Source organism: Pseudopodoces humilis, chromosome 1 (assembly GCF_049639895.1).
Source record: "Pseudopodoces humilis isolate 2021_Gansu_Grassland_sample_001 chromosome 1, ASM4963989v1, whole genome shotgun sequence".
Lineage (NCBI taxonomy): Eukaryota > Metazoa > Chordata > Aves > Passeriformes > Paridae > Pseudopodoces > Pseudopodoces humilis.
In genome coordinates, this window is record NC_142200.1 from 142,788,919 (window position 1) to 143,942,351 (window position 1,153,433).

The 1,153,433-nt window shown below is 39.0% G+C and overlaps 7 protein-coding genes across 13 annotated transcripts; 4 read left to right on the plus strand and 3 right to left on the minus strand.

The window, feature by feature from the left end:
* Nucleotides 1–11,662: 11,662 nt before the first annotated feature.
* Nucleotides 11,663–644,144, plus strand: PTPRN2 (protein tyrosine phosphatase receptor type N2). Of its 3 annotated transcripts, XM_088055089.1 has the most exons (23): nucleotides 11,663–11,870; nucleotides 77,934–77,984; nucleotides 171,840–171,953; nucleotides 232,366–232,483; nucleotides 237,258–237,420; nucleotides 250,112–250,586; nucleotides 256,912–257,166; nucleotides 258,482–258,522; nucleotides 260,034–260,407; nucleotides 279,221–279,307; nucleotides 294,850–294,929; nucleotides 407,770–407,834; nucleotides 538,355–538,567; nucleotides 558,923–559,117; nucleotides 582,404–582,551; nucleotides 589,931–590,004; nucleotides 598,144–598,221; nucleotides 609,876–609,995; nucleotides 611,147–611,313; nucleotides 616,948–617,001; nucleotides 619,012–619,076; nucleotides 634,775–634,848; nucleotides 639,469–644,144. In XM_088055089.1, the coding sequence occupies exons 1-23, from the start codon at nucleotides 11,747–11,749 to the stop codon at nucleotides 639,538–639,540; spliced, it is 3,207 nt and encodes a 1,068-aa protein (XP_087911215.1). In that variant the 5' UTR covers nucleotides 11,663–11,746; the 3' UTR covers nucleotides 639,541–644,144. The 3 variants fall into 3 exon arrangements, with proteins under 3 accessions (XP_087911215.1, XP_087911228.1, XP_087911220.1); XM_088055094.1 differs by lacking the exons at nucleotides 11,663–11,870; nucleotides 77,934–77,984; nucleotides 171,840–171,953 and adding an exon at nucleotides 195,759–195,900; XM_088055102.1 differs by lacking the exons at nucleotides 611,147–611,313; nucleotides 616,948–617,001; nucleotides 619,012–619,076; nucleotides 634,775–634,848; nucleotides 639,469–644,144 and adding an exon at nucleotides 610,478–610,718.
* An 89,576-nt stretch (nucleotides 644,145–733,720) lies between these two features.
* On the minus strand, nucleotides 733,721–792,299 carry DNAJB6 (DnaJ heat shock protein family (Hsp40) member B6). Of its 2 annotated transcripts, XM_014257403.2 has the most exons (10): nucleotides 792,181–792,299; nucleotides 783,209–783,317; nucleotides 782,392–782,501; nucleotides 779,637–779,696; nucleotides 779,146–779,256; nucleotides 767,366–767,500; nucleotides 766,398–766,542; nucleotides 764,885–764,955; nucleotides 743,205–743,411; nucleotides 733,721–735,335 (listed from the first exon to the last, which is right to left on the minus strand). In XM_014257403.2, the coding sequence occupies exons 2-10, from the start codon at nucleotides 783,271–783,273 to the stop codon at nucleotides 735,253–735,255; spliced, it is 987 nt and encodes a 328-aa protein (XP_014112878.1). In that variant the 5' UTR covers nucleotides 783,274–783,317; nucleotides 792,181–792,299; the 3' UTR covers nucleotides 733,721–735,252. The 2 variants fall into 2 exon arrangements, with proteins under 2 accessions (XP_014112878.1, XP_087919277.1); XM_088063151.1 differs by lacking the exon at nucleotides 733,721–735,335 and having other exon boundaries at nucleotides 740,929–743,411.
* An 8,862-nt stretch (nucleotides 792,300–801,161) lies between these two features.
* Nucleotides 801,162–870,824, minus strand: UBE3C (ubiquitin protein ligase E3C). Its single transcript, XM_005528527.3, has 23 exons — nucleotides 870,516–870,824; nucleotides 860,127–860,180; nucleotides 857,359–857,433; nucleotides 856,565–856,711; nucleotides 855,791–855,906; nucleotides 854,217–854,374; nucleotides 852,048–852,201; nucleotides 851,037–851,257; nucleotides 850,601–850,755; nucleotides 848,575–848,762; nucleotides 841,459–841,545; nucleotides 840,691–840,848; nucleotides 839,904–840,136; nucleotides 836,020–836,124; nucleotides 835,116–835,203; nucleotides 831,650–831,747; nucleotides 828,283–828,415; nucleotides 827,276–827,523; nucleotides 815,310–815,522; nucleotides 808,194–808,382; nucleotides 808,030–808,096; nucleotides 807,038–807,168; nucleotides 801,162–803,945 (listed from the first exon to the last, which is right to left on the minus strand). The coding sequence occupies exons 1-23, from the start codon at nucleotides 870,579–870,581 to the stop codon at nucleotides 803,775–803,777; spliced, it is 3,255 nt and encodes a 1,084-aa protein (XP_005528584.1). The 5' UTR covers nucleotides 870,582–870,824; the 3' UTR covers nucleotides 801,162–803,774.
* Nucleotides 870,825–910,168: 39,344 nt separating this feature from the next.
* On the plus strand, nucleotides 910,169–912,101 carry LOC148185250 (uncharacterized). Its single transcript, XM_088062927.1, has 2 exons — nucleotides 910,169–910,786; nucleotides 911,580–912,101. The coding sequence occupies exons 1-2, from the start codon at nucleotides 910,255–910,257 to the stop codon at nucleotides 911,750–911,752; spliced, it is 705 nt and encodes a 234-aa protein (XP_087919053.1). The 5' UTR covers nucleotides 910,169–910,254; the 3' UTR covers nucleotides 911,753–912,101.
* Nucleotides 912,102–912,450: 349 nt separating this feature from the next.
* Nucleotides 912,451–916,196, plus strand: MNX1 (motor neuron and pancreas homeobox 1). Its single transcript, XM_005528528.2, has 3 exons — nucleotides 912,451–913,117; nucleotides 915,142–915,302; nucleotides 915,394–916,196. Exons 1-3 carry the CDS (start codon nucleotides 912,514–912,516, stop codon nucleotides 915,730–915,732), a joined length of 1,104 nt encoding a protein of 367 aa, XP_005528585.2. The 5' UTR covers nucleotides 912,451–912,513; the 3' UTR covers nucleotides 915,733–916,196.
* A 10,266-nt stretch (nucleotides 916,197–926,462) lies between these two features.
* NOM1 (nucleolar protein with MIF4G domain 1) lies at nucleotides 926,463–940,925 on the minus strand. Its single transcript, XM_088056373.1, has 11 exons — nucleotides 939,930–940,925; nucleotides 939,036–939,160; nucleotides 937,942–938,137; nucleotides 935,797–936,120; nucleotides 935,186–935,296; nucleotides 934,235–934,402; nucleotides 933,514–933,635; nucleotides 929,662–929,794; nucleotides 929,169–929,300; nucleotides 928,351–928,460; nucleotides 926,463–927,490 (listed from the first exon to the last, which is right to left on the minus strand). Exons 1-11 carry the CDS (start codon nucleotides 940,908–940,910, stop codon nucleotides 927,313–927,315), a joined length of 2,580 nt encoding a protein of 859 aa, XP_087912499.1. The 5' UTR covers nucleotides 940,911–940,925; the 3' UTR covers nucleotides 926,463–927,312.
* A 20,533-nt stretch (nucleotides 940,926–961,458) lies between these two features.
* LMBR1 (limb development membrane protein 1) lies at nucleotides 961,459–1,029,253 on the plus strand. Of its 4 annotated transcripts, XM_088052174.1 has the most exons (18): nucleotides 961,629–961,740; nucleotides 962,068–962,278; nucleotides 976,038–976,110; nucleotides 978,349–978,388; nucleotides 980,211–980,350; nucleotides 985,292–985,395; nucleotides 1,002,927–1,003,053; nucleotides 1,003,263–1,003,331; nucleotides 1,005,702–1,005,766; nucleotides 1,006,833–1,006,905; nucleotides 1,012,369–1,012,449; nucleotides 1,013,266–1,013,342; nucleotides 1,013,572–1,013,649; nucleotides 1,014,124–1,014,197; nucleotides 1,014,429–1,014,519; nucleotides 1,015,961–1,016,027; nucleotides 1,020,275–1,020,436; nucleotides 1,022,405–1,029,253. In XM_088052174.1, the coding sequence occupies exons 2-18, from the start codon at nucleotides 962,252–962,254 to the stop codon at nucleotides 1,022,485–1,022,487; spliced, it is 1,431 nt and encodes a 476-aa protein (XP_087908300.1). In that variant the 5' UTR covers nucleotides 961,629–961,740; nucleotides 962,068–962,251; the 3' UTR covers nucleotides 1,022,488–1,029,253. The 4 variants fall into 4 exon arrangements, with proteins under 4 accessions (XP_005528586.1, XP_087908300.1, XP_087908309.1 ...); XM_005528529.3 differs by lacking the exon at nucleotides 962,068–962,278 and having other exon boundaries at nucleotides 961,459–961,740; XM_088052183.1 differs by lacking the exons at nucleotides 962,068–962,278; nucleotides 980,211–980,350 and having other exon boundaries at nucleotides 961,677–961,740.
* The last annotated feature ends 124,180 nt before the right edge of the window (nucleotides 1,029,254–1,153,433 follow it).

Genomic DNA, 1,153,433 nt, shown 5'->3' on the forward strand with positions numbered 1-1,153,433 from the left:
CAGTCTTTTTCTCTTGTGTCATTCTTTTTAACCAGAGGACCACTTTTTCTTAGCAAAACAACTTGGTTCTCAAACACATGACTTGACAATTGTTTATTTCATGGTGCTTACATTACTTAAGATGTCACTTTACTAGTTTCTCCCTATGTAAAATTCTGGTATTTCGTTTCATATTCTGTCACTTTGTCCCAGTTTCAAATATATGTTCAAACTTCATTAGTGTATGCTTATTTTTTGTGCTGTCATCAATGAAAATATCAAATAAGATGCTGTTCCAAAACATCATTAATAACTACTTTTCATCCTAATCTAGTTCCCTCTTCCATTCAGTTGGTTCCTTACCCATTTTACTACACCTACAATAAATCCTTGTCTTGGGTCAATACATTTTTATTATGCTGCAGTAGCAGATGCTCTGCTATTAAGCCTTACATTTTAAGCAGGTATAGTTTAGTAGTTCTTGCTGGAGAGGTAGGTGAATCCTGTGTGACCCCATGCCAGCATCAAAGGACACAGAGGATAGAGCCAGCCCAGCTTCCTTTAATTCCTTTCTTTGCAATGTGCAATGGCGTGTGCTTCCTGCCTTTTGGGGTAATTATTAAACTTAAATTATTATTAAATTAGATAAACTTTGTGTTAGCTCAGCTTCCATCTAAATAAAGAATATTGATTTGGCTTTTTTTTTTTGTTTTGTTGGTTTGTTTTTTTGTTGTTTCCTACTATTGACATCCTTACCCACTGCCTAAAATGGTACCTGGGCAACAAGCTTCTTAGTGAGAAATTCAGGTCTATGCACAGACCTTTCTGAAATCTTGCCATGATTATTAAAAATAGGTGTTTGCAACTTTATTTTCTCAGAACACCCTCTAAAGGAAAAATACAGCATCTGTAAAAGCCTACAAATCCAATTAGGCCACTCTAAGACAGTACTTAGAAAAAGAACCAAAGCAAAACAAAAAACAAAACCCGAAGTAACTCTACTTCCTGCTCTGGTTCTGCCTATTTAAGGCCAGTGTGACTGTCCTGCACTGAGGGAAAAAGCTCCTTTGACTGGATAGGCTCTTTTTACTGATCACACTGCCAAAAACTCCTTTCTTACACCATCTTCTGTGGATCCTCCAATACATAGGATAAAGGACTTTTACTCTCAGTATTTTCTCAGTTCTGCACAAAGAGAAATTCTAAGGCTTGTTCTGTATTTAAAAGTGGTCCTTTATTAAAGGGGATTGTCCTTCCTGACAAAAATTGTTACCTTTCTCTTCTATCCCCAGTTTACCTTTCAGGGGCTGCTCTCTTGGTCTGCAGGACAGTGGTTTTCATGGGTCTGTCCCCCCACAATGTGTAAAACACTTTTTTGCCAGTGCCTGAGCTGGTCACTGGACACAGCAAATGAGTTTGCCTTGTGTACAGGAGCTGCTGGGAAATGTGCAATGACCTCAACAATCTATATTCAAACTCAAGGACAGTAGCAAAAACGTCTGAGATGGATGTCTGCACTCTATGTCCCAAGAATCTGATTTTTAAATGAAAGAAGTTAAAGGTGGGTTTACCATCTTCCGGATCAGGTTTTTTTTCCTTTTGTGTTTCCTATTGTCAGAATTTTAAAAGTTAATGTTATGCTAGGGCTCAAAAAGGATATAAAACCAGTCTATCTGCAATGAAATTGAGAACTGTTTGATGCAAGAAAGAGATCAAGGGATCTGATTACAGCCTCCTGGTTCCCTGATTTGATCTACACTGGAATTGACAGCAAACTTTGGCTCCTAAGCCATCCGTCACAGGTTAGCCAACCTCTGGGGGATTCTTATCTTCCCTTTGAGATCACAGAGCCTTAAACTGCCTGAGTAGCACGTAGAGATCAGGGAACCTAGCCTGCAGTTTTTAATTTATCAGTGGATCATGATGCATTGATTGAATGCTTAAAAGCAGGCCTGTTTCAGTGTGATCTAATATTAGAAAGCACTCTGTGCTATCTGATGAGACACTCTCCTGGGCAATTAGCACATCTGAACAGGTGTGATGCTTTTGACTCTGGAAATAAATTGACTTAGTGGAAAAAAATACATGGAAGCATTTTTTTTGGTTGGATGGGGGGTTTTTGTATGTTTGTTTTTTAACTATAGCAAGAAGGAAGCAAGTAATTTTTTTTTCTTAAATCTATTTGTCAAGACCATCTTCATCCTCTTGGCTCTCAAGCTTGCTGTTGCAGTTCCAGTTTAGGACAGCTCTTCTATCTCTAAATTTATTCATCTGCTAATGAAAGAAAATGCCTGTTAAAAGTTTATTTTTGTCTTGGTATTTTTTCTAATTGTGTTTAATGTAATTTGTGCCAATAGAATTTTGTTCCTTTACAATTTTTCACCATGATTTTCCTTTTTTCATTCGCAATCTAGGAGATTAAATGATAGAATATTAAGTGTCCATCACACACCTCAGAGCAACAACCTTGTTCATTTGTTTGTGTACCTCTTATGCACAGTAGAAGCTGTGAAGAAAAGTTCATGGGGGATGCCCAGCCTAGGAGGAAGATTCCCTTGAGAAGCAAAATAGGTGTTTTTGTTTGGCTTTTGATGCTTCTTTGGAACACTGAACTACAACAGGGAGTGATAGGAAGACTTTTAAAGGAGTGATTCAGAACAGAAAAAGAGCACTGTCTTTCCTATTATTCAACTTCTAACACTTTCTCCAAAATCCATGATTGTTCTCAACATAATCTTGTACTTGCAGAGACACATAATGTAATTTTAGTGTAGTCCAAACAATGTTCCTCTCTCTAGCTGTCATTACCATGAACTTTCCCTATCTTTTTTTTTTTCTCCTGATCACAGCATACCCTCAAAAAGTGACCTTCCTTTAAAAGAAACACATCATAGGCAATGGTGCAAGCAGTCTTGTACTCTGAGATATCAGAATGCTTTCAGCAAGACTTTCTAATTTTTTTACCTGGAAATTATGTGCTTATTTATTTTTTATTCATTTTTAGCTATTCAAAATAACCCATGTCAATAAGCATTGTTAGAAAACTGCAGTGAAAGTGATCTGAGCTCAGTTGTTCCTGCTCCATTCTGAGTTGCAATCAAACATATTGGCCAATTCTACATTTCCTTTACAGTGTACCAGGAGGAAAACATCCTCAAGGATACTCTAAGCTTATGGACACACAGCAGCTAAACCAGATGTTCTAACCTCTGGGCAACCACCAGGTTTGCTTCTGTGTTTTACAGTGTGCAGGACAATGTTTCCTGGGTAGAACAGAGAGGATGAGCTTACCCCCAAGGCAGATTGTCTCCAGTAACAAGCAGCCAAAGAGAGAGAGAGATGCTGGAGAAAATAATGGACAGGAGCACAGGTGACTTCTTGACAGTTTGCTGTCCCACACTTCCTCTCACCAGCACAGCAAGGGGCTAAAACATGCAAGAATCTGCACTTTGTGCTTTGTGAAACCAGATCCTCCCTTGTATGTTTTCAGGATAAGAGGAATGGCCTCAAGCTGTGCCAGGTAAGGTTTAGATACTAGGATCAATTTCTTCACTGAAAGGGTGGTCAAGAGTTAGAATAGGCTGCCCAGGGAAGGGATGAAATCACCATCCCTGAAAGCGTTCAATAGATCTGCGGATGTGTCACTTAGGGATATGGTTTTGTGGTGAACACAGCGTTGCTGGGTTAATGGTTGGAGTCAATGATCTTGGAGGTCTTTTCCAATCTTAAAGATTCTATGATTCTTTGAAACACATAAAGACATGGTTTAAGAGTGTTATTAGAGCTGAAAAGTCAGGCACTCTAAAGTCAAGTGATAGTAAAATGAAGATGTGCACAGCTTTAATCTCTCCTATGACTGTGTGTCAAATGACACATCTTCAATCACATTAAGAGAAGTCACTCATTCTACACAAAGTGTTCCCTGTACCTTCTCTGTGGATCATGCAAACCCCTTGCTGTTGATGACACAGCAAATGGTCAGTGCTTTTATCCCCTCATGGTTCAGCACACAGCTCCACACTGAGCCTGCTGCCTGCTGTTCGTACCCAGCTCCTTCTGCAGTGGCGTTACTATGGCACTACTCACTGCAGTCCCAGAATTTCACAGTGATTCATGTCTCTTTCCAGTTCCCTGTAGGTTTGCTTATCACCATCTTAAAAATGCACAGTGACACTAAGGTAAAAAATGTAATGGATTTTTTCCCATGTTTGTCAGATTATAATACTTGTTGCCTCAAGGCATCCATCTCCAGCTGCGGGTGCTCAGCACTGGAACCAGGCTGCGGGTTCTGAGTTGGGTACAGCAGGTGGGGGACACATAACCAGAGCCTCCCCAGCAGCTTCAATCAACTACAGGCCAATTCTTTCATAATGACAAAGTGCAGTAATCTCATTCATTCTTTAATTGAGCACAAGAGGAGTGGGTATCCCAGGGGATTAGTTACTCGTTGTAAAATCCATTCACCAAGTATCAAGTCTTACAGATTAGCAAAGCTGGATGAAAACAGAATTTTTAAACTGCTTTTGAACTCCCTCCCATTAAAAGAACCTAATTAGTTTAAAAAATTGTCTCCCTACTGACATTTCAAATCAATTTTGATCAATGGTAACCAAATCTAATTATTCATTGCTTACCTAAGGGTTTCAAGATGGTTTTGAAGAACAAGAACCTATTATCAAAAAACATTACAATTGTCTAATCCTTTCACTTGGCTATCCCATCGTGGTGTGCTCAGACAGCAAGTTTTTCAGCTGTGCTGAGGCCTCTAAATGCCATGAAAATCAGCAGAAATTCATGTGGTTTCATTTTGAAATCTGTCTTCAGACAAGATTCAATCTGTTCTGACAAAACAGACAAGTCACCACTCAGCCTGTGTTGAACTGAGGTGACAGTGGGTATTAGCAGGAAATACAGTCTTTCTCAGTCAAAAGGGACCAGCTCTAGAGCACCTCACCCGGGCTTGTTCTCACAGAGGCCATCCCTCTCCCAGGGAAGCCCAAATTTCCTTTTATAGCTTGACACCAGATATAAAGATGTCAGAATGGCCTCAGAGTTGGATTCATGAGTTACTGTAGCCCTCCCTTGAGACACAGGGGTCTATTCTTCACAGGTTCTGGACATCCACACATTCCACCTTTGCCTTCTCTTCCAACAACTTCGGACCAAATGCAGCTTCAGCAACCTGTTTCCTGTAGGTATCACTATAAGTGGTATTTGAACAAGTCAGCTAGAATTTCAGATGAGTTTTAAATGAATTTGGGTTCCATCCAGACCTGCAAATGCCTACATTAACAGAAGCTGCTCTCTGCAGCATCCCAAGCAAACCAGCAGGAGAGATTATGTAAATTTTCCTCACACATGCACACCGAAGTGGCTGGTCTGGTACCAAGGCTTCTTACAGTCTTGGAAGTCAGCCCTGAGCACTCATATACAAAGATGTTTAGGTCTTCAGTTAATGTGAGTCACATCTCCCGCTATTCTCACTGGTAATTTTCTCTAGCTGCATTTCATCTCTTAGGCTTTGAACATTCCACTTTAGGCTCCTTTCCAGAAACACATAAAAAACATTATCATTCAGTTATAGCACAGGGAATAAAAGACTGGCTCACATCTTAGCAGTCATAACTAAAATCAACCTACTTTTTTTTTTTTCTTTTCTTTCCCCTTTTTAAACTTCATCAGTTGTGCACTTGTACAGTTCTCTAGGATTTTTCCTTCTGGCTCTCTATTGAGTTCCTGTTCCTCAGTGATACTGAAATATCTAGAGTAAAACTTTTAGTGTGCACCAGAGCAAAGACATTTTCTAATACAATTTTGGAAACAAGAAAAAAAAATCTTTAAAACAGCTGAGAACAGCCAGACAACATGGTTCTTAGATATAACAGAATTGCCATGATATTCATAAAGTCAATCATACCACTATCTTCCATCAAGCAATCTGATATCTTCTAGACCCTGCAAATACTTATTTTCATGCTAAACTGTATCCAGTATGAATTAATTAAAAAATTCTAAGGCTCTGCTAGTTTTATAGACATTAAATGAAAAGTACTGAAAATGGGTGATTTCTGTATCAAATGCTAAAATCCTTTCAAGTACTTTTAGTTACACTATGAATTATTCAACAGTTGAAAAAGGAAGACCACAATCACTGCTGATGTGACCTTGGACTGTACATTTTCACACTAGTTAAAGACTTTTCCCTTTAGGAATTTTCTATTCCTTTGTCCCAAAACTTTGTCCCTGAATTCAGAATACAACCGCCAAATGGAGGTGAGTATTTGTACTGCTGTGGAGAGAGTGGTATGACTTTAGGTCTCAGTAATCCAGGCTTCTGTAGAGCTTCTCATGCTTTAAACTTATTGTCTGAGGCACAGGATGGCTTTTTGTTTATAACTATTGTTTATATTTAATATAATATATAATATATATAACATAATATAATATATAATAGTTATTGTTTATAACAATTGCAGAGTAAAGTCCCTCCTTCTTAATTACTTTAAAATACTGTTTAAATTTATATTTTAAAAAATGTGTACATGGAATCAATTATACATTTTCTTTTACTGAAAAGATCAAATACACAAAACTATATAACCACACCTGTACTTTTTCAACATACATGAGTAAAAGAAGCTACTGGTCAAGTGCATAGTACAAAATTTCTATTAAATTTTCTTGATAGTTTTAATACCAAGGGTGATTACAGCTTTTGCAATACAGTTGCAATACTCCCCTGACATAATTTGAATATAAATCTTCTGACTTTAAACTTTCCATCAACAATAGTGAATAAATGTAACTAAAATATGCCAGGATATGAATGTGTGAACAGTTCTGCAGTTGCTGTTTGAGTGTCTGTGCAAGATCACTCTGAAGTGTTCAGTACATGTCACTGCCAGAGCAGAGTTTATGACTGCTCACACCAACAACCTGCAAAGTGGCAATTGGTGCTGCTCCTCTTGTAACCATGGCACCCCAAGATATGGCTCTAGAGATGGTTTCTGTGCCCTCATTTTTCACAGTCTTGTGAAAGTCCTCAAATCACACTCAAGGTGCAGGAGGCTCACTGCTGCTCAAGCAGCTCTTTCTGCCCTCAGAAAGGTGTGGTGAAGGTTACACGTGCATCAGAGCCTTCAAAATCTCCCCCAGTGTCTGTAGATATATCTACAGGTTTTGAATATTTTACCTACATCCTCTCAAGCCATAAAATGGGAATAATAAAACAGTATAAATTCTGTCTTTTCTGGGCACGGATATAGCACAAAGCCTCTCCATCTCTTTCTCTTCTCTTTTCTTTCACCCTTAACCCCCCAATACATCTTAAAGCTCTGCCAAGATATCTAGGTTACTGGATCTGAGATAAACTGCCTGGTAGGTATTGTTCCCTGTGGACTTTAGGCCCATTAGCAGAACAAATGATCTTCAATTAACGTGCTCAGAAGTCTTGATTTGGGCAGGGGGGAGTGGAGGGGACAGGGAGATGAGAGGAAGAAAGAAAACAAAGAAGCTAATTTTAATGCTTCTTTTTTCTCTAAGGGCTTGTTTGTCTGTGCAGGTAGAGTGTATTTAGCATAGCTGGAACTGACCTTTTGTTCAGGCTCTTCTTTATACTTGGATAAACTGACAAATGTCTCTGTGATCCTTAGATGAAATATGCACTTCTATCCAGTAAAAATATAAAATTTCTACAATTACATAGGTGTACCTATGCTTATAAACAGACCTGCAGGGGCTTTCAGACATGACCTCAGTAACTAAGTACAGAGTAAAACTCAGATGTTACCTTTGTGTTCTAAGTTCTAATACTTAGTCTCTAACTGTCCTGTATCATTTAAATTCTGTTTACAACATTTTATTCATATCACAATTATTTACAAATTGGTAAGTATGAAGAGTATTTTCCTTTTGTGTATCTTTATGCCTAACTTATTCTCTGGCAAAATTCTACTTTAACTGAATCCTGTGTTTATTTTTTACACCCAGTCAATGTCTGGTTTGTGCAATTTTGGCACTTTTTGTTCTTACATCTCTAAAAAAATTTACCATTAACTCAATTACCAGCTGATTAAGTCCCTACTCCTAATATTTCATTCTAAACAGTAATAAATAAACAAAATAAATGCTATAATGATCTTCTTGCCTCTCCCATGCTAAACTACTGCCTACAAGGTCTTTTCTAGCAGGGCCATTTGCTTTTAGTATAATCTTGAATGGGCCAGTGAAATTGAGGGAGGCTGACCTAAATATCCAGTGGTTAGTTAATGTATTTGAATCAACTAGAGCAAAAATTTGAACCTTTAAAAGACCAGGCCACACAGGTGTCCTGGCTACTGGGCTAGTTATCCATCCTGAGATCATTTCTGTCCCCTTCTGTATCTTTTTTTCTAGCCTTTACTAGTGTTTTTTTGATTAAAACATGTATATTTCTCATGAAAAACCTTAGTCAGACAACACAGCATTTTCAAACAGAAAAATGTTCCCTTGAAAAACTCCTGTTCAGCTGTGGTTGCCATGGATAAGGATGTAAATCTTTCACATGCATAAAATCATATAGATTATCCAGCTCTCCTTTTACTTTGCCTAGCATGTTTTTCACATCTAAATGGGCATCATAAAAAGACTTAACTCCAGCAATTAAGGACATGCTAAACCTCAATGTGTTATTCACTGGGCTGAATTCTTCAGTTCTGTGATTTCCAATGTCATTATTTCATGAAGTGTCACACTCACCTCCAGACACATTAGCAAGGGAGAGCTGATATTGTACCCTCTCAGCCACCATTCAATATCTTTAGAATCCCTTGCCAAAAAGATTTAAATATGCCCTTACAGAAATAATTTGCTGATACTGTTTTTTTCAAAACTATCAAGTCCTACAGTTCTGTTTGAGCCCCACAACGTCCCTGACTTCAGGAATGGAATAATTTCTATAGTGTTTCTAGGAATTTTCACAAATGACTTGCACACTTCAGGATTTCTTTTTCCACAGTTCAGAAACTTATTGAAAACATGGTAAGAAAAACCACAATCAAAACAACCCCACAAGGTTGGTAGACCTGAACATGGATGCTTAATTTATTATATGAAGTATTGAAAACCTTGGCACTTAGAATTGTCTTGATAAAAAGACTGTGAACCAGCAAGGAAGCTGCATGTGACATGCTACTTACACTGTGATACTGTTTTTCATCTAATTTGCACACAGACTCAAGCCTTGCAGTTTTTACACTTCATTAACAAAATTCATTATACCTAATACACATTACTTCAATCTGCCTGCTCCTGGGGCTTTAAGATAGATCTGTGTATCTTTGTTAGGTGAAGCCTAATACAAAACTGTAAAATACATCCAGGCAGGGAATGCCTTGCACTTCCCAGTCCTGAGAATTGCTACTTGAGTTATCTCCAAATGCCTAATTCACCTACTGATTGACTCTTTACTCTTTCCTTGACACCTGATTCCTGTCTTTACTGTATTTGTATATTCAAGGATTTCTTCCTGTCCTCGATGAATGCCCTTTCTTGTCCTGATTTTTCACATTGCTTCAAGTGCTTTTGAACAAATGTCCTTGTTTTGCTAATCCTCTGCACAGAGTGGCTATGAGAATTTTAATTTCCTTTTAAAATCTGCATAGTATTTGATCATAAATTCACAGGAACTATGCAAATCATTCCTTGCAGAGCTGCACTAACTACCAGTAATATCACTGCTATTTTGTATTTTGACGTACAACTTGTTCTCTCGCTGTGCCTGCCATTTGCTGCTTTCTTACCTTCAGTTGTTTTGCAGTTCTGTGCTAATTCTGATGACCTTTTTCCTTGTTCCCACTACTAGCTTTTAAAGCCAGATGGTTTGCATAACCCATGAGAATATACTAATTTATGTTTCAGCACTTTCATTTCTCATCTTGTCCTTTCCACAGAACGCTTTTCCCTCCTTTTTTGTTTCTCCCCTTTTAGTGCTCAAATTTCTCTCAATGTCGTCAAAATTGATTTTTCTGAGGTAAAGGGACCTTTTGGCTTAGTGAAACCACTCTCCTGCAAGACATAAACACTCGTGTAACAGACCTCAAGAGCAGAAATCGTCAAAAAGACCATCCAGTATCAATACATTTTTTTAAAATTTTCTGTTTTCTGAATGAAGTTTTGCTCTTTTTTGCATCTGAGTCACCAACCTTAACCACAAAGGAGGTGATTTTGCATCAGTTCTAGAAGCAATTATATTTTTTTTTTCCCAGCACAGAGGTTCATGCTTTCCCTCAGAGCAAAACTGAGAGGATAAGTGTATTTTGCAGCTGTCTGTAAGTGCCCCTTGTTCTCCCCATGAGCTCCAACCCAGCCCCCCTGCTCCAAGTCTTGGAAGTGTGCAAGGAGGAAGACCTCTGCTCTTCCAGGGTTAGTCTGATATGTGGATTTCTGTTATTTGCTTTTCTGTTCCATGGCATAGCCACTTCATGTACTACAATTTTTACTCTTTTTAAAAATCTCGAGTGTGTCTCAGTCTGGTTAAAGCCAGCGATGAAGCATGTAGAGCTGTTTACCTGAAGTATGAAGAAGGTTGTGGGAACCTGAAACTTCAGGGAGGAATAAAGTAGATGTTTAGGTGACAGAGGGGGCTGCGACCAGCATCACTTTTTGTGGCATGGAGCTGGCTGCCCTGGCCAAAAGCACATTCCCCCTGTATGGAGACATGGCACCTGTGCTGTGTCACCTTGGTGGCTTTGACTGCTGCATTAAAGGCTGAGTGTTGCTACAGTGAATTTGTGAGAAAAGGAGAGCCTGTGAACCAGGAGGGACTCCATGAGCTTGAAACTCCTGATCCCTCCTGGCAGCCTGGACTGATGCTCCCACTTGCATGGAGTGATTTGGGAACAGGACGGGGAGGATGAACATGTCACATATGTGGATGTCTCCCAGGCAAACTCACAGAGGTGTCTACCTGAAGGCTCATTAAATCCTTTGGAATAGCCAGTAATTTTTGTGGAGGAAGCACTGGTACACAAACAGCTGCTGAGGAGACCACAGGGTGGATCCACTCAGCTGACACATGTTTCAGGACAAAACTTTGATAGGATGAAGTGGTTTCACAGTATCCCAGAATTTCTAGAGTTGGAAGGGACATCTGGAGATTACCTTGTCCAACCTCCCCGCCAACAGCAGGGTCACCCGGAGCAGGTAATGCAGGAACATGTCCTGGGGGGTTTGGGATGTCTCCAGAGAGGGAGACTCCATGACCTCCGTGGGCAGCCTATTCCACTGCTCCGACACCCTCAACATAAAGAAGTTCTCCATCTTGTTAAGGTAAAACTTCTTGCGTTTCAGTTTATGGCCATTGCCCCTGTACGGCTCCATTGTTTCCCCGTACAGGTGTGTGAAACAAGCACATTAACTCCCCTCCCATGCCCAGCCATCTTTACGGGGGCTGCCGGCGGAGGCGGCGAGGATCCCGGCCTCCGCCAGGGCCGGTGCGGGTCACGGGGCCGGGGCAGCCCCAGCCTTGCCGCCCTTGCCCGTGGGAGCCGCTTCACTTCCCCGGGTCCCGGCGGGGCGGAGCGGGCGGCGGAGAGCGCTCCCCCCTCACGGCTGCCGGGCGGGCCGGGGCGGGGCCGGGGGCGGGCGGCGCCGGTCGCTGTCCTGGGTGTTGAATCTGCTGCGGCTGCCGGAGCCGGGGAGCGGCCGCGGGAGGCACAGGGCGGGCGGGCGGCATGGAGTGAGGACTGGCGACGGCGGGCAGGGGAGCGGGGCGTGCGATGGGCCAGGCATGATGGGCGCGCTCGGCTCCGTCCTCCCGCTGCTGCTGCTGCTGCTGCCGCCGCCGGCGGTGCTCGCCGCCGCCCCGCGCATCCAGCCGCCCTCCGCGGGGGCCGCCGCCGAGGCGCGGATCGGTGAGTGGGGCGAGGGGCGGGGGGCGCGGGGCTGGCGGGGATCGCTCCCCGCGCTGCTGCCGGAGCTTCCCCGCAGGCAGCTCGGCAGGGCCCCGGCGGCCGCGCCCGCACGGCGGACGCTGAGGAGCCCGGCCGCCCGTCCCTCTCCACCGGCTCCGGATAAGCGGCCCCGTCCGCCGGTGCCTCACCGCCGGCTCTGGATACGGAGCTCCGTCCGCAGGTCCCTCACCGCCGGCTCCGGATAAGCGGCCCCGTCCTTCGGTGCCTCAGCACCGCCTCCCGCTGCCTGTCCCCGTCCCCCGGTCTTTCACAACCCTCTCCCGGTCCCTCTCACCTCTTGCCCCCGCTCCGCCCGCAGCCCTGCCCCAGGCGTGTCCCGTCTCTGAGGACACCTCTGCGGGGCCGCTCTCCCCCGCTGTCCCCGCATGCTGAAAACTTCCGCCAGGGCTCACGAGGCCCCTGGAACCGAGGTGCGCCAGTGGCGAGTCCACGAAAATGCTTCCAGCCTCCACAACCCTTCTCCCGGTTTGTTGTATTCAGCCCATTGAACTGCCCTTATTCTTGATGGAGACAGGAAATCTCCGGGCCACAATTCCCCAGGTCCAGCCTGTGGTGGAGTCCCCCCTCCAACTCATGCTGCTGGAGGTGGAAGTCAGCACTGCCTCCGGGTTAAGGCTCTTTCAGAGCTGTCAGAAAAATCCCCAGTGCTGCCCAGTGCAGACCATTGAACAGCTGCTTTCTCTTGAGATACTCTCCACCGACCCCTTCTCCATTTAGAAGGTACTATCTGCACTAAGAATCCCCACCTGTGAAGTGACCCGCAATGGCATGAAGGGATCCTGAAAACAAACTCTATGTGTTTCAAATCGATGCAATTCTCTTGTGACACTCTCCCTGGCAGTCCTTTCCTTGCACTGAGACACTCAGCACTGTATGCTCACCTGAATTGTGTATTATTACTCATATCTGTTAATAGAGTCAATCTCATTTCACTTACAGTATCTTCCCAAAGCTCACTTTAAGTCAAGAAGGTCATGAACAGGAGAATTTTGTATTTTTTCCCATTTTAGTATCTACCTAGGGCGGTTATGGAGATCAGAGTGAAAGCTACACAAACTATCCCTAAGAAATCTTTTTCTAAGACAAAAAAATTAAATTCCTTTAAGAAACAAAGGAAGCCTTCCAGAGGGATATTGCTGCTGTTTTACTCATGTACATTCTGTTTATTAAGAAGGAATTAAAATCAGCTGACCGTGTTTTTAATGAATGTCAAGTAGCAATAAAAATGAGCTATTGTGCTTGCTATAGTGAAGGTAGTGATGCAAGGTTTTAAGGAGAAATGGTTTGGACTGGATTTATCCATCCCTCCTCTCTCCTGGTTGCTATAGATATAGTCTGTTTCTCCTAATCTGCTGAATAGAAAGCTTGCATAAAAATATTGCAAGTAATAGCTGTAATTTTTACCTTTAATAATGCAATAGCCTGCACTGTGCTTTCGAAGTAGTCAGATTTTGATTCTCTCTCCCTAAACACAACCTGCAAATCAGTTTGGGTCACAGAGTATTTTTTCAGTTTGTTGTAGCTGAAACACAAAAGCAATGTGTGTGTTTGTTACTTCCCTCCAGCTTCCCTGTGCTCCTGCCTCGGCAAGGATCTCTGCCTGCCAGTTAAGGCTGTCCTTGAGTGGAAAGGACTGGGGGAAGAGCAGCCTTGATTTTACACAGTGAATCCACTGGTCTGGAGGTATAATTTGGAGGCATTTCAAAGGCAGCAAAACAAGCTGAGCCTCCCTACTTCTTGCTGGGATAGGGACCTCACTGTTATCTCATGGATCTCTGTGAAAGATGGGAAGAGATTGATTGTGTTTGACAAGATGCAGAAAAATGTTTGCATTACTTGAAGTGAAACAGTTTTAGCTGTCTCTTCATTAGAATACCTTTATTTCTTTTATTGACCAGTGTTTCAGATCTCATTAATCTTGAGTTCAAAGTATTTATTATTGTAGATTCTGTTCAATTTTGGAGTACAATTTTTAGACACAATCAGGAGACATAACTGTAATTGTACAAGATATCAGAGTTTTGGGGTTATTTGTGGTTATATGTGAAAGATACTAATTTGGTTTCTTCTTGTGGACAGTCTCATCTTCTTTAATTGAAAATTGAAGACAGATGCATTATGAGAGCTCTAGAATGTGTGCTGAAAACTGCCTTAAAAGCAAAGTAATTATAGAAACATATTTTTATTATTTTTGTTTTCCCCCATTATTTCAGGAACTCTTCCTAAAAGTTGTTTCAGAAGCAGAAGTTCATGACCTTTACCATTTCAAGGGATGGATTAATCCAATTTAATACCTACCCACTTTTTGATGGTCAACTTTTGTCTGCACTTTTGTCCAGTATAGTGAGCATCTTTAAGTGTTGACCTTTCTTTTGCAACATAACGTCTTTTACAAACTTGTTAAAGAAATGAGAAGATTTGAAGTTGGAGTTAACAAAGATACAAGATTTTAACTTCTGCTTCTGCCTCTATAATTGATGAAGTTTTGTTGATTGTTCCTGTGGGGAGGTGTTTTGTTAAGGTGCACTTACCAACAGAAGCGCATACTCTTCCATTTCTTGACATTTACCTTTCATCATTCATCATTCTGTGATGATTTATAGTAGCATTTTAAATGGAACAAATAAATATAAGTGCATTTTTTCCCCCTCTCTTTTTCTTGCCTAGGTCTAGGTCAGGAGAGAGATTTTTATCTTTTTCACAAAAAAAATATAAAAATTGACTGGGTGCATAGTAGTATTCATTAGTCCTTAATGAAACAATGGGGTTGGGAGTTCAATATTCTAAAGAAATATTTATTCATTTATAAGACACATTTAGAAGTTAAGATTATGGAACTTCTTTTTAAGTGTTTTACAAAGTAATCATCTGTGGAAAAATACATTCTGATCATGTTTGCTCAGTTCTAAAGGTTTGGGTTATTCCATTCTTATCTTGATGGTCGTAACACTAAGAAGCTTCAATTATAACTGCAGCTCCAATTACTAAAATATTTTCATTGCACAGTTTTTAAAGTAGACTAACTGATTCAGAAAGTTGCAGTGGTACTTTATTTTCATTTTAGGTAGGCAGGGTGAGATAGAGAACTCGATAACAAAGTAAGCTGTGAACATTCTTAATCAAGTTCTTTCATTAGTACTTAAAACACCAGTATTTTATAGCAGAAGTTGTACTCGTATGTTTCAGAAAAGAGTAAATGTGCTTGCTGCAGCGCCATCACATTGACCTCTAATGTGTAAAATGATGCTTATAACCTTCAGTGAATATAATTTTGCAATATAATTTGATCTTTTGTGCTGTGTGCAATCCCATTTTTCAGTATGCATTTTCCTCTTAAATGAGTACATTGATATGCTGTGGAGATTTCCAGAAACATTTGTTCCACACTCAACATAAATTTGTTCCATACACTGTGTAAAAGCTCCTTCAGAGTTGTATTGAAGTAATCACAGGCAGAATATTTGTCTGTCAAATGAGTGTGAATTTAGTTTTTAACTTGCTAACAAAAAGACAAGTCAATTTCAGCTTATAAATATGAAATTTACTGCTAAACCTTTAGCTGTGAGTTCCTGACACATACAGTGTTTTACATTTCTCTAGGATTTAAATGTAATTGAGGATAGAAATTTTATTCAAAGACTTAAAAAATGTTGCATGTTAAGTTTAGTACTTTCACAAAGTACTGTGTGCATATTTAACCACTGAAAAAATATTTGAGAGGTGGGTTAGGAGTTCCAAGCAGCTAAAGTTGATCAGAATTAAGAAACTGCAAGAGCAGGGACTTCAGTTGCTATTGGTGAAAGGCATCTCTCCAGTGTTGATTCTTAAATTGCAAGAGAGTTAAATAAAGAGTAGGACAGGTGAAAAAATTATTTATTTAGATATTTTGCATTTCATTCAGTGTTTTGAACAATTGCCAAAGGAGGCAGTGACAGAGAACATTTCTCCATGGATGTTTCATGGGGAATAGTGAAGAAGTGTGTCTTGGTTTAGTTCTTACTGGATGGATGTTACCTTAAAACTCCCATAGCTGTTGTTCTCAGCCATCATTGTTAACTGCTTTGAAGATCCATGAGGACAGAAGTTTTGCTTCTTGCAGCAATCGAGCTGAAGCTCACTGAAGTCAATGTCAACCTTCCCATTGACTTTAGTAGCATTTGGATCAAAGTTCTGGTTTGAGGCTTGTAGCAGACTGGCTGAGAAAGTAGGAGAATTAGAGTGTTACCATCTGTTCAGTACAAAAAAAATTGCCTGACTTACCAGCTCCATTAATTTGGAACTTCTCATAGGCACTCCGGTTTTTTAATAACATCTTTATTTGATGTAATTATTGATGGTGGAGTGTAATTTATGATATAAAATTAGAAAATAAAAATAACAGCAAAATAATTTAATTAAGACAAGGCTGTGTGCTCAGAATGTGAAGGATTCAGAGTAGGAAACTGGATTTTTCCCTTCATCAAAAATATTTTTGCATATCCTAGAAATATTTCTTAAGTTATCAGTTACGTTAAAAAGCAGCTTTAAGGTAGATTGATATCAAGGCATGTCTATCTGTCAGTTCCACTGAATTACAGGTAAGAACATGCATTAATATTATTAATCCATCATTCCATGACTGTTCTACAATAGCTTTTTTTTACTATAACTTGTTTGTGTTCAAAGTTGCACATGGACAGGAAGTGAATTATTTCTCTATCAGTCAAAGGAAGCAGTTGCAGGGTGCTCTTAAGGTTGTTCATAAGATGGGATGTCTTGGGAGTTTTTTTGTGTTCTTGTTTGTCCTGCTGACTGAGAGAAAACAGAGAAGTTTTTGTCAGGATAAGCTTATCTCTGCTTTCTACCTGGGTGTGCCCCAACACTTCTAAACTGCACCACACCATCATAATGCCATGACGCCAGTCAGCCTGCTGAGAGGGAATTGCATTCCTCCTGGTGGTTAGATCCCGGAACATTTGGGCAGGTCCTCTAAGACAGCCCAGGGCAGGTCATGTTGACACACTGCTGATGACAGGCAGTGGCCTGTGTACTCTGTGACTGTCAACAGTGTGGGTTATAGACAGCACTGTGGTGAGACTGCCATGGAGAGGAAAGTGCAGCTGCAGTCCCTGGGGTTGCTGAGCTCATTGAGAAGCAGCAGCTGAGGTCCCCTGTGTCAGACAGATTTCCACTGCCTGGAAAGAGAGCATAAGAACATGAGCTCAGATGTAGGTGGTTGCCATCATTCATATGTATCCAAATCCATAAGAGGACTTGTGCAAGTCAAAAGGCAGCGTGTATTCCAGCTTTTGGTCTCATCCCACTAACAATGTAGCCTAACATTTAGCTAAAATGTCTGCAGTTATTCATACAAAATCAGTGTATCTACTCTCTTGCTATAACTTGTGCTGCTGCTTACAAGCAGATTTGGGAAGAAATTCAGTAACTGGAGGAAAGATTGATTTGGTTTTGGTCATAACTTTGGTAGAGGATGAAAAGTCTCCAAGAGGCAAAGTTCACTGCTAGCTTCCATCACAGGAGTGCTGAGCTGGATGGGTATTTGATTTGGCTCAGCATGGTCATTATTAATTAATCTAGGAAGGCAGTGAGTAATGTTGTTGTTGGTCAAACAGTTTTATATTTGCAAATGAGGAGTGAGCAGGTGAAGATGCAGATGAAGAAAGGAAGCAAGCAGAAGAGAAGTCAAGGAATAGAGAGGGTCATGTTGGGATGTGGATATTTAAAGGACAGAATGAGAAATTAAATCTTTAGAACAGGATATTGGAAATGGAGATCAGTGAATTATATATGATCTGAAAAGATATAAATTTAAGATTAAATGGAATTACTTTTTCTGTTGGAGGAAACAGTCAATTGCAGCAGCAAACCTGAGATGTTCAGTGGATCAGTTTGAGGCATGAGAAAACGAAGGTGACTAGAAGGATAAGGGATTTGCAAAATAAAACTATTAACTCATGCTTTCAGGCCAAAGCTGTGGTAAAAAAATGGAGTCAAGAAATGCATATACACTATGAGAAACTGCTCTGGGAATAGAAAGGATTTATTTCTCTTAATGTAAGATTTGGGAATCATCTAACTAAATGTAATTAATTGAGCTAATCACTCTAGGCTCCTTTTAACCTGTTTCTAGTTTATAAATTTCAATTAATTTTACCCAACTGTACATATCTAACACAGGTCAGAGAATGTCTCCCTGACTGCAGCTATTGCTTGACACTTACTATTATCTTAATACATTTCCCAGGCTAGGGCAAGTATCTGTAGATATCTACCTGGTAGGTACTTCAGCTCTTCAAAAACCAGATGTTCAGGTTAATCTTGGGGAGAGTTAAACATATTTGGAGAGTGATTCACCTGTCTTTCCTCACTAGGTGAGACTAATGAAGTAGCTTAAACTAAAGATAGGTTGCTTGAGATCACCAGCTACATTTCTTCAAAACCTTTCTGAGATCTATATGTCTTGCCAGTGAGCTGTTTAGGGAGGTTCTGTGAGTAGTCAAACAGGTTTGTCACATAAAGGACTGAAGTAAGGTGGCTGATGGATATTTGTAATACTTGAAAGAAATTTTCTCTGAGAAAATTAGCCTCTGGTAATTGCAAACAAGTGAAGGTGACCTCTAAATATGACAGAGGAGAAATGGGCATAACAGAATGAGCAGGCAAAGAGAAAAGAGCAGGCAGATGTGCAGGGGATCTGCAGGCAAGACAGAGGCAGGGGAGTTCGGTATTGGAGAGCTGAAGGAAGGGGAGCATGAAGACATGAGTTATGGACAGTGAAGTGAAAGCATGAAGGGAATGGATGTTAATGTGTGCATACATTAATGAGCTTTCTTATGTGAGTTTTAAGGCCTTTATTTGTGACGTGGTGGAAGGGTTCATTCATCTATTCACCAACCACTGTATTCTCTATTCTATATATCAACCATTCCACAGTGCCAGTACACTACTGCATTCTCAGTAAGAGTTTGCCATTCAGAACAGCTGTACTCATCCAACAGTTAGAGTTTTACTTTTGAAAAGACTAGAGGAACTTAACTTTAGTTTAATAGATTTATAATATTTATACATATATTATAAATAAATAATATATATATAAATAATATATATAAATATTCATCTTACTGTGTTTTTTTTTTCCCTATAGTTTGTCTCAGCAAATGGTACTTAAATACCAAACATAGTTTGTTGATACACAGTGTCTCTAGATGGAGAGTTAGTGCTTACAATGCCTACCTATTTTTCTCCAAGTAACACATTGATTAAACAAACTGTTTTTACATGTAAAATGAGTAACTAGAAGTTTTATGGGAAGTACAGCTGGTTGTAGTGGGTGTCAGGTCTCTCTTCTTTCAGTCATAGCTTAGCAGCATGCAATGATGGTTACATAAGCTTGAAGTCACAGCCAGCAAGCACAAGATAATGTGCAGAGATAGATTTGCCTCCCAAAATGTCACTTCCAGATGTCCTCATAGAAGACAATGCAGCAGGGACCAAACACACACTGTGTATTGCAATGAATTAAAAAGTCCAACAAAACTCAGGAAATATCCAGATACATGGAACCCTCCCTTTTTTACTCCCTCTTTCCTAGTTAATCTTTGATCTGCCGAGTTTGAGCCTCAACATATTCTCCAAAGTACCTTATGAAAATCAGTCGTGGATGGGGTGAATGAGGTGTTTTGAATTTCTGGTGCACAGAAATCTTCTGCTCACATCTGCAGGAGATAATTACCTGTCTGTTGCTCCCCTAAAAGGGGTAAAGATATTATAACCTCTTCTCTTCTTACGGTTCTGCTGTGCACCAAGAGCAGTTGTCTTTTCTCTAGAACTTTTTCAGCTGATTGATAAAATTCAGTTAAACTCAGAGCAGTTGGTTCAGGCAACAGCTTTACCTGGAAGGTCATACCTCTTCTTCAGGCCTGAGGAAGAGTTTGTGTGTTAAGAAATTGTCTGTTTTCTTCAACTACTACCAGCCTGCAGCTTTGCAGTACAGAATGGCAGTAACAAAATGTTATGCTATTCCTGACATTGACTGTTGATCTTGCTTTTGTAAAAGGTATTGGTTTGGATAAAATAAAAAAAAAAAAATGGACCTAAACCACAGCCTTTCTCACAAGCAATGAAACCAGTGCTGTTATTAGTGCTGGTGTCCATGACATGGCAACAGGGAGATGGATTTTGGGGGTAGGATTAGTTTATGCCGCTGTTTCTCTTAAGGTCTCAAAGACGTGAAATTTGTGTCTGTGTAAAACATAGTCTCCTATTAATCTGGCCTCTCTTAAAGAGTAGATTTATAAGTCAGACATTACATTGTATTTGCACTTTAGCACTGAATTAAAAAAAAATAGCATCAAAGATTATAGGCCTTTATTAATGTGGATAAATCACCACTGAATAATGTGCATGTTTATTCTCTTTTTTTTGGAGAATGTATGTATTGTTTATTTTTCTTGGAAAAAATGGTTTGTTATAATTTTAATTGGTAGTGTGGAATACTTTATATATAAAATATTTATGCTTCAGCTTTATTTGATATCTGATGTGATAGATATTAACCATCAAATACTTTCAATGAGCTATTACTCATGAAATCTTCCTTCCTGTTCTAGATTTCATCAAAGCTCAGTAGTCTCAGTATGTAGTCAGTCAATGCCTTACTCAGACTAGCAAAATCTTCCACCAAGCCTCTTCTGACACCTGGCCACGCCTCCCAGCCCAGGTTCTCAGCTAAACACTGGCTCTTACTTCCATGGCATCAATCTGTGGATTAGGCAACTCCTTCCATTTGTAGGAGATGGCTGTGCTCACTGGTGACTATCCCAATTCTTTAATGCCCTAAAGGAAATTTGGGAATTAGTCATCTGTCATGACTGTTTGGACATAGCTGAATATTAATGAAAAAAAGATACCAAGCTAAATATCAGCAAGCATTTAGGTAGGTCACCTTGGAGGTAGTGACACAGTCGACAGACCTAACTCCAATTCCCAAATATTTTCCAGAGCAGAGTATTCATTAAATTTTGATTTTTACTTGGTCTATATTTAAGAAGTATCTGTTTGGCTGTGTTTATTTTATTTTGCTCCTTTTTTTTCCCTCTTGAAAACTGGAGTCTGGTTCTGCAAATTTGTCTTACCTCAATTTTAAAGTTGTTAAAATATTTTCGTTAGTACTACCTACCTGGAAATTTATTTTAGTTAACTAGGTCAGCTGGTAAATACAGTTTATTGACATATGTTAGATGCAGGGGATAAATTCCAAGGACAAAAAGCAGCTATAAAAAAGTGACAAGAATGGAAACTGAAATTTTGAAGGAAAACCCAAAGTTAACTGATGCTGTCTGGTGAATTTCCATTGTAAGAGCTGCAGAAAAATAAAACAATCGTGTTCTTTGGAAACAATCATTCACACTTTCAGACAATATAAAATTTATTATGCTATAATCAAGTGGCATTTGAAGAGCAGAATGGGAAGGTTGTTTTAGTACTGTATGTGCTGGGTTTTCTGCTGCCCAACAAAAAGATCTAGGGATTAGGGCGGGTTATTTTCTCTCCATTTGCTTTTGTTTCTCTGAGTAACACCTGCTCTAACGAGTTTGTAATCTGAAAGTAAATAACTGAGCAGGGAGGAGGAAATGGACACAACACACAGGCTTGAGAATAAACAGCTGTCAAATGGCTGCTGTTTCAGAAAGTGGAACACACTGCTTTGATGGAGGATCTGATTCAGCTTGAATGAAGGAACTGATCACACCCAGTTGTCAAACTTTCCTAATTGAAGAATTACTTGGGAGAATTCTAGAACAATATGTTATCCTCTTCAGATTATGGAACTATTTTCACAGTTTAGCAGGTAGGGAACAGCATTGAAAGGATCAGCTACCCACTGATGGTGTGGCTATGCAGGTTGTAAAAGGAGTGGGATTGTGCTGCTCTCTCTTAACTTGCAGTTTAGGGAGCTCATGCCAGAGAGACTAAATTAAATAGCAGTGCATTAAAGGGGATGAGCTTCACCTAAATCTTCATGAAACTGCCAGAATCTGAATTTATGTCACATATGTTTGACCACCTAACACTCTTGTCGTTCAGTGTCTTTCTTTTTGTCCATCTGGAATTAGAATAATATCAACTTGCTTTCAGATTAAAGTTCATCTCTGCATGAGGAGACTTGGCTATCAAGAGAGGTGTATAAAATACAACCTTTAACGAGTAGCTTCACCAGTTTTCCAGAATTTGTTTCTATGTTTGGTATAAATTACAGGGGTTGTAGGTTCAGTTCCTTTTGATGTCACTGGTTCCTGGATTTAAGGTCATTTAAGACACCAAATATTTAAACAGGGTTTGCCTGATTTTATAGAATATGTTTAGCTCTATTTAAGAAAAAGCATTACCAAATAAATATTTGAATATTTTCTTTTGAGTCAGTTTTCCATTGGCTCTGTTGCAGTCTGGAAGATATACTTGGCTCAGAAGTCCAATGTTTTCCTTAAAAGGAAAGTAATTATCCTCAAGTAAAGTAATTATCAGAATGCTTAATTACATTTCCTAGAGACAGATTATTTTTGGTCAAGTCTCATCCCCCAAAACGCATACTGACTTTACATGAAGAACCTACCTTTCTGCTGTGGTTTCTCCTGGGAGAAGTCTCATTCATACCTGGGGTTTCTACCGCCTTCCAGCCCTTCATCTCCTCTCAGCTGTGCTAACAGAACTCTGTTTGACCAGCTTCATCATTGCCATGGAACTTTTGGAAAGCCCTTCCCAGTTGAACAGATGTCAACTAAACACCAGTTTGAGCAAAAACAAGAAACAAAAACCAAAAAAAGAATCCCCTCAACCATTTATAGACTGCCAATACAACTCTTCCTGAGCACACATTATTAGGCTGGGAGTCAGAGTACTCTAATATTATCTGTTGGAGTCAGTATGCAACGGCTCTTTTTCCTAGTCTTTGTAAGTAAAAGTTGAACTGGCAGCTCTGTTGAAAATAGATTAATTTCAGTAGTTTCGTACTGCTTCTTCATTCCACAGTATTTTATATTATATTTATTCATAATTTAGTTTTAGTCATGTTTCATTTGTGAATAATGTGTGTCAGGTATTATGATGATATTTTTTTCACTTCATAAATCAAAGGAGAGCTGTTTCTGTAATAGTTTATTACCTGAAAATTGTCATTAAGTCTGTCTGTTTAATTTTGGTACTGATTGCCAATGCAAAGAGTTAAGCATGTACCCAACTATAAGTAAATGCTGTTGTCACTTAGTAAATGTGAGGGTTCACCCTTCATGCTTTCAGCATGGAAAAATATAAGTCACAGCAGTTTTGATTATTCTTTGAAATTTTGTAGAATCTAGACCTTTATTTCACTCATTTAGTTGGTAATTGAGCACTCTGATGATAATTTTACAGACTATAAAAACTTGTAATTCAAACTTCATAGTGCTGTCACTTGCGTACAAGGTTACTCAAAGAATTCATTGCATTTCCAAGTAAGATAGTTAGAGCAGGGTTTCTAAAATGAGAGTTGATAGAAATTCCTAAAATTGCCTTGAATCTGCTGTTTGGAGTGCCTCGTGCAATAAAAATACTTTGTGTTATTCACTTAGTTTTTAAAATTTGATATGGCACAAATCTAGATGAGCTAGGTTTGGTTTTCATTCTTCTTCAGGGAGTAGGTGTCTGCTGACATCCAGGAAGGACTGTAAAACCTACATTTGGGAAGATGCAAATGAACTGAATATTTCTCTGAAACCAGATTGGTGCCAAAAATCCACTAACTGATGGCTTACAACTGCATGAAAAGTGACAAAGGTTATTCCTCCTTTTCCAGAGATGATCCTCAGTATGCATATTGCCAATGCTTCCCCAGAAGAATGACTTGAGCTCTGGACCTTACCTTACAGACCAGTGAGATAATTGCATAGGTTCAGAAAAAACAAATATAAATTCCCGTCGGAATCCCCAGGTGCCTCATAAATGAATTTTGTATTCAGTCTGCAATTTCTCAGTTCATATATTATCTGTGTGTAGTTATTCTCCATATGTGACAAATTGGAAATAGCTTTTTATTCTTGGTTTCATCTCAGGAGGTGAAAACTTATTTCTGCAAATATGTCTTTTTGCAAATGGAAGCTTTTTTTTCTTTTTTTTTTAATGAAGATGATAAGTTGCTCTAGGATAAATTAGGGAATTTTCCTTAGAGACCATTGAGAATTCTCTCCTCACAAGAGAGACTACTGGGTGGCTAAGGGGAAAGAAAGTAGGACAGACCACAGCAAGTGAGAAGTCATTATGGAAATAGATAAAAACTTCAGTTCACCTTTTCTGTTCCATCCTTACGCATGCTGAATATGAACTGGATTCCTCTGAAGAGCTTGACTGTGCTTTTTAACTTGACCTAGAACTCTCTTAAGACAGTGTTTAAATTTAAAGGACTTGTTAGGAAGATGTTACTGTAGCAACAGAAAAGTAGTATTTTTCAGATTTGACAAAAAGCTTTAGTGTCCTTCTTGACTGTATCTTCCAGATTTCACAGTATGAACTTTTTTCAAAGTCACATATGGTATTTGTTGGATGAATGAGCAAAATATAGTCAAGTGGTGCAAAGACAAAAAATATGACTTCAGATTGTGATTTTAATAAAATAATCTTACCTACAGTAATATGTTGCCATTCCATTATATGAGGCTTTAAGATATTAATAAAGTGATGATTCCTGTTTTTTCATGGATCTGCTGCTGGACACTGTTGGTGGATCAGCTCTCCAGGCTGATATGAGGCCTGGCAGATCTGAGGATATTCCACAGTGATGGATGGCTGGCAGCTGGGAAGGTCACAGCAATGTGAGTGTTATGATCTATTGCCCCATTCTTACCTTCTTTCCCTCAGCAAATGCTACTGGTTTCTGTTAGAGAATGATTTTGGTTTAATTTGATTTGAGTCTGTGTATGGCTTGCCCCTTTTAACCAGAGCAAACTGAGTAAGCACAATTAGCTTGGTTAATGAATAATGCCTGTGTTCCCCTACAGACTGATGGGGCAGGAGGCTGCAGTGCTGAGGGTGTTCTGGAGAATGATAAAACAGTTCTCCTGTGGACAAAAACTCTAGGTGCAGGTATTCAGAAACTTTCCTTAGAAGAAAAAGAAATAGATATATTCACAGTAATCATGAATCAAAAATTATGCTAGTATTTGCTCATCAGGCCCTGAATAAGAAATATTTAATGAGCAACAAAATTCCATGGTTTTTTGCTACTGAGCTGCTAATGCAGTGCTAAGTGTGGGCAGAAAATACTGTAGTTAAATGAGTTTTTTATGACTGTGTTCTGGCCAGAAGTCTCTGTATTAAAGCGCTCCCACTGGGTTCCTGTAGCCATGGAAAGTATGTAGCTGGCTGGTGAGAGAAAAAGCTGTGTATTTGCATATTGCATATTTCAGTCCAGATAAGAAAGTGTGATTGTTACAAATCAAGGAAGAACACACAGAGTATTATGGGCTGCTGGGCTGGGTTGTTCTACCCAGCTAAGCCAGGCCTCCCCTGCGTCCTTCTGCCTCTGCTTTCAGACTGTGGCAGCTCTGTACTCACCTGCGTGTGAGAGCTGGTGGAAACATGGACTTTGGAGTAAGCAAGTGCAAGTGGGATTTCAGTGTGGCCTTCAGCTGATTTCTGTGCTCTGGGTGGTGGGAAGGAACAGAACAATGATTTGTTTTAGTTCTTGGGTGTGAAATAATAAAAGTGCATCTTTGTGCATGACATCTGCATGAGAGGGAAGATCAAATTGCAAGCATGCTGAATTTTAAGAGAAAATAGCTCAATAGGGCACTCAGAATATAGGTAATTGAATAAAGTAGAAAGAGGTACAGTAAGTGTGCTGATTTATCATGGTCTTATATCAAATTGGTGGATATTATAACCACAGCTGAGCCATTTTTTTTCATTTCCATGGCTTACTTTCACAAATGAACAAAGTCTTAAAAAATAAGTGTGGAGACAAACAAACCAAGGATGATAATATTAACAAGAAAGGCAGTTCAGATTCAAGAAGATCTGCTACTATGTTGTAACCTGGAAGTCACAGAGTTTAAAGAAGCATAACCTTTGAAGGCTTCTTTAAAGGAGGAAGGTGAAAGATTTTAAAAAAAGTTAGACTGCTTTGCTCCTTTTAATACCACTTTTAGTTATTTGGATATGCAGTTTAAAACAGAACAGCTCCTTGAGTCTTCCAGCCATCAGAACAGGTTTGTCCTAAAACAAGCCTGTAGGAATGTGTTTATCACTTTCTTTAAAATTAAAATTATGAAGAAAACATTTAACTCTTCCTCAAAAATTACTAAAGTGACAGAAAATGGCAGTTTCTCTAATCCCTGGCTGTTGTATATAGATTATTTGAGCAATGATTTTGAGCTTTTGCTTGAAGACAAAGGGATCTCAAATGGCTCCCTAGTGCAGTATGGCTGTGTAGAGCTGCTGTATTTAACTTCTTGAGCCACTGGTTTTGTGTGATCATTAGATTGTAACTCTTAAGTGTAGTACAGATACTAAAGTTATGTTTTACAGGATCCAACAGAACAAGGAAATATATCATATTTTGGGATGTTCTTGCCTGTATAGTTTTTATGCTTTTTTGCTTTCATTCCTTAAGTGCAGCTGAGAGTATTCCTTGAAGAGGTTCTAATTTTATCTGCTCAACATGTGGAATTTTTTCTTTATGGGAGCTTCTCATATTGTAACATTTGTTTTTGCTCTATCTCAGGGCAAAGATAAAATAGTACATTAAAATGTAATAATGGAATAAACCACTTAAAATATTATTTTTGCAGAAGACAAAATACTGAAATATTTAAAAATTTGGGGGTTTTATGTTAACACTGAGCTTTTTCAGCCTGAACTGCCAGATTTGTCAGCCCAAGTGCAGAGTGAAGGATTTGTCAGTCCTCATCCTAGAAGTTCTGTCTTCAGATCTTGTGTGTCCATGATGGGCAGGATGACCCAACCCTGTCACTGGGCCAGGCTTCCCTATTACCTGATCCAGGAGGCCAAGCTCTGGAAGGGCCATTTGAAATACCCAAAAGTCACAAAATTAGAATAGAATCACAGAATGGTTTGGGTTGAAAGAGACCTTTTAAAGGTCACCTGCTCCAATCCCCCTGCAATCAGCAGGGACATCTTTAACCATATCAGGTTGCTCAGAGTCCTGTCCAACTTCTTTCTTTTATCTAAAGTCCCCCCATTCATTCTGGCTCAGATGTATTGTAGTGTCAAATTTACCCCAAATTAAATATTTTGATTCTATTATTTGTTTAATTAGAAGTATCTTGTAGAACCTCCATTTTCTGAAAACTACATTTTTCTTTGAAAGATCTGTTGACAGTCTTCATCAACTTTAATTTATATAAGGATCAAAATGTTCAGAGAAGTCAATTGTTTTTGTTAAACACCCAAACAACCCAAAATAAGGCAATATTTTCATTTTTCTTAAACAAGAGCATAATGTGAGTGAAATATTCATGAAAATGGTGGACTTTTTTTTTTTTTTTTTTTTTTTACTTCTCCTTCTTGAGTTGTCTGCCACCTGGTCTTTTTTTTTTTAATACCAGGAAAAGAAATCCTGTTTCTCAACTTTTTTTTCAAAGAATATGTTGATTTTACTAAAAAAAAATGTGTGATTTTATGTACCTTCAAAAGCTTTAGCTTTTACAAAATATCACAAAATGTGTAGATATCTGTCCTCTAGTGAGAATTACAGCAAAATGGGTTTTGCACAATTTTTCAATTAATTTCTAATCCTAGACAGACTGGAATCTACACCTATTGATAAACCTCATGGGAAATAGCAACATGTACCAAATTCCTTTTCACCTCTAGCAATTTAGTACTCTCTCAGAAATAAGACTGTGTTAGACTTGATATTTAAAGGTCTGTTGTTTTTTTTTTCTTAAATTGATTTTTATGAGATTAATTTCAACTTTTGATTTCAACTTTTATTTTTTTTTTTGAGATAACTTGCTGGATTGTTAGTTGTGTGGTGTGGGATTCATCTTACTTGAGATTTCTGCAGCTGAGTCAGTCATTTGTCCCATTTATCGTCACTGAAGGGGAAGAGGTACTCATGGGACATATTTGATCTGACCTATTTTACGTGTGTGCGTCAGGAGGAGGAGATGAGTGGTACTCCAGGAACATTTGGCAAACTGACTAAATTTCCTTCAACTGCAGCAAAGTGTGAGCAAAGGCTGTATTAGAGCCTCCTGTGTAGGAGAGTGGGAGCTCCCATCCAAGCTTTCTGAGATATCTCCATGAACTTTTTTAAACTTCAGATCTGCATCTTAGCTTCAAATGGGGCAGTTTCAAATTCCTCTGTCTCTGGAGTACTTTGTAGTGCTAAGATTTATAATCTTAAGTGGTGCCTTTGTTACACGTAAAAACGTATCACGTAGACGGTAAATACATTCTCCTGAAAGGTTTTTTAAACTAAGAGAACTACAGTAATAGGAACTCTGTAGAAGGATAGCATTGTCTTCCTTCTCTTGAAGCACATTTTGGCTCTACAGTAATGGAATATCTTAGGATTTGGGATTAAATGATATTTTTGATAAGTCCATTATTTTGACATTTTTAAAAGTAATCTTCTTGTTTGTAAAAAGGTCTTAGTTTGAAATAAGCAATGAAACTATAATAAGCAGTAAGAAATCACTACAAACTGAAAAGATGCAGTTAAATTCCTTTTTGTTTGTAAGCTCAAAAAATTTTTGGCCATGGTATATAATCATGCAAATGTACCAGCATAGACACACTTTGCTGTAAATACATTCCTTCCTTCTTCTGCTACAGTATAACAAGTTTCATAATTTTTGATGATTATTTATTTTATCATACTTTGCTTATATTCAGCATAGATTTTTTTTTTTCCCCAGTGCTAACTTATTTTGGATTACAATAAAAAGTTTAGAGATACATTTTAGGGATTTTTCTTTAATCTGTGCTTCTTAGAAAACAAACCTGTCTTTAATCTGATATAGACTGCTTTGTATATAGAATTACTGCATTTTTTAAAAATACCTATAGTGAACTATATAGTGGTTATTTATTTATTGTTGCCACCTAACATGTTGGAAATTTTAAACCTCTTGGAAAAGGTGAACTTCCAGCTTGAATGGGTTGATAAATTAGGTAGGATGTATAATTAATGCAAGTATTTTGAGGTTGCATAAAGTAATAGTAGTGTAAAGATGGTTAACAGTATTCTGGTTACATTAAGTTAATTTGACAGTGAATTCTTTTCTGTAGTAGGAAGAAAAATATTTAACTCATTGAAGAAAGAGCAATATTGAAGTCACTTTGGGCTGAAAACCCACGGATATGGGTAAGGAAGGATTGAGAACTGGTCGCACACAGGGACATCTGTGCTGGCCCATGACAATCCTGAGGGACTGGGTTTCAAGATGAGCATTAATAAATAGAGAACAAGCTGTAACTTGGTTCAGAAAGGGAACTCCAAATGTATGAACAGGAAGGCAACAGCAAACAAGAGTAAAATGAATTGGAGGACTCAAGTTGTTTGACTGGAGAGGTGGGGGTGATGGGAGAAGAGAGAAATATTAGGAAGCAGATTATGAAGGGCTTTGAATGTCAAGTGGCCATACAACAGGATTTGATTCCCGTTTCCTGCTATGTGACATTAGGCAAATCATGACATTTCTCTGTTTTTTATGAGTTGAAGATGTGGATAATACTTGCATACCAAGTAGCAAACTGTGGTGACAGTTCTGATCTTGGTGCAATGTAAATGAGATATTTAATTTACTAATTTTAAAAATTCCTAAATGAACACAGTGATATAAAACCATTAGATTCACACTTTCCTTGAACTTACTTTTTGTAGTACTTATTAACATATTTTTCTGTAATCAAGATTTCTGCAGAGCTTGATTTCTGTATACAAAGCTTTTTATTTATGGAAAGCAAGTTTCTACAAGGTGATTTTCTTTCTAATCTCGAGCCATATTGAATAGCTAATGAGGAAGTGTCCTTATCTTTGTACTTCATGATCCTAAGCTTTTTCTTAAAATACATAGGTAGGAGATTATACTGTATCACCAACTGTTATATTTAGTTTCCCCATTCATTACGTAAGAGAAACATGTGCAATACCATTGCCAGCTGCAGAAGCAGCCCTTGGATGTTCTGATTTTATTTTCCAAATAAGAACTTACCACTCATAGTGGTACATTTTGAAAAAGCGAAAAATTTCTGCAGAGAAACTATGGTTTTCTGGAGGGAATACTTAGTTTTACACAGGTATTCCTTTTCTTGAAGGTTAAAAAATTGAATTTAATCTGTTTGAAGTTCAAGAATTGTTGTTATATCCATGATGATCTCACACCATATTATCTCTAAGAATTCCTGTCCTTCATGTCCAGCTGGCTATAGTACCACGTCTCATGCTGGTAGATGATGATCAAAGCTGAATTTTACATCCTTTCACTGCCTCTCATCTGGATTTCAGTAGGATAATACACTGTGGTTTAAAGTTACCATTATTTAATAAAGGATTGCTAATCCAGAAAAAGGCACTGGGTGAATTCAGCAACACAGGCAGAGGTGAGTTGGATTCTGTTTTGAACACTGGTTTCCTGCAGCTCAAGCTCAAAGCCTAGACCCCTGTTTGTAAGGATACCACTGGAACTGAGCAGGCAAAACTGAGAGAAATTCACACAGAAAGAGAGCAATAGAGAGAAACCTTCAAAAAGTTACATATTAGTCATGTCAATTGCATATGTCAGTGCACTGGATATGACAGCAATCCAAAAACACATAATGACAAAAAGTTCTTTATAAAAATACCATGGAGCTCACGTTTGAAGATGGCAATAATTATATTGACATTTGAGAAAACTTACCTTTTCTAAAGTTAACATTTTATGCAAAACGATTGAGAGATCTGGAGAAAACCTATATCTGAATGAGTCAGTTTGTGGGTTGTTGAGATATCTCCATGATATCAAGTCAGTTGATGGCTTAGGTAAATTAAAATGAAAGTACTTTTTCTTTCTTTAGGTATTTGGATATTTCTCTCATCTGTAGTAAGTAAACAATTTGCTGCTAATATTACTTGTGTTTTTATTGAAATTATACTTATTATTGATTATGACTGGGGAAACAAACTGCTTCCCACTGTAGGTTAAGACCAAGTTCATGACCACCCAAGGAATCTGAATATACTTAAGTTGTTGGGATCTGATGAGATTCATCCCAGAGTCCTGAGGGATTTGGGTGATGTAGTTGCCAAGCCACTCTCTGTGATATTTGAAAAGTCATGGCAGTCAGGTGAAGTCCCAGGTGACTGGAAAAAGGGAAACGTTGTACCCATCTTAAAAAAGAGTAGAAAGGAGGACCCTGGGAATTCCCAACCTGTCAGCTTTATCTCTTCGCCTGGGAAGTTCATGGAACAGATCCTCCTAGCAGATGTGCTAATGCACATGGGAGACAGGGAGGTGATTTGACATAACCAGCATGGCTTTGGCAAGGGCAAGTCCTGCCTGATCAATCTAGTGGCCTTCGATGGTGGGGTGACTCCATGAGTGGGCAAGGGAAGGGCTGCAGATGTCGTTTATTTGGACTTCCATCAAGCCTTTCACACAGTCCCTCACAATACCCTTTCCTCTAAAGTGGAGAGAGAAGGATTTCTCTCTCCAATGATGTGTGGACTGTCCACAGTGAATTGGATGGTTGCATCCAGAGGGCAGTGGTAAGTGGTTGAGATCCTGATGGGGATCAGTAACAAGTGGTGCCTTCAGGAGCCTGTACTGGGGCCAGCATTATTTGATGTCTTCATCAATGACACAGTGAGACTGAAAGCACCCTCAGCATGTTTACAGATGGCACCAAGCTGAGTGTTGTGTTTGATGGGATCCATCCAGAGGGACATGGAAAAGCTTGAGAAGTGGCCCTTGGGAATGTCATGAGATCAAGTGCAAGATGCTGCACCTGGATCAAGATAACTCCTATTATCAGCACAGGTTGTGGGATGAGCAGATTGAGAGCAGCCCTGCCCAGAAGGACTTGGGGGTGCTGGTGGGTGAGAGGCTGGACATGACCCAGCCATGGCACTCACAGCCCAGAAATCCAAACACATCCTGGGTTGCATCCAGAGCCCCAAGGGCAGCAGGGGAGGGAGGGGATTCTGTCTTTCTTCTCCACTCTGGTGAGACCCCACCTGAAGTGCTGCATCCAGCTTTGGGGTCCCCAAAATAAGAAGGACATGGAACTGTTGGAGGGAGCCCAGAGAACCAGAAAGATCATCAGAGGGCTAGAACAGCTCTCCTATGAGGAAAGGCTGAGAAAGTTGGGAGTGTTCAACTTTAGGGTGACTTTATAGCAGCCTTCCAGTACCTGAAGCAGGGCCTATAAGGAAGCTGAGAGGGGCTTTTTACAAGGTCGTGTAGTGACAGCAGAAGGGGGAATGGCCTTAAGATAAAGAAGAGTAGGTTGGGATTAGATATTAGGAAAAATTATTTACTATCAGGATGCTGAGACAAAGATCAGGTTGTCCAGAGAAGTTGTTCCATCCCTGGAAGTGTTCAAGTCCAAGCTGGATTGGGCTTTGAGCAACCTGATTTAGGGAAAGGCGTCCCTGCCCACAGCAGGATGATCTTTAAGGTTCTGGAAAAGAAAACTGGAAGGAAACTGGATGATCTTTAAGGTTCCTTCCCACCCAAACCATTCAATTATTCTGTGATTCTATGACCCAAAACATATTTATAATATCCAATGTAATGAAATCTTTTTGTACTTATGCAAAACATTGGTTTTGAAACATGGAGATTTGGACTGAGGAGAGTTTGGGGAGTTTACTTGACAGCTTTGTAGTTCTAGTAAAGGAAAAAAAAAAATATTAAATTTTTTTATATAAACATCATTTTCATAAACATCAAGACAAAAGTCTTAATAAGTGGTGAAAAATTTAACCTGAAACTGAATAAATTATTGCTAAAAGATGAGGGTTTTTTAATCACTGTGATGATAAGCCATTAAAACTATTCAAATGTAGCATACAACACAATATTTTTATTCAAACAGAAATTGTGGACTAATTGCAGTGACCACCTGATGACATTCTCTGATGTTTTCAATGTAGAATGTGCTCACTATAGTCTTTTCTGACCTTGAAATCTGTCAATCACTCTCATATGACACAGTGCATTACTGTGAAATTATTCTGTACAGATTTTTTTCTTCCTCACTGTTTCTCTACTGTTCACACAGTGTGAATGGTGGTACCTATTAATTCTAGAGTAAAATGATTTTATGGTGGTTTTATTATTAAAAAAAGAAATTTTTGATTATGCTAAATAATAAGGTCTAAGAAAATTTTGCCAATCTTACCTGCATACAAAGACAAAAATGTTTATCAAGTTAAAATCTCATTTGATTGCAAAATGTTGTTTTATTGAAAGTATTTTGTAATGGGTTGAACGTAGAAGTTGGTGTGGATGGTAATTTTGTATTTATACTTTTGTCATTTATAGCTTGTAGTCCTATAAGAAAACATAGCTGAATGTTTCTTCTTATTTTTGTACCAAGTGCAGAAGGAAAGGATGGAGGTCCTTATATATAATAATGAAAGCTAAGTGGATTTTTTTTTTACTTTTTGTACTATTTTAAAATTGATATTGGAAACTTGCATGTGAAACACTGAAGTACTCAAGGAACAAAATCAAATCCCTGAGTAGTAAACCAGAGAAATTATTTCATAAATAATCTGCTGTAAGACATTTTCTTAGTTCTTGCTTTTCATCTCAGCAAATCTTGGAGAAGAGTTCATTTTTCCAAGGACAGCTTTGCCCTTGAGAACAGTGGTTTTCCAGCGCCACTAGAACTTTATTAGGTTACTAAGTCTTTTATTGTTGTTCTGTCTTAGTAATGTAGTGGCATTTCTGGTGGATTTTCAACCAGAAAAAATAGTCTAAGTTATTTACTATCAAGATAGTATTCAAATGAGGGCATATAGTTGTTTTATATTGCAAATCAGAATGAATGAGCAGCACCTTGTAGCCTCCTATCACTTGTCACTAGTAGTGCTCAGTCTAAGCTGATACATTTTGGGATAGTACAATCCTCAACATGTGGCAATTTTCTGTATATGTGTGTGTATGTACATGTATATATTATTAATATCAAATCAAGCCCGGAGTTCTCATGCTTTCATGTTCTGGTTCAGCAGTGCTCACTGCTACTAACTGTCCTCAGATACTCATTTCATTAGAGATACCTCCACACCAAATTCTTCTTGAGAGAGTCCTGGTTGCAGTTCACCACCAGCATTACAAAGCATCAGAGCTACCTCTGGAATCTTCTGCACTTGTCTGTTAAGATCCCCCTGCAGTGTTTGAGGTCAGATAATCCAAATCAGCCCAGCTGATTTTATGGTAACGGGGAAGGAGGTTGCACAGAGAAAAATCTGAGTAATCTGAATTTAAAATATAGCAATAATAGCCTTTGACCCCAAAGCACTGTATGAATTTTTATTCTTTTGATGGAAAAGGGATCGTTATTGGTTTTGGTCTGGTATTTTGCTGCAGTGCAGCTTTCTATGCCTTCTTCAGCTTCTTCTGCAGTGTTTCTCACTGAAGAAAGAGAGAATGAGTCCTGTGACTTCAGGTCAGCACAGGATCATGCCCCAGTGGACACTGTATCTCTGGCTCATGTAGAGCTTTAGTCTTCTTACTCACTGCCAAACTCAACATCAAAGAAAAGGGAGGCAGCAGGTGTTCCCCTCTATTGCATGGGGAGAAATATATCAGAGCTTCTGTCTACTCATATTCTGCAACTGCTGAAGAGATTTTTAGGGACCAAGAAGAGGCTGACAGTCATCTTTCAGAAATGAACAGAAAATTTTTCAGACCACACTTTGTCCTCTGATTTTTTTTTATGATTAGACAATAAAATTTTCTTATTTTAAAAAATTACTCCTAGTGACTCACCTCTGCAGCTGGCTTTAAGTTTCATACAAATTATATGAAAAATAACTGGTAGGCAATATGGTAATAGCAAAAAAAACCAAGTGGCCATGACCACAGAAGAATGAAAGGATCACCTGCCCTTAGCTTGTTTGAAGCAGAATCTTATATGTAACAACAAAAGTATATGTAGAAAAAAATGAAGTGTGTTATTAAAAACATTTTCCTTGAAAACATAGGTGTTGTAGAGATAAACAGAATTTGAGTCATTAGGAGGTGTGGTCTGATTGACACTCAGATCATGTTGTGTTTTGTAAAAATAGATTACACACTTTTCAATAGCACTAAACTCAAACTTTTCTTGTTGAGAGCAGGAGCAATTGTGGCTTGGATAATAAAACTGGATAAAACAATTTCACTGTATTTTGCTTCCATTTTATGGTGTAGAAATTTGTGTAACTTAAAATGTCAATAAGGAGATAAATTGCTGGCTTTCACTGTGAAAAAATAATAGTATGATTTTCATATGCCAAATGACACAGCAGGTATCTGGTAAAAAGTAAGACAGGAACAGCTATTTTTGAAGCAGCAGAGGTTTCTTTCATTCCATATTCTTGCACATATTTTTTCTAGCTGTTGAAATTTTTTATGCTATAGCTGTTGACGTAATGAAGCTACTGAAATATTTCTGTCCTTTCAAAATTATTAAGAGATAAGTGTCATAGTTAGGAGGTGCTTCCAAATAGTGTGCTGTGCTAGCACATTGTCCTAAGAAAGGCATGTCCTTATAGACCCAGTCTTAATGTATGGGCAGCTTCAGCTGGGGTGAGCTCATGGTGCAAAATGTCACAGCTGCCAAATGACAGGAAACAAAAGAGAGCCAGAAAATGTTTGGACAGCACAGGCAGCAGAGAAAGAGTATATTCAGTAATCACTAAGGAAGGCTGTTGCTGATAGCCGCTTGTGCGTGACTGGAGCTGTGGAGAATGCTGTTGTGTGGCTGGTGACATAGAGGACAGCTCTTGGTGATGGCCCCGTGTCACCCAAATACTGACCTACCTCTGCTACTCTTGGTCAGACAAGAGTAGTTGCTGGTTGTTTTATGGGAATGATTTTTAATTTTACCTAGTAAGACTGATTATTTAGTTTATTTTAGAGTATTTATTTTATTAATTTTTTCTAGCAACATTAGAAATACCAATATTTAGGAATGATTGCATGCCTTTTAGAGGGTCTTATGTTTTAGAAACTATCTCATGTCTCAGAGTACTTGGTGCTACGCAGGCTTACAAAGCCAGATTTGCTGGCAGAGTGTGTTGATTCTGGATCTGAGAGTTACTTGAAAGTGAGGGAATTGCCTTGAGGTAGGAGTGAGATGATTCAGGAGTTGGGAGATTTCCTTTCAGAATCATGGGGTAGTTTTACTGACATTTTTGCTGTGACGCAGCACACTCTCACAGCTCACCAAATGAAGGCTAAAAACATCGTGGAGGGCAGTTTGGTGTAGCAAAAGAGAGAAAAGGAGAATTTTTTTTAAAAATGAATTATGGAAAACCTGAATTTTAAAGTACATATGGGTAGTTCTATGTATATAATTGTGGATATTTGAAAACTTTCCATGTCTATTGGTTTAATTAACACTAGTGAATTAAATCTTGTGAATTCTTACAAAATAAGCTCACCTACTTCCAGAATAGAATGACATTTGTGGTGCAACTACCTGTGATGAAAGCCCATGTTCTTGACAGAGGTGCCACTTATTTCTAGAGGAGACATTTCTGCTTCTGGTAGTCAAAATTTGAGTGACTTAACATCATTGAAAGTTCTATCATTTTATTTAGAATGTGAGATCACTGGAGATACAAAGTAAGATGTGAGGGTGGGACATTTTTAGAGTAGAATCCATAAATTTGAGATACAAAATTGCTTTAGGTGAAAAGTGAAAGACAGCCTGGCCAGAATAACATAAATTTTTGGGGACTGAATTGTGACAAACTTATGTCATCCTGAAATCAAATTGTTTGATTTTTAAAGATGCTTTGTTAGATGTACTTTTAGAAAAAAATGCAAACATTATACAAGTAAGAACAAAAAGAAATTAAGAGAGCTGGACTATCAAGTGGCTTTAGGCATAATTTCCGGAATAGTAAAGATAGTAAAGATAGTGCTTTCTGTTTCTCTCACCAGACTCTTCAGCTGGTCTGTTTCATTCTGAGGTCTAAAGATACTCAAAGCTGAGCTGGCCCTCTTGAATCTGTTCCTATGGTCTGCATGAACTAGGTGTTAACCAGTGGAACTGCTGGTGGTTTGGGTTGTCAGTGGAAACTGGGGTGCAGGTCTTTTGTCTCAACGAGGCTGCAAGGACATTTTTTTTTCAAAATCCTCACATTTTCTTGACAGACCTCATTACTAAGGTGCAACATAGCAGTAAACACCAACAACATTGTGATTTCTCCATCAGGACTGTTTGCAGCGTTCTGAAATTACTGAACTAGAGCTGGTCTCATGGAGCTGCAATTGGCTTGAAGTAATATCTTTAGTGGATCAATCTTCAGTGAAACAATTCACTAGATCTAGCATTTAAAAACAAGGTGGAGATTGTTGGTTTGTTTTTTAAATTTTTTTTACTTTTAAATTGAGGAATAAATCCATATTTTTCATACAGGCAGTAATTCTGCCATGCAGCACTGTGATGAGATTCTAGGAGTATAGCATGGGTGTACCACTAAGGTGAGACAGGAGAAGCTCATTTTTTTCCAGGAAACGGAACTACAAGCAGCTATCATTACTAGAAGCAGGTATTTCCATTCCTTCACAGTAGTAGCAGTACCTATTTTAATTGCTGATAGTTAACAACTCCATGGGAAATGGAAAAAGAGCTATAGCTAGTAATCATAGCCTCTTCCCACTCTTCAGTCCTGGAGGATCCTGTCCTCTGCTAACAATTATGAACCCTGGCACTCCTGGATCACGCTGCATATTCGGTTAAACCTAAGTAGCTGTCAAGGAGGGGAGCTATCATACTCAAGACAGGCTACCAAAGGAGGGCTGCATTTCCAAAAAGTTTGAGAATTGCTGCTTTACACAGTCCTAGAGGCACAGATTGGAACGAGCTGTCAAATACAATTTTTCACAGACGGTTGTTGAGTTTATATAATGAGGAGGAACTTACCTGCAGAACACGATGAAGAAAGAGAAGATTAGAAGAGACATTGAGCTCCACTGGTTGATGTCTAGGACAGTAAGAAAAAAGTAGAATGAGATTTTTATACATAGGTGAAAACGCTGTATCTAGTTATTTTACAGGCTGGAATAGTAAATGTCTCAGTCTTTGGTTTGTTGGGTTTATTTATTTATTTATTTATTTATTTATTAATTTATTTTCCAAAAGCTTTTTATGATAAAGGGAGTAACTCAATAAAGAGTTATTTTAGGTGGCCTTACAGAACAAATTCCGCCTTCTGCAGATGCACGCAATTCTTTGATGAGCTGGTAGTGTGGACATACCAATTTGAGTGTGCTGTCCAAGACTAAATAAGTGTATTTCGTTTATAATAGATATAATATAAAGCAAGAATTGAATTGTCTGAAAGTAGTATATACATTTTCCCCCAATAAATAGAGCTCTTTTAGCTTCCAAGCAAGATTTTACTACTCTTAAAAATCCACACTCATGCTGCACTTAGCTGCAATGTTAATAGTGATTTACCATCCCTGACTTGAACAGATGTCAATTTTCCAAGTGTAAGCAGCTCAGAAGGAGGCACGTATGAAGGAGACAAATAGATGTACAGAGCCTGGCTGGAGCAGTTATATCAGGTTGACTGATTCATGAATGTATACTGAGAGTTTAATATGTGGCAGTCTGAATCAGTGATTTGTAAGAGATGACAGATGTAGCCAGAAACACCTTACTGGCTGTGGACTGAACATGGTGTTTCTGACCATGTGAAAGTGTTGTTATAAATGTCAAAAACAGGCTATGTTTTATTTCTGCTGCATATCTTTGTTCAGGCAGTGTGTACTTGTCAATTGTTTTGATTTGTATAAAATTGTAAGTGGCTGTGTACCATGTGCTTTCCTCTGCCTTCCTCATCCTACAGAAAACACATTCTTAATTCAAATATTTCCTTTCATCTTGAAGTGAGGGACACTGATAAAATGTAGAAAGCCAAAACTGGCAGTTTGGACTATCCATCCTCTTTTGCTTAAGGAAGGAAATCTTTAAATGGATTTTGATGCAGCTTTATGTGTTAATTTTTTCTTTTAAGAATAGAAAAAAAGTGCAAAATACAGCTTGTTGAGGTGTGAGACCTAATACAAAAGCAATGTGAGACAGACTTCTTTGCACAGAATTTAGATTCCCACTTGAAAGGCTAAAATACCCAGAAAATCTCCTGTGATTTAGTTTTAACTAGTTGGCAGATGTTGAATGATCTCAGGAACTGTCTTTGTTGCTATTCCATAGTAAATATGTAGCAGACTGACTGTTTATAATCTCTGTAATGCGGGATTTGTCAGTCTTCTTTTATTACCTGTAAAATGGATTAGGAGAACAGTAAGATTGGACTGGTTCTCTAAGGAATGTAAGAGAGTTAAATGTCCATCCTTATTGGGGATTTTAATGAGAAATATGTCTTTAGTTATTATATTAAAAATAGCAAGACTACTGGCTCTACTTCAGCCTTCTCTATTTCTCCTCATCCAACTAGATCTTAGTACTTTCACAATTCCCACCCTTTCTAAAATTAATGGGAAATTACATTTATCTTTGGACAGAAAGTGCTGAGCATCTTACTAGAGCCAGTTTATGATTTAATGTCTGTTCTCATTGATGCAGTAGTAATGAAGATGCAGATCTGGCTGGGCAGATAGAAAAGGTTTATTTTTCCACAGATGTAAGTTTTTCCATCTCTTATCTTTACATGTTTTTTTTCATTTCAGGCTTTATTAGCAGTGAGTTGAAAAATCAACATTGACATACGTGACGTGTCTGTGATTCCAAGCTGGAAACCATTTCTAGGTTCTTTGCTGGGGAAACACAGCACTGTTCAGCTGAAAAACCCCTTCAAATATGTCCACTCAAATATGAAGCAGCAGTTGCATGAGAAAAGTGTGCATTTTAATGAATTGGTTTTCAAACATCACATAGCAACTGGGAAGAAACACACAATTTAAAATGAAAAAGAAAAGCTAAACTATGAAGAGCCATTTGGCTTGCCTGATCCCTTAAAATGTATATACTGTGTTGGACCTAAAATGTAAACAAGTGAAAAAGATGAATTCAGTAAAAACAACCCAATAGACCAGTCTGGATATATCACATAGTTAATTATAAAAGATAGTCAAGATTCAGGGTTTAATTTAATCAGTGTGAATAAATCATCCTGTGGTTCTCCTTTGGAATCCAAAACAGTTTTTCTTACCGACTACTGCTAATATGAAAAGATGCTGTTCATAAGTTAATTTATATTAACTCATGGAGTTAATATATGGCTTAGTAAGAGCATAGAGGATAATAAAATAATTTATTAGAGTTAATATAATCTAATTTTGCTCTGGAAGTAGAGAGTTCAAAGAGAAACACTGGAGTAAAACCAATGTTAAGACTACCATGCAAGTGAGGACACCTTGATGAACTGTTTTTCTGAAGAGATATTCACAGATCCATTTCTTCCAAGGTAGCAGCTAAATCCTACTGCTGGCCCATTGCTGCAGCAGTGTCTGGGAGCACAGGCAATGGCAGACAGCCATGGGAGGTAGAACGTAAAACTCATTTATTTACTGAGGTATTAAGTAAACTTCGGTAATCATTGTTAATACTTTGGATGAAATCCAAGGCAGAAGACCAGAGTCCTGTTGGCTCAGGAGCATAAGGAAGCTTTCTGGAAAACTGGAGCATTAATGAAAAGCTTATCTTACATACCAGGACTTGAGCAAAAGGCCAGAGCATCTGATAGAAGTACAGCAGCCTTCTTCTGAGAGGTTCTTTTTTTCTGAGAGGGTCTGACTTTTGGAATAAGACAGCAGACGATTGCCCCACATCTGTATCTTTAAAATCAGGTGGAAGATTTTAAGTATGTTTGAATGTATGTATGTATGGCTGTATAAAAATAAATTAAAAATGTACCTAAAAGAGAAATGTACCATAGACATATCCCCAGCTTGGTCAGCATTTTTCTTATAGTTCAAGGTAAACAGGATTTGAGGATAAGGCAGGTAAATGTTGTATCCATTATCAAGTGCAAGTGGCTGGAGGTTTTGTCAGTAATTTTCCACTTCAAAAAACAAACAACAGCAAAACTCATATGAAAATCTTGGGAATCCCATACCTTTTCCAGGCAGCCTGGAATGCTTAGAGCCTTGGAGTAAAAGATAAGATTCATAGCTTTATATGCCAGAAAGTTGCACAAGTCATGGAGATGATTTGTGCAAAATGATTATGTGTGAATGCTGGATGGAAGACAGCTCATAAACACAACTTTGTTGCTGCTTCTATTGATGAATATTTCTCTGAAGTGCTTCTGTACCACACAGAGATCATATACTGGTGATCCAACTTATACATGGTTCAACATGGATAAAATGAGCCTCATCTCCCCAGCAAAACTGGACTGGTTTAAAATTTCATTTGGTTTTAACCAGCTGGTGTAGAAATCTCTGGGATATATTTCTATCCCATTTAAATTAGTTGCAATGCACTTCAGTGAACAAAGCTTTACAAAATCCCTTTACCTTACAGAGGTTCAAAATCAATAAATGCTACATGGTAAATTCCAAGATCTTCACAAAATAATTGTGCATGAGGATTATTCTGGCACAAGCACAGAAATACCTGAACTACTTTCCCAGAGGAATTTTCATCATATCCCTTTATTATTTTTAAGAAGATTTTTGCTTGCTTTCTTCATGCTTTCATTCTGTTGTTTTGATTATATTACATCTATTTTTCTGTTCAGGATTTTGGCACTACTATCAGGTACAGGTTACTTGAAGGGATGAAGGAATCTATACCAGCTTCTAAATCCAGCCACTTCCATGTCATACCCATTCAGATATGCAGCTTCCACATTCAGATGGGCTGCATTTGTTCATGAAAAGAACAGGAAAAGAAATTAATATGGTTCTCTTATGTTGCTTTATTTCCATTAAAAGTTTAATTTACAGTGAAGGAAAAAAGAAGTTTTTACTTGCAGTTGTTAATGTGGATACTGACTGTGATTTAATCTCTGCATTCTGAGATTTTCAAAGGTTAACTGGCAACTTTCTGTGTGTCATACAGTTGGACTAGATGATTTTTGTTGGTCCCTACTAATTGAAATATTCTATTCTATTCTATATGACTGCTGAATGTTAAAATCAACGTTAAGTAAAGCAAATTTTGAAAGGATCAATGAGGAAATCATGAGAGAGGGCAAGCCCAGATCACCAATAGTAAGAAGAGAAGTGTGAGAATAGAGGGAAAATAGAAAGATTGATAGTAATATACTAAAAATACTAAGCGTATGACAATATTGGAAAACATACAGGAAAATCTACATGTATTCAAAAAGAGAAATGTTGATATATGTTGTTACATCTCATCAAAATTGATAAGGAATATTTTTGCCTATGTGTTGCCTCGTGAAAAAGGTTTTTCCTATTTTAGTAGTAATGTATTACTGACACATTTCCTTCAGATACGTGAGATGCCATCTATTCTTAGCTGGAAGGCTCAGTAATTTATTTTCTTTGGCCATACTGCTTTGTAGGCAGGCTATCTCCTGAGCAAAACAGACTATTCCTAACCCACTGAAAATTAGCAAAGTTTTTGATATTAAAACCAAAAGTTGTGGAAGTGAAGTAGGTGCCAATAAATTGCCTTTCTCTGACTGCAGTGAGAACAGAAGAGCAATATGGCAGAAAGTGTTAATGATAATTATCTGCTAATGATGAAATCCTGTGCAAAACTTGCAAGCCAGTGGGGTTATAGAACCACCAATACACATGAAAGGTCTTTTCTGTATCTCATGAAATGCAAAACTAGAAGTGAACTGAGAAACTAATTCTTGACTGTGTGGCAAAACACAATGGTCAGAGTCTTCACTAATAAACCAAATGTCTGACCCATTGTCTGACCCACAGTGACACACTATAGACAATTAAAACAGGATTAATTAACTTCTGTATTTCACGGAAACAGCCATTCTCATTTCTGAAAGTAGCCCAGATTGATCACTGCATTGTGGAGCAAATCCAATATAAAATCAAACTCTGAATAATTTATGACAGTGCTTGTAAGCTTATATTAAAAAACTTCTCAAATGCATAAGTCCTCCAAAGGCCAGAAAAGAGTAATGAGTTTATATTTGTCTTCTTTCTGCAGTGTAGACAGGTTCTTCAGTTTATAGTGAGAGATTATTCATGACTTGAAATGATAGAAATTACTTTTTAAAATAAAGAACTGCCAAACCCCTTTTTTGCAACATTCTTCTAAGTTTTTTCCTGATTTTATTATAACCTTTGACTAAGACTAATGGCATTCCAGATGTCTTCTTATTGTTATTGGCATATGTGGCTTGAAAAGGACTGTTTCAATGAAAACTTCACCAATGTGTCCAAAAAACCCCAATATAGGCAGAAGGCCCTATTCCTCCCAATACATCTAGGATATTTAGATCTCATTCTAGAATGATGAGTCTAGCATTAGAATAAGTTTCTATTTTTCTTACTGCCCAAAGACAAAAAGCACAATGAAAATAGGACATAATACTAATTATACTGGTAAGATTGGCAGTACTGCTCTGGTTCAGAATATATTTCACCACTTGTGTTGCCAGAAACATGCATTTACCATTATACTAATAAAATAAAATGCTGTGAAGTTGCCAGCCTGAGCCATGACTCTCTTCATGATTGTCACCATATGATTTGCAGGTGAGGTCCATGGCTACTTATTTAAGACTTATTAAAAGGATTAATATTTTGCAAATAGATTTTTATAGTTTTCTTCACCCTTGGGAAAGTTACTTATTATTTTGTTTTCCACTCTCTGTCTGATTCCCCCCATCCCCCACCTACCCCAATGTCAGTACAATTCTCTCATATTAAAACATTTGAGAGGCTGATTCATCATTGTGGTGAGGCCACTAATTCCTATGATGAACGTCTCTCTGTGCTTTGCTGTGAATTATTGACAGAATTAAGTAAATTTAGGAGTGCTGCCTACTAATGCCCAGCTGCATTCTGAACACCAAAAGCAATAGAAGAACATTAACAGTAACCCAACAATAACAGCGTTGCACTCCCCCAGGGCTGCTTCTGCACATGAGACCCTCAACATTTTACTGCTGGTCTGTCAAAATTTCTCCCAGTTCCTTCTTCCCTTCCTGTACTCAGAAAACAATATATATATCTATCCTGCTTGGAGCTCAGAAAGTTGAGGAAACCTGTTGGGTTTTATTAAGGGTTATCCTCCTTTGCCTTCCTTCAGTCTGTATTTAATTTGCACAACATAGAAGGCTGAAATATCAGAATAAGGTAGAAAATGGAAAGAAGGTACTCCATCTTCTGTTAGGTTTACTCATCAAGAAAACCTCAATTTGTCACCAGGTTTATTCATTGCTCTGAAAAGTAGATGAAAGCTTCAAATAAAATCCCCTTTGAATGTAATAATATTTTTGGTATTAAAGATTTAGTTTCTGTGATCCTAAGACTAACTTCTTCTAAACTGGATCCCAACTGACTTCTGAAACTCAAAACCTTAAATTTCTCATGTCATTTGCCACCCTATTGATGAGTTTTGGGAGCTTGCTGTACTGTGCACATATATTTAATATCTCTTTTATGGTAATACAGCTTATGAGCCAAAATGTAATATAAGCTTCTTAAATCCATTATTCAAAACTTACATTTCTGTCACTGCAGTAGATTTGTGGTGAGTAATTTCAGCATTTTGGAAAGTAGCCATCAGCTGAATGACTCAGAGTAAAGGGTTTTACATAAATGCAGATCATGACGGTATAAATTCTTTCATAAAAAGATTGAATCATTGACAGTAAATGCTCTTAATAAAGATATATTCCAAGGGCCCAATTACCACAGTCTTTTTTAATGCAACCTTTGTGTTGAGAAACAAAGAACTCGTTTAAAAAAAACTAAAATCACATGTACTTTCTAATTTAGTCTCATGTTTTGCATAAGTCTCCTGCATGCTCCATAGTAAATTTATGAAGGAGAATAATGTGTTCCTGGACATGAAAGAGCAGGAGAGGCTTTAGAGAACCATTCAGGCTTTCAGGTGGAGTAAACAATGAGATGTTTGTACCTGATTGACAACCACATCCTGGGCTGCGTCACCAGCACTGTGGGCAGCAGCTGAGGGAGGGGATTCTGCCCCTCTGCTCTGCTCTGCTCTGCTCTGCTCTGCTCTGCTCTGCTGAGACCCCACCTGGAATATTTCCTCCAGCTCTGGGGCCCCCATTGTAAGAGGGACCTGTGGGTGTGAGTCCAGAGGCCACAAAGATGCTCAGAGGGCTGGAGCACCTCTGCTGTGAAGCCAGGCTGAGGGGGTTGGGGCTGTTCAGCCTGGAGAAGGCTCTGGGGTGATTTTATAGCACCTTCCAGTGCCTAAAGGGGCTACTAGAGAGCTGGAGAAGGACTTTTTCAAGAGTATGGGATGATACGACAAGGGGGAATGACCTTAAGATGATGGAGGTCAGGTTTAGTTTAGATACTAGGAAGAAATTCCTTACTGTGAGGGTGGTGAGGCACTGGCAAGTTTCCCAGAGAAGCTGTGGGTGTCCCATCTTTGGAAGTTTTCAAAGTCAGATTGGATGGGGCTTTGAGCAACCTGGTCTAGTGCAAGGTGTCCCTCCCAATGGCAGGGGGATTGGAAATAGATGATCTTTAAAGTCCCTTCCAACCCAATCTGTTCTGTGATTCTATGATTCTGTGATCTGTTTCATTTTTTTTTAATTAAAAAATTAGGTAAGAACAATAGGAGAGCGTGACAATGAAATAACTTTTGCAACGAAGTTGGTGAATATACAGTCTTTTGCATGGATATTAAAGGGAATAGAAGTTGTTGAAATAGAATAATAATGGTAAAAATATGAAAAAATAGTAAAAACCAGGAGACAGAAAATATCTGTAACAATATTAAATAACTGAATAGTTCCTAGCAAGGCCAGGTCTTATAATACATTTTCACATTTGAATTATAAGAGTGTAGATGTATACAAAGTACCTCTTAAATAGTTCTAAACATATTTCCTAGTTTATGTTTGTCTTCAACTATTTCTCTCCAGGGAGTCATTACCAGTAAGCAAGGAAGTAGTAGTAAAGATAGTATAGGAAGACTAGAAAGGTATGTTTTTGATTTAAGAATAGAAGCTGTAACTTTGAAGAGGAAAGCCACTTTACAAAAGGCATGTGAAAGAAGGAAAGCACTAGAAAGTGCTAAAAAGAAAATTGCTAGACTCGGGGGAGATGCCTGTTAATAAAGGAAAAAGATTATAATCTCCATATTTCCTGAAGGACTGCTAAAAGAGAAAAACCAAACCTTCTATCATCAGTGTACAATATCTAAATAAAGAATTTAAATTAAGAAAAATGAAAGAAGCAAGAGCTTTTTGAATGTATTTATCTCTCACACAGTAGAAGCCAAGTGCTATTTCAGCAGAAGTAAAAGCCTGAATGAAAAATGGCCCAGCAAGAATGTGCCAGGGAACAGCAGAGGCAGTCTGCTCCCAGAAGGAAAGGGAGCCGGCAGCTGAGGGTGGGAACGTGGCTGGCACAGGCAGGAGCCTCACGGACAGGAGACTGTCCCACCACCTGAGCAAGGCAAGCAGGGCAGATTGATGACCCCACCAGGTTTAGCTGAGAGTCTGGGCCACAGCAAGCCCGTGGTGATGAGGAAGGCATGAGATCAGGCTGAGATAATAAATCTGAAGTTCTGGGTCAGGGTCTGGATCAATGGAGGGCATGCCAAGGCACTTGATATGTGGCAACAGAACTGCAGTGCAGTTCAGACCAGGGGACACAGTCTCAGCTAGACAGCAGCTCCCAAGAGATGGAGTGGGGCATCCCCAGTTCCAGCTTTTTTTCCCGTAACAGCTGAAAGCAGTGAACTGGCCTCGAGCTGCTTCTAGGAGGGGAGACAACTCAGAACCCTGAGGACATCACAGGTGGTTTGCATAAGGAATAACTCACATATAAAATATGTGATTTGGATATCTAGAAGAAGATTGAGTGAAGAATAATAAAAGAATATAATAAGGCAACAGATTAATTGGTGAGACAGATAACAGACCTGAGACAAGCAACACCTTTCCCCCAAGAAAGTTGCAGAAGGAAGAGGGGAAAGGAAGAATGTGGGATAACACAGCATGTTATTTAAGGATTGATGGTTTCATAATGAGAGAATTGAAACCAGAGAAATAAGAAGGGGCTGAGAATGAGACTAGCACAGGAAAAGTGGAAAGTGATATCTGGATTAGTCATGAAAAAACAGCAAAAATGTTGATGTTCAGATCCAAAGAATCTGGTCACTGTTAGGACCACCTGTGCCAGACATGAATATAAATTGTTTGGCTAACCAATTTAGGTTTAGGCAACAGAGTTTTCCAAACAAGGAACAGGAAGTCAAGCATCTGATAGAAATGGGATTCTTAAGAATGGAAATACACATCAGTAATTGGGGGCTGAGAAGAGCAGCACTCTAAACTCTCATCTGAATTTGTCACCTGTCTCAAAGTTTTGGTTAAACTTCCATGTTGAGACTGGAAGCCTTCACCTTTTAACTTCAACACTTACACTGTGATGGTGAATGAAAGAGACATCTCTCAAAATATATTTCTTAAAAGGTTTCTTAAGGCTGTTTTATGGAACTCACACTGCCAACCCTTGGCAGAGAGAGCTCGCCACACAGAAGAGACAACTAAGTAATTTTTGGGTGATTACTCCTTTCTCAGAGAGTGTCATTATGTCTTCAGGCTAAGAAAGGACAGAGAAAGCTACTTCCCCAGGGAAGAATATAATTGCTTTATGAAAAAATAAAAGGTCTTCCGTGAAATGCACCCATCGAGAAGTCCACTTTTCCTTACAGTTCCAGGCAAAAAGAATCCAACTGTCACCCAAAGTGCATCATCCTCTAGGAGCATGAGGTTATGTCTTTGTTGATAAATTAATCCTGGACACACTTTGGGCCTGATCACAGGTATAAGATCATCCAGACTCCTGAACTGCCAGCATGGTTATGTCCATGGTGCAGTTTGGAGTGTTAAATAAGCACATTTGCAGATAATGCCCACTCAGTCTGGGAATACATTATGGGCCAAGGATCCAGGGAGGTAGCATGCAGCTGTTTTATTTTGGAGGAAGAAGAGATAGAGTGAGAGAAGTCAGCCAAATGCATGTGAGCCATGCTGTGTAATAAATACCAGGGTCAGAGAATTGTTGCTGGACCATTTAATTTATTTTTAGGAGCAGCCTGAAAGGACAGGTAGCAGCATCCCAGATTTATCATGACATTTGAAGTTATATATAGAGGAATCATAAGACTTGATAGCAAGATTACACAGGCATCAGCTTTGGTTATGGTCAGGTAAGCAGCTCCTTGATTTAAAACCCATCCTTTAAACTTTGCTTCATGTTAGTGATTACCTGCTGTCTGTGTTGACTCAGGGCTGCCGAATGGGAAAGCTTATGGGAGCAAGATAAGAAGTTTCAAAAAGTTAAAAGCCCAGTTCCCAGGGACTTCTAATAAGACGTGAGAATCCCTTAGGTCTCTTTGAAAATCCTATCTGAAAATAAAAATTTGGATGAAGTGATGAAGTATAGGATTTATTGGTTCTGACAAAAAAAAAAAAGGATAGAAGCAACAAGTTTTCAGACAAGCTGCAGACTGGAATAACAGAAGAGAAGTGATATGAATTTTCTAAGAAGTCTTGTCAGTTTTCTTCTCCTTATTAAGAGGAACAGAACATCTGCAAATGGGGCAGACATGATCTTGAAAATAAATCCTAAATCAATCAATTCAGTGAAGAACAATCTGTACACATGATTTTGGTTTTGGCAAATCATCAAACAGCTATTTAACTGGAAAGCTAAATGGGGTCAGCAATTCAAGCCTGGCTGGAAGATAATAAAATCATAAAAGCATCATAATATGCATTACTTAAATGTGAATAGTCAAGGCACATTTGAATTAAGTGTGGCTGGTTTCAGCTTCAGATTATGACACCCATGTTTAGATGTATCTCCGTAGATGCCTATAATGAATTAGTTAACCAAGCTCCCATTATAGTCAATATGATCTGTCAAGACCAGAGGCATTTTCAGCTGATCAGATGTGGGAAGTTCACTTGGAGTAAGCTGGATAGCTATGGACTTTTGTGACTGCTTGTCTGCTGGTCACCCATCACAGCTGCTCCATACTTTGTGAGAATATGCCTTTTTTTTTTGGTCAAATTCATCACGAGAAACTTCTGGAACATTTGCACTTTAAGCAAAGGGCTTAGAATGATCTCCAGCATACCGTGGTCACCCTATTGACTCTTTCTTCTAATTAAAATATAAATCCCTTCATTACATGATCTGTAGCCAGCTTATTATCTATATCCATGTGCTTTATAGAAATAGAACTTGGAACCAGAATATCCCATGGAACACCTATATCTATTTTTGGCTTATATTTTCTTTGGTTTAACCTTGGTCCTATTTTTAACTGTGGAACACCAGTGAACCTGATAAGAGCAGTTCTAGGCCACACTCAGGATCCACACAGCCCCTACATTCTCTTTTGCTTTTAACATTTACCTGTAGCATTGGTGGCCTATAGCATTTACCTAAATGAGTACAAAAGAGTAGGCCAGTCAGATACTCACAATTCTCGAGTTTGCTTTTCCAGCCTTCAGAAATTTTCATCTTAGAAAGTGCTAGATCAAAAATTATATCACATTCTTGCTTACTCATTTCTAGAATTTTGTGAGTCCTCTTTAAAAGACTGTTCTTGTGTGTTGACAGGATGGTGAATTCAGTTCTTCGTGTTTATGTTTTCCATGCTACTTAGGAATTTTTAATCCTTCTATTTTACACACTCCCTCCTCCAGCTGGACAACAAGCTGAATTCTTTCACTGTTTTTACTGGATTTACTTATTTGACCATAACATACTTTTTTGGAACCTAGCAGCCTAAGTCTAAGATTTTGTTGTCTAATAATAATTCTAAAAGGAGAGGTGAATTTCTGTTCACCTAACCTCTATGTTGGCAAATACCATTTATATCCATATATATATAAATATAAACCATATATATATATAAATTTTGTAATTCTAATCTTAGTTTGCACTGATGTAAAATACACTTCATAAGAAATTTGTTAATAAAAGCAATTTTTCACAATATAGGTAATTCTACCTTTTGGACTTTGGTAATATTGAGAAATATTTTTTAATGCTGCTTTTTCTGAGGGGAAAAAATTAAAGGTAACAAAGGTTTTCTAAATCAATAGGAAACAGATGTGATTCCCATGAAAACTCCCACACTGAAGCTTCTTTATTACCTTGTTTATAATGTTTAAGTAAATCAGCTCTAAAATAAATAGTGCTGTGGGGCAGAGGACGTTGATTAACTGCTTGAGTTTGGAGGGCAGTTTTACCCAAATCCAATTTCATAGGCATCAAGGCAAGTGGAAAATTTAAACTCCTTTCAACACTAGGAAAATTTTTTAAGACCATTTATACAAATTGAGCATGTTAGTCAATGGTTTTTGTTTTGTTTTTTAATTACTGCATTATAGTAATAACAAAAGATCCGTTTTTCATGATAGGTACTAATGGTAACTAAAGAGTGATAAATGGGACATACTAAGAAAAATTAAATTATAAATTAATGAGATAATGCTCTGTCCTGAACCAATGTGGTTCTAAATCTCCAAATTTGCTGACAACTGCAAAAAGTAGGAAACAGTAGGTGTGTGCTATTGAGTAGAATTATCTATTAGAGTAGCTGTAGGTTGGAAAAGCCTGAGACAGACAAAATGGTTCAGGTGAAAAAGGCTTATATAATCTGTGAGGCTTTTGAATGGGAGTAGAAATATAGCTCTGGCAAAAGTTTAAACATAAAAGAACTAGGGTTCTAAGTGTAAAGAAATGCTGTCATCTTGCAGGGAAATTTTTCCTTTCAAGATGATAAATTTTTTGTTTTGTCATGCTTATGATTAGATTTATTCATATGAATAATAAATTTTCATTAATATAAAAAAAACTCGATTACAATTTTATTTTTCTACTTTAAAATGTACAAAAATCTAGAAAAGTTTTAGACAAAAAATTCTTTTTTTTTTTGATTGCTTTTCCAGGATATTTTACTTCTCTTTTCATGACAGTATGCTAGGTTTAATTAATGTGGGGTTTTTTTGTTTTTCTTTTCCCCAAGTAGCTCATTTTTGTGTATAGCCTGGAGCAGAGCTGCCAGCTTTGAAAACAGAGGTTTTAACTAAGATGATATATACCACTTGCTTCTGAAGTGAGGTGATCTGGGATTTCTCAGCTCTCATTTGGAGTTCTGGATGATACCAGACACTCTCAGTCCTCCTTACCTGTTCCATCCCAAAGGATTCAGTTTCCTGGTTTGCACTGTTCCCTTTCATCATCACAGGGCCTGAGTGACTACTTTGATTTGCATTCTGCATAAAGTATGTCAGGATAGAATTTGGCCAATTATATTTTTTCCGCCGAGCTACAATTGTAACTCTGCATGAGAACTTAAGAATAAACTGCGCTAATTACAAAGTATTATAAGTTTTGTACTTAGAAACTTTTTTCAAAGTGGAGATTCATCACAGTGACAAGTAAGAGCAGCTGAGATGCAGTAGTGTGGAATAAGTGATTACTTCTTGCAGAAAGAGTAGTGATTTACTGGTGAGAAAATTTCCTTCTCTGTTCCTCTGACAATCACCAATAAATTACTGTGTATTTTCCCTAACTTTAAATATTTACAAGCATCCCAGGAAAAAAATGTATTCTTCATTCTCTGAACATACTTTCTGTGTCTTGTATCATCACTTACTAAAGGTATTATGACACAGTGCTATTTAGTATCTTTCAGAATCACAGTTTTAAGCCATCTCTGTCTTCTGTTTGGGTATATCTCAAACCAGGTGACACGTTTCTCTTTCCTTTAGATCTGTCCCGTGGATGTGCGATATTTAGTTGTTGAATTTAATGGAAATACAGGGATGAGTTAAATCACTGACCTCCTGCAAGAAGCAGCTATCATTCATCCTGCAGTTTGGGACTGTCACATTTAGTTACTGAACAGCTTTTAAAGCAAACTGCTCCAGACTCTTACTGAGGTGAATCAGAGGGGACAAAAAGTAATTTCTTGTCTGCACCCTGGAATTTTTGAGGTTTATAAATGCGCTAGTACTGCCACTCACTTGTTTACTTAGGTTTCTAGAATTGTAAGAGTGTTTTATTTTGACAGAAATTGTGGGACAATTTTAAAATTTGATTTAGCATTTTAGTAAAAACTGAGGCCTAAGCTGTAATTAATTCTGTCATTCCATTTCATTCAATGCTTGTCCCTCTAATCTTGAATTCTTTTTGTGTTGCTGCAGTTGCTCAATGTCCAGTTACTTTTTCCATTCCTCATACAACTTTTATTTTTTACATTTTAGAATGCCATTCAGATACATTCTTTACATTATAACCTATTTTTTCATGAAGTAATTTTTAATAATAAATTTCAAACAGAAATGGGATAGACATGCCCTGATATGTTAGGAATTTAGAAATTTCACTCTAATAAATATGGAAGTGAAATGAGGTAACATCTTAAAATATTTAAATAGGATGGCAAATAAAACAGACTCAATATTGCAAAAATTGGAAATATTATGAAATGCTTCCTAAATCAGGATCAATTTTGTAATTTAATCTAAATCACGTTTTACAGATTTCTTCCATAATTTTGAACAGTGGAAGCTTATTGTTGGAAACTGAAATTGTGTTATGTTATGTCATATTTCATTGCTGGCAATTAAATCTGATGGGTTGGCAGCACTAGTTATTGTCCTAGAGTCGTGGAATGGTTTGTATTGGAGGGGACATTAAGGATCGAGTAGTTCCAACCTCCCTGCCATGGGAAGGAACATCTTTAACTTGTCCAGCTTGCTCAAAGCCTCATCCAGCCTGACCTCGAACACTTCCAGGGGTGGGGCAGCCACAGCTCCTTTGGGCAACCTGATCCTGTGTCTCATCATCCTTACAGTACAGAATTTCTTTGTAATACCTGATCTAAACCTGCCCTTTCAGTTTGAAACCATTCCCCCTTTTCCTGCCACTACATGTCCTTGTAAGAAGTCTCTCTCCATCTTCTTGTTTGTCCCAGAGCCTCCTTGGATAGCTTTGTTTTTTGCCTGTGTAGTGTAACTTAAAAGATTTTTATCTCTCAAAAAGTTTTCAATTGTGAAACTTTCGACAAGTTACTGCCTGAGCTTCAGAGCTTGCAGAGAGTGTTAGGCAAACTTTTAAAAGGGACTGGAAGCCAGATTTGTCCTCAGTTATTTGAAACAGCAAAATTCACACAACTTTACAGAGTATATGTATGTTTGCTTTAACATGAAAGCCTATATTCTTTATATGCAGTAGCAAACTTGAGAAAACTACAGAGAGTAATGAAAATGCAAAGCAGCAGGAAGGCACAGGGCTTTCAGTAGAGATGGTAATTTTCCAGGAATGCAGCTGGGCTTCAGTTTTAGTTTGGCCACAACCTGCAGTCAAGTACTTGGAATAGTACATCTGAGTACTAAGGTTTTATAGGAAATGGATAACAGAAAAAAACAGTACTCTTCAGTTCTGGCAACACATAAGCATTAACAGTGTAGTTTCATGCACATTTTAGGGTAGCACAAAATTCCCCTGATGCCAAAAACCTGCCTGATGGATTTGCCTTCTGAGCTGGAAATCACTTCTGCTCCTTTGCTGTCCTCGTGCTGCCCTGTCCTCTGCAGGCTGGGAGAACTAAACCCAGCTAAAACTAGCCAGAGGTGAAAGAGGCAGGAATGAACAGTCAGGGCTGTGATCATGCCACTCTATGCCAGTATTAAATGCTCATGAAGTTATCTTCCAGTGTTTTTTTAGTTCTCCCTAGCTCTGCAGATAATTATGTCCTCTTTCTTCCTCAGACAGAGCTCATATAAGCTCCTCAAGGCTACTCATCATCAAGGAGATACTATGTTCTTGTGTTATAGAAAGATTTGATCCAGGACAGGTATTTTTTCTTAGAAAATGAAAGTAGCTGGAACTGGTAAAGGGGCACAAATGACTCAATTAACTTGTCAGGTGTCAGGAGTTCAGGAGATCATCAGATCTAGTCACAATTTTCATTGTCTCTGAACATTTTCTGCCAACAATGTGTTTTTAAAATCTTTAATTACATATTGTTATTGTCTCAAACTGTTAGGATTGTTTTATTTTGCCCTCTATCCTTTATCTCTTGTTACTGCTTTATCCTGGTTAGGTTGTTCCAGTTTTTCCCACCTAGGTTATTTTCAGTTATTTGGACAATGCTCTCAGGCACACAGTGTAATTTGTGGGGCCATCCTGTGCAGGGCCAGGAACTGAACTTCTGTGATCTTTGTGGGTCCCTTCCAACTCAGAGTGCTTGAAGGCAGAATGAAAGGAACAATCCAACACACATTACATCTGCATTACTGCCCACAGCTCTTTAAGAACACAGTCCTTGACTGCTGAGCAGAGATGCAGGCAAAGTGGCCTGAGAAAGAAAACAATTGTTAAAGTGGCCTCCAAGCAAGAAACACGGAGTTAATGAACTTGGGTATCTCCTAAAAACATTTTTGTGCTGCAAGTGGGGCCATATACTCCTGATGAATCATGCTGCATCTGTAGTATATCCACATCCCAATGTGTCACATCAATAGGGGATTCAAAGGGAATGACAAGTAAAAGCAAGGAGTAACAGTGTGATGGAATGTAAGCAACATTAGTGTCTTTTTTTTTCCATCATGCTACTTAAGCGGTCTGTGCTTTGATGTATAATACAAAAGGGCAGTAGTGGAGGGAAATGTGAAGGATGGGTGGGTGTTAGTGATGTGCAAAATACCAAGCTTGCCTTTAAATGGCTTGGCAAGGACCTAGCTGTGAAAAGAAGGCACTGCTGACAACTTGGAATCCCCCTAAGTGTGATGTCCCTTCTCCTTGAGAAGTCTTAGAATTGAAATAGTGACAGGCTTTTAGTTATGTACATCTGCCTTCTCATTACTGAAATTTAGGAAAATTTATATTAATTGATATAAAGAAAAGCTGAAGAAATGCTTTCAGCTGGAAAATTATGTTTCTATTTATAAATAATGAGGGTCTTTTATCGATATTTAAAATAAAATAGATTAGCAAATAAGGAATATTTATTGTGATTTTGTTTTAGTCTCGTTGCAACATTTACTTGATTAAAGTCTATGCTGATGTTCTCTTGCATTAGCTGGCACATGGCTTTCATTTTGCTTCTGTTAAGTTCCTGTAGCTTATACCTTCAGGTAGAAACTCTCTTTAAGAAATGCATAAAATCATGCACTATTTGGTATTTTTAAAATAGAAGTACAGAATTGCTCTTGTCCCCCAATTTGTGGAATAATTAACCTGATGTAGTTAGAAATCTAATTAAACTTTTAGACAGGTCTTTTGTTCAGAAAGTGTTCTTTGCACTTTTATCTCCAATATGGAAGAATACAATGAACCACCCTAGTCTAACTGCACACCAGCTTTGCTATAACAATCCTTGAAGATGGAAAGGCTAAAATTTGTTAAAGCAGAATGAGGGGAAAGAAGGGATTCTTAAAAATTAATTTCCAGCTCAAGGTCAGCTTGAGGCAGTGCCAGGCTCTCAATCTTCTACTCCTCTTACCAAAGGCTATAGTGCTACAGGTTAAGTGGTAAGGGCCTCTTCAGCTGCTGATGCACAGGATCTGCAGCAGTTGCAGATCATTTGATTTCTTTTCCTTAAAAAAAAAAAATAGTAACGAAAACACATCCCCCAAATATGAAAATATTGCTGCTTAGGGATTTTTTCTGCATGTGCCTACATAAACAAGATAACCTGAATTATTAGAAGTGTGAATTTAAAGAGGATTTGTTGTGCCACATTTGTTAAACACCCACACTCTGTGTGGGCACTCAGAAGTAAAGTGATGTTCTTTGAGTTCAGCTTAACTTGTGACTTAGCCTTTTCTTCACAGTAAGGTTGAGGCTGGCAGGGAGCTCTGGAGGTCCTCCTGTCCAACCCAGAGGCTCAGGCAGGGTCTCCTCCAGCCCAGGATTATGTCCAGTTGGCTTTTGAGTATCTCTGACAGAGGAGATGCCCCAATCTCTATGGGCCACCTCATGCTGCAACTTTCCTGATGTTCAGAGGGAACCTCCTGTGTTTCAGTTTGTCCCCTTTCCCTCTGGTCCCATCGATGGGAACCACTGAGCAGAGCCTGGCTGCATCTTTGCACTCTCCCTTTAGATGTTTATGCATAAGATCTCCCCCAAGCCCTATCCAGGCTATCAGTCTCAGCTGTCTCAGTTTTTCTCACAGGAGAGATTTTCCAGTTCCTTAATCGTCCTTGTGACCATTCCTTGGGCTCTCTCCCATATGTCCATGTGCAGGAGTCTGGCCGTGGTCTCACCAGTGCTGAGTAGAGAGGAAGAATCACCCCTGGAATCACTGACAACGCTCCTCAAATGTAGCTCAGGACAACATTAGCCTCCTTTGTGATATGGACCAGGTCTCTTCTGGCAGCCTTGGGCACTTAAGGATGGAAAAACACCTATTTTTAAATTGCTTCCTTTGACACATACACTGGGATACTTTTTAAATTATGTGCTTTAAGACCATTTACTCACAGATCTCTCTCTCAGCATCTCTTCAGTAAGACTTTAAGATTACATGGTCACATCTACCACTCTTCTAGAAATTTGGCTTAATGAGTACCTGGAAATTAAATTTACAGAAATGCTGATGTATAGTTAATATATATATATTCTCTGAGACATGCTAGGAAGGGACTCACTGTTAGTTACTGTGTCCTTCTCTGTATTGGAATTTCTACACTACTGGAAATTATGATATGTTTTTCACAATACTTTCTTCATCTTTTCTGAATTTTGGGATTAGCCATCTGGTCTTTGGTCCAGTGCTGACTTCTGCCAGGCTGTGAGAACAGTAGGAGAACTGAAGCTACTGCAGTTACCTGCACTGCTGATAGTTCTGTGCAATTTACCTCTCTGGCTGTCCCAGGCTGGGGCTCAGTAGTACAGTAGCCATGGACACAGAAAGCCTTTCAGGTGATGTGTTGACCTTCCTTCTTATGGATAAAAACTGTTATAATCAAATGCAGATATTACTGCCCAGCTTGGGATTTGGGAACAGTACACCTACATGCTAACAAAGTGCACAAGTTGGGGTAATTTATCAGAATTCCAGTACACAGTCTAGCATCAAAGAACCCATAAGGATATTCCTAACAAATTATGATGGTCTTAAATGACACATGGTGAACATGTCCCTACATCCTTTTTTCTAGAGGAAAAGATGTGTGCAGCCAGATACATCGCAGCCTGGCAATTTTAAGAACTTACTAGGGTGACAGGTGAAGTTTTACTTAGGGTGTAAATATTTTAAATAGCCTTGGATTCATTAAGCATTTCTTTCTCTGGCAGAGCAGAGAACTTATGTCTTTATTTATTTATATAGTAATTTTTCCTCTTGACATGAAAAAGTAGTTGAATCTATGGTACCTAACTTCTTGCATATTAGAAAACTATATGGCTTAATTAAATCAAGATGAGCTTTAAACATGTTGTTTACAAAGAAGTTTACACTGCAATTTTTTCTTTCAAAAGTCTCACATCAGGATGACTGGAAAATGTATAGTGTAAATTCAGTTTAAGACAGAAGCCAATGGTAGAACTCCTCCTGACTTGTGCTCATACTGTGTGTATTATTTATCATCCTCGGTGTTCTGTTTCTGCTATTCTTAGCATGTGGCTTTGTTTCATTCAAGCAGTATATTGACTGTGAGGACTAGTTAGGAGAAAACTGTATAAGGCAGTGAAAATCTCTTAATTTTTGTTTTAGTTCATGAGGAAAATTATAAGGTGCAAGAAATACCAATACAAATTTGCTTGCATTTTGATTATGTATTAATGAAGAAAAGAATTACTACAAATAAGAGTTCAGGCAAAAATCTTCCGTTTTTCTGTTGTGTATTTATCTCAGTTTGCACAGATGATGTGTGCCATCAAATGCATCCAGTGTGAAGGAAAGTCTGGAGGTCATACAGCTGCAAGATGGAGACAAGATCGTCAATGAAGTTTTTTACCTGATAATAAAATGAGTTTTGAGTATTTTTTCATTCACCAAGAAGTAAAAGCAAAGTAACTTTCTAAGCATTTCTTAAAAATTATAAAAATCTGATGAAATATGTAGGCTTCTTGCAGATTGTCAGTTGGATTCTTGGTTGCAAATTCCTGGGTGCTTATCCTTTCTCCCAAAGCACTGAATAATACTCCTGCTTTAATTTAGCACTCCTCCAGACTACTCTTTTTGGATTGGCTAATTTTGTATAAATCTCTCTGCTTTGGCCTCTGGTCACTTGTGCACAGTTATTACAGGAAAGGTAAACCTGAAGGGTTTGAATCCTGCTCGTTCCGTAAGGCAGGGTTCTCTCATGGTCTGTTTTGTGTCTTCTATTATGGCTGTCACCTATGGCTGTGCTTTCTGTTCCATTTCTTGTTTGGCGAGTGTCAGGAGCTTGGGCTTGTTACCCTGGTGGGGATCCATGCTGCTGATTAATAGCACAAGTGGCTGAAAATAGGTGGAGTTCCAGCAGGAGACATTTGCTGATAATAAAATGTTATGCCTTTTATCCAGGGTTCTCAAATGTGATTCTAATCAGGTGACAGATTGACCACTACTGCTCACAAAATGAAGGAACTGATGTGTAATTTTTTTAAGTCATCCTCTGCAGAATGGAAACTTCTTTTGAGTGAAACAGAAGGCACAAGCATGTTAATCAGTTTAAATGTTATCTAGAGTTATTTTTTTGTCATGGGTGAGAGGCTTCTGCTGAGGGAGGCTGTTGAGAGTGTTCTGAAGAGCATGTGACAAATAACTTTTATCCCTTCTCAAAGTGGGAGTCTTGCTTCCTTGTTTGACTGAATATAATAAGTTTTGCTTGAAGTTGAAATTTTGAAATCTATATAGCAAACATAGGTGCAATGAAGATGGCAGTCATTATTTTATTGTTTATCTGGAAATAAACATTCAGATACTTTTTTTTTAATCCATGTGTAAGTTGTAATTATTCTTGCAATGAAATTAATTATGGTTGTTATTAATTGTCACATGGAAAGCAACTTCAGGCAGCTCTCATACCCCTTGATATTTTTCATCAGTACTGCTGCAGTTGGTTGCTCTGTGTCCTTTGGTAGGATAAATTGTCTTTCCACAAAGTGATAGACCTGTAGTGCACAATTATAAACACTAGGAGTTATGCTTTATAAACATGAGAAATTATACTATACTGGCAGTATTAATTAATCCTCAGGTGTATTAAAAAGATTCTACTCGCCTAAAACTTGTGAAGCAATGCAGAAAAAAAGTGAGCACTTTTATGGGAGAGTTGATGACACAGGTTATGTGGAGAGTATAAAAGGTGTGTTCTTGATCTCTTATATCACATGCTAATACATTTGCAGAAGTTTCATCTCTAGAGCTTAAACTAAAAGTTTTGTTATTTCAAGAAGATTCATCTGGTTGGAAAAACCATGGCAAGTTCTTTCAAATACTTAAATTAGAAGTATGTTGTGTTTGCCCACTGGAAAGGGAAAGTCAGAAATTTTGAAATCATCCAAAGAAAAGTAAAACTTCGTGATTTTTTTTTAACATACTCAGCTTGAAATATTGCTTGTGCATTAAGTAAGAAAATAACATTAGCATGAAAAATGCTGCTGGTTGAATATAACCTATACATGTTTGCATTACTTTCCTATTTGAGCACAAAATACCCTATCCCACCTAAATCTCCTTGACATTTAGTTCCCAGAAGTCTGCCTTTGAATTAACTGAAAGTAAAAGTTGCTGTTCAAAGTTAGAAAGTTAAATACACTGAAACCTGATTTCCAGCCTAGCCAAAATTCTAGTATTTGGCTCTTTTATGCCTTAGAACTTACTTGTGAGTGAAGAATAAGAAAATAATATATTCACTTTACTGATGAAGTAATTGGACTGTAGTGAAGATTGCCATACTTTCTGGTCTGTAAAATAGTTCATCTTCTGCTCATGGCTTAAAAAGACTGTCTGACTATTTTATGGTGGAAAGGGAATGTACTGAGAAAGTAAAAGAAAAACAAGGAAGCATTTTGATCTAATAGGGTTTTATCAGATGGGAACCAGAAGGCCAAATGCAGTAAAATAGAAGAAAAAAGTAGTCAGTACTCTTGTTTTTAAAAAAACCTAAAACAACAACAAACAGACAAAAAAACACAAAGAAAAAAACAACCCAAAACTTTTCTAAGTGTCAGGCTAGACACTTTTCTGTTCTGCTGGAGTATTTTATGCCATCTGTCTAGACTGTAAGATCTTTAAGGCAGAATGAGATACACAAGTGGCACATAGACCACTGCTAGGACTGTTAATTGCTTAGTTTTCACAACATCTGGCACACATTATATAACACATTTTCTTCTGCCGGTTAAAAGCAGATAATATTTATTTACCTGCCTGTCACCAGGGCTTTGAAGAGTCTCATGGAAACCAAAGGAATAAATGAGCCCTGGAGGGGAATTGATACTTTTCAGACTCCACAGTCCAGAAACAGCCTCTAACTCTAGGTTTTTAAACAGTGTCTTGCCTCTCACTGGAAAAGTTTTCTAATGCTCTCTCCCTGAACATCTGTTGATGGCCACTTTCATAGCCAGAATCCAGGTCCAGGCAGAACTCCCCTGTTGTAAATGGCCAGCCTGATGTTCTTAAAATTTGCACGCTACTGTGGGACCCGTTAAGTTCCACGCTGGTGGTTTTATTGTGCCATCAGTGCCACCTCAGTTGACTGAATGGCAACAGTCATAAAAGGGGAAGAAAAACATTTTATCTTCTGTTGCCTGTGTTTCCTTCTGCTGAGCTGAGGAGATATAAAAGAGCCCTTGGAGTATCAGAATTGAAAAGGTCTCAGCTGGAAATGGTTGACAGCACTGCCTCCAACAGAACAGGAGAGCAGGAAATAAAATGGGACCGAAAAGTCCACTGTGCAGGAATAGCATATACAGAGTTAAGCTTGAACTGGGTCACATAACAGGATTTTTTTTTTCCCTTTCTCATTATTTTTTCTGGCTTTGAACGATTTCTTTAAAAATGAGACCTCTTCAGTTAGTCATCATAAATTAGTCATCCTCCAGTGTTTGAGGTATTGGCCCCAAGTGAACTAACCTGCTGTAGTAAAGTACAATTCAGCTCCTGTGTAGCCTTTGTGAACAGGGCAAATGAGCTTGGATGTGGTCTCTGTTTCTTTGTGCTTGGGTTCCTTCTGCTGTGACTGGTTATGGAGGGCTCCTGCATGGCTGTTCTCTATTAGGACCTCGATGCAGAAAGGAGCCTGCTGGTGCTGTGCTTACATCTCTCTGACTGCAGGAAACATCCAGATCCTATCTAGCCATATTTATCTGCATGAAGCTGCAGAAGCTAAAAGTCATCCCACGGTGTTTTAGCATATGTTGAAAAATGAAATACTGTCAAACTCCTACAGTACTTGAAATAGACTTGAAATAGCCTTACAGTTTTGCTCCTTTACACTTTTTCTGTAGGGATCATTCAGGGATTCAGATGCAGTGGGGCACAGAAATAGAGAATGAATCTCTCACTTGTCGAAATGAAAATTAACCTTCTGAACTCAGATGGCTTTAGATAACTAGCATCCCCAGTTTCATGCCAGCTTTCTGTGTTGCACAGAAAGTGCAGAATGAATAATTCAATAAGTGATATCCAAGTTTATAATTTTAAAAGAGAAATATCTGTAAATTTTCTATTAATGAGATCTTTGTCATTTTTTAAGCCTGACTGCTACCAGCATAGATGATGGTCTAAAACTATGTTGTTGTTCATACCTGTTCAGTGTGGCCAGCAAGGAAATTTCATGTTCTGATCAGCAGTATAAATCTGCAAAACAACATTCTTGGTGCCAGTTGCAACAAGCAGAAGTTTGACATTAATTTTAAGGTGACTGAATTCCATTGCTCTATGTATGGTTAAAACAACTTTATAGATGGGAGAAATATTGAACATCAGTGCCTTGTCATACACAATTATGAAGCCATCCATCCTGATTTGAGCATGGTGGGTGCGATCCTGCTTCAATTTCACAGTTTAATTACTTTTCTTTCTGTGTGTGTTTATGTGTTTGTGTGTGTGCTTGATGACAGCCTTCTCCACAGATTGGTTTATTACCCCATGATTTTACAATGACTGAGTGGTGATTCAAGAAAGACTGAAATGTTAATTTCCTTTGTTCTCCTGTTCTTTAAGAGGCCATCATAGGTAGGGTAAACATCATTAAAATAATTTTGGTTCTAATATTGACTGCACAAGTATAGAATGATATTTTACCTTCTCATTGAGTTGAAAGGAGAAAAACCCCCTAGCTAAGGTTTATAAATCATCACCTTTCTTCCACAGATGATCATTTTTATGTGGCAGATGATTTTTTCTGGAATCAAGAATCTTACTGCTTCCTGATGTGTTATTTTTTATTTTTCTAAACTGCCTTTAAATACTGTTTAGGTATAGATATCACACATAACAAAAATGTATAATCCCAAATGCCTAAGCTAGAGGTAAACTTGAGAAATGTTCTGGATTTTTTCATGTGTGCAATGGTTATTTGAAATGTCTTGTCTGTATCCAGGATGATTTTTAGGCTGCAGCTGTCCTGCTGAATATTCATTATGAAATGCTTGTATTTAAAAATAAACCCATTAGTTTTGTTTTTATCACACAAACTTGTCTTTCAGTATGTTCCAGTGACCTGGCATGGTGACTGCATCTCTGAGCCTTAGGTCTCCATGGAAAATCTTCATATTTTAGATTTATTTTTTTGTAAAAATATCCAACAATATGCAGATAATGTCAAGTATTTTTAGGAATGGATCCTAAAAGCATAATGCAAAGTTATTTAGCTGTTTTCTACCTTCTCCTTTAAAAGCCTGTGTGGGGCTACTCTCTTTTGTCCTAGGCCCCCATCTCTACCAGCATACTTCCAGGATAAACTGTGTACTTTCCAGCCTGGAGTTATTTCTGATTCACAGAGTTGCTCATTTAATAACAGAAGGCAATCTTTGTGACTAGGACAAAATATAGGGAAGGGGAAGCGTGTTTTTCTTTTTTCAAGTAGAAAGAAAGGTTAATTCACTTTTATATTCCTAATTTAGTTGAGGAACAGCATCTCTTCTATAATGCAGCAGAAGCATTTTCCCAGACTGCTTTAATTCCTGTTCCTGTCCTGAACATTTAGGATCCAAACTTCTTATTTCAAAAATCAGCGAAGGCCTGTCAGTGCCTATACCAGGAACAAGTCACCCTTGGTGACTGCTCCACTCTGTATTGTTCAAAAATAACCACCTGCAACAGTGGGAAACGAGGCACAGAGGGGCAGGCAAGCCAAGGTTACAATGCTGACAGAACTAGTACCAGGCAGAGACACTCAGCAAACCTTGAAACCTCACAAATTAGTTCAATAAAGTGTACAGGGCCTCCTTTTTTTAGTTCTTTCTTCCTCTTGAGTCCTAATATAGTCTGAATCTGTATTTTTCAAAGATGTTCAAATGATTGAATCTTGAAAAAATTACCAGTTTTGAAGAGGTAGACTTTTGGTTTTCTGACATTTTAAGGAACACAGTAGAGAGGTCTCATCTTAGGTAACTATAGTACTTAGACAGTTGATATTTATTTTTAAGATCACTAAGAGAAACCTGCAAAATCTGTTGAAAAAAATAATAATTTTATGGCATGGCTCACTTAAATTATTTTAGAAAAGAAGTCTGGGTTCAGTTGCCTGACAAAGAGCACCTTGAGTTGTTTCAGATGCTATGGGTAATCTGCCTGATGTCCCTGACACTCCAGGAAGGACTAAATCTATCTCTCAGTGCTGTGTGGGTACCTTAGTCTGTGGTATCTCAGATGGCAGTAGAAGACAATATTTTGGCAACAAATTTCAACCCCATTTTATTACAATACTAACAATTACAGTAATAATGAATATGTTTTTAATACTTGTATCATATAGACATGTTTAATATATTTGTATCCATGCAGGTATAATATATATATATATACTTGTAGTTTGCAAAGACAAACACTGATAGTGAGTTTTGCAGAGTGCTTGGCACTGACTGAAGGTGGGAGAACTGAGGTGCAGCAGTTAGTGAGATTAGCAATCCTCTTTGATCTGTAATTGCAGCTGTGTGGTTCGTGCTTTTGTGTGCCTTGCCTCCTGCTGGGGCAGGCACTGCACACTCAGGAGCTTTGCAAGTGAAAACATAATGTACTTTATTATTCTCACAGAAAGGGAAAGGAGAAACCAAGCAAAAAATAACAAGAAACAAAAGCACAGTACTTTTAGCTTCCCTTCATCATAAAGGAAAAAAAGAACACAGGAGGAAAATAGCTTCCATATTTTTAGGTATTTGTGAGTCACCCTAAATCTCTTAGGGTATTTTAGTAGAAATTATATTAAAAAAGCTTCTATGAAGTAATGAACTCGTAAGTTTTTCTGTGTGACATATTTCAGTAGCTTTTTTAATGTTTCTTTTTAACTTCTTCAGGGTAAAGAATCAGTTATCCATCTGGGAATGCAAATGTTGTGAAGTGAGTTATGTGGATTGTAAGAGGAAAAAAGACTGGGTAATCTTTTCTAAGGTTGGCTGTAGCATTCTGTAGTTCTACCTTAGACTATCAGTAGTAGCAATAAAGGTGTTCACACATCTGGGAAAGTAGGAGCTGGTGTCCATGTATCCATGTATCCATGGCCTAAGGTTACTGTCTTGCCCATAAGGACATTATTGGTAACTGTAGGGTCTGGGCTTAGGCAGGTGTGGTGGAGGTAGAGAATGGGTTAGAAAAAGTCATAGTGTTGTCAAAAAATGACAAGGGAATTGCATCCTTAGAGAAGGTTTTACCTACAGTGCAGCTAAAGGCTTGGAAGATCTGGAATGATTAAAGGCTCCAGTACCCTGCTGTCATTTGAAAACTTGTGGACACTTTCATATCCATTATGGAATTAAAGCATTACAACTGAAAGCAGCACTAACTGAGCAGTAGTTAGCTTTTATATGTGTTCTACCTTTAACCCAGAATTATATAAATTGTGTGTTATTACATCATCAGATGTCAATGGGCACAGCTGCTGAGTGTAAGGAAAGTGAGGATTTTCTGAGAGGTAGGAAGGATGCAGGAATGTCCTCATACTGTCAGCCATGAGCAGCTCTCTCCCTCTTCCTCACAGTTGCTCCCTGTCCTCATATGTTGTTTAAACTGGGGAGTTGAATAGGTGGTTTACTCTGATGTAAGACTCCAGAAGATTTGGGCCACTTGAGGAATGTTTTTTCATTGAACCTACATGTTAACTTAATGTTTTAGTTATGTAAAATTGCTAAAAATTATTATGGCAATTACTCAAGAAATGGCACAAAAGGTTTTTTTGATTTTGTTGTTCCGCCATCACATGAATAGCTAAAGGCAATTTGAATTGATAGCCAAAACGTCTTAGCTGTAAAAATCCCAAGTGTCTCCTGAACCAAATTTTAGCCAAGAGTCTGCCAGTGAATGTTTTTCAATAGCAGAATAACAATATGCTCATAATCCATGAGCACCATTTTCCCCCCATTTACCCCCTCTGTAAAAATGTTCCAGGAAGCTATAGAAAAGGAAGAGAACTGTAGATACAGAGATTCTTGTTCTGGTCCAACTGCCTGCAGGAAACTGAAGCCACCCTCTCAAAACAGGACAGTGCTTGATGTGAATCTGATAGTTAAGTTTTATTTTGAACAAAGCTAAATGAAGTAGCTGAGTATTGCTTCCTTGTACAGAGTAGTGTGTAATAACAGATCACATTTTGCTTTTTTGACATACCATTAATGAAACAATTTCAGATCTTTCATGCATTCTTAGCAAAGTCCCATGTTGAAAGAATACTTCAAATGAGGTTGCGCAGTAAAAAAAATAATTAATTTACTCATCTGGGCAATATTTTAATATTCTTGTGCCTTTACTTCTGCTTCATGATATATAGGTTGTAGAATAAAGAATAAAGGTCACAAAGCTTTGGATTTTTAGGTTGATTTATTTGTTGCTTTTTTTGGTGTGTGTTTTTTTACGGCGTTATAATTAAGATTTTTTGTAAATACTGCATTGATGTAGAAAGCATTGCATACACATCGTTCCTTGCTTTCTGCAGGGTATTGGATTCAGAAACAACACAAAATTAGATTTGTAATATATTCATCAAATAGAAAGTCTCCAAGTATAGTTTTAAAAATTATGTTTTAATGTTTTGGCTGAAGTTCAAATCCTGAAGGAAAAAAATATTTTTTTTGAATAATACTGGTTCATTAGAATAATTTAAGAATTTTTAAGAGGGCTCCCATATGAGGTGCCAGACTGATTCTAAACCTTGCTGAATATCACGTCTCACAGAATTATGCAAATGCTGGTCAACTGCAGACTGAAAACTCATGTGTGGAACTTCATGAAATATTAACATCAAGCATTTTTTGGAAGAAAAAAATAAAATCCAGTCTTTAATTAATGAATATTTGGAATCAACTTGCAAAACTATCAATGGGATTATTGTAAAACAACTTCTGTTCTCAGGATGCCTCCAAGAAATGAGAGTCCCCTTCTTCTAAATTCTCAGAAATCCCAAGACAGCATCCTGTAAAGTAAGATTCTAGCAGGGAAATGCAGGGCTGTTCTTATCTCTGCCACTGGCTTATCTCTTTACCTTGGAATTTTTATCACTTTTAACACATCATGCATTACAGACATTTCTGTGGAGGTTATTCTCCTACTCTTTCTTTCTCAGGCCCTCTTATTTCCTCCCATTTCCTCTTGTACATTTTTCTTCAGGTGTTGCAGTGAAATGTTCACTATTACCTCTGTTCTCCCTCCAGTATTTTCTTCTGAATTTGTACCTTTTACTGTTTCCAATTTTCTAAGTTTCCTCAACCTCTTTGATTCTCTATATTTCCATACTGGAAAAACAAAACAAAACAAAACAAAAAATCCCCTCTGAAGTAAATGTTGGTAATTCCTTTATGAATTAATAGGTCTCATTCTTTTTTTCATTGTGTATGCTCAAGGCTTATCTCCAGTGAGAGGCTGGATTCAGCAGACAGAACCAGCTCTGGAGTTCAGAGCAGTTTGGTGGAGCAGTGGAGGAAGCCGGGAGGAAGTTCTTGATTAGTGAATAGTGATGTGAAAATCCTCATTCCTTTCTCTTTTCCATTATGTGCCTCCTACCTGGGAGCTCTCAGTAGCAAAGAATATCCAGGAGAAAATAGGGAATGAGCACAGAAGAGTTCTGTAATAGGGAAATAAAGTTTACAAAGGAAAACCAGCAAAGACAAAAAGTTACACAGAAAAAAATAGGCATTTGGACCCTAATTCCTTGCTCAGATATTTCAACTCCATCAAAATCAACAGGCGTTGGAGGCTAAGTTAATGAGAGCTGGTGTCTCTATGGCTACAGTGTAGCAAAGGCTTTTGTCTACTCTTAATGGGGAAAAGCACCTGTATAAACTCCTGACAGCATCCAGCCTTCAGGTTTTTTTTCCTTCTTAAATTAATTTTCTTAAGTGCAGTTTCTCACTGGTGTTTAAAGCAGTGTAGCAGATGAACTAGAATCTGAGAGGTTTAATCTTCTAATGATCTTTTAATTCTTTTCCAGACTGAGAAAAATAGTCTTATGTGTACTTTTTAGGAAGGAAACAGAAGATGAATTCTGGTGCTACTCAGCATGCACAGTATTTGTCATATTTCAGAATCATCTCTAATTTTCTTGGCTTCCTCCCCGAATTGCTTTAATCATTAGGCTTTTTCTTAACTACATCTCCGATGTGTGTCATTATTGTGGCTGCCTCTCAACAACTAGCCTAGGGAAAAAAACATCTCACTGGTCTCACAGAGTAGGCAGAGCTGCTTCACAGACACAACAGCAGGATGTATTCTAGGACAGCTGGCTCTACTGCCAGCCTCAGAAACATCAGGGTGAGTCAGGAGTAATTAGAGCTCAATTACTGGTCAAAATCAGAACCATTCACTCTCGTTCTTTCAAACAGATGTAATTTTACAAAAGTAAGTAGAAGCAGATCATTTTACTCTGTGATAAATTTAAACATCTGTCTTAAATGAGTTTTGAATCAATACAGAATAGATTTAATTCTTTATCAGCGTAGCAAAGCATTGTCCTAATTCTGTCCCTTGTCATCGTGATGCCCATATAGGTGCAAACACTACAGCCCATAAGGACTTGAACAAAGCCACAAGGTGCTGCACATGGATTGTTTGTCAAGAGATAATTTGTATTGATAGGGGCAGCTGAGTTCTTGATAGCTTTTAAAAAATATTGAGTAGATAAACACTTTTGCGATTCTTTGATTTATTTTTTTTTCTGTGGAAAAGGAAAAGTTTTGGGTATCTTAGTAAGAACTGATAAGTTTGATGTGCTACCAATATCCTTGTGTGACCTGTTTCTCATAACTCTGTCCCATCCTGGAGGATGCTGTGGCTTTACTCGCAATTCAAATTCCCAGGGCAAATTGTAGAGATAAATCTTGATGTCACAGTCCATTGAATTTTACCTAATGTTATTATTTTTCCCTCAAGAACTCCAAGAGACTATGACTTTCTTCATTGACTTTCATTATGTTTCTCCAGTACATGAATAATTAATGTGGATTACTCTGGACTGTTTAAACTCTTTATTAAAGAAATTACCAAGTGTATATAATAGTGTCTCTTCCATTAGATGAACACAGGTCATTTCAACACTCTAAATTAACATTATAATGTGAATCAGAAGTGCATGATAAAGACAGGAAGCTGTTTTTCCAAACAGAAATTTTTACTGTTTTCTACATCCATCAGACCTCCATATGGATACGGAGAAATAGACAGATTTAGCTCAGTGTTTGGGTCCTGCCTTCCTTTTTGGAGCTCTTCTGTAAGTGTAGCTCCCACACCCATGGGTGCTGTTGTCCAGATTAGAATTACTTCTTTGCAATAAATGAACTGAACTAGCCCTTTGCACTTCAGATTTCTCAGAGTTATATGTTTCTTTTTTCCTTCCAAATTGTTTTTGCCAAGTCCACGTGGCAATTTATTCAGCTAAAATTAACTGTGAAGTAGAGATGAAGCAGAACGGAGAGGGATTTTTTAAAAAGTCTGAGGAGGGAAAACAGAGGGGACCCTACATTACAGGCACTTGGTCATACTGCAGTTCTTGGTAGAGGCATCATTGGCTGAAAGATGCTGTCCTGTTTTCTAAGTAAAACAGAACAGAAGAGCCGATAATAGCAATAAAACCTCTGCAAAAAATGGTTTCTTCCTTTGAAGTCTGCTTAAGATATTGCTGTGAGAGGAGTATTACACCTAAATATTGGGTAATTGCTTAGTTTTAGAGGCAATGTAAGTGGATAAGTATTGCTGTAAATTCCAGTTATGTTTTTAAGCACCAATGTCTGCCAAATAATGAAAAGAACATTTTGGTACTTGTTAGAGGGAAATGATAAACATGTCTCTTTTCCTTCCTTTGATTATGGAAATAATGGGAGTTTTCTCAAAATAGGAGGCAAAACTTCAAAGAACCATTTAAAAAAACCCTCTCTGTCACTGAATCCAGCTCTTGAAGACTGAGTGGTTTCAGAGATTAGGACATAAGTTTCTTAACCATGTAAGTGATTTGGATATTTTACCTAGAAGAGTTATCTTCCAAAACACATAACTCCCAGACAGAGTTCCTGTTTCCTCTAGCTAATGGTTCATTATTTCTGTGACCCAGCTTGTCTTAACCCTCACTGTGGAAGACACCTAGAATTATGTTATAATTAGGATTTAGAATTCACTCCTGTACTGCAATTTTGTAAAACAAGTATGCTGGAATAGACTGGCAGTTAGTGATGGGCGAAATGAGGTTGACAGATATAATGATGGCAGCAGTTCTTTCCAGAATAAATATCACAGAGGCCTCTGCAGTGCAATGCTTTGCTGGCTCGTGCGCAGTGATATTGAGGAAGGCACTGCTGGTAATGGCATACTTCAATGCTTCAATATTATATCTTTTGGCTGTGGATAATACCAGAAGGTTTTGCTGACAACAGATTTTGTGGGCAAGGATATTGAACAGGCCATGGCAGGTAAAAAAATCAGGCTGCTTGCTGATGTATTTAAACAGTGAAGTAGACTCAAAGGTGTTCAGCCTTCAAAATCTCTGCCAGGCACAAGAGAAAGTTTGCTTAGTTGCAGTTAGGATTTTAGTGGGCGTTGGGTGATGTCAGTTTGTGCCCAGTAAGGAATTTGATTTTAGCAACTGGTGACCAGATGGTATTGAATGGCAGTTACTGAAGGCCTGCTCTGACCTTCATGACATTTTGTCTACAGTTTGTGAACAATTGTCTACTCCAGTGAACAATTTGTAATTTTGAAGGAACAAATCCTACATTTTATATTGTAAAGATGCTGTTTTTTTCCCAATGTGGGACACCAAAATGACAAAAATATTTTGTTTGGGGCTGTGTCACTTGAGTAAATCACATTTGACCCCTTCTGCCACAATTAAAGGTAAAAGATTTCAGTCGTGATCCTAAGAGGCAATATTTGCAATGTTTTAAAATTATCTTCTATTTATTCTCCGATAATGGATTAATCTCCTATTTTTTAAATATAAATACAGAGCATGTTAGTGTTCAGTATAACTAAATATTAGTGGAGCTACTTGTTTGGCAGATTATATCTGTGCTCCCCATTTTTCTTTGAGAGAATGATGGTCTTGCTAAAGAAGAAGAGTTAGACAATGTAGCAGTGAGAGAATTGTAATTTTTCAGAGGAGATAGTGCAAGTTCTTTTAATGTTTACCGTGAAAAAATGACAAAATGGCACATCAAACAGCATATGAGTCCCATTCTGAGCCCTGGGCAAATGCAAATGCTGTTCTAAAGCTTTCTTCGTGATGGACTTTCAGTGTCTCTTCTCTTCATGACCTGTTATTACTGCTCACATCTTCAATTATTCTTAGTAGTGACCTTTTCTCAGTGCTCCCCAGAAGAAAAGCCCTACATCATTGCAATCATGGCATTAGTAATCAGATAAGCTAATAGTATTCTCACCACAAAGCAATTCTTTAGTGGTGAACATGCTCAGACTACTTACATGCAAAGGAAAAGATCTACTCTTTTCCTAAATGCAGAAAGGAAAAAGTACAGATTTACATAGTGAAAAATAATAATGTACACCACAGCATTCCTGTGCTATGCTATTTCATGCACCAATCCATACATGTTGAATGGCGAGTGATATAAAGAAGGTAACTGAAGTACTGCTATGTAATGTCATTGAGGCTTCAGGGGCAAATCTTGGCGGTAAGGTCAGTACTGAAATTTCCCCTAAATGAATGAAAACTCTATTCTGTGATGAATTATTCTGGCTGGAGTCATATTTCAATATACAAATCAGTGTGTATGAAAAATGATTGAAAGAAAGGGTAAATCTGAGATGAGGAAGTGTTAGCACCATATGGTAATACTTATGGGAAACCTTTCCTTACATTAGAAACTTTTCATGTAAAAGATTGTACAGTTCTGCAGTTAACCACTGCAGGGATTTCTTTTTTCACCTTTATGACTGTTAATTTGGATTAGAGTAAAGCCTGGATTCTTCACCAGGGATGAGTGCTCCTTTGTGTGAAGCTTTGTACATGCACATAATTAAAAAATAAAGGAAAAAAACTCTTCTCTCGAGAGTTTGCTGTATTTCAAAAACAGCAGGCACATATTACATTCAAAAAACATAAAAGGTGGAGTAAAGAAAGAAGATCAAAGCTCAGTACATTTTATGCTGTCATATGTTCTTCTCACTTCTCCTCTTGGGAGAACGACCCCCTATCATGTTATGTGCCACTTTAATATTATTCTTGACCACACTGATTTACTGTTCTTTCATCACTATTATCCAAGCAGTTGTTGATAAACCACCACAGGTTCTGAACGCTTGATAAAATACCTTTTTCAGTGTAGAACATTCTGGATATCCTGAGAAGCTGGGGAAGACAAACCAGAATGTAACTGAAGATATTCTTGCTCTGAAGAGCTCTGCATTGAGGCAGCACGAGAGAGCAAACTCCATCCTGCTTTTACCTCCTGTCTCTCTCTGTGCCGGTCACACCCCAGCAGGGAGGAAATGAGGAATGGCTGAATGTGTGGAAGGGAAGGGAAGTGGACATGGGTGGAGTGGAGTGCGAGACATTGCCAGCAATCAATAGTGATGAGTGAGAGCCGCTCACCTGCAGGAGAGAGAGCAGAGGACGCGGTGTGGGAAGGGCAGTGCCTGGGATTGAGCGGCGTGTGCGTGTCTGGGAGGGGCTGGAAGGGACATTCTGGTGGGGGAACAATGCTTTCCTGGAGAGTAGGAGTTAAAAAAAAACTTCTGAGGAACAGAATGGAGCAGTTTGGAAAAGAAAAAAAGAGGAAGGGAGAAAAGGGATGAGAATGGAAAATTTGAAAGGGAATATCCAGGGTTTTTATGAAAGGGAATGCCAAAATGAAACTAAAGTCAGGAAGGCAGTTGATCAATTGATTTTTCACAGCCAATTGACAAGTTTTGAGTAATACATATATATACTTACATTGCATGTGCACATACCTATGTAACCCCAAGGTTTGGGAAAATGAGATGAACTTTGCTTAAAGCCTGTGATCAGCTTAAAGTACATTTTCCCCAGACGTTCTTGCAATTTTAGGTAATTCTAAACTTGTTAAGCACACCTGTATGGCAGGCAGATGAGGATGTGTTGAATAGATCACAGCTTTAGCAGACTGAGCAAATTTATCTCTCACCTCTATTAGTGAGCAGAATATTTCTCTCTCAAACAGGTGACTTCTCCCATCAGTTTTCTGCAAGAAACCTTGTTTGATTTTTCCTGAGTGTCTTCAGATTATCATTCATTATTGTTGGGCATCATCTTGGTTTTTTCAGTTAAAGCTATCCCAGTTGTGTGAGTTGGGTGCTTCTAAAATGTAGTTATTGGACCATATTTATTAATCCTACCATAGAAGAATAAACATGTGTCTCACTATTAAGAGTCCTCTACAGCTGGGGCTAAAGACCCAAGGAGGAATTGACCTGGCCAGGTGTTCCCTCGTTTCTTACCCTCACCAGCAGTCATGAGCTCACCCTTCGAGGTCTCCTGAGCTTATCCTGCAGCCAAATGTGAAATAAACAGGTAAATGTGGGGTGCACTTTCATTCTGGACTATTAAAATGTTAAAGACTGTTGGCATATTTTGATGAAGGGAACATATGCTGGCTAAAATGTTGTGACAGGGAGGGGTTGTTAAGGTCTGCAGATGAGATGAGATATTAAGTTCTTCCATGAATGTTGTAGTAAGAGAGTGAAAAGAAAAGGTAAGGAACCCTCAATAATACAAAAGATTTAAAAGGTTTGTATTTTCCCAGTTTCTGAAGAAATGTAGCTGTTCTTGCCTGTTGTCTGGTTTTTTGTTTTGATGATAATAAGACAATTTTTGATAAACAGGGTCTATGACCTACTTTTTAATTTAGAGAAATGCTTACAGGATTTATGGCATTTTTGGAGAGATGTTTAGGATCATCATGAGTTGGTTAACAGGGGCAAAAGACAGAGAAATAAACATAATATAATCTATTTGAAACATCAGCCAATCTCAAATTTGTAAAATATATTTTCCTGATAAGTGAATTTTTACAGTTTTTTCTAGATGAAGTTCAAGTGATATAATCTGCTGCCTTGACTGTCAGTCTGACTTCAGAGGCTCCTCTTATAGGTTGAAACATACAATATGTTCCTGTGCAATTTAAACTTTCCTGATTTTACTTTAGGAAAGCAGAACTGTTGTATGATGAAGAGAAGGAAATAGTTTTATTAGTGTAGTATGACAAGAATAAGTGGAAAAAAAGAAATTTAAACTTTTAGGACCTGTACTTGCAGCAGTATTTTGTGATTACCTTTTGGTGCCTTTCTGAGAAACAGCACTGGAAATACAGAGGGGGAGGAAAGGGAGGCAGAAGAATTTGCAAGGCCCTATGGAATCTCTTTTTGTGGCTATTTAATAGTGCACCATGTACATATACTGTAACATACATTATATACAATATATTGCACTGTTTTGTCACTACTGACATATGGAGACCATGCAAGTATTAGTAAAGAGCTCAATTTGAGTGCAAGTTAGGCAAGAAAACTTTAAATTCTGCATTTGGCGAGGCAAGGTATGCTGGATAATTATATGGAGACTTTGTTATTTCAGGGCTGCTGTGTGAAGTGAGATTGGGGCTTTAGGTTTGGTGTTTGAAAGTATTGTATCAACAGTTTATGTGTACTGGGAGATTACTTGTGGTAGGGAGATTTTTTTGACAGAAAATGCAATATAATTTTGTTCCCATAAGGCGTGAACTGAATATATAAATTAAATATATTTTGGAGATGATACCACTTCACTCTTCAGAGTTGACTTATTACCACCATTACTAATGGTAGGTAGATGATATTTAGAATGAAATATGATGCTTCTTAATGTTCCAGAAAATAGCAGGAGATAAATTAGTAACTAAATTAGCATATTGACTGGTTGGGTAAAATATGCATAACAATCAACTCTAGCAATAAATAACTTGAAACAAAATATTTTTCAAGGCATTTTGGAGGTCCTTGTCTATTTCAGAGTAATCCCACATGGATATAGTTTACTATGCATTGACTTTATTAATTTGCTCTCCAAGACATGGGTTTACAAGTCTAATTGCATCAGATTCCTTGCTGCATCGAATAAACAACAGTTATTAGAATAGAAACTAATCTTGATAATGCCAGTTTTCTTTTGGGCTTTTTATGGAAAATATATTAGTTAATAAAGCAAAATCAGAGTTCTGTATAGAGTTAGCTTGACTGTTGATTTCTTTGTACCTAAGCAAGCTCATTTTGTTCATTTGGTATCTGTATTTTTCTGCTTCTGAGAATATCAGTATATTATAGGATGGCCTGCCTCTGGCAGGTGGCTACAGACAGCAGGTGGTTGTAATTCCAGCTCCCAGGTGCTTCAAAATCACTAGAGTCTAGGTGAACCAGTCACTGTTTTAACGTGCCACTCCACTAGAAATATTCCTGGCTGAAACTTCTCATCTGACATATTTTGGATCCACAGCACTGCAGGATAGGAGGTAACTATGAAACTACCTGTCTTCCCTCCATCAAAGGACAAATTCAGCAGCATTTTGCCTGAAACAGATATTTCAGGTTTCTGGTTTAATTCTTTTGTAATATCTCAGCAAAAAAAAGGAACTCTGATTTTTCCTAGCCATAAGGCCTGTTTTTAGAAGGGATAACTTCAGATTTCTGGAAACAGGAACACTGAAGCATACCTTTCCATATCTTGTTTATATTGGTGCTTGAAGTCTTTATTATTTTTCTGCAAGAATGCCTTTCTAAATTGATCATTGTTATTCTTTTAATTAGACTCTTGTGCTGTGAGCTCTGTGTGGATGTGTTTTGGTCACTGCCTGTCATCATTCTTGTCTGATGTTTAAGAGTCAATGTACAGTTTAGGCATCCTCTTGCTTGGCTGGGTCAGTAGCAGGGCTGCAGTCAGATATCCTCAGTGAGTTTCCAGAGACTGTTTCAGGTCAGATGGTTCTTGCAGCAGACTTGTCTGGAGCAAAATCATCCACGTATCAAGAATATGTTACAAACCACAGTTTGTGCACTGTGTAGGCACATGCCATTCTGCCATACTCTCTGTGAAAAGCTTTCCTGGTCTGAAACTTCCCTTTCAAAAGGTACCAGATACATATCCACGGATTACTGGGGCATGGGTAAAAGGATGGGAGAGCTGGAATAGTACTGTAATGGTCTGCCTGGGGAGGTGCTGGAGTCACCATCCCTGGATGTGTTTACAAAAAGACTGGATGTGGCACTTGGTGCCATGATCTAGGTGAGGTGTGAGGGCTGGGTTGGACTCAGTGATCTTGGTGGTCTCTTCCTACCCAGTCATTGAATTCTTTTGAGTTCTCTTTTATTTGTGTGCATATTGTAAATCTGCTTAAGGCATGTGGATATTGTAAATCTGCATAAGGTTATGTGTATGTGATCTTTGCAGGCACTTGTGGGATGGATGTGAAGGACTCTGTTGGTTCTCCAACATGTCTTGAATTCACGTAATTGGGCCTGCCTAGCTCAGACCTAGCGTGTGCTACTAAATCCTCCTGCTGAGAGACCCAGCATATTAGTTCAGGCTTAATGATGTGCTAATGTAGTTATCTGCTGAAAGGCTTTGCAGAAATTCCTAAGTCACTTTATCTCACCAAAATGTTTCTTTTAGCAGGATTAGGAGCCAGGTAATTCATGGTCAGATGATCTTGAGCCCTTCATTTCTTTCTATAAGGACATTTTGCATAATCCACTGGATTCCCTGGTGAATGGAGGTGCTTTACTCTGTGCTTTCATGGAGACAGGCATGGCTGGGGAGAGAGGATTTGCTCATTTGTTTGGATCTGGTGTAGCTCCTGGCTGGTTTCTTGATGCAAAGTGTAAAAAAGTTCAATATTGTTTAATATCTCTAACTCAGTGTGTCCATTTATAAGGAAGATATTTCCCAGGAAAATTAAAAGGCTTAATTGTGAAAATGTGTTCTTAAGGGCAATGTTTGTGTCCAACATACAGCTTTATTCCTCAGGTTTTGTCCAGTCCTAGCTCTTTAACTTTGTCAGAAAATAAAGAAACTACTGTCTGGGTTAACAAAGTGAGTGAGCCCTTTACAGTAGCAGGATATTTCACAGTGCTTTTGAACCTGATCCTTGTTGCTGTGCCCCAGTGTGGAGTGACCAGAGCTGAAGCACATCTTGCCAACTTCCCTGCTGCCCTCAGAAATATCAGCAGGGACTCATTTTGGTTGAGGATAAAGGCAATAGTCACTGTTGTCTCAATACCTGCTTGGGTGACACCAAGGGAGCAGAACAGTTTGGTGATGAGGGAATGGAATACTTTATCCATGAAGGTGTGTACAAGTGAAAGAGCTGGGATTGCCAGCCTGTATGAGGTTTTTAGGGTGAAGAGTGGAGCTTGTTCAGCAGAGGCTCAACAAGCAGCAACTTTGGGAACAAAATTCCTATTTTAAATGGAAAAAATCCAAGAATATTTTTCATGGACCAATACTGATTTGACAGCTGTCTTTGAGGTATCAGGGTGTTGGTAGGGATGCTTGATTTGGAAGCCTTTCTTCAAGGAGTTAGCACTCCTGAAGTCTTAGGCATGGTCTGTGGTTGCAGTTACTAAATCCAAGCTTAATCTGAGCAATTTATAGGCTGATTTATAGGTGTGTCTCATCGCAGTGGCAATACTGTCAGGATGCTCTTGGTTTCTTGGTGTATATCCTTGTAGTGTATTGAAGCATTCCTGTGCTGTGGTGTAATAAAGTACTCAAAATTAAGAGAACATGAAGTCCCTCAAATTACTGAATGGGAGAGCATGGAAAAACGGAACCTTCAGTATGAGGGGAGGAAAAACATCAAAGGTTATTCTGGACATAGCCACTTAGTAGGATGTGCTGTCTAATCAGAGCTGTTCTGGACTTTCTCTACTGCCCAGTTTGGACTCTCAAGGCCAACCAAATGTCAGACTTTTGCAGAGCATTTAATATGTCTTCAATATGCACTAATTATCCACAGTTTGAAACCTGTATTAATTTTTACCTTTCTTTTGTGTTTTCAGGCTGCCTGTTTGAGGATGACCTTTGCAAATCTTTTGAAGTCTGTGTAAATGGTAAGTCTTCCATGTTTTGTTTGCTGATTGGTCTGTCCTCCACTCTGTAATTCCTATATGTTTGATTCAATAAACCAAATACATACGTGAGTAAGAAGGAGGGGAAAAGTACCAGGGTATGAGTGTTCTGGTCAGCAGTTAGAAAAAATATAATAGATTTAAAAATAAATAAATATTCTCTTAACCCTGAGAAAAAACATTTGCTTTTATGTGAAATAGATTTTAATTTAATTAAGCACACTGAAATATGCTAACATTTAATTTGTCCTAATATGGGTGAAAATAACTGTTTTGTTACCTTCAGTTTATTCCTCTTTTTAGAGGATGATGTTGAGTAATTATCAGTCTCCTCTTCTTCAAAAGATTGTTGTTTTTTATAATAATAAAGAAGATCTCAAAGGAACACTGCAGTTGTTGATTATACTGCTTCTTTTTTTTTTGTGATTTTACTTGAATTATGCAGAAACAGCTTTCTTCTGCTGTCCAGCCTAATTTATTTTCAGCAAGTCAGAAAAGCCAACACAATATATGAATGAAGCTAATGGAATAGTAGGAAAGATGTTTTCTAATAATAATTGAAAATTGTAAATGTGCTATATGAAATAATTAAATTCCCAATGAAAGACAGAGGATGTTTTGAGAGAGATCCTTGAAACAACAGCTCTTAGAAAATATGTATGTGCGTGATGAAAGGAGGGAGGGAGTAGTTTTAATAGTGTTTTTTGACATGGAAATATACAGCAATATGTAGATCTATAATAAGGGGGGTGTAATTTTTTAAATTAAGTATTTTATATGAAATTTTTTGTTTGTGACTTCATATTGTAAAGGAGAAGTTTTGTTTTCCATCAAACACGGAAACAATAATATGTGTCTATTAATAAATGAAGATATTAATAAAGTTTATCTAATGAACATTTAAGATGAAATGAGATTAAATTTCCAGTACTGTTTAACATCAGACAAATACAAATTTGTAAGAATTCTGTATTGACAATTCCCATGATTGACACCAGGAAGGGCAGTGACAGATTTTTACAGGGTGAATTTTGCTGACTATCATTATTTTCCAGTGCCTAGGCTGGAGTCTTCCTCAGTGCAAGCAGGTTTAATCAGGTTGAACCATAGGCAACTGTCGTATTGTGGCCTAATGGGGAATTTAGGCAACAGATGGTAGTAATTTCTGTACTTTAAGGGATCTCTCTATTGAAGACTTTGCTGTTCCTATAACTTCCTAACTTCTTGCTCTACCTGTTTTCTTAAATTAAGATGCAGTTTGTAAAATCTCCATGTAACACTCATTAGCATGCAAAATTAAATTATGGAAGCTGTATCTTTGAATTTGAGTAGACCTTTTCTGTAGATGTACTTATATTTTGGCATAACTAGCTTAAAGAATCATCAATAATGAGTAAGACAGTTGATCAATAATATTTCCTAATGTCTGATCTTGTTTTACAAAAGTACTTGCAGGGATTCTGATAATGTGTTTAAGGTAAATGCAAAATTTTTCATTCATTTTTGTCCCACTGGGCAAATGTTGTCTAGAGTGTGTTTTAAATGCTGTCCTTGATGCAAGTGAAGATAAAGCATTCTTGAGAAAATAAACAGGATCATTGGAAGATCATATACTGAAGTACTAAGAAACTATCAGAATTTACTTTTTTATATGTAGCAGAAGGGAAGGGAGCCTCTTGCTTCTGAGCAGTCCTTCACATTTTTCCTGCCCAAACTGCTTCTGATTCACCTGTATCTCTGAAATTTTTCAGAAACTCTGATATATTAAAATGTGAGCACTTTCCTGGGTTGAGAGCTCAGGAACTGAAGTTAGTGGAGGTCACTGTGCTCAGAAGCAGAAATTACTTTGTGTATTTCAAGGCTGTGAAAAGGTTTGCCTCCTTTCTTGTCACACAAGTGGGCATTTCTGAAGTACAATGTGAAAGTGGGTAAGAAACAGCAGCTGCTTTTTGATAGCATCTTTGATGCATTTGTGATCTGCATATCTGCTTCTGACTCCTGCAGGAAGGCTGATAATTTTGATCTTTTTCTCTGCCTCCAGCAGCAACTAAACTGACCACATTTTCAGAAATAAAACTAGGTTTGCCTACTGAAAACATAAGTCACATTATTTGCTGCCTCATGTCTGTCATCAGCTGTAGATTTCAAGTGCATTTCATGCATCAGACTTGTAAAAGCATAACCAAAACACCAATAACTGAGCTATTTCATAGCTTAAAAAAACCCCAACCCTACTCTTCTTCCCTTCTCATTTCTTCTGAAGAGAGGTTTTGACTGAAATATTTAGATAAATTTTCCTTTCCATGAAGAAAAAATTGGTGTTAAAAGAATGGGTTTTGTATTGTTAAAAGCAATGTAATAATGTTGTAAGATCTGAGATAAGCACTGCTTGCATCTGTTTAGGTCACATGCCATTTTTGCAGGGCTAAGAATCTGCTGCAATAATGATTGTTGACTTTTCTGCCACTTTCCCTCATCGTATAAAGGTCTCTTTTGGCTTGAGTGATGGGTTCTTGCTTATGTTTGTTTGATAGCTCCAGCAGCATTCATGCAATATTAATTTATTTCCACAAACCTTTTATCAGCTGTCTGAGCTGCACTGACTCATCAAGTGGTTAAAAAAGAACGTATTGTTTTATGTTAATTTTAATGGCATAAGCCAGGCAAAAAGACTGAGTTAATTTTCCTGGACTCTTCTTCTGCAAAGCCTTTTTTTGAACTTTGAGAACTTTGAGAGGTAAAGTGACTTAGATGTCATTTATTTATCTTCTGGTACATCATGGCTTCTTTCTTAGGCTTGGAGGAACTGGCATTTTCACCCATCTAAAATGGCTCGAAGCTTGAAAGCCTGCAGCTAAAGACTTGATGGGAAAGGTGAATATGCCTGTGAGCTGCAGACTCTGATAGAAAGTAGCCTGACATCATATAAGCTTGGAAATGCTTGCCCCCCCACCAGTAAATGCTGAGAAGATGTTACAGATATAACAGGAAGCAAATAACATCTTAATTAAAGAAGATATATAGAAGGAAAATAATAATATGATGAATAGTATTTGCAGTGATGGTGTGTGTAGTGACACAGCTGGGTGGGTAAAGAGGGGCTTTTACATCCTCACATACATTTTGCTGTCTGGGTTAAAAGTTAAAGCAAAAGAGTTTGCCCATGTGTGTAATTTTGCCTCAACAGTTCTGCCTAGAATGTGTTTGTATGAAAAGGAAAGAAAAAAGCATCGGGAAGGAATTCTTAGAGGGTCTCTGAGACAGAAATCCTTTGCTTACCCTTGAACAGTCCTTGTATTTATATACTAAATTTAGTACAGCTGGATAAGTAGGAACATGTCATGTTTTATTTTGCATTTTAAGTGATAGATAAAGCAGTTCATGTAAAACATCAGCTTGTATATCTTCCTTGTTGGAAGGTTTAAACAATCTGGCTCCTGAAAACAGCAAAACAAAGGCAAGTTCTTATTCTTTCTCATGAAATCATGCTATTGAATTCTATCAGTGCCGCTGGGAAAGACACCATTGGGTACAGATAAAAGTGTTTGTTTCAAAATAACCATCCCTTGCTGGCCTCTTTCCTCTCTTCATTAAACTGTTTGAACTGCTCATTTAGAAGGGTGGCATTCTTTCCTTTAGCTTTACTCTGCAGGTATTTTGCTTCAGAAAGCAGCTTTGTGCTGTGTTTTATGCGGGTGTGGATACCATGGTATCTTTGCTCCTATCAACAGATCCTTTACAAATCAGGGCAATTTTATTTATGAAAGAGGCTCTGGCTGCAAGCCTTCTTCCTGCATGAAATCATAATGGGGTTCATGCAGACAAGATCAGATAGTAGAAAACAACTCTGTGAGGCCAACCAAGAAAAGTTAATTAAATGCAGTTGTGGGCGCAGAGTGCATCATTAAGTCAAGCCTGGCTGACAAACACCAACCTTCTCCTCAGAAGACACGGTCGGATGTCTGCAGCAGTGTTTGAAGAAGCTGTGCTTCTGAAAAGCTGGGCAAACAGCACTGCACAGCTGAATCAATACTGCTTTATGTATGCAAGCTGCACTTGTTAGGAGGGACTTAGGTTAGCACGGTGTGTCAGAGGCACCCAGGCATTGCAGTACAAAGTCATGAACCTTTCCAAGGCCGGGTCTCTGCAGCTAGTTCAGAATATTAACGCGTTTCCTTCCTCAGCTACAGAGCTCCTCAAACATTTGGAATGTAAGTGATTGCGTGTGCTGGTGATGAGCCATAAACGGTAAACATGTGCTACAGATGATAAGGGAGAGAAGTCAGGATCCCTGAAATGGTTTCTTGAACTTAATGTGTTATGCTTTGAGGTTTTCCAGACCATTGCCTGGTAGGGTGGGATTGCAGAGGGAGATGCACCTCGGCATTGTTTAGCTAACAGATGTCTGCAGCAACATCTGTGTTTGCAAGGCACTGCTCTCCAAAAGCTATTGAATTTTTGTCAAATGACACTATAAATCTGGGCCTAAGCTTTCTGAGCTCTTTCAGTGAGCATCAGTGCTTGTTATAACTAAATTCAGACTTCTGAGGAGAAATGCTAAGTGCCTCTGTATGCACTTGCTGTACTGTTTGTAGAGCATTTCTATACTTTTCAAGGATGTGGGGATTCTTCACAAATAACTGAAGTTCAAATACCACTTGATGTAATTTCTTACCTGAATTCTGAAGCAAATGAGAGTGGGTAGATGTTTGCATTAAAGACCTGACCAATTATTTAAATATTAGGATTTACTTCCAGTGGTTCTTCCTTACCAGTTCACAGAAATAATGGGACATTCTTGTCTGACACTTAATTTTTTAAAATGTGCTTTGAATAAGTAATGTCAGAAGTCACAATCTTATGTGGTGCTCAAAAAGGAGTAAAGCTTAAAATCTGTCATTGTATAGTGGTATTCTGAAGATCCACATCTTTAGAAGTATTTACATGCTTCATTGAACTGAAATCAAGGGTGAGTTAGCACCTAAACATTCCTGAGAGTCTGGGGATATGAGGATGGTGTCTCAGCTATTAGGAATATTTTATAATTTTTAAGGAAATGCACACACCTATTGAAACATGTCTGTGAAAAAACCCACCAGGATTGAAATTGGCTCAATTTTTTTGTTCCCCACAGTTGTTTTTTATTAGGTTATGTGACAGTTGTGTAATGGGAGCAACTACATGAAATGGAGTTGGTCTGAGAGGAAGACTCCAATTTGCCATTAGCCTGTGTTCTGTGTGTTAGCTCTCACTTCCCCTGAGCTATTTGAGCTATTGGAGGTAAAAAATTAACATTTTAAGTCTTGAGGTTAAAATGTCAGTGCAGTGACGACTTCATCTCCTTTATTTTGAAACAGTGTGGTGGGATTTTTTTCCTCATTGAAAATAGCCCCATCTATCCTCCAAACTGTGTCTTTTTGTCTTGTGTTTGTCTCAGTGTGGTGTTAAAATAGATACCTGTGTGATGGTGGGATGATAGAAATGCTCAGCACAACTGGTATTAGAACTGGGGTAGTGATCAGAGGTGAAATTTCCTCTTAGGAAAAGATGTTTGGCATGATAGTGCAAGTGTGGTTATCTACTGCCCCAGCTGTCAATAAAAACTTTTTTTGTGGGGAATTTCAAGGTGCAGCTCCTGCAGGGCTGAAAAGCATCACTCAGACTTCTCTGGCAGTGTGCTGTTCAGCACCTGGCATGAGAGGCAGCCATAAATCTCCCACCAGCCATAGGTAATCCTTTATATTCCCATGTCCTGTGCTAGTAAATAAGTTTTGCAGCTGCTGAGTGCTGCACAGTGCTATTTCATGTGGACAGACCTGCTTTGCTCAGAGCTCAGGCAAGAACTCTGCTGTGCTGTCACAAGGAAGCTTTAGTTCTTAGTGTTGTAACTTGTGGTAATGTATTTTCTTGGCTTCCACAGAACCAGGGCAAGCACTGGAAGAAAATGCTTTAACCAGTGTGGTTTTGAGTGATTTTGGGGGCACTTTTGTGTTTGATTAAAGAATTTTGATTACAAGAGTCCACCTCTCTACCAGCAGGTTGGGGGGATGTGGGGTTTGTGTGGTGGAAGATTTGATAACACTGGAGAATAACTATAGTTATCCAGTATCCCTCTATTCAAAATTGTGCATTTGTGGTGATATAGTGGTTGAATCTCTAAAATATAATGTAATGATCTTAAGTAGGATTAAAATTCTGAAATTTTTGGAGTTGCCTTTTCTTTTTTTTCAAGTCCGTATTTCTCCCTGAAATATTTGAGGTGATGTGAACTCTTCAGCATTGAGATGTGCTAATTAAAAAATCCAACCAAATCTTACTTTTCTGCTATTTTTTGGACATGTACTAGGCATTATATATACAATTTAAGGTAACTCTGAGCCTGCATGCTTTACTAGCATGCTAAATGTTCCATGAAAATATGTTTGTGTATTAGAGGTACTGTTTTATTATGTATCTTTATCATGCATCAGTGTGTGATGGACCTTTTTGTTAACTCCTTTTGGGTAAGCTACATAGCAGCACATTCATTGGACATGTTCAGAGATGTTTAGTGTATTACACTAAAACAAAAATTAACATTTGAGAGGCCATGGAAAAGTACAGCCTCTTTGATAAAGGCATTAGGGAGTCTCAGTAAGGTTTGAGCCTGATGAATGATGAAACACGAGAGCCTGAAAAGGACAGTGTGGTCTGGAGAGAAGAAGAGCACACCAAGGGATAATGTTCTGGCAATGAGGTGGAAAGCAAATGAATCCTGCTTTGGAGTGACACTGCAGCAATGTGCCTCTGCTCTAAATCCATCATAGTTTGTCCTCTTCTTGTGTCAAGGGACATTCACGAGCGTGGTTCACTTCATGATGATTAAGGTGTTTGGGTTACAACTTTTGAAAAAATAGAATAATAGGCAGTTTTTGCTTTAACTGTTCACCTTAACCAAGAAAAAAACCAAACCAAAACACCACCAACAAAGAAAAAGCATACATTTTTTTATGAACAAAAGGTTGTAATAAAAGTTGTAAAAAGAGAAGAGAGAGTTGGCAGTGATGGCTACACAACCATATTGCGATTATTGGGCAGCCCCAGCTTTGAGTGAGATAGGAACTTTTCTCCTGGTGTTAAAGGATACCTTCTACTTAGCATTTCAATTGGTTAAAAATGTGTAATTCCAAAAATGAATCACTTAACTGCTTGCTTATTTTGGGTTTCACTATTCCCTGTCAGAAGGGAAACTGGTGTTTGCCTTTGTCCCCCTAAATATCAGTGACTATTGTCTCAGTGTAGCAGTGGTTAGTTGGATCAATCAGATTAATTACTGTGGTACTTCGGTAATTAACTGAGGCATTGATGGGAATGTCTAAAAGAAGACAAACTAGAAAACTTTGAAGCCATCCCCTACTTGGGAAAATTGTGTTTCTTAAAATATTCATGTTGCTTGTGTCTTTCTTTTTGAAAACTCCAGTAATCCTGTCTAACAGTACATCAGCTTAAGACATGAGGTCATGAATCAAATATATTTTCAAAATGTACCAATTTTGCAAGGACATTAATGAATGACTTGACTATTCACTCTGCATTTTCTTGAGTGTGTAGGAGGCAAAGCTGTAGATTTCTTAAGTATATTCTGAATAACATTCTTTTGCATGAATTTTCAGTTACAAGTTTTTCTGTGCAGAAGATGCCATATATTTTTTTTCCTACTTTTTTTCTTCAAATATTCTTTTAAAATCCTTTCCCCTGTTTGCTACACAAACTGTGCATCACCTGACTGCTGTTGCATTACAATAATCATTTAGTGAACATCATTTTGTTTTTGACTTCATAGCATTTGACAAGCACTAACAGTCTTTTGACTCTCAATCTGCCTTTAGACAGTAAATATAATAGGAAAAAAATATTTATGGTTTTCAAGGGGAGGATGTTGGGGTCCTGGCTAAGTAGCTTCTCAGAGACAAGACAATAGGAGAAATAGAAGAAAATCTTATGACATGGTTCACCTGAAAGTGTATCTGCTCCAGCAGAGCAAAAGTGATAAGTCTGCATGGAATAGGGATTTGTTTTGTCTCAAGACAGCTTGTGTGTGAAAAATAAATGCAGTAATTATTGACATCCATTTTGTCAAGTGAGAAACCAAGGAGGAAGGTATTACTTTATAATTTTCTAAAGGCGATGTAAGTTTATATGCACATGAAAAACATAAATATATAATATACAAAAATAGCTTTTAATTACCCTGATTGTTTTGACTAGATGCATTAAAGAAGTTCAACATTTGCTTTTTCAAAAATAAATATTTTTATATAAAGAATGTAGATTTTTTGTTCCCCAGGCTGTATACCTACTACTCAGAGTCCTTGATTTGATTAATTCTTCCAAAGTGAACAAGTAAATACATCCTCTCTTTGTTCTAGTGCTTAGAACAAATGCTTTGTAATAAAGAAATATGAGAGGCTTTTATTGTTATATGTCCTCATTTAATAAACAAGAACAACCTGAAAGTGAACTAATTATGGTGCTGTTGATTAACAGGTAAAGACCTGTTAATGAAAAGTCATCCTGCATTATATAACATTCCAAGTCTTTAATTTAAGCAGTTTTCTTTCATTCCCTCCAACCCTATGGCAACAGCAACAAAAGTTGCTTTAGAGGTAGACAGAACAATAAATATATTTTATGGTCCAAAACTATTTATTGTAATTTGAATTTACTGAAATAGCTTTGGCTGCTGCTTTGCATAAGTTTAGAATATTCGGTAGCTTTTGCTGCTGGTCAGGGTGTTCCTCCAGTGCCGTGTGATTTAAGGCTGGTAACAGCAGTGGATATTGAGGCCAAAAAAGGGAATACAGCACTTAATGTTTGGACTTGTAACTCTTCAAGGTGCAATGGAAAATGCTTTTGATGTAGTGCAGTAAACATTTGTGTTAGTAATGAATTTGCAATATTATCATAAGGTTTAAAATGTGTAATTTATTCTATTTAATGTTAACTCTCTTATGATTATATTTAGACTTTCAGCTCCATTATCTTACTGGGTTTTCCAGAGATAAGGTTGTATCATCTTAGTTTTTTTCCTGGAAGTAGCAGGACAGGTATGACTGCGAACAGCTGCACACTGTGTGATTTTTCAAAGGCAAAAATATCTATTTTTGGTTCTCTCTATCTGTTATTGAGCTGAAATTGATATTTTCTCTATTATAAATTCTATAGTAGATGGGAAAGAGGTGTATTACCCAACCAGAAACTATAATGTACTGATGGGGGAAAATAAATTGAGGGGAGTTGAAATCTACTGAAATAGATTTCCTTCTGATTTTTGTCCTGTATTCCTTTCTCTTTACTCCACATTATGGTGGAGCAGCACATGCTGCTGCATCTCTATTTCTTTGAGGTTAAGATAGGAAAGGTATTGGGGGACAATTTTATGAATGGATTTTTGGATGGCAAGACTGCTAATAGTTTCATAGTTTATTGAGCACTTAAAGAAAGCAATCTGCAATACCCAGTCACAGTGAAAGCAGTTTAAATGGCTTCTGTATTTCCAAAATTAAATCAATTTGTTTTCTTTGGAGGAGGAGTGGTTTTCAAGATGGTAGTGTTTTGTTTTTAAATTTTAATTAATTTTCCAGCTTTAAGTAGTAAACTTGACTGCTCCTTGTTTACTGTGATTTAAAACAACCCCAAACCTTTCCAAGTTATAATAGTCTCCTGTTAATCTTCTGATTTAATCTCTCTTTCTAGGATGTTGTTTCACTTCACAAGTTAGAGATATGTAGATTTACTAGATTTCTACAATAATTAAGACTTCCTACTTGGCTGACAGCTTGCCTTCATATTAGTGGAATTTTGGTGATGGCTTATGCTGAGTAATTTAATGGAACAAACTGTTCTCTCACTGACAGTACCTGTTAGAAAAGATTCCTCTCAATTTTTACCTGTAATTTCGATTGATGTGTTTGGTGAATGATTGCTTTTGAAATATTTGACTTTTAAACTACTTCACTTATTTTTTCCTTAGTTAAGAATTTCTGGGAATAATAGTTGGACAAAAATGGATCAATATACAGTTAAGAAATACCAGTCCTATTCTATGCCTCAAATTCTTTTTTTTTTATTGATTTCAATTTTGTTATGGTAAATCTAACTTTAGATGTCAAACTTCCACAGTGTTTTTGTTACAAATGTTTGAAGTCTTCTAATACTAAGATTTCTCCATTGTATTTCTGCTCCCCCAATTAGAGCTCTCCCACCCAAACACTTGAGGCAGGAATTATTATAACTGAAGAAATGGAGAGCTCTGAAAGAAGTTTGGGCAAAAAAGGATCCCTCTTTCAGCAGTGTTTTGCTCAGTGGCAAAGGGTTGATGGATGTACTTAATGTTGCAGTACAAATTATAAATCCATGTACACTAAAAAAGTAATCAGGCAGATAGTGTCCATTTCGTGTCTCTGGATCCACTGCATTCCCAATTAGAAGTCAGGCCTTCTCTCTGGGCTTTATTTCAAATATCTGAAGAGATTTATACTAACCCCAAAATTTTGGTTGTTCCCCTCCCAGGAATAAGGTCATTTGATTAAAATTTTCTTGTTCTGTGAAACATTACCCTTCACATATGATGCCAAAAAAGATTTACTTGTCTCAATGTGTTTTGTTGGTATGGTAATTGAAAATAAGTTACAACTGGCATAGAGGTTAATGGCATATTTTAGAAGGCAAGAAAGCTGGCGCTTCAAAAATGCTATTTTATCTCAAAAATCTGTGGAAAGAATCAAACTAACAGAGAGAATTCTTTTTCAGTCCCCAGGCATCTCTTTGCCCACACATTAACTGATTCTTGACTTCTGAAGAGGCCATCCTGTGTTGGCTTGGGCTGGGCTAGAGTTCAGTTTCATCACAGTAGCTGGTGTGGGGCTAGTTTGGATTTGTGCTGGAATCAGTGTTGGTAATTCAGGGATGTTCTCAGTGCTGGTGAGCAGGGCTTGCAAGGTGTCAAGGACTCTCCTGCTCCTCCTACGATCCCACGTGGAGGAGTCTGGGGGGAAAAAGAGCCTGGGAGACCTCTGGAGCCTGGGACCCAGCTGGTGGGGCTGGCCCCAGCTGGCCACAGGCATGTCCCACACCCCAAAGGGTCATAACCTGGGAGCTGCTGCTCAGGGGCTAGCTGGACATCAGCTGGTTGGTGGTGAGAGAGTGTTTCCATTTGTATCATTTATCTTTCTTGTGTTTAATTCTCTTGATTTTGTTATTTTTCTTTTCATTACAATTTATTATTATTATTATTATTTCAATTATTTAGATGTTCTTCTCTAAACCCAGGAGTTTTCTTGCTTTTACCCTACTGGTTCTCTTCCCCCCACATCTTTCTGGGGGGGGCAGTGAAAGGCAGCTGTTTGGTGCTTAAATTCTGTCTGTGTTTGAACATGACATGGTTTCACAGGGCTGCAATGGCTTGGGAAGTTAATGTTGTGGTTCCTTCCTGCTTTGTTTAGACAAGATTCCCACAAATGATGCAGATCAGCTGGCTCAAATAATAACTTATGAATCCTCCCTTATGGGGAGTATGACTTCATTGGTTCATCATAAACCAAAGGAAATGACAGTTCAAAATTCTAGGGTTAAAGGGTTTTCATCATGCATTTCATTCATGTACAGTAGTACAGGAATAAATATCTCCCTTTTCTAAACTTGAAAATCTCCACAGTAGATGTAAAAGGGAAATGGGCATTTGTTAATTAAGCTGCAGTAATTGCAAATTTCAGTGCCACTGCAAGCTGCTTTCTTAGGAGCCATGACAATGACATTAAGCATTTGCTAAACAAAATCCGCTCCTGTATGTCATGCAGTTCACATTCTGTTTGCTATTTAAAAGTCATTGGCACAGGTTGAAGATGTTTTATTAAAAACAGTGAATAAACAGAATTTTCTTCATCTTAAATTGGCTATTTTCAGAAGTTTAATTTTTAGATGAGAAGCAAGTGGAGGCATAAATAGTTTTATTCTCGCATTTTCTTGCCTAATTTTTTTCTAATCTGAACCTGCCTCTTCAAGCAAAGAAATACTTTCTCATCACACCAAAATAAAATCTGATCCCTTTCCACAAAGAAATCTTGTAAGGAGCCATTTATAGAGATCTCCTGCAAGACATTGGGGACCATGGTTTTTTGTCTCTGCCTCACAGAGGTGGAAGTGTCAGTTCTTGCTCCTAGAACAGTGATCTAGAATAATCTCTGCTCTGTCCCCATGGCATCTGGTCATCTTGCAGGGCATGGGGAGGCAATATGCAGCCAGGAAAAGGGCAGGAAAGTCCTTAATCAAACTGAGGATCCCCAAATTTATGCAACAGTGTATCAATACACACACTACAAAGAAAGCTTTTGGATTTAAAAAGTGTATGTAATATATGTAATACCAAATTCCCTGAGGTTGAAGGTTGTACTTAAGTAATCAGGTATGAACTACCTCTTGTTTTCGAAGTTCTGCAGAACTTAGTTTCATCTCAATTTGTGTCCCCTAGACTGTTCTTTATGTTGTTTGAACTATGCAGGAATTGCTCTGCAGTCTGTGAGCCCCAAGCTGCCTCTTGTGCTGGAAAAAATTGCATGTTACAGCTATATAATCAATGACAGAGTCCAAAATCACCCCATTAAAGGAAAAAAAAAAGTGCAAACAATGTGAGAAACTCATATATCTGTGTAGATAGACGATTATGATGATATGTGAGGTTTTCTTGGTGGAAAATAAAAATTAATGCAGGTAATTTATTTTAAAAAGCATTATCCTTTGCTAGACAAGGAGATTTTGTAAGCAGTCTAACATATTTGCAGAGGAGCAGAGCCATATGTCACTGCAGAAGGTTTGTCCTTTGGCTTCAGTAAAATGAGAATGTGAAAGATTTTATTACTTTGGGTGTTAATACAGGTCATAATCAAGATGAAACCGAATTATCTACAGTATCGGTGTGTGAGATAGTGCAGTTCAAGTGGCAGTAATTTTATGGGGGAACAGACTGATTTATTTCTACTTGTTTACTGCCTGTGCCCGTGAGCCGTGCTGTCTGGCAGGGCTGGGGCCGTGCTGTGCACAGGTCTGAGCTTTGTGTGCCCAGAGCTGACTCTCCCCCCATCTCACACTGATGCACTTGAAGTAACTCTGAAAATATTGATTAGTGGCTGTTTTCATGGAAGGTGAAAAAGAATCTGAGTGAGACTTAAACAACTCATAATTTCATCTTTTGCTGTTGACAATATCTGAATCAACTTTAGATTCAACTGAGGAATGCAGCTCATTCTGTCAAGGCTGAGAAGGGGATGAGATGTTCTGACTTCAGTTGTCCCTGTAGCAGATTTGGCACTGGGGACAGGGGCAGCAGAAGCTGTGGTTTGCTCTTTCACCTGGGTCACAGTGAGCTCTGTCCCCCAGAGCTCAGCTCAGCGTTGTTCTGCATCTGACCATGCTGTCCTTGCCTTATCAGAGCAGTGTGACCTGGCACCTTTTCTCCTTGCCAGAGCCTGGGATCCTTCTGTGAGCAGCACTTGCTACTTAAGGGAAGAGAAGACAATTTATTTTGCAAACCATGTGTGGGGATGCTGAAAAGATCCTGAATAGGGGAAAGGAGGTTATTTAGGATTGTGGAGGGCGCCTGGAGGCATGCACAGGACGGAAGGAGAGATGAGAGAATCCCGAAGGTCGTAAAAGTCTGGGGAAACCTTGGTTTCCTCCAAACCTCCTTCCCATGTACATCATCATCCTTCCTTCCCAGGGTGTCACCAGCAGTGAAATTTAGTTTTGCCTCCATAGCTGAGGAACTTTGAAGCACTGAAAGGATCCTCAGAGTTGGTGAGGAAAAAGCATGGAAAGGTGACACAGGGCACCTATGGAGAAAACCTGATGGTGGAGTGGGGGTGAAACCAGTGTAAGCAACTTTTATTTTTTCTTCATCAAGACTGGCATAAAGAAGCTGTTTCTGTTGGGTTCTCAGATAAATTTACCTGCTGACTTCTGCAGCAGCCAGGTGGGTCAAAAGCACAGAAACTGTTTAGCCTACCAGATCTCTACAGGTAAACACTGGACACTGTTTCCATTGACGCTCCCTTCTACATTGCTTCCATCCCCAAATCTGTGGAATTAATTGCTAACCCAAACTAATATTAATTTCAGATATTTGTTCTTTAAGTTCAAAGGAGCCCTCCACACATCTTGCTATATTAGGTCTTGACTTCTGAATCAAGTGTCAGGGTATATGACTAGCTTAGGCATTTCTAAAATCTTATATGGACCTGAAAGATAAATAATGTTTGTACAACTATGCCTCACCAGCAGTTTTCAAGAAAAAAAACTGTAAAAAATTGGAACCTAATAACCCAACTCCAATTTTATGTTTGAATCAATCCATAATTTATTATCATTTTAAAATATACCAAGTATTTTATTTTATCTTTTTACAAGGATGTTTACTTTTATAATAGGGAACTTGCATTTTATGGAGGAAAAGTGCAAGGCACTGGGGAAAAATAATTTATGGAGTTGGTTCCTAATTTTATTCCATGAGCCACTGATTGTTCATTTGGTTTAAGAGTGCTCGTGTAAGGAAAGAGTCAAAAGTCTTGGGAGAAGTGAGTGAGCTTATGAGCCAGAAGACTGGAAAATAATCCAAAATAGATGCATAAGGAGAAGAAAGTTTCTTTTCCTGAATCTTTTTGTATCCTTTTGAAGTCTTGTTCTGAGATAATGAGTATGAAAAAATACCAAATTAAGTTTTTTTCTAAAGCGAGAGCTTATACAAGAACATGTCAGAAAAGGATGTAACATCCAGCATTCGTATGGATATCCCTCTTGTCCTGCAGGTGTTGTGGAAGGTCAGTTTGGTTTTTTAGCTCATTTGTTTTCCTAGTCAGTCAGCAAAGGAAAAATTATACGATGAGCTGAGGTGGTTGTATTTAAATGACTTTCACCAGGTTTTGGGGGTCTGTTTGTCACCAGTGCTGGGTAAAGGCAGTGGCAGGCACAGCAGGTTCATTTTCTGTCTGCCTCTGTCAATCGTCACTCTTGTTCAGACAGGTTTAGTCTGCTCTCCTTGCCTCGCCCTAACCAGCATGGTTCAACTGGATGAATTGGGCAATCTCTCAATGCCATTAGCCCCATGCCCTTGTTAGGTTGCTAGGTTAGGCTGAAGGGTGCAAGTAGGGTACAGCTGGCAGCAGGAGAGGCTCAAGCCTCACAATATCAGGACAGAAATTACTGCAAAGAGAAGCATAAATGGAGAAACATAACCTGTGAGTCTGCAGAAAAAGCCCCATTACTTAAGCAGCAATGTATTCTGTCAGGGGTTGGTGCCAATGTGGAGTGGTGGATGGGTGCCACACTGGCAGCTCCATTGATATTGTGGGAAATTCTGGATGAATGGATCCACAGACAGATGCCAAGTTCTACTCCAGAACTACCTAATGGCCTTCTTGGCATGTCCATCATTATTTCAGTGGCAGACAATGTAGAACTCGTAAGAAAGAAAGTTGCAAAGGTGAATTCACTACCCTAACAAATTTTAGTCTCCTAAGAATGTCTTGATTTCTACATAAATATAGTCTCCTGCTTTAAGGTGAGCTTGAATAACAATAATATGGCTTCAAAAGTATCTTTTAGTACTGAATTTCTAATACTTGATGTGTGTTCTCTTTTTGTTCCTCTGACATAATTGTATTAGTAGATGTAGCGGCATTATGTGTGACAACAAGGAAGTCCAAAGAAATTTTAATGCTTAAGATTAGCCTGAGAGAGCTAGAAATGCTGGCTAATCTGTCATATATTCAACCATGTACCTTTCCCATTAAAATTAGTTGGTAGAGAATGAAAGTGAATTGGTGAAATTGGTGTGCAATAGCAAGGGAGTAATGACATAATGGAATGTGGAAATCTGATGGATTCAGGTGTGGTTTTCATAATAGGCAGTAGAGGTAGCAAAGAATTTCATAGCTGCAGAATATTCAGAGAATTTCATAGACCTGGCAGATAACAAAGAAAAGAAAGAACAAAATCACCAGTACTTAGGCAATTCAGAATGGCAAAGTTTCACAGTATTTGTGTGGACACTTGCAACTCTGAAAATCTTTGCTGTTTAGAATGAGTCAGCATCAGCTATAAGGCTGAATAAGCAGCAGTGACTGATACTTTATTGTTTGTTCAAAAGTATTTGGGATCTTTTTGTAAGGTGTAAGGCCACTGGTACATCAGAAAAAAATTATGTTTTCTAATGTCTTAGACATAACTTGTTGAAATGTGATTTTTATTTTTGTGTGTGTCATGCTACCGCTATTGAAATAATGTTTATATGTACTTGTAAGTAAAATAAAAATGGACAAATGTGATGTGCAAGAAGTCAAAGAAAGTTGATATTGAGATGTTTTCTGACTACACAAAAGAGAAGTTACTGTTATGTTTGTGTTATCCATGCGTGGATTACTACATTACTACAGGTTTTGAAAATTCATATTTAAAAGTTGTTGTTACCTGGGCAAGATATTGTGGTCTTGGGCATGGCCTCAGCAGATATGATTCTTTCAAATCCATCTTATTTGTGTTGTTGTGGCCAGGATGCCCCTTCTAACCTTTGTTTGAGACTTCTGGCTGCTCTCTCCAGCCTCCAGATGGTGCTTCCTCATCCTCCCTGCCATCTTTATGAGCAAAAGCAGGCAGCCTGACTGTTCTTACGAGTCTCTGCCTTTTATTTTCCCCCTTCTCTGGTCAGAAACATTGCTAATGTGACAGCAGCACTTGTTTTTTCCTGTTCCCTGACTGTTGTGGCTGGATTGTCTATCTCAGTGTCTGTGACCGATGCTGGCAGGCAGGATGTGGGGTCACCTTTTTACCTTGTACCCTGCAAGGGTCGTGTCCTGTGTGGGCTGTGCAGTCCAGAGGGCATTAGGATGAAGAGGGTTGCCTGTTGGGCTTGACACACCTTATTAAAACCTGTCTGGCTATTGGTGTGTGCTTCTTTCTTTCATCCTAGGAATACTCCAAGCTTTCAGACTTTGGATTTCATTGAAAAAAAGGTGGAATAAGATTGATTATTAAGCTGGCTTGTGTTTTCTGCTTGACCAGAGGCAGGATAATGTGTCCATATGTAGCTTGCATGTGATATTTGTGCCAGCCAAAGGTCTGGTGCTGTGGAGTCCTGTGTGCTGACCTCAGAAACCCCTGAGCACAGAGCTAAGGTGATGCTGGGATTTAAACCCAGCTTTTAAGAGTGTGTCCTGCCTTTCACACAGTTCCATACCCCATGATGATCCAGATGATCAGAAAATCCATGATTAAAAGCACAAATCCCATTTTTGCTCTGGGGAATGTCCTTTTCCTCTCCTGACCCAGCAAAGACCCAGATTCGCAGCCCATCTCTGGCTATGTTAGTATGATTGCCAGGTGGGCCAGGATTTGTGTTGGGGGTCATGGAGGCATGGAACTGGCCAGTGAAGCTCCTCTGGATTGTGCCTGTTGCTGTGCTGGTGGTGGGAGGCATCTCCCAGCTGCAGGTGATCCCTGCCAGGCTGGTGATGTGGCTTTGGGAAATCCTCCTGTGGCTGGAAATGGGCCCACAGCATGAGGCTGTTGTAGCCATGTTCAGAAGAGAGCAGAGGGGGTATTTTTCATGTATATTCTTTTTCCAGCACCAAACTGAAAACCATCAAAAAGACTTTTGCTGAAGGTACTTTGGGAACATAATTTGGACCATAACTTTACCTTGTTGATAGCCAGTCAATATTTTTGTACCTTTTGGGGGAGAGTTCAGGCTCTTCTTTCCCTCTCAAGTGCATACAGAGGTTTCTTCTGCTGTAATAATAATGCAGAATAAAGGACCTGTTTTCAGAGCGTCCAGGGAGATGCAGTGCTCACATCCAAGAGTATGGCTTTAACAAACTAATTGATTTCTAAAGGAGAAAATACATCAGTGTTCAGTGTCCAGAAAATGTACATCTAAAATGATTTATTTGCTAATAATCGTGTATATAGTATAATGGTTGTCTTGTATGAGATGAGAGTATTGTCTGGGGAGCAGTAGCAGCAGCAGACCTGCCCTGTTTGCTTTGCAGTTCTCTGACCTGCTTATTAGAGAACATTCTTATTAAACAGATGAATTTATATGAGAAGTGTTTAGGGGGTCTGTTGTTGCTAAGGGTCTGTCAGCACTTTTCAAGGTGTTATGGATATGCACAAACTATTTTAAGTAGCTGCTCATCCTTGGTCACTAATAGGCAGAATAAAGCCTTATATGATCAAAATTGTATGTTTTATTTGCTATTTTTTATGAGAAATAGTTGCAAATAAAACTGCTGAAATTCATCAATAATTTTACAGGTTTTAATATTTTTCTGGGTAGTAGTAGAGGGGAAATGAAATATTTCAGCAGAACATTGATAAAAAATGATGAATGATTACGGAAAAAAAGTGATGTTTTGCATTATAATTATTTAGTGGGGCTTTATTTCCTAGTTTTTCATTATAAAAGGACTACTTTTACTGAAAAGGAATTTGTGTAGCAGTACTATTGTCTTGAAAAAAAACTCCAATAATTTATTTTAAGAGAAAATTCTTCACATGAAATTTAAAATAGCAAAGAGTATGTTCTCCCCCAGAATGAACTGTTCTCTCCTACTGTTCCCTTTCGTTAGTCCCTCCTTGAGTACTGACCTTTTAGTTTCTGCATTAATGCAGCTCTGTCTCTTGGCTCCTCATCAGCCTCTCCCTCTGGTACCCTGCTGAGGCAGACATCCCTCAGAAGCAAGTGCAAGACTGGAGAACACAGGAGCCACAGCTCAGGATCCAAATACGCTCTGTGAATGTCATTGGAGGGTGTCATGGGTGGGGCTGACTCAATGGCAGAATTCATAGTCTGGGCCATTTTGGTAAATCCTGAAATTGCACAAGGAGGGGGAATTTTGAAGCTCCATTTTAAAACCACAACAAACCAGTCACCTCTCCCCACAGCCCATCTTGGTTCAGCTATTTAAGAAAGACTTGATGACTGCTGTTGGTTGGGGGGAGGAGGGAAGGGGTAGGGTTTGGTCATTTTTCATTAATTTGTTTGGCTTTTGGTTTTGATTTTCATAGAAAAGCAACCTATTAAAAGGCTGCAGAGCTGAGTTCTTAAAACTGAGATTGTTACAGCGTAAGAGCAGCATAACTGGCCTTTAAGTGTTCAAAGGTAGCTGGAGCAAATGGTACCTGGTAAATCTTTTCATTGTGTGTGTTTGGCAGTTACATGTGCAGCAAGTGGAGCCTCTCAGAAAGGCTTGTCCACCTTAGGAAGGCTTCATCTTAATACTGATGTGTTACTTATTGGTAATTCAGCACCGATAGGTGTAAATTACTTTGATGTAACATTTTGCTGACCCTGCTTATATCATAGATGAGCAGATGGTATGGAAAACATTTTGTACCTGTGCCAGAGAAAGGCAACGAGACTGAAAAGTAAACCTTGGGCTGAGAGGCTTGGGAGTGATGCGCTCACTGTGAGCATCTCTGGATGAGCTGACTGGAGAGCAGCCCAGGCATCGTGGCTGTGCAGCACCTTTCCTCAGGAGCAGCAAATCCTGCAGAAGGCACCAGCTTACAGGCAAGGAACTTGCCAAAAGAGTTGGAAAACTGACAGTGAGCTCTGACTGATTTGTAATGGTGTGAGGAGGCTGTCAATTAACACCCCATCAGTCACAGGTGCCAAAGGAGGAGTGGATTCAAAAGGGTAGTGGGTCATTTTGGGCTTGTCCTTTTTTACCATGACTTTTCTTTTGCCTTTATTTAGCTGTGTTTGTGAAATCCAGGGGTTTCAGTGGGGAAGCTTTGTTCTTCTAGATGCCCTGATGTGGTAACTGTGTTTTCAGGTTTTGAGGTGAGGATTCAAGTTGGTGTTTTTTTGCTGGCAGTGATTCTAGAGATCAAAATGCAGCTCTCTAACTAGCAGTCAGGTGGTAGGAGAGCACAGAATACAGAAATGAGTAGTTTAATTCATACTGGCACAAGCGTGTAATGGGACAGGTTTCTGCAGTGCCAGTATGTGTTTATCAAAAACTTGTTCAGGTGTGTATCAGCACAAAGTTATACCAAGTATGTGTCATATAAATCAGCAGAAATGGAGAGTGTGTCATAACCATTAGAGACCTCACTCAAACCACATGAGAGAATATTTACTGCTAAGGCTATTGGAATTGCAACCCCTGCTGATACGTGTTCATTTATGGCTGAATCTTGCACTCAATCTTGGATGCTATAGTGGAAATCCACAAGGAAATACTGCTTTTGAATTCACAAAAGTTTTATTCAGCAAGAAATCAGTTCACACCCTCTACAGCTACATTGAGATGAATGGGGAAAAAATTATGAGTGAGGAAATAGTTTTAGAGGGATAAAACACTGTTTCATAACACATAGATACAAAGAACTGGCTTAAGGAGTGTAACCTATATGAGTTTTATTTTTTTTTCAGTGTTTGACATAGCACATAGAATCTTTAGGTGCAATGTTGTGTTTCTGAGAGATACTTTGAAGAGCTACAGCAGTCATATTACCATCTATATAGTAAATGCTTTAATTTGCAATGCTTGCTCTGTTAGTAAGACACTTGAACTACATGTAAATGCCTCCCAGGGGTTGTTTCCACGTTCCAAATTCTCTTTCATGGGATTACTGTATTGCATATGAGGAAGAAAACTGTAGAGCAGAAGTGAGGAGGTTGTACTTTTAGCATGTATAATGTATCTTTATGAAGTTTGGTAAATACCTTAAATGAGAAAAATATCTTGGATCAATTTATCTGAAACTATTAATCTCAATTTAAAATGAGAAAATTAATTGTGCCAAACATGTAGATACTTTTGTGACAAATTCAGATGTTTATTTGTTTTGTTTTGTGTTTTTTTCTCAACAGAAAAGTTAAAGATTTTGATATAAGCATGTAAATGATTAATTCGCAGTCCATTTTACTCTGTAAACAGCACAAAAAATGAGCTGAGGAAAGAATGCACAGCACAGTCTGAGGGGGAAAGTCTTCTGTGAAAGAAATTTCACAAAATTAAGCACTTTGCCAGAATTCTGTGAATACTGTGTTACATCCACGAATTTCAGACTTTCCTTTAGATTTTCTCTATATCCTTGCAAAGTAAGCACACCAAATTATATCAGCAACACACAAAAACTTTTCTTTTAATTTGTTTTGTAGCAAAATTAAGGTGACCATACAGATCTTGAAACTGGATCCTGTGCAGATTCATGGTGTCATTTTGCTGTACTTGACATAAGCAGCTCTCCTCAGAGGTGAATTTTAGGCTGCAATTCACCACTGGGGTGAATTCCTGGAGTGATTCCTGTCTCATCTTCCTCCCCAGCCTTGAGCACCTGGTGGTCTCCTTGGGTCAGACCCTTCTCTGGTTTTAGGGCCCTTTGGGATTCGGTATGCTTGCCTGGGGGGTAAGGCCCATGCCTGCACAGTTATGTGGGGGAGGCATCCACAGAAGGCTGTTTGGGGAGCAGGGAACACTGCCTGCAATTTTTCCTTACCTGTGAGGCCAAGCAGCTTCCTTATTATCTCAGCTCCAGAGCCAGAATTAGTTTTCCATGCTTTGTGGTCATTTCAGTTTGGCTCTCACTGCAGAGGTCTGAGCCATGGCCTCTGCTCCTACTATTCTGCAACCTCATTTGAAATAATGGAGTTTAATGAACTTGTCTGTGTTGTGGTTGATGCGCTGCTATGGCAAGTGTGGTGTTTGGAATGATCAATTTTTCCACATTAGAAACTAAAAATATAAATGAATAGAAGGTCAAAATAAAATTAATTCTGTTGTTTTTGTTGCTTGGGATTTTTTTTTTTTTCCAGAGGAGGTAATTAAGAGAGACTTGAGCAATAAATCAAGTCTTTACTATCTTTTATTAAATGTGTTTGAGTCAGCAACCTAAAACACAGTCGGGAATGTGGAAAAGCTCACCATTGTCTGAAATAATAAAATATTTTAACTGGACTGCGTTCTTCACAGAGTAAATATGTCCTTTTAATGATATCATTAGGGAATAAATAGTTGTACAGTTAAAAAAATCTAGTGATTCCCCAAAAGAGGAGCTTTTTTCTAAAAAAAAAAAAAATAAACTGGATAACTACATAAAAAAAACCTCGAACTTCTATGCAAGAGTTGAGCTTTTTTTGTTTACAAACGAGGTACTGTATTAAACTTTCTCTGCTTTGATAATATATGGAGGTTTAATATTTGCTAGAAATAGATTTTGTTCTTGTTGCTTAAATTTGAATTAAGTAGGCAAAATGGGAGATAACTGAAATTCTTTTGAAATGCTTCACCTCACAGATCAGCCTGGTCCTAGCAGAAGACAGAACCAATGTGTGTCCATGCAATGAGTGTTGGACTCATGGCATTTCTATGAAGGCTTTACATGGCTTCCAACTTCTAAAAGTTCAACATGCTTTTAAAGAGATTATCCACGGTTGTAATTAGATTACATAACCATTTTGGTGTGCTTGACTCACTGTAAGGTGTGTGGTGTAGGAGGATGCACTTAGCTGGCTACTTTTATCTTGCAGTGAGTAAGGCTTGTAAAGGTATAAGTCTAGTGCATAATTGGAACTCCTGTGGATCAGAGTTTGGGCAATGAAATGGGCCTGAGACTTTGGCCAAGCTTCAATTTCAGTAGTATTGGAATAGGTAAATATATAGTTTTAAACTGGATTTTATTTGAATTTTGAATTTTGAAGAAAGTTTTGGGAAAGATTTTCAGAGAGGATTCAGGCTAATTAGGGCTGGATTCAGCTGATTTTGGGTATGAAAAATATAAATCAGTCTCTGTCCAGGCATTTGCTGATCTCACTGCTACCCAGAACTCTAGCTGGGATTGTTAAATGTCATATGTAGGGGAAGTTGTTTCTGTCCTCTAAAGGTTGGACAGGACTCATCAGATCACTTTCCTATAAAGCAGTAGTCTTCATGTTACAGGTTGTTAAGCCCCAGTACTGTGATATAATGAAAAACCCCAAATCCAGGTGTCCTAGTGTGGGAAGTGCCAACTGTGCAATGCCTGTTACTCCTGATACGTTTTGTAGGCTCTGGATTGCTTCATTATAGTGCCAAAAATGAAATCTTTACAAATATTACAAACTGGTTATCATTAATCTTCTTTGGAATTACTTGAGGTTTTCTGAAATAAAACCTGTAATAATTTAATAAATGAAAAAATCTTGCTGATAATGCAAGGGACAGCCATGCCAAAGCACAAACCTTCTGAAATGAAGGGTCAGCTTTTTCTCTCCTTTATTTTACATTTTTAATTTTCAGGGAGGGATGCCTTCTGGCAACAGAAAGAAGTGCAGGTGTACAGAATCGTAATTAAATTTAGCAAGGTTTGCATATTGAATGACCAGGTGTTGCAAGCAAAAAAACCCAACCCAAACACCTAAAAATTCCCCAACAAATACACGTATAAACACCAAATTTATATAGAAATGAATAAATTTTTATTTTTTATAGAAGCTCAAATTAAAAAAACCCAACTTCTTAACTTCCTAATTTTTTTTCATTTTCAATAAATTAAGCTCCCATATTGCAGCTGTTCTTCTTCTCAAACAGACAAAAACTCAGGTTCATGCATAACTCAAGAAGGCAGGGATGACACTGAGCCAGAACTTAGTTCTGCTTTATTGATAATAGAGCTGACAGTTAAGAACAAATCTACAGAATGTAACTGCACATCCTTTAACCAAGCAGCAAGCTGAACATCTGCAATGAAATTGGCATCTAAATTTAAGTTAAGTAGTAGTCTAAGTTCTCAGAAAGCAAATTAGGAAGCTAACTAGATTTGTAATTGCAACAGAGATTGTAGTGAACACAGAGATGGACTTGGGGATTTGTGGTTTGTTGTTTGGTTTTTAAAACAATTCAATAGTAAGCAATTGTAAACATGTGAATTTGTATGTGTTTATATAAATGAATAATCAACATAGTCACATCTTGCACGCTTGTATGTTTTTACTGTTCGTACAGCTCCAGTAGCAGGGGAATCCAGTCATGCAGTAAATACAACACAGGTGGAAGGAAAAGGAGCTTCCTTGCCTCCTTCCAATGGACATAGGAAACAAAAGGAGACAGGCAGGGATTCTGAGGATGTGGAAAGTATAAGAAAAACTAAGCAGTAATAATCTAATATACTTTGAGAATACAGTTGTTTAAGCCAGAATGTGGGTCTATGATGCTTTTGTTGATTTTTCTTAAATTCTACTTCTTCAATACTTCCGAATATGTTAATTAAATGAACTTAAAATAGCAATTATTTCAACCTGTTCATGAAGGTAAATGTATTTTTCTAGTTATGCAGAATGTAGTTATCTTTTCATGTTTTGTGCTTTCTCTTGCCTTCCAGGATCTTTTGTGAAGTAAAGAAAACTCACCTGTAATGTCACTATTATTAATATTAAGGGAATAAAAGTTCCCAAAGAGCTTTAGGGACATGAATCCAGTATAACTATTGGGAGAAAAAAATCTAACCATGATATAAGTTCATTTAACAGATAGATATCTGTTTTTTAAATTACACCACAAAAATATTTTGAAGTAGGAGCTAGGAAAAAAGTAGGAATATGGCTTGATTGGTTTGGCCTTGTCCTGAGCTAGAGTTGACCAATGTCAGAGTAGTAAGGAACTGGATTTTAATGTAGGATTCAGCTTTATTCTGTTTAGAAAATGATTAGGAAAAAATATGTAATGATTTTCCTAAAACCAAATAATTGTGAATGACTGAGGTAATGGTCAGAATGGGTTTTTGATGATGGCTGTTTTTGTGCTTCCAAGCACCCAAATGGAAAAAGGTGCTTCTCAATGGGGAAAGAAAGGGCCACTGCAAAGCAGGTGAGGACAGTCTCCCAGGCAGGTCCTCGGTAATGGACACAGGGGCAAAGAGCTTGATACAGGTTTTACTCTGGCATTATGGTAAAAAAAAGGCTAGACATAATTCATGAGAAGAGAGAGTAACTTGGAGACTTGGGGTTTGGCTTTAACTTTAATCAAGTCTAATGATAAGACCACTATGAGAATGCTGCATAAAACTGCCATGCTAGCATTTTAAATTGCTGTCAAAAATTGAAATGGAGACAGACAAGCGTAGCTGAAATGATTTTAAGCTAGAGAAAACAATAAAATACATAAAATTCAGTTCATTCATTTTTTAAAAGAATATTGTGGGATTGCATGACTGTTGTGTGATAGTATTTTAATGCTCAGCAGTTACCACACATTAATATCTCTTCAAAGAAAGAAGAGTCTAAATATGAATTGGTGGGTAAAGACAGATTAGGTAAAGAGATTATTTATCATTTGTCTTCAAATAACCCTCATTGGCTTGTCTTTTTTTTTATTTTTAAATGTGTTTGAGTTGAATGTGTATGTTCTGCAATTTTGGGCAGTTGATAAGAAGAGAGGAATGAAGCTGGAGTCTGAGAGGCATGAGCAGTTTGGTTTAAATGTCCAAGTCATCTCTTCTGGCCTGAACTCTGGCTGTTCAATTTTCACAAAGCAAAGGAGCAGTTTGGGTCACTTGCTATATCACTGCATAGGAGCACACAGACTGCAATTCAGGAATAAAGGTTTCTGTAACTGCACTAAAGGACATTTGAAATATAATTTTGGCACAAGACAAATGATGCTCTGCACTGTTTCTGGCCTGTTTCTGAACTGCATACTACTGTGGGTGACATGGCTTGTTATGGAGTTTGAGCTACCACTGTAATTTTCAACATGGCCCTAATCAGATCTGACCACCTCCAATCTAACCCAATTCCTAGAGCAGAGCTCTTGTGTTCATCATAAACTTGCCATTGACAGCAGGGCTGCACTTCACAATAACAAGCATGGGGGAGGATTTTAATGAAAATACCCATAGCAGAGGAGATTTGGGAAAGACTAGGAGATTTCAGTCCTGGGTCACTTTCTAAAGTATTCCTCTGCTCACTGCTTTCTTTGGAGTGAACACTTATCCTGGCCAAGTCTGGTATCTCACTTTTGGATGCATTCTAGTCAGGTTTTCTAATTAATCTTTTCTGCATAAATTTTGTCTCAGAATAATTTATAGGTTTATTTCAGCTTTCTTACTGTGCTAAAAAGTCTGGGTTATGTATGATAGCCACTCCTAGCCTAGTCCATATGCTTTGTCAAAAAGAAATTTTCACTGATGAGAATTTTATTCCAGAACATCAATGGTATAGGTAAGTTACAATCTGACATTCCAGTTTCAAAAACAGCTTTAACAGTTAAAAAAGTAGGTATGTGTGTTTAATTTTCTTTGCAAAACTAGTGATGGGTTTTTGAAATTTTTCATTCGATCTAATGGGTGAACTGTGCTCTCTTTTTTCCTTTGGGTACAACATAGAGATTTAAGTTCATGGTTGAACTGCAAATTTGTGATGAGTACTAGGACTTTCTGAAGATGAGAGCTACTTCAATTTTCTATTTAAATTAGTGAGAGCTGAGTAGGGAGTGAGATATTAGAAGAGAACCTCTATGTAAGAGTTGATGCAGTGCTTACTGAAGGTGAAATCTACCCAAAATAACCCAGTGTATTTCAGGGACTGGTTTTTCTGCATTGCCCCAAAGAGAAGGATCGTGGTCAGTGTGTTTGTGTCAGCATACAGAGGAGAAAGGATGAAGTCAGAGAAACATACATGTGGAGGGGGATTAATCAGCCTTAACCTTAGATATTTGCAGTTTGGATGTCAGCCTCTGAGCTGGTTGCCCAGGTGTTGCCATATAGTTGAGAGTAAAACAAGCAGCTTTTAGGTGATGGCTGATCTAACATGCTTTTAGATCTTTTCAGTAAGAGAAGATAAATTGTTCCTTTGACTGCAGTTCTGCAAACAGTGGCCAGGATGACTGGGTCTGTTGTTGAGACCTGTTTTTAACCTTGTGAATCCCATCCATGCTGTCTTGGATAATGGCCAGTTCCTGGTACTGGCAGGCAAAACAAAAGATCTGGCAGCTAGGAGGTACCTAATGCAGTCAGCACTCCCCAGGACAACTCCGGTCTCCTTCCTTTGATTGTCTGAAAGGGAAATGGAAAACCTACCCCCTGGGAAGGAAACTTGCTCGAATTAGGTGAAGTTTTTGGGCAAGTGAACAGCAAAACACATTGTAACCTCGGCCATGGAGTCTGACACAAGTGAACAGGGAGGAAGGACCTTTGCTGGCTCTGGGAGCTGTTACCTTGTACCCTTCCCCTCTCAAACCATGGTTGATTAGACATGCCAGCAGTTTAAAAAGTGTCAGCAGGAACACCCACAAGTATAGCCTGAGATCTTGTTAACTCCTGGGGGCAGCACGATAATTACTAAGCTGCAGGCTGCATGGAGCAGACAGACTTTGCCTTTCGCTAAAGCAATTGTATAGAAAAGAGAAGATTTTCGGAGCTAGAAAAAGAAGACAAGGGAACAAGATTGTACCCTTGTGGTAATGCCGTGATTGAGGCCCATTCCCAAGATTATGTCAAATTTTTACTGAATAGCTACTCAATGTACAATACATTAACAATCCTGGGGGAAGAAGCTGGAAATTATAATTGCATTCTCTCCAGCTGAATATCCTATTAGGGTGCAGAGTCATACTTTTCCTTTTGCTCCCTTTCTGGCTCTGTGCAGCTTTTCTATTCACTGACATGGCTTCAGCAAAAATGACAGTTGTCCCAATCCCTCTTAAAACCTAATGGCCTGGGACCATCCTGTGATATGGCAGATCAAGGAGTGAACCACCTTCAGAATGAAGAACAGAGATTTCTTATTTCCTGAGTACTAGTGCTAGTCAGTACTCTCTCTCTATATGTATGAAAGTATATTTATAAAAAAACTAAAAAGAAAAAGAATTGCCTAAGTGTAACTTCCTCACAGTTCCTACTAGCCAAGAGCTGCTTTTAAGAAAGACACTGAGAATGCCCTCCCTCTTGCATTTGGAGGACCCAGACGCAGTTGGTACTCTCAGCATACTCAGTGAACTGGGCTCCTGGCCTGTTCAGAGGCAGTTCCTGTTTGCCACCAAGAATGAAGGTAGTGGGGATCATATTTTTTCAAAGCAGAAAAACACAGGGCTTTGCTGATCTTTTCTGGCCGTGGGATGGATTTTCAGTTACACTTTGGCTCCCTGTGACCTCATTCTGGGGGTTTGCACTGACACACAGCACTTGTAGTCTTCAGGTAAATGAGGTGATACTTGTGCTGCATTTGTGTAAAAATGTATGTTGTGGTTTTAATTGTCTGATTGTGCCCACTGGGGGATGCTGGGGTTCCTGCCCTGACAAGATACAGAAAAGGAATTTAATGCCTTTTTCTGAGCACGCCCATGGAATGTGACTGGCTTGGGCATTGCTGGTACACTGCAAGTCACTGTGGTACTTTTGATGTTAAGCATTCTGCAGTCCTTCAAAAGGTTTGCTTTTATATCACAGATTTGGACTGGAGGGCATGATTTCAGATGTATAATGAGAATATTGTAAATAAAGTGATTTGTCTGATTCATAATACTGCTTTTTGTACTGAATGCAGGTTGGAATAATTAAAAAAGTAAATAATCTGTGTAAGAATGAATGGCTTGGACTGTGGTTCTGGGCTTTTATACTGAGGTGATAAATACCTTTTGTAGTGCATTTTATGTTTTAACATAAATAATTAATAATTAATTAATAAATTTAACATAATAGATTTTTTCCTGCTATTTTTTGTCCTACCTCACATACAGTGCAGTGGGTGATATTCTTTACAGAACTATGTAAAGCTGGAAAAGAAATATATTGCTCTTTTTAGTGACAAAACACAATGAGTTTGATGTTTGACTCATTCCCAGGTGATTTTTAAGGTGAGTAAGTCTGGGTACATTTGAGGATGATGCAAGGATCTGTGTTCGGTACATGCTGAAATTCCTGAGTAGAGCAGTACATTAATTTAGGATTGCAGAGCAGACTGATTTGGGTTTTGGTAAATGTTTAAATCTGATTCAAAAGTATTTTCTTAGTTTAAGGGCAGCAATTAAAACACCTAGTAGCATGTTTGTTTATGAATCATTGGACTTTATGCTAAACACATGGACATCAGTATTGTGGGAATTGCACCTACTTATAAGTGGGTTTGTTGAAAATTTGTTGTGCAAATACTGAAGTATTTTGTGGAAAGCTGTTTGATATTTCTGACTAGCCTGAGTCATTTTATATTTTGAAGGTGGTTGGATTTAACATTAAATACTGCACCATTATCTGTAGAACTTGCTGTCGTAACTCTCCACTGATGTTTACCACAACACTATAGTACCAAAATTTGTTTGTTTTCAATCTTTTCCTTCCTTCAACTACATTCTCACACCCTTTTTCAATGCCTATAAAGTATTATTTATTTATAACAAGTACTGTTGCTGTGGTTCAAAGGATACTACTTAATAAAGCATTTGCCTTTGTCCTGCCACCACTAATTAATAGAATGTCGGACTCTGTTAAGTTCTTGGTTTATTGATTTAAGTGGATGAGGTTTTGCATTTTAAAGTGTGACTTTAGTTTTAGGGGTTTTTTTTGCAAATTAGCAGTGGTCATTCTCCAGCAGTCAGAAAACACCTAAGAAACTGTGTTACATGAAGGTCCAAATCTTTCTAGCCACTTCCCTAGAAGTCCTGCAAATTTTCTGGGTGAAGTCCAAGCAGAAGAAAAGTGAGCTCTGCCACTTGTCTTCTAGAGAATCTGCTTCTCTTCCACATAAACACAAGAATTCTCTTGCCTCTGAAACAGAAAAATAAAGCAGAAACAGCCCTTACAATGAGAAAAACCCGAGCTCTTGCTGGAACTGTTCCATTAAAACTTGGCTAACACTGTACCAGGATCTGCTCAGGAACCTCTGCCACCTCATGTTTTTAAATCATTACCTCCAGTCAATATTTAGGCATTGTATTTCTTTCATTTGCTGTAGTTGATAATTGTTTGGCTTGTAAACCACCTGAGGATGTGGCTTCTTTGAAGCCACTGGACACAAAACCACAGTCTTCCAGCTGGGACTTGATTTGAGAGGACAGGTGAAGTCTCAAAAGCTGGGATCATGCCTGGATAAGATAGGACCAGCTCTTGTATCTCAGGGCTTGCAGGTGCTCATATCCCTTTGCCCCTTCAGAGGCTGGGTGTAAGAAGTCTGCTGTGATATTCACCTGGTAATGGGAGAGCAGTGGACATCGACCACCTGCAGTTTGGTGGTGGTGTCATCTCAGCCAGCGCTGGAACTGGGAGCTGGTTGTGTGGCACCCTGCAGCTGGGAGTGACAAGCCAGTGTGTGTTACTGGCTGTAATACATTTGCCTCCTTTTGCTGATATCTTACACAAGAAATGAGGGAAATCTGTTAGTTTACTAAATTATAGTAAGGAATTGAATATGTGCTCAATAGCAGGTGACATACAAGGCTCTGTTTCTGCATGCCATGGGAATGTCTTCCACATCTTAAACTGTATTTATGTATTAATTCAGTTTCTTGCTCTTTGAATTTTACATGAGCTTAATGTACTTACATATTAATTGAAAATGTATTGCCAAGTTATATTAAGTTACACTGGGGGCAGTTAAATTACAAATAGAGTTTCTCTTGTTAAAGGTGATCAGAACCTATTTTCTGACAGTCCCCCTGTATTTTTAACTAAATAATTATATTAAAAAGAACCTGTTCTCTATAGAAGGGTGCTCCATTGAAACAACCTACTGGCTTGGTTTTCAGACAGCAGAAAAGAAAGAACCTAGAAGTGGCTGCTACTGTTGATTGATATGCTTGTATAATTTATATGCTACATAAGAATATAATACTTCTGATGGAAAAACTATTTTTAGAACGTGGTTCAGTATGATGTTTTTACATTTTTGATATCTTTTATCCAGGTAGCTGAAAGAAAAGAAAATTCATAAAAAAAGAACAAAAAACTTCTAGGCCAACTGATAAATTCTCTCAAATATGAGGCAGTTCTAGAAAACATTTAATTTGACATAATTTGAATTTTTCATGTCACAGTCAGACTTTGCTTAATCTGGTTGTCATCAGAACAGTAATGGACCACCTCAATTTGGAATTTTGTAATTATGTGTTTCTATTTTTGACTTAGCTGATATATCATTAAATGGACAGATGAGTTCTTACCTTACTTATGAGCTTACTTAAGCAAGCACATATATGTTTTGTGATATTATCAACTTGTCAAATGTGCAAAGACTGCCTGCTATGATCATGGTTATTAACAAAGACCATAACATGATATATTATGGATAAACACACTCAGTTTCCAAAGGGAAACTATTTTAATTGACGTTCAACATGCAGTACTTCAAGTGCATGATGCATTTGCCAATAGCCAGCTTTTACATATTGACATACATTTTTATTTAACTTTTCCTGGAAATGTCAGGAGGAGAGTTCAGGGAAAACAGAAGAAAGATGTTAATTAATATTGCTCACGGTGGGATGCAAGCATTGTTTCAGTTTCAAATTAGAGCAGTGTTCACTCAGGCATACATTGCTAATATGTTATAATTAAAGACTTGTAGAGCAAGGAAATGTTAATGGGCAGCATCTCTAATAAGGATGCTGTACTTCACTCCTGACTTGCACTACAGCAGAGGGAATCAATACGGCCTCACAGCTCATCTATCATTTGCCTTTGCTTCAGGTTGCTCTAGTGTGTGTACTAATATATCTGTGTGTGGGATTAAAACTCAGCAAAGACCAGAAATTAGAACAGGTTTAGAGATGATGTGTAGATGTGTGATCATTAAATAATCAAAAAGAATTTTTAAAATTCTAGATGTGGGCTTGCATTTGTTATTTTTGTGTGATAAAAAATTTAGCAAATTTGTAAAGATTTTGTCATCTTTTATGCCCAGGACTAAATATTTTCTCTGCAGAAACCTTTCTCTCTTAAAGAATCCTGGGAGTTGTAATCTTATAGAGAGGCAGCTGGAAGGTACACTGGCTGTAGAAATTAAAGATATGAGGAGGACTAGTTTTTCCACTTTTGCCATTCCCCTTGGTCTACGTAAAAACTAAACTGCTAATTCACAGGTATGTGAAAATTGTGATCATTAACATTTACATTCATTTACAGAATAAAAATTCACTGTAGAAAAAACAGGTAAGGGACATTTCATGGAAGCTATAGATACATATTTATAAGCATGATAATTGTAACAGCAGGAGGCATCCACTTTGCTTCATTTGTTATGATGAAGGTTATTTAAATCTTTGATCGCTTGAGTTTTGCTCAGATTTTTAAAGCTACAGCTATCCAGCTGGAAACATTTCTTATGATAAGGAAGTGTGCTCATGCTCTGTTGGTAATATGGAGGATGGCATTGCTGCTCCAAAGGTGGGAAAGTAAGTCTTGTACTTGATTTGAGTTATCAAGTGAGCATCTGAAATTGCTGCTTCCAGATGGCTACTAGCTACTCCTCCAACTACTTGTGAAAAGAGATTGTCAGACCTTGTTTTGGTGATGATTCATCCCTGACTGATAGTTTTACATAATTATATGATTCTCTGCCTCACATGAACCTGATATTTTTGTGTTGTGGAAGAAAAGAAAAAAGTATTTGACAAAAAATATATAGAATTATTATAAACTTGTGTTTTATTTTCCATCCAAGGATTTCTAAATATTTTGAAAATTTAAATACAGAAAGACTCGTAACAATGTCTCTTTTAAGAAAAGACAAGTAGTATTTTACTAAACTTTATTCTTTGTAAAGGTGTGATAATGAAGTCTCATGTTGGTAGTCCATCAAAATTCCTGAATTTCTCACCATGAAATTTCTCATTTCAAAGGAAGATTCAAGATGACTGTTCTGTATCTTGTACAGCTGATTATGTCTACCTAGGTACAGGCATAAGTTCTCAAATTTCTCCCTGCTGAATCATGTCCTTTTTATTATGCCATTTTTCCAATTTGAAAAGATTATTTTGATCCTAATCTTGTTTTCTAGGAGCTTGAAAGAAGCTGCAGGCCCTGTGTTGTGTACAGAGAAACATCACACTTGATAAGCATTCACTAGGTTCTAAATCTAAATGATTACATGAAATTACTCAAAAAGTACTACCAGACCCAGGGCAAACCCACCTCACAATCTTTCTTGATACTGCCTTTTCTGCCATCCTCTTTTGACATTTATCCATTGCTAGGTCTAGACATGTTTTTCAAAATATTTTTACCAATTTTAGAGGGTTCATTGAGACTTGCTAATGAGAGTGTCATGTGAGATGGTACCAAAAGCCTTGCTAAGGTGAAAATAAGACATCTACTGACTTGGTCCTTTTACACAAGGGCTCTTATCTGTCATGGAAAAAAATCAACTTGATTCAGAAATCTGTTATTTAAAAATTCATGTTGACAATACTTAAGTAACTTGTCCTATCTTCTGGGTGCTTTTTATTTGCTCCAGTGTTTTTCTGAGACTTCAGCTTAAACCAAGTAGTTAATATTTCCCAAAACTTTCAATTTTCTCTCATTCTGAAGCGAAGTATTTTGATTTGATTTTTCCAGCCTCCTTGAGTTAAATTTCTTTCTCATAAGTCCTCTTAAGTGCTCTAAATTTCCTTCTGTGCGCTTTCAGAAAATTAATTTCATCAGGCCTGTGGTTTGAAAATGTAGAATATGGTTATATGCTCACTTACTTCATTTTAGCTTTTGTTTTCATCTTTTTCTTAGTGCATAGTGATTAATTGCCTGATCACAGTTCTCTAATAAAAGATGAAGGTGAAGCAGTTTGAGTGTTTTCTCATGGCCATCTATTTGTAATTTTCCTGAGTAATGTGCAATTCTTATTTTCAATGCACATTTTTTTATAAAAAAGGTCCCAGAGAAATCCATGCATTGCCTAATCATTTAAAAACAATCCATATATTTTTCCTGTGGTATAACTATGATGGTTATTATTTATGAACCAACTGCAGAATTTTATTTTTTATCTTTTTCCATTTTTTCTACCCAGAAAAAGTCTACATGGGTAATTTGCATCATGTAATGGTTTGGGTTGGAAGAGACCTTTAAAACTTATCTTGTCCAACCTCCCTGCAATGAGCAGGGACATCCTCAACCAGATCAGATTGCTCAGAGCCCCATCCAACCTGACCTTGAATTTTTCCAGGGATCGGGCATCCACCACCACTCTGGGAAACGTGCCAGTGTTTCACCACCCTCACTGTAAAAAATTCTCTCTTAAACCTAGTCTAAATCTACCCTCTTTTAGTTTAGAACCATTACCCCTTGTCACTTTTCACTACTGTTATACATGATGGACTGTCTTCTGAGGGAAGTCTAGGTGATTTAGCAACCACAGAAAGAGAAACTGGGAAGGATTGGGCCATCTGTTTCATGAGTGTTTTCATACTATTTCTGTGTCTTTATAGCATGTCCTTTTTATCTGTTCCTTTATGTCATACGCTACACTTTCTGACTTTTGTGCCATTGTATTGCTATTTTTATATTCCTACTTACTAACTTGGCTTCTAGAGTGGTTTATTTTGAAGACCTTGTGATTTATCTACCTGCCACATCTCTAGGCACAATTATAGGCACATGGAAATTAGACTTTCCAGAATCCAGTCTTCACTGGATTTCTCTTAGGAAGAAATTAGGACCTTTGCCATTTTGCCATCTTTTGCACCCATAGCTCCTTTGACAGGTCTTGAAAAGCCCTTATTTTCTGCCAGAACAAGCTGCTAAGTGTATTTCTCTATTGCTGTCACATGCTTTTATATAAATAACCAGCCCAAAGTGTCCTGCTGCATTCTGCTTCCAGCGAGCATTTGGTAGTTCTCTTTTACTTCCTACTTAGTGTTCTTGACTTTTTTCCCTTTTTTTTGGTGTAGTTGATTATAAAGCATTAGAAACCTATAAAATTCTGTTTGGTAGTGTATGTATGCATACAAATATATGCCTAGAGAATTGTGTATGCCTACAAATTGCAAACAAACTGCAAGGAGAATGGTGATTTAGCTTTGTTTTGCGTTCAGAATTGGCAAAGGTGCTTTGCAATCTAGTGGTGTTACTTGAAGGCTATTTCATTGTATATGCATTCATTCATTGTGTATTTTTATTGTATCTAGTCAAGTTTTATCATCTGCAATGAACCTAAAGAGTTAAACACTAAGGCAATGTCTTTCAATGATTTTTTTTTTTTTTGTGGTAGAAAAGGTTGTATGCTGATGCTTTGCCTTCCTCTGAGCATTTTAGTTTTCCATACAATTTCTGAACAGCTGAGTCAGGTATGAACTTATTTGACAGTAAAAACTGAGATTCTCAACTTGAAATGTTACAGGACTTGAGTTTGAGAGTAGCAAAATATTTTGGCATGTCTGATAAAAATTGTAAGTATCAAACAGCTTCCTAATCTGGGTGAACTCATATAACACATAGTGTTCTTTTATTTCAACTAGTAACTAATCTAGATATTGTACAGATTTCATCTTTATCTCCAGAATCACCCTGTACTACTTAATTTCTGCCCCAACCAGGTATAGTAGCACCACTCTGTTTCTGCCATTTTGACAGCTGTTACTGGCTTTTTTGTGTGTGGCAAGAATGAAAGAACTTCAATTGTTGACTAGTGCAGATGACAGCTGAAAAAAGTTCAAAGCCATTTGTATCTAAAAGTCATTAATATAGGGAAATTGGATAATTATAGCTCCCTTGCAGCTATGATGGAACTTGTGGCTTCATATCAAACGCAGCTTGGTGCATTTTTCTCCAATGCATCCTTCAGGGGAAAAAAAGAGCTTCAGAGAAGTTCAGGGGTTTATTGAAAGCTGTAAAGGGCCTTCTCCAATCTGAATTCTTTCTGTGATGCTGTCACCACCTTTCTCAACAGATAAACCCATTTATCTGTACCTGACTTTTGGCTTTTGGTCAAAGCAGAATGACTCCCTCTCTCTTCAGTACCGCAGTCACGTAGTCTTGCTAATGAGAAATTTCACCTACTTTCTCTGTTTCTCCTGAGACCACCTCCAAATGTTGACGATGCTGAAGCTGCTGAACATTATTGCATTTCTTGTATTTTCTTCCCTAGGTGAAGGGAAACACCTTTCTGTTTTCTTGCCCCTCTTCCAGTGACAAATAGAAGAAAAAAATTGGAAAAAAACCCCAAATCAGATAGATAGAGATGGCATGGACAGAGTGTTTGTTCTAATTTCCATTGCTACTGCTTACCTATGGCATTTCTATTCATACAATCCCTGTGCATTAGCAGTTGGATTTATCTGTGTATCCTCTGCATCAGCTGCCAACTGCCGTTTATATAAATACATGCATTTTTGCTTCATCAAAGCCTCTTTTTGCTCCCTCATTTTATTTTCTTGCTGTTTTGAAGTTGAACACATTTCTGAGGTACCAGATGGCCAGGTATTAAATGCATAAAATGCATTATTTCCTCCTTCCCTCCTCTGCAGCAGTCTGTTTCTGTTTAGCTATGCAAATAGAAGTGGTTGAGATTAAAAGCAAGAGTTGCAGCTGATATAGACCCCAATAAAATCAGGTGGCATTGAATATGTCTGAAAAGTAAGCAACTTTTAGTTTTCTTAAGCTGCTTAGAATAGTGGTAAATAAAACTGTTGGCTGAAGAGAGAATATTTATTCATTGTGTGTTTCATGCTGACTGCAGGGAGAGGGCAGTTTGGAGGTAGAGCTCTTCTTTAGCTGGTAATAACATCTGTTACAAACAAGCTGGAGTGGTTCAGAGCTGATGTGACAGAAATTATTCTCAGCTGTTAATGAATTGAGGTGAATTTTAGCATGGGAGTGAAGAATGTGTAGGGAGTTCAAATAGCTAACCATGCTGTTGTGGACTTGCTAAAGCTACAGTATGAAATTGGTATTTCCCTTATGGGGATTTAACCTTGTGAAATGCAGATAAAACTAAAAACTCCTCACTGCTCATCTCACCTAATATCCAGAGTTAAGTCTTGTGTAAGTGGGGCTTCTCTGAGTGGCAGGAAGGTACAAGTTAACTAATGGATTTCTGGTATTTTACAATTTACTTCTCAAATAAAGACTAGTAGAGAGTTTTTGCAGACACATTTTAATTAAGCTTGTCTCAGCAGGCGAAGTAACATAATGGTCCAGCTTTGCCAGGTAGTCCCTGTCCTCAGAATTTTGCTTCACTGGTTTAAAGCTGAACATTTCATTTTAGCTCTTAAGATTTTGCAAGTAAGGCAATGTACTGTAGAAAGAAAAATGAGTTTAATAACTTTGAGACTTTTAAGATTTCTTGATCTTTCATATGAAAATATGAGGTATGATTTCTTATGACTTTATATAACCAGATATCCACAGCTAAATTCCACAGCTTTATAGATACTGTTGGTTTCTGAAGTATTTTAGTAAATCTCAGGGAAAAGCTCCTGGAAGGTTTTGCTTAATACACTGGTTGTAGTATACAGGACTACTGAAATTACTTGTGACCTTGCCTGTCGTTCATTAGTGAGTGCAGCAGCATTAATCAGAATGTACTCATTGGAGGATTTTCATCTGTGGCATATTGCTCCCATAACTCTTCCTGTGCTTTTCCTAGTGTCAGCAAGATCTGACATTTTTAGAGCAGGTGTGTAATATCTGAAAATATTTGTAATTCACTTTACAAGGCGTATGTACGACATAGGAGATGCTATGATATTCAGGTTTTAGCATGTACAACATTTTATGGTTTGTAGGGGTCTGACCTCAATTTATTTGCAAAATAAGCTTTTGAATACTTGCACTGAAGCTTTGTAATACAAAGTATTTAAGTCTCCCATACTAAGTTGGGTTGGTGATCTGTCATAAAAATAGCAAACAATACATTTTAGTTCATGAGATTAACTCTGTGGAAATGCTGAAGCACAACACCACCTTCAATTTGATGCATAAATCCTACTGATTTCAGCAAAGTCAAAAAATCACCTGCTGTCTCTCTCACCCTATCATGCCTGCCTGTGACACCTCAAGCATAATTGTCTTTTTGAATCCTGGTTCTGATGATGATGTTACCCAGCTTATGCCTTATTGCTTCTTATCCTACGTGTTTGTTCCAGCACCTCATCTCTGTACAGCAAAGTACGTGACAGAATTCCATTCTTATTTTCTGACAAAAGTAGGTCAAGAGTAGTTCCATCCCTGTTGTCATCCAAGGTTTGCACTGAAGGAAGGAAATCTCAGCATCTCTCTAATACCTTGTTAATCTCACTTTCACCTCTTGCTCTCTTTTTCTTTGCAAAGAACAAAGCTTTACATTTGTAATGTAGGGCTGTGTTTAGCAGGAATATTAAAACATGTTTGTTTGGGAGTTTATTCAGGAAAATAGGTGCATTTGTTACCCGGCAATGAATCCTTTTAAGGATTGCCATGTGATGAGAACAGCAGGAAATGTGAATGGAAAGCCATCTGGTCCATGCCACAACCCCTGAGGATACGTCTGTGCAGGCTGGAGTGGATGTTGTGGAAACAGTATGTTTGCCACAGTCGTGCTGGGTTGTTCTTCCATTTATCCTACCTGTGCCGTGACCTTAGCCTGGGGCTCTGGTGTGGGACAGAGCTGTGTGTGTTACAGCTTGGTGCTCACACTGCTGATAGCTCCTGTGCTGAAATGTGAGCAAACAGGATTACTGCACTCAAACCAGTGTGAAAAGGGGTATTGGATTCAAATATTGTCCTGCACTCTCCTATATACCCTCAGTCCTTCTACCACAAGAGGGAGACAGAAAGTGTGTGATTGAATCTAAGGAAGAAAGTATTTGGTATGAGGAGATCCTAATTAGCAAGGAACTTTACCATTCTGGAGAGAACAAAACTCACAGAATGAGTAAATATCAATAATGTGGGAACATTTGGTATGACAGAATGTTTTCTTGCAAAGGAAAGAGAGAGACTGTGTAAATGTGATTATAGATTTTGAAGGAATACAAAATGTTTCTCAGCTAGATTCTGGCTGTGTTTATGTTTGCACATAATGTGGTGCAATTGGAGCAGACCTACCAAGCAAAACACTTGATTTGCAAACCTGACATCCAGGCTTGCACAGATCTCAGGAGGTGCTTTCCCTTGGAGGACCTCTGGTCCAGTGCCAGGACTTGAAAACCACTAGTGCTTAATTCCAAGAAAAAGATAAATGTGTGCACTCCTCTATGGAAACCAAAGTGTGTTCAGTGAGGGTGAAGAAGAGATTTGCTGCAAAAACATATGTCTGGTGAAATAAAACAGTGCTGTAAATGCACCTTCCTTCTTCCATTTTGCTAAGTCTTTGTGCCAAAGATTGTGTTTGAAATGTGAAATTTCTTATGGAAACCCCAGCCAATCATTGGTTTTGTCTGAAATACATTTAGTATGAAATCAAAGAAGTTTCCTGGACAGAAAAGCAGAGATGGTGACAGTGTTCTCCAAACCCTGAAATATATAAACTATTATATGACCATTTTGTAGAAAAGGAGGGCAGAAGAGGTGAAGACAAGTTTGTTTGTTTGGTTATTTTTTTTAACCATGGTGATATATTGTCAGCATTTTTTAATCACTGCTGACAATATCCTCTAAAACTGAGCAAATGCAGAGGTGCTTTGAAAACCAAGTTATTATTGACAGTTACTGCTGCACTCCTCAGTTCCTGAGGTGCTTTGTTGTTGTTGTTACTGCTGTATTTTTCAGCAGTATTCCTCCTTCTCAGGGTTATTGATTGTTTCACACAATCAGAGCTGAGCTGCTTCCCACAACACTTTCTTCAGCTTCTGTTTCTGCCTGTTTTCTTTGTGCAAGTTTGTACATAAATCTGATTTCACTTTTAACCTTTATCTTCTGTTGTGAACAGCCCGTGTAGCCTCTGCAGTAGCAGGGACCTGAGATTCTGGCAGATCACCTAGAGCTTTTCTAGCTATTTTTTCCCAACCCATTTAAGGGTACTTTTTCTCATTAGGAATAAAAGCAAAGCTAAACAAACAAACAAAACCTTTCAGTGCAAGAAAATTGTGAATAGTTGAGAAAAAATGAGATCAAATGAGAATATTTATTACTTCTTACCTCATACATTGCTGCACAGACTAATGTAAAGTTGTTTTGCCACCCAGTTTAGAGATAAAAATGGAAGTTTATTGTGAAGACAAAAATGGTTTGCTCTCCCTCCTTCAATACTATGTCTGCAAAAAAGATTAGCTCTGCATAGTTGATGCAAGCAAAGGAGGAGTAACAACACTGCTCAACTGGGTAGCAGTAAAAGCCAGAAATTGTTTAAGTAAAATAATTTGAGATTGCCTCACCTTATTTTCCAGGTGCTTTGCAGTGAAATTTATTCAACAGTCTTAGAGCAGCAATTTTTGAGAAGTCACAGAAAGGCTCCAGAAAAAAATAACTTTAATTTCTGGGAAAAAGCTAAATTACATGTACTTTATCTGTCTGCTTATAAGTCTCTACCTGATTAAAAAAAAAAAAAAAAAAAAAAAAATGTAGGATAGTAACAAACAGATAAGATGATTTTGTCAAAAAAAAAAACCCAAAAGGATTTCATGACTTAATTTTATCCATTGACTGGGCTAAGCATACACAGTAAACATAATTAAATAATGAGTTTGAGGTTTTTGAGATTTGGATTCTCAAAAAGATACCGATATTGTCTGTGTGGAAGTCCTTAACCTGGTGCATGCGTCATTGACCTGGTACAGCAAAACCGCTCCGGGAGGGGACCTGCTACTTTTGGAGATCCCACAGGCAGCAGGATCCCCTGGTTTTGCTGGCAGAGTCCTTCCACTCTGTGACTTGAGCAAATGTCCTCTCGGGGGCAGTCACTGACCAGCAACTTCAGCTTGGTTGGAGATGCTTACCTGGTGCTTTTCAACATTTTATAATGATTTGCACGATACATCTCAGAATGTGCATATGGAATCTGCTGGTAAGATACGGGTGGGCCTGTCAGCGTGTGAAAGGAGACACTTGAAATCAAAAACGACGCAGAAAATATTTGGAGAAATAGCCCAAAGGAAGGGGCAAGACTAACTAAGAAGGAATAAACACTCTGGGATGTAAAATGTATTGCCAGCTGTGCTGGAGTTGGTCCTGTCATATTTTTGCACTAATATTAAGCATCCCAAAGGTATATTTAACAGGGAATGTTATGATGAATGTATGGGAAATAATAACTTCCATTTCAGTCAGCACTTTTGGGAGGCTTATTCTGGAGCAATGCTGTTTAGGTGCTGGAAGGGACCTGCTTGAGCAATGCAGAAATGATGTGAAGAAATACCAGTGAAAGAATCAGTGATATGAAATAGAAAAAAAAGCCTGATAAGGAAGAAACGTGGTGAGAACAAAATCTTGTAGTTCAAGCTACATCACGGGGTATCAAAGAGGAGGCACCATGGTAAATGTCCAAAGCTCGAGACAGTGAGTATGTAAGTAGATTCCTGGTGAGACATCATCTATAGGAATGGATTAGGAATTTTTGCATCTGCCTGGAGGTGGGTGATGGGCTGTCTGCTCTCACGAGGTCTGAATGTACATCCTATTTTTTCTGAGCTGCCAGCTGGTCTGGGTGGAGACCTTGGAGAATCGAGAGCCAGAGGAGCTGTGTGGAAGAGACAAAAAATGGAAGCAAAATATGTTCGGCTTCCCAGGACTTTAATCTTTGAGTAGAGAAAGACACAGGTGCGACCGAATGATAGGCAGTGCCTGCAGTGTGCCAGAACAGGAGTGTGTGCTGTGCTCTGCCATCTGTCACATTAGTAACGAGCCTCACTGCAGCATCCGGCAGGCCTTGCTCTTGCAAAGGGTTTGCCTGCCTACACACTCCTCTTGTATCTCAGCCTCCAGCTTAAATTGTCCTTAAACTTCATGAGAAAGTTTTCTGTCGCTTGGGTCTTTCACATTGCAATTCATTTGAGGTGTCACATGGCTTGTGGGGGAAGTATAGAAATCTTCCAGATAAAGTGGTTCTTGTAGGGTTCCTGTTGTTCTGATTGCTTCCTTGTGTATTCTAAACTGATGGCTTGAGTACAGTAAATCTAATTTTCTGGTCACTGACATTGGTATTCTGTATTGCTACCACAGGACCTGTCCAGTTGGATGCTCCAGCTTTGAATATGGGATTAATTTCACATAATTTTAGCAACTTAGAGGCTTAGGTATTTAGTCTAAACAACTCTAGTTTTCTCCTTCAGGCAATGGATGGCAATAGGTGTCTTTGGATGAGGATTTGGCGCTTAATTTTGAAGGAAAGGACTTTTCATCTGGAAAGAGAGAGTAAGAGGTTTGGTTACAAAAGAATGGGAAAGTGACACTTGTGTTTGATGTTGAAAGTGCCTATTCTTTATTAATTAGCCATTAGGGTGATTAATTTTCTCATGTAAAAGTTTGTTAGTTTTGGAATATATATTGCTTCAGGACATGAAAAGCAGCTGAGTAGTTTTTATAATATAATTTTGCTATGGCTTAGTCATACATGTATTTTATAGATATCTTGACTTATCAGGACATAATTAAGTCACTATTATTACTGTGATATGAATTCAAATGGAACAGCATTAATAGTTGTACTTAGTTGTGGGATCATATATACAACCTGTGACTGAGCTAGAACTGTGCAAATAAGCTGGATAGAGGTTAAAAAGATTAAAAAAATTAGCTTTTTAGGTTCTCTTTCACCCAGGTTTCCTTATAACACCTGTAATTTAATCTTCTCTCGTACATGAGGGTCTGAAGGAACTTGCCTGACTTCGGTAGGTAGAAGTTACAGAAGATGAAGTCCATCCATGGAGTTTGCATACAAATATTTTGCATATGGTTTAAAGAGGAAAGTAAACTGTGCTATTTTATAGCATACTTAGCATAGTCTGAGCTAAGCAGCAATGTCAATGAAGTTTATTGGGGATTAGTTTTATCCAGCTTTGTAACTGAAATCTGGCTTTTAGCTGCTTCCTTAAATCGTGATATAGTCATACATGTATAAAATTGGACTGTTTATGGGAAGAAGCATTTATTGAATTAGCTTTTTATGTGGCAAATCTGGGAATCATTCTTGGATGATCTTATGCATATTAGTAAATTTTACCTGCCAGTTTTGCTTGTTGAATGCTAATATGCATTTTTTGCCTTTGGAAGCAAAGCTTTTTGAGAAGTCATAGATGGGAATGTGCAAAATATTTCCCATAAGCTACTTTTCGTATGCATTTCTCCTAATGAATATATATTAGCTTCATATTTACTTCCTGGCTTTTATTAATGATTTCAGTGAAGAATGCATATGAAGGAAACGATAAAGCTTGAACTCTTGCAGCTACAAGTCTTGCAGTGGTCCATAATTATTGGAAATGATTTGGGATGATTTCCTATTCCCTTTTGGAGGCTGCCATCTTGTGTTCTGAAGTCAAAATTTCCATTACCATGATTAGTCTTTCAACCACTGTAGTTATGAAAATGGGTATTAAATTGTGAACAGTGAGGGTAAATGCAACAGTATTTACTGTAATGAGTAAATAGAAGATAAACCCATATATAGTAATTGGCTTGCTTAAAACAATGTGATCCCAATAATCTTTGAAGGATCTTTATTCTGAAACCCATTGCTGGTCATTGAAAAGACAACTGATGTGAAGAACGTTGCAGCAGACTGTTGGATTTAATACTGAAAGATGATTTTTTTGTAGATTTATGTGAGATCACTACAAATATTTTTCTTGTAAAGTTCTTATTTAGAGATAATTGAAGTGTGAGATATAGAGAATTTTATATTAAATACTGTGGTTTTGGAATACCTCTTCCAGCTTGCTCCATGAAATTGTCTTCAAAAATTTTAAAGTGAAAAGTGAAAATTCAAATGCAGATTCATTAAGATGGGTCTATTTTACTGTTTTAGACATACTTCTAGCTTTAGTCTTAGCTTGTCTTCTGGGATATTTTCTTGTGTGAGAAGTTGAATGAGGAAATGCAAAGGCTATCTCATGTTTATTGTTAGATTGCTAAATTAGGATATTTCAGAGCTTTATGGGTCAGGAGGGACCCATAATGAGGCCTCAAATGTAAGAATCCAGCAGATTTGTATCTACTACCTTTTGGTGGTAAAGGTGCTGAGCATTATCTTTAATTTATAGGCTGAATAGTTCTGAATAGTGCAAACATCACAGAAAATGCTTAGAAAAGTTTTCAGCATCTCATACAGATGGAATGCTAGAGCAAGAATTTTGAAAGTTGATGGGAACAGGAAGGTGTTGGGTATTTTTCAGTTATCAGAATTGATTTGCCTTGTGCTTCTTTACAACATTTCTGGTCTCTTGACAGAGTGAGTTAAGCAGAACCTTGCTGAAATATCTACCATCTATCTTTCTGAAATGAAACTCAAAGTGATATTTGGAAATTCACTTCAAAGTGGTATTTTTCCCCACCTGTCATGATGTAAGGACTAAATTAGTCTTGATTCATGTATGGGGGGAAAAGGAAAGTGTATGTGACACACTCAGTGGAGAGGTGTTACAATTGTTCTTGATTCATCCATGCTCACGATACAGTTATTATTTTAACAGAGCTGCACCAGTGTATGATGTACTGTTGCGATGTTTTTTCTTTCATGTTTATTTTTAGCACAAATTCATGTGGGGTTGAACATGAAAACTTATTTAATGTTATGGGCTGTCTTCATAGTCACTAAATAAATTAAATCCCCTTGAAACAATCAATGGCAGGTAACAGAAAAGCAAGACATTTTGATTGTGAAACCATTATGAAGCATGTAAGACTGCTCAAATGCAAATCTAAACCCTCACTGAATTATGAATAAAACATGGTTAAAAAGCAGTTAGCAAAGATGTTGTTTCCAGAGACAGTGTATAAACTTCTGCTATTAGGACAATCTGTGCAATTTCAAAGGTTTGCTGAAGGAAAGAAGGAAAAATCAATTTGCAGTGCCCATTTGTGTACTTATCTGATCTAGCAAATAAAAAAAAAAATTTGAAAATGTTAAGTGAAATTCACTGTCTTTTATTGAAAAAAAAAATAAAAAAAGAAGAGGGAGAAATGAATATCCCACATGGTTCATGTTCTAGAAATGGCTGTACCCTAAAAGGTTTGCATATCACTGTGCAGCTGCAGATCCCAGAGGGCCAGCTGGAATCCAGGATACATTTGTTTAACCAAACATGGCAAGTTTCAAGCCTAGTTAGATAACAGAACTAGGGCTTGCAATGATGAAAAAATCAGTAGCTTTGCCAGTAGTGCAGCCTAAAATGAAGACACAGTTCTAGACAGAATTGCAGAACAGATCAAAATCGGGTACTTTCCTACCACAGTGTCTGATATTACCGTAAGTGTTAAAAGTGTATATCTGTCATCTTCAGAAGTATCAACAAACCCAAGAAGTCCCCAGGCTTGCTGTTAAGCTGGCAGTCCCAGAAAATGGAAGGAAATTGCAATAATGTATCACTCTTAAAAGACATTGCTAGAGGAGAACCTGCCATGAGGTGTCATCTTCAGATGTCAGGGGAGGGGATGGATGACACTGGAATTAATTTCAGACCACTGCTGGGTTGCATCACATTGGTTAAGTTGGTGCCCTATTAAAGCAGACAGCAGAGTGCAGTACTTTCTGAGGAAGAAGCAAGAGGAAACAAGTAGAGTCTGGAAAAATAAAAGCTGCTGTAGAGGCTTTCATTAATTCCACTTGCTTAAATCCAGAAATGGATTTTCTGCTGGGGAAAAAGAATTTTAGAACCAGCTGAACATATCTAACAAGTCAGTTTTAAAACAACTGGAAATGTGTTATACTCCAAATGCTGCAGGAAGGATTGGACTGGAGCTATGGTTAACATTTTTCTCCAGTTCAGTAGTAGAAACAGCACTTTCATTCCTTTGATTTAGCTAAAATGCAAGAATTGTTCATTTGACTGAAATTGCTGAATCCATGTCCAAAACCTAGGAAAAAACTATTTTTTGTTCTTATCAGTATTCTGAGGATATAGTAATTTCTTTCAGCAAGCAGCAGTTTTCTTCTCAGCCAAAGCAGAGGTCTTGTCTGCAATATCCGTTACTTCCTTGTCTTTTTCTTTCAGAAGGAAAGAGACAGCAATTTAAATGTGAAAAGTCTTCAATTTTGTAGGTAGAGAACAAGGGGAAAAGATAGAAATTAAATGAAATTCAGGCTATTACTTGATGCAGCAAGAAAGAATTGAGTCTCAGCTGTTGTGTTTGTTACAACACGCTTTATCCATCCTAAAAAAAAAAAAATACCTTTATAATTTCAGTGAGGATCAAAAACACTGAGATGAAATCTTGTAATATTCCTTTCTAAGGGGGAAAAACTGTCTAAAATCTCCCATGGGATCTGTGATGAAAATTTTCTCTCCTTGGCTTGCTGCACTGGAAAGATAAAAGTATGATCCAATAATCCCTGCTTAAACAAACAAAGTTGTGGTTCCTTTTTCTGAACTTTAGAAGTTTCCCACAGTTTTTTTCCCCCAAACTTAGAGCATCATGTTGCTGTGGATTGAGGCACACTGCAGCATCCTGGAGGTTCCCTATCCCAGTGCTGTAAGTAAAGAGCCACATCTGCTCATCCCCAGGCTGCTGCTAATTGTGTGAGCGCAGGGAGAACATACAAACTATGGGAGCAATGATGTCCCATGCAAGCCAGCTCTTCTTTTAGGGCCCCCTTCATTCAGGCTCTTATCAAGCGACTGTCTCCAAGTTGCTCTACATCTCTTAAATACCTGTTAGTGGTAGAAAACTGCTTGAAAAGGAAAAATAAATACCTCCTGAGATGGGTTTCTGCCTGAGGGCAAGAAGCACTCAGCTATGGTTTGTTCTCCATAGCATCCTGCTTTTCCTTTGTGTTGTGTACATACAATGCACCCCTTGAACAGGAGGCCTGAAGATTTCCTGACAGAGTTTTCCATCTGTGGGACTGTGTGCTCAGAGGTGCAGCACAGGGCAATTTTGCTGCAAGACTTGACACCAATCCACTGATAATGTTTGAAAAGTCGACTGATTCCTCTTTCCTAACAAGATATAAACTGCAACTAGGTTTTTGTAGCTGTGAAGTGATTATAAAATGGAAATGAGTAGTACTAAAACCAGTCATAATTTTTCCAGTGTTTCAGGCTTTGCACACTGTCGTGTTGAGCGTCTGCGGGTGAGACCCTGCATGGAATGGGTGCTTGTTCTGCAGTGCAGAGCTGAGGATTCAGCTGCTTATAAGTTTTTAGCAGCATCTTGGGAATTAACAAAAGCAGGGAATTATCAGGTGTTCTTTCTGCCATCCCGTGGCAATCCTGATACACTGCAAAGGGCCTGTCCTGGCTTGCTTAAACATGGATTGTAGAGTGATTCTGTAATGAACCCGGTTCCTTCTTTGGAATGGAGTTGTTTTTCCTGGTGTATATGTTTATGTATATGTATATATAAATGACACAAATACTCAAACTTGTGGTATCAACCATATAGATTTTTTTTTCCCCCCTTGTATATGCAATTTAGCACACACTGCAGCTAGCTGTAATTGTTTCTTGTTCATGAGAACATGATTACTGTGCTTCGGGTGGGAAAAATGTGAATTTCTTCTGACTACAGCTCTTTGGATAATTCTATGTCGTTGATGCATTTCTGAAACAAAAAGGAGTTAATATATTAACTATTAATGTTAAATTTAAAAAGAAAACCTCATACAATTGAGTTCAAGTTAATATGCTTAAAATATTTTCTCTTTAGCTTTTACTTTAAAAAGAATCCTTTTAATGGAATCTCTGGAAAGAAATTTTTTTTTTGGTTTTATATTCCTGGATAAGCCAGTATTCTTTTTCTTGCAGTGTATTAATTTTTCTACTCTGGAATGGTTAATTTCTTTAACCATTTCTTTATCTGTCTTAATGAAAGATAAAAATTCGAATTTTTAATGGCAATATACCTTAAGATAGACCTCAGAAGTTAAATTTATTAACACCTCTGTGGAATAAGCTGAAAACATACATAATGTAAACATGAGACATACATGATTTTGTTCCCCAATTACTGTTTTCTTAAATACCTTTCTAGGAGTTGAAATTGTATGAGTGGTAGAGCCTGGAGCAGAGAGAAAGTGTTTGTGTCAGGCACTATTATTATAAATTGAAAGAGATGAATGGACTATCTGAATGCAAAAAAACCCTAATCTCTGCCCTTAAAAACTAATTTTAACTTATTTAAAAGCTAAAAATTATACCTCTGTTTATGGGTAATGTTTTATTCTGTGGCTATGTGCATACTGTGGTGCTGTCCTAGAAATGTTCAGCTCTAGGAAGAGGAGAGATTTAAATATTTAAGCATTAAAACAGATTTGTGATATAAACTTGGAGAGGTCATTCCATGGTTTTTTTGCAGAGACTCCATGACATGGATGGCATGTGGATGCCACTCCAGGAGTTCTGTAGGCTGGTCTTCACATGACACAAACAGGTCTTCATTGGGGTGCCCTTGACATGGCTGATTCAGTTCAATCCAGGTGAGGTGTCCTGAAAGCCTTGGGTTTTCCAAGTCTTCTATGCCACATCATTTCTGATTGGAAAATTTATCTCAAAAGGTTTGTTCCAGCCCATAAGAATTGCTAAGCTTTCCACTCTTGTTGGCCACCTTACTCTCATATGGAAGCACAATGAAACTGTAGGCACAGAGCAGTTTTGAATCAAGGCAAATTCTGGATATATAATAAAAGCAGTAAAATACAAGGAAAGCAAAACAAAATTGTGGCTGAATTAATTCCTTCATTCTGCATTCCTTATATTAAATGTTTGTATTTTGACTTATGTACATCTTAACAGGACATCTGACCTTTTGTTTTCTGTCATTCACTACAAAATTAAGTAACTTTGGGGTATTTAGGGCCCAGACATCCATATAGTTTAAACTGTATATTAATCCTGTTTGTTTGCTAAGCCACAAATAAATTTCCATTTTGTTGATACAAATGCTATTTCTATTTTCAGCAAGACCATTCTGGAAGATTAAATTGTTTCTCTGGTTTATGAATCCTATCTCTAGCCATGACCTGCTCATAGTTTAAATATGTATAGCTGTGCATTAGGCTTTATGTAACAGTGTGCATTGTACAGCAGAGGGAGTGTTTTGTCAGGAATAGAGAAGGTAATTTGTCACTGTGTCACTGAGTACTTGGCATGTCACCAGCTCTAGCAAGCTATAAGATATCTTTCTATCAGGAACAATCAGGCACTAGCATGTTAAACAGGATATAAGTGCAGAGGTTGGATGGGATAAGGTTTGAGTTACTAAGCCTTTGCATTTTGTCAACTGATACAGAATAGATGTCAACATTGCTGAAAATGTGGTGGAGAATGGATACGCACGTTAAAAATTAAATGTTCTGTTGTTATCAATATTTATCTTTCTGTAGGCTGGGATTTTAAAATGTTCTTTGTGATTTAATTATTTTTGAACAACTTTTCTCTTCTTTTTGTTCTTTAAATCAGTGATTCCTAATGTCAGAGGGTTTATGATCTTTCTTTCATGCCTCTGTGTTAATTTGCAATAGTCCAATCCCTACTGGTTTAATGGCATTTTCCACTCTTCTCCTGAAGTTGAAATGCTGGGCATTGTGCCATGAGAGATGTGGGCAATGTGATGCATGGTCTTCCATTCATGGGTAAAACAAACAAACAAAAAAAGATAAAAAAAAGATTTAAAATGAACAGGTAGAATAGAAGGAGGGGGTGGGATCAAATTAATCCAGATATTCTGTGACTTATTTTGTTATATATTGCCAAGATTTCGAATTTCTACCTACTGTATTTTATAAAAAGCAGGTATTAAGTAAAAATCCCAAATGAATTCTTTGCTTATGCTATTAGAGGTGTTCATTTACAGTCCAATAACCACAAAGGTAAATTGACTTTAAATTGATGGTGCCTTTCTGCCTTGTCCCTGTGCTGCCCTCATCAAAACTGATTGTTTTATTCTATTGGAATGCTAGAGACCAAGCTAGATTTTCAGATCTGTTTATTTTTTTCCCTCTTTTTTTTTTTTTTTCTTTTTTTTTTTAATTTTCATTAGAAGATCTTGTACTTTCAAATCTTGATACTGGCATCACATTTCTATTATTTCAAGTTTCCTGTTAGAGTTTCTTTTGAACACTAGATTTGCTGCTACCTGGCATCACAACAAATGCAAGAACTGAACAAAAAAGCTTCTTTGAGAGAAGGCTTTTGGCAATTCAGTCTTATCACAGAAGTGTGTGTCAGCAATGCAAAGCTCAAATCCTGGAGGAGTTTAAGTCTTCATTCTTGTTCCTGAGCCTGCTTCATAGAAATGTGTGAAAACAACATGTGTGCAGTTCTGTGGTGATGTGACAGACCTCACCTTGCTTTTTGATTTCAAAGATTTTTTTTTTTTTCTTAGAAGATAGCTGAATTCAGGTACAAAGAAAACTTCTCCACTGAATAAATACAAAACTTCCAACTTATGCACAAAAACTGTGCTGACTCTTCTATGTGTATTTTATGAAAAAGCCTAGAATTTCCTTTTATCCAGTGTGTCAGATGGTCCCTTCTTCCCTGTTTGGTGCAGATCACTCTGTTCTCTGTTAAATCCACCTGGTGCACAAAGTTCCATCTGCAACTGCATCCAGACTTGGGACCTGTGTTCCCAGGGCAGCTGGCTCTGGTCCCAGCTCTTGTTTTTCAATTTGGGCTCTGTGAGGTCTCATGCTGACACAGATTTGCTCTCAGCTTTGGCATCTGAAGCAGCAAAGGCAAACTCTCCTAAGCCTTGAAATTTGTGGTGAGACGTCCTGGGGTTCCTCGGTTACCTGTGCTCGATGCTTCACACAGCACAGGAGCTCTGCTTGCATTGGTAAAGTTTTGAGGCCAGCCTTGCCGGCAGAAAAAGAAACCTTTTGTTTTGCACTAGCTTTTACTCAAAGCTGGTCTTCCAAGGAAAACAGAAGTTTGGAGCTTCTCTCTAGCCTTGCTATTGTTTGCTTTTTAAGGCCTACTGAGTGTGACATGTGCCTAATGAGATGATTGTACCCACTCCTGACTCACGTCTTGGGATATTTGTTCCCAACTTTTCTCTGTGCTACAGTTGTTGGTCTAGGGCTGGAATTTCTTACATAAGTGAAGATCTTGGTGCACAAACATGTTAATCCTTCATTTTGATGTCCTTGATAGATGAATTGGGACAGTGCAGTGCATCAAGCTGCTATCTCAGAAGGATACATCCATTTCTCATGATTTTGTTTATAATTTTGAATACAGTGTGGAGTGTAGATCCCTGAGCTACTGCTGCAAAATCGAGCTCCAGAACCCAGAAGCAGCAGAGTGGTATCAGTATGGTGCTGTACTGGGAATAATTAGCTTTGCTTGAGAGGCAGGCCTAATTAGCCCATGCACAATGTTGCTCTAACGAGGTTATATTCTCTCTGAGACCTCAGCTAAATATCCCTGCATGGTGCTGTAGAAATGTACTGGTTTGGCTGAGCTTGGTTCTGACATGATGTTGCATTGTACTGAGTAAGTGTTTGAAGGGGCAAATAAGGGTCCAGAAATAATTTTTCCTTTTTTTTTTTTTTTTTTCCCTGTTTTGTTTTGTTTGCTTGGAGTTTAGTTTTGTTTGTTTGTGTATGCAGGAATATTTATTTATATCTGTGGGATACTGTTCTGTCATCCCAGCTCACTAAGAGCATCCTGGTGAAATAAATCAGTGGAACCATTGCTTATAAGTCACTCAGGAAAGAGCTGTGTCATTCAAGATCTTAGAGTTTTAGACATATAAAAATGCTACTTCCCATAGAACCATATATAAAAATGACTGTCTTATAATCATGCAAGCTATCTGGTCTCTGTTAATAGGCCACAGTGGCAGCAACAGACTTCTTTTTAATTCTGTCAAAATGTTAGGCAGATGTGGTTTAGCCAATTAGAAAACTTCCACTAATTTTTCTTGTGCCAAGTTGAACAGCATTGTTGATGACTTAGTCTGAGTGCAGCCTGTCTTTCATCGTTGTTCCCAGCTTTTAGTCCTGTAGAGTCCTCCTGTTCTCCATAGCTCTTCTGCCAGAGACTTGTAGAAAAATACCTGCTCTGGTGCCTATTGATTATTGGATTAATTTGTGCTTCTGTTTCAAAAGGCTGATTGTTGAGGATGATTTAGCTTCAACTTGGATTTTGTATTTTTTTCTGCTGTTACTAGAACGTTTTTCTAAAATATTTAAAACTAGTCCCATGTAGAATGAAGTGCCCTGAGAGATGGGATGACCCAAGTAATCCCCAGGTATTTGCTTTGTGAATTAATTTCTAAAGCTTTATTCAGACAAAGGGAAACATTTGGTGTTGGAATGCTGCTCTGCCCCAAGGCCAGACTCTCCCTGAACAGGGAACAGCACAGGCAGGGCACCAGCTTAGGTGCTGGGCATTGTCCAGGCTTTGAGTTCTCAGCTTCCCAGCAAGCTGTCCCACAATTCCCACTTGGATAATTGACTCTGAGAGTAATGCCAGCAAAATTATTTCAGAAGGGTAGGGAGGAAGGCGATAGTTTTCCATACCTTTGCCAGGCTCTGAATCTAATTCATGGACAATATCATAACCCTTGTCATTTCCACTGAAGTGCTGATTTTGCTGGGCCAGTTGAGTCCTTGTCTCTCACCAGTGCAGAAATTACATTGCTTCTGGTCCCAGCCCTAAGAGAACCGAGGGACTTTTTTGACATCTGTAAAAAATATCACCTACTGCACATGCACTGAGCAGAAACTGGTCTTGTGTTGAACTTGTGTATTATGTGAGAAAAGATTGTGACAGTGCCTTAATATGGCAGTGTCTGAGATGCAGGGCTGATTTTTTTTATATATACCTTCAAGTTCTGCATCCAAATTCTTCATGAAGATGTTGAGGAGCACTGACTCTATAAAATGGAGCCCTGCCAAACTCCCCTAGTGACTGAGAAGAATTTTATAAACCAAATTTTTTAGTAGTAAAATGGAGTCTCACTGCATATTCTGTGGCTGAGATACAAGTACTGAAGATGTTTACTTGCCAAAGCTTTTAAAAGAAAATAGTATAGTAGTGCTACAATATCTAGTCTGAAAAATGAATGGTAGGATTTCTTTGGTGGTTTATGAAAATGTTTACCTATTGGTAAGAAAAATTGATTCAATGTTCTCATTGTAATTCTTGCTTTACTGTTGACAGAATTTTATAAAATACCAGTATAAATGATAGTCTTTAATGAAATACCTTATCACATAGTGAGCATACTTGCAATCTTTGGGTTTCTCCTGTTACGTTTATTGCATACTTTGTTGTTGCTCTTCCAATACATATTTGTATAAATTCTTACTGGTTTCACTGGGATCACTGAAAGGAAGAAAGAGACTCTGAAGCACAAAAGTATTGCTCCTGTTCAATATTTCTCGCAATTCTTATTCAAGTGGGGTTTTTTTCCCCCTACATGCAAAGTTGCTTTATAAGTCTTTTATCTCAAATACTTAAACCCTTCTGAGATTTTCTTTCATTCTTTTCTTGCTCTATTTGATTATGTTTCATGTCTGTTTTCAAGGATAATTTTCATCTAAAAAACAGCCATGATGTCTTAGTATGAAACTTGATTTATTTATTTAATTGTTGATAACATCATTTGTGAATTCAGTCACAGACTGAGTACACCTAGCTAGAATATTAATTTCCTACAAACATGAGAGCAAATAGTGAGATGTACTGTACATCTTGATCATGAGGTTAAGTGAATTCAGGCACTGTGGAATGGAATATAGCTGTGCAATTCTAATTTTGTTTCTTCCTGTTGATTACCATATTTAGATCTGGAAATAATGTTTTTACAGGAAAAAAAAAGCTAAAGGGAGAGGAAAGAGTGAAACAGCACAGTAATTTTCTTATGTGAGAGCTAAGCATGTTAAATATTTCAATATTCACTTTTAAAGCAAATTAGATCAAACAAATCACTGTACTTTTGATCTGTTTCAAAGACTTCAGACATTTTTGTCATAGCGTTTTGGCTGTTTCAAATGTTGTTGATGCCTTGACTTTTAACAGAAACAAAACAAACTTACAATTATTTCTATTTCTAAGCAGAATACAGGACTGAAGACTATGGCTTTACTGACACCTTTGCTATGGAACAAACACATTTGCTTTTTAAATAAAAGCAACCTAATTGATCCATGGTATCACTGCAACAGCATTGCAAGGTTAATACAGACCTGCATTCACTGTGTGCCCCAGCACGTTCATTGTCCAAGTCTGAAAAACTCTGTATTGAATTGGAAGGCTTTTAAAGTTTAACATTTAATGTTGTTGGGGTGATGCAGGCTACTGTTCTCAGGGCTGGTAAATGGATTAGATTGCAGCACACAACATACAGTGAGTCTGTCCCCTCTGTATCTTCCAGCACCTCAGCAGAAATGTTATGTTGCAAATAGTTTTGGTAACCCACCAGGTGATGAAAGGTTTGGTGCTGGGTTTCCTTGAGAAACTCAGTGAGGATAGTAACTGGGAGTGCATCACTAGATTGAGAGAATAAATTAATGCAGCAGAAAGCCATGCAAAGAATTGTTTACTTAAACAAGGATCTGCTGAGCTGTAGAAATATGAGGTAAGCAAGTTACAGATAAAAATATAAAACCAAATTATTGTAAATGATGATGGGTGGCATGATTGTGCTTATCTGTAATTCTGTCACCAAGAAGCAGGGACAGGCTCCTCGTAAAAATACTTATGGATCCCTCTGATTGCACGAAAGTTCTCAATCCACTGCAGACACTGGGAATTTGTGGTCATTCTCCAAAACTTTCAGGCTGTTTCTCTACAGGTCAAATCCAGCAAAGCCCCATGGGTTATTGTCAGCAAGACACAGTATTCCATACCCAGAGAGGGAATGAGTGTGTTACTGCCATGTGCTCCTTGTGCCCAGCCCTAGAGCAGCTTCCTCCCAAAGGGATGCTTGTGCTAATATCCAGCTCTCCAAAAGATCATAATTCTCAGTGAAAAGCTAAAATTCAATTCAGAGAAACACAGTTCCTAGACTATTTTAAGGTGGAAGTAGTTAACAGAATTGATGGGGAAAATTTGAATTGTAGTGAAGATGATGAAGATTTGCAGCAGCTGACTGAGTTATGTAGCTGGTGCCAGTAGTCTTGGGATACTAAATGGAATCCTTTGCATATTGGGCAGCTGGGGCAGGACTGCAGTGGTTATGAGTTGAACGTGGATGTGCATTGTGGATACATGGATCAAGCTAAGACTGAATTAGATGTAGCTCTGAGGTTAGCCCTAGAATGAAAGCTCTGCTTAAAAGATCACATACAAATTTGGGAGTTGGAAATATTATAACTTGATCTCCCTTTCTGTAGCCTTTGTCTTTTCCCATTTCACTTGTGCCTTTTGCTTTTAGAGCAGACTCAAAGAAAATGTGTCAAATTCATGGAATGTTGGTATCCCAGCCAGCTGAAGGGGGAAGCAGTTTACCAGAACTTGTATCTTGCTAAATATTGTCATTGTGTTCCGTTCTGGACATGGTAACAAAACTTCAGAAAGCTAAGAAAAAACCAATTAACCACATCTTTTGACTTTTACCCTTTGGTTTTTGAGCTGAGTTAATGATTAATCTTATTTTTACACAGGAAATGTTTGTAAATAGGTAGTAAACCCAAAAGAGTAATCATATGGAGAAAGCATGTTCTTCATGTCAGTCAGTGCCAGTTTCAATATTTTTAGTAATGAAATTCCAAATGATAATCCAGGTCAGTCTTTCAGATCCTCAGTAACTTTGGTATTTAGTCTTAAGCCTCAGTTAAAGAAATGGAAGAAAACTAGCACAGATTCTTGCAGGAACATTTCAGTGTTGTATATTGATTTGATCTACAGGAATAATTTCATAAATAATGTATATATTATATAGATATAAAAATATATAATTTAATAAAATATATAGCCAGAAGGGTGATCTAACGGTGGGATGAAGGAAAGTCTCATAAGTCAACTCAAGTTTGTGACCTGCCACATTATTTAATATCTTAAACAATTTAAAAAGATCCACAGTCTGGTGTTCTCCATTTTTCAGCCAAGGAATTAATTGAACTGACAAGGTATGAGGAAAGCATTATAAATCATTTTCTAATGAACTTACATGTCTGAAATTTAGACCAAAAGCTGTAGGCACTTTTAATACAAGTTAGGTTTGACATTATCTTGGCAGTGAATTCACTAGTATTCTGCTGCAGCCAGTTCTTTTAAAGTCAATATTTTTCCTATAGCTTCTATATGTGTAGATCACAAGGGTATCTTTGCCATGCCAAACTTTGCTCCTTGTGCAACACATAAAAAATGAAAGGCAGGAGAGAAAATCTTTAGCAGATTGGCTGGTAAAATTTCAACAAGAATCCTTCTTTATACAAATGATATTTAATATATTCACAACAAATATGCAAACTTGGGAGTTTTATTTCATGCTTCTTTTTCTCCCTCTGGAGATTCTTTTACCTGTAAAGCTTAGACATGTTTGGAAATAAAGCATCCCAGGCAGACATGATCAGTGGTTTGTTGGTTTGGGTTTTTTTCTCTTCTTTGAATAGCAGGTGTCACAAATTTCTGGCCATACTTGAGTCAGTTGTTGTCAGTTTGACTAACACTGCGTAGTTGTGTAGAAATGTTTGCAGCTACTGAATGAAACAAGCTTATTTTCTTACCATGAAGATTTTGAAGAAAATTTAGAGAAAACTGTATCACTAGTGAGCTGTTGGCTTTGTGTGGAATTAATTACTGCTTTTTGAATATAAAATATGGTGCTTTTGTGCCAAAGTCCTTCTAATGCCAACAGTCAAAAAATTCCATTTATGATTCAAATACTGTGTTGTTCTACTGCTGATGCCTTCATATCTGCCTGAAGATATGTCCCTGCTTGAATTTAAGTTGTGGAACGGCAAATTTAAATTTTGCAAGAAAGAAAGTAGATTTTGTGCTTCTGTCTTTAAATTATAGTCTTTTTATGACATTATGTGAAATAAATAAAGTTAGCTGAGTGTAGTATTTTATTTGGGATAGAGGAGAATGGGAGTAAAATACTGGAAATCTATTAAATATTCAGCAACAGTATTTAGGAATGTGCTAAATTCTTAGTGAATACTTAATGGTGGAATTCCATGGCTGTACAGCTGTATTTGTTTTCAAAAAAATAGAATTTTTCCTGAATATTTAATTATGTTTATAGAGGAATGAGTTACAGCATCCTGATTTTCATCCTGAATCTTAATACAGTTTTAGAGTTTTAGAAGCATAGCCTGCCCAGTTCTTCTCACATTTCCTCTGTCTTCCCTCTGTGGAAGTGCTCTGCCAGTAACAGGCTGCATGGGGTTGCCTTCCCCATTTTGTCTTCCCTGAGTGCCTGAAGAAACATAAGATGAGCCATCCCAGCTGCTCCATGAAACCATTAATAGCTTAGAAGCCCCCAGTCTGGATACACTCTGCAAAAAGCAATTTAAAGAATAGTCAGAAGGCATCAGGAGAATTAATTCAGGTAACCATTCATATCTATGACTGCAGAAAATACAGGGTTATTTTCAGGTATGTGTTGGGGAATAAAATCTCAGTACTATGGCATCAGTTTACTAAGTAAAAGTCAAAAGCAGGATGTAACTTCATGGGCAAGAAAAGTCAAGGTCAAAGTACAAAACTTACTCTCAGAGCTTTTCTCTTACCACTTTAATTTTCTTTCCTAGCTTAGTAAAGTTTTCAGATCACTGAAACCTATATTTTCCTTCCTTTTTGAGATTCCTGAGTTGGCCTGTTTCCAGCTAGTCATGCTGTGTGTGCTAGCATGTGCTGCTTCTTGTTGGAAATATTTAATTTCTTTCGTGCATATTAATCTTATATTATCTGTGTATACCATTTCTTAATCTTTAATTTTTTGTTCTGTTACTCTTACTATTCATTCTTCTTGCTCTCTCTGCTTATTGGGGAAAAAGAGCAATTACAAAATCCTGTGCACTTTTTTGTTTTCTAGTTATGAAATTATTTAATTATTGGAAATGAACAAATGCCCGACACTGTCTGGTGGAAAGTGAAGCGGTTCATTCACTGACGATATAATAAGTCCTTCCTGAGTGAGATGAAGAATATACAGGAGAAAAAGAGTTCCAGTAGTGTTTTGATTTGTTTCTGTTGAGTTTCAATACTGACGCTTTTTCCTAGCTACCATGCCTTTCATTAAGAGGGCTTTGAATTTAGGAGAATTATTATTCATTAGAGAGATCACCCAATTACCAGAGCTTCATTCTGATAATTAAGGTCAAACTCATTTAAAAAACAAATCAAAATAGAGAAAAGAAAAAAATACAACTGAATGCTGTATTGATGAAAGTACAGAATTTAGAATTACCAAAATTATTCTATGTCAAACCCATATATAATGTCATGAAAGTCAGTCATGTCACACAGTATATTTTGGGATGAGCAGAACTATTTTTTTATTAAACTCACCATAAGTCAGTTTATCAAAGAGCTTTCTGTGTGCTGTGCTGCTGTGACTGCTGAGTGCCAGGACCAAAACCCAGTCCCATTTCAGGACTGAGTATTGTGAGAGTCACTGGGATCCCACAGTCACATCGAATGTGGACACTGCTCTTTTGTGAGGGACTTTGGTTTGAGGGCTGGTGCTGTGGCTTCAGTTGTCAAGGTCTAAAGTTCTCAGGAGAGGAAATTGCAATGAACAATGTAAAGTCAAACAGATGCCCTGGGTGCTTTGCTGTAATGAATATCGAGAAGAAATGTAGTTAAACAGTTCCCAAATCTACTTTATGCTCTGGTGACCTGCTTTCTTTCCTTGGAGATGTTTACTTACCAGGCATACGCCATGGTCTGAAGCCATTTCCCTGCCAACATGAATAAAGCCGCAAAGTCTATTTAAATAGGTAACAACAATGTTATTTCTTTGTTTCAAAACCACACAGAATTTCAGAAATTGAATTTTTATATTGCTGGCTTCCAAACCAGTATAGTAGATCTGTAATCTTAAATGTAATTTTTTTTTTCTTTCAAGTATTTGTATATCGTTGATGAAACCAGGGCATTTGCCCTTTTGAAAGATGATCAGGTGTGTGAATATAGTTACTCAACACAAATGTTAGCAGATGTGTTTATTTATATTGGTTGGCATGCAAGAAGATATCTTTCAGAGAGACAATTTTTCTGTTAATATTAGAGTTCTAGTTTTCACATGAAGACATTTAACATATTCCCATAGGTCATATTTGTCCTCCATGTCTATTCATATAAATATAAATCGCTTCTTACCCTTTAGGATGATGTCACAAGTGATATTTATTATCTAACATTCTGAATTGACTTATTTTGGGCATAAGTGGGAGAGAGAGTTGCAGTTCTCTGTCCTGTGGCTTCATACTTGGAAGAGACTGAGAATCAGTGGACCAAGTCCCCAAAAGTACTCATGCATGGTACCAGACCTCTGTTTATGCAAGTCCACATTTAAGCAGCTGTTTGAATTTAATCATCTGAGGGTATCTCTCTGTGCTCAATAAATAGTTCCTATTCTGTATTTCATAGCTATCTTTTTATTTTCATCAGCCTGTGTAAGCTTCACAGCCTATCCAAACCCTGTGCTAAGTCCATAATTATTATTTAACTGTCACATGGTGCAATATCAATCACTACACTACTATTTACATTTTTCAACATGATTAATTAGTTTACTCAACAGGGAAAAGTGATCTGTCACCAACTGGGGGAAATGGCGACTGGGGAGTATAAGGCTGAAACTGTCAACACTGAGCATATACAAACAATTTTTTTTTGATCTTTGAGGGTTATGGGTACATTACATGAGAGGGGATTTCCACAAAAGCATCACTTAGAATGTGGTTAGAATTAATGAAATCATATAATAGGATGGAAGAGACCTGGAACATCATCTTCCAAGCCCCATCCACCCTGGCCTTGAAGACTGCCAGGGCTGGGGCATCCACAACTCCTCTGGGTAACCTGTTCTAGTGCCTCACCACCCTCACAATAAAGAATTTTTTTCTAACATCTAATCTAAACCTGCCCTCTGCCAGTTTGAAGCCATTTTCCTTTCACTACATGCCCTTGCAAAATGTCCCTCTCCAGCTTTCCTCTAAGCCCATTTTACATATTGGAAAGCGTTAAAAGGTTTCCCCAGAACTTTCTGGTCTCCAGACACAAAAATCCCAGCCCCTGGGCTGGGACAGAACTACTGTCTCCGGAGGAGAGGTGCTCAAACCCTCTGATCACCTCTGTGGCCTCTGGCCTTGCTCCAACAGTTCCATGGTTTTATGTTGGACGCCCTAGAGCTGGACCCGGCACTGGGGGCGGGTCTCATGAAACCAGAGCAGAGAGGCAGAATCCCTTTCCTCTCCTGCTGTTGATGAAGCCCAGCACACGTTTGGCTTCCTGGGCTGTGAGTGCACATTGCCAGGTCACGTTGAGCTTCTCATCCACCCACAGCCTTCTTCTCAGGGCTGCTCTCATATTAATTCTTATTTATTAGTTTTTGAGGGCTAACGGGTCTAGCCATAAACGTTGCTGCAGTCTGGCTGAACTTAACCATTAAACTCTGTCTCATTTATTACATCTTGTCCTATACCCAGTAAAAATAGTTTTATAATTATAACCACCTCTTGGTAACACAGGACCAGCATAGCTCCTTCTCTTAGTAACATGGCCTGCAGAACTGCAAAGAGGAATGCAAGAGTAAACAGCTAGTGTCAATGGAACACCCAGAACTGCTTTAGAGGATGTTTGCCCAGAACCTGGTAGTACTAAAGCAAAAATTAAAACGAACAAAGTTTGCTTAACTGGAATATTAGCTGGTTGGAATGGTAACTAGGGAGTTACCTAGAGACTTTTGGGAGCTTCAAAACAAACAAGAGGGGTAGCTTGAAAGAAGTGTAAAAGTGTGTGAAAGTGTAAAAGAAGCACAAAAACCTGCTACAGCAGGGAGACAGAAGTGGGAAGAGAGCAGCATCAAAATGGTGTTTGCAATGCTGCCTGCTGCCCCACCACTGTCCCAGCCTGTGCTGTCCTGGATTGTGCTTCCTCCCTGCTGGAGGCTGCCAGGCACTGCTGGGACATACCTTGGGCATTCCCACCTGGCTCTGGGAGGTTCTGCTCACTGCCTGCAAATTATGCAGCTGAAGAAAGGACAGATTTGTGCTAAGCTGGAGCCCCCACATCTCCTGAAGGAGGTGCCTGTAAATAGGAATCTGTACCCCAAAAGAGGGATGTCCTTGTACACTGCCTGTGAGTAGGCTGTGTGTGTGCAGGGAACTATGAATGAGCTGTGGGCATTACAAATTTTGGAGGTCTAGTAGTAGAAGACTGTTTAGAAAATTGTGAACATTTGCTATCATTTGTTATCATTTGTTAAGTACCTGGTATTGTGGTTTGTCTGTTCTTTTGTTGGTATCGATCCTGAATATATAGCTCGCTGATTGCCAGTTAATTATGTCCCATTAATAAATCAATAAAACACTTCAACTCTGATTTTGTTTAAACCATGTGACTTAGCCTATTTTTTCGTGTGACAGCACTGTATGTAAAATGGAGGTAAGGAAAGACAATATATATAGAAAATATATAAGGAATGCCTGCTTTATTTAGCACATCAGTTTAGATGATGTGTTTTTTAGCATGATGGCTCAGGCTAGTATGTTTTGTCAGCAGTATGGGCTTTGTTCCTCAACTGATCCTGTTGTTATGGGATGTGTGGCTATTTTCATAAACCCAATATAAAATAACTGTAGTCTTTATTTTTGTTTATAAGTTTTGATCTTTAATCAACAGTATAATCTTTTATAGCATCTCAGCATTTGTTATCTTGGGCTTCAACCAAACTTCCATGGAAAGTTCAAATGCCTCTTTGAATTGGAAAGCAGATCTGGGAACATACTATTCTGCTCAGTCTTTGCTTAGGGCTATAATCCTTTCTGCCATGTGAGTCTAAGCCATAGCTCTGGCAACCACTGTCTACACTTTGTCTGAAAGTGGTCAATTAAAAAAAAAAAGAAAAAAAGATCCTATAGGTATTTATGGTAACTGGTGATAGACTTTGTACTTTTATCACATGAGTTATTGTACTCCACACCCATGGTATCTATCTCTGTATCTAGTTTGCATATCATACATTAATAAAATTTAAAAGTATATTAGTTACAGGCCAAAGAATGAGGAAGGCATCCAAAAAGCATTCACTCTCTGAGCATATATGCTATTTGCAGATAACCAGGCTTACAATTACAGAATTAATGGCTATTTTGAACTTTTGCTGCTGTTAGTGGCATTGTGCTTTGTGTTTCAGCTACGTTAACACTAATTCAAGCTGTGAACTTTGTTTCTGCAGGGAGGTGGTATTCAGAGATCCCTCTGAGAAAGCATTGTATAGAGAACTGCTTTATTAAATTTGTCAGTCCTGGCTCTAAATGAGTGCCTTGAAAATGAATTCCACTCTACAGTAAGAAAATGCTTTTAGAGATATAGTTCATAAGGACTGTTCCTGTAGGTGTGCAAAGCTAAAGGCATTGACGTGTATGTGGTGCTATCTCTAGCTAATGACTTGTAAAGGATGAGACTATGGAAATTCCAAATTCATTGCTAGTGATAAATGATACCCATTAAATAATTTCAATACAATGTTTCAGTTTTGTAAAACCTTTCTCAGAAAATACCAGAATAACATTTGGTTGATAAAAGACTCATGTTGCTCATCTGTAGGCTGTGATTTCATACTAAACTAATAAACTAGAAGGGCAAAATTTAAAAGAAGAAGTAGAGTTCAATGCTTGTTAGAAGTACACGTGGAGAAAAAAAATAGATATTCAGGACTTGGGATGGTCTTTGAGACAGTTTTATAGAAGAAAATGTTTAGAATTGAAATATTACTCAGAGGTAAGCTGGAATTGAACCTACATAGATGCTGTCATTTTGCTTAATGTTTGCATTTTTGCTCATGGTAGCTATCTGTGGGTGATTTTGAAAACTGAGAACAATACATGCAGGTGAAATTCTTGTCAGCAGTGTGCCTTTGTTACAGCAGACCTTCAGACTTGATATAATAGCAGTGTGCCCAGTAAATTATCTTCACTCCTGACAATGTAACATTGGCATGTACTCTGTAAAAGTCTGCTGTGTTAAATTTCATGACCTCAATAATCTATTTCTTGTGCATCAGCAGATTAATCTGTTATCAGGAGTACTTAGAAGTTCTTTCTGGTTTTGGGTATTTCTTGACCACTGTGACTGTGGTGACTACTCTTTTCTGATACCCCACACCATAAATTCAGCACAACCTTTTATCCTAATAGGCAAAATGATTGAGCTTCAGAGTTTATGGAAGCAGAACTGCCCTCCAGTGACACTGGGAATAGATTCAGGCTCGAGGCAGGCTGGGGGATAGCTGTACTAAAAGGGATTTCTTCAGCTTGGTAGAAAGCTGGAAGTTTGAAGTCAGGCCTGCCCAGTAATTTCTGAAACATTTCACAAAGTTATAGCTTGTGAACACTTCCATGTGGACTTGGAAGACAATTCCTGGAGACTGCACAGAGGTCTGTGTGTTGATAGATGTTGTATTCATCTTGGCAGGAGCCATTCAAACTTAGTTATTTGTATAAACTATGAGCATTTTCTATAAAGTGAATAAATGGTTGTTAGATCTCAATGCAGATGGCATCAGTACCTGGCTTTGGGCTTATGAAATGCATATATGAATTTCCACAGATAACATTTCTCAGAGTTTAACAAACTATTAGAAAGAGCATTAGGGAAGATTTGTATGCTGTGTACATATTTCCAAGACCTGAATTCTGCCCTTGGGGAATTGACACTGCTGCTGCTCAAAGGAGAAGCTATCAAGGGAAAAAAGTACTGAAAATCCAAACATGAGTGAATAAGAGATATTTTATTTCCCCTTCCCCCTTCTCTATTTGCAGAAGATTGGAAAATAACTGATATTGCAACTGTAGTGGCATAAGCCACTAAGAAGTAAAAAGGATCTGAGAAAAAGCAAATAATATTAGTGCTTTTCTTTGTATTATATCTTCATCCTAACCTGCTCAAATTACAGTTGTATCATGGCTCTGACAATGGCAGGGTTAGGGTTTTTTCCTAGATTAATGTTATTTTTCTTTCACTTGTCGTTATAGCCTACAAAGTGCATATCTTTGCAAATTTTCTATAAGATGCTTTCAGAATAACTGAAAATATATTTTTGTAGTGCATTTAATTGCAGCTATTTTTGATTTCCTTACCCTATAACTTGAGTACATTCTAGATCCCATATATGACTATTATATTTAGAGATTTTTTCTCAGTGTCTTCCTAGAAGATAGAAAAAGAACATGCAAGAGAAGAATAATTTACTCTGCATTTCATTAGGTGAGAACTTTGAATTTTCATGAGACTATTTCTCCCCATTTCAAACATAATATCCAAAGGCCTCAGTCCTGCACCTTTGTCATTTGGACAATACAGATAATTTCTCATTCTAAATCTTTGTGTGCTAAGGACTCATACATTTGTGTAATGAAATGCATAGGTTGTTTTGGTGGTAATTACTTGGTGGTTTGCAGTATGCAGTCAAAGTCAGTGTCTTCCTGAGGTTCAGCTCTTGCTGTGCGAGGTGTACAATAAATGGATTTTGTGGCAGGACCTTGGCATTTCCTGCCCTATGTAGCAATATTCCTTATTGTCAGCCCTTAGTTACGGTTTGCTGCTCGCCAATTTGGAATTAGTCAGGGCCTCATTGAAAGCCTTGGTTCAGCCCCTGCAAGAGGGAATCTCTGTGATGCTTTGTTGGTTTTAAACGGCCTTTGCAGAGTTGCAGGATTTTATCAGCACAATCTGATTCAAAGATTTAGGGTGTAAGAAGAAAAGTTGGATGTCTGACATGGAAAGGAAATACCCAAGAGAAGGAAGTGTGTTTGGGGTAATTTTAAGTACACTTCTTACTGATTTAGTTACTGAATAGAAAACTTTTTTTTTTCCCTGGAAGCCTTGTTAGCTCCCACATTAAATAACCCTCCAATACTGTGCTCCTGCTGCACCCGGTAGATTGAAACCCAGTGTGAATAAATAAATGGCAAGTCAGACAGTATCTGCTTTAATCCAGAGCACTAGAAATAGAGACATGACTTTTAATGCAGGCAGAGGCACAGCCCTGGCTGTAAAGGCTTTATCAGCTCCTGTTGCTTTTTCTTTCTCCTCTTACCCCTCTTTCACATGAATAAAGTCATGATGGAAATTGCACCACAGCTACATCTTCACTTGGGCGATTTGTCCTCTTTTGGCTGCTACTGAATAATTCTGGGATGCAGACAGAAAGATCATCCCGAATGGATGATGCTAACCTATGTGTAACACCTCAAACTCAGAAAAATGTATGTTGTAAAATATTACTAAAGAATTCACTAATCATTAAAGTTATTAGAAGTTAATGATAAATACTTAGTTACTGTACTTGTTGCAGTAACATACTCAGAATCTTTAAAATATTCAGAAGAACCTCAAATCTATGTTTAAAAATAAACAACATGAAGGTCTGACATCAGTCATCAAAATCTCCTTTGGATGGTAGATGTCTGCAGTGTCCAGCTTAGCAGACACCCACCAAGAAGCTGATTTTTAAAAGCTTTTGATTTTTTACATATAGCCAGTAGTTGCTGATGCTGAACTGGTATTTCCAAAACTGATGTCATTTGAGTGTTAGCTTGCATTATGGTAAAGGTACGTAGTATTTCTAGCAATGCTATTATGCAAAAGATAACATGTGTTTGTATAGACAATATCATATCACATTAATAAGTGCCTAAGGTATCACATGTGAACTTTACTGTGGCAGATGTGTTGGAAAGGTTAATCTTGCTTACAAGGCTTGCAGAGAAATATTTTTATTATGAATATATCATAGAATTATAGGGAGAGCATACAGGATCCAGTGAGTGTATGGAGCATAGCAGTATCTTTGCTAAAGTATAAAAGATTTCTGGAATAGAAATAACCAGACAGTATTTCTGAATGCCAAACGACTATATAAGAAACATCCAGAAGGCCAGGCATTAGAAAATCCCTTTTATCTGAGAAAGCAACCTTCACTTCTTATAAGTCTTAGCTCACTGATGTTACTGCTAGTGGAAGCAGAGACAGAGCCAGACCACTGTTGAAAAACAGCTTTAAAAGGCTCTAACTGGAAGAAAATAAAATGCTTATTCTCCAGAGGGCTGGGGGAGGGTTTTTTTCTTTTCCTTGTTGCCCCTTGCATTTTTGTTTTGTAGATATGGAAATTTGGAATAGATGGTAGCTGAGGGGAGTGCATCTGTTGCTATGCAAGGCATCATATCCTTTGCTTAACTGTAGTTGTGATTTGACCTTGAGTCATGGCTGATTTTCCAAGATCTTTCCAAGGGCAATGGCATCAAAATTCTCCACAGTGCTGCTGTTCCACTTTTGCTATACCTGTGTCAGCAGTACTGTGCACATAATGAATTTAGGGTCAAATTGGAAGCTTCTTATTAAACTAGTGGCATTGGCTTATTATACTGGTGGCATTGCATTGTGAGTGGTTAGCTAGTGAATAAAGTTTTTATGAGCTTCTGCATTAACATTTTTCTTTCTTGGTATGAGGCCCCAATCCTCACCCTGACTGTCTGTTTTCAGGTCCTGGTCCTTTTCTGCATTTTGGGATCTAAATCTGAGTAGCACACAGAGAAGTGCATAAGGTATATTCCATATCTCATGAAAATAGATTTTTAAGTTAATTAGCAGATGGCTTTTCAATTCCTCTGGAGTGCCTGGTTTAGCAACTTTGCATTCATGTGAGTGATCCCATTGACTTCAGCGGGAGCCTGTATGAAAGGCTGTATGCTCTGGAGCCTTTTGCCAGCAGCTGGCAGGACTTAGAAGGATATTTCCTTTTCTGCAGATATGAGAATAAAAAGATATCTTTATCCAAGAGGCAATGTGCTAGAAACCTGCCTAAGCTCAGTGTCAGCCTATTGTTCTGCTGTTAAGAATGGGGCTGCTGACATTAGAGAAGCACAAAAAAGCAGCATTACACTTGTGAGCTCTACCAGCAGTAGACATGTGAATTAGGGCAGGATGTTGACTCTGATATCTTTTTTTTCCCTCCTTAGAAGCCCCACTTTGGAAGTGCTGTCTATATTCTATTAAGCAGTTAAAGAACATGTTAATAGCATTGATTAGTTTTTGATTCTCAGAAGAGTAAGGAGGGGGTCAGCAGAATGGCTGCCTTTTGTACTTCCAGAGGGCTGACTTGGTCCTGTTTGTGAGAGGAGCTGAAAGTGTTTCCTGGAAGATTGTCCTGAAATCCGAAGGCGTCCAGGAAGGAAATCCTAAAGCTGCAGAAGTGTGCCATCCCAGTGTGCCATAAGATGATCTTTGCTGGTGTAAGGAAGACCAGCCTGGCTGAACAGAAAGTTTTTACTGGAACTCAGGAAAGAAAAAAAAGGAGAGTTTATGACTTTTGGGAGAAGGGGAAAGCAGCTCATGAGTTTGTGAAATGTTGCTTTCCGGGCCTGCGGGATCATGTCCAGGGAGGCTACAGTTACTGGTGACTGCCATGGGACTCCAACAAAATGAGCTTCTGCTCAGGAAACCATTTATTCAGCACAGAAACAAACGCAGCTTAGAGACAGAGAGCCCAGAACAGAGGCAGGGTGGTGGGTTTTATGGGACCGAACCAGGGTGAAGTTTAAGGGTGGGGTCTAATAGGAATATAGCAAGGGAGAAACCCCAGGGGCTCAAATCCAATCCAAAAACCCTGGAACCACGAGGTGGGGCAACTCACAGGGCCCATCCCCTGAGACAGAGAGATGGAATTCACTCTTCCCGGGCTTTAAAGCCACGCCTCTCACTTTAACAATGCTTATTCGAAATGAAATCTTTGCCTCCCTGGGCGGGGGCACCTCACAGTGAAAGACAGGTGCTGCTTGACCAACCTGATTTCCTTCCATCACAGTGTGACCCATTTAGTGTGGATGAGGGAAAGGCTGTGGGTGTGTCTACCAAACCTTAGTAAAGCCTTTGACAGTTTCCCACAGCATTCTGCAGAAACTGGCTGCTCTGTACTGGGTGTACTCTTTGCTAATAAAAAGCTGGCTGGATGGCTGGGGCGAGAGAGTGGTGGGGAATGGAGCTCCATCCAGCTGGTGAGCTGTCACAAGTGTGTGCCCCAGGTCAGTACTGCTTACTTATCAGTATCAGTGATCTGGACAAGGGGATTGAGTATGCCCTCAGTCAGTTTGCAAATGATGCCCTGTCGAGTGGAGGTGTTAACCTCTGGAGGGAGGAAGGTACTGTAGAGGGATCTGGACAGGCTGGAATGATGGACTGAGGACAATTGTATGAAGTTCAACAAACTGAAGTTCTGGGCCCTGCACTTGAATCACAACAACCCCGGGCAGTGCTGCAGGCTGGGGCAGAGTGGCTGGAAAGTGGCCCTGCAGGAAGGGACCTGGGAGTGCTGGTCAGCAGCAGCTGAACATGAGCCAGGTGTGCCCAGGTGGCCAAGAAAGCCAAAAGCATCCTGGCCTGTGTCAGAAATGGTGTGGCCAGCAGGACCAGGGCAGAGATTTTTGCCCTGTAGGCAGCAGTGCTCATGCTTTGGGCTTGGCAGTGCTGGGTTACTGGATGGACTTAATGATCTTAGGGGTTTTTTTCCAACCTAAACAATTCTATCATCCCACCTTAATTTTTCATCCTTAGAGATTGTCAAGCTCTGTCCGGCACACATAGAAGTGCTACAGTGTGCGGGAAACTGGAAATAAAAGGGAACTACTTCTTTAGTCACAATCCTTGTATCCCAACGCCTGCCAGAGTGGCCGTCTCGTTCTTCCTGCACTCTGGTGGAGACGTGTCTGCCCAAACTTACAGAATCGCACCTCTCTTTCAACATCACAGGCACAATGCTGTCTGTGTCAGAGCCAGAGGCAAGCTTAAATAGCTGTAGATATATAAAGGAACAAAGTGAAAGAGTCTTTTGAAGCCCAGAAACTACTTTGAATAATTTAGAGATCTTCCTTATCATCCTGCTGTTTACTTTGGCAGTTTAGATGTACAGAGTCATTGCCTTAGTTTGTCAGAAAGAAGTCAGAGGTTGGGGGACTGGAACAGCTCAAGTTTGACTTTGTCTGTAGTTCATTATGCACAGAGTTCTTCTCCCCTCATTAGAAATAACCAAGGTTTTCTGTAGATTTTCGATATTTATGAATTATGAGGGGTACTTTACATAAAGGGTTTTTTTTCTGTTTTTATTTAAATACTTTTTGGTTCTCAGCAAGTAAGTTTATGACAACAGATTTGCATTTTGCAGTTTCATGGAAATGTCTTATTTCTTGCAAAATACCCTTACTTCCAGGTTGTATTTTTTACTTAAAGTTGATAGTCTGTCTTTTAGTGAACAAAGTGAGAAAGCTTTTGGAGAAAAGATGCACAGAGGTTTGAAATATTCATGGAAGTCTAAAAATGACTACTGACTTTTGTTTACTATAGATTGTATTGGCTTTCACAGAGATGAGGATTGGCTTTTAAAGAAAAACCCAAATCCCTCCGAACGCTTCATTTTGGAAAGGAGGGGGAGAACCGGCACTCTCTGATGATTTGTTTTCATGAGATGTCTGCATTAGCTCTCAAATTACAGAGCTGATTTGATGGAAAATTGCAAGAGGCTGCTCATTTGTGACTGACCCTGCCATCTAACAAGAAGATAGACCTTAGGCATAATTGGGTTGATGCTGATTTGATCGCACACAAAAAAAAGCTTAAAATAAGTCTTAGATCTGCAGAAGCAAGGCAATGTTCCATCCTTAAATTGCCCCTTTTGTTGGTTTTCACAGGATTTTGCTACACTGGATGACTGCTTATTGGAAATCATATGCCTCCTTCAGTGGATTGAGGATAAAAGGATTTTTATTGATGCTTTGTGCTTCTATATTTTGGAGAAAGGAGCATTTTCCCAACATACACAAAGAAATGCCACACATCTTACACTACATAACTTGAGTGGAAGCAATAAATCTAGTGAGATTAGTTTCCTGAAAACTTCTCACCCACATGTTTCATGTATCCTTGCATAATGAACAGGTGAAATATTAGATTTGGCTAATGAAGGTAACCTGAGTCTTGAATACTTCATGGGGAATTGATATTATGAACTTGTTTCAATTTCTCTGAAGACCCAAGAAATGAGACCAGGAACAGTGCGTTTGTCTGGGGAGGAAGCACAGTGCTTATTTCATGGTGTATCTACACACACCATGGAAGGCAGATCCAGATATTCCGTGCTACTGCACGTACGTGGTGGCAGCCTGCATAATCTGGGGTGTCTGGGAGACTTGTGGTGGCAGGGCTGGTTTTATAGAGCAGTGAATGAGGACTGGGAAATCTGTGAGATGTGTTAATTCAGCACCTCTCCAAGGCAGTCTCCACCACTCTGTGGAGCACGGCCAGCCAATTAAGCTGCCTCCACTCAGCCACCCCGTCTTGCTCGGATGCCCATGTGGATGCAGAGGACTGCAATTTGCAACTGCCTATACAGGTGAAAATTTTATCCAAACATCCTGCTGCTTAAGGACATAGATTTTTTTGCATCCAGAGTGGTTGAGAAGCTCACTGCTTGTGCTTATAATGGGCTCACAGAAACATTTTGCATAAGGCTGAGTGTATTTTTCTCAGAGATTTGATTAGACATGTCTACAAACCAAACTTTCATCTCAGCACAAACTGGTATTTTAAACAGGTATTATTCTGAGGACTTAAGAGATTGCAGTGGAAAAGATTTTCCAGGCTCATTCTCACAACATCCTGAATGATGTTGCAAATAAGTTTCAACTCTGTTTTAGCATAGTTGCAGCAAGCGTTGCTGTGTTTGTGACAGACTCCTCCCTTTGATAAGGGAGTAAATTTGCATGGCTGAGTTAAGCCCTCTGAAAATAAGGGCTTACAATGAATAAAACACCAATGTACTGTACCCCTTTAATTACCGTAGTTCTAAGACAGCATAGTTATAACATGTAATTAAATTTCATTGTACAAATGGAACATGGGTTGTGGTAGGCACATCTTTCATCTTTTGATGTATAATGACATTCAAAATATTCTCTAGTACTCAGTTGATAAACAACTTGAAGAGTGAGGGTCTACAGAGTAGCTTGTTTGATTTTAAATTTGTAAGATTGGCACGTGGTCTCTTTTGACGATACTGCATTCTGATGTGATCCATTTATCTAATGTCATTAACAGTACATGCTGAATGTACAATTAAGCTTGAAACTGTCAATGTCAGTGGCTGTTAAAAAAGGGTTGATAAAAATGAGAAGAGGAACCGCTGTTTTGTAATAAGCATCTGTGTTGCTTTTAAGTCAAGAAAAAAAAAAATCAATGAATTTCAATATATTGCTGTCTTCATTGCCAATGTAATTCAATAAATATGTTAATTCACTTTTCTGAACACTGAAGAGAGTGAGAGCTTTTTGTGTCATTTATTTTTGTCAGTTCTGTTTTTCTTTTTTTTTTTTGTTTTAGTTAGACTTCCAGCTTAAGTCTAGTAATAAAAATGCTATTACATTGAAGTAGAAAGGAAATATTCTATATCTCAGACTTTTAACAAACTGCAGGATTTTTTCGTTATTTGTTTGTTATCTTTGAACTTGAAAACCAGCAAAAAATGGATGTTTTCTTTTATCTTTAACAATTATCCTCCTGATAGAATAAAATGGGAGCACTTTGAGGTTCAACAAATACAATTGTCAGTCCACATGCTAATTTCAGTGCAGAAATTTCTTCCTAACGACATTGCTGGTCTTCATCATGAAACATGATAGATTGACTTCATATACTTTAATCCTATTTAGGAATTTGCATATTCTGTAGTTTCATGAATCAAAACTGAAGTGTTTCTTTAAGAACTCTTTGACACAATACCATTACCTGGTAGTAAATTATATAAACTGATAAAAGAAATACCTGTATTTATATCTCTCTACAAACATGCTCTTGTTTTTTAATAGTTACATCTGTTCTCTAAAGAAATTATTAACATATTGCTAAGTGCAGCCATATAGGAGAGGCTCAAAAATCATATTCACTATTGTAGTATTCTTTGCTGTTGTGGCTTCCTGAAAAACTAACAGATGTGCAAGTATTGGGAAGGAGATGTTGTGAGTGTGCAGAGCTGTGAGCTCCTCTTGACATCAGCTCAGCTGCTGTATTTTGGAAAAGACAGAGGTTTTTGCTGGTTGAGTAAGAGCCTGTGTTTGAAGCACAAAATCTCCTCAGGGCATCTATGTATTAGGCTTCTCTTTTAGCATGTGAAATCTGCTGAAAGACACCATTGGTAGCATATCAGACCTCTTCTGATTCTTCTCTCTTATTGCTTTCCTGTTTAATCCTCTAAATACTAGTCAAGAAATGTATTATCTGAATAAAGATTTATATACTATTATATATATTTTCTGTTGTCCAGTTAATGGCTGAGGTTGTGTGGACCACGTGTCAATAAAATATCTGGAAGTAGTTATTCCAAACCAGGCCTTGTAAGTGGACAGGAGATCTCCAAAGCTGCAAATCCTGCAATCACCAGTTAATATTCCAGGTGATAAGACGACAACAGATTTGCCAGCTGGACTGCTTTCATGCCAATGAAGGTTTTCAAAGGAGACAATACTATGGTTCTATTGATTTGCCTTTTATTTTTTACAAGATTGACATTAACTGAGATGATTAAACACTGGCAAAATCAAATATTACTCCAAGTAAAGAAAAACCCATTTCAGGATGTTGATGCTGTATACTCTCCATTCCACATTCTGGAATGGTGGTTCTGGCAGCAGGTATTGTGAACACTGCAGCACAGGTGGAGCAGAGTTAGTAGTGCTTATGCTTGAGGTGGGCAAACACATGCTGGGGAATGGGATCTGAGCTAAAGGGGAAGACAGCAATATAAATCTACCCAAGATGAATCATACCAATGGCCTGAAAAGCTTTGATTTGCTTTGATTTGAATTGTCCTCTTATTTTTGGAGGAGAACTAATTTTCTAGAATGGAAATGGAGGAAATGGCATTGACTGGATGTTGCAAACCATTGGTTGGTCTATATAAGAAACTTTCCTTTAAATTTCAGAGTACAAAGTCTATTGAAGGATTTGTAAAGTGAATACAATGTCTTAATAGAATGTCAATGGGAAGTATTAATGAGAGAAGTACTTGGACTTAGCTTTGTAAAAGGATTTCTGAATAATTGATTTTATAAAAGATCTCTCTTTATATTCTTACTATTGACTTTAGAGCAAATACTAAGACAGTACTGTCTGGAAACAGTGCTTCTTTCTTGATAAAAAAAGAAGAAGAAGAATATTACAATGAAAAGAATGAGCACCTGTGAGAAGTAGGATGATAAAATCATATGAAAAGTACAGAATGAAAGTTGATACAGCAAGGGACTAAAAATTTGACTATTATTAGAACATTCCCAGTTGGAAATGGTGGAGGAGAGGGGCTTGCATGTAATTTTCATTTACTTACAGTGTTACTATGAAAGACCGTGAACAATTTTAGAATGTATCTATCTGGGACACGGAGGAAGAGAGAAACAAGTAGCAATGTGCATAACATTAACAAAATATCACCTACACATATGGATAATACACATATGGATAATACACATATGGACATTTTCTTTTAAATATATTGAAGAAAGTTTAGTTGAAGCTGGAGGATGGGAAAACAAAGGCTGATGATAAGGTTAGAGAGTGAATTCTCTAATAAATGAGGAAACTAGAGGAGGGCATCCTTGTTAGCCTTGCACCTTACACCTTGAGAGATGATACCAGATAGGCAGATGATGCAGGATGATGTAGCTGATATCTGTCAGTACATGGTTGATAAAAGACCAGGGAGATAAAAGGTCTGTTTAAGGCCAGCATTAGCATGAGAACTAATGACTCATGAGTAGGTTCAGAGCCAGACTTAGAGTATTCTTCCAAGATTTTGGCTCTGGAGCCACCTTCCAGACAGGAACTTTGAACAAAACAGTGAGAATGCAAAGCTTGGTATGTTTATATCAGAGGAAATGTGTTATATGCAACACAGAGGAAATTCCTTTCATTTTTCTTATCCTATGCTTGGATTTAAACTTAGTTGCTATGCTGCCTATTACACAAAATTGCACCTGTTAATTGTGTCAGGTACTTGTGAGAATGCTTATATGTTTCAAGGAAAACATTCTGGAGAGGATCAATATCCCCTGCTGCTTATGCTGTCTTCCTAAAAACACATGGCCATAGGGGCTAGAGAAATGACTGTGACCCGCTGTGTGGCCCTGCATCTGAGCAGCACAGTGATCCACCTCCAGTCAAAGCCAACCAGAGGTGCACTGACTCCTACAGGTGTGCCTTGAAATGCTGCAGCCCATGAACTATCCAGTCAGCTTTGGTGTAAAGCAGTAGACCAAATACTAGTCTATTGTGGAAGAAAACAAGAAAAATTATGTTTTTAAGAGAGTTTGGTAAGCTGCTACTGAATACTGTTGTCTTAGAAATCATGGCTTTCTGAAAGGTTTTCACTGTTCATGCTTGATTCCACTTTAGTGAGCAAATGAAAATAATACTGAATAGCAAGATCTCATAAGAGGTTGCTGATTAGATAAATATCAAATTTGGGGTTTTTTTGAGATTTGGTAAAATACTAAAAAATTTAATTTGTTTGCGTTTAGACATGTAATTGGAGATTTTTTCTTATATTGAATACAGACTCTTGAATGTATTAGGTTTATTTTTAAAAATAAGTAAAACAGGTTTTAATTTCTTTTTCTGTTTTACCCTTTACTTCAGGATTTGTCATCTTTGTATTCATTTTCAAATAAGCACCTTTGTCCTTCTCCCTCATACCCACCATGTTTGACAGATGCTGTTTATAACCATTCATGAGCTGACTTAAAGATGTCCTTCAGATTCCTTCTTGAAATTCTCCTCCATGGAGCATACAAAGTATGTTCTTGGAACTGAACTGCGTTTAATATTACTTGCCATTCTGCCTGGTATTGCCAAGCTCTTACCTCATGTATCTGTGGCTGAATGTCATAAATACTCCTTGGGGGAGAGTATTTTAGATTGTTATTTTATTTTATATGGATATGAAATATGTAAATTACATATTTATGTTATAAATGTATGTTGTATGTCTATCTATATATATAGAGAGAGACATGTAACATACAGTTATATGTCAATATAGAGATGGTGTTTTTTTGTTGTTGTATATTTGTATTTTAAACAGGTTCCCTGAACAATTATTGAGGATGCTAGGCACTACAATGATACCAGTAATTAAAACTACTGATGTAAAAGGCATGCTTTAAGATTTGTGGATCTTACAGTACATGTTCCTCTCCTTTGTGATTCTTGGTGGTATTTGATACATACCTGGTACCTTCACAAACAATACTTTATGCAAATTTTTGACTTTGCATATAGTATTGTCCTCCTGTAACTTCTGCTTTGTTGTGAATTATTTCATTTCTGGCTTCAGCCATCATATTGTGACATTTTTTCATTCCCTGAAATGTGGTGCCCAAAATTTAGTGTCTCATGTTAAACAAAGCTATCAAGATCATTATTTTTAGCTGTTGTTGTCTTCTATAAGAGATTACAATTTTTTGCCATTATTTGAAAGTAATATGATTATTTGAAGGAATATCTTCATGTTCCGTATTTCATGTTCACTTATAGTATCAAATGCTCAGACCAATGTATCCTGTTAAGAATAAACATTTGATACTTAGTGCATCCAACTGATTCAGCTGTAGCAGACATTTCTCCCTGAAGTGATTTAAAAATTAACTGCTAGAAATTGACTATGGTAGAAATCACAGAAAACCAGTTCAAGTTTTCTAAGAATAAGACTAGAAAATATATTTCAAAACCCTTGAATAACTATATTTAAGAATATTCTGCTTAATGCTAGGAAATTAACAGTCATTCATTTGAAATAGAAATGCCTTCAACCTTTTAGGGAAAGCTAGAGCAAATTACAGCCAAATTTTCATTTCACAAGTCATCTTCATCCAGGATAAGCCAGGGCCCCAAGGTCAATTCTTCAATTTGGTATCCTATTTCCATAATGTTATTCTGCAGTGTACTTTCATTATTACTGGAGCACTGCTCGCTTTCCTATTAGTTTTATAAATGGCTATGTTAATGCCTTTTTGCAGACAAAACCATCTTTTGTTAATATCCCAGTGGATTTCCTAAGGATTAAAATATAGTTTTAAGCAGCCATTGGTCCTATTTATATTTTTTCATTGATGATTAGCCCTTGTCACCTACCCAAAAGTGGCATTGTTCGAACAGAGATCGAAGCAGTTTTTAAGAGGATATGAGTGATTGGCTTGACTGACAGAAAAGAAATAATTAGAAGCTGAAAATTCTAGGAATCTTTGTAAAATTTAGTAATATCTAAGGCAATGCAATAGTAAAGAAAGAAGAAGAAAAGAGGTGTGGGGGAAAATCTGTTCTGGCCAGGGAGTAGTCTTTTGTTAACACAAGGAGTTCTGCAGATAAAACTGTTTTCTTTGTCTTTTGTGTGCTATTAGTGGTGAGAAGATACCAATGCAGCTCAGCTGGGGTGCAGCACTTATCTCTAAAATCTTGCCAGTTTTGTTTTAGCTAATTAAATATTTACTTCTGCAGTTGTAATAAATATATTATGTAATATCCAGGCCAAAAATGGATGGAATATGTCTGATGCAGTGTTCTATAGTCTACATCCTTGATAGGAGGATTTGTGTTACTGTGCCTGAGTTCTCCTCATACCTTAGAGAGAGTGGAAAATAGCATTTCTTGGAAGTCATATTGATGAAATTTGTTTTTTTCTGTTGTGTCTTTTCTTAGGGGAATAAATGATTTATGTACATAAAATATAATCTTACTCAAGAAACAGGATAATGAAAGAAGCTATTGACCTTGATTTTCCATAGTCTACCTATCTTGTGAACACTGTACAAGCATTTCAGTAGATATATGACAAAATGCTGTTCATAGTAGCAGAATATTCTGTTCTGCTGTGGACATTAGAATAGGATATTTCAGTTGGAGGGGACATACAAGGATTATCCAGTCCAACTCTCTGACCACTTCAGGGCTGATCAGAAGTAAAACCCATGTTGTTAAGGGCGTTGTCCAAATGCCCCTTAGCACTGACAGGCCTGGATCATCAACCATCTCTCTAGGGAGCCTGTTTCAGTGCTTGGCCACTGTCTCAGCAAAGAAATACTTCCTAATGTCTATTCTAACCCTCCCTGGCACAGTTTTGAACCATTCCCATGCATCCCATCACTGGATCCCAAGAAAACAAACTCAGCATGTCCCTTTCCAATTCCCCTCCTCAGGAAGCCGTAGGGATCAACAAGGTCACCCTTTTTGGTGACCCAAAGCCCTTCCCTGCTCCTCATAAGAGACACCTTCCAGCCCTTTCACCTTTCGGCTCCATTTCCCTCCTTTGGATGCATTCAAGGACCTTCACATCCTTCTCAAGTTGTGGGGCCCAGAACTGCACACAGCAGTCCAGGTATAATTATCTGTTTTGAGCAGCTGGTTGTGCTGTGTTAGGTCCAGGTTAATACATTTATGAAGTGGATTTTTGTAACAGAAGGTGTGTCTTTGCAGAGCTTGAGCTTTCTGAGAACAGCTATCCAAACAGATGTGTTTAATTTCTGAAATTGGACTGATGTTTCATACCTGACCAGCTGTATCTGTAACAAAACCAGTGGCCTCCTCAAGATGGAGCAGTCCTTTGGCAGTGTTCAGCAGAGCTCCGACTTGTCTTTAATCAGACTTTTTTAAAAAGAGGAACCATTCTGAATGAATTTTTCCATGCATCCTGATATATTTGTAGGTCTTGGAGACATACAGTCTAGTACTTGGTCACGGCGCTCAAGCCTGTCTGACATATTGTCTCAGAGGAAGTTATTTTAGTTGAAATTTTCAAACTCAAATGCATAAATATGAGTATACATGACAATAGGAATCTTCTGAGTTTGGTTTGCTGTTGTGTCTGTGTCAACTTGGGGTAGACACTTCAAAAAAGAAAGGAGCATTTTCACTTTAATACATAATAATAATTCATCTATTCACAGTATTTTATACTCAGATTTGGAGAAAAATTCAGAGGTCTTTGAAGTGACAGACACTTGAACCAGCTTTCCACACCATGCAGATGGAACCAATTTAGATCCTGAACATATATGTCTCAGAAAGGATTTTTAACAAATGTGAAGGAGCAAAGTATTGTGGTCAAATTGCTTCTAGACCTCCTCTGCATGCTTTATGGGCTTACCCCATCCTGTTCCTGTTTAGGTGATGATGTGAGCACCTGCTTTGGACATCTGCTCCAGATTCACCTGACCTCACTTCAGGCACTCTGCTGAGTGTGAGCTAAGAATTGACAGGCTCTCCACAGCCAATGTAGAGAGGCACTTTTGCAGAGTGTAATTCATCCTTCCTAAAATTGGAAATTGCTTCCAAGTGTATTCCTCTCTCTTTTTCTTTTGGAGAGTCTCCTCTTGGAGACTTTCCCTGTGCTGTTCTTAATTTCTTCTGAAAATCTCCATAGGTCTTGTAGCTTCCAGGGTATATGTGTTGCCTATTAGTTAAGATACTTTATATTAAAAACCGTCAAAGAAACGAAAGCAATTTCGTATGGTTCCCAAATTAATGACAGTCTGCTTGCACATTGGTTGCTTTCTGTTGGCATCTGGGTCCTAGAACAGACTGCCATTCTTAATCATATTTTAATTTTCAAATAAATTGCTTTCATTATCCTTTCATTTACAATACCATGTGTGCATTACTGCTCATTAATGTTTGTCATCTACTTTGCTGAGACTGGGTTTTTAAATAGCCATGGTTGCAATGCAGTAATTAAAGATGATCCATGTTGGTTTTGTACAAATTATTCTGAAACCTTCTTACACACAAAAAAAAATAAAAAGAAAAGAAAAAAAAAAGAAACACAAACCCAGAGTGCTGTTAGAATCAATTCCTTAAAAGTAGGGGGGCAGCTTAACATAAGCTGTTGCCTGTGGGTAAAAACAGAGCCATTCTAATGCGTCTGCTTGAATGATGTCTAATGATGGATCTGTGTGAAAACTTTATCTCTCTGCTTACTGTTGGGTTTGAGTATAATTTTTTACACTCGAGATGAAGTTTTTTCCCAAATTATTTTGCACAATTTTTATTCCAATCTCTGTTTAGTACTATTAGTTTCTATATAGCCAATTCCTTCCCCCTTTTTCTTACTTCAGATACCAAAACCATGAACGAACAAAAAGAACACAACAGGGATTTTAAAATTACAGTTTTGGAACAGAATCTCTACCAGATAGAAGTGAAAACAATAGCAGTAGCCTCTGCCCTGGTTTTGGTCTACCCATTTTCTATGGGTATAATATGGAAACACTTCCCATATCTGTGTTTGCAGTTAGTATTTACTTGCCTGTGACACAACCTGTGTGACTGATTTTATGCACACACAAAATTGTGAATCTCCATGTCTGATATTTTTTATTCCTTTGCTCCTTAAGTGTCTGTGCTCAGCTTTTAAGACCTGGCCCTTAGGGAGCCTGATGTGAACATTCAGATGGGATGTCACTACTGATATGGCACAGGAGTAAGGGAACAATTATACATTATTGAAAGAAATTTAAATGGATTGTTGAGATATGATACTCTTTATGAACTGCCACAGAATTAGTTGTTATTCTAGTAGCAATATTTTAAAAAGCAACTTCAGGATGTATCCATCCTTATATGACAGTGCTTGGCCCCAAGATGGGACCCCTTCTTGGTGGGACTTGAAACTTGAGTCTTGCAATCACCTGCAGAGCTTTTGTATGGCACTGTGTTCATGGCTGGAGGCCTCTCCACTCTCAGGCTGCGTTTGATCCTGAGCTGAAGAGATGAAACATATCCCACTTCTTTCAGTCTGCACCATCATTTGCTTCCAATAAAACTTGTCAGCCTTCCATGACCAGGATCCTCACGGTCACTCCCTACCTCAATGCAAAAAGCAAAAGTCTGAAGAACCAAAATTAACAATGTGTTTTTTTTTTTTTCTATGGTTTATATATCATCATGGAAGTGTTGTGAAGAAAAAGTAAGTATTTGGAAACATATTTTTGTGTTTTCACACCAAAAACGACCCCATAAATAAACCCGAATTATTTAAATAGTAATAATTTCAAATATATTCAGTTAATGATAAAGCTATATATTCAACTTTATGATTTTACTTATTTGACTGATAGAAGAAAACTGAATACCTCTCTACTTGAATCTTCTGTTACTTTATGATTTTAGTCAAGCAAGTCAAAATAGGCGTAACACCTCCTCTTAATGTTCACTACCTGAAAAGCTAAACTGGATGCAAACTGGGAGAAGCACCTCAGCTTTTATTCATATCAAGGCATGTATCTCTTTAATTTATTGACTTAGATTTTAATTTAGCCAAATCACCTACAGCATGTGCCTCTTTGGTGTCTTTGGAGTAAATCTGTCACAAATACACCCCTAAATTACTTTTCCAATCCCGTATGCAAGGTTTGGCAAAATGTGTCAGGCTTAAAAAGACTTCATAAAAATCAGGCCATTTACTATGAAAAGAAACACTGCCTTTGTTTTTTATTATAAGGAATACTTCCTCTTATTTGAAAATTTTCTGTTCTCATTAATAGTAAAAAATGGAAGATAATGAAGTAAAGAAGTCGATAAGTCTGTACCAGATTATCGAAGGACATTGTCTAGATAAAACTGCAGATTTACTAGTACAGTGAGCTTTGGGAAAATATTTCAGAAGTTATTTGTCACTGAAAGGACAACAATTGCGCCTCTGTGAAATGAATTCATCTATCCCAGTCTGAATGTAAGAGCCCAGAGTCCTATCCCACTGTACCATAACCACACAAGACACTTCAACCCAAGCACAGCCAGTACTTTGAAATCCCATTTGCAGCGGAAGCTTCAGTGCTAAAAAAAGTGTGTTTCTACCTCAGAACATCTTCATCCCACAGGCTCTGTGTTACACCAAAGTTTTAACATTTCATGAAGCATGTGGTATGATCCTAGAAGCATTTTACAAATGCTTGTAATTTTTTGCATTTTTTTCCTAAAACTGTGGAAAACCAAGAGAGCCATGCTAGTCTGAGGCTTCAGTAAAGACAATTGCTTAAGCAAGTAGTTATGTTTAAGCATAAAAATGTTCCCAGTAGCCCCTGGGAGGCTTGCAAAAAATGGAAATTTAGGCATTCTATCTTTAATAGAAACTGGATGCATTGGAGCTTGTACAGAAAGAGACAGGGTAACTTGACATCCTTCAGAAGTACTTGCAGCCTTAAATGCTTATGAATATTTGTCTTAGGTCCATACTGAAACTTTTTGTGAAAAGCAGAGAATTCCATGAGTGTACAATTTGTTCCAGGATATTCCTTTCAGTTTCTGGACATTTATAAGTATGAGGGCTCATAGCCCACTGGATATGTAGCCTTGAGGATGGTTCATTAATTACGATAGAAAAAAGGTAAACGTGTTATATTTTATTTTATAATTTTGGACGTGCTTCATTAAGTGATTTATTCTGCTGCAGTGAAGTGTCTAAGCACATTTTTTTACTTATTTACCACTTTTTCCTGTGGTGGATAATGATATAATTCTCTATATGCTGATTGTAAGATGCAAATACAATGACAGTTACAATTCATTGTGAGTCTGGATGGCCCCAGATTTAAATTTTAGTAGCCAGATTCTCAGGAAAACTTAGTATACTAAAAATTAATGATATTCATAATCAGAAGAGATGCAATAAGGGCTTTTTATTCCTACTCAAATATATGAAGAGTATCAATATTCAGCCTGAAAATCAAAATCTGTGCAGAGATGAAGAGAGAAGAGCAGTGATACTATAAAAGAAATGTTGTTGGTTGTGCATGGATTTTCTTATTCTGGTCATGGTTATCAAGGTTTGAGGAACATCCCTGTTCCTATGAGAAGTCCCTCAAAGCATTGAAGCTGCTGCAATAGCTTTAGAATAAGCAGCCAACACTTGCTTTTCAGTAATGTAATAGGGGATCTACACAACCCTTGTCTTTCTGTATAAGAGGTATCAGTGATGTCAGTGCATTGCTGAGGACCTGACAACAATGTTAAAAAAGTAATCTTATTTATGTAAGTATATTTTTCTGTTTGTTTTGTGATATTAAAATAAGCAGAGCAGAAAATTATAGATGATTTTTTTTTTTTTGCGAGTAACAGTCACTGTCCAGATAAGATGAGGGCTAAAAGACTTCTCTTCTTCATACCACATAATATGCCATTTTCATTTTGTGCTGCTTATAACCCTGAGTGTCACAGCTTTCTATTCTAGTCTGAATAGTCAATGAAACATTATGAAGCCGATAAGAAAAGCTGGTCCCCGTTCCTTGGCAACGGCTGTTAAGCAGAGCTGAGTGCTGTTGATTGAGGAGATTAGCTGCCAGAGATAAACCTCCTCTTTTTGCTGCCCTGCTGCTTATCTTTCCACCCATAACAAGTTGCACCAAATATGACAGCAGTCAGTGGTTTAGGCAGAATATGAACTTTGCGGCAAATGAAATTTGTGCAAAACACTTCAGGTGCTGACGTTAATATCTTGAATTTATTAAAATTTTCCAGGTTGTTTTACAGGCTGTAGTTCCTTGACTCGGGGATGAACATTTTTATTTGAGGGTGATGCTCCAGATGTGAGAGAAATGGGATGTCCTGTTGCTGCACTGAATGTTGATAAACACTGAAGATAGTAGCAAATATTCATAACAGTTGTCTCTGGCTGCTGTTCACAGTGACTCTGAAAGAACACACGAGCTAAAAAGTAAAATTACTGCAACTACCAGGCATGCGGAAGTTGGATTAAAAAATAAAAATTGAGTATTTTGGTTGATGTCTTTAGGAGAAAATGCCATTGTATATTAAACAAAAAACATCCGGCTGCATCTAAGTCTTCTCTCTTTACATGGCTTGGAAGTATTTCTGGTTTCAGTATATCCACATTGCTTTTCATGACAGAAACATTGTTGCTGACTGGAAAATTAGAGCTGAAATATGACTAGGGAGAGAAGCTGGTGACTTTCCTTCCTCCAGATTTGCATTACTGTTTCCCATTTTAAAAATATCAGCTTATCCCTTTGCTTTCATAAGTGAGTCTGCAGTTCTGTTTGTGTTTGACCTTGGGGAGGTCTCTGGTGATGTCCACACCACCACCCAGGATCTGCTGGCCCTTTGCAAACTTCTCAGTTGGCCAGGAGAGGAGCATAGGCTGGGCTTGTTGTTGGGTAAGTGGGGAATGACAAAGCACTGGCAAAAGAGTGAAACTCCGAATTGACATGCTAAAGAAAAGTCATCTGTGTGCAGAGATCTGGGTGAATAGTTATCCATCTAATAAATAAAAATATCCTAAGTTCAGCAGTATTATTTAAATGTGTGTGATTATATTCAATAATGCAGCAGAGGCTTCAGAATAGTAGATTTTGGGGAGACGCATTTTCCTTCACGTAGGATTGCAACCCCTTTCTGTTAGATCTATCAAAACATACTAAAAAACAGTGATGGCTTCTGCTGGAAGAGCATTCTGCTGGGATGGAGGAAGCAACAACAGAGTTAATATTTTCTGTGTGGTTTTGTTACTCCAGTCAAGAATTTGGCACCTCATAAGAAATACAGTATCAGGAAGATATTTAGAAAGATACAGTTTGATGCTCATTAGCAAAATATCATTTCAGTGGGTTATTTTGGTGATTCTAAAGTCCTGGTTTTCTTTGATGAACGTTTCTTTTGTCCTTTTGTAGCATGAATATTTTGTTCAAAATTATTTCTATTTATTCTATCTTCTTTTAAGTATATGTGCTGAGTGTACAACTTCTGTACTTAACCACTCCAATTGCAAGATATTCTAAGGGTGTGAGCATTTTAAATTCAGTCCCCAAAGTCCAGTTAAATAATGAGTTTTAATTGTATACAGTATTTTATAAAGCCCATTAAAACTTATAAGTATGCATAAATGCTAAGTATTTTATATGAGTTGTATGTGTTCTGTGAGTAAAATAGGAAGCAATTTGGGATTGCACATATCACCTGTATTGAGGGTCTCTGTATCCACTGCAAAAGCAAAAGAAGTCCTGCTTTTCACACCCCTTCTTATCATAATTTCAGATAATGGTGGTCTTAAAAGTTGTTTTGAATAGTAGCACACAAAACTGAGGAGAATAAACGCTTCTGAAACTGTTCCCAGCCCTGTTCCTGATCCCTGTTCCCGTATTGTTCCATCTGTCTGCAGGCTTACTTAAGACAAAAGATATCTGCTGTGCTGAAGACTTCTGTGCTGGAAAAGGCGTTTCACCATAGGGCTTTTTCCAGCCCATAAATAATCTCCTTTGCTTCTCTCAGTGCCCTTTCCAAAATTTATCATTCATCTTCAGATTTGGACTCCGTAGCTCTGCATTCCCACACTGATTTACCAGTGCTGCATGCTGAATGATGTCACCTCCTTGTTCCCAATTATTGCCATTATGTTCATATATCCCCAAACCTTCTTTGTGCTTTTGCCCTCACATTGTCTCAGGCTGAGCACTGGGGTTTGAATCAGACAAGGAGGACTGTAACATGTGCTGCCTTTCACCTTTTGCCATTAGCAAAGCTGCGGGCAGTGCTCTGGATCTGTCACACAGTTGGGGGAAAGCTGTGTCAGGACCTCTAATTAGTTGTAACAGAAATAACTTTTCTGAATGCAGCTTCTGATAGGTGATCCGAGGTATGTAGCATCATATTTAGCTATTTCAAAGCACAGTTTGCTTGAAAACTGTCAGATTTTTCATGCTCTTCAAACTGTTCAGTTGAAACTGTTGGCATCCTGATGTCAAAGTTTGAGTGAGGTGCTTGGCTGTTCCAGTGCCCAAGCCTAAGCTGCCAGAGGCAACTTGATGTGCTGTGGTTTCTGTAGGCGTAGTTCAGACTTGAGAAAGGCGTAGAGATTTCTAAGATAGCTCCAAACAGTTTTAATAAGGCAGGTGCAGCACTCTGATGTTATCCCTGTATATAAGGATTTCCCTTCCCCTACCCTCCCTACAGGATTGCATTTAACTTTTCTGCTGATGTTTTCAGGTTCACATAACATAATTTTCCATATTTTTTTTAATATTTCATAGCTAGGAAACAAGATGGAGATCTTTAACACTGTAATTCCATGCACGTCTGAAGTCAGTTCCATTTAGGAATAAATTCAGTAACTCAGCTCTTACAAAAGCTGTCTGCTGTCTCAATAAATATTGTCCTGCAAAGATCTAGAAAGCTTCTAGTTTGGCAAAGGACAGAAATAAATCCAGTTTGCTCTATTAGACACTGCAGCTGGTGAATATGAATGGAACGGTCATTAGTCATGTTTTCACTAGAACAGAGTCTCCTGCAAACACATAGTAACTAACTCTTAAAACATAAGCTCCTGGCACTTAGGATAAGTTAAAACTTTCAGTACTTTGTTTTTAATACAGAATTAAAATTAATGCAGAAATGCATTTTGCTGAACATGTTTCCTTGCAGAGTTATTTTTGCCTTGGGAATACAGATGCAAGAGCAGCTACAGTCTGATCACACAGTGAAGACATTGCCAGCACCAAAGTGGTTCTTGGCACCAAGCGAAAATGTAATGGGGATCCTTGAAGTGACTGAAGTACATCTCAGTGATACTTGGAAAATTAGTGTACATAAATAAGCATTAGTATATTTGCATCTCATTGATTCCATAAATAAATTCTTAGTCCCTCCAGTAACCTCTGTTCATAAATGCATATTGTGAAAAAAAAAAATAAATTTTTTTGTTCACATTTCACCATTCCTTGTTGCTCCAGCTTAATTTTAAACAGTGCAAGCAATAGGAGCTCCATTACTCTTCCAGGAGGGAGCTGAACAGCTCCAGAATAGTTTCTCCCGGCTTGAAACTTGTTCTGATTCAGAATGTTCATTTTTGTCTTTTCACTCCATTTCTCCCAATAATGTCATAAATAATTAATCAACCAGGTTGCATAAACGTTTAGTGTTTCTTATAAAGAATCAGGTAGTTCAATGCTTAAGGCTCTATGTGACTGCCTCCTTTCTTTCATTTTTCTCTGAACTTCTCTAGTTTATTCATATCTTTCCTATAATGACATGGTCAGAATTTGATGCAGTATTCTGTCTTTTTTTCTAAGGAGAAAAAAGGCTTTTTTCTAAGTAGGCAAGGGCACATGGCTTAGATTTCTCAGTACTGAGATAACAATGTATGGTAAACTTACATGTTAATCTTGCAGTCCAGTGGCTAAACATGTTAAGGGACAAGATCGTTTTATTGTAAGCCTGCTAATACTTGATTTATACATTAATTTAAAGTATTTATCCTCTTGGAGGAGGATTTATATGTTCAAATCTTTCCTCTCTTTTCTGTTTATTGCCAGTATGGACCAGAAAGGGAGTTGCTGCTCAGAGTATTTTGATTGCAAGCTCTTTTTTCTTAGAAGCATCACAGCTAATACTGTAGGCATAGTTTTGCTTAGGAAAGCCATCTCAATGTATTACAATTAGAAGTTCTTGGGCTTTTATCCTCAAAGGTTTTCTAGATTTACCTCTGATTTAGAGGCAGATGGTTCCTGTGGCTTACCGACTGTAGTGGCTATCTGGATGTGGAAGGTGATTCAGTCACTGTTTTCTGATCCTTTATTATCCTCATCACAGAGCCAAAACCATAACTTTCATGCCACATAGTTACCTAAGCAAAGGGAAGTTCAAGTTTGGTTCTCTAAGAAGTACCAAGTTATTGAAGCATTATTCAACTTGAATGTTCTAGCAGCAAAATGTTATGACTTGCTTTCATTTCATGTCTACTTTTTCCTTTCCTTAAAGTCCCTCCTGCCCTCTCCTCCCAAGGCATGGCCATTATTTCGATGTTTGCAAGGGCTAAGTATGACCTGTTAAGGCTGAACTTCATTTCTGCACTCTGAATCACGTAAAGTGATTTGAAATCTGGACCTCTCATTCTCTTAGCTGAATAACTTAGGAGCTTTTTGAAAGCAGTACTTTTTTGAAGCAGTACTTCCTTCATGGCAAGCCTGTTCTCCTCTTGCTTTGTGAGCCTGGAACTCAGTTTTTCACAGGCCTTTCCTTCCCTCCTTTTGCTGTACTGAGGATTTTTCAGTTACTTTCTCTACAGTTTACATATTTCTGTTGTAACTTTAAAAAAAAAAAATCTAAGTGTGCATAGTGCTTCAGGACTGTACAATCCACCACATAAATTAGCAGGTTAGCACAGAAATAGTTACTGAAATTATATTTTTCTTCTGTTGAAGATTATATCTTCTTTTTTTCTTTTTTTAAAGAAGCACAGAGTCCTCCAGTACTTGCAGTCAGAATTACTCCTTGAGACAAGGGGACCATAATGCCCAGAGGAACTATTCATGATTTGGAGCTTTGCAAATCCCAGCCCTATCACAATATTTGCACAACAGCTAACTAATGCTGCTGTTAATGTTAGCTTTTATCTTTTAATATGAGCACTTTCATAATCACTAACATCCTACCCAAGTCTCTCAATCAGCAAAAATATTCAGGGGTTTTAGGTGTGAGGAGTTTTTCAAAATAGACCAGCTATCCACCTTTTGTTTCCTTCAATATCTGAGTCCAGAGAGGTGAGAAGAGGCATGAAATCTTGTTAGAGATCTTTTATAGGACTGTTAGATGACCTGGATTGCAGCAGAATTTTTTTTAAAGTCACCTTTGCCTTCCAGGCAGCAGTTTATTCAGTAGCTGAGGAAGAGTGGATTTACTGGACTCTTAGTTATCCACTGCATGGTGCTTTTTTTGTTGGATAAAAAAAAAAATCATGTTTAGAGTGTCCTACTTCATCGTTTTTTGCATTTTATTGTGTTTCTATTATATTTAAAAAATAGATCTACAAAAATATGTGGTGTTTTACTTGAAGTTGAGGATTTACTTTTATTGCATAATGTTTTGTGCCTCACACAGTAGCAAATTATTGCTAAGTAGCAAACACCACATACTCTTGTTAAACAGTCTCAATGTGATTTCCTTTATAATGCTTTACTTATAGAAACAAATATTGTAGCCTTTAATTTTAAAATCGTATCTCTTAATTTTAAATAGCTGCCTTAAAGTCTTGCACCTGCCTGTCAGCCATTAGGATAGGGAAGGACAGTGTGGGTTGAGGGTGGCTGGAGCTGCTGGGATGAAGCCAACTGGATCTGGAAGCAGTGAATTCAGGAGAGCAGCATGTGCTCCAGGACTGATCCCTGTCCACTAGATGCCACTATTACTGCTCCGAAACGGGAATAACCAAGGACCACTGAGGAAAACAACCAAGGACTACAGAGATGAGCAAAATGAAGTGACAAAGAGGTTTTAAAAGTTGAGCAGGGGAAGGTTGCCCTCGGAAGGGCGCTCTCTGCGGAGCTGCAGGGCTGCAGTGCAGCTCCCCCCAATTGCAAACAGCTTTTCTGCTCAGCCCCTGCAGGATTTGCTGATGGAAGCACTGGACTCACGTTTTCAAAACATTGTATGAGAAATGACACTGTAGAAGCCACTGCTGCTCTATCTGTATTATCCCTACCTTACTTGCAAAGTGAATATAAAAGTAGAGATATAAATTAGGAAAAAAAATCTTTTTTTAATAGATGGAATATTAAAAATATGTTGTTTGCTGAAGGCCTTACTTGTAAATGTTGAATGTGGATTTGTAGAATATATCTTTTGAAATAAGGCTCCTGGCATACAACTTAACATCCTCTTCAAGGAGCAGTAACATTTAATTTTTTTTCTTTTTAAGTTTTGAAAACAAGCTTCATACTATGGAAAACAGCTGGGAGAGAAGAGGAAAATACTGTAACAATCTCCTTCATACTTCCAAAACATTTACCATCTGTGACCTTGAAGTTCAGTGTCTTGAGACTTTTGAGATGCAAATATTATGCTTCCTGTTGGAAAAGGATTTAATTTCTCCAGTAGGAAATTCAGGCTCTAACTGTGGGTTACAACAATGACCTTTTTATTAGTCCTGGACCTTACAGCACCTTAAACAACTAGCCAGGGGAAGTAGTGTGAAGTGATGCCCAGAGAGAAGAAAGGATTTTTTTTCTTACAGAAGGTTAAGTTGCTGGAGAATGATGCCCATTGAAAACATTATAGTAGTTCTCTTGTTAACTGCAAGAGCACAAATGATGTGAGCCAAGGTGGCAGAAGTTGCCATTTGACACACCACTGGGTCTCTGGACTTTTTTACATAACACAGGAACAAATCACAATGACTGCAGTATGGGACAAAACTTGAGTTTTATACAAAGCTTTACTTTAATTTGCTAACAAATTAAAGTAAATTAGTAATTAGTGCAAGGAAGCTGAAGTGTTGGTTGGCCCATGTATGTGAGTACTGACAGGGGAGAGCTGCTCCTTTCTGGCTGCTGCAGGATTTTGAAGAGCAGAAGAACCAGGTGCTTCAGAGCATCTCCTCGAAGGCTCCTTTGCAAAGGTCACTTGTCAGTGCTGTGTGAAAGTTTCACTGCATGCAGATCTAAATAATTAATTACTGCACAGCACAATCTTTTAATTTACATATATCAAGCTTTCAGCTGCCTGCAGACCAACTCCAGTATCTCTACCAGTCTTCATGACTTTGCTCAGTAGCAAAAGACACCCAACAGGAACTCATTCTTTTTTTTTGCTGGTATTATTCAACACTGTGCCATGTCTTGGTTTCCATCACCAGAGCAGCCATACTTAGTGGTTCCAGGATGGGATATGTTTCTCTTGCCAAGGACAGCTGTTTTTTTTATATACACAGATATTTTTTTTTAATATTTTTTTTTATTTTTTTGGAGAAAGACTGCCCAAAAAGAACTTCATTAATCAGCTGCCCACAAACAGTGTTGCCTTCAAGGTGAAGGCTGTCACTCAGCGTAACTTTCCAAAGATTTTTTAGTACCTCTTAAGCACTTGATGCCTGTCTTCTTTACAAAGTGAACAAACTGGTGCAATCAACTCTTCAAAACTGTTTCAAACTATAGGTTTTTGTGGTCTCCTTTTACATAATTCAGTACCTGGATGTCAATCATTAATGTAATGTGGTACTTCCTTAGTAGGTAATGGAGGTCATAAATATGCACTAATTCATGACAAATGGGCAATAATAATGAATAATTATGGATGTTTTCCATTTTCTTTTAAACCTCTGCCAACAATCAGCCTTCCAGAACTTGTGTTTTGACTTGCTCATGGTTTAATCTATTAGTTGTAATTTTTTCACTAGAAGTTGATAAATATTCAGTGTAAATACATATACTATGCTCCAGGGTGTTGTCTTTAATAAAAGACATCTGACACTCTTTGAGATCTTATTGGACACCTGAGTTTCTGTCTTTTAATCTTAGCATCTAACTCTTTAGTTTATAAATATTTGTCAAAATTCAAGACTTTAAATAAAAGCTTGTAAAAATTTGTGTGTTTCTTCTCAGATATTAAACCTATCAGCAAAAGACCCAAATGGATAAAGAAACATTTCACTGCTACCTTGGTGTATGATTCTTCTCGTTTAGTCTCTTTACAACAAATCTAGCACGTCTCTAAAAGCCAACATGAGCATGCTATTAATGTGGTTTTTTCCGGGTCTAATTTTTTTAAGATATTATTATGGAAATTTCTACTTTTTACCTACAGCAAATGATAACACCTTAATAGCAAACATATATCCCTGTTGATCAGTCTCAACCTTCTCTCATTGTGGGCTTGTGTCAAGTGCAGATGTCCTTTGCGTGTTACATTCCCTCTCCTAACACAATTTTAATTGAAGTTCAGTATGAGCACTCTCAGCAGCCATAGGCATAGAGCATGGTGTTATTAAAGCATCACTCACTCTTGGAACTTCCTCTGCCCCAGTACATCTACTGTCCAATCTGGGAGCTTTTCCACTTTTTGTTTTTGCTGTATGCCCAGCTTTGGGCATGTCTCTCACTCTTTGAGGCCAGCTGGGTGCACATCAGAATCCAGAAAGATGCACCATGTACTGACTTGCTATAAATACCACAGTGACTGGGATAGTTCATGGCAGACTAAGCTGGACATTTTAAATATTAGCTGTAATTTAATTTAATTTAATTTTTAAGTAAAAATGAGCTTTGTGCTGGACCTGAGCCATTTCTGACCCCACATCTGCCATTTAGGTTTCTTGAAAGTAAAAGAGGGGTACCTTTGACATTTTTTCTTGGTAAAACGTCTCTCCCTTGCCTTTTCTCCCCCTGCAATCTCTGTAATTGAAAACAAGTTTATTAAAAAGCACCCCGAAAATGGAATGCCAAACTTTAATTTAATTTTTTAGGTCTTATATCTTGCCACAGAAACCTTATTAATTGTAAAAAAAATAATTAAAAAGCCAAAACACACCCAAAAACAAACAAACCAGCCCCAACCAACAAGAAGAAAGTGCCAAGCAAACAGTAAAATCTGGGAAAATTCCTACTTTTTAGAAAAAGCAGCTGAACTATGAAATGTATTATTTGCACGACTCCAGTCCAACTGTAATCCCCAGCACAAAGATCCTCTGTATTTTAGAGCTGGTATTTGCCAACCACTCCTTGGGGCATTCTGCTCTCTCCACTCTCCTCGTGCTGCATTTAGCAGAGCCGAGCGCTATTTGTGGTTGCAGCCCCTCCAAAGCTTATTATGCCCATATTTCAAGTACAAAAGCCAAAGTAACTTGCAGTTTCTCCCTATGCAGTCCCAGTGTTTTTGGATAGATTGTATAATACAGCTCAGGCTCATGTGCTAATTGTCAATTTTAGAATTTAAATGGGTTTTGTTCTATTCAAAGGAAATAGGCTGAAGGTTTCTGAAAACTGAGTTTAGGAAAATGGTTTGGTCTCTTTTAGAGTTTGTGAGTGAATTAGCTTTTGCATCCACAGAGATATCCTTAAGTGATATTTAACACAAAAATCTTTCATTTTTACTGATTGTGTATGCTTTAGTGTAGGCTAAAATAAGGTTAGAATTATTTTTAAGGTACATTATCTCTAAAAAGTGCGTGGAGTATTAGTTGTTTATGTAAACATAGATTTTGTCCTAATTCTCTGTAGCCAGCAATGGTGGTATTCCAAAATAGAACTGGCTGTTTCAGGTTATGTTTCATTTTGAATAATCTTGTTCCTAAACACTGAAATGTTCTTCTATTCCTTTCTGAATCAAAACCTTATTCCTGTTATCCATCCATTTACAAGTTGAGTGATATTTATATACTTTGCTTATTTTCAACTGCAGCAGGTTTTAAAACAGAGATGAATATTTTAATCTGCTCTTAGGCTCTTTTCACATTACATGTCAGAAAACCAAACCATATCTGTCTATGTGGTTTCTAAATTAAACCTAGTTTCCAATAGCAAAATTAGATTCAGATGTAGGGTTTTAATTTGAATTAACTTAATTTGGCAGTTGTAAGTGACAGGAGGATTGGAAAGGCGAAGAAAGAAAAAGTTGGCTAATTTCAATGAGGTATTTGTGTTTAATAGTGAGGGCTAATAATGCCCTTTTTCTGCATCCTGGTTTGGTTTATTTTCTTTTATGCCATTATTTGTGTTTAGTGAACAGCTGGGCCAGTAGTTCCCGTTTGTAGTCTTTTAGCTCTGTGAAGTAGCACAGAAAGTAATGGACATTTGCAAATTAATGCTTGCCCTTATTTTCTGCTCATCTGATGTAGTTCTCCTTTTGGAGCATAGATGTAGTATCAGAGCAGAAGTAATTACTGTGTTAAAACTAGGATTGCAGCAGAATATTTTGCTAATTAAACTTGTTGCATTTAAATTGCTTCCTTTGGATCACTATATAGAAGAGAACTATTTTGAACAATAAATGAAACCACTTTCTTTCTCCGAGACCCAGAATTGCAGATGGTCAGATTGTATGTGAAGCACCTAGACTCTGAATTAGGCTTTTGTATGAAAGGGAGAAAGGTAATTTGAATGTTTGAACTCCCTATTCCTCCCACACATACACAGGAAGCTTGCCTCGAAATGAACAATTCTCTAAATAAAGACTAATAAGAAGCTAAATTAATTAGAAGGTGTGATTTGAAAAGACATTGATGAGAAGAGTCTGTCATTTCAGACAAATGGAATGGAGTTAAATAAATTAGGCCACATTAATATCTCATTGTTCTGTGAGGAGCTTTCTTTTATTGCATTCATTAGAGAGTACTTCTTGAAATGAGCCTTTGCTAGCCATTATGGATTCAGTTCTCATTTACCAATGCCTAACACACAGCTCCTGCATTAAAAATGTTTCAGCAAATCCACATAGTTTCTGCAAATTAATATTTATATTTCTGGATGCTGCACTTTTAATCCACAACATAGTAGGCATTGGACATTAAGGTTTTCTCTCACTGAATTTTCAGTAAAGAAGTCTTACATCTAAAGATTTGGGAAGCAGAAGTCTGAAAATACTTTATAAAATAAATTGTATGCCTATCTCATACAATAGGATATTCCTCCAACTAATATTCTTTCCAGTATTTATTTATTTTGATAGAAAATATTCTGTCTCATGACTTCAGTGGTCCTTTGATAACTTTTTAAAGTGTCTTTTGAAAGGTTCCTTCAGTATATAATTAGGATACATTGGAAATGCGCATCTCATCACGCCATTCTTCCTCTCAGAAAACGAAATGTGTATTTTTCCTTTTCTCTTTTTCTCTTTCCTGCAGATGGAATATTTGGGAGATGTCAGAGAGTGCCAGTAATAGACATCTATAAATATGACATTTCAGCCCCTGTTCTGCAGCACCTGAGGATCATCCTGGAGCAGCTCTCACACAGAGGTACAGTCAAAACTCTAGGGTGGGGTTTGATGCACTGGGCATTACAATTATTTGCGCTCCCTCTGAGGTGATGTCTCCAGAAGTTTTTGAACACATTTGTGATTCAGCCTTGCTGGTGCAGACTTTAGAAAAGTAAAAAGCCTTTGGATTCACTGAATCTGCCAGGAGGACCTGGGCATGCAATTCCAAGGGAGGTGTTCTCTCCCTGTGTAACACATGTCTGTGACTGACACTGTACTAGAAAATGTTAGCGTCTATGAATCCTGGTGTCACATAAATAAATCAGCAGGAAAGAAAAAGAGTTTGCCTTTTGCACCACAGCATATTTTAGGGTGCATGGGCAGAAAACACAAAACTTCCAGTTAGCTGGAAACAGTTCTGAACTTTCTAATGAATTCAGATAAATAAAACTGCTCTGATTTCATGACCAGCTGTAGCTGGTCTGTTTCTTTTAATTTTTGTTCACCTTTCCAATGTTAATCTCTCTGCTCTTTGCAAAGCCAGAAAGGATTTTCTAGCTTTTGAATGGCATAACTTGAACTAACAAATCAAAACTTGAATAAAGTGAAAGCCAGTAAGGTGAACAAACCTTTCAGATACTAATACATGAAATAAATATCTCTTGTAGACAATCACTGGACCGAGATGTTTTTGTAATCCAAATTGTTCCAAGAATATTGTTGGAATGTTTAACTCTGCACTTGCATCATCTGTGTGGATGTTTGTACCTAAATATTTTCCAGTCACAATCTCAATGACAAAGTAGTAATATTGTGTTAGCATGATGCTAATTCAATTGTGAGAAAAAAATGGTTTCGCGGAAGTTTGGGACTCTGCTTAGAGACTGGACTTGTAGTTTGGACAACACTCATTTAGAGCATTTAAAAATTTTCCAGGGGTTTATTTGCTGTCCAGCAGCCCATCCAAATGAGACAAACTCAGCAACACTTGATTGTAGTAGCTCCTGCCTGATTAACAGTTACATGTGAATAGTACTTGTGGCTCCTTCACTTGTCATTTTCTGAAGGCTAAGTAATGCAAGCAAAGTTATGAAAATACTCTGTTCTCCAGGCAACATTGTATGGGTGAAAAAACTTGTGTCTGGGCTCTGTTTGAATATAGTGAAAAAGGAGGAGAGGACACAATCTTCTCATTAAGTCACCTAAATTAATACCTGAAGTGATCACGCACACATGGACAGGCAGCAGTTATTTACATTGCCTGAATGTGTGTCAGGTGTCCTATGTAAAGCTTCTCCTCTGAGGATGTCAGAGATAAAGACCTGCAGAGACTGATGTCCTTGTGAAGACAACATTCAGAAAGGGATGGGATACCCCAGGCCATCTCAGGGGATGCTCACCTGCCTCCATCTCCCTGCTTACCATAACATTTTGGTTAGGAATGGAATGGAATTGATGTGGCCTCCCCTTCTAAGTGCTCCTCTGATCAATAAAACAACCCTTCCTAGGACCCTTGTTATCCACAAGCCACCTCCCTTGATTTCACTTTTCTTGTTGCCGGAAATCATGGTATGCTTTTAAGGAAACTTGAACACTGAAATTTGGCTTTGTCTCATACCTTTTTATAGCAAGAAAATGGCAAGGAAAACACAGATTGAAACCGTGGTGGAAATAAAGGACTTCTATCTGCTTTACTTGTATCATTGAGAGGTGCATACACAAGTATCTGTATTCAAACTGATACAAAACTTCTGCAAGGTGTTTTTGTCATCTCGGTATTCCAGTGAAGGGAATCTTAAATATATCTATGAAACATAAGAGAATGCTGGAACGCTCTTGCTCAAATCATTGATGTGATAAAAATCACTTTTTCTTTTTACTCTTAGTATCTTGCAAATTTTGTTTAGTGGGGACAGAAATATGGAAGAAGTAGAATCAGGGCTATCAAATTGATGGATTACTGACATAAGGTTGCTCAGACAACACTCTGCTGCTTACTGGTGCCATCAGTTGTAAAACATCCAGCCTCAGGTCATGTTTTCTGGCTGTGATGGTCACTCACACAGTTAATGCTGCTCTCCTGCACATGGTGTGCAAAATGGGATAACCATTTCTGCAGTAGAGGTAGACAAAACATTGTCAAGACTGCACAAATATTTCAGGCAACCACCAATAAGGGCTTAATTTTTTCAGAGGTCTTATTTCCTTTATTTGTGTGATACCCCATTAGTGTCATCTCCAGAAGACTTTTGTCTAGCTCAGCTTGGTCGTGCCCACCTTCCCTGGAAAACATAGGGGACAGCATGTATTCTCTACTTTCTGTAATCAGCAGGACAATGTTCCCTTAAAATTACATTATTACATTAAAATGTACATTAGGTCTCATGATTAGTAAAAATTTTAGAAATGCCTGTGTTGAACACTTTCTATTTTTATTAGATGTATATACAGTTAAGGATGAGATATTCTGAGGGTAATTAACTTGAGTGGTTTTCTAGGTTCTTATTTATTTGATTTTCTAATGTGACTTGGTTTTTCTATTTAGTTTCCTTCCTGATTTATTCTTGCAGAATTACTAAGATCTTCCTTTCCCTCCCCAACCTTGACAATAGTCTGTTGACATCTATTTCCATATGATTTTAAAAGAAAATAAAAATCAATAGAAAACCTTGTAAAATGTACATTCTTTTTCATTCCTCTTTGCTGATTGCTTGTAAGTAAGTGGTGCCTATGTTTGAATCATGGCCCAAATGGAAGAGTGTGTGGTGAGATGTGTAAAGCAAAGGACAATGTGATATGAATAGCAAATAGAATTTGTGACTCTGCCAACTCGAAATGTTTACTACAATGGGGAAGAATAAGACAGAGGCTTAGATGAGTGACACACCTGATGATAATCTGTTTAATAAAGGACTTTGACTAAAATTGAATTGAGATTTCATAATGATACAGTTTTTATGTCTTCTTTACACATTGAGTCTATCTTTGTCTATACTATCTACTGAATAGATTGATGATAGAAATGAATGCTTTGGAATATTAGATAGTTCCCTACAAAGAAATGATCTGTTAGCATTCAAATACCCTTGCTGATGTCATTTTCACTCACACTGTCCTTGAGTCAGTCAAATCCTCATGAAGATTTTCTGAAGGTTCAGTGTTTATAAATGGGACTCTCTATAGGGGAAAAACCCTTCTCACTGTTGCTGAAACATGACAAATCACTTTCTGAAGCTGATGGTATTTTGTATTATGATTCATAATAATTTATGAGGAATTGAAGCATTTTTCATTGTATGATAAACAGGACAGTCCAAAGGATGCCATGTAGATGGGCCTGAATCATTTGAAGAGGGAAGTGAAGGAAGTAGCAGCATAGAGGGGTGAATGAGTAGTGCCTGAAGGAAAGGGAGATACTTAACCCTGTGGTTGGTCTTCTGCATCCTCTTGTCCAACTTGGAAGAAGATACTTTTTGGAGTATACAAGAATGATAAAATGTGTGCATTTCCTGGTTTGAGCTAAAATGCAGAAAATACTTCTTCCTATTTTTTTTTTATTTTAGTGCACTACATTTATTAATTTTTTTGTTGTTGTTGTTGTTTTCTTCTTGTCCCTACAGTAGTCACATTTATATTTTAAAGGCAAAGTATTCGCTAGAATAAGATTTTACCAAGGTTGTGGAAACAGTTCCACATTGATTATTGACCTGTAAATCAGAGCCATGAAAGATGAGATAGGAGAGCCTAGCATGAAGCATAAATAGTACTTAAAATACCACCATAAGCAATAATAAATGAGAACAGTAGTATTTTTCAACTTGCATGCTCCTAGAGGCATTTATGTGTTTTTCATGGGATTAGAGATCGTACCAGTGTTTAGAAATAGTGCCATGGTAATGTGGTACTAACTCAGTGAATGTACAGCTGCCACAGCAATGAGCGTTCCCTGATGGGGGAGCTCAGAGGTGGAGGCTGAAGGACACACTTCCTTAAAAACATCAGGACAAGAGGATTTGCTCAGGGTCACAACAAATGCCCATCTGACTTGGGATTGTGACATGACAGAGGGCACTGCATGTTTGGGGAAAAGAATGTATTAAGAGTCCAATCCCAGAGAGGTATTTTGCAGCATTCAGACCTTCTCAGCGCTATGTCCTTGGTGTCATGTGGTTCTCCTGAGCTGGAAGTTGTGTTTTTGTGTTTGCTCCATCTTCTGTGGACACTGCTTCTAGCACAGCTTGACAGGTTGCTGTGTATTAGAAACAACTACACAGTTATGTTAGACTTATAATCAGTATTTCAGCTTCTGTTTTCTGTTTCACTCGAAATGTAACTGAATCACCTCTGTTTTCACTTTTCTTCAAGAAATGTTCAGAGTGACTGAAAAACAGATCAGTTATATATATTTTTTTTATTATTTTTATGTGAGCTTGAGTCATTCCTAAATAATTCCTCAGCATGCTTGCTGCTACTTAATTTTTGCAATAACACCTTGTTCAAAACTAGTTTCAAAGAAAGAAATTTATTTTACTCTGTTATGAAGAAAGTCCTGCTTAAGATATTCAGATATCAACAGTAATATTAAGAGAACCAAAAAGAGTAGGATGTGCTTTTAAATTCATGTAACTTAAGTCAGCAAGAAATTCTGGAGAGATTCATGGGCTGTGGAAATAGTCAACATATTTACAGACTACTTAAATAAAATAGTACTTTTTCCCTCTTATTTGCTTTCTTTGCAACCCAGGAAGCACTTGACAGGAGGAAAAAATTGTCATCTGTCTTAAATTAATTCTAACCAGTTAAGTGTAAAGTGATTAATATAATTTTGCTAGAAATAATTTTATACTATTACAGCAAACTGGTTTAAAAAACTGAAATGATTTACAATCAGTTAACTTGAAAATTGAAATGAATGTGACTTGTCACATATAGCTTGTGAATTACAAAAGGGTTGCTAAATATTTCTTTCAGTCAGGACTATTTTTCAAGAAAAAGTATAATTTTTTTACTCCAAGAAAGGTAAGAGTTGAAAGTAAGCCTTTATAAGCTCAGTTTTGAAATAAACTTAAAAGGAATAATGCAGTTCTTGCACATATTTGTGAGGTGATTATCACATCATTATGGAGGAATACAGAAAGCTGAAACCCTGAGAGATAGGAGAAAGCAGGTTTTTCTTTAAACTGAAAAATTGATATAAATGAAGGCAAACTCTTCTTTGGCAGAGAGCAGTGTGCTTACATCTAATTTCCTGGGCATCAGCCTCCTCCAGACATCTGTCTACGGAGCAAATTCTTCACCTAGATGGCTGCTGAAGCCAGGAATTGAAGCATAAGTCCCATGATGAGCAGCACCAGAGGAACTCAGCTGGGACTGGACATATTTACCTTCTCCGGTATCGCTGTCACGCTGCCTTAACTTTTTGCCTCAATGGAAAAAAATGTGCTGAAAAGGTTGCAAAAAATTCCTACCTTCCTTTCCTTTGCTGAAGCACCACTGACATTTTTTGGTCTTCAAAGACATAAATGGAAGTTCAGAAAAGAATGAGTTTCAGACAAAGCAAAATGATTTATTTATAGAGCAGCAGATGCTGTTTGGAACACCCATGTGTTACACACAGCACCAAAAAATACAGATTCTACTTTTTTTTTCTGTTTGGTTCTTTGTATGGCTGCTCTGTGTACCAGACACAATCTGACATGGCACTGACTCGTCTGATACCATATATTTGTGAAAAATATTTTTTCAGGGAATTGCTATTTATGACGGATGCCTTGGAATTACAAAAGTTATTATGGGAGTGAAACAAATTCCATTTATCTTGGGAAAGATATGAAAAAGTACAGAGGAAAGCTTTTTGCTATGTATATAGTGTTTTATCTGCATCCACAACACCATTGTGTGCATCTTTTTGATTTTGCATCATTTGAAGTTTTGTAACTTTGCAGCTCTTCTTCCAAAGGAAATTAGAAATCAGTGATAATATACTGCAAATACCTAAGGCTACTGATCAATTCCTGCCTTGCTTACTTTGTTTAGAGGATTTCTGTGGCGCCTTATGGATTTTAACCTTTGCATTCATGGTTTGTCTTTTCCATGTCAGTGCTGGCTCTTCTGCAATTTGTTCTCTTTCTGATCTTTGGAAACTGAGGACTGTCTTTGTTTCTTCCTTCTGTGGAAGAAGCTGCAGATGCCCCTTCTTTTTCCTTTTGGATTTCCCTGAGCTCAACAGGCATCCTCTGCTTAGTTCTCAGCATTGGATTGAGCAGCAGCTCGACTGCTGAAAGTCTTTGTATTAGGGATGTTCATGAATGTGCTCCCCTGTTAATGATGACACTGGCAGCTCTGAACTTCATTCTTACCCTCTTAGGTAATTTCAAAGAATTAACCCTTTCCACAGGACCACTGGGCTGGGCAAACACCAGGCTTGAAGTGAAATAGGTGCATAATATTTGTTTTTAAAACACACTTGGAAATGCATCAATCAAATTGCAGTTCATTATCAGTTGTTCCCACACTTGGAATGTCAGAAAGTCTCAATTCAAGCATGAGATTACTTCTTTAGCTGCTATATTCTCTAATAACACCACTTTTGGAAACTGTGAATAACAATATAGCATATCCAGACTAATTATGCCATTTTGTACCATTAATCTGTAATTATAGCCTATTTCCATATTCAACATAAGCCTGTTTTTTTATCATTGCACTACCAGTGCTTTCTTGACTTGTTTATTACCAGGGAATATTTTCCTTTTCTATTTCTATATTCATTGCATATCCTTATCTACAGTTCTGATCTCTCTCTACATGGCCTCATGTTCTTTTAAGATATCAGCTCTTAGTGACGCCCAGTGTTTGACATATTGTTTTAGTTTTTTCATAGGTACTCTAAATTCTGAAACTTTTAGGCTTTTTTCTCAAAATCATTATTTAATTTATTAATAAAAAACCTCAGTGGGTAGATTTTGTCCCTCACACAATCATGACAAGATTGAAGCTTTACTTTGTTTTAGTAACAAGTGTGAATTCCCACAAAAGTTCTTTTTCCCTTCTCTGTAGAAAAAGTAAATATATATATATAGATAAAATTTGTTGATGGCTTTTTGTTTTCCACTTAAGGTGTTTTCTTTCTTTACCTCATGGCCGTGGCAGAGTGCTTCTGACAAATGTAGCAGTTTCCTGAAAAGGCTGAGTAAGGTTAAATTTCTTTTTAAATTCTACTTTTGCTTTTCTTCATGCTGATTCTTAGCATATACTCACTACATTTTAAGCTTCCCTTTGTGTTTTGTTTTGCCTATACATGGATAGACAAAGCAGTTCATGATAATAAAATCATAGTATCCCTCCGGTATTCCATTGCTCAGTTTTTCTTTTACATCTTCTCCCAGCCTTTAAATGGCTAAAAAGGAGTTTGCCCCCATTTTTAGTCTCTATTCCTGTTGTTTTCTGGTTTCTAATTAAACATTGCATAGACCTGCATTACATTTACAGCTAAATAATTTCCAGTCTTTTAGGAAGGCATTGAATGTTCTTCCTGCTTGACTGATCATAGATCATGCATATAGCTTTTAAACTACATTTTGTTCTTTACCCCACTTTGAGGTTTGTGAGGTTTTCCTCACATGCTGTGTCCTCACATTTCTTAACAGGGTAAGATAATTGATTTTCTTTTCCTTACTTTATCTGTGAGCTACTCAACAATGCAAAACCTCTGACTGGGAGAGAAAGTGTAAGACTCCTGAGTCTGTGATGTTTCAGAAACTTAACTTTTTTGTTCCTTTTGTTTTTATGTGTCTCTTTTGAAGAGCTAAAATTCCTGCCTGAGCATCCTCTAGTTCTTTGATACATTCCTAGAAAGCTGTGTTGAGTCTTTAGATGTCCCTTCATCCCTTCCTCACTAGGGAGAGTAATAAAATGAAAAGACTTCAGCATTCCAGCTCAGCTTTTTCTAATTGCTGATGAGTCTCAAGTATTTCCAGGTAAATTCTAACTGAACTGTGTTCTATTCTGATAATGATACTGACGTTCATTATAGTGTTAAACACTGAGTTTTTCATTGCTTTCATAGTTATTAAGTTTTAGCAAACATCCAGCTCATAGTCACATTCAAGATGTTGGGAGGATTTAACACCAGCCAACACTGCAAAATAGTGTGAAACCTAATTCAAAATTCTATGTGGTCAAAAGGTCAGTTGTTTTGTTCACTCACATACCTTTTCTCTTTATAACTCTCCAAATTCCAGGCTTCTCATTTGATCTAAAGGGATCAAATTGAACTGCAAATTAAGTGTAAAAGGCAAGTTCTAAAGGTTTGGGCAATCTCTCTTTAAATGATAATATTTAGAGTCTTCAAATGCATTTGATACTCACCACCCAAAAATTTCTAACCTGATAGACTGACTATGTTTATCCTCACTTCAGAAAAAGCTCTCTATATATCCTAACTGTAATGAGTATCATATTGCACTGAAAGTATTTGGTAAGGTCAGTTCTATGTGACTTGGCCAGGCTGCTCTTTTCTAGAAAAAGAAATAGAGATTAAAAAATTCATTAAGATAAAAATCATTCACCTTAACCCTCCATAAAATATTTAGGGGTAGTAAATACTTTTAAAGAAGTTAGAATTAATTTCAAACAATTTCTAATAAGAAGAAGGGTTAAACTCTCCACCTAATTAAATCATAATAAATAAGTCAATCAGCCCTACATAGGAAGGAAAGTACATTATTTTATGTTTTGTGTTATGATGGCTCTGACATCATCAAAATCTTAACTGAAAACTGCAAGACTGGGCATTAGTATTTTTGCATATATGGGGAGAGACAATGATACAATATTCCTCCCTTTTCTTCCATCAAAGTGAACTTTGCTCTGACATTGCCTGCAGACTTGAGCAGAGGACAGGAAATGCTCAGAAATCAAGACACTAAATTTAAGTTTAAAATTAAAATGTTCATCAACACAGAAAACTTCTTAATACCCATCTTATTAACCTGTGCGGTAATTCCACCGGTAAATGAATGAAAATGGAATGTGGTCCTCAGTGGTAGTTACTTAAACTGAGAGAATTTTCTTTTAGCTAAGAATAACCTTAGAAAACGCAGATACCAAATTCAATTCAGAAATGAGAAAAATATTCTTGAACCCATCTTGTTGTAACTCTACTTTTTCTCCCTTGTGGGCAGTGCAAAACCTGTCTGCTTTTAAATTTTAATTAAAACTTAGATTAATTATGATCATCTAATATTTCCTTTGCTCTGCAGTGTCTGATCACTGTGTATAAGTATCCAAAGTTTAATCTGCTTCTGGTCCTCTCAGATTTGACAGTCTAATTAAGTGCTCAACTTTAGCACTTAGTATATAAGCAATCCCACTTCATATTTTGATAAGATTTTAGATTAAATTGGTCACTTACCTGTTCTGCTGAAATATTTCTGAATAATTTTTATTGTTTTATCTTTACTACTGCGTTCATCTCCTTTAGGAAACAACAGATTTCCTTCCTCCATTATGCTAAAAAAATTTATTTGAAGGCTCAGCCTACCATTGACAGTAAAGCACTACTGGCATTGTTCTGGGATGTCTTAAAGACATTCCTTCAGTGTGAAAATTAATATATAAAAATATGTCAACATAAAAACATTGTTTCTAAGGCTGGTGGTCCATTGTTTGTAAAATCCACTCTATTTTTCTCCCCAGGTTATGGTGACTAAATGAAATGTGCAGATATCTCTTTTTTATTTCTTGCACATGACATTGCCTTTCTCTCTGTTGGCCTGGTCTTTACTTTTCTTCTGTAATCCTTCACCTCATCCCAGATTCCTTGTGACTAATTGTCTTCCTTTGAACTTTGGCAAGACATGACATTCATGTCTTATTTTGAGGCCAGCAGCTCGGTGTCACAGAAAGCTGTAGCACAAAGCCTGCTGTTTCCAGTTAAGGAAGCAGATCTTCTTCCTTATGCCAGCATGCTCAACGTGTAGACAGGTGATCCACATTCTAGTTATTCCAGCAGATGTTAAATGGATGGAGATGTTATTTCAATTGCTCTTAGCAACTCTCTTGAAAGCAGACTTATATTTGCTCTATGGGGGCCAGCTTGACTCAATATAAATAGCTAAGGGGTTGTAAATTTACTGTTAAATCTTCCACCTCTCCCCATCCCACTCCTCCCGTCACATCCCTGGCACAACTCACCCCATTCTTAATGACAGTGACTTCCAAGATGATTCTTGAAGCACTTTGCCTCCTTTTTCTGCTTGACTCTGCAGCTGCTGAACCCACACTGTGAATTCCCCTGGGGTGGATGGCCCCAGCTTACACACACAGGCTCTGCAGCCTCTCTCTCCTGGGGCTCTTTATAAACAGTAGAGAAACAGACTCTTTTAGGGTGTCTAAAAGGGTGTGAATTCAGAAATTGTAGGATGAAATGAATCATATCTTTGATTTCACTGAAAATATTTCTTTAGCTGTCCCCTGACTGGGGAGTCCCTGGCTGATTACCTCTGTCTTTCATTTAGTCACATAAATTTGCTCCTTTGTCTCTCGCTGAGTGCAGTATTTAAGTTCAGCCATATTCCAGGCCCTGTGGAGAGGTGTTTAGAGGAATTCCCTTGTACTATCAGGATAAGTAGCTTCTGGGTACAGCTTCAGTAATCCCATTCAGACTGAGCAGAACCTGACAAACAATTTCAAATTCCCCATTCCAGGGTCACTGAAAAAAAAAAAAAAAATCAACTTTGCTGCAGGTTGCTCTGGCCCTTGCTCTTGCAACTTTTTAGTTATTTTTCTGGAATCCTCTGAGCGCTCATCAGTTACCCATGTAGCAGCATAAACTAATCAGCACTCAGATTCTGACCTTTGTTGAATAGCAGGGGCTCAGGCAGTTTCTAATCCTGCTGTGTTATTTTGGCAAGAACTTTGTTCAACTTATGCTAGAATAGATCCTGGCTTTTTCTAAAACTTCAGTTGGACAGATCATGGTACAGGTCCTTGCCTGACAACTGATGGTATGAACTCATCTTCACCTGAAGAAATTCTGCTTTTAGCCTTGAGAACATTCTTGTGGTCTTATAATTTCACTTATTTTTGTACTTCACAGCTTTTTTTATGAACTAGAGACAAGATATACCTGCTTGCATGTCTTTCATATTTTAGTGACTATGTTGTGTAATATTGTTTTTCATGGGGAGAAAAAGCTATTTTATCTTTATAATTTTCACAAAAATGCTGTAGAAGATCTGTTGAAATAGTCAAACTGCAGTATTTTGCCTCTTAAAAAGGAAGTAGGTCTGGAATGCCTTTATTTAGTACTGTTTCATTAATTGAAAAATACAGCACCTGTTTCTATGTTAATCATTCTTTGCTAAAGCTACGGAAAGCATCAATTTTTATAACAAAACCTGCCATTTCAGACACTTTCATCTCCCTGCTGTTTCACTGAGCAAGGTGCAGCTGAGGGTGGGTGATGCTAAGAAGGAAATTACATTGATTTTCTACTTTTGTCATACAGGAGTATTTTAAGATGTTCCTCTTTATTTTAATTTTTCTTTTTCAAGAGTTCAAGAAAAATAGGAGAAAAATACTCTGATGTTCAAGCCAAGGAGGCTAGAATCAAAACATGCCTTAAAAAAAAAAATCCTTATTTTCTGGAGGATTTGTGCTAGGGCATTGGAAGGGTTGGGTGAACTGCCTGTTCTCAACTGCATTTTGCAGTGGTGTGACCACCTAGGGCTTGAGAGATCCAAGGACCAGAATTAAAAGTCTCTTGGTTTCCTTCCTGCATGGCTGAGCAATAGGCCAACAAGCTCTTCTTTTAATATGTAACTTCCTGAAGAAGTGTAACAATGTTTTTTTCTGGAAAGCAACATATTATTAAGAAAAGATGACTTTTTGCTATTATGCTTCCAATGTCTAGTGGCATAGACACTGTTTGCATCAAGAACAAGGTAGAAGTGCAATGGCTTCTCTTTATTTATTTTGCACAGGTATTAATTTATCAATTTTTGCAGTTTTTTTAAAAAAATAATTTCTCTTTCAAAATTTTCTCCAGCATAAATAATTTCCCAAATGTATCTACAGTCTGGTTAGCTGACTCTGTGTCCTGTGAAAATGTACTTATGTAAATTGGTAAGATGCTTTTAGAGGTAATTCCAGCTATGAAAATCAGATATGATATTAGAAACCCAATGAATCCTTTCATTCAAGTCAGAGATTTTATAACCTTTTATAGGAGTTTCCAGAACATCCATCACTCTGCACAGATGCTGCAACTTCAGTGGTGCAATGAAGAGCGAGCAGCAGGTGGAGCATGCGGATTGATTTTGTCACTGCAGGACTTTGAATCCCACAAAGCAGAATTTAAACAAAATGCAGGAGCCCTGAGAGTAGTGTCACCAGTTCTGAGACGGAGAAAAAAAATATCCTGAGGCTATCATCCCTCTTATGAATTGTAGTGTGGACTTAGCATTTCCTTCCTGGTGGTGCTTGCTGTGTTACTGTATACTCTGAATAATGAATTTTATACTTTACATGTGCTCTTTCAATTTGTGGAGGATTCATCAGGTGTCCTTGTCTATTTTTGAGAGGAAAATTACTCATCTGGGGTTGAATCACAGATATATAGAGAATAATCAACAATCAGTCTCCTTACCTGCTTTGCTACAGTGCTGATTAATGGATTTAAGTTCAGTATTTCTAGATTTAGTTCTCATATTAAGCATGGTCTGTTGTTTCACAAGTGATATTTACATTCTTTACAACTCGTGAAATGCCTTCTGCAGCTCCTATAAATATGAGATTTAAGGAACTTTAGATCAAATTACAGTACATCCTTCATTTCCAGGCAGCAGAATTGCTCAGCTTTGTTTTATTGAGTTAGTTAGGCAATAAAAACTCAATCATTGCAGAGTGCATGTACGTTTGTAGGCTGCTGTGTGTTGGGAGGATGCTTGGTTTTATCAGTGGGTTTGCTGTAGCTGGGCCACGCACAGTGAGAGAGCTACATCAGCTCATCCATCAGGATTGGACTCATAACTCCAGTTAAGGTTATGTGGCTCTTTGTGCTAGGAATTAGCTTGCAAGTCATAGCTTTAAGACTGTGAAAATTACATTCTCAAACTCAGTAATTTTTATTAACCTCTGTATCTATTTGCATTGCTTACAAGTTAAAGATGAGCAGTCTTTGAACCTTTGGCCATTTCCTTCAGTTGTCCAGCATTGCATTTAGTGTTTCTAATACTGAGCATTGTGAACTTGACCTGCAGTTCTTCAAAGGGAATCTTTGAGTTCCTCGAGTGACTCATTTCTGTTTGGCTTCCCTATGGGGTTCAGAACAGAATCCAACTTGTTTTTGTCTTGGCAAAGCCAGGGAAATGTCAGATGATACCTGGAAGATGCAAAAAGCACAGTCCTATCATGTAGCTGGCTTTTTTTGGTTGCAGATGAGTCTGAAAAAAGCTTTCACTGACATTACCCCATGGCAACAAAACACTGTTAGGGTTTTGTAAGCATATAAACAAATATTTACATTTGTCCTGCCCTTCCTTGTTAAGCCATTAGGCTGCTAACATATTTCTGCAGACTGAAATAAAAAGTCCAGAAGCAACCTGTCTGGTTTAGCCAGTTAACAAGTCTGGATGAGTGTAAAAACCCATTGCTCCGGGCTGGTAAATGATGAAGTGCAGTGTTAGCTCACTCAGGTGGTTCATCCAGCTGAACGTCCTCTTCTGACAGTGATTGGTAGCAGATACTTCCAGGTAGAGTGAAGAAGAGTAAGACACAGAGCAAGTATAGAATAAGCTTTTCCCTTGCATCACTTCTGAAACTCAGATTTTTTAGGGATTTCACAATTCTTGTATTTTACTAAGGAAAAACTACTTGCAATACATAGAAGCAACTAAAATTTGCTGTTAAGGCAAAGAAGCCATGATGTGATGAAATAGGAGGAAAGATAAGCAATAATTACATCTTGTCAGCACAGGTTTCCCTTAAAATTGCTTTAAAGAGCAGTGATAGTCAGTCTCTGAAATTTAGTCTCTAAATATTAGTGATTTTTTTTCAAATACTTACTTTCCTCAAGCAAAAAATCATATTATTTGTATTGATTCTTGAGCCCTCTCAAGAAAATTGCAGCACATTTTTGGGATGGCTGTTCTGCTTTTCATTAAAATAACTTCTAAAATTGTTAATAGTTTCCTCTTTTGGCCAGGGCTTCCAAAGTTTGTTGTGAACAACCTCTTGGCATCCCTCAAAGGAGCCTAAATTATTCTAAAGTAGAGTCACAGCTGGAAAAAGTTCTGCATTTCCAAGGACAAACTGCACTGGTGCCAGAGCCCAGGGAGAGCTACTCCTCCGCCTTCTACACCAGAGGACACTTTCTCCTTAATTGTAATCACTGCAGTATGACGTACATGAAACGTGGACCTAGTATTTTTATCCTAATGTTTTTATCCTAAATTTTTATGCCTATCAGGAGTAAAGATTTATTTTCTTAATAAATTAAACTGACTGGTTTCTGGAAGGTTTGTAAGTGGTGATGTGCATAGTAGGAACATGTTTCATAGGAGACTTGCTTTAGGTTTTCACAGTAATAGACCACTGGGCCACTGTCCCAGCATCACTTTTTGGGATATCACATAGCTATATCCACTGTATCTTCTGGATCCTATCAGCACTGATTCTCATTATGAATTTTTCATACATCATATGTTTGTGCTTTCAACGGAAAAGGAAAACACCAGCACCTTCTGGATTGGGCAGGGAAAGAGATGAACTGATTTCACTGAAATGATGATGATGTGGAAAAGTACAGAAAGTTAAGAGCAAAACCAAATCTGCTGTGGACCCATTCCAAATCCTTTTTTGGCAGCCCAAGATTAACTGTGATCCAGCTGTGGAAAGGACCCAATTATTTGCCCCTTAATCTTTTTCTAACTAAGTTCCTGGAAGCTGCATTCCATCTGCCTTGAAATCTGTGTCTTGGCTTATTTTTCACTAAGAAACTCTGCAGCCTCTAAAGATGGACAGCTTTGGGATTCAGAGTGATTGTGCCATATGATACATCATTTGAGTGTTAGAAAAGCTGTTTATGAACAGTATACTTAGTAGATAATCTAATAGGTCCATTTACCCTTTAATTTTTTACATTGCTGTTAATTAGTATCAAATTCTGGCTGCATTGAAATACTGCTGTTGGCCCCATTTTCCATTGATGTCTCTGGGATTGAGCTTAATTTTTAATGTTCTATAGTGAATTTTCATTACTCTAGGAAAAAAAAATGTATTTTTTACTATACCAAAAAAATGGGATTTTTTTTCTATATTTTTTTCTTTCTTTATGAAATCAGTGACAAGGCTGATGCTTAAGACAAATTTTTTTGGAAGCATTACACTAGCAGAAAAGCAGTGTTTTGAACCTGCCAGAAGAAGTGTGCCAGCATACTCCAGATGCTGTCCCAAAATGGTTTAGCAGGATCTGGGCTAATTGTATCTCCCTTACTTAAATTCTCTGTGTGGTCATTGCTAAGGGGGATTATTTTGACAAGATGTCTCTTTAAGATACTTTCTTAGTGGCCCACTAACTCTCTCTAAAATTGTAGTAAGCATGTATTGGTAACAGGTGCTCTTCTCAAAGTCTTTTCATCAGTTTTTTTGTCCAATGAATTTTTGAAGAGCCCACATATGATCAAGACTTGCTGGGCGTGTGCTCTGCCTCCCTTCTGCTGGGAGAAGTGATAGAGAAGGTGGCATCAATTCATTTGATGCTGTCCACAGCAGAGCAGGCACATGTGGATGGGAGACACAGTGCTGAGGTAGACTGTTAAGGGTCTCTCTCCCTTATTCTCAGAGATGTCAAAAACATTCCAGGATCTCATAAAAACATGTTGCCAGGCAAATAATGCAGAACTGAATTAGTTTGACTATTTTGCTTCTGTGTTCCTGTTGAAGAAGCAGGTTCATCTAAATGAGGCAGCATAAACATGAAGCAGTGTTTGGGCTTAATGTTACAATTTATGAAAAAAACCTTAACTGTCAAAGACTTAAAAGGTTCAGCATCTGCTGTATCATATACTGCCAGCCTCTGCGGGGGAATCAGGGCAGCACATTCCAGAAAAGCAGCAGTAAGATAAAAGCACGAGTGAAGTTAGAATCTTTCCTTTGTATTTAGAAAGTTTGCACTGAAGACTAACATATCATTGAATGTATTTGTCCCCATTCTTCCCCAATTTTAAGGCTTTCACCCACTTAAAATATTTGTTGTTTGTTTATTATGTTTTTTGGGGTTTTTTTTATTTTTAATTACAATAAAATCTGAGCACCTTTTAATTTTCAGTATTTGGGTTCTCTATCTCTGGTAGATAAAGAATTAATGTTATCCTCATTTCACAGATGGGACATGGAGACTAAAGGGTCAGGTTCACAGAGATATGTAAATATTTATATTTCCATTGATTTCAGTAGCAAGTCTCCTACCTACATAAGATGCTTAAATATGTTTTTGGTCACGGACCTTGGTGATTAGCTGACATTTTACAGGAAATCAGTAATGACACAGGGATCTGAACCCTTTAGTGTTCTTTGAGTTCATATTTTTTTTCTGTGTGCTTGCTGAGATTATGAGAAGTCTAAGCCTTCCATTCTCACCAAGCTGATTTTAGCATAATGGGACAGAGGTAGAGAAAGCTGCTTTGATAGCTGTTTGCCTTGGGCATTATAAAACAGAATTGACTTTAAAAAGGCATTTACAAGTGACCTAGTGCTTTCTGGGAGATGGGCACTGCTGCTGGATCAAAAGCTAGAGGAGATACAGCTTCGGGACAGAACTAAAATCTCTCTGTACTGCTAAAAGAATCAGTATCAGAAGAATTGTAGGGGGGAGGGTGGCTGAGGGGAAAGCAGTGTAGGTAAAAGTGATCATTTCTGAATATTTATAACCTCTTTTGTGCTGTCACACAATTGAAAACAAAGGAGGTGGAGCCTGTGTTTGTAATTAAACTCTAATTCTCCAGGTCAGAGGGTAAGTTGACCTGTCTGCACTATCTGCTTTTCAGGCCAACATATGGTGTGATTGATATTGGCTCTAGAGGGGTCCTCATACAGCTGGAATGCTGGGGATGTGAATGTGATATCAGTTCTCTAGGGAGAGCTGTAAATTTAACATTGGGGGATAAAGTGAATACAGTATCAATAAAAAAGATATTGCTGCTATTTTTGTCACCTGTGCACTGACACTCACAGCACTGGCAATAACATGGGGGTCAAAGCACCTTCCAAAATGTGATGAAGAACTTACTCTGTTCTTCAGTTTCACCACTGGGGAACACAGATCTGATTTGAAAATAAATAAGTAAGGTCTCTTTCTTCCCCTTTGATATAAGAGCTGTTGATGCGGCAACAAAGGTTACTTGAATTAATTCTGGAGGGGAATGTAAATACCAAAGTGTAGGATAACGGGATAATTATATTGATTGTTAGAGTAAGGGTATTTTCTTCTCCTGCATGAAAAAAAATAGTCTTTTCTATGTTAAATATAAAAAGAAAGAGTAAAGGAAAGACTGTTTAAAAAACAATGTAGGAAAAACAGTAGAAAAAATTATTGAAAACGCTGCCTGCCATCAAATGTAAGCACTCCGAGTTCAAGAAGGTAGTACAGGTTTCAGGCTTACTGATTTAAATTGAGGTTGGATTGGTCCTAAGAACAGCTTTTTTGTAGTCCTTTTCATCTTGAAGGATAAGGTTATAATTACTTATTTAGCATCTATATCTTTATAGGTCTTTGATTCCTGTGGCAAACACAATTGTGAAAAGCATAGCAGACTTTTTTTGGTTTCAATTAGGCAGATTTTTGATTTTTTTAATCAAAAGTGGTGAGTGAAAAATTAAACTAATACATTACAAATAATAGACTTTTAATTCTTTTAACCAAACTCTGCAGAATGTTAGAAGCTCCTCTGGCAGACTTTGTGTTTGCTACAGAATAGGGTCAGTACAGGCAGAGTGTGGAGAACCTACAAACTTCAGAGACAACAGCCAGACCCTAAAGAGCATCAATGCAGCACATGGAAACTCTGGAACAAGGTGGGTTGGCATATGGACAGTAATTTTGCTATTTCAGGAGCCCTGTAGGAGTGAGGACATGCGTATGTCCTTGCATGCCCAATTCATTCTGTCAAGATTTGAACATACAGCTTTAGGCAAGAATATTAGATACCTTAAATCTGCTACATACAAAGGCATTTTTCTCAGTTCAATCACTTCTGTACTTTCCAAGTGATTGGTGATAGGAAATCAGTAGGTTATACCTGGAGTTTCTGACTGATTTTTCCTTCCATCAAAAGTCCAGAAAACTGAGAACTTATCTGGGGATTTTAATGGTGGAAATTCAATACTGAAGCCTCATTACCATTCTGTTATGGATTCCCTTCATCCGATATCTTGATATTACCACTTAGAGCAGTAAAATGGTTTCAATTTATTAAACTAAGTGTTTAGTTGGAGAAAATCAAAAGTGCATGCTAATGTCACTGTATTGACAACCCTTCATCCTTGCTGTGGAGCTGCCTGTATTTGTTACCATTCCATGTGACGTTCTTGAAACGTTGGAGGCTGAAGCCGTAGTGAAGACATTTCTGTCAGATCACTGCTGCTTAATTAGCCAATGTTGCTTTCTACAGTCCTGCTCAATAGTTGTACTCTTAAAATTCCAGGCTTTTCCAGGGACCCATGTACATTGTGACTTGTGTAGCATGGTCTCCGGCCTGAGTATTTCTGAAAATTCAGTGTACAGAAATTCAGAATGATTTTAAAAGTACTCTTTTCAGTTAGAAAACTTGCAGTATAGAGAGTTTTGATTTGCCTGATTTTGAAACATGTTTGCACATGTTTTCTTGAATTAAAATATATATGTTGCTAACTAATTGGCTGAGGCTTGATTGACAGACCAAAATATTTTTAATTGCAAATCCTAAATCTAATTTAAATCTCATTTCATCTGTTCTAAAGAAGCTTGACTGATTAAAGCCATTTAATTTCACTGCCATGCAATGGATATGATTTTAGTGCCACCTTTTTTTTTTATCTGGCTTTTCAATGTGAGCAGTGCAAATGATGCCTGTAGACCTGAAGGGAGACAGGGTTATACAGTCTGACTACAAAACTTCAGTATTACCCACAAATAGAAAAGATAAAAGTTAAAGAATAAAACAGATTGGTCCTTGTCTCCTTTAAAAATACACCTTGAAACTAACTCAAAAGAAGTTATCATCATAAAGTGTGAGTGTCAACAGCTATCAGAAGAACAAATATGTAAGGGTGATGCTAGGTATGAATGCAACTCTTTTATTTCTGGGTTAACATGCTTAGATTTACTGCTGGTAATCTGTATTTCCATATTGTCATATAATTTGGACAGTGTGAAGGAAGTTTAGATCTCTTTGAGTGAGGTACACTTTAGAGAAAGGCATAATATGATAACTGTAGTAGCTGAGATACTTGATAAAAAACAGCCCTAAGTTTCTGACAAGTCAGCTTTTCTTCTAAAATAAATAAAGAAGGGCAACAGGCACGGGAGTTGAAGTGATGTGCCCCTAGGTGGGGACATACTGTCAAGGCATTGAAGGAACTACACTTTGCTATTTCCCCTGCACTGATTGTTTTGTGGGTGAGGTTTTAGCCTCTAATATTGATAGTCTGGCAGAAGTCATCTGAACCTTCCTGGGGAAGAAGGAATGTCTCTGTTTAAGTGTTAGGGGGAAAAAAAAGCAACTTTCTGTATGTGGAATTCTGTACATGGAATAAAAATGCAAATTGCAAATTCATCAGATAAATGCACTGGTTCACCTAAATCTGTATACTTTGCTTGTCCAGGGAGGTGGGAAAACTCACATTTCTTGTTGTTTTATCTAAGCCTGTATCTCATTTCTGACAGTGCCAGGACAAGATATATGAAGAGACTTTGGAGAGTCTATAGATCCTGTAATTAATCCTGTGGTAACTGAGGAAGTGCTGCAAGGCGGGTGTCTCCTATTGTACAAAGGAAGTCTTTGTTCCTGTTTGATAGAACCTTGAATACCTTTGTATTTACTCAAACAAATACCCTACCTTAGTCCCCTACCAGATTCATCGAGTCAGGTAGAAATGAGTTCCTCTCAATTATTTATTTACCTGATATGACTTTGCTGTTTGGTTTAACCCAGCATTTCAAGGATGACCACTGCCTGCCCATTGCATTTGTTTAGCTCAGTCATTCATTAAGTTTTGAATTTTGACAAAAAGCCACTGAAATACCTTCAGTGTATACATTTGGTGGCTGGCTCAAGGAGAGTTCCTAAGTGAACACCCCTACAGGGGGTTTCCTTGATGTGTTTGGCTGGGTGATACAGATATTTTGAAACAAGCCACGAGATGCAGAGGACCACCTGAAAGACAGAGAACATTTTAGAAGAATGAGAACGGTAAATAAAGGTGAGAAATACAGATTCTGGTGTAGGACCTGTGGTGACTTAAGGAGAATAGGACAGAATTGCAGGAGAAAGCAGCAGAGATCCTCCTGTCTTGGAGGGAGTTGGTATTTCTGTGGAGGTGGGATATGAACCTTAAGGAATAAAGGCTTCAGCTTTTTTCTGTTTCATTAGACAGTCTCATTGTCTGGTGTAGAATCTGTTTCTTGTTTGGTTTTGGATAAGCAGGCCAGCACTGCTCAGAGTATTAGTGGGGGCATTCAGATGTTTCACTATTTTAGGACTAGTAACAGCCTTCTTGTGCTCCTGTGTTCATAGTTGTGAACAGTGAAGCTTTCCATTTATTTTCCCCTAAAAGAAGTAATTACATATGTTCCCAACAAAGTATAGCTATAGGTTATTTTGTCCAATACATACAAATTTCCATTTTTCAGCAGTTAACTTTGTTTTCTCAGATTCCCACACTTTATCAAGAAGCTGATTTTTCACAATGTTGTCAGATTTCCCTTAATTTCAGGGTATATACTAAACTGTGACGATGGCCGTGCCACCTGTCGCAGCTCCTTTATAGACCATTATTAAATAATCCAAAGATTCTAAAGGACCTTCTATGTAAGCAAGAGAACTGAAATGGAATCAAAATGTATATAATTGTAAATGCAGGATGAAAATGGAATTCTGCTGTTTTTAAGTTGAATATCAACATTTTCCATAACACAAGTGTTTATTGGTAGCAAGTGAAAAAATTTATTGATGGAAATGTTTAAAATAAATAGCAAGGAGGAAATGCTTGCATGGGACTAAATGTGGTTAGAATACTTTTGGCCAATCATTTATTGAATTTACTCTCTGAAAATCAGCATTGTCACTACTTACAGTCCTAGGAAAAAGAGAGGCAACCAGTGGCAGTCACAACTGAGAGGGCCACCCCTCCCTTGCCAGAGCTGCCCAGTTCACCATTTACTGCCTCTGCTAAAATTATCCTGCATGTGGAGACTCCTGGAAATGGAATATTGGTAGGAGTTTCCCAACCTGTATCACTGCAGCAGCAGGAGAGGTGAGTTTAACCCCTATTCGTATAGCATCTTTCTCACTAAATGAAGATATTCTTTGAGAAGCAGAATGCATTTGACACTGTATTTACCATTCATGTCTACTATGAACAGAATTATTTTATAGACAGACACATTGTTCTCTCACATATTAATTTTTTTAAATGCATTTCACTTCTGCTGACAAGCTATTAAAATTCAACATTTAAATGTCACACTATGGCATGTAATTTGCTGTCATGAAAACAACTATGGATTTATTTTCTAGTGAGATTCTCGTTAGGTATTGAGCAATATGTCAAAACCAAAAAGTGTCATGATTTCATAAAGGGGGGAAAGGAGAAATCCCCAAATGGTATGGAATATTAAAAATCATCTGTACTGATAGGAAGAGATTCAATGGCTCTGGTTATTATTTTTTTCAGTTTGGAAAAGGAAATATAATTTTTCTGGTAGGTTGGAGTTTTGATATAATTCTGAGTAAGTCAGACCAATCAAATGCAAGAGATAATTATTGAAGCTGAGTTTAGTCAGCTCTTGAATGGAGACCACCAGTGATAAACTGAAGATGATATACAAAGCAGTCGTCCTGCTGCTGTTCCTTTTTCTTCTTTCTGAGTCTATTTAACATTAAACTGATAATCCAGCATGGCTCTAAAGAGGAGTGTGCTGTTTCAGACACAGATGCCACTGCAGAGTACAATGCCTTGATCCTCTCTGGATTTTAAAGATGATAGGCACCTTTCTCAAGAAACAGCACATAAGTATCAGTGACTGACACAAACTTAATTTGGACAATTTTCTTTACTGAATTCTTCCCACACCCGTATAAAATCCATTATATTTATTTAATTGTAGCCCTTATCAGCTGTTCAGGTTTGTTTTAGGCTATCAGACAGGCACTGTATTCCAGCCCTCAGAGGGCAACATATTAATCTCAGCTGAAAAAAAAAGGGATTTATAATTTTCCACTGCTTTCATACTAAAAGTTGTTAGTAACAGTAATAAAAATTATTTTATGCTTAATACTGTTTGATTTAGTAGTATTTTGAAGGTCCAGCTAACAGCTTATTTTTCATTCCCACATTATCCATAGAAATTGCTTTACTCCTTTCATTTTTGCTAAAATATATCTAAAGTGAAACCAAATCGCATATTTGTTATTTCAAAATATTTTCACTGAAAACTATTTCATGTACAATAGCATATTCAATAACAAAGAATGTGATTGCTTTCTTTGGTAAATGTTATATTATCCTCTAGACTTCTGTAAACTTCCCCCCTAAGTGATTTTTCTTTTTTGTCCCCGTCTTCTGTTTTTCATTTTTACTGAATCTCTAACAGTATGCATAGCTTCAATGTGACTACAGAACAGATTTTCATGTGAAAAGTACTGTGAAAGATTTTTAGTAACATTTTTTTTTTTTACTGTCAGGTTACCCTGTCTTTCAAACAGCCCTTTTAGAAATTCTGTTAAAATGTGTGTGTCTGGTGTCAAGAGCATCAGATCTAGGCAGGGATGGGCAAGCATTTAAAATGACCTGTCATTGCCAAAGGGAACTGGTAAAGAACATTATGCTGCTCTGAAAGAAACCTATCCATGCTAAAGTCTTTAAAAGTTCCTGTATGGAAAAAATGGGTGGAAAAACCATGTCTATAAAATTTTTAAATGCAACTGTGCATTTTATTTTAAACACAGAACAATTTTTAGAAAAAAGTATAGAGATAAAATTAATACTATTGCCATGGTTGTTGCAGAACACTCCCAACATGGACTTTGCTTTTAAAGTCTTTTAATATTCTGTTACAGAAACCAAATATCAAACAGAGAACAAAACCAGTCTTGTCTAAGAATCGATGCCTGCATTATACAAGCTGCTGGTTTTAGTTGGGGCCCAGGGATTTGGCATCAAGGGCACTAACCTGGCTACTGCAGATAGAGAGGCAATCATGGAGATCTACAAAGGAGTTATAATTGTTAGTGCAGTTAATGAACAAATCTTCTTCCCAAGGCCTCATTGGTTGCTTTTGTAACAAAATCCTGTTGCAGTTCTAGGAAAGGTTTTGCTCTTTGAGAAGCAACAAGTCCAAGTCTGGTGACAAGAATGAGGACAGAGATATGTAAAGAGATTGCCATACTCAGCTTTTAACTAGGAAAGGGAAATATGATAAAATGAGAGGTGCAAAGAACCTGATCCCTTTCAATACTAAACCTCAGTTTAGTTTTAATTAGGCTCACCTGCAGAAGATTTGGAAGAGCCAGGTGAGAAGCAGCAGGTAGCTGTATGAAATCTCACTGTGATTGCAATAGGGCTGCAAGGTTGATGGGATGAGCTCAGAACACTCTAAATGAAGTCTCTACTCACTTCCATCTCATTCCTGATATTCCTCCCCTTTACTGCCACAGAGAGGAGTACCCCACTATTTTTATTAGCAGGTCACCAGGTTCATCTTTCAACATGCTCAGCCACTTCTTGTGAGTGAATCCAGGTAGAAATTGTAATGTTAAAATAATTAGCTAAAATGTCCAAGATGTTTTTGTTTTTGTTAGAGAAGTAGAGTGTACTTTTATGTCTTTGCATCCCAGTTAGCCACTGACAATATGTGGGATTGGATGGGACTCAGTATAACTGTGTCAGCATATTGTTATTCCTGGGTTAATTAGCCCTGCTAACATCTGCAGGGCTTTGTTTTGTATCCATTATAGTTTTGAGAGTGCAAACTTAAGTATCACGTAATGGTAGTGCATTTATTGAGTAGATATGCTATTTATGGTAAATTTTAGATTCTCTTGGTGTTATAAATGCTAAGTCCTTACCTTAAATTTCTATCTGATTTTTCAGGGCATCAGATTTCTGCTTGCCATGTTTTTTTTATTTACTGAAGCTTTGCTTACTTCTAGTGATTTCATTGTGTCGATCATTAGAAGTAGTGGGTTGAGTATTACTGCTTAAACAGATTTCTATAAAAGGCCTACATGTATTGACTTCCTGTTCTAAAGTACCTTACAGTGTGCAAGCCTTATCCAGTTTGCTGGTTTTCTTCTCTTTTCACAGAGGAAATATTTTGGGTTTATTGCTAATATACCGCAGGAATCTAACCACTTGTTATAAAATTTAGTCTGTGTACAAAGAACCCAGACCAGTGTCTTCAAATGCACCATATGTATATTTTGTCTGGTACTTCTCTGAGAATTTATTTTTGTTTGTTTAGTGTGATATTGAGTTTACACACAAGAGATTTATCTGCCTTTTATTTAGTAGATGTTTTGTAGGCTTTAAAATTTGTCATCCAGTTCCCTGTGGACTGTCCAATTTACAAAAAAACTCCCTACCTAAGTCTGCAGCTGGTTTTGGTAGAGAAGGCAGTGGATGAACAATCCCAGGACTGAATGATGAACAGTTGAATTCACTGTTTTCCAAGTTAGCGAATCGGTGCTTTGGCTGAAGTACACAATCCTCTTCTTCCATCTCTAGTGAGTAGATAATTCAAGGTTTAAATGCCCTCTAAAACAACTTTTTTTGCCATTCCAGCTATAAAGAATTGGGCTATCATTGGGTGCTTCCCCAGGGATGCCTTTTAAATGGGAAATGAGGGGGAAATTAATCTTGTATCACCCTTTGCACAAGCAGGAATTTTGCCTAGTAGACTTAGGAGAAATTAAACTGAGAGGAAAACATAAAAATGAGTTTTTGTTTGTTGTTGTTTTTTTAAGAGTGATTAAAAATAAGTTTTCCAGTGATAAGTGTTCTTCTGCCTATGTCTCCAAGGATTATAATGTTATTGCTATCTAATTGATCCAAGCCTTTCCACTGCCCATGGTGGTTCAGAAGAGCTCGCCAGGGAGAGGCTGTGATTAGAGTCACAGCCCTTTTACTTTTCACAGAGCATTCTGTATCCCAAAACACAACCTTTTCCCTCCCATTTACGTGGCATAGACTGATAGTTAGTGCTGTCTAAATGCTGCAAATGAGCTCCTTGCTACTCTAACATTCTCTAGGAGTCATAGATTATATTCCCAGGCCTAAAGCTGTTTACTGCATCCATCATCGGTACCACTAAATGGTAGTTCATCTAATCTGCCTTAAGGGACACAAGTGAATTTTGTCAAAGTAGTCTCAGATAAATGATTGTACAATATACATTATTTCTCCACAGTTATTCCTAAATACATTTTAAGGAAAATATATATATATAGTGGGAAAAATGATTGGCCTCACAAAAAGAGTAAAAAATAAACCTTTTCGTGAGTGCGGTGACGCACTTCACTTGTAGGAGAAGTAGCATAATGTTTATTGATATAAACCAGTGATTTAACAAAGCTAAAGTGGTAACTTTTAAATAGTAAATGTATTTAAATATGCAATGTAGCATTTAAATAGGAAGTGCTACAGTGGTTTAACAAGATTCAACGGCAAAGCACACTTGATCATTTACTGCATAGAGGACAGGGTCAGACAAATCTTCCAGGAAGACCCTACCATTGAGTAATGAGGCTTGTAAAGGACCCCCTTGTGTTCCAAACTCCTTTCTGAGGTGAGTTCATGTGTGGCTGGTTCAAGACTTAGACCCAGGCTTGTTTAATAATTTATTCTAAAGGATTATATGTGCACATTAATCCTGTATATCACTTAGCTAAGACTCCAAAGTCTCATCTCTCTTATTTCCAATTCACTTACTGAGTACCTGGTGTGATAAGCGTTCTCTCAGTTTTGATGTGTAGCCTTGAGAGGTGTCCCTACTCAAGGGCAAATCCTGGCATGAAGGCCACTGCTGTGCAGAGCTCAGTGGGCCCTGGGCTGTCCCTGATTGTGGAATAAGATGATTGATTTATAGTCATATTCTCATTCTGGATGTATTTCAGCTGGCGTGTGCTCAACTGGCCCTCAGCTGTCAAGTAAGATGTTTGGCCTTCAGCTATTTTGGTTTTTCCTGTCTTCCCAGAGTCCAGCTCAAGCCAGATGCAGCCAGCATGACCACCACTGGTGGCTATTGATTAAGCAGGAAAGAAAGGGGAGGGGAAGGACCACAACATTACATTAGCTGTAAAACATCACACACATTCAATCAGGCACTGCCAGCATAGAAATCATGTTCGTATGCTTGAATAACAGTGTTTTTAACTGCATGAACACATATAAAATTTTACTATTTTACAGTCTTACTTCAGAACTAGACATTTATTTCCTTACCTGGAAAGTTATGAGTGGTTAAGGTGACTGGGACTGAGCAAGACCTTGTTTCTGAAAGGCACAGGATAACTCCAGTCTGAGCAGAGAACATCAACTCCTAGCAGAAACTGCTTGTCATGTTGCAGGAGGGAGCCTCTGTGTCTTAAACTGAATTATAGAAATCTATGTCAAGGAAAAACGCTCTCTTCTCTCTTGGACATGGCAGTAGAGTAAATATATCTAAACAAGTTCTTTGAAACATTCCACAGACTTTTCTGCAAGATGAGGCATTGTTAGATGAAAGAACTGCTCAATGCCAGTTTTTTTTTTTCCCAAAGAATTACTAGCAAGATCAAATCTAAAACCAAATTGCTTTCAGTACAAGATAGCATGATGAATCATTTTTTGGCTTATTTTCTATTTTCAGACCTCGTTCTTTCATTTTTAGTGCCATTCCAAAGAGCCAAGTATGCATATAAAAGGAATGGCGGGATTTTGGCTTTCTCTTGAAATGCCAATTAGGGTACTGAAATTATTTTTAAGAAAGAAAAAGGAGTAATCTTAGAACCCTAAACCTAGAAAACACTATTCCAAAAGGAGTTGACATTCTGTGAAATGGGGATAGGGTTAAAGCTAAGAATATAAATTATTATCCAAGAAAAAATAAGTGTATGTGGTTCTGTTTCCTGCTGTCTTGTTAAAATGATACAAATTTTTGACAGCTATGGGAAGGATGGGAAGAAATTCAGAGAAATGTGATAGAGGTTTAAGCTTTACGTTGGTCATGGTTTAAATCGCCTTTGAAAGTATTTTCACTCCAATGGATTGTGTAACTGTCATATTTAAGGTTGTGCAACTGTCATATTTAAGTAACCTGTGCATTTACAGTGAGATGCACTGGAAAAGAAGTTATAATTGCATTATTTTGTCTGTTTTCTTAAATTTTGAGTAATGTGGAAAAAATGTGCCACTTTTTAATCCTAACTTGGAATAAATGAAATCAGGAATGTTATTGTAGCAGTATTGAGCCAGAGCAAATTGCAGGACAATGGATTTAGAGTAGAACTAATCAAATATTGGAAATTTTCATCTGTAAGAAATCCTCACATCTCAAAGACATTGTCTTGGGGGATATGGATTGATGCTTGGGGGGAATCTTTGATAATTCTGAAATAAATTGCATGTAACTCATTATTTTAGAACTCCCAGAGGCTTGAGAAGTACCATCTACTTGGAAGTCCTGGGAGTTTCAGCTCCTGTGAACTGAAGAATTGCCAGGATTTCTTGTCTTTCAGCTGACAGGTTGTAGCTCCCAGGACTTCTTGTACAGCTTTTCTTTCTAGGTGAAAGGGTAGGAAAGCAGGTTCCTGTGAGGTATTTTCCAGAATGTTTTCTAAACAGAACCTCCGTCTCTGTAAACTTCTAAGGTAATACAACATTCAAATCATGCTTCCTTTAGAGTAGTCACTGTTACCTGTTCAAACCCAACAGCAGTACAATAAATCTCTGTGCTTTGCTTTTCCAACATTTTTTCTCAGTACGTGGAATTGTCTTATTAGGCATCTTACAGACATAAAGCTGAAATATCCTCCAACACAGCTGAGGAATCATCCCAGGTACATATACCTCCCTGATAGAAAATCACTGCTTCAAATGAGATGGAAAGAAGAGATTGTTGATTGTTGGAGTGGAGAGGGAAAACATTTGGGTGAGGGAGCATTAAACTCTAAATTGCATTAATATTGGTTAAACTATTTTGTCTGGCAATTGACCAAAACAGATAACATCCTGTATGGCTTGGGGATGTCATTAGAAAGAATGATCATGCTCTAGTAATGGCCAGTGATCATCTGGTGATTGCCCTTGTGATTTTCTGGTAAATTTGATGCAGTGCAGTTAAATTTTCAGTGACCTGAGTGTGGGCCATGTCCCTGGGGCTATTTGCATAATCTGAGTTACTCTTACTTGGCAGTATCTGACAGCAGTAATGTTGGTGCTGTGAACCACTGTGGTTCCTCTCAGCTGTCGATTAGCAGGAGGAATATCTTCCTGTGACAATTTTCAGATATCTCCCTGCAATTTAGCACTTTATCCTCATCTCTGGCAGTGTTCAAGGTCAGGTTGGATGGGGCTTTGAGCAACCTGGTCTAGTAGAAGGTGCCCTGCTTACAGCAGCAGATTGGAACTAGATGATGTTTAAGGTCCCTTCCAGACTAAACCATTCTGTGATCTTATGGTGATATTTTTCACCAGTAAAAAGATTTCACAATCCCCATTGAAGCAACAGTGATTCCAGAGTGTCGTTTCAGAATCTAAGATACTTAAAATGAAAAGAATTGAAAAATCAGCTGTTGTTTTGCAGTGGTTCTTACCAGTCTGATCAATTTTCCTATTGAGATGGAGAAGATTAGATAATCATAACTTTGCAAAAAAATGTTTACTAGATGATGAAGGAAGCAGTAGCCCCTTTTCTCTTAGTGGTTTAGCTGCTGATGTAAATAGCTTTCATTTTAGCATGAAGATGGGACCCCCTTGTGTCAAACATGGTACAAATACATGAGAGATTGTTTCTCCCTCACTGACTGAATCTATAAAAACTTGTTGTAGGCATCATGATAGTGATGTTCCAAAAACCCAGATACTCAGTGGTGCTGTCAGACACACTGAGCAGGTCACCAACACTTGTTCAGTGAACAGCAGTGTCTCTCCTATTAGTCCTTATTTGAGATCTCAGTCAGATGTTTCATAAAAAACCCCAAGATTGATGGCAATCCTGGATTTTAGTTCTGAAAGGTTATGTTCCCAGCTAATGATAGGATGTTCTTTTGATTCCTCAAAGGATAATTGTCATGAAATTCAAGTTGTCAAAACATGTTATTGGGATTGTTGGGAAGAGTATAAAGCTTTAAATAATCATTATGTGATGTCGGCAATGATACATACATAGACACCTGTTTTAGAGCAGAAGGGAGAGGTGATGAAGGCTAAAAGTGAGAGGACACTTGAGTGAAGGTGTTTGCTGTTTTCTCCTTTCTAAGGATTCTGGGAATCATCTTAGCACAGCCTGCCCTCGGATCTTGTAACTCCTCTCAGCTGTTGCTGTGTGCTAATGGTGACTTCAGTGCAGTGGAGAGCCAGGCTGGATTGCTGAGAGAGTCTGAGTTACGAGGAGATGACTGGGTTTGGGTCAATATTAATGAAAACACAGGAGGAAAAAAATTCTTATCTTCAAATGGGACATGGAGAGAAACACTGTTTTTAAATTGTTCAGTAGAAAAAATTAGTATTATAGTGGGTTGAATCATTGTGAGTTTATATTTTCTGTGAATAATGTAGATTGCTTTGTACTGTGAGTGTGCAGCAGAGGTTGGATAGTTTACCTTTTTGCAATCACCCTGGAATCAGTGGATTCCTCAAGTGTTGCAACATACTTGAGTCCAGTCAGACGTTGGTAATTATTACAGCTTCTCTTGTGATTATCAGCAGTTTTCTTCTGTTGTCATTCAAAATTTCATTTCTGAATTAACTTCTTTGTAGCCATTTTACCAATCAATACTTCAGGGTCTGAAAGAAGGGAAGAGAAGCTGAACAAAGTGGCATCACCCAGAAGGATTTTTGTATACAGAGGGCATGAACGTCGGGTCGTGCTCCAGGATCCATGTGATAGAATTTTCCTTAGTGTTCCTCAGCTCTGATCTTACTACGAACTGGAGAGCTGGAGGTGAGAAGTTAGTGACAAGCATGCTGAGCTGCCACATGCTGCCCAGCATCTCGTTGAAGGAAAAGAAACTCAAAAAGGCTTTGACCCCAAACTACAAGATGCATTTCAGACCTAACACATTTTTCTGTTCTGTATTGTTGGGATCATTTCCTACTGAGATAGATACAGCCAGAGAAAAGAATGAATATTTTCAAGTAGTTTACACTGCCCTTATTGTTTCTCCTCTGCACTGGGGTGACTGCTTAGAGGAAATTGTTGATAAGTTGAGAAACTTTCACTTGTCTCTCACTGGGACACAAAAGCTTCAGTTCCCCTGATCTCTGGTTGAAGGCAGTCAGAAAAATAATGCAAAAATACAGGACTCTTGAAAGGCACAGAGGGCGAGAACTTCAGGAAAGTAACCGAAATGAACAATACTATGCAGTAGATTTCATAGTGACAAATCCTTATCGTATATGCAGTTTACTGTGTACATTCTTGACAATTACATAAAGGCCATACGAGTCACTCTGCAGGATAAGCACTTCTTATCAAGAGAAAATCGGAGCTACTTAGCACAGAAATGTCATTGAAAATCAGGGAAATGGAGAAGTAAACCAGGATCTAACACCATGGTTTGGAGCCAGATGTCTCTTCTGACCAGAATCATGCCATGAGCAGAGACTTGGGGTCTGAGAACAGCACCCACTGCCTTGCACATCTGTGGGAAAGAACCTGCAAGATGGGATGAGGAGAAGGCAATAAAATTTCCTTTGACATGAGAACTGGGGTGGGCATTTTGGGCTGAAGGCGTTGGAAAGAAAAAAAGGAACAGAAGGTTATTTCTTGAGAAATGCTCATTTAACTGGAATTTAAATGAGAGCCTCATACAGAACTGCCATCCCAACCACCAAATTAAAAGCAATCCGTATGTTAAAGAAGTCAAGAATATAAACAGGGAGGAGGGAGAGATAAGATATTTCAAACATTTTAACAATTACCCTGAAACTAGATTAGAGTGGAATCCAAAGAGAGATCTTTTATCCTCTGTGGAACAGTATGAGTAATTCTTGTTTTCATTAAAAGTTTTCATTTTTTTAATGATGTTACATTTGCATTTTTTCCCCCTAAAAGATAAGAGTTGATTAACAGTGCAGTGAGTTTTCCTTCTATGTTTCCAAAGTTTTCTTGAGAAGTTTTGTGGACTTGTCTCCTCTTCAGCCACATTTGCCTGGTTCAAAGACCAGATGCCGTGGTCAGATTGAACAACAGAGAGAGGGATAAAGTGCTGAAGGTAATTCTGTGTCCTTATGTTTGTGCCAGCTGATTATATACATCTTTCCTTCTATGTGGCATAGCTCAGAAAAGCCTCTGAGCTGTCCCTATTCATGTTCAGGAGACAACCTTTCCCAAAGAGTCATAACCCAGAAGAGAATTGGTCAAAATCTCTTGGGTAGTTTTGCATCAGATTAAATGAACTGCCAAATCTATGTTTTTATTATGTTTTTAACCCAACATTAATTTACTGGGGTAGGAAATAAGAAGGAACCAAGCAGTTTTAATTTCCTCCTTGCTTTCTTTCCACCTTTTTAACCCAATAGAAACTATTTGGATCTTGAAAAAAGACTGGATAACCTTGCTTGCAGCATTAGAAACTATATCAGCAAGTTGGTGTAACATTATGTACTTTACTCTCCCTTTAGAATTTAGGTTCAAGTGAAAAAAAAAGTTGGAAAAAGACATATGGCTTATGGGGACAGGTTTACTCTCTAGAGAAAAGTAAAGTTATTAAATGAGCAGTGTCTGCCAATTGCAGAAAAGTTGGCAGGGATGCCTTGGCACTGTAGTTTTTATCTATTATTTAAAAGGCCTCATGCAGGGCCTCTGAATACGGCCTTAAAATTCGAGGCTTGGTGTGAACATACAGGGTCAATGCACAAATTATGTGCTGTGTTACAAGCAGGAAGAAATTACAAAATGGAACAGGAATGACATTAAGAAAAATCCTCTTAGGAAAAATCAATAGATATAATAATGACAAGATCTCACCTTAATTAGAAACCCCTTTTCTAAAGATTAAAACTATGTATGTATAGGAAAGAATTCCTTCTCTGAGGTCCTAGCCTGAAGTCAAAGCAGAGAAGATTCTGGAATGTTTTCTGGTAGTTACTATACAATGTTGGTCAATTAGCAGACAAAAATAACCAAACAGGCAATGGATTTATTTTTTATTTTGTTAGGAACAGTTGTTAAAAGTCCATAATTATGAATTTTGGCGCAGTTTTAAGTATCATAGGTTGGTAAATATATTAATCGCATTTTGAAAATAGAACCTAGCTGTTAGTACAAAGGAATCTCAACGTACACAACAACAAGTACTTGAGTTAGGAATCTTGCTTATTGTTAATAAGAGCTCGTATTTCCCAAGATTCAAAAAATTTTCAGACTGATACACTTAGTTAATAATAAAATTTTTGCATCTCTGGATAAGCCAACAGAAGAAAACCAAATATTCTTTCCAAAATTTAAATGATTTAATAGAAATATACCCTCTACAAAATGCATTATATAAGATGTTTGATATGCTTAATATAATGATTCACTGAAACTACCATGGAAATTTCCTGGCAAGCAGTTCCCAAGCCAGCAATAGGCACAAGTAAAACCATGCAGGGGCAACTTTGCATAAGAGGTTGCAACTGGTGGCGCATGCAGAATCTCTCAGGGGTTGGGATCTGCAGGGCTGTGCTGCACGTTGAGTGCTGCTGATCCAAAGCCAGGCCTGGAGTCTCTTACAGCTGGAATTACCCTGGTGACAGCAGGCCCAGGAGCAGAGCTGATTAAGGGCTGCAATCTGAATAGGGCCCTTACGCTCTAAAAATGTTGAACTTTGTCTTTTTCTTCAATTTGTTGCAAACACTCAGCCCTGTACTTTCCCCCTCATGTTCATTTGACTTTTTTATTTCACTAAGAGGAGCTATTTCCTGATGGTTTTGCACCTTGTGAGATATTTATTTTATTGTATTTTTATGCTAAAAGTTTTCTAGGAAAGAAAAATGATTATTAGCATTGAGTACCCGTGTAAAAATAATGTGATCATATGGTTTCTAATTTGCTTTTAAAACACAGGAAAGGATTGCCTTTGTACAGGGGAAGCTTCAGCTCTTTTGCGAATCCAGAGCCTTCACTTTCAGTGAAATATATCAACACTGGAAGAAACCAAGTCCTATTTAAAGCTGAAAGCCTACTAGATGGGACTAAACCCCTGCATTTTTAAAGGGAGAAGGAGGAGGGAGAAAACCATTCATGAGAAGTATAAAATGTAATTTTGTTTTAAAGCTCACTAAAAGCTATATAGGTCATGAAGACAATCAGTCTTTTATTCTTTGAAATAATTCACATTACAGCCCAATGTATTACCACCCTTATCACAGAAAAGCCTTTAGATATGTGTTGGCAGATAATTACAAATTGATTTCTGGACCCTCATTTTGACAATGGTTTTGAAAACCTTTTTTTTTTTTTCCTTTTTTTTTTTCTTTTTTCTTTCTTTTTAAAAGCCTTTTATGATTTCTCCTGCATCATAGTGGAGAAGTACTGTCATGATGAGATGGGCAAGTGTACTAACCATTTATAAAAAAGAGCCACAGCGTACAAGACCCAAAATATTCTGGAAATGAACTGTGAAATGCTGCAGGTAACTGCAGCATACTTAATTTATGTCTATCTTCATCTTTCATCCTACTCAAACTTGATTTAATTTAAAAAATACATGGTAATTTAACAAATGATTAACCTAAAATTTTAAACAGGTTTTGCAAGTTGCTCCTTTCACTGCATACCAAATCCAGTTTCCTTGTTTTTTCAGCACTTATGACTGTCAAAAAGTCTTCAGAAACTAAAATGCTTAACTCTTTACTTCTGTATTTACCCTTAAGGGTCAATCTGTTTCTAAAGATGCCACAGAGTGATTACCAATGTCACAGGCTGAAAGTTTAGTTTACAGTCTAAGACCTGTTCTAGGGGTAGCAGCCAAGTTTAGCGTGATAATCCCTGCCTTGAGGAGGCTACTGTTTAAAACTCAGCATGTTACAGCTGAAAAACACATTTAGGTAAAGTTGATGAGTAGGAAGGGAGAAGATGAGTAACAAAAATAACTGGATATCTTGGTATAGATGTGCTCTGTGCACAATCTGCAGTCAGTCGGTGACAGCTAGCGCAGTAATCACTACTCACCACCTGCTTAGCTGTGCTATTTTTAAAGTATCACTGAATGACAGCAGTAGTGGGGTTTTTTTAATTGTTTATTATTCCAGAGATTTAAATAGCGTTATCTTAGCATTTGGGATACATCTAAAGGATTTACAGCACTAAGAATATCCTAGGCATGCAGGTATGTGAAGCAGACTGTACGACATGCAGTAAACACTGACATAGAGTAACTGGAGGCTAAATTGAAATTTTTTAGTTTTGTCGACTTTATTGATTTGGTTTTGAGTTGTTTTCCTTTCTAACTCAGACTTATGTATTATTAAAATGTTTGCAGAACATCAAGCATGATACATTTTTTCTTTGGTTTATTTTTCTTTTGGGGGAAAAATAATCTTTCAGATATGTGGGAATGGTGGCCATTAACTTTAGCTAATAACCCACTTGCATGCCTTTGAAGTAAATTTTTTTTTTCTTCAACTCCCAGAAGGATGTAATTTGTAAACAGTATTAAGAAAAGCATATGAAGTGCCACTGTTTTCAGTAATCTGTAACTCTCAAGGGAGGATACATTTTGATCACACTTCTTGTTGAGCTTGAACCTGAGTCAGAATACTACAAAATTTAATTTTCTTTTCCTGTTAACTTTTTCCTATGTATTTATAAGTCATTTACTCTATTAACCATTTAACCCTCATTTTACCTTTCAACATTCTTGTTCTTATTTGGGTGAAGAAAACTTTTCACTTTAAAACAAAATAGGAACACAAAATTCTTTAAAATGACCACTGGAATACATAAAGTTATATGAAATAAAAATAATAACTACATTTTTGAATAATTAAGTAACTCAGGAATGTGGATGTGAGCAGGTTAAGAGGTGCTTTTTGTTTCTTAGGGGCAGTTCTTTAGCTGAAATTAATTACTAGAGTTCATTTTATTTTAAAGGGCATTTAACAATTTGCACAGCTTGGAGTCTGTCTCCTGATTTCCTCCATTTTTTAAAGAATATATCTCACTCTGTCTGTGATGTGTATATTTGTGTTTGTATGAATGATATTTGGCATAAGCTGTCCTTATTTTTTTCTAGACAAGACACCTTAGGATTCTTTGGGAGTATCACTAATTTTTCTCCATGAAGATGCTGCTGTCCTGTTGACGTAAGCTGCTGCTGTAGACATGCTTGCAAAAGGAATGAGTTTTTGCCTCCATTTGAAGTATTTATAATCAGGGTGAAAATAGGAGAATAATTTAGGAATGAGGGACAAGCAATAGGAATATATTCATTCCTTATCCTTCAAATGAAATCAGGAAAGAGATGTGACAGGGCATTTTCTGTGTAATTAAAGAATATAGTTTGAAGTGAAAAGGATTGCTGTTTTCTGAATTCAGCTGTTTGTGTTCTGCTGTGGCCATGTATCAATAGGAGGGGTTGCCTGTGCTGCCTAAACCTGCTCAAGCCTCCCCATCCCTTGGACAGAGGGGAGAGAGCAGCACAGCTCATATTCTTTGGGACCAGTTCCTACGCTCTGGCAATGCAAATGCAAAGACTCATTTCTTCCCCTGTAAAGCCAGTGCTCAGACAATATTGCAGAACAAACCTTTCCTTACACAAAGGTTATTTTCTCTCTGGAGCATTCTCTTTTTTACTGAAAGGCATTGTAGACTAGAAATTCTCTGAGAGTTCATGACACCCTGAGAGCCTTCTTTTCAGAGACAAGCTGTATAATAATAATGTGGTGACAGAAAAATCGAGGAGAGGTGGCTTTCTCTGATAGAGAATTTGCCTTTAATTCTACCCTGAAGAGATTGCAATGGAGCACCAACCTTTGTTCTTACTGTAGTGCTTCACTGCTACACCAACCATTTGTTAAATGGGAAGTAATTGAGGTTGAAAAAGGATTGAGTGAATAAAGCTTTTGGCAGGGAAGGGGAGGAGGCAAAGTATGGGTTAAAGGTTATTCCTTGCAGAAATTTCATAAAATGAGAGGTAATGCAGCTTTTGAGCTAAAATTGTTTGTGCCTCTGGAGGGGGAAGAGAGGAGGCTGGGGGGAGGGAGACTCAACCTGCAGAGGTTGGGTACAATGGGAATAATAAGTCAGCATCAAATATTCAGCTTTGTGGCATCTTACTGATTATATTATAAATTTCACCCATAGATGTGCTGCTTTGACCACCTCTCCAGGTTAGCAGAGAGCAAAGGAGGAGGAATATAGGAGGAGTCAGGAGGGTAACATGAATACCCCTTAGAAGCTTTTCTTTCCAAGAATTATTTTAGTGTTGCTATAAATTGCATTTGTTCAGAGGAATGAATGGGCTTCATGTTTCAGTGCTTTCCTGAATCTTGCAGTTCTAGTAATCTGAAAAATAGTAACTATTTTTACTTTTTTTTCTTTTATGAACTCTTATCTGTTTTTAGACTTCCTCTGTCACAGTGACACAGCATTTTTCCCTCTTTCTCCCCTCCTCAAAATAAAAAGTCTGTTATGAAAGTTAATCTTATTCTATTTTGGGCCTAGGGACCCCAGAGACAGGCAGAAAGAATTTATATCCTTGACAGAACCCATGTTGAAAAAAAAATGTCAGTATTATGGAGCATTTCTATCTACTGTGCCTACCATACTGTATTGCAGCTATTTAAATTTTTTTGTTGATTCTTGCCTTTGTAGTCCAAATGAGTATAAATATGTAAATTTTATTTTTTTTTTTTTATTTTTACAGAATTATTTTGTGTTCTTATGCACAAGGACTTGTGGAAAACACAAGATTTTTTTCTGAAAACATCCTGATTTTAAGGACAGTTTTTGATTCACAAATGGTATTTCATACACAGCCTTCCTATTTCTACATAATTAAGCTTGTCATTCACTATGCCTTGGAAAGATTTGCTTTCCATATTTTTAAAGTATTTTTTAGGTTTTTTACTCTTTATTTGGATAGAATGATGCTTTCCCCTCCCAAAATAATGATGAGACCTAAGTACGATTGTTTTAGTGAAATTCCTTGGGGTTAGATGCTGGCTCAATTTTCTTCCACAATTTTGTCAATAAATAGGAGATATACATATTCTAGCTGCCAGTAAAGAAACTTCCAGATGACTAATAGACTATTGGAATGGTGAATAGTAATTGAGAATTCTACCATAGAATTTAGAATTGTTGCCAACTTGGGCCATTCAAAAAGCAAAAATATAAGGAGAATGGAGGCTGGCAGTTGCAATGAGGATATCTGTTCTGTTGAGATAGGTGTCAAACCAGGCCAGCAGCTCACTGGGGCTTTCTTTGAGAGCTAAGACAGAGAAGGCTCATGTGGATCATGGATACACAGATTAAAGCAGTGATTTAGGGAGAGGGAAGCGATTTCGTCTATATATGTCATGTTAGGCAACTACTGGAATATCTTTTTCAATTTTGTGTCCACATTTGTTTAAATTATGTTGACAAATTGAAGAACTTAAAAAAAATGGGAAAAAAATAATTTGAGAGAATGCTTGTAGTGAGGAATTTAGAGCTCCATCTGTTCTGCTCTTCTCAAGGAAAGAAACCATTTGTTTACACTTCAGAAGGGCCTTAAAGTGTTCAAAGTATTGGTTACCTCTATAATCTAGTAGAGAAAGACAAGACTTGGCTGAAGTAGGCTGGAAGCTGAATCCAGATGAATTCAAATGGGAAAGCAGAAACAAATAAACAGAAAACAAAAGTAGTCTTAATCACAGAATAATACTTCATGAAAAACGAGAGCCAAGATGTTTGGTTTGTTTTGGTTTTTTTTAATGAGGCAGTATCATTATTGCCAAACTTGGGAAATAAACAGTGCAAAGAATTATTCTACATTGACAGAATATCACCACAAGTAAATTTTGAGACCATATAGGCTCTAATTTTGAACTTGCAGTAATAAATCATAATACCAGACTAGCAGCATTGATAAATACAATACTTTATTGTTTGTACAAGCAGTGTGGCTATAACCAGTATGAACAGCTTACTCCATACAACTGGAGCTTTTCTGGTCTCTTAAGCACGATATGGCCTTTGAATGAGACCCCTTGGGAGAGTCTGGAAGGGGTTTTTTTGTCCTGGAAAGGTGCCCATGTCCTTACAATGTGCTCCAGCATGTGTCCCATGCTGCAGCTTCATCCGGCCGAACTGGGCAGCAATGGTCACTGCAGCACCTGCAGGATTGCACTGCTGTAACTTCAGCTGCCACTTTAATAGACACATTAACTTATTGTGTGGTGTTTGGGAGTCCCTACATCACCTCACAGTCCAAGGTCTGAACGTGGACCTTTGCACAAGTCCCGACAGCCAGTTACGTGCCCACTTGAAAGTGCTCTGTGCAGTGACTCGAGCAGCGAAAGCCTCTCTCAGCTTCCTGCTGCTTCTGGGAGGCTGGACTCAGAGAAATGAATATTATAACTCACAGCTCAGATAACTTTTAAAATTTGGGTTAACAGAGAAATACAAAACGTGTTAATTCTATAAATAATGTGTTACAATTAGAAACCATCATTAATTAAAGACATTCACTTACAGAATGCAGTATTTTCTCTGTGGCAGGTCCAGGCATTCTCTTTACTTACGTTTTTATTACTTGCAATTACAATTTATTACTTTCCATAAAAATGATATTTTTCAGGCATACTAAGTTAGATGAATGATTCAGTAATTTAAAACTGAGTATTTGTTGTCTTTGAGCAGTGTGAAATAAATTGCATATTGTTGAATTTAAAATACCAGTCGTGTGGATAAATCAGTCCCTGGGGGAGCCATGAGCAGCACTGTCACAAAGAGAGAAGGGGAGAGTTTGCAGGGTACAGATATTTACTTCTCTCTTATTTATGGCCTGATAGTCAAAGAGGCTGAGCATTTGAAGATTCAGCTGAGGTGAATCGAGTTGAAGGTGCTTCCCAAAAATCTAATCTTCATATATATGTTCACAGTTGACTGGAGGGAAAGAAGAGCTAAAGCAGAGAAATATAGGCAGGAAAAAGACTTGGGCATGAGAGGAATCCGAGTTGTATGAAGTTAGATGTGGGCTGCTCTTTCATGTCTTGAGAGATCAGAGAGATTCCCTTTTTATCTGAGTGGAAAATTTCATGCAGGTTTTTGAGAGAAATGGTCTGCTGTCCTGGACCAAAGTCAGTGCTTGGGGCATGACTGGACACCCTGTTTGTGTGACTTTTACTCCTTATGCAGGGGGTCTGGATAGTCCAGCATCCTTGGGGGTGGCAGGTGCTATATAAATGTAGGACATTGTGTTATGAGCAGCACTGTCACTTCAATTACTCATTTGCAAAGAGTGCCCTGCATTCTGAACCAATTTGCTGATGATTCTGGGAGGTGGGTAAATGGAGTGCATGTAGCACATGGAGTAGTTTTGTTGTGTTCAGTGGAAACTGGATCAGTTCCTGTGTAATTCCTGCAAATTAATTTTTTCGTCCTTTCTTTTTTTCCTCAAACTCTTGTACTAACCCAAAACATTTCAAGATAGTTTCAGATAGCTTGTTGTTTTGCTTCATGTGAAATCCAACAATCATGTATCACATAGGCCAACATGAAGATGTTTTAGCATAATTGAACACAAGCTATTAATTTCTGGTGAACTAAACACTTGGACAAGCACATATATATATGGTCAATCTCTGTGTAATTTCTCAGTTCAGAATCACATATTAAGGATTTTTATATTGATTTTTAAGGAAAAGGAGAAAGCTGGGGCTTTTGGGAAGAGCTAGGAATGTAGCAAAACTAATAAGTGATGGCCCTGAATATGAAAACCAGCCTTGTGTCTCTACCTTTGTCTAGAAGAGGAAGAAAGAAGATTTTTATCGTGTGTGGATACTGTCATCTCCTTTGTTGAAAAGAGAATAAATATCCTGGGTAAATTATTTAAAAAAAAAATTACTTCAGTTTTATCTAAAAAATGTACATTATTCCCTTTTCAAATTAGTCATTTCTGTTACGCATGGCATCTCCTGCCATTCAACACCTTAATTGAAACTGAAATAATTGATGCCACCTTTACAGATTTATTTCCTGTAGAAATAGTTTACACAGAGTCACAGATTCAGAAGATAAGAAAAGCATTCTGGTCATGGGCTTCTCTCCTTGAGTTGCTGTGAAGATAAAAGTGATTTCCTGTTGAACAGGCAGCCTGGGACTGCAGTTGCACGTGCACGGAGCTTCTGATTTACAGGGGTGCTTAGCACCCTGAACTCCAGCTTAATTCAGTGGGAGCTTTAGCACCAATAAATTAAAGTCAACTATGTGTTTGCACATATTTTATATACTGTGTGTCAGGTTCTGATTACTTTCATTGTCAGCTTAACTCAAACTTACATTTTTTCCTCCCTCCCCCATTTACGAAGTAGTTTGTGGTGTTTCTCGTGCTTGTAGAAATGATTAGAAAACCCCCACAGCATCAATTCCCTTTCCCCCCAAAGCTCCTGCTGTTCTTATTCTATAGACATTTTAGCCTTTGCTTTAATGCAGACTATATCATAGGGCACAGAACATTGCTGGCAGTGGTTCAGCAGTGTTTATCAAGGATGCATCTGGCTTAGCCAAGTGGCACAGGTTTACTGTGTTGTGACCAAGCTCAGAAATTGCTTAGAGAGTAATGCCTGTTTGCCACAGTGCAGATCTTGGAGGCACAGAAAATTCTTGAGACATCAGTGTTCATGATAATTAGGTTAAACAGTGTCTGTGAGGCAATCAAGTGGTCATATGCATGAGTGAGCTGATATACAGAAGATATTATGTTATTAACCACAGGAATATCAATGCCCAAATAAGAAAAATACTGGGACAGTTAACAAGCAGGAGCTACACACCAGAGGTATCATTATTACCCAGTACTGTATCATATTTTGTGTGAGTCATACACAATACTTGTGAATCTTAAAAATAATATTACAAAAACCTCCTGAGACTGCAAATCAAGCATTCAGAAGGTAGACAAATGTAATTCTGGCATTTTCTACACTGCCTTAATTCAGCATATTTCTGTTTGCATGTTACAGTGTATTGTCTGATTGCAGGATCACATACAATTTTTTCTCCACATAATCCCTGCATCGTTTAGTGCAGGAGGAGACCTATTCTTTGGTTCACCTGGGATCTGAAATAGCTCCATTTGCAAGCTGATAGTTTAAACTCCTAGCAACCCAGACATGCCTACATAACCAGCAAGCTTATCTAAGGTCTTCTGTCTCAGGGAGTAAATTAACCCCTTCAATCCCAATAACTAGCTGTGAAAAAAGAAGAGAAATTAAATCGGAATTATTTTTTTTTAAAAATCACTGCAGTCTTTTATTGTTTTTCTGTAATTTGAAGTGTCATTGATCTCTTAAATATTTAATGGCAGACGGCTGTGAGCAAGAAGGAGTAAGATGTCATAAATATATTGCTGCCTGTTTGTTTATTCCTTTGCAAATGGTAATTTAAATTTTTTCTTATGAAAAGAAATAATTCCATATTAACTTGTACTGCTGCATGGAATACAGGAGCACAACTGCCTTTCTAGGAATGTGTTAAATCAAAGTGAGGTGTATTCCTGAATTGAGATTTTTAATAGGAAATTTAAGTGGCTTTGAAACCCTACTTACTGTGAACGCTGGAGGGAAGGAATGTGTTACTGTATCTACTTCTGAGCTGTATTTTGAGAGTCTGCATGAGTCGTCAAAGGTGCCTGTGTGAGATGTGACCTTTTCAGATCGTATTTATTATGTCTTCCCAAATACACACCGTACAGTGCCTGTCAACATTACATTTAGTGAAACTGGTTCTATGAAGGGAAGAGTTCTTTTTTGATACTTAAATACTCCCCATCTGAAGCTGGTCCTGAGAAAGGTAAAAGCACTGTGAAGAAAATTGTAAGGAGAGAAAGAATTATGTTTAAACCTCTTTCCCCTCTTTCAAAATCCTTCCTCCTGTTATCTCTCTCTTCTCCTTGTGATCTATTCTTTATATTTTACTTTGTTCTTCTGAGCGCTTTTCAAACCAATGAAATACAAGTATCTGATCTCCAGTAAAACACAGTGCATTTATATTATCTTGTATATAGACTGTGTTGGGCACTCTTCTCCTTCCCAAAAGTGTCAGCTACAGCACCTGGCTGCTTCCATCTCTGTTGGTCATGGAAGAAGGTTACAAAACATATTCAGCCTTTCCAACACTTCTGGTGTCTCCTTCTAACTTGCAAAACTCGAATTATAAACCCTAATCTCTCACTGGGGCTGATGTCTGCAGCAGAGATCAGAGCCACAGACAAGAAATAATGATCTATATTTTAAACCTATTGAAAACACATAAAATATTCTGTTGTCTAACCCAAGCCACCTGATGAATATGCCACCATCTTTCTGTATCATGGATGGAGACCCTTGTGACCCACACTGGTTTGGTGAAGCTTGTCTCAAAGCTGAAGTGGCACTCTCCACTCTCTCTGCAATTTAAAAAATAACCATTAAGTGTAAATACAGGATATGGCATTCTGGGAAGTGAGTAGTTAGTATTGAATTGGTTTTGATTCTGAACAGGAACATTTTGGAAACCAGCTTTTAACAAATGTTGGTCAGTAGTGTGAAAACCTAGTTCATTTAGCTGAATGCCTGAAAGGGTCATATCAGACAGTCTGATTTGTATCATTGCACTTTCTCAAATCTTGCACTTAGGCCAGGTTATCAAAATCTTCAACAACTGTGCAGTTGGTCTTCATAGTAATATGCCCTTCCTAAATCCCCACTGGGAAAAGAGTTGTCCTTGGTGGTCTGGATCTCCTCTTGTCTCAAGCAACCTCATCTATCTTCCTGCTCTGCACTGCTGCAGACAGGCTGGAACAGCTCTGAGCACAACTGGACTCTGACCAAGGCCTTTGGGCAATCCCATAATGTTTCCAATAAATCAAAATAAACTGGCCAGCTGCTCTTTCATGTCCCCTCAGTGTGCTGTATGTCTTGTCTGAAATGGGAGAAAGTCTTTTATGGATTGAGTATTTTGGCAGGGAAAGGAAAAAAGCCTTCAAAGCCCCCAGGTAGCAAGCCTGGGTGATGGAAAAGCAGCTGGCAGGGATAAAGCTTGTGGATGGCTGGGGGAGCTACAGGAGTGATTGAAGAACACAAGGTCTTGTTCCTGTGATTGCAAAGCACATCCTCTTCAGTATGGGACCAACAGGAGGACCAGAGCTGACTTTTATTTTAAGGAATCTGTTTTTGCTCCCCACAAACAGAGCTGGTGAATGGGGGGGACCAATTTTCTGCCTGTCATGTACCACTTGCTTGACTTTGGTCTTTTTATTTATTTTCTGTTATTCCATGTAAGGGTGGTAATGACCACCTGAAATGTCCTTCATAGCCCACATGGGTGTACTTCAAGTGGGATATTGGTGTAGATAAGTGAACAGCAGCATCTGTACCTTAAATGCTCTTCAGGCCCCACTGGTCTTTGCTTTGCATGGGCTTCACACTCTTGTGGCTCTATAGGAAGGAAACTAGATTACTCTTATTTTCTCATGTGTGAATCAGCAGATAGTCCTATTCTTTGTCTCTCATCGAGCAACTGAAAAAAAAGAGCATAATGTTGAAGGTAAACATTCCCAAACTTCCTTTTTGTGTGTGTGTGTGTTCTGAATTTCTACAAAAATTTCTGCAGGTCTAACAGCTATATATAATGTATAAATCATTATAAACAAGGCATGAAAGGAACTTCACTGTTTATACTATAACTTGCCTGCCCTTTAGCAGTGATGAAAACTGAAAATACCAGTGCATCTTGAATTCAAAGGAGAAAAAAATAGATGAGAGATCATAAAGGGGTAACGCAGTTCAGCTAGACTCAGCGTTTGGAATATTAAGCAGATTTGACCCATGCTGAGAAGAGTCTGAAGAGCAAATTCTTCTCAGCACCATCTCTTATGTCAGGACCCTGATTAACAAAGACATTTAAATAATGTCACTGCACTTCATACAATTTGAGCCTATTTTCTCTTTTGTATAGCTTGTGAATGTAATCTTTTTTTTACTTGCCATATTTGACCTCTGTGTCCTAATAGTGGCAGGCAATGATACATTGAATTATTATGCTGAATATAAATGTAAGCTTCAAAACTAACAAAGCTTTTGTTCCTTCCCTGATGAAAGCACAATTTTGTAGTTGCTTTAAATATTATAGCTCTAAGTCTGCCATTGCTACTTCTACTGAGGATTTCTCAGTGAATTCATTAGAGGTGTCTGTTTTCATAGCCTGGCTTGTACAAATAAGAGGAAGGGATTTGCAAGTTCAGGGTGTATCTTGCTGTGCTTAAGCTGCAGCAGTGTTACATGTGCTGAATCTGGTTTTATGTTCTAGTGAGGAATAATGAAAGCTGAACTCAGAATTCCATCATTAGGGGTTTTAGGTCTCTAAGGCTAAAACAAACTCCAAGTTTTGATATTTGTTAATTCGTCTCTGCGAATTAGTATTTTCTAGGGGGCACACTACATTTTGAACAAACAATTCTAGAAACATGAAGGAAAGGAAAAGCCACATAGGTTTTCTAGGCATGTGAAAATAATTTCAAGGGTCAGTGGCTTCGCAGTTGGAATTAACAACATGGTGACAGAAGTAGGAAGAGGAGAAGGCAAGCACAGTTCCATTTTTGTGTGTGTAATCAGAGAACAGTGATGTTCAGAGAATGCTGCTGATGAAATAATGTTTTTAGAAATAAGGGCTTTTTCTCTTCATTACACAGGTTTCTTGGTTTCATTTTTTTTCAACTCTCCTAATAAAATCTCTTTCTAGATGAAGAAAGGATAGAGGAGAAACGAATGGAAAAAACCTGTCTATTTCAAATTGTATCTAGATATTTAGGACACAGCAAACTTCCAGTGATGATGATTTCAGCTTCCAAGTGGTTTTCTACTTTTCTGTTTTGGAATAATCAAAGTGAAACTGATGTTAATTTGATTAAAATGTCTGAAAGTGGAAGTGATTTTAGGGAGAATAATCTTCCCTTACTGAGTATCTAACTCAGAGTTTGCCCAAAGCTTCTGTGCTGTGTTTTGAGGTAGCCTGAACTGTAGGGAATGGCTGCCAACTGCCCAGATGGAAACTCTAAATCAGGCAGCAGGCAAATGTGGGATTGCCTCTGTAAAAAATATCATTTTTCAGTTGTTTTGCAGATTACGAACCTGTCACACTTCATGACTGTCATACAACCCTAAACATTTTTTAGGGATATACAGGGAGCACTGTGAAGAATATGAGATGAGTAAACACATTCTTATGTAATAGAAAATAGTATCATTTAGATTGTACTGTATCAGATTTAGATTTCATTGCAATCCACAGCATGAACAGGTAGTGTTTCTTCCCTCATGCTTTATTCTAACCCCTTATGTCATTACTTAATATTAACTATTTCCCCAAATTATTCCAAATCAAGGCTGTCAGTTACAGTTGTATGGAGTCAACGCCACAGACTGGGAAGGAACTTAGAGAGAATAATTTCCTTCTTCCAACAGGTTCTCACTTCACTGTCACATAGCCAAAGAGAGCTGATGAAAGGGCAGCTTTCCAACATCTTGACACCTGGCTTTCAGTAATTTTCAAACAGGGAGCTGGAATATTTATTTTTATCAGTTGAGGTATCTTCAGGGTTGGTGGATGAAATGAAAGACTCTTTGCATTACACATTTGAAAACTTTGTACAATGTGTGATGCTTTTGCCAGTATTTAGTGTCTGCCATGTAATCTATCTCTCCTGTTAAGATCCAAAATATCTTGTTGCATTAAGACAACTATTTAACAAAACAGAGGAATTAGAGAAAAAGCAGTTGTGTGTGCCTAACCATTTCTTATAAGCCTTACAAATCACTGTGTGCAGACATCAAACACAAATCAAAACTGTAAAAGCAATGGGTTTATCTTTTATTTAGAATGAAACAATGCATTTATGTAATAATGATATTTTCCAAAGTCTCATGTAGCCCAAGAAACCTTCTCATACCTACAACAACATAACCATCCCCAGGGATGTTACTGAATAAGGTAAAATTGCTGACAGGTTATTTATCCTTTTTTGAGGGGGGATGGAGGGGGAATATTCTTTGTTTAACTTGGAAATATGAGGTAGCAAAGTATCTCATAATATTTTTGTCCTTCATTTTCCTAAATGGTTACTGGGGAAGTCATTTTTACTCATTATCACCATCTAGGCTATGGGGTTTTTGTATCCTGTTGAACTACTCCTGTTTCAAAGACAATTTTGCATTCTGAAGCAATTAGCAGCCTGACAGCCGCCAACAGATGGAGACTACTTTTTTTTAACTCTGATGACTTCTACCAATAAGCAGAAAGTCCTGGTTTGAATCAATCTTTTTTTTTTTTTCCTTTTCAATTTGTTTTTTATCAATTAATATTGCCCCAAGATCTCATCTATCATTGCAGTGTCATTTCTGTGACAGGCTCTGCCAATAACTTTGTTTAATTAACACATTCAGCACCATTTGGGAGTGAAAAAATGTAGGTTTTGCTAGAAAGAAAAGAGGTGCTGGTAGTGAGGGAGGTGCCCTGAAGATAGCTGTGGGTCAAGTCAGGAGAATCACATATCCAGTTTCTCCCCAGAAGGAAAGATTCCTATGAAGGGAGGGAGACTCTGTGTGGCTGGAGGGTATAAGGTGCTGTGGGGATTGTAACTCCAAAGGTGAGAGACTTTTCTCTGCTGGATCTCCATGGGTTCTCTTTGTCTGGTCTCTTTCTTTCCCTAGTGCTGACAGCATTTCTCCTCAGGGAAATTCCCCTAAGTCTGAGAAATCCACCGTGGGCAAAAAGATGATATAGTTGCAGCTCTGCCACAGGAACATGTCATTAGCCTAAGCCAGCTGACATGCTCTTGAAGAGTACTACTTGCAGTATAATTTAGAGCCCTGACTAGACTACCCCATACCCTTTTAAACCATTGCTGTTACAAAACCAGATGGAAAACGAGGACGCTGCAGTGCTTTCCATGGAAAAGCATTTGGGTTGTGCCATGTCAGGCATGACAGCAAATCTGGACTGTGTTGCTAACAGAGCAGCTCCACTCTTTGGAGATGGGCATCCCACTGACACTGAGCAGACTGTTCCACAATTCACTGGCAGCATGCAAGAAGTTAGAGGACACAGAACATTTTTGTGCTGTATTGCTCAGTTTTTGCATTTTGTTTCTCTTGGAAGTTGGATATATTATTTTAAAAAAAAAAAAATCAATTATCTTTTAGAACATGAAGGATACGTACTCGGGAAACACAAATATGCAGCAAATAACATTGCCTGATGTAATGCCAGGATAGTTTCTACATTTTTTTAGAATTTTTTAGATATTTTAAGTCTATATTTTGATTTTCAGTTTATATATACTTATTTTGAAAGGTGTATAATGAGATACTAAAGCCACATCAAAATGAGCTGATTGCTTTTGGGTAGTGTATGGGTGACCACTGCAAACTATTCCAATGCAGCATAGAAAGATGGTAATGGGCTTTAAGTAGTGTATTTCACAGAGCTTACAATGAAAGTCTTAAAAATCCATAGACAAGCTTTCCTGTTTTTATTGAGCTTTTGCATTTAGAGTAACTTCTCCTTTCCTTCCTCAGTGCCTCTGGTGCATTGCATGTGTGTTGATTCTGCGTGTGTTTCTGAACAGGTTTTTAGAATTTGGACTCAGATCCAAACACATGAATCCTTCAAGGGCAAAGGCAGCATCACTTGTCACTGATTCTGCCAAGCATTTAAGAAGAAGTGACATTTACCAGGGCTTGTTTTGAAGATTTATAAATGCAATATAGATTTGGCAAGAATATCTGCTTCAATAAATGTTGTGCTGGAGCGTGTAAGCATGGGCTTTACCACCAGCAGATTCGCAAGCGCTGTGTCATCCAGGTAAAAATAAATATTCAATAAACAATTTATTAGGGATGTGAGCTCATTTCTGCTTCATTCCACTTGGAAAGGCTTGAAATCTGTTGCCTACATAGTGTTATTAAGGACACAATGAAATGAAGACAAATTAATTGTGGGATTGTCAAAACTATGTCAGGGAAACTTTCCCTGGCCAACAAAAATGATGCTAAGTATAGTAGGAGAGAAGGGATAGATCCAGGCTCTATACATGAGAGTGAGTGATTTGTATAATAACTAGGGATAACTGAATCCTAAACACCTGACTAGAGGCTGTTCTTTCCTGCACCTGACTTCTGTTTTATGGAAAATGCTTTGCATTCTTCAAGGCTGTTTTATGGAACTTGCACTAAAAACAGTAACAGCTTGTACTGTAAACAGGATTTACAGCCATTACAGTCATGATTTGGACTACCAGATCTGTTGATATGGCATTAATGTGGATGATAACATGAGTAATAAAAAAATGACTTTCTGATTCCTTTTACTGTTATGAGTGTAAGGCCATAATGTGGGGAGAGTGGGAAAGGGTCTAGCCGAGCTTTTTCCATACAAAACTTACACAAGTATTCAGGAATGTTTCCTTGGATATTCATTCAACCACTTCTGGCAAAGCCCCACACCAATCCAAGGCTACACCAAAACTGGGGCAGGACCTGTTCTGGTCAACACTTCCAGCTAGACTTCTGTACTGATAAAGTTTTTTTGGAGCATGTTTATCCACACAGCATAACCTGCTCAGTCTCTAGGAGAGCCATGGGAAATAAATGGTCCTGCTTCTGTGCCAGGTACTGCTGGGAGAATCCCAGATGACATCTGAGTGTGCAGGAGAGGCACTCAGGAACAGGGACACCTGGGGAGTGCATCAAGCCTTGCAGTGGTGGTGTCTGCCCAGTTGTAATCTGGTGTGGTTGCACCACTTATTTAGCTTCAGTTGTAATGGAGATCACAAAAAAAAACCCCAAAAACCCAAAACATTACATCCACAAAGTATATAAACATCACAGTTAGCTAAAAAGATATTTTTTAGTAAGTCCAGAATAGATGTGAAAACGACTTAATTGTCTTTGCTCTGACATCAATCTGAATAAGAACATCTTTGCTGTAATCTTGGAAATCCTGACCAATTCCAGTGTACTTTCAAGCAAATGTGTTGATCAAAAATTATCTTTCTGAGCAACATTGGATATATTTGGCTTATAAAAATGTCATAGATTTAATGGCATAGCTTGATAGTGCATAGAGCAAAATGAACCAAACCTGACCCACTGATAAATAAAATGTAAAGTACAAAAGCTCAGTCTTACCTGGCTGTCAAGACAGACATGTTCAGTTTATATGTTTGAACCTTTGGCATTTGGCTGGGAAATAATTGAGAGAAGGAAATATTTTCTTTAATGTCATATAATGCATGTAAAGAAAAATCTATAAATACAGTTTATTTTTATATATAGTCATAGAAATGAATGGTGAGTAGGAATAGCAAATTAGCAATAAATCACTGAATTTGCAATGCTGCAAAGAGTGTTTCTCTTTTGTCATAGTAAATAAAACAAGTTAATCCTAGTTTCCTCCTTTCAACAAATAGTCCTGAAGTGTAAAATAAATTAATTTTTTCTCTAGATGAAGTATTTTTTTCTGTTTGAAACTGCTACCTGTGTGAAATTCAGTCATTGCTCTTTCCTTTCAAAGATTTGTGCCTTTTGGGGCCAACATAGCAAACAATTTGTAGGTAGATTGCTTTACTGAGCTACAGATTTGGACAACTGAACCACAAGCACTTTGGAGTCAGAAGAGGGTAGTTCTTTGTTGTTTTATTCTGATAGTTGGAACTGATACATGGAGGAGTGTATAGAACTCTTGGACACCTCAGCTTTTGGTTACATTTACAGAGAGAGTTGTTTATAATTTCTCTGCTGAGAAACCTGGTCAGTGACACAGATCTTAATTTAAATAACAAAATACTTGTAAAAATTGTGTGGTATTCTGGCTTTTTAACTTTGTCTTTTGTTGTGAATTAGCTTAAACTGCTCTCGGAGCAATCAGATTGATTGCTGAAGGTTTCATCTATCAAGACTGATAAAACATGGGGGGAGCACTGCTGTTAATTAAAGCTACGTTACATTTTCCAGTATTATTTATATGTCTATGGAGTAGTTTATAGATGAATAGAATAATCAATGTTCCTTTTTTATTGCATTTTATGCCTCCCTTAAAAAGAATTAATATGCGGGTTTTGTTTTCTTAACATAGGAGAAAAATGCATGTGACATTTAACCAGGATACCCTGAGGATGTGGAAAATAAGGCACATGACTGTTCTACCACATCAAAAGTATGGTAATAGGTAGCAGTCGATTATCTAGAAATATATCATTATTTCTTAAAGCTGGGAGCCACTGATCAGAAGACTTAACATCTGTAACAATACTAACAGTGAGACATAAGAGCTGCACCACCAGTGATTTTGTAATGCTCTAACATCATTGCTGCTTCACTTCAGTGTTGCTTTAAAGCAGGTTTGCTGCTTTTCACAGCATTCAGAGCTGCTGATGAACAAATTTCTAGGATACATGGTGTTTTTGAAAGTATATTAAATTCCTTGATATTAGTTACTAGTCCTTAAATAGTAAAAATACACTGAAGTTAGGAAGAAATCCAAGTACCTGCCTCTTAGCTCGTGCCACACTGTAGTAGCTGCTGGTGAATTCTGGTTTTGCCACTGTTCCTTGTTTATGCTAGCCCAGTTCTACAATTTTCAAATGCCTCGTGAAATGCGGTGCAACTTTAACCCCTGAAATTGTGTTTTATCTGTAATACAGATAGAGAAATGAGCCATGGGGCTGGTGTTGCATTACAAGTGGAAGGGCAGATCCAAGAGAAGCATGAGTGCTTCTGGTCCCCCTTCCTGGGGCTCCCTCTCTGTGGCTCAGCCTGCAGGTCCAGGCTACACTTCAAACCCTGGTTTGTTCCCAGAGAGAGTTCTCTGTGTTCACAGTGAGCACAATGGGAGTAGCAGGTCTGTGCAATTAGTGTTAGACCTTAGTGGCATGAAATTAATGGAGCTTTTATTTTAGAATAGTTGGATTTTAGCTGAGCATAGAAATCACAAAGATTAAATTTCTCCCAGGACAGACAGGAATTTTATGTCCCCTCTGTATGTTTTATTTTCGTGTTATGTCATTGTTCCTTTTTTGGAAGCATTTTGTTAAGGCCAGTTTCCAGTAAATTACATTTAAACCTAGCTGCTCTTTACAGTTAAGAGCAAAAAACTGATTAAGTTTTTTTGAATGATGTGTTATGAGTAGATGTCAACAGAAACTGTTCTCATAAAGACTCAGATTTTAGGGGTTTTAAGTTCATATCTAATGAACTTGTTCCAGCTCTTCTAGTGCAAATATTTTAATTAATTGACAGTCTTTTTCAAAAATTAATTTAGAGATTAAAAAAACCCTTTTTTAGTAGCATTGTGGTATACTGTGGTAAAACTGAGTCACAGCTTTACCATATTTTAAGTGTTCAGAGAGCTCAACCCCGGAAAGCAGTAAAGAAACAATAGTGTGTGCAGCTGACAAAGAATCAGTGTGAATCCATGAATCAGCACTATATGAATTGTCTAAAAATGTTATTAAAGCTTACTGGGGTATTAACTGCATGAAACAAGGGAGGGAAAATGAACACCATGTTGGAAATCATGTCAGTCAGAGATTCCCTCATGAAAGCGGTACAGTAATTTTTTAATCGGAATTGAGTCGTAAATCAGAGCCCTGAGATGTAAAGACTAAAAAGGTTTTAATTAAAAACTTATCTGTCATTCAGTGCACAGTAATTGCACCCTCCATTGCAGTTGGTTGGAGGGTCAATACCCAAAAATTGTATGTGCACAAGAAAATAAAAAAGACGATAATTCAAATACTTCTGCAGCTGAAAATGACTTTCAGGGTTGCACAAATTCCGTGTGTGTATTTTCTCTGCACGGGGTGAATTAAAAATGAAACCTGAGCTCTAATCAGATTTTGGGGGAACAGCATGACCTGCAGATTGTTCATCTTTGCTGCAGGCAAACTGACTTGGCTAATGCAGTTCCCTGGAAAACTCTGAGCTTTCAGCCACCAAGATCCTCACAAGGTTCCTAAGGGAACCCTCTCTTCTGCAACTGCTGGGCTTTTATTAATAATAATAGCAACAATAACAATTATTGTTATTGTTATTGCTGTAGAAAGAGACTCTGCAAATGCATGCAATATATGGCCTCTCTCAGGAGGAATTTACAGTCTCAGAGAAATGGCTTAAAAGTGGAAAATGAAAGATATGGTTCTGCAGAAACTGTGTGTAGAGTTTCTTCCAATCCTTTAGAATAAAAAAATTACCTTTTATCTACTTTGACTTGTATTTGTAGTAATGCAGCACAGAGTGAGATGAGCAGTAGACCTAAGGCCCTTCCTAGGGCAAGTGTGTCAGGAATATCGAATTTCCTCATGGGATAGACTGGGAGTGTCCTGGAAGAGCCTTTGCTGTGGCTCATTTGAACCCTCCCTCCACGCTGCTGGTGCATTGCCGTACTTTGGTGAGAGGGAATTTTGTTCAGAACCAAAAGTGGAGGTGCCCTTGCAGCTGCAGCCCTCTCTGTGGAGCCCAGGGTGGCACCCCTGGGTACTGGCTCTGCACGTGCAGCTGAGAGCTCTGCTCTGACAGCCGAAAATTCATCTTTCACAAACATCACTGAGAGTCCAACAGTTACATAAAATGGGGGTGAAAACCACTATGTGGAGCTGAAAGAACAGTCCTGCTCATAAGCTTTTATAAATACACGAAGAACTGTAGGTCTGAGATGAATTTGCAAAAATGTATCCGCTTAATTTTCTGTACTGATTTAATTGCCATTAAATTGCCACATTTTCAACCAGTTCTACCTTGTTACAGGTGATGTTTTAATTCCCAGACTGAAGACACGTCAGAAGTCCTTTCTCAGGAACTATATTTTTTGTGAAATAAGGCTGTCTTCCTAGTGATAGCATGAAATGAATTGGATAAAATAAAATGACAAGGAAAACTTGCTGATTTTTAAAATGCATTGATAACTACTATCTGGACAAAATCTCCATTCTTAGAATTTTACAGTCTAGCATTACAACCAATTTCTGCATACTTACAGAGATCCTGTATTTTAGAGAAACTTTGAGTTTGAATGAAAGTGAAGAGTGGTGTAAGGTATCTTGGAAGGGAATAATAAGATAGAAAAGAGAAAAGAACAGAAGAATTAAAGTAAATTTGACAGGAAAAAAAGATCATCACTTCTTATTCTAAAAGAAGATGTCAGAGGATTAATGTATTAAAGAGCTGTTTTGCAATGTGGAACTAACATCAGAGCTTTTTGGGTTAAATTTGGAATACTTACATGCATCTTTGGTGTGATTGGAAGCTACTGCATTTGGGTTCAAAGCTCGGTGAAACAAGCAAAGTAGCTCATCTTTATTTTAGAGTCACTATTTAGAGTGCATGTGAATGTTTCCTCATGCTCATGAAAACTCCTTGGGCTGACAGCACAGAGGAAATGTCTGTGCACAGTCCAGGGACAGAAGGAAATGGAGAACTAGGAGGTGCACCTTTACTCACCATGGGTTAGAGTTGATTGTTTTTTTAATAAATATGTCACAGCCTAGACAGGGCAGAAAGATATTCAAGTTAGAGATGGGATTGGCCATGAGTTAAATTAAAGTTGAACATCAATATGAAGTTGTAATGATGCAAGACAACTTCCCTTGCTAAAAAAGCATTTCTGTGAATAGAGTGATAGGCTTTTGGGTTGAGGGTGAACAGTTTGTGGGAAGGTTTATATGACATGGTGAATAGCATGGGATTCATCTCAAGGATTTGGGAATCATGTATCCATTCTGCTGTAGTCTTTGGAAAGTAACCTGCTCTGTGTGGAAGTCTGCAGATATATTTTGCATTATCATATTATTCTTTTATTACTATCAGATCCGGTGGCAGAAAAGTCTTATGTAGCACTTAGAAACTTTCTCTTGTAGAAACCCAATTATTTGTAGCTCTCTGCAAGAGCTGAAAGAAAGGTAAGGAAACATTACATACTGAGTCCTGTGAGAGTATTTTATAATCTCCTTGGCAAATGAAGCACTCATTTGGCTTTTTCAAATAATAGAAAAATTTCAAAAACTGAAGAGAAAAGCCTTCCCTCTACCTTCTGGGATAGTTACTTAGAGTAAATTAAAATCAGGACTGTAAGCAGATCATGGTTGTAATTTAATTCTATGGAGATTATCACTTTTATGTATAATAAAACAATATATGAAAAATTGAAGCCTTAATCCTTAGGCAGCCCTTTCATCTGTTCAATAAAATAGAAGCTCTTTGCCTGTGAGTGAATTGCTGCTGCATGCAGCAAATGAAATTCTTCCATATTAGAAAGGTCTCACTAGAAACTCTAAAAGAAGGCAACAAAGTCATCAATGCAAACCTGGTACCTGGCAGTGAAAAAGGGAATGAAAGAAAAAAGCTCCAGAGGGCTTTCAGGAGAGGATGACCACCAGCTGAAATGGACTGGACAAGAGTGGTGGTGACTACTTATAACCCCCAGTCATTTCTTCAAATAAATTCTGAATCAGATTTTCATGTCATCTAGAAGGCAAACACAAAGTTAGACCAGAGCAAAAAAATCCAATTAAAGTTTTTCTGGAAGTGTAATACAGTGTGTTTTGGCAGACTAGCTTCAAATTTTATAGAAGAGGTCTAAGTCAAAATTTTCACTAAAAATGAATATTCCAGTACAAAGGAATGGGGAAATTAAAAGGTTGTGGTTTAAGAGCTGGGTTTAACTTCTCTGTCTCTATTTTTGCCATTAACTTGTCATTTCAAGTTGTATTGCAAAATTGCTTTTGGATTAAGTTTCATTTTAAGAGAAAACACCAGGATTTTATCTTTTGGCTGCAGTCTTAGGTAGGGAATACAGAAACAGCAATTGAAAGACTGAATTTTGTTGTACACAGCAACCTCATCATTAAAGCTGCAATTTTGACTTAGCCAGAGCTGAAATACATGAACATTATTGGATACGTCCTTGAGCTCTGAAAAGGGAGGTCTGGAATGAGAACAAGTGCGGCTCCTCTGGAGAATGTGGGAAGGCAGCCTGCAGAAAGGCGTGTCTATACGTTACGTTGACCTGTCTGTTGTGAAAATAGGGAAGAAAGCAAATCATTCCCAATTCTGCAGACGTTCTGACAGCTAAAGTAGGCATTAACAATTTGAAACACATGGCATGGGGGGTGAAAGTCTCTGAGCTCTACAGCTGAGACTTTCCTGGCTGAAATGAAGTAGCAGTTGAAGGTAGCTCAGAGAAAAAAAAAATATTTTTAATCTACCATATCGGGACAAAATACCTAACATTACCAAAAACTGGAGAAAAAAATACTGACACCACTCAAAAATAGTACCACTCCTGGCTTTAATTCTGAATAATTCTGTGGGTTTTGGGACTTTATAAAGGTGATTTTCCTGACAAAGAAGGATCAAGTTTTAGTATATATGTTTCTGCAAATTTAGAATAATCTCCTGTCATTTTTAATGAATTTGGTATGTAAAAATAATTTTGTTGATAATATATTGATGCAGAACTAGTAATTTTAGACTTTGATTGGCACAAGAGCTGGAAGAGTCAGACAAAGGTTCTGCTGGACTTGCCTGCAGAGCGCTCTTCAGCCTCAGCCATGCTGGTCAGGAAGAGGGTCAGGAACAAAAGCAGGAAGATTTACACAGTCAAATCTCTGGGCAGTGAGAACTGTTGTTTCTTACACTGAGCTCTTCTGATTCACACCAGAATTCCTCCAACTGTTTTTCTTGCTTAGACCTTCAGAGGGAGGGAAATGAATTTTTATGAGTAAGTCTGAACTAGAATAAGTTTAGACAGAGAAGTAGCAGATAAATGTTTTCAAAAGCTGTTGTTATAATTTACATGAATTAAAGATGTGGTCAGGTATATTTGGAGAGACATCAAGTTTCTCTAAGATGGAAAACAGAATCAAAACCACACAAAAGAATGCAATTGCTAAGAAAAAATGATCAGCTGGAAGGAAATACATATTTGAATTTTGAGTATTTTTCAGTAATTCTCTGTAATTGCTATAGCAGCAAAGGCAATAAGTAAGTTGTGACATTTTATGTTGAATTTGAAAATCATTTTTATTTAAATTTTGTAGACAGAAGCTAACATCTTCACCACTGTGAATGTGAAACTGCCTTCTTCACTATTTAAACTGCTTGCTTTTGATTTGATTTCAACTAATAATTCTTAGAAGAGTACTCTCTGTCGACATAGCCATTGCTAAGTGTTGAATATAATGGAGACAAACAATTTTATTAATTTTGTGGTTGTGGGTAATAATAATAATAATAATAAACTGTGATGTGGAAATGAAAGATGTGGGGAGACACTTTATGATATGAAAGACTGTGTCATATCCAGATGACCTCCATTAGATTTGACCTTCCAGTTGGGTTTGATAAAGGTATTCATTTCTTGTCTTCACGGTCTTTATACTGGCATTCCCTTTTCACATACATTTAGGTTATGGAGTTCCAATTAAATTTAAGAAAAAAAATTAAACATTGTACTTCTAAACACTAAATAATTAAACAACATACTTCTGTACGGAAAATGTACCAATGGCTGTTTTTTTGGGGTCTCAGTACTACCCACTAATAACCTTCAACTTGGGAGCAGTTTTGTGTCTGCTGCTGCTGTTGTCACGGTGTTTGCGTCATTTCAGTGTCCGCCAGGCTCCTTCTCTTCCCTTGACATTGTCCCTTTGTGGGAATTTGGGCTGGGAGAGCAGGGCCTGGGCCTTGCAGCCGCGGGGGGCACGGTTAATCAGGGCCTGGGCGCTGCTCCCCATCAGTGACATGGAAGTAATGCGTGCACAAGAGCTGTGATCCTGCTCAGCCACTGGAGATAAATCGTAATAATTGGGTGGCGAGGCTGGGGCTGGTGCAAGGTGTGACGGCACGGACAAAGGGAACAGGAAATCGCGATACGGCGTCATATGCGTCTTCTCAACCTTCATTTTGATTGCAGCTGTCAGCGTGCCATTATGGCTCTTGAATGTGCTGTTTTATTCAGCTCAGTGTGTGGGAGATATTTTTTTGAAACTGAAACAATGCTGGAAAATGACTGGCATGAGGTTAACTTTAGGCAAGCTGCAGCTCCTGAGATCGTTGCATAAGAGACAGCAATATTAAATTACTGACAAGGGGGATTTTTGAATTAGTTAAAATTTGTGGTTTTCATCCTTGTCTTGTTCTAACACTGAAGTGAGTTAGGAGTGCTAGAGATACAGCTGAGAAGGTATATTCCCTTAAATCTAGTTCTTTCTAGCTTCGTAACAAGTAGTCTGTTTTTCTTTCATCTGTTTACTCTTTTTTAGTGCCACAGTTACATTTTTTGCAGCATTAAGGATGATAGTGCATCTTTACTGGTTTGAAATGTATTAGGAAAAGATGTTAAAATACTGAGGCAGGAGAAAAAAAACACACTGAAGGTAGCAGACAATCTCAACCAGTGAGAACAGGCATCACAGTGGTTCCATATGCTCTTTTACAGAAAACATTGGGGTTTGTAGGCACGAAAGTCTGTATTACTCAGGACTCAAAGAGATCAATTTCTCATCTGTATGCAGGTACCATGGATAAACTCTTCTTGCTTTAATTTGAAAAGAGCTCTTCAGAATTATCCAATGTATTTTTCTTCAAAGTTTATGTTACTTATTGTGTATTCTTTAGCCTTTAATAGGGTTGGTATTGGCCTAGAGGTAAAGAATGCAACTGTGTTAATTTTGGACTCATAGTTCGTAAGTTAGTAGTTTTAAGGTTATGCTAATGATTTTACTATATATGTATTTTAGCTGAACTTTTTACATTCCACATTCACCTAAAATTGAAAGTTATCTTAGTTTTTTTCTCCTTCATGAGATTATAAAACAGAAATTTGTAGTGCTAAACAACAGAGAAGCTGAACATATATACATACATAGATATAAACAAATAGGTATGGAATATATCTCAACTCTCTTTTAAAAATCATTTTAATTACACTACATCAAAGTAATCATAGGTGCATGGTGACTCACTTTTGTGTGTTCACATAAAAACATGCTCTGAGCAGCCTTAGATTTAGATTTTTGAAACTATTTGAATTCATCTTCTTACATGGCATCTTTGAAAAGGTGATATTTGCATTTGAAAAGGATGAATCAGAAATAAAACCAGATTACATAGAGACAGATATTATTTCCCCTCCCAAGTGTCTGGAGTCATTTACTGTAGCCATTAACATCTAATATGGCTTCAGGTGAAGTGTTTCTTCAATAAACTTGAGTAACATTTTTGTTTAAGGAAGGAGAAGGAAGGATCAGAAGTGGAATATTAGAAAGTTTTTTTGTTTGTTTGTTTGTTAAAGCCTTCATGCATACTTATATTGGTTCCGTTTTTTTATTATTATTACTTTAACTATTGAAAAAAAAAATGGGATGCAGTTCACCTAAATCTTGCCCAAATGGAGCCTTTCTTTTTTCCGCCCCTCTAAATCTTGTCTAAATCAAGACCACAGCATAGCTTTTGTGCTTCCTAGCCCTGCCTAAATGGATACTGAACTTACTTGTCTCCTCTCTAGGATGAAAATTTGATAAATATTAATGTAATTTTTACTTCTGAATGCTCAGAATTCTCTCTGGCAGAACAGAGAAATGTCCTATTTAGGCTTGTTTTTTTAATTCTAGGATTTAGTGAACAGAGAAATAAATCCCCTTCAATACAGTGGAAAAATCTGAAGAGCCATGGATAAAGCACCCATCCAGGTAGTGAAGGGGCAGAGTTCCTCTGAGGCTGAGGGTGCTTTATCTTTACCCTAAGGGTCTGCCTACACCAAAAAATCTCATGTTGATTCCAGATGGTGAAGTTTATAATTTTACATAAAATAGGGACTGAACCAGAAATCCTCTTGCCAAGTTCTAGCAACTTCCCTTTCTGGTTCTAGAAACCAGGTCCGACTGCCTGCATCTGGTGCTAGAGAGGATTTTTCTTTAGGTGTTTTTTACAGGAAGGTACTATCAGGATAACCATATCTGGAACTTGTACCAATATTCATTGAGAGATCTGTGGTGTTTGGCTGCACAGGGCATAGCAGCAGAGATTCTCTTCAGTTGTGTGATATTCAGTTATTAGATATATAGAGATAATTGCATAGGCAAATTCTATGGTCTGAAGTGTTATTGTAACGTAAAAATCTACAAATCAGGTAACAGTTACATTTGGGATTATGTCATTATGTCAAGTATAATTACCATGAGATTGGAAGTGCATGTGCTTAAGGAGTAATCACTGTAATTTGCCTACATAGTTGTGCTCCCCCCTTGTTGAAAAGTTCTTTGTCACAACATTTAAATTTAACTTAAATTGACCTCCACGTGTGTTTTAGTTGCAGTTCTAGCTCCTCAGTGTTCTAAACCTTAATGTTTGATGGGGAAAACAGAGAGAGGGCAGTGTGCTGGGAATGGGGAGGAAATGAAGCAACCTCTCCACAGACTCCAGCTAGTGGGATAATTTCCATAGCTGTCCAAAATAACCCTTTTTTATCTATTAAAACTGGTTTTCAACTAGCTAAGATTCTGCTAAGACCAAAGGATTTCAAAATGTCCTTGTGTGATTTACTGCGTGCCTTCCATTGCAAGGAGGTTTCATTAGCAAAATTTCATTAACAGAATTTCATACAGAAGAATCTCTAGTTCACTCAGGTTCCAACTGAGTGAGCCTTCTTTTTTTTTTTTTTTCTCTTAATGTTGTTTATTTAGGATACATTTTTGCCAAACTTCCAAGTTACTAAATAGTGAATCTTTTTAATTCTGTTTTTGTTTGTTTGTTTCATTATTTATCAGGTTTTACCTGGCGAGATGATTACACACAGCATGTTATTGGTCAGGAACTCTCAACCATTCACAAAATCTACAGCAGACACCCTGATGTATTTGCATCTGAAAGATCTGACACAGGAAGGTGAGTCTTCTGTAATGTTTTTGCTTGGGTTTTGGAAAGGTTTGCAAATGGTCAGAAAGAGGTTGGCCCAGAAGCAGAATTTTAAAAAAAAAATCACAAAAGCTACTATCTATATGATAAAGGTGTCCACCAGTGTCCAGTGGACAGAATGAATTGAAACCCTGGACCTTGTTCTTCTGTTTATCATCAAGTTAAGGAAATACACTTTCTATTGTTAATTAAGGTGTCAGAATTCAAAACATCAAGCCTTTCATTCAGCTTATGCACTGTCAGTGTCAGTTCAGCCAAGCCTATGACCTGCTTAAAAAGACAAACTTACAATAGCTCAACTACGGGAGATATTTTATTCTGGTCTAAGCATTGAATGACATTCTGAGGGACTAATTATATTTTCAAAGTCAAAATCTTCTGAAACATGCCTATAGTTGATTTGAAGTACATAGATTCCTAGTGGTAGCTGCAAAATTTGTTCAGGAAGGAGAGGTTCCAGCAAGTTCCCATGACAGAAAACAATGTTGGGACATGGCTTGAAAGGTATTGAGGGCTGACTTTGCAGAAATTGGTTGCAAGAGACACATCAGTAATTCTGTGGAATTATATGGTTGTAGAACCTGCAATTATATCACCTTCATATACAGTTACACATATGAAGAGACTCTTTTACCTGGTATGTACTGTCCTACAGGCTTTTAAGTGCAACCTAACCACACAAACCCCAGAAGGAAATTTTAGGAACAATTAAAAATGACAAATTTTGCTTTCTCTTACATGATTTTAAGAAATGCATTCTCAAAAGTAGTTAAATTAAAAGAAAGGGCTTTTTGTTAAAACAACTTTCATCATAGTGGGATAAATTTGAGCTTTGAGCCTTGATGGGCAAAATATTGAATGTTAGTATTCAGATCTTCATGTACTGCAGTATGTGGTTTGCATATACTGCAGAATAATTTATTTTCTAAATTGTTTTGTTCTGGAAATAAAATGCTGTGTAATTGATACTTCCCAGTGTCTTCAATTGTGTTTGCCTCATTTTTTTTTATTTAATTCAGACACTTTGACTGTATTTCACGTGATTGCTGATTCAAAAGCATTTTTAAAACCACAGCACCATTTCAGAAGTGCAGTAAGGTAGAAACTTAACTTCTAAAGAAGATAGTGATCTAAAGATTCCCATAAAGGTGATAACAACATGTGGTTGAATCCATAAACATGTTTTCACTGCTTAGATACACAAAATGTCAGTATTGAATGGATTACTCTCAGTAGATGGTATCAGAAATGATCTTCAATATCTTCTGGGGATATTATTTTTAAAGGGAATACCTAAAATTTTTATTCATGAGAGTAAGACAAAAGAGGCAAAATTTCCACCAGATCAAGGTCATATTGTGCAGTATTCCAGATTCATAGTTATATAAAAATGAAAAATATAAGAAGACATAAGAAATTATTTAAGATTTAGATTGAAAACAAAAGCTCAGTTTTAGGAATTCTTGTTTTTAACAAGTTTGAGATGTTTTACGTTTGTAACTATAACTATGTGTTAGAAAAAAACTGCAACATTTTATATATTGAGACTTCAGGAACATCAGAATTTCAAATGTGTTCACGTAAAGCAGTTCCTATTGTGGATAGATTTTCTGCAGTCACCAAGCTGTGCTTCTGAAAGCATTATCTTATGTGCCAACAGTTTAAAGCATTAATTGATTTTTTTGGTTGTCCATTTGCAATGTGTTTTGTAGGTCAGAGAACAGTAGGAAATCTGGTGTCTTGTAGATTCTGATCAAGTGTGTTATATGTTCAGTGTGCTCAGTGTGCTTGCTAAAATCTTATCAGATAATAATTAAATAATTTAAAAAGCAACTTAGAGTAGGTATCTAATTATCAAAGAAACATTATATCAGGAAGACCTTTTATTAAGGGTAACGTGTGTAATAAGACAATATGAAGTCATACTAATGAGTCATTAATCCCCACAGAGCTGGTGAGAGCAGGAAAATAGACTCAGACACTTGAAAGGTAAATTGACTTAGGCTAAATTAGTGCATAAGAAATCTGATGAAACAGAAGACATGGATTTCATCTCAAAAAAAAAAATGCTGAAACTGGGAGTTTGATTTCAAGATGAAAGTTCTTTCTTTTTTGGCTAACTGGAGTGTGCTTGGTATTTCCTGGGTCCTTATTAGATTTCAAAAAACCCTCTCTTGAAAGAGGACTCAAGATAAAGGAAAAAAGTCCATTCTGCACAAAGGAAATAAATGTCAGTTGTGTTCATTGGTGCAATTAGGCAACACCACAAACGTTTCCAGCAAACTTCAATGTATGAAATGGGATATAGTATTATTTCTATAATAAAACCATAATTAATTCAGTAATAAGATACTCTCAGCATTTAAAAGGGAGATATTTATTCTAAAATTTGTGGTATCTATTAATTGGGAACATTCCAGAAATAGCAGAGGTGCAGTGGTTTAGATAAATCCACAAAAAAAGCTTCTGAAATGCTAGATTTTGTAGGAAATACATAATTATTTCTGTAGATAAATAATTATATGTGGCATTGTCTTTATACTCTTAAGTTCATTGTATGCAAAGTCATTTCTCAGAGCAAATTAAAACTTCCAAATAAGTGCACAAAAAGAACTCATTTGACAGTCATTTCTCCTACTCACCAAGTTCTTTTATATATTTGTCTTTCATCCATTTATCAGTATGACTTTGTCATATTTAAAAGAAATATTTTAATTTAGTTGCAATAATTGGTCATTTTCATTCCTGAGTTAACGAGGTGATATAGTGGTGAGCTACAAAAACTTTTTAAAATCTTTCAGATGTATTCATAGTATCTTATTAAAGCTGTCATCAAATGAAACCTAAATCTTTGTAGCCTTTTTCATTTTAATTGTTTAAATGTTTATAGCATAAAATATTACATTTAATGTGGAATGTAAATATGACTGCAATTATTGTCTCCATATGAAAAATGAGAAATTTTGGATCCCAGATTTTACTTCCACCACCAGTGAAACTGACTATATATTGAAAATAATGGTTTGAAAAGCCAACCTAAATACTGTCCTTTGTACATCCAGTTCCTGTTAGCTCCAGTGGAAATCCTTGGGGCAGAATTCACTCTGTTTATTTTTTATTTTCTCTTCCTTTAAAAATTAGTGAAGAAAGCAGAAGATAGTTGTTGGAATTAATCAATGAATGAAAGATGAGTGTTGGCAACTGGGATCCTTCCTATGAAGAAAGCCTGTTTGGATTAGTTAATCTCTATTGGAGCAGAAAGCACAGCACCCAGGTTTCCCTAAAACTGCAGAATAGTTTTGGTCTGGCTTTAAGCTGAAAAGAAGGTGGATAATGTTACCTGCATGTCCATGTTCCATCAGAAGGCAGATTTTAAAGCTCTGGAATAAGAGAAAAGCACAAACAGCATGGGTAGGAAGCAAGGCTGATGGTAAATGATACCAGGTTTGCTATAGTTCTCTCTGCAGTAACCCTTCTTTTTCCTACAGTTTGTGTCCTGGTAGGAACCTGCTGTTAGACACTGGGGAGAAATGGAGGATTTTTCTGGTGTTTCAAAGTGAGCAAACCTGTGAGCACTGTTGGTTGCAATGCCACCACAGTAAATTAGTTTATTAATTACATCTATTAGTACTGAATTAGTAGGGACACAAATTTGGTACAACTGTGAGTGTGGAAGGAAGTCTCTTAATTTTTGATTAAAGTAATATAATTAAACCCCAGCTTTGGAAAATGATATAATGGTGCTCTCTCAGGCTGTGCCTCTACATTCATGCCAAGATGTGGGCTGGTAGAATAAAATTTTATTTACAGTGGCACAGAGGTGTTGAAAGTCAAATTCATTTACTGAGCTGTAAAGCTCTTCCACCTGGAATTCTTCAGTGGAGAAGTGTGTGGGCATGTGAGTAGGAAATGGTGACACCAAAAGGTGATTTCCCTCAAACAGCTTCGCTCACAGGGAAGGAAGAGGGCTGGGAACTTTCTGCTTTCTTGCACAAGGAATGAAATAGTTACCGATGCTGACATTTAAATTATCATCACCATTTACGTGCTGTTGAGATGGATGAGGACAGCTGGTAATAATTCAGATTCATTGCACACAGCACTCTGAATCCCATATAAACACCTCCACACTGCCATCGTTTAATCACATTTCTAGCTTTTCTTTGCAAATGTCACCAAAATCTATCTAAACCACTCAGGAAACACCACTATTCTGTGAATCCTAGGCACATGAGAAGATCAGAAGAGATACTTGTTCCATTTCATTATTCCCTTTTCAAGCCTTTCACTGGAGTTTACTTGCTCCACTATTTCTGCATATCCAGTAGTCTTTCTTCTGTTCTTTACATTGGTGCAGGGCCAAATGGATATTGAATATCATCATCATCCAGCAAGTTTTTTAAATCTTAGAACAATCTCATATTTCTTTGGGGTGCAATCTAATCATGTGCATTTTCTTTTTACAAGCATTTTCTTTTCTTTTGAATATGGCTTTGCCTTGATGTGGCATTTTACTTGATTTACTTTAGAATCGTTAACTTTGATTCATGAAATAAATTGTTAATATTGCAAGATTTTTTGACTGTTTCTGCTGAAACATTGACTTTTCTATAGTTTTATGGTTGCTAAGCTTTTGAGTGACTTTTTGTTATGTATTGAACGACAGCAGCGTGCAGTACCTTTTTAGTTGGCCACTTTGTCCATTGGACAGGCTGGTAACCTTTTCCTTCCTTTTGCTGTGCAGGACTTTGGGACAGAATGAAGACAATGAAAGAAATTATGATGTAGAAAATGATGTGAACTTGGCCAAGTCTCTTCAGCAATACCTTAAATATCTCAGAATTCTCTCCCAGTCTTCATCTAAAAATTTGTATCCAAGGAAGACAAGTGACAAAGCTTCTGTCAAGGTAGTATTTTTAATGTGGTTATTACATTTTGTGATTTTGGCTTCCTTTTTCTCTGAGTTCTCATCTTTGAAATTTCCCCTCTGTCTGAAGACCAGACATTGTTTTTTACTGCCTCCTCCAATTGATTATCATAAATGCACTAAGTTTCTTAAAATTAATCACCATCAGCTTTGTAAATGCTTCAGCTCATTAAATCTGGAGCATTTTACCCTAATTAGGGATGGATTGCATGTGATAAAGAAGGAAGAGTGGGATAAAACTGGTAACATCTTGACTGGCTGATCTGAAACTCTGCATTTGAACTACTCCTCTCCAAAAACCTGGCTGAACTACCATGTGAATTCTTCCTGGTGTTTATGCTGCTTTGGGTACAATTCACATAATCTTTTAGCAGATTTAATAATGGGTCTGATAAATTGTGCCTCAATATTTCCTACTTCTTATTGATCATAAGGAAAGCCAACTGTGACCAGTTAAGGTTCATACGTATACATTATAAATGTACAGATAGCTGGGAAGATAAATCACAACTATTAAATCTTGAGTGTCGACTATGTCAAAAGCCACAAACATGTCTATTTGAGAATTAAAGCATTTTTCCCCTTCCTTCCTAGAGAAAATCTGTCTCACTCCAAGATGCAACTTGATAAATTTATTCAAATTATTGGATGAAGAGCTTCCATACAACAGGCCCTTATGGCCCTGTATCTTTTGCTCAGAAGATGTGCACTCTTTGATTATAAAGAACTAGGCTGCCATTACAGCAATTCTTTACAAGAAATTGTCTGTGTTACTTCAGTGCATACAGTATAAATGCAAAATTTGCTAAAAAATATACTGAAGTTTTAAGAAAAGTATCTGGTGAAGGGACTCCAGTATCAAAGCCAAACTGCTTTGGTTTAGTTCAGGGATTCACTCAGAGACACCAAGCCGCTGTGGTATCTGCAACAACAACTCCTGGTGACAGCACCTGTTGGAGCAACCATTTAGTCAAGGTTGTTATTGTTGTCAGAAGCACAACTTCACAACTTCCCAGTTTCTGACTGACTTACATACAGCACATATGATTTATGGCACATGTCATCAGGTGCTCATCTGAGGCAAGAGGAGCTTTCAGGCAGAGGTAAGGCAGCTCTGAGGAGGAATCAGGGACCACTTTGATGGTGCTTTTCCTCCACTCTCTGCTGCAGTGAGGATGCTCTGTTTTGAATCACCAGCTTTCAACAAAAACTTGCTCAAGAAGTAATTCAGTGGGGCTGGTGTTGTCATGCAAGTTCATAAATAATCCATATGGCTGAGACCTTCTGTGGGGAAGCCTGCTGTGATAACACCACCCACCAACCTTATCGAGTGTTGCCATGGAGATGGGTAGTCTGAAGCCTGGGGGAGTGGGATAAAGAGGAGAAAATCTGGAAATGAAGCACATATAGGAGCAAACTGTACACTTTTATTTACTAAGGAGCATCTTGAAACAACAGACATTGAGTCAGATGTGTTACCTATAGTTTAAAATCAAAAAAGCAGAAAAGGAAAATTATTTTAAAACTAGTGATCAGCCATGAATTTTAAATGATCCTGAAGATGTTTCCCTATCCTCGGCAAATAAAATGTAACTGCTCTTGAAAAAGCGAGAGGGACATGGTATTTTTGTCTTGATTCATTGTTTTATTAGTGAAATAGCATTTAAACAAGAGAGAAGCCAGCACTTTTGCTGCTCCAAGAAGCAGAATAAAACTCATAAAATTTAACAATTTGAAAAGAGAAGGTGGAAACTAACTGAATGAGCTACCTCTGGTATGGTTGTGCTTCTTGAAATTGGAGATAGCTACCTTACTTTAATTGCAAGCTTCAACAAAATATTGGTACCTTATTTTTGTATTTAATATATAAATAAATTGCAAACCCACATTAAATAATTGTAGGAAGAGCTTTTAAACTTTCTTGTCCTTTTCTGATTAAAATAAGCACAAGCCAGAGGTACTTTACCCAACTTAGAACTGCAGCTTTTGGGCTTTGTCCTTCTTTAAAATAATTTTCTTTCAAGTATATATTTACCTCTGTCACTTCATTCCTGCTGTTGGGGAGTAGGAGATGTAACACTGCTGTGGTTGCTTTGATGTTTTATGTGCTGTGAAGTGTAGCTGAATCTTGCAGAAATTTAGTGCTTCTTGACAGACTTCCTGTGTGGATTCAGGTTTCAAGTCTGACATCAGTGGTCTCTGGCCAAATGTAAAACAAAGGAAGATAAAAGATAAAGAGGTTTTAAAATACTTATACTCTGAACGTGTTATTTGGTATCTTAACATTAATATATTTTACGAACTTTAAGTTTTCAGTTGCCCTACTCTCTTCCAGTTGTCTTATCAGAAAAAAAAACTACAGAGCTTAAAAATTACGGGATAGATACCACACATACAGTTATGCAGAAATTTGTAAAATAAAACATCACAAAACTTAAAGCAGGTAACTCCTTTTCCCTTGTTCAAACAACTGTCAACTTGAGTCTTGATACAACAGTGACAGAAATAACACCAGCAAACTAAAATCATGTGATTGACCAAAATTTCTATGGTGTCTACCCCTTACTGCAAGCACTTCTTTGGGTAATTTTTGAAGCACTAGAAGTTCATCACTAACTTAGAATTATTTCTCAGTATTTAGGCAGTATCTACTGTAGGCTGTAATCTAGACAGCTGATAATGATTCTGCCAGGGAATAAATAGCAGCAAATCAGAAGTTTGGTGGGTCTGTTTCCCAAGGGTTACAGTTGTAAAGAGCATTTCATTATAGTTAGCTGAAAAGAGTTGTTCAGGAAATGGGCACTTGGTGGCATTTGTTACTTAAGCATTAGCTAGTGGGATTTTGTGTTTGGTTTCCTTGGTCTTCCCCGCACACACACTTGGGCTTTATGGAAGTTTTACGATTCACAAAATGCTGAATTATCAGTCTTCGTGATTCCTTTCTAACAAACCTGGATGCAGTATAGAAAATAACAAATAGCCACAAATAGCTACAGAGGTAAGAAATGCAGAGGCTTCAAATCAAGTGTGAATAGCCCTGCCCTTCTCCCCTCCAGCTGGAGCAAACCCCTCTAATATCAAAACACCCAAACCCCTGAAAAACCCACTGAACTGTTTACATTCCTACAGAAACTGAGGCTCAGGGTTTTGTTGGATGTGGAAGACAGCATGTAGCTGGTCTTACCAAAACTTACTAAAGCTCAGCTCAGAGGCTGTAAAGGAGAACTTGCTGGCTTTGCTGCTGGTCTGTGTGCCTGTATTGAATAGTTACGGGAGATTTCAATTGTGCTGCTTTCATCTGACCGAGAAAATTTTTTAATCATGACGGAAAGAGAACTTACTTGAAACCTGACATGAATGTACTTCCTGCTGGACAGGCTGTAGGAATAAGGAAGTTGCCATCACACTTGTGCTGTGGCTGTATTTCTTGTTGCAGGAATCTCTGTTCTATGGTTTTCGTTTTGTGGCTTGAAGATTCATGGAATTGATTCTTCTTCTTCCTGACTTGCCCTGTGAGGGCTTTGGATGGAGTTGGCCCTACCTGCTGCTGAGGTCTTTGCCAATGTGCCATTCAGGCCCTCGTGGGTAGGATGGGGAGAAAGAAAATTATGTCAGATACATTAGGGAATTTCATGAATTTTCTGTTGTTACTGTTTTTTGTGTTTTAGGTACATTTTTTTTCGTGGTAGACTTCTTGTGTAGATATTGTGATTACAGAAATCTCCACATCTTAGGTATTCTTATAAATTTTGAAGCAAATATTTCTGGGGAAAAACCCCACAGAATCTTTACATCAAAGAAGGGGCTAATAAAGTTAAAGGCCTTTTCAAAATCATGAAGGGGAAAGGAAGCAGGTAAAGTGACTGGTTAGTGCTAGAGAGTTGTAGCTCAGCAGTGCAGTGATTCAGGAAGGGAAGAACCTGCAAGTAAAAATTGTACAAAATAAAAATTCATATATTTGCTGGCCTAAAAAAATCAATTGTTTGAATCTTTGTAATTGATCACCAAAAGAACTAGATGTATGATAATTATTTTGAAGCAAATATTAAAACAATAAAGGATTATTATTTATTTTAGAAAATCTGAGTACATTAATGCTCAAAGATATACCCTGAGCTTATCTGCAAATAATAATTACTGTGATTAACTATAAGAAATTACTTAATCATTGCAAATTTTAGCCTAGAACTTTAATTCAAAAAAACAACAGCACACTTATTTATCTAACACTGATTTAAACACAGGACTGAATGAAGTTTATCAAAATTTTGACAACATGTCAAAAAACTTGTGCTGTGTATACATTTAAACCCTATTTATATAAAGATAAAATTTAATATTTCATATATAAGGGACTATGTATAAGAAAATGTAATCCAGCTGTACATGAACACTTTCATAAAAATATTTCTGAAATAATTTATAAAGGAATGTTTCCTTGAAGCTACAGAACTGCCTCTCCATTGGCATTCTTATGAAATGATATCTGAACACTTCCCAAGCATTTGTGTATTCATTTACCTAAAGCCCTTACAAGGTGGGGAAGAACTAACCCCCCTACTTCACAGACAGTTTAGACAGATTTTCTGAGGTCATGCAATAATTTTTTGGTAAAGTGTAGACTAAAAGCTAAGCTTCAGATCCCAGAAAAGTATTTTGTCTTTCAGATCATTCTCCTCTTCATTGCTCTTTATAGAAAAATAAAAACATTAAATCCTCCTAAGAAAAGCCAGCCAACACACGTACACGAAACACCCCAAACTAACCAATGAAAAACCCCACAAAATCCAAAACCAAACCAAAACAACTCCAAAACCCAGCAAACAAATCCCCATAACCACTGGAGCAGAAATCATTTGACCGTATAAAGATGTCTGTATTGCTTCAATGATCAATGGAGGGAAAAAGAGAGTTTTCAAGTTGTGATCCATCTGTTTTAATATAAGTATATAAAATGAGACACTGTAATTCCCATCCTTTCTGCAGGAATCTGATGTAGATTGCAATTTTTTCTGGAAGGACTGGTACTCAAACACATAAAGGTCTAATAGAATCATGGCTACAAAACCTAGTAAAATTGCAATCATGTTGTGTGTGGCATAAATACACAGCCTGGTGATCTAATGTGTTGCCCTGAAAATTAAACCTTCTGATAATGTTTTCAAAGTTTTGGTTGCTTTCCCATGAGAGTCCGGTAAACATGAGTTGTTTATCACATTCCTTCTGAGAAACGTTTTTTGATGGATGTTTTGCATGACCAGTGTGCTTGGGAAGGTGGTAACTTAATTATCCAATCCCTGGTCATTGTCAAGAATCTATAAATACTGGAGTCAGAAAATAAAGTTAGAGGTTTTTGTTCTAACACTGAAGGTAGTAGTGTGAATCATTTCATGTCCTTTAGCGACATAATGTGACTTGTGATTTATCTTTTGAACTAGTAATTCACCTATGGAGCATTCTAGTGCTAGTATCATGCTCAAGTCTTAGATCCAAACCGTACTTTTACCTACAACCCATCAGTTTATGCAGGGTATAATGACAGAGTTTCAACATCTAACATAGAAATCATCATTTCCCTTATCATACAGGTATCTTGTAAGGATTAATTATTTTTTCAATTATTAGAAGATACAAGTGCCATTGAAATGTTATTATAAATGATCTCTGTCAAGTCTGGAGTCTTATTTAAAAGGGCAGTTAATTAATTTCTAGTAATTCCCAGATGAAACATAGACTGATATTTTTAAAATCTCAAATACTGACTGGATAATAAGATTTAGTTCTTTTTCAGCCCTTTTCCTTCAAAATGAGCTTTTTTTTTTTCAAATACCATGTGTTTGGAGTTTGTTTCTGTAATTTTTCCTGCAAATTTGCTGCTTGTCTTGCAAATATTTACTCCTGGTACTTCAGTACATTGCAATCAGTAAATAGAAGATGATGGAGCTGATACAAATTTTAAAGTGCAGTCCATTTTTATTTTTCCATTATACTTACCAAATGAGAGGGTAGAGCTCACAGAAATTTAAACTTACTTTATCTATTTCTGTGTGAGTATGTTGGTGTAGACATTTCAGGACAGTGGAACAGCAATTTCTTTATTCTTAATAGGAGAAAAGACCTCAGCTGACCTCAAGCTGCTGTCCAGCAAATGGAAGGTTGCTTTCAATAGGGTTTTAAAGCAATGTTGTGATCATCAATCCTGCAGATCTCCATTCATTTGCATTTCTTAGGATAAAAGTATTTTCTAGATTCATGTGTTGGAGTTATAAATATATTGAATTGGTGTTAATGTGCTCAACTTTTGGCAGATGAAGATCATCATGTTTCTATGAAAATCATCTTTAGATAATGAGATAGCTCAATATACTGGCATATGCCTACAGAAAATGTGTTTAAACATCATTCACTGAAACCTTGAGTAACAGACTTATTGGCATATGAGCAAAATGTTCTCAGGCAAGGGAAGCTGGTACACCCTGGTAGATCTATCAGCACTGATCACCAGGCTGCACAATTTCTATTACCACTGTGGGCTGACTGTCACTCTTTGGTTCCTGCTGGTGGTGTCAAGGAGCCCCTGGATGCAGTGGCCTGGCAGAGGTAAAGATGCCCCAAGTCTTGTGTCCCTATGTCCAGGCAGTGGCCAAGTGGAGCAGGTACTGCCAGGAGGCACCACAGGACACAAGGTACAGAACAGAACTTGCCACCGAGGAGAATTGTTTGAAATTGAGTTTGTTGAGAAGACAGGACAGGCACAAGACATGGTCAGACAGGTGTATTGGTCAGCCTGCTTACATGCTACCATTCCAGACTATTCCTTTTTTCTAAACATCCCATGGTGTGCCTCGGACAATGACAAGCTGGCACCCATAAAGAGTCCTGCAGCTCTTAAGGAGTCCCACAGCCCTGCAGACATTAACCCCTTTCAGTCTGCAGCATGATCCAGAGAGCTTTCTCCATCAACTGTCTGGTGGGTGGCACTCCTGGACATGATGGCTGATGGCTCACTGTGATGGCCCTGGATGGAGCCAGGGCAGGGGCCCCTTGCCATGGATCAGGTTACTGGGGGTCCCCCACCCTTCACTTTTCTCCATGTGTTTTTTTCCTTGTGGAGACAAGCCAGGTTATCATGTATCCCAATGTGTAAAACTGATATTCTTTGTTTATGATGAGACAGTCATGAATGCTGAGGAAAGATCACCCAGAACTCCTTCTACACCAAACAAAATGTTTTGACCCATAGGATGGAGATGTATCAGAAGGAAAGAGAAAATGCAGTAGTTATGAAAACTAAAGACAGTAAGTTACATCAACTGACAATAAGTCTTATCCATGTAGGAGAATCTGTTGTAGATAATTGAAGGGTAGGTAAGTGGATATGATCATTCCAAAGGAGATTAAGAATGGCTGGGAAAATCTAAGTCTTAAACGTGATTTTATTAAATAGCAACTTATACATGAAGAAGCCAGTGTATTGTCCTTTTTTTTCTTTCTTTTTTTTTCTTTTTTTTTCTTTCTTTCTTTTTTGAAGCTTGTTTTGCTTAAGAGTGGAAGCCAAATCTCTGAAATCAACTGAAATTACAGCAGTAGAGATTATTGAATGCTGTAGAGTAAGAGCCTGGACAGTCCTGCTTCACTGTGATTTCACTAAAAGGATTAGGAAATAAAGTCATGAGTAGTTTCAATCAAAGCAGGCTCTGAAAGCTCTTTTTGCTTGACCAAGTTTTTGACACACCAAACTGCAGCATGTTAATAACAATCTCTGCCACCTTATCTGATGTAGTTCTTAAATGGTTTCAAAGCTACTGTATTTTTCAGAAAGAAAATAGAAGATAGTTACAGAAAATTATTAATGAAATAGTAGGCCAGGTGAGATGACTGTAATGTTGCCTGTTGCCTTAAACCTGTGAATCTTAAACCTGTGAAAGGCCATGGCCTGATGCTGTCCCGTCACTGCAGGAAGGACTGAATTTGGTGCAGAGTATGTAAGGTCATATCTACAGCACACAGAGCTTGTTGAGGGAATTCCTCCCTTTCCACTTGCACCTGGCTGGAAGCCTGCTGAGATATCCTGACAGGACAGCACTGTGTAGGCACAGCAGCTCCCCAGCTGACAGAATTAAGGCTTTGTTGTCCTAGGACTTGCTACTTTAGCTGTGATGCTCTGAGAACAGAGCTGTGCTGGTTGCTCAGCCCCATCCCAGGGACTTTAATGCTGTCATCCACTCTGTGCCACCTGTTTGGCCCTCAGGTTTCATTGCTGGGTGAATTTTTATCAATTTAAAGGTAAATCAAATGGTACAAATTCAGTCTACCTTTTGATTCAGCAATCAGGCAATGCCACTTGTGCTGGTGTTTATTTTGGGGGTTCACATGAGTACATGTGTCTCCCATGTAGTGAGTTTGCATGAGGCAGGTCTGTGTGAGTCACAGAGTATCTAGACTGTGTCTGGCACAAAAAGCTAAACTTCTTTCACTTCACACAGTGAGTTAAGGTATGAGGTAACTTCATTTCTGGTAGTCTTTGGAAATGTTATTTTATCCCACCATGCATAAGAGGGGCCTTCCAATGTTGTGGTTTTATCTTCTAATTTCAGAGACCATGATGTCAATATCTCAAATAGGCACAATAAATTAAGAGTTGTAGGTGGAATCATGCTTCAACCAAATTTAGGTTGTAGCAAATGGGTTAATATCTGCAAATGCATCAAACAGAAAAACATATGAAATTGAGGGCAGAAGATTTCTTCTTTATGCATTTCTAAGGGATTTTTGTTAGCTCTATATGCCTTCAAGATTTAGCAAATGTATGTGCAAGAAAGGAAGTATTTTGTCATATATTTGATTCCATTCTTTCTGCACTTGGGCAAAACATTCAAGTCAATTTACCCTTCTGTGGATAAACTGAACAGTATTGTATTTTATATATCTAATCCAGCACTCCTCTTCTAATTTGCTTTTATTTTTAATAAAACATGCAGTCCATAGACTTTTGCATAGTGTGTCTGCAGTATAACTTAATGTGCCCTTCCGTGAATTTTCATGCAGAAAATACCTAAACCATACAAGACATTGCTCTAACAATTCCATCTTCAGAAAATTTAGTGTGTGTGGTTTTTTTGAATGTGTGAATTATTGAGATAGCTTATCTGAAAGGTGGTGAAGGAGAGGGAAACCCTGTGCAGATGGAGAAATAAGATTTTTTTTAAAAATTGAGGGCTTTGGCAATTAATTTGGCAACTTTTCAAAGGCTTTGTATCAATGACATGAGATAATTGAACAATATTTTACCTATTAAAAAAGGAAATGTTCCTGATAGTAACAAGGGCTTGTATTTCAACCCTACTCAGTATAAACTATCTATATGGTAACTAGTGCATTCTTTATTTTTGCACATTTCACTCAATGTTTGTTTGGGGTGGGTTTTTTTGTTCTATTACTGGCACTTCATATGAGTCCTGTGTAATCAATCCAGAAATGTATTTTCTTTCAAAAATTTCTAGCTCCGTGTTTCCCTCTGCTTCTCCATAATGTTAGAAGATTCTCCAAAGGCACCAATAAGGGAATTTACATTATTTTCACTAACCGTGGACTATGCCATTTAACTTTGACATTAATCAAACTAGCCATGTACGTGTTCAGGAGTGGGTTTTGCAAAACCCACTTCAAATAAGATAACCACAGTGCTCTGCAATTGTTATTAATAACTTGGGATGTAAATGGTCTCTGGATTCTAAATTACATATTACTGATATTTTTGTCCTACAAGGACAAAATTCTGTAAAATTAGATTTTTTTCTCCCCATACCACTTAAGCAAACCCATAGTTTAGGATTGTATTTATCTGTGCTTCAATTTTACTTGGATTTCATCTTGCAAATGTCAGGTGGCACATATACTTCTAGTGTTTTGTTTGAGATGGGAGCAGCAAGGAAGAGGATTTTTTTCTCCTGGAAGTGGAGGATTGCCATACAGCTGTGAGTCCCCTTTAATTAAAGCCAGAGTAAACTACATCAGAAGGGCTGCTATTTCAGTGAAGACAGCTGAGCTGTCAGTGCTCTGCTTTAATTAGAACTTTTAATATTTCATCCCTTACTGCCCGAAGTGTGACCTGTCAAACTGCTGAGAGGCTGCCCCTTCCTGACAGAGGTGCAGCTCTGAGCCCAGGCCTGGCACACACATATCCAGTTTGTGTATGATCACTCGGTGGGTTGGTGGTCTTTTCTTTGTTGATGTGCTCGTTGTCTGCAAGAAAAGAAAATCACTGATCTATTAATGCTAAAGGGTACTTGGACTTGTTAAATAAACTTGTCAAAAGCCAGCCCACATCTCCTAACCCTGATATTTCACATGTTTTGAGAGTGTCCAGCAGTTTCTTTCCCTCTGACACTTACTAGTGAAGCTTAAGAGGCAAAAGAGAGAGGTGGCCATGGGACATAGATCCAAATTAGGGTGCAGTTACCAAGTTGGATTGAGAGATTTCTTATCTTTCAATGGCTGAATGGGGAATGTTCTTTTCCCCCTGTTGCGTTTCTCCCTTTCCTAGCTCCCTGTTCTTCCTTCCCTTGATCCCAGGAGGGGTTCTGGAAGGCTGCAAGGCAGAGAGAACAGGAGTGGGGAAGGCAGATGGCAGCTTATGTGAATTGTCAGTGAACTGCTCGTGGTGTCCTGGGCTGCTTTGTGTCACCCTCTGCAGTTCCTCCTCACTCTGGAGTGAGTATCATTAGAGAGTTAATTACCCCATGCAAAGACCCATTTAAATAGGGAGGTAAATGCATCTGACTGTAAGTTTTTCACATTTAGGCTTTGCTATTAAGCATGTGAACAGCGTTCAACTTGCATTTTGACAACTGGCTCCCCCTTGGAGCTGATCAGAGCAATGCCTACCCTGCAGCTGGAGCACTGAACCAGAGCTGCACTGCTGCTGTTTGATACAGTTCCCAGGGGACACTGAAATATTTCATACACAAAGCTGCTTGATCTCTAGCTCTGTGCTTTTTGACACTGCTTCAGTGCAGCCCAATTTCTTGGATTTCACAAAGCGCATTTCTATGTTAAAGACCAACTGCAGAAATCCAAAGCCTTGCATTGGTAGGTCACAAGCCAAAGTGGCCAAAGTGCCTTTTGTCTCTGTAATAATATTGCCTATACCATAATTCTCTTTAAATCATGATATGGACTGTGGAATGAACCTATTAAATAATTTCTTAAGGGGAAGAAAACCCTCTTGAAAAGAAGGTTTGAATATGTATCGTAAAATATATTAATATGTACTGTAAAATACACTGGCTATCATCAATAGAAATAAAATTGTTTAGATGGAGAGCAAAATTATTGTCCAGAAACTGACAATACGAAATCTAAAAGTAAATCTTCATCTCTGGAGGAGTATATCAATCTTACTTATTTTGTTTTTACAAAGTACATTAGCAAATACATAAATAATGGTTTCTCTGTCTGTATCCTTCTAATTGCTCTCCTCCGGAGTGTGCAGCCTCTTCACTTGCTCTGTAGCTTTTGCAGCTCCATCTATCCTAAATCATTGTGTCATCAGTGCACAGGGACACCAGTGATTCACTATAATTTATAGCAGTGAGAGCTGAAATAGTCTCTGTCCTAAGGCTGCCACATTGTGATGTAGTTTGTGTGACAGTTTAACCAAGAAAGCGCAGCTGAGAGGCAGGACCCATCCCACAACACACATACAGTATGGGATGTAACTTCAGCAAGGTGTCCTGAGGGAATTATAAACAAAGAATATAATTGGAATGTTTCTGGATATAAGTAAACCTCTCAGTTCAAAGTAGTATTTAGCAAGAACTGAGGGAAAATGATTTTTGAAATTATTTAGGAGGATGGAACTGGTTTACTAAAAAAATGAAAAGGCCTGCCTTCAGGTTGTGATCAAAGCAAAAATGTCTCTAGGATTAAATCATAGTAAAAAGAATGTCCATCTGGTGTGTCCATGGAAATAGAAACTGCAAATAGAATACTGTACTGCAAGCCCACCTTTCCACTTTATATTCCCAGAATTTTTTTAGTAAAAATGTGGTTTGAGCTTGATTGACATGTTTTTAACATTGTTGTTTAATTTGCTGTGGTGTTTTTCCTGAAAATAGTAGTTTAATTAAAAAACAATTTAAACTTTATTTATACTTTTTTTTTTCACAGTGTCAGATGATATATTTATTAGAGTTTGAATTTAGTGGAAAAAATATTTCATTTAAAATAGAACAAAGTATTTAATGTATGCAAAAAATTGCTTTACTTGGTGTTCCTTTAAAAATTACATTTTTAAATTGACATGCTAATTTTTGGTAAGTAATCTGAAAAACAGTTATTCTTACAGGTTAAGTAAAAACCAAAGGCAAAGTGGATTTACTAAATTTCCTTTGTCTAACTGAATACAAATGGTGCACACATAGTTGACAGTGACTTGTGTTATTCTCTCTCTAATCTCTTTCTTTTTAATAATTTGATAAACTGTATCTTTGCTTATGTAGTAGTGCCTCTTTGAAGCACACTTAGCAGTTGGAGGTTTGCAGTTTACATTTGCATGACTGGTTCCAATTATTTTTTTCCTGGTAAACACTAAGGGTTATGCCTCAGATCCTGGCACAACAATAATTACCAAGCAATTCTGACCCCTTTTATCCATATCCTCTCTCTAGAGCTACATCTACAATGACCCTATGAGCTACTACATGAGGCAGAACCTCAAAGAGCTATCACCTCCTTTGGCCCATGCATCCAAATCGCTCCAGGAATTCCCTGAGGATCCCCGTGGGAGGACGCTCAGCCAGCTGCAGCCAGCCCAGCTCTCGCCGGAGTCGGGAATGGGGCTCAGCCAGAAGAGCCTGATGGCCTCACTGCACTCCTACATCACCCAGAACCTGTCTGCACAGAGCAGCGAGAAAAGCCCTCACAGCAGGACTAAAGGGTCCCGGGTTTATGCTGAGAGATTGTACTCTACACAAGTCAGTCCTTTTGATGGAACTTTAGCCAAAGGAAAAGCGGAAGATTTCAAAACGAGGAAGCTGTTCCAGCCGAGGCCTGTGCCTGGAGTGCTGAGGCCAACCCCTGAGATGTTGAGTCATAAATCTCCTTCCCAGGATGATCCAAAGGACCCTCTGAGCATTGTGGATGGTAAAGCTGATACTTACTTTTTTTTGCTTACCTGAAGTTTCCCTTTTGTTCACTGAGCATTTTTGAGAAAAAGAAAATAAAATTAGACATTTAATATATCTCCTAGTATTGGCATATTTATATCTGCCATAACACAGTAATAATGTTCACCATTCCAGCTACTCTTTCCCTGCAAACATCTACCCACCTTCTTCAGCCCACCTTCCATATGTGTGCAGAAATATATGGCATTTAGTAAGACATAGCATTTATGTAATTGATTATATTTTCAAAGCATTTTACAAACAACGCATAATTATGGGTATATCTTCACTACCAAATCTGTTTTTATGCAGTCATCCCACACACTATATATAGATAATGCAGAAATGCCTGGTTTTGTTCTACGTCTCCTCATTTAACTAGAAATTCAAGGACCATGGGTAAAATTCAAAGTTAAGGACAGAAGTTAACTGTTAGATGAATTCTGCTGCAGAACACAGAGAATGGAAGAGTCTGTCAGTTCCATGGACAGGGGGACAAGAAAGTGGGGTTGCATCTAGTTTTGTCTGGACATTCTATAACAGAGAACCCATTTCCTGGATTTTCATCTTTTTTTTTTTTTTTTTTTTTTGATAATGCTGTTTGACAATGATCGGATTGCAGTTTATTCTGAATGTGGTAGTTCAACAAACATTTGAATGAAAATGGAGGGTAACATCCCCATGCTGTGATACACTTAAAGCGCTGCTTTGTAAGATGAGTCTTGGCGATCACGTAGACTTTATAACTCTGATTCATTTTGTTGTTTCTTTAAACTAATCCCTCAATGTTATTCCAGTGGTTTAGATGCCTGGAAAATGAAAGAGTTGATCCCCAGCCATTGTCAAGCACTTGTATCTGTTACACTGCAGTCACCACTATCCCAATGGATTTTGGTGATGTGTAAGAGGCTCCTTTTTATCATCCATAAAGTGTAGTGTTGCTTGATTTGTTTTGTTGTTTTTTTGTAAATATCCTCCAAAGCAAGAACACACACAAACACACAGTAATGTCAGAGCTTCAGTGGAGGAAGGATAATGCTTGCAGTCTAAAGGATGCTCAGGAGTGAAAGCATTCTTGGTATGGTGCCCAGAGATAATAGGTTTCAAGGAATGAACTATAATGTAAAATCAAATCCAGGTGGCACTGTAAGACTCTTGCACAGGTTAGACAATTTTGTTGCTAGACTCAAAACAAACTAGGCACATGCTGGTTTCATTATCCTCCAGCTGTTCCACTTCACCTTTCCTGGTAGGAGCCAACTGGGAAAAAAATGCTTAACACTTACAGGGAATAACATGTTTCACAATTCATTGGGTTGTACTACTTTGACTTCTCATACATAATATGCCCTGCAGGAACTTGTGCTATTGCATTTGCTTTTAAATGTTGCATAGACAAGGCATTATGAATTGTTTGAGTAGGAAATAATGTTGTTTCCTTTGTATTTTTGAGCCACTTAATAATCTCACAAGAAAGTGGTGAGGACAAACCCCAACACATTCATTGCTTAAAATCTTGTCCATTGGAATGAAAGTGGTTTAGATTCAGATTTCCCAGGCTGACCACACAACCTCTTTCTGCTTTTAACCTTTCTCCAATCTCTCTTGTGCTTATGGATTATTGAAGGTTTGTGGGTTGTTTTTCTCGCACTCTGTGGACGACAGAACTGTAAAAAAACTGGAAGGCATGGGGTGCTCAAGTCTCTGATCCATCTGATAGAGGATTAGACAAAGGCACTGGACTGGGAGAACAATCCAGAAGGTACTCAGCAGATTAGTACTGAGAATTGCTGCAAAACAGTGGCAGGTAAATTTGCTGAAAAGGCACCCTGAGGGACTAATACAAAAGAAGGAAATGTGGAGTTATTTTTCTATCAGATTTGGAAGTTGTTACCTCTAGGAGTAGCATGATGTGCGTGGGTACTGCCTTTGTAGTCACTGTGCAACACTGGAATTGTTAATCTCTCCTCTGCACCATCCGTATTTAGAATTTGGCTCAGTTTGATGTGGCTTGTTCTAGTCTACTGATTTTTTGTGTGTTAAATATTACAGAATACGTCTCTCTGTTCCTTTGAAAAGGTCACAGAATTAGTAATTCAGATGTCTTAAAAAAAATAGCAAACTTCCATGTTTATGGAAAAAGGAAATATTTTTTGATATACGTCCTCTTTCTGACAAAGCTGGGACCACCATTCCACGTGGTGCTCAGCTGCTGAATCAGCTAACATGTGGTCAGTAGGGTGATGGAGTTGAAGAAGACAGACCACTCTGTGGAATTTCTAACAAAGTTCCTGCTCCCATACCATGTGGTTTTCAGGCAAGCTGGCTTTGGATCTTGTGCCAGCAGAGTATGAGGCATCATTTATATTCTGTAAAATAAAAAACTGCCTTCCCTGGATAAGGTGCTATTGTTGCCCCCTAGAGAATTCTACTGGTGGACCTTATATTAAAAATTACGTCTTCTAGGACATATATGTCTTTTCTGCCATTATGGTTCCAGGGTAACTATAAAAGGCAGTTTGCATTCATCAGTTGGAAAGCTGGAGCTAAGGGAGAAATCTGGTTTGCAGTACAAGCCCTGTGAAACATGACTGAGCATTGCTGAGTCTACTTAGTAGGGAGTCCATGGGAGATTATAAAAGCTGTGCACAGGTAAATGTATGTTCAAGTACATGTGCTGCTTAAGTGCTGTGCCATTGCAGTATCCATCTGCTTTTTGGTTTATCTCCAAGAATATTTTCTGACTTTAATAAATTCATCATATTACCCAAAGGTGTTTGTAAACAGATGCAGTGATATTTGTCTGTTTATCAGTGTTACCCAGTAATTTGCAAATTATTACAAACATGGACAAGTGCCATAACAAGATGTGTAAATATCCATATTTACCATGGACAAGGATTAATATCATATCAGTAGCCATGTGAGGTTAGCAACACTCTTTATGTAGACCTGCCTTTTACCAGGCTGTTACAGACACCTTGGTGACTGTCCCTCCTGGGGTACAAAAAACATGATGTTCCTCATACTTACCAGCTTTGGTTATTGCCTTTGGTTATTGCCTTTGGTCCTTGACGTTTTAAGTCACTTTGTAATTGTTCAGTAAAAGTAGATATAATGCCAAAGTTTTACTCACATCAGTGCAGTATTTAGGAGTCTGATTAACTGTGCCCAGGTGGCAATGACCAGGCCAGGAATGCCAGTATTAGAGGAGCAGGAGGCTCCTCTATATAATGTTGAGGTTCTAGTGAACCAGAAGAACCTGCAGTGAGCCTGTCAGTATTATCCGGAATAGGGTCTGTGGCCATTCCTTTTTCGTGTTTTTCCTTGCCCTGTTCCCCCATTCCCATTTGTTTGAGATTAAGACTCCTGTTTTGTTGACAGTGGATATTAAAGATTAGTCTGAAGATGGACTGGAGAGGTAAGACTGGGCTAAGAATATAGGTAAAGAGAAAAAGTTAGTTTGGAAAAAATGGAATGGAAATGACAAGACTACATTGCCTACATGTTGTTGAGGAACTCAGTAGTTGGTCTTGACAGCTGGCTGAGAATCAAATGAAATAAACAAAAATCTAGTTGTGTTGCATTAATATAACTCTTTTAATTATATATGTCCTGAAATATAATTCTCTTTTAAGATTTATCTTCAAATGATGTTTTATTTGTAAAGTTTTAGTTTTGATTTGGATCTGACATATATTCTGTCTTTCCATTGCTGACTTTATTAGCTCTGCTTCAATAATTTAGGCTTTCCTGTCAAGATATTGTCCAATAGTTCTATAAAAGATAAGATCAGAAATGATACCTAAGCAGACACAAGGCTCCTGTGGCAATGCAACAGTAATATTTTCTTCCTCTAGCTTAGTTTTCTGCGTTTCTGCTATATGGCACAACCTCTCACCTCTCTGTCAGGTAGCTCTTGTGCTTCTTGAAAATGTGTCTTGAAGTCAGGTTGATCAAGTGCATCAAAAAGTTTTGTCGCAGTTTGGATTAATTTGTTCTTGCAAATTACCTTCCTAAGCAAAAACATTTGGTCACCATGCTTTTACTATATTATTAAATTCATAACAGGGAATGGATACAATAAAGTGAAAGGAAACTTTTCAAAGTATTCTCTGAAATGTTGCTAAGCTTCTGTCAAACTTCAGTATTAATTTTGCTGCCTCCACATATCTTGGCCCGGGGAGTTTGGCACAGATTGAGTTTACATCTTTGATTCACATTTCTGAGCACTTGCTTTCCTGTACAAAGCACTCTGCTATTCCAGTATGGTACCAAACTCTTTGTTGGCTGTCAGTTTGATGTAACATCACAGATATAACCTGTCTATTTTTATTGATAATCACAATTAAGTGTACTTAAAACTGTGTTTTTTTAAAAGAAATTTCAAAAGTTCACATTTTGCAAGATTAGCTTGGTTTTTTTTATTACTAAATTTTATAATTGAATTAGTAGAATTTTGTAGTAACATCATGGTGGATTATTGGAAAGATGTTTCCTTTTTACCTGGAAAATAAAAGAACCACCTTCCCCATATGTTGACATGCTCTCAGATTCACAGTAAACCTATTATTTAAGCTGTTTAAGTTCTTTTGCTTTTTATGGACTAATTAGTTAAGGGAAAATGGCATTATTTTGGTTTGTGAATTTTGCTCAAGTCAGGAGAAATTAGTCTTTGCCTTGAGATGGAATTAGGAGGCTGATGATGAGATGCTGATGGTGAGCTCTTCAGTTAAAACTGAGGGATCCAAGAAAGGACAGACATGTCCAAGGTCTTGGCCTCTTATTCCCAATGAAAAATAATCTTTGATGCTTGTTTCCCTGCAAAATCACAGATGTTCCAGTGCCTCTTCCCTGAAGCAGAATCTGTTAACTACTTTTATTTATTTCCTACTCTATATGTACTTCTTCCTCCTTTGTTGTGAGGAAAAAGAAAAATCCTTATTTTTAGCCCTTCTTATGGCATTGTTTTCCCCTTTTTTCCTACTTTTAAATTCACTTTTATGTGAGCCTGAAAACTGACAGCATGGTCCAAAAGCCTTGCTCACAGATGATGAACATGTCCAACTACTGGGCTTAATCTGGGCAGTGTTAGTATTGAAAAAAGAGGTTGGATGGTGTCTTCAAACTGCTCAAATGTAAATTCATACATTCAGTAGAGATTTAAAAGCAGTCCTTATCCTCTTCCTACACAATACTATGTGAAAGAGTTTTCTTTCTTGCATGCATATGTATAATTATGTTAAATATCTTATAAAAATGAATAAGCAGAACAGAGGCATGATTGGAAATGGTTTTGGTGTGCTACAGTAAACACCACATTTAGTGTCTTACACTCCAGGAGACATAATGCTGAGTTTTACAGAGTTCTACAGACTGACAAAGAAGTAGAGATGCAATATATGCAGTCAGAAAAGTGCCTTCCCTGGGGAGCTGTTATGCTTCATCTTCTGACTCACCTTTAATATCCATTGTCCTTGAATTTCCTTATCTTCGAAACTTTTATCACATCAAAGGTGTTTTGCTATTTTGTTTTGTTGTTTATTTCTCAATGTGACTGGTAAAACATTCATAGCTGGCAAACCAAAACAAGTTCTATATCTGTAAGTTTATATCTATATTTAAAGATATATATATCTATATTGTGTATATCTATCTGTATCATATATATCTGTAAATATATATTTAAAAATTATATATGTTCCAAAAGAAATTAATACAATTTAGAAATTTTGTCCTTTACATATCCATATATATAATGGACATAGAATTATATCCCCTTCTAATCAATGAGGAGCTTTTTGATTGAAAGACAAAATATCTAACTCTCATTTTTCCCCAGGACTCTCTATAGCTGCTTGTGAAAGCAAATCACCAAAGAAAACTGATCTCTAGGAAACAGTAATGTTGTTCATACTGTTCTTCAGCTAAAAAAAAGTTAGGCTACTTTAAAAGTTAGGCTACTTGTCTTCAGTATTTTGAGTCAATTTAGACTAGGAAAGGATGTGCTTCTTGTAAAAAAAAAGTGATAATTTCATGACCTCTCTCTAGAAGAACTTGCTGTGTTATATAATAGCATATATACCCCTGTCCTGGCACAGATTCACCTCATCATAAACTTTAACATCCATTAAGAATACTGTGCTTTCTGTAAGGAATGCAGCATGAATGAGTGTGCCTCCCTTTAAAAAGCAGATACACTTCATGAAAAGAAAGCTATCTTTTAGGAAAAATTAAAGATATAAGCACATGTGTTTCATGTATGCAGCTAAATCATGTGTTTATGTTGTTTTGTGATCCAGAGGCACTTATTAAAAATGTATTGAAGGACCTAGAGAAACACCAAGTGAATGTGGAGAATCTCAGCTCAACAGAACTGGATGAAATCGCTGATACTATCGCCACTGCAATTCAAAATGTTGACATTCAGGAAGAAACAGAAAGAAATGCTGGAAAAACTAAAGAAGACAAAACAGAAGCACAAATGAAGAAAGGAGATGCTCATGGAAGGGCAGAGCTTCAGACTGGATTAATGGAAAACAGTGTTAATATACCAGGTATTAATTTTAAAAGTTAAGTACAGCAAAAGACAGCTACCCTAATTTTCCTCTATTGCTTCACCTTAATGCTAGAATTCTAAAAATTAATTTCAAAGAAGATGGGAGGGAAAGCTTCTGTATTTCCCAAAAGGATGTGGAATTTTTAGATTGTTGTTTTCTTTTTACAGCATGTTCTTAATTTACCAAAAGAAAATCTGTTTATGAACACTTGATGTTCAAGCTTCACAAACAAGATAAACCCAATTATATTGAAATAAGAATTGCTTTATGCTGTGTGGTCTAATTTTTTATTCTTGAAAATGAGATGTTTAAGCAAAATGATAAGGGAAATTACTTTATTACAAGATGTATTTCAAAATATGCAGAGAAAAAATATTTTTACAGATGATTTTTTAACATGCCTCAGTTACTTGCAGAAGAAAATCTGTGACAAGTACAGGTACAAACCTGCTCCTTCCCTTTTCATCTAAGGTTATTTGTTTCTGTCTGCACACATACTTTCCTGGTGATGCAGATTCAGGAGCCACAGTAAACGTCATTAATGAGTGAATACCACAGTGGAAAATAAGTTACTGTTCATCCATTTTCTATTTTAGGAATGTTATATTACCTAGTACACCAGAAATGTATACTGTAAGTCATAAAAATGTTTTTAACTGTCTGTTTTCATGGTGATATACTGAAATCCTTACTAGTTAGGGATATTCTGGTAATTCTGATTACCAGATTTTGTTGTCGATTAAAAGGGTCAAACCTGAGGATTTATCTTGAATCATGCTGAGAAAGATGAGTGACATTCAGTTCATAAAGCAAAAAAACCAGTGTTACTTGACTGAGGGTAAGGATGTGACTGAATTTTATCACTGTAGCTAAACTGTAACATTATTTTGGTGAATCATATCTATTGAAATATGTCATTTTCTTGAACTAAAATATGTATGAAGAAAATCTGTTTCCTTTCCCATTACTGTAAATGCCCTTGCAGCAAACTAGAGCCATTTTATTCTGTTTTTTTTCTCAGATATTGGTAAACTGATATGATGATTTGACACTTGGTTAGCAAAATAACACTATTACATTGGCTCTTGAAGTACTCTGTCTATTGATCTTGCATTAATTTGCTATCAAAGTGGGGTTAGAATAACAATAACAAATTATACACTGCTCCTTACTCTGCCCTTTCAGCTTTGATGTCTCAATGTTTAAATTACATAAAAAGGCCACTGCTAAAAAGCAGCCTATGAGAAGTCTGTGTTTTGTATATGATATTTGCCCTTCATAACTATATATTTGTGCTTTCCATCTCCTACAGACAATGGAGTGCATGAAGCCAGCGTGAGAACTCAAAAAGAGGTAGAGTACCAGTGTTTTAACAAAGCAAGTGTTCCATCTCAGAATATCAGGTTTCTGTGCAGTGAAAGACAAACTCACACTTCTGAAATATAAGACTTGTTCTGTTTTTTGTGGCTGTGATTCAATGTCACATATAGACACGTTGTTGTTGATGCATTTAAATATTAAATGAGCATTTATTGAAACCTTAACCAAAATGAGTTTTGATGTTCAAAAAGTAAAATCAAGTCCTTTTTTTACCCTTTCTCTAATTTTTAAATAGACAGAATTGATAATTGATTCACAAAGTTCAGACAAATTCAAGCTTTTCCTCAAATCAGTAAATTTTGAGCTTTTGAGAATTCTTTTCCCTTTGTCCTTTGGCTCATAGTTCTGGGGAACATCAGAGGTATTTCAAAAGCTCTAGGCATTACATTTTGTACCTTAGCTAGTAGCATCAAAATTAGCATTTTAATCCAGACTACTTTTGCAATTTTCCTCCTGAGCTTTGAATCATATGCTGTGGTCTGCTGTCCAATATTTAGCCATTTTTGAGGTATATTCATCTTTATCTCAGTTTCATGGAGCAGAAAAATGTCAAAGGAATATTTTAAAAATTGTGTCAAACTTCTCCTACTAGGTACTCTATCAAAAGCTAATACTACAAGACTCAGAAAGGGGCAAATCCTCTTGTGTTCACAATAAAATCTCTTCAGCCCTTCTACCAAGCAAGGAAAGCACACAAGGACAGTGTAGCAGGAGCTTTGAACACCCACAGGAAAATCTTTAAGGAATGAGGTACTGCAGTCACAACAGACTTACAGAGGATCCCATGTATAAATTTCCTTGTGACAGTTTGAATAGGGAATATTTGAATAGAATTTATTGTGACACGGAGCACAAAGTGCCCATTAGCCATCATTTCCTCCCAAATGCTTGGCTGCAATAAAGTTATGTAATGAAACTAGCTAATGAACTTTTTCAAGCACCTGTTTTGACTTTGGCTCATTTGCTTATTGTTGATTTATTAGACAGATTTTGGTTTTCTGTGATCTTATGTTTAGCTTGTTGGATCACTCACATACAATTGTCACCAATGCTAGAGATGAAGAAGGGAAACAGAATTGGTCATACAGTATCTGTTCCTTTTCCGCTGTTATAACTTGTGAGACCCAAGAGGGACCAAAGTTTCCAGGCCCAACACAGGCATATTGATGGACATTTTATTTTTTTCTCCTTTTCATTAACTTACCTGATAACAAGGTTTAGTTTTCATCAATATTAGACACACAGACACACAGAAACAACTGGAAAAATATAGTGGCATAATTTAGTGCTCTATTATTATTACTGAATAAACAGCATGTTCTTAACATAGTCTAGCAGTTTATAGAAGTTAAGAAAATGATCATGCAACACTTGTATGAGCAGACTCTACCATATCAATAAGAGCTTGAAAAATTATATCCAGATTTGGTGAGTACAACCTTCCTGTGCTTAGTTTTAAAAATAATATTGTTCTTTTAATACAGGAGAACACTGCAAAACTAATTAGATTCTTGAATGAGAATGCATTAGCTGAAAATATGCATAAAGACCTTTTTCCTGAAGAACCTACAAAGACAGAAACTAAGAAATCTGAAGAAACTGATCCACTGGCCTCAGAAGAAACAAATGCTGGTGTGGAAAATGTAAAAAGTGAGACTTTCTCAAGGGAGCTGACAACTGCCAAGAACAGTGAATCTGACTCCAAAGACCCTAACCAGACCAGCTACTGGATTAAGAATGCTTTAATGCAGGAAGGAAATTCCTATGAAAAACCTCAGAAAAGCACAGGACAAGGCTTACAACTTGAAGTAAAGTCTTCTGAGGAGAAAGAATATGGCTATATTGTGACAGTGAAAGAGTAAGTACAACAGCCGATTTGAATGTCATTTTTAACTGGGGAGAAGATAAAGTCATTGCACCTAATGAAATATGAATGTACAAGAGGAAAATGCCACAGGCCTGATTTTTAATAAATCTGAAACTGTTTGGAACCTGTTCAGTGCTTTGATGAAAATACAAGCAAACAGTTCCGTTTTCTTACAGTTGCCTTTCCTCCCTTACGGAAGACATTAAATTTGTAGGTCTTTTGCTTACACCTCTCTCTATCTTCTCATGTTCTAGTGACCTTCCAATATGTCAGTAAGTGTGCTTATGGTTAGGATGTGAGCTTTAAATATTTGACTTGAAAGTAGTCTAAATATCAATGCCTGAGTCATTCTTTCAAAAAAACGACATACAATAATAAAGTGCAGTATTTTCTCTGTGATTTCATTTTGATCTGAAAATAACACTTATAGGAATCCAAACATCACATATGCAGCTAGTTTAGAAAGAAAGATCTGATGATTTCAGGTCATGCCACTAATGAATTTGACATTTAATACTATACTTTCAAAAAGGTAACTTTAGCCCCCTAATGATACACAGTTCATTACAGCATTTGGGATTTTAGAACCATGTAGGCACTTCTACATCTTTTTCCCCTTTGTAGAACAATGTTATATTTGATTAGCAATCCTGACTCCTGTGAGAAATTGGGAAATTCTAGGATGAGCTTACAAATCACTGCCCAGCATCATAGAGAAACTGAGGCAGAAATTTCTTTAGCATGTGTTGATTCTTTTGTCTGTCTTAAACTTATTACTGGGATTGAAGGCAATAGAATTATGGAGGATTCTTATTTTCGCTATAGTGTATTGCATTGAAATGCATATGACTGCACATTAGAAAGAGACCAGAAAATGGTGGAATACCCTTTAACTGCACTTCTTTGTTCCTGCCTAGGAATGCTATGTGAAGCAGTAGAAGACAGTTTTTCCCCAGCTCAGAACTACTTCCCTACATCCCCCAGCTCTTTTAACTCATATCAGTGTGGAAGACTCCTCTATTCCAAAGAGTATCTTAATGACACAATCTTCTTTGACTATCCAGACTTATTTGGCTCATAAATGGTAAAGTTTAGAACTGTCTGTGAAATGGGAGACATTCTGAATTTCAGTGTTCACAACCTGGACATTCTTCACAGTATCATCTTAATTGGTTTTCTTCCTAGCTAGTCTCCCAATGATGGTTTTTCCCTGAATTATGTCTGTAAGTATTCAATGAAGAAGGTAATTTGTCCAAAGATTACTGGTTCTAGAGGAATCCATATATGCAAATATAATCTACCTTCTTTACAATTTTTAATTTTAATTGGCTGGATGGCCAGAGGTAGAGAGTGGTGGGGAATGGAGTTACATCCATGGTTGTAACTCTGGCCAGTCATAAGTGTGTGCCCCAGGACTTGGTACTGAAGCCAGTTCTGTTTAATATCTTTGCTGATGATCTGGATGAAGGAATCAAGTGTGTCCTCAGTCAGTTTTCAGGTAGAATCCAAGTTAGGAAGGAGTGTTCATCTTCTGGAGGGCAGGAAGACTGTAGAGAGAAAAGCCTCACCTTGCACCAGGGGATGTTCAAGTTGTATATTAGGAAAAACTTCACAGAGAGTGTTCTCAGGCTTTGAAACAGGCTGCCCTGGGAAGTCACAATCCCTGAAGATATTTAAAAGGCACGTACATGTGTCACTTAGGGACACAATTTAGTGATGGACTTGGCAGTGGGTTAACAGTGGGACTCAATGATCTTAGGAGTCTTTTCCAATCTAAATGATTCTATGATCCTGTGATTCTGCTCAGTGCAGACTCATAGCTCATAGCTGACATTTATGGGGAGACCTATTCCCTATCAGCTTCTGAGGTTATGGTCCAAGGAGGTATTAGCACTGCTGCAGTGAACTCCATGAAATGCTAAGAAGATGCCAGCATTTAATCATGCCACAAACCAAAGATAAACATTTCCATCAAATACCTGAAGTAAAGATTTTTGATACTTTAAAGACTTGTCAAAATGGCAGTCTAATTGTCAATGGCAAGAACAGTAGGTTACTCCTGCTGTGTTTGTCAAGTGACCTTTCAGATGGTTGCAGTGCTGCAATACATACCAATCCATATTATCCATCAGTGCTAAGCTTTGGAATGAATTGACACTTTCTGTGTAGAAAATTGTCTAGCAAATCCTCTACTGTGCTGCTTCAGTATTTTATTATTCTGGGAAACCAATCAAATTGGTGATTTACTTTGTTTACTCTCTTGTCTTTCAAAAAATTGCTATTCTACCACTGGAATATTTGTGTAAGATTTTTTATTTCTCAGTGTAATTGCTTTGAAGTGTTTTATTAATTTTAACTCTAAAATTCTAAAGTAATCTTATTTTTTAAAAATGATCTATGGGATGTTATTTTCATTTGCATTCTACTTTTGCCATAGTTATAAAGAACCTCTGTTATAGTTGGGATACATCAGTGTGAGCTCTCTAATCAGAGAATTCTTGCTTTTGGACTCTTTCTATTTTCTGAAATTCTAGTTTTTCACATTTGGGAAACTTTTTTTTTGTTTAAAAGCATGCCAGTTCTCCCATTTGTTTGGCAGTATTTGCTGTAAAATGAGGGCCTAGATCCTACAATCAAAATATTTACACAGTGTTTAGTCTCCTGTGTCTCATGAGGAAACCCAAAGCCTGACTTTCCAGAACATGTAGTTCTTACCACCTCCAGTAAATCTAAATGTGAGCTGCTGCATGCTCAGCAGTTTAAATAGCCAAGCTGGCATACAATTTCTCAAATATGGATTGAGTAGTTGGACTTAAACACACTAAGAAAAATCCTAGTTTGAAAGTTCCTCTTTTTCCACTGCTTACCGCAGTCTTTCAAGCTTCAAAATCAAGTCAAGCTAGTCTGAAGCCATGCTTGGACACCGAATGCAGAGCAACCTGTCCTGTTTTGTGATTTATCAGAAGGCTTGTACTTGAAGTTATTCATACAAAGTCTACATCACAGACAGCTCATGGCAGCTCACTTAGCTTGTGAGCCAACTTCTGGCATTGTTGTATTATGCATTTCCAGGATAGCTCATGTTTTGTCATATGTTAGCTCTCAGTTCCAGACTGTCTATGTAAAATTGTATAGGCTGTAAATCTGTTCACAACATGTTAATCAGGTTGGATCCTGCATGCATGGCTCTGCATTTCATTGGAGGTAGCTGCTATTCTGTTCAGGTGCTGGGAAAAAAATGGGTCTTGTGTTCATAGTGTAAAATTGCTGTGGAATATGATTAGTCTGACCCATTTAATGTTTTGAAGGGTTGGGTTAATTGCAAATGCTTGATAGTATTTCTCCACCTTTACAAATGTGATAAATGATACTGCTTTGCATGTAATGATTACTTTCCTCAGGATGGCATTTGGGTTAGGACCCTGAAGCTGGGTTGTGCAGAAGTCTTGGTTTATTCCTCAAGTTTTTCCTAGGCAGGTCATTAAAGAATTGTATTTTTATGATCTTAATTATTTTTTCCCCTACCAGGTGGAAACACTCTAATTGCATTTAAAAATTAAATTTGAAATAAATAGGAAAAATTAATCACAATATCTACAGCAATGAAACAGGCTTGATCGGTTTTATCATTCTCAGTTACTAGAAGATCTTGATGTTTCTTAGAAGCCAAACATTTATATTCCATGAGGCTTTGCAGCTCTTTTTAGAAAATAATAACAGTGTGTTCTTGTCTTTTAATACATATATTAAAAAAGAAACACTGATTTGACCTTCTCTGTATATCTCACTGTCCTTTTTGAAGTCATTATTCTACTTAAAAGTGTGCTTTATCAAGGGAAAGAGATTTGTGCATATTCCTTAGTTTCTACAACCAGCTTTAAAAACTAAGAGAAATTATAAGCGCACATCCAGAAAAACTGTTGCTACTGAAGCCAGTTAATATGACTAAAGTATGGCATTGCTGACATTAGAAAAGAAGTTAAATGTAAAATTTTTATTTCTGTTTTTTATTTCCCTTGTATAACTCTTCCCTTGTAAAAATAAGTTCCATAAATGTCCATCATTGATTTTAAAGCCAAAGGTTTTGTTTCTGACAACATAGGTTGACCCCCTGTCCAAATAATACACATGGAAGATCCTTTCCTGTGAAATTATCCAGTAGGCACAATTTGGTCTTTGTGTCTCAGCACCAGAACTCATAGAGAAACATAATTCTAGAATTTTCTGTTGCCAACTCTTTGTGCATAATTTTTTATGGTCCCTCGATAGACATGTTTTTCTAGACATAAAATCTTCTTTCCATCTATAATTCTTCAGTTTTCTTGTGATTCTTAGAAAGTGACAGAGATCATATCCCTGAACTCTGGGATCATGGGAATGTTACTGCTTCACTGACTCAATTTGGATAGTATATATTCCCACAGGAAAATGATACTTCATGCTTCCTATTCATCCACAAAAAAGTAACAGAAAAGCAGTAGTTAATGTGGCTTTGACACAGAGCAGTAAATACTGCCTATTTTTTTTTTAAATGTGCATGTTCAGCTTTGTATATTTTTATTATCTGTTATATGTGCAGAGATAATATGATAATCTGTTCTGTTTCAGAGGCCCTTAGGTTTTGTGTTTTCAAAATCTGTTGAAAGTTATTGTGGCAGAATGTGATTCTCACCTGCTGATGTAGATCACTTCACAAGAGAAAAGTCCTTCCCAGTGTCCACCCCTCCCCTCTCAAAGATCTTTGCTTTCCCAGATGTTTTCCTCTCATTTTTACCTCTAGGGGAACACAGAGGGAAAATTTTCTAATTGATGCTGGTGACCAGCCAATCTGCTGCACTGATGACAGTAGTAGCAAGGATTCACTCTGATCCTGATGCAATGGGCAGTTTTGGGAGTGTGCCTGGAGTCCCCAGTAGCACCACAAGGACTCCCTCAGATCTGTATTACTCCACTTTGCTGAACAGGCATGGCCTAGTTTCCCAGACCAGACATCCCCAGATGCTCTCATTCCTCTTTCTGTTCCTCTGTGCTGCCTTAGCATCCTGAGTTTGGGTCTTACATGGCAGGTCTTTGGAAGAGCAGCTGGTTCAGGTGCTCCACAAACTCTCAGTGAGCAGGTTCAGGTCACTCTGCTGACTCCAGGCTATAGAACTGCACATTAAATATGCCCAAACTAAGGATGGGGCTGGGGGCTGTGCTTTGGTTTATAAACAGTGGGAGTCATTAAAACCCTGAGATGTTGTAGTGTCTCACAATAACATACAGCCAGTTCTTCTAGGATATCACAATGCTTTTTGGGTAATTACCATTCAGGTCATTATGAAACAGTAATGAATTTTAAACTTTTGAAATGAGTGAGAACAAGAAAGCCAAAGATCAGGATTCCTGGGAATGCAGCATACTGAATCATAGCACAGTCTATTATCTGACAGTACTTTTTCATCAGTGCTGTTCTGCCCAGTCCAGGGAAGCTCAGATGTAAAAATGCCATCATTTAATTTTCATGCCTTATTTTTTTTTAATTTCTTAGATCACATTATGTGTACAAAATGTAAATACTTAACTATTGAAAATGAGAATGAGGTAATTTCCCCAAGTAGAAAATCACTGAATAAATTTGAACAGAGCTTCTCTGGGCAGCCTGTGCCAGGGTCTCAGTAAAGAATCTCCTCCTAACATCTAACCTAAACCTATTCTCTTTCAGTTTGGGGCCATTCCCCCTTGTCCTGTCACTACAGTTCCTGATGAAGAGCCCCCTTTGATTTCCCTGTAGGCCCCCTTCAGGTCCCTACACAGCCTTCCATTCTCCAGGCTGAACAACCCCAACCTCCTCAGCCTGTCTTCATAAGGGAGGTGCTTTGTCCCTTTATGAACTTGTATTTGTGTTTCTTCAACTCCTTTTTTTTCAACACTGTATTGTTGGATATTCTTTGTCATTTTGCATTATAAATTGGTCTGGGTTTTATGCTGTCTTGAAGGAAGATATGAAGAAAGGGAAAGAACAAGAAGTCACAAGTGCATTAAAATGTGTATCATCATTTGTCCTCAATCTCATTTACTAATTACTTGTATGAAGAAATAATTTGATATGAAAGAACAGGTTTGCATTTTCAAGGGTTTTTTGTATTAGAGATTCAGGGTGCATGACAGCTGAACCCTGTAGCTGTTTCCAGCATTCAGCTTAAAATGCATTAGGGAGTACTTTGGTGGGGTCCATTTCAGCCTCAGAAGGGAGGGCAACACAATCATGGCACAGATTATTGCCATTATTTCTGTGCTTCTGCAGGCAACAAAGAATCTGTATGAATTTGTTACTATTAACACAGCTGGAGGTACTGAATGTTTGAAGTAATGCAAGCACAGGCTGGCACAGTGTCACACTTTGATTATAACTCCAGAGACTTGATCCTTCTCAACTTCTCTCTCACTCTCCTGTTTCCAGGATGCTGTTATCTCCTCTGACCTTCATAGCCCAACCACTGCCATTGATTTTTAGCAAGTGTCATTTGTGTTACAAATTGGTCTGGACTTGAATCTGTCTGTATTAAGAGGTTTAGATTCACACTTACTGATGGTGGAAAAAGAGGGAAAAAATTACAGAAAGTGGGAATTTGCTGAGCTGTCAAAACAGAAGTAAGCTTAAAAAGGTTTTATGGCTAATAAAGCCTTTGAGGAAACAAGCATGAAAAAACGAAAGTGTAGCCCAATGCAATAAAATTGCAGTGTACTTAAAATGATTACAATAGCAGTGTTGTGAAGTCAGGCAGCTCTCAAACAATCCAGTGAATAGCCCTGTGCTTCAAAGTTGTTTGGTTGGTCTGATGAATTCTGGATAAATGTGAACTATTTAAAAAATTAATCATTATTTGACTTAATGTAAGACACAGACCGTGTTCAAACTAAAATAAATCCACGAAATGCGTCCCTTCCCAAAGTCTTTACTGGATGCTTAAAGATGTATGAAGTTACACTGAAGCATGGACAAAAAACTCAGACAAGGCAGGCTGTCCTAACACCATGGGCTTAAAGCATCAGTGCCCAGGACTTTCATTATAGATTATCAGATGAGTTACTCTCAGGGGCACTTCCAGACAAGAGAAATAAATACAATTTCAGTCTCTAAATGTTTTCTTTAGGCTTGGCAGGCTCAGAAAGAGCAACACTATAAATTTGGTGTTGGGTAAAAATGTTCCGTGTGTAGTCCTTGCCGTGGCACTTACCTCCTCTATGACCTGCAGTGAACCCCTCCATTTCTTCTCCATTTTATGGATAATATGCATTGTTCTTATGATGACTGAGACTTCCCTTGTGTCTGGAAAAAGGGGAGTAGGAGTTGGAGAAGGCTGGATTCGATAGCTTTATGCTGGTGGTTGCTAACCTGATGAGAATATCAGTCTGTGTTGCCCTGTCTTTTCTGATAGGCTGTGTGCTACCTGAGGTGGCAGGAGCACTCGCTCCATCCTTGGGGCAGGAATCTTCTTCCCTTCTCCATTTATTCCCTCCTCAGGCAAATGTGACATCTCTCCTTTGGGCTGTGAGGCGTGTGGCTTGGATGTTGACAGTAGCAGCTACATGAGCCAGGCTTGGTAAATGACCTTTAACGTCAGAGAACAGTGCAGTTGCTGTGCTAAAAAGTGCCATGAAGCCAATTCCCAGTAGGCAGGAGTCAGTGGGAAGAGGGGAGTGAAAATCTCTAGTGGAACCTAGGTAAAGCTTTATCTGTATTATATATTTGTTTCAGTACCATCAGCAGATCTCCCATGCCTCAGTTACTACTGAAATTTGCACACAAGTAGTTTCACATCAATCTATTTCATACATCAGTAGCTGAGTTTCTCATCATGTTGCTTGTTAAAATATTTAGTAATCTTAGCAGAAAAAAAAAAAAAGAAAGAAGGAGAAAAAAATATATAAAATAAGGAAATCCAAAAGAATTAAACTATGTCCTTAAAATAAAAGTTTCCCTACTGTGTGATCACAGACTCTGAGGCCGCATTGATAATACTCTACTATTTTTAAGCTACACAATTTAAGTCCTGGCTATTTATATCTGAGGGCCACTGAGTCTGGGTCTCCCAGAGGCAGTGCTAGGGACCCTCTGTTCTCCTTTGTAGCAGCATCACACATGGAAGACGCTCAGGTCTGCAGCACCTTCTGCTGAGATACATCTGACTCTCCCGGGAGAAAAGCTGCTGTCACAGCAAAACCACAAGTTGTACCTACCCTTCAAACCAACAGGAGATAAATGGGATGCTCTTCATACTGACTTTAAGGAGAGTGAGTCACAGAGCAAGGGGCAGGGTGTCGCTGCGGATTAAGAGCTGGTTATGAGATAGAAGAGAACGATTTGTCATGAACTGCTGCTCCTCAGCATGTACAGAGATTAGTGGTACCCCATCGGCAAATTGTCTCTGTTAGGAAGAACTGTGGAGGATTTAGAAAAATTCCAGATGGATTTAAATACATTGAGGGATTAAGGAGTACAATGGTAGATGAAATTCAGCTGGAATAAGTGTGACAGAATAATAGACATTAACAAAAATAATACTTTGGAGGGGAAAAGAAAAAGCAAAGGTATTCTTTAAACTCCTCATAGTCTGTGCTCTGAGGCTGTGGAAAATTTGAAAAAAAAGATTTCTGTATCTATGTACATGAATCCTGCTCTTCATAAGGTAGAAAATATCTTCAGACTTGAAAATTTAAAAGAAAGCATGCAAATCCTGAAGGCAGTGGCCCATTTCCCAACATTTCTAACGCAAACTAGTCTAATATGTATCACTGAGGTCAAGAGTTCAGGAGGAGATTCCTTTCAAAAGAGAGATTTTTCTAATTGTTAAGCAGATGCATAATCACATTAACTGATTGTAGAATTATAACAAATTTTATTTATTTTCAGAAAGAATACGCTTGCTGCAGGGTACAAGGCAAGAGGAATTCACTTCTGATATCTGTTCTTGGCCTAGGCTGCAGTGCACATGTGACATATGGAAAGTGCTTGGCTGATATTATTTTTAAACACAAGGTTCATGTGTTTCATGAGGATCATGTAAGGAAAACGTGGCACCATTCCTAACTTCTGGAGTCAAAGAATTATTCAGTTAGACTGGTTTTTTCATGTATAATATTCTCATTTATTTTGTCTGGTGTTCCTAGTACTGCTGGGATAGAATATTTCACAGACACCTTTTCACTGTTTAAGTTTTCCCTCAGGGAACTGAGGAAATACTACTTTTTGAATACTGTTACCAAATAACTTTTTTAATGTCTTTTCATCTTTCTTTCCTGATTATTGGTGGTGTAAACACAACAGTGCCCAAGTAAAAAAAAACCCAAAAACCCACAAAAAAAACCAAACCCTTGATTTTTTTTTTTTTTTAATTCTTTTTTTTTTTTTTTGTCAAAGCACTGTTTTTCCCAGGATAGATGGATCCTTAGGTGGTCCTTACAGAGGCAGATCCCAGCTGACCACTTCTTTTGCCCTCCCTCAGAATTTTTCCAGAATTATCTTGGACTTTATTTCTTGGCATTTACTTTTGGGCTATCCTGTATTTAGTGCTAGTTTTAGAAAATCAGGCAGTAGCATGTCCTAGGTGGTCTGAAATAACCTCCAGTCTTGTGCTGGTGGCTGCTGCTGAGAACTGACTCAGGGTCTGGGGTTAGCATGCACTGCTGAGAGTGTGCTTCCTTCAGCATGGTGCTTCTTTCTCACTCCTTCTTCATCCCAGCAGCAGGAACTGGAAATTACTTTCCTGCTCTTTATCCTTTTCTCTTGACTGCTTTTAGCAGGCAAGGCTCTCAAGGCTGGTGTGCACCAGCCCCTTGCCCATGGAGAGGAAGTGCCCAAGTCCTGGCATTCCTGCTCTTCTGCTTCTCCTTGCCAAGCAGGGCACTGAGGGGAGATAGAGCATGGGAAAGAAATCAAGCCTGATGCTGGCCCATGAAGGTGGGTGGTTAAAAATGCTAAAGTCACCTGTTCCAACAGCCTCTCTCTAGTGGATTTAATATTTTGTATTCATTAGAGCAAGTAATAAGAAAATAGACAGTTCCTAGCACATCTGTAAATCATTTTACAGAAGCTCTGAAATATCTCCATACGCCTCAGAGTCTCGTCACTCAGCCTCAGCCCATGACAGACATTCCTGCTCTTTTTCAGGCATGGAAGAAGGATGGCAGCTTGGCTGAAGCTGGCCAGGCTGCTCCTCCCTGCTTCCCACCAGCAGGGATTTTGCCTGCACCAGTCAATGTCCATACTGCTGCCAAATAGTGTTAGCAGCCAGAGAAAACTAGTCCTCAACGTTATTCATCCTAAAGACAGACTCCTTATTTGACTCTCTAATGCAGTCCATATGGTATCCCAGACTCGTATTTCTGAACTTTGATTTTCCTTTTTTTAGGTTTAGCTTTTTATCTTCAGTGCTAAGGAGACTGTGCTGCATATTAAGAAAGTGATACTGTTATAGACTGCTGCTCTGTCAGTGACAGGAAGCTGATTTAAATGTCAATCAAAACAAAGATATTACTGAGAAATGGCCAGGTGGAATTTCCTTAAATAATTATTTTAAACTCTGTAATTCTTCTTTCTTAAAATTCAGTATTTAAAAGGTCTAGAGGGAAAAAAATTACTTTCAGTTTTCAGACCAATACTAAAAAAAATCTTCAGTATAAAAGTTCCTATTTGTGTCCACTTAGAGAATGACTGTTAAAAAATCTTATATAAACACTCAAAATAAATATAGTGGTAGGAAGGATCAACAAAATTATGTTTTTCAGATCAAAACTCAGATTAGCTCCTACAGTAAAGTACTACCACAAGAAGCCATGGATCTTTGGTGAGCCCATCCAGGCATGTCTTCTGGTAGACATTTTTTTTTTGCTAGCATGCGAATCTGTGGGATAAAGAACCAAATGAGAAAAAAATCTTACAATTCTAACCCAACACTTCAGCCTGCAGGGCATAATCTATGTGTAGCTTCCATTGTTTAATAAAAGCTGATTACTGAAATTAAATTCTTCAATAGATTTCATCCGTTCAGCTTCTGTTTCCAAGAGCTTTGTATATGTGTCTTGTTACCCATGTGTTTAATATCTTTTCCCTTTAAGGCACATTTCTAGGTGTAAAGCTGAAATGTGGTTATTTCAGAATTTAGAGTGAAAGTCAGACTGCCTCATTTAGGTACCCAACTGCTGGATGCTGCACATATTCCCCAAGGATGTCATCCACTTCATTTCACATCACTGAGCTTCTTGAGAGACAGGTGAAGACACCCACACAGGGAGGTTAGACATCTTCTTTCCTCCGCTGATTAGAAGGGACCTTTGAAGACCCCAGAAGACAGCCCAGACTGCAAAATATCTCCCTGTTTCACTGAGACATGCCAAACAAGTAGGATGTTTGGGGATCCAGTGTGTCTAGTACTGCTGTGCTGACAGGCACTGTGTCTGGGATCTTCTGTCTGTCTTCTGCTTATTACTGTGGGGCTTAGAAAGTGAAGCAGGAGATGGAAGAGACCTTAGTGAAGTTGGTCTGAGCAGTTTTAACTCCCACATGCTGGAAGAGTGTTCTGTGTACCAGAAATGAGAGATAACACAGTCCATCATCCTCTTGTTGGCCCAGTGGTTCATCTTTAGGCCTAAAAGCAAAAAAGAAAGATAAATAATGCACAGAAGAGAACCTGACTCTTAACTTGAAGCACTCAGGAGTAAGGAAGACTGCTGATCCAAACTTAGTTTTTTGAGCATGTGTGCATTGAAAGTGACTTTAAAATCAACATAAGTCTGAATGAAATGTCTCCTCCCCAAAAGTCCTAGATGCTAGTTTTGAGCTCTGCTTCATACCCTGATTTGGATTTGTATTAAATGCTATTCAAGCTGAGCTCAAGTGTAGCCAAACTTTTAAAAATTCTCCAGGGGAGATGAATGGCATGTCCCTGCCACTGTGCTCGAGTTTGGACAGCAAAAGAGGCTGGTTGTGAATGACATTTACCTGCCCAGAAAATACACTTACTGATACTGCTGGGAGGACACCGTAGTTTAGCATTCAGGCAACTTTCAGTCTGAAGAGAAATGCCTTGCAATTTTATTGTAGTGCTCATCACTCTTGAAAATGGGCAAACTGGCCATCATTGTCTGTGCTCTCATCTAAGCGAATTTTAGGTGGATTGAACCCTACCTTACTTGAAATTTTACTGGGAATTAGACTGACATTTAGGTTTAAAGAGTGCAATTCCCAATGTCAGGCCCATTTCTGTACTGTATATTATTCTTCATTTTTGCAGAAAATGATTCAATTGAATTAATCTGACAGGGCTGACTGGATGTCCATTATAGTGCTGCATTACAATTGCTAAACAGAGTACTGGAAGGGCACTAGGTACAGTCTGATAAAGACAATACATAATTTAAATGATGGAACTAAGGGTGCATTTCAGAGTTCAGTGAGTGGTTTTCCAAAGGCACCTGGCAATTGGGAGGAGGGAAAGCAAGTGAGAGCAACTGCTTGTGAGACTGACATAACCTCAGCATAACACTGAATTACGTGTTGTTCTCCTTGGGCTGAGAGCAGGCTTGGCAAACACCAGCAATAAAGCCATCTGCATAACTGCATCAGTTTCTTTGCTACCAAAATGGTTCAATTTATGCAATTGTTTTGACAGGCATGTTGGGAAATACAGAACATATAGTTTTCATCATTGTTTACTTCTGTTTTTCCTCTTGTTCCCTTTGACATTGCCCACTGGTTCATATTAGAGTTTGAGCTCCATTTAGCTCAGCATGCAGAGCTGGCCATGCTGCCAGTGTTGCTCCCCACAGAACTCCTCCTGTGCCTTCATTTACATGTTTCCTTTTTGTTCTTTAACCAGAGAGGAAACTTTGAGCCTTGAATGCATAAATCATTAGGTCCAGGTCAAAAATAGGCCATTATTCAAAATGTTTGTTCTCACTCATCAAATCTGTAGTTAATCTTGGGAATTTCTTGAAAACGTGGAATCCATTTGTAACATTGCTCAGATTGGAGCATGAAGCTGAACTGGTCTTGAGATCAGCATCCAATATTCAGCGCTACTCTTCACTTTTAAAGTGGTCTAACTGGCCATTCATGAAGCAAGTCTGGTTCATAAGACTCTGGTCTCCTACTCTATTTGCCCACAGCAGGCCTTTAACAAGACTTCCAACTCACCTGTGAGACAGAAGTTAACTTCACTGGGATGACGGTGCTCCAAATATGCTCTAAAATCATCAGGATGTGCTCTAAAACTAGTAGGAGCACCTGTGGTAAGAAATACTGGAACAAAATTTTTGATAGGGGAATGAGAGAAGCTTTTAAAGTTAATTTTCAGGTTGCATAGTATTTGCTACTATGTCTCCTCCATATTTGGTAGGGAGTGGTATATAGAGCAAATAGTGCTGGTCTTTATTCTTAGATCCAGAATGGATGCAAGTTGGATAATAACATTATTGTCTTTTATATAACAATACCAGGCACCTGACAAGGAAAGTTGGTGAAATTGCCTTCATTTTATGGACAGTGGGATTGCAGGTTGGGAAGTTGTCTTGACCAGGGTAACTTGATAGACATCTCCCAGATGAAGACATAATATGTTCCTCATTAATTATTTGTTTAGCTACAGGTATTCTCTAATTTATGCATAAAACCACTGGAGACGGTGGGATTTTATAGACAGATGAAAAAAATTATTGCTAGCATTACTATACATTTTGTAGCAGGAACTAAGGAGAAACTCACTTAATGGGATTGTTCTAAGTTCTGCCAACTTCCTTGGAGCAGATTTTAAAAATTACTTCTCATCATTGCATTTTTCTTGTAAATTGAAAACTTAAATCTTAATAGTCAATAGCAGAGGAAGATTATCATTCAGTGTTCTATTATTTAAATTACCTCTGTAAGTGGATTGTTCCATAAAATATTTGTTTTCAGCATCCTCACTGGGAGGGACCTAGACACTGGAAGACACAAAATCTTATTTTCACCAGACAATCTAATTTTCTTCTATTCCATGTCCAGTACATGGTGTGGAAACACTTTGACAATTACATAAAGTTGGGCTTCCAAATCCACTCCTGAGCATTTAAATGGATTGCACTAATTTTCAGAAGTGGTCAGCAGCTCACATTAAAGTTAAGAGATTTTTTTTCCTGTGCTTTCATTTCAGATTCATCTGTAAATAAAATGGCTTTATAGCTTAGATCCTGCCTTTTTTAAACTTGGTTGTTTGTTTGTTGGTTTTGGGTTTTTGTTTTTGGTTGGGTTTTTTTTGTGTGTATGTGTGTGTGTTAGACAAAACTTCCGATGTACTTATAGGGAGCTGATTGGCTCAGGATTATTTTAGGTCAACCAAGTAGATTTATTTTTGACATGATTAAAGAGGATACAAGTTTTCATGGCTATGTCATGGTGTTAAATCAGAGTCTTGAACTGAGATGGGGAGTCATTTCATCTGAAGAGGTAATGCAGAACTACCATATAATATTGGCTATTTTTAGCAGAGATATAAACCATATTCTCCAGGAGGTATAACAGTGCAACAGCCATGCCCTGAAAACTGAGATCAAACAAAAGTAGTAGTGAAATATTTTTCAGATGACACTCTGAAAGACTTTAAAGATATATCTATCAATCTATCTATCTTTATAAAGCCCAAAGGAAATATTTATATTTCATTCCCCACTTATTTATTCATTGTCATTAGCGTGTCAAAGTATAATCTACCAATAAGATAGAGATTGGCACCTGAGTGAGACAGTTCTGCTACTGGTTCAGTAGGGTCTGAATCTGTCAACTTTAAAAATAATAATTAGGGTAGCACTCACAGATAGAGATGGTATTAGAAGATAAAGTAATGGAAGGAAGTACATTATACATGAATTTTATATACTTTCTGACTCTCTTTTCATCTTCCAAGAGAACTTGAGATGGAAACCTAAAAAGGGCCTCGAAAGAATAATTTTAAACAGTGATATGTATCACATTTTCTTTTAGCTGCTATTATTATAGCTACCTTGAAAGAAGGTGCAAAAGAGAAATCTATGGCAAATGGAATGAGAGTAAAGGTAGGAAACCCAATCTCATCTGGCAACATCTATATTATTTGCAAAAAGGTGCTCTGCCATCCAGCAGTTGACTCTTCCTAAGGCCAAAACGTAGACCAAAAGTGATCAGAAGCCTTCAAGGCAATCAAAAAAAGTAGTGATAAAATCAAATAGAATCATAGAATCTTCCCTAAGAGGGAAGGGACCCGTGAGGATCACTGAAGTCCAATTCCTGCCCCTGCACAGGAACCCCAGAAATCACACCATGTACCAAAGAATATTGTCCAAACACTTCTTGAGCTCTGCCCAGAGTGCTGTGACCTGGGGAGCTTGTTCTGGTGGCCATCAAGCAGGGTATTAAAGGCACTGCAGAAACCATTAGTTTTCTTGGACATAGAAAGGGTTAGCCAGCCTCAAGAGAACTTGGAACACATAAATAGCATCCATGAGAGGTCCTTTTTCTGCTTTTTTTTTTTTCCAGCTCCTGCTTTGTATCTCTGAGGCCTATGCAAATTGTGATTTCTCTTTTAAGGGTTCACTGTTACTGGAGTACTGAAATGCCTTGTCACAGACTCCTGGAAGAAAATGCATGTGAGTTGGACCTGTCTTGGCCCTGGAATGTAAGGGGCCACAGCCCAGGGACTCACTCTGTGCTGTACAGCTTGGAGTGCCAGCAAGGCCCAGCATCAAAGGAGTTCCCAGCTCCCCCACTGGGAACTGCACTGACCATCAGTTCAGACAAAGTGGTGTGAACCCTACCATAATTATTCTCAAAGTCTTTGGCCTTGATAAAATAGTTCAATTGTCGGGCTTGTCTAAATAGTCTTCTTTCTACTGTTACATCTTCAGTCTGGAGTGTCTCACTATTTGTTCCTTATCTGAACACTTCTTTTAAGTCTTTCTTTCTTGGTTTGTCTAACACTTCTCATTGAATTAATTCCGTAGTTGTTGAACTCACACAATCAATAGATGAAATATATTTCTAAGAAAACCCCCACTGCCTAATACAAAAACTGAATCAAGCAGGCTGAAAACTAAGCATAGGACATGAAAGATCACAAACGTTGTATCTTCTACAAGTATTGAGTCTGGGGGTGTGTGGGAGGGCCACAGGCAGGAGAACAGGTGATATTTGAAAGATTGTCTTCTTCCTTCTTGTAAAAGCCTGAAATCAGCTGAGTGATGTGGGTGAACAGTGCTGCTGCAAGGTAGGTCAGTTTGCTAAGCACTGTGCTGGTGGAAGTGGTGTGATTCCATGGAAACAAAGTTAAAGGCAATCACCATACAAACCATGCAACACTCAGCAAAATGAAACACTGAACAAAAGCATCAATTGAGTGTGGAAAATCATGGTCTGGTGTTTTTAGAGAAAGGTTTTGAATATTCTACTGTCCTACAAGACAGCTGTCATAGAATTGTAATAAACAGTACTAGATTGTATCAATGTTGGGAAGCTGGAAAAATTGCATTGGAAAATATTGTGATTGTAATCATTCTTAATGGGAATCCTTAAGTATGACTGTGGGATCAGTAATAGAATTGGTACCATAGAAAACTCATCCTGCAGCTTTCCTTTGCTATTATGAATGATAATTTCTTAGCCTATCAAATTGCATCTGAGTTTGTGAACCTTCGTGTTTGAGTTTGATATTGCATGAGAGTTACAAAGACTTCCCTTGGATGCTCAGGCTTGCAAAACAATGCAACCTTCCTGCACCATTTTCTCACCCATTTCCCCACCAGCATTATTACTGGCTTGTAGCATTCAAATGCTCTTATTACACCTCCCATTTAGTGCTGCTGCATTGGCTTGTTGCAGCATATCTTGTTTTTGAGGCTGGGGAATGCTTTTCAGGGGAATAGGGAGGGGTAAGCCAGGGGTGGGAGGCCCCCTTGGTTAAAAGGCAGCACCAATGTACACAGCAGCCTTTGCCTTCATCAGACTTGCTATTACAGTAAAAGCCCACTTGCTGACACCAATCATTTCCGTAAAATTTAAGCCAACCTCTTTGGGAGAAAAGATTTAATTAACACATAAACCCCAGAGTAACTATGACAATCTGCTTTCACAGTGATGGGAATAATCACGTTTCTATCCACTGTCAGTCCTTGAAATATAACAGATTTATGAATAATCTATAGTACATTTTTTTCCTTACACAATCAATCAGATTCTTTTGTTACTTTCACAGGAAAGCATTTCTGTCTTAGATATCTAGAAAAACTCTATATTTATCTGGTGCCTTGAGGGGCTACTTCTGGGTGTGTGACAGGAGGTCTCTTGAGCATTTTGGGCTAGTAGCATGAAGGGAGGCTGAACAATTCCATCCTAACCAAGATCCATGTGAGATATCCCATTATTTAAATAGAGGTGCCCTTAGGGCAGTGCATGCAGAAACCAGTGAAAAAAAAAACCCAAAAACAAACCCAAAAACAACAACAGCAACAAAAAACAACCAAAACAGAAACTCCCAGTCTTAACTGAAGATAATAAATAAAACAGTGGCAATGAATCACCATCATGTAAAATTAGTTTTAAAAAATTCAGCTCTGAGGTAGAAATAGTGTCCTTTGAAAAAAGCTTTGAAAAAAATTGTTTTCCCTTAGTCCAGTTGAAAAGATTGTGTCTAATACTACAAGCCTTTTTTGACACCTTCTTCAACTTATTATAAATCCTTGAAGGAAAAAATACAGGATGTTTTTTCCTGTGGGTTAATCTCAGCAAAGTTATTTCTGCATTACCATGGCATAAGTTTGATAAGCTTGTAAGGTATAATTTTATGGTCTTTGGGGCTTTAACAATGTTGAGATTAAATCTATGATCACAATTTTGACAGAGGATGTCGTCTCTGTTATTTTCACTATTATATAATTTCCGCATCTTTTTAATACTTTTTAATACGTTTCCTTCTTCTTTCTTAATATTCTTTTATTTGGTTCCACAGTACTGAACAACTAAGCAAGTTATGAGCAGTATATTAGGGATGGAATGTTCTTAATACATCTTTAGAGCTGTATCAACTCTAATAACCCCAAAATTTTGCAAATATAAATTTTGCATCTAGGTAAGTGCTTTTTAAAATGATAGCAGTCATCTTATGTTAGGCTTGATTGCAACCTGTTTTCCAAATTAAAAAATGTAAATGTGGCATTGACAAAGGTTAAAAAGATTTAAAGGGGGCTCTGTCAGCAGCGTATGCACACACCAAGCTAAATCCTATGTATCTAATCAGTGTCCTCTGGACTGTGTGTCTTGCTCTATTGTTTACTTTCAAATCCATAATAATTTTGTATCCTTTCACTGGGTAAAGATTCATTTTAAAATCTAATGAATTTAAAAATATGCTTTTCACTTGTCCATTTGATACTGAGCCTCAAATTTGACTTTCATTGTTTGTTTCCCTCCTTGTCTCGTCAATCCTTTTCTTTCTTTCTGTCCTTTTACTTTATTACATTTTTTATTGAGGACTGAGATGAACTGGTTGCTGCATCATGGGCCCATTACACTTCCTAACAATTCCATTTGCACCTTATTGTTTGTCTTATTGCTGGAAAATTCAGGTGATTCATCATGCCTGAAGAAGCACCTGATCCCAATTCCCTTGATATCACGATTACTATGTGACAGGAATACAGTTAGTGGTGGCTTTCAGACTCAAAGAGGCCAAGGTGATAACTCTTTTGGGACCTTTAGCCTCTCAAGTATTGATGAGTTCCATTTTTTTAATGCTCTGTTTTCTTGCTCCCTTTCAACAGCCCCCTGAGTGTGGAAAAGGGCTTGGAGTTAATAAAGGAAGTGGCAGATCTCCTGAAGCTGCAGATGAGTGTCTTCGATGATGTCAAGTATGTACATGGGATTTTATCCTTTTTTATTTTATTGGATACCTTGTTATTTTTGAATAGTTTGTCTTACAAGGAAGTATCTGCTCTTTACTGTCAAAATTAAGGAGAGTGGGCATGAGGGGAAAAAGAATATTGATGATCTTTGTAACATTCCCTACAGATGGGAACAAATTATTCTGAGAAAATTATAAAGGATGAATTTTTTTCTGCATTCATAGGGAAAAAGAATGTGTTCCAAATGCTCTACAAATATTGCCAACTTTATTTAACAATTTTTAGGTAAGGAGAACCTTCTGAAGGGTCATTATACCCAGCATTACCAGGGGGAAAAAAGACATCAGAGATGGAAAAAACTTGGGTGTCTGTCTTTGAGTCTGGTACATGGCACACTAGGTCATGCGTTTTGGTCGGCTATTTATTTAACAAGTCACAGGGAGTTCAGCTCTGCTGAACACTGGTTTTCCTCCTATGATTCATACTGATGAATGCTCTGCATGTTAATCTCATGAACTAGGAGGTTATGATCTGCCATGTCCAATAAAGTGTTTTAGACTGAAGATTTTCTGAAGGCATTTTGGAAGAAACATGTTCTTCACAAAACTTCATCCTCTCTGTATAAAACAGTTGTAGTTTGATGCAAAGGTAATTGAAAAGAAAGGTCTGTGGGAGGGTTTTGAGAAAAGAAGTCACATCTTGGGCACACAGGAAATAGCTGATGTCTGGGTAGCACCCAGCTCCTGCCTGTGTTTCAGAAGGTTTGGGACTGCTTGCCTTGGCCCATGAGTTGGGTTACTGAAGTGCAGCATCTTTCTTAGCTTCACCTGTGCTGCCATCAGCTACTGTTTGATCCTCATTTACAAAATGGAATTCATTGTTTAATACTCTGTTTTTATCATAGTCTGATCATGTTTCATCTGGAACGTGATCCTGATCATGTCCTTTCATGTGGAAGTTCTTATTCTTGATTGTAAAATAAAATAAAAAAAATTGTACCCCTTCTATTACTGTATTTGTATGGAAAAATGGACTCCTGGTGAGAAAATCTTTTCAGAAACCTGGAAAATACCAGTCATATTGGCTTTAATTATTGAGAAGGAAAATATTCCCATATTTTGTTTTGATTAATGTCTTTTGATTGTATTTCATAAAATATTTTTTATGAATGCTGAGTTTTTAAATTGAATATATATATATATATATTCTACTATCTTGTAAAGAGAATTTGAACCCTTGACTTTGAGCACTAGCAGAGAAAGTCTATTGCACATTTAAAGGAGAAATCTCATGGAACTATTTCTCTGCTGGAATCAGTGGGTTCAGCTTCGTTAACTTCATTCATTTACAGTACAAGAGCACTTTTGCCTACCTTTCTTATTGTTAGTATAAAGCCTTTTGGTTATATTTTATCATTTGATAAATCACAACACATTGCAGTTGATTTGTTCTATAATGAAAAATATTCTTCCAGTGGTTTAGCCAGTTGTGATGGACCTTTCTTTTAAACTGCAGAATTAGCTGCTTATTTTGCATCTATTAATATACAGTCACATGACTGTATGAAAAAAATTGTATGGTCAGTACCTTAAAATGTAGTATGAATTACAGGAAGACCAAACAGGACTGAGCATTCTTTCTATCTATACAATGTTTTTATCAGTCTTTGACTGTTTAAAAATCTATAAATCTGTGAAGGGTTATCCTAAATATCAAACCAGTGAAGAATTCATCCATAATAAATCTTTTTTCAAGAGAATGAGATGGCTCAGGTTAAACCCATAAAGTACTTAAGGGAAGGTGGAGCTGACCAGTAGCTAAAGCAGTAGTAGAAGTTTTAGACAAAGGCCTTGCCAAAAAGTGTTTTGGATTTGTTTTCTTGACATTGCACCACTGTCAGTGGAAAACAGCAAGAATTTGAATACTCTGGTTAGCTCCTCAGTGGTCTCATGGAGAGGGGTTTCAGGAAAAACCTGATGTCATGTCATAGTCACCACGGACATATCAGGAAATATTTCTCAGGAAATATTTCTCAGGAAATATGCTTCTTACATGGGCTAAGGCATCATGGGTGATTTATTTTATTTCACTGGCAGCTAAAAGTATCCTTTTTTTAAAGATTCAATTTTTTGTAAAAATGGGGAAATTATGTAGAAAAAAATATCAGTCAGCCTGGAGAAAGAGGAGTTATAAAAAGGGTGAGCATTTGTCATACTAGCCTACTTTAACTCTGACCTGAGTATTTGCTTGGTCTGGAATTCTCAATACTCTTTTCCCTCCAAGAATTCCCCATGGTTAGAAAGTAGCAGTGTAGACTTGGATTTTTTAGATTATTGCAAAGATTTCAGAGTAATGACATGTTAATGAGAATCTTGGGGTTAATTTAAGAGTACAGACAAAGTCATCACGTAAAATAGCAATAGTGGAAGAACTGAGTAGAGAGGGTGTGGTGAGTTCTTTTAAAGTTCTTTAAATTCTCAGTTACCAGTTTATTGTCCTTTTCTCTGAAAAAAAATAAACAAAGGAAAATGAAAGGAACTGCTTCACTAATAAATTACTGCCTTTAGTTAGTTTTGTCTGCAAATATTTTTCATTCTTCCCTATATTTTTAGTTTTTTGATGTGCTTTGGAGTTACTTAAGTGGACAATTGCTTTTGCCATGGATTCTTACCAACACCCTGTGTTAGCTCTTGATTGTTGGTGCTTGATGCTTGGTAGTAATCAGCTTATTTTATCTTCTGTCTTTCACAGTCCTGCCAACTTTAATTGATAGGCTTCAGTTCACAGGATATCCCCAGGCTTGGCTTCCACAGCATCCAGTCCATTTCTACAGCCGATTTGTTGTCAAATTTGCATTGACATAAACTTTGCTCACTCTGTGAAGCAGATGAGTGGGAATAGATTGAGGGAATTCAGAATTAGAAATATTTCAATGTTAAAAAAAGATCCAGCATGTTAGTTGTCACTTTTGGATACAGCCTGGATCTTTATGGAAGTAATAGTTATGCTTAATATGTTTTGTTAATGGTTATGTAGCTGTCAAATAAATTCCATTATTTCTTATTACATCATTAGAGACCATTAAAAGGATATTAGCATGCTGATGTAATTATGCAAGCAGACGTAAAATTACTATAGTTATGATTTTATAATCTAATTATGGGTGTCCAATGCCCCTGGTGATTGATTGTTGGACTGGTATCAGGGATTGAAGTCAGATGTGTACTAATGTTTAGTTTGTATCTATTTTCTTTAAAAAAAATATGACTTTGCAATCTCCAGCATTGGCCTTCTTCATGTAATTGAGTTATTCACAACATGAGACTTTATAAAAGAAACATTCAAATGTAATAAAATAAAAATACCAAAATCTCTAAGCTCAACTTTGAAAGACATGGAATGGACACATAATTAATAGTCAAAGTCATTGATTAGAGCATAAACTGGTTTCTGATGAGAATACAAATTTTTGAATTTGTATTTAATGTTCTCACATTTGGGGTATGCCAACATAGTAAAGGGAAAGTTTCAGCTCTGACCTTAGGTAAGCACCTTTGTATGGAAAGAAAACAGATTATTCTGATTTCATAGTTTTTCAGGCCTTATATCATTCTCAGCCTCCAGTTAAGAGTGAGATTTTCAGCTGAATATTACATTCTCTCTAGAGTGATATGATTTTCCCAATTGCCATTGAGGATCTTTTGCTCTAAGTGTCTCTTTTTTCCCCATTTTGTTCTGCTTTAGCTTCCTCCACTCATTTATCTTAATGGCAGTTTCCTCATTTTTGCCATCTAATATACCAAAGCTTGCTACTCAAAGAACTGAACTTTCAGGAGATGTGCTAACTTGACCAGCATTTCCATTTTCATGTATAATTTTTCAGCAGAAAACCTCTAGCAGAGCACTCTATATTCATTCCATGAAATTACATTAATCTCAATCTGCTGTTGTTGTTTTGAAGTGTAACAATTCAGTATATGACCATATAATCTATATATATAATGTTGAGAATGAACAGGACACTTAGGCTAAATTTGAAATGCTAATATAAATAGATTTTTTTAAGTTGAAAAGGCTGATTCTGATTATCTAATATAATGTCCTGGATTGCAAAGACATTTCATTTAACCATTATTCCCCTACCATGAATTTATGAATCTATATTGTGCATCCAGAGCTAAGTTAAAAGACCAAATCCCTCAACTTTCAGAGTCTAAATCTCCAAAATCCAGGATTCAGGCTGGTTGTTCAGCTTTCACCCTCACAGTGCTCCCTACCACACTGGAACTACAGGTGAATTCAGTGTTTACTTAAATAGTTTATCATATGAAAAATGAAAAATTCAGGTTAACTGAAGGTATACAAGGAAATCATATGAAGACTTCAGCTGAAATACCTTTCAAATTTTCTAGCAGACACAGATATGTGATTTGACATTTGGAAAAGAAAATATATAAATTCAAAGTAATAACTAGTTTCAAAATTTAACTAAGCTTGGCTTATAAGGAAAATGCTTTTATTTAGGCGATAAAGATAAACAAAACATTGACTTTGGGCTGAACTCCATCCATTTTTTTATTTTGTTTTGTTCCGGTGACCAATCTTTTGAATAACACTAATTATGATAGACTTCTGAAATATTGAATCACATCTATGTATTTTTCTACAGCCAACTGTTTTATTTCATGAGCAGAAAAGAAATCCTCAGTTAATGAGTAGCTCTTCAATTTTCCATTTTATTTTCATTGTTCAATGTGTGACTTCAGGTTTTATTTATATTGCACTTTATTCAAATTCTGCTTTGAGGTCAGAAACCCCATTTCCTTCTGTTTTAGTTTGTGAGTTTTTTTCCTATAGTGCTCTTCACTACACTATCAAAATGCTTGGCAAACATGAATTGATATATTTAACTCATATGAGGTATGGGATTTTATTAGGACCATCCAGAGCTGGAGTAATGCATGAAAAGATTAGTGTCAAAGCATTTACCGCTATGAGGTGTCCAGTGTCTCAGTGCATACTTACTCAGCCTTTTCTGAAATGAACTTTCCTGACTGAGACAGAGATCCCATTGGCTTCAGTCTGCTGAGCATTCAATTTCCTGAGCATTCAGTAGTCCCAGAAGTCAGCTCTCCATTCAGACACTGGTATTTGGCCTTTAAATAAATTAATTCCTGAAATTATTTTTCCTCAAATGAACTGTGATAGATTCCATCAGAATTTAAAGTAACAGTAGGGCCTTTAAATCTTTGTTATTCTATACTTCATTTGCAACTGACTTGCTGAAGTCTGATAAAATTGAAATTAAGGCCCCAAAACATTGAAAATATTGGTCTTCTCTACTATTTGACCAGCATTCATCTTTGGATTTTAAGGATCCTACTGAAAAAAAACTTTTAAAAGACAGGCTGCATTTCTGTATTTGAAGTAAGATTGATTTTTCCTGTTATACAGTAGCTTGGCCATACCGTTAATCATGTTTTTTTAATAGTTTTGTGTAAACAGTGATTTTAACAAAAGCTTGAATTTGGAAGGCTTATCATGAGCACAGTTACAGGCATGTTCTTTTTGTACTTCAAATCTCTTGTTTGCAAGTACTGGAGTTAGAGACATTTTGCACTTCCTTTTCAAAGAGCAGGCCTTACACAACCAAACCAAACCCTGCCTGTCATTATCCCTGCTCTTAGGAAGAGCTGGAACTGTTGGGCTGGAAGAAATACAATTTGAAAAGCCAGCCAACCATCCCAATGAAAAGAACTTGAACTGAGAAGGATATCTGAAAATCAAACCGAGTGGTGAAAGTTTGGAGAAGCTTAAAACACTTTGAAATCGGAAGTGTTGGGCAGGCAGAGTGGTGAGCGGATCTCCCAGCCTCACCTATTACAAACGCGCATTGGCTGTAGTGTCCTAATCATGCGCTGTAGGTTTTGTTCATTGTTTGCCGTGTTATTTTTATAACACCTGAAAAAGTCAATTGACTACTTAATCATACTCAGTCATCCAGAACCTAAGCACTGGAACAGTACTTGGCATTTTCACTTCTTTGTGCTGATGGGTTATGACATGTGGAGTATGTATGCTCTAAATGTAAACAACTCGAGAAATTATCGAGAGGCAGGATGGATAGTGTGAGGGAGGATTATTTAACCACTGAGCAGTGGTATGACAGGTAGCACAGGGTCTTGTTAGGTTTGTATTTGAAAAGTTCCCTCCATTGTGCAGATTCTCCATGATTCCATTGATTCCTTGATTTGGTGTGATTAATCTTTTCTTGTGTTGTATGTTGAACATGTGTAGATTAATTTTCTTGCAAAGTTTTTTTCCCAGATTGGCAGATTCTGGATTCTGCTGTCTATGTAATTTAAATTTACTGAAAGGAATGTTCTATAACTCATCCTGCTCTCTTTAAGATGCTGTAATATTAACTAGAAGTAGATTTTGGTTTTTTAATTTCCACCCTATTTGTTGTCTAGAAATTAAGCAAGATTTGTATTTCAATTTGAACTGTACCATGCTTAGTCTCAATAAAAAGATAGACCTTTCAAGAAAGTTGAGCAGTATTTGTCATCTGCTCTCTGACTTTGAACAGCAAACAAACAACTGTGGTTATTTGACATAATCATGTTTAAAGTGTTATAAAAACATAACTCAGAAATAATGGAACTACTTTGATTCAAGCTTGACTTTTCCCACAGATTTAATGAGTCTGGGAAACAAATTATGTGAAAAATGTATTGCTGTAACTCACTGAATGCAGGCATTTATAAGAATTTACATTGTGTTTTCTGGTACATATTGTCTCATTTGACAACTAATTTATAATATAAAGATTCATCACTTTTTAGAAGAATGATGATAAGGAAAAAAAAATGGTAAAAATTTAAACTATGCATTTCCTTACTTAAAAATGAGTGATTCCACAACCTTAGCATTACATTAGTCTTTTGGCTTTTCCCCCTGAGGTACAATACATTTTGTGTTCTTTTCTTCAATGAATGTGCATATAACCAAGATAATTTTGCCTTTTCCAGTCTAACTTTCCTGCTAGAAAAAATATAAAAATCATTAAAATAACAGGAAGGATTTTGGCCTACAGCATTTTATGAATTCTAGGTTACAAAAGAGAAAGACCATAAAATCTAAGGAGATTTTTGCAAATAATATATATGGCGCTTGGCTTTCCATTACAACATTTCATCTTATTAAAACAGAGGATTTGCACCTTCATAATCAAAAGCAAAATGAATCCACTATTATTGATACATTTCCATGAACTTCTGGGTCCTTTCTCAAGAGAAGGTTTTTACAGATATGTGAACTTCTGAAGTCTGTCTTTTTTTAACTTCATATTTCTCTACTACTTATCTTTCTGTGTGACTGAGAATGCCATCATATTCCTTTTTTAATAAAACCAAAGTTCATAACATTATAGGGTAGGTAGGATATACTCCTTTCTTTCAAGGAAGTCATTGAGTGTGTGCCATTGTATTTAATTTGTTTAACACTTTACATATTATTTGCAGGTAATAATTTCCATTCTACAGATGGGTAGATTGAAACCTAAGGCAGTTTGCTTCATTTTCCCTAAAATGATGCAGGACTTGATGACAGATATGAGAACAGAAAGAGAGAACTGTGATTCTCACTCTTGAACTAAAACTTCATCCACAAATAGAATTACTAATATTAGAAATGAAAAAAAAAATAAAGTTTTCATCTAGGGATTTGTTTAAAAGAATAACCTCTTAGAAGAAATATAAAAATTATTTTATGTGTATGTCTGTCTTGATCCTTCTGCCCTTGGCTACCTGATTCTCCTAGAAGTACAAACATACATTTTCTTCTCTCATTTTGTGACTTGGATGGTTGGATTTCATGAGTATTACATGCCTGCTGACCCAACCAAAAAAGATAAACAATTTTTTAGCATTTTTGTTACTGCCTAGCTAGTAAATATTGCATAAACAGGCCAATAAGTTGAATTATAACTTGCCTGTGGAAGGGTTTGTATTCCGTAAGAGCCATAAAGACAGAGCAAATATACATCTGTAGGTACAACTGAAAAAGACCAATAAATTCCACTTGCAGTGCCTCCTTTGCCAGGGAAATATCTTGACCTCAGAGCTGGCAGGGGAGCCTCAAGAACAAATCTTCTTATTGGTGTTCTCAGAGCTAAAGGAGAAGCCAACAGGTCCTTCTGAGGACAAGCAGAAGAGCTGTGCTTGCAGCACTCAGAATTTGGTAACCTTTTGAACTAAGACTGCAGCAAAGTTTGGGGTTCTTTTGTCTTTGGTTGTGCTGCCTAATACTGATGCAAGAAACATGTGTCCTACATGGATCCTATCAAAGCTCTGAGCTTTCCGAACCTGGACCTCTATAACAACCCTAACATGTGAGTCATGATCCTCATTAAGGATTAAAAGTCACTTGTGCAAGTGGAGCAAAAGGTGACTGTCATCCCAGCAGACAAATTTTATACCAGTTCCATTAACAACACAGGTGTGTAGTGGGTGAGGAGGGCTGAAGCCAGTAAAATCCATTGAAGGCTTACTGGGTGAAAATTAAAAATGTCTGCCCTTTGTAGATATAAAAGTATAAAGAAGGAGAATGGAAATATTAATAGAATGCTTTTTTTTTTTTTTTAATGACATAAATTTTATCCTTTAGCTTAATCCTTGGGGAGTGGAAGAAAAATCACTGTACATTTAAGAAGCTTTTTGAGACCATTTTGCCCCCCCTCACAGGGTCCAAACCTTTTTTTTTTACCATAAGAAATTATAGCGCTTGTATGGTTTGTTCTTTTAAATACTGTAATTAAGAACCTTATTTGCATGGCAGGCAAAGCTGGCAACTTTCATGTACTCAGTGTGGTGAAAATGTCAAGTTTCATGGCTTGTGACAGATTAATAGAAAAATTATTTTAAAACTCTGCAAATTATTCATAGATATTGAGTAATCATCAAAAGTTGCATTTTGTGAAGAATAAAAATAGGGCAAACTGAGTGTAGCATCAATCTCTAAATTAAGCGTTGTCTCTTTTTAAAATCATTTAAATTGTAGGCTTAGCAAAATAATCTTCACCTCAGATGAAGTAAGTTGTAAAATCTTTAAAATACTCTTTCATCATCTTTTGCAATGTAAATTAGGATCAGTGTACTTAGCACAATTTTGATGCATATAGATTAAATGATTAATACAAAATTAATGATTAATGTAAAACAATTAAAGCTCCATCTTTTAGTATCGGTATCAGAGACCCACAAGCCATGGACTGCTGTTATTGGAAAGTATCCCTTTCTGGACCAGTCATCCCTTTTCTGTGACTTCAGTCTGGAAATTATTCTAATGACGGTAGTGTGTCAGGCATTTCATTATTTGAACACCTTGCAACCTCTTCTGTGCCCCTGAAATGCTGCTCTGTGCAGTCACTCCTCAGCACTTATTGTGACAGGGGGAGAGAAGAGGGCACCACAAGGTCTTACCTGGTTTATGAAGAATGTAACTAGCAGAAGTAAGTCTGGGCTGCAGCTATCAAATCCAGACCAAATTTTGTTTCTATGTAGCTACATTTGCAAGATATGATTGCTCTGAAACTGTCAGTCTTTCTAATCTTTGTGGTCTACCTGTTATCCCTTCCAGCTGCCTGGTGAAAACCCCTCTAATGAAATTCAAGCAGTGATAGGAACTCAGCCACTACCTGGTGGGCACTGCAATTAGTGTCTCCCTTAGCAAGGATTTTGCTTTTCCATCTTCAGCACCTGGTCACTGTCCATGTAACCAGGTGTCACCAGGTGTAATGCCAGTACAAAAAGTCCTTAACTTTCTCTCTCCATGCTGTGTTTAGTGTAGGAACACTTCAGAGAATGCTGTAAATTGTTCATGCTTAGTGTATATGAAGGATATAAATATTAATATTTACTTATTTAATTATAATATATTACTTGCTGTATTGCAGGGTTTTCTGGAACACTGCATCATTCTGCACTTTAAGGAGCATGTTGAGAGTTTCCTGAGAAGGGCTCAAAAAACTCATTTTGCTAAAAAAGAAAAAGATTTTTTTTTTAATTGATCACTGGCTGTGCATACATACCTGTCAATAGGAATGTGAGAATACATACAGTTTCACATTGATATTTCTGCAGTCCAGGTGCAAAGTGAAGCAAATCATTGAACAGTAAAGATATTAAAGAGTGAGAGATGCGTGCCTTTTTAGTATTAAGTCTGAGTGATGATCAATAATTCCCTACTCAACAGTTCAGTGATGTTATTTTGTAGTGGGTCAGCACAGCACATCCTTTTCAAGCTTTCCTGATTCTTTGAATCTCAATCAGGTACCTGCTTGTGTAATGTAAATACAGTAAGATGCAATGATTCACAAAATAAATTCTGGTCAGCAGTTTTGGTCAAAAATGTTGGTCAAACTTGAATCAAGTAGTAAACTGATTTACAGGTACTCTGAGTATCAGAAGGAGAACAAACTAGCCAGTGTACACTTCTTAATCCATTAATGTATTATGTGTCAGTGTCCAGCTACAATTTTTTGCCTTTGCTTTTCTCTGTAAATCATGATGTAGAAACATACTGTAGTATAAAAATGCCTCTGCTAATTATGTGCTTTTCCCCATTGATTTGATTTGACATAAGTATGTTTATATACCTCTAAATATAATATATAAAACAGTTTTTAACTGCAAGAGCAGAGCATCTTGTTTTTTCCAAAATTGAGAATGTGAAAAGGAGGCTTCAGTGCAGTATAAACAATGGACATAAGCTTCAAATTCCTAAACACAGAAAGCATAGAAATGTGTACACATTGCAAGTCATTAGTTCAAGGCCACCAAACGTTTCCTGAGACAATTACCTTCACTGCTATAAAATTTGCTTTGCACAGTCCTCTGGAGCGTTGCTAATTGCTTTTCTTAACCTCCGGAGATTAAAGGATTTTGAAATGAACATATAGACAAGTAGTGACTTTAATTTCAAATCTAAGCTTTATTAAGGCAAGCCCTGTTTTATAAAATAGGGTCATTAAGAGAATGTTTCATGTTGGAAATAGCCAATTCTAATCTCTTCATCTTCCCCCAGTCTTGAGAAATTGCACTTTGCCTGGATCTTAAAAATGAGATGCCACCTCAGATCGTTTCCATCTGGCATCAGCTCTATGTCTCATCTTCAGGAGCACACAGACCCATGTTGTTGGCACTTGCTTCTCAAATCCTTTTCCACTAGGGGGTATGATAGACTGTGACTGCATCTCTCAGAGTACATGCGGTGTGATACTGTAATGCTTAAGTACACGCACACGAGGGAGAGGAGCAGGCATGAAAAGCTTGGTACATAATTTATGGAGATTTAAATCCTGTCATTCATAAATATAATTATAACCTACGGCTTGAAAGTGATATGGACCTTGCCATATTGATCACGCTCCAGCTCTGTTTATCCAGATCATTCATTTGTTGACAGGGAAAATATAAGAATGCTGTTAAGAATGTTTAGTCGTAAAACAATTAACAAAAGGGAATACTTGTATTTTACACAAAGAATATTCTTTTTTTCTGTGTGTATTGTGCACCCTCCCACCTTCAGATGGGAAATATAAACCCAAGGGGAGGGGATATTATTAAATCAGCAATCAACCTTCAAGTCATTTTGGTATAAACACTGTAATTATTTCATCTCTAGTAAACAGAATAAAAGACAACAGCACATAAGGGTGACAATTTGCAATATGCTTCGAATGTCTTTGTAAAATAACCCCTTATTATGACTGAAGGCAACATTGTTGTAAGTAAAAAAAAAATAAAAAGGCAAAAGTTGTGACAGCCAACGGGGGGGAAATTAATTGGTAAAGTTTGAATAATAAATTTAGCAGGTCATTGCAACAGACAATTTTGTGTGGGAGTAAGTCACTATTTATTAGCCTTGAAGTTAGAACTGCTTACCTTTATTCAAAAAAAATTGTAAAGAAGTATAAGAAAAAAGTGGTAAGTGCAATTACATTGTATAGTCCAGAGTCCTTCTAAAATTCACAATCTTCACTGACTTAAGTGAGTGTAAGTTCATTTGTGTCAGAAAAAATTTACTGCATTTTTACATGGGGGTAACTGTAGTAGCATGCAGCTCAGGGTAGGGATAGACAAAAAATACCATCTAACATTTTTAACCTCAGTTGCAGCAGATGTCAGATGTGGGTGAGGTTTCAGCCTGGACAGTGTGGTTTCTGTGTGACTGTTTTCTCCTGCCCAGCTGGTGAGTGCTGCCTGGGGTAAGGTACCAGGCAGCAGTGCTGCCTCTGCTCCTCCAGCACCTCTCTCATCTGTGGGAATGGTTTGCTTGCAGTTCAGCAGCTTATAAATAAATGTGTGCACTTCGGTGAGCCTCTGTATTTAGAGCAGTTTGAAGACATTGCAGTAAGTGTTATGCAGATTTCAGAGTCTGACACAGGAAAGTCTCATCTACTCAACTTAAAGTTCCTATCAGGGGTGCATTTTATACATCTTGGAACCTTTTTTCAGGCTGGTCAACCTCTTGTTAAAAAGTCTTTTAAAAATATTTTGCAGTAAAATAATTAATGGTTTTGTTTAAATGTTCTCATCCAAGACATAATGAACAGTGAGGAATTCCCTAAAGGGCATCTTTTGTTATTGAAATGTTTATTTATTGAGTGCTTTTGCCAGAAGTCCCCCATGAGAAAAATCTCATTTTATGAGCTCCTGAAGCAGTCAGTTCCCAAAACATCAAGTAGAAATGCAATTTTGACCAAGTAATCTCAAGGTCTTTTGTTTGCTTTTAAATAAACAGAATGCCAATTTGCAAAAAGTTGTGACAAAAGCCGTTTTATTTTCTGTATTTTGCAAGTATTCCTAGTGAAGCCATGCTGATGTGATGCTCAGGTGATTTCTTGCATACAAGAATTCAATTGCTACAGTAGAGGAATACAATGGCCCACAGAGCAACATATGAGTGGGTGTTTTAAATGATTCTGAGATTTATTTGTTCCTGCAAGAGGATGGTCTTAACTCAGTATCATCCCACTTGCACAAGGAATTTTTTTCTTTGTCTTGTTTTTTGTTCTTGTTTTCCCTGAGCAGTGAGGAGAAATGACAGTACTTGTGGCAACACTGATGTGGGCATGAGTTGGATCTTCTCGTGTTCCTGGGTTCTCCAGGTGGAGTCAGTAGAGAGTAGTGGGATGGTTGCTGACAGGCTTCACTCCTTGGAAATCCCTGTCTCTCACTGCCTGGGCTGGGTCACTGAAATGATCCAGTTTTAATCTATATGATTTTACTGATGCCAGGAAGTGCAGGGCTGCAGGGAGTGGGGCAAGACAGGAGAAGTGGGAGGAAGTGGGGAGCAGCTGAGAGATAAAAGTAAAATATTCAGATAAGGGAAGGAGGGCAGGGAACTTTCTGTCTTTGTGGATAGAGCTGAAGTGCAATTACATTGTCGCTGAAATTTTGTGTTGGTTCTACGTTCTCAGCTATAATGGCCTATGCGTAAAGATTTGGGGGGAATATCTGAAATTAGTTTTTCTTTCCCTGCTATCTTGGTCATGCAAGAGCTGTGGACTGGGGTGGTGGTGCTATTATTTAAAGCAGACTGCTAATGGCACTGTAAATATCTGAGCAGCTGAAGAGGAATCAGCATTTCTCTTATGTTTGCAACACAGAAAGAAGGACAGTGCAAGATTAGTTAGTGCTTGGTATCCTGAAACAGGTGCATTTTATGGTTGATTATCTCAGGGTTAGTGGCAGAATAGTCTGGATTTTTGTAAAACAGTTATCTCAAATAAAAAGTACTTTGCAATCATTGATTATTTTAATCTATAACATTAATATGATATTGAAAAATGTTTTATAATTGCCTGGCATTATTTAAAGTGTTTCTTGACCATCAGTGACCAGGCTTTTAGAGTGTCCTTTAACAGTAAAATCTGTATTCTTTTTCTCCCCTCCTCCGAAGAGTACTTTGAGAAAAATGATTGATTAGTGGCAGTCCCTGTTAACTCCAGAATAAAATGTGTGCAGTGCATGCTTTGCTAGTAAAAGATGAAAGGATATTCCTTATCCTTATTCTTACTCTGATTCCCTTTGTGACCTCAAAGCAAAGTCTTATAGTTAAGAAAAGGTTTTTTCTGCCTGAAATGGAAAAAGTTTAAAGGTATTTCTGTCTAGGATATATGTGATGCAATTAAGCACACTTCATTAAGTGCTCTCCATTCTATGATTGTAAGAGGTGAACATTTTACTAAAAGAATAACTAAATACTTCGTTTCAAGCCCTGCAAGAAAATATTTTTCAAGTTACTTCTTTTATCCAACAGTTCTTCTGATTTTATTCTCTCCTAAGCCACAGCAATAGGATGTCAAAAGCTGTTACATGTACAGTTCCAGCCCATGCACTTCACCTTTTGAGCAGGGTTGCTCATCATAGTATAAATGTAATTCTTTTCACTGATATTATGAGTTAAAACAACCCTAGGAACTTGCATAATACATATTATGTAAGTAAACTTCTATAAAATAGTGCCAATTTTTGTTTTTCTTGAGACTCTTCACTCTTATTTTCTGTAAATTCTTGCATTATAATTTATATAGTCTCCTGTTCCCCAGAAATTTTTCTTCAAAAATACATTCACTGTATTTTTATGTGTATTTTTCTTACATGATTTTAAATAAGTATTTAAGCATAGTTTGAAGGACATCACACCTGAAATTTCTTCTTTTCTTTCATCAGATATACATGTAAGGTGTTTATTGGGATGGATGACAATTAATGCAACATTACTAATACAGATTTATTTTTCCTTAAAATTGTCCAATGATATTTTTTGGTGACACTCTGAGTACAATGCCACTCTACATCTGGCTAATCAGTACTTTCCTCTGTAAATGTCTTATAGATTTTAGTTCCATAAAGGACCATCAGGCTACATGCAGAAAGGTCTCCACGGAGTCAAATAATTTCCCCTCAGAAATTGTTCCAAGAGGTGATCACCTCTGTTGTTAAATTATAAATACTTTGTGGTATTTTTCTGCTCAAAACCACCTATTGGATCAGATATGTCCAGGATCTCTTCTCCACACATATTCTTGCAGAATATGATTAAGATAAATATTTTGAGTTTCTCTATTGTCCCTCTGATTTGCAGTTGTGACAAGAGGAACTGAAGTTGTGTTGATATTAGGAATATAAAATGTGAAAATACATGTAATCTTTGGATGCTGAATTCCAGTGATGATCTATGCTGTACTTGAGTGAATAGCAATTTCAGTGTCTCCATTTTGCCATCTTCATAACAAGAATATTATTTACAGGAGCGTTCTGAAGTTTAGTTAATGTCATTCAAATTCTTTCAGACGGGCACAAAATACACACAGGAAACCACAAGAGGTATAAAAATGTATGCAAATGTAGCTAATGAAGCAAAAGGAAGAGGGCTAAATGGTGTCTTAATAGGTTCTCTTTAAAAGCCTATTTTGATAAGGAATATTATGCCATGTCTCTTGATTATGAATCTTACATTTTTTTAATAATCTCTTTCAGTGTGCTGGGACCAGCTGTGACCTTCCGAGTGCACTCAAACCTCCAAAATATTTCAACTGCAGATGTTGCCAAAGAAGCAGGTAAGTCCCTGTCCTCCTTTCCCAAACTGTGACCACCCATGTTCGTTTAGCAGTCAGTACCACTGTAGACAGCACAGACACATCCTGTTTCCCCAGAGGAAGACATTTAAAGGGAGAGACAGTTGAGAGGTGAGTGGCACATGGTAAACTGAAGTTTAACATCTTTGAGTCCATTAAAACTGTTTGAGATTTCCTTGTTTGTCAAGAAAATTAAATAGAGGCTTATAGTCAAATTCCAGCATGGTGAAAAACTCTTAAGTGTTGTCAAAAACTCAAAAAACCACATTAGTCATTTGTAAAAGAGGATGTAATACTTTCACTTTTCTGATAGTTTTTTTCAGGGAACAAAAATGTTATTACACCTTAGCCTTAATTTCTGGAGCAAAAAAATAGTAGAAATATGCCTTTGTCGGTGTGCTATTTAAACAGTTTCAATGACAAGTTGATCTTGGAAATAAAGGTTGTATTTCTAGAATTAAGCTGCTTTTGAATAAGTACCACTGTTCTAATGACTCCTTTTTAGCTTGGCTATTACCTATGTTATGGAGTTGACTGCAAGAAATAATTTCTGCAAGGTATCTGAATTGATAACTGATTTGCCTCCAAATTCAATTTGATAGGCTTTAAAAATCAGAAATGAACATGTTGCAATATTACTTGAAAACAGAAACAAGAAAAGTTCATGTAAATAAGGATTGGGGTCCCCAGTGTTCATTAAATTCTCCTTTTGCTTTCACCATGGATGAATTTAGTGACAGAAAGAACTGGGGTGGCTCCTATGCCAGAACTTTCCTTTGCAGAACCCTTTGCATTGGAGAAGGGTCTTGTTAACTGGTGATTAAAGAGTAGCAAGGGTTTATCATGTCAAAAAGCCCTAGATGTGTACTGTCAGAACTCAAAAATTACGATAAATACTGAATTTTGTGACTCATGAATGGGTATGATTCTTTTCCTGGGAAAAATTAATATGGCTTTTATAACAGTGACTTCCCCTGTCTTGTAAACATGTTGAATCTCTCTGAAAGGATCAACAAATATGATGATGTTGGTAGAGCCTGCCTGAATTGCCAGAGGCTTTTGACAAGGTCTTCCCAGAAATTTTGAAGGAAACAAATAGTTTCTCAGAATGTGGAATATGGAGCAGAAAAATGGTGAATAGATAATTGGTTAGGAGGCAAGAAACAGAGATTAGGAATAAAGTATTAGTTTTCTAAAAGGCTAAGATAGTGAAAATAAAAGGTGGAAGGATCTCTGCTGGGACTGTAATATTCAACATAGCTATAAGTGAATTAGAAAAGTGTGAGCAGGAAGGTAAGAAATCCTGCTAATACTGAATTATTCACAGTATTGAAGGTGAAAGTTGATCTTAGAAATGTATAAAGCTCAGTGAATTGACTCAAAATGGCAGATGAATTTCACTGTAAATTACTGTAAAAAATTTCATATGGAGAAAAAATAGCTTTGAATACAAGGTCTACGTAGTAATGTAGTTAGTGTAGTAATAAGTAATTTGATGAAAATGACAGTTCTGTCTCCATTACCTGTTGAACGAGGAAAGTGGTTTTATGAATTATTTGGAAAGGAATAGAAAATAGAATAATATCATTTGTTCTTTCATAAATATGTCCTTTGTCTGTATTTAAATACCACATATAGTACTGCTTTTCATATCTCAGAGATCTGAAATTCTGGCTGAAATGGAAAGATTCAGGGAAAGGCAGAAGGCATTACTGTAAGTATGGAACATCTTGCATATAACAAGTGGTGCAGTAAGAAAGGAAACTTTATTTTGGAAAAAAAAGATAAAAATGTATGTTATAAGAAATGTCTGTCAGGTCTAGAGTTGCACAGTGAATGTGGACAGGACTGTATAATTAGTTTTGCAGTGCAAGAGGAGATGAAACTGACAAAAGGAAGGTTTAAAAAAATCTGAATGCAGTTTATATTTTTTACAGTTGTGCATAATGAGGCTTACATGTGTTCAAAAATTTACATGTAAGGAAATTAATGGAATTGGCATCCACTGAAATTTAGCAAGACTGTGGAAACATTGTCAAGTCCAGGAAATTCCTGATGTGTCTTGGCCTGTTCCTAACAAGCTACTCTGAAAAGTAAAAATGCTTGTTTATTTCAGCAAAACTCAAGATATAACATTCTGGTTTTTTGGTTTTTTTTACTGCTGGAATCAAAGTAGTTGTTTTCAACTTTAACTTGAATGCTGCTGACAAAATAGAGAGGTTCTGGGGACAAAATAATGCTGCCCCAGAGAAAGGGCAACCAAGTGGAGAAGGATCTGGAACATAAACCCTGTGAGGAGCGGCTAGGAGAGCTGGAGGTGTTACCCCTGGAAAAAAAGGAGGCTTAGGGGAGGTTTTATCACTCCCTGCAATGACCTGAAAGGAGGGTGCAGTAAGGTGAAGGTCAGTCTCTTCTCTAAGACAAATGACAGAAAAAGGGAAAATAGCCTCAAGCTGTGCCAGAGGAGGTTTGGGTTTGATATTAGGAAAAATGTGGTAAAAAGGGGTGGTTAAGCCCTGGAGCAGAGTGTCCAGGGAAGTATTGGAGTCACCATCCCTGGAAGTATTCAAAACCAAACAGACATGGCACTTTGGGATATAGTTCAGTGGGCATGGTGGTATTTGGTTAAGGTTGGACTTCATGGTCTTGGAGGTCTTTTCCAACCATAATGTTCCATGATTCTATGAATTTCTGCAGATTCACCAATCTAAATTCATATTTTATACAGTAATTTTATCTGCTCTTTAGTACATTAATATCCCAGGCATTTTCTAAATTGTTTGCTTAGTGAATTAAAAGTTTCAGGTTTTGATGGCTGCAGAAAGAGGTTTATAGGAGTTTTACATAAACTTCTCTTGGTATTTCAGTGTGGCCATAGTATTGTCATGAATAACCTTGTGTTTGTCCTTAAAAAAAAAAAAAAAAAAGAAGAAGAAAGAAAGAAAAAGAGCTCACAATTCTATCCATCCATCAAATATTTTAAATTTTAAAAGTATCTTATTTTTCCTTTCTAACTCATGAAGTTTCAGTGCTTGTCCATGTACTTACTAATCAGTTCATTTATTTTAAGCAAACTTCTTACATCCAGATCTCTAAGCCAAAAATAAATTCTCTTAAAAAATCAACAGCAATGTATACTTACATAAGAAGTTTTTTCAGGCTCTAGTTGTAATTATAAATTTTTTAAGTCAACCGTGTCTTGAAGAAAAGTATTCCAAGTATTTAATTAACCAAGGGAAGCCAAAGGAGAATAAATCAGTGCATACTTCCAAGGTAGGCACAGGTAAATGCATAATTCCATGCTGTACTGCTATTAAGTAACTTGACATTCCTCCAGGAGCTGAGAAAGCAGACCTTGTTTACAGAAAATGGATAGACCAAATGGACAGAAGAATTTCACAATCTGTCACATCCTTAGAAATGAAAAGCATTTGGAAATTGAGCTAATCAGATGCCATAATAACTATAGGAATGCAAATGATTCAGATTTGCAAAAAGGAATCTATTTGTGCAGGTGTTATGTATGTGCAAGTCTCACTGATAGCCACAGGAACAGTTTCTGTGAAGCAGTTCAGTCTTATTATTCATGTAGCATATATTTTTATAACCAAAATGGATACACTTCATAATTTCCTTGCACTATTTAAGGTTTAAATATAGGGAACTATATATAAAGTTTTCCATCCTCCTCTGTGGAGTTTGAAAAATGTTCAGGTTAGAGAAGGCATGGGACCATTTAACAACTATTCAAGGAGGTGAATGACTTAAAATATCCAGTAAAAACCAGAGATAAAGAAGTATGATAATAAAAACGGTTTCCTCTGTTGTCTTGGAGTTTGAGGTTCATTCTTCTTGGTGCACACATGACCTGAAGCAAAATATTTTGAAGCAAAAAAAGCTCTCTAAAATCCTTTAGAGACATTCTTGCTGATGAAACTGTTTTTCTCCAGCAATTTGCAGTTCCAATTCTGAGTAAATGTTTTGATTACTTTTGGTTGGGTTTTTTTTTCAGTTTCTAAGGCTACATAATTATATGGGGAAGCTGACAACAGAGTAATTTAAAATTGTGAATAGCTTGCTTTCTCACATTAACAATACCTTTATTTGTTCTAGAGCTGGACACCCAAGATTTTGTCAGCTTCACACACTTTGACATTCAAATGATAGATTACGTCTTTCCTCAAGTAGCTGTCCTCTGGCTTATTTCTGCTTAATAAGTCAGGTTCAGTGGTGCAGTGTAATTTCATCTCAATGTTTTGAAGAAATAAACTTTCTCAAGACGTAGGTGACCTGCTCTAGGAGTAATTACAGTTGGCACAACATCATTTAGACAAACAAATGTGTATTTCTTTTTTCTTCAATTAAAAATCAAGAGAAACCTAGCAGAGAGCAATTATCAGTAAGATAACTCTATATAAAATTTTAATATATTTGGTATAGAAATGAGGAAAGAAATTGCTTTATATGTAGTCCAGAATCCTTTTAGGCAAGGACAGTGATAGAAAAGTGGAAACTTCTGAAGTTTCCAAACAAATTTTGGCATCAGGTGCTTGTAATGGTCATACTGAAAATATGAAGAGATGTAGGAGGGAGGTTTTGGGCACAGGCACTCAGCACTGCTGAGATGCCTTTTAGTGTTACAGTCATGCTTACATTTCTTCTTGTATTGAAGTGCAACATTTTAGGTGTTTAGGTGAAGACTGAAAAGCAAAGGGCTGTGTGCATGGTGTAGGCATGGTAGTGACAGGGATAAACAGCACAACAAAAGGCAATGCACAACCAGATATGGGGGAATTAACAGGTCTTGTGTGCCTCAGATATCTTGTGATACACACCAGTAAGGAAAGTCAGAAATTTTGATTTATTTAATGTATATATAGGAACATAAAGAAAAGTTTTCAGTTTGGTTTTTTTTTCCTTAATTTCTGTAACTTTTAATTAAACCATTGGTTTGGATGGTTTTGGAGTTAGCTTTTTGTTGTTGTTGTGGCTTTTTTTTACTTTCCTGTTGCCCTCTTGGTGAAATTCACAATTTCACTCTGCACGTGGTCTGAAAGGGACTTTTATTATGACTTAGAGAGTAAGTTGTTGAGTCATACAAACTTCTTGTCTAAAAATCATTTCTCTGCGAGCAATTTAATTCTGAAAATAAAACATCACAAAATTAATTCTGCTGAAACACAAAAATGCAAAAATAATATATTGTTATTCAAATTTTACTCTCTTATGCAATATAACAAGCTAATTTAAATAAAAACAGTGCCTCAAAGTTATTGGAATAGACAAAAAAAAGATATAGAATTTCTCAGCAGTTTTAAATGACTGAAAATGATTAAATCTGTGGTCTTACAGATTTTGAGATTTAGCATTTACAAACTTCGGTCATATCACAGTTGAGCTGAAATATCCATAACGAAAAAAAAATGCAATAGAACTTTTTGACACTGAACATGAATATTTTTGTTGAAGTTGGCAGCTCTGAACAGACAAAAAACCATCCTTAGCTTGTAGCACTTTTGAATGAAACATATACTTCAAACCCCTTAGGGTTAACTTATGCTGCGTAGTGTTTTCAGCTGCTGGTGTCTTATTGGTTTGGAGTGGTCCAGGATATCATAGCTCTTAATTAGGATAACTAAATGGCCAAGTTCTTCACGAGCCTGGATCCAGCTGATGAATAAAGTATTTATGCCTTATTCTGCCTCCAATGTACTGCTTCTCTTGGCATCATGAAATTTGACAATTTTTTTTTGTGCTGGTTTGCTAATAACATCCACCTTGTTTTTCATGGTGACTGTCAGGGCAGGAGATAGGAATTCTGTGTCATCAAAAGGAGGAAACTTCAATTTCAAAAAACAAAATCATTATAGCCAGCCATGGTTTTCTTGCTGACTTTTGGTGTGAGCTTTGGAAGTCTTGAGAGAAGTCTCAGCAAGATGAAGGCTGCTGCTTCAGGCACCAGCATGTCCATGCTGGCAGAGTGTCTTGGTTCCTTTTTCTACCCCACAACTGTGAGCAGTGATGGTTGTTTTGAAAATATTCATTGGTCAGTGACTGTCAGATCATAATTCAGCTGTGATGAAGTAAACAGAAGTTTAAAGTCTTCAGATGATTTCCTTCCCTTTATCTAGATTTTTGTAGACCATGCATTAGATATCTTGCACTCTGACATGGTAACAAAGAGTGTGTCTGTGAATAATTTGAAGTTTATCTTTGAAGAGAACTGACAGCTTCTGTGTCAGAAAATTTGAACAATGTAGCCAGGAGGCTGTGAGGTAGATCTGATTTCACTTGCCATGTCCCTGGTTTAAGTAGGATTACAATTCTTCAGTCTATAATGTGAAACATAAAGATTTGACTCTTAAGTCTTTTGGTGCAAATCCTGGTTTCTTCTACTGAAGCCTCCTTGGTTCATATTGTCCTTTTCACCTCCTGAGCCCTCTGTAGTGGATCGATTTCCTTTCACCTGCTGTATCATCAAAACTATTTGAATTATTTTCCTCAAATCCTTCTGTTGCTGAATAGAGGATGTCATTATGGTTTTAAAGATTATTCAGAAACTGAACTGCCTCCTGCAGTACCAAATGCCTGATACAATGATTAATGAGTTTTCAAGATGGCATTTCTTTCCCACCTCGTTCTTCTGTTGAGAAATAGAACAAGTGAGAAGTGCTACCATTCAGAAAATGTGTCTCAATCCTGAAGAACAAGTACCTGTGGTTATAACTCTTCTCCATGGACTTCTAATTATGGTATTCTTTGCTGTGATTAGTAAGGATGGAATTCATGAAAACATACACTCCTCTCCTCTAAGAATAATGGTGAAGTATCTAATTTTAGGGAGAAATATTTCTTGTCTTTGAAACCACTTTCTCTTTTAATAGAAAACTGCAGAACTTCCTTCTGTTCAATTTATAAAGTGATGTCATCTGTTCTGGCATAAACCCATAAATCCAGTTGCTTAAATATTGGGAATTGTTAAACTGCTTAATAATTTCGTAGACCTGGGGAAGAAAACAAAAAGTGTTCAGTAACATAATGTAGTTAATAGTCTTTATTTTAAAGCAATTATACTTTATGTCATTGCATTCTCATGCCTCTTATTTCCACCCATTCATAGAAAACAGTCAATTAAATGAAAATAAAGAGAACCCCACTATTGGTGTAGAATAGATATTAGAATATTGTGGAATACAATATTTAGTACCTGAACGACACAGTTATACCAAAGGTTCAATGGAAACAGCAGAATTGAAGCTTAGATTGAAACTCGTGTTTTTCTGTTAGGAGGGTTTTTTTCTGACATCTGTAAGCAGGCCTATGGAGACTGGTAAAAATAAGTCTTCTATTTAAGTAATTTATGTTGTGGTTTAGAGGTTAATAGAGATTTTAAAGCTGAATATTTTAAAGAGCCCTCTGGTAATATATCTAAATGTGTTTTAGTAGTGAGGGTAGAATTCATCTAAATTGGTTGCAGCTGTCTAAATGTTAGGCATTTATTCAAAAATAGTTGCCTAGGTTGCCTCTACATTCAAAGAGAAAAGATATATTATATGAAGTGACATTTATCATAGGTGGCTAAAAGTTTGAGAAAAAAATCATCACTAATATCTACAGAATCACTGAGACATTGTTGATGATAGAGCTGCCATCATAGATCTTGCATGTAAATCTGGGGAGATTGGTGGAAGTCAGGATGGTAGAATTTTGAACACTTTAGGAAAACTTCTTCCTGTAATTGCTTCTTGGTAACATACTCAAAAATATTTGTTTTTCTATTGATAGGTTTCTTAAAATCTTCTGGTGCAAATACTGATTTCTTTTACATAAGTCTCCTTTTTTTACATTGTCCTTTGCTAACATATTTAAAGCTCTTTAAAAAATTCAAAATTCATTTAAGATCAAGTGAAAATACAAAAATTTAAATTTTGATAATTACCATGTGTGACACCATTAAATAACCAAATTCCTGCAGTTGGCTTCTTCACATCTACAGAGCTGATAACCAGGATCATACTGCCTGGGGTGAAAAGTGATTTTATTTTAAGCCAAAGAAATCTCCCAATACATTTTTGACTATGGAAGTGGAAAGTCTTTTTCCATTTAACTTTGCTAAAGATTTCCATGCACAGATGTTTGAAACTGTGTATTTTATGTGTAGGATGGTTTTTAGTTGGTGGAAATCAACAAATAGCTGCTCTAAAATCCATGGCACTGAAAACGTGTTACTGAAACAAAACACTTTTATTTTTTGTATAGCAGCAGTATGGGGGGTCCTGATGTGGACATAGCATCAAAAAGTTCCCACACAAAAATATTTGAGCACTAATTTTATTTCTGGCTTAAAGCAAGCAGAAATTCCCAAACCCAAGACAATTGCTTAATGCTGTATTTCACCATATTATTTATCCAAATTTCTTCTATTTCACAATTTTTATGAGAAGCAGCACATTTTCCAGCAAAATTGAAATGTATATGCTATATGACATACCCAGCAATAATAATTACAATTCCAGACACCTCTAAATGTTATGTTTAATAAAGTTTTATGTATTTTTGTGCAGTACACTTAAGAAGCTATTGCTGTTTCCAGCAGATCCTAAACATATTAAAACAAATTTTTTAGGAATGCAACAGTTAGAAGAAATCTGCTAATGCAAGCATATAGCAGGCCTCTTTTATATAAAGAAGAGTTTGGCTATATAATGTTTTTTGATGATTATGTAACTTTCTAGGTAAGCATAAAGAAGGGAATTGAAGAAACCCTGATTTAGGCCAGATAGCATTGTAACCTCATCTTTATCTTGGAAAGAACAATCAGTACCTTTTTCCCCACCTATTAGACAGATTGATTAAAACTTCTCAATATGTGGAAGAAGATTAACCTAATGATTTTAAACTGTGCATGCAAATAAACACTATGCACCATGTGGAACAGGGATAATGTGGAACAAATAGTGTTCTATTTTAGTTGATACAAACAGGAAAATAGTCTTTATCTGATGTAACTAAATATCCTATTTTTAATATATGAAATTGGATGATTAGCAGTCTTGTGATTTCAGCTGATAGCTTCCATATCAACCAAAGAATAAAAATTGTGAGTGAGAGCAGTGCTACTTCAGGAGTCTATGAAAAATAGTTGTTATTTAAAGCACAAGAGAAAAATCAGAAAATCAATATACTCATCTTAGAATCAGCCTGTTGTCCCTTTTACCTGGAGAAAAGTAATAACATGAAAAGGCCCTTCTCCAGAAGTGTGGTGTTTTGGTAACAGTGTGTAAGGACAGCTGCCCTGAACCTGGGAGCAATTTGTTCTCTTGGGAGAACACGATTTACAGGTTGACATCTTGGGAAGGAGGCACAAATGTGACCCTGGATGAAAGGGCAGGTGGGGGGTTTCTGGCTGAAAAAGGCTTAGTTAGAAGGTCCAGGGGATTCACGTATCATCTGTCTTGAAAACAGGCACTTGCATGACCTTCTACTGCTGATAGCTCGTGGAGGGATGTATCTGAGAGGGAAAGTAATGAGCTCTTGATAGTGGGACTAGGAATTATTTGAGAGATTTGGGAGAGTGTTTGAAGATAAGAGAAGTTTTTTGGCAGTGCTCACAAGGGCACACTTGTCAGCAGTGTTCAGATCTGTGTGTTAACATTGCCTTCATTTTAAGCAGTCTTTTATGGACGTAAGGCTACTTCAGCAGCTGCTGCTCCTGCCCGGTGCACTGTGGTTAGGGAATGTTGGAACTACAAGGCAAGAGACTTGACTTGCATGAATTGTTTGTTCTCTGGGCCATCTATGGCCAAAGAAGGTTGGGTTTTTTTCTCCCCCTGAGTTTTTCTGAGCTCCACATATCCATTCTGACATGCAAGATAAGATCGAGTTGGACTTACCACGTTTGGTCTTGCTCTTAGTTGGGGATGATGTTTTCCATTGTCTGACGAAAGTCGTTTGCAGGATTTAGAGATTATTGACCATTGTAATAATCTGCAAATACTTAAATCTTTCTAGCATTGCCTAGTTCTCAGGAAAACATTAAATCCCTTTGTTATGTGTAAAAGATATTTTACATAAATTTGAATCTTCCGGATTAAGAGAAACTGTATGACTTTACGTTGGCTGAAGTCAAAAGACATCTCTAGATTTAATCTAGCCATAATTTTTTTCAAATAGTAACTGTAAATTCTCTGCAGCTCAGTTTTCTTAATTGTAAATCTGAAATATGAAGAGTAAAAGGCTTTTTATGAAAAAAATTAAGCTATAATGTATAAGTTAATTCAGAGGATAGACAGTACCATCACCATAGGATAATTATGATCATTTGTCCCTGCATTGCTTCTGCTGCTTTTAAATATATTTTTTCCTGATTGTATCAGTGCAACAAAATCAGGATGACAGCAGTCATGAAATGTTTTTTGTTGCAAGATCCATCTAGTGGGTTATTTAGACTGTCCCCCAGAATTGTGATGGGATTGGCTGGCAGGAGATCATATAGGAAATATTGATAGTCTGTTGGAAAAAAAAAAAAAAAAAAAAAAAAAAAGACAGATTAAAAAGACAAAAAAAAGGACAGATGAGAAAAAAATGTATATGCCAAAATCCAGAGGGTGCCTCTTGGCAAAGTTTTATAGACATTTTAGATCAGTAACAAGAAAAGGTAGGTAGCTACACCCCATTACTCCTTCCTAAACAGCCAGGTAATTACTTTTGGCATTTTGACAAGTGTTTGCTGGAGTGAAGGTCAAAGCTGTCAGCAGAGAAGATCTATGCTAATCTGCTCAGCTGGAGAAGTCTCAGGTAGCTAATGTTTTGTAATTAGAAGTTGTGGAAACCAGTTTTCACTGTAGATTTGCACTGAGCATAAGTGAACTGATATTACAGGGTAATTTCATTTATCATAGTTCACAAAAATTAACTAAATGGGTGCTTAGGAGTAAACATCCAATATGAAATTGGAGAACTATGGGAAATCTGTGGTACAGAGTAAATGTATATTTGTATGCATATATGTGAATGTGTGGTATTATTTATATTTATATTTATATTTATATTTATATTTATATTTATATTTATATTTATATTTATATTTATATTTATATTTATATTTATATTTATATTTATATTTATATTTATATTATATTTATATTTATATTATATTTATATTTATATTTATATTTATATTCATCAGACATTTTTATTATGTATGTGTGTATTTCACTATACATGTACACAGATAAATAATGATAATACTTTTAATTTACATTGAAAAATATTAATAAAGAAAGCGGGGAGGAGAGGAAAGGAAAGGAATGCATTTATTGTATTTAATAAATGTGCTGGAAATAAAAAATTGCTGGAAGTTTCAAATACAAAAATTCAATGCATGCAAAATATTCCTCTTTTTCTTGTGGGCATGCATTTTCACTTCATCCAGCACTACTCTGTGAATGGATTTGTTTAATCGAGAGGGCTTTTAAACTGCTAAAGTACGTTAGCAAGATACGAGAAAATAAGGAAGAAAAAAAACCCCAAACAAATAATTGTATTATGCAAGTAGGAAATCAATGAAGATTTTTATAATATGTACAATTTGTTTTATAATGCTGGTTATATTTTCCTTGTATCTTCCTCCTAAAGACATATTCATGTCTTTATCTGACAAAACTAAAAATTATTTTTCTCACATATCATGGTGTTCTTTGTGGTACTGAAAGTGTCTATATATTTGTGTATATATATATATGCATGTAGGACAGAAGCAGGGAATGTTTCAGAGGAGTTCAAGGTGTTCAGCTGTGCTCCTAAACTCCAGACAGCCCCTCAGGTCTGCAGTGATTTCACATACAATTAAGTGCTCGTTCCCACTGATCTTTTTTCGTGAACTAAAACACCCAATATAGGTATTTGCCGACCATGAAATTCCTACTGCACATGGAGAAAGAATGCAGATCATCAAAAAGTAATGGTTTGGGACTGATTGGTTTGTACTGCAGAAATGGAGGCCAGGATTTGATGGCCAAATCTTAGACCTAAACCTAATGAGAGAAGGTTGCAATATTTCAGTGGTTGCAGTTGGAGCTGGAGTAGAACTTCATTGGTAGCAGTCAAAACATACTGGGCTTTTGCTGAGTAGTTTTGAACCTTGATCAGCTCTCCCACACATTGAACTGTTACCAATCAAGAGCCATGGGGCTGCAGCACTGAGGAAAATACTCCTCTGACAATTTCTGACTTTACATATAATCCAGAACAAAAGGAGATAAAGCTTTAAATCTAGGTCTAAAGAACAGTAGGTTGATCTGAAACATAGACTTTAATCGAGAAAAAGATTTCTTTATTCTTCTGGATTCATTACTGAGCTTTTATAGTGGATGGTTCAGCTTTTTTCAACTCTTTTATCATTGCAGGAAACCCACAACACAACTGATTTTGGGAACAGATCAGAAAATGCTTCTTTCTTTTCCCATCCCCATCCCTCCTTCTCTGAATGGATTTTGTGTATTATATTATTCTTTCTGACATTTCTTTCCTTGGCATTTTTCCTCTTCATGGGAATCACTATGTATTCATTCTCTTCATTCATTTAACGACTTGAGGCTATATCCTGCACCCATGTGCAGCAATATAGCTGTGAAACTCACATTAACATTAATGGGAAATGTGCAGCTACAATCAACCACACTGGGTGTAGTTACCACCCTTGGCTGTAAAATGGATTGGTACATTCAAACAGGAATGATTACCACTTGAGAACTGGGATGTCAGAGAGGTTATTAAATTATTTTATATTAAATTAAGATTATTTTAACATAATTTTTTAATGTGTTTCAAATTGAGAAATCCACCTGCTACAGAACCTGTTATTTTATGTTGCAACTTAATATTTTCAAAGTTAGATCACATTTTAGTCAAGTCAGCTGTTTTCACTTGGCAGCTGCCAATACTCTGCTTCCTTTAACGTTCAGTAAAATATGTTAACAACTATTATTTGTTGGTAAGGTAGCATCTTTTTAACTTTATGTTGAAGAATCAGATTCCCCTCTCAGGTTTTCTGATGTAAACATGGATGGATCCAAATACGTGCAATGGTTTTCTCAGTCCTCCTGTAATTCTTCTTTTTTGTTAGGCCCCTTTTCCTCTCGTTCTGTCTAAGGCTCTTTTTCCTACTGGCAGCAAAGCTGTCATAGAATAACTAAATATCTGAAATCAGCAGTGGGGACAAAAAAGAGCTGGAAGGTGAAAGGGAGATGCGGTAAGGCTAGAGAAGCAGGTATGGGTAGATGTTTGCCTAAGTGACAGTATGGACAAGGAAGCTGATTCTCTTCTCTGGTTATTAAAGTGGTGATAAGGCAGTGTTTGGATATTTATTACATATTTTTCTACTTATTGCTTCTGCTTCTCTGATACTCTTTGCCGGTATGAATAAGTGCATCTATCTCTCACTTTATATTGGTTTCTTGCTGTGTTAGGTGTAGGTAAGGAGCATCAGAGAGTTTAAGAGCTCTAATTTGGTTAAACTGTTAAACTGATATCATTATATACTGATATCTGTTATGCAGCAAACAACCATAAATGTTACAGTTGGCAGATATTTATGTGTAGAGGCGTATGTACCAAATTGAATTATAACTTGCCCTTAAGAGTTTTAAACAAACTTTGTGGAATATTGCCATACAGTTAAATAAATCTTTGCTTTAGACAGAAGGCAGTAAGCATCTAAGAATCCTCATTCCAAAAGATGTTTACATCTCAGATTTCTTTACTGAGAAAAAGCAGAAATGGAAGCTATCACGGCAGAATGGTCAGTAACGCAGCAGGCAATCCGCAGCTTGTTTTTGCTATCACATGGACACCTTCAAGTTCTGGTATGCCTAGGAACTGGCTTCAGTGTGGCTTTTAGTGTGCATCCAATAATGCCTTTTAGGTTATCACTGGTGCCACTGATGAGCATCCTTTGTGGTCCTGGTCCCTATTCTGGTTAAATACTTGCAATACATGTTCATGAAGCCACTGTTACTGATTTAATGAACAGTGGTATCATAAGTGGTAAAACTGAGTTTGGGGTAGATCCCTTCAGGAATCTGAAATCTTTTGCTGGTCAATTCCTACCCTCACCCAGGCACTTATGTGGTATAGACTTTGTTGATGCTTACACATGCTAAAGTTAGATAGTACATTTATACCCTTTGTATTTGAAGATACTATGCATTCTTTTGACACCTTTATCACATTAAAGAGAGAATTCCTAGAAGTCAATTTACATATTTTTTGAAAAAGATGAAACCAGTTGTATTTGATTTCCATACTTTTCCTTCTGAGCACTGCTGGAGATATGATGCCTGGCTAAAGGAACAGATACAGCCATTCATATAGAAACCAACTCCAGGGCAAAATCACTTTTTATGGATTTTAAATGTACTGTGTCTTTCTCTGTGCTGAGACACACAATTCTTTTTGAATTCTTTTTTTCATGTCTGAAACTTCAGTTATAGGACTAATTTCCATTCTTCACCATTCTGTTCAGGAACTGTTGTACCAGATAGAAATACACTTGAGTGCATCTTCTATTTGTGGAGATCTCAAAGAGTTCTTGAACATGTTCCAAAATGTGCAGACAAGTTCTGTCCTTGTGCCAAGGGAGGCGGAAGTCACAGGTCTCCAGCAGTGTGCCAGGGAGCCCAAGCAGTGACTATTTCAGAATCACTTTTTAGATGCTGGTATTTATCACAATAAATCAAAATTATTATTATTTATGGTGAAATAGTTATTTTTAATTCTGAAAGATTCCAGAGTAATGAAATATTGACATACAGAACCTCTAACACTAAATGTGGTAAGACACAGAGGAAGGTTGTGTCCTCTTAAAATATCTTCCATCTTTTATTTCCAAGAGTCTTTAAACATTCAAAATGCTATATATCTGTGGAGCTGACCATTATCTTTTCTCCAGAAGATTTCTGGAAAGATTATAGAACAAAAATTCCCTTCAGTGTTTCAGATTTCTGATGAATTCTGAGTGATGATTACCAAATTTAGAAATAACACTTATTTTGATTGTTAGCTAAATTCTTCTGACAGGATTTTTGTATCTAGAAATTAGAGAGTTCCTTTAAATTTATATGTCATAAACCTGTCAAATTTTTATAAGTAGGCTTGGCTAGTTCATCTTTTATCCTAACCCGGCGTATTTCTTTTGAAAACATTACAAGTGAAAACATGACATTCTAATTTCCTTTTTCATTATTATTATTTTAGTTTATGAACATTCTTTGCTTTCCAAAATCTGCTCCATTTTTAATTTTTTTAGGGCATAATTTCCCATATTTTAATAGAAGATATTTCTTTTTATCTGTAATTAAATCCGTAACTTGTTATTCTCAGAAGGCTATTATGGATTGTGACTTGACTGTTACAAAAATGACTTAAAGAGGCTCCTAATATCAATTTGGTGTAAGGATTTAATTTATTATTCATTAATTTTGTATTCATTGTTATAGCAGTAATCATTATGAACTCATTGGGTAGGTATGAGAATGTCAGGCACACTATATTTCCATAGAAATTCAGTTAATTAGTCATCTTTAGCAAAACATAAAATACCATTCATGCATTATTGCTGTCACTTGTTTCTCTTTATAATTATATGCCTGTTATTTTACATAAATATCTTCATATGTGTAAACGGTACTGGAATTTAAAAGTTTCAATACATGCATAAACTCCTTTGTCTGTCCTTATGGCAACATAATTTTGGTGGTTGAAATCAAGATAACTTCACTCAACTTATGACAGTATACAGTCTAATTTCACATTTTATTTTAAAGAAAACACTTTCAAATATTGCTGGTTTACATTGGCAGAATGTGTTGACTTTTTCATTCATACACTTCTGCTTTTTAAAAAAAGCTTTCAGTTGAGCAGTGCAGAATTCCAATTTTTATGTCAAACTAATTCATTTGTAGATTCATTAGAACACATGTAGTTTCCTTTTTTAAAATGGAAATTAATATTTTCTCTTCATTGACATTGGATATTTTGAAGTCTTCAGAATAGAATTGTAATTTTTTTTTTTCCATAAATACTTCAAGTATTCTTAACTGTCCCATATTTCTGAGATTCCATCCTTTGGCTGGTGAATGATTCTGCTCATGTTAAAAATGAGTTGTCTGAATGCCTTGGAAAACACAAGTGTGTTTAGCATCGTGCCAACTAATTATAGTGGCTACCTTGCAGCTCAGTGTTGAGTTGGACTTGTCCTTCTGAGCACGGACCCAATCAGTCATGGTCAGTATTGTGTCAGCTAACTCAATTCTTTGTAATCAAATTTAAATGTAAGAGTGGATTTCGTCTCCTCTAACTCAGGTGTCTTTTGTTTTAGCTGCTTTAAGTACGAGCCAGTCAACCTTGGCTCCCACTACAATCAGTGCAGTGTAATAAGTGCTTCCAGAGGGTAATACATTTCATCCCATGAGAGGTGTCTGTCTCATCTGGAACTCCTCTATCTCATCTATCTCATACATGTCTATCACACTTATGATTGGTGTCTAAGACAGGTCAAGTATGTATCATCCCCCTGAGAATCCTGTTATTCTCCATTAACTACAACAGGAGTCTTGCTTAGATTTCAGACTAAACAACATCTCCTGGTGAAAGCAAATCCCTCAGATCTCTTTCAAGCACCCTTTGAGCACATTTCAGAATTAATATGGCTGTGGAAATCTTTTACTAAGGGAAGGGCAGCATTTTTTGGAGCAAGGTATTTCCACCTTCTCTTATGCAAAGAGGACAGGTTGTACCTCACTAAACCCAGTGTGGTCTGGTAGCAGTTTGGGCACTGAGCAATACTTGGGCTGCCAGAAGCTGTTTCAGAAAAGTGGTGTTTTCTCATGGCCCTCAGTCACCTCTGGCCACCCCATACTGATACTGATAATTATACTTACTGATATACTTATACTTACTGATATACTGATATACTTATACTTACTGATATACTTACTGATATACTTATACTTACTGATACTGATACTGATACTTAGGTGCCTGGGTCACCTCAAAAGGCATGTGCTGCTGTGTTTAGTCCACAGAATAAATAAGTGGGGGAAAAGGGCAAAGGGTAATATTTTGTTGCTGGTAGCTTTTAAAAGTCATTTTCAACTGTTTATTCTACTTCAGTGCACATCTAGCTTCTGCAAAGAGCAAACTCCATTCACTTTAAAAAAATTAAGTAGTGCATTTAATAACCCTCTTACAGAAATGACTACAGAAATAGCAGTTTCAGTTCTGCAGCAGTTGTTGCCTTTGACTTCTCTCCAAGCAGGCTGCCATTTTTTGGCAAGTGAAGTTTGTGATGGAAGTAATGTCACCAGTTTGCATATCAATGCATGGGAACAACAGGTCTTTTTGAAAAAATGTTTTCTGGTAGGTTGCAACTGATAATTAAATTGATTTCTTTTAAAGGCTACCTTGGTTTTGATATAAACTGTCACTTACCTTTCTCCCCCAGCCTGTTTTCCCTCCACCTCTGCAGAAGTGCTCTGCATTATTGTGGCCTGGAGCATCTCTGAGTGTTCTTCTAGGAGCATCTGATTCTACAAAATTATTTAATATAGATAAATAATTCTGTTTGCTGCACAAACTGCATACATACAAGCAAATCTCTGTCTAAATTGCTGACAAGAACAGCAAAGTACAACAGTGAAACTTGAAATCCAAAATGCATATATTCTAAAATTCTCCTCCCAACTTGCTCCTGATTCTTGGCGAAGGCTATTATGATTTTAAAAGACAAAAAATCCTTATTTTGTTATTTCTTGACAATATTAATAGCAATAGAGGCAAGGAGATCCCTTCAGGGATTAACTAGACTGTAACTCTGCTCATCATCACATCATAGCATTCCCATCATGTTTGTTTGTTTTATGAGAAACTTTGGTTTGTCTATCCCCTTTCCTGGATATTGAAGAAAATTTGGGCACAAAGCAGGCTGCCAAGGAAAACTATTCTTACATCATTACAAACGTGTTGGAGGAGTGTGTCTAGCTCAGCCTCTGTTAGGGAGACATTTGGAGGTTAGCACACCTTCTGTGAGACCTTCTGGTTTGTGCTTTGTTAAAAAAAAATCCCAAACACAACAACATTAAATTTGGAGAGGGAGGGAAAGTGATGTTCTTTCTACTTGAAGAGAACAAAGATTTCTGGTGAATGTGATTCTATCAGCTGTTAAACTTAGACCATTAGCCTCATCGAGTATGTAGCATCTTTTTATTTGTACCACTTCCTAAAATATCTACTGTGTTATTAAACAATCTTTTTCATTATTTTAAGAATAATTTCAATTTTAGTTGTGTTGTGAATGAAAATTTCAAGGAATGCTATTTTGGACATATCTTAATTAGCAGCTTTAAATGTCATTGCCTTTAAAAATAAGAAAAAAGCCATATGCCACTAAATCACACATGTGATATTTGTCACTTTTACTCAATCTGATTTTCAGTTTTTCAGTATTTTATTGTGATTTTTCTCAGCTTTAATAGAGACAATATTACATGCATTGTTGGTTGAACTGTGACTGAATCATCTCCCTATTACAGGCAAATGGAGTCTGAAAGTCACCAGCTGAAAAATTTATACATTCTCTGAAAACTACACAGTCTGACTCTTATGGCACTGAGAGTTAAAACTTATACAACTTACACAGCTTTATTAACATGTGAAAGATTTTTTTTTTCCAATGAAGCTGGTTTTGTTGTTTGTTTTTTTTTAAATTCTCTTTCACATTCACTAAGGTAAATCATGATTGTAGATAAACTGAAATGACATTTTTATCCATGTGATATGCAATTGCATAATGCTGTGAAAGAGAAAACACCTCTAGAAAATTGGCTGTTTATACTTATTTTTCACAGCATATATGGGTAATAGAAGAATTTTTCTCTTAAACAAAAGGAAAAAGTCTTTTAGTTAAGGACATTAACTGATACATTCCACCATTTTTCTGCCCTTTATTAACTACGTAGGGAGCTTATGCAACCAACTGATATGTCAGCATGTCTCTGCAGAGTGCAGAGACACTTGGGTTTAGATGTCTTAATTTGAGAACTGAATTCACCCCTACCTTCCCCTGAATTTGATGCCCTGGCACTTCAGTGTTTCTTAGTTATAAGTACCTAAAAACCTGGCTGTGTTTACAAAGTGTAGATCATCCTTACCTTTTCTGCACAAACTGAGAGAGACACAATTCAGATTGCAAGTTAGTCATAACCAAGGCTTAAGGAATGAAAATAATTATCTAAATAAGAACTGTTTTATGGCTGTCAATAATTAAAACATTGATAATAGATGATGCTAAATAGTGATAAAGTTTCATAAGGAGATATTCTTAAATTTTAGGAAGGTAAAAGAAGCAAAAAGTTTTCTTTGGATGATTTTTTTTTCCTGTTGTTTTCCTGTAATGGTTTGTACTTTATTAAACATCTGTACCACGTTTCTAGCAAACATAAAATAGATGGATCGGTAGTTGATTTGAATCTAGTAAAATAAAAGTTTTCTTCTTGCCATAGTATTTGAAAACTTTACATCACTTATTATGATTAATGTTATAATGTTGTCCCTTCGACAGCAGTTTGAGCTAAACAACAAATTCCTGTTTTCAACTTAGTACATTCACAATTCAGATTTCTATTAATATAGACTGAAGCTTGTGATGTAGATTGAAACCTATTAAAAACATTTTTTTAGATTTGGGTTAAAAAAAAACCTGAATTTAATTCTGTCAATATTAAATCTGTCAAAGAAACATTCTAAATTGCTGATTTTAGATACTGGAAAATGCAGAAATCTGTTTAAACTTTCTAATATATATTAAATGAAGTAACAGAAACAGTATATGGTATCAATAGCAACCACAGGCACTTATCACTGTTTGAGACCTGTGCTTTTTGGAGTTTCAATATCAATATGTCATTTCATTGTCCAGATATTTCTATTATTTCACTATTTCAACATCCTACATTTATTTTGAAATGCCTCTCAATTACATTTTTGTATTTCAGACTCTCAAGTGATTTATGTAGATCACCTCTCCGTGCTACGATGCACATAAGATGGAGTAATAAGCACATGCAATTGGATAGATTATCTTTGGTAGAGACACACCATTGCTGTGCAGAAAATATCTCCTTGCTATGTTTTGTTCTTCCCTTCCCTCTTTTGGTTTGTGTGAAATCAGAAGGAGATTTATATGGATCAAATTAACATTTTATTTACATGTGAGACATTAAAGTCAGGGATAAGGTGGCTGTTTTTTCCTGCCATGCTCAGTGGAAATCTGATCTCCATTGAAAACGCTGGACTTCAACTCGAATTGTTTGCTGAATATATCTAGTCATATACACAGACTTTTGCTGTACAACTACTTGACACTTTCCTGGTGTGTGTATTCCCTCTGGCCTCTACTACAAACCACCGTGCAAATCTGTATAATCAGTTCTTCCTGATTCATTTCTATGGATGAAGTCTCAGTCAGTTATCAGAAATTCACTTGGTCTGGATGAACGTATGAATTCACTGTTATCCTGTGACAGCCAGTTTGAACCTATACCTTTAACCACATGCAAGTCCTGGGAGGAGCTTCTCAGCCTTTCCTCCAGAAGCTGTTATGTTTTGCATGGAATAATTGAACATTCACTGACCTGGGGTGCAGGAGAGCAAAGGGAGCACTGCACTGTGGTAGTTTGACCAGACATCTCCAAGTCCTTCCTTTTTGTTGTATATTTAATGTAAATTAGTGAACTATTCATTGGAAAAAAATAATTGCAACTGGATTCTTCTCTTTGCTGGTTAAGGAGAAAAGCTACAACATCCACTGTGAGCCCAGTCCTTATTGATTGAACCCAAGAATTTTTCCACTTTTGGGGGATCATCTACCTGACAACAGTGTAGTTTCTTCTACTTTTTCATAATCTGTGCTAGCATGAATGCATCTTTAGAGGTCTTGGCTCCATGCTTCAGAGGGGGTCCACTTACTTGTTTGTTTTTCAGTTTCAAGGAAGGTCAACAAGTAATGAATAAATGTCAAGAAAGATCATTTATGAGAAGTGGATACTCTGCATAATAAACATTAGCACATGTTTAACAAAAAATTTCCTCTAGTAGAAGTCATTCCCATATTAATTTAATCCTGCTGTCTAAGATAATACAATCTCTTTGAAACAGTCTTGATTCTTAGTGCATAGGGACCTTTTCTGGATCAGAGGCCAAATTTCCATTACCTGATGAGCTAATCTGACGTGACAGCCTCATATGCAGATGGGGAATCTCTTGTCAATAGTTTGCTTCAGAGACAAAGAGAAACAAATGTCTATATTCATTCTCTCACTTCATGCATGAGTAACATTACCTTTCTATCTTCCTTTCACTCTATTCAGGTAGTCATTGAGAATTTAAATATAAGCTTTTGTGTTCCTGAGTTAGCTTATGAATGCAAAGCTGTTTACAGAAGACTGGCATCCTTGACTGTTTGTTTAAGTACAGTATGTATTTTGACATGTAAATTTACATGAGGCATATTTAATCAGTCAAAATGATATGCTAATTGGATTCCTGTATGAACTGCATAAAAACAGCATTTGAAAAAAAAAAATTATGAAGGGAACTTATTACCAGCTGAGACACTTCCTAATCAGTATTATGCATCATCAAAATGCACAAGGATAAAAGTGATAGATCTCCAGGACTTTTGTAACCAATTAAAAAAAAAAAAACATGAGCAAAAGAAAAAACTGTCTTTTTCTGAGCAGCCTGAAAGTTAGAAAACAGCAACTGAAATCCATAAATTAGAATGCCAAAAATCTCTCAAATGCCTCTGCAGGTTTTGGATGTTGTTCACTGACATAATTTGTGTTCTGATAAGGTTAGAGGTTGATCTTGTCTCCAAAAGAGCACTGACATTTAGACTTCAGCTCTGTCTGCCCTAGGGATTTGCTCAAGCATTGTGAATATAGTTTTTAAAAAATATATATTTTTATAAGCAGCCCTGACTTTTTTCAAGTGCCAGTGGTTCGCTTTCAAGCAAAAGCAAGCCATGCCAATGTAAACCACTACTACATCTCCACATGTATGAGCCTGTAATGCTTTCCCATTCCTCTTCTCTTCATGTACCTGAATTTCCCTGGTAATTAAAGTTTTAAAACCAATAACATTTATAATTTTTTTTTTTAATGTACCCCAGATCTGTTCTTTGGTGATCACATTGGATTCATTCTAATTTCTCTCTTGTTATGAAATTATGCCTACATAATTTCTGGCATAACACAACATAAGAATAAGTTTAGCAGGCTTAGATTCCCAAGCTGATTCAGCTACTCATTTCTGGCTTTTACTGAAAATAATCTTAGTTTCTAATATTTTACTTAGATTTGACTGCATGAGAAACAGACAATTACAGACACAGGTAAGGCCACAGGATCTCCAGATTAAGGGATTTACCTTGGGAGGAAAAGGAAGCCTTTTACCTGAATTTAGTCCAAGACTGGGGAAGCAGTGAAAATTATGCAAAACTTCTAAATAATGAGCTGGAAGCCACCACCTCTGGCCAGTGGGGGAAAATGGATAAATAGGCTGTCTCATTTTTCTTACCTCAGTACAGTTTATCTACCTGGATAGAGTTGAAAATTAGGTTTACTGAGAATCCTGGGAACAGAGCTCTTACTGAGAATAAGGAGAAGGAAGAAAACATAATGATTCTTCTCCAAGAACTGGGTTCCTCAAGAGTCCACAGATATCCCACCCTGAGGATAGAAAACTGATAGAAACTACAGTTTCCCAGCCTTGACGTTGACTCTGGAGAGCAGACTACTTGGCATTTACAGGAGGAAAAGAGAAAGAGAAAAGATCTTTTCTGTCCTTGCTGTGAGCAGTACTGGCTCCAGAGGTGCCCAGCCAGACACTGGCCTGGGGGCTGGGGCTGTTTAAGTGGAATAGGAAAGAACTCAGAAATTTGATTATTGTGTTTACAGCTTTTGTACGTCTCAGTGATGATGGAGCATAACAATATGTAGAGACTCTTGGAGAAAGGAATGTTTTTATTTACTGTGTGGCATCCTAAGTACCAAATATTTGAATATACTTATAATTCCTCCCACATTCAGTCTCACATTCATATTGTGAGTAATTTATTTATGCATATATTGGATCAGACTTTAATATATAAACAGCTCAGGTGAATACATATGTAGCCTTTGTATTAATGACCCTAATTATAGTTAGAGGAGTGTTAGGAAGAACTTTTTCTTGTATCTTACTAACATAGAAGGAGGAAGAGGGTTGGTACATTTGTGCTTTTATGGTTTGGAGAACTCAAATGTTTTCTGGTAGTAACACTAATATGCTGTGAGGAATACATATAATTTTAATTTTTTTGTTGTTGCCTTAATTTACTCTTTACCAATATATGTGTCAGGAAAGTAAAAGACTATTTGAAATATAAAATAAAGAAGTAAACGACTATTTGAAATATAAAATAAAGAAGTAATTGGCTTAAATCATTAAGATGAAGTATTTTTAAAGTTACCTAGTTAAGCTGGTAGACACTATTATTTTGTTCACAATAGGTCCCTTTGCATTTTGGCTGAGGACAGAGAAGCTGAGAAGACAGTAAATGTCTGGTGGTTGTCACAGTCTTCCACATACTAAACTCAAAAAGTTTGTCACAAACACCTTTAATTTAACCAGTGTCATTTGTGTGGCCTTAGAAAAGTCCCTATATCTTCTTTTGAGTGGGAAAAATAACAGAAAGCCTAACACAGAAAGTCTTCCGAGCCTTAATAAGGTTTGTGAAGAGCTGTGCAGTCCACAGAGGAGAGGAGTTCTGAAGCAGAAACTGTAACATGGGGTGCTGAAAAACCCATCTCTGGTTTCCCAGATACTTAATATCCACCAGTAACTGGCTTTTATTTCCTATTCCTCACCATCTAGGAGCAAGGTTAGTAAATAGTTACATTTCTTTTCTCACAGCAGTCGATGTGTCAGCCTTCTTAGGTGGCAGGAAGGTAAGCGTTTCCTCTGTATGCCACAAAGTGCAGAGAAGGTTTGCTACACAATTTAGTATTTTGCAGCGAACAGTCTAGATTTCCTTGAACACTGGTATAGCCAGAACATGTGTTCACTTTTTTTCCCTTGAAAAGTGAGGATGCTCAAGTTATGGAAAATTGCACATTGTGTATACGTGTATAATGTATGGAAAATATATTTTACCGTTTGGATCTCACTGAGATTTCCACAGCGTGGTAATAGCACAAAATTGCTCAGGCTTCTTTGTATTCAACACCCCTGCTTCAGCTTCTGCATATTTGTTGCCTGACTGCAATCTTATTAAAATCTCTATGTGTCATGCTATAGTTTTCTGAACTGTAAATAGTATTTTAAATGTTTCTATTGGTGGATTGTGTCTAGATAATTAGCATTGATCATTGGCATGATCAGAGGGCTGGAGCACCTCTCCTAAGGAGATGGATTGAGAGAGCTGGGGTCGTTCAGCCTGGAGAAGAGAAGGTTTTGGGGACACGTCATTGCAGCCCTTCAGTACCTTAAGGGAGCTAATGAAAATGAGGGAGAGGAACTTTCCATACAAACAGATAGTGATAGAACAAGGGTTTTAAACTGAGAGAGGGCAGATTTGGATTAAACATCGGGGAACAATTCTTTATTGTGTGGTTGATGAGATACTGGCACAGGTTGCTCAGAGGAGTTGTGGATGCCCCTTTTCTGGAAGTGTTCCAGGCCAAGCTGGACAGGACCCTGAGCAGCCTGATCTGGTGAAAAGAATTCTATGATTCTAAGACTCTAGGATACCAAATGTGCAAAAGACAGTTCAACCCTTGTTGAGGTTTTTTTTTTTTTTGGAGTTCTAGTTTCAAGTTTTTGCATTAAAGGAAGCTCATAATCAAATCAGATTAGCACATTATGAAAAGCCATTCTACATATGAAAATTAATATAGAAAACAGAATAAAAATAAAAATTCAAAATACATAACCAAGCAATAAAATAAGAAAGACAGTAGGGGGTATATGATAGAATTACAATGGATACAGTGACATGCTGAATGAGATTATAAATGCTCTGTCCTGCCTGGAGTAATTGCCAAATCTGTGGGTTTTGACCCCATTAATGACTGTTTGATGGAAGTAGGCAGTCAGGGAATCCATGAGCAATTCAACTTGGTCCTGAGTACTGGTGAAAGATTTGATTAATAATGTTTCTCTCAATGAACTGCTCAGTAAGAGAAACTGTGTTTTACTCAGATTCAGCATGCCAGCAAATGAAAAAAAAAAAATAAAAAAAATCTGCTGTTCCTGTGCCTAATTTCAGAAACAGAAAACCCATTAAGTGGAAATAATATATATGTATTAATGTAGCTAAAAATATACATAAGGAGCTGTGAAAAATATTAGATGAGTTCCAGTTCTATGGAGATTATTCAAAGACATCATATTAGGAACTCCAGCAAAATTCTTATGAGTAAATTATAAATAGTAAAAATACTTTAAGAAGACTGAAATCCAGACAACAGAATGGTAAAACAGGATGAAAATGGAAGTTACTTGAAGATATGTCAAGAAATCTGAGGTGTGATGAAGAGAAAAATTATAAAGGATGGTAATAACAAATGAAGTATTAAAATGTGGTAAAGTAGGCAAAAAAAGATCAAACAAGCAACTTGCAGATTATTAGAAACCAATATTAAATAATTTTCAAACTCACTGGGGACAGGAAGCCTTTCACAGATTCCATAGGATCAAAGGTTTTGAAAAGTAGCTCTAACAAAAGGACCCCATAAATGCAAAAACAACAAAAAAAAGTTAATTTGATAAGTCTATGCTCACTATATAAGTTTTTATCAAGGCTTTTAGGAACTAATCTTGCTTTATGGGAAACTTCTCAGACAATGTCTGAAATTGAATCTATGGAACAAATAGACAAAATTGAGAATAATAAGTCACCATTGTCACATTATAATTGCTCAAAATAATTCAAACTCTCCAAAATGAAATATCTGAGTCAGTAGGTGACATGGGGAGGCCTCATCATTACAGACTGGAACACAGTAAATATAACAATAGTTTGTAGAAAAGGTCACGGGGGAGATTGACAGAAATGACAAATCACTGAACCAAATATCTGTATTTTCATAAATTACAAATTATTCCAAATGCTAAATCAGTGGACACATGGGTGTGTGTGGCACATTAGGAATGGATCAACTTTTAAAAAGAAAAGTCCTTTCTCATAGCTTCAGGGTTTTGAATTCGGTTACAATTATGTGTTTAGAGGTAGATACTATTGATAATGGGTCCCATGGAATTCCAAAGGCTTTCAGCAGTATCTCTCAACAAAGAGGCTAAGTTGCTCTGGGGTAATAGGGAGGTCTTCACATGGATAAATAGTCAGTAAAAAGAGGCAGATGAGGGTAAGAATAAATGTTCCATTTTCACAATGCAGAGGTGTTGCTGGCTGAATTCCACAGAGGTTTGTGCTCTTCAACAGATTCATAAGTGATCTGTGAAAAGGAAAGAATAATTTGTGGAGATGTTGAGATATTCAAGGTATTCAAGACAAGGGCTGACTATTTAACATTGAAGGATGTATGAGTGACTGGGCAATAAATTAGCCAATGAAATTCAATTTTGATAAATGTTATAGGACACTCAGGGGTGAAAAAACCCTCTGCTCTAACTGTGCATATACAGAGATGGACAGTGAGCTAACTATAAGTACTTGGGAATGATATTTCTGCTTTTAATGTATAGTTCTATAAAAACACCAGTTCAGTACTCAATAGCAGCAACAAAAGGAAATTCGTTGTTAGGGAAGGAAAGCGAGAAAAAAAAAGAGAACAGATCATACAAAATCATGCTGTGCCTGAGTTCCTAAATGCATGAAGCTCTATTCCACTCCCCTCCAAAAAGTATATTATTATGGGCAAAGATATAGAGAGGCGTGACAAGGAAGATCAAAGGTGTGGAACATCTGGTGTGCAGGGAAAGATTTAATAGAATAGGAGCCTGCTAAAAGTGATATGACTGATGGAAAGATATGCTAGAGGCCTGTGAAATTGTGACTGCCATGGAGTCATTGTGTAGGGTTTGAATATTTCTTCTGTGTTCAGAACAGAAACCAAGGACCATCAATTTTGTTTTGTTTTATATAGTAAGCAGTCCTAACATTGTATATACAGTGTCCTCATTGATAACTGTGTGAAACCAAGCTGTCAACAAGCAGAAAGAAGGGGCTTTGCAAACAGTGCATTATTAAGCAATCAAAAACCTTGCCAAAGATTTTTTTTAACACTAAAGTTTATGTTGACTAAAAATCCCTGATGCACAAGCTAGTGTAAGAAAAAGACATTAATTGCTAAAAGGCAAAACATCACCTCTGACTTAGAAATTTCCTGACTTTTTTTGCAGCACTGTTCTTGAAATTCTTTCTACTAGGCCCCATTTCTGCATAGACCTTCCTCAGTATTTAGGGTTAGTCACTGTTGGGGATGGGGCTTTAAGCAAATTATTTATGACATCAGGTGTTTTATCAGGTGGCAGACTTACTGTATTCATCCTGCTTCTGGCTTTCTAGTGCTGTATTATTGCATTTGGGTCTCTGTGTTTAAGGGATGTTTGCATTTGCAGCTTGATATCGTATAACAACTTACAATTCACAAAAACAATTGAGACTAATTAGTACATTCTTAAGTGCTCCTAACAGAATAATGCTGTCTTGGATGCTTGGTCCAGATTTATTTCTACTTGAATTTATCTGAAATCAATGAAGTAACGATGGTAATAAAGTCTCCTTTAGGATACTTTTTCCTCTATTGATTTCAAAGACTAAGATGTTACAGAAATGTGAATGTCAAAGCTACTTCAAACAAAGTAGCCACGAGGCAGTTACATATTTCGGAATCATTGGACCAGCACAATTTGCAGAGAAAGTAGGTGCAGAAAACACACAGGAGGATAAATAGCAGTGAGAAATGGAGAGGAAGGGACTTTGGAGCCTTTCAGTTTTTGCTGGCAGATGGGCCAGAACATTTGTCTTTGGAGACTTAATACGAAAATAGGCATTAAAATTATGCTGCTTTTCCTACTTAAGACAAATCATATGCTACCTTTTTTTTTTTCTTTTTCTTTTTTTTCCCCCAGCAAAAGTATCATATGTCAAAGTAAAAGTAGAATAAATTAGTATTTGGATGTATGGGTTTTACATGTGTGTTTCCTGGGTGTGAAAAATTCATTAACTCTTCTTTAAAAGTATGATGAGGCTTCTTGAGTGCACCAGGCCCAGCCTCCATAAATCAGAATTTCTTTTGGGCTCCATGAAGTATTTGGTTTAATCTGACTATCAATCAAAGTACTTACAGAGGAGAGATGACAACTGAAAGCAACTGGATACTAGTCAAAGGTAGTAATAAAAAGCCCCAGGTTGTAGCTGGGGTTCTGTGATTTCACAGCCATGAATATTAATTGCTGCAATTTTATTTAAAAATAATAATTATTATATTTGTAATAGATTTATGACTTTCTGAAATACAGATTATGTTATGCTATAGATTTTGTTAAGAATAGCACTTGCTATAGGTTGTTTTAAAAGTGTCAAAATACATTTGAAGCCTGTGAATGAGAGAGTATGAGTGGAAAAGCATTTTTTTCTAGTATCTTTCCTATTTTAATTCCTAATTTTAAAAATATAGAAAAGACCACTGGAGGCCTTCTTGTGGTGGAAGCAAATAGTTTGTCCTGAAATAATTGGTTGAATACTCACTTCTGGACTATGCTCTCTGGTCTTAGTAGTGAACAAAGAGATCACATTTCTCAAAAAATCACAAAATAAAACAACAGCAACAACCATTCTGTGACACTGACATGAGGGTGATACAGGCAGTGGAATGGTTACCTTAGAGCTACTGTAGATAAGCTACAGAGACTTCAAGGTGGGGTGAAGTTACAATGCATTTTAAGTTCCTGAAAGAAGTCACAAACGCACAGGAAACTGCCATAAAATCTGGAGTGCCAGAGCTCGTATCTTGGGACTTCCCATCATGAAAACTGACTGCCTTTCTAGACTCTAGAGGTGTGTTATTTGTGTTTGCACGAGTCAGTGTACTAGCCATAGTAATTAATAATATTTAGTATTCAGGCTTGGAGTATCCATGGATATAAAAGGGTTTAATTAAGTGCAATAAATATTAATTTTGGGGAGAGATGATAACAGTGAGAATTCTTGTGTAGCAAATACTTAAAATCTTTGTTTACTTTCTGTTTTTAAAGGTAGAACATTTGAGGTTTATTGATTTTCACCTGGCTGATATTATTTTTTCTTATCTTGGGTGAAAAAGAAACAACTCCTATACTTGAGGCACACACCTGTAGAAAACATTGCTCTGGGACAGGCAGCAGGAACAAGGCATCATCCCTCCACAGTCACGTCCATGTGAGTAACATCAGCTCCTCCATCCTCACTAATGCAGAGAATCAAGTCCAGGCTCCCTTATTCTGAGAAGAAGACAACCAGGGCTCTCAGGTTTCATTATTGAAGCTTACCACAAGCAAGATTTTCTTGTCTGAAAATGTCCTTCATATTTTATTTCTCTGTTGGCTGATTCTGTGTGTTGTCTCCAGTCCAGACAGGTATTAGTGAGCTTTTGGGAAGGTGTTGATGACCCCATAATTAAGGCCAAACAGTTCATAGGGCTAAATTAGAAGCACAATCACCTTATACAGATCTCAGGCTGAGGGAAGATTCCCCAGAGGACAATTCAGAGCATCTAAGTTAAGATACAGCTCTGACTCACCCTCTGTAGGAGGCTCTCTCTCTCCATTCTCTTGCAGAAGTCTTTGGAAATTTAACCTTCTCATAAACACACCACAAGTTAGATTAATGAGTTAATCTAATTAATCAATAACAAGTTGTTCAGCAGTGAAATTCAGGTTGTTGAGACATGAGACAGCAGTTGCTTTCTTCTTTTGAACCTGTTTTTTGCTGACACACACTCAAAACTTTTAGCAGCTGTTGAGTAATTTTATACAGGAAAATTTGGAGTCTTTATGTTGTTTCCAACAGATGTATTCACATGTCTCCAACCATTCATACAGGGCTGGCACAAGTTAGAGCAGTGAACCTCTGTTTCTGGCTCAAACATGGGGGTTACAGGAGAACCTCAAGCAGGGCGACACAGAATTTTGTACTGGCCCTCCTTGGACTTCACCTTTTCTGTGGTATTTCATTCCTAAGCTTTTGTTAAAGCAATTAATGAATAGACTTGCAAAACTTTTTTTAATTTCCTTTTTAACATAAATCTGCTCTGACCACATTAATGCAGTATTTTCTGAGTGCTAAAACTGGAGGGCTGCACATTCCCAGTGGTATTGTGTTGTGGCTGGGAACCTGACGTTCATTCCTTTCATTTAGCTTTAAATTAGAGGCAATGTGAGCCAGTTTATGTAAAAATGTTTTAATTAACAGGACCCAGATGCAGCATCAGAAGTTCTAGAGGAATTTAAAAAAATATACCTAGGATTTAGTCCTCTAAATAGTAGGTGGGTTAGAGCTTTCTGAATTCCTCTGGTGTAATGCAGGCTGGGCCTGTAGATGCTGCCTTGCTGCCTTTTTTAATAAAATAAGTTATGCTGGGCTATGATAAAAGGATGCCAGTGTTTCAATTTAAAACCATGGCAACAAGAAGGGGTGATTTGCATGTTTGCATGACAAAGTGATGGTGTTATCTCAGGAGATAATACACATAATATACATAGTGGAACTGCTGTACCTAGATCTATAGAGTGTGATGGAGGAGGGGAGGGGAAATCACCTCTGTTGCTTCAGGAAACATGAGCAAGAAATTAAGTTATTTTTTCTTCTTGGAAGATCAAGAAACCTACAGATGTGTGTGAATTATCCTTTTGATTCAGTATATTCAAATATTGGACTCAAGGACAGCTTTCAGGAACACCCAGTGAAAAACTCCTCAAACTCTTCCTTTTGTAAATCCCCATTCATGAATAAGGTAGCAGTAGAAAATATGTCCTACCATTGAGCTAACTTTCTGCTAAAATAGCTGTCAGAGAAAACATTTTGGAGAGGAACAGAGAGAAAATCAAGTAGTAGAATATGAAACTGAAACGTTTAGATTCAGTTTTAAGAGCAGGTTTGAAGCTGTGGCTATGCTGCCTTTTCCTCCGCTGTGTAACAGGAGTTGTACTAAGTGACTGCTTTGATTAATTTGTGCTAAAGCCTGGCACAGATTTGGCACAACTGAGGCAGTGTAACCTTCAGCAGATTAAATCAGCCTTCCCAAACAGGAACCAGAAACTCTCATGGCAGCAGTGGATCGCTCTGCCATGAATTCTAAAACTGGATAGCAAGAGCAGGGTATGATTCTTTTTTTTTTCTCATTAATGGTGGAACAAACAGAAAAAGGTCCCTTGAAAGTTAAAGCTTAGCTACTGCAGAGTGTCCTCATGTATTATGAGTGAGAAACAAAGGAAACTGAGAAACTTCAAAGCTTTCTGTGGCATTCAGAGCTTTCCATCTTCAAAGCACCTCTCCCTTTTGTAGTTCTGCTCTGGGTTTAATTAATACATTTTAAATATTGTTACTGTAAACAGCGTCATCTTTGTTTTCTACACAGTCCTTTTTCAGAGTAATTTAAATTATTTTATGAAGCTATCTGTCATCTTTATTTAGTGCCTCTTAACCTCTTTTCTTTTACAAATGAGTAGTCACCTCCAGTTGAGATTAAAACAACACTGGAAAGGGGTGTATGTGCATGTGGAGCAGTCCAGAAAAAAAAAAAATGCTTTGCTTGCCTTTTATCTATGTTCTCTAAAGTAAAAATAGACATAACCTTCTCAGTTCATGTACTAGCAATATTTTAATATTTTAAGATGGAAAAGAGAGATTTGGAAGTTATAATGCATCTCCTTTTTTCCTTTAGAAAGCTAATTTTAGAAAACCATGAGGAAAAAAGTGTGAAAATTACACATCTGCATACTTGTAGTCATACTATTTTGTTCATGCTGTTACTAATTTTTTTTCACAAGTATTCCGGGGATTTGAACATGGGGAGAAACAGAAGAAAGGCAGACTAGAAGTATAACATTTTGCATCTTATTAAGTTTTTTTTTTCCTGTGGAGACTTGAGAAATTTTATCTATTGAAATCATATATTTCTTCTGCATTATTGAGGGAAAAAGGAAGAATGTAATATAGGGGAAATGTAATTTTGCCAATGAATCAAAATATTGCCTTGTAGTTAACATTACTTGACTGTAAGAGTCTACATGGAGTGTTTGTTTTATAGAAATATCACAATACTCAGCATTTTAGTATTTTTTTCTGTGTGCTTAATCCCAAAAAAATGAAAAGAATAGGGAAAACAAGTAGTGAGGTAACTTGAGGGAAAACATAATAATGCTTTTCAACTCTGGTAAGTGATATGAATGTGGTTGTATGAGCTGCCAGTCTTATTTCAGCCCCCATCACACAATTGTTACTGTACCACACTTGAGGCAGAGAAGAGGCATTTTTAATGCCTGTGTATGATTTCAATCTCTCATCCTCCCAAAACATAATCCTTCCTGCCCTCTAGAATGTAAAAGAACTGGAGTCAGAGGGCACTGAAGCTAATGAAAGCATTCCTTTTGACATCTCTGGCCCTCAGTTCAGGCTTGAAGCACGCAATGATTACTGCTACCCTTAATTCCTTTTTAAGTCCTCTTTTCAAACCATGACTCATCTCTTCCCTCTCCTATCTGAATATCCACCATTATGGTCACTGCACACGTAAATGGCAGAGTCTCCAGTGCCTGGAAAGGAGGAGAATCAAATTTTAAATGCAGTCTCATTGGAGAAACAGGCTCCCATGGGCATAATTTATATAATATGAATATTTTTAGTTGAGGAAAAAAAAAACCAACTTTTGCATCTTGACTTTCTGTGTCTGTATGTGCTTGTAGAAAGTGATTTTTAGCTTGATGCCAACATTATTGCAAAGAAGGGAAGAAACACATACCCAAAAGATAACGTGTGAATACAGAGAAATCAATCATTGTTCACTAGACTTCTGTCAGGCAAGCTCTTATTAGTCCTACCTGCTCTTGAAAGGTTTCAGTGGAGTTATAAATGTATACTACAAACTCAACACGTTTCTATTCCTTCCTTCCTTCCTTCCTTCCTTCCTTCCTTCCTTCCTTCCTTCCTTCCTTCCTGCCTTCCTTCCTTCCTTCCTTCCTGCCTTCCTTCCTTCCTTCCTTCCTTCCTTCCTTCCTTCCTTCCTTCCTTCCTTCCTTCCTTCCTTCCTTCCTTCCTTCCTTCCTTCCTTCCTTCCTTCCTTCCTTCCTTCCTTCCTTCCTTCCTTCCTTCCTTCCTTCCTTCCTTCCTTCCCTCCTTCCCTCCTTCCCTCCTTCCCTCCTTCCCTCCTTCCCTCCTTCCCTCCTTCCCTCCTTCCTTCCTTCCTTCCTTCCCGCCTTCCTTCCCGCCTTCCTTCCTCCCTCCCTGCCTTCCTCTTTACTGTAAACCTTTTCACTTAATTTAAAGTTTTAACTAGTTTTCTGGTTCCCCAACTCCCTTTTTTGCTGATATTTTATGATCCTTCCCTTTTCATAATCCATTTTTCATTATCTTTCTTTATACTTCCCTACCTCTTTACAGTCCCAATCCTCACTCTTTCCTCTATTTGGATCTTGTTTTTGCTGTCTGACTGTCATTCAAAGTGTTGCGGTAACATAACAAGAAGATCTTCTGAGACTCCATGAAAAATCCTGTGAAAGCAACTGTCCTTGTGATGTTTTCAACAGGAAATTGTGCAGAAAAGACCAGCAGGAGCTGGGCCCCAAATTATGATGCTGCTGAACTGTCCCTTGTAGTTCTTTCTCCAAGGTCTAAAGACAGAATGAGTGTTCTTCCACTCCTGACTTGTCCATCTCCTTAGTTTTTATTTAGAGCACTACTTTCAGGACTTCGGCTTGCTATCAGAAAAATTCTCCCAATAAATTTTTGCTAAGATCCAATGTGTGGTTATTTGTGTGTAGCACACAGGAGATTTGTTTGGTGGTATCCTTTTAGACAAAATGGGATTTAACCCACATTTAAATAATAAAATACAGCTCATTAGATATTTTAAATGCCATTTTGAAATTTTGCTCAATATCAGTTAAAGAATTAACCAAATCTTCAAGGAATTTTTAAATTAAACAATGGAAAATAGAAAAGAAACCACTATAGCAACATTTTTTGCTTGTAATCCTTCTGTACATTTGTGCACTTCTGTGTCAGAACCACCTCAAGTAAATATAGCATAGTAACTTTAAATATAAATATATATAATATTTATATAATATATGTATAAAACTTCAAATGTGCCCAGAGCAATATCATGTTCTTGAAGTATCATCTTCATTATAAAATAAAATTACCAGTATTAATTATAATTGGAAACTTATTTTTTTAAATTAAATTAGGTTTGTCCTTATGCCATTGTAATTGGGGTTTTTTTGTATTCAGAAAATTATAGTAATTCCTATTGTTATCATGTTTACAAATAAATTATTGTTAGTGAAAAAATCACCTACCATTATATACATTTTTGGTGGAATTACTGTGTTGGGGTTTTTAACATACTAAATATATATGTGCAATACAGTTGGTGGTGATGCTTTTGATAGGTGTAGTTGGATTATTTTTCCTTAAAAAAAGGGCTTACTTGTCAAGTGAAGCATAAGCTAATTTTTAAAATCAACTAAATATCTAATGTTTTGCTAGAAAAATACAGCAGAAAACATTTAATTTGTTTATTTGAAAATGGCTCATTGCTGTTAGAAGGTTTCAGCTCTCAGAGGTTCCTGTGTAAGAATCCCCTGCTTGTGTGTGTTTGACTGGAAGTCGGTGTTTCTGCACTGTTAAGTCAAATAAGTCTTTCTGTGTGAATATATTTACTTGTCAGCTTGTTATCAGAGCCTGTGCATGTTTTGGTTTGGTCTGCAAGTGCTTATTCACACAATAATCCTTTTGATAATAATACTGCTAATTAGGGATGTTCCTGTGCAAAGGGCTGGTAGGTCAGGATCAGAATGAACAGATGAATATAAGGATAAAGGCCATCTTCTGAAACTAGAATTTGTCAGTCATTTCCACATGGCCCTGTTATAGTACACAAGTTTGGAAAGAATTGCAAAACATGAAACTCTGAACAGCAAGTTCTATTTAAAATATTTCTCGGTGGCATATGTGGGTCTCAGATTTCTCTCATGGTTATTTCTGCATGTGGAAAATGTTGCACAAATTGTTGTAATTTCATTTTCAAGTACAAGATCTGGCCCCCCAAATTATGATTTGTGGTGATATGAGTCTACTCTTTTTTTTGTCCCAGTTTATACATATTAGGAGAGTATGGAAGTAAAAATAAAAATAAAAATAAAACACTGGGACTTTATTCCAAGCTGTTAATGAAAATGTTATGATCTTGTGATGTGTCCATTCTTTTCTATATCTGTCACTGGAATACATCTTCCTTGCATTCTTCTTTTGCCTTTGTCTTCCTTGCTCTGTAAAAATTAATGTTTCAGTATTGGAGAATTTCCCAATTAGTTGTCTCAAGTCAATCATTTGACATTTACAGTTATTAGAATCAGTGGAATCTGCGTGATAGATTTCTCTAGTGTAACACACAGGGAACCAAGCAAGTAAGATGCTATTTTTCTTTGTCACAACATGGTACTTTTTCCAGGTATATTTTCAAGCTGAAAAAAAAAATGGATCATCACTAAAAGCCATTTTTGTAGTAGCTCCAAGGAGAAATAAGCCATATCATCTGTATCTCTTTGGTTCAGAGGTAATTTGATGTACCTGTATTGAACGCAGTGATACCGATTCTATAATTTTATCTAAATAGGCACTAACTTCAGATGAAACTATGAAAGCTAAATAATGCATACGCATCAGAAAGCACACTGTGCCCTTTCTATCTTCCCCAGCTCTCTAGTCTCTATCTAAATCAATATCTGTGTACTGCTGTGATGGCTCACAGCACGACCTGCATTTGGCATACTGAAACTTACATGCTTTAAAGCAACATAGGATCTTTTGGAAAGGCACTTTTTCCCTCAAAATGCTAGTGCCAATGAAACCCCATACAAATGGTCAATAACAACCAATTGCCTCTGTTACAGAAGTCACTGAAATGGAAAAGTAACCTATACAACAGAAAATAAACTGAAAGGAAATTTTTATTCTGGATCCGTAGGGGGTTTCTGTTTCACTAATCCAGAAAGCTTAACTTTGGTAATATATGCTTCTCTATTTATTTACATTTCTTTCTGGTCTTTACCTTTGTTACTATATAAAGGTTTTTTCACAACATACTTCATCCCTTCTAGAAATAAGTGGATTTGATCTCTGGAATTATTTTAGTCCCAGGCTTTGGTTTGCTTTTTTTTCCCTCCCTCTCCTTTTTAGAAATATATTGAGGAAATATCCATATCTAAAGAAACAGTTTGGTTTTGAGCCAATCATTAAAAGTATAGCTACAGATCCATTTCTTTACCTAACTGCATTCCTGGAAATATGAGGAAATTTGAATTATTGTATGCAGTACTAAAAATGAAAACAGGGAAATAAAATGTAATGACTAGCGACTTGTCTTACAAAATACTGCAATAATAATATTAGCTTTGTCTGAAATTCAAGGATTGGTGAGGATTTCCTAACTGATATGTTGTTATGCTTATTTCAGCCAGGGCTGAAAATGTATGGGGGACAGAATGAGCCTGAAAATATTCCTTCTTGCAAAATACAATAGTTATATTACTGGGGAAAAATGTTCCTGGGTAGAAGCTTTGTAACAGGTGAAATAGGTCTGCTTCCTGCTTTTTAAGGTGTGGTTGAACAAGTAGATATTAAATCTCAGAGTATTCCTTAAAGAACCACACAACTATTTCGAGTGGTGAGATGCTGGCACAGGTTGCCCAGAGAAGTTATGGATGCTTCATCTCTGGAAGTGTTCAAAGCCAGGCTGGATGAGGCTTTGGGCAGCCTGGAGTAGCTGGAGGTTTCCCTGCCCATGGCACTAAATGGAACCAGATGGTCTTTAAGGCCCTTCCAACTCAACAATCCTTTGAGTCTCTGATCCTATGATATTTCTCTACTTTTGGAGGACGTGTTTTATATATAACCTCATGTTCCAGCTACAAACTTGTGAATTAGAACAACTTGTGTCCTGTGATCCAGATTTCAAAAAATCTGCCCTGCCTATTCAGAAAGTATCCTCTTCTATGTCGTGAGGAGGGCGAGTTTCATCTTTCAACCTTGGCCACAGCCAACATGCATCTCCAGTGCCCTGGGAACATACAATTTTCTTCTGCTCTTATTTCTCTGAAGAAGTCTGTGATCCCCACTTCTACCCAGGCTGGGATATAGTGGAACACATGGGAGGTGATAACACCTTTGTCAGTATGCATTTCTTCCCAAAATCTGGGAAGCCCTAGGAAACTTCAAACTTCAGCCAATTTGTGCTTACACTAGGGTAGTGGAACTGCAGGTTGGACTTTATTATAGTCTTGAAAAGAAAATTGAGGTCTGTGAGTACATAGGCAGAAATGTTGCCTTAAACTTTCTTCTTGTAATTTGTGCTCACAAAGTGAAGGTACTTGTCTGTCATATACAAAGGTCAATCAATACATGAAATGTACTGTACATCTCCTTGTTTTTTCTTCCAAAACCTCATGACCATTGCTGGAAAATACTTTTGCAACTTTTGAGCAACCACTCTAGCAATCACGACTGTGCACTCTGCTGTTATTTGAGAAGATAGTTTTAAAAGAATTAGGAAAAGGAAAGAAAGTGGTCAAAGGGAATATTTTGCCCTTTTGACTTTCTTTTTAGTTTCTATGTCTGTTTTCAGCTTGCTGTTTAAACATTGTGCATCTCCGTTCTTTTCATTCTTTTCATTGGTAGCTTTGGGAAGACTAAAATGAAGAAGTATTGTTTATTTGTATAATTAACATTATAGATTGATAATTACAGAAATCTGCACTAAAATTTCCCTGTTTATATGTCATGCATTTTTCTGAGTCTAAAAGGTGTTACATGATGTTATCTAAGTTATCTGCAGGTCCAATAGCTACAATTATATTTAACCAATGTATTTTAACTGGCTCTATTATAAAATAGATTAAAGTATCTCTATACTCTGAAATTAGCTCAAAGCTTTTCAATGCAAATTTAAATCTTCAATACCAACACCTGGACAAATATATTCCAAACCTGATTACTGAATTTACCTGTGCTCCTGATTGTAAAGCCTGTTTTTTTTGTCTTTCTCATCTCAACTCAATGAATTCATTTGTTCACAGTGAGCCCACACAACCAAATCACCAGGCTTGTCACATGTGCTGGGAGATCTCTGTAGTGACCCTCAGGTTGGGTTTGGTTTGTCCTCTCCTGCTCAGAGTTGGTTTGCTCCTTAATCTCCACATTCACAGGGATGTCTGAGCTGGCTGCCCCTCTCCCCTCAATCACACCAAAACTGCAAGTCAGCACTGCATCACTTTGTATAGAGTTTTGTCTACCTAGGATGGGAAATAATGACACTCTGAAAAGTTTCTGCCTTTCAGACACTTGATGTCTCGGTCATGTATTCAGGTATTGTGCACACTGGCTTGCTTTAGACATGGCAGCCTTATCATTTGGAGGAATGAAAGGCAGAATGTTAACCCAAGCCTAGGAACACAGACTGAAGGATGTCTTGCATCCCTTCTTTTCATTTGCTTTCAACCCAGAAGGGATTTTTTTTTCTGTTTTATGAGAGAAATAAAGGTAATCTCCATTGTGGGTAAATGTGGTAAATTCTAATTGCGGAAACCTTACAAGGATAAACTAGGGCTTTATTTTCCTCTATTACCTTACATTGGTATAGAAGATTATCTTGTAAATCCAAGAAATACTTTACTGTTTTTTATTGTAAATGATACTATTTAGACATCATGGACTTTGATTTTACACTCTCTTGAGTTACAGTGATCCCCAGAGGAAGAACCTTTTCACATTAGTATTATGAAAACTTTCTAAAGAAATAAATAGTAAACACAGAATAACATGAGTCAGATTAAAAATCCAAATACTTCCTGATTAAAATGTTTCTCAAGATATGCAGTCTTCACCTTTTCTTTCCAAATTAACATCCAGTAGTTGTTTGGAGTTATCTAATCAGATCAATTACTCTAACACATACTGGACATAACATTGTAATTCAGAAAATTCACATTTTTCAAGCCAATCAGAATTCAGGAGAAGCAGCTGTGTCACAGCAATGGGGTTCACCTTGGGCCAGCAGTGTGTCTAGGTGTTTTATTTACCAGTTAATCATGATTATATTGTGCTAAACCTTAGCACAATAACCTTAGCATGCTACAACCCCTAAGGCTACCACAGGACTTGGACTTCGAGTCAAGCACAGTTATGTCAGCTGTGTGTAGAAGTCTGTAGAAGTTGAAACTGTCCCAGTTGGTAGAAGGACAGGTAGGACACTCCTGACTCATGCTGCTGTGGCTCCAGCTCTGTCACACTTGCATATCAAATGCTTCTTAAAAAATGGCAGTGAGTATTTTTTCCACATAATTTTAATCCAACTGTAAGTGATTTTATTGGCTGTGGCTTGCAGGATGCCATGCTCAGATTTTCATTCATCTCTCTTTAGACAGTGTTTATTTTTAGTGCTGCAGTCACCATGGTGCCTGGGAGGGAAAAAACATCTCTATATGACACCAACTTGGAGAAGTTCCCTGTTCACATAGTAAAGATTGTCATCTGTGATATCACATCTTAAAAGTAGCAATATTGAGAAGAAAATAATAAAAAAATCAGATTTCCAGGATACTCAGAATGTGTACCTGTTGTGTATATACCTACTTCATTAGGATGGGATTTGTTGATTCAAACCTGGAGCAACATGAAGTATGAGTTCCAGCAATAGAAAATGTTACTGTTATTTGATTTATCCATGTCAGAGATGTTATTGTAGCCACACCTTTCTCAGACTTCTTTAGGAGGATGAACATCTCTTCCTAATTTAGGTCACTAATGTGAATTATTTTCTGCTTTTGAATCCTTTCTATAAGAAGCCTCTCTAACTCATAGCAAGAACTAGGGGCAGTATATCCCCAGACAGGTGGATAAGCCAAGTGTGTTCAGGGGTAAGAAATAGTATGACAAAACCTTGTCCGGTTACCATTTTAGTGACTTTCATGTTTCATTCTCACCCTTTCCCTCCTCTATTTTCTTTATAATATCAAAGAGTCTCCAAGGAAGAGAATATTTTTTTGAGCACACGTATTTTGAATGTGGTAGCAACGTGTGTTTATTTCTACATTACAGCTTTAAAAGGGAGGATTAAAAATGTTTAAAACAGAATTTTCGTATTTGCAAAAATAAAAAAAACCCAAAAATACTAAAAAAAAGTTATGCCTGAAAAATATATTCCAGTTTTAATCTCTGAGATCTTGTGTCCTAAATTTTTTCCTTGAGTTTATTAACCTGAGCATGTAAAGTATTCCCAACTGGTCAATTAAGGCTTGGGAATTGTCCTATGTCTCACTTATAACTCTGAAACTGTAACTTGAAATATTTGCTCTGTGCTCCTAACCCTCGCAGTTGCCTACTGTGGCCAGGTAGATTTATTCAAAAATGATGAGTTTCCTTATACTGTGATACTGAACTGCTGTTCATGCAGTAATTTAAAGTAATGTTTCTTTCTCAGGAATCAGAAGATTTGTTGCTCATCTATCTACATCTTCAGGGATACAAGGCAGATCCTAATTTTGTCATTCATTGCAAAGCTATCTTTTTTTCCCTAATAGCCTCCATGCTTCCAATGATTTCTAGCAATCTGATAGCTTGTTTGCAGAGATAATCAGTCAGATTTTTCAGCACTTTATAATCTTCAGTAACAATTGTGTTTTGTTATCCTTTGATCATTATCTCAATTACTTTATTTTTTCTTTTTTCACTTTAATCCCAAGATCCAAGGTCTTTGAATTTATACATTGCAACAATTGAAATCAAAATGATTTCTGGCCACATATGAATAGCTGCTGAATTCTTGCAAAACAAATTTTACAAATCTGTGTCATTTAACATTATGGCCAGTGGAAGTGAACAGACCTGTGGTAAATTCCTGGTTAGAAGAAACTTCTGAAGAGAATTCAGATGTTCAGCAATCAGATGCGTATATGCCAGTGGTATTGGATGTCTTTAGCATCCTGTGAATCAACCACGAACATGAGAAGCTCAGGTAAATAAATACACAAAGGAATGGAGAGAAGCATGTCATTTAGATGCAGTTCGTTTCTGACATGACCCATCTGTCTTCTGGAGCTCATGAAAACTCGTCCCTTCTAATAACCATTTTATCATGTCTGACAGAGTTTCTCTTGCTGTCTTAATGCTGGGCTGATGTGGGCTAAGCACACCCTGGCTGCAGATGCGATTCAAATTTCTATTTTGTCTGTTGCTGGAAAACAGATGATTGATTGCCAGAGCAGTTCAGAAACACATGGGCCATTCATTCCTGGCTAGTTTTCTTCGTGCACTTTCTACAATTGTCACTGTTTCCCTCAGTTCTTATTACAGAGCAAATCACTCCCTTGCCCCTCATCCTGCTGTGCATTCAAGGTTCCCAGCTGTCCTCATTTTCTCTATTCTTTTAGGAAAATCTCTTCAAGAATCTGCTCTTCAATGCCTTTTTCCTAATTTTCTGTGGTTTTAGGATCTCTTGTGCAAACCCACATGGGATATGTCATTTGCATTATTCAACCCTATTATCTTACTTTAAGCCATGCCACTTTCAATTGAAGTTGTCTAGTGTATTACTCTAGTTGTGGTTATTCGTTGCAACGTTTACTTTGATCCTCTTCTTCAAATGCAACATTTGAAAACCCTCTCTGTCTGATGCTTTTCTTCTCCATCTAAGTGTCATGTACACATGATTGCTGACCACAAAATACATTAGTTTAGCAAATATTTGTGCTCTCCAAATGTTTGTTGTGCTGCATGCTTTGTCTTCTAAGAGACAAAGATACAGGCATAGAGGTAATTTTATGACAAACTGATGGCAGGAGGTTTTGTCTCTCTAACTCTGTGTGACTGACAGAAATTATCTAAGTAATGAGAAAGATCATAATTATTTTTATTTTTCTCATAAGGATTCAGTGAAGAACTGATTAAATTTCTAGAGCATTGTGGGAATCTGGATCCCAAAATTACTGTGGTTTTTATCGTACCTGAAGACCACTGAACATACTTATTCAGATGTCATTAGGACCTTGTTTTATTTCTCATCACTGTTTGATTTAATTTGTCACAGGAAAAAATTAGCCAACTATGCTCAAAGTACCTTGTAGTTCCAACTGGATGAGATGATGGTAGTAGCAGTGTTTGTGGTTTAGTGTTATTAATGGCAAGATTTTCTGTCTAAATATTCATCAGGTGCAGATCAGAAATGTAATCTCATAATTTTATCTAATGATAAAACTTCATAATCTAATTTACAGGAGAAAATGGAAGAAAATTTGTTGTGTTTATTTTTCAATACTGGGAAATCCTTGAGGATAAAATCAAATTTCAGTTTCCAGGTACTGCTGTATCATCAAAAATTTTATGGAGGGATTTAATTGAACTACTTTTTCTAAGTATTCCACATTGAGGGCTCCCATAACTGGGATGAATTCTACCCTTGGAGAAATAAGGTTTAATTCATGGGGAAGTCTAGATGAAAAAATTCATTTGCCTGCCCTTTCCTATACTGAATTATTGTTTTTAAACTTGGACCAGATAAACATGATGTCCTCTTCATAAGTCTCTATTCAGACTAGAGTATTTCCAAATCCTGTCAGCAACAGAGGGTCTTACATATTGGACTATCCTGCTATTTATAAAGTATATAATAAAATTTTCCATAAATATACTCTATACATTTTTCTTTAGGACTTTTGATTCAAGCATTTTCCATCCTCATCCCAAATTTTCCATTGGATTTATTTCCTTAGAAAACTTCCTATTCCTCAGCATCCTTACCAGTCTCTTTTACCAGGAGGATTTTTATTTGAGCTGATTAGATTATACTTCTCTTTGTTTTGTAACAAATGCATATTTTCTTTAAAAAAAACCCCAAACTGTTTTGTTTGTAAGCAATAATTTGTTTGCTTTCCTTGTTACCTATATCTAATTTCCCTGATTCCTTATCTCCCCCAAAATTCAGGAGGGTATACTAAGGCCTGCTTTTTCTTGTGCTGTAAAAATTTATGGGCTATTTTAATACAGATTAGTGCAAGTGCAATACCACAGCACTGTAGGTGGTAAAACCCAGTTATCATTTGTATGATTAGTTTCACCTTGTAGCCGTGTCTCTGAAAAATGCAATTAACAGTTTCATATTCAGCATAGCTGGCTTTTATTCCTGCTGCATGGTGTGCAACATTTGCATCATAAAAAAAACCCTAATTGGTAAACACAGCCTTGCCAGATTCTCTGCAATTCACCCAATTCTCGTCCTGTTAATTGGCTCAGCTTCAACACCCGTTGGATGGGTTTTCAAAGGCAGCCGCAGATTAGAGAGCTTGCAAGCACTTGTGTTTCACAGGACTGACTCCGAGGAGACTGAGGGAGGAAAAAAAAAATATTTTAAATGAATGCTGAATGCAGGCAAGCTCCCTGGTCCAGGGGTTGCCATGGAAACTGTTTTGTCTGCTAATCTGATAGCAGAGTGTATGTTTATTGGTACACATCTCTAATGACCTTCAGAGCCTAAACTCAGCTGGAAAGTAGTATTCTACCACTGTGGTCAGAGACAGCAGCTAAGTGATTACATCCTAAACTCTATTATTGTAGCTTATTGTGTTGTCAGGTGGGTTGGGTTTTTTTCCCCCTTCTTTATTGTTGTTCCCTGCTATGCATTGCCCCAAAAATGACAATTTGCAGTGCCTAGATGCATAGCTTTAGTAGCAGATACCTTGTGTCAGATACAGGATGTAAAGTTTTTAGTGTGAGGTCTTTAAGCCAGAAATTCTTGTATTGCTGAGCTGAGGGAATTTGTCACTTTTCTGTCTCTAATAATGGGTTACTTCAAAATAGCAGTGATTCTAAATAAAAAGTTTAAAAAAAAGAGATGAATTTAATAGAATGTGTTATCCTGGGAGAATAGGGGGAAATGGGATATTCATCTTCCTGATAAACAGATTTAAACTCAATCTTTTAAACCTAAGAAATATTTTTCCTCGTACTATTAGAAAAGATGATTCTCAAAATTCAAGTTATGCCTTTAAGTCAGAGACATTAATTATAGCGGCTTTGCTGACAGTTTTTAATTTTGCAATAATAGTACACAAACTTATCATTGGAGCAATTTCTAGAAGCATACAAAAACAAATTGTATCCTAATTAACCAAGCAATCTTTCTTTAAATCTGGGGGTGTTGTCTCTGCCTTAATTACCAGCACTGCATGCATGGGTGCCGTACGATAGCCAATTAATGCAGGAGCTGTCATACAGAGAAGGATTGTGGGTTTGTTTTCAAATCCTGAGACCAAATGACACCTCAGCCTTGCTCACATTGTTCATCTCAACCTCCACCAGGTATAATTTTGACCTTTAGGACTTAAGCATTAACCAAGTAAAAATCCTCTGCTTTGAGGTAAATGTGTCAAGGTTGTGCATCTCCTGCCTCCTGGACGTGGGGGGATGCATAGCGTGGAGCTTGTGGGAAAGCTGGAGATACACGAGATGGGCTGGCTGCTGCCCTGGGCTTCTGCCAGCCCTTGAGGTTTTTGCCCAGACAAGAAGAGATAATAAATCTATTGCCATGCTTGTCCTCCTTCCCTCTGAGTGGTCTTCAGGCCCACCTTCCCAAGGGGCAGATGGAGGCTCCAAAGGGAGAGAGATCCATCTGAGGATTTAAGACAGGAATAAAAAGGCAAATTAAGGGACATAGTAGATGAAAACAGGCAAGAAATATTAAAAATTCAGAAGTGAGTAAACTACTTACAGCCACCTACATTCAATGAGTGTGAATGGTGAAGACCACCAAAAAGAATGAAGGAAAGAACTAGAAGCAAAGGAAAAAATATAAAAAAGGCTCAAAGATAACTGTTATTAAATGAGAGAACTATCTGAATTATTTTGCCTACCAAGAAGTTTGATTTCCTTACTTTAAAATCTTTGATTCCAAAGTTTTGATCTTGGTCATTAATGAAGAAATAAGATAATTAGCATACTGGGGCTATATCTCTGCTATTGTGATCTCCTCTGTGCTTTTGTTATTACTGTCAGAGCTTAGGACAGTGAAAGCACAGACCTGCAAACCTTCCTGATGGTGAGGTCTTGACATCTGCAGATCTCACCAAGCAACACCAGCCTAAACCTATGGTCCTGCAGTCACTGGTCTCCTGCTGCACCTCTCCCATGGGGCTACAACACCACCTTCTTGGGAAAAAGGTATAAAACCAGTCTCTGTGCTAGGATATCAGCTGTTTCTTTAACTGAGCTGCAGTTGCTTATGTCAGTTCTTCAAACTGAGTTAATGCAGAGAATTTCTTTTAAAATGTTTTCAGAAAGGAGGTTTCTATCCCTCCTGGTTATTCCCCTCCTAGTCTTCTTTGCCAAAATTTGGTTGTTGAGTGTGGCATCAAATTTCCTTGTCCTCAGATTGCTTCATTTCTAGGCTTGACCCTCTCCCCATTCCAAGCTTTGATCTTTAAAAATTAAATAACTTGGAGATTAATATCAAGCCTTCTTTTATTTTCATCTATATTAGCTGTTATTTTCTTTTGAAAATATCAGTCCCTGCATTTTATGAATTTGATTTAAGCCGTTGGCTGCAGCTGCTCCAGTCGAGCAGAGCCGTGAGCTAACTTAGCCGTGGAGGCAATTCTGAGCTGTTTGTCTTCAGGAAGGAACCTGCTATATGCTATTGGAACAAAACTGGTACTTTCATGCAGGAGTTTGATTCTTCTCTTGATGAGATGGAAAAATACATAAAGTAAATGCTAGACTGGTATGGGGTTTTTTTTATTTCTTTGAAGTTTTGCTGAATTTCTTTACAAGAGCTGACTTATGTTCACAAAACCGAAAATCTTCAAATCACCATCATGTGCTTCTCTTTCACTGGTTAAGGCATTTATCTTCATATATGTTTAAAAAAATAATGACAGTGCTTTCTGTTTTGCTTTATGAAGAGCATCCAAGTCCCTGGGCTTATCCAGAAATTGATTTTCTTTTTTTTTTCCTTTTTTTTTTTAAGTGGGAGAAAGATGGTTGCAATTTTATTCTTTAATTTCTGTCATTATTCCGTGAATGCAGTCCTCCAGTCTGCTTCTGAAAGGTGCTTGAGAACCCTGATTTTTTTCCCCTAAATTACCAAGTTATTAATGATCAGCTTTGTATCTCAGTAAGGAGTGCAGTTAGGGCTACGTACTTAGTAAGCTGTTCAAAGCTAATTTCTACATCTCCTTTAGAGCCCCAATCCCAATGCTAGTGAAGTCAATTGAAAATTTTCAGTGCAGAAGGACAAAGTTCTAAATTGTCCCATTTCTTTTAGTTAGGGTTTGCTCTGAAAAAGCTCCCTTTTTAAAAAAACAATCCATTGGCTGTTTTCTGCTTGAAAAGCATGGTTACAGAAAATGTATTTGCACTTTAAAAGCGATAAGGGAGCAGAAATGGAAAGCTAAGTTTTGTCCCCTGAATAAGAAAAGGATATATGTGAGTACTAGTGCTTTTTACAGTTTGCAAAAGGGTATACTATGTTTCAGTAAAAAAATCTTTCCTATATATCTGATTCTAAAATATTTGTGTACCATGTCTCTATTGCTCTAAATATTTCTGCTGCTATTAATTGAACAGACCACAGTTGAACCATTTTTCAAATATAAGGATACATGCATCAAGATGCACTCAAAGTTCTGGTCTTGTGTTTTTATAGAAAATTAATAATTTTGATCAGAATGAAAAAGTAATTAACTCTTTCATTTAATATAAAATATTTTATTAAGGCCACTTTTACAAAGCATTCCAAGCATTTTCAGTTTTCAGGCTGCTGAGAAAAAAAGTTCCATTTTTCAAAATTCAGCGTCCTTTTTTTCCTTTTTTAATATCCAATGTAAAAAATACATTTTTTCTGTGGAAGAATTTGTGTCAAATTGTCATGTATTCTTATTCTTGAGCATGTACTTGTTGACACAATTGATTTCACTCTTCCAGTAGTTCAGGTTTCTTATAGAATTCCCTAGTATCTGGGAGAGGAAAGAAAAAGTCTGTTTCTAGTCCACCTGAATAGTCTGTTCTGGCAATTGGCTCTCATTTGAACAGTTTTTTTGTTTATGTTAGCTATCACTGAAATTGAGTAATCTGTTTGTTATTCACTTTGGCTGGTGATAATTATTTCTAGAAATTTCATTAGTTAAACCTTTTAAAATAAGCTTTCAATCCAGTTTATCTATAGAGAGAGAAAAAAAATAATCTGTAAAAGAGGATTAGGTCTTTTTCTATATTTTATACAGTGTGGGGTTTTGGTTTTTTTTTTCCAGAGAAGATCCAAAATAACTTTTTTTTTTTTCCCCAGATTTTGTCTTACCCACCGTGAGTGGATAGACATTGTAACATTCAGGAATACTGGAGTAGTTTGTTCATTCCTTGTTACTTTGATACTACTGTGGTAGTGAATCACTTCTGAGTCATTACCATCATCAGTTATGAAGAGCTTTCCTGGTTTTGTCCAGCTAATGCCTGGCGGTTCTGCCTTTCCGTGCAAGGCTGAGTTAACCAATCATTACAGCACCCTCGGAGTAACCACCACCACAGGTACCAACCTTATATTTGGTTCAGGGAAAAGTGAGATGACCTCTTGTCATTTCAGAGAGATGAAGTTAAACTGAAGAGAATCTGTCTTCAGAATGTGGCTGAGCTTCAGCTATGTTCTTACATATTTGTCTGAAATATTTGGGTGAAAAAGATTCACCCAATTTTTTAAAAATACCTTTTATTTTGCCAAAAAACAATGCCTTGTGAATTATTAAGTAAATAATTCCCCCATTTTTGGATACTATTTAATGATATGCAGGGCTAACTTTCTCCAAAATTTCATTCTTAATTGTGTGCTTGACTTTCCAACAGTTAAACTGTCTTTTCAGGACACTAGTCCTGAATTGACTGCAGTAGAGAATTTCAAAAAGAACTAGTTTCCAAATCATTCCACCCACATCTTCCTTGTTTTATAGAATCTGTTAGGATAAAAAGAAAAGCTTTGTGTTTCCCTGACCTTTATTTAAAGAAGGCAAAGCATTTGACATATATACTGAAATGAAAATGCAGATGAAATCTGAAATTCTTTTCTCTCTGCATTCCATCTGGACATAACATCACGTGTGGTTTCAATGTAAAATTGCCTTGAGAAGCAAATTCAGACTCAAACCTTTGCCTATATAAGCACCCACATAAAAGAATATGCTCAGCATGAGAAAATGGCCCTACCATTTTAAAACTCTATTTGAATTTCCTTTTGTTAAAGATGTCATTCTCTGTAACAGAAAATGGATAAATTATTTGTGCCTCTTTCCTCTGCAATGTGCGTAATTATGTCCCTTAATTCTGTAATCTCTGTTTTTATTAAAGTATGAACAAGTGATCACATAAGTCCAGCATCTCCATCCCTTACACAGGGAACATCCATTGCTTTGTGACTTCAAAATTTCTACAACAGATTAACCTATCCCCTATCAGTGAAAGGGCTGTTTCATGAAAATACTTCTTACATGTTCTTGTTCATTCAAAACTTACTCTACCAAACAGCTCAATGTGGCGATGTCACTGTTTGCACATTTATCTTCAAAGCTGATCCTCCTCTCAAACAAGAAGCCTATTTTGAATTTAAAGTATAAAATATTCCCATTAAAATTCATAGAATTTGGCTTATCTATATTGTTCTGAGCATTTGGCATTTTAAATAATATAGTAACCTCCACAAAAGGCAAGATAGATGAAGAGTAATGCCAAAATGTCAAGATTATGCTGCTTCTTCCACTCTGTCATCACACTGCACAAACACTATAGACAAGTTACTGCTGAGCTAAAGGGCCACACAACATGAAAAAACACAGAAATACAAATATGTGTAATAATTCAGAATCTATGATGTGTGTATCCTGTTGACAGATATATTGGAATATCCATAAAAGAGAACACCATTAATTTCTTACTAATTTTTCTTTTAAAAAAAATTACCTTTTTTTCATGCTGTTTCAGATGTACATCTCAGAGTGCCCTCCTGGTTCTCTATCCCTAGCTCTGTGTATTGAGATCAAATTACAAGTTTATCCCTTTCTCAGGAAATCTTCTGACCCTACAGCTCCTACTCATCACCAGGGGTTTCCACAGTGGATCTGACTTGAAAACCCTCCACTTGGAGACACTGGTGGCAACCAAATAATGACTCAAAACCTGTTTATAATTTGTTTAGAATCAAAGCATGTCAGAGGACAGAGATATGTTTTAAATTTATGTTACATCTAACTTTCCCCAGCCTGGACCCAAGACTGAGCAGTGCCTTTGGACACATTTTGCAGAGTCCTGGTTCCCTTATCCCTTTGCCAATCCAGACTGCCTTTGACAGGGATTCTCCTCTCGTCTCTAAGCTCCCCTAATTCAAACACTTCACTATCCAAGCTCAAAAATGCAGGATTGTATCCCTACTGGATATCTCACAATTTGGTAATTCAGTACACCATGCTGGGGTCTCTTCTCACCATTGCACTGTCACCGTTTGCTTTTTCAATCACTTCCAGTATAGGCTTGGCTGCAAAACTCAATCACAGTAATTTCTGTCACTGGTCTGGACAAGTACAGTTTTCATAGAACTGTTGCATCTAGCACTCATTACAGTGATAGATGTCAGCTCTGCTGTCACAGATGTATTCCTCAATGACGTCTTATGGTGCTCCAGCCTTGTACTTTAAAAAGCTTTATTCAGTTTGTAAATATTTATTTAGTGATCAAAGTCTGAAAGTAGCTTTCCTTCCTGATTTTGAGGTTATTTTTTCTCTGTCTAAAGACGGTTTCACAGTTAAATGCCACTTCTAATCTGCTTTTCTGTGTCTAGAGTATATTTTATTAACCCTTTTTTTTTATTTTCCTCAGTGATAGATTAGTAAATTCCAAAGTAGCTTAGAAACATTGCTTAGTGACCTTTTTGTTCTTTGCATTTTTTGAGGAGAAATCAACAAAAGACAACAATAGTAACCTTTCCATATTCATTACCATAAGCTGCATTGACCTTAAGAAGCAGTCTTATGATTCCACACTTGTATACAGGGTACGGCTGCTGTGCAGATTTAAAGACCTTGACAATTTTTCTCCTTTTAGGGCCGTGAGGGGCAAAGAAATTAGGTATACTTTAGCACCTGGGCATTTGCACAAAATGGAATGATGGCGAATCTCTCAAATATTGTATTGTAAAAACAATTTTGTGTAAATATTTCTTTGAAAAATCAACTTCTAGGTGATATTAGGCATACAAGCTTCATTTTTGTGTTTAATTAAAAATAGGATTACTTCTTACTTTATTTTTTGAAAGACAAAAGATTAATTTTGAATATATATATATATATATTTCCCTTCCACTGAGAGAAGGATAGGCCAGATGAGGAGTATTGGTATATAAAAAATAAGTCTAAGCTCAGTATTGATGAATTTACATTATTGGATTAAACTTGATTTCTGGGGTTTCTTGATATTTTACTAGTCTTACTGCTAAACTCCACATTATTTCCTGGGAGATTTTCTAAAAGAAAAAAAACGAGAACAGGAAGGAAAAAATGTGTAACTTGTGGACTTACCTGGTAAAATAAAAATAACATCTAACTCATAAAGAATAAAGTGATGATGAAACTATTGTATTCTATATGGCCTATGGTTTTAATACTGTATTAGCTGGAATAACTTAAAATTAAAACAAAATTTTCAAAAAAAGTCAAACCTTCATTCTGGCAAAGCTGTGAACTCACTTCTCAGTCCTCTCTGTCTTGATAACCTGAAAAATTACATTGTGCCTGTTTTTCTGCTTATATACACACCATCCCTTCCTAGATTATTAATGAATCTATTAAATAGCCAGTGACCTAGAAAGTAACCACGAGATGCCCTGTCATTAGCCTTTCACCATGATAAAAGCACATCATTTAATCATATCTTTTGGGTTTTTTCTCCTCTGGTCATTTTTTCTCGGGGGCAACATTTTCCTTTTTCCTTTCTAGCTTCTTACCTATACTCATCTATTGTAACAGACCTTGAGAAATAATTTTGGCAATCAAAATAAGGTTTGTCAAAAGATTTTTCTTTCTTCATTATTTTTTCAACATATCACAAGGTTTCTAAGATTGTAAGTCTAAGACATGTTTTCTTCTTGAAGATCTTGTTTTTTTTCTGTTATGCCCGTATTGCTGCTTCCTTCACAGTAAACATTAAAGGGAGCTGGGCTATTCAATCTGTTATTAAATATAAATATTGTTTTTAAGGAAATCTATTGTAATTGTAATCTAATTGAGTTTCTCCAACAATTGCAGTGGCAGAATTGTTGGTAGGGACATTACAATATATGTGAGAGGAGTGGAAACTGTGGTTTGGGGGCATTTAAGATGGCTTTTCTAGAAAACACATAGAGATATAGTGCTGAGAAAAGATACAGTGTTTCTTCAGAAAACCAGCTCTGATTAGCCCCTTTATTATCATCATCTTCCAAGTGTATTGTTTTTCTGATTTGAGCTTCCATTTACATTCACTGGTCAGTAATCCCCCGGAGTGATTCTGTATCTCTGCGCTGATTTTAAATACAGCTGCACTGTGCTGCACACAGAGAAGCACAGAGAGTGTATTTTATACACTTCAGATGACTTTTAGATGCTTTTTCAGAAGCTTGATATTTGTTCCAGAATTCCTGGCACCTCTCTTTTGATAGAATTTATTCTTAATTGGTGGAAAGGAGCAAGGGTCTCCTGTTTCACTGAGGCAAAGGATCATTTGCCTTCTCAGATGGACCTTTCTCTTCCTTAACTGCTTCATTAACCTGTGATAGTCTTCAGCAAATTGTTCTCATTCTCCCCATTCCAGTGTCCTCTGAGGATCTCTTATTTGGTTTTCATTGTAAGATAGTTTTGGACTCAGATTTTCCTCTTTTCGAGTGTTGGCTGTGGCTCTTGATTTCCATTAGGGCTTTACAATTTTGTTCCAGTTTAATTAACTTCCATCTAACTTAACTGGCATCTTGAATCTTCCTGTTACAAAAATATTCTTTTCTTCCTGATTTCCTCAATGTACTTGGTTCCTTCCTGGAGATTTTATTTAATTTCTGTTTCTCCAGTTCTGACTAGCCTTTGGGCTATCATTTCTCCTAAACTTCTCCTTTGAAAGTTTACTAACATGGCATTGTTTTGCTAAAAGTACCCTACAGACTGTGTCTGGAATGGGATTGACTGTGGTAGGACCATAGGAGCAGCAAAACACTGTCCTTAGCAGTGATACATCTTTAATTACTCAGTCTTAATGAAAACAACTCTTTGCTTTTTATGTTGGTTTATTTTCATGTGAGAGGAACGAAAATCTGTCAGAGAAGTAATTACAGTTTTACAAGATTATTTTCCATTAAGAAGCAAAAGTGCAGCGCAATAGTGTTAAGCCTTGGCTTCTGTTTGATAGAGGAAATCCTGTATCCTGCACTAATTCCACTAAAATGTGATCTTTTCTGTGTACTGGAGACACAGAAGCAGTCCTTTGTCACCCCAGAGCATGTGTGTCATCCCTTGAGGTGCCATTCGTCCAAGTGAACTCTCATTAGTAATTAGTTGTCCCTTTGTAGTCAAAGCAATGGAAGTATCCCCAAAGAAGAATTCATAGTGTGTTTTAGAATTCCTGTATTCTACATGAGACATTTATTTTAAACCCCACTTCTGGAGCTGCCTGCCTGCCCTCCAGCAACTGCAGGGAGAGCCAAAATAACAGGCACGTAGGTGGCAAAGTTCAGTGTAATCAGTGCCACCGTTACTGCCAGCTCAGGATTCAGCAAAAGCTGCAGCTCCGTGTGCCACCAGCGGCCCGTGGGCAGCTCCTGCTGTGTCCATGGCTTCGGTGGCAGAAGGGAAGAGGGGCAGGACTTTCCTTTAGATGTTTTATGCTATGTATCTAAAAAGGTCATGATGGTATATCTGTTTCTTAAATGTTTTTTTGCTAGATATCTATAAAGGTCATGTTTTACCACAGCCTGAGGTGTCTGTCCTAACCGGGGAACTGTGTAAGCCTGTTTCTATTCCCAATCTGTCATAAAAGACATCCTGCAGGATAAGTTGTGTACTTAGTTACAGTAATGTAAACTCTTGTTCTGAAGGCAAGTGCATCCAGTTGTTTCCAAGGTGTTGACAGATATTCTGCATTCATGAACTACTGCTAGTGCCTTTTACTGGTTAGGGTTCTGTCAGTCTTGTTACTATGAGATAATTTTGTGGCATTTTTTTGTCTGTTTGGTTGGGGTTTTTTTGAATTGAACAGCTTTTAAATGCTGACCCATCAACTATGCCAGGGGCTTTTTCAAGTTTCTATATCTAAAAAGAAAAGGAAAAAAAAAAATGAACTGGGGACTGGGCCTATTTTTTCTGCCATTCGTAGGATATTTCATGGATCCATGTTAATGACTCTTTTGAAAAGGCATCTGTAAGGCCTCAAGTCTGCTCTGGTTCTGGGGAAGTTGCCTCATGATACATTTACAGGAGATGTGAGAAAGCTGCTATTTTGTAGTTATTGTCATGGCAGAGGGTATTCTGCTACATTGAATTTCCAACCTCCCTTGCTTTTGGTCTGTATGCATGGTTGGAATGGGAATTTAACTGTAGCTTCCCAGTTATACAACCTACCTTCAACCTGAGAGAAAAAAAAATCAATATAATTACATTCTAGTAATAATTCTATCATTTTTTCTGGCATTGAGAATATACTTATAAAGCCCAGTGAACTGTCACTGTAAAGGTCCAGTGCTGTAGTTCCACTACCTAAATTTTATCAAATGCAGGAAGGAGCAGCAGCAAGCTCTGAGGGAGTAACTGCAAACAAGAGATCTTTCCCCTGATTTGATAGTATGGATTGGATAATTTTCCAAATCACTAATTCCTCAGTACAGCGTATGGCACAGGTGGCTGCTGATAACTCAGGTTTGCAAAGAGTCACAAAGCTGACTCATTTGTGGCATTGCTGCTGCTGCTGCACATGTTGGTATAAAATACACAGTGATGCTCCTAAGGAGGAGAAAGGACGAGAAATGATAACAATAAATCAATAATCTTTATTTGACTTCTTTTATCTTTGTTCAGCTCAGTAGCACAAGAAAATGAAAGCAATGTTTTTTGTGAGAAATTTGGATAGCAGAGAGCACTCAGCCACCGTGAAAGTAATTTCGTATCTGGAGATGAGCTGTGAAAGCAGCTTTCTGTTTATTTGAGGGATAGAGCAGAGAGGCCCAATGTGACCAGGAGCGGTTGGGAAAGAGGAAAAGGAGAAGCTGTGCATTTCTAAGTGTCTTAAATCTCTTTCAGATTAGGAGGGCAATCTCATGAGGAAACATTAAATAGGCACACTTCTTCAACCTGCTAAATGATGGTAGCACTGCCATCATTAGCTATGAATTTGTTTTGGTAGCATGCAGAGATCAGATTGTGTAATTACTGCACTGGCTCTTGCAATATGTTATTGGCTCAAACCTTGGCAGACACACAGGAGCTGAGCAGACTGACCAGGTTCAGCCCCAAAAAGTCTGATTTTTCAGGATATGCAAGCCATCTGACACACAAAACCCAAGGGTTTTAAAACTTTTTACAAATAACAGGTGCAAAAGGAAAATAAATGTTTTTTAATTTCTCCACTGCCACAGCAGCCTCCTTTAATTTGTAACTGTAGATACAATACCTGGGTATTAACACTCCCAGAATGAGTATATTTCTTAATGGAAATGGGAGTTCACAGTCCAGCCATATTATTATAATCAACTGGATGGTCATCATTAAATGCATGACAGCAGTTTATAGGCTGGATAGGGAAATATTTGCATGTGGATAAAGAATGTCTGTTGTACTTTTTGACCACTGCCTAAAATCTTCCTGTCACAATATGGTCACGTGTTACTCTAAAGGGAGGTGGACAAGGCCGAAGCAAAAATTCCTTCCAGCTGAGACTATTTAAGCTGCCATCTGTTTCTGAGCTGCCAGCTAGCCCCTAGTTACCAAAAAAGCTGCCATCCCTTTAACCCCAGTCAGCAGCACATTCCTGGACTTTGGCTGATGGAGGCAAAGTAGGAAGAAATGCACAGATTTTAACTTCTGTGCTTCTTTTCATCGAGGGCACCCTTATGAAAGTAAAATGGCAGCAGTAGCGCTTCGGAGTTTTTCTTGTGTGTATTGTGGATTCTGTGCAAGTATTAAATGAGCTGTGTTAGGATGTCAAACACATGGGAAGTGTACATTGAAAGCAGGCTTGTCCTGTACTGGCAAGATGATTTCTTATAGCTGCAGTATTAGCAAATTTTTCAAACATCTCTTTTGTTTAGCAGCTTTGCTCTTATGTTGCTTCGCTTCTCAGTTAATTTGTTGACTCTGAGAGCACTGCAGCTTGGACTTGATCTCACCAGACATGTAACTAAGCGTCATCGTAGATGGTCTGCAAATGGAAAGGGGACCTAATACATTGAAGTGACTGTTCCCAGCAGTTCTGTAGGTGGCACTCTTTGCTCTGCATGTGGCTGAACCCAGGCATTTGCACAGTGCAAGTGGTTTTCTATACAGATATCAGGACGGGTATCTTTGTTTACACTCAATTTCAGTAGGCAGGCTGTATGCAAATGATACTTTCAGACTCAACTGTTTAATCTCTACATGCTGTCCTAGATTACTACACTGTAGTGCTGTGTTCTCCTGAACTCTTAATGGCTTGTAGTGATGGTGATATTCATTACTGCATTATTTCTTCTGTGATAATGGGTACACTCACGGTTTTATGAACATAAAAGTTGGTGAGTTTATTGTTACTGCTGTAATGATTACTAATGGTAGCTCTGGCTGAGTTCTGCTGTTTGGGCTCACACCCGGTGCTGCCTGTAACTGAAATCATCCTGTTCAGCCTAGGTATGGTTGGTGGGAATTGAGAATGGCTGACTCCACTCAGTGCTAGGAAGAGTGACAGCTCTGAGAAGTTAAATCCTGAACTTTTTCCCCAGGCTTGAGCAGTTTCCTGGACTGAACAAGGAGTGCTCTGCTCACAGCTGAATTTGGTCAGACCATATGTGGCAGAATAACAGCTGCATTGTGCTTGGTGGTTCCAAGAAAGTATAATCTTTAAAGAAGCCTTATCTTTTCATCAACATCCTGCTCAGGGTAAAGAGAGCTAAAGATGGCATCTCCTTTATTAAAAATAATAATAAACAGGTGAGCTGGAAATGAGAGAGTTTCTTCCCCTGTTAACAGCTCAGTCCTCCTTGTAACACAAACTCCCTTGTTTGTTCCTTGAAGTTCTTAAGGAGTGAATTCTGGCATTTCAGCCCACTTACCACATCTGAGATACAAAACCTTAACTATCTAGCCTTGGCTGAAGGGAATAACTGAAAGGAGAAACTATGGGTGCGTGCCTTCTTGAACTAGTAACAGTTTTATCAACTCACTGACATCAAGGGATGTGAGACAGTGACACCACCTCAAAGGCTTCCAGCTTGTTAGCCTTTCACACACCTATTAGGATGTTCCTAGTCTGGCTCATTGGGTAAATTCAGTAATTGTCTTTACAAGACCTATAGAAATCTGAAAGGTGGCTGTCAGCAGCGCATTAGAAGCTGCAGTTAGTAAAAAGGGCAGTGGAAAGCTGAACAAAGCAAAACCTTTACCTGAAGCTACAAACCTTTTAAAACTCCTCCCCATTTTGGGAAGCTTTTAAAATATTTACAGAAATAATTATGTATAAATACTGTTTAACAGCACTTTTGGAATATTTACTTCAACACAGATGCAATAGAAGTCAACTAACATGACGTATATTTCTAAAGAGACAGATGGGAAAACACATAAGCCCATGTGATGGGCTGGCCCAAATTATACCTTAATGACATTGCATTGTGGAATGAAATAGTCTTATCAAGGGCCTCTCATTCCTGAGGTGAATTAGGTCAATAAAAATGAAGAGGGAAAAAAAAGTCCTTTTTTTTGTTTTAACTAAGCATCCAAATGATTAGCAGAGATACAAGTTCAGAATGGAGATCTAGAAGACACTTGTACAGCTGTAATGGGTACAAAATTTATTTTTTTTTAAATTTTAGAAGGTAGGAATTTCCTCTTTATCTTGATCTGAGTAGGCTTTTCCTTCTCATGCTGTCTGAAAAGATATTTAGGTCCACTTTTCTAATGAAAATTTGACCTCCAAGAGCCTGAAAAGGAGCTACTAAATGCATGCTCCTGAAGAACAAGCACTGAGACCTCTGACTGTCCTACTCATAAAAACTCTGACTGTCATAAATATGTGGCCCCTTCTTGCATGGTCTTGCTTTTAACAGAACATGAGATAGCTGGTGGTACCTGCAGTGCTGAGAAAATGCTACAAGTTTAATGCTCACTGCCTCCACTGAGTGTAGAGAAAATTAACTTCTCCTAAAGGCCCAGTGAGTCTAGCTGTCTTTTAATCACAGGATTAAAGAACAACAGGATCATAATGAGATCAAATAAGAGCTAAAGCCAAAATTTTGGCTTGATATTGCTGGGTGATGGTCTCACTGCCACTTCCTTCTGAAACCCTTCAGGAAGTGTTTTTAAGTGAAATGTTGATGGCCTTGTCATCATCTGTCCTTGGCCTCCTTCAGGCTGGGCTTTGGAGGGGAAGTGGTCACAATGGTTTTTTTTCAGAGGCAGTTTTATTTCTCAGAGTGGCTCTCCTTTTCTCTCCAAGTGTTTGGGACCACAGCTGTATGCCAGTCAAGACCTACCCGCATGGGATTTTGGCTTCACTGCAACACAGCTAAACTGGTTAATATTAAAACTCAGCACAAAAATTAAGTCATTCCTCTTGATGTTGACTTCATGCCATGACCAGATCTAAAACTCCCTCAAGTCTGTAAGATGATTCTGGCTATCACATCATATTTTGGTCTTCTCAGGAAGATGCAATTACAAAAAGTAATTTTGGATGAGTTGAGAGGCAGAAGTTTTCTGGACTGTTGTATCCTGGTTAAACAAGGAAAATATGCAGCAGATGAAATTTGTTATCAGGAGGAGTTTGATAAACACTTCTGCACCAAAAGAAAGACCCATTACAATTTGGCTGTCTACAGTCATATCCTTACAGTATTTAAATCAGTTTGTTCATCTGGAGAAGGACAAATGTTGGGACTTGTCTGCTAAAAAATCTGAGCCTATCAGGCATGAAAAATAAGATACAATTTGATGAGGAACCAGATTTGTGAAGCTGATAGGTTTTGTTTACCAACGACCATATGATATACAAAGAATTTTTTTAACTTAGTTCAGCATGCTGTGTAATATAACATGACATTTCTGAATTTGACAGCAGAAGATTCAGCACTTGAACTTCTCACAGCATGACTCAACACCTCCTGACAGCTCAGCAAATAACAACAAAAAATCCTATCTTTAATCAATTCCTTTACCCAGTAATCTCAGTTGCGATCACAAAGAATTACCCATTAGTCTCAACTGGGATCACACAAAATCACTTCAAGTCTTTCATGACTTCATAATCAGCTTTTTCCAACAGAAAAAAAAAATATATATATATATGCAGCTAATGAAAAGGTAAACTCCCTGTGCACACATTGACATAAATGTCAAATTTTAATGATTGCCCTCTTTGAACTTCGGACAACTCATACATACTGTGGGATCCTGCATAGGAAACAGTAAATGTCATCAAGACAGTGCATGGGATGTAATATATTATAATAAAAGGCCAAATGACTTGAAAGTCAGGTTTTCTTGCATTTTTTATGAAAGAAAAATCGATCCATTTATGTGAAAGATGTCACTAAGTCATAGTATAATTTTTGTAGCAAAATTGAAGTCAGTGACCGAGACTTGTGTTCCTAGAGACAACTAGACACTTTTGGAAATGCTTCTCCTAATTAAAAGATACCGACTGATTCATCCAAAAATGTTTTCATCTATCATCCTGTAGAAATTGGTACATAGCCATGAAAACTGATTTTTTTTCCCCCTTCTTTTCTCTGAGATTTTGCAGACTTCATCTGCAGTATGGAAACAGACTATATTTTTGGCTGAGCAGAGACCCTTCTGTTGAAAATAGTTTTGATATCTAGGAAAGGATAGTGATGCATCTCTGCATTTGACATTTTTCTTAAAATGAATTCAAAAACATTCTTTATTTCACTGCCTCTTATTTTTATATATATATAAAGGTATGTGTGCATTTGGCAAAGAAAGAGACTTAAAGACAGAGAGATTCCTTTGAATTTAATTTTTTTCCTACCTTTAATGATTATCATTAGTGCTTCTTTCAGAACACTTCCTTGTAAGAAAATACATGGTAATACTCAGTGCAAACCAAGAAGCTAATCTAACACATCATTTATTTTACATTACCCAAATGACTGAAAAGTAAAAATGGGAATGTAACATAAATAATCTGAATTCTTCATTAGATCAATCCCTGGACATGACTAAATGCATTAATTTGTGTTTCCATTGTAGTGCTATCAGTTATATCCTCAAATTGTATTTTTTTTTCTTGAAGTCAGCATTTTCAAGAAGTCAGGGTTAATCTAATTTATGTAAAAATGAGTAAGTAGGAAGATTTTTGAAGATCTCCCCCTCTTTGTTTCACATACTGTGAATGCACAAGCATCAGTGGGTACAAGAGAAAAAGGAAGGATCAAATGCAATATTAATAGTTTCTGAATTCCTTGTCATGAAATTCACAGCCGAATGCAGCAAATTGGCCATGAACGTTGGAAAATTGTGTGCAGGATGCTCGTTTCTGGAGTTTGCCCTCTGTTTTAGAATGTAATATATATGAAATTGCTGTGGAAAAAGAAGAAGAAAGAATGTGACACAGAACAGCAGGGAGCCTGTTTAAAAACACAGTTCAAGCCTCCCACAGTGGTACAGTTTAGCTGTGCAGGGAGAGGAAGCAGTTCCTCATGAATCCAAGCAACAAAAAGGGCATGACAGAACCACAGGCTTGATTTCAGTGCCAAGGGCTCAGCAGAAGCAGATCTCTTGGCTTGGCACCCCTTTCCTTGACAGCAGCAAATCGAGTTATCCTGGCTTCCCTGCGGGGGAGACAAGCTCCAGAAGTGTACGGGCTGGTCTTGCAGCAGCAGATGAGCTCTTGGAGCAAATTAGGATGTCGAGTCATACCAGTGATTTGCATCGTGTCTCCAGCACTGCTGGGGCCAGTGCCCAAAGGCAGGATGCTGGAAGAGGGTAGGTGGGGATGGAGCTCTTGAGGACCAAGTAGGCACGAAAGCAAGACTGGGAAGCCAATGTCTCCTCAAGGACATCCCGATGTGTTTGGATTTTCTTTGGTCTCTTGCCTTGTTCCTTAAACATAATTATTCTTCATCTGCCACTCTTTGATTGTTATTTGCTGCTGTTGGTAGCATATGTGGAAGCAGCAGCATATGTGGGACTGGACGGGCAGCTCACCAGAGATGCTGAGCAGCACACACAATTCTCACAGGCATGTACTGATACCCTGTATCAGAGGCTCTGCTCATGTAGAAGCCAAACTTCACATAAATAAAGGTAAACGGTTTTGACAGGAGCAGGAAAACAGATGCTGGTTTCAGAACCAGCCCCGATGACTCATTTCTTTATAATTTAGAACTGCTGAAAACTATGCTACAGAACAAACTCCTGTGGAAAGTAATGTTTGCAAAATTAAAATAATTCTTCACATTTCTTTTTCATTAAAATTTTCAGGTAATAATTGCCTGCCCGTATTTTCTGGAAGTAAAATGGCTATCCTTGAGTTCAACAAAGTGCTGTGGATTATCTGTGGGTTCATTCTGTTCATGTTCCTGTTCAGGGTCAGTTCAGTTCAGATGGTCTATACAGATGGTACCGTTTACTTTTTAAGAAACAGCCAACACAAAAGAAGAATGTTAAACAAATCCTTGAATTAAAAATCCTTGCACACATATTGTGTTATGAGACTCCTCTGTTTGTATTGAGTTTGATAGTCTCACAGTTTTTTCCTTAAAAGCTTTTTAAAAAAACTTGTTTCAAAAGAAACCTTCCCACACAGAAAATAAAGGAAATACACTTAATCAAACTCAGAAATACAGGCAGAGAATTAAAAAAAATCCTAGAGTGGAGGGTAGCAGGTATTTGGGAAAAAAAAGGTAGCACTCCAGAATAGTTTAGAAGTTTGAGGGAGGAAGTAGGTGTGAAGAATGCAATTAAATCAAGTTAGTTCAGCACAAATTCAGGGGCCAAGGTCTCCAGCATTAGCAAAAAATACCCAGGGTCATTCATGTCTATACAATGAGCTGAAGATTTTATTTCTTGTATGAAAAATGGCACTTCCATCAATGGTATTATACTTAATTAGTATTTTTCTGAGGCATTGACTTCAGGGAGTGTTAGCTGTTATTTTTGGCAACATTTGATGATTTTTTTTAAGTTATACCACTCAAGTCCCACTTCAGCACCTCCTTATCTGAATAAATCTATTTTCACTTTCTACTTAGAGGGAAGTAAACTGCTCACTTTGGTGTTAATTTTTGCAGTTCTAGAAGTTACTTCACATTTAAGATAAATTGAAAATTAAATAATTTTGCAGTTATATTAAAGTTCCATAGTAGGAATTGCTATATTTTTTCCTAATATTTTACCACTTTAACTAAAAGGCTTGGCCTAATACATCTCAGGGAAGTATAGCCCTATTTGTAAACATTTTGGTTGAATATTAACAATGAAAAGTACACAAAAGTTACTGCAAAACACTCAATAAAAAAATTCTCCCTTCAATTCCACTTTGCAATAACGAGCATTTAGAAATATTTCAATACATCCACACCATAAATCACATTATGAATTGCTGCTAAACACTCCAATGTAAACTTCACATGAAAAAGGAGAACTGCTGTTATTTCACACTGAGTATCAGCATTAGTATTAAAAGTAGTGAAGAACTGAACTTCCTTATTGTCATGGAGGCTTAATTCATGCATGAAATAGCACTGCTTGCTCATGTTGTAGGACTATATGCATATTGAGATCCTTGTGATGCTGTCTACCCCTCCACTTCAATACAAATACTGCTTTTGTATTCCGGCAGTCCAAGGCTGCAGCATGATGGGGCTGAGAGCTGCAGGTATATGAGATGATGATAGTCCTTGAATTCAGGAGCTTCTGTATCTTAACTAGAAAAGAAAAACAAGAAGTTGGCAGACAAACAAACAACAACAAAATTGTCCCCACTCTACTCCTGGAAAGCAGAGTCATACAGAGGCTTGGTCTAGACTTCAAAGTAGGTAGTGCAGGTTGCTCCTATCCCCAGTTTTTTAGATCAGAGTTGTAGCCTGAATGTATGATAGCTGTTTTCTGAAACAATTTTAGGAGTTTCCTACCCTAGACATGAAGTTATCCTTGTGAACTGGTGAATATCATGGCTTTATCAAATGAAGTCAAATGTCTTCAGTGCAGTGTTTTCTCTTCATGTGGATCCAAAACAATGTGAGAGTTTGTGTTAAGGAGCTTGAGAACTTGCACATCAGGACTTTCCATTTATCACTCCAGACATTTATCAAATGTTAGCACTATTCTAGGAAGCATCTCTTAAGGAAATTGCTTTGGCGAAACAAAAACCATTTGCTTTCCTGAGGTGGGGTGATGGTTTGCTGTATCTGCAAGTTCCTCTGTGTCATTTCACAAGGTGCTGCCTGAAGGAGTGGGTCACAATATGTCTTTCTTAAGACTGATGTGCATAAGCTGGAATGTTATATTTAATTATTGCAAATACCACCTCCTACCTCATTTACTGGAATGGAAGCTTCCCAAATGTTCTTTATCCTGCTGTTGGTAAAATCAAAGTCAGAAGTAGGTGTGAGGTTCTTCTGCCTTCTCACCTATGAGGAAAGCATAATTTCCCCTCCTTACTCCCCCAAGAGTAAGTAGTTCCTGTGGAACCAGCTCACCTTGCAGTGGTGCACAGAGATCAGGGTTCTGCAGTGATGTGCCACATTTATGTGCCAAATAAACACCTGTGCACCACTCCAGTGGCTCACTGGAGTTGTGCGGAAATGCTCTCTCCTTTTCAAGATAAGTTCAGCTCAGGGATGTGAGTCTTTCCTGCATCACACCCTACTCTTGGTCACCCAAAGCATCTTGGGGTAGAATGCAATGTTTTTTGCTTCACTGTATTTGTGTTGGATCCATACAAAATTATTCATTTGTGTTCAAACTGCTCTTGCTCTGCATTTACTGTCATATGTAATTGTATAATTTTCTCAGACTTCCCCCTACTTCTTTTAATTTTCTCATTTTCTTAATATTTACTTGTTGTGATCTTGTGTTTCTTAAGATGTTTGCCAAATCATCATCATCATCACCATCATCATTATCATAATTAGCATCATTCCTTTTCTACTGTATCAGGTGCATCAGGAAGAATCCTGAGAGTATTGTGCAGAGAAACCTTGAGGTTTTCTATATTCCTACAAGATACCAGAATGTAACCATAATACTCACTGGGGACTGTGGTCATAAACAGGTAATAGAAAATGAAAAAGGATTTAATAAAGGAAAGTCTTTTTGGTCTATTGAAAGAAAAAAAAAAAACAACCCAGATATTAGAAATTTGTATCTGAATATGTTATTCTCTTTCCAGGAGTTTGAAATTGGTTTGTTCTACCTTCAGATAATTTTTCTTGGATGAAAGAATATCAAGAATCAAAGAAATCTATTTGTCTGGATCTGACTCTGTCAGTTGAAAAATAGCTAGTGTGAATCCTTGAAGGAACTGTACCTCTTGATCATGGATCATTCATTGCTTGAAAGGTGATCAGCCAAATTAGCAAAAACAGCCCACGTACTTCTGATTTCCTGATACTCAAATGGCAATGAGACTCAAGGCTCTTTTAAGTCTTTATGTATCAAAATATTTTTAACTATGTAGTTCCTTCAGGAAAGATCCTATTGAATATCTAAAAATATTTGTTTCCAAAATGCCTCACTAGGGCTCTAAGGTAGGAGGTTCCTAGTTGCTGTTCAGTTCCCTCACTGGGTTCTGCTGTGCTCAGAGTTCTCATGTGGGTGTTTGTACACTGGCAACACCAAGAGGGTAGCTGGCCACTGAGCAGGCTGCCCAGGGAGTGCTCACAGTACCAAGCCTGACAAGAGTTCAAGAAGCATTTGGACAGTGCTTTCAGGCACATTTTGTGGTTTTTGGGGTGTCGTGTCCAGCACGACACGTCCAGCAGGAGCTGGACTCGATGATCTTTGTGGTTCCAACTCAGGATAGTCTGTGATTCTAAGATCTCCTTTTAAAGTGGAAATTCTGTTTTCTTTGTGATATCAATAAGGTACCAGGTGAGATACTTGGGTGAAGGATTTCAGTTGTGTGTTACACTGATCACCTTAGTATGCAGCCTTGGCATTGAAAAGCTGTTCTAATTGAGGCATGAACACCAAAGGGCTTAATTGACTTAATTAAGGTGCACCTAATCTGCAGGTGACCAGATATAGATCTGACAAACACTATTTTTCCCCCTCAATATTGAATTGCTGTATGTAATGTCTTCCTGATAATCTATGAGTATCATGGCTATGTTTACTCTCCTTTTTAAACTTGTATCTATTGGTTTGGTGAGATCCAAAATAAGAATCCATAAACTACTTTATAGAGGCAAATAATGTGGAGCTGAATCTTAACACAGTGGAAACTATGAGAACTGAAATGACTTCAATGAGTCCATGAAAATTTATGTCATCTGGAGTTTGGAAAGGGGAAATTTCACCCCTGCTTTGTCTTAAGATCCATGTCATAACTTCTTTTCTGCTCTGACCAGGAAAGCTTATAATGAAGATATGAAAGATCAGGAATGTTTAATTTATTCAGAATGTGGATTTAGGGTTGGTAATATTTATGAATAAATTCTTAAATGTTTTTTAGTCTTCTGGCTAATCTTCTCTAGGCCAAACAATAGAATTCATCAAGAGATGATACTTTTAATCTCTTGTTTGCTTTTCTTTTCTTCTTATGCTCTAAGTAAAAGTTACTTTTATTTCCCTTAGTGATTGAAATCATTTTCTTTGCTGTACTAAATTGGTTTTGTATTTCATAATTTGCATGCAAATCTAGTGAAAATACTTTGACAAATTATAAACCTCATGAATGAAACTGCTTTAAGCTTTAAAAAGCAGGCATGTTGTTGTGAAATTTTGAAGTTGCATATTTTCTTTCTCGCAGGCAATCAAATTTAAAATGTACCTTAAAGCCTATCTCCTCTCCCAGTGTAACACCTGAACATAATGCTGAAATGGGCTGGCTCAGCTCATTATAGGAAACTTGCATTTTAACTTGATTCCATTATTTGCTGATATATGATCTTACATGTGGCCTGTAATATATTTTGGCGAGTGAGTGTCAGCTATAGCAGGTATCAGAAAATAGGAGACTGCAAGAGAGGGTGAACAGTAAAGTAAGGCATTTGGCAGTAATCTTTTCCACCACTTAATATGCAGGTTTTATAAGCAAAGTCATGACCCTGTCACAATATTCATTTCTTTCATGCCTTTCATATAATAGGGAATGTGGTAACAAAATAGGACTTCCCTGCACTGTGATTTCCTTATCATAACTCCAAGTTTTAGTGAATTGCCAAAGTATCTCCAGTTCCTTTCTTCCTCCAGCAGAATCCTTTTGTATTAATGGGAAAGAACAAGTCTCCTTGTGTTTTCAGTCTGTACAAGTACAGCATCAGTGCATGTACAAAAGTCAGCCAGGTCACACCTCAGGGTCACCTGTCCACATGTCCTGTCCCAGGCTGGGCAGACACAGTGGTGGAGTTGCCCAGCTCAGATGAGCAGTGAGGTAAAGGCCAAGCTCCATGGCACACCTCAGCCTGCCCTTCTCCCAGGGACCAAAGGTTTAACATCTTCTGTGTCATGAGCTGAGCAGGGAATGTCCACTGGTGGCCTCAGACATTCCTACTCAGCCTGAGTGCATTTCGTGAATTAAAGGGCTGAGACAATGGATCCTGTCCAGATGAAGAATGAAAGGGTCCTGTCCAGAACAAGTGGTTGTTCTCTCCCTGCAGGAACATCTCATTTTTGTAGTCAGGCCTGTTTCTGAGGACAAGCTTGGATGCAGCCTTTTCAGACAGTGGCACCACATCCATCTGCATGTTCATTTAAGCCATGTCAATCTGAAGTTCATTCCCAAATCCAAGGCATCAATCTTTATCACATTTGTTACCTCTTCTACACCTCTTTGAGATACGGATTTCGATTCAGTGTGCCATTCGTCTGTGGCCTAGGTTAGAAATGGGAGAGGGGAAGGTGACTGGATTCTTCTCTTACAAAAAATCTATAATAGATATTCTACAACACAACTCTATATCTACGTGAAAAGAACAGAATCAAGTCCATGCAGAAACTATGTGCTACCAGGCCTAAGGTTGCTCTTGTGAAACTGAACTTGGAGTGCAGGAACTCTGACATAATTCTAAAAATTAATACCTTTTGTTTCCATATGACCCTGCTTCTTCAGCAGTTAGCTTGTGTTTCTTTCCACCCTCTTCATGTAGGATGTGGCCCCAGGGCTTTCCTAACCATCACATCATTCAAAACCTGCACTGAATATAAAATTATTGGTTGCTTCATTGTTCTCACAGCTATCATACCTGAATGCTTCATACACAGTAATGAAATTACCTGCATAATACTCTGGCCATTCACGGGTTTGTTATCCCTATAGGTGGCAGAGGAAAATAGTTGACAATGTATCAGGTAATTTCTAAATATCATTTCTTTCATAGTCTCTATAATTTTAATCAATCTTTATGTGTATGTGAATACAGTTTTAATCTACATCAGTTGCAGCTATAAGAGTTCAATAGCTCAGCTCAGTTGCCTTGTATAGAGACCAGAAAACGAGGAACATCAAATTAATGGTCATCTCTGGGAAATGTGAAGTAATTTGTCCAACATCACATAGGAGCTCTGTGGCAGATCCAGAAATGGAATTCACTTCTTCGGTGGCAGCTGCCTTAACCATTAAATCTTATTTTCTCGTTCTGTAGTCCCTTGCTGGTTCATTATATACCTTCCAGTTCCTGAAACAAATGAGGCAGAGAGAAATGAAAGCTTCATTCACTAGATAAACCTGATTCATTCCCCAAATACCATTTCTCAGAATACCATGCACAGTGCACACAAAAAGCACTGCAGCTATGGCCGTGCAAAAGTAGTCTGTAATCACATAATAGAAGATGGTTTCATGACAGATATATTCAAGAGGTCCAAACCTCCTTATGTGTTCCATAAGGAGTTTTAATCTGGAATTTCCCACCTCTTGAATACTTGAATTTTAAAGGTGTCTCCAGTAATTATTTCCAAGGTTTTGAAAAGAAATAGTAAAACAGAATTTCTACTGTGATGAATAATACCGACCTTGAGCTTAGATGATCAGAATTTATATCTTCATCTTTATAGTAGAGATAACTAGTGCCTGAGGTCTTAGAGTAAACATTATTCATAGATGGCTACTTAACTTTTATGAGAATCAATCACTAGAGTAAAAACAAAGTTCACCTTATTTTCACTAAAAACCCCATAAAGTACGAAATCTCTACCATCAAATACATGTCTAGGGAGGACCTTGATGTATATTTACAGAGCACAGCCATCAATTCTTGTATGTCTAGACTCTCTCTCTTTTTGTATATGTTTGTCCCTTTGTCTTGCACATGTTCTGACCCTTATTCACTGCTTTTTTGCCATCACACACTTCAGAACAGAATATTTTTCTGTGGCTGTGTGTTTTTATTTGTTAGCAAATTAAAAGAGCTGCTAAAGAGAGAGGGGGTACAAAGACATTACAAGTATTACAAGTACAAACCCATGTTTGGACACTAGGAAGAGCCCTGAATGGAGCTGAAGAGCTTTGAGGTTATTCAGGACCTTCAGGAGGTTAGAATGTAGAGGAATATAAATGGAATTGGGCAACCAGGTGGGGATTCCCACTATTATTCTTGCCAAAGGGAGCCAAGGTCTCTATTTCCTGACCAGATAATCAGAGCTATTCCTCGGACACATGTCCCAGGCTGTGTCAGGGTATTTTGTTCAACTCAAGGCAGGTTCCAGGTGCAATCTGGACTGGTACACTGCAAGCCTGTACTCTCCATGGCACAGGGTTTCCTTCTGGGCTTTGGCTCCTGGCTTTCAGGGCCATGTGACACGTACATTGACAAGTTTTGACAGTGGGACAGAGTATACTGATGAGTCAAATTTCCCTATGCATTTGCTGTTTTTCAGTAAGTCATGGCTGGGTGATGAAGCATACCCTGTTGGGCCCAGATTTGTTTGCCATTTTCTTTAGTTCTCTGTGAGCAGTTCTAATGCTGCTGTGCAAAGCCTAAATGTCAATGAGGAGTCAGGCTTGGGCAGGGATAAATCTATTACTTTCCTAAAGAATTTTTGCTTAGCTTTCTCACTTCATTTGTTAGGACATTTTTCAGTTTCTGTCTTCTTGGTCAGGAGCCAAAATTTCCTCTCCTGTAATATCCTGGAAGGATAACCCCTGTGGCTTTGGCAGGTGCCGATAACTTCTGAAGGGAAGTAGCTTTTGCAAAGGCATATTGTGACAGGGAGCATTGCTCTTTAATTCATTCCTATCCCATTTGCCTATCATAATTCAACTATGCAGGACCAGCTCATTTGAAAGAGCCTCTCATTTGTTAGCTATTAGTGCATGTCAGATCACAAAAGAAGCTATGGCTTGTTTGTGTATTGTACATTTTCCCTCAAATTTACCCGGGTTTCTCCATTTGACTACTGCAGCTGTAGCTCACCCACAAAGAGGATTTATTTTACATTTTCTAATAACTCTTAATAACTTTGCTGGCTTTTTTAGACAGTTTCTCCTGATTTATGCTCAGGGATTAAAGCCACATTTATCTTGATTTCTGCTGTGCTTTTGACATCCATTTCTTTGTTTGTAGTCCAGTTAGATAATTTTTAGAAAATTAGCAAAAATTAATTGTAAACTTTAAAAATATCATAGCTTCAAACCTCTTTTAGGGATTTATTCTGGTCCAATAAGATTTTTCCTTCTTTCTTTTTTTTTTTTTCCTTTTTTTTTTTCTTTTTTAAAATTTCACCTTATACTATAAAATTCTTGGTAAACCATGAGAAATTGAATGGTTTGCATAAAAATTAATTCTGTCCCCCAGAGACATATTTTACATGGATATGAGAATAAGCTGCTGGCACAGCCCCCAGCATTTGTGTCCACTCAGGTCCTATTTTGAAGATGCTGTGAAAAGAGGAAGATGATGTTCTGCTTGATTTTTCAGGAATAAAATTAATCTTATCTAGGAGTAGAGTTTATCCATTTGAGGTCCACAGATTGCAAAATAGAAAAGAAAAAAGAGCAATTTTTCTAATGTGTAAACAAATAAAAGTTAGAATAACTGTATATTCAAAGTTTATTTTTTATTTGTATTTAAATGAAAAATATTGCTATGATTCTGCAAAGGGTGATGCAAGCTATTTTGTTTAGAAATTATTTAAATTATTTCTAAAGATGTTTAATTGTATTTTAATATCAAGAGACTATAAAGTACAAGACTAGGGACAGCAGCTGGCCAGACAGGTCACGAGGGCATGTTATCATTAGATCTCCATGAGCCCACACAGTTGATAACACCCAGCCTATTCCCTCAAGATCAGAATCTGGCCCTGAAAGGTCAGTCACAGAAATCACATTCATCAGCTTTAAAATAATGAGTCTTCCCCTGTTTTAAATATTCTGCCTTTGGCTGGCTGGTATCCATGGCAAAACCTTTCCAGCTTTACAGTAATGGTCACCTCAAGCCTGATTCATTCACAGACTTAGTGCTAGTTCACCATGTTATTATTTATAAAGCCTGTAACCCTTCCCATTGGATTATTGCAGGTTCTAGTCCTTGGTTCTCTGGTGGCTTAGTTATTTTAGTCTGTCAGCATGTTCAGAACTGTGGGGAGCACGCTGTTGTGCAAGAGGTTTATTGCTCAAGGCCAAATGCAAATGTTCTGGTTTGCATACAGTCCCAGAGGTTTTAATTGCTGGAGCAAGGCCTCACACTAAATAAACAAGTATTGAGGAAGCTCACATCTGGAACAGCTAGTTGTGTTTCTCTTTGTGGGGAAAAAAAGAAACAAACAAGTCCAACAAAAGCCCCCAAACTAAAGTTAAAAACAGTATTTTATTTTCAAACCTTGGAAGAATTCCTTTGATTGGTTGGAGCTGGTTATTGCTGTTTATTAAGTCCCAAAAGTAGTCACAGCTTATTTCTGTTGTATGTCACATCTTGAAAGATTAAAAAACTGGGAAACATTTCTCATGGACTAAGTTTTCAAATTAATCCACTATTCATAGCGAGGGTGAGAGTAAGGTATGATTAATAAATTTAGTAGTATGCTGGGCTGTCCAGAGCTCTATTCAAATCCAGGCTTGATGTCACCACCACCTCTTTTCTTGAGCTTTCAGTGTCAAGAGACTAAGGATGGAAATGCTTCCTGCAGGTAGAGATACTGAGCTGTTAGCTCAAGGTTATGTGGTTCCATCTGGGGCATGGGAGGAAGGGAGACTCCTGAGAGCTTCTGAATATAGGTCCACATTTTAACCATCAGAGCTCTTTGATTGGATATCATGATTATCTGATGCATTTTGTGCTGCAATCAAAATGAAAGATTAATTACTTATTTAGAGACTAGTTTTCTACAATTTAGTTTCCTACAATGACAAACTGAATGAAATCAAAGGAGAGACATACAAAAATCCTTAATTCAAGTCTTGGGTTTGAGCAACTCTTTATTCAAGCCATGATGATTTATGAAAATTAATCAGAAACCTAATGATAATTATTATTTTTATTTGAGATGAAAAACCAGAAGTAAATTTTGAGTGTTGCTTAGATGTCATGTTGTTTATAGCCCTGGAAATTTCTTACCTATTATAGGCAAGCCCAGAAGTGCACAGAGAAGTAAGATCTTCATTCTCAGCATTCTATTAGGCTGTTAATTAGCCATAATGTTTATGACTTTCTAAAGCAAGTTGCTGGAACAGACTTTGAGTAACATTCATGTTCTTTTGCATCCTGGCAATTTATAAACTGCAGCTTACTGTAAGGTATATCAAAGTACAGGGCTTAACAGAAGAATGTAAAGAATATGACTTGTTAGAGAAAAATTCTGATTATAATTAAGTATAATGTGCCGAATGAATATTTCTGCTTGCCACTTACTGGGAGAGTACAAGTTTCTGCTTAAATCTAGTCAGGGACAGCTTCAGCTTCTTGCTGGAATTTATGTCATTATTTTCTTTTTTTTCCCTCTTCTAACTCTGTATTATTGGGTGTGTAAATTTTTATTTATTTTGCAACCTCTTCTCTCCCTAAAATATCCCTTTTTCTAGTTAAAAAAATGTATGTAGGGAGGAGGGAGAGTATGTGACATTTTTTATGACAAGCAAAGCAATGCTTAGTCCTAATGTGGTATATTTTAAATTTGAAAAGTAAATTTATTTTTAAAAATATTGTAGTGGAATACACTTCTTATTTGGACAGATTACTCAAAAATACTAACTTTTAATCATTGTTAAAAAAAGTAGTTTCTTTTTTTGCAACGTAAGGCCTGGAAAAAACCTTATAGCTCAAATTTTATTTAATGAATAAAGTAAGAGCTCCTGGAACAGCTACATAGCTATTTTTGGTGATGTTTAGTGAAAGGGTGACAGCATTGACCTTTAGAGTGTTTGTCGAGTATGAGCAAAGTGCTCAAACCATTCACTCTGGTGATGTAAAGCTGCCAAGAATATAACCTATGAGAATCAGTGCAAGTACAGTAATAATTCTTTATAGATCTAAGGTTTTGTTCTAGCATTTTTAATACTGTGTGTGTGTTTATCCTTTCTGTTCCTATCACATGTCCACTGATGGTAGAGTTCACGTGTGAGCTGCATTGTAGTATGCCAAAATAAAAGCTGAACTGCATGACAGTACACTAATCTACATCATGGAATTGGGCTCATGTAATTTAAATTACGGCCAGAGGTAATAAAAATTCCTATTTCTGGTTTATAAGGGAACAACATGAACTCTAACAGCTGTAGAACAGTTCACAAGAGACAATTTACCCACAGATGTGCTGAGGCTGGTTTATAATGGATGATGAGCTGTCACGGGCTGGACTTCTCATTTTTAGATTGTCCTATTTATTTTACCAGTAAAGTTAATAGTAGAATAGGACTGCCACTATTCCAAAAATTACTAATAAATGTAGTAGGCAACAATCTGAAAGTACATGGGTAAAAAGTATACATCTTGAGAAAAAAATTAACCTATCAACATTGTGATTGAATGCAATTACATATTTTCACACTCTGCATTAAGTACTGTTAGCACTGAAAGGAATTTTAGTGAAAGGGAAATTCTACAATATGATAAGCTTAAGAGATATTTTATTTATATTTGACTAAAAACTTTATTTGTGATCCTCCTGAAGGCAGTGATTTAAACTTCAGTTTTAAGTGATTAAACAGCTGTGATTAAACAGTAATCAAAATGTTAGACTTCAGAGAGAAGGGGTTAACCATAAATACATTTGTTTCAAGAAAACATGCACCCAAGGTAGATGTCCGAATGACAAAAAAAATATTTTCAAGAGAAAATAAAGAGGCAAATATTTTAATTTCTGCAAGGAAATAGGTGACTCAGCCTCAGCATTCTTCACTATAGATTTAACAAAGTGCATAGTGCATCAGAAAGAAATTAAGAATTTAGCAGGACATAAATGGGAATACATGATACAAAATAATTAAATATATATTTGGGGCATGGAAGATCAAATTTTCAAAATTGAGCTTTATGTTTGAGTAACTGAGGTGAAAATTTTATTTTTTTTCCTCTGATTGACTAAGCTTTAGCATGTAGCATTAATCTCATCCAAACTACTGTGCTTCAGGAGGTGTGTCCTGAAACTCCCAAGGGATGTTGTCCCTGTGGGGACTCACAGCAGTAGAACATTTATCCAAGGTGGAAGTGCATCCTTTGGGCAGGAGGGCCCAAAAGCCAGACTGACCAAGATCTTTGGTCACCAAGTGGGAAAGATGGAAATCAGAATTTTGTAGGAGCAGTAGGGCCTTTGCCAACATACTTGGCTTCTGGCCAGGGAGATATCATCTTCACTGGTGTCATTCCTTGTGGCTTATCAGTTTACAGAGGATCATGGCAAAACATGGCTTGATCTAACCACAACTTGTAACTGTGAGGAATGAGACCATGACTGCAGTTGGGCAGGGACAAGTGTCTGCACTGATACACATCAAAAGGAGCTGCCCAATTGTTCTGCTGCATCTTCAGAAAATATCCACACACAACATGAGGGAGTCATTACCAAAAATTCAGCAATATTTATGCAAGGTTGTCAGCCAGTGAACATTGGCCTTTGAAATATCCTTCAAGAAAAGGTGTTGTCCCTTGTGAAGGAGAACTAACAAGTAGAAAAAGAATAAAGCCATGGAGGTAGTAGTGACAGATCAGGGGGGGTGAATGAATCTTAAACACTGTACATATTTCTTTTCCACCAAGGGATTCTTATGGCATAACAGTATTTTTCATCTCTAATCACTGGTGCTGCGTGTCAGTATCTCTTATTCCTTTCCTGATTTGAGTGACACAGTGTGATATGTCTAATGACAACTAGAACAAATTTCAGTAATGAGGTCACCTTGGGCCTGTATTACTGTCTGACTGCTGTTTTCCATAGAAATTATTTGTGAAAGCAGACCACATGCTCCGCATAACTTCCTCTGTTTTACTCAGAGTGACGAAAAGGAGATATGCTAAAACTTGCAAGGTGTAGATGGTTTGCATTGATCTCTTCCTGATTTTGAGCTGTAAATTGATATGTAACGAGAAAGCTGCCACTTTTGTCCCTAGAAAAAAAAAATAAAAAAATTATGGGTTTGGTTGAATTGTTTAACTTTTCTTTATAAATGTAAAAACATGGAGATTCTAACTGACAATAGGCTAACACATGCCAGCAAGGAAATAATAAATGTTCAAAAGATGAGGCCAAATGAAAATATTTGCCTCCACCTCAAGCTGAATTAAGATTTTGGAACACAGTGCAGGAAGTTCAAAGTAAATACTCTAATTATAGTGAATCCCACTGTTTATTACAATAAATACAAAGTTTACTAAAAAAAAAAAAAAAAGGATTTCTGCTTTTGGTGTGTCACAGAAAATTGGTTTTTTGTGAATTTTTTTTCAGTGTTCCCAAGAGAAGAAAGAACTAGTATTAGATCTGAAGTCACTGTGATGTTCTCAGGACATCATTTGATTGTCCACCATGCAGAAATAAATCAGGGACACTGATCAGGACAGCAGGACAGCAATATCATCTAATTTAAATCAGGACAGCAACATTATCTAATTTGAATTGGATTCATTCCAGAGACTGTGAGGGATTTGAATTGCAGTTATGTAAGAGATGAGAATACATCCACAGGGTATTCATTAGTTTTCATTCTTTAAATATCAATTGAATAACTTTAGTCATTCTAAGAACAAGATTTCTGTGGCACATCTTACAAAGATGAAGTCCTGTGCAGAAGACCAGGCTTGTGTAAAACCAGCCATTCATCTTAAAAATCTGCACCATTTCTCATGAATTTGCTGATCATTGTTTTATTAGTTAATGGATTTCATTACGTATTTGTGTCCATTTCAGATTCACAATACACTTACAGAGCTACATAAAGATGATCACCAGGCTAAGAATCAAATTATAACTAAATCAATACATTGATCAGAGAGAACATTTCTAAATTAGCTCAATTAAGGTGTTTTTATTTTTTTTCCTAGTACATGGTCTTATAAAAATCCATGCAAAGATTACACAACTGCTTGGTGACTTCCGCTGAGACACATTAAATATTCCCTAGATTGAAAGCTCTTTCCTTACGAGGAGTCCTGAGAGTTTTGCTGGCTCCTTGCAATACTTGTGCTCATTGAGGATAATTGGTCCTGATTCTGGTCTCTGATTTATAGTTAGCCAGAAAGTTAAATTTATTGAAATCAATGGAGCTCTAACAGTATGAGATGTTCTGATCTCATATTAAATGCTATGAAGGTAAAATAAAATCCAATGTTTTCTCATCTGTAATTCCATTAATTCAGAAAATCAGTGTCTTTTGAAATTTATTACTGTTTTTATTAGTAATAAGATATTGAAGAGAAAATAGCTGCTTTTTTACGTGCCATATTGTCACTGGGCTCTTTCATTTTCTGTTTCCTGATTCTTGTATTTTAATGTCAATTACTGCTTTGGTTTGGAAAGAACTATCAGATCTGCTAACACAGAGCCTTGACTAGTGTAATCAGACTGTGTCCTGCTGACAAGTGTTGCAATCTTAGATTTCACTTGAACTATTACATATGCTTTTCCCGTGGAATGACTCCTCAGTATTTGCTGGAAATCTTCTGGCTCAGTTATTGTATTTCATTTATGGAATTTAGATTTACAATCGATTTAGATTGTACCCCAGAGTTGAATTAAAAACTGAACAGCAAAATTAAAATGTATTGAACCTCTTCTCTTGGATGATGGCCTGTAACTTCCAGGAAGTTGATATGTGTAGGTAGCTAAGGCATTCTGCTGATGACAACAACATCTTCCCCATAGACTTGGGTTGGGTAATTTTCCTTTATATTCCTTTGTCCTTTTTTTAATCCATAGGCTGTGCAGAAGTTTTGCTAATTCTAAATCATTTTCTCTTTGCATCTACTCTCAGACCTAACTCCATAACTCCAATGTTTATCAAGTGTATCTGTTAGGTTTATTTCTGTAGCTTGTGATTTGACCATTTCACTCTTATCTTTAAGTATCTCTACTGATTTCCTTTGTTCCATTCCATAATTATAATTCTTGATCTTGTCTTTCCTGTTTATCTGATTGTATTTTTTTCTCTGTGTCATGTTATATCCCTTACAACTTTCTTGACAATGGTTCTTACTTTTATTTTTACTTTCATAATCTTCCAAGAATTTTAGTCTTCCTATTGTAAAGATAAGTGTCTGAAATCAAGCTTCCAAATCCATATTTATATCCACATCTTAGAAGAAATCCTCCTGTATTGAGGAACTATGTACTTATAATGGCCAAGGAAATCAATACTACACAAGACAGGTGAACAATTTTCTCTTGCTTCTTGTGAACTAGAAGTAAAATATTTCATTGTGGTAAAATTTACTTGCTTGAGAATTAATTTTGCAGCATAATGCTAGATTAAGAATAGTTGACAATATGTGTTGTAACTAGTGACTTGACAGCAGCATTCTCAGAATCCCAAACATTAGATGACTTCTAATCTCCATAATGATGGTGTAATTATTCTTTCCAGGGTCTAGTTGGTGTGAGAGAGAATTGGTGCCAACCAAGATATTTCAGCTAAAGCTCTGGTGATATCTCAAAACCTGCCCTACAAATATTAAATAGTTACATCTTATGGTCACAGGGTAGTGCAATGACCAAAAAGAAGGCCCATGGCCAAGTGTGAAGGAGATAAGTAGTGCCTCAAGGCTAAAGTTGAACCATTGGCCATGTTTTATTTAGTATTGTTGGAGTAGCCATAGTTACAAGAATGGAAGGATTAGGATTCTTGGAATTTGCAAGAGTATTATTGTTTAAAAAGAGGTTTGATGGACAAGAGCTAGTAAATAGTCAGTTTGAGTCAAAAATGGGACATAGATGTTTAAATGCTAGGTGATAGTGGGTGGGGATTTGGTACAGCGATTCACTTAATGTAAAAACGTGATGAAGTATACACAGCAGAACAAAATAAAACAGGCAAGGAAGATTTTATTATTAAGTGTAGAAAATTGGGATAGAAAACTTTACTTTGTGAAGAAAAAGGTGGAAGTTATCTCTGTTTTCCTTGTGCAGTGAGGGAGATCAGAACAGTGGCAAATATTGTCTGTTTTAACATTATAATCATGATGAAAGTGAAAGAGTCGGGCCCCCAGGAGGTCCACATTAGTGCTGAATAGCCATGTTAAAAATCAGAAAGCTCAAGAACATTGCTGATTCACTAAATCCCCAAAGTTGTCTTCCCTTAGTAAAGTTAGTGTTGCACAGCTGAAGTACTGAGGAGTGATTCTTGTATTTTCCTCTAATCAGCAAATACATACAACCAAGAAACATACGTGGGATAATTATCTCTGGTTTTTCTTAGGCTGTAAAAAAACCCCACTCTTTATCATATATATATTAAGAAAGAAAGCGGGAAAACAAAGATCCCTATATTGGAACACGGTTCTAATTTTGAAAAGCTAATGAAGATTCAGCTTCATTAGGCTATTCCTAGAAAGAAAATTATACAATACATTTGTTGAAAAATTTTCTCATAGATACCAAAGACATGAATGATTAAAAACAAATCTGAACTAGAGGGAACAAACAAGACAATCAAATTTTATCCCTTAGTAAGAAATAATGTTACGGACATTTTGAATGGCCATGAAGTTTAAGAAATTATTTGAATATCAAGAGGAATTACAAACACTAACCTATAATACTGTACTGTATTCTTAATAATCTTAAAACATATTTGTTGCTCTTAGGCTCAACAGAGGCAGGGGGTTTACTTGCTGCTGTGTTCACAGGGGCTTATGTTCTTAAATGATTGAATAATCTTTACTTGAAATTCAGGAATGGTTTGAACTCCTTTTATTTTTCAGTGTGGTTCAAAATATTTCTTGAGTGTCTGACTGTTCCTGAATGCAGGGAATAACTGAGGCTACAATATCTGAACCAACAGCACCCACGGTGTATTTTGTTGGTTGTTTTACAATTCACTAATCAACAGTGAAAGTCTAAGCTCCTTAGCACAATGATCAGGAGCAGGGTCTGCATGACATGTCCACATCTCATATCCTTCAAACCTAGAAAGAAATGGTCAGGGAGATCTAATTATAAATGTGTCATTCTGTATTTACTTTAAAAGAAAAGCTCACTGAAGGACTCTTAATGTAGATGACAAGTGAACAAACTGAAATGTACCCCAAGCTGATTGCTACCAGAGAGATTACAGGATTAAAGGAGCTGTGTTGCTTTTCTCATTGTCTCGTAGAGAAATATTCTTTAAAAAAATCCACCATCTATTTCTTTAGCCTTTCACAATGTATTTCTAATCATAGAAAAGTATTTAATATTTAAGGGAAGCATTATAGTTTAGGTTAATGAACACAGATAATGCAAATCTTCCCCCTTCCCTTATTTTGCTATTGTTACATTGTTAACATTATTCTTTTCAAGGGAAAACTTTTTCAAGCAAAACTAGACACAAATGCAGGGTACAGATTCTCAAATATAGTGCATCTCCTCTGAATAGTTTTGTCTGGTGGAAGAAAGTAATTTTTTGTCCAGTTGCTCTGCAATGCAGCTCTCTTAATTTTCTCAGTACAGGTCCTGGCTTTCTCCCACTGGGAGCGGTCTGATTTTTTTTTTTTTCCATCCTTGTAAAATGTCAAAAATATTATTCCTCATTTTCCCCTCTGATTTAACCCTTACACAAATATTGTATTTCATCAGAGACACCATCTTCTTTTCAGCTCCAGGCACTGGCTGGGGTTCTCTCTGGAGCCAGGATACACAATTTCTGAGCAGGCTGAAAGATGCCCTGTGGAGGAGGGTGTGCCAATTGCCCCCTGCTCCAGGGCTCCGCTGCTGTTTGTGCATCACACCCCTTCTGGGGATTTAAACAGCCCGTGAAGGCCTGAGTTCCTTTGCCATGGTTTCCATCTTTCCACACTGCCCCTCAGCTGCACACCTTCCCCGTGGGAATAGCAAGCCCTCCCTATTTGCATTTTCATGTCCTTGAATACCGGTCAGCAATGTCGGGTATCGCACACTGATTCCAGCTTTCATTTTTTCGAGTGTGGATATTATTTGTTATAGTTCAGGTGCCAGAATGAGTGATTGTCATCTGCAGACAGATGTGCTTTTGAAGTAGCAAAAAAAAAAGATTGACATGACTTTTGACATGATTTTTGTCAAGACTTTAGCATGCCATTTGCTGGCATACCTAGTCTAATGAATACCTTTTACTCCTCCGAGATGTGCAATCTAATGTTATGCTATCTTTTTTCCTCTTTGATATCTAAATGTCAATCATCAGCAGGAAAATTATGTTAGTGAATAGGTAGCATGCAATTTATCCCATAGAAATTAAATATCTATCTGGGTTAGTGAAAAGAGCCTTTTCCATGCCCAAATGTAATTTCTGCATATAATTTTGTGCTTGCCAAAATCTCATTTGCACATATGGAACATTGTTTTTATAAGTCATCTTGGAGTGAGTGTTTAATACATGTGGTGTTATCTTAAAAATAATTTTGTACATGTGCCACTAACAAAGGGGAAGTTACTGCCAGCAATAGAATTAAGGCTTTTTGTTTCTCCAGGGAGTGCTGTGACCATTGAGTTAAACTAGTAGCTTTTGTAGCCTGAGGCAAGAAAAGCCTTGCTGTTTTACCATAGGCTTTCTTACAACGATGAAACACCTTTTTATTTAATCCATGTGTCTTAATGCAGATGTGAAATGTACTGTCTCTCAGCTGATGCTAAAAATTCTGATACCTTACAGTCACTTAATGATGAAATACTGTGAAAATGATGGAAATACCATGAAGGTATTCATAAGGAACTCCTTGTTTGCTATAAAAGAAAAGCTCATTATTCCTTACTATATATGCTCAAAAATGTCAAGAAACATTTTTTGTGTATTCTACTGTATTTTGTCTTTTATGCAAAAGAGATAGTAAAGCTTTTCAAATTAAATTTCTACTCAGTTTAGAGACTGTGAGTGCTCACCAGCTCTATCTAGATTGTGATAGAAAGATGACTTTTTAAATTCATGGACAGAGACATGTTTGGGCTGACCCATCCTCTCTCTATTTTCTTTTTTTCATTTCATTTCTTTCCTTTTTTTTTTTTTTTTTAGATTTTTATTTCTAAGGATAAGGAACATGAATTTTGGCACAATAAAGGCAGTAAAAAAAATCTCTCCTCTGAAGGATGGGAAGGTTTGGCTTCATATGTGTAGAGCTTAATGTTTCAAAGGCAAAGTAAAGGAGGTGACAGAGCTGTCTCTGTTTACATTGTACCAACTGAGAGACTGGGCCACAGCTCGATCAGTGGGTGTCTGAAACTTGGCAAAATCATGCATTAAATGCTTTGCTTTCTCCAAATGTTATCACCATTTGCTACCTAGGATAAAACAGGAGTCTGCTGAGGGATTTAGTATTTCCAGGCACATGGTGAGGTCTCATCCCTTCATCATCTTGCCTACTCGACATCTTTTTCACCTCTTCTGACCAGGGAATCAATCACGTTATGATTGGGCTATTTGACACCGTTATTGCAATATAAGCAGTGTCTAAAACTACCATAAAATTGTGTATTAATGCAGAAATCACAAGAGACAAACTACCTACGTGATCCTGTAGGTGCAGCTGCTTTGGCTCCAGCAGATCAATAATACTGGAAGAAATTCAGCTTCAGCTTCTGACATATCATTTAGGGAGTCAAACAGCAACACTTTCTACATGGGATTTGCCCAATTTTTTCCTAAGTCATCACAGTTCACAAGTTACTCTATGATGTATAAAACTGTGAGGGAAATATTAACTAAAGTAAATAAATGTATAATGAAAACTAACAATGCGTTTCAATGAGTATGAATACCTCTACAGAGATGCCCACACAAATGCAAATAAATGTACTATAGCTTTAAACAATTTGCTACAATCAGTACAAGAAAATTCACTTCAAAATCCTTCTTTTAGCAAGAAAACCAGTAATGAGTGTAGCCTTCAGGTAATTTATATTGGAGCATGTGTATGTGAAAGTTTTCTTTTTGTTGTATATATTTCTGAAGATGTTGAACTTCATGTGCCATGAGAGAGGAAAAAAACCCCACTATGTATAAAACTGTCTTGCACTTACCTACTTACATAGTTATTAGACGTTTGATCAAAAAATAAATTCCTTCTTCAGTGAAATATCAATATTTTAACACTGAATAAAACCACTGCAGCTGAAAAACCAAGAAGAAACTTTGAAGTAAACATATTTCTAGACATCCCCATAACTGTGGGTGGAATGGAGTAAAACTTCCATTTCAGCAGTGTCAGAACAGTTCAGCATGGCAATCACAGAGCATTAGAATATAATATTGAATTATAGGAAACAATATTGCATTATTTAGAAATTAATTTCTAAAACAAGTGCAAATAGAAATAGAACAAGACTGTACCATCACAACAAAATCAAGTAAGAAAGCTCAAGTTTTATTCCAGTTTTATTTGAAGCATTAAAATTTTTCTGTCAAATGCTATAAAAATCAACATGTTCATGTAAAACTTTCAATTTCAATGAAAAAGTGTTTCCTGATGGAGGATGGTTCTTGGGAAAAGTGTTGCCAGCTCTATCCGATAAATGCTTCACGATAGACACTCTTCTCTGAAAAGGACCATTAATTTTGAAGGTGACAATTTCTGCAGTAAAGAAATAAGTTAGACAAGGATTGACATTACTTCAAGAGGGAACCCAGAAAACTTGTTCTGTTTAAGAGAGAAAGAGACCATGCATTTGTTTGCTTCAATAAGTTGGCTGCAGCTTCGTTTCGGGCTGGAGAGAAGAGAAAATTGGATGGAGTGAATGCATGTGAGAGACAGTGCAGGGGTGTGTGTCTGTGTCTGTGCGTGTCTCCCAGCGGCCGTAACATTGTTGGGCAAGAGGGGGGTGGTGTGATTTTCCACTACCCTGCTATTGTCTTAATACTGTAGCAAAACAGGAAGAGAAGGTTCTGAATGACTCCTGATTCATGACAGAGCTGCCTGGCAAAGCCGGACAACCCAGTGACTGCCAACTCTGGCCCTCTCTGAATGAAACTCATTTCTTGCATATAAATTTCCCATTTTCTATTGATGTGATTTCCATAACTTTTCAACGAGTCTGTAAAAGAAAAGACCCTGGATATCGGTGTTTCCCTAGTTTACAAAAGCCAAAAGCCCCACTCTTCCTTCATTCATAAAACCCCATACCCCTGTAGGTGGATAGAACTTCTCATTCATGCACACATGGAAGAGGGGAAAGTACTTTGAAGAGGAAAAGCTAATATGCATAAAAGTGGTCTCCAGAGTATATTTTCCAAGTGCTCAAATTCACGCACAACTTTGGTTAATGGAATTTCTGCACCTATACCCCTGGAGGGCTTTCGAAATGTATTCTGTTTATGAGCAGCTAATTAAATGTGCTTTCTGGTATGCAGGTAATTAGTTGTTTTTAACAATTATTCAGGTGCTGTAAGTAAAAGGTAACGATGAATTTTAATTTTAAAACGTTGATTATTTTCCCACACTGAAATACATTTGCTGAATGCTAAAAGGCAAGTGATGTCATCTTTCCGATCTGGCAATCAAATAACCATAAAAAGAGAAAAGGAAACCATTTTGAATTTTTGGAAGTGTCAGTCTTAAGGGTCTTATCCATAATCCAGTGGTTTAAGCAGACTTGGGTTTAGATTAGGACTTGAGTTGTTAAAAAAGATGCATATATATGCATATGTGTGCACACACACACAGACACACACACACTCAGCTTGAACTTAATCAAGAAAAATGTTCTTTGGTTTATGAGGTCAGATTAGATGCTCATAGTGGTCCCATCTGGTTTTACAATCTATGAGGTTAATTTCTTGATACAACTGAAAAATAATGTATAACTGTGCAAAATTAAATTTGATATATGAAGACTGATAGCTGCTAAATAGAAAAGGTAAATGAAATTTCATTAATAGTGACAGGAAGTCAGAGTTATTTGTTCATTTAAATTTTATTTTCCTTACCATCAGAAAGAGTGTATTCTCAGGCTGATGGTTTGAGACTAGTTTTTTTATCTTCCATTCAGTTAATTTTCACAATATTTTAGCTCTTCTTACTTCAGCAAAGCAACTCTTCACAGTTTTCAGTCTTTGCAAGGTCAGCATGTGCTACAATAATAGTGACGAATTTTGACAAATGTAGAATAAAAATTGTTTTTCTTAATTTGTGTTATCTTGTATATCTCTAAAAAAAGAATAACATTTACAGTGTTATGTTTTAAGTTAGATTTATGTAAATTAAACATTTGTGTTTCTGTTGGGGCTCCTGCACCATGTTGTTCTGCAGGAGACAAGGTTTTTAAATGGTGGGTGCTTTGCTTCACCCTCACAGTGCAAAATAATCAACATTTCTTGGTGATTCCATTCTATTCCTTCAATTACTAATAAATACTGTGTATTTAAAATAATATCATATAAGCTGATGTGTGGTTGAATACTTTTCTAATTCTCAAAGAGCAGTGTCGTATGTTCATGTTCCATTTCAGACCCAGGAAATCAAAACAGCCAAGCCTAGAGGTGGCCAACACAATAGGCTCATATATATGACTAATACCTTGTCTAGGATGAAATGACAATCTTTGAAAGCTGTAAAAGATTGAATAATATGTTTCATACAATCCAAAATTACATTTTTGAGAGTGATAACACCTAAAGTTTTGCACAGGCCAGGGAAAAGGAGGGCCTGCCTTAAGTGGAGAGTAGAGCCACTCACATTCATAGAACCATTGAATCATAGAATCATCTGTTTTGAAAGAGACCTTCAGGATCATCCAGTCCAGCCATCAGAGTTCCTTAGTATTAGTGCTCATGAAAATATAAACAGGATTTTGTGTTTCAGAATGAAATGTACTTTTGTGCAATAGCATCATACTGGTGACATATATTAAAGTTTTGGATTGCCATATGGGTGCCATGAAGCAGAGCTTCTTGCTATAATATCTCACAGATGCTGAAATCTGAAGGTAAATCACACCCAACAATTTGAAGATACCTATTATTTCTAGGTGTGTTCACTTTATTGGTAATGTTGCACTTAAAAGTGAGAAACAGATTTTTTCACTTATACAAATCCATATTTTATTGCAGAAGGCAGTGAGGTTGGTCAGGCATGTTTTAATTTTGGTGAATTCCTCTTGACTGATCCATGTCCTCCTTCTTTACATGCCTAAAGACATGTTTCAAGAGTACTAATAAAGTTACAGGGTAGTACTTTTCACACTGTTAAAGTAAATATTTGAAGTAATTTTAAATTCTAGATTGTGTAAACATTTTTACCTTCTTCGTTACTTCTTACCTGTGGGAAGTAATGTCATAAACTATAGAACATATCATAACAAAGTTTGTAATTCTGAACCTTTCTTTCCTATTATATCCATCTTTCCCAACCTCATTCTCTTAGATCACAAATATATTTTTTAATAGATCTGATTGCATACAAAAAAACCCCAAAAACAACAACAACAACAAAAAACAGTACTTCCTCAGTTCAGGTTTCCATATTCTCTTCTTGTTTTGCATTGTTGTTATAATGGTTTTGTGAAAGGCTTTACAGTCTCCTGATGATTGAATATGCTACAGAGACCCTGGCTAACAGAAGTTCCTATTCACTCTTTGGTTAGATAACGCCAAGATTTATGGGGATGGGAGCATCCATGGGAAGGTTTTGCAAGTTATTGTAGAAATTACATATCATGTTTAATCTGTCACATGAGCCTTGATACCTCACCCATTTTTAAATCGATCCTAAGCACCTGTAAGTAGATCTGTAAACCTATTCCTTTGAAGTACATTGCCATGAAAAAGAGCTATATTACTGTGACTTTGGGAGTGCCTTTACTCCCACTGCAGTGCAAAGGATATCCACATGAATACTTAAGTGGGAGGTTGAAATTGGAATTGTATGGTTCACAGCATTTCACTTTAGAGGGACTAAAAAGCATCCTTCTCTCTGTACAGTTTTTTTTTTTTTTTAATTTTCTTCTGCTGAGAATCACTTGGCCTTTAGTTAACTGAAAGCTTTTTAGGCTGCTGGAATTAAAATATCAAATTAGGTTCAAATAGCTGCCTTTTTATCCTGGCAGCCGCAGCTGGTTTCCTCTCACCTGGAACCTCTTTTAACTTGACACTATCTCCCAAACCTCCTACAGTAACTTTTTTCACATTTATCTGTTTCTGTGTTCTCTGGGGGATGTCAACCCTGGGATGTGAGGTAGGGGGATGAAGCATAAAATTGTATAATCCATTGGAGAGTGCAGAAAGTGCTGTTCCTCAGCACCACTAGTGCAAGTCACTGAACAGCAGTACATGGCAGCCAGGTGTTGGTGATGGAGGTGTCCCATGGGCCACCAACGGCCAGCAGAGCACAGCCACCACTGCTGCTTCTGGTCCCTGTAAGAGATTCCCACACCATCACTGATCTGCTCTTCCAGGTTCCAGCCACTCACCAAAGCTGCTTTATCACTCCCCTCTGCAGCTGTACAGGGGACAGATAATATAACAAAGGATTCATGGATTGAGATAAGGGCTGGGAGAGGCCATTCACCATGTACCATCACAGGCAAAACAGACTCAGCTTGAGGATATTAATTTAATTTATTTCTAAAAAAGTCATAGCACAATAATGAGAAGTAAAATACACCTTAAAAACACCTTCTCCCCACCCCTCCCTCCTCCCTGGGTTCTCCATTCCCCCCACCAGCCCTCAGGAGATGGAGAATGGGGGTTACACTTAGTTCATCACAAGTTGTTTCTGCTGCTGCTGCAGTGTGGGGTTTCTCCCACAGGTGACAGTTTTCCAGGAACTGCTCCAACATGGGTCATTCTTCCATGGGGTGCAGTTCTTCAGGCACAGTCTGTTCTGGCATGGGTCCACCACAGGGTCACAAGTCCTACCATTAAACCAGCATGGGCTCCTCTTTCCATTGGTCTGCAGGTCCCTGCCAAGTCCCTGCTCCAGCACAGTCCTCCCACAGGGTCACAGCCTCCTCTCCATGGTCTCCTCCATGGGCTGCAGGTGCATCTCTGCACCCCTAGGGACCTCTATTGACTGCAGGGGCACAGCTACCTCGCCATGGTCCGCACCACTGGCTTCAGAGGAACCTCAGCTCTGGTACCTGGAGCACCTCCTGCCCTTCCTTCTCCAGTGACCTTGGCATCTGCAGAATTGTTCTGCTCACGTGTTTTCATTCTGATCTTCTCTGGCTGCAATTATTCCTGCACAATAATTAATTTTTTCCCTTTCAAGTATGTTAGCACAGAGGTATTAGCACAATTTCTGATTGGTCCAGCCTTTTCCAGTGGTGTGTCTATCCTGGAGCTGGCTGGGATTGACTGCTGGACGTGGAGGAAGCTTCCTGAAGGTTCTCAAGATGCCACCCCTGAAGCCCCCTCTACCAAATCCTGGCCATGCAAACCCAATACACTCCTTCTCCAGGAAATGCTGATAATGATTTTATTATCTCAATTTTTCACAAGCACCTTTCTGTTTTAAAGCAGATAAATGTATCCTCTTCTTTTGAATTTACAGTGGGAGCCAAAAACCCCACAACCCAGTACCTTCCCCTTTAAAGCAGGTTGAGAGAGTTTTCTCTGAATGTTACTGGTTTTGATTTTGTGCTCCAATTCTTCTTACATATTAGATTTCTTACCAAAGTCCCAGCTGTTTTCTCTTATCCTTTCTTATGGTTTTACAATAAAGAAGCCAATGATGAGGCACGATTCTATCAGACATGTGGCAATCAGCACACAAGGACTGAAGTGCTGGTTCTCCTGTGTGCTTTACTGGCAAATCCAGTTCTTTCACTTTAATCAGTATTTTTATTGGCTTTTTCTTCTGCACTGAAGCTTATTGGACTCTGCAGTTCTAATAAATGCAGGTTGTTACAAGGGCATGCAGAAGTGCAGGTTTTTCATGTGTCCCATGGGAAGGCATACAGAAGGGATTTCTCCGTTGATTGCAGAGATAAGGAAGTGGTGCATGACTATTCAGAGTGGATGTTATGATTTGTCTGGTTAACTCTGATTCCAGATGAGATTGCCATGATGACTGGAAGTGCAACTCCCAGAAGGTCAACCTTCACTTGAGCTGTTTCGGTAATGGACTAACAATATATTTTTGTGTCAAGACTTGGCTTGGTTGAGCTCTGCACTGATTGAATACTTGATGAGAACCAGCAAATGTAATGATTCCTCTTAGGAGTTTGTGTTTGATAGCACCCCAATCTCTAATTTACTGTGTGCATGTCCTAGAATGCAAATCATTCTCACAAGGTTGTATAATCAGTGTTTATCCTGACCTGTTATTTTTTAATGACTCTGATTTTATAATTTTCTATTTTTTTATAGAAATAACTCTTTTCCTTAGCTAACTCATTACTTGGGTCTCCTAGAACTAACCCATTAGCCAGTATTTTGTTCTTCAAATTATTTTCTGCCATCATACATCTTTTCTGTGAGGTAATATTCCTACAATTCTGATCCTTAGGGATGTGAGAGAAGGAAGGATTCTAATGATGAAAATACTTTTCTTGGGCCCACTCTTGTACCTGCAAAAACCACAACTATATGATCTATTGAATTAAAGCTGTTGCCTTCTTTTACAAAACTTGTCTCATAATTTGTGTCAACATAAATCACTTAACAGTGGGCAGGTTGCAGAGAGATGAATATAGATGGTGTTTACAATTCTTCTCATATAGTAATAAAAAATAATGATGCATATATTTGATTGTACTCTGCTCCATTCTTCTAAGTCACTTTTTTCTTTCACAGTATGGAGCACATTTTTCTGCCCTAATCTACACATCAAAAGTTAGACATGTAAGTCGGAGTTAGTCACTTTATATACCCTTGTAGTCTGTAAAGAGAGGTAGATACCTCTGTTTGTTTTCTTTTGTGATAGGTATCCAGGATATTTCAGAGCTTTTCCTTCTACATCTACATAAGTCTTTATACAGATGATAAAGTGTGAGCTTTAACATCCATCTTTTGAACTGTGGTCTATTGTGAATCCATGATTCAGATTTTAAAGTTAGAAATTTTTTTTTGGTCTTTGCATAACTTGGTACAAGAGGACGTTGGATCTGAGTGCAGTAGAAATCAATGGTGGTGGCAGTATCTTTTCTCTAAGAAAGGAAGGAAATAGAGAAAACAACTGAATTTAAAATGTCAGCCATAATTATTAGTTAGGGCCAGTTTTCACATGTGGTCTTTTTATGCCCCACTCTTTAGCAGGAGACTTGAAATCAGCACATAAATGTGCTTGCTTTGATCACTGCGAGGTTTCCCCTTCTGCCCCTCCACACTTCCTCTGCTCAGGGCCAGGTTGGTGCCAAGCATAACTCATGCAAAAGCTTGAGTCAAATGTGATCCATGAAAAGCCCTGATATCTGATGTGCCAAAGATTTCTTGGCATTTCCATTTTCTTCTGAGTTTGGTGAGCACAACACATTGGTACTCATAAGTGTGCATGCATGCTAGTGCTAGTAAGGGAAATATGAAACCGTATTGTTTGAGGTATAAAGCCTTGTTTTTGGGGAAGCCTTTAGAGAGTTATAGCATTTATCTTCTAATACAAGAACATTCTTTGAAGCAAATTAAAGACTATGAACAGATTAAATACTGTTCCAAGCAATTTGTTGCATTTTGAGTTGAAGTACCAGAAGGAAAAGCATGGAAGCATTTAGGAAGGTTTGGATGATCCCTGAAAGATATGTTTCATCCACACAACTAAAAAATGTGGACAAATTAGCAGAGTAGTTGGATTTTTAAAACAATGAACAGATACCAACAGAAACTGTTGGAGTCTGGGATACAGAGTGTGTGTCCTTGTTTCTGATACTTAGTTCTAAGATCCAGAAAAACACTGAATTTCATATAACATGAAATTCATGAGCATGTTTTCATGGTGATACATGAAAACAACTGTTAAAGTCAGATAGAAAAGCTAAAAGTGTAAGTGTGTAGATTAGAGTGTTTCCTTAAGTCATTGGGTGAAAAAGTTAATTTAGAGAACAGAAGACAAGATGGAGGATTTAGGGTGTTGTCTTTTGTCCTTCTTCTTTCTTCTTCGTGTTCTTCTTCTAGAGGTTTTTGGGTAATAGTAAGTGATTGGTTAGAAAATTCCGCAGTGCAGCACACAGGTGATGGGTTATTAGGTCATTAAGAAAAAAAATATATGTATCTATTGTCAATTTGGTAAAAATAAGTATAAAGATAAAAGAGCGGTGTTGTTTGGGGCCATTTTGTGCTATCAAACACAAAGTGAGCCACAAGGCCTTGTTGTACCATCAGAAGAAAGAAATGTACCAGATTGCAAAAAGTTAAGCTTGTGCAGCCAGTCTGGAGAGACCTGCCAAGTTTTGTGATGACCTTCTAATAAACACAAGAAACAAGATTCTAACAAGCTTGGGAGTTTTCTTCAAACCTAGAGAACTAAGATAAGCAGAGCTCACCACAAGGGAAGATCCCAAAAGAATTCAGTCCAAAGGAGGCTGAGAAATCCAGGAAGAGAAAGAAAAATAGAGAAGAAATGCAACAGAATCAGGGAAAGAGAAAAAGGCTTTTTTAAAGAAAAGTTACAGAAACAATAAGAAATAATAATTTTGTCATGTGGTGAATCACCTTGTTCTTACAAATTGCTGAGCGACCCACCATTCTAAGTGTATATTTTCTATGACTATGAATCAAACATGAAGTTAAACCAAAGAATCTTACAAGTTCCAGCATTTTTTTTTTTTTTAAGGAATAGTTATTATGGCAAATGCAGAAGGAAAGAAAGGAATTGCCAGGATAATTTAGCATAAGATTGGAGCAGGAAAACTTTACCATTTACAGCCATCTCCAATTCCATGTTTCTCTCTCAGCAGTGTCATATAGGATGCTTGCATTTTATAAAGGTAAGTATATGTCCTAGAAATACACTTTTAGTGCCTCTTCTCTTCTGTGATTTTAGAGCTAGAGTTAATATTTACAGTACTAACTGTGTTTTTTAACTTTAAAGTGATATCTTTTCTGTTCTGTGCTCATCATTGATGTCACTGTGACTTCAAAATCATTTATGTCCAGCGTATCCTCTTATAGTACAATGAAATTCCATTGGTAGAAAGTGAATTAGCTAAAAGACATTTCTGATTTGTCTTCAATTTCTACAATGTTTTTTCTCCATTTTCTGGCCAGCTTTCTGTGTGAATTTGAAAAAATGCAGCATTATAAGCCAAGAACTAGCAATGGTGCTAATGCAAGATTCGTGTACCTGAAAATATGTGACCTATGGATATTTTTGAAATAGCTCTAGTGATTTTCTGAGATAAGTAATTTACATGACCATGATACATATTCATAGAACTTCTTTCACTACTTGGCCTTCATATAACCCTAAGACTTGAAAGAGGGTTGTCCTGTCAAGCGGTACCTACTGAAAGAAAATTATATTTTTGAGAGACTGAACACAATAGAAAATTAGTTTTTTTAATTCCTTTTGTTCATTCTCATTAGCTTATTTCATTTGCCCCCTTGTCTGTGGGCTGATGACTTTGGATACATCACTAAGTAATATCCCATGATTGCTGCATCCTGAACAGAAGCCTAAGATATTATTTCATAGCCAGCTCAGGTTCAAGGAGCAGGCTGGCTGCATTATGGTGTTATGAACTGGTTTGCCCATCTTTTCTGCAGGACTAATTAGCCCATGCAAAGCGCCAGGTTAAGTGGTTTGGCTACAGAATGTAGCATGTTAAAAGATACCTGATGTATCTCTGCTGCCAAATTTGCTGTGAGACATCATCTGGGCTACCAGGTACCACCAAAGTGCTGCTGGGGCCCTTGGGAGTGGCTATTGGGAGCCAGGCTGGCAGAGGGAGCTGAGATACACTTGGTTTTTTGTCTCTGGAACACTTCTGGTTCACCAAAGGCCTCAGCTGTCCAGGGCTGTATACTGGGAATGATACATCCCTGCTCAAACAGATACGTGCTTTGAAGTGCCTGTTGATCTTTAGTCCTGTTTTATGTTTTTCTATATACACATAGGCATTTTTCCCTTAGGAATTATGCTACTAAAGTCTAGGCATTGGTATACAACAGTGTTAAAAGTCTGTGTTTCCATATGTGTATATTTTTGGTGAGTAAAAATCATGTTTATCAAATGTCCTGTGGTTAGTAAGATACGGAGTGTTTGAAATACCAGTGTAGCGAAACGACCATATCAGGGCAAAAACCATTGTCAGTTTCCTATGGCAGATGTGTAATTTCTGTTGTCATTAGTGTCCTTCTATCTGCCATAAGAGGAAAATAGAATATATTTCTATTGAGAAATATATTCCTGGCAATGTAATAGTGCATATTCTGCACCAAATTACACCTCAGCACTTCAGGTGTTCTTCCATTCAGGAAAAATAAAACATTCAAATTGCTGAAGACAATTTCATTCTGATCTTTACTCTCTGAAGGATGAAAAAACCACCTCTGAAACTCCACATTATGAACACTCTACATTTTCCTATTCTTCTGTTTGCCACTTGCATAAAAACAAAACAAAACAAATAAACATACAAAAAGCAATACGAGTGTTTCCAATAGTAAGAAAATAATAACAAGAAACATAGAACAAGTAAAAAAGTGAATATTGTCTTTTGCTTTTCTAAATGTAGAGTGCTTGACACACATATATAGCAGCAATTTTTTCATGGAAATGCTTTCTGTTGACAGTGTAAATATGATGCCATGTGATGCCTGATTTGAATGATGTAACTCAAACCATTCTGCTCTCACTACTTCTAGTAGGAGACTGTTCCACAGTCTGATAGATCTCACCTTTAGGAATTAGTTTTTTGCTTGAACTTAATGCTTCTTATCTGAATTCCACTCCAAGACTGTATAGATATCTCTATCTAGATATTTTTGGATAATTTCTCTTCATACTTGTATTTTTCAGATCACTAGCAAAGGTTCTCCTTTCCCAAACCAACCTCACGGTCCTTCATTTGCAGCTTGAAATTGTGCCTTTTGCTTCTTCCCCTTCTGGCTCATCCAGCTAGGAACAGATCCATCAGTCAGGAGCACTGTTGGAGGGAAGTTCTGAAGGGGATTGGTGTTTATAAAGTCAAAGCAGGAGATCAACATGGAACAATTCCTGCTTGATCCATAGGGAGGGGTCCATATATTTTCCTTCTTCAGTTCTTTACATATTGGAGATTGGAATTCCAAACTGTTTATTTTACAGATTTTAATTCTTTAACTAAAAAAAAAAAAAATTGCTTAGCTTGTCTTAAAGGTCATTTATCTGTCTTTTTTGAGCAGCTCCTTATACAAGAGTTCTTCAAGTATTTATTCCTGTCTGATGAAAAGGCTTCAGGAACTGCTAGAGCAGCAAGGGTCACATGCTGATAACTGTAATGATACATTTATTTATTTCAAATGCTTTAATGACATCTTGGCAAGCTTCATGTAATGAAAGACCAAAGGACTAACACTTCAGCAGTTCCTTGATGTCCTCAGAATACAAAAAAAAAGGAATAAATAAATAAGCAGATGGAGTTATTCAAAATGAGAAAAAGTCATCTCAGATTCTGACCCTGCATGTTCTAGTAATAAGATCCATCAAAAGAGAAAGAGTTGCCAAATCTAAAGCCTTTAAGATTAAGGATTTAAAGAGTTGAGATGAAAAACCCTAGAGCTTTGGTTCCTGAAAAACAGGTGACTTTTCAGTTGGACTGAATACTTGTTTGAAGACTTTGAAATGCTGTGAGATGATGCAATGCTGTATGACCACAAGAGCTCTGAGACCCCAGACATTGTTTGCTTTGCTTTCTTCGGGTTATTTGCCTGAAGTAATTTAGATGATGCTGAGCTTAAAAATCTTTAAATCCTCGCAAGGGATAACTTTAAATTAGGGAGAATAACATCCATGATACCCCAGCTATTGTGAGCTACAGAAATTTATTTAGAGCTCTTTAGAAAGGCAAGAAGTAAAATCACTAAAGCAGTGAAACAGTGAACAATTCTGTATGGATTCAGCCTCACCAGGAAAAAATAGACTTTCTGTAATATAGACACCACCAGTTGTGATAGCCTTGTGTTTCATTGATTTGATCCTCTTCTGCCTCACATCTAATTAATTTATAGCTGTGCAGCTTGTATGATTTAAAGGCAAATATCTTGCAGAAACTGTAAATGACGCCACATGGTGCCAAGGTGTGGACTACTGCAATGAATGAGCCCAAACATTGAACACTGAACCAAAGAGGGTGTGCAGTCAGAGTTAAGGAATATGTTCACAAGCAGGGTGATGAGGCAGCAGGAGGCTATCCCAGACCTGTACCCTTGTACAACGTAAGTTACATAGGGAACCTGATGCCTAAACCTCATGGTCCTTCCAGGCACAGGATTCTCTGAATCCAGTCCAAACTCAATTTTAATTGAAAAGTAAAAGTGAAAATCCATAAAGAATGTGATAAATCATGTTTCTGCACTCAACATATATAGTTGTATTAAACTTATTTTAATTATTGACCTATTAAAAAGGGAGTTCAAGACTGAGGGGAATGAGGAAAATATGTACTTGGCCCTAGAATTCAGGAGGTCAGGCTTTGGCTTTTCAGGACACTGGTAAAAATCTTGTGAAAGGGAACTCAAAAATAAAAATCAGCTCAGGAAAGCTTGCAGGTATCTAAGACAGAAAGCTCAAGAATAATGTTTCCTGGAACTGTGGAAAATGAGATGTACCAGGAAACTGGCTTGGGAAGTAAGGACTGAGTTCCAGTGCAAAAAAGGGTGTATACAGGAAGGACATGCTAACAAGAAGAGTTTCTACAACTGCATTAGAAGTAACAGAAATTTAAAAAAAAAGAAAGCAAGGACCCGCTTTGAATGGGGCAGGTGGTACAAACAGGCAAATGCAGAACAGGCAGAACTGCTCAGTATCATCTTTGTGACCTGGAGCATATATGAGGTCTCCCAAGCCAATATATGCAGAGTTTTTAAGGGGAGAAACTACAATCTGCAATAATAGAAGACAGTTGAGTCAAAGAGCTCTTACCAAATCTTGACACAGAAAAGTCCATGGGTCAAGACAGATGCATACAATGATGCTCAGAAATGTAGTTGATGTTATTCTATATTCTGTATTCTTTGAAAAATGTGAAAACTGTGGTTTAAGGCTGCAGAAAAACCAGTGTTGCACACATCTTCAGAAAAAGCAAGAAGGAAGGCTCCAGGAATCAGAGACTGGTCAGCTTCACTTTGAACCCTGAGAAAATTATGGCGTATGCTTTCTTGGAAGCTATTACTGGGTACATGAAGGACAGGATGATGACTGGGACTAGATAGCATGAGTTAATCATGGGCTAACCATGTCTGACCAACCTCATTGCTTTCTGCAAGGAAGTGACAAGCTCTGTGGATAACCAGAAAAGAGTGGCTGTTATCTACTTTGACCTAAGCAAGACTTTTGATGTGATCTCCTGTAGCTTCCGTGAATTTAAGTTCAGACATTTCTGTCTGAATGAGTGTATTAGTACAAAGGTGAAAAACTGCCTGAATTGTTGGTATCAAAGGAAACTAATTAATTGTTTGTAATCTGCCTGGAGGCCTGTTATGAGTGGAATAACATTTGTGGTAATATTTGCTAGAAAAGCAGAAAATGTGACAGCCAGGAGACAGCACTGGAATTCCTGGCTGAGATGTACCACTGTGTCAGTGCCCTGCCTGGCTGTCTAGATGCTTGCCCATATTTGGGATAATAGATCTGCTTCCTTTTGGAAAGAAATAGAAAATTAAGGTGGGAGTCTTACTGCAATATTGAGTTCTTTTCTGCATGCAGAGAAAGAAGTTAAGGTGTCTTAAATACGCACATGTACCTAGAGATCCTTGGCACAGTGGCTCTGATGGGAGACTTTCGAGCCTGGTTTCCTCAGGGACCAAATTAGGGTGAGGGTGATGAGACAGACACATCAGGGATAGGAGCAAAGTATGATGTGATGTGGGTACTGCTGGTAGAGCTCCAAGACAGAGCCATCCTGGAGGAGGCTCTGAGGCATAGGGAAGTCCTCAGACCATGGCAGAATTTCCGAATATATCATGGTTCCTAGAGGAATTTAAGAGGAAAAGACACTAAACTGATACAGCATCATCCTGTTTTTCCTTACAGCAATATACTAAGGCTTGTTTCAGGATGAAACTTTAAGTATGTATCCATTTCTCTCAGAAATCTAAACATTTTCTCCCCTGACACTCTATCATAATGACCTGTGGTGTTTTCCTGGTTCTGGCCAGGACACCCACACCCACCCACACCCACCCCCACCCCCACACACACTCTCCCAACTTTTTTTATTAGCATTGTTGCTGTTAGTGTTTTGTTTTTTCTTATGTCATTGCTGTTTCCAGTAAATTGTCCTTACTCAACCCATGATCTTTACCTTTTGTGCCTCCAATTCTCCTCTCCATCCCACTGCAAGGGGCAGAGTGAAGGGAAGGGGGAAGCAAACAACTGGCAGCACATTTCCAATGGAGGCACTAAACCAGGGACTTCCAAAACAGTGACAGGTGTACAGGCTTTTAATACATCATTATCATCTTTCCTTGCTCAACAGAGCATAATTTGAAGTTTGTTATAATAGGTGCTGTTTCAGATGATGAGTCGTCCACAGCATTAATCCAGAAATTGCCACTACTCACAGGAAAGATGTTTCTGAATACCCTGTTCCTACTCTCCTAGTCATACAGGAGTCATACCTGTAAGTCACATTCTCAGTCCTTAGCATATCTTCCTCAACAGTAAAAAAAAAAACAAAGACAAAAACACTCCTACACAATTAGGATTTCAGTGAAGTCCATGGCAAAATTTCTGCTCTACACAATGGTGTGAGGACTTTCCCTTCAGCTGTAGAAATAAAGAATCCTGAGGATGTCAGTGTTTCAAAGGGTTTGCACTACTGGGGGTGATGCTCACAGTTAGCTGTGGTACCTTGGGCCTGTGCCTCTCATTGGCTTCCCCATGCTGTTGTGGTGACATGGCAGAGCTGCCAAACTCCCTGGGTTAAAACCTCCATTTTTACACTGTCTCTGAAATAACTGTAAATAAATAAATAATATTTCATAGTTAATAAAGTCTTAGTTCCTCAAAAAAGTATTAATGACAACCTGTAAAGAAAATAAGTAGAAATAAGGAAAGAAACAGAAAAGAGACAGGTGAAGAATGATATGAAGCTATTTCCCTTGCTACACAAGTCTCCTGCCTTGTGCTATGGCAGGGCAAGTTGAAAACCTGTAATTGTGCTCGCTGACAGGCTGTCTCGAGAAACAAGCGTTTGATTGTGATCATCCTTGACAAAGATATAGGGCACAGGCACCCATGGACGCCTAATTTATGGATTTTTATCTTGTTTTATGAACTGTCTGTAGGGTTAAATTGCTGAATAGGAAATGCAAAGTGAGCTGGAGACAAGGTATTTGAAAAGCAGAACTCAGGGAAGACTAATAATAACGGCAGACTGAGGAGATCAGAGAGCTAAAAGACTACTTCAGCTAAATAAACAAGGAAGCCTCTGACCTCTCTGAAATCCAATAAGCTGGTTATCAGTCTAAGAAATAATGTTGCTTTATCAGCTCATTTTTAAATGGGCCAAAGTATCAAGTACAATGAATTGTTAGATGTATTTATAATAAAGAATCTTTCACTTAATCTGTTGTTTTATAGTGCACTGATTGCTGCTGTTTTCCCAAAGGTAGTTTTTCTTTTTCCCACAGAAAATTTCTTTGCCTTTCTTTGGAGAAAAGCTGAGGGCAAAAAGAGATAAAATATTTAGCCCATCTGATTTCTTTAGCTCGATACTTTTATTTTACTTTCACTTATTTATTTTTATCCTGCACTCTTGGTAATGTTTGAATACAGGTTCCATTTTGGAGTGGACATGTTAAACTATGAGTATTTTTAGAAATATGATATTTTTTCCCAGCTGAGAGGACATTGAGTGTAGCACTCCAGGCCTGGATGATCTGGCTGGATGCTATCTTGGGATCCTCTGCGAGAGGTTCTCAAGAGGGCGATGAATAAATGAGGGACAGGCACAATACAGTGACCCAAAAAAAGTAAAAATCTTTAATACCAAAACAAAAAACACATAAACCAAATAACAGTATGTGGTGCACCAAAAATGCCAGGGTCCAGCATAGAAAGTAATTTATATCAGGCAGGCTGAGGGCAGAGTTTGAGAAGAAGGAACCAAAAAGAACCAGGGATTAGGAATATGTAAAATATGCACCAAATGCTAACCAATAACAACATAGAAACTATAGAAGTTTCTAGCAACATTTACATACAAGTATTCAGGGGGCAGTGTGGGTAATATTTTGCTCTCCACAACTACAGGGATTTTTCCCAGGGTCTTAAGTGAGAGTTTTCATCAGTTCCCCCCAACAATTGAGGGGTTCAACTTCCTTTATTGCATTTTGTTTTGACAGTAGGCTCCTTGGTGACTTACACAAATCACTTTTATCTCACCCTTTCGCAACTTCCCTGTCTTATATGGAAGACAAAGACTTTTACTGATGCAGGTATTCCTGTATAAAGGGGATGTGTCTATATTATGCAATCTCTTTTCAATCACAAAGCAGAAGCAGCTTGATATGACTTTTATGTCTAGCTGAAATTGATGCACAGCAGTGATATTTTGAGGGCATCGAACCAACTGCCCATGAAAGCGTGACCCTATAAAATCAACGTGCTTGATTCAAGTGGTTCTCCCTCGACAGCACCTATATGGAGCATGGCAGTGAAACTGGGAGGTGGTTACCAGCTCACTCCAAGTTTGAGCCCTGGGTGAACTTCTGAGTTATGACCTAAGAGTTATGCACAGAAAACTGTTCTTCAAATTAAGTCTGGCAAAGCCATAAGATCAAGATATTCGAAGCAACTTGCAAACGCATAAAAGAATTTTGTATGAATGTGTATTTTTATATTTTATATTCTGACTATTTTATACTATGACTATAACCAAAAAAATGTTCAGACACCTTTAGTCTGATGTTACTTTAGTATCATCAGCCAAGTAACCAACACTCTGCCTAGTTCATGAATGCTCAAGCAAAAATGCAAGCTCAGTAGGGAAAATATGCTTTTTTCAGAGTTGAATTCTTAATAAAGTGAGATTAATTGGGCTGTATTGAGATGCAGGGATGCACAGGGATGGCTTCAGCTACAGGACTGAGGCAGACATGCTCTGATAGCTTTAGCTGCAAAATGGGAAATGTTATGTATGGCTCCTACTTGTTCATTTTGCCAAGGGCTATCATCGCCATGGCAGCTCAGCAGACTGGGGCATGTGTCCAGCTGTCCCTTGTCACTGCCAGGCCCAAGGAGGGCAGAGCATGCCAAGATGCAGCGTTCCACCTCGGCAGCCCAGACACAAGCACAGATTCTGCTCTAGAGTAGCAATTTCTGTGAGAAGAGTACCAGCTGCAACTTCTATTAGCAACATCTTATGTTCCCTCAAGTATCTGCTCTAGACTGTGCCAGGGAACTTGACTGTGGGTCAGATGCTGATTACATGAGCAGTGGGAAGAATTGCGTTCATTAGAAACAGGTATTTTAAAACAAATTTGAAGCAAAATCTAATAATTGGAAGTAAAAGACAGTTACCAACTTATTTTGTTTTCACTTCTTTACTTTCACTTTAGAACCACTTTTGCTGGTTCTCAAAAAAAAATTGTTTATCATGTGTGCAATGCTCCCTCTCCTACTGGGAGCATTTTCACATGTGGTATTATCTAGCACCCAGGTTTAAAGTGGAGTTGGCATTTTGAACATGACAAGTATCTCTTGATTCTGCTACAAGTGAAAAAATGATCATGGTCCTTTTTAAAATCAATATTAATTAATAATTAAGCTAAACAGTGTATAAAATTAAAAGCTTCAATTGTGAAAAAGACATAATGCCAAAGTGAAATCCAAAAGTCACTTTAATTGCTTTGTGACTTGTTGAAGGCTGAAAACACATTGTATAATATTAACTGGTCAGAAAAATAGGCTATTTAATTATTTAACTTAATTGTTGTTAAAATGCCTACCTCATAAAAGACACTTTGAAGTAGCTTCTTCACAGTCTACTGACAATTGTAAATACAAGTAATTGTAGATTTTGTAGTCTCTCTGGTCCAAAAGCCCAGTGTGTCATTTATTTGTCTCTGAATTACTACCATGCCTGCTGACAACAAGCCTAATAATAGAATAACTTTTATGTCCTTCTCAAATACTACATTTTAGTTAGAGCAGGATTTAAATTCATTGGGGTCTGTTCAGACTTTCATTGGATCTGCAAAGTATTCGAGGTAAAGGAAGCCTTTCAAAATATGAAATCAATACATGCATTCTGTGGCATCAGATGGTGGGGCCTCCTTTGATGCCGCTCTGCTCTTCTCTCCCAAGTACTTCATGTTCCACACCAAAGGCAACGCTTCACTTTGAACAAGTGGAGTTCAAAATGTGCATAGAAAACTTATTTAGATACTCTGAGTGCTTTCCCCTTCAGATGTATTAGGCTTTATAAAATTGCTGTTTTCCTTTAGCACTACTGCTGTTGAAATAATTTTAAAGTGTGGTACAGTACACAGTAAAATTGCACAAGTAATAGTGTGGCAGTTTAAAAGAATGAGGTAGATGCCGTACTGTGATCTATATAATAATGGAATTATATGTTGCAATTATCTAATAGATGGTATATTCTAATTCCTTTTAATGAATTGTCAGAAGTGCCTGTAATTTGATTTAGATAGGCTTATGTCCTAAAGTATTCTATGTTGGAGTCTGAGATGTAGAATTACATTCTACAATCCTAATATAATTCCCACCGAGAAATACAGTGCTATATTTAAAAGTTAATTTTATATTAATTATTATTTAAGTATTAATATATTTGGATTTAATTTAAAGATTGTAATTGATTCAAGAGTATAATGCATTATTAATGTCTATTATTTAATGTAATTTATAATACCAAACATCTTGTTGATATTTTTAAATAAGAAAATAGATGGGTAGATCATTATACACTGTGAAATTAGGGAAATGAAAGAGATGCATCTTCTCCCTGTTATCTCTGTTTCTCTTTCTTCCTTTATTGCATTTTGTTTCACGATATTGAAGATCTAATGAATATTCAAATATATGCAAGTCCTATTGCAGCACCATACATCATGCACACAAAACACATACACCTTACATATAATTCCATCCTACATTTATCTGTATAAACAGGACCTCGGTGTTTTTATCCATTAAAGATGAGTTTTTATAGGATTTGTGTTTCTAACTTGACCCAAGGAATTATCTAGATACAAAATTAAAGAACATGTAATTAAGTTAGCCACCAAAAAGAGATGGAGCAATCTGTAAATTATCTTGCCTTTATCTCCTCACCCATCCTACACCTGGAAAACAACCCTCCTGTCTCTTTCTTATCCCCACTTGTAAGGCAGCAGGACATTCAGCTTCTCGTTCAACCTTTGGTGTGGCTAATTGCTTGAAATTGCTCGTTTTTTATATCTGGCACAATGTTACCTGAAGGAGCATCAAGCCTTCCTGTGATGTGACAATGTAATATAGAGAACTGCTCTTTTGCTGGGGCCCCCATTTATATGAATTCCCACAACAACCAAGTCCTTTCAGCATAACCCTGGAGGTACTTGTTCCTCCTGATAATTTGTCAACTTTGTCTGTTCAGCAGATTTTATGGGGTAGGAATTTTTTTGTACCTCTTATCAATCAAAACTGATTCTTGTAATACACATAATTCTGCTTTTTTCTTTTTTTTTTTTTTTTACCCCCAGTAGAAATACAAAAAAACTTTAACATTCAATTGGTTTCAAAACAGGCTGTGAGTACTGAATGAAAAAATTCATATATTAAAGTATTTTGTGACATAATTCCAGTAGAGAAAAGCACTTTAATCATTTAGAAAACAAAAATAAGATGCTGTAGTTTGTACTTAGTAAAAACCATTCTCGGTATTTTAAAATTAATGAAATATTTTACAACTGTCATTTTAAGTCTTCTATTCTCTCACTTGGAATTTTACTAGATCAATTTTATCACTCTATGTTAGTATTACTACCATGTTATATTCTAGACTGTATAAAATTAGTAAAAAACATATGAATGGAGAAAAAATACTGGTTTGTGGGTTTTTTTAGGAGAAAATCCAAAATTACTTTTGTGTTTGAAATTACACTTTCAGAATCATAGGAAAGCACTACTCTAAAATGTTACTTTTTTTGTTTTAGTCTGGGTGACTCAGCCTGTGGTTAGGAGAGTTTTCCCTTTCTTTCCATGTTGAGTTTCTACCCATTAATTTGATATCCCTCTTCCTCGAAAGATCACCTACCTACTTCTGTATCAAGGAAGTCAGTTCCTGGAGTCTTTGCATCAACCCCCAACTGCTTTTGGGGTATCATGGCTGCATATCAAATGGATGGAGACATTGTGTGTGTACATGAATTATGTCTTTCTCAGAGAGGATGAGACTCTGTGGAAGTGCCTCTCTCTATAATTTCCTTTGTAGTAATTTGCCTCAAGTCCTTTTGGTATGAGTCTTTTCAAAATTCTGGCCACATCTTTTTTATAATCTTGCCCAAGCAGTGGGCAGTATCAATTGAATTACCATTTAGACTTCTCTTCCTCAAGCTGAACAAACCCATGTGTCTCAGCCTCTCCTTGCAGTCATGTTCCATTCCCTTATTAGCCCTTCTCTGGACCATCTCTGGTTTGCTGATGTGTTTATTTTGTTGGACACACAGAACTGGCTATAACAAACCTGAACCTGTTACATGAATCAGTCACCAGGTAAAAAGGCAGTAGCTGCAAAGCTCTGCATCTGGCTAAATGAAGCAAAATGCTGGTAAAGTTCTGCAAAGATGAAGAACAAGACAGAAATGCCCTTCATTCCCAGTGTTCAGCAGAGCAATAGAAGCGCACCAAGGAAATTCAAATTATGAAACATTCTTGATGAAATATTAATAAAACCATACTATGGTCTTAATTGCTATAATTTAACACCCTGTATGGTATAAATATTTTAGAAACATGGTAAAATGGAACATTAAGAAGGGGTCAAGGGATAATAATATACATTAATCTTGATGGGTGGAGATGTATACCTCATACTTAATTTATGTTTATACTACAGCTCTGTATTCCTTTTTGAAGAGTAGAGTGTGGAATAAGCTATATATATATGCATCTTATATTAAGACATGAATGTTATGTGTATATGTGTAGATTATTGAAGGTATTTATAAAGTACAGGGCTCTGGTGTGTATTATAGATATACAGGTATATAGATATCTATATCAATAGATATATAAAATAATTTTAAAATACCTTCACAACTGCATGTTCTCCTTTAGAAATGAGTCATGGATACAGCAGTCTACAAAAGGAAGACGATCAGGAAATATGCAAACAACTTTCTCACAAAATTATTTCCTGAGGTAGTAATTATCTATACTGTTCTTGCAATAGCCTTTCTTTTTCAGTAGCAAATACTTATTTTAAGGCTAGTTTCCATGTATTTCCATGAAGAGGAAACCCTGGAAACAAACCTGTGCTAGGTCTACAGTGTCAGGGAGGCAAAAGCATTGCTTTATTCAGTCTTAGGAGTACTCCACAGCCTGTCTTGGGTAGGACAGTGTCTGCCTGACAAACACAGCAGTCAGACAGAAGTCAGAAAAGGTTTCACTGAGCTTTTAACTCTCCTATAGATTTTCACCCCATAAGAATGCTATTGTGCTAATTTTTTTCCTAAAATAGCATGCAGAAATTGCTTGAAATTGCTGGCACTCTAATAGTGACCTGTGCCCATGTATGCATAAAGCAGATAGGCATTTCATTTACATTTCTCGAAAATTGTATGCAGTAATGATTCCTATGTGTTAAATTGCATAATCCATACAAGTCTGACAGTCTTATAAAGGCTGTGGGCCAATGTCTCCTTTTGAATGTATCAGTGCCAATGAAAGAGGTTATCATACCCTTGGGAGAGGTTACTGCTGTCGTGTGTCTGCTGGTGGAGCTGCTCCTGTGGTCACTCTAAACCACGTCAGTCAAAATTTACCAAGTAGACTCAATTAGTTTAAATAGCAGATTTTTTTGCTAATGATGCACATTTTGAAAATAGAAAGGATAAGGGGCTACTCATAAGAGGGTGTAGCTGGCATTTTGATGGACAGTGACCAGTTTGATCATCAGGGAAGACTCCTGATTCACAGCATTAGTCCACAGCCTCTCACTGTCAATTCACCCATCTTTAGTTTGAATATTTCTGCGGTTGCTTATGATTTCTTTTTACAAACACAGCATGACAAAATGCTCTTCTTTTTGGATGTAGGATTCTCACACAAAGCACACAAAGATCTGGGACACAGAACAGCATTTTTCCCAACAAGAGGTTTATAATCAGATTTATAACCTGCTCAGATGGAGCTGGCACCATGGGGTGTGGCACAGCCCAGGTAGCCTTTTCTGCGCTTTGAAGGGATGTCCAAAAAATGTTCCCATAGCATTGCTAGGGGAGGGATGATGCCAGCAGAAACTCATTCCAATGAACACTGGGTTAAACCTACTGCAAAGGAGAGACCTCTCCATCACCATTTACAGAATGGGAAAGCTTTGCCTTTGCTTCCAGCACTTCTGGTAGAGCTGATCAGGGTGTCCTTTTCTGCCATTTCTCCTTATTTTAAACCCTGTCAATAAGTCTCTTCTCCCCGTCACAGTGAAACAGTGAAAGTGCTGCAGCTTTTAAAGGATTTATAAGGCTTAGCTGAACACATCACTTCCCATGCCAAAAAATAAGAGAAAGAGTGTTGTGTGAATGGAGGCAGCTTTGGCATTCTGCTGTTCTCTTGTCTGATATCCATTCCTTGTTTTCTCTACCCCTCTGCCACCAATCACTGTCTTTACTCGTTTGGTAGATAGAAGCTCTTTTGCACAGGAGCCACCTTTTAGCAGCATGTTTGCACAGTGCCTTTGGCCCAGTGATTCTGACCATGAAAAGCATTGTTGGTGAGGTTGTAATAATCATCATATTTTGAGTACTGCAAAAAAGCCATCCTTCACACACTCAGATCTTTCCTGTTAAATCCTTCTCCTCATTCCCATCAAATGTGCATACCTGCAGACACAGGCACATTCAAATCCTGTAAATGCATTTAGAACGGAGTTATCTCTGTAGGCAAACATTTATCTTCCTCATTTTGCACTTCACCCATCCGAGGATAAAAATAATGTGTTTTCATTAAATGGTTAAAGTTTATATTCTTCAAAAAATATTTGGCCTGTATTTCTGAATATAAGGGTTCTTCCATTCTTTCTGGTTTTCAAGAATTCCTTTTAAAGGTAATGCAGTAGCCTCCAGAATTTTCATGTAAGCAGAATTATGAAAAACTGTTCTGAGAAACAATGGGCAAGTTAACATCATCCCTATTCACTCTCATCTGAAAGCTTTATTGTGACTCTTGTTACTAGTGGCATCCTTGGTAATAAATATTTTCATTTTATTCTGAGGCACAGCAAATAGATTTTGTTAGTGAATGACCTTGTGCATTAGCTGTGCTATTCATGATTTAGTGAGCCAGTCAGTTGAAATATTGCTAATGTTTTTGTGACTCAGTCTTGTTACATTTGTGCCATGAGGATGACATTAAGTGTAGTCGTAGATGAATAACAAATAATGTGTCTCAAAGTTGTGTTTTGGATCATTAAAGAAATGAACCTACAGGGTGCTGTTTTATTAACTGAGGAAATGACTGGGAAAAAAATGACAGTTCTTGAATGTGTATTTATTAAAAATAACATTTGGCATGCTGAGAATTAGTGGTAGTGTCTGTTAAATTTTTCATAAACCAGTGCAAATACACCACAGTGTCCATCCAAAGATTTTGACAGATTTTAAATAAGTGTAAGAATAATTCATACATTTCTTACTGTTTCAGGCTGACTCAAAACAGTGCAAATGGGAGAATGCTAAAAAAAGTAGAGCATAACAAAGATGAGGATTAATAATTAGATGCTAATATGGTATTTTAAAATATTATGTATTATTATAATATGAAAGAGGGTCAGTGTACTTTCCAGGGATACCCTAGGGAGGAGTGGATTGCTTCTTTAAAAGTGCAACAACTATTCTTGGATTTGTTTTCCTGAGTCTGTCTGTTTCTTTTGTGTTAAAAAACAATGAAAAGTCTAGAAAAAGTATCTTGTAGACTTCTGGAGAGATGGTTTAGTCATTTCCTTTTCCCCAGTAACACATCATGTATTCTAAAGAAAACACAGAAGGTCAGTTAAGTTCCAGATAACAGGGTTTCCTGATTTTCTACAAAGCTACAACCATAATTATCAACCTCTGGATTACTTCAGTGGTTCTTTCTGCTTATTTAAAAATAGTTAATCACAAAGAGGAGATGCAATGGATATCCTGAGAGATCAAAATGAGTTATATGAAAGAAGAGACTATTCAAAGAGAAGGGAAAAGCAGATACAAAACTAGAATATTAGATACTCTTGAAAAGCTGAGTTATTGCTATTCTCTGCTTGTTGTTGTTGGTTTTTTTTAGTAGTATTTTCAGCCCAAGAAAATTAAAGCAATCTGTTGAATTCTTGACTATAAATAAAATAAGGCAGAAAACCTGTTCTTTTATACTGCTATTCCAAAACCTTGTCTGTTTAAAAGGAAAAAAGATGTAGCCTTAAGCTTGTCTTATGGACTGTTGCTTTTCACGGTGCAGTGAAGGTGAGGACGCCAAAAGTGCTTTTCATAGGAAGGGCTAAGAAAGGTCCAGGTGGTCTCTCTTACCCACCTGGGACCATGAATCTTGCTTTCTGGTTTTTAAATGTTGAGGTTGGTTTAAATGATGGTGAACTTTGACATTAAGCTAAGGGGGGCTTTAAAAAGGACAATTAATAGTTGATCTACACGTTAGCAACCACCAGAACTAACTCTGCAGAGAAGAACTGCACTGGCAGTCACAGCACTTTGGTCTACCTGAAACTGCTCTGCTCCAGTTTCAGCTCAACATCCTGCAATTTGTTTCATCTGAATTTTCTGTTCAGAGCTGAAGCTTGTCAAGGAATATTTAAGTGAACAAATTTTGATGTGAAAAGTGGAATGACACTTCTTTTTTTTCACTTTCTGCTAACACTGGCTGAATTGGTACAACTTTTGCTATAAATAATGGATAAGTGTTTTAAGTATGCAAGCGAGTTGTTACACATACATGCACTGCACTCTGTCAAGTAACGTGCATCATTGAATTGTCACTGTTAAAATGGTCAGTAGTGTTAAAAATTGTCACTGTTAAGCATTCATTGAAATATATTTTGTGTTTCTAAAGCATATACAATGTATAACAACATATATATACATCTATATACATATATACATACATGTACACACATATGCATATATACAACATATAACAAAATATACATATCCAGAGCATGGTTATTTTTGTCATTCCTCAAAACTCTTTTGATGGACACCAATCTGCTTATATTGTTTAAGAGAATATTTTTGATTATGGGTTCTTGAAGCTCTGCCAAAAAGAAGTATTTAGGATAGATAAAGATTTTTCATTCCTACAGCTCTAATTCATATAAACTGGGTTTGTTCATACTTGAGAAACAGAATCATCCTCATACCACACCACGAAAATCTCTCTCTGCAGCCATGGCATTGTCTATTGAAATGTTTCACTGCTTAAGTATTCTGGAGCTTGTGTACATGTGTTTCTTACAAGGGAATGCCTGTGGAAAAAAAATAGGATTGGTTGATGCAGAAGGCCTTTCCAGGCATATATTTATAAATATATCATAAATAAACTATACCTATCTCAGGATGGGATAAGTAAACCTCTGGTGATATCTATTTACTTCTCTTGGCAATGCAGGAAATTTGACAGATTTCTTAGTTGAGACAGCAAAATTTGCAGAGATGGATCCGATCATGAAGCAAAAAAGCTCCAGAGACATAAAAAAATGTCATTTCATACATCCCAAATGCCTTTACTACAATTTAAATATCAGATTTTAGAATAGCAGTGTGCCTCATATTAAAGGAAGGTTAAAGGAAGAAATACAATTGAACAGTTATTTATTGAAGAAGTAGAAATAAGTCAATACAAGCAGTCATGCAGAAAGAATGTATTTAAAATACATCCCTAATCTATGCAAAGACACAGGTATCTGAGGTCCTGCTGTATAAAATCATTGCTGCTCTATCATTGAATATTACCTGGGCATGGGGTGTAAGAGGTAGGTGGTTTAGAATGGGAAAAGTGACATTGCTTCAGTGGATAAGTTTAAAAAATATACAGCTCTTCAGTTATTCAAGTATTGCCCAATTTCCCACTTAGGGAAACATGCAGAGTTGCTATTTCCCTCTCCTTCTGTGTGTATTTTTTGTACAGAATTAAAGACAAACAGAGGTGGAAAATTCCTTGGTTGTGAGCATGGAGATTTAGCTGCCTCATCCCAAAATCTGTGAGAACGCAAAGGTGCACAGGGAGTGGTGAGCATGGTCTGAATTTCCATCTGTAGGTTTTATTGGCTAGAGCAGGTTGTAAAGGATGTGTGCTCTCAAAATTGCTGGAGATGCAAACAATATTTTAAATTACTCCAGGCAGCAAGGTACTATATCTGAACAGATTGAAAGCTGAAATGTTGATATCAGAAATTAAATTAATGCACATGAGATTGAAACAATATCTAATTAAAATCACTTGAAAAATGACTTGAAAATTGAATATGACATAGTATTTAGCAGGCTGTTCCTAGCACAGCGATGCAGCTTTGACTTTTCTGCAACCATTTCCATTCCAGGCCTGGCTGCCAGTTAAATAGAAATTACACATGAAGCAGCTATCTCATGCCATCACTCTGTAAAGATTGGAGGACAAAATACCTTGTGTTTTGTTTTATTGAGTGAGCCTGCAGCTTGTGTACTTGTTCCTCACTAATTGTAAAATTTAAAAATTTAATAATTTAAAATTTAGTACAAGTACTCTTCTTCTCACTTTATCTAGCCACTTGAGTTGGTCATTCTTGTCCTGAGCTGATGCATTTTGAATATTCCATGTTATGCTTTTTGATGTGCTGTACATATGCATGGCACAGTGTGTGGCCCTGCCAAAGACAAAGGCACACTCTCTGAACCCTGCTATGAAGAACTTTCCAAATATTCAAGGGTTCCTTGTAGGGCAGGAGAAAGAAAAGTCTAAGTTGATGTAAATAAATGTAACATTTGCTTCTCTTAGAGATTCTTGTTAAAAAGCTAAAAGCTATAATAAGCACCATCTCTCTGGAATTTCTGTCCTCCTTTTTTCTTTCCTTTTTTCAGAGAGGAAAATAAATTAAATTCTTCTAGATGTGGCTCTTTTAAAGGAGCCTTGCAACAAGTGGATGGGAAGAAGACAGTGGTTGTAGGACTCATCTGACAGCCAAATCAGTATTCATTCAATTCAGAATCAGCAAATCTGAATTAGTTGCCCTCAATTTATTGACTGGAAGTCCAGTCAATATAGTTAGCAAGTCTAGAGCATGAATTTTCTCATTTTAAAATGGGCAGGTAATAGAGGGAATCATATGCCCCTAAGTACTTTTTTTCCTACATTCAATTAAATACAACACATGCAAAGTCAGACACCAAAAATCAAGTTTTCCTGGTGAGCGATGCCATCTTCCCAAAAACATTTTTCATATTTAAGGGTAGTTCTTCTTTGGGGTAGGTAAATCCTGCAACAGCCTGGGGAGGCTTCCTGCTGAAACCCTTTCCCTGGTTCCCTTTCCCTCCCTGGTGCCAGCGTGTGCTCCCATGAGCCAGCTGGAGGGTGCAGCTGTGCTTGGCAGCCTGCTTGATAGAAAACCTTTTTCCAGAAGTGCGGTAATGAGGCTGGGACTCAGCTCAGAGCCCTCCATAACTTGCTCCTTCTAATAACTGGTGGACTCTGAGGTTAAACCTGCCAAACCCACACACTCCAATTCCTGACTGTGCCACTGACAGATAACTTTGCTAAAGGAAATAAACGTTTGCCCTCAGAAAACACATCAGACCTCCCTCAGGTTAGTGAAGACTGAGCGGTGACAATCCCTACCCTTAAACACTCAGTAACACCCTCATCATGCTCTCTAATAGAGCAAAGCCATTAAGTTGTCCCCATTGTAATTTAGATCACAGAAGAGACTTCCACAGATTCTTTCAGGTTAAAATAACTGGTATACAGAGAGTAGGCAAAATTATTCTACTGTAGCTACGTGCTTAATTATATGGAATACTGCATAAATTGTCAAGTGCAAAGAATTATTCTGATAAATTAAAATACTAATTAAATAGGCTATTGCAGAATTTTCAGAACATTATAGGGCTCCGCTTCTTCAGGTAATTTGCATATCCTTCATCTAGTGAATTTAATTTAAAGGCCTCCCTTTCTGTGTGTTTGGAAGCCGTTTTTGTTTCAATGGAAGATTAAAAAATGGATTTATATGTTGCTAACTGGTTTGAGGGGGATTTTGTTGGGGTATTTTTTCTTTTTCATTTTCTTTTTTTTTTTATTTTATTTAGAATAGCTGTTTTCTTATTATGCCTCTTTGGCGATGAGTTTGCCAGTTCTCCATTAGTATTATAGGACTTTAAACTGCAACCATAAAAAAATAACTTTGATGAAATGTGCAATATACCGTGTTACCCAGAATTATAATTTCCACTTTCATAAAATTTTCAGCTGAATCATCAGCTGCTGTATACTGGTATTTGAATAAAAGCTAGCCGTTAGTACCCTAAAATATTTTCAAAAATTTGGGCCAACTTTCAGAGAATTAGTAGCTTGTTCTTAATATTTGAATACGTTTCCCACTTCTTCCATCTAATTATATTGACTGTGTATTCTTGTTTTAAATTCTCCATTATAGCTCTGCATAGAAAAGGTTAAATGGTTGTAGTCACCATTCCACAGCTTGAAGCAGCTGCTTGATATGTAGTCGCTGCTTCAGCTACAGCAACATTTTTGACAGAATTTCTTGACCTTCCTGGGCAGCTTGTGGAGTTCAAGGTTAGCAAAAATTCTCTCCTGCACAGGCCTGGAGTGAGCACGCCAGAGACTGTTGGCTGTGTCTCTCCACAATCTGACAGAGCCTGGGCTTGACCATTTTCCGGTTATGATTTAATCAATAACACCTCGTGCCTTCATGCCTCCTAATTTTGGCAAGGTTTGTGTTAGCATGGCTGTCAGACCTGTCCTTTGTGTTTCAGCCAATATCAAGGGGGGAAGCAGGGGTATTAAATAAACCTTTTTTGTTGTTGTTTTTTAATATCAAAGCTTCAATAATTAATGTCTGCAGGAAACTTATGAAAAGGAGGTCAAATCTGTAATAGTAATTATAAAATTCAGCTATTCAGCAGACCCAATATTTTCTATTAACTGTTCATGTGGTAAGAAATTACACAGTGGGATTTGAGCTTTGTTGTTTACTTATAGCCATTTATTTTGCAGCCACTCTGCTGTGCGGTTTTCTTTATCCTAATCTGCCAAAGAATCATTTGTTGGACTGTTCAGTTTCTTTGAAGGAGGCTGTGGAACTTTCTCATTTTATAAATCTACATCTTTGCACTTGGTAGAAATCTGCCTTTAATATGTTTGCTGGGTGTGAGGTGGTCAGTGTGGTAGTATGGCATATCTTTGCAAAGATTTACTGGTTTTTTTGGAAATTCATACTGCACAAAATACACAACACTGCAAAACATGGTCTCAAATTGCATTTTTTAGTCAACTCTCCTTCACATGGTCCCTTTGGCTCTGGGTGGGATAAATACGTTTGTGAATGTGTAAAACATGGTACAGTTGTTAAGTATATGAGTATTTCATGCAGGGTTTAGGTTTCCATTCAGCAAAACATGCATTTATGCTTTCTTACCTTGGGACTCCATGTTCCTCTCTGCTTCATCAGTGGCATATTAAAAAGATGCAAAAATAAAAGTGTCTGGATCTAAAACGTGTACAGAGCTTTCATCTTTGTTTAAATTGAGGGCAATATTCACCCTTTGCGAAAGGCAGTCAGAAAAGATTTTTCTGTGTTAGAATTGCTAGAGGTGTAATTTCTTGAGTCTTTGCATGTAAAAACTCTTATAAAAATCTTTCTATAAGTGTTGAGGTGGAGGGTAATGATCCAACTTACCTCTAGAATAAATGTGAGTCATCTGTGTTGCATTTTGGACAAACTCAATAAAGTATCAGTTCACAATAATCTTGCTTCAAGAAATGTTTGCTGCAATCTGAGCTGTTTTGAATGTTTCAAATGGCAACAATTAAAGACAATTTATCACAAATGAAGAAAAATATGTTAATTCCTTTAAGTATTTTCATGTACATTTACAGTGTGCAGTATGTCCTAGCACTTCTTGGCCTTTCTGATTAGAAGATTTGCTTTAGGCAATCAAAATTGAGAAGCTGCATCTATCAAATTTTGTCCATAATCAAAGAAAAGAGGTAGGTGCCTGCAGATACGTGTAAGATCTGTGGGATGACTCACCACAGTAAATGTGCATCCCTTTCCAAAGACAGTAGAGAGAACCCAGATGACTCACTTGGATTGCAGGCAGCTAAAGGAAGGAGAGGTTAATAAGGCCGCAAGGCTTCATTGCTCCTCATAAATAAATCAGGCGCCTGGGTTTTGGCCGCGAGTCCAACTGACAAAGTTTGAATCTAAAAGCTTAAAATCTTCCCATCCAGAATGGGATGGCATTACCCAAACACCCAGCTAGGAATAATCTCATCCTTGTGCTGTTCCCAGAACTTTGTTTCAGCACTGTTTTGTTGGGGCTTCTAACAGTCACAGGGCCAAAATCATATCACACCACAGGTTTAAGAGAATGGGCAATTGTACAACAGTGCTCACGCTCATGCCCTGAGATGCTTGGGTTGCAAGTATAATTGTAGTCTTAGTGATTATTACCTTTATTTAACTGTTTTATGCTGGGTTGCTTTATTTTAGTTTTTAATGCTTTTACTGATATAGATGCTGATAAAGAAAAAAAACTAAATTTAAAAAAAAAAAAAGTGCATTGCATCCTGGTGGTGTGAAATAAACTCTTTATTTTACCTGTGAGATATGAGTCTGTATTTGTTGTGAAAAGTTCTACACTATGACAGTGCTGTTCTCATGGTCTTCAATGCTCTGCTCTTCAATGCAAGGAAGTGGGAAGTATCCTCAGAAAAGAACTTTCCAAACAAATTGTGTATCTGTGCTAAATGTTTGTAATATTGTGTCAAATAGAATTAGCTTGGTGTTCTTTTTCTCATAATAATGAGCAATTAATAGCATAAATATGCATTCAAAAAACTGACTAGCAGAGTTGCTCTCAGGGAATGGTATTCCATAGATGGAATAGGTAGGAACTGTCATGAATATATTGATGAAGGAAAGAAGGTTGGTGGGATATGCTGTAAAATCATACATATTCCAGCTTTCCTTTAACTCTCTCAATCTTAATTTTTCCTTATAGCCATAAACAAAGAGAAGCTTGAAAAAACAACTGGACTCAAAATTCTGCAGACTGGTGTGGGGGAGGTAAGTGGCTCTCAAGCATTTTACATTCTCAAAAATATTTTAGTTATTGGGATATTTTTAAGAAATTCTGGAGCTCATGAACATTTGTGAGCTACCAGTGCTAAGGGCCTTTTTATGATACAGTTGCATCTGTCAAAATACAATCTGCTGCACAAATAGCACTGTATCCCACAGAGAAAAAAAAGTATCATCCTTATGAGAAAAGTGCAGCCAGCTTTAAGAAATGCAGTTTTTGCTTTGTTGTATCACAGAAAAAATACCCCCAAAGATGAGCACAGCAACTGAAGTCATCATATTATTCCCCTTAGTTTTGATGGAGTGCTATCTCATCTAGATCAGTGAAAGTTTAAATTTGGGATAAAGAATCTTTAGATATTAGTGAAAATCTGACATCTGAATGTCTCACTTATTTTGGATGCAACTTGAAACATAAATAAAACATGTGTCTGTTATTATAGTGATATCACTAAGCAAAAACTCCACTAAGCAGTTCATCATTTATTAATAAACATGATGTTATCTGCTAAGAACCTTGTATGAACTACAGTTGATTGCTAATTCTCCTGCTAATTTTGTGTACACAGTTATCTCTTTTTTTCCTTTTCATTTAAGTAATTTTGCTAGTGGTAAATGCTCACAGGGCAAGGCAAATGCCTTTTTCTCATGATTGCATTATTCTAAGTATTAAAAATAATGAATTACTAGCTTCTAATATACTGAAGGAATAGGTTGTTTTCTTTCTTTACTGATTTTTGGGGTTTATATTTCTGATTTTTATCAGTTCATGCCTAAGAACTTAACTTGACAAGATTTGTGAGGTTCACTGTGCAACTTCAGTCATGTTATTGAAAGACTTGGTCCTGAAGAGGAAATAACACCAAGACCCGATGTGATGCTGAGGGCCAAAGCTCAAAGAATTAGAACTTGGAAACAAAGATAGGTGAAATCATCAGAAGATGAAAGCTAGCATTTCTCCTTAATTGATTTATCTAGGAATGTTTCTTATGGGTGTATAACCTTAGAAACTGGGAAGTCCATCCTGGGGCATGATGTGCACCTCAGGCTGTGTCCTGACTTCAAGCCAGGCTGAAGTTTGTTCTTGTGCTGTCTGCAGCCCCCGGTTTCTGTTAAATAACAGGAGAGCCAGGATTGGGGTGCAAGCTCTGGAAGCCAGACTCGGTATCATTTTACCCAAGGGGACTCACCCATGCTAATGAAATACCTCCATGTATTTTGTTCAATTCCAGTCATTGAATGGATTCCAGTCTGCTGTGAAATCAGCTGGAGAATGAAAGTCCACTTCAGATGCTTTCTGTTAAATCAGTGTTTGTATTATATGAGGTCAATGGAGAAAAAATTCCCTTTTGGATTGTTGGAATGCAGGAAGTTTTCACCTGCTAAATGTATCATTAATCCCCATTGTAGCAATAGGGTTACTGTAACCATGGTAGTCTAAGGATGTGCTGCAGCTATAACCTTAAGGACTTCCTGAATTCTAAGACCAGCTAACAGAGTGGGAAAAAATGAAGGGTTCTTAGGCCAGAGACCTCACCAGCCTGGTTCTTGTGTTTGGTTTAGAAAAAGTCAGTGTAGAACTCACCTTCCATATATTTAAGCTGTCATAACCTCTTTTAAAAATACCACTGATTGGATTAATGAAGACTTTGAAGGAATTTAGTGCTTTACACTCTACAAAATATTTGTTATTAAAAGTCAAAAAGTGAAAACCGGTTAACCCAAGCGAAGCAGACATTTTGGCCTAAATATATCCCAGGTTATAAGGGTGCTGATCACCCTTCAAAAAGAGGGTGATCAGCAGAGAAAGATCCAAGTGATTTGGACCAAGTAAGGGGATGGAAGAACACTTATTCAGTTGCTTATGTATTTTGTTGGATGTGAATTCTCCTAGCTGTGCATATTCTGCATATTCCCCTTTCTAAGTCTTATCAGACATGAGAGTGTACATAATGAATACGTTTCTGTAGTCTCACATAAACAAAAAAAAAGAGGAGTGCTATAGCCAAGCTGTTTCTCTGTTGATACAGTATCAGACTGAGGTGATTTTGGGTTAAATTGAACTATGTTAATCCAGTTTTGCAGTTTGTGTTTTATTCACCCTGATGAATAATTATTATTGAAATAATAGAAAGTATGTATTTAAAGATAATGAAGGAGCTTCTTGTTGAATTCCTTTTACTTCACACTGGAATTAGGAATGGAATTATATATAATGGTGACAGTAAATCAAAGTCAAGATGTTCTAATCAAAAGTACTTAGAAAAACTTTAATAGAGAATGAGAAATGGCCTTTTTGTTTGGACAGCAGGTGAGATGCATGACAAAGTTAATGGATATATAATCTTCACATGCAGGCCTGTAAAATAAAAAGGATTGATTTTACAAGGCAATTTTCATATCTGAAATACCTCAAGAGAAATATAGCCCAGAAGGTAGTGGCAAATGGAGCTGCTGTCCAAAGGAACGCAGGGACTCTCCTAAGCTCAGCAGTAATTCATGTGTGGCTCTGGACAATGGAATTTGTTTTAGATGTCAATCTATGATAATAGGATTTGTGTCACAGTAAGGAATGTGTGGACACTAGTGACTTACTAGTCACTTCCTTGGCTGTGCTAGAAGGAAACCGTGTCTTCCTCTGTGGAGATGGGGAACGCTTCTCAGAGCTCCTCAATCTCTCTCTTTCCCCTATCTCAAGAAAAACATTTCAAAAGCAACAACAGATTATAAAATTCACACCAAGCTTACTGAGCCATTTGGTCAAGTCCATGGAGTGCTGATTAATTGTTTTCACATCACTGCATAAACACGTGCTGTACAGTCATTAACAACATGGGTCTGGACTCTACCACAGCTGCAATGCAGTTCATCATCTTTATGTCATGTGAAAGATTTCCACAGCTTCTGATTCTTTTGGCTAGGCCTGAGTTAGCTGCATTGTGTCAGTTTAGGGTAGGCTCTGCTTTAGCAGGATTAAAAATTAGTTCCTAAACTGCAACTTCAGAAGCTGCTCATGTTTCAGGATGTTGGCTTAAAAGTTCTGTACATTTCACGGGAAGGTGTGGGTGATAAAGCGAAAAGCCTTGTCTGGACTGTGGGCAAGCAGAGCTTCTTTCAGGCCATTATAGAACAGACTTTACTGGTATTTCCACAGTACATACACCTCAACATCAAACATTTGCAGCAGAATATTCAACAGTACGGAGATCCAGAGAGTTAGATTAGAGTTTGATATGATGTGTATCACTCTTAAAATGAGAATTGTTTTGACACTTGTTTGCAGGAAGGCTGTTATACCAGAAAACCAGAATAACTCTGCTGTAGAGAAAACCAGTGCTGAGGTTGTAATCTTGAGGATCTGTGCATTGCTGTATGACTGCCTATCTCTGGAATTACATTTTCCAAGATGTTTCTTTTTTATTTGAAGTTTTCCAGCACCCAACACAGGAGCTGCAAAAAACTAAAACTAAAAAACCTGTAGAACTCCTCTACAGTATCCATGAGAGATTTGTTGGTCTCATTGTCATGCATGTTTGTGCCACACAAATCTATCACGAGCTCTTCATACCTTCTTGTTTATTCAGAAACAAAGAAGCTTTGAGATATTTTATTTTGATCTCCTACACATGAAATAAATCTCTGAAGTCCTGAGGTCATCTTCAGCTGTTCAAGGACTTCCTATAGCTGAGTGTCCATGAGGGTATGAATGCATGTGTTGCAATGTTTAGATGTCTATTTGCCTAAGACCATGAAAGACACTGGTAAAAAGACTGAAGAGCTAAATAGCATTTAAGCAGGACCCATAACTGTGTTCTCCTCTGCCCCAACTTGATGTGAACCACTACTTGAGTAGAACTTGTTGCTTTGCATGGCTGAGCACTCCTGCGAGATCTTGGGGACAATATTTTGTCTCACATAGAGGGAAAGGCTCCTTAGCAGCTGCACAGCTCCACCTGACCTTTCTCAAGTTCAGGAATCAGCAGCAGCAGAAGCCTCAGTCCCACACCAACATTATTCCAACTGTACCCAGGAGTTCCTCTCCAGCCCCAGGGAGCTCAGCAGACACCACGAGCCACAGCCCTGCACAGGGGTCACCATGTCAGGTATCCTTCAGCATCTTTTAGGAACTTAACTACTTCTATCTCTTCACATAAGCAATGGTGAATTATTACAGGGGCACAGTATTTTTAAGTTCAATTCCATGCTCAGGTTGGCTGACCTGAATTACTGTGACATGGATAAATGTTTATTCAGCTTTTGGCTGAAATTTGTTTTTCAGCCACGTTTTCAGAATAACAAGTCAGGCTCTCCAGTGGCTCAAGAAAGTGTAATCAGGTTTTGGGGTATAAGAGTCTGTGATTTGAATAATCAATGAATAAGGCCTGAAAGAAACCAAGGAAATGGCACTGTTGATGTCTTGAACTGAGAAAACAGCACCCACTTCAGAATAAGTTATATTAAATTACTTTTTTCAATTTCTCAGTAGGAATGCACAAGAAGAAACTAATCATTGGAATCATAACTTCATCTGTAGGATTTGAATCATGGCTCTCATATGGCAGACATAAAAATTAGAACAGTTTTCTAAAGCAAATGGAAATAACCCAAAATATATGCAAAATGAGTGCTTCACCATACCTCTAGATGTTCTAAAATAGAGCAGTGATATTTTGACATGTTTCAGGATAGTCTCATTTATAGATATTTTGATAGGTGTAGAATTATGTTGATGTTGCAGAAAGTGATGCTACTACAATGAAGAAATCTGCGTTTAAAAATTCTAGTGAAGCTAGAGGACGTGATAAGACAGACTTTCCAGTCATGTGCAAACTTCTGAGGCAGCAGTCAGGTTTCTAGCTTCTTATCTTCCTTAATATTGCCAGATTTAGTCACGTCTATATATCCAGATTTTACCTAGAATGATATTGCATTGGAAATCCATTAAAAATTGTAGTGCAGAACTTGACAATTCCTTTTCAATTGTTGAAGAATAAGGTATAAACCTTCTTTCTGATTTTGACTACTAGGTAAAATGCTAAGTGCTACCTTTTGGCTTGTAAAGACCAAATTAGCCTGGGATCTCCTCCAGCTCTCTCTGGATTCATTTTGGCAAGCCAAACGCTCCTGACCTGGAGCAGGTACTACCCAGGGGTACCCAGGATTGGAAGGGATGCTTTACCCAGGATCATTTAGATGAGGTGGGTCTGAGACTGACCATGGTTTAGGAACAGCGGCTGTGCATGTACAAATACTCAAGTTTTAGCCCAAGACACAGCTACATTTTTCAACTCCCACTGAGCCCCACCCTTCTTTTACCAGAACTAATTGGGCTGAAGCCAGGCACAGGCACATGTGAGGGCAAACACCTCTGCATTCCTGGGTAAGCTTTTTTAGACCAGGGGACACCAGGGAGGGCTTTTGCCCTGTGCCTGCCTTCAGCATTTTTACTTGCAAACCCAATGGCTTAGAAACCAACAAGTTTATTTTTCCCTGTTATGTGAGACTGGAATTCCCACAGACAGCTCTTGCTGTTGGCTTTTGCTGATAGCTGTGGCTGTGTTGATGAGCAGCCAAACAGAGATTTCCAGGAGGGGCAGTGTTTGGAGCCACACACATTGTTGTGGGCAAGGCATGGATCAGGTTCTCTGCCTTAAGGCATGCAGCTCTAAGTCTATATATAGAAATAAGAGCAATAACGTTAAATAAAAAACTTTTAGGTGTACAATCCTTGAAATATTCTTAGTGAAGGCATAATGAGAAAGACTTGCCTTATTCCACACACACAAATTACAGATTCTAAAGCTGTGTAACCTTTAAAAATTACTAGATTGTATTTTACATAGAATTCTAGTAGTAATATACTAATGTGAAATTTTACTAACGGTGAATAATATCTCACTATTACGGTTTGTAAGTCCCCATGAATAGTAAAGTTATGCTGATCAGAACTTAGTCACACAGTTGCATTTAGAAGTAACACTTTAAGAAATTTGAGAAATAAAGCAAAACAGAACATTAAATTTCTCTCTACTGGCTCATTTATTTAAGACCTTGTATGCTTTTGAAAAATGCATTCTAGCTAATATTTAGAGATAATCTTAATGCTATTATTAACTATTCATTACAGTACATAGCCCACTAGAGGGCTGCTTTTCAAACAAATTGCATCCAGAGTGTTAATAAACGTGTTAAATGTTTAAAAACAAAATATATGCAGCAGAAATATGTGTATCATTTTACCACATTATTTTGTCAACTCTCCTCTGCTACTGCATGTAATATACAGAGCATACTAAGGCAATGTAAGTCATGGCCCCAAATCTACAAACATTTAGAATATGCTTAGCTTTAAGTATATAGTTAGACATTCCTTTTAAGCTACTGCTAAGTTTAGAGTTAAAGAGATGCCTGGATGCTCCTGAGACTGTCTTCTGTCACATATCACACCGTCTCTGGTTGTGGAGGGGCAAAGTTCCAATGTTTATCCCCTGTATTTGATTTGAATATTGCATAGCAGAGGTATTTTGACATCTGAATGACAGGTCACAGCTTCAGTTTGGAAATCATGTGTCAGTAGTAATTTCTTTTCTTGTGCTCTGATTGTGACAACGCCCTCCATCTTCTTTACAAATTTTTAAAGAAAACGACATGGAAATGAGGAGATTATAATGTAAAGAAAAATACAACAAACTTGATTTTCAAAGACAACTATCAGTCTATATTGATTTATGTTTTCCTCCTGAAACAGTATATAAAGCACAAGGATTCAAGTGTCACATTGGTTCATGAATTCCTTTACAGTAGCACTGTGTGATTTAAAGGAGCAGAAGTGCCAAGTGATGTGGCAGTTGCCATGGCAACTACAGCAATTCAATTTTTATTCAGTATCATGTAAAATGAAACAAGATACGGTTTGCTTGTGGCTTCAGGAACTTGTGCATCCTACCAGTGTTGTTCCTTTTTGTCTTTTTTAACACTGTGCTGGTTAAAAAGTAGCATGTGCTTGTTTTAAGGATTTATCTTGTGTTTAGGCCATGTCATGCCATTGTTTTTAAAGCAGAGTTTCCCTTACAAACCATCATAAATCCTCAGAGAAAAGATATTTAGATACTAGCACTGGCTACATAGAGCAAACTGCAGGGTAATTCTCTTTAAGAATCAATATTATTATTCACCTTAACTGTGATTTGGCAGCCAGCATTTAATATATTAATAAAGAATCTTTAAATAGGAGAACATGGTTGTTTGTACTAGATATCTTACTGATTCATGAAATTCAGCAACCTCCTTCTACCAGCAGCCAGGTTATTATGACTCAAAGGAAAACAAAATCTTGGGTGATGTAATGGGTCAGCTGGGGAAGCTGCAGATTAAATTCTCCTAAACTGTCAGAAGTTTGAGGGATAGAGAGGGTCAGAAATTGTAAAGAAGGGAGATTCTTCCATCTCCACAAATAAGAGCTTGATGCTGGCAGGAACACGTGGATTTCAAGGAATCTCAAACACATATTTAACTATTGAAGGAGAGGAAGAAGTGGCAGATCCCAGTCACTCAGCCCTCTCTCTAGCAGACCCTGGGCAAGAAATGTTCCCATATAAGTCCCTATCAGGACCTCTGCTCCGGGTCTGTAAGCATAGGAGAATAAGGGTCTGGTTCTAGGATCCAAATTATGAGACATCCAAACTTCCTGTAGGAATCCTTGACATCAGGGGCCCTATAGCTGCATCAGAGCTGGTAAAATGAACAGGAACAGGACCCAGAGCCTGTCATGGTCCCACATTTGTCTGTCACTCACATTGTGTCCTGTGCCAGTTAGGATTCTTCAGGCTGTTTGCTTCTCCATCTAAGCAAGATCCTGGCCAGGGACTGTTCGCAGCAGGCAGTTTCTGTATGGTCACCTTCGGAGCACGGGTGTAAAGGCATGTTAAAGTTAAAGAATAATAGAATTAAAACGTCAGCTGTGGGTTAAAAGAATTGTGTCATTTATTAAAGGTTTTTTTAGTACTAAGCTTTAAGTACTTAAGTAAAACTTAAGATCTTCACTTTCTGGGGAGGCCTGATAGCACATTCTTATTCATCCTTGTCAGAACTGTTTTGCACTTGTACATCACTAAGTTTCCACCCTCAAAGGCAACATGGCTCTAGTGTCCATCACTTCAAACTCCTTCAGAATGCAAAGCTTTATCTGTTATACGTATTAGAGCAAATTTTTGTCAGAAAACTTTTAACAATTTTCTAAATTTAAATGTGATGATTCCTATTAAGTTAGTTTGTTAGCGCTCCGTTTTGTTTCTTTTTTGTATTCATCAGCAAATTCATCCTACTGAGATAAGTTTTAAGATGTAGTTATGAAAAATGTTGGATTTGCTTTGACTAAGCACAGTTTTAGTTCTCATGCACTTTGACTAGTACAAAGAGAAATGTTGGGGGTTCTTGTTATAAGAATGTAAGCATACTTCATGGAATTACTAACTCAAAGTTTCTGTAGAAACAACAATGAAGTGGCTTCTGAACTTCAGAATGTCCCCAGCAGGTCTGTGTGCTCACTTTGGAACATGTAGGTATCCTTGATTTGCATTGCTGGGCATTAGGCACAAACATGGAGGACATAACTGATACATAAGGAGATACATCAGATATATCCTGTATGTAAGATAGATAAGGAGAGAAGTGGTAGATACAGTGCAGCTCCAGCAGAACACCCATTTCAGTGAAGAATTGTTTGTGTCTCTGCACTGCACACCAAGACATGGGGAGTCCGTGAGCGCAGCACATGCCTGGAAACAGCTCCAGGGTCAGTGTGACTGCTTTTAGTGCTGTGGAGAGATCTGTCAGGGAGGGATTTTTCAATGTGATCTGAGCATATCGAGAGTGTGAGTATCAGCACCTGTGACAAGGCAAAGGGACATGATTCTGTGCCACGGAAAAGTGACCTAGTCCATTAATGCCCGGGGACCACAGCGGCTGACAGCAGCTCACTGTGCACTCTGCTCTCACAAAGGGATGTCATTTTGCAAACTATTTGTCTGTCTGCTTCTTTACCTTTAGGAGGTAGAGTAATGACTTCATTTTACAAATGTCAATGCTGGTTTTATGATATGGATTTCACTTGATTGTTAAACTGTTAATTTACAGATCTTTACTAAGTGAATGCAAACAAATTCTGGTCCTCAAAGCTCTGCTAATGCACAATGTTTGAATTTTAATTTCCAGTCCATCTTAGATTATGGTGATGAAAAACAATATTTAATCCCTCGTTAACACATGAATAAGCGGAAACTGTCATTTCCCACCAAACAATAACGGGATTATCTCAAGAACTGTCAGTTTATGTGAAAACATTATGTTGCCCAAATTTTCATAAAAATTAGCAGTGGGTAATATTCAAGATCAGAGCAATGGAAAGAGGGAAATCTGTATTCATGGTAATAAATATTCATATTTGTCTGCTCAGGAGATGAAAATCTAATCAAGGGGCTATTGATGCGCTGGCTTTTTTTTTTTCTTTTTTTTTTTTTTTTTTTAACCAAGATGTTTCATCTAAATTGGGTTTGATATGGAAATTAGTCTTACTCCAAGTCCTCCAGGCCATGAGCATGCTGGGATAACACTGGAGGTGTCCGGTACATCAGATGTTGCTGCTGGCATCTGCCTCTACAGACAACAAACACAATAAAATAAAAAAAAAAATTGACAACATCTCAAGGGTCAAGTTCCCAGTGGCTTAGGGTATTATGGGGGTTTTTTCCCCCTTAAACATTTTAATTTTATCCCAGTTAAATCCTCAGTACTGCAGGGTTAAAATTGTCGGCATTTTTTGCTTTTGTTGACAATTACCATAAATCAGAAGACACTCTGCATGAAACTTAATGAAATATTTATGATAGAAAAATGGGAAGAAGATAAGTGCAGTTTGGCGCTTTAGGATTTTGTGTGTGTATCTCTGTATCTGTGCGTGCACATGCACAGCCTGAAGAGCTAACTTGTATTTTGTGTGCTGAATGGAAGAGTCAGGCAGTCTCTGACTGGACAACATATTAAAAAAAATATGTCATGTGAAAAAAATGTATTATAATTTATCCACAAGTGAGACTAGTATGTTTTCTATATCAGTCAATTTGTACAACTAATATACTTGGATGTTAAAATACTCAGTTTAAAATATTTCTTCATACTTCTTTTTGTCTTTACTACTCTGAAAATCTGGTTTGTCCTAAAAGAAGTGTTTGCCTGCTACCTATTATTATTACTGTTACTATTATTACTATTTTATTATCATTATTAGTAGTAGCATTAGTATTCATATTAATATTATTGTTGTTGTAAGTAGTTACACATAGTATCTTGTTCTTCATTATTCTTCTCAGGGTTTTTATGACTTTTTTTAAAAGATTAGACACATCATTAAGATCCTAATCCTACAAATGACCCTATATATATATACATATATACACCTACACACAAATATATATGTGTGTGTATAAAGGACATCCTTTTGTAGAAATGTCTTGTGTTTTCTGGCATTTACCTGACTGACCTGTGGGTGCTACTGGACACTGGACAGTTCCATTCGGCTCCTGATGGTTGTGGACGCATCAGCAATGTGTGACTCAGTCCTCTTTAAATTCAAAATGCCTTCACTGATTTTATTGAATTCCTGGAGAAATTTCCATACAAAAAGCATATTTTTTTAGATTTGGAACTGGGCAAAAAATATATCAGCAACATTCAGCTATATTGCCTGTAGCAGGAGAGAGCAGAAAGATAGGCAGAGCCTGCTCTAAAAAAAAGTATAATTCATACTGACCAAGAAAAAAGAATAGTTAGAGTATTGACTAGCTAGAATAGACAAATATTGCTTGTCCTGGGGATTACACCCATTCTTTATGAAATATATACTAAATAGGGATATGGAGATATGGCTTGTTTCAGAATTCCACTAATTTGTGCAATAAATTGTTGTGAGGCAAGTGTAAGCAGCCTGCAGAGTGTGGTGTGCATGTATTGGCAGGCCTGATATCTTTAACTGTACAATCTGCGCTGGCATCTTTGTCCAAAATGTTTTTCAGAGACTTTATCTTCCTAACCAACTCCTTTGCCAAGCTTAAAAAAGAGAAAGGAAATGCATGTAGCATATATAGCAGATGGGTGTTCAGCTGTACAGGTGTCTGGTGTGCAGGTGCCAGATAACGTAAGGTACTTTAGATATTTTCTGGGAAATTCCATTACTTGTTCCAAAACGAAGGAGTCGTCCATTTTTCTAGTGCTACGGGCTCCAGCAAGATGCACACTGGGACACTGGGAGTATAAATGACTCCTCTTAACTCTTTCCCATTTGATCAGAGTGGTTCTTAGAGAACCTCTTTTCTCTTTGCCTTTTCCTAAGACACTAAATTGACTCTGAAGTTCATCAGTTTCTGCAGCAGAACAGCAGCAGCCTGCACTGAGGTTAGGCAGCACCATTTGAACCAAGTTCTTCTTATTTACTTCACCATCTTACATGTTTTACTATTAATTTTTGCATAATTCACAATTGTTTCTTCATGGAGAAAATTGCTAATCCTTCATATATAATAAGCAACCTTGGCTAAAATAGGTGGTTACATAGGAAAAAATGACCAAATCAGTTTTAGTAGCTTCTACTGAAATGCTGATTTGAGTTTGTCTTAAGTAGTGAGATTATGATTAAACAATCATCAATCATAGAATCACAGAATCATAGAATAGTTTGCATTGGAAGGAACCTTCAAGATCATCCAGTTCCAGCCCTCCTGCCATGGACAGGGACGCCTTCCACTAGACCAGGTGGCTGAAAGCCCCATCCAGCCTCATCTTAAATATTTAGGCCACATATATATTAAGCCATAGTACATCTCAAAGCAGTATCTGGAGATAAGCAATGTTGTGCTACCTGTAAGCAATATATCCAACATCATGTGAGTACTCTGCAGCCAGTTTGAACTTTTTAAGGTGGCTGTGTATTAAGTAATAACTTCAGGTTCTTACCACAGGTAAGAGAGAGACTTCAGGTGCTTCATGGACCTCAGCTGTGGTCCTGAGTCCCATTTCCAGTCTCCTTCATGCAGGGAGCTGCTACTGCACACTAGTGAAGTATCACAGGCAGCTGCAGGATGTGCACTCTGATTTTCCCCACAGAAGTACCACATGCACACTTGGCAGCGCTCAGCAGGAGACAGTTCTGTGTGCTGCAGAGCTTGTTGATATTGTGGAGCATTACTGCTTTCCCATTTGGATGAATATTTTTCATGACAGAAACACAGCAGAGACCCAGATTTGAGGGGAGGTGTAGGCCCTCATGCAGAAGGAGGGACACCCTGACTTTCTGCATGGCTCTCCTCTGTGGGCTGAACCTCATTAGCTACACTGAGCATTAGCTTTCTGGAATTGTTTCTCTTTTTCTAGCTATTTTAATATTTCAGATAGCTTATGAGATCCTGGGACAGGTATTTGTTCAACATAGCTCCTGGTTTATATCAAGATTCTTGCTCTGAGTCAGATGGGTGAAGGCTTGAACTTTGGTTTCTGTTAGGAGTGCTCTGATACTAAACTATAAATAGTTGTAAAGCTTTCTGTCAACTGAACAATAACAAAAAATCATGCTTTTGACATAAAAACAGATTCCCTATTCAAAGTTTCCATAAAACTTATGTGGACCTATTAAAAAAATAATTCTGTAGCAAATTGGTATTTCTTTGCATAAATCATTTAATTGAAAAAAGGCTGAGTAGTTTTGATTAACAGGAGCATTAAAGTAATGCTTTCTAGACAGGATTGGGATCTCACTGGGTACCTGCCCACACATAAAGTGACAGGAAAGCTGTGTCTTTGAGTGATTAAGATAATCACTGAAAAAGACAAGATTATGAAAGAAAGGGAATAAAAATTATCACCTTTCTCATTTTAAAATTAAGTATACAAGCTATAAAGATATTAAATGAAATTACCCAGATTTAAAAACAAGCCCATGAGAAATTTTTAGGACCCAAAGTCCTACCGAGTATTGGAACCAGAAACTCACCTTTCCTGCCCATTAGTGTGCAATTCCAGAAGCATCAGGATGGAAGCTTATCTTCAGACTTGACTTAACAAAATGTTTTAATAATCCTAGCTATGAAATGCTAGGAGCTGATCTTGGATTGTACAATAAGAGGCAAAGTGGTTGTGGTACTGTATGCTATGTAAATTATATGCAAAGTATATTGGCATGCAAATTTGAATGCTAAAAGGAAAGTCATTCCTTTCTAAACCAGAGAAGAGAATTTTACACCCAGATAAGCCAGAATCTGCAGATAATTTTTTTATCATACTGATGGTGTTTCATTACATCTTTAAACATATAATAAATATATAAAATAAAAATAATTGTATCTCCTTTCTAAACGTGTTCAATTTCTCTGCTTTGCTGATACCAAGTAGGCAAAAATGCCAAAAGTCTCTCAGATAAATTAGATCATATCAGGATGCCATAATACTAAAATAAAACATTATTAATATGTGAAATTTTAAATTGCCATTTTAATACTTTACTATTTTGGTTTCAACAGTCAAAGCTTGGAGTAGATCCAGTTGTTGTTTGTGACCCTGTTGGTCACTAACATCCACAGCAGCTAATACCATGTTGTTATTGCTGGTTTTTATCCATTAGACAATGAAATGTTCCTCTGTCTATTGACATGTTGAACTTTGGAAACACTAATGGGCAGATCCAGAATATTTCAGGAGTGTTCACAGGGCATGACAAGACACACCTGGTTGTCCCTCTGGCTCACCAATAACGCAACAGTGCTATTAACCACATTTTGTTAGGTGTGACAAGACAAAACAGAGCAATAGTGGCTGTGTCTGCTGTCTTTTCTCTGTTTTATCTTTTTCATTTTGAGCTCGAGTTTTGTGCCAGACTAATAGCCGGTGGCAATGGGCTGGGGAAATGAAACTTTTGCTAAGATTAGGGAATGTGGAGAAAACAATGTGTGAAATCCTGATTTGACAAGGATGAACAGACTGGTGAGGGCACTGAGACATTTTGTGAAGTGAATCCATATTTGTACCCAATGTGCCTTGGAAAAAACGGTAACAAAAGAGGTGCCAAAAAATCCCACCCAAGAGACAATAGAATGACATCCTCATTATACCAGTCAGGGAGTAAAGGAAGTGTGGAGTTTATTCTGCCCTTTCTAATTACTGGTAGCTTATATTAATTGATGGTAGTGGAGGAAGGCGTGTGTTGTTGTGCTCTGGGGTGATTATCCTTGTGAGACAGTAAGTTCAACAGTTGTCATGCAATTTGGAGTTGCAGACTGGCAATTTTTGTAATTGAATCTCAGGAAATAAACAAAATATGGCAACTTGATGCATTTTGAGCAATTTCTGCTGAAATTTTCTGCTTCATTCTGGGGACTCCCAGATTCTCAGCCAAATTCTGTCTCTGATTAAGAATGCAAATAACCCAAAGAAACAGAAGAAGGAAGCCATCTTTAATATAGCTATATGTCACAACAATATATTGTATTGGTGCCTGCCTTTAATTTAAAACAGTCTAAAAAATCTGACATCAGACCACAAGTCAGGAGAGCAGAATGAAAAATTGTGTCAACTGTGGCTTTTCTGGCTCAGGAGAACAGGAACCACAGAATTCCTCTGTAGTAAAATGGCTTATTTGCAGGGTTTGAATCCAGTACTCCTGCCCAGCCCATGCAAGATGTACAGCTTTCAGAGCAAGGTCTCTTCCTTGCTTTTTGCCAGATCTCTAATATGCTTATTATTAATTAAGTTGATGTAGCAGGTACAGGGAACCAGGGGGCTGAATTCCCTCATGCTAAATACCTGACAGATTAGCAGATGCTCAGGGGTTTGCTGGATCATTTCCTGAGAAGGTAAATGGTACATGCAAATTATTCCTTGGGTGCAATCCTGCTCATCTACAGAAACTTTACTCCAGCTCTTGTTTCATGGGACAGTGGAGGAGTGGGAAATGGCAGATCTGTGGTTTCCAGGATCTCAGTCCTTAAGACTGGCTCTGGCTTTTCCCAGGGCTTTGAAAGACTGGCTCACAGTTTCCTGCACCCTTACCCTCCAGTGAGATATGAGCCCACTGATTAGAAAACATTAGAAAGACATTATCCACCCCAAACTTAGTTGTACAGACACTTAACTGAATCATCTGTGATAGGAGTGTAGTCAGCTGAGCTCTATAATCAGCAGAGTCCAGCTATGATTGGAATTGCCTTTTATTTCCCATCACTGATTAGAGGGAAAGCCAAAAGCTGAGGCTGCATAGTTAAATGGAATTCAGTTTAAAAGCTAGGACTGAATAGGTCTCTGTTACACCTAAGGTGTCAAGATGATTCTTTCATATAAATAACTAGGTAAACTAGGATATCACAGTCTTCAGTGTTGGCTGAAGATGCAAATGGTGTAAATAATGCTCACCAAACTCCATGCCAGTCTGATAAGCCTGTCCTGGGTATTCCTGATTATCTTCAACCATTTGTGTCCATCTTTGACAGAGCACTGAGGCTGTGCCCACAGAGTGTGTGAGCACACTGAGCTTGAGTAGTCAGATCTCAAAGTCCAGCAGGTCTCCCAACCATTGTGCATTTCTAAGAGTCCATACGAGAGCTCTGTAGTTCTGTCCTACACTTCATGTAGCCCATGCATTGATGGCCCAGTGGGGGATTTACCTTCCAGGGCAACCCTCTGACAACTGCTGGCCTAAGCAGTGAATAATAGTCTGTAGTCTGCATTACTTTCATAGCTGATCAAGAGTCTTTTCCAGTAGCCTGAAACCCTCTTTTTACAGGTGAGTTCCCTAATACCAGCTTTTGAACACAAAGAGAATAAAGAGTTCATTCTTTTTTGGCTGATGTTGAGAAGTGGTATGGGGTCGGCCATGCTGACAGGGCACTTTGCAAGGGAAGAGGAAGGCGTTTGCAGTATCTAAAGGATATTTCCTTCTTTTCTTTTCCTTTTTACTTTGTGTTAAAGATGTATGACTTCCCAGTCAGCACAGCTTGCAGTGTGCCTTTGTTTTCCAAATTAGAAAAACCAAACAAGCTGTTTCTCAATATAGTTGTCGGGCAGTTTGTTGCATCAAGCTGTGAGCAATGTATGCCATGGAAAGAGCCCTGGCTGATGCCAACACAGGAGATGTGTGATGGGGATACAAAAATAGTGATGCCACTCGAAGTGGTGAAAACAGCTGTGGTTCTCTTCTGGTAATGTAGAAACCCCTTGTGGGTCCACGAATCTCAAACCTAACTCAGAAGAAAAAGATAATAATGCTATCATTTCTTGGTTTTGTTCTTTCTTTCCAGTGCTTCCTCACCCCTTCCTAGGGGTTGGTAAGGAGATCTTACCGTGAAGAAAATGTCTGTATGAGAGCAGCTGACTCTTTTTAGTGCTCACTGCAAACCTGAGGTTTCTTGTGTTTAAGCAGCTGTAGCTCCCTCAGGTTGTCTGGATTATCCAGCAGAGGGAGACAACTCTCCCACACCGTAAAATTCAGAAGTTTAGAAGAATTAAATACCTTTGAATTTATCTTTATTGCTTTTAAATCATTTACTTGAGAGTGTATTATTTTCCAGGGCAAGGAAAGCATTACAGGTCATTGTTAGGAGTCATCAAATCTGTTTGCCAAGATAGTTTGCAGTTTATGGATACTACATTGAATGCTAAGCAGTTGGATAGAAAAAATTAAAACTATTCCTTTCTGCCAGTAGTTTCCATGTAGTTCTTGGTATTGGAGATGTCTTCTCTGTTTTGATTTTAGACTTGTTTTCATTTCTATTCTATTCAGAATAGGTCAGTATAATATTTCCTCAAAAGCTGTTTACTGAATTGACTTAGCATTCATTTTTATTTAATATTAACTTGGTGAATGAAAATAAAGAAAAAAAATGCTCAAATGGAATCGAATTTCAGGTTTCTATCAAACACATAAATGTGATAGTGTGAAATAGAGAGTAAAGAGTATTAAAAAATTGTAGAAGGGAAGAACTGTTCATATATGCCAGTAGGTATCTGTTCCTCATTGATTTTCAGAGTCAGCTTCCAGTCATCTGTCTCTTTACATCTTATGAAATATAATGCAATATATAAAAATAAATCAGCTGGATTGCAGCATGCGGCATTATGATGTCAAAGGTAAATGAACCCATTGAAAAAGCAACAAATGCACTTCATTGATTGCATTTTTTTCAGATTTTATCAACCAGCACGCAGATTTCGTCTGTCTAAACACAATATAGCCACCATTTATCTCCTATAAAACCAGTCAAAACAGAAACTCCTTTGTAATCAGTTTGACTCAGTGATGGTTTGGGTGGTGGTGGTGCTGGCAGAGGGAATCACTTTTCTCCAGCAATTCTCAGCCAGCCAATGCACACATCTTATCAGGGGTTACCTAGCAACTGTATGCTGCCGTTAGTTGAAGTATAGTGATTAGTTAATAGCCCATGACTTCACAGGTTACTTTCTTTACAATTACATAGAAGTATTTAGCATTTGATTTCTTCTGAAAACCCCTTCTCATACAGAAATTAATAGCAGGTCAGATTATGACTGGTGTTATCTCTCCAGTATAGAGTTAGCAATAAGTGTTTCCTTTCCACCACCTTCCCCATCATATTTTATGTCTTTCAGATGATTGTTACAACTGAAGTACATTACCAAGGGAAAATTATGAAGTGTCAAAAAGACATCTGTGCAATTTTCTGAGACTTTTTATAATTTAAATTTTACCTGCGAATTGCATGATGAACTGACTGTTTGCATCTCCCATGTCATACTAGGACTGGGCAAGAGAAAAGATCTTTCAGGTGCTGCAGTATCATGGGGCACATTCATGACCCACTATTTCAGATATTACAACATGGTGTAAATAGGACTTGACTGCCACACACTTAGCTCAAGTCTTCAGCAGTGCTTGAGTGTTTGGATACAACCCTTCACATGGTGTTTTTCTTTGGGGTACTTTTTAACCCTTTTTTAAAATCTCATAACTTTCTATTAAAGCCATGACATTCTATCTTTTTTTTTTTTTTTTTTCAAGATCAGTTATCTCTGAACATGTTTTTCATTTAATATCTAAAAATCCTCTAAATCCTCCCTCTTTTCTATATGATGCATTTATGAAATTTGGAACTGTGCACTCTCTAGATTAGCAGGAAAAGCACATGTTTGTACTGGCCAGGTGAGCCAGCCATCATTCAGTTCTGTATGAAGTCCGTAGCTCCAAAGAGGGACAGAGATGAACTGTCAGCTGTGCCTTATTCATCCTGTGGCCCAAATGACCATGACTGTCACGCCCATCCATGCTGACTGGAAGGTTGTTTCTGTTTTTATGGTCAAGTTTCCTCATATTGCTGTCATATTTCAAAGCCTGTTTGCTTCTACAAGCATCTGGAGAAGCAAAAACAAAGTCTTGAAAACATTGTTTGAGGGGACCCCAGATCCATCTTGTCTCATCTCCTGCTCAAAACAGGGTGGTTGCCAACACTGTATCAGATTTCCTTTCTGTACTGGAACTTAGAGCTCCAGCATTAGAGAATGAGGACAAATTTTTGAAGGCAGAAGAAAGAGGCAGGAATTACCACTTTAGTTGTAAGAAAATATCATCCTTTGGATGCTACTAACTTGTTTGTGCAATCCAGTCTCATGCCTTTTCCAAGGGTTTGTTTTCTATCCTCTTAGTCTTTTGCTGACTGATGGTGATATTGGTATGTCCCTAGGAGAACCATCCTGGTTCTGGCATTCCTTCCATCTGGCACATGATAAATAATGATGAGTTCTCTTTGTCTTCAATCACCTGCTCAAAGCCACGCATCAAATGTAATGCATGTAATAAATGTGTCTGCCACAGATGTTTTTGGGGTGGCAATCACCCATAATCACATAGAACCTGCTTTCCCTGTCCTGCCAGGCCTGTGCAGGGTAAGGAATGGCATGGCTTTCTCTATACCTTGTGGACTGGCTGGTTGAACTACCTTGAGAGACAAACTTAAAGTTCCCCACAGTTATTTTCCTTCTCTATATCACCAGAGGCTTTGCAGTCTTGTTTGGTCATAGAGAAACTTTTAGAATTGACTTGATTGTGTTCTGGACACAATCCGTGACAGAGCTTATTCCCCTCTTCCTGCTTCCAGCTCTGAAGGAGCTCAGGACCATGTGCCTACAACAGTTGTGATTGAAAGTGCTGAGAAAAAAAATGGAGGAAATGCTTTGATTAGGTCTGAAACAAACACATTGGAATCATTAGAATGGAAGATAAAGCACTGATAGTAGAAAGTCCACTCCACACATCTGTTCCTGCATACAAGGAAGAGACAAAGAAAATTAAGGAGCTTTCCTATAGTCCTTGGGTTCACTTCCTTGGTCTAATTCCATGTCATAAACACCACTTGGCAGCTATCCCAAAAGGAAGAACACAGCCTTGCTTGCCAATGCCCTGCTAAGAAGAGCTGTCCCCTTTGAAAGCAGTGGTTTAGCTTCCCATGGCATTGCCAGGGATCCCCCTGGGATTTTGTTGATGTGGACTCTTTGCATACAACCTTAGTCTGAGTTTCAAATACCTACCACATAGCCTTTGTTAGTCTTAAAATCACAGACCAGGTTTCATATAACTTGCTTCAGGTTCAGAGCTTTTTTAAAGCTTCAACAAATTGCAGTTGGTATCTCACAGACCTGTGCAAATTATTTTTAGAAGCACAGGAAAGAGCTTTGTTCTGTTTGTCTCTTTTAATGGGACATAAATCTGCTATTAATGATTTTAAGGTCTATGAGAATTCACAAAGAGATAAATGTACAAAATAAATTTATTTCTACTGTGAATTGAAGACAAAAATATAAGTTTATTATAAATTTTATACTCCCATTCTAAATCCTATTCCATGAACTACATATATCTGCATCACATGATCCAATTTCCTATTGACATGTTAGTGTAAGCTAAAGCCCAATCCTTTTACAGCTTAATAAAATTTGAAGTGTTTTATGGGGGTTCAAGGGTTGAATTTTATTAATTGTAACAGAGCAATCATCTAGTATCCAGTAATTTTAAGTTTTGATCTCATTAGTAGGGTCAGATTTTGTTACTGTTGGGAAGGACCCTTTTAAAGACAGCTGCTGTGTTTTTTTGAATAGAGATCATAGAGATTGGGTTAGAATATCACAATGACTTATGAGACTTTGGAGATATTTTATCATATAGTACTAAATATAAAATGCAGGTACAACAGATGGCTTTTGCCATACAATCCATTTATGCTTCATTCTCTAATGTGTGGTTATCACTGCATGTATACAGGATGTTTTGTCTTGCAGAAGTTTTCCTAAAGGATTGCAGCAGGATTTGTGCTGTCATTTGTTAAGCAGCAGCCCCAGACCACAAAGAGGTGCTACACCATGGCAGCTGCCATTCTCTACAAAAATAGCATTTTTCATGTGTCTGGCTCTTTCTCTCAGTCAGCTCCACAGCAACTTTAAATCATTCATCTCTTTCTTTGTGTTTTCAGGGGCAAATATAGCTGGAGATTGATTGAAGGACCATTTCAGCCTGTTTGGGTCTCTTAAAGTAGCACCATGTTCATTTGTAAAGTGGTTGATCAGTCTAGTGAAAGAAGCTGTTGCTACATCCCTGCCTCATTAGCTTTTTAACTGACTGTGTTGAATGTGAGCCCTGCTTGAAAGTACAGGGAGGTGTTTTGCTTCTGGTTTCATCAAAAGCAGCTTTCAAGCAGCAGCATGAAGATATAGGAAATTATTTGTTAAATTAATCTAATAAGACCAAAATTGGGACCAAAGACTCCTGTCTCTCATGTTCAGACATCCTTGGTTATTCTTTTCACATAAGTGGTGTTCAAATCCTAGCAGGCAGATTTGGAGTTACTAATGACATTTCGAATGGAGCCTCCCTGTCATCCTCAGGAGAGTGCACACAGCCCTGGGCTGTGTGCTGGAGGAGCACTCTTGTTAGTTGACAACGTCACATGCACGCTTCTTCTGGCACTGGTCACATTGTTTTTCAATTTGATGTGAGCATATTATTTAACACTGACTGCACTAAGGGTTTTTAAGCTCCCAGAAGAGTGTTTTATTGCATGTTTGATCCTCTTTTATTGCCACATTTCACACTCAACAAAAGCCTTGAACTGAGAGCCTCTGCATCCATTGGCATTGGGTAACAGCAGGTTTCATTCCCTTCTTTTACATCCCCACTTTACAGCACCTAAGTGAATAATTTTAAGAATAGAGCCTATATATTCAAAACCTGAACCATTCTAGATACAAATGTCATCTAAATAACAAGTGGTTTATCTGAAGTCTGTGTTGTGTGCTCTGACACAAATGCTTGTCTGGCAGGTGTGAGCAGCACCTGCCCCTGACACCTATGCTTCACATGCACTCATGAACTCTTTGTGGTCATCTTTTGAAAATTGTATTCACTGTGAAAGGACTTGTCACAAGTTAAATTATCTGTGAGATCACTAACTCTGCCTCTATCCTAGTGTTAAATTCATAACAATTTCTGTCATCCCTCAGTATCAACAAGGACATTTAATGAAACTCTTACAGCAGTAAAACTACATCATCTTGGCACAGGCGATGATGAGTCAGAAGACAGCCCTGGACCATACCATTAACCTATCAACTAGAGAATTCCTACTGGGCACATCCTTGCTTGTAGAGATCTTTACTTTTTCTTTCTTCTTATTTTTTAATCCAAAAGAGTAAACTTTGGCCTGAACTGGTTTTTCTGTTAACATAAAAGATGGCTGAGTTGGCATTCAGGTCTGGGGTTTATTTCTTACAGGGTCTTTGCAGATCTTACATTAAGGCATTTTTAACTACATTTATCTAAATGAATAATCTTGTTTTGCAGGTCAAAGTGTAAAGATTTTTCCTCCTGTGGCATTTATTTTCCCCTATATTTTCATTCTGTTGTTGTGTAACTAAATCCATCATTTAAATGTGCCCAATGTGAAAAAGAGGTCTAGATGCAAATACTACCACTATTTTAACAAAGGCTTTGTTTGACTAGGGGGAAAATGAATGAATATCCAAAGGTTCAAAATATACAAGGGGTAATCAGGAAAGTTCTATGAGTAAGTGGCCATTGTGACAAATTTACCTTCATAATTTATGAAGATGTGACAGTGGATTCTATTAGGCATATGGTTTCAGCCTTGCTCTGCAGTATGTATTTAAATGCTACATCTTCACCATCAAAGTGCAAGAAACCACTGCAAAATTGGCACATAGTGCAGCATGAGACAGTGTGTCCCTGTTTTCAGCTCCTTGAATGCATCACAGTGGAAGCTACTGGCTCTCAGTGTAGGATGTAGGATGTTACTTTGCAGAAACTAAGGGTGAATTCTGGTCTGGGGAGCAGGCAGGAGACAGACTTCTCTGTTTCTGCCTGGAAGGGATGCTGAGGAGCTGTAAACTGTGCACAAGAGCTTTATGGTGCAGGTCTGTGAGGAAAAACAAAACAAAACAAGACAAAACCCAAAAAGCCCCACCCAACTTCATATGGACTTTAAATGGCCATTGCAAAACAGAGCTAAACAAAACTGCCTGCAGTCCTATCAGTGACCCTTGATGAACTTCTAATGCTGGGGCACTCAGTGTACACTGACTCCAGCTCAGCCTCTGTTTTCACCCAACCTGCTAATGGAAAGAGCATGTCTGATTACTGATTATCAGGGAGATACCTGCCCTGCTTCCTGCAGTTTGGTAGTTAATGTCTAAAAACATGCTATTTTAATAATAAAATTTAAAAAAAAATAGTATCCACTGGGAATAAACATTATCCCTTAAATTCTAAAAATAATTATAATATGCATGTTAAAATTCAGAAGAGTGTGTCTCATGAATAGGAATCTAATTTCATGATTTAAATGCTGATGGTACGGCTAGAAAGCAACTGAAGTACATAATACACGAACCTAAGATTCTCATATTTTTCTGTAATATCAATTCAGCATTAGCAACGCTAAGCCACCTGCTCTTTCCTTAATAGTGCATGAGTTATTAAGACCAATGTTTTAAATTATGTTTATGCTCTAATAGAAAGGATCTGGTTTCTTAATTTAAGAGGTGATTTAGTTTACCTGCTTTACTTGGCATATTAATTATTAAGTCACTGTCTGAGTGTCATGTAAGATTAAATAATGCTGAATTGCTTTGTAAAAAAAAAACAATCAGGAAAGATGGGTTTACGGAACAGCTTGGGTGAAAGAAATTAGCATAAACTAAAGCAGATCATGGCTGGGGGGTAAGAGCAGTCTTGTGGACATGATTGAATATTTCTAGTTAGAAGACTCATAAATTCTTCTGCTGCACTGTGCTGAAAACTTTATTTCACTTCTTATCAAGGCTCTTACTAGAGTTTCAAAAGTACTTTTTAATTTTGAATTATTTGGATTCAGGATTCAGTGTTTAGCATGTGTTACTGTCATTTGATTTTCAAACTAGTGCGTACTCAAAGCTACAGTTTGAATCAGATGAGATCCAAAATGCCAGGAAATTTTGGAAATGAGGTTTTATTTTTGGAACTTTACAGCATAATTTTTTTATAAAGTAAACTGTGGGTTTAGGGTAAAAATTCCAGTAATCTATTTTTCTAACTCATGCATTACCTAATCATATTAATCAAAATGTATTTTCATTTTTAACATTTAAGAATGAGTTCACTTAAATTGATCTTATTTTTTTTTTGTTACATCAAGATGAAGTGCTAACATTTCTGATTATAAAATATACAGTTAGAAATTTTGAGACTTTAATAACTTTTATGAAAAGGAAAATTAATCAATCTGACTATTTCTGAATGTTGTCAGTGGCTTTGATGCCTAGAAACGGCTTGTACTGAGAAATTTTCTTTTAGTACTATAAGTAGAATTTTCCTAATGTTGGATATTTGTCAAGGGAAATTCATCAAGATTAGGGAGTTAATTTTTGTTGACTTTATGGATTGCCAGAACAAAGCAGAACTCAGTCAAATTTCTTGAATATCTTTGTGTCACATTGAAGGATATGGATAAGGAGACAGACAGCAGAACTCCAGGAGCCATTGATTTGTTGGTTCAGCTTTTCCTTGCCCTGCTTTCTCATCTCAAGGAAATGCAAAATTATGCTTGGGGCTTAAATATTGAATCCAAGCTCCCCTTGATAAAGCATAGCAACCAAATTTCCATCAGTAAAAAGTTCAGATCTTCCTGGACATTTTATTAGGCGAGATAAAGGCAAATGAATTAGAACTTGATTTAAATCTCTTAGCATCTTAAGCTTGGAAAGAGTGGGGATGGCTCTGACTAGTCAAGAGATTCCAAAACATGAGGACAATTTAAATGGGATGCTTCCACAGTGTGAGTTTCAGGAATACCCTTCCTCTCCTGTCCTCTCTCCTGTCCTCTCCTGTCCAGTCCTATCCTGTCCCTTCCTGTCCTGTCCTGTCCTGTCCTGTCCTGTCCCTTCCTGTCCCTTCCTGTCCTGTCCTGTCCTGTCCTGTCCTGTCCTGTCCTCTCCTCTCCTCTCCTCTCCTCTCCTCTCCTCTCCTCTCCTCTCCTCGATAGAGGCTCTCACATCAGGGATGTCAGACCACGTTTCAGATCAGGTGCTATACAAAGAAGAGCCCAAGATCCTGAAACCTCCAATTAAATCCCACCATGTTACAGAGTGGAGACTGGGAGAGAATCATCACATGGCCAGTGTCGAGTGCAAGTGTCCTAACTCGCTTCTCCACCTGTTCTTACTCTTCTCTGAGCACCCACCTGTGGCTGCTGAGTGTTCAATATGTGCATTTTTGGTCTAACTTGGTTAGATCACTCCTATGTTCTTAAAGACTCAGAAATCCGCATCTCAGGTATTCTTTAGCTATTAAGAAAATAATAGTTTCTCTTGTTGATAGGATCCTATTATTGTAGACCAGTGTTTATATTATTGGTGCAAAAATAGAAAAGACAAGGCTTATCTTGCAGAATGCAAAAGAGAAAACTGATGATTTAGACTATGTCTTTTTGTCTCCAAATATCTCCTCTGTATTATAGGAGAAAGAGCAACAATACATCTTACTTACACAACACAAACTGTGATTTCAAAGAACAGCAGAAGTCCAGCTCTATGCAAAATCAGACAAAGGCATATGTTTGCCCTCAGTAGTGAGGTTTAGTGAAGTCATCACTCTGCCAAACCAAAATATGATCCTGTCCAGACCTCCCAGCAGCCTTGTGCTACTAACTTCACTGGGATGACAGGGCATTCAGTGTCTCACACAGGGGGTAACAGAACTTCAGCAACAGCAAAATAGAAAATCAGTGATCTAGAAATACCAAAACTACTGTAAGACTCTCTAGCTTGCAGTAAAACCAGTCCCAAACTCACTGAAGGAAAAAAAATGCACTGAAAACAAAATCACACTTCTTTTGAAAAAAATTCTGATGCTCTGGGGCAGCTGACAGCCCTGGGGCCTTGACACCTAGAAGTGATGATTCTATTCCCTCTGATGCCTTCCTGCAGACACATGAGAATGAGGCTGCATCAAGCAGTGTCTGGATCAGTCTGGATTTAGGGACTCAAGAGATTATGAGATGTGAGTGACGTTAGATCTGAAGTGGCTGTTGTTGCCCAGCCACACCTCAGTCCTCCAACACACAGACACTGTATGTGCAAACACAGTTTTCACCTGTGATATTTATTCTACCTGTCTCAAAGCCCCGTCACTGCCACTGAGTGACTTCTTCAGCCATTAAAGAAGGAGTGATGGAACCCCTCTGAGGTGAAGCCAAGTATCACAACCACTGCTACAGCTGGGAGCTGGAACGTAGAAATGAACTGTGAGCGTCCATAACCCATGTGGAAAGACAGCAATAGACTTGAGAATTGGTTTGATATCTTCTCAGTCTCATTTCTGAATCATTTTTGGTTTTTTCTGTCTTGTTCTTTTTCTTTCCTTTCCTCCTTTTCCCAATTGAGAACATTATCTGGAGGTGATGAGAGGAGTTGTGCTGAGACCTGAGCTACCCCACAAGCAGGTCAGTCCTGGAGTACCACAGACATTGTGTGAACCCAGCCTCTGCCAAACTTCTCACAGAAAGGGCTCACATTTGTAACATTTTACAAGGATTTACCCATTTTTTAGTTTAAAAAGCTCTACCTTACTAGCCATGCAATTTTTAAACCTCTCTGTACTACTCATCTTTCTGCTCTTGTCTTAGCATCCATCTACCTGGTGGCCCTGAAGAGATTAACTTTTATAAAAGTTCATTAAGGTAGGGAATTAACATGTATCCTTCAATTACAAATGGTGGGGTCAAGTCAGGGATGGGCTATTGGCCCTGGGGATGCACTTGGTATCCCAGATCTCAGTCCTAAGCCAGCGTCCTCTTCTCTGGACCATCCTCACAGCCCTTCCCTGAAGGTTTTTGAATTCTGGGACTCTGTTGTCATAAAGAAAGGAATCCTTTCATCCATCCCTCCATCCGTCGTGCATTGCTATCACGTCTAGCAGCAGATGCACACGTTTGAACCACATGACAGGGAAAAAAAAGGAACAAAGACCAATGTTTACGTACCATGGTTTATAATCTTTGTAGTTGGCAACTAAATCAAAGGCATGCTTATGTTTTGATGTACAGCAGTCTTAAATCATTTGTAATTTTCTATCACCTCATTTTATCAACAAATTAACATCTTGATATATAAGATCATCAGTAAATTAGCAATCAGCACCAGAACACAAATTTATTTTTAATGTGTGTACAAAACAAAGGACAATTGATAATATGTGGTGTAGCACTTTACATTTTAAAGAGAAAATTAAAATATTTATATATGTCAAGATATTTTTTAATTTATTCTGGCACCTGGAATTGGTGAATTTCTCTAGGCTTTGTGTCATTTTGATGTATGTGCTGCCCAAACTCTTCTCCTTGCCAAGAGTCCTCAATTTTCATGAACAAGAGGGGAGGATAGGGAGCTGTATCAAGGAAAAGGGAACACATCTGCATCTTTATCAAGGAAAATGTTTCCAATGTAATATTGAAAAAATACTAATTTCAGAGATAATTTTTCTATGTGTATGGTGAGGGTATTTCCTGTAAACAAAGTAAAGTAATAGTTTAAGCATGGATTTAACGCTAACATCTAAAATTGCAGATCAAATCCTCCTCCCCCCAACAATCATTAATTCATTAATCCTTGAAACCATCACTGCATTGTTTTCTGGTAATTATACACACCTCATATGCCGGCTTTTTAAGACATTAATTGCATGATTAGTTTTATGATTTCTTCTGATTACCAATTAAGTTACCTTTTTCTCTCTTTTTTGTATTTCATACATACCATTAGACTTTATAGTGCTTCTTTTTTAATTTCTCACCTAGCAGGGGTTCTCACACATTCGAAGACAGCATTATCCACTCAATAAACAGAGAGAGAGTTTAATTTTCTGTGTAAAGTATTGCTATGGACTTAGAAGGATGATGTTTCAGATATTATGCTATCAAGAGTGACATTTAATTTTACAGGGAAAAAAATCTTGTTTTTCCCTGTCATAACAATGTTCACAGAGCATGATTTTAAAGATGTGCAGAGACCAAATCAAGTGATTCTGTCTGTTGGTTTAGCTGAAGTTGTCACATCTTCCTTTTTTTGCCCAACATGTATTGCCAGCTGGTCTTCGATTATATTAGTCTAATTTCTTCTATAGAGTTCTCTGGGTCTGTGTATATATTTTTAAAAGTAGCCTCCCATGCATCATAAATCAGATACACAGGCACGAGGCTCTCTAAGACTCAGGGAAAAAAAAATTGATCAGTGGGACTACAAGTTTGAACAGAGCTGAATTTCCAAATCCCAGTTTAACTGCATCCCAATTATTTTGTAGCCTGCATCCTTGAGATGCTGAGAAGTCTCAACTTTTTGACTCAATACACATTTGACTTTCAGCAAACAGGACTCTTATCAGCTGCAGTGGCACTATGCTAATGCCTATACACATTAGGTGAAGATCCTGGAGGTGCTTTAGGGGATTTATAGATGAGAATATTGCATAAACCACAGAAATACAAAACCAGATGCTAAAAATGGGTTTTACTTTCCATATTGCACATACATGGACAAATGTTCATCTTGGTATGTGTTTTTTTCTGTGTATGTACCTGTGTGCTTGGTTTATCAAATATTTGTGTGGGATTCATATGCACGCTCTTCATCATCTTTGTAGTGTAAAAGCAATTTCATTTAATAATTAACACCAGAGAAGATGCCTAAAAGGAATTTAATTGAGAAAGGCCCTTATGTAAAGGAAACAGGGAACTGACTCATAGACCTTCTTGAAGAGAATAATACAGTCTAGAGCATATTGTGTGAGTGGTTTTAAGGCAATCTGGTATTGGTTTAAATGAGTACGCACTTCCAAATTCCTGACAGCTATGGCAGGTGAGAGAATAGAAAGACGTTGGGAGTTGCAGGGAAACTAATTGGACCAACACAGAAAATAAACTCCCAGCTTTTCTGTTGAGCCTTAAAATGCTCCCTTGACAAAGCTGTACTGTGGTTCTCTAGTAGGGGGAAAAATTGTCCAGAGTGCACCATATGCTGTTCTACAAGCACCCTGTGGGCAGCAAGTCAGCACTGAGAAATGTGCAAAACTGAAGGTGTTCCTGTAATAGTGAGTAAGGGCACCTCAAGCTCTATAAAAAATGGAATTTTTTAATTAATTATAGGAAAAAATCAGATTTTCTGATTAGCCTTTATTTTTCTGTCATGTTCTTGTTTTTAAGAGATCTATTAAACCTATTTCATTTGGTCCCACTTTGCCTTGTATAATACAGAAGGCAGCAGCCAACTCTGCCAGGGCAGAGAACAGAGGATTCTGGGGCACTGATTGTTGCCTTACAAGGTCAGGAACAGAGTTGTGTCCAGAGGTTGCAATCACCTTAGTTACAACAGACAATACCTTCAATACTTCACTAACTAGCTGCAGGTATCTTTCATGTCTTTAGAAATATTTTTAGGTATAAATCTGTCTATTATGCTCATGTTTTCTATTTAATAACTTATATAAATTGTTTGAAATATTTTCCATAACCCAAAAAGATGAATGTGTATTTTTTCCACGTGTCTTCTTTCCAGGCTGTGTCAAACTCAATAATCAAATCATAAATTTTTCCTTCTAATTTCTGGGTTTTTTTGAATTGCACACTTCTGCTTTTAGCCATTCATAAAGAGCGATACACACAGGAGGCAGTGAGATAGGACCAAATGTTGTACCTAACTTGAAAAACAAGAATTAGAATCATAGGGATTTCTGGTTCTTTGTCTTTGATAAAAGATACTTGGCTGCTGTTTTTGAAGCAAGAAAAATTTTGAGATTTGGAGTAAAGGCAGAGGGGGAAAAAAGCCATCATTTAAGTTTGTTCTTGTATAAAGTTTTTATTGGTGACAAGGCAAAAAGAATTCTCATGAAAACAAAAATCACACTTAACATTTTTCCCAAAAGACGTTTAGAAATTCTTTTTTTTTTTTTTAATTCTATTCTGTTTCCTCTGTCCACAAGTGTCCAAACCGTCATTTGTCTGTCTGAAGGCTGAGCCCATGACTTATACATGCTTTCTCTATAGGAAGACAGTGCCTACAGGCTAACCTTCCTTCTCTTCTGGCAGAAGAGTTCTTCTCTGAGAAGAACTCTTGCCTCCATTCCTAGATTAAGGAGTTTAGAAGTCAATAGATCTACTTTATTTATAGCATGTCAATGTTCAAATCAAGTATTATAGGATCAAATGCTGATCCCTCTTAAAAATTTACAGCACTGCATGGAGATATGTTCCTGGGTATCATGGACCCTCTCCAAATAAAACTTGTAAAAATACCAAAACCCAATTAAAAAACCAATCAATACAATAAATATAATATATTTATATATTTAATATTGTATATTTATATAGTCCTATACTATTTTATTGTTATGTTTATTGCAGGTACAACTCCTTGTGAGGGGAAGAGGAGGGGCAGGCCCTGGTCTCTTCTCTGTGGTGACAGTGACAGGACCTGAGGGAACAGCTTGAAGTTGTGTGAGGGGAGGTTTATGTTGGACATTAGGAAAATGTCCTATCCTCAGAGGTTGGCTGGGACTGAACAGGCTGCCCAGGGTAGTGGTCAGAGCACCAGCCAGAGCTCAAAGAGCATTTGGACAATGCTCTCAGGCACTTGGTGTGACTCTTAGGGTATCCTGTGCTGGGCCAGGGGTTGGATTCAATGATCCTTGTGGATCCCTTCCAACTCAGAATATTTTATGATTCTGTTATGATAGTGCTGTGCTGAAAGTGTTTAGTGCTGAGAAAATTACTTATTGCCCTCAGAGAATGAGTTTCAAAAGTTTTGTTGGTATATCTGAGAAGGTGCTTTCAGAGCAAAATAGCACACCCTTGAAACTAGAAAGTACAGCCAAGCAGCATGAAAATACTGTCAGCACACTTTCTGGTAACCTCCAGACTTCACCTTTTAATAGAAGTATGAATAAATGAACCAGTAACAATTCCAATTTGGGCAGATTAGTGTAGTCCAACAAAACTTTAACAAAATAGTAATTTGAATTATCTCTTTTCATTCTCTTGCACTTCCTTCATCCATGGGTTTTCACTGAATACATGAAGTGCTGAAAGTGTCACGAGAGGCTTTTCTCTTCCTGAGGTCATTTGCAGTTGCGTAAAGCCAGGAAGTTTGGATAAACAAGTATGTCAGTCCTTTTTGAAATGAACTGCAGCTCCAGAATTTCATTTTGCCCATCACTAATGTTCATTCAAATCCATGTTTAAATTGGGAACAAAACTATCTCCAGTTTACAGAAATGTAGCCATCCATAGCAGCCCAAATGGATTAGGATTGCTGCATCAGAGAAGTCCATTAGTGTAGTGTGAAGTACAGATACAGTATAAGCCATTTCAAAAAGTACTGCTGCCTCTGATCAACCTAAAAAAATCCTCTTATTTCTGAAAACACAACGTAAAAATGCACAGCAGGCTACAGGCCAGATATGTCAAGTATGTATTATTTAGAAGTCAAGTTTAACCCATATGAATCATCATTCATTCACTCTTAAATTTCTATTATTCTCTTATTCTTGATATAATCCAAGTTTAAATCGATGCTGAAGGCCACAATGGGTGTTTCATCCATTTCTCTTCCTTCCAAGGAACTTGATGTACTTTTGCTGGCTGGCCCTGCATATCACATACTGAGCTCCTGTCCATTATTGCATACAAGCACAACATGCAGGGGACCAAGTCCAGGCATTAGAAACAGGACACAGAGAACAGGCAGTCCTGGAGTGTATTATACAGCTGTTACAAGGGGAATGTCAGAACCAGATTGCCAGTATGACATTTCTCATTTCTTCATTCCTGAGAAGGGGTAAAAGAGACACCTTCCTTGCTCTTGTAGCATTTTTCCTTCTCTCTTTGCTGCAAGGAATGGACCACCGAGGAAGTCATCCCAGCCCAGGCTGCATGGATTTGCTGAAAAGGGCTGGTTTTCCTCAAAGGATTTCCTCCATTTTTCTCACTCATCAGAAGATGAAATCCTAACCAGTGCTGAGGAGCAGGGGGGTGCATGGACCTAAAGGCAGATAGATGTACAGCAACACCTGATTTCTCTCTGTGTTAACATCCAAATCTAAACCCCCTGATTGTTCAAGTGTCAGTAAAGAGAGTTTATTGATGGTATCAGTGGGAGTAGAAGGGCATGCATGGCATAAAGCACTGTATTCTACATCCTCTGTGGAAGCTGTGAACAGGAGAAATACAGTTCTCATCAGGTACTCTGGAGAGGAAAGCAGAGGGATTCTGATTTGGAAAACACAGGGGCAGCTTTCAAAGGGGCAGGACTGAAATGCCACACTAAGCTGCTCTAGCTAGACACCTCATTTGAGATCCTTTGGCCCCTACCTCCTTTTCCAGTAAAATAATCCTGAAAACTTGTTTCTGAAGACAGGATATCTATTTATAGGGAAAGCTGTTGCTTTTATACATTTTGCAGAAGCAATCTTTGATACCAAAATTTGTTTGATATGGAAATACTGTATACTTGCTATTTTTTAGCCCACCTACATGCACACCAAGTTTCTGAATTACCAGTAAAAATCTTTGTTTGAGCTTTTGTGCACAAACAAGCTCAGCTTTTTAGTATGCACCTCCTTAAGCAATTTCTTTGAAACCAGCATACTTGGGTTTCAGTTTTTTGCCTATAAATAGCCTTCCTTTGTAGAATGTAGTTTATTGCAGGCTCTTTTAAATACATTTCTAAGGGGAAATATGTGGGGAAATTTTAATAAGTTGTCCTTATTAAAAATGAATTATATACATCAAAATTATAGTTGTTTGCAATAACACAACATTCTTCTTTATCTTGCGCTATCAGCACAATCAGTGGAAAACATAAAAGGAGATATCACATACACATTTAAAATTACAATATCAGGGGAGGGGCTCTTTTAAGTCAGAACTTTTTTCCTAAGAACAAGGCTAATTTTCTTAAGGACTTGCATTTCCTACAGGCTCCTGGCTCCAGCACATAACTCTGAATCAGCTTTGGAGCAGCAGGCTCCAGGAGGAGGAAGTCCCGACTTGCACGTTGGGACATACCAAATGCTGAAATTAAAAGATGTAGTAGAAATTAAAAACAAAACAAAAATGAAAAAAAAAAGAAAACCTGTTAAATAATAATTATATAATAATATAATAATCTTTACATCACTTTTGAGACTCAAAATACATTTTCCTACTGTCATTAGCTTTTTGAGATTTCTTTTAAAGTGCTATCAGATAAAACTGGCTCCTGGGACTGTTCTGAGGTTGTGAGGACAGTTCATGTTTTGCTGCAGTCAATCAGGAATACATGTTCCAAGACACTTCAGTAGATCCATTCAACTTGTTTGACTTTCTCACAAAAATTATTTAAAGTTATAGACTCATGCTTGGATAATATCTGAAAATGAAAGTGATGTGACAGTTGGGTTGTACCTTCATAATCAACTGATTCTGTAGTGATCTGGTAATATTGTAGCAAAGATCAAATTTTTGGACTATTAGTCATTCGATTCACATTTTTTTTCATGATACCAATGATAGTCAATAACTGACAGATTCTGAAGCAATACTAAAGTTTAAAGTTCATCTCTCTGAATGCGTGTTTGACTTGTACATGGAGGTACAACTCAGAAGTAGGCTTTAATGCAATGTTACCTTCTTGGAGCTTTAGTGATTTTTTTTCTTTAATGCTTTTCTCATTTCTAGATTGTCATTAAAATATTTCAGCTTCCTAGCAGTACTGGATGAGTAAGCCTATGATCTAGTGTTGATAGACACATCAAAGTTAATCACAGACTTAATTTAAAAGAGATAACCCAGAAAGCATAACCAGTAAATAACAAAGCAAGTTATGCACCCATTTTGAATCAAAATCCTAAATCTATTTTCATATTTATACTAAAGACCAGGCTGATATGAGTGCCTCACAAAGTTAATGAAGTTTTCTTTTTAATTTTGGGACTGACAGAAGTACAGGTTGGTGTTTACACATGCTCTAGTGTTCCTTTAAGCTGGCTGTCCCCACCAGTCCTGAGAGCTTAATTACGACAACTGCCCTTGCTAAATGAATTCACTTGAATCTGCAACAGTGCAGCACATGAGCTCAAAACTGAGCAATTCTATTGAGTATTTGCTCTTTTTTTTTTTTTAAATCTGTTTTTTAAATTTTTCTGCTTTTGGAAGCAGAACAGAGGATACATTTGTATGCTGTGTGTTTCCTCTGGAAGATAAAAGGCACTTTTGATGGAGGTACAGACTGTCTTTATTCATGGCAACTTTCAGGATATGGTGAAAAGATGCCACATACAAGCATATTGAAATTTCTTTCTTAGTTTTTTTTTTTTTTAATAGCTTATACCTTGGACAACATTACCAACCATTAAAGTTTCTTGGCACTTCTTATTAGAAATTTCAGCTGCAAACTTTAGTAATTTGAAAACACCTAATGTACTCTCTGCCTGTGGCTGAATTTTCTTAGGAAAATTACAACAAATTACAACAAAAACAACTCGGTCATTTCTGAAATTGAAAACTGAACCTAAGCCAGTATCAAAAAGTTATGGTGCTTTTTTTCTTTTAACTGTCCCAGTGATTCATCCCTTTCACGTTTTTTTGATGCTGATGGGTAGGGGAAGCCATGTTACAAGGACTTATCTTTATCCCTTTTTTTATGGAAATCCTGGAAACCCTTTCCAAAACAGTTATAAATCTGTGTGTATCTATGGTTTGCACGTGCCCTGAAGAAGTTTTTGGCATTTTAGCATCTGAATTCACCAGACAATACTTCCCATCATTGGTCAAGGTAGACAAAAATTATGTTGAGAGCTTGTGGATCGTGATCCAGAGAGTTTGTTATAAACTGCATGATGAGGGTGAGAAATAGAAGAGGTCTTTTCTAAATGAATCAAGGAAGTTTCTGTAACAGACCTGGTTAATAGAGGGCACCTTAATCTCCCTGCTGCATCAGCAATTCCACAGGCCACAGCAGTCAAGGAGACTTTGGAAAGGTGTCAGGGATGACATCTTGTAACAAGAAATGTACCAAATCTACCAGGGGTAATGCACACTTTGGTCTGCAGGAGAATTGGCCAGGAAAGATACAACCGAGACAGCCATGGAGAGAAACTTTCACACTGGGACTGGGTAGGCAAAGAACCAAGGGTCTGGGAAAAAAACAGGCTCAGATTTGAAAAACATTACATAGAGTTCCTTCCTTCACAGTGTGTTCTGAAGTCACTGGTTTTTGTATGAGAGACTCCCTGCATCAGCAGAGAGATGTGGAACCAGTGACAACAGAGTGACTCTCTTTCAGGGAAATGCTGGACTCACCATCTCTGGAGGTATTTAAAAGACTTGCAGAAGTGGAACTCAGGGACACATTTTAGTATTGGATTTGGCAGTGCTGGACTCAATGATCTGAGAAGTATTTTCCAACCTAAAGGACTCCATGATTGTTTGATTCTGTACTTTATTCCAGTAGCCTAAATGACATAGGTCTGGATCATGGATATTAAGTCAAGTGACAAGCTATATTTGAGTTGGTATGAAGGCAAAAATTTAAACTACAAAGGGGAGAATACTTTTTTCTCAGAATCAAAATCTTGTGAATATAATTATTTCTTCTAAAAATAATACTTTCTTTGAAAAAAAATGCAAAGTTAAGCCTTCAGAATTTAATGCCTGACTTACATTTTTTTTACATCCTTAATTTGTCTCATTTTTCCATATATATTAAGCTAGCATGTTTAATTACAGAATCATGCTTCATTCATATGCAGGAAGAGTCAGGTTTGGCAGTGAACTAGGACTTACAGTAAAGCAAATGATTAAGGGTCCCCCACCTCCTGTGTTAAGTAAGCCAAGTATAGAGTGAATGAGACAGGATAGTCTCTTGGTTAAAACATCAAAATTCATTTTGTTTTTACTGGAGAGACTTTTATGACAGTAGACAATTTTCTTACACCAGTTTTGCCAATTCTTTCTCATTTTCTAGATGTACAAGACCTTCCATGCAGGGCTTGACCCATGGGTTTGGTGAGCACTCACACAACAAATGTATGAACTGAAGAGTGTATGTGAATATATGAATTACTTAAAAAATATAGAGACAGCTCAAACTGTTCCCAAAATTAATGAGTACCTTTTGACATAAATATCTCTGTGCTTCAAATCCACTTTGTACAGAGGGAATAATACCCACATGTCCTAGCAGGATATGAAATTCATTAAAATTATGTAGTGTTTGTATACTGGGAAAATGAGTACCAAAGAATGAAATTAAATTATTGAAAATTATTAATCTATCCTTAGAGCTGACATCTGTCATCACAGAGGGTATTCTGTAACATGGGGTAAATAAGGCCAAATGCAAATATAGGTGCAAAAAATACTGTTCCCTGAGCAAAGAGGAGTCCTTATAAAGCACAGTTTCAAAATACGTAAAGGGTAAAATGGAGTTAAAGAGATAACCATAATCCTGGCTTTTCTTTACATTGAGTGCTTTATTTTCCAAACTTAGCCCAGTAATTAAAATAAAAGCTTCTCAGGATTCTTTGGTCCAAGTGAGAGCAGCAGGTAAATCTAAAATAAAACTTTATTCCTTGGGCATACAAATTGATTCACCCTGCACCCCAGATCCAGGATGCAGAGCCCAGATTCCCCTCCCCATTACAGGACTTGACCCATGTGCTTGGCCCCCATGGGTGTGCATTGACCTGAACACGTCTGTTTTGGGAAATCCATCACAGAAAATATTTCTGTGATGGGCACAGATGGGACTGTGTCCCTAGGGTCTGACTAGGGACTAACTACTGAGCTGAGTGGGATGCTCACTACTCTCTGGCCCAAGGAATATTTACTTGGGCCATACAAAGTGGAAGAGTTCCATCAGAATGGACCAAGAGGAGCTTCCATGGGACACACCAGCTCTGGTGGCTTCAGCTGTCTGGCAGGAGGGATCCCTGGGATGGGGGGGAGATGTTTGATCAAGGCCCACATCATATGGTCAGATGCTTTAAATGCCGAGCTACTGGATGAAAAGGGGCATCTTGCCCTTAGACAAGACCAGACCTCCCTTGCTTACCTGAAGAATGGCTTTTGCTACCTGAGCCCTCAATGTAGCTAAGTGCCTCTGTGCCTGAATGAGGCAGGCTGAAGTCATATCCATCTTCTACTGGCCAGGCTGGGCAGATCCAGTGATGTAGTAACTGTGAACCCTTCAGTCTGACCTTTTTCTTACCCCAAAATGCCTAATTCAGAGCTGGGAAAAGCCCTTGGCAGGATGGTATCTAGGAGGCTGTTGCTGCAGTGAAATTACCAAATGCCCATGGGCTACTTTAACCTAAGGGGAAAAGAAGGATATTTATGGATGGCAAGATCTAGTCTACACATTCTTAGGCAGCATCTGCAGGGAAATATGCAGAATCTCAGAGGAAAGTTTTTCATTAATGTAAAATACAAGGTTGCTTCTGAGAAACCTTTTCTGAAGTGTGTTTAAACTATGCACTTCAAAGCATGCTGGTGCTTCTGTGAGCCCTGGCTTCACAAGAAACTTTGCCACAGATACAAAGAAGGAGAAAAATCTCCAAAGTAATGTATGGAAATAAGAAGAAAGGCTATTTGCTCCTTTTGCATGAATGCACCTGATTTTGACACAAGAAGGGAAACCGTATACAGAAGAAGCTCAAAGCTCCCAGTTGCATCCCTTCTACAGTAATAATAAAATATGGGGTTTAGCCAAAACTCAACTTTCTCCATTATTTCAGTCTGCAGTTTTCTTGCTCATTATGTGCCCAGCTTGTATCCCAGAGCAGCATTTGTGCCTGTGCATTGAAATGCCATAGTTACACCCCTCTCAAACTGAGTACTAACAGTAGGTGGAGATACAATCCAATTGTTCTGTAGTGTTTCCAAACAATCTGAAGCCAGTCTGACTTGCTATTAATTTTAATTAAGTCTTGTAATAAAAACCAACAGAACAGTGAAAACCGTGAGCAAAAATAAATGTATAGGTCATGCCTTTAGTTCCCTTTATGCAGTAATCTGATAGCTTGTTTTGGCATCACAGGCAGAATACACAGACCTAAGTTTAGTCTCTGCTGTTTGTTTTTCGCTTAAACCCCATGCCTTCTGCTTCTCCTTTCCCTCAGTTAAAGAAAATTATAATAAAAGGGAGATAGTTCTCAGACCAATTCAAGCATCAGAATACAAGCTGATTTAAAAAAAAAAATAAAAATCTATCCGGTTGTTCAAGATTCCTAGTTGGTGCATCTTATTTTTTCAAGGAAAGGCAAGATTAAATTCTGACATTATGCTAATTAAACTTTTACCACAGCTGAATTTGAAAGGCTGTCTCTCATCTATGCTTCCAGAAAGGTGAAACAAAATGGTGACTGTGTTTCTTTGCAGGTTTAAACTTTGGAAAATCAAGGTCACAACCAGGTTTTTGTCCATGCAGCTATACTAACTTTGCTCCCCTGGGCAGTAGGCAGTGAATATTGACAGTTCTAGCAAGAACTCTTAATCATGTTCTTCAAGTGCTCCTAGACATGCAAATCAGTAGGAAGAGCAGCATGCCACCCTTGGGAATGGTACCCCTGAAGAGTTTATGTCTGTCCATTTTGATGATACCTGCTGCCCAGATTTTCAGATCTTTTCAGGTTTAATATTTAAAGATTCATCTTTAATTTATATCCTTCTCACTCACAATCAGTCCAATCCATCTGGATGTCAGGGAACAATAGTTTTGGAGTTTTTTTAAATCAGAATTGTGTCACAGTTGTGCTATGGCACTGTGTCTCCTTCAGAAGCCTCCAGAAATACAGCACCAGGAAAACCAGCCAGCTCTGGGCTGCAGGATGGCAGAAAGACTGATGTTCATTAAGGTGCAGGAAAGTGCTTTTCTGGGCATAATTCTGTTTTTTTAAGATACCTGCCATATTGCTTTGTGCTTTTATGCTGCTTGTTGTACACAGCATTTATCCTGTCCTTTCTTCATTCTTATGAAATATATGATGATACACACATCTTGGTTTACCCCTAGATCTTAGTTTCAGAAGGAAACTCTAACTAGAAGTAAAGATGTAAGGGGAAAAAAGGGATGAAGTCTGTTGGCATAGAGCAGACTGGGGAAAATCTTATGGAGATACCTGTAGGTTCTGAAACTTATCTGTTCCTCTCGGTAGCCTCTCCCAATTCACGATTTCTTATTCCCATGGCAAATTGGTCAGACATGTTACCAAAGATTACACTAAGATGACAAAATGATAGTTAATGGAAAGCTATTAAATAAAAGGTTCTGACTTTCATATCATTAGTTTGATGAAGTCAATTTTCAGGGGAAAGCACCAGAACACCAGGAATCACAATGAACTTTAGAGAAGGTGCAATTACCTCTCATGTGAAAGTCAAGTCACATATGTTTCACTGCTGTTTTTTAAATCTCATGCAAGTTAATTGCTACTGCTGGAAAATATCTGTCTTTCAGCACTGCATATCATAGTCATCCAACTTATAGGACTTCTTTCATTAATAGTTGCATTAAAATATACCCCACTCATGTTCTAAAGGAGCACTCAAAAAACTTAGCAATTACTGAATTTTTCATTACATGATTTTGTTATTTCTTCACTGTCTTAAGTTCTTTGCTTATGCTCGTGAAAACTAGGAGAAAAAAATTAACTTTGAATGAAAGAGGACATGAATATTGTGTGTAGATATTTCTGTATCTGCCTTTCATTTAAAGAAACTGAATTTTAAAGGACCAAAAAGAAATTTCTAGAGACAGCCACATCTCACCAACAACAGGCTTCTAGAAATTTAGGGTATGATTCACCATAATCCAAAATCCTAATAATGAAGTGCATTTCTTCTACAAAAGTGTTTTCTGTATTGCATCATTTGGTACCACTTTTTGATAGCAGAACCCCACACTGCAAACTACCAGAGCTCTTTAGTGCCCCTGCAAACCAGAAATTTGGAACCTGGTTCCAAATGAATTCACTTGGTCCTGGTTGTCTGATGGGATTACCAATTTTCTAACATTGAGCATATATATATATATATATATATACACTACTGAATATACAAAATTAGTATATATGTATTTTCTAGAATTCAGTATCTGTCTATATTTATATATAGTCTATAGCAAATAATGGTAATTCATAGTGCTTCTCTCACATTAATGAAAACTTTGTTCACCTTAGGTTTTGTCTCCATAGGAAAGTACCCTTATAGTCACACCATGATTTTATATTTTTTATATGTTTGAAACAGAATGAGCCACTCAAGAATCCTTGAGTTCAGTTTTTACATGGTCTCAAGTTGGTTTTCACTTGCATTCAGGCAAATTCAGCTAAACCAGAAAACATTTAGAAGAGCATTTTGTGTTCAACACAAAGATGTCATTAACTTGATTCCCTCAGCCTACATCTGTGCAATGAGCCACAGAGGATCAACTTTACTCTCTAGGGGATACCTGACAAAGCAGAGGCTGTGATTTTTGCCTTGGGTCTGGTCCAGCATAGAGAGCATTGAGCACCAAAACTCTGTCACTTTGGTGAGGATTTTTTTCCGTCCTACATTTGTTTTGCTGATAATCATCTCAGTGTGTGCTGACACTGTTTTCCTACCTGTGCCTTGTGCTCTGGATGTGTTTATAAATTGAAGGATTTCAGACATGATAAACTGCATTTTAACAGTAATTAGAGTGTATGATGATGTTGAGTCTTAAGGGAAACAACTCTGTTGTAAAGATTTCAGTCTACCAGTTAATGGAAATATGAATTTGTGTTGTTTGAAGCTCCTGGCCGTTTTAGGTGGGTTGCTGTGTGGCTCCACTCAGCCATTCTCCTTCACAGAGCAGGCAGACATTTATTTTCCTTTTGTTTTTTTTTTAAAAAAATTTTGTTTGTTTCTTACTTTGTTGGTTTGTAAAAGGGCTAGTGAGTTATATAGCTTTCCCTGGGAAGCAAAAAGGCTTGCAAAGATTTATTCCTCCCTGACATTTCAAATCTATGTGGTTGTGGTTAAACATTTAGTTACATGGCAACTTTTCTAATGAACCACCTTGCTTAAAAATGAACTCTAAAATGCCAGTCTGCTTTAGCAGCTATTTTATGAGCAAATTCCCTGGTGAAGTATGTGTAACTTGCTGACTTCAGTGGAAGCAACCTACATCTGAGGGCAAAATTTGTCTCATGGATTGACTGATTGTCAGCTGTTTGGTGCTACATGCCAGCTATTCAGAGGCACTCAGCTCCCAGCAATTCTTAAAACGACCTCAGGCTGAATTTTCACAGGCTTTTTGTGAATCTCACATACAATGTGTAAATAAAAATGGGCCTGAGTCCTTATGTTCAATGGGAAGTAATTTATTCTCAGGAGCAGTCCTAATGTGTATCCAGATCCTGTTGAGATGATTAAGTACTTATTAACATGAGTAAGAGTTACAGATTACAGCATTCTGTTGGTTATTTAAAAAATCATGAGACATGATTCATATTGAAGTCAATGGGCAGAAGTTGGAGGAGCAGGAAGCACTCATTAGAGACATGGGCTACACTGGGGTCCCTGGGAGCCTGTGTTTGTCAAGCTCAAGGTGTGATTTTTAAATTGCATCTTTGGTTTTGTGGGTGCCACTTTAGACTTGCAACTACTCCTGCCCATCATTTTGAACTGAAAAGGTATCTCACTTTCACTCAGCTTTTTCTCGTGGGTGGTTAATCTCACACACAGAAGTAGAGTGCAATTTAAGAGTAAATCTAAGAAAGAATGTTGTTTTCTAAGTCTCATAAAAACTGATTTTGTTTCTCCGTACTCCTCGTAAGCAAGATATTAATATTTTCTTTCCTCATGTTTACAGTTTGGGAAATCATCCCAGGGTACTTGGAACTGGTTTTCAGCTGCATTTCAGGGTCACAGTTTCTGCCACATTTCATAAGGGGTCTGAGGAGTAAGAGAGCCCATGACAGGGGAGCAAGGTTGTGTTCACCCCCACCAAGCACTGGCGATGCTCTGCAGGGCTGAGCCTCGATCCTGAGCTGCCTTCTTCAGATTTACACTAAGGACAGTACTCAGGCTCTGAGGTATGAGCTGCTTTCTGGAGTGTTTCTGCATAGATTGAACATGTTTTTGAACAGTTTTTAGAATAGAACCTTTTAAATTGCAGGCATCCATCTATCAGTCCCATCACCCAAACAGAACAACAGGGCATTTTTTGACATTCTGGGCTTGTAAATTAATTGACTTGCTTGATGGTGATTTTTTTTATTTTGGGGTTGATAGAAAACCAGCACACATTGAACTTTAGTTTCATTTTGAGTCTAATCATCGATCATTTATCAAATGAGGTGTCACTTTGTGTTGGTTGATGGAGTCACACAGATTTGTGGGCCAGACAGTTTTACTCTGGAAGGAGCTCAGACCAGAGAGGGTTTTTTCCATAGTAGAAATCATTCACACATTTTTATAAACAATATCATTGGTAATCTAAGAAAAAGACATTCTTATCTTGAACTAGCAGTAATATAATCAAAGTTGTTGAACATGACATCTGGGAGCCTGAAAGGTTTGGAATTATCTGAAGAATGTGGTTGCTTATGCACACAGAATATAATGACAAAAGTGGATTATATCCCATGACTTCAGGCTAAGTACCTCAAACTGAGAAGTCATGTGACATTTGTATATCTTTTCATCATGTCATATATATATATATATCTATATAAATATATTCATTGTAAAGAAATTCAGAGATCCACAGATCTCATGTCATACAATGACTGACAATAAATGTCATATCAGTCCCTTGTGAATATGGCTCAGTCTATACTGGAAATAAAAGCCAAAGATTTTGTAAATCAAAGGAGTATCATGTGATTGTCAGAAAACTTAAATAAACCGATTCTACACATACAGTCCAGGAGAAAGGTGTATAGATCTGGGCAACAGCTGAGAATATTATTTCAGAGTTTAATCACAACAAAAGAGGCCATCATGAAACCTTAGGGACCTAACTTCAAAACAAAATTATTAATAGCCAAGAGGGTAAAAAGCTCTAGTCAAATTCGGAATCCAGTTCTGAATAGGATCCCCACTTCAAGAATGAATAATAGATGGAGTCCAACTGCTATGTGGTTGAGCACAAATTAGTGATTCATTGATTGTAATCAAAAGCAGCTGCTTGTAATCAAAGCATAGGTTTTGATAGGTCATTATCAAATGATATGCTAATTTTCTATGTATATAAAGAGCAAAGATGGAGCTTTTCAAGAAAGGTCTTGATGATGCAAAATATATATTTTGTGAGAAGTTTACCTTGGTGTTGTCTTTGTTACCTGTCCTTTTTCTCAGTCTGTATTTTCTGTCTCCATAATTAGTTTGAGTTTTGCAGCAGCTTATTGGAAATGTCACCAACCGCTGGTTAGATGCAGCACAGCACAATAATGCATTTATAGGAGGAAAGCAGGTTTTAGCCCTTCCTTTTATCATTATTAACACACAATGAATACTCCTTACTGTGGACATAAGTTTGTGAGTCCAAATTTTGCTAAGTGTTTAGGCAAACACTTAACTTAGGCAAATTCACTTATTTTCATTTAAATGACTTCAGTAAATGGCAACAGTTAGCCAGCAATGATTAGTGAATGAGAATTGCAGCTATCTAGAAACTGAAAATCAGATAACTGTTTAAATTCTTAAGTTTATACACACATTTGGAAATACCTTGCCCTCAGATCTCATAGTCCTGAAGTTAACTGGGACAAAGCTCTATGAAAAATTAGTTTTCCACATATTTAATCACAAAACGTCTTTGAAGTCTCCTTGACTTCCCATCCTTTTGGAAAGAGACATCATTTTGCCAGTTCATGGCTAGGAAGGATTGCTAGTGTCAGGGAGGTGTCTGGCTGTCTCCCTTCTTCCTCTGCAGCACCCTTCTTAGCCAGGAGGTCGATCTCTGGATTTGAGCTCCAGCTGTGGAACCGAAACAGAGCAGGTTGGAAGGGCAAAAAAGACAGTTGCAATTCCCTAGTCTGAATTCAAAACACAATAGCCAATCCAATGGAAATTAGGCCAAGCTCAGTGTTCCTCTAAAGGAGACTGTAACTGTCCTTTTTTACCATAGGTTTCATTTGCCATTGATCTTGGTGTTTGCAATCTGTAGTTATTGTTCATTCCCTAGCTGCTTTTAGGTGCTCAAGAGGAGTTTTCCATATCAATACAACAAGATTTTTCCATTTCAATACAGGCAGAAAGTAACATTTTTTAGCCTCAAACCTTGATGCTACAAACCATTCCTTATGTCATTTCAGACAATCTTTCTGTGGTTGCTATTTAAATTGATTTGGAATCTGGAACTCCTACTACCTCTGTCACAAAACTGTCAATCTCAGCTAGTGACCACTGGATAAATATTAGATTAATATGAAGATACTGGCAAACAGATAGCTCTGGCCTCTCAGACAGGTTTATAAAGTGTGCTACTTGTAGAAGCACTGACAACCTAGCACATTAGGTTGGGCTTTTGAACCACATTTTTGTAACTGATGTGTTTTTGACGTTGGGAATTCGTTTATTGAAGTGTTTCATGACATCAAGACATGGCTGCAGCAGAAGTAAGAAGGGAATCCCAGCACTCTTGCGTGGTGGGTAACTACATTGTACATGTCTGACCTCTGAGACCAGATTTGCAGAATTAGGAATTGAAACTTCTTTAAGAGGGAGGTTCTGACCTTCTAATTGTGGGATTTTGCATCCAGGGTGTTGAAAGACCTGTGATCAGTGACTCAGACATTGGTACTGCCATGTGAGGATGACAGCAGCATCCCACATCACAGGGGATCCACTGCCCCTTTCCAGCCCCTCTGGGGAGGAATATCAGCATGTCTTACTTTGGGTAAACAGCTCTCTGGTTCTGTAACTAATCCCAATAATATAATGAGCATTTCCAGCTTATCCTCGGTTTTTCCCCTGAAACAGTCCCACTCTTGGAACCATTTTCACTCATCAATATATGCTTATAAAGCAAACACAGTCCAGATTATGCCATGGTTTCTGAATGGAAAATCACAGCAAAACAGAGGATTCTTTTCTCTCTAATCATGGGTTTTGTGAGTAAGAAAACGTGGATGGTGATGTGTGATGGGTTTTGTTAATTTTCCCTTTAAAAAATGGGAAATAGTTTTCTTCAGTGAGGTAATTTAAGGTGTCTCATAACTAAATTGTGAATGTATTAAAATAATCCTCTCACTTATGTAATTTCTGAATTTGGTTTAAAATATTTATAAATGTAGATGGACAGAAAACATTAATGGCACAAAAATAAATACTAATTGCCTTTTTCTTTTTGCTGAGCATATTCTCAGTTTTCATGAGGAATATGGCATGATCTGAAGGACAATTATTTGTTTACATTGTTTCTAAGACCTTAGAAATATCCGTATACAATTGAAACTTTATTTTTGGAATGTTTGCTGTATATTTCAGTTTTGGGCAGTATGAGTGGGGACAGTTTTGATTTAATTTAATACCTATTTTCAAAAATGAACCAGTAAACACATGAAAATATTTTTTCATTGCAGTTTCTCAAGGTAGAAAAATGTTCAATGTGGTTGCTCTCTATTCTTAAACTCATCTTCCCAACGTTTCTCACTTTTTACTCTCTCACAGCAAGTTAGGGGCCTGATTGTCTAACTGGGAAAATTAGATGGTCTAGTTCCTTCCATCCTGTCCTTCAGAGGTTAATACATAGAAAACAAAGCCACCATTTAGTCAAAATTTCTTAAGTTTGTTTTTAAATAAAAAAGTTAATTTTGCTAATCCAGCGTCCAGGGGACAGGCCAAGTGTGGCAGAGGGATGGAGAGAGAGGATGAAGCCTTTGCTGCTGAGATGTGAGCAACAAATCTGGTCAGAGTGGAAATAGTGTCCTCCAACCTTCACCTCAGCAGGAAGTTTTCATTCTGAGTTTTCCCCTTCTGAGCCTGGATGGTCAGTGCTGTGCCATGGTTAACGTGGGCAGAAGAACCAAAGTTCTTTGATTGTCCCTGACAGTGGTTGACTTACCTGGCTTTGCCTGTAGGACAAAAATGTACTCACAATAAAGGATAAATAAGATACATGAATTAAATTTTAAAATAACATTACCTTTCTTTCTTACAAAGGTTTTCTTTGGGAAAAAAAAAAAAAAAAAGAAAGAAAGAAGATAAATGATACCATCTCTCATATTTTTCCATCCTCAGCCTCAAGCCATAATAATTGCTGGTGTGAAGGTAAACAGCAAGCCAAACCAAGCCAGGCATTTGGCTCCATGTTCTGCTGACTGATGTACTGTTATTTGAAGTGCTGCATACCTCATTATCTGCAGTTAATAAAGTAGTATTGTGGGCAGATCTGCAGTGCTCTCAGATCTATGGAGCAGGTTAAAAAGTGGGCTAGCACTTAAAGGTTGTGAAGCAGAGAAAATGATCTGCAAAATTACAGTGAATAACAATGCATGTCTTCCATCATTGTGTTGCCCCCTGTTTTCTGCTTTTAACCACAGCCAAAACAGCCCATTCTCCTTTTTTTTTTTTTCTCTATACATATTCACCTTGACATATTTCTTCATCTAGTTGTCGGATTGTATTCAAATATTCACACTGGGACCAGAAGGCTAAAATATAACTTTTGTTTTCTAGGTGAAAATGTCTTTGTAATAAACAGGGAAGGTAAGATTTGCACCTAACTTCAAAGAAGGAATAAAACATTTTTTCTCAAACTGGAATTTGATAAAAAGTATGCTACAGGACATGGCCTTTCTTTAGCTGTTAGAGAAATCAAAACTTTAATGATTTTCACACAAGAGTTCAAGTAAAGGGATTTCATTAAAAGGTTGCAATACGAATTTCAGAGCTTTCCGTATCTTAAAAAGAAATGGTTTAAAAGAGTAGAACAAACAAATAAGTCCAAGATAACCTTAGTTCATAAGATCCCATGTCTATTGTGGCCAATAGTAATTATCAGAAGACCAATAACATGGTCGAGTGTGCTGGAAGATGTATTTCCCTCTTCACTTATAAACTTTCCTCTCTGTCTGTTACGTGCTCTTAGACCTTCTGCACCCACAAAGGTGCGGAGTGAGACTGGGACAGTCCTACAGCAGATGTCAGAAGTACTGAGATGCTCACAAGCTCTGTCCCCAGGCAGCACAGTGACCTTCAGGCTTTGACATCCTCTCTACCAGGCTCATCAGTGCTCATTAGCAGATATAGGGAGTTTTGTCTCCATTTTTACTCCAGCCCCTTTGAGGGGGACATTTTCCCATCCCACACATCCTGCACACTAACTGAGTAGTAAGCTCCAGCAAGTCCAGACATTTTTGGACTTCGGATCACCAAAATCTGTCTAAGAGAAACAAGTTTATAGATGTTACAAGCCACCCAAGAAATGGTTTGTGGCTCACCAAAAATGTTTTAGGCATCCAGGTCATAAAGTTTGAAGCCACCAGCTGGATACAGAAGCTTTAAATGGACAAAAGGGATACTAGAAGAAAAGAGGAGGATTTGTGAAACAAATACATAAAAATGCTCTCAGTGATTTCTTTATTTACAGAACATGAGCTAGCTCTCTTGCTTCTTGTTTGTCCTACAGGCCTCCTTTATGGAGAAAAAAATGGGTAAGGCATAGGCAATCAATTAAACAGAACTAAATTAAAGTTGTTGACAAAAAATCATAATGTGCATTTGATTATTCAGCTTCGATGAAACAAATATTTCAGACAGCATTCAAGCTTCCATTGTTTTTATGGCCAGTATGTTTGCTGTCATGAACTCAATCACAGCACAATAGGAGGTGAGACTAAATGGTTTGACACATAACAAGTAATCATGATAAAAGAATTGACACTCTATGCAGTGCAGAGGCTGTTACATTTTTAAATGCAAAGTTAATTTCGAGATTGATTGAAGTCTTCTGCCTTTCTTCTAGGAAAGGAATTAGCACATTATTGTGGGCCTTCTGCAGCTCTTTGTCTGGTGTGTGGCATCTGCAGTGAGTTCAGCAGTGTTTAAAAATGCATTTTGATTTGAGCCTTAGAATAACCTTTGTGAGTACTTTTCCCCCTTGAAACTTCACAATGAATTTGATATGGGAGACAGAGGAGGAAAAGGAGGAGGAGTTGGCATTAGAGCTTCACAGGATACTGAAGGATTCTGTTTACCCCGAGCCCAGGTAAATTGCTGGAGATTTAGCACACGGCTCATGCCATTTGTCTGAGCATGACCTTGAGAGGACACCTTCTTTCTGGTTTGAGGGGGGTAATTTTGTTTCATGCACTTGTCAATCTTGCAGCTATTTCTCAAAAGCAAGCAAGCGTGCTGAAGGAAATGTGTGACAGCGCTGAGAGGTGGCCCTCCAAAGTGTAAGGGTTGATTATTAATTAAGCTGAGACTGCATCCAAAGCTGCAATGCTACGGTACAAAGTTATTTCTGTTGTATTTTGGGGGGGATGTGTGTGCTGGCACAGTTCAAATCTTGCACACAGGATTATTTGCAAACAAAAGCAATCATCTATATGTGACATTGCACACTGTGTTTGCAAGTCCTCCTGCTGAAGGCAGTGATGAATCCATGCTTGCTGGAGGGCTCTGCTGGAATAGATCTGTGGATTTTTTTGGCTCTTGGGTAATTCCTATGGTCTTAACTAAATCAGACTTTAGGGCACTTCTAATTGCTTCCCTAGCTCTGATTTACAGCTGCAAATGGAAATGGTCTGCTCTAATTCCTCTGTTGAATATCAACAGGTTGTGAAGTGTTTGTGTATGAGAGGGAGGTGGCATTCTCTGGGTGGTTGGTGCTGACAGGAGATTAGCTGGAGGCTGCAGGGGCACAGCAACAAGGGAAGTCCCCATCATTGTCCTTGGTATGCAAATGCTCTTGTTCATTACCTTAACTCTAGCATTGCAATTAAAAATAAGAAGAAGGAGACTGGCAATAAATAGTGCAATGTCTAAATTTGTGAGTTACAATACACCCTAAATCTGCTAGCCCTTATTAATGAAAACTCAGATTAGCCAAAATCTGCTAACGTTTATTCATGCTGGGAGAACAACTTCTCTGCATTTCAACAGTATTTCCCAAATTGGATATATTTCCTTGTGCTTCCATTGGACTGTAACAGAGCTACATGCAGAATGAAGATCTTACCTCTTCAGTGGTGTGACCAACAGAAGTTTTCTTTATGATCTGTTCAGTTTAATTTTACCACAAGTCCTGAGGAAGCTGAGAATTGAGCACTGGGAAGGCTCATTAGGAATTAGGCAGATTAGGAAAGCACCAGATCTTATTGCAAGGAGTGCTTCTGCTGGTAACTAAGATTTTTGTTGGAGTGATGCACAATCAGGTGTTCTTCATGTGACTTCCAGTTTGCCAGGAAGGACATGGATGTTGATATTGACTGTGCAACAAGTGGACAACAGCCTGGAGTGTTGGGAGGTGACCTGAAGTCCCAGCCAGGCATTTCTGTATGTTTTACCCAAATAAAATTATAATAAAAAATAAAATAAATGCAGTAATAAAACAGTCAGAATTTTCCTTTCCAAGCTTAGTAGAAAAAGGTAGAATTAATACTTAGGATTATGTGCCATGTGTGGTACACTTCACAGGACTAGTCAAACATTTTCCTTTTAAATTGTTTTAAGGAATGTTTTTTAAAGTTTTCTAATGGAAGATAATTTTAAATAATTATTTGAATTCAAGCTATTTTTTTAGAAAAATAAGCTTTAGAATTTCGAGATGCACACCTGGGTATGTTTTCATAACTCCATGAATATTTTTTCTGAAATTTTAAAATAAGTCTAATCTAGAACTTAAAGATTGCCAAAACAGCAATGAATCATTGTAACTTATTTAAATGAAGTGTTTACTGTGATTTGAATAATTTATTAAAATTTGCCGTAGGGCAAAATGTGGATTATTGTGTTTGAGTTAATGAATACAATTTGGTTTTTGAAACCCCTTAATTTTTCACCAGGCAAAAAGGACCGTTTCCAGCTCAGTACTGCTGGTTTGTGTGTCATGTAGTGAAGAATCAAGTACTGGAAAGAGTTAAAGCAATTTAGGGCTCTATCTTCTGTTTCATTAACGGCATCTTCACTGCAAATCAAGCCTGAACACCATGTGAGTCACCTTACTCCTAAATTTTCTTTAGAAATTCAGTAATGCTGAAGTGAAACCTGTAACTTTTTAAGAACTTTAATGGGAGTAGTATTTCAACACAACTAACCAGGCCAGTGAAGCATTATTGTAATCACTATGTTATGCATAGTTCAGCAGTAATAATCTCAGTTACATACAGATAACTCTTTTGTACTCATAAAGACAGCTTTAAGTCTCCAAAAACCAGCAATCTGTATTTACTAGTTTGAAGCTGTTTTAATTTTATCTTTTGCTTTTAAATTACTTTTATACAATTACCTCTCCCCATAAAAACTCTTTTCTGTGTTCATTGAACATTGAACAGCAGCAACATGTTTTCATTTGAAAAGTCTTAGCATTTCAGATTAAAATAGATTCATTAATTACTCTTTTTTCCCCCAAATTAATTTAATTTACCTGCCTCTAGGTAGGTCTCTGTTTTTATTTTATCATTTGGATTTAATTCTAGGGAATAAATAAAACCAAAATATTCAAGACATTTAATAGGGAAAAATGGATGGCAACACTGTCTACCGTTGCAATTACCTAAAATGCCCAGATTGGAAGGGACCTCAAAAGATCATCTGGTCTATCCTTCTATGGGAAAGGGAACACAGATGAGATTATCTGGGCCCCTGTCCAACCAATATTGAGAACCTCTGGCGATGGAGACTCCTCCATGTCCCTGGGGAGGCTGTTCCAGTTAATGATTGTTCTTATTGTAAACAATTTCTTTCTTATATTGACATGAAACTTTTCCCCCTGAAACTTTACCCATTGCCATTTGTCTTCCTCATGTGGCCCCTTGTGAAGAGAAAGACTCCATCCTCTTTATTTCTGCCCCATAAGTGCTGGAATACTGTGACAAGGTACCTCCCTGAGCCTTCCCTTCTGCAAGGACTAAAGAACTATCTCCTTAAATCTTTCCATGTAGGGCAGGCTCTCCAGCCTTTTGATCACCTTTGTGGCCCTCCTTTGGGCTGCCTCCAGTCTATCTGTGTCTTTCTTGAGTTGTGGTGACCAGAGCTGGGCTGTGCTCCAGGCTGAGCAGAGTGGGTGATCACAGCTCCTGTCTCTGTTGGTATTGCCCTGTGGATGCAGCTCAGGATCTGCTCTGCCTTTGTTACTATAGAGGTGCCATGCTGACTCCTGGTTGGAGTGTGACCCACCAGGATCTCTAGCCCCTTCAGCAAGGCTGCTCCTCAGCCCCAGAACCTGGCGTGTGCTGAGCTCATCCGTTATGTCACCCCAATGTCGCCCTGAGACTGAAGGCCTTCTGATAATGTTTTCATAGTTTTAGTTACTTTCCCATGAAAGTTCTACAAACATGGGTTGTTTATCACATGTCTTTTAAGAAACATCTTTTGATAGACATTTCACATGACCAGTGTGCTTGGGAAGATGCTAACTTGATTGTCCAGTCCCTGGTCATTGTCGAGAATCTATAAATACTGCAGTCAGAGAATAAAGTGGCCTTTTCCTGTTCTAATACTGAGAGACATTCATGTGATTCATTTTGTGTCCTTTAGTGACACCCCAAGTGCAAGACTTAGCACTTGCCTTTGTTAAACTTCACGTTGTTCTCCCTAGCCCACTCTCCCAGCCCTGTCCACCCACTGTAGGGTGGGTCACACTTCTTCTGCCATGTTCATCTCCCCACCTGGGCTTGCATCACCAGCAAAATTTGTGCTCTCAATCCCATCAGACAGTTTACTTAGGAAGATGTTGAACAGCATGGGGCCCAGCATCAGTCCCAGGAGACCCCTTTTGGGCCCAGCTGATACTTTCCAAGAATGCAATTAACTGGGTACAGAAGAATTGGGTTACAGAAGAGTTACCACAACTGAGCACACCAAAAGCATGCTCAGTTACTCCACACCAGTCATTTCATGTATACTGACTTCATGGCTAATGCAGGTTACCTTCTCTCACTTTTTCCCCATGGCTTAGTGCAAAAACTACATAGTAAAGATAAGATATTCAGCAGTTGCTCATTGAGAGAGCACCAGCTGAGGACTTTGTGCAAAAGGGGTCTGTGATCGTGTAATTAGCAACAGGAGCAAAATACATATTTATGAGCTAGATGGATTTTGGTGTTTCCTAATTTTTGAGTACTTGTCTCTGTAATCTTTATATTTGAAACATTTCTTCTGTGTGTGTAACATGTCAGTCAGTGTGGGCAGCAGAAGACATGAGTGGCTCCCAAATCTGCTGCCTGTAAGAGCCTACCTGGCTGTTGGGCACCAAGTAACAACCAAAACTGACTTCTTGTCTCTCCAACAGAAGAGTCAGCCCATGAGGACTATCCTTCCTGAGAGAAGGCAGAGGGAAGAGTTTTATGGATTTTTTTACCCCATGATCCAGCTCACAGAAATTGTCTCTTCCCACTCTCACGCAAGTTATCTTACAGATGTCAGAAATCAGAATTGAAAGGGATTACCTAAAGCATCTTAAAAGGAAATTTGGGGTGGCTGTCACCAGATTTATTTTAATTACTAAACTAAATGGCTTTAAATATCCAATAAATATCACCTCAGATCTTAATCACTCCAGCTCCCTTTTTTTAGGCTTACACATTCTCTGCACAGTGGTTATTTCGGTTGTAGTAAAGGCAAAGTACTAGAAACAGAAAAAGCATGCAAATAAAATTCCTGCACGTCCTTCAGAAACTGTCTGTGCAGCCTGTAATTTCTAGGGCAAAGGTTTGATGTCTGATGCTTCAAGTGAAGTTTGAAACCAAAACAAACCCTGGCTCCTGTGGAGAAGAAAATGTGTAGAGGAAGTTTGTCCTTTTTAATCAGAGCACCTAAGAAAAAGTGTTAGATCTAAAATATAAAGGTTTTGTCAGAACAGGCTTCAACAAAAATTCAAGACAGAGAATTTTTTCCGCATTCTTTTAATAGGATTTACATTGAAAAATAAGATTTTCAAGGTCTCTCTCAATGCTACCATCCTGGACAGAGCAGTAAGGAGATTAACTGTTTAACTGAAGATAAGAGAAATGCAGAATCACAATACAAACCCACATAACTATTTTTAAAGTATTCTTATAAAAATATTCTGTTAATAAATAATTTTATTACATTTTCACTTAGAAACAGGGCCTGCCCTATTTTTTTTGTAGTTGTTATGGCACTTTCAGAATCTCCATTCTCTGTAAAACTATAGAAAAGAGATTAATGAAAAATTGGCAATAACTGCTAGAGGTGGACCTCCAAACAAAGCACCCCAAATCAAATTCCTATTACATCATTGGTTTATTGTGTTGAAATAAACATCACAATTGCTTCTTCAGAGGATTAAATGTTTTTCAGCAAGAATAATTTCAAGGTAAAATCTTATAAAATATATTAGAACTTTCCCATGTACCTGTGCTTGTATACATGAGTGTAAATACATATATAAAGCCTTCTGGGAAGATACTATCTCATTAACACTCTTAAATCCTAGAGAGATGAATACATGCCAGTCCTGCAAATTTATCTAAAGGAGAAAATCTATATTATTGTGACAACCTCCACCAAAAGAAGGATTAAGGTCAGAGGCAATAGCCATTTACACTGAACTTTTCCATCAGATTTACTAAGTGTCAGGCATGGATGTGCCTAAGACAATATTATTCTTTTTTAAAAGTTTGGATCACATATGACATTGTATAGAAACATGGTGGGGGAGGAAAAATAATTATTACCTGTGTATGAATGTTTGAATGTATGAGCTTCCTTGAACTCATGGCTGCTGAGAGCTAGTAATTTTGTCAGCAGCTTCATTATTTTGTGCCTAAAGGTAGGCAATTATATTTTTGTATTTGAGTTTCAAATATCCTCTGAAAATCAAGTGATTTATTTAAGTGCTTTGCTGTGAACTTAGCCCAATTCTGCTACTCAGGCTGGAATATACTGGCTAGTATTCTTCAAAAGTTTGTCTCAGAATTAATAGGCATATGCAAACAGGCATATTTTGATCTGTTCAGTTTTTGTGTTCCTGCTTCTTTTGATAGGTACTCAAACATCACATACAACCTTTTTGTCCATCTCCTCCACAGGACTATATTTATAAATGGTTTCACCTTTAATATGGCCCTGCTTTCCTATTTTAGAGAACAGAAATGACTTATCAGCCTGGAAGCAGATCCCTATTTTGTCTGCCTCCCATAATCCATCAGGAGAGGGTTAAGAAAAGGACCAGTTATCTCATAGCAGTCAAATTCTTTGTACATCATTGAGTTTTACATTGAACATCTCTGTGTGCTGTCAGCTGCAGAGAAAGAAGATTACACTGTGTGTCTGCTACATGAATACCCTGTAAATACTGCTTTGGTGCAAAAGGCAGATTTCTAATCAGCTATGAAATAAACAGAAACTTCTGGTCATTTTAGCATTCAAATAGCCAAATTTGGTTGCTTTAATGCACAACAGCAATTTACTTCATGTATTAACAGAAAGCTAATAGCACAACAGCCAAAATATCCAAAGGAGTAAAACAAACCCCACAAATGAAAAAGGTTATGAAAATCTTTAAAAGCAGTCCTTCAAACTGGGCTGCTCACCAGAATTTACAGTACAAACAGTTCTTTTTTGAATCTATAAATGGCTTTGAATCACTGACCCCCAAGTTGGGGATGCTAACAGTAACCATTCTTGAATGCATGTTGTCACCCAAAGCATGTCTGTATACAGCAATACATGAGGCTCTAGTAAATTCCACAGGAGAAAAAATCTGAATCAGAGTGGTGGAGGTTTCTTGTAGGATGCTCTTGTATCTTTTGAGAAATGACAGGCATCTTTATGAAGTGATGCAACACTCACGGAGTCACGGCAAATGTGCAGATTGCTCATTCTGCTGCTGGTGGGGATTGTAATAGTATAGCCTGCATGGGGCTTTGTTTTCACAGCCAGACACAGAAACAAATTCAAACTTCATAATTAGGGCATAACCCATATCCCAGGCTCTTAAAAACCTCTATTTAACTCTGCTGTTTATTATGTTTCCCCAAGGACTCAATACTGATCAATAGCTGAAATTTGAATGCTGGCCATAGGGGGCTTTTACAAATAATGGCCCGTGTAAAGTCCATAGTGCAGCAAACAACCTTAGTACCACAGATCTTTACTTAAGAGATTCTTGCATTTAGAATGTGCCCCTTTCTTGTGGCACTTGTATTATGATTTAAAAATTGGTGTAGACCCTTAGTAAGAGGCTGGACTATTTTAAATATCAAAGAGAAAATATCAACTTCTATACAGAGTGATCAGGTTTGGTAAGTGAAATGATATAGCAGAGAGACAGCCATCATGACGGGTTTGTGCCATCTCAGTTTAATTCAAAGAAAATTCTGCATGTCAGTAGTTATTCTTTGGCAGTTTTTTTTGTTATTTCTTCTGTTTTCATTTTAGTGTAGGGAGAGTCTTCAAATTTCTAAGGTATGTTGGTTGCTCTCCATTTCTTATGCAACACTTGAAGCATCTCAAAGGTCTGCTTACAAACGGGAATGTTGTCCTGCCTAATAAGTGCAGTTCTCTATTTTGGGGCACAGGATTTCATTCACTTCCCAGCTCTGTTACTGGCCTGCTTGTGACACATGACAAGGATGCAGCTGCTTGTGGCTGCATCCTTGCTGAAAACAATAGGTCTAGGTCACTGTCTTTAAATTAAGTGGGTGGAAAATGCAGCTTAGTTTTTGTGGTTTAAATTCTGATCCACATTCTTTAAAGAATGAAAATTGCAAAGGCTAGTGACTCTGAAGAAAAATTATATTTTTCTTAGGTATGCAGTATCTCCTGCTGTTGCCAATTAGAATTCTACATGTACTTTCAAAATTGTACTTCAAATCTTGGGCATGGCATTTTATTCCAGCTTAGCCTATAAGGAAAAAAAATGTCTTTGAACTCTTAACCAAGACATTTTAAGAGGGAAAGAAGGAAAAAAAAAATCTTTCATTCTTGATATCTGGCATCCTTTATTTTTTGCCTGAGCTTTGAATTACTGTTGTTGGGTTGGTTTTTTTTTTATTTCTCTTTTAATGAAAGTGTTGTGGGGGAAAAAAAGGGAGTCCTTTCTAGTACATGACATAAAAGAAATAATAAGTGAAGCAGAATATAGCTGGAAGAAAGGAAACTCTTTTAGTCTTACATTTCTCTGGCTTCAGCTTTCCGTCAGGGCAAGTCTCTAGCTTAGCTTGGGCAATGGCAGTCACATTAGAATTTGCTTTTCCTAAATCCATTTGTGAAAACACTTGTTTCTTCAACTGGTATAGAATTAAATAACACATTTTTCTTATATATCTATTATTTTTTTTTTTCCTTCTAGAGCTATTTGTTAGAGACTGAGGTCTTAGATTTGCCAGTCAAGCCTTCTCTCAGACAAAGATGTACACTGACTGGATCCAATAAAGATCCAATAAAGGTCTACACATGACTGGGTTTCATGTAAAAATAATTTACAATTTACACACATTTACAATTATTTTTTCTTTTCAGGTTAATAAAAACACATAGCTTTTAAATAATATGTAGCCTCTGATCATGGGACTGGCTGCAATGTATGCTGGCTCCAGGCTTGGAGTCAACTGCAGGTCTGGAGCCTTGTTTTGTATTTTCAAAACAGTAAGCATCCCATTTTCCACAGTAGCATATAGGAACACTGGCTCCTTGGCTTTGGTCTGTTCAACCACAGATAAGCAAGTCATTCCAGCTTAAACTAATAACAACTTGAATTGTTGCCAAAAGATGTGTTAAAAGTACAATAGGAAGTCTAAAAATCAAAATACATCGTTCATTCCCTCTGGAATGGATTCCTGATGCTCAAAGGCTTCATTTCAATCCCAAAGCAAATATGAGAAACTTTGAATAGCTGTGTACCATCTTTTGAAGTTATTTTTATTTTAAAAAAGGAAGAAAACTTTTCTTACTATGCTGTATCCTCAAATCTTATTAATCAATAAAGCCTTAAAGTGGCAAGTCAGTCACATCCTCCCGCTAGGGTAAATGATGGTTTAAACCCTTTCTAAAAATTGCTTCCTTTTTTCCTCTCTTCTCCATCATAACATTTGTTTTGTTACAGGCTGAAAATGTGCTTTTCTGACTGCACTTTGTCACCCACAGATTCCACTGCACAGTGGGTGGAGAGCTGGGGATTTGTGTTCTGTTTTCATGCAGAGCTGTGCATTAAAAAATGTGCTGCTGCTCCTGTATTGTGAGCAGAACATCTTACCCAAACAGATAAATGGAAGTCTTTCCAATCTAAATAAAACTAAATACACCAACTTGATTACCTCCTATTCAGAAAATAAGAATACAAAGAAAAAAAATACAAAAAGCATAAATATCTGGTGATACCTATGCATGTATATTTGGTTATGGTTCCATTTATTATAAACTAAAGTCTTGTGCTTTAATGAGGAGACAAGAGGCATCAATTGTGCCCCTTGTTATTAGTTCAACTTTTCATTATGAATAATTCTGACCTGTATAATGAAATCAGATTATGTGTGAAAAATGAAGCAGTGCTGTACTGAAATGCAGTGTGAAGGTCAAATGTGGATTTGTAGCTGTGGGAGGCAACTTTAGCTGTAAGAGACAACTCTTTTTCAAATAGACTGAGCAAAACATTTCTGATTCTGAAATACAATTCAAGAGGGAGATGAAAGGAACAAGGAGAGAGAGGTATGGCTTGAACACCCAAAAAGAGAAGGAGCTGAAAAATGCCATCTCCTAAGACAACCTATGACACAAAACTTGATTCCAGTCGCTAACTCTTTTTCTGTTTTGTTTTGTGTACACAGGGAATTACAATACTCATCAAGGGTCTGGGTCAGGCCCCTAGTGTTGTGAATGAAAACACATCCACTGCCTGTAGTGGTAGCTCATCATTCAGAGCTTGCAGAGGTTCATGCTTATTTATAAGCAGATTGTTCCTGGATTCATTTGTATTATTTAGAGGTGAAAAATGTCACACTGAAGCTTAGGAAATGAAATTATATGACAATATTTGCTCTGCATTTAAATGTTGAAATTCTGTGTGGTGCACTTTAAGTGAAACACAGACATTCTGAGAATGATTATGGCATTAATCAAATGCCCTCCATATGACTGGTGTGGATTTAATACATTTAAAACAAAGTTTTAAAAGTTTTCTTTTTCTTTCTTGTCCAAAATGTGTATCTTGCAAAAGGGCAAGAAACATTGAAAAAAACCCTGATTTTAATATTGTTGAATGCAATTGAAAAGTTAATAAAGAACAAAATGTATCTCTAAATAACTATTTAAGGACGAAAATGTTTAAAATATGCAAGTGTTATCAAGAATTATCTAGCTTGCTGTAGCAAATAGTCACTCTCTGGGAAACTGTTAAAAAAACCCCTCACATTCTAAATGCACGCTTGAAAAAAACTGCAGGTCTGTTCAAATTTAGAGAAAAAAACTACATAGTTCAGTAATTACTCCAAAAAAATGGAATGAGCAAGGCTTGAACTGAAAGCTCTGCTTCTGGGACATGTATCCTGTATACCATGAGGAACAAGGTCTCAGATACAAATCTAGGTCCTATTGTCCTTTGTTTGTAAACCCAGGAAAGATCAATTCCCATTTTGATCTTTGAAAGAACAAAATAACTCATATCCCTCTGCTGGCCAAGGCTTTCCTTCAATTCACCTGCTCTGTCTCCACTTTGGGAAGGTTTGTAGGGCCGCCTTCCTTCCTCCAAGTGCAACTTATTACAGGCTTAGATTGGGATACCCCAGTATCAGTGGGAGAATAAATCCCACAAAAGGTTGAAGTTTCATCTCTTTTCCATCAAAGTTGGAAAGATATGACTCTTAGAAGGGGGTGTAAATTCTGGTAAGTTATCAGTGACTGAAGTGTTTTATTTTTCCTGGTGCTGATGTCTCAATTTATTTCATATTTTCAACACGCTTACTTAACTCCTTTCCTTGCACTCTAACTAACTCACCTTTTCTTCATTCATTAGTGGTTTCTTACATTTTGCAGATGCAGGTATGAGACAACAAGATGATTTCCTATTTAGTGGTGTGTGTTGTTAAACCAGTGCTGACTTTCAGTGAGGAATTAGTCTTTGTCTGTCTAGCTGGAATATTAGTTTAAGTTGTGAGGGACTTTGACATCTTTTAGATGACATGAAATGTATAAAAGTGAGTTTTATTATGCAGATAAGCAGAATAGATCCTAAAAATGCTTTCACACAATCCCACACAACTTCATGTGTTAATATGAGGAACTTGTAAATTGTCAGCACTAACAAAATAATTTGCTGAGCTGCCTCTTTAGGACAGTTATGCATTACTGAGATAATAATTTGTCATCTCTAAATAAAATTCTATGTAAAGAAATATCTATGTCACTAGATATCGCTGCAGCAGTGACATGTCTTTATTGAAATTCTTAGTTTAAAAAGGTGTTCCTCTTTTTAATCTGAAATAAGATCAAAATAAAGAAAATGCAATAGGGAAATGATTGCTACTTTTGATTGTGTTTCTGTCCCCAAAGTAAATCAAAACACAGTTTACTAGGGAAAGATAATATAATGGATTTGGGGGTATTGGGAGCTTTGCCAATTTTTTAATTAAAGTATAAGGAGCCACACTTAAAGCTTTAGGAAACAGTGGGAGAAGAGGATCGTGGCTGCTCCATTCCACACAGCTTACATCTCTTCATGGAGGAATGCTGGCTTTCAGCAAAAGCTTTGCTTATGCAAAATCTTGCTTTTCCCTGATCTGAGCTTGTCAGTTTGGTCTGAAATGGATGACTCTTTATCAGGATATCTGATTAGTTGTATATCATAATGTCTGAGGCAGCTGTAGACTTCAGTTAGCTGTCACTTATCCAAGTTTACCCAAAACTGAATAGCCACTCCTCTAGCAACTAATCCTTTATTATATTAACTCAAAATGAAACACTGCTGAAGAAAGGATCTGAAATTTGTCTCACTCTGGCAAAGGTGTAATTATCTGGTTTATTTGATTGTAGGCTATCTGTGTTGTGTTGTATGCTTTACTAAAAAGATGAATGACAAGTTGGAGGTCTTCATCTTGGCTCTGATCTCTCCAAAAACGCTGTTTTCTTTTCCACTAGCAGAAACCAAGACACCAGATCTCAGGTGTCAGGGACTGCAGGTGAAGCAGGGGTCAGGAACTGCAAACAGAGGTCTACTGTGAGGGTAGAGGAGGAGAGATGCTTGGGAAGAGGAGGAGACCTGCCTGCTGCAAGGACACTGAGTCTATAGACTGCTGACTTCCATAATTCAGCAACCAGAAAATGCTTCTCCAATTGTTTTATCAGGCATCAGTTGGTGGTTAAATGATCTATCCGGAGCTGTCAGGGCTGGGTTGACCCAGTAAGGTCCTGAAAGTCACCCATTCCAAAAATCTCAGTCTCACCATTGCTATTTTCACTACATGATAAGTAGTTACTGCACTGGGGGTTAGTATTTTGTGCTGTCATAGAAATCAGTCTTGAAGAACTGGGACCTTTTGCTGTCTCTGCTCATCTTGGTGAACAGGTGGTCCCTTTCCTCACAAGGCTCTGACTGCCCAGGCATCCATCACAGTCACCTTCAAGGGTTAATTTTAAGCCACCTAGCTCAGAGATGCAACCATCTGCCTTTTGCAGCAAGAAGTGATGAGCTACCACTGGGCAGCTTCCTTCACATATTCCCATGTGGATTTGATTCTGGTTCCATGTCCCAGATCAGCTGGAGGGAGGCTCCAGCCCAAAAAGGCTCAGGGATGGCACAGAAGCCCAGGACTCTGTTGTAACAGCAGCAGATACAGCAAGTGAGAGGTTGATGATGTGCTTGAGAACAAGGTGGTCCCTACTGGAGCTGACTCTGAACTTAACATCTCACGAGGCTTTCTCCAGTGTAATAGAATGCATTTCTGTTAGTACTCAGATTACTGCTTTTACAAGAACTGAGAACCCCATGAAAATGGGTCCCTTTGCCCAGAAAGCAGCCCAGTTGTCTCCATTTTATTGATTCATACTTAACAGTGCAAGGCTTAGAGTCACCAAGTCTTGGCAGTGCTGGTGGAGGCTGACCTGTATTGTCCCTGCCATAGCATTGGCGGCCCTAAAAGGTAAAGTTTGTATGGCCCACCTAATCCAGCCTTTTGGGATTATGTAACTTCAGGTCCACAGCTTTGTGAAAGCTTCTGGGACTGAAAACTGCTAATCCTGTGTGACATACTGGAGTATAATCGTTCTTTGTGAAGTTCTAATCCAGAACTTCTTGTACAGTGACCATAATGGAGCAGGGTTGGGGAGGAAAAGGGTTGTAGGGTGAAGGCTCTGTTTTACTGAATACAGAGTCCTTATCTCACAGAATTCATCTATTTCCATAAGTCAGCAACCAGAAAATGCTTCTCCAATTTTTTCATCAGGCATCAGTTGGTGGTTAAATGATTATAGGCATGTTATGAAAATTGATCTGTGCTCAACTTGCTTTATAGTTGGAACTAAATCAGTATTGATTTTATATTTTTGTATTAAATTATATATCACGGCTTTAAAGTGCCAAATGCATGAATAAATAGAAACCAATTTTCAAGCAGTTTGTTGCATGTGTTCTTCCAGAAGGTGGCAGCCGGAGAGCTCATACCACTACAGGGTACATTCAGAATGCTACAGTGTGAGCTCTTTGTGTAGGGGAAAGAAGATTATGACAGAGCAGAAAGGGGACACTACACCTCTGCTCACCACCACTCACATGTTTGAATTGGGAGTTGCATCAGAATAATCTTGTTCTGAACTCTACTAATGGTATGAATGTTCTATTCACAAGAAAATAAATCAGGCTATTTAAGATATCTATCTATTTTCTATGTGTATATATATACATATAAATATATATATATAAATGAAAAAAGAAAAAAGTCTGCAGAGGGAAAAGATGGGAAACCAAGACAAAGCAGAGTGGAGTAGCTCTAAGTGTCTGAAATCCAAAGAGGACGCTGATGTGGCAATTAGGTTTGGGTTGAAAAACTCCAGTTTAAGGCTATAGAACTTGTGCCACAGAGCAGAAATATGCTCAGTAATCAAAAAGTATCAGAACAAACTGGGAAATACACAGGGGAAGAGAGGGAGACTGTGATGGTGATAGAAACAAATTCCTGCACGATTTTTAAAGTGAGGGGGGTTTTTTGACTGATTTTTGAAACTATAGGAGAGTTTGTGTGAAGTGATGACTTGGCATCTGTGAGAAGGTGGGTGGCAGCTCCCAAAAGCTGACAATCTGGAAATTGCTGAGGTCAGAAAAAAATTTTGCAGCTGTTGAGACTGCAGGCAACTTGGTGTTAATATACTGGGGTAGTCTGGCTTTTCCTTCTCCTGATCATTATTTTGAGTCAGCCATGAAACATTTGCAGCTTGACAAGGATGGCTACTCTTTCCTGGAGCAACACCTGATCACATTTTCTCAGGAATGCCATTCAAAAAATTGGAAAATTAAATTTTTCATTTTGGGAGTGGGCGAGGGGAGAGATTTTACAACAGAGGGTTTTAATTATAAATAAAACCAAAAAGGTTGTTATTTCCAAAAGAATGAACTATATATTAAGGAATTTAGGTTACATTTTCTCTCTTCTAGGTTGAAGTTTTCTTCAACATTTTAAACTACAAACAATTGAGAATATACCTGTTTCACAATTATGAACGATCCAGCAGAACAGTCTGTGCTTTGCATCAAAAAGAGAAAAATACATTTCAATGGCCATTCCCTGGTCCTGGTTGCTGGAAATATGAAATACCAAGTTCTGACAGAAATTTCTAGTTAACTAAAGATGTCGTACGTTTATGTGCGCTGAAAATCAGAAAATAGTCTTGCTTGAGATGAGCAGCTTTGATGTTACTGGACTATTAAAGTCAGTTTTAAGAACAGACTTTACAGACAAAACTTTTTTAGCAGACCTGCCAAATCAGCAGCACTAGGTTCAAATTCTGGATGCATTTGTGCTCCCTCTTTATTAAGAACAATTATAATTAACGGTTTCTGTGGGAGACTCTTCATTTTAGCTTTAAACCTTCACAGGAATTTCCAGAAGAGCGCAACTGATCTCAGTTCTATGAAATTTAATTGGCTTTAACACGGTTCCTGCTAATAAAATAGAAAAGTAATGTATCAGTAGGTGTCCTCCCTTGTTGCTTTCTCCTATTACAGCGATCCCACATTGGACTGTGAGAGCAATTTGATTCGCAAGTAAATCAGGAACACTTTCTTAAAGGGAGGTTTGTGAGGCGCAGCACTGCTGCAGAAAGTAGCTTTGATTAGTGAGTAGTTGACATCCTTCCCTGAAAAACCTCGTGTTAGAGAGAGCATTTTACAGTATTTCGGGTGGAGAAATTAAAAGGCTATTGATCTCTTGTTCGTTAACGATCTTATTACACTTTTGCTACACTGGCTGCCTAATACCCTGTCAAAATTCACCCTTGGCTGCCTGTCATACAGCTGCACACTTTCCAGCATCAGCCCCGTAGGATAATATGACATTTTTTTTACTTTGTCTTAAACTGTTGTGCAATCTTGTCCTGTGATATTTACACTTATCTAGAAGCAGTTGCATATCAGCACTAAGTGAGAGATTCCCTAGACACACTTGAGTTGTACAAATGTTAAGGCCCTACACTTACAGTAAATATTCCAACACTCATACAGTATTAATAATACAAATTCATAATATTTATAATATATCTCAGGGGAGAGGAAGGGAGGTTCGCTGGAGTGTATTACACATAATTTCAAAAAGATTTGGAAACAGCTGCTTTTTCCCCTTGCTCGTGGCAGCTGATGGATGCTGCTGCTCTTGGAGACAGTGCTGTCTGACATCAGGTAATAGATGTGCTGCTGGAGAGCTACAGCATCCCTCGGGACTCAGAGAGCCTTGTGGCACAGCCATTCAGTGTGATCCAACACAAGCACAAGTCATTAACACTGCAGGAATAGCAGCTGTAGGAAAGGCAGTACACCCAGTGCCAAAGCTGATGATGATTTTGCCACTGAAAGTTCACTGGGAGAAAGCAATGAGTGAGTCACACCTGTTGGAAAATACTGTGTCATTCTTATTTCCCCAAGATAAATTGCACATTGATCAATGACAAATCAGAAATATCAGTCACCTTTGAGAGCAAAATCTTGGTGATCATATGCAGTATTTTTATTCTGAGTTCTATTAGGTGAGCCCAAACCTCAGCTCTGCTGCCTTTATATTTTAAAAATAGTAAAGATAGGGTATCCAGGGAAAAGCCCCATCAAGCAGCTAGGATTAAGGTTGATGGGAAAGATCCTAAATGGAGTTAGGGATTCAATCTTTTGAAAATCCTATCTTAAGAGTACATGAGGTTTCAGCTTCCAAAGGACAAGAAGTTCATAAACATTCAGAGCATCTGCTAGGTGACCCAGGAGAAGACAGTGGTCTGTGTAAGCACAAGTACATTGCAAATTCATGTATTTTGCCATTTTAAAATACCTGCCCTTTTCAGTATGTAAGAAGGGGGTTTGTTCAGGATAGCAATATTCATTCTGGTATTCTCAAACTTTTGACTAAAAAAATCTCATTCAAAACTGAGTTTTATTTAAAAATATATTTTAAAATAAAAGTATTCTGCTAACTACAATCAAGTTGGCTGCATGCTAGTTCTTAGCCTTGATGCAGGCTAAAACTGAAGGATGACTTATTAAGCCCACCTGCAGGCAGTTTTAGATATTTTGACTTTTTTTCTGTTGAGTACCTCATTTTCCTCCTAATCTCTCTATAACACACTAATACGTGCTTTCTAAACAAACGGGGCCTAGGTTAAGATTTTATTTGATAATGGTTAGGATGCAGCAGCTGAGGGGCTTTGTTTTGGTAGGTTTTAATCAAAGATACACCTTTGTGATATTTAATTACTCGGAATAATTGTAAACAATAGGGCACCTATAAGTAGCTGTAGGTCCTGGGATAGCAATGAAATGGTAACTTTATTAATATATCACTGTATATAAGCATCAGAGGTACAGAACTAAACCAGTGCCTTCATAATGCCTTGTGACTGTACTCACATGAGTTGCCCCCATGAGGTGCATCAGGGATGCAATAGCTCACCCTTCTGTATTAAAATTACATTTGCATTTTGGTAGAGATTTAATTTATATAAAATATATTTCTATATAACTTGATGATGTGTAACTATTATTCAGCTAACTTTGCTGAAGCAGAATATATCAATTTAGGTGTTGCTGTTGAGGAGGTGTAGGTTTCTTTGGGAGTCACAATATACAGCAATTTTTCAAAAATATCAGTGAATGTACAGCTGCCATCTGAACTGATGGAAGCTGACCAGAGGGGTTATGTTTGTTTGAGTTTGGCGCAACGATCCTGCAAATTTCTGTTTGCCCATCCTCCTAAATGAGTATAAACATGTGTCAATGCTTATAAACTGTATGAATGTTTTAAAAGGGGATAAAGCACATAAACATGGTCTTCTTACATTCTCTGAAGGGGTGAGGGCTGATTCACTTACCCAATTCATTTTTTAGAGAGTCTTTGGACAGGGGGCAGGAAAGGGGGAAAAATAGTTTCCATTGGTGAAGAGGAAGATGCTGCTTTTGCTGTTTATACTCTGTTGCAGAGTGGGTAGAGTTCCATTTCTGCTGTGTTTGAAGGACAGGTTTCAGAGAAAAGGAATGAGCATTCTTTTTATCCAGACCATTATGACACAGTGGTCCATGAGTGTGGCGGTTCCCCTGGAAGTTCATTGCCCAAATCCCATAAGAGGGAGTGCAGCAGTTCCTACTCCTGCAAGCAGAAACTTCTTCTTGACTGTGCTGGTGGAGGATGGGAAATAAAGGTGATGAGAACATTAAAAATAAAAATCCAAACTGAACTGTAGAAAGTGATGTTTGTAGCACCTATTATACGTGTATGTATGTGTGCCATTACAGGTCACCAAATTATTCAAACAGAGAGTTGAAAAGGAAGAACCTGTACCTGGATTTTATCATAGTGATAGTCCTGAAAATGCCTTTGTATCTCTTCAGATTTATCACCGGAAAAGTCCCTTTACTCTCATTTTGTGCTAGTCTTGGAGCTCAGCCCTTAATGCAGCCCTATAAAAACACAAACCTGTAATACATGCCTGATTTCAGCTGTAAAAAGGCTTTTGTTCCTACAGTGGCCTCCCTTTGCTGAAAGTCTGCTCGGTGTGAGCTTTCTCAGTGTGTAATTACTTGAGGATCTATAGGTAAGACTTTCCAGTACTTAAATAACTGCTATATGAAAACTCCATGGTGAGGCCTTTCATAAATCAGAGGAGGCTTTGGTGCAATTGATTTGAAGATGCAGTTCACTCTGGGGGCTGTGAATGGTGGAGTCTAATGAAGAATATTGAAAAAGTTACAGAAATGTCTCTTGCTTTGCATGCTTTTTGTTTTGAGGCTGATGCCTGAATGGTAGAAACAGTCAAGTTATTAAACCCCACACCTTTCATTTTTATTTACAATACATATATCTTCATTTCAAAACACACATTTGTCCACATTTTTAATTTGGTCACTGCAAAAATTATGATTTCTGACTAACCATTACAGGTATCTCTTTAACTCACATTTTTTCTCATGCACTTATTACAAAAACAATATGCAAAAATTCAGTGTAGATCTGTGCTGTACTAAGGGTGTTCATAAAAGAACATACTGCTCCGAGATCCTTTGGCTGCTGTTAATTGTTTTCCTTTCCTCTTCCCTCTCTTGCAAGGAGTTCTTGGGGCTTGCCTGAGTTTTGCATTGCACTGCCAGGGTAACATTTAAGCCCTGTAATGGATGCATTGCAGCAGAATGGCAAACAGCAAACAATTTTCTATATGGCATTTTATCATGAAATTCTCGGAAGGCCTCTGTTTTTTCTGTGTTTAGAGAGAGAAAGCACAGTGTTATTCAAGACTGGGCCAGTTTTTCCACAATATATCAGTGAAGCCCTCTCTGTGAAGGACAGGGCTCAGCAAGCCTTCAAGCAGCAAAGCTTTCCTTTAGTGAATGTGGTTCTTTTTGATGTCTGTCAGACTTTTTGGAATTATACATCTGGATTTAAGTAAAATATATAGTAATGTTAACTTGTATTTGTTCCTTTAGTCAAAAAAAATCATGTTTCTTTCAATCTTTCCTTTGTTGCTTTTGTGAGGGGTAGTTTTTCGAGATAGAAGAAAAGACTAAGGCAGTCTTATTCTGATTTGGCTGAAGAAATCTTTAGATAGCAGTGTTAAGATTATGGCACAAAGGCAAATGCCATTGCACTCATACTGCTTTTATACAGCAATCACGTTGTACCAGAAATAATAATCTCTTGGTAAGCTAATTTCAAAATGATGATAATGACATTGATCTCCTTTCTAAAGTGCTTTGAGATTTACTGATGAATGTCTCGATGCAAGAAATAGATATAAATTATCATCAAAAGCATTCATGTACAGAAATTCCAAGGAAAATTATCAGAAAATTTAGGTTCCAAAGTTTAACACTGCTATGGATATTCTGTCTTCTGCCATTACCATCACTAAAGAGTGAAAATGAAGATGAAAATATGCAAGGCAGACAAAGTAACCCTATGTGTGAGCCCCCCCTGCTGCCTCTGGCTGCCATTACCTGGCAAGCCCCTTCCCATGATCACTTCAGAGCTCATTCAGGAGCTTCGAGGAGAAGCAAAGGGGACACAATGGCTGAAATGAGGATCAAATTCATTCAAGAGAGAGGTCAAAGTAGGAAAGGGTACTTTATTTATTCCTTCAATTAAAACTCTAATATATATTTCCAAGAAAGGAAACATTTGAAAAACTTTATTAAAGCTAATAATATTGCATTTTTTCAAAGGTGTAACTATTATTTTCAGAATTTCATCAAATGTAAAATAGTATTAAAATTACACAGGACCCTTTGAATTTTTGGAATTTTGACAGAAAATTTTAATTTCTCTGTCTTTAAAAACAACCTCTTCTCTACTAAGACTTTTAAATGCCATATTTGTGGTAGACATTATTTGGAAATGCAAGTGTAGGGATTTATACTGCTGCAACCTTGCAGCTTCTTTGTTCATTTTCACCTGCTCAGCAGGAGAGGAGAGTGGAGTGAGTGCTACAGCAGGAAGCGTAGCACATTATTCCTTTTGTGCAAAAGTATTGATATTGAGGCAAGGCAGCAAAGGATCAAGTCCCCTGAAAAGAGACTGCACCAAAAGTTGTGCTCCTTCAAGCAGGAGATGGGTTGCCCACTGAAATTGTCCTTCAGACTAAATTTAAAATTTGGAGTCTATGGCTAGAAATAAGACCATGACACATGCTGCAGTTCTTGGATGTGCTGTTTTATAACTCATGCCAGTGTGAGCCATGGTGCAAGTGTAAATGCTCTAGTAATTTACATTTACAAATGTAAATGTTCCAGTAATTCTGCAGAGTTAATATTTGGGTTTTCTTTTTTTCTTTTTTTTTTTTTTGCTTTTCCTGGTTTAGTTCCCGATATGTGCTGGGGAAAAAAAAAATCATTTCTCATAAAGGAGAGTGGGAGGAATCCCACATATAAATACATCTGTGTATCTGTCTGCTCTGGTACCTAACATCTGTCCTCTGATTTGGCATGAACAAGCTCCTGTAGAAGAGCTGGAAATGAACAAACATACTTGGATGGGCAGAGAATAGTGGAAAACCAGTGGAAGGAGAAAAATACAAGCTAGGTTGCCCACTACTGCAACTAATGAGCTGAAGTGTTAACAGTGTAGATAATGATGGGTGATTTGGGGAGGAAGATGAAACTGGGAAGAAGTCACAGGAAATGAAGCAAAGAGTAGTGCTTAATGCCAGCAGTGTGAAGGTGCTTTCTGGGAAACCTGTTCTGAACTGCTGTGTCATTCCTGAAAGCTGGAGACTTTACATGGATTTTAGAGAGTTTGGGATTCACTGAGAGAGCTGTGGGAGAGCAAGGTAAAGCTTTCTCAGGGATTATCTTTGAAATAATAATAATTTTTTTAAAAAAAGTTGTGTAAGGTTATGCTCTCAGGGGGACCATATAGAGATTGAAGGCAAAACATATGCTGTTAAACTGTGAAAGTGATTACATTGTACCCACCTAAAATAACCCTGGAAATGCTGTTTTGGAGTAGACTTCACATTTGCTCTTAAAGAGTTGTGTAAGTTTGCTCTAAGTTGTTAAATAGTCGCTATATACTGTAGCCTGAAAACTACTGAACTTCACCAGTGTATGAAGGTGTGGGATGCTTACATAGCCTCTAAGATGAAAAGGACATTATTTGTTTTCTCTGAAAGTCATTGGTAAAATTGTCAAGAGATTTGTGGGCTTTGGCTTAGACTAAGCTGTTGTTTATAAATAGTCAAAAGAAGAAAATTATGGCCATTGCTTGGCAAAACTTAGCATTCCTGTTTCTGGGAACCCCTTCATGGCTTCACTAACATGGCTATTGAGAATGAAGCCAAGATTCCATAATCTCCTTCAGATGTACGTGCTGAAAACCTTGAAATTCTTATGCTGTGAAACATGTGGTAATATCACTATATTATCAAGCTGTTTTATGCAAAACTTTCAGTAATTTGGGAATCCATCACAACTGCTTAAGAAAACTCTTTGAAAGCTGCAGTTGACCTTGAATTTATAACTGTCATATTTTTGACATTCTCTTTCTTATTAAAGGTGTATATTCAGTTTGCACTGTCTTCATCACAAATACAAGATGAGATTGATGAGACCCATCCATTAATTCCAACTTTTTTTCATGAAATGTCTTTCACATCTCCTGTCCCATTTCTAGCCTGTGCTTTTCATATTAAGTAATAATCTGAACATGCATAAAAGCAGTCAGCTTGCAGAGATACAAGGGGAACTTGGTCTTTCCAGATAATAGAGTTTAACCTTTTGATTTCTAAATGTGATTCCTTTCAGGGATGTAAAGTGGTGATATTTCTATTTGACACTCAGAAAGTCATTGGAACTTGAACTTCTGAACTGGAAAGAACACAAACAAGGGACACAATCTAAAGACCATAAAAAAAAAATAATACTGCAGTCAAAAAGGCAGGATATCATCCTTATATTAGCCAAATCCTGAAATAAAAACCATAATTTATTGACACTTTTAACTTAATCACACTGCAGAATGTGAAGGACATTTCTGGGATATGTTTAGCAAAGGATTATGGTTGCAGTTGCTCTGGTTTATTCAATCTGCCATGTTTCCTTTCTGACCTGTCAATAAACACTTTATTGCAAAAGCTGATGGAAAGTGACCACTGTGCTGTTAGTGAACTGAACGTTCTAATAGTGGCACAATCCAATAGACTGCTGGGCAAATAAAATGCTGGGTTTAGGGATGTGTTCTTTGCCTTTCTCTTGGGTGAAATAAGGAAATCTTGGCTGAACTGAGCACAAAGAATGTGAGTGTAGGGAAATTGCTTTTATGTCAGCTCAGTTCACCTATTGTTATTTTTCTGCAAAGAGTTAAACAAGGCACTTAGAGGAGGGAAAGGGGAAATAGAAGAAGGGAAATCAAGTACAGCCTGGAAGATGTTCCTGGGTGCTTTTAATTAGGGAAGGCCTCTAACCTGGCTCTATCCAGCCTGCCAAAACATAACCTTTCTGCCTTAGTCTACAGCCACATAAAATCATGTAAATGTGTCTGGTGTGGCATGAGAGTGGGGGAACTGCCAGAACTGGCCAGTCCTTAGTGAAAGGGACCCCAAGAGTCTGTTGCAGCTTTGTGTCTCACAGATAGAAAATTGTATGAAAGGGCAGGCAAGGCCGAACACGCACAGACACCTGTATTGATTTACCCCCTTGGTGAGTAAATACTGGTCTCATAAATGTGGTAGGGTTTTTTTTCATTTGTCAAAGAAGTTTTTAAAATGTGCAGGGCTGGTAGCTGCTGCTCCTGACACCCAGACTAGCCATGGGTTGTGAAAACCCAGGTGATTAAGTGAGGACACTTAAGTTGCTATGGACACTTATATTTAATTTTAGGGAATCCCGCTCAAGAATTTGTAATTTTTTTAGAGAAAAAGGATATTGTCCTCCCTCTGCCTCAACTTCCACCTAAACAAAACAAAAAAGTTTTATTTTTATAAAATAAAGAAAAAATATAGAAAATATATAAATAAAGTATTATCTAAAGAGAGAATGTATATAAAAATAGAAAATTCTATCCATTAAGGATATAATACCATAGCACTAATCCTTCCATTGGACACTGGTGCAGAACCCAGAGTCTGTGCCTGTTCAGAACCACAGGATGAAAGTTGAAAAATATTGTGAGTTTTTGTATTTATAGTTTGCACCTAAGAGATTTATTTTTCTTTTTCTCCCCCCAATTTGGACTCTTTATCTCAGGGCTTTTGGTTTTGGTGAGCCAGCCAAGCTCTGCCTGAGCTGAATGCTGGGTGTTGCATGTGTGCATAAGCACGCAGCAAAAGCTTAGTTATTGTCTATATTATCTCTGTGCACTGGGCTGTGATTTTTCATTTCAGAGCTCTGTCACAAATTGGCATGCTTGAACTGGTGACACAAAGGAAAGGATTTGGACATATATTGGCATGGGTTTCATTAGCCACTGCACTGCCCTGGTCTGAGCTGGTTTTACGGATAAATCCTGTATTCTTGCCCCAGAAGTAAGCAACAAAATAATTCTTTAGGGGTGTATTTTGTGTAATCCCCATATGCGAACAGTCACATCTTATTTCATTTTACAACAGCCGTTTTGTTCTGCTAAATGCTTTCTTTTCCAGAGAGGTGTGAAGGGCAAAACCAGCTTTTCTTTGGTTTTTAACCTATGCTACATGTCTGTGTCAAGTTACAGAAACACCAAATACATTTGCAAGCCACAAACCATGCACTGGTTTATCTGCAACCTCACTAGCTGTTGTTTTGGTGCCTTTCAGTTTCCATAATTTCAGTAAAAGAGAAGGGCTCCTCATATCTTGTAGGATTTTTGGGGATGTGCCAAGTGAAAGGTCAATGTCATGAAAGGAGGTTTGTCAACACAGGGCAGGTCAGGCTAGCTGAGCCTCCTGACTGATGAAGAACAGAAAAGGCATCATGGCATTATTGTTCTGCCTGCCCGAATCGGAAGTGTTTTGGATGTTCATCACATTTCATCCCTCAGCTATTTTTATTCTCTGGCCATTACAATTCTTTTTTAGCACAAGGGCTGTATTTACTGTGTTTATGCAGATATTAACACACATCCAGAGACAGCACAAACTGGGAGCTCTGAGGCTGTGTTTCTGCGGACGTCGCTCTTGGCATCAAAGGCAGCATGAGCTGTTCCCGCTTTTCTCCTCTTCAGCTCCATCTGTTTATTCCATTTAGCTCCAACTGTTCACTCCAGGGGTGGCTCCTCAGTTGTGCCATTGCTGCTTTTTGCAGGGCGATAGATGAACTGGTTGACCTCAGCTATATTAAAACTATACCAGTCCTTTCTTGTAGTTCTTTAACAGGATTAGTTGTAAATTCAGTTTCTCGGTGCAGTTCACCACAAGGTCACAGAGACAAACATCTGCAGAACTGATGGACGAAGGCAGAAAGAGCCACATTGGCCTGTTTTACCTCCCAGTAATGTGTCCTGAAACTGTGGTGTAAAGCACAGTGAAGTGTTGTTATGATCCTTGTGCCCCAGACCTTTGCTTCCCTTATTAGGATGATTAGGAATAACTATGGGACAAAAATGCAAAATGGTGCATTCTTAACACCTCAGAACTGCAGAGAAGGTGAATGAGCATTTAAGGATGGAGCTTGCCTTATTGTTAGCTTTGGTTTTAAAACTATCTTTCTACCCTCCTGTGCAATATATTCTAATTCCTCTTTATTTATATCCAGTACTTTGTGAGATTGCCTTTATCATCTGATTGTTATCCCTTTCCCAGCCATGCAGGACCAAATTTTGGCTTTCTTTGCTGGCTCACCTTTTAACTTCTCTTGTTCCTGTGTTGTTTGCCTTTTTCACACTGAATGCTGATGAGGTACTATTTGGTCTGTCTTCAGCAGTCATTTTCTGGGTAATTTCTTTAAGCAGCAAACACTAATTCGTCCCACTCTCTAAAGTGCCATATGGGATCAGATTACCAGATTAAACATGAATCCATTTTTGGATGGCATTTCTGTCCCATGCTAATTCTATTAAATTTATTGACTATCTGGCCAAAAGTACTGCTGTCTCAAGACTTTCATGAAGCTATTTTTGGGCCAGAAGAAGAAGGGCAAAGGGCCATTTTGAAATGTTGTTTCTAACATCTTTATCTAAAAGTTTGCACTTATGCAAACCTTGCTAAGTGGATTCCATTTGTTCATGTTAACAGAAACTGCTACAAACACAAAAATATGTTTTCAGCAGTTATCCTCCTATGAAGTATTTTCAACCCTAGCTGACACACACTTTCTAAAGATCATGTGGGGGCCTCAGCAAGAGGACGTGGCCCTAGAGATGATCATCATCGTTGAGATAGTAAAGTTGCACACATTTTAGGAGCAGATGATATTTTAAAGGCTGTATTTGATAGCCTTAAGATAACTAAATATTTGTTGAAAGAGCTGGTATGAGGGACGTGTTTAAAGGAATAACAATCTTGTACATGACTATTTCTGATGCATTACTATATAGTGGGTGGAGTGGGCTGGATAGTCAGGGAGGAGCAGTCTGGTAGTAATGGGGTACTTTGTGTTGTTCTGTCTTGAAAATTTTATGTTTATTTGCTGAGGCTGGGTAATGCACGGCTCAACAGCGCAGGTTTTGCTCCAGAAAGGAAAAAACACGCTATGTTTAGTCTGTGGTTGAAAGGTGGCCGCCTGATTTCCATACCCTACTGATAGGCTCTCCTCTCCCCTGCCCAGTAGGTGTTAAAGTGCAGTGTGTGGGAATTCCTTCACACTGGAGCCTTCTTGGGGACAGGGGACTACTCCATCAGCCAAAAATGGCATAAACAAGATTTAAAATCATTAGCATGGCTTCTGCCATTATGCTCTCAGCAGATATTGTAAACTTGCAGGATTTGATTCATCATTTGCATTGGTGTAAAATTGGCCGTGACTGCCAAAAAACAATTGACTGTTCCTTCCCAGCTGTTTTCTAATTACATTAGAATACTGTGGTGTCTAATGCAGCTGCTCAGCCTTGGTGTGGACCTGCCTTCTCCCACAGGGACCTTTCCAGAGCAGAAACACTTGCTTTGAGATGATATCTGTAGCAGAGGTGGCTGGTACACAGGTAGCAGTGACACTTCAGTCGTGGCCAATTCGTTTCTTTCCCAGGAAGTTATCCCACAGGACACATGACTGCTGAGAAGTCAGAGTTTAGAAGAATAACACTAAAAACATCAAGTCATCTCACATCATGCTGGCACACAGCCCAGAAGCTTGTAAAAATGCAACTTCATCGGACAAAAAGGAGTTACCAGAAAAGGAATAGAACAAAGAAAATACCTTCCAGCTCTAACTTGTGATGTTCCTGTGCTTCATAAGCTATGTGCAGCTTTTGTTACCCTGTCTCCAGCTGGATGTGATGGAACTGGAAGAGCTGCAGAGAAGGTGCCAGCCTGAATGGGGGAATTGAGCAGTATCTGTACAGGTGAATGCACCAAATCTCTTCATCCTGTGGAAAAAAGGAGTCTCATGATGTGCATAATGGTGTGAACAGCAAAGATGTAAAGGGATGTACAAAATTATAAATGATATAGAGAATGCAGGAAGGAGTTGATCATCCCCTGCTACCACAGAATAAGAAGCAGGGGCACCATGAAATTGCTAGGGAGCAGGAAAACGCTTTTAATTCCTAATGCAAAATAAATTGAGGATTTCATTGATACAGGACACTTTGGATACCACATGTTTAAAGAGATTTAAGAAAAGATTGGACAAATTCAAGACAGAAAGATGCAGCAAAATTTAATAAATACAGTTTTGGTTACAGCTTCCAGCTCAGGAAAACACAAAACCTTAACTGACAGAAACTGGAAGTTTATGTTAGGGGAATATCATCTGGCATCTTTGGGCTAAATAAGGACAGATTAGTAAAAAAATCCTTTTTTTCAGCTATCTACAATTGTCTGGATATTTTACATGCTTAATTCCATGAGAATGGACCAGTGAGGCTCAAGCCTGTAAAATGTTATTGCTATTATTTTTCCATATTTTCCATCTTTCTGAAGGGAAGAAGTTCCCATCCCACTCTGCTTTCAGTGTGTGCTCTGCTGCTAAACCTCAAGAAACCAAAACTTGTTCTCCCACTCCCCATCTTTCTGGCTTCCCAGACAGCTGTTTTGGACTCTTTCTTTTTTTAATTTATTTTTATTTTTTTGTCCATCACACTCCCTTGTTTTCCTTATGTTAAGTTGGGGATTCTTGGAAGGGGACTTGGAGGCAGAATATTCTCAGGCTAGAGCTAAAAAGCAGTTAAACTGGCTCAAGGAACAACCACAAAGGGGTAAAACTCTAAAATTGGTTACCAGTGAGGGACCATTTACTTGTTCAGTAGCCCAAGTGCCTTTGGCCTAAGGCAAAGGAGAAATGAGAAATTTCCTTACAGTGTGGTCTGGATTTTTTTTTTGTGGTTTTCACAGGCAAAGACAGACTAAAAGCATCTTAACAAAGAGATGGTTTGGGGTTTTTTTGTCTGTGGGGAGTGTTTTGTTACACCCAGAGCCTCTATTTATGTAGCAAAGAAGTTATAATCTTTTTATGCTTGAAAAGTTAATGAGGCAAATTAAGTGTAAACCAACAAGATGAGATTGTCTGAGTCAGAAGGTGGTCTAAAACAAGACAGAAGCAGACTGCCTTCATTGCACTTATGAGTTACTTGATGTCCAGCTAGGATGATATTGCCTCTTTTTCTGCTAAAGAAGATTTTAAAGGAAACCAGTAAAGAACATTAATACATAGTATTTTACACATCAAGTATAAAATGTTTATGAAACTGCCTGTTGCCATCCACTGCTGTTGTTTTGGCTTAGCTGGGAAAGAGCAAATACAAAAGTAATACAAAAATAATTCCTTGGTAGCAATTAAGCTAGTTCTAAACATATGTATTGTATCTCTTGCTATGTACTGAATCAAATGAATATACAAAATACTCCCAAACAGGGAGCCTAAAGATTGCTCATGTGCATTTTTTCTTTTTCCAGTTTGCAAATAATGTATATAAGAAAAATCATATTTCTTCTTATTTGAGGAATATGAGTTCAAGCTTTACATTTTAAAAAATATTACAGAGCATGACTTAAAGAATTCCAGATATGCTTAATGATGTGATGGAAAGAGTAACCTGAGTTAGCTTTTCTGAAGGCTTTCATTATCCTCTGGGTTATATTGACAAAGATGACTCATACAACTTACTAAAAATAATTTGAAATGGAAGGTGTGTGTTTGGTTTTCTTTCTCTCCTACAGGGATTATTGTAGAGGATGACACTGGCTGTCGTGTGAGACACCTAAATAGGAGGGGCAGGTAGAATGGCCTGACTTAGCTCATCATTTCAACTGATTTCAAGTGATTAAACAGTTTAGAATTAAGAATGATTTTTCTTTTTCCCCCCTTTATATGTATAAATACCCTGGAGCCCCTGCTCAGCATTGTGTTTCAGTGCCTTGTGAATGGTGTAAGGAGAGAGGGTTCCTGCTCTTTGTCATTCCTGTGGCTCACTGGCTAAACATGGCCATCTGCTAAATGTTGGGGCTGCAGGCTGACAGACTCACCAGGCCATATAAGTAGAAGTCTTATTCAAACCTTATTTTTGGGACCACACAAATAAGGACAGCTGCAGCTACTGACACCTCGAAACGTGACTCTGTGAATACTAAATATTGCCACAAAAATGGCAGGAAGGCTGCTGGCATCCTTTTAAAGAGCTGCTGTTTGGTGCAGAAGGGTTAAAAAGGAAATATGCTGTGCACAGAGGCTTTGGATAATACAAAACAGTTTGCATCTGAGCTTCTTTGTGCCACATTTCCAACTCTGCAAAAGTTTTGTACATCCATTTAGAGCTGTTATCACTGATAATGATGATGACCTCATTTCTCTATAGCGATGGAAGGTCCTTTGATGTTTTTCCTTCTCACTGATGAGAAGCAAAGTGAGGTTCTGACTCTGGAATGTCACCTGGTGAGGAAGAACTGGATAATGGACAGTTACACCCTAGAACATCCCTAAAGGACACACTGCACATATGAATTCCATCTAAATTTTCTATCCCAGATATTTTACCTACTTGAAATAAGACCTGAACCTGACTGGTAAATTCATATTACAATTTCTGTTTATTTTTCTGTGCAAGATAACTGTGAATTGTGGGTAGGGTTATCCTTCTTTCCAGACAAAGTATTCAGTGGAAACATCAGGTGTGCATCTAACATTTCACCTAACATTTTTCTAAAATTATTTAAACTATCAAACAAGAGAAAACCATAATTCAGATATGTTGGTGGTGTGATGTTAGAAATACATTGTAGATTTGTTTCACTTGTAACTTCATCAGGATAAGAGAAAAGTTGCAAGCAGTCTTTGGAATTTAATTGTTATTATGGTGCATCATTATTATTAGGGTTTCAAAGATACATCTTGTGAGATGAGGAAGTAGCTGATCTCAGTCCCAGGAAACTGCACATGGTCCCACACAGAAACTGGAACTTATAAATGACACTGAGCAGGAGATATGTGAGAAGGATCTATCTGGATGACTCTGACATTCTTAAGCATCTTTACTTTCTACTGTGCCTTGCAGATGAGGTAGACAGCATTATCCTTTAGAGAAAATTGCTGTAATAAGGAAAGTGTCTGGGAGTAGAAGGAGGATCTTGTGCAGATACTTTGGAAGGGATTTGTGAGAAAACACTGAGTGCATAGAGGCTGCTTTCAGCAGCAGAGCAGGGAGGATGGGAGAAGCCACAAAGCAGTCAAAGGTCCATGATAGCATCAAGCACTGATGAAATTTTTCTTGCTGTATTGTGATTCAGAATCATCTTTAAGTAGTAGGATTCTGGTAGGTAGGAGGATGGTATAATCTGGAAGATTATTTGCTGAAAAACTGTGTTGATTAATTCTCCCTATTATCCTGCATACTCTTCATAATTTGATAGACAGCAGAAGACATAGTAACAGCATGACCCCTAGGGTATACTGAACAATGGTTGAGACAATATGAAACCACCTTGCAAAAAAACAAAAATGTCTTCGTGATTTTAAAATCCTAGAGTCAAAATGTAGGTGTTAAAACAGAATAGCACATATTTTACAAAATTTATAATCTGATGAGTTTTAAGTGAAAAATGAGTTTTCTCACCTAATATATGTCCATGTGCATTTAAGTAACAGCTACAATTCCCGTTGATGCCCAGACCTGTTATAGAGATACAGTTAATTTCTCTTTGTTGTGTTTGGGTGGTATCACCGTGTTTGTCAGTAGCATTGAATATGTTCGTCTTTCAGGGCTGTATCAATAGATATTAGATTCCTGTTTACTGCTAGGAATATAGAAATGTGCAGCTCCCTAGATCACACATCATTATTTAAAGAGATCCCTGTTTTGGGGTGCCTCTGGTTTCACCCCCCCAAATGGCACGCCATCAAGGGCTCTTGTTTTTAGAAGGTGCCTACCCCAAAGACATGAAAATCAGTACCTTTTGTAGTATCTTTTAATTTTCTTTTATCATTTTGGGCACACAGGAGGAATTATTCCAAAGAACAATTTTGAAGACTAGGATGAAAGCCTAGCCTTTGGATATTAAAAAAAAATTAAAAGCCAAGAATGAGCTTGCTTTTGTTTGCTGTAGCAAATGTTAAGTTTGCCAGTGGAACTGTATGAATACAGAACACTTCTCTTTATGCTCATGACTGCTAAAAGTATATATGGCTCTGCAGAGCAATGTTGGGTATCAATATTGTATGCCTTTTCACTTTTTGTTAGTGAATGGATAATTTAGGTCTAACTTGAAAGAGCACTTGGCTCCAATGATTCTAATAATTGAAATGTATGAGAATTCTCTTTAAATACAAATCTAATCAGGATATCACTGGTAGCCCAAGTGAAATTCAGAGTGCTCTAATACTTTGATCTATGAAGGTCTTTTCTAGCAGGAAGGGGAATTAGTCCTGGTGGCTAAACAAACCAAGTTTGCTTTCTTTTATTTTGCTTTGCCTCTGACGTTTGTTTCTGTTTGAAGATCACTCCAATTTTATTCATTTTTGTTTCCTCCCTTTGTGTTCACTTCAAATGCCCCCTCTCCTGACTCTCCTGTGTGATTACTCAGATCCCTTCTTTACCACAGCAGTGACCTGATACTGCAGTCTCACTCCCGTCTTGCAATGAAAAAACCTCAGCAGTAACATTATTTTAGAATAATAGAAGGCAGTTGCTGTATTGTAACTTCAAAACTGAGTAGTTCTAACTATGCAAGAAGTGCAGACTCAGCATCTCTGGGTCTAGCCTCTATGGTATATTATTATCTGAGCAGTTCCTTTTTTGGGGAAAGTACCAGGATGCCAGTCCACAGCTGACTAAAACAGATGACCTCCTAATTCAGCACATCCGGAAGGAAATCAACTGAGATTTCTTGACAGTCTGTTCTTTGGTTTTCAGTGCCTCCATGTGATTAATGTGTCCCTGCATCATTTTTTTAGAAGTCTTTTCTCATCATTTTGTTTCCTTTGTCACAGGGTCCATCACACCACACTTCACTAAAATACCCTACATTTGTTAATGACATCTCTAACTTGATGCTTCTATCACTTTTGTAACAAAAAGCCTTTCCACTTCTGCTAGTAATTCCCATTTATGGGAAGAGAAGGATAATTCAATGGCTGTGGTACTTTCCATTATTCAGAATGACATAAAATTACTTCTTTTCAGTGCAGCTTGCTCTCTTTGACCCAAATTTACAAGGCCTCAATTTTGCCCAAGTCCCTGTGTTTGCTACTTATTCTTGACTGACAACTTCTTATCAACCTAGACCTTCTGAAGGATATTCAATAAAAAAAGGACAAACTACAAATAAGAATGCATATTTCCTTGCCTTCTGTGTCAGAGTGGGTATATATGGAGAGTCCACTACTATGTTAGATAGAAACAGTTTAGTTCAGAATGAGGTAATAGGGGTGTAAGTGGAAATCAGGCTATTTGATTCTCATCTCAGAGTTGTAAATTATTATTATTGTTATTATTATTACTGTGCCACCTTTCTTCTCTTCTGCCTGTTGTACTGATAGGTTTGGAGAGTTTCTCAATGAACCAAACCAGGGAATTTAGCCTTATATGGAAATGTTAGTTTTATTTACAGGGCTTGAGATCTTCCGTGTAGCTATACAACATCTGTTTGGTGGTACCTGATTAAATTCTTGCCATACAGAACCATTCTAAGTGAGAAGATAAGAGAATTATAACTCTTTCATACACAGTTTGAATTTTGCACCTTGCGTTTTAGCTTCTTTTTTCTTTTTCCATTTTCTTTTTCTTTTTTTTTTTTACTTTACATCAAGGTTTCTCAGTTCCTCAGCCATCTAAGACAGATGAGTATCAAGGAGGAGCTGTACTAGGAGAGACAAGTGATTTGGACTAAGAATTTTTTCCTTCTTTTCCTTTTTTGCTATTTGTTCCTCATAACTTTGCTGTATTATTGTCATTCCAACAGACTTCTAGTTCAGTTTACCTGAGCTGTTGTCGACAGGTTGGGGTTTTTTTTTGTGTAAGGTTTATGGCATAGTTTGGCTACTGCCATTTTAATGTCTGTGTCAATAGGGTCTTAATCACACTGAAATCTCTGGATCTCTTAGATTTACCAAGAGTTCTCCAAGGAAATCAGAATTGCAAAGGCTGGAGAAAGCCCTGGAGGCTTTCCAACTTAATTAGGAGTGAACTCCTTCCCTGTAAATGAAGTGGTTCTTTAAAATGACTTAGAGTCTCCATTGGCATCTTCTGACAGTGCTATGATGAAGTACAAAATATTATTAGACTGATGTTCCCCTCCTGTGACACTCTCTTTCTCTCATATATCTTATGGAAATAGCCATATTTTGTGAGTACCCATAGCATTATTTTCCTTCTACTGAGAGTAAAAAAAAAAAAAAAAAAAAGGAAAAAAGAAGTTATATAATTTTTTTAATAGTGCAAAATAACAGATCTTTGTAGCATTACAGTCTGGACTTTTGTATTTTTTAATACAACATTGCCAGTGTGAAACAATCATTGATGAAACAGCTTTTTAATGAATGGATGAGATTAAATGATTTATAATAGACTTAATCTCACAAAGGCCACTGTCCTGCTATATTATACATTTAAATGATGACGCTGTAAAAAGCAAATCATGCATCCTAATATTTACTGTTTTATGAAACACCTTTTTCTGCAAGGAAGATGTGATTTTATGCAATGGTCAGGTATTCCTAGACAGCATAAAATCATGAAAAAACTATTTCCTTCAGGTTTATTGAGCAACACCAAATTTGAAGTAATGGCAGATAAGCTTGAAACAAGCACGAGACAGGCAGGTCATATTCTTCAAAATTCACTCTAAACACTTTTCTTTATGGAAGATTTCTCTATACATCTTTCTCCCATGTAATTTAATAAGCAAAATATTGCCTAACCTTCTGTTTATATAGCACATACAATAGTACTGAAACACAGCTTTTCTTCTTAATTCCAAAGAGCAAGGGTTCCATTCAAATGAGCTACATATGGCTCACCAGAGTAAACATGGACTAACTGTATGAAGGTGGCTGAAGCAGCCTGGATTTACACTGGTGTGGGGGCTCTTGCTTCTAATAAGTGACTTCCTGTTTGGAGAATAATTAAAGAGTGAAACGTTTTGTATGTTAATCAAATCATCACAGTAAAGATTGGTAAATATTTTAAACTGAAGTTCTACTGAGGGAGAAAAAAAAGAACAAGGAAAATTTCTGAAGAAATTTATAACACAGATGCAGGATGTATGAAAAAGCAGATGCAAGGCCCACCCCATTGTTTTTCCTATATATCCCATATATTTTCCTATAGTTATTCCAGGTATTTGACTGTCATGATTGAAAAAAATCACTGCTGAAGATTTTTTCCATGCTTTTCTTCGTCTATTTCAGCAATAGGAGAGAAGCTCATGAAAAGGAAATATGTGCAAGTTGCTGCTATCAGATGGTGTCACCTGAAGGTGCAGATCATTTTGCAGGGTAGATTTTTATCCTGTTTTGTAATTAATTACAATAAAACCCTTTCTGGGTATTCTAGGTTCTCTTTTGCAGTGCTATTATAGATATTTTTATTTGCTGCATAATTTAGTGATGCCCAGCTGCAAAAATCAAGGAGACCTCCATCCAAAATTTGGCCCTAGTGTGTAAGTATAAATGTTCTGCAGATGAGCTAGTGATCCGCTAATGAGTCTTTTCTAATTATTGATCCTTTACTTGACTCAAAGCTCTTTGGAAACTAACATTAAGCAGAGGTTTAAGGGCAAAATATAAAGGAATCTTATGGTCTGCTTCTGAAATAACACCAAATTGTACATGAAGCTCATCTGTTCTTTCACTGCAGTTGTGCAGAAAAAGAGAAAGTACTTGCTTATTTCAGGACAGGGGTATTTTAATAAAAAAAAAAAAAGAAGAATGAAACAGGGTGAGTTTAGCCATAACTGCTTTGATTGCTGCTGGCTCATTAGCATTGGCCACGCTCCTTCAGATTAGCAGTAATTAAACTGTGAAATCAGACCGATTGCCTTAAGCTGAGACACCATACCAGGCTGTCAAGAGAAATCACAGGGGATAAATCAAGGGCCCTGTGCATCTCAGATCACCCTTGGCATGGGTGAGAGTGTGAGAAGTGGAATAATGAGGACATTCAGTTTTTTGTATCTGGTGAACTCTCGGCAGACAAGCTTTGGAAGCGTTGTCATGACAATGACAACAGCAAGGATAAACTCTTACTCCCACTAGCTGTGGTTAATGAAGATGATAATGAAAAATTATGCCAACATTACTGCAATTTTTTTATTCCGACTGGCACTTGTAACCTTACGCCTAATGACACAACACAATAGTGACAGTAATTGTGCATTGATAAATGGGGTAAAGATGCCGAAAAAATGTCTGACTCAAAGATATACAAGTTTAGTTAGCTGAGTAATTTCTTTCAATAAGCATTTGCTTTGTTCTTTGAACTCTCACTAGGTGGTTTTGGACTGTGCATGCCAAAAAACATCTCTAATCACTTTTTATTGTTTACTAAAGAATAGGCCCAGCAATTAAGGCAAAGAGCGCCTGTGTTTTATTTCTTCTAAGCAGAACAAATGCGATCAAGATAAATAACAGTAATAAAACAACAATACTTTTTACAAATTCTGAATGGGTTTACAAATTCATTGTTTGTTTAACTGCTGGTTTCTGGGACATCCAGTTTGTCCCACTTCAAATGTAAAGCTTTGGTGGCTAAATCTCCAATTACATTATGTAATGGTTATCTCACCCCCACATTGCCCCTGCCTAAATGCCACCATTTATTCAGATTGCATTAGCACTTACGTAAGTGTCTCTTTCAACCGCAGCTCCTAAATCCTGGCACATGGGGGAGGATAGATAGATTAGATAGACAGATAGGTAGATAGACAGACAGACAGACAGACTGACAGTGTGTTTTAAGAATTTAGTTAAATCATTGTAAAAAATTTCTTCTGACCTATGCCAGCTATCTGAATTCTTTTTCTTTCTTACATCAAACCCACGACCAACCATGGTGAACCAGTCCAGGATGCTAAATGAACAAAAATCTGCTGACTTCATATTCTTTATAGTCTCTTGGTTCACTCCCTGATCCAGATGAGGGCCAGTGATACGGCAAGAGAGGCAGCAAGAGCGTGTAGGCAAAAATGGCAGTGGCAGCCAGCCTAACCAAAACCTTCCCATCCTACCTTGAAGCATTAGGGCTGTTCATGGCATTGTGGGAGGATCTGCACTACAAACTCTTATTGCCTTCCAGTTAAGCACTATGAGACCATAATCCTGAAAAGGCTTATGGAAGCTGTTCAAAAAGCGCCTCACAGTGAGAATAGAGGCAGCCACCAGAGCTTTTGCAAGCACATCTCAAAGGGATTCCCAAAGGCCACACAGTGCCTCAGGAATCCCTCCTGCTCCCCAGGCCACCCTCTTCCCACTGCTGAAAGGTTGATATTCTTTCAACAAGCAAGCATGATACGGACAATATAGAATAGCCAACTCTTTTAATTTATGTAGTGGATTCCAACTTTGCTGCAATCCAGCATCCACACTCCCACTTTAGAAGCCACACCACTTGGCTTTAAAGAATAGCCCAATTGAATGTGTGAGTATACTGCAGCACAATAACCTCTCTGGGATTAGACAAATAAATGCAAATGAATCATTTAATGCAAACAAATCACTTAAAGGAGTAAGTGTTGTTTTATTTACTCCAAAACTACCTAAAAGAATAGCTCTTTTCATAGCTTTATTAAAGTGTTTGGGGTTTTTTCCTATGTAAAGTTCTACTGTTGCTCACCAGTGGCCTCATTCCATCAAAGCTTTAGAAATCTAGATTGTCGGATGTGGGATTTTTTTGTTCAATCACTGTTTGTTTTGTTTGGTTTGGTTTTAAGAAAAAAGATTAATCACAGAGCATTTGGAGGTGCATCAGATATATGAGGGTTTCTCCTTGACTAAGTGGTATTTGTCTTTTCAGTTCTTGAAAGGCAGTATTAAGACAGCACAGTAGTGTTTGTGATTCATGGTTGCAATTCTCTTTTTATTGCTGAACACCAGCAGTGAATAGGAGCTGCAGAAGAACACGTTTCCAATTACTCTATCTCAGAGTTCTCCACTGCTTCTTAGCAGAGATGTCACTATCTCTGCAAGTGAGATATAATACAAAAGTTTATACAAAAATAAATGTGTGTATATATACACACATACACCACAGAAAGATTTCTTTGCTCTTTCAGCTATGTTCTGTCTTAAAGTTGATTCATTATCTGCTGCTCTGTTGCTGGTCTTCTCACTAAAAGAATAAAGATGATTTAACCATTAGAGAAAGGTATTACATGAAGCAATGTCCAAAGAATATTGAATGATTTTTGGGAAGAGATCGCCTAACTCCTGAATTTGAAGTGGTGGTCTTCTTGCACAGCATGACAGCAATGGTTTAGCAAGGCAAGATCATATTTCCTTCAGCATGCAGTAGGTTCAAGTAGGAAATTTAGAAACTGAGTAATGCTTCCTGGAGAGAAACTTTTTCCCGGACTGTGATCTTTGGTCCTTTGTGAGTTTGGGCCCTAATACTGTAGTGGGATGAACCAAAGTTTATTATCTGTGCAGATGCAGAGCTTGATGCATCTCAAATGGAATCTCTGTTCCCTCAACATTTACTTGACTATTTATTCATAAGACGGAGTGCTGATGGGGGGAGAACAAAAGTCTCAATTACATTATCCTTGGGTATCTTTAACCTTTATCAGCACCAGTTTTAAGAGAGAATTTTTTTAAAAGTTAGACAGGAAAAACATCAAAATACTCTGCCTAAACATTAACACAGGGCACAGCTCCCAAACTGACAGAGAAATCAGTGCTAGGTAGAAGTCAGGAATAAAGGATCAAAAGCAGACACAGTCTCTGAAGGAGGATAACAGTACAGAGCACCATGCACTGAGTGAGTTTGATTTAAAGCATTTTAAAAGAAAACTCCATTTACTTTAGAGACTGACAAAAGTTTATACATTCATGAATGAGCTCTTTATGTATTTAAGAGGGATGACAGCAGACAAAGGGAATATTTGATGAATGTTAAGGCAAGATTCTGAAAGTCAGAGATCATTGAGAGAGGACACAAGGTTTTGGCTTTTTCTTACAAATAGCTGCATCTGTTTGGCACTTTGTGTTTCCATTCTGTATGCTAGAATCGTGAGAGACTAGGAAAGGTATTTGGGAGCTGAGTGCGGAATTTAAAAATATAAAAGGTTTAGGAAAGCTATGCCTCACATCCTTTCATAACTTGCTTTTCATCTTGCCCTATAATGGAGTACCCTGGCTAAAATTAGCAGCTAGCAGAGACAGGACAGTTGTAGAGATATGAGGCTGTGACTTGAATTCATTGAGAACAAGTGGGAGAGAAAACTGAGGTAGTTTTTATAAATTTTTTGGGGTTCTATATTTTGTTATTAAGGCTTTTGATGATTATATTTATTTCAACTCTGACTGATGTCAAGGTCATCAGAAAAAGACCGAGCACCTGTACTTCAAAGACATCCCTTTGCAGACTGATATCTTAGCAGTTTGAAGGGGCTGAGATATGGGCCCAGGTTTCTGTTTGTCCTTCTGTCTAGGGGCAGTAGCTTTGGCAGAAAGATGGGAAAAATAACTGAGAGAAGTAACATCTAAACCACCTCAGCCAAATGTGCTGAAGTGCATCTGCTACAACATATCTTTTCTGTTAAATCGGCAGATCTTGAGGTTTTAAAGTTCTTAATTATTTAGGATGGAGCTTAACTTGTGGAAGACTAGGAGACCATACCACAAATACTGCAGGTAGATTTTAATATTATGAACTGTAAGTTACTCAGATCCTCTCTTGCCAGGCAAAGTATTCTTATTTTTAAACATTCATTATGACCTCAGGTATACAGAAGACAGTTGCTGGTAAATTATGTTAATGAAGCATCATGGCACAGCATGGGAGTAGCTTACCAGACTTCAGGTAACAGGTACAGAGATTTCTAGGTCTGTAGAGTAGCCTGAGAACCAAAGCTAAAAAGGAGCAACCAGATGATATAAATCAGTGATTACATCACACTGCACCAGTTCCTAACTACTAACAGTTAAATAGATAGTATTTCTGTCTGAACTGCTGTCAGCAGACCTTGTGCCAGGTTAAGTAACATTTGTCCTGCCCAAGTTTTACTGCCATTGTTTCCACACAGACCTTTTCTTCTGACCCACTTTCTGTTCTCACCATGGAATCATTGAGTCACTGCGCAGGTACATTCTTGTCTCTCTTGAAATGCAAGTTCAATGCAAGTCACTCCACAGAGTAAAGCATCCCCATAACATAAAGATTTCACTTCATAAAAGTGAAACATAAAAGATGTTTCACTATCTTTTTCAGTAAACTGAGTTGGTGTTTTTTATACCCAGTAAAGTGACAGTCTTTCTTTGTTTTTTCCTGTCTTGGGGTGGCAAAAAGTATCAAAATACAGGATACCTCTAAAATGAGGAAGATATAATTATCACAGCCTTCTGCTTTCTGTGGTGTGGACCTGTGCCTATTAACACAGCAGATATTCCCATGTCCTTTTGTGAGCCCATCAGCAGAGGGCTGGCAGAAGTCACAGAACAAGAAAGTCACTGAGGTTATAAACAGCTTAACACAAGCTACATGTGGAGGAGAAGCCACATCAGCTCCTAGCAGTCATCAAACTGAAAATCATGAATACAAAGAATGACAGAATAAACTGAGTTAGAAGGGACTCACAAGAACCATCAAGTGCAACTCCTGGCCCTGCACAGAACCATCCCCAAGAGTCACACCATGTGCCCAAGAGCAGTGTCCAGAGGTTCCTTGAGCTCTGTCAGCCTTGGTGTTGTGACCACTGCGCTGGGGAGCCTGTTCCAACCACTCTCTGGTTCTAGAGCTTTTTTCTAATATCCAACCTGAACCTCTCCTGACACAACTTCAGGCTTGGGTCCTGTCACTGGCCACCACAGAGATCAGTGTTTGTCCCTCCTCTTCCCCTCACAAGGAAGTTAGAACTGCAGTGAGGTCTCCTTCAGTCTCCTTCAGGCCATTCTTCATAAGGCTTCCCTTCCAGGCCCACACCAACTTTGACCTTAGCTGGGGGTGTGAAATAACCCTGTGCTTGCTCATGGTGTGTCAGAGGGAGGGATGGCAGCAGAAGAGGAGTGTCCTGTGCACACTGTGCCAGGGCTAGAAATAATGCTCTGGGCCTCAGTGTCTTTATGGGCCAGAGATCACAGGGATGAGGGCTCACCCCCATGGCTGCTGTGCCTCCCCATCCATACACAGGCCCTGCTGCTTTGGCAGACCAAGGCCTGTGCTCCCGCTGCTGCAGGTGGGCGGCTCAGGCTGCCCTGACGGTGCCGAGAGGCCGCTGCCACCATGGAGGCCCCAAGCCCAGAGCCAGCGGGCAGGAGGAGCTCATGGCTGGCACCCGACCGCCCAAAGAGACGGCAAGCTGTGGCCAGGCTGGCAGCAGTGGAGGATGTCAGCACCGTGCCCGAGGCTTGTGCCACTGTGTAAAAGCCTCCCTCAGATTTGCACACTTGGCAATGGCTGTGCGGAGTGTGGCCGTGGCACAAGGGCACGAGCTCGGCATTGTCCCGTGTTGGGCTCCTGCCCGCTGCCTGTGCTGACTTTGGACACTGGAGAGCAAACACGCTAATTTTTAATGAGACTTAGGCCTTGCTTCGGTTTCTAAATTTTTAATCACAAAGTAAAAAGGCAGTGTGGTAGCTCTAAGAGGCACCTGTTTCACTAGGAAGTTTTGGACAAGAATTGTGTTCTTGTTCCCCTGTAATTCCTGCTTAGCCTCAATTACTTTCATCCATATTACTCACTCCTTATTATGTCTAGCATTTAGGAGCCTAACTTGATGTTTTATTATTATATAGTAATTCTTGCTATTTAAGGTGTATTTGGTGTTCAGATTTCTTTGTTAATTTAACTTCCCAACACTCTCCATCATGTAACTTGCATGACCCTTATCAACTTTTATATCAAAACTTCTGTATTGGTGGATATAACCCTTTGGAAGCAAACAAGAAATCATGACAAAAATCACAGTTTATTGTTTTCATATTCATTGACAGCAGTGATAATGCCTTTATAAAAATCATTTATTGTTTTCCTTATCTCAAATTTCTTCCTTCTTCTTCTTGCAGATACAGTTGCATGGAAGTATTATAATGGCATATTGTTATTTCATATTCTGGAAAAAATCTTAGATTTTTAATTGTTCTAAACACTGAAGGATTGAAGTTGTGAATAAATTAAAGTCAGTAACAGCTTTGCTGTTAACTTCATACATCAGGATTTTGTTTAGCTTTTCCAAATGCATTTGATTCGAATTTTTTGTATTATTTACTTCTACATATTTAGGAATACCACCAAACAAAAAAAAATAAATAAATAAAGGAAACTTAGTTCATAACTTAACCTCAAGAAAGAAATGTACCAGTATAAAAAATTTGTGCTGTACTCTCTGTTTTTTCTCCCCTACTGGAACTGCCCCTTCCTTCATGTAGAATTCGGCTACTTTACTGGTAGTTTCCAGCCAGTCCACTGTACTACAGCACAGAGAACTCTGCCCACTGGTAAGCAACAATTCATTTAAAAAGTTGTCTATATCTGCCCCATGGGACTCTTTGTCCCATGGCTAGAATTTGACCCAATAGCTAGAATTAAGTAACTGCATGGAAGGTTAAGTCCCTTGGGACTGTTTTGCTCAGTTTTAGCTTTTTTTGGCTGCTGTGATGTCTTTCTGGAGTTCTGCCCCAAAGCTAAAGTCTCAGTTTCTTTTGGCAAGGAGTTCACTACTTTCTAAAGTGGGCAGCATATTGCATTAAATAGTTGCTTTCTAACACTAATAATAATTACCTATCAGATGTCAGTAAAAAAAAAAAAAGTAATTGCAGAATTGGTCTGTTGATCATGTTGGCAGAAAATAATCAAAACTACACATTGCCTTGAAGCTTTCTACCTCTGAATTAATCACTGCTGGCTCCCTTTACAGTCAGTGGAGAGAAATGGGCATTTTTCAGATGTGATTCTTCTGGCCTGTTTTAGATATCTAGTTTAGGACAAGATGAACTACAGCCTAGAAGTGTCTGTTTCTCATTGCTGATTATAAAAGGAGTCTAGACATCTCCCGGAGAAGTAGGCAGCCAGATTGCAGATGTTTTTATTTGTCATTGTGTGTCTTCATGTGGCATGGGTGACTATAAAGGCTTCTAAGCTCTATTTTGTTAGAATTATTCCAGTACAGTAAATTTAAGCCTCACTACTGAAAATGAGAGATCTTTTTATAGGTTATTATTTTGTAGATAGCAATTAACCACTCAGAAGAGCTTCTAGCTTTGACGCGCACATGCTCAGCCACTTCATGCTTTAATGTTAAATTATATTTGACATTTAATTTAAGCTCATATTGCCTTCATTCAAAAATAAACCCTACTGCATTAATAGTGAGATGGTGGAGGGATAATTTTTCTCCCCAAATTCACACTCAGTGAAATCTAAACTGATTTTTCACGCTTAGTTTTTCAAGTATATTATGTGCATTCTTCTGAATAGGTCTGTGCAATTGCTTCTCAGATGTGAGGGAAAGAAATCAATGCATCTTTTTTAGTAAGCAATTACAACATAAAAGTGTATTTTTAATAGGTGCTTTGAAGGCTGCACATACTGTGAGGTTTGTTGCCCCCTTGAACCAATTGTAATCAGAAGCGACATATATATTTGCTGGGCAAAGCAGCACTGATTTTGTGGTTGTACCAGTGCGTAATGTGATCTCTTTAGTTCTTATAAATTAAACAGGATGAACACTTAGCTGACTGACACAAATGTAAGGCCAGGGCACAGGAGGAGCTACTGCCTGGTGTCCTGCCAGTGATGTTTATCCTCCCTGAGTGTCAACAGAGAGCTGTCCCACCAGGTCTCTGCTACAAAGACCTGAAAGGATACCCATGGGAAATGGCTTCTTCCTCAGGGTAGTGTGAGCCATAACTTAGGGCTTTCCTTTGCAATCTCTGTGTCAGTCCTTGGGTGCATTCCTCTTGCTCTTACAAGAGACAGATCACACTGAACACTGATCTACGTTTTACTTTATAGCTACTGCACATCACAAAACATGCTGGCGTTCCTGGCAAAGATGCAGAATCTCTCTCCTCTGGGCTACTGCAACACCTCTGAGTGAAGTTTGAAGTTGGTATCCTGAGTACTGGTGTCTGTGAAAGACCCCATGGGCTGCTTAGGAGCACAGTTTATTGAGCCAAATTGGAACTAGGGCTGCTACTTTCTCTTCATCATTTAGCTCTTCAGCCCATCTTGGCTGCTTCAGGCTTTCTGTGCACACCATGACCAAAACCTGCTGGGAAATCTTTGGTAATGGTGAAACTCTTCCAGTGAGGTATGCAGTCATGGGATGTGGATGGTGATTATTCGAGGGAGCCGGTCATCTCTGGGAATGGCTTTATACAAATCACAAAGTCACAAAGGACCAACAAGGATCATCCTGTCCAACTCCTGTCCCTACACAGGACAACCCCAGAGTCATACTGTGTGCCAGAGAGCATTGTCCAAATGCTCCTTGAGCTCTGTCAGCCTTGGTGCTGTGACCACTTCCCTGGGGAGCCTGTTCCAGTGCCCAACCAACCTCTGGGTGAAAAACTTTTTCCTAGTATCTGACCTAAATCTCCCCTGACACAATTTCAGGTCATTCCTCAGGTTCTGTTACTGTTAATCACAGAGAAGAGATCAGTGCCCCCCCACCTCTGCTTCTCCTCATGAGGAAGCTGAAGACTGCAGTGAGGTGTCCCCTCAGTCCCCTCTTCTTCAGGCTGAACAAGCTACATCTTAGCTACTCCTCACATGGCTTCCCCTATAGACCCTTCAGCATCTTCATGGCTCTCCTTTGGGTGATCTCAAACACCTTTATATCCATCTAATGATGAGGTGCCCAAACTGCCCCCAGGACTGGGGGTGAGGCTGCCCCAGTCCAGAGAAGATCAGGACAATCTCTTTCCTTGCCCGGCCAGTGATGCTGAGCCTGATGCACCTCATTGCTTTCAATGATCAGGAGTCACTACTACACAAAAACAAAACAAAACAAACAAACAAAATTAGACCCTCCCAGCATCAAATAAACCAGTGCAACTACAGCTCCTCAGCACATTTTTCTTTGCTGTTAAATTGAGTGATTTATCCACCTTGCAAAATACATTAGCATTAAGGGACATAGTCTTTCTCAGATGTAATTCATTATTAATCTTAATGGGATTATGCTTCAAAGACCACTAAATGCACATCTTGAAAGTACTTAGATTACTCCCTATTATTACTTTTGACAATAAAATAAATAAAGCTTAGTTAAATTCTACATGCTAGACCCAAATTACTTTCTTCACTGTGCCAACCAAAGTGAAACAGACCACTAAAAAAAAAACCAAACTAAACACCAGGAAACAAAAACACTAAAACCCAAACCCTCCACTTGGAACCTAAATGTTCTAATAGATTGTGATTGACAATTAGAAAACTAGGTTGAAGACATTTGAAATTGCATTTTTTAATTTTAAATGTGTGTGGCATGAAAAGTATGACTACAGGGAGAGAAGAATAAATATTTAACATCAAACAAATTTCTTTATTAATATAATTACATGGTGTAAAATGCATTTCCTAATATTGCTTTAAATAAATTTTAAAAATTCATATTGCAAAGCTAGCACTATCAACAACAGAATCTAGATAATAGGTAAATAGCTCTTTGGGTGGCACTTCCTTTAAAAACAGCAGTGAAAGCCAAAATTTCTATTTGTCTCTGTTTTCTAATGCAAATTCTTCATAGGCTTTGCACAGAATAAACATGTTCAAGCTGTGCCCTGGCTGTATGGAGTTGTGCGGCAGGGAGACGTTTGCTGATGTTCGTGCTAATTGCATTGGAGCTGGACTCTTCCTGGGGGTCCACCAGGTCACTGCACAGAGTCGCACAGAGGGAGAGAAGAGAATATCTTGGACAAATGGTGTAGAACATTGCAGCAGATAGACTTGCCAGATGCTCAGGTTATCCCCAGGCAGCTCCAGGCTATGGTACGTGTCAGCCGCCCACGCTGCGATGTCTCCGCACCTGCCTCAGGCAGCTCCTGCCCATGTGTCAGGGCCTGGTGGCACCCTCCTTTCCTCGGCACTTAGGATCTGAGATGAGGAGCAAGCACATTCAGGGCATGAAAGAAACACATCTGCTTTCTGAAACAACAGTGTTAGGGCTCAGGGTTTGTGCTACTCCAGCTCAAAAGCTGACTGCTCCTGTCCTTCTTTGTGAAAAGCTGCAACAGGCTCCACTGCTCTGTCAGTGCACAGTCTGGCCCTGTAATTTTCAGATTGTTCAGAAACTGAGTGATCTTCTTTAGCCTTTTAGCAAGTTTCCATGTGTTATTTAATTCTGCACCCCCTGTTAGAGAGGCTTCAAGTGACATCTCCTGACAGTAAGGATATATACCCTGCATTTAAGCTATATCAGGAGGCTTCACTGTGGGGGCATCTGTCATCTAAACTCATGGCCCAGCTCAGTTCTTTCGGTTCTTTGCTAACAGAGGCCTTAAAAGTTCAGCTTTCCCTCTCTGCCTGGGACTTTGCTGTGTGGTGCCTCTAATAAAGGACATGTATTCTGTTGGCAGGGATGGGGGTGCTGTTCCAATTTGTCCCCTTTTCTCCCCCCTTCACTTAGTTTGGTGGACTCCCTAGATCCCCTGTTGCCTTCCCTCTGACAGAGTGCTCAGTGTTACTCACACTTCCCACCACCACCGTCTTCTCTCTGGCTAGGAGGCAGTCATCTGGAAAGGCACTACCTTAAACTTTGTGGGGAGACACTCATGCAGGGATAGTGCTGTTCTGGAAGATGTCTACTGGTGCCATCGATCAGTTCTTTGGCATTCAGGCCAGGTACCTGAAGCAGTTTTTTTATGAAGCAGATGGAAGGACTCCCACCTTCAGTCCTCCCAATTTCTTCCCCCACACACACCCCAACCCCACTCCAGCAAAAAATGCAATTGATTATATTGATGATGATTTCCCCCTGGCTACCTGTGCACATAAAAACGTCTTTCTTGGACCATGGAAGTCTGTGTCCAAATGCAGGCAACAGCAGGATGGAGTAGGGCCAGTGACACTTTGCTGATGCATTTTCCCATCTTCTGGTGATTTGTGGTCCAGGGACTTCCTGCATCAGAGATGGTATCTTTGTGCTTAATAGCCTTTAATACATTTTTTTTCTCCCTTCAACTCACCTCCAACTTTTGCCTTGAAATTGTGGAGGAGAGTAGATGTGCCATTCCCAAAATTCTCCATATTACATTCAATTAACAGAAAAATGCCACTGAGCAGAGTGTAGATTCTCCCAGTCTCAACAAGTGTTTTATTATAAGTTTACAGTAGTCAGGATTCTCAAACTTGGTGGAAATCAAGCTGTTGTCTGATTCAGTTTGTGTTGACTGGGGCAACAGGTGGTCCTGCCTGTTGGTTAAACTCAGCTGAATCAGAGTGAAAGACAAATTTTGACAAACAAGATCCAGAAATGGAGAAGTCCTGAAAGACAAGGGCAAGGCAGGAGTGTGACATAAGGTAAGTAGCTCAGATACCAGCTCAGATAGGAAGGGGCCTGGGACCAAACGCTGGCATTGCAGAAAAACATGTTAGGGTCTGAAGCTGACAGTCAAAGCTTTTTCAGGTTTTAAAGTAAGACACAATTCTTAGAGTGATTGTCACATAGATACTGGTTTTGTGTTTGTCTTTAGATTGTGCTTGGGTGACTCGTACCTTACCTAATTTGGTAGAGTGGCCACCTGGAAAGATGGGTCAGCCCCAGCTGACCAGGCTATACAACTACCCCGCTGGGCTGTTGCTCACTGTCCCTACACACAGTCTTTAGACTAAGTCAAGTCCCCATTGATCATGAGTGCAGTTTTGACTTTAGGGCTGTGTCTTTTTCAGGCCTGGTCAGTGGGATTTACAGCTACAAGCCCACATTTGTAACTGTGGCAATCAGGCTGGGCAGTAAGGCTTGTATTTAAGTGTTAAAATAGGCGTAAGTCTCCAAGTGTTCATTACCCCATGTCTAAAGTTAGATGAGTTGTGTGGTCCCACCAGCTCCTTAAATCAGAAATCAGGCACATTTGAGTGAGTTTTGGTGCTGAGATCAGGCTGCTGAGACTGGACAGTTTGAGTATGGCATGAGGCTTCTCTCCATTTGCACAGGTTTTATCTGAACCAAGCCACTTAAGATGTTTTAGTAAAGGTAATAAACCATGCAAGTGCATCTAGGAGCTCCTGTGCCAAAGCTGAATGGAAGTATTTAAATTTTTCATAGATTCCTGTTAGAAGACAGTTGCATTGGCTGAAGTCAATGTAAAATAGAATATGTCCAAGTGTGTCTGGTATAAAGGACATTTGAGGGTTTTTTTAAAAAGACTTGTGTTTCTACTTTGCAAAATATATGAAAATGTATTTTTGTTTTGTATTTATTTTTTATTTTGAAATGGTTAAGCTCATTATATGAAAAAAGAATTTTGGTCTGATCTACCAGCTTTTGCTTTATACTATAAATTATTTCTGGGAGGAAAGCACATCACAATACAAACATCAAAACTGGGCTATTTGTCAGAGCATCTAAGATTTTTCATTTTAGAATGTAGAGAGAGTATAACTGAGGTGTCAAAAGCACAGAGGGAAAAATCGTTGTTAAAGAGCTTCAGTGAAAGTTTTGCATTATTTAGGCAAATGGAAATGTGCACAATGACTGCATAGAACTGAACAGCTCTTGGACAGTGGGTTGTTAACAAGTTTGAAAAAAACTGCATCATTAGGAAGACAAGAAGTAGGAAAGCAGGATCTAGCTTTCTTATTTCTGGATATTCATGGCTTGTATAAATGTCAGAGGCCAAATAACTGACTTCTATTGGTAATAGCCTGAACTGTATTACAATGCATATGTATTGTATGTAATGCAGTTGTTACTGCAATATATCAGCAAGCTGCCACACCGGGTCAGACCTGGTTATATGGATTATAATGGGGTAATATGCAGGCTCAGGAGTTCTCTTTGGATAGGACCCTTTCTGTCCTTTACTTGTAAAACACAGATATATGTAGTCAGCTGCTATAATGAGGAACCATAAAATTCAGCAGGAAACACAGCATCTTCTGTGCTGATACAATCACTGCTCAACAAATAGAAATTGAAAAAGAGACTTTTCTCCAGGTAAAATTTTCTTTTGTAATACCTGCCTCATCTAGAGCATGTACTGGTGAGTCAACAGTGCAAGAATTTTATGCAGCTTATCTAAAATCATGCCATATTGTGCTCTGTGCTGTAGCTTTCTGCTATTTCAAAGATCAGGGCAATTAAGATTGCTCACCTGTGATTAAGGATTGTTCCTCTCCACTGTTAAAGACAGCCTACTCCAGTATGCTGAGGTTTGTACTGATTCTTTCCACTTTAATATTTTCAGTACACACATGTTTCTGATGGAGAAGTTCACATATACTTCTTATTACTTCAAAACCTTTGGTTCCTGTGCACTTATTGGTATTTTAGCACTGCATAACTTCTTTGATTTGGTACTTCTGAGATCTTCCACGTCTAATGCCAGGTAGCCCTACCTGCTGGAACTCATGGTCTTTCTTAGAAATGCTTGAAACACAGGGTCTCTCTTTGCCCCTTAGTGTTTCATACTTTTGGAGTACAGGAGCTGAACACTTTCATTTTAAAGATGCCTCGTTCAAAATGAGGAAGCTTTCAGGTGGAATCCATGTAGAAAGCTACATGATCAGAAACACAGTTCCTGCAGTCTCCAGGGAAGTGAAAGTCCCCCACAGATGCGTAGGAAGTGTGGGACTCTCAGTGCATTGGACCTGTGGGCACTGTCCCTTGATGTATCCTTTGGGCTTAGAGTTCAATTTTGCATCTTATGCAGAAGAGAAGATGGAGGGAAAAGACTACATAGAGACTATTAAAGAGTGGGAATTCCTCCATTATTCAGTTTATTCTTAAAAAATAAGAATATAATAATAATAATTGATATCTATAGAACTGAGGTTAGATCCAGTGGACCCAGCGGACAGAAGATTATACCTGAAAGAATTTGAGAAACAAGTCATTTTATGATAAAGAAATATTTTCTCTCTGATGCTAAACCACACTCAGTGCCTCTACCAGGCTTAAGGAAAATTTTACTGCTCCTGATCTAGAGCAATCTAGACTTCTCCTTTCTAATTATATATGTTCTAAGTACACTGTATCTATACAGTTTAAAATTAAGACAGATTTTAAATCTAAAAATAAAGATGAGGTTTTTGAATAGTCTCAGAAAAGAACAAGTTATTTTCAGAACTCATTCAACTTTTATGATCACTTCCATGTAATAAATTAAAGTTCTCCTAAAAATACTGATGTACCATTACCTAATTAAACTATTACACGCAGTACAACCTCAGAAGCCTGGATGCTTCTAGATTCAATCTCTAGTAAATGTACCTTCCCACTGATAGAGCAAGGAGTTTAGAAAATACCTGATTTCAAAAAGTGCTGCAACTGAAATTATATTGTATCTTATGCTAATGCAGATCAGTCAGTATGGATGGAAATAGAAAAGGTCAACTCAAAAAGAGGAAATTTGTTGTCTTGCCACAGGCCTTTATTTGCATTCCAGTTGAACCTATTTTGAAGATTTTTTTCTGTGAATCTAATGAACTCTTGTAAAGACCTGTGTAGAGGTGTCGATGTCAGAAATGTCCAGAGGGCTCAGTGGAATGAGAACATCTTTCCTGGGGATGGATTCAACCTTTCTCAAGGACTAGGCACAGGAAACCTGATATCTGATTACATGCCACAAATCCCCAAGTTTAACTAGTGCTTGGAATCAGGTCCCTCTGTGATCTCATGGGCTGTTCTCAGAAAGGATGGGTATGGGGCAAAAATACCCCAAAAATTCTCCCCCAAAAAAAAGAGCTGCACCTTGTAAGGTTTACATCTCTGATTTCTGTTAAATTTTGCCTTATATTGCCACAGACTCTTTAAAGGAGGTGTGAAGGCATCACAGAAAGTCCTCAGTGGTACCACCAGGTTGGCAAGATCACTTGCAGGTGACACAGCATAGTCCTGTGCTCAGTGGGGCCATCACCCCAGGTGAGCTTCCACAACCAGGGTCACGATGTATCCCCCCTGACCTCTTCTGCTCTGACCAGGAGAGATCAGGTCTGGCTCTTGGCAACTGCACACCTCAAAGAGAGGGAGTACCTCCTAATCATAACCTGCAAGGGTGGTGCTACTGCAGTTCTTTTAAGTTTAACATATATTTGTGTTTATAGTAGTCAATGGCATGCAAAGATTAATGCTTAAAGCAGCATATGCTGGCTGATTGTTAGGAGTAGTGCTATTAAAAAGTGATAGTGCTCCAGCTATAAATGGATGCAATTTAATGGATAGTATTAGTAGCGGAGCTGTTCAGCTGAAGCCATGGCTAAAGGGACTCTGGTTTAATAACTTTCTAATTACATCTGTATAAGCTGGGTCACTTAGCAGCAAACTGACAGGTTTACATTTCCTTATATACTAGGTATTGCTCTGTGTATTAGCCCTACACTAGAATTGCAAATAGAAAATAATTGGGTTGCTTTTTTAGCCTCCCCAAATGGTTTAAATTAATGGCAGTGCAGATCAACACAATGCCTTCATGTGTGTGATTTTAACCTTCATTGATTTTTGCAGTTCCAGGCAGCATGACATTGGCTAGAGAGCCATGCTGATGTGATGGCTGCCGAGCCAAGCGCTGGAAGGTGGTTTATGCAGTATTAGATTGGTTCCTGGTATTCAAGAGCACATATTACGGAAAACCTAAGGCTCCATTCTCCAAATTATAAGTGTTTGGTGTTATTTTTCAGGGCAGGGAAATTTAGTGTCATTCTGTTTGTGAACAGCCGGCAGCCGCTTTGCACAAAGGTTTGAAATCCTTGAAGGAAATCTGATGCCTGGCCGAGATGCATCAGGAAAGTTTTCAGATAGGATGAGTGGGAAGGCTGCAGTAGCTATAAACAAACAAGCTCGTGGAGATTGTTCCTACCATCTTCCACATACAGTGCACTTTAAATTGTATTAATTGCAGTCGTGCCTGTTACCATGACAGCTAGGTGCTGCAATTACCTTACACCTTGGGGATTTTCATGCTTAGTACAGCATTTGGAGTCTACTTCCTGCTCTTTTGTTTTTCTTTTCCTACTTTTTTTGTACTTTAGAGAAGTATTGTAGAAAGCAGAGCAGAGATATGCCTTGAAAGAAAAATGCATCTTCATACTCCCAAGGCATTATGAGCCCTGTTTAGCCATGTCCTGAAGAACCAGTAAAACATAATGATCTCTGTGGGGATCAAATGCAGTGACTGAGGCTGAGTTTTCCCTTATAACTGCCCAGGATGGCCAGGGCTCATGAGAAGAGCTCCTCGGAGAGAGGGACATGCTGCACTGTAAAATAACTTTGACAAAAAGCTTTACAGAGTGAAAGCCACAACATCCCCTCATCCAGAGGGGGATTAGCCTGAGGTCTAGCTGTGAGCTTCTGCATAATCTAGGCATTTCAGCTTCAGGGTAAGGCCACAGCAAAAATACATACATTGAAAGAATGTACTTTTCCATTGGGATGCTTTTGAATTGGAAAGCTGGTTGCAGTAACCAGGTGTGGTGGGTACTGGTGTATCAGAGCAGCTCAGGGACCACAGTGCTGCAAACCCAGAGACAGAAGGTTAGGAGAGGGAAGGAGGCTCACTCACAGTGCTTGAGAAAATACATCTGTTAATCCCTTCCTTAAGGTGTTAAGCAGGCTCAGCTGTCATGCAAGCCTTGTGCTGGTGATCCACTACAGCATATTTCCACAAGTAGCCGATTTGAAGCTCACTTACTGTACAATGTCACTTTGAAGAGCATTGTAAACAAAGAGATATAGGCTAGGCAACACCCTCTGGGAAAACATGAACCCTTTAGACTGAAGCTGGGGATTCAGACATTTACACCCAACCAGCAATAGTTCATGGATCAGGTTTCCAAGCTGACGTAGCAGCAGTACCGTTTTATTTGAGTCTGTCAGCATTTTCACATCATAAACCTCAGTGTTGCAGTATATCTCAGCTGTTTCTAATCCCTGAGAACTGAGACTTGGCATATAAATTGCTAACCCATATATTAATTTGAGTAGAAGAGGATAAAGCCATGTCTAAGTTATACAATAAATTATATTGATTTTTATTTCAGTTACACACATGCTGTCTGCCAAAGTCGTGTAAAATATGTTTTTCACTACAAGGAATTGCATGTTCATTATGTTTTTACATGAATTGATGTATTTTATACTGTTTTTAAATGCTTTTGAAATAGCCATTTTGTTTACATCAAATAAGCTTTAGCTAATATTCTATTTCGTACATCATTACTCACTAATATTAGAATGGCAGCTCTGAACCAAATGTAGATCCTTTGGCTTTGGTCTTGTTCTTAATTTACATAAAGGCTTGCTAAAACTTTATTTTGAATCTGAAAGCCATGTATTACAGTATTTGCTGACAAAAATGCACATGTCACAGAGAGCCAAAAGATTATTATTGTTCAAATGTCACAAGATTCAAATATTGGAGAGATTTCTAACAGAAATAATAAAAAATACATTTTTTTAATCTTGGGTATTTACAGAACATCGGTTATGTTTTTGACCTTAATCCAGTTGCTGGTACATGTTTATTTACCTGTGTGCTGGGAGGGGACTTGATTGATTATTTCTTTAAAAAGGTGGAGGAAAAATCCCTGGCAGACAGAAAAGAACCTCCAGCAAACAGGAATTATGTACTTAGGATATGCAAAACATAAGTGTTCTCCTTTCTGTATGTAATACTGCACTCACATGATGGCTTCACAAAATCAAATTTACTTCACCTGCCTTCTAATGAATTTTTCTGCATTCTAAAGAGATAGTGCTGTTGTAGCCAGAGTGAGTAACATTTGGTATATTAGCATATACTCGTCCAGAAGCCACTGCATTTTCTCATGACTAGGGAGTTTTTACAGAGATGTTAATTCCAACTTCACAATTCTGAGACAAGTCAGATTCTCTGCTGGTGTAAATCAACTGAGGGATTTCTCTTTTCCCCCTCAATCTATACTGCTCAGACAGACTACCAAGAAATAGTGGTTTTCAGCCAAAAAAAAATGCATGTACAAGTCTTTGGGATGAGCTGTCAAGTAATGGGTGATGCTGAGCTCCAGGTACTGTTACTTAGCAACTTCTGAGAATGGATTAACCTTCTGTGGGCATCCCTTACACTGCTTTTTGTGCTCATTCATACAGCCAGGTGTAAGTCCCCTGCAGATCAATCAGAGATTTCCCTGAAAGAAATCCAAATATTGCATTGCACAGCCTGAGCAGTGAGCTGGGTGCAGCTGAGACAAACCAAGCGCAGCTGATCTGCCCATGAACAATAATGCAGATGTACCTCAAACACCTTTTTCATTTATAGATCATTTTACAGAGCATAATCCAGGGCTTCACTACTATAATCACTCTTGGTTAAATGTGTTTTAATATATGTGGTAATGTATTTGTTATAGCACATAAACCAGAATAGCCTGACATGTGTGCAGTTACTTTTTGTCTCAGATTTCCAGGTTGTGTTTTGGCCAATCTCAGCAACTGTTGAAAAGTCCTCAGCAATAAGTCAACTTTCCTTTTCTTCTGCTACACAAAAGAGAATACTTTGGAAAGTCGTATGTAGCAAACTATGTTAGATAATAGAGTTCAGTGTGGAGACTCCTTTTGAAATGAGACTCACCTGTAGGTGAGTGTTGCTTATCATTTTGTTTTCTGCTCTTCTGATGTAAATACAAAATCCCCATGAATATTAATGGTACTTTCCTGAGAATTGTCTAAACAGGAAAGAACAGACACTATAAAAACCAATTCATTTGACATGACTGGAAAAATTCCTTATGCGGTAGTAATTTGTCAGAACTATTCTTTATCCCTCAGAACAAAATTACTGCTTTCACAATAGCTATGCCTTTTATTATCTTTTGTGTAAATAGTTATATTCACCATGTTAACTTTCATTTAACATTATTTGGGGTTACAGAAATGGTGACTGGAAGAGACACAAGCAGTCCAAACCAGGCCAAACTCCAGTTCAAACTGCAGCTACTGTCAATGCATTCTCAGGTCTATGCTGGTTTGGTCCTCCTAAGTCTTGAAAACACCAAGGGTGGAAATTCCACAGCCTCTTTTGGGCTATCCTAATCTCCCAGGCCATAACTGGTGACCACTGTCCTGATATGTCATCTAGCACTGCTGAAAAGAGTTTGGTTTTGCCACCTCTTTCATTAACCCTTAGGGTAGCTGAAGGGTGCTATAGGTTTCCCTTTTACCAAGTGTTCCATTAATTTAGGAGTACAAGTATTTTCCTAATGTGCTTTTTGTTCATGTTGTTTCTGGCCTGACTGTTCAATTGCTGTGTATGATCTGCTCAAGCCACTAAGGGGAATTTTCTCTTGGTGCAGCTTGTTCCCAGTTTCCTGTACTACATCTTTTCTGGTGCCTGTGGGGAACATAAGGCTAAAAGCATCTGTGCAATCAAAAGGTTTCTCCACCCTCTGATAACGAATTTCAGTAGGTAGATATAAAGATTTCAGTGATAGCAATAGAAAAGGCCAGGGCCAGGTTGTAAATGCAAGTTAAGAAGGACACCACAGTAATATTTTGCTGATCTGGTTTGGCACAGAAACAGTCAAGAAAGATTAGGCTCAAAGGCTTCCTGCCTTATTTTTCCCCCTGCCTTTCATTAACCTGGATGGCCAGCAGGTGATAGCAATTTATGCAAATCCTTTTCTCTATACAACATTTTACCTTTTGACAATAGGCAACCAAGCAGATGACACAGCTACAGACAAGAGGGTTTTGAAGACCCAATTTAAAATCTGAGATACCATATATTTTTCAAAAGCTTTTCTAAGGATAAGATAAGAGTATAATCCCTTAGTTTGGTGCAAATATTTTTAGACTTTGTGTTTCTAAAATCCAATTTGAATTAGCCTTGAAATTTAAAGCTGTTTATGTCTACTGAACCAAAAGCAGTGTGTGATGAATATAATAGAAAGTATTGTACAGTCGCTCAATTTCTCCTCCCCTTCTGACACTGGTCTATAGTATTTGCCAAGAAATTCATCCAAAGGCAAATTGTCATAACTTCAGGAAAAAAAAAATTAAAAACCTAGTCCCTTTGCAACAAAGGACTTACAAAGCTTCCTTTTCTTTAGGCTTCTCTAGTCTTGCAATTTATTAGGAACTCTTGTCATCAAATATGCTTAGGATAAACTTGACATTTTGGGTAAAGTTATTTCTAATATCATGTTATATAAAATGCATCTTGATGCTCAGAACAGCTTGGATAAGTCTGGTGCACCTTTGAGAATCAGCACTTTGGGAATCTGCATGCTGATGTGACATGTGAGAGGAGGGCCCAGCACATAATGAGATACTGACTTGCTCTGACTTCAAATCACACATTATTTGAGAATCAAGAGGAAAAGGTTGGGAAAACTTATGGATTCCTTCACTCCCAATCAACCTGCCTATACTTTTGCCTGAAATAGGCTTCTCTGTCAAAGTTTGCCTATTTTCAGGATCTATCAATTGTTCACAAAAATCCTGATACTTTAGGTGCTGGAATAAATGATATTTTTGTGACTTAGAGTATTTCTTTAGATACAGTGCAGAATTGATTTCTCACCAATATGGTCAGAATAATGGCAACACAATTCATAGGCACCGTTTCTGAAAGTAACTTTCTTCTATGTGTTATTAAAAAATCTCTCAGCAATGACAACTAGTTTATTAACCAAGCTTATATGTGAGAAATTCACCATGCAGGGTACTCATTCAGTGTGTAGGGTTTGCAGATACAGTAGATGAATCATAAAACTGACCAGGAACTGCCTAAGGAAGCCAAAGAGGATTAAGTCATATATTTAAGGAAACACCAAACATCAGGAGGTCAAATGGGAATTAAAACCTTGGTGCTTATTCTTCTTGTAGGTTTTTACCCACCAGACAGATTTCAATAAAAAGAAAACAATGGTAGCTGGAGACATTGTCCATGGACCATGCCTTCTGTTCTGACCTGTAGAACACCCAGGACACAGGACAACTAGATACAATTTCCATGCTTTGAGAAATATGTCTGACCTCCTGGAAGCTGTTGTAACTCACCAGCATGTTCTCAGATGCTTTCCTTCAAGCTGTCCTGATGAAGTTGTTGCATTGTACATGGAGAAATTAAATGATTGTTGGGCTAGAAGGGGCTAACATCATAAAATCATGTATTCATGGACTGATTTGGAAGGCACCTTTAAAGATTACATAATTCCAATGCCCCTGCCATGGGCAGGCACAGAGGGAGCACCTTCCACTAGACCAGGTTGCTCAAAGCCCCATCCAACCTGGCCTTGAACATTTCCAGCCATGGGGCATCCACGGCTTCTCTGGGCAACCATTGCAGTGTCTCACCAACCTCATCATAAAGAATTTATTTTTTATGTCGTATCTAAATCTACCCTCTTTTAATTTAAAAAATCTTTTAAAAATTAATTTTTTTAAAAAAGTTAAAAATTTTTAAAAAATTTAAAATTTAAGAAATTTTTAAAATTTAAAGGCCCTTTTCCTATTATTAGAACCTTTTTTCATCTTTTTAAAATGTCCCCTTCAAGTACTGAAAGACCACAGTAAAATCTTCCCAGAGCTTTCTATTCTCCAGACTAAAAACCCAACTCTCTCAGGCTTTCCTCACAGGAGAGGAACTCCACGTCCCTGATCCATATGTGTTCATTGCTAAACAAGTATACGTATGGCTAAAACAAGATAAGGTGGGAAACTGAGGCAGTGCCTTTGACAGCCTTTATAGTGGCATCTCCATGAGTATTGTTTTTTCTTTCAAAATCCATTCTAGCATGGATGAAAATGTAGACCCTATCCTGTGTGTCACCAAATCCCTTTTAAAAGTTCCAAAGATCCTCCTGGCAGAGTAAAATGAACACACCTGCCATCTGCTTCCTACACCTGTAGGTGATGCTTATGTTCAAGGACCAGTACCTGTTACAGCTACTTTGGATTAAAAGGCAGAGATGACCTAAAAACTGGTGGCTTAATAAAAGGGACACTTAAAGCAAATGGATAATCAACAAAGCTTTATTTACAGGGTATCAGGCCATTATATTAATGTTTTAAATATATGGCTTTCTGTCTCATTCATCTTGGCCCAAGTGGGAAAAAATCCATAACAAGTGAATAACAACTCCCTAATGAAAATAATATGAATAAGAAAAAATCTTCTTAGCTTTAAAAGTAAATGTCACGATCTATGTAAAAGTTAGTCTTTTGATACTGTTTGTGAGACCAACATCTTATTGAATTACCTTTGTGCTACTTTTCCACTCTCTAAACCTCACTCTTCAAAGCTTTGTGGCTGCACATTGCCGTGTGAATAGGCTTATGGATGCTATGAACTCTTAACAAAAAATCCATTATAATGATACTTTGCTGTTTCAGGGATATTCACTGTATAACAATCCTAATGGTTCTGGTGAAGTAATAGGTATGGAAATGCTGGGTAGAAGATAGCTTCTCCCTACTTGAGTTGCTATATGAAAGGTTCTGGCTCCGGTTATTGATGATCTAACCACCTGCAGCACTTAAACTTGCTTTTTGCTTTTGTCCCCAGCAGTAGTCCCATTGCATTCAGTGGGACTGCATCCATGATTAATCTGATCAAGGTCTAATTAGTGAAAGAAGTGCAGCCGCTGGTGCTGCAGACAGAAGGCTGTGCCCTGAGCCTGTCTTCCAGACACATTTTTAACCCCTGTACCTTTATCCATGCACCCACACAGGCACGAGCTGCATGCAGAATGTTATTCTGAACAAGCATTTAAATCCAGATGTAAAATAGTTTCATGGTTTGCACCCTCTGGAGAACCAGACAAAAACGGCCAATTTTGATTCTAGAATATTTCAGCAGCCTAATCAGGACCATTTGGTAAATGCAGAGATCCCTTTCAAGGGGAAAATAACAAGTGAATATTTATTTGTTCTGCTTTTGAAACAACAAGACCTTCTTCAGGCAGCAGTTAAGGGCTCAATTTGTCATGAAGTGATCAAAGAGCAAAGCTGCTCTGGCCCTGTGTGGAGCCTCTGGAGAAAGAATAAGGTATGTGTCCTCAAAACACTTTAGCCCACAGCCAGGGCAGACTCATTATTTTCCATAGCCCAGGTAGCCTACAGAAACTTGTTTCCCTATTTAACCAGCCAGGAAAGGTGTCTCAGGTTGGATAATCTCAGTTTTTCAGGTCTTTTGCTTCTAAGCTCCGTTGCAAATGCACACTGATGGTAATGGTTATCTGCAATATTTAGTGCTGCCTGTTTTGCAGAATAAAAAGCAGTGATTGAGCTTTGGGTTCTTTTTTTTTGTTATTAAAACAGTCACAGTCTGATGTGCCACAGATACTGTTGTCCCATTTCCTAATGTGTCAGACTGTAAAAGGCATTTAAATTCTTGGGGAATTATTAAATTAATGTTATAAAGGGTTTTTTTTATCCTGCAAAAACTGTTTCTGTTAAAAAAAAAAAAATCCCACCTACATTTTGATTCTCCAGCTCCAAATTATCATACAGATATTAAATAGTTGAAGTAGGTAAGCTCTGGGAGTGAACTGGAGAACTGGCTAATGGAACAACTGGGAAGTAGGAGAGTTGGCTGATGAAGTCTCATAGTACAAGTGTACATTACAAGGGTAACTGCACCAAGATGACTCCATAAATCATTCTGTTCATGAAAATGCTGGTGAGCCCTCAAAGCATTGTGAGCTTTTGTGGGCACTGAAAAGTCACATGCAAAGTGAATATTCATGATTCAGTGTTGACAGTGACTTTCTTTCCAACCTTTGAAAAATTTTACTCATTCAGTCAGGATAAGGAACATAATACTGTGTTAATTAAATGCCCAACTAAATGACACAAATTGTGAGTATGTAATAATTAGAAGGAAAAGTTCATATAATTGTTCAGATAAAAATTTTCAGACTCTGAATATTTGGAAAATATTTATGAATTATAAATGAACAGCTCAAAAATTAATTATTGACTTGTGAATTATTTACTAACCAGAACAGATGTTAAAGTTCTGCATTATTTATTATAATGCATTTATTTCAGTGCTGAGTATAACCTATGAAAATAATAGTGATATTAAAACGGTATTATTTAAACAGGTTGAGCAGTTGTAATTATTATCCCTATTTAACAGCAGAGTCAACTAAACAACACAGGGAGGGAGATTTTCAAAGTACCCAAGAGGTGAGGGTTCCACAAGTTCCACAAGGGTTCCACTAATAAAAATTAATGAGAGTTGCACTTCTGAATCCCTTGGGTGCTTATGAAAAATCTTTCATTTGGAGGTTAAATTGCATTCCCAGGAGAAGTCAAGAGCTTGAAATAGAGCCTGAGAATTCTGATCCCAACTTAAATTTTCTACTCATTGTATCTGATGTCTCCTCTGTTTTGGGGCTGGGTTTTTTTGTCATGGTACTGGAATGTAAGAGTCATTAGATACCAGGCTTTCCTAGCTAGACCAAGCAGCTCACCCCTCTGACCTGCCTGCAGGTAACAAATCCATTGTTCAGATATTCTTATATTTGGGGTTTGCCAAGCAATTATTATCTCTTCTCTTTTTTTATTTCTCTCCAAGACTGCATTGAAAGAGAAGGTTCTTTTTGTCATTTTTTAATGAAACTAACTATCCCTTAGCAGCCATCTCATTAAACTTTAAATTTTTCATCTTATGGGTGGAGTTGACTTTGCATATCCACGACATACTTTAAGATCAGAGGAAGTTTATGAAATTGCAGTGTTGGCACTGCAGTGATACAGTGATACTTTCAGCCATCCTGAAGAACTCTTAGAATCCTCAGACACAAAACAAACAACCCCACCAAAAAAAAAAATTTTTTTTTGTCCCATAGTGTTTTGGTTTTGGTATATTTCATGAATACACCTTTGTTTACTCCACAAATGCTTTGTGGCATTTGTTACAGGAATCTAACAGAACATCTGTCTATCAGCTGTGATATTTAAATTGATTGCATTGTGTCCCTCTTGCTTATTGTTTATCCAGGGTAAAAATGCTTGGAAAATACCCGGACATCTTTCTCAATTTTATTTTATTTTAATTTTTCTGTGCCTGGTCTTATTTTCAAATTTTTGTTAGTAGTATTCTACCAAAGTCTTGCAGTAAGCTTGGAGATCTGACCCTGCATTCAGTGAGTTCATGTTACTTCTATTTGCTAGAAATCCACACAGTCCAGAGCCAGCTCTCTTTTGGTAGTCCCAGAGGGGAGTTACACTTTCTTCAAAAAGGATGTGCCATTTTCAAATACTCACCTATAACTTTTCTGCTTGGGTCACAAAGAAAAATGTAGAAAATTACTATGGTAGCACAAGGAAACCTGTATGTGTGGGGTTTTTTTCCTTCTGGTTTGTATTCAGCTGTGCAGGGAAACAGATGTTACAATCTTCACAATTTATACGGTAACTTTTGGCTAAAAACTTGAATGCATCTTATAAATTTTAATGAATTGAACTCTTCAACAGCCTTGTGAGGGATTGAAGTTCTGCCATGTCCATTTTACAAATAAGAAAACTGAGCAACTGATAAATGTAATAACTTGAGAAAGATTATACCAAGTGTCATGGACAGACATGGGAAGAAAACTAGAAACTCAATGCCCACTTATCGCTGTACCTTCCCAAGGTCCAAAAACATATGGAAATCTGTAGAACAAAACACTTTGCTGTCATTGCTAGCTCTGTAGGGCTTTTTATGCTGCTCTGATGAGATCTGGCTTGAATCTGAAGATGGAAATCAGCCTGTCCTCTTCCCATTCATCCCTTCATCTCCATCTGACCCACTGTGTGCCAACAAAATACTCTAGCTTGAAAAGGAGAGGATAATGTATGAAATTAAATATTTTAATTTGGGGATGAGCACCTTGGAGGATTCAGAAAAGGCTGAAAAGCCCTGTAGTTAAGGAAGGTATTGATTTTCCCCCTCATCTGGAGTAGGTGCACTGGTACCAACCCCACCTGTGGATTTGTTGGTCCAGCTGTTGTGATGGTTTTATGCCAGTATGATTTGCCTTGTGTGGCCAGGCCACAAGAGGATGAACAGGGCTCTCCACGAAGGTGCCTTGTCCTGACCCCAGGCAGGCATCTTGATTTCTCCCACTAGTGTCCCAATCAGCCCATAAAATTCACAGCTCCCCCTCATCTGCCTAAATTCCCCCAGCTATCAGCTTTAGCCTGTACCTACCAATAAAAGCCTATTATATCATCCTCAAGGCTTTAAAATAAACCTGTTGTTTGTATGCTGACAATATTATTAGACACATGTAAGGAAATAAATAAAATGTTTGCATCTTTTATTTTTCCAGAGGTCTCTGTACTCTTCTTTAACTTCAGTTGTTAAAAAAACCAGAAACCTGTATTTTTCTTAAAATCAAATGGAAGCCTATTCTTATTGAAATGAGGTGCATAAATCATTCTGCCAGGACAAGTTGTTCAGGTCTGATCATCACAATAAAATAATAATAATCTGTTATATAGAAATTAGTGTGAGCACACATTTTCTACTGCAAGGGGCAAAAGTGATCTAAAGCAAGAAAAAATTCTCTGCTGGGATCCTTTTTAATAAAGTGAAGCAGCAAGCCGCTGGAGAGGTGTTAAAAACATAGCACATCTTAGTCACAAGGTTTAAAGCTGTATTCCAGCAGAAGAGATATTAAGGAATGGCTTGGTGTTCCTCTAAGTAAAATCTGTCGCACTACACATATTTCATAACTATTTAGAAAGTTATAGTGACAAATAGATTGATATTAATATTTTAAATTAATGTATAACTAAAAGTCCTTGATTTTTCTCAATGATAAATAATCCAGTAGTACAGTAGGTGATGAATGTCCCTACTCTGAGAAGCTTGAGAGCTGACACTCTGAGGAAAATGCATAATGCAGCTGCTGGCCCTGAAATCTGGAGCTGAATTCAGTGCAGGATTTAGGAGCCTACATCCAAAACTGTAGTCCAGCTGCCCTCACTTGTCTCTCCTTCAGTTATACACACCTCTGTGTGATCATAAAGATCTTGCAGCATTTGTGTTTGATTTCTTCAGTGGTTACATGCAGTCAGTGCCTGGTGAGGGCAGCCCAGTGCCTTTGGGAAAGCTTGTCTGCAGCAGTCCAGAGCACAGCATCCAGTCTGAATCTGTGCATTTATAAGACAATATCAACTTTTTAAACTGCATCTGCAATTATTTATGTTATCCACATCAGGTCTCTGCAAGTGAGCCTGGCTGGCCAGTTTGCCCCGTGATGGCCAGGCAGTGTTTCTGCTCTGAGCTGGTGATGGGCTCCAGCTCTCATCTCTGAGCGTGAGATCTAAGATGTGCTAAGGCACAAGCTCTCCCCACCCCACCCTTACACAGTTTTCCCATGCATGAGTCTCAGCATGTGACAAAAAAGTCACTGCTGGGTCTGAGCATGGGCTGAGAGCAGCTTTTAGAGGCACAGAGGATGGTTCTGAGATGATCCTTTGCTTCTCTGCTCTAAATGCCTTGATGTGCTGGGAGCAGGATGGGGATGGAGCTGCAGACTCTGCTGCTCAGCACCGTGTCGATCTCGGGTGTGCGAGTTCCTGGAAGTCATGACTCCCTTCCCTCCGAGCAGCATCACATCTTCTCCCAGAAACCTTCTCTCTCTCCTGAGAAAGGGCACAGCTCCAGTGCCTAAGGAGCCTTCCCCCAAGGAAACTCCATGAGGGAGTGGGAAGGAAGGAATGCAGCATTGCTCTGCAGCCCTGCAACTAGCAGTGACCTGCTGATGCAGCCACAGAGCTGATGGCAGTCCAGGTGTCCTCAGCATGAACCTGAGGTGCAGTAGCTCAGCCTGTATCCACCCTTCAGGGAGTACACCCTTGAAAATTATGATTTGTAATTGTAGCTCTAAACCATACACTGTAACTGTGAGATAGTACAGTTGTCTGACTTCATCTCGTTAAAAAGCCCTTTGGATTTATTCCCTTTCTCAGCTACTGGGAAGCAATTTATAACATTCTTGTTTTCTAGCTCTTGATTACAATGAGATCCAGCTCTCTGGCCAAACCTAGTGTTTATTTTGTTTAACATCCATTTTGATAAATGTGTTAACAAATCGCAATAAAACTGTATTTTGTTAATACATTCTTCAGAAATTCTCTTCTCCTCCTTAGCACATCATTAGTTAGACACAAAACCAGGACTAAAGCCTAACTTTTGGATCTCTTAATTCGATGCTGTAATAGGGTATAAGGCAAAAAAGTCTTCATAGTCTTGGATCCATAGTCTTCTCCTTAAATTCTGCTCTCACAACAGAAAGCAAAAGGGCTCTGTAGGAAACTCACAGAAGGATAGCAGCTTAAAAATAAATAATGACCTTGATGATCTGTTTGTTAGGTTTTCTGCTCATTTTCCTTCAGGCAGATTAATTGCCTTTTAAAATCTAAAGTGGTATGGAGAGGTTGTTTCAAAGATGTTAAGTGGTGAGACAGAATGGGAACTGCCAAGAGAAATTAGAAACTGGTCTGATATTCTATCAGAACTTGTCTGATAGGGCAAAGAGTCAGAGATTGTTCCGAAGCATCTCCCCTCTACTGCTCCATCAGCTGAACTAACCTGGGATTCTGAGTAAAAGCTTTGGCAGAACCAAAGTCCTACCAAGGGAACTGGGTAATATGCTGAATTTTAGCCCAGCTCTGCATTTATTGCAAGTAACCAATTGTGGTTACTAAGTGCAGTGGTGAAATCTTTTGTTAAAGAACCCAATTGTAACAAGGAGTCCTATTGAAAGAAGTGCCAGATGAAATGGTTGGGATAAGAAGTCGTTTGCAAAGCTGATTCTACCTCTTGTTTCCATGTGGATGAATGCTCAAACTCCTGAAGAGTACGCAGGATTCATAGGATTCATGGATAAGACTCCTGTGAGTCTTATGAGCTCCTATGAGCTTGAGAATGACTTCTCATCTCAACCATTTTATCTGGCACTTCTTTCAATAGGACTCTTTGTTACAATTGGATTCTTTAACAAGAAATTTCCCCACTGCACTTAGTAACCACAATTGGTTACTTGCAATAAATGCAGAGCTGGGCTAAAATTCAGCATATTAACCAGTTTCCTTGGTAGGACTTTGGTTCTGCCAAATCTTTAACTCAGAAGCCTCAGAGTTTTGGTCTTCTTCCTGAGACATTTCCCATTTTGAGGGACTGCTCAAAGTGAAAAGGGGGATCTCTACAAAGAAGCTTGATGTTCTTGTTTTAATGCACTCATGACATATTCCTATCTTGAAGGAATGGCTTTTCTATAAAGGCTGGGAGGAATCAATACACAACCACTCTTCTGCCTCTGATACAAGGGAATCCTCAAGGACCTGCTTACCTGCAGTTGGTTGAAAATTGCAGTGTCACAAAACAACTGGAGTGGGCCAAGATCCAACACTCATTCATGGGTGAAATAAACTGATGCAGAAAGATACCATTTTTCTTTGTCATACATATGATAGTCATGTTTCCAAACCCTGCAATTTCAAAATTGTGTAATTGTCATATAATGGTAATCATGGTTGTTACACTGTGTTATGTCTAGGGGGAAAAAAGGGTAGGAAATTTGTTCTGTGTGAAACTACCAGATTGAGGTATACAGCAGACACGTGAGCTTGTGTCTACATTAATTTACCCACTTGACTGCATCTTAAATTTCATATCTGTTCAATCATCCTCTTAATTAAGCCCTAAGTAATTTAAAGCTTTGAGGTGGACTATGGTTTTATTTCTAGCTGTGGTGCATGGAAGTGTGATTCATACGTGTGAATAAAAATAGATGAGGACAGACTTTCCCCAGTGTAAACTGTTACAGCTCCAGAGATTTGTCTCTCAAAGAGGAGACAGAAGTGGCATAGAGATTTTTGTCATGGTTTTAGGGCAAGGTTTGTTACTCATACATGGCAGAGGTACAGGACCATGCAAAAGGGGCTTCAGGGCTGAAGCTTTGAGTTAATCCCATTTCATATTTGTTCCTATCTAAAGGAAGATGAATGATGAGGTAAACACAGAGAAATTCTCACAATGGAGAAATTAAATACATCCTGCTGAAGAAACAAGGTGAGGAGGGCTACTGAAGAAACTAGCACCTCCCTTTAGCAAATTTCACACTTCATGTAAAAATAGCCTATGCTCAGGTGTGTGGTCAGTGGGGAGCTCTCTGCCAGGACAGCTTCAACACGCTAATCACCTACCTTTGATATCCAGACACGAAGTCCAGCTCTCATAGGCACCCCACAATGTTATGGCTCTGAGTCTATAAACCAAAAAATGTGTTTTGCTGATCCAGACAATGTTGAGCTGCGTTTTGAAACAAACAGATCTATTGCTATGTGAAACTCCTTCTGTGGCACTGAATAGAAGCATAATTACCAAGATTTGAAATCAGCTCCCAGCTGAAAACTTGCCACAATATGCTTGTGTTTCATAACTAAACCTTTCCCTTCAGTCCATGCTGGCAGTGGCAAATTTCTGCTTCTTGCTAATGCCTAATGAGCAAAGCCTGTTATCAGTGTGGCTGGGCTATAATTTGGGGTAAAACTCAGAATATAACCCTTCATGAGACTGGTGCTGGTGAAAAATTATATCCAAGTAAACAAATGATATCTAAATATTTCCAAAACCTTTCATTCTAGAAATAGTAATAAATTAAATCAAGGATACCTCAGTTACAGCTGTACTATGCACTGCCCTTCCTGGTTGTAGGATGAAAATACTACATTTATCTATTTGAGTGGCAGGAAATTTATAATTAAAGTCTTTAAGTTAATTTAAAGAGTGGGGTCACTTCCAGAATATGTTCCTCTGATGGTGTCTTCTACATACATTGTCCTGATAAAATACTGCTCCTCACCTTCACATCATCTCAGTTAATTCCTTGGGTTCATTCTCTGTTTCCATGTCATACAGTTGAAGCGGGAACACAAAACCAAGTTCTGACAGCAGAAAAGCTAAAACTATATTTCAACAATCAGACTATATAAATTAACAAGTGGGTAGTGGCAAGTTCCCCCTGAATGTGAGGAAGAACTTTACTGTGAGGGTGATTGAGCACTGAAAGAGGTTGCCCACAGAGATTGTAGAGTCTCCTTCTGTGGAGATATTTAAAAGCTGTCTGAACATAATCCTAAATAATATACTCTAGCACAACCTGCCTGAGCAGGAGTTTGGACTAAATGACCTCTATTGGTCCCTTCCAACCCACCCCATGTTGTGCTTCTGTGTCAAAAAAAAAAAAAAAAAAAAACAACAAATACACCAATAAAATAATGTATTTGAAAGTTCTCTTTAATATGGAAAATGTTTGTAGCATTTTTGGCAAATCTAAGTGCTCAGTGGAAGCTAAATACTGAAAGAAAGAAAAATAAAAATTTTGGTGCTTTTTTAACGTGGTTTGTTTTCCTTACATCTGTCCTCTAATTTTTTTTCTCTCTCTTTTAGTAAGGGAGAAAAAAATACAGAAAAAAAAAAAAAGGGAGGAAATAAGGCTAAGCAAAAATAAGAGCACTTTTACCACTAAAAATTCAGAAGTAAATTCCTAAGATTTCCTGCATTAAGAAAATGAAAGAAACTAAACATTTTTTCTAAGAGCCTGAAGAACAAAAAAAATAGTTCAATTTTGTTGTTTTTCCTCATTTTCAGGTTGGCTCTACTACAAAGAAAATGAGAAAACTGTCATTATTATCATTAATCTGGTTCCATTCAGCCATGCTGTTTATCTACAGCAGACCCAGTAATGCAAAGGGAAGGCACAATGCCTTTATATTATTATCTCCTCTAAATATGCAAGAGTTTATGAATAAACAATTTATCAGCTTTCTTTGTGACCAGCTCTGAATTTTCTTTAGATTTACATTATTATTACTTGTGAAGCACCTTCCACTTTGACTACAGCCTATTTTCTTCTCCTTCCATATGATCAAAGTGTCTAATGCAGAAGGACCTTCTTCTGCTCTGCCAGAATATGTCAGAGTTTGCCAGCTGTGCCATGGAAGGAGGATGGAGCAGCATCATACATGAGGTTAATGTTATGCTACAGATTGATACAAAGAAATGAAAACTAAGTTATAAAGCCCAATATCATGTCCTGGATTACATTAAATTAGGACATTTTTCAATTTAAAATTTTCTTACTTTAAGATACAACATTAAAATTCTCTCTGTGTGTTGAGAAAATCTGCACTCTGTCTCATTTCAGACAATTTTCTTTCCATTCATCTTGTCTACTACCATGTAAATATGTTTTCAAAGTTATTCTTCCTTTCCAAGTAGCTTTTGCTGGCATTGCTTACATTCTGTGTGTTTTGTCACTCTTCATTTTTGTTCTTTCCTTCCTCAATCAGGTGTTTGAACAAGAGACGACAGTGTTCAAGTTTTCTCTGGGGATGTAAGGTAGAAGATAAAATCAAAAGTTGGGTCATGTCATGATATACATTTATTGAGACAAAAACATCTCTATCCTAAAAGAGTGTATGTTTGTAGATGTATTTTTAAACTAATGACTCATTGGATGTGTTGCAATTTTTAATGGGGCATGAGTAATGCCTGGGAGTCTGTATTTAAATGTGAGGGAAATCTTGACATTTTTAAAGGGAATTCTCTGGTGTTGTTTCTATGGTAACTTTTCTAAGGGGATGATATTTTTTCATTTGATTTTTAATTGTGATCAACAGTAGAGTAACTAAAATATTGAACATAAAAGAAAAGAAATTGTATTTCTTACAAGCCCTTTCAGACCAGCAAGAGACCAAGGCTGCGGTTGCACCTCACTTAAACCCTCAGCTGGGGGCCTAAAGAACTTTCTGTGGTTCATGGACTTAGCTCAGGGCTTTGGAGGTAAGAGGTCATGTTGAAAGACACAAGCATGTTTTGGGGAACATAGATAGTGGGGTTACAGCCAACAAATCCCCATTACTGCCAGTGAAGCTTAGTGAAGACAGGATAATCAGTCCCAAAGCTTTACAAACTAGAGAAACAAAACTATTTAAACTATTTAAGTGAATTAGAGATAATGACATAGGAACATGAAGGCCTTACAGGGTATCTTCACACATCCTTTCCTCAAAAGCATCTTCTCAATTTCCTTGAAGAGCTGAACAGCAGAATTTTTTTATTAACTTTATTAATTAATAATTAAGCTACAACTATTAAAACTTCCTGTACATGTATATTTTAAAACAGTGCAATACTTTCAGGCACAGTTTCCTTTTACCTGGGAAGTCAGACCCTAGTGGGTTTTTTTTCCTACAAGCAGGGCTAGGTGGAAGGAAAAGGTGCAAGCTTTAATCTTGGCATGTATTTCCTGGCCTCCGAGGTGCCTCTGGGAGAGTTACACTTCCATGCATCAAACAATTGATCCAGGCACCAAGCCTGTGGCTCTTCCCAGGGTATATTTAAAATCTATCCTGAGATCTCCATGGTGCCTTTGGGAGTTCTGAGGCCAGGACCAGAGGGAGGCTGGAAGGACTTCCAGATGAAAATTTTCCATAAGAACTATTCCCCATTAATTTCCTTGATTTTACAAGGAAATGTAACACATAAAACTTAGAAGCAGCTGTATTGGAGACTGTCTAATTCACTGTGGAAAACTAAATTCTATACATAGTTTTGGATGGTAAACCCCTAGATTTTCCTGAGCTCCATGTCTGAAAGGGCTGCATCATAAGTATTACTGACAATTTAAACTTTGTTATTGAATTAACAGAAATCTTTAAGATTTATTGAAAAACTTTTTGTACAAAGTTATCATACACAGAGTGATTAAAAGACAGACGAGGTAAGAAGGTCTTTCTTTCAAAGGGCTGAGCAAATCACAAAAATAAAGTGATAAACAGAACATCTTGTCAGAAACTCTGGCTTTTCCTCTGCAATTAGCTTTTCATGAGAGGCCTGTCAGTGCACGTCTTCTCAAGCTTTGACATGACCCGTCCACTCTTTGCCCTTCAGAGACTGACAAAGTTATGGGAATACAGTGATGTAGCTCTTGGTGTCACTTGTAAGATCACAGCTGAGGATGAAAGCTTCCGTTCATATAAATCACACCATTGTTCTTCTTCCTCCACTTAAAACAAAGGAGACTTCGTGATAATCACTTCAAGCACCAAGTGTCTGAGTCCAGGTAAAAGCTCAGGGACCATACCTACATCTACTGGGGATTGACCTACCTGTGTCAGTAAAGCAGTGGTACTAAAGTCTTACTGGTTTAACTGGAATTTTGAATTTGAACTCAGTTTTGAAATCAATTGAAAAACTCTGCTGGGAGTGTGTGTGTGTGCCTCATTAAGCGGAAAACATAGGATAGGTGCCTTTTCAACAAACTTTCTGATTTCACATGTAATCTGAAGCTACATATTTAAAGCACGTATTTTTAAAATGACTATGTGACACATTCATGCTATCACACATGATTTCTTATCTAGGTTTCATAGCTTGGGGCTGCATAAACTGATGCAGTCACCTTCCTTTTCTCTGTAGCCAGAAAAGGTGAAATTTTTCAATGTTCTCAAATGCTTGTATGACTCAGAAAAGAAAGGGACTTTCTGAAAGTTATGCAGTCTCCATCCTCCTTCCTATAAGTGTCAGGATCTTCCTTCTCTTTTTGGTAAGTGTTAATATTTTCAGGATTCTCGTTATATTACAAATGCCACAGACATAGTGCCCACTTGCTTTATTGGCTAAGGGCCTGCTTCCAACGAAGAAGGGACATTTTGTCATTTCTTCAGTGGGAGGAGAAAAAGAGGAAAACCCTGGTAAATTGCTTTCTAAAATAGAGAAGTGGGGTGTGAGTGGAGGTGGTGTCTTTAATAGATAGAGTGAAAGTACATTTAGGATTTTACTGGGTGTCTGCCATCTTTGCCAAACTATCCATTGAAGCCCAGCTCCCGGGGCAGTATTCTGGTGATATTTCTAATGCTGCTCAGAGTTCCACCATTTCTATGTGTCACAACATAAAATCAAGGCTTTTGTCAGGGACCCTAAACCAATGGTAACAGCAACTAGAAATCTAAAATGGAGTTCTACCAGTACATGAACTTCAGCTGGCCAGACAGTGCTCTGCAATTCTGACTTTTCTCAAAACTTTGTATACCAGTTTAAATGGTGTCTCCATCCATTTTCATGGAAGGCATTGCTGAATATTCCACAGAGATGGCTGTTGTCTGCAGTCAGAAATGGAAGGTTGGTGCCAAAAGAAACTCAGTGGGTCTCTATGAAGCACATAAAAACTTTGTAAACCATCTGCTTCAGAACTTTAAAGTATTTATAAAAGCATTCTATTAATTCAAATTTATAATGCAAACAATTTAAAGCTAATAAAAATGTTCTAACATCAGATTGAGGTAGGGTTGGAAGTGAATTTCAATCAATATAATGAAGGACAATTTTCTAACGTAATCTATGCTTGTCCTGAGGCTACCAGCATTAGGAGATAAGATAGAAAGAGCAATATCTGTGTCAAAGGCAGGAAAAAACACATCTTGATTTCAGATCTCCTTCAGATTTGCAGCACTAGCTACTATTCTGAAGACACTTTTTCATAGTTAAACTGTACTAGTTTGTTTTCATCTCAGGGAAGAAGAAACAAATACCCTTTCCATTATGATATTAAAATAGCATACTTAACAAACTAATAACTTTAACAAACTAATCTGCTGATGTTACAGTAGAGAAAACTGATACCTCACAGTTCTCTGATTTCTGGGCACATAGAGTACTGATGCATAAAAGGACTCCAGCATTTCAATGATAGCCACATTTTGTTATAACAAGATCACAGTGTAAAATCATGCATTTCTTATCATGTTTTGCCATTAAACATGTTTTAAGTTGGCATTTTTATAAAAGCTTCTTAACCAGGCTATCATAATAATAGTATTTAGTCTCATGTTAAAACTTAGATTAATATTTTTATATATATTTTGTGAATATCAACCTAATCACAATGGAATTAAGGCTTCAATAGTGCAATTCTATTTTTTTTTTTGGTGAAATACCGATTTACATAAAGCCTCACTCTGAAAACATTCACTACTGTGTTCCAGGTGCTATTCTGATTGGTTCTATTGATTTATATTTGATTTCTTAGAATGAAGGAGGCAGGATTGGGCCCTACAAAGACACTTGAAATGTTCTGTATAAAGGACAAGTTTCAAAACACCTGATGTAACTCCTAAGGTATTTTGAAACTTCATCTTCAATATTTAGTTTTTCCTTTAGCTGATGCTGCTGCTCAAGTATTTGAAGGCTGGAATTATTACTGAATTAGGTAGAATGACACTTTTTATTTTTTGACATAGCTACTAACAAGACTCCTCTGCCTTGTCCTGTGCTTTATCTCAAGAAAGAGGTGCATCTGCAAATCTAGAACATGTCAGCTTAAATTAAACTGAATATTAAAAATGCAATTTATCCACTGGTCTTATAATATTTTGTCTGTGGATCAGTAAGCATCACAGGCAAGTAGATCAGAGAGATCTAACAGCTTTGGGGTTTTTTAAGTTACCTGGGAAAATGTAATAAAGTAAAATCTTCATTTGTTTAAAAATGTCTATAAATGCATCCAGTTTTATCTCACTGGTTACCTTTACAAGCAGTACATTATCAAAATGCCACTTTTACAGGGCTACATCAGCCTCCTGGAAGACTGAACTCACTTTTTCAGACTGTTGGGCCTCACTTCACTAATGGGAACCCCCAAACATTTCTGCATCTCTTTCCTATTTAAAAATAAACATTCAAGAGGGCCAGTGTGAACAGAGAACTAATCAATAGGAAAATTTGCATCCAAGTTTGTTTTGATGAAGCATAGAACTATTTTATTTATTGAAACTGTATTAATGTAATTAAAATAAATGGAAAATGCACTCTTTACTTAATTAATATTTTAAGCTGTCTCTGAAGAATAGTATGCAGCTTGAATTTAGTTATCATTTTTAAATTGCAAGACAGATTAATTAGATTCAAATCTTAGCCAGAATGAAATAATTTTCTTAATAAAGCTAAGAGCTCTAGAATTTATTTGGAAGTAGAATGTGTCTGTTGTTGATCTGCACAGATGAGCATGAGAAGATAAGACATAAAACTCAATTGAGTCTAGTCATTAAAATTCTGTTAACTCTACTTTTAAATTATAGTCCTAGGTGTTGGTCTTATCTATAAGAAAGTTGTGATGTTTTCAAGACACGGGAGTTCTTCCTCTTTCTTAATACAAAGTGATTTAAATGCATGTGGTATAGGAAGTTAATATTTGGAAAAGATGTTTTGTTCATCAGAGTAAAGAAAATTCAACTTTGATTTCAAGATCCACATGAACAGAAAATCTATGGAAAATCCTCTACAACATATTTGGCTCTGTATTTAATGAGCAAGGCTCCAAAGGATAACTTAAAACAACAAATGGGATTAAATGGTGTTTTAGCTTTATCATACATGCTTTAAAAGAATGAAAATCTATTTCACGCTGTACATTGTGCATGCATTTGCAGAAAGTGGCTAAACTTAGAAGTGCAGACAGATCTGTAGTCAGAAATCAAGGCAAAATGGTCAGTGTGGCTTTCAGTGCCCAGTTATGAAGAACAGATTTTTAGGGAGTCTTGACAAACACTGGTAGTTCTCAGACAAGAGTTTTGTTCTGTGCAAAATGGAAATACATTTCAGCATCATTCTCACTGAAATTGCAAGATTTAGAATATTTTAAGTTTAGGCATAGTTCAAATACAGCTCTTGAATTTGGATGAATGTTAATGTGAATCTTCAAAATACCGGTATTTTTAGATGCGCTAAACCCAAAGAAACTGTCTCAAAGTCATTTATACTTTCAATGTCAACTTTTTTTCCTGAGAAAAAGACATGAAACTTTCTAGCAATTTTATAATGAAATGCTGCTGATGACAGGGTTTGTTTTCCCGTTTTAATGAATTAAATCATATTTATCAGTAAGTCAATTCACAGATATGAGAACAGTTCTATAGATACTTAAAAACATTTTAAATTTAAAATTAGTGAAAATTTAAAATTATTTATTCTCTCAACACCTTCTACATTTTTATTAATAACATGTTAAACAATCTATATTTAAGTAATTTCTCCCTGTGACATAACCCTCGCAAGTATCTGTCATTGCTTCAAAAAGTCATATTTAGAATGGGATAAAAGTAATGAAAATTATATAAACATGAAAAGTTTTTTTAAAATATTTCACCACAGATTTCTCAAAATCTCACTGTTACAAAAAAATATGTGCTTTAACTAATACTTTGCTCTCTCATGACACTTGGCCAGACAAATTCATGTTCAACCCATTCAGCACCTGACAGTTCTGAAAAGATACAATATTTTCCCAGGAAATGTTAATGAATATATTTTTAAATACTAAATACAAACTACAAATCTCATGGAAGTATTTATTAGTTTCAGACAGTTCATTAGAAGGATCAATATGCAAACACATGTGTCCTTTTAATGAAATCACTTGGCGGGTTCATTTATCTCTCAACTTAAGCAATGCAGGTTAGTGAGCAAATTATGTATTCTCTGGCTCTTCCATGAGCAGGAGAATATCAGGTGGAGAGGGTCCTCTCAGGCTGACAGACTGACAAAGCAATGCTTTCAGACCAAGCACTACAAACGTGGCTGAGGAAATGTTTGGAGAAGCCAAATTTGTGTTAAACTGTGGGAACGTGAAGGATTTTGCATGAGCAGAAGCCAGGTGAGGGGCACCTCTCCTGTCTGCAAACCTTCTTTTCAGAAACCGTGGTGATGTAAAGAGCATCTTCCTCGCCCTGGAATGGGAAGTCTGAGTGTGGGTGAGATGTTAGTGGGGGTGAGCCCATGGCAAAAGCACTCTGCACTTTCTGGGCCCGGCAGAACAACACTGTACAGGGGATGGTGATGACATTTCGGTGATGTCCTGCAAGTTTAAGTGAAGTGTCGCCCTGGGGCGCGGCGGGGATGCTCTGGGAATTCAGGCCTCCCTCGGCTCCCTGCACAGGTGCATGTTCCTTACCCAGGTGCCGGCTGCCGAGGGGCTCTGGAAGGATGAATACCGTCGAGAGGAAAAGGAGGAAAGGGAAAAGGAAGAAAGGGAATTGCTACACGGCGCTGCTGCGGCGTCCCCGGGACAGCCGCGGGGAACCAGGGCCGCTCCAGCCGGGAAGGCAAAGCCCGTCGGGGCTCGGCAGGCGGCAGTGGCCGAGCCCCAGACGGCTGCCGGGACAGCAGGAGTGTGGGAAAAGGGCGGCCTGGCCTGTTCTGGCCTGTCCATCACATCCGTCCCGTCCCGTCCCTCCTCCGCACCGTCCCAGCGCCGTTCCCTCCGGGGCTGGGGGTCCCTGCCGAGGGCAGCTGGGGCAGCTGCCCGGCTCAGGACAGCTCTGCCCGGGAGCAGCCCCCGCCGCTCGGGCCGGGGCAGGCCGGGGCACAGCAGCCGCGGCGGCGTGGGGGCGGGACGGCTGGGGAGGAGAAGGGGAAGGGGAAAGGGAAGGGGAAAGGGAAAGAACTGCCCGCCTCCACGGACAGCGGAGAGCCGGCTCTGCCCTGCCTGCCATCCCCAGACGCAGTGACAGCGGGAAACAATGGGGACAGGGAAGCGGGAGGGCTGTTCATCGGCGGGGGAAGGGAGATCGAAGGGACCGGCCACCCGCGCCCGGCACCCCCCTGCCGCTCCCCGCCCGCTCCTGTCCCGCAGCTGGGGCACTTCGTGGGCCGGTGCTGGGGGGGATGAGGAGGGGGGCCCAGCGTGTTTGTCGGCGGCACGCGGGAATTTGAGGGAGATGGGGAAGACTGCGGGGTCGGTTTCGTTGTCAGGGTCGGTGCTGCCCGGGCACCTGCGCGGGAGCGTGGCTTTGACCGGGAGCTGCGGGTGCGCAGCGCCGGGCACGGCCCTGAGCGGTGCCTGCCGCGATTTATGGAACCGGACTTCGTTACTGTCCCAGGGCTGATCGGAGCACACTCCTCATTCCTAATTTCGTGTGTCATTTGGAGAACGAGGACGAGAGAGGAGAAAGTTTGGATCTCCTTTGCTTGGCAATGTGTGGATATTTTTTTAAGGAGGAAAGTCTTTTAGGAAGAAGCGTTGTGGACTCCTTTGCCGTATTGTGAATGCAAATGACTTGTAGCTTTTCCTTGCTGTCCTTGTTTGATTGTATTTTTGGCTTTCTCTCATTGTTCTACCCCCCACTTCCATCCTGCAAGAGAGACACCAAGGAAAAAAAAAAAAAAAGAAAAAGAAAAATATGGAGGAGGGTGCGCGTAAAAAATCAACCAAAAGAAAAAAAAAAAACAACAACCAACCAACCAAACAAACAAACAAAAAAATAAAAATGCACACATCCACAACAGAAACCCCAAACAGCTTCTCCAAATGAGTGACACAGCCCGTGTCCATTCATCGCCGCACTCCGGCGAAGGGTTTCTGCACAGCCCAGACCTCCTTAGCCAATTGCTGCCAGCAACATGTGGAGGGGAGGCATCGCTATAGCAACCGGTGGATGGGCCATGTGCGGCAGCCGGCAGGGGCTGCGAGCAACCCGATATAAGGAGGGCAGCGCCGGGGCGCGCCGGCATCCTCCGCCCGCGCCCCGCGGGGACCACCGGGCCGCCCGGGGCCGCCGCCTGCCCCCGCCGCACCGCGCCGGGAGGCGGCTGCGGGCTGCGAGGGGCGACTGTGCTGGCCGCCGCCTTTGTCTGCGCTGAGGAGGGGCGGGGGGGGAGTGGGGGAAGTTTTGGCATCGGAGGAAGATTGCTGGAGCCCGCCGAGGTGCGCCGAGCCCTCGCAGAGAGGGGCCCGTCCCGGCACGCCGGCAGCAGGTACATGCGGCGGAGGACGGGGTGGGGGGAGCGCCCGCGTCTCTCGAGGCGGCCCGGCCGGGACTCGGGAGAGCCTTGTGCGCGGCGTGGGGTGCGGGGGCGGCCGGCATGGGGCAGCCGCTGCCGCCGTCCGCCGCCGGTCGGGGCCGGGCCGGGTCTCCGCGGGGCAGCGCGGGCGGACGGAGGGGTCGCGTCGCCTGCGCGCCCCCGGCCGCGGGCAGCCCCGGGGATGCCCCGGCGCGGGGCCGTCCAACAGGCGCGGGGCGGAGGGGGCAGCGGGCCCGGCGGGGCGAGGATGTGTTCCCAGTGCGGGCCCGGGGACGGGACCCCGCGGTGGGTGCGGGCGTGCGACCGCCGAGCCCCGTCCCCGGGCGGGGACGGCCTCGGGGCCCGGCCCGGCTCCCTGTGAGACGGGGCGGGTGCTCTGCCGACGGATCCGCCGGCGTTTGCCAGCGTTACCGAGAGCCGGCTCGCTTGCTGGCACTCGGCTGTAAGGGCGCCTTATCTAATCCCTGAATTATGTGCCTTCAGCATCAGCATTAGATCAGCGCTGGCGTTGCGGCTCGTGTTTCTCTTGCTAGCTGAAGATACTTGATTAAGCTAGGCTATCGCTGACCGTCCGCTTGGTTCGGGCTCTGACACTTTGACTTAGACCTCCCGAGTCCCTCTCTTTCACGGTTTTACTCTGACTAACAAAGCCTGGGCTGCAGAGGAAACCTGCTTCCTGGTGCAACCACTCTGATGCTTTGCCCTAACTGCCCCCGAGCCCTTAGAGACGGGGATCGAAGTTTCTTCACCATGGTTTCTTCACCGTCTCCGCGCCCTCCTCTTCTTGCTGCCACCTCAGAAGTGCACTGTGCGGCTTCGGACAGGATGGGCCACGCTCCTCCAGCTCCAACTCACCTACCTCTTCCACAGGCATGGATGTGGCTGTCCGGTTTCCTGAGTTGTGTGTCATCCCTATACTGTCTCACCGATGCTGTAGGCTTTTGTGCCTTACTCTTTATCTAACTGCTGACTTAAAAACATGCCCAGATCCTCATGAAAATCTTGAAGCTCATTGAATTCCCTCTTTCACAACCTTATTACTTCCATGCCACAAACTTCTTCGGGATTGCTTGGCCATTCTGGCATTTCAGCATCACCTTGTAGTGGGATTCAGATTAATAGCTCTAATTTCTTGTAACTCTAACCAGAAACTTCACTTCTGTTTGCCTTTAGGATGCCAGAAGAAAATATCTACCATTGATCAAGGGATCTTTGAACTCAGTGAATTCTTGATTGTATTCAGTCATTGTTCATGGTATTAATCCTACTAAAAGGTATAGAGATGCTCCAGAGTGCTTTGTGGTGTTGAAGGTTGTGGAAAGATCATTGTACCCCCACAGATGAATAGATCTGTGGCTTTTGCAGTGACCTTTCTCAGTGATTTGAATAAGCTGCAGTTCCCAGAAATCCATCTGCCTTTTGTGTTTGTCGATTTGTCTAATCTTTCCGACCCCTTAAAGAAGCAAAAAGTACCTTCCCATCCGATTTCATCCTCCCGAGTAAAAGCATTAAATTGACCTCATTTCAGGTGATGAACTGACATTTGCTGAAAGTGATCCTGGCATCAGGTGAGCTTTCCGGGGAGAGAAGGAGGGGGTGTGAACAGGGAGGCAGAAGGTAGAGGCCCCAGAAATCTCTCAGTAAATCTAAAGATAGTACCTTAAAACACCAACAAGTAGCCTGGACCAAACAGCTTGGGAGTGCAGTGCTGAACACAAGGAGTGTTACATGCACAAAAGGTGAACATCCCCAGGCCCTGCTGCCCTAGCCTACCCTGACTGGGAGCACAGCATGGGAGGAGACACATCAACCAAAACTGAAGGAGACGCTGCTTTCCCTTCTGTTTTGTTTTCTTACTTTATGAAAAGTTAAGAAATCTTCTCTGTAGCTTTCCTGGGGACAGATTATGGTAGCCAGGCTCCTCCTGACGTAAAGTGTTTCTCTGGTTTTCTAGTAACCTATCAAAACTTAACCAGCAGAGTGTATCAACCTATGTCTCGGATAACCTCTGGGAGAGGAAAATTACTAGAAGTGAATTTAAGTTTAGATTTATATAAATGAGCAGACAATCACGGATGTGTGTATATGTATATATATATATATGAACACACACATATTATATATATACACACCCACACACATCCCTTTCTTCATGCTTTCTATATAAGGAAATAATACACATATATTTTCTTATAATGTCAGTGGCTGCAACTGTTAACACAGGATATTCCTTAGAAAACAAACAAACAACGAACCAAAACTTATTTTAGTGAACTTTATTTTTAAGACTAATGATTTTCTTGTAGAATTCTTTTTTTCTGCCTAGGTACTTTTTTCCCTCCTTGAATGGCATATTTGCAAGTACAATTTCATCTGCACTGAGGAACAATAGCTTTCAGTTGCACAAAGGATTTCTCCCACCCTGAATCCAAACCACAATGCCTCTTGCTCTGATAATAGCTTCTGAAAAGATTTTGTAATGCACAGAATTAATACATGATTATTTCCGCCTCACTTCTCTCATTTATTAGATTCTATAGTGAATTCTAAATTAAAAATAGCACCTCTTGAGTTTCTTAACGTTCTAATATTTTGAAACAAATCATACTCTGAAGTTCCTCTTTTTGCCCATATTTACTAAGAAATCTTAATTTTTTATTATTGTTCAGAAACAGAACTGTGTAATATAAATGTAAAAATTGAAGCATGCAGAAATTGAAAAAAGTAAAATGTTGAGTTGTTTAAAAATTAATTGTAGTGATTTTTCCATTGCTAACTGGAAGAATGGTCAGGTGCAGTAACCGGCAAATTGGGGTTTAAATCTTTTTAAATTTATGAAGCAAAACAAAACCTCAACTTCAGCTACAGTTTTGCAAGGACCAGAATCATGCCCTGTGTCCTAAAGTAAATAATGAAGTGTAATTCTGCTGAGGCATCTGGATGGTGAGCTTCTACATCACTGCATGGGGAGCTCCTCTGCTCTTACAAAGACTTTCTCCCACACTTCCAGCATAGGTGTGAGAACTTATTTACATGAAAGCGTACATTAAATATTTACTGACATTTGCCTGGAATTCGTTTGAAATGTCGACTGTTCTGCTGCATCATGGGATGACACCGCGGAACGGGATGCTGCTCTTTGATTAGAACAGTGATTTGTGACTCCAGTGTTATGGCTGCTCTAGTTAATGACTCACTTTTGGGTGTATATAAAATGTGTTCTGTCGAGGGACCAGGAAAGCCTACATGAGATCAGACCCTAAGCATTTTCTTTCCTCTTAAAAAACACACAGACTCTCACAGAAAGAGTGTACTTCAAGTAAACACTGTGTGTGTTAGGTGTACTGTTGTTCTTTGCCTTCTAGCATTTAAGCTAGGTCAGACTGTTTCAAAGCAAGACTGGATGAACACCTCCAAAGCCTCTTCATTCAGATTCACTTTCTAAGCCATTCATTTAGGAATTAGTTGTTTTTCCTTCATTGGGATTTAATTGATATTCCACACTTTTCAAAGGAGAAAATCATTCAGAGGAATGTCAATATATTCTGTTATGTGAAGTTTAAAAAATGCATAGTTACATGGAGCTGAGTTTAATATTTAATTGCGTGTAATTTATGTGTCTATTTATTTGTTAAGCCTTGGGTGGGGAGGTAATTTGTTTTTCTTGTTATGCAACAGCTATTGTTCCCCTTCCACCCCAGGCACACGCACCATGGCACATGCACCATGGCAGCCCCAACCAGCACAGGGAGAGGTGTTCTGCTTTAAAAGACATCCGACTGTAAATGTCAAATTCATAAATATTTAAACACTTTTCTTTCAATTTCAAGTCAAGGCTGACAGGACGCCTCTAATTAACCCTGGGCTCCGTTTCAGGCTGGGGCCTTATTGCAGGGAAGAATCAGGGGGTTAGGCGAGGTGGGGAAATCTGTGCTCCTGGCTAGAGGCAGCGGGGGCGGCTGGGGGAGAGAGGTGGGAGGAGGGAGGGAGCTGGTAACTAACACGTCGGATTAATTTTTACCCGTTTCATAATGCGATGTTTGGTCAGGCATCGAGCGGGATGAAAGGGCAGCGGGTTCTTCCAACCGCCGTGGGTACAGTGGGGGCTCTGTCCTGATGGGATGTACCTGGGGGGACCGGGCCGGGCTACCCTTTGCGGTTGCGGGTGTTCCCAGCCCGGGGCCCGGGGATGCCGCTGATGCGGAGTTGGAGCCGGAGCCGGGCGATGGGACTTTGCCGTCGGCCGCACCCGGCGGCTCCTGCGGGACGGCGCAAGGGGCATCAGCAGCTCGTTCCGCGGTGTTTCCCGGGGCGGCGTGGGGGCTGGCCGAGGTGGTCCGAAGCACCAGCCCCCCCGCAGGCAGGGAGGGGAGAGCGGAGTCTTCCTACGGCCGCGACTCTGGAGCTGGTCCCCGTGGGGCGGGAGGAAGGAAAGGAGTGGGACAAGGGCCGGCGGAGAGCCCCTCTCCCTTCCCCTTCGACTGCTCGGACGCGGCAGGCGCCGGCGGGCAGCGAGGAGCGGCCGTGCCCCCTGGCCCTTCGCCCCTGCCCTCCCGCCGCGGGGCCTCCATCTCCTCCCGGGGCACGGGGGCCGGAGCAGGCGTGGGCACCGCTCCCCCTGGACGTGCAGGGGCTTTGCAAGCCCTCGCCTGCCCGAAGTCTGTCACAAGGGACGCGGCTCCGCTGACTCCCCCAGGGCAGACGCTTGCCGAGGTGTAAGCAATGCCGAGCACCCCACGGAAGGTTTCTAACTCTTCCCCGTGTTTCAGGCTCCCGAGTACAGCTGCACGCTGAGAATACGTAGCGGGGGGCTCTTCGAACAATTCTTTTGTCGAGGGCAGCCAGCTCCGGGGACGGCAGCCCCGGCTTTGCGAGGAAAACTGCCTGGCGAACTTGGAAGCAACATCTAAAATCGCTCTAACTCCAGTGGGAGAAAGAGCCTGCCGCCTTTTCCCTTCTGCATGTTTACTCGGAGCTTTTGACAGCACTTTGCTCTTATCATTGTCATCGTTTCTCTCGCATAGCCCTTTCGCCGTGTGCTTGGTGCGGCTCAGTCACACGGCATCCGGAGAAAGAAAATCGTTTAAAACCGTGGTAGAGATAGCAGAGAAGAAAGGCTCAGGAGCAGTGTCCGAAACTGCCCGCCAGCCTCCTTCCTCCCGTCGCTGCCCCTGAGCCCAGCCGGGGGCCGGGGCGGCCCGAGCCGCCCGATGAGCGGGGCCGGCCCGCGGGGGAGTCTGGGGGAGGGGGCTCGTCCCTGCCTGGCTGATGCGGGGACAAACACCGCGGCGAGGAGGATTAAGGTCCCGGGGCGCAGCGCTCGGGGAGGGGGCGCCGGCACTTCGGCGGGAGCCGCCTATTGAGATGCAGATTGCGACCCTTGGCCCCGGGGGGACGGGGCCTTTCAGGGAGATGCTAATGGCAGAGCGCAGCAGCCCTTTACCCCCCCGGGGCCGCGGCGGCTGCCGTCGGTGCTGCCCCTCCCGGTGTCCCCCGCCCGGTGCGGGCCGAGGGCGCGCTCCCCCCGGGGCAGGTGCCCGGCTGGGGCCGCGGGGGCGGTGGCGAGTAGGCGGCCCCGGAGCCCCCCGCGGCCGGGGCGGGGTGGGGTGGGGGTGCAGCCCCCTCCTCCTGGTGGCTGTTGGGATTTGGAGGAGGGGCCGGCTGCCGTGCAGGGGAGGGGAGGCGGCGGGCGCGGCGGGCGCTGCGCGGACGCGGGCGGCACATGGCCGGTGGCCGCGGCGAGCCCTGTGCCCGCCCCCCGCCGCCCCGCCGGGGCGCACGGACCGGCGATCCTCCTCCGCACGGCGCATCCAGGCAAGAAAATCCGGGAGTTTGACTGAACCTGCATTTCCATTAACTCAGCCTCAGCCCCGGCTAATCCTCAGCACTGAAGGCAAGGAGGCTAATTAATGACAAGCTTTTACAGTCAAGACCAGCGATAATTGCTTTGGTGGCCTTTATGATTACAAGATAAAAATGGACCGGGCCTGACATAAGAGCCACTGTGTACACTGCAAGACAGGAGGAAATTAAGAGCTGGCTAGCTGAATACGGAGCAGAAAATTACTAATAGAGGAGAGATAATGAATAGGCCGGCTAGGCATTCATGGGGAAAAATCCATTTTGTTACCACGCGAAATTAGGTGGTGGAAAGGAGTTTGCTAATTGTTCTCGTCTTGTAGCAACCAGGACTGAGGCAGGGGCGTGCTTTTCAATTCATTTCCTTGGTAATTGTGAAAGGGGGAATGCAGGCCAAATGAGTCTTGCTGCAATTTGCGCGCCTGGTCTTTTCATTTTCATGTTGCGTTTTTAATTGTTGCTAATATAGCTTATAATGAAGCTAATGATGGGAAATTATTGTACAACTTTTTAGCTCATGGAGACGAGTGAAATGCACTAGAAGGATTCTCTCCTATTGCTGCAAAAATAATAGTAATCTGAAGGAGTTTGGAACTATCGGGTTTTTTTTTTTAAGCCGCTTCCCTCTACAACAGACAAAAGGAAGGATCGCCACCTACTTTTTTTCTCTTTTTTCTCCTGTGTTTTATTTTTCACTAAGAAAAAAACAATACCGGATTTTCCCTCGCTGCGCCCCTCGCAGCGCCTGGCTCTCGCTGCGGTGCGCGGGGGGTGCGGAGCCGCGGGGCGCTCCGCGGTGCTTGCGCGCATCCAGCGCCTCCGCCTCTCGGTAGTTACGGGCGAGCCGCCGGAGGGGAGGGCACGGAGCGGGGCACGGCGGCGGTCCCGTCCGTCCCCCTCTGTTCGCCTCCCTCCCCGGCCGAAAGTTAGGGCTGCCGGGTGTTCCCCCCCGACGGGATCCCCCCTCCGCGCTGCTCCGTGACCGCGCAACTCAGGCGCTGCCTCTCTCTCCTCCCCTGCAGAAAAGCAACGTCCCGCCGCTCGCGCAGCGCGGGGAAGAGGCAGAGTCCGCGAAATTCCTCCTCCTCACCCTCCTCTCCCTCGCCTGCATCGCCGGGGTCCTGGCGGCGTCGGGGGTCGCCTACTGCCTCCGCCACCGCGCCCACCACCGCCTGAAGGAGAAGCTCTCTGCCCTGGGGGCTGACGCCGGCTCCGATGCGCCCGCTGCTTACCAGGTAAGGACCGAGCTCTCCTCCTCCGGCCCTGCCCCGCTGCCCGGCAGACCCCCGGGGAGACCCTGCTCGTCTTGGGAGTCGCGGGGGTGGGTTTGTTTCCGACGCTTTCCCCCCGCCCCCGTTCCATTCATAGTCCCGAGGATTCGGTGTAGCAGCTTTTTACTACTGGCTATTAATCTTGGCTATTCTGGTAGCTGCAGTAAATTCGTGCTTAATTAGAAACATTAAAAAAAAAAAAAACGAAAAAAAAAAAAGCAGCACTCGCCATTGAAATTCTCAGAAAAATAACATTAATATCCATAATCTGTCACCCCTGCCACTATTAATAACGAAAAATCTTTAACATTTATGAGGAATGGATTGCACGGTTATCTGAAGATGTCTCTCTTTTTGAGTAATCGACTTCTTCAGGGTCTGATATGAAAAGAGCCTTTGACCCGATCTGTTGCCATCTTGTGCCATTATTCAGATAAAATGAAATCTAATGCTGATAGATGGGAGGTAAACCAGGACTGGTTCTAGGAGAACAATGATAGCAGATGTGTATCCAGTAATGCTGGAGGACTGCACTCAGCTTCTCAGAAATAAATCAGAAACCTCAAGCTTTCTCTTTCAGTTTCAAAAGTGTTGGGTGGAGAGACACTGCATCTTCCTGAAGTTTGTTTTAGATCATATGGCACTTATTTCTTGGTGTGCTGTTGGTGTGGTAGTGCATGTGTTATGGTCATATATCAGACAGCTGTGGTCTGCTATCCAAAAATATTTGGAGTGTGACCAGGAAAAAGAATCTGAGAATGTGTAAACATTGTTTCTGTAGTATCTCTGTCTGTTGTGCACCCATAGGGCCTCACTAATGGCACTTTTCTGTCAAGTTTTATTTTACTTTCTTGTCCTGCTTAGGATCAGACATTCTGGCCTTTCTGTATCCTGGAGCTGAGATAGATTCAAATTGGCAGCTGAGAATCATATGGGAATAAACTCATATTTCCTCACAAAGTTTGGGTTTGTCTGTACCTCTTAGATGTTAAAGATTTAATGTATTAAGTATATCTCCACAGGCTGGGTCTAGAGAGAATTAAGTACAGAATGATAAATATTAATGTTTCTGTAACAATTAGTGTCTTCAGGAATGGTTTTGGTTTTTACTTTAAAAAAATGTTTACTTTTAAAAAAAAAATCATTAAATTACATCTTTGTATTTAATGACTTCCAAAACAAGACAGAGTGAGAGCAAGAACATTTCCTGTAAACAAAAAAAAAGGAGTGTTCTCTGGGATAAAGTGTGAACAAAACAGCAGTTTATCAGTTTTGTTGGCCAGTGAGACTGTGGCCATAAATATTTTTGTTTGATTTTAATAGGTGACTTGCTGTTGGCTTATTTAAAGCACAGAAGCAATAGGTAGGCTTTTTTTCTTCCATTAATTGTGAATACAGGAATTCTTAATTTTTTTGAAAAGCCCTCCAGGTTCCAAAACTACACTTGAAACTGAATTTGTGATAATTAACAGGACAATCTTCCTACTGACAGCTCTAATTAATAGTATCTGTAATTAAAATCGTGCCCTTCCAGCAGGAAAATTGTTTGAATTTCTTGGAGTGACCTTTTTTGCCATTTCTCCTGGGAGTGTAGTGGTTGATATTGATTTTATAATGAGCTCGGTTTGTTTAATAAGAATCTGTAATCCAGACACTGAATGAAATGTGTGCTTCCTTTTTTCTTCACAGATTTATATATATTTTTAAATATTCATATTTAGATCCGAGAATGACATTTTCTGTTTTAAAAACAACAACAACAATGCTTTGAGGTTGCTGCTCAGTTTTTCAATTGCAAGACTGTATTAATATTCTTTGTTACTGACCTCTGGGCCTAGTCCTAACCACCTGACTTCTTAAACAGTTCCATTGGGTTTTCAGGAGAACTGTAGTCATGAGTGGGAGGAAAAACGTTTTTCCTTAAAAACAAAGGTTTCTAAGAGCTTGGCTCTCCTCCCATGGAAGTAAATGGGAATTCTGCCATTTGTTTCAATGGCAGCAGTAGGAAGCCCTAGTATAGGCAGACAAAATGCTCAGGCAGTTCTGATGCTGCTAAGTAGCATTTTATCAAAATGAATCACTGAGGCTGGGTCTGTATATAATAAACTATTCACATGGATTTGGAGAGAAATAGGATTGAGCCTATTCACTTTGTCAGAATCGCCTTATGTTGAGCTGTGTTAAATGTAATGGATATCTGGTGTGATGTGTGCTTTGGATAACATCAATTAGGTCCCAGAAAGGCATCCACTATCTTTTTCCTCATCTTCTCTTGTAGGGAAATAATGCAACCTATATTAGTATGGGGGAAGGAGAGAAGCAGACAGCTTTCAAAGCTGTACCTACTTGGTTCTCCTCTGTTATATGTTTCCCAAGTAGCCACTCAGTTAACTCAATGTTTTTTAAAAATATGGAATATTTCAGGGGCTGCTGCCACTAGGTTTAAAGCACGGTACTCGTGTTGCTGCTTACAGCTGACATGACAATTCAAATTTATTTTTTTTTATTTGAATGGGGAGAAATTGGTCGGTATAAAAGGGCCTTGTGGCCCAATATGATTCAGAGAAAACACAGAAATATCACTTTGATTCACATGCTTCTCCAAATGTCAGTGGTTTATATCTTCACATAAACAAGACTGACCTAAATTTTCAGCATTTAGCAGAAGCATTTTTCATCCTAACCCAGTTCAGCCAGGAGAGTTCATTCAGGGTTTTACTCCTTCCTTACTCATCCTGTGAACTTTGAAGAGTTTTTTCCCATGGCTATTTTTTGGGGGGGCTTGGGGGTTTTTTTCCTTCCCTTTCTGTTTTTGCAGTGAAATTCCACCTTGAGAAGGGGAAAACAGACAAACCATATTATCAGGGAAACAGCAGGTTGGCTGCTAAGTCTCCCCCAGTGCTGGAGGCGTTGCACTTGTCATGCAACATCACCCTCCCTCAGGCATGAGCACTCCTTACACTTAGCTACTAACATAAGTATTTCTTGTGTAACTGCGTGAAGAAGGGACCTGTCTTGGGCAGGACAGCCAGTACTGTATAAAAGTTGAAGCAGGCAAATTAAATCACTGCAGTGCTCCTGATAAGCTGCCAAACCTTGTTATTCAGGTGCTGGGTAAAGCAAGCAGCTGGCCCTACAAGTGTTGAAGCAGGGAAACCCTATTGAAAGACTAAGTAACAGGAGGAAGGATAGATACACAATTGCAACTTCAGTTATCTTTGAATCACTAAACGACAAAATTACAGGCTGGTTTAATTAGACAGTAGCTGAGGAGGTATTCAAAATTAATGGAAATAGTGTGGCTTGTAAAATGTTACATTTTGTACATAAAGGCGGACAGTTTTTGTGTCTCTCACAAGCACATCTCCTGTCCTTTCAAACCACACGTGTAATGATTAGATAAGTCAGTGTTAGTATTCAGGGATGACTAAAAAGAGGCTCTTGGTGCCTCCGCGGAGCCCCCGCGCATGCGTGCACCTGCACCCCTGTTTTTAATTGTTGCTGCCATTGCTTTGATCTTCTTGAAAAGCAAGTTTAGCATTCTGCAAGCCCACTCTCTGGTCCAGGAGATTAGGGCAGAAGCGTTTTAGGAATTTTCAGCAGACACTCTTTGATTTATTTCACAGCACTGAGCAGATTTTCTTCATGCACTTTGAAGACTTTAGAACATAACCCAGGGAAAAACGGGCATTCAGGCATCAGGAGCAGGCAGCAAACAGGGCCACTAAGTGCACATCTTACTTGTCACCGCTCCCATTAGCGAGCAATTTATTAATGTAATGAGTGTGTGGTAGTGACTGCTACGATTTAGGGATGCTCTGTTTGATTTGGGGTGATGTATTTGTGAGTCCAGCTGAACCCTGGCTTTTGACCCATGTGGGGAATGCTGGGGTGTGCATGTTAAATCAGCAGCATATTTTATACTTTGCACTGCAGAACTTTCCTATGAGCATGGTCTTCTGCATCACTGACACTGCTCAGCGAAACCTTGCCCATAATGGAATTAAAAGGCAAAAGTTAAAATGCTCTGAAGCTGGCTTCAGCTCGCCTTTTAATATTTTATGTCAATAACATTCTTTTTAATTTTCCTTCATCTCAGCCAAAAGAACTCCCTTTAAAAAGTGAGGAGGAAAAGACCAAACAGTTTACAATGAAGCTCTTTCTTAAACTGCCTGAAGTATTCAAGGTTACATGCAGATGTATTACATCATCAGCTGTTTTAAAAACTTGTCCAATTAACTTGATTTGGCAGGCATATAATTGTAAATTATATGTTAAATTCTACATTATTACATGTATTGTATTATGTATAAATTATATATTTCTTTGTCAAATACAGTCTTATTAATTACATGATCCTGCTGGATTCAAAGCCCCTAAGAACTTCTCCGTGCTCTTACAGATTTGATCCCGCTGGTATTTTTTATTTGAGATGTTAAGAACACACTATTTGCAACAATTACAATAAATATTTTGCTGCAAATATTTTAAAAGGCTCCAACTGAAAGAATCTGCTGGAGACAAACCCTCTACTTAACCATCATGCATGGTTTGTGTGTTTAAATACAGATAACTCATTATGTCTAATATGGCTTAATATTTTCCACTCTAGACTGAAATTCAAAAGCCAGCTTGTTATTATAATATTAGACCTTAATGGTATGGTAATAGTGTATATCAACTCCTTAGAAACTGTAATTTTGTGGACAAAGTAAAACAGGAACAGGGGGGCGCGGAGGAAAATTTTGCTGTTCTTATTCATCAAGTTCTCAGTAATATTCCAATTAACATCACACTTAGTACTAAGGAAAGCTGGTAAATTGGGGGTAATCCATATCATAAAGTATTACCTTCTGTCTTTATAAAACTTAATTTTCAAGGACCCTCATACACTTAAACACAAAGATATCACTGAGGATGAGGTTATTCAGTGCATGAGTATTTAGTAAACAAAATCAGAAGGAATACATTTTGTAAGGATTTTGGATAGATGAAAATTTTGCCTTAAGGCAGAACACTGTGAAGGGCTCGCTTGTATTCTCTTCTGGGAAAACAAAGGGCATAATGCATTTTTAATCTTTTCTTTTCCTGTGTCCTTATTTAAAGAGGCAAAAAGAAATTATCTCTTGACTATGTAAAGCTACAGGACAAACTGTAATTGTTTGTGATAAGGCATACAAGGCATAGTATATGAATTAGAAGAGTTGTTCTTGTCCATTTACATCTGCTTTTTGTGTATTATGTGAACAATTTCATCTCTCTTTGATTAGCATTTTGTCTCAGAATAAATTCTCAGGAACCTGCAGATACTTTGTACGTACAGTAGTTACATAAACCACTGTACTTGAAGGTGAGACAGTTTTCACAGTGTACAAAATATGTGTGACTACACAGAATTCACATTAGTCACACATAGCAGTTCTGGGAGAGGAGAAGCAGGGAGGAGTGTTTCAAGGTAATTAGAAGAAGAGTTTGCCTTATGTTCAAACACTTCATTGAAGTCAGACAGTGGATGGCCAAAGCAGAATGAAGCAAAACAGGATGTGTACAAATCTGGATTTAACTTTTAGTCAATTTTTTATCTGATTTGTGTTCAGAGCTAGCCACAATTCCTGTGGTGCAGTGGACCCTGTTTTTCCTTAACCTTGCTTCCTGTGGTAGCCGTAAAATTTAGTTAAATGGTAGCAGTGTTTAAAATAGCATTACAAAATACTGTATGAATTTATAAATCAGCAGAAATTTATCAAACTTGCTTGGACAATAAATCAGGATACAAATAAATAGGGGTGTATTTGCTAACACAGCATTTAAAATCAACTTCAAAATACTGCTCAATGAGAAATGCCCATTTAAGGGCTGGAGCTTGATGGCAGAGATTTCAGAGGGCTCTTCTGGAAGTCTTTATTTGAGCTTGTGGTGTGTGTCTCAATGAGCAGGGCTCTCCTGTCATCTCCTGTCCCTGCTCTTCCCCTCTGCTCCAGCACACACAGCCCAGCTGAGGGGCAGCCCTGGGGGAGCCACAGGCCATAGGAAAGGGACTTACTGGGCTTGGTACTGATGGCTCTCCCCCAGCCTTTTCCCATCTACATTAATAACTTCTGTGAATTGCTCAGTGCTGGAGAAATGGACTAGCCCTTACTAAAGAACGTTTCACCTTCACAGCCCAGACCCTGGGCTGCTGCAGCAGTGGCAATGCTGCAGCACCTAGGAGTAAAATACTCCTTACATTAGAGTGGGCAGGTGAGAGAAAACCTTTCTGCAGGCGTGGAAGGAAAACGAACATATAGCAAGTCCTGGAGTGCTTGGATGAGAAGATGCCATGCAGGTCTATATTTTCATTAAAAGACTATTTTTTTTCAAGTAGTTGTCCATTTTTCTGGGTAGGACTAGTTCAAAGTGGCAGAGTGATTGTGCTGGTTTTGCTGACCCTGTCCTCTTAGTCAACTTTGTTTATTTTTCAAAAGTATGATGTTTGAGCTTGGTGTTTAGTGAAACAAGGACAAACATGCCCCAAGCATCCCACAGTATAATTTCTGTGTATCTAGGATGTAAGAAAATGCTAAGTAAAAATAGTAGGAGGTGAAATTAATTTAGTGACTCATTTTTAATTACTGGGAAATCCAGAGTCCTTACCCAAACAGGCATTTCTTAGAAAATGTGCTGGAGGTGCTCTGGACTCACAGGCTGCATCTTGCCTGGTAAATTAAACTGGTAAATATTTCGAATGGTCCTGGCACTATTTCAGGTCGGGCCACCCAACTTTCTCCAGTTTCTTAGCAGAATAAGCACAAACAAAGAAAAATAAATAAATTTATTCAACAGGCAGTTTATATTAATAATTTGGCTGTAGCCACCTGGTTTTAGAGGGTGAGAAATCTTGTTGCTTTATCTGCCCTAACTCCCTGTCCTGGACCACCAAGGTCCAGGCTCCTGCTCCCGAGGGCCTGGCTCCTGAGCATTCTGCTCCTGCTTCAGAGCTCCTTTCACCCATCCCTGTAGTGCCACAGGCTGTTTGCCAGCTGAGCGTGGGCTGGTTCTGGATAAGTACAATGGATTGTCTCCCCCTGGTAAATTGATTATGTCCCAGTGCCTGTACATTATAAAGAAGCCAAAGATAACCACAGCCTTGCCTAATGGGCTGGAGAGTATTTGATTTGCAGTCCCAGGCTGTACATCATCTCAAGTGTCCCAGTCTCTTTCTGGAATAACTATACTGTCTTCATTGGCTTTTTTTTTTCCACCCCTGTGTAATGTAGAGGATAATCAGACCTGTCTTTCCTACACACTTCCACCCTTTTTTCAGTTTTAGGATTTTCCTTTTTCTTTTGCAGTAGCTCTGTTATCATGTTTCAGATTTGACACATTTTTCTATTGTATATTCTCTGAATGCTCAGCAGCTAACACTGCAATCTGGCTTGCTGATCCTTTCATATTCCTCTAGAGTGCTGCACTAGAAGAAAAAAATATTAAGTTTTTAACTGGAAAGTTTTGGGATCTTTTTTGCAGGATAAATCTTATACCAGGGCCTCTGAAGGGGAGTAGAAATAATTTTGTGTACATAAAGAACTGTGGTAGATGATGTTTGTCAGTTCTTGTAGGACCATGTTGCCTGTGAGCAGGAACAGGTTGCAGTTTATTCTCTGAAGCCTGTAAGGTATATAAAAGCGTTCTTCCTACTGCTTTCTTCTTGGTACATCTGTTCCTCCTGCACACCAGTCTCACAGGGTGGGCAGTGGAAGAGGAATGGGGAATGTGTCACTTCCTTTCTCCTCTGCACGTGCAGGGAGGCTGTGCTGTGCTCGGCCAGGTGGGCAGAGCAGGTCTGTGTCCTGCCCAAAACAGCAACATCTTACCTCCAAGGGTCCTTGTCCCTCCTGCACTGTGTGCTTGTGCTTCACCTCTGGGAAGGGTTTGAGGCTGACCACAGCCACCTGAGGTTTTACCCTGGCGAGCCCATATGGGCTTGGCTGCTTTCTGGGACACATGAACAAAAGTGAGTCTCAAATCCTCGACTTTCCTCTCCCTGTAGTCCTGTAAAGACTCTTGTAGGGAAGTTGCCAAGTAGGATATTCAGAGCAGACTGATAGTTTTGCTTGTTCTATTGTGATATAAGCTATAAGACAAGTTTGGGTTGAGCAGGCTGGAGCTTTCCTGGGGCCATTGCTGCTCCAGTCTTCTTAAGGGCACAAGTGAGAGGTGTCATCCCAAACAGCCTCATGAGTGTGTGTGACATGTGAGGGCAAGGAGATGCATGCGAGGCCTGTGTGCTGAGCTGCAACAACTCAGACATTGAGGGTGTGATTTGTGTTGGCTGGACAAGAGGCCCAGTTTCATTTCTCTCAACAGAATAAAAGCTTTTGCTCCAGGGATGGGGGCCTTCTATCCAAGATATTTTCTTTCTTTTTAATTTCATGCACAACAGAGATCTAAATTCTTTCTAGCAGTTTAAAGAACTGTAAAAGATAATCTGAGTGATTTAATGCACACCAGCAAGGCATGATAAAGGACTGAGTTCACCTGACTTCTTTGTTCTGTGTTTTTTTCTGTTATGTGTTCTAGGGTCTAATAGCATCAGTGTCTGTCCCTGGACCTGAATTCAATTGGGGCATTACTGCAGCTCTTCCCATTCCAGTTCAGGCTCTGTTTTCATCACTTGTATTCTCAGCAAACAACCAAACCAAGACTGAAGAAGGGAGACTATAAAAGGATGTTCCTAAAACTTAAATCCTTCAAAGAAACAAAATTAATTTGGAGGGTTAGAGAGAATAGCTATTGAATAGGAGAAAATCAAATTTAGTGTAAGTGGCTTATCCAGATGAGAAAATCCATGAGGTTTTCTCTAGCTTTGTTGACCCGTTTCTGTACTTTTTGCTAAAGACAAATGAGTGGTGTTTTATTGATGGTTGTTTGGGATGACTGCATCCTGAACAAGCACAGACTTTGACCAGGGCAATAGGTTTTTTTAAATTTTTAATCTTTCATATTGATAAAACCCTGTTGAATTTCAGTGCAGTTTCTATTTTTGTTTTCCTCTCTAGCTGACATAGTTGCAGGCTTCTTGATGATTCCAGGTTTTTCCTTTTACATAGGACGGCTGTTGTTTTGCAGAACCACGTTCTGGCAGCCTCTCAAGAGATCTCAAAAACGGCTGATCTTGCTCTCCAAAGTGAGAACAGCTCAACATTATCCTGATAAAACTCACTTTTGGTACTGGGATTACATGCTTAGCTTGGCTGATTAAAATCACTCTTTTTCCCCTCGTCAAGTGCTGCCTTGACCTGGGGGGCCATGTGCACTCCATGCAGGTTGGAAGCCCTGTCCTTGGTCATACTGACAGCAGCAGAAGTGCCTGGTTTGATGTGGGCTGCACTAGAGCCCCAAGGACCAACACCACTCATTTATTTTCCGCTACTGCTGGTCTCAACATCCCCCTGGTCTTCAGAAGTGTATTGGGGAGAGCATTCACATGTTGGAAACATACTGATCTTTCCCGCTAACTACTAAGAAAAGAACAAGGGAAAGATGCAAAGGTAAAATTCACTATGTTGGTGCCTTTCTGACAGTGTGGGGAAAAGAAACTTGGATTACCTTTTTTCAGCTTCTCAACTGGAGTTCATTCTGGGAGAGAAAAATGCCTTGAGTGGAGTGAAATGGTGTGATTTGCTGGAAGAGGTTTTGCTGCAGTGGCTCACAGCACAAGGTGCCAGTGGCTGGCTATTTACATCAGATAGCAGGAGAAATGTGATGGAGCTGAATGTATTTTTGGGAGCAAAACAATGTACACATAGAAATTTATCTTATATAGGGAAATTATGTCATACATCTCCCTCTGTACTGTATAATAACATGGGAATTTGAGCATGTAAATTCTGTTTATTATCACCCTCAAGAACAAAATAAAGAGCTGTAGTTCCTAATTAACCTCACTGGAAAGCACTTGGGTGTGAACCTAAAACATACATAAAGGTTGCCTAGCAAGCTGTTCCAAATTTCAGCTTCTTTTTGGAGGTCTGGGTCAACCCAATTGCTCTGCAGGCATTGTTAACTAAGAATTTTGTTTGCTTCTTTGAGGGCTTTAGAAGTTAATTAAGTATAAATCAATGCTCAAGGCTTCTGTGAGTGCTGGTCACTCCATTGCTAAAGGGACAACACAGAAATGGAGGGAGCAAGGAAAATGTGGCAAGAATGATTAAGAGCATGGAAAATTCATATGAAGAGAGATTGAAAAGAGAGACATTTCTTCTAAAACAGTAACAAGTAGTAGTATAGAAAAGAAGAAAAAGAGGTACATAAAATGAGAAACTGAAGAAAGAGTAAAACTTTGGCCAAGCACCAGGACAAAGATTTTCAGTTATATTAAATATGTAAAATAAAAGACTAATAGAAGAGAATACAACTGCAACAAGCAACGCTTCCTGCAAAATGTTGTTGATGCACAAGTTGTTAACCGGAATCTCAAAAACTAAAGGAGCTACATGAGGAAAAAATATTCTGTGATAAAACAGCTAATAATGTTTCAGCAGATACCTGCAGCTTCATGCCCCAGGTCTTAATCTAAATATGAAGTGGGACCATTTAAGAAATAGGCCTACTTTGAACTTGTCCTGTGCTGTTCTCATGGTGCATCTTGCAGACAGACTGGTGCTTGGTAGAGAGGTCCAAGGCAGAGTAGTGACCCCCTGTGCTTGTATGGGTTGGGAAAAGAAAATGCAGGAAGCTGCGTAATGGCCAGGGAAGTCCTGTGTTTTGAATGCAGACACACACATTTACCCCTTGCTGCTGCTGCAGGGTATTTAGTGGAACTGGTGCCATGGGACAGGTCAGGGAGAGCAGAGAGGGCTGCAGCTCTCTTCTGGCCAGGCACTCTCAGGGCACAACCCTGATCCAGCTGAGAGCACAGCTGTACAGAGAGACATGAGAGAGCTCAAGAGAAATTGTGCATTTTTGCTGTTGTTGCTGTCTTCTTCAAATATGATATCTCTCTGTATCTCTGACCACCAGTACCAAGTATTAAATCCCCGTTAGTTTTTCCAGTATCTCCAATGACACCAATACAGTGAAAGTGTAGAAATATTTACCATTTTTTAATCCTTGAAGGCTTTTGTGGTGTGATAGAAAGAACATCTGTACTCAGAGACACGAGGAAACTCATACATATTATTTTTTTCCATCATTTAGTCGGGTTTCTCTGTATTACCAAAGATTTGGCTCTTAATAACCTATTGTGACTTAGCAGCTTTGTTCTTTATAGATCCTTTTTTAACACTTTTGCACTAAATTTGCATTTGTTCTTCCTAGCAGAGCTGAAGAGGAGTTTATTTTTTTTTTTTTTCAGTGGAGAATGGGTAAAAAGCAGTGAGTTTAGTTTTCAGATCAGGAGGGGGTAATGACTGGCAATTTTGACTGTCATGATTGATGATGTTATAAAAAAAAGTTTGTCACTGATGGCCATCTTTAGTAAATACTTCCTTTATCCTTGCATCACCTCTGGTGTATAGCTGCCTTTTGTGGAGAAAAAAAGAAAGTATTTGAGGTTTTTAGGACTTCTCCCATTTCTCTGACTGCTTTTAGAAACTCTGTTACCATTAGTGCAGTTACACAGACTTAGGGAGAAGCAATACTAATCTTTACAGTGGGATAAAATAACATTTTTAGACATAAACTAGTGGCTATTTTGTTTCTCTCCAGGCTGGAAGTGCACGCTGAGTCCTGCTGGCTGCTGGGAATTCTTATTTCTTGCAGAAATGATCTCCAGTTTTCAGTCCTGCAGGGCAATAAAATAGTGGACTACACAGCCTTAATGTATAGCTTTCCTGAGAAACTACAGCTGTCTTGGGACTGCATTTTTTTCCTACTTTGGGCCCCAGGCAACTATAAATGCTGGGAGTGAAAAAGGAAACATTTGTGGCAGTTATCTTTAAGAGCACTGGCTGGAAGCTGGTCAGGCTTTGGGTTGGTTAGACAAAGTCAAAATACACCATGTGGTTCTGCAGGGCCTTTCAGGTTAATTCAATTGTTGCTATGGTTTATTTGTAACCCATACTGTGCTGTGTGGCTCTCGCTGTGCCAGTGGTGAATCTTCTGTGCCAGTTCATATTAAGGAGCAGCTGTGCCCTCATCAGCATGTATTAGACTTAGTTAAGAGGAGCGAAACATGGCAAAGGTGAAGTTTGTTTTACATGTTATTTTTTTATCTCCCTGGTTACTCCTTTAAGAAATCTTTCCTCTTCCAGCTTCACACTTGCCATATACTCATATACTTGTAAAACATTACATGCAGGCACAGCAGAAATGTGGAAATGCACTTTAGAAACCGGCATTGGTTGAAACCATTTTTTATTTTTTTTTTTTTTATTTTTGCATGGCAGGTAGGTCAATCTGATATACCATCACTACCAGAATTGCACTTGTCTGAACTGCAAGGCCAGTAAAACTCTGACATTGTCAGGAACAACCTGAGAAAAAAAAATTGGGTGTTTTTACACCAGTGGATCTCAGGTGACTTCAGGTACACAGTTTGCAGATGTATCCTATTTGAAACAGACACTGATTTCCTTGGAGTCATCCAGGTAGTGCCTTTAAATTCTTAGGGAAGCCAGCATGTTATCATCATGCAGGGAAGATACTCTTTCAAATCAGTCTAAAGAATTGTGACCTTTCTTTGTGTACCTCTTGTTTGTGAAGACCAGGGTGCTGCAGTCCTGTTTAGTCCAGAATCTGTTTCACAAAACTTTTAGAAATAAAGGCTCTAAACTGCCGTACTAATGCAGTTCCAGTCAATGGACTTTTGTATTTTTGTATGGGAAAACATTCCCCAGCTGAATAACCTAAACATGGTCTTCAAATATCACTGACCCTCTGGAAAGCAAACTGTTATTCCCAGCAATAATCCATGCTTTCCTGGCATGGATTGGAGGGCAATATTATCATTATTTCAGAGAAATATCATTAGACCTATGCTGTCATGTCTTCCTTGGCAATGTGAGCCATGTAGGAGATACCTGCTTCCTTCAGGAGCTTCTGGACTATTCAGGTTGCTTCATCATTGATGAGAGGTTGCTGAAATAATTAAATTAAAAATACTTCCTCAAGCTTTATTGCATAGACAGCACCTTTGGTTCTGTGCAAGCAAGAAATTTTCCTGTCTGCTGGACACCTGGAGATGTGTACAAGACCATGATGGCTTTTAATTTGATTTGGTAGGAGAAGACTGTGCAAATGTTTGAATTTAAAGAGAGGGAATAAAACAAAGAAATTAAAGAAATTTAAGGAAAAAAGGAAAGTAATTTTCCATTTAAAGTTAGCCATGTTTCCTTTGTCTTTCCGTTTCTGCATGGCCTTGGCGTTCTTTGTATACATAATTACATAATTCTGAGTCATCACTAGGAAACATACACAATGCAAAAATAATTGAAATTTTAAATTTCACAGGCCTCAATCAAAATTGAGTTCTTGTTAGAAGAACGATTCTCAAGCCTGTGTTTGGCTGTGATGCTTTCAAAAAGAAACAGCATCCCTGGGTTTTAGATCATTTAAAAATCAAGCAAAGCAACCCCACACCCCTTCTCAAGGTTCAGAGTTATATTCAGATATTCAGAGTGTGGTACAGGGGGCAGATAGTGAACTGAACTGGACACATGAAGGCTGCATTGACAATCAAAGAAATATATTTTACTTTCTTCTTTTTCTTTCTTTTTTTATTTCTGTTCCTCCCAAGATCTATCACATACAAGTCTAGATAAAAACGAATTGTCCAGAGTATGGATGTGTAATGACACGTTTGATGCTGTGTCTTTCAAAATATTACTCTCAAACATTTTTCCAATATATCCCTTTATCCCTTTTCTGAAGGGACACAGATATCAGATATAGTTGCCTTTTCTGACAAGAATAGAAAATATAAATGTAAATATTCCACGTATGTAAACAGCTCTTTTATTCCTGGACAAAAAGTATGCTAAAATTAAGCTAAAGCTTGAAAGTATATTTCAATAACTCAAAAATAAATGGTAATAAAGCTGTAATTATCCCCAAAGCTACAAATACAGTAAATAAGTTAAAGTTAAATTTGTAGCACCTGCAAGCTTATCAAGTATGCAAAAGCAAAACAAAGGCAGCTAAATGACTTTAGCTTCACCCTGTAGTAACACTAAGCAAATTTAGTTAGAGAATAATGATGTTTATAGTTGTAGATTCATTTGTTTTAAAAAAAGAGCTTATCTTATTTTTTCCTTTTTTAAATCTCATTGTCTTATGACTGCATCCATCCCAGAACAGTGAAATCCAGGCTGTACGTGCAGACCTCTGCTCATCCTGTGAAAGATACCTCCTGAAAAGGAGAATGAGACTACTGTAAAATTAAATGTATTAAAGCTGAGGAAAAAAAAAAAAAAAAGCATTTTAAAGGTCTTATTCCTCCAAACCTAGCATATAGATTATATATATTCTTAATCTTCATTATAAATTTTGTTAAAAGGTGTAGTCTTGAATCATTTAGAATTAAGTGTCAGCATTTTAATTTAAAATTTCTGCTAAATATGTTCATTTCACATATAAAATTAACACAGTGTCTTTGTGATCATGCCTGCTTAGGCAGATTTGTTTCTTGATTGATAGAATATTAGGCAGGTCAGGTTGGAAGGGCTTGGTGTACACTCAGCTATCACTTTTAATAAACAGTAATTTCTTTGTTTAGTGTCTCTGCATTTTCTTAATAGTTATCCATGAAAAGCTTTATTCTCTCTTATATTTTGCTAAATCTAGAATAATTGTGCCACACTTGTTTCTGGACTAACTCAAATGATTTCCATTTTAATTTGCTTAACAAAAAATTTTTTAAAGCATGGAAATGTTAGTCCTATTTCCTGGACTTAATTTTTGGTTTTGTGTAAATTTTGTCATCAGTTACAAAATAGATTATTTTCATTTATATATAATAATGAAATTATATTTCTTTTTCTAAATAAACTGAAAAGTTGACATTTCCCTCACATCCCAGATCTCCTGTTGGTCAGATCTGAGGTGACAGTGGCTGGGGAAGAAGAGCAGTGTTTTAGACATGAAGCTATTTTCATTTGCTGTGGACTGAACATTTATCATACATCTGGTACCAGCTAGAAGAGGATGATTCATGTGCTGTGGTCACTGGCTGGACTTGGAATACCTGAAGGTATTGCTTAGAGAATGTGCATTATGTATTTGAACATCCTCTCTGGAGGCAGCTTTGAGGTAGAATGGCTTGTCTTTTAATTTTTACAAAGCTGAGGTGAATGTTGGCCATGTCTTAACTGGGATGCTCCAGTCAGCTCTCCTGCCTGTACTGTGTCACCCTGAGGTTCTCAAATTCCATTTTTGCAAATAAAGCAAGGGAAAAGATTCAGTATTGCCTATTATCCTCAATTATATCTGGTTTCAGTTCTTCACTTATCTACACCCATAATCTTTACCAGGGCATATACACATATTCCTTTCTAAAACCAAACGTTTCAGTAAACTGTGTGGCTTCGATGGATTTTCCAGTTTCCTTAAGTGGATTTTCCAGTAGATGACAGATAAAAATTTCTCTGAGTTCTCTTTTGCTGTCTTGCCCTTCTGTGACACAAAGCCATGTGGCAGAGGATGCAGCTCCTGTCACTGGCTGGTGATGTGGCCTAACACTCCTGCTGGTAAGCAAGTCACATCTCCAGACCAGCCTGGACAGGAATCTGTGGGCTCCATTTCTGAGCAGACTTGATGCCTCCTTGTTTGAGAGGAGAGTTTCTTACCTCTTCAGGTTCAGAGACCCACCTAACAAAACATGGTGGCCATACCAGCTCCCAGTTTTGTCCAGGAGGTGCAACAAAGTCTCTTAATGCCCTTCTTTAAATGTGGATAAGCTACATTTATGCTGCAGAGTGGTTCATTCACAAGTGGAATGTATGAATTCAAAAATCTGTTTGTTGTACCCGAGGAAATAGTTGCACTTCATGCTTCTCCCTGTCCCTGTGTGGACAGCCAAGTATTAGGGACATTTTAGAACCTCATTGTGAAGAGGACTGGGGGGGTTCCAAGAATACTGTTTATGGTTTGTTTAAGGTTATCAGTTGTGTTTCAAATAAAAACCTCACTGCAGATGATCATGGTGCAGTGCTTTGAACTCATTTAACTCAACATTATTTACAGAATATTTGTCTTGGTTATGGCAGTTTTTGTCATACGGCGATATTACTTCTCCATTATATACTGCATGTGACCACCATATAAGTTTGATAATAAATGTTGGGAAATAAAAACCAGAGTAAGTGCCTCAGTATGATAGCAATTCCCATGTGATGGGAAATAATGTCATAAACTTCAAATTACCTTTTAAATAAATGTTTATGTCCAACCCATCCATTAGATCATAGCCTGAAGGTCAGGAGGATCGTTTCTTCATCTTTCACTGTATGCATTATGGTTGCTTTTTTAGGTGTAAATGATGTTTTTAAATGAAGAATGGCACTTGAACTATACACAAACAATGGCTAGACATTACTGAGTCGCAGCGTGGCAGAAATAGCCTCAGCCACTCTGCTAAATATAGAAATGCAGCAGTAAATTGAATTCATTCTTAGAAAATATTTTTAATGGCTGAGACAATACAGAAATACAGTTCATATCATTCTCACAGTTTGAAGCTTTGACATTTTAGTCAAGTTTGAATTCTAGTTGTGGTTTGGTAAATGGCTGATTTGCAAAATGCTTGTGAGAGTGAAGATTTTGGAGAGGAAGGCAGAGCATACCTGAGCATGCAGGTAACAGATATTTATGACAGTCTGAACCATCTAGGGCTTAGTGCATTTGGGAAGAGATGCCAGCTCAGTAGGTGCCATGGGATGGTGTGAAACACCCCACTCTGAGACTCCCCTATTCCCAATGCCTTTCATAGGAATGGAACATTAATGACTCATCTCAAGGCCAAATTCCTCATAAAGACATTTCCCTGCTTCGAGCTGGACGTCCCTTATCTGTATGTCCTGGAGGAACCCATATGGCTCCCCAAAATGCCCCATGCTTCAAAGCTTTTATATGTGGTGGCCTTGAATATGTTATCCCTTCAGTGCCAGGCTAGAAACCCAAGTGGGAGCTGCAGTGGTTGGGCTACAGAGAGGTGGCTCTGGAGAAGCAGAAGCTGTAGCTGTCCTGAGGTGGCTGATGTGTGTGGGAGGGGATGGAACAGGTTCCTCAGCTGGGGCTGGGCTGGCTGGAAGAGGGGGAAGGAAGAGCTGTTGAGGGCTGTCAGACTGATCTGGAAATAAATTAAAACCAAAAGCTTCTGTTTACAGGCAGGGGAAGACCCATTGTCATGGAGATTTAAAACCCCAATCAAGAAATTTAGTGGTGTTTTTGCTTTAGCTATGATTTGACCTTCCTGTTTACATTAAACATTTTTTACGGCAGAGTGCAGTGACATGGTTGCTTTGTTTGAGGTATTTGACAGCTACAGCAGTTCTGGGAATAATTGTTTTGGTTCTATATATGTCAGGAAAGAAATATTTTAATATTTGAAATCAGGTACATTTTTTAAAAAAATATTTTAATTCATTATGATTCTCAACTTCACCTTCTTCCACAAGGACCATGAACATGTTAAACTTATTGTTAAAGCAACATTTCTTAGTAATGTATTAAATACTTTATATCCAAAAAGATCTTTTTGGTTAGAGGTTAATCTGTTCCAGAACCAGTTGTCTATAATATTGTTTCCTTTGTCATTATAATTCATGCAAAAATGGTACATTAATTTCTTAGAGATCACTTGATCTCAATTCTTTTTTGTTAGCAGAGGTCTATAATCCTTTCCACAGCAACCACTTGTAAAAGCAGAGGATTATGACTTGAGGCAGGATATGAACAGCAGGAACAGATCAACTTAAAAACAAAGATCCTGTTTGAGTACAAATGCTATTGTTAGCACAGAGTTGGGGTGAGTCAAGTGGCAGGATGTCTATTAGAATGTAATAAATCCATATCAATGCCACATGGCATGCTAGCCAGAAGCCACATCCTTCTAGCAGTTATGTGATAGACCTCTTATTTTTATACCTTTACTTATTATACTTTTGCTTAGTCCAATAAACCATTCCCAGAGGGAATGTCTGATATCTAAACATCTGAGCAGCTTTTCAGTTTTCTGTGGATTTATTTTTCTGTCTAAAAAGTTTCCGCTCTGTTTTACTTTTCCCAAAATCTGCTAAAAGCAGGGATTTGAAATGACACTACTGCAAGGTTATTCTGAGGCTAGTAATAGTCACTGTGGACTATTGCTATCTTTTCTTATGAAGTGTGTGATCCTCCAGAGAAGAAAAAAAGCTTTTTTTTTTTGTTCCTATATTTAAAAATAAGAGATTCAATGACATCTTTTCCTTTATTAAAAAGTCTTGTGTTTAATACTGATAGTTTAACTGACCTATCTAACACTGATATCTGTGACTCAATTCAATGTATTTTTGAAGTTTAATTTATTTTTCTAATATTTTTCATGTTAAAGTTAGTAGGAAGTTACAAAGGTACCAAGTGACAGAATACATACTACTCGTGTGGAAAACTCCTACCTTTGATAGAAATTAGAAAAACTCTTTCATGGCCTAGACAAAATTAATAAAGATACAAAAATGCAGTGATGGAGTAGCAGTTTCACACGAGACAGTCTTCTATGCAGTTATTCCAACTACTGACACCATGTAGTAATCTCTGCTTCCCAAGCTTCTGTTAACTGAATTTTTGTAACAGAACTGAAATACAGCATTTATAAATGATATTAATTTGATCTCAGTATATCTAAATTCATGTGTGCATACATACACACACACATGCTGTATTAAACACCATCAAATAGTAAGAGTCCACGTAAGGATCTCTAATGACAAGACAGAAGTTTTGGGAGAAAAGAGTATTTGAAGGGCCTGTAATCACTGTCACGGGGTGACAACAGGAGACTCAATATGGTGGTTTCAGGGAGTTTGTTTGAATGCTTGCTGATGCATGGATTAGGATCCCCCTTCGGTGTCCTAAAGTTAGCAAGGTTAAAAAAACCCCAGACATAATCTTAAGTTATATTTCGAACTCCTGTCTGAAAAGATTTTATTGCAGTTCATGAATAATGGTTTTCAGATCATCCTACTGATGGCCACTTGGGCTGCAACTAAATTGTCAATGAATAAGAATACAGAAGCTATGGCATTCCAATGGTATGAATTTTTCAGCCTGTATTATTTTGTTAGCCTGAGGCAAGAGATTGTGCTCTTAGTACTCGCCTGTGCAGAATGAGTAATCTGAGACAAATGTGTACCCACACTGCGTGTGCAATGTGGCCACATCCTACAGACCTACAGGCCAGTGTTGCTGTGTGGCACAGGCAGCCAAGGACCTCTCATGGACAATAGTCATATGTTAAAAAAATCATCATTTTATTACAATGTCTGTGATCTCACCACCACAGCTGATTCTAACAGCATTACAACATGACAGTGTAACTGTGGGTGTGCTCATCCTGTTAGAAACAGAATTTTATACTATCAGAAGTTGGTTTTACCAGCAGGATTTTCTGTTACCTAACCAGAATTCTGTATATTTGCATGAATTCTATGCATGAGAGCAACTGAAAATACGTATTCCCAGTGCTATCTATTTTGGTGTTTCAACATGACTTGCATTAGTGTGTGTGATAGCTTGAATTTTCTTTCTTCGCCAAAGCTGCTTAAACAATACAATGACAGATTTCTGCTTTTATTCTTCGTTAATGTCATTCTTCATCCTCTCTGCCCCACATCAGGGAGGAAGTGTTGCGAGTTTGCTATTTTAATGAAGAGAAATGAGGCATCTATCAACTAGGATTTACACTGGAGAGCACATCAATTCAGTTGCCTTGAGCTTGCTGAGTTTGCATATCCAGGGCCAAGCAGTGCTCTCAATTACTCCTGTGCAATGCCATTAATTTCAGGAGGTTGTGTGGTTCAAAAGTGGCTTTGCAGAATGTGGGGCGGTATTAGGGAGAGAAAAAATAATACATCTGTTAGAGGAGTCAAGCTCCAAAATAAGATTTTTGGTTATCTGTATGGAGACGTGCGCGCAGTCATAATTGCACCTTTGAAAGGTTAGGGTAGTCATCGTGTAGTAATTTCATTGAGCATCCCTTTGTAGCTGTGCTTAACAGAACAGACAGCCGCCCAAAAATTACTGCAGTGAGGGGGAAAACACTTCCAGCCCTGGAAACATATTGTAAATCACATGTCTTTAGTAGACTCTATCCTGTAATTACTCTTAACCGTAGGTTGTTTCCTCCTCTCTCTGTTGCTCTAGGAGCTATGCCGGCAGCGCATGGCAGTGAAAACCTCTGATCGCCCCGAGCCCCTGCACTCGTCTCGAATCAACAGCGTTTCCTCTCAGTTCAGCGATGGGCCCATCCCCAGCCCCTCAGCCCGGAGCAGCACCTCGTCCTGGTGTGAGGAGCCGGTCCAGTCCAACATGGACATCTCCACCGGTCACATGATCCTGGTAAGGCACCTTCGTCTTCGTGGCACCAGAAACTGCGACAGAATTTTAGGCACCTGCTCAGCTTTTGGAAAGAGGTAGCTCTAAAAGACAGGGAAGAATACTTCTCACAGGTGGAAAATATTCGTGAGCTTCATTAGTAATCTTAACTTTGTATAATTAAAACTAAAGACATTTTTATTTCCATTTATTTTTCATTATATCTTTGTTTTTCTTCTCTTGGGAACATTATTTTATCTTGGACATATGAATTGTTTGCATGCTTGCTTTTAAGAAAAAAATCCTTGTGGTGTCTTCTTGTCCTATTAATTTATGTTTAATTTATTAAATTAATTAATTACTTAATATTTAATAATAATTTAATAGGCTAAATAAATTAATTATTTATTAATTTATGTTCTTGGACAGCTGAAGAAATCTGCCAAATTTCTGATCAGCTCACTACTTTTTTTCATGTGTCTCCAACATGTGGAGAGCTGAGAAGGCAACAGAAGATTAGTGATATAGAGCAATTTGTTTCTGTCACCCTTAAAAAAAAAAAGAGATCTGAATTTTCAGCCTTGCCTGGATGTTTTTTTTTGTCCTTGGTTGAATTTCTTCCAAGCTGTATTTCTCATGTTTGAAATGATCCAAATATATTCTATTGATGGAGTCTATGCTGGAAATCTTGGCTTACTTCCAAGCACAGCTTGAGGCCAGTATCAGAAGATGGACACATGAAGAGTTTCATGTGTAAAAAGTCAGAGTCCAGTGGTTGGGACTGGTGGAGTTTGTTTCTGTCCTGTTGGAGAGCTGTAGAGTAATCCTCTAATTTTTGTGCTTTATTTTCATCTTTTTTTAAATATTTACTTTCTCCCAGGAGTGCATTGACATTAGCTGAGTAGAAGTTAGGTGGTGGTGAAGAACTTGACCAAAAGTTGGGTTATTTTGCTTTATATATTTGACTTCTGCTTTTACCTGAAGTAAGCATCCTTTCAAATTGATAGTTTGCCATGCTTTTGGGAACTTCTCTCCATCATGTCATACTTTTGGGTTATAATTTTTAAACTTCTTTATTTTTCTGGGCTTATATTTGAAAGTACTGCCTTCTGAGGTATTTTTCAAGTTCTTACAAGCCAGCCTTACATAACGGAGAAAGAAATGAAGGCAAGCAAAACCCAAAAAACTAATTTGACCTCAGCCAGGTTACTGACCTACTTCAGCCTTGATCAGGTCAGCTGTAAAACTGAGCAAAAGCAGAGCAGGATTTTAAACCAGGTACTTCCTCAGAGTATCTCATCCCGTGTAAATACATCTCTGCCATCCCCCTCCCAAAAGTAATTAATTAATTAATTAATATGTTAATATCTGGTAGACAAGTGCAGTTTGGAAGAGTTGTTCCCATGACAGAAAACCATTTATTACAGTTTTGACTGTTCCACTTTTGCCTAAATATAATTAAAATTAACTCAATTTCCTTTAGTAGTTAAGTAAAATACTTGGGGGCTGGGGAGGAGGATGGGGAACCCCAAACATTTCCAGTTGCCCAACCTCAAAATACAAATTCTGAGGCAAGGTTCAAAAAGTTCTGAGGCAATATATTTGTATGGACATGAAAGCAAAATTTCCTGTGTAGATGGAAATATGCATTTAACATTTGCAATCAGTTTCAACTACTTCAAATTGAGCAAAATTGTTTTCAGTAATATTATTGGGAAATGTGAAAAATTAATCTCAAAATCATGCTTTAAGGAGAGAAAGTTGCATATGGGAACCACTTATTCTGGCTCTGCAAATTTCTTCAAAATTGCAAGAAAGTGTTGTCTTCATATGGCAATAAATAAACTTTAAAAAATAGTCAGATTGTTCAAGATCACTGTTACAGTGTTCAGTGTCCATAATCCAGTCAATCCTGTTTAACCCTGGATGAACTCATACATGTGTTAACTAACAGCAGATGTTATATCTTAGATGGTGAGGGTTCAAAGAAGGGTAAAGAAATGCTGTAGTGTTTTGAGAGTCACAAGCCACACAGAGCCACAGAGAGAGAGTAAAAGCAGTTAATTTGTTAAGTCTAGCCTGAACAAACAAAAATCAGTGATTCAGGGCAGTCTGCCTATGTGCTGTGGCATACAGGACAGGGAAAAATTGTTCTTAATGGACTCAGATGATATAGTTAGGAAGAAAATATGTATTAGCATCGAAAGGATGCATTTAGCTTTGCTATCAGGGCAAGTCTAATAGGAGGGTCAGGCAGGCAGGGGGATGTTTACTTAAGGAAGCAGTTAAACCATAAATACAAGATTTGCCGAAGGCGAAGCTGGGTTAGGTTTACATGGAAGGATCAGCATCTCTCAGCTACAGCACAGAAGCAGATGATTGGGCTTGATCATATTTTGTGTCACTGTAGGGTCACAATGAAACCAGAGAGCTGACCCAGTTTATGTTGTGCTCAACACTAAATGCACATCTCTGCAATGCCTTATTTACCTGAATTTCTCTCTTTCTGGGCATGCTGTGGCTTGTTGGACCTCAGCAACAGAAGCAGCTCACCAGAGGTGAACCCTTTCTCCCTTTGCCTCGCAGATATAAGTGGAGGAGAGTGAGGAAACACTTTGCAACTTTTATACCATTCAATGCAAGACATTTTTCAGTTCTTCTCATTTCCCTCTCCCACAATCCTCTTACCTTTTAAATTTTGTAGATATTTTCTGTGAAAAATATCTCAGTGCCCAAAAAAGCAATGAGAAATATTAGCAAGGGGCCTAGTAAGAATGGCAAATACCCTCTGTTTTGTGGGGTAAATGCACTTACAGGTCTGTAAATGTGTTTTTGAGCTCTACAATGTTCTGTGAAGGGGTAGTTAGCTGAGCTAAGGCTCCTCAGTCCTTATTGCTCATAGGTGCCAGGATCTCCCTAGAGATAATAAAACAATGGATTACTGTGTAAAGTGGCAGCAGGAAATAATTTTTTTGATCCATAAACAGAATAAAACTTTAATGAAAATAGCTTAGAAGTGTGTGACTGCTGAATGACTCCATGTAATCTTATTCAGAGGTAGCGCTGGTCAGGAATATTTCTGTAAAGCTGTTTAATTTGCTGGAAAATGCTATCAGTCATAGCTGCCATCATATCTAAGTCACCTCAGCTTAGGGTTTGTTGGAACTTGAGTTGGCCACAGGTACTGTTTTCTTGGAGGACTTTCCACTTGTTAGCCCATGGTTTATAGTGCTCAAGGTGTGCAGAAACCAGGAATCTTCCAAACCCTTGGGGTGTGGGGCAGCCTCCTCAGACTGAAACCAGCCTTCAAAGGGGAAAATCCTGCATTTCTGCCACTTCCCTGTGCAGCAAAGGCGATGCCTGCACTGCTGACAGCACTGGGAGGTGGTTTGAGCTGTTGGCAGGAGGAAGCAGGGAGGGCTCAGGAGGCCCAGAAGGACAGCGATAACAACATTCAGAGCTCTTTTTTTTTTTCCTTTTCACTGTCTTTTTCATCACATTTCTAACAGGAGGGTGGCGCATATGGCACATTTTGATTCTGTCTTTCTGAAAAATCCAAGCACTTTGGAAAGTGTAATTAGAGGAGCATGTTTAATGCAGTCATGTTTGTGGCCTGACTGACTGGTTTCAGCATAAGCAACAACTCAGGATGTGTGCCCTCATTTTGGTCACCACTGGTTTAGCAAGAAAACATCATTCAGAAGGGAAAGAATACAACAAGGGAAATAATAGAACTTAAATTTCCACCCCCTTTATTCTCACGTGGATGTCTATATTTCAGCTGACAAGAGTAGTTCTAAGAAAGGAAAACAATTCAGTTTTCAGTCCAGCAAGAAAACCAGAGACGGTTTAAAAGTGATCAGGAGAAATTTAGTCTCCCTAACTTGGGCTCCTATATTTTAGGCACTTAATGAAGTGTTGGTGTTGACTTAAGTCCATAAATTCCCCCTCTAGTTGATGAAGTGAGTAGGTGGCTATGAAGGTCTCCAGAGAATTGGGGCAGAGAGCAGATTTGTCTTGAGCTGCCTCCTTTGTGCCTGCACAATCCGGTTGATGTTTGCAGCTTACATGAAGGAGTCTCTTTTGTTTGTGCTGTAGCACAGGTTCAGCACCGAGGTGGATTGGATCCTACACCTGCTTCACATATTACCGTGCTTTTTGGTTAGAATAATTATAATCTTTTATGGGGTTTTAAATGAAGAACAGTACTGCAAGAAGGGAATGTATGCTTTTGATGACAGCATTATCAGGTTGTTATCTGAATACCGTATAAAAGAGGGAATTTGCAGAAGCAGAAGTGATTTTCTGTGTTTCGCAGGATTTTCTGTGTTTTGCAGGTTTTTTCCTTGTAAAGACAGATGTGCAAAGTTTGGAGCATTATACATCAATTAGAATTTCAGAAAGTGTGAATTTACAAAAGGTCTTTTTCAGTATCTTTTGGAAGCTGAAATCTGAGAAATCTTCTCCCAGAGGGTATGAAAATGCTTCATGTATTGGAAATAATAACAATGTGTGATTGTTTGTGATGATGTTCTTTTCAGAAAGAGAATAAAGTTTCATACTTGGGCTGAATGAGTTGGTGGGAGCAGATGAGCTACAGCCTGAAATCTATGGCCTTTTATCTAGGAGATGTAAGTCTACTTAATCCCCTTGTCTTTGGCAATATGGCTGTAAAACCAGCACATTCACCCCAGAGAAGTGAAGGATGGCCTCATAGGAGAACTTTCTGCCACAGTCCTGGGACAGGTTGTGTCCCAGAAGGTGACACAGCCTTAGCTGGGGGCCTGGGGTGGGGGCCTGGTGCTGCTGAAACAGGCAAACCCCAGGTGCTGAATTTTGCATCCACTTCAGTTTTGGTGCTGAATCACTGGCAGGATTGCTGTAGGACTGGGAAGGGTGACAAGGAGGGAATAGTTTCCAAGACTGAACCTGGGGGTTTTTGATAATATTGTTATCCTGTACTCTATGAATAGCAACTTTTTGAAGGTTTCTTAGCAATTTCCCCCTCACTTGCATTTTTTGAAATTAATTCTTTTTGAAATGAGCTCTATGGGGTAGCAGCTATAGATTTTTTTTTAACTGAATATGGAAGAGTGTAGAACTGAGTGACTGAAGGCACATAGCAACAATAAAAGGTATTTGCTAGCTCCTACTACATCTTTCTGAAATTCCTTCACATTATCCCTAAATCTGCAATAAAATTGGGAGCAAAAGGCATCTAAACACACTTCTCTAAATGAAGAGAGAAGCTCCAGCATGTAAGGACAAATAGCACTGAGCTAGAAGCAGGTGTACTTTCCACCTTGACCTTAATCTATATACACTCTAAACATCTCCTGAGCGAAGCAGCATGCAGAGCATGAGTGCAGTACACTACCTGGGGACACAGATGCTGCAGAGGTGATAAATGCTGGCAGGGACAAAGGTGAGGAGTGCAGGTATGGAAAGCAAGCTCTTTGTCCCAGTCATTTGTTTGAGTGTTAAATGGGTTCTAATTTTTTTTTTCTTTTCCCACCATCTCCTTCTACCAGCATTAATACTTCCTCACGCATCTCAAGAATATAAATACCTTGTTTAAAAAAAGCTTGCAACTGAGAAAATGAAGAAAAAAAATCCTCCCTCATATGGGAAGGGAAAAAGTCAGTTGCAAAGTTTAGCTAAAAGCATAAACTCCTTACACATGTGCTAAGTGGATCTAAATCCCATCTTATCTTTCAGCTGTGCCAGTATAAATAGTTTTAGCAGTCTCACAAAATTAAGTCCCAAGAAAGCTTTGGCCCTAAAGGCCATTTCATCATGAGCAGTTGGACAGGAGGAGTCACAAGGGAAAGGGCTGTTGTATATTGCATTACTCAGTGACAGGATAGCCAATATCCCAAAAAGACATAAACACTGTGGATGGGAAAATCTTTACCCATCTCTCCCTGAGTTGTCATGCTTTTAGGGACAAGCAGAGCTGGATGCCTCCTCAAAGATCCTCTGCTGATGAAATAGTGTTTATCCCTTCATTTTACTTTTTTTTTTTTTCCCTTCCCAAATGTTTAAGTTGTTTTCAAACATTTGCCTGTGTTTGTTTAAAGCTGGGACTTGAGATACAGGAGCAAAGAAAAGCGTGAAGAAAAGTGAAAAAAAAATCTCATGGCATATGGAAACAGCTCTACTAATAGAGCCATAAATCTAATAAGTGGAAGAATGTACTACATAGATTACATCAATAAGACTCAGAAAAATATTCATGAACATATTACTCTTTGATTCTTCCATTTTTATTTGTTTCATAATAAGTTGCCCCCCATTTTCTGTATTAATTTTGGTGAATGGGCCTTAGGAAATAATGACAATTGCAGTCAGTATTAAATCAAGAGAAACATTCCTCTTGAACATGGTATGAAATTGATTTAAAAATCTTTTTTTTTTTCTTAAATTCTTCCATGCCAGTTGTTATCCTTTAATGTATTCATGATTGGAAATAACTCACCCAATTTCTGTGACTACACCTTGCTCTGTCATTTGACTGTAAAGTGTTTATTCCAGCTTTGTTTAAGCTGCTTTGGTTGAACACTTTTATCCAAGTTACATCATTCCCTAAGGCTTTTAGTAGAAAGACGAAGAAAACATTTCTCTTAATATTCTGAAGTACTAATTTTAAAAGTGTTACATTGGGAAAAATATGTGACACAAAACGAGGTTATGCAACTTTGTGAACCAAGTGAAAAGAAAGGATCATTTTCTTTGCTGAAACAAATCTCAGTGGCTATCTGGACTTTTTTCTGTTCCACCCAGCTTTCTTGTATTTCTAGAGGACATCCTGGAATGTCCAGGCAAGACAAGTATCAGCTGTAGCAAGTAGCAGTAGATGGGGATGTAATGAAAAATGTCTGAGTTCTGATACTTCAGACAAGAAATGTTACTGAGTACTCAGCTGCTTCTGAGTCTCATGAACCATGGAGTCTCCTGGAGATGAACATTTATCTGGAAGGTCTTGTCTTTTGGCTCCAAATGCACCCTCAGTGATGAGGTGCTCTTGCTGTATTTTTCCTATTGTGCATGCTCACATCATGCATTAAATCCTTGATAACTCATTGTAGCAGATACAGCAGTCAATCATATTTTGGATCTAACAGGTGGAAAAGCCTGTTTAGAAGAATACTAGAAAGAGGGTGATTCAGGATGACTTCTCAGGCAGGAGACCCAAGATGATAACATATGTTACAAAGTATTTCTGAGCTGGTGGAGGAGTTCAGATATGAGAAGGTGGTGAGTTTAGACTCACTATGGGTCAAAAAAATTAGTCACATGGGTTGATAGACAGGGTGCACTGCTAAAATCAAATGATGTGTGCTAAATGGGACTACAGCTTCAGACCTTCTCAAAATGTGTAAGAGTTCAGGGTGAAACAGGGACTTGCTTCATGATACTTCCAAAGAGACATAAGTAAAACATAGAAGAACATAATAAAACATAGTAAGACATAATCAACATAGTAAAACATAATAAAATACAGTAACACATAAAAAACATAGAGTGTGCTGTGTTTTTGCACTGCTGAGCCAGCTGCAGTTTAGGATGCCCGGGACAACTCCCATCAGTATTTTGGAGAGCTCTTTGTGTGGGCCATGCCAGCAAAAATTATTGAACATGGCCTGGTTATTTGTAATGAAGACAGTTCAGTCCCTCCACTGATTCAACAAAGTCTGGTTATGTTCATCTTCAGGGCAAGATTAAAAAAAACTTACACTTTGCTTTCTGTAAACTTCTTCTGGGATTAGACCATATTTTGTCAGTGTTTTCTGAGTAAGGTAACAGAATTTGGGTGGTATTTGGAAAATTTGATGTGTAGGACACAGACAGAATGCTCCTGTGATGATCAAATTTTGCATATGCACCCACGACGCAGCTGTGGAAAGATTTTTTAAATAAGGAGATAAACATTAAAATAATCTGAAGTTTGCTTGGAAGTGGATGACATAGTATTTGCTCTTCAATAAAAGAGGACTGTTTTACTTTTTGGTCAAAACCATGTAAAGTATTCCACCCTTAAATATTACATCCCTACCCCAGTATGTCTTTATAAACGACATAATTTTACTTTGAGTTTTTCTCCTTTATGTAACTGTCCTTTTGTTTCAGACCAGAGTAATATCTTTTTTTCTAGTTGGCAGCTCTCCCTCAATGCTGTCATGTCTCCCTTATCCTCTTCTCCTAAACTCATGAGCTAATGCTGCTTTAGGTTGCCAAGCTGGTCAAGAAAACCCTATTCATAGCAAGGGAGAATTATGAGTTGCCTCTTGTTGCTGGCTGTATGTTGGACCTTTGCATTGAACTAAGAATAGAAGAGAGGGGTGATAAACTGCTCACAAGCATCACCTCCTCCAAACACAACCTGCCACTGCTCTAGGAATTATTCTCTGGCCTTTTTCTTTCTGGAATGATTATGAGGGCTGGTGTCCAGGTCCTAAATGTTTTTGTCTTCTGTCTGGTCAGTAGTAAATCCATCAAGGTTTGTTGAAGAGGGTTGGTTTCTGGATTTGACCCATCTTTAAAAAAATATTTCTCTGTGTATCACAACTGTGTTATTTTTAAGATTTATGTGAAGGTTTGCCACCTTCTGACTGGGCTTTTTGTACCAACTAAAATATTCTTGTGAACATCCAAAAACCCTACTGCACATAGAAACTAAGCTCTAGTAGCTGTCAGGCTGCAGTGAATTGAAGCACGTCTCTGAACATCTTTTATTAAATATGTGCACATGCAGCACATTTCTTTAAAGAAAATAGTAGATGACAATGTCTCCTTTTTGGATGCATTATATTTGTACTTCAGCACTGAAGAGAGTCTGGTAATTATAAAGCTGTTTAAGCGATTTTATTTTAAAATTATAAAGGTACGGAACTTGAGAAAACAAATGCAGTCAGTTATTTACTACTGACTACTTCTTTCATTCTTTCTGTGTTTAATTTAAGTGGACTTTAGCTTATAAATAAAATAAAATACAAAAATATAAATACAAATAAAAAAACTGAAAGACTAGCAATGCACACCATGATTTGTGTTCTTGCTGTCATGCAAATTCACAGAAAGAAGGAAACATATTAAAGAAATTTGATAAGACCAGGTGGTCTGAGTGAATAATTTCCCTTTCATTAACATATTCCTCTTATTAACTCTGTAATTAATTGTACATAGCTAAGGAAAGCTATGGAAATTGCATTTTGAGATGTATCAAAGCTGACTTTATGCTTCAGACTTCCATGCAATTTACTATTAATGAAGCAAGAGATGGAGGCCCCAAATCTATAATTATTACTTACTATTTGAATGACAAGCAAAGAATTTTATCAGCACAGTTTCAAATGAAAGGGGATTAGCAGCTAATGTTGAAATTGTTAATCTTTCTTATTAAAATAATTTTGACGAGAGTGTTTAGCCTGAAAGAGGTTTCTGGAACATCATTTACCATTAAAACAGCTATTTTCTGAGGCTCAGTATGAATTTGTCTAAGTTTGACAGCAGGGTGCAAATATTTTTTAAATGAATGAATATTTTATGGGAGCTAAGGCTGTTCATGTGTGAGCTGATGCCGAGCTGCTTGCTGTGTGCATATTCCTAGAATGTGTAGCAGGACGGTAGTTCAATATCCATCTCACCAAAGTGGAGATGTCTACTGAGATAACAAGGGGAAAAAAGCTACAGCAGGAAAATCTGAGAGCTGAAATTGCACCCACGGCTGCGTCTGCAGACGAGTGATTAGCAGGTGGGAGCCCAGTCAGAATCAGGCCCTAGGTCTTGGTGATATATTTATGACACAGTGTTACTTCATGTTTATTTAGGCCTTCTTATACCTTTAAATACTGGTATATTTTCAGGGTTTGTGTATTTTTTTTAGTATCATGTGCTTTGAGATGACTGTTCAGTGGTGGGTGCTTTATGCCCACATGCATGCTTGTGTACAAATACCATGAACAGCAGTGGTATCCTCTGCAGGTATAGATAAATATTTGGGAGCAGAGATACAATATATACAACTTTTCTGTGTTAACAAAAAAACATTTAGTGTTTTAAATTTTAAAACTTTTCCTTGCAATATTTGCAGTTCTTGTCTCTTTCAGCAGTGCACAAATGAAGCTGACAAGGCTGTTTGTGCTCCTTGGGATGAGGAAATTGTGAATATATAGTGACAGAAATGGTGAAAAGCACAGCAGTGATAATTTATAAAATTTAATTTGCAGTGATCTTAGCCACATCAGTACTGGAGATGTATGTTAAAGAACCCTTTTTATCTGCTTGTGTCACATTACAGAAAAAAGCTAATGGAAAAGATGCCACATGTCTTTGCCAGTGATATATTTTGCCAGTAGAACAAATAAAGATCATTTAAATGCTTTAAGACATTATTTGCATGATTAGATGGACTGTGTATAGAAGTACCATCAACACAACAAACCCTCATGTACCTGCTCTACCATGAGATTACTCCAAGCTTCACCTCTGTGTGGGGCATGTGGAACTTCACTGGGCTCACCCCAAAAACTGCAGGTTACAGAACTAACCTTTTATCTGTGGTCCTACAGTGTTCCTTGGAACAGTCTTGCAGAGGGAGTACTGCAGCAGGAAGTGTCCTTAAGTGTACATTCACTTCATTCATCAGATAATACCAAAGGAGTTTTTTAGCTCAAACACAGCAATTGGTAAATAGCATGCAGTAATGATATCCAGAGAAGCATTTTCATCTTTAAATCATGTTTTGTATATATTATAATTATGTGTTAGGTCAAAGGCATCGAGGGTGCTTCTTAACCTGTAAGAATCAAAACAAACTCTGTAGACCATGGCACTAAGAGACAGTCACCATGACAGTGTGGTAGGCTGGGGTGGGCTTAAAAGATGGACTTCTTCAAGGATGTAGCTAATGCAGAATCCAAACCCAAAGCTTTTCTAAATGCAGGACTATTTCTGCTGCAGCTATTTATCTACTGCTTTATCTGCTGCAGGGGAAGGCACCTGGAAGGGTTGGGTTTATTAACCACAGCAACCTAAGATGCCCAGGGCAGTGCTGGCTCACAGCAGAGGGGTGTCCTGCTGCTTCTCAAGGGTGTGTGTGTGTGTGTCACACCTGCCCGAGAAAAGTGCTTTCTTCATTCTTCATTGCCTCCTTTCACCTTTTGGTGTCTTTGTTTGCATTGGACCAGTTTGATTGAAAACATCATGATAGTGTCTCTTTGCTGTAGTAAATGTACTAATGGTGCCTAATACACTATTTCTTCTGGAAGTCCATTAATGGCTTCTGTGTCATTTGAAGTTTTGTTGCAGTCAAGAAAACTCTCTGGTATCTGAGGGTATCCACCAGCCTTTGGCTTACCATATGTGTGTCCTCATAACTGAATTTTGAGAAACTTTGTCCTTCAGGTAGGATTCTGGGGCCTGATAAAAGAAATTTTGATTTCAGTCAGCAGGATCCTTTCAATTCACTTCAGTAACCAAAATAGTAATAAGCCAGTGCTTATATACTACTTTCCATCAGTAGATTCAAAGCTCTGTTTAAAGGGCAGTGCCATTATCCTGTCTTTTTAGTCCAGGAAATTCAGGCACAGACAGGGGAGCATCTTGACCAAGACAAGCCTTAAGGTTGGAAACAGAGCCAGGAGTAGACCCCCATTCCCTGGTGTCCCAGTGCTGTGCTCTCACAGCTCACCATATTGGCTTTATCAGAAAAAGGATTGTATCAAAGGATATTATTTTTGCCCTTTTTTGTCACTCTTTACTCTTTTTTATGACATGAAAGTATAAAGGAGTTCTGGACTTGGGTTTGTCAGATGTCATTATATGAGTTTAGTTTTCACCTCATTATCTAAAACCAAAGCATTCCATATTTGGAGAGCTGACTGAAAGATATTAAATACATATTGAAAAAGCTTGTGAAAACCAAACTGAGGATGTGCAGTCTATAGTAAATAACTCTATGTTGGAAATGGATGCCTTCCACACATTTTTTGAGTCTCTTCTGAATTGATAACAGTTTTCTTCAAGTGTATATGCCCAATCTGCTAAATCCTTAGCAATCATGCACATGCACCAAATTTTAGGTTCTTTTTCTCTCTGTTTAACAGTCAGCTGTACTTTTACTGTCTACTCAAAACTACTAATGTCACTCCCTCGATGTATTCTCCGTGTTCAGCAGTTGAAGGGAAGGGTTCCAAGGAAAAGAAACAGCATGCAAGGATATGTTGAGAGTTACCAGCTATAACCAAAAATTGTTTCTTCCCATAGCATTTAGCTGTGTTCTGGTTTTTGTTTTTCTGACTTTCTTCCTTTGCAGTATAGTGTCTTCTTTCATCATTTCACTTCTTTGTTGACCTCTACAGTCTGTTCTTGGCTTCTTCTTCTGTCCTCTTTCACATTGTTTTTTCCTTGTTCTTATTCTGCCCTCTGTCACTTCAAATATTTTCATCTGTGGATTAGACCAGTGTTCCTCAAACTTCTTTAAAGTGTTATCCTTTACTGGCTTCCATGGAAACCCAAGAATCCCAGGAGTAGGCAGGATGTCTTCAGCTTATGCACTTCTAAAGCTTTTCTACCATCACTTCACAATCCCTTTTGAATGCTTTCATGAGAAAAATATTTGAGAATCACTGAGCTAGGCCAGCATCAGTTGAAAATCCCATGGTGCGTGGATAGAAGGTTACCTGAAAAATGGGACACTTCCTCCAGATTTGGGAGCTGGGTAGATGCCAGCTGCATCTTTCTCACAGCCAGCATTGCTTATTCTCCTACTGCATGTTGCTTCAGCATGGCTGTGAGTGTGACATGGAAGGGGTAGGGCAGAAGTGTCTTCTCCCACAGTGGTCTCTTACATCCTGAAAGGGCTTCTGTGAAAAAAGTTTCTTCATTTCTTACTGTCATGAAATCATAAAGTCATTTAGGTTAGTCATTTATTGGAGGAAGAGACCTCCAATAGCAAGTCCAACCATTAAAAAAATCAGTATTTCATTCAGCTTGCTTTCTGAGCTTTTATAGTCAAACTGTTTGTTTTTACTGTTGCACTGAGTTTGCTCTGCATCCATGAGATTGCTAGCTCAATAATTGTGTTGCTTCTCTGTGTGCAAACATGGAACTTCCTAGGTAGTGGACATGGTTCCAGAGTGGTCCTGAGTGCAAGGATGTGATCATTGAAGATGTTGGTGGAGTTTGAAGTGTCCATTTGCTGTTACAGGAGATTTCTAAGGAAAAGGCTGATTATCCAGTCTGTTCTTTCCCTGATTTTTCTCACAGTAACCTAATGGTCACTTGTGTTTATATGCATAGCCTGCTTCTGGGCTGTGGGTACAGCATGAATTGAAAGACTTCTTGGATTTCATATTGCATGTTCTCAATTTTCTACAACCTCTGTGTGTGTTTAGGTAGAAACTCTTATCAGTTCAGTATCTTACCTTGTCCCACCACCCAAAAAGAAACCCAAACCCACACTGAAAAGCAGAGGGGTTTTCCTTTATGAGTTATTATTTATTCCTGGAGAAGCACTTTTGGCTTTTATTCACAAGTTTAAGAGTAGCAGTAAGTACTTATCCTTTTACTTTAGCAGGGGTGTTATGTCTGTAAAAGTAATTTTTTCCTTTCTGCCTTCAAGAAGGCCAGTGTCTAACGTAGTGATATGTTTCCAGACTATCTATAAATCACATCATCTTCTGTATCACTTGGATATACTTGGTCATGGTTGCCTGGGTTTTACTGGTGTCATTATCTCTGTAGAATTTGACCATGCTTGAAGAGAGGATTATTTTTAAACGTGACATTTTCAGAATTCCTTATTTATCTCTTGGTAATTTTTTTATATGTAGTAAAGGAAGATGACTATACAAGTGCTCTGAAAAGAAACACAGACTGTAATTCATTAAAATTTAAATTTGAAAATGCAGTACCCAACAGGGAACCCAAATTTAGATGCCTAATTGAGTTAGCAGGGCTACGAGAAGAAGCCAGGGAATTTGGTTTTATGTTTCCAGCCAGGTAATTAATGTGCAGTAATATATTTTTAAAGTTTTCATTTCAGACACACAACAGACGTATAAATGAATCACAAATATGTCTTGGATTGTGGTATGGTGTTAAAACATTAGTAAAAAAATGAAGTGAGAAGGGATCATCTGAAAAATTGATTTAATGTGTAAGAAGAAAATAGCAGTTTTCTCTGAGAATAGTGTTGGGTGTCAATATTTATCACAAAGAGTCAAAGGACTTGATTTGTATATTTTTGTTCAGTTTTTCGGCTAGTTTTTACATGCTTGTGCTTTTACATTTTAACAAAGCTACCAGAAATGCTTCCCAGAATGTCTCAGTTGATGAATTCAGCTGACACTCTCCTTGGCGCCAGTTCCTGTACTGCAGAGCTGTCTTTAATAGGGAGGTTTGGGCTGAGTTTTTTCTTGTTTTGGATTTATTTTCAGTTTTAAGAAGTGTCACAACATATCCCATCCTGTGAAACAGCAGTCTATGGCTAAGAGGTTTAGACCTTAATTTTTTGAAGTAATATTGTTCCTTTTTTGTGGAGACTATTTATTATTTAAGACTTGTGTAGTGAAATCTACTATAAGAAGTACAGAAATTTTAGAAACTGCTTCTGGATAATTCATCTTTTACATATATATTATTTACCTTGGCATGTCTTTGTGTAAACAGCATTCAGTATGTGCATGAATTATCTACTCACCAGACACTTAAACCATGTATTTATAAAAATCCCCAACCCAAATCTGTACTAATTCCATCACGGTCAGAACATTTGTAATATACTTGTAATTACAAAAATGTTATCAGATATGGATCCATTAAGGTGTCCTGACTTTTAGCCATGTCTGTAAACATGATCATGGGGTAAAAAACAGCTGTCAAGAATATTCCTGCAAAAATTAGTGGTTTAGGAGCATATTCTGTGACCCTGGGCAATTCATTTCAATGTTTCTGCCCTTTCATTTCCCATCTGTGAAGCAGCAGTGATACTTGCCTCCCCTGCAGAAGTAATGTGAGCACTTTGAGACAGTTGGACAAGAAGGAGCTATACAAATACAGGGATTGTAAGGGAGAAAATTATATTCCTTTTATGGCAATCATCTCTTTTTTGTCGAGGTTTATTTAAAGCAAAGTAATTGCAGGGGTGAAACTTCATAGGCATAATTTAGATTTCAAGAAAGGGGGTAAGGAGGAGGAGATGAGGGTGGTTGTATTTTAAGACCTAGAAGACACCATTAAGTAGCTGATATTCCCTAAGAAGGGATTCCTTGTAGAGTGAATTTCTTTATCTTCTGCTATATTTAGAGAGCCAGGTAGAGTAAATATTTCATAATTAAGCATTCCATTTATTTAATGTTTAACTTCTTAGCTGCATTTCTTTTTAAAAGTATACCTGCCTCCACCAGTCCAGCTGAAGCAATGCTTAGCAGAACATGCATTTTCCAAGATTTCCTCCAGAGGTGACAACCTGTGTCAGTCCAGACCAGGCTGTATCCATCCATTTCACTGGGATTTCATTGAACACCTTTGGCAGCTGGGAGCTGTAAGAAAAGGGATTAGCAAGTGTTTGCGTGACACACATTGATCCCAGCACCTGCTGATTGGATTGAAGTAATCCTTTTACAAGTTACAAAACTCTATTATCAGAGCATTGAGGGAGAGGTGGTGATGTACGCTGCATCAAGGGTACATTAATTTAGGCAAACAGAACATAGGTTGCCATCTAATATGCTTGTGAATTACAGCCATTCTCACCAGAGCTGCACACTGGTAGATAATTCCTTACACTGCTTGTGCAAAGGTACTTCTCTAGCAAACCAGGGGCAATAATTTAACATTACTTGAGATGGCATGCTGAAAGCACAACTGCTCTCTGTGTGCATGCTTAGGTGTCCACAATGAGTTTTACATCTAAAAATATGAAACTGAAACTATGGAATGCCATTTTTATTGTTGGCTGGCATCACCATGGAAGTTAAATTATTTCTGAATAATATAACCTATTTGAAGTAATCTAGGGATATTATTCTCAACCACACTGAATAGTTGCTTTGTCAGTGAATTACCTCCCTCTGGCTTTTTTTTTTTAGGTTTTCCTTCATCACCTTCCACATTATGTATGATATTAGTAGTGTTTCATGCCAAATTACAAGTAGAGCTCCATAGTATTTTTCAGTACATAACTGAAAAACTTCAAAACTATTTTTTTCACTGGTATAATCATGTCCTGAGAAATACAAGAACTATAAGATCAAAACGCTTCATGTAGTAAAAATATGGCTGAAAATGGAGGAGGAAAAGTAGTTTCTCAGTGTCTTTTTGCAAAGAGAAAATACAAGTTCCCAAGTTCTTATTTCCCATATTTTTTCATTTGTGGTTACTGTAAGCAGCAGATCTGGGATGGCACAGAACAAGTTAGAAAAGAGAAAGGAGCCTTCAGGCTGAAATGACTGACTAATCAGGTGATGAAATCCTGGTTCCAGTAAGGCAGTGGATACAGAACACTCCCTGAGATTGAAAACATGTGAGACTTTATAGCCAGATATTTCTTCCAGATACAAATTCTGTGAGATACTGACAATGAGCTGCCACAACAGAATTTTTCCTTTTGTATGTCTATATGTGCCAAATATAGCTAGCCCAATAAAGTCATACTTCTTTGCAGTTAATATCAAAAACTTGATATTTTAGACTAAAGCTGGTGTGGATTGATGCTTCAGAGATGGAGCTGATCTTGGTACCAGTTACAGGCTCTGCATTATTGGAGGTTGGTTGGATTAGAGCACCAGAAACAACTGTGGGACTTATTGGAAAAAAACTATTTTCTTAACATGCTGGTTGATGGAAAGACTGAAATTGGTTGAAATAGTGCATCCTCTATTTATTTAAGGTCTACTTTGCTAGGAAAAAAAGTAGGAAAGCATGGGCATAGCTTGGCTTTGCTGCCATGTTTCAGCCTCACTGAAAGTTTCTCTGTGATGAGCTCCCAGCGTTTTATCTGTGCAAGGACACCAGGGCAGTTCAGGGAGAAAGACTGATCTTCTGCAAGCAAGACCCCAAAGTAACTTCAGTGTTACTATGAAACTGTGCTGGAAAGTGAGAAATGCTTAAAAAGTGTGGAAAAAACATTGTGGTGCTCTGCAGGATCTGCATATGGTTCAGAGTTGTAGTAGTGACACTGATCTCAGGGTGCTTTATTTGATCAGCTCTGGATAAATTTGGGTGCACCAAAATAAAAGAAGAAAGTAATAATTTTGTAAAAGATGAGTGGGAAGCAGGAAAAGAGAAGAGAAATGAACCTTTCTGTTGCTATTCCCCAAGTCCAGACTCCAGCCCTAGAAGATAATGGAGTACATATTAAAAAAGGAGTTGCTGATTATCTAGAGGGAGATTTTTTTAAGGGCATAAAAGGAAAATAAATGTAAGGGTGTCATTTAAGAGAATGGGGAAGGCTGGAGTCTTTCCTTTGTGTGTTTGCTAATCTCCTTCACCCTTTCCATTGCATAGCTGAACAATGAGTAAGAATATGCATAATTTTATAAAGAGCAAATCTTGCCTGGACAAACCTGATTGCTTTTTATTTAAGTAAAACTACATAGCCCAGTAGATGAAGTGAAAACAACGGATGTAATACATACAGATTTTAATAAAGTCGTGACACTGTCTCATGAATAGTTAATTGAAAAATTAATGCCAATTTTTTAGAGGACAATTATGTGGATTGAATGATTGATATACAAAAAGTAATGATCGAAAGCTGTGTCTAGGAGTGTCTGGCAGAGTACAGGAATTGCTCTTAGATCCAGTTATTTTTAACTTTTTAAATAATGATGTGGAAATGAGTGAAAGTGACTTTCATCACAGTCTAAAGTTCTGCACAGACTTGATGATAGAGAAGTAATTCAAAAGTTTGAAAATGTTAAACCTGAAAATTCATGCAACAAATAAATTGTCTTTGAAGAAAAGAGTCACAAGAAGACATATCTATAATTTGCATAGATCCATTAATTCATGATGTGTGAAGACACTGGAATATATAAAAGTAGAAATTATGAAGAACAGCAGTATTCTGGGCAAGCAGACTAAAGCTGAAATAAATGGTGGTGGTGAAAATGAGTAGCAAATTAAGTTTGAAATAGAAAAGCAATATTGTTGACATCCTTATGAAAAAAGCATATCATACGAGAACTAGTGTTCCTTATTGAAAGTATTTTTTTATTTCCAGGTATACAATGTATAGTTCAGAACAGTTTGAGTCCCAAAAAGTGGTAATGAACTGTGCTTTAGGCTTCTGCTTTAGATACAGAGCAGCCAAATATTAGAAAGATTCTAGTGAAGTACAAGAAATTACATTATTTGAAGGTCTGGAAGCAAGTAATCAGATAGGCTGTTTCTGTCTCTGAATTCTATAGCACTGTGAGTAATATGAGTGGGAACAGAGAAATTTACTGTGAAGCCACTAATGATAAGGTATTAAGCCAGAAAATTGAAGGACAAAACCATATGTGGTGTTGAAAGCAAATTGGATTTATGCAGAAAAGTATTCTTGTTACATGTAGTCAATGCAATATGTACTAAAGAACACAAAGAAGTTCAAACAGACTAGCAAGAATTCTGAGGCGTCCTGGGCCAGGACAATGCAACCCGTAAGTTAACAAGGAACAAAGGCATAAAACCTCATTATTTAAATTAACTGACGAGAATACAAAACTTTTTTTTTTTTTTTAAGTATAGTCTTTTACTGCACAATTTGCTATATAATAGCTAAGACAAATTCTGTCCTCTATACATTCCTTCTGTGGAACCCTGGGAAGCATGACAGCACTGCCTGGTCCTCTGCATCTCTGGAAAAAGCAGGAGTTTGAAAGCAGTGGCTCCCACACTGTTGGGTGACGTGTGGGTTTGAGCAGTCACCATTCACAAGGATTAAGATAATTTCTCATCCCCATCTACAGCTAGCATTTGAAATTCAATTAGACCTGTCAAGGTCTGTCAATTTGAGAGCTGCACATATTTTCACTGAAAGATGCGTCCTCGGTCATGAAAGGGTTCGTATTCGAACACTGTATTGGAAGTGTGGTTTCAAAAATAATTGTGGCAACTGAACATCAGCTAATAAAATAGGCATTTTTAAAACAAGTATCGTGACTGATGCCAACCATACTGTCTCTGAAGAAAGTATTGTGTCTTTTCACCCAAGTAACAAGTGATAGGAGGAGGAAATGGCCTCAAGTTGTGCCGGGGGAGGTTTAGATTGGATATTAGGGAAAATTTATTCACCAAAAGGGCTGTCAAGCACTGGAACAGGCTGCCCAGGGCAGTGGTAGGGTCACCACCATCTCTGGAGGCATTTAAAAGACATAGATGTGGTATTGAGGAACATGGCTTTGTGGTAAGCTTGGCAGTGCTGGGTTACCAGTTGGACTTGATAATCTGAGAGGCTTTTCCAGCCTAAATGATTCTATGATTCTATAACTTAAAGACTGACCAGTCAATTAGAATTTAGACTTATTTAGTCACAGAGGATGCATTGGACACCCCTCTTGATAAAAAAGTAAAGAAAAAAAAATAAAGAAAACCAAAGAGTTTTACACCCTATTACAGCATCAACTGAGCACACAGGAAGCTCTAACAAAGCCATGTTCTACCAAAGCCAAGCCAGGCCACTGTGCTCTGTGTTTGCACCTGTGTTCAGACACATGGAATCTGTCCTAATATGTGCCACTGGCAGCGTCTCTTTAGCCCATCCATTGTCCCTGGGACAGCTTTTATCCTCTGGCTGAAAGCTCCCCTTTTGCCTTAAAACTGGCATGTCTCACACAGTAATAATAGATTTTGTACTGCATCCACTCTGTCCACATAACATCAGCACATCCTCCTTATCCCACAGCATGTTTGGTAGCAAGAGTATCTCTTTTGTCTGAACAAGAGAAAGTATGGACTGGGCTACCAACTGTCCTCACAGGTTAGGTAGGCCCTGTGGATGGAAAATTAAGGTTAATGGAATTTAAGGTTCATCAGAAGACCTGTGCAAGCAGATGAAGTTTGTTTAAATAATAGCATATACTTGGGATTACAGGACTTGCCTTGTTGTGCACATATTGGTGAGGCTAGACCTCTGCTTTTTTTCAGCAGGCTTGAGGAGCATTGCAATAACAGTGGTGACAACCTCTATTTATTTTACCTGCTGCTCTGGGACAAGGACAATCATGTGCGTGTTTGACATGTTGGTAATTAATTTCTTTTGTACCAGGCAAACACTGCAGAATGTCTCATCAAAACATCCTAATTAAGGAGTGGATTTGAGTAGACATACAATCTCTAAAATATCAGAAGTTCCACTCAATTTAATGTACATCCAGCAGCTCCCAGGAGAGTGTTTCAAAATCGCTAAGCTTCTGTTTAGCAAAGTGGGGATGAGCATAGAGGCTCTGAAGGACTGTAAATGAAAGATTACTTAACTCTGAGGGAATTGTCTGGCTCTTGAATGTTTTAAAGCAAGCTTCCTTCTCAGTAGCTTTTAAAAATGTGTGTAAATCAGATGTTAATATTGGGCAGAGCCTTCCATGGGTCCATTCAAATAGTTGAACACCTCTTCAAGGTCTGTCAGAAAGTGCCTTGTGATTTTGATCGATGTGATGGAGGAATTGAAACCACACAAAAAATGGTTAAAGTAGAGATTTCAGTGTGTTTTCATTTGAAAATTCATGTATCTTTACTCAAGATTACCTGAAAAATTAAGCTAAAACTAAAACTTTCAAAAAGCATTGAATTATTTAAAAGTACATGTGCAGTAAAAGCGGTCAATTTACCTTAGCTGTAAACTTTATCTTAACTGTGTCAGATTTTATGATTTAAAGAGGAAATTAAATTTCTTTTTAAAATACAATCTTTGAAAACATCAAAGAGACAAGTTAGATTCAACAGCAAGTTCCTAACTACCTTCAGTCCTGCCTTATGAATCAAATGTTCATGGCCCTTTTCCTACAGCTTTGGGGACCTACCAGTATTTTGGAGAGATTCAGTGTTGGCAGATCTGTATATCTGCATAAAATGTCCCTGAAGGATGTGGGACATTGGTGGGCATGTCAAAATGAATCATTTATTATCAATTATAAAACTGTGGTTTAAAATGGGAAGATGCTACAGACTGGTCCTTGACTGTCTGATCTCTGCTGCATGCTCAACAGCTGCTCTGAAGCCAGCAGTCTTGGCTCTGTCTTATTGTAAGATTTTGCTATTTTTTCACTTTGCCTCATAAAAATTCTTATATACCAGCAAGTCTCTGCTCTGGAGGGATTATCTTTTTTTTTTTTCCCCTATGATTTCAGTATACATATCCAGGCACAGATTTGCTAGGAGAAAAGAACAGGATCTTTAGCCTCCCTCCTTTTCCCGGTAGCAACAGCCTTTTGACAAGGACAAACAAATTATTGGGGGATGGTTTCCTCCTGTTAACTTGCAAGCTGATGCTGGGAACTTGTTACCTGACCCACACCCCGACACATGGTGGGTCCACACCGCTCTCCCAGCTCCAGGGCTGTCAGGTCACAGCTCCGTCCACTGCAGTGCTTTTTCCTTCATTATAGAAAAGAAGCAATCACACAGTGGGTGTTTTGATTGTATCTAGGCCACCACTATTTTTTACCTCCTTTAGAAACCTTTCTTCTAATGCAATATCTTTCTGTGTCCTTAAAGACATCCGTTCTGGAAGCATCACTTCTTGAACTGGTTTTTCAGTACCAGGTTTGATTTACAAACCTTGTGTAAAGACACAGGTGCCCAACAAACCCTGTGCCAAACAAAGCTGTGTGTCAGGGGCTCTTTTGTCATCAAAAAATTGTTCAAGCTGCAAGAGGGAGCTGTATCCTGCCCTGCCCTGCCGGCCAGGTGGGAAGCACAGTGGCACAACAGCTTTGCAGAGCTCCTGTTTGGCAAAGGACAAGCTGCAAGCTTTTTACACCTTCTGTTAAACCTGTTGAGAAGGCATGAGAGCCTTTCTTCTTTAAAGCACATTTGGGAGGAACAATTCGACATCACAGAGATTGTCTATGGAAAAGGTTTTCTAAGCAAACCAAAGTGCTTTTTTACACTTTACAGTGAATCCTTTCTGGGAGCTTTTTCTAGACAAGGTTGCTACAGATTGGGCTGTATTCGTGAAGGTTCCAGCAATAACCACTGTGACTGATTTGGGCCAGAAGCTCTGCTATTGACCCCAGCCCTGAGCCTGTCTCCTGAACAGTCTGTCCTTTTTAAATCTGTTTAGGAATGTTAATTTCAACCTACCTAGTAAAGGCAGTATGGAATTTAATTTACAAATATGAACAGGGTGTAATGTGAGATGGTTCTCTTGCTTGTTGTAAGAGAAGATGGCAGGCTCTGCAAGGTAACGAGCCTGTGTAAGCAGGCTTACAGTAGGTGATCACTTTCTTAATTTTCATGTTAAAGGCAGGGGAAGATTTCTGAGTTTCCCTGCCCTACCTCCTTTCTGCTCTCCTCCCCTCACATACTTGGATTATTTTCTGATCCATGGGGTAAAGGAAAAGGGTTTTAGTTCACTTTTCTCAAATTTTTGGAACTGAGTTCCTATCCACTGCTGGACAGGAGGTCTAGCCTTGGGAGATCTGCAAAAGCTTAAGACCAGCACCGGTACACTTTGATGGCACATCATTCCTGCCACAGGTGATTTTCTTTGGTGATGCTTTTCCCAATACTGCTAACTGAATACAATGTACAGTCTTTAACAACATGTATTAATATTAATTAACAGCACCTCCTCAGTTCAGGGCCCTCTCTGTGCCAGTTCATCTGCAAGATGGGTTTCTGATGACCCAGTGCTTGAGCCACAACAGTTCAGCCTGGCAATCTTTTAATTATTTTCAACCTTTCTATCACTGTTGTGATGTGCATATGTGCTTGAACATTGTTGTAAAATCCTGTTTTGACAGAAGTTGTTGTTTGTAGTAATTTGTGTCAATGGGATTTTGTTTCTTTTCCATTGCCTGATGAAAGAGACATTTGGGCTTACGTTTTCTAGGTACTGAAGAATAAATAATTTCCTCCTAAAGCTCAGTGACTGGATGTTTCATGGATTTCCTCCCTGTTAGCACTGTTACATTTTGTCATTCTCATTTTTTATAGCACAAATAAGCTTGAAATTAACTGTCTTAAGTAAATAAATGAACCTTTAAACTGAGCCTCTTTTTTCCCCAAAGCTCAGGATTCCCATGCTTTGAGAAACATCCTTTTAGCTTAGCTTTCAGCCTAGCTAAGTCAATGCTTAATGCAGTATTCTTTTCATTCCAGTCCTACATGGAAGATCACCTGAAGAACAAGAATCGTCTGGAGAAGGAGTGGGAAGCTCTGTGTGCTTACCAGGCTGAGCCCAACGACAGCACCGTAGCGCAGCAGGAGGAAAATGTGCCGAAGAACCGCTCGCGGGCTGTAGTACCATGTATGTACACTTCCCTTTGGCTCATGGCATTTTAAGTTCTTGATACATTCCCCAATATCCTTTGCACAGTGCTGTGAAAGCTGCAGAAGGCAGGTAAATGATGTGGAGTGGTTTCTATGTGTACTGGAAAGTTGTGGCTACAGCTGTGGGCTGGGTGCATGTCCTGTTGTCTTATCAGACCCTGTTTATCTCCTTGTAAGTCCTGGATCTGTTACAAGAATGCACAACTGTGCCACATAACACTGCTGCTGCAGCTGTGCTGTCTCACAGAATTCCATACCAGAGTGATTTTCAGTGCTGGAGTATACTGTCTGTGCTAGAGTGGCATCTGTAGCTATTCAAGAGGAGTCTCTTCTTCTTCTGACCAAGACGAGTTGGTCTCTTGTCCATCCAGCAGTAATACCAGAAGGTATTACTCTATATTACTCTGCTATAGGCAGAGCTAGATGATCTGTTTATCAGATACTCAGCTGTGCTGAAGAAGCCCCTTTAGGCTTCAGTGAATAAGTTTGCAAACTGGCTTTTCTCTACAAGGCTTCTCTAAACAGACAGAAATAAAAATAGTGATTAAAAAAAACGAACCAATGTTTATATTCCTACAATCTGCTCTTTCCTGTAAGCAGCCACCTTTTGAGCTTGAAATAAAAGTAACATATTTCTCCTATGCAAACATATATATATATATATCTCATAGATTACATCGGTAGTGTATGGACACATATTTCATTAAGCAACCAATGAAACAAAAATGAAACTGAGAATATATGCACAGTCCACAGCAACCAAAATTCTCTCAATCAGTGTGCCCACAATCCAGCTGGATATCTTGGCAAACATATATAGCTGGTTTAATTTTTAAAGTGCCCTGAAAACATTAATTTTCCCTAAGAGAGTCTTGAGTAAGTAGTATTCCTCTTTTAGAAATGGAGAAATGACAGGTAACACGTTAAGTAAATGTCATAGCCAGATTTAGAAGGAAGATTCTTTGGAAGGACATGATAATTTAACTGAGCCCATCAGTCCCTGCATATTTTCTTCAGCAGGGTTTGTCTCTTTTGTTTATGTAGTGGCTCATTCTGCAATACTTTTCTACTCAGGAGAGGATTACAGCAACTTGGCAGTATTAATTCTCCTGAGTAAATATGGTGCTGGTCAAAAGCCTTTTGGGGAAACAGCAGCAGTTTGCTGACTTCCATGTGTTTTGGGATAAGGCTTGTTGAGAAGTTCTAAAGAAGTCTAAAGTAATGCAAACCTGTGCCCTTTTACATCATGAAAAAAATCAGCACTTAACTGGCATGATAGGCAGTGAAAATTTTCCATGAAAATATGTATTGATCCAAGTTAATCTTCCTGCTTAAAGTGTTCTATCAATATGGACTTAGAGTCAGACCATCTTAAGATATTTCAAGTTCGTGCTCATAAATTAAGCTAGACTAGTTTTGGTTGCTGCCACAGAGACAGCATGGGAGCTACAGATGCTGCCAGAAATTGGTGCTGGCTATTTGACTGATGCCGAAACTGTGTCTTTGTGATATAATGAGCCATAACCTTCAGACTAGACTTGTATACCTCTGAATCCAGAAGTATCATGGCTGTGACAGTGCTAAAGGACAGAGATTTTTAGCTTGAGTGTCATAGAAACATTTGGGTTGGGAAAGACCTCTAAGATCATCATGTTCAGTCATCAAGTCAGCACTAAACCACATCTCTGAATACCACATGTACATGTCTTTTAAATACACTCAGGGATGGTGACAGGTGGTCTGTCTCTTTTCATCAAACTGTACAGTGTGGATGTATCAGCCAGCACTGACCAGCCTTTGTTTCTCTGCCATTCCATGGAATGTTGTTATGCCTGGTTTTCCTATATCTGGATCTAGACTGAATCAGCACTGCCTGAGGGTGATTTGGTGAAGTGGAGGTATCTGGACATGGATAGGGTGACTGCAGTTTATCTGAAGTTTTATCTAAAAGTATTTTAGTACATTTAAAAGGGTAAAATAACACATTTGCTTTGTTTCTTCGATGTGGAAACTTCTATTACAAATATTAGTGCACTGGGAATTTTCCTTTTTGACTGAATTGCACAAAATTACCTGTCTTCACTTACTGAAGTTGCTGTGCACTGGTAAACAGCTGTCATATTATATATGTTTAAACTAGTTACTGCTTTGTTGCTGCATAGAAAATATGGCATAGAGTTTAAACAATATTAAATTTTGATAAGGTGGTGGTTATTTTAGACTCTTAAGATTAGCCTGAGATGAGAAGGCCCAGCTCACCCACATTTTTTTAAACTTTCTTGGACATTAAAACTATAGCAAAAAGCCACAGATTTCTTCATAATGTATGAAAAAGCAAACCTGATATGCTTTTGATATTCTAGAGTTGTTATGCTACATTCAGTGTATTCTCACAGAGTAATGGCTTGTTAGTGTTTCCTTACCCCTTTCATATTCATAATCACCTTGACAAGGTAGAACAAGATTGCCAATTCATGTAGATTTCCTCTTAGAAAGGCTTCAAAGAAGCTTTAATATCATGTTGTATTTGCTTTCTGTTTTTTTTCTGAACCTGTCTTGAAGTAACACAATATTATTTTTACTGATTATATAACTGATTTAATGATTATCACAATTTTATCATCGCTTACTCTTGTACCTAACTTTCCTATTTTCTGTTCTATACAGCTGTTAAAGTACTTGATAGCAGAACACCTTGACACTGCACTTAAGTAATTACTAGTTTAAAAAATGCTAACAATTCAAGATACCTGGACCTTCTAGATTAACAAAACTATGACCTTTTATCCAGTCAAGAAGCAGATTGCTATAATTTAGGGCACATGGTGTTTATTTTTAGTGCTGTGATTTAATGATGCCTATTTTGTTTATGAATACATGAGCAGCTCAAGAAAAGGTTTCCAAATTTTTTTTCTCTTTTTGCATCTCTGAAAAATAAACCCATCTCAACAGAGTCAACACTGTATGTTTTTATTTATGTACACCATGAAGATACACAGGTATTTTAAACATTTGGCAAACAACTTTATGCAGTGAACATCTATCAAGAACTGTCCGCCATAGCCATGTCCATGGGTTGTGGTATATATTTAAGCAACCTGCTTACCTCTGTGCTTTTCCTTTCCTCTAAAGGAGAGCAAAGCATTTAGGGGCAGAACACGCACCCAGGTCTGAGGCTTGTTTGCCTTTAGAGCACAGCCTGGGGTTGTGCACCAAAGATGGGAGCACCTGAGCAGAGGGTTGTGTGCATTTTCCATGCTACAAATGCATGTGCAAATAGTGCTCTGAAATGAACAAACTTGAGCAGTTCAGGGCAAAGGAAAGTTCCATTTTCTGCAGATCATCTATAGGTAAAATAATAATAATCATCAGATTATGATTCTTCATAGTTTTCAGGCTGCACCACTTCCATTCCTCAGTAGTTCTTCACTTTCTTAATTCAGTGGAGGCCTGTGTAGGGTTTTGTATAAAAAAAAAAACAGTCTAAATCTAGAAGGAAGAAAATGATGATCCAGGCAGAATGTGCCAGGTTGATTGCTGTCAGATTTTCCTTATTCTGTGATGCCTGGATTCAGACAACCCAAATTTACCCGTATTCCTTGTTTTCAACCTTATGTTTGTTGATTCTGTTCCTTCAAAAGTATCTGATTAAAAGGAAACAAAAGACAGAGGGAAAATGTAAGTCTTACTGTTACAAGCTTTCAGTCTCCATCTAACAACAAAAATAATCTTCATTAAGCTGCAGGGCCACTGTGAGAGAAGTAAAAGATTGAGATGACATAGTACTGTAGTACTGGTCACTGTTTAATACTTCAGATAGTAATGGCATTTTATGCTCCCCTAAGTCCTTTAAGCACAGGAATCCAACTCGAGGTACCCAGGCAGAACTAGTAGGTGTAACACCAGCTCTGTGAGAGACTTGTGGCCCTCCTGCCTGCTAGCCCAAGTGTCTTCAGGATTCTCAAATATCAGTAGAAACCTACACTGAGGTATTGAAAACAAGTTTTCTGGGCATGAGTCTGTGAGATTTTGTGTCAGGATGCCTGAGTTTGAGTCTCCATGTAGCAGCCTTGACATGAGCCAGGTGTCAAAGCCCCCGATGGAGCCAGCGAGGAGCCAGTCACTGCAGCGACATCAGGAGAGCTGTGCAATGGCCCCAGCTGCTATTTGGTTTATAGTGAAATGAATAGCTTTAGGATGCCACTGTGCATCCTGCATGAGCTTCAGATGCTGGTCTAATAGGGTAAAAGACTTGGGGTCTTGTGTGCTGCCCGTTTTCCTTGTTCAATGTCTCATCTACCCTACAGTTTCTCAAACAGTCCATGTTCACATTTGGCCACCCAAATCAAGCTCCATTAACCACTTCACAAGGTATCTATGTGTAGACACCAAAACACATTTTTTTCAGTCTATAAATTGGGATTTATATACTGCAGACTCATGTGTGTTTGCTTATATCATGTCCTTGATGCTCTACCTTCTATATTTTATAATTAATATTTTACATGTATATAAAATGCAGCATTGGCTGTGTTTCTCCAGAGCTACAGGTTAATATTAAGCTTGGAAGCCTCTCTCTGCCACATGTATCCGTCTATACATTTTGCTTTTCTTTCAGCTGTGGCTTGACTGGAGCAATAGCAAATGCAAAGCAGCTCAGCATTCAGCAGCAGCTATTGTGGATACTTAAAATTATGACAAGTTTTAGCTTGGCCAGATTGCAGTAGCTAGTAACAGCATTTGTCTTTTCTCTCACTTCCTTATTACCACCCCTCTCCTCTCCTATTTCTTCATTCATCTTTCTTTCTTGTTTTTCAGATTGATTTTATGTATCTTCATTTTCCAACATTTCTTCCTTACTTGTATTTCCTGCTTCTCTTGCTTCTCACATAATCACTATGCAGTTTGCAAAAAAAACAAAACAAAAAAGGTGCTGTACATTCGGCATTTTCTCCATAGCTGCTCATTGTTAACACAACTATCTGGTGTCCATGGTATTCTGTTGGTTTTTTTTCTTCTTCCCTGCCTGTTTCAGAAGAGCTATTATGCTAGTTCCTAGAAGCTTTGAGGTGATAACAGGCATAGACAAGCACAATCTGTTCATTGTCAATATGAATGTTTGATGCTGCAACTGAAGCACACATGGGTGCAAACTCTTGATATATGCAGAAAAAACATGCACAACCTTCTTTGTACACGTCTTTTTTCTAATAGCAAATACAAAGTCTCAACACCTTTTCAATACCAAAGCCTTAACATGTCTCACCTCTGATAAACCCTCCAAGACAGTAAGATAATGGCATGGCACACTAAATCAGAGACTCTGGATAAAACACTGTTTTTTAAAAAAAGATCCTGAAGTTACTGATCTCACACCTGACTCTTATTGGAGAGTCACCCTGACATCTGTTGGCTAAATACTGATGAATCACTGTCTGCTCTCTCTCCTTCATCCATTTAAAAACATTTCCCACATTTCCTTTGGTGATTAGTTCAAACACTTTTGCTATTCAATGAACAGGGCTTATCCTGAGTGCTTGCTTAGCTTAAGGTATGTGAGAGACCACATTTACTGAATGTAATCTGTGTATCTCCTTCAAAGCCAGAAGGTTTCAGAGCTGCAATTCTTCAAGCACTCTATGACAATGCTCCTTGCAAAGCCTCCTGTAAAACACATTGGGTAGCCCAAAATCTCAGGTGTCAAAAGTTCCTATTTATGTTTTGGATTTTCTTGTGCAGTGGTGCCAGAGTGGGGTGGAAATGAATAATGTTCGTGAACATGTTCCCGTTCCTTGTCTTCTTCATCCTCAAACCTTAGCAGGGAAAGTAACTTTATGTGAATAGTAAAGAATGTCTCTTCAGTTATTTGGCATGACTTGTTCATCACTAATCTTATTCCAGGAGAAGATTGCTGACACTGTTGGGTGAGATTGCGTGGCTGTAAACAGCACTGTTACAAACATCCCTTTGTCTTGCTCATCTATTGAACTGCCATGGCATTACTGTTGAATAAAACTAAGCAGAGCCCAAACTCTCTGTCTCTGCCTTCCTGTAAGGTCCTTATAATGTTTGGTAATTCATTTATTATTCCTCAATATTAAAATAATGATTGGTTCTTAACAGCCAACTGGGAATCCTGGTTGAGTGGTGTCACAGGCCACTAGACAATGTATTCTTATTTTTTCTATTTGAAAAATCAGTGGGAAGATCTTCAATCCTCTAAAAACATCAGTTATCTGTGTTCAGTTGTAGAGAGTTACAGAAAGGGCAGCTCCACAACCTCTTTCTACCATATACTCACAGGGTAGGTTTCCTGAGAAGTAAAAATTTGCTGGTTATAAATCAGGTACAAGTTGTTTGAGATTCATATGTAGACTTAGACACCTCTCAAATTATCTGAGTTTGGTCTGGGCTTTCTTTCTTTAGTCAGTGGAAAGAAATGGCATTTCTTGCACACAATTTGGCCTGTTTGCAACAGCTAAATCAGGATGAAATTATTCATCACATAGAAACATTTCTTTTCTCATAACAGAAAGTGAGTCTGGATGATTGGAAGAGATGCAGACATCTGCATTGTCTCTGCCTGAGTATAGACAAATAAAATCCATACATTATAGATGTTCTCATGTAGAAATATTATTTTTTAAAAAAGGACTAGAGTTTGGCATGTGCCAGCTTTAAGTACAGCTGAGCAAGCACTGGTAAAATTTCAAGTTTAAAAGTGATAAAATAATCTTGATGATGGGCAAGCAACATGAGAAAGTCTCCTATGTCCAGAACTGCTGTTTTCTTTACTGGTATCTGAAGTAGCTGTAGTAACAGCAGTGTAAGATGTCTGTGTGTGCTCCAGTTGTACTTTGTTGGCATTTTCTCTCTCCCATGATCATCTCCAAGTCATAGTGTCTCCCCATAACTTACTGTCTAGCTCTCAGCTGTACTTCCATCCTGCTGTTCATATTTCAGAGAAGCCACATGGACAAAGTCCCATCACCTTCCCTTTTCCATGACCTTGCAAGCACAGGAATGTTTTCTATAATACTGGAGGTCTTTGGTGATTTGTCTAGTTTAAATCTTAAACTCCCTGAAGAGAAGAGATTCTCTTTTTTCCTGTGAGCGGTTGTAGCACATCACAGTGCATCTCATGAAGACAGGCTTTGTGATACTGAGCCTCTGGAATATCCCATTGCTGTGATGCTGTGGCTGTATCAACCCCATGGCTAGGATGGGCATCAGAAGGAAATATCCTTTCTGATTTACCTCTCTTGAAAAGCACATTAATCTGACTTTGAATTGTCTAACATAAAGTGGGTAGAATACTGGTATAGAAACTTTCTTCTCTTGTTTTCTCCTTTGCAGATGACCATTCCAGGATATGTCTGAAAGGTGAAAGTAGCCATGACAATTCAGACTACATCAATGCCAGTCCAATTGTAAGTATGGTAACCTATGAGAAGTATTCCAAGTAGCTGATCCTTGCCATTCCTTGATGTCTAAATAGACTCACTCCAGGCACTCACTGCTAATCTCAGGTTGTGAGCATCTCACAATGCTGGTTGTCCTTTCAAATTGAAGAGAAATGTATATGCATGCAATACCCTTGAAGTTTATTTACTAAGAAAAAGTCACTAGATAACCCTTGTTCTATCTTGTAATACTGTCGGTTTTTCTGTATTTGATACTAGATATTATTAACTTACAGATTATAAAATTCAGTGCTTTACTTTAGTGGAGCTTTTCATTCTCCCAAAAGGTAAAAATAGCTTGTTCTTTTTTGCATTGTCCTAGTATCTACAGTAGGAGGAATGGTTTGTGTAGGCATGGAGAGCTGAGCTCCACTGACTTCTGAGCTTCTTCTGCATTAGGAAGTGACATTTTCTCTTACCTTTCTTCTTCTGTTGACCTAGTGATGCACAGCATGGTGGTTCTGTAGTTCTCCTGGTTCTCTGCACTTGCTGTTTTGAAAGCAGGAACAGGATCCCCTAGCCCCTGTGCATTTATTCCAGCTGCAGAGTAGGTCAGTCCAATTTTTGTGTCCAGATACTCCAGTGTGGCCCAGCTGCCATTTCCCATGACTATGTGAGCTGAACATGAATCCTTTTCTTGTCCATGAGAGGTGATAGGGAGAAAAGATCTCTATTTGCTGCCACTGAACAGGTACAAGAATGCCAGTGGCATTGCCCTGTCATAGCATCTCAATGGAAGTGCCAGGATGTCCATGTGAAGGGGCAAAAAGGCACTGTGTCCATCACCTCTGTGGGACTGCTGGGATTGCAGTCGCTCTTTCTCACAGTTTTTATTCACATTAATTAGGCACCAAAAAATTATTATAGTGCAACTGTGAGAAAGAATTTAGGATGGAGAATAAGGTCTTACTGCAGTGGGCTGTATTTGCCATTACTGGCTCATTTTCCTGGGGAGTATCACTCCCCCAGTTAAATGACTTTGTGTGGGCTAGGCAGCTGACAATTTGCAACAGCATGAAATTACAGGCTTCTTCCTTCCAGTGTTGTTGACAATACCTTTTTTCCTTAAAAAATCCCAATTATAGCTACATAGAAACAGTTCTCTGATCTTTGTTTCAGCAGAGTTCAAAGCTTTATTTCCTTCAACACATGAAAGTGCTTTATTCGAAGAGTTAAAAAACACACAGAAGCCAAAAAACTCCTTTGGGATATTTTTGTCTTTGGCTTAGGGTAGAGGGGAAACCAAAGCACCTGCATATTGAGGAATTGCCAGTTTCCATTTCAGAGGATGAGGGTAGATATGCACAGATTAGAGTTTTTAGATTGCTTTTAGGTATGTCTCTGACTAGACCAAGCTCTATCTGGCACCAGGATCAGGGGATCACAGTAAGTCATGTTCCAAGGAATATGCATCCTGCCTGTAAAATCATGCATAGAGGTCCAGCTCCAGGGCTTCAGTGCTCTGTTTGTGTCTCCAGGACCCAGCTGGTGAGTTATGTTTGGTCAAGCCTTCATCTGATAGTAGAAACTGAGAGGTTTTGTGGGAAGGACAGGAGTGGGAGGTGATAACTGGAAGTGTGATATTGTATTCTTGTTAAGAGCTTGGTTGTAATTCACATGGCAACAACATGGCATGGAAGTGGAATTACAGCCTCTGTAGACAGTGCTAAGTTGGGTTCAGTGTTGACAGCAGTACAAATGCTGGGTTTTTCCTGAAAAACTGGGCTTCTGCAACCTGCCCAAAAGTCTGTGTAGACACAGCCTAACTAGGTTTAGTACACAAATTTGGCTGGAGAAGGGGGTAAAATCTTGCATGTGTGTGTATGTCTGTTGCAATTGTAGTTTTGGATTATAGTTTAACTATTTCTTTAATTGCACTGAAGAGTAAAGTATTAGATTAAGTAGTCTTGGAGGTGAAGAAACATCACTAAAATGTTCCATTGACAAAACTGGGAAGAGGTTTGCTTTATCAGGGTGCCCAAAGCTCATGCAAGCACAGGGTCCCTGCTCCCACAGCTTTAACTCCTGTGTTTTTACAGAGTTGTAGTCTTGCTTTTCCATACAGCTCTTAGTAAGGGTCCTTCTGCAGGGTTAGAACATATTTCTTTTTTGTAGTTTTCCCAGATTCAAGAGTTCTGCTCAATACAACAAATCACTCTGATGAACCACAAATCCTTATGGCTGTCTTTGTATCTCTTACAGAAATACTTCTATGCCCAGAAATAAGTGGGTTCACAAGGGTTTCATTAGATCAGGACAAGTGCCCAATAACTTGCATAGCCAAGAAAAACTGCCAAGAAAAAATTTTAAGTTCCTCTTTTCATGGTAGGATAGAGACCCTGCTGTGAGGAGAGAAGTGCCACAGCTACATTTGTGTAGATCTGCTATTCCAAGGAAAGAGGTGCTCCAGTTAGTTGCAAGAGTTTGCTCCACTGAGCCAGTAGCTATTTTGCTATTTTGAAAGCAATAGATCAAAATGTGTTTCCTGAAGGTGATCCAGTGGGAGCTGATAGGAGGAAATCCCTGCTTTGCAAGCCCATGGTCTGGAAAGATTCCCGGCAAACTACTGAATTTTGAGCCAAATTAAATATTCTCAGATTAGTGTAAACATATTTGTTAATCTGGTGTAGTTTTCATATAATGAGGTCAAATACAGAAGTGGCAGAGATATTCAGTCTCTGTTCTCCCCACTTCAAATGCCTACTGCAATGTTGAATTGGGCACTTGATTCTGCAATATTTACTGTGTTTATACAGCTAGTGAAGCCCAAGTTGGACATATGTGCTATTTCTGCTGCTGTTTACTTGAGATCTTTTCTGGTAGCAGGCACACATGTAGTCAGTGTCCGTGTAAGCACACAGTGGATGTGGAGTATCAGTACAACTGCTTTCACTCACTCTTGCAAAAATCCTACCATTTCTTTCCTTCAGACTGTTTCAACTCAAGTAACTTCAGTAATTATCCTGTCAATACAGTGATGCTCCTGGTGCATTTGTTCCTTGCAGTGCCTGGGTGAGGAGTGAGCACTGTTGTGAGAAGGCCATTGAAAGCGCAGGATCAGGATGGGATGAGCTGACTGGAAGAGGCTTTTTCCTCCCCATGTGTGGGAGCTGTCTGGTGCAGGAAGAGTGTAAAATAAAATAATTAAGTTTCAGAGAGGGAGGCTGCCAGTCCTGTACATGTTGCTGGGTATCTCCAGCTTCTGGGTCAGTGGTCCAGTCTCCAGCTGGGGCTCACTCAACCTTCACTGAAGTCTAAATGAGTGCAGCAGCACACCGTAACAAAATCCCTGTGCTAGACAATGAGCTGGCCACCTGCCCACATGTTTCTTCCTTTTAAAAAATGCTGCTCCCCCTCAATACCTCAATACCTCACAGTAGGATGTGAAAACTGGGGTTATATTGGTGGCCTCACTGCAGCTGGGAATGGGTGAAGAGAATCAGGAAAGATTTAGTCCAAATTCTTCCCCATATGTCTTTTATTTCACTGTAGCATGAGGCCAGGCAAAATGAGTCCTTAGGATAAATTTGCAGGGTAAAAGTGAGGTAGAAATCTGTTTCCCTCCTCTCTGAAATAACATAAAGTACTATGATAATAACTCCGGTATTGGCAGCTGAATGAAAGGCTTGCAATTACAGCACAAGGAGACCCTGACTGTGCAGAATAAAACTGTGATAATTACTTCTGTCATATTTGTACTTAGTCCTCATTAAATTTCAGGAAAATCATCCAGTAGTAAATAATGTGCAATCTTTGCTTTTAAATCAGAGGTCATGAAAGTAAATGGGAAATTCTGGTTTTCCTCATAGGATGTCTGAGAGAGAAAAAATCCCATCAACTACATTTAAAAACTCAGTTTGCTTATTATTGAAGACACCAGACTGAGGAATGTCATTAGCATGACAGTTTGTTCAAATACAGCATACAAATTTCATCAGCAAGAATAGACTGAAATTCATAATGGCATAGGCAACCAGATTTGCTTCTTTCTTTCCATTAGGGGCTTAAGAGGAAGGATTTAAAAAATTGTTTTAAATTCTAATTCAAACACGAAGATGAGGACTAGTCTACCTTTTTAATTTTAATGCTGGGATGAATGATTACAAAGTTCATCTGCATTTGCTGGATACGCTTTCTTCTGCAAAAACAAACACACTTCCTTTTTTAGAGACTGTCTATACTTTATGTAATAAATATATGCATGGAAGTAGGTTTTCTTGGTGTTGTAAACACATTAAGTCTGGAAACCACACAGAAGCTTGAATCTATAAGAATTTTTAACGTGTTAATCAGATTTCAACTTCCTTCCTGTCATATTTGGTCTACACTGGATTTCATTCTTATCTCATGATTCAGGAATATTTCAGATAGACTCAGATGATTTAGATGAAGGTAAACATGCTGTGACTGAGACCATATCTCACCCAGCATCTTTCTCTGTAGAAAGTAAAGATCTGACAAGCTGAAAGGGAAGAAAAAGGGAAGGAATTAATCAGTACTATCGTTTATTTGAAATTTCAAAATGGTCATTGATGCCTATTGATACTTTTACTTCAGTTTGCAATTTACAAGACTGCTTAACAAGAATCTACATGTATCATTCTCAAGGATTTACTCCCACAATGTATTGATTTTTCATCAGCATTATCAGTGAAATCATGCAGCAGCACAATCTCTATCAAAAACTCAACAAAATTCAGCATTCTTCAGGGAATCCTCACCAGGTCTTAGAATAAGGCAGCTGGATAATAGAACTCTTGAAGGAAGAACCAGTTTTTATTCTTTAGTAATGCAAAGGTGTAATCCTGGTCTGGTATTAACAAGATTCAACCAATTATGATAATATTGTTCACATATTTTCCTACTTTAAGGGACTGTAAGTCAGCTTGTACTACAAAGCCCTGTAGGAAAACACAATTTGTGCCACTAAAGTTTTCTCTAGTTTTTCTTTTCTGAGAAGAAATCTCAGTGTTCCTCCTTTTTCTTTTAATTTGCTTTTGATTCTGGTAGTGATGGAAATCAGTACAATCAATTGCTTGGCCAGTTATAGTAATCCTTGACCCCTAATACAAAATCATGGAAAAATAGATTGAAACATTATCACCAGACGTGCTTTTGCTGTACTGCAGCAGAAAATGAGAATTCCACCATAGCAGAACAGTTGTAATAATTGTAGGTTTTTCTTTCCAACAATGGTTTGATCCCATTCTGATGTAAGCCTTGTGAACTTGGTGCTTTGATGGAGAAATAGAGGGAAAAAGCATGTTCTTTTTGAACAATTACTATTAGGGTGATTTCTGAAGGTTGTTCTGATGTAAAATGTTAGCAAACAATTTTTGTTTTAATACTTGATTGTATGGAGTCTGGAGTTCTCCATTCTTCTCTGGAGAATACATTTTCTATTTTATTTTCCTGAAGTGAGAAATCTGAGGCATCCTTGAAAGAAGGTAATGACTACTGACATTAAAAAAAAACCCTTTTACTCGATCCTTGATTAGTTAGTTTAAAACCCATTACTGACTTTATTTCTTTATTCAAACTTCTGTTAACTTTGATAGATTAAGATGCCCTTGGTGTTCTTGGTGACCTTGAGAGAATAAAAAAGAACAAAGCAAAAACATTCAAGAACTGTCCCTTGCTGTCACCTACTCACATTAAATTGAATGTGACCAGACGGGATTTTTCACACTTTTCTTGAAAGACGTGGTCTTTTAAACAGTGCATTTAATACAAAAGTGATGAAACCAGGAATTTAATTTAATTAGTTTAAACTTTGCTCTTATTTTTGTTCAGTTAAAGATCATTTAATAGTGTGATAGCATTTTCTGCCAGTTTCTATTTGCTCCAAGCAAGAAGAGTTTCTGCTCATAATTGTTTTTTGTGCAACACAATGTGCTTGGAATGTAATAATTGTAATTGTCTTTTGAATTATTGTTAAATTGCTGATATACTTTCCTATTCTGTGCTTATTGCAATGTTTGCCACGTTCCAGCAAGCACCTTTGTGACAGAGGTTGATTAATGCTGAAATGTCAAGATTGGCCTATTCCTGATTTATCAGCTGAATGTTGAGATGTATTTCCTCCATGACAGCACTATTTGCATCATTCTTGATTTCTTCTGCCTTTGTTTCTGCCATGTCTACATTAAAAAAAAAAATCGTTTAGGAAGAATACAGAGTAAATTATATTTTTTATAAAGTTTGATGTATTTTCTATTGGTTACATTTCCAAGCCAAGCTCTAGCCTGAAGGAGTGATTGGAGAAGTGATGTCATTTTAGAGTGGATGCAGCACACAACAATTTCCACTGGGAGTAGCACATCCTCCTTGCTGTAGGTCAATTTTTCTAAGATTTTTAGTTCTGGCATAGGGAACCATTTCACCACAAGTTTAAATCCTGTAGATCTTTGGGACTCAAAACAAAACAACAACAAATCATTTCAACTGTAATGGAGAATAAAAAACCCTGGCTTTTAAGTTTGACTTTGCTTGATCACATTTGCTGTTGTTTTCAGTTGTGTTTATTTCAGTGTCTTACAAAACAAAGCAAAGCAAAACACAACAAAAAAAGTTGCCCATTTTAAAATGTTTCCTTAGGGCTTTTTTGTTAATACTGATTTCAGAAGAAAGCTGTTTTTCTTGGGTCTCAAAATACCACAGTAGTAAATGTCCTGCTATCAGAACTGCTTTTGTCAAAAGGCAAAGAAAGCAAAGTTGAAATTTGTTGTGAGCAATTGCTTGTTGGGAAGATTTATTTGCTGATGAGAAGCATCCCAGTGAAACTTGGAATAAAATGATGGTATTATAGACATTGTGGTCAAGGTTTTTTATAACTATGGGTGGTGAATCAGAAGTAAGCTTTAATCTAAATGGATTCAGTGACTTTTACCTGTGTTGTGTGGTCATGGAGAATTTTAATATGAAGTCCAGCTTAATTATACATCAGAAAATTAGAAACATAAAAGTGTTCTCTTCCTTTTTGCAACATTCATCATATTGTTGTTCCGTTAGAATAACTTACATCTGTTCTTTTATGGTTCTTCCCTCTTTTATGTTGCACATAATTATGAGGTGCCTTCTTTTACGCTGACATGTACCATCACTGAAAATTTTGATAGGCTATGAATAAATTCAGGAGATGCCTGTTAATGCAAATGTGACTCACATTCATTCTTATTCAGATCTTTACTTATAGAACAGAACTGTGTATTGAGACAAATTCTGCCTTCAGCTACATGGGTATAAGTTAACTCTCCCCGACTTCAGTGTCACCGAGTCACAGCCGCACATCTCAGAGCTGAAATGGGTCTCTTTTCTTTATGTTCAAAGTTTTGTCCTGCCCAGTTCAGGGTTAGAATGAGTTTGTTTGTTTTCTAATCCTATCAGCAGATCTTCTTTTTCAGCAGAATGGATCCTAAGATTTAGAACCAAGAAAACCACCCATCAGTTAGAAAACATTCATTGTAACTTGCTAATCCTATTTACTCCTGATGGCTTTGTTTCTTAGATTCTTTATTTTTTCTGCTCAGTGAATTTTCTGCTCCTTGAATTAAATGTAATCATTAAGGTCTTTAAGCAGAACTTCCTCCATTGAGGCCAAATCCATGCATTTAGATAAATCAGCTAACCAGAAAAAGCCAGAAACTGAATTTGTTCCCCATTTTTGCTGTTTTTTAGTTACATGTGCCCTTGACTGGCATGGTAGAAATGGAGAACATATTTAGATGTGTGGAGCATTCTTAACATTCAGTGTAGAAAAATGTTTCAAAAGGCTCCTAGGTTGCTATGAAACCACAAGTACTGATCTCAAATGCCTTTGTCAGCCACCATAAATGATCCATAAATGATTTTACTCTGCATATTGAGGACATGGGACACTGCTCTTCACGTGTGCTGATACTCATCTGGTGTCATCATATTTTGGGGGAAAGCTTCTCCTCTGAGCTTACAAATAGAAATAAAACACTTTGCTTGCCAATAGAGGATGGAGGGACATGACAGTCCTTTAGGAAGTCCCTTGTTCTGCCCTCATATACCTTCTGTCTCTAACACTGCAAGTGATTTCCTTTAAATGAATCTAGTCTGTGTTCTTCTTCCTTATTTCAGATGGACCATGACCCCCGAAATCCTGCATATATTGCTACCCAGGGCCCTCTCCCTGCTACTGTTGCTGACTTCTGGCAGGTAAGTTAAACATCTCTTTGAAAACTGGATTTATCTCACAAGTTTTCCTGTGCTTGTGTAAAAGTATGTTGTGCTTGAGTGACTCTAAGTGGAATAACCTTAATTCAAACATACTTTTAAAATCTAGTACATGGATATTCAAGCCATTTATGTATAAGACAAGCCCTGCTAAGGAATAGTTTATCTGAAAATTATGCTGAAAACCTTAGGGCAAAGTATTCATGTTTTAGTGCCTGGTCTCTGTAATTAAATTACTGCCAAGTTCAGAGGGCTTGAAGAGTGTATCCAGAATTCATTGTCATTCTCCAGATCAGAAAGGACCTAACATTGAGTGACATTCATTTTCCATTGAAATCTATTCCACACATGTCCCAGTTCTCCAATATGCTTAAATCCTTATGCATTTCCCCTACCACAGGCAGTTAGGACCCAGATGCATAAATTTAAGTAGGGGCAGAATATTTTGCAGGATTTGGGTCTAAATGGAGTAGTTATTGATGCCCAATTAGGAGCTTATTTTGCATGCAGGTGTTTCAGTGCTGGTGCAGATTTGGACCAACACACATTGCCAGGGAGATGTGTGTGGTGGTGTGATAGATACGAGTGTTAGATATTCCTTTGGAAGTGCAGAACTGTGTCTGAAAGTTTACAGAAGCTGCCTGGGGAGGAGGCCAACTGGGGCTTATTATCAACATGAACATATGCTTTTATTTTTTGTTTTGCATTATGAATTTAGAAGTTTTTGTTCTGAAGAGAATGTCTGTGTGACAGTTTCAGAAATGTCACTGTATTTTAGGAGCTTGCATCAGTTGAAATCATCTCTTCATCTGCATCACTTGACCTACCATTAGAAAGTATTAACTGATCCCTAATGAACACTCTTCATGTCACAATTTTTCTGATGAGAAATCAGGACATTTTCAAAACAGTTGTTGAATTTTGGGTGCATGGATATTGAAGTGCTCAGTCCAAGATATTTTGGGGCTGTTTTCTAGAAGGGCAGAGTAAGTGTTTTCTGCTTGAAGTCAGGTGAGCTTTTGGTCTGGCTTAAATTTTCAAGTAACTTGTGATTTTTGTCTTCACTGTTTGGTAATTAGCTAGAATTGAGAAGACTGATCTTTTTTGCTTGGCACATGGATTCCTTCTAACAGGCATGATACTTGAAAATGCATTTGTTAAGTTACACATGCAAAATCAAAGAGTATGCTAGCTATACTTGAAAGACATTTTATGATTTCTGTGGTCCAGGTTTTTAATTGTTTATTTTTTCATATTTGTACATCTACTTTGTGTATACTTTGATCTGTATATGTTCCTTTTCATGTTGAAAAATCTACGTTCTCGTTTTTAAATAAGGCATTTAAAAAGCTCACTTTGAGTAAGCATTGCAGAAATGAGAATCTATATGTATGATAGTATACATAGTATGAAGGGTATCTTTTGTTTCTTTGTTCTGGCACCATCTTCATTCTACTTCATACTTAAAAGATCTCTTTCTTTCCTCATGCTATTTTGTGTGGAAGAGTCTTCACTTTCCTTCTTCTCTTTTTGCTATTTCTCTTCCAGTAATCAGTGGAAGTTCACTCCAGCTCCCCACCAGATTTGCTGTAAATGTCTCCTCAGAAACTGTTTGGGAGATGTGGTTTGGCTTTGGTTTGAGTGTGGCTGTGTGCATTTCTGATGTGATGCTCTGTTACTATTTCTTCTGTTAGGTTCCATAGAAAAGGTGTTTTCTGACATTTATTTTGATGATGTCTGTCGCTTCAACATAACAATCTACCTATGCCGCTGTCCTGTTTTGATCCATTACCCATTTTTCTTAAACTTCCTGCAGATCACATTTCAATGTGCCAGTTCTTGTCCCAAACCTGTTATACAGCCCAGGGTATCAACCAGATGTAATAAACAGGCCAAGAGAGACGAGCTCTTTGCAGAGCACTGCATCCACAACCACTGAAATGAAGGAAACCCAGTGTACAAGTCAAAAGCCATGGCTTGAACATGTTGCAGTTCATGCCCAGTTGCAGGAGAAAAGTTTATTTCTATTTTTCACGTAATAGTACCTATTTTGATGTAAAGCGTGGGAAACCTGAACTTGCTATAGAAAATAGTCTTAACTCCTTTCAGGGCACAGTCAGTTAGTATTTACTTGGATACAGTTTTCTGTAGTTTTTGGTGCTACCATGATGCTGCCACCAGGGATTGTTTAAAGATTCAGTTATTCATTCTTGATACATCTTCTCTGTGGTTCTTCTCCCTCTTCCTCCTCCACTCAATGCCAGCAGTTGCAGAGTTGCGTTGCTGTTTTCCCCACTTTGTGCTCAGTGAAGCAGTTTTCTGACTGATAGTGAGAAGATAGCAGCTATCTGACTGATAGTCAGTCTCTCTGACTGACTCCAGAGAGATCTGGGACTGTTCTGCTGTTCCTTGTCTAAATGCACAACGTCATGCTTTAGCAAGTCCAAGAGAAGCTCTTGGAGCTTGGCATCACCTTCCATGGCAATATTTACTGGATGTATTGCTTCTTATTTTTGCAGAGATTTAGCTGCTGAGATTCCCAAGAGCCAGGGTGCACAGTGGGCATCAGCCACATTGTTGTATCTTGGCTGAGAGGTTGCCCCAGCAAGAACCTGTTGGAATTGTTTCCACTCCTGTGGGTATTTCAAGTTGACTTCTAGAAAACTCTTGTCTACAGAGCATTTGTTTTACTTGAAAGTGTAAAGCAACTTTCTTGGCATTTATAACACAGCTGATACTCACAACAAAATCCAAACTGCTTCTGATCTCTGCTGACTGTCTACATGTCATGCTCTCATTTCAGATATAGTTTCTAAACTAGCTTTTTCTTAAACTTTCATTTTATTCTCCCACCAGTGACTACCTCTACAGTAGCAAGCAGTCTGGCCTGCTATGAATGGATTTGTGGAATGTCACAGTATTTCGTAGGTTTTACCAAACAGATAATTTAGTTTTGGGCAATCTTCTTTTCTAGTTTTACTGGCAGACCCCTCTAAAACCTGTTACATTGATCCAGTGCCCAGAATTTTACTGCAAGTGCTATTAGACACTTAGCAATCAAATTCACATTTACTGTATTTGAGTTGCCCAGATCCAAACAAAGATCAGAGTTAGCTCAGTGTCTTTGCTTTCTCAAACTAGGCAGAGCTTTTTCACACAACACTGATGGTGCTTGGTCCAGGCTCGTGTAGTTTAGCATTCTTAGTACGGGTGAGCAGATCCAAGCCTGGTACCACTATGGGATTGAAGAGGCACAAGTTCCACTGATCTCACTAGTAACCACTTCTGTGTCTTTTTGGTAGGGTGGAGAAGAGCAGGTATCATTCTTCAGTGCCATTTAACTTCAGCCACTAGAGTTGGCCATTAGTCTCAGAATTTTCTGTAAAACTTTCTATTATTTTGGGTTCCCAAGATGACCGGAACTTGATGTAAGTTTTTTCTTTCAAAGGCACAGTGTTTGAGCTGGAGATGGTCCAAATGCCTGGATATTGGTCATTTGCAAATGGTGTTTGTATATGTTATAAGAAAAATAATGATAAAAAAGGCAATAGTCTTACACTGACTTTTCAAATGGCAAAAAACCTCCATGGTTATCTGTGTCCCTCTAGTTTACTTCTCCAGCTCCTTCAATTCTTGGCATAGCTTCTCTAAGTCAGCAAGTGCCAAATTCATTCCAACTTTCCTGGCTTACCTATTTCTTTGAAAACTTTCTAGCCTGAAGGAGCTGTGTTGTCAGTCATCTCATTGATCTGTTTTGCCACAGGGCTTCCTAATCTGTCTGGATGCTCTGTGTTTGCGGCTCAAGCAGAGATTTCATCTCTACCCGCTTGTCATCTCTTGGACCACTCTGGAAATCTTCCAGCCACTACTTTAATTAATTTTGAAAAGCCTCCAGCTGATTTGTCTTCTTTTAATTTTATCTGGTCTTGTTTTCATCTCTTTTTACCAATTACTGTTTCTGAGAAATACATCCTTCATTGATTCTATTTTTGTTCAGTGGGAATTCCACCTCACGATTCCCTTTCTCGAAAACTGGTTGACTGTCCTCACATGGTATTAATCCATTTTTACCTGAGTGGTTAAACAATTTGTCAGGTTTGTGGGTTGTTTTCTCTCAGTTGGAAAGAAAATTCATCCTCAGGACAGGGTTTTGCTTTGATGGAGTCCCATTTTATTTACAAAGAAAGAACAGAGTTTTATTTCCTTGAACAAAGACAGAATCAAATAACAGTCAATAACTTACTTTTTCCAAACCTCATTCACCCAGTGTTTTACCCCCAACCTCTCTTTCAGCTTTTCTTCTACCAGGATCACAATGCTAGTTTGTCAAGCTGTGCTGGTTATTTCTTTATTCCTTTTGCACATTTATGCTGCTTATCGGGATTAATCATCTTGCCTTGATTAATGCTCTCTCTCTGCATTAAGCATATCAGTTTCTAGAGAAACTCACGGGTCCATATGCTTTATGTTTCTCTTGTTTTTGATGATAACTTCTGTAATTTCAGTTATCAGACTTCATAAAAGAGTTTGCTTGTTTCTTACATTTATCTTGAATGAAAGGTGATGATTTTGTCCAGCAGCTTCAGTGAGATTTCACTCAGCTCTTTCACATAGCGCTATTAAAATTCAACATCTCTTTGAACATAATTCAAAAGAAAGAGGATGTAGAACATTTCTGATCTATAACAAGTTTTCGCAGCAGGAGTTCCATGTTCTGAATAATTCTGGAGGCATAAAATTTTATTATTTTCAGTATGTGCTGGGTTGTAATTCCACAAAATATTTGACATGAAGTACATGTCTTAACTTGCAGTATTCTAAGTAGCAAGGGATGATAATATGCAAGAAACTATTTCTAAGAGTTGGGATACTTAGAACCAACTGTCCTTTCACTGAAAAATCGTTCTTATTTATGCTGGTTTTATAAATTGCATATCTGCTAAGGTTCGTCATCTCCAAATAGAGATTTCTGTAGGAGGCCATAAATTTTCCCTCTAGAAAATACCCCATATCATGTCTCCCTTTCATGAATCTAGCCATGTTTACCCTTCTTTCCCCTCCTTCTTTTTGGAGGGAAATTTTATTTTCATGGTTCTTTTTTTATTTTACCACATTAAGTGAAATAAGGGGAGGGAACAAGCACTTCCTGCCATGCTTTAGTTGCCTTAGAAAATGAAGTAATATGTGATATATATACTTTTGTAAGCATTTGTTGTGCTTCTGTAATATCCTCCCTCCATGAAGAACATAATTAATCATTATCTGAACATTATAGAAATTCTGAAGAAGGAGTAGAGAAATATGATTTTCCTCATTTTGCAAATGCTGAGTGAGGTACAGTGCACCTGTAACAGTAAGTCATGAGAGTAAGTTAAATACAGTCCACACTCTTAGTGGGCACATTCATAGTTTAGACCAGAAAACTCCATGGGTTTTGCCTAAACAGATCCATAGCTCAGGCTAAATAGATCCCCCAATGCCTTAGTCTGGCAGGAGGGCAGAGCAGACGCCACTCATGAGCAGCACCAAGTCAGACAGGTGTCAGACTCCAAGTGCTGCCCCTCTGTGGTTGGGATGCTCCTCTAGGAAGCGAGGAAAAGCTTCATCATCCCACACATTCTGAATCACACCTGTGCTGTTCCTTACCCCATCTTTCCTCCACTACTTGTCAGTACATGAAATAGTCTTGAAACTGGAAATTCTCTTCAACCTCCTTGTTAATGCTGCCCGTCTCTTGCTGACAAACAGAGACCACACTGGAGTGGAGGTTTGCACTGTGGTGGCTGCAGTGATTGGGGAAACTTCACCTCTGTTCCCCTGATTATTTTTTACTTTTATTGCAAGACTTGAATGTTAAGTGCAGAAAGGGTCCCAAGAGTAAAGTTCATAGCCCTAATATGAGCCAGGGAGTTCAACTGCCATTTGATTTTCATTGCCCCAGTCCTGCATTTCTTAATCTAAATCTATTTTTACTTTTCTCTACCCCTGTTCAGGAGTAAGTTATCAGCATCAGTCAAAAAAATTGACTGTTGGTTTCCTCCCAGATCACAATGGCATATTAAGAACTGATTCCTGAATCACAGTCTTGAGGACATGATAAATCTTTGCATGTCTAATCAGCAACACTTGCTTCTCTCTTCCAGTTTTGGAATTCAACAAAAGAAATACAAAGTACTGTCAGTTGACTGTTTCCTCTGTAAAAAGGATTAGTCAACAGTAGTCTCCAAGGGCAAATCCCAGTAGCAGGGGACCATGTCCCCATAGCTGAATGAGTCTTCCAGCAAAATCAGTGTTCCAAGCCCATGGGCTGAGTAGGAACAACTCTACCAAGCCCTTGTTTTCTGCTCTAAATGCTGGTTTCTGTGCTCCCACTTCAGCACATTTTGTGAATGCTGGAATTAATTTACAAACTAAATTATTCTTCTGTATTTTGTTCTGTGCAGACACAGTGCTTTCAAGCAGTTGTGATTCCCAAGTTTTATTTTCTTTGCCTGGAATGGGACTTCCTGCATGTCTAATCAGTTCCCACCTTCAGAAAGAAGAGCAGATGAAAACCAACAGAAAGCAATTCAATGTGTAAAATATGCATATTTTAATTTAATAAAGGAAAAACAGCAAGGGACACATAGGCACAGAACAGTAGCCCCTAGAGCTCTAGTAACTTGTCAAGCCACGAGAAATAAATATAGCATTAAAAATTCCAGAGGCATTCAGTGAAGGAGTCTGCTTTTACCATGCTCCCTTCTAATTATGGCTCAGATTGGAGAAGGTACTTAGAAATTTGTATCCCTTCATTGTTTAGTTTCCAAATTTTCAGTATTTTCAGTACTAAAGGAAAAGTTCTGATGATTTTGGTGGACTTTTACTCCTTAATGTAGTTTTGTCAGCAGTGCAATTCTAGACAGAACTCATATTTAAATTATTTAATAATAAGGCTTGAGTTAGGAGTCTACTGAGAAGAATAAGAGCAGTTTATGTCTCTATGAGAAAGCAGAGAAATTATTGCAACGCATGCAGTCATCTTGAATTCGCCTTTCCCGAAGTGTTGCTGCAACAGCAGGGGACATAATACAACGTATATTTATTTATATGTGGTCCTCTCTGAAGACATTTTTCCAGCTGCAGTCAGATACTTTTTAAATGAAATACAGATTGTTGACCATTAATCTTTCAACCTACAGATTTGCTGAACTGCCAGGCACAGTTATGATTTTGCAAATGGCAATTCTGACCTTGCCAGATTTGACCCATTTCATATTAAAATTATGTCATTTACAAACAAAATATTTGGAAAAAAAAAAAGTTTGTATGATTTTTTGGCTGGCATGCATTGTGAAGTTCTATTTGGTAACAAAAGTCTAAATTCAACCCAATTTTTCCTTCAGTTAAAAGATCCCCTTTTTTTAACAGCTTGAAAGGCATCACAGTTGAGTTAATTATTTTCACAATATGTAATGGTATGACTGTTATCTGATGCTGCAAGGGTTAGCACCTTGATTTGTTGTTTTTTTAGGAGTCATGTTTACTTATATTGAGTTTTGTTTATCCTTAGAAATTTTTGGGTTTTCTTTGCTGATTCATCTGCTTTTCCAAGTCTTTGCATTTACCAGTTATACCAGTTGTATAAAAGACTGTAAAGGAAAATTCTGTAGTTTGCTGGAGGTCTCTCTCAGAGAGCAGCTGGTGTGATTAGCATGTTATATTTAGTGAACTGGCTGCATTTAACTGATTATCCCATCTATTTTCTACTTTTAAATCATTGCTTTTTAGAAACTTCTCCACTAGTCTCCATTAAATAAACAGTGTCTGGACAGAGCTCGTATCTTGTCATTTCCCCATCACGAAAATGACAGAAATGGCTGAAAAAGGAGTTTGTGGAGAATCATTTATTATAAAAAGAAACTTCAAAGTGATGAAGTGCCTGAAAAAGAAAAGGGGGTTCATGTTAACCATTTTATTTACAAGCTAGTAAACAAGAACATTTTAAAGTAGAAGCTATCAAAAACTGATGTTTTATCAGATTTATGGCAGTGTTGTAACACTGGTTCTGCTATTTGTGACTTTGTTTTTCTCACTACATGGAAAACCAATTCTGTGCTCCTTTTCAAGTAATTCTTACTAAATACAATTTATCCCAATGTGGGAGACCTTTATATGAGGCTGGCAATGCTGGATAACCACAGCAGAGGTCTCTACACTTGATGGGTTTCATAAACAGGGAATTTTGAGGATCTGAGATGCTCTGCTCATCTTTGGGTTGCAGGATTCAGCCTTTAATTTGCAGCAAATGGAACAGGATGGTGTTGTTCTTGTCCAAGAAGTGTTCTGAGAACAATGCATACAGCAGAATCTCATTAAAGATCATTAACATGTTACTCTCTAGGCCTACAGGCTGAAGGTGGACATGTCACACAAAATCATGCAGTGTCCTCCCTTTTCAGCAAAGAATACACTGCAGGATCTGCAGTCAGCTCCTGTACAGAACTCGGGTTTTATCGCTCCCATTCACAGGAATCCATTCAACATTTCTATACTGAAAGTATTGCCATGAATTGCAATTATAATTACAATTACATGAGCCTGCCTCTGCTAGGTGATTTAAAGAAATTTAGTTTTATATATTGCAAATATATACATGTGTATATTATATGATGTATTTATATAAATATATTTAGTTCTTGTAGACACTTGGAGTCTAAGGCTTAATTTTACTGGGTTCTACATAAAAAGGAAAGCCTCTGCCTTGAGGACCTGATTATTCCCTTTATTCTTCTATCACATTGTACAAACATACAAAGTTCAGATATATGTGAATTACTGCATATTTGCAATTGAACTTCTTTCTTCATTCTCCGAGGCCAGCTGAAAGATCTATTTGGTAACCACAGGTGCTTCTCCAGAGTCTGTACTGGGATTGTGCAGACCAGGTCTGGGCTTACCTGTTCTTTCTTTACCAAGACACATTCTTGGGGCCACTATCTAGTTTGTGGGTATGTCTGGACACAGCACAGCCAAGTGTGAAGTGCTGGGGGATGCAGCTTCTGAAAACCCCATCAGTTTCTTAAAGATGGGGAGATGAACAGATGACGTGCAAAACTCTGTGAGCTGCCTTTGACTCATCCTGCTTCTAAGTTATTTGGAAATATAGGGTAGTAGATACCCAGCCTGATGTTCTAATATTTAAATTAGCAAGGAAACAATGTTGTAGTCCTCCAGTCACAGGCTGTGAGCCTTAGTGGAAATCCCATCTCAATGGTAAGCACAGGAGATGCAGAGACAGTTGCTTGTAACAGGAATGAAGGCACTAGATTGTATTGCCTTCTTGATTTAGTAGATTTGACTTCTACTTTTCACACAATGACCTAAAAGAAATATTATACCCCAGAGTAACTTTGAAATTGTTTGTTTAAATTAACTTTCATTTGGATTTATGCTTAATGAAATCTTCAGAGATGCAGACAGCCCCTCTCTAATGAAATGCTCTGTCTTTGAACCAATGAACAGGGTTGCCAAACTGTAAGGATTCCTCTCTAAATGAGTGGGCTTTTATAATGTTACACTTGGGTGGCACAAGCAGAGTGCTCGATGATTAGTTTATGGTCTAGATCATTGTATTTTTATTACACTCATAAAAACTGTGTTTCTCCTCATTTTCGTAATGGCTTCAATGAGATTCTATACCTTCTAGAGGCACATTAAATTGTTATGTGATGAAAGTACTGATTCAGTGGGGCTAGTTTTAAAGTAAGATGCATGTTTTGAATTCTTATCTTAGTCTGATTGCTGGCTGAAAAAGGTGAAACTACTTTAGAATGAATGAAATCTGTATCATCTTCCTTACATATAAAGAAGGTTTCCAGCTGTGGCCTGAAACACAGTATAGAAGAGATACAAATTATAAATATATATCTGTCTGTAAAACATCTATAATTTTAAAGTATGTTTAAATGGTTTTGTGGCATTATGAAGTTTTATGAGGAAATTACAGACATTTTTATTTTAAAAAACATTTGGAAGGGGTTAAAAGAAAAAAAAGATTATTCTTAAATTCCACTGTAATTTTTTTAACCCACTTCTTTTCAAAATGTAAATAACTCTATTTTGTTTAAACCCTAGATTCATTTCTCTAAATAATTCTAAGCTGGTTTTAAAAGTAGTTTTAATTATGTTGCAAAATGAAAAAAGGGAAGAAAAACGTTATTTGTTTCTCTATATGCAAGCTATTCTTAAAAGAGAAGACAACATCATTATCCATGAATGGGAAACCTTTTTATTTGATATGTAATTAAAAAAAATAATCCTTGAATTGAATGTATCATCTCATCTTTGCACAGTTTAGACAAAGGCCTTTTTTGTTGACAAAATTTACATGTCAATACAGTTGCTTATAAATATTTCTGTGAAATAAACATAACCCTTCACAAAAAGAGCAGTTTACTCTTCATTTAGTAATTTTATATGCTAGCAAAAAGACAATGAAAGTTGTATGCAAATATAACATCAATGTACAGCATAATAATAACAGTTTTTAGTGATTATGCTGCTTGGTATTAATTCATAGGAGCCTTTTTGTTCAGTCATGGGCTGTGTTTAGAACAGAGATATGCCAGACCAGAGCATCTCTGCTTGTTTGCTGTTGTGAGAGACAGCCACAAATCCTTTAGCTGAGGATGTGCTTGATTCTTGTATCTTACTCTGTGGCTGGTCTAAATTATTAAGTGATCATGCTGACAGCAAAGACACTCTGTTTTCCTCTGTTTCTGCTGTACCTCCGTGAGTGCACTGTCTGCAGCTCAAGTTGGACTTTCATTCTACCTCCAGGGAAAAAAAAAGGGGGGGAGAGAAAAGGGGAAAACAACAGAAAATAGGAAGGAGGAGGGAAGAGAAAAAAAATAGTGAAAAATAAAGTAGAAAAAAGGGAAAGAGAAAGGAAAGAGAAAGAAAATGGAGAAAAAAGGAAAAAGGAAGAAAGAAAACAAAGGAAAGCTGGAGGGAAAGGAAGAAGGAAGTAATGCACACTTGTAACAAATCTTTTATAAATGTGCATTTGGAGAGATGATTTCCCCATCCAAACTGTTCCTGGAAAAACAGATTTGCTTTGAATTTTCTCTGCCATTTCTTCATTACTGTTGTTCAGGTGCAACTTTTATGATTGTTTCAGCAATGCAGCACTTTAATGGCTTTCACTACTTGGCAAACTGAAAAAAGATATGGGGTTGAGAAAACAAGCAGGTTTCAGTACATGTGACTTTAGTAGGTGTGTGCTGCTTCAGAGTTAAATTTCAATTCTTAAATAGATGGGTGTTCTGCAAGCACCATTCAGTGTTCCTTTAGTGGATCTAAAAGTTTGACAGAAAAGCAGTTGAACATGATACCAGGAACAAGGAGAGATTTTGTGGATGACCTGAATTGAAATCACAGGAAATTCTTTAATATTTCATGGACGCCTGCAAAATATGGTGCCAGTTTATTCAGGGATTTGAAAGCAGCTGCAGAGTAAAAGTGTCTAATGAAAATGAAATAAATTTCCTGTGAATGGAATAAATTTTGATTGTGTGTCTGAGTGCAGTAATTATACATGTCACGCAGTAATTAGGCAGTCACAATGTGGCCACGGTGTCTTTCTTTGTCTGCAGATGGTCTGGGAGAACGGCTGTGTCGTTATTGTCATGCTGACACCCCTCGTGGAAAACGGAGTCAAACAGTGCTACCACTATTGGCCAGACGAAGGGTCAAACCTCTACCACATCTACGAGGTACCTGCACAAAATATCTGGTTGCAAACGTGACAGTAAGTGCAGGGGCTGATTCCTTACGGGGCACAATGATGCTGGAGACGATCTAACCTGGAGGTCGAGCTGCGGACTCTGAAATATGCTTGGTGTGCCTTCGGCTAGTTTCGCGTTTGCAAAAAAAATTGGAGCTCAGCTTTAACAGCAAGGTGCTTTCCACCAAATAAAATATAGTAAATAATGAGTGAAATATTGCAATATTAAAAAGGACAATAATTTTTGCATCTTGAATGGTTTTGCAAGTGGTTGGTCTATGAAAGCATGTATTTATATTTTATTGGAAAATAGCATTTTTAGAACAAGTGAGTTTTGCCTTAGGATAGCCATATGTAAATCTTTGTAGAAAAACCTCTATATTGCTGTAGTAATTAATCCTATCTATTTTTATCTCTTGCCTCAGTCACAACAACAAATATATATTTTTATTTTCTGCTTTGCATTTCTAGCCCAAAATATCATATCACGAGTTGTGTTGCAATGCAGCATTGACAACAACTGTCAGATTTTTCCAGTGGTCCAGCTGTGTAGAGGAAGAAAATAATACCACAATGCCAAATACGAAGAAATGTGGAGAAATCATGAAGAAATCCTGTTATTTAAACCAAAATGGGAATAAAGTCATTTTCTGAAAAGATGAGCTCTGCAAATAAGCTGCATTTTTTAAAGCTATTTTTTCTTCATAGCAAAAGAAACTGAATTATCACTTCTCATGTGAATTCAACTCAGATTTTTAAGACCTCTGAGAGTATCCTGGGCAATGCATTTGTGGACATTTCTGAAAAGAAAGGAACTGCCAGTCTAACACATTTTCAATACAAAATATCTTTTGTATTCACATAATGTTATAAAGATTAAATTCAGTGAATTTGCCTTTTGCATTAAAATTGTCAAGATTTTTCTTATGTTTTCAATGCAGTACCAATGGCAGCTAACCCCTTTGACAGCTACATTGATTGCTACATCAATTTTTTCCCCCCCCATTACTGGCCAATTTGCTAATAAAAATAAAATTTTCATGCAACTCCTTCATGCCAGAAATCTTACACCTGCAATCCTGAAGATGTGACTCGCAGCCAGAATTGCTGATCTCCGTTTGTTCTTTCCTGTGGGTGTAGGTAAATCTTGTCTCTGAGCACATCTGGTGCGAGGATTTCCTCGTGAGGAGCTTCTACCTGAAGAACCTGCAGACAAACGAGACCCGCACAGTGACACAGTTCCACTTCCTCAGCTGGAACGATCGGAGGGTTCCTGCTTCCACCAGATCACTTCTGGATTTCCGCAGGTAAAGCACAAAGTATGGCACTTCTTTCGAGACTGTATGGGTCTGAGGAACCTAGTGCTTTTTATGTCCTTTAAAGATTTTTGGGTTGAAAGGAGGCTCCTCAGCCTGTGATGCCACAATGCTAAACTAAGAGAAATATCTTCAGTAGGTTGATGTTTAGGGTTGCCTCACACAGAGATGTTGCCCGGGTTTAAGACATATTTATTTCCCATTTAGAGATCAATACTTTCCCTCCATTTGTATAATCTCAGTGCTTCTGTATTTCTTTGTTTTTCAAGTATTTATCCACTCTGCAACTTCCAGGCTTTTTGTGTGGCTCCCCCAAGATCCTTATATCAGGACTCTCACAAGTAAATTAGGAAGTGTGAGCATGCTTGAAAAAAAGAATCACAATGGAGTCATATGACGATAGCATCATTCCCATGGGATCATTTGCTCATAAGGATCCAACAGCGAGGTCTGCAGACCTTTGGCTGCAGAAGGTGGAAGCTTGAGAAAGCAGATGAAAATGTTGACAAAGCGTACCCTTTGGAACTTCAAAAAAAGTCAGTATGGCTTTAAAATACAAACATAGAAAGGCAAAAGCTGTGAAAGTCCTTACCATCTTCTCTAATGTTTGCTGTGCCTATCTAAATTTTAATTTGAAAATTAAAGCCATGCATGATAAATAGTGGAGCGAAATAATCTTCATTTGATTGCAAACCGTGCCCAGTGCATCACGTGTAGGTGTTAGCGTGTACCAGCTAATCCACAGCGATGCGCTTATGACTAATGAAAAGAATCTCCAGGAGGTTTGGGGAGCTGGTGCTCAATCCGCCAGCGGCCTGTGGGATCGCGTGCTGTTCTCTCTGCTCTACAATATTATCTACAACCCCCCAAAGTGATTATGAGGGGCTCAGTGCTCAAAAGGTCCAAACTTGTTTCTTTCAAGGAGTGCTGGGAGCTCTGACTGATGCCAGTCAAAGTTGTGCATCTGCACCTGAGGAGACGAGCTGGCGCACAGCCAACAGGAGCTGGGTGCGCAGTTGTCTGTTGGCAAAATTTTACCCTTAAAAATGTAGGACTAAATGCCACCCTGCATCCACTCAGTACTCTTGTACGTATTGCAAGGCTTTTCAAAGCAGAGAGACATCTCACACGGTGCAGGTCAGGTAATGGAGTGCAGCTGCTCTGAGTCACCTGGAGCTATGGCTAGGTGAGGATGTAAGGATATACTACAGAGTCACAACACAAAAGCAGTAGTGGAGCAAGGAAGCACAGCCATAGGATGGAGCTGAAATTGTAATTGAATTTTCAAGGTTTTCTTTCCTGGGTTCAACTTTAATATGATTTTTTATAGGTTGATTTCCCTTTGCTTGTGGTACCGAGGAAGTTGCCTGTAGTGCATTTCTGTAGTGAGAATTGTGACTCGGTTCCATTAAGCTGTGTGAGGCTGCAGCACAGAGCCAGTGCAGCGTCCGGCTTTGCTCTTTTCAAAGTTAGTGGGAAATCTGCTAGCAATTCTAACTAGAGCATAAATGAGCCTATACAGCCAGGACTTCTGAAGTTCAGAGCACCTCGCCTCTGACTTGTTTCAGTAAGGATTGAAGTCCCTGCGTGAGCTGCAGGATTAGATCTACAGTAAGTCACAGTTCACATCGCCAGGAAAGCGCTTCTTAGAGTGACATTGTGTAAGGGTTAAATAGCCGTGTTGAAGAAGTGTTGTGCAATACTTTGAAAAAGAAAAATGATAACTAGATGAGAAAAGTAGCAGAGCTGCCATTCTTTGTATTTTAAGCCAGTATGGGAATGAACCTGTTAAGATTTAATTGAATTCTGAGTGTTCATTTCACATGTATTCACAGTCCAGTGTAGGGTACTGTAATCATTTGCTACGTGTGGATTTTGTACAATGAACTCATAGTGCTGAATGCATAGTAAAATTCCTCCTGAAAAGGAATTTTGGCATGCACAATAGCTGGTCTATGAATCTCAGTTTTCTTGGTCATCTGATCTTCAGGTTTTGGGTTTTTTTTGTTCTTTTTTAATGACAAAAAAACTAATGCACTATTGCTAAAATAATGTATTTGGAATTCATTTATACAATACATGTTTTGCACCTGAAGCTTTCTATTTAAAGTACAAGCTGTGCTGGATTACGACAGCTGAGTCATAAAGCCCCCAGAAAAATGTCTGACAGTGCTACCATACTCTAAGTAGGGTAGTGCTAGGAAGGGGCTGCTCTCATTTCTTTTAATCTTATCTATGTTTTTATGTGCATTCAGTGTGTTTGTATATATATATATGGATATGTGTGTATATTTATATATTCACATACATATATGAAATTAAGCATATACATAACCAACCCTCTATTTTTTATAATTCATCACCAAGAAAAATTGGATTCCCAAAATTACCTTGCCCAGAGTCTGCGGAAATATGGACCTAAACATTTTTATTGAAGTAAATTTTGCAAGTCTCTTTGAAAGCTTACATTTCTCTTACTCTGTATCAGACAGTGATTTAGATGATTTTGCATCTAGCACATACATTAAACCTTGCTGAATAATCTATCATACTTTCATAATGTAGGAATAAATTGCCAAAAAGAGATTATTCTATATACTTTACAAATCTGTACAAAAGACAGTCCCTGAGAGGTGAGGCTACTACGGAAACCACTGGTCAGTTTTAAATGCTTCTGGAGTCCTAATTTCATTTTGAACAATAGACCAATCATTATTGCTCTGGACTAGCTTGTTAGTCATGCACTGATATGTGTCATTAAATATTTCTTGAGCCCAGAGGGAGCACATTTACACTTTAAAGAGGGACTGCTAAGCTAAAAGATAATTAGCATCACATGTGAGGGCTTTGCTTAAAATATATATCTATTATGCTATCACTTCTCGCTGTGTGCAATGGCATTTACTAACACTGCTCACTTTAAAAATGGACAAATTCTTATTTTGCCAGCTAATTAGCGGTTGCCAGTGTCATTTTTGTGATGTTGCAGCTAGTAATATGAGCCCAGTTGCATAGTCACAAAAGTGATCATTGGAAACTGTGACTCTGCTGCAGGGACAATGTGGGAAACCCCTTTTCTGAGCCTCTAACGACCTCTGACCTTTGCTTGCTGATGGTTTGCATGATGATTTCTTTTTCACTCAATGAGCCAAGGGTTGGTTTGTATTACTAATCATTCTTTCTAAGTTAATTCTTCCTGTATATGTATATATATATATAATATATATTTTCTTCAACATTCAAGAACTTTGCTTACTGATGAATTTTCAGCTCACTCTCATTAGCCAGAACTAAGAATGAAATGAGATGTTGCTGCACTTCTAAATATTTTCATGAGCTATATATAGACAAAGCTATGAACCAGCTGGATTGAAACCCTTTGTTTTAATGTGTTTTCTGAAATGTGTGATAATGAAAATGTTTGAATAAAACTGACAAACATAAGGTGTCTTTCCCTAACATGTGTCTCTGGCTTTCTGATTTACTGAGAGGTCTGATAGATTTAGATGGAGTTTGTCATTGGAATTATATTAGGACTTTGGTAGATGGCTAGTCACAACATGCAAATATCATATTAGTGGTGCCACCCAAGGAACAAAGGAACCACACAAGCAGAAAGAGAAACGGTAAATACCCCTCTGTAGTGATTAGCTTTTACTTAATACTTGAAATGGAAAAAACAACTCTTTACTAATGCACATGGTGGGGGTGGGGGGAGAGTGACCAGCTGCAAGTTGGGGAATGCAGGCTGACTGTATCAGATGTTGGTACAGACATTCCAAATATAACTGTACAATTAAAAAAAAAAAAAAAAAAAACACCAAAAAAAACCCTGCCAAACCAGGCTTTATATCATATAGAAGGAGCTGATCCTCAAGATATGACCATCAGGAATTGAATGGTTCATTCATGTGAAAACTCTGCTGTAGCCCAAATCATTGAAGTTTTGTTGGATACTGCCTGCAAATAGATATATTTATGGACATATAAATGGTCCATTTAACTTCTGAAGTCACATGCTACTCAATGAATTATCACTCATCTAATAAGAACATTGTTCTACTGCATTAATTACTTACATCCAGGGAATATAAATAGAGACAGAATGTTTCTGCAAGTATGATTTACATAAGCAAGCAAGAGAGTAAGAATTGTGAAAAGTCCTTGAATTCAAATGTTTAAAGGAAAACCCTACAAGAACTTAATATTATTCTCAAGTTTGGTTAGAATCTTCAGTAACGAAAAGAAGAATGTAAAAACTTGGTTTCATGGGATATCACCAGTACCTCCATAGCCCATTTGGGTTGAGTTCCAGGTATCCCAACACCCTGTCAGAAGTTTAGGCATCTTCAGGCTATACTATAAGCAGTGTTTAAAGATATGTGCATGTTTTCACAGCACAGATGTTAGTGAATAGATGAACAGCCAAGAACTAAATGATTCAGTAGGTTAGTTATGCTTTAAAATTCATAATAACATCACACCACTGTTGTCAAATTTCAGCAGCTCCCTTTAGTTTAGTTAATCAGGATCCTGTGTAGCATTTACACTGAGCTAGGGGACTATTAGAGCACCCCTTGGAAGCTGCCCTATGAAATTATTTCATAGGAGACCTAGCTCCAGTAAACTCAAACATCTCATCAAACAATTTGAATGAAAGGTTCTGATTTCTTGAAGCAATGCTTTCCCATTTTAGCCTTTATTCATCTTGCCTTGTTAACATATGTGTGCATATTTTATAGGTTTTTGGCCTGTAACGTACTTGACATGCAAAATATATCCTAGAGCAAAAGAGAGGGCTTGGGATTTTGGTTTTTGTAAGGCAATTTAAATAGATTTAAACCAATTTTGTAGGCTCTATTCTTAGACTGAGTATCTTGGTTTGCTTCAGCACTAGTTAATTCCTTCATTGAGTTTACATATCAGCTGACCTGTTCTGTGGCTGTACTTTTATTGATTGCTTTCACATATATTCACTTTTATTGATTGATTTCACATATATTCTCTTGCCACTGAGAATGTTGAACCAGGAAGCTGTCAAAGACAACAATGTGTAAACATTAAGTATATAACACTTTTGCAATAGAACCAAAGCTTACTGATGGGTTTAGTTATTTTTACTACAATAAGATTATATTTTAGGATTTTTAAGAAGTGTTTGAGGAGATTTGGCATTTGCCTTTCTGGGAAGAAGTGGTGTTACAGATCAGCACACGTTGTATAAAGTGTAGTGGAATCGCCTTTTTTAATTTTGTATTCAGTTTGATGTCCCTTGATATTTCTTTGAGCAGGCTTATGAACTCAAAGTTGGCCTCAAAATCAAGGGATCTCAAGATAATCTTAGTTTTGGAGCTAAGACATGAACGATTTGAGAAAATTGCTCATTTGCTTTGCCCAGACAACAGTAATAATGGAATGTTTTCTGGGATTTCTTAGGCATCAAACCAGAATCAAACTTCAAACAAGATTATCTGTCTAACAGCGTGTTATATTAGGAAACTATCAACCTGAGTATTTCTTTAAAGACATCAATATATGCATTTTCTTATTGCTTATTTTTAATAGTTGGCTAAAGAAACATTATATAATATGCTTAATTAATTTTTTGTGTCTGTTTTATTTCAGAAAAGTAAACAAGTGCTACAGGGGTCGGTCTTGTCCAGTAGTTGTTCATTGCAGGCAAGTACAATTTCTAAAATAGCTTTAGAGAGATCTGTATGTGTAAGAATTTAACATAGATATAAACGAAGTGGGCAAATTAAAGCTTTACATGAATCAGTACAGTAAGGTAGGCTAAAAGTTTTAAGTATAATTCAACCAAGTATTAATGTTATTTAATACTCAGGATCTGTTTTCATCATAAAATTATCCTTCCATATGATTTTTTTAGATGTTGAGCCATGACTTAATAACATATGGCCTTGCTTTCTAGTATAAGTAGCACTTCAATTTCATACATCTCCTTCAAAATTAGAGGTGTTCTTTGCATGCCCTCCTAATTTAGTCTGCTTTATTTTATTAACACTTAATTATGTTTTATTTCTTCTTTGCTTGTTTTTAGTGATCAGGGTAAGAGGGCAATGTCAGGGAGTGGAAACCTGCCCACAGACGGAGCAATTTTTTAAGCACAGAGTATGTTTAGGCCTGACAATGTGATAGATGCACACGAAAGCTGTCAGGCAGTTCAATGGAAAAGCTGGCCATAATAACATTAATGTTGAGTTTTGCCATTGGAGTTTCTGACTTATTTGCCAAAAATATCCTTGTAGATAATGAAGGCAGAAAAACAGCCCTGCTAAGATGCAGGATGTTTGCCATGTGGCACTTCACTTTGGATGGGAGTGAGGAGGGAGGGGACGTGTTCCTCACGTGTGGCTCAGCCAAGTGAGGATGTAAGGAGCTGAATGCTCCAGAGGGGACTTGTGGGCATTGCCTTCAGGAAACATGAGAAAAGAACTATTTGATGCACAATGAACATCCTTCAAGTTTCTCGCTCTTTCCTTACTGTGATGGATGGAAATATCTACCATGAGCTCAGCAGTTTTTGTTTTTATTGGGCCTGATTGCTGTCTTGTCTCTCATTATTCAGCTTAACTAATAAGATTGTGTCTTTTTTCCCTTCATAGACAGAGAAAAAAAAAAATTATTACCACTAGCTCCTTTTCTCTAAACAGTGATCTAGTAACTGAAAGAAAAAAATCTCTGTCTACAGAAATTAAGTTTCATAGTCCGCCTGTAAAAAGAATGCAATAACGTGCTTCATGCTGTTCTATTATTTTTTTCTTTCGTTAATTCTTGTACACAAATTGAGCTATCAATAAAAATAATGGCCTAATTAATAAAACTACATACCAGCCTAATGGGTCACACATGCACCTTTGTAAAAATTTTGGGGAGGGAAAGAAAAAAAGCTTTTATTTAAAGTCTTAATTATGTTTGCTAACAGCAGCTCTAAAAGAGCATCACGCTGGCAATTACACGTTGCTCTCTGAAAGGGACACAAGCTGCATTCAGATTAGGGAGCTTTCCCCCTCCCAAGGCTTGAGTCTCACATCTCTGAGGAAGGGCTATTGATACACAAAATTTAAGGCTATTTCTTAGGAATTACAAGATAATATTTCTTTCTGGTCATTGCTACTAGGGAGGAACTAAAGGGAAAGGTACAGAGAAAAAATAAACCACTCATATATAGTGAAGACTGCAGTCCCTCAGTAATCAAATATTTGTTCTTGAGCAGATTTATGCGTTCCCTCTGACCACTGCTTTCAAATGCAATGTGCAGCATTTTTTACTGTTCTGGATAATGTTCTTGTCAAACTTACTGGGAGTTCTTCATCTCATATATAAGTGAGTGTAAGGTTACTATATGTACACTTCTTGAATAGAAATGGTATTCAGGTTTAGGGTTTTCCACTATTGTTTAAAATGTTTTTCTTGCATAAATACAACTTGGCTTAAAAAAACAAAACAAAGCCCTGTTCTCCATGCAGGGTAGTAGTTAATCTTCCACAACCAGCTTGTGTTTATTCAGTGTAAGCTTTCTCTACCCTCTCAGTACCCTCCTTTAACCCCTCATTCTCTCCTCTCCCACCATGTGTAACACTATGACATTAAGGGCAGGTATCTTCATGTTGAGTCTAGATGCACATTGATAGGCTTTATTTTTTCTTTTCCCTTTTCTGTTGGCAGTGATGGTGCGGGAAGAAGTGGAACCTACATTCTAATTGACATGGTTCTCAATAAAATGGCCAAAGGTGAGAATTGAAAGGCTTGTTACTTCCTCAGTACTGAAAGATGTGCTTGTGTTGCCATGACAACAGTGGGGGAGCAATATTCACAGAAAATCTGAGAATAAATTAGAGGCAAATTGTACTCTTTCCTGAATGTTCTGTAGTTTTATTTTCATACCTAACGCAAATGCTTTGTGAATGAGAGGTGTGTTTGTGCTGTTGAGAAGTATTTGAATTTTTAAATTTATCATTTAAAATAGTTATTGCAGTTTTTTTCAAGAGATGCCTTGGGGCTGTACAACCCTCATTTAGGTCCTGGGCTGTGTCATGGCTGTTGCCCAGTCCCCTGTCACCTACCCCACCACAACAGTCAGATGTGATTGTTTTCCTTTTTGGAGCTGCCCATTGCCACCAATGTGTGTAGAAGTGGTGGTGCCAGACAGGGCCTCATGTCTAGCACAGATTTGTTTCATACAAGAAAAAAGGCTGTAGTGGACAGGACAGAGGACTGAAAATAAATCTCCATTGCCAATTCTAGCACTATCTGTTCGATATTGAACAATGTATTTAACTTTTCTGTTTCTTAAAAGTCTCATCTGTGGTATGTAATTTTATGAAGTGGGAAATAACCCATCAACTGAACATAAACTTGTTTGTTAAAATGAGCATTCTATAGATACTCTAGAGATTGGGACCATTCGTTGTTTTTTTTCTTGATTCGTAAAATTGTTCATGGTGGGAAGTACTTGAGATGCTCTGAAATAATCTTTGTTAGAACTGAAAAAAATTTTAATACTGGTTTTTAATAAGGAGGGTGAGAGTGAGCATGTAAATCTGACCAAATAAACAAAAAGAAATTTGCCTTCATTGATTCTTTACCTGAGTTCTTAAGCCACATCTGGCATTATGCACACGTGTATTTAATGAAAAAGGATTAGGTGTAAAAATGTACTCATTTATAAAGAGAAACAATATTTAGTTCTTTGAATTCTAATCACTTTACATATTTTGTTTAATATCTTCTAACACTGACATATTTTTATATGTAGTTTAAAAATACTCTCCATGCTTTGCAGTCATCTGCTGCTGCATCCTGAATATTCCAGTCCTCTGGGACATGGTGGCATCCGGTCCCGTTAGAAAGAAGATTTTAGCTTTTTTTTTTTTTCCCTCCAGATTCTGTTAACATGTCTCATCAAACATGGACTGAATTTTCTGCCCGCAAGCATCATGTGGAACTTGCCACTGATGCTAAAAGAAGTTGTATGTTTGCCTTCTCCTTTGCGCTGTACTGAAAATAAATTTTTAAGTGGGATGAGATTAGTTTTTTATGCTCGTTGGAAAATAGGTTTTTGCTCTGTGAAGGAATATGGAGATATTTCCAATGCTTGTTACTTGCCACATGACAACCTAGACTTTAAAAATAGAAGCAATGGTACATAGTAAAATTAATGTAGACCTTTGTTAAGTGTTTGTTCACTCATTTCGGCCATCAGCAGTGAGAAGCCATAATGAAAACTGGATTTAAAGTATGTGCAATTTATTGGCATATAGAAGTAAATGAGGAGTATTTTCTAGCTCGGGGCTTTCAGCCACTTAAGGGAGGGTTGACTTTGTTGTAAAAGCACTGAAGAATGCCATTTATTGACTCCATTGTACCATGTAATGTCAAATTCCATTTTAAGTGTGGGCTTAGCGCTTCACAATGCCAGACAAGTCATGTGAAACTGGCCAGAGAAAGGCGTCACAGGGCTTTTTGGAGATCGGTCACCCCCATTTTGTTCTTGACCTGCTCCCCTCTGCCCGTGGGGGTGTGCGACGCGAAATCCCCTGACCTGGTGCTTTGGCTGGAGTTTAAATGAAAGATCAAAGGGCAGAGCGGGCATCTCAGCCCTGCTGAGGTGGGCCTTTCCCAGGCTGTCACACTGTGCGGCCGCCAAAGGTTTTGTTCGGGCGGGAGCCGCGGCCCAGCCTGTGCGGCCGGGGCCCTCTTTGTCTGGCCTGAGAAGCTGGAGGCCCAGGTTGAGGATCCAATGTTCATCAAATGATCAAAGGCCTGAAGCCCTGGACATGAAATCTTTCTTTCCATTTCCTTTTCTTAGAGAATGAATTGCACGAGTGGCAAAGAATGCCCTTTCCAAAGCTTTTATGCGCAGTGCGAGGGCTAACTTCAGAGTCCTTCAGCACTGAACATAAAAATGTAAGTGCACTTTCAATCTGGGCCCAGCTGCAGGGCCAGCATCGAGGAACCCTTCTTTCAAAAAGGCTTTTAAGGATTAAGGTCTTCAGTCTTTCAAAAAAAAAAAAAAAAAAAAGCAAAAAAAAAAACCAGCCAAAAAAAAAAAAAAACACCACGGACTTTTAAGAATAAACTTAGAATAATTTGAGTTTCTTGTTCCATGGTCTGGTTTATTAGAAAGTAGACAATAATGCATTTTTAAATCAAAGTAAATAGAGGAGTACTTAGTTTCAGCAGTGGGAAAGTAGAAAGCAATCAATAAATGCCTTGGCTCTTTAGTGGGTTCTTTAATAGGTTGGGCAAAGGAGCTCCTTTTTCATGTAATGATTTACTTCCCTGCATTCTCTTAGACAGTTAACTGTAAATGCCTTTGTCATTTACAATTCCTTCTACTGCTCATTGAATTAGTGCTAACACTTAGTCTATTAAACACGTTATAAATTCATATCTTCTACCTTGCTGTTTCCAGCCCTCATATTATTTTCAATGCTGAAAACCACCAACAAGGGACCTGTTCCTAAAACCTCAAGCAGGGGAAAAGAAATGAAGTTGGGGAGGATTTTGTGTTTGACATCTGCCACATCAGTTTGATGGCCCCAACCCCTTTGAGGAAGTGAATTTTAAAGAATGAAAATTTAAAGAAGCAAAGCGTCTCAGCTCAGGGCACTTGGAGGACAGTAAAAGTTGTTACCGAGGGCAGAAATTCTCCTGTGATGTATATGAGGGGTGAATTGAGCTGGTGGAAGGATGTGCAGGATCTGACAGGGGCACTGGGACAGATTTGCTGTCGGGACAGGTTCTTAATGAATTTCACTGTCCTCGGTGCCGTAAATTCAATGACTGCATCTGTGCACTTATTCCTAAGATCCACATTAAATAATCTGAGATACTGGAATGTCAGAGAGCAGCAGAGTCTATCCAGTGCTATCATTCCTGTGTCACATCAACAGGAGCTTTCAATGCAAAGCATATCCTTTTGTTTCATTGTTCCAATAAGTAATGTAGTTATTTATTGTGTAGTTATTACTATTTTTTTTTCTTCCTAGCTTCCTATGCTGTTGCCTAGAAAGTTTGGACCAGCTGAGGTCCCATTCCAACCTGGTGTTCTGTGATTCTGTGATATGCAGAGACCCTGATCCTGTACCCATCAAGGCAATAGGAAAAATGAAACAGTGTTGAATCTGCCCTTACAGTAACATATTTAAATACTATTTAACATGTTTCAACTATGACACCTATTTAACTATGATGACTATTTGTACATGGGTGCTAGAGTTTTAAGACAGTTACCAAATCACCTCTCATTTCTGTGACAGCCATCTTTGGACAAGCTTTAGTTTTGATTTAGAAGCTGAAAAGTGATTTAGTTCAGTCCATGTGCATTTTCATGATTTAAATAAATGCAGAAAATGATAATGGATTGTTTTTGTAGATAACAATGCTTGCTGGATTTTTTGATAGGGACTGTTTCTCTGAGGCTGATTTCTGCTAAGAATTTCAGCATTCTTGATGTATTTACAAGTTTTATCCTTTGTTACTAGGGAAGATAAGATGATTTAGATTTAGTCTACTTGATATTTCTTCCTCACTTCAAACTCACACTAATGCTGAGCTGATCAGGTTGGGGTTTTTTTGTGATCTAGAGAAAAGTTGAGAATTTTCTCATTTCATCTCTTTCCCGCAGGCTTATTGTAGTGACTAAAAGTGTGATATATTGCAAGACATTTTTATTGAGTGTTTCTGGCACCGAAAAAAAAAAAGAAAAAAAGAAAAAAAAAAGAAAAAAAAAAGATGAGATTATGAGTCTTCCCACTTTAATTTTTCTGAACTGAGAGGCTTGGATAGTGTAGATAATAGTTTGATTTTTAGATATTCATCCAGCCAGCAGCTGCTTAGGGTTTGCTGACCATCCATTTTCTTGTGTTTGAACTAGCTGAAACGAGATGAGTCAAAGGGAAGGCGAATATGAATTTTAAAATCCTTTTAAAGTATTGATTTCCAAATTCTAAAACCCAGCAAAAAAGATTCGATTTAGCAAAGCTGAACCAACGGTTTATTCTCTTGCATTCAAAAGCTTGGATTATAATTGATGAGCACACACACTCTGGCTGGGGCTGGCTATGGAGGTTATCTCCCCAAGTCCTTTCCTTGCCCCTGCTACCCTATTGTCTGAGGGTCTTGTGAGTCAGCTCCTGAGCAGATGCAGTTTATACCGTGACATTTTAAGGCAAAACAAAAGATTCCTTAATTCGCCTTCTGACTCATCGTGATCAAATGATTTGGGCTAATCTGAACCCTTGCTGAGGTTTTGCTTATCTGCTGTTTGGATTTAACAATCATAATGAAGTTGTGGGGTTAGCTCCTCTCTGAAAGGATTTTATGAAAGGAAATGCTTGCCCATACTCGTGTTAAAATGGATTCAATCTGCTTATTTTTGAGTCCTTATGCAAAGTCTGAGAAAATTCTATTGTTCTGTTGTGCCGATACAAGTCTAGAGCTGACTATTTCTGACATGCTTTTGGTGAATGAGGGAATATTTCCTCAGCCCAGGATCAAGCTTCTCCCATGAAAACAAAATTTAACATACTACATTTCATATAAGGATTGAGAGAATGTATAGTGTAAATGGGAGATTTATTTTTTCTGGCTTTTTTAAGGTAGTTAATGGTTAGAGGGTCAAAAAGTGGGATTAGAAATAGGTGGTATTCTGGAAAAAAATTCGCAGCAAAAAAATTCAGGACTTAAAAATATAATTGGTTTTGGATTCTAAGTTTGAATTGATTACATGGCTGATCTTTGAGATTTGGGTGAGACAGATTATTATCTCTAGGAACACAGGAAAAAAATAGAGCCAAAAAATTGGGGTTTGCATTGTTTACTGTTGTGCTGTCCACAAGACCACCTCAGTTCTCAGCAGCAGTAGTGCCAACCATGTAAATCTGAAATGCTGCTATTTCAATTTCCAAAGGAAGGTGCTCTTGTCCATGTAAATGTATCGTATGTTATAAGGCCGGTTTTTCGAATGAGCTGCATTTATGTATTGTAACTTTTATGTAATGAGTTACCCTGGAAACACAATTAGGCAAATAGTGCTCGTTCTTGCAGCCTTTCCCTGCAGATAATTAATCACAATGAGAGCTGGGCCCCCAGCTACATGCACAAGTGTATGGGGAATGTGTAGGATAGTTTTTCACAGTCCAGCCTGAGATGCTCAACAAACTCTTACTATTTTGAAAAAGCTGTTTAAAACAGTGTTTATTTCCTTCAAAAAACACATTTGGATATATGATGCTTTAAAGCTTTTTGCATGTTATTGCCTTCATGGAGTCATCAATTAATACTTCATAAAAGATAAAAAATGTAGCACGTTCTACAAGCTTCTGTTCTGAAATGAATTAGTGACCATGGGGAAGGTGTTCTTGGTTGATGCTTCCCACTGTATGTTGTATGTTCTGCATTTTTAGGTGGCTTCCTTTTACAGAATATAAAGATTTCAAGCAAAAATTAAACATGTTATTGATACAATTTCTTTAGCCTTTTTTTTTTTTTTTTTTTTAAATTTAGTGCTCAGGGATTACCCTAAAACAGCCATATTTCTTGAGTTGTTTGCTGTTCTGAGGATTTTATTGGAAACTATTTGGGAGTAGGAAAGTAGGGTAGAAAGCAATCCTAATTATCCAGGGTTAGGGGCAAATGAATTGTGAAGAAAGACTGATCAGACATGGCTGTTCCTTGGGAGAGGAAACACGAAGGGAGGTCCCCATAGAGCACTGGAAGACCCTGAAAGAAATGTATTGATGTCAGTAAGCAGCTTGAGATAGTGACTAATTTGAAAACAAGAGGTCATTGACTGAAACTACGGAGGAGACAAGCAGATAAAGATTTTGTGTGGCTTTTTTTTCCCACAAATGGGTAGGTTAGGATATGGAAAAGTGAAAAAGCTAGGTCACAGAAGTACTGTGCTACTGCTTTGAAGGCAGCTGGGCATGTGTTTGGAAAAAGAAATTTATATACAGAGGGTAAAACCATTTCTTTTCCAGTAGCTAATCTCATGCAGCAGAGAAATGTTCAATTGACCAGTGGTGGTCTTCTGGCTGTAAAGGGTACAATTTGGTACCTGAAGTGTAGTTATTCCACAGTTTCTATAGCTGGACCAGTTTAGTCACTTCTAAGGGTAAACTCTGTTTAAAAGAGTTTAAAGAATGAATCCATAACAGTTGCATCTTTTATTCAGGTCACTCCATGTACTGTCTTGTGAGAGCTTTGCCACCTACGTGCAACGTAAAATGAAAGTAATGTAAAATGTAGTTCTTACAATTTAATAGATTTATGTAGGCGAGCTACTTCTGTGTCTCCTGGAAAGAAAATGCATATTTTCCAAAGGGGACTGCAAGATTTTTTTTTAAGGCCAAGTGAGACATGTTTTCATAAATGTCTTTTTTGCAATAAGCATCTTAACTTTGTTCGTGTTTGAGTCATCACATGGAGATCAACTGCATTTCAGGTAATGTACCAAGAGTTTCTGGAAGAGATACTAAAAGAATCAAGTTGTGTAAAACTCCATGGGAGCTGATCCTGGGGAACATCTATTAGCAGGAAGTAACAGCATGTCCACAATACTTGCTCTGTATGTGCTGTGCGTGTCTAAATTCAACATGTAGGTTGAATTTAGATGTGTGCACTGGTATTTTCTACAGTGACAATAGGTGATTGTGAGATATTTTACCCCATATGGGATAAAGCTCATTAACAACCATTTCTTTAGCAATTTTTCTGTAGTAATTTAGGCATATTCATTTTACTTTTAACTTGTGGGCAGGGTGGAGGAAATCTAATTGTAAAAGAGAAACAATTCCTATCATGTATAGAGTACAATGTGACAATTCTCACACAATGGAAGTGAGGAAGGATTGGTCCTCAAATTAGCATCCATTTGCATTCAGTTACAGTGAGTGGTTTCTGCATGTTTTTTTCTTCAATGACAAAGGATATTAACTTAAAAACTGACATGTCAGCAGTGAATTTCTATCCCTGCAAGGCTGTTAAAATCAATGTAAAACTTTAGAAGCATTATTTTCCTGTATCATTTTTAAAAATATTAGATTGTGCCTAGGTCTTCCATCTTCAGTGTCAGCTTCCTTTGCATTGTGTACTGACAAAGCCATATCACATTTGTACATTTATTACATGCAGTCTTCAAGTATTAATACAAAATGTGTAAACAGTAACACATTATGTAATGCATATATGTAATGTACACTCTTTGTGTGCATGACTGTCACAATAATTTTAATTACTTCACTTTTATTACTTTAAGCACTCCCTTCTCCATTTACAGGCTTGCTTTGCCCATTGGGTACTTCTGCTGAAGTTGTTTTTGTTTGGTTTTCTTTTTAATAAAAGTAATGAAATTTTAATTTGGGTTGCTGTTAGGTGCATAGAAGCACGTACTTTGTCTGAAATTACAGACAATTCACTGACTCAGGCATAGGCTGGATCCATCCCTGACTACACACACATGCACACAGATTTTGTTCAGCTCAAAGAGTGAATAAGCTTATCATGAAAATGCCAACCTGAATACATTAATCTTTTTTGTTATCTTTAAAAGATACCCCTCACTAGGATTTTGCTGACACTTTTCTCTTTCCATGAAAAGCATCAAATGATCCTCCTGGCCAAGAGCAGAGCTACAGCAGCAGACATCTGGATAACTACAAATGAAAATTGCTTTTAATTTTGTAGTTTCTAGCTGATGGTCAGGCCCCTTTTTTATATCTAATACTTGCAAGTGTTTTTTATTTAGTGGTCACTTAGTCAATGCAAGTTGAAGGAAGAAAATGGGTTTTTTTGCAGCAGAGTGCTATACATGCAGCAGTTATTCATAGGACACATTTTTCACTTCCATGGCCTTCACTACACTGTACTGCTAGTTTATCTTTTCATTGTGTTCCGTGTTGTCTCTCTTCTGTCATTTCCCTCAAAATCACCAAATGTGGAGGTAAGGGAAATAGGGGAGCACAGATCTCAAACACCATAAGCTTTAGCAGATTCCAGCACTTGTGAGCCCAGAAATGAAGAGTAGAAACTCAGCTCTTTTCAGCCCAGGTTCATTCCAGCTAACTTCAGGCACATAAAACATCTAGTGTTAAGCACCTCACCTAACCTAGTTGTCTGGGTCTCCTCAGTCATCAAGGAGAACGATAAGCACCTCTGGAGGATAATTCTCAGGCAAATGAATTGCCCATCAGAGCTTCCCCTCTCTCTCTTAGCTGTTGAGAGAGGAGATGACTAACTTCAATTCGAACTTCAAGGATGGCTGGAGTAGATGAGATGAGGTTGGGCCTTTGAGACTAAGCTAGTTAGTAAATATTACCGGTTTGCTATTAAAACTAATGGTCAGTGAAGAAGTGGTGTTACACTCCCCCTAGTTATGACCCTTTTCTCTTTAATCAGATTGAGTTTGCCCCTCATATGGTGTGATTAAATGTTTTGCTGCAACATTAAGTACTCAATGGGGCAAACAGTTGCTGGGGCAGCTACATGAGCCTTCCTTTAGAAGCTGTCAGTGGGAAGCTGGAGGCATGTAGGACTTTAAGAGATTTGCAAATCTACAGCATATCTGTGCTATGTCCAGCTACATTAGACATTGGAAACAGAGTGGCTGTGACAGTGTAATAGTCCATGAGTGCTGATTTACCCTCTTAACTCACCAGAGAGGCCACTTCTGTCTCTATACACTGTGGCAGACAGAAGTGTAGATGGGTATGTTTGTGTATTAGGCTCCTGACAGACCTGGATCTATTTACTGTCTGTCCCTTTGTCTCCACAGTTCACTATCCCCTTCCTGTGGCAAAGCTGAATGCAGAAAAGGCCCAGAAAATCCAGTACCAAAGAAAGCCTCTTTGTCAGGCTTCAGGTGGGGAGGGAAGAAAGGCAGCACAAAGCCACTGTGCGCGAGTTTGCTTTGACCATGACGCATCACTTTTAGACATGAGTCATGCAGCCGTCACCCAAACATGACAAACACTTGCATTCTTCCTAAACACAGGCACACTGTGATGAGACAGCTTAGTGTCCTCACTGGCACTGTATTGTTTCCCCTTATTTTCCTTCTCAAGTGTATTTTTGCTGTTTCACATTATTACAAGCGTATCTTCCACAGCACTCCCGGCTGCCTGGGAATACTGAGCCGTGCAGGATCCAAGGCTGAAGGCTGCAAACACTAATTGGTTCTTTTTCACCTTCTAGCAACAACAGCATAAAGAACTGTAGTAGGCACTGTTCCTTCAAGATTTTAACAAGCCAGTTTTTAATCATAGCTAACAAGTCCCTTTGCCCTTCAAGGCCTAATTCAACATCTATACAGTATAATAAATACAAAAAGATGCATTAGGCAGGTAATATCTGACTAGAATGAAGCTGAATACTTTCTGCTACAAAAAGAAAGACATTTGGCAGGTCATTTCTGTATTGCCCTTAGTACTCAATTTTTTTCTGTTGGGATAAATGCTTATTCCCACACTGATCATCGTAATTTCCTTAAGGAGAAATGGTAGAGGTGCTAAGAGCCTCCCCTTTATAACTTCTCAGCATGACTCCTACCTCATATATTCAGTATTGTGATCACTTTATGATCAAGGAGAACAGAAAGAGGGCTGAGAAAGGTGCAAAGGGTATTGGAAAAAAAAAAAAATAAGAAGCTCTATCTAGGTCTTCACCTCTCTAGTGTCCAAGTACCTTATAATCATTAATGGATTTGCTTTCATAACAACTCATTAGGTAGGAAAAAAAATGGTTCATTTTATAAATGATGGTGTGAAACATAGGGTGAATTTAATGATTTAGCCCAAGTGGTGCAGGAAGTCAAAGTCTCAGTCTGTAGGAGAACTGAAATCTATCTAAACATAGCCCCTAATGACCAAGCCATCCTTTAGGAGTCATAGTAACAAATTTATAGCCATTCTGCAGAGTTATAATCATATTTTTTGAGAATATATGCCAGTAGATCTGGAAGTTTTTCCCAACTAGAAAAATCCTTTTTAATTTAATATTTATGAGCAAAATGTATTTGTGAAACATTCACAAAGAAAACTCTTCAGCTTGGATTATTTAAAAAGAAACCCCCCACAAATAACTGCTTTGATGAAGTATTTAAGCATCATTTTATTTTTATAAATACACAGAAAATTCAGAGCATCTAGAATCTAAAATATTCCTTTTAAGACAGAGCTTTAATATAAAATTCTATCAGTCTCACAGAATCTACACTGCACTTTTCATTAGTACTGAATAAAATAGAGCATTTGACTTTGCTTTCAGTGTATGTTCAAGTCTATTACATAAAAATCTCAAAGATTACCTTAATTAAGCTAAAACTTCTCATGCATTTATGTAACAAATGCTGATTGTTCTTATAACTGGAAAAAAATAAAGCCAGCACATTTTCTGATGCACAAACTCTGTAGTTTGCTGAACCTGAAAAAAACTTTTTAATTATATGCCTTCATTTTTTCTTCCCAGCTGATACATTTAAAGATTTTACTCCTCTTGACAAACATTGTCATATTTCTGTGCCATCATAGTGACAGCAGTACTGTTACAATGTGGAAGGGACCATCCTCCACAGAGTATTTCTCATGTGTCTTGTGCTTAGCAAAATAGGACCCCTGCCATGTCTAGGGGAATGAGAAAAGAGGGAAGCTTTCATTATTATAGTCATAAAAGTAACATTAGGTAATTAATGGTGATTTTAAATATTGTGAGCTGCTGGTCACCTCATGGAGCCTATTGCAGCAGAATTAGGCTGGGTTGTTATTTATTGCAGGAGAAAAGGGGAATTTACCCATGTTTTTATGACATGCTGGATACTCCACTTACACAACTGTCTAAGGGCAAACACTTTAACCCCTTGAGATCTGCTAATCAGGAGCACCAGCTGTTAAGTGCCAGCGTGCATCCAGCATTCATGCCTGCGGGGAGAGAGGGGGTTGCAGAGGATGTGACCCTAAACTTCAGAAACTGCTTCTCTCCTTGGGGGCAAAATATCATTCAGCTTGCATCTTCTCTTGTTTTCCTTTAGTTTATCCAGTTAATGTTCCTGATGTGAGTTGTTGTGCACTCACTGTGAATGCTTCAAGCCTTTAGGAAGATGATAGTTAATTACTGAAGTTAAAATCTGGCTTGCACTGGTGTGGACGTGCTTTCAGACATATTTACTCAGCCAGCTCACTGAGCTGCTAGGGGCAGGGGAAGGCTGGCAGTGTCTGGCTCACGGTGAATTACTGCAAGTGTATGTTCTGTTAAAAAAAATAGCACATTGCACAGCCATTTTTCACAATACTGATGGTACAGTATTAGCTCAGTCTCACACTAAGTTACATTTGTATGTTCATTTAAAACAAGCAATGAAATGCATTGTGAAAAAGCCTGTCACAAATACAAGCCATATTTATTCCCTGCAGAGTAAAATACAGTCAAAAGGTGAAAAGACAGTTCTTTATTGTTTAAATTCTTCTTCTTTTATCCCTCTCTTTAGCTTCTGAAACCAGTAGCAGACAGATTGGTGGGAAGAAAAGATAGAAATAAAAGATAGAAAATGCTGCCTTTTTGAAATATTTTGTTTTCTTTTCCAGATCTCACTCCAGCCTAGTATTTTTAACCCTTCCTGTAGAATACTTGTTGTATGACAATAAACTGACATCTGCATCTATTACCGGACTTAATAGTTTAGAAGCCTAAGCAAAACACTTCCAATAATTGGATATCCTTGGAATCAGTGGATCAAGCTCTTCCAGCTTTTGCTGTAAACCACTGCATCAAATTTAGTTTGTGTGTGGGCTTCCCAGATAAGCAGTGTTTCAAATGCCTTAGCGGTGTGTGGATATTTTGCGGCCATCTCAGTAAGAGCATGGCTTGACCCTAATGTACTTAGATGCAATATCCCTCTCTCCCAAAGTCATGTAGCATATGCTGTATGTTTTGTCACCTGAAATGGCTCAAAAGCATAAATAAATTGTTATTGAGTACTATAGAATGTAATGCCATATTGTCATACTCCCAGATTAAAGGGAAAGCTTCAGCATGGCAAAGAAAGTGTTGAATTTGTGTCAGATTTCAGCAAAATCTCCAAAGAAAGTTGAAAGTTCACGCTGCACTTAAACACTGAGCTCTTCTCACCTGTGAAGGCAGGTTGGGTTCAGACCTCCCTTTGTGCCTTGAAAATCTCCTTCTTTGTCTGTATCTGTCACCAGAAAACTTTTTACAGACTACTGCACATGCCAGTGGTAGTGAGCTGAATTTACATAATCCAGCAGCAGGTTAGCTTGAATAGAAAAAAGCCCTCATCACAAAATGAGATTTAATAGAGGACTAGCAATATATATTTAAACACATTTGTTTTAGTCACAAAAAGGGAATAGATGCAGAACATGTAGATGCAGAGGAGGAAGAGAGGCTTACTCATGTAGAGAGAGAATAACTCATGCTGGCTTTTTCCTATGCCATTGATTTCATCTCCTGTCCTGTGAATTTTCTTGTTCTGAGATGTTTTTCTTCTGAAACAGTGTCCTGTCTTTGCAACACTAAGTTTCATTGATCAGTCTCTCCAGGCACTTACATATTTCCCATCACCATAGTATCCAAGGCATTCAGAGGTGATAAAAATGGTGTAGCAAACCAATCCGTGTGTCTGCTTTGGATTGTCTCTAACCCAATGGCATCTCAATGAGACCCTTGATTTGCTCTGCTTTTTCTTAAAATTACCTATGGCTGAGGATATTACAAATGCTTTTGAGTGACCTGCTGATCACAACCCATGGACTGGGGACACTAGTCAGTAAAATCTGGTGTTTTAGGGATTTTACTGACAAAACATTTCTGAACAAGCTTCCCATTAAGCACAACAGCCCACTAGGACTGTTCTTACATTCCAGAGCATGAATATGCTTTTGTGTTTTGCTAACTCAGTATTTTTTAATCAAGTGTTGTTCATACTATTAGTTATGTCATTCCCTTAATGATGTTAAAAAAGCAGACATCGGTTCACTAGTAAATGCCTGCAATCTGCATCACAGAAATGGAGGAATTAACTCTTTCAAAGGTAAACTCAGAAGCCTGTTTGGCCATTGAAGAGTGTATCTATGTCTTGTCATAAGCCTTTTATCTTTTTGTCCTGAGGGCAGAGTATTTTCAAACAAAGATCTTTCCTCAGTGGTGGGGGGCCATACATGTTTACAGTCATGAGTACATGAGCCTGCCAGCTGCAGTGGGAGGATCTCTGGGTTCATCCTTGCAGGGTACACATGGGAAGCTCAGAACTGTGGTTAACCTTGTCCATGGATGACAGTGTCTTAAATATTTTTCGTATCTTAATTTTCTGAAAGAATTCCTCTTAATTTTGAACCAAGATGCTACTGGAATGTTTTATTTCCTGGTAATCAAACAAGGCTACAAGTGAGGCTGCAGTACTCTGCAGTACTGTGCTTCCATCCACAGCTGTGGTGGAACAGGAAAATCCCACCTAATTGCACATGTATGTGTGAGAGTAAACACTGAAGAGAGCTACTGTGTTACACCAGTGTTAGGGTTTGTGATGAGGGTTCCTTTAGTGAAGCTTTCCAGATGAATTGCCACTGCAAAACCTGCAACAGATTTAAGGTATAATTACTGTCACTGTTATCAGACTTTACAGCGTATGTAAGTATTGCTTTGCTCTGTTGTAAGAAGATTTGGGGGGTTTTAATTTTAAAATGAAACATTCTATTTTTTTTCAAAGCTCATCCCTGTAAATCCTGGGGAGGGGTGGGGAGCAAAGGGCATGCAATGTCCCAACCCATGGTAATTAGCAAAACTGTATGTCAGATACCATTTCTAAGTTGTTGCTATTATATTTACTGAATGAATTCATTCCATTTATGATACAGTTGAAGAATATATTCCAAATCAGTTATTCTTGTAGAGTTGATGTTATTTTTAAATATAATTTCATATATTTTATCAAGGAAACCAAATTAAATCATTCACTATTCACTGCTTTTCTGAATTTTTTAAAAGATTGTGCTGGGCTATAAAGTTGAATTGGGTAAATGATGTTTGTGTGATGTTTGCATTGATATGAACCCAACTACAGGTAGATAAGCCCTTAAATTATAAGAGTTGTAGGAAGAGTGGTAAGAGTTGGGTCCAATTCTCCAAATCCTCTTCTGGGAGCTCAACAAGTATGTGTTCTAGACATGTACAAGTTACACTGCAGCAGCAGTGCTCTAGGTGCATGGCCCACAGGTTGGCCACTGAGACCCCCATGAATATTTGGGGATATTTATGTGCCTCCAGAAGGAAGTCCCAGATTGGCAGAGGGTGACCCAGGAAATTTATAGGACCAGGCAAGCAGTTGACAAATCTTGATAGCACACCACTGAGTATCCCTTAAAATGGAGCAGATTCCAGAATTGTGGCAAATCCCTGCCCTTGATAAACCATCCAGTGACAAAAGTGAATGTACAAAGGAGGAGAGACTTGAGGTCAACAGGTTTCTAAGTTCCTGTAGTTGTGGGCCCACATCAGCCCTAGGAGAATGAACAGCCAGCCAGGGCACTAAGGCATAGTGGAGCAGAGATGGGGAAGTTACACTTGCATTACGATGACCCTCTGCTGATCTGCCTGGTACTTTGGTACCGTGAGATGTTCCCACAAGATGCAGAAGGGAGCAGGTACAAGAAAGCCAAATTCTGCAGGACCAGAATCCCACTTCCTTCTCAATCCCTTCATAAAACATCAGATTAGGCAGTTAAGGAAAATTAAGAAGGTAGTTTGAAATAGCAGTCACTGAAGGAAATTGAGGAGGAAATCAGCATCTTCCTGTCCCCTTCAGTTCTCTAGTCTTTGTGGATTATAAGAAAGGGAAGAGGCGTGCCCTGGTGCTGCTGACAGCTACAGGGCAGCCATGTCCAGACACCTGGAGAAGAACCTAAAGAAAGTGCCATAGACTGGCCAGGTGAAACTGTGACCACACAGCAAGGTGGTCTGACAGGTTCTGAACCAGGAAGCCACAGACAGGCTTTCTGGATGTCAGCTGCAGTTGACAAAAGGTCACCTAAGTCTTGTTTTTACAGCATTAATCTCTGTGTGGTTCGGGCCCTTAATTCAGTGCATACTCTTAGGAGTGACAGAGGGATGCTCAGTGGCATTGCCGTGACATACACTCAGGTTCCACAGAATATATTCTGCTCTAGGTGCAGAGACATTTTTAAGAATTTGTTTTTCTCTGGCTTCTCTTGAATTAATGTTAGTAAAAGGTGCCCCAACCTCTTATTTTTCTATATGAAGACAAAAATTGCAGCTGCCTGCCTAGTCTGCTGAGAGATGGATGTAATAATTTTCAATTGGACTGTTAGCCCAAAGGGAACCTGATAGCAAGAGATTGACAGATGCAGCATGGATTATCTTGTGCTCTGAACTCAGCCCAATTTGTGGTTTGTTGCAGGTGCTAAAGAGATTGATATTGCTGCTACCCTGGAGCACTTGAGGGACCAGAGACCAGGCATGGTCCAGACAAAGGTACTGTCAATAAATCCACTGGGATTTTAAATACATTAAAGGTCTTTCACAGTAGTTGTTTTCATGACAGAAGAGAGAGGGTATGACCTAATTTAACGCAGGTCGCTTGCTGATTACTCTGTTTGGCTCCCTACCAACTGAGGTTTATTTATGCTGAAGATTTATCTAGGTTACTTTCTTTGGTGTTTACTGTTCTTTCTTGTAACATCTCCAACATCTATCTTGATTACCATATATGAAGGGCAGTCAAGACAACAATCTATAGCCTGCTAAAGAAAATGTGCATTTGAAAAAATGTTCTTGCTTTCATCCTCAACTATGGATTATTTTCTTAGAGTATCTGTGCTAAACTGTGCATGTAATATTTTTTTTAAAGCTTCTACTCATTAAAGAGAATGTAACTGCTGCATTTGATACTTTTTCCTGGAAAAAAGAACCCAAAAGTTTTGAATTAAAGGAAATAAAGTTTTGCAGGGAATCAAGTAATTTTTAGTATCTTTGAATGGAAGAGCTTGCATCATGCCTGCAGCCTTTATGGATGTAAAATGGTAACTATATTCTTATACTTTGGTGAGATGAATGCCATACTCTCAAATTCCTGTCAGTTGTAATAGTTTTGACATTTTTCCACAATGTAAAACTTCTAAACATAGTAGCTGATGGTGTAATTCTAGTCCCTTAAATTAGAAATTAAACTTTCTGTTATTAACAATTCCAGTGATGTATAGAATGATATTCTGGGATATGTGCTGCAGGTTAAGAGCTGCAAATATGACAATAAAGAAACTCTTTCATGGTATGGAGGTGAAATAAATCTGTTTATGGCCTTATAAAATAACAAAAGATAGTTATAATTTCAAACTGAGTAACAAGAGCAATGTGACAGCACTGTCTCTTGGCCAGGCTGGAACTGATAGGAAATTCTGCAGTGTTTAGGGAGTTGAAATTGCTGAGGGGAAAAGGTGAAATAAATATGTGTTGCAGGAATCATAGGTTCATAATTTTTTCCTGAATCTCTTCTCAATCATGCTATTTCCCATTAATACTAGGGGAAAATACTGCTGAAGAACAGCTTGGGGAATGTTAATTATTATTTACCAATTAAGTAAGAGCATGAAAAATAAAGATGAACCAGTCAAAATTAATCTTTATCTGCAAGGAAGACATAAAACTGCACAAGTCTTTCTTCTGCTTTGATTATTCAGACTGGAAAAAAAAAGGCAAATAGCACACAGTATCCAATGTCATTTGTATTTACTCTGAGGTAAGATGCGAATTTTGGACTACTCCGTAAACGCATTCAAAAAGCAGCTCTGTGGCAACATAGAGCTCAGATTCCAGTTTCCTTTTCAGGGCAGAGAAATTATGGCTTGTTGCCTTCAACAGAAGGATAAAACATCACTCCAGAACCAAAGAATGAGGTTATGTGAACAACTTCTCCTACTTAGCTCAGCAATAGTTACCTGAGTTCCGTGAAAATCTCCCTCAAGACATGTTTTTTCCCTCTAAACATTTGTCTGGAAGAGCTCCAGAAAACAAATGCATCCTGTGTTTTCATTCAGGATGAAAAATTTTCCCAGGATGTTGCTTATCTCTCCTCTTGCTCCTTCTTCCGTCATTGTCATTTTCTCAAAACCACCCAATTCACTTATTCAAGCTAATGTCTTGCAAATTATAAATATCTGGTTATATGCTAGCAATGCACGATCCCCAGAGATTTTTTCTGATGGATTTAAACAAACCCCTGTGCTTTCCCAACTGAATACAAATGAGGAATATTAGACTCTTGAAGTAATTTAAAACGATGGATTAAAAGTCAGGTTAGAAATGCCAATTACAGAATATCCCTAGGCAAAATAAACACCAACTTCCTTCAGCAATGTTATTGTGTTTCCAGCAGGCAGCGCTCCACCTTTCCAAGAGGCATGGGAAAGATTTGTTTGCAGCATTTTGTCTTCTGGAAGAGATCTTTAATTCAAAAGCACTGTATATAATAAATTGTAATGAAATTATCATAACGACATTCTGCATTTCTGAGAAGCCTAATAGCGGTTTGTGGGTTTGTTGGATTTTTTTTGCAGGGGAATCGTAAAATAGAATTGATATGTCACATGTGAGAAGAAAAAGTAATGAAGGAGGAAGTATATTCTCTGTGATGGGAAAAATATATATTTCCTTTTTTTTCCTGTCTCCTATATCCTCTCACAATCTATAATGGTAGATAGATTCCTTACTGTGTTATATATCCTAGATAAACTCACTTTGTTTTCCAGGGAATTTTTATCTGTAGACTTAATGAAACATAGCAATGGTTATTTTTTTTATTAAGTATATTCTTGTCACCTCTGCATTATAGGTAACCTGACATCAGAGAATGTCTGACCAGCTCTGTTTTCTAGGCAAAGCTAGATGTTAAAATTCATCTCTAGGCAGCCTTGCATCTGCAAATAGAATATGTGAATGGCAGTGTAGCAGTACAAAACAACAAACCAAGCTCCTTTTAAAAATTACTGACATTAATTTGCTCTAACTTTTCAGTTGTCCTCATGGAGAAGTGTGGAAGGTGTGGGAGGGCTTTTCCTGGGGGGGTGCTGATGCACATCGGTGCATCTGATCTCCTTGCCTTTCATCTGGGTGTGTTATGCAGAAAGATGGAGGGGGAAGAGCTCAGCTGCACCATCCCTGACAGGCCATGTCCCCACACATCTTGTGTCTGCTCTCCCATCCCCTTTACTGCAGTCAGTTTTGAGCTCTGGCTGTGCAGATTATGCTCTGTAAATTGTTTTGCCTCAGTTATTAAGGTCACACCTCCTGTTGCTCAGTCCCAGGGAGAAGCAGATACTCTTCCTCAGGCTTTTTGAGCTGGTACAAGCACCCAGTTTGGTTCTGTCCCAGCACGTCCCATATGTGCCCTCTCTGACCCAGCTGCTCTCCAGCTTCTCTCACACACTCATTGTGCTCCAGTTAAAATACAACTGATGCTCCTGGATGGCCCCCAGCATTCCCAGTGTTTCCTTTAATTGCAGAGACCTTAGACAGTGCAGGGAGCCTTAGGCAGTCATGCACACCATGTTCAGTGCCTACTAGGGATGAGTCCTACTCTTTAGGGTGAATTGATGTCTGATTAAAAGCTGTTGGCTGCAGTCCAGCAAGTGTACATGGATGCCACTTTGACAGCACCAAGCAGACAGCAAAATTCTTGAATGGCAGTGTCGCTGAGAAATTATTCTGAGTTTTGTTCTGCTTTTTCTGCCCTGGCACAGTGCCCATCATTGCTTCTCTGAAGCATCTCCACATGGGAGCTGACTGCAGTCGGGTAAGGCAAGGCAGAGAAGACTGGCACTGGATTGCAGGAATTAAAAGTCAGCTGCCTTTCTGAACTACGAGTTGTACATCTGTAGTTTGTTCTTTCATCCTTCCTGTTCATTTCTGCAGTTAAATGAAACACCGTGGAAAATTAATGTTACTGGTTTTGGGGGTGTTTGTGTTCTGTAAACATCCCACAGCGCCCCTGGCAGCACCAGCTGAGGGGCTGGAGGTACAGACCACCAATTTCCTAATGGGAGACACAGACAGTATCCCAGCAGTGATCTTGGGATGCTTTGCAGGGTGCATCTCAAACCTGCATCCTCGGAGTCAATTCCTCAGCAGCTCTTGACCCCAGCTGCCTTAAACCTCTGGAGTACTTCCAGAAAATCCAGGAGTTTTTCCACAGTTCTTACCCGGTCTTTGATTTGCCTGCATTTTGAGAAAACTTTCTACTGAAAAGTCTCAAACTCCAAATCACCCTGTCAGTTATTTCAGTAAGCTAAATTACAGAGAAAAAAATTTCTTGCTTGGAAAATATAGCACCTGTTAACCTTGAGGTTAACTTTAAAACTGCTTTGTCCTTCTGTAGGACTGCACAGTTCAGGAGTGTGCTAGGGTTGCTCTTAGAGTTCATGGCTGTGTCCTTCACATCTCTGCCAACCCAGCACAGAAGCTTGTAAATCATTTTGGTGCTGAGGTTACAGTAAATTAATAGCAGAGAAAAGCCTTCTCAAATATTTCTTATATAGGAGTGGTCTTAACAAAACTGAGTAATTTGTGAGTGTGGGAAGGACATTAAAGAGAGAGGCTTAAAAAGATCAGTGACAGGTAAGCCAAAAAGCAGATATTGTTCTGTATAATAGATATCAGGGGAGGAGATACTTATTTTAGATCCTTTCAACTAGAAACAGTCCTGAGAAAAGCCAAAGTCTCTGCTTTACAGCATCTCACTTACTTCATATTTCAATAATGTTCCCATTTCTGTGTCAGAGGGAAATGGCTGGTGATCAGTGACTCCCAAGCCCTTCTGACCATGCAATGGCAATATATCATCGTGTCCCGATAGCTTGGGTTCTGCTACTAACATTTTTCTCCATTAAAATGACTCTGGCTTCAAGATGCTGTCAAACATGTTATATGACATCAATAATCCCAGAACATTTTGTTCCTTTCCATTGCAGTGTACAGTTAATCCTGCATATTCATATTTTTAACAATGTATTGAGGACGTTCAGCAGCAGAATAGAGCACTAGGCTTTCTGGAAAGTGTTTTGTTTTATTATTCAGGGTGTGTGTTTGTTCTCTCTGCAGGAGCAGTTTGAGTTTGCTTTGACAGCGGTGGCAGAGGAAGTGAATGCAATACTCAAGGCCCTTCCCCAGTGAGCAGCTCAGACTCCCGAAGGTTCCCGCAGAATCCATCCCTCGTTCTCCTCATCCTCAGTCCCTGTGAATGTTCTTGGAAACCGTGACCTGACCTTAACTGTGTATCTTCTGTTGTAACCACATAGTGATAGGGTCCTTACAAACTCCTTTAGCTGGTAAAAATTCAACAGTTAAAATATGTATTCTGTTTTTTGGGGTTTTAAACAAAATTTTTAAAGTACATCAAAGCCTCGGATTAAGTGACAGAACAACACATCTAATTCCTCCCACATCCTTGAAGCCCTGAATGTCACTCTTTGAAAGCACACATCCATGTTCTTAATAGCAAATATACAATATTGTGGGTAATTAGTGCAGTCAATATCGTCTCAGAAAACAGTGTTCTGTTATATTTTGTAACTTCCTAAAGGCTGAATAAGAGTGAGGGCCTGAAGAGGATGGTGATTGATCCTGTACTGTGCCAAGCTCGAGCATGAAACAGTGCTGGGGGGTGTGAGCAAACACAGGTCCAGGCTCTGGCAAGGAGAGCTTGCACCTTCTCATGCCAGGCTTTGGCAAGCAAATGTTTTCTTAACTGTTGTTTACTTTTCAGCTTTGTGCCATGAGAGGAAGAAAATCTGAACTATGAGTAAAAGAGGCTTGCATGGTTGTTGCAACTGGGGAGAAAACATGTTGGTCACATTAATGGGAATTGAAGGGATAATGAGCACAACTCTGACCATATATCTGGCACTGACAGCACAGAAAAGGAGAGCATGCGCTCTCCTCAGGTGATGGGAAAGGTCCTGTCAGCAGTCAGGTAATTGTCCAGAGCTGTTATGAAAAGAGATTGTTGGTTTTATGGGATTACTGAGGAAGAAAATGGGATTCTCCCCTTTATATCTTTGCATTTCCCTCTGTAAAGCTCCACTGTGCCATCCTTTTTAGCCAGGAAAGTATATTTCTGTAAAAGCCTGTCTGAAGAAGAAATCTTCAATCTGCATTTTATGACTCTCATTGAGTTTGTCTGATCCAGGCATTTGTTGCAGCTCTCTGCAGAGGCTCTGCTCATTTCTTGTTCTGCAGGACACCTATTTGAACTGAGCATGAAGGGGTAAAGCAGCACAAAGATTGAATTTCAGAGATTCATGTGTTCTCAAAAGCCTAATGCCTACTGTTGCAAAGTGATACTAAAATATGTCTGTAAATGGTTTGGATATGCAATCTTGCTTCTGTGATTTCACAGGTTTAGTTGTGGTACTCTTCTAAAGGAATTTACATTATTAATAGAAAGTACTCTGAAATGTTTGAGTGAAGGGCCTGAGAGTATAAATATTGAAGGTACCTAAGTGATCTAGGCTATTAATTTCATTTTCAAAAGTGAATATTTGGATGCTTTTTCATATGCTATCCTACATCTCTGTGACTTAAGAATCGGGGATGCTTTTTTCCCAAAATCTAATGAGTGTTGTGTGCTTGAAACCATATTAGGCTAATTGTTTGACTTCAACAATGGAAAATATGTCATTGAATTTAATTTGGGAGCGGGAGCTTTTATAAACTTCTTATCAGTGAAATGTTAAAAACAACAGTATCACACAGTTTTGCTGGCACAGAGGTGATGAGCATCAATCAAAATCAACCATGTTGCAATTCTGTGTTGTAGGTGTGGATATTGGTGATTTCTTCTTTTTAGCAACTAAAGAGTTACTAAAAAAAAGGAAAAAAAAAAAAGAAAAAGCAGAATGCTTGTTACTTTTTGCCATACATTTTTGTATGCTTTACTTGATATATGCTGTTGCAAAATTTGTGCATCCCATTACTATAGCAGTGCAGAGCAGTTACTGCAGATGCCATCATCCTCTTAAGTACACATACTGTACATTAAGCCACATGTTTATTTTATGGCCTAAGCATTTTAGAGCTTTCCTAGCAATAACTAAAAAAACTAATGGAGTATAAATGAGAAAATTGCCTTTTTCATTTGATAATTTAGGTTTAACAGGATTCTTTTATTACTTTAGCTAACACAAAATTGCAGATCAGGGCAGATGAGATCAGTTTGAGCTGTATCAGCAAGTGTTTGAAGTAGATTTACTGTGAGCCACGTACTGCAGCTTTTTGAAAATACAGGTAGTTGTATGCAAACAAACTGTCCAAAGAATCAAAACTGGGGCATCTTACGCCAAGCTCTCTGATTACTGGTTGGAATGATTTCCCAGTGTGAGATGCTGTGCCATCACCCACTCCAATGGGCTAATGGGGTTTTACCACAGATTTCTGCCCTGGGATTCATTAGTGTTTGCCTCCTGACTGTCCCTCTGCATACCACAAACATGACTGACGAGCCTTTCGTTGCACTTCAGGAATATTTTTTAATTGTTCTTTTGCAAATATTAGCATTTCATAATAGCAATTTCAGGGTGATCCCTATTAATTCACAAACAGCTGAGTGTGGGACTTCATGCTTCAGAGTTTATTTAGCATAGATTAGAGGGCATTAATCTTCCCCAAGGCTAATGGGGCAGGAATGTGTTGTTTTATTCATCCTTGTACAGCAGTTTACACAACAGAAAAATGCAGTCTTACTCAGAGGTTTAGAGTATCTCCCACTGACCATCATTGACAATCTTGTTATTTCAGCCATGTTTCGTACAGTTCTTCCACAAAGAGGTGCAAGGCTTATTCTGTTGACTGTAAACAACCACACAGAATATTTCATCTGTGCATAGCACACTGTTCACACCTCTCAATAAATACCATGCTTCTGGGGGTGATAATCTGCTGCAGGGTCAATTAGTGAAATGCAGGGTTCAGTTGCTAAAGGGGTCTGACTATCCATTTCCCAGGAAGATGCCAAAGCCATGGATGAAGCCACAGAGATGGATTTGCCATACAGGGCAGGTATTTCTTTTCACTGCAGTTAATTTAATCTTTGTGGTCTGGTGAAGGATGTTATTCAGGCCAACCCCCAGTCACTTGCACTGGACATGGGATGCACCCCATGTCACTGTCAGGTTGAGTTGAGCTTCTGCCAGAAGCAGGGATCACCTGAGAGTTCAAAGTCAATGAGACCCATCCTTCTCTGTTCAATTTTCTGCTGATCTTTAGTAAACTCGTTGTGATTGAAGCTGGGGCTGGCACATGACTCCTGGCCACAAACAGCATGTGTTTAATATTGGACATGCTCACATTCTTGACAAAGACAAACGGTGTGTATGGGTTTTGTTTGTGTGGTTGAATCTTTAAATGATGTTTTAGGGGGCGACCTGCAGGAAGGCAGTTTAACCCCACTGCTCCTCACTGGTCAGAGGCAGAAATCCCTGTTTTCCCACAGGCAGCACACAGCTGCTGTCCCTGAGCAGGGACCTGATCAGACCCCTGCTGATGCAGTCAGTGTGTCCAGACAGGAGGGACAGAAAGGTGGTTGTCACCAGAGTTGATATGTCGCAAGAATAAAAGCACAGTTGCTCTCTCCAGCCTTTGCCCTTCCCATGACATGGGCTGGGACTTAGAGGAATGGAGAGGCAGGACAGCACCATTCCCCATACTAAGTCTGAATTCCCCAGATCCCAGATGCTCAAGGTTCAGCCTAAGGCACAGGGCTGAACAACAGTGTGGGGTTTACTGTTGGCTTCAGGTGTTCAGATGTGAGCTGTAACCATTGCTGTTGGCCACAGCTGTGGGACCTGCTGCAGCCCAGGTAACACCCATCCCAGTGGAAGTCCTTGGCCAGGAATGAATTTCAGCAGAAAATCACAAATCTAAGTCCCAATCCAGTAGCAAAACAAGCCAGATTATTTTTATATAAGCTACTAAATGTTTAACACATTTCAAAATATTTTTAGAATCTACACCCATGACTAAACCTTGTCCCTGTCTCCAGCATGCATGCAGAATCAATCCCCATCCATTCCCAGGGGAATGACAGCTATAGTACCTGTAAGGAGTTCATGCTTTATTAGTCAAGTGGAACATTAATAAAACCTGGCCCACTTCATAGTTTCCAGAATAGTCATTAATTAAAAAAACTGTTTATTGGAACAGAAAACAAGTATTTGATTAGCTTTGTTACAGAACAATAGCTCTCCTCATTTTTATTCTGCATATTTTATTCTTTCTTTAGAAAATTCTCTTAAGAAGCATTTGCGATAATTCGCTTTTTAAAACTGTACAGTTTCTATGGTTTTGCTTTTTAAATGAGAGTACACTTTGTAGATTTGATTATTATATTTTTCTGTTAATATTACATTGGGCATTACAAAAGCATTCCCCACCACAGTGAAAAGAAAGTGATCCTGTTGGTTTATTGTAAAAGAAAGAAAAAAAATAATTAAAACAAAATTGCAGAGCTGTGGCATATTCAATCCAATTAGAGCATGACTCTTTACTGCTCTTCATTTACCACATGAGAAAAAAAATAAAGTTACACCAGCAAGATTTCATTTGAAGCTGTTCATGCATGCTGTTTGTACTGTATTTGATGGCATAATATTGTTTTGTTTACAACCTTTTCTTTCTTGTCATTCTATTATATTCTTTATATGTATATAGTTAAAAAAAAAAAAAAGATTATACAAAGTATTTTGTTCTACCTCTGTAAAAATCATATTTGTGAATAAAGTCACGTTGTCTGTGGAGTATGGTATTGTGAATACAGCATTAACAGCTGGTGCTTTGCTTTTATTTTGGGGGGATGGGTCTTGCTGGGGGGGTGGGGTCTGACAATCCGAGGTGGGAACAGGGGGCTCACAGGGAGCAGCACAAGTGCCCTGCTGATGGCTTGGATATGCACATTTCATCTGCTCTGAAAAGAGATTTCAGCCAGCTCTGGCTCAGGTATGTGGCCTGTAATACTGCACCTTACAGGATTTTGATCGAGGTGGGTTCCTGTGTTCAGGCCGAAAGTGAAGCAGGCAAAAGAATCACTAAGTTACAGGGACCCTCCTTGTACTGCCAGGAAATGGAAAAAAATCACCTAGAGCCCGTGTCATAGAGTGTACAAGTTAACAGATTAAATGCTACCTGCTTTCAGGAAAATTAAAGGCAGGAAAATGTTTTTGGGAAGGAAAGGCTGGTGGATTAGACAATCACAAAATGGCCAAGGATTTAAAATAGTAGAAGTTCATAGGAGTATTTGAACAGGTAATGCAAACTTCTCACTTATATTAAATAAGAGGAATAAAGTATAAGGTTACCACACAAACACAGAATTCAATAAAGGGTCTTTTTCCTGGGGCATAGGAAGTCATTTTCCCATAAGCACTGTCCATTTTATAAGGGTTTATATCTTCCCATGAAATACCTCCTGTTAGCTGTCAGAGCAGTCTGGGTTTAGGTAGTCCTGGCATAGCAGTTTTCATGGCCCTGTGCAATGTGTTAAAATTTCACTAGTGTTTTGAAGAAGACTTAAAATATGTGTGCCACTTACCTGGAAATCACTAGAAAAATGTAAACAGAAATGTTAAGTGACCCTGGTCCAGCTCGCTTCCTTCCCATCAGAAGAATCAAATTTTACATTCTTTAACCTTGTTTATGTAGTTGCATGTTTTAGTATGTCTGCCTTTCTCAGTGTGAGAAGGTAACTTTCATCTTGGAAGCAAAATATATGCACCATTACAGCTATTTTCCTGTTGGTGTAATTTAGGAGGTCTTTCATCTCCAAGACAGCTTTCTGAAAACTGGTAACATCATATGGAGAACAAAAGAAGAAATGTGTTTAACTGTATAACTACTGGAGCATTGTGAATCTTCTAGGTGAAACCAAAGCCATCAGTTGTGCATCATTCATTCATTCATTCATTCATTCATTCATTCATTCATTCATTCATTCATTCATTCATTCACGCAGGCAGTGCTGCTCTGGCCTCACACTGCACAGGTGCACAAAGCTGTAAAACAAGTGCTGATGGGACTGGTATTCCTGTTTTGGATGCAGAGCAAAGAACTGCACACCCACAGGGAGGGGTAGCAAGTAGGCTGGGTTTAGTCTTGGCCTACACATAGGAACTTTAAAGCACAGTGTGCTTGAAACAACTGAGTCCTTGGGGAAGTTTTTCTTAGGTCAAAAATTAATTTCTCCCCTTGAGAGTGCACCATTTAAACCCCCACGTGCAGGTAAATCAGCAATACAGATAAAAGATTCAATGTGGAATTCAGACTTAGTAAGGTTTGGGCTATTTGGCTGATGTCCTGCCCTGCCCCAGATTTTCCTTCAGTGGCTTTGGTCACACTACTCAAAGATAGAGGTATGTTGCTACCATCATTAGCAGTATATAGCACAGGTGGGATTCAGCTTAACCAGCTTCTCAGCAGCTTTTCATGGACTTCTACAAACCACCGCTTATGATGGGTTCATCATAAGCTTCCTTTGTGGTCAATAAAGGAAAACAGAGCATTTTTAGAGTGGGAATTACCTGGTTTGGCTTCCACTTCACCATGAGGTGATTCATCTTATTCACCCCATACCCTTAAAAAGGGAACATCAAAATTTTACTATGTGCTAAGTACAAAAGAATTTCCTTTCTATATTGTAAGCCTGTTCCCTCAAAACTGGGTTCATTGGATCACTTGTGAAAAAAAAGGAAGTGATTTCTGATTTTATAAACCTTGAATTTATAGGCATCCTTTTCCTATTCCTCCTTAGTTTCTCCTGTTGCACGAGGATGACTCATGTCCCCTCTTACAGAAGCTGTCCTGTGCCTTTGATCACCTTTGCTCCCCTTCTCCTTAACTTGTCCAATTCTGTTTGTACTACATTCCAAGGTACACAGGGCCCAGGCTGTGGTCCAATGTCACAGTGATGTTTTCAGGTATTTTAAATATTTTTCTCTTCTTTGGAATGTCTAACATTTTGTTGCCCTTCTCCACTGCTGACCACTGAGGTTCTGCTCACAGACATTTACTTGCAGCAATACCAAATGCTTTTCTTCAGGTCATCTTTATTGTTAAGGTGTATTTCATATGAATTACTTTATCACCAGTGGTGTCATCTGCCATCCTTACAGTCCTGCAGTATCACAAGGTCTCTCCATGACACTTCACAGCTACTTTTGCTTTTATAAGGGTAGGTAATAATGTGTCATTCACACTCTGCCACCTCAGTATCACCTCCGCCTTTTTCCTGTTGTTTAAAGTAGGGAATCACCAGCACTACAAAAATTGTTCCTTTCTTCTTAACTTTTAATCTTTCATTAACCAGCAAAAAACTTCCCCCTAATGCAATGGCCACTCAGTTTCTGTAAGAACCTTTCAAGAGACAGCTTTTGCCAAATGTTCTCAGGAAAGGCAAATGCAAAATAATCACGTACATCATCAAACTCAGTGATTCCTTCAAAGTCTCTTAGGAGCATTTGCAACACAACTTTCCCCTGAAAAACTCTTGTTGCTTCTCCCTCTTTACACCATCAGTTATGCAGGATCTAGACACAGGGGTGTGGATGTAGTTTATAGAGTAGGACACAATAAAATAGCTTTGGTATCCTTTCGGAGTCAGTGGAGAGCTATGGCACGGGTTAAAAATGGAGCTGTGGAGCTCAGCTAGTGTGACCCCCACTCAGCACTTGGAGCACATAGCTCAGAGTCATTCCCAGTCACATTTTGAGTATCTCCAGAGATGCAGACTCCTCTGGGTCTTCTTTGTCAAAAATACCTTTTGAAGATCTTGTTGAAATTTCCCTTGATGCTGATTAGAGGCCGTGTGCAGACAAATCCCTCTCTAGGTTCCACCACCAAGGTTGTCATTGTGGAGCACACTCAGGAAAGTAGCACACATGGAAGGATTTATAGATAAATTCATAATCCATGAGCTGAATCCCACCCTCTGGGCAGGATTTGGTGCTTGCTGGTGAGTGGTTGATGTCACTGCAGATGCTGTGGGTCCACTGCCCAGCCTGCAGCACTCCGGCCAAACAGTGGAGTCTGAGGTTTGTGGTTTGTTTGCCAGCCCTGTGCTGGTGGCTTAAATCTCCTAAGTGCCTCAAATTATGTTGGATGCCTACATTCAGGAATCGGAATCCCACATCTCTTGTCCAGTAGTTGGACTCTTATCTTCTACCAAAATTGAAGGTATGGGAGGGAATTTGAGAGGACAGCAGCTTCCCAGATAACTCACCACTCCAAAAGAGGCAGCAGCTTCTGAAAAACCCTCATTTTGTTGTCAGAGCTGGATTCAAGGCAGGGCTGTGACTTCAGCAGCATTACCTGAGTGTGTGCCAAGCCCAGGCATGAGGTGCTGCAATGACCACAGCAGGGCACAGCTGGAGAGCAGCCCTTGTGCTGGGTAGCACTAAAAGGCTTTGTGTACCTCACAGCCAGTGACAGCGTTGTGTGGGATCAGAGGCACTGTTGCTTTCCAGTACAAGAGGGCAAAAAAGGGAAAACTGGCCAAAAGCATGAGTTCACATAAAATAAAACCTAGTGTACAGCAGTGTTCCAGTAACATTTGTTTCTATATGCGGCATCCATTTCCTTCACGCAGGAAGTCTGCTCCGTTTTCCAGCAAGTTTCAGTTGTCCAAGTTAGAAATGTTGGTTCCTGAAGGTGGATATTACAACAGAGAGCCTCAGCAAGAGCAGTTCTTGAGGTGTTCCTGATGCTACACCTGAGCTGTGGAGCAGAGGCCAAAGTAGATCCACAGCTTTGTGATCTGAGAAAAGCACTGCTGAGGCTGAAAGGAAGCCAGAGCTCTGGTAAGTGGCTGAAGGGGAAAAACAAGCTTCCACTGTTTCCAGAAAAACCTTTTGATTATTTAGACATTTCTTTCCATAAACAGAAATACACTTTGCTTTATGAAAAGGGAGATTCATTTAACATCTGGAGTGTCTAGCTGTGCATGGTTGAAGGAGCTTGGTAAGTGATCTGAGTCAGTGAGGTGTTCTTTGTGAAAGAGAAGGTCTTTACCATTGACTTTATCATCTGTTCTACTCTTCATTCTAAGAAGACACAGTATTTTCATTATATTTCATTTAAATATGCTAATATAGAAGCTGAAGTAACAAGCTAGGATCTGTTAGGATTCATCTGAAATAATTACCTTTCTACCCATGCCATATATTTCCATTGAAAAGACCCTCAAGACAGGCAACCAAGCCAAACTGTGTTCCTAAGTAGTTAGGCAGGATTTGACTTTCCTTACAGTTACAGCACTAAATGCTGAGATTTTTGAAGAAACATTTTGATTGTGTTTTTTATGTTAAATTACCTTATTTATTTTTTTCTCTGCAGTTCAGAGAATAAAGACACTATAGCAACAGGATGAGCTGAGATGACTTGTGAAATAGAACGTTTCTTGATGCACTATGGGCTCATAGACATCCATGTATTTTGTTCTGGAAGATTTTGTTATGGCTTTGTTTGCTGAACCAGACCCTTGTTGGAGTCTCAATTGTGCCAAATTCCTGCCCTGCTCAACTTCCACCTCCTTTGTCCTCCATGGCCAAGAGGCCAAATGGAGATGGATGTATTTGTAGGCTGGTCCCCCTCTGATATGAGGATGTGAGGCACAAGAATAGAATCTTGCAGGAAAGATGTGGGTGCTTGCTCTGCAGGAGAGAGCTTACAGCAGAGGTTCCTGTATCATCACATTCACCAAGGAATGGAATGGATGGACATCTTTGTAGTGATCTGCCAGAGCAGTCATCTTGTTGATGAGCAAGTCCCAGTCTCCAATAATTTTGCTCTTCTCAGTAAAAGAAAAGAGAACATGTTTTTTTTGTCAGTGTTGTAGGTATTTATCCTGGAAGATCTTCACAGATCTTCTTTTTCTGCATCTAACTTGCTTTTCTGTAAGTTACCAGCACAACATCTAACATGCACAGAACCACAAAGATGTCCACAAAAGTCTTTTTTTTTTTTTTCTTTTTTTTCGGAATGCTGGCTTGAAAAAGCTTTTTCAGTTTTCTCTGGTGAATTCCTGTAAAAGCAAGACTTATGTAAATGGTGGACACAAGCAGCCCTGCCATACATAACCAATGCTGATCCCCCCTCCTCAAGCAGACTCCTGTAGCTATATCTTACCAGTCTGAGTCACTGAGACCATCCCATTTTAAATGTTTCTTCAGAATAGATGGCTGAAGCTACATGAGTTACACTATTTCTAATGTATGTCAATTAATTAACAATTTAATGCTGGCTGAAAATGCCATTATAGCTTTTACATTTGGCTTCCGTGAAAGCTCATTTAATATTATTAAGTATTTTAAGTCAGGGAAAAGTAATTTAATTACTTGTCTGAATTCCCCTTTAATGCACAGTGAGATATAGAGGGTTGGGCAAGAAGGAAAGGAAACATAAGGATAAACTTGATAAACTTCTGCCCATATCCAGGGTCAGGGAATGCATTGGCAGGTTAGACCTTCCAGGATACAAGAGGTGAGAGCGTTGTGTACCACTAACAGATATTTTTCTAAACCCTCTAATAAATATTTACTTAAACACACACTTTCCTCTCCCCATACCATCTGCTCCCCTACTCTTCAGTAAGTAATGTAGGTATAGAAGGTAGGATTTGCTTCCTCTAATCCAAACAGCTAAAAATTAAGTAGTAGTCCCAGATAATCCTTTCAGCTTTCTTCCAAAACAGCTGAGAGAAAGAAACAGTGGTAAATTACTTAGCCCAGAATTATCTGTGGGCTAAGAGCAGAAAAATACTATTCCCAGAGGAAAACACAGGCTGAGCATTAGGCAGGCAGGACATTACAGAAATAGCCTCCCTTGCAGAAGGAAAGCATCAAAAAATGTGGAAGGACTCCCACCTGGCCATGGGCTTTAGGTCTCCCCTGAAAGTTGCCCCTCCCCAGCATGTTCAGGGCTCTGATCATGGACTCTGCATCTCTTATGGGAATGTTTCACTGCCAACAGGCAGCTGCTGAACCCAGCTCCCACAAATCCTCACTGGTGTGCCAGGACTGCAGCACGGAGCTGAGAGTGGGGATTGCCCCTGCATAGGCCAGATTTGTGTGAGGATTATGAATAACTGGCACTTCAAAGTTAGGGGAAAAAAAGACATTTGTTTTTTCATTTTAGCCAGAGACTATAAAACCAATACCAGATGGTGTTTCAGCACTTATGTCTTCCCCTTGTACTGTGACACAGGTTTGCTCTTCAGCCATCTTCACATTTAATTCACCAGGTACCCACAAAGAGACTGAAGGTGGTAAGCAGCAGCTCTGGGATCTTGAACCAGAGCAGAGAAGCTGCCTAGGCATGGTGTGAAGTGGCTCAGGAATAGATGGGGATGGAAGGCAAACTATCTTCAGCAAAGTTTGAAGACATCTGGGGGATTTTGCCATCTAGGTTAGCACCTTGTCCATTCCAGAGATGCAGAATCATCTCCTGGCCCATAGTCCAGACTTCTTTTCACCATGTTTCAGCCAAAATTTCACTCTTATTCAACCTTTTGGTGAAGGATAGGGGAGTGTACTCCATTCAATTTGTGCCCAAGTTGAGTCAATGAAGGAGCTTTTGTGCAGTAACAGAATAGGCAGCTCCTGGTCTGAGAAGGGACAAAGTGTGAGGTATTCCACTGCATTCCATGGTGTCTCCTGACCTCAAAGGCTCTGAGACCAGACAGCAGCCCTTGAGCAGAACAGGGTTGGAGCTAAACAGTGGTCTGCCCTCTTACAGCACCAAACACAGGAAGAAGAAGAGACTACCACCAAGGAAGATGAGCAGGGATTTCTTTCTCTGCCTCACCTCAGCATGAGATATGCTGATAATGGCATCATTTTGTGAATGACAAGTTCTTCTTCCCTGAGAGAGAGGGGCATAAATTCATTAGCCAAGAAAAGGGCTCAGAGGTGAATCATGAAAGGCCTGGTAATCTGATAAGGAGAAATATTGCCTTATTAAAATACAACTGGCAAGCTTTATTGTTGTTATTTTAAAATCCTGTCTGCCCCACTGAAAGGCCAGCAGGTAAGGGATATAGTACAGATTATTTTTGTTGGCTCTGGGAAAAAGTAACCTATGGACAGAGGGGACAGAACAGGTTTTCACTTTTCACCTGGCTGGTCTGGAGACTTTATTGCTCCTATTCCTTAAGTTCCTTCATGTCTGCCAGGTTACAATAATCTAGTTTACTTTTCTTTCATATTTGACTTAACATCAGAAGCTCTGCTCTCTCTGAACATCTTCTGGCACGTGAAGGGCAACTAAATGAGTTTGTTGTGCCTTGCTAACTTTCTCTCTGATATTTTTTTCTAAGCTTGGTTTATTTTTGAAAATGCATTCTGTTGACCAGTTGCAACCAATAGGACTGTGCCTATGACTTTTGACTGCAATTTTGTGTTGGTTTCTCTGCTAACACAGTATTTTGTCCCCCTGGACCATACCTTGCAGCAGATGTTTATCTGTGCAACTATCTCTGGAGCTGTTTTAGAGAGATATATATCTCTCACAGATCTAGATGTAAATAAACAGCAGGAAAAAAAAAAAAAAAAGAGAATAAATAACAGCACAGCTATGTGGACAGCCAACAGATGGATAAATGTCCCTCCAGACATTTGTGCTGGATAAAATAGCATCACAGCACTCCTACCAGGCACATGTTCAATTACTCATGGTTGGACGTCTATAATTTTTGGTGTAGGAGACGTCCAACCCTCTGCTATCACATTGGCTCTACAGGGATATGGGAGTTATTCTGGATCTGCTGGCATCCCCACACCTGGCTGGCAGCAGTACCTCCCCTCCCAGTCCCCTCCAGTGATTCCACCAACACAAGGTGGTTCTAACTGGTACGAAACTGAAAATTTGATAGAAGGGTAAAAGCTGGAAAAGCCATGGGTTGAGATAAAGACATTTTAACTGGTAAAGCAAAAGCCACACATGTGCAAAGCAAATCAAAGAATTTACCACTTCCCTTGGGCAGGCAGGTGTTCAGCCATTCCCAGGGAAGCAGGGCTCCACCACACATAGCAGTGACTTGGGAAGAAAAACATAATCACTCCAAATGTTCTCCACTCCCTCCTTCTTCCCCCCCACTTTATTCACTGAGCATGATGCCATATGGTGTGGGATAGCCTTTGGCCCAGCTGGGGTCAGCTGTCCTGCCTGTATTTCCTTCCAATATCTTGTGCACCCCCAGCCACCTTTGCTGGCAGGGTGGTATGAGAAGCAGAAAAGGCCCTGGCTCTGTGTTTGGCCCCGCTCAGCAATGACAAAAACATCTCTACATTATCAAAACTGGTTTTAGCACTAATCCAAAACACAGCCTCATAGTAGGAACTGTGAAGAAAATTATCCCAGACAAAACCAGCACAGTGATACACCTTACACCATTCTCTCTTTAATTCATTGCCTGGCAGATGCATTTACTGGGCATTTATATTCATTTCCTTCTTTTTCTAAACATTTAAGAGAAGGTTTGGGTTTCACTACAGTACTCACTGCTTTTGGAGAAGGCAGGATGAAGAGCTTTGTTATTCTACATCCAATCCTGACACTGCCTAGTCCCACAGAAGGGGTGTTTAGGGTTCTATCCCTACACAGCCATTCCACATAAGAGAGTGGATTTGGGACTCTGGACCCTTCTGTCCCACCAGAAGGCCTAGACTCCACATGCTTCAGTCCTGTCCATGTTTACTGGAACTGGCTGGGCTTGCATATGCTACTTTCTTTGCAGCCAGCACTTGGAAAATCACCCCTGCTGGCTCCAGGAAGCAAAGTCCTCTGCCTGCAGCACAGGGAAGGGGGCACATTTTAAAAGGCTGACAGGACTCTGCCCAGACAGTGGGTTGCCTTGTCTCTGAGGGCAATCCACTCTCCTTCACTGTTCTGTGGGAGGTGTTCACACCAGCTTCTTCATGGCTCTAAATTAGCAGCCTGAAATTTTCTCATCAATAGTTAAATGCTGGACCCTGTGGCAAAGCAAACCTGCTCTCATGGTGGCAGAGGGAGCCGAGATTTCACCTGTAGTATTTAACCCAGACATCAAATTTTGTGGGAACACTGCTCCTCTCTCAGAGGGAGGTGAGCCTGGGCATGTCCTTGCCAAACCCCTGACCAGGTCACATTGGCTTGGCCAGCCTCAATCCATCCCCAGGGAGCTCAGGAGAGAGGCAAGCTACACTGCTGGTTATTAGAGTGGGAGAATGAATAATTTTCACAGGTTCAGTTAGAAGCTTTCAGACAAATTGCTGAGACATATCAAGTGTATGTGATGGAAAACTAAAAGGTGAAACTCTGAAAACATGAAATTATTCTTGCTCTTAGCTCCCCTGGGCCTTATCCAGAAAATGCTTGACTTGGCTTTTCCATATAGCTCTATTCAGGACCAACGTTCACAGAGTGCTGTGTAGAGCTGGGTCTTTATTTTATCCATCTGCATTTCTCCTCTAATTTATTGACTACTCCAGTTCTGATGATTAGGTCAGGCAGTGTCACATGCTTCAAGTACCGAGGCCAATTAACACTCTTTCTGGGTGACCAGGATTGCTGATCGATTAAGCTGCTCCGTCCCACTGAGATTCCTTGCTGTTGCAAAGGCAGGCACACGGTCACATAGAATACATTGAAATAGAATTAATGGAAAGGCAGGCCTGAATGACAGCCAAGATTTTTTTTCTTTTAATTTCTGGAAGGAATCCAAGGAGGGGTTTATTGGACTTCTCTTCCCAGCAGTTGCAAAGAAATAACAACTGTTATTAAAAGAAAGCTTCCTGGGGAGGGGGGAAGAATTCAGCTCAGAAAAATGGATAGAACCAGCTAAAATAATCTCTGAACAAAATAACTCTCTTCCTTCCAGAAAATGGTGAAAGTGGGAAATCATAGCAATAATAAAACTGAGGCTTCTTCTAAAAGATACACATATTTAGCATACTCCCATCTACCCAGGAAAGGTGTATTTTTAAACAATATTCAAAAGCTGTATAGCTCACATTCCTCAATTTTTTTACACGCTCAAATGAAAATGAAATTAACTGGATACAGCAAGGTACATGACCTTGAAGTGCTGTGCTAACAGTATTTTTTTTTTTTTTTGGAAAAAATATACCAGCATGCATGATGTTAAGAGGGGTAAGAGTCTGCTGGATATCCTTGCACTAGGTAATGAGGGTGGGAAAGAAATGGAGAGGGGATTTTGCTGCTGGAGGTGACTCTGCCCACATGGTACTGTCTCTTTCTGGCAGTGGATCAGACCAGCCTGATCTACCACCAGAGACACCCCTTGGACATTGATTCAATTTTTCTTGCTCCCAGACAGAATAGCTAAAAAAGCAATCCACATCATTCCATAAAAAGCAAACTCTCATCATTTTTTCTCACTGAATACATCAGAAGAGCACTGGGCATTTGCAGGACTAACACTTCAATGCAAATGAAACTTGAATGAATAGCAACACTAACTACCAGCCTGCATCAGAATCACTGACTTGTCGGACAATCTGAATTGGAAAGAGCCTTTAAAAGTCCATGCCCACTGCAATAAGCAGGGATAACTTCATCTAGATCAGGTTGCTCTGAAAGCCTGTACAACCTGACCTTTAATGTTTCCAGGCATGGGGCATCTACCACATCTCTGAGCAACCTGTGACAGTGTTTCTCCACACTTACCATAAAAAAATTCTTCCTTATATTGAGTCTAAATCTACCCTTATTTTTTAAAATCATTACCTCTTGTCCTGTCACTGCAGACCCTGATAAACCTCTGTCCTCATCTTATACATCTCTTTAGGTACTGAAAGGAGCTCTAAAGTCTTCCTGAAGCTTTCTTTTCTCCAGGCTGAACAGCCCCAGCTCTCTCAGCCTGTCTTTGTGGAAGAGGTGCTCCAGCCCTCTGACAATTTTTGTGGTCTCCTCTGGACTCGCTCCACAGGCCCGTGTCTTTCCAAGGCTGGGGAACCCCGAACTGGATACAGCACTCTAGGTAGGGTCTCACGAGAGCAGAGTACAGGGACAGAATAATATTCTTTCACCTGCTGGCCACACTGCTTTTGATGCAGCTCTAGATACAGTTGCCCAGCGGGGCTGCAAGTGTGCACTGCTGTGTCATGTCCAGCTTTTCTTCCACCATCACCCTGAGGTCCTTCTGGGCAAAGCTGATCTCAATCCCTTCATCCCCCAAGCCAGATTGATGCTGGAGGTTGCCATGACCCAGGTGCAGCACTTTACACTTGCCTTAGTTCAACACTGCAAAGTTCCCATGGGCCACTTCTCCAGCTTGTAATAAGTAACAGGTAACAAGTGGTGCCATCTGTAAACGTGCTGAGGGTGCATGCAGTCTCACTGTCTGTGTCATGGGTGAAGACTTCAGATAACAGTACAGGCCCCACTTGTTACTGATCTCTGTTTGGACATTGAGCTGTTGACCACCACTCTGTGGATATAAACATCCAGGCAATTCCTCATCCACCCAAAAGTCCACCCATTAAGTGCATATCTCTCCATGTTAGAGAAAAGGATGTTTTGGGGAACCATGCCAAAAGCTTTATGGAAGTCCAAATAAATGACATCTGCAGCCCTTCCTTTGCTCACTGATGGAGTCACCCCACCATCGAAGGCCACTAGATTGATCAGGCAGGACTTGCCCTTGCCAAAGCCATGCTGGTTATGTCAAATCACCTCCCTGTCTCCCATGTGCATTAGCACATCTGCTAGGAGGATCTGTTCCATGAACTTCCCAGGCAAAGAGATAAAGCTGACAGGTTGGGAATTCCCAGGGTCCTCCTTTCTACTCTTTTTTAAGATGGGTACAACGTTTCCCTTTTTCCAGTCACCTGGGACTTCACCTGACTGCCATGACTTTTCAAATATCACAGAGAGTGGCTTGGCAACTACATCACCCAAATCCCTCAGGACTCTGGGATGCATCTCATCAGATTCCATAGACACATGTACATTCAGGTTGCACAGGAGGTCACAAGCCTGATCTCCTAGCACAGTGGGAGGGACTTTGCTCCCCCAGTCCCTGTCTTATGGTCCACTTGGGAGGTCTGGGAAGTGAGGTTGCCAGTGAAGACTAAGGCAAAATAAAAGAAAAAGTCCCTGTGTGTTGTGAGTTGTCCACACAGAGCAGGGCCAGAGCCACTGTAGAGACATGAATTGAATCACTGAATGACAGCAGCTTTTATCAGCTTCTTCAGGTAGCTGGAGCTGGAGCCTCAGGCTTCTCAGAGAAGTACAGCATAGGCACTCTGGCACATTTTGCATTAAATGATACTCAACTTCACATTTTTTTCTTTTGTAAACTGCCAAGAGATACTTCTCTGACACTAATGCAAGCTGAGCTGGCCCTGCAGTTTGAAGCCTCTGAAAAAACAATCGGTGAGAGTGCAGTCAGAAACTGGGGCTTAGGAAAGGCAGAGCAAAGCTGGGGTGAAAGGCAGGCAGAGGATCCAATCTCCAGAGCAGGGCTCTGAGAGGATCAAGGTGGGAGAACACAACACAAAGGCATTTGGATTTTCCTTTCAGTTGAAAACTGGTATTTACCCAGTTATTTACCATGATGTCCCAGCTCAGGTTAGCACCCTGTGGACCAGGCACAAAGCCACCACAAGGTCTGCTCCAAAGATTAAAGCCTAACTGCACAAGAAACATGAAAGTTAACGATGGAAGGAGGCAAAATATTGCTTTAGTTGAAGGTAATACAGAAAACCTGAAGAGGTTCCTGGGCTGATAGACTGGCTTTGTGTGTCAGAACATCTTTCTGTGGGACAAGGTCTTGTTTCTAGTCTTGACCCCTCATCCTGGAATTTTCATGCATCACAAATCCTGTCTCAACCTGGCTCAAGATCTGACAGGCTCTGCATATGCAGAGTATGCTGTTAGCATCACCAAAGATTTGGATACAGTAGAACCAAACAGGACATTGTGAAAATGGGATTGCACTCTCTCCAAACCATCTCTTGGGTATGTGCATGATTTCCCCTGTGATCTGTACCTTCTGGTTCCTTGGGCTGCAAGGTCTCTAATGCCAGTCAATTCATCAGCTTTCTGCAAAAAGAGAGTAATTTTGGAAAGCTGAAACATGGTCTTAATTAACATGCTATTGTGGTTAATCTGTTTTACCAATCCCTTAATGCAGAGAATCAATAGTTACAGACATCAAAGTTGATGAGTTTCCTCACAGGAAAAGAAAAATCTATAAAACATAGATGGTTACACTTCTCAAAGCTGCAAATTAAAAACAATGAGTTTCACTAAACCTTACCAAGGTGAAAGTTGCTGATATTCTAAAATAAGCCTGCAGCTGGCTCCTGGGCCAAAATTATTGCACAGCCCTTTGAGCAGCAGGAAGATTGGGACAACTGCCTTCATAACCTTCCTAGCTTGAATGGCACCTCAGTACATGACTTGGTGGATTTGCAAAAATAATATTTTTCTTAGTACAGACCAACCAAACGGCTGTGGTATTGATCTAAATACAACAAATCTTCCAGACTTGTTGAGAAAATTTAGCAGGCACAGTATTAAATGGTTTTACAGGACTACAGTGATTGATGAAGGCCAAATGTGAATAACAAGATATTTAACTGCCAAAAATTTCTATGCCATGGAGTACAATATTGTTTAGTTTCAAAGTATGCAAGAAAGTTGTATCTTTGCAACAATTTGGCATCTTTAATATTCTACAGATTGAAAAAAGCACAGAGACCTGGCTAAATTCCACCTGCCCTGGAGGAGTGGAAACCCAGACACTGGGGGTAAGAGCTTTATCCATCTTTGCAGTTGGTTGTTATGTCTAGCTAAGACAAATAGCTCTCAAATTCATCATCTGTATAGGGTTTGCTCCTCTGCCTCTGGCAGAAAAGGCCACATTACTTAGTGAAATGTTTTTAAATGTTTTCTCATAGCAGATTTTATGTGAAAAAAAAACTTCTCCCAGTCTTCACGAAATATGCAAGAATTGAAGTTTACTATCTGTGTCTAATCACATATAATTTTACAATTAAAATTTATTTAAAATTTTACTCCTTAACTCTTCCACAAAAAGCTAAAATAATGCCCATACTCCTCAGACAACATGAATATTGGAGCATTTACTGTAGGAAAGAGTTGTATTCTGGATCTGGGAAGGCAAACAGTCATTGAAAAGTAACTTGTAGTTTCAGTGCAAAAGTTTTGCTGCATTCCTTGTAGCCTCCCTGTGCTAAAAGGCATTTCCATTAGGTACTTACAGCTCTAGAAGAGAAGAGTTAATCTGGTAGATTTGTTTACAGGTATTCAATGAGACACAAGGAGTTTTATGGTGCCTTTCCTTGGACATTTGGCAGTGGTATGAATCCCTTTTGGTGTGAAATCACAAGATCAGAGCACATTTACCATAAATATCTGGGTTGCAGCAAGCAGAGATTTTTCTTCTGTTAGATGCTTGTTACATAGAAATACTGAAATTTTCTAGCCTTTAAAGATTTTATATTTTCCTTGGAGAATTAATTTTACAGAGCTGCCTAAAAGCTAACCAAGAACTGAGTACTGAGCACTGGGTAAGTGCTCCCTGCTTGGAAAAGCCTTTGCAATATCAAATACCTTGTTTAAGCCTCTTTTTTTCAGCTGTTGCTGTTTGAGCATGGCTTTCAGTGAGGAAGCTGAGCAAACAGGTACCTCCTATGCAAAGAAACAGCAGTTTTGGGGGTCTCAGAACTTCTGGGCAAATAGCAGAGTTCATGGTTGGAATTCTTGCTGCTGTCCCTGGGGCATTCAAGTAACAAAGCTTTCTGTGCCTGACTGCCTGGGGTGGCACTCAGGGTAATTGAGGGGCAGCACCACAAATCCAGGTATCAAAGCAGACCTTTCATTGCACATCTCCTGTCATGGCAGCTTCCGTGTCAGAAACATTCTCTCCCAATTTTCTAGCAAATCCTGATTGCTCTCAGCCTGAGTTGGTGAATTTTCATCTTTTGAGTAGGACCTTCCCAGTGTGGTCAGTTGTGCTGGACTTGTGTAAACACTCTGGTTTTGGTGAATCTTCAGCATGGCGTGCCTTGATCCACAGTGTTACTTCCTATGCTCCCACCAAGACTGATGTCATCATGACAACATCTGAAAGGGAGTCCCAATGGTCTAGCTAGAGGGACTGTGTTGTCACTTGGGAAATTACAGATGTTCAAAATGAAAAAAAAAAGAAAAAATTAGTTAAGCACCATTCCTCCTGGCAAGCAACCAGATTCCCAAAGGATTTTTGTAAAGCATCTCTCATAATACCCATATCTTTATCTGATTAAAACCTCTTCTTTAAAAATAAGTCTCAAATCCTTTCAATTTTCTAAAAATATTCACACTTTTAGCAGAGATGCTGCTAATTGGTGACAACTTTGTATTCTGAGTCTTACTCATTTCTCATCAAATGTAAGAGTCAGGCTTCACTGATTCTTTAAGCTGGTGTTAAAAGCTTTACACACTGGATGCACCTTCCCTGTTTTATGAAAAACAGAGCTTGTTTGGTTTTGTTTTTTTCCTTAATGTGCTTGAAATTTTGAAGGTCATCTCCTCCTAAGGCTTCTGACCTGCCTTATTATTATAGTTTCCATGTTTCTGTTCTCTTTCTCTGGCATCCTCTCTTTAACAACTGAGAGAAGACACTGTGTATTTTTAAGGTCTGCTGAAACAAAGTCACGTCCATGAATAATTGAGCCCAAATCCAGTGTGAAAATCTATGTGGGCAGGATGCAGATCCATTAATTCCATTAGGAGTCCATGTGTAGGACAGTCCTGTGAACAAACCCAGGGAAATCAATGATTCCTGGTGAGTTAAATTCACTGACAGGAAGAGGACTTGCATATGGAATGGAAGTGACAGCCCATACAGGATGAGATCCTGGCACTGTCCATGTCAGGGATAGGAGTTTTGAGTCAGTAGTTTAGATTCCACACATGGCGTGCTGTTTTCCTCTCTCCAAGTTTTACAGGCATGCAATTATTTGCACAAGTAGGACAGGACTGGCAAATTCAATAAGGCAAGTTTTTGATAAAGGTCTTTGGCTAATTTAGTGCCAGACTTGGAAAAAAAATATATAGCCTTAGGTTGTTGAGATTAATGAAGTCCATTTTGGAGGTGTCCTGAGCTGGATGCATCAGCAAATAAGCCAAGAAAACATCAGCAGACAAATCAAGCAAAATGCTTGACTTAGGGACTCCAGCAACTGAAGAGCTCACTGAGGAGCCAGAAGTAAATAAAGCCACAGTAAAATAGGGACACAATGAGCTTCTAATTACTCTGGGCTGAGCAGATACAGAGCACCCTACATGGAAAGAGAGAGAAAATGGGAAATCCCTCTAGAAGGTGCCCAGCTGACATTGCCTCTGTACAGTAGAGCAAGCCATCTCTTATTATCACTTCCATCTCTCATGCTGGGTTTTGTAGTGTGATAAAGAATTAGGTTTAGCAAATTAGGTAAGGAAAAGGGAATTTGGAAATGACATCCCTAGTGATTGATGATACTAATAAGTATTGTGTCAAGGAGATCCCCTTCCCCCATCACACAGGGCACATCCACGCACAGCCTTGCACACTGCCTGGACATAAACCTCACTGCATTCCACATATATCGAGCTATTTAGAGAGGGAGAATAAAAAATGTACACAACAATATTTATGCATGCAAAATCTGTGCAATGTTGCTAAGTATACCCACACTATTCATCCAAGTAGAAGAGCACAAAGAGGGACACAATTTATATGCACAGAAATATGTATATTTTAAAAATCCCTGTGCGTACATATCTCCCTTTACAAAAAGATAATGGAACCAAACCATGACAGATGATTGTTAATCTTGCGCTGCAGGAAACTCCAGCTCAGTTCCCTGGTTTTGCTTCATTTGAGGCAAAATTCAAACCATTCCCCTGAGGGGAAGGTGTTCTGCAGATGAAATTTTTTTGCTTGAGCATGTTCATTCAAACAGGGGGAGCTGGCAGTAGGGTTATAGAAGAATGTGGGAGAGGAGTCGTATTTCTCTGTATCAAATGACTCACATCAGTTCAAGCTGGAGGGGGCTGCCAGGGTGGCAAGACTGGCAGAGGTAAAAATATAGGACCATATTTGTCCCTAGGTTGTCCACTGGGTGAACCACAGCTCATTTAACCATCTTCCCAGGTTTTCAAAGGTATTGGATAGTGAAGTGGGAAAATGATGCATCTGGAGATCTTTAAGTCCTGTTTCAGCTTATGCGGGAACACTTAGCATATTCTCAGCTATGCGCAGCACCTGTATCCAGGAACTCTGAATAAACACAACAGTGTGTGGAAGCTCAATAATCTTTTTGTGACTGCAATAGCACCCAGCTGACAGATTTGGGTGCTGAAGGATACCTAAATACCATTTGAAGAGCTGGACCTCTGTTGCTATGGTGACGAGAACTGTATAAAAAGCTACACAGAATGGAATAAAATATTGTATTTAAATAGATCCACAGAGATCTACAAGTTTATTTCTTTTTTAGGTTTCATACTCATGCACACCGCTGTGTGCCTGCCATAGCTGCAATTTCCTTCTTCAGTTTGACACATGGGATTAGGTGACATGGAGTGCACTCTGTGCTCCCTGTGCAGCTGCCAGCCCAGACGGTCAAAGACTTGGAGTACAGCAAAAACTGGAAGTGCTACTTTTTCCCACTCGACAGGAATGTGTTAATCACATAGGAAGTATGAGGTGACTGATGCTAGAGGGTATTTGAAATATGTAGATGTGTGTGTGTGGACAGCAGACTTCTTTGTTGCAGACTAAATTGGGAGCTATCACCACATCTGCAAGCCTAAGACTTCAGTATTGCTTGCTCCAAAACACAGTAACAGTAAAATTAATGCGGACTTCTCTCCCCAAGGTATTTCCTTCCCTCTCCCCAACATTTTAATCCAGAGCACAACCACTGTCAAGAGATAGAAGGGGCCCCATGCACACACTCGCTATTTGGTCTCTGTGAGAATAATTTTGGAGCATAAAAAGACTGTTCTGCTGTCAGCTGAGAGGCAGCTTTTCACCACTCCAGCAAGCAGAGTTTCCTTCCAGCAGGCTCCTTCTGAAGTTATCCCTAACTCTTCACACCGTGATGAGAAACTCACAGTCAGCCCATTCAATGTAATGGCAAACACGCAGCTCTTCAGCTTACAATAGCATATGGATAAAATTCTTTCAATTTTCTGGTGCATTGGTTTTTAGAGCAAAACTTTTCCTCTCAGTTCTTTGTGTTCTAGTCTCCTGCTCTGACTTAGTCTCACTTGAGAAGTCTGGAACTGCATTTCAGCTACAAAATATGTTAAAAATCCTTTAAATCATAGAATCACAGAAATGCTGATTGCAATGGACATCTGGAGATCTCTAGTCTCCATCATTCTACTCATCACCCACAAGGGACCAGGCCTGTGGTTTTTGTTGCTGAGATGTGCAAAGTTCAAAACACGGAGGTTGAAAAACATTTCTGGTGAGCTCTTCTGCTGCTGAAATCTTTTGGTCAGGCTGAAATCCCAAATCTCATTTTGTGGTTTTATGTCTTTAGCCCTTCATAAGAAGGCACTATAAAGTGCCTGGCACTACCAAGAAGGGTTTGGGTCTTCTGTCATTGTAGCTGCCCATCCAAGTCCTTTCAGTTACAAGTTTGTCCCTTAGCCTTGTCTAAGGGAGGACAGACTCAAATCCCTTGGCCTCTTCTTGTGAGCCATGAGCTCCCAGCCTCGTGCCATTTTGGTAGTCCTCCATTATACTTCCTGCAGTTTCTTCCTATCCTTCTTCAGCTGGAGCCCAAACCAGACACAAAAGCATAGATGGGATTTCATGAGAGCCCAGAACTCTGTTCACTGCCAGCTATCAGCCAGACATCAAAACACTGATTTCTCCCCATTTCTTCAAAAAAACAAGGGGCATCTAAAAATCTGCAGTCATCACAGTCTTGAACACCAGTGTTCCTGAGGCAATTCATGTTGTATTTTCAGTTGTGCCCAGAAGTTTCTCAGTTTTAACAGATCTGAGCAGTTCAATATTCATCTTAGACATGACTCCTGTTGGTACCCACAAATGAGGCATCTGTCTTGCATGCAGGGGAGCCTTAGCCTTTGATCAAGGAGCAAAAGACCAGATGATTCACAGAAAGACAGCAAATAACCAGCTAAGTCTACTGTGACAACTCACTGCCAGTCTCCAGTCAGTTACCCTACAGATCTTCTCTTTTCCAGGATACTGGCTGCCTGTGACATTTTTTCTTCATCCAACATTCAAATTAGAATGATCAGAGGCTGACCTGCAGAGTCTAGTTCATCATGATTTTTTTCTTACTGATTGCATAAATAATCACAGGCAGGAAAGTGCTTTTTACATCAATACACAATTGCATAAGCTTTTGTAAGAACATAAGGAGGAGTATGTTGAGTGGTAAAGCCATGCTTGAATTGGCTTATATATCTTGTAAGTCTAAAGGCCTGTCATCTGCAAAGTGACAAAGCTGTCTGTTTAACCTAGACTCATCTCCATTTTCTAACCTATTAATGCATTTGGAGTGCATGGGTAAACAACAGCATTTAACACTGATGTTCTTTGGGATACTCTTTTCTCTGGGTTCTGAGAGATTATGTATATTTTGCACTTTTTTTTTTCTTTTGAGGGATTAATGGTGGAATCATGGGCAAATTCAAGGGATTAGGATGGGATTCTTTCTTAAACAAAAGAAATGGGCAAAAGCAAAGGAATAGGCAACCTGCTATGCAAATCAAAACTATGAGGTTAACTACAAAATAGATATGGAATTGCCTGGAGGAATATGATGAAAGAAGCACAGATCCATGAAAACATGACAAGGATAAGGTTATCGGCTTCCTGCATTCAACAAAATATGGAGACTGTGCTGTGAGGTCAAACTGATGGAAAAATCTGCCTTTTGTGTGACCCACCTCATCTTTGGTCTTCAAGGAAAGATGGACAAATGCAGCAGAGAGGCTGCTTCATCTCAGTTAGTGAAATTTCTGAATAAATTCTCTCCATTTCATCCGAGTGACGTGTCTTTCCAACAGATGATTGAAGGTCATAGGAAGGAAGATTGGAGACTCTGTTTGGTTATGCAGTTGGGGTAGCAAATAGAGAAAATGAGTCACAAGCTCTAATATTAAACATAGATGTCTTTCCATTTCCCAGAAAGTGGTCTTTATATGCAGGCTCTGCAGTCATGCAGCCAGCTGGCACAGGAGCCCGAGACACCTTCTGAGCATTCTTTCATGTCACTGTGGCAGAATTTTCCTCTGTTCCCTTCTCTTCTGGCACAGCTATGGAGCCTGCTTGTGGCTGGCCAGTCTCTTCAAGCTTCAGATCTATGTTCAGCATCACAGCTGGGCCCTGCTGCTACCAGAGCTAATTAGAGTCCTGCAGGTCACTGCCTTCATGAAGATGTTTTTGTTCTGCACCAAGTACTCCATTCCCTGGCTACTGGCACTTATTCTGCTTTCAACACTGAGCCCTAAAGCTCTAAGACACCAGTGAAGACAGAATCTCAGTACAATAATTAGGCTGAAACACAGAAGAAAAACAATCCATTTTCTCCTGTCACAGCTAGCATCACTTCTTAGGTCCTCTCTCCCACTCCCCTCTCAGATTGCATTCTCTAATTAAAGCATTTGGGTCTAGTTTGTTGCATGCATACTAGATAGGGAGCTGTGCTGGAAGGCTTGTGGGGTAGACCTTACAGAGGAATGACACTTGTTCACCTCTAAGGGGGAATTTTCTACAGGCAGAGAAGGGAAGCTCACAGTTCACTGCTCTGGCCCCTGTCCCTGCACATCCCCCTGCTGCTGGCAGTGCTGGCCCACCATGTTCCTCATATTGGCTCAGCTAGGACACTAAACATCCATTTCTGCTTTTCTTCCTGTATGTTAATGTTTCTTTCTCTGTAGTGATACAGACTGGTTGCTACAAGGTCCAAAGTTCAGAGTAAATGCAAGGGAAGCAGTTAGACCACAGGATCTGTATGGGAGGACATATCATTTTTGCAGACTGTGAACTGAAGGCTGAGCTGCCTCACAAAAACTTATGCTAAGTACATGGGCTGTGACTGACTGGGGGAAAACAAATGAAAACTGACTCTGGTCTTAACCTTTTCTTGAGAATATTTAGCCTTAAAAACATGCATGTACTAAGCAAAGATCAGCCCAAGAGAGAGATGCTGATGATTTGTGGCATTCTCTTCAGGGTACTACACTTATATCTTACACCATATCTTATGTCAGGAAAATCATAGCCTCATCACAGAATCAAAGTATGTTCTGGGTTGGAAAGGACCTTAAATAGCATCTAATTCCAAATCCCTGCTGTGGGCTGGGACACCTTTCACTAGACCTAGTCACCCAGAGCAGGTCTGAAACACTTCCAGGGATCGAAAATGAACACTGACTTTTGCATGCTGGGCACAGGCAACATCAGTAAAAGACTAGCAAGGAAAGAGTAGCTCTTTATTTTTTGTGTAAACTGTGGAGCCTTCAGATATGCAGTGAATGTCTAAAGAGGAAATGCTGTGGCAATGGTAAAACAAGAGACACTTTCTTACGCAGACACTTTCTTAGGCATCAGATCAGTCTGATGACAGCTATCTGGTTAGGTATGCAACAAATCTCATTCTCAAAGAGGCAAAAGTGAAACACTGTTTTACTGATCAACTTCAGTGATAGTTGCCAAGGGTTATGTCCATGTGACATCCAGAATTGTGCCCTTTGTGCTTAATTTCCAGCAAGGTAAGAACCTTTCTGAATAATGAAAATATGTGAATATGGATTGCATACTGTGCTGAAGCCTCTGGAGCTTGATTTACTGGGGTGCTGGGGTATGTGCTAACTTCCAAACCAGCCCTCTTCCAGACCTCCTTGGTACCTAAATTATATAGATACCGTCACTCTCCTCCTGTACAGAAATCCCTGTGGCACCTGAATTTCAACTACTGCTGCTCCCTATCTCAGGCTCACAAATCAAACATTTCCCTGCTTGCTGTGCTCATGGGACCTGAGCTATTCCATGCTGCAATAAAAGCATACATATTCATTAAGGCACAGGGAACAAGAAGCTATAAAGGGTTGATTCTGCAGCCTTGAGGGCTGGATCCGTACCTGCACTGGAGGAGAGGCAGGGCTGGATGCCTTAATCTGTACATACTAAATTGCAAATGCAAAGGAAAGGGCTTCTATTACATTGAGAATAATTTATGGGATTGACCAAGACTGCCACATCCTATCTCAGTCAGTACCCCACTGGCAGAAAGTTCCATAAAGAGGGGAGATCTGGATGTGAGTTTCTGTCCCAAAACACACAAAGCAGGGATTTTGTCCCAGGGACACTCAAAAGAACTGGGGTTTGCATGTGTAGCAGGAAGGAGTGTTTGACTGTGTTTTGTGAGAAGATGCAGGGATATGTAAGGAAAGGATAGGTTCAGCATCTGCTACTCTGGGAAAGAGTGAAAATTTTTCAGTGAAACAGATGTCATCAAATTGCAGGTGAAATTCTATCTGTGTGAGCCTAGTGCCATGGCACCTGGCAAAACTGACCAGTGGAAACTTTTGTATTCAGGGAATTAAACATTTCCAATTTTAACAAATTTAATTAAAGGGAGGAAGTGACAGTTAAAAAAAATATATTTAAACTTAGAGCATAAAATGGCTGTTAGCATCCTGATCTGTCCTTGTAAATCCGGCCCCAAGGCTTTTACTCACTTTTTTTATTTTAAGTTAGTATTTTTAACAACTTGTTCTTTCTCTACAGAATTTTCTAAAAATAGTAAGGATAATAATATGGGTGGAAAAACCACAAAATCCAAAAACCCTACAGGGCAGAGCCAACAGCACACAAATGATCATCCTCTCCCCTGACTGCATGGCAGGCAGTTATCAATGTCAGTCTAATTCCCAGTCTCCACTCTTGTGATATCAGCAAAACAAAAGGGGCCAAGCAAATCCCTGGTGTCACTCCAAGGAAGTTGCTGGAGTTACCTCAAGCCTGGGTTTGCCCAGCACATTTAGCAGAGTGATGTATGCTAATGTGCAGGCATCTCCCCGGGTGCATCTGCACCTGGCTTCGGGTCCACACCAACTATCTGTCCGTCACTGCGTTTCTCTACTTGTGTTTTGGATTCCTATGAAATATATTCTTGCCTCTTTTGTTTAACCTTTGTCTTCCAGTTTTTGTCTGCTTTGTGAGTTCTGCCTAATTAGGAACCTTTCAAATTCCCTGGTGGCCTCGAGTTTTCTCATGCAGAATTTGGAATTAGTGTATTATTTTCTGGCTGGTTTTCAGGGCCAGGTTCATGCTTTTAAAGTGCTAAAATAACAATTAACAATACTTTACACTTCCATACAATTTTTTTTTCCCCTCTGGGGATCTGAAAGCACTTTATAAGCTGCAATTAATTAAGATTCAATATTATGAGGGGAGGAATGTATAGGGACATTTATTTTCTACTGTAAGAATGCAGCCATTTCTGGGATAGCTAGTAAATAACTAGTTTAAGAGAGCTACTACCACATATTCAATAGCAGACAGCAGTTTTAGACTGTAAAGTAAAAAAACAATGCAATACCCAGCTGAATGTGCAAAAGAGATTTATAGAATCAGAATGAAACTACAGAAATTAATTTTGACTACAGTGCCAAAGCCAGTTCCCCTCTCACCCATTACCAGAAATGCTGCTTCATGTCCTGCACAGAAGCAACCAGCCCTGATAACTGACTCAAACTGGGCCTTAAGGTTCCCACACATGGTGCTGGGATTCAGATTTGGTCCTAAATCCAGAGGAAATAGTGCCACCTACTGAACCAGCACCCCACCAAGGACCACTGCTCAGGGTGAATTCCTGTAGTGAATAATACTCACACCCAATGTGTAAAATCCAGCATGTTTTCTAAGTGATGTATATACAATACATATAGAGATAGACAGGTGGACAGCTGAACAGTCAATATGCCAGAAAAGATAGGAACTTGGGCTTGTGTGATTATATCATTTCTTTATTACAGCAAGAAGAGGAGACCTGAGCATGGACTCAAGTACCAGCTTTGAGGCTGGTGTATTTTGAGGCCCCACAGCAACTAGCAGTCATGTCTTGCCTTTGCTTCCACAGCCTTCAGCATGTTAATGAAGGAAAGAGTGTTTATTATTTTCAACACTCTTCCTCCCTACAAGGATACTATTAATGATGTAAGGAAGTAAACAACTCACTGAGCCACAAAGCTCTAACAGTTATTAATTTCCAAGGAACTATCCTCACACCAATCTAGGAACTAGAGCATTGAAGAATGGTGCAAATAAATATGAACACAGACACATGCTGGTTTACAAATATCAGACACTGGTCCAGTTTGTCAAAACTGCTCCTTTTCAACAGTGTCATATTTGGATGATGACAGCTAAATCCACACAGGTTTAGTTTTGCCCACACACTTTGCTGCAGTGGCTGGTGCAGGCAGCATGGTTGAGGCTACTGATCCTAAAGCAACCCAAGCATAAAACAAGAGGCACCTGCATCCTCTCTCAGCTTCCATATGAGCCAGGACTCCTGATACCATCAGGGTGGAGCAGACATTTCCCTATTGTTGTGGCTGCACCATGTTGGGGCAGATCTGGTGGAGTTCAGTGTGACTGCATAAAAACTAGGAGAAAGCCATAGCAAAACTTGTGCATGCCTGATGACTGATCATACATGGTTCCCTCCTGCTTGATGTCTCTTCCACAGGCTGTACCCTGGTTTGGCTTGGAAAGAAGAGTTGGTGGTTGCTATCAACCAGGTTACAGCAAATCAGGGCTGGAGATCTGGGAAATGGGAGAACATTTCTTCCTGCATCAGAGGAAAGCTAAGAGCTAGATAATCCTCATCTTAAATTAGTGCTCTAACTGCTGCCACATAATTCAGAACACAACAAATGGCACCATCTAGTACTAAAATCCTGCCTTTATGGAAAGGGCAGATGAAGCAGATTTCAAAGGCATGAAGACAACTAACATTTCCAGTGAGTCCTCTCTTCTTTCCTCACACATCACAAATAAGGGAGACAGCAGCAACCTCTGTAATTCTTTATCATTGCTTACGCCTTTGCATTGACTGCCAGAAAGATTTAGGTAGCTGCATCCATCTCTTTTTTCTTCTGCCCAGGCCCTTAAAATTTTAACCATACATGGAAGCTAGACCAGCTGGATTCAGGCCACTTTCATAGATTCATAGAATCATAGAATAATTTGGATTAGAAGGGACCTTTAAAGTTCATCTAGTCCAACCCCCTTGGAATGAGAAAGGATATCTCCCACTAAATCAGTTTGCTCAGAGCTCCATCAACATCCCTGTTTCCAGGGATGGGGCCTCTACCACCTTTCCAGGCAGTAGTGTTCATTACCCCTTTGTGGTACCTCATCAGGGCTTTTTTGTGCAGTGTCAGGAGGTCTTGACCTCAGAGAACTCTGCAAAATCCAGGCAAAATCTGCAATTCAGGATCAGCTCTCAGCAGAGCTTAAGAGTACAAAGTCAGCTCAAGGCTGATCCTTACTACAGGTAAAATTCAATTCTGCAAAACCGAAAAAAAATATTAAGAGGAAGACTGTTAAAAAGGCTGGGAGACACTAGTTTGGGGGAAGATTGCTTTTTTAAGTTGTCCCTGAGCTATTTACCTGCAAACTTTGTGAGTGGGAACAGGAGATGCTGGATCATGTGAGTGGGGGAAGGCATAAGCCTGGGAAGGAGAACTAGACTTGCTTCTTTCATTGTTGCTGAGGAGGAAGAAACAGATTAGTAGTCATTGTCTCAAACAGTATCTGCCAGCATCTGCACGATAGAGACTGGCCAGACACAATAGGGACTGGGGACCAGGGACTGGGGACCAGGGACTGGGGAGAGCTTTGCCACGTGCCTTGTCCAAGCAAGGCAGTCTGCCAGCCACAGGGAACCACCAACTCTGCCTGTTAGCAAATGCAGCACTGGAGGAATGAAGACAGAGATGCAAGTTTCTATCTTGTAGGACATTTTCCCCCAAAGCTCTCTGTTAGTGCTGGGACTTACCTTGCTGGAGCCTTTTAGTGGTATAGGATCCTCATCAGAAAGCTCTGCTCCACACCATGGCAGCTGCTTCTCAACCACTGCTGTCTAAGGGTGCTTATCAACCTCTTGGGAAAGGAATTCAATTTTTCTGAAAGGGAATAGTTTCATTTTCTTATACATGAATCCATATTTGATTGCAAACTGTTTGTAACATGGTACTGAGCACAGAGACCCTAATCCTCACCAAAGCCCTTGGATGTGCCTTCACTACAGGAACAAACAAAAACAGTGATTGCATTATTTTTCCATTCATCAAACCTGGGTGCCATTTAAGGATGCTGCTTCTTGCTGTCCCTCTGCAGAGCACTATCCTCAAAAATGAAAATAATTTCAAATAATCATTTTAGTCTCAGGCTGCTCAAAGCCAATCACTTGTAAGGGCAGGCTGTCAACTTTCCTGTACCAATTAATGTATTGATAAAGCTTCTGGAGTAGTGACATTAACAGCATTATCTTACAAAGATACCTGCAGGTAATATCAACGCAATTACTATTGAATCCGAAGTGGGGGAACTGGTGAGCCTGCCTTAACAGAATTACCAAGATACATTGAATTATTTCTACTGATATGGAAACTTATATAAGAACAAAGCACCCAGTGAGAAGTATTTGTCTTTGTTGAGCACAGATGAAGCACAGACGTTCCCCAGGCCATTCTGGCACATGCTGGTGATATATTCAGAGCTCTGGATGTTTCAAGTAAATACATCTTTAGCCACAGTCTCTCCACTGTCCCTACTGCTTTTGGTTAAAGGAAAAGACCCTTAAAGTAAAGGGTTATCCAGCTACAGAAAGGTGATTTATATCTGTAGCACCACAGCCAGGGGAGGAGGCTTAACCCCAAGGTGGGATGTCAGAAGAAGGTGCTCTTACCAAGGTGTGGATCAGCACGAGGCATTAATCCACTTTCATTCCTGTAGCAAAGCCCAGTGGCCATACCAGTGTTTAACAACCTTTGGGCTTACTCCAGCCAGTGCAGAGATGTTAGCTTCAGGGCTAGGAGAGTGGGGAATGTGATCAGACAGGAACAGTCACAGGGCATCTCGAAGAAAACGAAAGGAAATTATGTCTGATGAGAGAAAGATGGGTTGTGTCCATCTTAGCCCTATGTACCAAATGCCTCTACTCGCAAAATTTGAGCATGGCCTTATAAAATCCTAATGTGCCCTAGCCATGATCTGTCACTTTTTCACTTAACCCACGTATATATGCATGCACATTTACAAATATGTAATCTTTATATATAATAAGTGACCCATTGAAGAAACAAAGGAGCAAACACCACACGGGGTAAGCAATCCTGTTCAGAGACATTGCTTTCCCTGTTTCACTTGCTTTGGTAGATTGCTATATTGTGCAGAGATATCTCCTCAGTGCTTCCTCTTAATTATCCTTAATTCTATTAAACAGACAAACATCAACTGCAAATAATGCATGCTTAATTATGCAGTGTTGGTGGTTGATACTGTATTATCACCAGCTTTTCTTTTAATATTTTGGCAACACACAAATGAAACTGCTACAATATGCTTAAACAGCCTCTATCAGAGTGATGGTTGTGAATCCACTGCATGCACGGTAACCTCACCTCTGCCCACAGAAGGCCAGCAGGGATGGTGAAAGGGAGCAGTTCCCATCCCAAATGAGCTTCCAGATGCCCTTGCTCGATAGGGATCTGATGGCAGGAGGCTAGCAAATGGTTGCCAGGCGACCCCAGAGAGAGGCAGGAAGCACCACCATGCAACACAAAACAATCATTTTCAAAATAAAGCAAAAATTCTCTGGGTTTTGTCATCATTATTATTTGTAATCGCTTCTGAGGATGGAGAAGGCTTGTCAGACCAGATGGGACCAGAATATATAATGAAGGACACAGTACATTGCACAGGAACCAGAGGTAGCTGAGAGCAATAGGGCCCCGGGACTGTCGCTATTGCATTAGGGACAAACAAAACCACAGGGACACCAGTAAAAATGCATCTATTTTCACAAGGACATTGCAAAGATGCCATATGACAGACAGCATTTTCAATCACTAAATAATCATCTGGTACAGACACTCTTTACCTGTCATGGTAGACTTGGTCTGGGCCTTCAAGGGTATAGGATCTTCTTTGGCTCTGTGTGTCATATTTGCCACAGAATCTACAATTAAAACTAAAATAATTTGTTTTTAATGTTGAATATTTCCAGAAGCAGATCTAGGTGTAAAAAACTTGGTGAAATGGGATTTCTTTTGCTAGATGCTTTACTTTACTTTCTAGTCTTTTTCACCTATGTACTGCACAAGCAGAAGTGGTACATTTCCTGCTGTTACCAACAGCTTAAATAGATCCATGAGCCATCTCCTCATTTCAGAGAGCACAAAACACCTGAGGCATGGCCCTGTGCCAGCATCCAGGTAATGGGAAGAGCTGAAGCAACTCCTAAGCTGGATGGCAGTGGGCCCAAAGGAGGGTTTGGAAGTATTTCGATAGAACAGTCCTTTTACAGTGAATTGGTCAAACTGTTTCAAGTAAATTCATCCTCATGCTAATTTATTGGAGCCCTGCTCAAAGACACCGCATTTACTCAGAATGAGACAATAAAGAGGATTTGGCCCTTGACCCATTAAGCATACACCATTCCAAACATAATAAGCCAGGTGCAGCTCATCTTCCAGACCCTTCCTAAATACTTGAAATGGGTTGGGTGAAATAGGTCTCAAGCCAGTGCTGGCCCTGCTTGAAATGGGAGTTTGGACTGGGTAGTGTCCCAAGGCCCTTTTGGTGTGAACAGTGGTGCAGTGATGAGGAGGAAACCTGGGCACTCTGAAGCCCCTTCAGAGCTCTTGAAGCATCCTAAACTCATATTGCCAGAAGTGCAGGGAGTAGAGATTCCTTTCTTTGCTGACCGAATAAGTCAAGCGCTTGAAACACCTTCAGGGTGCGGAAGCAGCTCCTGCATTCACATGGCTGAGTCACACAGGCCAGAGACAGCCTTCTGCCAACGTGGGATTGGCACAAAAGCTGAATAATGAAGAGATGTTTACACTGCTGCTGCTGCTACTGCTGCTGCCTTTACTCAGGGACTCGTTTCATTCTTGCAGGCTCTCAGGCAGTCACCATTCATGCACAGGTGCAACCATAAAGGGGCCAAATGTGGAAGGCAGGGTGTGACTAAGCCCAAAAATCAGCGACACAAATGCATTATTCATGCAGAAAGCTTACAATGCTCCACAATTCCTTTCTTCAGAGCAGATCACTCCACTATCAACGTCAGCTACACGATTCTTCATTTCTGACACCTGCCTTTGTTCCTTTTCTACCTCGGAAGCGAGGTGACCTGGGTGTTTGCCTGAAATGGTTGCTCAGGACAAATTTTCCAGCAATGCTGGGTAACAGCCTGGGATATTTAGGGGGTAGAAGTGACACAAGTGGCGACAGGGTCCTGCCCTCTTATGCTGACTGCCCCTCTGACCACAGGAGTCTGTGTGATGTCAGGAGCTTTGCTAGAGAATTGTATTAGAGGAAAATAATGGTATAAAAAAGGGAGAGGAAGAGGAGACCAGAGCAAGCAAAAAGGGAAGGTGAGAATGGGAAGTGAGAGAAACTTCCAATCAACATTAAAAAAAGATGGAAACTTGACGATGTTGTTGAAAATAATAGGGGTTTTAACAGTTAAAAGGTTTTAAAAGGTCATTATGCATTTAGCAGCAAAAGAGCAATATGAATTTCTAAGCAGCAACATCTGGAAGATCAAAAGAAATCATACTTCAATCAACATGAAAATCTCTGCTCATTACACACAATCATATTTAGTTATTAATAGACACAGGCTAGACACTGACATTTTACACATTTCATCCTATGATGCACCAGGGACACTTCTGGCATTTAGTTTATCATTTTCATCAGTGTCATGGAAAGAGTGACCAATATGACCCAAAAAAATCTCACACTGTCAGTCATCATAAGTGAATTTATCAACACATACGAAATCGGAATCCACATGAGAGTTTTAACTGTTTGCATACTAAAGCACTTCATTCTTCACGCTTCAAAAAAAAAATCAGTTTTGCATAATAAATAATGATAAGGGCCAGCAGACAATTATATAGGTGGAAACAGTATGCAAAATACTTGGAATTCAAATTTGATGTGTGAATATATCCAGAAGTTGCTTAAGTAATCAGCTCAGCAGCTGTATTAGCCATTGTTAGAGCTTAATACAAAAGCTCTTCAGCTCATATTAAAAGCAGCCCAACTTAAACTGCAGTTGGCACATGTCCTATTAGTATTTTTGTTTTTCAGACAGCTTCCAACGGATTCAGATGTGCAATTAGGTCAATATTAAAATTAAATGGTCTTTTGTTTTAAGTCAGAATACAAAGAGGTCTTTGGGAGGAAGGAGTCAGTCCAAAAATAATGTTGTCTCCAACATGAGCACAAAAACAAAGTGCTGTAAGCCAGCAGCCCCAGCCTAAATCTGTACCTTGTGGTGTGAGAGGGAAGGCTCTTAGCTGAGAATCGTTTGCTAAACTGGCATTTTCGATTTCATGACTGATTTTTGTGTGTAATAATTGCATTAAAAAAATAATGAGAGTGGGTTTCTTTCTAGTTTTAGCAATCACTATGGCAAACATGCTGAGATGCTTCAGACAGAAATGTGATTTTACTTCTAATGACAATTATTTTTGGACTGAATTGCAATTTAGTTCGTTAATTAGATCTGTCACTGCATTTTCTAACTCGGTTATTGCATCCTTTGATGATTTTACTTGAATTATACTTCTATTTCTGCCACTTTGCATTCTATGCTTTAATAATTCTTCAGACAAGTATGCTAGGCAGTTGATTACATTTTGTGGCAGCAGAAATGTAAGCCCTCTCCTGTGTTACATTGATGCAAAAATCACGCTGGTGACTGAACCAACACACTAAGCCAATACTGCTCTGAAGGAGTGAACTATTCAGAGGAATTCAGCAAGGGACAGATTGTGGACATGCTTTTTTAGTCATTAAATGGATATAAACAGTTACAAGCAACTGTAAATGAAAACAAGATATTTAAAAAAGAATGCCCTGAATGTTCTAAAACTCATTTTTCAGCAAAATGAGATCTTATCTACTAAATTATTTCAGGGCAAGCTGGAGTAGGTTTATTATATATTAATGAACTGACAGATTTTTAAAGATCTTGCCATTTCAACAACTTTCATGAATTGATTGTTTTTATATGAGGTCTGGCTTTTTACTCACCCAGAACTGTGGGTGTAGTTAGAAATTACTTTTGGAATAAAGACAATATGATCAAAATAGTCACATCCAAAAAAACTCCAGCACTCCCAAGCTACAGATTCCTCCCAGCTTCCCTGTGTATCCAGACATCTGCCAGTCAGGTGCTGTGTGACGTGGATTATAAGACAAAATCCTGCTGCTGAAAATACCCACCACTAAACATAGCTGGTAGGGCAGTGAGTAGCCCACTGGACTACGCTGGCTGTAATTCCACTGTCTGCCCTGCACAGGAGACAGCTTCGAGCTGCCCTGCAGCCCAGGCAGATCTGGGAATGATCACAGTTTGCCTCTTCTCTTTGCTTGCTCAAAGGAGAAACATTTGATCTGCTTCTTTTCCTGGAATTAAACTGCTTCTGTTGTCTCTCTTTCAAGAGAGGGATCACAGAGCCAGATTTCCAGAAATTACCTAGTTCTGCCTGGCATGTCCTTATGTAGTTCTGTCCCACTCCTAAAAGAATGCATTTGATAGAAGGTTTTTATTAAACACATTCAGTGATATTTTAATGCCAGTTTAAGAGCATTTTAATGCTTATTGATCAGCTGGATTTTTTTAAAGTTGCTGTGCAGGCCCTAGGAAGACATCCTGTGAATCCAATATTTGGTTGTTTGGTTTTAGGGGTGCTATGAATTTTCTAACAGTGACCTACCAGACTTCCAAGACACAGGGACCAACTAATTACTACCCAAAAGTCTTCTTCTCACATTTCATTTAATTTGTCCAAGTGGGGTCAATTTTCAATCCATGAAGCAACAGCACGAGGAAAAAAATATTTGTAATTCTAATAGTTGATTTGTAATTATTTCTTAACCTCCATGGATTTCTTTTCTGTAAGTGGATGCTTTCTTGAAATGTTGGGCTGCAGAACAGAAATAGATATTACTTTAAAAGGCTCTCTAAACCTGGAAAATGGTGCAATGCTCATGTACCAGGCTGGTGGTCAGAAAGGCCTGTTGGGGTATGAAGGAAACACTGAATCAACACAGCCCCATGAAGAGCTGTCTGTCATTCCATCACCCAGCCCTAAAACTGAGCACTAATTTTCTTTCTTTAAATACTCTCCCATATGGTTTTGATCATAAAAGTGCACCTTCAAATAACTAGACTTAATAATAACAGATTTGAATCTGAAATATTAAAATTTCCAAGGATTTTACTAAAAATAACCAGCAATTCCTTATGAAGGTGCTTTCCAGTCAGAAACACATCCCAAACTGGTGGGAATGAGCTCATAGGCTTGGAAGTGGAGTTGCAAGAGAGGATGTCTAGGAATTTCTGCCTTATCATCTCCATGGGTTTTTGTCATGTTGTCATGGTTTAATTTTGGCAATTTACCTCCTCTACTATAAATACAGTTAAAAAACCTGTTCACTCATGGCTTTTCTGATCCAGTGTTTTGTTTTTTTTTTTAACTTGGTAAACAAAATATTGATACTTGAATGTCTGCAGTGCTTTATGAAGAGGCAAGACAGAGAAAGATAAAGCACATGGCCATGAGAGAGAGGTGGGATATTTGGCCAATTCCTGCAAAATTAGACACTTGGAACAAAACAAAGCTGTTTAAAATATAAAGCTGTAGGAGCACCATATGAACAGGGCAGGAGGAGGGTGGGTTTGAAGGGCAACAGCAGAAAAAAGAATCCCTTATCTTTTAACGACCACTACTTATAACTATTTAAAACGTTGCAAAATCATGTGCACAACTTTAGGGGGAGGGAGTAGCAAGAAAGAATCTTAGTATCACAGTACAGCCATACATGTCCTAGGATGCAGTAGGGTGCTGGCTCTTGTCCTCACAAGTGCTTTCCTCCTGCATTCTCTGCACCAGACACAGGTCACAGCAAAGAACAGATTTAGTGAGGACTGGACATGCTCTTTCTCTGGGAGAAGAAAAAGCCCTGAGAAATCCTGGGGCATTACACACTGGGTCAGTAATTGAATGGAAGAGGGGAGAAGAGGGAAAAAGAGTAAGAGGGCTGTCAGGAAAGGAGAAAAGCAAAGGAGCAAAAGCAGTTTTCTCTCGGCATGAAAAGTGCCCTGTGACATCTGGTCAGGATGCTTGTGGAGCGGTAGGATTCATGCAGGTAAAAAACACCTACCCTGATGCAGGCCCAAAGCAAGGCAAGGTGGGCTAGCTGTGGGAGGACTGTCAGAAGGGATGTAGTCACTATGAAACAGAGATGCCTCTGCACAAAACTTGTACCAGTGCAATTCATTCCAAAACACAGTCATGCTGCTTCCAAAGTGGTTTAATTAAGGCAGAATCAAAATGTCAGCCTAAAATAAAGGAAAAAATAAAAAAGAAAAGAACTTTTGTATGAAGACACAAAGAATCTGATGCCAAAAAACCCACAAAAATTACAGGGGAGGGGAAAAAAATCCCAACATTTCCATCTTGCCAAAGACCTTTCTCACTGGAGGGAATTTCAGTTGAATAGTTGCCACTGCAGGCAGCTGGAGTTGCAAACTGAGCAGGGGAGCAGCAGGGTTCTCATTCTCTCGCCTTGCTGACCAAGGGCTCTGACAATCCAGCTCATTATTTTCAAAAGCTCAGCTCAAAGCAGCAGTCCCAGCGCTTGCTGGGCCCACATTAGTCCATTTACAGCATTTGTACCATCCAGTGACCAGGATTCTGGCAAGAACCAAGATAAAAAAACATTGGAAAGGAGTTTTGGTGAATGGCAGCACTAAAAAGCACTTCTGGTTTTCCAATGCAAGAGGAAACAATGCTGCAGCCAGATGCAGTTTTGGGTGAGCAGTGTAAAGGATAGGAAGAGTTTCATTCTGAGTGGAGGAGCCTTGGATGCCCTTTTTCTGAATGTTTGCTGGGGGTTTATGAACCTCCACATGCACTTTGGAAGGGGAACTGCAGAAACTGTGATTGCTGCTTTTGCTCCAGACTGGCTTGGGCATCTGGGTAGTTCCTCAGCTGCAAAGCAGCACCTGCCTTGTCCTCATGCAAACCACAGGCAAAGGTCCAGGCAGCAGCTCCAGAGATTGTTTTGGAAATGGTACCCCAATGCCAGCCTGGACAAAGTCATTTCACACGGAGAGACTGAGCACCTACAACAAAGGTGGTTATTGTTGTTGGATGTTGTTTCAGCTTTTCTAATCTAAAACCAACAGTTAATAAAATTCAGCAAAATCTTCTCTGAGAAATTTCACCATTGTGAAAATTTTTATGCCTGAGTTATAAACCCAAGTAATTAACAGCACTTCAATGGAAATGATAGTAAAACACACACTACAGTAGTGCTATGGGGAATGCTTTCCCTTTGTCTTGTTACAGCTCTTTTTTCCCAAGTTGGGAATAAATATGTAAGTTAAACAAAATAAAAATGTCCACCTAATTGTGCAGATGCATAGTTAATTAATCACTTATTCAACCCACTTAGCTTCAACGGGAAAGAAATGCAATCTGACAATCAAGGCAATATTTTTCCATTCATTCTAGTGTTTGAAAACATCTACTTTATTTTAATAGCACCTGAATTCAATGGATTGATGCTAATGTTATTGCTTAATTTGGCTTTAGAAAGGTTGTATAACAGTAAATAGATAAAGAACCATGCCATGGGTAAAAATAAGAGTGTTGTTACGTTTCTGGCAAATATTAACAAATGTTATTAAAAACAAATAAATATATTTGTGTATTGGTTGATTAAAGAGGTACATAGCTGGGAAAATTTGCTTCAGGAAGAAAGTTGATAAAAAAATCATGTGTTTACTGTTCCAAAGAACACACTGCTAGAAAACACTGAAGTGTGTGGTTCGTTATATTTGAAATCTGAGATTCCTGTGTTAATGGCTCCCCGGTATTCATTACCATAATGCAGCATTAAACAAGCTATGCTACACTGCCTCCACAACACGCTGCTGTCCATCAGCGGGGAGCAGGGCACTGGGGACCTGATCTGCAGCTCTGTGCAGCCAAAGGCTGATCTGCTTGTTTTCCCTGGCTTTCCTTTCACCTACAGCATGAGGCGGCACCTGCGCCCCAATGGAGCGCTGACGTTCGGCATCGCTGAGCAGGTTGTGCCGCTCCTGCTGCACCTCTTGCTCAATACACTCTGCCCATAGATAAAGGCAAAGGCAGCTCAACCTGACTCAGAAGGCAGGCAAAACTGAGATACAGCGTCAGGGTGAAGGATCAGGGCCAGGTTGATGGATCCATGCCTACCATAGAAGGCTTGGAACTGAATTTACCTATCCTGATATTGCCAGGATGGCAGCAAGAACACCTTCTCCAAGAGCTGTGTAACTACTGCCCTCAGCATCTTATACACCACTGCCAGCACACATGTGTATTACATCATGATGGCTTCCAAAAGAGAAAACAATGAGGGATTTGGGGGACTATTAAAAGGGTGAGTAACAAAATCCCACACTGTATTCATGGGAGATTTTTGGGAAAGACTCAAGGAAAACTTTCATGCAAAGCTCAGTGCAAGTATCGATATACTGAAATATAACTGTGTGCTTAAGTCTTGGCCTGGGTCCAAAGCTGTAAAGAAATAATATCCAAAATAATGCTCACTGCACACCTCTCCATGAGCTATATGCAACCACTACATCTGAGGGAAAACCCCTGTGGCACAATGCCCTTGTTTATAATTACACGCTCATGCTTTCATATAGGTGCATATATAAACACACATACATATCTAAATATATATGTGTGTATATATACACATATATAATCTATATCTATATATACACACACTATATATATGTGCCAGCATCTACCATCTAAAGATCAGAAGATGCTTTCAACATAACTTTCATGACTCAGATCTCTCTACTCTAAGCTTTACAGAGAATGGATTTTTTTATCTCACTAGTGGCTCTGAAAAAATGACTGTCTCATTTCAAACTACTTTGTTACTTATCTGCAAACAGGAAAATATTTTAAAATCATTATATCAGGTAAAACAAAAATGCATCATGTACCAAAATATTTTATTTTTCATCTGATGTTAAGAATTCAGAACTTTTTTGGAATAAATTTTCATGTAATTTCTGGCTAAAATGTACTTTCCAATTAAAAAAACCCAAATATACCACCCTGACAATATTACAAAGAAGCATACTTCCTATGAAATTAGAAAGCAAAATTCACAGTGAGATAACATTTTTACAAGTAAATATTTAGTATCTTGGTTCACCTGAAGTTTTGCATGAAATAGTTAGTCCAGTTGTGTATTTGGGCCCAGTATATGGTTCCTAGTTTTGAAGTTGTAGACAGACTGGAAGGAGTTTAAGGTATCCCCTTAGCCCCCCAGCCTTTTCTGTGCAATTACATACTATGTGCTGTTGGGGTAAGAGACATCAGGGAAGGGAATACACATGTTCTTGATTCTTGAGCTGCATTAGTACTGGAAAATGAAATATTTACTTTGGCAATGCATACATTAAGAGTAAAAAGGGAGAGTCATTACTTGTCCACAGTGTTGCAAACTCTTTTGCTGAACCTGCTTCTGGTATGCACCATAGAAAACAAACCCCTGCACTTTGTCTACATCCAGCTTTGCCTTTGTCCAGAAGGAAACAGTGCAGGAAACCCAGCAGGTGAGTGCATCCTCCTGCCTCTGTCCAAGGCCCTGGCAAAGAAGCTGCTACCTGCACACTGCCACACTGAAGAGATGTGGCCCAGCTTGCCCTGGGATGCTGCCCCTGCATCCAGCTCTTCTCTCACCTTCAGGGTGCCAGGGAAAAGGGAAGGGACAAAAAGGAAGAAGCCCAAAACCAAGACCCACTGCTGTGACTACAACAACATACAAAAAGCTGTTTATGCCCTGCTTCTCACATGCTGATGGCACATTTGTCAGGTGCCCTTCTCCTAGGACAAAACATGGGACCATGGTTAGTCCTGGCACTGCTGGGGTCTCCAGCTGCCTACAGCCGATGGAGTCTGACAGTCCCATGCTCTGACAGTCCAGGGAGTTCAGAAGGAAACCAATCTTGAGGAGCTGGAGAGAGGTGAAGGAAATCAAAAATGCACAAAAATTGTTATTACTGAAGTGCATAGCAATAGAATTTAATGACTATTCAGCTGAAAAGATAAATATCAGCATGTGGAAGAAACCCTGAGCAGGAAATAACAAAAAAAAAAAAAAAAAAGAAAGGCCAGGTTACACTATCATTTGTTTAATCATGAATATAATGGATGATGGTGCAGGAAAAGGTCTTGCCAGAAATGCAGTTTAGTTGGATCCTTAGTGAGGCATAAGCTTTGCTCTCAGAAAGTCTTCCTTGAAAAATAAATTCATATTGGCTTGAATTCAGGCACTGTCACACAGAGTGACAACTGGCTGAGTGGCTGTAAACAAAAGGTAAAGATAAATGACACTACATCAGGTCGGATGTCTGCATGGAAGTGACGGCCAACAAGATACCATCGAGGAGAGGCTGGAGCTGTCAGAGAGCTACCCTGGCTTTATTTAACATCTTTGCTAATTATCTGGAAAAGGAAGGAGACATGCACCACACTTACTTCATTTGATTTTCAAGAAAAGAGGCAAGACTCTCACCTGCTCCAGGGACACCCCTAATACCAAAGCACTGCTATACCAGTGTCGGCAGGGAGATGGATTGCTCCGAGGCTGCGCAGGCAATTGTTTGGGAAAACGCCCGATGGTGGAGGTGGTGGCAGCAGTACAAAAGAATATGTAGCAATTATCTGCCTGGCGAGGGGGCTGTACAGGAGCAATCCAGCTCTTGACGTAAGCAAAATGCAGTAAAGCAGATAAATAAATCTCTGTGTGTCGAGGGGGGTGTTTTCAATAAACCTGCAGGGATTTTTGCTCCAAATTATTTTAAGTATCTGTGATATTTCCATGGGGAATTTCTTATCTCCTCCTTCCATTGTGAGGGCATGCATTCACCTTGCAGGCATATGAGTGAAGAGAAAGAGGTGAGACAGCATTCATTACTTGGATGTTGAGGTTTTACATCACAAGGAGGGGAAGAGTAGCAAGAGGAGTGTTTGAGTGGGCAGCCAAAGGAGGAGCAGAGGGAGAGAAAGAGAACAGTGAGGATTAGGCAGAGATCTCACAAAGTATATTAAAGCCAGAAGGAAAAGGACTCTTTTCTTTCTGCCCTTTAGATGAAGCCAGGCCTGGCTCTGTTGTGTCCTGCACTCCTTACTGCCAAAAAAAGAGCAACACTGTTTAAATAAGAGAGGAGAAAACTTCAAGACAAGGAAAATAGAGTAAATGATAGATGAAAAGAAGACACAAATAACCCTTCATGCTGGAGGAAGGGATAATCCCTCCATAGGACAACAGGACCAGGGGATAGAGATTGCTTTGGTCTCCTCTGGCTAGCGGAAACAGGAGGGAAAAAGCAAGCAAGCTCTGATGGATTTCTCCTACACTGCGTCTGAATTTTCTCATTCAGAAGATGGTTCTTAGCAGGCTGCTCAAGAGGCAGATCACCTTACCACTCCCCTGATTTCTTGATCATTTCTGCTGTACTGCATAGGTGGTGCTATTGTCAGATGCTGAAAAGAAGAGACAGAGCAAGGCAAGGAAAACAAAAACAAATTATTAGTAATCTCTTCAAAAATTCAGCAAGTGACTCTAGAAAATAGGTCTGCACTTAAGTCCCAGTTTTAGCAAACTAAGTGTACTATTGCCTTTTCTCAATTTTATCTTATTTTCCTAAAGGTTATTTTTCCTGACCTATAAACCAGGGGATAATATCCCTCTACAGAGGAGAATTCTGCAATTTCATCATAATGTGCAGAGAGAAGTCTGTCATTGCTCAAGGTCAATCTACTTGCAAAACCTTGAATGCTGAAGCTGAGAGGCAGGATATGTTCCCAATAGCCTGAGTCACATCCTCAGGTTGCAAAGGCATAGCAACAGCTGAAGTGAGCTGATGCTGTTTCATGGAAGTCAGTCTGGTTATTCCCACACCTGCCCTGAAAGCTGGAAATGATGGGCTTTCAAGCAATGTCACTCTGTATGTTTGGACCAGATATGTGCATTAGTAAGTGCTGGTGGAACACAAATAATTAATAAATATGACCACAAGTATGTCTAGTAACTGCTTCAACAAAGAATCTCAAGAATCGGTATCTAACAGCCTTTTAAACAAATCTTTCTACATTGCCATTATAAAGTGAAAGTGGCCCTTGACTCTTGGAAAGGTTTTTTTCCCTCAGGTCTGAGTGGTATAAATGCAATATGATTTCATGATATGACTTTAGACATGTGATACTGTCTGGAGCAGGCTGCTCTCTATCACTGAGATGCCAACATTTGGCTAGCAGAAGTGGAAACACAGCAGGTAACAATCCAGCAGAGGCAGGCTGATGGAACTATTTTATTCTGTTCTGTGCTGTGACCCATGTTACAACAGAAAAATATATTGGATTTCTGGTGTCTCCTTGTGACCCAAAAGAAGGGAAAGTTCTCAAGACACAGTCACGACCCCAGGTCAAGAATTACTGACATGATGGTCTAATAAAACTTTTCTCTTTCCCTATGGCAATCAGGTCATGCTGGGAAACTTCCACCTCTCTTGTCATAAGAGATTCAACAGTCAGAATTCAACCCTATTCCTATTCAAGGGCAGAGATGCCACTGGCATCAATAGGAGCAGCACTGGTATGGAATAGTTGAAATGTCAAGTGTGTATTTGCAGAAACTGATTCTGCAGAAGACTATGCAGATATAATTATGCTGCTCTTTTCCCCATTGCTCTCCTTTTATATTATCTAAGGCAAAGTGCCCACAGAGGACACAGATGCACTCTATTAGATGTAGAGTGAGTATTGTTAAAAATATCCTCTCTAAAACCAGCTAGATATTTACTTCTTTGTAACCTCATCAACTGTGACACGATGTAATTACAGATTGTTCAAGAGTCTTGTCTGCCCACTCAGTGCCAGACTGAAAAACAACTAAAGAAAACATAAAAAGTGAAACAGACAACTGAGCATGTGCCCTCCACCATGTTCCCGGGAGGCTCAGTAACCAAGTATATGCTACACATCTCAGGGGGGAGAGTGCCAGTGTACAACATTCTTCTCCTCCACAAGGCACTTTTACAGCACTAAAGTTGCTAACACAATAAAACAGCAACATGTGAGAAAGTGAAGTTTAGACAGAATCAACGTGGATGAGTCACTTTTATTTTTTTATTTCTGCTTCACTAGCTTTCAAAAAAGTCTATATTTTTTTTCTGGGTAATGATTTCCTCTCTCATGCTGTGTTGTGCACCCAGGGCTGTGTCAGAACTCTGCCTAAAGGCCCCAAGGTCTGTCCCTGTAGCACAAACCTCAGTCCTTGTCCTATAATCAGCCCTGCATGGGCAGAACATCAGTACATTCAGAGCTCTGCTGAGTTTTGGGAGCACTGCATGGATGAGACAATCTTTCCATGCAGATCAAGGATTGAGAGTGGGGCTTAAGAGAGAAAATAATAAGCAAGAGGATAAAACCCACTGTGAAATACTGGGTAATTTTTTAAAATGTAATTTAGCAGGTGTTTAGTGATTACCCTGAAAATAAGGCACAAACACTTTCATGACTCATATTTGTGCTTCAGTTGAATTCTCTCTTCCATGCTATAGCTGTAATTTAAAACATTTGCTTCATCCTGAGAGGAAAAATGAAGATGTTTGAAATAAAGTGCTGCTGCAGAGCATACACACCAAGGGCACACACAATAACTATACCACCAGCAAAGGTTGAATTCTGATCATGGCTCCTCCTTGGGGAAGAGCTGTATTCACCTTCTTATTTTGAACTCCTCTCTCCTTTTACACCAAATGCTTTGACCTGGTCAACTATAAACAGCTAATATTACAGTATAAATAGCTAATATTACAGATCAACATTTTGATGTTATGAGGACTGCATTACATTTTTGTCCTAATCTAGTGATGTTCTACAATGGCAGGTCTCTCTTAATGTTTTCATAATATGAAAGCTAAGTGCTGATTATATAAATTAATAACTGGAGAGATAGGGTGACAAACAACTTACTGACAGCAAATTGGCAGTGAAATTGTAACTGTTCCTTCCTGTTTAACATGACTTGCTAAATTAAGTGGTTGGAGTTTTCTGCGATTTTACCATGACTCTGCAGAGCACCACCCAGGATGCTACAGGTTATCCCTGCTTTAGCCAGTGCTCCTTAACATCCATGTGCTTCTTTGTAAAGCACTTTTTACATAGTCAGATGCTATAAAGACCAACAGCTTTGCTGATAGGAGCTGACCCCACCACTGGAGGCTGGCTGGTTTATGCCCTAGGACATGGCACTGCTTATCAGTACTGCAGAAATTAGTTGAAATCAAGAGAAAATGCCTCTTCCAAGAAATTCCTTTTGAACCTCTTCTCTTTCTTTCTTTCTTAGATAATTTCTTCATCTTTCCTCATCTCTTATTAGAAGACAGTGTTGATTTCTCACCATCCAGCATATAGAATGAAGAAATCTCTGGCAGAAAGATGTGGGGAAAGCAAGAGTTGGGGAGGGATTTTTAGAGGCAGAACATCAGGTAAGTTATACAATGACTCTATCAGTTTATATAGGTATTCCCTGGTGGAAAAGATACCTAATAAAGGGCTTTCAATCTTGTTGACAAAAGCTTGAACAAGATTGAATGGCTGGAAATTAGACAAATTCAACCTTGAAACAAGATGTAACTTTCCAGCAGACAGGGTAATTAAACACTAAAAGATTGTCAATAAAGGTGAGGGTCTCACTACTGGCTGGAGGTTGCAAGGCAATACCACACACCTTCCTAAAATCCTCAGAGCAAGTCTGGGCATCCCCTCTCCCTCTCAGGCTCAAGTGGCCAGATGGAGATGACTGGGCATTTGGAGATTGGATTTTTTTTATTTATTTGACTGTTTGAGGGTTGGGGTTTGTTTTCAAACTTACAGACTTGCCATAACTGACAAAAAGGCACCAAAGATCTGGCTACTAACCAGACAGAGACAAATGTTCCTAGATACTATGTATGTATTTCTGGCTTAAATGCACAGAAACATATTGATTAAAGGTTGGAAAGAATTTCCCAGGTCAAATTGAAAAAAAAAAAAAATAGTTAAAAGATGGGAGAAACCACTACTTTTGCTAATTGTGATCTATTCGGCATGTCCCATTTAATAAACTCTCCATCATCACTACAGCTTGTTCTTTCTGTGTTATGCCTGTGGCATGCAACTGCTACCCCTGAAGACTTAAATCCTTTAATCTAACTAAACCATCATTTAAACCATGAAAATATTTTCGTATCAACTGAAATCGAATCGACAATATTATACAGGAGATCAAACTGGAGGATCTTATGGCTCTTTCCTATCTTAGAAGAAATTACTCTTAAGAAATCAAGGATCAGTGTTGTTCTCCCTTATCATAGGAGTTTCGATACCAATGCCAACAAAATTCCTATGTATGCACAGGGATATTCAAACCTGCCACCTGTGTCAGTAGCTATGAGTTCCAGACCTGCTTGAAAAGTTCAAACAATGCACAATGCAGCAGCCCACTGCATTTCACAGGGATTGCTGAAGGTAAATTGGAGCTTTTGCTTGCAAATAAGCTGAGTCATGTTTTAACTATTACGCTCCAATTATCTATGCAGCTTTTATTCACACAACCTGTTACCATATCAACATCTCTGCAACACAGGCACTTATTCCCTATGAAACATCCATAATTCTGGTACCATAGTCCTTTCTCCAGAAGGAACCTATCCATCATGGTACCTTTTCTTCCCAGGCTATACATAACAGAAGTTATTTGTAATATAGTAGAATTATGGCATGAGGTATCCACATCCAAAGTGCTGTTACTCCTCTTATCTCACTGTTTTATGTCAGTTTTGGATAAATGGCAACCTTTTGACTGATTCTATTTGATCACAGAGCATGGACAAAACAGTGGGATGCATCACTATGGTAATCATGGCAAATACACAGTGATTTCTGGACATGTATTAGACATCTCACTGCCGGCTGGCTGCAGCTTCACAACTCAGCTGCCAGCTGTCTTGGAAAGCTGAAGCAGCTACCAAGCTGCTGTTAAAGCACATTCTGTGGCTACAGTTGCCGTGATCCTACCAACAGCTGCTGCTCAAAGAGTGGGGAGGCCAGTAACCAGTTGCTTTGGAGTAACTGTTGCTGGCTCTTTCAGAAAAAAAGGCTCTTTCCAGGTTTGTGAACAAGTTTTGTGTGAAAGAGGATTGTGTGGCAGACAGCAGAGTAGCAGGGCTGAGACGTTTCACAGAATCGTTCAGGTTAGAAAAGACCTTTAAGATCATTGAGTCCAGCCCTTAACCCAGCGCTGCCAAGTCCACCCTTAACCAGTCCTTAAGGGCCACATCTATATGTATTTAAAATACCTCTAGGGGTATTTATTCCACCACTTCCCTGGGCAGCCTGTCCCAGTGCTTTACAGCCCCTGGGGAGAAAACATTTTTCTTAATATCCAGTCAAATCCTCCCCTGGTGCAAGTTGAGACTGAGCCCTCTTGTCCTGTTGCTTATTCCTTGGGAGCAGAGACTGACCCCCACCTGGTTACACCCTTCTTTCAGGCAGTTGTAGAGAGTGATAAGGTCTTCCCTGAGCTTCCTATTATCCAGGCTAAACAACTTCAGTTCCCTCAGCCACTACTTATAATATTTGTACTTCTGACCCTTCACCAGCTTTGTTGCCCTTCTTGGGACACTCTCCAACACCTCAATGTCTTTCTTGTAATGAGGGGCCCAAAACAGAATCCAGGATTAGAAGTGCAGCCTCACCAGTGCCCAGTACAGGGGGAGAATCACTGCCCTGGTCCTGCTGGCCACACCGTTTCTGACACAGGCCAGGATGCCTTTGGCTTTCTTGGCCACCTGGGCACACCCGGCTCATGTTCAGCTGCTGTTGACCAGCACCCCCAGGTCCCTTCCTGCAGGGACACTTTCCAGCCACTCTGCCCCAGCCTGCAGCACTCCTTGCAGTTATGACCCAAATGCAGGACCCAGCACTTGGCCTTGTTGAACCTGAGACCACTGGCCTTGGTCCATCAGTCCAGCCTGTCCAGATCCCTCTGCAGACCCTTCCTGCCCTCCAGCAGATCAACACTCCCACCCAGCTTGGTGTCACCTGCAAATTGACCGAGGGCACACTTAATCCCCTCACCTAGATCACTGATAAAGATATTAAGCAGAATTGACCCCACTACTGAGCCCTGGGGAACATGTTTGTGACTGGTCACCAGCTGGTCCCCACCACTCTCTGGGCCTGGCCATCCAGCCAGTTTTTATCCAGTAAACAGAGCACATATTCAAGCCACGAGCAGCCAGTTTCTGGAGAAGGATGCTATGGGAAATGGTGTCAAAGGCTTTACAAGAGTCCAGGTAAACATCTACAGTCTTTCCCTCACCCACTTAGGTCACCTTGCCATAGGAGGAGTTTGATCAAGCAAGGCCTGTATTTCATAAACCCTTACTGGCTGGGCCTGATCCCCTGGCTGCTCTGTACAGAGATCTTTTGAAGCAGATATAAAGTGAGTTTCCTAAAGAGCCTGTATCACCACAACACACTGACAGAATATTCATTTTGGCCTTGTGATCCCAGCACACCTACATCTGGAACATGGACTTGTCTCAATCTAAGGAAGATAGAACTAAATAGATCAAGCAAATTATGTGCCAAATAATGTTTATCTCCAATGCCTGGGCTCACTAGATCTGCTGTAAATTCCTCCTCTCTAAATATCTAACATATGATGAAATAAATGCTGTCACTGTGGAGACAAAGTTTTGGATCCATAGTAGATTGCATCATATTGGTTGTTCTTTCTCACAGGACAATTACTCTGCAAATAGAACCAAATCTGAAAGACTGTCTGGCTCTAATAAGCATAAAGTTTTATTGCACCAGCAGCCTCTGAGTCACTCATCTGTTTCTTCCCAATCTATATCTCCCAATATCCACTATTCAAACAATAAAATGTGAGAACATATTTGCATATTATGACAATTTCTAAATGAGTAGGCCTCATCAATTTGACTAATGCTCTGGCTGAGCTTATATACTTTGTACTGAAGAAGTTTTTCACCGAGTGCTGTGTCATAAAGATGCACAAGTCATATCCCACAGCATGTTGACAGTTTGCATGTTATAAAATACATTAGAAAGTTTTGTACTAGGATTTTTCCTCTGGTCCAAAACACAGCATTCAAGAACTAAACATGCATTTTAAGGGATCCCTGAAAATTTGAAGAGATCAAAAAACATCAGCAGGAAAAAAATCATTCTGTGCTGTTAACCTGCACAATTCTGAACAATCATTGCAAAATTCCTCATATTTTTGGTGCACATCCATGGGACATCTACAGCAAAGTGTCTGTTATGGCTCTGAATTCACAGAGCAGTTGTCAATACTTTGCTGGGGACATTTTTTCAAGCAGTATTAGCATATACAATGTTCATTCTCTCAAACCAGCCCCTCTGCTTCCTAGTCACATGAAAGAGTGCCTCATCCTCCATGAAAGGGCTACCAATAGAGAGGTTCATCCAGTTATTACCCTTCCCACACTTTGGTCCTATTTCCTCAGATGTTCCACCTGTCAACTTAGTGTTGTATTAAGAGATAAAACTCCCTTAAGTGGTGATAAACAAGGTACACTCACAGGTACATGGCAAAAAAACAAGGGGTGAAGAAAATCCTTGTTTGTCAAGACAAATGAAAAAAAAGAGCAGTTGCCCACAATTTTGCTCCCTTTCAAGGTCTGGCAGTGAGCCCACAGGTCTCCTAGGAGCAGGATTTTCACTGAAATCCTGGCCTTTAGCGAACCTGATGGGGAACATTAGAGAGAGCAAAGAGGGTATGTTTTGAAAAACTCCCAGCAATCCCACAGAGGTGAGCCCAAATGGGATGAATTCATGTCTGGGAAGCCAGAAGGAGGCCCGGGGATAGATTAAAAAGAACTCACCATATCCTTGTTCATACTAATAACAAGAGCTGCCTGTCTTAGGGTTTGCCAACAGACTGTTCCCAGTGCCCTTGACCTGAAGCTCACTTTACTTTTGACATTTCCTGAGCAGCTGGCATTAAACAGAGGGTTTCTTTATCTGGGCTGCAATACTCTATCCTTTGTTGATTCTCATCAACTTCATCACACTATACAATGTTTGTGGATTAATGTAAACTCTATAAAGATTACTGATAGCATAAACTGGTTGAAATTACTTCAGAAAAAAGGATCTTTGTGAAGAATATGTTTGTGCTAAAGCACTGTTTTAAAACTATTATTGTTAAAAATGCAAAGCTTTTTTGTTTGTACAGTCCTAATAGAAAAGGAGCATTAGAAAGTTTGCATTTTTTTAAGTAAATTGAAAGAAGCCCTTTGTTTCTAAAAGAAAGAAACTTCCACTAACACAATAACATTAAAAACTTTGGGGGAAATGTAAATTTGTTATTTTCCATGGAAATAGATTTGATTTTTTTTTTCAATCAGATGCTGCAAAAAGGAAGAAAAAAAATACAGTTTACTATTTTTCCTTTGTTTCTCTTCACTACTCCTGCTTTCTGAAGATTCCCTCCCGCTTCACCCTGGCCACACACCAACCTCTCGCTCACCATGCACCAAAATGTTCCACTTCCTCATTCAGCTCTTTCCTTAAGAGCTGCTTCTTTTGTGAAAGCTTCCTGCATCATTTTTCTCCCTGGTGGTGACTCCAGACCTTCTCACACTTGAACTATTGTCCAGTGTTTATTGTATCCATTTTAGTCAGGTTGTTAGGTCCATACCCCAAAGGCCTCCAGCCCCTCCTTCGCCCCTCAGTGCACAAACACAGCAAAGGGAATTATAAAATCTTAATCAGGAGAACTCAGCAAGGTTCCTCCTGAGGAGCAGCCTATAAAATGTCCTGGGGAAGATGCAAGGCTTGCTGGAGTTGAGGTCTTCTGCCCTGAAGGTTCAAGCACTATTTTGGCGAAGTTTGGACCAATGCATGAAGGCAAATGCTCTGCTGCAGACATCATTACAAGAGCTTTCCACAACGTGACAGCAGACTTACAGAAAGAGCTTGGCTGCTGCTGGTTGAATTTCTCGTGATTCCTCAGTAGAAAGCATGGGAGAGATGCTAAAGCACTGGAAATAAAGATTTGTTTAAATTGTTTATGTGCTTAAGAAGTCGTTTGCTGCCTCTCTGCTGACTATTAAAGCTATCCCAAATCTCATGGTACATGAAGCATGTATTTGTATAGGTGTGGGAATAATCATCTTCCAATGCCTTGGACATAAATTATTGTATAAAAAATGAAGATCAATAAATGAAAAGAGTAAGCTACAATTATTTGGTTCACAAAAACATGACCTATGTTTCCTGCAAGTGCAAACTGCTAACGTATCTTTTGTTTTAATGTATGTCACAGGGAACCACTGCCATGCCACAAGAAAAAAAAAAAAATATATACAAATTTTAATACTGCATTTTCAGCTAAACATATCTCAGACATTTCTCAGCTTTAAGCACTGTGGGTTCTCTAATTCTATAGCCTGGATTTTTTTTTTTTAATGGAATTTGACAACAGCTCTTTCAAAAAAGGGTGGGATAGACACTAAAATTTTGCCTTAATCATTTTCTTCAATAGAAAACATTTTAATAATAGAAAATAATAAAACATAAGGATCATTGCAGCTGAAGCTCTTAGGGACTGTCTGATTGCCAGAGCTAACCATAAGTGTTTTCATCTCCTGTATGTAGTGTTTCACAGACTTTCTTATTTTTCAAGTGCTCATTGGTTTTTACACAACAGAACATTTTGTTTAACAATCCAAGAAACAAGACATCATTCTACTCTGAATCACAGGAGGGTCGGATATCTTTCATCTTCATCTCAGAGCTCTTACTCAAGTATTTCCTTCTCCTAGAAGAAGAACCATGAATCAGTTGGGATCTGAGGTGAAAAAGGTATAAAATTCCACAATATAAAATGTGTAGAAATTAATCTAATTGCTCATTAATTTGCTGGCCGAGTAAATTGTTTAGTGTGGAATTCTCTGAAAAACTTTTGGGCTTTGAGGAGGAGCAGGGCTATCTCATCTCTCACATCAGTGATGAATCTTCAAGGAGAGGTCAAGGGGACCTCTCTGCTGAGGTCAATATTTGGACAGCTAAGGATGCCCACTCTCAGCTGAGTCTGGCCAAAATTACACCATCTGATTCAAAACATGGATCAGGTTGATTATTTTTGCTACAATTAAGAATTTTTCAAGTTACATTTGTCCATGGAGGCTTGACACAGAAAGGATTGAAACAACTTGTCACTAGTTTGAAGAAACACCCCAACCAAGACTAAAATGCATGAGCACAAGAGAGGTGTCTTCTCTGGCGCCAGTGTTCATCAGGGATAGGAAATTATTATCATTTATTTAGCATAACATCCACTGTACTTCTTATTCGAAGAAGATAAGGGGAATTAAATTAATTGTAGCAACCTGTGTATTCAGGTATGAAGCACCAGAGGCTTTGTTCAAGCAGGGTGGGGTGGAGGGCTCCAGCTGGGGAGCGCTCTGTGGGTAACAAGATCCAGTTTTGCAGAGAAGTGAAGCAGACATGTTACAGCTGTGGCACTCACAGGGAACACCTCTACAGCCAAAGCCTTCCGGCACCATTTTTGAGGCCTGAGCCACGTCAACCACGCTGATGGAAGGTCTTGGGTCACATCTGGGCAAAGATATCTTTTAGGAGGCAAGAAAAGCCAGCCTGGCTGCTGCGTTCCTCACACACCGAGGGGACAATTTCCTCTCCAACTGTTAGAAAATACCACTTCTGGTGTTTGTATCCTATTTTGTCTCCGAACCAAAGAGGGGGAAAAAAATAATACCCCAGCAGGTCACAGAGTTCAGTGAAAAATCCTACAAGCTTTTCCTGAACAAATAATAGATACTGACCTCTGGCCCTGCCTTTGCATGAGAATTACCATCGGCTTCGGGAGCCTCTGTTGCGGTGGGGGACGCGCAAACGGCAGATTCTGATTTAAAACTGATTTTTTTTCCCCCCTCCCCGATTTTTTTTTTTAACTTTTTTTTTTAAGAACCTAGAAGAAAAGGGGGGTGGGGGAGTTGGGGGGGGTTGGCCTGGCAGTTCATCTGCATTACAGATCAGGCCCTCTTTGAGCAAAGCAAGCATCCATAATTCATTACATGTTTCCTGCAGGGCCTGGAGACGGCAGAGCCTCCCTAGCAACAGAGCCATGGCAACAGCGCGCGCCGCGCGACCAATCCGCGCGCGCCTTACAGCCACAGCCGGGCCAATCAGGAGGCGGGACACAAAGGAGGGCGGCGGCGGCGGCGGGGCGGGTTCTGAGGGAGTTGCGTGGTTCGGGACGCGTGTCGGTACGATCCTCAGCTGTGAGTGTTCTGTAAAACTGAGAGAAACTTGAGGGCTTTCAGCAGTAGCAAGCGGATTATTTATCTGCTTGTTTGTTTTTAGGAATTTTTTTACAATGTATTCTAAAGCACCTTCACCTTGAGGATTTTTCAGAGGGAAAACGCCGTGTATGCACCTAGCACAAAACCTCTGTAAATCTCTCCTTTTTTTTTTTTTTTTTTTTTTTTTTTTTTTTTTAAACTAACAAGTGCAAATCGCTGTGTAATTTGGGAAAACAGATTTTTTTTTTATTTGGTCTTCGTGACGCAGAAATGCTCCTTGAGAGCGTGCTGTACTACTCCACAAATGACACATCACTTTCAGAGAATCATCTTAAAAATCATATTATTCTTCCCTCCATTGCACCCTCCAGCAATAGTCATTGTGTTGTGGCTTTGCCCTTCCAAGCCCGTGGCTTGTCTTATCACACGACACAGTCATTGCTCTCGGGTGACGTACGGGAGAACAAAACAAAAATGCAAGTGACAGAATAGTGGCAGAAAGAACCCAAAAATTTGCTGTAGTAGAAGCTGTACCTGGAAACAAAAAAGTGCTGAAAGCGTTGAGCCTCACCACATGCAATTGCATTGTGGAGTTTTGTTAACTTGTTGTAGTGCTGCTACACACGCAAAATGTGTAATTTTCCTTCTTTGAGGGCAAGGAAAGGGATTGAGCTTGGTTTAGATTAAATAAGAGCAGTGAAGGCAGAAAAGCTCGTTGATTACTAAAGGCACACAATGGTAGCTTACTGCTACCATCGTGTTCTGTAAAGGTGTATCATTTTTCTCAGAATGGCATAAGGAAATAGTTGCTTTTGAAATATTTGTATTTAACATACATTTTAAAAGAAATACTTGATGTCCATGTGGGTACAAAGGTCTGTAAATCCTAGTATAAAACTGTATCTTTTATCTTGAGGGAAAATGAAAAGCAATCATTTATCCAAACCTGAACATTGCACTTGAAGCTGAGATACTGTGGGTTATCTAAGTAAGCGCTTCACCCCTCAACCTGAAAGGTGATCCCAAATTCCACTCTAATGCATATATTGCTCAGATGGTGAGAGCAGAGATCAGAAGATTTGCTATGGATGCTTCAAAGTACGTTTTGGGACCCAGTGCCCCGTATTGAACTTCAAGAGATGATGCATAAATTGAATAAAGCCTTGAAGGCTGCCAGGGGAAGATTGAAAAATACATTCCAATCTCCCCTCATATATTTTATAAAATGTTGCAAACTACCTATCTTTTCAAGGCCATGCCTTCTGAGATTCCGCAGATTAAAAAATACTGTATCACTAACTTTTTTGATCTGATAAATGGCTGAGAACTCTTCTTTATCTTTCCTTTCTTTCAACAAATTACTATGACTAATTACTATGTTTTCTGTTCAGAAGTGGCAGCTTCCCCCTTGTTTGAAGAGAAGCTGTGTTAGGATTTTCACAACAGTATTTTGCAGCAGGCAAACTTGAGATCAAAATATTTATTTTACCTTAAAAAACCGCAACAACAAATAGTCTGAAAACATAATTAACAGCCATAATTTTTTTCTCTTGTCAAGAATGATCAATTTAGCAATTTCATATTTTGCTTGCAATTAGACACAAATGAAGATTTGAACATCAGGCCTGTGACTGTTAATTAAAATCATTTAATGAACCCTGTGGTCTGCATAGTTAAAAATCAGAAATTGTCTTCCAAGATGGTGAAGTTGTCCCATACCTTTATCCTTAACTTTGACAGATTCCACGTAGGACTGGAGGCATGCTCATTGTGAAAGGCACAGTGCTCTAATGAGCTGTTACAATCACACAACTTAAGCTAATGAATTTTTTATCCTCTTATGTGGATAAAAGTTTCTGTTAGAAGTCAAAAGATCCCCTCTTTTTAAGTGGATTTGTATTTGCATTTCAGGAGGGACGGGAGGAAAGGATACTGCAGTGAGTGAAATTTCTTGTATTCTTAACAAACAGTGCTGTGTGGCTCCATTTGAGGTGTGGAATGCTCCAAGGCAAAGACATGAATCCACAGGCACAGGTGGAAATAGGAACTCATGCTTGAATGAGTCAAGTGAGTCTGTGCAGGAGAGAGGACCCTGTCCCCCTCACATCCTTGAATGACTCTGTGTGTGAGGAGGAAGGCTCAGTGCTGGCAGAGGACCCCCAGCTGTGTCACTGCAACACAGTGTGTGGAATAATCTGTCACTTCATGTGCAAAGACTAAAATCTGAATTTGTAAGGGGATTTTCTGATGCACTGATGAACAACATCAGTCCTGAGCTTCACAATGGTGAGGTGCTGTAGAGTAACAATATTGCACACTTAGACAGAGATCTGGAAGCATTTTGTAACCATTTACTGCTCACACCTTGCAGCATCAGAGAGATATATTTTACCTAGGCCATAAAAACTGTGTTGTTCCATGTTTAAGTGCTACTGATCCTATAGAAACTCTGTGTAATCTGAGGAGCTGGAAGAGAAAGTCCTAATTTATTTCAGTGCAGACTTTGATGTGCAGACTGCAGTACTAAGGCCAGGGATGCCTTAAGAGAGGCAGGCAGGAAGGAAGGAAGGCAGGCAGGCAGGAAGGAAGGCAGGAAGGAAGGAAGGAAGGAAGGAAGGCAGGCAGGCAGGAAGGAAGGCAGGAAGGAAGCCTTGACTACAATTTCTTCTCCTGTAAATGGTCTTGGAGTTTCAAAAGGAGTTTTGAATCTTGCCAATGAGTTCACATGGAGGTTCTGGGCATATGTTAACTCATGTTGCTGAATTAGTTTCTCTGCCTAGCAAATGGAGAATTACTTTCTCTACTCTTGTCTGAGGAGTACATAGAGTCTGCACATCTCTTTTCACCAGTTCGCTGCTTGTGTCATTTAAAATAGTGAGGGCTGAAATTGTAGGATACATTAACAAGGTAAAAATATTTACCAGTTACATCTTAGGTCCAAATTCTTGTTCCAAAATAAGCAGCTAAACAATGCTTATTTCTCTGGGGTCTGCTTTGGAAGCAGAAAATCTTTCTCATTGAGTTCAGTGCGAATTACAAGCTCCTATCTGAATGAAATTTGATCCAGAGACTTGAAAGAGCAGAAGACATCTATGAAAAGGTAGCTCTTGACTCTGAATTCCACATTAGCTCCTTAAAGACCTGCCTAGAAACTAATGTAAGGACAGAAGCCCAGTCATGGCTTGACCCGAAGTCCATTCAGCCAGAATACCTGAGTTATTTCAAAAGATTGAGATCAGGCTCCAAAGGAGCCACATGCAACAATTCAAACCCCAAACAATAAGCAGGATAGGTAATTTTATTTATTGTTTCCTGTCTGGTGGCACAGAATCTGAATTTTCCAGTGTATTTCACATGATCCTTGGTTTCTTAAAGTACTTCATGGAAGCTCAGTGTTTTCTCCAAATTTCAGACTGATGTGTAGGGAGAGGTTGGTGGATTTGCTGTGGATTTGCAACTGCACTGAGAGTGTCACCAAAACCTCCAAGTGGCTCAAAACCTGTACTTCAGCACTTCACTTTTATTTGGATTTTAAAGCTTTGCTCAGCTAATTCTACTGTGTCCCAGCAGCCTGGAAAATCCCCAGAAAAAAAAACCCTAACGACTGCCCTTTTGCTATTGTCTCTTTCCAAAAAGGGGCCCAGGTAGTGACTTGTGAGTTCCTTCTACACAAAGCAGAGAGAGGAAAAAAGAACTAATCTCCCCTGCCCCCCGTGTGGGAGAGAAAGCCAGGGCTCAGCAGCGTGTGTGCATCCCAGCGAGAGCAGGGCTGGGGCACAGGATGACCTCCGGCTGCCTACCCGCCACAAAGGGACCATGGCATTGACACAGCCTGACTGCTCTCCTTCGGAGGGGACAGATTGAGAGGAAGTGACCCTTGGTGCCCCCCTTCTGCAGGGGACCTTGTGAAATAAGTGTTGCTCTTCTCTTCCTTCCTTCCTAAGGCAGCTCAAAGAACTTAACGATGAGAAATCGCTTGCTTTTACTTCATCATTCAAAGAGCAAGCAGTGAAGAAACTTTTTCCTTGAAAGGGATGAGGAGGAAGTGTAGAGGAGCTAGCCTTAACTATTTATTCTGTCTTGGGAAATCCAAAACTGGTCCACAGGGTTCACGGATGACAGGGCAGCAGGCAGCAGCAGCAGGAGCTCTGGGTGAGGCTATGGGAGTCTCTCAGGGGTTGTTTCCAGAGGGGACTCATAAAATGTTCCCTGTGGCCCCATTCCCAAGAACCAGGAACATCAGGATGTTCAGAGCTGTTTAACAGAACTCCCCAATGGCATCTGGTTAATTACAAGTGAAACCCAGATGCAGGAGGACAAGAAGGATTCTGGGGACTGTGAAAAGGAAAAGGCTGATTTGGGGGAAAGGAAGCAGAAGTGGTTAGGCCCATGTCACAGCTGTGTGATCAATCTCTGCCCATCCATGCTGAAGTTCACAGTGCCCGACTTTGAACCCAAGGCCAGGCCTGGGTAGGTTTGAGCATCAAGGTCCTGAGGTCCCATGAGAGGCAGCTGGGGGTGTTCAGCCTGAAGGAAAGTGGGGCCTTATAGCTCTCTACAATAGGAGAGGTTGTGTCCAGATGGGGGTTGGTCTCTCCTCCCTAGTAAAAATTGGTAGGACAAGAGTAAATGGCCTCAAGTTGTGCCAGGAGAGGTTTAGATTGAATATTAAGAAAAAGTTTCTTCAATGAAAAGGTTATCAAGCATTGGCACAGGCTGCCCAGGGATGTGGTGGAGTCATCATACCTGTAGATATTTATAAGACATGTAGATGTGGCACTTAAGGACATGGTTTAGTGGTGGACTCGGGAGTGCTGAGCCAATGGTCAGACTTGATGGTGTAAAGGTCTTTTCCAATCTAAACTATTTGGGATTGTATGATAAGCATTTCATGCACAGCCCTGGTTCACATCTCCTGGTTGTTGAGGGGCACTAGGTAAAGTACGTGGATTCGGTCTCTCCCCTCCCTCTTCAAAGGAGTTTTAAATGTCTCTCAGATGCACTTGGGCTTAGTTGGGGAGGGAGGGAATGACCTTTGGATTCTCCCTCCAGAGGGAACCTGAGAAAATGACCTTTTGGCCCTTAGCTCTGCAGGGGCTCGGGAGAGGTCGGGAGGAATGACTCTTGGTCCAATCTTGCTCACCACAGGGGCTAGGGGAAGGCAAAAGAGAAAGAACTCCAGGAATATGTGATCACGGGAATTTCTGTCGTCTTCTGAAAAAGAGGCATGTTTACTTCACAGTCCCTGTAAGAAAAATAATCTGCCACTGAGAAACAAGCAAGTCCATTTAAAGCAAGAAAAAGCCTCAACTCGGTGACCTAGAAATCAATGTCGAAAGTAAAAGCTGATAAATAAATAAATAAGTAAATAAAATAATCAGGAATGTCGTGCAAAAATCAAGGGGTGCCCTCTGAAGAGGTGTAATCAAGGCTCTGAGCCTTCAGTTATAATGGTTTTGATTAAAGAAAGCTGTGCAGAAGTAATCTATTTTATTTTTAAATGGCCTGATTTTCCCTCACTACTCTCTTGGAGGCTGAACCTAGAACAATTTGGAGGAGGACATGAAGTGTTCAGTGAAAAAGGCAGAGAAAAAGTATGCATTTAATAAAAAAGAAAACCGACATCTGCTTAAGTTACTTTTGGGGTTTGATGGCACACATTAAAATTCACTGAAAATAGCAGTGCTCTGATAAAATAAAAACATTAAATCCTGGCTGATCAAGCTACATAGTTCTGCACTTTTTCCACAAAACCTGCAATATAATTACAAGCGCAGTTGTCACCCGGAGCTGGCAATGGGGCTCATCAGGTGCTGTGTACCTGGGGGCTTATTTATTCTTTTTACTCTTCCAAGTATAGAAAAAACTTAAAAACTTCCTTCCCACAAACTTTATATCTATTCAAAAATTTGAACTCTTTACTTGTTCCCATTATAGCTGAAAACTTCTTCAAGTGTGAAAATCTTCTGTTCTTATATAGGGTCAAACATATTTTCTTTGCTTGATAAATAAAGACAAATAGTAGAAAAGAACCTCAAAAGAATCCCAGCATGGGTGGGAGGGGAGGGAAGTTTACTTTTTCTTCCTTGAGAGCGTCAGATGTTTATTCAAGCCTATCTGAGCCTTTTGAGCAGAGCCTGGGCTGAGCTGGAAATCTCCTGAGAGCAGCGCTCCTTAGAGAATGGAAGGGAGAGCTACCTTCAGAAGGGCTGGCCACAGTGTCTGGCCAAAGTGCACAAAGGTGCACTGAAACACAGGGTGCAGAAACAAAATTTTGAAATACTGTCAATGCTCAGCTCTTTCCCACTTTTTTTCTTTGATTGTTAAAATGAGCTGCATAAACTATTAAAAACTGGAAAAGCAAAGGGAATCCAAAACTTCTACAAAGTGTGCAGCTTTGGTTTAGTAAGTTACATGTTTTAGTGGAAACCCAGGCCACATCTTCATTTTACTGTGGTCAGTTTATTGGGAAGATAAAGGAACTGATTGCAGTTGGTTTTCTTTTGACACCTCTTAATGCTTCAGGCTTACAGTGGTGTTATTTTCACATTGGAAGTTTGACATACAAACTAATGTACACAGAAAGAACATCATTGTGTAACTTGGCCTATGAAAGATTCAACAGCACATTTACAGCACAGTTTAAAGCTGAAAATCTTAACACTCCTTCATGGGAGGATGGCTGTGAACATGAGCACAGGCAAGATGCTGATGTCCTCTTTGCAAAGGTAGGCAAGAGCATTAGACAGTGCCTGCAGCCACAGCATCCTCTGCCAGGACTAGAGGCTGGAAGTACTTCTCTCCTAATAAAATACAAGAGTCCAAACAGACCTGCAAAATACAATTTTTTGTAGAGGTTTGGAAATTATCTTTGGCCACAATGTCGTCCAACTGTGTTTTAGGACAATAATGTTATTGTGTCGTCCAATCCCCAGTCATAATTAACATTTGATTTCTAAAAGTGTGGCAGTCTCATATGTTCTTTGCAGGAGTAGCATGTGTTCTCTATTTATAGGAAATCAAAGTTGTATGATGTTTACATTTCAGCAGCATGTTTCAGAGAATGAATTTAGCCATTCAAAGCAGAGCTACTTTTAAATAATATTAAGATAACAAGGAAGTAATGGAACAGAGGACCAAATGAAGTTACATTTCTCACCTGTTAAAATTACTTTTATAATATGCTGTCTGCTGCCTTAGCTTCTGAGGTCTGCAGGTAAAATAAGCAGTGGTCTAAACCAAAAGTACTTAGCCCATTTGTGAGGAATAATGTCGTGGCTCTCATGGCCTTGCCTGTATCTGGACCATCCCTTTCCCAAAGTGAGACTCACCCTCTGCAGCCATCTGGGAGCATCCAGCACAGCAGCCATGTGGAGCTTTTTCTGCTGGGAGACCATTTAACATCTTTTTAAAAAACTTTTTACCGGGGTCTTATGCATTGGTGTGCTGCCCAGTCTGAGGGAAAGTTATGGGAAAGCACACCAGAAGTGATTTATAAGGCCTGTGATACCCTAAGTTTGCCTCGGTTATCTCTGCATAATGCTGAACCAGGCTGTATAGACACATCTTTGTGTTACTCATCAGGAGAAAATTTACTCCATAATGATGAGGAAAAGCTGAACAAAATTTGATTTATCCAGAAATAATCTCCTTTTTTGTCCTCTTGAAGTCACAGCTTTTTATGTGGTAGCAAGAGATCTCTTGTAAGGTGTAGCCAGAAAGAAAAAAACCCAGACAGCTCTAAGAAACACAGTCACTTGGAATAAACTAGAATTCACCACATAAATTTCCACATCAGTGTAGTGTACAAATGCACTGGACAAATCCCCATGTTTATTAAGGAGGGAGAAATTGCTTGCAGTTTCACCTACAAAGCTTGGACTGGGCTTCAGCAAGTGGTTTTTGTCTTGGTTTGTGTCCCAGGCTTGTTTAGTTCAAGTGAACACTTTACAGGTTATGCAGACATCCCTGGAACTCACATTCCATGTAGATGAAATGTAAATCCACTGAGTTTTTGCCACTGATGATGAAAAATGTGTTTAGTACATTATTATTGAGAAAAAACAATGTGTGATGGAAATCTATGTCTTTGACACCATTAAAATTCTTTCTGTTAATATTGATGAGCAGTGGTTTTAAGTCTGTGTTCATTTGTGTGAACAGGAAGAAAAATAATAAAAAGATAACTGGAATCACAGAAATGCAGAGATACTAATATAACCACCATTGTCATACAGGGATTGGCTGCCATACCCCTGGCATGTGTTTTTTGCCAAAATACCACGGGACAGTGCATGTTTGCTGTGTGGGTATATTGTAACACATCCTAACACAAAACAGGGAGGAGGCATTCAGTGACACATTCTGATTAATTGGTTAACAGGAGTCTCCTCATACTCATTACAGCTATTCAGCCATATCACTTTTGAAATCTGAAGGCACAATTTTATCTGAGAGTCCATATGGCTTATCAGGAAACTGCGCATATAGAAAACTAACACTATCCTGAACCAAGATAATATTTATCTAATAGACCATAACAACTCAGAGAGAGTCAATATGGTCTCTCATTTGAGCATGCACTTTGATATGCATTCTACCTATCCAAACACAAGTAATTTACATTGCAAGCTATCTGTCTGGTAAATCCATGTTTAGGTAATTCTTATAACGGTGGGCCTTTTTCACAAGAGAGATTATGAAGATGATTTGAATGCATTGTAGTCCATGGACTAATTTCGAAATTGCCAAGTATTTACCTGATAGGTTGTAATGGCTTCTGATGGAGCTGTTGGCTTTTATCAGCTAAACCCATATTTTGGTATGCAAGCAAATTTGAAAAAGCAAAGTATTTGCAAAATAATCAACCAGGCTGCTCTGTTTGACTTGCAGCACTCTGCCTGCTTTGAGCTTCCTTGATGGAAGGAGGAGCTATCTGCTACCAGGGTACAGACCTGGCAGAAATGAGCCACTACTGTAAATTCTCTCATGTCCCTTCAACTCTGAGCAGCCTGAGAGTGTGGAGAGCAGATTGCTGCAGGCTAATGGCTCAGAAGAAAGTGAAGAGGTAACCCTGCTCACTTAATCCCATACAGCTCTGCAGAGAATATCTTCTGGTGAAGCCATACTTGCCCTGAGACTCCCGAGCAGATCTCTGGCTGTATGTTTAGAAAGCCTTTAACAGATTAGTTAAATAGACTTAATCATCCTCACACTCCCTGTGTTTTCTGTTCTATTTTCCTTCCATTGGTAAATCAAAGGAAAAGAAAGAGAAAAATGGAGAGAAGGCAGAGAGTATTGGAATATGGAAAAAGAAAACTAGCACCTAGATATTGTTTAGGTTTTATTTCAGTTTGGATACTGTTCAAAGTGAAGGATCAGAAAATTTTCAAAGACCATGGGCTTTTGTGAAAAATACAAAGAGATTTTTTTCTTTTAAGGCAGCATTTTTGGCAAACCCCAGCCAAGAAAATTAAGTCTTCCTGAGAAAGGATTTTCCAAAATCACAGTGGCCCCTCAGCATAAGCTCTGAGAGGCCACATTAAGAGGGATGAAGGTCTCTCCACTGAATGTAGAGGGACCCCACGTGGCTGGTGTAGACTATGTGCCTGCTTTCTAAATGACTCCAGTTAGGGGAGTTGCAACCTACTCAAATTCTGCTTTTTCACCAGATTGTCTCATTGAACAAAAAAGGAAAAGCACTCAGGCAGCACCAGCCTTTCCCACAATTTTCCGTAAGTTACCACAGAGGATCTCCCTATATTCCAGTGTGCACAATCATTTTGATTAAATTGATTTCAGTCATGTTTATACCGTCTCCAAATAATTTGGTGTCATTTCCAGAAGAGGCAGGTGCTGACACCGGGTGGAGTAGAGAGGGAGTTGGAATCACAGAGAATAACTGATGCTGTGTGCTACAGTTTTGGTAGATCTTCATGCAACTGCGCTGGGAGTTGCAGCTATTGTCATTATGAGACATTTATAAAGTCTAAACTAAAATTCTGATAAATAATGTAAACTGAAATGCAAATTTTTATCAGATTTCATTTTTCTGGAGGAATATCAATAAAATAGCAGTTGACCTGGTGGCAGTAAGATAGTATCATGAAAGGTAGTATTTAATTTCCTTGAAAATTAATTTAGATTTGATTATTGAGGGTCTGTCATCAGCTGTTAAGCTGCTGTAACAGGCTTCAAGACCTACTAGATTGACTACATAATCCAAACCCTTCCTATTAGCTAAATAAATTAATATAATCCATATTCCTCTGTAGCTATTAAAGAAACATGTTGCTGTGTGGCAGAAATGAAGGTGTCACAAAGAAATGAAGATTCTGAGCATAGAGCTTGCACGAGTCACTGAGCAGGTTTGTCTTAGTTTTTAAGGAGAGGATTTAAAGGAAATATACTGAAAAGAAATGTGCTGATTTCTGCCCTGCCAAGTCTTTCCCATCTTGCAAAGTGAATGAAGGGAGATGAGCCTTTCTCACTATTCCTCACTTCTGATGATGTAGTACAAGGCTATCTAGGAACCTCCAGGCTGGTTCCTGTGTACTCTGCACGGTAAGTAAGCACACTACATTTAATTTCCATTGAAACAGCAACACAGATTCAACAGTGCATCTTCCTGAGGCTTCCTGCATGCTTTTGTATTTCATCTGTCACCTCCAGTTTCAGTTCTTGCTCTTCCTCACTTCCTACTGCCATCAAACCCCAGTGATGGTTGTGCCTGGTGTTCTCAATATTTCTGTCTCAAGCCCAGCTCTGACCTTCTGCTCTGGCCTTCAGCCATATGTGTAGCTTTTTTCTCACCAAACTAAACTGATGCATACTTCTAACCATAAAATGATTCTAAGCACAGACATCACATCATCCCTCTCTTAAGGAAAAGGGATTTGAGCCGAAGTTTTATTAAGTTCAGGAAAACAGCATTTGCCATCGGTGAGGATTGCCTGTGTTTGAAGCATATATTTAAGTGCTTTGCAGAATCAGGGTTCCAGTCAGTCACTTATGTGCCTCAGTTTCTCCTCAGTTTCCCCAGGGGAGTTGCCATTTACTCTCATTACTGATGTGTGGTGAGCTCCCACTGACTGTGTGCTTATGGTGTGCTTGGGAAAATGCCATTCTCTTTTGCAAAGGTCTGAATTGCCTCTCTTTAATTTTAACTGGTTTCGTTCATAACCTCCAATGTTCTTTCCCTGTAGATTGCGTCCATGTGTGATTTCTTTATGGGTAAAATTAAAATGCATCAGGAAAGTTCCTGAATAACAAAATGCAGCACTCCAGCCACCTGGAGTTTTACTCTATTTGTATGCCCACTCCTGCCTCAGTGACTCTTTCAGAGGTTCCCACTCACAGCTGCAGCTAAGTGGGCATATCTAAAGGTGATAGATTGTTAATATATGTTTGAGTACATGTATAAGTGTATATATAGATTTACATTCCTCCTTTGTTTCTTCCTCCTGTTCGCTGATGTTAAAATCACACACTTTCAGTTTAAACCCCACCATACATTGTTATTTTGTAAAATAATAAAAATATTGCTCACCTTCATCCCTTCCCTTTCACAGAATTTCACAAACATCATCTCCCTCACTCCTGGTTGACAAGGGATTCTCATAATGCTACTGATCCTCTTCTTTGACCATATCCTTGTCATCCCAGGAGAAGCATTTCCTGCACCACAGAGTTCCCATGTAGGTTTAAGCTGACAGTTGACTAGGAAAGCTTCAGATCCAAATCAGACTTCCTGACACAACCGATATGTTCCTCACAAGACTCTGTGGAGTGTCATGGCTTGTACTGCATTATATTTACCTGAAAAATTCAGAATCTGGTCAATACTGTAAAGCTCTCAAAGTTGAAGGCACTCACACTGGCGATGGGGGGGAAACCATGATTCTGGGCTAACATTTTTACATCTGTTTGCTTCAACCACCCTTGTGCTGCTTTTGTGTTCACTTTCTTTGAATATTCATGTGATTGAATTCTGTGTCCATTAACATTCACAGAAAGTGAACCTCAGAGCTGCACATATATTTGCAGAAGCAGCGGTTTACATTTGCACACTTAGGTATTCATAGCTAAAAGCACTCACTCGAGGAACAAAATCACTACCATTTAACCAGCCAGTCCCATGCAAAACTGTTTATTACCCACAAAGAACTGGTTTTTGATCCTGCTATAGAATTTTTTTTGCTTGCTTTTAGAAAAAATTGTGTATGTAAATCACTACTTTCCATACATTTGTTCAAGTAGAAGAAAAGCTTAGACAGATTATGTATTAGGAAGTATTTGTTTAGAATTTGGATACTCCTGCCACAAAAGCATGACCTCTAGTAGATCTTGGTGGTATAGAAACTATGACACACAGCTGAGCAGATACAGGCTTTTCAGCAGAGATGTTACACATCCACCTGACACAGTTAATTAAAATGTCACTTCTATAGGAGTAAAGGGAGATGAATGTGAGCCAAACAGCTGAGCAGAGAATTTTGTTTTGCCTTTGAGCAATTCACTGTAATTTTGTTTAAACACAGGGTGTGGGGGGGGGGTGGGGGTGGGGGGGTGTTCCATTGTATCGATCAATAAAAAGCTACAAAATTTACTCTAAAAAAACACTGGCATATTCAAACTGTTTTCTTCACAACTTACACTTATTGGTCCCAAACTTTCCAGCCTGTTCTGCTCAGTGGCCTGACGCACTCTCATCCCTGCCAAGACCCCATGTGATTTCAGTGGGAGTTATAACAATCTTACCAGGAGGGTGTTAGCATCGAAGGCTTCACTAAGTGGCAACATGGGGTTAAGCCATGCTCCATCAGGGTACGTGAAGTAGCATGTGGTTTGTTGAAAACATATCCTAAATGCAAACACTGAGTTGGCACAAATGTCAGGAGCATCTGATAGTGTGTGTTGATGGCACAAAGCTGGGAGGTGTTCCCAACAGAGAAGAACTGATATGTGGTACAAGGAGGGGTTGCATGGTGCTTCAGACTGAAATAATGGAAACAGTAAAATTCATTCAAGGTGCAAAATATGAACTGATACATTTGGAACTAATACCCAGAAAACAGCTCCCATAAGATGGGAGCTCATCATTGGAAATGACTGAAAGGTCAGGAGCTGATTGTGTGGCAGCCATGAGCCACCAGCCCTAGTTGTGAGAAGGCTGCCTTCAGCTGTACCAGGAGTGAAATTCCTAGGAGAGCTAAGGATGTATCAAGGTAAAAGTCATGATCTTCTGGGCTGGTCTAATGACTCACTCCTGCCCTAAAAACAGACATGAGTCTTGTGTCGTTTTCCTACACTCAGACACTGTTCCCACTATCTCCTGTGCACTCTCTATTCTTCTTGGTCCCTTCTCATGGTCTTCTGCTGCCTGTCAGTCCAGTCTCCTGCAATTTTTGGTAACCAAAGAACAAAAAATGGGGTTTTTCTGAGTGAATGAGCTGCATCTATTTGCAGAGGCATTCAGAGAGCCACATACTTACCACTTGGTTAATGACAAGAGTGTGTAACAGAGAGCAGCGATAGGGGAAAGGGAAAGGAGTAGGCACTGATTCTACTGGGAAGTGGCTCTTAGGTCAGTTTATCCCATTTTTAGAAAACTGCTACCGTAGTGGCTTTGAGTAAGGTTTTGTCTGAGAGGAGCTCATCTGAAGCATTGCACACATGTGATGGTCACACCAGGATGGATCTTTTGGTGTCTTTGCACAGCAGCCAGAGAAAGGAGGTTCAGGCTGCCTCTCCAGAGATGCTCCTGGGTCAGTCAGGTGTTGGGACTTGCTTGCCAGTTGGAAAATGTATTGTGCCAGTTGGCAGACTCTGTGAGAGGCTTCCTCACAGATCTCATCAATGAGAAACAGAATCCAGAGTCTGCCATGCCAGCACATAACTGCTGCAAACACCATTATAGGGTCCTTTTTGTAAACCTATTGGGGTTTTTTCTCCCCTCAGCTGAAAACCTGGCCCAGAACCTGCCTTCTCTACACAGTAGAAATGTAGTGACTTTCAGCTAAGTGTATTTAAGACCAGGGTATGTAAGGGATCAAGTAAACTCAATAGCAAAACAAGAGAAGGAAATTAGCAGGATATATGTCCAAGCTCTTAATTAGTGCATTGAAAGCAAATGGTCACAAGGATACAACTACAAAAGACAAATCTGCTCAGGGATAGCAATAAATCTCCAGCTCCTAGACACCCCAAGAGCCTTTTCAGCTACCAGACCTGAGAATGAAGAGCTCCTGGAGACACCCTCCCTTCAAAATTTCTCCCCTATTTCCATGTATCCTTGTATTTCAGGTGTTGAACAAGCTTCAGGAGTGGGTGACCTGTTTTTTATCCAATGATTCTTTCCTGGGAATTCCTTTAGCATCAGCAACTTACCCCTCTTTGTCACAGAGGCTTTGCCATGTGCTGCACAAATGATGTTTGTCTCAGGATCCGGATCTGGGGTAGTGAGAGGGATCCTTTCATCCTTTCCCATGCCCTCACTTTGCAGGAGCTGTGCCATGCACTGCTCTCTCCCCCTGCAGATATTCCTTCACTGCTGTGCCCAAGACTGCAGGTCCCAGCGTCCTGTAAGTGGTGTCTGAAAGGATCCAGCACAGTGATGAGGAGTGCCAGGGAGCACATCCAACCAGTGCAGGAGCATGAGGAGGCTGGGAAAAACATGAAGGATGAGGTGTTTTCTGCCTTTCAGAAAGAGAACTGGGAAATAAGCCTGGGAAATAGAGCAGGAGGTGTGAGAACTGGATGATTTATGCGTATGTACACACAAGAAAATGAGAAGTAAAGTTTCAAACTGGCAATTCATTTGGGTTTTTTATTGATTATAAATTGAATCTCCAAGCTGTAATTAATAACCTGAGCCTGAACCATACCTGCAATAGAGAGTTGCTAACACATCTCTATAAAATGTCTAGCAAGGCAGTAGCTAAACATAAATTTTGTGAAGCTTATGATTCCCAGCATGTTACCAACTTCCTATAAAAGCAGTCTGTTGTTATAAAACATGGCAGCAGGCATGGCTATGAAATGCTGCTTGAAAACATCTCTTCTAGCAACTGTTTTCAGTGTTGCTACACTTCTTGTGTAGCCTTTGTAAGGTTTCTCTGGCCCATTTTCATCTCTTTCGTCTTTGTTCTTGAATAAAATAAATGCAACAGTCATATGTGAAAGTATGTTCAAAGACTGTTAATGTTATTTTAATGTCTGTGTTTATGTCATAATTTATGTTTTTTCCTTTGGACAGAGTATTCATATCCACAGCTGAAAATTCAGCTTTGGCCTTGGGGCTGCGTGATTTGGGCTGAAGTGGCGTTGCAAATTTTGACTTTGTGGATGGGGGTTTTATGTATATACATATATATACAAAATTCTTTTGCCTTGACAGGCCTAAAAAGGGGGCAAAAGCACCCAAATGCTTTTATCTCTTCTCTTACACATGACTCCAGCAATAATATAATAATTTTCATTTTACAGTGCACTAATGCCATTTTAATCATTTTTTGAGCAACTAATGTAATACAAAGGAAAGGGTGAAATGGAATATTTGTGGCTGCAGAGACAGTTATCATTATTCAAGGGTAGAAGCATGTGAAAGGGTAAAGGGGGTTTAAAGAGATACTCTTTTGTTGTACTTAACACTGATAAATGACATACAAGTCAGGATAACAGGGCAGAGCTCCTGTCAGGGAGACAGTGATAAATGTGGAGGCTGGGACAGAAAGGTCCACTAAACAGAAATCTGTATATGACACGTTGTACATTTGATAGACTTGTCTGCATGGTCTAAGCCACAAAGTGTTCCTCTTGGCTCAAAGTATGGCCCTCGAGCACATCTTATACAACCACTGAGCTCATGTTTGTTTTCCCATTTCCTTGTGGCAGCAAAGATCAATTCCCCTTAATCAGTGCAACACACAGGACTAAAACCAGTGAGGAAAAAATGTTCTTATACAAATATAATTGATATCTCTTTCAGGCAAACCATTGTATAATATGAAACAAAAAGCAAACAGACCTTTTTATTATTATGGCTATCTCCTTTTAAAAAATGCCCATCATCCTCCTGCTAATCAAAAGATTTATTTAAGAGACAACAAAATCTCCTATTATTTCTTTGTGAGTGAAACAGGTCTGTGATTTGTGCATTAAGCTTCCTACGTCCTATGCAACATGACCTGTACTTTTTGAATGTCCTCAGCACCAAAAATTAGGTCAGAGGCATCAGAAAAGACATTTAAGTCCTCCAGAGGCAACTTTAACAGTTCACAAAGAAAACAAAAGCCAGGAACTTACTCATGTAACATTCACTGTGCCCTCCCAACAGATGACCAAGGCTTGTGCTTTCAATAGGAGGAGCATGCATAAAGGAATCCATGTGACACCAGGTAAGAACACAAGGAAGATTGAATGAAGGAAATTCTGCAGGACTGGTGGAGGATTAGAGACTGATGGTCAGTCACTCTTGGGTTCCTTTAGGGACACAGACATTTTGGCTGCCGTGTTCTGCCAGCCTCACTGAGCTCTGTGAGTCTGGTGGTGCAGTGGAGAATTGCCAAGTTCTAGGTGGGAACACTTTCTCTGTTACAGTAGGTTGTGGATGTGTCATAGCTTAGGTGAAGCTGCCATTCATGTCTGTGGGTACCAATATCACAGGAGCACAGAATGGTTTGAGTTGGAGGGGATGCTAAAAGACCACCAAGTTCCAAAGTCCTTGCCATGGGCTGGGCCACCTTCCACTCAGACCAGGGTGCTCAGAGGCACGTACAACTCAGCTTCAAATAGTTCCAGAGGTGGGGAATCCACAACTTTCCTGAGAAACCTGTGCCAGTGCCTCATCACCATCACAGTAAAGAATTTCTTCCTAATACCTCTTTTTAACCTGCTTTCTTAGTTTGAACCTCTTCCCCCTTGTCCTATCACTTCATGTCCATGTCAGCAGTCTCTACAGCTGTCCTGTAGCCCTTTTAGAAAATGGAAGGTGCCCTGAGGACTCCCTGGAGCCTTCTTTTCTCCAGACTGAACAACCCCAGCTATCTCAGCCTGTGTCTATGAGAGAGGTGCTGCAGCCCTCTGATCATCTTCATCACCCTCCTCTGGGCTTGCTCCAGAATGTTCATGTGCTGACGCACTTTAACAAAGATGAGTCACAAGGGCAGCATTGAAACCTGAATTTCAAAGTTATCCAGGTTCATATCTGCAAGTGTGACTGCTTTTGTCCCTTGCCATCTCCAGCACAGTCCCAGGCAGTGATGTGGAGAGGCACATCTGTGCTCCAGGCCATCCTCACCTCTTGCTTACTGAATTTGGGGCCGGGAAAACAGATGGAAAAGAGCTCCCCTCTCCATCACTGTGCAGAGGAGACAGGGACAGCAATACAGGTATCTATGTTCACTTTTCTGCTGAGAACTCCCTTCTTCCAAACTCTTCTGGGACTGTAGAGGGATCAGCAACATTGCTGTCAAAAATGTTTTATAGGGAAAAGATACTTGAGGCCTTCCACTTAAGAGGCTTCACTTTCCAAGCACTCACTAAGTTCAGGAACAGGTTGTCCAAACTGTTCTGCAGAGGAGAGGGGGTAGAGACCAACCCTGCAACCATACAACTGAGTTGAAATTCCAGGGAAGGGCTCCCATGAGGTTGGCCAATCTCAAGACCCTCTTATCAGTTATCAGTGGGAGGTGTGAGCACCACAGATTTTAACACAGCGAGGCCAGGCAGATGGGTGCCCACACAGAAGCTGTGGATATGGGGGTAATCTTAAGAAAAAACGAGACCCTTTAATAAATCCTGCCATATTTCAGACCCCTGCTTTACAGGAGCAATGTTAAAATTGAATATAATACAGGCTGCCCCTTCAAAGCATCCCTTTTCATAACACACTGCTCTGACACCACAGCTGACACAGTCCAAACAGATTGACTTGGGAAGAGGGAAAAGGGAGGAAAATAATGTGTTGTTCCCCACATGCTGTTTTCTGTCTTAATTTGCTACCTTTAGCAATGTGGGTGAGAATTGGCATCCTGATACAGAAATCTCCTGTTAGTCCCTGGAATCAAAGAGTGCATTAAATAACAGACCTCACATCCATGATTTTAAAACTATATTATAAGAGTTTCTCCATTTAAACTGTATTACTACTGAGTCTAAATATTGATTTCAGACTAGAAAATTTTGCATGTTAGTATAAAAAGAGAGAAATATGCTGCATTTTCCCATTTTTGACTATTACATTCTTTTTTTTGTTATTAAAATAGTAAAAAAAGGAAGAATTTGTCAACTGTTAGCTGTTGTATATCTTGTTTTTTTCCATTTTAATCCTGTAAATTTTTGACAGGAACTGAAATAAGCTCTACAGGGATTTTTTGCAGAAGAAAAGTCTATTCAATAGTAATGTAAAATGCAAATTAAATATTTGTTCGGTGTTTAGTTATTCCTCAGAGACTAAAAGAAATTCTTCATCATGACCTCTATACTGACCTTCACATCAAATTAGAAAGTTATAGTGTTTATGTGGAACCATATACACTGTCCCTATTGTAAAGAAGAAATTAATATTTTACGGCAATTGCAATTTGTTTCAAGGATCATTTTCTGAGATCTCTGCTTGCTGAAGACTACAATTTACCTTTTTACAATTTCATTTAATGATCTGACATTTGAGACACTTCCTAATTAATTCTGTCGCTGTCTAAGCCAGCTGTGATAAATATAACCTGTGCATACAGGATTACATTGTCGGTTCTAGAAAATACATCCAGTGAGAAAAGGTGAAGCTTCCACGATAGGACATTTGTGACATCCATACTGGAAATGATGAAACTCTGGAGTAGCCCCTGCACTGAGGAGCTGGTGTGAAAAGCTGCACAAAGTAAGGATGAGGGCAGAGACTGCTTTGTCCTTAACATTTTTCATGGTTTAAGTTGGTTTTTAGCACACAGAACCAGCTGATTCAGAGTTTGGCATTTGTAGGATGCTTCTTTATCGATAGTTCCAGAATGGAGCTCATTGGTTCAGCTGTGGTCAGTGTGAGGCAATCAGGCAGGAACGTGGGGGTGTGTAATCCCCTTGGAAAACCAGAGGGAATGTTCTGAGCGTGGCCAGAGCGTGGGCTGCAGCTCATGGCTGGGTCAGTTGAGAGATGCTGTGGTTAAAGAAGTCAGCCTACAAAAATGGTCTTTGCGAGCCAGCAATGGGGTCATTTTTAAAATGGCTTTGCAAGCAGCAGTTGTGACAACTGATGACACAATTTAGAGTGACCACTGGGACACCAGGCTGAGCACATTCTTTGTTCTGTGTACAGTCAGTCATGGACCTTGCTTATCAATCAGAAAAAAATAGCATTTTTAAATCTGAAAAACACTCCTGGATACTGCCCAAAAATCGTGCACTGCACGTGCAAACTTCTTCCTTATATCTTTGCTTCCAAGTAAACATTTCAAGATTTTTTTTCCTCTTTTTGATCAGTGAATTAAAGCAGTGACATGGAAGAGAAGTTTTTCATGTCGAAAAAGTTGGGGTTTTTCCATTAAAGAGCAAAAATATCTAGAATAAGATTATAACAGATCTTGAGCTGTTCGTTATTTGTAATATAACAGATCCTGCTGTGGAGGAAATAGTAATTGCAGCAACTGGAATAAGTCTAATACTTCCAAATTTCTGTTTCTATGGTGACTTTAATAAATATTCTTTTCAGATAAATTTAGGTACTCAGGAACATAAATGCTTCCTGCCTTCTGTTTCAGACAAAAATAGAATCATGTTTGCACAGAGATATGTTTTAGACACTTTTGGCATATTTTCCCCAGATTGCCACTTTCTTGGTGACTATTACTTTTTCTGGAAAAGTAGCAGATAGCCATAAATACTACTTCACTTAGATTAGAGAAACTGTGATTGCAATAGCAGGAGTAGACCTGGTGCAGAAAAGTGAAATTCTGCAGCTTCCAGGGACCCAGTATGAGATAATTTCACTTTTGCTGTGGCTTTCACTCACAAAACCTGCAGCAGGAGGAGGAGCAGCCTGGCCGTCAGAGATTATTTGGTTGCCTACATGTGTCTGGTGGCTGCAGACTCAAGCTATGGCTGATCTCCACTCAGTCTTGGATTCTTTTTTTTGTGTCAGCACAGGTTTTTGCAAGCAGGGCTTTGCCAGAGCAGGAATTCCAACATTGTTTCCCCATTGTTAAAGTTGTGAGCTTTAACGCTGGTCCAAAGTGACAGAAACATTTTTCCTTTCTTTCTTTGTTTTACTCCTGTGTCTACAGAACTAATAACTATATACCATGTTAGTTCTTTGCTTTTAAACCACAAGTAATCTGCAACCGGAAAAATAACAACCTTGTTTGGCGTCTTCCATCCGAGAGGGAGCAGGAGGGACGAGGCTGGAAGTGCTGGAGCAGGCTGCAGCTGGGTTTGGTTTTGTAGGGGAGGTTTCCCTCCAGTGGCTTCTCCAAGAAGTGCAGCGTTGAAGAAGCAGCTGGGGTTTTATGCTGAAATAAGGCTGAGTGAAATAAGGTGTTCTCACATCTCCCAAAGCTAACCCCATGCTCTGTTACCCTAGAAAAAAAACCCAGTGAATGAGGCAAACTGTTATCAACATTCACGGGTCCAAAGGGAGCTCAAAGTATCCAATTAAGAGGAAATTTAGGCCTGTCCTTCTGTTGAATGAAAGTTATTTCCCCCCTTAAGTTATCCTAATGATGTACCTTGGTTTTCTCTGATAACAAACTCCTGAATGCAGTTCATACCCCAAGGAGGTTATAATCAAAAATCTACAGGAAATAAAAGAAATCATGAACAACTACATTTATTCTGTATAATAAAATATTTATATAATGTACTATGTCAAAAGTGGGGGTTTTTTTCTTAAGCCTTATGGCAAATTATAATTAAAATAAGAGCTCTGAAGGCAGGTAGTGATGTCATTTTGTGGCTGTTTGCAAGATGTCTCTCCCAAGCCTCAGGGCCTATGGAAGAAAGTATCCGTGTTCCTGTTGGAAAAGCGAAGCAGGAATGAAGGCACCCTGGCAGGGAGAAGTGCCTTGGCAAGCAGTGAAGGCTGAGGCAGGTCAGGAGCTAGCCAGGCTGTGCCCAGAGAGCCAAGGCAAGAGGCTGATGTTCAGTGTCTGAGAAAAAGGTGTCATTGTGGAAAAAGAAAGGTGAGAAGCAGCCCAGGCTGGAGAATGACCTTTTGTAGCCTGTGGGTAGGAGCAGGGTAGGATTGAATTTCTCAAGGGTAACAGAAAGAAACCTGCAAGGATCTAAGTGTGAAAATGGGGTGCCTGGAGGAGAGGTTTGGGAAGGGTTGGCTGCTAGAGAAGTCAGAAATGAAGAAGCATTGAGATTTCAGTAATCACAGCTCAGCCAAATCCCAGCTCGTAAAATGGCTGGGCTGGGAGCCTGAGTGACAAGGCAGAACAGCCTTAGCACCTGCCATGATTAGGAAGGGATGTGGAAAGGAAACATTGTGAGGAAAGATTAAAAACTGAACAAAAAACAACTGACCAATCACAAAGATGTGCCAGGGTCTTTAGTCTGGACAGCAAATGTAAGATTCAGATCCTGCTTAGGACACAGAATCCAAGGGATCTGCCAGGGTGGCTGTGTGTAGGTTACAATCACTGTCAGTGTGAGTTCTGGAGCCCAGAGGGGCAATCATGTGGCCAAAGGCAGGTCAGAACTTCAGGATGATCTCCAGTATTCCTGTGGGTCAGTGGATTGCCCTGACCAGAGCTCCACTGTCTGCTGTAGGTGCTTAGGCAGTAGCTCCAAGGACACAGCTATCTATGGTGCTTTCCACCCAAGGAACCCAGTAATCCAGATGTTGTCAGCATTGAGAGGATACTGGCATCAAAACCAGTGATGCCCCAGAGAGGACTATAAAGAGAGGTTATGAAGGAGCAAATGGATGTAAAACAGGAGAATCAATAAGGGAAAATGTTTAGTTCTAAAATTTTATGTAGCTTGAGTGAGAAGCTTTTGAGTCCGAGGTAGACTTCTTTGAAAGGCAGCTTTCATTTGTTTGTTTGCTTTGTTTATCTATTTATTAGATTTAAAACAGACACCTTAAGCTAGAGACACTGTTTTCACAGCATGACCCATCACTGGCCATGTGAGAGAAGTTTTGACCACAGTTTAGTGAAGCACACTGCATGCAACTTAAAAACTGGTCCCTCTGAAAGCCAGGAAATAATTCATACATTTGAATGCATCTAAAAACTTAACTTGTTTTTAATTATAACCACAAAAATTACTCATTTAATTACTACCAGATATTGTAAGTCTCTTCCCTACACTCAGTAACTTTTATAGCACTTGATATTTTAGCTTTTAACATTAATATATAAATTTTATGATTTTTATTTTTGGATGTGCTTTTACTTTGCTTTAGAGCTGCTTAATTCTCTGCCATATCTGGAATGACATTTGCCATGGATGTCAGCCAGTAAGTTTGTGAAAGTTTTTCTGGTTCCCTGGAAACCTTCCCTAACATCCCACCCTGCTCAGAGTTTAGACAATGACACATCTCAGTGTTACATACTTCCCATGCCTCAGTTCTGAAGGGATTTTTCCCCTTTGCATATGAAGAAGAGCTGACATAGCTTAGATCGGCTTTTGAGACATTCTTGGAATAGTCAAGATGCTCTGTGTTTAAGAGAAATATTTATTTTACAGTTCACAGCCAAGGGCAGCCAGCCTGGCTCAGAACCCGTTGACTCCATTGGGAATTGGCTCCAGCTGAAAGAAGCTGCTCCCTGCCTGCCAACAGATACACGGCCAGCCAAAAGGGTAAACCTGAGAACTGGAAGAACTGTGCTACCAGTTAATAAAAAAATGAGTTTTTACAGATTACACAAAGAGAACAGTACTTGGCCTGCAATTTTAGGAGGATTTACCTTTTCCCAAGACTTAGACAGTTTAGAGAGACACTGAAATGCAGATCTGGGCCCCAGTCTTGTGCTCCCTGGGGACAGAAGAAGAGACACATAGCAGCAGCACTGAGTACCAGACTCCATCCTGAGAGACCCAAGCAAGGGATAAGCAGCCCCTGTGGCAACATTTCCAGAGGCTGAGCACTCAGAATGAAAGGAATTAAAATCAGAATATGAGTTGGTGTACTTCAGGATAAAACCAACCCACAATATAATAGCTGATCTATAATCATATTTTTCAGGCTTTCTCCATATAGCCAAGTCCTCCTGCATTTCCTCTGTCAGAGAGATTTCCAGCAGATTTCCCAATTCCCAGAAGATTTCCCAATTTCTAAGCTTTTTCCTCTGTCTCCTGTTTGCAGAGCATGTGTTTCTTCCAAAATAAGCAGGAATTATTCCTGCTGGTGCTATCCCTTTTACACATGAGATAACCTGGGTAGAACAATAACAACCAGATGTGATATATGATGTATCATAATCTATAACAGCAACATCTCTCTCCAGCCCAGGAGGGTTATTTCATTCATCAGGTTTAATGAGTGTTCAAGCAGTTTATGACACGTACTGCTTCACACAATCTAAATGCAGCTATGTCATTATATCAGATAAATCTTCCTAAGCAAGAATCTGTGCTATCACACACACACACACAAAGTAATGGTATCTGTGCTACTCCAAGGACACATGTTTTGCCAAATTAATTCAATTGGTATTCAGGTTAATGGTTTTGAGTACAATTATTCTACACTAAAAGTGAATTTAGGGCTTTCTAATATTAGTTCTGCTGCTGTGCTGGGTCAGTAGGAAGGTTCCAAGGCCGTGGAAACAGTAAGTAGCTCCCATGGGGACCCTGGCAGACAGACTTTGGGGGTGTCCTGCTAACAGCGTGATTTTATTCCGAGTTTGTGAAATCTGTAAACTCTATTTAGTAATAAAACCTACACAGATTAGATAACATGAGACTTGAATTAATAATATTGTGGTTTCCAGGCAGGGGTCAAGGTCAAAGAGCATTTTTGTAGTGGAATCAGCAGCCATCCTTTCTGTGGGTCTATTTCTTGTCCCCAGCCATACGTGATGCTGAAAGAGCCACGTATACATCACAAGCAGACTGATGAGAGCTTCTGGAAACACTCCAAAAGTAGGCTATAATGAGCAAATGACAGTTGGGAACTGGCAAATTTCTGGTTTCCTTCTAAGATTTTAAAATATGAATGGGTTTTCCAGAGAGTGAGTAAAATATTTCCCTGCCATCAAAATTATTTATCTGAAATAATTCAAGGATGACAGTACTGGTTTGCAAAATCCCAGTTAGAAGGATTTTTAAAACAGGAAAATTAGGAGCAGTAGGGATTAGAATCACTTTACTAACAATATGGAACAATACACATATGTTTATTTTGGAAGGTTATCCCTAGTGCCAGTCATAATAAAATGCCTGGAGCTAAACATGTAAACTTGTAAAGATAAGGAATCCATTTTAATCACACATTAAGCAATGAGCAGTGGATTCTTTGATACAGTTTGCCTTGATACAGCCCTATCTAGACCAATAGCATCCTTGAGAATTATTTGATAACATAATATTCATATACTGAGGCAATTGTTTTTAGAAGTCTTGAGGTTAAAAAGAAGCAATGTAAATTCCAATTGGATTGATGGCTTTAGAATAAATTCCTATTTTAACTTGGATGAGTTACTTAGATTTATAAGCAAAACTTGAGCTCTCCAATACCTTAAAAGAGCACTGTTGCAAGTCAAACACCTTAAGAAATGGCATCGAGATAAGGTAAACTGACCTCACAAAGTGGTACAGGGGAAGGGGCTAAAAACACCACTTCCATATGAAGCTCTCCTATGGAGAGGACTCCACTGATGCCAGATGTTAAGGTCAAGCTTTCCCACATTTATGAAATCCTGGAATTGCTGTTTGAGATATGCCCAGCTACTCTTTTCCCTACAGCTGCAGAGCCTTGTGGGCAGCAAATAATGCTGCTGGAGCCTTCAGGCTGCTGAGGGAGGTGAACTTGCAGCTACTCCACCCCAGCAGGAGATTTCATCCCCAGAGCATAAACTGAGACCACCTTCAGGTGTGTGGCCTTTTCAGGGCAGCTCTGAAGGTGAGAATGGGCACAGAGCACCTCAGTGGTGACCCCCAGCAGGAGCACAGGTTGCTGCACACACCTGGTGCTGTGTGTCTCTCAATGCAGAATGTGTAGGGGTGTGTTGAAGGAAATCTCCGGGGAGAACCTGGTGAGGCCCCAGGCTTAGGACACTGTCAGATTTAGCCAAGGAGGGTTGGTGGCTGAAGGCTAGGCAGGTAGACTTTGAGCTTTGGCTTTGGAATTGCTTTTTTATCTCTTTCGTGCCCTGCCCGTAGGAAAGAGATAACAGTTTTTTCTCCAGCTGTTGATAAAGTGGCAAAGAAAATTTAAAAAAAAAAAAAAAGCAAAGAAAGAAAGAGAAAAGGAGACAGTTATATAAGGCTAGACAGACAGAGACACATTACCTCGACAGCACCAGAATCTGAGGCTGAAAAAGAGAGAGAAAATTGTGTTTGTCCTGGAATTAATAACTTTCAGAAGAGCAAGTTGAAAGCCCAGAAGTAGACTACAAATTAATACCCTATCTGTTCTCTTTTTAGGGGGAAAACTGCTTAAAGATACAAAGCAGATGGTGGGAGCAGGACTGAACCACAGAGGGATGGTGAAGGACCAGTCACTGAACACACAGGTCTGAGGATGGGCAGGTGAAGATGCTCAGTTATGCAGCCCTGGCACAGTTCACAATCAAATCACAGCAGAAGCCATACAACAATAAAGACAAGGGATGCACCAGCTTCTCTGTGTCCCTGGAAGCTGCCACCAGCCCAACCTGAGAAGCTGTAGAAATGAAGAAGAGAGGGCTGGGGCTGGGCTGAGCCTAGAGGAGATGGTCCTAGGAAGCACCTTGTAAAGGAGAGGACCAGAGTAAGGAGGGGACTTGTGCCAGAGCAGAGCAGGACTCCACAGCAGCAATGTAACCAACGTAACCAATGCTCTCCCCTCCGCTTGGGCTGAAGGACACACATGAGCAGAGGCACAATCTCCAGCTTGAGGGCTTAGTGAAAAAGTGTTGAGCTTTAATAAGGAATACTCTCTTCACACTGAGGTGATAATTTGCCCAGTTTCTGCTACTTTTAAATGCAGTGAGGCTGTCCTGTGGGGCAGGGAGGGGCACAGGGGGTGAGCGTGGGGCTCCTGCACGGAGCAAACAAGCTCGGACCATGTTCTCCAGGCAGATCCATGCTAAAGGGGTCTGCTTGGGCCATGCCTGGTATTTTTGGAAGCCTGAGCAGATTCAAATAGCTGAACACTGATGTGTCTGGCATCAGGAGCCCAGGTCAGAGAGGATTAGGAGGAAAGATTCGTGGCTGCCTCCAGCTCTCCTGCAGCAGGCAGCATCCAGGACCCTTCGTCACCAACTGTGTCCTGTCCTTCTCACGGCCAGGCCAGCTCACTCTCGTGTTCAGCAGCGTGGGACGTGGCTCCTCAGAGATTTACCCAAAGGTGTAAATGTTTCATGCTGCTTTTGGTCACTGCACAAAGCAAAGCACTTTTAAAATGGTTAAAGTTGATGGACCTAGAAGGAGCACACAGGCACTGGTCCTGCTGGAGAGACATCACTTTAGGGATAATATTGTGTATATTTTTTCTTCCAGTCTTTGCCACAGCTGGAAATTATAAAAAAAATTCCAAACCCAAAACTCCACCACTTTCTATTTAAGTTGCTGTAAAAATCCAGTCCCTGGGTGCTTTGATAGGAGATAGCCTAATCCTCTTCTTGCTTGAGTAGTCTCTCCAATTTCTGCTGTAGAGCTGACAAGTCCCTTTGGGGTTTATGGTGAGGGATTTTTTTAGTCCTTTTTTTTTTCCTTCTTTTGCTCTACTGATTTTACCTCAAGGGAAATCACTGTGGTTTTGAGGGCTTTTTACAAGCAATAGCTTCTTATTTATTTAGCTAAGATATCTAATTCCATTAAAGATAGCTGCTTTGAGGGTCTTTTTAAACATTCCTCCTTTTGCTCTGGATTCTTGAGATTTTACACATCTTTTTACCACACTAGTTGGCTTGGATAGTTAGAGTTCCATTACATTTGTCTAACAAGCAGGAAAATGTATTTAAACCCTTCAGAAAGAACAGTCCCAGGGTCTGTTCCACTCCAGTGGGACTCACTTCCAGTGTGCTGGGGCAGAGCTGAGGGAGAGACAGAAGACAGCTGGGTACTTTGCCTCTGCACTAACCCATGCCCCCAAAATGCGTGTGCCTACAAAAGGACAGGTCACAAATACAGAAGATAAGTAACTGAAGGAGTTTAATAACTTTATAGGTAATGGATGTGCTGAAGTTTTCCTGTAAATCAAGATGATATTTTCCCATAGTGCTGCTCCATGTCACATCCCAGAGTGGTGGACATCCCGGCACAGGAGCAGCTGGACAAAGGGTTACAGGCTGAATTATGCCAAAGGGCAGGAATGTGCTGCTCCTCCAAATACCATTTCAGCTGTTCAGTTTTGTTTTCTCTTGACAAACAAGAGATAAATTAATTACATTATATTGCAGTTAGCTGTGGATGGAAGTGGAATAGAGCCCCTTATCTCTGGGAAAGCCCTCGGATGTGACTGGTTGTACAAATACTTGCACTGCAAATACAATTACTCAGAATGAGAGGGGATGCAAGGAAAGCTGCAGGCACAGGGTGGAGCAGGGCACTTAGCAGACCTCACCCATCTCCATCTTTGGTATTTCTAGATTTCAGGGACAGGGAGAAATGTGCTGTCTCAGTGCTGGCTCTAAGGAGAAATACCCTGTAGGGTTTAATTTCATCTTTATAAGCTGAAACAAGGCTGTTTATTCTGTATTATTCCATATTGTTTCCCTGTCTGTTTGCCTTGTGAAGCAGTTTTTTTTGGTTTCCTGAAAACTTAATTAGCTAAATGCACTGAAAGAAGTGCAAGAGATAAACAGGAGGAAGAGAGGCTGACTGGTAACCACTCTAAGACTGGCTCAAGAGATCAGGAGCAGAGTCAGGAACTGCATGAAAATCCTCTGAGTCCTGGTCTCTTAACCCTGAACCCCACCTTGTCAAGGACAGAGTTCTGTTTGTAATGTGGCTGCACATCACACATCAAGCCTCTTTCTGCCTCACTCGAGCAAATTTGAAACTTTTGTTTTCATGTCTATAAGGGCAAATTCCTCCAGAAAAAAAAAATATATGCTTTTTCCAGAATAATATGTTCAGCAACCCCAAATGCTCAGGAATTGCAGAAAACCAGAAAGACTCTAAAGAAATAGATACTGGTTTTTTTTTTACTAAGCTGATAAATCAGGCCAATATGTTGGGAAATTCAGCTGTATCAAAAACAAGGTTGAGGTAGTAGCTTACAAAGCAGAAAGCACTTGGCTGATGCCAAAAAACTGTTTCAGTATTGGTTTCTGTTTGACAAGAGTCAGGAACACAGAAACCTCTTCCCAGGGGGAAGGCAGACCTCTGCTTTATTTATGAAGTCAGGAACCTGAGTGGAGTACGTTAAGCTTTGTGGAGCAAAGCTTCTTATAGGCTGATAAATGGTGTCAGGATTTGGGGGTTTACTGTGGGTATTGGAGTTCACTCATCACAGCAAAGTGCTCCACGTTTGGAGCGATACAAATCAGTCGGTGAAGGCTGCTTTAGGGTAAAGTGCCTTGATGGGATTTCTTCCCCACTGCACTTGGAAGGGCTGCATCAAGATTTAATTCACTGAATATCAGCATATATTAGTGCAAATAACACAGCAGCTGCCAGGACTAAATTAAGCAATGGTTAGCTCCATTTGGAAAAGCATTGTGCACTCCACAAGGTTTAATTTAAATAGGAAGACCTTTTGGGGATCTTTCATAGAGGACACATCCTGATAATGTCACCAGATTATGACTGGATTCTGAGGTTGCAACATGGTACTTCTGTTACTTGGCTTCTCTGTTTTCTGATCAAAATAAAATATCCTTAAGAGTGAGATTCAATGTAATGATGCACATAACAATACTTTATGTTACATACAAGAAGCCTTAAATAATTCCAGAATCTGTGTTGGTATAATTAATGTTGAACACACCTTTAAGTTCATGTGTCATTATTCCAGTAAAGGTATTTATCACCAGAAATGCAGTGCTAAAACACACAGTGCTGAGTCCTGCACCAGGTGAGCACATAAATACACACATAAATACACCCCCTCCAAAAAGGGGCAGCAAAGTGGGAAAGGCTGCACCTGCAGGAAATGCATCCATGTGACAGAAGTCCCAGACAGAAGGGAAGGGTCTGATATAAAAAACATGGTATTTATTTTAAATTAATCTTCAAAGTGCAAGAATACAGCTGTGTCCTGGGGCTCTAATTTCAGATAAGGAAACAAAACTGTGCACTCCCTTTGACAGCTCTCTATCTCTTATCCAGCTCTTGCAAGTGGAAGAAATAAAATACACCAAAATCCCCTTAACAACAGTGTAATTATATTTATCAAAGTCTGTGTAATTACAGCTACCCTGGAAGCTGTATTTATGCCATTTCCCCCCACTAAAACCCATTCCTTGTAGCTAACTCAGGACAAACCCCGTGTTTAGTCCTGGCCAGAGATGCTCCTACCTGTGCAAAGACCCTGCAGCCAGACAGATACTGTTTGTGTCTGACAGTTGTGTAGAAGAAGCTGCTGTTTGAGAAACTGAGCAAAACTGAAGTGCCTTCTGTATGGGATGATGCTTAAAAGAGATAAGTATTCCAATTGTGGATGAGTGTTCCTCTGTGAAATACACTCTGGGCTTGCCATGAGATCATAACTTCAATGCAGGAATCATTAAGTGAAATAATCTGGTACCATGTAATGTAGTGGATCAGATTTTCATAATATTCTCCTCTTGACCATAAAACAGAGGAGTTCCACTGAGCAATCCCAAATCAGGCTTAGATCACGCCAGTGTTTAGCACTACCTGAACATAAACTCAGAACCCTGAAAAATAAAGGCTCTGCTCAAAGATATTCAGAAAACTGCTGATTCTATTGCTTTAGGATTGATAGACAATTCCAGTTTGCTTCAGCTTCCTAGATACTTGGACAGTATCCACCTTCTTGGCCTAATGAAAGTAGGTAAAAACATCCCAAAGATGCTTAGGGTCCATCTACATGTGGATGTGTATGCTTGAATATTTATTTCTGTGAAGAAAGAAACAGCTTTAAGGTATTCACTTCAGCTTGAGCAGAAATTGGTCCCAAAGCAGAGCAAGCAGGTAGGCAGGAAGGAATAGTAAACCAATCCAAAATACAACTTTACCTGACAGAAAATTGACTTTTTAAAATTAATGGTCAAACTCTTCCTGTCTGATGTACCTGCTTCCTCTGGGAACATTCATCTTTGTCAAAATACCTTAATGAAAATATCTTGATTAACTGTTTTTCTGAGTAGCTCAGTTCTGTATAGGGGAATATTTTGGTCCCTGTGTCTTTGCTCCTTTGTGCAGTGGTAATGAGTTCAGTGTTCAGCCTCTCCTGTGCAAACATGCAGATGAAACTCTTTGGATGTGGAGCTTTTTTATGAGTAATTTTGCAAAAAAATGTGGCCCCTTATGCAGTGAATTGTAGAACAGAAGTTGTTGACTGATTTGTTGATTCCTATAAGGTGAAAATTCCCACCCTACAGGGAGGGTTTCTGTAAGAAGCTGCTGGAAGCTTCCTCTGTGTCCAGCAGAGCCAATGCCAGATGGCTCCAGGAGGGACGTGCCACTGGCAAAGGCTGGGCCAGTTAGGAATGATAATAATGCCTCTGGGATGACATATTTTCTTAGAAGGGGAAAAAAAGTTATTGGGCAGATGTAACTGTGGGCAGAGAAGAGTGGAGTGGGAATATGTAAGGACAACAACTCTGCAGACACCAAGTTGGTGGAGAAGGAGGGGCAGGAGGTGCTCCAGGCACCACAGCTGGGGTTCCTTTGCAGCCCATGGTGACACCAGGGTGAGGCAGCTGTGCCCCTGCAGCCCATGGAATTCACGGGGTGCAGAGGTCGAGGAGGAGACTCATGCCTGAAAAGAAGGCTGTGAACCCATGGAAGGCCTGTGCTGGAGCAGGCTCCTGGCAGGGACCTGACAACCTGTGCAGAGGGGAGCCCACGCTGGAGTGGCTTCCTGGTAGGACTCGTGACCTTGTGGGGGACCCACACTGGTGCAGGCTGTGCCTGAAGGACTGACCCCATGGAAGAGGGACCCAAGAGCTGGAGCATTTCATGGAAAACCATCTCCCTTGGGACAGACCTCACACAAGAGCAAGGGAAGGACCTCTCTCCCTAAGCAGCAGCAGAAGCAATGTGGATGAAGTGACTGTAACCCACATTGTCCATCTCCTGAGAGCTGGCAGGGGGAAGAGAGAGCCCAGGGAGAAGGAGCAGGAGGAGGGACTTTAAGGGAGGGAGTGGGGCAGGTGTTTTTAAGATTTGTTTTTACTTCTCATTATCCTGCTCTGATTCTGATTGGTAAATTCAATTAACATCCTCAAGTCAAGCCTGTTTTGCCTGGCTGTTAATCTCTGTGTGATCTCTCCCTGTCCTTATCTCAACTCATGAGCCCTTCCTTATATTTTCTACTGTCCAGTTGTGGAAGAAATTGACAGAATGGCTTTGGTGGGTGCCTGGCATCCAGCCCAGGTCAACCCATGACTCCACGGCTATTTTTAATTTTAAGAAAAATCCAAAGTGATGCAGGGGATTTCTTAGTTCATTTGCCCTATCAAAGGTAAAAAATGTGTTCCCAAATAGGTGAGACCCTTGTTTATTTGTCCTACAAGAACAAGACATTTTCAGCATTAACAAGGAGAGGGCCCCCTTCTGTTCTGGCTGGGGGAAAGCTGGCCCAGGACAGCCAAGGCCAGCCAGCTGGCAGCAAAGATTGCTGAAAAGGGCAAGAATGAAAGAAAAAACAGAAACAGCCTCACAGATCTCCCCAGACATTTCTGGGTAATGTCTTGCACAACTCTTAGGGGAAGCGGTTCTCCTTCCCTGCAGTCACATTCATCCATTTTTTTGTTATCAGTATTATAGGATTTTAATAATAAATCTTCAGTGCTGGCCATCATCTTTACCATGAGAGAAAGGAAGCAACAGCAGGTGCTCAGGTCAGCTTTCCCCTTTCTCCTCCTCCTTCCACCATCTCCAGCATCCACAACACGTCCTTCCCTGCCAGCCTGCTTATCTTCACACCTACACACCTACACATAGGTTTGGTGCTTCCTGCATAGGCACCCAACGCTTAAAACAACAACAGATGTTTTCCTTATCATATTTTTTGAAAATTTTCATGAAAGCCGAGGTTAAATATATATATATATATATATATATACATATATATATATATATATATATAATTGCTCTGCAGCACTAGACAAACAGCCTTCACGCTCCAAAGGTAAAAGCCTTATTTCAGGAAAGCAAGCAGGCTGATGGCAAAACACAGACCACTATCAATTGCTGCTCCCATAAATCACATTTATTTTCCAAATAATAGGAAGATTCATTGTTTTCTGCCAAGCAGTGTCACCTGGTAATAGGAGCCAGTCAAAGCAACAGTAATTTTCACGCCATAAAAACAGTATCAAAACTGTTCACTGAGTAGGATGAATGCTATTGATTGGGGGGGGGGAAAAACTATAAAATCAGGAGCCAAAAGCTTAGAAATCAAGTAATAATGTATTGGGTGTGTAATGAAAGGTCTGTTAACATTTCCATTATTCAGCTTCCCTCCCTGTATGCCTCCTCTGAAGCATTTATGACCCCACTAGGAAACCTTCTCCTCAGACTAGGGCTGTAAGGGGTTAATGGTGTGAGACCAACACTTTAGAAGGGGAGTTCAAAGCTCTGTACAAAAATGAAGGGAAAAGTCCTGCCCTGGCCTCTGTTTGTTGTCACAGCAAAAGCCCCAGAGCATTTCACTGAATTGACCTTTTGCAAAAAGATGCAGAGCTGAAGGGAGGGGGTCTGCAGAAGAGCTGTGGTCAGAAGAAGGCACAGGGCTGTGGGAGAGAAGACACCTATGTTTGCCCCAAACCTGTCCCCTGAATAGGGGGCTGGAAACTACAGACCCCCTCCACTGAGTCCACTAGTAGCCAAAACAAATAGCACAACAAGAAAAGCTGAACATACACGTCCTTATTCTTGACATTTACCTGAACTTCTACAAAAATAAATACTTTTCCACTATGGCCAGATACTTCCTGACTGCCCAGCTGAGAGGCTGCTTGTGCAGCCTTGGCAAATCCATAGGCATTTCAGGTGGAAGCAAAACACCTGGCTGAAGGTCTCACCAGACCAGTGGTGGAGAGGGACCGAGACCTATTGGTTTCCACCACTTCCATCATCCACATCCCACAGACATGATTTCACACTCAGACTTCTGCAACGTCCTGAAGGAATGTCCTTTGTTCTTGTGAATGACCACCAAGAACACAGCCAGCAGGGACAGAAATACAAAGCCTACTTTGAACACCTCTGCCTGTGTGCAGGTGTCTGTCACTCTCTGGATTAAACTCCGAAGAACAGGGCCTGTTCTGTAACCTCCTGGTTTTCCACATCATACCTTTGTAGTCTCACTTCTCAGCAGCAACAGGTGATGGCATCATCACCCCCTTCTTGTCAATGCCAGCAGAAGGTAGTTCTAAAATAAAGGCCATCTCAGAACCTTTCCCCTCTGCCAAGAGAGACAGTCTCATCCTGATGACTGGAGTTTCCGAGCCCTTTCTAGCAAGAGACCGATGACTTTTATGGGTGGAAAATAGATTCTGAGGCAGCTCATTGTTAGCAACTTAAAAAAACACATTAAAAAAACAAAACCTATCTGCTAACTAACCCAGGAAAAACTTACTAATTCCTGCAACCAGCGGTTATTTCATAATTGGACTGGTGGAAACACCTATAGCTCTCTACCTTTCTCAGCTGACACATCACAATAAAACATGATATGAGGTGACTCATTACCATCGTGTTCTATCACATCCATCTCATAATGCAACCTCAGACTTGCATTACATGAGCTGAATAATATTTTCCTAAGAAATCATGATAGAAAAATCTGTGGTTCTAAGGGAAGTAATTTTTTTGATTAAAGAAAATGCCACCACCAAACCTGAGTCCTGCTGAGAAAATAGGGACTCAGGTGCACCCAAACACCTCCTCCCTGTACACCCCAACAGGGCTGTCTGCTGGAGCAGAGGCACAACATGCAGGGGTCACCCAGCACCTGAGTCTGTCTGCACTCAGGGAAAAAACACATTGGGCAAAATCACATTTACAGTGAAACTGGACCTGACCCAGAACTGCAGAGCCAGACACGTTCTGGGCTTTGACAGGTCCTGGCATAACGTTTTGGGGGCTCAGATGAGTGAGCTGGTTTTGCCTCTGCACTTTAACTATCAGTTTGCTGTCCTGCACCCTCCCATCTCTCTGGATGTTCCCATCGCTGACGTTTCCTCATAACTATTTCCTCAGACATTTAAGATTTCCCAGATGACGTGGATGACCCAAAAACCCAGTAAGTGAACACTTGCATGCAGCTGTCCCTGCACAAAAGATGCTGACAGGAACAGGGAAACTCACAGCCCAGATTGCTACAGATGGGAAATACCTTCTGCATATTGGACAAGAAGGGGCTGGCAGTGGAAAAGCTGTTGAAGTGCCATGGGAGGTGCTGCAGAGATCGGGGACACGTGGGGTGACACCACCCAGGCCTCCCGGCACTGCCTGCAGGGATGTGTCACACCAGGAGCACGGTGCCTTCCCGAGGTTACTGGGCCCACCTCCCTGGCTGATCCTTCAGCCAGTGCCAGCTTTCTGTGGGAGCAGGGCCTGGCAGCGGCCACAGACCCCCAGGCCAGGCAGAGGCACAGACAGCGAACGCTTGGAGGAGCAACGAGTGGCGGCAGGAGCCAAGCCTGAGTCAGGAGGAGCACATCCCAAATGCTGCCAAGGAATGTCCCATGACATGATTGCAGCTGAGGGGAAGGGAAGGTGCGTGGGACCACGCTCTGGAGATACCATCACTGCCATGAGCTCATGCGTTCGCACCCCAAAGCCTCTGAGAGCCTGGTGAGACTGAGGACAGCAGAGCCAGGCCCCAGGGCTGCCCTCCCTGCACTCCAGGCTGTGCATGGCCCACTTCTCTTTCTGTCAGTGGAGTATTAGCAAGCTGATAACCTGCTACTCATGCTTGTCCAGATGGTCAGCACAATTCATGGAGCTGAGCCACTATTTATCCATCTTTCCCCATTCTGAGAGGGTGATCCAAGGTAGGAAAAGCTTTCTGCAAGGAATGGCTCAATGTGCTGGACCTCTTGAGCCATAGAAGAGTTAACCAAAGGCTGGCATGAGTGAGATGTGTCAAATCATGAGCGCCATGGAAAAGGTGAGTGAGGACATGGTGGGCAGCGTCTCTTCCCATGCTGGGATGGAGGAGGGGAGGAAGCAAAGGAAGATGTAGGAGAGAGTTTTAAAATATAGCACCTATCTCATTACCCAGTGGAGTCACATGAGGAATGCCTTGTCATAGGACAATGAGTATTGAGAAGCTTTCTAGGTTAACAAGTCAATGGGGAAAAAAATACTGGGTAACAAAAAGGCCATTTCTGGATCCAGGAGCCTCTGACCCCTAAAGTGCCACAGCTGGGAAAACATTTTGGTGAGGTACAACACGTTTAGCCTGTTCGTGTGCTTTCCCCTAGGCAGCCACCATTAGTCACTATCAAAGACAGGACAGTGGGCCAGGCAGCTGACAAATCCTTTTCATGGGTACAAAGCATGACTCACAGCCCAGGGAAGGCTCCAGCACGGTACCTGCTCCCCTCGCATCCCGCAGCGCTGAAACCCGTGTTGTCACAGCTCCACCAGTATGGCAGGTTCTAGCTTGTGCCTGCTGCCAGGATCAAGTCAACCACCTGTGGTGAATGTCCCTTCCAGGTACCGTGGGAAATGGTTTTTTTTAGTGCTCCAAAACCTCTCCTCAGTGCTCCTTCCCTTCCTTGGCTCTGAGTGTGCAGTCTGTTACAGAGGCTGCAAAGAGCCTCCTGGTCTGATGTAGCAATAGCAATAGCACTGCTCATCTAAACATATTAAACAGTCCAAAAATGCCACACATCTGAACTCAAAAAAAAGGTAGAAACACATATTTTATAGGTTTAACCCCATTACATGTAAGGGGTGTATGTGCATAAAAGCTTTGGCGTGATCCACGATTTTGCCATCTCAGCTTTCATCTCAAAAGCCTAAAAGTAAGCTTTGTTTTTTAAGTTAAAGGAAATTTTCCCAGCTGCAATCTCTTAAAAATGAAATAATGTAAAAATAACACCTGCCATATTAGACTTCATTAAATTTCAACCACCAGCAGCCTAAAGAACAGGCAAATTGCTCAGCATTGACCAAAGGATGAGCACTTCCCAAGCAAGGGATGGAAAAAATGACAACTGCTATTTCAGTAGAAAGGTGCACGTGTGTGCCAATGGAAACAGACATTGAAGAGATGCAATTAGACATCCAGCCAGCACAGTGAGGTCCCATTCCCTCCTTGAAGACATCCTAGAATATCCATGATCTCTTCCAGGCAGATATTGAGGCGTTTTTCTGAAATCAAAGCATTCAGACTCATTATCAGTGCAAGTGTTTTAATCTCCCTCTCATACTCACATCTTACTTTTTGGGCTGGTTTTTCAGTGACAGCATGGGGCCTTCAGGAAGAGGCAGGATCCTGCCTATCTCAAGTCTGGGATACTTGAAACTGTAGTTCAAGATATGCCAAATGACATGGTCAGTCTCTTGTCATGATGAGAGCAGTGAGGTAACCTATCCCACGCTTGGAAATGTCATCATCTCATGTCAGCTGAGCCACTTTGTGTTTCTCCTGCTGTCAGGAGTTAACAGCTGGTGGCTAAGAGGGCACCAAGGTACATAACAGATCTGATGCTTCCTAACACCCCACCTAATCCTTTTTGGCTAGAAGAGCTTGTGAAGAGACAAAGTGTGCTGACACAGGGCAGGTGAATCGACCACAGTTCCAAATATGAATATTTACTGAGATCTGTATATGGCTGTAAGTGCCCTCTTTTAATTCTCATCAGTGGGGAGGAAAATTGTCTTGACTAGAGTTTTTAGTGCAACAGGTAGCAATGAGAAAAGTTCTGCAAAGAGTGATAAAAAGTCTCTTAAGACCAACTTCCCACTTGGAAAGAAGATAATTAAATATAGCTAATCATGGGCTAATATGCCACCCCCACCCTCCCATCAATGTGTGGGTTACAGGGCATCTAGGTGCTCCCTGGGCAAGGAAACGTGAGAGAACCCTAAAATGTGAGCTCAGCTTGGACATAAAAGAGCAGAACTGCACAAGATAAGCAGGATCTGAAATGCAAGAAGCACTAACCTGTGCATCCAGGGAATCCTGTGCAACTAGCACACAAAACAAAAGGGAAAAAATGGGAATTAATAGAATTCTTTACATGTAGAATAAAACAATGACATTTGATGTAGTAACAAGCTAATCCCACCACTTGACAGGCACCAGTTTGGTGGTACATGATGGGGAACATTCCTGAAGAGTAAGTGGGTACGAGTCACACATTTCAGATGTGGCTGGGAAAACAAGCAGCTTAGTGCTTACCTGACCATTACTGTGCATTTTCTAGATATTTGACCCATCATCTTTTCAGTGTGTTATTTCAAGAAATACATACAAAGGCTCATGAGATAGTTTGACATTTGGGGAAAAGCAAAGTCTCTGTAAAGGCAGCCAAGCTGATAGAAGGAAACAGAGCTTTGTTAGGAGCAGGATGTACAGGTCTGCAAGCTGCTCATGAAGGTGGCACCAGCATGGAGCAGAGATTGGGAAAAACTTGAAAAATACTTTTATGTCGTTCTGACATCTACACACTATGAGATAATTTATTTCAAATCAAAGTCTTACAAAATCTTGGTTCAAAGACTAGACAGTGCACATCTCTGAAAGGTGTGGAAAAACAACTGAATTTAAACTATTTTCATAGTGGCAGCTTCCAAGGAGCAGGAACATTTATCTGTCAGCATTGTGTTTGTTTGCAATTGTGTCCTCCCTAAAAACTGGGGTTTTTTCAGTTTATCTTTTAAAGGGATACCTTTCAGTATCTCTAACTATCTCTAACTATCCTGACACTCCACTGCTATCTGCCCTAGTAAATTTATTTTCTTACAGGATACATTTCAGGTCTTGGAGCCCAGGTATCTTCTCCATAAAGAATAATTTTGCAATACATTTTATACATCACACCAGGCCCCATATTTAAACTAGCTCTGTTTCTGTTCTCAGCTCTTCCATGGGAGTATTGTGGGATGGGCAGGAATCATTTCCCAACTTTCACAATACATTTATTCACAGCCACCCTTGGGCCAGCATCATCTGTTATCAGTTGTGGTGCCTCACACCCACCTGCATTTTTTCCTACCCTGACACATATTTAAGTACCTACATCATCAGGCAGCCTTCACCTGTGGCAGATGGATGCACTGGGATACAGAACCATGTGCCTGCTCCTGTAGACACAGCACCAGCTCCAGGCTGTCCTGGAAGCAGCACAGCCCCATGAACACAGTGCTACAGCCACACTATACTTGAGCAGTTCCCCTTCAGCTAAAACCCAGAAATAATTAGGCTGAGAAAGAAGGAATTAGGCTCAGTGGCCATGGGCCCACATCTCTTTAATTTCCAGGCAAGCTTGGACAGATTCTAGGTAGTTGGAGAGGTGACGCCCGTGGTTCCCTCCTCTGGGGACTCTGTTTCCCAGGAGTTTCTCCCAGTGGAAGGTGCTGGGTGTAGGAGGCCACCTGCAAGCACAGCAGCACCCTTCCAGTGGGATAAGGATGCCTTTGTTGAGACAGGCTTTTCTTCACTAATTTAGGGCCTGCCTGCAGGTCTCCTAATTAATGCTCTACTCACCTCCATCCAGCCTAACACAGGGATTGAGTCAAGGAGATATTTATATACCAAATCCCTGTCTGCTCTAACTCTTCAAGGCACATTCCTGATCTGGAGCCACTCTGTCCCATTATGTGGGGCTGCTCACAGCACAGGGACAGCCCTGTGCTGGTGTCACCTCTCCCTTCCTCCACCTCTGCTGCTTTTCCAAAGCCTGCACCGTGTCCCCAGCAAGTAATGAGCAGTGTAAGAGCTTTGAACTAACATATGGACGGGGGGCATTTCTCCTAGAGTATGGAGAGCAGCCTAACCAGGATGCAGTTCAATGTTGTGCATTATCCAGGATGAATATTCCTTGTGTGGCAAATGTGCAAGCTCTGCTTGAAGTATACTCTCATCACAGTGATGTTTCCAGCCAGAAAGAACCTTCATTTTCCAGTATCAGCCATTTGACACAGGGACTGTATTGACTTGCTCATGGATTTAACAAAAGGAATTACCTGGAATGCTTGTGAGCGCTGTGTGAATGAGGACTCTCCCCGCTGTGCTTACAGCCTGAACTTTAATGGAAATGAACCACAAAAAACAAATGCCAGTCTATAGTACAGTGCAAGAGGACAAAGTATAAAGGAAGATTTTCTTTATTTTTAAATATTAGTAACACTCCACAAAAAAAAGTGGTACTTAAGTGACAGAAAACTGGTACTCGGTCCTTACTTGATCTTAACCGTAATTTACAGACCCTAAGAGAGTTCACAAATGGTTATTGCATGTTATGTGGTGTCTGCAGAGGGTTACATTGGGGAATTGAAGCTAAACCATTCAGATACCAGAGACACCAGAATTTGTTATATCAAACCATGCTAGAATGCAGACTTGGCTTTTTCTGTTTAGCTCCTCTCTTACACAATTATGTGCATTCCTACATCTTTGAAACGTTAGGATGAGTGAGCTTCTCCAGGAACTGTGGACTTTCAATATTGCCAGGTTTAAGGCTGTTACATCAACAACATATTGGCAAGAGGAAGACAAAAGAAACAAAACAAAACCATAAGCTGCTAACTCCTACCTGGAGGTTAAAGAAAGGAGACAACACACTGACAAGAAACATGCAGGTAAATGCTTAAGGCAACAGAGGGGCTCTGTACACACTAAAAGATTAAGAGAAGCAATGTGTCATGCACATGAGACAAGTATGGGAAGCAAGGAAGTCATCTTGCCAGGAAATGTGTATTTATTTTAGATCTAAGACATCTTTTCATGCTAAAAAAAAAATTAGTCCTGCAATAAAACCGATGTAAAATGCTTTCATACATAAAGGTGTAAGTTTTTTGCAGAAACAAGTTGATAAAATCTAAAATGGATGCTGAAAAAATGTTTTTTATCTAAAACCTACTCAGAAGAAACAAAGAGCTGTTTTAAAGTAGCACTTGGATGATTTGTCTCTAGGTTCTGAAAATAAACTTTTAAAATAAGGAATGATTTCACTAAATGATTCATCAGGAGAGTCAACTAAGCCTAGAGAAATCAGTAGGAGTGCTTACAGGAGACCATCATTACACTACATTTCTTAAAATCAGAGAATATAACTTCATGATACAACTTAATATGAGGGAACATTATAATAGCAGGGGCAGAACTGCCCAGCCTGGGGGAAAAAAAACCAAAAAACCCAACCATAAAAGTCACTTATTAATCTTGCATAAATTACCCTAAAAGAGCTCATGTCTCAGTCCCACTCCCAATGGCATGAGTGAACAGGACTCTGCTTTCAACAGGCCTGATGTTGATGCCAGTGACCAAACAAGCAGGCATTTGCCTTTTATATCCTACAGGACACATAACAAATACTAGAGTAGCATTGTCTTAGTCCTAGGGAAGGAAGAGGTAAGAAATTCTGTAACGCTTTCCAATCTTCAAACAACACACTTCTAACCACGACCAGCCTTGTCTGAATTCCCTAACCTGAACGGGCAAGAAAGCCACTCTGTGAAACTAAAAGGAATAACATAGTGCAATTTTAGTACAGTTTTAAACATGAGTCACTTCCTTGGTAGCAGTGTGAACAATCAAAAAATATACACAAAAGAGGTGTGCTTGAAGGTAACATGAAGTTGTCATTATTATAAAGGTATTGGCATAGCAGAGAAGTCCATTTTAGTAACTCGCTTTGGTTGACTTCTTCTTCTTCAGCTCCTCTCTCTGCTTCTGCTTCCTCCTCTTGCTGCCTTCTTTGTATCCTGAGGAAACATGGCTTGTAAAACACTTTTCACAGCATTTATGGACTTTTCTCTCTAGCAAAAGCACATGTTCTCTGAATGGTTTAAAGAATATTAAAGAAAAGGTCTGGCTTCCTAATGTGTTGTTTGTTTTAATTGCCATTTTCACTATATCCCCAATTCTACTATATCCCTTACATAGGATAGAAAGAAAGAACTACCAAACTTTGAAGTTTGAAAAGATCTGGAGAACTTTCAAAATCCTTCAAAGCCATTCAGGAAAAGCTTCAAAATTAGAGCACATGCAAAACAAGAATAATTTTCAAAAAGGAAGCAATAAATAAGACTTATGCAGCAGGAGCAATTTAAGTACTGGCATTTCCTGCTCACGGTAGTCAGAGTTACCACAATATTTGCATTTCCATTTTAAGACTAGGGAATGCCAAGAATCCTGAGTAAATAAGAAGGTGCTCAGTGTTTACCAATATATATTTTATAAGCTGGTCATCAGCCTGCTCATGCTTAACTATGCACCACAGGTTATATTCAACTGCAGCCCCAACGGTGCATGAAAGCATTGAGTTCAAGCAACAATTATTTGCTACAAGTTCAGTAGGCACAAGCTTCCAGCCATGTGATCATCATTCCAATGGTTTATTACCCCCACAGAGATGTGTGAAAAGCAGTTCTTGCTCGGCATCACACCTTTTCCTCCAAACCTGCAGTAAAATCCAACTTGCTGGCAGCCTGCATGGGCAGTGAACTGTGTGAAACACCACATCTACCCAGGTGCACCCATAAATCTAAACTGAAAGCCAGTAAACATTTCCCTCAGACAATCATCCTGTGATGTTTTGAGACAGCTGGAGGGATCTTTCAGCTCAGTGGTGCTCTGTCACTGGAAATCAGCACAGTCCAGTGACCAGGCCCAGCACAGAGCGGAGCAGCCCCTGAATCCAGCTGAGAGGCAGGGCTGGCAGACAGAGGAATGGCCCTGGAAAGGCACAGCTCTGCCTGGATGGAAATCTCTTCTTTCCCTGTGCTCTGTCAGTGGGCAGGCAGAGATGACCCCAAAGAAGCAGTTTCACCGGTGCACCTGGTTCTCCATCAGTTTATCAATAGCAAAATTAAGATGGGAAAAGGAAGTGGTGGGAGGCCAGGGGAGTACAAAGCCACACTGTGGCTGCAGTTTGCTCCTCACCAGAGCTCCTCCCAAGCACAACTAGACATGTGCCCACAGCAGAGCTGAAGTTCTCCAGTCTAAGACTCGAGGAGAACCACGAGGTAAGTCTTTCAGCTTAAACCATTTGAGACATTATCAAAAGCTTAGAGGAAATACACTCACTTGTAGCAACAGGAAACTGTTCTAGGTTATCACTCTAGCTCCTGTGCTGTACCCACAGCATGACTTCATCTTTTGCAATCATCTGAGTCAAGAGGCAGGATATTTATTTAGAAATTCTGCCATGAGCGATCAGTCTGCACGAAGTTAGAGTGGAAACCAGTTTTCTTGTTTAAGGAAGAGAAAAACTGGCAGTGTTTAGCAGAATTGCAGATGATGCTGGGTTTTCCCTGCACTCTGTCACCGCCTGAGCTACACTCCTGTCCCTGGAGTCACTGTGTGAACATCTCCTCACTAAGAACTCCATCCAGGAAGTTTCCTTCCACGTCAGCCCTGTACATCACCAAAAATAGGATCCTTTTGAATTCAATTCACTGAGTAAGGCACCCATCCCTGAAGGGCTCAAGCATCTCCCTGCTTTCCCACGGAGGTCAATGGAGGTGGAAGAGACATGCTGACTCCTGAGAATCAGTCATCTGGGGGTTGTTATTCAAAGAACTCCTCCCTTTACTGGAGGGAAAACCATCATCATATCAGCTGATCAGAACCAGCTCATGTAAGAACTCATAAACAATAACACAGATATTTGGGAAAGAATCATTAAACCCTAGCAGGTATTAGTTTCATAATTTTTTAAATTTTTCATTCTTAAAACAGTGTCAGTGTGTCTAAAAGGTTTCCACATCCAGGCATGATAGCATCTGATGCTGCTATTTTATATCTAATACTTTTTTTTTTTTTTGCAATAGTCCATTTTCTTCAAATTTTTGAGATTTTGAAAGCAATTCTAGCAACTATTTCTTAAAAATACTGAGTCAATGTAAATTTTGACTAGAAGTGAATACCACATAATCTATTGTGTTATAAATGAAACAACTCAAATGTTAAAATATTGTGGTATGAAGATATTTAGGCATTTGACAACATGGTCTCCTACCAGCCTCTGGAATGATAAGGCTGAAAAGTGGAAATCTTTCAAGCGTTATCACTGACACACAGAAAGAGATTGCCCAAAGTAGGAGATAACACACAAACACAGAGTATTCCTCAAGAGAAAACTGCCAGGTCTTTTCTGTTTTGAGCCTGCTGTGATAAATAATTTCACTGTCTGCCATTTCCTTTTCTACCCCCACCTAAGAAGAAAGGATAGGTCAAACTTTGCCAGTCTGTTGCTCCAGCAGTGCTATGCTGGGTGATAACAGCCAAAAACGTGATCCAAACAAGTGAAGCAGCTCCTGACATAAATAAGAATTGCACACTGAAGATGTAACCCTTCAGTGCATATTTCACTCAAATACTTCAACCAGCGCTAATTAAAAGCATATTTAGCTGCCTTGGTTACAAGACTAGCCTCAAAGTCATGAGACAACAAAATCTGAATTAGAAAGCAGCAGCCCCATGACTGATCACTGCAGTGAGCCCATGTCCTGGCGAGTCGCCAGCATCCCAAAGTGTCCACAGAAACTTCCCATGGCAAGTGCCAGGCTGAACTGGCTTCAGCCAAACAGTGCTGGCCTTGGAGAAAGCTGTTCAAATTTCCACCCTTAGCAGCAATCTTTAGCCACCCAAATTCTAGAAATGCCTCACAGGGCAGAGGGAGAACAGGTTGCCAAGAGCTTCCCCAAGCTGTGACGTTTGGAAAACAGATCCACTCAAATGCAGATAGAAATCTCCCTAAGTTGGTATTTCTTGCTTTTGTCAGCTGCCAGGAGCAGAGATGGGTGAAGCAAGAATCCACACCATTTGGAATTACACCTGCTTTACTACTAGGATAATTCTTGTCTAAAACAAGCCGCATCAGCTAACCCACTCTTTCCATTTCATCCCCTTCTTTTCTACTTCTAGGGAGAACAGAAGCTATTCCAGCTTTCATAAAGCTGTTGAAGGCTGGAAACAACTTCCAGAAACACTTAGGTGCAGCTCCTTCAACCATCACTCAGCAAGGACCCAAACAAACTGGGAAGCTTCTCTGCTGCATCCCAGATTGACTTTCCTTCTGGCTTTCTACTTCCCTGCCATCTGCACTTGGCAAAGTCACGAGTTTGTTCAGTCACTGACCGTGAAACTCATCACATTCTTGGGTGGCAGCTGCAAGGGGGGTGTACACATCAGGCGGCCGATCCAAAGGCACAAGTGTCCCTTGGGAAGACACTCCTACCCAACACATTTCTGGTATCCTGCTTTTTCCTGCCCTGCTTGACGCCTGCCCGCTCTACCAGGATGCAGAGAGAGGCCACGGGTCTGCTCCAGCTTTCTTCTGCTGGCACAGGGAAGCGTAGGAATCAGCAGGAGGAAACAAGGTGTCCAGGCACAGCTGACAATTTAACACACAGCATTGCTGCTGCTTGACCCACATCAGTGAGCAATAAAGGCCACAGCCAGATTTTTATATGAGATCTGCTAAGGTGAAGACTTTGAAGGAGCCTCCCTCCGCTTTCAGAGTGAAACATTGAGGTTGGGGGTAGGAGGGATTCACATTTCTGCTCAAGTCTCAGAGAAAATGTTCTCCAAGATCTACCAACTTTTTGCTAAAATTGCAGCCTTCCTTCAAAGCATGGAAGCAGCCATGGCCCCAACATTCACAAAGCTTTAAAAGGGCAGTGAGGCACTTTCAAGCTGGGTTCTGCAGTGCTCTTTCTAATTTTCTGCTCTTAGAAATGTCTCTCTAGTCAAAACAATAAACTGGTGTTTCAAAGGCAGCTGGCTTATTTCCAAGTTGCAGCCACCCTCTGTTATTTTAGACTGACCACACTCACATATGCCATTGTAAAAATTCACCCCAGATCACAGCTTCAGTATAATTTCATGGATTAATCAATTTGCAATTACAACTTTACACTTTCACATCCCCTCCCCCAGCCACTGCTCAGCACAGAGCACAACCTGACCTACTTCCCTCTCCTCATCCACAGCTCCTGCCTGTGCCATGGAGCATCATGGAGAGGGAGCCTTTAGTCAAGACTGGGGTGACAAAACATCCCACCCTGTCTAGGTATGCTGTTCTACTGTTCAATTATCCACACTGTTAAATCTAAGGGGTGAGTTCTCCAGTTTCACTGGCCAGCCCAGTGATGTAATCCCAACTTTGATGTTTTAGGGGACTGAAAAGCTTTAGCAACTTGCAGGGGCCCTCCTTCATGCTTGCTCACCATGCCGTTTTCTTTACCAGTTCTGCCTAGCATACCAAGAACATACCAAGCCAGACAGCACCTGCTTGCTTCCTGCTAATTAGAGTAACACCAGCACTGAATAGATTTCCAAGATTTTACTCCCAAATGGCAAGCAAAAGCTTGCAAGGCTATGCAGCCATGAAAGCCCTTCCACACAGAGCCCAGCTGTCTTTGATGGGTAACAGGATGATTTCGTACCAGCAGCCAAAACACCATGTGTGAAGGCAGCTCTGGGCTAAGCCTGGGGGCAACCAGCCAGTCTCCAAATCCACCAGCCAGCCTTCCCAGCCCCTGCCCCACACAGGTAACATCCCACTTGCACAGTTACAGCCAGGGGACGTGGAGCAAAGGGAGGGGGAACTCCATCATTCATCACCTCCAGCATTCCTCACGTATTAGATTTCCACAAAAACCAGTGGCTTTGCTTTCCTTTCTCTTTCCGTTACATGCCCAAAAAGGAAGTTTATGGTGGAATTATAAAGTAATTAGTTTGGATAACAAAGCACATCACTGTTACTAGTTAGTAAAGTGTAATTCAGGAAACTGCATGTTGGTAAAAAGAACAGAGACTGAATTAAAGATGAAATGAAGTACAAACAGCTCAACTTTCCAGCAGAGGAATCCATGCCAGGAAAGGATCAAGATTAGTTAAGCTAGTTCTTTTAGAATGGTTTCCTCTTCACAGATGCCAGCAGATGAAAATGCAGCAAAAAATTAATCATTTTTGTTGTAAGTTATAGGTTAATGAAAGCTATTTCTTTGAAAAGGAAGAGCAAACCTTGCAATATTATCTTCCAAATAATGAAATTTGTATATTTTTTCACTATTTTAACAATTAAACATTTCAATCATTCTTGCTGGATAAAGGTCAAAACTCTCAAATCCAAAGCAGTAGTTTTTAAGGAGCAGTTACCACTACCTCTGGCATTAACAGCTGCCATGCCCAGGTCTCTGCTGGCATTAACAGCACTTTGACACAGCTCGGATCCCACCAGTCAGCCGTGTATCACACTATCAGGGAGCACATCACTGGCAGTATCTGAGTTCTTATTTCAAAAATTCCTTGTTTGGAGCTAGAGAACTGTTTGAGATATGCAGCAACTTCAGAGCACAAAAGGTGAAGTTTTATTCTAAAAGGCCATTATGAAACCAGGAACAGTTTCCAGAGCAATTTCCACTAAAACACAAAGTGTCAATTGTAGATGGAGAATTAAATAAAACTCTCATTTTTTTGTTAAATACCCACTGTGATAACTGGCAATCCTGACTAAGAAGAGGATTAATCTCTCCTCTGGATATTGCCAATCTAAAGGAGTTGGCCAGCCTTTCCTCTTGGACACCAGAAAGATGCCACTTCCAAAGGGACTCCCACCACATAGTCAAGATGAAACCTATCTCCTTCTCCTTCATTTAAATTTCCTATGGACTTACAAATCAAAATTCAAACATTTGCAGAGCTGGGAAAAGGACACCACCTCACTGCAGGTGAATCATTAATGACTGAGGGTTTGCTTGAGATGCTTCAGCTGGGACATCTAAAACTGCTGTATGGTCCCGCTGTCAAGGGGGACCCTTTCTCACCCACGCTGGTGATGGCAAAAACATCAGATTCAAGGTGGAACTGCACCTGGTTTGAGGCCACTGAACTTAACTATTTCCCAGAGAATTAAGAGGCCTTTGGAGCAAGGCAGAAATGATGCTGTTCTCTCCCAATGCCGGCCCGTGTATGCACGGCAGCGATCGATGAGAAGCCGAGTGAGTAAAGTGGTCTCAGTAATTACAGAGGTGTGCTGGTGAAGCTGCTTGCTGGGCAAGGCAGTCAGCAGAGGTGAACACCCATGAAGGGGAATGGCATTACTGGCCAGGGCTCGTGCACAAACTCCCCAGGAAGAGATTAAGACACTCACATAGGTTTTTATGACTGACTCGACCAGTCCTTCAGCAGCCCTGTCCATCAGAGGAACAGCAGGCAAAATATTTAAAGCAACAGTAAAATCTTAGTCTAACTGCAATCAAATTTTCACCCTGAGTCTTTTTTGGCAACTCACAATCTACTGCTAGAAGAGGGCATTTTGTGATTGCACTAATACTTCTGGAAATTAATTTTAATTGCAAACTTGTGCGTCTTGGAGCATAAATAAATTCACAGCAAAAAGTCCTAAGCAGTCTTAAAAATTGCTCCAAAAATTGCACGGTGTATGTCAAACTCAGCTGCTCCTTGGAATCCATTGCAAAATACTGCAATTGCAGAAACCCTTGTGTGTCCAAAGGCAGAGACAATGTTTTGTTTTGCCAGCCACAGGCACAGGAGACCACACCTGTAACCCTTGCATGGGAGGCTTCATGACATCAGCCCAAAGGTTACATTCAGGCCTCTGTAACTTATTTTTTTTTTTTCCTTTTTTTTTCTAAAATGGAAGATTCAGCTTGGCAATCTTTAAACACACAAAGCTTCCAGCAATTTATCAGGAAGACAATAATCTAATTTTTTCAATCTGTAATCCATCATAATACCTTTAGGTCTTCCATACAAAAGACAGGGTTAGGTTTAAAGGCTCATAAATACAGTGGAATTTGGTGCAGCACTGGGAGTGCATGAGCACCTGTTTTGGGATACAGTGAATACTGTTCATGTGCTGTGTTTACCCTGAGAAGCCTCATAAACTCACACCTCCCAGCACTTCACCTGATTTCACACTACTGACAAGGGCCCTTGGTTTGGGCATACAAGTAGGAAAGCATCCTTCACGTATCAGAAAAACCTGTCCTTGCAGTCCTGGATGATCTCTGACCACAGGTTCCAATTGAATCAAGTAGTTATGAGGACTTCGTTGTCCAAGATAGCCTCTGGACTACATTGCCAAAAAATTACAGACTGGGAATATATCAAAGGACTGATTATTTCCAAAAATAACCCGAACAATTGCCACGTTGCTACGTTAGCCTGAACGTTCTCAGCCTCCTCTATTAGGATTTAGTTGCCTAAAATTGCAGCTTCCAGAAATAGTATCAACTTGCTGAACTTCTCCTTGGACAATGAAGCCAAGCACAATTTAAGTAAATGAATGTGCAAAGTCTTGTGATGAGTTAACCTCTAAAATGCCTTCACTTTTAACAACAAAGAGCAGAGGCACTTCAGCAGCACAACAGTATTTGCCATGGATCCTTAAATATCCCAGGGCGCTAGTGAATCTAGGCTAAATAGAAGATCAGAGCTAAAGCAGGATGAAGGCAAACAAGCTGCTATTTATTATCTACCAGGGAACTAACATTAAGTCAACACACAGCACCAACTGCTTGCTTGGCTTTTTGGGTTTGGCTTTTGACTATGTGATGGGTCCTTCTCTGCATGTTTCTCACCAACACGCTTGTGCACACCTGATAAATAAAAAGGGGCCTCGAAGCTGCTCGTAACCCGGCTTTTATCTTGTTCTTCCACCTCATCACTATTGTAATGGCTGGCAAAGCGGGGGCAGCTGGCAGACTTGTGAGACTTCAGCAGGCGAAGGGTGGTTGGCTGGGAGGGCAGCGCGTGTTGTCCTCTCCGTCTGCACTCCTCGGCAAACGCTTCTTCATCTGCCTCCCCTGCAAAAAGCAAAAAACGCAAGAAAAGTAAGCTTAACCCAGAATGCATAAATTTAGCCTGAAAAAAAAGCCTCAGAAATGGGCTGGATGTTAGGGGTCACAATACTAATGTCTTGGCTGTGGTTGGTCACAGACAATCCTGTGTATATGCAGGTTGAGGAGTGTCTGGAGCAGAAAGCTCCATCAGTGGCCAGTCACTACACTGACACCACCCAAAAAAGTCCACCAGATATCATGAGTTGGGGGCCATTGTTCCCTTTTTTCCAAAAGGCAGGATGAGGGAGCTGAGCACATGGCCCTGGGCAGGATTTCTGTCCTGTGCAGAGCATGTCATCACATCCCACCTCACCTGGACTGTCCCGCTCAAGGAAAACGTAAAGGGAAAGGAGAGATAAGCCCAAGCCGGCTACAGGGGTGGTGGGACAAGAATTAAGCCAACATGGGTTCAGAGGGGCTGGATGTTGGCCATCACAGCTGGAAGGATGGTAGAAATGTGTGATGGAACACATGAAGACAAGAAATCATGTTGAAGCTGTGAGAGGTAAACACATGCCAGAGGCAAGGCAAGCACACACAGCACAGGCCAATGAACACAATGGAAATAAAACCCAGTGTTTGCAAAAACCGGTATGAAAGATGAGGTACTCCCATCATACTCATGCTGTTTTGCAGAGAACACTTCCCTTTGCTGCAGAAACTGTAATAGTACCACTGCTGCAAAGCAGAGAAATCACTACCATAACACACACAAAACTCAGCAAAATCACACATTGAAAAACAAACAGATCCCAAAAAGTCAAGAAAAAAATGTTCAACAAGGAAAATAAGGGGGGTAGGGGGGAAAGACTGGGAACAAAGGTGTGTACCACATTTGTCTCTTAAAGGCTTCTTAAAGTTTCATTAGTTCAATTACTTAAGTACATCTAATAGAGCTGATGAAATATGGCATCATTTTATTTTCATCAAAAGTGGTGTGTCATATTCTGGAAGTTTTTCCTGGGATGTGCCCAGCATCAGCTGCTCAGGGAGGGGTGTGTGCTCTCAGCTCTGGCGTGTGCTCTTAGTTCATGGCTGGAAAATGCTTTGAAGATGAAAAAGGCACCACGTACGCAACACGGGACAGAGCAGGAATACCCACTTTGTGTGTGCGCCACACCGCCGCTTCCAAACGCAACGGGCTGCATTGTCTTTACCTTGTACATGAGGAGATGCTTCTGAGGGCATGAGGAAAAGGAGGCAAGGTATGTTTAAAAAGTCATTTCACGGTGCAGTGAGGCAGCAGAGGCCCTGCAGCACAGGAGGACTCCAGGATGTGCCTCGTGTTGTCTGCCCGAGCATCCGACAGGCTGTGCTTGGGTGTTAGCAGAGGATGCTCCTTCCCGAGTGGTTAAATTCCCATCCCCACCTCAACACTCCTGCTTTTGTAACCTGGAGTCCCCCACCCTTCCAAAGGCACAAGCAAATGCCACAAAAACACAAGAGACAAGGATTTTTGCATTTAGTCTCTGCATCATGCCAGTGTAAAACCCTGGGTATATGGCTCTCCTGCAGTAGGACAGGGCTTCCAAGACAGCACCAGGACTTCAGCTACAAGAGGCAGAGGGCAAGGAAAAGCTCAGGGAATGACAGATGAAGAACTGTCATCATTACCCTTAAGAGGCTACAGGATTTTATACACAATACAAACAGCACTGAAGCAGGTTTCAGGCTGATGATACCAGGTCTGTGAAGGTAAGCCTATAAAATGCCAAGGCACATGGAACCTATTTACAACAGCTGCACATATGAAAACTAGTCAAGAGAGTTCACTTCCTAACAAATTACAGTACACCAGAAATAGGAGATCCCTCCTCTCCCATGGAAACACAAAGTGCATGGATTTCTTTTTCATGTGCAAAGTCTTGCTTAATGTATTTTTAAAATTTACATTTGCAAATAGACACAGGAATGGGAAATATGCTGAGGCCAGTCTTGAGGCCACTCAGGGTGTGTTTGTGCATCACAGAGACACCCCAAGCAGGCACACTCGTGTAACTTCTCAGTACTGGGCTCAGGGAACCAGCACACCTTTGGAATCCCAGAACACTTCAGCTGGAAGGAACCTTTAAAGCTGAGCTTTGGTCCAACCCTTCTGTAATAAGCAGGGACATCTTCCACTAGATCAGGATGTCTCAGGGCCCCATCCAACCTGACCTTGAATGTTTCCAGGGATGAGACACCTACCAACTCCCTGGACAACCTGTGCCAGAGTTTCACCACCCTCATTGTAAATATTTCATCTTTGTATCTAAGTCAACCCTCCTTCAGTTTAAAACCACTACACCTTGTCTGTCACTACAGGCGCTACTAAAAGGTCTGTCTCCATCTTTCTTATTAGCTCTCTTCAATTACGTGGAAGGATTAGATCCATCTTGATCATGTAAGAATCCTTCAGTCTTCCATATCCCCAAAGCAAAGGCAAATTTTAGTTCAACAAGTAGACCCCAAAATTTTCCCAAACTTTTCCCCCTTTATGAGTTGTGGGAAAGCAGGATGGCACCAGAAATTAGTTAAATGATCTACTATCATGTCAGCTGTGATTTAAACACTGAATCAACCCCAGTGCTATGCATGGCATGAGCTGTCAGATCTTCCTCTGATCCTCCACCTTTAGCACACCTGGCACAGCAAAACTAGTGTGATTTGTGTCAATTATTCTCTCCTGTTCTACATATTTGAAACATTTGAGCCAGACGATCCCACTCCAAATACAAAACTTGAATAGAATTTACTCTGGGACAAGTTAGCCACAAAGGACATCACCACCAAAAAGTGCTTAAATTCTGCTAGAGCTCTGTCAGCAGTGAAGTTTGCCCTAGAAATGGCTTTCAGGAAGACAGCTGGTATTGGGAGTGGGGGCTGGGTGTGGAATACCTGAGTTTTCTGAATATCCACCCAAGGAGCACCTTCCAGGAGTGCTCAGGCTTTAAACAGCCCTCAGTTCCCCCAACACCTCCTTCTTGCCGTCCCCTGGGCCCCACGCCAGCACACCCATGCGAGAGCCTGGGCAGCCACGCCATGACCCCAAGCAGGGACTGACCCCAGCTAAAAATAATTCCTTTTGCCAGCTTATTTTTAACCCAGCTCGGGGCCTGCAGCCAGCTCATCGTGCAGCCACCCCAGCTGGGGCAGGGAAGGGGGAAATTATTGAGGGCAGCTGGAATCGGCATCCAGGTTATGGTGTTATGCAAAAGAAGTTATTCTACTAATGCAAATAATAATTAAAAACCTAGCAGTTCTTTCACTTGCAAAACCAGTTTGGAGAAGTTATATTTCTAAAGGTTAGTTCTGAAAATTACAGATTTGGTATTACCCGTAACATTTAAAAACAATAATTAAGATTTGGTTTTCTGGTGCACCAGGTTCTCCAAAATCATCAGCAGCTCCCAGGGAAGAAAAAACCAAACATGAGCTGTAGCATCCTGAAAAGCTGTGTCAGTGCTAAAAGCTGCCTTCTGCTCCAAGCAAGAAGGGCTGGAAAACAATTTATAGCAAAGGGTGCTGCCTGGCAGTGCGAAACAGGGCTCCTTGGAGCTGGAGTAAACCAGTAGAGGGCAATATTGGCTGTGGCGAGGTGTCCTGGCGGAACAGCCGCTGCCAGCCCGGACTTGGGCGGCCACACAGCGATTCTGCACGGCTGTCCAAACTTGGACTAGGTGGGGGCTAAGGGGAGCCACCAGCTACACCAAAGGGTCTGTGCGTCATCCTGGAAAATGACGATAACACACTGGATTAAAAACAGCGGCAGAGACATGCCAGGTGAGCTGGGACAGGTAAGTCTTGGAGCACTTCACACCAAAAGCAGTGCTGCACGGGCTACCATTATTATTTAGATTATTGTTATTAAATTATATATATATAATATTATATATTATTAAATTAAATTATTATTAAATATTTTATTATTTAGTGTTACGTTTAAGTAATTTCCATGTATGTCCAGGAACTGAACTGAAATCCTAGCAGGAATTGGCAGTAATTAATGGTAAGACAGCAATGACAACTATGCAGAACAAACCAGGGTAAACATCCTGAGGAGATGGAGCTGTTCATTTGCATTTACCAGCTCACTTCCCGCACGGCAGCCCTACTGCTGCCTGCTGTGTTCTTACACACCTCACCAAAGAAATACACCTAGAATCGGGGCTTTCCCCTGTACTACAAAGTAAAAAGCAGGTGCACCAGTTTGCTCAGTCCAAAGGAACACATCCCTGAGGCCACAAACACCAGAGAGCCCCTGGTCCCGTGAGCAGCATCAGGAGATGCACCTGGTGAGGCACATCAGGCTGTATCTAATGACACAACAGCTCCGAGCTAAGCTCCTGCCACCCAGTCATTCAAAGATGGCTTGCAGGAAACTTCCTCCATTCAAATCTTCCTTGAAGGATGGCCTGCAAAGTGTCTTTCTAGTACTCCAAGACTCTAAGGGCCAGTGTAAATTCAGAGCAAGGCATCATATTGCTGCTTCAGCTGGAAATCTGAGGTTCACCTAGCTGTTCCTGATGCACACTGACATCACAGACAGTGCAGAAAGCAGAGTGGGATGGGGAGAACTTTTCTTGAATTTCTCAACCCCTCCTATTACAAGGGTTTGGAATTTACCTTGTGCTTACAGAGGACACTGGAGTTTCTGATGACTCAACTATACCCGCTGCTGCTGCAGACAGCTGAACTGAAGGAGCAATCAAAAGTGAAAGAAAAAAATCCCCATTTAAACACATTTATCTGAAGTCAATTACACTATGGTCGTTGTAACCTGTTGATAAGATTTTTCTACCAATAAACTTTTCCATTGTTACAGCAGCTCCCATATTAATATTTACCTTGACAGAAGCTACCAGGGTTCTTCCTGGACTGAAGTCCAACAGTTGCTGGGAAACTTTATGTTTTACAGGAACCAGTTCAATCTGAGAGCTCATCTAACAGATCTGTCTACAGGCCTGAATTACCCTGGGCTGAAAAAATCCTGGAGTTTAACTGGATCTTTTGTTTCTTCTCATGAAGGCTTCATATCTAATGTATGACAGCACAGAGAAGACAGCAGGAGACCAAATGACTCTACTAAAAAACACAAATGGTCTAATTTGGGGGGCCACACCTTGAAAGTTGTTTTCAGAAAGTTGCCAAATCATCACTTTCTTTTAATTCCTGTTGGAAATGACGGATGCTCATTATAAAACACCCAGCCCAGGGTATTTTCCAAAACCACGTGTGCACACACACCCCTCACCTCTTCTGAAACTGTAGACAACATGCTCAGCCAAGAAAATACTCCCTCACCATGACTAGAGGCTATGTTGAGCAAGCTCTTCTGATTAATTGTTCTTAAACTTGTTTCTAAATGCCAGGATACACTAACACTGTGACACTTAGCAGGAGTTATAAAATCCTCTTTCAGCCTGTGCTCACTTGGGTTTATCAGACTTGACAGAAACCAAAATTTGCATCAAGCCCTCTTTGGAAAACGTCTCTGAGTTTGACAGTGACAGCCCTTAAAATTCTTTCTCTTGCTGTTTGATGTGATGCTTACAAGAAAAAGCAGCCATTTTAAAATCCTTACATAGTTTTGAAAGCTGAAAGAGCCTGAAATCACTCCAAAACTATCTGGGGAATGCCGGAGCAGCTGCCCCATCTGCACCATCGCTTTTGTAAACTGTAAAGGGAGTTTATTTTAACAGTGAGGTTAATCAGCCAAAGCACAGGACAAACAATGAGGTTTTGAGTCAGCTCCCATAGATCAGTGACTTTCACCAATTATTGGCAATCATTTTCCTTCCAGAGCAAATGCACTCAGGGTTACAGAGAACACAAGGTGGTTCAAGGTGTCTGTCTGAGACTCTTGTCCTGCAAAATTCAAGGAAATATTTATCCAAAGTGGTCCCTAGAGTGCTCAGCTGGGTAGAAAATGAAGGTGCCAGCAGCTCCCAATCCATGCCCTGCACTGCTCCTGGTGTCCCATCCCCTCCTCTCCCTATCTCACACCCTGCACTGGCTCTAACAGCTCAGCTCTCTCAGCACCGATGGCACTGCACTCGAATAATGGGTCATGTCTCCCTGCTTCAACCCAAAAACACATAATAAGTTTATAATTAGGGGATCTGGGCTGGCCTTTCCCAGGCCAGGACCAGCTATCTCGCCTGCCATGAAAGCCAGGCATTTCCTGCAAGGGGGGAAGAAAAATCCAGAAGTGGCAGAAGACGGCAGGGGAGGTGGCAAAGTCCTGGGAAGTGATGGAAAAAACAAGGGTGTGGGATTTGTGAAAAGGGGCAGACTGATGGAGTGCTATTTCTGTCGCAGGAGAGGCCTGGCTGCAGCAGTCCAGTGTCCAGGAAAGGGCAGGGCTCAATGCTTTCTGCTCAGTGCACAGAGCAACCCTCTGCCCTTCTGGCTTTAAAAGTTGGCAATGGACTTGCTCCTTTTATTTTTGCCCTCGTTTTCATCTGCTCCAGTGCCAGCTCACACTGTTCCTGCCCAGCTGTACCCCTGCGGCACAGACCAGAGCAGGGAAGGCCCCACGCTGGGTTTGCTCACCGTCCCTGCCCTCCAGTAGCTCCCTTAGAAAGTTCAAACTTCTGATTTTCCTTTTTTTCTTTTTAGGTGGATTTTACCTTCCACCCCCATCCACACCCAAGAACCCCATTATATCCTGCATTCAGCTCAGCATGTACCAACAAGAATCCTGCATTCCCAGCACATCACAAGCTACTCAAGGCAACATTTTACCACAAAGATTCCCCAATCTGCAACAAACTGGTAAAATAAAGTGATTTTTCAGCACACACAAGGTGGCTGCTTTGAAAGGAAATGTGATCACGCTGTTCTCCATGGTGGCTATCAGGGATCAATGGCTACAGCCACTCCTGTTGGACCAGATTGAGCTCTGGAGCCTGGCTTAAAGAGAAGGAGCTGCTGGGAGAGTCTGGAGTTACCTCCTCCCTGCAAAAACTTCATCAGAACCTTTTAAAGCCCAATGAATTGGTTCTACATTGTTTCTGAAGCAAGACAGAAGGCACAGGCTCAACACATCCAGGTTTCTGCAGCTGTTTTCCTTCTGTTAAAGCACACCAGGGCATCCATTTGGATAAAGCCAGTTGCTCTCATCTTAAAGATCTGGGATGTTGGAAATACAAATGGCAGGAGGTAACATGAATCCTCATGTTTCAAGCAAGCAGAGAGATGACCCAATTTGCATGCTGCAGCTCAAAGGGAATTTTATTAATTTTAAAATACTTTATCAAGCAGGGGCCTTTTATTCATTTCTGCATGAATTTTGAAAGGAAGCAAAGAATTAGGGATGAGCTTCACAGCTTGACGTATATAAATACAAATTAGCAAGAATTCAAGCTCGGAGCTTGACCTAATGGACCTGATTTTTAAAAAAATCAAAATCACTTAAAAGATAGTATTTTCTACACTTTTTAGGGTCATGTCAGAGGTCTACCCGTTTCCTGCAAGTCTCATTGAACAGCACTACAATGAAGTGACCAGACCCCTTTCACAACCTGTACCAGGGGCTCCTACTCCTGGGGCTTCTCTCTCCAACACACCTCACACAACAAGTAGCTGAGATGGAGCTCGGAACACTGCACTGTCCCTGCCTCTTACATGGCTCCTCTTCCTCCAGGAATTGTATCACTGACATCAAATTATTTGATTTGGTTTGATGCTTACAAGAGCAGATAGTGACAGGACAAATGGGTATGGCTTTAAACCATTGAAAGGGAGCAGGTTTAGATTAGATATTTAGAAATCTTTACTGTGGGGGTGGTGAGGCCCTAGCACTGGCTGCCCAGAGAAGCTGTGGGCTTCTCTGAAAGTGATGTCCTGTCCCTGAAGTGTTCAAGGTTAGACAGGGCTCTGAGCAACCTGAGATAGTGGAAGGTGTTCCTTCCCATGGCAGGGGGTCAGAACTGGCTGATCTTTAGGGTCCCTTCCAACTCAAATTGTCCTGAAACAAAGAGGGGTTTTCCATCTCAGCTATATTTCAACCTCAGACAGAAATCCCTGTGGGTTTAATCTCTACCACAATGAAGCCTCACAGCCCAAGTTTCACTTTGAAATTGTATTTGAAGGGCAAACCAAAATCCTACTGAGAAATAAAAAAAAAAAATTAAAAAAAGGAACCAGTCCTTATAATGAAACTTAATACTCACTACTAGAGGAAAACAAAGAAAAAAAAATTCCACAGTGCAACTACTTGCAGCCCTGCCAGGTCCTCCACAGTGTACCCAGACACAAGGTGCCTCCCCACCAGTGTTTCCTCTGCCCAAGCAGAGCCCCATGGACCTTCACACCTCTCACACTTGTTCTCCAGAACCTCCCAGTTCTGGATGAAACAGCTCCTTCACTGCCTCCAAAGACAAAACTTTGCTTCTTGTCTTCAGCCCTTCTAGGAGTTACCACCACCAGGTCAAGGAAAATTGGTTGCTAATTAAAAAGCTCTTCAAACAGCACAAGCAGAGGGGAAGTGCTCTTCTACTTTTGCAACAGATCGTTATAACTCTTAAATGAGTCAAAGTATCAAGATGTCATCTTCTGTTCCCATTAGTAGCCCCCACTAAAGGATCATCTCCAGAAGTTCTGAGTAAGCCCTAATTTGCAAATTGTACAGCTGTGTTACACATTTTTCCATTGATTATCAGCTTTAAACCAGTCTTCAAAGCCTTAATGCACAGCAAACCCAGATTACCCTAAAAGAAAAGAAGATACATCAAGAAAAAGTCATGCAGTTAAATTTAAAACGAAAAGAATCTCATGTGTGACTTCAGAAAAATGTGATGAATGACTTCCCCAGCTGTTTTGTCAACACTTCCATAGTAATTTGGCAAAAGCACAAAATCACAAAGTTTATACTTTCATCAAATGGCTATTAGTGCTCTTGAAATATCACAGACATAAGACAGTAAGTGCAAGCTCCACATTTCATATTGCACTGTCCACGCTCAGTTTGCAAGGTCTCATCTTTTCAGGTTAATCATTTGAAAAATATTCTCCTCTCTACCCTGAGGCTTAAATATGCCACTATGGCTCTGACACTAAGGGTTCCATGTATTAATTACAAAAAAAAAAGAAGAGATACCTGCCGTCTCCAATTATCCCCCCGCAACATGCAATTTATTCTTCATCCATCTATTCCTGTAATACTAGGACTACAGCAAGCAAATCCCATCTTCCAGTGTGAGCACACATCCCTGATTTACAGAGCTCCAGAGACCATAATCTTTTAAATGACCCTGAAAACATCACATGCTCACAGTAACAGGACATCCCTTCTGACAGTTCAGTAGGTTTCAAAGTGTTTCATGAACCTTCACTACAAAACGCAGCCCCATTTCTGACATCTTCCCAACAACAGGAACACTAAGTTGTTAGCTGCTGTTCAATTTCTGACCCAAAAATGACAAGCCTGAATTTAAAAACACAGTGTTTCAAGTTGACATTTCATGGTAATTTTGACTAAATACTATATTTAATTATGAAACCTGTAAATTTGCCTTAGAAGAGACATGACTCCCAAGCTGCACCACCTTTTGTTGTTTGGCGTCTCAAATCCATCACAAGACTCTCTAAGTTTTCAAACATTCTTCCTTTCCCACCCACAGTCAAGATCTATGCCTTAAAACCCACCACAGTTTAGAAATACAACTAATTTTTCAAATCCTATCAATAACAATGCTTATAAATGCAAATGTATACACACATGTACATGCATGTACTTAAACAGACAAAAATTAATTGTTCCACGTATGCTTCTCAAACTGAACTTCTGACCCAAACAGCCAATAGAGAGCACAGAAACAAAGATTTGCTCAATTGAAAAAACCCCAAACACCAAACCAGGAGCATGACTACCACCCAACACTAACAATACTTACAATTCTCTTTTGTGCCTGGAAGCAGTATCATCAGTTTATACGCTCCTTCTGCAGAGATCCACTGGGAGCAGGCAAGAATTTACCAAGAGAGCTTTGTAAGTTTTGGAAAGAGGAGTTTGAAGGGAGACATTAGTAACTTCTGGGGCACCCAGGAAGGCCGCCAGGGTTGTCCATGCCTGGAGCGAGGGCTGCTCCCATCCTGTGTTGCTGCAGTGGCACCATCCCACCTTCTCCTCTTCTCACACACCTTTGAGATCCACGGGATGAAGCACCAAGGACAGTAACAACCATTTCCAACCACAATAAGCAAAAAAAGGGGTACTTAAGGACTACCATAAAGGCAGTGAAGCTGGAGCACTCCACATTCTAGAAGGGCAGAACACACACTGGAGTGCCCACTGGCTCTTGCTGGAGAGGTGGATGTGACCTGGGGAGAGCTGCACCCACCAAAACTGCACAGCTGAACAACAACTTGACACCTGAAGTTGCCATAACCAGCTTCTGCTCAGAATCACCCAGGATAAAGATGTACCCTCATCTACTGTAATTCCTTAATGGCAGTGAAAGCGTTATGATAGAATGTTTAAGTGACTATTTGTCAGTGGGCTCACTATATCATGGTATAAATATTTGAAAAACTATAAACACAAGTATCAAAACTGCTGTGGTTTGAGCTGTGTAAGTACATTTTTGTATTGGAAGCCCAATACAAAGTGCAGCATCCAGCAGAGCTACTCCACCTCCTCCTTGAAAACCAGCAAACTCAGAATCTTCTCAGAAACATTTGGCAGGAGTTTTATAAAGTATGAAGGTGTCAAATTTCGTTTGCATGAAAGAATTTCTCTTCAGCCTTGTGAACCAGTGTGGCTCCTTTTGCAGGATTGGAAATGTCCTGAGGTCAGCACTGTGACAGAGAAAGGAAACTTGGAACAGATGCACAACAGGTAAGGCTGATGTTCACCTAACACTTGTTATCATGCAAGTCAATGACTGACAGAAATAGTCCCAGACTTTGCACATTTGAAAACATTTCATCATTTTCCAATTAAAATTCTGACCTTGTTTAAACTGCTGGTATTGGATACAGCCTCGTATCTCTACAGAAACAATCTCCTTTTACAGTAATATTTAAAAATATTAAATAAAAGAATCATGAACTGTTTTTCTAAGGAGAAACTTGCTTAGTCAAGACTGAATAGTGGACTGGAAACAGAATTGGAGCCAAAAGGGCAGCAATATTCCCTTCCAAGAGATGGAATCTGCTTGCAATAGCCTTCAAAGCACTGAATTCAATAGAGAAGATAAATCGATAAATAAAACCACGCTGTTGTAACAGCAATAAATAGTTCAGCTAGGACCTGAGTGTCCACTTCTAGCCCAGTTTCAACTGAAAATCTGGAGGACCTGTATTTTAAGGAAAGGTTAGCCAAAATTGTCACAAAAATAGAAAACCCAAGAGGCTTTGACCTCTGTTAACAATCTATCATCTAACCTACATGAAAGCTGCACTGCAAGTTGCCAGCTTGGCTCTGTGCCACTTACAGGCCCAAACTCAACACCAGAGAGTGATAATTTGGGTAATTTTGCCACCACACCCAGAAAACAACAGTGAGCTCAGTCTAGAGGCCAGCGTGAACTAAGGGCAAGCTTTTGGTTTCAGAGGGAGCTGGGAGGCACAAAGCAAAATTCCCCCCCACAAACAGCTCTCATAAAAGAACTTTCCACTACTGGAAACTATTCTGTGCAGGGCAACAAGCACCTCCCCTGCAACAGAGCAGCATGAGCATGCACTTGGCTTTGTGATTTATTCCACAAAAAGGGTTACCAGGGATGTAGTCACCATCTTCTATAAACATTTTGAGGGCAAAAGCACATGTGATCTCAGAGCAAGTGCTAGAGGAGAGGGAAGAGTGGAAACCACGTAGGAGTAATCAATTAATCTTATGTTCTCAATTTGGCTCATCAAGAAGAGCAGGGAAGTTTAAACACCTGTGTCTTCTCAGAAAAATGTTTTATTTCCCTAAGCTGAGCTTCTTGTTTTTAGCAGTGATTACAAGAAGCATCTTCTCAATTAGTCACTGCATTAGAAGCCACTTAAAAGTCACTTTCTGTTCTATGACATTTTCAAGACAGTTATAGCTATTAATAAATAAATTATTAACGGCTACGAAACTGCTATGAGAAAGCTTCAGGACAAATTATTCTACTTTTAACCTTTAACCAATATGACTTTCTTCCAATTCTTTCAGGCTAATCCTTTCAATATAGATCAAAAGTAGGGCAACAGCCATGTTTTGAAAGTATTTTCAAAATTATTCATACAGCCCCCCCCTTGCAATAGATCCTGCAATTTAGATACTATATAGTAGTAGCTGACATTGATATGTAACACCTCTAAAATATGAAAATACATAGTAAAGCACACACCATTTTCTTTTTACTTAACAGTGGTAAAACCAATCATCTAGTTGTCGTTTTTTAGTTGCTTCTCAAAAGAAAACAGCATTTATGAATGTCTATGAACATCTGGCAGTGACTCTGTCAGTGATGTAACAGAGGACTTGAATTGTACAGCAATCAGAACTACATTTTCCACCTCTGAAATAGGTTACACACAGAATGCAACTCAAATCTTTGAAGGTCCTTGGAAAATATGGATAAAATTGATAGAATTGTTTTGCTTTGACAACTTCCAGTTCTGGTACATTTAAAAACAATTAGTTTTGAAGCTGTTTACTGCTAATGAACATTCAAGGTGCACACTGACCACACACTTTGCAAACTACAGAAATATTTCTGTCCGAGCCTCCTTTTAGGCCAGAGAAGGGCAGAGCAGTACAGCACGTACACTTGTTTGCTTTTCCATGCACAAGATTCCTTGTGTCACTATAGCTGGTTCTGTCCTTGCTGGTGACTGGAAAAAGCTTTACAGTTTTTATTACTTGCTCAGAAAGGAGATTGCACAAAGGCTATTTTCAGGGCTGAATACTTAAATCTCAAAATATGGTTCATTTGACCATTGAAAACTAATGTTCTGGAGTTCAGCACTCTTCAACCAGGATACCTGTCCCAGAAAATCTGGAAGAACCTTAAGAGATACCAGGATTTTACCACACAATAGCTTACATTTTAGTTTTGTTACAAACTATGTTTGTTGCTTATATGATCCAAATGCTGCCAAGTTATAATTCTAGTAAGTTGTCTTTCCTTAAGTTTCTCTTAGACATAAACCTAACAAACACAGCTCTGGGTATATACAAAACCCAAAAAGCATCCACAGAGAGGTTTTTCACACATACAAGCCCTGCAGGATATTTCCCTGGCTATTCTGTAGAACTATTTATCTGACATAAAGTAGTCTTAGGCATTTAGCACACTACCAAAGGTGACTCCATTAACAAAAATCCAGCTCTTTTCATCATAGTCACTTAAAATTCAAAACACACATACTGCTAGCCATGAGATTTAATGCACACTAAAAATAAAAAACTTCAGATCATCAAAACATTGCCCACATTCAAGTAAAAGAAAACGTTACTCTGAAATGTGGATCTTTGCTGTATCATTACATTGATTAACAAGAGACCTCCTAACCTTCAAATCAGGAGTTGGAATTAGGCTGCCTCAAGGTGTGCAGTCAGCAGTTGGTGAGAAGACAGGACATACACAGGGGCTCACTGTATTGCAAACTCCCTGGCACAGTCATCATGGACCTTGCCCTGGATCATCCTCCTCCTCCTCCTCACTTAGCATCCAATTAATTCATTACAATAAAGCAACTTACCTGAACAGATCCAGAATGTCTTCTCCCACATGAAGTCCATTCTTGGCACCTACGCATCCCAGACTGGATGCTTTAGGGCAATAGTCATCAGGCTGCCCCAGATGCAGGTGGTGTTGACTGCTCTCTTCCCAGCTCCCCTGCTTCCTCAGCGCCTCCTGAGAGGCAAAGCGGCCCCCACATCACAAAAGCATCCCCCAGTCTCAAAACCACAGTAAGGGAACATGACCTGTGCATTAATGTCAACACATCAGGAAGGAAGAAGCCAAGATACAGATCATGGAGGAGGAGGGCTGGAAGGAACACTGTGTTCTATGGTGCATCTCGCCCTGCACCCCAGGCTCCCAGAGCTCCCACTACTTCTCTGTAAAGCCCAAGCACTCCCTTCTCACTAGGAGATATTTTTCAGAAAGCTGGTCTTTAAGACACTGAAAGCCAGAGAAACTACTGCTCTTGGCAACTTCTTCCAACGTTTAATCATCCATGTGTTAAAAATGTATGTTTATCTTTTCATTTGAATTTGTCTAGCCTGATACAAATATTTATACTCTTCTTCCAAACAAGGCAACCTTTGATATGCACAGTTTTTTCTAACTGGTGTACACATTTTTTTAGAATCAAAGTGGAATTTGGCACACCATCCTCAGGCTGCAGAAGCACCTCCCTTGCTTGTGCTGGCAAGGAAACAGCCTCCAGAGCAGCCCTGAGCCTGGGCAGCAGAGAACAGGCAGGGTTCACTGGAGGAGGAGACACAGACCAACACCCACCACTTCTGCATTCACTGTGGTAACTCGTGATCGTGTTTTCCTGATGAGAAAGGCAAAAGCCAAATGAGGAGAAAAGTCCTTGAAATTTATGTCAACAGCACAAAACAAGCTGCATTGTTTTCCTGCTTCTCCCTTACTGGTTTCAGGGACCTTAAGATTTGCTGTTCTTCTCAGGGATAAGCCATCCAATTCCAGAAAAGACAGAAGGAACACTAGAGGTGTTTAATAAAAGAAACATTTTGATGGTTGTCCTAACTCTCAAGGTGAATGTCCCCAAGAGAAAAATCTACTTCTTTGCAATTACTCAGGAGCTCAGTCAAAAACCGAGGGCAGGAGTTTTGCGAACGCTACTCCTGCTTGCACACAGTACCTGATACACCCAAAATAGCTCTAAGTGAATTTCTAGCTCTCTACTGCTCTCCTGGATGCCCAGCTCCCACTTTGTGTAGAAGAGATGAATAATGCCCTTTCATTATCAAAGTGCAGTACATTTGGTGATAAGGACCTGACCGTATTTCCATAGGCACCCAGCAGTAAGAAATGAGATTGGCAAAGTAATTCTCGGGGGTGTCCGAGAGACTACTTAACAGGAGATGTCCAAACAACTCAAAGCACCAAAGTGCCTTCTGATGAGAGGCAGTGTTATTACAGAAAGCCTGGCCAAGTTTTCTGGAGACAGAAGGCCTAATCCTCTGGCTAAGAAACTCTGCAGGAAAGGCCGAGCCTTGGCCATGTGAGTTTTCTCCATTTTCCTCCAAAAATACTTTCACAGAGAAGTTCAAAACAATTTTAGAACATCCACAGTCTAGCTCCCCCTGGAAGGAGAATGACAGAGACTGATACTGCAGAATGCTCTTTCACAAAAGCAAAGCACAATATTTCTGTTGCTCAGTATGATGAGTATCACAACAGGATGAAAAATATTCCTGTAAAGAGTAAAAGGCAGCCTCCAACTACATGTCTAGGAGAAAACTTGGCCAGAGGTGGCTATGGTGACAGTTATGCAAATGTGTGATAAATAAGCAAGTTAATCTTACTCTGTTTATCAGTTACAAATATTAACACAGACTTGGCACATATTTCTGAAGGGAAACCCAAAGATGGATGAGGCTGCCCAGCTTCTCTATCAGATGTCTCTAAGCCTCTGAAGCCCGGTGACTTTTTTTATTATTGGGAGGTAAACTCCCCTCCTGCACCACAATTCAATCGAGCTTGTGACTGGAACCAAGACAGAAGATTCCAGAGCTATTTCTTTGCATTTTCAGCTGGTTTAGTAACACCTTCAAGCAACTGTTATAGACACAGCTGAGTAATTCTCCTTTCTGGCCATCAAGAATGTGTGTTCCACAATATGAATTCTATGACCAGTCACCCAGGCTGTATTCCTCTCTCATTCTAGTAACTCAAATAAATTTACAAGAAACAACACAGGAAATTTCAAATTTGACTTTTAACAGTCAAAAAAAGGAGGAACTGAAGGGTTCTCAATGTACCATGTTACCTGTTTTATCATGTAACAGACCAGCAACTTCACATGAGCTTTTACAAACTAGGTGTTACAATTCAATCTCTCCCTAACATTCAGGTGCATGAACGGATTCAGCTTTACTTTCACTTCTGGTAAACTAGCAGCTACAGCCTTTTGCTTTGCCTATTTTTATGAAATTCACTTGGAAGTTGATTGCATTGAAGAGAGAGAAGAGTCCTCATCTGGGATTCAGAGGTAAGGATAAGCTATAGGCCAAAGCTAAATTTTAAGAGTAATTACCAGAAGCCTCTAGAAATACATTTTCTTGACTGTCAGTTTCAAGTCAGGTTCAAAAATTACCTAGCTGCAGTTAACTTTATTGTAAAAGCCAGAGAAACGAAAGAGAATTCTATTTAACAGTGTCCTTCTGGTAAAATGTTTTACTGATCTTCTCAATTAAACATACTTTAATTCCCACCACAACACTTTGAAGCTTTCAACATCTGAAAGTCCTCCACATCCCTTATTTAAAAGGTAATTAGCAGTCAGGCCATCAGTGCAACTACCTCACACCAGGAGAGCCCAGCTTTCAGGCCTGGGCACTATCACCTCCAAACTCCTGCGTATCTTTTGGCCACAGCAGCATGACAGAGCATAGAGTACTCATGTGGGGTTTTGATTAACTTTCTACCAGCTGTTGTAAGTGAGATAACACCTAATAATGCAGCGCTGAGTCTGCCAGAACAGAGTTTTCAGACAAGTTTCCATGAGTTTAAATCAGCACAGTTTGCAGAGGTTCACGGTTATGGCTCTGATCATCACAGAATTTTAATTCTTTTGGGTTTTTTTAATCTGACAGCAGCATCTCAAACATGAAGTTTATTATTTTGTGAATGTATGACCTATACAGCAGAGCTCAGCTCTAACCTTTCAGCAGCGCACTTCACTCAACAACCAACTATAGCCAAGGTATTTTTTTCAAAACCAAGTAGGAAACCCATTAGCATTATAAATTCAAAGGTACAGCTGGTAACACTTACAAAGTCAACATTCTTCATTCCATCCCTAGTGCAATGTAAGGACCATTTCAGCATTCAGGTGGAAGATAAGAAGTTCCGTACCAACAACCACTTGACAAATAATAACAAGAAAACGAAAACTGTCTATGTTGAGTACTAGGCAAAACAAGTCTGTGATCACAATTCAATCCTAAAGTAAACAAGCCCCGAGGGAGCAGATAGTGCAAACAAGCTTTCTTATGTTGAAAAAGGAAAGTTTCAACTCTTGGTTACTGCTGACTGGCAGATTACTGATGTCCATGTTGCCACTAGCCCATGAGAATACCAAGACTTAAAAATAAGCCTAAATACCAGAACATCCAAAAATCATAACCAAATAGACAGATTTTCCAAAAATACTAAGAAACACTTCCACAAAAAGGTTAACAAGTATTTTAAGTACTGAACCCTTTTCAAAGGTTCTCTGACCACAAGCATCAAACAGCTGTAGCATTCATTCTGCAACACAACCATCTTCAGAAGCACTATCCTGTTACAATCACAGATTAGACTCAGGCAAAGGAGGTATTAAGCTCACTTCTCAGAACAGAAGTGTATTCAGGAACTCACATTTCCAAAAATAAAAAAAATAATCTAACTTTATCACTGGACCATCCCACAGATGGTCTGAAACACAGCACAGCTAATACAAAAGACACACCTCCAGTAACACCTAATGCCAAAACACTGAAGGAGTCAAGGAAACAGGATAAACAAACACAAACACTGAGAAGAGATACAAACCCTCTGGGCTTAGAGATGATGGGTTTTTAAATCTTTTACAATCTTGTTTTCAGCATTCTAACTCAGCTCATCAATTAATCACAAGTTGATACAGGATCCACCTTACAAATGCTACGTACACGTTCTCTGCAGAGCAGCTTTGCCACCTACACCACAAATCAACCCCTCTGATTCTCAGCAGAGAAGGTATTGTGACAGCTGAGCACTGCAGGAGTGCAGCCATTTTACAATGTGAAGCATTCTAACACAAAATTCCAAACTCCTTCAGTAAAGCCAAGTGGAAGGGGTAGGTGCCATGCAATCAACAGAGAAACTGGGGTTAGTGTGCTGTACTGGAATTACTGCCATGCACAAGGGACCCGAAAGAGGCTGCACCAGGAGAAAGCATTCCAAAGTTCTTGTATCCACCAATGAACTTTGAAGCAAAGCATGAAAGAGTAAATGACTTAGCAGCTTCAAAAACTCCATCTTGGTTTTTCCAAACTGCTGTTTTTCCAGGAAGCTTAATTTAAATAGATGGTGTCCCTAAACATACAAAATGAATCCCTCCTGCATGAAAAGATGGCACTTTTAATCCAAAAGAACCTGGTTTTGAAAGCTGCCTCATCCCACTGTACATCTGTACCTAGCATTTGCTATCAAGAATGTTTTCTGTTATTATTTTGCACTATTTTGGCCAAAACTGAACTTTAAGGAAATGTGCTGCCCTTGATGACCTATCACTTCCAATAAACAGGTCTCGTACATCCATGCAAATCATCTATTAGAAAGGAACAACACGAAATTTTTTTAAAAGCAAGCTAGCAAGTAGGTTTAAGGAGAAAATAACTAAATTAATCAGAAGAAATTCTGAATATAACATGGAGTGTGGATTTATTTTGTGTTTTAAGAAAAGGAGCTGGATGCAAGAAGTTGCATCAAAAAAAAAAAAAAAAAAGTTGACTGTGATGTTATTTCAAAAACCACACTGAGATGGAGACTGTTAGGTTTAAGTCAAGTGAATGATGACAGGAACCTGGAGCTGGAATTGTTTTTTGAACCTGGAACTGGAATTGCTGGTCCAATGATGTATTTGGACCAAGACCACATATCCAGTTTAACCACCAGTCTATGGAAATGCTGGTGTGTGGGTATCTCACTCCTGCAGGAATCTACTGCCAAATTCTGCCTTCTGCTGACTCATTCCTTGTGTTTTGCTTTCCTACCAAGGAAATGCAGCACTGGCATTGTAATGCTGCATTTTGGCCAGCTCTGACAAGCAGCTTTGGGGATCTGAAGGCAGAAGAGAGACTATCCAAAAAACTGGATCTTGAGCACATTTAGTGTTAAAAAAATTTCACTGTAGAACCCTGGTGTGACCTGTTTGTGCATAACACTGTGAGAAGGATCACACTTTCCTAGGTAAGAAGATAAACATGTGGGTACAGATTTGCCACCCTAATTGTGTTCTTAACCTGAGAAAGATAATTTAAATGCTAAAGAAGATGACTTGGAATAAAACTAGAAGGCAAAGTTTGGCACTTTAATATAAAGCCTATGGGTATCCAGAGGAAGGCATTCAGACTCAACTCCAGATTGTCCTAATTTTATTTGACTTGGTTAATCAATTTTAAAGCATTTTTTACAATTTACATAATTTAAAGGAGCACACTGCATCCTATAAATATAAATTAACATTTTTAATAACTCAAGACATCACAACAAAGCCAAATTTTGAAATAAATTTCACGTTTAGTTATCTGGATCAAGAAGTAACATACATGGGGAGGGAAAAAACAGCATTAACAAGAAAACACTGTTTAGTTCTAAACTAAGTTTGTGCTTCTACATCAAAAACACAACACTGAAGTGACAGGAACTCTGCAAAGAACTTGAAAAGGTATATAACTGCTTAGTCCCAAAACCAAAGTCCATATTTATTTTTTCTTCTACATGTTATTTTTTTCAGTTCTATCAAATTAGCATTAATGGTAGAGGGACAAAAGTACAATATACTAACTTTACTGCAAATAAAAATTCTGTTGTAGCAGTTTGTTAGCTTGTTTTGGCTTAAACTGAAATGCTTCTCCTGCATGAAAAACAAGAGCATATCTCTTCAATGTATTTAATAATCAACACATTTGTTAGTACAAAGCAGATGGTGTTCAGCAGGAAGGCATTATGTGATCATTTGAAAACACCATGCTTTTTTTTTTTTTTTTTTTTTTTTTTAAAAAAAAAAAAAAAACACGCTAAGCCACCCTGAAGTTTTGTGAAGGCCAGATGTTCAAAGCTGGTGCACAGATGAAAACTCCACATCCATGATCTCTGCATGGAACTATCCAGAACCTGGCAGGTGTTATACACCATTAGTTATCTGCGTGCTTTCTCACATCAAAACCAAATCATCTTTCACTAAACTTTGAAAATCTGGTCTTAGCTAAAAATAAAAACACTTTACTTCACTCCATTAATTTAACAAAGGGCATTAATCCATCTTCTGATTTTTGGTTGAGGACTAAAAATAATCCTATCATATAGATAGGAGATATCATAATCCTAATAATTGTGTCCAAATCTTCAAAACAATTACTATTTGTTTTCAAAACAGCAAAAAAAATCTCATAATTCTCAAAGCATTTTTGTAATTATTAAATGTTAAATAAATAAATTTATCAAATTTATATTTATATTTACTACCAATTATTTTTTGAAGCAAATCTCAGAACAACTTCAGAAAGCTTTTTTAAAATAGAGTTGCTTTAGGGCTAGACCTAAAATAATTACATATTAGGGCAAAAGATGGAGTTAGAGAGTCAGCCTCTGAATGCTTCTTAAAAATAGGTGCTTCAAATACAGGTTTAGAAATGAAATTAAAAACCATGTTTTCAGTCACACTGAAGAAAACATCTGCGAAGAAAAAAGGCCCTCATCCTTAAGACTGAAGAAAAAGATGGTAAGGAGAAAAAAAAAAAAAAAAAAGCACCGTTTTCCCAAGTTGCCCAAATCACACACAGACACAGGAAGGTTACAAATGCCATTCATGAAAGAATGCACCACAAACATCAGCATTTATTCATTTTGAATTTTTTTTTTTTTTTAGCAAATGACAAAAGACTCAGCTCACTGGCTTCACTTTTGTTTACCTTTTGCTTACATTACACAGTTAAACATTTGTCAAAACTTACTAAAGTTGTCTGCATTCATGCACAACTAGAAAACATCCTTAATTTATTTAAACCAGAAATGCATTACCAGAAATGTATTAACATTGTTCACTACTAAACATTAAAAAAAAAAAAAAAAATAAAAGTTGAAATTATTAAAAAGGTTATCCTGGAACTGTTAACTTCACAGCAGACTTGAACTACTAATTGGCTCACATTTCAAATTGGAAAAAGCAAGATTCATGCTAGTGTTAGTGTACATCTTGCCCTAGCACTACTGAAGGATCATGGTTCACCTTGATCACAGATAAGAAAAGAAAAGTGCATACAGAAGTTTACAACAATTTTAAGGACAAAAAAATGGTCCAATTGATGTGGTCCCAACAATTAACTCAAAAGTCTATGACAAATATGAGCTTCTGTGAGCTACTTATACTACTTAAGATTGAATACGGATATACAGAAAGTTGAATTCGTTTGAAATCTTCAAAAAATGTTCCTGTCAATCCTCAAATGGTGGCTGTTATAGCTTAAAATTTCTGTTAAATGCGTGCGTTGAATTACTTGTTATCCAAGCGTAGCAGCTGCTCCTTACCATTTATTGTTAGCGACCTTAACTGGCCATCTTCTTCAACTTCTACTCTCTCTTGTCCATTCTCAAAAATTCTGCAGGACAAAAACACCATGAGCCATTTTAGAGCACTGCAGACAGTTTTAAACACACATCAAACCCTGGGTTTAGATAACAAACTGTAAAGGAGCACCACCTGCTTAATGCAACTGTACTTGGCAAGCTTTGGTATTTACCAGTGCCGGAGCTGTCACCAGTAACCATCTGCATTTCCCCACTGCTTAGTCACGAAAACTGCCTTCTGGAAGTTGGAATCCTCCAGGATGTAGAGTTCACAGTTACAGCTGCCATCTCATTGGCACACTATCACAGTTGTGCTCACACTACACGCTGTTATCTAGGCCTAAATGCTCTGACAGATCTGCACAATCTTGTCAGTGCATTTAGTCCCTAGCCATTTGTTAAATGTATGATATTGCAGAACTAATCACAATTTTGCACACAAGACAAAAAGTCTTTAATCCACTTTCAATTTGATTGGATCAAGTGATTTGTAGGCCAACTATACACGAATGTTATGACCAGCATGTATGTTATAAAATTCAAGTATCCTTGTCTGAAAGAGAGATTATTAAAAAGCTTTTGAGTTTTCAGATTTTTCTGGAATACACTCACAGAAAAATACCATGACCACACCAGCATGTGATCCAGAGGCTGTTTTTAAGTGGTCAAGATGATAGGAGCTCTCCAGCACAGAAGTTCACAGAAGAACCTTGCACTTAAAAGTATGGGACAGAAGTTAACAGACAACAATTCATCCTCCCTTACTTTTCTGTAATTTTTTTATTAAGTAATGAAATTACATTGAACTACTTGTTCAGTATTCCTATATTGATTATAATATTCCATGTAGGTTATTCTATAACTAAGACTTGGGTTTCCCAAATGCAATGATGTCCCCATCACAAGCATGAAATGGAGAGAAAGTACACTGTGCACAGGACTTGAAAATTCACTTTCCAACAAACAGGCACATTTTTCTCCAAAGCAGGCTTCAGTTGCTTATTTCACTTAACAGACAGAAAAAAATTACTTCACTCAAACACTGCCTAGGAAAGTACACTAAGCAGATGCTAGGGAAAATTCTTTCATGTCTGGAAAACTAAAATTCTTCCCAATTCCCAGCTAAAAGCTTCACAATCAGTAGACACCAAGCACACTTTCCTTCCAGAAGCTCAAGCTGACTGGGCAGACAGTAGTCAAGTAGTCATAGTAAAATGTGCAGCACTACACAGCAGGCTCTGAAGCCTGAAAGAGCTCCAGCACTAAGTAACTCAACAATGCCAAGAAGAGACAGAGAACCCAATAAAATATTTCAAAATGTTTTTAAGCATTCAGAGGAATCCAAATAATATGATGAATGTAGTAACAAAAGTAAAAAAAAAAAAAGAACGTCACTGTATGTGTGTGTGTAAAGATACAGTATATTTATATGAATGTAAATATAGTTTCATATAAACATATTTGTATCACTTACCTCTTTGTAGTAATTTTTCTGCCATTAACTATTTTAGTTGAGGTTGATACTGATTTGAAGTTTCCCATCCCACTGCCACCAAATGACGTAGAGGAGAACGATGAAGTAAGGCCTCCATGTCCCAGTGAGCCAAATGAAGTAAAACCTATTGAAAAAGAAGGCATTTAAATAAAATGTAATTTTGCATGACTGTGGGATCCACTCAGATTACATCCTACTTTTAAGGAAGCCCTCAGCTGTTTGCATTACACAGCATCAGTGACTAGATGGCATTAACACCAGCACGAGAATAAAACCACAGCTCCAGCCCCATCCATTTCTCTCATATGCACCCACAGTTCAAGTTCCAAATGCACAGCATTGCCCAAAAACCATCTGTCAACTCCTCCCCTGAAAAGGCATTCAACCTTTATCCACCCTCTGCACTCAGGGGAAAGCCAGCAACTCTAATGACTCTGATCATCAGCTTTAGTGCAGATGTTGGGATGCCCCAAGCTGGCAGAACAAGTCCTGTGTCAGTAACATCCCAACCAATATCCAGATTCCCAGCACTCAAACTAAGTACTACCATGGGGTTTAGGTACATGTTTTTCAGGACCTGTAATAAAAGCCATCACACTCCTGAAAGCAAACAGAAAAGAATTCTAAAGCCATAAAGAAACTGTAGCACCAAAATAAAGAAAACAGAAAGTTCTATTTCTTAGAGATTTGTTCACTCTTTATGAACTTTCAGTTCATATACCAAATGAAATTGGAAAATGAAATTAAATACCAAATACTCTAACTATGGCTTTATTTATACTTACACCTTAGAGAGAACAGTTTAATAAAAAAACAAAACAAAACAAAAAAAAAAGGGAAAAAAAAAAAATCAGTCTCAGAACTGCCTGAATGGAGAAGTCAGGTTATTATATTGCAATGCTTTGTGAGCTCACACTATATTCTTTCTTAAATGTTTTTATATTTACCTGCGTCAAATGGAGAGAAACCACTTCCAAAAGCAGGGAATCCACCAAAGGCAGAGAAAAATGATCCTCCACCGCCTCTGTTTCTGCTTCCCCTTGGACCCCGCCTGCCTCCAAAGAAGTCCTCGAAAGGGTCTTCTACAAAACGGAAGACAACGTTCAAGCGGTCGATATTACTGAGTGATTCTGTATTTAATAATTAGGGATTCTTTACTTAAAAAAAAACCCAAACAAAACATTTTTCTTTAACAGGTAAGATTCTTCCTTTAAAATATTTGAGGCTACTGAACTAAGACACCCCCAAAGGTAATTCCTATGCTCCTTCTGGTCTAAATTCTGCTTGCTTCTGGACCTTAAAGTAATTTTATATATAAAAAATAGTTGATTTCCTTATTTTATCTGTTTAGCATTAAAAACTAGTAAACCTAATGGAAAATACTGCATTATTTATAATGCAATATACAGGTACCTGAACTTTCCAGCTTATTTCTATTCAAGATTTATTGTGGATCACCATGATCTGAAAAGTAACTTCCAGATCGGTTGTATTAATTATTGAAATCTAAAAACAGCAGCCAGGGATTGATGACTCATAATCCTAAAGTGTTCCAAGTGTTTAATTTAGCACCTGCCACATTAGATACTCCAAACACGTATTCTGATGCACATTTAGTAGCAAAGTATGGAGGTCTACACACAGTGTCCCAAAGAGGCATTAGGTCTGTACCAAGCAGGAGGAAGAGGGCAAAAACAGAGAAAGGGGGTCATGGATAAAATGTTATTTCAAATTCAAGTTCCACTGTTATGTCATTCAGAACAGCTATTGTTCCATCCCACCAGGAAGACAATAGTCTCTTTCCACAAAGGACAAATAAGATGGGGGAGGTGTCGGGCCATGGGGTACAACACCAGCACCTATACAAGCAGTCTTTATTTACTAGAATTATCAGAAAATTGCGTTTTTCTAATTCTCTTGAGACAAAGAACAACAGAAAAAATCTGCAGTAATAAACCAGAAAGTCAATAAATATAATACTTGGATTAAAACCAGAAAAGTTTAGGAACTACAACCACTCTCTTCATCAATCACAATTCTCCCAGAATGAGTGCTATTGAGAACACAAATGATTTTACCAAGTCTTGTACATAGAGACTCAGTACTGAAAGCTCAGAATAAGCTTTTAATGAAAAATGCAGAACCTGGTGATAGCAGCAATATAGGGATGAAAGCAAGGAGAGACTTGTGACTACCTGACTGTTCAGAACTACAACTGACAAACAGAAGATCAGAAATGCAGTATTTGTTCCACTTCTGGTAACTCCACAAAAATCCAAGCTGATTTACAATAAGTAACTTATCCAATTTATACCAAGTTAATGCAATATGAATTAAGCATCATTAAGCAATCAATATGATAATAAAAGTATATCAGTTACCATCTGCTTTATGTGCAATTACTTAAATGTGAAATGTCACAATGTATTTATGCTGAACAAGGGCAGCTGCTAAAAAATACCCCTACCCCTCTCCTAACATCCATAGTTATTAAAACAACACAGGACCAAAACTTTATCCTACATGCACAGGCAAGCAAGATTTTTTCCTGCCTCACAGTTTTTGTAGCCTCTTTTTTTTTCCAAGTAAAGCAAGTTTTTCCCAATTTAAAGATGACCTATTGCTACCTTTATAGAAGTTAACCAACACTTGAGCATGGAAATATGGGAATTATTATAATTTCCAAAACAAGCACTATGTCCATTTTTTAAAAAGGACAGTTTTGTCAGTCTAGCATATCAACCAGCAAGCACAACCACTGCAGTTAATTGTTTTGTAGTCCAATTTATTCTCACAGGAATGACTCATAGGTTAGTTATGAAGGTCACTCATTCACGTGTACAAATGATCTATACTATATTACTCCCACTGTTAAGCTTTCTATTTATAATCCAAATTTTCTCGTTACCTGGAGTTGGAATAAAAACAAAACAACCTGTCATATAAGCTCTGAGTTTTTAATCTCCCACAGTGTATCAGCCTATTCTGCAAGTGAATCTCTCCTCCCCGGCACAACAGCTGCAGAAACAAAGTTATTTAAGGGAAGATCACCGACTCTCCTAAAGATCCCTGATATCAACCCAGGTTCTCAGTGGATTACTGCCACACCAAAGCCTAACTCGGCCACACTCGGCCATGCCTTATCAGCCCGCACAGCAAAGGAAGAGGTCAGCACTTGGTATCAGCACGTGTTCAAACGTCAGGTGACTGCTGTCAGCAGCCCTGGGAACATCCTCCAGTGCTCTTCCTGTAATTTGCTCAAGTGAGACAGACCAACCACTCTTGCGCAGTGCACTGCAGAATGCTCAGCAGGATGGATTATGCCGAGACAGGAAAAGGGGCAGGACTTGTCAGAGAAACTATTCCTTTATGATTTTGACAGCCAAATACAACAGGCAGAAGGAAAAAAAAATCACATTGAGAGAAAGCAGCAGAAGGCTGCTGCACTATCATTTGCTGTTTCTAGCAACAAATACACATTAATACAACCTCACAGCTACTCAGACCCTGTTTATGCTTTTACTTCCTAAATCAGGATGATTAATAGCACCACTCAGCAAAATAATAACATTTCAGCCCTGTACATCTATTTTAGCAGAATCTTTGCGTCCCTGATAACCTTTGCACAAAAGGCCTTTTCCAAACAGTTTAAATGCAAGGTGTTGGAGTTTTAATTATTCCTCTTATTACAGTCATTTTGTTAATTCCAGTCCATTTTTTTACTGAATGTGAGCAGCATATCAGATTAAGAATCCTAAGCAGCAAAAAGAAAATAAAAAAAAAATACAAAAAAAAAAGCGCCGTTTCTAAAAAGGTGAAAATAAATACATAAATATAACTTCCAAGATTCAGAAAATCAAAATGCTAAACCTGCGATACTTAAAGAGTATTACTAACTACTTGTTGGAGATAAATTCAGCATATAATAATCTAGGTATTACCAGAAGCTTATGGGAGGACAGAGTATTAGATTCAGTTTCAATAAAAACGTTGAAATACACTTCTAATACAGATTGCCAGTGAGAAAGACTTCTTATCTATCAACAACAGCAGATGACACAAAACATTCTGGAAAAAGGCAAATGCCTAAGCAAAGAACTCATGGTAGCCCATTACCAAAACACCAGGCAAAATGAAGGACTTCAGGTCTCTTGCCATTACCAGGTAGGAAGACTGAAGATCTAGAAGCCAAAAAGTTAATGTAGAGATTGGAACAGAAAACCCCCAGCAACACAAAAGATTGTATACTAACAAACCTGTCTGAAAATAATTGTATTGGAGGTAATGCTTCCAGGAAAATTTACTTTCTTTAGAAAAATCATTGCTAATTCAAGTGCAACAACTATCTTGTTCCTCTGGGTTAAACATTAAACCTGCTACCTGCAAACCATGGAGTATTATCTTGCTTTTCTGTAGCCACAGGAAAAGAATTTCACCTCTAAACAGGTCAAATAACAACAACTACTGTAATAAATATCTCACTGCAGCTCAAAATCAGGCAGGTCATGATCTCTCCACTCTGAGGAGCCCTCAGCTGTAACACAGAAACAGGATTTTTTCCCCTTTCAGCTCATGGCAGAATACTGCTTAAAAGATGTGATTGTTTTCCTTTCCTGCCTTGTGATCATGGAACCAAACAAGTTGCACTAATTCACTGATCCAAAAGAAAACACTGAGTTGTTACTTTCTGTTGCACCATGAGCTAATAATCTCTTTCAGCACTGGAACAACTGGTGTTTCGGGAAAAACATGGGCAGGAAAGCACCGTACAACGGGAAGGGAGGAAAGGGGGCAAACCTTACAATTTGAAGCAGTCCACAATGCAGTTAAAACTCAAAATTCATTATAGCAATCTAAGACATTAGCTGAAATTACAATACATGATAAACTACAAGCATCACATTTCCTATGGCAGTCACTATGCTATCTTTCTGATGGCAGTCACCTCTACTAAGACCCCTGTATCCTGGCTGTTGCTTGGGGAACTTGATCAGGAACTGAAATGCTGAAAAGAGCATCTCCAGATGAAAGCAGCTCCAGCCACATCAATTCTTTGCTAGAGTTCACAGTGTGACTATAAAAGCAACTGTGCTGGCTACAAGGCAGGCAGGAGCAGAAGTGCCCAAGGGACAAAGGCAGCTCAGGAAGATTCTTTCAGTCATAGAAGGATGCTATTGCTGACCACATTCCACTGCAGTGCTATCATTCACCTCCAAGAATCAAAGGTGTTGAGATAAAAGGTGAGCTGTCAGCAAATGCTCTCTAGTGCATGTACTGTCACAATCAGATGCTAGTAATCTTTTTGGGACAGCGTGCAAAGGGAATTACCCTGCCCAAGTAGGGCCGCTGCTCAGGCCCCACTCATTGAACCACCTCCCCAACCAGTGGACCTTCTTTCCTTTATGCTCTGCCACCAGAGCCTCACTACTGCCTCTGTCAAAACACAACACTTGAGCCAAGTGCTCCTATTGCAGATGCAGGAGGGTGGCACTCCCTGCAACACAGGATAATGGAGAAAGGATAAAGGACACTGTGCAGCCACCATGGAAGGGCACAGCCAAACACAATGGCATCAAGCATTGCTGCAGTAAGCAAGGGCTGCCTGCCCCATCCTCTCTTTATATCTAAAGCATCCTGTAATGACTTTATACGTCCTGCCAGAAGACAGTCTCAAATGGACTATAGATACAATACCTACAATACAACAGAATTCTTGGAGTAGATGTTTTATACCTTGTATCCTTATCTGAAAAAAGTAGATGTTTTTGCGGTAAACATACACAGAACCTCATGCTACAGCTCTGGAGAGCATTCAGGCACTAAAAAACATACTGTCAGAACTGGAGGGGCCACAGAAACCTGTAAGCACTTTTCCATGGAAATATTGTCTTCCTTAGAAAGTAAGCACACTGTTGATGCCCCTTACTGAGGGGAGACACTAAGATGGTGTTGCAAGCACTGTTGCTTCACCAGCCTAATGTTACAGCACGGTCTTTGTAATTGCTCACTTTCATAAATTATACATCAAAAAGATCTGTTTGCCCCACTCATTTAATAAATTACCAGAAGAAGCATTTGGAAGTCCTTCTAATGATACACAGCAGAGATCTTGGGATTTGTTATTTTCTAGAAAAGGAGACCTAAAACATCACCTTTGCATGACATCTATATGGTAATTACAGAGATGTTGGAGTACAGTAATCAGCATTTCATACTTATCAAATGAATGCTCAAATGTTCAGGCACACCTTAAAAATGGAGGAAATTTCCATTACCTCTGGATGACCTGCACTCCTTAAGCAATGTTCAGCATTTTTGCTCTGACCAATTTAACCAGCTACCTGTCCAAGAAAACCAAACCAAAACATTGTCTTGGGGACTAACATCCTCAATTAGACTGGTATTCCCAAGACAAACTTTTGCTGGTACGCTATCAAACAGTTTCTCAGTCTATCTAATGGGACATTAGAAAAAGATTAAAGTTTTAAGATAGACATGCGAATTTGGAGCAAGGCCTCCTCCCTTCAGCAGGGATTATTATTAGTTTGGCCAAGGAGCCACAACACTACTTTCTCCTCTCTGATAATGCTGTCTGGGTAAGACAATTCCTGTGTTTCAAAAACCCTCTTCAACCTATCAAGTTATTTCTGAAAAATTCATAGGGAGATTTGGATCATTCAGTGGATAATTATGATCTAAGACTGATGGTTATGAAATAAAACTGCACATTCATACCAAAGCAATGAATGCACACACAAATCTGTGAGCACTTCATAAATTGGACCAAAAGCAGCAAATTTACGTCAACAAAAAGAATAATTATCAAAAAAAGCACTGCTGTTCAAGACAACTTTAACTGAAAGCCACCTCCATTTTCAGTTTTAATAACCTATTTTACTAACAAATGCATTTTGCATTAGAACATTTAAACAACCAATTATCAGAAATGGGACAGTATGTTAATTAAAACCATGATCTGATTCTTATGTGAATCTTTTGCCACAGCAAGACAACTTTCTATCCTTGAGACAAACAGTTTGATGAAGCTGTCCCATTCCGGAAAAACATCCTAAAATATGTATCATGTAGAGTTTGCAATGATTACTGCACATAAAATTTCCCCTCTCTTGTCAGGTTAAGACTCTTGCCTGGATACTAAAAGTAACTCACTGTACTTTTCCAGAACAGTCCTGCTTCTTTTTATGTAATCAATATTACAGTAGTCAATCTGAAGTAATTCTGACCTTTGATGGAACCAAACTACCTACAAGGTAACTAGCTAGCTGACATTCTCTGTGACAAATATTTGTATCTAACTAACTGTAAAAAGGTGTTAAGTTTCATTTTACCTTTCATTTCCAAGAGTATAGATTTTGAAGTATCACATAAACAAGGTAACCAGAATTCTCAAAGGAAAACTCCACAGAATCCCTATGGGTTTATATGCATTAGATGAAAGTACATCATGAATTCTACTTCACAGTCTAAAAAAACATTTAAGACATTTATACATTACCATCTCCAAATGTACACTGAGAAAAATAAAATGTTTAGGAACCACAGCAAAACTGTCAAGACTATAACCATTGTTTAAAGAGATCCCACAAAGAGATGTCTCTCGGGACACCAAAGTCTAGAGGGGACATCCACCAGGAGCAATTTATCGTGTCACATTAGTAACACATTCTACCAGGGAGAAAAGCCTGGTTCCTTGTGAGATTCATTTAACTACACACACAGGCACTGGAAGCAGTTTGAAATGCCCTAAATCATCCTGTCAAGCTTTTAGATACTGCTGCAGGAGGATATTGCTCTACTGTAGGCCCTGAGTTGCATTTCCTAGCCCATACACAAATTACTTGAGCATCATTGATACATCTGGAGAGAGCTGAGATGGTTTGAAGTGTGCATGAAGTTGAGTCTAGAAAAAAAACCAAACAATTAACTCCTCAAAGAGTTTCTGTTGGGTAATGTTATGATCTTGTTATATAAACTCCATCTTTCAGAGTAACTCCTCACTACCTTCCAACATAAAACCCACTCTTGAAGAGAGAATCTGAAAAGCCTCTAAACCAAAACCAAATCAATTCTTTGACAGCCCAGAAACACAGCCCAGCCTACACCAAAGCACATCAATTTCTGTTCCTCAGTGTGAAACAGCAGTCTTTAATCAACACACCTCCGTTACCAGTGGTAACACTGGGATCCTTCCCTCCTGTTAAAGTACAGAAGAAAAGAGGTCCTTGAAAAGTTTGCAAGTAAAATACAAATAAAACACAACAAGGAACTCAAACCAAATGAAGCCAAGCACTACATATAAATGGAGTAGGATATAGCTGAAGTATTAAAGTTTAAGTATACTAACATGAGAAACCAATGCCTACATTAAGAGTAAACAGTGAGTTCCAATGTCAAAGAATGGTCCGAGAGCCGTGGGACAGGCTGAACACCAGATCACCAGACACTGCTCTAACAAGGCAGTACTTTGCAATGCAAACTGTAGTGCTGCATAGGAAGCACCAACTTCTCTTCCTGTCACAAGGATCACCATTCATCTGCATGTTAGAGGCTAAAATCTACCCCTAGGAGAGCTCACCAGGAATATACACTCTGCTGTAACCATGCATTTAACAAAAAGCAAGCTCACAAATCCCAGAGTAAGAGTCAAGAATGAGCATTTGTCATAGTATCAGATCAAGTTCTAAAAAGTACTTGCCTTCATGCACCCCTAGTTTTACAAAGAATTTTCCTTAAAAAAACAGTGAAAAGAAACTGTGACTGTCTCCAGTGCAACACACAGCACATAACATTAACTCTGCTCCATTTGGAAGTGCTCGGAGCTGTTTCCAACAGTATTACAGATTTTCATTTGAAGTCTGAAGGCACTCATCATTTTAAAACTGCCACAGAAGTCTTAATACATTCTCCTCTTTTCTACAGATGAATTAAGATGCCTCTGTTTATAAAGAAAACTTTCTGTAACTGCAAGAGCAGTGCAGTATAGCTCAGTAGAGTTGAACAGACTCAATTCATAGCACAATTTCAAAAATTCTTCACATCCATAAATTTACAGGAATTATGCATATGAATGCTGCTCTTCACATCCTCAATGACAATCAGGGTATAGAGTCCCACCTGCATTCTGTGGGCTTCACTACGTGCCACTTCAAACTGTATAAAAAGTACAAATGTTTTAAAGTATTTATTCAATTTCATCTTTGATTTTACCAGTGCACATTTTTAGAAAACATGACCTCAGTCCTTAGTTGGCTTGAAATATCAATTACAACTTGAGTAGCTCCTTAAGAAGTTGCTAGTTCCACAGAAAACTCAGCAACAAGTTGAAAACACCGCCATTTTAGAAGATAAATTCTCTTATTATTCAGGACAGAACTGTTCCAATAGTGTTTCAACACAGCAGAACCTACAAGGGCTGCAGTTCACCAACAGAAATGTGCATGCTATACACGCAATTCTACTGCCCGCTTTAGGAACGATAAAATGCATTACATTCAGCTGAAAGCACATGTATTTTTATGTTGTACTATCTTGAAATATTCATGTATGTGCAAAGATCAATTCAAATACTTTTTACAAGAATTTGTGAAAAAAAATAGTTTGGAGTCACAATTACCCAAGTTAAAGAATGTCTTAAACATCTTAAAGAAAAAAAGAAAAAAAAAAGTGTTTACTTTGAAACCTTCTGACTAGAAAAAACTCAAGAACTTATGCTCAAATCCAAAGCTTAACTGAGGGTTTTAGGCCTCTGGTCACTGACACTGCAACTATCCACAAAGTAGAGAGGCAGCATAGGAACTACTAGTTTTCATTAATTGGCGTGCACATAACACTGCTGACACTGCCAGAACCTTGGGAAGAAGTAGAGCCTGTGCTCAATACTCTTAACTTCAAGCTGACAAAGGCAGCGATCAGTGCATGAAGTAGATAACCTGCTTTTGAATAAACAAACAAAACTGGGTGTTAAGCAGAGGGAGAATGTCTCTCTAGGTCATTAGTGCAGAGGTATGTTGTTAAGTCCACTGGTGCACCAAGGCAAGATGGATCACTGCCTCTACAGGAGGGGCTATGGCAGCTGCAATATCCCATGGAAACACTGGCAGCAGCGGTACCTCCATTTGATAAGCTGGATAGCTCTGTGCACTGTGCTGTACAACCTTACTTCTAAGGAACTCAAAGGGCAGGGCCTCAGTTTTCTTTAAGACTATAATTTATTTAACAGCAGAACTAAACTTCGTGGCTTTAAGGTTAATCATCAATACTGACATTTTCAGAGACAGGAAGTCTGCTCCCAGTATTGATGAAGTACAATCAAAATCAAACAGAGTCAATGTCAGTCTCCCACTAGCAGCTACAACATCTCAAGTATACAATTTGTGATAAAGATATTTGATTGAGAACCAACTATTTTGTTTACTAGATTTTCAATCAAAGATAAACAAAAGAACTGAACGCTCTCTCCCATCTTCTTCACACTAGCTTCCTACTCAACATCTTGCTCAGATTTTTCCAGGTTTTCTATCACACAATCATAAAACAACTGAGTTTGACAGGGATCTCTAGAGTTCATCCGGTCCAATCCCCTGCTCAAACAGGATCAACTGGAGTGGGACTTCCAGGACCACTCCAGATGCCTTCTGGCTGTCTCTAAACATGAAGATTCCACAACCTCTCTAGACAACCTGCTCCAACACTGTTGCCCTCACAGTACAGCTGTGCTACCTTATGATCAGGCAGACTCCTGTGCTTCCATTTGTGGTCATTGCCTCTGGTCTCTCCTCTCCTTTCCCAATGCACTGATGAGACTCTTACCCTGAACTTTCTCTATACTGAACAATTCCAGCAAATCTCTCAACCTGTTCTTCATGTGAGAGAAGCTCTTATAATTAATTATCTTAGTGGCCTTTCACTGGACTCTGTCCAGTAGCTCTGTTTCTTTTACTGTGGACCCCAGAAGTGGACCCAGTACTCCAGATGTGTCCCAACCAGTGCTGAGATCACTCATCTGAACTGAAATTTTTTTCTAGTACTTCCTAAGATTCTTATTTTACTGCATACAGTGAAGAAGTTGCATCTACCCAGTTCAGAGCCCACCTGTCGCACTATAGTAGGAATGGCAAAGTACGACACACACTCTCTTAGCTGGGTTGCCCAAGAGAGCAAGTTTTATTATTCCAGATCTTCTTTTATAGACAGTTCAGAGAATTAAAACTCTCATTGGTCATTAAACCAACACATCACTATTATTGGACAAATAGGAACTACACCCTTTGACTGTTTCTTGCAAGTAAACAACAAGGATCCAAACAACACCTGCAAAGGTTGTTGTTCTTCTCTAAGGACTGTCTGGATTCCTCCTAATGCTTTCTCAGGCCAGAGTGAGAACCTTGTGTGACTTAGTTTCACACAGGCTCTGTGTTCCCTGCCTGCTTTCAGCATCCATACCCACCCGTTTCACTCATCAGTATTTTGCTAGATGCTTCCTCCAATCCTCCCTTTCCTACTTTCAGCTGATCTCACACTAGATCCAACTGCCCAGTTCAGCTGCCTATCTTCTACCAGACTTTTCCTCTAGCTACTTATCTAATTCACCAACTAGCATTCTACTGCATTCAACCTCTAGCCCTTCCACCTCTTTTCTAATCCTTCATTAGTCATCTAACAGGTGATGATCCTGAAATAGCAAACCATTATATATAAAGATATAATTAAAAGCTGAGCTGAATTACCCCTTAATGTTGCCAAAGATAATAAATTACTTTTAAAAATATTAAAACATTTACAAACATTATTACAGAGATAAATCTGTATCTACATACCGAACAGAAAGCAAGCTTGCTTTTTCAAGTACATTTCTTGCAGCTTTCAGTATGAAACTTTCTCACAGTAAATACTGAACACAGGATCTGTTCTGCTTTATAGGCCAGCATTTTGCTGAGTTGAACATACACAGAGAGATTGCATAAGAATCCCAGCACCCCTGAAAAGACCTTCACTAGAGGAAGCAACGTCGCAAGCCAGAAGACCTTCAGCATGAGGGTAAAAATAATACTTTGACAATTTTTTTATCACATATTGCTTCCTTTAATGAATGCTTCCTACATGAAGAATTCAGGCCTCAAGAACTATTTTATCTGAGTCTCTAGGAGCTCTACACCCCAAGCCAACAAGTGACATGAATTTGGGAGAATGTTTAGATTATGTATGCAACTGCTCCTATTCTGATAGAAGAAAATCAGTCCTTCTAGGACACAAGTTCACACTGAGAGTTATGGTGTTAACAGTTACAGTTAAGCTGTCCCATTCAGAAGCTCTCAAAGTTTTATTTTTTAATTTATTTACAGATCAAAAAAGAGAAATCCAACAGACTTAGTTAGCCTGCTCAAATTCTCAAGAGGAAATTCTAGTATGCATTTTTTCTGTCGAACATTACTTCAACTTAGAGAGACACTGAAGATATCATTTGATGGTTTGGCAAACCAGGCCTTCCAACAAAACATGAATTGGCAAGCCATCTCTGTTCTGTACTATAAAATTAATCAAGAAGCAGGTACGAAACAAAGATTTCAAATATTATGCAAAATACCAGTTGTTTGCCTCATTTTCAGAACTAATTCTAATACAAGTACACTAGCTATGTTTGTTTTGTACGAGTAAGGTTTTAACCAAACTTTAGATACACATAACTAAAAACCAGGGGATCACTTACCAAAGAAGTCAAATGAAAAGGGGTCCCGTCCGCCAAAAAACTCCCTGAAGACATCATCTGGGTTGCGGAATGTAAATCCAAAATCAAATGGATTATCATGATGATTTCCACCTAAAAACAAAACAAAACAAAAAAACCAAAACAAAACAGAAAGTTAAATTTTGGTTACCTTCACATATTCTTACTAATAAGAAAGTTTAGGTCTATAAGGTACTTGAATTATCTAAAAATTTAAATTATTTCCAAAATTTCTCTTTCAGATATCATTCAACTTAAATACACACATTACTTCACTACTTTTTAAATTAGTTTCTCTGTTTTCAGATACCAGTAATACTTTTTGTAATAACTAGAAGAACTGTAAAACAATTGTAATCTCAATTTTCAAAAGACTGAATTTTAGGCCTTAGTACAAGCATTTCCAGAGTCCTGTCTTGAAAAGAAAGCTACAGAAAATAGAGAAAGCAAAGAATTGCTGGTTGTCAACATACCTCCACCTCCATTTATTAGGCCTTCTTTTCCATATCTGTCATAGATGTCACGTTTTTTAGCTGAAAGGAAAAGTTGTACATTATTTAAGTAAACAAGTTTGCTGGTTTGGTGAAAAAATAATTTCAGTATTCTGAAAGGTATTCTCAGTTAAGCATCTTCTCAAAGCTAGTTTGAGGAAGTTCTGGCATATAACTGCTGAACATCTTTAACAAGGACTGCCAAAGCAGTTTAGTTCAGAAAGGACAGTTACTGAACTTCAAACACTACCATTAAGTTGTACAAGGTCCGGTCCCGATGTGTGAGAAAAAGTTCGGTTTAAGGACAAATTTCACATCAAAGTTTGCCTTTAGGAAGAATATGGCAGTTTTCTTCTTTGGACAGTTACCATGGAAAGCTTTAAGGCTGTGAAAGACCTCTGGACTTCAACCTGCTCCTCCACACAAGCCCAATTGTGGAGTTGGTCACATCTTGCCTGAATAAAGCTGCCTATCGCATCAACTTCTGAAGCAAGGTTCGACAGCCTCTCTGGAGAACAGTTCCACTGCTCAAGCATTCCCTTCCTTCTATCCCACTTGCAAACCTTGACCATTGCCTCTTTTCCTTTTATTGTGCAAAACTGAGCCCATTGTGGGAGAGTTATGAGAACAGAAGACCGGCCTTTACATGAATAACTGCAAAACCCCTAAAATTAATTATAATCTCTTCTGCTAGCTTAATAATGGAGAATGAAGTGATGCTCCAAAATGCCACAGAAGGATGTGACTCAAACTGCTTGCTCTCTATTATTTTAGAAGGCATGGAATGACTGCTAATTTCACTGCAGACCAGCCTTACAGTATTCATGAGAAAGGAGAGAAAAATGAAGTCTACATTACTGCACAAGATCAGATGGCACTTTAGTACTGAAAGGAACCTGAAGACCTTGAAGAGGCAGAAAGACAGCTCACTTTGCTTGCAAAGGTGCAAAAGGTGCGGAAGTATTAGTCAAAAACCAATCAGGGCATCTGATTTTAGTCTCTTAATATTATCACGCTTTTCCCATGGAATCTCTTCTGTGAAAGATGTTTTTAAAATTTAAAGATTATCACTGAAAAAACATGCAGTTGCCTCAAAGAGATCCTGGAAAGTAAAATACTTCTGAATAACAGGAAATAAAATTTTATATAATAGTTATCATCTCAAATAATAGGAGCTTGCAATAGGTTCACAAGCGGACAAATGCCCAAAGATCGATACATTATCGACCTGACTTTATCTGTACGGACTTTCTAGAAACCAGTTTTTAAAGAAAGGAGTTAACCTACTCATCAAATTACGAAGAAGCAGGAAGGTAGATAAACTGTCATGGGCAGGAAACAGCAAAGATGCCTTGCGGGCTCACAAAAACCAAAATTCATCTAGAAAAATGTTCCATTTTTGAAATCACAAGGTTTCCCACACGGGAAGTGTGTTCAATGATCACCCAATTTCAATATTCTTTGCTTATGTAATCCCTTACAAAACTACTTTTCTGCCAAAAATCAGTCACCATTCAAGCCTGTAATGGTGTCAGAAAATTTCATTAAGTTTGCAGAATATTTGACTGCCTCTTAACCACTGGGCTCAGGATTGTGGTATCCCTGCTGCACAAGCAATTGTTAAGACACTAGTAACTTAGGATTTGGCCTAGATCCAGAACCTGGCAGCCCTTTTAGAAGATATTCTAAAATTCTAGCAGTGTACTGTTTCCAAAGAACTTAGAGATCCATATAACTACCAGACCAGTATCCTATTTTTATCCTGCTCAAAAAAATTAGCTTAAGAAGGATAAAGTACTCTGGAAGGTAAGTATTACAATGAACTAATGATAAATTAAGTTCTTTTTCTCCCTTGTCAATTAAGTACAAAACCAAGCAAAGAAACACAGTGTACAGGACTGCAGCTCACTAAATCAGGCTGAACTCTGAGAGGTAATCTAGATGCTGCTAGTGCTTTAAATATAGCTTTCCCAAGCTCACTGTCTCAGGTGAAATCAAGGACACTTCAGAAATAGCATATAGACAGCTGCAGTCAATTACAGAGGAAAAAAATCAAAGTAGCTTAAATCGCTTTGTTATGATTCAGGCTGCTTTTGTCAGAACACTGGCAAAAGTTAATGATACTCTTCAAGCAAGAAGACTTGGGTGAACTGTTAAATGCATTCCTACACCGTATGGGTCAGGCTAAACACCTCTTTCAGAATAATTCAAAATAAACACTATCTTTAGTGTCACAGCTGACTGAATTTACAGAACTCGCTCAAAGGCAATTCAAATTTTCAGCAAGGTTTACAGTATGCTTGGGCTTTGTCACGAGTAGTTGACTGTAACAAAAACTAGAAGCTATAGGCCCAACGGTGGATACTTCAGAGCTGGTCCAGCCTGACTTTAAAGCATAAATACAATACCCTTACACTGACTGTAACACTGGCCACACCTGCTAAGATTAATTTTATCTTGGGAATCACAAAAATCTCTACAGAAATTTTTGGCAGACACTGATTTTCAGATTCTAGTAGTTTGGTTACATATCTAGGGAAATCCTGAAATTTTGTTTCAAAATTTCTGATTTTTCTGTCTTAGCTGCAAGCTTCTTTCTCTTTCTTTTGATAAGAAGTAGTCAAGTTGGATGGTAAACCAAAATTACAATATCCCTTCAAAGCACCATTGATCAACATTTTCACTCTGATCCCCAGAACAGATGCAGGCAGTTCAGGAGTCCTTTTGAAATACCTACCATCTGATAAGACTTCATAGGCCTCAGCTACTTGCTTAAATTGCCGTTCCGCCTCATCTTTATTGTCTGGATTTTTATCGGGGTGCCATTTTAGTGCCAATTTACGGTACCTGAATGGAAGGAAAAAAAAAGGATATTTTACTCTGAAATAATGGGATATGCTATACAGATAAACACAATGTTGTCAGGTTCAACAGGTTGTCAGGGACTGAAGTAAGAAATTCCTGATGCTTTGTATCTTGCATCTAGATGTCAGGAACAACAGATCCTGCAGGTACACCTACTCATGTTTTAAATTAGAAAGTAGGTTTGGGATTCTTTATTCACTCTGAATTTACTTACTCCTGTGCATTTCTGATGATCAACATCTGCAAGACCTAAGCACAACATTCCAAAATATCTCTGCTGTGGGCTTCTCCTTAAAGCTCCATAATTATTCAGTACTACAACCAATCAAGGGAAGTATCAAGAACGATCTGGTATGCTAAAAGTTGATAAAGCTCCAAGAATACACTGACTGTGACATCCTAACATCAATGCCTTCTTTGACAGCTACACCTGCACACAATTACTATCCTCAAATGAAACATTTTAGGCAAAGTGTTCATCACTTCTTGCTTAGAGTGGCAAAGCTAAGCGTGCATTTAGGTTGAGGTGTTTTGCAATCATCCAAGATCACAGTTCAACCATTTGAGTTGATAAAGTAGCATGCAGGAATTTGCAAAAGAACATGGGAAGGCAACAAAGTGTGAATCCAGAACTCATGTAATTATATCTGTCCCTTAAAATCCGTAACATCTACACCAGTGACACTCACGCTTTTTTGATATCCTCTGCTGAGGCATGTTTCTGCACTCCCAGAACTTCATAGTAATCCACCATGTTTCAGGGGTTGTCTTGGTAACAGCAGCCAAGTCTTTCAAGTCCTGTAACAGCAACAACTTGTAAATGAAGCGTGTCCAGCTACTGCTACTTCATAAAAGTCAGGTAACAGCCTGGTATTGCCTTATACCAAACCTGATCAAAGAAAGACAAAGCTCAAATGTTCCAAACCCCAAAAAATAAAACCACTTTAGGTCAAGAGATCAAACAATTACTTTAATTCAGATTTTTATGTTCTTTAATCCCACTGAAACACAGTACACAAACACATAGATATACAGCAGTTCCTGAAACAGATTATACTGATAAGCTAAATTCAATCAGTATTTTAATAAGTGTATCTGGATCCGTTTTGATGTAGATATTAGTAACTCAATGCAAAAGTTCACCTGTTATCTATAACCTGTCACGTCTTAAGCACATATGGGCATAAACAAAGGGACCCATCTTTCACATCTGTTCTTCAGTACATTACTTCCACTGAGATGCTCCCTTCAGAAAAGCATGTGCAAGTATGTGCAAGTCTTGCAAATTTAAAACTCAACCTTACTGAGTCCAATAAGCCTTTCTTGCACTCAGACTTTGACAAAAAATGTGCATGTTGCCAAAGCTACTGAATACCATTTGCCTCCTTTATGTTTACCAAGAGAAGAACATAACTAGGCAAGCTAGTTCCAACTGCAAGGTAACCGATCAACTCAAGTGCAGAGGCACCTAGAGTTTGTTAGTATGAAAGAGTCCTGAGAAACCTAGAAGTTGGAAAAGCAATTTGAATACTGACCATTTCTTGTCAACATTAGAGAATAATTACAACGTACAGTTACACTGACCCTTACTCCAACTAAATGACCACTAAGATGAAAGAACCTTTCTAAAAAGTTTCAAGAAATGTTTTGTGTCTTCATGCAATGCTGCCTTTCCCTCCACTACTGTAAAAAGTCTCCACTCTGGCAAAATTTCCAACCTCCTTTCCATCCTACACCACTGCTGGTTTGTTTCAAGTTTAATGAACAAGGAAACTTTTCAACAAGTGACTTTTTCCAGTACTTATCAACTTGTTGCAGGGAAAGTCACCTAAATACACTCAGAACATAACAATACAGCAATGTATTAGTCACATATTCTTATCTCATGCAGCAAGAACAAAAATTCATTGAAATATCCTTCCCCCCCTCAAGTCATTCAGTGTTTTTCATTTTAGCCTAGGCAAAGTCTCAGTTTCCTTTTCTTTCCCATAAATGCAGAAAGAACCAAGTAGGATGTAGCCTAGTTAAATATTCTGAAATTAATTTATTATACTCCTTCCGCATATATCTTTCAACATCCTGGGATATAAACATTGAAAAAATACTTCCTTTTAAAATAAATTGGTACATCTTCAAAATATGTTCTTGCTGTAGGTTAAAGCTTAATTAACTTTAATTATGGATTGTGGTTACATACACACATTTCCTCAAATGGCAAAACCAGTTTAAGTGATACCCTGCCATGCTTCCTTCCCTCTCCAAACTACATACAGAAGCAAACGTATTGGAGGACCCACGTGTTTAAAACTTGGGTGGTTTTAGAAATCTACTTAACCACACAGTCCCACAAACACAAAATTAAACTGTAGCAAGTAAATAGCCCTTTGAAGAAATCTCCACATCAAAAAAAACCGTAAGGGTATAGTTAATACTGTGACCAACACCAAAGGAAGTTGGGGGACGTGGATCAAAATTAACATTAAGAATGCCAGTAATAATACACTAATGGCAGGGTTCAGTATGTAAACATACAGATTACCAAAAATATCCCAGGATATTTGCTATCAGATGCCCTCTCTAGTTTTGCTGTTTCCCACACAACAATTAGAACAGCTCTGTGAACACAGATGTGAGGAGCAAAGTCAGTATGGGTTAAGTATGTTATCAAATCCCATAGCCACCCTTATGAGCAATATAATATATGGAAGGTACAGTTTACAAAAAAGAAATCAGAAGGCGGGAATCCAGTATGAGTAAAGCTTAAGGCTGGAGGTCATAGTCCCTTCTAACAAGAGGTATCAGCCTAAAACTAGTAAGCAAACAGCAAGAGCAGGACAGGACAGGAGCATACAGCGTAACACTAAGTGTCCTTTCCATATTCTCCTTTTCTTACATACAAGACTTTCATTAGCTCTCCTCTCAATTCTGGTACCTATCTTAGAGGGAAAATTAAAAAATCAAGATTCTAATTAGAAAAAGCATGTAGTAAAAGCAATTAAGATGTAAAAAATAAGTCACTTCTTTTCCTAGAGAACTTTGTGCACACAGGTAGTCATATTAATTTCAACACAGTATGTTTTTATAAACTTTCTTGCTTGTTTAAAAGCAATGCTGCAGGGCTGTTAAGTTTAAACTCAATACAAACACCATATATCCTAGATGACAGAAGCCTGAAGTTGGGACAAAAAAACAGAGCTGAAGCAACATGACCACCTCTTAACAGACAACTCTGACCCTAAAAAGCAACTCCTTCAAGACAGAAATTATTTGTTTCAAAGAAATGTCTGGGGATTGCATATTCTGTCTTTAGTAAGTGTTTTTGTTCAGTTTTTACTTACCAGTAGTTTAAAACCTGGAATTAAAACAAGCCAGAAACTATCTAAAGAAAAAAAATTCTTAATGTTCTCCTTCTCCTAATCAAAGTATCGCCATAGTCAGGTGACAGCAAGAATTCATCTCTGATATACTGTTATTTCTATCTGCTAGTTATCATAAAACATAAACTGTATTGCTGAAATTTTAGTTATCATAGGAACTTTTTTGGTATGTAAAAAGGTTTTAAAAATATTTACAAGAAAAAAAAATTCATCTACAACTTTTCTTGTCCAGTCTAAGAAAAAGTTTCAGCTAATATTTAGCCCCTCAACAGCCAGTAAGACTGACCAAAAAAACACCACACACATCCACAAAAACCCTTCCCCAAAAAAATCCAACAATACTCACAAACTAGAAAAGACCTCAATCTGCAGTCTTCTCAGGACAGAATTATTTAAAATATTCACTCAAGAAAACAGCCACCATCAGCTTATAATAAAGCAGAATATGGATAACCACTGACTTAGAAAATAGAAGATGGCAAATTAAAAACAAATAAATCAGTAGTTTTAAGGCTAGTAGGAACATGCATGGTAAAAATGCCTAGATGTTTCAAAGATGCAAACCATATACCTCCCTTCAAGAAACCACTCAACTGTCCTAACCAAAATGACATGACAAAAATCTTCTCGGAACAATCAATCTGTCAAAACAATTTGTCTCCAAATATACAAGCAAGGCTCATTAATTAGGCACTTCAAGTTTTTCTAAAGCCATGAAGAATCCAGCCCACATTGGCTGACGTCCTCCCTCCATCCACAGAAAATCTACAAAATCTCGGAAGAAAAGACAAGCAAAAAAAAAAAGCCCAAAACAGCTGAAAGGAGGTGTTTCATGGCCTTGTCTGCTTGCAAAAATCCATAGTTCCTTGAGCTGGGAACTGCACTGTTTACAGTGTGCTATCAGCTACTCCAACTCCTTCTTTGGGGTATGAAAACCAAACAGGCAAATGTTTATATGAAAGGTTTCTATAGTTTATAGATTTCTCAGCCATCACAGGAGAAGGCATCTGTGTTCTGGGTTATGGAGCAGTGGCCCTGAACTCAAGGCAAGTGACAAGGGCCACATGACCAAGCTCAGGCCGTCCTTGCACAGCTCAGCCCAGCACTCGGCCAGTTACCCAAAACCTGACTCAAAAACTCTCTTTACAGCACAGTCCTCAGCTACAAAAAAAGCATGAGAAGTATTACTGAAAACATACAGAGCTCTAAACTTTTGTAAGAACAGATGACAGAGAAAAGCAAGTAATCAGACAAACAACCAGCAGGGATGACAAAGCAGCACTCCTAACTAAATACAGAATGGAAGAAAGCATCCAAACAAGAAATTCTTCAAAGCAGCCAGGAGGGAATTCAGACAGCAAGGGACATGCGACCTTTGCAGTCAGCTTAGTCAGAAAAAGTTATCTATTTCTGGCCATGAAGCAATGGGCAGCACAGAGAGCCCTCAAAGATGCCATAACAGCTTGAGCTCAGTGACTACAGCAGTCACCTGGAGAGCGGGATGGAGTTCCAAACTCCTGATTCATGCAGTTCACAGAGCAGGCAGTCATAAACATCCTCTTCAAGTCCCACAGCCACGCAGGTCCTAGCACCTGCCTGCCTTCCATGGACTTACTTAAAGGATTGCATCCTGCTGGCAACTCTGGAGGAACTAACACCCTGCTCTGAATCCCAGTTCACTTTGACTGAACTCACAAAAATCCACTGTGCTAACATAAAAAATCCCACAGTTTACAAAAAAATTTCTAAGAGTAAGAATGCTAAGGAGCAAATAAAGTTACTTATGAGTCCAGGAACACAGAGCAAGAAAACCTCTCTAAGTTTTAAGATTAATAAACCTGACAAATACATTTAAACAAGGCACCAGCATTAATTTGTTCCTCCTGCTTATACATGCACAGTGCAGTGCAGACTAAAGCATATTAACAACTTCATAACTTTTAGCTTTTACTTACCTAAGCTTAGAAAATCTGTCACAGTTTAACTTCACAGGCTCCTGAAATTTATTGTTTCATGGAAAAATGTCAATTTACCATATAATTAAAATTAATAAAATGTACTTAAATAGCTGTGTTTATGTTCATTATTTTAGTACTCCCTCAGCATCCCCAGGAGATGAATTTCATAAAATGAACATTCCAAAAAGCTTAGTTTAATCTTGTGTTTACAGCAAACATCCTGCTTGTATGTCAAACAGCACAGTGTATTTGGATACAGGTGTTATTATTATACCAGTTCATACAGGGAGCAGGCAGCTGGGGTGACTGCTTTACCTTGCAGTTCATGTTTGCTTGTAGAAAAGCCAGGAACAACAAAACTCCAGCACAGCCAAACAAGAGACACCCGTACAGGACACCCTCACCCCTGAGGGCAGGAAATCACAAAGAACCCTGTCCACTGCTCTCCTCCCCAAGGGCAGCAAGACACAACTCAGGCACAAATTATAGGACTTGGTCTGTATTACTGCCTGGCACGTGGACAGCCTGTAGAGGGCAACAAGTAAGAAACTATTAAAAAAAGAGTGAACCAACCAAAAATGGAAATAGAAGAAATCCAAAATCTTCATCCGTGAAAGAAATGTAAACTGGCTAACAGAAAACAGGAGAGGAGGATGCTCATCACTCAATAGGGCACCTGCACTCCCTTGGTTGAGACTCTCCGGCTTATCCATCTGATCTCTGATAAAGGGGGACTTATTCATGATCTTTCCTTAAAGCAAAGGAGCATTTTTCCAAAACACGACTACTCAGGTGTCCAAATTTGGAATAGTGTCACAAATATCTGGAACACTGTCACTCTCCTAAAACTAACCATAAAAGGCTATTTTGTTCAAAGTAAAATTCGTGTCTTATTTTTAAAAAAGTATGATCTGTGTATGATTAAGCAATTAAAAACAGTGAAAGCCTCAACTGAAAGGTAAGGCCCAGAAAGTTTTAGGCAAATAATTGCATGTAATCAGATGATCCTTTAAGGAAAAGAAAATAGTTTAAAGTTTCTACACATTACCCCTGAAGTGTTTTTGGAGTCATGATAGCTTGAATTAGGGGGGGGAAAAAAATCTTCATTAAAGCAAAGAGCAAGTTCTTTCTCAGAGTGCTGGCAGGCTGTCACAGATTCAGACTATATTTTAAGATAGAAAAAAATTCTAATCAGAAAAATTAATGTTTTAATAAAAATTGGCTGCAATGTAGCTATGAATGGCTTCAGACTTATTATATGGTCTTTAAGATTCTTGTTAAGTACTGAGTCCTCACTCATATCAGTGGGATTTCTATTCAGAACAAACAGAAAACATAAAACCTACAACTAGTAACTGTAGGAGTGAAATGCATATGCATGAATTATTTCTTCCCCAGCAGTTAAATAAATAAAGCAGAATGATTTCATTAATTCTAAAGTAAGGAAAATCTAACATCCATTCAAAAGAAAATATAATTTAAACCTACTAATACCCTCAACTGTAGTTTTATTTTTAATCTATCTTGAAAGAAACAATCCTCATACGCAAGATTCAGCAAGTTTTGACACAGCTAATTAATTTCTCACTAATCCTTCCATCACTTGAATAAGACAAAGGAAAAGCTTTGGCAGAAAATGTTTCCAGGACACAAGTGACAAGGTTCTTTACAAATACTATTAGAGAAATGGAGCACTTCCTACTTAAGGAGCACAATGCTTAAACATAAACCTCACACAGCTAAGTTGAAAATTACTGCAACGAATTCCCTTCAGAGCATCAGCCCACGGTGAAGAAGCAGTGGATGTGCCCCTGGAAGGCCGCGAGTGCAGCGCACTGGCTCGGCCGGGCTGCACCTCCTCCACAGCCGGCGGCAGAGAGCGGCTCCGGCTCACACGGCTGGCTGCGCCCGGCGCTCAACCCGCGCTGACATTTCCATCGATTCCAGGCCGCGACCGCGACGCCTCTGGACTGGCGACAACGCAATCGGCGGCCTCGTCCCACGCAAGCTCGGCTCACAGACCTCACAGCGCCAATGAGCTCGGCACAGATGCAGAACAAACCAAAACTCTGCTATTTATTTCCTCAGGACAGCCCGTGTAGTGTTAGGAACTCCTACATAAGATGATGATTTAACCTAAGTCGTACCCTCTCCCCACATTCCAAAACTTCTAATGGATAAAAGAAAGAATACAGTCGATAAAGACATGTATTTATCTATTTTAAAAAAATCAGTAGCAAAACACATTAGCCCTCTGTAACTTAAGTGTTACACAAAACTAAATCCCTGCATGCCTTCTCCCCAAGCCCAGCCACGATAAATCAGCCAACTGCATGGATCTGGGAAGGACAAAGAAAACACCAGAGAAGCTGTCTGGGTAGGAATCTGCTGTAGTCTGAAAGCACAAGTAGTAAAAAGACAAGTCTGATGGAGAACAAGGGGAACACTTTACAGTTTACAGATAAAGACATTATCAGTAATATTGCAGCCTAAACAGTGCTGCCAATAAAAGTAGCAATTTAAATTTCTTCTCCAGTAGATTATTTAAGAAAATTTAATACTAAGTTAACTTCCATTTTCAACACACTCTTATTTTCCGCTGAGAAGTCAGCACAGGAGCCAAGGGGAGTACACAAAGTTACACCTGCGTTGTGCAATAGTTAAAATTTTGGTTGTGTGCAATTAAAAAAAAAAAAAGTAATCTGAGAGACAAGATCTGTAAATACATTTACTCATTGGTCCAAACAAATCTTCTTTGACAACATAATCCATCAAACTAAATGGTATTTTAACTACCAGGCTCTTGATCACCAGCTGAACATAAAATCCCTAACTGGAGTACAAGGATCTCCAGAGAGTAAACAAAAATTAAGGTCAGCAGGCAGCAGTGACTGCAACCTCTGCTGTACGACTGGAGAGACACAGCCTTGCTTCATCCCAGTTGTTCCCTTTGTGTCAACACCTTGTTCTAATCACTTTTTAACACTTTATACCCTAAAAACTCTTGGGTTTGATCACTTGACTACACAATGTCACAAGCCTGACCACCTGCACATTAACACGGTTATAAAATTAGCTTTTATGTTACCGTGTCTAAAGAAGTAGCAATTTATCATTATCACAATTTAAAACAGATTTGTTCAGTATTTTGAATCATTTCTAACACCTTTGTTAACATGGCTGAAGGCTGTAGCACATGTTTTCAGCTCCGACAGCAACACAACAAAAAGTGTTGGTGCAAACAGGAACGCGGATCGGAAACCCAGCCCACTTGCCCCCTCTGAAGAGCGGCAAATACTGACGACAAACAGCGTTCCTTACCTGGCAGCGTCAGTTTTCAACTCAGCCCGGAACCTGGCAACAGCGAGTTCAAAACACCCGACCTCTGCCGACCTCACCCACAACAAACCTCCCCCCGACCCTACCGCGAGTAACAAACACCGAGCAGAACGTAACTAAACCACTTCCATCGGGGGAGAAAAACAGCGCGTTCGGCTTAGGATCATCGAGGGTGGAAAATGCCTCTGAGATCATCCAGTCCAACCATTCTCCCCCAACACCGCCACTGTGTCCCCTAACCACTAAACCACAACACCCAGAGCCACATCCAGGCGCTCCTTAAACACCTCCTTAAACTGGTGACTCCACCATCTCCCTCGGCGAGCTATTCCAACGCCTGACCATCGTAAATGTGAAATATTTTTTACATTATCTAATCTGAATCTCCCGTCTCATCTTAAGACCACTTCCTCTGGTTCTCTCACTGCAGGCACGGCAAAAGAGTCCAACCCGCGTCTCATTACAGCCTCCTTTCACGGAGCTGTAGAGAACGGAAAAAAGGAGGACACAGTAATGCCCACAAGCCGCCAAGGCAATATCCAGCGACGAAAAGCGCTTTAAGGACAAGGCCTGTTTAATGAAGCAAAGCTCGCCCTCACCTTCTGGAAACTGACACCACTGTGAGCAAGAAATGGAAATTCGGATTGGTTTTTTTTTTTTTCTCCCTTGCGGCAAACAAGCGGCGGTGGGAGCTGGGACCGAACGTCCCGGGCTTTGTCCCGCCCCGACTCCCGGAGGGAGCCTTGGGCAGCCGCTCCCTCCCCGAACTCCCTGCGATCCGCGAGCCCCACCAAGGCCAGGCAGAGCCCCCACAGCAGCCGGGGCCATTCCAGCACTGCGGGGCCTGCGCCGGCCGCGCCGCGAGGCCCCGGTACTAGGGGCGCCGCTGCCGAGCACCGCGGCCCGGCCAAACGCCCGTTCTCCGCTGTCCCTACCTCCCGCACGGCCGCGGCCGGCCGGCCCCGGGCCCGCCTGCCCCGCACTCACCCGCCGGTGGCTCCTCAGCGCGGCCGCCGCTCGCGCCCGTCCCCTCCCGCGGCTCCCGCCGGGACAAACGGCAGCGGCCGCAAACAGGAAGCGCCGCCAGCGCGCGCCGTCACTTCCGCCCCGCCGCTTCCGGAAGTTTCTCGAACGGCCTCTCCAGGTGTCCCGTGTGAGCGGAGGGCGCCCCCTGCGGGCAGCCGGAGGCGCTGCGCCGGAGCGGGGGCGGGGCCGAGGATGGGGCGGGGCTTCGCGAGAGGGCGGGACCTCGTGAGGGGAGGCGGCTGCGGGCGGCGCGGGGCTGGTGTGTGTTTGTGCAGCCGCACGTTTCCAACGAGCGACGTCTGCTCCGTAGAATCACAGGATGTCTAGTGGGCATGATGGTGTTCAGTCCTAGGTTGGACTCTTAGAGGTTTTTTCCAACCTGACAACGTGATTTTGTGAAGCAGCTGCCCAGGTGTGCAGCTCAGGGGAAAGGAGAAGGAAAAAGAATAATGTTGAAAAACATTCTTTGAATAGGTGAGTTTGTCTGGTAGAAGTGAGATGACAAAATTTCTTCCTCTTTTGTGTCTTTACTGTCAAAAACTGGGGGTGCCAAGAGGATGCACCAGGCTCTGCTCGGTGGTGCCCAGCAACAGGACAGGAGGCAATGGGGGGAAGCTGAGGCACAGAAGTTCCACCTGAACATAAGAAAGAACTTTACTATGCAGGTGACCATGCACTGGAACAGATTGCCCAGAGGAGCTGTGGAGTCTCCCTCACTGGAGATATTCCAGAAGCATCTGGATGCAATCGTGTGCCACGTGCTCTGCGATGACCCTGCTTGAGCAGGGAGGTTGGACCAGATGACCCACTGTGATCCCTTCTGACCTGACATGTTCTAGGTTCTGTGAAGAAAAATGCAAAAAGTGATGCCTGGGTGTGGTGCTGTAGGGAAAGGTGAAAAAACAACAAATAATTTTAAGAAACACTCTTTGAATAGGTGAGTTCAGTGGCTAGAGGTGAGATGACAAAATATTTTCCCCCATGTGTATTTAATTTGTAGTCTCAAAAATTGTAACTCTGGCATACAATTCCTTTGAGGTCAGATTCCTCTCCCTGCATGTAGCACCTGGACAGAGCCCTGCACTGGGTGAATGCATTAGGGTATCCTTTGTGTTATATTCGAGTATGTCCTTTTCTGAGTGCCATGGCTGAGAACAAAGTATAGGGCAGCAAAGTTATTATTCTGTTTTTAAAATATGGACTTTATCATGCTTTAAATTGCTGTAAAATTATATTTCTTGCCCCTTATTTAAAAAGTGGAGGCATTAATTTCTAGATCACCAAAGTGAAGTTAGAGAGTTTCCATGTCTAAAACGTATGCTTCCCAAATAAAGTCAATTAAAAGGCTACTCATTATTTAGGAAGTGTTTGTGTGGGAGTGGGGTCAGTTCAAAAAGACAAAAGCTAGCTTGAAATAAGGCAGAGGAAAACCTAAAACAAATCAGCAGGACAAGTAGTAGGACAACCCTAAGTATAGGCTTGGTGCTTTGGGGAAACGCAAGCTTCAAAAGAAGTATTGTTGATTATTGATGCTAAGTTGTGGTTGTGGAAACATTTCTTCAAAATTACAGCAAAGAGATGCCTCACTCCATTATTAGTTTCTCATCAGCAAGCAGCTGTGAAGTCCAAATTGTTGATCCACTAGGAAAGAAAAAAACTCAAAGGATTAGTAGGTTAGACTGGCTCTTCCTAATGGGTGAGGTTCAGACCTCAGAGGCTTCACAGCCTGGTAAATGCAAAAGCAGGTCAGTACTGTGTGGTGTGGGAGGAGACCATATAAGATTTTGATTTAATCCTTTAAACATTTCTTGATGTGGAAAGAAAGGTTTTTACCCAACCTTTCATAACTGATTACAGGGGAGAAAAAAGTGTGAAGAGTCCTAAAACCTGAGCTGCAGTAAGCAAGACTGAAGTTGCACAAGGCAGTCTCTTTGGTTTAATAATTTAAAGAGCAGATTTTATATTTACAGTTAAGGTATGATGGATGCCAACCATAAAACTTTGTTTATCCAAGCAAACAGAACATGTCAAAGAAGCACGATTCCATGTAGATCTAGAGGGTTGGAATCCAAACACTGCCTGCATCAATGCAACCAGGACCATGGCTTCTTTAACACAATTGTTACCATTACATTAATCTGCCCGGAGATTTTCTAACACTGTTCTGACTCTAGACAGCATAGCCTGCTTTAGCATCCTTCAGATATAGGAATAATATTTGGGAAGGCTTAGAGACCAATTTTGCATTTGGAGAAAGGAAGGTATGAGAAGGTAAAGTGCCTGCTCATAGCTGAGGGCAGGGCAGTTTGGCATTTTCTACAGCAAAATACTAAGAATGCAAATAAATGTTTCCTAACAAAGTTATAGATGAAAACAGAGGACTGTGTAGTTATAATATATATATATATATATTAGTTTATGCTTGTCTTTGAAGAAGATATGAAGACATTTCCCAAGAGTTTGCAGAATGGGCAGTTTACAGAACCACCAATTACAAATATCATTTATTAGGGCACCTATTTTTTTTTTTTTAATTTAGGATCTTTGATAGCTCAGATTATCTCTAACACTGAACAATAACATGAATTATTTACTTTTTAGAGGTTTGCTTATGTTGTGCACATGATATTTAATTTTTAGTTCTCTGTTACAGGGAAAAGCAGGTGATTTCAATTAAAATAGCACGTGGCTAAGCCCACCAGAAGAGGTACTGCAGGGGATACTGAAGCACATACATTCAGGATTGCCCTGTCCCATGCAGAATCCAGCACTTGCCCTGGCTGAACTTCATATGGTTGGTGATTGGCCAGCCCCCTGATTTGTCTGAGTCTCTGCAGGGCATCTCTTCCCTCAAGGGAGTCAGCAACTCCTCCCACGTTAGTGTCCTTGGCAAACATACTTAGTGTCCCTTCCAGTCCTGCATCCAAGTCATTTATGAGGATGTTGAGCACAGGGCTGAGGCTGGGGCCCTGTGGAACCCCACTAGTGACAGGACCCCAGCCTGGTGTAACCCCATCCACTGTAACCCTTTGTGCTGACCATGAGCCAGCTGGTCACCTATCCCATGGTATGTTTGTCCAGCTGTGTGCTGGACATTTTGTCCAGAAGGGTCCTGGGAGAGACAGTATGGAAAGTTTTACTGAAATCCAAAAGGATTACATAACTGGCTCATGAACATTTTTAATTAGATCTATTTATAGGACTAATAAAACCGAAAAGCTTATAGATTCAGAAAACCTTCAAAGGTATTTGCAAAAGTATTAAGTGTCCTATGTTTTTATGGCTTGCTACTTGTAGCAGAAGCCTGGAGTACTGTGTTAAGAGGCATTAAATCTGATGTTGCTGGCAGAGCATCAACATTCCAATAACAAAAGAAGGTCTGGTGGGTCTGTTAAAGCTGGTATCAGAGATCCAGGCTGATATCCAAGTGCTGAATCATTGAGTCAGAATAAATGCTGCAATCAAAGAATCTTAATTGTTTAAGAATTTTCAACTCTCCTCTGGGAACAAGAGGGAGAGGTCTGTCACTTCACCTAACTTCAGCTGTCTCAAACATCCAGTTTGAGCCCATTGACTGTGAAGAGAAAGAGGAGGAGAGGGCACCTCCAGGGCACAGTTCATTCCACCCTCTTTGGAGATGTGTTTCGATAAAGAAGGAACAGCCTGCCAGAGCTCTGTCCCAGGGCTGCCTTTTCTCCCCAAGCACCTCGACAGCCACCTCACAGATGCCTGAAGTTAAGTGAGATGAATTCAGGTCTAACTGGTAGCTATAACCTAATGATGGAAATAATGTGGCAGCATTCCAGGAGGTATTAGCGATTCACATAGTTCCCAGATTCTTTTTTTAAACCATCTTTTATGATTTATGGAGGTCAATTATATAAAGCCCATCAGAACACAAGAAACACTTAAAAATGCTGCATTAGAGAGACATTAATATTAGTCCTTCTGAGGTGGTAATGGCTGTAGCCTTCCCAGCCTGCTGCTCTGCCCTGCTGCTTAATGCATCCAGTTTTTCTATTTACAGATTTACAGATTCTATTTTTGGTGTTAACAAAGAAAATGAGCATATGTATCAAAGTATTCTCATGTCATCTAATTATAGTACTGCTGGCAAAGTAATTCTGGAAAGTGCCACTTAATTAAATATAAGCATTAACTTTTTGCTGATAGCTTATCAGAAACAATTAGACTTGAAATACGGGCAATACACCTAGAGTTTAAAACTTTCAGTAGAAGCATTCAAAGCATGAAATAACCCATTTTCACTTGCATTCTCCAGTGTTTTCCAAGCTTTCCAAGTAAGCCAAGCACAACCTCAGCTTTCATCAGTACAGTGTGTATTAGGTAATCTAGAGACTGCAAGTTTATCTGGACTCCTCTGTGTACAGAAGCCTGAGCTAAGTGGATGCATTTGAAAGTGGTTAAACCACGTCAGCACAGTTGATGTTTTTGCTAATTCCTCCTGAAATATCAGATGTATTCTGCTGATTATTTGGGGTCTGCACACAACAACCCAGGAACTATTTGGGGCAGTCAGATGATCTCACAGCTTATGCCAAGTGCTTATTCTTTGCAAAGACAGCTTGATCAGCATTTATGTTCATTAACTTGATCAGGGATATGCTTTTTTGTCCATGCAACAATGCCAAATATTAGTTAATTCTATGTAATTTTTCATCAATAGCCAGATAGATCTACCAGATAATTATACCTAAAATATCTCTGCAGAACTTTGAGCTCTGCTGCTGTTTGTCTGAAAGTGAAGAGGGGAAAAAAGAAAAACAGAGCTGTAATGAAAATAATTATTCTTAAGTAAAGATACAAGGGCTAGGAGGAAACAATTCCTTCAGAAGGTTTGTTTGACAACATACAGCAAAACTACATAGCAGCTGAGGAGAGATGCTTTTCCCAGGTCTAACATTTGGGCAAGCAGCAGTAGCAGGAGGATCTGAAATGCCTGTTTCTTCCTTCAGCAATCAAGAACTATGTGTAACTATCAACAAAGAATAAAATAGAAATAATGTAAAACTACTTTTCAGTTAAATGTTACACAGAATGAACAAACAGCTGCTCTGGGAATGCAGAAAAGAATGATGTTAAATATAGTAGGAAATTTGAGCATGCTGCTCCTATAAATACATGAACCAACTTTGCAAATAGAATGTATGATTCTGCAGAGCTGTGGACAGGGAAGCTTAGTCCCAGACTGGAGTGCACCTATTCTGGCAATAAATGTAGCAATGATTTAAGCATCACACAAGAGCTTATCCCTTGACAGTGTGAAATCAAGCTGCAGGACATCAGTGCCTGCCTTTTTGTCCCATTTTTTGCCAGTCAGAATTCCCATGTTTCTCCTGTTTGACTGTCTGATGTGCTTTGCTGAATTCTGGGCTACTCCACCTTCAGAAGACAGTCAAAATATAGGAGTTTGCACAAGAGCTTGGACTTGGGTGTTTGATACTGTTGGTGACAGAAGTAAATATATTTTTATGTGATTTAACATTAGTCCTATGGTTTTTATATCAAAGTTTAGCATCCTATCTATAAAAAATTGTGAAAATAATTCAGAGCTCAGTTTTTACCAAGTCTGCTATTTTGCATTGGTAAGAGATTTGCAAAATCCTTGGAAAGTCAAAGCAGCACTGGAAATTCAAAAAGCAAAGGCACAAAATCTTGAATCCAACCCTACCTGGTAAGTGCCACTGATTAACAACCACAGAAATGTGACAAGGAAGAGATCTACTGTCACTTAACTCAGACCCCATCAAAGACATCAAAGTCCACAAAAGGTATTTTGAAGATGCTGCTGGCTTCACCAACAAGCAAGGCAGAGAGAAAGATGATTAAGGTTTTGGATGCTGTGTCATATGAGGCTGAGAGAGCTGATGTTGTTCAGCCTGCAGAAGGCTCAGATTCCGTATCAGATGTCCCACAGGACAAGAGGCAACGGGCACAAACTGGAATACAAGAAATGTGTTTAAATCTGATTAAAAGGTTTTATGAAGTTAATTAACACTGGAAACAGGTTGCCCAGAGAAACTGTGGATTCTCCATCCAAGAAGACATTCAGAACTCCACAGGTGAAGGTCTTGCACAACCTGCTGTAGGTGACCCTGCTTTGAGCAGGGAGATGGGGGGTGGGCAATCTCCAGACTTTCCTCCCGACTTCACCCGTTCTGTGTTCTCTGTAATGGATTCAACTTGTGTAACTTCATGATCACTTTTTGCCTTGTTTTGTCTCTCTACACACAAGAGAAATTTAATGCCCTTTCCGGACTACCAGATACACACTGAAAAACAGGTCAGATACATGAACATTTGTGTTTTTATTAATGTTACAAATTAGGAAATGCCCTACCAGAGGAGTTTTCTGTAGTTTTGTGTTTACCACATTTTTAGTAGCAGGTAAATTGAAGCTTATATATTGATTTCTAAGCATTCAAAAATAAATACGCTCAATACTAACTTTATAAATATTAAAGTAGAACTAAAACTGTATTTAGCAATGAAAATAATAAATAGGCAAAGAGAAGCAGGTAAGTCTAATTATCAAAGCAGATAAAAACTAAATGGCACCTTCAAAGGGGCCCACATGTGCCTGAATTCCAGCAGCAGCTGAAAGAGAAATTTTTGTGTTTGCTGACAGAATGGCATCCTTCACTATGAATTACAGCTTCTCAGACTTCTATTCATGGAGTTTTATTCTTTCCAAAGATTCTGAAGAAGTCTTTAAAAAGCAGAGCAAGTGCATTCTTTGAAAGACACCCTGAAACAAAGGTAAACCTCAGAGCTGCAGCGTCCCTGGCAGAGTGGGAAATCAGCTCAAAAGCTGAAGGTATAACCATCCTTAAGCAGCACAACTACAGGAATGTTAGGGCTGGAAAAGACCTCAGTGATGATTGAGTCAAGCCGTTAACCCAGCACTGCCAATCCCACCACTGAACCAAATCCCTGTGACACATCTCCAGGAATTTTAAATCCCTCTGTGAATGGTGACTCCATCACTGCCATGGGTGGCCAGTCCCAACAACTAACTTCAAGACCAACAAGCAGGTAATACCAGAATATTTTAGAACCTGTTCAGTACTATGAGTTTTAAACAAGAGAATGCCCAATTTACTGCAAAAATGAAAGAGTGTTTCTGCAGAGTTTCAAGAAAACTCAAATTATTTTATTCACAAAAGCAGAAGTCAATAAAAATATAGATATCCTAATCAGTTTTACAGAACATGTTAATTTCTTCTCTCCTTCAGTGACAGGCAAAAGCATGATGGGAAAAAAAAAAAGTAACAAGCATTTACATCACAAACCATTATTAACACAGATTAATGTATATGAGCAAATATTACAGGTCCAACGAACAATCCACTTTTGCTTTTTCCCTTTTTTTGTGCAGAACTATTTTTCAGTGGTGGTAAGAATATGTGCTCACTGGTATTTAACTAGCAGGTTTTGGTCAAAATTGAAATGTATGCACTCACTGCACTTAAAGTGTTTTCTCTGCATTCCAAACCCCTTTATAGAATTAAATGAGGACATTTGTGCTCTATTACTCAAGTGATGCAAAAAAAACAAAAGTCAACATTGCTTTTAATAGAATCAGGAAGCTCATTTTTTATTATTTTTATGGAGCACCTCCCCAAAAAAATACCTGAAGATATCCTTCTTATTCAAATCAAACTTTGTTAGCTCAGTGTTTATGCATTCAACTGGAGGAAAATCTTTCCTCTTTTGAAGATATATAAATGTTCCCTAGAAATGGGTTTTGTGACATTTATACAAGTCTGGCTTTCAAGACCATGACGGAAGACAACAGAGATTAAGTAAACTCCTGGTTTGGTTTGCTGTGCTTTGTTTTCTTTTATCCACCTAATAGGATTGAGCCCCCATTCAACTCTCATTGAAATAAAGAGACCAAGTGCTAACTTTATTTCTTTATTCCACTTTTAACGCCTTTGAACTTTGTAGAGATGAAAAATTTGTTAACTCTTCCATCATACAGACCTTGACAAAAATGTTTGTAGAACAGGTTACAAAATTACAAACCCAAACTTACTTGAAAACAAGAACCAATCAGAAATCACTTGCTTTTTCAAAAAGCAAATACTGAACTAGGAGGAAGAAACACTGTAGTACAGAAACTTACTTTAAGGAAGTGTTATCTCGTACAGAAACTAACCCCGAACTCATAACTATTACTGCTATAATTCTGATGATAAAATCTACAACAATATTTCAGGTTGCTTGTATGCAGAGTGCTCCTGCCTCTGCCTACCTAAACTCTGGGAGTGACACCACTGGGGGACAGTTCGCTTTTCTTTTAAAATCCAGAAAATCCAGCTTCATATAGAAACAATTCTTGCTACGTAAGTGCTACGAGAGATCTTTTCGACCCCCCCGCTTCTTAGGACATGACTCTGTTACCTCTCACACCTTTATCTCCTGTGCCTTGAAATATCATTGAGCAGGTACTCGTGCTTAATCCTGCCTCTCTGAACACAGCTGGCAGAGCTGGAAGCACTGGTTACCAAAGGGAAGCCCCACTCTCCTCTCACTCCAGCCTGGATTCTGAAGGTGGTGAAGCTGCACCAACCTCCAGCCTGAGCACAGTGAAATTTGGGCTACAGCTGCTCTGATGCCCTGCCTGTGCCAGAGTCACACTTCATGTACAGGATACACAAACATCACCGAGGGCTGCAGACGGAAGAAATAAAACATCAGAGTACTTTCAGCAAACTCAAGTTCTCTCCTGAAGGTTTCTGTAGTTCTGTGATGCCTGCAATTACAGCTCTGTGCAAGTCACACTTCCCCAGCCTACCCTCTCTGTGGCACCCGCTGCTTCCCTGGCCACAGACAGCAATAGTGGGCACTGGCTCCTTTTCTGAAGTACAAAGTGGACGTTACCAGTCACCAGTACTTGGCATGACTCCAACACAATCTTCAAAATACAAATATTTAATAGAAAAATTTAATTTAATTTTACAAAATACAAATACAACACTACCCAATGTAGCAAAATAATGGAATTGAAAAATAATTTCAAAATATTTAAAGCATTAGGTTCTAAAATAAATAATGCTATCTAAAAGAAGTGTTCAGGTTTTGCAATTAGGAGGAGGCAGTTTCACTATTACTGATCTCTTTTTCAACTTCTTTACAAGTTTCATAATTTATGTAGAAAAATATACAAGAAAAGAATTTGGGATAAAGAATAGGTTGAGTATGTAACATTTAACATAAATAAAAAGCCTAAAGCAAAACCAAAAAGAAAACCAATCATTTTATTTCTGTACATCAAGACTACAAATAGTATTGTAACACTTCGTTTATTACCCAAATTAGGAAATTATACATTTTTATATGGTTACTAGTAAACATCTTAAAACCACTCAGTTTCCCCACATTTAAAAGGATATTGCTGGTAACTGCTTATTAAATAGGAAATCCAGCAGAGTTTCCAGTAACAGCAAAGTATTTTTTTGCATAAGACATGAATACAAATTTGATTGTATTTTCTGATAATTTAAAATATAAAAGTAAAGTTCAGAGGGATGGACTGATGAATCTTACAGTCTGAACTATAATTCCTTTTTTAAACTCTAGACTAGAGTTTGCATATGAAACCCTACAATGTGCCTACTACTAGAGGATCAGCTCCTTCCATACAAGAGCAATTTTTTCCCCAGATATCAAATTATATTAAGCAGCATATTCCCACTTACTTTTCTCAGCAGAAATACTGCAGGGAAATGTATATAAAAGCTGTTTAATCACAAAAAAAAGTTAATTTCATTAGTGTCTACAGCACAGATACGGCATTTAAGATGGAAAGAAATGACAGAGAAAAGGAATGTGAACACCACAGGCTTCAAATATAAAAGATAAAGCCTGATAACTTTGGTTCAAATAACTTTAATAATTATTACACGTATATTTTTCCAAAGTGGTGGTTTCTGTATGTACTGTGTATGCAATAGGAGACTGATTCATTTAAAACCAACCAACCAATCAACAAACCTGTACAGGCACAAAAGACAGAAGCAGGACAGAAAAAACCTGGAAAGTCACATCCATTCAGAACAGTATCCAAGTGATAATGATGCAGCAAAGATTGAACTTAAAATAATGTAAATCCATTTTCTTCAAAGTGTTTCAGAAAGCACAAATGGAATATTACACCAATTTTATCTATCTCAGTGCCTACCATCTTGAGGGAAGGTAGTGTGAAACAAAATCATTTCTGCAACAACTATCATAGAATCATGGACAATGCTGAGGAAGGGGTCAATCAGGATCATCCAGTCCAACTCCTGGTCCTGCACAGGCCACCCCAAGAGTCACAAGTGTCTGAGAACATTCTTCAAATGCTTCTTGAACTCTGGCAGACTTGGGGCTGTGACCACTGACCTGGGGAACCTGTTCCAGAGCCCAACCACTCTCTGGGTGAGAAACCATTTTGTGATACCCAACCTGAATCTTCCCCAATCCAGTCCCATCCTGTTTCCTCAGGTCTCAACCCTGCTCACCAGAGAGCAGAGATCAGCGCCTGTCTCTCCTCTCCCCCTCACGAGGAGTTGTAACTGCACTGAGGTCTCCCCTCAGTCTCCTCCAGGTTGAACAGACCAAATGCCCTCAGCCACTCCTCACATGGCTTCCCCTCCAGGCCCTTCACCATCCCTGTGGCCTCTTCTGGATGCTCTCTAATGGCTCAATGTCTTTACCTTGTGGCACCCAAAACTGCCCCCAGGACTCAAGGTGAGGCGGGACAATCCCCTCCCTTGCCTGACTAGCGATGCTGTCCCTGATGCCCACAGGACATGCCTGGCCCTTCTGGATGCCAGGGCTCGTCAACTTGCCATCAACTAGGACCCTCCAGACTCCTTTCTGTGGAGCTGCTCTACAGTTTGTCATTCCCCAGTCTGTCCACACAGCCAGGGCTGCCCTGTCCCAGGTGCAGAATTCAGCACTTGCCCTGGTTGAACTTCATGGGGTTGGTGATTGCCCATCTCTCTAAGATTTGTAAACAACTCTGCAATGTAAGTTAATATGTTAGGTTGTCAGTAATGAGCATTTTCATCCTCTCAGTTCTGGCATATCTGCAAACATCTGCTTGCCTTCTTTCTAAAAGATTAATTACAGGATGTTAGCCCTGTCTCATCCCAATGCACCGCACAGTACACAACTTTATTGCCAGTTTGCAAAATTATTTATGTTTGAACAGCACAAAGCCAAAGCTTCATCTTTGGTTAATTTCACTGAGATGTCACTGCTCTTTAAATGTGCTCTTTCTTCACATAAACACAGAAATCAGCCACACTGCACACAGCATTCATTGTTTTGAGTCATAAAGCAGTGTCAATGCAATATTCAGTAATGGAAGCTAACTAAGAAACCGTGTTTAGAAATGAAACCTATTTGAGGGCATTTGGTAAGACACAAGAGCTGCAGAAATGTAGATAGAATCCCTTAAAACTGCTTGGGTATGGGTGCTGCTTATAGAGTAGGCACTGGTTCATTCTTCTGCAGATCATCCAAATAAGCATCAGTCGGACTCAGCTGAGTTCAAATCCAGCAGCACATTCAATGGCATAGAGGAGCTTGCTTCGCATCAGGTTCTCGTCATAAAACTCAGGAAGCTTCAGCAAGTTCATGCAGGTACTGGCAGTAGGCAGCCTGTCTAAATCAGATCCTCCATTGTGAATGCAAAATGCAGGATATAACTCCTGGAAGATGCAACCAAAACAAAAAACAACCACATATCAAAGAAAGGTATACAAGCCAAAACCTACCCTTCAGCAGCTGGCACGCATTTCCATTAAGAAAATCACTAGATGAAAACCTGTCACAATGACACTCAAATGGCATTTCTTTCATTCCTCATAGCACTAAAACCACTCTTGAATTGTGCAGTGACTCCCTCTGCCTCCTCCCAGCAAGATCCACTAATTTGGAATACACAAAGCAATTTATGTGATTCTAAGGAAAATACAATGACTTGTTATTGTTCATACAGTCTGTGGTACAAATTTACAATGCTACAAAAGCATAATCAATGTGTATATTGAGTCTGTAATGATATAAACTTGTCAAACCCTAATTATTTTTCTGATATGTTAACTACTGATCTGAAGAACACACTTTAAAGATATTTTGTATGTAATATTTAATTGTTTTAGTAATACCCATTTCTCTTCTTCCAAGAAGTAGTTTAGTGAAAAATATATTTATTTGTTACCTCCAAAGCACTGCTTTGGCTGGCAAGACAGTATTCATATTATCAAATGCTTGCCTAAGGTAAAAAAGTTTGATTTTAGAAACTGGAAAAAAATTCCAGCTCCAAAGGCAAAAGGTCAATGAGATTCTAAGCTAAATTATTGTTCAAATGGAGGCCTTAAAAGTATTTCATAGCTAAAATGTTGCATTTTTAGTGTTCCTTTCAAAATGCTAATTGAATTCCCCTACTCTAGTTTTAAAAATGGGAAAATGGAGTTCTATTGAAATGTCATGCCAAGGGCACCATTTGTTGCATAATTAAATACTGTACAGCGGGAAACTGCAATAGTTTGGAAGGGAAAAGTATCATCAATTTATTATGTGACCTGATTGGAACTTAACAATTTTCAACCACTATTTAATGGGGTTTTTTTTTTGTCTGTAACAATCACATTTATTAAACTTATTAAACTTTAATTAGCTTTAGTAAATGTTATTCTGAACCTGACTCTGGCAATCAAAGTTTAAAATTTTTAAGTGATGCAAAGCTAGACTATGTTATCTATAAGATACTGTCAAGATATTTCCTAATCTTAAATCATCATGCAGTAACTTGAAGAAAACTTGCTGGTCCCACAGTATAACGCATAAACAGAAAATTTCAGAGTGAGAACCAGAAATTGTGTTTCTCCTAGAAAAATTCAGCACACACACGAAGTGCAAACAATTTTTGAAGATGGTTTGTGTTCACGTCTCCCATCAATATAAACACGTTCTCATGCATACTTGGCTGGTAAAACTCAGCACTCCTGTGGCTTCACACTCTGCACCTTGAAAGCTCTGAACAATGCACTGTCATGGGCTACCAAGACATTCCTGATGACAATACCAGTCACCCACTGCCTTTTCTGGCAGACACTTCCTGGCAAGCCCCTGGTTTGGAGAATCCCTGTTAACAGGTCCTGCTGCAGCCACCCTGTGGTACTGCTGAGGTCCCCGCTCAGTGGAGCAGCTCTAACGCCCTTTCAGCTGCTTTCCTCTGCCAACACTGCTGCGTGTGGCTGAGCATGCAAGCCCCTTGTACAGTGAACTCACCTTTTAACTTCTGCTTTCATGTTGAAAATTGGGTGACTAATTTGCTTTCATTTTTTTCCTGGCCATTTATGTTACGGGCAGTTTGTGGCCCATCTCCCAAGTGAACACACAAACTGCAGCTTTCCACATTTAGCTTCTTTCGAGTGTGTCACTGTCAGCCCTAATATTTTTAGACTTTTGATTCACTTCCTCCATCACTTCAAATGTCACACCGGCTACCTCAAAGCTAGGTACCTACATCTGCATTTCTTCCTCTCCCTTTGTAATTAAAGAGGATGATAACAAATGGGAACTTCTGCTTACTTGCTTTCCCCAGCTGTTTCCCAATTCTCCCTCATGTGACTGATGTGCACTGTTCTATCTTGGTCTCATGCTGGAGTTTTCCAGTCGCTTTTCCTGCTGTCCTGTAAAATCCTATTCATTGCTAGAGTACTGTACAGTGATATTTGCATGGACTTGGGGGGGGTTAGGAGAAAAGCCTGCAGACTTTTAATAAGAAATCACATAAATCAATCAACAAATACCAGGATTCATGTGATTCAACAGCCATGTTCCATTGTCTCCATATCTATATCTGTGGACACTCTTTACTGTTAAAGGGGATCTGGTTAGCATTTTTTGGTGAGTTTAAGACATGACTCATTTCATCCTGAAGTTGACACATGGAACAGTCAGACCAATTACCAACTGAAAGTGCCAGTTCCAATCCTACATGTCTATAAAAGGAGTGTAGTTGAGCTATAGATTACAGATACTGAAGATGGAGGATGTTGCCCATCCACATGGTAACACCACCACACAGCACTGAATGTTCCCGTATTTTAGAGGAAATGATGTGATGGCTGGTTTTTAGCCAAAATTTTGCAGTCCACTGTAATTTATGGGTAGAACAACCCCAGAATTCAGTTTCAAAATGTCTTAACCTTGCCTTGGCCTCTCTTTAGTTTTATCAGCAGTACAGCAGATTTTTCTTCATACTTAAGCATCCTTGTAAATAGCAATCTGGAGACTGCAGCTAAATATTTTGCTGCTAAGTGTAATGAGCTGTGAGCTATAAGCAGATGAACGAGAATTAGAAGAAAAGAAAATACATGTCCTGCTTCAAGTAGTTAATTTAAGAGAATAAAATTTTGTAACTGCCTTTATATCCTAAATTCTCTTTTGCGTGACTTAGGAGACACTAGGCGTAACTTAACTTGATGCTTGAAACTGGTAGCAACTCTGCCTCTGCACAACATGAAATGCCAGCAAGGACCTTCCATCACACATAGCAACTGCTCTAATCAGTGATCTACAGGCTTACCAAATTTCACAGTTAAAACAGAAAGCAACAGAACACTTCATTACATATTTTAAAACTGTACTTATTATACATGCAAATGCAAACATTGAGGCTGTTTCTGTAGTCACGGACAAGTATTCCCAGACTGTAGATTCCTAAACAAGAAAAACTCATATCAACATCTGCAGCATTTCTAAAAGCTTGCCAGGAAGTCAGAGGACATACCTTAAACCCCAGAAGAGGAGGTCGAGAGCAGCTCGTTACAAATTTGAGTAGTTTGCGTTTCTCTTCATCAGTGAAGCTTTCTACAACCCTCCAAAATATTTTAATTACAGGATGGTCTGCGGTGTAGCCACCTACAATGAGATTTAAATGATTTATAGCTAGAATAGTTTTATGTAAGATATAAATTCTTCAGAAAATCTAACATCAATCTTGAAAGTTTGGGGAAAATAATGAAACCAGCAGGCTTGTATTGCTAACTTCCAATACCTACAGGTCTGTCATCATTGCAATTTCAGTTTCATTGCTTACCTATGGCTACTATACCCCTCAGCTTCTTAAATGCAGTTTTCTTCACTGAATCCTACTTGAAATTAATTTTTTTTTAGTTTAGCATTTAGACAGTAACTTCAGATTATTGCCTTTCACTAAGAGTGTGCAAGACCCAGGATGTTACTGAATCAATTTGCTTATCCTGAGGTAAGCCCAGAGGTGAACTGATGATTTGGTAGCTACTTTTTGATTATATTCAGGATAAATGCAGGGGACAAATGAAGGAAGATACCTTGCATTTCTCACAAGGAAAATATACGATCTCTCTATTCAGACTATCTGAGAAATGGTAAATATCTAAATGGGGTAGTAGAAACTACTATTCCAAAGTCATTTGCAGACTTATTTTCAGAACAATCTGTCAGTGACTAACTTTAATTTAGAAAAGAAACACCCTTGATTTATCTGGCTATAAACTTGCAGTTAAGCATATGAATAAAATAAACTGCCGAACTTAATAAAAAAATCTTAATTTCCCACAATTTATAAAACTGGGTTCAAATTTTAGCCAATTTTCTGAAATTCAGGCACATCCACCAAATTTGGCCAAAGGTAACAAGAATGACCTTGCAACTTTTTCTTAAAAGGCAGGATAAAAAGCAAGTTCAGTTATTCCCAAGTCAGCCATAATAGATTTTTTTACTTAAGCAAAATATGCTTACCTGAATAGTTTGTGAAAGATTTAAGATCATCCAAACTAATAGGAACTTGTGCACCAGAAGTCAAAACCTAACGGCAAAGGAAATTAGACCGTAACGTTAGAGGCAGAAATCAGCAATGATCTCTGTTTAGAGCAATTGTTTTGAGCAGCTGTAAGCAGAAGTACCTGTATTTCCTGCTGATCAAACATTCGAAGCCACTCGAGGTTCACCACGTTGGCCAGCCCCTGACGGAAAGCCAGGCAGTGCTGCCGGATCTGTTTGTTCAGCCTGTAGTCTGCCACCAGATGGATGTACGCAATCCGGTTGGCGCTGGTGACGGGAATGTCCTTTCCACCTGGCTTCAGCTCAACCACCTACAAACACAGCCATTCTCATCACCTGGCAAACTGCACTTCTGTGCTCTAACCGTGAAACGGGGCTGCAAAACGTTCTAGTAAGTGATGTATCCGTTTGAAGTTGACTAGAATACATTCAGGAATATTCACCTCAAAGGAAGACAGAAGATTACGAGGAGTTAAAAGGTAGGTGATTTTTCTGGTTATGTGTAAGAGCACATTCTGTGCACCCAGACCTCCAGCTGCCAGTGCAGCTCCATCACACAGCCCCTCGGTTTATCACCAGAAAGCAGATTAAGCACAGTCAGAGCTCTTTCATAGGAGCTGTCTCTAACACCAAATTCACCAATGCGAGTCAGACAAGAACCAAGGTGAAAATACCCTCCTTGGCAAGCCTCCCCCAGCTTCACTAAGTGTCCTGGAAGGGAGAGTAGCCTGTAATACCACAGAGCTCACAAAAGAACACTCTCCTTGCAGATAGATTAGGGAAACTGTGCTTGACTGGCTGGGTTCTTCCCTAACTGCTGCTGGTGAATTCTGCAGGGTCACTTTATGGTAAAAGCAATGTCCCCTGAGTCAAAATACGAAGTCTGACACAAGCCTGATTTGCAGAATGCTCAGCATTCACAATTCATCCTGTGGAAAATGTACTGTTATACATACTTAGGCTTGATTTGTTTGGTTGGTTTTATTACTTTAATTGAATGTACTAAATGTTGTTTTTCTACTGCAAAGCTCAACTTTTTTACTTCAAGCACACCAAGGTACCTCAGTATGGCAGAATTTTAAAAGAAAAACCCCCAAACTAATGATACTGTAATTGCATTAAGATATAAACCAGGTTCAAAGATAGCTCTTATTAGAACACTATAGGCCTTCACACATTCTATTCTTTACTACATGAGGTTAATTTTGTTAAGCAGCAGCCCAATTGGAAGGTATTATTAGACTACTTAAGAGAAGAATTAAAAAAACTGAGAAGTTGAGATACTGTCACCTTCTGAACTCTTCCAAAAACTGTTTCTTTTTTTTATACACTCAGACAGTCAGCAATTTCTGCATTTAAACCAACTGTGCACTTCAGTATGTGCTAATGTTGACATCTTTAGAGCACAGAGAAGTAAACACATGAATAGCTTTTCTTCTAACACACTAATAATCTAATAATGTGAGCTGTTCTTTTACTAAGCAAAATGTGCAAAATGGTTTGATTAAAAATTCACAGTGCTTTTGAGCATTCAGATTTTTTTCTTGATTCATAGGTCTTTAAGGCAAAAGAAACCATTATGATTCTCTGAATTCTGACCTCCCAGATAACACAGGTCAGAGGATTCTGTCTAGAGATTCCTGGATTTAACTCCATAAATCTACAGATGAGTTAAAGCACACTTTTAGAGACATGCAATCCTGTGATGGAGTATCTACCACTTTCTCTGATAAGCTACCACAACCTGAATTACAATAGGTGTTAAAAATATGTCTTACGTCCCACTTTAATCCTTCAGCTGCAAGCTTCTGGCTTTTGTTAGAGCCTACAGTAAAAAAAACTCATCAATAATCCACCCTGTCTGTATGCAGGTACTGATTATGCTTAAACCCTACTCCTGCAAGAATTAAGCAAAAGGAAGGTGTCAGTGTAGGTGACACCATATCATACCCTGTACCCATTATCTTGCTCCTTTCAACAAGAACACAAGACCCAGGAAGGTTCTCTCTGGGATCCACCCATAGCAGAGCCTGACATGGGACACAGCCAGGGACCCTTTCCAGAGGGTACAGCCAGTGCCTGGGGCCACCGGCTGGCCTGAGGGTATTTTTACTGGTAAAGTCCACATGAAATATTAATAGAAATGTGGGACGTGTTCCATAACATAGTGGAAACAGCTGATGGGAAGGGGCCCCTGCACTGCTGAGCTCTCTGTGTTCATCCCACTGTAGTAATTTTACTACTGACACTGGAAAATTAATCATCAGATTAATCCAATTATTATAAGAAACATTCTAATTTTCATTTCAAATCCAATGGCAATTGGGTAAAGTTTGTTCACACCTATTGTCCTTATTTCAGTGTTGAAGAGCTTAATGGGCTCTTTCCTTCCTCCTCAAATATATCCATGATGTATTACTTATGGGCAGCAACTTCATTAATCTTCCCAGAGACTTTTACACAGAACTAAAGAAAGTTTTTCTAACTTCCTCTTATAAAATACCTTTCACAAAGCCTAACAAGACCAGAAAGCTCTTATTTCTTAAATTCTTGTCCTCTTTAGCTTTACAAGATCAGAGCAACCAGTGGTGTTCCACATGAACAGATCAGTGTTGTGACCTCAATATTACTAATGCTTCACTAGCTGCCCACTTACAAACCTTCTCTACTTGTTTTGCAGAACTGCAGAATCCCTTGGGTTTTTGACACCATTTAATACAATCCCTCTCTCTGAGGTATGGACACACTGAATTACGCCACATTAAAATGCATTAAAGCACATTTGTATCACCTAACTCATCAAGCATCTCTTAAGAATATGGTCACCAACAATACACTAATAGATATCACTCCATGTACCTACAGTTTCTCTGAGCTCAGTATTTACACTAAAAGATACCTGAACTGACCTCCTTCCTAAAACAGCCAAAGGGAACTACTGGCAGGGCGTTCTAGAAAACTTCTGTATTTTAAGATTCATCCCAGCACTAGGTGAAGTAAAATGTCAGAACTTCCCTGCAGGCCAGCAAACAGAAATCAGGACACAGATTAATTTACATTTGCATTGTAAAAGCACTGGCTCCACAGTGTTCTGGGGATTTCAGGAAAGCTGTATTCATTCTATTAAAAAAAAGCTGTTCTCTCCCCATAAAGTTCTTCCAGCAAAACAAAGTAAAAAAAGATGTCACACTCTTTCTGACTCCTATTTTTAGAAAACAGGACAAAGTTTTTTGGTTTGTTGGTTTGTTTTTTGTTTTTTTTTTAAATCCTATTATTCCTTTTATATATATATTTATTTAAGTAGCAAATCTTGATTTCTGATCCAGCAACATTTCTTTAGCTCCCCTTCGTCCCAAGAGCCCTGCACTGCCACAGGTACAAGTACAGCACTCAATTAAGTGCATTTCCTGGGGTTTTCCAGAGACTGAACTCAGTGTGAGGTTAATTTTACCACTGTTGTGTTAAAGTATCATCCAAGACCAAAACAAAAGGGATAACAGAACACAAATAATAAATATATTATTCCAAAAAGGCTCAGAAGGATGTAAAACAGAAAACAGTAACATTTGGTAAGCATAGTACTAAAGTAAAGGTAGATGCACTCAGTATTTTCATGGCATTAAAGGAATTATTGTAGAATTCCCACTTAATTCTAAGAGTTAGGAATGATTGTTGAAGAGCTCCTTTCCAAAAAGGCCATAGCACAACTTAATAGATCTTAAATGCTTTATCAGCTTCATTTTTCATCCATCCAGTTTTGGCCACTAGATGGGGCAAGACAATAACGCAGGTTACCCGGGACGGGCCCCACAGGAAACTGCAGCCCTGTGTCATCTGTCTCTATCCTGTACATCTAAGTTTAAACAAACAAAGAGCATTAACTTGGTTTGTAATCAAAATCGCATAATCATACTAAAGGCAATAAAACCATAGATATAATTTATGTAAGTATTCAGATCATTCAGACAAATTTGATTCCCTACTCACAAAGTGCATCTTCAAAATGAAGAGAAATACCAAAAGGGGACAGAAAAGTCCCGTATGAAGACATGAGACTTGTATCTCTTCCAAATCACAGAACCTCCAGTGCAATTTCATAAAGCTCTTAGAGATATTCAAGAACTCCTAGAAGATAAGAATCTTTTATCTTTTCTCTTGGGTTCTGATCACTTTTGGTCACATCACCCCTACAGTTTTTCCTCATTTTGAAAAGAAGTCAATGAAGTGTTTTTTTTTCCTTGCCCTGTCATTTGCTTTCTAGATGTTCATGCAGGAATTCCAGGTATCAGATTGCATATGAATGTTTAAGAATGCATTTTCTGTAAGTATTATGAGTCTGCCTGAGAAGGCTCAGCCTCAGCTTAATTACTTTGCTGCTAAAAAACCTCTAAAGTGATCCATCTAGGCTACTATATCCTAGTAAAGAGGTTGTCAAGACCGAAACCTTCAAAACTCTTCTTAAGACTTCAAAATATTCCCCCAAAGAAATTTAAAGGCAAAGAACTCCCGTTTGGTGAGTCAGCCTATTTTCAGTGATAGCAATGGCATTTACACCTGTTTAAAAAGCTCATCTGTGGATTTGTGCTTTAACACTTTATTTATGGAATCTTCTGGTCACAGTCAACTTGTGATCCACGTACTCTCAAGTATCAGTGTTTGACACTGATACTCTCAAACAGAGTTTCTGGAGTACAGCATCCCACATTTCTGAAGGAAGAGTAATGAGTATTTGCATCTCCCTCTTGCCCTGGACAGCTACAAAACTCGCCCTCCTCACAGGAAAAGGGGAGGGCGGAAGGTCTGAGAAGAGAAGGTATTTTCTTGAATTTGCTAACCTTATTCTTACAGACCTTTCACAACCATCTCATCTACAAGACAGAAGGAACAATTAAATCAATATACAGACCTGTAACCACAGGCTGACCTCCTCTGAGACTTTGTCACCATTTTCTGCAGGAGACGCAAGAGCTGAAATGCAGGCTGGTATCACTGCATTAGATAGATCTTTATCAAAAGCTATTTGGGGTTGGAAGATATGTTGATGGCATAGCTCCCCTAATTAGCAGGTCTAATGTGCAAATTATTAAGTACCTTTTTCAACTTCTGGTGAATGCACTTTGACAATAGTTTAATGGGGTCTAAAAGCACATTACAGGATTGGAATCAATACACTGATAATAGAATTTCTACCTTCTACTACTGACAGAGGCAACAGAGACCCTCTTGAATGTGTCTTTCATTGCAGATAATGCTTTTGTGCCACAATTGGTGGATGGACACTGTCATGAGGACAGCTATTTACAATGATAGATTTATGATGCATTTATTAGGCACTAATTTATTAAACACTAAAGTGGCTGTTTAGCTGAAAACTACATATAATGTACATTCAACATAAAGAGTGCAAATTAAGCTCTTTTCCCAAAGTGAATTAGCCTTACCTTGGCATAGTCAATTAGTATGCAATGGTTACAAGCCAAATAGCAGACAAAATGTATTTATCCATATGAGGTTTACTAAGGTAATGAAATGAAGTATAAAAAGAGACTTGCTGCATTGAAAGGCAGAAGACAGTGACAAGAACCAATGGATTCTGTTGAACTACACTAACATGCACTGAGCCTCATAAAAAGATGGACGATACCTCATGGTTAAATGTTCTCTTTTCAAGTATAAAAACAGCAAATCAGCATCAGAGTATTTATTTTAACTTACATTTCATCTAGTCACTCAGTAACTCACTAATATATTAAAACTTCCTTCTGAAGTTATGCCAAACAACTACAAATCTGAAGTCTTGAAAACAGCAGCCATAGACCTCATTTTAGTTAGATATTAAACTGGATTTGTGTTAGCTGTGACCAACAAAGCTATTACTTTAAGCAGAATTAAATAAACCGTTTTAGAATTCAGACTTTCCTCCCATTGTTAAAAATCCCAGGTAATACTGGATTGTTGATAGTTGGTAAATAACTGGTAGTACTGGAAACTGCCATTTGGTGTGGTTTGCCCAATCTGAGGGTACTGTTAAAATTTAATGCAATCCAAATTTTAGAAGCTTCCAAAATGGCAGGAAATTGATACAGAAGAGTAAGATAAAATCCAAGCCTGACACTATTGAAGCAGAAGTCTTGGCCAGCAGACTTGTTATGACTTAAGCAGCAGTAGAGAATTCAAGCTACGAACTTCCTGGACAAGTTACTGCATCTCAGTGGTGCTGCTGCGCTGGAGATGTGCACATTCCCTGAGCAGCAAACCCCAGAGTGCTGCTCACCCCCTTCTGGAATATCTGTTTCTTCCTCATGAGAGGAGGCTGAATTCAGATGCTGCTGCTCATCACAGTGTGGTCAGGACTACTTTTCTCATCCAATGATATGCCATAATCAAGTGTAAGTTTGAAATCCTCAATTTTAAATTCTCAAAAATGAAAGTGGAAGCCTAACAAAGACTTTACCTAGGAGGTTACCTGCATTAGCATCCTAAGGCAGGCTTTTAGAGCTCTAGTGACATTTTTTTTCTACTATGGTAGCACTAGTACACAAAGCAAATAAAAGCTGTAATCAAATTATATGGTGCAACTGTGTTAAAAATTTAGACTTAAGGACTTAAGTAACTACTTTTCAGAAGCACTGAACACCATTTATCACCTTTGACTAATCTGGTATCTCAACCCTTAAAAAAAAAGGGCAAGGATTAAAAAAAATAATAAATTAAGGTTGGTCAAACTTCAAGCTCTCTTCCTTAGAAAATTACAGATAAGGGAGACAATTCTTATCTCGCAAGAAAAGGGTCTTTAATAACATTATTATTATTATTATTATTGTTATTATTGTTATTATTTAAAAACTCTAAAACAGCTAACTGCAATTTAAAACCAGGCAGTACTTCTATAGTTTACGTATAATCTAAATTTTGCTTATTACTTTTAATATTACAAGTGCAATTGAGGAAGTGACATATTTTTGTTCAAGAAACATTATCAGGCAATAGAACTTTATATGTATAACTCTTAGAAAATAATCACTGCAGTTTACCTTTAATTAATCATCAAAATGTTTTTTTAAGTACACAGTTAGTTACTCTCTACTCTAAATATTGAGTCAGCATCCAAACTCATGCCTCACAGCACCGTTAACAGTTGTTTTGTATCACATTTAAATTAAAAAGTTAATTTGTAAGGATAATAAAGATTCCTCTGTCATAGATAAAAGAAAAAAAAAAATCAAAGCCATTCTTACCTGCGCTTCCCCAAGGTCATTATTTACCACAGTGAAGTTTAGTCCAAGTTCTTCCACATCTCCTTCATAACTCTTGAGAAAAAGCAAATTTTTGTACATTTCTGGGTCTAGTGAAGCTAAATGATGAATGTCAACATCAGCACTTGTCCCTAGTAATTTTGAGAGGAAAAAACTAGCAAATGGCAGCTCCACCAGCATATTTTCATAGAGCGCCTGAAAAACAAAGCAATTAAAAGCACGTTAGATTTTATTGTTGTACATGAAGGAATTCAGAAGGTTATTGTCTACTTCTCATCTTGAATAATTCTGTCTTAATCTGGTGCCTGAGTAGGTTCTTCTGGCATTGAAATAGCTCAGATGCTGCAAAAATTTAAGAATATTCATCTGAAATTTGAAATATGAATATTCTTGTGAAATATCAAGGTCTCAAATATCACAAATTAATTATGATGCAATTTAAAATCACGTCATTGCTTATCTGTCATTACTCTTCTTATACAAATGGCAGATTTTCAGGAAAAGCAATGTTTGCTAAAGGACAATGCAACTACATCAAGAATGTCTTAAAAGAAAGTTAACATCTCTACTTCCATTAGCACCACCACAAGCAGTATTATTCCATTCATATCAGTCACTGCATGTAGAACTGTCACCCCCCACATCCCCTTAAAAATAATTCTGTAAATCCAGTACATTTTAAATTAATAAAAACTATCTTGTGCATATTATACAGACTCATTGCTGAGTCCCATTTTTGGTGAATTCTACTGCTCTAATCAAAACATCTTCATTTCCAAGCCAAGAGTTTAGCAGCTCTGACTGTATCACAGGTCCAATCCTTCCTATGCTTGACACCGCTACAGATGTCAAAAAATTACTGAACCAAACACGTACCTGACCTACATTTGCAGCACTCACAAAAGATGTATTTTGACTGCAACTTCAAATTATCCTCAAGAATTTTCAAACTTTAGCAACACCATTCTAGGTTCATCTACTGTATGAGCACATTTCCATGTAATGCAAAGTATCTTTGCAATATTTTTTATTAAGTCAGTACCAACTTCTTGAATCTTTACAGAACATTAATATCACTGTCAGGCTGATCAGAAAAGGCAGCATAACCAACATAACATCATTGTAACATCATTGTTTGCTCCCTTTTAACTCCCCAAGAGCAGTGTTGCTTAATTCCTCCATAATCTGCTGTAAACTTAGAGAAGGAATCCCACTGAGGGGAAAAAACCCAAAACTGAAAAAAGACGAATAGATGTAGCTCTAATCATTCAATGATATTCCAACAAAGACTTTAAGAAAAATATACACAATTCCTTAAACTTTTGAAAGAATGTTTTTCTATGAGGTGAGTTAGACCTTGCAAAAAAACCTGAGAATAACGAGTTCAAAGCCAAAGGGGGCTTTATATTTAGAGCCATATGATTTATTCAAGGTGTAGAAGTCAAAATCCTCATTTGTATAGTTGACTTTAAAAGCAAACTAGAGGGATAAATCATTAATTTGCAATGTGTAAGGTCAGTGTTTGCTGTTCCTGCATTAGTAACAATAAAGCTATTGTAATTCCTTAAATATATCAAAGCTACCCGAATTTAAAATGGAATTCCATCTATGACTCATAAAATGTAAATGCAGAGGTGTAATTTTTTACACAAGGCAGGTTTAAGCCTTTAGAGCATTTAATATACAAGGACTAATAAATGATAGCACTAAAAACTATGATCACATCAGCTAAATGGATTATAAATTAAATTTCCATAATGTATGCAACTGAAATACAAATGTAGACATAAATCAAGGTATTTTCTAAACACAGGTTAATTACACAAATTCAAAACCTGTCTATTTTTTATGCAAAATAATCCACTTAGCATTTTTCAAACTGGTCTTAAGTCTTCACCACTTGCAACACTTGATCCTAGAAGCCTATCAATAATTCCTTGTCAGGAAAAAACAGCAATAGGTATATTGAAGAAACTTGTATGCTATTTTTCAAGTGTCTGTCTTTTATGAGTGTTTATTGCTAGAAATTGTGCCAAAATGATTTGAAATAAAAAGGATTAATTATGGTAGAAGCTTTTTAATATAAGTGAGTGCAGCTGCAATGCAATTAATGCAAATTGTGATGCTATCAGGAAAATAAATGTGAACAACATCACTGGCTATTTCTGTTTGCTGCCAAATAACTTCAGTAATTTACTACATTAAGAATCAATAAAAAAATAATGCATTTCAAATGCATCACTATTAATCTTACGGTAGTTCCAAAGTGAACATTTATAACTTCATCTAAAAACTATATAAAGCATTTTTAAATAAACTAAATTGTGCAACTTGAGAATAACTTTAATTACTCCCTCTCTTAGCTAAGTGATTGCAATATTCAAAATAAAGAATTTTTGGAAAGAAGACAAACAGTAGTGTTTTAATTAGTTTGAAAGTCAAGCTATCCTAATAAAGTTTAATAAAAAATGCACTAAAACTACGGTGAATAAAGTCATGATGAACTCTGGTTTTGTTTCAAAGAGGTGAATGCCACCATTACAGCCCCAGCACCATGCCAAGATGCTGAGAAACTCTGTGTACAATATGAGTAAATAAACTGTAACTTTATTTTCTGGATTCCATCTAACCTTTCTGTTTCTCAGTCAGCATACACTGACCAAACTACCTGTTGTTGCTAAAAAAATGTGATTTCCACATATTCCTGCCAAGGCATTGAAACCAATCAGCTGCTGATTCCCCTGAGTTTGTTTGCAAGCAGAGCAGTTGTACAGTAGAGGTCCTTACAACCTGAATAAGGTTCAAAACTTGCACATTATTTGTGCTGTGCTTTGTTTGGGCTGTTGGATTTGGGGTTTGCAGGGTGGGTGGATGTTGGTGGCCACAGCATGGACACTGAAGCTTCTTTTAAATTAGGGTAAGATCCAGCTCACAGCCATGGCTGAAAACGGGGTGGGAATTGCAGGATCATTTGTTTCACTAGGAGCACAACCTTGGAGCTGCCAGCTGCCCATGGAAGCCCACCCTGATGGGGATTTTTCTTACTAAAGTTAATCTAATTGCCAAGAGGGAGACTTCTCTCCTTCCTTGTTTTTCCACACTGAACTGCCTTGGGGAGCTCTAAGTTACCCTATTTTAAGCTTGGGTTTTTGCCTGTCTGAACTCTCTGAACTGGCTTTCTGCAACATCAGCATCAAGGAGACAGGAGCCCAGCGTCAGCAATAGGCAAGGGAATAGTGACCACCTCTACCAGAGGAAAGCAGCTGCCAGATTAATCAGCGCAGCGTGAAGCTGCATTATTAGAGTATACTTATATAGTCCTTTAATACAGTATATGGTCATGCTCTCCACACACAACTTGTCCTCTTCCTTCCTCTCACAGCAAATGAGCAACAACACTGATGGGAGAAACTGGCTTTCTCTTGGACAGAGATGTCTACTTCTGTTTGGCTAAATCAGAGCTTCCTGTTCATACACTGCTTCAGGAGACCAAAGCCAGCAAGCTTAACCAATGTTTATTTTAAAAATAATATCTTCTTGAACTTCAAGTACTCTCACCCTTTCACAAGTTTCTGAAATGACTAAACAAAAAAAAAGTTATATTTTAGTAACAAATCTGAAGAGATGGTTAAAATAAGGTGTTGGGTTTTTTTCTGGTTAAAAGGCCAGGAGCAATTATTTCACTTCGGAAAAGGTAGCATTCAGTAAAAGTAACTTCACCCACCTGTCTCCCGCTTTGTGTGAATGCCTGCAGAATACACCAGAATATTAAAAACCACCAAAGTAACAGAAAGCCTACTGTGGTTAATAAGTTTTCACTTCACACACAGTCTGAAGTCTGTTGTTCCTCTTTTAAATAATCTCAGCTACCTGTGATTACAGTATAGTTCCACAGTAATTGACTGCTACAGGGACTGGCCTTTACTCAGTTCAGTGACACAGATCACAGTGTGGGATTTGAAGTGATGACAAGTATGATGCTCAGACACAAATATACTGAATGCACTCACTACACATCTGTGATGTGGAGGAACAAGAAACAGGTCTTTAAGGCAAGCACCCTTCAGAATACAGGCATGCAATTAATATCTGTAATGTATTATGGAAGAAGGATCTGGGCTGAAGGACAGCTCTACATAGTGTCAGAAAGAGAAGGATGACAGTTCTGTGGACAATGAGGACTTTTCTTCTTTCAACAAAATAAGAATAAGCCTGACAGGGACAAGAGATGGTAATTACCAAGGTATCATTTAAATACTATGTAGTCACACAAAGTATTGTTCAGGTATGACCCCAAGATTTAGGAAACTGCTCTTCAGAAAGAAAAGATTTCACACCATGTTTTAAATCTGGACAAAATCTAAGTATTAGAGTAATTTCAGCCAGACTAGCTATACACAGCAGAGGTTACAAAAGCACTACAATGGGCTGAATGAGGTCCAAAATGCGTAAACAATTCATAGACAAACTAATTAAACTTCCCTCCCTTGTAAGGCAGCTTTAGTGCCTTTACTTACACTTTCAGGTCTACAACTAATTCTCTCATTTATTATTTAAACTAAAATCTCCCTTAAGAAAAATAATCTGTCACTGCTTCTAATTTCCATTAATCCTTCACAACCCAGAACTGTATTTTAAAGCATAAACAATGCTAAAGTCATATCCCTAGAAAGATGCACAGCTTTTGGGATAAGGCAATAAATGACCAGACTTAAATTCAGTTATTTCCATAATCAGCCCCCAAGACCATAACCCTTTCTATTTCCGTAATTTTAAACAGTTACTATTAAATAATACTTAGCACTTACAGAGTGCAATAGATCTTCAAAGCTGTAACAGAACCATTAATAAAAATGATCGAAAAATAGCAAAACCATTAGAACTTCCTTCTACCTTATTATTTATATCCTAGAAATATCTCATCACACTCACAAAGCCTTTGGGGGCAGCAGAGTTTTTTCAACCCTAATGAAAAAGATTAAACTAAAAATTTAAGTTAAATTAAAATTAACATGTACTCATATTTTTGAAGAATTTTTAGAGCTAACATTCAGCAATCTCTAGATGAAATAATTTCTTAATATATGCTTAATAATGTGCTTTAAAGTGAACAAACCCCAAATTATATTGTTTCCAAAGCCATTTTGGTAAAACAAAATAATTTCTCCTAGGTGTGTGTCTCAATGCAATGTGTCCTGTTAGCTGGGAACTCTAAGTCACTGTTCCCAAGCCTCTGAGTAAGAGCAGATGTCTAGATGCATATGTATCACCATAGTAATGGAAAATCTGGTGCATTATCTTCCCTATATTACTGTGAAAATTCATAGCTTGCCTTTTTTCTGTCTTTTAAAAGAACAGGAGTCCAAAATTCCACAGCTTGTTGCCTGTAATTTGGCTTCTCCAAGCTTTAACAGCCCTTGCAACAGTGTGAATATCATCAGATTTTAAAATTATTTTTATTATTTTTATAGAAAATGCCTCTTGTAAATTGGTTTTACTTCATATTTCCCACTCAATGGGAATTTGAAGGCCAGTAAGTACAAGTTTATAGAAGTTTCAGAGATTTGGTGTTGCAAGACTCAAGCGTGAAGGACCTGCCTGCCACAGGTGCTGCATTGGTGCAAATCTCTGAAATGGATGACAGGGGTGTGGCAGCACAGACCAAACTCCTAACTCATGAACACAGGACCAGGAAAATGTAAGGATCCATTCCCAACTACTTCACTGGATCATATCAATAATATCATAATACCATCAATAGTATCAGTATCATCAATATCATATTTCATAACCTTGAGTTAATTTTTAATTTAAAAATGAAAGGTCAATCTAGTATTTTTATTCTAGGGATTTAGGATGTCTTTAATTACATTAACGTTTATTACCAAAACAGAGTGCTTCAGAAATGCCAGCACATGCAGAAAACTACCATTTCATCAGCTTCATACTTTCTTTCTCATTTAATAGGAACAGTTACCTCTGTAACTTATGTCATAAGTAGGATATAAATTGCTATCGATGTCATTTGGGGGGCTTTGAGGGATGAGAGAGGAAAGCACTACAGATACCTGTGGATGCACTGGATAAGTGATAGTTATCACTCATTACTAAAGTTCCACCAAAGGCATAATAGATTTTTCTTGTCTCAAATTTAAACGTAATTTAGGAAGAATTGAAGGTAGAAAGAAAACTCCTCCTCCTTATTTAAGCTTAATCTTCTTACATAGTGAAACACTTAATACTACGTACCTAACCCCTGGATATGCTTCTAAAATAGATCTGTATTTTAATAGCAGTGAAACTAGCAATTTTTAAAGCTCAAACTGATTTAAGAATTTCAGTAAATATTCCAGACCTAACTGATTGAAATGGATGTAGGTGTTCCTAACTGTGAAAAAAGATCAGGATACCATTACCACACACTCTAACTGTTTATTTATTCCCTGTCTAGGAACCTGATTTAGAGGCAATAAAATGCAATCAGTACACAAACCAGAAGCAGGAATCATCTGCTAATGGAACTTTTAATTGAGGAGTGACCACTGACATGAGGTAATTCTTTCCATGCAGAACTCCTTGCAGAGACCTCTATGCACTTTATCACGGTAAACAATCACTAACATATGCATTAAAGAAAATTTAAATACATTATGACCCAATAAATATCACAATCCATCAATAAACACTTTTCCTCCCTCAAGATTTAGAGTTAAAATACCACATTTCAGTAGTCTTTTAGCACTAGACATATATTTACAAGGTTACTACTAACACTGCTATTTGTAATCAAAAGATAATTGGTTTTGTTAAATGCAGCAGTACACAAAGGAATTGTCAAGCTAAAGAACTGTGTCAGAAAATAGATTATGATTAGTTTACATCTGCATTCATAAATCATGAAATAACTTCCATAAGGTATCAATTCTGCTCTCTCAGGATTGTGTTTCCACACTAAGTTTGTTATTAAAGGACCATGCCACTCACTTTTTATGGTCAATTCCTGTTTTGATTCCATATCAGATGATTCAGGATTTCTTAAGACAAATGATCATCAGCTAATTTGCTTTTAAGCAAAATGCTGAATCTACAAAATCATGTGTGAGGTAACTGAAATTAATAAAAGAAAGAGTTTATACCAATTACCTCCTCTTTGTATCAGTATCACCAATCCCATACCTACCGTTCCAGGTACTACTAGTATCAACTGTGGCTGCAGCACAAACCAATTAAGCATATACTGATTTAAACCAAGCCAAAGTGGGTCTAATTAAGTGAACAATAAGGAAAGGGAAAGGGCAGTCTAAAAATCAGAAGGAAAAACCCCACCCTCCAACAGTCAGTGGCAGTGCAGTGCTTGACACACCATCCCACCAAATAATCAAGTATGTGAAACTCAGTTCTCATTGTGCAGTTTTCTTGCTTTATTTTATTTCCACAAGCTTTTGGTGCACAAACAGCACTCAAATATGTTATTAGAAATGTTTCCTTCAATGTTTTGACTCCATATGTGCAGCTTATCTATAATTTAAGAGTTTAGGATTTAATGCAGATCTTGCTGTGAATACACTCTCCTGATTCAGTACTCAGATAAAGCCTGAGAATGATTAAGAACTACTTTAGTTTTTCTGCAGAAGGGATTCTACAGACACTGCTCATCTTAGAATTGTACCTTCCAGACAGGCATAATATTCAAAGTTACAATCAGTAACCATAAGGCACACTCTCTAATATAGAGAAAAACAATCAATAACTAGATCCCACACTTGTAAAATCTGTATTTGATCTACTATTACTCTTCTCAACCTTCATTTTAACCAAGGACTTTTTTATAACTCTTTTTTTCCAATTATATATATTTAATAACATTTAGATATGTGCAAAGAACAGTCTGTTAGATCTTAAATTAGTAAACTGCAAAAGCTCATAGGAAAATGAACAACTCTGACTTTCATCAATATAATATCCACAAGTCCATCCAAATTACTGACCTCCTATATACCATTAAAATTAATGGTCAAAGAACCAAACCTAGATTGTATCCACCATCAAAATAACGCTAGTTATTATTATAATGTTAGTTTTTCTCAATCCTTCCTGCCTCTTCTATGAAACTTCTTCACTTGATTCCACAAAGGACTCAGTTCAAAACAACTGAAAAGTCATTTTGTTCTCCATATTGCTTTCCCAATCATTTAAGACAGAAGCTGGGTCTTGGCAAAATAAATCTAAATCTTTTCAGAAAACCTTAGTGTCTTCCAAGGACTGCAGGTTATATTGCTTAGAAAAGGGGACTTAATATTATATTTCAAAAATAGATGTTCTTCAGCAACATGAATGTGTGACTCACAAGTGCTATTTAATATTCTGGGATAAGAGGTGGTAGAATTCAGTAAATTCAAAGACACTGAGTGTATTATACAAAAATCTCTACTGTCAGAGTCAGTCTGTTTAACATGCAAAGAGAGTCACTGCAAAACAAAATAAATGCAAGAACTAGCAGGTTTATGTCAAAAGGGAAGAAGAGGAAACCATAAAAATTATCATACTAGTCTATCTATGGATTTCCTGCCATATTCTTCATCTAATGCTGATACTTCATGAAATTTAAGTAAATTTTCCTAAGAATTAGCAGCTTGATGTCAAAGAATTCCAAATGCAAATAATGTCCTTTTCCATAACATCTGTCGCAGTAACATCACTGAATAAATGCAAATGTAAACTGGAAAAGGAGAAATATGGTGCATATTAGACTGAGTTTAGGTCTGAACATGGCGAAATCCAAATTTTAATTCTCCATCACTGTTCTACCAAGCACTGTTTCAACTGGATGGTTAACTGGTTTCCCTCTTTTCAGGTTTGCAGCACACCACTCAAGAATCATCATGGAGAAAAACAAAAACCCTCATTCAATATTCTCAGGTGTTGCTTCCAAATTTCCTTGTTTTGTTGTTTCTTGGCAGCCTGACAAAAAAACACCTTTTGTGTTCTCCTGAGCAAATTCCACTACACTGCCAAACCTGCAGCAGCAGAGTCTGCGTGTGGGGAGATTTTTAGTGCAGCCAGAACAAAAACTAATGCATGTAGAAAGGAAGTGGAACCAAACCAGAAGCCTGCCCACAGCCCAAAACTACCAGGAGAGCAAAAGGATCACATCATCTGGACTATCCACCTTTCTGGGACACCACTTGGGACAAGAAAACTTCACTTTCCAGAGAGGATTTGGGGCTAGAGCAGCTCTGCCTGAGCATTCCTGACAGCCCAGGACAGCCTTGGCCCTCAAGCAAAACCTGGGACTCAGAGGGTCCCAGCTGTGCTTCCAGCAGGCACCACTGAGAGGTTCAAGTTCCTAACCCCTCTGGCAGCAGGAGACTCTCACCAAAGGTGCGCACAGCAACCTGAGCTTTAACTTGTAAGGAAAAGAAAGGAAAATGCTTAAAAGGCACCAGTGCTAAGGTAATATTTACATTTCAGAGTAAAGTCACTGACAGTTGAGAAATGTAAACTTTGGAAATGTTTGACTAGCTGCTGTTTAAGCAAACTCATTTCTGGTTGTTTTTTTATTTTAAGGATGATTTCAGACAATATATGCAATTACATGATCACATGGTATTATTTCTACAAGACCTTTTCCTCTTCCAGTGACTACAAAAGCTGCGTGAACAAGCTATGCATTTTGTACACAGATTTAAATTTCTTCATCAACTAGAAAAATACACGTAAGTCAGTAATTTATTCAGCATTAAAATGATTTATATTTTCTGATGTACCATTTTTCAAGATATGTTTTAAATTTTCAGATGTTTCTGCTTCTGAACTGACTAATTAACAAAGAAGATGTCAAGCTGTTAGAAACTTCCCGATGAGAAGAAAAATTGAATTAGGTGTAACTTTATGGTGCTGAAAGTTAAATGCATTTGGATATCAATATGAAGTGGTTACTAAGATACAGAGAATTTCTATAAATTATTATATTTTAATGTATTTGTTTTCTGATAACATCAAAGCTTCTTACGTGAGAGTTTTCGGTGGCAGCACTCTTTACCTACTGGTTTCCACAAATAAGAAATTGCTGCAGATACCCAATTACTTCCTCTGCATTATATCTATTTTGTTTGCAAAGGGGCTTTTAATAACTCACTATTGCTCTCAAATAGCCCTGTGCAAAGCATAAAATGGACACATTTTTGAAAACGGATGAGTGGGTATTCAATAACCTAACCAAGATCACAATGCTGGCAGGTTTTGAATAGTATGGTCGTGCCTTATCTTTCTGTTTAATTCATGAAGTCTCTAAATACACTACTAAAAAGGTGTCTGTGCACCTGGGCAAGGGTAATTATTAAGTAGCACCGTCAATTCTTACCTTATCTAAACATACCGCAAATACAAAAACAATTTATGCTTTCAAAATGTTAAATAATAGATTCTCTGATTTTAAAAAGACAAACAACTTTACTTGTAGTACTCTGTGAGATAAAACACATTTTGCAACTTCTGCCTCTATGCTAATATCTGAAATTCAATTACAGAAGGCAATGTATTGTTTTGACAGAGGAAACTGAAGACTCAAAATTACAAATCTCTTTTTTAAAATAATGTTTCAAACTTCTCGTGACAGCTGAACTCTGCCTCCTTCCTAGATATACACAAAACATTTTTGTGGTGAAGGTACTTCCTTAACAATACCACAACTATTTGCTACCCCACTCCAAAAACCTATACATGAAGAAAGAAAATGAAGCTTGAATATGTAGTATCAGACATAATTACCAACTATTGTATTTGTAGTGAATCCATCTCCCAACAGGCGTGGAAACATCACTCAAAGGTTATTTATTGAAATGGCCAATTTGTAATTTCCATTATTTAAGAAGTTTGGATATGGCAGTAGCTAGGATGCATGAGCAGGGAATTCGCTTACAAAGAGGCAGCTTTATTTCTATCAGTTGACTGGCAACTCCCAAGCACAGCACTGTTTCAACAATTCACTGTTTGCCAACAACATCCCTTGAAACTGCTTCCAGCTACACTACAAAGACATCCAACTGCACATCAAACCTCACTGCAAGGCAGCAGCAGGATTTTAGTCTCCAAAATACTTCAGGCAGTTAAATGGGACTTTTTATATCTTCAATACCTTCAGTATTAGACAGCTAAGTAGCAGTTAATACTTTTTTTTTTTTCTGAAATAGAATCTGTATTCCAAATTTTGTTTCACAATTATTAGCTTTATAAAAATTATTTCAAGTGCTTAGAATGAAATAGCTTCAGTATTAAACCTGACCATAAAAGAAAATTGAATGTAATTAATGTTTGTAATGGTTTCTCTCTTTGCTCCTTGCCCTTCATTTTTCATCTAGCTCAACAAGCATATATTAGCCTTTGAACATTCATATCACCAAATTATCAAGCACTAAAACTCAAGAAATATGCAAAATGTACAAAACACCAAACAGAATTTGTGAAAAGTAATTTGCATGTGGCTCCTAAATATGGTAAATGCTGATGGCAAATTTTAAATGCTACCACGAATTGCATACCTCATACAACTGTTTAAAACATTCATTTAACACATTCCAAATGAGGGAAATCCAACTGCAGTCATATTCCTAAAAGCTCCAGGTTGAAAATCACTACATGCAGAGTAGAGCTAGTGATTTCAGTCAACTTAACCTTAAGCACGAGGATGCACACAGAAGCAAACATATGCAAACTTTGCTCAACTGGCAGTCAGGATAACACAAATTTCCTGTACTTCCCAAGCATATAATTCATTAAAATCAACCAGAAATTTAGTAGTAATGTTCATACCCAACATCTGAAAGTTACTATCTCTCAAGTCTGGGAAAATCTTTTGTTTTTCCCATCCACTCCTCCTAATCAGAAAAAAAAATCACTAAGTAATTTCACTACTGCTTTAGCCTTGTATTACAGAACACTGATTTTACCTTTCCAAGCATTCTTCCAAGGAAGTAGTAATGTCGGGCGTATGAGTCTCCAACGAGCATCTGTGCAGCAGGGTTAGGGTAAAGCAGTCCCTCATTGGTGGTCTTAAAAAAACCCTGGTTGGGGTTAAATCCTGATTTGAGGAGTTCATTCAGGAATTCTCTGAAAATTCCACCACCATCAATACCAGCTTCATCAAGGCCGTGTGCATTAAGCAAGTGAACACGAATGCGCTTTTTTAGGTCAGGTTCTGCAGAGAAAGGAGAGAGACAAATGCAATTGTCTGCTTCAGTTCTGTATGGATAAAAACACATGCAACTACACACACAAACTATATATGCTAGAATAAAAACTGACCTAGTAAATAGTAGCAGAACTCTTACTGCTGGCTTGAATTTTGGAATATTCAGTTTGTAAAACACTCACTTGGCAGAAAAAATCTTGTTTTAAGACTTATAAAAAACAGAAGGGGATAAGACCATAGGTAGGGGAAGAAAAAAAATCCTACAGAATATTTAAAAGAAACTCAGGAATAACTTGAAAATTTTATTTATATAAAATATTGTAAGATTCACACGAACATGTGATTTAATTCAATGTAGTAAAATTCATAGCACTACATCCCATCATTAAACAGAGCCCTGCACTATTATCAGACACATTGTACCTAGAAAATCCTGTTCAGTCCATATGTATTTGTTGGCAAAGATTACCAAAGAAGATGATATCTAATGAATTACATAGAAAAATATACAAATTACAATTATGTGGATAAGCAAATGGGATTAAAAGCACCATAAAAATAGGTTGTAAAGAGATTATTTAGGCTGTAATAATCATAAAGAATATGGGTGAGAATTACTTCTGTAAAAAACAAGGAAATTTAACTTTTAAGAACTTTCACATCTCAGAGCTGATACACCTATAGCATACCAGTCAAATAAACAAACATAGAACTACATGGTAAGAACAATGAAGTGTTATAACAAGCTGGTAACTGTAAACCTACCATTCTCAGGAGAAAGCTTATCATAAGCATCTTCATAAATATAATTTCTCCTGATAGTGACATTAATTCCATCCAAAAATGGCCCATCTCCTTGAACTTCTTGTTTATCAGCATAGATCAGTCTTTGAAAAATCTGTTAAAATGAGTGAAAAGAGCAATCACATAATTGTGCAGATCTAATATTCAACAAGAGATGGTTATTCACTACTGTTACTGTCCTATGAGCTGCCTCTGGCACTCACTTTCAAGTGATTTGTCTTCTCTCTCATTGAGCTGCAGAAACTTAATACAGAGCCGTGACCCTGGAAGGGAAGGAGGGGGACAGAAATGCAAAGAACTTTTCTGTGCTAAGATACCATCCTCAGTTCTCTCTACATAAAGAGGCACATCTGCAGACATTGTGCCAGTGCTTCCAGTTTCCTCTCCCTAACTTTCAGAGCGCTGAAATGCAAAGTATTCAAAAACAAAGGAAAAAAGTCCCAGGAGTATTTTACACACACAGAGGTTATTCTCAATACCGGTAAATAATTTTTTGTTGCTGTTTGAAATGGTGAGGAACATTCTCAGTAATAAGAAAATAGGTACTAGTTCCCCTTGCATAAGCAGTGAACAAATAATTCAGGCTAAAATCATGGATATTACTGCCATATTAAAAAAAGAAACAGAGCATCATAAAAATTCAAAGCAATTATGCCAGGTGAAGTACAAATTGAGCTTAACACTGTCCAATTTCAAATCTTCCCAACAGGAATCTGTTCCCCTGAAGAGTAACTGTAGCTAACTGTGCTTCTATGCCAAGATGTGGCATGGGAGGGGGTTGCCCAATGTATAATAATATTCCCTCTATCCAGGGAGTGTATGTTTACTATATTGTCCCTTGGCATCATTCAATAAATAGTCTAGTACATTTTCCAAGGGATATAATCTCCAGTTATATGTCAGGACGTTTTATAATGAAGAAGATTAAATAAGAGTCTGCAGGGATTTTTAAAAGCAACAAATTTACCATGAAACTGGAAATCTGACCACACCAAACAAAGGCAGAGTAAGGTCTCAAATCTACTGTTTTTATGGGCAACTGTTGCTAGTGGAGAAGGTGCTTTCCAGCCAGGAAGATTACAGTACAGACAAAGCAGGAATCTTTCCTAAGGTACACAGCAGGAAAACAAGAGAAAATAGTCCTAAACTGCAGAAAGAGAAACAAGGGATAGACATAAAGAGAAAAGTTCGTAAGAGAAGTGATTAGGTATTGGAAAAGGTTATATGAGAGTTTGTGAAATCTCCATTTCTGGAGATAGACAAAACTCATCTGGACAAGTCCTTGTGCATGCTGACCTGAGTCTGAAGTTATTCATGTGTGAGGAATGAGTACCACCAGAGGTCCCTTCTGGCCTAAATTTTTCTGCAGTTTTGTAGCATCAAGACATGTAGCCACAGGTACCTTTCTTTATGTACAGAGCATGAGAGTATGCTCAACACCACTCTCCTTCCTGAAGCAGGACTAGATACAGTTTATTAATTATTGTTACCCAACTCTAGATGCAAAACATCACCTGGTATTACATCTCATAGCAAAACTCTTTTTGGTACTGACTCTGACTCCCTACAGAACCCAATGTTCATGGATATGTTAGTCCTGGAAATGAGAACTCTGATGCACAACTGAATCATTTGCAACAACTTCAGACAGACACAGAAAAACAAGCAACTGATTTGAACTGACTGAAGCACACACCATGGGAAGTAGCATCACCATAGGCAAGCTGACTAAAATATGGCCTAAGGAGGTGAGAACTAAGGCACTTGCTACAAATTGGATTTGTTATCTCCCACAGACTGAAAGGTGCACCCTAATGTGCCTTAAGGCTGAAGAGGAAAACACTCCCTGTGGCCAGAAAGCTGAAGAGCCTACCATGGAACTGGACTCTGCAATTGCTTGTAGGAGTATCTGTTATCTGGTAACTCAAGGTAAATATAGCATGAGGACCTCAGAAAATGAAAGGGCATATGGAACAACCCATACACACAAGCAGCATTGAGCTTACCGTATTAAATTACAGAGAAATAGACAGCAACTGACCAAAAGGGGAAAAAAAAAAAACTTATAATGGTTGTATGCAAGTTATTGCAACTTGCTCTGTAGAGGCAGTGGGAGACTCCAAACGAATGCTGACTCACACTGTTATACAGACAGGACCATACACACTTATTCCAAAACACAGTGTAACAGGATCTCTGCTTTGATCTATAGAGGTTCAGTTATAGCTTCTTTATCTCAGAGCTCTCAAGACATTGTTACTTCAGTTTTTGTGAAAAAAGCACACAAGGTTCTATGAATTCAAATTGCACAAAAAAAGGCTTTATAAATTCCAAAAACATAACATGTATGCATCTCAACACAGCGTTAAGAAGTCCATAAGTTGGAAGGCAGTGACTAAGCCATGACACAGAGATCCCTGCTTGAGGTCAGTTCCTATCATTTCCCTGTAATCCTAGTGTCGGATTGCCATTCAGTAGTAAGATGTTTTGTTAGAACACCTGTTTCGCAGAAGGTTGAGAAAAAACCCACACATTATCTACCAAAGCTGCCTCTATCTGTTTTGACAAATAAAGACTGACTTTCCCTATAGAATTACTCTTCATTCCCTTGACAGTGTCTTGAAATGTAGCATTTCCAAGACAATTTAGGGACCAGTTTTTAAATAATTGATACTGTTGAAAACTAAAACAGTTTAAAAAAAAAGTACTTAACAGAAAAAAATCTTTAATAATACTCATGATGAAAACTGAAATAGGTAATAGAGCTAACAATTACATTTACAAAATCTCAAAAACATTTAAAAGCAAATTCAATCAATCAAGTACAAGAATCTTGCAAGTTTTAAACTATCCACTCTATTAAACTTCAGCTGCTCAGCTATGAATGCAGGAACTTAATCTCTACGTGTTAATTTCCCAAAATAGGAGATCCATTATCTCATTTGGGGCAAACCCACTCAACGCTCCCAAGTCTCCAGCTGTGACCCTGCACTCTGGTACACACACGCAAGCGGCCGGTGCTGTGCCACCACAAGAGGGTGCAATCATGCAGAACCATCTCTGAGCAGGGACTGCAAACTGCTCTCATCTGTCTTGGAATAAATGTTTCTAATTATAATGCAAATATTATTAAGGGCAACATAAGTAAGTAAGGGAGAAGTCATTAACTTCAAATGTTCAGTTGCAGCATGAGTGCTAAAGAAAAACAGTGCAGACTGCCATATCCTTCTGTAGGGAATCAACCCAATTTCTACTTCACTAAGTGCTCTTCTTACTCAGAACAAAAAGCTAAAAAAACCAATTGCATATTAAATTAGAAATTAGGTACCTTTACTCTTTCTTCAAAAGGAACTACAAAAGGTAGCTCTGTCAGAATTGCAAGTTGTCGTTCTTCAGATACAGAAAGAGGTGCTGGTTCCAAACCCACTTAAAATAGAAATAATAATTTTAAAAATTTTGGAAAGAACATTTTTTTAAACAATTTATTTTGTATCAAGTGTCTCAATCTACTTTGTACAGAAATACACACATTAAAATAGTTTATTTACTGCATATTCACTCAAAGCCTTACCTTTCTTTAAACATCAGTTGCTACACACGACAACAAAATGCATTTAAAAACACATACTTCCATACCTGTATTTTATTTAGAAAAAAATACTTCTTATCGACATTTTAGCTTAGGAATTAAGAAAAAATGCATGATAGAAGAAAATTACTAACTGTGATGATTCAGAATTTTCATTGCAGGAATACAATATTCCTACTCCCATGCTCAAAATAGTTTAGTTATTGTGCTTTCTACTACGTCATCTACCTTCAATCAAGTTGTTTTAGGTAAAAACCTTAAGAATTAAAGTAATCTAAGGAAACCAACAGAAAGATATTATTTATTTATATTTTTATATATTTATATATCTTTATATATATTTATATATATTTATAAATATATTATATTTATTTGTTATTTATTTCAATGAGGTTTCTCTTGTAATAGCAATGTCACAGTAACCATATTAAATCCCAGTCACTGCAGAAACAGTGAAAACATCACCAAGAACCTGTATAATGTACTTAAGACAAAAATCTTGGAGAAGAATTCAAGAAGCCATAGCCGAGAGGCTCATTCATGCAGTTCCCAAACTACTGTGCAGCTCCTTTGAACCCACAGAGGGCATTTTTAGGAAACAACTCAACTTCTGGTGATGCACAGTAGAAAAGACAATCCTGCTCTAACTTCATGGGAGGAAACTCAGCTGGTGAGCACATATCTGACTGTAAATTAACTAAGTGCAGTCAGTATTGCTCACTGACAAGCAACTGTGGTCAAGGTCCACCTGGCTTCAGTCTACAGAAGAAACACCACCCACAGTTCCTTGGCTGTTTAATTTTCATGTTTAATAACCACCTCTCTGAAAAGAGACTCCAGAATCTGGACTACTCATAGAGTGTATTACAAAGTGAGTAAATGCTTCGCATCATACCCTCTCTGGAATTTTTTGATGACAGTTTCAAGATTTTTTCCTTTGGCTTCTACCCATGGTGACAAGCATCTCGCTGCCCTTCTGCAAATGGACTGACCACTTCAATGTTCTTTTTTGTTTATTTTATAAATTCTCAAAGCACTTTAAGGAGGGATACTTTAAGCACCAATTTAATAGGATATAACCCTAAACATCCCTATTCTTGATATATATTCATTGGGGGCACGTTTCAACATTGCAAGCCTTTGGAATTCCTGATAAAATGCTTATTTGTGATTACCTTTAGTTTACTTAGTAAACATTTTTAATTAAAGTCAATGTATGAAGCCTATTAAGCTAACAGTTAAAAGCATTTTAAATGAAAAGTGCATGTACAGCAAAGGTAAACTACTACATGACTTCGACAGTTCAATTATTTCAGTCAATTAGTCAATTTTATCTGCATTTCTCCATCACAGCTTCTTCCTTTAAAGAGAAATATGGGATGGAGTCATCAATACAGAGGGCATTTAGAACTCACAAGTCTGCCATTTAAGTAAATGAAAAAGCACAAATAAACATGACCATATGTGATTCAGCAGTACTTTCATGCTAATTGGCTTTAACCCATATGGAGTCAAGAGGGATTAAACAAGTCATGTGCACAAGGTTACCTGCTTGTTTTCACACATTCATGTTGACTGCACTTTCTTTTTAGCCTGATTTCATATGAAAACGAGCTTTACAAGAACACACTGTCACGTCCCCTCACCATCTTGCCTCCAACACACCTCTTGAGTTCATCAGCTGAACTTCAACTTTGACAGAAGAGATTCAAAAATACCAAGTCCAGAAAATTTTAATGGGCCAGAGAGAAGAAATTCTTTTAGCGCCCTGAATACAGGCACAGCCAGGAGAGCAGTGCTCAGTGTGCCAGCTGACCTGAAGCCAGCCAGGAAAAGGAGGGCACACAGCTGCTCACACCAGCACAGCACAGGCATTCTTCATCCCCCAACTGCCTACACCACAGGAGGCACAAAATGGAGGGAACTGGGGACATCTGGGGAAGGAAGACCCAGTAGAGAGCTCAAGGTACTGTAGGTATGAGGGCAAGGAGACCAGGAGAATGTGATAAATGTGGATAGGTTTGACAGTGGAGAACATCCAGACAGTATAAACAGCTGTGGAGAGTCACATAGGTCAGTGGAAAAACAAGGATTGCTGATGTGGAGAAGAGGTGATTTCCAAAGAAAGAAACTAAACTGAAAAAATATGTAATTAAAAATTCTCAGCAGTACTTAAACTGTGCCAACTAGTTATTATCTGGCAACTACACTAATAAGGTAATCAAAATGAACTTTTACCATCATAGCCACTCAAATAAAAATTATCACTAGAAGTCTTTAGGTTTCAACCCTGGACAAAGCTCTTAATTCTGTACAACCCTACAGCAGCATTCAAAGGCTAGAGTCTCTCCATGATCTACTATATCTGGCTAAACTAACTCAAGCAGATTGCATCATCTTGAAAGAAAGTAAGGACCCTTGTAGATGAATCATTCTGCCACTTAAAGGCCCCATTTTTAATTAGTTCTTAATTTTTCACAAGTGCCAGTGATTTAATCAATATTTTACCTGATCACAGAGAGGTAAAATTCTAGAATAGCGAAGCTGAAAAGGTATGAAAAGCTGGCAAAAACAGACTGTCTACATGAGAAAGCATATTGGCACAACAAATCTAGTGTAAATTTACCCTGATTGCTAAGTTTGTCCCATTCTCTAATCTTTCTCTGCAAGTTCCATAAAATTCAGATATTTTGAGTAATTCGGAGGTTTAAGTTTCTGCCTTATCTAATTAGAGACAATATTTATAAATGGGAATCAATATTTACCATGCAAAGCCTGTTTGCTACAGTTTAATACATAATGAAAATGTTTCTTTATAGTATACAGTAAAAGCAAAATCTCAATGTTTTACATCTTCTGCAACCGTATCAATTTTCTATTTTATGTAACTGTCTTTTATACATATTAATACATTATTTTAAAAACACATAATTTCTCCACCTCATCCTTTCCCTTATCAACACCAGCAGAAGCTTGGGCTAAGAAATCATTAAATTAATAACATTAAGTATTCTAAAGATATACACACATGCATAAAAGTACACAATTTTTAAAAATATCTTAACCAAAACTATGAAAGATTGTCTTGCTTTTGGTTGCCAAGACTTTACTACAAAACTGAGTTCTAGGAAAGACAGATTTCTTTGCATAAGGCAAAGTCTTATTTTGACTTAGCAATGCTGAAATTGCATAGACAGTGTCTTACCATCCAAAGTAGATTGCAGCGGTCCTATTCTCCCCATCCTCCTGACTCTCCAAACGTGTCTGGCCGATGGCACATACAGCTGTGTGACCTCACAAATTAACAGGATTTCACAGTTAAACAGGACCTAATTGCACATTACAATTTACTACTGCATGCTAAGTACATGGAGTACATGCAGGACTTTGTCTGAACACATTAACATCTTCATTTCTGCTGATACCTTCCTGTGCCTTACAGGCAAACTGCACAACTAACAACAATATAAATCCCACGGATCATTTAAAAATACTACACAATGTTACATTCAGTGCTGATATTTAGGACGCTAAAGAAGCTGACTTTGAATTTTGAGATGTCAAATATTCTGTTTATTTTGTATTGAGCATGTGTCACGATTCAAAGGAATCTAATCCACAGCAGGTATTAGCTTTTTCTTTTGCACACACATACACACTTTTTGGGATCAATGTCATTTTTTTCAAAAGCTTCTAGAAAAAAAAAAGTAATTTCTAGGTGAGGTAAGTACAGAAAATGCTGCCAAATTTTCTTGTATTTCAGAAGAGAAATTTCCCCACTACAGAGTGATTTCTTCATTCAGCATTTTTATTATGAGAAGATGCAACTAAATGCTACCAGATTTCCAATTCTCCTCTGCTATACATGCAAGTGATTTACACTCTTGCACTGTAGGGCAAGTTCCCCTTTATGGATTGGAAACATGGTTTAACACACAAGTTTCTTAACAGATGCAAGACTCTTACATCAGAGAAAAGCAACACTATTCCAGGTTTCAAACCATACAATCTGTGCAACATCAACATCACTAATACTGTCAGGAATCAAACACCTCACCACTGATGATTTGTCACCTGTAAGGCTTTGTGGAAAAGGATATGACTCTTACCTTATCTGCTTTAATGTTTTCTTGTTCTGAGAGCCAGTGATTTGGTGGACAGAAATTTCTCCTTGTATCCCTAGATTTCAACATTTTCACTAAGTTTGTGATGACCTAGGTGTCAAAAACATAGACATTTAATATACATTTAGCACTGTGCATGAAATTACATAATTCACAAAGCAAAAGCTCTTTTAAAAAAATCAATAAAGTATAAAATTGCCACTTATTTTTAACTCACAAAAACTTGCTGTTAGATTTAAATACCTTAGAGAGAAATTAAGTAATCATGGTTCACTTGCAAGACATCAAAAAAACTGGCTTATTAAAGTCTCACTCCAAAATCTAGAAACTGGGACTACATAGGATTTAGCAGCACTGCACACCTAAAGTGCTGCATGCCAGTTCAGGGAAGCCCAAACAAATCATTATCAACATTAAACTACTTATTTAAAGAAAAAGACACCTAACCAAGTATACACACAATGTATATTATGTATGTATACAATGTTCTTTTATCTTCCTAGCAAAACGGAGAGGCTGAGAAAAATTGGTATTGTGGTCACTAGGGTATCTTTGCAATTTTAGTGTTTTTCCTGGCAGCTTCCTCCAACCCAGAAAAAAAAATAAAAGCAGAGAAACCAAGCTAACAAGTTCTCCATCTCAAGCAGAACCGCCATACTTGGTTGCATGCCTTCTGCCCAAAGCTGAATCAAGTTCGCTCACCACTACATAAAACATAATTAAGTGCAATCAATAGAATAGTAAATTACTAAGCTAAAAAGACATTATCACTGCTACAATGAACAGCCATCTGTTTGGCAACTTTAAAGTACGGCACTTGAAAAATGAATAAGAAAAAAATGTACACAGAGCTTTTCTGAAATAATCTTGCTAAAAGACAGTCTTAATAGACAGGTGTCAAGAGTAACAAAGTTTAATGGGTCTTCTAAAGGATTCTGTGTCTAGATGCTACACAAAAGAGCTTTTAACATCCAGTTTTTAAGGTAATGTCTTTATTCAAGACAGAACAAAGAATGCTACTAAAGGTACTGTCTGATTACATGGGAATTTTCATCACCTTTCCCTTATAAAATTCAGTGCAGGTTACATGAGTCATTGAAGCTCTCTGGTCCCATTACCACTGTAAGTGAGGCAAACATTTTTAAAGAGGAAAGTAAGATCAGAAAAGACTATTCACATGAAGACCATGTAAAATACAATATTTTGCAAGTAGCTAAAAGAAACCCTAAAGGAAGCTGGATCAGAGCAGGTGAAATTGAAGTTTCTCCTGCAGAATGTATGGGTACTGAGAATGCTAACTCAGCTGCCACCCTAACTCAGCAATTCTTTGTAAAAATTTTCATAAGTATGGATTTCATGGAAAGAGATGTACTACAATAAAAAACATTAAAATGAGGATTTCCTTCCAATAAAGTGTCCACTACAAGCAGCATTTAAAATTAAAACTCAACAAAATTAGAAACTTGATTTTACAGGATTAGCTTAATATTAGTGAAATAATTCCTTTGTTCAACTAAATCCATTTTCATGTACTCATAACTTAAGATTTTCTATGGAATCTGTAACAGCTGACACTACTCATCACTCTACCAAGCCAAAAATGGGTGATTCTGTTGAATGAAGACATTTGCACATGTAAATCTTACCAAAGACCTCCAATCTGTTAGCAAATATGCACATCATTGTCAGTAGCCTGTTTCCAGATTTACCATTACCTTGCAGAAGCAAAGCCTATATTTACACATCCATGTGCATGTGTCTACATATATATATACAGATTTCATTCACTTCATATATACACATACGTATTTCACTAAACACCAGAGAAATGGAAAATAAGCTAAAGAAGCGAGGAGTTAAAAGAAAAAAGGAAAAAGAAATTAAAAGAACAACTGATAAGGAAGGAATGTGCCCTTTTTTAGCCAGTAGCTTGCAAAAGCTTTAGCAAAGGTCAATCCTATATATTTGATAGATATATTTGATATAGTGCAAAACAAAGAAAAAGCATTTTCTACTTGAATTTATAACTAACTATTTTAGCTTTGTTTTACTGATTTGGAAGAAGGTACTGCTGCCTGCTTACTGGCAGGAAGCAATTTTGCTGCTGCCCTCAGGAAAGACTCAGTGCTATGAACAGGAATTTTCTCAATGACATTAACTTTAGCCACGTTCAATTTTTATCTGTAACAACAAACATGCTTCTGAAGAAGTAAACAAGGGAAGCTTTGGTAGTATTCTTTGGGTAGAACTGCAGCCTTCCAGATACCCCCATGACTTTTATTTCCAGTTCAGCTGATGGAAGACAACCCTGGCTCCTGAACATAGGAAGAGTGCACCCAAGTTTTGACAGTTCCACTATGAGTATAATTTCTGACAGCCAAAGTGGGGCAAAGTAACTCAGGATTTTACAGCTTTCTGAATGACAGCAAAATATGATCAAATTCACCTGAAATCCACCAATTTACACGAGGATTGGTTAAGAATAACGAACTAAAGCAAGTGAAAAGAAGGAGGCATGATATGAACCGCATGCATAAAAATACCCCCACTCTGACATCTTTCTCAGAAAAAAAGATATATTGGGGGTTTCATCAGTGACCTTTAAATCAAAAGTTTATTTGGCAATTTAAAGACAAGGAATTAAATTATATTGTGCAAACATATATTAGATAAATCTGTGCAAATTACAAATTCAGTGGTGCATTAGGACTGTATTCAATGCAATCAAAACATTATCAGTTACTCTCCCTGCTATTAATGCTTATGCTCGTAAGTGAAATGTGTTGTAAAATCAGGCAGAATAGGCTGGATAGAGGCTACCTTAGACTTGTAGAATGAATAAGCATTCCTTAATTAGCCCATCAGGTTAAGTGCAAGCCTTAATGGGCCTTTCCTAAAGTCTAGCATGACATCTTTCTCCAAACATGGCCAAGAAGAAAGTTCCATTAGCAATATTAATACAAGCTTAGTTGATCATTTTCATTCAATTAACTTCTTTCAATTAAATAGATAGCTTGACAAAAGCAGTGATAAAAGACCTAAAGGGACAGCTGATGACTCGAACTGAACATTAGTGTGCGAGAGGTCGCCAGTATTAAACAGACTGTAAATCTAGCATTCAATTTGGAAAATGCATTTCTTCTGCTCCCACTTCTTTAATGAGCAATTTTAGCTGACTAGATGTGTTTGCTGCAGAATTTTCATGACAAGTCAAGCACTCCTTTTTTTCAGGAACAGTTATATTAGGGCGCTTTTTTTTTCCCACCAACATTTTCAGCTTTTCTTAACTCATGCCTTAGCTAGGATGAAACCAGCAGAAAAACACTGGTAGAGATCCAGAAAGAATATACATTAAATTCATTTTTGCTAAGCTAGAGTCACCTTCCCTTTAGTACTCTAGCAAACCCAAAATGAGGGGACACCAAAAGGTTTTAGAACACCGAAAAAACTAATACAGCATGGTACCAATACAGTGAAGTCTCTACAGACTAGTAATACTTCTAATACAGAAGTACCTGAGTAATCATTAGATTTTGTTAGAATTTCATGCCTATACATAATTATGACTACATGCTTAAGCACCTTGCTGAATGGGAGTCAGAGTCAAACCCTGTATTTTACACAGTAACTGTTTCATGAACAAGACAAGAAGAAAATTGAGCTGACAGAAGAAAAAAAAACATAATTTGTTACAGTTATCAGAATTTAGTTACTTGAAGTTCAGCACATATACCAAACAGCAATCTTCCCAAATCCATATTTCTTGTTGCAACAGCAATAACATTAGAGAAAAAAATATCCAATTTCATATCTTCAGCAGAATCATGAAGATTTTATTCAACTACATTCTGAAAATTGACACAATTTACCTTGAACAACTGAATCCACCTTTTCTGTTCTGTCTGTATACATTGCTGCATTTCTGCGTTTTTTGTAACTCCAACACTTATAAAGGCTGCAATATATTCCTCACGAACTTCTGGTTTTGTTTCTGGGTAAGCCAACTTTATGATTCCTAGACACGCATCTCGAAGGCAGCGGGAGAGTATTACAAGCTCTTCTAGTGTAAAAGGCATCATTGATGATTGTCTTTGACCTACAACTACATGAAACACAAGCTTAAGTTTCCTTAAATGACTTTTAAAAACCCCACTTGTTTAATTAAACTTTAATATTCACACACACAATCTAAAGATAGAGAAAAGAAACATCACCCAAAAAGAGAATGAGTAAACATTTAGAAAGGAAATCAAATCTTCAGATTGTTTGTAGTCACAATTATTTTAATTACTATATCCCCTTGATCTCTTCTGTGACTCCTGCTATGTTAAATTTATACATTAAACTACAGGTTCAGTCCAGAAGAAGTTCACTTTCTTCACTAACTCATTAAAATTATCATGATTAAGAACTTCTATATCAGACCCTGTATAAAGCTAGGATTCCCAAGGTGCAGACCATTAATTTTTCCCTCTTTTTCCTAAGTGCAATCACCATAAAAGAGCCAGCTGACAGCTGAGTGCTCAGGGGACCATCAGCAAGCCAGCCCAGAAGATCCTTCCTCCCAGATGTCCGCAAATCATTGCCCAGGGAACTCTCCAGACTCACACAAAAACATTTTACAAAGCATTGCCATTTAGTATGTTCAAAACTCACCTTCTATTGGGTCACCAAAGAATTCATTATCATGAATAGAAATAAGTGAGTGACTAAACAAAGAACTGAAAAGGTAGAAGAGAGGGATAATTCGGCTAGAGTCCTCTAACGACATTGGAGAGCCTCTTGAAATCACTTGAAGGAGTGGCACCATAGACCTTAAAATACAAATGCAGTGTAAAAGAGAGGGTTAATAAAATACTCTAAGAAAGTTCTACCTTCAGCATTCTAGTAAAATAATGTGGTAGTAGCTCCAACAGCAATATAAAAAGGGTGTTTTCAGTTAAATAACTATTATTTACAATTATTGGAAAATAAGGTTACTTTTCACAAGTTCTTGTCACTGGTACCTCAGTGTCTCCATGACAAATAAACCTGGGCATTAACTAATACAGACTGAAGATACATTGGAGACACAAAGCAAAAAGAATAATTCTCTGCATGTCAGCACTGAACACATCTGTAGGTCCAGTACCTCAGATCCCAGGAAAGTGGTTCTGCCACCGTCTCTTTCTGAACTAGTCAGAGCGTGTCAGATAAAACTCACACACTTGGGATGAATGACCTGGGGCTTTAGTCTTTGTAATCACTTCAAGAGCTACAAAACGTTCAACTCATTTAAAACAAGAAGTATTTTTCTGTATGATTCCCAAGATTTTGCTCCATTTTATGAAATCACAGGAGATAAGTAATCACTAGCAATCACCTTTTCACTAGATATGCTCTATTTTAACAAAGAATCAGTTCCAGAAATAGTACAATACATACCCTGTAATCATTCGTGTAGTCATTGAAGATATCAAATACCAAAGATGCCTCAGGAATCTGGCATTAAAGGCTAAACTATAAAGAAGCCTGTAAGAAGAATTTCAATTAAGTTGTGTCTTCCAAAATACTGTATTCACAAAACACAACGTTCCTATAAGAACTTTTCTGTCAAGCATCTCTCAGAAATTAACAACTTGAATTTACATTTTCATGATGACGGGCCTTACTCTGATTAAATCCGGTGAAAGCCCCAAAAGCTGAAAACCAGCCATACAAAACCTTATACCAAAAATAACAATTTTCATTAAATCAACAACAAATAATACAACATAAACCCACATTTCCAGTTGTTCACAGAATTCAACAGATATTAATAAAAATAATGTAACACTGAATTAATGAGCTGAGATTTTTTTAATTCTAATTACACCAAAGTAGTTAACAAGTCACTTCTGTGGTTCTTCTGACAGTAAGAAACACAGAAATTTTTTTTGCAAAAGGCAGATTAAAACACCTTCATTAATGTTAGAATTACTAACAATTTTACTGGTATACTCAGCTTGGCAAAGAGAAAACAAACATAAATGGAACAATGTCAGAACAGCTACACATAAATGAACCCATATGTAGAGTGAAAATTGTTTATTGTTTGTTTGAATTTTTTTTTATTAATTAGTAAAAATAAATATGTAATTTCACAAGTCAGTTATATACAGAATTGACCTTAACCTCATTTTTTCAGACATGATTACAGTATGATAAACTTTTTATAGAAATGAGAAAGAAAAAGCTTGCTGAAACTAAGTCACCCCTAGTGTATTTTCTTCCCACTGCAGGAAACAACATGTAAGATAAAATCATTTGAAACAATGTCTTCTAGGAACCAAACTGGATTTCCAAATGACCAAGCAGTCATTTTTCAGGTATCAAAGAACAGTATTCAGTTAATTTTTCGAGATGCTACCTCCCTAGGTCTCCTAATTGCTATTAGGAAGTAAGTAAAACACACAACATCTCTCAGTGGTCAATAGTTTTGCAGCATCAAAATACTCTGTGACCAGGCATACAAGAGATAGGAGGCTGGGAAGTGTGAGCAGGGAACAGAAAACAATTTATTGTGGACCACATGGAAATTAAAATTTGCCAGATGGCAAAAGGAAAAGAAGTACACATTTCATTAAGGATAAAAACTGAAGTATCAATAAAGACTTAAAAACATTGGAGAACGGTGTAACGCCCACACAAGAACACCTACACACCCTCTCACAAACCAGGGCACAGTGCCACACACCCCTGGCTCCTGGCTCGCTGGCTACTCCTCCTGCTGCCTTCCAACAAGCACAGTCTCAATCCTGACCCCACAGCTGGTCCCTTCCTCAGGCTCCCAGTTCACCTGCACCCAGCAGAACCAGCTGCACAGACAAGGATCTGTGCCAGGATAAAGCATCACAAGGCGGGCAGAGCTCCTCACTAAGCACAAAGGACCCTTTGTACAGGTACAGGGACTTTTGAAAATAGAGTAAGGCCGTGCAGAAAAATGGGAAATGAAACAAGCAACCTTGAGTTTGCAGCATGCCTCTTTGAATTCTAAATGCATAGATCAGCACCTTTAAAAAGAGATGGGAGTTTCACCTGTTTCAAAGAAATTGCACATTGGGGACATTACCAAGTCCGAATCAAATTTAAAGTAACTGTAGCTAATGCCAGTTTTAGATAAGCTTTGCTGTTATATTCTACTTTAACTATGTGGTTTTTTGAAAAAATTCAACCTGAATTTGATACATGAGAATTCTATTCCTTTCTAAAGTCACATTATTGTGACATTTGGTGAAAATTATGCATTAAAATGTAAGGACAGTCTCATCCTAGCTAATTTAGAATAAGGATTTGTATTTTAATGTTTAAGTATCTGAACGATAACTGAGATGTCTTGGTTTCTGAAATGAGAAACTTCCTCAGTGACCTTCAGTTTTCAGTTTCATATTTAAAACGAAAAGTAATTTGGCACCTTGCCTTCAGGTCTCATGCAGCTTCCAAGTAAAAACTTGTTAATTTCACAATCACCCCTGAAAATTATGTAACAGTTTGAGCAGAAATGAACAAACATTATGGACAATGAACCTATCATAATGTAATTCATTTTTTCAGTCTAGCAATATTCAGCAGTAATGAAGGGGAAAAAAGGACAAACCTTAAGAGCTTATAATAATAACCTTTGCCTAAGTTTTAGACATTTTTATTCCATATCCGTGATTCAAGCAGTCAATTGCAGCAACTGCTCTGTTTCATGGCTCAGTTCCAGAAATACTGAATGCATTCAACTTTCCCATTTCCCTTTCCTGAAAATCTGGTTAAGTACAAAAATGCACATTTGGTAGGAGATGGTACCTAAAGCCTGTTGCATTAGTATGAAATAACTGTAAATATGAAGCAAGTTGATTCATCAGTTCTAAAGCTTCCATTCTAAAGTTTCCGTACTGTGACTGGAACACAAACACAGAACTGCAAACTGAACATAGAATGGTGAACTGGGCCATGTGTTAAAAGATATTTGTATCACTAGATTCACCTGAAATTTAATCCACTGCAAAAGTAAAGATGGCAGAAAAAATCCGCTACCTTCCCACTCCAAGTACAGAAATTGGCTTTCCACATTGAAAATGACAACTGTAACCAAAAAATACCAAAAAAAACCTGCCTCCTTGCCAAAATGCAAGGACGGCTTTGAAAAGTTTTATCAACACAAAATCGTTGTAATAAAGTTTAAAAATTTTTGGTTTCATGTTGACAAAAAAAAAAAGGACTGTGAAAAAGAAAAGAAAAAAAAAAGTAAAAAAACCCTGGAGAATCAAAATAGGTCAAAATCTACCTTCTCTCCTTGGCAGAGAAAAGATGTTCATCTGCTTAAAAACAGCCTTTCCAGGTAGAGCTACATTAAAATGATAGAGTACAAGAATTCCTGACAAACTGCAGAAGAGTATAGGGATGGCTTATATATCCTAAGGAAAAAGCCCTATGAATCCACGAAGTTTAGAGATCAGCTAATATAAAGCTTGAGTGTCCATATAGTCTTGACCACCTTTTCCTTTAAAGGAAAAAAGAAACAAACAAAAAACTAAATCACCCACAAAAAAAAAAACAACAACACTAGAAATAAAAAAGATTACAGACCTTTTGATTTTTATCTAAGCTTGCAAAATCTAATTATTCATTTTCAATATTTGCAATATTCTAAAAACAAGCCAAGCAGTTTAAATTCCTCATTGCAACTGGGAGGTTTTGCATTTTCTTGAAAATCTCACTGAATGCCACCAACTTCTTTATTATAAAATCATTATACATGTTTTACGTAATGGATTCATTAATAGATTTTCTATAAAGCCCAATATTAAGATTTAGCATGGTCATTTCAGAAAAAAAAAAACTATTTCTCTTCTACTTTCAAGTGGAAAAACACACACTGCCTCAGCCTCAGGCTGTGATAGAGTTAAATTCACTTTGGTGATTCCTGTTAAGTATCAGTTTTAATCATACCAAATTAAATTATCTGTTCCCAAAAGTAAGTACATAACGATCATTTATTTAGAACCTTGTTTCTCTCTCTAGGTATCTAATTGTCCACAAAGGCCATATGATTTATGTCTACTTGCCAGAACAGCATTTTGGGCACCTCTGGTTTAAAAAAAGTGTCAAATTCCTCCTGTGCAATGGGACAGATTAAATGACCCATTAAGCTTAATTTAGCTGAGGCACCACTACAAGTTAATTAGTTAAAGGCAAGATTTTCAGTCTAGGTCATAAATTGGGCCCCGTTTCCCACTGAGACCATTTAAGTTAATGAAGAGAATACAGCAGAATGAGAGGAGCTCACACAGCCTGTGACAGGTCACTGCTGCTGGGGCTGCAGATTCTGTCACTGCAGAACTGTGAGGTGTCACAGGTATGAGACAGCAGCACAGCCACTGCTAAATGAACTGTCTTGCCCTTTAGGCTGCTATATGCTTCTATCTGTTTCTGTATTGGACCAAGAATGTAGAGCAAAGCTTAAAAAAAGAAGGTTAAAACTGCATATACAATGATTTTTGGCTTTAAGCAAAACACAGCAGTGTCAGAACGCTGCCTAAAGAATAACCCTACCAGCCCCATGTAAGGCCTGGGTATCTCAGCACACATATGAAGACACTGCTCAGATCCCACCAGAGTGGCATTTGCCAAACAATTCTGAACCACAGGCTAAGATGAGCAATGCTACAGTAAGGAAGCAGTAGTGATGAACAGTGACTATGGAACTGTTAACCCAAGGCAAGCAGACCCGGGGGCACTGATTGGACAGCTGACAGCGACTGACGTTCAGTATCAGCACAGCTCTCATCACTATTTAATACTCAGCTGTAATAAAGATGAAGTCTAATATTTGTAACAAAGATGAAGTCAAAAATATTTTACAGAAACAGAACTTACTATTTATTTGAAGTATAGTTTTGATGAAAAAAGTCTTGCAAGTCTCTATGAGAATTACAGTCCAAGACAAAAGTTTTCTCTTTGTTTTTTTTTTTACTAACTGTATTCAGTAATATGTATCAAGTTCATAGTAAAAAGATTAAAGCCCCATCCTTTTGAAAAACAAGCAGAACTCCCAATGGCTCTTTACAATCAGGATTTATTTTACACCTCCAATCCAGGTTACTGAACACAGGCTACAATCAGGTTTCTCTTGTATTGTGACCTTCTTTAATTCAGCTTGACTGCATATTCTCTGAATTATTCAGTGTCCACCAAATTTCCTAATAATTAACCCAAAGCAATGTTTTTTTTCAGTTATGCAACTCTGGATCTCACCACCCTGTCTAGAGCATCAGAAAGTAACTTTACAGCCTTGCTCCTTTCAAAACTACATTTTACTTGTGGGTATCTTCTTCCGGTCTTGGTCTCTGTTGCAAAACCAAGGAAAATACCGAGTTGACTCAAGACCACCAATGTTCCTAATACCACACAATATCACCTTCATCAGTCAAATTATAGAAATACTGAGAAACCTCAAGAAAAAAAAAAGCACTCAGCTTTAACAGAGTGACACAAGTCTATATTCTGAAAATCTCATCTTTGTCTAAGAAGGTTAAAAAAACCACAGAACTATTAAAACAATACTGAGATATTTGTCATTTGCTCCCTTCTAAAGCCTGTTTGGACTAATTGATCTTAGTCCAATTTTATTATTGAAAAATTATTTTCAATTATTACTCTATTTATCATCCCATTTTTCAGATTTGAAGCTCCTATGTTTTTATCATTATTTTATATTACAGATGTATATGCTGTTAAATAAACTAAGTCTGTTTAACAACCTATTTTAAGCCATTTGATCCATTATGATATCAAACATGAAATAAAAGAGCACTACTAATCTTTTAGAATATATTAAAAATAATTTGAGATAAATTATTTTTTCTTAACTATTTCTACATAGTTTTATTAAGTAGATACACTTCACACTGGATATTAAGTAATGTAAAAGTTTCAAAGCAAGTGTAGCTTTCAGAAGACTATAATTAAATTTGATAAAATATGGGCATTAAAAAAATCACCAGACAAATAAGAAAAATGAAGCTTAATGACAAAAAGTCTATTAACTATCTTTTTAAATTCCACAAATAAGCATTATCTGTCCTTCAAAAAACACTCAAAAATTATGTTTAGAATAGCTGCTTGGTAACCTAGGCCAGGTCTAAAATGCACTGAGAATAGGACAAAAGATTGACATCTGCTGAAATGATGATCCCTGGCAAACCCAGCACTTACAGCTGACTTCTAAGTCAGAACCAGTAATTAAATGCCTATTTTGATTTACCAAATATCTGTGTAAATTAAGTTCATTTTGACCATGGGAGTAAATGCACTGGTATCGCAGAAATCTTGTTATCTACAACTTACTTCTAAAATTCAGCTGTTCAAAGGTTACAATTTGTCATTTATTTTCTACTAGAAGATACTGAGTAGGACTTTCATAACTCCTGAATTAATCCAATGTATAAATAGCTTGTTATCACAAATAACTGCAAAGACCCAACACAGCTTCTCAGAGGAAATAGATGCCATACTCATACAATTAAAGTTCGGTGAGTTCTTTATTCATTAAACACCCTTTTCCACACAGTTCACCAGCAAGCCTCCAGTCAAAGCAGTGATGCATTTCAGCTCAGTAATTACTATCCAAGGCAATGTACTACTTGCAACAATAAAGCTGGCACACTAATTCAACTGCTGCTATGATCTTCGGGTCTCACATCCTGCTCTAATGCAATTAGTCTACAAAGAACTAATTACCCTAATCGAGCAATCACAGTTTCACTGACATCTTACTTCCTCTAGCAGCTATAAACACCACTGGGCTAAGATAGCACCTAATTAGTTTTCTGTATCACTGTTTACAATGCAGTTTGAATTATGTTTACAACATTCCATAAATACTTACTTTACTACCAGCAACGACATAGGTACTCAAAACTACTTGCACCCCAACAGTGTTAATACTTATGGGTCTCAGTTTGATAATAAAAAGGTCAAGAATCTTCTCCTGTTGTTCCAACATTTGTGGTTTGCAATCTTTGTACAAGAATACTGCACAAATGAACATGTCCTTTATTTTTATCTCAGATGCCAAACCCTCCCCAAGCAATAGTGATTACCAATAGCTAGGAATTATTTTAATTTGTAGCAAGAGATTTTGCCATATACTAAAGAAGGGTGTGAACAAGTTGGTTTCAGTGCTCAGCTAGTCAGAGAGACTGGGTAATTCACAGCACTGGATGTTTTAAAACAAGGTAGTCAAATTTCTACTAGAATGACACTCACCACTGCCTCTGAGCAAGAGAACAAATAAAAGGCTTCCAAGAATCTTGAGAGGGCACAGTGAACAATAAGAAAAGTAAGAAACAAAGAACTTACTCTTTGGTTTACCTGGAATTACTGTTTAAATTCCAAAATCCTAATTTACTTCAGCTTGTTGTAAAATAAAACACAGAAAAAACTCCACAAGGAATTTAAAACAAGTCTATCTAAGAAAACTAATTTTAGATGTATGTACTACAGCTCAAGATGACCATTATTTCTACTTGCCTGACTTTTGGCACCATCATTCGGTGTTGTACCATTAGTGTGTGGCAGATGGATGCCATGAGGGTAAAGACCTCTTCACTGGCTGAATCTCTCCAAACCATGTTCAGCAGAGTATTTGTCTGCTGCTTTGTGTCCAGTTTCTTCAGGCACTCCTCAGTTATGTACTGGACTGATATTCTCCCATCACCCTACAAACACATCAAAGGAAAGTTTACTTTTAATTCTTTTTAATGATAGCTCCTTTTCTATTAAAAAAAAAAAAACTTTCAAATTTAAGTAGAATGAAGTTTTCTTGTACAATAAATGAAACAAAAGCACGTATGTACATCCAGGTCTTAAAAATATCAGACCCAAGAGCCAACTTAAAGCCCCAGGAAGGTTAACTGTTGTGCTTTGGTATCCATCCTTCCCTGAGGCCAGTGAAAATACTGCCTCTACTATAAGTATGCTCTGCAACACTTGCATGCAATGAGGCAAAATCATTTACTGGCATGAAACGTGAACAATCATCTCTTCTCCACTGACATGAGTCAGCATTGGACATGAAACCCAGAAACGGATGTTGACTCTAAATTTCCTTACAAGGAGTACTTTCACATTCATAATTCTTGGGTTAACAGATGACGACAAAGTTCAGTCTGGGTAGTACCAGCAGTGTGTGAAGATCAATGCTTTCTCTTGGCATACAACTGAGTCCACCTCAACCTTTGCTTTGCCTAATTTCCTATCATTATCTTGCTCCCAGCTGAGCAAAGCAGTCAGGCTCACTGAAGGACATAGGTTAACCAGTTACAAATATTTAAGAAAGACGGGTTCCCCACCCACTCACTTTCTATTTTTTTTCCCTAAGACAAGCATGCATGAAAATATAGAATATATACAAAAAAATCACAGGAAAAACACACAAAAAACTATATTGCAATAAATAGTATTTATATAAAGCCTCCTCAGCCTTTATATAAATTTTTATATTTATATAATAAAGCCTTCTCAGGGCAGGGTTTTTTTTTCTGATTTATGGATTAGTGTAAGTTATCTGTGAACAGAAATTACTGCTCTGTTTTTACCTAATCACCTCTTTAAGCATCACCAATCTGTAAGCCACAAGTAGAAACTGCCAATATTTACATTGCACACAGTGTGTGTACCTGGCAAATTAAAGTATTTTATTCATACTACACTGGTAAAGATTTTGGTGTGACAGTAACATGCAGCATCTAAAAAAACTCAACTAAAATGCTGCAGGTACTCCTTGGCAACATGGCTCTTCCTAAGTTCTTTTTTAATGAACTTTAAACATAGTAAAAACTTCTCACCAATTTTCTAGAAGGAAAGCGTGCACACTAAGTCAGCCTTTGATTGGCCGTGTCCTCTGAAAGATTGTAAAGGCCACTAAGAAACTACTGAATTTACATCTGTCCAACTTTGGTTAGTCAAAGCCTTGATATGAGTAGTAGGAGGCTAAAGTTAGCAGATTTACTCTAAGTTTAAACTATAGTGAAGAAATTCTATTTATAACAGTGTCTCTGTCTATTATTACAGAAAGCAGGTGTTTCCCTTTGAGGGCTTTTGAGTTAATGGGTATATACAGACCTATTCTACAGGATAAAGACTTCAGTTGAACTTGTAGTTTTTTCCATGAGAAAAAGAAATTAAAATACTAAACTATCAGTGTATTTCATGGTATCTCAGCATCACCATGGACCTACAGAATAGAGAGTAAGAAAATCTCTGTAAAATACAAATGTGAAAAGGCAATTTTAAGCCTTTTTTAAAATAAAAGCTTTGTACTTCCACAGACATGCTATCTGTAATTTAGGGTCTATTATTATAGTAAGGAGTTTGCTTTAATGTAAATAATCAGTTCCATTTGCTTTCACTGTACCATCATCAATCTTTAAGAAGCAAACAGTGTTCCTTCTACACCTATGGAAAAATAGTGGACTTAAGTGGATCATGTTTTTCCCTATCTGCTGTTGCTGCTGCTGCAGTACAAATCCATTCACAGGAATTCTGCACTGCTTACCAGTGTAGTTGTCATTTTACTGATCTCTTCATCCTCATCTTCAGAATCACTGTTTGCATCTTGACAATTTGTACCAGCAGCAGACACAGGCAGCTGAGAGAGAAAAGTCTGGAGTACCCTCAAATACACAAGAAGTCCTTCCTCTGAAAGGGATCCTAGAACACCATACATTGAAACAAAAGAGCATCAGTGAGATCACACTGTGCTATAAAAAATATTTTACCAGAAATACCTGACCAAAACAAGTTATGCCAAATCTTATCAAAATAGTGCATTTTTATAATGAAAAGGTAAGAATAGGTAACAGAACAGATCTCTCCAACACTTTTATCCACAGACTGTCCTTTTTACTTGAAAGTGAGACGTGTTGGGAAAATATGTAACATATTAATTCCAATACAAAAAAAAATATGAACTGCCCACTCAGCTTGCTCACCCAAATATGTTTCTCCAACTGTTAACACAAAGTAGAAGAGCCATGGGGCTTGATCACTTCCTCTTGAACATCCACTTTCTGCTAATAATAGTGCATTCAGAAAGAGTTCATAAGGGAAAATGGTCTGCACATCAGCAAGCGCTGGAATGATGAAATGGAATATCTGATCTGTAAAAGGTGCTGCCAGAAACTCCTCTGTGAAGGCTGCAAAAATCTGCTGCCTGAAAGGAAGAAATATTGTTGCTATAGAAAATACAGGCAAAATTTCCTACAATTATACCAATGGAATAATAGATCATTTTGCAAGTATGAACACATCCATCAAGAGGACTGCAAAGATGTTCTCCATTAATTCCATCCTGTTACATCAGATTTTTCAAAAATTAACTCCTTACATTAAATCCTCCTCCTGATGATCATAGATGCAATTTTATCCTTTAAACTCTTCATTAACTATTGAATTATTGAACTAAAGAAAACTATTCTGAAGTTAAATACATTTTTTATAATATTGAAAAAAAATTACGTCTGAAAAACCCCTTTTACACAAAATCCTACTCTAACAAAACACACTACTGGATGTGAGACAACCTGAATTTATGTTCCCTCTGTCTACATACCTGACTCTTTCTGCTTGTAAGCTTAGTAATTTCTCTCCATAAACCTCAGCCCATCTCTCACAAAGTTCTTTTGAACTCTAAAATTCTTTTCATCTACCCTTAGCTGCATCTCTGCTCTCATCTACCTTTTCCACACCCTCATTCCCATGTACTGTGATACTTGCTATTCTCTGTGCTCTGTTTATTGCAGCATTCAGCATTTTATTGCCTTTTTCTTAAACACACCTGAAACTACATTGTTTCAGTGATGTACAGTGTTACCAAAAAATCATTACTGTACAAATGAATCAACAAACTGCACTGAAAGAATGGCTGGACACCAGACAACAACAAACTGCACCTCTGACTAAAGCAAATGAGTACAGAAATGTTTAATATTATCTTTATTTACCTTGCACCTTCTGGACAGGAGCTATATGTAAAGTGCAATGGCTTCAGAACATTCTCCAGAAGTATTTTTGCAATAGGGACACGAGAAACATCAGAATACTCAATACTCGAGGGAAGCTTATTGTTAATTAGCAAATAAAGCGACTTGTAGTAGCCTGCAAGTGAAAAAAAATAATTTTTAAACACAGCACTATTTTTCTTCTTTCCCATATAAAATAAGACAAATTAAGTTGAGAAATACTTTATAATTCACTATATGAAGCTTAGGAAGACAATTTTACAATTGTCCAAATCACATTCATATTCACGTAACAGGCTATATGAGCAATCTCTTTGGAAACACCACATTATAAAATCATTCACAAATAACCATATTCAGAGTCAGTTTGATTTTCAAAGATCAATCAATTCTTGCTGATGAAGTGAATAATTCGATTTTAAAATAATGATTTATGAAAAAGATGTTCTCTTTCTCCTTTAAGTGACTAGTCATGCTGTCCTTCCACTCTTCCAGAAATGAACCATTTTCCACTCTACTCCAAAACACGACTGCACCATACAGGCAAGAAGTCTGCTGGCAGAATGTCCCAATTCTGTGACCACCTTGCCTTAGCAGGCTGAAGAATACAATCACTATTTTCAGAACAGGGTTCTCTCAGACAATAATAAAATACTTTTATCACCCATGCCATAAAGACATGCATAGGGAGTAATTTATTTTTGTCTCACTGAAGTACAAATGAAACCACGTGATTTCATTCTTCTTAAACCAACTTCCTTCATGCTCAATGAACTCCCAAACTAAGACACAAGTTCCACAATTACAGGAACACTGTAAACACATAAATGGTGTCACATCATTGAGAGTCCAGTCTAAGAACCCTTCTCAGGGACCACCTAACTTGTCACAGTAGAAGTCCCCATAAAGGAATAACTCAGCAATGCTGACCAGAAACACATGGAAGGCAAATTACATCCAAAAACATTCAATAATGAAAACTGATAACAGATTTTTTACAAGTCAAGCATCAAAAATAATTAGAAGACAGAACATTTGCAGTTGCACAAAACCATTTCTTTTTGTTCTCATTATAAGTAATCAGAAAGGTAAATTTTAGTAAAACATGTATGATTCCATAAATTCAAACTTTTATATATTACTTGTGAGGACAGATTATTATACTAAAAGAACAAATACATGCACTTTGGAAGACATATTTATTATATAAAAATCAATGAGACAAACATACAGTTTTTGTTATGCCAAGGCAAGTAAAATAAATGTGCTACAAAAACAGTAATTTTTTTTCTCATAGTGACTTCAACATACAGTCCTTAGTAACAGGATTAGGTAGTCAAGTCCACTGAATGTACTTTAAATATTATATAGACATATTCCAATAACCAATGATTGGAAGATGCTCTTTCTGCATTTTATACCAAAGAGGCTGGACCCAAGAAATTTATTTCAAAATGTTTTTGTCTTTCCTCATGATCCACAATTTTTGAAAATTCAAGCCACCATATCAAAAAGGCAAAATAATTTATTTTGGACATTTCCAGAATAATAAAGTTTCTTTGCAACTAAACATCATTTTGGTACCAGCTATCCAATTCATTAACTTTTGGTATGTTTGCACAGGTGTGCAAACTGACTGCAGTTTAGCAAACAGTTTTGCTGATGATGGTAGGAGAGAAATAAAAGCCAGGCCACATCTCTGCTAAGGTGCAGGATGAAAAAGTAATGCCAATCTAGAATAATAACAAATATTAACATTTACAGAGAACAGAACTGCAACACAATGGCCAGCTTCTACACAACTGCAGCTTAAATCTGCCACAGTGTGTGTCTCCATGTGAGAGTGTTATACAGGTACTGGAATAAAGCTTTTGTTAGGCAATATCCACCTACTCTCAAAATCTGTGTTACAGGTCTGTATAAATAACTTAGTAGAATATTCAATTTATAAACAGAATTTCCAAAGAAATCAAGCAGTAATTTCTCAAGCCATGACCTCATTACAAGGACAATATCCACCTAATGTATAGGTCAATGAATGCAGCATTTTATTCATCATGTCTGTGGTAAAGACAAATTTGATTAAACAATATGGGCTTCAGGTGCTCAATTTCTGATTTTTTTCCAGAACTTCTCGTTCTAGCTACTCACCTTTTTGAACCATGTAGTGCAAAATTTGTTCAATTAATGATGTCACATAGCTGACATCTTGTAAAACAGGCAAATACGTATTCTCAGATGAAAATACCTCAAGCATTCTCATAGGAAGTGCAACATTCAGACTGTCATCATTGCAATTCTGCAGTAGCCTATAAATGAAATTACAATTATTTAACAAGATATTTCTCGCATTTCACCACACATTCACCTTGAAGTAACTTATTTCTATCTACATGGTTTCCAGATGCTGTCAGTGGTTTAGCTACATCTTTTTGATGGCATCTTTATAATAATAACTCCTGATTTTAGAGTATCTACGAATATGGCATTCTACCTTTAAATCCTACTAAATTCTTGCTCTGAGTGATCTGAAAATTTGGAGGTTTACTGCATAAACTGGAAGAGAAGCAAAGAGTAATACATGTTTTACCAACATGTACCACTAGCCATATTACAAGTGAAGCCATGAAAGCCCCAGAGCAACACAGGCTGGGAACAGGTGCTTGGGAACATCATGTGCATAACTCACACAATACATCTTTGATTACAGACTGAAATATTAAAATTAAAACAATTCCCACCCTTTTAACAAGCTACTTATGTAACAGCTACCAGTAAGCACAGAAATTCTGATGATTAAGAGCCTGTTTAGAATTCAAAGTATTTTTTAGTGCGAGATGTGTATGGCCTAACTTGCCCTAACAATGTGCTTTCTTCCCCACCCATATTAAGAGCTGCAATTACAAACACAGTTTCCACTGTAGTGAAAAAGTACAATTCCATTGTACACCACAGCTGTGTCCCATTGCACATGGACATTAACAACCAAATCTTCTTCAGTATCTCGTGTCACTGTTTATCCTACATGCAAGTTTACACACTTACAACAACAAAAGCTTCAGTGACTTAAATGAAACAGTTTTCTAAAAAGCAAGTATTTTAAAGCTCTGCAGAGTGTAACTAGTCCCTATTATTGATAAGAACAAATACATTGTATAATAATAGTAATAATAATAGCTGCCAGATATTCAAGTCACCTTAACAGATTTACCTTCCTGCGATCCTCCCACTCAAATAATAAATTTAATGCTAAAGCCAGTAATGTAACTGCTTAATATGCCCTCAGTTCAAAATAGCGAGGAAAGGCATATTAAATTATATTAGTTTTAAAATAACATCTATCCAAAGCATATCCTTGGAACATTAGTCTACTTCAGATAATAATACCTAAACACTATCAGTTCCCACGAAAACCTGGTTTCCACAAATATTGCCAATGTTATCACCATACAAAAACAGTTAAGAACACACTCAGGCCTATCCTAGGAGAGAATCCCTTAAGCACATGCTGAACTTGAAAGTCAACAGAGCCTAAGAACATTTGATTTGCTCTACAAAAGAACAGGTATCCTATACCATGTCCAACAGATACTTAATATAAACAGTCCTCCACATAAAATTAATGTGCACTTAATACTTCACTTGCTGCAAAAAGAAACAAACAAATGCCCAGCATAGTTTCTGAACACTTTTTACATAGTACCACATAGAAAGAAAGAAATTACCTGCAACACAGCCCCAACAGTCTTTTTATTTGGAACAAGCAAGTAAGTCTGTCTGGACCATCCAATTGCTTAACAAACTGAGAACTCTGTTTAATTAAATTTTGACACATCCATACCTGCAACAAGATATGCACAAGTTTACAGTTTATAATGACAAGTTCTATTATCTATGGCAACTCAGACAGTAATATTTCAATGCTGTTGTGGATACCTTTGGAGGACTTAAAAAACACAAGCTCAGACTGAATCATGTTCAGTTGAGAAAAAAAAAATTGTTACTCATTATAAACTCCATGACCACTAGTACTAAACTTTCAAAGATAAGACTGCGTTACAACACCTGGTGTTTTTTTTTGTTTTAAACAGCCATAATTCTTTCATGTCCATTATTAACAGCCACTATGAAACATACATACTCATACATTAGGGAAGCTGGCAGTGACTTTGCAATTGATATGCCAGCAATATTGAACAGTGAGAAAAAAATATCACCCAAACACCCTGGGAATGACCATGGGACTAAGCAGAAAGACTGTCTAAAAATTAAAATACTAACAGAAGTGTATTATTTTTAAAAACTTACTGTGAATAATACACATAGGATTTTTTCAAGACTTCATTTCACATACTATGTGTTGTAAAATCTAATTTTAAGTTATTGTGACTAAATGAAAAACAGCAGAGTGCAGTGAAAATTGCACTTTCAAGTGAAAGACTACTTTAGAAGTGCAAGAAATGCAAGGACTATGGATCAAAGTATGTAACAGTACTCACCAAACGCTTTGAATCCTCATTCTGCCTATAGAAAAAGAGTAACTGGCGAACTAAAAGAGTCAAATTTGCTCCATTAGCAGTGGAAAAGGTTCCTCCAGACTGGGCCAAATTAGCACAGCGATCAAATTCACTTCTTTGGATAGAGTACTTAAAAACAAAACATGCATCAATGTATCAGCAATGGTTATGATTTAAAACGGAGATGCAAAATTTCAGCCTCCCATCCAGGGAGATTGCAGAGTAGTAAAACAGATACAACACATTTGTTAAGAGATCAAAATATACACAAACCATAGTTGAAGCCATAACACCATTCTGTAACTCAGAAAGTACAGTTGCAACAAATCTGTTGCTTATCAAGCATTATTACATGAAACATTTTAGTCTAGTTTACTCAAATTAACAAACTTAAACAAAACTCTTTCTTAGAAGAATCTACCCAACACCAACTTAGAACAACTTTTTGACTCAAACTACCACCTTGGCCATACTGCAAAAAAAATTAAAAGCTCCACTGGTGTGTGAAAGTCCTTAATACCTAATGTTTTTTATCCAATTTATCAGCTAAAAAAAATTGCAGGATCCCACTCAGGTCCAGTCACATCCATGCTTTGCAGAATACACATCTGTTTACTAAAATACTGAGTTTGAAATGAAAATGTCAAGAGGGAAAAAGGAACTTCCATTTTCTCAAATACTCAAAATGATTTTTCAATAAAATTATTTATTACTAGAAAGTCTCATTTTCAGCAAAATTATTTAGCATATTTCTAATTAAATAACCAGGTACTGACTTGATGTTTTCTGTCTCTGTACCCTCTTACAAATGACTGGATTATTATTGCATTTTTCAGCCTCCGCCGTTCTTCCTGTAAAACAAAGCAAGAAAACTGAAATCAACACCACAGAACTGACTCTCATTTCTACCATTTTATAAAATATATTTGTATTCAATATGGTCTTTTAATGAAAATTATGCAGTAATGATTAGTAAAATAAATTATTTTAATGTTTGTACCCAATACACATATATCAGTGATAATGCTTTTTATGTTTTTAAATGCAAATTTACCATTAAATATTGCAAAATAATCTGTAGTACTGCAGAAATCAACATAAATATTTTATTACTTTGCATCACTTTATTTTTAATGCATTTCATTAGACAAAGTCTTAATACTATGTTGAAAAGTGTTGAAGGATTCATCAAATTCAGTGACACCATTCCTCTTTCTGCATAGAGCAGTAAACACTGACAACCCACTTATTTGTTGTCATTCAAATAATATAAAAGTATTATGATGCTGGCACAGTTTAGATCTGGAGAAAACCATTAAAAAAATCAGTTATTTGGAGACAGTACCTCTGTCAAAAGGATAATGAGGCTTAAAGTTCATTGTGGCCCAGGAGCAAAATATAGAAATTAATAAAAATTCTTAGTCTCTTTTCCAAACCAGACATATTTAGTGAATCCTTTTATGACATCTTCCTCAGCAGGTGGAAAGAGTAGCAAAAAATCACCCCTCTACAATGGCTTAGAGGAACTAAAAGCCAGCTTGAGATGCTATGGAAAGAGTTCTTGGAGGATTCCCTGCCAATACCCTAGGCATATCCCATTACAATAAGTATCTATGGGAAATGGCTACTGTAATTATATTTCTAACAATGTCCATATGGTTTGTTAGGGAATAAAAGAGGGGAAATAAAGAGCTGTTCATGAACATAGAGCTACAAAGCTGGTTTCAACTTCTGGTTAAAGGAAAAGTACAAGGATTAAGAAACCAGCTTTAAAAAGAGATATTTTAACCTAATCAATCCTTAAACTATATTGAACCTGTAATTCTGAGGGTCACCAGGCAAAACAAAACATCAAAATGTTTTCATAAATTTAATTAAAATACTTTTGGAAATCTCACATAAACTTCCAAGTCCCAAAACCTCGATTTCCAATTTATTGTCCTATAAAGACACATCCAACTTAAAAGCACAACCTGAACTGACCAGAGAGAACACCAGACAAAATTGCTACCCAAGGCCTAATTTATTTTTCTTGGAAAACCTGGGTTCTTAAAGCAACTTATCTGAATAAGCAGATTCTTGAAGACTCAAACTACCTCTAAATCATGGGCCAAAATCAAAATTTTGATAGGCCAAAGGGTATTTCTCTCTCCAAAGTTTTGACAGTAAAAGTGCAATCAGAAGAGAGTTTCAGAGAGGTGGTGTCTCTTCATAACCATAATGTAAGGCTCAACTAAAACACAGATCCTTCTATCTAGGTACTGATTTTATCTCAGAACACATAACTGTCTATTAGAGACTCCTAATTGCAAAGGTTTTAAGTCTGGGGTCACTGCTAAGATTCTGCTACAGGCAGTTTTAAAAAGCCATAGCTGATTTTATTCTCAGAGGAGTCATTCATTTGGTAAAAATGTGCTCCATGCCACAGCAAATCACTGAGTGCACATGTGTACCTCCACTGAGATGAGGGTATGGCTCTGCATCAGCATTGCCAAGGAGAGACAGGCAAATGAATGGGTTTATGGACCACAAAGAAGAACTTTTACATATGTTGTTAAGGACTTGTTGATGATAAAGCTGATTCATAACATGGAATTCTAAATAAACAGGTGAAATCCTGGTACATTCAGACTTGGACTAAGTCCATAACTGCACACCCAAGCTGGAGAGCAAAAAAAGCAGTCCACTAAAACTGAGAAGCCACTGCAGAACTTGTGCTTAATCTAGCATGGGTCAAACACATCTTTAAGGGCCAAAGAGCTGTTTTCTTTGTGAGCATGAAACCTGCATAGTTATATTTTTTAATCAGTATTTAACACTAAATTTTTTTCAATTTATATGGGAGTGGTGGGGGGAAAATGACAAAATTAACATGGACTCAAATTCCATACTACTAAATTTTGGGTTCTTCATTTCAGTGCCTATTCCTCCTTTGCATTATTCCAGATTGAATTCTCCAGAGTAATAAGCGTCCATTACAAATCAGTATTAAGGTTGCTTAAAGCCTCACACATCAGCTTCTCACCGCTCCTTAATTATCAACTGATTTCAAAGCATTTGAGCACTTTCAAAGCATTCAAGAATCACTGTTGTGATTTTTACCTTCACAGAACTGAGGCACACACTGGGGAAGTGAAGTACTTAAGGTCAGCCAAGAAACCATAGCAGAAGCAGGAGCAGAAGAAAGTTTGCTGAGAGCAGCCCTTAGTAGATTATGGAGAAGGTAAAATTTGCAATTTATTAGCTAAATCCTTATCTTTTCTCAACAAAGACTAGATCAAATAAACACCAAAATAGAAGGGAAACTTCCCTTTGCACCCAGTGTATGCTTACCTTCTTTTGAGATGAAAAGCACTTCTAAGGAACATCTTAAAGCACTCAAATTGTTTTGCCAAGTAAAGCACACTTTAAGACTACGAGGAACTTGCAAACTGAAAGGAAACACTGCTGAACTAAGTATGACTGCAGCAGAAGTACTTTGCACTGTAAGTGTAACACCAAAGAAAAATCCAGTGGGCAGGCTAACGCTTACAGGTTACTTTACCTCTCGTTTTCTCCTTTCTTCCTGAGTACGATGAAGGAGAGAAGCCTTTTCTTCCTATAAGACACAAATAAAGATACTACTGCATTTTCATTCAAACGTGCTTCAACAGTGTTCAGGATTTTTAATGCAGACTTCAGGGATTGCTCAAAAAGCGTAACATGTAAATCAGAGAAAAGCAGGTGTTAATCATTTTCTGAATTCACAAACACATGGCAGGCAGCCCTCCCAAAAAAACAGTGATGGAAGGAAGTTATGTCCTTGTGAAAAGGGACCAGCAAAGAGCAGCAAACTGTACTGATCCCTGTCCAAGTTTCTGTTCTCAGCACGCCTGCAAACATCACCCATTTACAAACGGCAGAGCTGGTGCACAGTAAGGTCCCAGTCCCACCAGATCATACCAGAGGTCTGAGTGTTTTCCTTGCCTGGAGGGTACATAAATCCCTGGCCCAGGTGCACATAGCAAGCTGTGGCACATTCAGAGCAATCACATCCTCTTCCAAAGCCCCACGCTTTTGTCTAACTTGCAAAAAAGCATGAAGCTCTAATATTTACTTATCATTTTTCTCAAAGCTTGTCTAGAAAAGATGTCAAGAGAAACACAGCATAAACGACAGGATTTTTTTCTTTTAAAATTTTGAACTTTTTACCCAAATTAAGGCTATGCATCAAAACTTGCAAGACAGTGATCTCACCAAGACAAGAACTCTAAACTATTTATGAGGCCTCAAGACCCAGTATTATTACAACAAAAAAAAAACCTGCTTCAGCTTTTAAACCACAGTCTTATATGAGTGATCATAGATTACAACATATAATCAAAGCTTTATCTGCCAGAGTCTCTTACTGGATGGTTCTGGGTAATTTCCAAGGAAATATACAAAATAATTCAATTTTGATGCACAGTATTCAGTTTCCACTGCAGGCAACAGGAGATGAAAGCACCCTGGCACCTTCCCAAATCCAGTTGAAAACACACAGCAGATTTAAGGAAACTATTTTCAATTTTTGACACCATGACACATATGACAACTTCGTTTTTCTCTGTATGCCCCTATTAGCCTGGAGAAGCCAAGAAATTAAAAAACACTTAAGCTGAAAATGTACTGTATTTTAATACAGAAAAATCAATTTGAAGTTGGCAAACAAATGTTTATAAAATATTCAACTACAACTGAAACAACTGCGCTCAAATACTTTCAGTGTCTATCAGCAGATACAAAAAAAATTATAGCAAAACTCTTTTGAATTTCTTTTTTGATGATAGAGGAAGCAAAATCATGATTCTCTTTGTTTCTTTACCATGGAAAATACTCTAACACAGACCACCAAGAGAGTGAAAAAGAAAAAAAATCCCACAAGAAGGTTAACCATCTTTCCTCTAAAGACAGTATTTATGGCCAAGGACACCACTAACTACAGCTATTGCCCTCTAAAGACAGGGTTTGTTCCACATGTTAAACACAGTAGTAACGAAGTCCATACACAAGGATGATGTATCTCCAATCCAGCAGTACAGAAAGGCACACACAAAGACAAAACAAGGTACTAAATTAATAACCAACAAATGGCTTAAAGTTTCAGGAATTTTTCAACAGATAATACCTGAAAGAAGCTGGCGAAATGTCCCAGCTTAGAAGTGATCATTCTGCAGACAGCACCATGTAAAGTGCATTTCTGCTTAGAAACAACATTTTGTAATTTGTCCTTACACTTCAGAGAGAATTGGAAGAAAAAGCAGAACAAAATACAGGTAAGGGAAAATAAACTGCTACGTGTGAATAGAGAAGAGAATGGTATGAAAAAACAAAAGCAAAGACATAAAATACAAATTATTAGTAGATAAAGGAAAATAACTGTCCAGAGGGTTTAACAGAAACAATTTCAAATCATTTGAAGAGGGAGGGAGATATAACAGGGCAGCATATCCTTAGTGTATCACCAGCTTTTCACTAATGAAGAACTGAGTCTCTTTGTAGCAATCAGTCTTTTATCCAATCCACTCTGAAACTAACAAAAGCTTTTAGTCAGCCACATACTTGCTTTGAGTACTTGTAAAGAAAAACACCAACTTGTTAAAGTATAAATTAAATAAAATGGAAGAACTGTCCTAAGACAATAAAATATTCAGGTATGCACATCCCACCTTTAGCTAATTATTATGTGTAAAATAATACTGTTACTCATGTTCACAAGATATACACAGTTATGATACAGATCATAACTATGACTAAAGAACACATTTAAATTAATTTCAAGAAAAATATAACCCCTTAGAGTTACTAAAGCAAGCTGGAATACAATGTCTCTGCATAAATTAAAAAGTAACCATGCACGTGCAAATGAAAACAAACCTGCTGTAGGAAAGAGATGAAAAAAACATGAAATAATCTTCCAATACAAAGGCCATGCTACCAAAATAATTTCTTAAAGAGTGGTAACTGCAGTCACCTCTGAAACCCTCCCTGAACTTTGACAACCAGCACTGTGAAAAGGAGCCAGACTCAGTAGCTATTGTTCTGTGGTTGGTTGTGAATGACAACGCACGTTTGACAACTCCCACCCGGAGTCTCCTGACTGCTGCCAGCAACAGCAGCAGCTCCAGCACCTCTCCTGCTGCCGACAGGCAGGGCTCCTCACAGTAGGAGATGGAACTCCCAAAAATCACACCAGGCTCACTCCTATTCCCCACCTTCCTTGATCCTGTGCTGCTCATGCCACCGTCTTTCTCCACCTGCCAGACAGGCACACATCAGGTGCTGAGTCCTCCTATCAAGGCAGGCAGGCAGGCAAGGTAAGGGGAACAAAGCATGAGCTTCTCCTGACTTTGTCACCCCTACCTCAAAAGGAGTGAAAAGCCATTCCCTGAATCATAGTCCTGACTTTTTATGATGTGATCTTCCTTCCTTCAGGGCTTGCCCTCCCAAGTGCAGAACAGGAATAGACCATCTGTGTGTTTTTTCATACAATGTGGGAGACATGTGGCAGTCCTTCTCCCGCCTGATGCTTTCTCCAGCAGTGAAAAGACAACCGACCTTCTGCTCTAGCATGTGAGCTGCAGCACCATGAAAACCCAATTTGAGAAGTTTTCTGTGAGGCACGGCAAAAGAAACAAGAAAGCAGAGAAAGCGTATGTGACAGCGATACAGTGTGACATTACAGACGATGACTCAAAGGGTAAGGCAGAAGGAGGAAAGAGGTGAAAACACGGAAGCAGATGGAGGACAGTACCCAGAGAGGGAAACGTGCGAGTGCCGCCAAAGAAATGTTGAGTAACATGTGAAATGTAAATTTGCAGATGGGGATAATGTACAATTCCGTGTACTGCGCTGTTCAGCACAGCAAACTGGTGTTCAACACACCAGTTCTGGTGGCAGAACTGCTACAAGGCAGAAGTTGAGATCAGCCGCATCTGACTGTGGAACGAAGTCAATGTCAGTGCTTCAAAAACAGCAGTTCAAGTTTTTCATAATGAAAAAAAAAAAAAAATTGAATTAAAGTTGTTTTTTTATCCTTGTTTTGCTGAAATACATTCTGTGGTTGCAAAAGCATATTTGCACAACTCCTAGTTTTCACATATCCTAGACAAAGACTGAATAAGATACACAAATACAGAAACTGTTATTATTTTCCTTCTGCATTTGAACACTTTGTCTTGAAACAAATAAACTTTCAGCCCTCTTGGCACAAAATCCAGATTCATAAAAACAAAATGTATATAATTAAATCCTTTCCAACATCTCTAATATTTTATGACTCTTAAAATCTGAAATTGAACGCTCCTGGACAGCTATGTTAATCAAGCTATCATATAGCAAATAAATTTAAAATCTAAATATGCCCAGATGCAAAGATTAAATGGAATCATTATTTTCAGGTACTAGCTAGACATTGATATTTAAAAAACCTAATAATAACACAGTGAAGCAAAAAAAAATTAATTAATGTTTGATGCTTCTTTATAAATGAATGGGGTTTATTTTGGTTAGTAGCCGAGAATGTTTTGTATTTCACACTACAAGAGGTCATGCAAAGTACAAGGCATGACTTTTTATGAAATTTTCTTTAAAAAACAAATAAACACTTGATCCTTTTAGTTTTTGGAGACAATTATAAAAACTTGTATGGTTTTCATCTACAAATTCCAGGAACTTGAATCTTTTTTAATTCCCTTAAAATGAAGAACACAACTTTACAGCTGAATTTAACTTGAACCACATAAAAATCAGTACCCAAATTCCCAAAACAAATTAAGTGACCTAAGCAATTAATGGAATAAAATTCCTTTCAACAAAGTATTCAGTAACTCCAGCAAATAAATGGAAAATTTTCTAACATTTATTTTTACAGAACAAATGTGGCCACTGGGAGATATCCCCCACCTTCTCAACAATGCTTCTATTTCCTGAAATTATTTTAGACAAGATGAACTCTAATTGGGTTTTTTTTTAAATCTGAATAGTAAAAGAAATTTGTGTTTTAAAAGGCTTACAGTGTCTTGAACTGAACCTCAATAATTTAAATTCCATTGAACATGTCTGAGTATGTTCAGCAGCTTGAAATATTTTGCTTTTAACCAGTTTGTGATTCTTCTTAATAATGATGTAAATAATCAGAGCTATGTTTATAAGTAGAGCAGACAATCTTGCAGAAGAAGGGAGTTTGATCTATGCCCAGGAGGAGGCATTTGACCTGGCAAAGCCTGGCCTTGCTGAAGACAATGTCACAGTGCTTACTAGAAAACACCTTGGCATTTTAGCTGAAATCTACTGTGGGATGTAGGGAGGATCTGGAACCTCTTCTATCTTGGTACCCACAAAACCACACAGGGTGGAAAGAGAATTTGACTGGAGGCTCTAGAGGCCAACTGAAATACGAGAAAGTTGCTTTTACATTTATGCTCAGTTTGTCCCTATCAGGATTTTTAAGATGTATATTGTACACAGAGTTGTCGGTGAGCATTTCTAGTAGAAGGTGTCCCTGCCCTTGACAGGGAGGTTGGGACTGGGTAATCTTTAAGGTCCCTTCCAGTCCCAACCATTCTCTGACTCATCATTTTCTCAGGAACAAGCCAGGATAATGTATTTATAAATGCAGAAACTTTTTGTTTTGAATGTAAAAAAATAGCATGTAACTGAAAACAACAGCGTAATCACTGCTGTCAGCTAACTACAACTCCATCTGTTGTAGTTTGCTTTCAAATGAGGAGAACTTCAAATGTTACAGAGAAAGAAAAAATGCCTAGGAATAAAGGATGCACTAACTGCATTTTCCTACTGACAGGCAGTCATTATTATACAACATGATGGTCTGCCCATACTTCCATGCCACAGATCTGAAATTCTGAGAGTATTTCAAGACTTATGCTGTGACACTGCAAGATTCTGACTGACTCAGAATGAGTATGTACCTGCACACAGAGCTACGTGCGTGCCTGTGTGACGGGACAATGCTCTTAGGGAGCAAAGCACTGCAATTCTTTTCTACCATTCAAAAATAAACACTCAATTTATAATTCCAATCTAGAATTCCCATGCTATAAATCCTTAGCATCATTTCACTTCCTTTATGGCATGGTGTAGGGTCAAACAAGTTATAATAAAGTAAAAATTTTTCCTTCCTAAAATTATTAATAATTTTCCTCAATCAATCAATCAAACAGTAAGAGAGAAACAAAACTGTTTTTTAGCTGTCCCATCAATACTTACATCCTACAGGCATCTACCACAATAACTAATCCAAACATGGGTAGCTCTCTCCATACACTGGCAATTTTACAGCCTAATGTTTGTAAAATTAAAATTTCAGTTCCACAAGAAGTTATTTCATGTGCAGAATACAGACAACAAAGAGCAAAGTGCTTCTGGAGTTCTACCTCTGCAGTTCAGCTGAAAGCAGGGGGAAATATAAACAAGAATCTAATGTTTAATGTCACGCTATTAATTTAAGAAAGCAAATCAGTAACTACTAAATTAAAATTAAAAAAAATTCGTAAATTGAAGGTCTCTGATTAGTAAAAATGTCCATATTAAGAGAAATTACTGAGACTTTTTAAAATACAGTTGGAGTCATCAATATTTGCTCATTAGTAAGCTTCTATGGCTTCCACAAAAAACCTAAAGATCAAAAAGAACCCCAAACTCAATTGTTTTCACTTTCACTTTCATGACCGTGCTAATTCATCTGTATTATAAATTCTGAAAAAGGAGAGGGTTTTTTAAATCATCTCATAATACATTATAATTTAAAAATACTCTATTTTAAACAGTCTTATGATTTGTAAAAGCATGGTTTAGATAGCTCAAGTGATACTATACATTTGACTTAATATTCTTTTACCCATTTTTCCTGTTAGACTTCCAAGGTGTCATTCATATGTTTTACAACATGATCAAACAATGTGGAGCCCCACCATGTGGAACCCCTTACACATCTCAGCACTGGCCTGGGGATCCCCTGTATGGATGTAGTAAAGCATTGCTACCTCAGATTTTTCTTAATACTACTAAAATTAATGAAGTAACACTAGGCTTGACTGTCCCAAATCAGTCTGATGCAGCTCAACCAATTTTGTGCTGTGTTGAATGTCATGCTACAATCAGTGAAAGCTGCCAGCTGTCCCCAGAAGGCGCGGTGATACTCCACCTAGCAGAAATATGTTCACTGCACGGGACATAGGGGATGGGCTGGGAAGCAGCCAGGTGAAGGGACCATCTGCTCCAGTCCCTTGCACAGTTGGGTTGTGAGGCCAATCTGAGCTGCACCCCAAGCCATCCACAGCTCTGCATTTCCTGCCTAACACACCACAGACTCTGCAGCCACAGCCTTCCAGGCAACAATTACTGTCCTGTACAAAATGTCCGTGAGTAACTCAAGACATTCCTGTATTGAACTCCAATAACAGCATCCATTTTTGAAGGGTACTTTACTTAAGAAGCACAAAAATATTGTATTGTAATTGTAACTGGTTTGCCAGTTACAATTAAACTAAATTTGAAAATTTCTTTTGAAGAGCCTCATAAAGCAAAGAACCATGCTTTAAACATGATGATGAACTACCCCAAAAATAAAAATAAATAAATAAACTCCTCTAAAATTAGCTTGTCACAGTGTAAATAAAATCCTGTATCTACACCCTAAAACACAGGGTCAACAGATGAATCAGCAGACTCTTGAAAGTAGGTATGGAAGGAAAAGCCCAAGCACTGACAATACCACTGACAATTTTACACTTTTGTACAATGTATTATCATAATGCTACAGTAATATTCTGAAAGGATCAGTCACTGAGATAGTAATTTTGAGAACATTAATTTGCAGCCTGTGACTAGAACAAAAACAAGTGGTGCTTGATATGGGTGGACTGAAGTGCCTCTCAAGAGCATACACAATTCAGACCACAACACACATGAATATAAAATGCCAACAGTGCAAAAACAGACCCAAAGCTGTTTTTGTAATTCAAAAATGCCATACAAGCTAGTGATGAGAAGGCACACTTCTTTGCCAATTCAATTGCCTGTCACAACTATGCAAGTCCCCAGTTTTACTTCTATCATTGTGCTTCCACTGATAGAACTCACTGAAGTCAGTCCCTTGTGAGGCCTAAGGGAACACTACATACACACATGGCGGTGCCCGACAGGCATCAACACACGTGAGCCATGACCAACACACTTACTGTTTGCACCTGCAGCTCCATCAGCAAAACCACACTTCTAATAGTGTTGCTGATCACTATTTTGGTGTAATTATACTCACATCAGACTCCACTGGCATCTTTAGCACTGACTGGCTCCTCAAACAAGCGTTCCCCATGTCTGAACATGGGGGTTTGTCATTGCTCTGCAGTGATGCAACCACATTTGGGATACTTCCTCAAACTGGGTACAGAGTTATTCTTAAGCAGCCTGCTTAAGAATGCCCCAGTGTTTCTGTGCCTTCTACCAAAGGAATCACAATAGGCAGCACTAAGTATCCAGCTAGCTACTGAAAGCATAGCAGAGGTACAGTGTTGGATCTTTCTAAAATTATACACCATTTGAGAGGGCAAGGGCATCTGTCACAAAAATGAGGTTTTTTTGATTATGTACCAAAAGCTGAAAGGAAATAATTTATAATTCAGCTTTCTGTAAAAATGAAGCCAATACATATGAGAAACATGACCACAAGGAGCCTATGATGTGAAATAATGAGAAACTCATGTGATGCCTAATTCAGGCTTACAGAATTAGAAACAGAAACCAGACAAAGTTAAAAGATAACAGCAGATGTATTTACTGAAGGGCCTTCAGGTACATTAAAGGCAGATGAAGCCTCCCCAGGGGGCTACACCCAAAATAGTTGATGGTCACGAGTTTTTCAGACAGATATAAGTTTGGTCTATTTACATATTAGGCGTTAATCCTCCACTTACAGCTTCAAGTAATAAAGTCATATTCCCCCTAGTTTGTTCCCCCCACGGAAATCACTTTTGTTTATACTTTTCAGTGCCTGATGCTCTAGGGTGTCCTTCAGTAACAGGCCCAGAGGGATTGTTTTGTCTAACCAAAATGTGAAGACAGTTATATGGGGTTTAGAGCTATGCACTAATGCTGTATAGGATTTGAAAAAATATAAGAGCTAAAATCTTAAGGCATCACATGGAACCCACATAAACACTTCCCACAGCAATCTCTGTTGTAGTATGTCTTCACAGAAATTCAGGTAAACTGCATTTAGTAGTTTTTAGTACTGTTTAAATAAATTCTTTCAATAGTACTGTACACAGCTTCTGAAAATAAGCAGCTATTTCAAGGACACTCTAGGATGTCTATGTAACCATGATGCCCAAAGCTGCGTGTAACTGATTTGCACTGATGCAGCACAAACACTTCAGTGATCCAACGTAAAATCACAAAATCTGTGCACCAGTCAGTATCAATCTCATCATGAACCACAACCTCTACTGCACAGAGTGAAGGTTATGCATCAATTTCCGTTTCCAGTCCTTTACATGCTAATATTTGCCCTTGGAAATTTATGCCTGCATAACATTAATAAATTTGTCCCATATAATTAAAATAGACATAATTCTGATACATTTTCATGAATTGTTAAGTGTAAAATAAGATGGTATGACAGTTGTTTACGTAGGAGGCAACATGTTCAGCAAGAAACACTATGAGCAAGTCAGGGTCAAAAGTTGCAAAGTAGCTGAAGTGTACAGCTGAGGACCAGAGCATGTTCTGCCAACTCCTACTTAAGCTGGGGAGTATTCATGGCATTTTGACTCATGTAATGCCACTTTACGTGACCTAATGAAAAGAAATGTCTTAAGATAAACTGAAGGTGAATCACAGGAAAAGCTGCATAATCTAAATACAGTTCTGTAAGTAATCTCTTCATATTAAGTCAATATGCCCAAATGCAAACTTCACTGTGATTTTAGTATCACATACTGCAGTATTTTTGCCCATTTCCTCACTGTACTGCCAAACCTTAAAAGTTTCCAAGAATCAAACTTGCTTTTAGTGCACAGTAATAAAAACTTAAGACTTTTTACTCCATTAAAATTCAAAAACACTAATGGAAACACTCATCAGCTTCCCACACAGTCATCTCCAATGACAACGGGGAGACACGGTATTTTCACAGTGAATTAAAGTGACCCCTACAGATCAGGCTGCTTCTAAAAACACTTTGTCCTTTCCGTCATTCTTCCGAAGTCCTGTGCCCTTCAGTGCTCGAACTAAACATCTGCTTACCACGTTAAATCAGCAAGATCTGAATAAATAATTCAGCTTCTTTCCCATCAATAAACACAAGAAGATCAAATAGTCTGGTACAGCTGACAGTTAACTGCTACTCACCCTGCGCACGACAAATTGACTGGACCTAAACTTGACAGAGACCAACCCGGCAGCCCCGGCTCACGTGGATGAACCTCCCCCAGAAATTCGGGTTGTCTGAGGCTGTGTGTGTCCCACATCCCTCCGGCGAGGCAGGTCCACGCCAGACATTCCCTCTGGAGGGAAACGACAGGAGGTCTCCCGAGTCCTTTCCCTAGGGAAGACCTGGAGAGCGACTGCTCGGGAGGTGCCACCGGCCACGGCACCCGGGATCGATCGATTGCCTGCGAGGGGACGAGCCAAAGAGACATTTCCTCGTTTCCCACAATTCTTACTACACTACAAGCCTGGGATGGTGTGGCCTGATTATACAAAAATAATAACAGAGAGGCACGGAGATCAGAGATAAACACATCATCAGGAGGGGAGGGTTTTTCCCCTCGATTAAACCTTAGTCATCGCTGCTCCCATTTCTGAAGGCCCGACGGTAAAAGCACCGATAACAGGGCGGGGGACGGCGGAACCGACACAGACACACGCACGGGTGGGCGCCGCTCCTTACCTTCCTGCTCGCTCCTCCGAGGGACACCTTGGGCCTTGTTTTGAAATCCCCTTCAAAGCTGAACATGTTTACAGCTTATCCCATGGGGAGCGGGGCCCGGCCGGCCGGCAGGGCGAGCGGAGGGGCCGCACGAACCCCCCGGGCTGGCGCCCCGCGGCCCGCCCGCCACCGCGGGGCTGCTCCCCCGTTCCCCGCCTTCCCCGCGGCCTTCGCTGTCCCGGTCGCCCTCTTCCTGACCGGCGGCCACGGCGGAGCGTAGTGGGAGGAGGAAGAAGGAGGAGGAGGGAGCGGAGGAGGGGGCAGAGGGAGCGCTCGCGCCGGCCGCGCAGAGAAGATGGCGGCCGCCCGCCGCCCGCCGGGCGCGCCCCCGACACACGGCCGCGCCCGCCGCCCCGCCCCCGGCCCGCGCCGGCCCTCAGCGGCGCCGGCTGGCCCGGCTGGCTGGCCCGGCTGTCCTGACTGTCCCGGCTGGCTGGGAGGGCTGTCTCGGCTGCGGGTGTTCCACGGGAAACGTCCCTGCTTCGGGCCCCACGGGAGCTGCCTGCGGGTGTGCAGGGGCGGCTGGGGCTGGACTGCGCTGAGGTGCCGCATCCTGCCCGGGCTGCGCTGGGGGCGAGAACCGAGCTGAGGGTGCAGCCGGGCTTTGGCATAGGGCTGCCCTCCTCAGCGTCATTTGGCTGTGGGAACATACTTGTTGCACACATACGCACATGTAAATATATATATATATATATATATATGATATATGTAATTTTTACTTTTAGTAGCAAAAACATATCACAGAGTAAATAAGGTTGAAAAAGCCCCCCGAGATCATCGAGTCGAATTTTTGACCAAACACCTCCATCAAGTGCCACATCCAGTTCTTAAACAACTCTAGGGACGGTGATTCCACCTCCCTAGGCAGCCCATTCCAATGTTTAATCACCCTTTTTTGTGAAAAAATCTTAATTGTCCAAGCTGAACATCCCCTGGTGTAAGTTGAGGCCAGTTCCTGTCGTCCTGTGTTAAGAGTGGGTACCCAACCCTTCCTGGCCACAGCTTCCTTTCAGGGAGTTGTAGGGAGAGAGATGAGGTCCTCCCCGAGCCTCCTCTTCTCCAGGAAGAGATGGGCATGTGATGGACATGGCCCCATTGCAAAGACTTCGTGATCAGGGTGAAGACTGGACACTGAACACACCAATACAAGCTTCTGTGTAGTCCTGACAATACATACATGAAAATACACCCAAAAAATCCATGACAGAGGTTTGCTCAGGAATAGGACCTCAGCTGATGAGGAGTGGAAAAAGGCTGTAATGTAAAAGCACCAGACCTGGCTGGTGAAACTACACCTGAGGTTGCTTTACATTTCTTAGCCCATTCTCCATCTTTTCAACATAGTGACTGCATTCCTCCAGATAGAAAAGTGGCACAGGCAACAGCAGTAAAAAGAAAGCAGTTACTCAATCTGCAGCTCAAGGTGGTAAATAAATATAGGTGGCCAAATCCAGCTTTCATTCCCTTCAGTGGAAATCTGATTTCACAAGCTCTAGCTCACGAATTCTCACATCAGCATATTACAGCAAACAAATGGCAAGCACCCATGTCAGGAGAGGATGTATGCGCTTTGCAGTTGTTCATACCAAGAGCACAATGCTCTTTAACTGTTGTAACTGTAAGCTGATTGGCAAATGAAATATTTATTCATATTTTATTGGATTTGGATGATTCAGAAGAGTCTAAATTTTAAAATTTCAGACTTTTTGTATGGGAATGAGTGCTTGGCAAGAGTAAGCATCATCCTGGGATTTCCCCAGATAACATTGTCTCAGTGTAAGCAAGCCTGGCTGCCTTAAATACTGTTTACAAATGCAGGTGGGGTTTAGGGTATTGTGAAATACCACTCAAATGTTTGTTCATAGTTTCAACACATTGCATTGCTGATGAAATATCCCACCACTCTGTATTGAAATACATAGTAAGTTTTTTTTCCAAACATGACAAGATTCTTTCCAATTTGACTTTGGCCTTGATAAACTTTGTAAGTCTCCGACAAAAAAAGGACTAGTCTAGGTGACCCTAGCAGTTAATGAATTTTGATTAGCACAGAATCCATCTGTTAGGTCATGAGTTTGTGCCATCTTTATCAGTAGCAAAGACAACTTAGTGATTCAATCCCTCCTCATGTAAGAAGCCAAAGAAACATGAAACTACAGAGAGCAGAGTTTCTTTGGAGAAGGGTTTTCACTGAAACACATTTGACACGTTCCAGCTTCAGTGTCAGAAGGACACAAGGTCTTCTTCTGACCCTGGTCCTTACCTTCTACAGAAGTGGTTGGTAAATTACACAGGCCCAGCTTTTGAGCATCTGAGAAGTCTTGATGATTTCTGGCATTCTCAGCACAGGAAGGACATTAACATGCTGGATTGAGTCCAGAGGAGGCCACCAAGATGATTAGAGGGATGGAGCACCTCTCCTTTGAGGAAAGGTTGGAAAAACTGGGGTTGTTCAGCCTGGAGAAGAGAAGGCTTTGAAGTGACCTCCTTGTGTTCCAGTACCTGAAGGGAGCCTGCAAGAAAGATGGAAGGAAAATTTTTACAATGGAATGTAGTGACAGGACAACCAAAAATAGTAGGTACTGATTAGATATTAGAAAGAAATTTTTGCTGTGAGGGTGATGAGCACTGGCACAGGTTACCCAGAGAAGTTGCAGATGCCCTGTCCCTGGAAGTGTTCAGGTACAGTCTGGATGGGACTCCAAGCAACCTGGTCTAGTGGGAGGTGTCCCTATCCATGGCAGGCGGATTGGAACTGGATGATCTTTAAGGTCCCTTCCAACACAAAAGCCATCCTGTGATTCTGTGATTTGCCCTCAAGGCCATGACTGGTTTAATATTCTCAGGGAGCAGCAAGAACAGGTTGTTCCATGAAGGAAGCAAAGCGGATGCTCCCAGCATGACCCCAGCATAGGCCATGCCCTCCCAGGTCAGAACATAATTCCACAGGATCCAGAGAGAGAGGGCAGAGCCTGGCAGTGGTCACACAGGTTTCACTGACAGCCCCAGGTAGGGTTAGTGGGCAAGTCCTGAGAGGCCAGACAGTGGTGTAGGTCCACAGTTCCTCCAGGAGGAAGGGCTGGAGACAGGTACACCTGAGCTTGGATGGACCGATGAGCAGTGGGGTGAGTGAGTGTGGGCCCCAGATGAAGCTGTTCAGGGCAATCCAGGGCCCTGACAAACACGTACTCAAGGATGTAGGAATACTGCTCTTGTGTGTGTGTTGTATTAACTCACCTGCCTCACCTGCTCCAATCTTTCCCTCTCATCTCTTTATTACACATTCCACAAGACTTTGTGTTCTCCTAGTCACAGTTCTGTGCCCTGTGATTGCCTCTGCACACGTGTACGCACTGCTCCCAGGTACAGGTGGCTTGGTCCAGTTGTTTATCAGATGCAGTCTATTTAAAATATGTCATCTTTTAATGACATCTTTTTAATCATCTTTAATATCCCTCAATATTTTCTTCACTCCCTGAAATCAAGTTTCCCAAGTGTGTGCAAATACCACTTTTTTCTTGTAAATGCACACCACAGAAATTAAAACAGCAACACAAAGACATTCACAGTTGTAGAAAATATGGGTAAAGTGTGATCACATTACAGAGAAACTTATCTATAGAGTGTCTCCAGGGCCTGCTTCTAGGTACCTACCTAGGGACAGGAAAAATCTGTGGTGCCCATATGGCTGTTGTAAGATTTTCCTTTTTTCACTGTGAGTGGCTCAGAGCAAAGCCATCTTCTAAAAGTCTCCTGTTGACACTTCTGAATGTCTCTTGTTGAGCAGAAGAAAAAGAGGAATGAAGATTTGGTGGGTAGCAATAATAGCGAGAAAAATCGTTCCTTCCCAACAGTGACAAAGATCTTGAGTTGTTGTGCTGGGTGCCAAGGATAACATTACTGAGGTGACTTATGAACTTTTAAAATTATGAGCTCCTGGTACCTTAATGTAAGTATCAGCACACTCTGTCTCTGTCAGGGAGATTTCTTTTATTTTTGTAAATGCTCTTTCTACATACTAAAACAAATCAATGGCACTTAAATTTTAGAAGGAAAATAAATATTACACATGTTTTACCCTTTTAATGAACACTGTTTTATATCTACAATCTTTTTTCTATTCTCAGACTATCCACAAACAATTTAAGTTCTGATGCATTGTCCTTTGGGCCTCATTCTGTACACACATTCCTGATTTAGACAGGGTAAACAATCAAGATTGTATTTGGCAATTGCTAAGTTCTGTAGGGTATGATGGCCAAATTGTCAGCACCTTACCATTACTTTCCATTCCCTATTCAATTATAATAAGGTGTCCTAAACTTTTTTGCTGACTTGCTGAACTCAGATGAAAATCTAAGATGCACTGACAGCGCCTCATTATGTGCTACATTATTTCCCAAGGTACAGAAAGATTTTTTTTACAGGAGTGCATAAAAATTAACAGTAAATAAGTTAGAAATGCTTTAATTTACAGGAGATGAGGCTTGAGATTAGTCCAAATGCTGTGATAGGCCAATATTTGATTTTTAGTAATGCTTTTAGTAAGGTTTGCTATGATATGGAATGACAGTGGGAGGTATTTTTTTTTTTTTTTAATTTATTTACTCAGGGTAAAACACTGAAAATTAAATCTACTCTATCAGAGAAGACACTGGCAAGACTGTAATGTAAAAAGCACTTCACTTAAGCACTTCCTTTAGTTAAACCTGAATGCCAATAGACACTGCCAAGGAATGAAGACATTTTATTTAAAATTACACTGGCAAGAAACCATCAAATTATCCTTAACATTTTCATTAAATTGAGATACAGATATAGTTAGGATAGTAAATCTTTTCAATACAAGGAGTTTATTCCTGAGCCAAGGCCAGATTCAGCAGTAATTGTAGGAACTATTAAGACCTGAAGGCTCATCTACATTACCAAAACAACTGTTCAAGGCTTTGGCCCAGTTTTGAAAAATGGACAGGCTCCATCCTGTACTACAAAGCTAATCACATCAGCAAACTACAGTGATGCCTTTGGATTCCAGTCTTGGGCTGCCATTCCATGTTTTCTTGGCTTGCTTCAGTGAGATTTTGGGGGTTTCAGTTAGAAATCTACAAATACCTATTTGTTGCCTGCTGTCCCTACTCTTAAGGATGTAAAAAAGTCAAACAAGTGCTACCTTTCTCAGTACTGACACCTTATTCCTCTAAAGGCATGTTGAGCTGAAGAGATGAGGAACCTTATGTCCACAGTTTCTAAGATGAAAAATGTTATTAGCCTATGGTCTCAGCTTGTTTATAACATTTACATAGCAAAATTCCACCCCCAGAGGTGCCTACATTTCATTCCCATCTTTTGATGGAGCAAGATCATTTATTTTCAGAATCCAGTCTTCTGAGGAGCACTGGGGGTAAGGGCACATTATATTTTTAGAGCTATAGTTGTGAGACATTATTATGTTATTTGGCAAATGTTAGTTAACCATAAATCCTATTTCCTTTTCTGGGATTTAAAAATATAAACATATTTAATTTGAATACTATTGCTGCAAAGATGTTCAGCTAAATAGTAAAGATTAGGATCATCTTTTTCAAGTCTGCCTAAAACTGAACTATTTATTTTAATAGGAATGCAGCATTCAGGATTCTTACATGTTATCGAAAGTCCAATTTTAAAGAATAATTACCCTCAAGTGAACACAAACATAACTTCATACTTACCTTACTATCTTTGGCTCACCTTTGATACACCTGGAAGCTTTCCCTAAACATAAGCACTATAAAAATTGGCATTCCAAGCAATTCCAACATGCTGATTTTATCTTGAGAGAAACATGTGTGCTATGGGTGAGTACACATCTAGCTGTTGTTAAAACATGTTCCATTTAATTTCCTATTTAAATTGGTTGGAGTATTTTCACCCTCCCTTGGTGCCCGTGTAAACAAGAACCTTGTAGAACTCAAATCTTTCATGTGGTTTGAGAAAAAACAGACCAGTTTATTTCTTTAAATTAGGTCACCTGAGCTTCCCTGTGATCCAGAAAAGCAGATACACACACGGATACATACATGTGCATGTATTGATACAAGGATTTATGGATCTGTTTTCATGCAGGAATACACAAAAGACTTTAAAGAGGTCCTTCATAAGAAATTACTCATAATTACAAATGTTAACAGTCCTGAATGTCTGAAGAAGATCCCAGTACACCCCAACCTTTGTTCATTAAGTATGAATACTCAGATGGGTTATTTGTTGCACAAGGCCTGGGCTCCTGTAACAGTTAAAAAAAAATTAAAACACCTGTCAGTATCATGTCCACTCAGAAATGTTCCTAAAAATTTTTCTAAAAGATTTTCCCTAACCAGTTCTTATGATGTAGAAGTGGTCTTCATCTGGAAGCAGCTTGAAATTAAAAGCAGCCAGTAAATTCATATTCTGAAGACTTGTTCAAAAGGTATTTAAGGGACACAAATTATGATCTGGCAGAAAATAATTACAAGAAAGGAAAAAAACCAAAAAAATGGAACAAACAAACAAACAAAAAAACCCCAAACACAGTAGTATTCTGATATTTAAAATTACTCTGGAGAATTTACTACAGCTAGCTGTGAGATCCTGAAAAATTGTTCTGATTTACATCTGTGTACCATTCAAGTTATTCAGATTAATTTTCTGCATGGGTGTTTTGGCTTAATCCTATATGAGCTGTATAGGTTCTTCTCTAATTTTAGATTTTGCATGGCTCAGATCCATTCATTTAGGTTTGCCATTGATAAAAATGAGCATGGGTACACATAATTCAGTAGGAGTAAAGATGGTTTATGCTGCCTTAGAATAAAGTTCCTGAATTTTACTCTTACCTACTCTTATATTTCTTTATACATGACCTCAGTGTAATCTAATTTTAGCTGTCTAAATATTAGGCATCTGGTCTAACCTCTTCATCTAGACATCTCCACACAGACAGTCACTTCCTTCCTCTTCTAAACTCCTCCCTTATACAGGGTTCTGGGTAGCTGGATGTGCTGATTGACTGATGTGCTGATAAAGTTCATTATGAGGCTGGGCACTTGCCATGTGCAAGGCTGAAGTTAGCTGGAGTCAGTTCACTTTCCATGCAACTGAAAACAAGCCAGTAAAGAAAATAAAGAAATAAGGAAAATAAAACAATAAAGAAAAAGTTTATCCTTTATCTTTAAAGTGGGAGCAATGATGCTTAGGCACTTCTAAACAGATTTTAAGACCTAAATGACAAATGAGCAATAAAATTATTCAGGATTATTATTAGTGTCACAGAAGGATGTTGAGAAAAGTGTCAGAGACTGCTGAATAATTCTCATTTTGCCAATTCTAAGGACTATAGTTAACATCTACTCTAGAAAAAGACACAGAAATGACATTTTTATTTTGATCTCTTCCAGTAAATTTGGATTTTCAAAGTGCCGTTAGGAAGAGATGAAGGTGCCACAGGATTCGGGGGATATAGTTTAAATGCCAAGTACTTTCACTAACCTGGACTCCTCAGGGCAAGAAAGATTCTGAAATACTGGAGGAAATCATCAGAGGACTGACAACTCAATGAGGGACTAGACTGTATGATACAAAGAGAGGCTGGAAGGATTTGGTTTGTTCAGCCTTGAGACCAGAAGCTGAAGGAAAGACCTTGCTGCATTTTTATTACCATCTAATTGGAGTGTATAGTGAAGGTGGAACCAAACTCATCTTGAGGACACAAGTTGCAATGGACACAAGCTGCAAGGACACAACAATGAGGGAATTTAGATTATTTTCAGCTAGATACTAGGAAGAAACTTTTCATGCTGCTGGTGGTGAAACATTCTGGATGGGACGCAGAGGGATACCTTGTGAAACCTCCATGCTTAGGGACATTCAAACCTATACTGCATAATGTGCTGAGCTATCTGTTGTCCTGCTTTGTCCACAGGTCCCTTCTAGCCCCAGCTCTTCTCTAACTGTAACTAAGTTCACCAAATTAATGGCTATGGTGTAGTTGTTTGCATCTCATCTGGTTGCTCTGGGCTCCTTTTGGGATCAGTTGTGACTCTTCCAGTGCCATCCTCACGACGAGACTCACCTGTCTGTAGTCAGGATTATTGTTCTATTGCTGAGTTCTTTCTGATGACAAAGGGGTGTCTCCTCTAAGCCACAACTTGGTCATATCAGTCCCACACTCTTCAGCTCTCTTTCACATTTGAAAGCAGAGGAACTCCTATCTTAATACTTTTTTGGAGGAACAGTTTTGTTAATATTTGACTCACACTGAGAGTCTGTGGTGTTGGCTGCTGTGTATGGAAAGAGAAGAAAGAAATAAAGCCTTCCAGATGATGACAGCACAGTGGCTCCCTCCTCCCCTAAGCAATGCCAATAATAATTTTAAATCAGCCTTTTATCTTCAAATGTATTTCAGAGCCACTTCAGAGTGAGAAGAGCTTCTTAACATATGAACTTTCAGAAGGGTGGGTTGAAGAAAATATGGAGCTTTCCTTTAAACAATTAGAGCCCACTTTGCTAATCAATTTTTGTCAGGCGCCTAGAAACATTTTTCATTATCAGATTCCAAATTGTCTTAAACAGTACGAACTAATGAACTTTTATCAGTCCAGTTTGGGGCACTCTGATACATTCCTGCTCAAATTAAATAAATCACAAACCTTAATTAACAAAGACTGGCATGTCTGCAAAAGCAATGAATTAGTTTGTACGCTATCTGAGAGATCACAAATGTACAGTAGTTACAATTAATGGATTTAATTTTAAATGCTAGGGCTCCAGCATGAAAGTGCCTGAGAAGTCCATCCTGGCATGCTTATTACACTTTAATTATAATTGATGTACCTGGGAAAGATGTCAGCAGTGTACATTTTAACACAGGTGCTGGTCTCCCTTAAGAACTCACAGTCCTTGCTTGAAACAATGATATACAACAAGATTTTGATGAAATCCAAATTTATTAGGATTATTAAAAGGATTATTATTAAAAGTTATTAATTATTTGGCACTGTAGAGATGTAATCTGGTACTATTTTTTAATAGACAGCTTTATATATTTGAGTTTCAGAACTGAGGTTTATTTTTAGTTTAAAACATTTCTGTCCCTCTTGGCCCCCCTTCTGTCATTCCTGTTTCTTGCAGATTTGGTGGTTTTTTTTCCCCTTCTTAGGCTAACCTCTTATCTTCCAAGCAGATATTTCCAGCTATTTTCCATGGATTTTTCCAGCCTCAAGAGAGGTTTTCACTCCTCCATTATCACCATTCCTGTATGAAGCAGCTCCCAGGAATGAAGCCAGTCAAGTCTAAAAGATAAAGTCAGTGAACATCAACAGAAGATAAATCCATTTTCTGTAAATTGCATCATCTGCTGCCATTGTTTGAGGTGTCAAGCTTGAACTGAACATAAGTGGCCTGAAATTAAACATTTTCCAAGGGTAATCTGCTTTCCTCCATCCCACATGCAGCCCAGCAGGCAGGGGTGACACCAGGCACAGATGAAGTCACAATCTGACAGCTCTTCTCCCACTGCACCCCTGCCTGTGCCATCTGCCAAACAGGACCAGCAGCTCCTGCCTCTGCAGGGCAGAAAAGGTGGCAGCAGCAAGGAAGGAGGTGGACAGTCTCAAAAGCAGACATCATTGCTGCCACCCACCTCTCCCCTGAGGCACAATGATAAAGACAGCTCAGCTGGGATCTCCACCACACTCTTCCTCCCAGCTTGGTCCTTCCACTTGCTCAGGGTTGTCTGGGCCATACTCACAGCCTTTGATTCCAGAGCACTCCTGTCCAATTAATCAAATCACCCTGTGAGACGCTACCCTTTTCCTGCAGGATGAGTTTAAAAGAAAAATTTGTTCTCCAATTGACTGAAGACAATTAGAGCACAAACCTTATGATAACTTGTCCTCTTCTTATTGCCTCAACTCCTGGACTTATTAGACTATGGGAAAACTCCATCAGTCAATTAAAGAGGAAAATTAATTTTTTGATTACAGAGACTGGAAATGGCAAGTAGGTGAGTCCTGAAGGCTCATAAAAAACAAAAGGCAGTTAAAACTAATCCTATATGGATTTTGTCATTGACTTTACAAAAGGTTTGTCATTGACTTTAATGTAGTCAGAATTTTCTTGATTCCTTTTGAAATATATTTTTAAGGATGTGTCCTGATTATTGGGATCTGATTCACAATTTTTCAATATTTTGGCTTGGCAATATAGTATTTTGTGGAACTCTGTAACAGAGGTACAACCATTTGCTAGATCTTGTGTATTATGTGTCTCTGGAACACAAACATGTAATATTAAAATTAAATTACTTGAATCAAATAATGGATATAAGATCTATAAAACTGGATTTTGTATTAAATACTCACTTCCATCAGTTCAATGTTCTGTGCTTACCAATTAGTCTTTACAGAATTTGAAATCAGTAATAGCAAAGTGATGGATGGTGAAGAATAAAAGTGAAATGTTTTTGACTGAGAAATGGAAAACCTGCCTACGAGCTGTGTTTGTTTTACACTATCTGATACCCTAGTCTTAAGCTAGGAAATATTTTGGCCAGATAAGAATGCTTGTTTGGTCTTTTGTGGAACACAGAACATGGAATTTAGTTCATCTGCCTCTGCAGTGATCCATACACTTTGGATCTAGGACATGAAAAGGCATCCTGCATCATGCACTCTGGTTCCCTGCTACCACACATTCCTTACATATAATCCTTTGCACAAATTTATGGAGCTCCATCCTAGGAATACTTAGACTGTTGGAAGCAGAGACTGATGTGTTTCTCCTTCAGGCGTTTGGCCATTCCCTGTTTGAGGCCACTTATCTTTATGGCCTCTGTACCATCCTCCAACATCAGAATCCTGCTGCTGCATGCTTATGAATGCTCTGTGGGTGAAAAAGTAATGCTCTCTGTTCTAAGTTTTTCACTTGAATGTTTATTGGGTGTCCCTCAGTGTTTATGCCTTTCCCATTTTCCTGACTAATCCCGTTAGAAACTGCAGAATCTGGCTGGCATGGAGCCTAAAACCACTCTTCTTCTTGCAGCCCAGCTCTGTTCATGGCCAGTTTATGTCCATTTATTCTTGCAATAGCACTGGCTTCTGTCTTACCTGGTTGAAAGTTGGTAGACAAAATCTCCTTTCTGCCCTGTCGAGTTTTTCTAGGCTGAGCAAGCCTTGTTCTGCTGAGTTAGGTGAGGTTTCCAGAAACAGGCTGAGTCAATCCATCAGCTTCTTGCCATTGGAAGGGATGATGCCTGATTTCCTCCTCTTCCTTCTCCTCCTCCTCCTCCTCTTCTCTCTTCTGTCCATGTGCATATTTCCTGCACAACTGGTTCTAGCTCTTGTCTGGCCATTCAATGTAGGTAATTAAATCAGTAAAATAACCCAGCAGAAAATACAAAGAGTTTTCTGCTGATTTAGGGAGCAGGATCAGTTTGACAGGTGGTCAAAACTGGGCTCATTCAAGCCACCTCTAGGAACCACTGTGTCTTCTTATAAGATCATCTCCCCACTCCCAGAATCACCTCATTAACCCTTCTTCACAGTTTTTGTCAGGATATCTGGCCAGAGCTGGGTGACAAGTTGTAGAGCAGATCTCCCTTGTCAAATTAAAACTTTTCTTGTGCTCTTTGAAGTACTTCTGTGAATTCCATGCACAGTGAATTTCCATTCACTTTTCTCATCTCTGCACAATATTGTTGTCTCCTAATAGTCCTGGTATTCACTGATACATCCTGATTTCCTTTTCCTCAGACATTCTCAGCTGGTGAGTTCAATTTACAGCAAAAGTCCCTCTCATGGCTCCCCTAAAGCAGGACACTTTTGCACAATGGAATTTGGAGCCAGATTTTGCTTCCAGAGCTTTTGGTTACTCAGTACTTACATTGTCCTGAATATTCAGATTCCTTTCAGCATCAACAGTGTCTCTCAACATTTTACTTTTGGCAAATTCCTGATATGTGTGTCATGGTCATTAAAAGAAAAAATGTGCAAGACAAGCCCCAGGCTGGACAGGCAATAGAGAACCTCTGGTGACCCCTCAGTTTAGACAATTTCTGCTTGACTGAAGTTTTTCTTCACTGGACTCTGATTACAGTAATCTTAAGGAAAATGTAATGTTGCAAAGCAGTCAGGTTATGTCAGACAACTTGATCTTGATTTTTTTCCTCACCATACAAAATTCCATAAAGCCTAAACAAGAGGGAAAGCTAAAAAAATAAAGAAAAAGGTAAAAATATACAGTTTAAGTGGGTTAAGTGCAGTCAATTACTGTACTGCTTTTCCTATTTTCATTTGTTTGTGAAGCTTCTTTAAATTGGGTTTGTTTCCAGGATAGATTGCCTTTGGAAGGCTTCCTGGAAAAAGTATATTTAAAAGTTAACTTTCAGTGAATAGAAGATCATGAATTTGTTTCAAAAGGAGACTGGCCCATGCATCTGATCTCTTTATTGCTTAGAATTGGTGTTAATAATTTTCAGGTGAGTATGCTATTTATTTGGCAGCCAGCTAAATCTCCTGCCTCCACTTTATTTATTCTTAAGTTGCAATGACATGATGTGTTTAACATGGTTGGGAGTCACCAGGTACTACACCACAGATAATCTTCAGATATTTACTTGCCTGACTATAGAGATAATGAGATTTTGAATATTAGCTAGTTGTTAGCTATAATTAAGTTATTTTTAGAAACGTCCATGATGATTTTTCTTCCTGACTCTACACCAAACTGATATAATTCCTAGGTAAATCTCCTGCCATCAGGAGCCACAGAAGCAGATAAAACATCCTGGGATGCAAAAAATTATACAGCCTTAGACATGAATTTGTTGGCCCTGCACTGTACACTAGCTATCTAGTATGCAAAACTGACAAGGGAACCAAATTTTATGGATATGTTTAACTTTTGAACTCAAGAAAAACTCTTCACTTAGTTTTTACTTAGGAACAGTTTCAGACTGTTCCTACTCAATCACAGTTTTGCAGAGTAGTTTTATGCTGTACTTGATACCCTACAGCAATGTGTCACTGCTGATTGCTAATTTACTAAATAAAGTGTCTCTGGCAACAATTTTCCAAGACCTGACATCTTCTGTAGATTGTATTTTGATTTTAAGAACATTAATCTCAAGAACTCAAATAACAAAGCCTGATGGAGAGTAACATATTCCACAGCATAACCCTGATCTCTAGGAAAAGAAAATATCTGAGTGAATACAAAGAAAGTATAATTATATTCAAATAGAAATTATTGCTGTACTTGCATTGCTGTACCTTGCAAGTCTTCTGCCCACAATGACTATATAATCTATTTTACCTGGCATTTGATAATAAAATATGATGAGGAGATCACTGTAGCAAAGGGTGATCAGGAAATGCTCACCAATGACCAGCACTGCTACAATGTGCAGGATCAAATGCTGCAATATGGAAACAAAAAATATGGCTGTAAAAACATACAAAGTGACAGGTAAGGAAAAACAAGGCAAGAGGGAGAAATGTCAAGAATTCAAGTTATTTTGATGGTGGTAGATCATCTAGAGGCTTCCTGAAACTGGTGTTTCATTGTTTTTCAATGAAAATAAAGCTTAAAAAAAGCTCTAATTATTGGTGTCCGGGCAATGGAGTGATAAAATACTTTCAGAATTAAAAGAAAATAGACAGGTGACTGGTATTTACAGGAAAGCTAGGTGACATCACCATTGAAATATAGTTTCTAGTCATAGTCAAATCCACACTCAGAAAATTTTAATTTAGGGCGATAATGTCTTGAACTGAAGTTGATAGGCCACTGGGGTGAAGAGGCCAAAGTAGCCCACACTCAGTTACTTACACAGTCACAAGGTAATGTGAACCCAGACCAGCTCTGTTCAGTCAGGGCCTACAAATCCTCTAGGAATCCAAAAGGAAAAGCACTTCCATGTTCACTATGAAGCTGCTCAATAGATCAACCTTTACGAGTATAAAACTTGTCCTTGCTGGACAAATGAATAAATGCAGAACAGTATGGACACAATTGGAACATTTGTCTCAAGTGAAGCTAACTAAAAAAAAAAACCTACAGGAAAACAAACTCTGTTACCTCTGTAGTGATGACAGTACCAAAATAAAATTCATTCATAGCCATTATGAGCATTGACCCCTCCTAGTATCAGACCATAGCTGGCAAATTGTGCAACATTTCATCATCCCAAAGAAGTATAATGTTCATCTTCAATATTTAACATTACAACTGGATTAATTCATTTAGCTATTCAAATTTCATTCCTTTACAGTTAATAGTCTTCTTGTGCTAAAAAAAGTTTGAAGACTTTTCATATTATTCATCTTGTACAGTTGATTTCTATGACAAGATTACAAATGGATTTTTGGGGGTAGCATTTAATGTGAAACCACCACGATGTTTCTCCATTGACAGATGATTTGAGATATGCCCTTAAAACAGGAATTTAGTTATTTTTGTGCTACAGAAAGCTGCAGTTGACTACAGTAATTTTGCTGAAAATTTACAAATGCATTTGTGTAGCAGCTTGTATAATATAAGAAAATAAAAATTTTCTTCTGGGGGTTTCATTCTTTTTCTTTTTATTATTAGATGATTCTGTCTATAAAAAATATTTTCAAAAATATGAGGGTTTGGTCATGTTGGCCCTGTACTGAAGGATCCATATGAAAAGATTTTAGAGATTTACTGCTGTGAATCTGGCTACTGGGCTGTAGCAAAACGAAGACTGAAGGTACATTCTGGTTATGTGAATCTGCTCATGTAGCATCTCTAATTCTATGGATTTATTGTTCCTTTTTAATTATGTTCATGGCCACGGCAGTATGCTAATTTTAATTTTTTGGCAATATAAAAATCTTATAAATTTGGAGAAGGATTGAAAGTTCATTCACTAATATCTTCTTGGGCCTTGACTCTGCAATCTGCAGTCATCGTGTGGGTGTTGTCACTTAATGTTCCAGTGATTACTATTTTAGAAAGGATGCTGTCTAATGTGACAGATTAATCTAATCACAAATGGACTCATGGTTTGGAGGATTAATGGATTTGGTGACAAATATTTAAAAGGCAGCCCAGCACTTGGGTTTATATGGACATTTGTTTTTAAAATAGGAATGAAATTGTTTTCTAATACATGAATAATAAGATCTCTCTGTCCCAAATTCTTAGTCATAGGAAACCAAAACCATTAGAAAATTTTAGATACAGCCATTACATTATGTTCTAACCATTTTTAAAACAACTCTTTTGGAAAATTTTATTGGCAAATAAAATTCTTTTTTGGATCTGTCAAAAGGTAGTTTCTGAAGTCTGTAGGTTGAAAAATGATCCATTTGTAGATTATTCTAAAGTCTAGGACAGGGACTATTTTAAGGTTTACTAATGTGTAAATTTTGGCTTTCATAGAGTCACCACAGTTTCACATTCCAGAGCTTGCCATATATCTCAGTCTTCCAAAAATGTATCTGCTAAAAATTACTTTCAAGATTAGTTTGTAATAAAGTTGGTTTTTTTTATGGCAAATACTGTTTCATACAATTGGTTTTGTATTCATTACTTGTGAAGAATAAGCTATGAACTCTATTCTTCCAGGACAAACTAAACAGAGAACAGCAGAGATAACAGATTTTATCAAAGGAATAACTTCAGCTTTGCCAGTTGAATGATTCAGCATTCCACTGAGTTTTAAACTCTTGGCCAAAGAAGCCCCTCTGCTGCAGCCCCACCACTGCAGTCTGAGCCCCAGACTTGCCCTTTTTCTGTCTCCTTGCCCTGTCATAGAGTGAGTGGTTCTGTGTGATTCCCAGGTTTCAAAATTACAGCTCCCATGGCTCTAGAGAAAACTTGAAATTCAAATCAACCAAGGATGATTGTTTTCTAGCAATCAGAAGTTCTCAACATTTTATGAATTTTGTTAGAATTTTTCAGCCATGCAAAGTCTCTTAAAAGATATTTCTGAGTGACTCAGAGGAACATCTTCCTCCATTTCCATGGGGAGGATCCTCCCACAGGAATTTGAACCCATTGTTGCTAGTTCAATACATCAACTTCATACAGCAGCTCCAAGGCCATGGTGAAGATGCTCTGCCACAGGTTTGAAGGCAAAAGCACCATTAGAAATGGACTTGACACCATTTAAATAAACCCAAGGAAATCCACCAGCAATCCCACTCCTTCCCATGAACAATCACTCCAAGGTGCAGAGGGGCTGGTGCCAAAATTCATATAGTCCCATTGTGGCTTCTTCCATGTAAGCTATTTCAGCTGTATTTGATATCTGACTATTCTACAAATCACTCTGTGGATGTAAGCATTACACCATGCATTACCTGGCACCCATGGAGAAAGAAAAGAGGAAATGGGATGAAACAGTCTCAGTAAGGGCCAGGATTTATCCCTTTACACAAAGATTTCCTGACGTTTTCTCTTTTAAACTCAACTTGCAGCTTTCTTTGTTTTCTTTGCTTTTTCATGGCAAGAAGGAAGTCTGATGCATTTATGCAGTCTGGGCTTCACAAGAAATTTTTGTAGTGTATGCTATTATTTCTTTTTTCAGACTACTTCAGCCAGCTCCTGGCTGGGTCAGCAATCCGTGGTGCCTTGCAGCTGGTGAGTCAGGACATCAGCAGCAGAGGCAGGAGGCTGGAAGCTGTGGAGATGATCTGTCAGATGGCTCTGGGGACTCTTGGTGGGTTTGGTTTCCACAGTTGTTTCATTGCAGTTGTGGGTGTTTGGTATATAAGACATCAACTCTCTCTCTCTCTCAGAGACAGATTAATCCCACCCTAGCACCTGTGATCAGAGAAATCACAGCACACACCTTCCAAATTACCCAGCCCCATCTAGGAAAAACAGATATGACCAATGAGCTCTGCTTATTTAAGGCAATAATGAAGTAAAAGGAACCTTTTATTTAAGAAACAAGACAAATTCTCTCAGTGCTCTTTAGCTGTTCTTAAGAGTAATTTTCATGTTGCTTTTAGAGCGCAAGATGGAATAATTGGGTGTTCTTAAAGCAGAGAAAACCCTAAAAAAACTATAGAGGTCATTTTAACAATCAAATTAGTTGTGATTAATACTCCATACTTTTATGCTTTCTAATCCTTATAGAGGAATCTTCCAATGACAGAAATGTCTGATGAAAGATGGCCATCAGCTGGAGTTTCCTTCTCATCTACAAGATTTTACGTGGAGGAGATTAAATTGGCTGGCTTCACAGCCCTATTTCCTCTCGAGCTCATTGCCCCATTCACTCGGTTACTGCCCACCATTTGTTAGTGCTATAGCTGGGAAATTCCCAGCAAATTAACCAAGGACGGCACAGGAGAAACCCCCTCAAAACTCTTTCCTTAAGAAAATCCCCTAAACCTAAAATACTTATTAAAAATGTTAACTGTATTTTTCACTGATTCAAATTCATCAAAAACCACCAGTGAATGTCAGCATTCACCCACAGCCCTCTGGCACTCTGGTGCTGACTCCCAGGAGCAGAATTACCAATGCACTTGTGTTCCACTCAGTAGCCACACCATGAAGCAGCAAAATGTGGGGTTTTTCCCAGCATGGGGAGGAGGTGTTCTGTCCTTTCAGACCTAAGATGTTCATAAGATGAGAATTCCCTTGTTCTTCATGTCCCCATCCCCTGTATTCTCACTCCCCTGTATTTAAAAACACCTATGGCTAATCCACACCTTTGGGCATTTGCTGAGAGAAACCTGTGCTAAGAGCTGTGGCTTTCCTCTCCCTATTTCATTCTGCCTTGCCAGTACCTGTCCCCAGAATCCTACAGAACTCAGCTGCTACCTGTGTTGTATTATTTGGGTTATTGGAAGCTGTCATAAGGAGGCAAAAGGAATGCTCATGTTGCTCATGCTGGGTCTTGATAAGCTTGGTGTTTTTCTAGTTGTTTTAGATTCCTTTAATCCATTTTGTGAAAAAACTAGGCTTCTCGGGTTTGGAGACTCTCTATTTGAGGCAATAGAGCCCCTTAAAATGTAACACAGTCAAATGCAGTAAGGAAGCTAAAGTTTACAAAATTTAAATTCATGGTTAGAGAATTATGGTGGTCTGGGCTTCTTTTTTCTGTTTCTTTCAGATCACATCTGGTACAGTTTCAAATTTTTTTTCACCTGCAAACTATATGTGGAATTAGAATGATAATAAAGCTGCAGCTACAGAACTTGGGCTGATAATGAATAAACCAGAACAAGAATCCAAGAACCTGGGATGGAAAGCATTGTAACTTTGTTAGATGGGTTTTATACTGATTTAGTTCCCAAAAGTTTAGAAGTTGGGCCTCAGCTTAATCCAGTAGGATCTGGGTGCTTTATTATTTTTACTTCTTTTTAGGGTTTTGGGGGTTTTTTTGTTGTTTTTTTTTTTTTAGGTTTTTACAACATGAAGCTGCCACTCAAGTCTCTAAACAGTTGACATAACTCACACAGGAAGAGTGGAGATATTTTGTCTGTCAGAAAATATCCCCAGTTCCCCCAGCTTCAAAGAAGGCCTGCCTGGATCCTGATGGTCTGCTCTGCTTCTTTGTCAGAAAACTTGTGTTTTTCACAAGGTTAAAGTACCACTTTTGTACATGATGACAGTACAAGAGGGCTGGATTAGCCAGTCAGGCTGAGCTGTGTTCAGCATGGAGAAAGCATAAGAACAAAGGAAACCTGGACACGGTCATCCTAATCCTTGGGCTACTCAACTGTTCATTAATCCCAGCTGCCAGTGGCCCCCAGGATTTATGATTCACCATAATGCTGGGATTTTGGGCTCTATCCCTTTTCCTAGGAATGTTTCCAAGAGTCAGGCTAAAGCTGACTTCCAGGGTGTTTGCGATGTTGAATTACTAGAAAATAATTGCATAAATTGAAAAATAAAATTAAATGTCTCCTCACAACTCCCGTTTGCTTTGATGCCTGGTGAAAACTTTGCAAAAGTTCTTATATTCTGTAACTGGTATTTGTTGTGGTGCTTCATCATGACTTTGTGCTTAACTGCTTCTCCATATTCTCCTTCAACTCTTGGTTTTAGAACTGTCTTGTCTTGGGTTTGTGAAACACCCAGCATGTTGGGACTCAACACAGACAATAAACAGCACTGCAACAATAATTAAATTCAGAGCCCAGTGTCCAGTACTGACAGGGAAAAATATCAGGTTTTCCCACCCAAATAATTCCTGAGAGAAAGCAAAAGCAAGGTCCTTTCCTTTCTTGGCACTGAGTCACTGATGTGACTTCAATTACACTTTTCAGAAGCAACAAAGATTTTGATATGAATGCAGTTTAATCTATCATTTTACAGCAGCAACAGTGGCAATTAGAAGTGGTTTAGTACTTTTAGGTCAAGATTAAGAATGACAGAATTTATTGCTGTCGATTTAGAGATAAATGTGCCAATTAATCAATTACTCAACATAAAGAATTGACAATTCATTTACATTCTTTTTCCAGGATGGCAAACTACCGTTTGATATTTGAGAATTTAAGTATACATGTATGCATCTGGAACAACAAGTCCTTTAGAAGAAGTGCAGGTGAGTAAAAATAGGCTAAATAAAAATAACATTGAGAACATTGGCAGTTTTCAACAGCCTCTGTAGCCACAGAGTAATTGCAGAATGAAAAATCAGATGCAGCATTTGATTTTTGTGTACATAAACATACTCTGCAGCAAAGAGAGCAGCTGTGGTTCGTAGGCAGCAGAGGAATCATCTCCTCACAGACTTGGTTCTGCTGTTGCCTTTCTTAAGCAGCTATCAGAAGTCATTTGGGGAAAATGGAATGAATGAATAACGTACCAGGCAATCCCCTTTCAGTTTTCTCATTGGGCTTGACCATACCTACTTTTCTCGTTTCTAAATAATCCAGCCTGCCTGTTAAATCTGGGCTCCAAAACCCGCCAGTCCCACCAGATGCCCTGCTTTGATGCCAGCAGTCAGAACTGCCTGAAGAGTTATTTCTGCTGTGTACAAAAGCAGAGTCAAGCTTTGAATGGTGCCTCCAAACTAGTGTTTGTGTTGGTGTTAGAAGAATTGGCACCAAAGGAGTTAGTGGGCCTTGGAATTTGTGTGAGAGGAACCTGCCCATAACTGCCAGTGTGATGCCAGATAACATAGCCCAGGAGGGATAGAGGTTGCAGTTTCCAAGGTACCAAGAAATCACTGTCCTGTGGGATGGTGGGCTCACTCTGGTTTCTCTGCTCCCAAAATCCTGTCTCAGTAATCAAAACATTGGGGGTACTGTGCTGCTCAAGCAGAAGAGTATACACCTGTATATGAGGATTATTAGAATCTCTCTGTGTTTGTAGGAAGAGGGGAAAATAAGAAAGTCAAAGATCCAAATTCCTTTTGATATGAGTATCCCTACACACACAGAAATTGAATAAATGCAACATATTGCAGGGTTTTTTTGTTATTTGAATCAAATCTGCCAGTAAGAAATGGATGAGCAAGACAGAATTTTTGTATTTAAATAACTTATTAATGTCTAGAAACCAAAACAGTCACAGAACAGCAATAAAGAAGCTCTTCAATTGTTGCTGGAGGATGTCCATAAAGAGGATATAATGAAAAAGACTGCCCAAATGTGCAAGGATAATATAGTTAATGTATTACTTCTTTTATTATTTTATCATCTTTCATTAATTGCTGGCATCTTTCCTGCAGAAGCTGGTTCCATGAAAAGGGCTTTTAGTCAAATGTCCTAAATGAAACAACCACTTAAAACCCAAGAACAAGGTTGAAACAAGGTTCACCTGACTTCTCTAAATCACACAGGTGGTGTGAAGGGTGAGGGCAAGCCTCATGGGTTTCATTTTTTGGCATCTAATGTCAGGACTGAACCAGACCCCACAGAACCATGTCCCCAGGGGTACAGCTGTATCATATCCTAAAGTAAAGACCAGGTCTGAGAGCATTAAGAGATATTTCTATCCACCTTTGCTTGGACTTAGTAACTGTCTTTACTGAATCCTCACAGAATCAAGCCTAGGGTAGATGCTGGCCACGTGGGTGTAATATTTTTTACTTGTCCTAGCTAAATGGCCAGGTCAACACCTAGGCACCCAGCAAGCTTGCTCTCTCCCCTGCAGGGAGTCCTGGGCTCAGTTTTGAAGAAAGAATAAGCCTTGGCCAGTGCAAGCATTTCCTTGCAGCCTTCCTGGCTGTTCCAGAAATCCTCTGAGAACCTCAGCAGGACAGGGGAAGCAGCATGGAGACAGTGTCCCTGTTCATACACAGCTATAACAGCAGGCAAGGGAATCTCCAGGTGAAGCAAAACGGAGCAAAAGCTGGTGCTCACATCGGGAACATTCACTGAGGTCACTCCTCCACCTCTCCCACTTGCTCCCCAAAGCCAGCAGAAAGCAGCTGTGTAAGAGTGCCCATGGTGAGCACAGGGCCTGCAGTAAGCCAGAGGCTCAGGAAACATTTGGAAAGGCCCATTCCACTTCTCTGCCAAGAAGTTTCCATGTGTGGGCACTTCAGAAACAGAGCCCAAGGAAGGGCACATCCTGCCTGCTCTGAGCTCTGGGCCAAGTCCAGGGAAGCCTACAGAAACATTCCCAGTCCAACTCAATGGGCTTTGAATAAATCCTTCACAGAGGAGGGTTTGGATAACTTCTCTTCAGAAGCAGCAGTGACCACTCCTCTCCATAACTTTTAAGATCCACAAATAAACTTCCAAGTCCAATGGTTACCCCCATTTCCTCACTAGAGAAAGGTCGTGGACTTGACTACATCAGGGATATGGGAGTCACTGATCACATGCAGATGTCACCATTTTTGACTGACTGATTTTTATTAAAACTCAGTGAGAGTCAGTTATTTCCCAGTGTTGAACAAGGGTACTTCCTCAATCACAAGCCGGCTATTTTATGTTCCCACTGCAATTGTTCACCATTCTTCTACAGCAGAGACTTTTTTTCCAGCTACCAAACATTCAGCTCACATTAAAAACATAAACCAGTAAGAATATTCTGAAATTTATGGAGAAAATGTCTAGAAAGAAACCCATTCACTAATACTGGAGTAGACACCACAGAGACAACCCAGCAAATCAGAAGCAGCCAGAAACAAAAGAAATACTTTCTTTGTCAGACCAAATTTTATAAAAATCCTGAGCTTTTGACCTTTAGACCATAACAACTGAATTTAGTGGAATTGTTCCCAGGTTGCTTGACAATAGTTGGGAGGAGAATGAATCCATATGTCTTCACTTTATATTAATTTCTAACACTGTCAGGAAGACTAAAGGGCTGCTTTACCCCAGGCAACGTGAGCAGAACAAAAGAACAACCCCTGACTCTTGCACAGGTTATGTTGCTGCTTTTGCTCAGTGGCTCTGATTAAGCTATACTCAGTTAACTGAATTTAACTATTTAGCTAAATTGATATAATATATACGGGAATTGATTATATTCATTGGGACTGCACCAGTTTGTAACCTTCTGGTTTGGGTCTGTGCATGCCCCAATTCTTGCTGAGTTTTGTGTGAGGATGCACCAGAACCGAACAGGAATTTTTCAATTAAATCCTTTCCAGTTAGCAAAGTATTTGGCAGAAACACATTAGTTTAGAAGAAAAAGTTTCCTCACTTCTGATTGGAATTTTTGGCCAGAAAAAGGAACATAAAAGATTGATTTCAGGACTCACCTGCCACATGGGGAAAGGGTCCAGGTCTCTCACCCAAGCAAGTGCTTGCAGCTGCCAGGTTTGGTTAACAAGGGATGTGGAGAAGACCTGGTGCTTATATGTGAAGCAACTGCTGCACATAAATCACTGGTAAAGCAATTGCAACGTCACCTGAGGTAGCATGAGGACCATCAGGCATGTTAAGTTCATGGGATTCCATCCAAACCCATTGAAACATAGGAAAGTTAATTCAAGTCACTTCAAATCATGAAGTTGCTGCTGATCCACAGATAAGGCAAGCAGGATAAAGAGCAGCCATGAGATTTGCCTGCCACAGTCACAGGAAACATCCACTGTGCTTAAAGAGGGTATTTCTGCACAAGAGAAATTAGAATTTGTAGGCAGTCTCTTGCTAAATAAATTTAATTTTCTGTTTTACTCTTTTGCAAGATCATTCAGAAATTACCTGGAAGCTGTCACTGCATAGTTAGGTCAGCAGTTTCAGCTCATGTTCACAAATTATAAAGCAATTTTTCATGGAGTATTTACTCTCTCTGACATGTACCACATGGTTGATAGATAGGCAAGGTGAAACTTTGGGCAGGACAAATGTAATGATTCACAGGAAATGCCAGTTTTGGTAAAGAAAATGAAGTATCCCACCGGCAAAAGTTGGCTATCATGTGGTGACTCAGAACAAGGGCAGAAAACACACTTCCTCCACAGAAACAAACCACACACCATCCTGTCCATGAAAAGCAAATTAAGTTTAGGTTGTTGAGACTGGAGATCCAGAAAAAGGTACTCTGGTTCCTCCTCCTCATTGACAGCAGCAACTTCCACCATTAATCACTCCAAACTGGAGCTTCTTCACTTCATCCTTTTAACTTGGTAAACAGGGCTGTGCAACCATCCTTCTCCAGGGATTTGATTTCAAACCTTTTGCAGTTTTCTTCTTTCATGCATACTTTCAGTACTTTTTCTTCTTTTTCCTTCCACCCTTTCCATTTCTAGGCCTGATAACATCAGGTCTGAAGGACACCAGATCTTCTTCATCTTTTAAAGGTTTGGCACAGAGCCACCACCCTGATCCCTGTGGTCCCAGAGTAAGTTCAATGATCCTCTTCTGCCACGGCTTCTCTTCTTGAGGAGTGGCTCCTTTTCACTGCAACTTTTTGCTGACTGTGTTGTTTGCTTTCTCAAGAGTTTAATAATAGTAGGGTTTGATGATTCTTTTTCCCTGCTTGCCAAAACCCAAAACATTTAAATGCTTACCTTGCCTCACACAATGGAAAGAACCTAATGTGCTTAAACATGGGTTTGGGAGTTTGTAGGCAAGAGGAGATTGCCAATGTTTTAAAGTCATTCATTTCCAAAACAGAGGGAAAAGCAATTCTGTCATGACCTGTATTTTATTATCTAGCTTATGATTTGTAAGCCAGGAGGACAGAAGGGACATTTTCTCTCCCTTGGATTGGCCAAAATAACTCATAGTTCATTTTAAAATCAATTATATTACATAGCAGATTTTCAGCATTTCAGCCTGGAACTGCTCTCAGATCTTAGAAAATAGGATGTCAAAAACCTTGAAAAGCCCTTGATTCAGCCCCCAGGGTGTGATCAAAAATATCTATGTAATCTCTGATTGAACTTTTGTTAGCCAGATCTACTAAAAAATATTTTTCTGCATTAGACTTTAAGCCCCTCCTGCTTCTGGATATATCCCTTCATGTCTTACAGGCTGCTCATGAAGGAGAAATGACCTTCCTTATACAGCCCAATCCATGATCAGAATTTGAATCACCTTCAGTTCCAACTTTAGTGTATATCTGGTGTAGAAGATTTATTTGTAAGACTCTGGTTTCATTCAATAAAAGTGTAAGTCACAGAAATATGCTTATTTGATGCTATGTAATTGTTTACCCTATAGTTCAGTATCGGTACTGGAGGGTTCTGAATGTATAAAGACTAAAGCTAATCTTAAATATTATTTAAACTTTTTTCAAGCTTTTTATTTTGAAAATTCAGAACAGATGGTTTTGTTGAATCTGAAAAACCATACAGGCAACTAATCAATAACCTTTTCAAACTGAAAATATCTGAACTCCTGGGTAGGCCTCCAGATCACTGCAAAACTGCAGATGGAAAGTGGGGCTTGTTTTGCTCCCAGCCTAAATGTCTGCAAGCAGATCCTCTTCCTAAGAGCCACCTACAAAAGTTCTGACTACAGGCTTAAGAAAAGGGCTGGCCTTGGTAACTACTACATTTCTTGACTCCTTTTTTTCATATGGGTGGTATGGAAAGAGACATAGCAGAGACTGGAGAGGCATTGGCTGTCTGTCCCAAGTGAGGAAATTTGTTTGGAGTGGACAACAGTGCCCTAGGAAATGAACCTAAAGCCAGATATTTGGACAGAAGACAGTATTTCTGTTGGAATGGGACAAGGGATATGTAACATCTACTGACTAACAGCTCTCCTAAATAAAACTTCACCAGATGCCTTGAATGGCCATCCTTTTTTCTTTTTTTTTTCTATAGTTTGTGCAAGATTTAAAAGGCCTATGTTTAGTTAAATAGGTTCATTCAATTCCAGTGGTGAATGGCAGCAAAGGTGAAAATCTTAGCAGTGCCACTGAATGAAAAACTGTCCTGCTCTAGGAGAGTTGCTCCCTTCAGCAACCCCATCTCTCACTGTCCTGCAGAGGCAGCTGCTGACAGTGATGGGGAGTTTTGCAGTAGGTGACTCTTCAGCCATATCCACCTGCACAACAGAGAATTTGCTCAAAAGTAGCTTGGTTACCAAGCCCAAAATACCCCCAGATAATCACCTGTGTCTATTTGTGTATAAAATCGTCATTGCATTGCAGCCAGCAGTGCTGATAAAGGTTAATTACTTAGATAAATTGAAAAATCTATGTTCATTTGCAAATGGACATAAAATGAAGTCTCAGTTATTATAATTTATTTACACTGTCAGCTTAGATGAAAACATATTCAAAAATATTGCTGAAAGCTGGGGCCCTGGGGCCTGATTCTTCAAAACCTTACCCTCTAAGTAGCACCATTGGAGTCAAAATAGTTAAGAGAGAATAAGGTTTGTGTTTTGTGGAGAAATAGAATTTAACTTACATAAGAGTAGAGTGCATCAAGAATTTCTTCCTTGCCCAAAAGTCATGCATATTTGATTTGAATAGTCTAGAGCATTTTTGTGCTACAGTAAATTCATAGCAAATATAAAAAGACACTTCCATATATTTATTACTCCAGAGAGACTTGTAGATGGATTTCACCTCACTTACCATACCACAAGCAAATTATGTTGAAATCCTTCCAAGATCTGAAATGATATGTTTATAAATTCTCCTTATTGAACTCTTGGCCTCAAGAAACTTTATTATAATAAAACATTTATATGTTTATTTTATTTATTTATTTTTTAAAATGCTTTCTGTTTACTGTGAGAGAAGTGGAAGCAGTTTGTAACTTCACATCCATTGGCTGAATTTTATGCTGCAAAACAATCATAAAGCAAAATGAACCAAATAAAAAATAACACCCCAGCATATCAGATATGTAATGAATTTCTGTATGTACTGTTGTTTTCATTATGCTGATTTACAGCCACTTTAATGTACCCAGCCTTCTTAAACAACTTAGAGTTGATTGTTCTGGAACTAGACTGTGATTCAAGATAGCATAGTGGCTCTTTGCCATCTTTTAGGAAAATTCTAAACCTCTCTGGGGGAAAACAGTCTTGTATTAAAGAGTTTGGGCTTCTCAACATACAAATGATGTCCTAGCCACTAAAACTAATTGCTCAAATGTGGTGGAAGCAAAACCAACACCCCTGGGGCTGTAGACAAGCAAGCAGTGGAGGATTAGTGTCTGCAGGTATCTGCAAATCACACATCAGTCCTTATGTCCTAAGAATTCCTGGTGTACTCACAGTAATTTCACTTGAGGATTTGCCTTTAATGACACAATGCAGTTCTGGCATTGCTGTGTGTTATTTGTATTATCCTGCAATAGCCTGGCAGAGTCCTTTTTGACACTGGCACACTGGCTGGTGTGTGCAGGCAGGAAAAAGCAACGTGAGAGCCTAGCCGAAGGAGGACAGAGCTTTCCAGCAAGATCAGCATTTCATCCAGTGCCCCACATCTCCACAGGTTGGAGGAACCTCTTTGGAATACAGTCAATATCTAAGAACCTGCTACACTTCCAGGAAATATTTGTATCCTTCAAACAGCAGACAAAAAAGAATGCAAGTCTGTATGTCCCAGAGAAAAATAAATGTCACTACAAATCCTGCAGCTCTGTTAGAGAAAAGCTTTCCCTGAGCTTTCATTTTCTGGCCACTGCCAGTGCTTTAGCCCAAGGATGGCTTTCAATGTTTTCCAAGAGTTTCCTGTTCACCCCACCACAATGTCCTGTTATGTTGGTAAGGCCCCAGTATTCCCACTGTGGATGGGGTGTGCCAGGTCCAGCTCCTCCCTGCCTGCCTGGAGCCCAGGCTGACACAGCTAGAGCCTTCCTGGCCCACCAAGATACACCTGCTCAGCCCCTGAGGATGGCAGGGAGTAACACAATTCCAAGTTACAGGGGTGCTCCTTCAAATGCTTCACAGCAGTTCCTTGCCCAGATCAGCACGAGGCTAAGCCAATACTTGTTAGTCACCACTGTGATTGAACAAAATTTGCTGATTGATGTCAAGGTCTAGGGAGCCAGCTATGAAACTTAACTAGACAACAAAACAGAAACTTAACTGGACCCCACAAACCTGGTGAACCTCACATTTGCAAGAGACCATGCCAGGAAGGGACTCTGCATTTTCCTCCTTGAGCATTTCCCTGTATCACTCCTGCCACAGTTGTTGTCATTGAGTTCCTCTCCATTTGCCTCTGCTTTGTCAAGGCAGGTTTGAGCAGCAGCCACTAATGTCACTGGCAACAAAATCTCTCCGTTTCATTCCCAAATCTGACTTTTCTTGCTGTCTTGGTTTGAAAAGACAGGTGTCAGCTAAGGAAGGCAGGAATCTCTCTTGATATGGAAAAACCCAACCCCCCACCCCTGCCAAATTATTATAATCTTGAAATCAAGGGGCTCTCAGGCAAAGATATGGGAATAAGAGAGAGTTCTTTACCAGGAAAATTAAAATAAAAATACAGTAGTACAAAAAAACCAAACACTGACAGAGTCAGAATACAACCTGACACCCTGTTGGGCAGAGTGGTGGTAACAGTCCGATTAAATGGTGGCTGCAGTCCTGCTGGAGTGACAGATGTGGTTCTGTTGAAGCAGTGATCCTGTGGAAGGGTGTAGTTTTCCTCTGAAGGTCCAGTGGTGGTGTAGATGGGTCTGGTCCCTCCTCTGGGAATCCAGTGGAGAAAGGCTGTCTGTGGTGTTCCAAGTCTCAGATTATATCCAAGTAGGAATGCTTGGCTCCTCCCCCTGGGGGGAGCATCTCACAGGAATTTTATCAGTCCTGCAGTGAGACTCAATGGCCTCTTAACAGAAGATATCCCTCTGGAGGGAGGATGGGTGGTGGAAGAGATAAAGAACAATGTCCCACCTGGTTTTAACAGCTGGCCCATGAACAGAAGAGATCCCCCAGTTACGAGGGATGGGCCGTGGAAGAGATAAAGAAAACTGCCCCACCAGGTTTTAAGAGATGGTAATGGAGTACATACTTTTGGTTACATCTTGCATTGCAACCCAAGCCACTTGCTCAGCATCCTCTGCTCCCCTTTACCACCCAAAACCCTTGCAAGGAGCTACAAAGCCATAAATGCCAGCAGTGGCTGCAGCAGGAGTTGAAGCAAGAGCTGCACCAGATCTTGCTGCCAGAAACGTCGCTGAAATTACTACTACTCTTCTCTCTTTTAATCTTATCTCTTTTACAGTCTCTCTCATCAGCTTCTCAGTGAGCTGTAAGTATTGTAATAACATTAATTAGGTGCCCATTAGTATCACAGATATCACTTTTCATGCAGCATTACGGAGATACAGATTTATAAAATGTCAATATTTTCTTTCCCTGCATTTTGTTAATCATGCTGTGAGTCGACACATGAACAGGCCTTGTGGAGGCTGTGATATTTATGCTGATTTAACTTTTACAAGCCGCCAGCCTGCCTGGGCACTGTGCTCTGCACAAACACATGTGAAAGGCTAATGGGCTGGGCTGAAATATATGCCTGACTTAAGTAATTTTATAAACACTTTAAGCACATTAGGACACTTAGACTGCTCTGCAGACACAGGGCCTGGTCCTATTCAGTGTCAAACTGGTGGCAAAATTCCCACTGAATTCCCTGAGACCTGGGTTCACTGGGCCTCAAATAAAGAAATGTGCAATAAATGTGCAATAAATGTACAGTAAATGTACAGTAAATGTGCACTAAATGTAGGAAATGCAGACTCACTTCCACCCAAAGCAGAGAACTCCTTGAATCCAAGATACACAGGGAACCTGCTGGGAGATGGGACCATTCATGGGCTGGGCTGAGCCTGCACGTTGAGGAGGTGTTTACACAAGGGCAATATTTGGAGCAGGGTCTATTCCTGCCCTTCCCAGTGTAGGTGCCTGCAGTACCTGTGCTGAGTGAGAGCTGCCTCACAAATATTTGTGGGTTCTGTCATCCAGTTCCACATTTTGTGATACCCTTCTGGGCTTAAGGCTGGACTGTGTGGACATGTGACAGAGCTACTCAGCTGGGCTGCAGTGTTGGATGGACAGGTGGATCAGGACACAGTCAAGAATATTCCCTAAATTTCACACTGCAAGGAGGTAAGATGATGGGACATATCAACTCATCTCCCTTAAACATATTGGTTACCTTCTTAGACACACACCTAGTTAGAAAAAGTGGTGGGTGAGTCCAACATCACCTTTTCCTTCCCATCAGCATCAGCTCCCACTCCAGTTCTCCAGCCCTCTCCCCTTCTTCTCTGTGACCCCATGAGTCCTCAGAGCATCACCCTCCTCATCCTTTACCTCTCTCCTCTGCACACAGATAATTCAGCGAAGCAGAGGCCGCTGCTCCCACGTTGCCCATATTGTCTTTTGGACTCTCCTTGCCATGTCCCCCTTACAGATATCTGCTGTCCCCGTCTGTGGCAGCTTTCTGGGCCAGGAGGGGTTGTGCAGGTCTGTGTCTGCCCAGCACCAAATGCTACAGGGATTGATTCACCACAGGAGCTCCCAGGCCTGATGGAGCCCAGTAGCTGCTCCTGCTGCTGTCAGAGTTTGTACTGGGGGAGCCTTGTTGGTTTCTTTTCATGAGAGCAATTTCTGTTTACATTGGTTGGTCTAAATGTCAGTATCACAGTATCATCCTCATTTTGCAGCACTTGTTTCATGTAGTCCTGACATGATAACTATATCCACTTAATCTTGCATGGAAATTTCCTTTCAGTGTCCATTGGCCTGCACTGATTTATGCAGACACTGCTTTCTCGTGTCACTGGGAACTGCTCTCCATAGATTTTCTGTGTCATTGATTTGCCATCATCTCCACAATCCAATACAATTTTCCTCCACTTGCATTTGATATCCTTATGTTGACACCAAAGACCTGCATCACTAATATTGTATTAACATCATTTTGACATGGGAACAAATCCTCACTCTAATAACATTTACTGATATTAACTCACCATAATGCAGTTACCAGTAATTTGCTTCCAGAGGATTAAGTCTTTGGACTTGACGTTCACCCATCCTCTTCAAAGGATGTTCCTGATCATTGTTCCCTGCAATGCATTTTCCTCTCTAAATTAGTATTAATAATGCAATACCAATAATTTGATAGATCAGATCTTCAAAGACACTGCAAATGTTTAATCCTCACAACAACCTAGGCAAGAAATACTCTTCCTGTTCCATATAGCAACAAGCTGGAGAGGTTTTTAAGTTTGCTTTATGAAAAACCAGTAGGTGATTCTTGGAGTAAGGAATAGCTCAAGGGCTTTGTCAGTTATGTGAGAGACTCACAGCCCTTCAGCTCCTCTACCTGACCCAGACAGGCTCCAGATGGCTGCCCTGACCTGCTGGCCACTCCTCATTCAAGGATTTCATTTTTTGTTACAGTCAGAGATTCTGGCTCAGGCCCTAGAAATCTCTCTCAACAAAATTTAATCAGTACTGATATGTTCCCATGAAAAGTTTCAGTTTTAATAAATCAGCATTTTCCAAGAGAAAAACATCTGGTTGGAAAACTCCCAGCCCACTCACATCTCTGCTATCAGCTACAGAAAGTCAATATTATTCTCCATCATCAGGACCACCTCTACACTCCAATTTTTTAAGAAAGTTAAACTAAGGCCTCGATAAAGAATATAGGTTTTTTTTTAAGGTTGCCTAAATGATGGAACGCCTCAGCAATTTCATAGGACATCTGTGCCAAAGTCACTTGGAAAATCCCAGTTTATCATTTTGAAGTGCTGCTTGATTTTTACATTCTGGGATTCAAAGAGATGAGAAAAGCTAAACAAAAGCTTATTTGAGACCACAAAGCAAGATGATACTGTCCACAGAGTGGTGAGAAGGGGAAGTTTTGAGCACTCCTCTCTTACTTGTGGATAGGGCAGCAAAGCTGGGCTCTTTGTAAGCCATGCAGGTGGAGGCAGCTCTTTTTTCTCTTTAATACCCATGTTTGTCACCTGGCCTCAGTTCCACTCATTTACCAACATAATTTGAACTGGCCAAAGCTGGAGCAGAGCCCCTGCCAAAAGGAGCTGTTGGAGCCATGGCCCACAGCTACGTTTTTGAAAACTACATTGATCTCAGCCAGCAGAAGCTGTGGATGAAACCACTCCTCTGTGTATTATCCATTGTCAGAGTCATGGAATCAGAGAATCACAGGATGGCTTGGGTTGGAAGGGACCTCAAAGATCACCCAGTTCCAGCCCCTCTGCCATTGGCAAGGATTCCACCCACCAGATCAGGCTGCCCAGAGCCCCATCCACCCCGGACTTGAGGACACAAAGCAGCCCAGTATTAACTTCCAGGCTCAATCCTGAGGTACCCAGAGCCCATTGAGAAACTCTGGGAGAAACTAAAGGATTTTCTAAGTTGCCCACAGCCCCTCTTCTACTTGCTGAAACAGCCTATTCAGCAGAGAGCTTTAGGAGAGCTCAGTATTAAATTGTCATTTTGTCAATAAAATGTCATTTCATCAATAGTACGTCCAGGTGGCCAAATGTTTCTGCATAATTAATTCAACTGATGCATTAAGGAATGTTATACACAATATTAATCAAAAACTACTGTCAATATAAAGACCATATATAAACCCAGCTAAGAAAACTACAAACATGTTTGAAAGCTGAGCATTCTTTTCCAAGATGATCCTTCAATCTATAAAGATGTAGATTCTGCTATTGGAAATTCCATTAAGAAAATAGCACAATAGTCCATAGAAATATATTATTTAATTCCTCATTTGTTTTGTCATCACAAGGGAATTACTGGGATCTGAACTTAAATTGTACCATCTGATACCCAGTGATCACTGAGACCAGAGCCTTAAAGGAAGCAGCATTTGTGGTTCTTGGGAAACTATAATTTTGACATTTGTGTTTGTTCTGAATAAAAATAAACTGCAAGTGTTGTACAGCTTTCTGAGAAAACAGAGCTCTGAGAATACTCTGTCAAGCAAGTAGAAACATTTTCTTGCAGTGTGGATTGAAATGGTTTGTCACATTAAATTTTTTCAAAGTTGGTTCTGCAGTGAAAATGAGGTTATTTAATCCCAGCACTATCAGGAATTCACTCCTCTGTGAGCAGCTGCTGAGCACAGGGACAGCTGATTGCACAGAGCACTGACCATCACTGAGCACCACTGACCATCACTGACCATCACTGACCATCACTGATCACTGCCAACCACCACTGAGCACCACTGAGCATCACTGAACATCACTGAGCACCACTGACCATCACTGATCACTGCAAACCAACACTGAGCATCACTGAGCACCACTGACCATCAATGAGCACCACTGAGCACCACTGACCATCACTGATCACTGCCAACCAACACTGAGCATCACTGAGCATCACTGATCACTGCCAACCATGACTGAGCATCACTGACCATCACTGTGCACCACTGACCATCACTGACCACCACTGAGCACCACTGACCATCACTGTGCACCACTGACCATCACTGTGCACCACTGACCATCACTGAGCACCACTGACCATCACTGACCATCACTGACCATCACTGAGCACCACTGACCATCACTGTGCACCACTGACCATCACTGTGCACCACTGAGCATCACTGACCATCACTGTGCACCACTGACCATCACTGTGCACCACTGACCATCACTGACCATCACTGACCACCGCTGACCACCGCTGACTTCTCCCTCTCGCAGACAGCCCCTTTGCCAGCTCCACAGGCACTGCCTCTCACTGCCCCACCACCCCTCCCTGTCCCTCCTCACCTCCCACCACCCTGTCCCTTCCCCAGCTCCAGCATCTCTGTCCCTGGTGTCCCCCCAGCTTCCCCCAGCACCCCCAGCTCGGAATTTCCCTGCCAGCCGTGCAGGTGCGGTGCCCGCAGTGCTCGGGAGCATCCCCCAGCCGGCTCCGGCCGTCCCCGGCTCCTTCCCTCGCCGGCCCCTCATTCCCTCGGGAATTCCCCCTGCTGCAGCCCACGGGAGGCAGGAAAACCAGCCACAGGGAGGGAAATCCTGCCCAGACCCCGGCCAGGAGCGAAGGCGGCCCCTGGGAAATGCGGCTGAGCAGGATGTGCAGCTCACGGAGGAGCCGCTTCGGAAAGTTTTATGATTTGGGCAAAGGCTGGGTTTGTGGGATCAGTGACAGGAGCTGTGCCCCGTGCCTGATCCCGGCCAGCCGGGACTGTAAATCAGGGCTCAGAGGATGTGCAAACACCCTCACCGGGAGGACTTTAAACCGGCCGAACAGCGGGATTATTTCTTAACCTGCGTCTTTGAAATGGCTGAGCCATTTTTGCTAGGAAAGAAAAAAATAAATTGCAGGCAGTATTTCAGATATTCAGGAATTTCAGTCCACGTTGATCAAATATGTGAAAACGGAAGCAAGTGAAAACAGGTCTTAGAAAGGGTATTTTAGGCATATTTATTTACAGACAAAGTCAGCAGCTCTGACTTATGGTAATAATAATTCAGGCAGGGAAAATACAGCATCGCTCTCACACCTTAGAGAGTCACCAGTATGAGGCTCAATGAACAATGCAGCAGCATCTACATGAGCTCTGTTGGATTTTATACTGACTATATGAATATTTTCAATCATTTTGTTTGCATTCTACCACAAAAATAGCTCCACTGTAATCAGCTGCATAAGCAAAGCGATTTAATTCTGCTCCTAAAATTTAAGTGTTTTATTCTGAAGTTAATAATATGAACTTTAAACGATTTTCTAGCCTTCCATAAATAAGATCATGTTCTAGAAATTTTCATCAGAGATGTTATTAATTTCGTGATCTCCTCATAATTATTTCCTATCCTTAACATGGGAAAATTTATTCTAGGTTGTTATCCGTCCCCAGAAAATTTTAGGTGCCACAATAAGTTGCTAGGTTCTGCACAAATAAGCCACTTAAGCAAAGAAACCACTTAGATTTATCTATTTTATTTGTGTTTGATGTTTTCAGTGTGTCTGCATTTTAAATGTATTTTAATGTAAAGGTTAATGGAGTTTTAATAAAGGGCAGATGGCTACTCTAATTGCAGAACATCCAGCATACTCTTTTAAAAACCTCTTTAGCTGGCTAGACAGATATTAATAATTCTGAATGTCATTAGAAAAGCAGAGGTTTGAATCAAATGATTCTTCAAAATTACATTTATTATTAAACCAAAACTGCAATCATTGCATACATTGTGCAAAGAAAGATTGTATTATCAATATATTTCCCATCAAGTAATCCTGTGAACTTTCTATTGTCTATTATGTATAACTAAATTATTTATATTAAACACCAAATGTTCAGCTTTCTATTACATGCTGTTTTTTCATCCAGATGTCAGTTTTCAGTCTTTTTTTTTTAATTCTCTAAACATTTTGCTAGTGACTCAGTCTCCTCTCCACTCCACTGATTTTTATTTTTTTTTTTTTGCAAGACCGTGATTCCTGGTTCACATACCATTATGCATGCACATTGCAATCCCTGGTATGTGTCTTAAAAAAGAGAAGAGAAAAGGAAATAAAAAGCATGAGCTATTTTGTACTAGGCCCTGTGCCAAGCAGAGCCTCCTACCTCCAGAAAATACGGTGAAAGCAAACTGTATCTATGAATATCTTCAGAGCAGCCAGTTCACTGGGAGTGGAAGATGGCCAAATTCTATGCAGAAATCAAGAAGCCACAGGTAAAAACACTGTGGGGTTTATCATCAAAATAATTTAATTCTTTGAGCATTCAGAGCCAGGCATTTCAAAGTGCTGATTAAATCCTCAGGATCTCTGATGTGTTCTGGAGGCACAGCAGAATGACCATGTAACACCTAAAATAATTTAAATCAGACAGCAATTTTCTGCTTTGGAAATAATTCCTGTAACCTCTTCCTGCCCCCACTGCAGACCCCTCAGCACAAGCCCATGTACACCATAACCATCCCCATCACCCTCTGAAATTAGCAGTTACGTTAACAAGGTTTTGAATTATTGGCTGGAATGCAGTTTAGGGCTCCACAATGGAAGAGAAGTAAGTTTTATATCATTTTATGAACGGACATTAATCAATGCTAAATCACAATGAGAGTCTTATGGAATCACATATCACAATCTCCTAAATCGCAGGAGGATCTTGCTGTGATTGATGTTACTACAATGGCATCTGATACAATCGATAGTGAGAGCAGGTCACATTTAGGTTTTACCACATTAGGTGCTTTTTTTGAGCCCACCATGGATGGGAGGGACCTTGGAGACCTGGACAGGGAACAATAGTATTTGTCACATTAACAATCTGCCCTTATGATTCATCTTTTATCCTTCCTGGCATATATGTTGTTCCTCTGACGTGCACACTGGAGGCCAAACAGTCCCAGAGCTGAACAGCCTGAAGGTGAAGAGAGGTTTTTGTGTGTATCCTGAAGAGGTGGCAGGTGTCCCACTCTCCATCCACATTGATCTCTTATTTCTCTAAATAATTTCTCTAAAATAATTCCTCTAAAATAATTACAAGAAGTTTTGCCTGGCTGAGAGAGAGGGTCCCATGGAGGCAGGGGTGGAGATGGAGGCAGGAACCACCTAAATATGGAAGCTCAAGGCAGCCTCCACCATCCACGGACCCTGGCACGTTCCCGTTTGGAGAGTCCAGTGACACCAGTGGCAGCAAAGTACAACTCTGCCTGCTGCAGGAGTGACTCTGTGCCCAGTTCTTTGCCCAAGCCATCTGAAGAGGTCTGGCATCACCTCAGATGTGGGTGGGAGGGAACTTCTCTGTGATGGTGTTTCAGCACAAATCAGAGAAGGAGCACCAGAAAGCCCCAGGATGTCCCAATAACTGTGTGCAGACAAGGTGTCTGAGACACTAAGGTGTCCCCTGAGCCTTTAGGTGTTGGAGGGTAGGATGGGATGGGCTGGACCAGGGAGGAGGCATCAGCTGAGGGATGTAGCAGAAGGAGACCAGGGATGTTCATGTCCAAGTGCACTAAGGGGGAGCCCCAGGGGGGCAGGGGAGCAGGAGACAAATCGTGTCCTCCACAATCTCACATTGTCACAGCCCAGCCGTGCTCACCTGCCCATGCAGTGCTTCTGGCAGCCCACTCTCTGCGCCCATCCTGCTCCTGGGGGGCTGCTCCGTTGGCCTCGTTTATGTTCAGGTGCCCCTGTGGGCTCGTGGGGTCCCCCCAAGTCTGACAGCATGTGGACAGAGCCAACCCAGCTGATGGGGGTGGGACTGCATAGAGTCTGTGGCTGCTCAGGGAGGGGGGCCTGCGCCAGGGGTAGGATGACCTTGGAAAGGAATTGAACAAAATCACCCAACCTGTGTTTTGGGGCAGCTCTTAGGGGTCTTTCCTACGCAGGAGAGGGGAGCGGAGAAGGTGAAAGAACACCAGCCCCCCCCCCCCCTCCAGCTGCTTCTGCCACAGCAGGGACACACATCCCCCTCCATCCCCAGCCCACCCCTCGGCAGTGCTTTGGGGGAGGGCACTGCAGATCCTCCCAGCCAGAAGAGGGCTGGTTATTTAATACCCCATTACCTATATTTGATATATGTTTAATTCCCTCTTTAGCTCCCAGCCCAGGCTCCTGCACGGACAGGTGGCAGGGGAGGGAGGTGTCCCTGCTGCCGGCACTGCCAGAGGAAGGGAGAACGGGGGGAGCCCCAAAGGCGTTGTGCACTCCCAGGAACTGCACCGGAAAACGAAGCAAAACAAAGCAAAGCCCCAGCTTTTGCCCCAAACAGCCCGGTTTGCCCTCAGCGGCGGCGGAAGGAGCAGCGCAAGCGATTTTCAGAGCGGCGCTGAGCGCAGCCACCGCGGCCACGAGCGGAGCGCGGAAAGGGCCGCGGGGCAGCCGGTCCCCAGCGCGTAAAATGCGCGCGGTGATTCCCAGTGATGCATTCAGCCAGATGTTCAAGACGTATGAGAGAAGAGTAGTTAAAACCCACATTATATAGTTCTGCCTAGTCTAAAATTGCACGCGCTGACCCATATATTTTAAACTGTAAACGGACTCCAGTCACTTAAAATATTGCAACGTCGATAGGACTAATTAATTGGAAATAAGAAACGAAAGAATACAATTAAACGAGGAGAGAATCATTTTCTAATTTAATAGCGGGACATTTATAAAGATCACAAGCTAAAAGGCATCGAATGATCCTATCGACGGAGTGTTAAATCAGCGCAGCTGGAGGCGGGGCACGGCCCCGGCCCCTCTCCCTCTCCTCCCGCCGCCGCTCCCATCGCCGCCCCCGCGCAGAGCCGCGCTCCGGCCCGCGGAAGCCCCGCGCGGTGCCCTCAAATGCGGTGATGTTTTATTAGCCCCCATTTCCTAACAATAATTTATTGCGATAAAACAGACACCCGAGGTCCTCTTAAATTGTCTTTTTATAATGAATAAATTTAAACTGGCTAATTAATATATAAACTAACCCGATTTGTCAGGTTGATTTGTATTTTAGTTAATTGTGAAAGTAATTACCACACGGGCAAATTAACAGCTTTCTGGAAATGACCAAGGCAGGGTTTTTATTTCCTTCCTGGGTGAAGAAAATTCATTTTTCCCAGCTCTTGATGTGATGAATAAAAGTCATAAATCTGGGTGATTGGTGCAGGCAGAGTCTAAATGGCTTCATATTTCATTTTAGGTTTAATAGAAATATTCATGCTCTGTTTTAATGAAATTAAATTGAAGGGGGGTGGACTGAGAGGCTGTCGGTCGGGCTTAAAGGGGCAGCGCACACTGGGTGGGCTTTTTGTTGTTTTCTCGTGGAAGAATAAAAACTGTCCAGAGTCCGCTATTCCAGACAAATCGCGACCTATGCGGGAATTGCGGCAGTAGCAGGAATAAATTTAACATTTTTGGTTGACATTATCTGAAGAGCAAGTCTAATGCAATCCAGACAAAACTTTGGAAAATGGCTTGTAGGGAAGAAAAAAAGGAAACAACCAAAAAACATCTAGAAAAACTATCCCAGCCTCCTAAGGCAGGGCCAGCTTCTTGTCCGCATGTGGGGTCTGAGGTGAAGGCAGGCTTTTGACAGACCGGCCTCTCTGCAGCTCGGAGATTTTGGAGTGCTTGAAACGCTCTTTTCTCCGGGAGGGACGGGGGGAGGCGGCCGCCCCCCAAGACCCCAAGAGGGGCACGGTGCTGGTGGAGACCCAGTCGCCTTTGGGACCTGCCCAGAGCCCTCCCGACAAGTCAAACTACTTTACCGGGCGAAAGGAAATAGTTTGATAACGCAAAGGCATTTTCCAAGTGTCTGAGGGTGTTCGTCCCAGCCCAAGCACCCGGAGGGGCTCATTTTCCCCCCAGAACGGCCCAGGGCAGCCCCCGGCCCAGGAGCGGCCCCGGAGCGGGAGCCGCCGGCAGCCGGAGCCGCTCCGTAATGGATCTGATCTGTGACTTGTTGATTTCCCCTGAGCAAATAAGGCTTTGATGCAGTCCCGGTGAGAGTGGTTAGCTGATGAATTGACAAAAACTAATCAGCTTTATTGGGAAACAGGTTAAGGGCAGCAGAGTGTCAATAATTCTCCGCCTGACCCCCTCATCCATTAGGAGAGGCAGCTGATTAGACCGAGAAGACCCTGTGCTTTTTGCACTGAAATTGCTTTCATAAACTCACCATTATTAGCAGTCAATGCAAGCGGCTAATTTAGAGGAGACATCCCGAGGATGTCACATTTATCAGGGAGGTTTATGTATCATTATCTCATTTACAGAATGTCTCAGTGTAATATGTGTTTTTGGCAATAACGCTGGCCCCGCGCCTGCGGTTTGTAACGGCTTTGGGGGAGTTAATTCAGAAAAATGAGAGACACCCCCATCGCAGGGCTCCGGGCGCTCCGCTGTTCCCACCGGGATTTACCCCAGTGCACCGCCCCGGCTTTTCAAAAGGCGAGATAGGCATCTGTTTGCCCACGGCCGGGGCAGAGGGGGCTCTGTTGAAAGGGACCACCCGGAGGTGTCGGGGGAGCGCGCTCCTTGCGCTATCTCCGCCGAGATAACCGCGCATTGTTGGCTCCCGGGCAATATACTGGATCAACACAGGTGCGGGAGCCGAGGGGAGTTCAGCAGGCCCGGATGCCCTGCGGCACCTGTGGGGACAAACACGGAACGGAACGGTGCGGGGAAGGAAAAAAAGGCTTTAAAAATTGTAACAAAAAAGGAAAAAAAAAAACAATAAAAAGGGGAAAGGAAAGGAAAAAGGAAAGGAAAAAGGAAAAAGGAAAAAGGAAAGGAAAGGAAAGGAAAGGAAAGGAAAGGAAAGGAAAGGAAAGGATTGGATTTAAAAAAATGTACTCGTTTTACAAAAAAAAAAAAAAATCTGAAAATCGATATCCTTCTCCAAGCACTAAATATCCATCAGCCAAAACATGCGACACCTGGGCCGAAGGTGCGGCGTGTCCAGACGGGGCGGCCGGCCTGAGCCCTCCCCTGGGGCGGTGATAGACCGGGGTCGCATGGTCCCCCGGTCCTCGTCCCCCACCAGCCGGCCTCGCCTTCTGCCCCGTCGCCCCCTGGAGATGCGTTCAAGGCACGCCCACCCTCCACCGCCGGCCGAGCATCCCTCCGGCAGCGGGCACGGGTCCCCACCGGTGCCTGCAGCCCTGCGCCCGTGGCTCCCTGCTGACACCGGAGAGTTTCCCCTGCAGCTCGGTCCCCAAAGCTGCCCCGAGAAGGGGCCGCACGCTGTACCGAAGCAGTGTTCCTGCGTGCGGGACATTCCGCAGCCGCCACGGGCCCTCGCAGCCCCGGCACCGCCGGCCCGGGCACGGGGAACTGGCACCGGCTCTGCTCGGGGCGCCCGGCCGGTGATAGCCGCGTCCCCGTGGCCAGCGGGCTGGACACCACGCGTTGAAGGTGGATGGCCCTCATCCCTGGCTGGGCTGGGGCGCAGGGAAGGAGGTGGGTGCGGGTCCACTACCCTCCTCCTTCTCCAGAATCTGTCACAGGGACAGGCCGGCCACTCGCCGCTCTGGGACTGCCCGTGCGTGGGGCACTAAGTGACGGTCAATGGGAGACGTGGGGCCGGCTGGAATGCCCGGGGCGGCCGCCGTGATCCCTGGTCCATTCCCTGGGGTCTCCCCAGCCCCTCAGAGCCCCGACAAAACCGAAGCGGCTCATTAAAACGATCCTGCGACTCCGTGTCCCCCTCTTCACCCCGGGAAGGGGAGGGCATTGGGGTCTTGTGCGGCTCCAAGGTTCGTCCCCGGCCCCCGCTGCGAGGCGGGCGGCAGCGGCTGTTTGGGAGCATCTTCTCTCCGGTGCCGGTGTGCGGGTCCTGTGTGTGTGCGTGTGGCTCTGCTGTGCGTGTGCATCGTACCGGGCCTGTGCACAGGTGCGCCCGTGTGCCTGCTGGAATTGTGTCCACACGTCTGTCCTGCTTGCGTCTGTGTGTCTGCTGTGCGAGTGTGTCCGGAGGCTCTAGTGAGGTCAAGGCGGGGAAAAATGTGCAGGGGAAAAAGGGGAGTCCGAGGGCACTGAGCAAAGGGTGCGTTGTCTGTATCTGTGCACACCCCGCAGAGGTGCTCCGGGCCTCCGGCACATGGAGTAGCGGCAAGGAGACAGGGCCAAAATTGTCAGATATTTTGTTGGTTGTGTTGGACTCCTTTTCTCTTCTCCATTTTTTCCCTTTCTTTTCCCTTTTCCTCTCCTCTTTTCAATGCTTTTACCTTTTTGTAATGCTTTTTCACCCCAGGGGCAGGGGCCAGGAAGGACAGCGTACCCTTGTGGTGGCCCCGCCGCCCCAGGAGCACAGTACCGCCGCCCCCCGGCTTCGGAGCGGTCCCTCCCGGGGGGCTCACGGCGATGGAGCAGCGATTTGGGCATTTCCCGCAGCCGAGACCCTTCTCCACCGGGGACAACTTCTGAAAGGAGAACGTGTTCGCCTTGGCAGTGCTTCGTGCCGCAGCCTGACCTTTCGTTCACACGGCCGGGGCGGGGTTCCCCGTGGCCCCCCCGGGGAAACGGGACCCTGGTGAGGAGAGACCCCTCGCCCCGCTCTTTCCCTTTTCTGTCCGAGGCTGTTTGCCTTAGATAAGCAGGTGTAATAAGGCTGTTGACAGACCCGGGATTTGGTGGCAGGGTGACTCCCTGACCCGCAGGTGTTTATTCTTTCCGACTCGTTAAAAAGCGGCCGGCGGCGCGTTTACGGCAAATATTTGCTGGATGCGGGAATAGTGGAAAATTGTCAATGGACACACGGCGGAGCCAGCGCGACCGGCGGACAGCCGCGCACTGCCGTGGCTGGGAAAGCTCTCTCCGCGGGGAGCAGCCGGTTCCCCGCGGCTGTCCCGGGCTGTTCCCCGCGGCTGTCCCGGGCTGTTCCCCGCGGCTGTCCCGGGCTGTTCCCCGCGGCTGTCCCGGGCTGTCCCCCGCGGCTGTCCCGGGCTGTTCCCCGGTGCCGCCGCCCGCAGCGCGGGGTGTGTGAGGGGGCGGGCTCTCGGCGGTGACGGGTGGGCGGCTCGGCCAATGGCGAGCGAGGCTGCAGCGGCGCGGGGCCAATGGGAGCCGCCTGCGCCCTTGAAGGGGCGCGCCGCGGAGCGCGGCCACAGTGCCGCCCGCCGCCGCCGGGAGACGCGGCCGGCCCGGGGCAGCCGCACGGTCCCCAGCCGCCTCCCGCCGGCGCTCCCATGGAAAAATCCAAAAATTTCCGCATCGACGCGCTGCTGGCTGTCGACCCCCCCAAGGCGGCGGCGGGGCAGAGCGCGCCGCTGGCCCTGGTCACCTCGCTGGGCGGCAGCGGTAGGAGCAGCAGCGGGAGCGGCAGCCCGCCCTCCTCGTCCTCCTCTTCCTCGTCCTCTTCATCCTCCTCCGAGCACCCCGCCGGCGGCCCCGCCGACTGCCTGCGCACCGACAGCCCCTCTCCGCCGCGCCTCCTGGCCGCGCACTGCGCCCTGGTCCCCAAGCCCGGCTTCCTGCCCGGGGCGAGCACGGGCTCCCACCCGCACCACCACGCCTCGGCGGCCGGCATGGCCCTGGGACTGCACCCCGCGGCGCCCGGCGGGCCGGGCATGCCGGCGCAGGCGGCTCTCTACGGGCACCCGGTGTACGGGTACTCGGCGCTGGGCGGGCAGCACCCGGCGCTCTCCTACCCCTACTCGCAGGTGCAGGGAGCGCACCCCTCCCACCCTGCCGCAGACCCCATCAAGCTCAGCGCCGGCACCTTCCAGCTGGACCAGTGGCTGCGGGCCTCCACCGCGGGCATGATCCTGCCCAAGATGCCCGACTTTAACTGTGAGTATTTGCCTCCCTCCGCACCACAGCCGCGTCCATCCCGGGTCGACTGCACGGGCCTACCGGGAGCTGCCTCCTTCCAAGAGGTTAGAAGCCCACTCCTGCCCCCGCCTAAACAAGCTGCAGGCTTAAAGTGGAAGAGACTCTTTTTTAAAAAAAAAAAAAAAAAAAAAAAATTATAAGGAAGAAATAGCGCTCGGCAATGGGAAACGGGGATGTGCGGTCACATCGCCATTCCCTGCCCTTGAGGGGCCCCGGGCAGCCTGGCCTCTCACGGCAGGTTAAACGGGAAGGTGACAAATTGCTCCCTGCCTTTGCAACTCCCCTTTCTCGCCGTTCGCGGAGGGTAAAAACCGCCGGGGAGGGGAGGTGGGGGTTGGTAGGGGCAGGAGTCCTTATGGTGTCCCCAAAATCCCAGTTTTGATGTAACCTCCCAAAAGCGAGGTGGCAGGTCTCATCACTTACTCACCGTTCTTAATTTTACTTCTTTATCGGAAATGAGTGTGTAGTAACGACCTCAGGCCTCCTAGGCAAAGGGATGTAGGGAGGACCCGGGTTCAGCCAAAAGCTTGGGGTTCTGTGTTCCCTGGAGATAAGGAATGGGAAAGAAGTGCAGTCGGAAGGGTTTAGGTTTGGGCACAGGAGAGGCTGGGGGTGCTGGATGGAATCAGGAGCCCCGGAGCCCCAGAGCCCCAGCAAACACGGTGCTGAGCTCTAGGCCTTACAGCAGTGGGGACCTTGTGTGCATCTGGTTTAAGCAAAGATCATTTTCGGAGGTGTGAGCTCTCGGTGGGAATGGCCGATTTAACAATACCGGAGGTGTAGTTTTACGAAAATCATGCCAGAAAAGAATTGCGATTTCCCCCCCCCCTTCTCCTACCCTGCACACATATTCGCAGACAAAAAAGTCTATTGTTTTCTCTCGAATTGGGGTTGTTTAGACTGGAACATTCAAGAAGAAAAAATAATTAGGAGAGCTGTCAGAACCCTGCCTCTCAAACAAGGGGCAGAGGGGAATAAATAACCGAGTAAAACTAGTCTTGGAAAATCACACCGCGGTGAGAAAATCTCCCGGGCGCTTCGGCCGGGAGTGGACACTGTCCTTTTCTTTCTGCCGCTTTAGCGAGCTGTCTCCAACAGCGGCCGGGGAGCAGGAACCGCCTTTTCCCAGATTCTTTTATTTTTCTAAACCAAATAAGCCAAAGCATCGAAATACTCTGAGAAATGGGCAGTAGAGCTGCCGGCTCGGATGCCCAGGGGAGTCAGGGCCTTCGAAGAGGTTCAGTTCCTGCCTTCTCGTGGCTGAATCTTTTTTTGTTGTTGTTTTGGTGTTTTGTTTCCCCTCTCTAATAAATCCTTAGTTGTAGTTATTTTTTTAATGCGGAAAATGCGCGCTTTTTTCTCCTCTCTTTCTATTTTTTCCCGTTTCCAGGACAGTTTTCTAGTCCTCGCTGCTGATTTATGCTCCGAGGGGCAGCCGGTGCCCGGTGCTCGCCGGGCTCGGAGCGGGCCCCAGTCTCGGTGCTGGTCCTGGTTCCTGCTCGCCGGAGGTGTGCCCGCCTGCAATCCTGCTAATTAAACGGATATGGGCGGGCAGGGAGTGCGGCAGGTTTAACTAAAACATTAAATGGAGCAAATTGCCGCTCCCCGGAGAGCCCCGTGCTCCTTCGCCGCTATCCCTGGCTTCGGTTTATTGTCTCGCGTTTGTTAGGCTCTTGGGAAATCAAGAGACATATTTTCCTTTATTTAAAAGATTTCATTTAATTCCTTTTTTTTTTTTTTTTTTTTTTTTTAATTTTTGGTCCCTGTGGGAGATCCCCTGACACTGCGGAAGCCGAGAAACCCCGGAGTCTGAGGGCCTGGAGGCGATCGCCGCCTCGGTCCGTGCTCCGGTGGATAATGGTCCAGCCTTGCCTCAGTCTCACGCTCAGAGCCTTTCCTGCCTCCTTTCCTGCTTCCCACCGCCCTCCCGGAGGACGCGCGGCCCCGCGCTCACCTCCGCGCTCCCCCTTCTCCTTTCCCAGCCCAGGCTCAGTCCAACCTCCTGGGGAAGTGCCGCCGGCCCCGCACGGCCTTCACCAGCCAGCAGCTGCTGGAGCTGGAGCACCAGTTCAAGCTCAACAAGTACCTCTCCCGGCCCAAGCGCTTCGAGGTGGCCACGTCGCTCATGCTGACCGAGACACAGGTGAGTGTCCCCGGCCCCGCGGGGGCTGGGCGGGCTCGGCTGCCCCGGCGGGCGGTGATGAGGGGATGTGTTTGTGTCCCGTCTCCCCCAGGTGAAGATCTGGTTCCAGAACCGGCGCATGAAGTGGAAGCGCAGCAAGAAGGCGAAGGAGCAGGCGGCACAGGAGGCCGAGAAGCAGAAGGGGGGCGGCGGCGAGGACAAGGGGGATGAGGATCTGCTCCTGCCCGCCCCAGAGAAGAGCGCCGGGAGAAGGATGCGGGAGCTGCCCGACAGCGAACCTGAGGATGACGAAGAGGAGGAGGAAGAGGAAGAGGAGGCGGCGGCGGCGGCCGGGAGGTGCTGCCCGTACCACTCCTCCGACTGTTCCGAGGCGGACGAGGAGGACACGCAGCCCCGGGGCCGGCACGGAGCCCCGGCACAGCCCCAGTGAGCCCTCCGCACGTCCAGCTCCCTCCAGCCGTCCCGCCGCGGGGGTGTCCCGCCGCTCCTGGTTGGCACCAGTCCCGCTCCCCCCTTGTTCTGATTTCTCCCTGCTTGGAGAGGGATGCAGAAGAGGATCCTCCGCATGCCGGGCGGGGAAGAGGATTTATCGTGAATACAGTGTTATTACTGACTGAAAACCAGACAAAACTTGAGCTACCCCACCCCCCATCCCTGCCCCCTGGAAGCGCGTTCCTTTTGCTGAGTATTGGAAATGTTTTGTTCTTCCTATATATCGGGAAATCTGTTTATGTCATGAACGTTAAAACTGCTGGAAATCTCAATACTGTCTTTATTTTTGTATATCGTATTTATAAAAAAAAAAAATTACCTCTACTTATGCATGCTAAATTATTCCCCAGGTCCTCCCACCCGTGCGAGGGGGAGGGAAAATAAACGGCGTTTTTTACTGGAGGTGTATGAGCGCTGTGTGAGGGGAGGATGCTCGCTGCGCCCGGGCCAAGGCATCCCGCTGCGCTCGGGAGGGAGCGGGGCACCGCTTCCTAACCCGAATTTAGCCCAGCGCCACAACGGCCGTGTAATATCTGATATTGAAAGGACATTCCCGAGAGGAGCGCCTCAGTACAGGGGCGAAGCTGCCCCCAGCAACAGAGCTGCCGGTGCCAGGCGGGTTTCAGGGAGGCGGCGGCGATCCCCGCTGTGCGATGGTTTTAGGAGCTCAGGGCCTGGCCGGGGCCGTTCCCTCCTGAGGGAATGGGGCCTACGAAAGGAGGGGGTAGCGCCACTTTCCAGGGGCGGCTCGACTTCCAAAGGAGCGAGGCGCTCCCCCTGCCCTCCCCAGCAGTGAGGACGGGACCCCCCCCCCCGCTCCCCACCCTGCCGGCGGTGGAGCGCGGGGTTTTCGATAACTGCGCGATTTATCTCGCCAATAAATTTGCAGATCAATTAATCGCTGTCACGGCAGCTCTTCCCCAAATCAATTATAGCGAATTTAAATATAATCACTGGCTCATCCCCACCAGCTCGGGGCCACGTCTGGTAATTCATCCCTGCGCGTGAATTACGGGGCGGCTCAGTTCTGCTCCCGCGTAGGGGGCGGACGGACCCGGCTCCCGCATCCCACCGCTCCCCCTCCTAGCTCCGGAGGATGAGAATGAGGAGCTCTGAAATACAGAGCTTTCCCACGACCTTGCACTTTAAAAATAAAATCATAATAATTTTAATAAAGGTATTTTCTACAAAGTCGCGTTAACCTGTTCTGTGATGCCACAGCGTTGGCCCCTCTTAACTGCTTCTGTAAAAATCCGCCCCGTGAAACACAGGCTGGAGGATGCATGAGATTATGGGATGAGATTAATGAAGGAAAAGTGTTATCCTTCACGGAGAGCTCAGGTGGGTCCGCTGGAGGTGGCATCCAGGCATAACGCGGGTAGTTACCAGCTCACCGGCCCCGCACGCCCAGTGCCCCGGAGTGACACGCCAAAAATCACGATTAATCATAAATCTGAACAGATCCCATATGGCAAAACACTTGATTGGGATAATCTCCATTTGGGCTTGACCGATACCTACCCCCTTGCACGGAAACGATCACGTCGGGGGCTCTGATTTAAATCTGTAAACGATTTTCTTTCGGCCACAGGCTGTGGAGACTTCAAGGCGATAGGAAAATAAAGGCATTGGTATCGCCGTGCTTTTCACGCAGCTGGCTAAGGCTGCATCTTCTTGGGTGAACAGCCGGGCAGGAGCGGGCAAGACCCGCAGAGGACCACGGTGGCTCCTCCGCCCTAATCCCGGCGACACGTCCGAGTTACTGTCAGCAGGATTTACCTCTTGCTTCTACCTTAAAACGTCTGAACTGTACCAGTCTGGACAACACCTTATCTCAAAAAAATGATCAATGAATTAAATATAATGCATAGTGTAAATAACAACACCAACAAAAACAACAGTAATAATAATAATAATAATAATAATAATAATAATAATAATAATAGTAATAATAATAATAATAATCCTACCTGAGATCACCCCCCACCCCCAACAATAAAGATCCTCCCTCAGTCATCAATTTTCAATTAAACACACACTAATTAAGCTGGCAGACGTGCTCCACCGGGCCAGAAATATCCTGTATGCCCAAGAGGTGTGTGTCCAAACTCGTTTCAGCCCCACGAAAACCAGCCTTGCGGGTACAGGCAGCTATTCACGGACTCGGTATCAAAGTCCTACCGGTGTATTGTGTCTGTCTCAATAAAATTAATCTCTTTAAAGCCCAGCGTCTCACAAGAATACCTTCAGTGTTCCAGACTACAAGGGCAAATATGTTTTTCAGATTCTGTTTTTATGGACGGATTAAAGTTTATTTTCCATAATAGGGCACCTAATAAAACTCATAAAGCTCTGTCAGTCTTACAGCTGGTGGCCTCATTTAACACTTTCACTTCGTAAATCATTTTACAACTTACCAGGTGTTTCCAAAACTGAAAGGAGAGGAGGGGGAAAGAGAGCAAGAGGGGGGAAGAGAAATTAAAGTCACTTAAAATATAGATACGGTCCTTTGGCGCTGGGTGCGTTTGCACTGTCGCTTGGAAGGGCTTCAAAGAAGGTGTCGGTCCCAACGGGGGAGAAAAGCCTTTTAATCAGGATTTCCCACGCTCTTTTGAAGTGCGAAGGCTCGTTCCCACGTGCAGGGCCATCAAAGGCTCGGGGTGATTAGCGGAGCCGGTAACGCGTGCCACACTCTCCGCGCTCCCGGAGCGCCGGCCCGGGGAGGCTCCGCGCCCGCTCCCGGAGCGCCCCGGGCGGGGAAGTCTCTGCCAGGGGGACCCAGCCCGGAGCTATCGAAGGGGCCCCGTTATCACCCTCAAGCCAGCCCGGCCAGGGGCCGCGCTCCCTGGCTGAGCCCCGCACCAGCTCGGGGGTGTCCCCGCATCCAGCCTCATCCCCCGGAACCCCTCACCCTGCCCCAGGAGCCTTGTTCTCCCAGCCACCTCCCCCCACACCAACCTTCCTGCGAGTGTGGGGCCTCCCTGCACCAGGGTTTCCAGGGTGCCCCCAACACCCAGCCCCGGGGTGCCCCACCGGTTTTGGTGCGGTTGAGCTGCTTCAAGACCCAGCACAGGCAGCACTTTAATCTAAACCCCTGTTTGTAATTTCATTATTTGGTCTGTTCCCTCCCCAGACGCAGTAGGTAACAAACCTCTTAAAATTTTCATTGCTGTACTTGAGAAGTGGTAAGTATGAACACGGACCTTTGGTAGACATTTTACTTTAAAAAGCAACATGGTTTAGGCATGGATGTCATTAACTGGCAATTTCACAAGCATTAAGTGCTAAAACAAAAGAACCAAAACAGGATCCATATGTTTGAGGTAAACCTGCTAAAAGTCTTTCAAATGGGAAACCATAAATATATAATCTCCCTCAAACTCTCCGTGCAACTGCTGCGAATGAAATACTCCACTAGCAGAAAGACTGTTGATTATTTCAGAAGTCCAAACTCTTACATACATCCAAAACTAAGCAATTAATGTTCTGTTTCTCAGTGATTTCTCTAGCTCTCAGTAAGATGCCGTCACAAGGTTCTTCCTCCTCCTCCCACACTCCTTCCCTTCCCAGTGGGGCTGGACACGCGTGGGAGGGCTGACACTGTGTCTGCTGCTCCTGTGTGGGTGCCAGCAGCAACCTCTCCCCCGTGGATGCTTCCAGCCTGGTTCCTGTCACAGCTCTGATTCCTCTGCCAGGGAGCTACACTAAGGCTTCCCAGCTGACGGCAGAGATGCCCCAGGACAGTGAATCTTAGTGTAGATGCCCTTCTTCCCTTCCCAAACGTCCCCTTGAGCGCTCTGGGTGCCGAGATAACCACACTGTGCTTCATCTGTGAAAGCAGGAACATAATTTATTAATTCCTGAGCCATGCATTGCTCCTGTCATGTGCAGGGAGCTTCTTGGTTGACTGTTTGAATCTCAGGAACAACACACAGGACAAATAATGGAAGGGATGAAGCCCCCAAGGCCCTTAGTCTCCCTTGGGTGTTGTGTAGTGACCAAACTACAATCTTTCTGCCCCTCAAAAATGGTCAGGTCTGGTCTGGCCAGAGTTAAATACCAGCTGCACATTACTCCGAGAACCACGCAGCAACTGTGACACAGATTTTTTATTTTTCACCAATATTCATGCAACCAGGATTAGCAACTGTGGGTTGAGGTTGTTCCACATTAAGAAGAGATGTTTTTGTCTTTTCTTGGACCTTTTGCTTCATTTTTCTTGCCTTGAGGGTAGTGTAATGTCTCTTCCAAACAGTTCTCTACAAGGACAGTGGATCAGGAGATATTTATTGTCTTCTCCTTACTCAGAGGATAGAAGAACTTAAATTTAACAAAGTCCTAGGTGGAAATGGAAGTGCCTGCATGGAAATGGGATCACCTGCAACAATAGGAAATGTAGGAAATCAGAGTGTTTTTTCTCTGACCGATTGCAAGCTTCTATAAAATCTGTTTTCCACTTCCTTTTGGAAAAAAACCACATTTTGCTGAGTAAGTCTAACTGGGACTGGTCTCTAAAATGAGTAAAGAACATGCTGTTTTCCTCTAGTAACACTCAGCAGAGGCAGTGGCTTGCAATGAGTTTTGTAGCTGCAAGGCTTAGCTCCATTTTACTACCTGCAGGATATTTGCAAGCAGATCACAATTTCCTCCAATTAATCCACAGTTTTAAATTATTATTCATAGGACTTCTGTTAATATTCTTGGCCAATGGTACCTTTTGGCAGGTGGGACTCGTGTCTGAAGAGGGAGTATGGATGCACAATGCAGAAGTTCCTGATTCAGCTGCCTCCTCTCTTCCCGCACAGAGGAGATGGGGACGGAGAATTCCTGTCCCCATCCAGCCCTGCTTGGCTGTGGGTACCATTTCCATAAATAATAATAAAAAAAAGAGCAGCCAGGGAGGATTTTGATGTAAGGCAGGGGCAGGGGAGTGATCTCAATTTAGAACACCTCAAAGGATGGGGCAGATTGTCCATTGCTTGGTATCCCTGGATGGCCTTTCTGGAAAGGACGTGGAAGCCAAGCAGAAGCTGCCGAGCCACCTCCGGTGCTGATTTCTGCAGTGTAATAGTGGCTGGCAGTGTGCTGGGGCCTGCCTAGACCATCTAATGATTCTTTCTGGACTTCAAAATGATAAATCTATAAAGCATGTATTGCTGTAGCTGCTAGGTGCAATTTTAGAAATGTTAATGAGTAATTACATAAAGGTTGTCCACAGTCATCGATGTTAATCACTGTTCTTTTGCCAGGGATAATTAAGATGACACTTCAGCAGCATCAGCCAGTGGTTCCCGCTGCCTGTGCTGTCTCCTTCTCCCCTCCCAGCTTCTGCTGCAGCTCTCACCCTCCTTCAGGGATCTCTTCACTCCCTTCCTTCCCCCCATGCTCTTGCCCCCCCCAGCTTTTCTGAAGAGCCTAGTTCACCACAGCCTGAGGATTTTCAACTTGTTTAACAGCACTTCACATGGTATTGTGAGGGTGAGCTGGGGGTGCTGGGAGAAGCAGATTTGGGTGATGTGAGGCAGTGATCTGCTGCCCCTCCATTCCTGCTCAGAGCATCAAGGCACTCAGCTCTATTCTGCAGGTAACTTGCTCAGACAACGTGTGCAAGCTACTTCTCATTTCTTGAGCTTCCACCTCATAAAATGGCTGGTCTTCACACTTTCTTTTGCCTTTTTGTGTGTCTTGGAAACCTCAATCAATGACTGTGGAGGAGATGAAATGACAGATAAATGTGTGGTTTTCTTAATAAAACCTGTGAATTTAATCCACATTTTCACTCTTCAGCCTGTGATCAGATTCCACTCAGTGTAACGCAGGTTTTGGGTGGTGAAAAGCCCATGGTGGAGGTTTTAGCAGAGGTGAGATGCCCTGTCTGTGCCTCTGAAGTGTGCCACTCCTGCAGTGACCCAAAACGTCCTGGGTTCCTCTGGCTTTGGGTGGGAGCAAGAAATCTCTATCATCAGCAATATGATGGCAAGATACCCAAACCCCACACTCCTTTATTCCTCCAAATGTTCATCTCTAGGACTGAGAATTGCATTTACAGGTTAGATTTGAGGGTCGATTTTGGTAGCAAATGAAAATGGGATAATGTTGAAAAGTCGTAAATGTGCTCTTCTGCAAAACCTGTTACTCCTGTGCCTCTGACAGCTCCACATCAGCCTTGGGGAGCCCTGGCTCCTCCCTGGAGGAGGCCAATTCAGGGAAAGTGTTAGCTTCCCTGAGGGTGTCAAAAACCTGGCCAGGAACAAAGGTTTGTTTCTCCAGTTCTTAGCAGTCTGAAGGCTCCTTAAACCCACAAACCTGGTGTGAGGATTCCCAAGAACCGGGAACCCCAGAAGCATGGATGGGTCCAGGTCTCTGCAAATCTGATTCTCACACAGGTTTCAGACCAGAGATAAGAGATTTGAGCTGATTCAAAACCCACAACAGCTTTTAAGCCAATCTATTGCCTTCTGCTCAAGCTCTGAAGTGCTGGTGAAGAGCTCCCGAGAGCCTCCCTCCACAGCTTTTATCATCACAGGAACAGTTCAGGATTCTCAGGTGCTGTCCCTGCCTTTCTGCACTGCTTCCCCATCCCTGACACACAGTACCTGCATAATCCCTGGCATAATAAATATTCTCAAGGGACCAACACACAGTTTCAAACCATTTAGGTAGGGAAATCTGCAAAGTAAATACCATCTAGCCAGTATTTTAAAGGTGATTTGAACTACACAGTAAGGAAAAAAAATCCACTCATAATATAAGGCTTTGGCTGAGGAGGAAAGATAATTTTTTGAAGATGCAAGCTCAGAAAATGCAATCAAGGTGACTTATTTTTCCTCAAGGTGATACCAAGCATATCTTGGCTTATTATCTCTTTGTTACAAAACACACTGTTCTGTCCCTGGCTGTGACCAATGTCTGCTCCCCAGTGAACTTTAGTGCCTCCAACAGTATTCCCTGCTATTCCACACCAGAGCCACGAGGGCTTGTGCACCCAGGAGAGATTTGAGGGTACTCTTATCATCTGAACCATAAAAGGTCCATAATGGAGTTTTTAATGAAAAATGTGTAACACTTAGAAATCTGACACTTATGAAAATGAAACATTTCAGTGTAACTGATAAAAGACTATTAAGTAACAATTAAAAAATGGTCTCTGTTTTAATTTTGCTCTGTACCTCTCATTTTAGTTACATAACTCAGTCGTTTTTAATTCACTTTGAAATGAATTCCACTCAGTTCACACAATGTTTTGGTGTGTTAAGTTTTGACCTAGGACACAAGTTTTAAGGAATTTTTGGTGCCAGCTGGCTCCTCCTAGGCTTATCCTTGATAGGTGCTCATTCATTTCCTTAAAGTGTTATTAGGGAAACCATGTGGTATCCAGTTTGGAATCGTGCATGCATCCAAATTTGGGGAAGGCTACTGTAATTAGCTTTAAAGCAAGGCTGCAGGTCACACCAGAATCTGGGGATAGCACAGCTGTTTCGTACAGGCAGCTGTGATGTCCATGCCTGCAAGCCTCATGCTGAACTATGCTTTACTGGAGAGTGAAGGAAAGTTCCTCCAGGAGATGAAATCACCAAAAGTGTCACGTAGTAAAAGAGTCGTATCTCTACCAAGAAATCAGTCCAACCCAAAAAGTCTTGGGTAAAACATACAGTCAGCCTTTTAAAAGTGACCCTATGGAGCAAATTCTCTCTGAAAACAAAATTGCTTTATCAACTGCAGGAAAAAATTGCATATTGACTCACAGACACGGGATGTAGCTGGGCACAAAGCTGCAATTATGATCAGCTCAACAAAAATTGGAGTATTAGAGTTGCCACTCACCTATTTATTAAGCTGAAATCACCGTTGTGCACCGGCTGCTGCTGGGCTGTAACTTTTCATGTGCAAAGTTCACCCGCAGAACAATGGGAATTAAACGATCCCAGATGTGCTCTGAGCACAGTATTGGGTTGCACACCTTTGCTAGCACCAGGCAGGGCAGCCCCGCTGCGTCTGCGCCTTCGCAGCACGACTGACATCAGCCCCTCATCCCCGGCGTGCAGGACAATGGAAAAATGTCAAGTGAAAAAAAGCCCTGCAGATACTTGGCTCGTTCAGGTGTCGTGTTAAAACCCTGCCAAAAGGAGTTGTGTATGATTTATCAGCGTAACACTCCGGCCAAAGCTAAAAACCAGACTTCACTGCCCTGTTAATTTTGATACAGAAAACAGAGAAAGTTTAAAACATTGCTGTCCAGCTTAAAAGAAAAACAAAAATTGAAGCTGCCATAATAGCTATGAGTGGATCGTGCTGTTTAAAGGGAGAACTGAAATTTTCTGCTACACAGCTAAAAAATCAAACATCCGGCTTTTTGTTAAATGCATCTAAAGCAAATCACACTGCGTTTCCCAATTGGTCTGGTGGGAGTAAGGATTAGTGTTACAACCATAGCTGCTTGGCTTTCCAGCATATTGTATTTTTACCAGTCCAAAACCCTTTTCTTCTCGTTAAGTAGCAACTCTCCCAAACCTGCTGTATGGAAGAGTTTGGGACATTCTAAGTGGCATCTCTGTTACTGGAAGATCAGGGACCATTTCTCACAGGGGCTTGACATGGGCTGCCAGACTAATACTCAACAGGAAGAAATCTCCAGGGGCTGTATTTTGTGTATGTTATTGAACACTTATTCTGTGGCAGACAAAGCAAAATGTGTCCCAGCCAGGTGTAACTTCCTCAGCAGCCTCTGCTGGCAGGCAGTGCTTAGTGTGCAGTCCTGCAGGAAGGCAACTGCCAGCATTTGGTCTTGCTGCTCTTAGAGGCCTTACAGCCCTGCTAGAAAGAGGAGAGACTCTGGAAGGGCCAGCTTTGCTGGGACTAGTGTTTTTTCTCCAGGGTTAGAAGTATGATACATGAAAAAATTTATATATTGTATATTCTGTTTATAGACACTGGAAGCATACATGTAGAATACCTATAAAATACATTATGCATATATATTTTAATATAAATACACATATAAATAAGTACAAAATCCTCTCTGCTTTCCTTTTCACATATGCTTTAGATCCTTGGAACAGCTTTGCAGATGCTTATGTACATCAACAGCAGTCTGCCAGGCCTTCCACCCCTCTTGAGCTGTGGCAGTCTGGCCAGTAGGACCATGGAAAAAGTTGTTAAATATGACAAGATCCAAGACTCGGGAATTCACATTTATCTTGGAATTGTCAAATTTCTGTCGGACAGTTATTCCCTCACTGAATCACAGTGAGAAGATGAGACTTGTGCAGAATCACCCACAAAACCCATTGTTGACGTGACTACAGCACTGTGGGCTGGCAGTGTATTTCTGCTGCTTTCCTTGAAAAGTGTTTTTTCTTTTCAAAATGATGTTTATACATAAGCCTGCTGAATGTAAAATCACAGGCAGGTAAAATCTGTTCTGAAGAAAATGGCTGTGACAAGACTAATTTTGAACAAAACATATGATCTCTCTGGGAGAAATAATAATTAATGCAAGTCTCAGTGTGTGTGTGTGGGGGGAAACAATAGTAACTCCCGACTGTAAGGTTAAAACCATCTCCTCTAATTGCACAGCAACACCTGCATTGCACCACCTCAGGCAGCTGCAGCAAGTGAATGCTCACACCCATAAAACACTTGGCAATGCTGCCACGGCAGCAAAGCCCTCACAGCAGGCAGGGACAGGCAGCCTGGCACCTTTGAGCTAAGGAAGATGATTCAAAATTTATCTACAGCAGCCAAGTTGCCTCAACCTCCCTGCTAGAGCAATGTGTTTTCATTTGTGTGTTATTAAACCACCATGCTGACATGCTGGGTCTACCTAAACTCCTGCAAAAAGGGCAATTAGTAAGTGGCTGCTGCAGTGCAGGGGGAACAATTTTTACTCACAGAGTCCCATATGCTCCACAGCAGCTATTTCTAGGGTCTTGCACAGATTTTCTCCTGAGTCCATACTCCAAACTTTAAGTAGAAGGTTTGGCATGGTTGGTTGTAAAGGGAGATGTTTATACACACCCCCTAAAATAGTGACTTTTGTAAACAGCAAAACAGCATCAATTCTGCTGCTGCCCATACTTTGTTAATTGGCATGAATTCTAGAAAATATTGTAATTAATTTTATCACAATTAATTTTTAAGGTTTGTACATTTAAAAGCTGCCAGTGTTTGACAGTGGTATGAAACAGACTGAAAAAAAGCATCTTGCTTTGTTCTTTGGATAGTATCTTCTGTTGTTTGTAGTGTAACCCAGGATTTTGAAAGCGGGTCTCTCTGCTCCCAGGTCACCTTTTTCTCTAAAGTTTGCCCTGTCCTCTCAGAGGAAAGGTGAGAATAAACAACTCCCTGGCTGCTGGGGGAAGTACTTCTCCACCTGGAAACAGTACACCTGAGCAAGTAGAATATATTACATTTAGGAATTTGATTAAAAAATAAATTTTCCCAACAGGGACAGATCAATTGGTATCAAAGGCAATTGGGAGGGACCATAAGTAAATGGCCCATTGGACATCAGAGGCAAGTCTGGCTACAGAAACAGGGCTGACAACTCCAACAGTGGTAGATCACAGATGCACATTCTAGAAAAGAAAGCACTTCCCTTCTCTACCTAATTTAAGGTTATTCCCTTCCTGGAAGGCCAGCCAGAGTAAAGCTAACACAAACACCAAAGCATTTAGAAAAATGGCAGTTTAATGTGTAGTGGTCAGATGACAAAAGAAACAAACCATTAACAGAGTGCTACAGAAAGAAATGTACCTAGTTTTTTTTTTTTTAAGCATCCGAATGCAAAACGTGATCAAACTCTCAAGGGAGGTATTCTCTTCTTAGGACTCATACTGATGATATTGTTTATGTCTAGAAAAATCTGATTGACACAAATGACTTCCAATTCTAAAGCTGTGAAGAACAGGCTAAAAAAGCCATAAAACTATGCTGTGATCTCTAAACCCAATATAATTGGGCAAAGACAGATCTTCAAGTTGCTTTGCTACAGATTTGAATCCAACTGAAGATCTTTTCCTGACCACAGTCAGGGAATCAATTCACAGAATTAGCACATAACTTCCAACACTTTAAGAAGAAAGTTGATTTCTTCCCGAACCAACTCACCAGTGCTTGTGCCATCTAGTGGCCCCTTTCTTCAGGTGAGTACCATGGCTCCTTACTAAAAGCCTTTAGTTAAGGCTGATTCTTCTATTACTTTAAATGAAAGACTAGAATGTAATGCAGAACACCATTGCTGACAAAGTACCATAGAAGAGTAATTCACCCTCTTCTCCAGATACCAACTGTCAATATGAAACACTTGTACCAAAAAGGGACATGACTACATTTTCCCGTTCTTCAAAAAGGCCTTGTGTCGCCTCCAATTAAACCTCTAACTTGCACACAGAGCAAAGTAACTGTTTACATTAAAAAATGGATCCTTTGGAGTAACACTGCTCTCCTTGTTCTCAATTATTTAGGTCCAAAAGACCACAGCTTAATTTTTCTGTGTGTTTTATTAGAAAAAACATAACTATAGCTTCAATTTGGGTTCTTTTGACTCTAAAGCCTTGGTTGCTAGTTCCACTCTCTCTTTTAACAAGCTAGCTTCTTCAGCACTCTTTTGGGCTTGTGCATGTTTCAGTAAGAAGTGGGTAAGAAAGAGTTTCAAGCCTTCCCGCAGCACTCCCAGTTTGGGGTTGTCAGATATCCTGTAAAGATACAGATCAAAAATATTACTCAGTCTTCCTCCATTTCAGAAGTTTCTTAATTTTATTGTCATCTTCAAATAGAGTTGTAGAAAAAAATCCAACCTATAAAAGAAGTTTTATTGAAGAAGCTTTCAAATTACCAAGTCTACCTTGGTTTGGCAAACAGCCCAAACACTTGACATACAACTGGCCTCAACAATAAAATGGGATATTGCAGCCTCAGGCTTGCTTTATGTAAACAATTACATTACAGCAAAGAACAAAGCAAACACCGTGTTCAAGTTTCCTCGTGCTGCTGCATGATAGCTGAAACATCACCACCTAATTTTTTCTATGCAATTTCATTGCAAGTCCTATTCATTCAAGTTGTAGGCCTAAGGATGGAAATTTCCCAGCCTCTCCAGGCAACCCTGTCCCATATCAAAAATAAGATTTTTTCAGAGAACATTGATAAAAAACCCCATTAAAAATATCCCAAACCTTTGCCTCACTTTCTTTTTTTCTTCTTAAGATACATCCTAGCAATGACTGCTGGCAGAGTGAACCCCACTGCACACAGATGGTTCAAATAAAGGCAACAGGGAATTACAGAGCTCTGCTCATGAAAATCCTACCCCCAAAATGATACGCTGAATATCCGGAAGCCTTATTTTGTGTAACACAGTTGCATCTCTGTCATAGTCTGTACCAACACACATATGATACACTTGAACTACTCAGCCAGGAGAGCTCACATTTTAAGGGATGGAGGGCTGATGTGTGGAAAAGGCACAGTGTGATTCCAAACAAAATAGGCAAATTTCTTATCTTCTTAATTACTACTCAACAAGGGTTCTCTGGAGATGCCAGTGATCACTCACCTCATAAAAATGTCAGTAATTTCTTCCTCATCTGCTTTGGTTAACAGTGTGCTTAATACCTGTCGTAAGAAACGGACTTTGGGTTTGTCCAGTTCACTGAACTCAATTACCTGGCAGACAGAGAGGGAGAATTAAATTAATTCAAGTATTTCAAACAGCTGGTCTGCTCTCCTAAATGAAGAACTTTTAGCACACCAACTGCCTCTGCATATACTGAGCCTTGAGTTTAGCACAGAATAATTACCTGAGAAGGCTGCCTCCAAAAGCCAATCAATAATGAAAGCAAAGAACCTTCTAAGAAATAGAAGCCTACTGGTACCAGAATACCAGATGTCCTTTCTCAATTAGATAAATACTTTGTAAGTACCTGGGACAATCCATTTAATTGCCTATTTAATACATTTCAATTACTCTTCTAATAGAAATCTATGGACTCCTCATTCTGAAATCCAAGAAATCTACTCAGCACTTTCTTGTCTAATAAAACAACCGCAGCTAAAAACCATAGCACGGAGTCCACTGGCAAAGCCTGCTAATGAAGGGGCCTCAGTTCCAACCGTGGATACACTAAAGGAAATAACCTCACAGCTACTCTAGATAAAAAAAAGTAGACTTTCTTTATGCCTGGGTCACTACAGGCTCCCTTTCCCCAAATGTCAGCATTATCATAATCAATTGGAACAATTTACTAATTTTAAAACAAGTCTGTCTCAGCATAACAGCTAAAGTACCAGATAGGTAACAAAGAAAATATACCTTCCATAGAACTAGCAACTGCAGGGAAAGCACAGAAGGATTTGAAAAGAAAACACACCAACCTTGAGAACTGAAAGTGGCAGTGATTTTGTCCGTATTAAGTGAGCCAGCAGTGAAACCAAGTTGAAGATGGCAGCAGCTGACAGGTTTTCCAAGCCTTTGATTTTGTCCCAAATACTAAACTGAAATGTCACCTAGGGGTCAAAGGCAAAAAAATAATCCTACAAATCAAGTGGTTGTTTAAATGAGCAACAACATAACAAACCTTTTGACCTTCTATTCTTTATAAGCCCTCCTTTAATTAACAGAAATGCTTGATCAGACCGTTCCAATTATTTTAAAATGCATAAAACAGAAGGAAGAAAACATTCAGCATTTCATTTCCTATTCAGATCTGACCATGAGTATGCCTTACTTAATGCTTAGCCATACCAGCAGAATTTTTCATTGGGATCAAGATCCTAAGAGGCAAGCATCCATTTTCAGGTATTCAGTAACTGTCTTCCTAACCACAATCATGACACAAAGCCAATGAAACAACAGATTTGTCTTTACCTGAAATCGTCTTTCATACCCACAAAACTTGTTAGCCAAAAATGCATAGAAGGGGTTGAATGTCTTCTCCTGTAAGCAGCAGTAAAGGATGACATGAACTATTTCTCTCTCCTGCTGATCTTTCAGTCCAAGCCTAAAATTTAGCAAGAAATGGAGAAATATTTTGTAAGGAAAAACTTGCTGACACAAAGTAAGAGCTACAGTCAACATCTAAGAGTAATACTTGAAAAGTTCTCCTAACATCACATTAAATTCTACTTCTTACAAAGTACCTACAAAGTCTTTAAAACTCATAACTCATGGACTCTAACCTTTAACAGTGTTGGCTAAACAAGTATCCTGGTATGGCACTGTGGAAATGCTGAAGCATTATGGGTGTTAAAGGAGGAGATACAAAAGTAACACCTCAATAAACAGAAGTAGAATGATAAAAGTATTATCATTGCTCAGGGAAGGAAAGGTATCCCACTCCATGTCTGCAGCTCACCATGAACAGAAGAGAGGGCACAGAGATACCAGCACTAGCACCGCACTTACAGATATCACTACAGGGGTTCAACACTGGAACAAAGGCTAAATAGTGAAACATGAACTGCAGGGTTCTGTTGTGATAATCTCATGCTTCTGCTTATGGTCATGGGAGGAAAACCAGTCTACAGATCAGTGTAATCCTATTTGGATAAACATTTCCAGGGCCCTTCACTTCTGTGGTACTTAGTAGGGATAAGAAAATATTCTTAGACGTTTTTCTTACTTGGTGATACAAATTATTTAATCTCTGGGTCCAATCCATGCTACATGATACTTGAAATTAATTTTTGTTTGATAGTAGCCTAAGAGGATACAGTCAGTGACTACAAAGCACCTTAAAAAAAAAAAAAAGCCTGGAGAAAACAGTATGTGTGTATGTATGTATGTATGTATGTATGTCTATGTCTATGTTGGCTGCCTCAGTATGAAGGCCAAGGACTGAACAGCCATCCCACTCCAATAGCTGACCAGTGTAAAAGAGAGCTGAGACATTCTGGCTTGGAATGGTGACTAACTCACAATGCACCTGGTCTGTGAATAATATGATCTAACTTCCGAATGCTGCCAAATGCTTGGCAGCATTAAAACCAATTAAAATGAAAAATGCGTCATATTAGGATCTGAAAAATATCAAACAAAATTCTTCTCATTGCTTCAAGTTCAAGTTTCACAGGGTATTAGTAGAATTCAAGAGTACTTTCTAACCAGGTTTGACTCCACTGAAACTTGCCCTACTGTCTCTTAGAGTACTTGGTCATTACCTGATGCCAATATCCCTCCTTTGTACACACCTCATCTGCATTGCATGTGACCACAGACACACCAGACTTACAGAGAAAACATTGCTGTTGAGACCAAACTCCCTGGAATTTAAAGTTTTACAACAAGAAAATCTGGGATGATTTCTAGGCTAATGACCAGTACAACTTTAGAAGTCCAAAAGGGGTCAGTACGGGAAGTGCTGTGTCTGTGTCATAACCCACCTGTTCTCCCATCAGCCAAGTTCCACCTGATTTCAAAGCAACAAAAGGTTTTTTCTACAAGTATACAGGTTTTCAGCCATCAGATTTGCATTTAATAGATGACTTGGGAAGTTACACTGCAACCAGTAATTTGACACATGGTCCTTTTACTTGTTCATCATCACTCCTATCATGACTTGCTTATTTAGGAAATATTCACATTGCCAGAGTTGCAACCAAGTGACAACACTTGGATATTCAATTTTCTTCTTACCTTCACTTCTTCACAGAATTAGAATTCCTAAACTTCTAAAATTTCAGAGTCTGGACTGTCTTTCACTGCTGAGCTTCACCATAAACCTGTACAGATTTCATAACCCTGATATTCTTTGATAAAGAATGTGAAACCGCCTCACTGATTCAATTATTCATGAGTTACAGCATTCCCATGGACCTGTATATCTTGATCCTGCTGAAAATGGGATAACTGCCTCTGAAGGAGGTTATTTGTCATCAGCAGAATGCTGCCCCCAGGTAGATTAGTTATCAGCTGAAGCCCAAGACTATCACTGCCTTCAGATCAAAAATAGCAACTCTTTAATCCCCTTTTAAAAGTCAGTCCAAATTATATTAGTAGATACACTCACTTTGGTAGATACTTGCTATCCTGAATTACACATCTCACTCCAATAGGATAGCTGAGCCTTTCATGAGTGGCTCAGAATTTTCTGAGATGTGAAGTTTGTCAAATTCTTTATGTCCACAAAATAACTTCAAAAATTGCCTTTCCATCAAACTTAAGCAGCATTCATCCTCTGTCCTGAGTGAAACTGTGGTTTGTGAAGAAGGTGTGGCCTTTCAGCTGATGAAGAGGCTGCAGTCTCACTCCCTCCTCTTTGTCACAAGTGATGATCCCAGCTTTCTCTCTTCACTGACACCTCTGCAATCACTGAGCCACTTCAGGGAGCTGTTCTGGATTCAAACTAATTACTTTCATTTGCAGTAAGGAGTAAAGGGACTAGAAAAACTATAGCAGCCTGGATTTCAAATAGTTTATCCTTTAACCACACCTCTACTCTGCCACAGAACTAACAGTAGATAAATCAACAAGAGCACTTAAAATATTTCTTTGTATGCTCTTCCTCACAAGACTGACATCAAACATGCAGATACAAATACCCACACACTCTGGAACACATGTTCACACTGAAGTTAATTCCTTCACTGACAATTACGTGCACTTTCCATTATACTCTGCCAGATGTGGGCAGATTTAAGAATTCCTCTCTTAGAGTTTGCTGTATAAACATCAGCATCAACACACACCAGGCAGCCTGCAGAGAGATTTTCTGCCAAGCCTGTATGTATTCAGATTTGTGTACTAGCTTAAATAGCACAGATGAGAGTCAGGTCCAATTTGCAAATTGAGCTGCCAGGTCTTGGCAAGAGCTGTAGCAGTAGCTAATTTCTTTTAATTGAACAGGCCATATTAAGATATTGGAATGATTCCATCACAGTCTTAAGTCCAAGCTGTGTTTTGCAGAAGTGGCATTTAATCAAATATTAGTTGACTTTATTACAAAGTCTGTTTTGGTTCGGTAAGCAAATTAAATAATTGCATGCCCTCCTGGTAAGACAATACCCTTGAGCTACAAGGCTGAGACAGAGAAGTTCAGACCTGATCTCCCCTCCCAGTTCTTACAGACTTACAATTAACATTCAGACAAACACAAGGAATAGCTTAGTTTGAGCTCTTCCCCGATCACATCTTCTGAAGAGCTGCTTGTCAAGGGGTAAGGGAACTGGTCTTAATGTGAAGCAAACCCAAAGCTAATAAATTCTGCAGGAGGGAAGTGGACATGCTAGAACACTACCAGGTCATGCAAGGTATGGGCAGAGATGGCTTAACAAGGTGGCAAGAAGTCAAAGAAGTGGCAGTAGTACAGAAATCACAGCAATCCATCAAAAAACCCGAAATGTTCTGCAGGGGTTTCTGATCTGCCTCCGTAAGGAAACAAGCCTGCAGTAGCCTTCCATCCACTCTACTGGGATCCACAGCTCCAATGCAAAAAAGAAACAGGCTCCTTATATCAAAAGATGCTGCAAATCACAGTCATAGGCAAGAGTGACAAAAGGGCTATTCCTTTCCTCTGACTGCCAGTCAGTTCTGCTTGCCCCCATTAATCCTTACACTAGGGTTCTGGTCCCTTCTCCTACCCTTTTTACCCTGGGTGGATCCCTAGCTATGCACTTCTTTTAACTGCATTATCAATTGAATGTTTTTGAGCCCAGACCAGAAATGCTGTATTAACAACCTATTTTTAGTTCTGGGCTGATTTCTGTACTAGGCTGTACTTACTTCAGAAGTTTTTCAAAGGCATCCATGAAGTCTTCACTTGTCATCAAGACACAAAAAATACTTCTCCTGATATCAGTGTTCATTCTCAGCTTACGAGCAAGCTCCATTATTTTTGAACTCACCTGAAAATAAAGTTATATGTTACTTTATTTATGTTTGGCCTCAAAAAAGCTATTTCTGTACTACCTTAAATAACACCATCAATGAAGCTCTCCAGTAAATCATGAATCACCAAATCAAAGGTCCTGAGCTTTTGTCCAGAGGCACAGGCATCATCAGGAGCTTTTTCAACTATGGAAATACATTTTAATCTACTTTAATTGTGCTGATTAATTTTAAGACCTGCTTCTTTAACATAAGTAAATCACCATGACCATCTCATCACATTACTTTTGGAATCAGCTTGGATGTATGCCACAGACAGACACCACAACCTGCAGAATTCCTACTAGCAGACACTGTTGAATCAAGTCTCATTTTTCACCTTCGCAATTCCACAGGATAAGGAAAAACAAGATGTACCATATTTGTAGTAACAGTTCTTATGAAGCACATGAGTACAATGTTTTAAAAAAAACTGAAAACAGTATTTACAGTCCAAAAGCTTGGTCTTACAAGAGCATGTGAAGATGTTTTTGGTGGGCTCTGAAATAAACTTATTGACATGTAAGAAAAATCTTCAAGAGATCACAAACACTTAAGACTTATGATTTGGATTTACCTTTCCCACGTGCAGCTTTTGCTGAGCCTGGCTTTTTGTATTACTGATCATTGGTGCTCCACTCCAGGACGACCCCATGATCCACCAGCGCCCAACCTGGTCAGCACTGAGGAGAGACTCCAGGGACACGCGGAGCTGAGTGTCTTTTCCTGAACCACTGCTGTGAACCTTGAATAACAAAACAAAAATAAAAACCAACACAAAAGCTTTTATTTGAAACTTTTTTTTCTCTTTTCTTACAGAAAACAACAAATACTTTAATTACTTAAAATTATTTTTAAAGAAAAAATTTTAAACATATAAGTTCATATTGCCGTAAAGATCTTCCCATGTTTCCTCCCCAACCTTTGTTTTAATCAGCAACTTGAACAGAATGTACAATTTTTCCCTAGGCTATAATTTTTTAAATGCATAAAGTTGCATAAATCATATAGGAGCTCTTGGGTTTTTTATTTGAAAAACGAGATACTAATCTAAAAAGTAGACATCTTCCAATTAAAAAGTTTGATTAGAATTCAGAGGATGCTGACATTGCAGTATCTTACAATCTGGTCATGATTTTCCTTTTGAACACTTGTGACTACGTAAAATGACACAACAAACCACTTTATGTGTTGTACAGTTCAAATAACAAAAATTTTAAACTCTGAACAAAATAAGAATTTTCAATAACAAAGTCTAGAAGCGTATCAGCAGGACTGCAAAAATTTAAGAGAGGAAATCCTACAGAACTAAGTTACCTAGCTTGTTTTTGCCTGGCTTCTTATCCTGATATGCATTGATAAATTACTTTCACCCCTTTTATACTAGGTTGTTCTAGACAGACTGCCCAATCTGTCAAAAAAAGCTCAAAAAAACCCAACAAAAAACCCCCAAGAAAGCTGACATCCAATACAAATAATTACTCCTGGATTAAGAATAAAAGGCTACACCAGCCAAGAAAGTGCTCACCAGTGCTCTCTGCAATTTGCGGAGTCTTTCGACTGGTTCAGGATCGTAACCAGGAATCTTACGCATGTCATTGTTCCTAAGGGCCAGCATAGTCTCCAGCATAAATCGAACCTATTGGGAAAATAAATAGTTCTGTGGATTCTAATTCTTAAGAATATTTAATATTCTTTTGTTAAATAAAGTAGAAGAGTGTACTTTGAAATTAACATTCTGTGAGAATAAGCAGCTCAGCTCCCAATATACACCAAAATTTAAATGCAACATGTTTTCCTTAACCCCTCCTACATTAATTTGTGTACAAGTTTAATCTGCTCAACACCATGCCTCAGTGACCATTTTTTGAAGTGCACAAAGTATCAGGGAACAGAAAAACTGTCCACTGCATAAGACACAAACCAGCCTTGTCTCACCCATCAGGAGCATTTTGGTGTCTCTGTCCTAAGAGCTAATGTAGAAAGACAGACAAGAAAAATGTAAATAACTGAATGCCACACTAATGGTAATTTAGAACCTGAATAGAATGTAGCAGAAAATGTTTCTGTAAATTAAACTACGTACCCAAGTACTTATTACAGTCTCTTGAGAATATAAAATCTTTAGAACAAACATACCCTAGTCTGATCCTGGAATTTCTTCTCTGCTGTGCTTGCTTTCCTCTGGGCTTCAGTGATCAGTTCTTTCAAAGCCAATGCATCATCTTTTCTTAAGGAAAAGCCCACATTTTTCAGAAGAAATAAAATCAGCTCAATCTCTTTTTCAGTGAAAGTGCTAACAAGCTTTTTCAGAATATCAAAGATCAGCAGGCAATGAACCACATGGAAGTTATACAGATGAGCAATCAAGGCAAGCAGATTTTCACATTCTTTCCCTTCAGCATCACTTTTACAGAGTTCATCAAATTTCTTCACCACAGCTTCCAAAAAGTGAGCACCGACCTGGCAACAATTCCATTAAGGGGAAAAAAAAAACCCGGCAGTTAACTGTAAGTAGATTTTACAGACATCTGTAAAATTCATTTTTAGGTCACTGCCACTATCAATTTTAAAGAAATATTGCTGCTACTCTCAACCAAAATGGATGTTCTATATTTACATACACAAATATCTAAATTTATCTACGTTTTTGTAGAAGTCTGTTATTTACTCCTCATATTTGACATCCAGTTGCCTTTTAAAGCCTGTGCAAGAAAAACAAGTATTATGAACCTACAGTACCCATACATCAGCATTTATTTACATAATATTCATAGACACATATTAGCATCTTTCCAGCTGTCAGGCTAGCATGCTGTTACTGCTAGTCATTCGTCCAGGAAAAGCTATATGACAAAAAGCAAACACATTCCTGAGTTCAGCATTCCAGAAAAAATCCTTAACAGGAGGATAAAAAATAATATTGGAAAAAAATCCCCAAAATAGCAAGTTTTCACAGTTGCTGAGCATAAGGTGAAGCTGCTTTTGAAGTGGGGATAATTCTTAGACATTTGTCAGTGGTACAGCTGAGAAAATAAATTTTGGAATTTATTTATTTCTAAAGAGAGAACTGATGCTAAAGGCTGGGATTAGAAAGCCTACAGGCTCTGAAACACAGGGAGTTAATGAATACATTGCTGCTAAATAAGACCCTCACCCATTATTACTGAGATAAAAATCTGTTGACCTTAAGAAAACCAGAAGTCCCAGCAGCAGTACTGACTTGCATTACAAGCCTTGACCAGCTTAGGTGTTAACTATCCAATGGCTGCACATTTATAATTTATAAATAATTTATTTAATTAATATAATTTATAAATACAGGCCAACCTTTGCAATGCTCAACCTAATCCTCAGTGCTGCTGTACTATCACACTTTCATGTAATGCATACTGTACATTTATTTCACAGAAACATTGTATCTGCATTCAGAAGTGCCTTTCAAGGAGCACAGAAAGACAAAAAAGAGGTTTAATGACAAGTCTACATGGAGAAAGCTGCGTAATTACATCTACCTGATATTTAACATGGTTTCAGAACCAGCATTCAGGCCACTGTATGACAAACAGAAAAACTTGCATCAATACATCTTTTGCATTGAGATGTAGAGGGGAAGAAAAAAGAGTAGTTTAATAGGAACATACTACTGAAAGTTTCCTGACAGACATGTCACTGAAATTACCTAAAATCTTCCCTTTGACATCAGGAGCTTCAGTGTCAGCTTGGGTGAGAGGGATTTTACTTCATTCATTAGGCTTAAAAACACAAGCCAAAATCCCCTCCAAAAACAGCCACGCTTTTTAAGTTTTTAATATTCCATATTATAACTACTTAATTCCACAGATGATTTGCATAGTAAAAAAGTCTATCCACCATTGTAAAAGGATTCCTGTAGATGTAACACTTTTCTTATCTGGATATACATAGTTCAAAAACAATACCCACATGTACCCATGACAACAGAAATGGATTAGTGTAACTAAAAAGAAGAGAAGCTGAAAGTTAGAAAATTTTGATTACTGGGTGCAGAAAGATTTGATGAAAAAAAATGATTGTGACCAGTGGTAACTCATGGAGGAAATAAAATCAGATAAAGCAATGGATTTAGACCTTTTCACTTATGAAAGCCTTACAAATAAGCCACAAAATACTGATGAAACTCAACTAAAGATGCTTGTTAGTGCCACATAGTCAAAAACGACAAGGCAATTCAAACAAAATGTCAAGGAAAACACTCTACAATATGTATTATTAAACAAAATTTGTACCAAGGACAAGAATTACCTCAATTCCTACATTGTGATGAAGGATGCTGACCAGAAGCACATGCTCCATCATGAGTCTTGCAGGCATGGCAACAGCAGTAACACAGGCATTCATGAGAATATCTGTCAGAGTGTCATTCATATCCTTTCTGCTGTTGGCCATGTAGAGCTCTTCCATCTGTCCACTGATGGAGGACAAATTTGGTTCACTCAGCCTATGGAGAAACAAAATCCAATGTTCATTCTTTCTTCTCCTCACATGGCTCCACAATTTTGAGTTCACCTAACAAACAACCATTCTTTTTAGAGAAACTACTGTGACTTAAGAAGAAAAGATTGAAGATTGATAAGATGACTGAAAGGGACCTTTTGTATTTTTCTGTGTTTACTAAACTAAAAAAATATAGTACATTCAATTCTAGTATAGTTTTCAAAAAAATTACATGTAAAAACATGTTAGCAACAGTATTTACAAAACACTGTCAATCTGCTTACTGTCACACTGAATAGATTTATTACAAAAAGAGACTGGTTTTAGCAGTTTTAACCGTGGCACATCAGAGTCTTAGAAGAAATTAAGAAGGAAAATAATTTATACATCAACATATATGGTATATTAAATTTAAAATCAATGAACAAACTCTAGTCTATGTTTTACAAGTAACAGATGAAAATTGGCAATAGTTTTTTGATTTAAAAAATACTCTAAAAACTGAAATGAATGTAAATTACTTTTTTCTATTCTGCAGTATTTTAACCTAGGAAGGGCTGCTTCTCTTCATAAAAAACCCAAAACAAACCGAAACCTGTTTTCTTCTGAGAATTTTTTAAAATAAACATACTCCAACTGACAGAGTGAATTATATCTAGCACTTGCAGGCAACTGCTATGTGGAATCCAGCCCAATCTTAAATTTATTTCCTAGATTTTTCAACATGTATAATGACTAACTTTGAAGAATTTATACTGATAATTATTCTTAACAATAGCAGACATGATTGCCAACTTAAAATCAGTTTGTGAAGAGAAAAGTCACATCCTTGCCACCTGGCTTGAATGATGTGCACTGTCACATTGATCCACAAAGATTAATGACTTTCCTTATTACACTACCTATTAATGAGACCATTCACCATTTTCTTCAGTCTTCCCAGTTCTTCTCTTTTCTTGTCATCTAGTGTCTCCTGCGCTTTCCTTATTTGAGGAGGAACGTACTTTGTAGCACCGTGATTATCACTCTTAGGAGGGAAACAAGAAAACAAGGTATTAGATGAGACCAGTATCTTGAACACAAATACACATTTCTATTTAAGATTAAAGTACCAAACTTTTAGTTAAGGATATATCTCACCATCTAATAATCAATGCCAAATGAAAAATATGAAGAAAAGAAGCAGGAAAAAAATTCCAATTTATGACAAACTTGACAATAGCCAAGTCTCTCTTCCCTAACTTTAAGTTATGGTCATTAAAACCTGACACCTTAAGTCTTGGTTTTACTCAGGTTTTATCAGCAACAGTTTAAGTTTAGGCCCATGAGGGCTAAATGACCTGTATGACCTCTCCTCCACCCATTCAACAAGACTTAATATTCTAAGATCGTTCAGAAAGTAACATTTCAGTGTGTAACCGCTGTTCATTTCAACACAAGCTCTCTTTGCAGAAGGACTTGATCATATCCCTACACTCTAATGCCAGGGCAGCTCCTTTTATATGCAGATTTCACACACAGCTCCCACGTGCCTTGTGCTGTAGGGTATTACCTGCCACCATCCTGAACTAGGAACTCTCCCCTCCACGTCTAACAAGTGTCCCTAGGACCTGGCAGACCCCTCAAGTCAACACTGTCGCTGGGCCCGGCTGTTCTGAACCAGGACAACACTCCACGTGGCCCGGCGGACAGCAAACACCTGGGCGTAACAGCGGCGATGCAACTCTGCTCTGTGTTCAGGTTGCGGGATGTCCTTTGGGGAAGCAGATCTGTGCTATCTGAGGCGAACATCCTACCTCTGCCTCCTCCTCCTCCTCCTCGCTTGAGGGCTCGCTGGCCTCTAGCACCCCGTCGTCCTCGGGGGACGAGCTCTCGCTGTCCCAATGTCCTTCCACGTCATCCGCCTCGGAGGGGTTTGAGGCGTCTTCCTGAGCCTCCTCATCCTCACCATCCTCCTCGTCCTGACCATCCTCCTCGTCCTCACCATCCTCCTCGTCTTCAGCATCTTCCTCGTCCTCAACATCCTCCTCCTTCCCCGGCGGGCGCTCCCGCGGCCCCGGCTCCTGCTGCTCCTCCTCGTCGCTGCTCTCGCACAGCTGGCTGAGCCCGGCCCGTGTGCCCAGCGCTTCCAGCACGTATCCCAGCCCGTCCCGCAGGAAGCTCTGCGGCAGCCGCTCGCCCGCGGGCCCCTCCTGCTTCTTGCGCCGCTTCCCCAGCCCCAGCTGCCGCTCCAGCCGCCGGATCTCCTTATCCTCCTCCTCGTTGGCTTCCAGCAGGGCCCGTTTTCGCGCCGAGGTGGCTGCAGCGGCCGAGGGGGACTCAAGGGCTGTCGATGCCGGTGTCGACACCCGCCTGGGCCGCTGCTTCCCAGCGGCGGGCTTGGCCGGGGCTCCGGGGCGGGCAGCGGGAGCCGGCTTAGCCTGGGCCGGCTTGGCTGGAGTGGGCTTGGCCGCAGCGGGCTTGGCCGGGGCTGGCTTGGCCGGAGCGGGTTTGGCCGTGCCCTGCTCGGCCGGGGCCGTAGGAGTCTCCACCAGCTCCCCTCGTTGGAGTCGGCGGCGGCGGCTCCGCTTTAGTCTGCGCTTCTCCTTCCTGGCGTCCCGGCGGCTCCTGCGACTGTACCTCTCCGAATCTTTGTGCGAGGCCAACGACGGCTGGCCGCCGGCCTTCTGCACGTAGTCCTGCACCGCCTGCCGCAGCCGGTCCAGTTTCCCGGCGCGGCGGGCGCCTGCCCCCCGCCTCATCCCGCCCGCAGCCACACCGCGCCTGGGCGCCGCCATCTTGGAGAGGGGCCGGACTGCCGCTTCCGCCGCGTGGGCGCCATGCCGGGCACAGCGCCCCCTGCTGGGCGCCAGCGGCTGCAGCGCTGAGGGGACGGGAGCCTGGAGTGCTGCATCAAGAGCGCTCGGTCTGTAGAGATCTCTTCCTTCGTGCATTATCATAGAATAAATTAGGTTGGAAAAGACCTCTGAGATCGTCGAGTGCAACCTATGGACTCGACATCGAGTCCGAACACCATCACGGCAACTAGACCGTGGCATTAAGTAGAGTGTTTAAGAAAACACCTTCAGGGACCGTGACTCTACCGCTTCCCTGGGCAGTCCATTCCAGTCACCCTTTCTGTGAAGAACAACCTGAACATCCTCTGGTGCAATTTGAAGCTGCGTCCCCTCGTCCTATCACTTGTCACTTGTGAGAAGAGCCCATCTCCCACCTGACTACAGCTTCCTTTCAGGTGTTTGTAGAGAGTGCTAAGGTCCCTTTTAAGCCTCCTTTCCTCCAGGCTAAACAACCCCAGCTCCCTCAGCCACTGCTTATAGAATTTATGCTACAAACCCTCCACCAGCTTTGTTGCCTGTTTTTAGACATGCTTCAGAAAGAAAATGCGAGGCTTGTCCCTCCTCTTACACCAGGGACTGGAGCAATGTGTCCTTCACAGCTCTGGCTGTGGTCACAAGGCTCCCATGGGGCACGAGGCTCTTGCTGATGCCTCACAAGAAGCTGAGGGACACCAGCCCCTGACACTCCTCCACCTGCCAAGACCCACATTTCAAACCTCTTCCAACACTGCCAAGTTCAGGTGTCTCTTCCTGAGTGTGCCAGAGCCAACATGCATGCCAACATGCATGTCCATGGCCTTCTGTAGAGGAACTTGGGGGTGCTGATGGATGACAAGCTGTCCATGAGTCAGCAGTGTGTCCTTGTGGCCAAGGAAGCCATGGAATCTTCAAATGCATTCAGAAGAGTATTGCCAGCAGGTCAGGGAGGTGATGCTGCTTCTCTACTCAGCCCTTGTGAGGCACATCTGGAATGCTGTGTGCACTTCTGGGCTTCTCAGGACAAGAGAGACATGGGGCAACTCCAGTGGATGGTACAAAGAGGATTAAGGGGCTGGAGCGTCTCTCTTATGAGAAAGGGCTGAGGGAGCAGGGCTTGTTCAGCCTCTAAAAGAGATGACTGAGAGGGGACCTCATTAATGTATATAAATATCTATAGGAGGGTGCCAAGAGGATGGACCAGGCTCTTTTCAGTGGTACCAAGCAATAGCACGAGAGGCAATGGGCGGGAACTGATGCACAGAAGTTCCACCTGAACATGATGAAGAACTGTTGTGTGGGTGACCATGCACTGGAACAGATTGCCCGGAGAGGATGTGGAGTCTCCTTACTGCAGGAATTCCAGAATCTGGATGCAACCCTGTGCCACGTGCTCTAGGATGACCCTGATGGGGGTTGGCTCTGATGATCCACTGTGATCCCTTCCAACCCAACCCATTCTGGGATTCTGTGACTGGTGCCAACTTCCCTTGAGGTATCTCCACCCTCACCAGCGTTCAGAATAAGGTGATGCCACTGCTGGGGCCTGTGTCCCTGCCACAGGTATGCATCCTCCTGGCTCTGCACAGCTGGTGACAGCTTGTCTGTCATCCATGTGATCAGGGGAAATGAAATGTCCCATGGCAGTTTGCTGCTGTCAGCAGGACAACCAATTGGTCAGTCTTATTTTTAGTCTCTGCTGTGCTCCAGGCTTATGGAGCCTGCTGGGTGTGAGCCAGTCATGTCTGGCAGATGCCTGGAGTTCCCCAAAACAATTTTCCAAGTTTCATTGAAAACTGGGCAAAGGAACGAATTTCTGGGCTGTACTAAAGAGCCTCAATATGAGCTAAAACCTTAGCAGACATGAGAAGAACACTAATGAAAGCCAGCACACATAACCCAGTTCCAGAAAAAGGGTTGGGCTTGAACCTGCTGTGGGGACCAAATCCAGAGGAAGTTAGGTTTCATTTGTTTGTCATGGTACTCCTGACCTCTTTTGGACAGTAAAGTGCTGCACAGGACTTAGATTTTACCTGACAATTTAATATGGCTTCATTACTCAGAAGATTATTTTTGTCTTTCTATGCATGTTTCCATATTCTCTGATTACATCATATGTCCTAGATGACCCATGCCTCAGAAATTCAGCTTTTTCAAGGCTGATGCGTAATGAATCTTTCATCCTCACTGACAAAATATGTTGCATTGATTTGTCAAGGCATTCCTTTTTGCTACATTTTAAACTATATATTATGTTGTAATTTATTGCCGGGCCACTCTTTATTCTTGCACAGACAGCTCACATGCATTTTGCATCCTATTTATAGATTTATTGATAACAGTAATCCAGCAGCATGCCAGAATGCAAGATAAATACAGCTGAATATAATTTGAGAAAATATTAGGTGCTTTTAGAACCCTAAGATTTGCATCTTCCTTGTGTCTCATCATGTAATTTGTTATTCAGGGCAAGACAGCTTTCCAATAATGGGAAATTTCATGCATCTTCAAAGAGAGAAAATGCCAGTATTTGCGTTCTTCAATAATTCATGTCACAAAGCAAAATGTGAAGAGCTGAACCCCATGATCCCAAATTTGGGTGAAAATGGACATGTTACGAATTATTGTTACCTGTTTTTGAAGTGAAAATACTTTCAAAGAATTAAAACTATATTTCAGACAAAATATAAATATCATAGTCAAGAAAATGTAATATTTAAATAAATACCAATCTGTTTAACATCCAGAATTCAAATCTAGTGATGCCATATCAAAAGAGATACATTACAACAAGTATTTGAGATTCTATTCCAGAATTTTGTGGTTTATTATTTTACATTTACCAATTTGGCTTTGAGTACCTGGTAAATACAATCTTCTTAAGGTCTAAAACGTGAATAAATTAGAAACTCCCACCAAGGACTCTTCCAACATTCCTGTGTTGTCTAAATACCAGAAAAGGAGGAAATCCAGTTTCCATGTCACAAATTTCACTTTTAGATCTCTGCATCATGTGAGAATCACTTACCAAACAGGAATTTGGAATTAAGGGAACATTTTGTAATTGTTCTTTTTTTTGACAGTGATCCCACATCAGAGAACAAGCCATGAGGACAAGCTTCACATTTGCAATGAAATTGAGCATAACGGCATGATTCACTGGAAATGAAAGTTCATATAGCATTTTTGCTTCCTGCTGAGATAATCTTTGTTAACAGATTTCCTTTCATATTACTTTATATTCATGGATTATTATTTCCCGGCCCTCAGCAGAATGAGCAGAATACAATTCCTTTAGCTGCCTGTCTGCTATTGTCCCCTGATCACCTCCCACATGCCATGAAAATATGCCTTAGTAACTACATAATGCCCATAGGTAGATTCTGGCTCTTTTGTAATTTGCAGTTATTGAGAATATTTATCACCACAGGAAATATCAAATCAGCACCAGAAAGACTTTTTGACTGAGCTCATAAGGGTGGCTCTTTGTTCTCATCAAAGGAGAAAACAGCCTGATTAATGTAAGAACATTTTTGACTCTACAGAATAAAAGCTTCTTGCTGGAATGAATTTATTCCAAGCACTGAGAGCCTCTGAACAGTTCAAGTGACTCTGCTATGAGTACCCAGCACAGCTTCTATGTACTGGAGGTACTGCCTCTCCCCATGTCATACTGTCACCACTGGGATCAGCAGAACTGAAATTTGGTCTGCTGGGAAAGATTGTCTGTGGAAGGACGCTTTTCATCTGGAAAACATTTTACAGAGTCTTAAGGCAGTACAAAGTTGCTGGCTCTTCTGATGTTTCAGTCCCATCTTTTGCAGAAGGTATTGGTAGGTGAAGAAAGTGGTTTCTGTAGTGTTTTAAAGATACAACCCTGTTCAGAATCTTGCTGGAGTTTTTTTTGGTTGTTGGTTTGTTAGGGGTTTGTTTGTTTGTTTTTGGGTTTTTGTTTGGTTTTGGTTTTTTCCCCAGGGTATATGTTCTAAGGAATTCCTGCAGTCTTGGTCTGTAGACAGCTTAGCCAGGCCTGCTGAAAACTGACTACACAAAGTATCTAGAAAAATATCTGTTCTGGTACTTTCTCCCACATTTCCATCATCTTGACCTGACCTTGGGCTGGTCATTTATCTTCTCTCTGCTTCCTTTGTACAAAATTTGCTTCCTTTCATCATTCTGAGACTAAAGTGTAAGTTGTGTAAAGACAAAGTGTATCCTTCTGTATCTCCAGGTTCGTTGGCTGAGGAAGTTCCACCCACAGCACCTCCCCTTGAGGCATAATTCCTGCTTCTTCTGTGGGTCTGCCCCAACAGATTTGCTGACTGAAAGCTGTTTGCTGAGTTTTTAATGTAATTTCTCTCTTTTAGTCCCTGAAATCACTGTCATTTGAGTCAGTACTCACTGGTGATACTCTTTAAAAGAGATCTACCATTAGTTTAAGCTCGCTTAGGCTGTTTGATTGAGACAAATTAGAAAGCAACCATGAGTATTTCACACAAGGATGTCTGGAGCTTGCCCCCTCCCCTCCAAAAAAGCATGAGATGAAAATGGAAACCTCAGCTGGCAAAACTCAAGTAGGGAGAAGATGCATATTCACTGATTTTAATCATTAATATCTTTTAATTCATTGGAAGGAAGGAGTAGGTACTAAAGGTTATTATTTAGATAAATGATCCAAAAGACAAGCATAAAAAAGACAGATATGCTGAGTGAAAGCAGAAACCCATTTCCCCAATCCATTAGCATTTTTAGTTTTAAACTATAAGGAAGGTATCTAATACGTTGCACAAGGATGACTGAAAAAATGCAATCAGATTACTTTCTTGCTGTTGAAAGGAAGAGGTAAATTACACCTAAAATAAGCTTTTAAATTAGTGTGTTGTGCCCATCATAGTTAAAAAAACCCAATTGTAAATCAGAATAGCAGCACTGATCAAAGTCCCACATTATGGCACTTTGCATTTTTCACACAGAATTTATATAATCAAAGCTTCTGTGCCAAGAATTCTCTCTGTGGGAGACTTAGTGCTAAACACCAACCTTACCTAATGAACACTTGTATTGCCATTTAGAAAGCAGTTTTCATCTAAAACCTGTACATACATACCAAGGGATCCTTTTCCCTCTGTTCCTTCTCCTTGGTTGTTAATTACTTAGCTTTAACATTCTGGTTGGAATTCTGTTTCCTGAAGATCTGTCTTTATTATCTATTTCTTTAATTCTGATAAGGCAACTTTAGAAAAAGAATACTTATGAGGGACACTCCAGAATAAATACCCGGGAAGGGTTGAATTCAACAAACAAATTCCCTAAACTTAACAGGTACTGTTACTTTGTTAAAGTCACCTTTTACCCTTATGTTTGTTTATTTACTTATAGGAGTGAAGACAGTGACAAGAGTACGTGCTGTGCCACTGCCACAGAAGCAGTGACAGCATTAGCAGTGTGCAGTGCTACTGGTACATGGTGTAAGGTCATCGTTTCCAGAGACAATCTCCAGCAGCTTCTTCAGCTCAGTGGGGTGCTCCTAGGTATTAACCAAAGTCTTTCTGCATTTTTCCTAAAAAAAATGTTTTGCTAAACATACAAAATATGATGTGTGTCTGAGACAAATACAACAAAGCATTTGGAGGTCTCTCCAGGGTGTCAGTAACCTTGTACTGAAACAATGTTATCTATTTATAGATTTTGGTTGCCATTCTATATTTTAATCCTAGTTCTTATAAAGCATGATGTTATTATGTATAATATAGCTTTGATTTAAGGTACAGTTCCTGATCAGGAGCTCTACTTACATGACCATAAGCAGAGTGCAGCAGTGGACCGTGCCTGCTACATCTCTAGTTACAGACCCTTCTCTCCAAGTACTTTGAAATAGCTACACTGATCTAAGCCTGACAGACAACAGAGTTATTCTTCCTCAGTTTAGTCAAGACACCTACAGCTGAGCCAGTCTCCTTGCTCTCTGTTTATAGTCAAATGGAGAGAAATAATGACTTTCAGAGAAAAAAAACCCCATCTAATTCATCTTAGGCTTCTGCATCAGGACAAGATGATCAGTGCCTTGGACTCCCTTAGCCCAAGGTGAAAAACCTGCCTTCCATGACTGGCTTAACTGCAGGCAAGGGCCTTGGGGATGCCTCATTAGGTGACTCATGCAAAGGTCATGGCAGCAAAACAAAACCATACTCACACGACCTTAAGTAACCCCGTGTTTACACAGTTTGTGTCTGGCAGTAGCTAAAACTAGATACCACCCTAATCTACTCCTTCACTTGATGACTTCCCTTTCAAGTGATTGCCATCTTTCAAACCTGCAGTTTTTGCAGCTACTTTAGGTCAACCTCAATCTGCCACGAATTTGTCCAGGTAATGCATTTCCCCGTGTTAACACCAGGAGTCATGGCATAATGCACCAAATTCAAGATTTGAACAGGATGAAACTAAAAAGTTTTTAAATTGGACTGGCTTTATTTTGTGATTCAGCTACACAAAGAGGTAGCTAGCTGTGGGAAAGGGAACTTCTTCCAGTAGCAGCAAAGAGCAAGATCACTCAAAATCAATTATGCAACAACACTATTAGCAGATTACAAAAATCTCTCTATCTCCCATGCTGCTTTAAGGGAGAATTCATTATTCAACAGCTACAGCTGGCCCTTCTGTTGCCCAGTCTGAAACAGGTTTTGAAAACAGGTGAAAATAGGAACAATTACATTGTTATTCCTTTTTTGTGTAATTATATTGTCATGAAAGGGTTTGTTTTCTTTGCTCTCCTAAATAATTTTCTGAAAAGCAAAGCACACTAACAAGTAAGTTAAGGTTAAGAATAAAGCCTACACAACTATATGTGTGTACCTAGGGAGCTGGCTGAGTCTGTACAGCTTGAAGTTTTGTTTCCTGAGTGGAAATTTCCTCTTTGTTTACTGGTGGCAAAGGTAAGAAATCTATTTTTAGGACAACCCACATTTGTCTGGATGCATTTCCAGAATGGCAGTGGTAAACTTACTGCATCCTCTTCCCCTAAGTCATCATGGGAAAACACACTTAAAATCAGGCACATGTTAGTATCTAGAATTTTATGATTACAGAAATCAACTGAAGAGTCAGTTTTATTCTTGATCTTATAATTGCTGTTGTAAATTCTTAATTGCAGATGTGATATTTTCATTAAGTGTTTAAATAAATCCTGACAATGTGGGGCCTTGATCCATGATGGGGGACTCCTGCAGCCCCATAATGAAGAAACAACAATAACAAGAATAAATAACTGTGCTCTTGCTTCTAAGGCATGTCAATGTTGGTTTGAATTCTGAGCTCTTTAATTAGTCCTGAAGCCTGCACATGAGTGGTTCCAGTTCTAAGATCTGTTACCTTTGTGATGGCACTTCTGCCTGGTTTTAAGCTCTGCAAATGAAAGAGGAAGCTTGAAAGGAAGAGAGGCAACTTGACCATATTTTTTTTTTCTTTTTCTTTTCCTACGAGACAAGATAGTTAATGCAAATAAATGCATGGCACTAATAGTGATGATTATATCTGTCTATGGATGAGCTGCCCATGTGCAGGACTTCTTTTATTCTTTGGCATTCACTGAAGGAGAACAACACCAGCTATGTGATCTTAATGTTCCTTTTCTTGGTAAATTGATCGTGGCTTCTTTCTGTTTCAATTTGGATATTGAAAGAAACTTGATCCACACAGGACCAAAGACCAGATGTAACTGGGTTTCAGTCCTGATGTAGTAACATCCTCTTTGTAGCCTTGGGCAGGTCATTCGATCTTTGAATTTTACAGCTTCATATCCTGTCATGTAAATTAATTATAAAGATGTTGTGGTGTTAACCTGAGCCATATTAGTTGTGGGAGAACTGTTTAGATGTTCTTTGTACACGATGGTGAAGAGGAGTGCTAGGCAAGAAGCGTTATTAGAGATACATCTGAGTAGCAAAATTCAGATACTGAACCTAATCTGCATGTCTTAAAGGTGAGAGAGCACAGGGATTTGAGGTTCAATATGACATTGACTATTTTTTAACTCACAGGATCAAGCAGTTGACCTGTTTTGTTAAAGAGTTGGAATTTAGTATTTCCCATATCTTTCACATGCCTAATTTCAATTGCTTTTTCCCATCAGCAGGAAAGGTCATTCTCATTAGGAGACAAATAACGCAAATTGGATGCATTCAATTTGCATGTTTGAATATGCGAATGAACACACTTCCCATTTTTCTTCCCAAGGACTGATCTCTCAGTCAAACAGAATTTATTCTACTCTTAGCTGAAAGTGAGCTTCTGTACAATAAAGATGGCTGGGAGTCACAGGGCATCTGACATATTTTAGCTAATTGTGATTCCAGATATTTGATGGCAGACAGAAAACCTGTGGCCGGATTTCACAAGAATGAAAAATTAGAAGTCAGCTTAGATTCCAGTTTTTGTGTAGAAACAGAAGTGATTAAGTGAAATTATTATACTTGTTCAAGGCCAACATCAAAAATAGTTTTAGAGACTCGTGTATAAGATTGATGTTATCAGTAGCCTCTTGATGCAGACTGGGAACACAGCCATGGAACAATCCCAACCTCCAGCAATAAGGAAGCAGATTCAAGGTCACTTGCAAGCTGAGATGCTTTATATAGCACATCTTAATGCTTGCTTACATTCTGGACTGACCAGAGGTTCTTGCAGTACTGGGGATTGTCCTTTTATTAGGTAATCACTGTGAGTGATTATCAGATGAGAGAAACCTTGCCATCATTATCTGTGATGGACAATACACCATTATTCTGCAATAGAATTTAAAAGTATCACCATACTTTATTCTTTAGTAACTAGGTAGGGTGTGATCCAGTATTACTCTCCAGTTCCTTCAAAAATAATTACGCACTAAAAATTGTAATACATCAAAAATTTAATTACACTAAAAGTGCTTACTAATGTTTTGTTATTACTCTGTTTAATCTTGGCATCTGCATGCCATCCATTAATTTATTTCAGTAAAAACTATAGGTCACATTGCGGAATTCTTATTGTATTTCTATGTAGTTAAAACTGCCATTTTTTTCCAGAGCATAGTTTAAGTGAAGACATTGATTTGAGCTACATGACTTTGTGCATGCAGTGATGCATCTAACAGGGGAAGATAACTAAGATAATGCTTTAGTTTGCATATATTTCAGATTTGTCTATAATAATTTTTTCAGTTTAAAACACTTCAGCTTATTAGTTCTTGTATTATATTAAGCAGCTATTTAAATATGTTATCTATTTTAAAATAAATAATTTATTTGGGGCAAAAACTTCAATGTTCCTCTTAAGGAAATAAAATATAAACTGCAGAATAAAATGATAAGATGAAGAGGCATTGCATAACAAAATGATAAGCTAAAGAGGCACTGAATAATAAAATTATAAGCTAAAGAAGCCCTCCAACAGTAATTAACCTATATTTTTCTTTCATATGTATACTCACACAAACTCATGTGAAAGAATAATATAAGTTGCTGCTTCATTGTAAAGGCAAAACCATAATTTTCAGAAGTCTCTACACCATTATTTTGAAAAAAAACCAACAAAAACTCATACCCATACCTTTCTTGAAGTTTACTCAGCATACAAACTATGTAATTTGGCTCTTGAAATGAAATTCTCTAGAGGACACTCCCCAATGATCTCTTCTGTACAAGCTTATTTCAGTACTATAGCAGAGTAACTGTATTTTCGAGAATTAAAAAAAAAAATAAGCACACACACCATACATAAATACACAGACCCACACTGTGTGTAAGTATGCATACAATATTTAAATTAATTCAATTACTTGAAAATATACACTTAGAATATACTGCATGAGTGAATCTTTGAACAAACTCCTAAAAAATGCAATGAATTTGTCCTGCTGACATTCTGCATATGTATTTCTTATTCCATAGCCCTTTGTGAAAATTATTGGTCAGCAGTTATGTCTTGACTCATAATTCTTTGTAAGGATTGTGATTACAGAGCAAAAGAACAATATATTTTATCACATTTTCTATTACTCTCAGTACTACAAATGGCATTGACCAAACAGAAAAACATTTGTGATGGTTTTCCATGTGCACTGTAGCTCACAAGCATTTCTCTCTGCAATAGTGATGGCTGCAGTAGCTCTCTGTGCTCAGTTTACATCACTCCTTCTGTTGTGTGAGCACAGAATGAACTGGCTCAGAGAATTCATTCTGATTAAATTTTGTATTTTTGCTAGTTATCTTCCCCAGGTCTGGCCAGCCATGTATGGCTGTGTCAGTGCTGCTGAGGGGTAGTGGGGATAAATTGAACAAGAAGAAAGCTGGACAGGATCAGCACTACACCCCAAAAAGTTCTTGCCTGGGTACTTTCACAAAGTGCTCAAATGAAATCCTCACTTGGGTTTTTCAGAGGATCTATGGAGGTTATTAGCCTGCAGTAATACAAAAATCAATTAAATATAGGGAACTTGGAGTTGTACAGTGTCTGCTGTGGGATTATTTCACAATGCCAAATTATGTGAAAATTTTAGAACTTGAATAGACAAAATAGTTTTTGATTCAGAGATTCTATAAGGTGCTTTAGGCCACAGAGAAGGAATGCGAGACTTACTGCAGAGCTATTTGAGAGGAAAGCTAATGTTCCCTCAAGCCTGGCATGACTCAAGGTCCGAAAGAAAATATGAAGGGATGCATCAGCAGATCCTGCTGCGTGGTGATGGTGTTAAATATGGGAGTCAGTGGTGGAGCTGCAAGACAGAGGAAGGCAAGGAGTATGGCTGGAATTTCATCTCACCAGGGTGCTGCTGGTGTTTTGCTCTGAGCTGTGGGGTGAAGAGAACCTGGGAAGATGATGAGCTCACTGGCACGTTATCTCTGTCACTACAATAAAAAATCCAAATGTATGTCATAGCCCATAGTGTTATTTAGGACAAGAGCAATGTTCAATAATTAATTCCTAGCAGTTTTGCTAGCAGCCTGAATGCATTCCAGACTAAATATCACTTTGGTAACAGAGTTGAAGTAGGGAGAAGATCCGTCTGTGAGAACGTGGGTTGTTTTCTTATTTTGTTGATACTCAGGTGTTAATACACAATGAGACAGCAAATAGGTCTGAAAGTATACTCTAATTGTGCTAATTTTGGGGAAGGTGACTATAAATGGACTGTGGGCAAGGATTTAAAGGTGGGGAAGATGTCAGGTTAGCATATGTCCAGAGTATTGGCACTTGGATAGCCCCAGTGATGACAGGACAGAGTGTGGGGTAGGGAGATGGGCTGTCAGGCTACAGAAACAGTGCAGACATGACTGCATAAATAGCAAAGCTGTCATATGCTATGCAGCATTAATGGTACTGCAATGAAAACTACATCCTCTGCAATACTTTACCAGTGACAAACTACGGAGTTATTTCCCATGGTTTGTTGTTTTTATTATTCAGGATAAAGTGACTCTTGTGTATTTAGGTTTTCCTATGTGCCTTAGAGTGACTTTTAATGTACTCTTTTAATTTATGCTTAGCTATTGGCAAATTTAAAACAATGCAAAAAATATTGTTTCTGTAAAAGCAAGTAAGTCTTGAGGTATCAACACACATGATGTAAAACAGTAAGAATACATCCTATGAAACTTTTTTGACTTTGTACTATCTCTACAATTTAAATAGGTGATTCCTCCCAGAGTAAGATGAAGTATCTGGACAGTAGTCTTTAGACAAACCTTGGCTTCAGAGATTTTGTAGGACAGCCACATACTTTTTTGTATGTTGTGTAGACTGACCTTTCCTCTTGCCCAAGCCAAGGGCTACAGCTCAATAAAATGGGGAAAAAAATAAAGGGGCACAGTGTGATAGTGTTTTTAAAAGGGATGCCTTATGGAATGGAATGAGGCTGTGTTGGGGAAGTTCAGACTGGACTTCAGTCAGGAAAAGGTTCTCCACTGAGAGGGTGGTCCCTAGAGCAGGCTTCCCAGGGAAGTGGTCATTGCACTGAGCTCGTCAGAGTTCAGAGAATATCTGGACATTGCTCTTAGTCACATGTTTTAGCTCCAGGTAGTCCTGCAAGGAGCAGGGAGCTGGGCTTGACAATCCTTATAGGTGTCTTTCAACTCAAAAGACTCTGGGATTCTGTGTGAGACACTGCATGTAAAATGTGGTCAAATATCACATATGTGCCGTGTAGCATAGACAGAGATGGAGCTTCAGCAGGCAGTATCTCTGCAGTTGCAATCACTGGCAGGGTGGGTATCATTTGAGTTTAATGTATGGTATACAGGGCCTAAAATTAGAAAGCTGGAAATATTTTAAAGAGTTGGATGAATCACAACCTATTCCTTCTTCTGTCCTCCCACCTTCAAGTGAAATGAAATCTCTGGAGTCCTCCATTCAAATACTTGGATATACCCAAGTGACTAGAGATGGCTTTTGCTTTTATATGAGGGCCAGAGGACTATATATCATCCCAGGGACTGAGGATCCTGCCATTTTTTTTTCCTAACTTGCAGGTGTAATTACTGTAATGTAATGTCTACTTGAGAAAGGAAATTAAACTCTCAAGAACAAATTAGCTAATTTCACATTAATGGCATAATTTTTGTTAAAAGGCTTGCAAGAGCTGAGTCCAGTTTCTGAAAATAAGTATTGTCTTATGTTATAAAATAACTTTCTCTCTTGATGTCAGCATTTTCTGATAGACCAGTGGTGGAATGGATGAGTGCCATGTTTTCTGTGGATCAATTACTGGACACTGCAGCTCTATGAGGAGTGTAGTCTTTGATAACTGCATAAAGTTCTCCTTGTCAGGAGATCACACTTGACAGACCTTTTTGGTTTTCCAGCCTTTGGTGGCTTTTACAATGGCAGTAATCTTATACAGCAACGAGTAACTGGCAGATGCTGTAAAAGTACATTTTATATATGACTGTTGCAGGAAGGAATACCTGCTGAAATTTATTTGCTGTGTCCTTGAACAACATTGAATTCTCCAGATTAGGTGATGCCTCTGGAGCAAACCTATTCATTTTGCTAATGAGACAGAGGAGGAAGATAAAGATTTAAAAAATGCCTGGCATCATATTTTATTAGCCACCCAATATAATTATTGACAGGGATCGAGGATGTTAAGTTCCAGAAAAGGTCTACTTATTATCTTAACACTCCTGAGATGCATTAAACACATTTGAATTTAATTAGAAAGGAGTATCTATGATTTAAGAATAAATCTTGCACCTATTAATTTAAGAAATTAAGATGATTAATTTCCTTTAAAATTTCTAGCATTTTGGATAAAAGTCCTTCATAAAAGGTGCATGGCTTACTTTCAAAGACTAAATTTATACAGTGTGATTTTTGTCACCCAGACTGAAAAACGGTTGTAGTTAATACAGGATGGATTTTTGAAATGCCTTCCATGTGGTATTTAACAGTAAAAGCATCTTAGTCATGGTGAGTCAGATGCTGAATTTAGAGAGAAAAAATAAAATTATTTAACTAATACCAAATCTTTTTTCAGTTATTGTTTAGGGATTTCACAGTGCAACCTCTCTTCTCCAAAAATGGTAAAATTCCATTTCTCAAAACTATGTAACTAATAAAATATAGCTTGAGGATAGTTCAGAGTAAGCACAGATGGCCCAGCAGATTAATGATTTAATTTTTTTAAAGGACAATGATTACAGCCATGTTAAGTAGTCAGGAACTGATCATATGGGTGGATATTTGCAATTTCATCATTTATAATACAGCTAATGCATGATCACATCTTTTAGAATCAATAGTAGATTGGCAGACTCAGATATCTAATGCAAGATGTTGACTGACCCACAAATCAAAGGAGAATATTCTGAAAGGACAGAGAAACACTGTAAAGTAAGATGGTAAATGATCAGCAAAGCCTGTGGGGCAAGCACGGGGCAGTGAGAGGTGAGACTGCAGCCCGTGCTCTGTGTGGTGTAGATGTAACATGGTGCTGTGTACACAACAAACCAAAGTGCAGCAGGGCCTGGGGTCATTTAAAATGGGACCATGTAGGCACTTCCAGAGTGGGAACTAAACAGAGGCTGGAGAGAAAGCACAGAGTGAAGAGAGCATCTCTTCTGGAAAAACAGAAGAATTGTTTGTGACACTTTGGTTTCAGAGACACCTTTGGTGCTATTATTCAGCCAGTGGTAAAACAACATTAAAGCTTTTAATGATTATTTGCTAACACAAGTAATATTGACTTCACTCTGGGATAACTCTTTTAATCCCCTTATGGTGTTGCCATGAAACCAACCCATGATATTGGCAAGCTTCTATTACATATGGGCAAACATAACACTTGCAACCAGTAAAATAATTATTTTATGTACTTAGTACATCAGGAACTTTCCAAAGATGAGGAAAAAAATAAGAAAAACTTAAAAAAACCCCACAGAGATGGTAATGTAATTTTTTAAGGATGTATTTATTCTGGTTGACAAATCACTGCTAATGATACTGGCAGATAATACAAAAATGCTGGCAAATACTGGAAGTAGGAGTGGTAAATTACAAAGATGATCTAATCATACAGAGCAATCTGGAATGTTTGGGAAGCAGAACACAAAAGAGGCTTGAATTCAGTCAAAAGCCCATGAATGCAACAGGAACAAGGGGTTGAGGTCCTTTTTACAGAACCAGGGTTGTATCTGCAGGACAGTGATCAGAATAGAAATTACAGATTGCTGCTGGTTGGTATGAGTGAAGTTCAGAGTAACCACCATTTTCTATGTCAAGGAAATGATTGCTATTGCATTTGGATTAAAATGTCCGTAAAATTTGCTTCATTTTCTGTAAGGAAGTAAGTGGACATGGCAATCAAAACCACAAGGCAGCCTTTCACCTGCAGCCAGGCCTCTGACAGCAGGAAGACAGGAGTAAATACAAATGTCTCCAACTGCACATTCCATTTACTTCTGGGAAGTAATCATGTTTTTCACCTCTGAGTCTGTGCGTTTGCGTTGTTTTCCTCCATAGTGATTAAATGGTCTGTAACAAAAAGCATAGAATAAGAAGGTTATTTTACATTTGTTCATAGAATTGCTGAAACTGAGCCTAGAATGCTGCTTTCAGTTCTTGTGTCTGCATTTTAATAAGTAGGTTAAAAGTTTGGAGAGGATTCAGGGATGAAAGAAAAAAAAAGAGTTCATGGTTGAGAAAAATTTTCAAAGGGTAAATTTACTTAGAGTAAATCTTTTTAACTGACTGAAAAGGAGATTTTGAGGAGAATTGTGATTAGCAGGAATTAAATATTGAGCACACCATAAGGGGAAGTAATGAATTTTCAGTCTTTTCATCCATCCACTCTAGCTGAACCCCTTTCAGAGGCTGATTGAGTCTAACACTAAATTTCTGGGCTAAAAAAAGACATAAACTGTTGAAAGGGACACTTATTTTTTTTACTTGATTTAGTTCTTTGGTTCTTCTATAACAATATTGGCCCAGACAGTCATTCCAGAATTTTACCAATAAATACCTACTTAAAGAATCAACACAAACAGCCATGGGTACACAGCATGGCACAGATGACCCAGGCCTCGTTCATATCTACTTAGCAGGTGAACTTTGACTTATGCAGCCACATATCCTTGAATATTACCTTTCATTTTATTCCTAATGAAGTTTAAGCTGCAATGTGGTATGCGTTTTGCCATGTTTTGATTTGAAGAGTGCTTTGAATGCTCCCAATGGGACATGAAAGCCCCATTAAGGGTGAATGGAGGCAAAATGATCTTTCAGTCACCTCATGCTGCCTAGATATGGAAGAGAAACTGTTCTCTTCATGATGTGAAGCTTCATGATGTGACTTATGCTTTACCTGACAGCCTGCAGAGTTTATGCCTCTGACTGTAATAAACTGCAGGTACTGACTCTAGGCTCCTGTCACTGAAGGAAACTTAAGGATTAGAAGGGGGTTTATTCATTACCAAATCCAGTTCCTTGTTATTGAAAGCAGTATCACTTAATTTTTTACAAGTGGACCAAGCTTTAAGTTAGAAATAGTGCAGATTTTTACTAAAATGTTGATTTTAAAAGCTTGTTCCAACAGTAATGGAATAATTACCAAATGGTAATACTTTGTGTTTTTTTCTTCTTTTTTGGGGGATTATGTATTCATCAATACATTTATGACTATATATATTTATAATATTTATATATTTATGACTATATATATATAAAATCCAGCACATACCTATGTGAGTCTATACTAAACTAGTTTACGTCCTCTTTTTTTGTGCAGACATTGTAATTTTTAATTCAAATTTATTTTCCTTGGTTGTTTCAAAAAGTTAAAATAGATACATTGTGCTATAATACAGCATTTAGCTGGGGAGTTACTATTACTGGGTTAATGCAATGAAAATACAAGCTAGAAGTATTTGGAACAAAAAAAACCCCAACTTTTCTGTTCTTAAAAAAAAGCAAATAACCAAAAAGTATAAGTTATGAATAGAAATGACATGTTAGTCAGCAATATTTTAAGCTGAATCCAGATCCAAGACTGATGGAACTGGATTTCTGAAGTTATGATGCAATTCTTTCTATGTTTTAGATTACCCAATATAAGACACTGAAAAAATCATCCGGTAAATAAACCTAATATACATAATTTTGATAGTATTATGTTTCTTTTTTACCATGATCAAGATATATTAACTTTTGAATATTTTTTTTTTGTCTTCCATAATTGGCTTTTGAATATAAAGTGCTGGGTGTCGTCTGTGGCATGTGTATACCCAAAGATCTCTTTAAAGTCAGTGGTCATTCCTGGCATCATACTAAAGTGATTTGAAGCTTTGGGCTTCAATCTGACTAATTCCTAGGTAATATTTTGAATATAACTATGTAACTAGTCATATTAACAGAGAGAGTAACTTCCTATTTTCTGTTTAGCCAAGCTTCATTTGAATAAGGGATAATTTGAAAAAAGGTATCACCTATTCAAATGCTGTGAGATAAATTTAGACTTAAAGGCGTGGTGCCAATCTTGCATTTACAGTTAAAAAGTGCTTTGAAATCCATTGGCAAATTCTGAGGGAACCTTCCTAGAGAACAGTTCCAACTTTAAAAGCTTCCAACTTTGACAATTCAAATTACTTTTATTGCCTTGACTATCCCAACGTTTTTATTTGGAAAATCTTAGAGGTAATCCTGTGCACATAAAACTCTCCTTGTGTATTCAGGGTACCAGATACTTACTGGGTCAACCTGGAGCTGAAAAATGGTGTCAAAACTAATCTGAAAAGCAATAAACTGAGCAAAATCTCATAAATCTTCTCAACTTTTATGCTGGGGGTTAGGTACCACGAAATGTAAGTTAGAAGGAAGTCTGCTTTTTATTACTGCTCTTGTGTGCGTGTATCTGTCCATTACCACTATGAGAAAGTTTTCTATTTACACCTAGATCACATATAGCTTACAACAGGTCCCTTAGAGTTACTGAGGAGGTCGTCAGAATGGCTGAGGGCAGCCTCTCCAGCACTGTCTCATTTTGTCTGGGATATGGATGAAAAACACCTAGAGGTGTTTTAACCACTCTGTGGTGCAAAGTACCACCGACTTGCTTTGGTAGTTTTACATCTAGAATGCTTCAAACTATTACTTTTGTACTCCCATCAGATCAATGCATGCATCTGTCAGCCTTCTCATCAGTTTGCTAGAGCTGCCTCCTTTAGACTGAATTTCCTTTGGTATAAATAGATTTTGCTGTGGTGGCTACTCTGACCTTCCTTTGTGATGTAAATACCTCAGAACTGAGCAGTAACTTCTGCCCAAGAAAGGATTGAAGCTGTTTCCATCCCCCCCGCCTTTTCAGCAAATATAAATGTGTATGTTGTTTCTGATGATTCATCTGCTAGAACTGGAAGAAAGAACTCAGCAGTCCACAGTATGAAACAAATTATGTACTGCATCTCCTCCTTAGGTTTACTTCAAATTCAGTAGATTAAAAAGAACACATATTGCCCAAGTGGGAGTGGAAGCTTCAGGTCTTCTAAATCTTACTTTCTATAAGCTACAAAAATACTGTTATTTTTGTTTACAATCTTCCAGTATTCAATATGTCTGCAGATAAAGTTAGAAATGCCTGAAATGCTGTTTCTTGACAGTGGGTGAGTCATTTCCCAGGTAGCTCAGGAACTAACCCTCACCTCAGGCTTGGACTCCTGGCTGAGTCTCTGGTTGTTCCCGTTTTTCCTCTTTGATCTGGTCTCCCTAGTTCTTAAGAGCGGGTTTGCTCTGGTGACAGCATTTCTCTCTTCATCACAAATCCAGTGAAGGCCTAACATTCAGCTCCTAACAGCCTGGCTCCAGTACCGTTGTCATTTATTGTGTGGGTCTTTTATGTAAGATGATGAAAGTTGGGATCCTGACTTTACTGTTCCAATATTTCTATATGCAGTTCTAAGAGAATTTGGTTTCCCTGGGGCCAGGTTTGCACATGCCAGACAGTTGTCTGTTCTTGTCAGCTGTGTTTGTTATAATAAAAGATATTTTGTCTACCTATACCCTTGCCTTCAGTTACACTGTTCAGTCTGGACAAGCTCCTGAGCAGAGAACAGCACAAGTCTAATTCTAGTTGAAATTAGAACTAGACTCAACTAGGAGTATAATTGTCAGATTTATCTTGGAAACTATAGGGACGCTTTCATCACTTTCAGCATCTGAAGAAGAAAAGGAGATTGAAGATAAATAGGAATAGGCAAAGAAGAAAACCCCAGACAAGTAATAATATCAGACAGAATCACGTGCTTTGCAGAAAAACAGCTGTAAAGTAGGACAGCTTTTCCCAAGAAGCAGCTCAAAGACTGTGCCCCCTGCTCCTTTAACTCTGCTTTTAATAGTATTCTATTCCTACAGCCTCAGTGAACACCTGAAGTCTCCCTCCTTGAGCAGTGGGCTTCAAGAGGAGAAAGCATGGGAACATTTCTGGCCTGTCACACCCATGATATGATTGTGCCTGCAAATACCTTGTCTTTATCTTCACAAGTATCAAAAGAACAAGGGTGGAGCTCTGGCCATACTGAAGCTGCAGGACCCTCTGCATCAGGACTACAAGAAATACATCAGTCAAAGATTACTTTTTCTAACTCTAAAAATTTATAAATACTTTACCATCTGCTTTTAACCAATAAAATGGGCCAGAGGCTGGGGAATTAATATAATTGGAGTTATAATTGGCATTGACAACATATATGATGTATCAATAGTTGTGAATGAGCAGAAAATGATGATCCTTATTTTTGAAACTTCTCTAGACTAATGATACATACTTGGATTGAAATAAAAGTTTGATTTGCTAAATCACAACCTGTAATTTATAGTGTGTCCTAGATTAATAGTCTTCTGTGTGTATTTAGACAATTATCTACTTGCAAAGTCAGAAAAAGAGAAGATTGCCCAGGGATGTACAGGGAACAGGGAATAATGGGGAGATTGTACCTTCTCATCACAGCACTTGGGCAAAAACCAGAGAAAGCAGAAATCACTCAATGACAAAAACCTGCTCCAGGGAAGAGGAATAAAAGTTGTGACTGAAGTTTTAAGTAGTCTTTCAAACTAGAAAATCGGATGCGTTTACATTGTTGAGTTTGAGGAGGATCAGCTAGAGCCGAGCACCCCCGGCTCCCTCATGTTTCCCCGCCGGCTTCAGTGACAGTGGTGGCTGTCGTGTTCCCAAGTGGGGAGCTGAACCCCTGCCTACACCCGGCTCCGACGGGCTCCGGGTGACTCCTGCAAGTGACCCCTGGGGTCCAGACTGCTCTGCCGACTCCCTTCACTGGGGAGCTCCCTGCAGGGAGCAGCTCTCCCCATGCCCACCACTGTCTCCCGCCCTGCTTTCCCCCCAGGAGCCGCCTGTCCTGCCGCTCACGGTCCCTTCTCCCCTCTGTGTCCCCCGCTCCCTGTCCCTCAGGACACACAGGGGCACTCTGTCCCTGCCAGTCCCCACACGGGCACAAACAGCTGGCCTGTTTCCGGCAGGATGAGGACATAGTCTTAAGGTGCGCCACGGGAAGTTCAGGTTGGACATCAGGAGGAAATTCTTCACTGAAAAGAGAGATTAGACATTGGAATGGGCTGCCGAAGGAGGTGGGGGAGTCACCGTTCCTGGGAGTGTTTAAGGAAAGACGACATGGTACTTAGTACCACGGTATAGCTGACGGTATAGCTGACGCAGTGATGTTCGGTCACAGGATGGATTCGATGATCTCGGGGGGCTTTCCTGCCTGAACAATTCCGTCATTCTGTGACTCGGGCCTTGCCGGTAAAACCAGCCCCGCCCCCGGCAGCCCTGGCCCCGCCCCCAGAAGCACTGGCCCCGCCCCAGGCCGACCTGGCCCCGCCCCTTCCCCGCTCTTCCCTCTAGCCCTCCTCTGGGCGTGACTTCGCCCACCCTTCGGTTAAAGCTAGGCCACGCCCCCGCAGTGTGGCTCCGCCCTCCCCTTCGCCCGCCCCTGGCGGGGTCGCTGCGCGGTGACGCAGCAGGAGGAGCTGAGGCGGCGCTTCCCGCCCTTCCTCCTCCTCCTCCTCCTCCGCGCCAGCCGGACGGCATAGATAGAGCGGCGGAGCCGGGGCCCCTCAGCAGCTGCCGGGGCCCGGGGGAGCAGCCGGGCTGCCTCCGGCCATGGTGGCCCGCTCGTCGCCGGCGGGGCAGGAGCAGGCGCGGCGGCGGCGGCCGCCATTGCTCGCGGGGGCCGCGGTACTATGAAGGATGGAAGCGGACGAGGTGACGATCCGGGAGCAGAACTTCCACAGCCAAGTGCGGGAGTACACGGTAGGTGCCGCCGTGCCCCGCGGACCCGTGGTATGATTGGTCAGGACCTGTCATTGCTCTCTGCCCCAGCCCTGGGTACCGGCGGGTTGTCCCGCTCTCTCCCGCTATCCTTGCCTGCCCCTCGCCCTAGTGTCCGGAGGGACTCAGGGGCCTGTCTCGGGTGGGCAGAGAGGTGAATGTACCTTCTCTGAGGTGCCACGAGAGCTGGAGGATCCTAGCGCTGGCCCTCTGGAGGGTTTTTATCTCCTTGTGCCTTCAGCGAAAGATGGAGATGCTGTGTATGCACGCAGGGCATCTGTGTGCTCCATAGGTGTGCTCTCGGAACAGGTACCGGTGCAACAACCTCGAAGCTCAGCTTCGGTAAGAGATGACTGCGAGCGGACATCATTTATGTGTTCAAGTATCTAAAGGGGAGGTGCCAATAGGATGTACCAGGCTGTGCTCGGTGGTGCCAACCACCAGGAGATGAGGCAGTGGGCAGAAACTGAGGCACAGGAAGCTCCACCTGAACATGAGGAAGAACTTCTTTACTGTGCAGGTGAGCATGCACTGGAACAGATTGCCCAGAGAAGCTGTGGAGTCTCCCTGGAGGTATCCAAGAACATCTGGATGTTATCCTGTGCCATGTGCTTTGAGATGACCCTGTTTGGTCAGGGAGGTTGGACCAGGTGACCCACTGTGGTCCCTTCCCATTGTGACCTATTCTAGGATTCTGTGAACACCTCAGCCCTCAGTTTGTTGCCGTCAGGTGTGCATGCTTGTCATACTGGGATACTCCTGCCTTGCTGGGCTGTTTGCAGTGCTGTGTGTAACTTTTGTGTTTTCCCTGACCCCTCATGCCCTGTGCAACCAGTGGAGTGCCCAGCAGTGCCTGTGCTGTCCCATCTCTCTCAGCCCTCCATAGGCAGGTGCAGCACTACACCCTGCGTGCAGACAGACCAGTTGCAGTTTCCTCTCTGACAGCCTTGTAATTGTTCTCAGGACTATTGAAAGCTGATGGAGGTGTTTTGATGGGGCTCGTGTCTCTCCTACTTCAATTCCAGGAAGGAAATACAGGCTGCACAAGGAAGACATGCAGTGCTGTGCCCTGTGAACGTGCTGTCTGGGCTCAGCAAAGGAATAATGTTTTTTTTTTTGCCATCCCTGTTGTCTGGGGGAAAAAACTGATTTCTTGAATTAAAATAAGATTTCATTATTTAGCTTTAAGTGTTTTTCAGCCTTGTTGGGAGACTCTAAAATACCATGGTTAACTGATTTATGTAGTGCTATGGCTGGGTCACTTGATAGCAGACTTGCTTGGAATGTGTTAATTACTCGTCTATAGTATATGAATGCATGTTAAGACCTTTCTTGTGAAATATTCTATTTCTGCAATGTTTTTTTCTGAAGAGTGCAAAACAAGCCTCTGAGAAGAACAGCTACTTTGTGGGATTTTTTTGAATGTCTCTTCTTTGGGCATGGATGTAGTATATGTCCTGGAAGCCACGACTAGCAGAGGGGCACAAAAAGTAAAATACTTCTTTGTAAAGAAGGCTCTAAGTATTATCTTAATCACCTCTGTGGTATGAAAACATGAATGTATGTACAAATCTTTCTTTTCCCTCATGTCTGTTTTTCCATTTGTATTCCATTGTGCGCTAATTATCTCCTGCTTACTTTCACCAGAGTCTTGTTCTGATAAATTGGATGGTATATATGGTGGTTTTATTCAGTAGGAAACACAGATTTTTTGAGTCTGAAGGAATGGCTGTGTGCAGCCTTAGAAGTAGTGAAGTCTATTAAATTCTTAAAGAACTAGTTTATCTGTACTGCAGGTACTTCTCCAAAGTTAGTGGGACTTTTTCAGCCTCTCCAGAGCAATTGGTAAGTCTTCCTACTGGTGTAGCTATATGAAGAATCACACAGGACATCAGTAACTCATATTGTAGAGGCACAGTGTTGTTTTATTTGGACAGTGGATTCAGAATAATCTTGCTCTTGAAACTTTACTTTGATCTTAACATTGATCACAGTCCACCTTTGTTATTGTTTAATCAGTGGGAATAATAATAACAATGTTGCCTTTTAAATTATACACCGGTACAGTTGTGATCTTGTGGTGTTCCAACATAAATTAAAGACAAGGTTTTATGAGTGCATGAAGTGCTGCCACCCCCAGCTGAGTGTGCAGCCTCCTGTGGCTCCCACACAGCTGCAGGAGAATTTTGCAAATATGAGTGCATTTGTGGTTAGTCTGAGCATGCTGGAGCACACAGAGTATGTTGCTTACATGTGCAATTATGTTAACATCCTCTCCTTACCATTCTTACCCTTGCTGCTCATGAAGTTATATAGTGAATAGAATTTCTTAAAATATGCAAATAGACAGTTGTTGTGTGGGTAGTGGGTGTAATCATCAGTTCCTCAGCTGGAGCAGGGAACATATTCCATTCTGACACATGCATTAAACCTTGATTCCAGCTGCAGGTGGGCTGGGGGCAGCAGAGCAGTTAAGAGAAGCATTTGACATTACAAGAGGTAGTGGCTTGAAATTGGGGTGGGGTAGGCTTAGATTAGATATTGGGAAGAAATTCTCTACTGTGAGTGTGGTGAGGCACTGGCACAGGTTGCCCAGAAAAGTTGTGGGTACCCCATCCCTGGCAGTGTTCCAGGCCAGTTTGGATGGGCCTTTGAGGTCTAGCGGAAGTTTTTCCTGCCCATGGATACAGATGATATTTAAGGTCCCTTCCAACACAAACCATTCAATTCCAGTTTGTTGTGGAATATTACAGCAGAGGAGACCTCTCTATGCCTGTTGGGAGCAAGAGAAATTTGTCTGTAAGAAGTATCTTTGAAGAGCTAGTTGTGTGGCACAGTCTTAACTTAAAGCTAAAATGACACATTCATGAGAGAAGAGAAATCAAAGTAAGATGATATAGTTGAAAAGAAAAGTAAAATGGATTTTCTCTTACAAATTTTCTTTGAATACAGAATTTCTATATTGTGCTTTCTGATGAAATCCTAAGGGCACGCTGAGTTTAGCTTTTGTGTAATGCTTTATTTCTGTTTCATGTATTCTCTGAACTGGCAAGCTACATAGTTTTCCATAAAGTTGTGTAACATTAAAAAAATTCAAGGCTTGTTATCTTTTTGGTGGTGATGCCTGTCTCTTTGTGCAGGTTCTAACTTTTGCTAATTCCATCTTCAAAAAACAATTATTTCTGACACATCTTTATAGATTGAGCAAGGTTAGTAAAAGATTATTTTTTAAAAAATACATCCTTCATCTGCTTTTGAGGTGACTCAGTGGCTTAATGCTTAATTTAACTCAGACCTGTTTGCTTTTGACCTCATTTGGAATGTCTGTATGGCACTTGTTTTTCAAGAGGGTGCCTGTTTGCAACAAAATCATCTGCCTTGGATTTTGTTGCTTCATGAGGATGGTCTGTGCTACTAGAAGGTGGTTAACTCCCTAATCAGGTGTGGCTCTGGTTTTGGAATGGCTCTTCAAACATGAATCTGCTCTACAGAGGATCTGCTGATTCGAACAGTTGTTGAAAACACCAAGACTCAGACTTGGTCTGAGTCTGAACTTGAAAATTCAGATGCGGTGAAGTAAGTGTGGAGACTGTGAGCTGGTGACCCAGTGTCAGAGACGTGGCACAGCCAAGAGTTTTCTTGGAGCCAGTGAGATCCTTGACTTCAACAAAGCCAGACTCATGCTCAGTTCTGGCTAAAAGGGGCATCTTTCTGAAAAGCAGCTTTAGTGGACTGCAAAGTACAGAAAAGGGTTTGTGTTCTGTACTTGGTCAGTATTCATATGAAAGAGTTGTAAAGGCAGGACAGTGTTCTGTTACTTTACCTTTCTTGGTCCTTTAATTTATAATTTGTTGAGATCTTGCACATCCATGGAAAATATTTGAACTTCTAGGGAACTTCTTTCCTCTTGGGTCCTGTTACTATGTCTGTTTATAAAGGGTTCATGTTCCGCTGGTATTGTTGTGAACTCTTTATTTCAAATGTAAATGGAACAAGTGCAGTGGTTGAGCCTCTTCGTGGTCCCCTGGGTTTACTTGTTAGAATATTAACTTCCTTTTTTTTTTTTTTTTTCCAATTTGAGTCTTTTATTCTGCAGTATTAGCTTGTATTTTTAAAAGTACAAGTTAAACTTTTTAATTCTTTTTCCACTTAAAAAATGTAGGATTTTGAGTATGTAAAAATATACATGGACACCTGGTTATGAGGGTTCCTTGGCAAAATAAATACTGTGCTTGCATTTGTAGTGTGGGGAAGACTGTGGAAGAACACAACAGAACTGCTAGGTTCTATTATTAGCACCATAGAACTGCTATTTAGGAAGCTTAAGAATAAACAGAGTGAGTATATTTGGAAATAAGTTTATTAAATATGTAATGAAAAAAAAAGTCAGTTCTGGCAGAAAATGTTCAAATGCAAAACTGCTATTATAACTTTTAAGTGTTTCATGCCAGTTCAGGCAGATATTGAAACTGGTGTAATACAGAGTTTAATGTTAAATGTGATACACTTCCATTTGAAAGACTAAATGTTTTCAGGGGTGCAGGTTTCACATGATAATTATTCGAAGAAACTTAATTTCTTTATTTCTTCTATTAATACAGTGTGATTACTGCTGGCATTTGCCCTCTATAAGGATGTAAAACATGGGAGCTGGTTTGAGCACTTCTGTTGCTAGTGGGCTCCTGTTTGTGAACAGTTGTGCATACTTAAAAAACTGAGCTTTTTCACAGACCCTTTTTTCTGCCAGCAGTGATGATATTTTGATAGTGGGCCAGGAAGAAAGTGATGATTAGAAGCGTGGGTGATTTGTAAGAACAAATTTATTACAAATACTGAAATGTTTTTGTTTGCATGCTTATGCAAGTTTCTTTTATTAAAAAAAGATGCCTTTCAATTTTTTTTTTCCAAGTTTTTTTTTTACTTACCAATTTTTTTACTTACACTGAAAACTTGAGGACTACTTTATATCTTAAATACTTGTATTTCAGAAAATAGCTTTGCCTGGATTTCTCAATATTGCTTCTTTTTTCTTTTTTCCCTTAAATATTTTGGGAAAGATTTGTGACTGAATAAAGGAGTATTTCTAGCAGTGATGAGGGACATAAAGCTGAAAGATTGGTGCACATTTAACATAATTAAATATATAAAATATTGGCATAATTCTGTCATCTTAAACATATATCTTTACTTGTAAACATGGATGCTGTACTGAACTTGAAGAAGTGATGAATCATCCTCTGGCTGTTGGTCCTGGGGATCAGCACTGTGGATCCATCTGGAATCAATAGGCATCTCAAAATACTTGGCATGGACAAGTGGAGAGAGATACTTATTCCCAAAACAGAAGCAGCTTTTGTAGAGTTCCACTATTTCTGTTTATGTAAAATAAGCATGAAAGGCTGAAGTGTAAAAATATGCAATTAGTTACAGTTCAAACTAATTTCTTTCAAGTTGCTGGTGTATTTCTTTGGAGGAGCAGTTGACCAAAAGGGCAGCACACTTCATGGAGGGTACAGGCATATGTTTAAGAAAATTTTGTATTGAGGTATAATTAGATTTGAGAAAATGTAGTGAAATGCATAAGAACTGACAGCAAACAAAACCAGCTTTTCATAGTGTGACCAAAGCAAACATATCCACTTTGGTTTTTGTTTGAGTGGCTGGGCATGGAGTGAGGGACTGGGTAAGATGGCAGGGTATAACTGGGACGTGGGAGGGTTGTAATAACAGCTCAGTCTGTGCTGTGAGGAGGTTGCTGAGTGTTCCTGAGTTTATTAGCACAAGACCCTCTGGAAATAGGTGTTTTCAGAGAGCTTAAAGAGGGTTGGGAGATAGGTGAGCAGATGGCCAGAGTAGCAGAGGAAATTGTGGTAAAGCCAGAGTGGAGAGAGAATCTGAAGCACATTGCCAGTGGCATTATGATAAGAAATTAAGAGCTCAGTTCTGTAGACATAGATAGAATTTTGGGTTAAGGAAGACTAAAGAAAACATTCCTTTCAGTATAAGTTTATTGGTTGCATTTGAAGTGTTTTTTTTTTCTTCTAAACTGAACTACTTCTTTCCTTTTATTTATCCTTATTTAAGAGAACAGTGATAACTTTTGTTGAGGAGGTCTTAACTTCTGCATCACTCTCTACTCCCATGCTCTTCCCTTTGTCTTGAAAACCACTGATTATTTCATGTACCCATGTGCTGTCAAATGACTTGGGGCACTGCCTTTTTAGGAACAATTGTGTTCAAGAATTTGTGTACAACTTCTAACACAGGAAGAGGAGAAACTTCTGAAAGTGGTGACTGGAGTTTGTTTTTATGCATCTAATGACAACCAGCCTTGGTTGTTGCATCCCTCTGGAGGGTGAGCAGAGCCAGGTAGAGGTGACCTGGAACAAGTGCTGCTCTAACCCCCTGATTAGGCATTCATGTGACGGGTGAGATTGCTTCACACTTTCAGTGGCTTTGACCTGTGCTCTTTGGGACCCAATTGACTCTCAGAAAGACAGTTTCAAAACTCATGTTGCTGTTTTATCAGCTGGGAGTTGAATATTCATGTATAATAGTGTTGCTCCCCAGACAAAGATTTCTAGGTTTTTGATTAGCTGGATATGTTAAAAGTTGTTTCTAACTACCATCAACATGATTTCAAGAGAGAGCTCTGTGCTTTGTACTGTTTTAATATTTGAGCACTTGGATAATTTTTGAAAATTTTGATTAACTGGAAAATACTCTACAGGTCTATGTTTTATTTTCTCTATTTCCAAATCATGTCTGCTCCTACAGCAGGTAGTATGTGTTTTGATAGCATCGAAGTCTGCATATAACTGGGTTAATGTACAGAGGATAGAAGCAGTGTATGTGTGTGATATTTTACCTCTTTACCTTCTTGTGTGATTTCCAGGATAGGCTTCACAATTGTCATCAAAACATGGTGTTTCAGTTTTACTGTTGATTTTAAGTGCCTGTTTAGGCCTTGATTATCCAATTTTTTCCATTATCTAACTGTAATTTCTATTTTTAATGTATTTATGGAAAAGATTGAAGCTGATGGTTTTAGTTGAATTTGACAATGGGAACATGTCTAAAATACTTGCTGAATTTCAGACTGTAGTAACTTATATCCAGTAGAGAGTCTGCATAATTGGTGAGAATTACAAAAACATACAGATATTGCAGTTTAAGTATGTTTGTATTTTGGGAGTGGGGGTGCCACTTAAAAATGCTCCAGGATATATGTGTGAGAAGACAAGAAAGAGTATTTTGCTGTGTTAGGATGAGAAAGTTTATTAGCTCTGTCTTCTAAGATCTTCTGCATCTTGCCCTGAAAATTAATATTAGTCAAAGAAGCTGTCTTAATACCAAGTCTGTATGAATGAGACTTAGGGAGGTTATTTTTTCAGAAATGAATTTTTAATGGTGTGACTCGAGTTTTAGTATAAGCAATTATTACAGCCTGACTTTCTAGTGTTGAATAATGGCTCACTCAGGGACAGACTGTTACATGGTCTAGGTTGGTGCTATTGGTGTTAATTCTGGAGTGTTTTTAAATCTTGCACCTATGCTGAAAAACATTTTTGACTGAAGGGCTGTAGAAGCTGTTTTTTATCTTCAGCAGAATTTCTAGCACACAGAATATATTTTTAAGTGTTTCTTACTTTCTGTTGGATCCTGGATGTTTTTTCTACATGAGGAAGTCTAGGCACCTGCCTCTGAACCATTTATAATTTCTTCATGACATAGGAACCAAAAAAAGTGGGTCAACTGCTTGCAAATGTTTTAAGCCAGGGAGGAGTCCTGAGAAGAGACTGTATATGGTGGGGAATCATAGGTATGGAGGGCAGTGTTAATAAGCAAAATTAATCTGTAGTCATAGACAGTCATAGCACATATTTGGTATTTTTTCATAATATGAAATTTACTGTGTCATGCCAAGTGTATAAGGTTGGCTGGTTTAAAGTGAACTTAATCAAACCACAGCAGAGTTAATGTCTCATTTGAGAAAAATGAGATTTGCAGACCAGATGATACAATGAATGCTGAGGTCAAACTAAGATCATAGTTAAAAGTTTCAGTTTTCTTTAGTGTGCTTTGTTGGTTGTAAGTCACTTACTGTTGACACATCCAAAACAGGTGGAATGCCTTGTTTGCTTTTTAGATGTCAGTGGGATAATTGAGTTATTAGGAATAACCAAGCAGAACTGCTTGTCTCCACATGTATTTTCTTGCTGTTTATTCCTGCCATCTTTTCTAAGAGTAAACAAAAGCAGTTGCCAAATGGGACAGTAGGAGGAAGCTTGCGGTATTTTAATGCACATTAAAATACTTCAGCAGCATTATAGGAGTAAGAGATGGATGTGTAATGCTGTGTTTGTTGTTTTCTATTACAGAAATTAAAACTAAGAAGTGCAACACTTTTATTTTCTGTAATAGTAATCACAGGCAAAATACTGTTTCATTTTCAACAATTAAGCATGTAAATCGACATATTCTACATGGTGATATTACCCAGAGTCATTTCGGCCTTCTCTTTTTTTTGTGCTGTTTTTTCTGTTTAGGGAAAAGAACACATTCTGTAAAGTAACAGCTAGAAGTGGAGATGTTCTTTGCTACATCTGTAGCCTTGTTTTGTCAATCGTTTGCATAGACATGCTTGTGGCTGTAATAACAGTAACTTTATTTTAATACTGGCACAGATGTTTCATTTTAAAGTTATTTCCTTTCCTCCCGTACTCTTTGGAGCTTCTTGATCTTTCATTCATATATGGCATTGTAAAATGCTGTTTGCTGTTAGTCTTTTGCTCCTCCAGATTCTCCCTGTTCTTCATGCTAGTATGCAATCAAGTTGGAGGGAACTATCACTTATTTGCTTTGATGCTTTTCAAGTGGAAATGAACCTGGGTTGAATCTGTGTTTCATGCTTGGAAGCATATTAAGCTAAAGAACATTACTAAGGTGTGGGACTTCTCTCTGTGAAGGAGTTCTGTGCTGGTTCCTTGCTCTAAAAGTTGTTCTGCAACATATCTGGCTCTTCCACAGTGGGAGGACATCCCTGACACAGCCCTATGGGGGCCTGTGCCTACACTTAATAAACACATTCATAAATGACCTGGAGAATGGTATAAATTATGAAGTGACTAAGTTTATAACAGTACTTATTTAGTCAGGAAACTAGAAAATAAGGCAGAGTAGGACCCCAGGCTCCTGCTCAGGGGAGGCTCAGCTATGGTATCAAACTGCTTAGGGCTTAAAAACCTCCAGGAATGGAGATTGTGCAGCCTTGCTGGACAACTGGTTCCACTGCTTGGCTCTCCTCATGGAGGGGATTTCTTCTTACCTCCTGTCTCATCCTCCCACTGACATGGCCAAGAGCTCAGCTCTCTTTTTAATGACCTCCCCATAGGTACTGGCAAGCTGCTGTCAGGTCCTCCTGAAGCCTTGTTATCCCCAGGCTGAACACACTGAGGTCCTTCAGCCTGTCTGCACCAGGCCAGTGTTCCAGCCTCCTGACCATTGGGGATCATCCTTTCTGCAGTTACCAATTTCTCTCCTATACTGGCTCAGAGCTAGACACAACAACAACATGTGACAGGGTGAATACTGCTTGGAGAGAGAGAGAGAATTACTTCCCATGATTATTGGTTTGGCTTCAGGTAATTCAGCCAGGGATGCTCTTTAAGGTTTGTGCTACCAGGGCACACTGACTGAGAGGTAATGAACAGTTACTGGACAAGGCACCTATATGCTTTTTTCCTAGTGTGAAATATAGCTCCCTCACAACAGTTGGGAATAATTCCATGTTATATAAATAGAATCCTGTACATGAAAATGCAGCTTTTAGTGTGCACACACACAAATTGAAGTTGTAAAAAATGGTTGAACCTTGTTTGTAAGAGGGAAAAAGCATCTTACACATTTTGAGCATAGTCTTTCTTAGCATGAAAGTGTGGCTCTTACACTTGCAATAGAAGATGATGCTTTCCCAATCTGAGGCATGAATGTCAGTGCCAGAGTTTTGAAGATCATCCACATGGAAAAATTAGTGTCAGCTGATCCTTAGTAATTATCAGTGGGATAATTACAATGTAATGTGACCTAGTTCAGACTGTTAATGCTGGCCCCTTAAAGGCACATACTATGCAGGTAATCTCCAGCTCCATTTTCACAGGAGTTGGGAGCTGTGTGGTACAGATCCAAAAGTATGATGTGGATTATACTTGGATACCTTTGGATGAGAGATCCAAAGGTATGACACTGTGGAACAGTTGCTTACAAGAGACATGAGTATGTAGTGCAGTGTCTCCAGAAGCAGCCTTTCCTAGTGTGTCTGGTGTATAATCTAAGCAGGAGCAGAAGGCACTTCCTTTCCTGAATCAAGATTAAGGGCTTCAGGGGTAGACAGGTTTCTTTTTGCTTGTCCTACGAGAGGTTGTATTTAGTCCATGGGAAGAGATGTAAATGAATTATATGCTTGGGATTTGAAGATATCTTAATGTGCCATATGTTAAAAAGGAGCCCTGGGATGTGGCACAGAATCCCTGTGTCTTGTTTTCAGTTACTGAGTGATGTGGAGGGGACACACACAAACACATCAAAAACTATTAAGAATTGCTTTGGTTGACTGCTTGGCTATAACCATAGACAATTCTTAAGCTCCTTGTAATTTCCTTTATATTTTGATTCACCTGGTCAAATGTGGACTGAGTGTATTTCCCCTGTAAGGTCGGAATGTACCCTGGTTATGTTTAAAATAGCTTCCCAGTCTAATTATGGCAACGGATCTACAACTACTTTGTCCCTCAAATTTGGAATGAATTTAAGGAAACAAACTTTAAGACTGAAAGGTATTATTTCTTGTGAAGTGGGAGATGTCAGAAATCCTTTTTCATCACAATTGGGTACATTCTCTGCACGATGTCTTGACTGTGTCCCAAAGTAAAACCCAAAAAAAGCTTCATTTGAGCTCCAGTGAAAAACTGCTTGCAGAGAACTTGGGAATCTGAGGAATATAGCTTCTCCTAGATTTATTTGTTGTATTTGCAGCATCCTTTTTTGTTGTAGAGATGAGGGATGGCATAAATCACAGCTTTTTGGTTGGAAACAATTTGCAATATAATTTGGATTTAACATTGTATTCCAGTGTTGCCTCCAATACTGACACAGTATGATGGAGTTTACAGAATATACGTAGGCTCTTAAATATTTGTTTTTACTGAAGGTATCAATATTGTTTTGTGTGTGGTGTTCACTTTTGTGATTAGTGCCTTATTTCAGTATGACTACCTGTGGTTTTTAGTAAGTGATTAGAAATTGAATTGATAGATGATTGTATATGGTGTGACATTAAATTGTGGTTAAAAAAAAAAAGGAAAAGACATGGTGACGAAATTGAACCCTAAAACCAAGTTTCTATTGACACTTGAGAGCTATTCTGCTGTAAGCAGTTGGGTAGGACAATGCTGATGGATCCATTGAGAGGAGGTTAATGCTGAGTTACCAGTGTGATTCTCAGGTGAGTGTGGAAGTGTTTTCAGTGCAGCAAGAAAGGCTTTGTGCTGTTACATACAGCTGTAAAATCTTACCTGGAATGCTGCATACAAGCCCATCCACTCATAATTGAGAAACACAAATTGAAACTATAGCAAATACAAACAAGGCTGGATGGTTTTTTCCTAATACAAAAATATCCTGAAACAAACAACAATATGAGGAATAGGAACCCAGGGTTGTAGTGTTGACAGGATAGTGGAGCCTGTTCTTCAGCTATCATAGACTACACATTCCTTTTCCCCAGCTTAACTGAGTTCCACTCTAAAAATAGTTGGGATGCTGACTTGAGCTGTTTCCTTCAGAAAGCTATTCAGAATGCATGGTTAGAAACAGTTCAGGATCAGAGGTTTCACTGAGTGTAAATTGAGACTGCAGTAATATTTCTGAGTTTGCTGTTGAACTTGTTTTGGTCAGTATGAAGGACTTTTAATCTGAGTTCTTTTTAAAGATCATAAAGCTTTTGCTTACTAGAATTTATTTATTTTCTTGCCAATAATTTCAAAATTTTGCGAATTTTCAGTAATAAACAGCTTTATCAAACATTTACCAAATTGTTTTCTAATCTGACAGAAGTAGAGGAAAAATTACACCAGGATGTAGGGTTACCCCTTATTGCTGGGTTGCAGAGTAGCTGTTATCTAAAACCAGAAATCCAGCATTTGACAGTGTGTGTTACTGGGCAGCTTTTGTCTGCTCTGCCCTCAAAATACCTCAGTTATTTCAGTGGTACCTTGTAATTGCAGACCCACATTTTCATTGTAAGCTTGCTATCACGGATAGAATAAAGGTCATACGTTCGATTTGAAGGTGTAAACAAGATTGCAGTAATTTTTATTCTTGTTTTAAATAAAATTAAACCAAAAATGATCTTGACTGTATTCTTCTTTTATGTAGGTTACACCGTGTTATTTGCATCTGACAGATTTTTGAAGAATTCACTTACCCTGTGTATGTGATACCTGATTTTCAAAAGTGGGTGCCTAAAATTAGATAGTCTCTAGCTGTAGCCTTGATCTAGTTTTCAGAGGAACTGGAAGCTTAGAGAAGGATTCTCTTTCAGCACTGGTGTTGCATTTTCCAATACTGACGGGACGAGCTGTGTCAGAGTACTCTGAAAAACCAAGGTTGTTCTCAGTTTGTTTTGTTCTTCCTGTTTCAAAAATATACCAACTTTTTTTTATTAAATCTTAATAACATTCTTTAGAATTACTTATTTAAAGGACTGAATTCTTTATCAAAACTTTCTCTTCTTTGAGGAATTGTTAAGAAAGTTGGAGTGATAAGCTCTGTTCAGATCCAAGACCAGAATTCAGAGATCTAGTTATGAAATCTCATTTTCAGTGCCTGTATTTTGGGTGTTGCTGCTGTGTGTTTCCTGCACGGAGAATGAGCTGGGCTGCCACGTTCAGACTTAGAGCACTGTTGTACTTCTGGGAGGCACCTGGAAGTCACCCAAATGCCATACTCATGTCATACTTGGTTATACTTGGTTTTTTAAAATCTGAAATGTCTGACTACATCAGAAAAATAACCCTTTCAGTTTATATTTATCAGTATTTCTTAGAAAGTCTGTCTTTCATGAGTACATTTTTCTCCACTGTGATTTGCTGATTTGGATGCAGTATTGTTATTTAGATGCAGATTTATTAGGGCTATCATCACTACCTTCACTTTCATTTTTCCCTTCCTCTTAGGATAGCCCTTTCTACTCTTGATTTTTTTAAGACAGTGAGTCTTAAAGGCAACAAATCTAAAAATGATAGCTTAAAGAAACAGGTCAGCTATTGTCCAGCAAATAAAATTTCCAAAACAGAATGGCATGCTTTCTTCTTGTTGCATTTCTGACTGACTCATGTTTTAATAGGTGTAGGCACCCAGGATTAAGGAAGCAGTGTTGAGCCACTGATGTCTCATTAAGGAGCAAATAAAATGTGTGGGTTTGTTTTTGTTTTTTTTACCTCGCAAAGATTTGGAGGGTTAAAACTTTCCTGCTGTTCAATTTCTTTCTTGTAAGTTTTCCAGCATTTTTGTAGGTGTTTTGGTCTTATCTTTATTGTATTGTAGTTGTAGCGCTAAATCTTATAACAATTTGAACTGAGGCATTGTGGGCTGAAGGTGCATCTGACCTAAATAAACCACCAACCTTATGAGAAGGGAAGTTGTGTCCTTGTCTTCTGACTGTGAAGGAAGCATTGTGCTTGAGCTCGTGCTTGGACATCCACTGTAGGCATGAGACTCTCTTGTATGTGTTGTCACCTGGAATTAGTTTGATTCAAGACAGGATGCAAATAGTAAACATGTTTGTTTCTTTCCACATGTGTTGACAAAATAGATCCTCAAGAGCCCATTATATAAAATACAATTACTCTTAAGGTACATGTGAAGGGGTTCCAAAGCCTGATAACTTTTACAAATCAAGTGGATTTGAACTTCAAAAACAGCCTACCCCACTCCACTCACCCCTCTCTCAAAATCACGCTGTGAATAAGGCTTTTATCTTAATTTTAGAGTAAAACTTGCTGACCATATAATTGATGCAATAACTATTACTCTAATCAAGCTGTTTTAATGGGTTTAATTTTCTGTTAATAAGATATAAAACGTAACAGTCTTGAAAGTTACAAAAAATATGTTCCTGTTGATCTGCATTCAATTTTAAATTGTTGATACTAGATTTACTGCTTATTATAATCCAGACATTTCTTCATGACCTAATAAATGTAATTTTTTTTTTCCAGATTTGTTTTCTCCTATTTGCTGTTCTCTATATAGTTTCCTACTTTATAATCACAAGATACAAAAGGAAAGCAGGTAAGCATAAAATTTTTAATATGTCAAAAAAAATTTTGTTTTTCAAATAAATAGATGATTCTTTTCCTGTCCATCTCCATGGAGGTAGAGGAAGGTAGAAGCAACAAAACTGTTTGCTACGCTACTGGTCTATGCCAGCCTGGACTGAACTGGTTGTGTATGGCAGACTAAGAGTTAACTGTTTTGAGATGGAAGAAAGGGGTTAATGTCAAAGTAGATGCTTCTGCCTCCCTTGCCTTGAGATCCTGTTCTCCTTTCACATCAGCTTTTCCAGGGCAAGTATCTTCAGCTGTGTTTTAGCAGCAAAATCATGTTCTGAGCTTTTGCAAGTAAAGTGAAAGGTTGCCAGTGCTACAGAAAGGAGCTAGCGGTATTTCTTCAAAAAGTCCTGCTCTGATCAGGTACAGTTATTATCTCAGTTGTCTGAACCTGGTTCTTATGACTTCACCACTCAAGTTTAGAAAATACCTTGACGTAATACTCTGCTTTTTTCCCTTTGGAAACATTGTCTAGTTTCCATTTTAAAACTAGTCTGCAGGAAGCCCTGTCATTTTTTCAGTATTTTTTCTGAAGACAAATAGCATAAAAATCAGTATAAAATCGCAGAGTCTTTGACTCTTGACAGCTTATCTGGGACATTGGTGCTTGAAATAGGCTGTAGAAACATTCTTGTGTATGCTGATCTTGGTGAACTTACTGGAAACTGTTGATTAAGTGACCTGTGTTATGATAGAGCTGCTTTCATGGATGGATTCATTTACTTTTAAAACTCTTCATGGAATTTAATTCCTTGAAAGAAGGTACATCTCTGTAAACATAGGAAGTAAGACACATACTATCTTCTGATCCTGGTACGTAATTTGGACATTACAAAGCTGCTGCCATTTGGAGATGGAGAAGATCAGGAAGGGGAAACTGGTTTGGCAAACACTGTTGGATGCAAAGACACTTTTATTACCTTTCGTTGGCAGTTCATCTCCTTAGCCAGGAAGGGGAACTGCTCTGCAGCTGGCCTGGCTTTATGAAAGCTTTGTGAGCAGATACTTAGGCACACTTTGTAGCCTGCTACAATCTTCCTGATGAGAAATATTTGAAGAGTTAACACATCTGGAACTCTTTGAGGACAAATTGTTCACTGCTTTTCCAAGAAGCTTTTTAGTCAAAATGATTCATAAGAGACCTTGACGTAGTCTTTCTAAACACCATGAGGTATCCATCCAAAAAACAACAACTCTGGGTCCTTTCACAGAAGAATTTCAAAATAGCATGAGGTTATTGGCTATGTGTTTATTTCAACTGCATGCATGACTCTCAGGAACTTAAATTTATTTTAAGAATAAAGGCAGGTGTTCTATCTCCTATGGAAAATAGGAAAAGCTTTAGAATGCTGAGTGTAAAATTATTTCAAATTCAGAAATTTTTATTTCAAAATGCCTACATTATTTCACACTTAGAAATGCTTAATTTGTGTACTGATGTGCATGGAGAAGGGTGTAAAGAGTAAATGAAAGATGTGTTAGTGATTCATCTGAGTTAAATGTTGATACTGTTTCAAAAAGATTGTTTTAGTGAAGTATTAAGTGAGGAGTAAGTGAATAAAAATGGTCTAAAATCTGAAGTACCAGAAGAAAGTAATGGTATCTTAAATCCAAAACAAGTAAAAAGAATATAACCACCTCTTCTCCTTCCCCCTCCCCTGAATCCCCAGGAGCTGGGAAGAGGGGTAAGTAAAGGGAAGCAACTGAGCAGTCATCACTATTGTTCTGGGTATGCTTTCTTGTTTTAAAAAGACATTTATACTGCAAATGATTTCTAGCAGTAGTTAGTATGGACTTGTAGACTTTCCTGTAGCTTTCCTGCTCTCTGTGGTTCCAGAGATGCCCAAAGGGGCAGTTTCTAGCAGTAGCTGTGGCTGTAGTAGTCTGAAAGCGTGTTTGCCATAGAGCCTTCTGGAAGAGGTCTCCAAGAAGTTTTGATCTGCGTATTTAAGTAAAATGAAGTAACTTTGTTACATTGATTGAAAAGAGTTTGACTAATGAGAAAACAGGGTGAGAGCATTGATTTTCGGAAGGAGCCTTCTTAAAATATTTATGCTCATAAATTGTATCAATATGTCTGAATTTTAATTATAAATTAAAATTATTCCTATCTATATACATTTTAGCCTGAAGTAAAGTGATAAAATAAAAGAAAATACAAGTGAGTATTGAATATAACCTGATGTTATTTAATTTTCAGATGAGCAAGAGGATGAAGATGCCATTGTTAACAGAATATCGTATGTATAGCTCTTCTTGGCAGAACTTCTTTTCCTGAATGTACTGTTATGATAGGAATCTTCTGTGCTTCCAAATGAATAAGAATCTATTTGAAATATTTAAATGTATTATTAATAGGTTGCTAGAGGGTTACAGAAAAAGATTTGGTCTAGTGGCGCCCTGAGTTATGGGAATTGTCATGAAAGTTTGGTCTAGGCCTTTTTTCTCCTGTAGTTCTGCTGGTAGGTATGAAGTTGGGTAGAATGTTGCATGAGGATCTGATGCAAGAGGTGGAATTGAGTGCAAGACCTGCATTTAGGTCTCTGAAACATAGGTGTTTAGATGGGAGGTGTTATAAGTTGCCACAGCAGTCAATGGAAGGCCTGTGAAGGGAGGCAGTGGATCCTGCAAAGCAAGTTAGCTCTCTCTGCAGAGGATACCTTTGATCATTGTAAGAAAGCTGCAGGAAGGTAACAGGTGGAAGACAAGCACTTGCCAGACCTACTGGTCTGCCAGCAACTCCTTATCCTCTTCCTGTGTAAAGTTAGATATGAATATCTCCTATTTGAATATGCATCAGGATGTACAGAACCTCCGTGGCTGTTGCTGCCCTCTCAATCGCATGTTGGCTGAACCATGTTACATTGTTCTTGCCTCTTCCCTGGTGGTGCTGGCATCCCGTTGGGAGGAAAGCTTGGACAAAAGTGTTGTTGTAAATATAAAATGTTCTTCTTTCTCTCGGCCTAAGCTTCTTTAAATGTGCATGTTATTTTCCTAAAAGCAATAACTCTAAAACATGTAAATAGATTTTTCTTTACGTGGCATAATTGTCAGAAGTTGAGCTGTGGAGGGATGAGAAAACAAAGCCAAAGTGCTGTAGCACTTTGCTGTAGTTTAGGTTTCCCAGTTCTGACTTAGAATACTTAAACATCCTTAAATAAAAGAAAAAATCTCAGAAGCCAACAACAGTAACATAAGAATATTTTAAAAGTTAAAATTAGTTACTTATACTTTTCTAAGCATTGTATGAGTGAAAAATGTATTTGTGGACTAATAAAGAAAAGTAAGATTCCTGTAAGCAGCTTACAGATGTTTCTGTTGTAGGGATGTTCTATTTATTTTGTCATGAAATTTTGAATTGAGAATTATGTCTAATTTTATTATAGCATTAGATTAGTTCTGTAAGAAGGCTTTGTTGATCTTTATATTTTTTTAAGGACACAGTTCTTTTTAATGCCACAAGATGGCATTTGGTATAAATTGTATTTGGGATCTAAAAAGAATAAGCTTAAATATTTGAAACACGTCTGACAATATTGAATTTACATGTATGAGATGATAACTTGAATAACTCCTTTGTGAAAAAAGCCAACTTATATTTTAATTTTGGTGTTCAAATATTTATGTACAATTGCACTCAGTCTTTAGTTGTTAGAATGTTGCTCTGCTTTAAAAAATTGTACTAAGAATATAGAAATTGAATCTTTTTTCTTGTGTATGTGTCTATGTGAGAAATGAAAACTGACAGAGGGGACTTATGAAAAGATACTTAATGAGCTTCAGTAGTTTAACCTTTGTATTACAATGGAATTGAATGCATACATTTTGCAAGAGAATAATCACGGTAGTTGATAAAAACAAATTATTTGTACAGGGTACTGTAAACTGTTTTGAATTTGCTTTTTGGAAGTCACATGTTTTGGAAATCACAGTTTCTCCTGCCCATTTACAATGTAAGAATGTGTTGCCTTTAGACACTGATTAACAGGTAGTTTAATTACTTTTTCCCCTGCTGTTCAGAGCATGTTGGTGGTAACAGTGGTACATTTCTTTAAATTTCAGGCTGTTCTTGAGCACCTTCACTCTAGCAGTTTCAGCTGGTGCAGTCCTGCTTCTACCTTTCTCAATAATCAGCAATGAGATCCTGCTTTCTTTTCCACAAAACTACTATATTCAGTGGTTAAATGGCTCACTAATTCATGGTTAGTACTCAGCATAATGTAATTAAAATGGATGTCTTCATTATATGTGCACAGATACGTTCTTTTTTTTCAAACTGATAACTCATTTTCATTTAATATGCTAATTGTTAATGTGCTGTTGGCTAGTTGGTTTTGCTGCTGTGTGATATATCACAAAAGTCTATCTAAACTGTTCTGTTCTTTTTTTTAAGGATTTTGCAGACTTGGTGGAATTAAACCAAATTCACTGCTTTGAATATTAATGTAAATAAGAGCTACTAGAAGCTAACTTGAAACATTCACACTTCTTTATGTTAATGCAAGATTTATATGTCTTTATGATGACACCTATAAATTTATTCTCAAAATAAAAACATGTTTTAAGTAACTTGCTAGCTGTGGGCAGCTTGGACTAGATAGTTAAATTCAGGTGTTAGGGATTTATGTGCAAACAAGGAAAATTGTGGAATGTAAGTATTGTGATAAAGATGTGCAATAAAATAACTGGTGGAAACAGGACATTTTTTTCTGGGTTTGTCTGCAGAAAGTATGTTCACAATGTGAAACTTTAATCCGGTACAAATAGTTTACAGGTTAACTGTGGCATCCTCTTTAGTCTTGTGAAGAGAGAGCAATTTGGCTTTGGAGGATTTTTCTCTGAAAACTTCATGCTTTTTGTTAAATGTCTAATAATTTTCACACATAAATTCATGAATTTCCAGATCCCTGACTTGCAAGGATTTTTTTTTTTTTGGGCTTTTGCTGTTGTTGCCTTTTTTTTTTTTTTTCTATGGTGAAGTGAGGGACTGAGAAGTGATGTTTGTAGGACATAAAGGAATATTCTTCACAGCTGAGATGGTCGAACAATGAGAAAGATTGTCTTAAGACACTGGGAGATCTTGAAAGTTTTCCAGAAGTCAGGTGGCCAAAGCCCTGAGCAGCCGGGTGGCACCTGCAGTTTGGCTTTTTAAGGGTGGATCAGATTATGACTTTACATGGGAGGAAAAAAAAACCAGGCTAAATCAATTTTTCAAACGTATTTGGCTACTCAGAGATTTATATTCTTTACTCCCAAAAATGAGAAAAAAAATTATTGGAAGAGAATCCTTCCTTCTGTGTCTGAATTGTCTTTGGAAAAAGGGCAATAAAATCCATCAGAGACTGGAAATTATATAACAAGCAGTTCAGAAATTTTTACTGGCACTTGCTGCTTCAGAAAATTTTGTTAGTAAGAGATCTGCTGTAATAGTTGCTATTAAATAGGAAAGCCTTTGAATTTGCAAGTGACCAACTTCTAATGTGATGATGTTTGAAAATAGCACTTTATGGATGCACAGTATAACTCATATTTCCTAAGTGCAGAGCAGTGGCTGACAGGGAGGGAAGCGCAGCGATGTGGTGTTGCAGGGTGTGCATGGCCAGGGGAAGCAGTCCCGGTGAGCATCGGGCAGCTGCAGGCGGCCTTTGGAGCCGTTCCCTGGGCCGAGCGCTCCCCCTCGTGGCTCTCGCCGGGATCGCCCCGCCCGGGGAATCAATCCCGTTCCCGGGGAAACCCGTGCGGCTTTGAGAGCTCACAGCAGCCGAGCTCAGACAGGCGCAAAAAACCAGTTATTCTTTCTATATTGCACTTACCTTTAAGTCCTGCAAAGTGCCATGTGTTAAAGCTCAGAGAGACTGGGTTGGTCTTGGAGCCCTGCACATCCCCGCAGCACTACTGCCCTTTACCTATGGGCTGTGTACTGCTTCGCAAACGTTGTCGAATCGGAGCGCTTGTGTTGCTTTAAAACGCTTCATTTTTATTAGATTTATGATTGACTGCTGTCATCTGATGTACTTGAACCTGACACTGAGGGGTTTTATTCTGTAGATTGTCGCATTACATCTGGAAAATAAAAAAGCAGAAAATAAATGCTTCAGACTTTTCAAACTAGGCAGAAAGGCCAAACCTGGATCCAGTATAAACACTTACCTAATTAATACGTGCTGAACTAATCCAGAACTAGTTCTGACAACTGTGTTCCCTTGTGCTGCTTTTGGGTACAACCACCAGGTGGGGGTAAAACGTAATAAAACTGCCACGAATAAGAAAAATGGGAAATTGCTCAGGGTCTAATCTGTTTGCCAAAGACTAAGAAATTTTTAATTTTTATGTTTTATTAACTTGTTTTATGGGGAACAGTCTTAGGTCACTACAAATGCAAAGGAAAAAAATCTAATTGACTGCTTAAAGCTTTTCTATATGTTGATGTCTGCAAATGTCTTAGGCAATTTTGTGATGCAGTCAGTAAAGTTGAAAATAATTATTTTTCTTGGTCTATTTTAATTTGATTTCTGAGCTATCAAAATAGGATAAAAAATAGATAAAATCCTTACTTTGAGGAAAGTGCATGTCTGTCAGCAGCAGAACAATACTGTCCTTGCCACTCCTAACTTTATGTGCATATTGTAGCTCTGTACTTTAATATTCTGTAAATGCGGTTCCTATATGCTACTAATGTGTAAATTTCTGGATTGCAACTTTTTAAAAATCATCCTGGATGTGCACCAGTCTCCCCTCCCTTAAAATGCTGTGTACTCTGCAGCTCCTGAGCACTGTTTTATGTTGTAAGATACTCATGTAATAGAGCTGCTGAAATTAGGACAAGCAGGTATTCAACTTTGCATTAGGTAACTGAATGCATTCTGTCTTCAGTTGGAGAAAACTGCTGAAATAAGACTCCTACCCCCATCAAGTTGTATTTCTAGTCTTCCTCTGGTGTCTTTTTTGGGGGGAAAGAAAAAAAGTGCAGACTGCTGGAGTTAATGTCCCCTTGTAAGGGCTGTTAATGACATTCCTGCTGATGTTGCTATGCCTGAATGTTTCTTGAATGGTAACAGGAGCTTCCTGGCAAAGCAAATTCAAAAGGAAAAATCCCCCTCTTTGTTAAGTGGAGTTTAGCCACCTTTAGGCAGTCTGTTTTCTTTAGCAAATGAGTGTTATATTTCACGCATCTTTTGGAATTTTCTTGTTTTGTTTTCTGTAGCCTATTTGGCTGAGTTTGGTTGCTTGTGTCCTGCTGCTGTCAACTGCTGAAGAAGTTCTCTTGGCCCCTTGTCCCCCTCCTCCCCTCTTCAAATTTGAATGCTGTCATTTAAGCGAAAAGGAAGTATATGGTAGAAGCGTTTTTTGAGAGGGTGTAGGCAAAAATTGCTGTGAACTTCTTACATTTGGATCTAATGCAGAAATTCCTCTTGATAATGAATACCCTGGACATCCAGTAAATGTCTTTTTCCTTCCCAGTTCTTTACAAGATGGCCAGTTTCAAAGAGGAAAAGAAGCCTGTACATGGGAAGAAGGAAGCAAACAAAGCTGTCTCATTTTTTATCATGGGGGAATAATAAGTTTTGAGTGATATTCAGGTGCTGTAACACAGTCCTGCAGATTTATGGAAATGTGTGTGCTTTGGTGAAGGTGGGGAAAGAAACTGGTTTTTCTCTGCAGACTTTTTTTAGGATGCTGAACACGTGACAGTAGTTAGACCTGTTAGCTACTAAATTGCAGATAAGCTGCTGCTTTTATAGAGAAGAAACACTGCATCCTGCACAACTTCTGATTGGATGATTGATGATGGATTCATGTTTAGGCACCAGAAACTGGCTGTTCAGAAAGTGTTCAGCTTAGAAAATCTTAATAGAGCAGATATCCTAATAGGGATTAGTTATCACTTCAGGTTGTTTTCCAAATGCTTTCTCTTCCTGCAGATGTCACATGTGTCTTACAGATGTCCTTGTTGTAGGCAGTTATTGATTTTGCACATAGATGACAGAATGGTTAAGTTTGGAAAGACCTCTGAAATGAACCTGCTCCAAGCAGGGTCTGTCAGAAAAGGCTGCTCAAGGCACTCCCCTCTTAGGTTTGTATGTTGAAGGATTGACACTACAAAATCTGTGGGCAACCTTTTGCACTGCTTGAGTACAGTGGCAGTGGAAAATGTTTGGGATTTTTAGTTTGGTTTATTTTTTTCTCTCCTTTTATGATTAAGTAGATTTTCCAGTTTTTCAATTCATGTTCATTGCCTCTCAATTCAGTGGATACCACTCTGAAGATCTGACTGTTTTCCTTTCTTCTTCCCTCATCAGATATTTATATATGGATAAAATCTCCTTAAATTTTCTCTCCTCTGCTCTCTGTCCATTTGTCCAGCCTGTTGAGGTACATCAGAGTTGCAGGACACTACTGCTCCCCATTTTGTCTCTTGAGCAGATTTGCTCGGGATGTGCCCTCTCCCAGCCCCCAGGTCACTAATGAGGGTGTTTAACCCCCCATCAGCCCCCTGGGGTGGCAAACTGCTAGTGACACAGCCCTGGGAGCCCAGAAGCTCAGCCAGTGTTCACTCTACCTTAGAGTCCACTTACCTTGACCATACCTCATTAATTAAGCTGTGGGGGGATTCATGGGAGATGATGTTGAAAGCCTTATGAAGTTGAGATAAAAATATCTGCTGCTGTCCTCTTTCCTACTGAACCAGTCAGCCCATTGTGGAAGGCTGCTGTTACCATGATATCTTCTGATTTGGAGGTGATGATGGCATTTGTGTACTGCTCATGTTAAAATCCATGGTTTGCTTGAAAAAATATGGGAGAAAGAGAGTATACGGAACTGGTTTTTGTGAGATTCACTGAGAGTGAACAAGCTTTCTCTAAAGAGCCTTCAATGAGACTGCGGAAGTAGTACACCTGAGCTTGCAGTCTGTCTCCCAAGGTTTGTTTCAGACTTTGGCTGTTGAAAGATGAGTGGTATCCAGGTTTTGTTTGAAGATCATTATGCAGAGAAATGGATGTTTTTCAGCAGTGACCTGTAAATAACTATATCCATAACCCAATGGCACTTGTGTCAGTATTACATTGCTACATGTAAGGGAGGAAAATGTAATATATTTAACTGTGAAACTTATAATTTAAATTTCTTCTTGTTTGTTGCAGGTTTGTGGAATCTTGCCTCCCTTTTTTCAAATCTATGTTTGTTTGTGTTAATGCCCTTTGCATTTTTCTTCCTGGAATCAGAAGGATTTGCTGGCTTAAAAAAGGTAGGAAAACACTATTAAATAGAGAATAATTGCAGTATACATTTAATTTTCAGCCCTTGTTTCTGATAAAACTGAAATTACTTATTGGGGAGTATTTGGTGCTGTCACGTGTGTGCTTATGTGAAGGTGTATATACAGCTGCACGCTCTGGCACAGGCCAGGCATACAGGGGAAAAAGGATGCCTTAAAAGCCATGTGTACTGAAATAAAGACTACTCTTTTTCTTTAAATGAAATGATTCAATCAAGATTTTATTTTGAAGATGATTCTGTTGGGATGTTAAAAGGAGAGAAGGTTCAAGGAATGCACTAGAAATAAAATAAGAAGGAAAAGGACAGGTTTCTTGATAATGGGAAAGATGATTAAATAACAGATAACACTGAGGAAACAAGCTTGATTTGTGAATTTTAAGGATTAGACATCCCAGAAAAAGTTAAAATATGGTCAATAATAACAGTAATATGTTAAAAAAAGTTTTAAAATATTCAACTTAGTTGAATATATGCAGGTTGAAAGGGCTGAGTATTTCAGTGAAGCAGGGAATTTGGCAAAGCAATTTTTGAACAAAAGATGATGATTGTATTAACACGTGAACTAAAGAAATACAGTGAAAAATTACTATAATGGGAGGCACATCAAAATTAATTTAAATCATAAATATCAAATAGATTAAACTCTAATGACTGTCTGGGGACCAGTTGTAGCACTTTTCCATTAATCTTTATCATCCAAATGATTACATTTTTGTTTTTAACGATACTTCACTTGAGGGAGTTCTGCTCCCTTCAGATGACAATTCTCAGAAAACAAAGGGTCTTGGAAAGTTATCTTGAAATCTGGAGAATTAAAATGAATTAAAAATGAATGCAAAAAACTATGAGTCATTGAAGCATGACATGTAACATAAAGCCACAAGGAGATAATTGTTTGGAAGGAAAACATCATTCCTGGTTGCGTTGACAGGAATTGGCATGAAGGCAGCGAAGTTGCTATTTTTGTTATTGGTGGGATTAGGGAAAACTCATTTGAATTGCTGTGTTCAAGTTGAGTGTTCCATCTAGGCTGGAAAACACTTTCTGTTCTTCATTCACTTCAGGTATCTACAGGGCTGAGAGCTTTTAACAACTCTGTTCTTCCAGTTTTCATGTGGAGGCCACTCCATTTTCCTGTTGACACTTAAGTATCTAGCCACAGCTAATATTTGTATTTTCTTCTGAAAGATATGTTAACTGATTTCAGTGGGATTTTTGCTTGCTCAATCCAACAAAGCTAAGGATTCTCTCCATTAGCATACTGGGTAAAGTACTTCTGCTGGTGGAGTTCTGCTGGCTCCAACACATGCTTTGTATATCTCAGACACAAGAAACTTGTGCTTTACATGAAACTTTTGATAGTTAACATGTAACTTTCTTATGGTATTGGCTATCAATAAATCCCATTCAAGATAAATCCGATCTCCATTGCATGCTTATGCTTGAAAGCATTTATGGGATGAGATGGATAAGATAGAATCTTAATCTTCTGCAGATTCCAGGGAAAAGATGATTGTTGGTGCTTTAGAGTTTGCTTTGTCATGGGGCAGATGGGATCAGATTTTAGTATCAAAACCCACATACTGAAAGGGAGGAAATTTTGGGTTTTTTTATTTTTTTAAATTTTTTTTTACTTTGAGTTCTGGATGTTTTTGGAACATCCTAGAAGCCAAGTGTGATCCCTGGTACAAATGCTCTAGGCCTTTATGCAGTGTCTGTTCTACCTCACTGCTCTGTTTAAAATTATCAAAAATGAATGGAATTGTTTTGCTGGTTTGGAGTGAGCCTTAAAGCTGCTGGTCAACACTCAGGAATTGTTGGATGTTGTAATGTGACCATACCTTTCCTTTGATTGCTTTTTTTGGAAAGTAAGTGGCAGATAGCACTTCAGGACTAAGGCGATAGTTAAAATTAAATGTGCTGTTCTTCTCAGATGCTGATGTAGAAAAAGGATTCTGCTTGTAATAATTGCTATATATGTTTTAAAGAATTACATCACATAATTGGGTGATTAGAATCTGGGAAAATTTGTGATTAATCAAATTCACGACTGCATGTAAGGTTTTCAGTTCTAGCATCTGCAAAGGGATGAGTGTTTCCCATAAATTTTTACTTTCCGTAGATTTTTGTCATGTTTCTTGCCTCTTTTCCAAGTAGATTTTGAGACCATGATTACTTTGTAGAATTTAAGAATTTGAACAAATTATTTTTTGTAAGTTTTTATAAAAAGTCATATTTTGTCATTCATCACATCAACTAATGGACCAGAGAGATAAAACGTTGGTCAAATGCTATTACTGTTCACTGGAAAAATCAGATTTTAGTGATCTCAATTTAAAAGAACATTTCATACATTTGGCAAAACTTGTAGCATTTAAGAGAAGAATGATCTACTGTAAATGTGAAGACATTCAGTAAAGAGGTTTGGCATGGATCTTTAATCTTCCAGTTGGGAGTTGGGAAAGCAGTTGATTCTAGATACCCAGCTCAAATTAAAATTTGGATAAAAAGACTGTTCCAGTGGAAGCTTTTATGTAGGTCATTTTGTCATTGAATTACCTTCATCATAATGACTAAATGGGTCACTTGGGACATAGGTGTGTGCAGTGAAGATGTCTATTTGGAGATCTTCATATATGAATTACTTGTTGGACTTTAATAAAACTTCTAAAAATGCATAATTAAGAGGTTCATTCCTGAAATTGAAATTATTTTTGATTTCTTAATAGATGTCTTCATTCAGATTAAATAGCAATAGTAATTTTAGTCATTATCATCATTATGGGTCTGACTCCTGAGGATTTTAGCCATCCATTTGTTTATCACAGACTGTGCTATAAAAGTTGATTTTATGTTTTGACTCTAACGTGATTTTTTTTTTCTTTTTTCATGCTCTGATATTTCAGATAGCTCACAAATTACTGTTGTGAGCTTTGCATGACTTTTCATTCCATGTTCCTGAACGGTAGCATTGCTCCTTTAACTGTTCTGAATCAGAACAGGTTTGATTAACCATCTTCCAGTTTCCTATGGCCCTTTTCCCTGGTTGCTGGTGTACTTTCTAAATGGCACCTGGCCCCTTTTAGAGACTCACTTGGCTTCCCCAGGGCAGCAGTTTAAAACAGCCAAGGGCTTGCAAATTGTGCAGAGGAGAGAAATAGGGAAATGAGTCACTGGACATGGATGTCCAGTCCTGCACTGAAATTCAGACTGATTATTTGCTAGTTTTTCATGAAATCCACTGTGTGAATTCAGAAAGGGTATTTTGGGCCTGAGGGGGCTGATCATGCCCTTCTAAAGAGCTTAAATGCTGCTCTTTGCTCTTGTTCGTTTCCATTGAATAGCACTTAAACAATTCTGATATCAGGACAATAATAATGATAATCCAGCTGATTCTGGTGGAGTATAATATAAATATCTCTATATATGTATGTCTTTGTGTATTTGCCATTATGTATGCACACACGTATTATTTTATGCACATGTGAATTGGATTTTTCAAGACTTTCAATCGTAATATCTTGCAACTTGGCCACTGCTGTTAACTGAGCTCTTGGTGTACCTAATATCACTTTAATCACTTGCATCAGTATTAAAAACTGCTTTACATTTTTCTCTGTTCTTCCTGTCTTTCTTTGTAGAGACTGTGCATAAAGTTACATTTCTTGTTTAGATAATCTTTCAGCTCCTTGTCACTGATCTGCTCAGATTGTAGTTATGAAACAAAGTTGTCAACAGTGTTTCTTAATGTCAAAATTAACCTCACTCTTTATCATTCTCTCCAAAAAATAAAAATTGTGCTGTTTGCAGCTGAGTAGGTCACAGTGCTGATGTTTCCATGTATGGTAACAGACTGCACAGAAATTACATGTGTGCTGCTGTGTGAAGGAGGCAAACATTTTCAAGGAGATAATTGCTATACCTTTTCTTGACCTTTAAAATATGACCTTTCTCTTGATGTAACTTCAATGGAAATTTGTATTTATTTGAAGCTGACAAAGAGAAGGACATTTTGGAGTAATTTCCTGGTAAGAAAATACAAATACTACAATTTACTACTGTGAGAAACTGGAAAAACTAGGTATTGCATAATCACAAGTGTAGAGTTTTAAAAAGGCTTTATGAAGTATATTACCTTAATACTGATCTTTGAACTTGTAGTCATAGCATAAAGTTTAACATGAGCGACAGCAACATCCTGACCAATTATCCAAATTATCCAGACATCCCAAAATGTTCAGAACACAACACACAGAGTCTGTGGATTAAGAGGTTAACTCCTGGAACATCAAAGGAAGTGCATGATAATAAAAACAAATAGTACAAAAATTTGAGGTAACTTCCTTGCTTAATTAATTAGGTAAACCAGGTGGAAGCGAAGAGGCCAGAGCTGGTGCTCAGAATGTCTATAAAGCTGAGCAACATGACAGCACAATGGAGGAGGAACAAAGATTTTTTTAATATACTTCTATCCTGTGTCACAGTTTGAAATTGTCCTGGTTTATGTCCCTTTTGGCAAACTTACATAAAAGTGACCCTGTACTGTATTTTATGACCAGATGACTTTTTTCCCCAGTGGCTAATTTGTATCAGACCCCCATCTTAAAGAGACACAGAAATGAGTAGGAAGTCCAAGCCGGTTTGTCTCAATGAGCTTTCATTGCATGCTTTCATTATTTTTGCTCGTTTTTGCCACTGATCATCCATAAATTGTTGGAAATGAGTGATTAAGGAAGTGCTGCTTAGTGTTAGTGGCACATGCACATTCTTGGTATGTTTTTTGTGGGTGAGAGGAAATCGCGTACTGCACAAACAAGAAGGAAAACTCCTGCTGGGAACCTTTCAAGGAAATTTAACTTGCGTAATGTTTTGATCTTAGTGTTTATTACAGAAAATAAGAGTAATATTTCACCAGCTATTGTTATGTGTCGGCTAGTCTCTCCATCTGCTTGCCTTTCCTTGATGGCTCTTCCCAAATTCTCAGTTTATTTTAATTAAACCACCACTTAAAAATGTAGCAGTTTATTCATATGCTGAAGGCAGGTGAGCAGGGCCAGTGGTTGTGTTGTGCTTGCTACTGTATAAAGATTTGGCTGTTGTGGCTGCAAAGCCCTAACTGTTTTAGTAGCTGCAGCTTAATCCATGTAAGTAAAACATGGGGTGTAGGTTCCTCACAAAATAGTGAAAACCAGGGGTTTCTGCTTTTAAAGGCAGATTTATTCCTTACATCTCTTTTGAAAATACATTTATGTAAGTAAAATTACTTATTTGAGGAGAGGGTGAAAGTTGAAGCTTTGCAAAAATACTATTATGAACAATTTTGAAACTGCTTTTTTTGCTGTACTCTGTTGTTAGCTTGCTGAATAGCCATAGTGTGTATATCTTCCATCTCCTCCTCAGTATTTTGATTCACTTTATTAATAGCAATGACTTTTCCTAGTCATTGCACTATGAAATAGGACTGAACTAAGCTTAAGTTTCTGATGTATTGTGTTGCAGTGCATTTTATTTGCCAATTCCAAGTAACTAAACACAGTAATAAATACAGTGAAAAGTGAACCTGCTGCTTTTTTATTTCTTGCGGGTATGAAAATTCTAATTTCTGTATTTTTCTTATAGAAAATCTGTACTCCCAGTTTTGCTGTTTGCTCCAGTAGAACTATGGTACAACTATAGGTCTAGACTACTGTAAAAGACATATTACAGTGTGTCATGACAACGTAGGAAGTATCTTCTAAGTTAGCTTTGAAGTATTTACCTTTAGAAACTTTTGCGCTTCGGGAATAAATGTTTCCTGTATTTCAAAATACTGGCAAATAAGTGCCTTGGAAATCTTTGCCAATATGAAATGATTGCTAATTACCTTGATTTTTCTGTAAAATGGATTTGGAGAGTTGAAGAATCTTGAACACTGTTTGCAAACAGCATTTGACTGTGCTTTATGCTTCTAGCCCTGACTGCAATACCCACACTCCACTATGTATATGGCTCACCAAATAGTCTTGAGGTGCCCTGTTAACAGTGGATGTTTATTTGGCATTTAAGCTCATATTTATTTGTCTATAAAATCATTTAGCATGAACTGAGACTTCAGTGCTCTGATCTCTATGGAATGTTTACTAGTATGCAACTGAATTATTGTACATTGTCTTACAACCCATTTACTCATTCCATTAGTAATACCAGAGACAAAAGTTGTTTAATCAGTCACATCAAAGGCGGCTGTTTGGGTTTGTATTTTTGACATAAACTAACATGTTATATTCAGATATGAAGTCCAGTTTTTAAACTGGAGTCCTTTAAAATGACACCACCTAAAATTTATTTGAGTTTGTTGTTTAGAAGCAGATTCTGATAATTCTGGAATTTTGATTTGGCAAATAGCTTGATCATGGTTTTTCCTTCTCCTAATTAAAATGAAAATATGCTTAGCTGACAGTTATACAAAGCCATAACGTAATCTGTAGGGTGTAAGGTTCAGAGTTAAGGACTGCATTTAACTGTAAACCTTCCATTAAGAATGGTGTCTGTCCTGAGCCTTTGTGTGGTTTCTGCTTCCACCAAAGTCTCAGAAACAGCTTGTACATGTCTAAATGTAGAATGTGTTTGTAATTTGTAATGTGGAGGATAGCCTCAGAAAATACTAACTACGAGAGGAGTTTATAATACGGCTGGAAAGGGAAGATGAGAAGGTTTAGTGTAACTTTTTAGCATGTAACATTGACAAGTGTTGAACTAAACTCTGAACACATGTTAAAATTACGGCTTTATACTACTGTGTCCTTCATGTGCACTTCTGCAAAGGGGGAAAAATATTCTTACCCTAAAGGTGTATATATTAGCAATTTAGGGTTTGGTGAGTGTTTGGCCTGCTTTTGTGAATCTGATTGGAATCTGTAACTCTACTGTAGATTAGTGTGAAATGAAAATTGTCTAAGTAATCCGTTTGTAGTGATGTCTGTTGTCCTTTCACAATGACTGTAAGAGCATGAGACTCTGAAGAGCATTTGACTTCAGGTAAGTCAAAAGAGGTTGGGAATCCTGGTTGTATTATTTTTTTAAATTTTAAAATCTTTACTACAGAACACATAATTATTTTTGGCTTAAATGTCTGTATTTAGACATTTAGGATCAAAGGCTGCACAGGACAGGTAAATAACATCCATCTATTTGTCAGCTTAAGGCCAAGCATGTTTCAATGAGAGCGAGATGAAAAGAAATTCAAGAATCAGTGGCTAGGAGAGAGAAACTTGCCAGATAAGGAATAATGGCTTAATGTGAATTTGGTTTTGTAGATATATATAAAGTATTTTATCAGGTTTTTATATGACGTCTTGCTTAAATCTGATGGGGACATTATATACAAAAATCTGCCTTTTTTATATTACCATAAGGAGGAGATCTGTGGTTTGTTGTATATGAGTAACAGGTCTGTATCTGGGGACAGCTGAGGGGGAAATAAAGGAATGTTGGTTGTTGCACACATTGGATCAAGATGTGATGAGATGTGATCTGTGCTCCGTTTCATTGAAGTAGTTAAATGTCAGTTGGTTGCTTCCATAAATTAGACGGTACTTTGTTTATAGAGGCCTCAGTGTAAGGTACAAAAAGGTAGGCTACCAGGAGATGAGCTGATGGTGAAGTTTATTTGGTACAGCTTTTTTGCACTGGCTGCGTCACTGCCACTTCGTTATCTGAGTAGGGGTTCAGCCTTTCTGCAGCTGTATATGGAGTTGAGGTTATAATTACTTTTTGTGACAAATTCTGTAATGTAGATAGAGAATCAAAATGTGTCAGTTTAGTTTGTATTCTTGCAGTGTTTTAATGTATTTGAGCTGTGGAAATTGGTAGAGTAACAAGGTGAACTGAGTGTTGTTAGCAATATTTGGGTAAAAATATTACACAAAGATGGTGTTAGTTTGAAATGTGGTTTTCTGAGTGACTTCTCTAGCATGCTGTGAGAAACTGTGAGGTGACACATTACGAGTAGGTAGAGGCATCTGTAAAACTACTCAGTTTTGGAAGCTAGCACTGGAGCATTAGTTATTCCACCTCACCCCAGCCAAGAATGGGCTGCATTGCTGAACTTTTGTGCTTTCCCCACGCCTACGTTGCCCTGAACTTGCACGTTTGTGCTGAATGTAGCATGCTTATGCTTTGTAGAATTTCCACAGTTTCTACTAAGAGCCTTAACATGTAGCTGGAAGCCTGCAAATGGAGTAAGGGAAAATATTTTCCTCTGCTGCTCAGTGGATAAATTGAGTGGGTTTTTTTTGTTGTTGTTTGTTTGTTTTTAGGATAGCTTAAAGAGTTCTTTGCATGAGCAAAAATGTTAAAACATGTTAAAGCATGTTAAATGCTACTACCTGTAAAGTGTGCAGATGGTACAGCTACCAGTGCTAAGCTTGAATGTCTGAGTTTGTCACTGGTGTAAACTGAAGCACTGTCTTCTGAAATATTTTTTCTTCCTAAGACATTCTTAGGCAGAAATAGGTAGCTTTTAATTTGGATGGGGCATTCTTAATGCCCTCTATAGACCCTTCTGTCTGTGGTAGATGATAGCTGTGTATCTGAAAACCCTGAGATGTACTTTTTTTGGTCAGTTTATAATAGAATTCTAAGTAACAATTTAATTTAAAACTGAAATATTTAATGGAAAAATTTGCCATTCTTTGGGAAGGAAGTATTCAGACATGCAAAATCCCTGAAATGGCTGTGATTCAAACCCCTTTCTTAGTCAACGGAAACAGGCAGATGCATCTAAGAATTTGGCGTGTCTGAGTTAAGAGGCTTCAAGAGGCAATGTGAGCATCTTCCCATCTCAGTGTATTTTTTTCAATTTATTTCAATAAATGGTGAAAAACATTAAATTGATTTGCTGTTAGTTTTATTTGGAGAATGTGATTTGTTTTATAGAAATGGATGGTTTTTGCATGAGGACTATCTTAAGATTTGAATATTTAAATATTTCCACATTACTCAGTGTCTTCATTTGAGTCTCCATTGACATCAAGTAGTGACCACTCAGAACAAGCAAAACTTTGTCTCTATTTTAATCTATTTATGCACTTTTGTTGCTTTATAATAGAATTGAAAAATACTTTACAGATTGACTGTAATTGTAATTTTAATTCAAAAAGAGGAAAATTTCCATAGAACTTGATATTGATAGTGGAAAGGTTTAATAGAATTGTCTTAATCATAGAAAAACAATTTTACTAATGGGTTTTTATTTATTAAATGAAACTTTACTGGGGAGATACCACTTTTTATTCCTTCTCTGAAAGCAGTGAGTTTTTGATACTGATAACTCTGTGATATTTAGATCTGTAGTCTATATCACTTATTTAGTATTACTAGAATTACTTCACATTATGGATTGCTCTTTATTAGGAATCACTTATTCTGAACTGACAAGGAAGGAGCTTACACATCTGTGAATAGTGAGCATGGTGAAAATTTGTGAGGCAGACAATTTTACTTGGAGGGAGAACCAAAGATTTTCTTCCATCCCTGTCCATTTTTTTTTAAAAATTTTTTTAAAGCCTTTTCAAGAGTTTCCCAGCTTATTAATAGGAACTTCCAGCATTCTGGTACTTTGACCAGTTCCTAGAAGTGTGCTTTCTTCTTGAGATTATTCATATAATTAGTAATAGACATGACTTCAGGGCATTGACTTTTGTTTTCTTTACTTATTTTGGAACTTTAAAAGTGACCTGTGTGCTTGTACATGTCATTTGCCTTTGGTAACTGTCTTCAGGGTTTCATTCTGCCAGAAACACAATCACAAATTCCAAGTCTTTCTTTATACTTAGCGTTACTTATCTTAATGCTCTGCCAAGCTACAAAGAAGTTGGAAAACATCTATTTATCTTCCTATCAGGCCAGTCTAGCAGGAAAGATTCTTTCTGATCCAAAAGTAAATGATTAGAGGGAAACTCATAGTATCAGAAATCCCACAGCTCCCATGTTGTTGTTGCAGGTGGCATTGGAAAGTCTGGGAAACCTGGTAGGTGGAGGGAGTGGATCATCTGAGAGCTAATTAGTGAGAGCTGGGCTAGTGAGTGGAACAACAGAGCAAACCTGTGGGGGGAAGGGGTAACACTGGGACAGTTACCATTTTACTCTGATTATCCTTTAATTTCTCATTTCTCTTCTCCCCAGAAGGTTTGGGTTGGATGTCCACAGATCTGGATCCATCCCTTTTAGGGCAAGCTGCAGCAGGGTAGTTATGTGTGCATCTGACAGTTATAGACTGTGATTATTTTATTCCAGTTAGTGTGTGCTTGCATTTTGGCTGCAATTGTGTCTAGCTTTTCCTCATTTTTAGAAATTGGTATGCATTCTGTATTCTTGTATGTATTCTGATACAAAATTTGTAAGGAATAATACTTCTAATGTACTATTTCTTTGTTAAATTTACAAGAATGGTGCCTAATGAGGAAGAGCCATGGGTATGCTCTTTGCTTGAGTAATTTCCATCCAGGTATTTGAAACAGCGCCTTAACTGCTAGGCAATAAATTAATCCCGCCTTAGTCATTCTCACTGGAGTCTGTCTTGCATTGGATAACTAAATAAATCGTAGGGAAAAAGGTAAGAAAGAACTGTTTATCCTGATCACAAGGTCTCGAGTTGGCAGGGAGTCTATCTTGGTTCTTAGGTTATTTCACTGAGTTATTTGTGTGCAGTGGTGTCAACAGGAACGTTTGTGGGTGTGGACCCCAAATTATGCTATAACATTGTGGTTTGGATGCCCCTCTGGGACACTGAAGAAGGGAGCATAGAGTGTTGTAGTCACTCCAGTAGGTGTACTGCATCCTGAACAGATGGCCTCCTCACCAGGCTGTTTAGTAAAGATGTCTTTTCCTTGAGATCTGCTTGAGGGATTTTGGTCCTTCACTTCCAGCTTGGCAGGCGTAACTCTAATGCTTATTGTTACATGTCTTTTGCCAGTACCCAAAGGAAAAAAATTATTTTTCTTTCCAACAAAACTTTCCTTTTTTTGAATTTTCAGAATTTTATGGATTTTGTTATTTATCCTGTGTGGCTGTTAAGTTTGATACAGTTCAGTATTTTGGCAGCCCACTCTTGCTCCATTGACAGCATGGTAACAACTGTGAAACCATTTGACAAAAGATACTAACAGAAAAATCAACTGAATGTTGCTGGGAATGTTTTATGACTGAATTTTTCATGGTTGTGTTGCATGGAAAATAAATATAAACTTTAAAATATACTTGTGATGAAAAGTGCTCATTTTAATTCTTAAATCCCTATAGGCTATGAAGATTCTGTGAGGGAGGAGGTGGTGTGGAAGAAGACACAGTGCTAGTTATAGCCTGAAGTATTTGATTCTTATATGGGCAAAGAAATGTCAGGGCTTTTTTTTTTCCCTACTTACTTGAATCTGATGCCTGAATATATTACTTCTTGACTAAAATTTTCTTAGCTTGCTTCATTAGGGTTCTGAGTCATTTGAAGCTACATTTTAAAAATTAACTGAGTTTTCCTAAAACTACAGCATCTATTTTTGATTTAATAATTTTTCTAGTCTCATGAGGCAGTGACCCCTTGAATAAATACCAGTGTGCTAAATGTAGTATATGTTTAATGTTGCCTCATGCAAAATTGTTCTCTTTTACTTATTAAAAACTTGTTTGTCGACTGCCTTGAATAGGTCACAGCAAAGATTGCTTCAAGTCTGGTGTCAAACTGTAGAAATGGGTGAAATGCTTGACACTCATCTCTTCACCAATGCTAACAAATTGAGAAGATGGGGTGTCACATGCTAAAAATGTAATTGGGGTTAATATATAACATCCCCAACCTTATACCCTGTGTAATTCTCCCTTTTTTAGTGCCTCCACTTCTCCTGCAGATGTTATCATGTGTGTTTGTTGCTCTCAGCCCCTCACTGAACAAATCTTGAGGTTACTAAGACTCTTTTCTGTCACGTGAGAACAAAGGGCGTCATGTGTACTTTAAATGTGCCATGATTGCAGAAATGTTTCCCAGGCCTTCCCCATGGGTCAGGGCACGGTGTAAAAAGTGATGTTTACCTGCCTTGCAAGAGGTCAAGATGTCCAAGCAGAACTGTGTTCACATATTCAGCACCATAGAAACTTAGTTAGCGCTCTCTGGTTTTATGTGTAACATGTAATTTTTATTTCATTGATGGTAGGGTGTTTTATTATCTTTTTTCCTTTTTCTGCACGATTTGCAAACAAATTAAAATGTGAAATTAATAAAAGCCATTCCATGTCCTGCATTGGCAATGTAGCTCCAAAAATGTCCATTTTATAGGAACTAATAATATATCCATCAAAATCTCTATAGCCAGGTAGTGTTCCAACAAAGAAATACCTTTTCTTAAGGGAAGGATGGGGCTGTAGTTCTTTCACTTTACCAGGAATTTTGCATCTTGCAAAAAGAGATAACATACTGAAAGGTTTTCTAATCATTCATTGCATTAAAACAAAAGAACTCTTAGTAAATATCTCTACATATATGTTAAAATCCATATAGCATTAGACAGCATTAAAAGCTATGCTTAAATTTCTGAAGAATAGTATTTGTGTTTCTCATCACTGGCAGAGCAAAAAATTGGCAACAAATGGCTCGATTGCTTTCATTTATTTAATAATTCTTTCCCAAAAAATAGCAACTTGTGATTTTCTGGCCTGGGGTTGTGCCAATGCTCGGAAGATAGCATTACCTTCCACAGTGTCTTTCCTGGAATATGGTGCATGTCCTATCTTAGCATTGCTAGAATGGCAGTTGTCAGAGGTTTCTTCTAAACTTTCCAGTGTTTACACATGGAGGAGCAGGCAGGAGGTTTCTTGCTTTATGCGCTGTCCTTGTGAGTCAGGACAGATCCCTGTGCCAGCTGCTGGTTGTTTGAGGGGCCTGAAACCTGGTGGACAACCAGTGTGCAGAGCAAGGTCTTCATTTGTTACTGTTGCCAGAATAATGGCAAAGCATTTTGTGTTGTTACATTTGTGTAACTCAAAATACTTACAGAATTTTAAATGGAGAAAAAAACCCCAACACTTTTGTGTCCGTTATCAAGAAGCTTTCCTTTTCCTTATTGAAAAGCTGTAAGGACCTGTCACCACATGGTATCTTCTAAAGTAAAACCAGTCTCTAGGTGCTACGTGTGAACACACATAGCAAGAAAGGTCTTACTGTGTTGAAAGTGGCATAAGAGTTATCTCTCAACACAAATGTACTGCAGGGGAGAAGTGGTTTCCTTGGTAATTATGCTGAGTTGCTTGTATGACATCTGTTATCCCTTCAGGACTGTTGTTGCCATTTGTACTTCATTGGGTTTTTCAGATGAAGAATTACGTTTTTCGGCCATGTGCTGTTTTTTTAATATCTTTTGGCTATTTGTCATCTGGGATGACTTATCTGTGTTAATCATAATAGAAAAGAAACATGGTAAGATTTTGATGATGCTTTCCAGAGTAGCAATTAAAAATTTGTCAGAACACTTCTAAAATAATTAAAACCTTTCCTGCTAAAATTAGGCTTTTCTGGAAACATAAACCCTTAGGCCTGGTGCTCCAGGCAGCGTAAGTAGCTCAGGATTAAGCTATAAAAACTTCTGAATGTCTTGACAATTGAATTTTAAAGAATTAGAAGTCTGAGAGTCAGGTATCTCTAAGGCTGTACAAACCACAAGATCCTTAGAATGTGTTTGCAGGACAGCTTTTATTTGTAGACAGGCCTTGAGAGCTTCAAATGCTCTTTTTTTTTTTCACTTCCCCCATTAGTGCAGATAGATGACAGATATTACTGGGCTTCTGGCAAGTTGTAGTCTGCTGGGATTGATGTTTTAAATATCTTTCCTTTAATAAAATACTTCACTTGGTTAAGTGCTCATGTTAAAAAACTAGGCGGATTTTGAAAATATGCTCTGAGTGAAAGTGTAGGTGAGCTGTGGACTCATAAGCTGTGAAACTTTGAAGTTTAAAAAAAGAGAAGGTGGGGGTTTTGAGGCTATAATCTGTCAGTTCTTTTCCCCAGTTTTCTTGATAAGCAGTTAAATTACAGTTTCTATTGGATTATAGTAATTTGCTTCCAAAAGTTTTTGTTTATCTTATTTTTTTTTCATCTTCCCCAAGAGACTTCTTTAATGTGTCAGTCAGCCTGTAAGATGTCAGTTTCTTCTTAGGGACAGCAGGGAACCACACAGGGCATTGACTTTCAGGAGTGACTTTTGCTTTATGGATAATCTGAAACTCAGCTGGAAGAATTTGTAAGGTATTGGGTATGTTTTGTGTTCCTGTTCAGCAGTTACCAGAGATGTTGTTACGGACTTGTAGTGCAATGACAGTTGATGTTTTATTCTAGATACATTCATGGCAAAAGACTTTAAAGTGGAGAGGTACTAAAACCAAAATCACTGTTGAGAAAGAGAAGTACTATCTTCCTTCAAACTGGCGGGTGTTCGTGCTTCCTAGCCACTGATCCCGAGTCCATTTTGGGAGCATGTCAGTCTCCTTTACTGACATGCAGAGAAGTTTGTGTATTAATTGTATTGTATTTATTAGGAAAAAGTTTTTCTACAGAAAGGGTGATAAAGTATTGGAATAGTTTACCCGGGGAGGTGCTGGAGTTGCCATCCCTGGATGTATTTAAAAAAGACTGGATGTGGCACTTTGTGCCATTGTCTAGTTGAGATGTTAGGGCTGGGTTGGACTCGATCATCTTGAAGGTCTCTCCAACCCAGTGATTCTGTATGAATTGAAGAGCAAAGATCAGACTCTTTTCAACCCTTTTGCCTTTCTTTTTAGCTTGCATTATTTTTATAATTTTGCTCTTTGTGTTCCAGTTTATCTTTTTCTCCTTCTTAGTGTACACAGCCTTCCCTCTTTTCTGCATGTCCCCAGAAAGCAGGAATAACCCCAGTGTGTACAAAAGTGAGGGTGCTTCTTCTCTCTGTTCATGTCATTCTTGGTTTTGGGTTTGTTTTTGTTTTTTTTCCTGGTATCTTCAGGGGGTGTTTGAAGAACCAACCGTTGCTTTATCTGTTTCCATTGATGAAAATGTGTCCTGGTCACAGACTCAAAATTTCTAATCTTTGAATGGCAAATAGTCTTTCTAATCTGTCTTTGTGTTAGACAAGGTTTTTTAAAAAGGAATATATTTTTCCACGTTTTCCTACTTATTTCTTTCCCACCCATTTCTCCTCATGCACAGAAATATAACCTGAAGTCATAGTAAGATTCTTAGTGTATAGCACTGAGTGTATGAAAGCCCGCCACCTTAATATGCATTTCAATTGTCCACTTAATTTTATAATGTCAAGCTTAATTACATTTTGTGTATTTTGTGACTTTTTTTTTCACTCCTCCAACTTAATCAGGATCACAGCATTATTTGTCCAAGGGAAAGTAAATGTCAAATGAAAATTTGACTGCCTTAAAACAGAAGTACTCTAGGGGGTAGCTTGTCTTACTGAAAATGAAGTCAGAGGATGTCCAGGGAAGTTTTGGAGTCTCCAAGCTTGGAGGTACACAGAAGATTCCTGGACAGCCAGCTCTAGGTGTCCTTGCCTGAGCAGGGAGTGGACCAGGTGACCTCTGGAGGTCCTTGCCAGCCTCAATCATTCCGTGATTCTCCAGAGGTTTTCTCCATGTGCACGGGGAGGGGGGGTGAAATTCTGTACCTTTCATTCCTTTCAAATAGCAGCTATTTGGCAGGTACTCTAATGTATGTAAGTATGAACTAATGTGCCTGGAACATTAATGTTTTCATAGGACACAGTCTTATGGGTGCCTAATTGAGATTAAGTATTTACCTATGTGGCTTTAAGTGTCTTAATTTCTTTTTTATCCTGAACCATTACCAAGTATTCATTAATGTCTATGACAGAATATTTCTATCACTTCACCAGAGTTCTTAAAAATATAATTTCACTATATTTAAATGAGTGTAAATCGTAGCCTGTGTGTGCTGTGCAATATAGAAATTTTTCTGCCCTGAGCAGACTGGAGTGAGTTGTCAGTGGTAATCTTACTGTTCTGCAGAGGAGTGGGGGAGGAGAGGAACTGGTGAGCAAGAAGAGATCAGTGCTTATGGTTAGGATGCCTGGGGTCCTCGTTCATAGCTGAAGGCAGTGATTATGTTGAGAGCATAATTTTCAGAGTAAATGTCGTATAAATATTATCCTTAAGGAGACCCCTGGTTAAGCAGTGAGGGAAGATGTGATAAAAATAGAAAATAATAATAATAACAATAACAACAACAATAATAACAATAATAATAATGTAAAGCAGATTTTCTGCTTTTAACTACCAAGTAGTCTTTGTAATGAAATATCCCCATGCTGGGGTGAACATGTATGAGAAACAAGTTGCATTTGCTTCTAGAGACGCATACTGGCAAACAAAGAAAAATAAAAGTAAAAATGTTATTTGAATGTCAGTCTGATGGTTCCTTAACGGCCTGGATACCTGAAGAAAACATCCCAATCACTCTATTGCTCAAGATTATTTAAATTAGTGATACCAGTTAAAAGTAAATCTGATATTTTGTGTTAGTTGGTGTATATATATTTGTGAATGAGCACTCAGCTGTCTGAGCGTTGTCCCAGTTTCAGACTGGAGCAGGTGCCGCGGTCCGTGATCTTTTGGAGGTGCGCGCTGCTCTGCGCGCGCGCTCTGCACTGCGCTCTGCGCTGTGTGCGCGCTCTGCGCTGTGTGCGCGCTCTGCGCTGTGTGCCCGCTGTGTGCGCGCTCTGCGCTGTGTGCGCGCTCTGCGCTGTGTGCGCGCTCTGCGCTGTGTGCGCGCTCTGCGCTGTGTGCGCGCTGTGTGCGCGCTGTGTGCGCGCTCTGTGCGCGCTCTGTGCGCGCTCTGTGCGCGCTCTGTGCGCGCTCTGTGCGCGCCCGGCGAGGCCGGGGCACGGTGGGAGCGGTGCCCGCGCGGGAGCCGGGAGCAGCAGTTCCGCAGCCGAGCGCTGGAGGGCTCCGCAGACTGACGGCTGCGGAGGGATTTCAAGGGAATTGCTGCGTTGTACCTGCGCGGGGTTTAATGCTTGCCGGGCCATTTGGCTATTTGCCATAATTGGCTTTCCATTCCCTTGATTGGAATCATAGATAAAAATTTGCTAATCCACTTTATTTGCTGAAAGTTCTAGAAAAGTAATCCATCTTTTAAAAATGCTCGAACAAAATCGTGTGGTATAAAGAGTACTTTATGGAATAATGAGATTAATGAGAACGGTAAGGCATATGCAATTTAAAACGTTTTTCTATGGGCTTAAGGGGAAAAATGCAAGCGGGCCACTATAAAGCCATAAGTACTTCCTTTTTTTATGCAGTACCTTTTAAATGTGCATTACATGTTGTGCTTTTGTCTACATGATAAAATGTGAGTATGTATTTAGGAAGAAGGATCTGCTATTTATTCATAGTTTTAAAAACGTTTGAAAGTGCCCGATTCAGACTTCTTGGCTGTGTTTTTTTACTCTCTCTCCCCTCTTCTGCCCGTAGGGCATCAGAGCACGGATTTTGGAAACCCTTGTTATGCTCATTCTTCTTGCACTGCTTATCCTTGGAATCGTATGGGTGGCTTCAGCACTCATAGACAATGATGCTGCCAGTATGGAGTCTTTATATGGTATGGAATGCAAAAGAACCTTCACCCGGTTTCATTGTAAATACAGAACTGCAGGTTTCCAGTTAAATGTATTTCTATTTCGTGCTATGTGAGTATTACACAGGTTGTGAAGAAGGTGTCTTAACTCAGTCAGTGCCATTTTGATGTTAATTTCTGTGACATAAGTAGTTGGTAATAAGCTAAAGCTGTGCTCAATGTTTTCTTTACAGACCTCTGGGAATTCTACCTCCCGTATTTATATTCCTGTATATCACTGATGGGATGCTTGTTACTTCTGTGTAAGTGTTTTCCTCAAAAATCTTTATTTCCAAAAGATGAATGATATTATGGTGGGAGATTTTTTTGTGTGTTGTGTTAAATTTCTTTTTATGGTTAAGGGAAACTTTTTGATTGTAAAAGTTGAGTGGGATTTTCTTTTTATGATTAAATTTAGGTGTGAATTTGTTAGGTTTGGGTTCTGAAGTTTAAATAAATGATACTTTACATTTTCAATTTTTGAGAAACTTTACACCTCATCCAAAAACAATTTCGACTTCTAACTTGTTAAGGCAGGTAGTTGAAATAGGGACTCCATTCTGCAAAGAAAAGCACAGTTTTTAAATGAAATGTCTGCAGGAGACCACTAGTATGGTGAGAAAATTATTTTGGAACATTTTGTCCTATATTCAGTAAACTACCATTCTTCCTTTTGTAGTTGAAAATACTGCTGTATAGGCAGGAGGTGGAAGACAGTGCAGCCAGCTTTCATAACCACACAGCTGGTCTCTGGCCAGTCTGCAGGTCAGTTACACAATTGCATTTGAAACAAATGAAGTTAAAACCCAACCTTACACTGACTGCTCCTAAGCAGAGTTCAGTCATCTATGCTTAGGGGAATAAGAAACACGATGGAAGGCTCTAAATCCCATTTATAATCTCAGCCCCCTCCTTAAATAATTTCTAGAAAATTGCTGAGAGGGACAGAACCTCTCCCTTTCTAGATTACTAGATTGGTTTCATCTCTTCTCCAAGCTTGGCAGGTTCAAAGCTTACCTGGGGCTGTCACTGTGGAGAAAGGGTGGGGAATGATAATTTGTGATATCCTTTAAACAGATCTATGAAAGAGACCTCAATGAATCTCCTTAGCTTCACTGTATGTGCAGATTCTTAATTCCACTTTGGAGGAAGGTGGGAGGATTAAACAATGTGCTTCTCAACATCGCATGCAGGCTGTTCCAGAGTGGCATTCACAGAGGTGCTGAACACTTTAATGGGAAGTTGGTTTACAAAACTTGAAATCTGCCCTGCAGTTTGCTTCAACAGAGCTGAAAACTCAACCTCTGTTCTGGGGCTCTTGTTAACCAGTTCACTGAAATTATTGTGACTAAATGCCAGGTTTTGGAAATGTGTAACTTAAGAAAATCACTGAGGTGAAGGCCCTCCAAGCTGTTAGATCTGTATAGCTGAAAGGGCAGTATACAGCAGGGGGGCAGCTGCTGGGGTAAAGCTTTAGATCTTCATCTGGTTTAATTGCTGAAGCAGTGTTTGAGTAAAGCCTATTGCAGTGGTGATTTGGAGCATCACTTCATATTTCTTTTTTCCTTTTCCTGCAGGATTCTTCTGTAGTAAAGGCAGGCTAGCTTAAGTTAGATTTTTGAATACTGTTGTATTTTTCCTGTAATATGCAGTGGTTACAGTGAAACACTAGTTAATAAAAAGAAATGCAATCTTCACAATAAAATCTTGTCTCCTTTTTTTGACAAGTGTTTTATTATAATGGAAACTGCAGATGTATATGCTTATCCATATTGTTATAAATTCCTCGGTCTCCAACACATTTCAGTATTTGAAGGCTGTTTACCCTAAACTGTTGTTTTCTACTAATAATTTTCTATTATTGTGGTTCAGCCTTTCTCCCAAGATGCATACATGCACCATTCCTGGAAACCATCACAGGCTAGGATCAGAAAGGGCTGTTGTTACTTCATAGAAAATAACCTAAAGTCTGGTAGCTGAGCCTACTGTCAATGGAAATTGAAGGATAACTTTCAGAGCAAAGCAGCTTCAGGATCTCTTGGCCTTGCAGCTACACCTATGCTAAAAGATGAAATGTGCCTGAGATGTTCTCCAGTGCTGTGGCCAGCCAGTGTCACTCCATCCAGGATATTGCAGTTAGCAGTGTCTCTGCAGCTTTGGCTCATGATAATGGTCCCTGGGCTGCCTGAACTCCAGAGCTGCACTGAGAGTCATTTGGGGGAGTGTTAGCTGGCCCAGGGGAAATAATGCCAGGAATAGTTTTAACAATTTACTGGTGTAGGCAATCCAGTCTTAAAGTCCAGGAATACATTCTGGTACTGCTGAATTTACTAGTGAAGACATAGCCTCTGGTGCCACATGCTTTGAATAAATTAATTAGTTGAGTAAGTTTAAGATCTCTGATTATATGGTGTTCCTTGTTGATAAAAAAGAAAAAAATCAATTAAGCTCTTGGAGGGGAGAGATGCTTGTCTTATTCAAAATGTGCTTAAATGTTCATATTGGAGCTTTAAGCTCTCACATTTCTTCTCAAAACCGAAAAATAGTTATATGTGGAATAGCACACAAAGCATCCAAATAAAAAACTGGTCTTTGTCAGATGACTGTTTTGCATGCTCTTCCTTCCCCTGCAGTGTGCACGCCAGTGGGGCTCTCACGGATGTTTACAGTAATGGGTCAATTGCTGGTGAAGCCGACAGTAAGTGCTACACAATTCTGTCCTCCTGTGCTACCTGTGAGGAGCTAGAATGATATTTGGGTACTTTCTTCTAGAATGCTTACACTTCTACAGAACTCTTCAGTTTTCAGGGTTTCTATAACCACTGTTTTTGTACTTGTTTCATGTTTTTTCTTATAGCACAAAAGCCTGTTTTTATCCAAAGGTTTTCTTATCATAATACAGACTTCTTCTGATTTTTCAATTTATGTCATTGCTACTAATACTACTTATTACCAGTATTTCCTGCTGTGTTTTATCTGTGCCTGAAAAGTGTGGGCATATTCTGAGTTCAGGAGCAAAGAGTACAAGAGCGAAGAAAGTCTGGATAACAAGAAGAGTACCTGGGGGTACACACAGATGGGTGAAATATGGGTAGTTGTCATCTTTAAGAGCTTGTTACACGTAGATGCTCTTTAGTTCATGCTCTGAATGCTGTGAGGGAAGACAAGTGCTCTAGTGACTTTGGTGTCATATGTCCTAGTTAGTATTTATTAAAATTCGGGTGCACTTGGATCTTGCATTCCTTTTCATTAGTCAGTTCAACCTCAGAAATATGAAGAATATACCTACCATTATTATCTTTAGTCTCAAAGAATCTGGTAGCTGAGGTAGACTGGTTTCATTTATTTGGTTTTTAGCTTCCAATAGTAATTTCTATTTGCATGAAATACTGGCTTATGTGAAAAGTTGCTTTTTAATATAATTTTTCAAAATATTTAGTTATTTTTGTTTGAATTGGGTGTGAAGGTTGATACAATTTGCATGTAGGTCAGACATACTGTTCTGTCTCTTTAGATTGAAACTGAACATAAAAGCCTTAACTTGAAATAAAAACTTTGAAGTAACTTAGCTTACAGTAAAGATACAACTGTATAACAGAGTAGAATAATCTTCTGTGAAGATCTTATTTGTGTCACTATTGTGAAGTTGCAGACTGTATATTTAAACTGCAGGTTACAGGAGCAATGTGAATCTGATTACGTAAGTGCAGTCAGGAAAACAAATGTCTCTGAGACTCAGTTCATGTTTCTGTTTCCAAATACAGATCCTGGAAGACCTAGATGAGCAGATGTATATCATCACTTTAGAGGAAGAAGCAATTCAGAGGAAGCTTAATGGTATGTAGGCTATACCTGTAATGTTACTGCTTCAGATGCAGTGTTTAGAGTAGAGTGGTTCTGGTCAGGAATATTGGTCTCACTGTTGTGTAGCCTCTTCTTTCAAACGAGAAAATTTCAACATCTTAGCCTGTAACAAATGCTACAGGTGTACATTTCCTCACTGGGTTTTCCAAGATTGGCTCTTGTGTATGTGGGGTTTGCTTTGGTTTTGTCTTTGAATTGTGTGTCAGCTCTCTAATGGGGGAATGTTCTGAGCCTGAGAGAGCAATTGAGTGGTTGTCCAGACCCACCACCCTTACTGCAAAATAGCTTGGATTGGTAAACGACTCTATTTCAGCCTTGTTTGAAGGACAGTGAACTTAATTAGCAAGAGGCTTGACTTCCTGCAATATGAGTTTTGTTTTTAATTTGGATGATATTTTGTGTTTCAGTTGATTATTTAAAATCTTAGGTAGTAATCATTAAAAATCAGAGCACTCCTTTATATTCTAGGAGTTATTTGGTGAATTTAATAATTAAAAATATTCTATTAATAAGTAATGGAAATTAGTAATTATAAAAATGTTTTCAGTCTTACTGTATTTAGTCTTACAATTTTGCATTTCTTGATAAGGTGTTTCTGTTATAAAGTATTTAATAAACAGTATGAAGCTTTGGCTTAGAATAGAAAGGAGTGTTGCAACATGGCAGGCACCAACTGTGGAAAATATATTGGTTCTATAAACCTGGAAATCATGTTATATGAATCTTATGATGTGCTTTTAACTCCATGGATAAGCCATCCATCCATAATTTATACAATTATTGCAGTTTCTAAAACCAAGGAATTTTCATGTAAGACAGCACAACAGTGTGTCATGATGATTTATTTTAGCCTTAATTTTTTAAATTTCCTGATTTTTCTCTCATGCTTTTCAGTCTTCTGTCATATATCTCAATCTTTCCGTCTTTGAGGTCTCATTAAGTATCCTTTCAAAGTTGCTTTGTCAGGGGAAGCATGTTTGATTGCAGAGATCATGGTGGTCATCTTATTGGAGGAGTAGGGACTTCTTTGTGCTGAAATCAGCCATCACTGCTGTTTAAAAGTAACATTTACCTTTTCAGGTGTTTATAGTGACACATGCATGTATGTGCATTCACACACAGGCACACAAAAAGGTGCATGCAGTGAGTGTCTTTGAAGCTGTGATGGGGTAATGATAATCATTCTGTCTGTTTGATGTTAGCTGGGAACTGTAAAATATTTGTTACTGAATATTTTATGTTGTCATGGTGATTCTGCTTGTGTACAACACAGAGCAATGACCCTATAGTTATTCAAGAATCTACTGGAAGTAGTGCAGAGAGGGGTCTGCTATTCAGAGGGGGAATGGGATTATTTAGGTGATGCTTGGCTGCTCTTTTTCTTGCAGAAGTCTCTCAACAGTTGCTTATGTTGCAGTTTAATTACACTTATGGAGTGGACCTAGGCTGTTTGTAGGTGGCTACAGTACAGTGCCTGTCCAGTACAAAACTGGATATGGATTTAGGATGTGTGCTGGGAGCTCCCCTAACACCAGCCAAGTGACTGGATTTGCTTTCAGCACATGGCTTGGTATTCAGTGAAGAGTGGAACTGCAGCCCACCCATATTCCATGGAGCACTCACCAGCCTGCTCTTGAGCAGTGAAAGACGTGGGGCTTAAATGTCCTGAGACAGGAGAGAGACTGAATTCCCTCTGTTTCCAATGCTGAGAGAATGGCATTGACACCGCCATCTAAAGGAATGCTTGAAAACCCCTAGGTTAGTGGATAGAGAAAATTAATGGACTTAAGCTGAAAAGTAAATGAAAATCTAAACTTGCACATAGCATGCAGTTGGGGAAAGATGTTATATGTGCAAGAAGATACTCTACAGGATTTTTGTGAATAGATACTTTAGTCAATTTAAGCATGGTTCTCATTATGGCAAGCATGGAAACATTCATCTTCTCTTCCAGAAGTCTTTCTAATACATACAAATTATACTGGAAACATTGACATCGTTAAATCCAGAACTATGAAAGGTCATGTTTACCATGTTTATTGCATTAAAAAAAGTGTATATAAATGGGGGTGGTGCTAATTCCATCAGTTAGATGTTGGGCTGTAATGTTAGAGGCCATAATCTGTGTTTTAGCACACAGATTGTGTCTGTTGCTGTATCATGGCAGATATATTCAGCTACACACTTCCTCTGCCATGGCTTTTACAACTCTTCCACAGTGTTGGTGGTAGAAATCCCTGGTGCATAAGTAACCCTGCTGGGCAGGTTTGCAGTAAAGTGCTATGAAATATATACTTTATTTATATGTATATCTAAAGAGTCAATTTTTTATTAAAATGAAGAGGACCAGAGCAGAGGCTTAAGTGATACTTGATGACTGTAAAGCTTTTCATATTTGAAAATAAATCTATCTGTGAAACTGTAGATCTTCTTTGTGGGAACTAATTTTCTTCTTCCTCAGGTGTCTGCAGTGTCTAACTGAAAATTGGAGGAGGAGGGAGGGGAAAGTTTGATTTTGTTATCTACCCTAGTATTTTTATCTATTGAAGAGATACTGGGCTTTGGGAAAATGTTTGTTTCCAGTGTATTATATTTCAGTACCCACATCACTCCTACAGTTGAAGAATAAAGCTGGGACTTTTTTATATTAAAAGAAAAAAGTTGCCTTCAGCTATTAGTTTTCCTGGATCCAAAGAGACGGGTGGGGTAGGATCAAAAATACTTACTTGATCAAAGTTATTGGCTCTGAAGGTATCCTTACCTATGTAAGAAAGATGAAAGGTGTTGTTTTTATTGCACACTAGTAACAGTGTAATTTTGAACTAATTGGTGGTGAACTGCCAATCACCTTGGGGGAATGCAAATAGATACTCTTACAATTTCCTTTGAGGTACTGAAATCTTATGTCGGGGCTGGAAGAAAAACAGAATAATACCGTTAAATTGACCTTAAATGAGCTGCTTTGTGGCTTTCTTGGAGAATCCCTTCTAACTTTTCATTGCTAGTCCAAACAAGTCTCGTCTACCAATTTGATTTATTGGCTAGACAGTGCTGACATTGAACTTTGTGCGTGTTTGAAATAAAGCTAATGTTAGAGAGCTTTTAAGAATTTAGCTGCATCCTTTTCAAATACTCTTTTGACTGATCTGAAACTTTGCCTCTCTCGTAAAATATCCTTTTGTGTAGCAACCTGTTGTTTGCAACTATTTTTAAGGAGGAACTACAACTGCACTTAGATATGATTCAGAATTTCTACTGACCTGTATCTTAGGGACCTACTGTGATGACTGATTTGTTGGATAGACTCCCATGAAATCAGTGTGGATTTTTATATTGAGGGAAATAAAAAACATATATATGTGTATATCTTGAAGTGAACTTTTCCTCAGAGACTCCTAAATCACTTACAGAGAAGAAGACGACCTCAGAAGCTGACTTGAGTTTTCCTTCTTGTTCAGCTGCTTCCATGAAAGTGTTTTTCCCACTGAGCTTTATATCTGTCCATTTTCCCACATAAGAGTAATTAGTCATTCCATAAAACAGATGTTTTAGACTTTTTTTGGGGAAATGCATCATCACAAAAGTTTATTTTTGTAGTGGTAATTAGCCTGTGTTTTTTTAAAGACTTTTTCTGAAAACCTGTGTATTATGATTAATTTTTAAAAAACACACTGAGGAAATGAAACTGACATTTGTATTTCAGGCACTTCAAGTGGTAAGGTGTTGTAATGTAACAATGTCTATAGGTCTTACTGGATAGTCCTGAGATTAGAGATATTTATATATTTGAAGCCCTGTAAATATTGCCCCATATTCATCATGTCACTGATATCCAAGATAAATGTTTAGACATAGCACAGAAGTTACGTGTTATATGCAAAAATGTGTGCAAAGGAAACATTCAGTTAATTCAATTAAACACTTAAAATTTTAAATGGATGTTTCATTGATGATTTGACTGCGTTGAACAAATCAGTATTTAATAGTCTGCAATAAAAATAGTCACTTTTTTTCTTGTATTGAGGTTGCTGAATGGATGAGAAGACAACAGAAAATAAGGAAATAATGAGATGACTACAAAGTAGTGTTACTGTGCCAGCAGCCTAAGTGCTGTTTAGATTTTGTAGGCAAGTAGTCAAGATCTGAGATAAAAGCCTGGACAAGCATATTAATATCATATAAATTTATTAGAGACTGTTTAAAAAAAGTACATGGGAGCATGGTGCCCTTACAGGTTAGCTGAGGGTAAGGAATGGCCACCAGGTGAAGGGTGTGAATGTAAATCAGCAAAAGAACAACAGAGAGGACTTTGGGTTTTAGACCTTAAACTGACCTGAACTGTCACTGCCATGGTGTTATTGCAGAGTGAAATTGGCCTAAAACAGACAGGGAAAATACGAGCCCTTAACTTTCAGGTGAGATTGCCCCACTTTCATCCCTTGGATGGAGAGTGTTTCTAACTTATCCCAAGCAGAATATTTCCAGGTTGTGATTGCAGAGAGTGAAAACTGAAGCAGAAATAATGGGATAGGAACTGAAACAGTCTCTAGTCAGCATTGCAGAGCTGTGTCAGTGCCTGAACACTGTGCAGGGTTTGTAGAGGAACTGGCATCAAGGAGGGAAACCCCAGTGTGCTTGCACTGGGAAAGAGGAGTGGTTGGAAGAAAATGGAAGGTTGAAGAGAAAAAGGATGGAGAGAGAAAGTGGTTTGGATTTCCTCAAGGCTGCATTGGGACAGGAAGAAAAGTTGAAGAGCAACTTTCAGGCAGAAAATTAGTAGGAAGAAAGGAATTAAAATTATGGTTGTCAGGGCTAAGCTGATGTACAGGAGAGAAAGTATGAGGAGTTGCACAACAGTGATGTGTATGTTGGAAGCTGGAAAGTGGAAGAGGTTGGTCTCATTGGTGGTTGTGGAAATATCTGATTGTGGCATGGAGGCATGGAGCAGGCAAACTGGTATGAGCAGAAGATCCATCAGCAAGCAGGTCAGCAGTATGGAAACAGCTTTCTGAGGAAAGGGAGGGAGGGGCAGAAGCTGAATCTGGAACTGGCCACTTTAAAGGTAAAGACCTACTTTTGCTAAATAATAATGCTCCTGAAGGGCATCGGGGGGTTCTTTACATCTTGGTGCAAGAATCATACAGGGATTTAAGAATGAGCCATTTGAGACATCTTGTCTGACACACTATGACTGGGTAATTGGACTTGTGTGAAAGTTCAGCATGAGCAGAGCAGGCTGGGATCAGAGATGATGCTGAAACCTCTGTGCTGAACTCTTCTGGGTAGACTGCTGTTTCTGGAAAGTATTTGAAGAATCTCAAAGAAACACCTGCAGTTTCAAGTCACAAATGCTAATGCGATGCTTCCAAAATCCAAACTGTCACTTTGTGCCTTGCAGTCACATCTAAAAGAAAATCATGTCTTTTGTTTTAAAAGGTGTATCTTCCACAGTGGAATACCAGACGGTAGAGTTGGAACGTGAGCTTGAAAAAGTGAAAAGCAAGAAAACAAATCTAGGTAATGAACTTTTTAGTGTTTCATGTAGACTGTAGTTTACTAAATGACCTTAAGGTGCTGTGTTCAGTTTGGAGTAGTTGCTTGATTGATTCCAGTTTGTTCTTAACCAAATTTGTGCATTTGCAAATACATTACATGAAATCATTGCACCCCTCTAACAAAATAAATTAACTAAGGAGTCTGATTTGGATCTTATTTTTAACATTATTTTAGAGAAATTATAACACTTCTTTTCATAGAGCTTTTAATGTATAATATGCTTATGAATGTTTGGGCTGATCTAGGACATTACTTTCCTTTTTGTGTTTGAATTATTTCTGTAAAATTCAGAAGTGTTTTCTTTTCTTGCACATGCTAATGATGTTCAGCGAAGTTAGTTTTGTCTTTCCTACCTTGCAAAAGGAAAATACTGTTTAAATATCTGAAATTCTGTTCTGTCCCTTTAGGTCATGCTAAAATATACATGTAAGCAGTGTATTTGTAAATTCAGCAGATTTTAAACTTTGTGGAACTGCTGTTTGCTAAGGGAAGAAAAAGTTATGGGGAAACATACCTCTAAGAAAAATCTGCTTGTCTCTCTCTCCCCAGCCTTTCTCTAGAGAGGCTTCATATTTTTGCCATTGCTTTGTATAGCTGTACAGGGTGGATGTTCTTATGAACTGGTTGATGTTTGTTCCAGATCAGGATCCTGTTGTTACTTATATTTATAGTGAGCTTACAGATAGCGGAATGATTCTTACAATGATTCTTACTTGTTTTGTTTTATTCTAAGGTGAGCTATGGTATTAGGCTTAATGTTTTTTCTCTTTTGAACAGAACGGAGGAAAAAAGCTTCTGCTTGGGAAAGGAATTTAGTTTATCCAGCTGTCATGATATTGCTCCTGATTTGGACAGTAAGAATTTTCATTTCTTTTCCCCCAGCAAAATGTATGAAGAGTTCTTTGGTTATTTGAGGAAGTAGTTTTAAATTTTTTGAGTGACGAGTGTTTGAACAACAATCTTGATAATCTTTTCTTGACCATTTATAAGAAACTTGACTTAATGGAGTCTGATGAGGATAAATGTGTAGATTTTAAAAATGTGGAATACTTGTCAATAACATGACTTTCTACTTTTTTATAGTCTTTTTCAGTTCTTTTAGTCGCTCTCAACATTCTGTACCTGTTGGTTGATGAGACTGCAATGCCAAAAGGATCAGGGGTAAAGTAATCTTCTCTTACAATTTTTATAATTGTAGTAAAGCTTTGGAAGCCTTGCAGAAGTGCAAGAGCTTTTGCTTTAATAACATGGAAACTAATGTGCCTTGACCTTGACCTGGCTGCTAGATTTCATTCCTGTGCCCACACAAACATTTATTACATGTCATGTTGTAGTGAGTTCTTACTAAAATAGTGCAGAAGCTTTATGTAGAGTGATGCAATGAAGCAGATCAGTAATCTGGAGTTTGCAGATGCGTCTTTGCCACGCATTTCACTGCAGTTTGAAAGCTGCTGGTGCCATTGCATGGGGTGGGGGGACTTGGAGGGTGGGACATCAGAATGCCCCTGAAACACTGAATTGAGAAAAGGCTGTATTTCATGGAACCTGTTACATGTTTTGTTATGGGTAGAAGTTGACTGTTTGAACTGTTGCATGTATCTTACTTAGTTATGCAAAGTATTTTTTTCCTTCTAGGGACCTGGAATAGGAAATGCCTCCTTATCCACCTTCGGCTTTGTGGGAGCAGCACTTGAAATCATTTTGATTTTGTATCCTTTCTGAAAGAATTCTGTCTGTTAACAAGTATTTTATCTAGTTTTCTGGGACACTGGTAATACAACAAGACACTGACCTGGAAAGAAGAAAGATAGGTCAGTCCTTCTCAAACACGTGAAGTGGTTTTGTTTCCTTTTTCTTTAGTTCTTAAGACTTTGAGACTGGTGAGAACTTGAGTGAAACTTGCATTCCTTGGAGGTTCCTTTTTTCCTTGATTCTCACAGCTATCTTATGGTATCTTCTGTCGTTGGCTTCTACAGTCTTCGTTTTTTTGAGAATTTCACTCCCAGGAAGGATGATACAACTATGACAAAGGTGAGGTACAGTCTGGGATGGGGATGGCCCCTCCTGTCTTTCTTGCCACCCAAGACAAGCTGACTCTCTTATTTAATTGCCCTGAATGGCTCATTTGCAGTGATCAGTATTTGTTTGTAAGCTGTGTAAACACAAACTGGAAGATTGTCAAAATGCTGAATGAGTGGGAAAAAGGATGTGCTCTGTTTAGTTTGGATGGCATCCATTCACTTGTAAAAAGCCAGGAATGGCAGAGCTTGTTAACTGGCTATAGAAAAGCAAGTGAAAGAACTTCCCTTCAAAGGGAACTTACTGCTAATGAGTAACTTTGATTGTGTTAACTGTACTTCAGGGAGCTTGTTTGAGATCTGAACAGTGTGGTTGCTAGAAGTAATAAGACAAAGTGATTCAAATTTTAATAATGAAACTAAGACTGAGGATGGCTATTCAGCAACATTTTGCAATCTGAAGCTAATTTGACTTTCTACAGTTTAGCACTGGCTTTAGAATAACCAATGCTGTTACCTAATTTGGAGGAACATGCCTAGGTTTTTGACAAAATATTCCCACAGCTGACATGGGGAAGTGATCAGTAACCAAGGAACGGATGTTGAATTTAATTATTTTTTCAGTATGTTTCATTGTTTCTAATTTTTTTATTGAAGTAATGGATTATGATACTTTTACTACAAATTGTTGGAAGTGAGAAAATGGGTATGCATGCAGAATGATTAAAGTAATAAATAGTAGAGAGTTGGAATGTTCTTAATATTTCCTGTTGATTGTTTACACCAGGAATAATGTGGAAATAAATAGTGAATGTACAAACGTCTACCAACTTTCAAGTTTTCGGTTTTTTTTTCCCTTTTGGCTTCTGATAGAACCAGACCTGAAGAAAATGATCCCTTGTGAAAGAAGGTTTCAATTACTCTTTTTAAAGAACAAGAACAAGAGTAAAATCTAACAGCTGTGAATTTTTTTGTATTATTTAAAGTAGACAACAGGCATTGAATTGAAAGGAAGCTCTTTGTTGTAATTTTTTAAATAATGCTAATCCTGCAAGCAGTTACATCCAAGGCTTAAGCTGATGTATCAGTCATCCATTCTAAGCCCATGGAATTGTTCTTTTATAAAACATTCACAGGAAGTAAGTAAATAGTTGATACTTTGCAACATGGTTGTTTTGAATAATTTTGAGTCTGAGCATACATAACACTTTGATTAAAAGCACATGAATTCATATTTGATTTTTTTCTTGGATCATCTTCATCTTGTTTAAAACCATGTGGAGTGGAGTGACAGAAGTCAGCAAGACTAACAGTATGTTACTGTAAATTGCTTTAGGTTCAATTTGAAGAATGTGCCTTTTAAGAATTCTTTTTCATCTTGACCACTGTTTTTCTTTGTGTTCCCTTCAGAAATCCGATTTATCATTTAAATGCTGTTTGTCATTTTCAAACAGATAATTGGAAATTGTGTCTCAATCTTGGTGCTGAGCTCTGCTTTGCCAGTGATGTCAAGGACACTGGGTAAGTGCAATGGAAGTCACATCATTCTAAAAGATGTTTAATTGAATTAAAAAATGCAAGAAAAAAAGAAGAGCCTGTAGCTGTATTTCCCATAGTATGTATGTAACTTGCCATCACTTTCAGTGGAAAGAGCATGTATCTTTGGCCTTCATTTCTACATGAACATGAACTGTAGAACATACATCTATGTACATGAACTGCAGAACATACTTTCTAAAAAGAAAATATTCTAAGCAATTTTTAGAGAATATGTTATTCAAGAAGGTCAGATTTGAAACTTCTTAAAACGGGATTGTGAGATGAAAGTATAGGAAAACTGATTGTCCAGAGCAGTATGAAATAATTTCATGCTCACTGTCAAAAAATACATTTGAGATTTGGTTTCTGAAATTTGAGGTAACACTGAGTGCAAATTGCTTTTTAAAAACTGTTAATGACTCCTCATTAAATAATTTTAATCAGCAGTGATACCAGGCTCCTTTTACTTTCCTTACAATAGCATCCTTGTATTTTTTGTTAACTTAATTTTTAAAATTTAACAATTTGGAGTCTACAATAGCAGAACTGAAGAGCTGATTTTATTGCTAAGGATTGGCAGTAGCATTTGAAGTAGTTAAGCTGTTTTAACCAGTTGGAAAGACGCGCTGTATCTTCACTTTAATTAGGTAATCTTCAGCTTGAATTCTTGAAGTTAAATTGCAAGGCTATTACATGTTTTAAGTCATGCAGAATCCTTGTAGCTAATGTGAATTTCATTGGGAACATTAAATAGAACAAAACAAGAATCTTCACCTCAGGCTGTACAAGTCTCAAGTACAAGCTTAGAAGTTTGAGCTCGGGCCCACAGATCAGCAGTGTGTGCTCAGTAGTTCTGTAGTTGGTTTTTCCTTTCAGGGAGAATACTCTTGAGTCAAGAGTAGTTCATAGTTTTCCAGTAAATTATATTGTATATTCTGATACTATGTATATCTACAGATGAAGCATTTTAATAAATTATAAATAATTTCTATAGCAAATGACAAACCCTCTGTAATGCATTTTGGAGCATTGAATCTTAATAGGTGTTCTCGAACTTACTTTAAAAAAGTCTGTAGTAAAACTCCACAAAAATGCAGAAGAGTAATTCAAGTACTTAAAGTAGTGCAGTTTTAAAATATAACCAGTATGATAAAGGCCTAAGAAGTGAAATAGTTCTAGCATGCGGAGCCAGCTGTTACATAGAAAAATCACTGTTTTGGAATAGAATTGTAACATAAGTTTGTGTCCACTAAGTTACTGCATTCAAGACTTGTTTAAAAGAAAATAAAATTAATTGTAAATGATCCATGAGATTACCAGTTGATAATAACCAGATTCTGTGGCAGTAAGTGTACACGCTGTGTCCATTGTTGTCTCATAGGAAACAGATTAATGGTAAAACTCACTTAAAAACCTGACTAACAAGTGAAATTCCTGAATAGTTTGCCATAGAGATAAATAAAAGAAGAAAAAAGATGGAACAATTAACACACAGCTAACAAATGCACAGTCACAGCTGTCCAAACAGGATTAATAGAGTGTATTAGAGTACAGTGAGTCATGTGGTGCTTTGCAGAAATATCAATGTGTGTTGCACTACATGCCACTGCCCTGTGGCACTGAATAGATGAAAAGAAATAAATATGTTAAGCAGATTCATAGTCTTTTCACTTTATTAAAAAAGTGAGATTCTAGACTATACAGAAAAGACTAGACTTTATCCTTATGGGAAAGGTGAAAAAGCAAAAGTTATCTAATACATGTACTGACCTTCTTCAACTTTAAAAAATGGAAATAGTTTCTTACATGTTTCATAGCATTCTGATTAGATATATAGGTGGTGAATATGTCTAATCTGTCATTCTTCTAGAACTCCAGGAAAATTTTAAACTAAGTTATTTTGCTTAAATAAGTTAACTTGTATTTTCCCAGAACTTTTCAGCCTTTTAGTAGCCCTTCTGAAATGTTTCCCACCAGCACCATACTGCTAATCACAGAGAAACAATTGGGAGCAAGGCACTTAATAGTCAAGAATACAAAACCAAAGAATTCCAGAGAAAATTGAACTCTAGCATATGGAAATTTTCCTAGAATTCTACACTTGAGTATTACATGCAAGCAAATGGGGATTTAAATTTTATTTGTGTGTGCTGTCTAAAGCCTACTACTTACGTTTAACCTGAGGAATTTTTAACTGTTTATTTGATAAAATTTCATCAACTTTTGTGTGTATGTACTTGTGCCATTAGATATGCAAGTTTTTGTTCAATTACTGAAGAGTTACTAAAAATCTTGTTTTTTTTCTCTGTGGGCTGAGTAGAGGCTGCTTCTGTAAGAAAGTAATCAAAACCTTTTTAACCTTTTCCTCCCATGAGTTTACAGACTGTTACTATGTCACTTTTCTGAAGAGCAGTGACTTTTTCTGTTTGTAAGAAGAAATTGAATGTAATTTATGGACAATAATTTCCCTACCTACTCTAACAGAAGTGTCAGGGTTCATTTCTTTGTCCTTGTAACACTGCTCCACGGCTCACTGTTTTTCTGGACCACTATGTATCAACAAATGTTACTCCTTTTCCAGAGAATTCCAGTGCTCTGCCTGTTTCGTTCCTTTTCCTTTAGTTTTGGAAGCCTGTACATTCAAACCTGACTTTCTTAATTTTCATGTGGCTTCATAGTCTGACACTGCTTGCTGCTTTGGGGATGTTAAGGACACCGTTTTCCTTCAAGTGGGAAAGCAGCTCTGTGTTTATTGTCCTTCATCTCTTTACCAGTTAATTCAGACAGATGGTTTCTTCTTTCTGTGCTGAGACCTTCTGTGCTTTTTTTAATATTTCTCCCTGCCTCTTTTGCTGTTTTCATCAGTGATTGTTTTGTTTCATTCTTTGAAACAACTTGTTTTAATTTCAGTATTTTTTCCTTAGATACCAAATTCAATTCTCATGTTTTAATTTAAATGACTGATGCTGTGTATAACAAGTGTGTGTATCTTTTAACAGTGTGATAGCTGGCTTGCAAGTCTTGGGTATACAGATACAGTGAGAGTGTCAGGTTTACCCTTGGAAGAAGTACAACTGAACCTTAATTCTGTCTCTTCATTTATTATCACTTTTGAAGTCAGTTTTTAAAAGCCTCAAAACACTTTCAAAATAAGATGATAGAAAATCAGGAGCTTTCAGGAGTTTCAGAGCTGGGGCTGCTTTGTCATTGCCTCGTTTGCTGCTGCCATTTTAGTTCTGGGACAGGGTCAGCTTCCTGCTTCTGCACTTCTGTGAGGGCACACTTCCTTTTGACATCATCTGTGCCAAAGGACTTTTGGGAATACAACAGCTTTTGAAACCTAGACAATGGTCATGTGGCTGTCATCTCAATGTTCTGCCATGTGTTCAGTGCAGTACTCCATGACACCTGACAAAGGAGCAACCTGTGCTTCTTCCTCTTCTGCCTTCTGCAATGGGCCCTACACCCTGCAGATGCTTCCATGTTTCAGAAAAATGTCGTTCAGCTTAATTAGTGATTGACAGGCCTTTGATCAGCACAAAGCCCAAGTGTCAGGGCTGGAGGTGCCCTGTGAAGGAGACCTGTCAGCACCATCTTTCAGCCTCTTTTCCTTCTAGTGGTGGTTGTATCCAGGAGAAAAACTGCAGACGGAAAGATGTCTTTAAACTTGGGTTTCAAAAGCAGTGCTCTGGAAGAACACTTAAAAGGTTTAGTGTTTACCATAAGATGTTGTGGCTCTCATAGAAAGGCTGTTTGCTCCTTATATCTTTTTTAAAAAAAAAAAAAAAGCTCAAGGTGCATTTCATTTGTGTTCCTGGAATCATGAAGGATTTTATAGAAACTGAGGTTTCAAGTAGTTTTCATACTAAAGCTGTTTTTTTCCTAGTCACATTTACTGAAATTATAAAGTTCTTACCTAGAATAGACAATTCATTTCAACTCCCATTATTCAACCATTTTACTATGAAATTTAAAAAATATTTTGATGAAGGTGTCTTACAGTTTTGTAGTGACCAACCAACATTGTCTTTTGTGTTTAGCCATGTGTCTTTTGGTGTGCTGTCTGTAAGAATTTTGCATCCAAATGTAAATGTAATAGAAGGAAATTTTTGCATTTCTTAAAAAAAGTTAGAAATATTTATTTTTTAAAAAAATATTAAAATACTTTATTATATATTCTATGTATTTATATATTATTATATTACATTTTTATATATTTATAATAACAGGAATCACCAGATTCGATCTCCTTGGAGACTTTGGAAGGTTCAACTGGCTGGGGAACTTCTATATTGTGTTATCTTACAACTTGCTCTTTGCTATCATGACAACGTTGTGTCTGGTCAGAAAATTCACTTCTGCTGTGCGAGAAGAGCTCCTGAAGGCATTAGGTAACACAGCCCTGAAAGTTCACTGGGTGCTTGACCACTCTCTTTCTCCACCACTGACACCTTGATGTGCTACTGGTAATGTTCTGTCACAGCTCACAGAATACATTTTTTCTGGTGGAAATTTCTCAAAGTTAAGGTGTGAGGATGAATAACATTGTGTTGTTTTTTGAAGAGTCCAGAGCTAGGGTAAAATGTTGATTTTAGTGATACACCTGTGGTAATTATTGATCTCCAGTTGGATTTTCAGTCTTTTCTTCAGAAACATTCTCATTGCTATGAGCAATTATTCCAAATTGAAACTTCAGCTTGTGTATGGGTTGGCTTTTTTCTTTTTTGTTTAAAGCAGCTTATTAATTACCTAGACATAGTTAGGTATGATCTTAACTGCTTTGTTGTCATACTTTTTTTGGAACATCTATTCAGAAAATCTTTGTACAGAATATATAGAACCTTAGGAAGTGGCTGAGTAAAACCTGTACCTGATTTCATCAAAAATTTAATCAAATTTTGCATTGATATTTCTTGACCATAGAAGAAAGGATTGAAACACATTTGATACTAAGAGGATAAATTTTTATTTTTTTATTGTTGTTGCCTTATTTTTGTAATTAACAAAGCTCCTCTCTTTAGATCCTTAGAGTAGTATTTGCTTAAATTGAAAGGATTAATGTTGAAACTTTAGTGGTTTTTGTAATTGAGGGTTCAGTTTGCTTCATTTGGAAGTTACTCATGTTAGTTTTCATGTTAGTTAACTGCTTTCAGAGTTGTGATGCTGAAACAAAATCCAAGCACTTCTCAGAGTGCTGGTGGAAGATTAGTTTAAAATAGTTGTAAAATAATTAAAGTGTTCAGTAAAAAATACAGATGTTGAAGGCAGATTAACAAACACAGAAGTGCAGTCATAGTAAGGTAATGGTCACTGGATTTGACACAAGTAGAGACTCTCAAACCCTGAAATGTGAACTTTCCTGGCACAAATTTGGTTTGTTTTCAATGCTGTGCATCACAAATGGTGTCTGTTAAAAACTGTCCCATGGAATTCAAAGAATGAGAACCAAAATTGGCCTATGACCAAAAAATTCACGTGTTAAGACTACAAATAAGACAATATTAAAGAGATTTTGGTTTTGTGGTAGTGCAGTCAATTTTGGAATTTCAATTCCAACAGTGCAAGAGATTTAACTTTATACATCATGGCACTTCAGTAAAGCATTCAGTGTAGTCTACACAAAATGAGTAAGAAACTCCAGGTTTTATTCATAGCTTTAGAGACTTGATAGGAGATTTTAGAGAGTAACTGTAGCAAGCAAGAAAGGACTGACATCATACCTCTTTTGAATGAAATATGGCTAAGTTCACCAGCTTTCTTCATCTTCCCCCCCTCCCAAGAAAAAAAAAGGAAAAAGAGTAATTCAGCTGCTTCCCTGGGGCAGGATGTGAGACTTGAATTAGCACTCAGGGTAGAGAATTGTGCAATAAGAACAAATGGCTGGAAACAGAGCTAAATCAGTAATAGTGTAGTCCTAAAAAATGTAGTTAGACATATAAATAGTTCAGAGAAGTGATCTGGTCATCACCAGTGACTTTAAGATCAGCAGTGGATGATTTACAAAAGATGTTATAGTTTAAAATAAATAGGTAATTATTTAGGTCTTTGTAGGTGACAAGGTAAATTATTGCAAATCTTTCTTGGTTCTTAACATCTGAGCCTGTGATTTAAAAAGTGGAAAGTTAGGATTCTCTGTATTCCATGCTTGCCCACTGTAATGGATTTTCTCACTTAAACAACACTGAGGGAGTTTCCCAGAAGCAATCTTTACAGGGAGGTAGAACATCAGTTCTGGTCTTCAGCAAATGTGAAGTCCACAATCACAAAGTAGAATTTGGATTGTCTGTGTTCTTTTGGATACCTGTGTGCCTGAAACAAGGGGGAGTCTTAGTTTTTCCTTATTCTGTAATGTTTTGCAGGATTAGATAAACTTCATCTGTCAAACAATCCAAGAGACTCGGAGACAAAGCCTTCTGCAAATGGCCATCAGAAAACACTGTGATAACAATCACCTACAATCAACAGAGCTGAAAACATCAACCTCATGGCATTCCTGTCATCTCATCAGCATTTTTATATTGCTTTTAGTTGTTAGTTTGGTTTGAGCCTTGTCTCATTTTGATGCTGTGTGCTTCTGAGGAAATTAGGTGTGTCAGATTCTTCTCTTTCCAGTGAACTTTTGGTCTGCTTGTTTATTTCCCAGTAAGTTAATGCAGGAGGTGCCTTGAAGACTGGAAGCTGAAGAGAAAAATGCATTCCTTTTTATTTGTTGAAAGTTTCACATCCTTATTTTTAAACTTGCTACCATTTGAATGCACAGTACCTCCTGTGTTACACAAACACAGCTATAAAGAATAACTTTGTGACTTGATTGAAAAAAGAAAATAAGAAAACATACACTTGAAGGCCAATATGATCCTTACTGACAGTGTAAAGTACCTGGAGTCATTCTCCGTGACAGGAGATAAACAGCTCTACTGAGAGTGAGTTAAAAAAGACAGGAAAGATCACAGTTCTCTCGGTGCTGGATGCAGTAGGCTGTGTCATGGAGCTTTCTTGGCAGGCCAGTGTTTTCAGCTCTCTGTCCTTAGCTCTAAATGCCAGCTTGCTTTATTGGTGGTCAAATGATGTCTTATGGAAATCCAAGATGAAGATTAACTTCAGTGTTAAATCTGAGCCTAGTATGCTTTGTCAAAAGCTGTGTAGACCCCCTGTCACAGCTCTCACAGTTCTGTGAACAGTTGTGCCCTGGAGGTCCCTTCCCCTGCCCAGTACCCCCTGTGAAATTCTGCATGAACTTTCCCATCAAGTAAGAGCTTCACACTTCTTGATGTGTGTAAGCAGTACCTGGAATCAATGCAAGGAGCACAGGCCTAGGAGGCTGCAGTTACAGTTTTCTACAATCTTTAATTCAAAGTAAATTCCTCTGAATTTATACTTCAGTTACCAGGATTTCTGTTCAGTGGCATAATCCAGTTATCTGTCACTATCCTGTTTTTTAATGTACACATGAACATGTATATAGGCCCATATGTGTAGATATCATAAATTAAATTCTAAGGTTATAGAGGTGACAGTAGGTGGTTTGGTAAGTGAAACTTGTATGTTCAGTCTTGGTAGTTTGAATTTCTGCAGTGTTACAGTGTAACTGCTCAGAGGCCTTAGATTCAAGATGGCATCAGTGAGTGATAATGTCCTTTCTTGTAGCATTTCCTTGCAGCCTTAGGAATCCTTTAAGCAGTTTATAGTAAAGAAAAATACGAAGTAAGTATTCAAAATCTGGTTGCACTTTTGTCCTGCTCAGCTGCAAGTAATCTTCAAACAGACTGGAATGGGGACACCTTCAGTGAGTGCCCGTCACGTGGGGAGCCAGAAAATTTTCCTGTTCATTTCCTGTTTGTGTAAAACAAATCTGCCTGTCTGTAGTTTGAGGTCTTAGTTGGTGACACCTTGGTTTCCAGTGTGGTTCCAAAATAAGGTAAACCTTGTGTCAGAAACTCTTTGGCTTTTCTCCTGAGATGACTGCTCTGGGCTGTAGACCTTATTGCTGTGTGTGTGAATGTCTGCTTGGTTGTTTTTCCCCTAAAGTGCTTCAAAAATCACGCTCCAGTACACATGAGGATTTCTCATTATTGCAGCTGCCTTTTCTGACTTGAACTGGGGCATAATGTAAATATTTCTGTAGTAAACATGATTCTAGAGAATTACTTTTTTTTTTGTGTGTGTGTGATTAGTATAAATTCAAGGTTTATTGAACTGACTGTTGATGGGTTGTATCAAGTCTTGAAAGAAAAAGTAAAATTACTTGATTTCACTAAGATTTACAAGCATCTTTTCTTTGTTTAATGCTGACACTTTAGTGAGAAATCTTTAAGTTCTACAACCAATAACAGAGAGCTATAATTAAAAGTTGTTCTAAAATGAGTTTATATTTAAAATACTGGGAGATACATTATTAGGGGCATCAGTCAGGTATTCTCAGAGCTTGTAGCCTTATGTATTGGCATCATAGTTAAAAACTGGTGACATGTGTTCACTTTTTCATGCAACTCATTGTATGACCAAAATTGTTCTCATGTCTTAATTGTTCAGGTGAATCGTGGTGTGTGAGGCCAGTTAGCTTTATAGAAATATTTCTGTCAAAATGCTAAGACAGTTAATACACTCTGAAGAAATTAATATTAGGAATAAACCTAGGAGTATGAACCAGCATAGGTCTTGTTCTTTGTGCCTTTGGAGAGGTGTTTGTCATGGCATCAGTGACCCAAGAACACAGAAGAAGGTGGACTATAATGTGTGTGTGGCTTCTGCAAGTGAGTTAGGCAATTACTTCAACTGAGCAGGGGCAGTTCCTGCCGAGAAGCACCCAAGCTTCAGGCAAGACTTTAAAAACTCTTTTTCAAAACAAATGTTAGAGCCTCGACTATCCCCACCCCTTCTGCTGGATTCTGCAGGCAGGTGTGTGGGTTAAGGCTAAGTTAGGGAAAACTTTATCCTGGACTGTTTGGGATGGTTGAGGTGCTGTGTGGTTTCCAAGATAGGTGAGAAATTCAGAACTACCCTGTGTAACTACTGACAGTGTTTTGTTTTAAAATCAACTGCTGATATTGTGACACTGTCTACATTAAAATATGCCTTTGGCCTTGAAAATGAAATGCTTATGCAAAGCTTTGTCACTGCATGCAAGATACAGGTCACTGTATACTTTTCACAGAAGCATATGGTCACTTAAGTACAAGCAACTGGTAATTCATTAATGGATATTGACAATACATTCCTAGTATTTTGACTCATGTAGAGTCAGGTGGTCTATACCTTCAAGGTATATACAGCTGATCTTAGTAACATTAACATCTGCCTCACTTCTTACGAGGCAAAAAGCACATCAATGCTTCCATCTTCAACTAGATACCACACAAGACCAAAAAATAGATGTAAACTGAGTGTTTTAATTTAGCTGTTTTTTGGCTTTTTTTTCTGTGTTGGTAGCACAATATTAAATGCAATTGCAGAACTGTAATATTTGTGGGGTTTTTAAGCATAAAGCACACATGCTTATCACTTTAAGCTAAAAAATAATAGTATTGGTTTAATGTACAAATTACAGTTTTGCGTTCATAGGGAACTTTGTTTACTGTCTGTAATGTGCTGTTTATCGTTGGCCCTGTTCCTCTGATACCTTTGAGCCTGTTGGCTGTTTTAGTGTCATAGAGATTAAAAGATTTGACAAGTTGTTTTCCATGTCTGGTTCCCAAGTACCACCTGGAGCACCGGTGGAGGGAGGGCTGGGCTGCCTGTGCAGGCAGGAGCTCCTGCAGCAGGTGCTTGGCAGGATGGACACGGGAGCAGATCCTGGGGACACGTCCTCTCGTGTGTCACCAGGAGTGGCTGCAGCCCCTGTCCATCCCACCATGTCTCTGCCACTCACCTGTGAGGCAGTGCAGCAGCTGATGCTGCTTGAGGTGCTCACATGTGCCCAGTGCTGTGAAGACACAATGGCCCTTTTCTTAAGGAATTTACAGTCTAAATTAGAAAGGAATAAGGTAGAAAAAGAAAGTTGTTGGCCTCTTCCTGCATGTGTCTTTCCTTGAGTTGTTGAAGCATGCTCTAGGTTATTTCCCATCTCTTCTTCCTCTTCCAGAAGTGGGGTGGTGGTGTATGTACAGCAGCTGAGCCTTACCCTTAGTGGACTGGTGTCTAAAATTTTGAAATAACAAGAAAACAGCTAAATTCTATTTACCATAGTCTCTGATCTTGAAAATAGCATTTTTTAAAATCAAGATGAAATACTCTAAACAGAGACAGGACATGAAGGCCATGTAAATAACCTCTTCAAAAAGAAATGCTCTTAGTTTTATTTAAAAGTGTTAATGTGAACTGTGAAGCTTTAATTGCTTCAATGAAATAAGATTCCCTACCTCCTAGTGTTAGGATTTATGTTGTTATTTTAGTGCTGAGTTGAGACAATATTACCTACACTGACTTCCCTCCCCAACCCGTGAACATTGTAGTTGCTGTTGGTAATCTGGCAGGTTATCTCAGTCACATTGTCAGGATTTGAACTTTACAAAAATGTATCCCATTCAGCAAGTGCAAACTAAGGCCACAGCCACCAGCCACATGGTGATACAGCTTCTGTCCCCTTTTCTACCTTGCCCCCTTGAGACAGGAAAAACATGAAATAGAAGAAGAATCCACATAGATTTGATTTATGTACTGTAAGAAAACATATTAAAGGCAATTTTAATTGAAGGGTTTTGAAATATTTCACAACTGTAGCACCTAAAACTCTTCTTTCAAAGAGAAAGAAGATCGTGTATCATTAGTATACAAATGTCAATTGTATGTTCTTTAAATAAGCCAGTAATTCACTGACACTGAAAAAAAAATTCATCACTTCTTGAAACCTCCTTTGTGATTCACAATGAAACAGCATCTTGGACTTTTATAGAAGCCTGTGAACTTCTGAAGGTATCTCTGTCTTGGCAACAGAAACCTGAGAATGCTTGCTACTTTTGTGTTAATTACCTTATTTTATCGTAACTTTTTAGTTTCATTTAGTGCTCATAATTTTTAAAAAATATATATAGCATTAAATGTTTTAACAAATATAGAAGGTGACTCCAAACAGTCAAAGAGATAGTGTGAGAAATATTCTGTAAATGCTGATATTCTTGGCATACTGAATTCCAAGCTATTTAGAAACTGTCTGTATGAAGGCCTTACTTCAACATAGAAATTAGGAAATCCTAATTCTTAAAGGCTTTTAGGTATCTGAATGTAGATATGTACCTACTTGAGCACTTTGGAATGCTGCTTCTAGGTGTTTGTTGATCACTAAGCCCAAGCGTTGCTGTTGCTTTTCTCCCTACCCCCATTACATTAAGTTTTATAGTCGACATCACTGGATGAAGTTTCTCTCCTGAACAGGACTTTATTTTGCATTCCTCATCTATTCCCTGCTTCCATAGGTACCAGCTATTGAAGTATTGGGCCACTTGCTTTGATTTTAATGTTTTTCTTTTCCCATGTAGCCTGTACAGAGAGATACCCTTGTTAGAACTGTTCTTCCACTACAAAAACGTTCACTTTTATTAATATTTTACCACTAGGCTCCATTTAAGCAATCCTGTCACTAGAGGGTCCTCTAACAAATTACCAGGAGTTCAAGTCAGTTTGAATCATGAATGAGAGGGTTTAGCCATTGCATCTATTTGTGCTTTTAGCTTCCAGTGGTATGAGGGCACAGCCCCACTTTTCAGTGAGGGGAACGAGCTGGTTGGGCTGCTGGGAGCCCCTGGGGTGGCTGTCACTGCAGGCTGGCTCCTCTTGTGGGCCTGCTCTGCAGCTCATCTGCTGTGGGATGTACAGAGAGACCTCAGCTCTCACTGCCTCCCTTAGTGGGAGGTGGATACACTTTGTTGTCAGCTCTTGTTTTCTCATCAGGGTCAGGCTTTACGAGGTGCCGAGGTGAGGCTCTTCCCCTGTTCTCTGGAATTTTGTATTTCACGTGTGTGAGCATATTTTGGGTCCTCTCTCCCCATGTGAATTGACCATTTAGAGAAGTGGCATGATGGTGATACTTGTGCAGTGGATTCAGTGGGTGTGTTTAAATGCTTAAGAAGAAAACTAGCCCGTGCATGATTTCCCTTTTCCCCCATAACCATGAGTTTATTCCAGTTTGGACCAAAATTATTAAGAGTCACAAAATCTTAGTGAGTACTTTCTCCTCCTTGGCTTTGTATAACAAAAAAAATTCAGCCACTTTTACTTTCTTAAAGGTAGGTTCCAAAGTATTTTTGCCTTATTTGGTGTGATTTGTGTTGCTTTAAAGAGAAGTGGATAGAAAAAGAAGATATGTTTGGGTCATGAGAAATCTTGGTGTGTGTGTGTATGAAACACATGTACACAAAAAAGGTGCATTTCCTTTCCTGTGGGGTCTGGGACCCAACCGCATACCACCTAAACAGAAATCACATGTTGCTCTTGTCTTTAAAAATTAAAAAATTTGTCTTTTAAATTCCCAGTGAGGAGACTGAGGATATTCTCAGGGTGCTGCTGGCACCCTGATCCCTGTCACATGGAATTGGCTTCATGTGTGCTTGGGTGGCATGACCATAAAACCACAATTCTTAGCTGTTGGTGCTGCTGACTGGGCTGTGATGATGGCAGCAGGTACCTTCACTGTGCACATTCAGGTTTGTCACTGCAGTGTTACTGGTTAATATCACAGTTTACAAAAAAAAATTAAAAATGACGCACAATCCATAAACCGTGTGAGGGTGGGAGGTGCTGAATGGAACTGGTGGTTCCCTCTTGGTCTGATTTGTGCTTTAGGTTTTGTAAACTCCACATTCTTGAGCAACTGACTTTTCTTTCACAACTGACTTTTTCTTTCAAACAACTTTCTTTTCTTTCTTTTCTTTTCAATTGGATGTATCTGACCAAGGTATAACTCGGCTGAAAAATTGTGCTTTGAGTGTTATTTCAATCACAACAGTTTTCGGTGTAGATACCTTCTCCCCACCAAACCCTTCCTGGTTCATTTTAGGTCATCCAGAATTATGATTTATAATGTTCTCTGTTGTGGGTATTTTGTTGTGTTACAAAAGAAATTGAAAATATCTGTTGCCTTAGCTAGGCTGATTTTTTTGTTTTGTGGAAAGCAGTGGTAATATGTTTTTTTCCTTTGTTTGAAATGTTACACTGAATGTTTTGTAGGAAACTTTTTTTTTACTGTGTTTTCAATAAAGGTAAAGTGTGATTTATAGCAGAGTTTTGTGCCTTTTTTTGTTAAAAGCAATGAAAAAAGAAGAATCTGTCATTTTAAATTATCCTGTCAGTAATTGGTACAAATAGTTGTGTTCCTCTCTTCTTCCTCCTCCCAATTTAACCTGCTTTTGAGATTCTCAAATTGGTTGCATTTCTAAAATAGCTGAGGTAGGGAAAGTGATGGAGGTTGCTCTACATTCAGAGGCATCACTGCCCTGTGTTTTAAGACAGGTGTGCAATTATTTTGAACCCTCTGCTTTAGGCCAGTGGGGATTGTTTATAGCTAAGTATGCTCATTATGTAATTTGTAAGTAATTTTCAATTGCTTAATGGCTTGACTGAAGGGCAATTTTTGCATCTTAAACCCCTGACCACCATGCTTCCTAAACTGTCTGTAACTTAAACAGCTTCAGACTTTAAATTCCATTTCACAGGAGAGTTTAGGCTGTTTTTAAAGTTCAAGAATCACGTGGCTGGAAGGGACCTGGAGATGTTTGATCCATCCAGCTGCACAGGATCAAACATAGCTGTGTTATTCTTGGTATTTAACCAGCCTGGCAGGGGCTGTCTGTGATGGGATTGCTGTGCTGTCTCTAGGCAGTATATTCCAGTGTTTGATTGTCCAAGATTTCAGAAATGTCAAATGTGAAGGGCCCTTGTCATGCTTTAAGCTTTAATTTTGTTCTCAAACATCCATAGTAAAACAAACCTTTCTGCTTGTGCCTTTTTCCACACCTGAAAGGTTACATTTCCCTTTATTTTCTATATGAGAAGTGACCCACAATTCCCTCAACGGTTTTATGGAGGTGTCTTATCATCCTTTTTGCTATCTGTGGGTATGCTTATGTATTTTTAGAAATGCAGAGCTCAAGTGGACACAAAAACCTCCAAGCCTGAGCTCTGGCACTATATCACGTCTTCAGTACTTCTTTATATTTTTTTGGCGTTGATCGGTTTGAGTTGGTTTTTTTGACAGACAGTGGAGAAGAGGCATCTCAGGGGTTGTCCTCAGTACAGATTTTTATGCCTTCTTACTGCCTTGAGTATGTTTCTGAATATTGCAGAAAGGCCTTCGTATCTGAAGATGCTCCCACAGGTGTTCAACAAAATAAATATCTAAAAGGATTGCTTTTCTTGAATTTAATCATTCTGAGTGCAATCCTAGCTCACTGTGGCCACTTCCTCCTAATGTACTCCTGTATCTGAAAGCTCTGCAGGAACTCACACAAGTCTTAGGCTTGTCTGTGTGCAGTAGTTTTAAGGGGCATTTTGACATCTGTATCGTGACCAGGCAACGTGAGCCTTTCTCTCCATGCATTTCCTGTGAGAGAAAACTGATAGGAAAAGAAGCCATTTCTTCAGGGAGTGTGGGTTGGGAAGTGGGAGGTGAGGTGGCAGAAGGGTTGAGCTCAAGGTCAGACAGCCTCATGGCACCTGAACACTTTCCTATCGTTTCATTTAACTTTTTTTTCTTTTGGTACATTTTCTCTACCAGTACATTTACTCCCTTCCAACTGCAAAAGTGACCCTTCATAGCATAGATCAGAGTAGCTAAAATGAAGTTCTCTAGACCCAAACAAATCAAGAGCACAAATCTCACAAAAATCCCTCAAATGATGTGGAAAACTCGCTAAGAATTTATATAAGCTTTGAACTTCCTAAATTTTCTGCTAGCATGACCTCATATTCTTTTTATTCTGTGGTCTGATTCAGTGCTGAGAACTGCTACAATTCACTGTGTTCCCGAATGATCCCTAACACAACAGGATATTGAAAGGATGTATCCATTTGTCAGTAGAATTGGATTAATTTCCTTTTTAGTAAATGTTGATTTAGCAATGTAACATAAAAGAGGTTCCCTGAGAGCCTTTGTATTGTGGATGTATTTCAATCCCAAAGTGATGGGAAAAGCAGCAGCCCCTCCTGTACTCTGTGAGAGAATTCTGTGTAGCAAAGAGCAGGTGGGGAACCTGGTGCTTCCCCTCACAACTGCTCGGTGTAAAGAAAGAAACATCCCGGTCTGTCCCACCCAGACATTCACACTGACCTTCAGTGGTATGTGTAAAACAAAAAACACAAACAACAGTCCCACCACAGGCCTCCTCTAATATTTACACTTTGTGATCTCCAAACAATCCCTACCGGTGACTCTCTGAATGACTCGTGAAACACTGCTTATATCTTTAATATTTTAATGTGATTATGTATTTAATCAATAAAACCCCTGGTAAGTTGTACCTGGCTGTTGTTAGCTGGGTTCTAGAACTGAATCGCTGCATTGCAATTTTAAATGCCCTAACTGATTTCATATTAAAATCTGGCTTTAGGAAGAATAAGGTAAGATTACATCAAACTCTTATGTGATTTGGGGTTTCTGATCACCATTGAGTAAAGGTTGATCCATTTGAAAACATTTCTGGCCCTAAATTATGCTTGGTCTTCATTTGTAGTGGTGTCAGACCTGACCTGGTTTTGTAAGCAAGTGAGCGTCCTTGAGCTGGAAATGTAAAAAAATAAGAGGAAAACTCTTATCCTGCATGAGACAGGGATCTATGAAGTTCCTCTGCTGCTAAGATACTATATTCTTTGAGGTACTCCTGGATTTTCTGTAGTATTACCTGACCCAACTCCTATCCATCAATCAGTAAATAAAGTCTAAGGTTGGGAAGAAAAAGAAATGTAACTGAAATTTAATCCAGAATTTTACCTGACAAGTCAGCATGAACTATCAGCATGAATGGAAAGGAAGTCAGTGTTTTTAATAATTTGTTATTGTCATGTTCTAGGATGTAAAAATGAAATTCTATCCTGTTTTAATACATATTACTGAATAACTTTTTTATCCTAGAATAACTGAAACAGAGCAATTGAATTTATTTCTGAAAACACCATACCATGTACATTTTATGTCTGAGACTTCCTAAAGCTTGGACAGAGTGGCATAAAGTGACTGTGACATCCCCCAGCGGTATGCAAAGCTGCATCAGTCATCTGTACAGCAGCACAAGACTATGAGAAAATGAAACGATGAAACAAAGCGCCGAGGTGAACTTTGTCCACGGGGAAGCCTTTTTAAGTGATCCAATGTCAGCAAATTGCTTACTAATGTGTTGACTTATGGCAACCCTCAAAAGTAAAATGAAAAGGCTGGAATTTACAGCGTATCAATGAATCAGTTGATAAGCTTTTACTGGTTTAATATCCTCCTAGTTTTGCTGCTTGGAGCCACTTCAGGTTAGCAACAGAATGTTTACCATCTCTGTGTGATAAAGGAAGTCAAACGACTAAACAAATTCCAAGACCATTATATTGTTTGGTGAGATTTAAATTAAAATCGTTGGGAGAAATCACGTGGAGGGGGGAGGAAGAAGCTAAAGTCAACTGCATCATTTCACAATGACCTACCTCGCTTCCTAAACAATGGCAGGGTTTTAGCAGAGCTGGAGATAATGTAATGCATTAGAAAAGATTTAATTGCACCAATAAAAGGCTATACCACAATTAAATGACATACAGAGTGACATTTATAGGTGGGATCAAAGAAATTCACTACCTAACATGCTGAAGCAACACTGCTCTCTGTGTATATGAGTGTTAAAAGTAGCCTACTTTGGTTTCAGTGACCTTTCTTATCTCCTTTGATCTAGATTATTAAAAATTTTAATGCCAGGTGTAATAAGGGCTACTGTAGCATCCTGAAACAAGCAATATGTGTCCTTCCTAGTACTAATATTTCAGACTGTGTTTTTTATTTTGTGATATTTATTTAAGCATATGAAACTTGACATTTAACCTTTGTGATTCTTCCAGAGGCAGCAGCGTTATTAAAAAAATAGTTGGTTTTTTTTTTTTAAGCTATTGTGATGCCATTTGATTATGCTAATGTTTAGGGAGTGACCTTTTAAAACCACAGTTCAATTTTGAGAAGCAAATTTTATTTTAGTGTCTGGAAATGGATAGCTCCTTGTGAAAACTCTCTAATGTTTTTGTTAACCAACACTTAAAAGTGTCAGAGCGAACAGCAGGAAAACTCATCTACAGTTCCCACTTGAAAGCCACTAAGAAAAATAAGTGCAGGTCCTTTAATCATGGCTTGCACTGAATTTATTCAAATCTGTCTCATCGTTATGAGAAGACTTTATAAATTTATTCTTAATGGAAGGTGGAGAAGCGGTGCCCGTTTTGTTCCCTGTAAAATCCTGAGGTGTTACCTGTGAGAATGAGTTCCTGGTGCTGGGGCCTCTCTCTGGACACTGTGTTGGATGAAAACCTCCCCTGGATTTTAAAACTATGGGCAGCTGGGTACCAAAGACACAGACCCCAAAGCTGGCCCAGGGGAGGCAGCTTGGAGGGTTCCTGCTGTAGCCACTAGATGTTCAGTGTGAGAAATTTTGACCAATGATATTCAGCTGCAGCTTTCAGCATATTTAGGAGCCTTTTTCAACCTCCTGTTGCTGACACCTTATTTCATGGCTTAGCACAGCATCTTGGGCCCATGGGAAACTGGCAGCCTTCTGGGCAAACAGGCCTACATCTGCTGCCCCAGCTTTCAAACAGCAGGAAAATCAAGGTGTTGCTGTTGTCTGTTCCAGTCATGCTTTTTGAGGACAGTCACAACCTGCTGACAGGTTAATTTATTCCAAACTTAAGGGCTAGAGCACTTTTAGTGTAACATCAGCATTCTTCAGTCACCTTCATATTCTTTTTCTGTGCTACAGGGAAGGATTTTGCATTGATTCTAAAGATGGAATGAACAGACTGACAAAACAGCTGAGTGGCTCCAGTGCTGCCTCTTTAGTATAAGAAGGAATAAGTGAAAAGGGAGCTGATATTGAGGCATTCTGGTTTAAGGAAGCTCAATTGCCCCAAGGAAACAGACCAAGGAAGCAAATACAAAATAATTTTCTGTCAAATAATTGCTTTCTTAATTTCCTATCTTACGAGCCACTGCTTCTCTCAGGTCTCTTTTCTAGCAATATATCCCCTCCAGGAGGCTTGAATTGTCCAAGACAAAATTCTGCTCAAGAAGAGGAAATTCAAATTTATATAATTTAATTATTTATATGAAACAATGATTTAATGCGTTTCTTTAAACTTTAGCTTTTGTAGTGCATCCATTCTGTCTAGTTTCTTACTAAAAGTGCAATGCATTTGGAACATTATTAAGAAATAAATATTGTCCAGTGACACACCTGTAGCAGAAGTAAGGCTTACCTAATTAATTCAATTTAACTAAGCATGCCCCATCATGTATTACTCTGGTCTGATACTGCTCTTTTCTACATTTTTTACCTACAAATTTTTCAAAGGTTTTCAAGCATGACTGAAAAAACAATTATAATTACAATTACTTACAATATATTTCATCTCGTTGGTACGCATGAAACAGGCTAGATTACAGAATGTAAAACCAGTTAATCAATCTGTGAACACTACCCCATGCATATTTTTAAAATTAAAGTATTAAGAGAATTTTGTAAATCTCCACATATTCACATAAAATTTTGTGGATTAAATTATTTCAGGTTACTCTACTCCTGTTTAGCTCAGTTACAAACTGTGTTTTCCCATATGCTTTTAAAAAGGGTTATTAAAAAGAATAAAGAGCTTCATCATAAAATAGCTTTAAATTATATTTCTTACCATAAAAATCTGGAATCAAAATTACTTTTCAAGATGATTACATTTAATTCATTAAGATATTCACTTAGGTAGTTTAATTAAAAGACTCATGTATTATGTGCTTGAATAGTTATATAAAAATGTACTCCCTTAATGGACTACATGGGAATATGAATGCAGCACCTGTTTTTTCAAAGGAAAAAAAACGACCCCAGAACCAAACCTGACTTTAAAGCATTCTAACAGCTGAAAAGGAAAAAAAAATGCTGACAAGAAAAATTGTGAAAGGTCATCAGTTTCCTTCTGTGATTATGATTGTCTTTGAGTGAAAATAAAACTAGTTTTTGAAATTGTGAATTTTGTGTTAACAACACATGGGGTGGCAGAAAGCAAGAACTGGCAACTGCTACTGACTGGAGGAAAAAATTATAAAACATTTAAAAAGGAATCTGATTAATTTTTCTCCCCTTTCCCAACAGAGACATTACATTTCAAGAGGAGATACACATCAAATGCAGCATTTCTCACACAATAAAACAAAAGAGAAAGTAAGTTGACAGGCTACAAGAAAACTTCATCTTTATCTGACCTAAATTCCCACCAAATGCTGATGATCTCTGTCCTGACAAAAGATACAGAGCTGGACAAAAAAAAAGAGTTGGCTCTTAGAGGAAGGGGAAACTGGGAGAGGAGTGAAGCCCAGAACAAGCGGTGAGCACTCTTGAGCTGGCAAACACAAGAGGATTAATGGCCAGCAGCCAGCTGGAGGGAAAGCTTTCAGTACAGTGGCTTTTTCCCTGGAGGGAGGAAAGCTAACGAAACACCGAGGACAAAAAGAATTCCGGAGGCATTTGCCTTTTTGTGCCAAATCTAAAGTAACCTTTTTAATGAGCACTGTCATTTGCTCTCTCTTGTGAAGTTTCAGACCTTCAGAGTAGCCAGAAATTGGCAGATCTTTCCAGACCTCTCCCACCTGTCTGTGGACAATTGTTCACCTCCAGCTAATATTGATGTAAAAAGAAGCAAAAGTCCTGTACCTAAGGTTATTCAAAGACTTTGATTCACAAAACAGATTTGTACTGTGAAAAGTCTTCTAAAAAAATGTAAAAGGGGAACAGGCAGAAAAACTACCCTAAAATGTACTGTGGAAGGAAACATGTAAGCAGTTGGGATAATTCTAATTACCTCTCCAAAGCAGCTCTCTGTTCCATCAGCCACTTGTCTCTGTTGCTTAATATTTTCAAGATGATAGATTAGAGAATGCAATAAAGCAGGATGTATTTATGCCCATGCTACACTCGTGCACTGAGCAAGCCATCAAGGTAAAATGCAGGCATTTCATCAGATAACATGAGGAAGTGGCTGCCTGGCATTGGGTGTGCACCTACTTCGTTTTCCAAATAGAAATAACTGTTGTGCTAAACTGAAATCAACAAAACTTTTGAGAAGACAAAAAAACCCTTGAATTGTACAAACAACAAATATTTACCTGAATAATGAAGGCCAGAATCATATCTATCAGGAGTTTATTTGAAGCAGAAAATAGGCTATACCTGCTTTGCAAGAACAGATAAAAAGGCTTCTCTACTGTCATGACTTCAGAAGTCCACAAATACCACCAGTCTTCCTCTACCATGTCATGTTCAAAACAATATCAGAGTTGGCCACTGAGTGGGTCCACTTATTCAAAGCTAAATGGCGTCTGAAAGAAGAATCTTTCCTTCATTTCTTCCTCCAGCTGATGATGTTCAGCAGTACTTCAGGAAAATAAGTAAACACAATTGTAAGTACACACAATTATTCAGTTATATTAATACTCTGGGTTGAACTGCAAATTCTTTCCTGAATATTGCACAGTGCTGTATGGATTTTCCATGTTGTGTGGATCTCTTTACCCATTTTTCAGCAGGAAATGACAAGGAAGGTGCTCAACTACTCCTGATTTGTGAGCAACAATAACAACAAATCACTGAATAAAACCCATTGTTCTTTACAGACTATGGATTTTCTTCACATGTAATTCATTAATAATGCATTTGCTAAGAAATACTTTATACAGATACTTCATATAAATCTACCATCAGTCAAAGAAACCATCAGGCAATGTATTTCTTACTATTTAGTAGCTAAAGGGGGTACAAGAGAGCTGGAGAGGGACTTCTGGCAGGGCATGGACAGATAGGGCAGGGGGGAATGGCATCAAACTGTGAGAGGGTAGGCTTGGAGTAGAAATTGGGGAGAAATTCTTCCCTGGGAGGGTGGTCATACCCTGGCACACGTTGCCCAGAGAAGTTGTGGCTGCTCCATCCCTGGAAGTTTTCCAGGCCAGGTTGGATGGGGCTTTGAGCAACCTGGGATAGTGGAAGGTGTCAGTGCCCATTTCAGGGAGCTGGAACTGGGTGATCTTTAAGGCCCCTTCCAACCTAAACCATTAATGGATTAGCTATTCAGTAATTATCAGAACCTCTTTTACATACAGGATTTATACAGGATTTTTTTACTGTACATTTTTATTTGCTGAGTAACTTGAATTTATTTTTATACTTTTCAGAGTATAAAAATCCTTTAAAATAGGATTAACTAAAGACTGTAACAACGACATAATTTCAAATAATCAGTATAAATAAAATCTCAGAATTGTGAAGTTTTCCTCAGCATTGCATTTATGCATTCTTAAAAATAAAAAATAATCAAATAGTATAGTAAAGAACTGTGGCTGCTGCTGCAAAATTCTGAAGTTTAATGAGGCTGTGATATAAGAAAGAGAAATAAAGAGCACGAAGAGAAAAGGAGATGGTCACAAGAGGCCAGTGAAACTGTCACTGTTACAGCTGAGCTTGTCCATCTTCAGCAATGAATTTGATGTGCCTTGCTGCGTGTACATGTGAAATCTCTGCTTTCTTAAAGAAGGAATCAGTGGAAACATTTACAGTATTCCTGCCTGCCCCCACAAGTGGCAGATAAAGCCCAGTGTCAGTACCTCAGCAGTAAAAACCATGTGTGAGCAGAATATAGATATTTATCATCTCTGAAGACCAGAAGAAGCTGCTTGTGTTGATTGACCAGAATCCATGGAGAAGTGTCCAAGGTTTGTGTAAGAAGCCAGTAACTTGTCCATGATGATGCCTTAATGGTATTTGACAAAACAAGAAAGGAAGAGCAACATACAATAATTACAATAATTACAATGCAAGCTGATGGTGCCTAGATGAGAGTTCCAGTCCTAGATGGGAAGGAAAGGGTAAACTCTTTCCTTCATACTGAAATCTTTGCATAAATCTGGCATTGCTATGCAGCACATATTTGTCCTGTGTAAGCTTTCAAAACCCCCATCAGGCAGCTTGTGCGTCCAAACCCATTTCTCATGAAGAAAAAAGGAATCCTAGCAAATCATGGGGTTTTGGTGATCCCCTTTCTCAAGTGTCTCATTATTCTAGGGCAGGATTTGTTAATTTTTGAGGCAAAAATTCTCCTTCTGAGCTCATCCATCTACAGATGTATATCGTCAATCACCTAAAATTTGCACAAACTGCCTTTGATCTTTGAAAAGAACTTTTGAGAGGTACTAAAGGATCTATCAGGAATACTATCTTCCCTTTAGTTGAACTATCCACCTAACCTGCTTCCTTGTGAGGTCATGACATCCTTCAAACATAAATCAATTTGAATCCATGTTTTAGAGCAACAGCTTTGAGGTTTCGACTGGGTCATTTTATGCTTTTGGAACAATGTGGGGACTGATTTCACTACATGTGGTTTGGTTCACCTAAGACCCCACCTTGTTACATTTGTTATCGCATTTTGATAGCCCAATATATCGAGTGATGGCCTCTGTGATGAGAAAGTCTGGGTACAGGGGGAGTGAGCAAGAAAGCAAAGCAGGGACAGCATGAAACCATGCTGTATCAAAACCTAAAAAATGCCTTCTCTTGATTTCTTTCCAAGCACTGTGGTCAGAGACTGTTTTAAGGAAGAAAATGAGATGGCTTTGTAGAAAGCCTTCTGTATATGCCCAGGGTAAGAGAAAATGCTTATTTAAACCCTTCAGAAATGGATTATTTAAACTGCCAAACAAGAAGAGATTGGCAGCAAAGTTGGACTTCTAAATAATACAAACAGATAGGACACTTGTGAAAGACAGGCTGTACAGGTGCTTAGAAGGAAAAAAATTATTCAACAGAGTTTCTGAAGGAAAACTGGCAGTAGGGCACACAAGGAGCGATGTGTGGCCAAAGCAAAAGGCTCTGTGGAGAGATTCTCAAAGCAGCACTTTGGAAAAATACAAGCAATGAAAACCTACATTTATCACAGCTCAAGACATGCTAGAATTTTTATCCTTATGCATCAAGTTTAAAAGCCGTTTACAACCAAGTTATTTATCCTAAAATGAACCTTATTGACGAGTTTACATGCATTAACCTTTAAACCATTACTGCTGGATTTTAGGAATCAAACCCCTATTGATAAAAATGAATGACACAGACCCTTGAAACTTTGCTTGATTACCCATAAACTCAAGAAGAAAAAGTTGCATTAAATTACATATTGAAAGTTGTTTTGCAGTTTTAATGTTTAAACCACACAATCCTTATTAAGGAAGAGAAAGTCTGAGAGATGTGTTTTGGAATAATATGAGAATATTGGTGAAAATACAACAAAGTAAAACCCTGGAACAATTGAAAATTCAAAAAATATTTCAGCACAGTTTTTTTAATCCCTTGCACAAAGGCTTTATGAAAATTCAGTCAGTGCTGTGATTTAAAGAGAAAATACTTTTTTCTAATAACAGCAGAAAACATGCTCACACCTGGGCTGCATTTTTTCACCTTTAGCTTCCATAATCACTCATTATTGATGTTCATCTTAACCCCAATACCTCTTTCCTGTTTTTCCCCCTGGTATCCTCTATTCAAAATGAACAAAAAAAAAAAACCACCACAAATCCTCCCATCTTTAGAACTGTAACCATGTTAATATAGTGTTAATTACCTCATCTTATTACCTTTGTCCTGTCACTGGTTACACTCACTTGTTGTTCACTATCTGAAGTTTCCCTCTGAATCTTCAGCTGATTCCAAAGGCAGATGATGCTTTGATGGAGCATCCCTGGTTTAATGGGTTCTCTCTGGAGCTGGGACTGCTGTGACAGTTCCTTTGGTAAACCCAACCTCATCTTCAGAGAGGCCAAAGGGCATTTCCATGAAAAAGAATAAATTAAACAGTTAGTAACGATGGTGAAAGTTTATTTTGCTCAAAATTGCAAATTTTGGAGCCAGAAGGTTCTTTAAGAAATGCCTAATCAAGGCAACAGAAAGGATGGACAAAAGAAGATGTTCATGGCAAAAATACTGTTGAAATCTTTAGCAAAGGGAAATACAGGTCTAAAACTGAGAGGCAAGAAGCACATTTGTTCTCCTGGTCTGTTAGGATGCTCCTTGGCTTTATTTTTCTAAGCAATATCTGCACTGCTGCTCCACCACTGTATTATTATAGCACTATTTGAAAGTGAGTTTTCTCACCAGGCATCATTCCAAGCCCTCACATCTGTGACTTTTATCTTGCTGCATGTTTGCTTCTAAATTTGAAAGAGGTATTTAGCTACAGGTGTTAATTCTTCCCTAGTTTAGCCCCCAGGACCATTGTAAATACAAACCTTTTTAACTTTGAGCAAAGCTGGGTATAGATTAACAAAGAATACATTTCATGAAGCATTATTAAATGTCTTTTTACAGAGTAAGGAATAAACCAGACCATTTCAAATAGATATTAAAAAAAAATCTTAATGCTAGAATCTTCACCTGACTAAATACAATCACTGATGTTTTCTTGAAAATAAAATATAAAGAAAGTTATAACATTCAATAGACATTAAAAGTACTTTTTGCTTCTAATGAAGAATGCATCTTCATCAAGATGCACTAGTTTCACCTTTTTACCTTCATTGTCAGAAGAATAATGTTTTAAATGCATTTCAGATGTGAAAAGACACTTTTAAGCCACTGATGACGATCCCATTTTTTACCTAGTGGCTTAAACTGCTGAATTTTGATAAATTTTAAAACAAGATACCGTGCTGTTTAGCATTAAATCATCTTCTGACAGAAAGCTTCCACATTTTAGTTTATTTTAAATAAAAACAAGAATTACAAATGAGAATGGTTTACCTAATGCCAGCTGTGGAGCTCTGGGGTCAAGAAGATGCTCCTTTTCTGCATTTTCCTTGCTTTTGTGCTCTTTTTATTAGTCTAGTATCTACTATTATTCTGACCATTTCTTTGATTCATGGGATTTGTAAAAGTTCTTGGTATTCCTTGTCCTTGACTTAGAAGGACTCTTAATAAAAGATCCTGCAGCTGATGACTGTGTATTATATGATAATATAATAATATAATAAAATAATAAAATAAATATAATAAATATAATAAAGATATAATATTATATAATATTATATAATATATATTTTAATTATATATTATTGTAATAGAATACTATAATATATTATCTATAATATATATAATTATATAAAACTATATAACTAATACATGTTATAATATATTATATATAATATATATAATATAATATAATATAATATAATATAATAATATAACTGTAGAGCAACTGCTCTGCAGATATTGCTCTTGTCTCTTGTGTAGAGGAGTAGCCCTAAAAAGCAAAAAACCCTAACCAATCTTGAATAATTATTGTTATAAATTATTTAAAACCGTACATATTATAGGAAATTAAAAGAAACTCTGTACTTAGCCAATATTTTTGAATTGTTAAATGCTTTTATACACATACAACTCCAGTATTTGAAACCTAACATGCAATTACTGTAATATGAAATTTAAGATTGATGTTTCTGACACATCCTAGTTTTAACTTATAAAAAGTCAAATGAAATCTTTGATTTATCATTTATAGTAAATAAAATAACAGTAATTTTAAACTTTTAATTACTGAGCTCATAATTATTATATTCAATAAACTCATTATGAACTATAAAAATTTGTCATGCCCAAACACATTCTAATTTCATGTAATTAGAAACAATCCCAAAGGCTAATTTTGCCTTCCAGAGCACTGAATATAAACAAGAATGTATCATTTTTATACAGGGAATGGGCTTATCTACCTGTTCCTCCATTTCTCCCCATGCTTGTGCTTTATTTTAGGAGATGTGAAATAGTACAATATAAAATCACAATGTTCCACTGCTGATCTTTAGCTGATTTGACAAGTATAGTGTTCCTTCACAAGCAGACATGTACAAGGACTTCAATAATATTTCTCAGGAGAAGCAGCCTCATCAATAGCAGATAAGAAACCTACAGTTTCTGTTGTTTTCTCCTCAGGATCTCATGGAAAAGAGCTTAACATCTGTTCCAGGTGCAGAAGTTAACTTTGGATCCATAAATCACCAAGTCTGTTCCTTTCCTTTCAACCTCATTTCACCCTCAGTGGGCTGCCTGCAATGTTCAGGGAATGGATTCAAAACAAATGGCAGGAATCACGAATTTCAGTCTGAGCTGAGGAAAAGATGTGGCTGTAGCAAAAAACCCCACAGAGCTGTTCTGCAAGGTTGGCTTGTGGACAGGGAAGGCTGTGGTACACAGGGCAGGGATGATGTTGGCTGCCCCGCTGTGATCCCAACACCCCCCGGTACAGCAGGGAACGTGACTTGGCACCAGGGTGGAGGCTGCAGGGGATGAAGTGAAGCCCCTGAGCTGGGACAAACAGGAGCCACTGCTTACAGGGGTGTCCTGTCTCACACTCACAACAAGGTTTAGATTGGAAGGGACCTTAAAGATCATCTTGTTCTACACCCCTGCCATGGCTGGGGACACCTTCCACTATCCCAGGTTGCTCAGAGCCCCATCCAACCTGGCCTTCAACACTTCCAGGGATGGGACATCCACAGCTTCCCTGGGCAACCTGTGCCAGGGCCTCACCACCCTCTCAGTAAAGAATTTCTTCCTAATATCTAAACTAAATCTACCCTTTTCAGTTTAAAGCCATTCCTCCTTGTTCTATCACTCTGTTCCCTCTCCTGCTGTCGCTTTGGGCACCTGAAGCCGCTCTAAGGTCTCCTTGGAGCCTTCCCTTCTCTAGGCTGAACAGCTCCAACTCTCAGCCTGTCTCCATAGCAAGGGTGCTCCAGGCTCCTCCTGATCATCTCTGTGGCATCCCCTGGACTCACTCCTCCAGGTCTGTGTCCCTCTCACACTGGGGACCCCAGATCTGGAGTTTCAGTGTGTGGTTGTTGCTTTGCCAGCACAGCGCTTCTCCACTCACAACTCAAGATGGGGTGACCAGAGGGGCTCTGGATGTGGCCTTTGGGGACATGGTTTTGTGTTGGACTGGGCAGTGGTTAATGGTTGGGCTCATTGGTCTTACAGGTCTTTCCCAGCCATGATGATTCTTTTTAACCTCTTGTCCCTTTTCCCTGCACAGCCCTGGTCCCTCAGCCCTTGCACAGGCTCTGAGGGAAGGGTGGCAGTGGGAGGTGTTGCTCCCTTCTCCTCAGAGGGTGGAATGGAGCCTCTCCTAGCTTGATACCAGTCACTGCCCACAGGGAAACCCCTGGGAACGATTCCTTTCTGGCTTTCCCATATCCCACTGTCCCTAGGCAGTGTTTTCCCCTTTAGCTCCATGTCTGTGTGGTACTGTGGGGGGTAGTGAACATTAGTTGTGTTCCTCCATGATCCTTGAAGATTTTTTGCTGTGTTTTTCAATTTTTAATGTGTATTTTTAACCTGGCAGGTAGTAAGATGGGAGGCAGGCCTGTGATTATCATAGATTTATAGAATCGCTTAGGTTTGAAATGACTTGAAAACACTTCCCTGGGCAGCCTGTTCCAGTGCTTGACAACCCTTTCAGTAAAGGCATTTCTCCTAATTTCCAGTCTAAACCTCCCTTGACCCAACTTGAAGCCATTTTCTCTCATCCATACTGCTTGTTATCTGTAACAAGAGACTCACCTGGCTGCAGCCTCTGTGCTCTCAACTTGTGGAGGGCAATAAGGTCCCTCCTGAGCCTCCTCTTCTCCAGGCTGTCCATCCCCAGCTCCCTCAGCTGCTCCTCACAGCACCAGAGCCCTCAGCAGCTTCCTCACTGACATTTTGGGCGACCTGTGTCTTTGGCAACTCTATAATAGAATCACCACTAAAAGAAAAAGAAATCTTCATAAAGAGGTCAGATGAATGGTATCCACATGGGTCAAACGAAGATCTTTGTCCCCCAGTGTCCCATTTTTGTCCAAGACAAGAAAGAAAATGGCTCAGGGACGTGGTAGGAATGTGTTCAGTACAGCACCAGCTGCTTCAGGGACTTTCCACACTTCCAAGTGTGGCTTTCTGAGCCAGAAGCACTGCCCGTGCCTTTGATTAACACTGATGTGCTTCTTTCAGATCCAGAATTGTGCAAAAGTGCTTCTAGGAGGAGTCTAGGCTTCCTCTGGCCATTTTCCTGGTTATTCTCACTTGGTGGCCCTTTATTTTTCAGAAGGAGAACAGGCACAGATGGTGCCTCAAATCCAGGTGTGCAATTTCTTTGATTTTTTGGGTTTAAATACTTGTCAGAGTCCTTCTCAGCTGCTGCTGACTTGAGAGATTTGTTTTCCTGTGGAAGTGACATTTTCTGAGCAAAAGCAGTGAGGCTGTCCTGAGACTAATCCTTTGAGCAGCATATAAATGGAGTGATTAATCTACTGGATGCACTTCTCTGTAATTACAAGTAATTACTTTAAAGTCAAATCTGCAAATGAGAATACCTCTCTGTACGGTAGGAGAAGATGTAAAATGCAGCTGAAGTGGCTATCTTTAAAATGACATTAAATCACTGATTGTTTTCAAAGACAGGAATAAAAAGATAAAATAGCAGTTTTAAAGGCGAACTTGCAAGTTATCCTGGCACCAAATATGATGAAGGGATGTTTTACAGTATAAACTTTTAGAGATTTTCAGTAATAAATTTTAATTAGGAAATAAAGTAGAAAACTCAATTTTTCTGCTGTCTAAAATTTAAATGAAAGGGTAAATGCTAAAGTATTGTTAAAACCCAACCCACTGATGTGTAGAAAAATCACTAACATGTACCGATATGAATAAAAATATATTGAAAATTACCTCTCTTGTGCCTATTTCGGTTTTATGCTTGAGCATGATTCAGCATTCTTGTGTCTTTTCAGTATATTGCCTTCCATTTCTGTTTAGAATCTATGACTGACTTTCCTAAAGTTGTTAATAAGCTTCTTTTCAAGTAATGCTTGCAATCTCTTCTATTTCTGTCATACCTCATTAAGGTGATCCTATACACATGTATGCTTAATTAAGGCTTTTCGTTAAAATAAGCCTTTAATCCAGAGGTGCTGGGCCTTAATTGAATCTCAGAGAAGATTAGTGTCGTCTCTTATTTTGGTTTTCACTTTTACTGTACTTCCTACTGTTTCTAAACTAAAATGCCTGTGTTAACCTTAACTGATACATGGACAGGAAGAAATTAAAATTCATACTGCAGTCTTCTGGAGAGTAATGTGCCTTAGTAATTGCCATTTCTTATTAAGTGCCACCTTTTACCAAGAGCCTCCACTTCAAATGCAAAAGGTTGCTTTAAACACTCCAAGGACATTAGCATAATGAACAGGCTGCCTGTTTTGAAGGTAACTAATAAGTGACTAATGATACCTGGTTTTATCCATGTGTATAATTTTTAAATGTTAATTGTATGTTTAAATAGTGCTGACATCTTAGATCTGTCTCAAATGATTGACTTTTACAGAATCCTTTTTAAGAAGACTTAGGAAAAATGAGGATTTTTAGCCATAGTTTAGCTGCACTCAGCAGAGGTACTGTATGTTGCAGTAAATTTTAAAACCTTTTTGGAGGAGTAAGACACAGATTCAACATCTTCTAGAATTAAATGCATCAAAGAGCCAATCTATTTTCTTCTTGTAGAGCTGCAACTGGGCATGGTACTGCTAATTAGCAGAGGCAGGTGGCCTGCTGTCATCAATGGCAGGAGAGTAACTTTTCAGGAAGAGCTATTAAATTGTGTGGGCTGAATAAATCTGATACAGAAACAGCAGTGCTGGGGCAAAGGTTTGAAGCAAACTTTTTAGTATAACAGCTGTAGTAAGCTTCACTGATATGGTCTTTACATCACGTCTTTACATCATGAAACATTGCTGCCTGTCACGTTAGTTGTGTTTAAAAAGTGTGATAAAAATAGGAATATAAGTGAAAGGAAAGCAGTACAATAGTGCAGGTTGGCTCAAAATGAATGGTGGTTTCTAAAAGGATGTGTTATAAATATTGCCACAGTAAATAAAGCCTGTGTGGAGAGCAGTGAGCATGATGAGGGCTCTACCTGCCCTGAGCTTATCCCTTAAAGGGTTGATGTGTAGGATTGTCCCAGGGATGCTGGGCTGTGGTACTGCCTCCCAACCAGGCTCCAGGGTGCAGACATTGAGCAGGATGGGTAAACCCTTGCATGTGTAAACAAACAGGTTTTTTCTCCCACTGGAGATCAGGACATTTATGCTACTGGAAGCCTACAAGCCAGTATTTCTTCTGAGAATTGAGTGTACTGCTGTCATAAACAATGAGAGCCGAGTCTGAATGCATTAAAGAGGAATTCCAGCTTGAAATAATTCTGCTGGCTGAGGAGGGCAGGTTTTGGCAAATCTGCACATGTGAGCCCTGCCTTTGACTCAGCAAGGAACACCGTGACACAGACCTTTGTAGTTGCCCTGTTAAAAGTTGTTTTAAGAGAACCGAATCAGACATCCTTAATTACAAAAATACGGTGTCTGCCCTTTCTTCTCGGGAGTTTGAAAATGTTTTACCTCATTTGCTCTTTGGTCACATATATTAAATACATATTTGTTGGTGCATGGGCATTCTATGTATTTGTCATTGTTGTGTTATTTGCTTACTGTTTGCATTTTCTGTGAATTTCTGTTAACTTTCAGGCATGTGCTTCCAACTCAGTAGGAAAGCTGAGCAATTTTAGTTTGTAAGGGTAGTAGAGATGTTGTTTGATCTCATTTAAAGCCCTTACAAATCAGTGAAAATGTTGTCACTTGTTTGTTGAATTAAAAAACTGTTCTATTAAGTGTTTCTTCTTGCTCAGGGAGAAAAAGCTTAACTTAGTGGTAAATTTGTATATATACATTATTAGATCAAATTATATTCTAACCAAAATGTGATTTCACATATGACCATTGATTTTTATTGAGCATATGTCTTAGTGAAACTCTTGTTACTCCAATAGTGCACATTTAGTAAGGATTTATAGATCTAATGTGCTTTATATTTGTGAAAATGTTAAAATATTTTATAAGAATGCATTGGCAATTGCTTAGGTAATGTTGCTGTAAGAAGAACAAAACATCTTGTTTGCAGTATTTCTGATGCCTGTGCATTAACCATGTGTGGTATGAGGCTGTGTAATGTGGTAGACGTAGGAATGTTTAGGTTTGGATCTGTTTATGAAGTGCTGAGAATGTTCTAATCTGTAATTTCCAGTCAGATTAATATTTACTTAATGGAGACATTTTTCACTTTGTGGGAAATCCATTTAATTGTGCAAAGGGTGAATTTTCTGCAAATGTGTCCTGTCGGGTGCAAGCCTTGAATTCATACCATTGTCAGCATTTAATGCACTGATATTGTTTCTTCTTTTCTGTTTGTCTTTGGAGAGGTCCTCATTCCTTGAAGATGAAGTAAAGCTCTGGTTCCATCACTGCAGCCTTCAGAATTAACACTGAAAACACAGGATTCTTTCCCTGGGTTGATGAAAGTAATTTCTTGTTTGCTGTGTCAAACAAAGCATGCTATTTGTCACATTGTGGTTTGTGTATCTTTTAAGAAGCTTTCAACTTTGATCTGAGCCAAGGTACACTCAGTAGCACAGATGACAGAAGTAACAAACCAGTGATGTGCATTGTCATTCATACAAACTCTTTAAGTCAACAAATACTGAGACTTAGATGTAGGAAACCATACTGCTTTTGAGGGGGCTTGTGCATTCTTGTGAGAAAATGAAGACCTTTGCTTTTCTTGTTTCAGACAAAGGTGTGGAACAATTTATTAGCTGAGGATTCAGTTCAGTGTCTGCAATCAAAAGGTGCCTCATCTAGTCCAGATTCTGGCCCTTGCTGATATTTTCTAGGTAAACAGTTGCATTTAAAAGACATTGTGGAGATGGGCTCAGTAGCACATAAAAGCTGCTTTCTTCAAACTGTCATCACAGAGGTTTTCAGAGCAAGCTTTTAATACTTCCAGAGCTGCTGTTTGTGTCTTTTTCTCCTTCTTCCCTCCCCCTCTTTTTATGTTAAATGCTATTTGAAACAGGAGTGTTTTCCTAAATACAACTTTCACCTGCTTTTTAACTGGTATGTCTGAAGGGAAATGAACCTTTTGTGTAACAAGACTGAGGGCTAGAAAACTGTTTCACAAACTTAGCATTTTAAGAAAATTAAAAAAACCCAAACAACCTAAAAAGCAGTAGTTATGAATGGTTATGTGGCTCTGGAAGCTGCCACATGTTAAAACTTTCAGGTTTGAGGCACTGTTTAATCACCCACTTTGGCCTTCTAAGATTGTACAACAAATTTTATGCAGTTGTTTGGAACTTCAACCATTTGTTTAAATAATGTATTTTAGAAAGCCATCCAGTTTTCATCTAAAAATTTCATAACTTGGAGGAGCTTGTTTGTTCAAGTGATTAATCATCATGACTGTTACTCTTTATTATATCTCATTTGAATTTGTCTGGCATCAGCTCCTCACCATTTGCTCTTTTTATGCCTCTCTCATCTAGGCTGAAGAGCTCTTTATTAACTGGTATTATTTTCTCCTTGAAAAGATACATTAACGATGTCATCAAGTCATCCCTCAATTTCTGTTGTTAATCTGAATAGATTGGGTTTGTCAGGCCACTCTCCAGACATTTGCCTAGGCCTAGAATATTTTCCTGTCTTTTTTGCACCCTACACATTACAGAAATTTTCAACTTAAAAAAATTAAGATTATTGAAAAATATAGTATTCTGTTATTTCTTTCATCAACTTATAAAAAAACAAAATATTTCTTATTCTTGCTTAGTGTTACACATTTCCTCATAGAACAAAAGTGTATGCAGCAAAAAGCAATCTTTACAAGAAAGGGTATTTTCCTATAATTTTGCTTTTCTCCTCTTGTGTTTGGAGATGAAAATTTTCAATTTCTTGAAGGCTTCTCAGACCTCTCATCTTTGCAAAATGCACCCAGGAACAGAAGACACGATGAACAACTGCATCTGTGGTGCAGCAAGGGGGAAAAGACACTTCTAGAGAGGAACATTTCAGTAAAATAATAAAACTTGCAGATACTGATATAAGGAGCCTGAAGGAAACTCTGAGTAGGGCTTAATGTCTGGCATCAGGATAATGTGGGTATAATTTATCACTTGTGAAATATGGTGCTAAGTTAAAAAATCAATGAGGTACAATAATTCATCTCTCTATCCTGTGTAGGAAAGAGATTGGGATGTGGAAGTGGGAGGCTGCTCTATAAATCCCATAGGTTTTTTTTAGACAAGAAAAGTGAAGAGTTCGTGGGACCAAGGGAAAATACATGGGCTAAATCCTACCTTGAATAGGTTATGAGTGACAGTAAAGAGCACAAAGCAAAGATTGCTTTCTTCTCTGACAGGATTTTAAGGCAAATATGAGTAAAGCTAGATGACAGCATTGCTGTGTATTGTTAAAAAATAGGGGTTTATTATTATTTCAATGCCATTTGCTTGTAATACAAGTGTAGTTAACCTCAAATACTTCAGAGGAAATTTGAAGAATGTTTACAGTGATAACGTGCTGAAAATACACGAGGAGTCACCAAGGCACAGAGGGAACAAACTGAGAAGACAAAGAGCTTATGCAGAAACAAAGTGTTTTGGTGGCTTAGAACTTCAGCAGAGCAGATCACAAGGAACAACTTCTCTTAGTATTTTCTATTTACAAAGAGCAAGTGTTGCCAAAAGCAGTGATGTGTATACAGGGCTTGCAACAACCCATGGAATTAAATGACAGTGAAAGTCAGAATATGTGGCATTCATCCAAGGAATCTGAAGGAGCTAAAGAATTGCTAACTGAATTCCTATTAAAACTTAGGTAATTAATCAGGAAAATGTGATACAATAGAGGAAAACTTGAGGTAGCCAGCTTCATACAAACCCTGTTGGGATAAGTGGTTCTGAGAATACTTCCAGGAATTACAATGGTGAACTTCTTTGGTGTCAGGAAACTTAATTGATAAAGTCATTAATGATAAAAGACCCAAATCTACAAAGAGCCTGGGTGGAGTATAATTCTAAGGAAAAATAACCCTTATTGTTGCAACAGTATATCTTGCTGCTCCAGCCTTATAGCATATTTCAAAGATTAACAATTTAATGGAGAAGTTTGCAAGTGCATATATAGTTTTATCAAAAGAGAGTTCCACAAAAAATACTAGACAAAGTTTTTCTGGAGAAGTTAGCAGCACAGTTCAACATAAAAATAAAAACGTAATAGTTAAGGTGACACAAATAAGGCCAATGAGGGTGAAAACTAGGTTGGTGATAGAAAACAAAAGATTTCCTTTGAAAAACACATCAGTGGGATATCCAAGGGTCATTGTAGATGTGTTTAAACTGCCACAGAGCACATGCCACCTCTTTTTCTGACACAGCAGGTCTTACTCCCTGAGCTGCACTGTCTGTGTCCCTCTCTGCACCTTTCCAAACCATGGAGGTGTCACAGGTCTTTCTGTGCTGCACCCTGTTGTGGATCTGATTTTGGAGGAGAGGCTAGAAATGGTGACTAACGATGTCCCAATTTGCTGATGAAACAAAATAAAGCATTTTCTCACCATGTTTCTAGGATAAAAGCCCAACCTCAAACACAGGAAGGGTCAAGGGGGAAAATGGAAATGATTAGAGGCATGTGGGGAGCTTCTTTACAAGTAAATTAGCAAGACTGGTCCAGATTTGCAGCTGATGAAAATTGGCATAGTTCCACGAGAATCAGGGCACTTTGCCAATTTACAGCAGCAGAGAACCTACCCCAATATGTTTTTAATATGAAAACCAGGGTGATTATAACAGAGACCTAGAGCAAAAGACTGACATAATTATGAAAGCAAGTCTAGAGGGTGTGTATTTAGAGATGTGGGGTTTTTTGAATGCTGGTTAGGATCAGTTTTTACAGTCAATGCAAAGTTGCTTTCTAATTTTTGCTGTAGGATGCAGATTTCTTCTGTCATATCCCAGTCTGCTCCAGTCTAGTCCTTTCTCCTACCTTTTCCCAGTTCCAGCTCTGGTGTCAGGGAGGTTTTTTTAACTGTGCTCCCTTGGCACACAGAGCAAAAGAGTGCAGTAAGCAGTTCCAAAGTCCATACAGCTGTATGTCAGGGTGTTTTTGCTCCTCTGCCATCTGCCCAAATTAGCTCCAAGGCAGGGAACTGCTCTACCTCTAACACTAACTCTGCATCACACAGAGCAGAGAGCTAGAAAATCTTTCTGGAAAACCAAGTTCACGCTTGTGTGGGTGGTCCACACTGAGCTCAAGGCAGGCTTGGAGATGTGGATAAACTGCCCAGGTTGTTCCACCAAGCTGTGGATCCACAGATCTCAGGCTGTGTAAAAGCCACAGTTTTTCTGGTCTAGGTGCCTGTGTTTTCCTACACTGCTGCAAAAAACGTTCTGTGTAGACTACTAGGACAAGAACAGAGGCTGGTCAGCTTCTGGGGGTAAAATATGGTCAAAGTGGTTCCATTTTCAGAGCTCTGGGAAGATGGAACATATTAGCCAAAAAGAGCCTTTAAATCTGCCAACTCCAGCAAGACTCCCTTGAGCACATGGAGAGAGACATGCCCCAATATTATCTCTTTTTCTGTAATTACTGTACCAGCAATATCTGAGAAAGGCGTGTCTTGAATGTAGACAAAACAGTTTTTCCACTTACATAGAAGGTTTTCACAGAAATTTTCCAGAAAAGTTTCTTCCCAAGACAGAAACCTGGCATGGGAAACAACTCAGGTTTGGCAGGGTTGTGAGCAACTGAAAATATGTAATAAAGTGGTGTTAAACCACTTAATTATAAACAGAGTTACCAGCTAAATAATTTGTGTAGTGAAGATGTGCTTGATGCGGCTAATTGCACTTCCAGGTACTACCTGAAATAAAAGGTGAATTAATGAGAGGGAAATACAAAGTTAATGAGAGTTAATGAGGCAAAAAACGGTGCAAAGATGGGGGAGAGAGGGAATCCCCATTTCTTCTGTAGGGCAAGCCACTGCATGGAATTGTAATACCTTCTGTAATTCAGGGTTACTGAAGAACAATTTCAGATGGCATCATTAATATCCCAAATTATTTTTTCCACGTAATGGTGACATACACTTGCCATACTTCAGATAAAACCAAGTTTTTCTCCTAACACTGTATTGCACAATGATAGATCTTTAAAAGGAATATTTCTCCTTCTAAACCAGAAGACACTTAATATTTTAGATATTGGTCACTGGGCTATTTGTGCATGTTTATGCCCTAGTATTTCTCATTTAAAGTTAATTTTTCTCCCTATTTTTTATTTTAAATGCCTGTGAAATACCTGTTTAAATGTGTATTTATTTTCTAGTTTAATTTTTTATTAACAGAGAGTAAAATTTCCCAATAACCCTCATATTTCTAATTAGAATTTGTCTCAGAGGTGAAAGAATCAGCATAATATTTGTTGACTAGGAGACACAAATTATGTTGCTAATGTGATGTAGCTATTGTGCCTGTGTGAGGCTTATGTGCCTGAGAGAAAATAAATATTTATTCCAAGTATATATGTTAATTTGACAAATATTATTAAATCTCTTTACATATATCATCTCTCCTAAGTAGAGCTTTGCTTATTTTTTTCTAAACTTATACTTTGGATTTGAAAGAAAAAGTAAAATCAGACATTCTTTCAAAAATATGCTAACTTTTATGGTAGTCCATAAAATTAAAAAAGTAAATTGCCATTCAGGTTTAATGTTGTCAATACTGATGGAAAGGTTGCTGAGTAGTTCTTGTTGAATGAGATTTTCTCTAATGTTTAAGCCACCAATAAAACCTCCAGTTAAGCCCTTCATAGGAAACTTAAGAATTGACTGATGGGAGTCACATGGTTAAATCAGTGCTTGTTATTCATAATTTATTCAATGGTTGATGGAAAAAAATTGTCCAATTATTTGACAAATACTGCTTGGCAAGATGATTTACAGAGAATAATGCAAGTATTTGTTGAAGAATTTAAAGTGACAAAAACTGCTAAAATTACGGCCTTTATTCTCAATGCAGTGATTAGAGCTGATTGAATGATATTCAGACAGTTTGACTAATTTTGAATAGTCCTTACACAGGCAATATTCCCATTGACTTCAGCTGGAATTTTGCCAGAGTAAGGACTGCAGGATTGGACCTTTGAGTGTAATGTCTTGAAAGGGTCCCTTTATAAAGCAGCAGCTTAAATTCTGAACTGCAATGAAAACCCATTTTCACTTTCCTCTGTTACTTTGCCTGTTCTGTGGAATTGCTCTGTATGAATGTTAATCCCATTCCCTCTTTATCAGCAGAGGGTGCTATGGGAGTTTGTGCTCTCCAGTAGCCTTTTGTTTATGCACAGTTCAATCTAATTTAAGTTGAACTGACCATTTCAATGGGAGTCAAGTGTGTATTTAAATGGTGTGTGGGAGAGCCATAGCTTAATGGCAAACCATTTCCCTAATTGATCCAAGTTAAAGAAGGGAGACATTTTAAAGTGGATATTTTCAGATTCCTGGCCTCTACCCCCATACCCTCCTAAATGGGTCACTGAACACGGTCTTACACCTTTACTTGATAAATGATAGCATTTGCATGTGTTTTTGAAAGGCAGGTTGAGTATTCCAAATTATTAGAAAGGTATAATAAACTTATATTTTTGAATATAATCTTCTGTGACTTTTAAAAGTTCCTGATTTTTCTACATGTTATTAGGACTTCAATAAAGAAACTGAGTTTACAAAGCCCTGGTATGGAAATGCCCAGAAGTGGAAAAATGGTTTTTGGTAAGTCAGTATATCATGTGCTTTGTTACAAGACTGTTAAGGTTGTAAAGTCAAGTGTAGAGAAAACAGAAAATACATGTACAATCTTAATTCTGGTTATTTTTTCAATTGTTCACCATCATCCTGACAGAGATATTAAATTACATGATTGCATATCTACTTTTTTCCATGAGATGTCTGTGCCTTTAACATATACAAAAGAGATTGTTGAATAGAAGCTTTATGAAATGTTTCTTTTTATCTGAATTGCTCAGTGTATGCCACTGAATTATTTGCTGCACACTATTCTGTCCAGCATTGAATGCATGATTATCAACTTCAAGTATCTTTCTATAGAGTGCTAACATAAGAGGGTGGTTTATTTTTGTTAATCACTGTTTAAATGTATTTTGCTATTTAATACACAGGGAGAGAAAAAATGGTGAAATGCAAGGTAAAAGTGATCAATTTTATGAATTTGAGATGCCTTAAACCTCTTTCATTTCAGAATATTTTACACTTCTTGTAGGGAAAACAGGTCAACTTTTGCAGTTCTGGATTCTCAGCTCTTTCACAAATCAGAACTGTGATTTCAGGCAATCTGGATTTTCAGAAAGTCAGGGCCAGACAGTCAGAATTCAGCAGTGCAAAGTTTGAGGCAGTATTTTCAGTGTCATATAGGTTGTGGCCAAAACTGACCTGACTTATTATACTTGAGGATTATATTCTTTAATTTTATGACCACATTTTTAACTTTCCTCATGCACTGCCTGTCTTTCAACTCCTGCTGTAAGGGAGAGAGGTTCTTAAAGATGCCATTCTCATTTCCTCTACATTTCCAGCTGTGATGGGTTCCCAGCCTGCTGGCCTCTTGGTACATGGAATGAAATGTCTTGATGTAGATGAACAACTAAAGGTCCAAAACTACTGAGGCGCTGGAGCAAAGTTACGGAGGGATTCCAGAGTGCTGGGATTTGGGATTTTCCCAGACTTATTTTTCATAATGCCATCCTGTGGAATGAAGGGAAACTTCAAATTTATTGGGAAGGTGATTGTAAAGCTGCACACTCTGATTGCTTGAGACACTAGCAAAGACAAAATCCGTGGATGCACTGGACAGTCTGCTGCCATTTGTTGTTCCTCCTTATGTGGCCCATTGAACTTTGTAATTTAACGTCTTTATCCAATAATGCTTAAACTTTTCTGCCTGATTCTCATTCTACTGGGATAATTCTTTTCTAACCATGACTGAGGAGAGTTGGGATAGCAGAGAGAGGAAATAAAAGGCACAAGATTGAGAAAATGTACAACTTCTATTGCTAGTGGGCCTGGTGGGTGCACACAGACAGAAAGGCTCACCAAGCCCTGCCAGGGGATGGATCTGTGATTCAGGAGGACGAGTGCAGTCTCTGCCCCAACAGGCTTCAGTGGGTCCAGCTGTGCTTCTTATTTTCTCTACAGTCAAAGTTTCCACTCAGTCTCTGTGGGCAGATGTGCAGAAACTCGAAACTTGGCTGAGTTTGTGGACATTTTCACAAGAACAACAGAATATCGGTGCTATAGCAACTGCTGTGCCATGTTTCCAAATCCTGATCTGAGTCATGGAGGGAGCAGTAGCATCTCCACCAAGCAGCTGTAAAAGGTATTTTTTATTTAATATGTAAAAGGTGGGGGGAGGAGGGAATAGGGAAAGAAATGTATTCATCCTCCCAGCCCTGAGAAGGAACAGAATACTTTTAGGTCAACATTTCCCAAATACTTCAGCCTTAGCAATTTTCAAGCCTCTCATCCCAAATCATTACATTTTGGGGAAGATGTGAGCTCCTGTAGAAATGGTGTTTTAGTGGGAGGTCTGAGACAGCCTTATCTAAGAGTGCTGTCCCCTGTAGAAAGTATCTTCCCTACCATAAACCATAGCCTTCTGCTGGTGAGAAAGCTTTGTTCATTGCTCTTGTAGTGCTCCTAACCACCTTAGAAATACCTGTTTTGATTACTCCAGTCCTTGCACAGATAAATTCTGTTTCCTCTGGCACCATGAAAAACATTTTTATGTTTGTTTGTTTGTTTTAAATAGCACTTTGAAATCCAAAAGTGATGCCTTTATTGTTTGAGGCTATTGTTAGAACAGGTGTAAGATGATGAATTTCCTGAAATAGTTGTAATAATATAAAAAAAAGGTTGAATTTCTAAATTGAAGACTGTCCATTTTTCTTTTGTTCTTGTCTGACACTGTAACTAACCAGTATGCTTCACTTCCAATGTGTTTATCTGGAAATTTTGCTTATTTTGCTTATTCACAGTGGTGCTCTTAGCACTTCCTGAAGTGGAATTTTCTTGTAGGTCAAATTAATGTCATTCTTCCTTACTGATCTCTAGAAAGTGGTCTTGCTGTCTAACTGCTAAGGAAGAAGAACATTATTTTTAAGGATATTTTTACAGTGACATGTCTCTTAAGTAAAAAAAGTGTATTTTTTTGTATTTTGGTGTCTATTTAAGAAAAGTGATATAATACTCCTCTTAAACCTAGTGCTAGAGGAAAATATTTGACTAGCTGTTTGCTTATATTCAGTCATTGAAACAGTATTTTAAGCAGTGATCTTTATTAGAACAAAACAGACTCAGAAAAAGTTTTTCTTATGCCCACTGAGAAGGTTAAGTGTAGCTGGAGATTTCTCTTTGCATGTAAATATTAGGAAGTGTATGTGTTTTTACTACTGCTCTAACTCTTAAAGAGAGCTTTGCTGAGCACTGAGACATAAGCAGATAGGAGAGACTAAACACATGAAACTGTACTTGTTCATCAGGAGGAGCTTTCTTGCCATGTTTTCCAGCACATAATGTGTTTTATTTTATTAGCTTTTACTGTTGTAAAAATCTCTTTAATCCTTCTTTAATTCTGGTTACAATAATGAAGCTAAATTCTTTCCTAGTTTGTCTAGATCACTTGTAAAATTATTGGTGTCAAACTTAATACGATTCCATCTTTATTTTAATTACTGCTAAGCTCCTCTGCCATGCTGTGTGCTCTTATTTTATGTTAGATCCAGTTTGAGTGAAACTGTCCTTGTATTGATTCTTGTGGTGACCTGCCAACACTTTACCTACACTTCTCCATGTCGGAAGGCCTTTCTTTGATATCCTCCCTGTCCAATCAACAGCTCTTCCCATTTCCTGGGATGTTTAACTTTTAGATTAGGCTATCAAAAGGACTTAAATCTCAGGCAAATTACATGCAAGTGTGTTTAGTATAGATGTTTATCAAATCCACAGTGGTTTTTTTCCATTCTGTGTCTCAATTATTTCTGATTGCATCCCACTGATTTTGTTCCTTCTTCAGTCCACTAGTAAAGAAGATCCTCCATTTTCAAGGATTTTAATTTTTTTTTCATTATTTTTATATTGTATTCTTATGTTGAAAGCATTTGAGCATTCTTCCCAAGAGGGATGGAAAAAGGAGTCATTACAGAAGGAAAGATTTACATGGGACAAGGAACTAGAAGAATGAAAGAAGAAAAGAGAAAGCAGAGAACTCTCTTGATCTCCCACAGAAATATGATTTATATCTAGAAGTAAGAGCTCCATGTGGAAGGAATCTTTTTTCCTTCTTTACATAGTAAATGCAATTTACTTTTTCCCTATTTAATTTACCCTACCTTTTTCCAGGGTAGTATACAATATCTGAAGTATACCTATGAATTTTTTTTCAGGTATCAATGTAATTGGATTCAGGCTTAAGCACCAAAGTGACCTAGAATATTTTGCTCATGATGATCCAAAACCTGCAGGAGGGCAAATCTTCCAAGTCTGAATCAGTTAGAGAGCAGACAGCAGAGCACCTGCAGTGTGAATTGGAACAGTGCAAAAGTGAGCCTTCCCCTTCTGATAAACCTTTATGAAGAAACACTTTGCAAATGAAGCGAAACAAATTGGAAAAAATATTTTGGAGGAAAAAAATTGGAAAAAATTTATGTTTCTTCATATGGTTTAGTGTGTTCATTAGTTACCTTGCCATGTTCTGTCAGGAGGAACCAGGAGACATATGCAAGTGTGATTGTTCCTTATTTGCAATAAAGCCCTACAAGAACAAGGACTTAAAATTCCAAACCTCACTGATCTTCTGTTTCTTTGGGGTTAAGGCAGACTGACTGGGAACTACTAAAATATGCCCCATTCAGTAAACAGTGTAGGAAATTCCAGTTTCTCCTGCTTATGGAAGCTTAGTCTTAGTCTAAAGACCACCTGAGGTCATTATGTTTGGCATTATCTCTCAGTGCCTTTATCCAGGGAATTCCAGGAAGTCATTTATCTCATGATACAAGAAATGGCCTTTGGTCAACAGTTTGTACCTTTTGTGCAAAAAGTAGATAACAGCCAGTAGTAATGATATTGGCAGTATGGGCTGTAAATCCCTTCCAGGAAGTCTGGCAAATACTTGGGTATTTGGCATGAAGAGTGTCTGAAAAAACCTCATTCAGGATAGGCTGTGGATGGCTTTGTGCATGGCAGTGACTGTGTGTAGATACTGTGGCAGAGCAACAAACTATGTTGCTCAAAAAAAAAGAAACTATGAGTTTGCCAGAATTACTCCTCTCATTTTTGGTTACTGACCATGTTTCTCTGGTGTGCAGAAGTGTGGTGGAGAAGATTTCCCATGGTACATTAGCAATTCCATTGCTATTCTTGAATGATAATCAAGGACAGCTGGCGCCTTGTCCTTGTGAACAGTATTTCATAGTGCTGATGTTTTCAGGTGGCTGCTTAATTCCTCATCTGTCACCTTCAGCCTTATCCTACTGCAGAATAAATACACAGCCTCCCTTAGGAAGCCTTTTTGGAGCAGTCAAATAGTTTTCTTATTTCCCATTTCTCATTGCCCACTATCATTCTTTAAAGAGCCTGTTGATGTCATGGTTGTATCATCCATGTAAGTTAGAGAACACAGCTGAGATTTGAAGTTCAAAAGTATGGAGTGTTTTGACTTTTGACACTTTTCCTTGTTCTTACTATGTGTAAAACCCCAAACCAGTTCAGTTTCTGTTACTTTTTATTTATGCTTGTAGACCTGTTGGGAGTTACTTTCCTGGAGTTGTCAGTCTCGGCTGAAGGAGTTGGGGAGGAAAATGCTGGATGTTGCACTGCACTGCCCCTTCCCTCTTCCTCCAAGGCTTTATGATAAAAAAAACCCTGGAGGGACACAGTATGGATCTGGACATGGAGACCCTTGATTCACACCATCTAATCTCCACTTATTTGATGCTTTCTGTTGCTTGAGATTCTTTGAAAGCCCAAAGGCAACCTACAGCAGTTCAATGTCAGATGGAGTTGGGGCTGCAAGAATCTGGACCATGAGACCTTAGGAGCTGAAGAATGCTCACCAGAGTGATTCCTAGAGATGTTGGTGTGAAGTTTTGGGAGTAGAGAAGCTGGTTTTTTTTGTTAATAACTTGAGGCACATAAAATACTCGAATAGTAAGGTAGTAACAGCACTTGACAGCATCTTGTGAATTTAGATTGGAATGGTCACCTTAGAAGAACTCTGTATTCCTTCAGGCTTGGGGATGTCAGAGGTATATCCTACAGTCTGCTCTTTTTCAGATCTTTTCCATTATGTTCCTGTTTATCTGCTGTAATAGAACTCTTAAATGAATTGAATGAACTGGAAAGCAGCTCTCAATAACATACCAATTTTTCTTGAGTATTCAAATCTAACTCCATGGGTAGGAAAATGCTTTTTCATGTTGTCATTAGGAAGTGGTAAAAGTCTGCAGTAGAAGAACTAGGGTACAGTGTTTCATTGTAGTTACATTATTTAATGAAGTACAAAAACAACTTTTGATGTATTTGCAACCTGCCCAGCACCTTTAGGTGGACTATTTCTTTTGGGTAATGAATATTTTCTATATCCAACCTTTAAGCAATGACATGATGTTACATAATGCTACATTTTATGTAAGCCCTAAAACCTTTCTCTCCTGGGAAGAAACTTCCCAGACCATATTCCCACAAGAAGTAAGTTTTAATATGTATCTCCCTGATCCTTTTTTTTCTTCTGTTCAAAGAAAATGTCAGTTCCTTTACAATTGACCAGGAAGCATTTGCAAGAGGTTAAGTGATACTACAAATATTCCTTAATTGAGTTTAGATGCATTCCATGCATTTTTACACCAGCATCAAAGAAAACATCTTTCCAAAGATAAGCAGCTTCTTCTCATATTTCAAAAAATCATCACATATTTTCATCAAGCTTGCAGGAATGAAAGCTGCTGGACTGCAATGTTGTCATAATAAAAAAGAAAGGTGCACACAGAGGTTCTGTGATCCAGAGGTGACAAGTGCTGAACAAACAGCGCGTGAAGACATCTTCCTACCTGACAGCATCCGTCTCCATCAGTTATTGCTCTTGTACAGGCTCAGATATGTTTGATCAACTTTCAGATGATTATCCTGGCAGGAGGAGGTGAAAGCAGTCATGATACTTTGATTCATAATAAAGTACAAGGCAGTCTGAAGGAACCTTTCATTAGCAGTTGATAATCTGTTGACAGTGAGATTCATATGAGGAAGTTGGGATGAAAACAGTTTTCCATTTCCCTCCTTTATGAGAGAGGTTTGATTGGGGTAGTAGGTGTAGGTGCTCTCTGACTTATATATTAACACATCTGGTATTCAGATTTATCACTGCAAGATATGGGTCTAGTTTGTTTCCCCCTGATATTTCCAATTAAGTGACAGGGTTATTCTTTCACTTGGGGTTAATTTTTTAAAAGCTGCTTTGAAACACACCTATTCCTGTGGCAGAACCAATGCAATTCTCTGTGAGAAATTTGAAATCACTCAGATTTGAAGCAGCTCAAACGAAAACCTGACCTGAGCTTGTCCAACAAGCAGTTGATTATATTTATAGATTATATTGGTACTTTGGGATTGGCTATCTGATGATGGTTTTGCTCTCTGAATAGGCTACATTGAATTGTTGATGCACATGCACAGGGTGTATGAACACAGGGTGTTCACACCAAGAATGACTTTTTGAAATATTCTCCATTCATGCAACTGAAAATGACTTCAGGTAAATATACATGAATGAAGAATAAAAAATAAGAAATCTAGTTAGATTTTGGAATGTGAACACTACTTCTTTTTTTTTTTTTCCTGTATTTAACCAGTTCTAGTATTAAATAATTTAATTTTATTGAAGAGTAAGATTTAAATTCTCATCAGCACTGAAGCAGATGAAATCATGCTAGTAACTCCAGTGTGGTGATGGATTTTTAATTTTCTTTCATTCAAAGCCACCTTAAACTAACAGAGAGGCATAAAGCCTCCGTAATACAAATGAGAATCAAGCCAGTGTTGTATTTTCATATTCCCAATATCTGTGCCTCTTTTCAGCATTCTTCCTGTACCTCATATCCTTCCATTTTTGTCTTTTAATCTGTGTCTATCTCTTCATCATCTCTGTTGTTTTATAACATTATTTGACCCTAAACTTTGAGTGCCAAGACCTGGCTTAAGCAGACATTAATTAAACATTAGCTACTAATGTTATCTGCTGGCAGTTGTTATCCTGTACACATTTGATAAAAGAAGTGTCTTTTGGATTACAGGTTTTTGCATTTCACTTCAGCATTTTATCAAATACTCATATTTTGTCACTAACATAACCTATTACAATTCTCTCCTCTGCTACAAGGTACTGTGATTTTTAAAAGTAAATAGATGCTTATACAGGTTTGAGTGACTGCAATTTTTCATTTCTTCCTCCCAGTTTCCTCAATGCGACAAACTCTCCAGTTAGTCTTAACCTTCCCTGAGACATGAATTGTGGTGTCAGGGGTGAGGTAAGATGGAGAAGTGCTGGTGCATCATGAGAGGTGAAGGCTGGTTGGAGAAATTGAGCTGTGAAACAGAGTAGGAAGGGTACAAATGGCAACCAAAACAATTCAATGGATTTTTTCCCATGCCAGATTTACAGAGTTGCATCAAAATCAGATTAGCTCCTCGCATGAATAAAAGATAATGAGATAATGAAATAAGATTCTGTGTGGCTAGATTCTACAGGTCCTCTTCTGCATTTTTATAATAAAACCAGGAACTCATGTGAATAATCTACCTTTTCTGCAATAGCTTCTCAATTCTTACTGTAATTGCACAGAACTTACCATAAATCAATGTTTAATTACTTATAAAATTGTAAAAGGATTCCATACCTTATTCTGGATTCCTTGCCATCACATCCTCCAATAGGCATGTGAAAGTGGAGTTCTCTCTGGCATCAATAGATAGTTACAGTGAGCACAATTAACTAAAATGTGCTCTGCACACAACACTTTCAACCAACCATTCCTTTAGAGACAGAATCAGGAGCTGAAAGGCCTCAGTATCCTTGTGACTGTTTTGGGCTTGCACACCCAGGTTCAAGGTGAATGTCTGATTGTGAGCCCTGATACACTCCAAGTTTATTTTCTTTGTCATCCATTTTTTATGATCTTTGTCAAGTGCACTTGCAAACACCCTCCTATGTCCTGGCAGACTCCTTTAGCAAAAAGAGAAGTAGACAAGAAAAAAATCTTAAGTAATTTGTCTTCTATTTGCTGCAATAACAAGCTGCATTTTTGACTTTCTGTTGTTTTTCAGTGAAGAAACTTTGCTCTTACATTGCCTGGTTTTACTGTGATGCTCAGGCCAGCTGCTGTAAATTAAGCATACAGAATTTGCCTCAGGGGATACCTGGTTCTTGATGCAAAGGACATGAATAAATGAGTAATCTTTACTCTAACTCTTGATACTGATAATTTCTGCCTACACAGGCAATGATTTTGAAAGTAATGAAAAGCTTCTTAAAAATAAGAATAATTTGTGAGACAAATTTTGTGAGGATATTTTGAATGTGAAATGGATTTAGACACAAGAAGGTATGCACTGAAAGTAGGAATTTTCAAATTCCAACTCAGACAGTCCCACCAAATGCCTAATCCTTTTTTACATGTCACAGGGTTGGGCAGTCTTAATTTTTCCTACACAGACACATTAGTGAGAAATTGAGAGTCTTTGATCCATAAATTGTAGATATTCACTCTCAGTGCTAAATAGAGGAATAATAAAGTCCAAAGGCAATGAAAAATCCATCCATAAAACTTGCAGGTGCTATAAAAGCTGAGGAAGATGGGGTGCTCTCAAAGAAGCAGAAGTTTTCATTCCCACAACAGATTTACTGGTTGAATAGCAGGTTGTGTCATTTCAGATGAAACTGAAGCACCACACAACAAAATACATCCGATTTGGGGACCATGGCTGTAAGGGGGATTTTCCTTACACTGACATCCCCTGCCATGCAGAAACCTGCCCGATTTCAACTGATTTTGGGTAGTGGTGAGACATTACAGTGAAGTTGCAGGCACAGAAGATCTTTGCACTAAAAATTTGTGGTAAAAAGCTGTTTTCTTTCACCTGCACTTGCTTCTGGCATATTCTTTTGCCTGAACAGCTGAAGCAATCATTCTTAATTAAAACCCAGTAAAACATGTCCCATTTCCCAGTGTGACATCCAGCACTTCACTGGCTTTGGGAGAGATCATGTTTGGAAAATGCCTGGTTGCTCCCATGCCTTTGGGATTGTTACATACTGTAGAACTCTTCATGTTTAACCTCATTTTTTTTGTCTTTATTTTGTTATGTCTATATTCCTTAACTGAGTTTGCATCCAAGGAACTTTTTTGGCCTGCCTCTGAAAAAGGAGGACACACAAGGTTTTTCTTACTCTTTATATGCATGAAAGAGATAAGGCAGAAAATTCAAATGCCACCATTTGCATTGTCTAAAACTGTAAATCCCCACAAAGTAAGGTTAATTAAAGTCCCCATCTTCACCAACAGACTCTGTCTTACTCCAAAAATGCCATGTACATGGAGGATTAGTGAGTGTCTGCATTATGAGATATCTGGCATCAAGTAACCAAGCAGGATGTCCAAACTTCTGTGATTCACTGGAGCTGTTTATATTTTTCCAGCTGGAGTAGGCATTCATCAGCTCTGGGTAAGCAGGGAGGGAAGCACACCACACCTCCAAATCCCGTTTACTTTCTCCTTTCCCACAGGAGAGAATCACTTTGTTGAGAGACAAGGTGGTTAGAAGTTAATTGCAATTTAATTACCCACTGTGTATACTTTGCAGCTAAAGAGAAAGACAACCTCTCAGTGTCTTCATGCTTTCAAAACTAGCCCAGTGAGGCTTTCAAAAGGGGTCTGTAAAGCTGGGATGCACATTTTACACCTATAGCCAAGTGGATCCCTCAGTCCTGCTCTCACAAACACCTTGAGGCAGAAGGTTTTGGGTTGTTTTTTAAAGATGTTCTGTCTCTGATTAAAATGGTAAGATTCCTGAGACCAAGCTAGAGGTGTCCATCAAGCAATGAGCACAATATTAATGAAAATATTGCCAGGATTTTTTTCATTATTTCTAGGATTTTGACAGATAGGATACAGTGCTATACAAACACGATATAAAAAGACAGCCTTCCTCCAAAACAATGCAAAATCTGAAATAATAATCTAAGGGGAAATTTTCAGATAAAGCTCTGAAAATCTAACCTATTCTGTGGACATGGTCTTTTTAAAATATAGCATAGTGGTAAGCTGATAAAGACTACCTTCTAGCAGCTCTTTATTTTGCTATTAATGTGAAAATACAATTATTGTAATATGTTTTTATTATTGCTATCAAAGATTGTTTTTACAGGATGGGGTGTAATTTGGTTTTATAGAATTCTCCACAGTGAAATTCAAGTATTTGTCAGATTTCAAAAGCATGCATGTTGGTATAAAATTGCACTTAGCATACCTGCTACAGAGGCAGAGTGAAAATACATGGAACAAAACAAATGTTAAAACCAACATCTTCTGGAGAAGATCAATGTGTAGTAGATACAACAGAAGGCTGAGCTTCAGGAATCTAGTGCCATTTTTTTTGTTGTTGTTTTCTTTTTAAAATGTTTTAAATTCTTGTGTGAAAAGGACTATGTAAATGCTTAGTACTGGCTTGCTCCCATTTCTTCCACGAGCTCCTTGTTTAACCAGGACTAATAATCACTTAGCTTTTGTATGGCTGCATTTACTCATGAATGTAGTCACTATGAGTATTTTGACAGAAGTGTCTTTACGTTACATTCCTTTTTGAATCTGAAGATAAAAGGCTTTATTTTAATAACTGCCTAATTCCTAAAGCAACACTCATGTATTAAGTAAAAGAATACACAATTTTTATACTGCCTTCTTTTAAAAATGCTAATCCCTGAATGCATTTTACAGATATATATATTCTCCTTCATTCTTAAGAGGAAAGATGGATGCTGCTAGAATTTTTGAAATACAAGGAGAGCAAATGGTAACATGCTACATCTACGGTGTTCTGCAAGGCTCTGGACCCTGTGGACTAATAATTTTAAATGTGAACCACAAAATTTAATCTTTGGCACCTTACAGGATAGCTTGATACTACCTGAACAAAGTTCTCAGGCAAAGTGACAAGAATATTACTTTTTATTTGCAAAACCTTTTTGCTGGAATTGTTCTTAGTGCATTTTGCAGATGGAGAAATTGAAATGCAGAGGAAAGGCAAGGCTTCAATGCAACGAGACAATAAAGTGCATCTTTATGATGAATGATTTTTCTTGTATATATGCCCACATGTTATGCTGGCTTGGGGCTGAATTGTTTATTTGAGGTGATACAGCAGACAGTTGCAGAATTGAGACTACTGGAATCTGTAGATTCTCATTACTCTTTTTTTTTTTTTCACTGGATTGTGATTAACATCAACAGCAAAGAAAAGAAAATGCAATCAGAAAATAATAAACCTGACCAGCAGGTGGTTAACACTTTTACAGAATAAGACATTTTCCATCTTTATTAGCATTAAACAACCAAGTGACACCAGTGGTGATGGAAATGAATATATTAGAAAAAGAGGCATTCCATATGCAGTTTGAGCCTATATGTGCATTGAAAAAAGACCACTGAACTCTCCTGAGTAGTTGTTAGAAATAGTGTGACATTGAGAGATGTTGTGGTGTTATACTCTTTGACATTAATCCTCATGAATGCTAACTAAAGTTTTGTGCATGCAGTCCTGTGAAATAAATATGTCTGTTTGCCACAGAATTCCTGCAGATTAGTAGCTTTTTTACAAATAACCATATAGTGTTCAACAGACACTTTAAACATAAGGTATTTTTCCTGCTTTTATAAAGAATATTTAAATTGTTCAGTGTGTTTGTATTTTATTGATATCATGTTCCACAATGTCCAGCTTTGGACTTTGGAAAGGACCAAAATGGTTTCTGAGGGTTTGTTTTGTTTTTTTTCTTTTTTTTTTTTTTTTTTTTGACAAGATTAAAGAATGTAAAAGACTATTTGTATTAAACAGATTAAGCTGTTAGTAAACATGTCCCCTTTAAATTAAGTGGTGGTGAAGACAAAGAAAGTGCTTTGTTGTTGTCAGATGGATTTGTCTTAAGTCAAATGGGCAAACAAGTTAAACATCAGTCCTCTTTAAATCCCTAATGGCTGTGCAGATTAAATCTCAAAAGGTCTGTAAAATGAGTAAAAAAATTAAATTGCTTTACTTCTTCCTGTCATTTACTTTGGCTAAAGCGTTTCTTCTGTTTCTTTTTTCTTCTTTTTTTTCTTCTCATCCAGCTTTTGAGAACTTTGTTTTCAAACTGCATTAGCATACAGACACATATTAAACAAGAATTTCACTTCTCTGCAGTCTTGTCACTTGTGATCAATACATCCTTGCTCGGTAAGTGCTGGTGACACATCATTGTGGCAGCTTCTGCCTCTCAACACAAGTATAATTAATCTTGCTATCAACACTCCTAAACAGGGGTAGCTGGTTCAAAGTTTTTATTCCGTAGAGCTGCTTTGTGTGGGGTGGGATTCCTTCATTTGAAATGGCTGCCTGTGAATCGTGGCTTTTCTGTGGTTAGCTTTTCTTTAGTGCTGGGGGTGTTATCTGTGTGGGAGCAACAAAATGAGCAGGTTTTGTGCTGTTCTGACCCCGTACTTTTCCACCTAAATAAAGTGGGAGGGTGCAGCATGTGATTCAGGAAATATGCCAAGGTGGCCTCACTGGGGTGTGAAAGAGAATTGGAGGTATCCTTCTACAGATTCTTCTTCCATCCCACTGGCTTCAGTGGGAATTGGGGTGGTTGGGTTTCTGCCAGGAAGACATCCAAAGCATGTTGCTTGTACGCCCCAGATATGAGTGTGAAAATATTTTCTGTGCACGTCCAACAGCTGTCAAGCATCAGAAGTATTGGAGAGGGGACAGAATGCTAGCTTGTTATGCATTTAAAACTGACTATTCGCCAATATTCCCCCCAAGAATTTCATCATCCCAGCAGCTCTGTAATGATGAAAATCAACCAACAGAGTATTTGCTCCAACTGGATTTTCATTCAGTTTATTAATGATAAAGAAACTCAACTTCATGCATATTAAAAGAGTGTTGATTGAAGGTCACAGAGGTGTTAGCTGTGGTGTCCTGGCTAAATTCCAGTTGGCTAATTACAATCTGCCTTCCTAAAACTCCCTTGTAGTTTCATTATTTAGATCATTATCTTTTTATATTTAGTTCCAAACTCCTGGTAGCTCGGCTCTATTTTTGTTAAAGGGCTCTCACTCTTGAGCATGTTGGGTCCTGGGAAGGCAAATGGGGAATCCAGCTTTGTGCTCCTTGAGTGCAGTGTTGCTGATATGGATATGGGGTTTAAATAGGAACACATCTAGCTCCAGCAGAAAGGAACTGAGGCACATTTTACAATATCATGTCCCACTCTGTGGCTGTCAGTTGTCCTCGACTCAGAGGGCACCCACATGGAACGGTGCCTCTTTTAGCTCTTGAATTCCAGTTACCCAAACACATAATCTAATTTTTGAATTGTGTGCTACTCACTCCTGCTTACCTGATACTTTCTACCTTTCTGGAAGGCAGCCTTCATTTTTTTTCAAATGTTTGTTGAACCAAGCAGGTCAGATGGACAATATTTTTCTGACTGTCTCACGTTAGTTGTTTTTTCCCAAGACATGTGAGCTGTCTGTGGCCCTTTTGAAAGGGTCTTGCTGGGAAACACAGGGATGTATTTTGTGTTTTGTGGTGCAGAACATGACAGCCCTACACTCCAGACAAGCCCCTGTTTGGTCAGGCCTCCCAAAGCTGCCTGTAGGAAAGAGAGAGGTTCTGTTCTCTGTTACCCACTTGGATCTGTACTGAAGGCACCACGTTACAGCTTGTAGAGCTGGTCCATGGAGTTAGGGGGTCATTTGGTTTCAGCAGTATTGTTTTCACATTTAACAGGGGCCACACATCAACAGTGCTGTCTAGTAGTAGCAGGCTGAGGTCAAATTTGGCTGTGGTCTGTACTGGCTTTGCCACTGCACTCCATTCGTGTCTTTGGTTGCTAAAGGTCCACTGTGAGCACTGAGGAGAAGCACTGAAGCAGCTATTCAGAAATGGGTTCAAATGCAGTTGAAATAATTTGCTCTAGAGATTAGGCCCATGCTCTTAATTGAAAAAGGGAAGGAAAATGATTTATCAATTATTCAGTATGTTTTCTTTGTACGAAACACTGAGGGTTTTTGTAAGTATGTGTGTCTCAATATAGTGTTTTTATTGAACTATTAAATGTAATTAGAAACCAAAGGTAAATGGTGTCTCAGTGAGTCAAGAAAGCCACAGAGGAGCTGAGTGGTGTCTGTAGCTTTCTGAGCATTGTCAGTTCCCCAGGAAGCCTACCTAAGGGTGATTAGCTCTTTACCCAGGCTTACTTCAGCTTGTTTCTAGCTAATGATGATTTACCATTTAGCTAAATGCTAAGCAGTGTTTGTTTGACAGAGTGCAAAGGGCTCAGAGAAAAGCAGGTAAAGATTCACTACAAAGGGCCTGTCAAAATACTTCTAACATAGACTGTCATAGTGTTAAACAATTTATTAATAAGCCTATTAATACTCAAGGATTTTCTTGTGTGTGTGTCTTGAGGTTCTGTTAAAAACATCAGTGTTTAAGATGCTATCCACACAGGCTTAATGCCAGAGAAAGCAATCCCATTAAATTGGACCTCATAAATATTTCATGAGGTCCAATTTAAAATTAATCTTGGCATGAAGCCAAACCAGGCAGTATATTTGCTACTGTATTAAAAAGAAGCAGCAGATGAGGTACTTTTTCACAATAGTAATCTGACTGGATTTTTTTGTAGCATCCTATCAATATTTTTAATAATACAGCTGTTAGTTTTGGCAGGAAGAAATGCATTTCTTTCATCACCCATTCACGCACGAATCATACTGCAACTAGTGTATTTTAAATGTTGTCATTCTAGAAAATTATTTTATTTTCCTGGTGATGAAATCTCTGTTTTCTGAAAAAAATGTCACCTTGTTAGTTGAAAGAAAATAAATAGTCAAATCTGTAAATTGACAGGGAGAGTGTAGGTTTCTTTGGGAAAGGGCTATGAAGCAATCAGTTTTCAAAAGGGATTTAGGCAGGTAGAAGGTTTTCAATGTGATTTGAATCTGAAGTACCTCAGCCATCTGGGAAGTGAAGTTTAGGTTTTTAAAGTCATTTTGATTGTGAAATTTACTTTTTAGTGGGCAAATTGGAATAAATGTAATTTGACAGCAGTTGAGACTCAGTAGAAATATATCCCCAGGTATGCTACAAATCTTCTAGGGAAGCTTTTATATATTTTTTGAGACAATGTGTCCAGATTTTAATGCCTCTGAGTCATTGAGGACACGGAATCTGAACACATAAGACACAGGCAGAGAAAAGAGAACTCATTTACTTTGCTCATTTAAGAGATCAGATGGTTCTGGGGGACTGACTGATGGGAAAGGAATTCAGGCTGCAAAAATATTGCTGCAGAAAGAAAAAGTCTCCTACTCTTGGCAATAAGCATCAGATGAGGTCTCTAAATATTTACCAATTTTTGACAAGAGTATTAGAGACTTTCTTTTCTGTCTTTCATATATTGCTTGTTTCCCTAGTCTTTGTCCAAATTCCAGTCTTGAGAATTTCCTTTATATATTTGCAAAACACTTATAAATGTGTGTTTGAGGAAAGGGAATAAATAATAAATACAATGACAATATAAAAGCTTGAGTAACAGTTTGTGTTTTATGGCTTTAAAGCTGGTGTGAGGATGAAGAAGAAAACCTTTTATGCTGGAATAATTTCTGGGAGACACTGATAAAAAACAAGATTACAGGGTGTTTAGAGATGTGCGTTTCAATAAGGAGCAATCACCATTCATATGCATACGTTTCATTTAAATGCATTATATCCACTAGCAGATTGGGAGGCAATCCTGAAACATTGAACATAATTTATTTGGATTTGAAGAAAGCCTTTCCTTTTGTGCCTTACAATGGATTTGATTTACTAAGTCGGGAGACATAGTGGAAGCAAATTCAAAAGGACTTGCATTTGACTGAGGAGAGGGGAATAGTGGTTATATGAATGTGGAAATGGACAAGGGTAGTGTGGAGGGAATGCCATGGGGTTCAGCACACCTGACTTGCTGCCTGCAGTTCTTATTTAGGTGTATTAAAGGGAAGGGGGAAGGGGATGCTTCTTCACGTGGCAACTTGTGCCTCCTGTCTTAGAGATTAGTTGAATTCTCTTGTGAAGTCCTGCTCTGCCCCATTTACCACAGATGGAGCCTACAGACCCACCTTGGACTAGATGCCTCATGTGAAACTAGAGCAGGTGAACACCAAATTGATTCTTTCCTATTGCTGTGGCTTGTCTCTTTGCTCGATTGCAATGACTGAGAGACTTCAGTGGTCATTTGATTTATCTGGGCTCTTTTCTATCAGGTTTTGGACTGAACCCGGTGGAAAGGAAGGAAATTAAAGGCTTCCTGTGAAGGAAAGGTGACTTTGATCAAACACTTCTTAGAGTGGCAAGACTGGGTGGGTTATGCAGAGCAGGAGCAAACAGCTCTGGAAACCAGCAGGGATTCACTGAGAAAGGGACAGTGAGAGCAATCCCAGCTCAGGAGTGAGGTGCATGTGTCAGTGCTGCAGTTACATGTAACACTCTGAGATCTGCATTTCAGAGTCTGTGACATATGAATAAAAGGGCACTAAAGAAACAAGATGGGTTGGATCTTTCCAAAGACAGGTTTTTCAGGATGGAGAAGTGAAGGATGCAGGCTTTTGGAAAGTACGGATTTCACTACTTAAGGAACTCTGGCCACAAGATTTCTATTGTGTATCAAACTTTGGCCAAAAATTTAGTCCTGTATAGCTTTCAATTTACCTTCCCAATTTTAGAGGATCAAAGAATGATTGAGGTTGGAAGCCCCCTCTGGAATTTGTCTAGTCCAGGCCCTCCTGCTCAAAGCAGGGTCAGCCACAGCAAGTTACTCAGGGCCATGCCAGGCTGGGTTTTGAATATATCCAAGGATGGAGACTCCACACCCACTCTGGGCAACCTATTGCAGTGTTTAGTTACACCTACAAGGTAAAAGGTTTTTCTTATGTATAAATGTAATTCCTTGCTTGTATTCCTTGTTTTCTTGGATACCATTGGGAAGAGTCTGGAACTGTGTACACAATCTCAGCAGCAGTACATGCAAAGCCATGGTAACCCCAATTTTGAGTCTCATCATTGCTTCAGGCATTCTTTCCTGCCCAATCAACACGCAGTTCACAGTGTCTTTCTCCAGATACCAGGTTTAAGTCCCCAAATACAAGAATTAGGTTGTCTTTCTGAAGAAAATCAGCTTTTCACAAGCTTTTTCCTGCTTCTCTCTTTCTCATATCCTCTCAGCAGAAAGAAATCCTGTTTCCTTTTTGGCCCAGGATGTAAATTCTGAACTAGTAATGAACTTCCTTAGATATGCCAAAGAATGGAGAGCTTCCAGTGATTAAGAGTGAAGGTGAAAGCTCATGTCTTATAAAAGAAAGGATATACTGGATTGAGATATAGATATCTTTGTTGGGAATATAAGAAGGAAGAGAAAAAAAATAAGACATTACACTATGAAATTAGTTAATAAAAAGAAAAAAAATTGCTGCAATCTGGAAGCTCACCCACACAAAATGACAAAGAAGATAGAAAGTCTGGAGTCTGGTAGCTGACTGGATGACTGTGATTCACCCAAGTGACTGCAGAAAAGGTGAATAGAAAGTCTCAGACACAGTGTTTCCAGTAGTGATAAACACTATTAACGTCATCCCAAAAAGTGCTGTTAATGCCTAGGGTTATTTAGCCTAACAAACACTGTGGTGTAAGTGGTTATGTCTTCTCCATACACCCAGCAAGGGAGGAAAAACACTGGTGCTGGTGAAGCTGGAAGATGTTGGCATTAAAATGGGTTTAACCATCCGTGAGTGAGGCTGGCAACATAAACAATATTTGTATCAGAAAGAGCAGGTGAAGTTCTGGAGCCACCTCCCGTTAGAAACTGTGAGGAAATAAGAGTGGAGTGTGCTCAGTCTATAAAACAGTGTAATGCAGTGGATTATGCCAGCTCACATTGTGTCCCAGGAGCCTTCTTCTAGTCATCATAGAGCTAAAATCATGAGGGGGCATTCTGTTGCCCAGCCATAGACATCTGGTGCCTTTTGGGGTACCTTAGGATGTCCTGGCTGTCCTTCAGGTGGCACTCCTGTGACACACCTGATGCTGCAGCATCCCTGAACTGTCCCAAATGGCATTAGATCCTTGTGTCTGGGCAGCTGAGCCAAGCCCTGACAGTCAAGAGAGGAAAAGTTAGGACAGTTAAACTCAGCTGTGCTGATCTCTGGTTTGTTGAGCTGCTGAAACATGAGCACATGATATATTGTGCCTCTCCATCACTAGCTTTGATATGTGTTTAAGGGATTTTTTATGAACTTGTTAGAAATGAAAGAATTAAAACTATGAAACATAGTTTGTGAGTTATGAAAGAAGTATCTATGGCTGCTGACTACTAAACCTTGCTGTAGAGAACAATTTAGGAGCAGCCAACAGATTTTATACAACACATTTTTATCACTGTCTGGAGTCTGTATTTTCCCCTTGTCTTCTGCAACTTTCTTCAGTAACCAGTGTTCTCCTACATTTTAAATTGATGTGTAAACAATGGCATCTCTAATCTAAGCTATAAGTGTCAGCTTCCTGAGATGTCATTATATGTCATTTGTAACAGTAATTATTTAGGATATAAACCTATTATAGATCTTTGGTACCACTGAATTTGCCTAAAAGTAAATAAAATATAGGATGACTCCAAAGCCTACTGAATGAAGGAAATTAGTTGGCTATGATATTGATTTGTTGAGACTTAGAAAAAGATATGCATATGAAAATAGAATTAATAGATTTCTGTTGTCTGCAACATAACCAGAGCAAATTTTCCAGGAAGAGGTAGAGGTGCTCTTAGAAGTGGGACTGGCTGATATTTAGTGAAACTCTGGAGCTGATAGCAGATAAGTCTGGCACTCTATGAAAGGAGATCAGCATTCCATTCACATTGTCATACTCCCTGTTCAAAAGTAGACTTTTATCTTTTGCCATCAGAGGGAAAGCATGTGATTTTTTCATCCAGGTGTTTCTGACCATATGCCAATATTATTAATATCAACACATTAATAATATTATTAGGAGATTATCTGCTGAGCATATGGAGCTACATAACATTTGCAATTTTGTATGGTAATGAGTGCTTGGAATAAGCTGGAAGTTGAAGTAGATTTGTATCTCCAATTGTGAGCAGTATCCTGCCAACATGCCACTGTTTCTCCATTATATGGGCTAAGATTTATACCAGACTACCAGCATGCAAGGTTGCTAGCATTATCTTTGGCTATATATTTTATAGAGGATATTTGTTGAATAAAAGGAAGTTGCTTGATTCTAGATAAGATTTTCTGTGGAAATTATGGCGCCACAGCTCAGGTAATTCCACTTGTAAGCTACACCTGGAAAAGGATAAAGAATTTGACTGGATGGCACGATGATGTCTATTTCAAGAATGTGTTTGAGATACAGATGATGTACCCTGTAATATCAGAACTTTTGTTTTTGGAAGAGATTTGGTGTCAGTTCTGGCAATGCTTCGATTCATTCTGTGGTGTTTCAGGGATGAAGCCATTGTAGAATTATGGGCTTTATGGCTTTGCTGATCTTGCTCTATGATAGTGATCTAGATAATTAATCCACTCAGGAACTAAAGATAGTTTAGATGTTTCATGGCACATTCAGATTCAACTAACCTTTTTATTTTGACTGATTTTATGGTGTGGAATTTTCTGTGCCTTTGAAATCGTTTCATTTCCCTCCTCCTTTCCCCCTTTAAAATAAACCAAAAAACCACATTAGTTTTAGTCTTATTTTCTCTGCAGATATGTTTTAGAGACTTGCAGTCCTCTTTGTTTCCTTTTGTAGTTATAGCATTCTAATGTGTTTTGATGTATTTACATTTTCATATGCTCTTTTTCATTTCTTAGAATAAATACTGGGATGTGTCTTGAGAGACAAAGATTGTAATGCAAGCACTTGCCTTCTAGAAGAACTTATTGATTTAATTAATTAAATTAATAAATTAATATTAATTAAAAAATAGAAGTTCTTGTATACAAAATCCACAATTTAGTCTGGACTGAGTAATCATGAAATGTTAAAGCATAACAGTAGGAAAAGCCAATTTAGACCCATGTTTTGCAGAGAGATTAAACCTACAATGTGATTACAATTAAGATTAGTGGAAAACAAAACACTGGTTGCATAGACAGGCTTAGGTTACAGCAGAGGAGCTGTTTCTTACCCTAATTTTATGGAGTTTATGTACTAGAGCTAAATAAGTGTTCTTAAGTGGCATGAAAGATCTTTTGAACTCTCTCTGGAATCTCAGGATTGAAATTACATTGTTCTTCTGGTGTATATGGGTATAGACAAGTAATGCAAGGCCAGATAAATTGTACCAAGGAGGCATTTTTATTAATCTGGCATACTTACAAAATGCTTTTAATCTGGACGGCAATCAAAGCCCTGAGATCTGAACCAATGTCAAACCCTTAGGACAGCCTTTGGTATTACCACATAGCATGATGCTTGCAGAAAGCTAAAAAATCTAGCAAGTACTGTGTGTTCAATGAGTTTGGTGTACCAGAAACATTTCTTTGGATCCCCAAGAGTAAATTTCTGGGGAGAATTGGATGTCCATTTTTACAAACATGAGTTGGTACAATGCTTGGCTCTGGTAAAGGATTATCTATTGAAGGAAAATTTAAATGTATCTGGTTTTAAATGTTGCAGGGGTTATGAGGGACTCCATTCATGTGCTTAGAGGTGGGATTGATTACTTCTTAGATATGGTTTTATTATGAAGATCAAGATTTCTTGAAGCAGGACTTTATGATTTACCTTCTTTAAGGCCACCTCAGCCATAGATTCCCAAAGACCAATTGCATGTTATAAGATGTGATGTCCATGAATTTATGTACTCATGCCAACCTGAGTGTCTTATGTGTCTAGTAAAGGTGAAGTTTTTATTCCACAGATGAAGAAGGAGAGCGATAGAATTTGATAAATAATTGAGTTGGTTCCAATCAAATTGGGTGGCGCAAAGCAAGGAATATACATGAAAGGTGGTGAAGGGGATGGATTTGCCAGAGCTGAGGAGTGTAGGAGGAGATGAAAGTAGAGATGTGGCTTTGAAAGAAAGCTTTGAAAGAAAGAAGAAACATGGATGTGGGAGATTGGAGGAGATACTCTGAGAGAGAGGGGCTATAGAGAGCTGAGTTTCAGGTGCAGCTGAGCTGGAAGGGCAAGTGAGAATGTTCTATGGAAAATAGGAAATTGAATCTTATCAATGAGGATGACAACAGAGGACACAAATGGGGATGTAGAAAGTGAAGAAACTTCAGAGGTTGGGTGTGAGGGCTCTGCAAGGGAAAACAATGGGGATTTCATTGATAAAAAGGCTGGTAGCATCAAACAAGTAATAAGGAAAAAAATATGATATTATTAACATTGTGTCATATTTTCTGTGAGCTAAATGGACTTCACCATACAGAGCTGACCTACTAGGTGCACTAGGAAGTGAACTTGAGGATTAATGATATAATAAAAATATAGACATTTTAGGATTAGAATTTAGAAACTATAGGATCTGTAGAACGTGGGGAGACAAATTTTCAGGGTACGGCAGAGGAAGTCACCTAAGAGACTGAGAGAGGTAATTAGAGTGGAGGAAATTGTCTGAAAGAAAAATCAAATTAAAAGCTTTAGAATGCAACCTGGGAAATGTCACTGTTTTTTATCAGCTCTGCCTCTCCTAAAGATTTATAAAAGACATTTATTGCACCAAGCAGTTGCTGCCAGTGGAACACAGATACAGGAAGATTGGTGTTTAGAACAAGTGAAATTGTTTCTTGAGAAAAATGGGTGATAGTCTGCACTTTTAATTTTGTTTTTAGAAATGGATTTAATTAATTTGCATCTTCCATTAAAGTGGAAATAAATTGAATCCCAATCTCATTTTATCAACATTCTGGGATCTTGGAAAAAACCCCAATTTTCCCTCAACTCTATTTTGAACCAGCATGCATTTGAGAAACCTGTATAACTAGGCAGACAGGGCTGCATTTTTGTTCTGTTTTACAGAGTGTGTGAGTTTGTTGGTGGTAGATATGTTCAATCAATCTTTTAAACCCCCACATTTTAGGAAATTATCTAGTGTAAAGCCCATAATTTCTATTCTTCTCTGTATTTTATAAATATGAAATCAGTGACAGCGATTTCCTGTGAAAAGAGTATATTGATTTCTTAAATATAGCTAGAGAGTAAAGATGCTTAAAGAAGGGTTGGTGCTTTGTATCTTTTGAGATTCTTGGGGTGTCCTGCACACAGCCAGGACTTGGGCTGAATGATCCTGAGGGGTCTTTTCCAACTCAGTATATTCCATGATTCTTTGATTACAACTCAGAGTAATTTTTTTTTTCTTTTGCCTCTTGCACAGGTTTCATTTACATTTTTCTTTCTCAGGATTAAAATAAGTATTGGGAGAAAGCTGATGACTTTTTGAGGACTTCACTGTATTGCCTGCCTTCTATAATTACACTGACTTAAATCAACTGATTTACTCCACTCTGAAGCTAAGTAAGCCTTAGTCAGCCTTATCACACATATTTATCAGCACAGTTCTGTTTTGAAAAGTTATTGGCTGTAGCAATTACAGTCTTCATAATTTACGATATTATAATATAAACTCTTTTTTTGCCTGGAGCAATATAATTTATTTGTGTTTTTATTTACATAACGTATTTATTACTTATGGAAGAGGCTCCAGTGGTAATGCTGAAGAGTAGCACATGGAATGCATGCACAGATGAGTGGTTTTAAGATATGTGCCATCTTTGAGATCCTCTTGTGAAGCTGGCAGTTCTGAGTGGCATCCAGAAATTATTCATTCCTTTCTTCTTTTCCAGTGTATTCCTATTTCAGTGAACTCCTACATGAATAGCATGTTTCCAGCAGGCTTTCTCTGTGTGTATGTTGCATTTGGACCTCTGTGGACACCGATAGGATTCTATGGCTCAACTTCAATCCCCAAAAAACTGAAAACATGTAGGAGTGTGCTGTGTTTGTGAAAGACTCACTTTCTGTTTGCTGCTTTATGAATATTCCAAGGCTGAGCATTTAGATCTGTAAATCCTGAAAATCAAACCAAGGATTTTTGATTCATTGCTTAATGCCTCCAGACTGATGATTTGATCATGTAGATGTGATCAGCGCTCCTTCTTGCTTAACCTTTCTGCGCTATGAGGCCCTCACTTCATATCTTGAGTCCATAAGCTGTTGGTGCTCCATGGAATTTATCTTCTATTAGCCAACTAGACCAACATTAAGTACCAAAGAGGAAAACAAAGGTTCTGGTCTTGCTCTGAGGAACTTAACTGCTATAAAGGTGAAAGGTTGTAACTGAATTTAGTAAATGGCTCCCAGAAAAGTAGCTGGTTTCTGAAGGTTTTTAATATAAGACTGTGTGTGTGATATGAAACTCATGCAAGTCTATTCCTAGTTTTCAGGATCTTCTTGCATGTAGGACTACTTTCAATGTGCATGTGTGGTCCCAGGGAAACCAGCAGGAACACTAAAATGGATAATGGTTCTCAGGTTGAGCCTCTGTTTATAGTCAGAGAAGTGGGTGGATCCCAATGCAAACAAAAGCATGTCAATGTCAACTCAAACAGAGTGTGGTTTCTGTGGACACATCATCATAATGAAAATCTTATGCTTACTCTGTATCTTAAATTCCAATGCAATATCAAAAGTTCTCAAAATGTGATCAATAAGGTTGCCTTAAAATATGACATATTGAAATACAACAGAGTATCTTGCTTTTAAAAATGAATGGGCTCAATACATTTTGTTTAGATGTCCACAGTCATGGAATTGATTAATCTTTAATTCTGAAAGGTAAGTGAAAGTGCCTGAGATGTTTAATATAATAATACATTAAGACATTCACTCTGAACAGAGTGAGCCCTATGTCCTGGACATGCCAGGAAGGAACGTGGTTTCCATAGGTAATTCTTCTTGCTCTGGATGCAGTGTTTGCTCTGCAGGTCACACATCTAGCATGACATGTTAATGGCACTGGGTGTCTTTTTAGTGCCACTGGGTGCATGGTACTCCAGTGTGATTTTGGCAAGGTGGTGTGTCAAGGGCTCCCACAGTCATGCTTGACTTGCAGATAAACAGCAGTAATTGCAGCTCAGAGTGGAAGTGTTGGCATTATGTTTGGGCACTAAAACTTTACATGGTTCCTTAAACTGTGGTAGCTGAGAAGGAAAGTTCTGCTAAGAGTGAATATTTCAAAAAAATAACAGGCTTGACTTGAGAAGTCTGCTTCAGAGGCAGTTTAACCAGCTCTGTGCCCATCAATAGAAGTGTCAAACAGGTTTTAGCAGGAATTTTACTTTTTGCCAGTCAACTGTTAGGAGACCCAAGACCAACTCTGTCAGTTCTACTGATATGGACATGAACTTCTATGTCGCATGAGTGATGCACTGTAAAATATTTCACTCATCCTATTTGTATAATGGAGGAAAATGATCCCACTTCACAAGCAATCTTCCCTTGGCTGTAAATGTTTCTGGAACACTTTCTATCCTGAAGTGAGTGTTAAATGTTCACTTGTAGGTGGTACAAAATGATTTGAACCACTCTGAAGCAAAGCTGGTTAAAACCAACCAGTTCACATTAGTAATAAAAGTGATGTCCCAGCAAAGTATATTTCTAAAATAACCTTAATAATACTTCCATTGCTTTCTAAACACTATACTTGTTTTGAAAAGTGTAATTTTGGGTGAGTCAGAGTAATTTGTGAATATAGGTTAGAGTGAATATGTTTTCCTGAAGAAACTATCATGGAAAAGAATCATGCTTCATTGTAATTTTGTATCCATGCCTTATACAATTTACAGTACCAATGCCAAGATTTGAGAGCTTATTTGCTAATTGCAGATGAATATGCCAGTTAATTAATTGGGAACTATATTCCCTCAGTTGTATGTATCTATCTTACTGATATAATTTATAATGATACATTTGTCTGGATAATTTATTATCCGTGGAGGGAGGTAACTCATGCTGTTTATTTAAGGCATCTAATTGAGGTGTGATTTAGCACATCAGAAATTAAGAAATTCAGTTTCCCTGTTAGGGAAGAGGAGCAGGTAGCTCTGAGGGCAATTCAAGTCAAGCACATCTGGACACATGGATGTGCTTCTGGTGAGCAGCAGCAAGCAAATGAAAGCGTTTATCTTATGAGACAGGATGAGCACTAATCAATGAGCACTAATCACTAAGCAGTCTTGTGAGTTTCCAGGGCCTTGGATACAATTCTTCCTCATCCTAGGTTTTTTATGTGTCCATGGAGCACCTCAGCTCATTCTTTCTTTCTGCTTCCAGCTTGTACTAGTGAAGCTTGTCCTACAAGATGACAGTCATCTGTATTTTGAAAATCTGATTCTTGCTTGCTGAAACTCGATTGCCATTTTCTGCTTCTTGGGATAGTGGTTAGTTTGCTTATTTTCCCTCCTGTATCATTTTCTACATGCCACAGGAATACAAGAATAATCCGTGCTTTAGGAATGATTGTAACTGGATCATAGCAATGGTTTGGTATATGTGTATTTATCTGTATGTACACAGTTGATCATCTATGTATAAGCTTAAATATATGGTCCAGGACACTGCAAAGGCAAAGTGATATACATAGTGTCACTGGTTTTAATATGAGGTTTTTAAGAGTTAGAAATTTATGTGGGAAGAAGGCAGGATCTTAACTTTTTTTCCTATGACATGTCTATGACTTAATAAAGACTTTTAAATTAATTTTTTTGCTGAGCTTTGGAGGAGATTCTCACTTACAAGGTATTGCCCCAAACAAAACTAAAAGTAGACAAACAAGAAGTACCAATAAAGGAAAAGTATACATCCTGTTCTGTAACTCTCTTCAAAGCTCACTAGGAATGCTTGTGGTGTGCTTGTCAGAATATATTGCTGCCCAATGACATATAAATAAATAACAAATCATGTCAATACATTTGAGAGATCTTAATAATGTTAAATAATTGATTACTAAATACATAATTTGATGGTTTTAATTAATAATATGCTGTAGTGTGGAGTTCTGTCACAGTGACCCCAAGGTCAAGACCTGTAGTTTATGGACTATTAATTAGCCATTAAATAATTCACTCATCTGACCTGCAAATCTATCAGATTGATGGATAGCAGAGACCTTTATGTTCCTAATAGGTATCCTATTTAACTTTCAAAATTTTCAAGCAAAGTTTGATGCCTGAGTAAAATGAAGTGAGAAGAGAGCTTAACAATTTTTTAAGGCTATTTCATCACCTTTCACTTGAAAGCAGATATTAACTTGAAGAATGCCACTGCTGTCTTCACTGTTCTCCCAGGACTACAGACTGAAAGGTACAACTAGCACCTTAATTTTGTTCCTTTAAAAAGAGGAAATCAAAATGATTTTTACAGATCTTTTGAATGTGTAATATCAAGCATAAATTTTAATTGCACTTCATTTACTAAGTGGTGCATTACCTCATCCTTTGGTTTTAACAATGGATTTTCTATAAATCTTCATATGGTTAAACATGATAAACTGCTCAACATATCATGGAACATGGCAGTGCTTATTAGCACTTGAGAAGTTATCGATTGCTTATCTTGATTAATCTTTTATGGGTCTCTGTAGTATTAATTCCACAGAAAAGGCTTTGGAAGTTCTGTAGCATTAGTCTCCTCATTCATACATTCGCTTTCAATTACATGGATTTCTTTGACTGCTCTTACTAGATTAATTATAACCTCTTTGTCACCAGATCTTGCTTTCAGTTTATCAAGAATTAGAATTTTAATGAAAAATACATATTTAAAAGATTCTAAGAAAGAGTGGCATTAATGAGATGAGACATTTCCTGCAATTTGGTAAAAGGAAGGAATTCCTAGGCTTCTGACATATAAGGAAGAGAAGTGAATATCAGTTTTAAAGACACAGTTTATGGTGCATGGGTTTTGCCAGATATTCAGCTGCTTCATTTCAGATACAGTCTGGAAAGTTTCCTCTCATTTTTAACTTAATGACAAAGCTTTTCTCTAACAAGCAGTATCAGCTTTATCATAAAGCAGAGACAGACTGCCTTTTGCTCACCAGTTTTATCTTTGGGAAGGCACATTTCCTATGTCCCAGTGAAGTACCTGTTCTACTCAGCTTTAGGCTATTAAATGGAAATCATGATATGTTTGTACCTTCTTTCTATTGGAGAGTGGAAATATATTCTTGGATTCCAAATTTTATGATGTCTTTCATCTTGGAAAATCCTAAAATCAAAAAGCATAATATTATACAAAATTTGCTGGTAGATAAAAGGACTTGGTAGACTCCAGTGTTAGAGGTCAAGCTAACAAAAACATCCTAAGAAACTGCTTCAATCACAAGATCTGAGAACTTAATACTTAATTTTTAATTTCATAGGTTGTCATCATTTCGTGGTCAACTACTGACGAATACTTGAGCCCCGTGGCTTTGCCATCACCATCCCAGTGTATTCTTGGTCTCATTTTCTGCCCTCCTTATACTCCAGATTTTTGTTCACTCAAAATATACATTGAATTAACACTGGGATTCATGGAGGAGTAGAATACAAGGCTTTGTAACTTAAGTGTCCAGCCTGGACTGCTGTGTGTCAGCATTTTGGACTTTGCATTTACTACCTTTTGTGTGAAGACACAAAAGAAATTTACATTCATCATACATGTGTATTACAACCTTAAAGGATTGCAGAGTTATGGAGGAGTCCTGATCTGATGCTGTAAAATGGCAACAGGAGGGTGTGGAAGTTTCCAGTGATTTACAGGGGTGTTGGTCCTACTCCAGCTCAGGAATGGAAAAGCTGTCACTGTCTGGACTGGACAGGGGTCAAACCGGTGTCACTGCGGCAGCACTTGTAATGATCTCACTTTCTTACGGATCTAAACCATTGGCAAGAGCAACAGAGATCTGAAGTAAACAAACAAAACCCCCATAGCAATAAAAGGCTGGTTTTATTCTGAGTTAACATCATATTGAAGGAGTAATGAGTCATCTGCTTTATTAATAATAGGCAGATTTTCAATACCATCATATTTTATTGTTATCAATCCCTGTTGTATGTGTAGGAGCTGGAGTACAGCCAAAAGGAGAGGAGGAATAGAAACGTCCCTTTGTTTCATAGGTTAAAAGAAAAAAATAAGAAAGCAGATGAGCTCAATTCCTGTTTCTATTTAAGTTGAAATCAAAACATGTTTTGATCTTGAAAAGGCCAATATTCCACCCTACAAGAGGACTTTTCCCTCTTCTGTAACATGCTTTTATATGCAGTGCTGAGAGCTCTGCCATCCTCACAGATGTGTTGTGGGAGAGGCTTAACTAATCCTGGTCAATATCTTCACATGGCAGGTGCCACAAGAATGCAAATCATAGAAAATATTGATGACTGACCGAGTATGCATGGACATCTGTGAAGGAATTTAGACATAAATGGTATTTAGACATCCACTGCATTCCTAGGAACGTTTTGTATTCTGTTAGTTCTGAAAGCTGTTGAGTGTTAAGTATTGAATATTAAATTTACAAGGTCGCTCCATAGGCAAACCAGGTCACTTCTCCAGAGACACTGAGTAAAGGAATGGGCCTATAGTGTCTTCCTGTCCCTAGCAGTTTTGTCAATCATACCATGAGGACAAAGATTTCACCACTCAAATACCTTGGATTTCATTTAGTGTCAGAAAGGGTTTAAATGCAGATATTTTATTGTATGGGAATGTGCAGGATGCACAGATAGAAAGCAACCTGCTATGAAATTATCAGTAAGTTGGCATAAAATAGGCTTTATACTTGGGCTGTAAACTAAATGGATACATTAAACACAAGATCCCTATAGGGAAAGGAAGGGGGCCACGACTCCAGTGTAGCCTGAGGGTCGTGGCAGCAGTGCAGAACAATTTTTCTTTGTGTCATGCAAAATGTTCATCTTGTCTTATTTCTGCATGGGTATCTACAGAGGGAGAAAGATTTTATTTTCTAATAATATCGAGGAATTTATACCAGGAATTTTCAAAGGATAAACACATGATGTTTCATATTAGGATATACTGTCAATGAAAAAAAGAAAAAGCAGTCTGAAAGAATTCTCAAGTTGGTTTAACTTTATTTTGAAATAGTATATAAGAGAAATACCTTCTAAAATCAGGATAGTCCATGTTATGTCTCTAAATTGGTCTCAGTATCAAGGTTATATGAAAAGAGTTCTATTTTTCAAGTTGGCTTTCTGAACTTAGTAAGCAAATTTGATAAATAGGTAACTAAAGTGAATTGCTGCAAATGCATGGTATGTACCTGTGAAAAACATGAAATTTGCCAAGGGAGGATTTTAATTTCAAGTTTGATGAGTTGGTTTACTCTTCATGATATTTTGAGGTAAGAGCCTTCAGCTTCTACTTTGACTTATACAAAAATGTGCATGTACAACACCAGCATGTTTCTGGTGCTGGACATCCCTTGTGCTTTCTCACAGCCCTTCACCATCTGCATGCTCAGAACATCTGCAGCATATTCCAGCCACCCTCTGCCTTTTGGTGCAGGGTCCCTTTAAAATCAGTTAGGGAAGTCATGTGAAATACTTTGCAATATTTTCTGTTTGAATTACATGGTTTGCTATGGTTTTACTATGCTGCACTGTGTTTTTTTTCTTTAATGAAATGTGCTTTTACTTGAAAAACAATTATTTTCTTGGGAAGCTTTTTTTCTCAAAAACATGCTACACAACATCAGAAATGAACATGTTAAAAATTAATTTTCACTTACAATCTCTTCACTTAAAGGGTAACCCATAATTCTCATAATACTCACTTGAACTTAATGTTTTCCTGTCTTCTAATGGACAGTAATTGAGAGGGATCCATCATCTAAATTATACTCTAGTGCAGAGAATCACTTAGAAAAATGGTGCTATAAACTGGAATCTCCATGGTAAAAATCAATCTGTGGGAGCTGGTTAGTTTTAAGGAGAGATATTACCTGTCTGTTAGACTTATGTGTAGCTTTATTATGTTTATCTCAAATTTGCATATGGAGTGTAATTACATCATTTTTCTAATATTAATTACAATGATGGCCCTCACACTAAACTTTTTCTTTTGTTTCCACATGTTTCCATGGAAGTATGTGTCTTCTTCACTGGCATAACTGGATATAGTTTGCAAGATTTTGAGGATATCTTCACGGCATTGCTCGCACTTTTTTCCTGCTTTCTGGATTTCAAAAGGGGATCTTATTCACATTGAGTCTAAAATGCATTCTAGGTGACTGCATTTACTAAAATAAAAATCCTAGGAAGTAAAACCTGAAGAAAGAGCACTATTGCTCTTTTTGCACTATTGCTGCACAAGGGGATTCGCTCCAACTTGAATTTATATGTTTTAGCAGGGTTTGGTCCCTTTCTAGTGAGAGATCACTAAAATGTCTGTGGAAAACCCTGAAGGACACCTGGAGGAAGCCCCTAACTTGTGAGTTGTCAGATGTTTGAGAGTATGTTTTTGGAAAGGGATCATTCTGTACCAGCCCTGTCCTTAGTCCCCCTCTTAACTCCTCCACAAGGAATGGATGTCAGCCTGCCAGCCTGTCTGTTCCTCACTTCTAGTTTAATGAGAGACAGAGGGAGATACATGCCCAGGGCACTGCTCCCCCAAATCCAGCCTCCAAACACTCCTTTTCCAGATATTTGGTGCATTCCTTCCAGCTACCATCAATGTCCAAAAGCCTTTTTTCCCAAGTGGCTGAGAGCAGCCCTAGGAAATCTGTGGCCCAGGGATAAATGCAATACTGAGTCCCAGTCCAATAATTTAACAGGAAAATATCTATGTACTGTCTTCCTAGTCTCTTGCAAACTCCAAGGGCCAGTAGGACTAGGTGAGAATCTAGCAATATGCACTGGATGCCATATTTGAAAATTATTAAGAAATTCATCATAAAAGACATAAATGAGTCTCCTCTGACCAGCTCTGACCTTGAAATATCCTTCTCCCCTGACACATCAGTTTTTGCTTTCAATATCTGTGAAGCATCTTTCTCCAAGAAATCTGTGGCTATTCCTTTTGCCAGTTTGTAAGCAAGACACAAAGCAATTTTAAAAGCTGTCAGCTTTTAATGACTTCTTCAGGTTAAAAAATACCCTTTGTTTTTCCAGTAACCACTAATATTTCAAAGCACTTTCATAAAAATCTTTTGCACTTTGGGGAAAGGGCTAGTTTTATATATCTTTATTGGAAAAAAAATCCAACAACAAATCTCCCCAAATCCAGGAATCTTGATATATTAGGGATTTCCTTTTTCTTTTAAAGACACTAGTACTACAACCTCTATTTTCACTTTTTCCTCCTCCTAGATTTAGACAGAAGCAGCCTGATGGTGTCTGGTGCTATTCTTCTCCTTGCCACTTATGTATGCCTGCTCACAGACTATGATATCACAGCTCATTAATCAGGCTGGCTGTGAGTGAGATCAGAGCATGGGCCAATGCCAGTGCTCCTTTCCTCTGATTCATCAGGTGATTTTTTTTTTTTTTCTTCTTAGTTTGGTCACAGAAATGTATAAATAGGAACAGTATTTCCAATATTTTATCCTCAGGTTACATTTAAAGGTTTCACTGAGATCAGGTGTATAAGATGGGCTGAGCACCTAAAGCAAGGTTCATCAAGCAGATAAATGAGGTGACAGTGCTAAAATACTGTTTAGCTAGAGAGGTTTTGTTTAAGAGAATGATAAGGGAGTCTATGCCAGCTTTAATACAGAAATGTGTAAAGAAATAAGGAGCCTTACTTGCTTTACATTCTCATGCAGGGATCAACATATTTTCTCTTTTTTTTAGTTAGAGAGCTTCAGCAGGCAGGTATCCAATATCCAGATCTGCTAGCAGGGTTACCTGACTGCAGAAAGAAAAGCCAAATAGTTCCAAAGTCAGGCAAGAATTACCCTGGATGGATTATTTAGGAGCCTCTGTGTTTTTTCTTTAACGCTACTCACATTACTACTTACTGTATTTGGGAGTATAATCCTAAGGATAACTTCTGGTGCTTAAGGAAAATAAGTTGTCGCTAAAGGATGGCAAAGAAGTTCTGGGAAAAAATGCTGCTGGTTTAACTTGCTATCTCTGTGTGCCCTTGCAAGTGGGAAGAAGACAGGGAGGTGACTGAATTCATGCCCTTTTCCCAAAAGGTTTTTCATCTCATTCCAGGCGGAGCATCTTGGCTAAATGAGCCTTCAGCGTCTTCCAGAGATGATTGGTCTGTTCCAACATGACAGCAGTGCTAGGGCATTCCTTCAGTTTTCCAGGCATTCACTTAAATTTTACCTTCCTGTGAGCAAGTTCTGAACTGTAAAAGGACAGTCAGTGGTTAAGGGCTGAACTGTAGCTGCCTCCTTTGCAGAGCAGAGGCTCTTGAGGCAGGTAAGGAGCACAGCAAGAAGAGCAAAGGATTAAGATCTTGGCAGCCTACAGATGACAATCAGCAAGCAGCAAAGTTTGAGATAGCACAGAGAAGAACACTGCAGCTTTTTTTCCCTTTTCCAATGACAGCATGATTTACAGTGGGAAATACTGTGTCACTGCCAGCAAGAGCTAAGATGATGCCCTATAAAGTACAGAAAAAATGCTCATAGTTTTAAATTAAAAATGTTTGCTCTCCAGGAATTTCTGGCTGGTCCAGGGCACTATTTTCACAGAGCAAAAGACTATTGATTAATAGTAAGTGACTTCTGAATGAGCTTTTTGTTTTCACTTTGGTGGCAATAGCATGGCAGTAGCTGTGTTGCAGAGGAGTTATGTAAGAGGGAACCCAAGTGTTATCCAGTGGTACAGAGGGTTCATGAATTGTGCATTTGAGGATAAACTGTTATAAAATCATCTGGCAACCTAGTTCTCAAAATAAACCCCTTTTATTCTTGCATCTTGATTACTGAGAGATTTTATGTTTGCTTTTCTACTTATTATGAGGATTTTGGTCTTTTTCTTGTGCATCTTATTTCTTTGTTGCAGCCGCTGTAGAAACCTTCCTTGCTTGTCTTTCCAGCTTTTTTATCCTTCAGAAAACTCATTCTTTCCTGCTTCAAAAAAAATAAGGCTTTTCATTCAACCTTTTCACACCTCTGTCAGTACCAGTCTGCCTATTCTTGCCTATGATTTTTTCAGTGTCTTTTGAAGCCAGCCAAGTCCATTTCTCTATGTGTCCATATTTTTATTTTCTTTACTCTGATACAAAGAATTCTGGTCTATATCTCTCTGTTCTTTGTGACTTCATCTCTTTTTTAATATCTATTTCTGGTGTGTACCTTTCAGGGAGCTATCTCACAAGCTTTAAGTAGAAGGTTCTAGATGCATAGCAGTGTTTATGTTAGCATAAAAAATAATTAGGTAGACTGGCCAGTCTTGCCAGTTCAAGCCTTTGATTGTGCATTATATTACTTCCTTTCACTCCATACTTGGTTTGCATGCTGTCTCAGATGCTAAACACTTTAGGCAATCTAATTAAAAATATTTGTATGACACTGTATCCCAAATGTCACACAAGGTCAGCCTGGACAGTCGGCAGTACCAATAGCTACCCCATGCCTCCAGAATTTGAAATTTCTCTTCCTTTCCCCTCTATATAAAATTTAGCTGGTTTGTGTTCACAGTGATTTAAATCAAAGTTAAATTTGGCCCAGATTTTTGTAAAACATTCTTCCAAAAGTATTGCAGTGTAGTCAATACTCTTATTGTTTCCTGCTGTGTCTTTATTTGCATGTTAATGGCAGATTATTGTTGTCTTTTCCAGTGTACTTCCCCAGAGATTCTATGCATGTTTTTATTGATTGGTTCCTCTTCATTTAACATTTAAATTGATATTTTCAAATTGGTGCAAAATTATAATAGTGTGTTTGCTCAAGGCAGTTTACTGTGGTATTAGCAGAATCATCCAAGACTTCTGATTATGCATGCTCTGTACAAAAGAGTTCCAGTACTGCAGAGCAGACCTGCAATTAGGTCTGAGTTACACAAGCAAAAGAATCCCAGGCCACAAGCACCCAGCATCTCATTTATCTTCCCCAAGTCTTAGTACAGGTGGAGTATGAAAGCAGAAAGTATGTGTTAGTGTAAGAAGAACATAAACCTGAATTAGTAACCTTCAAAAAAGTTCCTATTACTATTTCAGTTTATCTAATTCTTGTATGCCAAACTTATCCATTGTCTAGGTTATCTCTTCCTGTGGTAGAAATTCAAATCAAATGTTCTTTAATGCTGATGTTCCAATGCATTGTGATAATTTTAAGGGTTGCATCTCTATTTATTAGGACACTCAAATAAATGAATCTCAGTCTTTCTTTGGTGGCTGTAAGGAAAAGTATCCAGAGTCCCTCCTGAGCTGGGCTGCTCAGGAACCTGCAGCAGGAGGAGAGTGAGGGGTCCCAGGACCTTGTGTCAGAGAAGGAGGCAAACACAGAACTGCTGGAAGCCTCTGTGGTTCAAGAGGACACTTGAGGATAACATTCCTTTATGCTTTATAAAAGAGTTGCTGAAGATAGTTTAACTCAGTTAAACACAGACTAGATAACTGGGGCACTGAAATCAAGCTCTAGTTGGTTACTGTGGCACAAAATCACATGTTGCTTACAGGATCTGAAATTATGTAAGGATCGGTTAAAAGTTGAGTTTTTGCCTTTTAACTGTGCATTTCCTGGCTGTTGTCAGCTTAAAGCAAGCCCTAATGTTATTTTAATGTAGTTTGGTGTGTGGAATGCATCAAAGTAGGTTATATATTGATCACTCAAACCTCAAAGCTCTGGAGGTAAATCTCTACTGAGAAATGGCAGAACTTCAGTTAATACACAAATTGATAGGCATAAGATGTCATTGTTGTGTTTACTGCAGAGATAATGTTTGTGTTGAAATTTTAATGTCCATAATGTTTAGCCTTTCTAGATTATGGTGAGCTAATCAAAGAAATTTCTCTGGTATATAAATCACTGCACACTACTGAAAATTGTAGACAAGATAAATCAAGATTTTTGATCAATTCAGTCTTCAATCATTTTTTCCCAGCAGCACAGAAAATAAAGTCCATGTTATATTCACAGCTTGGTAGCAAGGTGATGTTTGACATCTAGGCTGTAGATTAATGGTGACAAGTTATATTGTGGAGAATGTGAAATGGTGTTTAGGCTGAAATATTAATTTCTAGATTGATGTATAACTTCATAATTGAGGCCATAAATCAGTGCTAAAATCAACTGGATTATGCATCATCTCAGTTAATGCTCTAGGTCAACAGATTCAAAAACTAGTCCACAGATTTAAAATCTGAAATTACTGTGGGAAGGTAAATCTGGTTTTGCACAATGGATTATGTTCTTGAACCCTGGTAGCATTCATCACAGCAGCAGGAAATTTTTTAATCTCTTCATTTTCACAGATTGTTTCTCTTTTTCTTAAGACTTATGAACTGTTTTATTAAAAGATCTGTATCCAATCAATAAAGGAGGTGGTTTATTTGTAATGAACACCTTATCATGCTCTTCAGTCTCTTTTGTTGCTTGTAAGTTATCTGCACATAGTTTTTGACCTTCAACATTTGCTCATTTTATGGAAAGATTTATTTGAATACATTCCAGCCTATGGACTGCACTTACCTTGAAATCAGAGTTTATCATTGCTGCTGTTTATTCTGCATGATTGGCCATGAAAGGCATGTGGTTTGGGGTTTTCTCTTCCAGTTTCTGTGCTGAAAACCACAGAAAGCTTTTAAGCTGCAGCTACTTCTGCCCAAGAACTTAGGTCCACAGTGGATAATGAAGTACAGAAAAATCTTTATTAATTGAGTTGAATAATAATATATAAACAATCCAATATTAAAGCTGAAGTCTTCTCTGGTATCAATAATGGAGATGTGTCCAAAGTAGGCATTTTCAGTGATACCTGGAAAGGAAAAGTGTATCCTTTTTCATAAAAGTTTTTACAAAGGAATTTATCACACATTTGCCGGCAGAGAACTGCATTGGCAAACTGTCCCACATTTAGGGTCTTGTCAGTGGGAAGTATGTAATGGTCAGAATGACATTTTCTAAAATTAGATTAATAAAAAAAAGAGTAAAACCAAAAACAAACCAAAAAACCTTCGCCTCTCATGAGCTGTGAAGGTGCATGTTGGGACTTGTAGTATTGGCTGTAAAATCACAATGAAGCTCTGCATCGACCTCAGGGTGCCTTTACAGACTGATTTATCAATTGTGATTCCTTTGGGTTATCCTGTGAAGGACTTTGGGCCAACCAATCTCTATATGAAGTCAATGGGACAAAAAATTTTGAATTCAGAGATAGTGAGTGATTAATTTCCCTTCGTGATACTGGTTTTCCAAAACTGATGAAGGGAAATGGTTGTCTGTCCTGGGTGGACAAGTAAGAAAATGCATCATGGCTTTAGTATGACACATTTTGGGCAGATTAGAAAATACTCTTCTAATTAGGGGAATTCCAGATGTGTACAGGAAACATATTTCAGCAACCCATGATCATGCTGGGTTTCATGTAAAGCTATTTGCTTGGCTGCCAGAGTGTTTTATGGTGTGGTGCCAACTGTAATATATTCAGAACATGAGCTAAAAAACCCCTCCAAACTTTGATGCTGGATGGGTTCATAGGATGGGAACACAAAGAACCTTGAAAACCTCAACATGAATAATTAAGGTAAATAGACAGACTTTTGTATTGTGATTAAAACATAAGGAACTTTTGGGCATCACAGAGCTATCTAGAAATTCAAAACTTCTTAAAACAAAAGCATGTGCTTTAGTATCTATTATCTATTACACTACATTTTATTATGAGCTGACTTGCCTGTCCTTTGTGGAAGGAGTACACTGCCAGTCTATCATTTCTTCCAGCCAGTGAATTAATGTCATCCTTTGAAAATGCATTGAAATAAGTCAAATGCATTTGAAAAAAGTCACTGGCATGTTAATATTTTCAAGAGAACCCTTAATAGTGGACTAGAGGTGGAGCAAATGATAAAACAGATTATATTTTTTAATATATTATATGCACTTATATAGTCTATAGCAGAATTTTGCAAGAATCATAAGCTGTAACATCATAGTTGAAGCGATGTGTGGAGCATCCAGAGTATCCAAAGCTCTTGGGAGAAGTGAGATTTTGACAAAAAGTTGTAGGGGGAAAAGTATATATAAACAGCAGTGAACCTGTGATGGCCAGCAACAGAACTGCAGGTGATGGGTGAGGACCAGCCAGAGCCCCAGTTCAGGCATCACTATGTAAAGCCCTGGCTTTAAATCACTTAAAAACAATTTGGGGCAAAATCCCAGGCCTGGCTCTGATTGCTATCAATGCCTGAGAGGAACTTCCTCTTTGGGTGCACCTGGGTGATGGTAGACTTTCTGAGACACCTGCCAGGAGCTGCTCCCACCCCACTCCAAAGAATTCTGGGGAAATGTTGTCAGCCCACAAAACCCAAGACTGAGGTGCCAAGAGGCAACAGAACTGTGGAAAACCAGTGAATTCCCTTGTACTTTGGTTTTGGGTGGGACAGACATTACTGCCAGGTCTGCATGTGTCAGGGTTCATCTCCTGACCTTTCCCAGGGCTGGATGTGATATCCTCAGCCATGGGATGGGAGCAATTCCCTGCACAAGTCAGCCAGCACGGCACTCCAAAAATAAGAGTGCAACAGCATCTGCAGCCCCTCTTTCCCCTGAGCCCAGCATAATGAGTGTGGCCGGGGAAGGAGGGTGTGGTGTCAGCCAGCTGCCGAATTAATTAATTGGAAGCTGGAAATACATGGATTGACTCAAGGGCTGCTTTGAGGTGGGCACTGGGGGATGGATTTGACACTGACCAGAGCCAAGGAGCCATAGGCTGGACTGATAGCAGCTGGTATGACCTTCTGAGATACCACTGAGGGCCTGGCTCCCAAAATAGTTTTAATAGGTTGCAAATTTTTGTCATTGTTAATTGCTTTGTTTATAATCTAAATCTGCAGGGTCGTTTTGTTTTAATGAATCCATTGTTGAACAGCAGCTAAAACATTAGTCTGGTGTCAGGTTTCATTGCCTCTGTCTGGGTTATGGTGTAAAAATGTAAATAGCTATTTCCTTTCTCCAGCCAAGGAGCAGCAGGATCTATGGAGCATGGGATTGTAGAACAAGAGCAATCTTAGGTCTAAAAGACAGGAGCTATGTCTCCCTCTTGCCTCCATCATAAACTTCTTGTTTAGTCTTAGTGAGATCATTGGAGCCCTGCACAGCTGACCTCCAGGGTTACAAACCACAGTGGGGCAATAAGGTGTATTCTCCTTGTGTTGGGACCTCCAAGAGAAGGTGCTATGGGAAATGAAAGAGACTGATTTTATTGTGCCATTCAGCACCTAGCATTGGAAAAATCCTACTGCTGCTGTTTTGCTTTCTGGAGAGGTTGAATCTCTGGGACAAGGATGAAACAAATTCCTAGGTAGATGCATAATCTTGGGGAGATGGGATTTACTGTAGCTAGAATGTACATTTGTAGTTTTAATCTGGAGAGCTGTGCTGGTTCACACACACAGCTGGAGTAGGCTTTGTGCTGCATGTGCAGGGTCATCTGCATTGCAGTCTTCAAAGGTGGTGAGCAGAAGAGGATGGATAGTGAGGGGTGATCTGCTTGCTCTGCTTCTGAGCACTAGGAATGGTGTGTTTGCTCTCCTTTTTAAATGTGTGTTTTTTGGTCTAGTGCATGTTGGAGGCAATGTGTTAGATGGGAACAGTGACTCTGCTGGCCCAGAGTGCAAGGACACACAGGACCCTCCATCCACTGGCTCTGCTCCTCCCTGAGGGACAGAGGGACGGGAAGAGCGACCCAGGCCTTCAGCTCTCCCCCTAAAACCAGGTGATTTAAATCAGAAAGTTCCTGGAAATGCTCAAAAGCTAGAAAGTCCCCAGTTCCTGCTACCACCTTTTTCCTCTTATGAAGATCCCTCTCCTTGGAGGAAGCTGGGAAGATGCCCATGTACCAACTCCTCAGGAGCTGCTGGGGGCCAGGTCACACTCCAAGGATTTCAGCTGAAGTGGATGTGCTGGGGTGGAACAGTGTCCCTTTCTCTGTAGCACTGCAGTCTGTCAGTGCCAGAGGAGTTCTGTGGGCTGGTGCCACTGTTCGAGATTCATAACCTGTGCAGAATTCCCAAGAACAAAAAAAAATCTGCCTTATCCAGGACAATAGGGTAAAGAGAGGAAGGGAGGTGATGTGATAACCCAGATAAAGATGTAAGACAGGTAGTGCAAAGCCGTCATAAATTAGGGCATGAGAACAAGTTTAGTACTTCTGCTGAGACAAAAACCTATTTCTTTTTAGAGAATAAGAGCAGCACTGATCGGAATAGTGCAAATTGTGCCAAAGTTTACAAACATGGAAAATTTCTTCATCCTTTTATTTGTTCCTGAACCTTGACAACATTTCAGTTTCTATGGAAGTTCTCTCTTAGGGATTAAATTCTTCTCAGGAGGGTCACATAAGGCGGGCTTGGGAGGAGAAAAGGAGAGGTGGCTGAAGAGGTCCCTGAAGCCAAATAGTTCCATGAGGCACAGAAATGCTGTGGGTTATTCCCCAGGCTGGAGAGGGCCTGGCAGTCATGTCTGTGATCTGCCCGATGACAGAGGCTGTCCTTGGGTGGGTGAAGGTGGGTGAGGGGTGCAGGCAGCTCTTGCCACAGCTCCAGCCACTGCTTGAACATCTGGGCAGCTGCCAGGAGCATGTGCTCTGCTGGGCCACTTGAGTCTGAAGCTGTAGCACTCTTAACTTCCTAGAACATCGTGCATGTTTGTGTACCTGCAATAGCCATTTATAACTCATTTATAATCCTGGCGTGCTCCTCAGCCTGCAGATGAAAAGGGAATTTCAACCCAAGATGGGGTTTGCCACGATGTTGCAATAATTGTTCTTTACTGTGCATCATTTCTGTAAGGCTCTGTCAATCAAGGAGTTCAAATGTCTTCATCATTCTGTAGGTGCTTGTCACGCTGGAGGGGAACACAGCAGGCTCAGTGTTGGGACTTGCCCTGAAACAGCTACAGAGGGAGCTTCCCTGAGAATCGACAGGAGCTTATCTGTACTGCTGGCCTCTTCTGGAACGTCAAAGTAACATCTTGAGTTCAGAAGCCCTTAATAAACACACCAGACCAAATTCGGCTTCAGAATATGCATGTGCGGCTCCTATTGAAGTAGATGGGCGCTCTGCCTGCATGAGATAAGGATCTGGCTTGTAGCAAGGCTTAAAGGGGTATACACTGGGTTTTAATGGACTATCTCCTACAATGGAATTGATTTTTATGCATTTTCAGTTCTTTCTAGTGTTGCAACAGATTATCTCTTCTTGTTTCGCTGCTACATCTTCTGCATGGTCTAATAAGGCATAGAAATTGAAATAAAGCAATCCAACCAGAGAGTTTATTGTGGTTTCTTTAAGGCAATGTCAGGATATTTTACAAGCTTGCAAAATTACATTTATTACACTCCAATCATCTGGCAGACCATAAACACTCTGGAATATTTTAGTTGGAGGAATGGCAATTTTTAAAAAAAACCTAGGGAGGGAATATGAGTTTGTTTGAAGAATGAGTGAATTTACCTAATATCTTTTCATTTTCCTTTAATTTGGCCTGTTTGGCCTTTAAAAGCTGTGTCTCTGACATCTGTTTTTTCTTTGCTGACACCATTCAGGCAAGTAATCAAGGAGCAGTCTGCCACTGCTTTCACTGCACTAAAGTGTGTGTGTGTGTGCTTGGAAATTTCAAACCTTTTCCAAGTAGGAAAATGGTGAGACGTAGAAAAGAAATGATGAAACAGGATTAACAAGGTAACAAATAAAATAAATTCTAAAGGTAATACATCAAAATAATGAATGTTAAGACAAGGGAAAAATACCACAAAATTAGAAATTTATAAATGTTATAAAAAAGAAACGTATGTAGAGAAGCAATAGTAAACTTGGAGGTGTGATTCCATTTCCTTTCACAAAACCTAAACAGGGGACTACTTGGGACACCATATCTATGTTGAAAGTGTGACGTAGGTGAAAACTGAGTGTGGAGCCCAGCCACTGGTCCTGTGATGCTGCATCCTTCCTTTAATGCTTTTACCTCATGGGATGCCAATCTTTCTCATATGGCAGAGGACTGGAAGTTCTGATTCAGGATTAATGTCCCAGGTTTCTGGGCAGCACTGAAATGTGCAATTCATAGGCAAAAGTTCTGAAAAATATGAACACTCACATATATTGACACGGAGAAAGCTTGAGATAATGCAGACTTTCCCATGCTTGTATTTGGATCAGCCTCTGACATGAGTAAATAACAAATGAGCTCTTCCCTAAAAGGGAACTCATAGTTGGAATTCCTGGTTCAACACTTTTATATGGGAGGGATCAGGTTTACTGCCACTGTCAGTCTGTGAATGTGCCAAGTGTAGATCGTGTATTTCTTCTATACTTGTGGTAAATTGTGGCTTTCTGTATAGAGACTGTCAGTTCTATATGATGTATCTATATGATAGACCAAAAAGAAAAAGAGAGGGGGAGAGAGAGAGAGAAATTTCAACTGAAAAAAGACATGCATGTATTATTTTGGTCCTTTATAATTCATAAATGCATCATGCCTATTACTTTGACTTGTTAGAAATACTGTTTCTCTTAATAAAGTTATAAATCCTGCTCTACTGCAACAAGACAGTGTATAAAACCTCTGGGGTGGATCAAGAAAGGGGCATTTCATTTCTCCTTGTCTAAGTATGCTTGGAGAATACAGCTCCACAATACTCCAGAAAAGACTGTGCTAATCTCATATAATTGGGATAATGAGGAGCCAGCTGATGAGGAAGAAGTTGTTCCATCAACAGCAGAATATATAAGGTCTAATTTATACTATTTTTTTATCTTGTATAATGAACAGTCCCATCTCTCAGCTTTCTCAAGTAAAACTGGAGCTTTTTTCTTCACTGAGGAGTTTAAAATACATCCTTTTTTGGGTTTTCCACCAGTACAATTTTTCTGAATCCTTTCTTGCAGTGGGAGCTGAGGATTCACTCGAGTGCCTGTCCTCAGGGTGATTGCTCACTTTCATGAAGACATTTATGAGCTTGGTTTTGCTGAAGCTCTGCTGCTCTTTCAGATAAGATTTAAATTTTCCAGTAGCTTAAGTGGCCATGAGGAACTGGATAAACATTGTTTCCTTTACACACTGGAGTACAGTAGGAAAAGGAGAAAAACCCAAACCACAAGAACACAAACCCTTTAAGCTGAAAAATAAGTGCGAGTGGAGCATCTTTAAGAAATGGCAGAGGAAGGAAAAATGCATCCCATGCTGGGCTTACAGCTGAAAATTCTTCAAGGGAAGCAAGAATATCCTCCAAAGTGCTTAGAAATAATACCAATGAATGTCCTAAAATAGCAGGTGAATGTTATAAATGCTGGAATCTATACATCAGAGTTTTCAGGAGATGAGCTGTGCAAACAAATACAAAGCATCCCAAATCATCTGCAATATCAATGACAGACTGAGAGCATCCCATGCCTGTTTTGAGATCAGATGGAGGGAGACTGGTGAGCTGTGATTGCAGAAGCTATGGGTGATGGGTCTGTATTTTTCACTCCAAGGAAGAGACTTCTGTTTGAAAATGTTTCTGGAATAAATATTGACAGACAGAAACACACTCAGGTTCTCAGAACTATAATTGTACATCTTTGTAGAGCAGCTTTAGTCTCAAAAATATAATAAGGATGACTTAGAAATGTGATTATCATTAATAAAATTCAGTGAAACAGATTTATACAATAACCCTAACACAACCAAAGCTTGAAGTGTGCCCAGGCTATGTAAAAGATTAGAAAATATAAGCAAAGAAAGAGATTATCAAGATAATTGTATATTCCAGTTAAAGACATGGAAAGGAAGAAAGAAAAATCATTGTGAAAAAATCCCTTGTCATCTAATCTCACCATCTTGTCCCTGGCTCTGATGGATTTTTGAGAGTGAGCTGGGGTTTCAGTTACGGGAAGTTTTATCCCACTGATTCTTCTGTTAACATTTCAAATACAACCAGCACAAGTTCTTGCAAGGACCCCGAGTCCTAAGCCAAATACTGTTACCTGCTTGACTGCTTAATATTCCCAAGCCTGGGACTTCTGCCAGGAGAACATATGAGTGAAGTGGGGATGAGGATATTTGTTATTCATCCATGTAGAAAGTATTTCCATCAGAACTTAACAAACTGAAAGCAAAATTGAAAGAAAAAGAGGAATTGGGGAGATAAAAAGGGTAGACGGAATAGTCAAGGGGATTTTAGGAATGATTATGTTGAGTATAGCGTTTTTGGATTTCTAGTTCTTCAAGGTCTGTGATGCCTGAAGAGATTGGGAAAAATGTGTATTTTTTTGTCTTTGTACAAAGCACTCCCCTAAAGGTGGCTGGAAGCCTGGCCTGTGCTCTGCTGCTCTCAGCTGGTAAAATTCCAGCTCTGGTACACACTATCCAGGAGCCACATGAGTTTTTGCCCACCACTTCCCACTGAAGTTTAGCACTTCTGAGTTTCATAAACTTTCCTTCCAGGTCATCCCTGCCTCTGCTCTGCTCCAGTGAAGCTCACACAGGGAGACCATGGAAATTTCAGCAACTATATAAAATAACCTTGTGAAAAGGCAAGGGTGATGCATGAATATAACATCAAGGAATTAAGAAAGATGGATGATTTTGGCTCAAAAAATTTACACCAACCCTAGTTTCCACAGTTTGGAGGTTAAAAGCATCAGGGAAAAATATGTGGGTTTTTATATATATCTGGAGAAGGAAGCAAGGCTTCTTTCCTATCTACAGTGTTTTTTTCCTGCTGTCTCATTTTGGTTAATTGGGTGACTCTTGTTTCTTTGAAAGCACTTTGATTCACCATATGAACACTGGAAGTATAATAAAATCAGGCTGTTTAAGAGTGTGTCTGGAAATGGTGATAAACAGCCCATTTTCTGCAGTTTGTTAAATCTATGGATCATGGTGAGTTCTCAGCCTCTGTTAGAGGCCAGCTGATTACAGTGGGCTTATGGAGGTGTTGATTATTCATTATTTTTCTTCTGACATTTGCAAAGTTTAAAAAATTAAAGGGATTGTGCAGTATAAAATCAATAAATAGAAAATTGCAGTCACATGACAGAAGAAATTGGTCTTTCTCCTAGCATCAACTTCAGGCATTCTGAAGTGGGAAAGCAAAGAGGGTGAATCTGTGATCTGAAGAGTTTTGCTGTGCTCAGGACATCAAATAAAGCCACACTTGCTAAAAAAGTTTCTAGGAAAATTGGGAAAAGGAAACCAGCACCTGGAAATTCACTTGTGCTAAATTATCACCCTGTGTAAGTGTGTAAGTGGTGGGAGAAGGGATGGAGTGATGCAGGTAAAGGGCAATGAGATTGTTTTGGATCACGTCTCTGTTGGACACTGTGGTGTGCCCTATGATCTACCCCTAGTACTGAATGGCTCAGGGATGCCATGGCAGTGAAACAAGAAATAATAGGTGTGAATGGTGCTAAAAGAGCTAAAAAATATGGAAAAGGCATTTTGAGGTTACATGTATCTTCTCCCAGTTTTTCCAGTCCTAAGTTTAAGCCTTTGTGTACAGGGACTTGGTAGAACACAGGGGTTGTTCTTTGCCCTAATATTATTGGTAAGGTCTGATGTGACTTTATTTGAAAAAAAACCTCAAAACCAAAAAGAAAAACAATAAGGCATTATACAAGAAGTACAAGGAACTGGCAAGGGCTGGTCTATATGTTTTTCAGCAGGCTGCAAGGGCCAGTGTTGGAGAAGTATCTCGGGGCAGAATTGGTGCAAGGCCTCTGGTGAGTGTGTAGAAGTATCATAAGCCTGTGAAGCTCCAGTTTGGTAACACAGAGACAAATCTCAGGGTAAGGTTTTTGGGTGCTGCATGTCTAACACTGCTCAGGACCCTTTAAAAATCGCAGCCTTCATGTTTAAATTAACAAAGAGTTCATTCGCATTTTGTTGCTTAGAGGAAAAGTGCAGAGTGGACGTGGTTACTTGATACTAATTATTTAGCAGATATAAAAGCGTATTCAAGTCCCTAATCTCCTTTCTGAGCAGGCAGGCATGCTCATGTTCAAATAGTTGCATAACTTGCCCATCTCCAGTTGACAAACCCTTCTAACTTTTTTTTCAGATCTGATGCAACCCCACCCCCGGACAAGCTGTGTGCTTAGCTGGCCTGCAGTCGATCTTGCTGTTAACATCATCCTCTTTTTTGCTCTTCCTGCAGTCTTTTGCCTGCTTTCCATGTATGTTTAAAATACCAGCTGTTGAGGAAGGGGCTGTTCCAGCATTTGCCCTGTGCCTGGGCTTGGGGTGGCTGGGCTGGTGTTCAGGGCTTTTGGGAAAGCAGATGAAAAATTGGGACTGGGTTTTGTACTGACCTGAGATGTAAGAAAGATTCACTGCCAGATCACTCTCTGCCTCTTTGTACATCTTCTGTGTAATACACCTTTATCTGTCTATATACATCTGTTTGTGTGTGTATTCTTCTGAATAGCAGTACCAGAAGGACAGAGCAGAGATGCTGTGACATGAGCACAGCTTGATGTTGATATGAATTGTGAAAGATTTCTCATTGCCACGTCCTTTCCCTGACTCTTCACATCTTTCATTTGATGAAAACTGACCAAAGTCAGTAGGATCACAGAGGATCCAAATCAAAATAAAACCTGGGCTGAGCCTGATACTGGTAATTTTTTCTGAATTAGGCATAAATTAGATGTTATCTTCCAGTGATACCAAAACCAGATACTTCAAACTATTTACAGTGTATGAGAGTATCTAATCTTCCTTCACATAATTTAAAAAACAATCCAGGGACCTGGTTGTGGTTTCGAGTTATAGATGGAACAGACACTGTATTTATCTATGTACCAAGGAGGTCAAGGAAATAAAGCAATCTTCTTTCAGCTCCCTGCATTATTATCACAAATGATAGCCTGCTGGCACAAAACAAGTTTTAATTGATTGCTGTTAATTGATTTTATAGGAAGCAAAGCAGAAGAAATACAACTTGATTTTTTTAAGTCAGAGTGACCTGAAAAATAAAAAGGAGAGAAAGAGATTATAAAGTCTTCTCATATTTTGCCCACTTCTGTGAGTTTGCAGCTGAGCACTCCATAAAAACCCTCTCTATTTATGTTTTTTGACCACAGTGATTTTCTCTTTATATAATCCCTACCTGAAAGTTTTATTCAGGTTGTTTGCTTTGTGTTGTCACTGAACAGATCAGTCTTGTTCCTTATGGACAGTAATTTAAACACATCTCTTCCTCTTGTCTCTTTCTACCCTCCTCAAACCTGCAAGAGGAAGAAAAAGCTGCACATAAAAGTTTTAGGCCAGCTTACTCTCTCCTTTCTGCTGATCAACATTTTTTGGAATAGTTCAGGCTGAACCCTGGTTATGGGATTTTTTTTCTGTACCTGCTGCTCTACCAGAGCCTGACTGGGAGCAGAGGTCTTGGGCTGTGAATAATCATGGACTGCCTAAATAATCGTAACAACCCCGTTCAATAACTCAGGGGGGCTGGCTGGTGTTCAGTGGAGGGACCCTGGTTATGGTTACACTTTCTCCTGGAAGGGAAGAGATGGTGAATTTCAGATTCTCACTTTTCTCAAACTTTTCCCAAGCTCCCCTTGGGCACAGATATGGCACAAAATGGGGATAAGAGAAAAGATTTTAATGTTGGTGAACAAAGTTTTTGCAAATGATGAGTTGAAAAGAAGAGCTTTCTCACTGTTCAGTCTTATATGCTAATTTTATGGATTTTGGTGGGACTCAAGAAGATGTTGATAGAAATAACAGTTTTTGGTGCTTTTAGAAGAGGAGCCAGTGATTCCTGGAGTTTTAGGTAGACTCTACATATATATATGGAATTAATTAAGTCACACAGATAATGCCATTCTGCAAAACTTTAAAACGATTAACAGCACCAAAAATGTTATCATGGATTTCATGGTGCTCATTATGAACCTCATTAATACTATTATTAATATCATTAATAGTCTTATCAGTTTACCCTTATCTATCCTCAGGGACTGTGTAAAGTGCCTTCCAAATGCAGAACATGAAGAATATTACAGCCACACAGATCTGCATGCTGGTGTGTCAGTCTTCCTCATTCTTTTCTCCCTTGTTACATGTAATTCTTATTTTACTGTGACTTGGAGTATTTATTACAACAGTAGTGAAAAAACTAGAGTCTTGTTTAAATTTACATTCTGGTGTTTTCTCCTTTACTTACATTTGTAAGATTTTTGTCTTGGCAGCAATAGCTAAAAGTCTCCTGTCTTCCAAAAATAATACTTGAGAGTATTACTTTAGGAGCTGGGTTTTGAAGAAGACATTAAATTTTTACACACTCTGTTTTAAACTAAATGTTTACTTATTCACAAATTATTTAAGGTAAAAAAGAATGTTGAATTATTATTCACATCCCAAAACGAAATGCTCTGTGGCACTGCTTTATTCAGACAGACCTGGTGCTGCTATCCATAGCAGCTTGGCAACAGAAATCTTCCCAGAATGATATACAACAGGAAAAAAAAAACCAAAAAAGAAATAAAAGGCTTTTTTTTTTTTTGTTTTTGCTTTTGCAGCACCTACCCAACTTTCCCACCAAGTGATCTGTTGTTAATGTGCAGGAAATCCCAATGAATGCACATCATTTGGTGAAAGAATGACAGCAGACACCACAGCTATCCTTAGCAAGCATCCACCTGCTCCCGTGGTGTCTTTTTAAAGCAAGTTCAGCTTACCTCTTCTCCTCTTAGTTTTCCTTTGCTTAATTGCAGGTGATGATTCCAAAGAAGCCTTCACCTGTTTGAGTGTGCTTTCATCTTTCTAGACAAAGCAGGCTTGGGCTTGGTGCTTTATCTGTGGCATAGTTAGGGCCTTTGGTATTAAAGGCGTTGGGATCACCCTGAGGCTTTTAAGGTTTTAGGGTTAAATTGATGAGCGTGTATAAAATGTAAGCTTTGTTGTTTGGCAGCGTTTTTCAGCATTTTTTTTTTTTTTTTCATTAAGAAACCATGGGACTACACTGCATTCCTCAACTGCCTCTTGCCTATTAAAGAGCACTGTCAAAAGGAGACTTTTTTGACTTGCATAAAACTTGTGATTCATTGTACTGCCTTCAATCCCCACCAGGCCTTCAACTTATTTGAGATGTCCAGGAATGCTTCTGCACCGGATCAGGGTATCTGTTTCTCTCCCTGTTTAATTTGTGCTGTTCCTTCTGGATAATAAGTGCCTGGTATATTGTGGAGCTGGGAGATACATCAGCTTCTGACCACAAAGCCTGGACTTTGACTCCTGTTCTGTCTTTTTGCTTATGGATCTCAGCATTTGGGAATTCAGAGCTGTCCCATGAAAAATCCATATCACAGGCCAAATAGTGCACAAATACTCTTTTTCTGGGTTTTTTTTGTTTGTTTGTTCTCCTCTTATTTTGGTGTAGGGAATTAATTGACCAAAGAGTGAGTGGAAGGTGGTGCCCCGACCTTGACTATTTCTGAGGAGCTTTACTGAGTGGGCACACTGCTGCTAAAGATGAAAGCTGTTGCTTCTTGAAAAATGTTGTGCCTGGGTTTCTTGCTGGGATCCCAGCACCTCTGCTGTGAAATGATTCACCCCAACCCAGCAAGCCCTGGTGGCAGCACTGGCCTTGTGAAGGAAATTGCTGTCCCCTGGGTAGAGGGAATGAGTAGTGGCTTTAGTGGAAGAAAATTCAGCACAATTTGCAAAGTTATAACTGAGATGAAAAACTTGGTAAAATGGTTTTTTCTCCCTTTTTATTTTTTCCTCTTTCTTCATCCATTTTTATGTATTACATGGAGGAATTTATGTATTTTCTTAGATGAGGTTTGAGATAAAATTTCCTATGGGAATTCCCAAAGGTGTCGGATGCCTTGCACAGTATACTGTGGGTGACATGCCCATTCCAAACTTTCTGCCACATCTTCACATGCAGTTCTCTGATATCAAGGCTCAGGAAAGCTTTTGTGAAATGTGGTTGGACAGACAAGTTATTGCAGTTTAATACTTTCCTGTTGTTCACCCGCAGCAAATGTGAAATAAGCTCAGAGAATAAGCTACCATACGTGTTTGGTTTCATAGAGGCTTAAAATAAAAGAATTATTTAATACTACTAATACATTACTTTAGAGGCTAAAATCATACATTGATACATATATTTGTATATTCATACACAGTTTTCATGTCTTAGCTGATTGGTGAAAACTTGTGAAAAACCCAGTAGCAACTTTCTCTTCATTCCAGCAGTAAGGGCAGGATTGTGAGATTTATCCATGTATCCACATGAAAGGAAAAACAGTATTTTCAACAAGCAGTAAACTGGAAATCAGGGAAGATGTAGGTGAAAGAAAGGACAATGTGTTAGCTCTGCTGGTGACAACAGTAGAGGCATTTTCTGGCCTTGTCATTTGTCCCTCGTGTCAACATGCAGCCATGAGTTTGGGGCAGGTGTAACATTCCAGGAGGAAGGCAAAAGTCCCTTTTTTCTGAGCTGCCACAGAGATTCTGGCCACCTGCTAACACTGGTTGCTTCTAGGCATGGCCACTAGAGTAATCTAGTCCTGTCTGTGCCAGCTTCAGAACTGTTTCTTGTCAACTACTGTTGTCATGCCTAAACTTAAGACCCAGATTAAGACCCAACATTACATTGCTTTTTGTATTAGACATTGATGTGTATTATGTTATTGTCTTCTGAAACAATCTACTCCTTCTAAGGCTATACATTTGTAGACCCTGATTAATTTCTTCACTTCTTCTTTGCAAAGTGAATCCCTCTGGGCTTCCTAATTGATCCCTTAAATTATTTTTGTAGGCCTGCTTTGAACCTTCTCCAGCTCTCTGTGTGTGGACTGTAGAAGTGGTTTCAGCATTTCAGCAGCGATCCTTCTCAGTTCCCCCTTTCCCTACCACATGAAAGAGAAAAGTCAAGAGATTGTCTGCCTAAATTTTGTGTCAGAGTTAGTATTTTCTAGGATATGGTCCTTTTTCTGCCTGCACATAATAAATTAGATGGACCTGTCAGTAAGTGAATTTGACTGACCAGCTAGCACTCAGAAGAGCTCAGCTGATGGGGGTCTGGAGCTGGGGCACAAAGTTTACAGCAAGGCACCAACATACAGGTGCCTGAATTTGGAGCTGAGTCTCCCTCTGGTTCGTATGTAAATGTATGCTTGGCAAAACTGTTGAATACATCTGTGAATCAGTAAATTCTTTATGACATAATAATTGTACTTTGAAATAAATGCAAACTGTTCCTGTTTAGGACTGTGAACAAGATGAAAAATGCCATGTTTCCCTGACCTTCCTAGATGAAATTATTTGGAGTCAAGTTCTCCTCACCCAAACTTATACCCTTCAACTGACTTCAAAGGAGATAAATGAGTCTCTCAGCAGGGCAGAACACAGGCTTGTTATTCCTATAACACTCTCTATATGTCATTAACACACTTTTTCTTATCTAACTCTTCTAATAGTCAACTAAATTTTAAGTGTTTATATACAGTTGGATAATTTTTATTTTTTTACACTTAAAACTTGGGAAGGGTATTTTTCCCTTCCCTTCTGTTTATATTTACATTTTCAGATAGTACATATACAGTCTAATCATATCACTTTGAAAGTGATATAGAAAGTTGTGCTCTCTTACTCAATCAGATCTAATCAGTTTGGATGGATTCCAAATACTAAGCATTAATCTCACTTAAACCAAACCCCTGATAGTTCATCTAGCCTGAGTATTCATGTCAAAGACATAAAACAATCTCCTTTAATGCCCACAGTACTTTTTAAATTGAGCTTTCACCATCTGTTAATAAAACCTGCTTTGTACTGCTGGTTGTGTTCTGTGGAATGTGTCAGGGGTGAGTTTCTCTTTCCCTCCTATTCTTAAAGGCAGCCTTTTTTTTTGCCTTTTTTTTTTCAAAAGTATATGAAAATTATGCAATATAGTTACAAGGAATTAGTCACACCTTGGCAGAATCTCCATTACCTTGGCTCACATCAAAGGGAAGGAGAGAAGTGTGGTCCTTACAAGCTTAGAGCATTCTTTTGCCTTGGAGTCCCACTCTGTGATGACAACTAAATTGGACACTGATGCTTACTTATTTTTCAACACGTGGGTGTAAAGCACGTTGACCTTGCAGTTGACTTTTTTAGAGCACCTTTCATCATGGGTGCAAGCTCACAGCATGATGCAGAGCTCTCTGCTGCCTTTCAAGACTCCCTGGAGAGGATTATCCAGAGGCAGAGCTGCTGAGCTGAAGTCCCCCTTTGGCTGCCCCCTGTATTTCAGCATCTCGCATTATTAATCCTGGGAATGGCACTGTGGTGCTTTCCTGTCAAACTCTTACGGAGCTCATGCTCAAAATAAATGGTGCCTTCAGATGACATCGTGCATGATTCAGCAATTTAAGGTCATAATTTACAGCAAAAGGGAAATGAACTACAAAAAGGGCAAGAGGAAGAATCCATGTTCCTCTGGGGCAGACTTTTCTGAGCACACCACTGGCTGCTTTTCTGAGCACATCTACCAGCTGCTGCAGCTTTCAGAAAGCAGCTCAGTGTGTCTGACTCCAGCTTTGCTTGGGAAAGCAGGTGAGCTGTGGGCACTAGTTGTTTTTGAAAGTCATGCCTAGGCTTGTTTTCTATGATGCTGCATACAAATAAGTGAAAAATAGAAGAGTTTTTTTGATTTGAGATAAAGAGGAATGGATTTGAAGGATGGATCAAGTTTTGATTTTGAGCAAGAACTACTGAGCAAGAGACTTGATTGTCAGCATATTCAATTGATGACACTGGGGTCTGAGCAATGAAGACAATGAACAGGGACACATTTATTCTCCTCAAGAAAGAGGCATTGGAATGTTTTGGAAATGTTTTTCAGCTAGGAAAGCAGTTGTTTGGTCTTCTGGCTGCCTCAAGTCAAAAAGTATTTCAGTTCAGTCTCACAAGTTTTGATGGTTACAGGACAAGTATAGGAAAAGTGTGAGATGTCAAAATAATGCCACACTCAACTTTTCTCTGGTGTCAGCTCTTTCTTTCCTTGGAACCTGTTTCACTGGGCAGTGCAGAAGTGGTCCCATAGCATCTCACCTCAGTGCCAGTCTGAAAGTATCAGCCATCCTCCAAAGTGCAGGCAGAGGATGCTGTCCTTGGTTGGTGCAGTAACTAATTTGTTATTAATAAATAACCCCCAAGAAAGCACTATGGCCTGCAACCCAGCAGATTGTGCAAATCTCTCCTGTCTCCATGATCACCCTGTGACACCCATCCCTGAGATTTGCTTTTGAGGCACACTAAATTATACCTGAAAAGTGTGTAGAGCCATGTGCAGCTTCACCTCCACCTCTCACAAGTCTGCTGGGAAGCTGCTTTAAAATAACTACGGTTGAATTTAACCGATGAGAGTGATGACGGTGATGGTGATCTTCTGAGTTTCAAAATGTAACTTGAACATGGATTACACTTAGCAGATGTGTTAAGTAACAAAATACACCCTGGAATTCAATTTGTATTTGATTGCACAATAGGTTAATTTTTTCAGCTACTTTTTCAGCTTCCTCTTAACACTTTTGTTTTTACTTGTAAGTTTTTTGTTTGGATATAATGAGGCTTTGTGTCTCCTGATTCCTTATCTTATGTGGGTGGTAGAAAAATTGCTCTCCTGCTTCAATATTTGTGGTTGTGTGGGGCAGGTGGTTTCACGCAGAGCTGAGCAAAATAGCTGTATTAAATAAAAAAAGATGTGTGAGTTTCTTTGCCTGAGATTTCTTTATTCAACTGGAACCTTTGCTGCAAACCCCAGGGAACCAGCAGAAGGCTGGTTTCAGGAATGGAGAGGCCTTTTGCCAACCTTTGCAGCTTCCAGAAACCTCGAGCTGGTTTGGTCATCTGTTGTGTGTTGCAGGCCAGCCTGTCCTGGAATTCCAGTTGCCTCCTGCATTTCCCAGGGCTCCCAATTTTTCTCTCTCATTTTGGGCTCCAGGCATCACTTTGTCTCACCCTTCCCAAGACTTAAGCATGGAATGGGTCAAGACTAGATCTTTGGGACTGGTGATCAAACATGAGATGTAGTGTAGGTCTGCTTGACCTGATAAACTCTCCAGGAGCCTCCATCCTGTGGCTCCTTGCATAACAAGCATGCTGAGCTCTGCTTCCAGCCACAAAGCTGGATCCTGGACATTTCTCAGCTGGGAAAAACAGTAAATCTGTCCAGGTACTCCCTGGGTATTGCTCACAGCTATCTGGGGGAAACAGACCAGGTATAATACCTTCAAATTAGGTTCAAATGTCTAGGATTTGATGGTGCCTCCTAAGGACAATAGGAAATAACCCACTAATACAAATTTATTGTAGTAGACTTCTCAGGAGAGATTTCATGTGCTTGTTGCTAATGGACTCATGGACATTTGGATGTTTATGTCAAAGAATCTGTAGGGTTTGAAATTCAGTCTTAATGGACTTACAGGTGTCTCTTGAGCTTCATGCTAACATCTTCTGGGATTACCATGAGATCCCACATCCCACCCAAAATACCTGCTGCTGTACTGTCTCATCTGTTGCCATTACAGCAAGGATTTCTGGACACCTGAAATCATGGATCCTGTCACTTTGCTCTAGCTCTTGGATCTGCTATATGGTGACAATTTGTGTGAAATCCCTCCTGCACAAAGTCATATATGCACTAAGGCGTGCAACATTTGCTAGAACTACTTAAATCCTTGCCTTTATGAATGTATAAATGAATCTTTATATAATATTTTAAATTATACACTTGATGTGTACAGAATTTGTTTATTTAAATCATGATTTTTTAAACCAGTCAGCTGATATTTCTCAGGCAGCAAGGTAAGGGGAGGATTGTGAACACTTGCATGGTATAACATCAAGCTGAGAGAGAGATGAGATTTTTTGCTTCTGGACTTCAGAAGGTCAAAATCAGCGTGGGAACTTTTCCCAGTGGTGGCAGCTGCAAATGTCAGGGAGAATTGCTTTTCCAGCAGCTTCCCAGGACAGATTTTCACAGTCAGAACCATTAATTTCTTGTGTACTGTTGGAAAAACATAATAAAAGAAACCTGTATATAATTTTGAGCTTGAATTGATTTTGGGGATGATTTCAGAGGTATATAAGCAAGGGAGAGCAAGGAATATTGTCATTTCAGTTATATTTGGTGTATTAATGAAAAGAACACCCAAAGCAGGCACTGACCAAACACATACTTATTTAAAAGCAGGAGACTGGAAATTTGAAATGTCTGTGTGACATTTGTGATAATGCCATGGTCCTAAATATGACTATTAATAACAGGAGTGTTTATCTATGACAATATCAAATTTAATTTGCTGTAAACCGTGTAACCCAGGTGTATAATGACATGGCACATACATTCCACAGCACTGCAAACACAAAGCTGTATCCATTTGATAAACTGCTTAAGCAGTTGGTGTGCTGCATTTGCTATGTATTTTTGAGGTGTTCAAGGATGGTCTATCCCAGAGAACTGACTGGAGACTTTTTGAATTAATGAAAATTATTCTAAACAGACAAAACAGTGACAATCTCCACAGGATGTTGTTGATTACTGGAAATCTCAGAACAAATGCAACAGATTCATAAACAAGAGTCAGACTGAGATGTTCCAGCAGAAGCAAGTCTCCACTGGGCTGATCTGTCTGGGTACCCCTGCTCCCCATCACAGCCCATCCCACCCAACGAGAGCAGCTAGAAAATAGCTGGTGACACAATGCAGAATAGAAAGGTTAAAGTAGCACCAGGCAATCTTTTAATTCCATGTTTTGTTTCAGGGACACCTTAGCTGGAATTTTCTCTTGTTGCAGCACCTCAGGAGGGCAGATGTGTGCTTATCTGAGCAATAACCCAGCCAGCTGCTTTCAAAGGGAAGGGTGGGTGAGTTCTTAAGTCTGCAAGAACCAGGGGATGGAGAAACTGCACATTCACAAATATGGCCCATTTTTTTAATGACTAACACCTTCATTTTTTCCTTGTAGAAAGGCCAGAAGATGGGAATGAGACTCTCTTGCAATTTTACTGGGGAATTAAAATGTTGGCATAAGTGGGTGACAAAAGGCAGCAGTGGTAACGTGAGCTCCTCTTCTTTCACTAGTTGACTTGACTTCCTTAATCTTTTATACTTAGAGTGAAAGAACTTGGACAAGTTCAATTGCCACAGATTTTCTTCAGGGCACGACAGCCTAAGTAGAAGGAGTTGGTGGCTTGTGTTTGTAAGGTCTCAGGTTCCCTTGGAACAGGAGATTTTCACATCTCCTGTGGAAAACCCATCAGGTGAGTCTGTGTTACCTCACGCAAATTCTTGACAAATCACACAAATCCTTCTCCAGAAGGGATTTCTCACAGGCTGGTGAAGCTCTGTATCTCAGGGAGGGTAGTAACCTCCTTCAGAAGCCCATCAACTTAAATCCCACAGGTACTAAAGTCTCTCCAGATAATTAAACAGCATGTGATGGATGTAAATCTGGATTCTACCTGGAGATTAAAAAGGACATAATAGCTATGTAAGAATAGAGTAGTTCTAAATTTCCAAAGAGTAATTTTGCAATCTAAGATTCATACAATGTGCATTAATGTAACAGAACATTAACTTCAGTGAAAAAAAATGTTCTCTTTTATACCAAGTGCCAATAAATATCTCACTGATATCACATTTCAGTATCAGAGAACCCTACAAACATAGAGTAGTTTGGGTTGAAGGGACCTTGCAGATCATCTGTTTCCAGCTCCCCTGTCACAGACCCTTTATACAGCAATATTTGTACTTTAAAGGACTCTACAGTCTACCTCATGGTCCAGTCCAAGACTTCTCTGAACTTGTGCATTTTGAATTAAATGCCATTGTGGATATTTTACATTAAGTAAAAGAACTCTGGATTCTGAGGTGCACTGTGTGCTTGGTAAGTAGATGACATTTTGGTATAAAAATTAATTACTCCTAGGAAGCGAAATTAATCAGAAAATACTGGCAAATCACACTCTTCAAACATGGCAAAGGCTGTTAAATAAAACCCCCTGTTAACTAAACTGGTATTAACTTTGAAAATTTCTTAACATTTCTCCCTAAAGATGGGTTATACATGGCCTCCTTAAACCTCCTTCTCCTTGGAGCTTCACATGCAATCCATATAGGCTTGATTTTCCTGCCTTGATTGTGCTGATATTTTCACATGTCCACAGTGAATTTTAAAAACTGTTGGTCTGGACAAACATCCACAAATGCCACTTTCCACCCTTCCTGCTCAGCTGCCACTGTCCACACAAGGTCAGAGGCAGCAGAGCTGTAGGCTCTGTCTTTTCCTACAGTGTACAAAGGGACAGGACAGTCTGTCCACCTGGGGATTCTGGGAGCATTAAACCCCAGCTGGGAGCGTGCCTCAACATGCTGCAAGTTGTGCTAAGGTTGCTAAGTGACTTAAATCCACTGCACAGAATAGAACCATATAGCCTCAAAACAGCAGAACCTGACTTGGTTTCTAGTAACTCATTAAAATGACTCTACAATTCTTTTGATGTTCTGTACTAGTCTGGTCACATTCCTTTCTGTTTTATAGCATGGTAATAACAACATTCTTGTAAACAGTCATATAAACTCTAACCTTCATATTGCTCTCGTCAGATGATCTGAAAGCATTTTCACATCAGGATTTGGCTTTCTTACCCCCATAAATCATATCCCACATCATCAAAGGAGCAGGGGGAAAAGTAGGGATGCATAAATTGATTACTGCCTGGTCACTTACTCAGGGCACCATGACATGCTGTGAAGACTGAAATTTTTTTTGTAAATATTACTTCTATAAATTTATTGTTTAGAGTGATTGGGCTTTCTGTTCTCTTTCAGAGGAAACTCTGCTGTGAAGAGATAGACTCCTGTCTGGATGTTAGTGCCTACTCTGTACTGGTTATCAGCCTGTGCTCTCTCCATTATTATCAATGCACGGTCATCCTCTGCTTGCATGGAACTACAACCTGTGGGAATATTTTCTGGGAGCTCGAGTTCTGTATCACACAGCTGGCAGTGGAGAATTATAGAAAGAGAGGAGGCCTAGGAGGCAAAAAAAAAAAAAGAAGCCAGTCTGGTTTAGCCATGCTTGTCCACAGGTAGCAGCAGACAAAAGAAAGACAACTGGCTTTAGCTACAGAAGTGTGCTGCAAGGAGGACAGGCAGCAGTTTCCAGATGTCTCTGGCCAAAGGCTTGGCACTTAAGCATTTGCTCAAACAAAAGGGCCAAGGATAAGGGACTGCACCCTTTGCAAACAATGAGGCACATGGACATGCACTCACATGCAAAGAATTTACACTGGCTGAACAGTTTTCCAGGCAATCAGTAAATATGACTTATGCCTTCTCTTCCTCCATCAATAGTTTAAACAATCTGGGAGCAAAATGAGATACAATGATTTTCTTGACACTCTAAATGACAAGGAAAGATTTCAGACATTTTAACATGTCCTCAGCTTGCTCGCTTACTTTTCTTTCCTTCTATTTCTTTCTTATGATTACTTTTCTTTATCCCAGGCAACTCTGCATTTTCCTTTGGACAGTCCAGTTAGAGCAGAGAAATAAAGTAATATACGGTGAACATATCACAGAGCATGAAAAGGAAACCATAAATGCTCAAGTGAACAAACTGCCAGCGATTTCTAAATAAGCAATGTGTTACACAGCATATCTGCTGAAGGCTGATACATTTATAGTAGTTCCAATCTGCTGGAGAATTTTTTGCAAGTAGGGAAAAAAAAGTAGCTAGATTTGACAGATAAATTTTTCACAGTGTTACCCTTTGTTTATAGACCTTCTCTCCTTTTAGTGTACCCTAGAGCAAATCTCTGCCTTTTCAAAGGGCCACGCCATTGTTCAACTGAAACGCTATTATTTCTTCTCTCAAGTTTGATTAAATTACTTGGCACTCACACAGAAGTAGATAATAATACAAACACAGTGATCAAGGTGGCAGATGTGCCGTTATTCTCTTAATGGCAAATAACAAATTCTTCAAACTGGGGCTACGCAGCGTTAGAGCAGTACAAGGGCTACGCAGGGAACATTACAGCCAGTTTTACATATGTTAATTGAAATGGGATTGAGAATTTATTGGGGGACATTTAAATAATTGCTTTTCTTAGCAAATACAGTCTGGCTGTTGGTTTATGGATGGTGTGTGTATGGAGATTGCTGAGATTAGGGCCAGAGAGGAAAGCAGAGGCTGGAGCCAGCTGACGGCGCCTGCGCAGTACTGGGGCTCAGCTGCCTTGCAGGAACTTGCTCCCACATTTGAGCCCGAGGATAAAAGGTGTATTTTTAAAGTGTGCTAGCTAAAATGTTTTAATTAACACCTGTTTAAGCCCTGGAATAAGCAGCACAAGGTATTTTCTGTTATATCAGCTGATGGAAAAGTGGCTTATTTAGGTGGAGGAGTCCAGGGAAGAGTTAGGACACCCTGGTCCTCTGAAAAGACCAAGTGGTGAAAAGGGCAGTCCTGCATCCTTCCTGGGAAGATTAAAGTAGCCACCCTTTGAGCCAGGATCAGAAACCAGGGATTTAAAATATATTAGCTCAAATGCTTGAACTAATAAGTTTCAAAATAAATCTTTTCTAGACTACACAAGCCCTGAGGGAAGAGCAAAGAGATTAAGGTAAAAATAGAAAGCATGAAGTGCCTAATAATGAGCCACACCTGTTTAGCAAAGTTTCCCTATCTCTGGTCTGGTCTACACCCTGGGTTTGTATCAGTATGACTGTCTTGGCCAGGAAAGTGTTTTTCTAAGGGACTGGGAGGATGAGTAGGTTGCCATGAGGGAGCCACGTGACAGTGGTGAAGACCTTGAGGGCAACCGTGGAGCTGTCTGCAGAAAATGTTTCCCTCTCACTTGCCCCAGTACTGGAGGAGTTTTGGTTTGTGTCATGTGTAGATAAAAATAAGGACTTTTTCAGAAGATCTAAATGTGATTTAATAATTTAATTATTTAATTACTTGGAGACAAGTGGTTTTCATTTACTACAATGGATCTCAATCTTGTTGGCCTCCAGGCTCTATTGTACTGTAAATATTATTACTCATAATAAAAACCAACCTAAGGTTTTTCCCCAAAACTCCAAGATTTGGTCTTCAGCTGCTGATGCTGGTTCAAACTGGGAGAGGAAGTAGATAAAAAAACACCAAAGAAGCTTTCTTTGAGAATTCTCACATTATTTCAAAGACCCCAACATCCACATAATCTCCAGAGAAGTACAGGTTAACACTTTGCAACCTGTCAGTCTTCTCCAGTCAGTCCTTTTTGTCCATCATGAGAGCTGTTACAGCATGTGAAGACTTTGCCAATGGCTGTACTTAACATTTCAGTGGGGCATATGTAGGACAAACTGGCTAAACAGCAGGTGACTCATAATGTTACACCCGTAATGTTACATAATACATACATAATATTATTTTTGAGTTTTATTGTGCTTTTTTTAAATTATAATGGGCAGGAATATATCATTCTTCATGAAAAGTATTGAGATCCACTAAATGAGATGCTAAAGATTAAGTTCTAGAGTAGGAAGTTCAGTTTTGAGACATGAGAATTTGTGTGTGTTTGTGTAAAACAAGATTACCTTTCTCCCCAGTTCAATTATTTATAGAGTAGAACCTTACCCCCAGAGCAGCTACAGGACCTCAGGCATCCAAGTGTCCAGTCTGACAGCTTGATTTCAGTGAAGGAAAGGACTTTTGCCATTAGCAGGACTTTTGCCATTGGTGTCTCCTCCTTAGAGTTTGCCCCACAGCCTTGTCAGAGTGGACAATAATCCTGATGAAACTGGGACAAAGGCAGTCACAGTATAAACAGATATAAATTCTATCTGGGGTTAAGAGGCACAGATGGATATATATTAGGTAGCTTCCATAACACAGGAAAGTTGCCAGAGAGACTTTTTTCCTTACACCTTCTCACACCTTTGTCCATGTTTCTTTCTCGTACCAAATATCTATTTAATATTGCTTGGAGAGAAAAGTGAGGAAACACCTATTCACTCGTGCTCATTTTTAACAGTCCATTACAATATATTCCATAGACTCACTCAGCTGCCTGTCTCTCTGATCAAGAGTAAGATGTAGGCTCCATCAGCAGATCATTAGAATAAATCTGAATTTGGTTATGTGTCAACACAGTGACAAGGCTTAATCCTTCAGTTATAAGTGAATTTGGTTACATTTACCTTATTAATACTCATAAAAACCCTACTGAGAGGAAAATAATTGCATTTTCCAGAACACTTTTCTGATATATTTAAACCTAATATAGTATAATTAGAAAGCAAATGAGACAAGTCAAAAGTAGAGGAGAGAAAGAAACTATATGAGTGATTTTTATGCTCCTATTTTCATGGCATGTGGCCACCTGATGATTGTTAACTGTGAGATGACAGCTTGGGCTTGGTTTTGTGAGCAACTGAACAGAGCTGATGAACTGACCAAAAGGAGAGGGAATTTCCCAACATCTTCTTTCTTTACTAATTTTTTCCCTACTGCCCTTTTTTGTCCTCCCTTACCTTTCCCAGATGCAAAGTTCCACTGTTTGACTCCAGCCTTGACACAGTTGGATTTTACTATAAACCAGTTAAAACTCATTAACCCAGCAAAACTTTGTTGTTTTTTTGTTTGTTTGTTTGTTTTTGGTTTTTTTTGTGGACTCTATTTTCTGCCATGAGTTGAGCTGGCTCAAAGGGGTCAGTGACACCAGAAGAGGAGCCAAATTAATAACAGCAGTGAGGGAGGATGAGGGACTGGCTGAAGAAGAGAAGGAACGTCTCCATTTTGGTGTCAGTGAGCTGTCAGAGCAGCTCATCCTGTGTCATAAAATTGTAGCTCGAATATGCAAGTTCGTTTTGCTGGAAAGGACACTTCTGATTTCTTCTGCACTCTGGATTCCTGGCAGATTTCTTCTAGTTTGGTGAAATGTAACTGCTCATCAGAAAGTGAGAATTTCTGACACAATGTGTTGGGGGTGAAAAGGAGAAGGTGGTGTCCTTTGTGGCAATGTGCCACACCAGATCAGCAAGAACATCTAACTGCACCCCAAGTGTGTTGCCCAAGATCATACAGGAAATCTGTGGCAGAATGGAAAACTGGCCAGCTGTCTCTTGTAACAGCAAGAAAATCACTGTACCCCCAAAATCTCAGGATCTTGCTGCTGCTCCAGGTAGGATTAGATGATATAAAGGAAAGTGAGGTTCCTCATGGATGTAGGATAATCTACCTCATCCAGCATTTCAGCACATCCTACTCTCTACACATCAGAGAATGTTTTAAACATAAAAGCATGGGATTATTAGACCTTCCGAAATTTGTCAGTAAAAATGGTTATTCTGAAAAGTTCTGACCCCAGAACTGTCTGAAAATTTAATGAATTTTGCTAAGTTGTCAGCCTTGGGGATGTCCCTTCACAGTCAGTCCTGCAGGCAGAATAGGTGAAAAATTCTTTCCATCTTACCAGTTTTGATTTTGCCATGTCTTAATTTCGTTGGACACTCCCTATTCCTTAGGGTTTCTGGCAGCAATAATAATTTTTCCCAGCTCCTGCACTGCTGTTGAACAGCGAGACCCGAGCTCCTGCCTCTTTCCAGGTGGCTGCTGGGCAGCGTCAAAAATCAGGGATCCGGGATGCGTCCTGGCTTCCCTCTGATCCCTGCCGTCCTCCGGCACCTCCGGCCACCCGAGCTCGGACATTCCGGTTCTGTTCTGTCTGACGAGGGTATCGAGGGATGATCCATCCCACAGGGGGTGAAGCTGGAGCGCTGGGATGGATGTGGAGATGGAGAGGGGATTTTTGCGGAGCCGCGCGCAGCAGATGGCGCTGCGCCTTTAATTCCCGGGACCCGCCGCTCCCTGCCCTGCTCTATTCCACCAGAACGGCTTCAAAAATAGCTGGAGAAATAGAAAACTGCGTTATGTTGTATTTTACTAGATGTAGCTATTTTTTTTTTTTGTTTCAAATATTTGACATATCTCCCTTTCTGCAGATCTCCAAAACCCACCAAGACACCATCAGCCACCATTTCTGACCATGGGGACTGAAAAGTACCAACCCCAAAATTCCAGATTTTTTTTTTTTTTTTTTTAACCATAACTACACAGCAAATATAATAATAAATCCCAGGAATGACATGTTTAATTTGGGGTAATCAAAGTGCACTTTTGTAGAGGTATTAATAAGATTTATAATTATTTATGTACTGTCTCGAGGGAACAATGGGAACTGTTAAACAATTTGCTCAAATACAAGCAGGACATATATAATGTGGGAGAGTAAAAGAACTCTATTTTCTTCAGCCTTAACCTCTTACAAGTCTGTATTGCTTTCAATGCTCCCATTTCTAGATTATATGTGGAATGATAAGAAAAAAGGGAACGCTTCAAGGGGAAGGGACTGTTCTATCCTCGTTGTAATTTTCATAGTCCTGCCTTAAAACAAAATTTATCTTTATGGCTCACATAGAAGAGATATATCACCTTGCACAGTAAATAGCAGAGGTGAACTTTGTGGTAAAGTTTAAACTTACTTTAACATTTTCTTGGGTTATAAAAAAATTCATTGCTATGGCACCTTATTTAGAGGTTAACATGTGTCCTTTTCTGCACAGTATTTTCAATGCCATCGTTCATGAACACCTGCTTTTTATATCTGTCCTTTTAGTGTTAGAGCTGAGGAACTGTCAAAGGAATGAATTATATATACTATATTTTTTTCAGTGTGAGAAGGTTTTACAAACCCCAGAGAACACATAAAAAGATCCAGAATACTGGTATGCACAAGCCATGGGGCTGCACCATTGCATGGAACTCCAGCGTGGCCCGTGGAGCTGCAAGGGAAGAGTGAAATGTATTAAGGGTTTGCTTTTGGAATTGTGGTTTTTCCTCTCCCCTAGTTTGCCTGTAGAAGGGCATAGGAATTTATAGACAGATACCATCAACATATAGATACAGACTATCACTGTGCTTTGGGAAAGGAAAAATACCTCAGCTTCCTGTGTTCATCTACATGCCATAATTTGGCATAGTCTTGGAAAGCTGGCCCTGAAGGTTACAGGTGAGAGCAGGGCTATTCCAGGCCTCCCCTCTGCCCAGGGGTGACACAGAATAAGCAATAACCCTGCTGTCTGGAAATGTAGCTGCCAGTGGCAACAGATAGAGACAGATTTAGACTTTCACCTGTGTTCTGAAGATTTGCCAAACATCACCAGGTTCATCGCTGGAACTGGATGTTTGCTGAGACTGGATGTTCCAAGACCCAGTCCCATGGTTTGAAGCCCGTAAATTCTCCTCTGGAAAGAACAGGATTCAGGACAAAGCTGTGGCACTTCTGTAGGGTGGGAGCTGAGGCTTGGGGACATGAAGCCCCTTTGTGTAAGTCCCTTTGGATGAGGACATGAGTCAAAGCCAAGACACTCCTCTTCACAGGCACTGTCTTGACTCAGGGTCCAGGTTAGCACCACTCATTCATTCCCACTGGGTTAAGGGGTGGCTGAAGGCTGGGAGCAGCTGAGCTCCTGCATCCTGGTCAATATTTAGTCAATATCTGGTCCCTCAGACAGGGTTTAGAGGGGTTCTTCTCTGTTGCTGGCATGATCTATGGCACTGCTCAGTCCCCCAGGAATGGGGAGACATGGAAATGGGAAGTTGTGACTCTGAGGGTATTTTATAGTCCTGGAGGTTGATTTCCAGTGCCAAATATCATACTGCCTCAGAATTTCTCTGAACTTAATCCTCTTTTTTTTTTGAGGTGAGGTGTTATACTCCAGCTCATTATACAGATCTGTCATTATTCTTAATTAAGCTAACTGTAAAACTCCCACCAAGAGAAGCCTGTCCTGCATTTAGAAGCAGCCAAGAACTGGTGGAAGCTGTTGTTCCAACCATTATATTGTATGCCATAAAAAAGAAAATTAATTTTTGAAAGGAGAGATCACTTAAGGAACTCACTCATTCAAGGCAGTTCTCCTTTCAAATTTGTTCTTAAGTCAATAAAAAAAATTTTTGATTTTGTTCCTGTTTCTAAATACACACCTCACATAACAATAAAATCCACAGACATTCATATATGTGGCAATACAAGCGCTGCTTTTGCAGAGTTTAAGAAGCTCCAAAATAAGCCCAAAGATAATCACACTTCGACCAAAGACATACTTAGGATAAAATAAAAACACAGCCACAGTAGTTACAGTCTAAAAGTGCAATAAAGTATAGTCACAACTAAATTATGTCTTGGACTGAGGTAGATACAAAGTATTAATTGGATGTAGGCCCTTTAACCTTTTTGCAGGAAGCAAACTTGAGATCTAATAATTTTTGTGAAGATGAGCTTTCTGTGCTTCCAGTAATATTTCTGGGCTTTGAAAGGATCCTGACTTTCCTTTCAGATTGTTTTGATGAGATTGGCTCTAGTATTTCATCCATGCCAGCTGAGCAGGGGTAAGAGAGGATACAGGGGGATGGAAGTTTGATTGCCTTATTCAAAGGATACAAACACCCTGCTGGTGCTGCCTGTTCTCTACTGTCTCTCTCTGGATCCTTTTAAGGTACTTTGTTGCTAGACATTTTCATGGATGCAAAAAATTGTGGCAGAAAAGAGTGTTAGCTAATGATTTAAGTATCTCATCTTACAAAGAAGAAGTAGCTTGTTGGGAAGAAGACAGTGGAGACAAGAGTGTTTTATATCATACACAAAACTGATTAAAATTTCTTTTCTCTGTTATGTTCACTAACTTTCATTTCCATTACCCAAGTCCAAAATAAGGTCCTGAATTAATCCTTGTGCTTTTAAAATATACAGAATTATCTAACCCCTACCTCCAACAGGTATCTCCTTTTTAGCAAACCATTTCAATTTTAACCCCAAACCAGTGCTGACTTCACTAAGAGGACTAAAAACCTTAATTCAGCTTGAGAAACCCACATCTACAGTTTAAAGAAGTAATGGGTGGGTCTGTGTGACTCGCTTTAATTGTGATAGCCTATTCTGGGATGTCAGGAATGGACTACATCTACCCTAACTCTTGGTCTGGAGAGTTTTGGAGAAGCCTGAAGTGCTGCTGATGTGCAGTTTACATCTGTCTAAAATTATGAAAGCTGTCTTTCCTCATTCTGCCTTGCAGAACTGTTCAGGAGGTGATAATGGTGAGCAAAGTAGGCACAAGCAGCTCAGAGCTGGGAACAGCTGTCACCACCATTTCTTCAGAGAAGGCCTGGCCATGGTCAAAGAGGATTAAGGTACATCTTTTATCCTAGTAAATGGAGTGGGCTAAAGGAATATACATATTTATGTATATGTCATCTGAAGAAGCAAGTTTTATCAGCCACAGGCCATAAAAACTGAAATCCTGGATGGGCTACAGGCAGGGAAACCACCACACATTCACCAGTGGCCTGGATAAACATTTGCTATTAATTTCCTCTTAGTGCAAATGCAGCTTCATCCTAACAGCTGACGTTTTATGAAGGATCGGATTTTGTTTCCTTGTAAAAAGAATTAGAGAAATGCTTAAAAGCCAAAACAAATCTGAGTAGTGAAGGGTGATGATATCTAACAGGTCTGCAGAAAACCACTTCTGCTAAACTTGGGCATTAGCACTCTGTGTATAGGAAAGGAGTTAAAATAATAATTATTTTTGTCTCTTTCATCCCCACCCCATGGACAGACAAGCCACCAGAGGACAGTCTGGACCTGCTGAAGCAGCTGAGCTGCTGGCCTCAGGCTACCTGACCTGCAACAGCCGCACCACCACCAATTACTGTGCCAGGGATGGCAAGGCAAGGACTGTGGCCAGCCCAGGCTGACCTGCTCCTCCCAGCCAGCACCAGCATCCCCAGGCCATGGCCTGAGCAAGCAGGTGGCTCTCCCCAGTCTGGCACAATGGACTGGTGAGGAAGAGAAGAGGTGGCTGTGTCAGGGGATTATTCCCACCTTGTGACACAAGTGTCATGTCCCAGGTTTGTGTCATCAGCGTGAGTGAGGAGGAATCTGCCCCTTCACGCCAATTAGTGATGAACAAGTTAAACAACACTGGACCCAGTATTGAACCTTGGGGACTCCACCAATGAGAGGCCTCCAACTGGACCCTGTGCCACTGATATGACCCTCTGGGATCTGCCATTCAGCCAGTTCTTAATCCACCCCTCTGTCCACTCATCCTGCCCACGCTTCCTGAGTTTGTGAATGAGGATATTGTGAGGGACAGTGTCAAAGCCTTGTTGAAACTGAGGCAGACAACACCCAATGCTCTTCCCTTGTCCATCCAGGTGGTCATTTCATCATAGAAAGCAATCAAGTTGGTCAGGCATGCTTTGCCTTTAGTCAATCCATGCTGACTGCTTGGGATCACCTTCTTGTCATCCCTGTGGACAGAGATGGCCTCCAGAATGAGGTGCTCCAACACCTTATCAGGCATTGAGATGAGACTGACTGGCCAGTAGTTCCTGGGCCCTTCCTGCCCTTTTTGAAGCCTGGAGTGACTTTTGGTTTCTGGCAGTCCTCAGGCAGCTCTCCTGATCGCCACAATTGATAGCAGACGAAATATAACTAAATGTTCTTCAAGGTTAGGGCAGGTGCTGTGCAATCATTCAGTCTTCTACTAACTGTCAATGCCTGTTTGTAAGTGAGGTCAACAAGATGTTTACTGTATGGTTGAGTGGTTTATTTGAAGTAAAGATGTATGATCTTTGAAAGAAGATATTAATGATGTGACAAAAAAATCCTGAAAAAGTACTTCTTTCAATAGGATCAACAGTTAAAGTCATGTACTAACAAGCTAGATGCCAAAAGTAGCTGCAAAGAGTGTAATAATACAGATTTTTGCTGTAAAAATAGAAATCAGGAAAAGCAATAAATCTGTTAATCTACCCAACTTTTAAAAACTAGATTAGGATGTGAAGTTATAATTATCTCTAATTATTGTAGCTAATGATTTTCTTAATAAAATAAAACATTTCTTTTTGAGTTTTACACATTCTTCCTAAGTACAAATGGTGTTATTTTATCAAAACTTGATTTCTGTTCCACTTAAAGCCTGTTCCTCAAGTATCCCATGTGGCAATGCAAGCTCTGCTATTAGGACAAATAATAAAACAAAAAAATTAGCTGCAATTGTAACTGAGGTCTGGATTCAAAGAATTTATATGTTTTTTGGTATCATAATTCAAATTATAAACTTCAGTAACTTTAAAACATTAAATTATTTAATCTGTTATTATAGACAAAACGCACAGAGTTAAAGCCAAACACCAGCCTTCCTCAAAAGTGTATAATCTAATTTGTGAAATCAAGCCAAGGAAGTCAAAGAATAGCAGAAATAAGGTTATCTTTGCTATCTCAGCTTGGTTACTTCGGGTGTAATGATTGGGTAATTCTTAATTATAGATCTATAATTAATTTTTAATTATAGATCTGTGTGTTGCTCCCCTTGCTTCTTCACTTCCTCTTCCAGTACACAGACTGGACCATGTTCTGTTAATAAGCAAGTTGCATTTAATTTTCTTTTTGGCATTCATCATGTGATCTTAAGTGTTCTCTTGCTCCCTCCTACCAGTTCCTGTACTGAATTCAGCATAATTATTTTTCTTGAGGCTTTCCTGTAGCTTTCAGCTCCCTGCTGTCTGTGAGTTTCACAAAAAAGACTGGATATTTTCCTGCAGCAGTCCAACAGATGAGCTATGGCCTTAACCTTACTCCACAAGTGAGGCACATGGCAGGCCAGAAATATTTGCTGGATTTGAGTGCCCAGTTTCTGCTAGTTAGTGTTTGACTTTCCCCACCATGGAGCCATATTTTATGTGGTAGTTGGCTGTGGGTGCTTAGCATTTCTGCAGCTCAGAGACCCCGCAGAATCTAGTCAGGGACCCAGGAAGCAAAGCTGTACAATTTATAACAGTTAGAGAAGGAGCTGGTTGAAATTGCTTGCCTTGCTTTGCATAGGAGATGAGCAGCAGAAATACAACCAGCTCCCAAGGACAGCAGTGAAACCATCCTCCCTCTTCTGGTAAAGCCCTAGGAGCAGATTTAGTGGGAGAAGCTGCGAGCTGTGGCCATCTCCGATTACCTTCCCTGATGGAATACCTGCAGTCCAGGTCATTCCTGGAGAACAGCCCTGCTGCAGTGCATTGGCACTGCACCTGAATCCTCTTTTCTTTTTGTGCTATTATAAGACATCCATACCCCATGGGCAGCAGTCTCCCTTTGTTACATCCTCCCATCCATCATCAGCGCCGTCCATTTTGTGCCCAGCAGGAGGGAGAAGTATATGATCATGCTATTAAAGATAATGCCTATGCAAAAAAGGGATTGAATCAGGGCTGGAGAGGCAATTTGGTTCTGGCACTTCCTCACATTTGATTGCGACTGCAAGATTCTTTTCACACAGTTTGAGGTGTGTAATTTCACATACTTGAGGGGGGGAGGAAAAAAAGTAGACTGCCAAAAGGCACTTCATTATGCAGGGTCACAGTGAGTCCCATGAGAGGCAGCAGGGCTGGAATCTGTGCTGGCCACTGAAAGCTCTGCTACTTCAGTTAATAGAGTAGCAACATTAATAATCACCAGATACCAGTGTCCTGCTGAAAACACTGGGAGGTTGTTTCCTATAGGGCAGGCTGGACAATTGTTAGTGGATCTTGCAGGCATTTCAGGGCAGCAGGGGATATGCAAAGCACCTAAAATGTGTTTTCCACTCTAAGTTCAGGAGGGAAGTTTGACGTACTATTTTTCTAGATTTTCCACTTTTACTATGCCAAACGAGACTGAGACAGGAGTATTTAATTACTCCTAAATTTGCCCAGCCACACAGTTTCCTTCAGATTTCCCTGTTGCTGGGGAAGTCCCAGCCTTCCTGCTCTGCCATCTTTAGTCCCACAGATCTTCTAGTTTTAATGGTCCTTCTCAGCCATAGAGCAAAGTTCCCATCTCCACTGGCTCCCACAGTGTGCTTCCTCACACACTGCTGGCATTAAGCTTTGGCCTCCCCATGTCTGTCTTCTGAAACAACCATCAGGCTGCCCTTAGATTTCCAGCCAATTCCTCAATTTAGTTTCCTCATTTGCCTCTGTCTTCTCCCTGTTTCTCCCCGACTTCCACCTCAGAGACCCATTTCCATATTCTTCACCAAGGAGGTTGAAATCATGGGTAACCCTGTCCTTTAGAGTACCCCAAAATGGATGGAAACAGCTTGTAGTTACTTGGAACAGCAACACAGTATCAGATCTCTTTATCTGCAGCCCAAAGGGCTGATGTTGTGGATGGACCTTCAGGGCGTCACTGAGGTCTCAGAAGTCCATGGTTCATATATGACCTGTGGTTTTTTTTTCCTAAAGGTTGCAATAATTCCTTGGTGTAGATTTTGTAGATAAGTACAGAGGTAGTGAAGGATGTGTTTCAGAGGTAACCCACATCTGAATGCCAAAATTCAAGTATGTTTTCCAAAGCATTAAAGTTCTGAAAAAAGAGGGTTACCACATGGTTTTAACATGGACAAAGCAGGTATTTTCCATGGTCTTGTTATTGGCAGTAAGTGAAGTCTTTTGGCTGAAGTTTTCTGAAGAAGATTTTTCAAGTTTCGACGGTGTCTGATATGTCAGTGTTCAGCCTAGTCATCAGCACTGGGACCTTAAAATGGGGATAATTAAGGAATCTCAATAATAGCTGGTGTTTCCAGCAGTGCCTATGAAACTCCTGAGCACTGGCCTAACTGCACTCCTCAGGGAAATGCTCACGGCATCAGACCTGTCTCAGCTCGAGAAGTCTCAGGCACATGGTGCTCGAGCTCAGGCACATGGTGTCATTCTTGGGGTGTCCTGCTCAGGGCCAGGAGTTGGACTCAGTGATGCTGATGGGTCCCTTCCAACTCAACATATTCTATTGATTCCATGATAATTCAGTTTCGCATTTATCCAGTTTTATTATAATCTAAATCAACAGAAAAACAGGATGATGGCGACTGTGGAATAGCCATTTTATCTGATAGGAAGGGATATCAGCCAAGGCTGACAGATGATATTTATACAAAAATGTTCATGATCAAGAAGGGTTTGTCTGCTAAAAAATCCCTGAAGTTATTTATTTGAATTCCATAAACATTTTTAAAAGGAATTTTAAACCTAGACTAACCTTTACAGGTACAAACTTCAATAGTCATCCCAGAGCCAGGAAAATCTATTGTCATGCCTGTAAATATAGTATCTGCTGATGCTATTTGTTTCCTGAATAAGTGCTTGGTAAGAAAGAAAACCATAAGCCTAGTAATGGATTTTTCTCCATTTTTAGTCTCAATCACACTATAGTCAATACTACTTAAAACAGATGGAAACCTCATTTACAGGTTGGAAGAGCTAAATTTTGTATAAGATGTGGATAAAAAAAGCTTTTCAATTGAACAATGTTATTAAGATCATGAAGCACAGTATATCAGCATTTCTCATCCTCACTCATTGAAACACTTACAGTAAGGTGTCTTTCAGGACAAGCATGCTGAATGCATTTGAAGTACTTCACATAAACCCACCTCGTGGGTTCTCTGCATTCTGGGAGCATTTTACATTATCATTCATCTATTTGCCTTAGATCATGAATGATCTGAGGATACATAATCACAGTCAAATTATGGTAATCTTACAAACTTCTGTGCATCAGTTAAACAGCAACAGTGGCTCATGTGTATGGCCTTAGCCAGTGGCAAATATAAGGATTTTTGCCACTCTGAAAGAGTGTTACCTGAGATAATGTGCCTTGCAATTGGCTTGGGATCATGAACCTGTGGGGCACTGCCAATTATTTTGATTTGGCTGATGTCAAGAGGCTTTTTAAACTGAAAGCTTAAAGTACTTTGTGAATCTGAGCCCTTTGCTCACTTACCTGGGTCCTGGTAGTCTCACAAGTCTTTAAAACATTGCTCCAAAAGATAGGCTGCTTTATATAATAAATTAACGTGAGAATTTGGAAAAACGTAAATAATTTCTCTGAAATTATGGGTATCTTATCTATCTCTCTTGTAGATGAAAAAAGTCTCCTAATGACTTTGACCTTTTGCTGACAGTTTTTTTCTGTTAACTTGAATATTGTGGGAGTGGCAGCATAGTTAAAGTTGGAATTTCCCACCCATTTTTCCAGTGTTTCTCCCAGTAGACCAACAGATGTTCCTCATTAACTTTCAGCAGATAGATTTCTTGTTGATAACTCTGGTTATTTTTTTTATTGCACGTAGGAAGATGGGAAGTGCCTTGCTTTTAAAACACATCTCTATGCCCTAGCACTTCTCACAGAATTTTTGAAAAGCATTGTCATTTCAAAGCACAATGATAAGTCTTGTTGGTTGGATCTTCAAGAATATATTGAAGTTCTAAAATTAAATGTAGAATATTAAGTAGTTTTCTGATTAACCAAAACTTCATGTGTCTGAATCTCTCCTTGATTTTGTTATCAATTATAATTTTATTAAAATTATTTGAAATTTTCATGCTGGAGGATTTTGCAAGATAAAATTTAGTGGCTCATGAGTTCCTGCATCAAATAAGGAAGGTGTTACCACTAGAGATTGTTTTTGCTTGAAACAAGTCCTGCATGGAATCTTCTCAGTGTATCTCTGATTCCAGCTGTGACTTTGCATTTTTTAACAATTTTCTTGGCAATGAAAATGCTTCTTAACCAAGAATTTAATTTTGAAGGACACAACTAAAAATGTTCTCCCTTGAAAACTTCCATAAGAAGACAAACATTTTTTGTAATAAAATGAATGTTTTCTTTCTGTCTCCATTAATGTTGAGCCACAATGAATGTCCTGCTTGTGGATGAAAGGCTGCTGTCACACTTATTGCATCTATTTAACTTGGGTGTTGTTCATCTGTCTCATCTCCTACTTGTAAAGAATCCTGATGGTTCTGGATCTTCTGTATGTTATGGAGATATATAAACTATAAATGCTAATACTTACCTTTAACTTCCTCCCAGAGCTGTATATTTTCACTGTACCAACAGAAATGCCATCAGCTCTTGGCAGTTTAAATTACATTCAGGGTAACAGAGCCAGTGCTTCGGCTAATTAATAAAATTGCACTATTGAAATGGCCAAAGAAACTGTAGTGTTTGATAATTAATTGCTGTCCAAGCAGCTGTAAATGAGAAATTACACTGAATCCCCTATTAAAGTACAAAAATATTCACACAGGACATACACTCTGAGGATGTACCTCTACAAGTGCTTAGTGTTAGAGAGGTTGAAGGCATGACTGAACTTCTCCTGCATGTACCTAATTATCAGTTCCTATGCAAAATGAACATTACGGGTGATTTGAGCCCATCTGCAACAAAGTGTGCATGTTCCTTCTCTAGACAAGGGGCATACCAAAAACCAGTCAGCATTAGAGCAAAGTGACAGCCACATCTAACATGAGAGAGGGGTTTTTTTTATGCAGAAGCATCCTGTAGCCAAGTAGAGTTGTCTCAGCAAAAGCCTGGTGTGTATCTCCTCAAATCAGCCTTGTCCTTGTCCTGCTGCATTCTCCTCCTTTGGCTATGTCTTTTTAGATTTAATGCTCTCCATGCCCAGGGCTTCCAGCTGGAGGCTTCCCTGGCATCTGACATGTGTGGCCACACTCTGCCCTGGTCCCCAGCTAGCTGAATATCAAGCATCAGTAATAAAAACCTGTAACAGGCCTAGTCCTGATCTTTGGTCTTGGTGGAACGCAGCTCAAATCCAATCACATAAAACCACTTCATGTCTTTTGCTAGAGAGGGGAAAACCTTTCTCAAGAAGCTCATAAATCCCTCATTTCCCCCCATGTTTCTTACCCCACCATAAGTCCCTGACTTCTGAAACCTGTGAGAAAGCAATTTGCTGAAAGGCAAGTGTCTGTGGGGATGGGGATCATTCAGTGCTGGTTACCACCTGGGGCATTCTGGAAAGGCTCTGCTACATGAGGTGCATTTCAGAGATCTGACTGTGTGCTAAACGAGTCCTGCATCCCTGCCTCATAGCTCTGGGAATGTTAGGCAGGTAATTAAGAAATCACACAGCACAGGTGTGCCAGGTGAAGTTTGGTAGCTTGCTTTTGATCTAAATTGAGATGCTCTGGGGATTTAACTTCTTAAACAAAAAGGGCATAAATAAATAATCAGGATTTTTTTTTAAGGTTGGAACATGCAGGCTATAAAATTTTGTCTTGGATGTACACAAGTAGGCAATGCTAGAAGATTAAGGCTAGAGCTTTGTTTGACATGGGGGTGTTGTTTTCATTAACTTGGGCCTGATTAGTTTTTTCACTGGGAATTTCCCCACTGATATAAACAGGAACAGTGTTTGGTTTTTGGGAACTAACTCAGGAATAAGCTATGAAAGTGTCTTTAAAACAGACCTCAAAAAGCAACAAACCAACCCAAAACCTGGAGTATTAATTATAACACAGGAGTGACTCAAAGCATTTCTTTTTAATATTCATAATTGAAAATGAGACAGCTTTAAAGTCTGTAATGAGTCCTTCAGTGTACCACACTCTAGTTAGAGCATTATTTCATAGCTGGAAGCCAAGAAACAGGCTGACAATAAATTCTTAAATTATTCTAAGCCCACACAGTAGCCTCCTGCCACAAAGTTTCGGCATGGTGCCTATTTTGCTACCATGTGGGTGGGTGAGATTGGGATAAACAAGAACACAACTGCCCGCTTTTTGATTTTTCATCTTCACTTAAGTTCAGTCTCGCACAGATGGTTTCTGTAAGTTTGAAATGTTTCAATGCCTCTCTCTTCTTACACAATTCCCCAGTAAACAGGAGACAAAAAAGTTATGTAGAAAAAGGGTATTGTATTTTCGAGTTTGAAGCAAAAAAATGAAGCGCCAGGAAATAAGAGGGGTATCACCCTGAAGGTTTAGCCCGGCTCCTTGGTCTTCTGAAGCAGGAAAGCTTTCATATACTTTCTCCAAACAAATTGGGTGGCTATCTCTGATCTATCAGAGTGCCCTTAAATTACTCCTTTTGATACCCTGGGGAAGGGAGATGGGGCAGGAGATGTCACAGGGCTCCTTCCAGCCCCACTGTGTGATGCTGGCTCCTCTGCTTTGGAGAGGGAACTTCAAGGGAGGGCATAAGGGGTGTGGGTCTGGAGAGGGCTCATGCAAAACAAGGGTAAGGCTGGGAGTAAACCTCTTGCAACACTGCAAGCATGTTGTGGACAATTTCCAAACGTCAATTTTATCCTTGCCTTTCAGTAAAACAACAGACCAGTTCTCATTCTGGGTTGAAAACCCTTTTTATGGAGAGTTTGATAGTGGATGTGGTTTACACTGTACTGAAGTGCAGTACTGGGGGAAAGCTGAGATTGCAGCGTAGCTGTGTAGTACATTTCAGAGAAATGACTGTCTGATGGACACAGGAATGGATGGAAGAGTTGGTCTAGAACTCTGAAATCAAGGCTGAATATAGACACTGATTTTGCAAAGCATGGATTCTGGATTGGGTCAGATAAAAATAGAAACTGAAGTAGCAGAGACCTCCTCCAAAACCAGTCTTTTATTTGGTAAGGCCTGGATCTCTGTTTTAACACATCTCCAGCAAGAATAAAAAAAATGTTAAGTTCTTTGCTGTGTAGTATCCTGAGGAGATAATTCATCCCCATACAATATTATCTTACAGCTGGCTGATTTGTTTTCTGCTGAACTGTCCTCTACTGTCATCCATTAGGCTTTTCGTAAGATCAAGGTTATTCTCTCACTCTTATTCTTAGGAAGTCTGGAACATTAACACACGTTTCTCCCATCTCCCTTACTCCATCACTTCCTCCTCTTATCAGCCTTTGTCCAAAATCTGGACATCAAAAATCAAATATTTTTCCTTATATGCACTTCAAAATATTATTGTCTTCTGAAAGTTAAAAAAATGTTTTCCCCCTAAATATTATCTAGAATGAATTTTTTTTTCCCTTACCAGCAGTAGTTGAGGGAAATTCTGCTTCCTTCATGCCATTCTTTCCTTCAGTCAGCAGAATACAAAATTTGCCTTTATTCCTTTTTTTTTTTTTTTACCAATAATTCCAACTTCCAACTATAAGATGTGTAAATTAAAATGAAAGGGGAGCATACTCTCAGCTAAAGATCTCAGGTTTGGACTTCTCCCCAAACTGTGAATTCATCTCACTGAGCTATTCGGTTTTGTCACTAAAACAAAGATATTCTGATGTTTTGACTTTAAGGAGATCTGAAATATTAAGGATAACACAGGAATTATGGGGAAATCTGGACTCTGAGTAAACTCAGCCTGTACTTCACTGCTGTCCCAAGCATGAGTCCCTCCTGTGCTGTTGCAGAGGATTGTGCATTGACCACCCCCCTTCTGGCTCCATAAGAGATTTGGTAGACAGCAGTTCCCACCTAGGAAGACAACACTCTTCTCCCAGAGCTGAAGAACTGCTTTCTTTTAACTCTATCTCAGTAATGATGAAAGAAGCTGGTGAAGCAATTTGGAGGACCTCAGCAAAAATAAACTGGGCACACAATATGAATTTGACACATATAAGGGTCTTGTAACCCTGTTTAGACAGATGCTGCTGGCCACTTCACCATGGTTCTTCCCATGATCCAGGTTAGTGGGATTGAGGGTAGCTTGGGACTGGAGCTGCAGGGAGTGGCAGCACTCTGACTGATAAAGAGTCTCAATGGGTCATGTAAATGCAGTCTCAGTGATGAGCTATACATGTTCCTAGGTATGCTGAAGCCTGGATATGTGGACATAAAACATGGGTCCTACCAGAAAACCACTGTGGTCCCTTATTGCTGCCTTCCCATGGCCAGGGTGGCTGGCTGTTCTGCTCTCCACAGGGAAGGTTGAAGCCACTCCAATGCAGAAAGGTGCAGTGTTGCATGTTGCAATTGACCCATTCATAAAAACGGGCAGCTGGCGAGTTTAGCCTTATAGACCCTTCCAGGGTGGGATGCAGGGCCAGGCAGAGCACGGGCTCCTGAGAGCTCACTGCTGGGGTCAGGCATGGCAGGCTCCCAGGAGTGACACAATCCAAATCTACCTGTGCTTTCACCATGAAACCCAGAGACTGGACACAGATTCACCTCTGGATCAGACTCACACTGAGATCCTTCACCCCACCACTCAGCCTGCTGCTGCAGTGGCAGCGCAGTTATTGCCAGGGACATTCCACTTCTTGTCCTGCTCAAGCAGTGGGAGCTCAAGTCCTTCCAAACACACTGGGATGTCTCCTTAGTTTCAAGTTTACATCAGTAATATGCTCAGCAGTTGGAGGGGATTAATCTCCCATTTTACATATATGAAACTGAATCTCAAAGAACTTGTGTGTCTTCATGTCTGCACTGCAGCACTAGTCCAAAGCTCTTCCCACATGAAAATGCTCTTTCAAGGATTGCTTAGGCTGGTCCTGAGTTTAGAACTTGTTTAAGTGTCATATTTATAAATATATGAAATGAAGAGGCTGACAGTAGGATCTATGGCTCCTTAAATTTTGCATGAATATATGCATGTTACTGTTTTCAAAAATATTTGTGCAGTATGAAAGATTAAAGAAAATAATTTAATTGCTTAAAAAATGTAACAATTGATCTTTTGATGTTTCAGAGTGTAGCTGAGCTTTACTTTTAAGTAGGTACTAGTAAAACCAGTGTGCTCCATTTATTTATTTCTGGGGCAAATTTGCCATTTGAAAGAACAAAAACCAAACAAACAAAATTAGCAAACAAAAAGCACAACAAACATGTTGCTGACTAATAGTCAGATCTCCCCCAGGTAAAAGACTTATTTTCTTCTGTTTTGAAAATGAAATCTTAATCTCATTAGATCCTGGAGGAAAATCATTCTGATATGTTTTCTGTAGGTAAAAGAACTTGCTTAATGTGCTTTACGTTACTGTTTTTACAGTAAGTAATAAAATTTATTAGGGCTATTATGCATTTATAGAATCTGTTTGACAATGGCTTTCTAATGAAGTTTTAGCTCTTCTGGATGTAGGTTAAGAAAACACAGTACTACAATAACACCAGCTTTGTCAATAGGTCTCTGAAACATGGGAACATACATCGATCTCAATCCAGGATATATGGCCATTGATTTTAGTTGCAAACCAAGAATTGTGTCTTGTATTTATGTGTTTCTACACTCTAATTTCCCTAATTCCTCCATCAAAACACTTCTCCTGTCCCTCCATTTTCTGGGGAATGCGAGCATGCTTGGAGTTGTAGCCGGGAGTGCTCTCTTCCTTTGGACCCCTCCTTCCAGAGTCCACAGCTCAGCAGCCTGGCAGCACAGCACTGTGAAGGATCTCATAGACAAGGTGAGTGAGCACTTTAGAGATAAAAGCTTCTATTTGAAATTACATGCAGAAAGAGAATGAAAGCAGGTGCAGGCTCCTAAGGGCTGCAGCAGAGCCTTCCCAGATGGAAGGAGCCGAGGGCACAGACTGCAGAGGTCACAGGTGAGAGACCTTTTCTTCATGTCCACTCTGTACTGGTCAGAAAGGGCTCACTGTGTTTGTTGGGAAATCCACAATTTTTTGGTATTGTTGATATTTAAGTATGTTTCCAGTTTTGAAATCATGGACTGACAAAGGAGGAAGAGCTATCAGGAAAAGGCCAGTTGGTAAATGCCATTGGATTGGACCATTTCCCTGCCTTTTTACAAATACCAAAGAGGGGAACCTTGCTGATGCATGGCACTACAGTCTCTGCTTACTGAGCCAGACAGTGAAGAGAGAGACAGCCCTGCTAAGTCTACTACACCAGGACCTGCAGGTAAACCTACATCCACTATTGTCTTTGTGGCTTTGTTGGCTGAGGAGAGTCTTGCATGGATCACAAATGTCCTTGTACACCCTCCACTTAAACCAGACAAACCAGACTAAAAACAGAGGTTTTAGATGACCTCTAGGCATATTTACAAATAATTTCAAATGTTCTGGAGCATAAATCATCAGATTAGGGTATTATTGATTGGCTACCTTTTGTAATTCTTATATAAACTACAATAAATTAGTGGTCTAGATTGTCTATTGAAACATCAGAAAGTGACAACCAACAGCACCATATCCTGCAGCAGAACATTCTTTCCTAGTATGACAGGTTGGAAAAGTATTGTACAGCCCTTTCTGTGGAGGGATTGGGAGTGTGGCAAGGCGTTTGCTGCAGCTGTTAGGTGGAGCACTGCATCTTAGAGAGAGCTGTTAGAGATATATTTATATATATAAATTGTCAGCCGCTGGGTGATTGTTAGATTAATGTCCTCTCCTCAACATGAATGCATAGAAGGTAGACCATGTGATTATGCAGGTATGGTAATTATCCTTCAAAGAGTTGGAAGGCTTTGGCGTAACCTCTGTGTCCCAAATGTGCTGGTTCCGGCACTTGCTAGAGGGAAGAATAAGGACTTGAACCTGCAAGCCTTTCCCATGTGACAATCTGGTATTGTGCCTTATAAAATCTGGCAAAATTGTAAATGACAGTAACCTTTATAAGCATTAAAATGACTTAGCAGAGTTTGGTTTTTTTTCCCCTATAAATAAATTCTCTGATGTGCTGTTCCAACGTGCAGAGACATGCATGAACTATTGTAAGTACTCCAATTTATAAATGCTTCACAACAGGCCACAACAAGCTAGCATCAGCTTCTAACTATTTAAAAATTATTTTTACATGTCTTTACAGCATGCCATAATGCATCTTATAATAAAGTAATTTCTCTGATGGATATTAATTATAATTTTCCAACTGTATCTACAATGCAGTGACACTTGACTGAGAGCGTGAGGGCTGAATCAGCCTCACACAAGTTCACCCAAAGAGGAGAGCCCATATTTCTGCATCACCATTCCAGAACCTGTAGGCAGACAGCAGATATTCAGTGCCCAACAATCCTGGATTCTTTCAGTTATTTTGTTTTGACGTCCACTCTGTTGTCCCTACCCCATCATCATTTTAATTTGCATTATTTTTGCCTTGTTTTACCTTGAAATAGATGTTCTTGCCAAGAAAGCAGTCACCTGGCTCACTAGAGCTGATCTGAGACACATTATTTGATCTATATCCTCACATTCATTATGGAAGATTAGTTCACAGATGATTAGTTCATGCCTGGGTCTTTTGGGGGAGAATTATCACATGTATCAGGTGTATCAGGTTATAATGTTTTTCAAGTATTTTCCTATAAAGGAAGCAGTTAGGAGTCTGAGGGCACTTACTCCAGCCCAGCTTCCATCCACCCCTGCCCATGGCCCAGGAGCTCCACTTCAGCTCAGCCTGGGGCTGTCTGACCTTTTCCCAGCAATGCCATAGGAGTGAAATCTCCAACTCCTTCTCTGACCCCGTGTCCTTCTGCTCCTGGATGGATCCCTTGGATGGTCTCTGGCCCTGCTCCATGCCTTGGGGGCTGCCAATGGACCCTGCTGGGACTGGCACCACTGAGGAGGAATGGGATGTGTTAGGTCCTGCTTAGCCCAATATTGCAGAAACATCCAGATTTTGTGGTATTTTCTAGAAAGTACAGCAAGCACAGTGCTGAAGTGCTGGAGTATAGTCAGTAACATTAAACTTGTTTTCCAAGCTTTTTAGGGACACAGAGCTTCTTTCCCAAATAGAAACAGCTACCTTTCCCCCAGCCCCTCCCAGGTCTGTGCCTTTGTGTACTTTTGGGTCTGGCTTGTATTACTAGGAATTCTAAGGCTCATCAGATTTTGTTGTGTGATTCAAGTGGAGTTTTGCCAAGAAGAAACGTTAATTTTAGTTTCTAATCATCAATAAGAACAGGTGTGGCATGACACCTGAGAATCAATTGATCTGGGTTTTTATCCAGTAAGGATGTGCTTTTTAATATGATGTCATACCAAATCCAGACACCCTTTTTTTTTTTGTTTTCACAGAAATCCTTCCCAGCTGCCAGCAGACAAAGTCCAATCCCTTTGCACAGCAGAGGTGCTGTGAACTAATGTTAGTGTCAAGCCTCATTGTCTACATCCAAGGAGAAAAATGTTAAGTTTTCAAGATCAATGAAGATCATCTACTTTCATGATGCATTGTTCTCACTAACAGTGATGTACGGGAAGCACCTGAGAGTTAATCTGGAAACTTCTTTGGCCAGAACACAACAATATCTCTTGGTTGTTGATGCGTGGTCTGGCAGCTGTTGCTGCTAATCTGGTTATCAGGGCCTGCAGGTGTATCTGTATTTACACAACTGGCTTCTAAGGACCTACATTTATCAAGTAATGATTTATACTCTACAGATTGCTTGGGTTTTTAATTTTTTTAAAAATATTTTTTATTGAACACTGAGGATAAGAAAGAATGAGGGAAGCCTAGTCTATTTTCATGTAGGTTCAAGGTTTATTAAATTCCGCTTCATCAGTTTACATTCCTGGATGTTCCTGTCTGTGCTGGGGAGAGCTGGCGGCAGTGAGGTTTAGGTACCACGCGCAGCTGTAGGACACACCAGAGCTGAGTTCTGCATGGAGCCAGTGCCACATGCTGCTGCTGGGTGCTGACAGAGGATTTGGGTGCTAGAGCCTGTGAATTTGGATCTCCTGCCTTCATGACCTGATATGGAATCTCCTCCTGGCACTGCCCTGCACCGGGAGTGGGTGCAGGGATGGTGCTGCCAGAATAGACATGCCCACTGCAGTGCCATCAGGGTGCATCCAGAGGGATGAACTTCCTGCCTTTCATTTCATGCTTTTCTCCCCTAGATCATAGGGAAGGCAAGGGTGGGTCTGGCAGACAGTGCCCTGGGCAATGTCTTATTTGAGGAGTCTGCAGGGTATACAAATGAATACTCCTTTTCAGTTATACTGGGATAAGGAATAATAAAGCTTCTGCACGCCCTTTCAAATGCTACTAGTAGCAAAGTGACTCTCAGTGCTGTATTTAGGATTTACCAGGCATAATTCTCTATCTGTCAGCCCCATTAATAATGAATTCTTTCCTCTCCTGCCCCTGAAGCATCTTGCTTCAGCCCTAAGGTCAAATGTGAGGTTCTGGTTCTGGCTAAACTTTCACCAATTTCATTAGGTACCTACATGCTCCACAGATCACTTGAGATAATGACTGAAACCGTGTCTCTTGGAATGACAGAGTCATCCTATGATTTAGTTACCTGTGTTATGTGTAATTATTGTCCAAAGACACTGCCTTTTCATTGGTGTTTTTTGTAACATAATTTTTTGGTTTTGATGATAAATTCAATTGCTCTGTCATGTTACCAAACTCTTCTTGGCAGGTGTCCATCTTTCATGTAAAAGAGACCATATTTTCATTCATCTTATTTTAAGTGACCTGTAGACATTTTCATAACAGAGCAGACTCACAGGCATGGTTTGCAGAGGAATAATACTAGAATTTTTCTAATTCTTAATAGTCCTTTGAAGTTTCTCCTTTTACTTGCACTTCCTGAATCTGTCACTGAAGACCCTGACACTTCTGTAATTGAGCAGAACATTAGTGGTGACTCTTCCAAAAATAAATGTTCATAAAAATGAACTAACAGGAGCCAAGCAACATCGAGCAGAAATATTGCAGTGGGTGCTAGAATCCATCGCAATTCATGACTCTGCTCCTCTTGGTAGTCAGCTTAAATCAGAAATTCTGTCAATGCTTATTCACTTCCACAACATATAAATTTGCATTGCTGCATATTTGAGATGTAAAGAGAACTATTGATTATTTCAGTGGTGGAAAAAAACCCTTTTAAGTTGTCTTTCTTGTGGTTTCTGGTGAAGTTCCCAAGTCCAGCCTGTTGGAGATCTCAGAACAACCTTGTGGCTGTTTAGTGAGGCGGGGAAACATGTCCTTGATCTCAGTCAAAAAGACAGCTGCCTGGAGCTTGATGCTTGTGGGGCACAGTCCTCTGCATCAGGTGTGGCAGCTCTTGTGAAAAGGACTAACTCTGGTACTGCTTAGCCTTATTCTTGAAGATGGCCCTGATTAACCAGTTTTCTGTGGTGGAGAGGCAGAGGTTTATTTAGGAAAGGCATTTTTCTCCAAATATCTGCCTCCTGGGGACCACATTGATTTTTGTTCTGTAACTGGTGGAAAGCTGTGGGAGCCTTGCTAGGTTTTGTTTTACAGTGCTGGGAGGTACTGGTGGAGCTTGGGTGATTACCTGCTTTGAAGGCTGTTGTGGAGTATCACAGTGTAACAGCCCTTCAACAAGGCACATCTACAGGGGCAATACACTGGGAGGTGTTTCTGGGCTGGGAACAACAATAATTTGATAATGAACTATTTGGGATATGATTTTGCTGAAGACATTAATCCCTGAGCTGTGGCTCTGTTCCTGGATAATGATAACAGGATAATGACTGTCACTTAGCAGAAACTTACTGTGAGTCAGAGGAGTAAAACCATGCTGGACTGCTGGACAGTGGACAGCTGTAATTCTCCTTGAATCCCTGGGTCTGGGGAACAGCTAGAGCTGGACACCTCTGGAGGTCAATGAAGAGGTGATCTGGAAGTCCTACTGAGAGCTAAAGGAGCTGCAGCCACCAGGAAGCAGTAGGTGCAGTATTTATTAGAACAGGAATCTCCTAACAGGAGCCTAAGCATACACTGAGTTTTACAAACTTCTGATTCCTGTCAGTGTGCACAACACATACTCTAAATTGTTGGAAAGCACTTTTTGCACTGACTCATAACCCCTAACATCAAGACAGAGGGATCATTGGATTCATTTATGTATGGGACAAACTGCTACACCCTAACATCACAGAAATGTATGTAAAAATTAAAAATCATGTACTGACAAAAGTACACAAAAAATCAAGGTAATATTTTATTGTAGTATTGAACCCCATTTCTGCAGCAGAGTTCCCTCTTTCAGCTGAAATGGGCCATTACTATAGTACACTGCAAACTCTACAAAATTTCATGGGAAAATAAAGGGACATTGTCATCATATTGTCCTTCACTAACAAAAGTTACCTCCACTGTTTAAATAATATTCTTGGTCTTTGGCTCCATGCATTATTTAATAATCTTGGAAACTTCTATGACCTTTAAGCAATAGTAAACTGTGATTGCCTGACAAATAGGTCAATGTTTGTATAATAGTTGTGTCTTTGGAGGTACAAAAATATTCATCAGAATGCTTTGACTGACTTCCCCCACCCTTCCTTTCGTTGGCAGTTTTCCCGCAGCATTGCCCTTTGTTAAACATTATTCCACTTCAAGGGTATTTGCAGGACTAGGAAGCAGGCAGCATATTATAGTCCTTGAAAACACAGGGTGGGGGAGGCTGTGTGTCTCTGAGACACATTCACACATACACACACATATATGCCATGAGTAGCTGTTAGTGTTCATAGAAATTATGTGTTAAAAAATTCTGTGAAATGGTTGGTATCTTGTGTGCTAAGCACCTTGGTGTAGATACGTTGGATTTACTCCTGGTTAACATGCACCCTGTTTTAGGGGGATGATAAACTGGTATTTGCTGTTTGAAGGGCATACTTGAAAGCAAGGAACTGAGTTTGAACTTCTGGTTTTTTTGTTAGCAGTGTTGGTTGCAGGGCCAGTTAAGCAAACATGTGGGCTCCTGCATGCTCCTTAGCAATACTTAAAGGGAAAGTTGTATTGACACATTCTCTATTACTTAAGTTTGAGTTAGGGTGATCATAAAAGTCAGAAGTGGCCTCAAACAAGAATATTGAAGCATGCAATAACTTTGCTCCATGGAATTTTGTAGGAAAGTGTCCGTTTCACCATTGACTTCTGGATATTACATGATTTAGTGATACCTATTTCACACTGGGAACTGTGCCCCAGCATAGCTGCCTAAGAATAATGAAATACCATCTTCACTTAAAAAAAACCAGGTGTTTTTCTACTGCAGTGCAACACACACACACAAATATAAATACAAACACATAAATATTATTGAAATGTATAATGCTTTGAGGGATGAAGAACTGGAAAACAGCTCCAAGTTTATAAAAACAGCATTGTAAATATTCTGCCTCTTTTAGTCTCTCCTATGGTGCAGAGTTGTGTTTGTCAACATACAGTTTTTGCACTCAGAAATTTTGCCACACCACCTGCTTTTTAGAGAAGGAATCAGACACAGAGCATTTGCTGTTTGCAAATGTCTTTAATTGCAGCTGATATCACACTTCAAATTCTACATGCTTTTTGAGCATCAGACAAGAGGCTAAGAAGATGATTTTGATAAGTTTTTCAGAAAGCAGCTAGAATATCTGGATTTCAAATACGGTTGTGGACTGGTCCATAAGCATTGTGAAGACCATAATTTTGGGTGCATTTGCCCAGCAGCCATCTCTGGGTCAAGAGTTGAAACCCATTTTGTGCCTGGCTGGTGTGTGTTTTGGTATATCTGAGGTCGAGGTCTGGTTTAACAATGAGGAAATCTTTCTAGCTTGGGGGAGGTTACATGTGCACTTGGCATATTTGAACTAAAGCATCTTTATCTGTTGCCTTTTTTTTTCAGAGGAGGAAGCTCTCAGCCCTTTCAACTCGGGGTAAAAGGAGCCCTTGGCATTTTTGGTGCCATCTTTGAGCTGGATCTCAAGGATAAATTCCTGCCCTCTGCTTGGCTTGCACCATTATTAATGCTGTAACTGGGACACTCTCTGAAGCAGTTCTGACTCAGTAGTTCTCCATTAATTAATTAGTAATCCTCTCCCTGAGAATACTGCCAGGTTACAACAGATACTGATAACTCCTAAGTATTTATTGCATTCAATAAATAGAGGCTTCAAAGAATGTACGTGGAAGTGAGGTGTGGACTCTTTAATTATTTCCAGTGTTAAAGCTGTGAAAGGAAGCTGTAAGGGTTTTCTTATATTTTTTTTTCCTTCCCTTGGAGAATAATCAGTTTTAAAATATTTATCTTGATTTAATTTTTAACTTTTGGGAAAAAAAAGTTTTATTGTGTTCTAGGTTTATACTTTGGCTGGCAGCAAAGCAGAGCCACCTCTTAGCTCTCTCAAAATCTGAAATAGTAAAAAAAAGAAAAAGTAACTCAGGTAAGCGCTTTATTGGAGTTGATGTTGGGGTATATTAGCACAAGGAAATTAAACTATGTATTTGTTCATTAGCAGTGACTTCAAGCTGAAAATTATATATATATTTGTAAAATACACTATTCCAAATGTTTATTGAAGAACTAGTCAGTTTGAGAGTAAGGATGTAGATATTTTTGTTTTCCTTTATCTCAAAATTAGGATTAAAGATTAAAGAATAACAAAATTTTCCGGGGAAGATCCCCAAAGAAACAGATAGTCTTAGAAAACACAGCCTTTCTAGTAAAAAAACCAAAGAGTGTACAAAGTCAGGCTGGGCAGGGAAGAGTTGTTTGCAAACAGTCAGAAATGTTCTCCTGAGTGTCAATTTTTATGATAATCTAAAGTTACTGAGGAGATCTAAACTTACAAGAAAGTAAGATAAAATACATAATAAAGTAAAAATGAGACTTTTAATAATTGCTCATTGGAACAAAAGTGAAATTTTATAATAGAGCATTTTTCATCCTCCTCCTCTCCACTGATCTGTCCCTTAATGGTTTCTATTGCTGTCTTTCCCCAGTTTTCCTACTTTCCTTCCTCAGCAGTTTCTGCTATCTCTTCTCATTCTTTTTCCCCAATCTTCATCTGAAACTTCACTCTCCTCACTCATCCATAATGTCTTGGAACTGCTCTTGTTCACTCCAGCCAAGAGTTGCCTTCTGCCTGTGGCCAGTTTGTTTAGCTCTGGGGCAGTATTTCCAGTGTTAAATGGTGAAGCTGTATGGAATTTGTTCATACACTCCACCTCCTCTATGTCCTGGAGGCCTTTCCAGGACTTCTCTTTCTCAGCACATCCTCTTCTTGTCCCATGTTTCCTGACCATGCATGTCCTGGCTGGCCATTTCTTCCTCTTATTTTCCTCTTTCCTTCTCCATCCCCTCATCCACAAATGCAAAATCTTATTTTTATGTCAATCAGAAATATTGCAGCAATTTTTTCCTAAACTTAGCTCTAAACAATGTAACTTCTCTTTTGCATATTTCTACTGCCTGTCTTTTCTAAATAAGATTCACTTTCTTATGATAACTTAAATTCTTGGAATTAAATTTTTATCATCTCTTACAAAACCAATTGATTATTTTTTTTTAGCATCTCTGGAATTAAGATCTCTTTTTTCATGATGCTTGTAAAATGAAAGGACACTGGTGTACAGAGACTTTCTGATTGACATTTCCATTTCCTCTGGGTGCTTTTATCTCCTATGCAAATGATAAATGATGCATAGAGGAAGGTAAAACAATCTTTTAGTTCAGTAGAAACAGCAACTGCTGCAGTGGGATCCTGTTTAATGTAACTTCAACATTGCCTTATCATTATTTTTCTTAGTGAATTGTAACATCATAGAGTGGTTTGGATTGGAAGAGCCTTTAAAAATCATCTTTTTCCAGTTCCCCTGCCATGGTCAGGGATACCTTCCACCTGGTCAGTTTGCTTCAAGCTCCAGCCAATATGGCCTTGAACACTTCCAGGGACAGGGCATCCACAACGTCCCCAAGTAACCTGTTCCAGTGCCTCACCACCTTCACAGTGAAGAACTTCTTCCTTATGTCTAATCTAAATTTAACTTGACCAAATCATTGCAAAATGAAGCAAAGTAAAATTTTACCAGTTCACAAAAGTAAAAAAACACCTAAAACAACTGTAAAATAAGATTTCCCATCTTTTCAAGCAGAAAAGTACCGGCATCTATGGGTACTGTGTCAGCCCCAAACTCCTACAATATAAGTGAAAAAGTGTTTTCATTATAAGAAAAACTTCCAGAAGACTTAGATAACAGTTTCATCAAATTAACTAACTTTGGAAGAGGATAGCTGGGAGAGTGTTTCAGGAGAGAGAATATGATGTCCTCCTTTCCAAGCTTCAAGTCCCAGCATGTCCTGAAATTCACAAACCAGTTCTGCTCTGACAACATGTGGTGACCTTGTGGAAAAACAGCAATTTGTCAAAAGGAGCTGTTGATTCATCATGTTTAATACCAGCCTTCAGGATTCCAGGAAAATGGGTGCACGGTGAAATATCAGTTATAGCTTTTATGAGTAACATCTTTAACGTGAAAATCACTGCTTTTTAAATCCACTATGATTCATATGAATAAATTAATATACCTTAAGCCGCTAGTATTTAGCATACAGGATGGCACAGAACAGCTCAAAACCTACAGTAACTAAGCTGAAAGAACTAATTGAAAAATCATAACAAAGAAATAAATGTTTACTCTGTGATGGATGTGCATCAAAGCAATGCAACATTGGAAGCAGAGAATGACATTTTTCTCACATATCTGATATAAGAAGCTGATCACAAGAAACAGTAATGTAAAGAAAATGCATTTTTTCCCTCATATCTGTATTACTGCAAATTGCTGCAAATTGCTCTGCTGTGAAAAAAGATCAATTGTTATTACAGCTATTGAGTGCTTTTTAATAGAATGTGCTTCTATACATGGCTTTTTGGTAAGCGTTACTCTAAACTCAAACATCTTTGTAAATCTCTTATGTGAACTATCTTATAACTTAGATATGATTCAAGTTATGCTTGTAAAATCTCCACTTAAAATGAATCTCCATGTGACAGATAATTGGCTTCAGGCCTGTTTTTTATTATTGATTTAACTTAATGCCAATGTACACAGGTGTGTTGGCGGGTTGTTCAAGCTTCCAAGGCACCCACATTTGGCAGGACAATAAATTGTTGCATAATAAGATTATTTTCCCCCTTCAGTCTTGAATCTTTTCAAGAGTTTTGTAGGTATGTACGTGGGTGAGAGAAAAATACCCAACCGTGTTACCATGAGGCATGTTTCAATTTATTGTTTGAGGTGCTCAAGGAAGCAGCATCATGTAGATAAGATATCTGCAAATAAATATATATATATATATATATATATATATAAATTCCAGCTGAAGAGAAAAAAGCCAAACACATTATATAAATTATCTTGTTTCATAATTTGTTTTTTTTTATGATATAAAAATTCTACATTGTTGTCAGATGAAATGGGTTATTTTAGAAAGAAATACGGCACTGAAAACATTAGCTGTTCAATGTGCTTTAAATGCAGACAGCAGATGTGATTTGCCCTTGCACACAGAAATATCTGAATCACAGACATCCAACTGAAGCCTCATTTGAATACTTTGAGCAAAATCCTGGCTCGGTTGAAGTTGATGGGAATTTTGCCATTAATTTCAGTTGGGCTTCGGCTTCCTTCTCCAGTGATGAAATGTGTGACAAGGGAGGTATCCTTGAGGAGTACACAGGCTCACATGGAGAAAATGAAGAATGCCACAGCAGGTCACAGGTGATGCAAATTCTCTGGAGAGCAGTGACCTTGGAGGAAAAGAAGGGGAAGCACTGCTGAGAGGGTTTTTTGCAGAAAGGTGGGAGGAGATTTCATGAAAGGAAGTGGAAGAGTGTTGCAAGTGTAGCAGGTAGCATGATTGAACGTGCAAAATCATGAGGAGCGAAAACACTTCTACTTTCACAAGCCTGAATAAAAGAATGAAGAATTAAGTGTTGTTTCCAAACTTTAGAGGAATATGAATTGGGGGAAAAGCTTTGTGATGGCTCTTCTTTCACACAGATGTTTCTCTTGGGCTTAGTTCAAAAGGAAGTATTTGTTTAGCTTTCCAAATTTGTCCACTAATCTCTGTTTCAGAGGAAAGCTATCCAGCCCCTCACAAGGAGAAGGCCACATCTGAGGAAGCCAGCTCAGGACAGGAGTGAAGTGCTTTACCTGGATGATTCAGAGCAGCTGCATTGCACTGGAGCATTCAGTCAATTCCTCTCCTGGGCCAAGAGCTGCTCCTTTTTCATGCTCTTTGAAGAATTGTAACACTGTCAGCAAGCTAATACAATATCAAAGTCCCACTGATGGTTTTGGAGGTACAGTGGTTCCTTAATATTTTTCCACAGTGATTTCAGGGAGCCATCTTCCACAGCCTGGGCTAGTTTAAGAGAAGTATATTGGATACTGCTGGTAAATCTGTAGCAATAGTACATTATTGCAGATCTAGTATATTTTATAATGCTAGAGCCAATTCATTAACTTTTTGGTATAAACTGCAATTACTCCAAAGGAGCATTTGCAAGCATCGTGTCAAGTCATGCTCTGAGATGCCTTAGGTTAAAAGTCATCAACACCTTGGACAAGACATTATCTGGGTCTGTAGAGTGAAGTGGATGATACACATCCACTAAAAATCCTTATGAAATATTTATCAAAAGCTCATTGCTCTGGATGCCCACTAGACACTATTTCTAATAATAATAATTTTTTTTCCTCTTCTTTAAGTACCTGAATATTTTATTTCAAAGTATATGGTGAGGAATTAAAACTTACTAAATCAAACCTTGTCAATATAGACACTGATTGTTTTAATTAAAAGGAGAACACAAACTGCTCAGAAATACCCTCCCTTTTTCTTTGCAAATGTTTCCATCTGAAAGATACCAGTCTGGAAACAAAATGCTGTAGAAGTTTAAATGTGAAAGATGAGTATGATGGAGGTTTGTACCTCTCAAGGAGATGCAGAACAAAATCAGAGACAGGTCACTGTTTTCAAATGGTTTATTAACCTTGATAAACAGGGCTGGGAGAAGCAGCATCACAGATGGAAAATGGTTCCAGGTGCTGTGGTCTCAGCACAGAGGCAGGTACTGCCATGTGTTCTCTGCAGACAGTGGGAAGCCCCCTCCCCTCCCCTCTGATTTTAAACAAAACAAAATAAACCAAACCAAACCAAACAAATTTTCTTCAGTGCACACAAGAGAATGCTTGGCATCTGCTATCGAGCAGCATTCTTGCTGTGTTTCACTATCTATCAAATAGCACACTCGTCCTCTGCCAAGAAAAATACTTGTTCCCCATACTAACCATGCTCTCTGACTACCCTCTAGTGTATATTCTTCCAGGACTGCTATCCATCCATGCAGCCATTTGAAAGATATTAAAATTATTTTGAGGAAATCTCTCACCTATTGTGCTGGCAAGAGCTGGGATATGCTCCAGAGGCAATGCCTGCCATCCCCAGAGAGAGGTCCTTATGCTCTCTTTGTCCAGTGCCCCATCTAAATGAAGAGAAATCATTGTAGGGGAGTCACAAACAGGGCTCTAGTTTAGGGGGAAGATTGTCAGGGTACAAACTTTTGGAGAAATTAAAAATAAGTTGATGAAAATAGGAGTCACTAAATAGATCCCAGAGCCTTTTGTGACTGTAGGCTTAAAAGGAAAAAGGAAAATGTCATTGCAAAAGACCTAAAGATGCTTGAAAGGCAACAGCTGGGAACTCAAACAAAAGGTTTCTCTCTGCTGTTTATTTGGTAAGACTGACAGGCCACAGCTCCTCAGCTACAACTACAGGATGCATCCCGGGTCAGATCCTTCAGTGGTTTCTTAGGATAAGATTGAGACTGTTCTCATCAGCCTCTGGAGCTCCTGAAGGTATCAGTAGTTTGTTCCTCCGCTTGAGAAATTTGCCTGGATTTCCCAAGAAGAGAAGTGTTTGTTTTCTGATCTCTGCCTGGAAATGAAACGTCCTAACATGGTCCTGCATAGTTCCAAGAATGAAATCCCTTCCATGAATCTCTAAAGATTTGAGATTTGTGCCCCTTCCTACCAGAAGGCTGTTTGTGACTGCACCAGCAGGTGCCCTGAGCCACCTCTGCAAACTGCTGCTGCTGAGCAGCAACCAGAGAGCAGCCAGGAGCATCCTCACACCCTGCTGTCGTGTGCTTTGCAGGCCACAGCTAAACCACCGTCATTACGGCAAATTCTTCAGATGTTTGTACAGCAGAGGGTGGGATTTGTGTCATTTATCTTTCAACATCTACAAAGTAGATGTCTACCAGTGTGCTAATCACTCCAGGTTCCCTTTATAGTCAAGGAAGAGCAATAAGTGCTTTTAAGGTGCAATTTGCCTGGCTCGTTATAGACATTTACTTTGGGATGACATGAATCACACCCAAGGTTCCTACGTGTGCAGCCTGTGAGGTTCTCACCGACTATACCCTCAGCCTGGGGTGACTTAAATGCACATTATATTTACAATATCTGTATTATACACATTTGTGTCCCTCTGTTTAATTATGGGAGAAACTCCCACTGCCTGTTACAGACCCAGATTTGAACACAGGTGATGTAGGCACTCTCTGCAGAGGTAGGGTCTACTGGAACATGCAGTGGATCATCATTGTTCCAGAATAAACAGGGAGAAGAAACAGGTAGAAGAAACATCTTTGTTCACAGAAGGATCATTTTTCACAAAATGTACAAGGATCAGTAACAACAGCCATATCTTCCTGTTCCCCATCTCTCTCCTCCATGGAGGAGGAGGAGAAGGGGCCATGAGCATGAAAGTTTGGATGGCCCTCTTTTAGAGGAAACTTTATGGGCAAACAAACATATCCAAATGAACAACAAAACACAGAAATTTCCCCAGGAGCCCAAAATGTTGCCTAGAAAAAGTTTGCAATGAATTATTACTATTATTTTTAATTTAAACTCTGACATGAAGGTTCATAATTTTTAATATAGTGGTGTTAATGAAGTCATGAAAGTTTAAATATATGAGTAGGGCAAGATATATATAGGAGGAAGAAACAGATTTTACTATTCTGATTGATGTATTGGGAAAGCAGACAAGCTGTAGGCATGAGGTCTTTAGGTAAACAGTAACAGGGAGACTCTGACCTCAAAAGTAAGTTAATGGATAGCATAAACTCCACAGGGATTGGAGACAGTACACATTTCTCGGAGGTATTTGAATGGATGTTTGTCATAGGAAGTTTTTAACAGGGACAACAAATTGGTGTTGGCTCACTTTTTGGCTTTTAAAGCTGTAAGGTGAATGAATTTTCCTGTATCTGGAAAATATTTTGTATTTTGAAAATGTTCCTGTCTGAACTGCAGTAAAACTAGAAACTGCAGTAAGTTTATGAGCCAACAATGAATAAGTGCGATATTTTATTTGAAGTCTACAGCATATTTCAGTGCTCTTTTTATTACTGATATTTTCCTGTGCATATACCTATGTTTAAAAATCAAGCCATTTTGAAGGCAAATAAAAAAATGATGTTAATGAATCATTAAAACAAAAAAAAACCAAAAAAACCCAATCAGATTTCTCCTGAAATAAATTCAGTTTGAAGAATATATTTTTTTCAATAAATGAAATAAATCAACACATTTTCAGCTCTTATACCCACCTGTAGACCCAGCACACACACATGTACCACACACCTGACACTCACTGTCTTTTTCTGCTACTCTGGCCCTTGTTTATAATCAGCTCCAGGTTTTTAACTGTTGGACAGTCTCCCTCTCAGGACTGCTACAAATCCCTCATCCTCTCCTGACTGTGTTGCCTTGCAGTGCTTTCTCCTGTGCTACTGCAGACTTTGGTTTCACCAGCTTTTTTATACTGCATGAGCTTCTCCAAAGAGCTGGGAAACCTGAACCCTTCCCCCTCTATTTTTATGGATATCTGTTTTTCTAAAACCTAGACATTTGCTGCACAAATGTAGCCCACTGGGAATCTGTGGCTGTAATTATTAGACTTTAGATATGTCAAAAGAATAAATAGCATTTTGTGTTAAGGTTGATTATAAAGATGCCTCCATTTGCACATACTGCTCATCACAACTGGTGATAAAGAAAGGAAGTAGCTGATCTTGACACCCCTTGAATCCTGCTGCCCTATCACAAGAAGACCCTGAAGCATTGTACATACATAAAAAGAAAATTAATTGCTAAGAGATTTTTTACAGTAAGTGTGGGCTTGATCCTGAATTATGAGTTCATCACACCTTCCAAAACAGTTTTCCAAAGATTTTAAAGAATTTGTGCAAGGTGCATGATGTACCTGACCTTTTCCCAGCCCCTTTTTTCCGCTCACACAAATATTTTTTCTATGAGATTTTACATCTGCCAGAAGCAGCCACTGCTCAAACAGCAATATTCCTTGAGAGAGGAGATGCAAGGACCTTGCAGCCCCTCCTCACACTCCATCTCAGAAGCACTGGCCATCAAATCTGGCCTGAGCAGATGTGGTAGAAGCTGCCCAGTGCCTTTGCTGGGAGATGAGTCCAACCAACACCAGGACTTTTGGGGTCTTCCATCAGTAAGAGAACTTAGGAAGGAAAAAATAAAAGAATGAAAGCTCCTTTAAGAGAGGTTTAAAATTTCAGCTCTGCTCTCTGGTCTAGTTGTAGTAATTTTATTAAGACAAGAGCAGGTAGAGTTGAAAAAAATGATGGTAACAATCACAATAGTTATTTTCAGAATAATCTAAGAATTCCTGAAATACATAAAATTTATACATTCAACATCCACAACAAAGAACAGTATTCAAACCATTCATAATCAAATACTGTCCCTGTCACACTCTCCTAGACCCTCTCTCCAGTTTGATATATATTTTCATGTGGATCTGAGAAAAATATGTTTTGAAGGATCTGATGAAAGGGAGACTGTTGCACAACTTTGGCTGTTGATATAGTCATAAAATATATATTTATACACAGTTTTATATATACAAAGTGAACCTCACAGCCTACAATATCTTTCTGGAGCTCAGATGTAGTGCATGACACATTATATTTGTGGAAATAGGATCTATAACCTAATGTATTCTTGCATCAAAGAATAATGTCTCATAAATAAATCATTACAGCCTGTCACATCTATGGTTTCACACCATAGTGTATAAAATTATGTATTTTGAGATATGGAAGAATGTTTCAACAAAAAAAGAATTATCCTGTGCTAATGCATGTGCTGTCTTGGAGGTATTATTGCCTTACTACTGTTCATTGTAGACTAATCCATAATATCAGATGAAAGACAGCGTTTCTGTTTTCAAAAACTGGTGCAATTCGTGTGCAGCTTTTCTCTTTCAGTAATTAAGAAATCAAATAAGCCTGAGTGAAACTATTTAAGAGGTTCTAGATATAATTAGAACACCTCATTCTCTCATAACTAATTCCTAATTAAAGTAATTTGTCTTTTTGCCCTTCTTTTCAAGGATGAAGAGCAAGTGGTGATGAATGCTGAAAATCAGGAAAAGTGAAAATTGCAGTGTGTTGATTTGCAGTGATTGAGAATGTTCCAGTTTTTAACAGCCACCTTTGACTGAAATGGTAAATGATCCTCCAGCCGCTGTTTATGTTGCATATGTGCTATCTGGTGCTCAACTAACGGTAGCATTTGTCATATAAAATAGCCACCACCATCCAGAAAGTCTGAATATATAAAAGCTGCCTTTTTTTTTTTTAAGAGTAGCACATTTCAAAGAGGGAGGGGAAGAAAAGACAGAGGGTGCACAGGAGGGTTAAAAAGTCTGAAATTTGTTCCATAAGGTAAAAATTGTCCTTTTAACATTTTACTTGCAGCTGTGCCCAGATGATGATGGATTTATCGTATGAACCAGGGATTAGTAAACAATGTGTACCCTATAAAGAGCAAAACAAGTCCTTGCTCATCACTGCACTTAATTGCAGTGGTTATATCAAAGCCATATAAAATTTAATCATCAACCACAAGTAAGAATTTGCTTTACATGTGTGCTTGCTTCCCTGTTTTTCCACCTGTTTAAATGAAAGATTCTTGGAATATCACAATATGTAAATATTGTTTATGATGCAAAAATATGCTCTTTCATCTCCTTGCTCCTTTGATGTCGTGATATATAAAGCTTTTAGTGCCACCACCTACCTGACACACAAAGGTCTTATCTGTTTCATAAACATGTGTGCCCAGTGCAAACAGGCTGTATCCAATAGAGGATTTTTCCTTTCCTTGTAATGTTTTTTTAAGAGGCAGAAAGAGAAAGAAATTGTAAATGACAGAATCACTCAGGTGAAAAGAATATTTTAAGCATCAGGTAAAGATAAGCCTATTATGATAGAATAAAAAGATGTAGGTCAAGACTGATCCTGAGAGGTTAGTTATATATATAGGTATCTTGTAAAATGTGTTTTAAAAGCTTAAACTTTTTTTATAAGAGTTTTGATCCAAGTGGGAAATAAGTAGCAAGATCAGATGACCTCCTAAGAAATACAAATATCTCTAATTAGCAGGAAAAAAAGAGAGAGAAATGCGGTGAGTAAGGTCAAAGCTGGAAACAGGACAGATAAAGCTAGGAAGGACATAAGGTGTAGGCAATATTTAAAATCTGTAGTACATTGTCAGCAATTTTAAAGGAAAAGGTGCTTCTTATTATATAGTATACCACTCAATATAGGGTTTGTCCTATTAAGAGCTTTTGTACCAATTAATAGTTTTTGTACCAATCTGCCTCTAATAACAGACTGTCTTGGCGTCTCAGTCTGTCAGAGCTTGCATTGCATGGGGTTGCTGTCTCCAGATGAAAATGTGACAGACACTTTGGGAGAGGGGTGTCTGCTGACCACTCTCCAGGGAGCCAGGGATCCTGAAGGACATCCTTGCCTTGCCTGTGGAACAATCAGGATTCATGGCTCTGTACAGCTCCAGCTGTCTGCACTCTCTGAGAGCAGAATTTGGCCTGTTAATGTCAAATGAACTGCCACCGCTGCAAGAACTTCAAGGTTTAATGTTACTCTTTTTTTTTCTTTCTTTTTTTTTCTTTCTTTTTTTTTTTTTTTTTTTTTCTCCACGTTTCCAAGAGCACCCTGGGAAATCCTTTCGTGCTCTTTATTTCCATCTAAGCCCTGGGTTGCTTTGAACAGCAGAGGTAATTGTACGGGTGAACTTCAGAGATTTGAAGGGATCAAACTTGAAAGCCTTTGACTGCAAGTGCAAGCTCCAACTGGAATCCTGTCAGGTGCTGCCAGACGGGATGTGGCAGGATGCTGCTGCACCAGGAATCCCTGCAGCAGGGACAACTCCATGTGCCTCTCCCCAGCACAGCCTCAGAGGGCAGCAAGAGCACAGCAGCCTCACAGTAGCACTGTAAACCCATAAATTGACTCGTATGATTATGTGGCTTGACTGAGGACACCTCTGTGAGCCTGTGTTAGAGTATGAGGAGACCATCCCTAAGTTTCTTTTTCAGTACATTCTGAAATGCTTTGGGATCAGGGCAGAGCAGCCAGGGGGATTATGAGCTGCAGGTCCATATCTTTTTTTGAGGAGTGTATGTTCCTTTGACTAGAAAATCCTGGAGGATTCAATAAAAAAAGGTATCAAGACGTATATTTAATAGAAGTCTATAGCCAACTTCAGAAAATAATGGAACTTAAGAAAGTTGGTTGTTAACACACACAAGTTTTGCAAAAGGGTTATGCATCTTCAAATTTTGCATGACAGCCAAAACACTCCAGATGTGTTAACTTCCTGTGCCAGGTTTCCTAGATCTTTCCTTTGAGCACAGGTGAAGCTCCTTGTGTTCGAAGGCAGGGCTGGGTATGATCTGTTTCCATTTTCCACACCCTTCTCATGCCGTATCTGACTGTCATCACTGCTGCAATCCAGGAATCCAGGAAACACGAGGGAATGTTGGCACTGCTTGGTTTTTTCAGATTTTGAATGCCTTTTTGCAGCTTTGGAAAAGAAGCAGGCAATAACAGTAATGAGATAATTATTTTTCCCCACTGGATTTCAAACAACTGCAGCTCAAAAAGACATGAAAATTGCATTTATTTTCTCTTCAATTAAAATATTTGTCTTGGCCAAGAAAACCTGTCTCTGTAATTGCATACTGTGTCAACACCATCTGTCTTGTGACAATAGGTATCACAGTAGATAGTCAAAGTTTATTTGAGATAGTAAAATGCCTGGTAGAAGTCTCTTTTATTGTATTTTATTGTTTTATTCTACCACAAGGCTACTTGTTTAAAGAATTATGTTTCAATTCAGTATTACTGGTTAATGTTCCCTCTTTTCACGCTGGAAACTGTTTCATCTTCTGAATTATGGTACACTGATACCTGGTAACTTCTCTGCAGGGAACACAAACCCAGAGAGGTGCTGATGATCTCTCTTGGTCTGCATTTTTTCTCTACTTGACTGATGGGTAAAAATCTCTTCCCTGCTCAATTTGCTGAACCACTCTGTGGCTCTTGATGCTCCTGGTCCTTCAATTTATCCTTAAGAGGCAGAGGTATAATGCAAACACCCTTAATTCAGATCAAATCCACGTGAATTCAGCCCTTGTGTGGTGTGGGTTATGGATCATTCCTACCTGAGCATCTCTTGTGCCAGAAAAGGAAAGCTCTGTAGTCTCAGAAATTCTTTTCTAGCCAGGACAAAATGACACCTATTCAGACTACTCACTTTTCCCTATATAATTACCATATAATTATGGAATTAAGTCTCTTTGCAAAGAACATATTATTATTAGCGATAATTTGTACTACAGCAGTGCCTAGAGGAAGGGATGCCTTGCATGAGGTACATGAAAAAAACATATATCTCTGAGGCTCACTGTCACATTCAGTTACAATTTGTCTCAGCCAGATATGCAAAGACTAGGAGAGAGGAGCAGAAAGCACTAGTAAAAGTGTGAAGCCAGGCTTTGAAAACATAAAGGAATTGCACAGGATCACAGAATTTGATCTACAGAAGAACAAGAAATGTGCGTGCACCTCCTGAGCCTGTGATGAGCCATGCACAGTATTCCCTGTCCTCCCCTGCTGGCATTTGCTGTGTAAAATAATGCTCCATTGCTGCCCAAACACTCAGCACACTGACCTGTCACCTTGTGGGGAAACACTGCCACACAGAAACACTCAGACATCTAAAGAACAGCAAAACCAAAGTCTTCATGCCCTTTTCTCCTGACAGGGTTAAAACAGTAACTTTTTTTCTGCACTTTTGCAATTCTAGAGACCTCAGCTAGTGTCAGTGCTAATGTCAAAGTGCCAGGATGCCTCTGTGCCCATTGTACACAGGACTGGCACTGCAAGGGAGTGAATGTTCCCCAGTCTCAAAGGGATCAGTGCTGTCAGGCACTTGTGAAGGACAGGCAATAATTTGTACTTTGCATTTGAGCTTTTCCTTGGCTTGCACAAGGTTGCCTAACTGGAATGAGATGCACACCATGAGCTCAACACTTCTTTCAAATTCCAAACATACTTCACTAACTCCACTTATTATGAAAATCATGATTTTTATCACTCAAGAGCACTACCAAATCAACAGAAAAGAATGTAAGAAACTTCTGCTGCTGAGATCTCAGTCTTGTTGTTCATAGGAAATTAAAATGAAACTATTCTAAGCAGAGAAGAGACGCTTAGTCCTTGTGTGCTTATAAATAAAATGTATTTTATTTGTCATTTAGATCAAAAAAGCAATTCTGATTGCTTTTTGAGACATAATCTCTGCCTTTGCACCTCCTTGTTTTGACCATTGGGTGCTGGAAAATGGCAGGAATTTTGCACTATTAAACCTATATCTTGACTGTCTCTAGTATTTCCAGGTATAATAAATCACACTGGTCTGCAGCTGATGACTAAATTATGGACACACAAACAACATGGGGAAGAGAAATTGTAGCCTTGTCTACAAGGTGTGAATAAAAGGACACCTGACTGGAAAACATGGTGCTGAAATGGTTAGTTCATGGTCTTCATTAAATTGCTTATCTTGGTGGCTGAGAGTGGCTCTATGCTTAACACCACACCAAACCTCAAGTAGAAAATGTACAGTTCAGATC

Coding starts and splice junctions, on each gene's coding strand:
- PTPRN2 (XM_088055089.1), top strand. CDS start 11,747: ATGATGGGCGCGCTCGGCTCCGTCCTCCCGCTGCTGCTGCTGCTGCTG. Junction 77,985..171,839: donor TTTTGAAGTCTGTGTAAATG/GTAAGTCTTCCA, acceptor TCTTTCCTGCAG/ATGGAATATTTGGGAGATGT. Junction 232,484..237,257: donor GAAAGATCTGACACAGGAAG/GTGAGTCTTCTG, acceptor TTTGCTGTGCAG/GACTTTGGGACAGAATGAAG.
- DNAJB6 (XM_088063151.1), bottom strand. CDS start 783,273: ATGGTGGATTACTATGAAGTTCTGGGAGTGCAGAAACATGCCTCAGCA. Junction 767,501..779,145: donor CTTTTCATTTGACTTCTTTG/GTAAGTGATCCC, acceptor TCCGTTTTGTAG/AAGACCCTTTCGAGGACTTC. Junction 766,543..767,365: donor TTTCTCTCCATTTGACGCAG/GTAAATATAAAA, acceptor CTTTTTCAATAG/GTTTTACTTCATTTGGCTCA.
- UBE3C (XM_005528527.3), bottom strand. CDS start 870,581: ATGTTCAGCTTTGAAGGGGATTTCAAAACAAGGCCCAAGGTGTCCCTC. Junction 835,204..836,019: donor AAAACATTAAAGCAGATAAG/GTAAGAGTCATA, acceptor TTAATTTGTGAG/GTCACACAGCTGTATGTGCC. Junction 807,169..808,029: donor ATCTTTCACAAACTATTCAG/GTAAGCATATTT, acceptor ATCTCATTGTAG/GTGGCTACACCGCAGACCAT.
- LOC148185250 (XM_088062927.1), top strand. CDS start 910,255: ATGCGACACCTGGGCCGAAGGTGCGGCGTGTCCAGACGGGGCGGCCGG. Junction 910,787..911,579: donor GCTGGGGCGCAGGGAAGGAG/GTGGGTGCGGGT, acceptor TTTTCACCCCAG/GGGCAGGGGCCAGGAAGGAC.
- MNX1 (XM_005528528.2), top strand. CDS start 912,514: ATGGAAAAATCCAAAAATTTCCGCATCGACGCGCTGCTGGCTGTCGAC. Junction 913,118..915,141: donor CAAGATGCCCGACTTTAACT/GTGAGTATTTGC, acceptor CTCCTTTCCCAG/CCCAGGCTCAGTCCAACCTC. Junction 915,303..915,393: donor TCATGCTGACCGAGACACAG/GTGAGTGTCCCC, acceptor CGTCTCCCCCAG/GTGAAGATCTGGTTCCAGAA.
- NOM1 (XM_088056373.1), bottom strand. CDS start 940,910: ATGGCGGCGCCCAGGCGCGGTGTGGCTGCGGGCGGGATGAGGCGGGGG. Junction 935,297..935,796: donor AATTCCAGGATCAGACTAGG/GTATGTTTGTTC, acceptor TTTTCCCAATAG/GTTCGATTTATGCTGGAGAC. Junction 928,461..929,168: donor TGCCACTTTCAGTTCTCAAG/GTTGGTGTGTTT, acceptor TCTGTCTGCCAG/GTAATTGAGTTCAGTGAACT.
- LMBR1 (XM_005528529.3), top strand. CDS start 961,678: ATGGAAGCGGACGAGGTGACGATCCGGGAGCAGAACTTCCACAGCCAA. Junction 1,003,054..1,003,262: donor CAGTATGGAGTCTTTATATG/GTATGGAATGCA, acceptor TTTTCTTTACAG/ACCTCTGGGAATTCTACCTC. Junction 1,012,450..1,013,265: donor AAGCAAGAAAACAAATCTAG/GTAATGAACTTT, acceptor TCTTTTGAACAG/AACGGAGGAAAAAAGCTTCT.